Below are 917862 nucleotides of genomic sequence, written 5' to 3'. Positions count from 1 at the left end.
GCCCGCATCTCACGATTATCATGTTTGCACCAGTCACATACCTTCGTCATCCATTTACGTACCGTAATACAGAATTTGGTATATGTGACGCTACCAAAACGACTGCGAGCGCATCATGAGCGTGGCATGTAGTGATGTTGTTACATGACACGCATGTCATGATTTTCATGTAAGAGTCTGCCGCTTGTGTTCGCCATGCAATCATGTCATACATCCCAGTTTTGCAACGTGCCATGGGAACGAAACCACCGCAAGAGCTGCAGTACCATGAAATATAACATTCATGTCATGATTTTCATGTTATGACTAGTCAAATATGTTCTTCATACAGTCATGGTATGTCATACCATGTTTGGTATTGATACCATTATCGAAACGGCCAGGAGAGCGAAAAGTCGTAGGCGGCTAGATAGATAGATAGATAGATAGATAGATAGATAGATAGATAGATAGATAGATAGATAGATAGATAGATAGATAGATACGCTCAAAGGTGCCGAATTTCGCTAAGCTTCGCATTTATTACGAAGTGGGGTAAGTTCCGGTTTCAGTAAACATAGCGTTACAGCCTGAGCCCTGTTCAATTTTGCGTGTGACAGTGGGAATTGTCTACGCCTCAAGGAATAATATTTTGTGATGTCGTTGTATGTGATTAAGTTATCGTAACAGTCCCCGGAATGGTAGTGGGTGTCTGGTCGGGTCTGGCCGGCACGGCAAGCAAGTCCTCATGCGAAGTTATTCGTCACGTCATTGAGGTTGACCTGAGTTTCTTCCACTTATCTCATATGTGCAGGAAACTATCCGATTTCAGTATCGATAGGATTGACTTTGTTCATAAGTTTAACCACAGTCTCAGTGACATAGCCCTTGTCGAAGCTCGTAATTGCTGCTTTGGAGTCGCTATAGATGTATGACCATTTACTGTTCCTTATACCTAAAGCTATCGCGGCTTGTTCCGCCACCATGGAGTCTTTAGTGAATATAGTCAGGGCGTCCCATGCCTGTCCCTGGCTGTCAACCACCACAGGCGTGTAGGCCTCTTGGCCTTTCACCCAGGCTGCGTCCACGACGGCCGCCTGTTGTCCTATCTGTTCAATTTTTTTTAAATAAAGTTTTGCTCTCGCTTTTCGCCTGCTGACATTGTGTTCCTGATGCATGTTTCTCGGCAGAAGAGTGGTTCTGATTACGTCTCTAAGCTCCGCGTTCAGTTCGACCTCGACCTCCTTTGGGTTCGTCGATCTATTGGGATAAACCCGATTGATGTGAGCATCAGCCTACCCGCACGTGTCCTCGTTAGTCTTTCCTGCTGTGCCGTCTGTTGCGCTTCAGCAATTTCTTGCATAGTATTGTGCACGCCTAAGGTCATGAGTTTCTCGTTCGACGCACTGTTGGGTATACCTAGGGCAGCCTTGACTAACTTTCTGATAATAGTGTTGAGCTTTTTCAGCTCAGCTTGCGACAATTGGAGGAGACCTGCCACGTGGGTGAAGTGACAGAGAGTGAAGGCGAGTAGTAGCCTTAGAGCGCTGTCCTGACTACGGCCCCTGTGTCGGTCGGTGATTCTCTTTAGTAGCCCGAGTACTTGGTCAGTTCTTTAGAAATATGCTGAATCTAAGAGAGGTTGCTACGTCTAGCTTCTATGTAGAAGCCCACAACTTTAATTTTTTCGACCTGCTTGATCACGGATCCGTCCTGGCAGCGCAAGATAATCTTGGGTTCCTCACCTGAGACATAGCCCTTGGGTCTTTGACCCCTACCTCGATATTTTATAACCAAAATGACTTTGCCGCCAAACAATTCAACACCATTCCGCCCACAGTGCTTTCCACGATGTCTACATTCTCCTCAAGTCTAGTCTCCGTTTAGCCTATGTTACCATTGGCGCTCCATATGATTATATTGTCGGCATACGTTGCGAAGTGTATACCTTCCATCCGCTACGATTCCTTCGCAACTCTGGTCATTGCTCAATTCTAAAACATGGGGGAGAGCACAGCTCCTTGTGGGGGTGCCTCTGTTGCCCAATGCCCTCACCTTAGATTTTAGTTCTCCTAGAGTGTCGCGCAGGCATATACACATGAGTATTAAGTACAAAAACGAGAACGTTATATGCCGGATTATCTATGTTGAGAGCGTGACCTTTTTTTACGCGATGTGCTTGTTGTGATTGTATTGTCAAAATATAAATTTGAGTTCAGGCTTATCTTACTGACACTAGATCATTTGAGGGCATACGCAGTGAGAAACACAACGGATAGCATGGCACGAAGCTGTGCAAGGGGCGTTCTGCACAAATTATATAATCTGACTGAATGAGCCCAGAGGCTAAGCTGCTAAACGGGTGATTTTATTAGAGGATAGCCATTACTGTTTTTGTATGCCCTTCAGGGGCGTCCTGTGCAAGCAGGCGTTTGGTGTGTAGCGACACCACGGACCCGAGCTAACGGGGGTTTCGACCTCTCCCACGCCTAGCCGTGCGTAGCTGAGCCGTGTCTGGGGAAAATGGGATTCTGGTGGTTGAGCTGACGCTGGGTGATTGGACCTATAATGCCTCCCGGCAGAGGCAACACATCCCTTTGGCCCCGGCTTCACGTAGACGGCACCCCTGGGCTGACTCACCCAGGGGTAATCGGCATTCGCCTCTTCTGTATCCTTCTCTCTCTCCATCTTAGTCTTTTCTACTACTTTTGATCTTTTCTGTCCTCTTCTCACTTCTTTTTACTTCCACAATTCTCGGTGGCAAGGGTGAACCTGGTGTAGATATTGTCACGTTTCTTAAGACAAACTTGGTTTATTGGGTTCGCTGAGTCGACTAGCCAAGCAGCAGCTCAGACAGATCGTCTTTTTCTTCTTCCACTCCCGGATCTCGCTCAAGCATATCAGGTGGCATTAGTCCCCCCTTTGAAAGCATCGACTCGATGCTCGTAACGAAAAAAAAAATGAAGGCATACACACGCAGATACAGAGAACCAAAGGAGGGAGAGTGCCAGTACTCGCAGCGCAAATGAGGAAATTGCGTCAATGCTTGCGCCAAGCGCAAAAACAAAAGGCATAAAAACACAGGAGAACACGAACAGCAGCAGCAGCACAATGTCACGGCTTGTCGCAACACGTGAACCCCAAGGGCTACTGTGTGAGGTACGGGTTCAGCCTAACGACATGCACGGTTTCGGGTCGAAGCTGTCGACGAGAAGACGCTGCGCCGTCCGGAAATACCTCGTAGGTAAGATTGGTGACACGTCTAAGAACCTTGTACGGTCCAAAATAACGGCTTAGGAGTTTTTCGGATAAGCCTGGTCGCCGTACAGGGGTCCATACCCACACTCGGTCCCCAGGGTGGTAGGTGACGTTTCGATGGCGGAGGTTGTAACGTCGTGCGTCTTCATCTTGTTGGCGACTGGTGTTTATGCGAGCTAGCTAACGAGCTTCTTCGGCGTATTGAGTGTATTCCTCAGCGTCTGAAGCGATTTCATTGCTTTGGTCACACGGAAGCATAGCATCGAGCATGGTTCGCACGTTGCGTCCGTAAACGAGTCGGAAAGGCGGAAATCGCGTTGATTCTTGCGTTGCCGTATTGTATGCAAACGTGATGTACGGAAGAATTTCGTCCCAGGTTTTGTGTTGTACGTCAACGTACATTGACAGCATGTCCGCTATGGTGTTGTTAAGCCTCTCTGTCAGTCCATTCGATTGCGGGTGATAAGCCGTCGTTTTTCGATGAGTTGTGCAGCTCAATTTAAAAATGTCCTCCATCATTCGTGCTGTAAATGACGTCCCTCTGTCCGTAATCCCGCATGACGGGGCACCATGCCGTAGGACGATTTGGTGTACGAAGAACTGCGCGACTTCAGAGGATGTGCCACGGGGTAACGCTTTTGTTTCAGCATACCGAATGAGATAATCTGTCGCAACTATAATCCATTTGTTCCCAGAGGACGACAAAGGGAAGGGTCCGAGAAGGTCCATTCCCACGAGGTCAAACGGTGTCTGTGGTGGTGCGATCGGCTGGAGCAGGCCTGCGGGTCTCACAGGCGGAGTCTTGCGACGCTGGCACTCACGGCAGCCTTTCATGTATCGATGTACACTTGTTGATAGTCGCGGCCAGTAATACTGTTGGCGTACTCTGGCGAGAGTTCGCGAATAGCCCAAATGTCCTGACGTGGGCTCGTCGTGGCACGCAAGGAGGATCTCGTCCCGCATTTCGGTAGGAACAACGAGTAGGAAGGCTTTGTCGCTACCACGGGCGTTTTTCTTGTAAAGAATGCCTCTTCTTAGACAAAAAGACGGCAGTTCGCGAGCAATGTGTCGAGGGACCGGAGAGTTCCGGCCTTCCAGGGAATCAATAGCTGGGCGTAATTCGTCGTCTTCCCGCTGTTTTGACATAAATTCGGAATCGCTGACTGCTCCGAGAAAGACATCTTCATCCTCGGAGCCCCTGACAGCGTGCCCCACAGGCGCTCGAGAAAGCGCGTCGGCATCTTCATGTTTGCGCCATGACCTGTACACAATCGTAATATCGAACTCCTGCAAACGCAAACTCCACCGAGCGAGACGGCCGGATGGATCTCTGAGATTTGCCAGCCAGCAGAGCGAGTGGTGGTCAGTCACCACTTTGAAGGGACGACCGTATAGGTAGGGCCTAAACTTGGTCGTCGCCCACACGACTGCGAGGCATTCTTTTTCTGATGTAGAATAGTTGGTCTCGGCTCGAGAAAGAGTACGACTGGCGTAAGCTATTACATGTTCAACGCCACCGTGTCGTTGTACAAGGACAGCGCCAAGTCCGACGTTGCTGGCATCTGTATGAATTTCTGTAGCAGCGTCCTCATCAAAATGGGCAAGAACAGGGGCTGTTTGCATTCTCCGCCGTAGCTCTGTGAACGCTGCATCTTGTTCTGCGCTCCAAGTAAAAGGCACGTCATCCCGAGTGAGTCGCGTAAGAGGTTCAGCTATCTTCGAGAAGTTGGCGATAAATCGGCGATAATACGCGCACAAGCCGAGGAAACGGCGTACTGCTCTTTTATCTGATGGAACAGGGAAGGCGGCGATAGCAGCAGTTTTGTCTGGATCGGGTCGCACTCCATCCGCACTAATGACATGCCCCAGAAATTTCAGCTCTTCGTAACCGAAATGGCATTTTTGGGGTTTCAGTGTGAGTTTGGCTGTGTGAATGGCGTCCAGAACCTTTCTCAGACGCTTCAGATGTTCTTCGAAGCTCTCGGAAAAGATGACCACATCATCGAGGTAGACAAGGCAGCTTTGCCACTTCAAGCCAGCGAGAACTGTGTCTATCATCCTCTGAAAAGTGGCTGGGGCAGAACAGAGGCCGAAGGGAAGAACACGGAATTCGTAAAGTCCGTCTGGAGTCACAAACGCAGTTTTTTCTCGGTCTCGTTCATCCACTTCAATTTGCCAATAGCCACTCTTTAGATCGATGGACGAAAAATACTTCGCGCGTCGTAATCTGTCGAGAGAGTCGTCGACCCATGGAAGCGGGTAAACGTCTTTTTTCGTGACGCTATTAAGCTTCCTGTAGTCAATACAAAATCGCAGCGTTCCGTCTTTTTTCTTCACTAGAACGACTGGCGAGGACCAAGGGCTGCTGGATGGTTAAATATTCCCGTCATCGAGCATATCTTTCACTTGTGTCTGAATAGCCGCACGTTCTTTAGAAGAAACGCAATAAGGCTGCTGCCGGATGGGGCGGACGTCATCGTCGGTAATAATTCGATGCTTGGCGAGGTGTGTTTGCCGGACTTTGGAAGAAGAGGCGAAGCAAGACCAAAACTCCCTTAAAAGGTCATGAAGTGCAGCCTTTCTCTTGTCTGACAGCGTCGAATTAATGTCGATGTGGTCTAGGAATTCTTCATCCTCATGCGTTTCCTCGGACGCGAAGCACTCCGTGACGTCGGCAACAGGGTCTCCATAGGCTACGGTGGTTCTGCGGAAAAGATGCCGGTGCTCGTAGTTGAAGTTCGTAACTAGTATTTGTGACTGTCCGTTACGGACACGCACAACACTTCGGGCAGCACATACACCTTGGAGTAGCAGAAGTGATAGGTCGCTTTCAGCCACCACGTCACCGTCCCGGAGGTCTTCACAAATGACTTCGATGGGAACAGTCGCTCGGGGCGGCAGCGTCACACTGTCATCAGCAACACGCAGCGCAGGTCTACGGCCGTTATCAGTGTCTCGATCTGTTGTGCCTTGAGTCGAGAAGGTCACGATGCGTTCACAGAGGTTTATGATGGCACCGTATTCCCGAAGGAAGTCCATGCCGATAATCAGCTGACGTGAACAGTCGCGCAGAACGAGGCAGCTGAGCACAAACGTTGACGCACGAATTTTAACTCTTGCCGTACAGTGACCCAGTGGTGTTACAACGTGTCCTCCAGCAGTTCGAATTCGCGTTTAATTCCACGGCGTGATCACTTTCCTGAGATCTTTTGCTAGCTTCCCGCTGATAATTGAATAGTCTTCACCAGTGTCTATCAATGCATTGACCTGAAAACCATCAATCAGCACAGGTATGTCAAGTGACACGCGGTCACTGGGTTCAGATGTGGATTTCGGCGTTCCTTCGGTACTGAGATTATTCTCTGGTTGAATGTCTTCCGTGTTGCGTGCAAGCGTCGATGGGAGGTCTTCCGCACTTCGAGTCCCAGCGACCTTGCCCCCGAAGGCCGCTGCCTTCAGTTTTCCCGACGGAGCTTGGAGAGCGTTCCCGTGCCGTCACATCGAAACGTGACCCAGTGGCTACGGGTCTCCTCGGAGATGGTTACCATGATTGACGTCGTATAAAGGGTGCACGCTGTTGCGCGAGATATTCTTCGATGTCCCTCGGCCTTTGACCAATTCGGGGACGAGGTGAATTGACGGAAAATCCACGCAGGCCAAGTTGCCGGTATGGGCATTCGCGGTAAATGTGACCAGCCTCACCGCAATGATAGCAGAGGGGTCGTCTGTCCGGCGTACGCCAGATATCAGACTTGTGCGTCGGTGCACGGTGACCATCGATGTCCAAACCAGCGTGCACCGACTGAATCGCGACTGATGGCATCATTGTCTGGATCGGGACGTATGGAACTGTCTGAAGCGGCACCGTCCTTCAGGCAAGTGTACACGTTCCGGAGCTTCGCGGCATCATCCCAGTAATTTATCGCTGCAACACGTTCGAACTCACTCAGCCTGTCGTCAACATCTTCATGCTGCTCTCCATGAAAAGGGCTAGGCATGAGCGGGTTCTGGACGGTGCAGTAGATCGGCGTGGAAGGTGTCGGAGCTTGCACGGGATCTTGTGTCGAAGTCATAGTCGCTGCGTCAGTGGTTGGTGTCTCAGGTGGTAGGCCTCGTTGGCGGCGGCTTACTCTGTGAACAGGAGTGTCCACGGGTGCAGGGCTTGTGTTCCGGCTGCTGGACGGGGTCTTGGGCATCGGGTGGATCGTGAGACGTTGTACCCAGCAACTCCACCAGTCTTGTCACGTTTCTTAAGACAAACTTGGTTTATTGGGTTCGTTGAGTCGACTAGCCAAGCAGCAGCTCAGACAGATCGTCTTTTTCTTCTTCCACTCCCGGATCTCACCCAAGCATATCAGGTGGCAATATCCAACCTTGGGTAGATATATTAGGTTGTAGCCGCAATACAGGGCTGGCGACTTCAAGTTTACTTACTTGAAGCGCCTTCTTGTTGGACTCGGTGGTGGGTAGCCACCATCACCACCAAATCTCAAATGATTTTTATGGAAAACCCTTTTCCCACACTTCCTGATTGCCGCGTGAAAAGGTGGCGCACCGATGACAGCTTCCTTTCTGCACACCCAAAACAGACCTTCCCCAAGTGCCATGTATTTCACAGCCAAAATGAAAAGAAAACATTTCGGTCTATTTCACCATTCATTGTCTCAAAAACGCTCACAGATGCAATAGGCCTTGGCTATAAAGTAACAAAGATGGGGAAGGCCGATCTCCTTCTAGAAGTTCGCGACTAGACTCAGTACGACAAGCTCTCAGAACTCGGATCATTTGATAGCATCCCAGTATCAGTGGGCCCACGTAGGTCGACGAACACAGTGCGTGGTATCATATCTGATGATGACCTCTTCGAGTAATCTGAAAGTGAATTGCTCGAAGGCTGGCAGGAACAAAATGTAGTGAAAGTACAAAGAATAACAGTCAGGCGAGATAATAAACTAACCCCAACAAAACACATCATAGTTAGCTTCGCTACAAGCAACCTTCCTAAGTCCAATGAAACCGGTTACTGTAAGCTTCGTGTCAGACCTTATATACCGAATCTTCGCCGATGTTTCAAGTTTCAGCGCTTCGGATACGGATCGCAAACGTGCAGAGAGCGCGCTAGGTGCACATCTTGTGAACATGTATCTGAAAAGTGCACTTCAGAAGCCTGTTGCTCTAAATGCGAATGAGATCACGCGGCCTACTCCCTATCATGCCCTGCCTGGAAAAAGGAGAAAAACAAATAGTAGAACTTAAGGTCAAGTTCAACCTGTCATGTCAAGAGGCACGTCAACGGTTTTCTGCACAAAATCATTCTGAACCCTCCTTCGCCGACGTGGCGTGCCAAGGTGCCAGGCCACGTTTTTCTGCTCCCGCGAGATTCACACCAAGTATGACTGCGGTCGCAGCCTGCCTGTACTGCTCCACCTTCTGTTCAAAAGGAAGTCTGCTGGACCCCGGACCACTGCAAGTGCAGTCAGGTCCGAAACTGCCATGAACGTGCCTGCCAAGCAGGCACCACCCGCCACCTCAGAAGAGGTGATGAATACAAGCCATACTTCGCCGGAGCCCCTGCCGCCGCTGGAAAGGCGCAGCTTTTAGGAGCGAAACAACAAAAAAGAAACCCCGCATTACAGGGCTCCCAACAGGCCTTGTAACCTGAGGCAACGTTTTTGTACACACAGCACTTAACTTCATTAAAAATGGAGACACAAATTTTACAGTGGAACGTCAAAGGACTCCTGAGAAACCTCGACGATGTCAAAGAATGTTTACATAAACAGTCACCAAATGGGCTGCGTGTACAGGAAACGCACCTAAAACCCAAGATCACCAATGTTCTACGCCAGTATATTATTTTTCGAAAGGACAGGAATGAAGCCGCGCGTCATCTGCTGGTGTGGCTATTATAGTCAATGAAGGGATTGCATGTACTCACATCTCATGAAGCAGTGGCTGTTTGTGTAGTTCTCCTGAACAAACTCGTCACCATCTGCTCTGTCTGCATACCTCCACGCCACCATCTTGAAAAACGTGAATTCCGGTCCCTAATATATGTGAGCGCGTCAAGCGAATGACTCTTTATTCTCTTTGTAATCATCATCACCTGTACATCTTCTTCATCTAAAAATATCATCACCAGCGTGATTTAGCTCGAGCCTGGCCGAATAAACCGGTTCCTCACAAGTGGTGGACTGTGCTTTTCGTTCCCCCAAGTCCTCTCACCCGTTTGCGCTGGAGCTCCACTCGGGTCGTCGCATACAACCTCCTGCCATGGCGGCCCAAGAAAACCCTGGCCCACCCAACGTCGCCGTCTTACTGCAACCACCGCCACCCGCTCCGCCCAACAACACTCGCCTGCGTGATCCACCTGTGTTTTCCGGTCTCCGAGGCGATGATGTCGAAGACTGGATCAAGAACTACGACCTCGTCAGCGATTTGAACAGGTGGGACAATCCACAGAAGTTGCGCAGCGTCCCATTTTACTTGTCCGATGTTGCGAAAACTTGGTTCTGGAACCACCACCCGGATCTTCCCGACTGGGACACTTCCGAGCAGCAAATTCGTCAGATATTTGGTGCCCCTGCAGTTCGCACTGAGGCAGCAAAGAAGAAACTCGCTCAACGCACGGAGCTGCCGGGTGAATCTTACACCTCATATATTGAGGATGTCCTTGCACTGTGCAAGCGCGTTAGCACCGGCATGTCTCAGAATGACCAAATACGCCACACTATTAAAGGCATTAACACCGTCGCCTTTAACGCCCTCACCACGCAAAATCCTGCCACCACCCAGGACGTGATAACCATCTGTCAGCGACTTCACGAGCTTCAGTCTCATGGCCTTTGCTACGATTCCACCGACGTTCGTTTGCCTGCACCCCTCGACTTGCGTGCGCTTATTCGCGACATCGTTCGTGAAGAGCTGCGCAGGCGCTGCTCTTCCTGTGCTGCGGAAGTTACTTTACCTCCTGAAAAAGATAGCTTGCGAGACCTGACTAAACAAGAGATCGCCTCCGCATCGCGTGCGACGTGTTCCAACAGTCCCTGCGTGCGCCAGACGCGCACGTACGCCGAAGTTGCCGCGCTCTCTGCCGCACCCACCGTTTCTGTGCCTACAACAGCAGACCATACGCCTGTGGCTTCGTTATCACCGCCAGTGCGTGCACCACCTTACTACGCACCTCAGCGCCCACCTCAACCAATCTGTTACTACTGCGACTATCGAGGACATATCGCTTGGTTTTGTCGAAGGCGCCAACAAGACGAGCAACGCGGCTACGCTCCCGAAGAACATGGAACTTAAACTTCCGTCCGACCATGAACTACTTACGGCCACCCTCCCGATCGTCCAATTACTGTTCACCGTCACTTACTTACCATACGGACATGCCTGGGAATTCCCGTACGTCTCGCCGCAGGTCACCTTCGCCAGGTCGCCGTTCAGTGTCGCCTCTACGGCCCGCCTCCCATTCCACGAACGCCCACGCGGAAAATTTCCCAATGCAGTTTTAGGAGGAGAAACTGCATCCCTTGGACAGCTAACAATTCCTCCAGAGCGGCCATCGAATTTGATAGTAGTGTTTGTAGAAGGTGTACAGTTGAGGCTCTTGCAGACACTGGCGCTGCCGTTTCGATTATTCGTGCTGATTTTTGTTCCCGCCTTCGAAAAGTCACTACACCTTATGGCGGCCCACCTCTACGTGCGGTGACCCACGCTCTCATTCGTCCACTTGCACAGTGTACCGTTCGTGTCTGCATAGAAGGCATTCGTCATCACATTGTTTTCGCGGTATTTCGTGAGTGCACCCACGCTCTCATTCTTGGGTGGGATTTCTTGTCTTCTGCGTCCGCTTTCATATCATGTCATCAGCGCCTCCTGCATCTAAATGCCACTGACTCTTCTCCGCTTGAACAAGATGGACGCATCCGCCTTGTCACCAAGTCAGATTATGTACTTCGGCCATACATCGAAGAAATTATAAGTGTTAATTCTACCGACATTGTGGATGGCGACGTACTAATTCTCCCTTACGGTCATACCCTACGTAGAGGCATTGTGATCACACCGGGGCTTATTCGCTTCTTTGATGGGTGTACGTAACTAACCGCCATAAATCAAACACCCTAGTGTGTACTGCTCCCCTGTGGCTCAACAGTATCTTGCGCGGTCGACAGTGAGCCTGTTGCGATTGTCACTCTTCCGAACAACAACCACAACGATGTTCCGAAGTCGCAATCATTGCTATTCAATGCATCTGCCACACCTGTGTCCGCAACAATAAGCAATGACTTAACACCTGGTCAAACTGAAGATTTGCTCACCCTGTTAATTAGACACCGTTCTCTATTTGACGTGAACTCACCCGCCCTCGGCATGACTACCACCGCTACTCACAGCATCCAGACTGACGGCTCTCGTATTGTACATCGGCGTCCATATCGCGTGTCTCAGGCAGAACGCAAGATCATCGAGGAAAACGTCTCAGACATGCTACGACGCAACATCATACGTCCTTCCTCGAGTCCCTGGTCATCCCCAGTTGTTCTCGTTCAAAAGAAAGATGGGACAGTGCCTTTCTGCGTCGATTACCGTGCGCTAAACAAAATAACGCGCAAGGATGTTTATCCCCTCCCTCGGATCGACGATGCACTGGATTCATTACAGGGCGCAGAGTATTTTTCCAGCCTCGACCTTAGGTCAGGCTACTGGCAGATACCAATGTCGGAGTCTGATGAAGAGAAGACCGCCTTTTCAACGCCAGATGGGTTGTACGAGTTCAATGTGATGCCTTTTGGACTCTGTAATGCGCCCGCCACCTTCGAACGCATGATAGACGGCGTATTGCGTGGTTTGAAATGGAAAACATGTCTGTGCTATCTCGATGATATAGTAGTGTTTTCATCCACGTTCTCGCCGCATCTACAACGTCTTGACGAAGTCCTCACTTGCCTTGCAAAAGCCGGTCTACAGCTTAACACAAAGAAATGTATCTTTGCTAGCAAGACAATCAAGGTTCTCGGCCACCTTGTCAGCAAAGAAGGAATTCGGCCCGACCCCGAGAAGCTTGCCGCTGTCCTCGATTTTCCTCGTCCACTACGTCAAAAGGACCTGAGCAGCTTTCTTGGGTTATCTTCTTACTTCCGGCGCTTCATACGTGGTTTCGAGGAACTTGCGTCTCCACTCCATCAACTCCTCGCAAGGAACGTCCCCTTCATTTGGTCCGAAGACTGCAAAAGCGCTTTCACGGCATTGAAGCAAGCCCTCACGTCGGATCCGGTACTGTGCCACTTCGATTCCACCGCACCCACCATCCTTCACACCGACGCAAGTAGTCATGGTCTTGGTGCGGTACTCTTGCAGCGTGACAAAAACTCACGTGAACGCGTCGTTGCTTACGCAGTCGTACTCTTACCGCTCCAGAAAAGAACTACACTATCACCGAGCATGAGTGCCTTGCTGTTGTTTGGGCAGTGCAAAGATCCCGACCACATCTTCACGGCCGTCATTTTACCGTCGTGACCGACCATAACGCCCTATACTGGCTTTCATCGCTGAAAAACTTATCGGGTCGCCTTGGTCGCTGGGAGCTTCGCTTGCAGGAGTATGATTTCGATGTCGCCTACAGACCTGGGAAAAAGCATCAAGAGTCTGATGCTCTATTGCGCTGTCCTTTGCCCAGCGGAAGCAATTCACCATCGATACTCCAAAACGACAGCACCTCTCCAATTGCAGCGCTAAGTTCATCACCTGCCACCCTATCCGTCCTTGTTTCACAACAACGTGTCGACCCATACTGCCGCACCATTGTTGACCACTTGACCGGCTCTACTACTCCTCCAAACGTCAGACTCCGTCGACAACTTAAACAATTTAGGCTTGTCAGTGATGCTTTATGTCGCTACATTTACCACATCGAATGCAACAAGTGGGTACCCGTCATTCCACGTTCTCTGCAACGTGAAGTTCTGGAAGCCTTTCGTGATGATCCAACCACTGCTCATCTAGGCTACCACAAGACTTACGACAAAATACGAAGTCGTTGTTTTTGGCCTGGCCTCTCTTCAGCCGTCGCTAAGTACGTCGCCTCCTGTGTCCATTGCCAACGGCGAAAACGACCGACAACTGCTCCGGCTGGCTTAATGCAACCTCTTCCTTGTCCCGCCTCACCTTTTGAAGTCGTTGGAATCGACTTGTATGGCCCTCCTTCTATATCATCCAATGGGAATCGCTGGATTGTCACGGCAGTCGACCACCTTACCCGGTACGCAGAAACAGCTTCTATATCATTTGGGACTGCCACTGAGATCACCGATTTCTTTCTTCACCACATCTTTTTGCGTCATGGAGCTCCACGCATTTTCCTCAGTGATCGTGGCAAAGTCTTCCTATCTTCTATTGTCGAGCAAGTTTTGCGTGCCTCGAACACTGTTCACAAGACCACTTCTAGCTACCACCCGCAGACCAACGGATTGACTGAACGGTTTCATCGGACCCTATCGGACAAGATCGCCATGTACATTCACCCCAACCACACGAACTGGGATGCAATTCTACCCTTCGTGACATTCGCCTATAATACGGCTGCTCAACGCACTGCCGGCTTTTCTCCATTTTTTCTCGTCCATGGTCGCTCGCCGAGTTTCGCTCTGGATGTCTCTTTCCTTTCGGCCCCTGCACCCTCGACGGCTCCTTTCTCTGAAGAATTCCTATCTCGTCTCGCACACTGCCGTCACCAGGCCCGTGTTAACACCGGCCTTTCTGAAGACACTCGAAAATCTCGCTACGACTCGTCTCGCCGTGTTGTGAGTTTTTCCCCTGGTGACGAAGTTCTTCTATGGACCCCACTACGCGTCCCCGGCCTATGCGACAAATTCATCAGTCGCTTCATTGGGCCATACACGGTGGTCGAACAGACATCTCCTGTCAATTACCGCGTTTCTCCTCTCAGCGCTAGTCCTGATCATCGTTTCCGAGGAACAGAGATAGTCCACGTATCTCGTTTAAAGCCTTATGCGCGACGCATTCCATAATACTGTCAAGCGACCAGGCGGCCGCTTTCACCGCGAAGGGGAATTAGTGTGAGCGCGACAAGCGAATGACTCTTTATTCTCTTTGTAATCATCATCACCTGTACATCTTCTTTATCAAAAAATATCATCATCAGCGTGATTTAGCTCGAGCCTGGCCGAATAAACTGGTTCCTCACAATATAAACTTCCAGAATCTTATATTTTGCTTGAAGATTTTAATGCACATAGCAATCTATGGAGTGACTCTCGCTGTGATGCTCTAGGTCACGGTTCCTTTTTACTTCTGGCACATGCCTTCTAAATCGGAAAAAGCTCACATACTACTGCCTCGCCAACAATACCTACTCGTCAATAGACCTCAGTATTCTCTCTCCATCTCTCCTTTCTTTACTGACATGGAACGCCATCAATAATCCTTACAGAAATGACCACTTTCCTGTAAGTCTAAGCACACTGTTACGCCTGCGAGTCCACACCAAACGTCGATGCCTCTGCAAAACGCAATCTGTGTCAAGGCCAGCAATCGAGCCCGCCTGACGCGATTAACTCAACAACGTCATCAAGTGGCGGCGCCGGTCTGTCACGCAACGCACCGCGAGCTCCCTCAGCCCGCGAGCCCGTAGAAGCTATCGGCGCCTTCCACTCTCTGGCGAGTCTTACGCAATGCGTGGGAACGTCACTCGTCCTTGGCTGCAACCACGCGCACCAATCGGCGCCTTCCAGTCTGGCGAGTTTTACGCAATGCGTGGCAACATCCCGCGTCGTTCGTGCAACCATGTGCAGTGGCGGGCCCCATTGGAGGATTCCAACATCACGGCCAGTGGCTCTTCTGGTTGGACATTTGGTTACTCAAAGGATCCACCCGGTGCCTTAAAAACAGCCCTACGGTGCGTCGCCAGCAGTAGACCTATCTGCCAGAGAAGAGAGCTCGACTCTTCGAGTCTCTAAGCTGTCGGCCCCAGTGCCGAATTTGTAACGCCTCTATTTCTTCGCTGTACATAAACTTTGCCTTAACTCACTGTCGTCTCGTCCACTCGTCTATCAGCTCTGCGCAGAAGCATCCGCAAGCTCAGTAACACACGCTACCAGACGGCTGGTGACCGTGTCGGCGGAGTTCGGAGCAGTGGCGCCTTCGGGACCGTGACAGTGGTGGCAGCGGTAGGATCGGCAGGCGTCAGTAACATCGATGCGGTGAGTGCCTGACGTTTTCCCCTCAGTTCATCAGACTACCTTAGCACAGACTGTAGTAGTTTAGAGAAGGGCTGTGTGAAGCATTAGAGTGAGCTTTGATCGTTTCAAGCCAAGTCGAAGCGCTTTGAAACCAAAGTTAATGCGGGGGTGTAAACACGGCAGTGTAAAATTTGCTTGCGTGTCTTGCTAGTAGATTTATAGTGGGTACGGCAAGTAGATTCTCAACAGGGGCAAACAGCGAGAGGCTAGTGTGAACGATGAAGAACCTTAAAGTGAACGAACTCATCGAAATTTGTGAGGAACTTGGCATTACTTTGGGTGGTGTGAAACGAAAGCAAGCGATCCTTGAGATCATGAAAGATGAAGGAGTGTCGGCTGAGGAAGTCGATGAAGCCTGGTCAGATATCAAAGCACGCCGCGAGTAGGCTGAAAGGCGAGAAGTAGAAGTTCGCGAATGCGAAAAAGCTGAAAGGCGAGAACGTCGCGAGCGTGAAGAAGCCGAGAGACAGGAGCGCCTCTAGCTGAAACGAATAGAATTGGCAATCCTACAGTGTTCGCAGACACCTAGCGTAGCTTCTCCGACAGTTCAGGTCAGCGGTATTAGAATTCGGGATCAACTGCCACCGTTCGTAGTAGGCGAGGACATGGCGAAGTATCTCGTCAAGTTTGAACACGTCTGTGAGCGAAATGCTTTGGAGTGGTCTCTTTGGGCACTGAACCTGTTAGCTCTTCCCGGCGAAGTGTCCTACGTGATAACGTGCTTGTCGAGGGGAACGTTTGAGAGCTACAACGAGGTTTAGCAAGTGCTCTTGAGACGTTATAAGTTGTTACCCGAAGCTTTCAGGCAAAAGTTCCGGTATGCTAAAAAGGGGAATGAGTTACACGTTGACTTCGCGTTTTGTCTTAAAGCCGATTTAATTGAATGGCTCAAGGATGAAGGTGTTTATGACGATCACAATTAAGTGGTAGAATGCATTGCATTGGAGCAAGTCTACCGCTGCATCGAGGAGGATGACAAGCTTTGGCTGCAGGACAAACTTGGTGAAGTACAGCTAGAGCTAAACAAGGCAGCAGAGTTAGCTGAGGAGTATTATACTCGCCGAAAGTTGCATAGCAGGGCAGTGTGTGTTGAAAAAGATGAAAGGAAAGAGGGCTATTGAAAGAAACCTGATGAACGGGAACCCGCTCCGCACCGTAATTTCAAGAAGGACACGTCTCTTACGAAGGACACTGTAGGGGAAGGGCAAACGGAAGCGGACAAATTGAGTGCGGTTCCTAAACAACGCACTGATACCATACGGGCGTTTGAATCATGGAAGCCGCTAATCTGCTACAACTGCAAAAAGGAAGGGCACATCACGATAAACTGTAAGCAAAAGTTTGCTTTTGCAACAATCCGAGAATCGGAAAAGAACATGCGGTTGCCGTATCTGCAAGAAATTAGTGTGAATGGGAAAACGCGTCAAGCACTTCGAAACTCAGCGGCAACCATGAACGCTGTTTATCCTTCGTTGGTGTCTCCGGATGACTTTACAGGAAAATGCGCGTGGATCAGGCAAGTCACCGAGAAGCAGAGTGCTTGCTTACCAATCGCTACGGTTGTCATTGCAGGCCCGTTCGGTAAGCTTCGCCCCGAATCGGCTGTGTCTGCCGTGCTTCCCGATCGTTTTCCTTATCTATTTTCTAATAACTCAGAGCAGCTTCTCAAAGAGCAGGGTAAATCGTTCTTCTCCAACTTAGTGTACATGGCCCTCATGGAATCGCAAGCGCGGAAGCCGCCGCAGGAGCTTGATCTTGTTCAATGTGGTGAAGCCCCAAGTTCAAAAACTGCTGATCTGTGTGACCTTGGCGGTGAGTCGATGGAACCTCAGACAGGAAATTCTCCGTGTGAGTCATTTGAGCAGTCACTCGAGCGGCCCGTCGCCGAAGCGACTGGCGTGGTCTGTGTCAGCGGAGGAGACGACATGGCGCCATTCAGTCAGAGCGAGAGGGGTGCAACGCTCTCGCCTGTAGCGGAAAGTTGGAGTGAGCTGTCGAGGGTTTATCGAAAAACGCTCATTCGATAGCAGCGTGAGGACCTCTCAATTATAGCGCTAATGGAAAGCGTAAACTTGGGAAAAAAGAAAAAGAATGTTTCTTTTTTTGAGAAAGCAGGCCTCCTGTATCAGAGCTACACAAATGCGCAAGGTTGTAAGTATGAGCAGCTCTTGGTGGCACAAAGGTATCGTCGCCAACTATTGGAAGTGGCGCATGAAAACGCGTGGGCAGGACATCTCGGCATAAAAAAGACCAAGGCTAAAGTTTCCTTTGAGTTTTAGTGGCCGAAATGCTGGAAGGATATCGAAGACCTTGTACGCTCATGCGACACTTGTCAGAGAGTGGGGAAATCCATGGACAAGTGGAAGGCACCCATGAAGCTTGTGCCAATTATCACAGAACCTTTTCATCATCATCATAATCATCATCATCATCAGCCTGACTACGTCCGCTGCAGGACAAAGGCCTCTCCCATGTTCCGCCAGTTAACCTGGTCCTGTGTTTGCTGCTGCCAATTTATACCCGCAAACTTCTTAATCTCATCTGCCCACCTAACGTTCTGTCTCCCTCTAACTCACTTGCCTTCTCTGGGAATACAGTTAGTTACCCTTAATGACCAGCGGTTATCCTGTGTACGCGCTACATGCCCAGCCCATGTCTATTTTCTCTTCTTGATTTCAACTATGATATCCTTAACCCCCATTTGTTCCCTAATCCACTCTGCTCTCTTCTTGTCTCTTAAGGTTACACCTACCATTTTTTCCATTGCTCGCTGCGTCGTCCTCAATTTAAGCTCAACCCTCTTTGTAAGTCTCCAGGTTTCTGCTCCATAGCCAAGTACCGGCAAGATACAGCTGTTATATACGTTGCTCTTAAAGGATAGTGGCAGTCTGCCTGTCATAATTTAAGAGTACTTGCCAAATGTGCCATTCTTATTCTTCTAGTTACTTAAATCTCGTGGCTCGGCTCTGCGGTTATTACCTGCCCTAAGTAGACATAGTCTTTTACAACTTGAAGTGCTCTCTTCCGAGGTTGTTGCACATTACTTTCGTTTTCTGCAGATTAATTTTAAGACCCACCTTTCCGCTCTCCTTGTGTAATTCCGTAATCATGAGTTGCAATTCGTCCCCTGAGTTACTCAGCAATGCAATGTCATCGGCGAAGCGCAGGTTACTAAGGTACTCTTCATTACCTCTTATCCCTAACTGTTCCTATTCTAGGCTTCTGAAAAGCTCCTTTAAGCACGCCGTAAATAGCATTGGGGAGATTGTGTCCCCCTGCCTTACGCCCTTCTTGATCGGTATTCTGTTGCTTTCTTTATGAAGCGCTATGGTAGCAGTTGATCCCCTGTAGATTTATTCAAGGATGTTTATATATACTTCATCGACGCCCTGATTCCGCAGTGTCTGCATGACGGCTGATATTTCTACTGAATCAAACGCCTTCTCGTAATATATGAAGACTATGTATAGTGGTTGGTTATATTCTAAGCATTTGTCTATTACCTGAGTGAAAGTATTATTGTGGTCGATTGTAGAGTAGCCTGTTCGAAATCCTGCTTGTTCCTTTGGTTGATTGAATTCTAATGTTTTCTTTACCTTGTTAGCAATTAGCTTTGTAAATAGCTTGTATACTACAAAGAGCAAGCTGATCGGCCTGTAATTTTTCAAGTCCTTGTCACCTCCTTTCTTAGGTATTAAAATGATGTTAGCATTCTTCCAAGACTCTGGTACTCTTCCTGTCAGGAGACACCTCGTAAACAGGGTGGCTAGTTTTTCTAACACAATATGCCCTCCATCTTTCAGCAGCTCTGATGTTACCTGATCTTCACCAGCAGCTTTGCCTCTTTGCATGCTCTTCAAAGCTTTTCTGACTTCTTCTATCGCTACTGGTGGGGTGTCATCTGGGTTACTGCTAGTTCTTATAGTATTAAAGTCGTGGTTGTCCCGGCTACTGTACAGATGTCTGTAAAACTCCTCCGCTATTTTAACTGTCCTATTCATATTGGTAATTATTTTGCCTTCTTTGTCCCTTAGTAAATACAACCGATTTTTGCCAATCCCAAGTTTCCTCTTCACTGCTTTGACGCTTCCTCCGTTTTTCAGAGCGTGTTCAATTCTCTTCATGTTATGCCTTCTCACATCGCGTACCTTCGAAAGCTCTGCAACTTCGAAAGCTCTGCCAGTTCTTTTTTGTCTGTTGTATTTGAGACTTTCGTGATTTGACGCTTCTTAATGAGATTCTTCGTTTCCTGGGAAAGCTTGCCAGTGTCCTGTTTAACTACCCTGCCTCCAACTTCCACTGCACACTCCGTAATGATACTCGTCAGATTATCATTCATTGTATCTACGCTAAGGTTGGTTTCCTCACTAAGGCCCGCGTACCTGTTCTGCAGCGACACTCTGAATTCCTGTACTCTCCCTCTCTGTGCAAGCTCATTGATTGGCTTCTTGCGTATCAGTTTCTGTCATTCCTTCTTCAAGTCTAGGCGAATTCGAGACCGTACCATTCTATGGTCACTGCATCGTACCTTGCCAACCACTTCCACATCCTGCATGATTCCTGGGTGTGCAGTCATTATAAAGTTTATTTCGTTCTTATTTTAGCCATTAAGGCTCCTCTATGTCCACTTGCGGGTTCCTCATTTTCGGTAGAAGGTATTCAAAATCCGTAAATTATTGCGTTCTGCGAATTCTACTTGTAGCTTTCCTCTGGCTTTTCTAGCACCGATGCTATAATCTCCTACTGCCTGGTCTCCAGCCTGCTTCTTCCCTACTTTTGTATTAAAGTCTCACATCAGGATATGTGATTCAATGCGACGCCAGTGATCGCGGCATGGGAGCTATATTGTGCCGGGAAGACAGTGCTGGTAACAAAAAGCAGTTTTGTATTTAAGTCGAAAACTCAGCGGTAAGAAAGAGGCATACAGTACCTCTGAAAAGGAATGCGTTTACCTCGTGTGGGCCATTCAAAAGGTAGCCTGATATGTCACCAGTTCGAGGTTTGGGGTCGAAACGGACCACTGTCCTTTAACTTGGTTAAATAACATATCGCCTAAATGTGCCCGGTCACTGAGGTGGAGCATGATACTCCAACAGCACAACTTCGACGTTCGATAAAAAAAAAGGAAAGCTAAACGCTAATGCAGACGCATCGAGCCGTGCGTTTTAGTTAGCACCTTCTCCAACTTTCGGTTTCTCGCTGACGATTCAGGGCAAAATTTTGTCCTCCTCACGGCTTAAGCTGAGCGTTCTCATCGAGAGTGATCTCAAGGGGCCAACTTTATGTTGTATTCTATTTCGTTACGTTGTTGTACGTGTATAAATTCCAGTTCTCAATTTAAGAGTCTTGTCTCCCACATGTGCCTCTTAATATAGAGGGAACGAAATTCCGATAGACACACGTGTAAATGTTGCACTATATTTTGTCGGGCGTTCTGTCGGAGGACTGAGGGCACTTGCTTTTGTCGTGTGTTGTCTGTTCTCGAACCGTTCTTAACAAGTTGCAGAACCATCGACAAGTGCTGAGACCAAAAATCGTCAGAAGAGACGAACGAAGCTGGCCGGCAAGTTGTGGCGACAAGCCAGTGGAGCTCGGATCCGTCCTCAAGAATGGGATGTGTTCACGGGACGGAGTCTGAAGCCGCATTCTTCCCATGACCCCGGAGGCGAACCTGGAGGGACCTGGCGAACGAGCGCGCCCGACATCCGAGCCACATGGAAGCAGCTCGTCTTTCCGGCGCATTGTCTGGCGGAGGGGGTGCTGTTACGCCTGCGAGTCCACGCTGAACGTCAATGCCTCTGCAAAAGGCAATCTGTGTCAAGGCCAGCAATCGAGCCCGCCTGACGTGATCAACTCAACGACGTCATCAAGCGGCGGCGCCGGTCTGTCACGCAACGCACCACGACCTCCCTCAGCCCGCCCCGCCGTGGTGGTCTAGTGGCTAAGGTACTCGGCTGCTGACCCGCAGGGCGCGGGTTCAAATCCCGGCTGCGGCGGCTGCATTTCCGATGGAGGCGGAAATGTTGTAGGCCCGTGTGCTCAGATTTGGGTGCACGTTAAAGAACCCCAGGTGGTCTAAATTTCCGGAGTCCTCCACTACGGCGTCTCTCATAATCATATAGTGGTTTCGGGACGTTAAACCCCACATATCAATCAATCAATCAATCAATCAATCAATCAATCAATCAATCAATCAATCGACCTCCCTCAGCCCGTGAGCACGTAGAAGCTATCGGCGCCTTCCACTCTGGCGAGTCTTAAGCAATGCATGGGAACGTCACTCGTCCTTGGCTGCAACCACGCGCACCAATCGGCGCCTTCCAGTCTGGCGAGTTTTACGCAATGCGTGGCAACATCCCTCGTCCTTGGTGCAACCACGCGCAGCGGCGGGCCCCATTGGAGGATTCCGACATCACGGCCAGCGGCGCTTCTGGTTGGACATTTGGTTATTGAAAGGATCCACCCGGTGCTTTAAAAACAGCCCTACGGTGTGTCGCCAGCACTAGACCTATGTGTCAGAGAAGAGAGCTCGGCTCTTCTAGTCTCCAAGCTGTCGGCCCCAGTGCCAAAATTTGTAACGCCTCTATTTCTTTGCTGTACATAAACTTTGCCTTACCTCACCATCGTCTCGTCCGCTTGTCTATCAGCTCTGCGCAGAGGCATTCGCAAGCTGAGTAACACACGCTACCAAACGGCTGGTGACCGTGTCGGTGGAGTTTGGAGCAGTGGCACCTTCGGGACCGTGCTGACGTCGCCGCCTTCGTAACAACACCCATATCAAATGAATATCACCCACAGGTCCCCAAATGGATCACCGACAAAGCTGATTGGGAACAGTTTTTGCAGATTACTCACTTAAGTTGGACTGACCTATCTTATATAGATGCAGCTGTATGATACGTTTCAGCTTTTCTGACCGACGCTGTGATGAAATGCATCCAGCAAACTTCTGGACTGCATGGCAAGCGACGTGTCTCATGGTGGAACACTGAATGTCGCCATGCACGCAAACAACAAAACAAAGCGTGGAGGTTGCTACGGGACTCGCCGACAGCAGATAATCTTTAAAGTTTTAAGAAAATCAAGTCCCAAGGCAGGAGAACGTGCCGGCAGGCTAGGAGAGAAAGTTGGCTTAAGTTTTTATCAGGCATCACTTCATATTCACAAGAAACTAAAATCTGGAACATGGTTCGCAAGGTAGCAAGGCAACACGAACCTTCACTACCTCTCGTAGACACACAAGCGGACACCTTGGAAGAGCAGGCGAACTTCCTCGGTGTCCACTTCGAAGAGATGCCCAGCTCGTCGCATTTACTGCAGCTTTTCGAAAAAGAGAAACTAGAGCAAAAATGCTGTAAACATGCGTCGTACAACAAGCCTTTTTGTATGGACGAGTTACAAGCATCGCTATATGTCTGCAATAAATCATCTCCAGGTCCAGACCATATATTATAGGAAATATTGAAACAACTGCCTTCTGAAACGCTAAGAACCCAGCTTTTTCTGTACAGCGCTATCCGGTTTTCCGGTAAAATACTTTTCGCCTAGAAAAAAGCCATTATTATTCCGATTTTAAAGCAAATCAAGTATCCATATTTTGTTAGTAGTTACAGGCCAATTGCACTTACTAGTTGCATGTGTGAACTTTTTGAAAAAAAAAAGATAAATCGCCGACTTGTACATTACCTTGAAACAAACAATATGCTCGAGACATTCCGTTGCGGGTTTCGAGAGGGTAGATTCACCACCGACTACCCGGTACGTATCGAGGCACAGATCCGAGACGCTTTTGTCCAGAAACAATACTTTCTATCTGTGTTCCTCGATATTGAAAAAGCCTACGACACGACATAGGGATTTGGAATTCTAAGATACCCGTCCCATCTTGATGTGTGTGGCAGGATGTTTACTGTAGTCGAAAGCTACTTGTCTAATTGTACATTCCGTGTCAGAGTGGGCAGCGTTCTTTCCCGAACATTCGTCCAAGAAACAGGAGTACCGCAAAATGGTGTACATAGTTGTACTGTTTTTATTGTCAAAATGAAATCTTTGCGTCTTTCCATCCCACAAAATATGTTTTACTGAACATATGTCGATGACGTACAGCTTGGATTTAAGTATTGGAACCTGGCGATTCGTGAGCGGCAGGCTCAGCTTGGCTTGAACAAGGTCTCCAAATAGGCTGAAAAAAAACGGATTCCAAATAAACCCTCAAAAAGCACGTGTGTCTTGTTCTCTAGAAAGAGAAGCACTCACCCTGACCCTCACAATCAATCGCATGGTCAACGCCTGTCAGTTAATGCCGAATACAAATTCTTAGGCCTAATTATGGACACCAAGCTAACCTTCGTACCGCACATTAGGTATCTAAAAAACAAGTGCATCAGAGCCATGAATGTTCTAAAAGTGTTGTCACGCACTATGTTGGGGAGTGACAAGAAGTGTCCCATGAACTTGTACAGGAGCGTCGTACACACTCGCTTGGATTATGGAGCAATAACCAATCAGTCTTCGACACCTACCACCCTAAAGATGATTGACCTTATTCACCACTTAGGCATTCGCCTTTTTACGGGTGTCTTTCGCACCAGCCCCGTTAAAAGCCTGTACGTGGAATCGAACGAATGATCACTCCACCTACAGATATGTTACATGTATTTTCTATAATATCTTCATGTGAAGGCAGACAAGAACCACCCTTCACATCTTACAATTGATGACATGTCCACTACTTCTGTTTAAAAACCGGTCATCTTTGAGACAACCTATTCACTTCGTGTGAGGGGCCTTTCTGAGAAAACCGGTGTATCACTCGAATATTGTTTGATGGCTCCCGCAGCATGTGTGCCACCATGGCGGTGGCAATTGATAGATTGTGATGTGTCTTTTTTTAAAGATTAGAAAGCACGAACTCACTGTACATATCCGCACATATGTCCTAGAACTACAACAAAAGTACTCAGGCCCGAGGTCTTTACAGATGCCTCAAAGTCCAACATTTTTGTTTCGTACGCAGCCATTGGCCCATCCTTCTCAGATACTGGCGTCCTGCATCCTGATGCAAGCATTTTCACAGGAGAAGCCTATGCAATACTTGCAGCTGTTAAACACATTGCAGATATAAAACAAAAAGCGGTAATTTACATGGATTCTCTGAGTGCGGTGAAAGCCTTGAAAACACTTAAAAACGTAAAAACCGAGTTCTTGAGTTCCTTTGTTCACTCTCATGCACAGTCTACTCATCCAAACAGCATGTTGTAGTTTGCTGGGTGCCGGCACCGTGAGACACAGGAAAATGTTTTGGCAGACCAGCTGGCTGCATCCGCCAGCAATGATGCGGCTAATGCACCAATACCAATCCCTGCACTTGACATGAAACCTTTTCTAAAACAATAGCTCGGAGGTTATTGGCGAAAACGTAGGATAGACACACAAGTAATAAACTCCACGTTATTAAGCCACGACTTGGTCATTGGCTGCCACTATCAAAATCACCACACACCCAAGTAACACTTACAAAGCTAAGAACAGGACATAAATACTCTACACATTCATATATTCTGGCTGCCGGTGATACACAATTGTGTGAAAGATGTGGAGAAACGCTTACGGTTCTCCACATCTTTGTCCAGCGTAATGAGTTAGATGCTCTAACAAAAAAAGACTTTTTTACTGCCCCACCGACAGCAGTTCCCGCTACACCCTGGGATGCTTATTGGTAAGAATCTGATTTTTGAAATTCACTCATTGTTTACGTTTTTAAATGATGTACATAGTTTTCACTGCAGACTTTAAGGTGATCCGTAGCAGGACCTCTGTACTGAGGTTACACTTGAGGTAACTACATCTCCGCCATGGTCTTATTATCATGACCTTTCGACGTCTATTCTCACTGCACATAATGCACGCCACTGGCATGATTTTAATACTCATGTTTTTAATGCGTTCGCACGAGGAATTTGAGGCCCCAATACAGCCACGCATCATATCACTGTTCACATCTCTAGTCACTGAAATGGCGCTCTTTGGCCATCAACTGGTCTTTGCGCCATAAAGCACCAGTTGCCAGTTTTTGCCCGTTGAAGAATCTCGGTCCACTGGTGACATAGCGGATAAATGTATAGTAGCATTAGGTTGCCGTATGCGCGAATACAACCCCGAAACAGCAGACAATAAACGCCCACAACCTGCGGGCGTGTATTGCGACCACCCGCATCCGCCAGATAAGCAGCCATATTGTCCCAGCATTATGATGATGATAGTTTATGCAGCGCTCTCTCTAAGTCGGATACTTTATTTTTCGACACCACCACTACCGTTATTTCTGTAGAACCGCCAAAGGCACGTTTTCCCTTCTCTAGATCATAGTGCTGGTGTTCTGTGACCACAATTCGCGGAAGCAGCGTTCATCAAAACGCGAGAGGTGCTTACCTTTAGGGCGCGCCCTACCCGAGCCATTCACGCCACCTCGCTACTCATGACGGAAACGCACTCAAGTTGTGGAGCTCTGAGGATCGCCAACCTGTATATGGATGAATGAAAGAACTTTATTAAATGCGAAGCATTTCTTAGCGAACTTCGGCAACCTTGAGTCTATCTATCTATCTATCTATCTATCTATCTATCTATCTATCTATCTATCTATCTATCTATCTATCTATCTATCTATCTATCTATCTATCTATCTATCTATCTATCTATCTATCTATCTATCTATCTATCTATCTATCTATCTATCTATCTATCTATCTATCTATCTATCTATCTATCTATCTATCTATCTATCTATCTATCTATCTATCTATCTATCTATCTATCTATCTATCTATCTATCTATCTATCTATCTATCTATCTATCTATCTATCTATCTATCTATCTATCTATCTATCTATCTATCTATCTATCTATCTATCTATCTATCTATCTATCTATCTATCTATCTATCTAGCCACCTACGTCTTTTAGCTCTCCTGGCCGTTTAGATGATGGAAATCAATACCAAACTTGGTATGGTATAACGTGACTCTATGATGAAGATATCGGACTAGTCATAACATGAAAATCATGACATGTATCTCATGATTAACTCACAAGAGTGGAAGCTTGGGCTCGCCCCGCCCCGGTGGTCTAGTGGCTAAGGTACTCGGCTGCTGACCCGCAGGTCGCGGGTTCGATTCCCGGCTGCGGCGGCTGCATTTCCGATGGAGGCGGAAATGTTGTAGGCCCGTGTGCTCAACTTTGGGTGCACGTTAAAGAACCCCAGGTGGTCGAAATTTCCGGAGCCCTCCACTACGGCGTCTCTCATAATCATATGGTGGTTTTGGGACGTTAAACCCCACAAATCAATCAATCAAACTTGGGCTAGTTGGTGCGTAGTCATATTTGCTAGATGTTTCAGCGCGCGAACAAAGGAAAAAGAACAGGGTAGACAGAAAGAGTGCTGACTTCCAACTAACTTTATTTCACTGAGTGGCAAGAATATATACTGCTAAAAACGATGATAACAGAGCATGAAGGTAAAATGTAAGCCTAATCTACACATCAGTAACAAAACACGTGTGACGGGTCCTCTATTGCCTCAAAGCCCAGCCAGGTAATCACGTTCAGCCTGTGATAAGGCAATCGATGATGTGCTTACACATTTATCTCCTAGCAAGTGTATTTTTTCGGCTTCGATAATTTCTTGGGTAAGCTGGTCCCTGTGCCTTGCCAATATTGAGCACTGATCAAAGAGGAGGGTGCACCCACAATCTTGGCAATGAATGCCAAGATGCCCTTGTACCACAATGTGCACGTTGTTTCGGTGTTCTCGGAGGCGGTCATTTATGCACCTGCCGGTTTGGCCGACATAGATGCACCCATACGTCAGTGGAATCAAGTATGCGACTCCCACTGCGCATGGGACGTAGCGTCTCCTGTGCGCGACAGAGCACGAGGCAGAATTTGCACGAGGTGCATTGACCCGTTTGCAAAGCCTCTGCAATTTTTCCAGGGCAGAAAAAACCACAAAAACGTTGGCGTCTCAAGCAATCTGTTTTAGCCTGTGTGATACGTCGTGCACGTAAGGCAGTACGACAGGCCGCCTCTTTCTGACACTGTTTCGCTTATCCGGTTTGTCGCCTCCTCGCTTCAAGACAGTGACCAGCTTTTCCGCCACCGAAACGAGAACATGTGCGGGGTAACCAGCTTTGGTAAGCCGCTCTACTTGTAGAGCAAAGCTGTGGTGTACCATGTGGGGGCGGGACTTCTTTAAGGCATTGACAAGGCAGAGGTTTGCGATGCCCCGCTTGACCAATTTAGAGTGAGCTGAGCTCATTGCATTCATTGCTGAGATTCGCATTCATTGCCGAGATTGTGGGTGCACCCCTCTCTTTGATCAGTGCTCAATATTGCCAAGGCACAGGGACCAGCTTACCCGAGAAATTATCGAAGCCGAAAAAATACACTTGCTAGGAGATAAATGTGTAAGCACATCATCGATTGCTTTATCACAGGCTGAACGTGGTTACCTGGCTGGGCTTTGAGGCAATAGAGGACCCGTCACACGTGTTTTGTTACTGATGTGTAGATTAGGCTTGCATTTTACCTTCATGCTCTGTTATCATCCTTTTTAGCAGTATGTATTCTTGCCACACTGTGAAATAAAGTTAGTTGGAAGTCAGCGCTCTTTCTGTCTACCATGTCCTTTTTTCTTTATTCGCGTGCTGAAACATCTTGCAATCATGATTAACATTTCATGGTACTGCAGCTGTTGCGGTGCTTTGGTTCACATGGCATGTTGCAAAACTGGCATGGTATGACATGATTGCATGGCAAGCACAAACGACATACCCTACCGTGAAAGTCATGCGTGTCATGTACCAACATGACTACATGCCACGCTCATGATGCGCTCGCGGCCGTTTCGCCAGCTTCACATATGCCACGTTTGGTAGTACAGTACGCGAATGGATTACAAAAATCTGTGACTGATGCAAACATGATAAACATGAGATGCGTGTCATGTTCCCATGGTATTCCCAATTCTTTTCTCTCACGATACTCTTTATGGACAGCAAAATACCTTACCTTAATTTTTCAGAAATCCTTGGACTCTGGTGTGGTACCACGATCATAGAAATCTGCCAAAGTACTTCCCTTGCATAAATCAGGCGATAAACAACTTCTTTCTAATAACAGACCAATATCTCTTACACCTTATTCTTGCAAGATGTTAGAACACATCATTCACAAACAAATAATCAAATTCCTTGACTCTAATATTATCCTATCATCAGCTCAACATGGTTTCAGTCGCGGATATAGCACTGTAACACAATTAGTCGATTTAATGCATGACGTTGCTTATAACTTAGACCTAGGTAACCAAATAGATGCCATTTTAATTGATTTCTCCAAAGCTTTTGATTCTATCATTCATTCTAAGCTATTGTTAAAACTAAACCTCATTCTCGATAACCCTCGCATTGTTTCTTAGATAGCTAGTTTTCTTCATTCGCGCTCACAATTCTTTTCTTTCAGCTCGACAGATTCGTCTCCCATCGACGTCACATCCGGTGTTTCTCAGGGATCCGTTCTAGGCCCTTTATTATTTTTACTTTTCATTAATGATTTACCTCATAGCATCTCATCTAAAATAAGACTCTACGCGGATGATTGCGTCCTCTATGAAACTATCAACACCATTGACGATCATTACCATCTCGCGCAATCGCTCACGTCTTTTAGCAACTGGTGTGACACGTGGCAAATGAACGTGAACTGCAGTAAAACAGTCGTAATGTCATTTATCAATAGGCGCAACCCCTTATCTTTTGATCATTTTCTAGGTGGCACCCAGCTCAATAGAGTTTCACAGTACAAATATTTAGGAGTAATTCTAACCGAACACCTTTCATGGACTAGCCACATTGATCATGTATGTCGTAAAGCGCTAAAAAAATTAGGTTATCTGCGCCGCACTTTACCTAACGCCCCTCAAGATACTAAACTGCTATTATTTAAATCCCTCATTCGCCCTGTTTTCGAATATGCATCCGCAGTTTGGTTCCCTAACAAACACTGTGAAATAAGCTTGCTAGATAACATTCAGCGAAAATCTATTCATTTCATTTTTCATAACTATAGCCGCAACTTCTCGCCAATCACAGCCCTTCAATCATTAAACATCCCATCACAACTCGCGCGATACTAAAACGAAGCTTTACAATTTTTATACGGAATTATTAACTCCTCCTCCGGCCTTGGTCATGGTAACCTCATCACATTTACTTATGATAGTTGTACCCGCAGTTCCCACGCTTTGAATGTAACACCTTTCTTTGCTCGTACTAATCCCTTTAAGTACAGTTTTTTTCCGCGTGCAATAGAACTGTGGAATTCCCTGCCTGGTAGCATTCGCACCTTGCCACTAACCGACTTCATAGTTGCTGTCGATGAATATCTTACTGACGCGTAAATAACTTCATTTTTACTTTTGCTTTGTTACGAGTGTACTTGCTTCACAATTTGTATTATTTGTTTGTATTTTTTCTCGGTTGCCTAGTATTATATAACGTCCCTTTCCTGCGATAGCCCTGAATAGGGCTGCAGTATGTATAAATAAAAAGGTAAATAAATAAATAAATAAATAAATAAATAAATAAATAAATAAATGTAACAGATAGCATGGCTGCATGCTACGCTCATGATGCGCTCGCGGGCGTTTCGCTAGCTTCACATGCACCAAACTCGGTATTACGTCACGCGAACGCACGACATAGCTAAATGACACATCCAAACATGATAATCACGATATGCGTGTCGTGTAACAGCATGACTACATGTCTCACTCACGATGTGCTCGTGGCCATGTCGCTAGATTCACATATACCAAGTTTGGCATTACTTGACGTCAATAGATGACCAAGGTATGTGACTGGTGCAAACGAGATAATCATGAGATATGTGTCATGTGAGAACATGACTACATGCCACAGTGAAGGCGCCAATACATTTCGACGTGACGCGATGCGCGTGCTCGCCAGCGTTCATTTCGTTGCGTCACGCAGGCGTTGCCACGCCATGCGCCGGTCGTGCCATATACTCGCAGGCGTGCGCCGCGCTGCTTTGGTTGGACGTATGCGCGTTTCAGCGCCTCCAGTGTTTCTCCATCACGAAAAAAGTGAGACGCAGTGTTGTCTGGGTAAAGCATGGGCACGAAATGCAACATGTCGCATTTCGCGCCACTTGCCGTCGGGCTGCACCGACGCACGCTGGTCGCGCCGGTCGCGCCTGGCGTCAGACTATAGAGTTCTCACGTTTTCGTAATGTATAGTGTCGCCGTACGCAGCGTGCGCGCGCGTCAACGTTATGTTGGAGTATATTGGGCCCTTCATGATACACTCGCGGCCATTTTGATAGCTTCACATATAGCAAATTTGGTGTAACGTGACGTCAATGATGACGAAATAGATGACTGGTACAAACATGATAATTCTGCCACGCGTGTCATGTAAGAACATCACAACATACTACACTCAAAGCGTGCTCGTGGGCATTTCGCTGGCTCGCCATATGCTAAATTTGATATAACGTGACGTGAATAGATGACGAAGGTAAATGACACATCCAAAAATGATAATCATGACAGGGAAGTCATGTACGGCATCATTTACCCCCACCTCGTAATGTTGTGCTTCATGTACGGCATCATTTACCTCCACCTCGTAATGTTGTGCTTCATGTACGGCATCATTTACCTCCACCTCGTAATGTTGTGCTGATTTCAAAGTGACAAATGAACCTTTCTCATTCGTGCTTCGCATATCATCGATTCCCTCTGTACGTTGGATCTGCCAATTTTTGGTTCATCGGAACATGCTTTAGCACGTTGCGAGCCGCTCCCACGTCGGAACAGATACACCAAGTCTCTCTGCTGCGTCGCGGGCCCAGTGGACTGCCCATAGCTGTTCGAGTATGGAGCTTGCAATAGCAAGCACCTTCCCACTTGGACGGCGTGGTGACTTCGCCACAGCGTAACCCCTGGCACCGCCAGAGCATATGTTTCAAGGATAGCTATATTGTCGCAGAAGCAACATGTATTAGTTGGCTGTATATTTGGATAAATTTTGTTCAATAGCGCGGAACTAGGGTCGCCCCGACATGAAGAACCCTGAGTGTCAGAGCCTAAGTTCTACTTAGTTTTCTGTGTGGTGGAGGGTATTGTCTCCGCGTCAGGTAAAAATATTTTGTCAGTTAATTGTATCCTGTTACCGTTGATGCCGTTGGAGTGCAAAATTTAATTCACAAGCTTAAGTTATCCTCTTCTTGTGGCGTAGATGAAATCAACTCAAAGTTTCTAAAAAACACTGCATTGTATTCATCAATTTACTTGTCCTTAATCTTTTCGCAATCTATTCAGACCTCCACTTTGCCGCTTGACTGGAAGGTGGGGAAGGTGGTCCCTCTGCACAAATCTGGTAACACACAGTCTCCTCTCAATTACAGACCAATTTCCCTAACCAGTGTTCCTTGTAAAATGTTAGAACATATAATTTACTCCAACCTTGTCTCATTCCTAGAATCAAATTCTTTTTTTACTCCCTACCAGCACGGATTCCGAAAAAGTTACTCATGTGAAACCCAACTTCTTTATTTTACTAATGACATAGGATCGGCTTTAGATCGCGGCTCACTTGTGCATTGCATTTTTCTTGACTTTCAAAAAGCTTTCGATAAAGTACCTCACCAATTACTCCTCCTGAAAATTAGTGCCTTAAACATTGACCCGAACATTCTTAAATGGATTGAATGCTTTCTGACTAATCGCACTCAGTTTGTAACAACTAATGGCTATAACTCACCTCTTTCTAAAGTAACATCCGGCGTACCCCAAGGTTCCGTATTAGGCCCTTTGCTCTTTCTTATATATATTAATGATCTCCCAGACAGCATTAACTCCACTATAAGGTTATTTGCAGATGATTGTGTAATTTACCGCGAAATAAACAATGAATATGATAACCAATTTCTACAGTCAGACCTTGACACTGTCTCAACCTGGTGCAATAAATGGCTTATGACTCTCAACTCTAACAAATCTAAATGCATGTCAATAACCCGGCGATCTATTTCTCCCCCCTGTACCTACAGAATTAACGCCGTTCCCCTCCAGCATGTCTCTTCATATAAGTACCTCGGCGTTTACATTACCAACAATCTATCTTGGCACACGCATGTTACCTACATCTGTAATAACGCTAACCGAACGCTAGGATACTTACGCCGCAACTTTTCTCGCGCTCCGCTGTCCCTCAAAATTCTATTATACCGATCACTAATTCGCCCAAAGCTTGAGTACGCGTCCGCTATATGGGATCCCGTGCAGCAAAATTTAATTAACGCGTTAGAATCTGTTCAGAACCGCTCAGTTCGGTTCATTTGTTCTAATTATTCCCGTACTGCTAGCATATCAGAAATGAAATCTAACCTTGACCTACCCAATTTAACTGTCCGGAGAAAACTGGCGCGACTGCATTTTTTTCATAAGATATTTTTTCACAATCCATCAATGAAGCGAGACCTCATTTCACAACCGTCATACCACTCATCGCGCATTGATCATCAGCATAAGGTTGCCATTCCGTTTTGCCGCACCAAATTCTTTTCAGCAGCCTTCTTACCGAAAACAGCCGCCGATTGGAACCACCTTCCCTCTTCCGTGGTATCAATAACAGACCCTTTGTTATTCAAGACTGCAATTTCTCAGCAATGCTTGTAACTATACGCAGTTTCCACTATCTATCTTTGTCTTGTATGTGCTTGAATTCTTATACATTTTTAGTTGACTTATGTTGCCTTCCTGATTTGCGCATCTGATACTTGTTTCTTTATTTTGTCTTTTTTTCTTGTGTGTTATATATGTTGTACCCACCCCCTCTGTAATGCCCTACGGGCCCTGAGGGTATTCTAATAAATAAATAAATAAATAAATTATACGAGATGAAAGAATCATGGTTCTCCAAGACATGAGCGCCACGCCCCCCAATAGCTACGTGGTTTACTAGTCCTCGCGCAGCTATGTCGGCTGACTCGATGAGATTGGGTGGGGCTTCCTCAACGCGTCCCATATGAGCTGGGAACCAAACGAGTCTGTGTGGCTCGATGTCTTTGTCCCGAAGAATTCGCAAAGCTGCTTCCGATATTGTTCCCTCGACGAATGCTCGGACCGCCGATCTCGAGTCACTGTAAATTGTGGATCTCAGATTATCCAGCAAGGCCAACACGATCGCCACTTGCTCTGCTATTTTAGCCACCATCGTCCGGACTGTTGTTGAGTTGGTGATGCTGCCCTCGTGGTTGCTGCTCACTGCCGCATACGCCTTTCCCTCGGGTTGTCTGGCTGCATCGACGAAGGAGCAGTCCCCGACATTCTTTAGGGGTGAAGCTCCTTAAAGCGGCACCCGTTCGTCCCTCGTAGTAGTAGTAGTTGTAGTGTGTAACCAGCCTTACTTTTTGACCTGCAAGGTGGTGCCGGTAGGAGATTACTCCTGTGCGTTGTTGAACAATAAACAATTCGCAGCGTGCGCGTTAACTAAAAGCCGAATTCTCCTGTCTCTCATTCCCCATTAGCAGCCATGGGCATGTACATTGAGCACTATCTGACAAGAAAGGGTTGCTACGTTATACTCGCTGGGCGTAACCTCCTTGGTTTTAGAAAGGCTTAGCGAGCGTTGAACCGCAGTGCCATGAATACAGTGAACTAGTATATACCATGAACTCGAGGTGGTTAAAGGGGGGAAGTAGACACGAAGCGCAAGCCGTGAGAAAGTGTGCTTGTGCCACCTCTCGTTCAGTTCTTGGAATATCCGCTGGATGGCGGAGCTTCTATATGGGAATATATGATGAAAAGATGCGAGATGGTGGTGAGTGTTGAATAGATGGAAGAACGGACACACAGACAGATGCATGAACAGGCGCACGGATGGCTGCACGGACAGATGGACGCATGAACGGACGTAGGGGCGGATGCATGGACGAACGGAGGGGCGGACGCACAGATGGACGTGCGGACGCACGAACAGACGCACACATGGACGGGCGGATGGACGCATGGATGGACGGAAGCAAGAACGAATGGACAGACGGATGCTTCTCCCCACTCTCCATCATTCACTCCGTGGATAGGCTGCCATTTTTTGAGCCCTTTGTACCCCCGTTATGCTCGAGGTAGAAATTTCGCGGGATGGGGACAGCGGTGATTTGTTCTCGCTGTTGGCCAGGAATGATGCAGAAGTGAGACTTGATCGGTGGAATCTCCAGCTCCAGCAGGATGTTTCTACCGGATCGCGTGGTGGGCAGCCTGGGAATTTGCGCCCTGTCCTGTGTCTCTCAGATTTCTTGAAGCGTGTGGTGCATGCTGAGACGGAACAGTCTAACCGTGCTCGAGTACATGGGAAGCCCGATAGCTCTCTTAATGGCTTTTCTGATTAACGTGTCGAGCTTATCACGCTCCGACCTCTGCCAGTTCTGCATGGCTGTAACGTAAGGGAAATGGCACATCACAAAGGCGTGCACCAACCTGGTGAGGGTATCTTATAGTCCCTGTTGCCTCTTGGCAACTCATCTTATTGGTTTGGTGGCATTGTCAGACTTACTGGCGAGACTCATGACCACCAGGTCATTGGAGCCGTTAAACTGGATTGTCATACTTAGAAACCGAAGGGAGTCCACAATGGGGATCAAACTGTCCTCACCTGTTAGAAGAGTGATGTCAATATCGTCTAATGGCTTCCACCCTCTCAGTTTGGATCCCTGCGCTTGGGCACTTAGGCATGTACAGAAGTAGTTCCAAGTTCTGCGGCAAGCACTGAAAACCAGTCGGTTTTCAGTAGTTTTCCGTGTCCTCAATAGCTTCCTGAAGCACACCCTCTATTCGTCCATTGCTGCTACCGGTACACCAAGTAATGATGTCAGCATAGATGGTATTGTCACGTTTCTCACGACAAACTCAATATAATGGGCTCGTTGAGTCGACTAGCCAAACAGCAGCTTAGATAGTTCGTCTTTGTCCTCTTTCACTCATGTATCTCACCCAAGCAGACCATGTGGCACAAGCCCCCACCCCCAACCTTTGAAAGCATCGACTCGATGCTCGTAAAGAAAGAAAAGAAAGTGAAGGCATACACAAGCAGATCTAGAGAACGAAAAGACGGAGAGTGCCAGTACTCGCAGTGCAAATAAGGAAGTTTCGCCAACACTTGCACCAAGCGCAAAAAGAAAAGGCATAAAAACACAGAAGAGCACAAACAGCAGCAGCGATGCAATGTCACGGCCTGTCGTAACGCGTGAAACCACAAGGGCTACTGTGTGAAGTAGGGCTTCAGCCGAACGACATGCATGGTTTCGGGCCGAAGCTGTCGACGAGAAGACGCTGCGACGTCCGAAATACCTCGCATTTAAGATCTTTGGCCCGTCTAAGAACCTTTTACGGTGCATAATAACGGCTTAGAAGTTTTTCGAATAAGCCTGGTTGCCGGACAGGGATCTACACCCACACTCATTTCCTGGGGTGGTAGGTGACGTTTCGATGGCGGAGGTTGAAACGCCGTGCGTCGGCATCTTGTTGGTGACTGGTGTGAATGCGAGCTAGCTGACAAGCTTCTACAGCGTATTGAGTGTATTGCTCCGCGTCTGGAGCAAGTTCATTGCTTTGGTCGCACGGAAGCATAGCATCGAGCATGGTTCACACGTTGCGTCCGTAAACAAGTCGGAAAGGCGGAAATCACGTTGTTTCTTGCGTTGCCGTATTGTATGCAAACGTGATGTATGGAAGAATCTCATCCCAGGTTTTGCGTTGTACGTCCACGTACATTTACAGCATGCCTGCTATGGTCTTGTTAAGCCTCTCTGTCAGTCCATTCGATTGCGGGTGATAAGCCGTCGTTTTTCGATGACTTGTGCAGCTCGATTTGAAAATATCCTCCATCATTCGTGCTGTAAACGACGTCCCTCTGTCCGTAATCACGCATGACGGGGCAACATGCCATAGGACGATGTGGTTCACGAAGAACTGCGTGACTTCAGAGGCCGTGCCACGGGGTAACGCTTTTGTTTCAGCATAACTAGTAGGGTAATCTGTCGCAACTATAATCCATTTGGTCCCAGAGGATGACAAAGGGAAGGGTCTGAGAAGGTCCCTTCCCACGAGATCAAACGATGTCCGTGGTGGTGTGATCGGCTGGAGCGCGCCCGCGGTTCTCACAGGCGGAGTCTTGCGGTGCTGGCACTCACGGCAGCCTTTCACGTAGCGATGTACACTAGCTGATAGTCGTGGCCAGTAGTACTGTTGGTGTGCTCTGGCGAGAGTTTGCGAATAGCCCAAATGTCGTGACGTGGGCTCGTCGTGGCACGCAAGAAGGATCTCATCATGCATGTCGGTAGGAACAACGAGTAGGAAGGCTTTGTCACTACCACAGGCGTTTTTCTTGTAAAGAATGCCTCTTCTTAGACAGAAAGAGGACAGCTCGCGAGCAATGTGTTGAGGGACCTGAGAGTTCCGGTATTCTAGAGAATCAATAACTGAGCGTATTTCTTCCTCTACCCGCTGTTTCGACCTGAACTCCGAATCGCTAACTGCTCCGAGAAAGCCATCTTCATCCTCGGAGCCCCTGACAGCGTGTCCCACAGGTGCTCGAGAAAGCGCGTTGGCATCTTCGTGTTTGCGCCCTGACCTGTACACAATCGTAATGTCGAACTCGTGCAAACGCAAACTCCACCGAGCAAGACGGCCAGATGGATCTCTGAGATTGGCCAGCCAGCAGAGCGAGTGCTGGTCAGTCACCAGTTTGAAGGGATGACCGTAGAGGTAAGGCCGAAATTGGGTCGTTGCCCACATGACTGCGAGACATTCTTTTTCTGATGTAGAATAGTTGGTCTCGGCTCGAGAAAGAGTACGACTGGCGTAAGCTATTGCAGGCTCAACACCACCGTGTCGTTGTACAAGGACAGCTCCAAGTCCGACGTTGCTGGCATCTGTATGAATTTCCGTAGCAGTGTCCTCATCGAAATGGGCAAGAATAGGGGCTGTTTGCATTCTCTGTCGTAGCTCTGTGAACGCTGTATCTTGTTCTGCGCTCCAAGTAAAGGGCACGTTATCTCGGGTGAGCCGCGTAAGAGGTTCAACTATCTTAGAGAAGTTTGCGATAAATCGGCGATAATACGCGCAGAAGCCGAGGAAACGGCGCACTGCTCTTTTTTCTGATGGAACAGGGAAGGCGGCGACGGCAGCAGTTTTCTCTGGATCAGGTCGCACTCCATCCGCACTAATGACATGTCCCAGAAATTTCACCTTTTCATAGCCGAAATGGGATTTTTGGGGCTTCAGCGTGAGTTCAGCTGTGCGAATAACTTCCAGAACCTTTCTCAGAGGCTTCAGATGTTCTTCGAAGCTCTCGGAAAAGACCACGTCATCGAAGTAGACAAGGCAGGTTTGCCACTTCAAGCAAGCGAGAACAGTGTCCATCATTTTCTGAAAAGCGGCTGGGGCAGAACAGAGGCCGAAGGAAAGAACTCGGAATTCCTAAAGTCCGTCTGGAGTCACAAACGCGGTTTTTTCTCAGTTTCGTTCATCCACCTCGATTTGCCAATAGGCACTCTTGATGGACGAAAAATACTTCGCGCGTAGTAACCTGTCGAGAGAGTAATCGACCCGCGGAAGTGGGTAGACGTCTTTTTTCGTGACGCTATTAAGCTTCCGGTAGTCAATACAGAATCACAGCGTTTCGTCTTTTTCTTCACTAGAACGACTGGTGAGGACCAAGGGCTGCTGGATGGTTGAATAATCCCGTCATCGAGCATCTCTTTTAATTGTGTCTGAATAGCATCACGTTCTTTCGCAGAAACGCGATAAGGCTACTGCCGGATGGGGCGGATGTCATCATCGATAATAATTCGATGCTTCGTGAGGTGTGTTTGGCGGACTTTGGAACTAGAGGCGAAGAAGATTGAAACTCCCTTAAAAGGTCATGAAGTGCAGCCTTTCTCCCGTCTGACAGCGTCGAAATTACTGTCGATGTGGTCTAGAAATTCCTTATCCTCATGAGTTTCCTCTGACGCGAAGCACTCCGTGACGTCGGCAACAGGGTCTCCATAAGCTATGGTGGTTCCACGGAAAAGATGCCGGTGCTCGTAATTGAAGTTTGTAACTAGTATCTGTGAATGTCCGTCACGGTCACGCAGAATGCTTCGGGCGGCGTATACACCTTGGAGCAGCAGAAGTGGTAGGTTGTTTTCAGCCACCACGTCACCGTCTCGGAGGTCTTCACAAGTGACTTCGATGGGAACAGTAGCTCGAGGCGGTAGCGTCACACTGTCGTCAGCAACAGGCAGCGCAGGTCTACGGCAGTTATTAGCGTCTCGATCTGTTGCGCATTGAGTCGAGAAGGTCACAATGCGTTCATGGAGATTTATGATGGCACCGTATTCCAGAAGGAAGTCCATGCCGATAACCAGCTGACATGAATAGTTGTGAAGAACGAGGCAGCAGAGTACAAACGAAGACGCACGAATTTTCACTCTTGCCATACAGCGACCCAGTGGTGTTACAACGTGTCCTCCAGCTGTTAGAATTCACGTTCCAATCCACGGCGTAATCCCTTTCCTGAGATTTTTGCCTAGCCAACCACTGATAATCGAATAGTCTGCACCAGTGTCTACCAAGGCATTGACCTGAGAATCATCGATCAGCAAAGGTATGTCGAGCGACACGCGGTCACTGTGTTCAGATGTGGATGTCGGCGTTTCTTCTGTTCTGCGATCAATCTCTGACGAAATGCCTTCTGCGTTGATGCAAGCGTCGATGGGAGGTTTCCCGCACTTTGAGTACCAGCGACCTTGCCCCCGAAGGCCGCTGCCCTCAGTTTTACTGACGAGGGCTCGGGGATCGTTCCCGTGCCGTCACCTCAAAACGTGGCCCAGTGGCTGCGGGTCTCCTCGGAGATGGTGACCGCGATTTCCGTCGTGTAAAGGATGCACGCTGTTGCGCGAGATACTCTTCGATATCCCTTGGCCTTTCACCAGTTTGGGGACCAGGGGAATTGACGGAAAATCGGCGCCGTCCAAGTTGCCGGTATGGCCATTTGCGGTAAATATGATCAGCCTCACGCAATGATAGCCGAGGGGTCGTCTGTCCGGCGAACGCCAGAGATGAGACTTGCGCGTCGGTGCACGCCGACCATCGATGTCCAAACCAGCGTGTGCTGACTGAATCGCGACTGGCGGCATCATTGTCTGGATCGGGACGTGCGACACTGGCTGGATCGGGACGTGTGGCATTGTCTGGGTCGGGACTCCTTGACCAGAAAGAGGCGTGGCAGATCACAAGGCTTCCGCGTACGTACGACGGCGCCTGTCAGTAGACACAGGAGCCATTTCCGGATCAACCGACATCGGCGGAAAACGATGGGCGTGCAGCACCTGCTGGACCTCGTCACGGATTACACTGGTGATAGAACCGACATACATTTGCCTTGTCCCGTACACCTTTTCTATTTCTTCGCGGACGACAGAGCGGATGACGTCGCGAATCTATTCAGGGCTTTTGCTCCCAGCGGTGGCGAATATTTCGGGATTTCAAGCAGCATTCACTTGACGGTCAAACAGGGCAGACGGTTGGTGCAGTACTTGCTCCATTGTTGCCGCTTCACTAAGGAACTCAGCAACACTCTTGGGGCGACTACGCACCTAATCAGCAAAAAGTTCTTCCTTCACACCACGCATGAGGTGGCGCAACTTTTTTTCTTCTGCCATAGCAAAATCTGCTCGCTTCAAAACTGTGTCATGTCCTCGACGTACATCGAGACGGTCTCGTTTGGCATCTGGACGCGCGATTGTAGTGCACGGTCTGCCCGTTCGTGGTGGTCGGGACTCCTGTAGGTTTCCAGAAGGGGACGCTGGAACTCGTGCCAAGATGTCAGAACATAATTCCTGTTCAAAAACCACGTCTCGGCACCGTCTTTTAGGCAAGTGTACACGTTCTGGAGCTTCGCAGCATCATCCCCGTAATTGATCGCTGCGACACGTTCAAACTCACTCAGCCAGTCGTCAACATCTTCATGCTGCTCTCCGTGAAAGGGGCGAGACATGAGCGGGTTCTGGATGGTGCAGTATATTGGTGTGGAAGGTGTCGGAGCTTGCACGGGATCTTGTGTCGAAGTCATAGTCTCTGCGTCAGTGGTTGGTGTCTCAGGTGGTAGGCCTCGTTGGCGGCGGCTTACTCTGTGAACAGGAGTGTCCACGGGTGCAGGGCTTGTGTTCCGGCTGCTGAAGGGGTCTTGGGCATCGGGTGGATCGTGAGACGCTGCACCCAGCACTTCCACCAGTCTTGTCACGTTTCTCACGACAAGCTTGATATAATGGGCTCGTTGAGTTGACTAGCCAAGCAGCAGCTTAGATAGATCGTCTTTGTCCTTTTTCACTCATGGATCTCACCCAAGCAGATCATGTTGCAGTATGATTAATGCTATCGACTTCGGAGAGTCTTTGAGACACACTGATACTGACGAGGTTAAAGAGTGTCGGGAATAGTACTGAGCTTTTTGACGTCCCTCTGAAGCTAAGCTTCACCGGATCTGATCAAGATCGCCCATCGTGAGTATAGCCTATCTGTCAGTCAGGGATGGCTTTGCGTAGTCGTGGAAGCAAAATCAAGCCGAGGGCTTGAAATCTGACTAAGCACGAAGTGGGCAAGAAGCAGAACGTTGTCGAATGTCTCCGCCAAGTCCAGTCCCAATATGGCTTTTATGTTCCTTGTGTTCGTATTACTAACTTGATATTTGATTAGCTTTATGGCGTATTGCGTCGAGAGGCCCGCCCTGAAGCCTATCATTTTGTGGGGATAAATTTTGCGTTCCTCCAGGTTTGGGTAAACCTGTTCAGGATAGCATGTTTGGCCACGTTACTTACGAATGATGTCAGAAAGATGGGCCGGAGGTTGTCTAGGCTGGGAGGTTTGCCCAGTTTGGGGATGAGTATAGTGGTCGCCGTCTTCCACATTTTTGGGCCACTGTCACTCGTCCACACCTGGTTCACGATATCCGTCAGGTACTCCACCAACCTGTCATCCAAGTTTATCAAAGCCTTGTTGGTGACTTATCAGGACCCGGGGCTGATCTGCCGTTTAAGTCATACAGTGCCTGCCTGATCTCCTCGCTTCTGAATTCCGCGTCGAGTTCTGGGTTAGCACCCGCTCGGTGAATGAGAACCGGCAGTGGCGGGCCGACAGCGATAAGCAGGTACTTCCTAACCAAAGTTCCAAAGTTTTATTTCTATTTTCACCAAAGCAGATACAATGGCGAAAAATGGGGAGACGGCAAAAAATCTGCAGTTATTGCCGCTTGGCTAAGCACCGTCCACCCTACGTCAGCAATGACAGGGTGAAAACGAAATACAATAAAATAAAAAAAATAAAACAAATAATATAGAGCAGGAAACAATTCAAGCAGAAGACAAAGTAAATGACAGGCCAAGGTATACAAACAAAAAGAAATATTTCGTAAACACATGAGCACAGTAATTCGCAAAGTATGGATCATCGCTTTCGTACATAAGAAAGGTACACAATGAGGTTACACAAAAGAAATAATAAGGAAATATATATTTTGTGAGCGCGACAAGCGAATGACTCTTTATTCTCTTTGTAATCATCATCACCTGTACATCTTGTTCATCTAAAAATATCATCACCAGCGTGATTTAGCTCGAGCCTGGCCGAATAAACCGGTTCCTCACAAGTGGTGGAGGTGCTGGGTGCTAACTCCACATATACCAAATGTGGTGTTACGTCACGTCATTGGAAGAAAAAAGCACATGACTGATGCAAACATAATAATGCTGACAAACGTGCCATTGAAGAAACTGACAACATACCACGATTAAAGCATGCTCGCGGCCGTTTTGCTAGCTGTACATATACCAAACTTGGTACAACGTGACGTGAATAGATGACGAAGGTAAAACACATTCAAACATGATAATCATGATACGTAAGTCATGTATGGCATCATTTACCTCCACCTCGTAACTTTGCGATGATTTTAGAGTGACACATCAACCTTCCTCATTCGTGCTTCGCATATCACCGATTCCCACTGAAAGCGGGATGTGCCTATTTTTATCTGCTCTCGTCTACTGTATGTTTTACATCGTCATGTCCTTGATGGAAATACGTCAACGAAGCCGTGCAGGGCCACAGCATATAACACTTCCTTGTTATTGTTGAAAAATTACGCCATCTCCAGACTCCCTCTAAAGGGAGCCATGTGTAGATGCGAAGAAGTGAGTGCTAACGCTTACACTGGCGGCGACGTTAACGCTGGCACTTATCGCCATGTTGCGTAGGAAAGAAACCTGGGGAGGAGCAAGGCACGCGGTGATGGACCGGTGCTTCCTTATGCAACATCGCAATCACTGCTTATGGGCTGTGAGAGAGAGATGGCTCCGATCATGAGCGTAGACAGCCAGAAATTTTTTTTCGAGGGGGGGGGGTCACATTGACACGATGGTGGGGGGGGCACAGGCATCAGCTTTTCTCATTGACGTCACTATCGGCGGTAGTTTAAACAGATAGTGCACATGTATATTAAGTCATGAGATCGCCACTCTCCCCATTTTTATGGTTGTGAAAAGGGTAAGTAAAAGTACTGTAAGAATAATTTATTGATATGTGGGGTTCACCATCCGAAAATCACCATATGATTATGAGAGACGCCGTATTGGAGGGCTTAAAAAATTTAGACCACCTGGGGTTCTTTAACTTTCACCCAAATCTGAAAACACGGTTCTACAGCATTTTCGCCTCCATCAAAAATGCAGCCGCTGCAGCCGGGATTTGATCCCGAGAACTGCGTTAGCAGCCGAGTACCTTAGCTACTAGACCACGGCGGTGGCGCAGTACTTCAAGATGTACTCTAAATACAATAAACGACAGGTACAGTGACCAGTTGAAGCAACGACCTCTCGCAACACTATTTAAATAAATAGTCTTCCAAAAGGCATTATTGGGATTACCCACCTGATCGAAGAAGACATCGTTCATTGTTTATCTTTGTTAAGCGTAGATGGCGTAGTCCTCGCCAGGTCGAAGTGTGTTTTACAGGTCAAGGATGGTTCCGTTTACGACAAGGAATAAGAGCTATAAGCAGCACGGTTTTCAACATCATTATTATATTTTGGTTTTGCCTACTTTACTCAGCGAATTTCTTACGGTCGATGTCCGTGACTTCATGCCCATGGGAATGATTTTTATGTTAATCTCAATATGTCGAGCCGACACACAGTGCGGCCATTCGTGCCGAGACTTCTTCAGTGTCTGAACAGGTGTAGAATGGGACACATGTGCTGTTTGCACGAGTTCTTCTGTGTGCTTCCGATGCTCGGAGTAGCACAACACAAAAGCCTGCCAAGCAGAAAATCGCAAATGCGGCAATTGCCAAAGTCCTCACGATGCGTCTTCAAAGGAGTGCCCAGATGTGAAGGAGGAGATGCCAGTGCTGAGGCAGATGGCCAGAGATGGTTCCACCCACAAGGAGGCTGCTGCTAAATTGCGACGTCGGCATTCGCGCCACAGGAAAACTTCTAGGACACCTTCTGCCAAAGCCATGGATATACCGCTACTCCACATCATGCATTCACCACCACAAGCACCAAGAAGTGCCAACAACAAGCATCCTCAGAAAGACGCAAGAATCATTGACCGTCCCACGTGTTCAGCGCTGCCGTCGATGACACCACCAGTAGAGCCGCAGCATCGCCAGCTGTCACGGGTCCCGTTAATTAGGGAGGCGATCACCGGGCTAATTCCAAGACCGAAGTATCGCCCCCCCCCCCGAACCGCACCACGAAAGCGTGGACAATTTAGAAGTGGTCCTATTTGGCGCGCCAGCGGACGCCGGCTGTGGCCCAAAGAACAAGCCAGAGCCGAGAGTTGATAAACAAAACAAAATTATATTCTCAATTATGGCAGATCAATACGATACACAAATATGCACACTCGACAATAGTTGAAATGATATGTCACCAATCAAACAACGTACTACACAGTAAAATCAGCACACTCGAAACAATGGACACAAACAACAATACGCTCCACAATGCAGTCACATGCATCGAACAACCAAGGCACTTAAAGACTAAAGAGTTCGAAAAGTTATTGAGTCCAAAGTTTTTGGAACAAAAGACTGAATGATACTCTTCCGAGAATCACTCACTCAAAGTCCAGCGCTGTTGTCGTTCCGCTGCCCCCGAAGTTTCTCTTCCAGGAAACCTCGCGTCTTCAATTGGCCGCTCTCCAAGAAACCAACTTCTTCGCCGGTAACACGTCGGCTTCCCCCACGCAGCTGTTGCCACGCGTATTCGCTCGTTGGCGGTAGACACACACTCTTGCCTGTAGCACGAGTCTTGCTTGCTTGCTTGTTCCTTTCTTTTTTTGGCTCTCACCCACTAAGGGGGATTGGCCAAGAAGCCGGTGGTTAATGCAAGTCAATACCTATAGATTTTCTAGATTAGGGGAATATGATTACTGTGTAGCACGAGTCTTCACCCCTCAGGTGGAAATCCTCTTCTTCTTCTCTTTTGTCACGGAAGACAAAAGGCTTCGCCCACAAGGCGGAACACCCTACGCACTCTGGCGCAATATTCCTTCTTCTCCTGCTTTGTCGCTGAGGACAAAACCTTCGCCGACTACCCGGCGGAACACCCTACGCACTCTGGCGCATACTTTCTTCTTCTCCTGCTTTGTCACTAAGGGACAAAACCTTCACCGACAGACGCGGCGGAATAACCCCACGCACACTGGCGCTAACTTCTTCTCCTGATCTCCCATCTCTGCTGCACGGTTAAATACCTTCCACCCGAGATTCCAGAAAATTTTAATCATTTCGTCGGCGTGATGCGCAGTGAAGGTTGGGGGAAAGCGCGACATGGTTCGACGGCTGTCCGCGACCGATAACGCAACCCGGCATCACCACGCCCCTCTCCATCGAGAACTTTCGAGGGCTTGCTCGGCCGCTGATGTGAGGAGATTCTTCGGCGAACCTAAGCTTTCGAGAGGGGAGGGACGGCGCACCCGGGGAGCCTTTGGATGTTTATTTTCTTCTTTATCGTTGACTTCAAGGCGTCTCTCCGGCGCTTCGTCGCGAGAATGCGGCGCGCCCTTCTTTGAGCGCTCGTTTTGTGACACCCGCTGAAAGCTACTTCACAGCGAGTAAGTCGCGACAGCCAAGATAACGCAGCAATAGCCGTGATTAAGACCCTCATGAAGACCTTTCAAGTACTAATAAATAATATTCAGACTCCAGCTGCTCACAGCGCTCTTCAAATATTGCACGCTTTCAATGCGGTGCTATTAAGGCTAGAGAAGCACCCAGGTTATTTCTCTTCAGCCCTTCCGTAAACAAGTGAAACAAGCATCAATTCTTCAATGGATTGCCCGAGGCCTTAAACCCCACATTTTGGATTTTAGACCTTTTGTATTCAAGAATCAGTTTCCAATTATCGTCATTTGTGAACAACGCCTTCACAATGCTACACGACTTTTCAAATACGAGGCTTTCAGATGTGCAAGCTGTAACGAAAACAGTAAGGTCATTATTTACCTCAGGTGCAAACTTACATATATTGAGCATTCAGTAACACAGGATGACAACAACCAATACGTGTGCCTGACAGTTAAGCGTAAAAACGTGAATTTCACCCTAGTGGTAGTATATATTTCTCTTTCAGGTCACTTTGACCCTGCAAGATTAAGTGCCATTATATCAGTGACACCTGGGCCATGCATTATTACTGGTGATTTTAACGCTCATCACCCGCTGTGGCGAAGCCAGAAGGTGGATCTTCGAGAAGATAGGCGTCCTGCTTTGCATCTGACGACCATTTATAATGTTTAAATGATGCAACTCCTGCGTTTTTATGGGGTCTGACATATAGTAGGTGTCTCGACCAAACTTTTGCGTCAAGTAGCCTAAGTACCAAGGTGCTGTGGTTTGCGGACAATGAAAATGATAGATGTGATCACATCCCCACCTATATAAAGATTGTGAGGTCTAGAATTGGTGGGCGAGCGCCACGCCATGCTCTTGGAGTGAACAGACACGGCAGACGCGGTCGGTACAATAGCAAACAACACATACATTTATTTAACTACTTTTGAACGATGATATCATCCGCCGAATTGTTACATCAATCGTTATCAACGACCTAGGACATCCGTACACAATATGACGATACACTCTAAGGCAAGCAAAATAACACGACAAACACAGAATAACATGACAAACACAATAACACGACAAACACAATAACACACTCAAGGCGGCGTCACCAACGCTCGACTTACCATGAGGGTCCCCCCCCCCACCCGACGCGTCCAGCATTGATATTGTGATAGTAAGCAGCGCTTAGTTTCTAAATCATGTCAGTGCGAAGCGACGAACAAAAAGCGCCAAGCATTTCCCCGAGGGTGAACATGGTTAAGTGCGAATGCACGGGGTGATGCTATGAGGGGTATTTATTAATTCGCACTATTATATTTAATAATCACACTATGGTGCCTTTATGGTGTAATGGTTCCTGGGAATCGCAATTTCATCACACGGGGGAGTTCACGTTAACTCGCTGGCGAATGCCAAAGAATTTTAACTTTACTCCCCCTCATAGCATCACCCCGTGCATTCGCACTTAACCATGTTCACCCTCGGGGAAATGCTTGGGAGTTTTATTACTGATGATGATGATTAAAGTGTAATTAATGAATTTAAGTGTTGTTTGTCATGAAGCATTTGTACACAGGTACATTATATGCGAAGTATTATTTATTTACACTTCACGATTTTCGTACGATGCATTAATTGCACACTTCGCGAGCGCGTCACACACACACGCACACACACAAACTACACTACAGATTAGCACCTATTCGTGTTATCGTTGTAGCTCACGGTTAGTACCAGCGCTTTGTGATCCAAGAAATGTACGGTGAGCGGATCCGGCAAGACGGAGCAGACCGTACAGTTTCTATACTGAACGCCAAGTCTATGAAGCCACCGTTGAGCGCAGCGGCGTTAAAGATATAAGGCGCGTTACTGACACCGATATCAGCGTCGCGTCCGTGGCTTATTCGGTAGAGCGTCGCGCTGCGGCCCGCCAAGTATTCTTTCTTTTAAAGATAGAGAGAAGACTGCGGACGCCGCCGACGGCGGTGGATGGTTTGGGGTCGCTTATAAAGTGTATTCACACTTAAAAAAATAAGTTATGTAATAGGGGGGACAAAATTCCGGGAAGGACAAAATTCCGGGAAGTGTTGGACGAAAATTCCAGGAAGGATTTGAACAACCCCCCCCCCCCCCTGGCTACGCCACTGGACCCGATTGGACACAGGTAATCACAGTCCGCTTTTAGTTAACGTCTTTGCTGCGAATTTTTAAGGGCCAAGCTCCTTAAGGCATGGGTCGTGCGTCTCTTGTATGCAGTGTCCATTTCTAGTGTTGGTCCTTGTAATGTCCGCTGGATGGCGTAAAATGTATATGATGAATATATGATGAAAAGATGCAAGATTGCGGTAGTTGCAGTGCTCACTAGATGGTCGGGCGGACAGGTGGGCAGGCGGACAGAGAAATGGGGATGCGGACGAACGGGCCGACAGACATACAGAGAGACGAACGGACATACACACAGACAGACGGACAGATAGAGGGACACACGAATGAACGAACAGACAGACAGACAGAAAGACAGACGAATGTAGCCAGCGGATGACTCACGGTTTGCAGCTCAAACCCTTCGAAGCTTCGCCCCACTCATCATTCACTCTGTGTATATGTTGTGTTTTTAATTGTTCAACAACGCACAGGAGAAAGCTGCCACAGGCACTACTTAGGAGGTCAAGACCCAGTGCACATATATATGTGGTGACCAGAGAATGGTTGGCAGTGCGAGTAGTCGGTTTTTCCAATGAAGAAACTCGCTAGCAGACGCTGCCTTCGTCGGCGTTGCGAGATGAGAGAGAGGAGAAGGGGACGCACATGCGCAATGGTGTTGTAAACAAAGCAGGGAAAATCGCCTAGAGGAGATGGGGGAGGGAGCGCAGGTTAGCAGACGCTCCCTGCATCGGCGTTGCGAAGCGAGACAGGGATGCGTCCCACGGCAACGCCATGAGTTCCACGGCTCAAGGTCCCACACCAACGCTGTCGGACCCAGACCCAATCAAGAGATGCTCCGCATTTAAAAAAAGTGTTCGCGTCGGTTCGCGTCGTCATGAAAACAATAATCTTATTCAGTAAACGTAAGCACGTGAATGACGCAAACTACAGTATTCTCCGCGACTGCGCGGTGGAAAAGTGCCGCAGAGATGAAAACAATAGCTTTTGAGTTTATTTTTGCTTGGTTTTGTTGAAATAACATCGTTTACGGAGACTGTGTTGTCAACGCTAGGCCTCAGTTAGAGTAATACACCTCTTCAAGCACACTTGACCTGCCAACGGTTGGTTAAGCGCTGATGGGAAACGTTGGTACACCGCAGCAGCCCCCGCGGCGAGCGCACGGGCATTACGCTTCAACGCTTCAACTTTCTGTTCGCCCCGGGTCAGCGCTTCTTCTCAGATCAAGTGGATTCGGCAAAGTGTGATATATTACTGCGTGAATCACTCACAAACTTCAGTCAGTGCTTGGGCGCGATGACCTGGCTACGATTTGCACTTGTCCCCTGTTCAACCTGCTGAGAAACTAAGAAGTTAATCATCATTATTATTATTATTATTATTATTATTATTATTATTATTCAGCTTGAGTCCGCTTTCAGCATAAATAAAACAGGGGCAGATCCCACGTATAGTGGGAATCGATGATATGCGAAGCACGAATGAGGAAGGTTGATATGCCACTTTAAAATCACCACAACGTTACCAGCTGAACGTACATTATGCCGTACACGACTTCCGTGTCATGATTATTATGTTTAGATGTGTCGTTTTCCTTCGTCATCTTTCACGTCACGTGACGCCAAAATTAGTATAAGTGGAGCTAGTGAAGCGACCGTGACCACGCTATGAGCGTGGTATGTTGTCATTGTTGTATTCTGGGTTTTCGGTGCGTGCCAAGCTGCGCCGCATTCCTCTTCTTCTCCGCGAGCAAGTCTCTGTGGAACTTTCTCGCCTTCAAGCCAGCGGAATCATCGAACCTGTCTCTGCTTCCGACTGGGTTTCTCCCCTGGTCGTCGTCAAGAAAAAAAAGATGGATCCCTTCGACTATGCGTCGACTTACGAGAACCGAACAAGGCGATCGTCGTAGATGGTTTTCCACTTCCTCACATTGAAGAACTGCTTCATCAGCTCTCCGGAGCGGTATGTTTCTCCAAGCTGGACCTCGCGTCCGCTTGTCACCAAGTTGAACTTTCTGAGTGCAGTAGAGACTTAACTGCGTGCTGCGTCGCTTCATTCCTTCTTCATTCAGCTACGCCGCCTCCGTCGTCTTCTTCAAACAGTGTACTGGCGTCATTTTCTTCTCGTCTGCACCTCTCCATTCTTCTTGCTTGAAATGGCGTCTCCTATTCCACCTCCCCTATTTCTTCATTCGCCCGGAGACCCGCCCCTTCCGTGGGCGGACTGGAAATTGGTGTTTCAGGCCTAGAGAGATGTGGCCGGGAAGACGCCAGCAAGCCCGAGCGTCGCAAGGCCCTGCTGCTCAACGCGTTGGGCCCTGCCGGGTTAAAGCTCTTTTATACTTTGGAAGCCACCAACGCGTCGCCGACGCCAGCGTCGGGCGATGCCTTCAAGAATGCTGTTGCTCTTTTCGATGAGCATTTTAAAGATGTCTCGTGCGATTATATCGCACGCGTAAAATTCCAAGAAAGGCGACAATTGCCTGGCGAGCCAGTCGCCGAGTTCATTACTTCTCTTCGAACGCTCGCAGCGTCGTGCGGCTTCGGCGCGCTCGAGGACAAATCAGCTTTTCACCGGAGTAGCCTCGCAAAACGTCCGCTGCCACATGCTTCAAAAAGGCTCCTCGATTTCATTATTCGAAGCCCTCTCGATATCGCGAGAGGACGAGCTTATTCGCTCACAGTTGGAGCAATTCGCTGCGCATTCAGTGCAGCAGCTTTCTGCTGCGGTGTGCCAAGGCGGCAGCTCTTTGTTTCACGGGACGCGTCAACATGGCGGCCCTTCGTCTTCGTCTCGGCGCGGCGGCCAACATGGACGCCCGCCTGCACAGTCCTTCCGTGGCGGCCAACATGGCGGCCAACATCGTGGCCTCTTTGCGTCGCGGGGGCGAGGAAGCCGGCAATATGGCGACCCCATTTCGCCAAATTCTGGTTTTCAGGAACAGCACCGATCTCCTAACTCGCGTTCGCAATTTTCTTCTCCAAGCGCAACCGCGCATTGCTTTGGTTGCGGATCGGCTCGGCATTTAGCCAATTTTGCGCAGTGTCCCGCGAGAAACCGCACTTGTCTTGCGTGCGGAAAAATCGGACATTTTCAGTCCGTATGCAATTCCCGTCCAGCAAATCTTCCTGAACCAGTTTCTTCGTCCGCTCCTTCGAGCACTGCACAGACCAATACGGTCACTGTTTTAAATGTGGATGGCCTCCAGACTACGTCCGAGCCCAGCATCATAGCTTCAGTGGGCCATGTGCCCTTGTCATTTCTCGTGGACACTTGTGCCTCAGTCTGTTTAATCAGTGCCGCTGACTTTCATAGTTATTTTTCCAACATTCGGCTTTTGCCTTAACACGTCGTTCTACAAACATATTCCAAGGAAACGATTGATACTTTAGGTCAATTTACAGCTCAGGTCTCCTATCGCAGTCGCACTGCTTCCATTACTTTTTATATAACTGCCAATGGCAGCTCGCTTTTGGGACGTGATGCCATCAGGGCTTTGTCCATCAACATCGTCGGTGCGTCTATGACGTGTGCTCAAGTCGACGTCCAAGATGATCTTCCGGCCAACGCGCCTTCTGAATTCCACCACCTGTTCACCCGTGAACTGGGTTGTGGGCGCGGTTTTGTGCATAAAGTGATGCGTCGACCAGGTGTGTGCCCTGTGCGTGCCAAGCTGCGCCGCATTCCTCTTCTTCTCCGTGAGCAAATCTCTGCGGAACTGTCTCGCCTTCAAGCCAGCGGAATCATCGAGCCTGTCTCTGCTTCCGACTGGGTTTCTCCCCTGGTCGTCGTCAAGACAAAAGATGGATCCCTTCGACTATGCGTCGACTTACGAGAACCGAACAAGGCGATCGTCGTAGATGGATTTCCACTTCCTCACATTGAAGAACTGCTTCACCAGCTCTCCGGAGCGGTATGTTTCTCCAAGCTGGACCTCGCGTCCGCTTATCACCAAGTTGAACTTTCTGAGTGCAGTAGAAACTTAACCACATTTGTATCGCACGAAGGCTTGTTTCGGTTTCGCCGCGTGTGTTTCGGGCTTGCATCTGCCCCTGCAGTGTTTCAGAAAATCATGTCAATTATTCTTAAGGGTTGTAATGGCGCCCTTTGTTACTTGGATGACATTTTGATGTGGGGACGTACTCGCGAAGAGCACGATGCTAACTTGCATGCTGTTCTCAACCGCATCAGTGAATGTGGTATGAAACTTAATAACAATCGCATTTTTTCTCTGAATGAGTTACAATTTCTCGGACATAATGTCAGTTCCCGCGGCTTGACACCTGTTGAATCTAAAGTTCAGGCCATTGTCAATGCCCCACGGCCTACTGATGCCAAAACCTTGCAATCTTTTTTGGGTCTTGTTGGTTATTATGCCAAGTTTGTTCCTCGCTATGCTGATGTTGTTGAACCACTGCGTATTCTACTTCGTCAAGCACAGCCTTTTAACTGGTCAGCTGAAGCTGAGCAGAGCTTCATTCGAGTTAAGTCAATGCTGGTTTCAAAGCCAGCTGTTAGTATTTTCGATGAGAAGCTTCGCATCGTTATCACGACGGATGCGTCCGATGTTGGACTGGAAGCAGTGTTTCAACAACTCAGAGGTGATCAGCTGATCACTATCGCTTTTGCATCTCGTACATTGACCCCTGCTGAACGCAGATATTCAGTAGGAGAGCGTGAAGCTCTCGCGTGCCTTTTTGCTTGTGAGAAATGGCATCTTTACTTGTGGGGCCAGCATTTCACATTACGTACAGATTACCAAGCACTAGTTGCTTTTCTTTCTGCAGGATCTGAAGGCCGCCGCCCCATTCGCATTTCCCGTTGGTGTGCCAAACTCATGTATTATAATTTCAGTGTTCAATATTGTTGCGAGCAAAGACAAGACCTGCAGCCAGGAGTTGACCTGAACCAGAGCAACGAAAACGTTCTCTTCTTCTTCGTAGCCCAAAACGGGTATGAGCCACAGCGGCTCGTTCATCAATGGTGGCATTACCTCCTCTCCCAAGAAGCATCGTCTCGATGCTGTACCTGAAGGCAAAAAAAAAAGAAAATGAGATGAAAATTACCATGCAAGCAAAATGAATGGCGTAAGGCGGAATAGCATAGTTGGTTGTGGTGCCAAGAGGTAAATGAGAAATAAGAAAAATAGGAAAGAATGTAAGGGAGAAACGAATAAAGTCAGTCACTCACTGGCGATTCACAGCACGAAAAGTATGGTTTCAGCCGTGAAAGGTGAACGACTTCATTTCGCGGGGTGAAACGGGAACGTCTCGAAGTGCCTTCTGGGAGAACCTCGTATGTGACGTCGCTGAGACGTCGTACGACCTTGTAAGGGCCGAAGTAGCGGCGAAGAAGCTTTTCTGAACGGCCACGTTGTCGGATAGGGGTCCACACCCAGACTTCATCACCGGGCTTGAAAATAACTTCACGGTGACGAAGATTGTAGCGGCGTGCGTATGTGGTTTGGTGATGTTGAATACGGCGACGAGCAATTTGACGGGCCTCTTCTGCACACTGCGCGAATTTGGCGGCATCGGTGCGGTATATTCCTAAGTTGTCGGGCAGGAGCATGGCGTCGAGCATCGTCGTGACCTCGCGACCGTGGACTAAGCGAAAAGGTGTGAAACCGGTACTTTCTTGAACAGCAGTATTATACGCAAAAGTTACGTAGGAAAGTATGACGTCCCAGTTTTTGTGATTGATGTCCACATACATTGACAGCATGTCTGCAATTGTCTTATTGAGTCGTTCAGTCAGCCCGTTTGCTTGCGGGTGGTAAGCCGTTGTTTTACGATATTCTGTGCCACGTAATCGCAAGACTTCCTGCAGCATCTCTGGGGTGAAAGCTGTCCCACGATCAGTTATGACGACAGCTGGAGCACCGTGACGTAAGACGATGCTGTTCACGAAAAATCGGGCATCTGCTGCGGTTGCTTTTGGAAGCGCCTTGGTTTCACAGTAGCGTGTTAAGTAGTCGGTAGCGACCACAATCCACCGGTTTCCAGACGAAGACGTGGGGAATGACCCCAGCAAGTCCATGCCAATCTGATGAAAGGGCGCTTTTGGTGGGCCAATTGGGTGCAGTAGTCCCGCTGGTAATAAAGGTGGAACCTCACGTCGCTGACAGTCGCGACATGTGCGAACGTAATGCTTCACAGTCTTTGCGAGACGTGGCCAGTAGTAGGAGCGTTGAATCCGTTGCAGCGTGCGCGTATAGCCGAGGTGTCCGGACGATGGCTCATCATGACATGCACGTAAAATGTCGCCACGAAGCGTAGTTGGCGCCACAAGCAGATACATAGCTTGTGTAGGATGAAAGTTTTTTGTAAAGCACTCCATCGCGGAAACAAAAGGAGGATAGCGAGCGTGCAAAGCTTCGAGGAGGGTGGGAATTGCGTCCTTCCAGGTAGTTAATAAGCGGAATGAGCTCCGAGTCGTGACTCTGTTGCTCAGCCAAGCGGGTTGCTGATACGGCAGAAAGAAAAGTGTCGTCGTCTTCAAGCTCAGTGTTGGCATTTTCGACCGGTGCACGTGAGAGACAGTCGGCGTCGGTGTGTTTCCGCCCAGATTTGTGGACGATGGTGACATCGAAATCTTGTAGCCGAAGGCTCTATCGTGCTAGACGACCTGAAGGGTCATTGAGATTTGCGAGCCAACAAAGGGAATGGTGGTCGCTAACTACCCTGAATGGGCGGCCATACAAGTATGGGCGGAACTTTGTTATGGCCCAGACAACAGCGAGGCATTCCTTCTCGGTTGCAAAATAGTTTTTCTCCGCTGGGGATAACGTTCTGCTTGTATGAGCGATTACGCGCTCTACGCCATTATGCCACTGAACTAATACCGCTGCTAGTCCAAAGTTGCTGGCGTCAGTGTGTAATTCCGTGTCAGCGCTTTCGTCAAAATGACTCAGTACTGGAGGAGCCTGGAGGAGGTTTCAGAGGGTGTCGAACGCATGACACTGATCAGGACCCCAAACAAACGAGACACCGTCTTTTGTAAGCTTGTTGAGGGAATCAGCAACCTTCGAAAAGTTTTTGACAAACACCTGTGATACGCACAGAGCCACAGAAATCGGCGTAGGTCGCGCTTATTTGTGGGCACGGGAAAGGCGGCAACAGCACGGGTTTTCTCCGGATCTGGGCGGATGCCGGCATGGCTCAAAACGTGACCAAAAAACTTCAGTTCTTCATATCCAAAATGACATTTCTCGGGTTTCAAAGAAAGCCCGGCTGTTCCGATTGCCTGAAGTACTGCATGAAGGCGTTGGACGTGTTGTTCAAACGTGTCTGCAAAGACCACGACGTCATCAAGGTAAACAAGACATGATTGCCATTTGAGCCCTGTGAGAACCGTATCCATCATTCTTTGGAAAGTAGCTGGCGCTGAGCATAGACCAAAAGGCAACACTTTAAACTCGTACAGACCGTCGGGAGTAATAAACGCCGTCTTTTCGCGGTCACGCTCGTCCACTGCGATTTGCCAGTAGCCGCTACGTAAATCCATGGAAAAAAAATATTTAGCGTTGCGTATGCGGTCCAACGAGTCATCTATCCTGGGTAGAGGATAAACGTCCATTTTGGTGACCTCGTTGAGTTTACGGTAATCAACGCAAAAACGCAACATACCGTCCTTCTTCTTTACTAGCACAACTGGCGAAGCCCAGGGACTGGTTGATGGCTGGATGACGTCGTCCTGAAGCATCTGCGGGACTTGGTCACGTATGGCGCCTTGCTCTTTTTGCGACACCCTATAGGCGTGTTGTCGGATGGGTCTCTCGGCGGGTTCCGTGATGATACGGTGCCGAGCCAGTGGTGTCTGTTTAACCTTTGACGTAGTGGCAAAGCAGTCTTGAAATGAGCAGAGTAAACGCAAAAGGCTTCCTCGTTGAGATGAAGGTAGTCTCTCATTTACGTCGAGAGTGCTCGCGAACGCCTCGTCAGGGTGGCCATTCGATGAAAATAAAGCTAACGTGGGCGAACCATCGGCATCGGCAAGTTCTTCACAATATGCGATGGCAGTGTGTCTCGTTAGGTGGCGATATTCGTCGCTGAAGTTCGTGACCAGCAGGTGAACATGCCTATTGCTAGGCTGAATGATTCCTCGGGCAACGCAGATTTGTCGTGAAATAAGGAGAGACAAATTGGCCTCTGCAATTACCGCGTCAGACACGTCTTGTCTCAATTCTACTTCGACAAAGAGGCTGCTTCGAGGTGGGAGAGTCAGAGAATCGTCGGTAACACGAAGTGCTCTTTTCCGGAATTGTGTACTGTCAGTTGCAGCACAAAAAGGATCCTCGAACGACACAAGTAATTCATGGACGTCGATGACGGCGCCGTATTCACGAAGGAAGTCCATTCCTAGAATGACTGGCCGAGAGCACACGCGCAATACGAGGAAAGAGCTTGCAAATGTCGACGTACGTATACGAATGCGTGCCGTGCACATACCGGTAGGCATCACCAGATGGCCCCCTGCCGTGCGCAACTGGGGTCCTTGCCATGGTGTGGTAACCTTCCTCAATTCAGATGCCAGTGCGGCGCTCATTACCGAATAGTCGGCGCCGGTGTCGACGAGGGCGTTGACAGCATGATTGTCGACGAAGACGGCGATTTCGGCAGAAACGATCTTTCTGCTATCAGAGAACACTGCAAAACCGGAATGGTCCTCGTCTGGTCGTTGCGTCGAATGAGGGTCTTTTACAGTTCGCCGGGCCGCGACTTCACCCCCAGAAGTCGCCGTTTCTAGTTTCCCCTGCGGGGACTTGGTGACCGGCTCCTGAAAGGAGCGGAAGACGATGAGGGCAAACTGGGTGACGTAGACCGGCGAGGCGACGGTGATCTCGACTGGTGGTGCTGAACAGTCGAAGGTGTTGGCTGGCCCGTGAGATAGGCTTCGATTTCGCGGGGGCGCTCACCGTAGCACGGGCATCGAGCATCAGGATGAAAGCCGTGGAGACCTAGTTGCCGGTATTGACAGTTCCTGTATACGTGACCCGCTTCGCCGCAGTGATAGCAGAGCGGACGGTTATCCGATGTGCGCCACGTGCTTGCATTGCTACCACTTTGTCTTGAGGTAGACTGCAGATAGGTGGGTGTGCTCGGGAACCTTGAGCCGTGAGGCGGGCTCGAAGCAGTGGTGTGGAATGACTGCATAGCCTGGTACCTGGGCCGCATAGCACGATCTGTAGCCGGTGGCGCAGGGGATCGCAATGCCGCTGCGTATATCAGGACTGGCGCCTCGGGAATCGGTGGTGTGATTGGGGTCAGGGGTGTGACGGCCTGCCGGACTTCTTGTCTGATTACATCCGCGAGGGCAGACACAGGTTGATGGGATCCCACCGCCTGAAGCTCTCGCAGTTCGTCCCGAACAATACTTCGAATGAAGTCTGCGAGGGCCTGTCTCTCGCTGTCAAAGCCGATAGAGCATGCGGTGGCCGGGATCTGGCGTTCGTATTGGAATAACCGCTGCTGCAGCGTACGTTCTATAGTGGTCGCCTCACTGATGAACTGGGTGACTGTCATTGGTGGATTGCGCACGAGCCCAGCGAAAAGCTGTTCTTTTACTCCGCGCATCAAATGTCTCACCTTCTTTTCCTCGGGCATGGCAGGGTCCGCGCGCTTGAAGAGCCGAAGCATGTCCTCGACAAACATGGATACTCGTTCGTTCGGCCGCTGGTTTCTGCAGGATATGGCTTGTTCAGCCCTCTCCTTCCTCTCGGTGTTCAGAAAGGCGTCACGGAGCTGACGGCTAAACTCCTGCCAGGTTGCAAAGGAGCCCTCGTGGTTCTCGTACCACGTCTTCGCAGAATCCTCCAAGTAAAAGTAAACTCGGCGCAGCTTGCGAACATCGTCCCATTCGTTGATACAGGCAACCCGGTCAAAGTGGTCGAGCCAGTCATCAACATCCTCGAAGATATCTCCATGGAATGGCTTTGATGTCTGTGGCGCTTAAAAAACATGGGCGAGAAGAGAACCATGGGCATCGCTGGTTTGGACCGCCTGGCTTGTCATCGGAGTTGCCGTCTTTCTGGGTGTCGATGTCAAGGGACCAAATTCAGGGGGTAACCCACGCAGGCGGCGGCTGCTTCTTGCTCTGGGAGATGTAGCTGTCTCCACGATGGCCGACACAGCCGAAGTACACGTACCCAGCGTCTCCACCAGTAATGTCGCGAGTAAAAACAAGACCTGCAGCCAGGAGTTCACTTGAACCAGAGCAACGAAAACGTTCTCTTCTTCTTCGTAGCCCAAAACGGGTATGAGCCACAGCGGCTCGTTCATCAATGGTGGCAATATTGTGAAGGTTCTAATAACATGGTTGCTGATGCACTATCGCGCCTTCCTCTTCAGATACCGGTTACTGAAGAGCGGGATGAAGAAGCTGTTTCATTAGTTACTTCCTGCATTAATAAAGCTGAGCTTCAGGCAGCTACAGCTGCGGATTCCAGTTTGTGTCAAGTTCTCAAATATTTACGTGAAGGATTGCCTTCCAAATGTGCTCTTGCTTCGGAATTCTTGCCTTACTTCGCAGTCTGACAAAAACTGTCTTGTGTTGAGGACTTGCTTTTCCGCGATGAACGCGTGATTCCCCCTGCTTCTTTCCGTAACAAGCTAATACAGCTTGCCCATGAGGCCCATCCAGGCATTGTCCGCACCAAACAGAATCTCCGAGACAGGTACTGGTGGCCAGCCTTAGACAAGGAGGTCGAGCATGCAGTTTACAACTGCCATATATGTCAGGCAGCTGACAAGTCTTCCAAACCTGCATTTTCTCTGTTGCAGCCAGTCCAGTGGCCTGATCGGCCTTGGCAGAAACTCGGCATGGACTTCATCGGTTCTTTGCATAATGTTCCGCAAAGTGCCCGGTTCATTGTTTCTCTCATCAACTACCATTCCAAATGGCCAGAGCTTTGTTTCACACATACGGTTACTTCTGAGGTCATCATTGAGTTTCTGTCTTCAATCTTCAGCCGGGAAGGTTTTCCGGATGCCATAGGTACGGACAATGGTACACGGTTTCAGTCCCAACATTTCGAGGCTTTTCTTTCACTACGAGAAATTCAGCATTTGAGGTCATCAGTTTTCTATCCCCAATCAAATGGGCAAATCGAGCGCTTTAATCGCGTTCTGAAGGAACATATCCAGATCGCCCAATTAGAGCACCGTCCCCTCAAGCAAGTCTTGACTGAATGTTTAGCTTCGTACAGGTTCACACGACAAGGCACCACTGGAGTGTCGCCTGCTCAACTTCTCCACGGTAGGCAACCGCAATGTTGCTCTCGACATAGTCTCTTTGCCTCGTAACATAGCAGTGTCTTCTCCTGACCAAATCCGCACCAGGGTCTTTTCTCATCAACAAGCAATGAAGAAGTATGTCGACACCCGTCGAGGTGCAAAGCAGTCCAAAGTTCGCACTGGCGATCTAGTCAAGGTTCGTGTGCCAGGCAAGCGTCCCAAGTATCGGGGTCTTTACAAAGTCTTGGGCCAGGTTAGCCCCACTTCGTTTCGCTTAAGTGATGGTAACATCTGGAATGCTTCGCGCCTTGTTCATTTTCATACGGATTCGCCTTCAACACCTAAAAGTCTTCCCCATCATGTTCCGTCCACGCCTTTCAACTATTCATCAGATTATTACATGTGGCCTCCATGTGCAGGCATTTCTTCTTCAAGGGGGGAGGAGTTGCCAGTCGGTGTCGCTGGTTCAAGTACACCAAGTCTTACGGTTCACTTCGAACCTTCAAATACGGCTGAGACCGTTGAACCGGACTCCGGTCCGCAAAATTCTTCCGAAGCTCATGCTGCGAGCTCTGATGAGACCGCGAATTTTAACGCTCGTTCAGAGCCTTCACAATCTTCTTTTGCTCTTGCACCTGATTCTACACCCAAAAGGGCTCGTCCTAAGTGGAAGCGGCAGAAGCCGCGTCGGTTTGCAGACTACGTGACGTAGAACTACAAATCTATATTGTACTGAGTTGTATACAACTTTTTATTGCATTTTCAGTACTTCCAATGTACATATTTTCAGTGCATTGTTAGGACTCGTAGTGTGTGAGTTCGGTGTGCCGAGCTCTGAATTTTCATGTGTTCTAATGTACATACCTTGTAAAATATGTTGGTATCGAGCATGTTTAAATATAAACAGTGTATAGGTGAACTTTTTTCGAGGAGGGGATGGTTGTTGTATTCTGGGTTTTCGGTTTCGGTTTCAAAATGACATGTGAGGATGCCAGGAAGCGCCACTCTGGTATCTAGGATTTCAAGGCAACTGTAAAATAAAATCAGTGTGTGTTGGGTAACCGTGGAGTGCGGTTGTTGTTCTTTTCATCGGCGTTTCGCGCCAACCCGCGTGTTCGGGCTGGTCGGAGTCCCCACCGGCCGCGTACGTCTCCGTCGGCCGTCTTCTTCTTCTGCTTCGTCGGGACCAGCCAGCCCCCAACACAGCAGTCATGTTGTTACATGACATGCGTCTGATGATTATCATGTTTTCACGAGTCATATACCTTCATCATCCGTTGACGTTGCGTTATATACCAAATTAGGTATATGTGGAGCTAGCGAAAAGGCCTCGAGTGCATCATGAAGGGCCCAATATACTTCAACGTAACGTTGACAGTGACGCTACGTTATGAAAACGCGATCACTCTATATTCTGACGCCAAACGCAACTCGCACAACCAGCGTCCGTTGGCGCGGCCTGACGGCAACCGGCGCGAAATGCGACATGCTGCATTTGGCACCAATGCGTTACCATGACAGCACTGCGCCGGCATCTTTTCAAGACGGAGGGATGCCGGACGCTCTGAAACGCGCATGCGCCAAAGCAACGCTGCGGGCGCCTGCGAGTATATGGCAGGACCGGCGCCTGGCGTGGCAACGCCGGCGTGACGCGATGAAATGAACGCCGGCGAGCACGCGCACCGTGTCACGTCGAAATGTATTGGTGCCTTGACTGTGTCATGCAGTCATGTTCTCACAAGATACGCATCTCATGATTAACCTGTTTGCGCGAATGGGTGACCTTCGTCACCCATTCGCGTTCCGTAATACCAAATGTTGTAAAATTGAAGCTAGCGAAACGGCCGCCAGTGCATCATGAGCGTGGCATGTAGTCATGTTGTTACATGACACGCATCTCATGATTATCATGTTTGCACCAGTCAGATACCTTCGTCATCCATTCACGTACCGCGATACCAAATTTGGTTTATGTGACGCTAGCAAAATGGCCGAGAACGCATCATGAGCGTGGCATGTAGTCATGTTGTTACATGACATGCATGTCATGGTTTTCATGCTAGGGTCTGTCGCTTGTGTTTGTCATGCAATCATGTCATACCATACCAGTTTTTCAACATGTCATGTGAACGAAACCACCGCTAGAGCAGCAAGGCCATGCAATGTAAATCATGACATTCATGACATAAATGTCATGATTTTCATGTTATAACTAGTCAAATATGCTCGTCATATAGTCATGTTATGCCATACCAAGTTTGGTATCGATACCATTATCCAAACGGCCAGGAGAACTAAAAGTTGTAGTTGGCTAAATAGATAGATAGGTAGATACGCTCAAAGTCGCCCACGTTCGCTAAGAAATGCTTCGCATTAAAAAAAAATCGCACAATATCCACGGAGTCAAGGATGATGGGTGGGGCGAAGCTACGAAGGGTTTTATCGGCAAACCGTGCATGATTCGCTTGCCGCATTTGTTTTTCTGTCCATAGTCCGTCCGTCCACCCGTCCATCTGTCTGGCTTCCTGTGTCAGTATGTATGTATGTATGTATGTATGTATGTATGTATGTATGTATGTATGTATGTATGTATGTATGTATGTATGTATGTATGTATGTATGTATGTATGTATGTATGTATGTATGTATGTATGTATGTATGTATGTATGTATGTATGTATGTATGTATGTATGTATGTATGTATGTATGTATGTATATGTATGTATGTATGTATGTATGTAGGTATGTATGTATGCATGTATGTATGTATGTATGTATGTATGTATGTATGTATGTATGTATGTATGTATGTATGTATGTATGTATGTATGTATGTATGTATGTATGTATGTATGTATGTATGTATGTATGTATGTATGTATGTATGCATGCATGCATGCATGCATGTATGTATGTATGTATGTATGTATGTATGTATGCATGTATGTATGTATGTATGTATGTATGTATGTATGTCCGCTTGTCCACCTGTCTGTCTGTCTGTCCCTCTGGCGACTATCTGTCCATCTGTCCGTCTATCTAGTGAACACTTCAACTACCGCAATCTCGCATCTTTTCATCATATACAATTATCGTCTTTAAGCGGAAATTTACAGGAATAAAACGAGGGGTGACTACTACATACAGCAGACGCACGACCCACGCTATAGAGACCGCCCCTAAAACAGTACAACTTGGTGGCGGAAAAGTGCAAGCACTGTCCATAAATTGACAGACACATTAAAAATCGGTGTCTTTTGACGGTGTTAGCGACTAAATTTTCGGTTCTGGCATAATTACATTTCTTTTGAAATAAGCGCAACTTCGTAGAATAAAATACACTGACTAGACATTGACTAGACCAATGCGTGCCACTCGCAGCATATGCATCAACCAACTTGGCAATTTATCTGAAGGTTGGAAGAATAAAGTCCACAGGGCGAAAAAAACAGAACTAGGACCCGAAAAGGAACGTGCACACCGGAAACGCTCCTTCACGACAGAAAGGTTATCGCATGTGTTAACAAACATGCATAAAAAATGGGGGTGCATCCTGTGTGTCACAACGAGGTACAAAAAGTACTAACAGCTGAGGCGCGCGTCGGCAGTTGAATAATAGAGACCAGTTTCTTGTGTTGTAGAGATAGCAAAGTTTATAATCGACCGAAACAAAGTGCGGCGTTCTTTACCATATGTCTCCGAGATTTCTCGCGTCTAGTGGTCTAGTTTAGGTGACTGTGCAAAATTAACAGGCTCTCAAATATTCAATTGCATGACTGAAAATGCGAGGTGTGTTGAGATGGCTCCAATCACTGAATTTTAATGCTCTCAGGCACGTGTTGATATATCAGCCAGTCTGATCGACGTATATATGTGAAGTGGAATTCGGTTAGTAACCTTTGCACAACAATTGAATGAATGAATGAACGAACTTCATTTCTAGTCCGGCGATGCCTTTCGGGATAGGCGGGGGCTACCCTCCGTCGATGATGATGGTGGTGCTTCAGGTGATCACTTCACGTCGTTGGAGCCGGGCGGCAACTTACGCTTGCCCGACGGCCGAAATCTGGTCAGACAGCTCGTATCTATTAAGTGCCGTCTCCCAGTGGCAGCGACGCTCACGCAGCCGATCCGCAGCAATGACCGCAGCCACGGGGGTGGCCGGAAAATTGGCATTCCTCTCATAGTACTTTTCTCTGCCCACTGCAGACCTCTGCGACCTTTTGCGCTCTACGGAAGAGATTTTCCTGAGAATATGGTGGGGAAAAGACAACCATCACCTTGTACCGCTTCCCAACTTTCTTTCAGAACGTATATTCCACATAGCTTGTTCGTGGATGAAGGTCGTCCAAATTAATCATTGTTCGCAGCGCGAATGAGCTGTTCACAAACAGATGCAACATGCTATAGGCAGGATACCACGCATTCTTGCGGCTGACAACTATATTTCTCATGTAATGTGCCTAAGTTCTTTTTGTTGTTTTTTTCGCGGAGAGTAAGCATGATATCATTATTTGTCAATTAACAATATTCGAATGCGCCGATGCGAAACTGTATTTAGGTCTCACTCAACGCGCAATATACTGCCAGGAAACATGCTCCGCAGAGGCACTTAAAACTGATAGATGGCTTGTACGGGAAGTCACGGACACAGTTCCTGAAAAGAATTGGTGCTCCACGATGGCTGCTTCGACGACAATCAAGTTGCTTCTAAGTGAAAACGCCCCGCAGGGGCGCCTGCGCAAGTAGGCGTTTGGTGTGTAGCGACACCACGGACTCGAGCTAACGGGGGAGTTTCTACTCCCTCCCACGCCTAGCCGTGCGTGGCTTTGCCGTGTCCGGGGAAAAGGGGATCCTGGGGGTTGAGCCGACGCTGGGTGATTGGACCTTTAAAGGCCCCCCGGCAGAGGCAACACACCTCTTTGGCCCCGGCTTCACGTAGACGGCACCCCTGGGCTGACCCACCCAGGGGAAATCGGCAGTCGCCTTTTCCTGTCTCTCTCTTCCTACATCTTAGTCTTTTCTCGTCTTTAAATCTGTCCTGTCTTCTTCTCTCTTCCATTTGCTTCCGATTTTTCCTGGCGGCAAGGGTTAACCTTGTGTAATTACTCAACCTTGTGTAGTTATATTTGGTTATAGTGGCAATGTACGGCTGGCGTCTGCAGCCTTATGCTATTAAGTGCTTCAGCGTCCCCTGGTTGGACTCCATGGTGGGTGGTCGCCATTGCTGCCGAAAAAAAGTACACTACTATGGGAACACCTGCATTTCCCCGTCTTCTAGATCGTCCTCCGCCTAAGAGGGGACGCACCGATGACATCTCCATTTTCAGCCAACCCAGACAATGCTTTCCCAAATTCCATGTTGTGCACAGCAAAAACCCAACAAAACAAGCCAGAGCCATATCACCATTTCTTGTTGCTAAATCTCTGACCGAGCTCTTTGGCCCAGGATACAAGGTTACAAAGATGGCTAGCGAAGACCTTCTTCTTGAGCTGCCTGAAAAACACCACTATGAAAAACTTGGCAGTCTCGTAGCATTTGGTAATATCCCAGTATCCGTTTCACCTCATAGATCGATGAACACCTCACGCGGAGTTGTTTCAGAAGCAGACCTTCTTGAAATGTCTGAACAGGAACTGCTTGAAGGGTGGAAAGAGCAAAATGTCACGGATGTGAAACGAATCGTCATCAGACGCGACAACAAAGAAATACCTACTAAACATTTAATACTCACTTTTGCATCTAGCACACTGCCTTCATCTATAGACACAGGCTCCATCAAACTCTCTGTCCGTCCCTACATTCCCAATCCAAGACGGTGTTATAAATGTCAACGATTTCGTCATGGCTCGCAGAACTGCCGGGGTCAGGAAACTTGTGCAAGATGTGGTAGCCATGGCCACCCATCTGATAACTGTGTTACTACGCCTCACTGCGTGAATTGTGATGGGGAACACGCTGCGTATTCGCGTTCGTGTCCTAACTGGAAGAAAGAAAAAGAAATAATCACTATTAGAGTCAAAGAAAACATCACATTCAAAGAAGCAAGACGAAGAGTGTCGCCATTTTACGGCCCAACATATGCCGATGCGGCGCGTCAGGGGGCACCGCCGCACCAGCCCTCGCCACCCCTCCGGCCCGCGCATACCGAGCCGGCGGTTGTGGCACCTGCCCCCAAGGCGGCTGTAGCCCAGGCTACACCGCCTACTCCCAAACAGAGACCGGAGGCTCCAGAGTCTTCGGGTCTCAAGGCCTCCCTTCACCAGGCGAGGCCCAAAATCCGAACTAACAGCCCGCACGTGCGGGCATCCAGTGCCTCCGAGGAGGCAATGGATACGTCGGCACCCTTGGTGCCGAAAGAGCGGCGTGGCTCCTTGGAGCGCGCCAAGAAAACAAAAAAAGCAAATAACAGGGCCTGGTGATGGCCCTGTTAAGTGAACTCAAACTCCCGTCTAAACAGCCACTCGCTTTTCGTACACACAGCATTATTTTACATTCACCATGAACACTCAAATTATACAATGGAACGTCAGGGGCCTTCTCAGAAACCTTGACGACATCCAAGAACTCTTACACGAACACTCACCAAAAGTGCTGTGTGTACAAGAAACACACCTTAATTCAAAACACACAAATTTTCTTCGTAAATACGTTATTTTTAGAAAGGACCGTGATGATGCCATGACATCATCCGGAGGTGTTGCCATCATAGTGAATCAAGGAATTGCATGCACACGTGCACTTACAACTCCAAACATCCCTTGAGGCAGTGGCTGTTCGAGCGGTTCTTTTTGATAAACTGATCACGATCTGCACTATTTACATTCCTCCTAGCTATCAGCTGCAAAAACGTGATTTATACTCTTTAATTGATGAACTTCCGGAACCTTATGTTCTCCTTGGAGACTTTAATGCGCATAGCAGGCTATGGGGTGACTCTCGGTATGACGCGCGAGGTCGACTGATCGAACAGTTCCTTCTCTCGTCGAGCGCGTGTCTCCTAAACCGAAAAGAACCAACCTATTATAATATCGCACATAACACCTACTCCTCCATAGACCTAAGCATAGTATCTCCATCTCTTGTGCCTCTACTTCAGTGGAAAGTCGTCAGTAATCTGTACGGAAGCGACCACTTTCCCGTAGTTTTGAGCACAACTACAGCAACTGAGTGTACACCCCGTGTTCCCAAATGGCTCATAAACAGAGCCGACTGGGAACGGTTTCATACCATTGCTCGTATAGATTGGAGTGACATATGTACTTTAAGCATTGATGTTGCTGTCGACTACTTCACTGCTTTTTTGATTGATGCTGCAACAAAATGCATCCCACAAACAAATGGACACCCAGGAAAACGGCGTGTACCATGGTGGAACTCTGAATGCCAAAACGCGCGCAAACAGCAAAACAGAGCTTGGAGGCTGCTTCGGAACTCACCTACAGCCGAAAATCTTGATACCTTCAAGAAAATAAAGTCTCAAGGCAGGAGAACGCGTCGGCAGGCCAGAAGAGAAAGCTGGCAGAAGTTTTTGTCAGGGATCAATTCATACACACAAGAGGCCAAAGTCTGGAACATGGTCGGTAGGATAGCAGGGAAACAAGTACACACACTTCCACTCGTAAACACTCAAGGTGATACCTTGGAAGATCAGGGAAACTTCCTCGGTGCACACTTCGAACAGGTATCCAGCTCGTCCCACTATACTGACACTTTCGAAAAATACAGAACAAGAATAGAAAAGCAGACACTCGAACACAAATCCACTAGATACGAGGCATATAACCAAGCTTTCAGTCTAGCGGAGCTCCAAACATCCCTAAACTCCTGCAGTACTTCTGCCCCAGGCTCTGACCGTGTGGTGTATGAAATGTTAAAAAACCTACCAGCCGAAACACGAAAAACCTTACTTTGTTTATACAATGCTATCTGGTTTTCTGGCACTATCCCTACCTCCTGGAAAGAGGATATTATTATTCCCATTTCGAAAGAGGGCAAGGACCCTTCTTTAGCTTCAAGTTATAGGCCTATTGCACTTACAAGCTGCTTGTGCAAAGTATTCGAAAATTGATAAACTGCCGACTTCTACATATTCTTGAAACAAACAATTTGCTCGACCCATTTCAGTGCGGGTTTCGAGAAAGTAGATCCACCACAGACCACCTCGTTCGTATCGAGGCACAGATAAGAGACGCCTTCGTTCATAAACAATATTTTCTCTCCGTGTTCCTCGATATCGAAAAGGCGTATGATACAACGTGGCGTTTCGGAATTCTAAGAGACCTGTCCCACCTTGGTGTGCGCGGAAGAATGTTTCATATAATCGAAAGTTACCTGTCAAACCGGACATTCCGTGTCCGTCTAGGCAGTGTGCTCTCCCAAACATTTGTCCAGGAAACAGGCGTGCCACAAGGTGGTGTGCTTAGTTGCACACTTTTTATCATCAAAATGAATTCTTTGCACTTGTCCATTGCCCGCATGACGTTCTATTGTACATATGTCGACGACGTTCAGCTTGGCTTCAAGTCATGCAACTTAGCCTTGTGTGAGCGGCAGGTTCAGATGGGTTTAAATAAGGTCTCCAAATGGGCAGACGAAAACGGATTTCGACTTAACCCACAAAAAAGCACGTGTGTCTTGTTCTCTCGAAAGAGGGGCATGCACTCGGAACCTGACATTTGGCTGAACGGGCAACGTCTGTCCGTCAAAGCCGAGCATAAATTCTTAGGCTTAATCTTGGACAAGTTGACCTTCGTACCGCACATCAAGTATTTAAAAACAAAATGTTTAAAAGCCATGAATGTTATAAAAGTGTTGTCACGTACTACGTGGGGTAGTGATAGGCAATGCCTCATGAACCTCTATAGAAGCCTTATTCGTACCCGCTTAGATTATGGGGCCGTTGTCTATCAATCTGCCACTCAAAGTGCCTTGAAGATGCTTGACCCTGTGCACCATTTGGGCATCCGCCTTTCTACGGGTGCTTTTCGCACCAGTCCCGTAGAAAGCCTTTATGTTGAGTCAAATGAGTGGTCGCTTCATCTGCAGAGAACTTACATGTCCTTTGTTTATTTCCTTAAGGTGAAAGCAGACAAGAAGCACCCCTCATACTCTACAATTAATGATTTGTCGAGCTCAACTCTGTTTCAAAACAGGCCTTCGATGAGGCAGCCCTTCTCAATTCGCCTGAAGTGTCTAGCTGAAGAAACTGAAGTGTCACTTGAACACAGTTTAATGGCTCCTGTAGCATACCCGCCACCGTGGCAGTGGCAGAATATAGACTGCGATGTGTCTTTCCTAGAGGTTACAAAACATGCACCTATTGCCCATATCCGAACATACTTTCTGGAACTTCAACACAAATACACATGTCCTGAGTTCTTCACAGATGCCTCCAAGACTAACTCCTCTGTGTCCTACGCTGCTGTCGGCCCATCCTTTTCGGATGCTGGCCCTCTACATCCACGCACAAGTATCTTCACAGCGGAAGCTTACGCGATACTGGTGGCAGCTAAACACATCAAACAATTACAAATACAAAAAGCAGTAATTTATACAGACTCCCTCAGTGTGGTAACGGCTCTGCACAGTCTTAAAAAACAAAAAACCCAGTCCTTGTCTCACTTTACTCCATTTTGTGCACACTTTACACGCACAAACAACATGTTGTAGTGTGCTGGGTGCCAGGGCACCTTGAGATCCAAGGCAACGTGAGGGCGGATCAGCTCGCTGCATCCGTACACAAAAACACTGCCCCTCCAGCCATATCAATCCCGGCCCATGATCTTAAGCCGCCTCTCAAACTAAACCTCAGGGACTACTGGCAGAGCAAGTGGGATACACACATACAAAACAAACTACACGTTATCAAGCCACACCTTGGCCATTGGCCACCAGTATCAAAATCACGTCTAACAGAGGTAACACTAACAAGACTCAGGATAGGGCACACATACACGACACACACACATCTTTTATCCGGTGGTGATCCACCAGTGTGTGATAAATGTGGTGAGGCTTTAACAGTTCTTCACGTTTTAGTCCAATGTAAACAGCTATAGACACTCTAAGAAGACAACACTTCCCATTACCCTACTGACAACATATACCTTTACACCCTGCAATGTTCGTCGGTAGGGAACCGCTTTTTAGTCGCAAATCATTATTAGCGTTTTTAAAGGAAATTCATTATTTTCATATCATATACCCGGGCATACCGTAGCACGACCTCTCTAGAGAGGTTTTTGCTGCGGTGGCTACACAGGAAAGCACTTGCCTCACGGCCCTTGCACGCAAGGATACTAACGTGTGAGGTACTTGTGCTAATGCCATACATGTCCACCATCGTTTTTCATTATCACCAACTTTTGTCACCTATTCACACCATGCACACCTTTCACGGCATAGTCATGATTTTATTACTTGTCTGTTTTTACCCGCTTTACTGCGAGGAATTTTATGGCCCTTATACAGCCGCTAATCACAACCATTGTCCACATTCCTGTCTCATGAACTGGCGCTCTTTGGCCATCAAATGGCCCTTGCGCCAAAAACACCATATATCATCATCTAAGTGAAAACGACGCGGCAGTACATTCTCTGTGCGTGAATGATGAAAAAACCTGCATGTGATGTGATGATATTAATAATGTGACATCGCAAATGTCGCGTCCCCTGATGCTCCAACATCACAGCACGTGAATTCTAGTTCCATCCGTTCTTACACGTTTAGAATGTGTTACTTTTCTTTTAGTGCGGGACTTGTCCATAAAAAAATTACAAAAAAATCTGTAACGCTAATACTTACCCGCAGTCTTGTGTTAACGGCCAATTAAAAAGCTATGGTATTAAAAGCTAAAGTGCTTTATTAGCAGTTCGTCGTTGAATAACTATTAATCAGTGTTAAAGCTCACATTCCTCATGATAGCATGTTTTGACCACATGTATTCGTATACGCAACAAATCGCATGCCGCTCATCTTCTGCGTTCGATGTTAACTCGTCTAGTGATAGCTACACTGACTGCGTTATCCATTTCACGTTTCATGCAATATACATGCGTTTGGACCCTATTCAGGAAGCGGCGGCATGTTCTTTTTGTGTTGTGCTCGCACGGCGGCAATGAGCAGCGGGCGGAGGAAGAGCCGGTTCTCTCAGCGTACGAACTTTTCCCAAAGTGCTCCACTCACCCACGGGGCGGTGTGGGATTGCTTGAAAAACGTCTATTGCCTAAACGTGAAACAAAGTACACGGTCGCAGTAAAGCCTGCAAAAGGTGGGTCTGCTGACCGTCAGTTCATGCTATTTGCAAAAAATTTACACCACGAAAATCTCACGAACGGCTACAGACTTCCTGCTACACAAAGAATAGATGTGTCAGAGATTTCAGCGACGCAAGAATTCGGTGGATAAGCAGCAGTTCGTTCCGGCCGGCGGCGGCCGGAACGAACTGCTCGGTGAACAAACGGCTCGGTGCCGGTGTCTTCATTAGGTCTACCGCTTCGAAACTGCAGTGTATATACGCAAACTTAATACGATAATATCATACGCTAAGATTTACAATTGCTGCTGCAGTTTCACGCTGTGTTCGCGTTAAACTCACATGCTGAAAAGAATAGAGAAATCGCGGCAGTGAAGGGGGCTGCGACACCAGCACGGCTTATTTTTCGCCGTACACTTCATGGCGGCAGTTGCTCGCGGCACGCAGTTACAAGCTTCCCGGGTATCAGAGGTCTCGCACACGTTGGGCGTGTGGCAGTCGTCATCTATTTTGATGTGATGTCGGTTCAGGTATCACTACATATATTGAAGCGATATGTGTCACATCCGCAAAATGAGTCCCGCCCAATCTGTCGAGGCTGTCGGTCATCGCCCCGCCAAGAGATTCGAACACACGTTTCGTGGTTTTGCTGTGACTGATCAGTCTGTTGGTCACGCAGTAGGCTTGTTATGACGCAATAATGCACTGCCAAATACGATGCATTATGCACATGGCATTAAGAATCCCACCGAACAAGATACTGCGCCGTAATTACCACGCTGTCCGATTTCGTTGGTTGTAACACATATTCCTTTCGGTGTTTGACATGCTTTGAGCACGCGTAACAGCCGAGTTCTCTTGCTTCGAGCTGCCGTGAATATTAGGCACGCGAGCCTAATATTCACAATCAATTCAAATATGGCTGCTCAAGCTCGTTAGTGCAGCTCGCTGATACGCTAGTAGGCAGCTGAACGTACCAAGTAGTATATACTGGCAGGCACTGCGGCAGCGTTGGCACAGAAAACTGGTTTGTGAGATCTGTATACAAAGCTTATATTCGCGCGCTAACGCACCTCACATGTGAACTTCCCCTACACACACAAAAATTAAAACAATGCCGTCGCTCCTTTGCTCGTGTTTTTTTTCCTTTTTTTAACCGTGTAGAACAGCAGCAGTTCACTCGTGCTTCATCCAGATGGTGCACTTTCGGACAGGATTCATCGGTGTGCCCGGAGCACACCCAAAGATCTTGCCAAACTTGTTGAAGTTCATCAGCGCCACGTTCACCCTGTGTGCAAAGAAGTGTCGCATAAGGAATATGTCACTCGATTGGCTTGGTGAAGGTATTATTAAAAAAATCCTATGAATGTTTGCTTTACATATTTCCTTAATTGTACTAAGTTCACCCATTGCAACGAAACCATAGACGGGACTGGCATCAACTTGTGCCTCTTTTCAATAACAGACATGCCAACCTATGTTTGTCTCTGAAATCTGGAACCATTTGGCGTAACGTGAGTTTCTAGCTTAGCGATGATTATTTTATGTAGTGTAAACAGTCACGGCATTGTAAGCGGTGTAATAAAAAAATTGGCCCCGTATCTGCATGTAATCTGCAAATGTCGTCGAAAGACAATAGTCTTACTTGTGGTGAGAGTGAACAAAACATTTATTTGATGTTGTGCGCAAGAAAATGTGAATGGTATTCCGGAGACGCTGCGTTAGAGTGCCTCGAGCGGACAGCGCAGGCGAACGAGCGCATCAAGTCTCCTCACACGTGATACATTAGCGCCATCAGGCAGTGTTTTAGAAAACAAGTGCATGGCCCTGAGACGGGCGTTCGCTCCCCTCTCAGAGTTGATAAGGTGTAGAACGCAAGGCGACGGGTAGGGGCCACCACTGTGTCTTCTTAGCAAAGCGTTGGAAACACTCGCCTTTTTGTGCAAGCGTTGCATGGTCAGCACAGCGTGATAAGCGCTACGGTCCTTAGAATGACTTAGGTATGCCTTTTCTAGTAAAAGATGAACATGCAGAATATATACGTGTTGTTATGGTGCCTCAGATATGCGCAATAATTGCTTTTTAATTGACAATCGCACACGTAAGAACGCTGATTCTTGAGCAACATCGGTGGGCGCTGCGGATGGGGTCGGCCGTTCGGGGTATCGGCTTGTGCTATTTAGAGTACCCGGTTCGCGGTAACGGTGGACAAACAAACAAATTTGCAGACAGACAGACCAAAGTTTTCGCGTCGATGGTCCCCAAGAAAGACTATCGTCACAGAACACCTACCAGTTTAGTGAATGGAAACTGTACCTTTGGGCTGGTATATTAAAATAACATGCAAATACGTAGCGGCGGCGTACTGAAATGCAATACCGCGAGGCGATATGGCACTGGTAGTACTATCATCATCAATAAACAGACGCATTTTTTTGCTACAGGTGGGGGGGGGGGGGTTCGCGGCTGGTTCGCGCTGCTCGCTTCCTCTGGTTTTTTTTTCTTTTTCGTTGCTAGATCACGCTTCGCGTCTGTAATTATCGCCAGGTGACCTAGCTGGCCTCGACTGGCAAAAACAACGTCACTCATGTAAGGTTTTCATTGTTTATTGCAAGTGCCCAAGCCAGTACAATCAATGTATACGGTCGGGTCCGAACAAACAAGTCACTCATGCATATCGAAAGCTTTCAACCCATGAGTAGACTCTTGAAAGCTAACAAGCACATGCATATAACTGAACATAGAGATCGCTAAATGAACGTCGCTCTCATTGTGTTGCGGCGTTCGAGTTCAAAAGCATGGCTTCAGGACAAGGGTCCGATTCTGCCATCAGATGCGGCGCTTGCCCAGCAGTGTTGATTTTGAAGTGAAGTGAATGCTTGATGTGGAATCGGGAAGGAAACTTCCACATTGCCGATAGATAGCCCGCGCAGTGAGAGCAATGTAGTTTTGTGAAATTTGTTAAATAAGCAATTGTAGATGCGTGCACTTCTGAATTTTTTTCGCTCTGCAATGCTACATTGAGTACTCCACAATTGCACAATGTCGCGTCGTGTCGATAGCGTAGGCACTGGTTTAGTTCTCAGCCGTGAGCCCATATCAAAGGTAATATGTATTTAGCTGATGGGCCTAAAATATTTCAGGCTTGCTATATTTATTGTTGAAGTTAAGTTGCGCAGTTACCATAGCTAGATTTCTTGTCGCAGGTAATGACCGGTCTGCTGCGTATGCAGCGAACATGCATGCTAAAGGAACAGAGTTAAGAGTTAAGAGGTGTGTGCTTACAGATCGAAAATGCCCAATTATTAAAAACTAAGGTTTAGGCATGCATTGTACATTTTTGTTGTTTGTAGATCTTTGTTGGTGCTCTTACAGTACACTATCTGCTCCGCTCTGAGCACAAACTCTTTTGCAGACAGATCGACAAACTTGAGCACTTTCTTGCAAGCAATCACTCCTAAAATCAAATGGTGGTGCATGATGTGAATCTGTCCGGATACTGGATCAATAAAAATCACATCTATTACACACTTGTTATTGTGTTTGCTTTTTCAGTATACTTGTGCTTGAAAGCTGAAATTGTTTTCGCCCTGCTACTTTTAGAGGTTAGGACTTGAAATACGTACTATCTTGCAGTGTGGCTGTGAATAAGTCAAGATTATTTATGTTTCATGTACCTGTGCGATTTTCTAGATTTTTTTTCATGACCGTAATGCACAGAATTTCATTTCGTAGTGGTATACACTATAGTTATGACAACTTAATTTAAACCAAATCAGATGTGCTCAAGGAAATCTGGGACGTTTTACTGCTATATGGAAAAAAAAACAGTACCACATGCAATGAACACAATCTGGCTCTTAACGACAGCATTCACGTTTTTGAGGAAGCTGTGCTGCAAGTGCTCATCACGTTTATGATTATATTATTCTAGGAGCCCATTGAACATATGCGCAAAGCTAAAGCAATTGGGTGCAGCCTTATGAGTTTTCGCGCATCTTTTTGTAAACTTGTATGAACTAAACACAGTTAATTAAGACAAAACAGTTCTGGGTGTTGTTCGTAAACTGTCACAAGGCACAACTAAAATGTCAGAAAGCCTGTTAATGCCCCTCACTATGGGGTTGTTCATTTTGCAATCAATAATTTCTGAGGATTCACATGCCCACTATAAAGTCATCGTGAGTCGTACAGTAGTGGGCAAATTGAGATCGATTCTGGCTTCCAGGGGTTCAAACAAATGACATTGTAGCCTCACAGGAGACAAGACTACTTGTCGAAACATATGCTCTGACACCTTATGTTAGCAGATTTTTTCATATTTCAAGCTTCCATTTTTTAAGCGTCAGTTTAGTTCACCTGCACCAATCGGAACTGGTTGACAGTTGTGCACGAGAAGTTCAGAACTTATGCAGCACGAGTTTAGCAGTGCGGCATCACAAGTGAATGACAAGGTGGAATCCTTATTTTTGTTCGCTTATTTGAATGAGGTGCAAACATCCTGGCAAACACACCGCATTTGTGAAGGTGGGTACGGTACCTACGTCGAATGCTATGTTGTTTGTTAAGCTGTGCGTGCGGCTGCACCAAACCAGCGCCGTCAGAGCAGAAGGTACAGGAAAATCATGAACTAGTTTCGGTGCTGTACTTCTCCTGTGCTTTTTGAAATGAATGGCACGATTTAGAAGATGCCGTTGTTGCGCCACTGAAACGAATGGTGAGGTGCAGCACTTTGTAAAATGAATCATCTGGTGCAAGCGAATCGAGCAAACCTTTAAGTACACAAGCGTCTTAGCGTTTCACCCCCATCGAAATATGGCCACCGTGGCTGGGATCAAACAGTGTGTTGTTGAGATCCGCAGTGCCACAGAATCTAACTAATAGTGTTACAGTTTCAACATTATTGAAGGGTAGATTCCATGCCACGGTAGACAGCCAATGCTTGTGGCCAATCTATCGCACCCCTCCACGATATGCGCGGTAAAACATTCCCAAATACAGCATTACATGTGTGAGGTTCGAGATGACATGTTGTAGTGGACATTCAGATGTGTCAACGTGCTTGCAGAGTGGACATTCGAGGGTAGTCATCATGTCGTTGCATAGCAGTCTGGAAAAATAAGTAACATCTCCAGATATCAATGCATAAAATCAATGCATAATCAATGCATTAAATTTTTCAAAGTAAACAAATAAACTGAGTTAACTAGTAAACAGCAGTATTTTATACATATATTTCATGGTAGGTACCTCATAACACGTTATCAATCAGGGCTGCTTTTTTACAAGGCATGCCATGTAGCAGGTTCCTTGCCCATTGTACACAGCTGCTTCCATATCATGTGGGCCAGGAGGCTGTGGCATTAAAAGAAGTATTTCTCATTTATGTGGCACTTTTTGGTCACGCTATAGCGAAACCAGACCCATAGTTATGTGATGCTTCTCAAACTAGACTGCAGTAAACTATTAACTAGTAGGTTTTTTGCAATAATATATCGGCTAGCTACGAAGACACATTGAGGCGACAGTGATTTAATTTATTTGCCTTCTTTCGTCGCAACAGCCTGGTTGGTGTTAGCTGGTGATAAAATGAATTTCAGAATTGACTATTGAGTCAGCGACTCGTTCCAACGTGAAGCCACGCCGCAAGTAACGCACGTTTTCAGGTTACAGATTAAAACGGTAACAGTTTTAAAATTTCATATTGCGATGAGCTGCCACCGTGTAACGCCTACGCAGTTATTGGTGAAAAAAACTACATACGTTGAAATGAACCGACTAGCCTTGCAAGCAAACGTTCTTTGAAAAACTGAAGTGGTGTCTACTCACCGGTCCGGGCTTGCAACGGGTGTTCATCCGATGAAAGCTTCAACGGTCGCTTCGTTCCCCGGAAGTCACTTGAATTCCCTTCGTGAAAGCATTTGAACGAGTCAAAATGAACAGAACGAGGAAGAGTGTGTAGGTCGACAGAGGCTCGAAATATTTACAGCGAAGCGAAACAGTCCGAGACATCCGAACGTACCGTGAACCGTTACCTGCCGTTGCAACCGTTGGCCGCAGCAAACTTTGAAATGAGGATAGTGATGTCAATAGGCTGCTGCTGACCTCGAGTCAGCTGGAGCAAAAACAATTACAAAAAATGATGACGCAGCACATGTTTAGAAAAACTACTTGCTAAAATAACGAGCTGTTTTTTATGTGTAGCGGTACGCAAAGATGTAGTACTTGATCATTTTAAAATTACACCCTGGCCCCGACGAGGGCGCCTCTACAAGAAAGCGCAATAGCGCGAGTGCCGAGAGAGGTTAGTAAATCCACTCTGGGTGTTTGAAGCAGAAACGTGCCATGGTTGATTTTTTCGCCCACTACAGGTGAGCACTTGAACTTGAGAGTTTCCGGGGCCTGCTATCGTCTTTAAAAAAAAGGGGGTGGGGCGGGGTGGGAGCACGCAACGACCAGAATGCCGAGAACCCCTTCCTGACGGTGGAAATAAGCCCAAAACTGGCTCCTATCATATCACTTCGATAAAAGCAAAGTGTCCTTAGTTGACACCAGTTCTAACGGCCTACAATTTCTTGCTTACAAATCTGACAAAGCAAATGTGCATTCACGTTCAGACTATAGACGGAGGACACGATGAGACGGCCTGCCCTACATGTCAAACATTGAAACGGAGTTCAAAGCCGAGGCTAGGCAACGAACGCGTCGAGAGAGGTGTGTTGACATGGGCGAGAAGGAGGATTAGCAATTGTTTTTAGTTCGCTGCCGGAATGGGCCATAGCGCGCCCCAGTTACCTCGGCACTAAAGTTACTGTATATACAGAAACACTACTCGACGCTGCTGAAAGCCGTATAAGGACGAAAAAATGTCGTATACACTTGGCGCAAAAGTACAATGAATTTGACTAGCAAACGTGTTGAAGGAAATGATAACATTTTCTGGTATAGACCATTGCTACAGATTCGTGATGCAGGCAGTAAAGTTAAATATAGAAACATGGGTAGAACCTAACGATGTTTTAACAAATAATTGAGGTAATTCATCAAAAACATGGCGTATTGTGAATTCGTTTCTTGAACCCTGTGTGTATGAGGGGATAAACGTTCCAAAACCAACACATGAGTATGAGAGACAACGTAGTGAAGGGCTCCGGAAATTTTGACCACCTGGGGTTGTTTACCGTGCACCCAAATCTGAGCACACGGGCTTACAGCATTTTCGCCTCTATCAAAAATGCAGTCGCCACAGCCGGGATTCAATCCCCCGACCTACGAGTCAGCAGCCCGTAGGTCGCGGGATCGAGCTCCTTAGCCATTAGACACCACGGCGGCGCAGTTCTCTTACCCTTTGCAAGCTTTATGACCATGCCAAACCTTGAGGTTCTCCAAATATCGTTAAATACCCTAGTTTAGACGTTTAATACTTACTTTTTTACATTTAGTTCTCGACTGGCTGCTAAAGCGGTCATCGAAGAATACAATAAATACTCTCCTCGTAACCCTAGTACATTTGTGTTTACGTATATATTGACTAGTGAAGTTGTAGCTGTAGTCAGTGGTGTGCCACTTAAATTCTCAGTCAGCTGCGACAGTCTACCTGCTTTAGCGCTAAAATGACGCAATTGATATTCTTTGTGTTCCTTTAGAAAAAAAGATTTCATTTATCATTTTATACGCCTACGTACCCTTATCTTCTCAAGTTGAAAAAGATTATTCCGATATACTATGCCGGTGGCAAAACCACACCACAAATCTATTTACTGTACCTTTTAGCGCGAAAAAACACGAGAGATGGACAAGCGCCAACACTGAAAAGAGCCCAAAAAACTAGCGATGTACTTCACCAGAGTGACTTTTTGGGTGATTTGGTTCGTTCTTACGGTAGCTTTTAGCACGCTTGTTTGTCTCTCGTGTTTCGTCATCATTATCCTCAGCCCGACTACGTTCACTGCAGCAAAAAGGCCTTTCCCATGTTCCACCAGTCAACTCGGTCCTGTGCATGCTGCTGCCGATTTATACCCGCAAACTTCTTAATCTAATCTGCCCACCTAACCTCCTGTCTTCCCCTAACCCGCTCGCATTTTCTGGGAATCCAGTTAGTTACTCTTAATGACAAGCGGTTATCCTGCCTACGCGCTTCATGCCCGGCCCATGTCCCTTTCCTCTTGTGTTTATTTCGCGCTAAAAGCTACCGTTAGAATAAACCTACTCAACCAACAAGTCACTTCACAGGAAACTACCGTCCCATTTCCAACTTAGATACCATAAATATTGTGTTTGAGCAAGCAATAGTTAAACGAATCATGAATACACTGGCTTACTGAGGCATCTAAGGGTAAATAATTTCACCTAAATCTTCTGAGCATACTTCCAGACAACGCTATAAAGCGAATTGCTGGAATTAACTGACACCAAAACACACGTGACACCTCATATTATAGCATAGCGCTTATTAACTCTGACAGGTCATCTGTTTCAGAGTATGGTTGTCCTAATGTTAGGAATTTCTATTTTCGCTCAGTTTTCCCTAATAAGCACAGTGGCAATATTCCTACGTTGCCATCTCGTTATTTTTTGTTAACTACAGTGAAGTCTGTTATGAGATCAGAAAAAAAGTTCTTTGCTGCAGCGTAGTTATCCGCCGGTGTCCGTAACCAGTATCGCAGGAAATAAGAAAAAAAACTCAGTAAATAAAGAACACCAATGGCACAATGGGATTGGAACTCAGGTCCGCTGTGTGCCAGCCCTGTGCTCAAACACTGAGCACAGCCGACGCTTGGAACTCATTTCTAAACTGGCGTTAGGCAGGCTTGATAGCGGGAAAGGAATCGCGTCAATATGAGTAATAAAGCGTTTTAGAACATGAAAAGAACAACCAGGCGTCACACAATGTGAATTTATTTATTTATTTTTTATTTATTATACCTCAAAAACCCCAGGAAGGGGTGTTACATGAGGGGTGGGCAATACAGGGTTTCTTCCATGTGCGCTTTGAAAAGAATGGGGCTGGAGTGGCGCACGACGTGGGACGGAAGGTCATTCCAATCCTTCGCTGTCTGAACGAAGAATGACCGAAGGTGAGCAGTTGTACGGGCATGCGCAGGGTAAACTGGGTTGTTGTGGTTAGTGCGGGAAGATATGCGATGCGCGGGCATGATAACAGATGCGTCGGACAGTAAGTGGAAAAATTTATGAAAAAGAGCTAATCTAGCGACTTTGCGTCGCAGTTCAAGGCTGGGAAGATGGGCTTTAATCATTAAGTTAGTGACGCTTGTGTGGCGCGAGTAATCGGAATATATAAACCTAGATGCTCTATTTTGGACAGATTCTAATGTTTTGGATAGATTAGGTTGGTGGGGATCCCAGACGGCGCAAGCGTATTCAAGCTTCGGACGGACTAGTGTTTGATATGCTAAAAGTTTAACAGAAGGGGGAGCAAGTCGTAAATTTCTTCTTAGGTAACCAAGGACTTTGTTTGCTTCGTTAGAAATGTTTGTTATGTGGGAGGACCAAGTAAGATCTGGCGTAATGTTTATACCTAAATATTGTAGGAATTCACCAGGGATATTTCGCAACCAGAAAAAAAGTATGAAGTAGCCGGGTGAGATTTCCTGCGATGAAAAGAGATGACGGAGGTTTTCATAATGTTCAAAGTCATGAGCCATTTTTTGCACCAGGTTTCTATAGTTATTAGATCATTTTGAAGGATCTGGGAGTCATTAGGGCAGTTAATAGGACGATAAATCACGCAATCGTCAGCGAATAGACGGATTTGGGACGATATATTGCTAGGTAGGTCGTTAACATAAACTAAAAATAGAAGGGGACCGAGCACCGTACCCTGAGGTACACCTGAAAGGACAGGACGCGTGGTAGATGATGTCCGGTTGGAGTAAACGAACTGTTCCCGGTTTGACAAAAAATTTCGTATCCATTCTAGAACTGCTGGGTCAATGTTTAAGCGGGAAAGTTTTAAAAAAAGACGTTTATGGGGTACTTTATCGAAAGCTTTTTCAAAATCTAGGAAAAGGGCATCTACAGGAACATTCTGATCTATACTTGAGCTGATGTCGTTAATAAAGAGCGCTAGTTGTGTGTCACAGGAGAGGCCTTTCTGAAATCCGTGCTGACTGGGATGGAAAAAGTTTACAGAGATCAGGAATTGGACTGTTTGAGAATAAATTATATGTTCCATTATCTTACAGCACACGCATGTTAGTGATATGGGCCGGTAGTTTGAAGGTGAGGATGACGGACCTTCTTTGGGTATCGGAATGACCTTGCCAACCTTCCAGTCCCGTGGCACCACTCCAGATGACAGTGATTGCTGGAAGATGTGCGACAATATGACAGCACAGAGATGTTTGGTATTTTTTAAAACTTTAGAATTTATACAATCAATACCAGCTGATGACGTCACTTTTAAGGAATCAATGACTTGTATGATGCCATTTGGTTCGAAAATGACACTGGGCATAACAGGGCAATCATGGGACGGCACACATGGAGATACATCGGGAACACATGAAAATGCATCGTCAGGTTCATCAGTAAACACTGAGCAAAACGCGGAGTTTAGTGTTTCGGCGACCTTGAACTCCGGGATGGGAATATTATCTTCATCTAGTAAAGAAATGGGTTTAGCATGGGTTGGGGTGTATAGTGTTCCAGAACTTTTTGGGGTTTGTGCGTAGCATGTCTGGTAGGGTTGACGAGAAGAACGTCCGCTTAGCGTCTGAGATCATGGATGCGTAAAGTTTTTTAGTCTCACGATATTTTTCCCAAGCGTTACTGGATTTTGATTTTTTGGCTGACCGAAATTGTCTTTTCTTTTTGTTGCTAAGTCGTTTCAAAGTATTATTGTACCATGGCGAAGTAGGCCGTTCTGTGATGGTAACTGTGGGAATTTACATGTTTATTAATTGCTGCATTTTGTTTTTGAAGAGCTCCCAGTTGTCGTCAACAGAACGTTTGGAAAAATCCACGAGGAACCAATTGGAAAAGGAAGCTAGTTCATCATTCATTCCTTGATAATCTGCTTTGTTGTATAGGGTTATCGTCTTTTTTACTTTTTTGGATTGGGCAAGTTGCATTGAAAAGTGGCATGAATGACGGCATGATTACTGAAGCTGCTCGGACTAGAAACGGACGAAACTTTATCTGGTTGGGTCGTGAGAAATAAATCCAGTAAGCTTGATGAATTAAAAGTCGTTCGCGTAGGAAAGCTAATCATTTGAGATAAGTTGAAAGCAAGGCAAGTATCTATGAAGTCACTTTCAGTGTTCGTTTTCGACATTGCTAATGCTACATCAGACCAAGTTATTGCCGGGAAGTTAAAATCACCAAGGAGGAGAATAGGGGCGTTATCCGACGCTGACGTTAATAGTTGTAGAGCATTATGAAGCTCACCAACGAAAGAAGGATCGGAATCAGGGGGGCGATAGCAGATGCCAATGACAATGGGTGGAACGGCAGCTTTGCAGTGAATAAAGACTACTTCAAGACTCGAAGGAATGTCGACAGCGCAGCATTGTAAACTGTGGTGAGCGGCGATTAACACTCCACCACCCCGCTTGTTTTTGCGATCGCAACGGAAAATATCGAAGTTGTTGAACAGAGGAAGCAATTCAGAGTCCAAGATAGATGCATTAAGCCACGTTTCGGTTAGGAGAACTAAGTTACAGTCACTTGCTTGAATTAGGCCGTGCAAGGCATCGCGTTTGGGCAGTAGACTCCTAATATTAGTATAGATGAGCGAAATAAGGTTTACATTAGACTCGCTACGGACTTTAGCAGATAGCTACGGGGCACGTGGGACTACCGTTTGCGTAGTCGGATCAAGAATGTAGGTGACCTTATCGATGGCTAATTTTCGGTATGCAAGTTTATAGGGTCGGGACTGGGCTTTGCCAAACGCAATCAGCTGCTTGTGTGTCAAGCGGGTGTTAGGCGAGTAATCTTGCGAAATGCTATACGTGGTATTTTTCAGCTTATTTGCGTTAGAAAGAATACGGTCTTTATCTTTGAAATGCGTGAACTTCACAATGATCGGTCTATTTTTGTTAGAATGGAAAGATCCCAGTCGATGTGCGCGGTCAATATCACGTGGGTTGAGCGTTACTTTGAGCGTATTTTTGCAGAGATTTATGATTAGTTCCTCGGACTGGGCCCAGGTTTCGCGATCCGAATCAGTGTGTCCATAAAATATGAGATTGTTTCGCCGGGCGTGATCGTTTGAATCGTCAAGACTGCAGGTTAGTTGCGATATTTGTTCGGAATTTTCGACAGTAACTGAGCGAATGACCTCAAAGTCTGCCTGAAGTGTGCCTACGGTGGTACATTCTTTTTCTATTTTAGCAAGCCGTTGATTAATATCGTCAAACGTTTTAACATTCTGGGACAGTGTAGTTTGCATGGCTTTCATTTCTTTCATAAGGTTGTCTTGGTTTAATCTAATTTCATCGAGTGCTGCCAAGATATCACCAGCAATTTTGCTGGAAGCGGAACGTGTAGTAGGACCTGGATTTTCTTCTATATCGCCGGAAAGAAGTAGCAAATTTAGAAAACAGTAGCAGTATTGACACAAGGCCGCAATACAATACTGTGGGCTCGGCAACACTATCAATGCATAGTACCGTGTTGGTTTGACGAATATAGAGTGTAGAGAATTGCGTAACGAGTGGGCCGTCCGATGCTCCAACGCATTAGAAAAGTTCATATCATCTTTTAACTGTGGCGCATACCCACTACAGGCATAATTGTCCATCGTCATCAGCCACTGCATGAAAAATTGCGCAAAATTTCTAGCAATTGTGTAGTGAATAGCACGCTTCTCCAAACAATTACGAAGGATAGCATAGTGAATACTGACCTACCACATAAAAATATGATTATATATGGTGTTGTGACAACAAGCAAGTGTGCTTTTAGCAGTTACCCGAAGAGTGTTTAGAAAAGGCTCTGAAAGGCCGCTCCTCCAGTTTTTGCTGTGACTGTGTTGTGCGGTCCGCGCTGGCCTGGCGTTTATGGGAGGTCATTACAACTATTGAAAGAAGCGCGAACTTAATCGACAGCCTCAAAATTTCAAGTTTCCCAGGCCCGGATGGCATAACGGCTAAAGCTTTAAAGAACAGTAAAATCGCAATCTAACGACTTCATGCGCTAGATTTTCCCCAGTCTGTTGCCTCTTCCTCTAATCGAGTGGCTGTAAAATCAACCATGTTGTGCCTACACACAAATCTGGTAGCCGTTCCAATCTGTGTATTCACCACCCAATTTTTCTAACCTGCATACCTTGGAAACTCCTGGAGCATATTGTCCCGTAGTCTTGCGAGTAGCGTATCAAAAACCAGAAGACGTTCTGAAAGGCAGCCACTTCATTTTAATCGCGTAAGTGCCCGAAATCCCCGGTGGTACCGTCAACAAGTGTAACTGTTGGTGAGCGTAAAAGGAATACTGCCGCTTCGTGCAGTGCTCTCCTTTTAAACAAAACATGAACAATGTGACCCTTCATATCAATACGTCACACAAAAAGTGATACAGAGAAACAGGCAGTATCATCATGAAACACAGTGAGGACAGGTCAATGTGTGCAACGAAACAAACAGATGCAACAAATGATAACGTGTCTGCAGTGACCTAGTAGCATTGCGTCTAGTAGTAGACGTCTAGTAGTAGTAATAGACCAAGATGAAACATGATTTTGTGACAAAGTTGTGCTAAATTTAACATGAAGAAAGAAATATACAAGTAGAAGATTAGTGTGTTAGTATCAGCGCTCATAGTAAGGTTTTAAACGGACGACATGGTCCACTTCAGAGTGCAGGCGACGTCGCTGTGATGATTTGAGGTCATCAGGGACAATCTCGTAATTCAAAGGGTCAAGTCGCCGTAAAATCTTGTATGGTTCGATGTAGCGACGCAGCAGTTTTTCACTGAGTCCTCGTTTCCGAATGGAAATCCATACCCAAAAGCGGTCACCAAGTTGATACTGTTGGTTGCTGCGGCGCAGATTATAGCGTCGGGCTTCGACTTTTTGCTGACCTTGAATGCGTAGACAGGCTGATCGCCGAGCCTTTTCTCGCTGCAGGTAGGCAGAAATGTCAAAGTTCTCTTCATCGGTCGTGTTGGGGAGCATGACATCGAGTGTTGTCCCGGGTTATTTTCCATAGAGCAATTTAAAAGGCGTACTTTTGTCGTTTCCTGCAACGCAGTGTTGTATGAAAAAGTCACTTAGGGTAAAACTGCGTCCCAGCACTTATGCTCAATTACTGCAAACATAGACAGTATATCGGCAATGATTTTGTTCAGACGCTCAGTGAGACCGTTCGTTTGAGGGTGGTAAGCCGTTGTCCGGTGGTAGTAGCATGTGGGGCTGTAGGATTTCTTGTGTAAGGTAAGCCGTAAACGCCGTCCTCCTGTCAGTGACAAGCACTTTGGGTGCCCCATGCGAATGTTTTCGACGAAGAACTTAGCGACTTCTGCGGTGGGAAGAGACTTTGTTTTGGCGAAACAAGTGAGATAATCGGTTGCCACGACGATTGATTTGTTGCCATCAGAAGACGTCGGGAATGGTCCGAGAATGTCCATTTCAATCTGCTGAAAGGTTTCGAGGATGGTTTGATGGCCTTGAAATAGCAAGCATGTTTCTAGGAGGAGGAGGGGGGGGGGGTTCTTGCGTCTTTGACAGTCTCGACAAGTTTTTACATAGAGTGCAGTGTCGGCGAAGGCAATGGGCCAGTGACATTTCTTTTTTAATTCTTGCCAGTGTGCGGGTGAATCCGAGTGACCTGACACTGGTTCATCGAGGCAAGCGTGCATAATTTCTGTGCGAAGTTCCGCCGACACGACGAGGAGGAAACTTGCCCTGTTTGGGGAAAAGTTATTTTTCACGATAATATCGTCCTTCAGGCAGAATGAAGATAGACCACGTTTGTAAGCTTGCAGAGCGGATGAGTTCTTGCCTTCCCGGAACTCAATCAACGTGTGCATGTCTGGGTCGCTTCGCTGTTGTTCGGTAAGATTCGTAGCACTAATCGCTCCGAGAAAGAACTCGTCATCTGAATGTTGCGCAGCAGCGTTGATGGGTGCGCGAGAAAGGCAGTCGGCATCCGAGAGTGCTTGCGTCCGGACTTGTAAACGACCTTGACGTCAACCTCTTGAAGTCGCAAGCTACAGCGTGCTTGGCAACCTTGCGGGTCTTTTAGGTTCGCAAGCCAGCAGATTGCGTGGTGGCCAGTTAACAGCTTGAACGGCCGTCCGTATAGGTAAGGGCGGAATTGCGCTGTTGCCTAGATAATGGCGAGACACTCCTTTTAGGTGGTCGAATAATTCGCCTCCGCTTTCGAAAAAGGTCGACTCGCACAGGCGATGACGTTTTCGAGGTAGTTCTTGCTTTGTACCAGCACTGCGCTGAGGCCTCCATCTTCGCATTTTTGTCGAAGTGCGCAGGTGCTGGTGGCTACTGAAGGCGGTGCTGAAGGTCTGCAAATGCATCGGCTTGTGGTGTGTGCCACGCAAGCTCGACGTCTGATTTTGTTTGTCGAGCAACGGCTCAGCAGTTTAGGAGAAATTCGGTACAAAACGCTTATATTAGGCGCATAATCCTATAAACTGGCGGAGAGCTTTCTTATTCTTAGGCCGCGGAAAGCCAGCGATGGCCGAAGTTTTCCGTGGGTCTGGGCTTACTTCATCTTTACTGAAAACATGGCCGAGGAACAGTAGCTCTTTGTAGCCAAACCGGCATTTGTCCAATCTGAGAGTCAACCCGAAAGATTCGATTGCTTCAGGCCAATGATGCCCGTGTCCGTAACCCTCTAGAATGTAACCGGTGCCGTGCAAAGTCCGAATGGTATAACTTTGAACTCATAGAGGCCATCTGGTGGGATGAAAGCAGTCTTTTTCTTGTCCCGTTCGTCAATCTATATCTACCAATAACCACTTTTTAGGCCAATTGAGGAGAAGTACATGGCATTACTTAGCCGGTCCAAGGTGTTGTCAATGCGTGGTAGGTAGTAGACGTCTTTTTTATGACATGGCTCAACCAACAAAATTCGCCCCGCCGTGGTGGTCTGGTGGTTAAGGTACTCGGCTGCTGACCCGCAGAGTGCGGGATCCAATTCCCGCTGCGGCGGCTGCATTTTAGATGGAGGCGAAAATGCTGTAGGCCCATTTTCTCAGACTTGGGTGCACTTTAGAGAACCCCAGGTGGTCGAAATTTCCAAAGTCATCCAGTACGACGTCTCTCATAATCATATAGTGGTTTTGGGACGTTAAACCCCACATATTTATTTATTCAAAATATCTTACAGGCCCACTGAAGGCCATTGAGTAAGGGGGGCATAGGCATACAAACGAAATAACAATAAAGGAGAAAAGCAGACAATAATATATATAAGAGATTGCAAAAATCAAGGTGCAACAGCGTTATACAATATTAGAGTGCAGCGAAATCAGGCTATCACGAAAAGTTTCACGGTTAGGAATGAATACATGATCCGGAAGATTGTTCCAATATGCAACAGCTCTAGATAGTGATGATAAGTTAAATGCCTGCATGTGACCATGAATGCGCGTAAAAGTACGTGCATTGTTAATGTACCAGGAAGTGCGCGCAGGAGAATAAAGTGGCAAAGAGTGAATTTCGTTACTATAAATGTAACTATAAAACAGACGTAAAAGAGCAATGTTGCGGAGTATTTCCAGTGACTAAAATCCAAGGTCTGGTTTTATTAGGGTAATGCATGAATGATAGTCGTAGTTTCCAGAGATAAATCTCGCTGCCCTATACTGGACGGCTTCCAACATACGTACCAGGTAATCTTGATATGGTGACCACGTGGATGATGCATACTCTAGCTGTGGGCGAACATAAGTAATATATGATAATGCGCGTACGTTAGAAGGAGCGTTGCGCAAGTTTCTGCGGAGATATCCGAGAGATTGAGAGGCTTTCTATGAGACAGCTGCTGTATGCGTAGTCCAGGATAGATCCGATGTAAGGTGAACGCCTAAATATTTGTAATATGGTGTAGCTGAAACAACGGCGTTGATAATCTTATAGTCAGATTTGTGTGCACGTTAAAAACCCCAGGTGGTCGAAATTTCCGGAGCCCTCCACTACGGTGTCTCTCATAATCATATGGTGGTTTTTGGGACGTTAAACCCCACATATCAATCAATTATTAATCTTATAGTGAAATTCTGAATTGGTATGCTTTCGGATGAACGAGATTAACTTGCATTTAGAGGCGTTAAGGGACATCTGCCAAGATTCGCACCACCGGAAGGTTAGGTCAAGCTCATTTTGGAGAGCAGAATGATCATTAAAACATTTATTATTTCAGTATATGGCGCAATTGTCAGCGAACAACCTAACTGTAGATGAAATGTTATCGGGAAAATCATTAATGTATATAGAAAAAGTAACGCACCTATTACACTGCCTTGTGGAACACCGGATGTGACGTCGCAAAGGATAGATGAAATGGCGTTGATCCCCGTAAGTTGCTCACGCGAAGAGAGGAAGCTTCGTAGCCAAGACAGGATTAATGTATCAATACGGAGTGCGGCCAATTTAGAGATTAAACGACAATGAGGGACAGTATCGAATGCCTTGACGAAATCAAGGAAGAGGCAATTGGTTTGTTCATTGGCGTTCATATTAAAGTGAAGGTCAGTCTAGAATTCGAATAACTGGGTGTCACATGAGTAGCCTTTTCTAAAGCCACGCTGATTAGAGGAGAAGTTGTTTGATTCAAGGTAATTGTAGGTACGAAAAGCCACGATATGTTCAAGTAGTTTGCAGGATATGCATCTAAGTAAAATGGGTCGATAATTACGAGGCGAGTGTCTGTCACCGGACTTAACTACGGGAAAAAAACTTCTAGGCGCGTAAAACTTCAGACAACTAACATAAGAGACAAGGACGAGCGCAGACTTTCAACTGATTTTATTACTACTACGACACACATATATATATTAGAAAGAAGATAAGCAACACACAAAAAAAAGGCGAAAAGAGAGATTGCAAAAAACATCACACAAAATCAAAAGGCGAAAAGAGAGATTGCAAAAAACATCACGTGCTCACCCTGGGCCCTCACGTGCCGAATTTAAAAACGCCAATTCTTTCCCAGATAATGCTATCGATGGTTTGCTGATACAGCTACCTCGAGCAATTGCTGCAGCTTCAATTACAAGTCTTGTGCCTTCATTAGGGTGGGACGCGAGAACCCTTGTCTGTTCGAACAAAGGCTGGCATCCACATTCGGAACAATGAGCGGCCAAAAAACCGTCCCGTCCTGCATTTCTTACTTTCTGGCAATGTTCTTGAAGTCTTACATTGAGGCACCTGCCCGACTGACCGACGTACTCAAGTCCACAAGACAAAGGTACGCCATAAACAATCCCTGTTGCACACTCAACAAACTTCGCGTGTCAGTGGTTTTTTCCGCACCGAATAAATTGTCAAAATTATCTGTCCAAACAAGCCCCGTAGGAACTACTACGAGTAGCTGCAAAATTAAGCACCGAAAGAAGTTTGTTGAGTGTGCAACAGGGATTGTTTATGGCGTACCTTTGTCTTGTGGACTTGAGTACGTCGGTCAGTCGGGCAGGTGCCTCAATGTAAGACTTCAAGAACATTGCCAGAAAGTAAGAAATGCAGGACGGGACGGTTTTTTTGGCCGCTCATTGTTCCGAATGTGGATGCCAGCCTTTGTTCGAACAGACAAGGGTTCTCGCGTCCCACCCTAATGAAGGCACAAGACTTGTAATTGAAGCTGCAGCAATTGCTCGAGGTAGCTGTATCAGCAAACCATCGATAGCATTATCTGGGAAAGAATTGGCGTTTTTAAATTCGGCACGTGAGGGCCCAGGGTGAGCACGTGATGTTTTTTGCAATCTCTCTTTTCGCCTTTTGATTTTGTGTGATGTTTTTGCAATCTCTCTTTTCGCCTTTTTTGTGTGTTGCTTATCTTCTTTCTAATATATATATGTGTGTCGTAGTAGTAATAAAATCAGTTGAAAGTCTGCGCTCGTCCTTGTCTCTTATGTTAGTTGTCTGAAGTTTTACGCGCCTAGAAGTTTTATATGGATTACCAACTAGCCCAATCCCACACTTTACTTAACTACGGGAATTACCTTACCAATCTTCCAATCCTTGGGCAGCTCACCTGACAATAGCGACTGGTTAAATAGGAGACAAAGGAAGTGGCTGGAAATACCTGTGGTGTTCTTCAGTATTTTAGAGGTAATGTTATCAATGCCTGATGAAGTAGAAACCTTAAAATTCGTGATGAGTTTTGCTATACCTTCGGCAGTGACAACGATTGGGGCCATTAAATCGAAAGGGTGATCTGGAACAAATGGCACATTGGAACAGTCTTCCTGTGTAAAAACAGAGGCGAAGTACTCATTGAAAGCAATAGCGGAAGCTTCATCAGAGAGCGGCGTTAGTTCATTATCGTGTATTGTAATGTGATTAGGAAACTTGTTGTAGGGTGAAATTATTTGCCAGAACTTTTTGGGGTTATTTTTGAGAAGTGACGGCAAGTCCTGCGAATAATATTTCTTCTTAGCTGTGCCTAAGGCTTTGCAATAGTCTTGTAAAGTGACCTTGTATTTATCCCAGTAGGACACAGAACCAATGCGTTTTGTGGTATCATAGAAACGTTTCTTTTTATTTTGTAATGTTCGAAGATGTTTAGTAAACCAAGGGTTAGTTTTATCGTTTGATGCAGAGATCAGCGGCACAAGCTCGTCACCTAACTCTAATATTTTTTCTTTGAAAAGAATCCAGTTTTCGAGCACGGTTCGTGAGGCAAACGACGTCAAAAAAAGTTCCTGATAAAAACCTTCTAGCTCCGTCCTGAATTGATGAAAACTAGCATGGTTATAATCCCGGATTATTTTTGTCACTGAGCCTATAAAAGTTACAGGTAGGTTGATTTGGAAGTTAAGGAGCTTGTGGTCGCTAAAGCCTTCTGTGTAAGAAATCGCTCCAGTGGTTTCTGGTGCATTAGTGAAAACAAGGTCAAGTATGTTAGTACCATGGGTGCATTGGTGAACAACTTGCGATAAGTTGTAGTCGAGGGTTACTTCGAGAAAGTTTGATGAGACGTGACATGTGGTAGTCATGGTAGACCAATCAATGAGCGGGTAGTTGAAATCACCAAAAAGGTATATAATGTCAGCTGAATAGAGTTGCGTAGCTCGTTCTATGTTGTCACGTAGATCTTAGAGGAAAGAGGAATGGGCATCCCGTGGACGATAACATGTTCCTATAAGTATTTTTGCATACGTTGTAACGCATGCAGTTCAAGTTATCTCTGTAGAGGGGTTAGTATCAAGGAAACTGATGTCACTGTCCTTTTTACTGCTAATAAAACGCCTCATCTTTTTCTATTGACACGGTCACGTCGATATATGTTATAATTGTCTTTATCTGGGAACAGTTATTCGTTGGTTACGTCAGGATAGAGGCAAGTCCCCATGAGTATTAATATGTCGGCATCACTATCATCTAAGTAAGAACTCAACTCATACCTCTTGGGAAGTAGGCTTCAAATGTTAGTAAAAGACACAGATAAAGATGGCGACTTAAACTGACTCCGCTTACGCGTGCTCGTGTTAGCCTCTAGCTATCTCGAAGACAAACAACTACGTTGCTAGAGTGATCGAAAACGTAGGTGTTAGTGTCAATGCGAAGTTTATCAACGGATAGCTTAGAGCGTTTGTTTTGAGCCTTTGCGTATTCCAGAAGCTTTCGGCGAGCTTATCTCTTCGCGTATGTGAAAAAAAAAATCTTCGCGTATGTGAAAATCAGTTTCCTTAAGCTTACGCGAATTTTACAAAATTAGCTCCTTGTCCTTGAAAAATGTAAACTTTACAATAATTAGCTTTCGTCTATCTGTGTTAAATCTGCCCAGCCTGTTCACGCGCTATAATTGCGGACCAGTTATGGAAGTGCCTAGGTGGTCTGAACAAAACTTCACTATCTTATCTTCCGAGACTGCCCAGTTCTTAATGGGGTCGTCTTCAATGCCAAATAATAGAAGGTTAGACTGACGTAACCTATTTTCTGCATCGTCGCACCTATTCGTAATTTTCGACAGTTGGTTTGTCACATCGCGTAAAGCGTCAACCGAGCCAGAAGCGGCGGTCACAGACCGAGTAGCGGTGATTTATTCTAGTAAATTCACCTTGGTACTTAAACTTTTTATTTCGCTGTCTGTTACTTTCATTTTGCCCGACATGGCACGAAGGGCGTCAGCATCCGCACCAGCCCCGTCAGCAATACGAACAGCGTTGGCTATTTCAAGCGTTTCTAATTCGCGCTTTAGCTGTTTAATTTTAATCTCGGTGGTAGCATGTTTTGGGAGCAAAGCTTCGTAACGTTCCTTCAGATAGCGTATTTCAGTAAGGGCTAGAGCAAATGCGTCGGCCTCCGTCTTATTCATAGGACCGGGATTTGATTTCACATCACCGGCCAGGGTTAATAAAAGTTCCCGCATGGCACCACATACGTACATGCAAGATAATAATCGCTTCAAAACACTCCTTAGCTCTGGTGGGCATGACACCGCAAGGAATCAACGGTTGCTACTTCTTATGCAAGAAGCATTATTCAAGTAACCAATCTGAAACAGCAAAGGCCGTAAGCATAGCATCCTTCCAGTGGTGTCGAGCTCAAACCAGCAAGTCGCAGACTGACGCTTATATAGAGTACTGCGCAGTCCAGCCATCGTTACGGAAGAGCTATGTTGCCAGTATGTTGCCAGGAGAGAAGGTCGTTTTCATTAATGGTTGGAAAACCGAGCGCGATCGGTCGCCATTCCAGAGGCTGGGAATTGCGTGCCAGCCAAGACGAGCCAGAAACTCGGCTGAGCGCAGCACAGCTGAGGTCGTTCAGTCAAGAGGCGTTTCCCTTTCGCGAGCAGGTGAAATCGTTCACTGCGCGAGAAATGGGCGTCGAACGCGGTGAAGTTGGACTGGAGCAAGGCGCATGAACCGAAGCAGGCCAGGAAGAGCCTAGCAGCCCACAGCATGTTGCCCAAGTAACAGTGACCTGAAACAGCAAAGGCCGTAAGCATGGCATCCTTGCAGTGGTGTCGAGCCCCATCATATCAATCAATCATCGTCAAATCAACTGATGATAATCTACGCATAATTGCAACGTCCCATTTTTCTTCCTGACGAGTACGACAGGCGATGCCCCGGAGCTTTGCGACGGCTGAATAATGTCAGCGCGTAACATATCGTCAACCTACTTCTCGATGGCCGCGCGTTCTTTTATTGCTATTCGATAAGAGCTTTGGTGAAAGGGCTGCGCAGATTCGTCTGTGAGAATGCGGTGCTTGGTGATTGTTGTTTGTTTAATTTTCGACGATGACGAAAGGCAGTTTTTGTGCTGCGCAGCAGGTTAATTACCATTTCTTGTTTATGCGCTGGCAGATCAAGGTTGGTGTTATATGTGGGCCTTGGTTCTGGTGTTTCGGTCACGCGTTCTGATGACGAGTCTGCCATGCTGAGTGCCTTGCTGATTTTGGCAGAATGTCCGATAAAAGCAGCAGTCATGCCTTTGTTGATGTGTCTTGTTCCCGCAGTCAATTTTGTGGATGTACTTGGGTGTGGCCGTTTTTTTAAGCGAGTGATACCTCTTGGGACACAGATGCCATGGTGAAGCATTAACTCAGGGCTTCCTTCAACAATACCATCCATTTCTTCTAACGCTTCATTGCTGACAGTGACGAGGGTGATTGAGTAGGGCGTGAGGCTAACGTGCTCTTCGAGCACGCTTAAGGGTGCGGCACACTCGGCATTGCGGACTCAGCTTACTGATCGGTCTTTTGAAAGCGTAATCGACTTCGACTTCAGATCGATGACGGTGCCGTGGTTGTTGAGAAAATGAATGACCAGTATTACGTCTCGAGAACGCTGCTGAAGTATTATAAACGTAACCAGGTGTGACTGTGACTCGCGTGGTGCACCTTTCGATCGGCGTGATTAGGTGACCACCAGTTGTGCGCATCTGTGCGCCACCCACTCAGTCTTAACTTTTCTTAGCTCGGTGGCTAGGCACTCACTAACGACGGAATAATCAGCACCCGTGTTAACGAGCGCACTAACACTGTGACCATCAATAAGTACGTCAAGGTCTACCGTTCTTCATTTTGCGTTACGATTACGGCGTGCGGTTTGGTCATTGCTGCGTCGTGTTGTCCCGCTCACGTGTCCCACCCCAGCGTATTCACAGAGTCATTCGGGCACAGATTCATTGGAGCAGAGTTTCATTCGGTTGATGGCATAGAATGGGAAAAGTGCCGCTTTATCGCCGAGCGTGTACTTTCAGGCTGGTCGTCCACGATGGAGGTTCTTCGGAACTTTTTGCCACAGCAGCCACAGCTCCAGTGGCTGCGGTGTTCAGTTTCCCAGGCTTGGTGACCAGCCATGTGCAACTGCAAATTGTGACCAACGTTCCTGTGAAGAGTGGCGGGTAGGCGACGGGGAGCGGAGAAATATCGCGGCTTCCATTCAGTAGTGCTTAGGTACTCGGCAATATCCTGTGGCCCTCACCTCATTGCGGGCATGGTGCGGAGGCGGGATACCCGCGTAGACCCATTTGTCTGTATTGACAACGGCGACAGATGTGTCCAGCTTCTCCACACTGGTAACACAGTGGTCGTTGGTCCGGTGCACGCCATACATCTTTCTCGAGACATCCTGGTCGAGGAGGGGTGCATGGCTGGTCATGTGTGGTGGTGGAAGACGGCGTTGCGGCTGAGGGTTGCCCTGGTGTGGCATGAAGGCACGCGCTGAACTGCGAGTGGCGGCCGCATATATCATCAGTTGTGGTTCTCTTATGACTTTGCATTGTTAATTGTAGCCAAGCGCAGGCTGAACTTTTATCGCACTACTGAGAGACGACAGCTAGGGTTGCGAAGTAGGGAACAACATACACAGTTATTCCCGGACGATGGCTCTTATTACGTCTTTAAGGCTATCGTCGTGCGCAATGTTACCCGGGCGCTGCTTTCCATCGAGATCATTGACAGCCGGTCATAGTGCCTTGCACGCTTTTGCAGCGATTTTTCATTGCGGTAAGGTTCCTTTATGAAGTCTTTAACTGTAGAGGGAGTGTTTCGCGAAAGGCCAGCAAAAAGACCCTTTTACGCCTCTCATGAGGAAACGCACCTTTTTTCTTCAGACATCATCGGGCCTGCTCGGTTAAAAAGCTGGTGCATTTCTCCCACATACATAGAACGGATTCACTGGGCTGTTGCGTGCGCGTTTCAAGTAGCAACTCGGCGCGCTCCCTACTGTTCTCCCAGAAGAATGACTTCAGGAGAATTTGTTTGATTAGCTATCAAGACAACGATGCTTCGCGGTTTTCAAACCACATTCTGGCGTAGACTTTCAATGCAAAAAAGACACACACAGCCCTCTTCTCACTTGTTGAGGCTAGCTACCTTTTCGAACTTGCCTAGCCATTCCTGGGCATCTTCCCATGGTGAGCCGTGGAACTTTGGTGGCTTTCTGGCTACAGGAGGACTATCGTTGTCACGACTGGGTTGGTCATGCTAGCTTTTGTCTTCTTCGTTGCCATATAGGCAGTGAAAGGACTGAACTCCGTTTGCGATCGGCGGCTTCCTTGCTTGCTGGCTGGTGGCAACGTTGACTGCAGGTGCACGAGGGGGGCTGGTGCTTCGGCTTCAAAGGTGCGACTTGGGTATGGGACGGCAGCACCTCCACCAAGTGTCACGTAGCCTTGCGACAAGCGTACCAGAAACCAGAAGACGTTGCCCCGCCATGGTGGTCTAGTAACTAAGGTACTCGGCTGCTGACCCACTGGTCACGGGATCAAATCTTGGCTGTGGCGGCTGCATTTTCGATGGAAGCGAAAATGCTGTGGGCCCGTGTGCTCAGATTTGGGTGCACGTTAAAGAACCCCACGTGGTCAAAAATTCCGGAGGCTTACACTACGGTGTCTCTCATAATAATATTGTGGTTTTGGGACGTTAAACCCCACATATCAATCAACCAGAAGACGTTCAGGGAGGCAGTCACTTTATTTTAGCCGGAAAGGGGCCCAAAATTCCCAGTTGTAACGTCGGCAAGTGTTACTGTTGGTGGGCGTATCAGAAATACCGCCGCTTCATGCTGCACCCTCTTCTTAAAAAAACATGAGCGTTGTGACCCTTTTTATTGATACGTCACACAAAAAGTGATATAGAAAAGCAGGCAGTAGCATCATGAAACACAGTGAGCACAGGTCAATGCGTGCAACAAAACGAACAGACGCAACAAATGATAGCGCGTCTGCAGTAGCCAACTGCAGGCGCCGCGTGGCAATATTCTGTATTCCAGCATCGGATATCATCTTGACACTTTTTTTTATTTACCAAGCAGCATGAATTCAGACAGGGCTACTCATGTGAATTGATTCATTTGTGGGTTTTAACGTCCCAAAACGACAATATGTTTATGAGGGACGCCGTAGCGGGGGGCTGCGGAAATTTCGACCACCTGGGGTTCTTTAACGTGCACTCAAATCTGAGCACATGGGCCTACAACATTCCCGCCTTCGTCGGAAATGCAGCCGCCGCAGCCGGGATTCGATCCCATGACCTGCGGGTCAGCAGCCGAGTACCTTAGCCACTAGACCACCACGGCGGGGCCACTTATGTGAAACACAACTCTGAGTTTACCACTGACCTTCATCTTAACCTTGATTCCCGTTTTTAAACCAATGTTATCTATTTTCACTTTTCAAAGGTGTTCGATCGGGTCGCCCAATGTCTTCTGTTTAATTAAAAACCAGTACGTTTTAGTGCTTCACAGTATGACTGGCACACAAGTATCACTTCCATCAAATCTTCCCTCAGCATACCTAGTCTATCTCTTCGCCGTAACAATTCACAACTTACGCTTTTACACAAACTACACTACAAATTTCCTCAGCTCAGAGACACGCTTTCCGCCAAACCGCACTTCACACCGTCTGTTTAATTACGTCAGTGTCCGCGCACATGGTAACAGTACGACATTCAACAAATTGTTCTTACCAACTGCTATTGCGCTACAGAACGCGTTGCCCGAACAATATAGTAAATGAGCAAGCCTCCAATGAATTTCATCACATATTTTTACGTTTTCTCACCCCGCAGTATGACACAATTACAGTGTTATTTCATGTAATATTGTTTTTGTAACGGCATTTGCACCACTTGTTCTGCCTATTGGGAAAACACGTAATCTGTAGTTCTGCAAATAGTTTATTTATCTTTTTTATAGATTGCATAAGAATAAATATGCTGGTATTGATGCTCTTGGCCCCCTTTATAATATAGATAATGCTCTTATTGATGCTTCTGTTCCCCCCACTAATGTAATACCCTGAAAAGAACCTTTAAGGGTAAAATAAATGATGATGATGGCGAAGTCTTTCCTAGAACTTGAAAGTATTCCTATATCTTGCAAAAATATGTTTAGAGATGATAGGTCAACTGACATAACTTTTTTGTCGCTGTCCAAATATGTCAAATGGGACTTCAATAAACGTAGAACAGCCTCAATAACAGTAGAACAGTTTTCAATAACAATAAAAAAGCCTTTGATACTGTCAACTACAACATGCTATTAGGTAAACTAGAATGCTATGGTTTTTGTGGAATGTGCCTGGAGCTCTCTGAATAACCGTAAACAGACTGTACAACTTGCCCATACCGAATTTGAGTTTCTTGAAACAATGATTGGAGTAACCCAAGGTTCAGTTCTTGGACCAACCTTTTTTTTTCACTCTATTTTAACGACCTACCTAAAGTGGTAAAATTTTTTCCACAATTATGTATGCTCATAATACAACTCTCATATGCACTCAATATTTTTTTTGACCATACCGTAGCATGCGTGAACTTGGAGGTTGTTGATATCCACAAGTGGTTCTCATCAAATAGACTAACTATAGACACACAATAAACCATGTACATTGTGTTTACTTCACCGTGTAACGAGTACACTCGATAAAATAACTAGGCGTTAGCCTTATTGAAAGTTTTAACTGGAAACCTCATATTGATGAAGTCTGCAAAAAACTCGGTACAGCCTATTCTCGTCTATACAAATATTGAGACATCTTCGATGTACCGACCTTGCAGAAAATTTACTTTCGCGTATTTGATAGCTTTCCACAAGAAATGAAACAGAACAGAAATTTCTTTCTTGCACTGAAAAAATATTTATTAAGTAACGTACAGACGCTTAATGTTTCAATGATAGAACTAGCCATACACATTTACTAGTCAAGGTATGTTGCATTCTCTTATATTATTTATGTTTACGCTCAACTTCATCTATTGTTTATGCATACATGCATCAATATTTATCTTATGTTCGTCCTTAGATGGTATTTGATACTCTCCAGATACGTATGCCATGATTATATTTTATAGAACCCAAATGGCATCAGTTTTTTTATATGTTGATTAATCAATTTGCAGTTTGCTAAGCTCTTCTCACATGATGTGTGACACATCTCAGTTTTTTCCCTATTTTTGTCTGCGCGTATTTACAATAATTCGCCAACCTCTCTTAACACATAATGTTATAATCAGTTTACCATGTGTTCTAATATTGATAAAATATTTGCGTTTGTACTCTTTTTTTGTGCTCGTAAATGGCATGCCCTTTTTGAAGAAAAATTTTGAATGAATCCGAGCTAGCGGCTAGGGTTAAGATGCATTCTGGACACTCTTGTACTGTGTAAACTATTTTACATCACTAAAATTCAATTCAATAATTTGGCAGAACGGGTAAGCATATTTAGGAATGGGATATCATTGAACACAGGAATGGTATAACGTAGTAGTTCGTACTCATTGTATTGAGATATCTAAAGAGAAAACATGAGCTCGCACGTGGATTTTCGAGACATCGCTGAGGCATACGACAATGTTATTTAGGAAGTCTTCTGACATAGGCTATGGCTGTATACATCTCGTGAGCACATTTACCGAAAGAACAGTCTGCGTAAAATGAAAAGTAATACGCAGCAAGAAAACATTGATATTAGCAAAGATGTGACAAGTTCTTTGTCCCCGCTGTTATTCATGCTGTACATGATGTAGGTAGAAAAAACGCTAGGAGGTTTCAACATTGCTTTTACTCTGTGCCACAAAATAGGTGGCGTGAACTTGCAAGCTGAAGCTTGTCCGTGTTCGTTGTCTGCGCTACCATCCATCATCATGCAACCATACCAACAAGCCCAAATCGCCACCCTCACTGAAGCTTCCAAGTTCATTTTATGCTGATGATATTGTCTTATTTACGAACAGTGGAAATGACATACAGCGGCGTGCGGATATATGCAGATGGGAAGGCGAAGTGTACGCTCGGACTCAGATTTAGTGTAATGAAAGACAAATTGACGGTATTCCATCAGTCCAATAAAAAAGCAGCTTCAATAGAGGACCAATAGGTTAGAATACAACAGAATATAAGTACCTCGGAGTATGAGTAAACGACAGTGATAAGTATCTATGTACATAAAGGTACATACGAAAACTTATGCAGAAAAGCAAAAGATTAGCGCTGCAATAATGAGACGGACTGAAAACGGCGCAAGTTGGTAAAAATTCATAGCTGGTCAAGATAAACAGCACAATAGACGAAGACAGAGTAAAACATAAAACGAGCGCTATTGCTCAACCGAACGTATACATTTATTCACGCATTATCTTCGAAAGCATGAAAACGAAAAAAAAAACAACAAAAACACTTCTGCGTAGACACGAGGCATCTTGTCCAAACAACGTTAGCGGTAGTAATCTAAAAATGATATTTCATTATCATGAAGAGAAATGGAGGGTTCATTGACGCAGTGTTGTTTTGCCTTTTGAATTTTGTGAGCCTCGAATATTTCTTTTGTCAGCTGGTCGCGGCAACCGTAAAGAAACCTTGTTCTCGAAAAATTTGCAGTGCACCCACAGTCCCGGCAACGCATGGCCAAGTGTATCAAGGGCACGATACGCCGGAGAGAATTTCGGTGCTCCCTCAGCCTCGAGTTTACACATAATCCCGTCTGACCAATATACAGGCATCCGTACGGGAAGAATATGCTGTATAAAACTCCAAGGGTACATTGTACAAAGATAATTTTCCGCTTAGTGAGCACACATTCTTAATAAGCATGCATTATTCAACAACAGGCCGTTTTTGGTGTGTTTTCGTACCACCACGCAAACATTGCTGACCCTAGTCTTGGCAGCGAAAACCACTTCAGTACCATGACGCCACCACAGCTTCTTAAGTCTACGTGAGAGTTGGTGAACGTAAGGTAAAACGTCGAATTCCTTTTTTCCTTTTCTTTGGCTGATATATTACTCTGGTGGTTGGTAGGCGATCCGACACAGACAAACTCGACGACAAGAAAACATTTACAGACACATTCACCAGCAACATATACACACACATAGACATGTTACACGCTACTACACACAAATACACTTCCGCTGAGTCTCGGACTTCTTGTAGTGCAGTAAGCAAACGCGAACATTCCCACTCCTTGTCTAGAACAGAGTCTATGGGTCCGTAGACATGACTCACGGTACATTGACCGCGTAGCTGACGCAAGTTTGCAGCAGGGATGACGCGATGAGTCGTTCACGAGGCCCCGAGCAGACCTTGAACTACTCCTTCAGGAAAGTGTGAGAAAGCGACGCAATGGCGTAGATACGAGGCCATACTTCCAGCAGGTGATTGTGCTGGACTATAACATACGTGACACCAAGGTGATGATCTCAGAAAACAGTTGTGCCGAACCCGTACCAACTCAGCACCCTGCCACGGCTTCGGTAGCTGGTTGCGCTCTGAACACCACTTCACTCGCTGGAACCACATAACACTCACTGACCGTAGGGAACCGCCAAGCTGGTCCCGGCTAGTCTGGTAGCATCAGCTTGGTCCGTTTTGTTGCCCTAAGGCCGAACGTCTTGCGCTGCTCGGTTCGCCGGCTACGCTGGCCTTCCTCGTTCGCGTTACGAAGCTCACGCGCTTTATGTTCCATCACTCTCACGCACACTTCATCGTTGATTGATTGATATGTGGGGTTTAACGTCCCAAAACCACTATATTGCCGCATGAATTCGCGTGGTTTTCGTGTGGAAGAGGACGAAGAGGTTGGGTTGGAGCAGTTTTTCTTTTTGTCCTAGCTTGACGAGCAGTTCTGCGGAAGGTTTCCTTGAGTGAGACAAGATTGGTGACAAGATTGGTGGAGGTGCTGGGTACGACAACTGACGACGCACCCCATGCACAAGAGCCCATCCAGGAGCCGGAACACAAGCCCTGTGCCCGTGGACACGCCAGTTCACAGAACAAGCCGCCGCCAACGAGGCCTACCACCAGAGACACCGGCACAGCTTATCCATAGAGCGACTATGACTTCGCCTCAAGGCGTCATGGAAACTCCTACGTCGTCGGCACCAATTTATTGCACTGTCCAGAACCCGCTGATGCCTAGTCCCTTTCACGGAGAGCTGTTTGAGGATGTGGACGACTGGCTGAGCGAGTTCGAACACGTCGCAGCGATCAACTACTGGGACGAAGCCGCCAAACTCCGCAACGTCTACGCGTGTTTGAAAGACGGCGCCCGAACGTGGTTCATGAACAGAAGTGATGTCTTGACATCCTGGCGCGAGTTCCAGCATCGCCTCTTGGAGACCTACCGGAGCCCCGACCGCCGCGATCGTGCTGAACGTGCATTGCATTCACGCATCCAGATGCCTAATGAGACCGTCACCATGTACGTGGAGGACATGACGCAGCTTTTCAGGCGAGCGGATCCGGCAATGCCAGAAGAAAAAAAGCTACGCTATCTGATGCGAGGCGTGAAGGAGCAGCTTTTTGCTGGTCTAGTGCGGAGTCCTCCGAAGAGTGTAGCAGAATTCCTGACCGAAGCCACTACGATGGAGAGGGTACTTCATCAGCGGTCAGCCCTACTCAACCGGCAAGTGAATTCTGCATCACCTACTGAATTTTCCGCCAGCTTCGGGAGCAACAGCATTGAGTGGATTCGCGAAATCGTCCGCTCCGTCGTCCGCGAGGAAATCGCGAAACTACACGGGGCGAGACAGCCGGAGGTAAGCAGCATCACCAATATTATTCGGGACGAGGTACAGCAGGTGCTTCACAGCCGTCGCCCTCAACCAACGGTTACAAATCTAGAACCACCTCCTGCGTCCACTGATGTTGGGAACCGCACATATGCCGAAGCTCTGCGCACTTCCATGCCGGTCTCAAGCCCTGCAGTCCCAATCCAGACGATGCCGCCAGTTTCAATTCAATCTGCGCATGCTGGTTTGGACATCGACGGTCGCCGTGCCCCTCCGCGGAAGTCCGATATTTGGCGTACGTCGGATAGAAGACCCCTCTGCTTCCATTGCGGTGAAGCCGGTCACATCTACCGGGAATGTCCATACCGACAACTTGGACTGCGCGGTTTCTCTATTCATTCGCCCCGTCCCCTAGTTGGTCAGAGGCCAAGAGAAATTGAGGACTACCTCGCGCAGCAACGTCTGCCTTTCCCACGGCGTCAATCGCGGTCTCCATCTCCACGACGACCCGCAGCTATTGGACCACGTCTCAGTACGATGGCACGGGGACGTTCCCCAAGCCCTCGTCGGGAAAACTGAAGGCAGCGACCTTCGGGGGCGAGGTCGCTGGGACTAAAAGTGCGGAAGACCTCCTATCGACGCTTCCACAAAACGCTGCAGACATTGAATTGACGTCTGAGTGCAGTGCGAGAGAAATGCCGGATTGTGCGTCTGAACCCAGTGGCCGAGTCTCACTCGACATTCCCGTGCTGATAGACGGTCTTCAGGTCAGCGCATTGGTGGACACAGGTGCAGATTATTCTATTATGAGCGGAAAATTGGCAACCAGTCTTAAGAAAGTGATGACACCTTGGAATGGGACGCGTATTCGCACTGCTGGAGGCCACGTTATTACTCCATTGGGTCGCTGTACCGCAAGAGTGGAAATACGCGAGTCAACGTTTGTGGTAACCTGCCTCGTACTACGCGACTGTTCTCGTCAGCTCATCCTTGGAATGGACTTCCTTCGAGAGAATGGCGCGATCATAAATCTCCGCGAGCGAATGGTGACTTTCTCGACGCAACTTGCAACCGATCGAGGCGCTGATAGCTGTCGTAGACCTGCGCTGCGTGTTGCCGACGAAAGCGTGACGTTGCCTCCCCGAGCGACTGCTTTCGTAGAAGTCACCTGTGAAGACCTCCAAGACGGTGACGTGGTCGCCGAGAGCAACGTATCCCTTTTACTGCTTCAAGGTGTGTGTGCAGTGCGAAGCATTCTGCGTGTGCGTGACGGACGGTCGCAGATACTCGTCACAAATTTTAACTTCGAGCACCGACATCTTTTCCGCGGCACCACCGTGGCCTTCGGAGACCGTGTAGCGGATGTCACCGAGTGCTTCGCATCCGAGGAAATGGTTGATGGAGATAAGTTTCTGGACCACATCGACGTTAGTTCGAAGCTTTCGGACGAGAAGAAGGCCGCACTGCATACCCTGCTGAAGGAATTTAAATCTTGCTTCGCCTCTTCATCTAGAGTCGGTCAAACACCCCTCATAAAGCACCGAATTATTACCGACGATGATGTTCGCCCAATCCGCCAGCAACCTTACCGTGTTTCGGCTAAAGAACGCGAGACTATACAGACGCAGGTAAAGGAGATGCTTGACGACGGGGTGATACAACCGTCGAGCAGCCCGTGGTCCTCGCCAGTCGTTCTAGTAAAGAAGAAAGACGGAACGCTGCGATTCTGTGTTGACTACAGGAAACTCAATAGCGTCACCAAAAAAGACGTCTACCCGCTTCCACGGGTTGATGATTCTCTCGACAGGCTACGACACGCGAAGTATTTTTCATCGATAGATTTGAAGAGCGGCTATTGGCAGATAGAGGTCGATGAGCGAGACAGAGAGAAGACAGCGTTTGTAACTCCCGATGGGCTTTATGAATTCAGAGTTCTTCCTTTCGGCCTCTGTTCGGCTCCCGCAACATTCCAGCGAATGATGGATACCGTCCTTGCTGGCTTGAAGTGGCAAAGCTGCCTTGTATACCTTGATGATGTGGTCATCTTTGCCGAGAGTTTCGAAGAACATCTGAAGCGTCTAAGAATGGTTCTGGAAGCTATTCGTTCGGCCGAACTCACGCTAAAACCCCAGAAGTGCCATTTCGGCTACGATGAGCTGAAATTTCTGGGACATGTTGTGAGTGCGGATGGAGTGCGGCCTGACCCAGAAAAAACTGCAGCAGTCGCCACCTTTCCTGTGCCGTCAGACAAAAAAGCGGTACGGCGTTTTCTCGGCTTGTGTGCTTATTATCGCCGATTCATTACCAACTTCTCGACGATAGCCGAACCGCTCACGCGACTCACCCGAGATGATGTACCGTTTGCCTGGACTACAGAGCAAGAAGCAGCTTTCACAGAGTTACGGCAGCGAATGCAAGAGGCACCTGTTCTTGCGCATTTTGATGAGGACGCTGATACCGAAGTTCACACGGATGCAAGCAACGTCGGACTTGGCGCTGTCCTTGTACAACGGCACAACGGCGTAGAACATGTCATAGCTTACGCCAGTCGTACTCTCTCTCGAGCCGAGGCCAACTACTCCACTTCAGAGAAGGAATGCCTCGCAGTCGTGTGGGCAACGGCAAAGTTTCGACCTTACCTCTACGGCCGTCCCTTCAAGGTGGTGACCGATCACCATTCGCTGTGTTGGCTGGCCAATCTCCGTGACCCGTCTGGTCGTCTCGCTCGGTGGAGTTTGCGCTTGCAAGAGTTTGACATCATGATTGTGTATAGGTCTGGGCGCAAGCACGAAGATGCCGACGCACTTTCTCGAGCACCCGTGGGACATCCTGATATGGACTCGGAATATGCTGATGGTTTTCTCGGAGCCCTCAGTGATTCTGACTTTATGTCTAGACAGAGAGCCGATCAGGAATTGCGCCCTATTATTGATTCCTTAGAAGGCCGAAATTCTCACACTCCTCGGCGCATCGCTCGCGAATTGTCATCCTTTTGTCTAAGGAGGGGCATTCTTTACAAGAAAAATGCTCGAGGTAGCAACAAAGCCTTCCTCCTCGTTGTACCAGCCGACATGCGGGATGACATCCTCCTCGCGTGCCATGACGAGCCCACGTCGGGACACTTGGGCTACTCGCGGACTCTCGCCAGAGTGCGCCAGCAGTACTATTGGCCACGACTTTCGACCAGTGTACACCGCTACGTGCAAGGCTGCCGCGAGTGCCAGCGTCGCAAGACGCCACCCGTGAAACCTGCGGGCCTTCTCCACCCTATTACACCACCACGGACACCTTTCGACCTCGTGGGAATGGACCTTCTAGGACCCTTCCCTTTATCGGCCACTGGTAACAAATGGATTATAGTGGCAACCGATTACTTGACCCGGTATGCTGAGACAAAGGCATTACCCCGCGGCACGGCGTCTGAAGTGGCGAAGTTCTTCGTGCAGCACATCGTCCTCCGGCACGGCGCGCCGTCATGTGTGATTACGGATAGAGGAACATCATTTACGGCACAAATGCTAGAGGACATTTTCAGACTGAGCTGCACGAGTCACCGAAAAACAACGGCTTACCACCCACAAAGTAATGGACTGACGGAAAGGCTCAACAAGACCATAGCGGACATGCTGTCAATGTACGTGGACGTGCAGCACAAAACCTGGGACGATATCCTCCCATACGTCACGTTCGCATACAATACGGCAATGCAGGAAACAACCCGATTTTCACCTTTCCACCTTGTTTATGGACGCAACGTACAAACGATGCTTGACGCTATGCTGCCGTACGATAATAGCGATGCTCTTTCTCCAGAAGCCGAGCAATACACGCAGTACGCCGAAGAGGCTCGTCAACTGGCTCGCGTGAACATCGGTCACCAACAAGACGCAGATGCACGACGTTACAACCTTCGCCGTCGAAACGTCGCATACCACCCGGGTGAACGAGTGTGGGTGTGGACTCCTGTCCGACGACCAGGCTTGTCTGAAAAGCTTCTGAGCCGTTATTTCGGACCATACAAGGTTATCCGACGTGTGAGTGACCTTACATACGAAGTACTTCCGGACGGCACAGTGTCGTCACGTCGACAACATCGGCCCGAAACTGTGCATGTCGTACGACTCAAGCCGTACTACACACAATAGTCTCTGTGCTTGCGAGTTACTTCGCAAACGTGACAGTGATCTCATGTGGTGTTTTTTTTTTTTTCTTGACTCTTCCACTGGTGCTGTCGTGTTCGCGCATGGTCCAAGTGCTTGTGCGCCCTCTTTGTTTTCCCTGGCACTCACTTTGTCATTCTCTGCGTCAACGCGTGTTCTAATTATGGGTTTTTTTTTTCTTCTTCTCTTTATTTAGAAGCATCGAGTCGATGCTTTTTAAAAGGGGGGACTAATGCCGCATGAATTCGCGTGGTTTTCGTGTGGAAGAGGACGAAGAGGTTGGGTTGGAGCAGTTTTTCTTTTTGTCCTAGCTTGACGAGCAGTTCTGCGGAAGGTTTCCTTGAGTGAGACAAGATTGGTGACAATATGATTATGAGAGACGCCGTAGTGGAGGGCTCCGGAAATTTCGACCACCTGGGGTTCTTTAACGTGCACCCAAATCTGAGCACACGGGCACACTTCATCGTCCTCTTCTGTTCTTATGCTGTGGGTAACACTCTTACCAGTTACCTTTCAGGTCGCATAAGCTTATGACAAGCCAGAAAAACAACACCTCTCGGAGAATTAGCCTCTTTTAGCCTCAGGATTTTGCATTGCATGCTCGCGGGCATCTTATGATCACACGACTTTGTAATTGCAGATTTCAAGGTAGAAAAAGCGATATCATTGTTTATTATTTTCGAATGAGCGGGGCCGTAAGAAAGCAGGGGCTTGGAACTACGAGGTTGGTATTGCCAGAACACTTGCCTATCAAGGAAATTAAAGCTCAGATCTCAGAATTTCGAAGCACCTTGCAACTGCATTTCACATGTAAAGTTTACACCTATAGCATTCTACCTGAAGATCTTCAGACCAAATCAAATCAAATAATTTATTTCAACATGTATGCAATAGTGAGAACCATGCACAAAACGCTAACAAGGCTTGGCGAGGTGGTGTTGGTTGTGGTGAAACTTTATTACCAGAAAAGGGGTCCTGAAAGCCACTCGGCTAGACGCCAGGTATAGAGGGCAACTCCCACGTCGGGACTGAGAGCCCGAAGCTCTGCGCCACCTCGTGGGCCTCCTCGACAGCCCGAAGTTGGTCTGCTATAGTGAAACACTTTTTAGCACTTTGGCCCACTGTTTCTTGTTCTTGGCGTGTCACTCGATGCACAACCACAGAGCATATGGTTCAAATCTACACGTTTACAAAACTGTTCACACACATGTTGTCCGTCATAGTCCAAGTCGATATGCTTCATGCGCCAGGGGCTGGGCTATGATTTAGTATGGGGCAAGCGTGACGCGACCGACTGGCTGCGCGTTAATTTCTTATTCGGGAGGGGGAACTCTCGCCAGCTTAGATAAAAGTGCTTCGTAATTTTGTTGAAAGTAAATAACTGATCCCTGTACTCCATATGCACTGTAGATAGGGAAACCGGAGTGGCGCGGTCGATGATTCCTCATGCCACTTCGGGTGCGGTCACGTTGAGATTCCTCAAGTTGTCCCTTAAGCTGCCCATGTATGCCAGGAACCATACGATGGAGTGCTTGGTGATGTTATGTCCGCCTTATATTCGCAGTGTTGTGTTGTCTATCCCGCCTTTTGCGAAAGCTCGAGTGGCTGCTCTGGAGTCACTGTATGTTGCTGTGAAGCTCGAGTCTGTTAGAGCCAGAGCTATCGCTGCTTGTTTGGCTATATCCGGTCTCTTGGTGTAAAGAGTGAGTGAGTTGCGTGTTCGTCCATGTACGTCAATTACTACGACTGAGTAGGTGTGCTTTCCCGGTATTTCCGTTGCATGCACGCAAGATGTCTGGTCGGGAAATCTTGCGGCGTCTGCCGTGAGGGCTTTGGCGTGGGTGAGTCTTCTTTCATGATTGTGCACCGGGTGTACGTTTCTTGAGAAGGGGAGCCCTGCGATTAATTTTAAAATGGCTTCGGGTAACTTCTGAGCGTTGCCCCTTTCCGCTGCAGTGTGCAAACCGAGCTTGACGAGAATATCTCTGCCCGCTTTGGTGCTGGATAGGCGTGAGATCTCTGCCGTGTTCTGAGCCTCGATTATTTCGACAAGGGGATTATGCACCCCAAGCTGAACGAGGAGTGCAGTGGAGGCATTATACGGGAGCCCCAACACTGTATTAAAGGTGTGCCGTATGTGTACTTCGAGTTTTTGCCATTCTACTTTTTTCCAGTTCAGCTCTGCAGCCACGTAAGTAATGCGACAGAGAACAAAAGCCTGGACCATTCTGCTGGAGTTATCCTCACCCAGTCCTCTGTGCAGATTCATGATGCGCCGAAACATTTGAAGCGCGCTCCCAATCTTGGATTCGATGGTATCCAGCATCACTAAGTTGGAACCATTACTTTGGATGGCAAGTTCAAGGATGCGAATTTCGTCGACTGTAGGTATGCGGTTGCCGTCCGAATCACCAAAATCTATGCTTGGAAGGACGGGTCTGTGTCAGTCTTTTGATCCATTACCCCAATTTTCCAGGCAGAAACAAACAACAAATTAGAACAGCAGTTCAACACTAAAATAGAAGTTATAGGCTGGTGATACAGCTCATAAAATACGTTATACAAACCCATAAATTGTACTCGTCATTGTTACATAATAAGCTTAAAATTAAGCAAACTAAAATTTCATACGACAAACAATACAGAAGTTGACAGAAAGAATACATAGAAAAAGTAGAAACATACTTTTTATACAAAAAGATATACCACATTATGGCCGCTACCCCGTAGGTGTTCGCCGAGACAGAAATATGTTCACTCTTCGACACATTATCATAGAATGTTTTGTTCCTTTTTCGTTTTGAAGTGGTATGGAAGTTTGTGATGTAACATCTGGTCAGTGTAACTTCAGAAGGCTAATTGCGTTGTCCATAAAGTGCTCCTACCTACGAAAAGTTATGGTCGTCTACGTACCTGTAAACCTTTCTCGCAAACCTGTTCAAGTTAGCTTCAATAGCCCTATCAACCTTGACCAAGAAGATATTGCTGAGAACGGAAGCCAGTTTCGACCCGATGCACACACCTGATTTCTGTACATAGACGCCCCTTCCCCCCCTATGAAGCTGCACTTTCGAGTAATTGGTCCTGTGACAGCGAGTAGAGCAAGTCTTTAGCGTCAACACTAAATGCTTTGAAGCTGTCCAGATGATGATCCTCAGGAGTCATTGAAGTTAGTACAAGAAAGGGGTCTTTTATAAAAAGACTCTCAAGCTGTCTTTGCAAGTAACCATACACGGCTTGAAGCCAGGCGCCGCGCTCAGATACTGTTTCTCTGAACGGCATGTCGAACTTATGTGTTTTAGGCTATGTAGAATGTCCATGAGAATACTTTTTGCCTTTTCGACATCGCCAGCAACGGCTTTGAGGTTGAGGTGATTAAGAAGTTCTATGGCTCGTAGCATATCCTTGGCTGCTGACTACTCCTTGACCGGAACGAAATGTTACCTACAGCAAATCCTGCTTTGTCTTTAAATATGAGCTCACGAGAATGAAGAAGCCTTCCTTGTCCGACACCAACCACCGAAGCATCTCAGATGCGAACAACTAAACGATTTGTACGAGACGCCTGTCTTTTTTTTTCATTTATTGCTGCTGTTCCTTGGTAAAACATTAGCACAGACACAAAAACTTGGTCTTTATCCTTCCTTTAGCCTCCGTGACACTTCCCTGCACAAAGCAATCTTTTCAACCACACGAAAATAAGGTTCGACACAAAATTTGGCCCACGACGTTGAACTTCTTCGTACTCTATTATAACCGGTTCATTACATAAATTCCAAAGTTTCCTATGAAATTTAGACTTTGCAGTAAAGAAAAAATAGACGGGCGCCTGGTACTAATCGTCGAGTTTTTGGCATCTAAAAACTATGGTGCCTGGTGTAGTGTAAGGTAGGCTTCTTCGTTCTAGTTCCTGAGCTAACATTCAAGGAAAAAAAGGATCTGCCGTAGAGAAACATTTTGTTCTGGTTTAGGGGAAGCCAGCCAAGAATATGCAGCGAGCCATCGAAATACCTAATCACCTCAACTACAAAGACGTTGCTGGTAATGCCAAAAACCCAAAAGGTCTTTTCATGAACATATTCAACGCAGCCAAAGCTCACAAGTCTGACATGCCGTTCAAAGCGACAGTGTCTTAGCATGGCATTTGGCTTCGAGGCGTATCTGGTTACCTGCAAAGACAGCTAGAGGGACTTAATACAAAAGTATCCGTTTCTCATACCAAATTCAATTACTCTAGCAAACTATTTTGTGGATTATCATCAGGACAGCTACAATGCATTTACTGCTGATGTGAAGTACTTATTATAGTCGCTGCCACAAGACCAGATAGTCGAAAGTGTGAATGAGAGTAAAGAGAATGAAAATGATGAGCAATGATTTAGAGACCAAATCGGGGTTTCTGTGGAAGGTTTTCTTGAGCTTCTGACGTTACAATTGAAGTCCACCTTCATATGGTGGACAAAAAGGATTTATGTACTGAAATCAGGGGTGCGCATTGGGTTGAATGTGGCTCCGTATCTCAGCAATATCTTCTTGGCCAAGGTTCATAGGGCTACTGAAGAAAACTTGAACGGGTTCGCGAGAAAGATTTTCAGGTATGTAGACGACTATAATATTTCGTAGGTAAGAGCCACTTCTTGGACAAGGCGATTATCATTCTTAAATTACACTTACCAGATGTTACGTTTTAAACTTGCATACCACTTAAACACAAAAAACGTAATATACCAATCCATGATATTTTGGCAAAGAGGTAACATACGTCTGTCTCTGCAAACAACTATGTTGTAGTGCTCATGATGCGGTATATCTTTTGTATAAAAAGTCTGTTTCCACTTTTCTTTGTATTCTGTCCAAGTTTTTGTATTGTTACTTGAATGAAATTACGTTTTGCTTGCTTTTGAGCTTTCTAGTATGTATCAATGGCGAGTACAATTTAAGGGTTTGTAAAACGTATTTTATGAATCGTGTTACCAGCCTATATTTCCTGCTTTAATGTTGAACTGCTGTTCTCATATGTTGTTTGTTTCTGCCCGAAAAATTTAGCCATGTACATCATCAAGTGTTGCTGGCTTTTTGTGCGTTGTAGTCAGCATTGTATAAATGTTGAAATAAGTTTGAATTGATTTGATTTGAATATTATCAGGGAGAATTCTCTAGGTTTAGATTTTACATGTGAAACGCTGTCGGAAGTTGCGTTGCAATTCTTAGACCTATGATTATTCTTCCTTTAAAGGAAAGTATGCTGGTAATACCACCCTCGTAGTTCCAAGCCCCTGCTTTTCTACGCCCAGCTCATTCGAATATCATAAAAACGATGTAGCTTTTTGACCTTGAACTCAGCAATAACCAAGTCATGTGATCATAAGATGCCCGCGAGCGTATAATTCTGAATCCGGAAGCAAAAGAAGCCAATTATTCGCAAGGTGCTCTTTTTCTGGCTTGCCATAAGCTTATGCAAAATATGAAGAAGGACCTTAAAGGTAACACAACATCAACCAAAGAAAAGAAAAAGAATAAACTCATCGTTTTATTTTACGTTCACGAACTTTCACACAGGAACTGTCACACAAGCGTCTCGCAGATCCAAGATACAGAATTTTTCTCCGCCTCACAAAATTCGCGAAGATGTCATTAATGACTGCCAAAGGGTATCGCTCCATTTAACACACAGGGTTTAGTGTTATCTTCACAAATGCGCACAGCGCTGTTGCTCTTCTATACCGGTACTATTGGTGTTGCCCATCCTGCGAATGGTACCGGAGATATTATGCCAGATTCTACTAGTCTATCTATCTCAGCAAATATTTTATCTAGCAGCACAAAAGGAACCTTTCTAGCCTTGCAAAACTTTGGGACTGCCATGTGCTTGATGTAAAGTTTAGCTGGTGGGCCCTTGGATAACCCACGACCTTTCGTGAATACGTCTGCATATTCGGCCATTATGGCACCAGTTCCTGCTGTATTCCGTTGGCTTGCCGCGCTGGTTGACGTAGTGACGTGCAGAACCGGTGTTCCTTCTGCTTCAAGCGTCTCTAATAAGTCTCGTTCACACAGGCTGGGACCTTGACAACCTCACACGGTAAGGTTACAGTCGACCTCCGCCGACATATAATTTGACTTCATTGCGAATGTGCCTAACACAGGTAATTTGCCTAAGTAAGAAGAAAGCTTTGAATGGGTATTGTACAGCTAGTGCCAACGGTTGCGATGTGCTTCATACGTTCCTTTAGGAACTATGCAGATAGGAGAACCTGTGTCCACGTCCATCTTTATGGTGACACCATCCCATGTGATAAACTTCCTTGTGCGTGGAACCAGGAGCTCAGTACCAGTGACGGACCAGATTTGCAATGCGCTAGTCACTGTCATCACTTTGGTCAGTATTTCCTGCCGTTAGAGCTAGCGTTTTTCTGGTGCCGCCTGTCCTTGTTCACATGCGAACCAGGTGCCCTTGCCTACCACAACTGTAGCATCGACGGCTCCTATGAAAGATTTTAGCAGCCTTGTGACCATACTTCTCGCAGCATTTGTATTGCCGCGGCGCGTTTCTTCGCTCCTTTGTTTAGGTATCAGATGCGCGCCTTTGACCACCGTTCAAAACCGTAGAAGCATCTGTGTGATTATCTACCTGCTGCGAACCATCTTCTGCGCTTTCCGCAGCAAAAGAAAAGGCTTCTGCCTTTTCAAGAGTCAAGCCACTTTTTGCTAGCAACTGTTTTTGCAAACTTTTCAAGCGAACATCACATACGATTCGGTCTCTCAGCCTTCAGTCTAACATGAACGAAAAATTGCAGTTCTGGGCAATCTTTCTAATTTTGACAATGAACGTTTGCACGGGAACCCTTTCCTCTTGCTTACGGTGAAAAAGCATGAAGCTCTCCGATATCTCAGAAGACGTTGGGGCATAAAAGTCATTCAGAGTTGCTACTACTTCCCCGTAACTGAGAGCGTTTGGCAGACGCGGCTCCACTCTTCCGTAAAGGACTTCTATTGCCTTTGACTCAAATGCAGCGACCAGCAATGCCCTCTTAGCTTCATCGGTAACTTCATTGGCTTCACAATACGCTTCAACTTTTATAAGATAAGCATTCAACTTATCTGTTTTCTGGTCGAACTCCGGGAGCAAATGTGCCATGGTTGTCACTGGGTTCCGCACTGAGTCAGCATCGCAGAGCTCCTGTCGTATAGTCAGCGCTGAAGGGCTAGCGACGCCGGGCTAGCGTCGGCATAAGCGTTTTCGGTGGGTCGCATAAACTCGTCGCCACTGTTACCTTGGCGGCAGAGACGCCGCCGGAGACATACTAGTCGGCGTCACCAGGCAGAAGACCACGTTTAGTGACCACTTGAAACTTATATCATGAAAAAGGGGAAGGGCGCACAGGGAACAAAGAAAGAGAGAAGACGCATGCACGTGATGTTTTGCGTCCACTTCGGCAACCGCTGGCGTTGCAACAAGATGATATACCGATCTTCACAGGAATCAACCCTGCAGGCTATCTCGGCATAGAAATTTTGTGTCAGTACTCCTTTAAGTCAGCACACTCAAAACTTTTTAAACAGGTCGCGGGATCGAATGCCAGCTGTGCCAGCTGCATTTTCGATGGAGGCGGAAATGCTGTAGGCCCGTGAGCTCAGAGTTGGGTGCACGTTAAGGAACTATTGGTGGTCGAAATTTCCAGAGTCTTGGACTACGACGTCTCTCTTAATCACATGATGGTTTTGGGAGGTTAAACCCTACATAATGATCAATCAATCAATCAATCAATCAATCAAAAATTTTAAAGAGAGAGAGGTGCTGTCCCGCGTCATCCTTTCTACCACGTGTGCGTCCTACGTCGATTTTGTTTACATGTGGCACTCAAAATATTTACAATATTTGCTTATGATGTTTTACAAAAAAATTATTTCTTTTTAAAGGGCCTAAGGCATGAGAATATACACTTCGTCAGGCATGCAAACGCACACCAAACGCCTGCGACAAGGTTTGGGTTGCCAAACACAATCTGAATCTGCGTAATAAACAAGACTTCACTGACCGAAACCTGGCTGGACTCGCCCTTCCTTCCAGGACCATGTCACGAAGTGCCATTTTGTCCATGTTCTCGCAGAGGCCCTATTCGACCAAGAGAAGACAAGTAGGGCGGTGACGGTGATAACCACATTCACAGATCACAAGCACGGTAAACATAGTATCGTTAAAAAAATGCTACTCAAGTAATTATGCTTCAACCTTTCTGCATAACGAGTCCAAAATGAGTGTAGTTCAGCACCGAGGGAGACTTTCGTACTCCGGCCCACTGTATGTGAGACCAGGCTTGTCACGTGTCGCAAATTGTAGTGATGTGCATATTAAACCAGGACACATATTGAGAAAAAAGGCTTGCTCATATCATATGGTTAAGTAGCGCACATTTTTACAGGGACAAGAAAGACGTGACACACACGACGCTCTTGTCCATGTTATCTATGTTATCTATGTAAAAAAAACGTGCGCTACTTTACCGTACGATGTAACGGTCAGTCACCTACTAGGTCAGCTCTCAGCTTTACTCATTGATGTCAAGCAATTCGAAGAACGTACCAGTGCGTAGGACAGGAAGAAGACCTGGTTGAAGGCGGTGCCGTCAATATGGTGGATGGTGTGCTCCTTGAGGGAGCTGGCGTGAGCCTCACGGTATGCCTGAATCATAGTTGTACGTATACGCGTGATAAGTAGAAAGGCGAAGTGCGAAAAAGAAAAACCAGAAAAATGTTCCTCAAAAAAAACACTTTTTTTCTGTCTTTTACGGCGCAGATGAAAAATAAGCCAAAATTTTCCTGGAGTAAAACGTACAAAAATAAGCCTTCACTTGAAGGCGAAACCACACACATGATACCAAAACAGCAAACGACGGCTCAACACTCGCCATCGCCATCACGAAAAGTCAGCTCTAGCGTTAGCTTAGCTGGAGTGATAACATAGCTTCGTCGTTCTGGTGGGGTCATGTTGGGGGCGGTTTCTGATGTTTTGCTACCCGTTATTGTTCAGATTTGACTTTCCCAAGCACACTTCAGCGAACTGTGGCAGAAGTCCGATCATGAAGCGGCGTGCAAGCAGATTCTGCAATCATTGGGCCATTAGCCGACGTGTGAATGCACTTTACGGTCGAGGAGACTATTAGTGGGAAATGGGGACTCGCTGTTTGTAAGCACTGCAACAGCAGCTACGATCTTTAGGGGGACAAATTAGTAACATGATAAAAATGCTTCAGATGGAGCTAATGATACTGACTCTGAATAAGAGATTGAGCACAATATTTTTACCATTTTTATCAATGTTCGCCTAGTCGAAACCATTACGAAATACACACTTCGGGGTTATTCATTCTAACTGCCGTGACAATTCTAGAAAGCCGCACTCATTCACAGAGCTAAATGGATTTATGGCGATACTTCTGACCTGCTTCTGATCTGTTAAGTGCCATGTTCACTTGTTGAAAAAGAGAAAGCGTTTCAGTTTTGTTATTTATACAATGAAAGTTATACAATGAATGATACTTGACAATAAACTATTTCTCTCTCGTAAAAAAATTTTTTATATTTTTTTTCAAAGTTTCAGAAAAAACGTGATAAACAGTTTTTCTTATAGATCATATTCCCGGAAATTTCGCATCTGTAGTACCAGTAATGATATGCATTACCTTTTTTTTGTCATTTTATAATGTAATTCATTACTATGCCAGCTCTACCGTTCTGGGTAATAAAGTTACTCTGAAACATGTGATAACCGGTAATCACTTTTTCCGAATATTAAAGTGCAACCAATCTACGGCAGTTGTAACCACGAAACATATGTGACCACTTTATAAAGACCCTCGTCCTGTCATACAATAGGCCTCCATAGAGCCTCTTTTTTAACACAAAGGTTTTTTTTTTTTGATGTAGTTCACCCAGTTTTCGCTGACGCATTCCCGTCACAAATATGAGGTTGTTAACGACAAGCCAACGTGTTAACGGCGTGCCATTTATATAAACCGCGTACTCCTGGTAGTATTCAGAGATCATCAATGTTTGCACGTTCTTGTAAACAGTAGTGAGATGGCACGACGGGCGCTCACTTTAAGGACGTCGTGCCGCGCCACCCTCCATGTCGCTATGGTCACTCATTATCCCTTCGCGCGGTTAAAGTGCGCATAGATGAACCTTATTAGCGTGTTGAATTTGCCTGGTTGGTACATACTGACGAAGGAAGAGGCAACAGCGCTGGTACAGGACACAGACGAGAAGACACAAACACGGCGCTGACTAACAACCAAGTGTTATTGCGTTTACATGTCAATATATAGAGGAAAATACAATCAGTGAAAGTATCAAGGAACAGATATCACTGAAACATGCCGAATGACATGTTTGAGAGATACTTCAATTCATTTTTTTGAAGCAATAGTGAATCCACCCTGACACAACGCTCTCAACTTTTACTGTATGCAAAAAGCCTCTAAAATTTTTCGTTGGCATTGTTCTGCGTAAGTGCCTAGAATCTGGCAATCTTTGAAGATTGGTTCACAATCAAATTTTTTTTGCAATGATCTGCAAGATGGCTGCTCACAAACCCTTTGAGCGAGTAAGCATGTTCCCGTAACCTATAATTTATGCATCTGCTTGTTTCGTCAATGTAACATCTTCCGCAAGGGAGGGGAATAAAATGAACAACGTTCCTCTAGCATTTAACAAAAGGAAGCTTCTACAATGGTTTTCTGCCTGATCATCATTAGTCTTATTGCAGAGACTAGATAGCTTATGACGTGTGCTTATGACGCTTATAGATAGCTTATGACGTGAGTGGGCTCGGCAGCTGTTCTGCGAGAGTGACCACTAATCCTCTGCACTTCACCATGCAGGTTATTCTACATGCCTTCGCTCTGATGCTCTTTCCTGCTCTGCCTGGATCATCAACGTGCGAATCACTGGTGCCCGCGCTCCCGTCTTGTGGACCTGCTCAGATTTCAACATGCGGGACTTGGCTGGACAGTACTCGGGATTCAACGCGGCAAGCCATGCCACTATTTCAGCACTTGGTCCTGGGCACAACTTGGAAGGCCCCATCTTCAACATCAATCGTTCCCCAAGCTATAAAGCCACTTCCCCCGTCGGAATCGCCTTGTGGGCTCGGCAGCTGTTCTACGATAGTGACCACTAATCCTCTGCACTTCACCATGCAGGTTGGTCCTTCATACAGCCTATACGCAAAAAAAATCGAGCAATTACTTCTTACTTCAGCTGCCGAGCCCGCAGCGCCTGTTAGCTACTTGTTGTGAGTGTGGAGCTGTCGTGCGTTCCTTGCTGCTAGTCGCGGGTGATATCGAGTCGAACCCAGGACCCGATAATGCGGCGATTCTCGCCGAGCTGCGTAAGCTAACTGCTGATCAAGCAACTGTCATTACGGAAATTAAAGACATTAAGGCACAACTTGTTACCACGAATAACACTATCGCCGAGCTCGCTGAGCGTCTGGCTTCTGTGGAAGCAAGTTGTGAACACATCGAGCACTTGCGGCAGCAGCTTGGAACCGTACAGGCTGACAACACCGAAACTAAGTATCGTGTTTCTCATTTAGAAAGCCATTTTGATGATGCCGAAAATCGGTCCTGCCGCAACAACCTGATTTTTTATGGTATCCGCGGTTCTTCATCTGAATCTCGTGCACACCTTTAGGAAGCGATCATTCAACTTCGCCCCGAACAACTAAATCTAACAGTCTACAAAAAAAAAAATAAAGAGAGCGCATCGCTCGGGTCACCCTACCTCTGGCCGTAATCGTCCCATCATTGTCAGATCTTGTGCCTTTAAGTCCAAAGAGGCAATCCTTACTAACGCTCGTAAGTTGAAAGGTACCACATACGGCATTGGGGAGGACTTTTCCCAACGGGTACGAAACGCACGTAAACACCTTGTCGCCTTTGCAAAAAAAAAAACAAGTGCGTGCCTTACTCACTTCGATATAAAACGCTACATATCGGCCCACGACGCTTCTTCTTTGATGATGCTTCACAAAGCGTGCAAGAACAACTATAGCTATCTCGTGACGCCCATAAAGTACGCAGCCACCTTACTCGCATACCCCGTGCCACCGTTTCATTCTCAGTTATCTTCACTAACATTCGCAGCTTCCTTCCAAAACGTGAAGTAGTGTCGAATCTGGTGTCATCATTCGATAGTAATGTAATTGTACTAACCGAAATATGGCTTTCCAGTGAAATCGCTGATGCTGAAATTTCGAACAACTTTCCAAACTTTAATATTTTTCGAAAAGACAGGCATGGTGGCAGACGGGGTTGGATAATATTCGCCGTTCATACTGAATTATCTTGTTGCCCTGTCAATATAATAAGTGACCTCGAAATTCTGTGGCTAATCTGCCATACCGAACCTTCATCTATTATTCTTGGCGTGTGCTACAGGCCCCCTACTGATCATTCCGATGTTCCCAGCAAACTTAACAATATTTTGAGTGATTTAGCCAAGTGGCACTCTAATGCATGTGTCTTGCTTTTCGGTGACTTTAATTACCCCAGTATTGATTGGTCTTCTATGCAATTAGATACAGGTAACTCGGAGGCTGCTGAATTTCTGGATTTCTGCCTTAACCATAATCTGACCCAACTGATAAAAGAACGAACTCGTGTCATGGTAGACTTTTCCAACACGCTTGACCTTATTCTGACATCGCATCACAAATTCATGTCATCAATTAGTTACCTTATAGAAATAAGCGACCATAAATGCAATTAATGCCACATTTTCCCTCAAGTCACCTTTTCACCATTCCCCAGCAAAAAAAAAAAATCGCCTCTACAATAGAGTTAACTACTCGGCCATAAACGAGGAACTGCATGAATTCTATCAGTCCTACGAGTCGAAATTTCACCATCACTCTGTGCAACAGAACTGGTCATACTTTCAAGCAAAATGAATGCTTCAGCGGACAAATATTTTCCACCACTATTCATTCTAATCGTCATAGGCCGTGGTATACCAAAACCCTTAAAACACTTGAGAACAAAAAGAAGCGGCTCTTTCGTACCGCGAAGTTTAAACTAAATGTCGACTCGTGGGACAGATACTATCAAGCTGAACCCGCATATCTCGCAGTTGTTCGTATACGTAAACATTCCTTTTTCACTCGGACCTTCCCCAAATGATAACCGATAACCCCCGTAAATTCTGGCAGATCATAAACCCTCAGCCCAACCGCACTATCCATATCCACACGGATCAGGGTGATATTCTTTCAGATTCTGAGTGCGCAAATACATTCAACGCCGCTTTTTCCTCCATTTTCACAGCCGAACCAGACGCCCCCTACCTGAGTGCCCTACTCCTATCATGTCAATAATGCCGGCTATAAATTTCTCGACCAAGGGCGTCGCATCACTGATTGAAAAGCTAAAGGTTTCTTCGTCCGCAGGTGTTGATGACGTCAATTCTAAACTTTTAAAGAACACTAAGCATATTTCTGCCGCAGTCTTAACCTTGTTCTCGCAGTCTCTATCATTAGGCACTCTACCGAACGAATGGAAAGTGGGGAAGGTCGTTCCCGTCTACAAGTCAGGTGACAGAGTTTCACCATTAAACTACCGGCCCATCTCCATAACCAGCATACCATGTAAAATCGTGGAACATATCATCTACACTTACATCATGAACTTCCTCGATTCCAACAGCTTTTTTCCATCATGGTTCTTGCAAGGGTCTGTCCTGTGAGACACAGCTGGCTCTTTTTATTCATAATCTGCATTCCGACATGAACTCTAATATACAGGTAGACGCAATATTCCTTGACTACGCTAAAGCCTTCGACAAGGTACCATATCAACGCTTGCTGTTAAAACTTTCCCACTTAGGTTTGCATCCAGATGTCATAAAATGGGTTAATGAGTTCCTTACTAATCGGTCTCAGTGTGTGCGCATCAATAACATAGCCTATAACCCCGTCCCTGTATCCTCCGACGTCCCCCAGTGTTCCGTGCTGGGTCCCCTATTGTTCCTGATATATATCAATGATCTACAGTTGGAAGTTACTTGCTCTATTCGTATCTTAGCAGATGACTGCGTTCTTTACCAGTCAATAAGAAATAACTCCGACCAGGCTGTGCTGCAGAGCAGTTTATCTAAAATCCTGAATTGGTGCGATCACTGGCTTGTGGTCCTCAATCCCAGTAAATGTAAGTGAATGTCCGTCACGCACTCGCGAAGCCCACTCCTCTATCCGTAAAAAATTGCTAGCACTCCTATTGAATCAGTTAGTACCTTCAAATATCTGGATGTAACTATCTCCAAAGATCTCAATTGGTTTCCGCATGTGTTCAACGTCATCTCATCCAGTAAAAAAACCCTAGGCTTTCTCAGACGTCATTTACGCAGCTCTCCTGCTCACGTTAAACTCATCGCATACAAATCTTTAATTTGACCAAAACTTGAGTACGCGTCCACAATCTGGAATCCTCATCAATCTTATCTCATAGACGCATTAGAAATGGTGCAGAACCACGCCATCAGGTTCATTCACACATCATATTCGTATAACGTTAGTGTATCCTCATTAAAGGCAGCAACTGGCCTGCTCGCCCTTTCTTGTCAACATCGCACTGCCAGCCTATCCCTGTTTCACAAAATGTATTACAGTTCACTCAATCCACCACCCTACATCTCACCGCCTGCTCGCATATCCGTTCGTACAGGTCATTGCTTAAGTGTTGCTCATCCTCAAACCCGTACTCTCACCTTCTCGTCTTCTTTTTTCCCACGCATCATTGTAGAGTGGAACGGCCTTCCCTACGCCATCGTTGCCACCACCAACGCAGATGCTTTCATTGATGCTGTAAAAGTGCACCTCTCATCCTGAATGATCATGTATCATGTATCCTTACTGTAAACCCACCCCTTAAGTAATGCCCCCAATCGGGGCCTTAAAGGAAATAAAGTGAAAGTGCGCTGAAGAGATGACTTTGACACCCAATTTTTGTGAAACTTTCTGTAGACCGCGCGACGGTCTATGAACGTATGGGATGACCACGATGCTTTTCTGAGCGTTTGCTTCTTTTTTGTTTTTTTGGTGATTTTATTTCTGCTTTAATTTGATCAGCTACATCACAAAGTAATGTAAAAAGAAAACCTGCTTTCTGTAGCTTCTGGAGTTGGTTTTCAAGACTTTCATGTATTTTGTGGTGGCGAGATTGTGACAGCACTGCCGACAAACAAGATATTGCGAGGCCTCGTTATACTAACTTGTAATGAGAAGACGTGGAGAAGAGTACAGCTTTCAATGAATGGAGTTCGTACCCCCAGCACACGTGGTCATTGTTAAAGTATATTTGCATGTCCAGAAATTTCAAGGTATTGCTAGTGGGTATTTAAATACTCAAGTTTAGCTCCTCAACTCAGAACGATATGTGTCATAAATGCTCACAACGGAACATTAATCTTTTTCTGTGTATGTTTATACAATACCAAATAGTTGTCCGTGTATCGGAACACCTTAACGGCGCCCTTCGTTTGAATGCTAGCCATGAAGCTTCCGTTGTATCTGGCAAGCAAAAGGTCGCTCAGGATCGGTGCTAGACGTGAGCCCATGCAAACACCTTCACGTTGTATGAAGAATCTGTCGCGATGACAAATGAAAGCGGATTGAAAATGTAATCGTAAAAGTCCTGAAAACTTCACGGCGTGAGTGCCACTTGCGTTTTGAAAGTTGGTGCCCCTGAAACGCTCTATGTACTCGTTGTCTTACTGAAGTACGGTATCGTGCGGTAGCGAGTTATAAAAGTCCTTAACGTCATTTGAAAAGGCGCTTGCTTGCTGTGGATGCTCTTCTTGAAGATGCTTGGAGACTACGTTGAGGCTCCAAATAAGGCACGGACCATCGTTGTTCAGGATTGCGAGAGACTTTTGCAGGAATGTTCCTACTTTTTAATTTATTCATTTGTTTCAATACCATCAGGGCTCGAGGGCATTACAGAGGAGGTGGGTTACATTTTAAACACAGCATAATGAAAAAGCGGAAAATTGGTGGTTACATGGATCAGTGAAAGAAACCAACAAGAAATAGTGCACATTACAAGAACGAAAACAGGTATTAAAGAACTACAAAACTTAACAGTTCTAGTACTAAAAAAACCTAAGACCTAAAACTTATGGCGACAGGTTAGTTATAGCAGCCTGAAACATATAGTTATTAGTAATCTTGACTACAGATCGGGGAAGGTGATTCCAACCTGCTGACGTACGGGGGATGAATGAAGTGTAAAAATGGTTGGTGTGGCATGTGGGAATGCCAGCATTATGACGATTGTCGATGCGAGCGGATACATAAAAAGAAGGGGTAATCAATGCATTCTTAAGGACTGAATTGTCGTAATATATCTTGGGAAACAGGCAAAGGCGAGATATCTCTCTACGTTGTGGGAGCAGAGGTAATGATAAAGTTCTTTTCATGGAAGTGACACTGGAGTCGCGATGGTAATTAGAAAGAATGAAACGAGCAGCCCGAGTCTCGATGGATTCAAGCTGATGAATTCTTGGCTGGGGTCCCACACAGATGCAGCATATTCTATTTAGGAACGGACTAATGATTTATACGGAAGTAATTTTACTGGAAAGGAAGAGAGATGAAAATTACGGCGTATAAAGCCCAGCGTGCGATTAGCATTATTGGTTACATGTGTTACATGCATCTTCCAAGAAAGATCAGAAGTGATGATTACGCCTAGATATTTGTAACATGACACAGGTTCTAGTTAGTATTATTAAGATGATAAGAGGGCAACGTTGTATTGCGACGTGAAACGAGCATGTGCTTGCATTTGTTAGTGTTTAACTCCATGTTCTACGTGTTATTCCCGTCACGAAGACGGTTTATATTTGCTTGAAGAAGATCAACGTCAGGGTCACTGTTAATAACACAGTATATAACACAGTCATCAGCGAACAGGTTTATTGATGAACATAGATTATCAGGTAAGTCGTTTATGTAGATGAAGAAAAGCAAAGGTCCCAGCACAGACCCTTGAGGCACGCCCGATTCAACTGCAGAAGTGATGGATGAGGTGTTATTCACAGAGACAAATTGGGAACGATCAGTGAGAAAAGAGTGAAGCCATCGAAAAACGTTCGGATCAGTGTTAACATTGCCGAGTTTTAAAAGAGGCAGTTGATGAGAAACCTTATCGAACGCTTTTGAGAAGTCTAGGAGTATGCAGTCGACAATAGAACTCCTGTCAAGAATAGAATTTAGGTCAAGTGTGAATGTCAAAAGTTGTGTTTCACATAAAAATGATTTGCGAAATCCATGCTGGTGATCTGTAAAAAATGACTTTGACTGTAGAAAAGAAGCGAGATGAGAGCAAATAACATGTTCCATAACTTTACATGTAATGCATGCGAGTGAAACTGGTGGATAATTATATGGAGAATGCCTATCCCCAGACTTGTGCAAGGAAATCACCTTCCCTACCTTCTAGTCTTCCGGAATGCAACCGGTATGAAGCGATTGCTGATATTATTAGTGAGAATAATGGCACTGTACACTTTAGTACTAATTAAAAACTTTGAATTGATGCCATCTACACCACATGATGATAAAACTTTTAGATTTTTTATGATTTTTACTATACCGGCAGCATCAGAGACAATGGGGTCCATTGTTAGGAAATACAAACTAGCATATGTGGGAGTTACGAAACACACATTTTGTGAAAAAGCAGAAACAAATACAGAGTTTAGAACATTTGCGGATTCATCAAGTTTGATTATGCGATTGTTTACATCTTTAAGGGTGATCGAGGAATTGTCTCTTTTGTTCACTACATTCCAAAATTGCTTAGGGTTGGTAATTAAAAGAGATGGTATTGTAGTATTGAAAAATGAATCCTTGGCATTTTTTAGGGCTTGTTTGTATTCCGTAGCTACGGCCTAACAATAACTCTAACGTTCTTGAGTGCCAGTTACCTTTGCAGAGCTGAAAATGCGTTTTTTTTCTTATTGCGTAGTCGTTTAAGCGACTGACTGAACCATGGTGATTGCAGGTTAAATGTGATGACTATGCGTGGCACCTATTTTTCTACAAGGAATGTTTCTTTGAACAAAGTGCAGTTAGTATTAACGGAGCAATCATAGAAGTTGCGCATGTAATCACTTAAAAAAAGCTGAAAGATCATAATTATAGCATCAAAATCCGCACGCTTATAGTCCTGGATATATTTTTTGTGGTTCCTACTGTGAGGTACTGTGCAGGTGAAAGAAAAATGAAGCAGCAAGTGGTCGCGCAGCCCGTTTAAGTATGATATGGAATGGAAAAGATCAGGCGTAGTGGTGAGCACTAAATCTAAGATGTTAGAGGTGGTAGACGTAATTCTTGTTGCCTGTGTAATTAGCTGGAACAAGTTAAAATCGTTGCACAAATTTAAAAACGTGTCTGCCGCTCCGGAGAAAGGATGACAAGTGACGATTGACCAAACTATATTCGGGAAAGTGAAGTCACCTAGTAAAAAGAGCGGACTATTCGGATACCGCACTGTTAGCACGGAAATGACACCATGAAGCTCATCAACAAAAGTGGATGAACAGGATGGTCGTTGATAACAAGCGCCCAATATCAACTTCTTGGAACACGTTTGTAATTCAACCAAAACAAGCTCCAAAGCACTACTAAAATGAATTGGAAAAGACGAAATCGTGTCTGATTCCGTGATAAGCACACTGCCGCCACACCGAACACCTCTGTCACAACGGTAAATGTTGTAGTGTTTTTTTTGCAATCAAATAATTCACTGTTATCGACCTGCGCAGACAACCAGGTTTCAGTAAGGCAGATTATGTCGGCGTTAGAAGCATCGATAACAGAGCAGAGATCGTCACGTTTTGGAATTGGCGGTCGCATTTTGATAGAGTCGAAATAGCATGGATACTGTGCTATGCCAATATCCGTTAGCGATCGCCAGATGGTCGAAATTTCCGCAATACGGCCACACACATAACGTAGGTCAACCTTACGTCACTCCTTCTCACCCTCACTTCACCTTCCCCCTCGCTATACCGTAATACACATCACATCGATATTCCTTCCTATGTTTTCTTTTATTTTCAGCCCACATTCAATTCTCTTTCCTGCACCCTGTTTGCACTTTAGTATACCTAGCTATGCTTCGCATGTTTTGGCTGCATGACGCCACAAACAGCACGCTTTATTGTACCCTCTCTCTTCCTCTTTTCTCTCACCCACGCTTACATATACCGCCCTTGCTGTGCTTCAATAGAGATCCTTTTGCAGCGCTCTACACCCTCGATCTATCTCTGGCCCTCAACCTCGCTTTCCTTTAACCTCCTTTTCTGTACTACACGACACAGCTCACCTTCGCTCCTCTTTCATGTGCGTATTCATCATCGTCGTCGTCGTCCACCACCACCACCACCACCGTCACCGCCACCGCCGCCGCCACCGCCACCGCTGCCGCCGCCTATTTCCTAGTTTGATTATGCTGATTTCCTAGTTCTGCCAGAATGCACGAGAGACATGATAATCGGAATAGATTTCCTGCTAGATAACGGTGCCATGATAAACCTGCAGAATTCTAGTATTTCTTTTTCGACAAAGCTGGCCATACACGAGGAGACGGGAAGTTCTGCGTTGCGTGTTATCGACGGCGACGTAACCGTGCCACCACGACGCAGCGTCCTGGTTGGCGGAGGGCGCTGCGAGCGCGCAACCGATTAGGACCTGCAGCGTTTCGGCTTCATTGTTTTTCGATCGGAACCCCTGACCACCTCTTCGGACCCTCAAGAAAACCTCTCCACCGTCACCGGAATGTGATCCGGTTCATCTGGGCACCCCATTTCGGCAAGTGGACCCACCTCACAACTTTCACGGGCGACTTACATCTGAACGCCGGAGGCGGCCCCGCTCGGCCTACTGGCTATGGCGCCCCCCCGGAAAAATGGGCGATCGGTCCCACACCACGACCGTCACCGTGGCGGACACCTACACCGGATACGACCCCCACAGCATGATGTGGACTACCATCTCTACCTCGGACAGCAGGCCGGAGCTGCCCCAAACATTTAAGAGCACCGCGCTTGCTGCCGCGGTGGCAAGACGCGAGCGAGCGAGCGACGCGGCAGTGGCGGCGTCCGCCAATGCGGCCTCCCCGACCATGGCTGTCGACGAGGCAGACCGCTCCTCCTCCACACTTCCGTTGCCTGCGCCGCGCTCCGCGGGCCCGCAACAGGGGAGGAGGCGGCCCTCGTGGCAGACTCGGCCTCTGCCGAAGCCGAAGGAAACTGATTTTGTTATTGTTCTGAAAGCACGGACACAACTATCCCTCACCGCTGTTTTCCCCGAGAACGGAGCCGGCAGCGCGCTCATCGCCCACCTCGGAGCGAACGCGAACCGGCTGGTCACAGTCGTGATGGTGCAGGACCAAAACCTTATCCTGGCCTACACCCCACATCCGCTTATTGCGGACAAACTAATTGGTGAACTGACAGTTCCTTCATCCGTCGGACCGGCGCCCCTGTTCGGGTATCTCCGCGCGGACACCCAGGACTCCTGCTACGGAGTGGTGACAGTGCGCAGCTCTGACTCTGAAGCCGAACTTCGCCAACGCTTCTACTGGCCGGAAGGTGAAATACTGCACATCCGGCGTTTGGGCACCTCCAACAAGGTGCGGCTCACTTTTGCAGCAAAGGTGAAGCCCAGGTACGTCACCTATGACGCCCTGCTGATCCCGGTGCCGCCATACAGAAAATCTGTACCAGCCTGCAACCAGTGCGGCTCAGTTGGGCATCGACCCGACGCTTGCCCTGGCCCTAAACCGGACCTCTGTGGTACCTGTGGCAACACAGTGCCACTCATAGATGGTGCTCGCGCACCTCACGAATGCACGCCGAAGTGTGCTCTATGCGCCGGACCCTACGTCACCGGGGACCGGTGCTGTAAGGAACGTTACAGGGCACCACCACCAAAACCATCCACTTTTCTACCGAAGAACCAAACCGGCTCCAAGAAACGCAAACGCCGTCGAACACGGAAGCCAAGCAGGCCGACCACCGGGACTTCACCGCAGGGGGCCCAGCCTCCTGCCACCAAACCTCCTCCTCCACCCCCGCATCCTGGCGCGGGGGCTCCCGGGCCCTCCAAGCGAGGCCCCACCCCGGCCGGACCTCCCGCCGCGAGGTCCACCTCGAGCCAGGGCCCACCTGCCTCCCCTACACCGCACCCGCCGTCACCCGGAATCCAGCCTGCTGCCCAAGGGGATGCCGCATGGGCCGCTCGCGTCCGACAAGGACCCGAGGTGAGCGACTCGAGCGGGGCAGCCTCCCCATCCGGAACCCCCCCTAACCCACCCAAACCTCAAACCTCTTCCGCCCCCACACAGGAACAACTCGAAATTAAACAGCTCCGGGCCCAAGTGGCCTCGTTGACCCGTGCAATGGAGGCACTCGCAAACCGCCCGCCTCCATCTAACTCGACACCTTCCGGGCAGGCGCCGGAAGCGATGGATAGTGCCCCCTCGGAACAAGAGGACACCACGGCACTCCTCGCTCCGATTGAGGCGCGTCTAAATAGCCTGGAGGGCCAGGTGGCCTCCATAGTAACTACTATCGAGGATCGCTTGGCTGCCGCTCTCCAAACCGTATTCGCCAGAATCCCGGGCATGATAGTGGCCCAGCTGCCCTAACTCGCTTCCAGCACCCGTCGTCCCACCCCAAAACTTAAGCGGGTTAATAAACCTCAGACGCCCCGGCCACTTCCCCAAAGGGCTGAGGCTGACAGGCAGCCTACCATTTTGACTGCAACATCAGCAGCAAGCACCGGACTGAGCGGTGGAGCACCTGTGAATCTCTCTGCTCTCCTGAAGGCTACCCAAAATTCTAATACCCGTGATGGCGGGCAACGCCTCTAGATCGCGCCGCGCCCGCGTTAATTCGGACCCTTTCACAATCCTGCAATGGAACTGCCGGGGATTTCGGGCTCACCCTAAGCGGGCTGCTCTCCGGCTCCACTTAGAAACCTATCCCCAATTACCCGCGGTAGTGGCCCTATAGGAACCGGGCGAACACACCGCCCTTACAAACTATACCGCGTATCAAAGGGACGCGCAAACGGCACTTTGCGTGCATCGAGATTACACCGCCAGTTTGGTGGATCTCGAATGTAACCCGGCTTACTCGTATGCTATGGTGACTCTCCTCCCTCTTAGGAAGCAGGACCCATCCATACACATTCTTAACATCTACAGTTCACCCAAACTGCCCAACATAACATACGCCAACATCTTTAGCAAAGCTCACACGGTGGCAGGCAAAGAACCACTAGTCATAGTAGGCGATTTCAATGCCCCCAGCCCTCACTGGAGTTATCGTCGGGAGGAACGACATGGTCGGAAATTGGCGGAACTCATTTCCACCATGGGCCTAACCATCCTTACGGACCCCACACACCGAACCCGCATTGGAAACTCTGTTACCCGAGACAGATGTCCCGATCTCACACTCACCAAAAACATCAAACACGCAGATTGGCTCAATACCGAGGAAACCCTCGGTAGTGACCACTGCATTGTCATTACCACAATCCGGACACACCCCCTTACTCGTCCCCACCAACAAGCGAAACTTCCAGACTGGACCAAATTTCGCTTGGTATACTCCAATCCGACCCCCATAGCTCACCAAGGATACTACACTTGGTCCCAACATCTCGTGAACTCACTCCACAAAATCTAGCAGACGGTTCAACTTTCAGAGGCCACGCCGGCGGTGGACAACCACCTCCTGACTCTCTGGGAGGCTCGGCACAGCCTAGTGCGCCGATGGCGCCGACAGAAACACAACCGACAGCTCAAAATCGCATAGCGGCTCTCACCCTAGAGGCCGACGAGTACGCGGCCCAGCTCGCCGACTCAAACTGGGTAGAGCGCTGCAACACTGCCGCCACACAGATGTCAAGCCGCAACACCTGGCGTCTCTTTAGGGCTCTCATCGACCCTAGCCAAACACGCACAGAAACACAGAAACACCTTCAGCGCGCGCTTCACGCCTATGCGGGTGACGCGGAAAAATTGGCACAGGCTCTCAGAGACAAATATCTCTGTAGCCAACAGGACCCCATCGGACTGGCGTATTCATATGCAGGCACAGAAAACGCCGAGTTGGATCGTTGCTTTCAGCTCCGCCATCTGAACGCGGCCCTGTCCAAAATGAAACGAGGCACAGCGCCAGGTCAGGATCGAGTGACGGTTCGGCTCCTAGCCAACCTCCCTGACTCGGCGTACATTCACCTCCTCGACTACTTCAATCAGATCTGGGAGGGGCGCGAACCCCTACCGCTCGATTGGAAAACGGCCTTAGTAACTTTCATCCCTAAATCAGGCAAATCTGTAAACATCGACAATCTCAGACCAATTTCCCTAACCTCATGCGTAGGGAAACTTATGGAAGCCATGGTCCGGGACAGGCTCTCTGAATACTTAGAGGCCCGACACACTTTTGCAGACACTATGTACGGCTTCCGCCCACATCGCTCTGCTCAGGACATCCTCCTGCAACTCCATCAGGACGTTGTCGAACCGGTCGAACATCCCAGTGACGACAAGGTAGTCCTCGCCTAAGATCTCAAGGGAGCTTTCGATAACGTTACCCATGACATCATCCTTACCAACCTATCACAAACAAACTGTGGGCATAATGCTTTTAGGTACGTCCACCAATTCCTCATAGAACGGCAGACATACCTGCGTATTCAAGACAAGGAGCATGGACCGTACCCCCTCGGTACGCGCGGAACACCACAGGGAGCAGTCCTCTCTCCTCTTCTGTTCAATCTTGCCATGGCTCACCTTCCCTCATTGCTAAACGATGTCCCAGGCGTGAAGCATGCTCTGTACGCCGACGACATCACGCTATGGGCAACTCAGGGTTCCCTTGGTAGCATCGAGACATGCCTGCAACATGCCGCGTCGATAGTTGACAGCTACGCCCGCGGCTGCGGTCTCGAATGCTCACCCACCAAATCGGAATACGTGCATCTTCGCCCCAAACCGAACGACACGACACAAATTGAACTCACCTTGTGTAACAGGGCCATTCCGGAACGCGACGAAATCAGAGTCCTGGGACTCTTCATACACAAACACCGCAAAATTGACACCACTCTGCGCAAACTACGCACTGTGGGGGATCAGGTGGGCCGCATGATCCGCCGGGTTTCGAACAAGCGAGGAGGTCTCAAGAGCCGTGCTGCCCTGCGCCTCGCCAACGCTTTCGTGACCAGCCGGATCCTTTATTCGACACCTTACCTGCGTCTGCGTAAATGCGACGAGAATACACTAGACTGTATACTCCGCAAAATTTACAAACGGGCCCTAGACCTCCCCATCTCAACGTCGAACCAACGTCTCGCAGACCTGGGCATGACAAACACGTACGGGGAACTTAAAGAGGCTCATCTCAATAACCAGTACCTGCGCCTTAGTAGGTCTCAGGATGGGAACAACCTCCTACACCACCTCCACATTTCCAACACCCACAAGGTGGAAGAGCGTACCGCGATCCCCGAGGATTGGCGTGGTGCACTGATCATTCCGCCTCTGCCTCAAAACATGACAAATGGGACTCAAGATGGGCGGCGTACAGCGTGGGCTACAGCCCTACAGCAATGGTATGGCTCACGCCCGGGAGTCTTCTACATGGACGCATCCGGCCCCCACCACGGCGGGTGGTACACGGCCGCTGTGGTTCACTAAAACGTACCTATTCAAAGGCTCACCTTTCGAGCACCGGACATCACACACGCGGAGGAGGTCGCCATAGCCCTCGCCGCAGCGGACCACGCATCTCGGATAATTATTACCGATTCGCGGAGGGCGTGCCAAAATCTCACACGGGGTTGCATCAATGATCGCGCCGCCGAAATCCTTAAGCGATGCTATTATTTAGATCGCCCAAATCCACGCACCGTCATCTGGACTCCTGCTCATACGGGGCTAGTTGGAAACGAGGCTGCAGATGCCTCGGCCCGCGCGCTTAATTACCGGGACCCGCCTCGCCCTCCATCGCCTGATGTTCCAGAACCCAATCCGGCTACCTCTTTCAGAGAAATCACCGCTATGTACAAATCGAACAGGCTCCGCTTCCCACCCCCAGCATCGGGCCTGCCCAAGAAGGACGAGCGCTGGCTCCTCCGTCTCTATACCAATACAGTATTGTGCCCGGCGATACTCAAACATTTCAATCCGGCATTCTCTGGGGAATGCCCGCACTGTTACCATCCGTTCGCGGATACTTTCCATATGGTGTGGGCATGCCCCTCAAATCCGGCGGTCCCGCCACTTCCTTCCCCTTCCCTCCCTACCCGAGAGAGCTGGGAGGCTGCCCTGCTCGGTTGCTCGACCCTAGAGGACCAGCGTGCCCTAGTGGCCCGAGCGCGTGCTGCAGCAGAAGCCACAGGGGTCCCGGACTAGGGACTCCTCCTAGATTTTCTAAGGGGCCGGCCCTTAAAGCCATCCCCAACTCTCTCCTGTCAACTGAGTGAATAAAGTTTACTACCTACCTACCTGGTTGGCGTAAGGAATGACGCATTCGTCGACTCTGAAGAAAATACCGGATGGCAATGTCGAGCTGCTGCTTAAGAAAGGTGTTTGCATAGCTCGAGGCATTATTCGCTTACGTGGTGGGCTTGCCAACTTACTGCTCACTAATTTCGGAAATGAAATTCAGGATGCCGCAAAAGACACTGCCATAGCTTTTCTACACAGCTTTACTGAAGTTACCAACTTATGTGCCATTGCGTCAGAGCCGCCTACTTCGGAAACTACGCATGACCTTGGAACATCAGTTTCAATCAGCCGAAGTCTATCGCCAGCCGAGAGGAAAATCCTGGAAGAACTGATAGATGAATTCGCAGAATGTTTTTTCACCTCATCAAAAGTACGGCGCATGCAGATCGTGAAGCACAGGATGATAACAGAGGAAACAACCAGGCCAATGTATCAACACCCTTACAGAGTTTCGCCGAAAGAACGAGAGGTTATAAAGAGCCAGGTGCAAGAGATGTTGCAGGATGATGTCATTCAGCCATCTAGCAGCCCGTGGACATCGCCGGTATTTCTCGTGAGAAAAAAAGACAACACGTTGAGATTCTGTGTAGACTACCGGAAAATAAACAGCGTAACCAAACGGGATGTATACCCCTTACTGCATATTGATGACACATTGGATCGGCTACGGCACGCCAGATATTTCTCTTCGCTCGACTTAAAAAGCGGATATTGGCAAACCGAAGTGGATGAAAGAGACCGGGAAAAGACCGCTTTCGTAACCCCGGATGGCTTGTACGTGTTTAAAGCACTACCTTTCGGCCTCTCTTGTGCGCCAGCGACATTCCAGCGCATTATAGACAGTGTCCTCACGGGGCTGAAGTGGCAGTCATGCCTAGTCTACTTGGACGATGTTGTGGTATTTTCTGCGACGTTTGACTAACACGTAGAGAGAATGCGGTCAGTGCTTCAGGCTATCCAGTCGGCCGGCTTGACAATCAAACCAGAAAAGTGCCAGTTCGGCTCCGACAAGCTTCGTTTTCTGGGACATGTAATCAGCGTGGAAGGTGTTGGCCCTGACACTGACAAGACTGCGGTGGTCGCAGGATTCCGAAAGCCCAGAGACAAGAAAGAGGTGCGTCGATTTTTGGGCTTATGCGCTTACTACAGAAGATTTGTAAAAAATTTCTCGAAAATCGCCGAACCTCTAAACAAACTCACAAAAGACGAAGAATCATTCGCTTGGGGTGCAGAACAAGAAACAGCTTTTTTTTTATTAAAGCAACGTTTGCAAAGCCCGCCGATCCTTGCCCACTTCGACGAGACCGCTGACACGGAACTCCATACAGACGCAAGCAATATTGGTCTCGGCGCAGTACTCGTACAATGGCAAAATGGAGAAGAAAAAGTGATAGCTTACGCCAGCGGAACCCTCTCAAAAGCCAAAAAAACTATTCCGCGACAGAAAAAGAGTGTTTGGCAGTGATATGGGCTATCAGCAAGTTCAGACCATACCTCTACGGAAGGCCGTTCCGTGCCGTCAGCGACTACCACTCACTTTGCTTGCTGGCGAACTTAAAAGACCCGTCGGGACGTCTTGCCAGATGGAGCCTCCGACTGCAAGAATGCGACATTACTGTTGTATACTGGTCTGGGCGAAAACACAATGATGCCGATTCCTTATCACGCTCGCCACTTGACTCTACTTCTTCAGAAGAAGACGACTCGACACTTTCCTGTGTGATGGAAGCCTCAGATATTGCGGAGCATCAACGAGCCGACGCAGAACTGCTCCCATTGATCGAACACATCGAAGGGCGTTCCGGCCAGGTTCCACGTGTATTTAAGAGAATATTATCTTCATTCTGTCTCCGTGAAAATGTGCTACACAAAAGGAACTTCAGGCATAACAAAGAGAAGTTCTTACTCGTTGTTCCGTTAGCAATGAGACCCGAAATCCCAGAAGCTTGTCATGATGAACCATCGTCTGGTCACTTGGGCGTCAGCCGGACATTTGCCAGAATTCATCAGAAGTGTAGCGAAGTCTCCGAACTCTGAAATGGGTCGAACTCTTGAGTAACTTCTAGTGGGGCTACCCAACAAGGACGCCGCTCGCGCTGAGAGCCCGTGCTTGGCCATGACGGTCGCCATTGTATATTCTCGCTCGTGGCCGGCTAATAAACGCCTTAACAGAAGTATTACTGGCCCAAGCTGCTGGCGTCCGTGCAGCAATATGCGAAGACATGTCGCGAATGTCAAAGGCGCAAAAGACCACCACTGAAGATGGCCGGCCTGCTCCAGCCCATAGAACCGCCTGCTACACCATTTGAACAAGTTGAAATGGATCTTCTTGGACCCTTCCCAATGTCATCATCGGGCAAGAGGTGGATTGTAGTCGCCACCGACTACTTAACATAGTATGCTGAAACCGGCTGCCTTGAGCGAGGAACGGCAGCTGAAGTACCAAGTTTTTCGTGCACAGCATAGTTCTTCAACATGGCGCCCCAAAAGTAGTAATCACCGACCGAGGAGCAGCCTTCACGTCAGAGTTGATGCAATGTTTGATGATAATGACGAACACCAGCCATAGGAAAAGCACTGCGTACCATCCCCAAACGAATGGGTTGACGGAACGCCTAAATCGCACGATCGCTGACATGCTGTCGATGTACGTGGACTTGGAGCATAAAACGTGGGATGAAATCCTGCCTTATGCAACGTTCGCCTATAATACGGCCCTCCAAAAGACCACCCGCGTCACCCCATTTCAGCTTGTCTATGGTCGCATAGTCAATACAACTCTCGACGCCATGCTCCCAGTCGACAATGACCACTACGAGCCATCTGACATTGACGAATTTCTGCAGAAAGCTGAAGGAGCACGCCAGTTGGCAAGGCACCGAATACGTCAACAACAGTTCAAGGATGCAGGCTACTACAACCTGCGCCGCAGAGGAGTCAAGTACCAGCCAGGTGATCAAGTATGAATCTGGACACCAATACGACGCCGCGGCCTGTCAGAAAAGCTCCTTCGACGGTACTTTGGTCCATACAAGGTCCTTCGCCGGCTAAGTGACCTAACTTATGAAGTAATCCATGGCGGACAAGAGCGCTCGAAACGGCAAAACCATGCGGAGGTCGTCCACGTTGTCCGCATTAAGCCATACCACGAAAGAGAATGAAACATCTACCCCCTCGACTATTAACCTTCCGCATTCACGCATCGAGACGATGCGCATTTTGGAGGGGGAGTAATGCCACAGAGATTACTTCTACTAATTATTTTACAAAGAGGACCAACGGGACGCTATGTGAGCGTCTACAGTGCCTCGCAACCAACGAGACGCTGTGTGGGCGTCTGCAGTGCCTGCAACCAACGAGACGCTATGTGGGCGTCTACTGTGCCTCGCGCCTGCTCACGCATCTTGGTCAGAGCAGCGCAAGCCTCTGGTGTACGAGCATGAGCCGAGAAGACTGACGGAGTAATTGTTCAGAAAGGGACACGTAGGCGGAACGCTTTTAGCAGACTCTTCTTTGTGACATAGCTACTTTTCTGGGCACAAGTTGGCCCTCAATAAATCATTCTGTGTGTTCCCCCCTCTTGTACTACGTGACAATATGAATTATTTTTCTATGATGCGTTAAACCTAAGGAAATGTTAGTAAAGAAGTATTTGAGTAGTCAGGTAGCGTATTCGTTATTGAAACACATATCGCAAGTACTTCAAAATTCAGGGGGCGCAATGGGGCGCTGTGGCTGCAAAAGGTAACTTGTAACAGTGGCAAAGATGGTAGGTGCAATGTGTGGTGGTGGTAACAACTTTATTGTAAACTCTGGCAAATTCATGGCCTGGCCTGAGGCCGTCCTCGAGGAGGACCAGAGGCACTGTCTTCTCGCTGCCTCATGGGCTTGATGGATGGCCAAGAGTTGATCCTGGAAGTTGAAGTTGAGCAGCGCGGCCGTTTACTACGCCGCAGCTTCATCTGGGTGTGTGCGCCATATAATTTCTCAGTAAGAAGTGCGGATTAATAACGTGACAGCGTTAAGAAGCTTATTTCACAGAAAATCCAGCGTCAACGTCGGCGTCGTTGGTTGTGAGCGAAAAACTAATCATTTTATGCGTGGTTGAAAAGTCGAGAACGGGGAGGAGGAGGAGAAGAAGGAAAGAACTTAACGTCCGGCGAGTTGCTGGGGTAGTCTCATGACCCCGCCTAGGTTACGGCCAGGAGTCCTTGAATCCGGGTGGTTTCCTCAGCCTGCTGGACAGCCCACATCTGATCCTAGAGGTCGGGGCTGAGCATTGCGGCTTCCAACCGTGCGTGAAGGCTGTTACTTGAGGCCGCATACTCGTCATGGGCAGTGATCCCTCAGCATTCCCATAACTTATGTTCCAAAGTGGCTCTGGAGTCACAGCACTTGCACTTGCCCATTTTGTAGATATCTGGATATATAATGTGCGAGAGCGCAGGATTCAGATACGTCCTAGTTTGTAACTGCCACCATTCGACAGACTGCTTTTTTTGTGAGGCTTGGGTGAGGGGGTGGTGCTTCTTGAGCCCTTAGATGCAGAAGCTCAAGAGAAAGACAAGAAAAACATTTATCGACTTCACACACAAAACAATCACCACACTGTGGCTGTCTGTACAACACGCTGGTTCCATATCTCAGACCTAGAGCCCTTATGTCTACGCACACGCGAGTAACGCATGCGCCCTCACTACTCGGAAGTCTAATTCCGTCGTGTGGCTCTCACGCTCCCGCTGAAGACGATGGCGTCGATGACGCTACCTCGCAACGGGAAGGTTGCGAAGTGCACCGGAGCTCACGAGCAGATGATCAGCTGCTAGTCCTAAGCCAGGCGGCCGCACACTGCGGCCGACACAACACCGAGGTCTCACCTTCAATTGGCGGTTGTGTGGACCGGCTCTGACGTGGCACCATGGCCACGATCTCGGTGACTGGTTGTGCCGGACCCGAGTCTGGACAAGATCAGCCGCTCGTCCTGGCCAGCATGCTCGGCCGCCAAATTAACAGCATGTCAGGCCTGGCCCGGAACCACCAGTCGCCTCAGGAACACGCCACGCTCGTCCCGGCTGGGTTGGTGACACCGGCTCGTCCGTTCAGTTCTCTGAGGCCCAACGCCTAGCGCTTTTGCTAGCGCCGTGTTCTTCCTCTGCCCGTCGCTGTTGCGAAGCTCACGCGCTCACGTGCATCTAACCCCACGCACACCTTCGTCTTCGTCAGTTGTTTTTCGCTCTCGGTTTTACTTCCAGTTTCAATTTTAGTAGTGGGAAACATTCTTATCACACTACCCCCAACTTCCAGTACGTTGTACACACGTAACACACACGTAACACACAGTTTCTGAATACAACAAAGGTTCAACACACTCTAAATGTGTATAGATGTAAAAAGAAGAGTCGCACTATGACGATAAAAAATGTGTAGAATGGTAATAAGTTACTGCTCGGCAAAAGCCGCACGAATTATCTAGCCGGCACCAACGTTGTCCGCACCACGAATGTGTTCTACCTGAAAGTCGTCTTGCATAAGAAGGAGACTCCACCGCAGGGCGCGATGATTAGGTGCTTAGCTGGCTGAACATAATTCCATGGCTGGTGGTCACATTGCAACGTGAATGGCTTGCCATAGAGAAAAATGTGGTATTTGCAAACAGCCCAGACTACAGCAAAGCATTATCTTTCAACTGTGGAGTAGGCTGCTTCACGGGTTAGTAATTTACGGCTCACGTAGGAAACTGGGTGCAGATGGCCTTGGTGTTCCTGGAACAAGATTGCTTCTAAGCTCCACGAAGACACATCCGTGCGCAGAACATATGGCTTATGCAAGTCGGGTGATTTTAGCACGAGCTCCGTGGAAATAAATTCAGCACGTGTCAAGACGCTCTGTCATGTTCTTCACCCTATGTTAACTCAGTGGTGTGGCCTTTCTTTGCAAGTTCCGTGAGCGGAAATGTCAACTCAGCGTAATTGGGCACAAAGCCGCGGTAATAACCTGAGTGGCCGAGCAAGGCTTTCAATTCCATCTTGGTGCTTGGCGGCACAGCTGCTTGGATCTTATCAGTAATGCTCTCACTCGTCTGCAGCCTTACTTGCCCCAACAATGTGGCCCAAAAAAGTAGTAGCCGCACAGCTGACCTCACATTTCGCTGGTTTTATAGTTAGACAAGCCGCTCTTACGCACTCAAACAATCCCTTTAGGGTTAAAAGTGTTCTTCCCAAGTTTCAGTAGCGACGAGCACATCGTCGAAGTAATATAGCACATTAGAAATCCCCTCGGTGACGATTCCTATTAACCGAATAAATACTGCCGGCACAGTCTTGATGCCGAAGGACTTAAAGTTGAAGTGCTACAAGCCAGATTCACATGAGAAGGTAGCGAGCTCTTTCGACTGACTGGCCATAGGTACCTACTAGTATTATTTAGTAAAATAAAAACGCGAGAAGTAGTTGCATCCCGTAAGCTTAGCGAACGTCGCATCTGTGCGAGGGATCGGCTCACAATCCGGAAGTATGACCTTGTTCAGTTGTCGGAAGTCAATACACAAACGCATGATGCCATCTTTCTTCTTGACGACCAGTATGGGCTAGTGGTAGGCTGACATTGACCCTTCAATGACACCTAACTGCATCATATTCTTCACTTCCTCCTCGACGGTATCTTTGACAGCAAAAGGTAGTGGGTAATGTCGCACCTGTATGGGAGCCGCTCAAGTCAGCTTCAACTCACATTGAACAATGTCAGTCTTCCCAGGTACCTCTAATAAAACGTATCTGAATTCTTTAAGAGCCACTGTGGCTTGTCGTGCATCAGCGTTGAGCTCCGATGCTGTGGTAACATTCGTCCAATCTTGTATGTGGTCTGTGTGACATGTGTTGAAGTCGCCAGGGACGAGCGAGAATTCAGGAGGCTGGGTTACGTGAACCTAGGTTTATTCCAAAACCACGTTCTATTCTAGGACCTCCACCACGCGCCACGCGCACCTCGAGCACACGTGGTTTCCAGTTTTAGCTGGCTTGTCCTAAGTTGCAGCATCTACAACATCTGCCAATGCAATCGAGCGATGTTCGCTGCAACAGGAGGCTTCACGTACCTGCCATGTCTGGTATCCTGGCAATGCGAACGAGTGTCTATATTACAATCACTGGTACTGGCACTATCTGCGTTTTTGTGGCTTCGGGAATATGGGACAAGCTCCGTCCGAGTTCTACACACAGCACCAGTGTCAATGTTGGCCCTATAAGATCGAGGCTCATCGGCTGGGGCTTGTACTGTCCCATTGCTCTTGAGGTCTGTCATCCACACGACATCGCCATAAAGAAGTTCCGGCAAGTGGCGGACTCCGGGACGTCTGTCGAAGTCTTTCCATTGACGTTGTCTGTATATTTCCTCAAAATTGCGATGGCTGTTTTGGTCTGGCGATTGGGGTGTCAGCTTGGTGGAACACAGAGGAAGTCTGGATCTCAGCCGACGACCCGTGAGCAGATTGGCAGGACTATATTCATTCTTCAAAGGAGTAGACCTGTAAGCTAGAAGTGTAAGGTAAGGGTCCTTGGTCTTCGTCATGGATGCCTTTGTGATTTTCACTGCAGCCTGTGTAATTCCATTGCTCTGAGGATAGTGACGGCTAGGTGTAATGTGCTTGAAACCATAGCATAGTGTGAAGAGTGAAAACTCAGTCGACTAAATATTCCGGGTCATTGTCGGAAACCAGTTCCTCGGCAATTCCGTGGCGTGCAAAAATTGATTGCAGTGGTTGATTACGGCTGCGGAAGTAAGGTTCTCAAGTCGAACTAGTTCAGGGTATCTAGAATAATAGTCGGTAGCTATCAACCACCACTGGTTCTTGAAGTGAAACAAATCTATCGCAATGCGTTGCCAATGCCTCTCAGAGAATTCGGAGCCTATTAGTGGCATGTTCCTGTTTACTCTTGTTTCGATGCATTGCTGACATCGCTTCACCAGGGACGAGATGTCATATTCTATGGCGGGCCACCAGACACAGTCTCTGGCTCCAGCCAATGTATTTGTTATGCCAAAGAGTCCTTCGCGCAAGAGTCGTAGGATTTCTTTTCGGCCTGAGTCGAGGACGACAACTCACGATGCATAAACGAGTGAACCGCTCTCGACAGTGAGATAGTGTCGGTGGTCATAGAATGGTTTTAGGTCAAGTCCTAAGTCTCTCCTAGAGGGCCACTCTTTCTCGCACAACAGACGAAGTTGTGTGCAAGTAGAGTCTGCTTGTTGGGATGCCTTTAATCATTGTAAACAGTGTTGCTTTATCGAAATAGAGGTTGTGATAGAGCACAGGAAAACTTCAACGCTTTCCTAGAGCTCGCTGTCTCCTGTCTTTTGCAGAGGCACTCTCGAAAGTGCATCTGCAGCTAGAAGTTTCTTGCCGGGCACGTATGCAACCTCATGTAGATATCGCATAGTTTTTATCTTTATCCGCTGTAGTCTAGGCGTCAGTCGTCAAGACTCTTTGAAGTGAAGATTGGAACCAACGGCTTGTGATCCGTCTCTAGCTTGAACAGCTTGCCAACAAGGTAATCGAGGAATTTATCGCAACCCCAGACTAAAGCAAGAGCCTCTTTTTCAATCTGAGCGTAGCGCTTCTCGGTTTCTGCGAGTAACCTCGAGGCGTAAGCGATGACAGAAAACTTACCAATGGTTTGCTTCTGCTCGATTAATGCTCCCAGTTCAAATAATGATGCGGCGGTGGTGACGACTGTTTCTTTTGATGGCTCGTAGACTCCAGGGACAGGACGAGATGAGAGCACCGACTTCCACCTGTTGAATGACTGCGCTTGCGGAGAACCCCAAACAAATTCTTGCTTTTGTGACAACAATCTCTCTAATATTCTGCAGCCACAAACAGAAGTGTTAGTGGCTGCAAAATATTAGAGATATTGGGAACGAACTTCGCGAAGTATGTTGCCAATCCGAGAACCCTCTGCAGCTCAGTCCTGTTTTGGGACACTCCATTTTCATTATAGCTTCAACCTTATTTTCGTCGGGTCTTATTCCTTCTTCACCGAGCCAGTGTCCTAGGAATGTAAGGCGCTGAACATTAAACACGCACTTGCTGTCGTTCAGTGTCATTCCAGCTTTTGCAAGTGCCTGCAGCACGTTTCGGAGTGTCTCATTGTGCTCTTGTCCGTTGGAACCCCAGATGAAGATGTCGTCTATGTGACAGACAACTCGACTGATGCCTTGTAACATGTACGCAATCTGCTTCTGGAAGTGTTCAGGAGCTGACGCAATGGCAATTGGTACTTGATAAGACAGATGCTTGAGCTAGTTGGTGATTGGAAATCAACATATTTGCAAAGCGCAAGGCTACGATAGTTACGACGTAACTACGAAAGAAGAGACGAGTACAGAAACAGCGCTCTTTCTGTCCTTGCCTCTTCTTCTGTAGTTACGTCGTGACTACTCGTAGTTTTGCGTTGTGCGAATGTGTCAAATGGTAGTCGGTTGAAGTAGAAGCCACCAAACGGCAAGATGAACGTGGTGAGTTTCCTTGATTCTTCACAAAGTGGAATTTGCCAAAATCCAGTGTTGGCATCGAGTTTGGAGAACACCTTAGCTCCATGAAGAAGTCCGAGAGTGCGCTCCACGAAAAGAATAAAATGCCATTTCCTGAGAACGTGGCGGTTCAGATCTTTAAAGTCGACGCATATTCTCACGTTTTCGGAGGGCTTTGGAACGACTATAAGTGGTGCAAACCACTCGGTCGGCTCATCAACTGGTGGTATGACACCAAGTTTCTGCATCCTTTGAAGCTCCAACTTGGTCTTCTTGTGCAATAGAATTGGGATGTGGCTCGGGGAGCTGATTGCAAAAGCTTTTGCTCCTGGTTGAAGCTGCAGCCTGTGTTCTTTGAGCAGCTTGCTGAGTCCTTGGAACACTTTTTGCTTACTCTCTTCACAAGCATACGCAGGTGCATTGGACATCAACTAACAGCGTGCTTCTCAAAATGTGTTTCCTAATGTCAATTTAACGAGTAGTGTTCTTTTAGTGCAAAGCATTTTTTATCAAACTTTGTGGACTTTGCACATCTCTATCTATCTAGCTTCCTACGTTTGGGTGCTCTTGTGGTCACCCCCTTAACTCGGGGTGATTCAAAATTAGCATGGGAGGGTAAGGTGGTTTGACGAATCTGACGCGCTTGTTAAGGCATGAATTTTGTCACAATCCTGTTGCTACCTCGTGAAATATTTCCCACCTGACAGGGGCAGATACCCCCGGGAACATATGTGCCGCTGGTATGCGAGTATGTGCCGCAGGTGGTTGGCGCTTAGTATCTACCCAGGAACGACGAGAACACACTTGGGCATTTTTAACGCATGAGCGTTAAGAAATACCCGACATCGGTAACGTCAACCATACGAATGCAAAGAATAAATGTCAGAGTCCCAGCTGGAATCAAACCAGAGCATTAAGTGAGGTAATAAAGAATTTCACCACAGAGCTACACCAGGTCTCGGAGCTACTTTTCCAATACACACTAATTTTCTTGAAACGTCAATAGTGGTTGCAGTGCTGCCTACCCAATTTTATGAACATTTAATTTGTACTCGTTTGATACAGCCGTCACGTCGAATTAACATCAATCATGGTTAGTTGCCATGCGCTGAAGTTGATTTATGTAGCAGTATCCATGGCCACCATCTTCGCGAGCATCAGCGCTTCATATCAGCTTCTGGTGTTGACACATGTTCCAGTTGGCATCGTTGCGCAAGTGCAAACAACTGGTCATGTACACACCTAGGACTCTTCAAGATATGTGTGCATTCAACATTTCTACATATGGTAGCGTCATTCCATAACGTGCTGCTCAATAAAAAACTGCAACACGGTCACCTTCAATTAGCACGCTTCGCATAACGTCGATTCCCAGGTATGTGGGATCTGCCAAAATTTTTTATCATAACTTCCAAGTAATACTAAAGATAAAAAATATGTGAACAGGGGGTGTGTACTTCAGCCGAGGTTATGTGTACTTGTCTTTTTCATGGCTGCAAATGGTTTCAACCTTGAAAAGACAAGTCCGCTTGCGAAAACGTGAACTGACAATTTTTCTTGGCGAGCTTTCACCTTCCTGCGTACCATAGCGAAATGGATGGGAGTATCGAAACTAAATCGCGGTGCGCTAAATGGGCATGCCTTGCGTTTCTTTTTTCTTTTTTTATCTGTTCTGCAATAAACTAAAGAAACTGACATTTGGAAGATAGATGTTTAGGAACTGTGTAAACAGACATTTTGCAAATCAACCTACATTATTTATCAGGATTACTTGCCCAGCACCGTAGCTTCCCTGGCCTCCTGTGGCTAAAAAATGAACTAAGGCCGAGGAGACCTGTGTGCGCATGCTTCAATCGATGTCCTACAGCAGCCCGGTTGTACTGGCCAAAATAGACATAGAACAATGTAGTGCACTGTGTAAATTCTGCAGCAGCCGGGCTGACCTGTTTCACATGGTTTTGGCCTGCCAGTCTAATAGAAGAACCGCGTAAACTACGAAGCCAACGTGAGAGGGTGCTTTGTCAAGCCCAGCTCTCGAGGCCTAGTGGAGAATCGTGGAGGGGGTGCGAATCGCAGCGCATTGCAAAGCGATCTCAGAATAAGGACGCGACTAGTCCACTCTTGAACCACAATTTTGCAGTAAATGTTTCATTCATTCATTCATTCATTTACAAGGAGGTTAATTCGTTATGGCTAATTAAGCAGTTGAGCCGAACACATAGTCTTACTACATGCGATCATCAGCAGCGTGAATTCCGGTCACGTCATCATAGAGCACGTCAGCCAATTTTCAACTCTGGAGAAAGTTATGAAAAGCACCCACATGTATTATATGAACGTTTTTAAGAATATTTGGATCACCCGCTGGTATAGCGCTTCTCATTGGTAAGGAATTAATGCACGCTGTACTATGTTTAGTTCTATAGAAGACGAACCAGCCGTCATACTTAGCTAGGTATAGGCTCACCTCATAGATAGGTGCAACGACCATGTTGTCCAGAATGTTCTCTGGCAGCGTAGACATGCCGTCAATCTGCGTGCAAGTGAATGACCATATGGTATTTATTGAACAAAAGTCATGTAACTCTACAAAAGAGATAGCAAAGGCTACAGGTAATATTATTTAGTTTATATCAGAGTTCAAGCTTTCGAATCCATCTCACTCACTCACTCACTCACTCACTCACTCACACACACACACACACACACACACACATATATATATATATATATATATATATATATATATATATATATATATATATATATATATATATATATATATATATATATATATATATATATATATATATATATATATATATATATATATATATATATAGGCAGGCATGGTGGTTGAGTGGCCGTAGCGTTGCATATAGTCCAGTACATCCTCCGTGAGCGGTCACAACGTGCTTTATTTCAACGTGGTTTATTTCGACGTTTCGGCCTAGAGTCTGGCCTTCATCAGGATTGAAGATACAATTTGTTGGTGCTCAGCTTTATACAATCTCAAATCAGAGGGCAAGGAAAGAGGAAAAAAGACGGAAAGGAAAAAAAGAAAAAAAGAAAAAAAAGAAAAAGAAAAGAAAAGGAAGAAAAAAGAGAAGAAGAGAAAAATAATATACGGTGGACTCCCCTCGGGCGCCCCCCTTCCACTCTTCCCTTCACTTTCCCCCTCCACTCTTCCCTCCACATCCCCCTTCATCTCTCTCCCCTTTCTCCCCTTCACCTTTCTGATGTCAGCGGTCTGTGTATGTTTGCTTTCACTAACGCATTCCTCCCGATCAGACGGCGCCTCCTGGCACTGGCGGTTCGGTGTGGGGCAAAAAGTTTTTTTTTAGGAAGTCCTAAGCCTTTAACTACTCTTTTTTAGGAAGTCCTAAGCCTTTAAGTACTCGGAGTAAACAATTCGTTGTAGAAGGAGGGGTGCCGCGTATTGTGGCAGAGGCTGGTAAGCGGGCACTTTAGGAACTTCTAAGTCTTTAACTACTCGGCGCCCTGTCAACATTTCGTCGTAAAAAGAGGGGTGCCCCGTATTGCGGTAAAGGTTGGCAAGCGGACGCAATGCGAATTCTTTGCCCGCTTCTGGATTACGCGTGTAGTGGGGGCCTCCCGGCTGTGCACAGGGTTGCTGTTGGGCATGTCATGCATGGCACAATTGATTGGGTAGTAAAATAAAACAGAAAACAGACGACAGCTGCACTTAGGAAGAGTAGTTACACTTGGAATTGTTTTGGGTTGTCCAGTGCTCTTCGCAGCTGCAGTGCCGTGAACTCAGTTACTATTTTCATTGTTGCCGTTATTGTTTTCTAATGCTTTAATTGCTGCAAGTGCACCAGGATTCTCATTTATTCCTCTATCGAGGGTGTTAAATCGGTGGATAAGGTATGACTCCCGTTGTTCACGTTCTCGATTTGATTTAAATCCCGTCTCTAAGAGCGTTACTGATAGTTTGTCGAATGCATTGTCGGAAAGATTGAGATGTTTTGATAGAGGTAGACTTGGGGCTGATTTTGCATGGGCTCTGTGATTATTGAAGCGAATCCTAAATGGTGTTCTGTTTGTCCGATGTACTGCATACCACACACGTTGCATTCGAGTAGGTATACCACATTAGAGGAATCGCATGTTAGGTTTCCTCGTATGTTAATCGAAAACTTGGACTGCGTGCTGGTTGCTTTGTCTGTTTCTCGCATCGCCTTACATACAAAACATCGTGGCTTTAAACAAGGGTGGCATGAATTATTGGGGGGTGATGTGTTAATTTGGGAGTGGACAAGGGTGTCTTTGAGGTTACGCGGTCGTCGGTAAACGACGCCTGGAGCGGATGGGAATGCGCGTTTCAGACGTTGACTTTGTTTCAGAATGTTGTAATGTCGTTTAAGTATTTTGTTTACATTGGGAAAGTTTGTTCTGTAAGTCAAGCAGAGGTTTGTTTGTTGTGGGTCTTCTTGTGGTGGTCGCTTCATAAGTAAGTCTTCACGCTTTAGTTTTCTCGCTTTTTGAGCAGCGTCATTATTTACATGGGGGGGGGGGGTATTTTTGTTTCTCGAGCATAAGTTTTAGCCTCAGTGAGCTCGTGTCAAAGTCAGCGTCTTTAGAGCAGATTCGCTTAAACCGGTGAGCCTGGCTGTATGGAATACTGTTTTGCAGTGGTGTGGGTGATCGCTTTGGTAATGGAGGTATTGTTGTCGATCCGTTGGTTTGCGATATAGGGTTGCAGAGAGCTTCTCTTCTTCTATGGTTATGGTAACATCAACAAAATTTACGGTAACTTGTGAGTATGTGTGTGTGAAGTGTATGTTCGGATGTACAGCATTGTACATCGACACTTACAATGCTGTACATCCGAACATACACTTTGTTTCGGCCAGATCGGTAAACGACGTGAATGTCGTACTCTCTTAGCTGAAGCGCCCAACGGGCGATCCGGCTGGTGGGATATTTTAACGAGGAGAGCCAACATAATGCGTGACGATCTGTAACCACGCTGAATGGGCGCCCGTAAATATAGGGTCGAAACTTGCCTATGGCCCATATGATGGCTAGACACTCTTTTTCGGTGACTGAGCAGTTGGCTTCTGCTTTTGTGAGTGCGCGGCTGGCGTAAGAGAAGACGTACTCACCAAATCCAGGTTTACGCTCGGCGAGCACAGCACCGAGGCCAACTCCACTAGCATCCGTGCAGTGGCGTAACTAGGGGGGGCAAGGGGGTACAAGTGCCCCGGGCGCCACTAGGGAGGGGGCGCCAAGCCGAGTCCTCGGGTTGGCGCCCCCTGGAAAGGTTGTCAATGTTTTTTTCCGTAAAACCGCCTGGAAGGGGGGAGGGGCGAGGTTGTAATGTACGACTGGAAGTGGGGATGGTGGTGAAGGAAAGGGTTGCCGCAATGGCTTTTGCATCGGGAAAAGGATCCTCTATTTTCATTTTGCTGCGCTACCTCCGTGCCTTCCCATGACCCTCGGCTAAGCTTTGTTTTGTGCTCCGCAGCACTGGGTTAGATGAGTTTCAGCGAACCCCACCAGCCTCCCAAACCACTTACTGAAAGCTTCCCTGAAACTAACCACGTACGTAAACAAAATAAAATAAAAAAGTTCGAATGCACCTTTTTTGAGTAAGAACAGAAAACTCCAACGAAATAGCCGATCGTCCAACGACTAATCGTCCACGCAGCGGCGGAAGGAAGGGCGAATATAATCCGTGACCTCGGCACCAAAGGCTAAACAAAGGCGTTTATTCGCAGAGTTCTCTGGAGGAAAGACGGAGAAAGCGTGACACGACGGCGACGTTTGTTGATTCCCTGCATCGCGGGCGCCAGCAAAGCAATAGAAGGGCGGGGGTCAACGTTTCCCACATGCCATCCACCGCCATGGGCAGGTTCATCCTTTGGCCCAAAGAACACGCACCTGCGAAAAAAGCGCAGAGCGTAGTGTACCCGACAGCATGTGCCGACTGCCCCGCTTCGTACGTTGGAGAAACCAAGAACTTCCCTGAAAGAATGCGGCCGCACAAGGATGACCTCCATCAATGGAACAGCGAACGGAGCGAAACGGCAGAACACTCCGACCAGTTTAACCCCCATACCAGACCCGAGGGCGCGGTGTCTAGCTGGTTGCTTTGTTTTGTACTCACCCTGCATTCCTTGGGATGCACAAATAGCGCGAAAGCTTAGGTACGAGAAACTTGGGCCTGGGAAGCGCCCGTGCCGTCAAGATTTTTGCAGTGTGGACTGGAAGAGAACAATGACGGGTAAGGGACTTCCGGAAGTTTGAATAAAAAAAGAAAAATACTATACAAAAACGCGGGCGTAGCTCATCGAAATCAGAACTGGTGGCCCTTGGCCTCCGAAATGGCCCGCCGCGCGCCAGTAGGCAATCGCGGAAGCCTACATTAGCGCTTTTAATGGGGGGGGGGGCTGTAGTAATAATTATTATTAATAATAATATTATTATTATTAATAATAATAATATTATTATTAATAGGAGCTGTAGTAATAATTATTATTAATAATATTATTATTATTAATAATAATAATAATAATAATATTATTATTATTATTATTAATAATAATAATAATAATAACAAACATTATCACGGGCATAATGAGGGGCGCGGAAATATATTTGCCCTGGGCGCCGTCCTATCTAGTTACGCCACTGCATCCGTGTGTATTTCCGTCGGGGCAAGAGGATCAAAATGTCGCAGTATAGGAGGTGACGTAAGAAGGTGGCGGAGTGTGGCAAATGCATCATCACAAGCTGACGACCAACTAGAAAGGTCGTTGTTGCCGGCAAGAAGGTCAGTCAAGGGCGATATGATGGAGGCGAAGTTGCGATTAAAACGACGAAAATGTGAACATAAACCGAGGAAGCTGCGAAGTTCTTTTAAGGTCTTCGGCTTAGGAAATTCGGCAACGGCACGGAGTTTCGTCGGATCCGGAAAAACGCCATCTCTAGATACAACATGGCCCAAAATTAGGAGTTTTCGAGCGCCGAAGCAGCACTTCTTCAAGTTGAGCTGTAGACCGGCGGAGGTGAGGCAAGTAAGCACTGTCTTGAGCCGCTGAAGATGCGTTGAAATGTCGCTTGAAAATGTCACGACATCGTCCAAATAACACAGACATGTCTGCCACTTCAGGCCACGGAGGATGTTGTCGATCATGCGATCGAAAGTGGCAGGCGCATTGCAGAGCCCGAATGGCATGACGTTAAATTCGTATAAGCCATCAGGGGTAACAAAAGCCGTCTTGGGGCGATCAGCCTCAGCCATGAAAACCTGCCAATAACCTGAACGCAGATCTAGTGACGAGAAGAACTCCGCGCCTTGTAAGCAGCCAAGGGCATCGTCTATGCGAGGTATTGGGTAAACATCTTTGCGCGTGATCTTATTCAACCGGCGGTAGTCGACGCAGAATCTTATTGAGCCATCCTTTTTCTTGACTAGAACAACTGGGGATGCCCACGGTCTGTTAGAGGACTCAAACACACCTCGCTTCAACATGTCGTCAACTTGTTCCGCGATTATGCGACACTCAGGTGCCGATATCCGATACGGACGCTGACGTAAAGGAGCGTGAAGGCCAGTTTCAATTTCGTGAGATACTGTTGAAGCACGGCCTAAAGTCAGTTGCTGGTGGTCGAAGCTGGTGCGGAAGCACTCGAGGAGGGCGATGATGTCGGAGCGCTGCTGGGCCGTAAGGTTGGTGTCGATGCAGCGTGAAATTGCGTCGGTGAATGATGGGGAAGAGGATGACGCACAGCAATCAACAGCGTCAATAGCTAGCGTAGTCGAGTGGTCAGGAACTACACGTGCACTCGAGGGATCAATGTCATCGCCAAAGCCCAAGCACTCTCCGCACAGTATCTTGGAAGGTGAGGGAAACGGATTTAAAGCATAAATTGCACTTGATGCGTCGTGAACATTCAGAACGGCGAAAGGAATCAGGAAGCACTTGCGGCGAACAGCGGTTTCAGAAGGCGTAAAAAGAACAGTTGAGCCACTAGAGACGTCACAGGAAAGCGGAACTAGGGCGGATGAGAACGGGGGTATCGAAGTGTCGGCGGCAACGAAAACTTTTGGAGGTGAAAGGGACGAGTCGAGTGAAGCAGCGTCGCATAACGGCGCGAACTCCACTTCGGTGCGAGCACAGTCGATGACAGCATGATGAGTGCAGAGGGAGTCCCCGCCCAATATAAATGTCATGGGAACACTGCGGGAGCACTACAAACTCGACGACATAAATATCGTCAGCAATAGCGACACGTGCTGTGCATGCAGCAAAAGGGCGAATTGATTGCTCGCTCGCAGTGCTCAAAACGAAGTCGTGAAGAGGCATTGTTACCTTTTTTAGTCGCCGGCAAAGTTTTTCACTCATTACAGACACTGCGGCGCCAGTATCGATCAATGAAAAAACAGGTATACCTTCAACGGAGACAGCAACGACGTTGGACGGCGAAAAACAACGTATTCTGGTGTTCGAAAGATCCGCAGTTCTTGCCCCCGGAACTGCGGCTCCTAGTTTTTCTCAGGGACAGGGCGAGGTCGACGTAGCATAGGGGAAAGAGAACGGCGTTGAGGTGAAGGCGACCGGTGTCTGTTGAAGTTCCGGCGAAGTGAAAATGTGTCCATGGTCGCAGTCTCGCCACATACAGCAGGCTCTGGTCGTTGCGGAAAATCATAATTGTTGGTCCTGACGTCGTCACGCAAAAAAAAAACGCATGCCGTCGACAAAATCGTGCCACATGACCCGCAATTTCACAGGCGAAGCATATGGGGTGGTTGTCTTGAGTGCGCCAAGGCTTCTGAAAGCGTGGAGGTGGTGGTCGGGAGAAAGGACGGGCAGCTGGTATATAGGCTGAGTCGGCACGACAAAGGGGCGCGTGGACGTAGGCGTTCGCGACAAAGAAATGTGGCCGTTCGCGACAGGCGGACGTCGGTTTCCGTTCAGTGTTTTGGCATAGGTCAATGGAGCAGCCACAGGTGCTGCGTGAGCAGTTGGTAGCACCTCGGACACTTGCTCCTGGACTACTCGCTGTATTGATGGCGCTAAAGTAGATGGGGCACCTTCGGAGGTATAAGGCACGAGGCACAACTGGCGTGCGACCTCCTCTCGTACAAATTGCTTGATCTCGAGAAGCAAAGTGGTGTGGTCTATAGCAGTGCCAGCCGACGTTAAAGCAGAGATTGTTGCACATGGCGCGCTGGCACGACGAGTGGTGTCACGCTGTTTCCAGAGCTCATCATAGCTTTGACAAGTTGGATCACTTCCAATACCGTTTGCGGGCTTTTGGTGACAAGCATCTGAAATGCGTCGTCAGTCACGCCTTTCAAGATGTGTTTGATCTTCTCGGCTTCTGTCATGGCCGAGTTGACACGCCGGCAAAGGTTGACCACATCTTCGATATAACTGGTGTAATTCTCACCATTCTGTTGAGCCCTAGTACGCAAGCGCTGTTCGGCCTGTAGTTTGCGAAGCGCTGGACGGCCAAACAAGTCCGCGAACGCCGTTAGGAAGGCCGACCAGGTGGGGAGGTCTTTCTCGTGATTATGATACCACAGAGTGACGACGTCGGTCAAATAAAATTGGACGACACTAAGCTTGTGCGCATCGTCCCACTTGTGCTTGCTCACCCGGTCGTATTCGTCGAGCCAGTCTTCCACGTCTTTGTCATCAGTTCCACTGAAGGTAGGCGGATCACGTTGCCTGAAAGGAGCCGAGACAGACAGGAGCTGCCGTAGTTGGAGCCGAAGCGACCACCTGCTGATCGTCGTCCGTGGACATTGTAGCAACTGGAGGCAACGTATGGTTTCGCAATTCCAGGATTAGGCGTTACCCAGCACTCTCCATCAATTAAAATGAGGCGTTTTAGAGTGGCATTATTTATAAAACAGGAGAGCGGTCACGACACGTCAAGTGGTAATGGCGGAACCAGTCTGAGTCCCCAGCCAGCCAAACGTCGTCTTCTTTACCGACTGAGTCATACCCCCTGCCTTTCTGAGTAGCACTCATCTTCTTCACTACAATATATATATATATATATATATATATATATATATATATATATATATATATATATATATATATATATATATATAAAAAAGAAGTGTACACCTAAGGGCTCGTTTTTCCATGTTTTGACACAATATTATTGAAATCTAACAGACAATGAAGAAGGAGAGAAAGCAACAAAATGGAGAAGGCAGGGAGGTTAAGAAGAAAAACATCCGGTTGCCTACCCTACACTAGGGGATTAGGGAAGGCGACAAGCAAAATGAGAAAGAGGGAAGACAGGGAAAAAAGAAGAGACAAACAGTAATTTCACTGCAGCGTGTAGAACTCCACCGCATGTTAGAGGCGTTCACACAAGCCTGTCTTTCTCAAGAAACACAGCAGGGCTCTCACTGCCTTGTGGGCTGTCGAGGGATGTGAACGTTGCTGTAATAGCACTTGCACAAAAAGAGGCCGATCATCCAGTCACCGCATTGCGTTGGAAATACTTGTCTGTCTGAGGCAAATCGAAGACAGTGGCACAGCAGGTGTTCGATATTTTCATCGATGCCGCAAACATCGCACGCCACACTGTCAGTGATTCTGATTAACATGGTGTAAGCTTTTGCGAAAGCGTCTCCCAGCAAAAATATATAGAGAAGCGAAGCTTCACGTCGATGTAGGCCGGGTGGAGGCCGGAGTTGTAGTGAAGGGTCAAGCTCGTGCAGTCTTGTACTTCGTATGCTCGGTGTGTTCCACTCACTCAGTGTGAGACTGCGGGCCAGTTGACGAATCTGCCTCGCCGCGTCCGCTCTAAAGTGGAATTGGAACGCTGTTTGCTTCTTCATGTGACGTGCGAGCAGCATGATGTGCAGAATCATTTCCGCTTATACCATAATGCCCAGGTAACCATTGAAAGACGATGTCGTGGCCTTTTTGTAATAAAAGGTGGTGAAGTTTCCCGGTTTGGTAGGTCAACTGGTCGTGGCATCCGCGTCGGAGAACTGACAGCAGGCACTGTAACGTTGGTTCTGAGTCAGAAAACACGGTCGATTTACTTGGTCTTTCTTCAGCATTGATGAGTTCCAGTGCACTGCGCAGAGCCTCGAGCTCTGCCGTTGTGGACGTTGTCACATGTGAAGTCCTAAAACACTGAGTTACCCCTTTTGATGTTATTACCACTGCTCCGCTTGAACTAGATGGCGTAGTCGAGCCATCCGTGTAAATTTGCACGTGGTTACTGTAGTTTTGTTACAGTAGGAATAGACTCAGTTGTTTCAGGGCATGCGTCGGTAAGTCTGATTTTATCCGCATTCCTGGAATCATTAAGTGAACTCGCTACCGGCTCAAGCTTCGAGGGGGAAGTAGTGGCTTTGATGTAGGTGCATACGCCTCAGTAAACGATGAACGATGCTTGCAGACAGTAGCACCGTATGTCGTGCGGGGCGTTTCAGCAGCGAGGCTCGGCAGGTGGTGAGAAGGGGTCCTGGCATAATGCCAGAGGTGCATGCGCATTGTCTCGGTAATAATATGCTTCTTTATCGAGTGATCTTGAGTGATGGCAATGATTTCAGCCGTTGAAGCACTGCGGGGCAATCCAAGGCATATCTTAAATGCTTGGGCTTCAATGCTTTGAATTGCGCGCAGGTTGGTCTTGCTGGTGTTAGATATTGCAGGTAAGCTGTAACGTAAGAATCCAATAAAAAGCACTCTGTACAGTTGTAACATGAATGGTATGGGCATTCCTCATTTCCTTCCTGCAAAGAATTTGAACATGTGACATGTTGCGATCAGCCGCTTCTTCACATAATTCACGTGGGGAGTCCACGGCATGTTTCTGTCTATTATGACTCCCAAGAACTCGTGGCTTCTGCTGAACGATATGTGTCTTCATTAATCGATATGCTATAGGCAGACATTGCTTCTTGCGCGTGAACGCCAGCACTGCACATTTTCGGCAGGACACCTCGAGGCCTTGTTTACGAAGGTAGCATGACGTCAACAGACAATAATGCCAACGAATGTACAGAAAGTTACTATAACCAATGTAATGTAAATAAGAAGAAAAAAAAGTGGGTGAAAAAATAACTTGCTGTGAGCAGGAAGCGAACCTACTGCCAGCAAAGAACGCGTATATATATATATATATATATATATATATATATATATATATATATATATATATATATATATATATATATATATATATATATATATATATATATATATATATATATATATAAGTGGGAGTAATAATTCACTGGGCTAGTTAGTCTTCGTGAAGGTATGGGATATGGGACAACGGGAGCGTTGTCAACAAGGATAAATATATTTATTTCCCAACCGTTTCGGGAGGGGTCCTCCCTTCATCAGGGGATGAGTTATACTGACATGAACTTCCAAACTTCGTTGCTGCCGCGTCCCTCTCGCCTTGAAAGATTTTTGCGAGAGTGAGAGGGAACTAAAAAAAGGAAAAAAAAACTAAAAAGGTGGCGAAAAAGACGAAAAATAAAAAAAGAAAGAAAAGAGAGTAAAAAAGAGGAAGAACCACTGTCAACACTGAGAACGAAACCAACTGTCCGTGTACGTCCACATACGGTTCTTATCACGTGCTGTTCAGTTCTCGACGTGTGTCGGGCCACCCAAGATTGTCGCCGCAGTGCCGGGAGGGTCCGTGACGGCGTGCGTAAAGAAAGGGTTTCCCAGTAATGGGTCAGTCGGCGTGCGGCGTGCGTAAAGGAAGGGTTTCCCGTTAATGGGTCGGTCGGCTCTTTACCTTTAATCTTCGTCCGTTTCTCTTCAATGGTCATCAAGTGGTATGCGAACGTAAACACTTTGTATATGCATGTGGAAAAAAGAAACAAAGGAAGAAAAAAAGAAAAAACAAAAAACAACAAAGGACAGTGTACACGTACGAGTCAGGCAGAAAAAAGCATGGTCTCCAGCTATCAATCTTTGTCACCAATTGCCTCCTGGCTTACTTCACGGAGGCAGTTGAGTTTTCGGGGTCCTCGTTGATGCCGGCTACTAATGTTCGAAGTTTGAAAATAAAATATGCCTCACGCTGTTGGCGCTCACGTCTGTTTGAGAAACCGGACTGCAAAAGAGTTATGCTGATATTTTCAAAACTGTGGCTTGGCAGGTGCAGATGTCTAGATAAAGGTACGGCAGTGAAGTGGCGTGGTAACGGTGATTATTGAACCGCAGCCGAAATGGCGTGTCTGTTTGGCCCATATATTCTTGTCCGCATATGTTGCAATGTAGCTTGTATGTTACGTTACTGGAGTCACAATTAAGGCTTTCAGTGATGCAGAATTTGGAATCCGAGAAGTTCGCTTTGGATTCACGTGTTGTGACCATCTGTGGGCATACCTTGCATCGAGCTTTTCCGCAGGGATGGCACCCTGATTGAAATTTGGGGTTTTTGTTTTTGCTACCGGTACCGAAGAATATGCCTACCGGTACCGAAGGCCTACCGGTACCGAAGAATATGCCTACCGGTACCGAAGAATATGCACCGATATGCGGGAATTTGAGAGGCACGCGGAACACCTAAAGCAATTCTTATTGAAACAAAATTATCCGGAAGACATTATTGACGATGCCATACTTCGTGCTCGCAACGTGAACAGGAATGATATAATTAAGGGACCAAACAGAGTATCTAAAACGACTTCTCAAACGAACCTTGTACTAACTTACTCCTCCTCAGCGCCACGAATCAACAACATACTTTCCCGCCATTTCAACATAATCAGGCAAAACAAACGACTAACTTCTATTTTCGCGAAGCCACCTCACGTGGTGTACCGCCGGGATAAAAATCTGAAGGACAATCTTGTCAGAGCAAAAACAAACACCCCCAAATTTCAATCAGGATGCCATCCCTGCGGAAAAGCTCGATGCAAGGTATGCCCACAGATGGTCACAACCCGTGAATCCAAAGCGAACTTCTCGGATTTCAAATTCTGCATAACTGAAAGCCTTAATTGTGACTCCAGTAACGTAATATACATGCTACATTGCAACATCTGCGGACAAGAATATATCGGCCAAACAGACACGCCATTTCGGCTGCGGTTCAATAATCACCGGTACCACGCCACTTTACTGCCGAAGCTACCTTTATCTAGACATCTGCGCCTGCCAAACCACAGTTTTGAAAATATCAGCGTAACTCTTTTGCAGTCCGGTTTCTCAAACAGACGCGAGCGCGAACAGCGTGAGGCATATTTTATTTTCAAATTTCGAACAGTAGTAGCCGGCATCAACGAGGACCCCGGAAAACTCAACTGCCTCCGAGAAGTAAGCCAGGAGGAAATTGGTGACAAAGGTTGATAGCTGGAGACCATGCTTTTTTCTGACTGACTCCTACGTGTATACTGTGCTTTCTTGTTGTTTGTTTTTCTTTTTTTTCCTTTTTTTCTTCCTTTTTTTCTTTTTTCAACATGCACATACAAAGTGTTTACGTTCGCCTACCACTTGATGACCATTGAAGGGAAACAGACGAAGATTCAAGGTAAAGAGCCGACCGACCCATTAACGGGAAACCCTTCCTTTGCGCACGCCGCACGCGGACCGACCCATTACGGGGAAACCCTTTCTTTACGCACGCTGTCACGGACCCTCCCGGCACCACGGCGACAAGCTTGGGTGGCCCGGCACACGTCGAGAACTAAACAGCACGTGATAAGAACCGTATGTGGACGTACATGGACAGTCGGTTTCGTTCTCTGTTTTGACAGTGGTTCTTCCTCTTTTATACTTTCTTTTCTTTCTTTTTCTTTTTCGTCTTCTTTCTCCCCCCTTTTTTGTTTCTTTCCTTTTCTTAGTTCCCTCTCACTCTCGCAAACATCTTTCAAGGCGAGAGGGACGCGGCAGCAACGAAGTTTGGAAGTTCATGTCAGTATAACTCATCCCCTGATGAAGGGAGGACCCCTCCCGAAACTGTTGGGAAATAAATATATTTATCCTTGTTGACAACGCTCCCGTTGTGCCATATCCCTTACACACACACACACACACACACACACACACACATATATATATATATATATATATATATATATATATATATATATATATATATATATATATATATATATATTATGAGACCACGTCCGGTACGGCAGCAACCAGGTTATCCTTTTTTAATCCAGACGCACGAGCCAGAGAGCCAGCCCGCGTGACATACGATGATGATCACTACAATGGTTTGGTCATACAGATGAAGATGAAGTACATAGTCAGCGCTCACTTTATTTTCCCCCCTTCGCGAAAGAGGGCAGCAAGTTAGAAAGAGTTGGGACGCCGAATATATCGTTTCAGTCGAGAGACGTGGGCGATCTCGGTGTGGCGGCGACGACGATCAGAAGCCGCGTTGACAGGAGCAACGCGATAGTTGACTTCAGATGTTCGTTCCAGGACGGTGTATGGACCGAGATACCGGTGAAGGAATTTTTCGCAGAGCCCAGGTACACGAACAGGTGTCCACAAAAGGACTTCGTCGCCTGGGCGGAACACAACAACTCGACGCTTCGCATCAATGTCGATTTTTCTCTTGTCCTGAATGGCAGCAGTGTTGGCACGGGCGATTTTACGGCAGCGGGCGACGCGAGCGGCGAACTCTTCCGGGAGAGCTGAAGATGGATTGGAGGATGTGGACAAAAAGGTGGTGTCCAGAACAAAAGTCGGTACACGGCCATACACGAGAAAAAAAGGGCTGAAATTCGTTGTACGCTGTATGGCAGTGTTATATGCGAACGTGACAAAAGGAAGTATTGTGTCCCAGTTTTTGTGATCTGGTTGCACGTACATAGAGATCATGTCGGACAAAGTTCGGTGAAAACGCTCAGTCAGACCATTAGTTTCCGGGTGATACGCTGATGTGGTCTTGTGAATAGTGTTAGAGGCCTTTAAGACTTCAGCAAGGACATGTGAAAGAAATGTCTTGCCACGGTCACTAAGGAGCACACGCGGTGCGCCATGTCGTAAAATAATGGCGCGAAGGAAAAAATCGGCTACTTCAGAGGTAGCGCCAGATGAAAGAGCTGCCGTCTCCGCGTAGCGAGTAAGGTGGTCTACGGCAGTAACAATCCAACGGTGACCGGCTGGCGTAAGCGGAAGAGGTCCGTATAAGTCTATGCCCACAAATTCAAAGGGAGTGGACGGGCACGGCAGTGGTTGCAGTGGCCCTGCGGGAAAAGACGTGGTACGTTTTCGGTGCTGGCATGACGCGCAGGAAGCGACGTACTTGGCGACAGAAGTGGAGAGGCCAGGCCAAAAGCAGCGAGTCCTGAGGCGGTCGTAGGTCTTGTGGAACCCTAAGTGGCCAGCTGTCGCATCGTCATGAAACGCTTGTAGAACTTCCAGACGAAGTGAGCGAGGAATGACGGGAACCCATTGGTTACCGAGAGGATGGTAAATTTGCCGACATAATGTTCCCTCTTGAAGCTTGAAACGGGCAAGTTGCCGTCTTAGGCGGCTGTTTGGAGCACGCGATAAGCCAGTCAGCCGATCGATGATTGTGCGGCAGTAGGTATCGGCATGTTGGAGCGAGGCGAGATCTGTGGACGAAAGAAGGTCCGCCGAGGCAATTAACTGTTTCGAAGGAGCAGCCGTCTGTTTGGTCACTTTGGCGGGCGGTGACGAACAGATGGAAGGTGACACTTCGGCGCTCTGCGAGAGCGGGCAACGGGACAAAGCGTCGGCATCTTGGTGTTCTCGGCCCGACCTATATGTGACGCTGTAGTCATACTCTTGCAATCGTAGTACCCAACGGCCAAGGCGTCCCGACAAATTTTTGAGAGACGATAACCAACACAGAGCATGATGGTCAGTCACTATTGTGAAATGCCGGCCGTATAAGTAAGGACGAAACTTTTGTATGGACCACACGATGGCGAGACATTCTTGCTCAGTGATGCTGTAGTTTCGCTCAGCATGTGATAGAGTACGGCTCGCGTAGGCCACGACTTGTTCTTCGGAAGCGTGGTTCCGCTGAAGAAGGACAGCACCGATGCCAAGTCCACTTGCGTCAGTGTGTAGCACAGTAGGTGCTGCAGGGTCGAAATGGCGAAGCACTGGCCGTGATGTGAGGCATCGCTTGAGGGTGTGAAAAGCAGCTTCGCAGTCATCCGACCAGACAAAGGGTGCGCTCGTGGTCAGAAGTTTGTGTAGAGGAGCCGCAATAGTAGCGAAATCACGTACAAAGCGGCGAAAATACGACGCTAAGCCAAGGAAGCTGCGGAGGTCTTTTTGTGTGGTTGGTGTAGGAAAGTGCAGCACCGCGGCAACCTTGTCGGGATTGGGCTCAACGCCATGTTTACTGACGACGTGACCTAATACCTTGATGCTGTGACTGGCAAACCGACACTTCTTAGTGTTGAGCTGGAGACCGGCCTTAGCTAAACACGTGAGGACTTCGTCTAGCCGTTCCAGGTGCTGTGAGAAGCTCGACGAAAAAATGACAATGTCGTCCAGGTAGCAAAGGCAGGTCTTCCATTTTAATCCCCGCAGTACCGTGTCTATCATCCGTTCGAATGTGGCTGGGGCATTGCACAGGCCGAAAGGCATTACATTGAATTCAAAGAGCCCATCTGGGGTAGCAAACGCAGTCTTCTCTTTATCAGACTCGTGCATTGGAATCTGCCAATAACCGGAGCGCAAGTCAAGACTTGAAAAGTACTCGGCACCTTGTAAAGTATCAAGAGCGTCGTCAATGCGAGGCATTGGGTAGACGTCCTTACGAGTGATTTTGTTAAGTGATCTGTAATCAATGCAAAACCGTACCGAGCCATCCTTTTTTTTCACTAGTACGACAGGAGAAGACCATGCGCTTGTCGAAGGCCTGATGACGTTGCGCGCGAGCATGTCGTTGACTTGTTCTTCTATAAGCTTGCGCTCAGAAGCCGACACACGGTAAGGGCGGCGGCGAATCACACGGGATCCGTCGGTGTCGATACGATGGGCGGTCACTGTTGTTTGACCCAGACCTTCGGAACAAACGTCAAAGCAAGTTTTGTGCTTCATTAATAACGCTAGCAAGGCATCCGTTTGCGTTGGGTTGAGATGTTCACACAAAGTGGCCTTGAGAGCAGGAAATGCATCTTCCGCTGGCATACACTTTGAGGATGACGAAGCAGATGAACCAGTGACGACACAAAGCGGTGCTTCTTCGGTAATGCTGGCAACAGTGGTCCCCTCAGGCAAAAGAAGTGGTTCTGGCGTCGTGTTGCAGGCCGTGATGCTTGCATAACCACGGGAGAACCGCACTAAACAAGATGCGATGGTGATCCCTCGAAAAATGCAGCGCTGGCAAGGAGCAACCACAGCGTCACCATCTAGAATGTCACGTGACTTGATCGTAAGGACACGTTCTCGTCCGGGAGGCAGGAGGAAATCCGCCGCTGTCACAAGGTTGGGTGACGAAAGGTCGGCAGCAGAAGAAAGCTCAGTGTCGGTAATACGAATGAGGGGCCGACCACACGAAATTACAGCAGACGCCGCTGACAAGAAGTCCCATCCTAAGATTATCTGATGAGCGCACGAAGACAGCACAGCCAATTGTATGTGATGACGGATTCCATCGATTAGAATACGAGCAGTGCACAACCCGGTCGGGCGAATTGGACTGTCATTAGCACCGCATAACATGGGACCGGCATAAGGAGTTTGCACTTTACGCAGGCGAAAACACAATTCACGATCAATTACCGAAATTGCGGCTCCAGTGTCTATAAGGGCGTCAACAAAAACACCTTCCACAGAAACAGGCAGTAAATTAGCTGGACGAGACGGAGGAGTTGTAGCGTTCCGACGACAAGCAGTTTCCCCTCCAAAAACTGCACATTCTAGTTTTCCGAGTCCCGAGAGATCGGAGCGGGACGCAAGGGTGATGACGTACGCCGAAACGGTGACGGAGAACGGCGGCGAGATGAACGAGACGGATGAGGCCCAGCATGAGACCGTGGAGGGGAGGGCGACTGACGGAAGGTGGATGGATACGGTGCGGGATCGTATTCATCGGGTCGCGGGGAAAAGTCTCTCTCGTAAGCTGAGTAACCGCGTCGTTCATCCTGCTGACGGCGGCGGCAAAAACGGGATATATGACCCCTTATTCCACAGTAGAAGCAGATGGGGCGGGGAGGACGCCATGTAGAATAGTGGCGTGGCCTTGGCGCTTGCGTTGTCATCGCAGCCACATGGTCGCATCCGACGTCCGCAGGCACGGTTGGAACTGGTGCAGGGGCCCGCGATGCAACTTCTGCGTACGAAGGCACTGGGAAGCGTACAGGAGACGGGGCATGTGCAGCGCTTGTCATTGACGCCAGTTCGTCCTTGATTATCTCTCGCAGGTTGGGAGGAGGTGTGTGGACAGACGCAACGGTAGGGTTGCCTGGAATAAGGCCGTGAAGTTCTTCTCTGACAATTGTGCGGATAAGGGCCCGCAATTCATGCTCTTTGGTAAAGCGAGCGTCGCAGGAGGCGTGTGGAAGGCGCATGGAATGAAGCGCGTCCAGGCGTTGGCATATAGTGATGACGTCCCGGACGGTAGTCGGATTCTGAATCACGAGAGCATTGAAGGCCACAGAGTTGATGCCTTTCAGTAGATGTCGGACGCGATCGGTCTCCGTCATGTCATTTTGTGCTCGGCGACAGAGAGCCAGGATATCTTCAATGTAGGACGTATACGATTCGTCGTCCCCTTGAATGCGGGTTGCGAGCTTCTGTTTCGCTACTACAGAACATCCTGCAGACGTGCCAAATACCTGACGGAGATGCCCCGTGAAGGCCGACCAGTCGGAGAAGTCGCTCTCGTGGTTGTAATACCATGTTTTAGCGACGCCATCGAGGTAAAAAGGAACGTAGCGCAGTTTGTGCGCCTCGTCCCAATAATTACAAACGCTGGTTCGATCATAACTGTCGAGCCATTCTTCGACGTCTTCGTTGCGAAGGCCGGAAAATACCGGAGGGTCTCGATGAGAGGTACTCACGGTGTAGTGAAGCCTAGGAGGCTGAGAAGGAGCGGTTGCAGCAGTGGGCGGGTTGGGTTCTGCCATTGCTGTTGCTTGAGGGCACAACCGTCGACCAGACCGGAGCTCCAGGGGTGACGGGTAGAGCAGGACGTGGGAACCAAAGCACGCTCCACCACTTATGAGACCACGTCCGGTACGGCAGCAACCAGGTTATCCTTTTTTAATCCAGACGCACGAGCCAGAGAGCCAGCCCGCGTGACATACGATGATGATCACTACAATGGTTTGGTCATACAGATGAAGATGAAGTACATAGTCAGCGCTCACAATATATATATATATATATATTGACGCAAGGCGAACGCAGTATTCAAACTACGCGCGCTAGTTCGTGCGCCCCCCCCCCCCCCCAAGAGATCAGCGGCTTGATGATCAAACAAGAAAAGGCCGTGACGGCGCGCGCTTCCTCGGCACGGGATTTTGATGAAAAAAAAGTGGACCACCGCTCGAGGGTTTTTTCTTTCTCGGAGATTGATCCCTTTTTGCTGATCGCCTGTTACAGACGCCGCCACTTTTCGGGCACAAGTTCGCCCCAATAAACAGTTATTCGTACACCATTTGGATTGTACGTAACAATTCTGGTGGAGGTGCTGGGTAATGATCCCAAACCCAGTTGGACTTCGAGGAAGCAGCCCGGAACCACGAGCAGTCGAACCAACTGAGCTCACGCCAGTTCATCAGCGCTCCAGCCGTCGTCTACGTGGTGAGCCGCCGGAATTTCCCCTTCCACTAGAGCCCAGAGTGTCTCCAGCTATCTCCGGTGAGAGTACCGAAATGTCGTCCCCAACCGCTGCCGCACACGCCGTTTCGTCTCCAGTCGCTGCCACGCACGTCGTTGTCGATGAGCCACGGACGCCGGACCCTTTTCATGGCGATCCTCTTGAAGACGCCGAGGATTGGCTGGAGGGTTTTGAGCGCGTCGCCAACTGCAACGGATGGCCCGAAGAACGGAAGCTCCGCCGAGTTTATTTCGCATTGCAGGACAGCGCACGAACGTGGTTTGAAAACCATGAAGGTACCATTCGATCGTGGGATGATTTCCGATGAGAGCTACTGGCCACATACCCGAGTACAGACCGCAAGGAAAGAGCTGAAGCTGCCTTGCAGGCAAGAAACCAGCACAACAATGAAAGCATCGCAATGTATGTGGAAGACATGTGCCGGTTATTCCGCCGGTCTGGTCAAAATATGAGCGAGGACAAGACTCTTTGGCACCTGATGCGTGGGGTGAAGCAGGAGATTTTTGCCGGTTTGCTCCGATGTCCCCCGCGGAACGTCGCTGAATTTCGCACCGAGGCGACAGCGGTTGAAAAGACTCTGCAACAGCGAACGAGGCACTACAATCGAGATGTTAACGTCGCATCCGTAGACGCGGTGTCAGCAGTCTTCGGGAATGGCATCAACGTATTACGAGAGCTCATTCGATCGGTGGTTCGAGAAGAGCTCCAGAAGCTAAACGGTAACCCCTCAACGGTCTCGTCTTTAGGGGAAGTTGTTCGGGAGGAGGTGAGACAGGCAGTCCGTGAGCAGCAGCCACAAGCCCAGCCTGTTCAAGCGTCAGTTCCGATGCAGCCCGCAGTCTCGTACGCCGAGGCACTGAGAAACACCCCTGTACCTCCTTTCGCCGCCCCTGGACCTTATTTCGCCGCAGCAAGCACGCATCTGCCGAAACCTCGATTTACGCCGTCCCCAGCCGAGACTAGGATCCGAAAAGCTGATATATGGCGCACTCCTGATCGAATTCCGCTTTGTTATCACTGCGGCGAAGCTGGCCATCTTTACCGGATGTGTGCACATCGCCGAGCTGGACTTCGGGGTTTTCCCGTAAACGCTGCCTGTCCAAGGAATGGGGAGCGACCTTTTGAAATCGAGGAGTACTTGTCAACGCGTCAAGGGGCTCACTCCTCGCAGCAGCATCAGTCTCGGTCGACAGCGCACTGAGGTATCGGTCACCAAGTCCGCGCCCATCTTCAAACTCTCCGAGGCGACTTCCCCACAGCCCGCTTCGAGAAAACTAGAATCGGCGACCTGGGGAGGTAAGGCCGCTGCCGACGCAAGAAAACAACCTCCAGTGCCGATTTAAAAATGTGATGACGGACACGAAACTACGTGCGGAAATGGTAACGTCGCTTCTGATTTGTCGGTAATTATAGACGGCTACGAAACGAATGCTTTAGTAGACACAGGCGCAGACTATTCCGTCATGAGCAGGGGACTTGCCAGAACGCTGAAAAAAGTGCTGACCCCTTGGATAGGACAACAAGTGCGAACCGCCGGGGGACACCTTATCGATCCGGCAGGCATGTGTACCTCTAGAGTTGGGATACGCGGCTTCACCTACGTCGCCAGCTTCATTGTCCTGTCGGAGTGTTCAAGAGATGTAATTATCGGAATGGACTTTTTGCAGGCCAATGGCGCAGTGATAAACTTGCAGGAAACGTGCGTTTCGTTCTCGACGAAACACGCCATCGCGACTTTTGAGAGTGAAAAACGATTCGATGCGCTCCAGATTGCAGGTGATGATATAACAGTACCTGCAAGATCCATCATCGTTGTCACCGTAAAAAGCAATGTGTACAACGACTATGAAGAAATGGCAGAAAGCAATACTGAACTATTACTCGAGAAAGGGATCTGTGCAGCAAGAGGTATTGTACGACTGCGTGATGGGTGTACGAGTGTCTTCCTGACAAATTTCCGAAATGAGGTGCAGCACCTTGCGAAGAGAACTGTGGTTGGTCACTTGCATGATTACGTTCCGATTACGGATTTGAATTCTTCCGAGACTGCACCACTGCACCCTGACGGTATAGATTCCATACTCGCATCTATCCAGATCGAAGCAGCCCTATCACCGAACCAGAAACAAAAAATCGAGAGCCTTATACGGGAGTACGCCTCATGTTTTTCCACGTCATCGAAAGTGCAAAGAACATCTATCATCAAACACCGCATCATAGTCGATCAATCTGTTAGACCTATTTGCCAGCACCCGTACCGAGTGTCACCAAAAGAGAGAGAAGTCATCAGAGGCCAAGTTGAAGAAATGCTCAGGGACGACGTAATTCAACCGTCGGCCAGCCCATGGGCCTCACCTGTAGTACTGGTAAACAAAAAGGACCAGACCTTGCGCTTCTGCGTTGACTACCGAAAATTGAACGTCGTCACAAAGCGGGATGTCTATCCCCTTCCAAGGATCGATGACACCCTTGACAGACTACGAGACGCGAAATTCTTTTCCTCTCTAGACCTCAAGAGCGGATACTGGCAGATAAAGGTGGACGAACGAGATCGCGAGAAAACTGCTTTCGCGACCCCAGATGGGTTATACGAGTTCAAGGTACTCCCATTTGGCCTGTGTTCCGCACCCGCCACATTTCAGCGGATGATGGATACTGTGCTGTCCGGGTTAAAATGGCAGTCCTGCCTTGTTTATCTCGATCACGTCGTGATCTTTTCGGCCACCTTCGATCAGCATGTGGAACGACGTCGTACTGTGCTCGAAGCGATTAGTTCAGCAGGGCTGACGATAAAACCCCAAAAGTGCCATTTTGGTTTTCATGAACTGCTTTTCATCGGTCATGTGGTTAGCTCTGAAGGCATTCGACCTGACCCCGAAAAGACAGCAGCTGTAGAAAAGTTTCCTAGACCAACAGATAAAAGGGCTGTGAGACGATTCTTAAGACTTTGTGCCTATTACAGAAGATTCGTTAAAGATTTTTCGAAGATTGCGAAGCCACTAACCCGACTGACGAAAGAAGACATGCCTTTCACCTGGACAAGCGAGCAAGAAGAGGCGTTCAATGAGCTACGACAGCGGCTCCTACACCACCCTGACCTGGCACATTTCCACGAAGAAGCCGAAACAGAGATTCACACAGACGCAAGCAATTTGGGACTAGGCGCCGTCCTTGTGCAGCTGCAAAACGGAGAGGAAAGAGTGGTCGCATATCCTAGTCGCACTGTTTCGAGAGCTGAAATAAATTATTCGGCGACGGAAAAAGAATGTCTGGCGATAATATGGGCCATACAGAAATTCCGACCGTACTTATATGGTAGACCATTTCGAGCAGTGAGCGACCATCAGTCGTTGTGCTGGCTCGCAGGCCTAAAGGACCCTTCTGGGCGACTTGCTAGATGGAGCCTCAGGTTGCAAGAATACGACATACAGTCGTATACAAGTCGGGTCGCAAGCACAGCGATGCTGATTGCCTGTCACGCGCACCAATGGAATCTGCACCTGGAAAGATGGAGACGACTTTCCGTTTCTTGGGGCCGTGAGCACCGCAGACATGACTGAATATCAGCGATCTGACGCGGAGTTGCTTAAACTGATCAAGCATCTGGAAGGGCAACCCGTGCGTGTTCCTCGAGTTTTCGTCCGGGGATTGTCCTCGTACCTCATGAGAAACAACGTTTTATACAAAAGAAACTTCGAGCACAGCAAGGAGAAATTTCTACTCGTCGTTCCTTCGGCCTTGCGACCCGAAATCCTGGAAGCCTGCCACGATGACCCAGTAGCAGGACACCTCGGAGTGAGTAGAACATTGGCTCGCATCCGCACAAAATACTACTGGCCAAAGTTACTGGATGCTGTACAGCATTATGTAAGGACATGTAGAGATTGCCAGAGACGCAAAACGCCTCCATTGAAACCTGCAGGATTTCTCCAACCAATTGAACCACCTGAGTCTCCGTTCGAACAAGTAGGAATGGATCTACTTGGTCCATTTCCCACGTCATCAATGGGCAACCGATGGATAGTAGTGGCGACAGACTACTTAACCCGGTATGCCGAGACAGCCTCTCTCACTAGGGACACGGCTATAGAAGTAGCTGAATTTTTCGTCACTAACATTGTACTACGGCATGGTGCCCCAAAGGTGGTTATCACGGATCGAGGAACTGCATTCACAGCCAATCTGACGCAGTCCATTATGAAACTTACCCACACAAGTCATAGGAAAACAACGGCTTACCACCCCCAAACTAATGGGCTAACCGAGCGACTCAACAGAACTCTGACCGATATGTTGTCCATTTACGTTGACTTGGAGCACCGTGCGTGGGACAAGATACTGCCGTACGCCACTTTCGCTTACAATACTGCTGTGCAGGAGACTACTAAAGTGACGCCATTCCAGCTTGTCTATGGTCGAGTAGTTACCACACCATTACATGCAATGCTGCCTGTAGGCGACAATACAGAGCACAAGCCTGACATCAGCGAATTCATTCAGCGAGCCGAAGAAGCACGGCAGTTGGCGCGACATCGCATAAAACAACAACAACGCGTGGATGCAAACCGTTACAACCTTCGTCGGAGAGGAGTCGACTACGCACCAGGCGACCTAGTTTGGATTTGGACTCCTGTGCGGACGCCTGGCCTTTCCGAAAAGCTCATGCGCCGCTATTTCAGCCCTTACCGAGTCCTTCGTCGCGTCAGCTCCTTGAACTACGAGGTGTCACCGGAAGGACAAGTGAGCTCATCAAGATGCCGAAGGAGCACAGAAATCGGGCATGTAGTCAGAATGAAGCCATACTATGACAGGCAATGAACATCGAACTATACACACCCGATTATGAGGAATACCTATTTCTCCAATGGAAACCACGCATTCAGACCATCTCAGCAACACTGCTTTTACGCATCGGGACGATGCATTTTCGGAGGAGGGATAATGACGCAAGGCGAACGCAGTATTCAAACTACGCGCGCTAGTTCGTGCGCCACCCCCCCCCCCCCAAGAGATCAGCGGCTTGATGATCAAACAAGAAAAGGCCGTGACGGCGCGCGCTTCCTCAGCACGGGATTTTGATGAAAAAGAAGTGGACCACCCTTCGAGGGTTTTTTCTCTCTCGGAGATTGATCCCTTTTTGCTGATCGCCTGTTACAGACGCCGCCACTTTTCGGGCACAAGTTCGCCCCAATAAACAGTTATTCGTACACCATTTGGATTGTACGTAACAATATATATATATATATATATATATATATATATATATATATATATATATATATATATATTGCGACGTAGTCTTTTACACGCCTTTATTATGCCTGGAAGACGTGGCCAGAACCGTTACCTCTGAGGCACAGAACCGACTCAAGGGTCATCCCCACTAACGATGAATATGAAGAACACTAGGTGATGATGGTTTTGTACAAGTGATGAAGAAGCGTGCTCTAAATGCCCACACTTATTCCCTGCGCATGAGAGCGGCCATCCTGGCCGCAACTTATAGATGCGGAGAACGCCTCTCAAAAGGCTTAATACGCGAGACATGCACTATCTCGGTACCGCGACAGTGCTAATTGATTGATTGATTGATTCATTCATTATATGTGGGGTTTGTTGTCCCAAAACCACCATAAGAATGTGAGTGAGGCCGTAGTGGATGGCTCCGGAAATTTAGACCACCTGGGGTTTTTAACGCGTCCCAAATCTGAGCACCGTGACAGTGCCAGTCACTTGGAGCAATCACAGTTCAACGCGACAATTAACGGGCGAGGTCTACTCTAAAAAGGTGTATGGGCCGAGGAACCGAAACTGAAATATGTACCGTAAACCAGGATTGTGAATGGTGTCCGGAGTAGCACCTCGTCGCCGGGGTGAAAGGTCACAGTGGTTTGGGATGCATCATGCATATTTTTGCGGGCTTTTTGTCTTTCCTCAGTGTTGAGTATGGCGAGCTGGTGACAGTGATGGAGGCGGGACACATATTGTTCACAGGAGGTTGCAGATGTGTAACCGGGGCTGTCAAGAACGAGACGCCCAGAAAGTAGGATGGCGATCAGCCTTAGACAAGGTAGAACGGCGAGTAACCAGTTGTGCGTTGTACGGTGGTATTATGAGCGAATGTTACGAACGGCAAAATCGCATCCCAGTTGGTGTGGTATGGCTCAATGTACATGGCGATCATGTCGGACAGAGTGCGATGAAAGTGCTCAGTGAGCCCGTTGATTTGAGGGTGATAGCTGGAGATTGTCTTGTGGCTGGTGCCGGATACTTTTAGCAATTCCCCCACAATTTGTGAAAGGAAAGCTTTTCCACGGTCACTAAGTATGACACGAGGAGCACCGTGACGCAAGATCAAGGCTTCAATCATAAATGTAGCCACGTCATAAGTGGAGATCGAATTCACGCAAGACGTTTCAGCCTAAAGTGTCAAGTGATCGACAGCTGTCACTTTCCATCGATGGCCATAGGGAGTCGTGGGAAAGGGACCATATAGACCGATGCCAACGACTTCAAACGGTGCTGACGGACATGGAAGTGGTTGCAGCTCTTCGTATTAAGGTGATGTCGGAAGCGACGTACTTTGCTACGCTGGCGGACATCCCTGGCCAGTAAAAGTGACATTTAATGCGATCGTATGTTTTCTGGAAACCAAAGTGACCAGCAGTAAGGTCGTCGTGGTAGGCCTTATGAATATCGGCTCGAAGAAAGCGAGGCAAAAGGGGCACCCAGCGTTGATCATCCGGGTGATAGATGTGATGATAAAAAACGCGGTTATTGAGCTTGAAATGCTTGAGCTGTCACCGGAAGCGGGCATTAGGCGGTCGTGATTTCCTTTGAAGGCGATTTATGATGCGGCTACAGAAAGCGTCAGCGAGTTGATGTGTTGTGATGGAGCCGTGCTCATCAGGAGGGATGTTGTCAATGGCGGCTAAGGACGAAACAGATGGGGAAGGACTATTCAAGCGTTCCTCGCTGAAGTTAGAAGTAGCATTGGACGGCGTGGTAGGGCGCGGGCAGCGAGAAAGCGCATCTGCGTTCTGGTGCTTTTTGCTGCACCTGTAAGTAATAGTAAAGTCGTATTCTTGAAGACGTATAATCCATCGACCAAGGCGTCTGTCCTGACAAATTCTTGAGCGTGGAAAGCCAACATAAGGCATGATGGTCTGTAACTATGGTAAAATGACGGCCATGTAGATAAGGTCAAAATTTCTGCACCGACCACACGACAGCTAAAGACTCCTGTTCAGTAATGGTTCAATTCTTCTCTGTGTTGGTCAGGACGTGGCTTGCAAACGCAACGACCATTTCATGAGATGATTCATCGCGCTGCAGTAGAATACCTCCGATTCCGTGACCGCTAGCGTCAATATGCAGGAGTGTGGGTGCTGTTTTATCGAAATAGCGAAATACTGGTTCAGATGTCAGGGAATTTTATCAGATGGCTAAACGCTGATCCGCAGGCAGGAGACCGCTCAAAGCAAACACCAGAACCGAGTAATTTGCGCAAAGGTGCCGCTATTGAGGCAAAGTCTCGTATGAATTGTCAGAAGTATGAAGCCAGGCCAAGAAAACTGCGTAAGGCTTTGGTCCTTTTAGGACGAGGAAAATGAATGATGGCCGATATTTAATCGGGATCAGAACGTATGTCATCCTTACTCACAATGTGGTTTAAGCCCTTAGTTGTCTTGCTGGCAAAACGGCACTTTTTCGTGTTCAGCTGAAGGTCAGCCGTACCAAGGCACATGAAAACTTAGTCTAAACGGTGTAAGTGTTGAGAGAAGGTTGACGAGAAAAAAATAGCACAAGCAAGTTTCCCACTTCAGGCCGTGCAAAATGATGTGAATCGTGCGTTCGAATGTTGCGGGTGCGTTGCACAGGCCGAAGGGCATTACATTGAACTCGTAAAGTCCGTCTGGTGTCGAAAATGATGTCTTTTCTTTATCGTCGTCATGCACCGGTATCTGCAGTTTACCGAACGTAGGTCGAGATTCGAGAAGTACTCAGCTCCTTGTAGTGAATCCAAGGCGTCATCTATACGTGGCATAGGGTATACATCCTTGCACGTGATCTTGTTTAGCGTCCGGTAATCTAAGGAGAAGCGCACAGAACCATCTTTTTCTTCGAACTAAGATGACAGGTGATGACCAAGGGCTAGCAGAGGGGCGTATTATGTTCCGTCTCAACATGTCGTCGACGTTTTCTTCATTAAGTTTCCGCTCAGCTACTAATACGCGATATGGCCGACGACGTACGATTTAGTTCACGTACCCTCAGTCTGAATGTGATGTGTGGTGACGCATGTCTGTGCCAATATGAGTGAATTGACGTCAAACTGAGCTTCGTGCTTAGTCAGCAAGGCAAACAATTGTTGGGGCTGCGAAGGGGTCAGGTCAGAGCTGATGGTGGTTTTGAGAGTGGAGGTGGATGGGGTACGTGCAACAGGGATATCTTCAGGAAAAGCGTCTTGAAAAGTTACCACAGAGAGAGGCTCCGGTGTAGCAACGCAAGCCAACGTTGAGCCCTTAGGAACCAGAATTTTTTTCAGGCGTCGGGTTTGTTGCGCAAACGAATGCGAAGCCATCGTCAAAACGTATTAGACCTGATGCGAAGGCTATTCCTCTTGTGACACAGCGTACGGAGGGTTGTACGAGCACATGGCCTTAGTCAATGACATCAGACAGAAGTTTAACGATTCACTGACTGTGCGGAGGTAACTCAGTGTCTTCTGCAGCATAATATCAAAGTGGTGCGTCATCTGCATGAAGCGAATAGGCGGTATCGTTCATGTGTACGACGCGTTGCCGGCAGCAGATCGACGCGCACGCCGTTGAAAGAAAGTCCCATCCTAATATTAGCTGTTGAGTACACGAACTAAGCACTGCAAATTCCACATAATGGAGAAGTCCATCAATGTAGAGACGAACAGTGCACATGGCGGAAGGTCGGATGGCGTCCCCTTGAGCAGCGAGCAACGTAGGTGCATCGTAGGGCATAGTAACTTTGCGGAGACGGGCACAAAAATCTCCGTGAATGACCGAGAAACTAGCACCATGTCTCTAATTACTTCCACTTCTATGCCTTCCAGCGAAACAGGTATCATATTATGAGGATGTTCTGGAGAAATTTTTTTTCACTTCGCTGAATGCAGCTTTTCCCCCCAAAGCTGCGTAATTTAGCTTTCCGGGCAACGGTCGGCGAACTGTGAGGGTGGTCGAAGTGGCGCCGTAGAGCGACGTAGAGGGGACGGCGAGCGATGCCTGAGATCACGGTAGTGAGGAGCCATTTACGGAGTTATTGATGGCGAGGAGGAGCAACCGTGAAGCGTAACGTAAGGACGGCGCTGGAAAGTGCTTGCTGTGGCATAGTCATCCCGGTCGTAAGTGTCAAATCCACGACGCTCGTCTCGCTAACGCTTGATACAGACACGTGCGATGTGTCCACGATATCTACAATAGTAGCATGTAGGTCTCGTCGGGCGCCATAATTGATAGTAGGGTTGGTTGTTTGGGCTGGGGACTATGGAATTCAGGTGTGCTGGCACCGGTGGGGCATAGTAAGGCAGGTTTTGCGTGCTGGGCGCCAGGGACGCCAGATCGGCTGGCGTCGTCGTCGGCGGTATCAGTGGAACGAAGGCTGAAGTAACTGCTGTGATTTGCGCGTAAGTCAGTGGGGCTTTAGAGACGTGAAAGTCTTTGTACGCATTATCAGTCATAGCCACCAACTACTCCTTGACGACGTCCCGTAAATTTGTACTAAGAGTTTCAGAAGAAAACTGACGCGTTGAAAACCCGAGTGACTGCAGTTCCTCTCGTATCATGCTGCGGATCACGACTCGTAAAGAGGGGTCGGCAGTAGGGTTGTCAGGGATGGCTGCAAGAGAGTTGTCCAGCTGCAGCCGTGCGGATTAGAGTTCATCAAGGCGCTGGCACATAGCTACAATGTCAGCAACGGTACTTGGGTCCTTTACGACCAAAGCGTTGAAAGCGACAGGCCCTATGCCTTTAAGCAGATGGCGCACTTTGTCTGTCTCGGACATGGTGTTGTTGACGCGTCGACACAGAGAGAGAACATCCTCGATATACGAGGTATAAGATTCGCCTACTTGTTTTCCAGACTGGCTCGAACTGCTGGAGTAGCGAAGACTTGTCGCAGATGTTCTTTGAAAACGTTCCAGTTGGGAAAGTCAATCTGGTGGTTGAAAAACCAAGTCTTCGCCACGCCAGTAAGATAGAAGGAGATGTGGCAGAGTTTGTGCGGATTGTCCCGACGGTTCGCTGCGCTCAGTATGTCATATTGGTGTAGCTAGTCGTCCACGTCCTCGTTTCAGAGTCCAGCAAATAGCGGGGGCTCGCGAGGGGGTCCACTGACGATCCAAGAGTGAGTAGCTGCGGCCGTCGTAGCCGGAGAAATAAAGGGAGAAGTGCCTGAGGGTTCATCCTGCGGCATGCTTGTGGACACGTAGCCCAAACGGCGACCTGAGCGAAGCTTGAGGAGGTAAAGTGGGCGAGTAGGCACGGGGAATCGAGGAGCAACCTCCACCACGTGTGACGTAGTCCTTCACACGCCTTTATTAGGCCTGGAAGACGTGGCAAAAACCGTTACCTCTGAGGCACAGAACCTACTCAAGGGTCATCCCCACTATCAATGAAAATGAAGAACACTAGGTGATGATGGTTTTGTACAGGTGATGAAGAAGCATGCTTTAAATGCCCACAAGATATATATATATATATATATATATATATATATATATATATATATATATATATATATATATATATATATATAATATATATGTGTGTGTGACGTTATGATGACTGGGAGACGTGGTCTGGCTCATAACCCAGTCAGTCTTCGACATCCTCACCGGCATCACCATGGAATGGGTTGGGTGTGCGAGGCGTGTTGATGACACAGGGTACGCTAGCGAGTGGGTAATGCTCGGTTTGGGTTGCGGATGTGGCATACATTGTCCTCACGGAACTTGCCAAGGGGCCGTACTGTGGTGGTAGTCCTTGAAGGCGGTGGCTTCTTCGATAGATATCAGCAGACCCTAGTGCACTGGCGGTGGTTGCTTCTGGTTCAGGACCAGCAGGTATAAGACGTTGCAGTACAGTACCCTGCACGTCCACCAGTCTGTCGCGAGAGGAAACGATAGGCAGGAACTCAAAGTAGAGGACTGTTTACTCAGCCACAGCTGCCATTCACTTCTTCGCTCTCGTATTCTGCCACCAACACAGCGTGGCAATATATATATATATATATATATATATATATATATATATATATATATATATATATATATGTATATATATATATATATATATATATATATATATATATATATATATATATATATATATATATATATACATATATATATATATATATATGTATGTTTGGTTCCCGCTCACGCCAAGTTATCTTTTCACCTACTTTTATTCACTCACATTTACAATACAATTTGGTTTCTTCACTTTCCCTCTAATTTCCTTGGCATTATTGTGTGTTAATATATATATATATATATATATATATATATATATATAATGCTCTGATCCTTCAAAAAAAAAGAAGGTTAAGATGACACAGAGAGCTCAATATTGTGTTTTTTGATGGTGTAAAATATCCGTGACCCCTAGAGTAGTACTGTCGAGCCATTCGCTTCATGCACACTCCCATGCAGTAATGGTGCGAGACGTGGTGGTGTAAAGCTGAAAAAATGTCACGTACAAAGAATTTGTGGACAGGAAAGGGTACAATTGCGGCTACGATTATGTTGCTTTTAGTACTGCTACCTTCGTACAAAGCCAAAATGACACTGCTACCTTCATACAAAGCCAATCGCTGTTGTAATGGATCACTCTGTACTGCAGTGGCTGATGAATATTAGGAATCCTCAAGATCGTCTTTTCAGCTGGTGATTGAAACTATCGATATATCAAGGATTTCATTGTTATGTAGGGTTTAACGTCCCAAAACCACCATATGATTATGAGAGACGCGGTATATAAATGAAACATCAGGCAATAAAAGAGCGTAAGCAATGTCGAAGCAGATGCACTCGCCAGAGCACCAATAGTCAAAATTCTGTTCCACGATGAACTTCAGTGATGCAGCAATGAGCACCGAAAAGGAACGTATTCATTGGAATACAATTTTGTCATTGTCAAAAGAAAAGAACTTGAAGACCTATGGGCTACACTCAACCATTCTTAAGAACGGTCATGAACATTGTGAGCATGTAGGAGTGATGGCGCTCTCCCGGTTGTCGCCGTAATATTGATTGGACATGGTAACCCATGTCGCCACCTACACTCTATATTGCGATACATGCTAGAGATGCAAGACGACGAAAACAAACAAATATGGAACACTTGAACCCCTGCCTTTTGCTGAAAAGTCTTTTGACTCTTTCGTGATGGACAAAATAGGGAAATTTTCTGGCACATCAAAAAGATTTTTCTGCTTCGTTATCGACCATGCTACTCACTTCGTATGGGCGTGCCCCAATGAAATTGAGAACAGCGACGCCTGTATCTGATGCCTAAAAAACCACCTTTGTTACCGGAAAGCCTCGGAAGTTCCTTTCATATCGTAAAACAGAATTTGCTGCAGGAAACCTTAAACAATTTATAAAACATAATCAAATATACCAGCTCTTCACCTCATCGCATCATCCGTATTACAGTGCTATTAACGAGTGGACGAACCAGACCATCGTAACCATATTTAGTTGAAACAATAATGACGAGCGATAAAAATGGTGGACTAACCTGCTTTCAAATCTAACAGACGAATACAGCAGAGCGCTTCCCGACGTTACGGGCTACGCACCGTCCTTCGTGATGTATGCAATCCCATCCAACTGTTCTGAAGCAGCGAAAAAAAAGGTAGAAGAAGCGCGGAAAGCTGCGGTTAATTATATTGTATATCACAAAAAGAACAAAGCAATTTATCACAAGAATTTCTTCCTATTGAGTTTAAGTCAGTGACTTTGGCGTGGTTTGCGCACGGCAGTACTCAAACGAGTGATGGGGCGATGACGAATTTGGGTAGTAGCAATAAGGTGACCATTCAAGTTACGTGGAGCTTAAGACACTGGATGACATCTTTCCATCTGTGATATTTGCGCACAACACAGCGGTACAACAAACGACGTAGATGACACCATTTAGGTTGGTTTACGGACGGAGTGCGGCGTCGATACTCGACACCATGTTACCCAACGGGACAGACTAGAAAAATATTGACGTAATTGTCTCCCTTCAGTTCACCGAGGAAGCCCGACAGTTCACCCGCCTACGCATCAAGAATCAGCAGGCGACTGAGCGTAGCCACTACCACCTTCAACGACGCTTCGTTGAATGCCAGTCCGGCGACCGCATTTGTGTGTGGACTCCGATACGATGACGCAGACTAGGCGAAAAAGTCTTTCGACGATAGTTCATTCCATTCAAGGTGCTGTGACGTTAAGGCACTCTAGACAACGAGGTTATATGGGAGGAAGTAACAGACTCTCAACGGCGGCGTGCGCAGCCTGAAGTCGTGCATGTCGTGTGCCTGAAAAAGGTTTATGCACGTTAGAGAACCTTCGGACTCTAGTTTCTCTTCTATCACTATATTATAGTTATTCATTGCTTTTATTTGCTTCCTATTGTACTTTCATCATGTGCCAATGCCACACTCCTTTCTCAAACTCTGTTATCACCCCATTACACGTGCAAGTGCCACCTATGCGAACCACGCTGATTGATGAAGAACCCTGAAAATATAATCGTAGAAACTTCCGATGCGACGACGCATTCCAAGTAAACATTAGGACTTTTCTAGAGCATACATGGTCGCTAGGGACACACCTCAATATTCTAGGGCGCAGGTATAAGTGCCGACGTGCTTCAACGCTGCATGGTCACACGATAGATGGCCGACGCACCGAGAGCCAATATCAGTGTATAGCGTACACTGCTCGTGGTAACCTTGCTTTCACTTTTGACAAGTTCGGACAAATAAAACATTTGACCTTAAAGAAGCGTACTACTGTGGCCATCCACATCCCAACCACGTAGCAATATGTTGGAGTCATGGAAAGAAATTAGTCTATGTGGGTGCTGAATCTTGTTATCTAGGTTTGCCCCTGTTTTAGGCGCAGTGAATTTATTCTGTAATATCATACAAACCTAAGCTTCCGTTATCCTAAGCTAATTAACTACTTCATTTGCCTAGCCACCAAGAAATTTGAGCGGCAGCTTATGTTCTTTGCCATTACGTTTGTTCGCATACTTTGGGAACAGTAGAAAAACGTAATTCTGTCTAATGCTGCATTTCTAGATAGAACCCATCCTATGCGGTTGTACACTCACCGTGAGATTCAACTCCCTCACGGTGAATTGAGCATACTGCTCGACGAGGCAGCGTATGTCGTCGGCCATGGTACCGTTGCTCCCACCTGGAGGTTCCTGCCACACCGCACGGTTCCGCTCTGGATCGTACATTATGCCTGCGAACCATAGTGTGGCGAAAAATGTGGTGCTCACTCAGACACATTCAACAAATACATTTAGCCCTTGGGACTCACTCCGACTCAGATTTGCCCTAATTTTTCTGAATCGCATTCACCCGGACTGAGACTCGATAAAGTTGTTTTCAGCCGGATTCACTCGAGATCTTACTCAATAAAATATTACATGAATTTACCCAAACTTGGACTCACGGCCTAATCTTAATCTGAGTGATTGGACTCATGAGCCCATTTACGTACATAAGCTTTTTTTTTTACCGTGGTGTCAAGTCTCTTTATTCAGCCTCGGTGCGGTGGTCTAGTGGCTAAGGTACTCGGCTGCTAACCCGCAGGTCGCGGGATCGAATTCTGGCTGTGGCGGCTCCATTGTTGGCTGAAGCAAAAATGCTGTAGGCCCATGTGCTCAGATTTCGGCGCACGTTAAACAACCCCAGGCACTCAAAATCTCCGAAGCCCTCCACTACGGCGTCTCTCATAACCATGTGGTGGTTTTGGGACGTTAAACCCCACATAATAATTAAAGGGACCCTGAAATTGTTTTGACAATTTTTTGCAAACACAGTGGACCGCTAGACCTAGTCCCAAGGGTAATTTGGAGACCGGTTTGAGGTCTTTGCGTAAACTTTGTAATTTATTACAATGCTTTAAAGCTGCAAATCGCTCCAGATCGCTGCCACTCGGCCGAACGCGTTTTCAACCGTCCATACACCAAGCGACACGCTCTGCTCCACTGGCATCATCGTTTCCAGCTGATATGATTGGCTGTGGAACGCGCAGCACAGACTGCCTATCGGATCAGCGGTGGGATTTATGCGTATGTGGTCTCATGCCACATCGTGACGCAGGCGCCTTGAAGGCGGAGCTTAGCCCCGAGTGTTCGAAGGAAGAGTTGAGGGCAGTTAAGGGTGAAAGACGAAGCGGAAGAAAAAGGTACTTTTTTAGTTCTCGTAGCTCCGTTAACATTCGGTGTCTCGCTTGAGCACTGGTGCCCATTATTTGCTCCTGTAGTTGTCTAATCAAAAACGGAATGTGAAAAAACCGTTCCAGGCACCCTTTAAGGCCCTTTAAGGCTTTAAGTAATATATGCAACGACTATACATAGCCTTCAAAAATTACGAGAAGGCGTTTGATTCAGTGGAAATATCAGCAGTCATGCAGACACTGCGGAATCAGGGCGTTAACGAAGCATATATAAACATGCTGGAAGAAATCAACAGGGGATCAACTGCTACCATCATGCTTCATAAAGAAATCAACAGAATACCAATCAAGAAGGGTGTAAAGAAGGAGATGTGATCTCCCCAATGCTATTTACCGCGTGCTAACAGGAGGTTTTCAGAGGCCTAGAATTGGAACACTTAGGGATAAGAGTTAATGGAGAGTACACTAGTAACTTGCACTTCGCCAATGACATTATAATGCTGAGTAACTCATGGGAAGAATTGCAACTCATGATCACGGAGTTAAATAAGAAAAGCAGAAACGTTGGTCTCAAAATGAATCATCAGAAAACGAAAATAATGTAGAACAACCACGAAAGAGAGCAGCGCTTCGAGATAGGTAACAGTGCTATAGAAATCGTGAAAAACTGTCTACTTAGGACTGGTAATAACCGCGGAGTCGAACCACAAGATTAAAGTTACTAGAAGAAGAAGAATGGGGTGGAGCACGTTTGACAAGCACTCTCAAATCATGAAGGGTAGATTGCCACTATCCCTCAAGAGGAATCTAGATAACAGCTGCACCTTGCCGATACCTAACTATGGAGCAGAAACCTGGAGACTTACAAAGAAGTTTCACCTTGAATTAAGGACGGCACAGCGAGCAATGGAAAAGAAAATTGCAGGTGTAACGTTAAGAAACAAGAAGATAATAGAGTGGATTAGGGATCAAACCAGGATTGAGGTTGTCATAATTGGAATCAAGAAGAGGAAATTGACATAGGCCGGGCATGTAGCGCGTAGACAGGATAACCACTGGTCAGTAAGGGTAACTAAGTGGATTCCTATAGAAGGCAAGCAGGTTAGGGGAAGACGGAACGTTAGGTGGGCAGATGAGATTAAGAAGTTTGCGGGTATAAATTGGCAGCAGCAAGCACAGGTCCAAGTTGACTGGCGGAACAAGGGGGAGGCCTTTGTCCTGCAGTGGACGTAGTCAGGCTGGTGATGATGATGATGATGATGATGATGATGATGATTCGAAAGAGCGTGTAGGTCACTTCACTCACAGCTGCGTTTACGAAAGTACCACGCTGTTCACACTCGAAGACCTAAAATTTGTGATAGTTGTTCGCGCTTGTCTCGTGTATAGTTGTGCGTTCGTTTCGTGCGTCTGCTTTTCTGCTTGGACAGCGCGCTTCAAGAGTCGAGCTGGGACAGTTGGTTCACGCATGTCCTTTGTATGCTCATTTCGTGCGTGCTTTGAGCTTAAGGTCCATGCTGGGAGTTTTGAGCTACTTGTCGTTTTTCGCGCGACTTTGAAATCGGTTGTGGTAGCATTTTTTTTTCTCTTGTGGTGAAACAACGCACAAACACTCAAATACCTCTGCAAAGACATGTTTCACTTTCGTGTTATATCAATTCCTAGAATGGAGGCGGAAATGTTGTAGGCCCGTGTGCTCAGATTTGAGCGCACGTTAAAGAACCCCAGGTGGTCGAAATTTCCGGAGCCCTCCACTACGGCATCTCTCATAATTATATGGTGGTTTTGGGACATTAAACCCCACAAATCGATCGATGTATTCCTAGAAAGAGGGATAAACCACGTTTTTTTCTCTTTAGGCAGAACGATTTCCAGGCCTGCCGGTTGAATGACTATGACACACTTAGTAGCTATTTGGTGCAGCGCCAGCTTGTATAGTATTCCCAGAGGAGCACAGCGCTGTTCAACACGATCAGCGCGTAATGTTTGCAATTGCACCAAGGTATATGTAAGCTGGTAGTGTAACTTCCTTAGAATCCCATGAATCCAGTAGTCGGCGGCTCGTTGCTACCGTTGTATATGTGAGGAAAGGACAACTATCAGCAAACATAAAAAAAATTAAATATGGTGTCACAACTGGAAGTGGTAGCGATGTCGCGCATCCGGCCTACATGGCGCGAAATTGAAATTTTTCTTAATTTCTGACGTGGTATGTGCCTTCATTATTACGGCATTTTATTACGCCTTAATTTTGTCTCACTGATTGCATCTGAGAGAAAAGAAACAAAAATATCAAAGATTGAGGAAGCAAAGTTGTTTTATTAGTCAAATGACGTGCTTTAAATATGCCCAGAAAACTTCGCAGAGGCCATTGTGAGAGCACTGTTTGAGATCACAATAGCATAATAGTTAGAAAACTCACATAAACAATTCGTAAAAAAACCGCTTCAGCGATACATCAGCTTTGAAAATATTGTCACTGGCTTGTGACAACGACAAAGGGAGCAGACAGTAGATCGAAGATTAAACTGTTTATTGAGTCGAACTTGTGGCCACAAAAAGGGAAATTGAGATTACAGCAAGACACTGGCACCGATATCGGCTAACTCAGCGTCGGTCGTTGATCAACTGACAAGTGGCGAGACGTGACGCCATTTATGAACTTGACATTGAAAATTCTGGCGTTATCGCTAGCGGTGACGTAGATTCCAGAATAATCTTAAATGCTCACGACGTGGGTGTGATCTCAACAAAATTATTTACGGCAACCCTGAAGCTTCTCGAACACTCTAAGTGCGGTTTGCACTGAGAATCGCGTACAGCGTAACGGGGTGATAAAAAAACTTTACGAAGGAACGTAGCATTGCCCCCCTCTCAAAAAGTCATCGCCCCGATGCTTTTGAGGTGATGCAAAAGGTGAAAGTGCAATAATAATGTAAGAAAGTACAAATATTAAAACACAATACAAAAATGATAACAACCACAAAATACACTCTTTCAGTTCGTTAACGTTCATGAAACGGATTCAGGCGCACGACATAGACGACTTCAGGTCGCGATTGGCGCCGTTGAGAGCTCGTAATGCCATCGGGGACAATCCGGAAGTCGAGTGGGCTGAGACGTCGTACTGCCCTGTATTGCCCGAAGTACCGTCGCAGAAGTTTTCACTGAGTCCACGTCGGCGTATCGGCGTCCATACCCAAGCACGTTAATCGGGCTGGTATTCCACGAAGCGTCACCGAAGATCGTAACGGGCGGAAGTCGGTCGTCTGCTGATTCATGATGCACAGGCGGGCAAGTTGATGACCTTCTTCAGCGTGCTGAAGATAGAGGGTGACGTACAGGTTATCTTCATTAGTGACGTTAGGCAGCATTGCGTCGAGCGTCGTTGCCGGGTTCTTTCCGTAGATCAACGTGTACGGTTGCGTCTGTGTCGTCTCCTGCACGGCCGTGTTTCATGCGAAGGTCTCGTACAGAAAGATGGCGTCCCACGTCTTGTGTTAGACGTCGACGTGCATGGCCAGCATGGCAATTGTCTTGTTTAGCCGCTCGGTGAGACCATTTGTCTGTGGGTGGTAGGCGGTGGTGTGGTGGTGGCTTGTCTGGCTATGTCTCAAGATCGCTTGAGTCAAATCAGCAGTAAAGGCCGTACGTCTATCGGTGAATACAATCTTTGGAACACCATGACGAAGGATGATGTTCTCAATGAAGAACTTAGCTACCTCTTCGGCGCTACAATTGGGTAGGGCCTTTGTTTCGGCGCAGCGGGTTAGGTAGTCAGTAGCTACGACGATCGATTTGTTTCCTGAATTCAACGTCGTAAATGGCCGCAGTAGGTTCATCCCGATTTGTTGGAAGGGTCGCTGAGGTGTTCGATCGCCTGGACCAAGCCTGCTGGCCTTGTCGGCGGGGTCTTTTGTCGCTAACAGTCTCAGCAGTTCCTCACGTAACGAGCGACGTTGGCGGTAAACCGCGACCAGTAGTACCTTTCTTGTGTCCTTCCGAGCGTGCGGGAAACACCAAGGTGTTGTGCCATTTGATTATCCTGCAGCGCCTGGAAGAAATCTGGCCGTAGAGTTAAATGCACCACAAGAATGTACTTAGCTCGAAGCGGAAGTTCTTCTTTTGAAGAATACGGTTTCGCAGTGAAAACGAGGTAAGTTCCTGTTTGAATACCTTCGGAACAACGGAGGTCCTTCCCTCGAGGTAATCGATTAGGCTCCTAACTTCCGGATCAGCCCACTGGCGTTGAGCGAACTCGTCGACAGTTATTGTTTTCACGAAGCAGTCGTCATTCAGGTCTTCAGGCGGTGGTGGGACGATGGGGGCTTACGAAAGGCAGTCGGCGTCGGAGTGTTTTCTGCTGGACTTGTAAATGACGGTAATGTCGTATCCTTGAAGCCTCAGGCTCCATCGGGCAAGGCGACCTGAAGGGTCCTTCAAGTAGCTAGCCAACACAAGGCGTGGTGGTCACTCACAACTTTGATGGGCCTGCCGTAAAGGTAAGGACAAAACTTTGGCGTCGCCCAGATGATGGCAAGGCATGCCTATTCTGTTGTGGAATGATTGCTTTCAGCCTTGGATAGCGGCCGGCTCGCGTAACTAATAACCCATTCCTATCCATCAGGTCTGTGCACAAGGACGGCGCCGAGTACTACGCTGCTCGCCTCAGTGTGCACTTCTGTTTTAGTACTTATGTCGAAATGCACGAGTATCGGAGGCATCTGCAGGCCTTCTTTTATTTCCCCAAATGCTTCCTCCTGCGGGTTTCCCCACTTCAACTCGACGTCAGCCTTAGTCAAGTTAGTGAGTGGCTCGATGATGCGGGCAAAGGTTTTGACAAAGCTCTTGCAATAGGCGCACAAGCCCAGAAATCGACGTACGGCCTTCTTGTCGCTGGGCGGTTTAAATGCAGTCATGGCGGTTGTCTTCTGCAATCATGTCTTACTCCATGTTTGCTTAACACGTGGCACAAGAACAAAGAGTTTCTCGTACGCGAAGCGGTACTTTTCTGGTTTCAGGGTCAGTCTGGAAGTCTTAATGGCTTCAAGTAGAGCTTCAAGGAGCCGAAGATGCTCGTCGAAGCTTGAGGAACGAATAAACGTGACAACTCGGCCACTTCAATCCTGCCAGCATTGTGTCCATAACACGTTAAAAAGTTGCAGGTGTCTAGCAAAGACTGAGAGGCATGGTCTTGAACTTGAAAAGGCCGTCTGGTGTTATAAACGCAGTTTTTCTCGGTTTCCCTTGTCTGCATCAATCTGCCACTAACCTGTCTTAAGGTCCATCAATAAGAAGTATTGGACGCTTAGGAATCTATCAAGGGCGTCGTCTATTCGGGGGAGAGGTATACGTCCTTCTTCGTTATCTTATTAAGTCGGCGATAGCCAATTCAGAAGTGTAGTGTTCCATCCTTTTCCTTCACTAACACCACCGGAGACGCCCATGGACTCTTTAAAGGCAGGATAATGTCGTCACGGTGCATTTCATCAACCCTTTTCTTTATGGGCTCGCGTTCTCGCGTCGAGACTCTGTACGGACTCTGACGGAGTGGCCTGGCATTTTCTTCTATGACGATTCGACGTCTTGCGATAGGGGTCTGTCGAATTCTAGATGACCACGAAAAGCAGTTCTTGTATTTCAGAAGCAGGTTTTTGAGCTGTTCTTGTTTATGCATCGGAAAGCTCGGATTAACGTCGAATGCTGGTTGAAGGGTTTCAGTCGTCGGACTAGAATCGGTGGTATCGGTGAGGGCGAAAGCATTGTTGGCTTCCAGTATCTCTTCAATCTAGGCAACCCTCGTGCCTTTGCTCACGTGCTTGTACTCGGTGCTGAAGTGCGTGAGCATCACTTTTGCGTTTCCTCCTCACAGCTCGGCTATTCCTCTTGCGACGCAAATTTCGCGGTCGATCACGATGTGTTGGTCGCCTTCGACGACGCCTTGTATGTCTGTGGATTCTTGAGTGCCGACGTAAATGCTGACGCTATAGCGATGAGGAATGGTGACTTGATCTTTCAGGATATTCAGGGTGTGCCTTCTTGACGACGTGTGCGGCGGCAGTGCTTTTTCTCGGATAGTGTTATGGACTTTGTTCTCAGGTCAACGAATGCACCATGGAGGCGTGAGATGTCCACACCAAGGATGACATCTCTCGAGAAATGCTGCAGTACGACGAAGCTTACAGGATTAATCTTATTTTGAATGGTGAGTCTGGCTGTGCAGGTTCCTGTCGGCGTAACTAGGAGGCATCCCACTGTACGGATTTCGGGGCCTTTCCAAGTTGTCATAACTTTTTTTAACTTAGCGGCGAATGTCCCACTGAAGAGGGAATAATCGGCTCCGGTGTCGATGAGAGCTGTGGCGTCGAAGCTGTCGATGAGGACTTCGAGGTCGCTAGTTCGTCTCCTCGCGTTGCAGTTGGATCGCGGCGTCGGATCTCGGCTACGACGATTTTTACCGCTGCTTCGACGTTGCGTCGTGAAGTCGTATTCTGGCCTGGAAGCTTTTATTTCTGAGAAACGTTCATGTTGCAGCAGGTTATTGAGGTTTCGTCCGTCGGTGGAGGATTTTCAGCAGTTCGCGCAGAGAAACCGTACCTCCAGCGGTTGCTGCCATTAGTTTCCCAGATAAGGACTAGAAGACCGGCCCCAGGTTCGGCCAGTGTACAGCTGGCGGTGAGGCGACATGTAGCGGCCAGGTGACGGTGAACGAGAAGATCGTCGGTGTGTCCATTGCGCTGCTGCAAGGTAATCGGCGATGTCGCGGGGTCTTACCCCCACTGTGGACGTGACGCATCTACGGCAAAGCCACGTAGTCACATCTGACGGTACTGGCAGCGGTGGTAGGTATGGCCAGCTTCTCAGCAGTTGTAGCAGAGAGATGGCTGGTCGGTGGCACGCCACACGTCGGTTTTCCTCGGAGCATCGTGGTGACCGGCGGATGGGCGGTACGGCGTCGGCGGCGGCGGTGGCTGGCGGCTAGACTGCGATGGTGCAGCCTCTTGACGTGGGCGTGAAGGGTAAGCATAACGTCGGGTTGCAGCAGCGTAGCTCATCGCTTGCGGCTGGTGCTTTGGAGCTTCAGACATTCAAGCAATTGCCGAGCTTTTTCACGCACAATGTCGGCGATCGAAATAACTTGAGTCTATGGCGAAAGTATTAATTTTCGCAGCTCTTCCTGCAAAATCGCTCGGATTGTCACGTGCAAGTCGCCGTTTCTGAAGGCATGAGCCTCGGAGTAGTGTACTGCTGAAGAGCGGCAGTCACAGTGCCTTGTGCGCATTTCCTGTGCCTTTCTCGATTGTGGTAGCCTCGGTGAGGAATTCATCGACCGTCTTCAGTGGGTTGCGCACAAGCCCCGCAAACAACTCTTCTTTAACATCTCGCATAAGGAATCGGACCTTCTTGTTCTCGGTCATGGTGGAGTCAGCGTGGCGGAACAACCGGGTCCTCTCTTCGAGGAAGATTCGAACGTTCTCCTTGGGCAGCACACGCGTCTTCAGGATAGTCGCAGCACGTTCCTTGCGGACGACGCTCGCGAACATGCGGAGGAACGTCGTCCGAAAGACATCTTCGCAGCGTGGACTCCCGGTTCTCGAACCACGTCGTTGCGGTATACGCGGTGTAGTTTTTCTTCGGCGTCCCAGCTGTTTAAAGAGGCCACTTGATCGTATGTCTTAAGCCAGATTTCCAGGTCTTCATTAGGTGCTCCATGGAAGCTCGGTGGCTTCCGGTGGGGGTGCATCACAATAGCCACAGGCAGTGGAGCAGCAGAGGTCATCGTTGCAGCAGTGGTCGTCATGGTGGACGTGCGAGTCTTGTTGGGTAAAGGCCCGTACTTCGGTGGTAGACTTTGTTGCCTACGACTCACTCGCTGGTCGTCAGTGTCTTCTTTACCACGTGGACTTGGTTCACGGCTGGAAGGGGGCGTGCGGTACATGAATCAGGAAGCACCTCCACGAGATGTATAGGGGTCGTGACAACGACAAAAGAAGCAGACAGGTCGAATGTCAAACTGTTTATTCAGCCGAACTTGTGGCCCCGAAAAAGGAAATCGAGATTACAGCAAGACACTGGCATGATATCGGCCAACTGAGCATCTGTCGCCGATCGACAGACAAACGGCGAAGCGTGTCCGAATTTATACAATCGGCATCGAACATTCAGCGTTATCGCTAGCAGCGACCTAGATTCCAGAATAATATGAATTGCTCACGACGTGGGCGTAATCTCAACAAAATGATATACGGCAGCCCTGAAGCTTCTCCACACTACACTGTAGGCGCGGTTGGTTTGCGCCGAGAATCGCGTGCTGCGTAACGGGGTGATAAAAAAATTGGGGAAGATGCGTGGCAATGTAGCTTTGGCAGCGGTGTAGTAGAGCGACTTTTAAAGACGATAGTCTTTCTTGGGGACCTTCAGCGCGAAAATTTTTGTCTGTCTTCTGTACCTTGTCTGTTTGTCCACTCTTAACGGCGCCGGGTATTTGAAAGAGCCGACTCCACCCGCAGCGACCAACAATGTTGCTTAAGGTTAGGCGTTGATACTTGTGCAATTGTCAAATAAAAAGCCACTATTGCGCATGTCCGGGGCACCTTAATAACACGTATATATTTTGCATGTGCGCCTTTTACTGGAAAATGCGAGAGAAGTAACTTTAAGGACTGTAGCGCTTATCGCACTGCGCTTTCCATGCAGCGCTTGCACGAAACGGCAAATGTTTGCAACGATTTCCTTAGGCGAGATGGTGGTGTCACCTACCCGTCGCCTTGCGTTCTACTTCTTATTACCTCAGAGACGGGCGCGCACACCAGTCTCGGAACCACGCGTTTCGTTTTCCAAGAAAACTGCAGATGGCGCTCATGTTTCACGTGTGACGCGACTTGATGCGTTCGTTCGCCTCCGCTGCACGCTCGAGACACTCTAACGCAGCGCCTCCAGAATACTATTCACCGATTTTCTTGACCAGAACATGAAATAAATGTTTTGTTCACTCTCTCCACGCGTAAGACTATCGTCTTTCGACGACATTTGCAGAATACATGCAGATACGGGGCCATTTTTTTTGCTTAGCCTGTCTCATTCACAATCACCAAAGGTGAGCGCACGCTGGCCGTGCACCAGTGAAAGCAGTCGGCAGTCACAGGAGCGGCTATCTACGCATTCTGTGAGGTAGATGAGCTATGAAATGCACATAAAAATAGGTAAACTTCTGAAGGTACGCATGAAACCACCACGGAAAAATGACTGACGGCTCGGTGACTTGGCGCGAAAGAACGCGTCGAACTAAACGCAAGCTCTGATAGCATACTGCATGGATACGCCCCCAAATCTGTTGGCCCATGTTACCAGACTGCCTGCATGTGCCCGCTGTTTCTAAAACTAAAGGAAAAAAATGGGCGCTCAACCACATACCAAAGGTCAAAGGTTTAATAAAGTCATCTATAAATTTTTTTAACAAATAAAATCAAACTACTGAAAATAAACGCTTAAGTATCTTTTTATTTCAATATTTGTGCCCCCTCACCTAGATGCGCTTCAATAGTCACGCGGTTGTTGATATTTATCGCAATAGGTTTGAAACCACTTTTCGTTCCAACTTTCGCGACCTATTTAGATTGACCTTGATTGCAGTTCGCACACAATTACTAGCACGTAGCGCACGCACACCGCACAATACATGCACCACGTAGTACAAGAACAACAGCAAAAGTTTATTGCGCATGTGTATAAACGACACACCTGCTAAACGGATTGGCCACGTGTACGCATGTTTCCCAGCAAATGTCGTCGAAAGACGGTAGTATTCTGTCTGCAGAGAGAAAATAAACAATCCATTTGATCTTCTGCTCGAGAAGCGCACGGCATGGTATTCTGGGAAGCGTTGCGTGAGACATGAGCGCTATCTAGCAGCAATCTTGAAAAACGAAATCATAGCAGGGGCGCGGCATGCGCCCACCACCTCGAAGGCCATTATCTGTGGAACGTAGCACCACGAGTACATGAAAGTGTAGGAAACACCTGCCTTTTCGTGCATAACGTCACATTCTCATTGTACACTATTAAAATCTATTGACTGATATGTGGGGTTTAACGTCCCAAAACCACCATATGATTATGAGAGACGCCGTAGTGGACGGCTCCGGAAATTTCGACCACCTGGGGTTTTTTAACGTGCACCCAAATCTGAGCACACGGGCCTACATTTCCGCCTGCATCGGAAATGCAGCCGCCGAAGCCAGGATTCGAACCCGTGACATGCAGGTCAGCAGCCGAGTACTTTAGCCACAAGACCACCGCGGCGGGGCTTATTAAAATTTATGGTCTCGCGAATTACGCATTTATGCCTCTTCTAGTACAAAGAAGGAAACCATCAAATACTGGCTTGTCGATATTGCTCCTCAGATATGCGTATTATTTGCTATTTGGTCGACAATGTGCTAGATAGCGACTCTAGCACATTGTAGCACCACGAGTACACGAGTACAGATAATGATCTGGCTTCTGCGTATGAACGCAGAAGCCAGATCCATATTGGTGGGCGATGAAAAATTGATTGATTGATTGATGTGTGGGATTTAACGTCCCAAAACCACTATATGATTATGAGAGACACCGTATATAGTGTAGGGCTCCGGAAATTTTGACCACCTGGAGTTCTTTAACGTGCACCCAAATCTTAGCACACTGGCCTACAGCATTTCCGCCTCCATTGAAAATGTAGCCGCTGCCACCGGGATTCAGTGCCGCGACCTGCGGGTCAACAGCCGAGTACCTTAGCCACTAGACCGCCGCGGCGGGGTGGGCGTTGAAGAAGCGGTTGAAGTTTGGCGTAGTATCTCCGGGAAAAAACTTCTCATGACAGTACTCTGGAAGCTACAAAGGCGAAGCGCCTGCGCGTTTTCGCGCAAAGAAATAGTCCCTACTTGGCTTACTGAATCTGAGATTTACTTGAACAGAATAAAAATAAAGGTTCCTTTATCAAAAAAAGAACAAGTGTGGGAAGCTGTTCATGGCAGAAAAGATATTGTGCGCTTTAATTCCTTATGTCTTTGGCCACGCGTGGCGCACGCCCCTGCCTGCTCTCTCAGTAAATAAGACGTCCCTATTGGCGGCTAAACCATGTGCAGCCGCGAGCTCACCGTTTTGCTCTCCGAGGAGGCTCTACTCTAAGCTGGCCCCAGAAACTTGACGCTATTTTTGGTTTCAAGGAACATGCATGCCCGTAGTGGTTGCCGGGCACCCAAGATCTGATTAATTGGAGTGAGGTTGATGCAGACGTTTGCATTTGTTATCTATCACAATTTTTTCAAAATAAAGGAATTTGATACCACTGTAAAAGTATTGTTTTATATTTACACGTCTTTTTTGTTTCTTAGTTTGTGAATTTTAAATCAGGAGAAGCGTGGGAAATAGTTGACACTAGTTTGTAGCACTTGCCTCCGCTTTTTCTCGACACTCACTTGGCGATATTACGAGGTGGATCGCACTTAGCTATCTGGTTTGGTCGGTGTTCCAAGGACGGGGGAGTTAAAAACAGCGACTTGAGCAGGGCAGAGAACAGAAATGGCAGTGAGCTACGCCGAGCAAGTGAACAACGAATTCGAAGAAGATGGCTAAGTTGGGTAAGACTTATTTATCGTGGTTCTGGGGTGTGTTAATCTGTGGACTTCCAGTTCCATGAAGGTTTTTCGGGTTTTCTAGTGGCAAAGGGTGAGCACAAATATTTGAACCAATTATTTAGGCAGGTATTGATGTTGCATGAGTGCAAGCGCAAACCCAGTTCTCTGCAAGCCTGACTGGGCATACAGAAGTGCAGTGTTGCTAGACTTATTGGTCAAGACGGCAGCCAAGCGTCTGTCACAAAAATGTTTATGATGAAAAGCTTGCATTACCGTTGGCTCAGCTACATAGTTGATGCCTTTTCCCTTTACCTTTGGCATGTAGTTCTAAAGATGTCAAGTAACTATAGGCTCCTTCCTGCTCGAGCATTTCATGTAGCCGGGGTTTGAGGTTATATTTTGAATACTGTCACTCAAACACCTGCAATGAACTTAATGCTTATAAAATATTTACAGAGAATCTTAGTCAACGTTTTCACTGTCATTGCAGCCAACTTGTCACTGTAGCCAATTTTTCTTTGTCCAGGTAACGCTGTTCCTCTGACTGAAACAAATAAACTCGTCGAAATACTCTGTCTAGCGACGTTCGCTCTTGAAAAACTTCCGGCCACTTCAAGTCTCTCCGTGCCTCAAACTTCAATCTCGTTTTGGTGCTCCAGTTCTTTAAGGAAACTATGTGCAAAGTTATAACAAATGAGATTGGGTGAAATACGTGTCCTAGTCGTAATTTTTGGTTTTTTTCGCATAGGTTCAGATATTCCAGGTTCAATGTTTGCTCACTGTGTCCTTATGTCACGTGAAAAGTATAGCTGCTTTTATAGATTCACACTCGCACATTACGTGTATGTGTTTTTTAATACATAACATGCAACAAAGTTCTTTTTTCTTCTGTGCCAATTGAGTTTTGTCTTACTCAGATATCAGTCAGCTTAACTTTCACCGCTTCAGAACAGATGAAGAAAACTAGAAAAAAATGCCACCCGTACCTTTTCACGGGGGAACTTGAGTAAATTTGTTGCAGAGTGGTGGGTGTATCGCGTGAATTTTGCATAATTTGATATAGTTTGGGAATGTCAAATCATTATTTCGTCTTTATTGTTGCTATTTATTGAATGAAGGAGAAGCGTTGCTTTCAACAATTGGTCGAACGCTGAAGTGCAATTCAGTGTAGCTCGATCAGTGGGTTTTTACAAGTAGACAATACCTTTGTCGGACTTGCGAGGCGAGAGATCATTTGGGATTGCCTAATTGTTACTTTGTATTTACGATTTTTATTCATTCAATACAAGTAGCGTTACCTTTAACGGCTGGTGGGACACTGGTGTGCGATTCAGTGCCTACATATACGGGGTGGCAAGTGAATGGTTGTGCACCTGGCGAAGTCGGTTTTTACTAGCAGACGCTGCCTGCATTGGCGTTGCGAGAGAGGCGAGAGAGGGGGCGGGGGGAGCAAACAGTCGGTGCGAGATGCAAGCATGCGGGACGATACGCGGGCATGCGGGGGGGGGGGTGTGGACAACGCCGACGCACCAAGCGTAACATTGTGCGGCTAAGAAAGGCTCCGCATATAAAAAAATTGGCACATCCCACGCACAGTGGGAATCGATCACATGCGAAGCACGAATGCGCAAGGCTGATGTCACTTTCAAATCAGCACAACGTTGCGAGGTGGAGGTAAATTAAGTCATACATGACTTGCATGTCATGATGATCATGTTTGGACGTGTCATTTGCTTTCTTTGTCTATTCACGTCACCTGATACCAAGTTTGCTATACGTGAAGCTAGTGAAACGGTGGCGAGCTCATTAGGAAAAGCGCAATATACTCCAACATAACGTTAACGCGCGCTCGTGCGCTGAGCTTAGCGACGCTACTCTAGAAAAGCGCAAGCACTCTATAATGTGACGCCAGGCGCGACCGACACGACCAGCGTCCGTCGGCGCAGCCCGGCGGCAACCAGCGTGAAGTGCGACATGCTAAATTTCGCACCGACGACCACATTACCCACACAGCACTGCATCTGCCTCTTTTTGTGACGGAGGGATGCCGGGCCCGCTCAAATGCGCATGCGTCAAAGCAACGGAGTGCGGCGCGCGCCTGCCAGTATATGGCAAGCAGATCGGCATCTGGCATGGCATCGCCGGCGTGACACAATAAAACGAATGCCGGCGCGCACGCGCGCCGGGTCACGTCGAAGTATATTGGCGCGTTGAGTGCGACATGTAGTCATGTGTCACAAAACGAGCGCTAAAATTCTTGCGTCGCCAAATTCTTGCGATAACGGGCGGGAGAAACGCCGCGAGGTCAAAAGAAAAAAACAGAAAGCAAACGTCCAAGGCTCCCCGGGCGCATGCTCTGCCCGCAGAAGCGTGGCTTCACGACGAACCTCCTCACCCCACAACGGCGGCCGAGCAAGCACTCGATTTTTCCAGAACGAAAGGGGCGTGGTCATACCGAGTTGACTCATCGGCCGGAGAGGGCATTCCAACCGTCTCGCCCTCTTCCCAGCTTTCGCTGCGTATCGCGCCGACGAAAGGACGAGAACCGTCTGGAATGCCGCGCGCAAGGTATTTAACCGAGCAGCCGAGATGAGAGATCAGGAGGAGACGGAAGTTAACGCCAGAGCGCGTAGGGATTCCGCCGTGTAGTCGGCGAAGGTTTTGGTCCGTAGGGACGATGCCGGAGCTGAAGAGGATTTCCACCTGAGGGGTGAAGGCTCGAGCTACAGGCAAGAGCGTGTGTCTACCGCTATCGAGCGAGGACGCGTGGCAAGAGCTGCGTGTGTGAAGCCGACGTGTTCGGGCGAAGAAGTTGGGAGCTTGGAGAGTGGCCAATTGAAGACGCGAGGTTTCCTGGAAGAGAAACTTCGAGGGCGCGGAACGACAACAACGCTGGACTGTGAGTGAGTGATTCTCGGAAAATTATCATTCAGACTTTTGTTCCAAGGAATTTGGACTTAATAGGTTTTATATCTCTTTAGTCTTTAAGTGTCTTGGTTGTTCAATGCATGCGACTGCATTGTAGTGCGTATCGTTGTCTGTGTCCGTTGTTTTGAGTGTGGCTGATTGTACTGTGTAGTACGTTGTTTGATTGGTGACGTATTGTATGTAACTATTGTGGAGTGTGCATTCTTGTGTGTTGTTTTCGATCTGCCATTTTTGAGAATATAATATTTGTTTTGTTTATCAACTCTCGGCTCTGACTTGTTCTTTGGGCCACAGCCGGCGTCTGCTGGCGCGCCAAAAAGAACCACTTCTAAATTGTCCACGCTTTCGTGGTGCGGTTCGGGGGGCCAATACTTCAGCCCTTGGAATTAGCCCGGCGATCCCCTCCCTCATTAACGGGACCGGTGTGGCAATTAATCTGGCGTCTGCGACTCAGGACCTTTTGGTGCACAGTGTGTCCAAAGTAGTGAGAAAGAGCCTCGAGTGTTGATAGTGCTATCGGAACGACTTTGTGTGTTGTTCAGTGTTCTCGTTGACGAGTGCAGTGGAGTGTTCCGATAGACTGAGTGAGGCAGATACTTTTTGCACGCGGCAAGGTTTTATTTGCGAGACACTATGGATCTCGAAAAGTTAGTTGCTCTTGGTGAGAAGATGGGTCTTTCTGGTGCCGAACTACGGAAGTGGGTAAGCCAGAAGGAGAAAGAGGCAGCGGAAAGGGCCAGGGAATAAAAAGCAGCTGAGTTGGAACGAGAGAGGTTGGCGGCTGAGAGGGCCAAGGAAGAAAAAGCAGCTGAGTTGGAGAGAGAGAAGCTGGCAGCCGAAAGGGCGAGAGAAGAAAGAGAAGCGAGGGAGCGACAACTGAAAGAAGAAAGAGAAGCGGAGATGGCTGAAAGGGAACAGCAGCGGCAGCACGAAATTGAACTCGAGCGGCTCCGTTTGCATCAGCGAAGCGAAACTCCCGTCCAAGCTAGAGTCGAAAGCAGCGAACGGGAGGATCATGGCTTCCGCTTGAACCCAAGCAAGTTGCTCGTGGCGTTTGATGAAAGGAAGGACGACCTTGACGCGTACCTTCACCGATTTGAGACGATTGCGAAAAGCCAGAATTGGCCGGAACATCAATGGGCAACTGCTTTGAGTACTTGCTTGAGTGGTGAAGCGCTCAGTGTGTACGGTAGGCTGACGCCGACCGATGCAGCCAACTATGCAAAGGTGAAAGCTGCTTTGCTGAAGCGATTTAGATTTACAGTGGAAGGATTCCGGGACAGATTTAGGACAGGAAAGCCAGCTGATGGGGAGACGGCTACGTAGTATGCCGCCCGACTTTGTCATTATTTCGACAGATGGATTGAACTTTCAGGGACAGCACAGGAGTACGATGAGCTTAGAGAGCTCCTAATTAGAGAACAATTTCTTACTAGTTGCCACCCAAGCCTGTCGCTGTATTTGAAAGAGAGGAAGGCTGAGTCACTTGAAGAAATGCTTGAATTGGCTGATCAATTCTTGGAAGCGCAAGGTGGCACTAATTTGGCCAAAGTCAAGAAGGAGTGTCCCGACGATTCGAAGAAATTGGCTCCCGAAGAAAAGAAGCGTGCACCAGAGAGCATTCCGCGATGTTTTCTGTGCAACCGAGTGGGTCATCGCGCGAAAAACTGTCGAACGATCTTTACGAGCCCTACGGTTGTAAAATGTTTCAAGTGTGGTCAGACTGGGCACAAAGCAGATGCATGTCGGAACGGAGTGAGTCAAACTCACCAGGTATCCTGTGTGCAAGAAGCACCGAAATCTGATAATAATGCCGTCACTGATGGATTCGTAGAGTTGAAGAATGGGGAGAAAATTCCTATTGTGGGGGCTGTAATGTCAAAACAGCCAACCGGTGTTACGAAGGGAATGCAAACGCTTCCTGGAAAGATTCCAGGCAAGAAGATTACGGTCCTAAGAGACACCGGTAGCTCCACGGTTATCGTGAGGAGAAATTTGGTACGGGAAAGAGAGTTGACAGGCAGAACGAAACCGGTTTGACTAATTGACCGTACGGTCCGGATGCTTCCCGAAGCAGAAATTGAGGTTGAAACCCCGTACTTCAGCGGGAAGGTTACTGCGTTATGCATGACGACCCCCCTGTATGACCTTGTCATCGGAAACATCGACGGGGCGCGAGGGCCAAGTGATCCAGAATGTTTGGGAGAAGAGCCGAAGTTAGAGCCCTCGCCAACACAGCGGCCGCGAGATACAGTGGAGGAGCATCCCGTGACGGATCTCACTAGAGCCCGAGGCGAAGCCGCGGCGCAAGAGACAGCGAAGGAGAAGACGATCGTGTCGAATAAGTTCACGGGCCGAGCAACCGGACTTACGTCGGCACGACCTCAACCGACCGACAGTGTAAAGGAGACGGAGTTGGCCAGCCGGGCAAAATGTAGAGGCATGATCAAGCGGGTAAATAAACAGACAGGACCCGTCGAATGTAATGACGCGTTAACGGTGTCGGAAGAGACAACGATGGCTGAGACGACGCCTCAGATATCGTCGTTGGAAAAGGCTCGCCGAAAAGGTACAAGGAAAAACAAGAAGAGATCGAGCGAGCACCGCAAGAAAGGGCGAAAGCGCCGCTCAAAGTACACAGGATAAGTGCTGAGGTCAAAGCAGAATGTGTTTGGCAGTGTTGAGTGCCCTATGTTGTGTTAATGTTGTGGTATCCTGTGTCACAAGTGTCGAAGTGTTGTGCTGGGATGTGATGTATAGTATTGTACCATTGTTGTAGTGAGAGAACTTTGTACATTTGTATATTGGGAATGTGTGGTGGAGTGTTGGACTCATGTGCTTGTGGTTGTGTTTTCACGTGTTGAGTAATTGAATTACGATGTACAATTGTATTAAGTGATCTATTGTGAATGTGACGTGTCATGAGCGACGGACTATGTTACAGTCTGTGAGAGTGTGTGGTGACTGTTCGCGCTCGTTTGTGTGGTTTTGAATATTATGAGATAATATTCTTAAAGTGGGGGGCAGTGTCACAAAACGAGCGCTAAAAACGGGCGCGTCGCCAAATTCTTGCGATAACGGGCGGGAGAAACGCCGCGAGGTCAAAAGAAAAAAAAAAGAAAGCAAACGTCCAAGGCTCCCCGGGCGCGCGCTCTCCCCGCAGAAGCGTGGCTTCACGACGAACCTCCTCACCCCAGAACGGCGGCCGAGCAAGCACTCGATTTTTCCAGAACGAAAGGGGCGTGGTCATACCGAGTTGACTCATCGGCCGGAGAGGGCATTCCAACCGTCTCGCCCTCTTCCCAGCTTTCGCTGCGTATCGCGCCGACGAAAGGACGAGAACCGTCTGGAATGTCTGGAATGCCGCGCGCAAGGTATTTAACCGAGCAGCCGAGATGAGAGATGAGGAGGAGACGGAAGTTAGCGCCAGAGCGCGTAGGGATTCCGCCGTGTAGTCGGCGAAGGTTTTGGTCCGTAGGGACGAAGCCGGAGATGAAGAGGATTTCCACCTGAGGGGTGAAGGCTCGAGCTACAGGCAAGAGCGTGTGTCTACCGCTATCGAGCGAGGATGCGTGGCAAGAGCTGCGTGTGTGAAGCCGACGTGTTCGGGCGAAGAAGTTGGGAGCTTGGAGAGTGGCCAATTGAAGACGCGAGGTTTCCTGGAAGAGAAACTTCGAGGGCGCGGAACGACAACAACGCTGGACTTTGAGTGAGTGATTCTCGGAAGAGTATCATTCAGACTTTTGTTCCAAGGACTTTGGACTGAATAGGTTTTATATCTTTTTAGTCTTTAAGTGTCTTGGTTGTTGAATGCATGCGACTGCATTGTAGTGCGTATCGTTGTCTGTGTCCGTTGTTTTGAGTGTGGCTGATTGTACTGTGTAGTACGTTGTTTGATTGGTGACGTATTGTATGTAACTATTGTGGAGTGTGCATTCTTGTGTGTTGTTTTCGATCTGCTATTTTTGAGAATATAATATTTGTTTTGTTTATCAACTCTCGGCTCTGACTTGTTCTTTGGGCCACAGCCGGCGTCTGCTGGCGCGCCAAAAAGGACCATTTCTAAATTGTCCACGCTTTCGTGGTGCGGTTCGGAGGGCCAATACTTCAGCCCTTGGAATTAGCCCGGCGATCGCCTCCCTCATTAACGGGACCGGTGTGGCATCATGTTCTTACATGACAGCCTCCCACGATGATCATGTTTGCACCAGTTACATACTTTCGTCATCCATTCACTTGACGTAATATTAAATCTGGCATATGTGAAGCTAGTGAAACGGCCGTGAGCGCATCAAGCGTGATGCATGCAGTCGTGTTGTTACATGACACGCATGTCATGATTATCACGTTTGACGTGTCATTTACCTATGTCGTCCGTTCGCGTCACACGTTACCGAATTTGGCACGTGTGAAGCTAGCGAAACGGCCACGAGTGCATCATTAGTGTGGCATGTAGTAATGTTACAGGACACGCATGTCAAAAGTTTTGTGTTAGGGTCAGTCGCTTGCGCTCACCATGCAGTCATGTCTTGTTGTATCAGTTTTGCAACATGTCATGTGAACGAAACCACCGCAAGAGCAGCAAATCCATGAAATGTAAATCGTGAAATTCACGACATGCACGTCATAATTTTCATGTTATGACTAGTCACTTATGCTCGTCATCCAGTCATGTTATGCCATACCAACTTTGGTATCGATACTATTTATCGATACGGCCAGGAAACCTAAAAGTCGTAAGCAGCTAGCTAGCTAGCTACATATATAGATAGGTACACAGATAGATAGATAGATAGGTACACAGATAGATAGATAGATAGATAGATAGATAGATAGATAGGTAGATAGATAGATAGATAGGTACACAGATAGATAGATAGATACATAGATAGATATAGAGAGATAGATATAGATAGATATAGAGATAGATATAGATAGATAGATAGATAGATAGATATAGAGTCGCTGAAGATGCTAAGAAATGCTTTTTATTAACATACGCAATCTCTTTCTGCAATAGCGCTACTGCTGGGCAACTTACACATTTACGTTCAAACTTACTTATGTGATAGGCTTCAATTATCTCACACGTGGCCTGCGAGTGGTGCTTGCCTATTACCTTGTACCGCTAAAAAAGGAACACGCAGCCGCATTCTCGGCAGTATATTCTGAGGTGTCATTGGACCGCATTGTGCATATTATTATTGTGCTCTTGTAAATTGTCGTTCAAGCACCTTCCGGTATGGCCTATGTATATTGTCATGGGGTCGTGACGTGGCCGAAGACAGGATACTTTGTAATGGGATTTGGCTGTTTATTTGGGCGAACCTGTGCCCAGTAAATGGAAAGTCCGATTACAGTAGCAGTCTTGCACGGATAGCAGTGAGCGGAGCGTCGGCCGTCGATCAACTACTCACAAGCGGCGAAGTGCGTCGGCATTCATACTCTGCCATCGAATGTTCTATCGTTATTGCTGGCAGTGGCGTAGGTTTCAGATTAATCTGTACATTTCGCAGAATGGGCATGATCTTTTCGAAATGATTTACTAAAGGCCGGAAGCTTCTCGAAATCTGCAGGCTCGGTTTGCGCTGAAAATCGTGTAGTGCTTTGAGGTGATAAAAAACTTGACAAATGGAATGTGGCATTGCCCCCCTCTGAAAAAGCATCGTCCCGATGCTTTATCTAAAGATGAAAGTACAACAATAATGCAAGGAAGTACAATGAATAAATTACAATACAATAATTAATACAAAAACACTGAGTTTGTTAACGCGCATGAAACGGATTGAGGCGCGTGACATGGATGACTTCAGGTCATGATCGGCGCCGTTGAGAGTTCGTGATGCCATCGGGGACAACCTCGTAATTAAGTGGGCCGAGATGTCGAACCACCCTGTAAGGTCCGAAGCTTTTCACTTAGTCCACGTCGGCGTATCGGCGTCCCGACCCAAACACGTTCACCGGGCTGGTATTCCACGAAGCGTCGTCTAAGATTGTAACGGCGGCTGTCGGTCGTCTGTTGATTCTGGTTACGGAGACGCGCGAGTTGTCGGGCTTCTTCGGCACGTTGAAGGTACTCACTCACATCGAGATTTTCTTCGTCGGTGACGTTGGGTAACATGGCATCGAGTGTCGTTGCCGGGCTCCTTCTGTAGACCAATTTGTATGGAGATGTCTGCGTCGTCTCCTGCACCGCCGTGTAGTATGCGTAGGTCACGTACGGAAGAATGGCGTCCCTCGTCTTGTGTTCGACATCGACGTACATTGCCAGCATGTCGGCGATCGTCTTGTTTAGCCGCACGGAGAGGTCGTTGATCTGTGGATGGTATGCTGTCGTCCAGCAGTGATCTGTCTGGCTGTATGCCAAGATCGCTTGAGTTAGGTCAGCAGCAAATCTCGATCCTCTGTCGGTGATGAGGACCTCCGGGGCGCCGTGACGTAGAACGATATTTTGGACGAAGAACTTAGCTACCTCCGATGCACTGCCTTTTGGCAGGGCTTTTGTCTCGGCGTAGCGGGTGATGTAGTCGGTAGCTACCACGATCCATTTGTTTCCGAAAGCCGACGTCAAAAACGGCCCCAGTAGATCCATACCAATCTGCTGCAACGGTCGGCGAGGTGGTTTATTTGGCTGCAGAAGTCCCGCTGGCCTTGTCGGTGGTACCTTGCGTCGCTGCCAGTCCCGGCATGTCCTTAAATAACGAGTGACGTCGGTGGTAAGACGTGGTCAATAGTACCTTTCTCGTATCCTCGCGAGCGTGCGAGAAACACCGACGTGCCCTGCTGTCGGATCGTCGTGCAGGGTCTGCAGGAGTTCTGGTTGCAAAGCTGAAGGCACCACAAGGAAATACTTGGGTCGAAGCGGTGAAAAGTTTTTCTTTCGGAGAAGTTCGTTTCGCAGGAATAACGACGCAAGTGCGCGCTTGAATACCTTCGGGACTTCGGCGGTCCTGCCTTCGAGGTATTCTATTAGGGCCTTAAGTTCCGGGTCGGCCCGCTGTCGTTCAGCGAAGTCGTCGGTAGTTATCGTTGCCAAGAAGTAGTCGTCATCCGGCTCGTCAGGTGGCGGTTGGTTGACAGGCGCACGAGAGAGACAGTCGGCGTCGGAGTGTTTCTTGCCGGACTTGTAAACAACTGTAATGCTAATTCTTGAAGTCTCAGGCTCTATCGCGCGAGGCGACCTGAAGGGTCCTTCATGGTGGCTAGCCAACACAAGGCGTGGTGGTCGCTCACAACTTTGAAGGGCCTGCCGTAGAGGTAGGGGCGAAATTTCAGCGTAGCCTAGATGATGGCAAGGCACTCCTTTTCTGTTGTGGAATAATTTGCTTCTGCTTTCGATAGCGATCGGCTGGCGTAACTAATAACCCTTTCAAGTTCGTCAGCCCTCTGCACAAGAACGGCGCCAAGACCTACGCTGCTTGCGTCAGTGTGTATTTGTGTCTCGGCGAATTCGTCGAAATGAGCAAGTAACGGAGGCGTCTGGGGGCGATGTTTAAGCTCCTGGGAAACGTGTTCCTGCGGCGTTTCCCACATGAACTCTACATCAGCCTTGGTAAGGTTAGCGAGTGGATCGGCGATGCGGGCGAAGTTTTTCACAAACCGCCTATAATAGGCGCACAGGCCCAGAAATCGGTGCACCACCTTCTTGTCAGTGGGTGGCGGGAAGTCGGCGATGGCGGCTGTTTTCTGTGGATCAGGACGAACTCTAGAATTGGTAATCACGTGCCCCAAGAACAAGAGCTCCTCGTTCGCAAATCTGCACTTTTATGACTTCAGTGTGAATCCGGACGGCTTGATGGCTTGAAGTACAGCTGCAAAGCGCCGAAGATGCTCGTCGAAACTCGAAGAAAACACGACGAGGTCGTCCAAATACACAAGGCAAGTCTGCCACTTCAATCCTGCTAGTACTGTATCCATAACGCGTTGAAATGTTGCAGGCGCTGAGCAAAGACCGAAGGGCATCACCTTTAACTCGAAGAGGCCGTCCGGTGTTATAAACGCCGTCTTCTCTCGGTCTCTTTCGTCGACTTCGATTTGCCAATAGCCAGTCTTGAAGTCCATTGACGAAAAGTACTTGGCGCTATGGAGCCGATCAAGTGCGTCGTCTATTCGTGGGAGAGGATACACGTGCTTTCTTGTGATTTTGTTCAGGCGGCGATAATCGACGCAGTAACGTGGGGTCCCATTCTTTTTCTTCACTAACAACACGGGGGATGCCTATGGACTCTTGAACGGCTGGATAATATCATCCCGCAGCATTTCATCATTGTCGCTTCGTGGCCTCACGTTCTCGCATCTAAACCCTGTACGGACTCTGACGGAGTGGTCTGGCATTTTCTTCGGTTATGATGCGATGTTTCCTGATTGGGGCCTGCCAAATTTTTCATGACGATGAAAAGCAATCTTCGTATTGCAGGAGCAGGGCCTTGAGCTGTTCTTGCTTATGGTTCGGAAGTCCGGGAGTGACGTCGAAAGCCGTGGGAAGGGCTTGGTTCCTCTGAGCAGGTTCTGCAGATTCGGTGAGGGCGAAAGCACTGGTGGCGTTCACAATTTATTTGATGTGTTCGACCGCTGTTCCTTTGTTACCATGTTTGAACTCATTGCTGAAATTCGTGAGCATAACCATTACTTTGCCTCCCCGCAGCTCTGCAGTTCCTCTCGCAATGCAAATATTTCGGGTGACCAACAGATTCTGACAGCCTTCAACGACGCCTTCCAAGTCAGGTGATTTAGGAGCGCCGACTGAAATAATGACGCTGGAGCGAGGCGGAATGGTGACTTGTTCTTCGATCATATTCAAGGCATGGTTTTCTGACGGCGTGCGCGGCGGTAGTGCTTCTTCTGTGGATAACGTTATCGACTTTGTTCTTAGGTTGATGACAGCTCCATGGAGGCATAAGAAGTCCATACCAAGGAAAACATCTCTCGAGCAACGATGTAGGACTACGAAGTCTGTAGGATAAATATGGTCGTTAATGGTGACTCTCGCTGTGTAGATTCCTGCAGGCCTTACGAGATGACTTCCGGCTGTGCGGATTTCAGGGTCTTTCCAGGCTGTCTTAACTTTCTTTAACTTCGCAGCGAATAACCCACTGATGATGGAATAGTCGGCTCCAGTATCGACGAGAGCGGTCACACTGTGGCCGTCGATAGGAACGTCGAGGTCACTAGTTCGCCTTCTCGCGTTAGAGTTAGGGCGTGGCGTCCGGTCACGGCTACGTCGGCTTGTTCCGCTGCTTCTATGTTGCGTCGTCAGGCCACCTTCGGTAAGTGAGCTTTCGTCATCAGGGCTTTGCTTGGTTGGTGTTGTGTTCGGCAAGCTCCGTCGCGGCGTCGTCGTCGTCGGAGGATCTCCGGTAGTTTGTCGCACAGAAACCACACCTCCATCGGTTGCTGCCCTTAGTTTCCCGGATACGGGCTAGGAGACTGGCCCCGCGTTGGGCCAGAGTACTGCCGGGGGTGCGGTGACATGCGGCGGCTGGGCAACGGCGAACGGTAAGGGCTTCGTGGTGTCCACTGAGTTCCTGTCAAGTAGTCGGCGATGTCACGTGGCCCTTCTCCTGGCTGCGGACGCGGTGCATTGATGGCGAAGCCACGCAATCCCATCTGTTTGTACTGGCAACGGCGGTATATGTGCGCGGCCTCTCCTCTGTGGTAGCAGAGCGGGCGGTTGTCAGATGCACGCCAAACGTCCATTTTCCTCGGCGCACTGCGCTGGCCCGCTGGCGAACGGTAGGACGTCGGTGAGGGTGGTGGCGGCGGTGACGGCGGTGGCGTCTGGCGACGGAAGTGCGGCGGGGCGGCGTTTTGGCGTGGACGGGGAGGAGCGATGTGGCGCACTGCAGCTGCGTAGCTCGTAGTTTCTGGCTCGAGCAGTGGTGTTTGGGGAATTCGAAGCGATTGCCGAACTTCTCGCACAATGTCGTCGATCGAATCCACTTGAGGCTGCGCCGACGGCAACAGCTTGCGCAGTGCTTCCCGCACGATCGCTCAGATGGTTTCACGCAGGTCTTCGGAGTCACTGGATTGAGCAGCAGCGCACTCTGGAGTCAGGCTACGATTATACTGTCTGGTGCGCATGTCCAGGGTGTTTTCGATAGTGGTCGCCTCGGATAGAAATTCTTGGACGGTGTTCTGTGGATTCCTCATTAGTCCCGCGAAGAGCTCCTGTTTGACCCCTCGCATGAGGATATGAATTTCTTCTCCTGAGGCATGACTGGGTCAGCGTGACGGAATACGCGGGTCATCTCTTCTGTGAAAATGGCAACCTTTTCATTTGGTAGCTGAACCCGGCTCTCTAGACAAGGAGCGGCCCTCTCTTAGCGAGCGACGCTCGTGAACGTTTGCAGGAATGCGCCGCAGATGACATCCCACGTTCGGAGCGTGGACTCCCGATTCTCGAGCCAGGTCCTTGCGGTGTCTTCCAGGTAGAAGTACACACGACGGAGCTTTTCTTCGTTGTCCCAGTGGTTGAGGGCGGCCACATAGTCGGATGTTTGTAGCCAGGTATCCGGGTCTTCAAACGATGACCAATGGAACGTTGGTGGTTCCCTGGGTTCATGAATGAAGATCGCGGGCTGGGACGCTGCGGTTGTCGCTGCAGTCGAGGTCATGGCCTTGGTCTTTCGTGCCTTGTCTTGTAGAAGCCCGTACTCCGGTGGGAGACCTTGCTGTCGGTGGCTTGTTCGCTGCTTTTGGTTGGCGTCGGTGTCCTCTCCTGCATTTCCGATGGAGGCGAAAATGTTGTAGGCCCGTGTGCTCAGATTTGGGTGCACGTTAAAGAACCCCAGGTGGCCGAAATTTCCGGAGCCCTCCAATACGGCGTCTCTCATAATCATAGCGTGGTTTTGGGACGTTAAACCTCACAAATCAAATTAATCGGTGTCTTCTTTACGACGTGGGCTGTGTTCATGGCTTGACGGGGGCGTCCAGTACATGAACGAAGCAGCACCTTCACCAGATGTCACGGGGTCGTGACGTAGCCGTAGACGGGATACTTTGTGTTGGGATTTAACCGTTTATTCGGGTGAACCTGTGCCCGGTAAACGGAAAGTCTGATTACAGTAGCAGTCTTGCACAGATAGCGTTTAAGAGAATTTTATTTCCGGATATATCTTACACAGCCTATGTGCACACATAAAAATGGACAATGGTGAACAATGCGTATGTACAATGCAAGCTGTTATACACAGCGAAAAGAAGTTATTGCATATGCAGTGACGTACAATGCAAAAATTGTACAACAAAGACAGAAAATTCATGACATCGAGTTGATTAAACTTAAATTAACAGTAAGGCTATATGAACAAACAAGGGGAGGTCATTCACAGTTTAGCGTGATGTATTTACGGGGAAGATTTATTCACCGAGAGCTGGTCTTGCTAACGGCTTAAAGAGCGCACAGTCAAGCAGGCCGACGGGGGAAGCTCGAGAGTTCAACCCACAACAACCACGTTGTCGTCTTCATTTGGGTGCCAGTTCAGCTGTGTCGGGGCGACAGTTTCATACACGTATCATCACCCCGGCCCATAACGCACCGTGTCAGTGCGTGTTAAATGAGCGAGTCGGCGTTGAGGGGAACGTGACAGCCGACCCTGAGGTGATGGCGAGCGGCTAGACCAGTTTCTTTGGGCGACGACGTCAGCGTAGGACGGTTCGGAGCGTGGATATGAACGGCGAGCTGAAGGGTCCTGAATATGGTCATCCGGAAAACCGCGTTGCGAATAGTGTCCACGGTCCTGACGGCGGTCGACATTAGGAAAGCTTGGCCGGAAGTACCACCTGTTGCGGCAATGGCGGGAGATGTGCCCAACTCGAGAGCAAGAAAAGCAGATGGGTCGATCATCGTGCGTGCGCCACTCAGATGGATTTTGGTAGCGTGGTGGAAACCGAGGAGTCGCAGCTGCCGCAGCGACAAGTGGAGCAGAGTGGTGGTCAGCGTTGTGGACAGGAGTGCTCATGGGCTGCGGCATAAGTCTGGCGGGCTGGGGAACCTGCAGGACGCCCAGGTTAGCAAACTCCTGACGTACGACGGCTTGAATAAGCGAGACTGTTGCCCAGTTGTCTTGCGCAGGGTGCTGATAGGAAGCGGGTGCTATGGCGTCCAGCTCCTGGCGAAGACGCAAGTTAACGGGGCGCGATATTGGCAGGAGACGCAAGTTAACGGGGTGCTGCAGAATCCTCGCAAGACGAAGTCGCAGCAGTATTTGGTAGTCTCGTGATGTGGTGGGTTATTCGCCTGCTTTTAGCTTGTTCAAATCGTCGGCATTCAGATATGATGGCGTCGACAGTGGCACAGTTCTTGCACATTAGTATATTGAAAGCATCATCAGCGATGCCTTTCAACACGTTGCTGATCTTGTCCGCCTCGGACATGTTTTTGTCAGTCTTCCGACACAGTGCCAGTACGTCTTGAATGTACGTGACGTACGACTCCGTCGATGATTGAACACGCGACGCGAGTTCCTGCCTGACTGCCATCTGACAAGCAACTGACCAACCGAACAAATCGCGAAGCTTTTGCTTGCATGTGTCCCAGCTGGTTAGTTCTTCTTCATGCGTCTCATACCAGGCGCGTGCCGTACCCCGTAGGTAGAATAGAATATTTGCCAGCATAAGCGTTTCGTCCCACCTGTAGTGCTTGCTGACGCGCTCAAATAATGCGAGCCATTCTTCGACGTCCGTGCTGTCCGTCCCAGAAAACGTGCCAGGGTCGAGAAGATGGGGGGGGGGGATCACAGGTGATGGAGCCGGCGCGGATGGCGTGGCCTGAGTGTCGGTTTCAGGCATCACGGCTGGACAAAGCTGGCGTCCACTGCGGAGTTCCAGAGCCGGGTTGTGTGAAGACCCCGCACCTTCCACCAAAAGATGTTACGGGGAAGATTTATTCACTGAGAGCTGGTCTTGCTAACGGCTTAAAGAGCGCACAGTCAAGCAGGCCAACGGGGGAAGCTCGAGAGTTCAACCCACAACAACCACGTTGTTGTCTTCTTCATTTGGGTACCAATTCAGCTGTGTCGGGGCGACAGTTCCATACATGTATCAATATTTTGCATACACCTGTGAGGACAACTTGCTCTCACGCTCAAGAACAATATTGCACAAAAATACATGTTTTTACAGAAGAAAAGAAAAATACACACTGTAATGTCACAGTGGTACAAGCTCTAGCCCACCTCCTCAATAAGGAAGGAAAGGCATGGACACTCTGTTGTTTTTTACGATAATAAATCGCGTAGACCACCGTAGGAGGAAAGCCTCCTCTCCCAGCATGACTAGTTCTGCGTTAAGATGCATAAGCATTATGTTTCTTAGCCGTTGTAGTAGGGGAAACATGGCTCTCTGGGGGCGTCCTCTCAGGCAGGTCATTCCCCTTCGTTTCCATAAGACGAAGGCTCCGATAGTCATTAAGAGTACGACAAAGTTATCCCTGTGGCTAGACTTCCACTCCATACTTGTTTGGAATATCCTGGTAACCATGCGCGAAAAGGTGCGCGCTACTATACATTCATGAAAGACATGGTTCAGTGTTTCGACGCGACCGCATTGCTGGCATGTGGCGGAGGGCAAGGCGGTTGGCCGTTGGTAAAGCCCCCCATTCCCTGAGCCAGATTGGGTCACGGACCTCGGAGGGGAGAGACGTGTTTGTAAGAGTCCAACGTCTTTTCGCCCGGCATTTCCGGCGTTGCTCTTCAGATAGGCTTTTAAATGCTATTAATTCGCTCATGTCGGTGGGGGACATCTCCATAAGTTCTTGAACAGGAGAATCGCTTCGCCATTGTTGCGAAGATTTTATAACATGTGTGTAATGCGCTGGTGGCTGCTCAGCAGCTGGTACCGTGTCGTTTGCTAAACCAAAAAGTCTTCGAGAGGTTCCTAGCAGATACACTACAAGTTTCCTGCCTCGATACGATGAGTTCTCTAAGAGTGCCCAGGTGTTTTTGAGAGCCAACATGCGGCACATTACATCAAGGTTGGGCACACTGAGCCCTCCCCATTTAACTGGTAGGCGAACCAAGGCTCTGGCAACAGCTTTGGCGTGGACATCCCGCCCCCCCCCCCCAAAAAAAGGAGCCGCACGCAGTAGCCACTCTCAGCAAAACCCGTCGAGGTGGTCGTGCAATTCTTGCTACATAAAGCAGTGGCGCTGTTATGCTGGATTTAATTAGATAAGCTCTTTCAGTAAAAGGTACTTGAAACGTTTTGGCGACTTCAATGCGTCTGTCCACTTTATGTTGGATTTCTTTCCATGTGGTGCGGGCTACCTCACCAGTCGAAAGGAAAGTTACAATTAAGACTTTAACGCCTTGGACGATTTGGACGCCATCAGGGAACTCTTGAATGTGCATCCCAAAGCACAATGCCTTGCTTTTTTCGGAATTAAGACGTGCTCCCGACAGGTAACTATACGTGTGGAATATTCGCACAAAGGCTCTGTAGCTATCTATGTTCCGAATAAACAACGAGATGTCATCGGCGTATGCCGCTACTTTCACTTCGCCCTAGCCTGGAAGAGGTAAACCGCGTATCGGAGTGCATTTCTGGATTTGTTTCAATAATGGATCTATGCATAATACAAAGAGAATTGCGGAGAGGGGACAGCCTTGTCGAATGCCCCTACTTACTGCAATGGGTTCAGATGTATAGCCATTCACTACTAATGACGTTTCTAAGTGTGTGTAGCGTAAACAAAGGGTGTCGGTTAAATGGGCTGGGAAGCCAAAACACTCAAGCACAGCGAAGAGATAGTTCCATTCTACGCGATCAAAAGCTTTTTCCTGGTCCAAGGAAACAAAAACGCTAGATATTTGTGTTCTTGTAGCGTACGTGAATAAATCGCGAGTCAGCGCAAGCGAGGTATAGATTGTACGACCTGGGACACAGCATGTTTGTATGTCGCTCACTATTTCCATTAGAATGATTGTTATGCGGTTTGCAAAAATGGCTGTCAATATCTTATAATCCGAGTTAAGTAGGGAAATGGGAAGCGGGTCGGACAGCTCTCCCTCGCTTTTAAGCAAGAGTATAACTCTGCTCTCACGAAACGTATTCGGCCTGATTCCGTCAGCAAGAAGCCCATTTAGCATTGTCAAAAGGTGGTCTTGTATTGTTTCAAGGAAGGTTTTGTAGAAACTCAAAGGTATCCCGTCAGGGCCGGCGGCGGTGGTTGTGTTCATGCGCTGAAGCACGATGCGTAATTCATCCAGCGTCACTGGGCTGCACAGACCATCGCGAAGCTCCTCAGGTACGCGGGAAATTCCCTCACAAAACTCATTAACTATGGTGGTATAGTTCACGTCGTTTGCGTTCTCCGCCCTGAAAAGATTCGAAAAATGTGTTTCAAAGATCCTCATCATGTCTTCTGCTCGCGTAGACTGTTCGCCGCTCGGCAACTGAACGAAAGGGACATGCATTTGTTCACCGAAGGAGCCGTTGCGAACACTTCGAAGAACAGCTGGATCTGAAACTGGTCGTCCGTTGATAAAATACTGCGCAGCCGCGCGCGAACTAAGCCATAGCAAAAGTTCGTACCGCGCCTTTAACTGATCGAGATAGTCGTGCATTGCGAACGTTAGCGTCTCGCCTCTTCGTACAATGCGCGCTTTTCGTAGCGTGTCGTTTATCTCTGTCATCAGGCGCGCTTTCCTTTCGCGCCCCACTTTGATAAGCTCGGCGCGCCAACTGTGTGTCAATGCGTCCCAGTTACGGGGTTCAGGCGGCCTTTTGCATGCTTGCTCTAGTGCATTTTTCGGGTCGTGCACGAGTGTGGTGTCCATTTTCCAATGGTTTTTAAATGTAGTGGATTGTTCAAAAAAAAGTTTTACAGACACTGGAAAGCGGTCTGTAATTCATGGAACGTCCGGTGGGAAATGTAGGACCTCGCAACTAAGAACATGAGTGGCTAGCACTTCTGGAAAATAGTAGTGGTCTAGCCGGGTCATGTTTCGACCCCTTTGCTAGGTTGCAACGAAGTCATTCCGTGAGTGTCGACCCACGCATCCCTGAGCTTGAAATTGCGGATGATTTGTCGCAATACTAACTCCGCTTTATTGTCTGCTTTGTCTGCGTCCGCGCGCATCTCTGTCGGTGTCCTCAACACAGTTGAAATCTCCAACTAAGAAAGTGGGGTAACTGTCAAACATAAATGAGTCGAGTGAATCGAAAAAGTCGGCCGTGCCCCCACCTTGAGCTGGGGCATATATTACAAGTGCCCTTACTCGTCTGCCGTGAAGGTCAAAGTCTACTGCTAGTGTGCGGCCGTCAAAACCATAAACACAGTGTGCTTTTCGACGTAACGCTGGTGTCAAAAAAACAACTCCGACTCCGCACATCTTTGAATCAGTCAGCGAAAAAAAAGGCCTCGACTCCAAAATGTGAACAAAAAGATTGGACATCAAAAGGGGTTCTGAAATTATATTCCTGTAAGAAAAGGATATGGGCATGACGTGACCTTGCGAAATGCATGACTTCTCTCTACTAATTTCGGCGTCTGAAACCCCTGACGTTTAAGGAGATAAAATTCACCGTAGCCTTTTTGAAAATAGAGGGAAAGCGCGCAAACTTCAGAGAAAACCCCTTGCAGGGGGTGGGCGAGCGCTGAACGAGTGAACAAAACTAGAGAAATGCTCTGACGTCGTCAGAGCTTTAGCGAGTTTTTGGGGCTTACTACTGTCCGTAGAGCCCTCAGAGTCCGTAGTCGGTGGGTGGGCTCGTTTGGTGGCTGAACGGTCTATTTCCATATCGCTGGCACCGACACTCGCACCGGCGGCCGCACCTGTAATCTGGTAAATGGGGTTTTACAGGCTCAGTTTGCGGGTCTGAGCCGCGTACTTGCTGGCGCGGGCGCTCGTCGTTGTCGGTGGCATAATCACTGTTGTGGTCTTGTCTGGGCCGATGATCGGAGCGTCTGCACATCCCGTCATTCGGGTGCCGCGTCCCATCGAAGCTCTCGGCGCCTCGGAGCTACTGGTGGTGCCAACTGTGTCAGAGCTGTAGCTCTCGTGGCCTCTGCTAATTACGGGCACTCGCGCTTCGGCTTTGGATGAGCTGTGTTCTTCATAGGCGTCCGGCGAGAAGTCGCTGGTCTCACACGGTGTGTGAAGGGTTGACGAGGCTTTCTCAGACAGGGAAGGCAGGTCTCCTGCGTCTTGTGGTTCAGCATGAGCGTCAGTGTCGCTCGCAGGCTCGAGCGCTGGATAATCATCTTGCAATGCTGGCGTGAGGTCGGTGCACGCTTGTTATTCGGTTACCGCTGCTGCAGCCGCTGCGAAGGACTTCGGACTGTGGCATGTCCAAACACGTTGCAGCGCGTGCAACGGGGCGTGGCAGAATCTTTGGCGATGTGGCCAGCGTTCCTGCACTTAGAGCACACTTTCTCGATACCGCGGTAGTCACACATGACATTGTAGCCTTGGACTGTCAGAAAGTTCAGTATTTGGCTTCTCATTTCCACTCGCGCCACACGGACACCTGTGCCAACCCCAGGGCGGCCCTTGAGCACTGGTTCGTGAATATGTTGCACGTTGCCGTAGGCGGAGAGAGCAGTCGCTAGGGCTGCATCGCTTACCCACAGCAGTACCCGGAATACTGTGACGTGGACTATTTCAGGACCTACGCTGACTAGTGGAACTGATTCGCCGTTCAAGAGAATGGTGCACCGGCTCTTCAGCTTGGTGGCTGCATGGACGTTTGCGGCTGCGGTGCCGCACTTAGCACCTCCCATGTGCTGGAGGGACTTGATACCGGCTGGGCCGGTTACTGCTTTGAGGGCATCTATGATGTCGTCGACGGTGCTCCCCTCTGGAGCGCTGAAGTTAAAGCAATGAGCTTTCAGCGGTGGCACTGCGAAAGCCATCACACTTTCGTCCTCGCCCTGGCTCCCACGGCTTGCGCTGTGGTGCCCGGGCGTTGGCTCACTATGAAGGCCTGGACAGAGCCGGGGGGGTTGTCCAGTGGTTCGCTTGATGCTCGACAAGATGGGGTCGACTACTGGCAGCGTGCCTGGTCGCGGGAATCTTGCCGCCAGGTAAGCGGCAAACGGAGCGTCGGCAGTCGATCAAGTACTCACAAGCGGCGAAGTGCGTTGGCATTTATAGGCTTGCCATTGAATGTTCTTGCGTTATCGCTGGTGGTGGCGTAGCTTCCAGAATGATCTGTACTGTTCGCAGAGTGAGCGTGATCTTATCCAAATGATCTACTAAAGTCCGGAAGCTTTTCGAGAACTGCAGGTGCGGTTTGCGCTGAGAATTGTGCAGTGTTTTCGGGCGATAACAAAACTTGAGAAACGGAACGTGGCAGTATTCTACCGCAGGATAACTGAATAAAGTTTACGACACTAATAATACAAGGTACGAAGCCCATTCTGAATTTCATAGGGCATCTTATTATATTTTCAGCTGAATGATTCACCAACTTACAAAATTTTGATATGCTTTTACGGGGCGGAAAATACAACAGTGATACCAGATCGTATTTTTTTGCATCCTATGGGAAATGTTGTGCAAACAAGGAACTGCCACACTATTTTAAGGAGCTGACGCCTTTTCAGGCTGAGAGCGCCCTCCTTCATTTTCGATTTGCTTCAAAAGGTTTTCAGCAACAGCATAAATCAGTGCGTTCGAGTAACCTGCGCTCAAGAGGCGCTCGACATCTGCTTTGAAACTGCGTTGCATCGAGTGCGATACATCAAGAAAGTATGGAAAGACACCAAAGTGTTGCATCGGCAGGACGGGTTTTGTCAAGGCCACTCACATGCCTCCTTGCACCGAGTGGTAAAGGAGGACGCCGGACATTCTCAGTAAAGTTTTTACTCACTCACTTTTGCATGGTGGCATTGCGGAAGGTTTTGCCCATGGAACACCCTAGTTTTTCGGGCCACCCCACCACGGTGGCCTAGCGGCTAAGGTACTCGGCTGCAGATCCGCAGGTCACGGGATCGGATCTACACTGCAGTTGCCGCATTTTCGATGCAGGCGAAAATGCTGTAGCACTGTGTGCTCACGTTTCGGTGCATGTCAAGAAACTCAGGTGATCAAAATTTCCAGAGCATTCCACAACGCTGTCTCTTAAAGTCATATGGAGATTTCGGAACGTTAAACATTACATATAAATCAATCAATTAGCTTTTTTTGCCAAGAAGGGAACCCGTGATTACCACACAGAAATGGCTGCTGCCATTTCTGTGTGTGCTGCCATTTCTGTGTGGCTAAAAAATGGTTTGTTGAAGTGTTCTTTTGAACATCAAGCAATGCAGTGAAATTGTGATGGATAATGCGTCTTATCACAGTGCTCAGGTTGAGAGGGTGCGAAGTTCATCATGAGGAAAGCCAAAATTCAGGGATAGCTGCAAACATAACTAATTTCTTTTTCGGATGAACAACTGAAGAGCGAACTGCTGGCGCTGTTTAGGCAAACTAAGCACATGTTTTTGCTGATCACATTGACGCACTTGCCAGCGCTGCCGGTCAAGAGGTTGCACACTCGCCATCTTACTACGGCGAGCTCAATCTGAGAGAGCTAGTGTGGAGCCAAGTCAAAGGCTATGCTGCATCAAAGAACACAAACTTCAAGATCAGTTTTGTCAAGAAGCTGCTTCTGCATAGAAGAATCGAAAGTGTAACTGCGCAGAACATGGTTCCGAGAGAGCACTCACGTGTGATCATAAGTCATGGGAACAGGATGGCTTTGTAGACAGCCAAAAATCAATTCTAATCATTTCTTTGGGCACAGACTCTAGTACTTCCGATAGGTAGAGCAATCAGACATCAACTGCCATGAGCATCTTCATGTGACTTTTTTCAAAGCTTCAACCAAGGATTTAACGTGTACCTTACCATAAACAGTGATTTTATTTTTCAAATGCGTCCGTCATATATATATTTTTAATTTTTATTGCGTATTGACTACATGTTTATTTAATACGAACGGAAGGAACAATACAAGGAAGGAACAAGGAACGTAAGCGAGGAGAAAAGAAGACGGTGTCACTACCTTGAAAACATTTTAATCAAGGGCTCTCACTCTGCATGAGACATGAGCGCCATTCGGCATTGGAACGCACGCATAGAGGCACTAAATGCTGCGTTAAAGCCGCTTGATCCAAGGGGCTTTATGCTAGGTGAGACATGAGTGTCATCTGGCAGGTATCTTGGACAATAAAAAAATGGTCTCTATTATTCGCGGCGAGATCGAGCTATAGGGGGCCACATCGTCCCCGCGAAAGTGTGAGTAGGCAGTTGGCGGCGGAAATACCCACCGCGGCGCTTCGTAGCCAATAGTCGGCAGATAAAATGAGTTGACTACAGTTTGCTAGTAATATCTACGCTCTTCTCTAGTGAATCGGTGCGTGACGCCTATGCAACGTCAACAATACCCGTGAGTAAAGCGCATTCTGTCTTTCATAGGGATGCTCGCCCTCAGTGACTCTCTTCACGCTTTTGCACTATATCACGCTTTTGCTGTGTTGTTTATGCGTAATTAGCTTGCGTTCTGTCTGCTACGCACTGCTGTAAAGTGACTGAACTACTTATTTAGATTTTCGTCATCTGCATAATACATGAAACAGAGAAAGAATGGTAGTAGAAAGCCCGCAAATCTGTGTGATTCATTCAGCACCACCGTTCGCACCTCATACGCATATAAGTTTTTTCTCTGTCCTTGTGTTCACCATTATTTGTGGAACAGTCGATAAGTCAAGTGAGGAAAGATTAGTGGATGACGGCGCTCTGCGCTACATTGCATTTACCACGTGTGCGCACATGTTCTTGCACCAGTAAAATCTGACATAGGAGTTCAGCTGAAAGCTTTCATCGATGAATTACGTGCATGACAGTACTACAACAAAGGCCTGGCTAATGAACAAGCATGTTATTTTTTTCAGACAAAAATGGCCACTGCATTCCGTCAGTCACGAACAATCCACACAAACGCTGAAGACAATGTAAAAATCATGAAATTTTCTGTGAAATCATACACTGCATATAAGGCTTGCCATCTGAATTATTTTCAATGTCTGGGCTCTTTAACGCGTCCCTAATTCTAAGCACACGGTTGCACACGGTAACTCTGTTTTAAGTACAGAGTAAGTACCGAAGTCTCGCAGGTTATGTGATATACTACTGACATAAAAATATGGTAATCTTTCAAGGCAGTGGTACCACGGCCATATAAACACAACTATGGCTCATTGCATGATCAATAAACTACAGAGCCGTAGTTGTACACATACCAACAGCGTGCAAGTGCATGGCCTTCGGCCTTTTTTTTTACAACCGAGAAGCGAGTCGCCATAAAACGCTGCATTTTCACAGTATTTAATAGTCCTCATGTTTGGGAATACGCCATGAGCATTTTGCGATGTGCTTGAAGCAGAATATGGCACCGACTTTGAAGTTATTCTCGTGAATGGAGGGTACGACGACAACAAACAGCACTCTGGAATGTTACACTCGCCGATCTTAAAGAACGTTTAGAGAAGGCTCTCAACGGCCATTGTTCCATCTTTTGTAGTGACTATGCTGCTCGTTGCACGCCGTCGTCGCCGGCTTTTTTTTTTATTTCACTCTGTATTGAAACTGAACTCACGCTGCAAATCAATTTCCCTGATGTATTATTTCCTCCAAAATGCTTTTGATGATAAATACATCCGAAAAAAAGTTAGGAAACCGTTTCAAAACGCTTGTGTTTACTAGTTTCCTGCGTCTTCTATTATCTTAGCGGCATACCTTTAACAACCAGCAGCTAGTAAAGGTTGCAACGATTGCTGCTACTAACCCAGGAAGCTTTTTCAGCCTATTTAACTGAGCAACTATGAAACTACCCTCGTTGCCAGATCCTTCGTAGCTGCCGCAGTATACTTTGGTGTAATCGTGACACTCTTATTCATAATTTAGACAAAATTTAATTTTATTGGCTATCTAGGCATAGAAGTTTTGTGTTACCTGATGGCACACATATAAGCGAATAGAAGGGTACACGATGCTGGGTGGAAGCCCTGCCGTGGCGGTCTAGTGTCTAAGGCACTCGGCTGCTGACCCGCAGGTTGCGGGATCGAATCCCTGCTGCGGCAGCTGGATTACAGATGGAGGCGGAAATGTTTTAGGCCCGTGTGCTCAGATTTGGGTGCACGTTAAAGAACCCCAGGTGGTCAAACTTTCCGCAGCCTTCCACTACGGTGTCTCTCATAATCATATAGTGCTTTCGGGACGTTAAACCCCACATATCAATCAATGACGAGTGGAAAAGCTCACTTGTTTTTCTTAATTTTTATGGCAGCTAACCAGTACATGGTGTGCAAGTCCACAGTGAGGGCGTAAGTAGCCTTCATGCTGTTGCTAGAACCGAAAACGGTAATATCCAGGTCTTAAAATCGTACGTGTGCGTTCGCGTGTATGTTTTCGCTTGTTATTAGTTCATATGAATCGATATGATGATATACTCAGATGTAATAATACTCATAAGCAGTCATACTCATACGTGATTATTATGGCAGGAGTGTTTCTGAATTACGCTTTTGGCTTTATTCTGTTTACACCCAAAAAGAGTGCGAGCGACTTCAAGCGCGAACCACGAGTTACCCCCGTATTGTTGAACGTCCCTTCACTCAACGCTTCACTTGAGAAAGCCGATGGAAGCACCGTCTCTAGGCACGGCAAGTCACTGCATATCAGCGACAACCTGCTGCGATTCTTAAGTGGCGCAACGTCGTTTTTGAGCTCAGCTGTGGCGCAGTGCTCAACTCTGTCGAGTGAAGGGTGAAAGTCGCGTCGGGGAGCGTTTGTGAATACGGGAGTCAGTGTTCTAGAAGCTTGACCGGTGTAGTTGACCGTTTTGTAAATATTACGCGATCAGCGAGAACATTACAGATTTTGCTGGAATTTACGTGGCCACTAGCGGTAACGCTAGAATATTCGACAGCCACACGTATGAAATCCAGTGCGCGTCACTTGCAGTTGATCGACGATTCACCGATAACAGTGCCAGTGTCAATCCCCGTAATCTGAAGTTTGTCCAAATAAACAGTTTAATTTTAGACAAGCCGTCGTTTCCTTCGTCAGCGTCACGACCCGATCACACTATGAGTATCATAAGGAAGATCATATTTGAATATGATGTCATCAACTGAGTATGCAATGACTCACGAGTATGTTGCTGTGATGCGCCCTTACCTCGGTAGTTACATGAAGCAGTTAGCTGCCATTGAATAAAGTACGTGGACAATGTTAGTTAAGTTTTTTATTATTTTGTAAAAGATTCATGGCAAAAGACACGCGCATTTAACAATATAGGCATCAACCTCTATTTGACTAATTGTAGTTTACTACAGTTAATACGGTAACTGTGTTGCTAGTGTGGTTACAAACAAATCAGTGAGAACCAATCGAGTCACCATTATTCATTGAGTAACTGAATAGTTAATTTCGCTAACCTCCATTTTACTGCCTTCACTTACTAAGAGGCTAGTTCTTTCTGCGACAAGTGAGCGGTTAGTATTTAGTCAATGAGTATGCCGATCTGTTTTTAATAGTGTATGGTTGATATTTCGGCTCCCAAAACGGGAGCCTTGCTTACAAGCACACTGAACAAAGCTCTCATTCTGGATCCTGCAACATCAGCATTTTTTTTTTCATTCTGTTGTGGTCGGTGTATTCCTCTTTTTTTGCAACGATTATTCCCGACGAGACGGGTGTTCGTCAAAGCTTTGAATCCTTCGCCAAAGTATTTGCTGAAGAAGCACGGATGGGGCACCACTTGCAAGCAAATATTGCCAAATGGTTTGCTTGGCTGAGATCAAAGAGTGAAAGAGGACAAAGACGATCTCTCTGAGCCGCTGCTTGGCTAGTCGACTCAACGAGCCCACACAAGATCCCGTGCAAGCTCCGACATCTTCCACGCCGATCTACAGCACCATCCAGAACCCGCTCATGCCTAGCCCCTTTCACGGAGAGCAGCATGAAGATGTTGACGACTGGCTGAGTGAGTTCGAACGTGTCGCAGCGATCAATTACTGGGATGATGCCGCGAAGCTCCGGAACGGATACACTTGCCTAAAAGACGGTGCCAAGACGTAGTTTTTGAACAGGGGTGGTGTTATGACATCTTGGCGCGAGTTCCAGCGTCGCCTCCTGGAGACCTACAGGAGTCCCGACAACCGCGAACGGGCGCAGCGTGCACTACAATCACGCATACAGATGCCCAACGAGACCGTCTCGATGTACGTCGAGGACATGACACGGCTTTTCAATCGAGCGGATCCTGCTATGGCAGAAGAAAAAAAAGTTGCGCCACCTCATGCGTGGTGTGAAGGAACAACTTTTTTGCTGGTTTAGTGCGTAGTCCCCCCAAAAGTGTTGCTGAGTTCCTTACTGAAGCGGCAACAATGGAGCGAATACTGCACCAACGGTCTGCTCTGTTTGACCATCAAGTGAATGCTGCCTCAACTCCCGAATTTTTCGCCACTCCTGGGAGCAAGAGCCCCGAATGGATTTGCGAGATCATCCGATCTGTCCTCCAGGAAGAAATTGAAAAGATGTACGGGAGAAGACAAATGTATGTCGGTTCTATCACCAGTGTAATCCGTGACGAGGTCCAGCAGGTGCTGCACGCCCATCGTTTTCCGCCGATGTCGGTTGATCCGGAAACGGCTCCTGTGTCTACTGACAGGCGCCGTCTTACGTACGCGGAAGCCTTGCGATCTGCCACGCTTCTTTCTGGTCAAGGAGTCCCGACCCAGACAATGCCACACGTCCCGATCCAGCCAGTGTCGCACGTCCCGATCCAGACAATGATGCCGCCAGTCGCGATTCTGTCAGCGCACGCTGGTTTGGACATCGATGGTCGGCGTGCACCGACGCGCAAGTCTTATCTCTGGCATTCGCCGGACAGACGACCCCTCGGTTATCATTGCGGTGAGGCTGGTCACATTTACCGCGAATGCCCATACCGGCCACTTGGACTGCGCGGATTTTCCGTCAATTCTCCTCGTCCCCGAATTGGTCAAAGGCCAAGGGATATCGAAGAGTATCTCGCGAAACAGCGTGCACTCTTTACACGACGGCAATCACGGTCACCATCTCCGAGGAGACCCGCAGCCACTGGGCCACGTTTCGGGGTTACGGCACGGTAACGCTTCCGAGCCCTCGTCGGGAAAACTGAAGGCAGCGGCCTTCGGGGGCAAGGTCGCCGGGACTCAAAGTGCGGAAGACCTCCCATTGACGCTTGCACGCAACGCCAAAGGCATTTCGTCAGAGAATCGCAGTACCGAAGAAACGCCGACATCCACATCTGAACCTAGTGACTGCGTGTCACTCGACATACCTGTGCTGATTGACGGTCTTCAGGTCAGTCCATTAGTAGACACTGGTGCAGACTATTCGATCATCAGCGGGAGGCTAGCGAAAGATCTCAAGAAAGTGATCACGCCGTGGAATGGAGCGCAAATCCGAACAGCTGGAGGACACGTTGTAACACCGCTGGGTCGCTGTACCGCAAGAGTGAAAATTCGTGCGTCAACGTTTGTGCTCAGCTGCCTCGTTCTTCGCGACTGTTCGCGTCAGCTGATTATAGGCATGGACTTCCTTCAGGAATACGGTGCCATCATAAATCTCCGTGAGCGCATTGTGACTTTCTCGACTCAAGGCGCAACAGATCGAGACGCTGATAACTGCTGTAGACCTGCGCTGCGTGTTGCTGACGACAAAGTGACGCTGCCGCCTCGAGCAACTGTTCCCATCGAAGGCACTTGTGAAGACATCCAAGACGGTGACGTGGTGGCTGAAAGCAACTTATCACTTCTGCTGCTCCAAGGTGTATGCGCTGCCCGAAGTGTTGTGCGCGTCCGTGACGGACAGTCAACGATACTAGTTACGAACTTCAATTACGAGCACCGGCATCTTTTCCGCGGAACCACCCTAGCTCATGGAGACCCTGCTGCCGACGTCACGGAGTGCTTTGCGTCCGAGGAAACGCATGAGGATGAGGAATGTTTAGACCGCGTCGACATTAATTCGACGCTGTCAGACGAGATGACCTTTTAAGGGAGTTTCGATGTTGCTTCCCCTCTTCTTCTAAAGTCCGTCAAACACACCTCACGAAGCATCGAATTATTACCGACGATGACGTCCGCCCCATCCGGCAGCAGCCTTATCACGTTTATGCCAAAGAACGCGAGGCTAATCAGACACAAGTAAAAGAGATGCTCGATGACGGGATTATTCAACCATCCAGCAGCGCTTGGTCTTCGCCAGTCGTTCTAGTAAAGAAAAAAGACGGAACGCAGCGATTCTGTATTGACTACAGGAAACCTAATAGCGTCACAAAAAAGGACGTCTACCCGCTTCCACGGGTCCACGACTCCCTTGACAGGTTACGACGCACAAAGTATTTTTCGTCCATCGATCTAAAGAGTGGCCATTGGCAAATTGAAGTGGATGAACGAGACCGAGAAAAAACCGCCTTTGTGACTCCAGACCGGACTTTACGAATTCCGAGTTCTTCCCTTCGGCCTCTGTTCTGCACCAGCCACTTTTCAGAGGATGATGGACACAGTTCTTGCTGGCTTGAAGTGGCAAAGCTGCCTTGTCTACCTCGATGATGTGGTCATCTTTTCCGAGAGCTTCGAAGAATATCTGAAGCGTCCGAGAAAGGTTCTGGAAGCCATTCGCACAGCTGAACTCACGCTGAAACCTCAAAGATGCCATTTCGGCTATGAAGAGCTGAAATTTCGTGGACATGTCATTAGTGCGGATGGAGTGCAACCTGATCTAGACAAAACTGCTGCTGTCGCCGCCTTCCCTGTTCCATCAGATGAAAGAGCAGTACGCCGTTTCCTCGGCTTGTGCGCGTATTATCGCCGATTAATCGTCAACTTCTCGAAGATAGCTGAACCTCTTACGCGACTCTCCCGAGATGACGTGCCCTTCACTTGGGACGCAGAACAAGATACAGCGTTCACAGAGTTACGACAGAGAATTCAAACAGCCCCTGTTTTTGCCCATTTTGATGAGGACGCTGCTACAGAAATTCATACAGATGCCAGCAACGTCGGACTTGGCGCTGTCCTTGTACAACGACACGGCAGCGTTGAGCATGTGATAGCTTACGCCAGTCGTACTCTTTCTCGAGCCGAGACCAACTATTCTACGTCAGAAAAAGAATGCCTCGCAGTCGTGTGGGCGACGACCAAATTTTGGCGTTACCTCTACGGTCGTCCCTTCAAAGTGGTGACTGACCACCACTCGCTCTGCTGACTGGCAAATCTCGGAGATCCATCCGGCCGTCTCGCACGGTGGAGTTTGCGTTTGCAGGAGTTCGATATTACGATTGTGTACAGGTCCGGGCGCAAACAGGAAGACGCCGACGCGCTTTCTCGAGCACCTGTGGGGAACGCTGTGAGGGGCTTCGAAGATGAAGATGCTTTTCTCGGAGCAGTTAGCGACTCCCAATTGATGTCAAAGCAGTGGGCAGACGACGAATTACGCCCAGTCCTTGATTCCCTGGAAGGCCGCAACTCTCAGGTCCCTCAACGCATTGCTCGCGAACTGTCCTCTTTTTGTCTAAGAAGAGGCATTCTTTACAAGAAAAACGCCCGTGGTAGCGACAAAGCCTTACTACTCGTTGTTCCTACTGACATGCGTGATGAGATCCTCCTTGCGTGCCACGACGAGTCCACGTCAGAGTCAGGACATTTGGGCTATTCACGAACTCTCGCCAGAGTACGCCAACAGTATTACTGGCCGCGACTATCAACTAGTGTGCATCGATATGTGAAAGGCTGCCGTGAGTGCCAGCACCGCAAAACTCCGCCTGTCAGACCCGCGGGCCCGCTCCAGCCGATCGCACCGCCACGGACACCGTTTGACCTCGTGGGAATGGACCTTCTTGGGCCCTTCCCTTTGTCGTCCTCTGGGAACAAATGAATTATAGTTGCGACGGATTATATTACTCGTTATGCTGAAACAAAAGCTTTACCCCATGGCACGGCCTCTGAAGTTGCGGAGTTCTTCGTGCACCAAATCGTCCAACGGCATGGTGCCCCGTCACGCGTGATTACGGACAGAGGGACGTCGTTTACAGCACGAATGATGGAGGACATTTTTAAACTGAGCTGCACAAGTCATCGAAAAACAACGGCTTATCACCCGCAATCCAATGGACTGACAGAGAGGCTTAGCAAGACCATAGCGACATGCTGTCAATGTACGTGGACGTACAACAGAAAACCTGGGACGAGATTATTCCTTACATCACGTTTTCTTACAATACGGCAACGCAAGAAACAAATCGATTTCCGCTTTTCCGACTTGTTTACGGAAGCAACGTGCGAACCATGCTCGATGCTATGCTTCCGTGTGACCAAAGCAATGAACTTGCTCAAGACGCTGAGCAATACACTCAATACGCCGAAGAAGCTCGTCAGCTAGCTCGCATAAACACCAGTCACCAGCAAGATACAGACGCATGACGTTACAACCTCCGCCATCGAAATGTCACCTACCACCCTGGGGACCAAGTGTGGGTGTGGATTCCTGTACGGCGACCAGGCTTATCTGAAAAACTCCTAAGCCGTTATTTTGCACCGTACAAGGTTCTTAGACGAGTCACAGGTGTTACCTACGAGATATTTCCGGACGGCGCAGCGTCTCCTCGTCGACAGCTTCGGCCCGAAACCATGCATGTCGTTCGGATGAAGCCCTACTTCACACAGTAGCCCTTGTGGTTTCACGTGCTACGACATGCCGTGACTTTGCGTTGCTGCTGCTGTTGTGTTCTCCAGTGTTTTTATGCCTTTTCTTTTTGCGCTTGGCGCAAGCGTTGACGAAACTTCCTCATTTGCACTGCGAGTACTGGCACTCTCTCTCTTTCTTTTGGTTCTCTATATCTGCGTGTGTATACCTTCATTTTTTTATTTACGAGCATCGAGTCGATGCCTTCAATGGGGGAGACGATCTCTCTGAGCCGCTGCTTGGCTAGTCGACTCAATGAGCCCATTATATCAAGTTGTCCTGAATAACGTGACATTATTCATAGTGTCCAGTATATCAGCTCAGCTGTTTACACCATGATCGTGTTTTTACAAGAAATTACTGTATGTTAAAGTATATTAATTAACAAGGCATGTGTCACAGTTACACTTAAAACGCACTGTTGTCGATTCACTGTTCGGCTATGCTAGTTAAAGTAGGAGCGTGGGCCTAAGTCGGGTCCGACGAGTGGTCGGGGCGGGCCGGGTAACCGAATTTTTTCATCGTGTGCGGGCTGGGACCAGGTATCGCTTCGAATAACCACACCGGGCCAACACCACCTAGATTTTTTTTCAAGGCCTCGGCAAGCCTCCATCTCCCCAGCGTGACGTCACTGCTGTGAGATCAGTGAGAAAGCAACGCTCGACTGGCTGAGGTTGGAATGGCTTGCGGCTTCTCTTCGCCAAATAGACAGACAATCTTTTTTGCTTCTAAGCAAGTTTTCAGTAGGCAAACTGTAGGAAATTATTACCTGCTATCTAACAAAAAAAGCTTAGCAATATTTTATCTTTCTAAAGATGTACTTATTTACTTGATTTATTCACGCTTTAAACATTTTTGTGCACAGCCGAGCGAAGTTGGCAGCGCATGACAGTGCGTCTGGCCACATTTATTTTACGTGCTCGCTCACTCTGCTGGCTGTTGTGGTTGTAGGCTAGTTGCATTGTGTTACCGCTCACGCTGTTTTTTTCTTTCTCTTGTGCTTTGTGAGCATGGTTGGGTAAACTACGCAATATGCCTGGATGCTGCTGTGCACCGGGGTGCAACTCTAACTATGGTCATGGACCTAAAGCGCGTGTCTATCGGTTTCCGATGGACGCCGACCAAAGAACCGCATGGACGAGAGCGATCCCTCGCAAGGATTTCGCGCCCACAAAGTACACTGTCGTCAGTGCGTTCTTTCACTTGTCGCAGGTGCCTACGCATGTGTAAACTCACTCAGCTATGCAACTAAAAACCATTCAATTTTCATTATTTGTAAGCTATGCCTTCGGGGCACTTGCAGCATATTTTACGAAGGACGTGAGATACGCAGTATTAGTAATCGTACTGTTTGCCTAATTTTTGTTTTCGCGCGACCAGTCTTGACAAACAGGTACTTTCCTCGCAATCTCACGCCTAGCTGATGGCCTGAGTCACTCTAAACGGACTGCAGTGCCTGATGAAATGCTATGAGAGTTAGATTTACTAAACAGCGCACGCCTGTTGGGCCGCCTAACAAGGCATTGCTACTATGATAATGCCTAATAATACAACCACATTTTCTGATATGTAGTTGACGAATGTCCACTAACTTTTTCTTGCTTGATTTTTGTGCTATAAGCTCTGTTTCATTTTCGTTTTTTTTCGTGTATGTGAGAAGCACTTTTATACAAGTGATTTTGTTACCACGTCGACCTATCAAGATGAGAAAACCGGACGAGTACTAGAAGTTCCTCTCCAGCTGAGACGACTCAAGTCTGGTGCTATCCCGAGCCTATTTCCAAACTACCCTTCGTATCTTTCTCGTCCCACTACTGTTGTCCGGGAAGGCCCTGAAGAGAAGCGGCTTTGTCTAGAGGGAGAATCGCTACAGAAGGCAATAAGGCAGTCCGCTGAACCTCACGAAGAAGAGAAGAAAATGAATAACATCAGTACTTTCGAAGACTTGCTCACCGCTCTGACAAGTTTCTAGACAAACACCTTCTGGACAAAACTTGTTACTCACGACAAAGTCCTCTTCCTAAACTTCGATTCTCAAGAAGCTCCAACTGTGCGTTTTTCTGTGACAGTGTCAGCTGATTTGATTGTGAAAGTGTTCGTTGGTGACGTGCAGCTTAACAAGCTTGGGACCCTCATGCTTCCTGTTAATTTGTTTGATCTGCGCGAAATCGACAAGGTTCTTATTGCTGTGCAAATTTTGGCAGGAAACTTCTCCGACAGCGAAGAACGCTTGCAGGTTGTCATGAAGAAGACAGTGGAAACACTGGATTAACTAGCGTCACAAAGTTTCCCACATGAGTGGCAAGTGGAAGTTGTCAAGTTCGTAAAACAGCAAGTCGGCATTTTACTGAGCAGAACTTCGAGATACCCTGTGGACTTGCTGGTATTTGCTAGCCTTGTGTTCACAATAACTCCACATGCGTACAGATTTATTAGGTCCACATCAAAGTTGAAACTTCCACATCCCGACACAATTAGACGTGTTTGTGGGTCATACCGTGTGAATCCATGTTCTGAGCAACAAGATGCTTTATTTCTGTCGTATGCAAAGAGACTGGCCGTAGGAATGGATGACCACGAAAAAACTGTGACGCTTGTCATGGACGAAATTCATCTGCAGCCCTACATTGACTACAAAGTTGGTGGTCTAGTAGGAATGCCTACAAACAGTCAAAACGCAGCAAAAACTGCATATGTGTTTATGATTCAAAGCCTCCAGTCGTCAAGCAAAGACGTAGTGCACATCCTTCCAGTGGCGAAAATAGATGCAATACAGCTGCATCAATTTCCTCGTGAGCTTAGAATGGTCGGCAGGCAACAGGCTTTCGAGTAATCGCGGTTGTTTCAGACAACTACTCCGTCAATGGGAAGGCAATGTCATTTTTTTCAGAGCCACGGAAGGTTGACACGGTGTACAAGCATTCATCAGACCAATCAAGGCCATTGTTTTTTATTTTAGATTCTGTTCATGTTTTAAAATGCATACAAAACAATTGGCTTAATCAGCATAACAGTGGTAAATGTATGTTTTTTCAAGACATCAATGAACTACCTGACAAGCCGTGCGTGCTAACAGCTTCATTCAACACGCTGCTAGAGCTCCATGAGAGAGAAAGAAATGAGCTTGTACGACTTGCTCCAACATTGTCTTTGAAGGCACTGAAACCTTCGAACTTAGAGCGACAAAACATGAAACTTCTTCTCAATGTGTTCAACAGTGTCACAATCACAGCTCTCAACAGTGCACAAGCAGCAGAACTGCAGCATGCCAAAAGCACGGCTGATTTTATCAGCACTGTCGTAATGTAGTGGCGCATAGTGACTTTTAAGACGCCGGATAAAGGGAGGCAGCTTCGAGATGACTGACAAGAGCACATAAAGGCAGTTTGTTACCCAAGTCGAGTTTTTGAACAAAATAGTCAGTTGGCTCAACTACTGGAAAAGCCTCAAGCATGACACTGGTCATGTCAGTCATGATACGCACAATGCATTGCGTCACACGTCTCTTGCTCTTGTTCAGGTGACAAGCTACTGCCTTGAAAAGCTGGGATTCAGGTACGTCTTACTGGGGAAATTCCAGTCGGACTGCCTTGAAGACCGGTTTGGCAGGTACCGACAGTTAAGTGGCGCACAGTATCATATCTCCATACGGCAGATGTATGAAACGGAGCACAAATTGAGGCTGCAGAAGGTCCTCGAGCTGCAGGAGAGTGACGAAATTCCGCTATGTGCCTCCACTGATGAATTTCGTGATGCTTTAAAGCAATTCCAGATTGTAGTTGGAAAAGAGGACATTGCTGCAAAGCAGCACACACTTCCAGCTACAACTTATGTCTCTGGTTATTGCGCACATGCTGCACTCAAGAAGCTTAAATGTGCATTCTGTAAAGAGAATCTAGTTGTTGAGAGTAGGACTTTTACAATCGAGGCAGACGAGCTCATAGGGAGTATCACAAGAGGTGGACTTAAGTTTCCCCAAGCCATCGTTGGGAACGACGTACTGATGATGAATATTGTTCTCGAGAAACTGACAAGTGAAAAACACGCAGCCAAATTTTATGCCTGTGAAAAGCAGAAAGAACTGCTTTCAATGACAACACTCTTCCTTGAGTGGAATTAAGACTTTGATGTTTGTGACAATGGCCATTCGCCACATGTAGTGATGGGGTACATACTTAGTGCAGCAGCCAACTCTTTCTTAAACAACCTTTGCAAACGAGAAAACAACAAGCTGTCTGAAGCCAAAGCAGCTAAACGGAAACTGAAGACACTCCAGGCGTAATCTCTCGCACATGACTGATGATGTGTCCTTTGTGTTTATAAAGCCAAATAGTTAGAGCTCTCAGTTTCAACACCTTCTACAAGATCATTTTAAAAATGTTAAAAGCTTTAGCTCCACAATTTTTTAAAGTATTGTCACATTTTTTCTTTTGCTGTGAACATTACCTTTCTTTTGGCACTTGAGCTGTTATGTGTAAGAATAATTTGAAGATTTAAATAGATCATATCTAACCCATTTCGTGTGTGTTCAATTACATCTACTGAATATAAGTCAATTAGGTGTCGAAAAGATTTTACAGGTAATGTCATGTTTGCTTTATTTTACTTTTTATGAAAATATCGTATGTGAAAAACTTCGCAAGAATCCTCGTTCAATGACTTTATTTCATTGTTGGTTTGTTTTTAAAAGCATTTTATATATTAAAACATGCAGTCTTGTTTTGACACAAATCTGGTTCATTTACTGAAATGCAAAATAGACCCTCTAATGCCTTCAAAACTTTACATAAACCAACGAGTCCGATAACGCGCCTTACTTCAGTATAATCATAACTCACTGAGGCACACTTTCTCACGTGTGGTATTATAGCCAATAGACTTATTTTCATTTCCCGTTACCACTGCTCTGCTGCTAGGCGTGAACTTCTCCAATGCACGATGAGCTCATCACAAGGTTCTGCTACAATTGTAAATATAAGTGTAAGTATCAAAAACTTTTCGGGGTCTATAACATTTACACCTGTTGCTAACAAAAATTCCTTCTAGGCAAGCCCGTAGCCAAAAAAAAATTTTCGGGTGGTGGGGCACGTGTTGAAGTGCTTGACAAACGCCTATTTTCACTATTTATTCTCAGTAAAACAGCCCCCTCCATCGGGATTTCGGGGAGGGGGGGAGGGGCCCTCCTGATTCTTCCCCCCTGGCCATGGGCCTGCTTCTAGGTGTAAATCTCTCAGAAAAAAAAGCTACGAGTGCAACTGGGCCGCAGAATGACAAAACGCGAACGTGTGCCGATCATTTGAGTGAAGCCAGCCAGGCAGATCTCACACTGACTACGTCACGTAGGCTTGCGGAGGCCTGAAAAAAAAAGTCTAGGTGGTGTTGACCGGGCTCGGACGGGCACGACTAAACAAGTGCCTCCGGGCCCGAGCCGAAAATCTCGGCTCTTCAACAGTGCACAAGTCTCTCTTTAGTCCGGCTTCAATGCGCCGACACGCGCATCATGTTCAATTCTTACTAACCCCGTCTCTACGGACCCAGGCTTCTTCCGCACAGACTACGGAGTTTACTAATTCCCCAGAATTTTTTTGCCCATGTCATTCCGTGGTTGCAGAAGTTTAGTACTTGCTGAAAACTATACACGCAGTGAAAACGTGGCCGCATTGAACTGAAGCACTTACCATTTTGAGGACAGACCTTAGCCAGCTCTCTTCCTATACGATATGTCACCCTGGGATCGTCGAACGGACTGTAAAAAAAGAAAAAAAATATTCGCTGCACATTTACGAAGTGGGTGCTGATGGCAGGGGAAGGACGAAGAAGTGTGCATTAAAATATGAATCCTGGCCTTCCAAGGTATTTCAGTCTGGTTTTAAATGTGGAGCATTTGTTAGTCACACGTTGTCGCGGATCTGGAGTCGGTGGCGCCGTGCGCACCCCCACTGCTCATGCTCGCGTCTCGTGGCATCTGTCGCTCCCCTCCCCACTCTTTCACCTTACAAAGCCGACGCAGGCAGCCTCTGCTGGTCAAAAATTCACACCATCTTCCCAACGAGAACCCTGATAAGATTAGAAGCAGCAACTTTGCGCGTGGGTGTCATCACGAGTTGAACGATGCTAACGCAGGTGCTGTGGTGAGAGCTGGAAGATGAGCTTGAAGTGATGGTTGGCGTAGGTTTTGTCTTTCCATCAGCGTGTACATGGGCGCTGGACTAGAGCTGGCACGCGTTTTGCCTCGACTACCACGGCCTTGTGATTGGTGAAGTGCACGCTGACAGGTTCGTGTAGACATTTGACATCGAAGTCGGCAAATACCACGTTGATGCACGTTCCACCTATCGTATTTATTCTAGAAAGTTAGGTGTCGTCATCATCATCAGCAGCAGCAGCAGCAGCAGCAGCAGCAGCAGCAGCCGCAGCAGCAGCAACCTGACTACGTCCACTGCAGGATAAAGACCTCTCCTATGTTCAGCCAGTCAACTCGGTCCTGTGCTTGCTGCTGCCACTTGGTACCCGCAAACTTCTTATTCTCATCTGCCCACCTAACTTTCTGTCTCCCCCTATACCACTTAGCTTCTCTGAAAATCCAGGCTGTCACCCTTAATGACCAGCGGTTATCCTACCTAGGCACCACATGCCCGGCGCATGTCCATTTCCTCTTCTTGATTTCAACTATGATATCCTCAACCCCGCTTTGTTCTCCGATTCACTACGCTCTCTTCCTCTCTCTTAAGGTTACACCTATCATTTTTCTTTTCATCGCTCGATGCGTCGTCCTCAATTTAAGCTGAACCATTTATAGAAACCTCCAGGTTTGTGCAAGTATCGGCAAGTTGCAGCAGTTACATACGTTCCTCTTGAGGGACAGTGACAATCTACCAGTCATAATATGCAAGTGCTTGGCAAATGTTCTCCACCCCATTCGTATTCTTCTAGTTACTTCCATCTTGGGGTTCGTCTTCATGGTTATTACCTGTCCTCAGTAAACATAGTCTTTTATAACTCTATGTGCACTATTACCTATCTGACAGCAGTGTTTTTTTCCGAGGTTGATGTGCATTACTTTAGTTTTCTGCAGATTATTTTTAGACCTACCTTTCTGCTCTGCTCGTCTAAGTCCATAATTAGGAGTTTCGATTCATCGCCTGAACTCCGCAAGGAAATGTCATTGACGTTTGGCATGCGTCATGTTTATTGTGCGTAAGCCGACAAGCCGGTGATGTAGCGCGTGGAGGTAGCGGCAGGTGTTGCGGGAGAGCGGACGAACGAGGCGGCAGCTGCGGGCACTGCAGCGAGCGCGTGACAGGCGAGGGAGAGAGTGACGTCAGCGCGCATCTGGGGCGCGATCTGCTAGGCACAGCTTCAGCATTTGCGACGAGGCGAGTGCGTCTTGGTGCGTTCGTACACACACACAGAGGGACAGCATTGCACAGCCTTGTCAAAGAGATGCTTTGCATCTAAAAAAACTGTCTGATCGCGCTTTACAACCGTTCATTGGCCACCCCGTCAATGTAGGCAATAGATCAAGCCTTCGGAATCGAGCAAAGGGCGTTTTTACTTGGATTTCGCTTCACTTAACGCTTTGCTTGAATTGAGTAGAACTGCTTGAAGCAACAGTACCTTCAACCAGTAGTGAGGCACGACCCAGCATCAACATCCCACCCCTCGTTGAAAACAACGCTTCTACTTCATTCAATAAATAACAATAAAACCATCTCGCGCTAAACGGAACGATGTGTAGATGCGAGCAGCGGGTGCTAAGAGCTGCTCCACATCTAATTAAGACGAAATAATCATTAAGCATTCGCAAACCGCTGGCAATTAGGCTTCACGCGATACCCATACCACTTCGTGATGCATTTATTCTCTCCATGGGAAGATGTGGGCAGCTTTTTTATGTTGTGGCCTTTTATTTTGTGTGTCTTGATTAAGAGCTCTCGGTAACCTTTGCGTTGTTTACAGATGTTTTGGTTCACGTTAGCGTTGACCGTTTGCCTCATTTACGACGCTGTGGCGTTTCATTTTTTTCTGGCTAAGGGCCTTTTCTATTTTGTGTTTCTCGAATGTCTGTTCTGTCATAAGCTTTCAAATATAGGTGGCTAGATGTTGTTTTTACGGTGTTTTAGCCTTTCATTTTTTTTCAAAACATGCGCATGTTATTTGCACTCTGTAGATGGTATTTTGCACAAATGCTTCGCACAAATGCTTCGCACAAATGCTTCGCACCTGTGCTTCGAATTTGGACCACAGTAAAGCGAGCCTTGACGACAGCAGCCAGGCATTGTGGGACCCTAGAGTGATGGTGATTGTGGTATATATTTAGGGGGGAACCTCCTAAAGCAGTGGGTGTGTTCATGCATGTCTGTGACCGGTACGTCACCACCTAGTTGTATGACTTACTCAGGAAGTGGCGCTAGTGTAAGTGACAGAAACACAGACAGACAAACAGACAGGCAAACAGAGAGACAGACAGACAGACGCACAGATGGACGGGCAGACAGACGCACGGGTGGACGAGCGGACACATGGACGGACACACAGACGCGCGGATGAACAAACGCGGTACAAACGAAAGCAAGAATGAACGGACGAGTGAAAAGATGGACGCAAGTACGGACGCTTCACCCTGCTCATCATCATTCACTTCGTAGATATGCTGCAAATGTTTTGTGTATTTTATTTGCAGAATCAAAGCACTTCCCGTTATACTTTTTTTACTCCATATGAAGCAAGTCTATTCAATTGGCCGATTGAAAGCGTCCCCTGTTTGTTACATAGGCAGATGAAGCAGCTTTGACGCGAGATGCCCTTCACGAAAAAACTTTTCTGCTCCGCGAAAATCAGCCGATGTGACCGGAAGTCCAGCGTGCCCACTCCTGGAAAATGAGAGTTGCACCCATCGAGTTTCATTCTGAACCTGCCATTTGCTCCAGAGGGAGCGTCTGTGTTCGATTGTAGGTTCCTTCTGTGGCCCTCTGCCAGAGTGAAATGATCCAATGCAGAGTTCGTCGGCCTCTCCGAATCTGCCAATTGATGACACGATCTATTTTTTTCCAGAACAACAACAAGAAAACAGGGGGAAGGTGCCGGTGCAGAGAGTGGTTGCTTTAATTCAGAGGAGGTCGGCGGGGATTGCTTAGGATACCGCAGCCACAACCACGCACTGGATGAGTCAGCGTAAGTATTCTGGCTCGGAGGCACGCAAAAGGGACTTTCACGACTGAGGTGTTTGTGTTTTCTGTATTGTAGCGCGTGCACATTCACACCATATGGGTGTGTATCACCAGATATGAGCAGTGTTTGCCCCTTGGCACTATCTGTTCTGGAAAAAATTCCGCTTTTAGGAGGAGGTTTGGGAAGCAGCCGGTCGTTGGTTTGCGCGATTGGACACCCTGTCGTTTTGTTAGATCGTGGTGTGCAGGAGGGCATACGCTTCTTCTGAGCCGGTAGTACTGGGCGTTGTCTGCATACGTGGTGAGTAGTGTGCCGCGTGACATTCCTGCGTCAAAGGAAGCTGCACGGGGAACACTACACAAGGTTCTACACCCTACATATGATTATGAGAGAAGTGCTAGTGCATGGCTCCGGAAATTTCAGCCATCTGCTCTTTCTAACAATCACTGACATTACACAATATACGGGCCTCTACCGATTCTCCTCCATAGAATTAGACTGCCACGGCCAGGATAGAACCCGCGCCTTTCGAGTCAGCAGCCGCACACCTTAGCATATTATCCACTGAAACAGATTGGCGCTGTGAACATGTCTCTGTCATCGTGTCAGCCTTTAAAGAGTGCCCCCCCCCCCGCATTTTGGCCATAAATGGTTCCACTGTGAGCACAGGAGCCGCTGTATTTTCCACAGATGCTGCTCTTGTCTCTCGATTCCGATCATCCGACAGCGCCGAGTAGTGGCTGCATACGGTCGCGCAACTTTGCATCACTCGACTAATGGCTTGAAAACGTCCAGCTCCAAGCTGTCTCCTGCCGCTTTGCCAGCACTGTTCGTATCGTCCCACTGGCTTTGGCAGCGTCAGGGGACCTTAAGGTCACCCCAACCGAGAACTTCGAATGTTCCGGTGCGATCTAATATAGCCCTTGGATCAACCAGGCTGCTTGGCATAGGCACATTGGATATTCGCTTGCCATCATACCACCACCAGCTCCAGTGAAATACTGCAGTCGCAGCTTCCAGGGTGACATTTTTTTGTATACCATCACTAATACTCTCGGCACCTGCCATGCCTGGCTGGACTATTAGAAATGGCCGGTAGCTATCGTCCACCTTCGTGATGTAGCCAAGGCATGGCACAGCTATGAAATCGTCCAACAACAGTCCTGACCTGAATGCGTGCCTCACTTACCACCATTTTTCGACTACATTTATATGCGTGTAGCACTTTTCACAGGAACACACTCTGTACCGCTCATAGAGGCTGTGAAGCTCAGAACCTCGACGTTGCAGCTCAGGCCCTTACTATCCCGCTTTGTTGCCGCTGACCGAAATTACGAGTGCTGCCACGACGGTGCAGCTGCGCCCCGCACCAACGTTCTTACCCGCTGAATTCAAGCTCCTGATTATGCCCTGCCAATGGTATAGCTGCGTCCTCAGCTCCTTCACAGTAAGGTTCGCCGAACGCCCTACTATATACATCATCACGGATACCGACACAATCTAAAAGCCGGGCTTCGCGTTCCAGACCTCAGACTGCTTCTGGACCAACCTCGAGACATTTCTTACTAGAGACAAAGCCCACCTCCAAGTCAGCAAAGTCGATTCCATGGATGCCGCTCATGATCACTTCGACTCGTGGAAAGGCAAGCTGCTTTAATACTTGGCACGCATCCATTCTAGAAGCCGATCGAGTTATTGACCGCAGATGATCAGCTTGCGCTGAGTGGGAGCCAAATGGCTGATACAAGGGAACTGTCTGTATAATATGCAGTGTGTGCTGATAGCGTCAATAATGGCTTTCAACGTCTCCACGCATACGACTCCGCACACGACGGTTACAACATCTCTAAGGCAAGCAGCAGATGATTGGCAGCTTGGCAGAGGAAGTCACGGCGAACACAATACCGTCCACCGCGCTAGTAAAGGCCATTTGCCAGAATTATGTTTGGCACTTTAACCAAGTAACTGCGTGTTGCAAAGTCGGTCACTGCGATGCACCTGGTGTGGCCCTCCAGATCTGCTTCTGGGAAATCATCGAACCAAAGTGCAGCGTGGTCGGGCAGTAGTCGGGTGTCGTTCTTCAAAGACGTCATCGTCAAAGCACCCAGTGTTGTATCGACCGACGACAGTGATACAGTTCATGTCGGTCACCAGAGACATTGCTGGTGCTTCGCTTATCCGCAGTGATGGCCGAGTGTGGTTACAATGAGCAGCAGCGTAGCTTTAACCCTCGTGGTCGACCCACACGCAGAAAAAAATTGACAGAAACGGTAAATTTCTAAGGTGTGTTCGGCGACAGCTTGTTTCATTGAGATGGGGTCGGTCAGAATTATAGTGAGCTAGTCAAAATGGAACACGTGGTTCATCACCAATCTTGCGTTTGTAGCACGCTCGGCACAGCTACATTACGCGAGCACAGCAAGAGCACAGCAAGAGCACAGTTTAGTCCGATCGACGCGAACGGCGTTCGTCGGTTCGCCCCGGCCACCACCTGGCACCATGCCAGGACTTGGCAAGACGGAAAGACTGACTGGCATGAGACAAAAGTTTTCGTCTCAAATATACGAGGTCAAAATAAGAAGATCTAGCCCAGCGCAAAGGTGTTGTGTCTCGTTCCTGTCAAACAACGGCAATCTTATGATGTACCACCTCCTTGTCTCTTCTATCTTCCTCACGCTCAAACCAACCCTGTTGACCTTGACTCCCTTTCCCACCTTCTTTAGTATAATATGCATGACTATGCTTTGATTTACTTTCTCCTATTCCATTTTTGTTATATTTCATTTCATTTCATTTATTTATACTGTTAGCCCAGAAGTGGGCCGTTACAGGGTGGAAGTACAAACAATTATTTGCAAAAAGAAGTACCGTACAGGTCTCGAGATAATTTCTCGGTATTATTGTGACCAGCAACTCGAAGTTATACATAACATACATAAATGGAACACACATGCGATGCAATACATACGCGCAGAACAGCACATGACGCATTTGAGGCGGCACTTTTGCACCGCGCTGAAGATTTGAAAGACAACTACTGCAGAATCATGCAACCAACAAAAAGTACACACACACGCCAAAAAAAAAAAAACATATGTCACTGTTATTCGGAAAATAAACGTTTTAGATTCTGTTCAAATGATGTAAGCAAGGAACAACCAATTATAGACTCTGTCAGCATATTCCAATCTTCAATAGCACGTGGAAAGTAACTGAACTTAAAGCAATCGTTACGTGGGACTAGGGGTGGTATATACATATTATGGCGATGTCTGGAGTGTTCTTGTGTGTTGACCTGGAAGTAATCTGAATAGTTTAGTTTAAAATGATTATGAATTAACTGGAAGAGGAATTTCAGACGCTCAATCCTCGTCCTAAGTTCAGGACTATCCAGTCCAGCTTTTTTACAGAGTTCAGTAGGAGAATGATGTCGGCGATATTTATTAAAAATAAATCTCGCACCAAGTTGCTGTATTTTTGTTATTTTATTGCAGTTTGTCTTTGTGTAAGGGTCCCAGACAATTTTAGAATATTCGATAATAGGTCTGACAAGAGTTTTGTAAGCAAGACACTTTATATCAGATGGGGCGGTATAAAGGTTACGTCTAAGGCTATGCAATGCCTTGGTAGCCCTGGAGCATACATTATCAATATGAGTGTTCCACCGGAGGTCGGGCGTGAACCATAACCCAAGATATTTATAGTTTTGTACACGCTTGAGGAAAGCATTGCCAATCTGGTAGTTGTAATCTAAAGGTGCTTTCTTTCTAGTTATAGTCATAAAGACTGTTTTTTCTGTGTTCAAACTCATTTGCCATTCTTCGCACCAATCCTTTATTCTTTGAAGATTGTTGTTTAGATTAACTTGGTCATGTTCAGTCTCGATTCTGCTATAAACAACACAGTTTGTTTGTAATATTGTAATAAACATTGTAATATTATGCTTCCATTTCGCTTTGTACCTCTGTGCCTTGTTGTGTTGCTGATGGAGACACCAGGCCCAAAGAGCTATAGTTATTTATATTTTCGTTTATTTTGTTTGGGACGTATAGCGTTATTAACCTCTATAATCATGCCGCTGTTCTTGTTTGTTTTTGTTGTTGCAATGTTCATTTGCAACATATTGAAAATTCGGCTTCAGATTCACTGTGTAGTGTACTAGTTTCTCAAAATTCAGTGTTCGTTCAGGTGGGCAAGTGTGTATCGACTCTGGTTTTTTTTAGATTTCAATATACAGTCAGCGCGTTTTAAAGAAGATTAGCTTTGCAGTTTTCGTGATGGGTTTCGCTTCAAGTGTTCGGTCATTATGCGAAATTAGACTTTGTACTCCTATTATACCGATGTGGTGAATATTGCCACGTTCCATTTCTCAAGTTTTGTTATCGTCCCAAAACACTACACAACTCTCAGTGCAAACCACGCCTGCAGGTTTCGAGAAGCTTCAGGACTGTAGGAGATCATTTCGATAAGATCACGCCTACTCTGCGAACTGTACAGATTATTCTGGAACCTACGCCACCGCCAGCGATAACGCTAGAACATTCCACGGCAAGAGTATAAATGCCGACGCGCTTCGCCGCTTGTCAGTAGTTGATCAACGGCCGACGCTCAGTTCGCCGTTATGAGTCCAAGGCTGCTACTGTCATCGGACTTTCCGTTTACCGGGCACAGGTTCGCCCAAATAAACAGTTGAATTCCAACGCAAAGTCTCCAGTCTCCGGCCACGTGACGACCCCGTGACATCTGGTAGAAGTGCTGCTTCTTTGATGTTCCGGGCGCCCCCTTCAAGCCGTGACCCCAGCCCAACCAGCAAAGAAGACACGGACGCTAAACCTGAACAGCAAACAAGCCGCAGGCACAGGGGACTACAACCAGAGTACGGGCCCCTTCCTGAAGCAGCGAGGCAGACCCGGATCCCGATATCAACTACTGCAACCATGACCGCCCCCTTGCAGCCTGCACCACTTCTGCTTCGGCAACCCAAAGAGCCGCGAACTTTCCGCGGTTCGCCACTGGAAGACCCGGAAAGCTGGATCGAAAGGTTCGACCACGTCACCGCCTTCAATGACTGGACAGACGATGACAAGCTCCGGCATGTGTATTTCGCCTGGGAAGATGCTGCTCGGACCAGATTCGAGAATCAAGAGCGAAGCCTTACAACCTGGTACGTCTTTCACGCCAGGTTCCTCACCACTTTCGCAAGTGTGGTTCGCAAGAAGAAGGCCGCAGCTCTCCTCGAAACCCGCATACAGATGCCAAATGAAAACGTGGCGCTGTTCACGGAAGATATGATTAAACTCTTCCACCACGCTGACTCCGACATGTCCAAGGAGAAGAAGGTTCATCTGCTCATGCGAGGAGTAAAGCAGGAACTCTACGTCGGGCTGATCAGAAACCCACCAAAGACGGTCGCCGAATTCATTTCAGAAGCATCTACGATAGAGAATACGTAGGCGCCAGATGCGCACGCGGCAATATAACCGTAGCTTTTCGCGTACAAGCTACGCAGGCATTCAAGCGCTAGGAACCACTGACTTGCGTGAGACAATCCGAGCGATCGTGCAAGAGGAGCTGCAAAAATTACTTCCTTCAGCACAGCCTCACGTGGAATCCATCGCGGACGTCGTGCACCAGGAGATCCAGCAATCGCTGGGCGTTTCTCAGCCTCAAGAGCCTCAGCTGCAAGCCATGGGCTATGCTGCTGCAGCTTGCCGCCACGCCCCTCCTCCATGTGCACGCCAAAACACTGCCCCATCGCACTTCCCTCACCAGACGCCACCGCCGCCAGCACCCCCACCGATGTCCTACCATTCGTCACCGGCCCAGCGCAGTGCGCCGAGGAAGACTGACGTCCGGCGCACACCTTACCACCGCCCGCTCTGCTACCACTGCGGAGAGGCCGGACACACGTACCACCGTTGCCAGTACCGACAGATGGGACTGCGTGGCCTCGCCGTCAATGCACCGCGTCTACAGCCAGGATAACGGCCACGTGACATCGCCGACTACCTGACGGGAACTCAGTGGACCCCACGAAGCCCTTACCGTTCGCCGTCACCCAGCTGCCGCACGTCACTGCACCACCGGCAGTACTCCAGCCCAACGTGGGCCGGTCTCTTAGCCCGTATCCGGGAAACTAAGGGCAGCAACCGATGGAGGTGCGGTTGCTGTGCGACGAACTACCGAAGATCCCCCGACGACGCCGCGACGGAGCTTTCCGAACACAACGCCAACCAGACAAAGCCCTGATGGTGAAACCTGACTTACCGAAGGTAACCTGACGACGCAACATGGAAGCAGCGGAACAAGGCGACGCAGCCTTGACCCGACGCAACACCCTAACTGTAATGCGAGACGGCGAACTAGTTACCTCGACGTTCTTATCGACGGCCACAGTGTGACTGCTCTCGTCGATACTGGAGCTGACTACTCCGTCATCAGTGGGTCGTTCGCCACGAAGTTAAAGAAAGTTAGGACAGCTTGGAAGGCCCTGAAATCCGCACAGCCGGATGTCATCTCGTAACGCCTGCAGGAATATGCACAGCGAGGGTCACCATTAACGGCCGTATTTATCCTACAGACTTCGTAGTCCTACAACGTTGCTTGAGAGATGTCATCCTTGGCACGGAATTCGTATGCTTCCATGGTGCTGTCATCAACCTAAAAACAAAGTCGATAACGTTATCCACAGAAAAAGCACTACCACCGCACACGCCATCGGAAAACCATGCCTTTAATGTGCTGGAAGAACAAGTCACCATTCCGCCTCGCTCAAGCGTCATTATTTCAGTCGGCGCTCCTAAATCACCTGACTTGGAAGGCGTCGTTGAAGGCAGTGAGCATCTGTTGGTCACCCGAAATATTTGCGTTGCAAAAGGAATTGCACAGCTGTGGGGAGGCAAAGCAACGGTTATGCTCACGAATTTCAGCAATGAGTACAAACATGTGAACAAAGGAAAAACGGTCGCATACATCGAAGAAATTGTCGAAGCCACCAGTGCTTTCGCCCTCGCCGATTCTGCGGAACCTGCTCAGAGGAACCAAGCCCCTCCCATAGCTTTCGATGTCAATCCCAGACTTCCAAACCACAAGCAAGAACAGTTCAAGGCCCTGCTCCTGCAGTAAGAAGATTGCTTTTCCTTGTCATCTAAAATTCGGCAGACCCCAATCACGAAACATCGCATCATAACCGAAGAAAATGCCAGACCACTCCGTCAGAGTCCGTAACGGGTTTAGATGCGAGAACGTCAGGCCATGAAGGGACAATTGATGAAATGCTGCGGGATAACATTATTCACCCGTTCAAGAGTCGATGGGCATCCCCCATGGTGTTAGTGAAGAAAAACGATGGGACCCCACGTTTGTGCGTCGATTATCGCCACCTGAACAAAATCACAAGAAAGCACGTGTATCCTCACCCACGAATAGACGACGCACTTGATCGGCTCCATAACGCCAAAATCTTTTCGTCAATGGACCTCAAGACTGGCTATTGGCAAATTGAAGTCGTTGAAAGAGACCGAGAGAAGACGGTGTTTATAACACCGGACGGCCTCCTCGAGTTTAAGGTGATGCCCTTCGGTCTTTGCTCAGCGCCTGCAACTTTTCAACGCGTTATGTATACACTACTGGCAGGATTGAAGTGACAGACCTGCCTTGTGTGCTTGGACGACGTCGTCGTGTTTTCCTCGAGCTTCGACGAGCATCTTTGGCGCCTTAAACCTGTACTTCAAGCCATCAAGACGTCCGGACTCACACTGAAGCCAGAAAAGTGCAGATTTGCGTACGAGGAGGTCTTGTTTATGGGGCACGTTATTCGCACGTCTGGAGTTCGTCCTGACCCACGGAAAACAGCCACCATCGTCGACTTCCCGTCACCCACTGACAAGAAGGCGGCGCGCCAATTTCAGGGCCTGTGGGCCTATTATAAGCGGTTCGTGAAAAACTTCGCCCGCATCGCCAATCCACTCACTAACCTTACCAAGGCCGACGTAGAGTTCAAGTGGGAAACGCTGCAGGAACACGCTTTCCAGGAGCTTAAACATCGCCTCCAGACGCCTCCGTTACTTGCCCATTTCGAAGAATTCGCCAAGACAGAAATACACACCGACGCAAGCAGCGGAGGTCTTGGCGCCGTTCTTGTGCAGAGGGCTGATGGATTAGAAAGGGTTAATAGTTACGCTAGCTAATCGCTATCCAAAGCAGAAGCCAATTATTCCACAACAGAAAAGAAGTGCTTCGCCATCATCTGGGCTACGTCGAAATTTCTCCCCTACCTCTACGTCAGGCCCTTCAAAGTTGTGAGCGACCACAACGCCTTGTGTTGGCTAGCAACCTTGAAGGACCCTTCAGGTCGCCTCGCAGGATGGAGCCTGAGACTTCAAGAATATGACAATACTGTCATTCACAAGTCCGGCAAGAAACACTCCGACGCCGACTGTCTCTCTCGTGCGCCTGTTGGCCAACTACCACCCGATGACCCGGATGACGACTACTTCTTGGGAACGATAACTACCGACGACTTCGCTGAACGACAGTGGACCGACCTGAAACTTAAGGCCCCAATAGAATACCCCGAAGGCAGGACCGCCGAAGTCCCGAAGGTATTTAAGCGCGCACTTGCGTCGTTCTTCCTGCGAAACGGACTTTACAAAAGAAAAACTTTTCACCGCTTCGAGCTAAGTACCTCCTTGTGGGGCCTTCAGCTCTGCGACCAGAACTCCTACAGGCCGTGCACGACGATCCGACGGCAGGGCACCTCGGTGTTTCTCGCACACTCGCGAGGATACAAGAAAGATACTACTGGCCACGTCTTACCACAGACGTCACTTGTTATGTGAGGACATGCCTGGACTGTCAGCGACGCAAGACACCGCCGACAAGGCCAGCGGGACTTCTGCAGCCAATTAAACCACCTTGCCAACATTTTCAGCAGATTGGTATGGACCTACTGGGGCCCTTCCCGACGTCGGCTTTCGGAAACAAGTGGATCATGGTAGCTACCGACTACCTCACCCGCTAAGCCAAGAGAAAAGCCCTTCCCAAAGGCAGTGCATCTGAGGTAGCTAAGTTCTTCGTCGAAAATATCGTCCTACGTCATGGCGCCCCGGAGGTCCTTATCACCGACAGAGGAACGACATTTACGGCCGACTTAACTCAAGCGATCTTGGCATACAGCCAGACAAACCACCAACGGACGACAGCGCACCACCCACAGACCAACGGCCTCACCGAGCGGCTTAACCAGACGATCGCCGACATGCTGGCAATGTACATCGATGTCGAACACAAGCCGTGAGACGCCATTCTTCTGTACGTGACCTTCGCATACAACACGGCAGTGCAGGAGACGACGCAGAAATCTCCATACAAATTGGTCTACGGAAGGAGCCCGGCCACGACGCTCGATGCCATGTTACCCAACGTCACCGACGAAGAAAACCACGATGTGAGTGAGTACCTTCAATGCGCCGAAGAAGCCCGACAACTTGCGCGTCTCCGTATCAAGAATCAACAGACGACCGACAGCCACCGTTACAATCTTCGACGATGCTTCGTGGAATACCAGCCCGGTGAACGTGTTTGGGTGTGGACGCCGATACGCTGATGTGGACTGAGTGGAAAGCTCCTGCGACGGTACTTCGGACCGTACAGGGTGGTTCGACGTCTCGGCCCACTTGATTACGAGGTTGTCCCTGACGGTATCACGAACTTTCAACGATGTCGATCGCGACCTGAAGTCGTCCATGTCGCGCGCCTCAAGCCGTTTCATGCGCGTTGAAGAACTGAAACAGTGTTTTTTGTATTAATACTGTATCGTAATTTATTCATTGTACTTTATTGCATTATTTTTGTATCTTGATTGATTGATATGTAGGGTTTAACGTCCCAAAACCACTATATGATTATGAGAGACGCCGTAGTGGAGGGCTCCAGAAATTTAGACCACCTGGGGTTCTTTAACGTGCACCCAAATCTGAGCACACGGGCCTACAACATTTCCGCCTCCATCGGAAATGCAGCCGCAGCAGCCGGGATTCGAACCCGCGCCCTGCGGGTCAGCAGCCGAGTACCTTAGCCACTAGACCACTGCGGCGGGGCTATTTTTGTACCTTGATCTTTAGTCAAAGCATGGGGACGATGCTTTTTTCAGAGGGGGGCAATGCCACGTACCATTTTTTAAGTTTTGTTATCGTCCCAAAACACTCCACAATTCTCAGCGCAAACCGCGCCTGCTGTTCTCGAGCAGCTTCCGGACTGTAGTAGATCATTTTGATAAGATAACGCCTACTCTGCGAACTGTACAGATTATCCTGGAACCTACGCCACCGCCAGCGATAACGCTAGAACATCCGACGGCAAGAGTATGAATGCCGGCGCGCTTTGCCGCTTGTCAGTAGTTGATCGACGGCCGACGCTCCGTTCGCCGCTATCAGTCCGAGACTGCTATCTGTGCAAGACTGCTGCTGTAATTGGACTTTCCGTTCACCGGGCACAGGTTCGCCAAAATAAACAGTTGAATCCCAACACGAAGTCTCCTGCCTTCAGCCACGTCACGACCCCGTGACAATATAGATGAGTATACTGTGGTTCATATGAATTGAGAAGGAAGGGAAGGTTGTTTATGCTAAAGTTAGTACCAACTATGTTGATGACTGGTCTCGAAGATGCTAAAATATTCAAGTCATGTATTTGAAATCTCAGTTTAAAATCAAAACAACATTACGAGGCGGAGGTATATTATGCCGTACATAACTTTCCTGTCATAATCATTACGTTTGGACGTGTAATTTGCCTTCATCATCTATTCACGCCACCTAATACCAAATTTGTTATATGCTGAGCTAGCAAAATGGCCGCGAGCATGCTATGAGCGTAGCATATGTCGTCTTTTACATGACACGCATATCATGATTATCGTGTTCGGACGTTTTACTTAACTGCACCGTCTATTGACGTCATGCAATACCAATTTGGTATAAGTAAGGCTAGAGAAACGACCGCGAGCGCATCATGAGTGTGACATGTGGTCATGTCGTTACATGACACGCATCTCATAATTATCATGTTTGCACCAGACACATACTTTCTTTATCCATTCACGTCCCGTAATACCAAACTTGGCATATGTGAAGCTATAGCTATAGCAAAACGGCGGGGAGACGATCATGAAGGGCCCAATATATTGTGACGTAACGTTGACAAGCGCACGCTGGGCGCAGCGTTGCTATACGTTAGCAAAACGTGAACACTCTATAGTCTGATGCCAGACGTGACCAGCGTCTGTCAGCACAGCCTGGCGGCAACCAGTGCAAAATGCGACATGCTGCATTTCACACAAACCACGTTACCCAGAATGCATCGCTCTGCCTAGCTTCGTGATGAAAGGACGCCGGGCGTGCTCAAAGGCGCACGCGTCAAAGGAACGCAGTGCGGTGCGTGCTTGCGAGTATATGTCAGGCAGATCAGCGCCTGGCGTGGCACCACTGGCATGACGCGACGAAACGAACGCTGGAGCACACGCGCACTGGGTCACATCTAAGTGTATTGGCTCCTTGAGTGTGGCATGTAGCCATGCTCTCACATGACACGCATCTCATAATTATTATGTTTGCACCAATCACATACCTTCATCATTCATTCGCGTGACGTAATACCAGATTTGGCATATATGAATCTAGCGATACGGCTCCGAGTACATCATGAGTGCGACATGTATTCATGTTGTTACATGACACGAATGTCGTGATTATCATGTTTGGACATGTCATTTACGTATGTCGTCCGTTCACGTCACGTAATACTGATTTTGGTACACGTGAAGCTAGCGAGATGGCCCTGAGCGCATCATGAGCGTAGCATCTAGTCATGTTGTTACATGACACTCATCACATGATTATCATGCTTGCACCAGTGAAATCCCTTTATCGTCCATTCACGTCCCGTAATACCAAATTTGGTTATGTGAGACTAGCGAAACGGCTGCGAGGGCATCATGAGGGTGGCTTGTAGTCATAATGTCACATGACACGCATCTCAGGATTATCATGTTTACACGAGTCACATACCTTCGTCATCCATTTGCATCACGTAACGCCGAATTTGGTATATGTGAAGCTAGCGAGACAGCTGCGAGTGCATCATGAGCGTGGCGTGTAGTCTTGACTCATGACTTACATGACATGCATGTCTTGATTTCCACGTTTGGGTCTGTCGCTTGTGTTCACCATGCAATTATGTCATACCATACCAGTTTTGCAACATATCATGTCAACGAAACCACCGCAAGAGCAGCAAGACCATGAAATTTAAATCATGACATTCATGACATACATATCATAATTTTCATGTTATGACTTGTCAAATATGCTCGACATACAGTCATGTTATGCCATACGACGTTTGCCATCGATACCATTATCCAAACTGTCAGGAGAGCTAAAGTCATAGGCGGCTAGATAGATAGATAGATAGATAGATAGATAGATAGATAGATAGATAGATAGATAGATAGATAGATAGATAGATAGATAGACAGATAGATAGATAGATAGATAGATAGATCGATAGATAGATAGACAGACAGACAGACAGACAGATAGATAGATAGATAGATAGATAGATAGATAGATAGATAAATAGATAGATAGATAGATAGATAAATAGATAGATAGATAGATAGATAGATAGATTAATAGATAGATAGATAAATAGATAGATAGATAGGTAGATAGATAGATAGATAGATAGATAGATAGATAGATAGATAGATAGATAGATAGATAGATAGATAGATAGATAGATAGATAGATAGATAGGAAGATAGATAGATAGATAGGTACGCTCAAAGTCGCCGAAGTTCGCTAAGAAATGCTTCGCATTCAAAAGGAACACTCATTACTGTTTTTAAAGAACCTCTTTCGGGGTGAATTGGTGAGCAAGATCGCTAGAAATGCTGCTCGTGGTGCAAAGCTTGGAACATAAAAACGGTAAACGAAATACACCTTGAGCGCATGTCTCTTTTCCCCTTTGCCTTCTTGATGTTCGAAGCTTCGCACCACAAATACCGTGTTGAGCAATGTCATTACTGTTGTCCACAGATCACCTGATGGCAGCCTGAATAGTTTCTTTTTATCCGCTACTTGGACGAACACGCACAACATTTAAAAAATAAATGCCCCCCCCCCCCCCCTCCTTCAAGGGAATCGTGAGGAAATGCGAACGCATTGTGTACCGTTCATAACGGCGTTTCGCACGTGAGAACCCAGCGTTAGAAAAAGTTTTTTTTTTCTTACACCATGCAGCTAATGGCACCGTTCCCCCACTTCATGTTTTTCTGTTGTGAGGAATGTAGTATGCGTTTCGAGCTTTAGTAGCTAGCGTGTACAGTTAAAAAATACTGTTAAGTAAACAAAACAAACGGCGTTCTCGGCTGGGCGTTGGAGTTTTCGAGCGGTGTCTCATGCGCATATTTCCGGATGTTCTTGAGAGGCGCCCAGCCAGCAAACAGTCGAGAAAAAGGCGCGAGCAGAAAAGAAAGTGGGGCGCAGGGGGGAGAGAGAGCGAACGGTGAAAGAAGCAAGGGTGAAGCACTGCACCTGTCTTTGTACCTGACGGCCATAATGTCAGCGTCTTATAAACACAAACGCTGCCAGCACAAATGCTACATATGCGTTTCAAACGCACTGCATTTAGGCAGTGGCAAGTCACGTACAAGCCAAGAAGGGGGTTGGGGGGGGGGGGGGGGGGCTTCTAGTAGCTAGTAACATGTGCGCCCACAGCTGTTGCTTTTGGAGAGGGTGGTGGATGGATCCCGACAGACGCCTCACATAGCTTGACTAAGAATTGCATTCACACTTAGTATACTCAGTACATTGAAGGGAATCTGAAGATCGTCATTCGCACAGCTTATAAGAAACAAACCGTATTTTCTAACCTGCATTTATCGTATTGTCTCTCAGTTAGTATAGCTATCCCAAATGATGTTACTGCCACTACAGGCATTTCACTATATCTATTTATAACAATCATTGTTGATATTCGATACCATGCGAATACCAGTACGATTAGTGATCATTTGCCAATCTGTCTAACTACTAGCGTAAAATTTAAGCGAAAACATGTAGTGGAAGGAGACATTCACTTTCAAGATTGGAATCCACGATGTTTATCTTGCTTTCGTGAAGAAATAGGATGGTAATCTGGAATGGCATGTTGTTTTGTCCTACACTTGAAACGCCTATGACCACTTTATTGATACCTTGTGCCCAGAAACATCTTTCTTATAACCATACAAAAGGTAAAACAAACTCCTAAACCATGAATTTTCTTTTAGCTAATGAAAATGACAAAGACAGCTGAGTTCTACCATTTATTCGTAACTGCTTTTGCCCTGGGTAGTTATCGATCCTATAGTAACGATTCAGTTCTAACAGTGAAACAGAGGGACAAATTCACATATTAAATATCGATTAGTATTATGACCAGTATTGAGCCAATTCAGAATGGCTGCAAAGCAAGCCAATTTTTAGTGCTACCAGCGATGTTGTGCGGTTACCTCTTGTGTTCTCGCCCCGTCTGACCACGCGGCCACACGCAATGGTGGCCCAAGTTTCAGTTGACATTTTGTCTTCTCGGCGCGCACGAGTATAGGCACGTCTTCACCCCCTCCCCTTCTCAGCAGTAATTCTGAAATTGACAATATACAAAGCAGTGACGAGGCAACTAAAGATGCACACTAGAACCACGCTTGCTGGTAAGACATGAACGATGCTTGCATGTGACTTGTTTGCGATGACCATAGCTTCAAATTATGATATTCGCACTCACGACTCCACAAAAAATATTCAAAGCGACACATCGAGAACGAAGGATTCACACGAACGCGCTAATAACATGAATCAAGTGAACGCACTGCACCAACCAACTGAAGCCGTTGCCAGGAAACTCCGCTAGACGGTACCACAAGTAGGCACTGCGATAACAACATTAAAATAGGACGTCATGACTGTTCGCTCAGCTTGACTCAGTACCTGAGGCGTGCCCTAAGCTGGCAGAACACCTGAAAGTACCATTGATGTCACATGACCGAGAACGCGCCATTGAACCTTTGGGTGGTTCTCGTACTCGAAACAGAGTACACAACGAACGCCATTTATACTTTGCTAAAAAGAACTCAAGCATACCAAGCTTTCGAATGAACCAACGCCATGTTTCGAATTTGACATTTAGTGTCACTGCTCCTTCAAAGAGACAATAAGGACAACTATTAAGTCAACGTTTATGGTTGAAATGGCGGTCCAGAAACCTCGTAGGGTTACTTCTGTCCAAAGGAAGGGCCTATTTTGAAATAAATCACGTTTTAGTGGTCCGCATTTGGTTAGCGCACTTCAAATTGCACACCTCTAAAAGCAGACCGACCAAACCGGTTCACGTCGATGTTGCCGTGCACAGTGTTGCCCGGTTTTGCTGCGCTAGTAGCAGCTGACCGAGAGAAGCGGGAGACACAGCAGCAACAAGGACCATTGATTAATTTCCCGCTATTTGCTTCGAGATTCGAGATGGTTTTGTTTCAACTGCGCCCCGCTATAAAGTACCGCCTGTCCTGTGTAACCGCGCGAAAAATTGAATTTTCGAACCACTCGCGCCATTCCCTATAGTAACGTCCCGGCAGTTCTTTTTTTAATTAATCAAACAGAAACAAACAAGCAGCATTTTACTGCGTCTCTTGATGCACGGAATGTTCTTTATTTAATGCAGCTAGATCGATTATTAGTGATTTATTGTAAGCGGCCCATCTGATGTCATCGGGATCATTTTTAAAATTTCCTACTGCGGCGCTTGTGTTCTAGTGCATTTACCTCAATTTATCGGTAGGTAGCGCACTGTTGTTGATAACATTGTCGTTTTAGATGTTGTCATATAATGCGCTTTCACTGTGACTTAAATTGTTACTCGACATTCATGTCTCTTGACAGTAAAATAGGAGAACTTTAATGACAACGCCCTCGGAAATAAATTCGAATAATACGTTTTACCACTGCCTGAAAGCACTCATGGCCAAGATGCATTGATGTATTTACAAAGCCCTTCACACATTTATTGCATCGGTACGAAACTAACAATAACCAAATTCTAAACTAGTTAAAAAAAGTAGGTCAAACAAAAGTGAAATTGTGAATGGCCTGAAGATAGAATCAATCCCGAATGATATTGACTTTATCACACCTGGCCTCACTCATGTAACAATATGGCATTAATGTCTGGCATTTTTTCCTGGCAGATGAAAGTTGGAAGGGTCACTGCGGGGCGAAAAGATGGTGCTTAGGCTTACGTTTAGTGCCGAAAATACCTGCGGGGCGTATGAGCCACGCACGGAGAAACCTATGTTGCCGTACACATCCGCGCATAGCTCAGTTGTCAAAAGAGGTGTTATGAGTACATGTTGAACTGATGCAGTTTACCGTTCTTGTGTCCATTGAATAGAAGCCAGCTTCCACAATAAGGTCACTAGGCATAAGTCATCTGTATATCTTGAGCCAGTCTTGGCTTCGGTGGCCAAAAATATACGTAGAAAATGGGGGGCTAAATATGGCGAAATAAATTATGCAGCAGGACGAGACAACAGCAACCACGAAATAGAAGAAGAAAAAATAGCTGTTGTCCCTTACATGCATCAGGTTACCCACCGCCTGAAAAAGGTGGGGCGACGCATGGGAGTGTGTGTAGTTTTCTTTGCGCCACGCAAGCTTTCTTAGCTCCCTAGGCAGACATGTGCCACTAGACTAAAAAAACAGCTGTGCAAAACAAAGCACAAAACCTGATTTCTAAATGCATTAGCAACGTTGTTTACAGCAGCGCACTTTCATGTCGTGCCTGTTATATTGGAAAACTTGGAGATGCCTTAACGACAGCTTGCGTGAGCATGCGTGCAACCTTCTCAGTGGTAACGACGGATTTCTGGCCCAACTTCTCACTAGATAAGGGCGGCTACTTGGGCTGGTTAGTATTGCATTTTGGAAATAAATATACATTCTTAGTGCGCAGGTAACGTTTCAGAAGGAAGAAAGAGCAAAGAGATAGGACAGAGCGCACATATTTCTTTCAAAAATTGCCACTAGATGTGGCTGTGAAGTTCAACACAGTAGTAGGTAATCAACATAAAGATGACCGCACAATAATCATAACTGAAGCTGCAAACATAGCACATGAATACTTGACTTGCGTGAGAAAACCATCAATAACTCTGTGCGATAAGGAGCTAGCGTTTTTGGACAGTCGCAGTTGCCATAGTAGTTGAATAGTGGTTGTAAGGCAAAGTGCGCGTTGGTAAGTTGGGGCTGACATACGTAGACCTTTTATCGGTTTTGTTATTTTAGTTTGCGATTTGGTCTTGTCGTATGTGCTTACGAAATGTTTTCTCTGTGAGTATGTACTTCACAGCTTTCCGAATAAACTTTTAGTATGCAGTAAGCGCTTGTCGCTGTCTATCCTGTCCGCGTCTACGTATCGCACTCTTACTTCAAACGATCAGGAATATAGCACATATGCACGTCATCGCAATAAATTTACCTATGTGAACAAAGTAATTATTCTTGTAAACGCTTTGAACTCTTCTGCGGCGGGCATGTTGGACTGCACACAAGCGGATTTGAGTATAGAAGGGGATAGATTCGTCGTTGAGGGCACCCGTACCCTCACAATTCTTACAATTTGCATCTGTGTGTCGCGTGCAAAGACATAGACACACATGAATGAAGGAAAGTCATTGTCTTTCATAAATAATGTAAAATTACAGCTCTTCAAATGATGAACGAACGCATGGAGGAGCCATTCTGATAAGAGTTTCTCGCTACGCCCAGGCTGTCCGCACAGCTGCATGAGCTGCTGTACAGTTTGATCTCTCATGCAATTTTAACACTCAGGCAACGCTAACGTGGTACAAACATTCTACCATTTCTGCGCTCTGTGTCGCTGTGATTTGAGGCGCAAGAAAAATGTTAAAACAGACCAATCACGAAGGTAAATTTACGTTTTCTTTTTTCGCCTTTAAAGCTACTTCAATGGAATAAAACACAGAGCCTCCGAGCAAGCAGTTTACACTCTTTTAATGTAGCAGAATAGAGAAAACACGTTTCTACGGTCAATCATGTAAATAGTCTCCGAGATTTCTCCTTACTTCAATGACAACGTCAACAGACCCTAGCTTGAAAGCAAACGTTAGACTTTAAGAAAAGGACAGTATTGAGCGGGGAGTATAAACTACCCCTATCCTGTTGTGTGCATCTGCTGTGTGGTAGCACTGGTGAACTATATATTCATGGTAATTTTCTGCACAATGCCCTAAGGCCAACGAAATGCGTGAGCAGCAAGAAGCAATCGTTTTCACTTACAGGGTGTCGTCATTGTAGAAGAATGGCTCGTGGAACAGACTCAAGGGTAGCTCTGGAATAAAAAAAAACGTTGGTACAAGGTATATAAAAAACTGTCGAAGTAACAACATCCGGAAGATAACACAAGCAATTAGGAAGCTTAAGTCACCTAGATTTTGCAGCTCAAAACAAAATTATTTCGGCAGTTTGCTGCCAGTTTTATGTCACAGTGACTAGCCCGCTTCATTCACCACATGGACGAATGGCTTCCGTAGCTTTAGGTAGAAAGAACTTGCCTGTAGTAGAGCGATAGCGTGGAATATTTGGCGTTAATTGATTTTAAAAGTAGTGTGAAGAAAATAGAAAAACAATGTCTAACGGACCAAATAAAGGACGCATGGCGTCAAACGGGAACTTTACCCACTGGTTTAATTTATTGTCTGTAAAAAGATGACCCCTAGAAATTAGGTGGGTCAAATAAGCAGGTGTATATGCTCACAAAAAAGAGATTGAAGGTGTCAGGCGTTAATTACGGCACCTAGTGCGAATAGGTGCAACAAAGAAAAAAGAGAAGTAAAAGTGCTTCCCATTTAGAACGAGTCACTATGGTAGAAGCAATATCGGGTGAAACTTAGCGTGTTCTCTTTCAAAAATCAAGCACAAACTCCATTAAAATGATAAAGGTTCTTCGCCTACTGCCACAATGCTAATTGTCTGTAAAGTTTCTCATAGAGTCTTACAGCACAGCTATACTTTAGCGTACTAAGGTTTCGATCCATGGGCAGATTAGAGCAGCGTTGTTCTCAGATGCTCTGTTTCATGGGCGCAGATTCCAAAGCTATACTCGGCGAAAGCTTTTCTTGACATTGGAGCGAAGGCCACGGAGGCGGGGCCTCCGCACATTTGTGTTACTACGCAAGTCATGCGGCAGCTTGCAGCCGATTTCGGTTCCAGTTTCGGTTTTCGCTTGCTCGCTGCGCTAGTGTGTTTAGCAAAATGTATGCATGCGAAATGGGAATGTCGGAGTTAAACTTTGATGAGAGTGCATACATGCAGCTAGTTACTGTGCTGTTTATATACTGGTACATATAAAATTTTCCGTTGTTCAGAACGTTTTCCCAGCATTATTCAGCCTTTATAACAGTGAAGTTTAGGTTCCGTGTTCAGCCCAGTATATACGGGTAGGCGCCACACGTGATCGAATGTTAAAGTTTACGGTATTGAGCCCTGGTACAGGCGAAATGGAAGGCCGGTTGCGGCACGATCCGGCCACCGGCCTGTCTTGTTTCAGTTTTGCTGTATTCGGTTTACGCCCTGAAAGGCTGTCAGCAATGATCGGCGCAGACTGCGCCTCAGTGTTCGAGAATCCTCACAATTGTTGTAGATCGTTGTTAGGATTGCACGCAGGACGCGAACAGTGAACCTTATTTCAGAGCTTGCGCGGCCACCAGTGATAAAGCTGGAAAGTTCGATGCGTGATGTATAAAAGACGGCGTGTCCCAACGATGAGCAGCTTTTCCACGGCCGATGCTGTGCTCGCCGCTGCAAGAGCAAGCAGCAGACGCAGCCGGGGATCGGAAAACGTGGTGCCGTCCAAGAAATAAAAAAGAAAAAAAATCAGGGCGCACGATAAGTTCTTTCCCATGAACAGCGTCCCATACTGATTAATTTGTGGGGTTTAACGTCCCCAAATCACCATTTGATTACGAGAGACGCCGTAGTGGAGGGCTCCGGAAATTTTGACCACCTTTAACGTGCACCCAAATCTGAGTACACTGGCCTACAACATTTCCGCCTCCATGGGAAATGCAGCCACCGCAGCCGGTAATCGAACCCGCGACCTGCGGGTCAGCAGCCGAGTACCTTAGCCACTAGACCACCGCGGCGTTTTCAGCGTCTCATACTTGTTCTATCCTTATAATGAAGAAAGTTTTATTTATTGTGGCCAAGTAGCTATTAGAATTAGAAAATAAATTAGGTACTATTTCTTGGCGCGCGCGCATGCAGGCGGTTTGGCTCTATAGCTTCCACAGTGCTGTCAAGAAAAGCTGTCGCCGAGTATAGTAGATATAGTGCCGATGTGTATGTTCCCCTTGTTGCTGGAACGTTATGGATTTTTTTCTGCATAGAGAAATTGAAGTTTTACTAAACAGTTCAACAACATTCGCTTCACCCCACAGACGTCATCTGGACGAAGGGTAGATTAGCGAAGATGAGATGGACACCGACGATCTGGATGGCTGTGAGCAATGCGTCATAGCTGGAGTCAGATGCGTGGAGTCAGATGGTTGCGGACAGTCAAGCATGCGTGGCCGGTTGGCGTAATCAGACGCACTGGGAAGAGGCCTATCTCACTTTTGCACCATTCTTGTGCGTAATACCAGTGAAGTGACGTCGAAATGTGTCGAAGGCTACACCTTCTAGGTGCCACCTACTGCCTTGCTGTACAACTACTGTTACGGCAGTGATCGGAACCCTTTTTTTCTCAGAGCACACTGGTAAGGCAGTTTGCTTGAAAAATGCTTCACAAGAACATTTATTGTGTTGTGTCGCTAAGTTACTCGCCTCTGCTAGCTGCTGACAGAGGTAGAGATGCTCTTTCAGCCTTAGGTTATATGGCATCATCCCGTCTGTCTGACGTAGGATTTACAACACAAAAGTATATTGTCACGTAGGTCGCGGTGTCAACGAAGACAGTAGCCCGTATGTTCAAATTCAAAGTATTTATTAGGCTGAACTTAAGTGGCAAGTAACGGCAAGTCCGATTAAAGTAATACCGTGTCAATGGCACGGATAGCGGCGAACACGGGGCTGGCCGTCAATCAGCAGACATCCGGTGAAGTGCATCGCCATATACACATGTGCCATTGAATATTCAAGTGTTATCGCTAGCGGCTGCGTAAGTTCCGAAATAATCTGCACTGTTCGCATTGCACGTGTATTTTTAACAAAATGAAAACTGCAGTTCCGAAGCTTCTCGAATACTGCAGGCACGTTTTGCGCTGAGCATTACTTACAGTATAACGGAGCAATAACAAAATTTGAGGAAGGAATGTGACATAGCCATTCGAAAAAGGCATCGTCTTGATGCTTTAACAAACAATAAGTATACAGTATGTAAGAGAATAATCATTAGGTACAAGAAATAAACACAGCAACGACAAGAAAATACACTCCTCAGGTTCGCGCATGAAATGGCTTGAGGCGAATGACATGGACGACTTCAGGCAGTGCACGGTGCAGTTGAGAGTTCGTGATTTCGTGGGCAACAAAACCTCGTAGTCGAGTGGGCCGAGAGGTTGAACTATCAAGTAGTGCCCGAAGAACAGTCACAGAATTCCTATTGCTGTAGTGTTAGAGAGCTCGTTTTGCAGCAATTCTGGCGTTGGTGCTGGCATCGTTGATTGTCAGAGAAAATTATTATCTTACGCGTGACAAAAAAATCTTGAAAGATGCAAATAAATAAATGATAAAAAAACCCTGCATCAAGGTGGCGACCAAACCAGGGTCGTTTGTGTGGAAAGCAGATGTTCTGCCACGCGGACGCGCGTATGCTTGTGATACAGTAAAAATGACTGCAGAGGAATGCAGTGAAAGTTACATTTGTGATTTACAAACCTACGCATCTTGTATACATGCTTGAAAATCCAACATGAGATACTGCAGTCATATAGAGTGGTGCAAGCACCCATTGACTGCGGGCATCAGAACATGTGACTATCTTATTGGCTTCGTGGTTTAAGCTGGTTGCCCACTACAAAAGGCACACACGCCTATTCTCTTAAAGCCACGTAGTGGGTGCATATCAAGTTCGGAAAAGTTTCATGCTCCAAATGTTTAAAGTACGCAGTACTTTAAACATTTGGAGCATGAAACATTTTTAAACAAGATGGGCGGACGAACGGACGGACGGACAGACGGGCGGACAAGCAAACAGACAGACGGACGGACGGACGGACGGATAATTGGAAGGACAGATGTATGAACGCGCGGACCTACGCGTGGGCTGATGAACACACGGATGGACGCATGGATAGATGAATGGATAGACGGACGCGTGGACTGACGCAGGAATGAACAACGAACGAACGAAAAGACGTATGGGAGCATGTAACATAGTTATGGTTGCAATAGGGTTTGTTACTGTATTGCTCGAACTTTAGTATCCTGCATTGTTCTATGCCACCGCATGCTTATGCACTGTGTGAGCAATGTATGGGTGGCAAAGCCCTATTCAGGGAGACAATGTTCATCCTTTTGCATTTCCATCCAAGACTCACTGTGTGTTCGACATAAATAACTTATTATTAGGAACGAACCGATGAACGGAAGCACGGACGATTTGCGCCACTGATCAATATTTATTCCTTGGATAAGCTGTGATTTTTTCCACTTCGTCGAAAGTAGGACGTCCTACGGTAGCAAAGCACCGCATTGTAGTCAAAGGGCACGTTAAACCACTATGTCAATTGTTAAGGCGTTTATTAGCTGGCAACGAGCGAGAATATACAAAGGCGACAGTAATGGCCAAGCATGGGCTCTCAGCGCGAGCGGCGTCCTTGTTGGGTTGCCCCACTAGGAGGTACTCAAGAGTTCGACCAATTTCAGAGTTCGGAGGCTTCGCTACACAACATCAATACCGAGTAGCTCCAAAAGAAAGACAGGCGCTAAAGAGTCAAGTACAGGAGATAACGGCGATGTCATACAGCCATCCAAAAGCCCATGGGTATCACCGGTTGTCCTTGTCAAGAAAAAGGACAACATCATGCGGTTTTGTGTTAACTACAGGAAACTAAACCTCGAAAGGAAGTGAGGCGTTTACCCACTCCCACGAGTCAACAATACTTCAGATGAATTGCGCAATACTCTCTTTTATTCATCGTTGGACTCAAAAAGCACATAATGGCAAATAGGAGTGGACGAACGAGATCGCGAGAAGACGGCATTCATGACACCCGACGGACTCAATGAGTTCAATATACTTCCATTTCCTTTGTGTTCTACTCCCGCTACCTTTCAGAGGATGACGTCTGATACTGTGCTGTCTAGCCTCAAATGGCAGTAATGCCTCGTCAATTTCGATGACGTAGTATTTTTTACACTACATCGAGCAGCACGTAGAGAGACTGAAAACTGTACAGGACGCTACTCGCGCCGCCACACTTACGATAACACCCGCAAAGTGCTACTTTGTATTCCGTGAGCTTTGGTTCCTTGAGCCCATTGATAGTTCTCATGGTGTCCGCTGCGACCCGAAATAGATCACCGTGGAGGAAAATTTTCCAAGGTCAAGAGACAAAGCGCCATGAGATGTTTCCCGTTGAAAACCTCTTCAAGAGTGCATAAAGACTTACACGGCCTATGTACCGTTCACCTGGTAGAAAGAGCAAGAAGATGTCTTCTCTGAGTTACAACAGCGTTTGCAGTCGCCTCCCTTGCTAGATCAATTTGATGAAGATGCCAAAACAGACATTCATATGAACGCCAGCAACGTTGGTCTCGCTGGCATTTTTATTCAGGGGTAAAGTGGAGAAGAAAAAGTTATCACCTATGGAAGCCGCACTCTGTCAAAAGCCGCATATAATTATTCAGCTGCAGAAAAGTAATGTCTCGAAGTTATATGGGCCACAAGTAAGTTCTGGTCATACTTATACGGTCGACCAGTCTGAGCAATCAGTGACTATTATTCATTGTGCCGGCTTGCAAAGCTGAATGATCTTTCTGGAAGAATTTCTAGATATAGCCTGCGTCTACAAGAATATGACATCACTATGGTATACAAGTCCGGCCACAAGAACAATGGCGCAAATTGCTAGTCACGAGCACCAGTCGAGACCTCATCTCCTGAGCATGAACGAGATTCTGCATTTCTTGGAGCTGTCCACGTGTCTGGAATGACTCATGATCAGCGAAAAGACGCAGAAGTAATCCTGCTTATTCAGTACTTAAGTCAAAGCACCGCGAGTTTTTGTTCGTGATATATGTTGATATTGTGACGGGGCGAGGTCTAGACTTATAGGATAACGTCCCCCGAGCATCGGCAGCCGAACAAGATGGCTGAGTTGCCTCTCGCGCAAGCGCCTAACGCACAGGCGTCTTCTTCATCTTCGCAAAGTGCCACGCTTGCTTCTGTCGATGATGCACCGTAACATCACTTCCCTGCGGCGGAAGGGCCGCCACGGCGCTCAGTACTGCGGCGACGAACAAGCAGGGTGATACGGTTTGAGTCTGGAAACGTGTAAAACGTCCGTCCGTCTGGAGTGAGGGGGGTCAAAGAGGCATTGTTTAGGGGTGCGATCTCGTAGCACACGTCACTGAGTTGTCGTAACACTTTGTAGGGGCCATGGTAGTGTGATAGTAGCTTCTCCGATAAGCCGTCTTGGCAGTTTGGTGTCCAGAGAAGTACCAGAGACTCCGGCGAGAAGTGCACGCTTTGATGACGACTGTTATAGCGGTCTTTTTGTGCGCTTGCGACAAGTGCAGCCGATCACGGGCAAGCTGACGGGCTGCATGGGCTCGAAAAACGACATCGCTGGCGTACTCAGTAGACAAGGGGGCAGCCGAAGGAAGGAGCGTGTCAAATGGTAATGCTGGATGTCGGCTAAACAGCAAATAAAACGGCAAATAACTAGCTTTGTCGTGCCGTGAAGAATTGTAGGCGAACGTGACAAAGGGGAGTGCCTTGTCCCAATCACGGGGATTTAACGAAACGTACATAGACAGCATCTGCTACAGCGTTCGGTTCAGACGCTCGGTCAATCCGTTTGTCTGTGCATGATAAGCGGTGGTAAGCTTGTGCTCAGTGGAGCAGGCGCAGAGAATGTCACCCACAACACGTGAAAGGAAGTACCTTCCTCGATCTGTAAGCGGCTGCCGCGGAGCGCCATGATGAAGAATGACTTCATACAAGAGAAAGTCAGCGACGTCAGTGGAACAGCTTGTCGGCAGTGCTTTAGTGATGGCAAAGCGTTTGGCGAAGTCTGTGGCGACTGCAACCCATTTATTTCTGGAGGTGGACGTAGGAAACGGGCCCAACAGGTCAAGGCCAACACGGAAGAATGGTTCCGTCAGTATGTCAATGGGCTGTAGGAGCCCAGACGGTAGCACAGAGAGGCGCTTATGGCGTTGGCAGTGGTCGCAAACACTGACGTAACGAACCACAGAACGATACAGTCCGGGCCAAAAAAAGCGACGTCGCACACGATCGTAGGTACGAGAGACGCCTAGGTGACCGGCTGTAGGTACGTCATGTAGTTGTTCGAGAACGCTGGTACGCGGGTGATGGGGAAGCACGAGTACTAATTCCGGGCCATCAGCGTTGAAGCTGCGATGGTACAGAATGTTGTCGTGCAGTTCGAACAGGCGAACGAAAGAGTCTGTTGGAGCAGAGGTCAGACGCTCGATGATGGTGAGTAACGACGGGTAACGTCATTGTTCGTTGGAGATATCACCCAAAGCGTGGATGGAGAAAACGCAGGGGTCTGAATCAAGGTCTGTCAAGTCGGGCGTTTCCACCGGATAACGTGACAAACAGTCTGCATCTGTGTGCAGGCGTCCCAACTGGTAGTGGACCACGAACGAGTATTCTTGCAGACGGAGTGCCCAGCGACCGAGACGTCCAGATGTGTCTTTTAGCGATGACAGCCAGCAAATAGCATGATGGTTCGTAACAACGGAAAAAGTTCGGCCATACAGGTAAGGCCTGCATTTTGCCACGGCCCACACTAAAGCTGGGCATTCCCGCTCAGTGATGGACAACTTCCGTTCGGCAGGTGAAAGAAGACGACTGGCGTAAGCAATCACGCGGTTCTTCCCGTGCTGTCGCTGGCCAAGGACCGCTCCAATTCCATGACCACTGGCATCGGTCCGAAGCTCTGTAGATGATGCAGGGTCGAAATGAGCCAGTAATGGCGTTGTCAGCAGATCGATAAGAGCCGGAAAGGCGTCCGCTTTCTCTATGCCCCATGCGAAGGGAACGTCTTTCTTTAAGAGATCAGTGAGCGGTCGAGCGAGGTCAGTGAAGTTGTGGACAAATCGACGAAAATAGGAACATAGCCCTACAAAACTTCGGATGTCCTTGGTTGAGCGTGGTTCAGGATTTTCACTGGTATAGCGCACCACGACAAGGACACACACAAAGGAGAGATGCACACACACACAGTGCTAACTTGCAACTAATGTTTTATTTGCGATCACACACGCTGTTTATACAACAGTAGACCGATAAAACCTGGATAATGTCACGTCAAGAATACAGCACAGCCCATGCACGTGTCATCACCGATAGCGACAATCTACACTAGCCCGTCAAAGTGAAGATTCTAGATACTTCTTTTCTTTAGATGATAATGCTATGGAAGCCACACTCACACATTTTTCTTTCATTTTGTCTTTTTCAAAAGCTTCAATAATTTCACGTGTGGTTCTGTCACGGGCCTTAAAGATTGATTGATTGATATGTGGGGTTTAACGTCCCAAAACCACCATATGATTATGAGAGACACCGTAGTGGAGGGCTCCGGAAATTTTGACCACCTGGGGTTCTTTAACGTGCACCCAAAGCTGAGCACACGGGCCTACAACATTTCCGCCTCCATCGGAAATGCAGCCGCCGCAGCCGGGATACGGGCCTTAAAGAGTATACGGGTGTTTTGGAACATAGGGACGCAACCGCACCTCTGACAGTGAAGGGCCAAATGACCACATACAGCTCTTTCTACATTGTACTTGTGTTCCCTTAGTCTTTCATTCACACACCTTTCAGATTGTCCTTGACGAACGTATGAAGCACACTGACGTTATTGCTGTTTTTAGATATGTAGATTACTATCTAGCTGATCGTTGCCAATAATGATCATAACAATTTTGACGCAGTTGTGACTGAAACTCTAACCATGTTCTTGACAGTGTTATCTCCCTTGGTGCTGACCCATGAAGTACGAAATGACCATTTCATAAGATTCCTTGACCTCGAGCTGTATTTTTCGCCAGCAAGAGTATGCTGGAGCTATGAACCGCGAGGAAATAAACCGGTTCTTCCGTTCACGTCCGCTCATTCAAAATTGGTAAAGCGTGCGGTGATAAAATCCTGTTTTCAGAATTCACTGATGAAGTCGTGCCACCACAAGCTTGATGAGACCTAGTGGGCTCAAGCAAAACGTTTATTGAACTCTGGCTACTCCTTGCACTTGTTGACCGCTGTCGCCGACTGTATAAGCAGGAAACGAAGGGCAAACGTCAAAGACCAGGCAACCGCCACTAAGGCAGGCAAGGTTGCTGTAGTGCCTTACATGCATGCCATTTCGCATACCTTGCGAAGGATAGCAAGGAAGGCGGGTGCGGATGTAGTGTTTTCTGCTCCCGAAAAGTTGCAAGGAATGTGCAAAAAGGTCAATGCAGAAAGTAGCGGGAAACAGGATTGTAAGATTAAGCACCGGGAGAAATTTGTGAATTGTTGTTGTAGTGTTGTCTATAGCACTCCTTTGACTTGCGGTTGCGAATACATAGGCCAATCTGGAAGGTGTGTGAATGAAAGACTAAGGGAACACAAGTACAGTGTAGAAAGAGCTGTATATGGTCATTTGGCCCTTCACTGTCAGAGGTGCGGTTGCGTCCCTATGTTTCAAAACACTCGTATACTCTTTAAGGCCCGTGACAGAACCACACGTGAAATTATTGAAGCTTTTGAAATCGACAAAATGAAAGAAGAATGTGTGAGTGTGGCTTTCATAGCATTATCATCTAAAGAAAAGAAGTATCTAGAATCTTCACTTTGAAGGGCTAGTGTAGATTGTCGCTATCGGTGATGACACGGGCATGGGCTGTGCTATATTCTTGACGTGACATTATCCTGGTTTTATCGGTCTACTGTTGCATAAGCAGCGTGAGTGATCGCAAATAAAACATTAGTTGCAAGTTAGCGCTGTGTGTGTGCATCTCTCTTTTGTGTGTGTCCTTGTCGTGGTGCGCTATACCAGTGAAAATGATGAATCTCAACCAACTAGCCCGGCAACGTGCCTTAGTGGTTCAGGAAATCGTTGTACTGCTCGCACCTTGTCGGGATATGGTTGAACACCAGCGGCACTGACAAGGTGGCCGAGTATGGTAATTTGACGACGTCCGAAATAGCATTTTGCAGAATTGAGCTGGAGAGCGTCTCTTCGAAAAATATCCAGAACGGCTGACAGACGTCTTATATGGCTGTCTAAGGTAGGTGAAAACACGATGGCATCGTCCAGGTAACATAAACAGATGGACCACTTATATCCTCGGAGAAGGGAGTCCATCATGCGCTCGAAAGTTGCCAGCGCATTACATAGTCCGAATGGCATGACTTTGAACTGGTAGAGGCCGTCCGGCGTAACGAAAGCGTTTTTTTTCACGATCCATGGGGTCGACGGAAATTTGCCGATAGCCGGACCGAAGGTCGATAGACGAAAAGTATTGGGCACCGTGGAGGCAATCGAGAGCGTCATCAATCGGAGGCAAAGGGTAGACATCTATGTGGGTCACTTTGTTTAAATGGCGATAGTGCACACAAAAGCACCATCTGCCATCCTTCTTCTCAACGATCATGACTGGGGAGGCCCAGGGGCTTGATGATGGTTCTATTACGTCTTTAGTAATCATTTTGTCCACTTCATTCTGAGTTGCTTGGCGTTCCTTGTGAGACACGCAATATGGACGCCACCGTATAAGACTGGCCTCACCAGTGTTGATCCGGTGAGTCAATGCAGTTGTTTGGCTGAGAGGGCGGTGGTCAAAGTCGAAAATGTCTCTATATGATGTTAGCAGTATACGGAGGCTGGCATCGTGCGCTAGAGTGAGGTCAGGAGCAATCATCGTGTTAATGTCATTTGCAGGCAGAATGTAATTGCGGCCAAGTCAGGGGGATGTAGTATCTGTGTCCAAACCAGTAACGTTGCAGCTGTCAAGTGGACATAGGGTGGCCAGAAACATGTCTTGCGGAATAACTTGAGTCAAGAGACTCACGTTGAGTAGTGGTATAACCACTGTATTATTAACGACGGCGACAACAGTGTGAGCAAGGGCGACGTCTCTGGCCATCAGTACGTCGACTATAGGAGTGACGAGGTAGTCACCATCTGGCACATGACGTGAGCACGACAAAGTGACATATGTAGCAGCTTGCGGAGGCAAGCGAACGTGGTGACGAGAGCATAAACGGGGAGAATAGTCAGCTGGAAAATTGGCAAGCTGCGGCAGCTCAAGCTGCAGAGCACCAGTGGCACAATCAATGAGCGCAGAATGACGTGACTGGAAGTCCAAACTAAGTATTAGGTCATGAGGACACATTTTAATGACGGCAAACTGAACTAATGTAGTATGACCGGCAACGGACACACGGGCCATGCACATCCCTTGAACGTCAGGGGTCCTCCCATCAGCGACACGAAGTGTGCGGGAAGCGGCAGGCATGAGCACTTTATGTAGGTGTCAGCGAAGGTTCGCGCTCATTACCAAAATGTGCGCTCCAGTATCTATAAGGGCAGAAATAGCCACACCGTCAACGTCTAACAAACTTTGTCTCGTCGGAAGCGTCACGAGAGGATTTGTGGAGGGAGTCAAAAATGCAGCGTTACCTCCGGGCGCTGCACCGTTTAGTTTTCCGGGTAGGCAGGAGCGGGGTTGAATGGGGACGACGGCCTGCAAGTCTGCGGTGAGCGAGACGACTGGGGACGTCCTGGAGGCGAACGCGACTGACGACCATGCGGTGACGGAGATCGGCTGTTTAACCCTCTGTAGTTGTTTGACGGAGAAGGCTCCGCGGCAGATGCAAAGCAGGTGCTGTCCTGTCGGTAGTGAGGTTCAGATGAAGTCCGAGGTAGCGAGGACCAGCGATAATTTCAGTAACGGACGACATGACCGATACGGTGGCAATGAAAACAAATTGGTCGATTGTCGACGGTTCTCCACGCAGCAGGGTTGTGAGATTGGGCTGTAAACTGCTGCTCGTGATAGGACGAGGGTGGACGCCATGGAGCTCGCTTGGGCTGGGCAATGTGCACACCAAGGGAATACCTATGCTGGCGAGTTCTTGGCAGACGATGGCTTGACCCATGTTAGCAGTGAGTGGGGTCGTGTCACTTGCAGCGGTGTGAGCCGGAGCAGAGGCAATAGCTTCAAGTTTGCGCGTACAATTCGGGTCACTTGATTCGATGAATCGAGAGGTGGCGGCTATTTTCTTGCACTGTCTCGCAAGACGACGTTGCAGCCGTATTCGGAAGGCGGGTAAACACCCTGTTAATCCACCGGCTCTTCGCTTGCTCAAATCGCCGACATTCTTTTATAACGGCGCCCACTGTAGAATAATTTGTTTGCAGATGAGGCGGTTTAATGCGTCATCCGCAATCCCTTTAAGAATATGTCCGACCTTGTCAGCCTCCGGCATCTCGGCATCGGCTTTGCGACACAACGATAACACATCTTCTATATAGGAGACGTAAGACTCGGTCGAGGTCTGCACCCGAGATGCGAGCATTTTGTTCGCGGCCATTTTTCTTCCAATCGGCTTTCCGAACAGGTCCAACATTTTCTCCCTGGACACTGCCCAACCCCCAAGTTCTGTTTCATGGTTCTCATACCACCATTTTGCGGTTCCCCTAAGAAAGAATAACAGTTTCGCCAGCATAAGAGTCGGACCCCATCGGTATCGAGTACTCACACATTTGTACTCTGCCAGCCAATCTTCAACGTCAACTTCATCTGGATCACCGGAAGCGCTAAACGTGCCAGGATCCCGCGGGGGTTCGAGCACGAAGGTTGTGATTGCAGAAGGAGATGTAGTTACCGCATCATCTCCGGCCACAAGAACACGGAGAGCAGGTGCAGACACCGTCCTTTCCGTCATCGTTGTGGAATGGCCCTTCAAACAGCGGCCGCTGCGAAGTTCTGTTGCGAGGCGGTTACCCAGCACGTCCACCAAATGTGACGGGGCGAGGTCTAGGCTTATAGGATAGCGTCCCCCGATAATCGGCAGCCGAACAAGATGGCTGAGTTGCCTCTCGCGCAAGCGCCTAACGCACCGGCGTCTTCTTCATCTTCGCAAAGTGCAACGCTTGCTCCTGTCGATGATGCACCGTTACAATATGTCCTCTGGAACCACGTTCTCTACACGACGGATTTCAAACATACCGGTCAAACGTTTCTGCTTCTGATACCATTGTTACTGCGAGCGGGAATTCTAGAAGCATGTCATGATGACCCATAGGCAGGTCACTTGGGCATCAGTAGGACTTTGGCAAGAATCCTCCACAGATATTACTGGCCAAAACTTATGGATTCTGTACAGCACTACCTCAGATACTGCCGAGACTGGCAAACACGCAAAGTACTGCCCCTGAAGCCGGCAGGTCTTTTGAAACTGATTGAGCCACTGAAAGTCCCATTCCAGTAGGCCAGAATGAATTTGCTCGGACCATTTCCTATGTCATCGTTCGAGATCGTGGGTTGTTGTAGCGACCCACTAGATGACCCGGCATGCCAAGACGTCATCTCTCAGAAAAGAAACGAAAACGCAGTGACTCAGTTTTTCGTGTGTGACCCAGATAATGATGTGACATGGCGCACCCAAAGTCTATATAACTGACAAAGGAACTGCGTTCACTGCCAGGCTGCTACACTCTATCACAAAATCAGCGCACACTAACTACAGAACTACTGCGCACCATTCGCAAACTAACGGTTGAACTCAAAGGTTCAACAGGACGTTTGCTGTCATGATTGAAATGTATTTAGGTGTCGAGCCTCGGACTTTTTGACAGCATATTTTTGTATTCTACATTTCCGTACAATATTGCTGTACGAAAGACAACCCACTTCACACTTTTTCAACTTGTTCATCGTTGGACAGCAACAACCACATTAGACGCGATGTTGCCTGTCAAGCGCGCGAATGTGGAGGACCCTGACGTCAGGTAATATGTGGAAAGTTAAGACGAGGTGCGTCCGCTTGCAAGGCACCGCATCATTCAACATCAAGACGTCTATGCGCATCGTTACAATCTAAGACAAAGGGACATACGGTACTTTCCTGGAGACCAAGTGTGAATCTGGACACGTGTACGTGCATGTGGTATACGAGAAAAGCTTATAGGGAGCTATTTTTGCCCTTACAGGGTTCTTCATCAGCTCGGTTCATCAAACTACAAAGTGATTCCTGTATGCCAAGTGTGCACAAAATGACGCAAGAATCCCCGTAAGTTTTACATGTAATACGTATGAAATCGTGCTACGATAGGAACTCCACAACCGAACTGATTCATGTCCTCAAACACCAAGAAATGTCTAATTTTTTGGAAGCTGTCAGCCGGTTGTGCGCATCGGGACGATGCGTCCTAGGAGGGGTTCTAATGCTTCAGTTCGACATTCGCAGAAGACGTGTGCAACAATTTGCGTTCGTAAAAGCCGCCACACAAGTCGCAAGGAAAGCGCACAATGAAATGTCGTCCTGCACCTTCCACGGTGCTATCCCACAGGACCCGCTCGAGACTCGAGGTGTGAAAAAGAAGAGACCTACGGAGTTCAGAATAGCGAGCAAAATACATTTTTTGACCGTTTAGTATTGAGGTTACGGGTACAGCTTTGCCCCAAATAAGTATTTTATAGCAGCATGCGCCATATTTATTGGTAACAATGTGACTTTTGTTGTGTTCTCAATACACCTATAGTATAATATGTAGTCGGAGCCTCAATTACCACCGTTGTCACCAGAGTTATGACCGCGGGCATAGAGTAGCTGCTTACGGGTCGCTACGTAGGTGATGCGTGGAAGCAAAGAATAGTATCTGTCTCCCAAGTTGCGATATATCTGTTTGTGATTGCAATCATATGAACACTCTCGGCTATTTTTTTTTCGTCGTCGCTGTTGCGATGGCCATCATGTCGGGGCAACGTCTCGTATACGTCCTTATTTATGTACACACAATGTTATATCAGCAGAAAATACGAATGTATCCAACAGATAAAGATGGGTGGGCGTTGAGAAACTGGTTAATCTTTGGCAGAGTGGTGTAATCGTTTCGGTTGACAGACAGTGAGACCAAAATTAGTGCGTTTAAGTATCCAAAAAACCGTCGTCTTTAAATGTATACATTTATTGGTTCAAGTGTGCACTACAGACAGAATATGACTAGCGCGTTGAACCCTGAAAGGCGAAGCTTAAGATCTCTCAACTTCTTTTTAATCCTGGTCTCGGAACTCGAACGATGGCTTTCTTCCATGCGAGGTTCAGACTACACTATGCCATCACAAATCCGGATGCATGAAACTACATGCCACTAGGTGCCTTATTTTTAAAACGTAATTAGCCATTGTTTTGCAACCCATATAACTTAACAAAGAACTGTTACAACATATAAAAAATAGCGATCCTAACTGTTGAATGCTCAGCTCAAAACACACGCTATGATAAGTTTTGAATAATTGAAGCAGAGATCGTTACCGGCAGTGTTAGGAACAAGTTAATTACAGTGTTAAGTGCAAGATCCTTAATCCGAGTAGTGTTAAGATCCTAAAGTACAGATGTGCCCGCCTTACCGAAGACGTTCCTTGAAGGGTCATACAAGCAGGATAGGTCGAAGACGGAGCGTCTCCATCTGTAAGAATAATAAACGTTGAAACTTCTATGCACCTGAAGAGTCTCAATTTTCAAGCTTATTCAAGGATCTTCGCGAACTTCATAAAAAAAACTTCACACTAGCACACAAAGTACATGAATTGAATGGTATTGCCAAAGTGACAAAACTGCCAGGTCATATTGACAGCGTCCCTGGGCAAATGCCAGAACATTTCAGTTGTAGTAAGAGGCACACAAAATAGTTGACAAAGAACGCGCACTTTTTTCTTTCGTAGTGTGCTTAACTACAATAGCGCCCCGCTGCGGTGGTCTAGTGGATAAGGTACTCGGCTGCAGACCCGCAGGTCGCGAGATCAAACCCCGGCTACGGCGGCTGCATTTCCGATGGAGGCGGAAATGTGTTAGGCGCGTGTGCTCAGGTTTGGGTGCTCGTTAAAGAACCCCAAGTGGTCAAAATTTCCGGAGCCCTCCACTACGGCATCTCTCATAATCATATGAGGATTTTGGGACGTTAAACCCCACCTATCAATGAAATCAATCACAATAGCAAAAACAGATTAGCGGCACAGTGCTGCACTCCAGCGGCACAAAAAAGATCTGGAACACCAGCACTGTAATGCAGCTCAATTAGAACAGGAACATATATTTACCAAAAAGCACAATCACGTAAACATGCGATGATGTTTTCATCAGAGAAAAATTAAAAATATTAGAGCTGCACTAATCAGGTGTAATCTGTATCACAGAACAAAACAATTAATAAATACCTGACTGACCGCTGAGCTACAGAAATCGGTGTAGCGCGAAAGCGAGCGAGCGTCTCTTCACAGAAGTAGCACAAATCGAGTAGTGTTATATGATAAGTTGTACAGTTTACATTGGCGTTTCAAAGCTATGGCACTGTTTGACAGGGAAACAGCCATGTGACGCCTAGTTACACGTCTCCATGGTGGCGTCTACCACCCGTGATCATGACTTAACCATTGTGGTAAGTGAAGTTTTTAATATATACCTGAACTCAGCGCATTGTTATTCACGCAAAAGTATCACATCAGAAAGCAAAATCTGAACTGTACTCCCTGATATGCGCGTCTTCAAAAATCATCAGTTACGGAGGGAGACGCAAAGAGGCGCCGAGCAGCTCACTGCAATTTGCACAGGTCTCTATTCCCATGTGATGTTTTCTCCATTTCAGTGTGAGGCACTGTTCAAATATTCCACAATGATATTATCGTTACGGATAAAACAAGCATAGCGACAAAAATTAAACGAATACTTTGAAAGCGTTTTCCAAAAAGATTGTGATTGCGCGCGTTTAGGCCACCTCTATTTATTTCGACAAGCACATCGTGTCCCTGTCAGGCATTGCATCTATGCTTCTAAATTTAAAGCGTAAAGCCTCGCCTAGTCTGTGTAAAATTCACAATGCCAAATTTTACAAATTTTGAAATTCACAATTTTGCGTTGATACGCAGAGATGGTTGCCGAATTCCTTGAGATCATTTTCAGCGCCTTCCTGTCTTCATCCTCTGTCCCGATAGGTTGGAAAACAGTGCGAATTGTGCCAATATTGAAGTCTTCATATAAAATATTGGTTACAAATACCCGCCCCTTATCCATTACTTTTTCTTTTTGCAAGCTTCTAGAGTACATCATAGCTAACTACGTCAATAATTTTCTTAGTGACAACAATATACTAACCCCATTTCAACATGTGTACAGGAAGGGTTTTTCTACTGTGACTCATCAGGTAAAAGCTCTATATACTTTTGCAGGTATTTTTCTCTCAAACTGTACAAAATTGGGACGTGTTACCAGAAAACTAAGTTTCTGTATATAATAAGCATAATTTTGGTCACGATAGTGTTTAAAGTAATGTACAATTGTAATAGTTTTTTTTGGGGGGGGGGGGCTTTCTGTTAGCTTTTAACTCCCTGTGTACTTTTTACTTTGACGATGACCATGCTTCATATCTTTTTCTTGTTTGTCACTGCAAAACTTCTAAAAGGTGATCCTAAACATGCCTCCTTGCGATAGGCATCACAGGTATTATGGTATCATGGTATCATCGAGACATCACAGGTATCATGTAAATGAATAAATATATTCTTAATAAATGCAGCGTATTGATGTTAAATTCTTGTCTTTAGAAGATTTTAATTTAGTTCTCCACAAAAAATTGGTTTTCAAACTAAAGATATTAGCCCTAAATTCAGATTTTATTGTATATTGGGTGTCTGCGTACTTGTCAAATCGAACACAGTTTGTTCGCTAACGGTAAATATTCATCCAAACTTCAGTTTACATCAGGCGTTCCCTGGGGAAGTGCTTTGACATCCAGACTTTTAATTATATAAAAATGACATTTTTAAAGCTGTCCCTTAGAATGTCTAATTAAGGCTATTCGCTTATGATAGTGTTTTGTATAGGAAAACTGTTACGATGAATGATGAACAGCGTTTAAACACCTGCCTTGATAACGTTTTCCAGAGGAGTAAGCAGTGGGTTATGAAACTAAACTCATACAAAATAGTGTATATAAAAAACCATTTTTCTGTTCTATATGCACTACAAATGTCACAGAACGAGCGCTAAACAAGAGCACGCCGCCAATTCCTTGCGACCACGGGCGGCAGAAACGCCGCGAGGTAAAAAGAGAAAAAAAAAAAAGAAAGCAAACATCCAGGGCTCCCGGGCGCGCGCTCTCCCCGCAGAAGCACGGCTTCGCAGACGATCCTCCTCACCCCACATCGGCGGCCCAGCAAGACCGCGATTTTTCGAGAACGAACGGGGCGGGGTCAGACCGAGCTGAGTCATCCGACGCAGAGGGCAGACAAACCGTCTCGCCTCTCCCCAGCCTTCGCTGCGTATCGCGCCGACGAAATGACGAGAAAGATCTGGAAAGTCGCGCGCAAGGTATTTAACCGAGCAGCCGAGACGAGAACAGGAGGTGACGGAAGTTAACGCCAAAGCGCGTAGGGATTCCGCCGTGTAGTCGGCGAAGGTTCTGCCCGTAGTGACAGAACAGGAGGTGACGGAAGTTAACGCCAGAGCGCGTAGGGATTCCGCCGTGTAGTCGGCGAAGGTTCTGCCCGTAGTGACAGAACAGGAGGAGACGGAAGTGAGCGCCAGAGTGCGTAGAGAGTCCGCCGTGTAGTCGGCGAAGTTTTCGGTCCGTAGGGACGGCTCGAGCTACAGGCAAGAGCGTGGGTTTACCGCTATCGAGCGAAGACGCGGGCAACAGCTGCGTGTGTGAAGCCGACGGATTTCCGGCGAAGAAGTTTGAAGCTTGGAGAGTGGCCATTTGAGGACGCGAGGTTTCCTGGAAGAGAAACTTCAAGAACTACGGAACGACAACAACGCTGGACTTTGAGTGAGTGATTCTCGGAAGAGTATCATCTCGACTTTGGTTCCAAGAACTTTGGACTGAATAGGTTTTCTATCTCTTTAGTCTTTAAGTGTCTTGGTTGTTCAATGCATGCGACTGCATTGTAGTTCGTATTGTTGTCTGTGTCCGTTGTTTTGAGTGTGGCTGATTGTATTGTGTAGTACGTTGATTGATTGGTTTGATTGGTGACATATTGTATGCAACTATTGTGGAGTGTGCATTTTTGTGTATTGCTTTCGATCTGCCATTATTGAGAATATAATTTGTTTGTTTATCAATTCTCGGCTCCGACTTGTTCTTTGGGCCACAGCCGGCGTCCGCTGGCGCACCAAAAAGGACCACTTCTAAATTGTCCACGCTTTCGTGGTGCGGTTCGGGGGGCCGATACTTCGACCCTTGGAATTAGCCCGGCGATTGCCTCCCTAATAAACGGGACAGGTGTGACAATTAATCTGGCGTCCGCGAGACAGGACTTTTTGGTGCACAGTGTGTCCAAAGTAGTAGGAAAGAGCCTCGAGTTGTTGATTGTGCTGTCGGAACGATTTTGTGTGTTGTTCAGTGTTCTCGTTAACGAGTGCAGGGGAGTGTTCCGATAGACTGATTTAGGCAGATACTTTTTGCACGCGGCAAGGTTTTATTTGCGAGTTACGAGACACAATGGATCTCGAAAAGTTAGTTGCTCTTGGTGAGAAGATGGGTCTTTCTGGCGCCGAACTACGGAAGTGGGTAAGCCAGAAGGAGAAAGAGGCGGTGGAGAGAGAAAGGCTGGCCGCTGAAAGGGCGAGAGAAGAAAGAGAAGCAAAGGAGCGACAGCTGAAAGAAGAAAGAGAGGCAAAAGAGCGACAGCTGAAGGAAGAAAGAGAGCAGCAATTGAAGTTGGAGCTGGAGAGAGAGAAGTTGGCAGCCGAAAGGGCGAGAGAAGAAAGAGAAGCGAGGGAGCGCCAGCTGAAAGAAGAAAGAGAAGCGGAGATGGCTGAAAGGGAACGGCAGCGGCAGCACGAAATTGAACTCGAGCGGCTCCGTTTGCAACAGCGAAACGAAACTCCCGTCCAAGCTAGAGTTGAAAGCAGCGAACGGGAAGACCATGGCTTCCGCTTGAACCCAAGCAAGCTGCTCGTAGCGTTTGATGAAAGGAAGGACGACCTTGACGCGTACCTTCACCGATTTGAGACGATTGCGAAGAGCCAGAATTGGCCGGAATATCAATGGGCAACTGCTTTGAGTACTTGCTTGAGTGGTGAAGCGCTCAGTGTGTACGGTAGGCTGACGCCGACCGATGCAGCCAACTACGCAAAGGTGAAAGCTGCTTTGTTGAAGCGATTTAGATTTACCGTGGAAGGATTCCGGGACAGATTTCGGACAGGAAAGCCAGCTGATGGTGAGACAGCTACGCAGTATGCTGCCCGACTTTGCCATTATTTCGACAGATGGATTGAACTTTCAGGGACAGCACAGGAGTACGATGAGCTTAGAGAGCTGCTAATTAAAGAACAATTTCTTACTAGTTGCCACCCAAGCCTGTCGCTGTATTTGAAAGAGAGGAAGGCGGAGTCATTTGAAGGAATGCTTGAATTGGCTGATCAATTCTTGGAAGCGCAAGGTGGAACTAATTTGGCCAAGGTCAAGAAGGATTGTCCCGATGATTCGAAGAAATTGGCTCCTGAAGAAAAGAAGCGTGCACCAGAGAGCATGCAGCGATGTTTTCTGTGCAACCGAGTAGGTCATCGCGCGAAAAATTGTCGAACGATCTTTACGAGCCCTACGGCAGTAAAATGTTTTAAGTGTGGTCAGACGGGGCACAAAGCAGACGCTTGTCAGAACGGAGTGAGTCAAACTCACCAGGTATCCTGTGTGCAAGCAGCACCGAAATCTGATAATAATGCCGTCACTGATGGATTCGTAGAGTTGAAGAATGGGGAGAAAATTCCTATTGTGGGGGCTGTAATGTCAAAACAGCCAACCGGTGTTACGAAGGGAATGCCAACGCTTCCTGGAAAGATTGCAGGCAAGAAGATTACGGTTCTAAGAGACACCGGTAGCTCCACGGTTATCGTGAGGAGAAATTTGGTACGGGAAAGAGAGTTGACAGGCAGAACGAAACCGGTCTGCCTAATTGACCGTACGGTCCGGATGCTTCCCGAAGCAGAAATTGAGGTTGAAACCCCGTACTTCAGCGGGAAGGTTACTGCGTTATGCATGACGACCCCCCTGTATGACCTTATCATCGGAAACATCGACGGGGCGCGAGGGCCAAGTGATCCAGAATGTTTGGGAGAAGACCCGAAGATGGAGCCCTCGCCAACACAGCGGCCGCGAGATACAGTGGAGGAGCATCCCGTGACGGGTCTCACTAGAGCCCAAGGTGAAGCTGCGGCGCAAGAGACAGCGAAGGAGAAGACGATCGTGTCGAATAAGTTCACAGGCCGAGCAACTGGACGTACGTCGGCACGACCTCAACTGACTGACAGTGTAAAGGAGACGGAGTTGGCCAGCCGGGCAAAATATAGAGGCATTATCAAGCGGGTAAATAAACAGACAGGACCCGTCGAATGTAATGACGCGTTAACGGTGTCGAGACAACGATGGCTGAGACGACGCCCCAGATATCGTCGTTGGAAAGGGCTCGCCGAAAAAGAACGTGGAAGCACAAGAAGAGATCGAGCGAGCACCGCAAAAAGGGGCGCGAGCGCTGTTCGAAGTATTCAGGATAAGTGCTGAGGTCGAATCAGAATGTGTTGGGCAGTGCTGAGTGCCATATGTTGTGTTATTGTTCTTGTTATCCTGTGTCTCAAGTGTATGTCGAGCGAGTCAGTGTTCTGTGCGATGATGTGATGTATAGTGTTGTATAATTGTTGGATAGACAGAACTTTGTACGTTTGTATTGTTTAGAATGTGTGATGAAGTGTTGTAGGCATGTACCTGTGGTTATATTTCATGTGTTGTGGAATTGAACTACAATGTACGTTTGTATTGAGTGATATATTGTGAATGTGAAGTGTCATGAGCGACGGATTGTGTTACAGTCTGTGAGAATGTGTGGTGACTGTTCGCGCTCGTCTGTGTGGTTTTTGAATATTATGAGATAATATTCTTAAAGTGGGGGGCAGTGTCACAGAACGAGCGCTAAACAAGAGCACGCCGCCAATTCCTTGCGACCACGGGCGGCAGAAACGCCGCGAGGTAAAAAGAGAAAAAAAAAGAAAGCAAACATCCAGGGCTCCCGGGCGCGCGCTCTCCCCGCAGAAGCACGGCTTCGCAGACGATCCTCCTCACCCCACATCGGCGGCCCAGCAAGACCGCGATTTTTCGAGAACGAACGGGGCGGGGTCAGACCGAGCTGAGTCATCCGACGCAGAGGGCAGACAAACCGTCTCGCCTCTCCCCAGCCTTCGCTGCGTATCGCGCCGACGAAATGACGAGAAAGATCTGGAAAGTCGCGCGCAAGGTATTTAACCGAGCAGCCGAGACGAGAACAGGAGGTGACGGAAGTTAACGCCAAAGCGCGTAGGGATTCCGCCGTGTAGTCGGCGAAGGTTCTGCCCGTAGTGACAGAACAGGAGGTGACGGAAGTTAACGCCAGAGCGCGTAGGGATTCCGCCGTGTAGTCGGCGAAGGTTCTGCCCGTAGTGACAGAACAGGAGGAGACGGAAGTGAGCGCCAGAGTGCGTAGAGAGTCCGCCGTGTAGTCGGCGAAGTTTTCGGTCCGTAGGGACGGCTCGAGCTACAGGCAAGAGCGTGGGTTTACCGCTATCGAGCGAAGACGCGGGCAACAGCTGCGTGTGTGAAGCCGACGGATTTCCGGCGAAGAAGTTTGAAGCTTGGAGAGTGGCCATTTGAGGACGCGAGGTTTCCTGGAAGAGAAACTTCAAGAACTACGGAACGACAACAACGCTGGACTTTGAGTGAGTGATTCTCGGAAGAGTATCATCTCGACTTTGGTTCCAAGAACTTTGGACTGAATAGGTTTTCTATCTCTTTAGTCTTTAAGTGTCTTGGTTGTTCAATGCATGCGACTGCATTGTAGTTCGTATTGTTGTCTGTGTCCGTTGTTTTGAGTGTGGCTGATTGTATTGTGTAGTACGTTGATTGATTGGTTTGATTGGTGACATATTGTATGCAACTATTGTGGAGTGTGCATTTTTGTGTATTGCTTTCGATCTGCCATTATTGAGAATATAATTTGTTTGTTTATCAATTCTCGGCTCCGACTTGTTCTTTGGGCCACAGCCGGCGTCCGCTGGCGCACCAAAAAGGACCACTTCTAAATTGTCCACGCTTTCGTGGTGCGGTTCGGGGGGCCGATACTTCGACCCTTGGAATTAGCCCGGCGATTGCCTCCCTAATAAACGGGACAGGTGTGACAATTAATCTGGCGTCCGCGAGACAGGACTTTTTGGTGCACAGTGTGTCCAAAGTAGTAGGAAAGAGCCTCGAGTTGTTGATTGTGCTGTCGGAACGATTTTGTGTGTTGTTCAGTGTTCTCGTTAACGAGTGCAGGGGAGTGTTCCGATAGACTGATTTAGGCAGATACTTTTTGCACGCGGCAAGGTTTTATTTGCGAGTTACGAGACACAATGGATCTCGAAAAGTTAGTTGCTCTTGGTGAGAAGATGGGTCTTTCTGGCGCCGAACTACGGAAGTGGGTAAGCCAGAAGGAGAAAGAGGCGGTGGAGAGAGAAAGGCTGGCCGCTGAAAGGGCGAGAGAAGAAAGAGAAGCAAAGGAGCGACAGCTGAAAGAAGAAAGAGAGGCAAAAGAGCGACAGCTGAAGGAAGAAAGAGAGCAGCAATTGAAGTTGGAGCTGGAGAGAGAGAAGTTGGCAGCCGAAAGGGCGAGAGAAGAAAGAGAAGCGAGGGAGCGCCAGCTGAAAGAAGAAAGAGAAGCGGAGATGGCTGAAAGGGAACGGCAGCGGCAGCACGAAATTGAACTCGAGCGGCTCCGTTTGCAACAGCGAAACGAAACTCCCGTCCAAGCTAGAGTTGAAAGCAGCGAACGGGAAGACCATGGCTTCCGCTTGAACCCAAGCAAGCTGCTCGTAGCGTTTGATGAAAGGAAGGACGACCTTGACGCGTACCTTCACCGATTTGAGACGATTGCGAAGAGCCAGAATTGGCCGGAATATCAATGGGCAACTGCTTTGAGTACTTGCTTGAGTGGTGAAGCGCTCAGTGTGTACGGTAGGCTGACGCCGACCGATGCAGCCAACTACGCAAAGGTGAAAGCTGCTTTGTTGAAGCGATTTCGATTTACCGTGGAAGGATTCCGGGACAGATTTCGGACAGGAAAGCCAGCTGATGGTGAGACAGCTACGCAGTATGCTGCCCGACTTTGCCATTATTTCGACAGATGGATTGAACTTTCAGGGACAGCACAGGAGTACGATGAGCTTAGAGAGCTGCTAATTAAAGAACAATTTCTTACTAGTTGCCACCCAAGCCTGTCGCTGTATTTGAAAGAGAGGAAGGCGGAGTCATTTGAAGGAATGCTTGAATTGGCTGATCAATTCTTGGAAGCGCAAGGTGGAACTAATTTGGCCAAGGTCAAGAAGGATTGTCCCGATGATTCGAAGAAATTGGCTCCTGAAGAAAAGAAGCGTGCACCAGAGAGCATGCAGCGATGTTTTCTGTGCAACCGAGTAGGTCATCGCGCGAAAAATTGTCGAACGATCTTTACGAGCCCTACGGCAGTAAAATGTTTTAAGTGTGGTCAGACGGGGCACAAAGCAGACGCTTGTCAGAACGGAGTGAGTCAAACTCACCAGGTATCCTGTGTGCAAGCAGCACCGAAATCTGATAATAATGCCGTCACTGATGGATTCGTAGAGTTGAAGAATGGGGAGAAAATTCCTATTGTGGGGGCTGTAATGTCAAAACAGCCAACCGGTGTTACGAAGGGAATGCCAACGCTTCCTGGAAAGATTGCAGGCAAGAAGATTACGGTTCTAAGAGACACCGGTAGCTCCACGGTTATCGTGAGGAGAAATTTGGTACGGGAAAGAGAGTTGACAGGCAGAACGAAACCGGTCTGCCTAATTGACCGTACGGTCCGGATGCTTCCCGAAGCAGAAATTGAGGTTGAAACCCCGTACTTCAGCGGGAAGGTTACTGCGTTATGCATGACGACCCCCCTGTATGACCTTATCATCGGAAACATCGACGGGGCGCGAGGGCCAAGTGATCCAGAATGTTTGGGAGAAGACCCGAAGATGGAGCCCTCGCCAACACAGCGGCCGCGAGATACAGTGGAGGAGCATCCCGTGACGGGTCTCACTAGAGCCCAAGGTGAAGCTGCGGCGCAAGAGACAGCGAAGGAGAAGACGATCGTGTCGAATAAGTTCACAGGCCGAGCAACTGGACGTACGTCGGCACGACCTCAACTGACTGACAGTGTAAAGGAGACGGAGTTGGCCAGCCGGGCAAAATATAGAGGCATTATCAAGCGGGTAAATAAACAGACAGGACCCGTCGAATGTAATGACGCGTTAACGGTGTCGGAAGAGACAACGATGGCTGAGACGACGCCCCAGATATCGTCGTTGGAAAGGGCTCGCCGAAAAAGAACGTGGAAGCACAAGAAGAGATCGAGCGAGCACCGCAAAAAGGGGCGCGAGCGCTGTTCGAAGTATTCAGGATAAGTGCTGAGGTCGAATCAGAATGTGTTGGGCAGTGCTGAGTGCCATATGTTGTGTTATTGTTCTTGTTATCCTGTGTCTCAAGTGTATGTCGAGCGAGTCAGTGTTCTGTGCGATGGTGTGATGTATAGTGTTGTATAATTGTTGGATAGACAGAACTTTGTACGTTTGTATTGTTTAGAATGTGTGATGAAGTGTTGTAGGCATGTACCTGTGGTTATATTTCATGTGTTGTGGAATTGAACTACAATGTACGTTTGTATTGAGTGATATATTGTGAATGTGAAGTGTCATGAGCGACGGATTGTGTTACAGTCTGTGAGAATGTGTGGTGACTGTTCGCGCTCGTCTGTGTGGTTTTTGAATATTATGAGATAATATTCTTAAAGTGGGGGGCAGTGTCACAGAACGAGCGCTAAACAAGAGCACGCCGCCAATTCCTTGCGACCACGGGCGGCAGAAACGCCGCGAGGTAAAAAGAGAAAAAAAAAAAGAAAGCAAACATCCAGGGCTCCCGGGCGCGCGCTCTCCCCGCAGAAGCACGGCTTCGCAGACGATCCTCCTCACCCCACATCGGCGGCCCAGCAAGACCGCGATTTTTCGAGAACGAACGGGGCGGGGTCAGACCGAGCTGAGTCATCCGACGCAGAGGGCAGACAAACCGTCTCGCCTCTCCCCAGCCTTCGCTGCGTATCGCGCCGACGAAATGACGAGAAAGATCTGGAAAGTCGCGCGCAAGGTATTTAACCGAGCAGCCGAGACGAGAACAGGAGGTGACGGAAGTTAACGCCAAAGCGCGTAGGGATTCCGCCGTGTAGTCGGCGAAGGTTCTGCCCGTAGTGACAGAACAGGAGGTGACGGAAGTTAACGCCAGAGCGCGTAGGGATTCCGCCGTGTAGTCGGCGAAGGTTCTGCCCGTAGTGACAGAACAGGAGGAGACGGAAGTGAGCGCCAGAGTGCGTAGAGAGTCCGCCGTGTAGTCGGCGAAGTTTTCGGTCCGTAGGGACGGCTCGAGCTACAGGCAAGAGCGTGGGTTTACCGCTATCGAGCGAAGACGCGGGCAACAGCTGCGTGTGTGAAGCCGACGGATTTCCGGCGAAGAAGTTTGAAGCTTGGAGAGTGGCCATTTGAGGACGCGAGGTTTCCTGGAAGAGAAACTTCAAGAACTACGGAACGACAACAACGCTGGACTTTGAGTGAGTGATTCTCGGAAGAGTATCATCTCGACTTTGGTTCCAAGAACTTTGGACTGAATAGGTTTTCTATCTCTTTAGTCTTTAAGTGTCTTGGTTGTTCAATGCATGCGACTGCATTGTAGTTCGTATTGTTGTCTGTGTCCGTTGTTTTGAGTGTGGCTGATTGTATTGTGTAGTACGTTGATTGATTGGTTTGATTGGTGACATATTGTATGCAACTATTGTGGAGTGTGCATTTTTGTGTATTGCTTTCGATCTGCCATTATTGAGAATATAATTTGTTTGTTTATCAATTCTCGGCTCCGACTTGTTCTTTGGGCCACAGCCGGCGTCCGCTGGCGCACCAAAAAGGACCACTTCTAAATTGTCCACGCTTTCGTGGTGCGGTTCGGGGGGCCGATACTTCGACCCTTGGAATTAGCCCGGCGATTGCCTCCCTAATAAACGGGACAGGTGTGACAACAAACAAACATACTCAAACAGATCAGTGAATATAGGTATCTTGGCGTAACGAAAACCAAAACTCTAAGTTGGAATGTGCATGTATCTAACATTTACGCAACCAGCTTCCATAAGCAAAGCTCTTTTAAGCGCAGACTTCATCTTGCCCCGCCATCTGTGAAGCTGCTAGTTTGTAATACTATCATTAGACCTACTCTCGAATATGCATGCACTATTTGAGAACCACGAACTAAAAAACATTCATGGCATAAAAATTATCAAACGCAAACGCATAGGGTTTATGTTTTTTGAGTACCGACCGCATGTATACTCCCCCACAGCTATCATGCACAAAAGTATTATACTAGCACTTTAGCTTCGTCGCAAAATTCTTAATTTAAAGATTCTTTTTCATTTAAAAAATAAATAGGTTGCACTAGATGCCTTCACATTCATTCAAACACTACCGTCACGACTAACTAGAAATGGTCATACTGCATCAATAATACCATTTCCGACATGCACCACGCATTTACGTTCTACCTTCTTCCTCGAACCATTTCCAACTGGAACGGTGTGCCCTTTGAGTCCCTACAATACAATCAGTTCCTCGACTTCATCACATAATAACCTAAAACACTATCGTTTTTCGGTTCGTATATACAAGTACCTACGCGTGCACTCCCAACCGTTTACACAAATGTGTTACCATAATAATCTTTCTATTGCTGTGTCATGAGTTATATTGCGTGTATATATTGTTGTTATTAGTTTCATGTATCTATACTTAATCTGGTCCCAAATTGCTGTTGAATTACGTAGTGAATGCTGTAGATTAAGAATTGTTATGTGTGCGCTTGTATGTATAAAAGTGCGTGTGCATAGACTACTGACTTAGACTTTGAATTCTTTGTACGGTGCTGTTTTAAATCCTTCGATATAGTCTTGCAACATCCTGTAAATGTACTAATAATGATTAAATAAATTCAATCCATCACACCAGGACACTAATTGACTCTCGAAGATGCGGTGAACATGGCGACAATACTTTTGCGGCAGTTCGTGAGTTTCACATGACACGATGACTCTGGAAGCTCGGAACCAGAAGCCAGTGTCGCTGACCCATGCAATGGCCAGCTCGGCGCGGCACCCACTGCACCTAAACGTGGTGACGGGGACGCTATACGCGTTCGAAGCAAGAAAGCCTTCAAGACGCGGTGAGACCGCACCTACCGATTTTACAGAACCAAGATCATCAACGATGAATAGCAAAGTTGACTTGACGCAATAGCCGCCCTAAGTTGACAAGCAAGAAGAAACGCCCGTGGACAAACGACGACTGGCAGACGGTTTTGACGCTAAGGCAAAAGAAGTAGAAACTGCGAGAGAGGATGAAACCCACGGGCTGCACTAGCCCGACAAAACCATATTAACGACAATAACGAGCATGGACACCCAAACTTCTTACACTTGCGAAAGCTAATTCTAAAATAGTCATGCCACCGCGACCCTACCAGAAACTGCCTTTGAAGAAAGACTATCGGCATACCGGTTCGGGCCGAAGCAATCACAGCTTGCAAATACGAAATCAGAGGTGAGTAGCTCCATATAAAGCCAGGTTCTATCATCGCCATACTCTAGACACAAAGCCAGGACGTTGCGCAAAGGGCCCCCAAGTCAGTACCCTCACAATCAATGGACGTGCCAGCGCAGCCAGTATACGCTGCCACCAGAAAGGACGCTATTCCGGGAGTTAAGCAGGAACTTCCACCCCGCACATATCGGATGGTTCTCGGTTCATATGGGTGATTTCTTATTTTGCCCGACCGGCAACTCAAATGAGAGGGGCTCACCAGCTAGAGCGTGTACTATCTACCCACGGTGGTGAGCAGCCCTCTTATATGGGTAGCAAACTGGGTATATGGACTTCAAGGATTCATTGATTACATGTCGCGACATCCCCACAGCTCATAAATTAGGGCGCAGAGATTTCCCGCTTCCGCACCCTAAATTGAATAAAGGACAAGCAGTTACACTTCGCCAATAACAGATGCAAACGTACATCACACCAGCCATAATGCACAGACTCGACCCAAATTTCTCACTCCACTGTCCGCACTGTCACCACGAAGACTGTAATTTTGAACACATGTTCTGGTTGTGCCTTTTTAACTCGCGGTAAGAACTACCACACGGAGTCTTCCGGGAGGCTGCCGCGCACACTATGTAACTCGACAACACACTCTTGGCCGTCCAAGGGTCCGGAACATCGCCGAGAGACTCCATCTCCAAGCACCATCTTGGGTAGATTCACCTGGCTGAGCGCCCCGCCATGGTGGTCTAGTGGTTAAGGTACTCAGCTGCTTACCCGCAGGTCGCGGGATCAAATCTCGGCTGTGGCGGCTGCATTTCCGATGCAGGCGGAAACGTTTTGGGCCCGTGTACTTAGATTTGGGTGCACGGTAAAGAACCCCAGGTGGTCTAAATCTCCGGAGCCCTCCGCTGCGGCATCTCTCATAATCATATGGTGGTTTTGGGACGTTAAACCCCACAAATCAATCATCATCCACCTGGCTGAGCTAGCGAGGCCACCGGTCATGTCCAGCCTCTGCCACATTTGGACCAAAATAAAGTTCTCACTCAGTAGCTTCACCCCAAATGCCAGCCGAAACCACCAAGGTGAATCTGCTTGTACGTGCTCAAGGCGTCGAACTTTATCACGCAAAAATGATCGGTGAGGACGGCCCTTACTTCTAGTGACCCATCGCTGCCGTGACTGGTTTATTAGAACGATGGCGAACTGCTATGCCATCCTTACCGTGCTACCACGCAGATGTGCAAAAATATGCCACGCAAAGAAACATCGGACGGACAAACTTGAAACTCTGCCACACTTGTAAATTTCGTGACCCAGTGGATGGAAATTGACCCAGTGTCTCTTAAGCGTGCTGGCTGCCCCGCTTGGAGCCTTGCCTTATTCTTTCGGGGCTGTGGAACTCTTTCCTGGCAGTGGGTTCTGTCTGGTGTGGTGGAACGTTTGTGTGACCTTGGATGACCATAGTCTGAGGTCAATGAAAGCTACAACCTCGCCTGTGCGTCCTGCGCAGCACTCTTCCGTCTTGGCTTTCCTCGAGACAACACCTCCCTGCTGAACTTGTCACGTTGCTGAGCCCCCATGCTGCTAAGCCAAGCTTGCTATTAGGCCTCGGACAGCCTCTTTCATAGGCTGGTTTTGGTCTTTAGAGAGGGGAATGTTGAAATCAAGTGCGCCCTCCACTTTGGCGCCTCATTCACCAGCCTACACGAGCTCTGACCACGTGCGGCTCGAGCGCCAGGAACATGACCACCGTGGTTTTTCCAGCAGGTCTTGTTGTCTGGTGCGAGTCGTAGGCGCTGCCGCTGGTTGTCAAAGGTCACTTTAGCAATGACAAACATTGCGTCACCTGAACACTGCAATATGACGTATGATCCGGTATACTTGGGCAAACACTTCGTGTATAGACCGTTTTTCTGCACAGGCGTAAAATGCAAAACAAAGCATCCTGAGGCAAATGTCGCAGGCATGCGTAGAGTGTCATAGCAAGTTTTGGCACGGTTTTGTGATAAAATATTCCTGAGGTGAGCCAATCGACGAGCTTCCTTCACGCGGTATAATGTCCGGGCTATGGATAAGTACTGTTTCGTCGTCTTCCAGAGCTTGAGCCAGTAGAAACTCTGACGCACTCGGTGCAACGTTCGAGTAAAGGTAAGGTGACCTCATATGTTGTCATCGTGCATTGTGCGGAGGATCTCGCATCTAAGATTTCGGGGCACGACGAGAAGTGGAGCACCTTCAGCGGTATGGTATTTTTTGTAAAGTAAGCTTGCGGATATGGTGAAACGCGAACTTCGTGGTGCTGACCAAGTGGCATCAAAAAAGCTTTAATAAAAGGGCCTTGCTTCGGTTCGCGATGGAAGGCCACCGCATCGAGAAACTACCCGGTTATCACGAAAATATATTCTTCCAAGTCATCGTCCCCATTTAAAGTGCTCGTTCATGGAAGTCTTGATAAAACGTCAGCGTTGGTGTGACAGCGACCACTCTTGTACGCCACAGAAATTTCGTATTCTTGTAGCCGTATATAATGACTAGCGAGCTAAGCGGCTGGCGGGTTAGCGTTTTCCGGCCACCCGGCAAAGGGAATGGTGGTCAATGACTATCCTGAAGTGACGGCTGTTCAGGTATGGTTGAAACTTCTGAATCACGAGCAATATGGCGGGGCACTTCATTGTGGTACCAGTGTAATTTCGTCATGCTTTTGTGAGTGGGCGGCTTTCATAAGCGATCACTTGTTGGTATTTACTGTATATCTTGTTAGATGTTGACGAAGGAGAAAGCAGGTCGTTGGAAAATGCGAAAAACAGAACATGGTTTAATGACATTATTTACACATATTTACAGAAAGGAAAAGTTAGTGGTTTCACAAGCCACGAGCGTGGTGGTTGAACGTTACATAGTTCAGAGCGACGTCCCGCACTCTGCTGCGTCGTTTTATGCCCTGTCGGGCTCCTCCTCTCCGAGTGGAGCACCAATCACACACACACAGGTGAGGGGGGTGAGCATGCACGGTCCACATGAACACTGCACTGTGGTGGCGCCAGCAGGGCTCTTCCTCGTCGTGTGTGTGCCGTTAGTTGAGAGTTCTTACGATCCAAGCAGCATACTTCAAAGGGTCCGCCGCACAGCTCGCCCAATTAGCGGGGCGATCTGCGGTGGCCATCGCGGTCTCTTTCAGGAAGACGCCGTCCCTGTTGCCCTCTGTAGTCGTGGCGTCGCGGTGACACGACGTCTCCTCCTCCGGCCAGCAGGGACAACGCCTGGCGGGCATAGGCAGTCGGCCGGTCGGCTACTTGACTGAGGATTAAAGAAGCGCCGCTCCGCCGTCAACTCTGTCGCTGGTCACGCCAGCTTTCCATTGCCCGATGAGTCGCCGTGTCCATTAGTCACCGCTTCTGCTTGAAGGGACGATAAAAGGGTCCGCATTTGAAGGACGGGAACTCGCCTTTGCTTGCTGCTTGGTCTGGATAGTTGCTCAAATCTTCGACGGCGTCTGTCAGACTGGGCGCCGAAGGGATTAAGAGCCTCTCCAGTGGATCGGCTTTCACACAAAGGCGTCTGCCCAGACGCATTTCCAGGCCAAACTTAACTATCTGTACTAGGACCGCTCCAATGCTCACACCACTAGCATTGATGTGAAACTCAGTTGGAGCTTCAGGATCGAAATGGCGCAACATTGGAGCAGAGGCAAGCAAAAATTTAGCTCGCTGTACGCAGACTGGCACTCAGCAGTCAATGTGAAAGGTGCGTCTTTGCGAAGCAGTGACGTGAGTGGATGAGCTAAACGTGCCAAGTCTTTGATGAAACGGGGGAAATACGAGCACAACCAAAGGAAGCTCCAGAAGTCTTTCACGGTCTTTTGTTGCTCGAAGTCACGGACAGCAGCAACCTTGCCATGGTCGGGCGGATACCTTCCTTATCAGCAATAAAACTCAGTACAAGCGTTTGATGGTCACCAAAGTAGCTTTTTTGGAGTTAAGGATAAGTCCAACACAGTGGATGCAGCCAAGAACAACTTCAAGCAGTTGGTTGTGCTCGTGAAACGTCTTGGCATAGATTACCACGTCGTCTAGATAGCACGTGCATATTTTTCATTGAATTCTACAAAGGATCATGTCCATGAACCACTCAGAGGTTACCGGATCATTACACAAACCAAAGGGCACCACGTTAAACTCAAAGAGACCATCCGGCGTAATCAAAGCGGTCTTAGCTTTTGCTTGTGGCCTCATAGGTATCTGCCGGTAGCCAGAGCGCAAATAGACGGTGAGAAGTACGACGCGGAGTGCAAGCCGTCTATGTCATCATCTATTCGTGGAAGCGGGTAGACCTCATTTTTAGTTCCTGTGCTCAGACGTATGTAGTCGACGCACAATCGCCATGAACCATCTTTCCTCTTCACCGATATAACTGGAGCAGTCCAAGGACTCCATACTCTTGAATGACACCCTTCTGTACCATTTCTCTTACTTGGTCATTGATGACTTTTCGCTCGGCGGGTGAGACGTGATAAGGGTTTTGTCAAAGGGGGGCTGCTGGAATTTGTATGTGGCGCCAATATGAAGAATAAAAGGGTACTGGTGTCAAGGCTGTAAGAGTGGACTGAGTTAAGTATATTCGAATAAAGAAGAGGTTGGTGGTGGGCTTCGCAGTGAGGACAGCGGGTTGTCCTTTTCTCAACATTTTGGTGCCGTGAATCCCGGGAGAAAGACCTTAAGACGCGAGACAGAGTGGACATTCAGAACAACTCGACTCCATCTGCAGCGTGCAAGACATTTGTTGAAGCCACCGTTGTGTGAAAGTTCATGTGCGATGCCTAATCCTGCCCGTGGCCCAGGCCGTGCAGCGTGACATGTCGACAATTCCCGGAGCTTCATCAAGCGATGCTTTGTGACAGATAGCACAGTAACGCCTAGTTCATCTCATGGCTTTGCCGCCCAGTGATTTTCTACGTTATCCGACACTAGGCCGGATCATCCAGGCCCTAATCGAAAGGCGTAGTAACGTACGAAAGACCGTCATGAAAGTCTTCGCCAGCATACAAGATCTCCTGCATCTGGAATTCCCCTAAGTTAGTTGCGAAAAATTCACCATGTTTCGATAGACCAGTTCGAGCTTCTCAAAGGAATAGATAAAGAGTTAGAAAACACTGACATTAGCCACATAGAATCAGAAATAGAGGAAGCTGACGTTTATGTGCGTAAGATTATGGTAGCAAAAATAATAGTTGAATATAACATTTAAGATGCCCTAAAAGGCTCGGCAGGCTCCGTTGGTGAGTACAAAGCAAAGAATCATAATAAAAGTGCAAGCGAAAGTGCTCAATTCACCTCTGGCTATATTAAATGCGATATTGTCACAGAGAAGGTTAACGGTTCATCCCCACGGCAGATAGAAGAATGTGTTGGATGCAAACTAACGTTCTCAATACAGAGAATACAACACCAAAGACCACCAACGAAGAACAATCGAAACTTCTAGAGACATAGTCGATGCCTTCAGAGCCCTTGTCACATATGAAAACCGTTACGTCAACAAGAGAGTGGCAACTAGGGTGTGTGGGCGAAGAGAGTAGCACAATTGAATGTCGGGTGCCTTAGGAATTTCGGAATACCTTGCAAGAAATATTAAGGATCAATACTCATCAAGGCTGACAATGTCCATTGTCATCGAGGCAATCCTTAATTCCCTGTCTGCAGGCTAGCAGAGGAATTAAATCATAGACACAGCAACAAGCACGAAGAAATAGGAAAAAATGAAAGGCGTGCTATGGCACAGAAGCCTACTGCCTGTAATCCTCATAAATGCAGCTCTTCGAAAAAACTGCAGACACCAAGGAAGAGAAGAGAGCGGATCTTGCGGGCTGCATCACTGCCGATGTTAAATGCCAAGACAGAATCACAGCAGCGAATGATGAAACCAAAGCCGAAGGGGAGCAACAAGGCAGGTCCTCACAAGGTTAATGCAGTCAAGGAGAGAAAGCCAAGGAAATTGTTTCTCAGGAAAGGATGCTTAAGATCCTCTTGTAACAGCCTTCATTCCAAATCGTCATCTCTCTTCAGAGACAGCGCAAACTCAGCAAGGTCAACATGCTCTAAGGCACGAGCCTGGAACAAGCGCCGAAAGCATCGATGGAAAAGAAAGTTGATGGAGATGCCCGGATGAACCCAAAAGCAGTAAATTGGAACTTGAAAAGACATTTGTAATCTCTGTGGTTTAGTGTTTCTCAGCGTCACACGCCACTGTGGGGGCACGGAGGATGTTGTCATATTTGTAGAAAGACGATACAACCTGCTCATAAACTTTAGGGAAAGCTGTGAATTTGTTGGGGCCAAGGATTTTGGTGTGTGGCGGTGACGTAAAGATAGAGAAGGTAGTAGCGTAGAGGCTGGAGGAGTGGACTGCTTGGGTATGTTCGAATAAAAAAAGAGGTGGGTGGAGACGGCGGCTCGTCATGGGGACGGCGGCTCGTCTCTTTTCTTAACAAGGGCCGCAGTTCCGGCATCGATGCAGTGGTGCACTGGGGATTGTGGTGGTGTACGCAGACGCTCAGGTTGGGAGAAGTCGAAGACAGCAGAGTAGTGCACAAGAAGCTCTGGGAAGATGCGTTGGTCGGAGTAGAGCAGTGATTTGCTAATCATGCCCTTGAGCTTTGACGTGTGGTAAAACGTAGACGGAGTCTTCTTTGCCGTGACAGCAGCTACATGAATACGCACAAACGTATGTCCTTCAAAATGTGCTAGCTTAAACCCAGCAGGTAAGCAAACAAACTCGGATGACACTTTCACCGTCTATACGTGAGTAGAGCCACCGATGAGGTTCGTAAGTGAACGAGGCACAATAACCTCTTTTTGAACGTGTTTGAGTAGCCTGGTTCAATCAATCCAAAAGACAGACCTAGAACAGATGTTCCTGTTTCAAGAGGCAAACGCACATCATCCGATGCGGAAAATACCTCAACTCGAGAGAATGGCACATCGTCGAAAGCATGAGGTAGTCTATCAGCTCTAATAGAAATTTCACCAGCTCCACAGTCTCTTGTAGCTTTACAGGGTGGCAAGAAATCGCTACGAAGAATTACGTCATGAGTAGCACTTGCTAGTAGGTAAATTTAGCTCGAAACGACTGTTTACCCACGGTACCCAAAAGCGAACACACTCCGACAGGTCAGAACAGCTCGTCCCTAGCTCTCCGAAACGCAGACTACCTGTTTCAAGCAAACATCACTTTTTTGTCCTATGCGATCTTGAAAGAAAGAAACATCACACACACACACACACACACACACACACACACACACACACACACACACACACACACACACACACACACACACACACACACACACACACACACTTTGTTCTTTGACGTTATGACAGGCGGAGGGATTGGTGAAGATGACCGTCCTGCGACCTCAGCTCGATCTTTCGCACCAGCTAGTTTCCCAGCTGCAGCGGTATAGGCTGACGGCGACGTAACGATGGTGATAGAAGCGTCCGCTAAGGTGGAGGAGTCAGGCTGCGGTCAAGCACCGGAAATTTACTCCTGGGCATGTAATCTCGAGGTGGCATGTGAAAAACGGCAGGTGGAGCAGATGATCGCCAGGCTGCAGCGCCTTGCATGCAAGTCGGATAGGCACAATCTCTTGCATTGTGTTCTGGATGACGCCTTCAGTACCTCGAGATGTGTCCAGGAATCCCGCAGTATAAGCAGACAGGTGAGTTGCGGTAGTTTTGGTTGTGGTAGAATACAAGCCTTCGGGGCATTGCGAAATCAGGAGGCACTCACCGAGGCGGCACGTTCTGGAGACATGTGAAACCTGTCGCTCGAGGCTGTGTCATGGTGCCCTGCGTGATCACGTCATCACCGAGAGAGTGGTCCGTGTATGCAGATCGCAAAAAGGCGAGCGGTACTTCCGAATAGCGCTCATCTAGTGTACAGTGGTGACACTCGCGTTTGGCATCGGCACCACGGATGTTAGCTCGTCCGTCCCTGACAACGCGCTGTACCATTGTGGCAAAGTCTTCAGGGGGAGAGACGTCCACGTTTTTTGTGGTTGTGACGTTGTCTAGTCGGCCGAATTTCGGAAGTATCCGCCGTGTTCTGAGCGCTTCAAAACGCATGACAGTGACGCCTCGAATCCGACGGCTTCTTGATGTCTTTCTCGGAGAAAAGAGTATTATACACATCTTCAGCTAGTCCCTTGAGCAAATGGCTTGACTTATCTTTGTCTGTCATGTTTGGATTCACTATTCCGCAGAGCTTCAGGATCTCTTCTATGTAGGTCGTGCATGTCTCTCAATGTAAGTGCGCTTGCCGAGAGAGTGCCTCTACGTTTTGCTTCTTTTTCTAAAGCGAGTCCAGCGCAGTTCCAGTGAGGTACATAACAACGTGAGTAAGTTGCGCCGACGCATGTCATTCATTGCGACGGCTCAACCTCTGATGGTGTTTCAGCCAGTCATTAACGTCTTCATCCTCTCTTCCTGGGAATGTGTGGGGCTGCTGACAAGGTGTGCAGCCCGCCTGTCTTGGGTGAGCAGTCTCTTGTGCTGCTCCTTCTAGACCGTCATCACGTCCGTACGCGTCGTTTATGGCAATGCCTTCCGCTAGGAGACCGGTCAACCGTTTACCTCGCCGAGGGTCCCGCAGGTCGCGGGTTCAAATCCCGGCTGCGGCGGCTGCATTTCTGATGGAGGCGGAAATGTTGTAGGCCCGTGTACTCAGATTTGGGTGCACGTTAAAGAACCCCAGGTGGTCGAAATTTCCGGAGCCCTCCACTACGGCGTCTCTCATAATCATATGGTGGTTTTGGGACGTTAAACCCCACAAATCTAATCTATCTGCGCCGAGGGTGCGGTAGAGGTCGGTCGTCCAGGGTGACATACCCAGCACGTCCACCGATACTGTAACGATGCAAAGGGTTTATTCACAAGATGAAAGAATTAGAAATACGTTGTCTAGCGCACAGTACAGGGTGGTCAGCAAGACAACTGCTCGCTCTTCACGCCCTCTTCCTCTTCGTCTTCGTGGCTCCATCGGATTCCTGCCACGTGACATTATCTCCACATCCAAGTGAGAGTTCAACGCAGGCCATATGCGTGGCAAGCAGGTGTTTTACAACAAAGCAATGTCGCTATCCTCTACTGTATTGCCTGCTCTTAGACATGTACATCAAGCATATGTAACAAGGACAACCAGCGTCAACCCTACTATACAGTGTAAAAGGTAAAAACTGCTCAAAATTTGTGAGATGAAGCAACGCACATCACGAGCGCTATCAAGTCTCGTTTAAACTCTTGTTGCACTACTTGGTAGTGCTTGTCTTGTGGGTTTCTTTATCGTGTCGCTTGTTGGGTGCTGTTGTTACTTTTTTACAAAGTGTGACTAGCTAGCCCAAAAAAACCACACGACAAGACTCACGCAAGTTTAGCATCCTCTAAGTGCTTCGAAGGGTTCTACCCGTGACAACCACTCAGGTACAAACTGCTGAGCTTCCTGCGAACCATTATTTTCGCCATACACTTTAAAAATATATTCGTGCGTGCCGCATTGGTGGATCGCAATGAAATCCCGCCTTACGAAGCTGTCATAAACCTTGAATGCCCTTCGGCATGATCAAGTCAAAAGGCCAGCCGTCTTCATTATCTACTGACAGAAATATCTCACACCACCTGAATTTAGGCGTAAATCCTTGAGAATCGAAAACATAATAAACGCCAGCAAAAACGGGTGTAAAATAGACGAAACCCCAATGAGCTTGTGATGCCGTCTTTTTGACGTTCGTGTTTCCTGGCGCTGATTATGATTTAGGGTTCCGTTTACCATGAGGCCCTGAAAATGACAATGCTGAAATTCACGTGATGATGTTGTGATGACACAGGCGAAAAAAGGTGGCCTGGTTGAAGGAAGGAAAACGAACCCAATGTCGGTGCCGTTTAGTGCAGCGTCCCACAGTGAGCGGCTGACGTACGAGCGCGTCGCGTAGTAGCCCTCCAGAGCGTTGCCGTCTTCTACAAAGGGAACCTGAATAAAGGGATATCAAAGTCAGAACGGTTCAGAAGCCGTTCTTTGTGCAGTGACATGGTTTCACTTCGCTATACCCGAGAGTTTGCAAATGCACAATTTTATTTGTTCCCGCTTTGACACACTGACTTACTCATGGCCCATCTGAAAGACAACTTATGTGTCAAATCTTTGCTTGATTTTGTCTGTCGCGTGAAACACAGTTCGTGCGAAGGTGGAAGAGAAGACAATAGGTGTGTTCTATTCCTGCTTGATACACGGAACCAGAGCTGCTAAAGTTCAGATGGCACCCATGTGATTCATATGCTAGAAGTGGAGCGCGCATGCGGGAACATCTTCTTGTATTTCTGTGCCTACGTTGAATGTGCTGGTGCAGCATTGTCGTCTGCTGTGCGTCCGCAAGGCAAATAAAACGTGCCGAAGGAGATGCGCACAGTTTGTTGGTACTTGCATGTGATCTTCGGTAGCCACAGAGGCGCTTCTCAGCAATGTTTGGAGCCTATCTACCTAAAAATTGAAGACCTGAAGAGACAGCACGTGAAGCAAGTGCATCTACAGGTTTCTGATATAAGCAACGAAAAGTCGGCTTTCAGCATGCTCTTGACAACCAAACAGGATCCTAAGTGCCACGACGCCCCGCCGTGGTGGTCTAGTGGCTAAGCTACTCGGCAGCTGACCCGCCAGTCGCGGGATGGAACTCCGGCTGCGGCGGCTGCGTTGCCAATGGAGACAGAAATGTTGTAGGCCCGTGTGCTCAGATTTGGGTGCACGTTAAAGAACCCCAGGTGGTCGAAATTTCCGGACCCCTGCCTATTCTTGTCAGTCAAGCAGAATTTAATTTCTTTCGCTTTGATAGAAAAGATCGAAGAAGCGGTGGTGTGTTCATTGCAATATGTAAAATAATGATTGCTCTACCCATTAATATTTATTCATTTCTTGAATGCGTATTTGTTTCTTTTTTCCACCGATTTTTTATTATTATTTAAATTTCTACCAATTTATTATGGGCATTTTTATCGCCCTCTTGACATGAATCCAACGTTCGAAAGTGAATTTATTTCTGTTGTTGTTTAAGTATGCACACGGTTTCCCAATTCGGTTCTTGTAATTTTCGGTGACTTCAGCTATCCTAATATTGAATGGTCACTGCTATCCGTTTCACCCACCGACACCCAGGCACAGGACTAAATTCTTGTCTCGACTTTTTGTTGTGCTAGCTTATCGAAAAACTGACACGTTACTCGACCACATGCGCAAACATTCTTGATTTACCCTCATTCCGATCGTTCACTGATATAGGCCATCTCGATGGTCTTTTTGATCATGAAATAATCACAAGAAACCTAATATGTTCACTCAGTGAAAGGAGAGTTACCAACAAGTGTATATATAAGCTGTTACAAGCGTGCCAAATTTGATGAAATTAGTGCCAAATTTTTCAGTTTTGGTGAAGAGTTTGTAGATACCCATTTGTCACGTTCAATTGAATATAACTGAAACCTTTTAAAAATGCTCTTTCTAACCTAATTGATTAGTATATACCAGTCATTACCATAAAAACAAGCAACGTCGCTCTGAGGTTCAATAATCAACTGCGTCGACTTAATAATAAAAAACAGCGACTGTTTAGGGTAGCAGACAAAAACAGATTATCAGATTCGTGGTGTAGCTTTTAAAACATAAGACAAGTTATACAAATGCCTTTTAAAAACTACTCGTCATCGTTTCTTCAACCATGATTTGTCATCAGTGCTAAAAAATAACCCTAGGCGCTTTTGATGCACGATAAATCCTAGTAACCAACCTGATGTAACTCTCGCTAATACCGATGCAACCCCTGTTCCGGATTTCCAATGTGCTCAGTTAATAAATGATACATTCTTATGTTTTTACTCTTGAGGATACTACTTCATGCCCTAACATAGATGTAGTTGCCGGTATTATTATGCCTGAAATCATAATTGACGAAGCTGGTATGATATCTTTACTCGGAAAGTTGAAAACTTCGTCAGCATCCGATCATAATGGCTTCAATAATAAAGTACTGAAAAACGTTTCCCCAGGTATCTATCGCTTTTTGGCAGCAATCTTTTCTCTCTCGTTATCATCAGGCACCATTCCTCACGACTGGCGAATAGCAAAAGTAGTGCCGCTATTCAAATCTGGTGATGCTCATCTCCGCTTAATTACAGACCCATATCTTTTACTAGTACCATAAGTACACTTTTGTAACACATTGTACACTCATAGGTAATCTCCTATTTAGAGGAACAGAATATCATATTTAAATACCAGCATGGTTTTCGCAAGCGCTGTTCATGCAAAACTCCACTCGCAGGATTAACTCATGACTTGCACTCATCATTGGACGCCGGCATTCAAACTTGCGCCATATTCCTTGATTTTTCAAAAGCATTTGATCATGTCCCTCACCATCGGCTCTTACTAAAACTTAGGCAGCCTAATAATCAACCACTTGATCGCGCCTGGCTGCAAGCCTTCCTTTCCAGTAGAAAACAATTCACGTCTCTCAGTAACTTTAACTCTCCTTTTGTTGAAGTCTCATCAGGAGTTTCCCAAGGAAGTAATTGGTGCCTTGCTTTTCCTTATTCATGTAATGACTTACCCTGTTCAGTCAATTATAAAGTTAGGCTATTCGCTGACGATTGTGTCATTTACCGTGCCATTTCATCTGAAACTGACCGACAATATCTACAGTTTGATAATGTCTCTAACTTCGTGGTGCACAGCGTGGCAAATGACACTGAATCCTTCAAGGACTCAGCTAATGTGTTTTACTAAAAAAAGCGTCCCGTATTCCAACGGCTTACTTGCTAAGTAATACTTCAGTGGAGCTTACGACCCCTTATAAATACTCTTGGGTTAACATTAAGTCTGACCTGTCATGGCATCACCACATTAACGTCACTCTTGCTTCAGCAATTCGCTCACTCGGGTTCCTTAAACGTAGCTTGCAACACACCCCTCGCACTTGCGTAAACTGGCTTACATCACCCTAATCCGTCCTAAAATTGAGTATGCGTTGGCCATTTGGGATCCCGATCAAGACTACATTATTAAAAACATCGAAGCCCTGCAGAACCATGCTGTACGTTTTATTTTTTCTGATTATTCACGTCGCACTAGCGTCACTTCATTGAAACTTCATGCCGAGCTGGAACTCTTATCACGTCGCCGTCAAATTGCTCGCTTATCACTACTTCCTAAGCTCTATCATCACACATAACTTCATGAGAGCTTCTTTAGGCCACCCCCTGCCATCTTTCCGCGCCGCGATCATCCCTTTAAAATCGAACGCTTCTGTTGTCGCACATTTCATTATGCTAGATCCTTCATACCGCCCACAATAACCGAGTGGAATGACTTACCATCTATAATGTAAATGCAAGGTCAAAAACGGTATCAGCGACTGTACAAACGGTGCAACCGTCACTGATATCACTGTATTTCAGAACCTACTAAACATGATTGCAAACGTTTGAACCTTTTGCGGTATTCACCCCCTCTTTCTTCTGTAAACCATGTTTTCTGTATAAACTGCGTATGTTCATGGTTCGTTTTGTTTTTAGCTGTGTTTGCCTAATTCAGTATTTCACACGTGCTATACTAATGTTATCATTTCTTTATGCTTTAATGGTACGTGTGCTTGTAGTAAGCTGGATTGCGTTTTATTGTACTCTTGTGACTCTATTTACTTCCTTGTTGAGATCAATTTTGAAATATTCTTGTAGTTTCATTATTGTTTGACGCGTAATATTTATTCTAATTATTTAGTACTATGAGGTAAGAATATTGACCCTATAATTACTCTAATCTATTTAGCAGCTGTATAGTGTTTAGTTTGCGTGTTTTCTGGCCCTATTAATCATTTTATGTACCTGTATGTGTTGTAGCCCCCCCCTATGTAATACCCTGCTGTGAGAGGGCCCTTAGGGATATTCTGAATAGATAAATAAATAAATAAATAAATAAATAAATAAATAAATGGGACAAGGGTCGCCCTTGCGCTTCAATGCGCGTGCGCCACGTTTACAAGTCTCGTCACCAGTTTGTGCCACGCGGGCCACGGCCACGCGTTCGCATGTTCCCTCTAACAGTGAAGCGTACTGTACATCTCGCTGCAAGTTTTCATCATTACCCCAAGTGTAAAGAAATGCGCGAAACTTGGCTAGTGAAGCCGAAAACGTAAAAATACGCCAACTCTTGCGTTCGCAGCAAGCCCTTCTGTGATGAGGATTTTATATGCTGCTCTGCAGCTAAGATGTCCTGTAAGCGCTTATGTTCGCTCAGGAGCACTCCCGGAAACTTATTGAGGGTGTGCATAGAAAATTTTATTGGTGTGTTCAGTGTTCCTTTTTCGTGGCATGGGCATGGTATGAACAACTGTATTAACGTCTTGAGGACAGGTCTAAGATTGACGCTGGCAGCTTGCTCGTCAGGACAGATAAAGTGATATTGCTTTAGCGCAGCTCAGTATGAGCGTGAATTTGAGTTCAGACCAAAACTAGGTTTCCTTGGTGAGGTGTGCTGCTCCACACTTTTATGGTTTTGTCATGTGTGCGGCATCACGTGGAGTGAGCTATATAATATGTCGTAAGTTCATGGAATAAATAGAAGTTGGAAGTTAGCGATCAGACTCGTCTTTTTTTTTCATTTTCTTGACTGTATAGCATTTTTTTATTCATGATCAAATTAACCTCCGCTAAAGCAATATCATTTTATCATGCACCAACTCGCTCTGTCAGCAGTACTTGTCGGGACATGGAGGTCCAGCCCCTCTGCCGCCATGCACGCGAGCTCTATAGACATCCCTGAGTGTATCCGCTGTGCAGCATTCGCTGCCACAGCTATTCACGATGAGAATCACCACCAGCTAATGCCGAGGAGCGCCAGATGACGTGGTCAAAATCTAGCAAGCTCTCACACCAACTTCAAATTGATCAGAATACCGCATTCAGGGTTAATTTCATTCATGTCAGCCGAATTAGGGTACGTTCGCGTCTGCAGAAGTCTTAATGTAACCACCTGTGGCCTGTTAAGTCTATAATGTAGCGAGGGGAATGCCGTGTGACCTAAGTAATAATGATTGGTTATCTCGTTGTAAGTTAGTAGCTAGTCCTTTGACTCTGGAGCGGCAGAGTCAGCCACCTCAGGGATGGCACGGCACACTAATGGCGAACTCCACTAAGACAACAGGAGTAGAGGGGCAGGCACTGATGAGTGGGAGGCATAGCATTGAGTGCCAGGACACTCGACCTGCCACTGGGATGTGGCATGCTCCCAGAGATCAGGTGAGAGGGTAATGAGTGGGGAGACAATGTGGTCGAAACATACCAAGCCCCAACATATTCTGTGGGGAACCAGTGAAATAGACGTGAAATCGGTCAGCCACTTGTTCTTATAGGATGACTGCCAGTTGGGCATTTTTGTATAATTTCATGATGAAACAAGTGCTAAAAAAGTGGGGGAGCCTTAAGCTTCACCTTTAAGAGTTGAACGCGATAGCAAAATCCGGGCCATAGAGCGCCCTTCAACCCCTAAGTGCATACTTGTTATTATGTTTTGTCACACACACACACACACACACACACACACACACACGCACACGCACACGCACACACACACACACACACACACACACACACACACACACACACACACACACACACACACACACACACACACACACACACTAGATTATACCATAGCGTGCTCGCTAATGGTGCATACAGGTTTTTGATCCAAAGCAAGACTCGCATGGCCTCCAAGACAGACGCCGCGCGCTCGCCATCTCGGACGCCATAAAGATTCTCAGAATGCCTCACAGATAGCGGAACATTATCTAGCGTTTGCTGTTTGCTTGATCAACGCATCCAAAAAGGCGTGATTTACTTTCCGCTAGATGGACATAGTTGTCCATTTTAGAGCTGTTTGAAAGTTCCTGTGTGTTTTTAGTGGCGATGGCTGCTCTATCCCGGCCTTTTCCGACGTAGTTTTAGGCCTCCCAGATGCGCCTACAAATCGCTGAACGGGCTCGTTTTCGTCGTGACACTCGTCGAACAAAATGCGTTAAACTCTGAAGCACTTTTTCAAGTAACCATGGAATGAATTCATCACAAGAGCTCATTGCCTCGTGAATTCTACACCGCAAAAATTTAAGAATCCGTCCAGTGCGAGTGGAGTTACAAAGGTTTGTCGCATACCACAATTGCATTATCTCTTCTTTCGTCCCAACAAAAACGCTGGAAGTTAAACAGGGAGGGGTGGCAAAGGCAAAGAAACTACGTTACCCGCGCCTCGTGACCTTGAGCACTTTTTTTTTTCTTCGTATGCTCGGTTTCTTCAGTGTGATCGCGCGCTCACGCATGGACAAGTAGCGGCCTCGCGTGGCGAGCTCTGTAACTTGCTTTCTCACTCACGGACTATTTTTCGCTCACAACCAACGGAACCGACGCTGACGGCGGGATGTCTGCAACACGAGCTCTCTAACGCTATCGCGTTAATATACAAACACTCAGATAGGACACAGGATGAATGCTTACTAGAAACTAAAAATGTTTATTTCTAAACGAGCACTTATCTATCTATAACACGCATGTAAATCATTTCGAACCACCCCTGCCATCATCAACAACGTGATTTGCCAAAAAACCACTCCAATAATCGATGGTACACAACCGAAAAAAAAAACACACGAGTTAAGCTCCCACAATTGCGCCAATAAAGTGTCTGATCTACTAACAGATGCGGAATTCGCTTTTTTGAACGTAACACAACCCAGTGCATTTTCTTTTTTCATTTTCTTTTCCGAGTTTTTGGGAGTTAACACGTGTTATTTTTCGGTTATCTGCCATCGATTACGGGAGTGGTTTTTTGGTATATCACGTTGTTGATGATGGCAGGGGTGGTTCGCGAGATTACGTACATGCGGTTCTGCATATATAAGTGTTCGTTTCGAAGTAAACATTTTCAGTTGCTAGTAAGCACTCGTCCTGTGTGCTTTCTGAGTGTTTGTATTTTTTAACGCTTGTTTCATCATGAACTTGTTCTTCATTATCTTAATACATAGTATGTCTGTGCAACGACGCATTCGACAGACGGCGACCTGTCCTCGTCGCCACCCGTTTTGAAACTACACATGATTGCTACCATTGCCGCCGCAATCGCTGGCTGAAGAACTTGGAGCCAGTGACGTCCAAAGGCCACGTGACTCATCGTACTGCGCCTACTCCGCTTTTCAGGCGCGCGCACTGCACACTGCTTCTGGCAGCTCTCGGCGCAGCAAAACCACTCTTGCTCGACCAATCAGTGACAGTGCTTATGTTCAACCGCTGAAACACGCCGGTTACGAGGAGAACATTATCAGCGTGTTTTTGACTGCTCTCCCGGTAGAATTCGCCATATTCCTTGTGCCTCCCTGAGCGCACTTCATTGAGGTGACGCGGTATGGCCTCCAGTGACCCCATGTGCACTCAAAATCAAGTAATTGTATGCGGAGAGATGTCTTTACCCCGCAGCAGTCCGTGATCCAGTTCTGTAACAAATCCCCAATAAAGACATTAGTCGCAGAGTGTGAGTCACTAAAGACAAACTCCAACCGAATCAGTGAATGCTAGGGCAATAGACACCTGCTCAGTGACCTTTGGATCTTTGGTATAAACAGAAGCAGCATCAGGGCTGGGCATGCTTTGAAATCGTATCGCGATACAATACAAGATGCTCAGGCAAAAGATATTGGAGATACGGATACAAGATACTGCCGCGACAATTGTGTCTGATGCAAAATTTGTCAACGGTATCTCAAGATACTTCGATACTATCGCAAACTTCTTGTTATAAATGACGGCTTCAAACTTTCTGAAATGGGCACAATTTGATGTAATTTAGTAGTAGTTGGTATCTCAAACTTTTTTCCCAAAGGAATAAGTCCGAAGGACTTATTATCTTTTGATTTAGCTGCTTAACAAGACAGCTCTGCAGACACTTCACTCACCACAGTTCTTGTTCATCATTTCCGTATTAGATGCTCGCAGGGGCTGTCGCGCTTGCCGACCAGCTAGGGGATTGTTATGTAATCACAATGGCTTAAATACGCAGCTTTCGCACGATGCCCCAAATGTCAGAGCACACTTCAAACTTGCTCATAAAAGGCCGTTTTGTAAAACCTAACCACTGATGTACAACAGCAACAACGCCGGTAGTGACATTTTTGTGGAACATCGTGTATATAGGCATGCGTGCATGCATCGCATAAAGCTGATCATATTTTTGTTATTATTGTTATAGCAATTATATGGACAGTCTCGGCTGGTTTTTGCCGTCGCCACAGCCACAATTATCCTATATGTATATGTATGCATAAATTTCATTCATTTTTTATTTTATTGGGGTTGTTATAACTACATTTCAAGAAATGCACAACACTGATTATACCCATATCCATAGGCTAGTAGGGGGTATAACGGGAGAAAGTATACAAGCAGAATAGAATTGTTATATAAAAAAATCAGAACATCAAAAAACAAAGAAAAATACAAGAAGATATTATTTTTCAAAAAAACAAAGAAAAATACAAGAAGATATTATTGGAATTTAAGGTGACGTAACTACTTGAGAAAACGTACAGAAATGTATATAGAACACATATTTGCACTTCGTTCATAAATAATAAAATAATCAAGTACAGACAAAACATCAAACTATGTGTAAGGCTTAGTACGCGGTCATTACTATTGATCTACATGTAGCAATTATTTTTTGATTGCGCTCGAGAAAGCCCTAGAATCTTTAATCTGAAGTGGTATGTTATTCCACACTTTTGCTCCTACGAACTGTAGTAAGCGTTGGCCATACACGTTTTTAAGAGGTGGAAGATTAAAATTCCGCAATGGCATGCATCTAGTGACGCGGGCCGAGAAAAAAAAGGTAGATACATCGAAAGGTACACTGTGTGCAATAACATTATTGATGGTGACTGTGGTTTTATGCTGCCGTAAGTAATCAAAAGGTAGAATATCCAACTTATGAAACAAAGACGTACTGGGTTCATTATATGCCACATAATCTATCATTCTAAGTGCACGCTTTTGTAATATTCGGATTGGATCAAGGTAAGTTTTAAAGAACCATCCCCATGAATCTAAGCAGTATGATAGATGACTATGAACAAACAAAAAATAAAGCACTCTGAGAATATTTCTGCTAAAATAATTTCTAGCAGCCAGTAGCATACTGCAGCCAGATGTTAGCTTAGTACTAAGAGAGTTAATTTGTTTTTTCCAGTGTAATGAGCTGTCGAACACTACACCGAGACATTTAAATTCTTTTACATGGTCAAGTTGGCAGTTGTTCATGTTAAGTCGAAACGACTCACAGTTTACATTTTGGTAACGGGAGTGAAAAATGGCGTATTTGATTTTCTTTGCATTGAGTGTTAATTTGTTCACTGTAAACTACTTAAAAATATTTCCCAGTTCTTCATTAGCTCTATATTTTAGATTGGCTGTGTTACCGGTGGTAACTATTAAAGCTGTGTCATCAGCGTACGTTAGCAACTCGGCCGATTTGAGTATGCATGGCAAATCATTTACGTATAGTGAGAATAACAGTGGCCCCAGGACCGACGCCTGAGGTACCCCTCTCTTTATGTTTAATAATGACGACGTAAGATCTTGCATGTTGACCATTTGATGACGTCCATCAATGTAGTGAGAAAAGATGCTAATAACTTTGCCACAGAATCCATAGCGTTTTAATTTCATAAGCAGAATATTATGGTCGACGGTATCGAATGCCTTTTTTAAATTAATGAAGACAACTGTCACAAGATGGTTGTTGTGCAGTGCTTTGTTAATCTTCTGTGATAACGATAACAAAGCTGTTGATGTGGAATGGTATGATCTAAATCCATGCTGCTCCGGGCAAAAAGCATTATATTTTTCTAAGAATAGGCGCATTCGTTTTTCAAGAATCTTTTCGAATATGGTAATTATAATGCTTAACACAGATATGGGCCGATAGCTTGAAGGATCAGAGCAATCGCCCTCTTTATATACCGGCACAACATTGGCGTTTTTCAAACAAGATGGGTACGTCGACGTACGGAAGCAATGGTTAAATACGTGGCACAAGATGGAGCTCAAAATATCAATGTTATCTTTCACTCAGCGAGCAGTAATAACATCTATTACACTGGCTTTGTTCATGCTCATATTGGCAACAGTGTCACAAATTTCATCCTCACTGATGTGGGGAAGAGCAAACGTATTTTTAAGGAGGTTGAAAAACATTTCATTTCTCTACTAGGGAATTCCGCGGCTAAGGTAGAGCCGATTTCAGTAAAGAATAGATTAAATTTATCAAGTATACGCGCATCGACTACATTAGGTGACACACGCTGTGTTGGTTCTTTACCGACAACTTCTTTTACAATTTGCCATGTTTTCTTTGAATCACCTTGTGCTTGGAAAATGAGTCGAGAATAATAGACCTTTTTTTGTTGCCTCATTAGATTCACGGATTGGTTTCTTACCAGTTTGAATTTACCTAAATAATATTTCATTTCTTTGTGCTGTCTCCACTTGTGGTATCAGAAGTCTTTCTTCTTCAGCAATGCAAGGATCTCTGTTATCATCCAAGGAGTTAGCAGGGTGTTATATGAGCGTGCAAACACGTTTGAACGACTGCATTCAATGGCATGGCGAAGGGCCTTTGTTACGTTCTCTAATTCATTGTTGGCGTCATCGTCATACAATGTTTCAAATTTGATGGAGAGAATGTGATCCCGTAATAAGTTGTCATTTATTTTGCTTGCATTGCTGAAAAATTGTGCATTCTTGTTTGGAGTTGTCCTTATGGAAACAAAGGTAGAAAGTTTATCTGCTATCGGTTCATTATAAACACCAGCATTCACTTTCGATAATACGTTAGTTAAGATGTGATCAGTCGTTGTTGCCGACGTACTGGTCACTCAAGTAGGGGTATGTATAAGATTACGAAAATTGAATGAACTAACCCAATTGTGTGTAATGAGTGTAACTAGTGTTTGCGGTGTCTATGTTCATATCCCCAACGATGACTGCTCGGTTCTGGTACTTAGTTGAAAGACAGAAAAGAATTTTTTCCATCCTATCGAGGAAATGCGCTGCATTGGAAATTGGTGGACGGTAAACCATGTCAATTATGCCAAAACAGTGGAGTCTGATAAAAAGTGCTTCTAGATCGGGAGAGCTGTGGTTCAGCAAGGATATAACTGCATATGCGCAGCCTTTTTTTTACAAAAAGCGCCACTCCACCACCACGTGAACATGAGTCTCGCTGATGTGATATGGTTTCGTATACGCGAATGTTGACATTCTCTCCTTTTTTTAACCATGTTTCTGTAGTTGCTAGCACATCAAAGGGGTTTGTATGTTTAGCTAAGAAAGCAAGAAGCAAATTAGGTTTTTCTTTATACTGTGGATATTGCAGTGGAATATGTTAGTGTATGTCTTATTTAAGAGCTGATCTACTTGAGCTATCGTGAAAGCCATTTATTTGAAAATTCTTGTGGCAGGTGATCAAGAAGAGCAGCTACACTAGTTTCGCGAGATCATCCTCGCATGTAACGTGAACTACTTTCGAGTTCTCAGACTAACTAGCAAGGATTTTTCCTTCGGAAACCCCGACGAATCTCCAGTTCTTATCTTTCTTTCTCTGTAAAGCCTTACCTAATGAAACCTTATTTGCAAGACACAGATGTTCGTTCACGAACACAGGTTGATTTGTACTGAAACCAAGAGTTGACGTGTTAAGCCTGTGCTTTCTTGCTGACTTTACTCTTAGATCACGTTTGAAGCGAGACAAGAACTTCACGGCAATATTTGGAACATTGTTTGCCATACGGGGAAGGATGCGCCAGCCTCTTCTTTCTCGGGAGCGAGCATCGCCTTTCTGGCCGGGGTCGTCTGCGCGCACGCTATTCTCGCGAGCACACCATGCCCGAAAGCGAACGAGGCAGTGAGGAAGCTTATGGTTGCCGCGCTATCGCGGCAACAATAAACGCCCGGCACGTGCCCCCACAGCATGCGGCACCTTCTACGGGATGCGCTCTCAACACGAAAAAACGGTGCCAAAAGTTCACCTGGATCGATCGTGTTCTCTTACACCAGCGTTTTGTAGAGTTACGTTAGATCGTATCTAAGTAAACGAGTTCAATGCCAGCCTCACTTCGTTGATCAACACCGTCACTAGCGCACGAGCCTTGTTTCGGTCATCTACTGGAGCCCCCCCCGGAGGAAACTTTGTTACTTAGCAAGCACATGTTTACAACTATTATTATTGCTCCCGAAATTCTAGCTTTGCTTCGCAAAACATTCCACTATGTTGCTGTAACATTGATTGCTTCACCCTTTTGGCGAAACTGTTACTTTTTTTCAAGGTGCCAGAGCAAACAGTCCGTTATCTATACAGGGTACCCCAGCTAACTCCAGCCAGAGTTTAAAATTATGCCGACAAACGCCATACGATGCGACGAAAGTTATGTTACTGACCGATGCCTGGAGTTGGACTATTTTTCGGGTTCGAAAATATTGTTTATATAGATCTGTTTAAATAACTAACTTTTTTGATTTGGGTGCACGTTAAAGAACCCCAGGTGGTCGAAATTTCCGGAGCCCACCACTAAGGCGTCTCTCATAATTATATGGTGGTGTTGGGACGTTAAACCCCACATATCAATCACTCAATCAATCAAACGCATTTTTCAAGGAACGAAGATGGATAAAAACTTCAATAGGAAAGTTGTAGATTGGTTTGTAAAACGTCCGATTAAAACGTTTTGAACTTTATATCTTTTAAGTATTAGTGTTTTTCTGCTAATTACAAATGCCCATGAAATAAAAAAATACCATGTGGCAAACCCGTTCGTGCGCCAGTGCGCACAATAATTCAAGTGCTCTCTGGCACTGCGCGTACGCACGACCTGATTCTGCTCTCTGATTTACCCGAATGTAGCCCCGCCGCGGTGGTCTAGTGGCTAAGGTACTCGGCTGCTGACCCGCAGGTCGCGGGTTCAATTCCCGGCTGCGGCGGCTGCATTTCCGATGGAGGCGGAAATGTTGTAGGCCCGTGTACTCAGATTTGGGTGCACGTTAAAGAACCCCAGGTGGTCGAAATTTCCGGAGCCCTCCACTACGGCGTCTCTCATAATCAAATGGTGGTTTTGGGACGTTAAACCCCACAAATCAATCAATCGATTTACCCGAATGTGCTGTCTTGACAAAGCCGCAACAATGGTAGTGGCTTTACAATGAATATGTTTTGATATGGACCACAAAAACGATAACTGCTGTGATTTCTTTTCGCTGCCATGAACCGCTGCTAGGGCACCGTGTCGTTCGTATGCGACACCTTAGGGAGCACTAGAATCATCTTGTGCATTGGCGCTATCGTGTTGTCACTTGGTATTTTTTGTATTTCGCGGGCATTTGCTATAGGCAGAAAAACACTAATACTTACCAGATATAGAGTTCACAACTGACTAATGGGACATTCTGATCTGCCACTTTCTCATTGATTTTTTTATTTATCTTCGTTCCTTCAAAAGATAAATAATTAAACAGATATAGTTAAATGAAATTTTACAACGCAACAAATAGTTTAACTAACTCCAGTCATATGTTGGCATGTGTTGGCATATTTTTCAACTCTGGCTAAAGGTATCTGGGCCACCTTGTATATACTCACAAACGTGCAACCAACTTTTGTCGGTGAGAGGAGATGCGCTAGTAGTTCTAGTCAGAGTTCACGTGTTCTGAGAAATTCTTTATGGTGCACTGTGCTCTGAGCAAGACCGGAGTTCATTGTTTCATGAATAGCGAATTGATCACTCGAGGTTTTGTCTAGTACGAGGCTGCTCCTGTTCGCGCCAGCGTAAGTGCTGCAAACACGAATGCACGTGCTAGTTAGAACAGTGTATACATGGCCTATCTATGCTGCACGGTGAAATATTCAGTACAGTTCTGAATCAATTGACGTAAAAGGAAATCACGTCTGCACGCTTGCAAACAACGGAAGACACCTTGTCTTAACGCTGTCGTTTCAGGGAGCAGAGTGACGAAAGCTAAAAAAATAGAACATTACGCTTTTTTCTTCGTATTTAACTTTTCTAGCGCATATACGCAGTGAGCAAGCCACTTCTATATGAGTAGGCATAGTCTGATCCCAGGTGCATTTTTGGATGGAGAACAGAAAAACATTTCTCAACAACGATTATCTTGCCTTCGCAGAATGCACAATAAAACCCCGATTATCCGAGTACTTCATCGGTATCAAAAGTCACAGTGCAAACTGTAAAGTCAACCAAGATTAAGAGAAAGTCTGCCCGAAAAATAACATGTACGAAACCGTGTTACCCACGAGGAGGATAGCTTACAAAAAATTGCTTATTGCGTATCGCAAAACGCTTGGATGCGTGCATTAAAGTAAAAAAAAAAGTTGAGTTAAAGCTATCACTGCCGCAAGGCCTGCTTGACACATAGAAGTTAACAAAAAAATTATTCCCATAGGCACGCAATCACAAACATTGACCGTAAAAAGCTCGCTCAGCATAGTAAGCAGAACCGAAATCTAATTATGAATGTACAAAGCATGCTGCGTGTACCTGTAATTCCACGTTCAATGTGGAGCCGTCCTGACTCGACAAATGCACTCTGACTCGACGAGGACTACGTCATCTGCGCTTAACGGAGATTAACGATTAACGATGTCTTCTCCGTTTGGGCTAGTCATGGCGAAGAGTCATTTTCGAAGGCTAGCCCATTCAATGATGCGACGAGAGACCGTTGCTCCAAACGGCCTGTGTATCTACCGCGTACTGTATTATAGTGCGGTTACTTAACATTTACTTGCGCTCTTCACAAGTGAACGCTTGGGGAGGGGTGCGGATTGTCATGACTTTCATATACATGTACACAATCTGCTCAAACTACTGCCGATAGTCACGTCACTGATAAAAGCTGATTCTTGCACCTCCCCCCCCCCCCCTGAATCGAGTGAACTCCCCCGAAAAACAATTCTGGCTGCGCCCCTGATTTTCACGCTAGGAGGAGGCACGCCTATACTGCTCGCAGCTGTAACTGCGGAAAGATACCAGCTGTTTGCTTCTAATAACTCCGGGTTTTCAGTTGGAAAAATGCGATAAATGAAATCCATCTTGTAGTTTTGTGCGAAAAGAATAACGTGGCCACTGATCTGACCAAGAGCAACATGTTTTTTTTCTATAACATCTTGACGCGTGTTCATATTGACTTACCCCGTCGTAGAAGTCGATGTCCATGTTTAGTGCTTTGGAAGTATTCGGAGCCAAACTTTCAAGCCGTAGTTTTTCCAGCTAAAAAAAGTAACATCACGCAGTCATTCATGGTGAGAAATTGCAATGAGTCTCAGTCAACTTTTACAATGCATTCACTGGGAAGCCGCAAGTAAACACCGCGAATACGAGTGCCGATTTGAACATGTGCCTGAGCAGAATATTTTCAGCCCTAAAAATAGGAGCAGTGGTACCTTGAAAACCGTACATAAAGCACGCTTGAATTTTTCAAGCAGCAATTAGTGCTTGCTCACATGACGTCCAAATGTTCACATTTAGAGTGCGGCGTATTTTAGGAGGCTGCCCAGCGTATCAGATCACTTCTATTTCCATACACTCTAAGGCAAAATTACCCGGATAAGGAGTAACGGAGCCCAATAGGCGTACGCGATGAACGGATAGACCGTTGAGGTGCGACCACAGAGGGAAGTGTGCAGCGCGAAACCACTCTTCACTAGAAATGAACCGCCCGGGCATTGGAGGCAGCGCGAAAAGCGTTGCCAAGGTGACCAGCTCTCCTTTTCCACAAAACACATGTCCTTCTCCTCCTCTGCTGGCTCAGTCTTTCCCCGTATTTTGCCGGCGGCGGTTACGTAGCGTCATGGCGTAGCATCCCGCTTGAAGTTCTCGACCACGGCCGCCCGGATTCGACGATCTAACAATTACGACGTGGTGCTTGTGTGTACGCCTGGGTGACCGTGGGCGGCTGCTTTAATGTTTCGCTGCACCAATGAAGTTTGGAGCAAGCCTCGACCGGTCGCACGCCGCGCTGTAAATCTCTGGCTTCAAGATAGTCACGACCAACACACGACAGCAACAGTTGGGAAGGCCAATATGGCGGCCGAAAAGAACAGGCCTATCGGATATATACTTCAGTCCGACTCAGGCCAGAAAACGGCTACGGATTCTAAGGCAAGTAGGTTATCATTCTTTATTCTACTCTACTTGTAGAGTAGAATAAACTAGCCATCGCGCATGCCGGCAACGGGCTCGGTCATGTTCTATATCGCACGCACGAAATGCATCGTGAAGGTCAGCTTCGGCGTCAGCAGTTCTCCTGTGCTTTGCGACTGCCTGGAAATTGGCCGCCATTGCTGTCGGCCTCCCGTACGCTCGCTCATCGAGTGCTCGCCTGTCTTCGGAGCCGCGATGAGCACCGTGCTGACGATATTGGGCTGAGACCTCGTCGATGTGTTGGGAGTCGTCAAAAACAAGTTGCGGGTTCTCGTAAAGAGCTTAATTGTAGTATGTCGCGCGCTGTAAGTGCACCAGCACGGGCTAGCGGGACTTTCGCTAGCGTCTGAACTCACTGAAAATTGGTCGCCATTACAGTTGGCTTCTCCGTCAGTCGGTCGCAAGCAGCTAAGCTCAGTCCGTTGGCCGCGGCGGCGGACTCGCGTTTGCGCGCTTCACTCGCTCGAGTTTGTGGAAAGGGGCCGCATTGCCGTCGATTTCGTCGGTGCTAGCTCCAAACCAGCTCGGCGCTGTTCGTGGCGGCGGCCCAGCGTACGCTCGCTCTCCTGTTCGAAGTTCGCTGGCGGCAGACACTCCGCGTGCAGTGCCGTGTTTGGTCTCACGTTCGCTTGCTCGAGTTGAACGACGTCGCTCGCTTAGGACTCGCCGACTTGTTAGCGGCATGGTGGTTCGCGGAGTTGTGGCTGCGGCCGCTGCTCCTAAGCTGTTACCCTACGGGGATCGAAATGAGTCTTTGACGATGTGTGACATCATGGTGAAATTTTTAGCATGCCATATCTCACGCATGTTTTCATTTCACCTTGCACGTATTTCTCATATGCATTTGTAATCATCTTCTGTCGTTTGTGTCTCACTATTTTACATACTTTTTGTGCAGCCGTGGGCACACACCATGCTGAAGGCTGTGTGCGCTGGCGTCTGCGATGCCCGTCATCCATCTCTTTCGTCAGAGCAGCTTCAGAAGGACTGTGCGAGATGTGAAAGTAAAGTTATTTGTGCGTCATATTTTAACGCTTGTTTTTATATTAACGTGCACGTACTTGTCGCATGCGTGCAAGCTCATCTTCTGTGACGTGTGCCTAACTATTTTATTATAGTATTGTACGTGAAGCCGTGGGAACACAACAGGCACAAGGCTGCGTGCACTGACGTCTGCAATGCCTGTCATCTACGCTTCCGTCGGAGGAGCTCCCCAAGGAGTGAACAAGATTTGGCAACGAGACTGGACCTGCACACTGCGCCATGAATTCGCTTAAAAGAATGGCGAAACTTCATGTGTAAGTAGAAAAATAAAAGATTTCCACGTCTCACTTTTTTTTTGTTGTTGCCGTGGCTGTGAAAGCAGTTACACATAGGTGGCTAACTACTTTTTCGCGTGTTCTTTTCTGCGGAATTTGTTGCTAACTGTGCAGAAAAGCAGGCGAAAAAAGTATTAGGCCTGGCGGAAAATAAACAAAAAACAACGTTTTAACTGGGGACAAAAATTTGTTTGATTGGAGTATTTGAGTAGATCAACCGTTCGTCCGGCAAGGTGCAAATGTGAGGACTAATGGTTGCCTGGTAAGGTGTAAATGTGGGGATTAACAGTTGCTCTATAAGGTGCAAATGGGAGGACTAAATGTTAGTGCTTTGGGATGAACTGTGGGACTAACGGTTACTCAGCAGGGTGTAAATGTGACGAGTAAATGTTAGTCCCTTGAGGAGACTAACTGTTAGACCCGGTGCCGTTAGTACTTTAAGAGATCAATGGTTGTGGCAGCCCCATTAGCCCCTAAAAGGACGAAGCACACACCCTTTTAACACGTTTTTGCCTTAGAATGTAAGTATCTAATAAATGCATTTGTTGCGATAGCACTTAACGCACTATTTCTATAAAACTTCCACCCGATGCACCGATAAGCCTCGTTGAATATGAAAGCATACAAAAGAAGGCTGTGTCCGCATTCACTGTACCCTATGGGGACCCCCATCTCGTTCTCACGCATTCTGTCAAATTCTGGACAACTCGTGAGCTTTTTCTTGGAACTCACTACGCGAGAACAACTTACTTAAATTCGCTGACTTGATAAAAAGCGGCAGGTGATTTTTTAGCCGTGTAATAAATAGCTGTTTTGGTTTTGAGTGTTCAGCACTTCAAGAGCCTGGCTTGTCCGTGTGGCGCGATCCCGCTCAAAGCAAACCATTCACTACATCACGGCTTGCGGCCCTCAAACACAGGCAAAATGAAATAACGTGAGGTTTATATATTAGTACATTTAACAGAAAGGAATTGCATTAATTTCGTAATAATATTTCGCACACGTACCAATGACTTCAGTGGGGTGCGAGAGAGAGCGCCACAACCTCACCACGTGAGCGAATGCAAATGCATTGTAGCGGTTACCTTATAGTTGCACACGGCGTAATCATCTATCCGTGACTTCGCATAGTCGCTGAAGAAGCTGCTGAAGGCCGACACCACGCCGGTGAACTTGGAGAAGTGCTGCATAAAGAACAGATGAAGTCGTTTAATACTAAAGCGTTTCTGTGGTGTTATGAAAAACTGAAAATCATTTCAATACATTTTCCTCGGGTGACCAGAAAGTGCATTGGGATATCTGCAATGATTGGTTCCTAAGTAGATCCCATTGCTCCGTTCACTACGGTGTTATTAATGGCCAAGTTCCTTACCCAGAGGAAGGAATCATAAGGAGTGGCCATTACGACATATTTTGTGAAGCCAGCAGTACGAAAGAGCAAAAGACTCCTCCTCGCAGGGTTGGTCGCGCTTCGTCGGATCGCGCGTGGGCAAGTGGCGCCGGTGAGAGGGAGGCGAGCCGTGCGAGCAGATGTCGGACGCGCCATGTCCGACGCGCCAAGTGGCACTGCCGCAGCCATCTGATGGACGCGCTGGAAAGGCGAAACTTTTGTGCTAACTAAGAGCAAAAGTGCAGCGATAATCACTTGTATAGTGGCTGTAGGCTATTACCAGCCTCGTTATGTCTGATATTGTGTATCTACAATAAACTTGCAGCTTTGCACTTCGTGTTTATTCTGCTGAATGAAATAAAGTAACGGTGTGAATTTTCCTGATTATTTACAAAGACAGGCTGTTTTCTTCTGATTATGATGATCATGTGTGGTGTTTTATGGCGCAAGGGCCAACTGATGGCCTATAAGTGCCAGGTCATGAGACAAGCGATGCGAACAATGATTATGGTATGTGGCTGTATAAGGGTCTTAAAGTTTCTCGCGCTAACGTGCGTGAAAGCACAATAGCTATAAATTCACCACAGTGGCGTGAATATGTGCAGTGAGAGTGAATTGCACGTCTGTTAAAATACCAGCAATGATTTCTTTGTGAAAAGTGATTAGATACTTATGCACATTGATGGTTCTAATGGAATCAGCTATCGGTAGGGCAATAAATAGTGCTTTTTTTCTTAGAACGTCTAAACCACTGCACGGGACGAGGATGCGGAGAACCTTAAAGGGAGCGACAACTGTTTTATTTTTCGACTCAGTTTTTACTGCGCGACAGAAAGCTTACCCTTCGTGCTGTTCGTAGGTGCAGTAGTTATTCCCAAAAACACGTAGTTGTTTTATAAGCAATATTTTTGGATAGAAAAAATTCTGGACATGGATTTGCCCTTTTATTCAGCAACGTTCAAAATTAAAAGCGATGCCGGTAGCTCTTTTAGTGACTTGCGCATGCTGTCATTGTTCTCTTTTAATGAGAGTTCGTGTAACTATTCATAACCGCAATTATTTTGAGCTTTGCAACTATTTTTGACATCACAAGCTGTTTTCATTCATAAGTAACGGTTTCATAACATTATTTTTGCTTTAACTTTGCCTATCCCATAAACGCTGGAAGCATACCCTAAGCTCCCGTCGTAAGAAAGGTTTCAAGTGCAGGGACAGCATGGATGTATCGGTGGCAGCGTGGTCGTGCATGGATTCAGGTACCTGGCCCGCCACCACGTTTCCAGCGATCTCGCGGGGCCCCGGAACCCAGCCCACAACATGTGCTTTGAGGACGTAAAACATGCATAAAAGGGAGTAAAGCGGCACAAGGACAGATTTTATTGTTTTTGTGAGTTTTGAAAGCTATCGGGGTGCTCAGAGAATTTGTGTATATAACCACGCGTTGTAGTTGTATTTCATTATTATGCTTGACAGCCACTGATATCTCATGAGATACTGTGGAGAAGATGCTTGTTTGGGAGTTCAGAATACCGGAATCCAAAAGGACGGGCCAACAGCCGCATAAGAAACACTAGTGCGTGATTTTGGCGCATGTGTAAAATTTGACAACTCTATTTATGTGGAGGTTCGAGGAAGTGTGTGCGAATGTTAAATTCAGTTAATCTTTTATGATGAGGCCAGAACAAAAAAGTGAAACACCATTCACTTGACGGGAATTCGGGCCGCCTTTACGAGGCAAACAGCAGGATAGTGGTTGTGGTACAAAGAAAAACAAACGATATGCGCATATGTGCTAACAAATGCCGCTTGGTTGTACAGTTTGTGTTTTTCTGTTTTTTAATGAGCATTCTTGGTACGTGAGACAAACCAGATGCTATACTTCAGAAATAAGAGAAGCACAGTGAATATCTTAGCTATGTTTTGCGGAGGGAGGAAAGAGAAAAAAATGGCAGCATATCCACGGAGGGAATGATAAAGAGTGGGGCGAAGCATCCGTCCGTCCATTCGTTCTTGGTTCCGTCCGTCCGTGCGTCCATCTGTGCGTCCGTCCCTGCGTTCTTCCATGCATCCGCCCCTGCATCCGTCCATGCGTCCATCCGTCAGTGCAGTCATCCGTGAGTCCGTCCATGCATCTGTCTGTGTCTCCGTTCGTCCAACTAGTCAACACTCCAAGTACTACCATCTCGCATCTTTTCATCCTATATTCCCCATATAGAAGCACCGCCATCCAATGGCCATTCCATGAACTAAACGAGAGGTGGCACAAGCACACTTTCTCACGGCTTGCGCTTCGTGTCTACTTCCCACCTTTAGCCACTTCGAGTTCATGGTATATACTAGTTTACTGTATTCATGGCACTGCGGCCCAACGCTCGCCAAACCTTTCTAAAATCAAGGAGGTTACGCCCAGCGAGTATAACGTAGCAACCCTTTCTTGTCAGATAGTGCTCAATGTACATGCCAATGGCTGCTAAGGGGAAATGAGAGACAGCAGTATTCAGCTTTTAGTTGACGCGCACACTGCGAATTTTTTATTGTTCAACAACGCACAGAAGAAATCTCCCACCGGCATCACCTTGGAGGTCAAAATGTAAGACTGGTTATACGCTACTACTACGACTACGAGGGATGAACGGGCGCCGCTATAAGGAGCTTCGCCCCTAAAAAGAACATTATGTAAACGATTATAAACTTATAAAAACGTACAATTTGCTTTTGGCATAAAGTATCAAAGAGATCCACAAAATGCCCTAATGTTTTCTTACTATTGATTCCACCACAATGTGATGTTCTGCCAAGTAGTTTAGCAGTTTTGGAAATCGGTAACAGAACATCTGCTAACTCATAACGGGACGTGTATATGTAATGATTCAGTTTTCTGTGTTTCGGTAAAGGTACGAGGGAGTTTTCTTCTTAAGCTGGGCTAATGTACAGATTGTGTGCAGGAGGTGCGTGTTCAGTAACATTTACGATGGATACATCGCAGTCTATAACCTGCCACTGCCACGGCGGCGGATGTGCTGCGGGAGCCATCAGATGGTGTTCCAGAAGTGACCCGCATGTTTCCCCAGCGAAGCTCCTAATACGGTGTGACAACGGCTGTTTCAGCGAAGGACTGTTGTTAAACAAGGGAGAAGCTGAGAAATCATTGACTATGGAGGAGGAGGCCTGATCTTTGTGGGCGTTCAGCTTGAGAGAGTACAGAAAAGACATCCAGCATCTCCGCAACTGGAGCGACCACTCATGCGATTCTACATGGTGGCTTTCTACGGGGTTCCTGCTAAAGCCCTCTCATGCCCAAATGATGCCAGAGTTAATTTATGCCCAAATGATGAACAGACTTGAGTATCTTCAGGCAGCTTGGAGTTGCAGACTAGCAGATTATCGCTGTATAATCTAGGCGTAAGCGTATGAAGCTTTTGTAGAGATTAATGGGGCACTTCTTGTCACTACCCCAAGAAGTGCGTGATAATACTTTTCGGATATTCTTACTTTCTACGCACTTGCTCGTTATAGATTTTAGGTGAGAAATGCGTGTAAGTTTTTAATTGAGAGTGACGCCTATGAATTTGTGCTCGGTTTTCAAAGGCAAACGTTGGACATGTAGGCCAATTATGTGTTAGGGGGTCTGCCATGAGGACCGGAGCCAGCCAGAGTACCGGGGAGAGGAGCTCGAAGCTGCTAACAGTAGCTTTAATTTACATTATTTACAGGTAGCGTGTTGCTACATCATGGGGTTACCATCATGGAAGCCCTCGAGCTTCTGTGAGCTTCTCGACGCTTGTGAAAGCTTGTCGGGCGTGCCTCGGCGCTCGCACTTTATATCCTCGCCTTCCCAGAATTCTCTGCAGAAAAAGCAATAGAGGCCCTGACAGTTAAAAAAATTTTGCCATCTTCCCCTCCACCCCCGAAAGGGGAAGGTGAAAGGCCGCCTTCTTCACAACCCACGAAAGGGGAAAGAGGCATGCTCAGTTCAGCACATGACAAGGGAGAAAACACTGCACACGGCGCTCGACAAAGCACAGCACGAAGACATTGAGTCCCAAGTGGAAATGAACTCTGTATACCATTGTAGTGATGAGTATACAGTGCCAGGCAGGCCACGACTTTTGGAAACAGGTGTATTAGGCACCAAGCAGAACGTGGGAAATGCACTCACGGACGATTCTCAGTTGCTTGGTTTATTGTCCGCGGCACTCCGATGAACAGAAACGTACGGAGAAAACCACCTTTTTTAAGCTGTTTTGACTGTAAACAGCCTTTTATAGGTCGCCAGTCGGTTGGGTAAGTTCAAGGGGTTCTACGAGGAAAGACGACTGCGCCACAAAATTCTAAGTACGGCTTGCGTGTCGTTCAAGTCGCTTGTGTTTCACCTCTGGGAGCTGTGTCCCGCAACTGTCTCACATCCAAGCGGCGCCATGTCAGGGAGGCCAATCACAACAGCCCATACACCGCAACAGGAGGTCTCGAAGGGGTTGCAGCACCAAAGCACCACAGATGCCGTAGATATGCTTTCTTGTAGACGTTGACGCAGGCTTTACCAATCTTTGGGCCTGAGCTATGGCCAGCAAATGCCAGAAACGAGCCACATAAGACCCGAGGCACAACAAACAGAGAGCACTCAACTGACCTCGAGAAATGCCAAGTTACATTTTCCGATAAAGTCTTCCTCAAATTATACAATTGCTGCGCTCGCTCGTGAAAATCATGGATCAGCTAATAAAGGCAAAAAACTCAGACCTAATACGTGCGAAGTAAATCAACAGTTTAACGTTTTGTATCGTTTCCCAGAGAGATTCACAGTGTTTAAGGCGCGCAAGTGCTACGGGCGACACAAAAACGAAAGAAGGTAGTAAATGAATTACATCTCTTACTGCATAAGTAAACCTCAAAATCAAACTCACGCGTATCACACAAAACAAGCATAAAAACAAAAACCTACTCTTCAATAATGCGCACACCAGCAATTATATGTATACTGCAAAACAGGTTTAAACAGAGGCTTTTACCTTCAGCCGACTTCTCTCTTAAAATCAACTTGTTCAAAACCCTCTACTCGGGTTCTAGGTTTTCCTATACGTAAGCAAGCACGCAGTTCGACAAGTATCTCAATGTCAGCAGGTATGATAAGGAAGAAAACAAAAGTTAAAAAATCAAAATATTGCTTGCTCATCTGCAGACGCACAAACAACAAAAGCAAAACTACTCAAAACGGGATACAAAAATTCTTGGCATCCTTACACTGCACAAAACATTATGTGGATGACATAAAATCAACAAAAGCAAAAACCTAGACTAAATTGATTCGCATACTAATACGTGCACTGTAAATTACAGAAGGTTCAAACAAAGGCTACTTTTTCAGCCTAGTTCTCCGCTAAAATAAACTTGTGCATAAAACAAACATACAAGTAAAGCCTACCCTACACTGCGAATAACATAGCGTTTAAACAGAGGCTTTTACCCCCAGCCTACTTTTCTCTTGAAATCAGTGCAAAACACTTTGCTCGGGTGCTAGGTTTCGCTAAATGTAAGCAAAGAAGCAGTTTAGCGAATATCTCAATGTCTGCAGTTATGATTAGGAGGAAAATAAAACTTTCAAAAATCGACATAGTCCTTGCTAATCGGCTGACATGCAAACATTAGACAGCTAAACAAAACAATCATAAATATGAATACCAGACAAATTCATAGCATCCTTCGTTACACGGCCTAACATAATGCGGCACCCTTTCACATGTGCTCTGGGGGGACGCGTATACCACACTTGTCGATGCGCCAGGTCGCGGTGGAGGGACAAAAAACCAACCTGTTCGAAGCACTCAGTGGTGGCGACCTTTCTTCCGCGGCCCCCGAACTCCGTCAAAGAGGCACCCAGACACTATAGATTCGTCATTGTGGGCCTCACAGAACAGCGGTCACCCTCTTGCAAACGTGGGGGAGGACCGTTGTCGTTACAGTCATGTACGCACCACCTCGCTTTGCTCCACCATTTACCCTTCACCAAAGATGATGAAACCAGGCAACCACTACGGCGTCTCAGTTCTTTCGCCTTCATGACGCTCTTAATGCCAAATCTCGATTTCTGCCGGAACCTCAACTTCTGACTTCCAGCGCGCTTTCTTGGTATTTCTGACCTTCGCTCAAGGCAACGTTTACCCTTCGTGTTCCCTCTACGCTTTTGCCGGCCCCTTTTTCTGTCGGAGCGGCACGAAACGCTCACCGACTGGACAATAATACTGGGAAGTGCCCTTCTAAAAATTCCAGGCGGCTCAACTGCTTTATCCTGGTTGTTATTACTAGCGGTCTGCACTTTTGAAAGAAGGCTACAACCGACACTTGCTAAACCAGGCGGCTCACCATCATATGTCTCTCCTTGATGAGAGTCATCACAGCGCGCTAATCTAAGCGCTTCATCACCTCGCGCTATCGTAAGTGCCTCTCCCTCTCATAATAAACTAAGCGCGCCGTCACCTGGACATTTACAGTATACTTTATTTGCGCTTTCTGCTTCCGGCATTTAATGAATAGACTCAGAGGCCATTGGACGCGTCGGAGCTGTTGCCAATTTTTTACCAAAACAAAGGCCTTTCAAAAGCATATCCACGTCATTCTGTGAGGAATAATGCACGCCACAGTTTCCGTGGCAAGCAGTCTGAGCAGTCCCTCTTTCTGAACGTGGGCTAACGGCAAACACACACTTTTATTTTCAACTATTTGCCACGCGCACAAGCGTTCTCCTGTGGTAACCTCATTTTCCCAGGAGTAGGGATCTACACAAACAAACGTTGTGGCGTTGTTCTCAACTGATTCCTAATTGTGGGGTTTAAAATCTTCCAGATTATTGTCGCGGCTGTCTACAAAAAAAAAGAGAACATTCCTAGGCTTGCGGCAGCTGATCACAATGTGGCATGGCCCCTTGCAACAGTGGCTTACGACAGGCTTTCTAGACCCAAAGAACTTTTGCTTCTCTTTATCTTCCGAGCGGCTCGCTGCGATTTTTGTCTTAGCAGCACTATCTTCAATTTTCGTCGTAGGATGGTATCCCGTTAATTCGGTTACTTGAGGCTTGATAAAACCCTAATGCTAAATTCTTTTTCGCAAGTATCCTGCCTGAAAATTGGTGAAGCACGTTGGCATTTATGCATGTGCCGTCAATTACTCCAGGCGTATCACTTTTCGTCGCGCAAGCTCTGGAATAATCTCAAGTGTTCGCGTCTTGCACGCAGTCTTCCCAGAACGACCTACAATATTTGTCGACGCCGCGCTGCAGTGGTCTAGTGGCTAACGTACTTTGCTGCTGACCCGCAGGTCACGGGATCGAATTTCAGCTGCAGCGACTGCATTTTGGATGGAGTCGAAAATGCTGTAGGCTCAAATGCCGTGGCTGAAAATTTCGATGCCCGTTAAGTAGCCTCAGGTGGTCAAAATATCCAGAGCCCTCCGCTAGGGCATCTCTCGTAATCATATTGCGGTTTTGAAGCGTTACACCTCACCTGTTCATCCTGCAATAACCTCAAACTTTCTCGAATAATGAGGCACACTTCGCGCTGAGCATTCTCGACAAGCTTTGTGGCCGAAAACCAAATGAAACAAGAGTAAAAATAAGGAACGCACGTGGCAATGCCCCTTCTGAAAAAGCATGATCCTGATGCTTAAAAGTGCAGAAAAAATGCATCAATGCAAGAGAGTACAATAACAAATAACTACTAACAAAGCAAAATAACAAAAAACAAATAATATGCAACAGTATGCAACAACAAACAATTAAGCCTTAAGGTACGCACGTGGAATGGCGTGAGGCGCACTACATGAATTAAAGTCGCGCACGCCGTCTTTAAGAGTTCAGGATACCGTCGTGGACAACCTCGTAGTTGACTGTACCGAGACGTTGAATTACCCATTGTCGTCCGAAGAAACGTCACCAAAGTTTTTCACTGAGTCCACGTCAGAGTATCGGCGTTAACACCATAAAATGTTCGCCGGGCTCGCATTCCACGAAACTTCGTCGAAAACTGTAACGGCGGCTGTCTGTCGACAGTTGGTTCCTGATGTGGAGGCTGGCGAGCTGTCTAGCTTTTTCGGCGCTGGAGGTAGATAGAGACGCTGACGTTTTCTGCGTCGCTGACGTTCGGGAGCACGGCGTCGAGCCTCGTGGCCAGGCTCCTTTCACACAATGGCTTGTAAGGCGTTATTTGCGTCGTTCCTTGCACGGCAGTGCTGTACGCAAACGTCACGTACGGAAAGAAGCGGCGAAAGCTCGGTCTTCCCAGAGAAAGAGCGAGCCCAACACGATCGCTATGATTATGATTAGAAGTATTTTAATGACTGCCCGAATGCCGTCACGCGCAGGCCCATCAGCGTCTCCTGCCTCTTGCAAGAGTGAGTGTATTTTCGTCTTCTTTCTGCGACGCCGGTGCAGCTGCCACTACAGAGGGCTCCCCCCCCCCAACCCCCCAACCCCATAGAGAGGAGGAAAAGTCCGACGAATGATCGAAACTTCAGGAGCCGTGATATGTTCTGGGTCTAGCATAAGAAGGAGCATTCCGAAATTCAGTAGCGTTGCATCGATGCCATCGCATGATGGTGTGGCCGACGATGGCAACGTTGTTTCGAAGTAGGCAGCCTTGAGATGTTCGAGAGTGAATGTGTCAAACCGGCCGTGGACGATGACGACGAATGCCGACGGACGATGTTCCCGAACTCGATATGGTCCGGAGTAGAGTGGCTGTAAAGGTTTCCGCACAGCAAAGTTGCGCACAAAAACATGTGTAGCTAATGTTAGCTGCGGAGACACATAAGGAGCTCTGGCTTCGTGCATGAGGTGTATAAGGAGTATAAGGAGTATAAGGAGACACATAAGGAGCTGTGACTTCGTAGGCATGAGGCGTATCTGCTGCAAAGTGTTTTGCAGTTGGGAAGCATAGTCTCCGGGTAGTGGCACAGGTGCTTCGGCTGGTGAATGGAGGAAGTCACAAGGCAGCCGTAGCAAACTGCCATAGACCAACTCCGCGCATGAGCAGCCCAGGTCACTTTTGATGGTGGCTCTAATGTAAAGCAAGACTAGTGGTAGTTGCACATCCCAATTTTCTGGTGATTCATGTGCCATCAGGGAGGACTTAAGATGCCTGTGAAAGCGCTCAACCAGCCCACTTATTTTGGGTGGTCAGTGGTCATGCGCAGGCGAGTCGTTCCGAGAAGCTTGAGGAGTTCGTTGAAAATGACCTTTTCGATATAGCCAGTGGCGCCAACTGGAGCCATCATTGCGCGACTTCCAAAACACGTCGCTGCGCGCCGAGCTCGACCGTCACCCCATAGCAAATTTCACCCCCCCCCCCCAGAATATTTGGCCACGAGGCAAGGAGAGTCACTGCACCACAGAAACCTGCTATGGCCACCCCACGAAATCCAGTGCCATCCCCCTCCCCCCAGAAATTTCTGCCGCTCGGCAGGAGAACTCGCTGCGTACCCTAGGTAGACCACCAGGGTACTCTCAGTTTCCGTGGTGGTCTATTGAGACGCCGCGTCCACAGCATAGTGAAAGACCGTGCGACATTTCCGACTACCTAGCAACAGCGCATTGAACGCCCCGGGAATCTTCCCATTCACAATTACCCGGCCGCTACATGGTGCCTCACCACCGGTCGTACACTGTGCCAACACGGGGCGGGTCGGCAACTCTGAAAACTAAGGGCACCAATCGATGGAGGTGCGGCTGCTTAACGACGAACCTCCGAAGATCCTCCGTCACCGATGAAAACGCAGTGAAAAAACATCAAGAACCCGGCGCAACGTCAACGTAGTCGCGACGTCGAAAATTGGCGACCAGAAGACGACTTCATGATGCAACTTCGAAGCAGCGGTAGAAACTATCATTGCCGAGATCCGACGCCACGACACAGCCGCAACGCGAGGTGACCTATTAGAAACCTCAACTTTCGCATCGTTGGCCACTGCGTCACAGCTCTCGTCCACACCGGAGCCAACTATTCCGTCATCAATTGGGTATTTGCCGCGAAGGCGAAGAAAGTTAGAACCGCTTCGGAAGGCCCTGAAATTTGTACAGCCAGAGGTCACCATTGACACCGCAAGGAATCTTCGCAGCAGGAATAACCATTAACATTCGCAATTATCCCACAAGATTCGTCGTACTCGAGAAATGCTCGAGAAATGGCATTGCTCGAGATATGTCACTCTTGGTACGTATTTAATGGGTCTCCATGTTGCGGTCGTTGACCTGAAAACAAAGTCGATAATAATTGCCACAGAAAACGCACTACCGCTGTGCACGTCGTCAGAAAGGCAAGCTCTGACTGTGCTGAAGGAACAAGTCGCTGTTCCTCCTCACTCAAGCGTCACCATTTCCGTCGGCACTCCAAGAGCTGAAGACTACGAAGGTGTTGTTGAAAGCAATGAGCATGCGTTCAACAAGCACGATATTTGCGTCGCAAGATTAATCACCGAACTTCGTGGAGGGAAAGAAACAGTTAAGCCGACCGATTCGAGTAACAAGTACAGACGCGTGCGTGAACAAACGCACGATTGTCGCATACATCGAAGAAATCGTGAAAGCCACTAATGCTATAGCTCGCATCAATTCTTTGGAACCTGCTTCGACGGACAAAGCCACTCCTTCAGATTTTGACGTAAAATTGAGCCCTCCGAAAGATAAGCAAGAACAGCTGAAAACCCTGCTCCTGCAATACAGGGGTTCCTTTTCGTCAGCGTCAAAAATTTGGCAAACCCCAGTCACTAAGCAGCTCATCACATTGGAGGAAAATGCAGACCACTTCGTCAGAGTCCGCACAGGGTGTGAGAACGCCTTCTTTATTTCATTGAGTGCCAGTGGAAACGCGCGCTCTTCAATGGAAGCCGTTGGTCTGCATTAGTTCAGAGAGTGGTCGTGATGTGGTGCCTCAGGAGGGGTAGGGTTGCTTGCATCACACGTCCTTCCGAGCGCTTTTCTACGAAAACGCGATACACGTGTTTCCCTTTCTAATACGTGAAGACATTATAGTAAAGACGGTGGATAAGTGATGAAGCATAGCGATCTGGGCAATAGAAAACTATAGGCACGAATCTTACAGACAACCGAACAACCCTGAGCACTGCCTTAAATTAGACAACGCTACAACAGAGAAATACACGCTCACAATTACCAACCGGCTTCAATCTCTTTCGGCGGACGAACTGATAACTCAATCAAAATTTGAATTCTTCAAACCAAACAGCAAAGCATCTTGGTGGTTCTATCTCCTTCCGGAAATTCACAAAATACCATTCGCAGAATTATACAGTACAAATATTCCAGGGCACCCAATTGTATCAAACAACAACAACACCCCAACCGAAAACCTCTCCATACTTCTAAACCAATTTCTAGGTTTAATTCTAAAGTCATTACTGTCATTTGTTTAAGATACACCCCACTTACTGATAGTATTAGAAGAACTTAATATCACAAGGTGCCAATCTCGTCACACCGTTTTATGTTCATGACACCGCTTTATATATGAACATTCATGTCCCCTAGGGCTGATCTTCAGTAGGGTTAACCTTATCCCCACAGAGCACACAGTATTGTACCGAAGTATGTTTATTAATACTATATTTAGTACTGTCACATAACTACTTTGCATTCGAGGAAAACTACTACCTTCAAATACAGGGAACAAGCATGGGTACCCCATTTGCTCCCACCTACGCAAATATATTCATGGGAATCCTGTGAATTCCTGCCTCAATGTGAAAAGAAACATCACACATACGTTCGGTACATAGATGACATATATATAATATGGGGACATGGCAGCACAATCTAGATAGATTCATCTTATTTCTAATGTCATTTCATACAACAATAAAGCTCACCTCTGATACCTCGGCTCAGCGCATCAACTCTCCAGACACGACCATATATCTTGAAAATGGTGTACCAAAAAGAACTCTGCATAAAAAACTATTTAACAAGAAACAATATATACTCACATTATACAAGCTACCGCCCGAGATCTTGTAAACAGGGCATTTTCATGAGTCAGGCAACAAAGTTACGCCGCATATGCGTAGGCAACGAGGACTACGTAAACAGACTTACCGCCTTAAAAGAAACACTATCAAACAGAGAGCATCCTAACGCATTCTTTGACAAAGCCTATACGGACGCATTGGAACTGGACTGCAATGAAGCACTCAAATCACGCTCCAGAAACACAACAACAGCAACTACATCGCTTCTCACTAAAAAGTTTTCAAATGCATTCCCCGCATAAACAACGTCCTCATAAAATATTGCCCAATTCTAACAACAAACCAGAAACTTGAGAAAATCTTTCCCGAACCGCTTAAAGTCTCATACAAAAGCAACGCTAACTTTAAGAACATGCTTGTTCACGCAAAACTTCAAACAAAGAGTTTGACAACGTCTGGTCCCTGTGGCCGGCCCAGATGCTCCACATGCAAACACCTACATCCGGCTACCAGCGTAAAAAGCACAGCATCTGTTTACATTCACAAGGTGACATCGAGCTTCACCTGCCCTTCAAAGAACCTAATATACTGTCTTGAGTGTGCCACCTGTAGAAAACAGTAAATAGGTGAAACTGATCGATTGATATGTGGGGTTTAACGTTTCGAAACCACTATATGCTTATGAGAGACGCCGTAGTGGAGGGCTCCGGAAGTATTGGCCACCTGGTGTTCTTTAACGTGCACCCGAATCTGAGCACACGGGCCTACAGCATTCCCGCCTCCATCGAAAATCAAGCCACCGTAGCCGGAATTCCATCCCGTGACCTGCGGGTCAGCAGCTGAGTACCCCAGACACTAGACCACCGCGACGGGGCTGTACAGGCGAAACTGGGCAGCCGATTCACGTAAGACAGAAAGGCTATCATGCAGGCACAAAACACAATTTACCCAAAGCAGTGGCCGGTCACTTCAATGAACTGGACCAGAATTTCGACCAAGCGAAGCTTTACGTTCTACAAACTAATTTTCGGTCACCACGAGAGAAAGTACATAAAATCATATTTAATACACAAATTTAGGTCTCTACACCCACCAGGAATCAATGTAGCACGCGGAAATTTGGAATCACTGAAAGCGATACCATAATTGCGGCAATAGTTACAGAGACAAGTTACGTTCAACCTTCAAACAGACAAAACCGGTATTACATTGAATCGCTCCTAGCTCGCAGAACATACTAATAATGTTGACTTTCACTTTTTCAATTTGAATCATAGATATGAATGTGTCTGTATACAACTACGAATTTTTCCTTTATAGAACCGTTAAAGCAGTGCTTTGTTTCCTATTTCGTCGCTTTTAAAAACGACTTCTACTGCGCATCATTAAGGACATTGCCAACCCAAAAATTTCTGTGCGTCTTTCCTCTGTCTGCCCTTTCTTTTTTTTTCCATCTGTTCACCATAACGTCCCACCGTAATGTGTTTACCGTAACGTCCCATATAGAGAACGAGCATGCCATTCGCTTCGACTATACTCGGCGACAATTTTCTCTGGCAGCACAGCCAAGGCCCAAGCATGCCGTTTTTTACTACGCGTCTGCATGTAGTTCATGAACGCTAACTTTTGTACACTGTGTAGGATAATGAAAAATAGAAAAAGAAAATATGTAAAATAATATGTTCAATATTTTTCGCATCATTATTATGAAGCACCACCCGTGTAGGTTTTTCGTTCTTTGCTGTTTCTAGTTTTCTGGTGTTCTGGTGCCATTTCACCGTTTCTCTGTCCCGGTAAACAAACGATGGCGTCGCTCGGTTGCAGCAAGTTCACATCGAAGCTTGTGAGCGAGCATCAGTGCGTATTCGTTAGAAGATCGGTCTCCATCGAGTGGGGAGAAACGAAGACAGCGGTGCGTTTTGAAATATTTTGTTTCCCACACATGCAATAACCTAGAATTTGTGTGCGAATTATATCATCAGCGGAAGTGGGACTTTAATATTTACAGCCACCTGGAAAGTGACACCACTTACCTGCCAGTCTTCAGCTACATTAGCTGTTTGGAATAAAAAGGGTGAATGCAAACTGTACTTAAAACCAATGATGATATTCTTGAATTGCGTTGCACACGTGGTTGGCGTTTCAGCTGTCGAATATTGTTGACTCGATAAGGCTGAAGATTTCGTACCATAACACTGCTCCAGTCGGCGTCTACGGAGGGCGTCGTTCCTTGCTTTCTTGCCTAGGTAACAGAGACGCATATGTATATTACCCTGTTGGCTGTGCAGCGTTCTTGGCTGAGTAAAGATTGCGTTTCACCAACTTGGGTTCACGAACGTCAGACGCCCGCTCATGAGTGATCTGTGTCAATTTTATTGGTTCCAACCGTTGCCTTCGAGTCTCCTAAAAATAACGTGAGCGCCCCCAGAAAGTTCTTGCGTCTCTAAATGAAGGAAAACAGTGATGCCGACCAACTATACACTGAAATTTAGGAAATGATTTGTTGGCTTTTCATTGTTTCGATCGCCAGTACCTGCTCGATCGTACTTTTTTCTGAAATAAATGCGAACGCTTCAAAGCAGCTTTATGTTCTTTGCTATAAAAATGCACATTTATTTGATTTTCTTCAAAATAAATGTAAAATGATTACCCAGTGGTCACACAAAAAAGTACTTGTTGGATGCGCTTGCGAAACCAAAACCGAAATTGCACGAAAACGGACTACTTGGCGTAGTAACACTCATTCAGAAGCTCCACCCACGTAACTTTGGCTGTTGTTCCACAGAAAGTTGTCGCCGAGTATACCTTCAAGAGTACCTTCACGGGAGAACATGCTCAATGTAATTTTCATTACAGCTTCTTGAAGAACCAAGCAAAAATGCATGAGTTAGTATACTGGAGAGCCCTTCCGACTACACAGTGCCACGGCGACGAACACTACTAATTTGAAATGCGTCGATGCGCGTTTTTTTCCAACTTCGCATCAGGACGTGCGTTTCTAGTGGCGTCGCTGTGGCGTCTGTAATTGTATAAAACTTTTCAAATTCGAAGGATTTCTTAGCGAACTTCGGTGACTTTAAGCGCATCTATCTATTTATCTATCTATTTAGCCGCCTACAACTTTTAGGTCTCCTGGCCGTTTCGGTTGTGGTATCGATACCAAACTTGGTATGGCGTACCATGACTGTGTTTAGACTATGGCGTTCCAGACACTGCGATCAGACTCAACTCCGTCTTTAAGTATAAGGCAAAAAATACTTGTTTATTTAACTGCGTTCGGAAGCGCTCTGCTGTCACTTGAGCGTCCCCACGTCCCTCGCTCGCGCTCTTCTTCTTTCTCGTTTCCTTGTCCCAGCCCAGAACGGGAAAAATAATCAACATTCCCGGCCGCGCAAAGTTAAACACATAGTTCAAGTGGGTACAGTCTTTGTATCGGCCTGATCGCAAGGTGACCACTTTGCAACTTGATCTTGCAAGAACGAATGAGACCGTCTGCACTGCGGTACAGCTCCGCCACGGTGGTCTAGTGGTTAAGGTACTCGGCTGCTGACCCGCAGGTCGCGGGATCAAATCCCGGCTGTGGCGGCTGCATTTCCGATGGAGGTGGAAATGTTGTAGGCCCATGTGCTCAGATTTGGGTGCACTTTAAAGAACCCCAGGTGGTCGAAATTTCCGGAGCCCTCCACTACGGCGTCTGTCATAATCATATGGTGGTTTTGGGACGTTAAACCCCACAAATCAATCAATGCACTGCGGTACACTTCCGTGACCCTTGCAAGCTTCCATAGCTGGCGTGGAGTGTTGTCCGCATGCACGAGAACGATGTCCCCTTGCTTCAATGCTGTATTTGATTTCGTGTCGGCAAAGTGTGCAGATCGTAATTGCAACAGGTATTCTTTTTGCTAACGCTTCCAAAAACTTTCAACCAGCAGCTTCCTGTAGTTGTGTCTGCGTAAGGCGTCTGATCGTTTGGAATTACTGTTGACTTCGTCAGCGGTCGCATACGGTATAAAAGTCAGTCTTCGTCCAAAGAAAAGTTCGGCTGGCGTAAAAGTGCATGGTTCTCCTGCATCTGTCTCGATGAATATCAGAGGCCTAGAGTATACGACTGCTTCTACCTCCGCCAGCACTGTCGATATTTCTTCGTAGTTCAGACGAGCTTTGCCGATAATTTTTCGCAGCGGAAGCTTCACTGATCGTACAAGGCGCTCTCACCATCCACCCCACCAAGGAGCATTTGATGCTATAAATTTTCACGAAATGCCGTTGGTGCTGAGGTGCCCAGCGACGTCCTCTTCAGAGAACATTTGGTTTAGCCGCTTTATGTCTGCCGATGTCTTGTGAAATCTTCGTGCGTTGTCAGAATAGATCATCCTAGGTAATCCTCTCCGAGCTGCAAGTCGTCGTAGGCACAGCAGGAAAGCCTCGGATGTCATTTCTGGGACAAGCTCGAGATGCACGGCTCTAGATACGGCGCACGTAAAAAGTGCAACGTAGCACTTCGTGTCCCCTTTCTCTGTGCGTGCATACAGAGGGCCCGCGAAGTCGACTCCTACAACTTAGAACGGCTTCGTTGGTGTCACTCGATGACTTGTTAACGGAGCAGTCTCAACAGTTCCTGGGCCCGCACTGAAACGCTTGCACATATTGCAGCCATGCAGCACTCTTTTTACCAAAGAGCGAGCTCGACAAATCCAGTAGCGTTCCCGAAACTGCGTAAGTGTATCTCTAACTCCTCCGTGTAAGACTTGAAGATGGGCTCTGTTTGCCAAAAGTGTCGAGAAGTGGTGACTTGACGGCATTATGATTGAGTGCTTGACATCTTGTGTGGAACGCATGAGGGATAAGCGGTCTCCAACCCGAAGAATTCCCTCTTTGTCTATGTAAGGGCGTAGTTCAGCGATTCGAGATGTAGACTCGACTGGTTGGCCGTTGATCAAAGTGGTGAGTTCTTCAAGAAAGCCTTGCTCTTGTGTACATCTTATCCAATACTGTTCAGAGTTCAGGATTTCTGTTGCCACGAGATGTCCTGTATGATTACTTCTTTTTCTGCATCGGTCAGTGAATCTGGAAATCCACGCAGTGACTCTGAGTAGCTGTTCAAGCCTGCTGTACCGTTGAATGTCAATTATCGGAACTGAGAAGCGTGTCATTAGTGCGACGTGGACTGTTGTAACTTCACCTTGGGTGGCTTCTGCTATGTCTAGTTCACAGAACTGTAGGGGCCATTCAGACATCGGTTTAGTTAGCCACTCAGGACCATGCCACCATTTTGAGCTGCACAGCAGTCTTTCAAGCGTCGCGCCACGTGTGAGTAAGTCAGCCGGGTTGTCCGTTCCAGGACAGTATCTCCACTTTGATGGATCTGTAGTGCACCTAATTTTATTGACTCTGTTGGCTATGAACTGTTTCCATTTTTTGACGTCACCTTTTATCCATGACAACACAATGGCGGAATCTGTCCACATCGTGTAGTCAACTTGAACATTCCTCAAAGCCCTTTTCACGTGTGCCAACATTCTTGAGCCGATTAAGGCAGCCAGCAGCTCCAATCGCGGCAGCATTGTCTCCTTAATGGGTGCTACACGGGACTTCGCAATCAACAGTATCGGCTCCTCAGGACTTGATACGACGTATATCGCTGTTCCGTATGCCGCTGGACTGGCATCGCAGAAAACATGTACTTAAAGCACATTTGTCTTCCTTGCTCCGCCACACAGATAGCGAGGAACGACGACGTCTTGCAGTTGCGGCAGCTGGATGACCCAATCATTCCATTCTTTTTGCAGGTCATTGGGTAGGACTTCATCCCAGCCAATTCCTCGTATCCACAGTCTCTGAAACAATATTCGTATGGCAATAGTATATGATCCTACGATTCCCAACGGGTCAAATATTCTTGATGCTGGTTGCAAGACAAATCGTTTTGTACCCGTCTGTGCTGTAAAAACCGGAGTAGATTTTCAACCGAAAAGATGAATTCATCCTTTGCAGGATTCCAAACCAAGCCCAGGACCTTGACCGACGTTTCGTGGAGAACGACCATCTCATTACTAGTAGATTCCACTTGATTTTCAAGCGTGCGCATCAAATTTGCTGAATTTGTTGTCCATTTTCGCAATTTCATGCCGGCCGATTTCATTATTGTGCGCGCTTCTCGGCATAGTTTAGCGGCTTCCTCTTCTGTGTCGGCACCAGTGACTAAGTCACCCACGTAAAACGACTCGGCAAGAGTTTGCGCTGTTTGTGCCATGACAACCGGTGCTCTTTTCACGTGGTAGAGAATAGTAGCTGTGAGCAAAAATGGGCTACATGTAGCTCCAAAAGGCACTCGTGTCATCCTCCACTCTTGCAGCTTGCCCTTGAATAAATCTCCTTCTGCAAACCAGAGAAAGCGGAAAGCGTCTCTGTCGTCTTCCCGAATCGCAATTTGAAGGAATACCTTTTCTATGTCCGCGATAACTGCCACCGGGTGCGTTCTGAAGCGTAGCAGAATTTGCACGTGGTCTTGGTATAAGTTGTCACCCATTTGAAGGCCGTCATTAAGGGACTTGCATCCTTTGGCATGTGACGAAGCGTCAAACACCGCTCTCATTTTCGTCGTCAGTGCTTGTTCACCCATGACTTCCTTGTGCGGCATGTAATATAATTTCGTCACCTCTGCAGGTACGTCACTGACTACTTCGGCGTGTCCTGCCCTCAAGTACTCCCGTATGGTACGGTCATACGTTTCGAGCAGTCCTTTTCTGGAGTTGAGACGGTTGACAAGCATGTACAGTCGAGTAACTGCTACTTGCCTGTTGCTTGCAAGCTCGAAATTATCCTTCTAAGGGAGGGTCACTTCATATCTTCCATTTATAAAGCTAATCGTTTGCTCAAAATGCCTCATGGTGTTGCTCATTTCAGGTGGCTTGTTTATCGTGTCCGTAATTCCTATGTTTTCAAGTTCCCAAAAGAAGTGCAAAAAATCTCGTCGAAATCGGTAGCTTGGGTTTTAGCACGCACAGCATCATTTGTGAAGTAGTTGGGCGGAACACTAAGTGCGATGTGCTTCCCTGGAAGGTCCATCCAAGCTTGGAGTTCAGTGCGATTAATGATTCGTTGCCTTCGCACTGTGAAACTTCGCCGGTCAACACTTTCCACATCTGATCGGACCCGATAAGTACGCTGATGCCACTCTTAGTTATGACAGATGGATGTTGGAGCTCATCGGCAACATCGTTTCCCACCTTCTTGAAAGACGCAACGAAGGCTACGTCCATTGCAGTCTCTGCAATGTCTTGGCAGATGCTTGGGATCTCTATTGCAGTTAAGACTATTTCGGCGTCGGAAAACTGGCTTCGCAGTCGTAGTTCTACTATGCGACCCCTATTAACCTCTTGGTTCGATGTATTTGCGAAAGTATTGAAGGCTATTCGAGTTGCTCCCACGCTTTTCAGCTTGAGGTTCTTGGACAGATCTTCAGTTACGAAAGTCCTCTGACTGCCATCATCGAAAACGCCTCGTATGTGCGGCAGGTGTCATCATTCATGGTCCATGCTCTGAAAGTTTGAAGAGAAACGGCAGTGGTAGAGTCTTCCTTGACGGATCTTCTTCCAAGTGATGCACAGACTGTCGTAGTTTTTTCGTAGTTCTTGTTAGCATAGTCTGACTTTCGCGAACACCTATCGGGATCGCACATGCTTGTAGCGTGTCGAGCTTGGCATGTGGAGCAGGAAATCCTCTTTTTGCAGTCCCGTGCCCGATGTCTTTTGGTGGTGCAGCGGAAACACCTTTTGTCGTGGGAAAACTGTTCCTTCTTCTGCGTCAGTGACAAGTCAACTGTGCAGGCTTCCGATCCGTGATGGCTGGACGAGCAGAATACGCAGTTGTCCTTTTTTTCTCGTACCGAGTTGCTGTGAAGCACAGATGACGTCGGTTTCCCACGCCGAAAGTACGTCGACTGACTAGCCACGGGCAATGTTCCATGTTCTCGTCCTTTGGCATCCTTAAAATCACCCTTCTCCAGGCTTTCCAGCTCGATACACAGGAAGTTGAGCACACGGTCCAGTCCCACGGGTGTAGCTTCAGCTCTCGAGTCATATGCCAACTGGACGGCACATGATCGATGATACTGCACGACTATATCCCGTGGAAGAGCACGCAGTAGGATGTCGCAGAGCATTGACAAAAATGACGACTTGTGCACACCCAAAGTCTCTAAGCCTCGGATATTCACAAGAACTTGGTCGTACAAGCTGCGTAGCGCTTTGGTGTCAGTCGATGAACGGACAGGGCTTAACATCCGTAGCTTGGCAAAATATTCTTGCTCCAGGCGCGTCTTGTCCCCAAATCGCTTCTGTAGCATTTTGATGGCGTCGCTGTAGCAACTTTCTGTCGTCGGAAGGCCCGCAATTACTGAAGCAGCGTCTCCTTTAAGATACAGTCGCAGGTAATGAAACTTCTCTGTGGCAGTGATGCGATTATTACTATGAACAATTTGGTAAAATTGCTCCGAAAATTCGGTCCACTTGCATAGGTCTCCAAAAAAGGAGCTATTGTCAGTTTAGGCAATTTAACTCCAGTTCCGTCTGATGGTGCTACGACTGTCTGGGCAACCGTTTCTTGAGTTCCGGTCGATGTCCTTAGCATGCGCTCTTTCTTGCGGAGAATCTCAGCGATAATGCACGTAGCGACGTCCTCGTATTGTAAGACAGCGTTATACTCGACCTCGAACTCCTCGTCAGGTATATGCGGCTCAATCTCGTTGTTCAGGTTTTTAAGCTCTTCGTTATTAGCCTTCAGCCTCTCATATATGGAGTTGAGCTGGTCATAGGAGGCAGAGTCGTTAGCGAGGAGCTCACTTGCCTCGTTTATAATTCTCGTGTTTTGTGCTCGCCGCGACGTCCGCTTCGACTTCAGTCGGTCCATGCCACTGCAGTTGACTGGTAGCCGTCCGTAGAGTCCTTGTTTTCAATCCCGGTTCTTCGGCACCAATGATGAGACGATGGCGTTCCAGACACTGCGATCAGGATCAACTCCGTCTTTTATGTATAAGGCAAAAAACTTGTTTATTTAATTGCGTTCGTAGCACTCTGCTGTCACTTGAGCGTCCCCGCGTCCCTCGCTCGCGCTCTTCTTCTATCTCGTTTCCTTGTCCCAGCCCAGAACGTGAAAAATAATCAACAACTGTATGAAGAACATATTTGTTTGAATATATCATGAAAATTATAATATGTAACTCGTGAATGTCATGATTTACATTTCGTGGTCCCGCAGCTATAGCGGCGGTTTCGTTCACATGGCATGTTGCGAAACTGGTAAGGTATGGCATGGCAAACACAAGCAACAGATCCTAGGATGAAACTCATTGCATGCGTGTCATGTAACAACATGACTACATGCCAAGCTCATAATGCATTCACGGGAGTTTCGCTAGCGTCACATATACCAAATTTGGCATTACGGTATGTCAATAGATGACGAAGGTATGTGACTGGTACAAACAAGATAATCATGAGGTGCGTGTCATGTAACAACATGACTACATACCACGCCCATGAAGCGCTGGCGGCCGTTTCGCTAGCCTCACTTATACCAAATTTGGTATTACGGTTCGTTAATTGATGACAAAGGTATGATACTGGTGCCAACATGATAAACATGAGATGCATGTTATGTAACAACATGACTGCAAGCTACTCTCATGATGCACTCGTGGCCATTTCGCTAACGTCCCATCTACCAATTTGGTATTACGGGACGTGAACGGATGACGACAGTATGATACTGGTGCAAACATGATAAACATGAGATGCGTCATGTAACAACATGCCTGCACGCTAGCTCATGATGCGCTTGCGGCCGTTTCGCTAGCTTCACATGTACCAAACTCGGTTTGTGTGACGCGACCGGATGACATGGGTAAATGTCACATCCAAACATGATAATCACGACATGCGTGCCATGTAACAACATGACTACAAGCCACACTGGTCATGTGCTCGTGGCCGTTTCGCTAGCTTCACATATGCAAAAGTTGATATAACGTGGCGTCAATGAATAACGAAAGTATGTGACTGGTGGAAACATGATAATCATGAGATACATGTCATGTGAGGATATGACTACATGCCACAGTCAAGGCGCCAATACATTTTGACGCGACGTGGTGCGCGTGCTCACCGGCGTTCATTTAGTCGCGTCACGCCGGAGTTGCCACGCCAGGCGCCGGTCTGGGCATATACTCGCAGGCGCACGTCGCGCTGTGTTGCTTTGACGCATGCGCGTTTTAGCGCGTCCAGCGTCTCTCCGTCACGAAAAGAAGGAAACGCAATGTTGTCTGGGTAACGCATCAATGCAAAATGCAGAATTTGGCATTTCGCGCCGGTTGCCACCGGGCCGCGCCGACGAACGCTGGTCGCACCTGGCGTCAGACTATGGAGTGTTCGCCTTTTTCTAACATAGAGTCGCTGTGCCCAGCGTGCGCGCGTGTCAACGCTATACATTGGAGTATATTGGGCCCTTCATGATACGCTCGCAGCTGTTTTACTAGCTCCACATATACCAATATTGGCGTTACATGATGTCAACAGATGACGAAATATATGACTGGTGCAAACATGATAATCCTGACACGCGTGTCACGTATGAATATGACAACAGACCACGCTCATAGCGAGCTCGGGGCCATTTTGCTAGCTCCACACATAATGAATTTGGTATCACGTGACGTTAGTAGATGAAGGTAAACAACACATCCAAACATGATAATCATGACACGAAAGCCATGTACGGTATCATTTGCCTCCACCTCGTACCGTTGTGATGATTTTAAAGTGACACATTAACATTTCTCGTTCGTGCTTAGCATATCAACTATTTCCACTGACATCTGCCAATTTTTAAAATAATGTTTTGTGATCAGTATAACGACGTGTAATGCGGCGCAGCTACCGTATATGAAAACGCAGAAAAGACGCCGACTCACGAGAAAAAACACTGACTTACGTCGTCTCACCACTGCAGCGCTTAACTCCCTCCTTCCTTCTTTTATAAAACAAAAAAAGCAAGAAAAAAGTGGAGCGCTAGCAAAAGTCGCAGCCGCGATCCTTCCGGCGAGGAGACGCATTCTGCCTCAACCGCTGCATTGCAAAGCTCCTCCGTTCGCACCACAAGTATGTTAGTTCGAGCTCACCATAGGTGAAAGCAATGGCGCCACCACCTCACTGCACCTAGAAGTGCCCAGAGTATACTTAGGTACATTCTAGGCGCTATAACCTCGAAGAGCTTAGGGAGCGCCGTCAACGTGATGCGTCCCCAATGGTTTCCGCATAGCGCCATGACCGGCGACATATATTATCTGAAAAGACCATATCACTTACAGAGCCAGCGTAAAAGCCGTTTCATATGACACAAAAAGTAACGTTTTCAGGCTGCGAATTCACTTGCAGCGTAAAAGAGGTCAGTTAGCTCCCACCGCAGCGGTCTGCGGCGATCGCAGTGGTCGCAGTGGCAGCGATTTCTGATCGCAGTGGCAGCGATTTTTGATTGCAACCCGTCAAAATAAGGCCGGGCCTGCCAAGCCATCGAAATTGCGTCGGCGTGTTTCTTTGGTAACGGCCTATGCTATGCATCTTAATATAACTTAGATTGGAAACTGATCTTAAGTGACGAAACATGCGGGCCCTTCGTTACTGTTTTTGGAAACATGGTTATATTGCACAGATCATTACACTAGATTCGAAAAATTCTGCAGTGTCTGCCACAAAGAATGGCAGCAAGAACTTGACACTCCAGTCGCAGACCGAAAATTGTGAATCATTTGATGTCCGTGTGAAACGAAACTACCATTAGCAGTGGTTGCGAACAGAGCGAATTGAGCGAACGGAATAATTTTTGTCGTTGCCAGTGCGGCATGTTAAAAAAATGTTTACCGCCAACAGTGTCATAACAAGCAATGTGAGACAGCGCCCCACTGATATGTACACAAATGAACAAAAACTAATCGATATTGTTCCCGTCGTGAGGCCCTGCACGAAGGGCTCTCTTCCCCATGACCGCAAAGCACTTGCGAAGGCTTGGTGATGGGCGAGTGCAGGAAAGGGCTAGAAGAGAGTGGTGAACAACTGGGTTGGGTGCATCTGTCTGGAATTGATAGAATAGATGAAGCACTGGACGTCATGATGTCAGGCAGTAATGAAACAGGTAGAAGAAGTGCTGCACGTTGACATCAGCTAGCCACTCAATAGCCCGTGGTCTCCTGTGCGGTGTTAGTGAAAAAGAATAGAACCCTACGTTTCTGTGTCAATTATCTCCACCTGAAGAAAATCACAAAACATTCACATCATCTTCCCAAAGGGAACCTTGATGGAATACGAAGCAGTAGTGGTGCGCATGGGTGGCGTCACGGGTTCATGGGCGCTAACGCGGATGCTGCGGTGAGCGCTGAAAGATTCGTTCGATGCGATTGCTGGCGTAGGCCATGTCGTTTCTTCAAAGTGGACGTGGTGCTGGACCGCCACTGGCACGCGTTTTACCTTGACTAACATGGCCTTGTGATCGGTGAACTGCACACTGAGAGGTTGCTGCAGACTTTCGACGTCGCAGTTCGCAAAGATCAGGTTGATGCGTGAACCGACGAGTCCGTGGTGTAGCGAGCGGTGGTTTAGGTAATGCAGGGATTGGCAGTAGCGGCAGGTGCTGTGGGCGAGCTGACGAGGCGGGAGCTGCAGGCGCTGCGGCGATCGCGCACTTTTAGGGGAGCGTGACATTATCGCGCTACTGTGGCGTGACCTACTTGGCACCGCTCCAAAACCTGTGGTGATGGGAGCGAGTTTTGGTGCACTCGTACTGACGCACGGAGGCACAGCGTTACAAATACTAGTAAGCGGCTTCGCGTCTAAAAAGGACGTGTATTCTTTCCCATGCATAGATGATGCACTAGATTGCGCTCCACAACGCGAGGTACTTTTCGTCGATCGATCTCAAGACTGGCTACTGGCAAATTGAAATCGGCGAGAGAGACCGAGCGAAGACTGCGTTTATAACACAAGACGGTCTCTTCGAGTGGAAGGTCATGCCCTTCGGTCTTCGCTCGGCGCCTGCGAGTTTTCAACGTTCTATGAATACAGTACTGGCAGAATTGAAGGTGGCAGACTTGCATTGCATACTTAGACAATGTCGTCGTGTTTTCCTATAATTTCAACGAGCATTTTTGGCGCCTTGAAGCAATAATTTAAGCTATCAAGACCTACTAACTAACCCTGGAGCCAGAAAAGTGCCGATTCACACACGAGGAGCTCTTGTTTCTTGAACACGTGATCAGAAAGTGTGGAGTCCTTCCCGACCCACGAAAACAGCCGCCATCACCGACTTGACGCCACCCGCCGACAAGAAGGCAGTACGCCAATTCGTTTGCCTGTGCGCCTAATAAAGGCGGTTCGTCAAAAACTTCGCTCGCATTTCTTAACCACTCACTAACGTTCCCAGGACTGCCGGAGAGTTTAAAAAGGGAACGCCACAGGAAGAGGCATTTCAAGAACTAAAACGATGCCTAGAGAAGCGTCTGTTACTTGCGCATTTTGACAAATTCGCGGACGCAGAAATACACACTGACGCAAGCACTGTAGTACTCAGCGCCGTTCTTGTGCAGAGGAGTCACTGATTGGAAATGGTTATTAGTTACGCTAGCCGGTGGCTATCCAGTGGAAAGGCCCATGAATCCGCAACAGAAAAGGACTGCCTTACTAGCATCAGGGCTACGTGAATTTTTCGCATCTACCTCTACGACACAGCCCTTTAATGTTGGGTGCGGCCGCCTCACCTTGTGTTAGCTAGCTACCTTGAAGAAAACGTCAGGTCGCCTCGCACAATGAAGCCTTATACTTCAAGATTATGAATTATTGTCGTTTACAAGTGCGGCAAAAAACACTCTGATGCTGAGTGCCTTTCTCGTGGCTCTGTCAACCCACTGCTACCCGATGACCTGGATAATGACTGCTTTTTGGGAACGATCACTGCCGATGGCTTTACTAAACGGAAACGAGCCGACCCGGAACCTAAGGGTCTAATTGAATATCTCGACGGTAGGACCTCCATTGTTTCGAAGGTATTCAAGCAAGCATTTACGTCCTTTTTCTTGTTGAAAGGCCTTCTCCAAAAAAAGAACTTTTCACTACCTTGAGTCAAGTACCTGCTTGCTGCCGTTTCAGCTTTGCGACCAGAACTCCTACTAACCCTGCACGATGATCTGACAGCAGGACACCTTAGTGCTTCCCGCATGCTCGCGAGAATACAAAAAATTGGCCCCGCATCTGCATATTTCTGCAAATGTCGTTGAAAGATGGTAATCTAGCGTGTGGAGAGAGTGAACTAGACATTTATTTGATGTTCTGCGCAAGAAAATCGGTGAGTGATACTCTGGAGGCGCTGCGTTAGAGTGCCTCGAGCGTGCAGCGGAGGTGAACGAGTGCATCAAGTCACGTCACACGTGAGACATGAGCGCCATCTGGTAGTTTTCTTAGAAAACAAAATGCGTGGCTCTTAGGCGGGTGTGCGCGCCCATCTCAGAGGTGATAACGTGTAGAACGCAAGGTGGCGGGTAGGTGCCACCACCATTTCCTCTTAGCAAAGTGTTTAAAACACTCCCCGTTCCGTGCAAGCATTGCATGGTCAGCGCGGCGTGATAAGCGCTACGGTCCTTCAATTACTTATGTATGCTTTTTCTAGTAAGATATGCACATGCGAAATATATGCGTGTTATTATGGTGCCCCAGACATGCACAATAATTGCTTTTTAATTGACAATTGCACAAGCCTGAACGCTCAACCTTGAGCAACATTGGTGTGCACTGCGGATGGGGTCGGCCGTTGCGAGTCCTGATGCTGTTAGGAGTGGACAAACAGACAAATGTACAGACAGGCAGGCAGACCAAAATTTTTGCGTTGAAGGTCCCAAAAAAAGAATTCTTTCAAACGTACTACTGGCGACGCCATACCCTCGATGTCCCTACTTTTGTGTGGACATGCCGAGAGTGTCACACCTCACCAGCAGGTTTCCTCAAGCCAATAGACCTCCCGCCCCTTCGTTGACCATTTCAGCAGATCGGAATAGACCTGCTTAGGCTGTTTCCAACGTCGATTTGCGTAAATGGTGAATTGTCGTTGCTACCCACTTTCTCACCATCCACGCCTAAACAAGGGCCCTGCCCATCGGCAGTGTCGCTGATGCAGAAAAGTTCTAGGTCGACAACATCATCCTTCAAGGTAGTGCCGCAGAGGTTCTCATCCCCTACCTAGGTTTGGTGTTCACTGCTGAGTTGACTCAGACAATCCTGAGGTACAGCCAGAGAAGCCACTGCCATACAACCACGTACTATCCACACAATTATGACCTGACCGACTGCCTAAATGGGACCTTCGCCGACATGCTGACCATGTACGTCAACATCGAACGCAAGACGTGGGACGCCTTCTCTCCGTACGTGACGTTCGCATGCAACGCGGCCGTGCAGAAGACGGTGCAGATGGCACCATACAAGTTGGTCTATGGAAGGACCCGCAACAACACTCGAAGCCATGCTTCCAAACGTCGCTGACGAACAAACTCTCCAGGTCACCACCTACCTTCAGCATGCTGAAAAAGCTCGTTAACTCGCCTGCCTGCGCATGACGTATCAGCAGACGACCTACAGCGGTCGCTACAACCTTTGAAAAATCTTCGTGGCATACCAGCCTTGGAACTGTGTTTGGTTATGAACGCCGATATGTGGACGTGGACTCAGTAAAAAAAAATTGCCATGGTGCTTCAGACCATAAAGAGTAGTTAGACGTCCCAACCCACTGCACTATGAAGTCGTCTCCAATGCCACAACGAACTTTCAACGCTGAGGTGCAACCCCTGAAGTCGTCCATGTCGTGTGCGTCAAGCCGTATCATGCGTGTTAGGAGTGTATCTTATCTTTGTACGTGCTTGCTTGTGCCTCTTGTTTATATCACTTTGACCTTGGGGTAAAGCATCGGGACGATGTCTTTTTCAGAGGGTGGCAACGCCACATTTCTTTTCTAAGTGCTGTTGTCACCCCATTACGCTAAGTAAATTTTAGCACAAACCACGGCTAAAGTGTTCAAGAACCTTCAGGGCTGTAGTAAATTTGTTTGTTAAGATTACGCGCACAACGCCAATATCACAGATTATTCTGGAACCGAAGCGTCTGCCAAGGATTTCGCTGGAGTATTCGACAGCGCATGTATAAATGTCGCGCACTTCAGCTTTTGTCAGTTCATTGACGGCCGACATTCTTCTCGCCGCTATCAGTGGCAGTGCGTTGCCCTAATCTCACTTTCTATTAACGTGGCCACAAGTTCGGCCCAGTAAAAACAATGACGATATGTAGTGTTTAACGCCCCGAAACCACCATATGATTTTGAGAGGCGCCATAGTAGAGGGCTCTGAAAATTTTGACCACCTGGGGTTCTTGATTGATTTGTTGGGTTTAACATCCCAAAACACGCTATGATTCTGAGAGACGCCGTAGTGAAGAGCTCCGGAAATTTTGACCACCTGGGGTTCTTTAACATGCACCCAAATCTGAGCACACGGGCCTACAGCATTTCCGCCTTCATCAGAAACGCAGCTGCCGCAGCCGGGATTCCATCCCGCGACCTGCGGGTCAGTAGCTGAGTACTTTAGCCACTAGACCACCGTGGTGCGGCCGGCCGAATAAACAGTTTAGTCTGAGCATTCGTGCACGTCACGACATCGCGCGAATATTAAATGTCTATTACACATGTGACAAGTACCCGCAATCCAGTGGCGCCTACATGGCCGCGGTTCTGTGCCGCTGTCTGGCGAAAAGTATTTGACGATGTACTCCACGGGATTGCGACAATAGTTTTGTCATCACCTCATAGTCGTAATCATGAAACGATCTCACCTTCACATACAAATATTGCCCGCCGCGGTGATCTAGTGACTAACGTACTCGGATACTGACCCACAGGTCGCGGGAACGAATCCCGGCGGCAGCCGCTGCATGTTCGATGGAGGCAAAAATGTTGTGTCCGTATGCTCACCTTCGGGTGCACGTTAAAACCCCGATTGGTTGAAACTTCTGTAGCCCTCTTCTAGGCGTCTCTAATGATCATATGGTGATTTGGGACGTTAAACCCCACACAGGAATCAATCAATCTCGTACAAGTTTTGGTGTATCCTAAGTTAGGAGTGATCATGAAAGCACCCCCTTAACTCAAGCTATATTGGTATTTAGACAGATACGGAGGGTGCCTGCAAAAGGCAAAGAAATGCTTCACATATAAAAATACGAGTTATCAGTGGCCTAAATTCATGTCAAGTGTATACCGCGAGTCAAACAGGACGCCGTAATGAACACACAGGACCGGCGCTTTTATCTGTGTGTCTTTACTATGTTTGGTTGAGACAATTCCGCTAACGAGGACGAATGCTGCTACCAAACTTCGAGTGGTCACAGTGTCACTTCCTCCAAGAGGTACACAGAAAGTAGACTGGCAACAAATAACACCGCTGCCCGAAACCTAACGTCTTCAGACACTTACTGCCATACACCGAAAGGGCGGCAATCTGCTCTGCCGTTTTTTGACTGAGTGTGGCTTTTTCGAAGTCATTGTCCTTTCGGATCGGAATGACTGACCACTTTTTTTGACAACTGTGGTAGCGAGAAAGCATTAGCGAATCTCCTCGCTACAATACACATCTTCTGTGATTGTCCTCGCTACAATACACAGACAACACCTCTAACAGCCGCTTCAGCTGGCATAGATGGGAGACAAGATGAGGGCAGAAAAAAATATGGAATGTCGACCTGAAAGAACATCGCGGGTGAATGCGGTGCTAAACTTCCTGAAAGAAACATATTTGCACCAGCGATTCTAAACCTCTTGTACTATGGTTACTGTGAAGTGCGACTTTATGTGCGTGCTCTCTTCTAATTCTCTCCTTCGCCATCTTTACAACTCTCCACCCCTTCTTCTAGGTATCATGTCATACCAGTCCTCGTAGTCTGGTTAACATCCCTGTCTCTTCTTTCCTTCCTGTTGCTTCAATACTGCGTCCCGTGTTCGCGCTATAGGCTTCGACATCAATACATACTAACACACTTTGTAATCTACAGTACTTCAGATCGTATTATTCCAACAAGGATACTTTTTTAAAACAAGTGACTCACACTGGTTAAATATTAGTTTGCGGTGAAGGTCACGGCAGCTACGCACCCTTAAGAGAACAAGATAAGCCCTATGCCCGTCATGAATTTATTCGAAGTTTATGTACTCTTCAGGGGTGAGGCTCCTTATGCAGTGGGTAATATCAGTAGTAGTAGTAGTAGTAGTAGTAGTAGTAGTAGTAGTAGTAGTAGTAGTAGTAGTAGTAGTAGTAGTAGTAGTAGCAGTAACAGTACGTAGCCATTTATAGTTTGGGATTTGCTGAATAGATTGTGTTAAGTGTATATGTGTTTGGGAATAATATAAATAGATGGCGTTCGGTGTTTTCGCAGCATATCCGCAGAGTGAACAATTATGAGGGGGACGGATGGATGTACACACGGCCGGATGGACACTTCGTCCCACTCATTATTGTTCACTCCGCGGACGAAGTGTCCGTCCGTCTGTGTGTACATTCATCCGTCCGTGCGTCCGTCTGTGTGTCTGTCCATGCATGCTTCAGTTCATCGGTGCTCTCATCCGTCCACCCGTCCATTCGACAGTCCGTCGGTTCGTCTGTTCGTCCGTCTTTTCCTCCGTCCATGCATCTGCATCCACTCGGACGGATGAACACAGGAACAGACGGACGAACGCGTCGCCCCACTCATAATCATTCACTCCATGGTTATGCAGTAATTTTTTCCTCATAACCATATCAGTTAAAATGATTATTTCACTATCATTGTCATTATACATCATCACTCCTTTTAGGGAATCTGATTGAGCACTGAAAATTGTAACGCTATTTTATGTAAATTTCCACTTCACGTACCTAAATATCACGTGGTAATGTGTATTAAATGTGCTGAAGTGCACTTTTTGACACCACAATAAATCTGCTTCAGCATAAGCCAATTACGTTGTATACATACTGGCCACAATTTATGATTGTAGATACCCTGGTTGCTGCTATAAAAGTAGATAGGTACAAAAACCATGTTCTTAGATAATCACAATTAAGGTGAAATGCGCAATATTTAAAAAGCACAACCAGATACCATCAATATGGAGGTCCCGCTCAATAAGCATCGCCCCGTTACTTATCAGTCATCACCATTATAATTTTTTTTTCTTTTTCCTTTGAAACGTCTCGCCCGGCGAGCTTCCATTGTCGCCCACATCTCTGCCAGCGAAGTATTGTCGACGCAGGTTAAGGGTGCGCAGAGCGTGCACTGTGCAGTGCCCTGGTGAAATTCCAACGGAGTTCAGCAAAATCACACGGGCTCTATTGGCATCATTGAAAGTGAGCCCAACATCAACAGTGCGTATTTTCAAAGTTTGGTGTCCAACGCAGATGTTTTTTGGAGTGTGCTGCCACTTACAATTGAACGACGCGTTAGGGCTTTGCGTTTCCCATAGAGACATTGAGCAAGTATTCCTGGACGAGCAAGTTAGCATAATTTGGGTTAGCAGCCTCAAGGTGTTCGTTATGAAAAATGGTTCACATTAAACTGTACTTTGTTGAGTTTACACAAAATTTTGGCGTCCTTCGGTCAAAGACCATAGGATAGATGAATACCTTTTGATGCCATGTGTAGATGCGTGCCCCACACCGCTTTTTGCATGTCCTCCAACCTGACTATATTTACTTTAAAAGCCAAACAATAATAGTTCAGGTGTTTGACGTCCACGGCCAAATACAAATTTCCCACTAGAAAGCTCGATGACTGCTTTCCTTTGTTTTTGTAAATATGCGTCTAATTTTATTGTGTCTGATTTTCTTCATATGGTTATGATACTTGAAATAAAAGAAATTGCTTACCATGTAAGACAGCGAGCATGACAGGCCGCCGCACATGTTTTGAAATATGCCAATAATACAGAAAAAAATTCACTGAGACAAACAAGTGACGTATCCTGGTTCAGGAAAGGCCCTAAATTTCAAATATTGCAAAAAATTATTTTTGCAGTGTTTTCGCTTACCTTGTCCCCTTAACCCACGCCTCTAACAAGTAAATATTGAGGAGACGCATGAACGTGAGCACGTCAAGATATTGTGACGACGCGGGATCGACGAGCCCACAAAGCGCCTCAAACAAATATGCTTTATCTATCGCAGGAAAAAGACTGCAGCGACTTCTGACACTCGCGCTGCTTCGTTCTCCCCACCACTGACACACACGCGTGGTATTATTCCCCTTTAAGAAAAAAACATCGCCCCGATGTTAAAAGTTCGAGAAGCAAGACGAAACCGAAACTGCACAGTTAGTTACTGAAAAAAGGTTTCATCCGAAGCACGTGGACGATTTCTGATGAATGTCTGCGGCGTTTCAAACACTGCACGTCGTCCGAAACAACCTCGTAGTTGACGTCACTGACGCGTCGCAGAACTTTTTAGGGCCCGAAGTACCTTCGCAACAGCTTTTAAGAGAGCCCACGCTGACGAATAGGTGTCCAGACCCATACTTTGTCGTCCACGTTGTATATGACGGGTCTGTGCCTGAGGTTGTAATGTTTGGCATCGTCATCTTGTTGTTTGGTGATTCGCATTCTGGCAAGTTGTCTGGCTTCTTCTGCTAGCTGGGTGAACTCTTCGGCGTCCGTCTCATTGCCATCATTTTCATGAGGGAGCATTGCGTCTAACGTTGTCATAACCTCGCGTCCGTAAAGGAGACTGAAGGGTGTCTTCCGAGTGGTCTCCTGACGAGCCGTGTTGTACGCGAACGTGACGTAGGGCAAAATTACGTCCCAGTTTTTATGCTCTACATCTACGTACATGCTTATTATGTCAGCCAGGGTCTTGTTGAGGCGTTCGGTGAGACCGTTGGTCTGGGGATGATACGCCGTTGTCGTTCAGTGAGCTGTAACACTTAGTCGGAAAATGGTGTAAAAAAGCTCGGCCATGAACGCAGCACCTCTGTCGGTGATGACTATTTCGGGAGCAACGTGTCTTAGGACGATGGCTTCGATGAAAAATTGCGCCGCTTCAGCTGCGGTTGCCCGTGGCAGAGCGCCTGTCTCAGAGTATCGGGTCAGGTAATCCGAGGCGACGATTATCCACCTGTTTCCAGTGGCAGACTTTGGGAAAGAGTCCAGAAAATTCATGCCGATTTGTGCGAACGGTGTCGCCGGCACTCGGACAGGCTACAGCAGGCCATCTGCTTTGATGGATAATGGCTTGTGACGCTGGCAATCTAGACATGCCTGCGCGTAAGCTTTGACAACTTCGGAAAGTCTTGGCCAGTCATAGTTCTGCCATATCCTCGCCAATGTTCTTGCGTAACCCAAGTAACCAGCGGTAGGTTCGTCGTGGCAGGCTTGCAGTACCTCACGGCGAAGCGAAGAAGGAACTACGAGCAAGTAGCTGCTGCAACGAGCGAAGAATTCCTCTTATAAAGAACGTCATTTCGCAAGCAGTACGACGGTAGCCCTCTCGCAAATAACTTCGGCACGCTATTCGTTCGCCCTTGAAGTAATTTATGAGTGATAGCAGCTCAGCATCGTTGCGTTAATGTTGAGAAAAGGCGGCATTGTCCAGAATTCCCAGAAAGACCGTATCTTCATCGTCGTTGTCTGGGGATGCCGTCCCAAGAGGTGACCGAGAAAGACAGTTTGCATCGGTGTGTCGTTTTCCCGAGTTGTAGGCAACAGTAAAGTCAAATTATTCTAGCTGAAGACTCCATCCTGCAAGACGGCCAGACGGATCTTTCAAGTTGACTAACCAACAGAGAGAGTGGGGATCGCTGATAATGGTGAATGGGTGGCCGTACAAATAAGGACAAAACTTCAGGACTGTCTTTATCATTGCGAGACATTCTTTTTCAGTCGTAGTGTAATTCGTTTCCCCTCAGGATAGCGTCCTGCTGGCGTAGGCATCACGTTTTTGTTGTTGTCCTTCGACTGTACGAGCACTGCTCCAAGACCCACATTACTAGCGGCTGTATGAAGTATTGTTGGCGCGTCTTCATCGAAGTGGGCCAGCACGGGGGTTGTTGGCATGCGCTGACGAAGCTCGTGAAACGCCTGCTGTTGGTCGTCGCCCCATCTGAAGGGGGTATCTTCCCAAGTAAGCCGTGTCAATGGCCTTGCGATGCGCGAAAAATTAGCGATAAACCGCCGGTAATAGGCACAGAGTCCCAAAAAACGTTGCACTGATTTTTTGTCTGATGGCGTCGGGAAGTTCGCCATGGCGGCAATTTTATCCGGGTCGGGTCGAATACCTTGGCTCCTCACGACGTGACCGAGGAATTGAAGTTCGTGGAAGTCGAAGTGACACTTTTCAGGTTTTAGAGTAAGAGTGGCCAAGCGTATTGCTTCGAAAACTGCTTCGAGCCTTCGTAAGTGCTCCTCAAAAGTCGCCAAAACGACAATCACGTCGTCGAGGTACACCAAGCAGGTTTGCCACTTGAGTCCCGACAGAACCGTGTCTATGAGACGCTAAAATGTTGCTGGCGCCGAACACAAACCGAAAGGAAGTACCTGAAATTCATAAAGTCCATCGGGCGTAACAAAGGCGGTCTTCTCACGATCTCTCTCATCCATTTCAATTTGCCAGTAGCCGCTTTTCAGGTCCTTGGACTAAAAGTAGCGTGCGTTTTATAGTGTATCCAATGAATCATCAATACGCGGCAGAGGGTAGACGTCCTTCTTTGTGATCTGATTGAGCTTCCGGTAGTCGACGCAGAAACGCAAGCTGCCGTCCTTCTTTTTAACGAGTACTACAGGCTATGCCCAAGGACTGTTAGATGGCCGAATAATCCCTTCTTCTAGCATCGTTTTCACCTGTTTTTGAATCGCCTCACACTCCTTTGGGGTGACTCGATAAGGATTTTGCCGGATGGGTCTGGCGTCGGAATCCGTGATGATGCGGTGTTTCGTTACTGCTGTTTGATCAATTCTTGATGTGGATTAGAAGCAGCCGTGGAATTTGATCAGCGTAAGAAGGCGATCTCGCTCAATGGGAGATAACGTTGGACCAACGTCGACAGGTGTCCGTGTAGTGATAGTAGTCGCTGCTGCTTCTTCCAATAAATGACAATCTTCTGTTTGAGAGAGTTCGTCGTAATAAGCGATAGCCGTGCCTTTAACTATGCGTCCACGTTCTCTACTGAAATTTGTCAATAAGAGTTCAGCGCATTCGTCAATAACAGTGATGATAGCCCTGGCAACAGAAATGCCGCTAGTTAATGCGAGCTCCTTGATGTGTTCAGCTATGCCAGTACCGTTTCTTAAGATGTCACAGCGCACGGATACGAGGGAACAACTTCGTGGCGGCAGTGTAGCGTCGTCATCGGCAACACGGAAGCGAGGTGGCTGGTGTTCCTCATCTGTAGCAGCCTCCGAGCTTGTAGCGAACGCTACGCTTCTCTCACGGATGTCAATCACAGCCCCGTATTCGCGCAAAAAATCCATGCCAAATATGAGCTGTTTACAGCACTCTTGAAGAATGACGAGAGTGGCGACAAAGGTGGAACCAGCGATAAAGAGTCGGGCCGTGCACTTTCCAACTGGTGTCATCAACTGACCTCCTGCTGTTCTTATATTGGGTCCGTGCCATGGCATCTTCACCTTCTTTAGTCTGTCGGCTAGCTGCAGGCTTATTATCGAAAAGTGCGAGCCGGTGTCCACAAGAGCCGTCACTTGGTGGCTGTCAATGTGAACTACGAGGTCAGCGCTTATAGCGTCGGTTACGCCGGCCGTTGTTCCATTCGTCGGATTAGTCATTGCTGTCGTCGTCTTTGGCATCGGTAGCTTCGAGCTGTCATATGTCTGCAATGGGGGCTGTTCAGAAGTTCGATTATTGGCAACCCCACCCCCCCGAGGTCGCTGCGTCTAGTTTACCCGTCACGGGCTAGGGGACCTGCCCCTGGTGACGTCGGCAAAACTGCGACGATTAGGTGAAGTGCCCCATGCAGGAGATGGAGAACGTGACCCGTGCCTCATTGGATATTTCGGCAGTGTGTTCATAGGAGTGCCGTTGTACTTGCGTCGATCGTTGTAGGTAGGGTAATCATGGTAGTGAGGAAACATCGAGTACTGAGCGTCGCGATAACGGCAAACCTTGTAAACGTGCCCTGCTTCGCCACAATGAAAGCATACCGATCCACGGTCAGCGGTACGCCACGAATCGGTTTTTCGACTCTGGTAGGTAAGCGGGGACCCACTATTGAACCACGTTGTGGGCTTCACAATTTGGCTAAACGGCATTCGTCTTGTCGGCGAGATCGGTGCTGTTGGAAAAGTAGTCGGCGCTGAGAGAGGCTGTGTTTGCAGGGTTGGTAGTGGTCCAGTCATAGGAGTACGCTGCGCTGAAGGCATGACGACGGGGCGTCGGACTGCATCAGCATAAGTCAAATGTCGTCGCACATCACCATAGCCGGGTGAAGAGAGCCTGGCGGACCTCCTCCCGGACAACATCAGCGACAAAAGACAATGCCGGCGTCGGGTCGGTTGCTGGAATTAAACCAAGCTGCCGAAGCTCCTCCCTAAAAACCTACCGGATGACCTCCGCAGAGGCCTGTCGTTGTCGCAGAGGCTCGCCGCAGTCGTAACGGGACTACTCGCTCGAAAGTTGACCAGGTTCTGCTGGCGGTACCGTTGCTGTAGGGCCCGTTCAATAGCTGTGGCTTCTTTCGTGAACTAAGCTACTGTGGTCGGCGGATTTCTCACTAGCCCAGCAAACATTTGCTCCTTCACACCTCGCATTAGATACCGCAGCTTCCTGTCTTCCGGCATCTCGGGATCCGCCCTGCCGAAAAGACGGGTCATGTTCTCGGCGAACACACCAACGCTCTCATTTTGTTTTTGAATTCGAACTTCCAAGAGACGTTGCGCATTCTCTTTACTGTCGAGGCTAGTAAAGGTGTCAATCAGCTGGTTGCGGAAGTCGTACCACGTAGCCATGCTTCTTTCCCTGTTGACGTACCACGTCTGGGCGTTATCTTCAAGGTAGAAGTACACATTCGCGAGCTTGTCTTCCGGGGTGGTCCACTGGTTGTACTTTGCGCAGCGTTCGAACTCGTCCAGCCAGTCTTGTGCGTCTTCATAGGTCTCACCATGAAAGCAGTCAGGAATCATAGGATTCTGAAGTGTCATGTGCGATGGTGCTGCAGTAGCCATGGTGGCTGGAGGAGGCGAGCGATTGCTGGCAGTTTCTGGCAAGGGATTGAGCTCGGGAGCCAAGCCTCGCAGACGGCGACTGAAACGGTGGACTGGTGTGTCGACGGGTAGTAGCGATTCCGGGCTCGAATGTCGGGTCCGTGAAGGGGTGCCGAGCATGAAGACTACCCATCACCCCCACCAGTGTGACGACGCGTCATCGACGAGCACACAAAGCGCCCCAAACAAATATGGTTTATCGATCGCGGGAAAAAAACTGCAACGACTTCTTCGTCTTCTGCACTCAGTCAAAGACACTCGCGCTGCTTTGTTCTCCCCACCACTGGCACATACGCGCGCCAATATGTGTAAATTGATAAGCTGGTATAAGGCTTATAGCGCTGTTAGCAGTAGATATCATTGGTGGAGATGCCGACTTGCTGGACATGACGAATGTGGCACCTATCTTGCTGTTCAGGCTGGTACATTAAATGAAATAGGTAGCGCCAAAACTCTCTCTATAACTTCTCATGTTTATTATTGTGACTTTCTATATGGTCACTATGAAACCAGTGGAATTCCACCTAAAGGTACACTTTTGGCAAACAGTGGATGAGGAGTAGCATTTTGGGCCGCATGATCGACTGCACTCATATCATTGACGGCGAAAAGGTACGTATTCCTCGTGGAAGATCAACGCTTCCAGAAGGCGCTGTTTTGACGATGCTTCCAAATCTCCCTGTGTTCTTCAGCAAAACGACTCTCAAGAGTAGAAGCAAAACAAAGCGACGAATCGATCAAATGACTAGCAGCAACAGAAGTCTAACCACGGAAGCGCCATCCTCCGGATATGACCTGAAAAGCCAGTCGGCGCCAAATGAAGGAGGCATAAATTGCCTGCTAGTGAAGAAGCACAAGGAGTAGCCAGCTCATATGAGGTACAAATTGGTTTGAACTTTTATCGCGATAGAAATTATATGGAGAGTCTCGGCTGGTTTTTGCCGTCGTCCTCATAGTCGCCGCTGCTGCCGGAGCGGCCGTCATTCACGCATATGTATATGTGTGTATGTATGTACTGCGAATGCTTCGCTAGCCTCCTCTTCCTGCGGAGTGAACATCGGCTTTCCAGCCGGAGTCGTCTGCGCGCGCGCATATCTTGTGAGAAAACAAGGAGAGGAGGGGGGGGGCTATAGTTGCCGCGTTATCGCGGCTACGATCAGCGCGCGGCTTGTCCACCCACAGCAGGCAGGAGCTTATACGGGATGAGCTCTCAAAACACACACACACACACACACACACACACACACACACACACACACACACACAAACACCTAGAAAAACGGAGCCAAAAGTGTACCTGGAGCGGCCATGTTCTCTTACGACAGCGTTTTATAGAGGTACTTGAGATCAGATTCAAGTGAGGGAACTGCCAGCCTCACTTCGTGTAACATTGAATTGCTCGCGAACACATTCCTTTCTTCATCTTCTTGGTGATACTGATTTTGTGCACTCATCCCTGCCACAGTCGCCAACTGACTTCAACAACATGCGCACGAGTATGGATATCCCCACCGAGAAATCTTCTTAAAACACAGCTAGGTATCCATCGGCTATGCGCGTTGTGCAGGTTTTGCACCATTTGTCATAAGTTATTGAAGCCTGATACGCCGGGGACTGATTGGAAACGTGGGGTGCCGCATAAAGCCGCATGCGTGCCACATAATTACCTTCACTGGGTTCCCACTGTCTCAAGTATTTACGGACAGAGACCAACCAATAGCGTTATCACCTTTGTGCCCGTGCCTGCATGACTTACCGACCGTGTGCATTTTACTTCGCCTGCATACGTCGGCAAACGCCTTTGCGCGCATTTCGAAATTTCAGGCTACAGCAAACCATGTGCAAATAAGTGGGTATGTATACTCATGCCCACTCATACGTACGAGTGCTTGCAGAGCTGCCCCTGTCGCGTGTCTTCACACATGCACAGATGCTCGTCTACGTTGCTTTGAGTCGAGCCACCACACTGAAAGGACTGTTTTTAACAAACGCAGACCAGGACATCACCATTCAGCATGGTAGAGAAAATCTGGATCGCACATTGTCGCACTAATTTCGACGATTGTAAGCTAATCAACTTGATACTCCGCCATCATCCAGTGCTCCGTTCCGCCATACTCCACTCACCGCACACATAGGCAATTTGCAGCACCAACATACGCTCGTTGCTTGCGAATGCCGTCGCTGTCTCGCACGATAAAGTCGTCCGCGAGGTACGCATACTGTGCTCCAAGGGAACGTGGATTGACACTGCCATCGAACTGCCAAGTTGCAAGTGCATCAGCCTTGCAATACGGCGAAACCACCGAGCAGCTGGAGTCTCCATTCACGAATTCTTCGACGGGATAACACTGTTACCAAGACGCGTTTCAAACCAACTCAACTGCCCCAAGTGCCTTGGAGTGATGCATGTGGCTTCAAAACGCCACACGCACATGGCTTCATCGTCACAGCAGTCTACAGATTGTTGGGGGCCTCGCGGAATTACATTAGGTTCTTACTCTGCAACTTCAGTGCAGTGTGACATGAGGATGTGCCGATGATCGTCACAAGAGACTTCAACATGAATGTAGAAATATCTTGTGAAGTCTCTTCCACGTGAATGTTGAAAGCGAGTTGCTTGTAGCTTTTCTCGGTGCTGCACTTAGAATTCACCTCCTGTCTGACGCCCCACAGACAACTACACCCAACAACGCGTGCTTAGGAATTGTGTTCGGAAAGAGTGTTGCTTTTCGAGTGCACTGCGTGCTGTTTCCAACATACTTCAGTGGCCACAAGGTGGTTGTTGCTGTCATCAAGTGAGCTGTATTACACTTATATTCACTCCTTTAATTCTGTTCGTAATTCGGCTTTACTTCATGCACCTAATTAAATACGTATATTACTTCACCGTGTGGGTGTTGCATTACTATCATTCCGAGTACACCCGAGAAAGGGCCTCACCCCTTATAGATACGATCTAGTATCTACACATAAACTGCCGCCAGCGGCGGCACACGGCGTATAGAGCTTATTACCAGCATGCGCTGCCCACGGGAGGCACTTTTCATCAACGCCGTCACAACGTACGAGCCTTGTTGCGGTCATCTACTGTGGCCGTGCCGCAAGAAACTTGTTCACTTAGCAAGCGCATGTTAACTACATTTATTATTGCTCCTAAAATGGTTCTTTTAAATTGCTTCGTCAAACATTCGAAAATGTTGCTATCGCAATAATTGCCTCATCCTTTTGGTGAAACTGTGACTTTTTAGTCCACTTCAAAACACCTTCCAAGTTCTAGACCAAGCATTGTTTTTCTGAATAGGTACGCGCACCATTGCACTTGGACATTATGCGATGAAGCGACTGTGGTGCCAGAAAAAAATGCCATGTTTTTTGCAACAGGCCTTATGATACGCAAACTTGTTGAACGACATTGTTTGCTTTCATACGTAGCTGAAATCTTCCTCCAATAATCGGACATGCCTATGAACTTGGCAGTAGCCGAGGTGTGTAGGTGTCCTGTTGTTATGTGAATATGTCGAATGAAATGTAACAGTGTGTGCAGCTATGCCATTTTGAACACGTAAATTTGTAATATTTATGGAGTCTAAACAGTCCTTAGAGTAAGTTATTGTGGTTGATGGGTGTCTTTCGTAATATTTTATGCCAATTATAACCGTAATAGGTTGCACAAAGTAAAATTCCAACTTGAAAGTAAAATTACGTTACGTTTATATAAGGCAATGCCTCCGCCCACCGGGAAACTGTGCAATTGCAATTTATTATTTTCGGCTCATCAAATGAATGTTGTGGTTGTATTTTATTATTTTCGTGAAAACATGCAGCTTTACGGCATGTAAATCTTTTTCTTACGCAAAAGTCACAGTGTTCTCCGCAACTTCACTGTTATGTTCGGTCACCGCGAAACCCTGGAAGGTGTTGAGCATGCGTTCTAGGCACATACATTAGTCGAAAATGCCTGATAGTGCTATGAATACACACAAGCAAAAATCGCGCTCCCCGGATTATAACCTTATTACTTCGGCGAAGGGCCGTCACTGAACCGCCACTCTGGGGAAGAGAGTCGACATCTCTCGAACCCTTGCTGCAATCACAGCGGTAACGTGTTTCTATTGTCGCCAACTAGTAATGCGTTAGCACACAATTTCAACTGTATGGATAGTAAGAGCTACTTCAGTATAAGACGAGGCCACTAAAATAACCCAAACATGCACTCAGCGCTGGCGCGAAACGTCTAAAAACCACATTGCCTTTCAAAAAGAAATACTCATTGCGCCATTAGATGCACGCGTCTGAACCCACCACCCTCACTGTAGTGCACTGTAGTACTTACGTTCTTGAAGTTGAGCGAGTTTTTCTTGACATAGTGTTCGAAGTGCAGTGCGTGCATGGTCAAAGACATGACGGCATCGACGGTGCGCAAGCAGACACGCCAGCGTTCTGGTAGTTCACGGTAGCCGAGTTGGCGCTCCCACTGCATCTTGGCAAGTGACTGCGCCCGAGTAGGCAAGAACGCTGCCAAGGCACACATGACTCTGTATCCCAAGTAGTTCAACAGCGTATGTCTGCATATAAGGAATGAAGTACGCATTAGCTGCTTCCCGAATTTACATTCTACGCATAAGCTGGGAAACATTGAAAATTTCTTACAGTTGCTCTTGAAGCAAGCACCGAATTTTGTAAACATTGCACAAGAACATGGATGGGGTGAGTGAGAAGACTGGGCTCGCGCCAAGGAACTCCTGATGCATAATCCCTCACTTGCAGGAACTTTATTCTTAGTCGAATGCGTCTCTATTCCACGTCAATCTTACTCTTTTATACTCAGAAGTTCCTTCAATGGCGTGAAATATCAATGGAGATTACAAACGTCTTAGCTGCAGGAGAGAGGCTATCACAGCCTTTAATGCACAAAATGTCGAGTCCTTTCCTAAAGCATTCAGTTTTATATAAAAAAAGTGCGAGCATGCATTTTCTAAAACGTTTTATGAAGTACTACAAGGTATCAATTTGTGAACATTCAGTGACACGTTGCTTCCTTACTGCGCTCATAAATAGTCATCTGATTTCATAGCACCAGATGCACACAAAGTAGCTGTGTGCTCCACAGACGATCAAATCGGCGCTCTTTTGTGCAGCTACCCGCCACAATGGTCCAGTTACTTACAGGCTTGGCTGCTCACTCACAGGTCACGGGATTTATTCACGGCCGCGGCGGCCGCATTTCCGATGGAAGCCAAAATTCTTAAGGCCGATGCGTTTAGATTAAGGTCACGTTAAAGAATTTAGGTGCAGGTAGTCGAAATTTCTGGAGGCCATCACTATGGCGTCTCTAATATTTACCTCAACAAATATTATTATTTTGCGACGCTAAACAGACAGGCAAGCATGTGGGTGTGCCCTGCTATGCACCTGGAGGTGGTCTCGAGAATCTTCATCAGCTTCTCTAAGAACTTTGGGGATTTCACGATGACCGTTGCATTGCCCGTGACTGCGTCATCATCGTCGAACAGGGCCGAAAGGAACGCTGACCAGCTCCACTGGGACAAAGAAACACCAGCGTTACTCAAGTACGTTAAACTCGGCACGAGCACGCAGAAGCAAAAAAAAAACTAGAAAAAAAACACTAATCTCAACAAAGTTAATTTATGACGAGAGGATGACGCTAAGTCCTAAGGTGCACCTGTCTATGTCGAAATCACCTTTCACCTCGGCGGAATAGGAACTATGGTGCACAGCTGCTGACCTAAAGGTTGCGCGTTCGATCCCAGCCCCGGTGGTTTCGTTTTGGTGGAGGTGAAATGATTAATTGATTTGTGTGGTTTAACAACCCTAAACCACCCGATGATTTTGAGAGACGCAGTAGTGGAGCGCTCCGAAAATTTCGACCACCTGAGTCTCTTTAACGTGCGCCCAAATCTGAGCACACGGGCCTACAGCATTTTCGCCTCCATCGAAAATGCAGCTGCTGCAGCCGGGATTCAATACCGTGACCTGCCGGTCACCAGCCGGGTACATTAGCCACTACACCACCGCGGCGGGGCGCAGGCAAAATGGTAGAGACCCATGTACTGTGGGATGTTAGTGCACGTTAAAGAACGCACCATGGTCAAACTTTCCGGAGCCCTCCACCACGGTGTCTCTCAAATCATATGGTTGTTTCGGGACTTAAAATCGCACATAATATTACTACGTTGAAGACGCCGAGTAGCGTAAAGTGTATGTGCTTGTAGGCGTGTTCCATTTTCTGTCACAAACACGATTGATATTGTGCTATTGTACAACTTTTTTTTTGTGTCCCACATCACTGCTCCATAGAATTCAGATTGAGTGTCAAAGTAACATCAAGGACAAAGCACGCTCCTAAGGTTCATAATGTCTAGGTTGAAGTCGCCGAATAGTATTAGAGGTTTATGCTTGTAGGGGCTTTATATTGTTCCGCCACAATTATGACTTGTCCATTAATTCTAAAGCTTCCGTTTATTCACATACTCACACATTCTCCGACTACAGTTATGGTTTTCTAACCGCAATGGCAGAGGATACTGAGCGTCGACAAGAATAATAGATCTTGTGGATATTTATGTGAATGTTGAAGACGTTCACTGGTGTAACAAATTTGTACTTCTCAATTTTTGTTATAGTTATCGCACAAGCATGCTTGATATTAGTCTAGTGTTAAGTCTTTTTTGTGTCTCACATCGTTACCCCATAGAATGTATATTGAGTGTCAAAATGACATCGAGGACAAAGCTCGCTTCTGAGGCTTATAATGTCTACGTTGAAGTTGCCAAGTAGTGCGAAAGGTTTGTCCTTGTAGAGGCTTTATATTGTCCGGCAACACTTATAACTTTTGTGCGTCAATTGTAAACCTTCTGTTTATTCAAATATTCACACACTCTTCGACTACAGTTACAGTTTTCTAACAGCAATGGTAGAGGACAGTGATCGTCGACGACAACACTAGATCCTATGAATTATTATGTGCATGCTGAAGTCGCTGATTGGTGTATTGGATTTGTACTTCTCAATTTTTAATATAGCTCTCTCACAAGTATCATTGATATTATGATATTGTGTCGCATAAACGAGTTACTTCGTGATAGACATCGAGGACGGACGAGGCCCCGCCCTAAAGTGCTTCGCCCCTACAATATTCCCTCATAACCCACACAGTGTGGGAGTCGATTACATGCGAAACGCTGAGGGAGAAGCTGACTATGTGCCACTTTTAAAGCAAAGCTTTTTACCTAGCTTGTGTAGCACTGCCCCTCTGTACGGATGCTCTGCACGCTTCAGGAGTAGGCGCGATGCCAAATCGGTTAAAGACCTTTAAACTTCGTAAAGTAGCGACGTACGTGGTTATTCACGCGCCTCCTCTCTTTTCTCTTCCTCCAACCTCTCCGAGGCCGGCGCTGCGTCGGTATTGGCCAGATGCTATCGTGTGGAATCGCTCGCAGTGTTCGTTTCTTTACAATCGCTCACGACAGACATCTTTGCTCTGGGGGCACGGACTCCTTTGTGCGCTGCGCATCTGTTTTGACAGATACGAACTTGCCCTGCCGTGCGCACTGTGCTGTGAAATACTTTTCACTTAAGAATTGCGTTGCGGTTCGTTTTTCCGTGAGTGTTTGTTGTGCCTTTCACTACAAATCGCAGTTATTTATGCAAGACGTCGCGATTTATCATTCAGGTTTTAATAACGCTTCTGCGGAGGCTCTTTTTTGTCCGCAATACAAGCTTACGTGTTCGGGGGGGGGGGGGGGGGGGAGTGATTTTAAAGGAAAATAAAAGAAAAGTGAGCCCCGTAACTGTCTCTCATGGGGAGGACACCTCAACAGTAGCTCACGAGGAGTAGTGGTAAAGGAGGGATTGAAAGGATAGGATTAAAAGGTAAAGATGTGGAGGGAGAGAAAGGAGAGAGCGAGGCGCAGGCAAAGTGAACGACGGAAGTGAGGAGAAGATAGGAGAGATGAAGACGGGCGCAAGAGTCCGAGGACGGGGCACCACTGGCGAGAGCTTTTTTAGGCGTCAGGAGATGACATAGGGCGAGCCCAGTCGGCCACAGCTACGCTGTCGTTGGAGATCGGCGTCAGGAGATGGCGTAGGGCCAGCCCAGTCGGCCAGAGCTGCACTTTCATTAGAGATCGCGAGGGCACAATCAGTCGGCATGAAATCCAGCGACCGAATCCTTACGTGTTCTACTTGTCGTTATCAGTCGGCTGGTTTAGGTTCACGATAGTGGTTTTTGCACTTAGAATGTAAGTGAAAAGACGCTCAAAATTGTTAATACGGAGTATCAGAGATTTCGCGTTGCTGTCTTGAATAAACAAAACTGGACTGCAGCAACTCAAATTAACATTGCTACTCTCCATTGGATTTTTTTGCGTGCTCGTATACTTCAGAGCACATTGCTCTCCGTGGCTCTTTTACGTTGACCGATCATCCAGGGGACTCGTGGTGCAAGGAAACGCAGCAGTGCAAGCCTTCAAGTCATTGGGTGCGTGCACCATTTGGGAACCTCGCACATACGTGTCATGTCGTGGGAATGTTTATTTGCTATTTTGTGTGACGGTTTATATTTGTAAATGGAGCTCTTGCGAAGTAATCGCGTATAGTAGCAAGCTAGTTGATTTATACGCTAGCTCATTCTTTTGGCGATATAGTTCGTATGTGAGATACGTCCACAAGACGCACTTCTGAAATGGGATTGGTGCGTCTAAACACTTTGCCAAAGAACCACAGCTGTTGTAATGTATCAACTGAGCGCCTTCTGACACGTTATTAAGGCTTTTGATGCTTTACCAAACACTAAAATCAGCCGTCGGCGACATAGGCATCCCACGTCGACAGCATCAACACGAGTTCTTGCTTTCATTGAATGACAGTCACTGTGAATGCTCTTTGCTCATGGCATGGGCTTCATGCATGGTGAAACTTGCACCACTAATGCGCTGAGTAAGGAAAGACAGTCGCACCATAGAGAAACACACTATATAAAGAGTGGTCACTCGAGTCTCTTCGCGGCCCAGCAAGATAGGCTCTGACCAACCACTAGATGGCGCGCCCATTCTCGCTTCCACTCTTCTGTCTTGGCATATAATAGCCGCCTCAGTTGGTCAATGAAAACACAAAATTGGCTTCAAACTTTTGCAAGGAAGGAACTTTATTGATTTCTGCAATTTTCCACACCCGCTTCACAATGTGTCCCACTGAGCTGTTTAATGCTTTACCACAAAAATCACTAAAGTTTGACAAAAAAGGTTGTTTTCCGGCATTTAGTTTACACAAAGGGTACAAGTTCATGGGGTTTAGATGTGCTGTAGATGTATTTCTTTCGAGCACGGATGGGTGTGTAACCTAGCGATAAAGACAGTCGTTTTCGGTGCATGAGAATATGTGTTCAAATCACGGCATCTAAAAAAGTTTTGTTATTTTATTTATGCAAAAAACATTATCGGGTCTGACGAGCCCCTCGTGGCGCTGAAAGCAGCGCAGTAACTGGGCCACAGGGCCCAACGGGAGTACCCGCTCTTTATGTAAGTATCTTTCTCTATGGTGGCACTGTCCCTACTGGCGCTATCGCGCCAGCTAACAGAAAGGTTAGCCATAGCAGCCACACGCGAACGTTTGAGCTATCTTATTTACAGTGTAAGGCTTATTCGGAGACGCACTAAATCATGGGCCAAAAAAACGGGTGTTTTCACTAACGATTACATTTTAACGTTTAAGAGCATACTAAAGGATGACGCCCACAAAGTTAATATCTGCTCACTGCGACGCCGAGTGCTTCAATCAATGCCTGATCACAGGTACACGTTGCGCGTGGCACTAAACAGAGCTGATATGGGCTAACGCTACACTCGTTAAGATAAATTTAGGATGATTTAGAGGACTGGTGCGAATGATCTCAGCGTGCTGCCTGCCAAGCAAGCGCTCTCTTCGCGAAAGGGCATCTGCTACACAGGAGCAATGCAGGTGGCGCCACGTTCAAAATGCGAGTGAGAACGAGAGTAGACCGAGGAGAAACATGAGCATAAGAGGAGATCGCCGCTATTTTACGAAGTTCTAGGGGCATCAAAGTAGGTCACGCCACTGCTGCGCGTTGACGTCACAATCCCCCCCCCCCCCACCCCGGTCAGTGCGTACTGACGTCATTTTTCCCTCGCCTGCCGGAAGCTCGCCGCAATGGCCGCCGCCTCCGCCTCGTCCAGTCGTCCGCAACCGCCGCTCGCTACACCAGCTACTCGTCGGTTGATGTACAATAAACCGGACGCGCGCCTAGCGTACGCGTTGAAACTTGTCTGTACGTGTCACCAACAAGACCTACGCCAGCCATCGCTTCAAAGAGATCTTCCAGTGCTCACCACAGCAACCGTGTTAGCGCTGTTCAACCCGTGATGCCATTCGTGCGCAGCAGTGTTGCGCAGGGCGCCATTTGGGATGTTGGAGTTAATTTCTACAGCCAAGCCGTACACCTCAACTCGGCAATGGTTCCATCTGCATGGACGCCAGGCACTTATGCCACAAACAGGCCTTCGAACTCGTGTGCTGCTCTGAAGAAGATGCACGCCTTCCTCGCAGCTCAACCTCAGACGCTGAGGGAGCATATCAGGAGAGGTGGACAAACTATACGAATGCTTTCGCTGTAGCACAACTGCAACGGGACACATTTCAACCTTGGTGTCACTTAGGGCCCTTTAAGGAATGAAGGCAAACGACGACTTTTCTTTGCAATTAGGCATACAGTGCAGAGCTCAGTAATTGTTTCAATATTAAAAACCCCAAAACAGGCATTAACCCCTCAAGCTCGAACCACACGCACTAGAAAGCAATTGAAACAGCCTCACGCGTTCCAGGTGAATGCCTTGGCCACAAACAACACGCACACACAGTAAAGAAACACTCAACGACAACCACAAATCGCTTGTGCTTGTCGTTGAGTGTTTCTTCACTTTGTGTGTGTGTTATTTGCGGCTAAAGCATGTCAGTAAGCAATTACCAACTAGGCCAACACTCAGTATTGTTGCAAGTGAATATCAGGCTGCATCTGGTTCGAACTTCACACAAGGTCTTTTAGTAAGGTCACGCAGACTTTTCTTCCTCTCATGTGTTTCCCGCTTTCCCCGCCCACCTTTTCGGGCTAAGACTCTAGAAAATCAGTTCTCAATTTTATTGACGACCTTTTTCGTGTATCGATCATCAGCGGCTTCTCCGAGACTGACGTGCTGGGGCGGGTTCTCCTTGTTGCCCTGCGCGGTGCCACAGAACAATAGCGGAGTCTTCCATTCCCGTCCAGTCCTGGAACTAGTTCGTCGCAGCGTTCAGGGAAGATATCCTGCTTGTCGCCTACGACTATCGCATGCGGCATGAGCTCGATGCCCGTACGCAACATGCAGAGGAGGGTATGCGCGATTATGCTCGTGCCATGCAGGAGTTCTTTTGTCGGGCGTACCCCACTGCTCCTGAGACCCTTGTAAAGTTTCGCACGTTATGTGGTGATGCCACCTCCATTTCCAGCTACACCTAGTTGGCCACTCGTTTCCGTCCCTCGAAAAGCTTGCTCGCTTTGCTGAGTGAATTGCCGAGGCGTCTTCACCGTCCGTATCCATCGTCGCGTAGGGGTGAGGAGAGCTTCACGTTGGGTGCCAAATGTAGAGGTTTGAGGCTGCTCGGCCCAGAACCTCACAGAGAGGATGTGTGGACAGACAAGGAACCTTGTTTATTCCTCTAAGCCTCGGCCGTAAGCGCCCGCTGCCAGCGGCTGCCGCGTGCCTAAAGTGCACCCGCGATCCTCGTCCTCCTCTTCTTCCTCCAATCGGTGTGCTCGTGGTCACCACTCCCATATATTATAAAATAAAGACCCGTCTAGCAGCGAATTCAGTTCACTGTAAGACTTCGGTGAGTAGTGCACAGATAACCAGATAAAACAGTGGGATCGGAGTGCCCAACATAATTACACAGCGTAAGACTACGAGTAGTTACGGCGTAACTACGAAAGAAGAGACAAGGACAGAAAAGGTTTCAGAAAAAGTCAGTGACAGTGCTCAAGCAAAGTAAAGACCAAAGTGACCACAAATAGATGACCCCTAGCATTACTGCCCCACCCCTCTGCCATATGTATGTTTGGTGTTTGTTGGTACAGCTTCGCTGAACAATAGCTTTCGCAAGGCCAGATGGTGCCCGTTTTTAACGCGATAGTGTTAGAGAGCTTGCTTCACAGAAACCCTGGCGTCAGTGTCGTTAGTTTGAAGTGAAAATAATTATCTTGGGGCTACCGAAAAGTTGAGAAATGTGCAAATAATAAAAAACAGCCATATTTGCAAAGTAAATGGTGTTAGATAAACTTGCTCAGAGGTGCATCGGGCGTTTCTTGGCGAGACCATTTTCATGGCTTCTTAACAAGCCGGCGCATGGTTAGTACGTCAAAAGCAGCATTGTTGGGCACGTCGTGGCAGCTGGCACTGCGAATTACCGGCCACGTCGATCGGCAACATAACCACCTGCCCGCTTTATGCCACACTGGCCGCTGCCGTCAGTCACCTGCCTAAAGCTCATACATGGCAGACGGGGACTATTAGGCGTCCTTCTGTGCTGTTGAAACCAGGCTGGTGAGGAAGCTTAGGTGGATATATGTACCCGTGCTAACACACATAGTAAGAATTTGCCACGTGCTGCTGTGCCTAAGAAGCAACGAGAATGAAGTGCACGTAATTGCGCGGACGCGAGCGCGCAGGCCATCGAATACCAACATCTTAATTGGTCGTACGCCATCTAGGGAGCATTATTGGAATCACCACAGAGTCGACTAGAGAAACCGGAGCAACGACCTTGAGCGGCGACCGGAGAAGAGTGCACTGGCAACAAGAGTGCACACTCGCAGCCGCCACCGGACTTAAGCAAACTCGGCCCACTGCCGACCATTGGCGGATGGCTGGAATGCAGTCGGCAGCCGACTTCCCTTGCTCCCAGACATTCGAAAAGGGTCGGCCTGAGGTACATTGCTGGTTACGTCGGCACTTGGTCGGCGGCGTGGTTCGGGCCTACTTCCGCGGCCTTTAGTGAACGTCGATCATGGCAAGCGCTCGTCGGGGTGACCAGCCCGCAACACATTGAGCGGGCTTTGAATCCCGAATGAGCATACTAAAAGAACGTGCAATTAGTTAGGCTGGCTTATATATATATTGTTGAGTGATTTTAACTAACATTCTCAGAGTACTGGGACAGATCTAAAAATGCCTCGAAAAGGGAGTTGAAGTTGACGTTCGGGCGTGTGCCGTACTGTGGTTTATGACTGAATTGGTGTTATTTTTACGTGACAGTATACACACCAGTGTGATTTCTTTAACATTCAAAAGCACTACCTGGGAGATAGTGAGGTATATTGTACCTGTGGTTTTAAACTCGACTACTTTATTTGAGAGAGAGTACTTGTACGACAATCCAATCACAATATACACAAAATAATAGAAATATTAAAAGTTTATTTCGTACCTAGTTTTGCCAGAGGAGCGTATCCACCATCATTTGTCAAGAGGGTAAAGAAATATATTGCCACGTTCCATTTCACAAGTTTTTGTTATCGTTCCGAAACACCACACGATTCTCGGCGCAAACTGCGCCTGCAGGTTTCGAGAAGGTTCCGGACTGTAGTAGATCATTTCGATAAGATCACGCTCACTGTGCGAACAGTACAGATTGTTCTGGAACCTACGCCACCGCCAGCGATAACGCTAGAAGATTCGACGGCAAGGGTATAAATGCCGACGCGCTTCGCCGCTTGTCAGTTGTTGATCGAAGGCCGACGCTGCGTTCGCCGCTATCAGTCCGAGACTGCTATCTGTGCAAGACTGCTGCTGTAATTAGACTTTCCCTTTACCGGGCACAGGTTCGCCCAAATAAACAGTTAAATCCCAACACGAAGTTTTCTGTTTTTGGCCACGTCACGACCCCGTGACATCTGGTGGAGGTGCTGCTTCGTTAATGTACCGGACGCCCCCGTCAAGCCGTGAACCCAGCCCCCTTCGCGGAGAAGACACCGACGCAAACCAAGAGCAGCGAACGAGCCGCCGACAGCAAGGTCTCCCACCGGAGTACAGCCTGCTACAAGACAAGTAGCGGAAGACCAAGACCATGACCTCGACTGCAGCGACAATGACAACCGGAGTGTCCCAGCCCGCGATCGTCATTCATCAACCCAGGGAACCACCAACGTTCCATGGCTCATCGTTTGAAGACCCGGAAACCTGGCTAGAAACATACGACCGTGTGGCCGCCCTCAACCACTGGGACAACGAAGAAAAGCTCCGTCGTGTATACTTCTACCTGGAAGACACCGCATGGACTTGGCTAGAGAATCGGGAGTCCACGCTCCGAACGTGGGATGTCTTCTGCGGCGCATTTCTTCAAACGTTCGCAAGCGTCGCTCGCAAAGAGAGGGCCGCCGCTCTACTCGAGACCCGGGTTCAGCTACCAAATGAAAAGGTTGGAATTTTCACAGAGGAGATGACCCGCCTATTCCGTCACGCTGACCCAGACATGCCTGAGGAAAAGAAAGTTCGTTTCCTCATGCGAGGGGTCAAACAGGAGCTCTTCGCGGGACTGATGAGGAATCCACCAAACACCGTCCAAGAATTTGTATCCGAGGCGACCACCATCGAAAAAACGCTGGACATGCGCACCAGACAGTATAATCGTCGCCTGACTCCAGAATGCGCTGCTGCTCAAGCCAGTGACTCCGACGACCTGCGTGAAACGATCCGAGCGATCGTGCGGGAAGAGCTGCGCAAACTGTTGCCTGCGGCGCAGCCTCAAGTGGATTCGATCGCCGACATTGTGCGAGAAGAAGTCCGGCAATCGCTTCGAATTCCCGAAACACCGCCGCCCGAGCCAGAAACTATGAGCTACGCCGCTGCAGTGCGCCACAACGCTCCTCCCCGTCCACGCCAAAACGCCGCCCCGTCACACTTCCGTCGCCAGACGCCACCGCCGCCACCACCCCAACCGACGTCCTACCGTTCCCCAGCGGGCCAGCGCAGTGCACCGAGGAAAACGGACGTTTGGCGTGCACCTGACAACCGCCCGCTCTGCTACCACTGCGGCGAGGCCGGGCACACATACCGCCGTTGCCAGTACCGACAGATGGGACTGCGTGGCTTCGCCGTCAATGCACCGCGTCCGCAGCCAGGAGATCGGCCACGTGACATCGCCGACTACCTGGCAGGAACTCAATGGACACCACGAAGTCCTTCCCGTTCGCCGTCGCCCAGCCACCGCATGTCACCGCACCCCCGGCAGTACTCTGGCCCAACGCGGGGCCGGTCTCCTAGCCCGTATCCGGGAAACTAAGGGCAGCAACCGATGGAGGTGCGGTTGCTGTGCGACGAACTACCGAAGATCCTCCGACGACGACGCCGACGCGACGGAGTTTTTTGAACACAACCCCAACCAGGCAAAGCCCTGAAGGCAAAAGCTCACTTACTGAAGGTGGCCGGACGACGCAACATGGAAGCAGCAAAACAAGCCGACGCAGCCGTGACCCGACGCCACGCCCTAACTGTAATGCGAAACGGCGAACTAGCGACCTCGACATTCTTATCGACGGCCACAGTGTGACTGCTCTCGTCGATACTGGAGCCGACTATTCTGCCATCAGTGGGTCGTTCCCCGCAAAGTTAAAGAAAGTTAGGACAGCTTGGAAAGGCCCTGAAATCCGCACAGCCGGAGGTCATCTCGTAACGCCTGCAGGAATCTGCACAGCGAGAGTCACCATTAACGGTCGTATTTATCCTACAGACTTCGTAGTCCTACAGCGTTGCTCGAGAGATGCCATCCATGGCATGGACTTCTTATGCCTCCATGGTGCTGTCATCAACCTAAAAACAAGGTCGATAACGTCATCCACAGAAGAAGCACTACCGCCACGCACGCCGTCAGGACACCATGCCTTGAATGTGCTGGAAGAACAAGTCACCATTCCGCCTCGCTCAAGCGTCATTATTTCAGTCGGCGCTCCTAAATCACCTGACTTGGAAGGCGTCGTTGAAGGCAATCAGCATCTCTTGGTCACCCGAAATATTTGCGTCGCAAGAGGAATTGCAGAGCTGCGGGGAGGCAGAACAACGGTTATGCTCACGAATTTCAGCAATGAGTACAAACATGTGAACAAAGGAACAACGGTCGCATACATCGAAGAAATTGTCGAAGACACCAGTGCTTTCGCCCTCGCCGATTCTGCGGAACCCGCTCAGAGGAACCAAGCCCCTCCCATAGCTTTCGACGTCAATCCCAGACTTCCGAACGATAAGCAAGAACAGCTCAAGGCCCTGCTCCTGCAATACGAAGATTGCTTTTCGTCGTCATCGAAAATTCGGCAGACCCCAATCACGAAACATCGAATCATAACCGAAGAAAATGCCAGACCACTCCGTCAGAGTCCGTACAGGGTTTCGACGCGAGAACGTGAGGCAATGAAGAGACAAGTTGATGAAATGCTGCGAGATGACATTATCCAGCCGTCCAAGAGTCCGTGGGCATCCCCCGTGGCGTTAGTGAAGAAAAAGGATGGGACCCTACGTTTCTGCGTCGATTATCGCCGCCTGAACAAAATCACAAGAAAGGACGTGTATCCTCTCCCACGAATAGACGACGCCCTTGATCGGCTCCATAACGCCAAGTACTTCTCGTCAATGGACCTCAAGACTGGCTATTGGCAAATCGAAGTCGACGAAAGAGACCGAGAGAAAACGGCGTTCATAACACCGGACGCCCACTTCAAGTTTAAGGTGATGCCCTTCGGCCTTTGCTCAGCGCCTGCAACTTTTCAACGCGTTATGGATACAGTACTGGCAGGATTGAAGTGGCAGACTTGCCTTGTGTACTTGGACGACGTCGTCGTGTTTTCCTCGAGTTTCGACGAGCATCTTCGGCGCCTTGAAGCTGTACTTCAAGCCATCAAGACGTCCGGACTCACACTGAAGCCAGAAAAGTGCAGATTTGCGTATGAGGAGCTCTTGCTTCTGGGGCACGTTATCAGCAAGTCTGGAGTTCGTCCCGATCCGGAAAACAGCCGCCATTGCCGATTTCCCGCCGCCAACTGACAAGAAGGCCGTGCGCCGATTTCTGGGCCTGTGCGCCTATTATAGGCGGTTCGTGAAAAACTTCGCCCGCATCGCCGATCCTCTCACAAACCTCACCAAGGCCGACTCGGAGTTCAAGTGGGAAACGCCACAGGAACACGCTTTCCAGGAGCTTAAACATCGCCTCCAGACGCCTCCGTTACTTGCCCATTTCGACGAATTTGCCGAGACAGAAATACATACTGACGCAAGCAGCGTAGGTCTTGGCGCCGTTCTTGTGCAGAGGGCTGACGGACTTGAAAGGGTTATTAGTTACGCCAGCCGATCGCTATCCAAAGCAGAAGCAAATTATTCCACAACAGAAAAGGAGTGCCTCGCCATCATCTGGGCTACGTCGAAATTTCGCCCCTACCTCTACGGCAGGCCCTTCAAAGTTGTGAGCGACCACCACGCCTTGTGTTGGCTAGCCACCTTGAAGGACCCTTCTGGCCGCCTCGTACGATGGAGCCTGAGACTTCAGGAATATGACATTACTGTCATTTACAAGTCCGGCAAAAAACACTCCGACGCTGACTGTCTCTCTCGTGCGCCTGTCGACCAACCGCTACCAGACGACTCGGATGACGACTACTTCTTGGGAACGATAACTACCGACGACTTCGCTGAACGACAGCGGGCCGACCCGGAACTTAAAGCCCTAATAGAATACCTCGAAGGCAGGACCGCCGAAGTCCCGAAGGTATTCAAGCGCGCACTTGCGTCGTTCTTTCTACGAAACGGTCTTCTACAAAAGAAAAACTTTTCACCGCTTCGAGCTAAGTACCTCCTTGTGGTGCCTTCAGCTCTGCGACCAGAACTCCTGCAGGCCCTGCACGACGATCCGACGGCAGGGCACCTCGGTGTTTCTCGCACGCTCGCGAGGATACAAGAAAGGTACTACTGGCCACGTCTTACCACCGACGTCACTCGTTATGGGAGGACATGCCGGGACTGTCAGCGACGCAAGACACCGCCGACAAGGCCAGCGGGACTTCTGCAGCCAATTGATCCACCTTGCCGACCTTTCCAGCAGATTGGTATGGACCTACTGGGGCCGTTCCCGACGTCGGCTTTCGGAAACAAGTGGATCGTGGTAGCTACCGAATACCTCACCCACTACGCCGAGACAAAAGCCCTGCCGAAAGGCAGTGCATCCGAGGTAGCTAAGTTTTTCGTCGAAAATATCGTCCTACGTCACGGCGCCCCGGAGGTCCTTATCACCGACAGAGGAACGGCATTCACTGCCGACTTAACTCAAGCGATCTTGGCATACAGCCAAACAAACCACCGCCGGACGACAGCGTACCACCCACAGACCAACGGCCTCACCGAGCGGCTTAACAAGACGATCGCCGACATGCTGTCAATGTACGTCGATGTCGAACACAAGACGTGGGACACCATTCTTCCGTATGTGACCTTCGCATACAACATGGCGGTGCAGGAGACGACGCAGATATCTCCATACAAATTGGTCTAAGGAAGGAGCCCGGCAACGACGCTCGATGCCATGTTACCCAACGTCACCGACGAAGAAAACCTCGATGTGAGCGAGTACCTTCAACGCGCCGAAGAAGCCCGACAACTTGCGCGTCTTCGTATTAAGAATCAACAGACGACCGACAGCCACCGTTACAACCTTCGACGACGCTTCGTGGAATACCAGCCCGGTGAACGTGTTTGGGTGTGGACGCCGATACGCCGACGTGGACTAAGTGAAAAGCTTCTGCGACGGTACTTCGGACCGTACAAGGTGGTTCGACGTCTCGGCCCACTTGATTACGAGGTTGTCTCCGACGGCATCACGAACTCTCAACGACGCCGATCGCGACCTGAAGTCGTCCATGTCGCGCGCCTCAAGCCGTTTCATGCACGTTAACAAACTGAAACAGTGTTTTTTTTATTATTGTTGTATTGTATTTTATTCATTGTACTTTCTTGCATTATTATTGTACCTTCATCTTTAGTTACAGCATCGGGACGATGCCTTTTTTCAGAGGGGGGCAATGCCACGTTCCATTTCACAAGTTTTTGTTATCGTTCCGAAACACCACACGATTCTCGGCGCAAACTGCGCCTGCAGGTTTCGAGAAGGTTCCGGACTGTAGCAGATCATTTCGATAAGATCACGCCCACTGTGCGAACAGTACAGATTGTTCTGGAACCTACGCCACCGCCAGCGATAACGCTAGAACATTCGACGGCAAGGGTATAAATGCCGACGCGCTTCGCCGCTTGTCAGTTGTTGATCGAAGGCCGACGCTGCGTTCGCCGCTATCAGTCCAAGACTGCTATCTGTGCAAGACTGCTGCTGTAATTAGACTTTCCCTTTACCGGGCACAGGTTCGCCCAAATAAACAGTTAAATCCCAACACGAAGTTTTCTGTCTTTGGCCACGTCACGACCATGTCACGTCACGGCCATGTCACGTTTTAATAAAGGTTGACCGGGTTCATTTGTAGGGTGAGGGTGAGATTGGCAAATCAGAAGTAAAACGGAGTACTCAGACTACACGTTGTCTGGTAGCCGGCAGCAGACGCTGCATCCCATAATCCCTCACTCTTTCACTGGTCACCCATTGTATTCTGAAGACCCTGCGTTAGAAAACCTCGATCCGTGCAGTGAAGGTGAACGAGCTCATCGAGAAACGTAGGACACGAGAGCTATTTTGCCGTTATCTAGTTATCTTCGAAAGCGCAGCAAGGTGTGCGCACCTGTCTCGGAGGCGATAACTTGTAGAACGCAAAGCGACGGGCATGTGCCACCACCGTGTCGTCTAAGCAAAGTGTTGGAAACACTTGCCTTTTTGGGCATCGCGCTGCATTTTCAGCGTGGTGTGATAAACGCTATGGTCCTTATATTTACTTGAGTATCCCTTTTCTTATATAAAAACACACATACAAATTATTGATGTTCAGTTATGGTGCCTCAGATATGCGCAATAATTGATTTTTATCGACATTTGCACAAGTATGAACGCTAAAACTTTAGCATTTTTGGTGCGTGCTGCGGATGGGGATGGCTATTTGGGTTACCGGAATGGTTTTAGATATTGTTGGGTTATCGCTCGGAGCCGTTAGGAATATCGTTGTGGTGGACAACAGACAAATGTACAGACAGAAAGACAGACCAACATCTTTGCGTCGAAGTAACCCAAGAAAGGCTATTGCTTTAAAAAAGTGAAGAGTTGGGGTTTTGTGGTTCGGCTTAGGGGAGAGAACGCATACACCACACGTCACGTTTATTTCTGAAGAAGAAGACCTGAAAGGACGAAAGGATTGCAGATGTGCGCCAATGGGGGCGAAGCTTACGTTGGGCCCATGGAAGAAGGCTAATTCCTTCTTCCATGGTTGGGCCTTCCGCTGTTTCCATAATTTTTTTTTCAGGTCGCGGCGTAGGAAGAAGACAACGCTCGCAGCGCGAGTGACTGAAGGCTACCATGCAAAGTCGTAAGACGCACATGCATTGAACAGCATTTCCTTTGCCGTGTTCCTAGAGGGATTTCAGAGGATTTCATGCGTATTCGTAAGTGGCAATGTTTCCTGACACATTGCCAGTTTTGTCTCTTGGAAAAATTCACTTTGATCTGTGGAACTGATGTGTCAATCCGGTGGTCTCTTCTAGCTGATGGATAAGAGTGGTTCAGATAAGAGTGGTTCAGGTGAACGGCTCCTGTATCAGTCGTTGTTCTTCGTTCACGGGTGAATATACGCCTTTCGTGGTTTTGTTTTTTTGTTTGTTCACATTGCAAGAGCATGACAAATATTGTTATTATTTCTTTCTTTAGGGAGCACTGCAACAAGGACTGCAAAAAGTGTGGATAGCGTGTTGCACTGGTGTCGCCATGCTGAAAGGAAGTCTGGTAAGATGCATGCTTGGTTTTTAAAGTCATACGCAATTGTTTTCACGTTGCGCTAGGTCGACATTGAGCTGTAAATTACGACAGAAACATATCTGCGTGGCTTGCCTTGAAGGTAAGATGTGTTGTCCTTAATTTATTTTTGTAATGTTTGTTTTCCAGTGACTTATTACGTGTAAACTGTGTTCTGGAACTTCGAACACGTGTCAGAGTAACAACGCACTGACATAATTATTAGAAGCTCACATTTTTTACTGATTTGGGTATATACCAACAAAAGTGTTTTGCTGAACTGTGTGTATAAAGCTTACAAGTGCCTGCGACTGCGCAACTATCATGCAAATAGTCTGCCTTTCTCTGAGTATCAGTCATTCTGTTTGTTCTGCCCAGCTTTTGCCTGACACAGAACAATACAATCCTCACATCTCGGTGGTGAAACATCGCACACCGAATACGTATCCACGGCCAAGTGCAAAAAAATTGACTGAAATAAAGAACTGATCTAGCAAGAATACCACTCCAGCGACTGTATGGAAGGCCTGTTGCAAATCGTTCCATGCAAACAATATTGCATGAAAATATAGTGCAATTATACAACTGCGGATTAAACGTATAAAGTTAGAAAGCTTACGTTCGTCTTTCTTTTATTGCATGTTACATACATACACGCCAAAAGTTGCACACTCTAGAGGCGTTAAATCTCGTCCTGCGTGTGCACTGAGCCAATATTGTGTGCACGAAATACAAAAAAGGCACAGCAAGGAACGTTGGCAGCTGACCTGCATCTGTCGATAAATCGACGCTTACGTGAGGTCGCGCCATGTTCAACCCACGTGCGGCACGCACTCAGCCTCGTCAGCCAACAAGGTCGGGCTTACGTTGTGTTCCGACGTCAGCCGGCGTGAGGCCAATGTATATCCCCAAGACCATGGTTGCCAAAGTCGGGCCAACCACTTCGAAATCAGTCACAGAACTGTCGCCGACCACTTGTCGACGACAAATTGTTGCTTGGGAAAAAGCTTACCAATAAAGCTTCTAAATATTACCTCATCTACCACTAAAGGGAACCATCAGTAACAAAGAAAGTGGCGCATCGGTCGACTTCTGTTCTTCACGAGCACCTTGCCCGATGTAAACGCTTCCTTGCAAGCGGATCACAGTGGGCACGGCGTAGCGGCCAGAAGGATGCCGCAAACGCAACGCTTTTTTTACCTCTACAAGCCAAGCTGTTCAAGTTCGCCGAACCAATAGAACTACTGGGAATGAAGTTGTGGCGACTAAATTTGTCACTTCCAACCACTCCCCATTGCTCTCATCGACTTTGGACAAGCTGAACAGAGCCCCTTCGGAACTACGCATGCTCGTGATGTCACAGTGGGATAATACTTTTAAATACAGGCTACATTTTTAGACATTCAGTGGGAAACGTTGCGGCCGTAAAGATGCCACTAAAGAAACGCTTCTTTTTGACAATGCAGATTAGTTTCTCCCTTTGAAATCGCAGGACTTTATTCAAAATTTCGCTTATTGTGCCGTGCCCATGAATATATCTTAATGTAGCATATGAGAGGCTATTTTGTGTGTAAGTTATTATTGTGTAGGCATTTGTCGAGCAGAACACTGGACCAGCTGTTGACGAGATATTTCAAGAGCTGTTAAAGGAACAATCTGATCATCCTGCAGGACCTGTAAACTTTAAAGCACGCTTAGTGTCAGCAAACATTAACAGCACGTTTGCTGTGTGTGAGCGTAAATATGAAACAAATACTGAGGGGAAAAGCGCGAAAAACGTTCTGATGAAAGAATGAACACACGGCACAAGCGCTCAAAAAGAACTGTGAGTAAAGTTACTAACCGGGAAAAATACACAGCTGTCAGCTGTCACGGGAAAATACACAGCTGATACAAATCTGTCACGAGTCGAAATGACCCAGTGAACCACTCAAAAACATCTCTTTTTCTAAAAGGCTTAGGGAAGGCTCGCTGTCTCACATGTTTCCTTTCGACTTAATATGGAAAGCCTTGTTAATTTCGCGCTCTCTCTTGTTACGACATCAGAGAGTTATCTTGTAATTGAGAAAGAGCGGGGTGCAGCCGCACAAAGAACAATGGGCTGCCAAGTTGCTGCTTGTTGAAGTCCTGAGATTATTCGCGTGCTCTCTCAGGCAGTCGTTCAAACAGCGACCAATGTCATACACTACAATGCTCCCACACTCAGCGTACTTCCTCCTGCGTTTCTTGACGCACGCATTCTCCTTGGGGTTGTCATCGTTCACTTTCTTGCACAGGCGGAGAGCTTATGGGGCCCGAGCAAACGAGCATGACGCCTTCTTTGCTAACAATTATCTTGGGCACACGTCCGAAAGCGTGTGCGTAAGGGATTACAGAAATTTTCTGCCTTTCCTGTGTTGGGCGTGTCTTGGTTCCACGTTTCGAAAGCTTGCTCAATATATTTGTTGCCAAGGCACAGAGTTCTTCAGTCGAGTAGTAGGCGCATTTCAGTCGCTAAACCTGGGTGCCAAAACTTCTTTGCACTTGACAGCAGGATATATTCAGAGCACTGCTGAAAACACCTATGGAACTCCGCGCTTCACACGTTCTGCGTGCGCCTAATTTAGTGGAAGAAGGCCCTTCTCTGACCTCATCGCATGCTCCTAGCAAGCGTGCAATCCACCAACATACATTACCAGGTCTAAAAACGTTACACAACCGTCACTGGGGAGTTCCTTGGTTTCCGTTTATCCAGAATGAGGGCATATGTATAGACTCTTTGTTTGCCCCCGTTTTGAGCGATTTGCTTCTCGCTCACCTCGACAAGCAGCTGCAGGACCCCCTTTAAGGCCACAGTGTACTAAGTGTTTTCAGATTTGTGAATGATTTCCTGGAGCTCTTCAGGCTTGACAGTTCACTCGATAACTGTCATGTACTGTTCCTCGTCTGATGGCTTAGGAGCAGTACTTGTGCCGCTGGATGGAAACAGACAACAAATACCAGTAGCCTTCCAATCAAGAACTATCAAAAAATACGAAAGAAATTATTCTCAGCATGACAGGGAAGGACTCACAATTGTGTTTGGAGTCACGCATTTTCATCAGTTTATAGCTGGTCTGCATGCATCCATCGTGATTGACCTTAAGCCACTTCTTAGAATTATGTGCCCTCTGAACAGGTTCAGCAAGTTTTATCACCAAAAATGCTTCTTAGGGGTATAATTTTGAGTGTCTATGCGCAAGCGGAATGGGCAAGTGGAATGTATGATGGCAGAAGTGAAAATGGTTCTCAAAATATTGACTGGTGGAAGCCTGTCCTGCCGGCTCTCGAGGTTTCTATTCAAGCAGCACACGACACCACACATCACAACGCAGGTAACGCCTGCAGAGCTAATGTTTGGAAGGCAGCTCCCGTCGGACCTGGATGCGCTACACCCATGAAACCTTAATGAAGAGGGAAAGGTGAATGACATGGCAGAAGGTTTTGCGCGAGACGACCAGGTGTGGGTTAAGAATTCTTTTAACAACCCCGCATGGCTACCTTCGGTAGTTTTCGAGTAATGCGGCAAACGGTCATTTGTAACGGTAAATTAAAATCGCAAGAGTATGGCAAGATGACATATGAAGAGAAGGCACATTGAACAGAAGGCATCATATGAAGAGAAGGCACATTGATATTGAAACCACCGTTCAAGAAACGTCACAGTATTCTAGGCCAGGAAGCGATTCACACGAAGGCACCCGTTTCTCTACAAGACTCAATTCTTGTGTCAAGCATGAGACACAAGATGCGCCAGTAGCGGTTGGTTCAAAGGCTAGTGCGTCCGCGGATCAGGCTTCTGAAGCAGGAACTTAGGAAGAAACATAGCCCACCCAACGCTTGCAAATCGTTCCTGACTGTATGCCACGCAGCCGCTATGGTCGTAAACATGTGAAGATACCGACATAGCATTGGATCACTAGAGGAGGAAGTATTATATATCAGCTTCAAGACAAGCCAGAAAAGAGGACAGGAACGCAGTGGCGCGGCCAAGGACTTTCAGCTTGTGACTAGGCTACTGCATTCAGTGTTTTGGAAATGCAATTATAGGACTTTATGATAGTTTTCTCTTGGCCTTGAGCAAATGATAAGACATCGGATATGGGGTAGTCTGATACTTGATCTATTACTTACCAAACAAACTTTACCAGAGTGACTAGAATAATATCATTTGTTTGGTATAGGTGTGGTAAATGTAAATCAGTGACCCCTGTAGAAAATGTTGTAACAGGCATAAATTGAGTGGATGACGTTTCAGTCATTGAATATTGAGATCTCCCCGCATCTGTTCGCGATAAAAATAACGCCTGGCACTCGCAATGATTAGGTGGTATTGTGGGTTTCGGCACAAAAAATGTTGGGGCGTTTGACCCTTTCGTGCTCGAAATTTGTTTCAATGAACAAGATGAAGAAAATTCTGTTATGCGTAAGGAAATGATAATGTACACGAAAAACGTTGTAAGACAAAATGAATATATATAGTTGAGTAGTAAGTTCTTGCTCCTGCGCAACATTGGGTACCTAAGGTACTACTTCACAGGGGATGCCTTCCGGCAGCAGCGGCCTGGAATAAGGAGTAGATGCATGTTTCATCATCGAAAGCTGGTAATTGAATGTATACATCCTAAAATCTTGGCTTACACCTACACTGGAGGACTGGTCATGAGTCGGGTAGCCTACAAAAACATTTTGAAGCTGGAAAAGAGATCATAGTTTCTAGTTTTGTATAACAAAAACGATCTTTTTAGAAAATTTATTGTGAAAGTAGAAAACGGACCGAACAACGCAGACATTTCTTCTTCAAAAATAAAGTTTCTTCCTTTTCCTATGATGGACAGAACAGCGTGCATTTTCTGGGAGTAACGCAGATGACGAAAGAGGAGATGAAAGGAGCGTGAAGTTTTTCTTGAAGATGCTAGTTTTCTTTCTCTCCTACACTAAAAATAGGAAACATAACAGCTCCGCACACTGTAATTTATCACAATCGCATCTACCCATATCAGCTTGCACTATATATGCCTAATGTTGCTCGTGAGAAACAACCCATTTGATATCAAGCTTTCTCTGATGTAATCTTCGGCCACACTAATCAGCATGCCCTTGAGGTTCTACAACGCCTTTTGTCCGATATTAAGTATAACAGATGTCGCACAGGCTTCCTATTTTGTTGTCCTCAAATAAATTTCCTTCCATGTGCGAAGCTTCTTTTACCATTTGTGAGACACTGCAACAAAACGCTCCAAAAGTGCCATGAATTTTTATTTACCGATTTTTTAAAGCTTTAGACGCTCGGCAGTGTTTGTCTTTTACCACATAGAGCATCAGAAGGGTCGCGCAGTAGGATGTGTTTGCTGAAAAAAAATATTTTGGGGGTTGTTGCCCCAGAGGAACAGCGGGCATCAAAGGGTTCAAAGAATTCGCAAGGGTTCACATAAACCATAAATTAACCACCAGAATAGACAGATCAAGAAGAAAATAAAAGGCTACCAAAAATACACAGACTAGTACGCAGCATTTTTCTCAATTCAAAGAGACATTGTTAGAAAGTGTCAGTTATGCTAGGCATCATTTTTTAATGATACCCTACCTGAGTTAATCAAGCCAGATTCTGATAAATGTTTGTGCTACCTTAAGAACAGTTAAGCAGTTTCTAAGGAAAGTCAGAAGAAATCGACAGAAACTAATAGAATTTGTAAATGATTCCAAAGACGCTGTGCTGAAAAAATTGCTGACTTTTTTTGCTTCCCTTTTCAATGCTTCACTCAATTGTGGTCAGATACCTGCCTATTGGCAATCAGGGCTACTATGCAAGATCACTCGAGCTTGGAAACAACTTACGAGCTCTGGTGGCAGCCGCTTTTGAATGAGCTAACAGTGTGAAAACGTCAATGCGCCCCTTAGCACACTGAGTTTCATTAGTTACGTAAAATTTCGCATCGCGTCAAGTACGGTCCAAAAAGTTGGGTAGCCCTTTCAAATCCAGAGGCATCTTCTTTCATTTGTTTGACCTTCCGCCTTGTACACTCATGTTATAAAAGTGTGAAGCTTTTCCTGATGATGCATTGTTAAAGGCAGGAGCTTTTGAAATTCATTTTGAAGCTTTCAATGCCTACACTATAGGTCTGGTTTAGAATAATAAGCATGTTGACCCCGGAGATTCAATGCGGCTAAGTGCCTCACAACATCGCGACCATAGCTAAGCCTGAGCCAACGTATTTATTTTCATGGTCAGCCTGTAGCTTGTGGTGCGTGCCCTCTTTGTCGTCTTCATAGTCCGCTAGCACCCGAGAACGTGGTACCCGGCTGACTAGTTATTTGGCTGGGCGGTACATATATTTCGCTTCTATGCCAGGGCATGCTATAACAAAGGTAATTGAGCAAAGACCAAGATAAATACGCCACATCCTAATGAGACTATGGTAATCAAGCCATATAAAGCCATGTAAATAGAAAGGCTGTTTATTATAAAAACCGAGATTTTTCTTACGGTAGACTTAGCGCAAATACCGAGACGAAAAAAGGACGAGTTCGGGTATTTCTAAAATAGTGAAAAACGGTGTTGCGAGGACCTGCCCGAAGACTTCACTCAAGAAGTCGTGTGATCATCGCATGGATGAGAGTTTTGCACGACAAGTTGAGAAGGTTCGGTAGTCTTGCTTCTCAAAACGTCATTTAGCCGTCTTAAGCGAAAGGATCGTGCAAAAAAGAAAGTTGCAAACACAGGGTGTGAATCAAGAGAAGCTGAATGAAGCCCACCTTTTCTAAGCATTCCGTACGTTATTTGGGTATCCCATAGGTTGAAGAAAGTAAGTAATAGGTCGGGCTCAGTGCGCTTTATTCTAATGCAAACAAGCTTGGGTATATAAGCATGGGTGTTGTTAAGAAATTATCAGGGCAGAGCAACTTGGATTACAGGTGTGACATCAAGCACCGTGATAAATTTGTCGAGTGTGGCAGAGATGCAGTATATCACATACCGTTATGCTGTGGTAAATACCATGTCGGGGAAGCGGGCTCGCGTTTGAATAACAGACTATTAGACCATAATGCTTTGTTGAGGGGGGCATCTTTTTCTAATATTTCATTACATTGCAGGGAGTGCGGCTGGAAACGCTTACTCTCAGAAGCTAAGATGCTCTCAAGAATAAAATGCAGGGTGTCCCGAGAAATTTAAGAAGCGTTTTTTAATGACAGGTCGGGCGCGACATGCGTAGCGAGGCCCTATATCACGTTATTACTTAAGCGTCGGTCACTAATCGAATTTCACTTGGAGATGTAACGTGTGGCTGGGACTCTGCTCATGCATATGTGTGTGTGTTTTTTGAATAAATAGAGTTGATTGTTTGAGCTTGCTTTCCTCTCGTCTTTGTATTTGTGCTGAGCCTACCGTAAGAACGAACCAACTTGTCCAACAAGTCTCTCTACATAGATTTTGGCTGGTGTCTGTGTATAACTAGCATGCTACACTCTATGGGAATGAGGAAGAAGCCCAAAGATTTCAGAAGATAGAGAGGGAAACAATGATAAAAATATTATGAAGAAGTGTTAAATGTGTATGTGAACCCGATGAAAGGTTTTGAATTTACGGTGACAGGTAAGTTCTTCCCTGAGTTACTCAACATCGCAAATGTTATCAGCAAATTGCAGTTTATTAAAATGGTCTTCATTAACTGTTATCGCATGCTGTTTGCAATCCAAAACTCTGAAAACTTTCTCAAAAAATGCGATGAATAACATTAGAGAGATCGTATATGAATAGCTCCCTGTCTTAATTTATTACTATTTGAATTTTTTCTCATGGAGGATTATAGTGGCTGTGGAGACACTCTAGATATACCAGTGCGATGGTACATGCGCTTTAGAGATCGGCTACTGGTCAGCCAAAAGGCGTGCGTTCGGCATCGGCCGCAGCCATCGCATTTCGATGGAGGCGGAACAGTAGAGGGCCGTGTACAGTGGGATATCGGAGACCGTCAGAGAACCCCAGGTGGTCGAAATTTCCTGAGTTTTTTATAGCGGGCCCTTTATTCACATCTTGGTCATGGCATGTAAAACGCCATACATATAGTAATTCTAGTTCATAAAAAAGTCGTGTGCCAGCTAGCGTTCGAATGACGTTCTTTCCGTAGTGTTTTTTTTTTTTTGTTTCGCTGACTATATTGATGAATTAAGCCAAGTGACTGGCAGATATGTAGCGGTAGAACAAGTGCTATGCCCTGATTTGTGTGTACCATGAACCAACACCTTGTGGAGTGATGACCTTTACTTCAATAACCATAGCACCTTTTGGGGTTTACCTTCCCAAAATATTATTGTAAGAGATGCCGCAGCATAGGTCTGTGCGAATTTCGACCACGTGGGGTTCTTTACGGGCACTTTATTTAGGCAAATGAGCCTCAAGCATTGCCACTTTCAAGAAAAATGTGGCCACAGCGGCCGTAGTTTTTACTTCAAGCCATGTGTTAGGCATCAACGTGTTCGTTCGTGGGACTGAGTTCACAGCCACATTTTGATGGACTCAATCTGCTAGAAGCTCTTACGCTCAGATTTAAGAGCACGTTAACCCCACGCCATCGATCTACCGGGTACTCCACTACAGAATCTCTCATACTCATATCGTGTTTTTAAACGCAAAATCACCATCAAATATTGTGAGAAGCAAAATTGCTTTCTGCGTAGCTAGAAAAAGCTAACTTGCATAAAAAAGTTCCAAAAACACATAGACGAGCAGTTAGCCTACGCTAAATGTCAAGTGACATGAACTAGGCATTGCCAATTTCCACCATTCGACTGTAAGGTAAATAAATGTATGGTAACTCCTAGAAGATTTGCCTTCGGCGGAGTCTTTCGACACGTTAAAATTTTTTTCAGCTTTCCCTGACTGGTGCAAGGCTGGGGAAGAGCAAAGCTAGTCGGCACTGGCTGGTCCAGGCTTGACTAGGCACACGTTCCCTCACACGCTCATGCACGAAATCTTCACGCGGTCACATTGTGATTTACGAGTTTTGGCTAGGCATCGATTGGGTTCCATTGAGAACCGCTTTGCAATCACAGCACCAAGTAATTTATTATTCTAAGTAAGCAATCGGCCAAACATGAGTAATCAAGCCTTGATCTCGATTAGATTGCATCTTATGTTAACCTTAGCTTAATAAGGTAATTAACAAATTGAGCACTATAGTTAGGCTCAGTCTTAACTAGTATTAGACAAAGCTCCACACGTCTCACCTTGGGCGGCTCGACTAGGCGTACAAGAATCTCAGCTTGGCTTAAAAAAGGTTAATTACAGTGTGATTTCATCAGCTTAGTTTTGAGTAACTAATTAGGTTTTACAATGCTTGACATGGCTTTACAAAGCTTGCCTAAGGTTACATTCTTCTAGCTGGGCACAGATGTTTTGTGTTTTGCTTGACGCCGCCGCCACGGCAGAATGACCATGGCTTCTTCTCTACGTCGCGAACCGGACATACGGTGCGCATATCGCGGATGCTGTAAAGAAGAAATTAGAAAGGAATATATTTGGCTGGTTTTCAAAATTTCTGTTACATTCGGGCAGCATTTTTTTTTTTGCTGCTGCGTATAACAATTTGTTACCGCTGAATCGGGTAACGATTAGCCTCGTTAACGCTACAACTCGCCCGTCTGTCTTCGTTCACCACAAAAGGCGGCCAACGAAGTCACGTCTCGAACTTTTTTTCTTTTACAGTTCTTTCTAGCCACGACGCATTTCTTGAGATCACACAAGATTCAAAAAGATGAAAGCCTTGTGGCACGTGGTAGAAGACAGCAAACTAAACGCCAATATCCGCGAAAGCTGGATCTGTGCATCAAAGTTTCGCTGAAGTTTCATGAAATTACTGAAAAACTCTGGTTCAGTCTAGACATAGTCTGGACGCATGGCGTCCGCCGGCATCCTCCTTCTTGTATCCTGTTTCTGCAGCTCGACAACAGGATTCTTGATATCGCGTGACAATGAAAAGCAGTGGCAGTTCCATAAAGGAAAGAAAAAGCAACCCCTTTAATCGAGATGAACCCGCGAGCGTAGAACGCGGCACTATTCTAATTCGGTCGGACTGTGATTTTGTCTTTTCACCAGGGCCTTCCGTACTATACAGACTGCAAACTTCGAAGTACAGTAAGCTTCCAGCCCGTCAGAATCTCTTGCAGAGGCATCCCAATTGTAGGTGCTCCAACATGAGCGGCACCAATGTACAGCAGAAAAAGCTTATTTGAAAATATATGCATCTGAAAATATGACTTTGCATCTCGCACAATTTGGCCTGATATTTCCAAATGAGTGCTCAGTTATGTAAAAGCGCGAAACCATTTATCGTTCTCACCACATGCAAGTTTCGCCAACAGAGCGGCAGCCCCTTCGATCGTATACGCAGCAGCTCTGCAGTGCGGAGAAAAGAGCGGGCCACGCCCACCTCTAGAAACCCACTCTCTCCATGCGATTGGAACTGCCGGAGGAAAACCCGTTGCTCACCCGCCATCTCAGAGGCTATGCACTACGACAGATAACTACTACGATGGACAAGTTTACTTCCTAGAACTAAACTTTACGATTATGACATTAAAATGTCAAAAAAGCTTTAGAGTCCCGTCTTCTGTGCCGCGACAGCATGACCCGCTGATTTCACCGCGAGGCAGCAAGCTGAGTTTTAACCAGCACGAGTCAAGTTGAAGTGCTCGTTCGTTTTTGTTTTTTTAGGCTCTCGTGCCATGTTGGCTCCATCATTCGTGAACGCGGCCCAGTGATCTGTTCCCTGGCATGACTTGCCGGGAACCAATACAACTTTACACTTGGAGAGCGTCCCTTGATGTTGTGTGCTTTGTTGCGGCAGCCCACGACGCAACAATATTTCAGACCTCACCGACGATGAGGTCGCTTCTGCCATCGCGGAAAGGCAACTTCGCACAGCGAGCGTCTCCTTTCAGCACGCAAAGCAGGCGCTGAAGTTCGCCGCGCCGATTGCAGAACGCGTTCTGTACGTGTTGCACGTGCTCCAGCACTCCGACTTGGGTGAGAACACACTCAATCGCCTGTGCCCTCTGCCACGCATATATCCACAGTTCCACCGGAGCTTGCCGCCACAGCCAGGCGCGGCGTTGTCGTCGTTCCGCAAATTTGAGCTTTGGTTGCCTATGTAAGCGACTTTTGAAAAGGGAAAAGGAAGAAATAAACGCAGTTCCGTTACTGCCTCTCTCTCAGTGGAGGGCACCTTCACAGTCCTGTGCAGGCGATGGGGGTAAGGAGGGATCAAAAAGGATAGAGAGGAATGAAAGGCATAGAGATAAAGAGAGGAGCAGGAAGAAATAGAGGTGCACGGACAGCATCATACGGAAGTAAGTAGAAGATATGAAAGATGGGCACAGCCGCAGAAGTCCAGGATTCGCTTGCTGGATTTCGTGCCGACTGGTTGTGCCCTCGCGATCTCCGGCGACAGCGTAGCTCTGGCCAACTGAGCTTGCCCTGCGCCATCTCTTGACGCCGACAAGAGCTCTTGCCAGTAGTGCCCCGTCCTCGGACTCCTGTGACTGTCTCCGTCTTTCCTATCTTCTCCTGAGTTCCGTCGTTCGCTGTCCCTGCACCTCGCTCTCTCCTTCCTCGCTATCTCTTCACCTTTTAATCCTATTCTTTCAATCCCTCCTTCACCCCCCTTCTCGTGAGCTACTGTTGAGGTGTCCTCCCCCTGAGAGACAGTTACGGGGCTCACTTTTCTCTTCTTTTCCTTTAAAATCAACCCCCACCCACAGAAGTCCGAGGACGGGGCACGACTCAGTGAGAGCTCTTGTCGGCGTGAGGAGAAGGCGTATGGCGAGCCAGTCGGCCAGAGCTGCGCTGTCGTCGGAGATCGCGGGGACGCAACCGGTCGGCATGAAATCCAGAGAGCGAGTCCGGGTTGCCTATGAATTGCAAATGCGTGTGGTAAGCTAAACATTCGGTGAACTGGGAGCGCGGACACACACGCAAGATGCAGAAATGAGCTCGTGCTGCGTGGTTTAGTCTCTCGTGTGTGTTCTCGTGCTACAAGTTCGGCGAACGAATATGAACTGCCAACTAGCCTACCTTTCTGCCCTGATACTATGCTAAGCGACCTATAATATTCAACGTACATAAGATATTTCTCAGAATAAATGTTACCATGTTAATACGGTGCACGCAGCATACGTAAGGCATGTCGGTGATTTTGCGCACCCGCTTCTAAGAGAATTTGGCGTTGCTGTTGAAGGATTGACTTCATTTATCGCAAACAAGTTTGTAAAATGGCTTCGCTAACCTTCAAGCAGCTTTGGCGAATGAGCATCACGTATGAGTTTTCTTTAATATTAAAGTAGCTATGTCGAATGACTGTCAAGTATGAGTCGTATGGCTTAAAGGATTTTCCGAGATAACGTCTCATTTTGAACGTTACCGGACCTAACAAAAGAATTGCGATTCTGAAACATATAATCGTTCGCATAAATTTACATAAACGCCACACTTCTTTTGCGCCTTTGCGAATCACGAATTGGCAGCGCGTGACCATTCAAAACTTACGTTATCGGCAGCCTGCACATCGTCAAGCGTGACAACTTCAAACTGGGCCGATTCTGGCAACCAGCCTGACGTGCCGTCCATGCCCTGCAATAAACAGAAAGCGCGTACGTCATCCTTCATCGGAGCTTGTAACGTATTATCTAAAACTGCATGCCCTAAAACCACGATATGATAATGCAAGACACCATACTGGATGGCTCCGGAAATTTAGATCATCTGGTCAACTATGAACTGATACCACACAGTACACTGGCCTCTACTATTTCGCCTCCAAGGATATGTGACCACGGCGGCCAGGATTAAGCTCACCAGCTTCGGGTCAGCAGCGGTGCATCATGTCCACTGTTCCACTGAGGTCGAGTGGTAACGTAAAGCCGTATAGAGTATGCAATGTCAAAGTATAAGCCGGAGGTGCACATCGCAACTATGGTGAAACGTTAACAGTTTTTTTTTATTTGGGCATCCACAACATGGCAGTTGCTGGTGTTTGCTCAGCCAGGTTTCTAGGTTGCCTGAATTATGGTCACAAAAATAAAGCTTTATGGAGTCGTCTTGGTACGTAGCCCCGAGGCGGAAATTCCAGTGCAAATACACTTCGTTGTTTTACTTGCTACCTATTTACGTCACTGTCTCCACGCCTATCTGAATCTGATTTCTTGACTTCCTGTATCTGATGCACCTTTCTTCTTGTTGCGCATCTTGGTTTAGAGCTATTTCTTGTGCATAGGTGATTGCGGCTTACACATTCATTAGCGCGTAAAATAATAAATCAGTTGTTAGCGCTGTCCAACAATTTTTTATAGACGGCAGTTCTTTGGGGAATAGTTGAACGCAAAAAATTTGGTCTATATGTCACACAATATGATCCAGCCCCTAGGCCAACATTCAAATACTTTCTAAATGCCGAGACATCTTAAGTTGGTGGCTGCATTTATAATTGTGAACATAGCCGATCAAAAATCAAATATTAGACATATCTGAGACGCAACATCAGTACGTAATCATTAGGTGGTGTCTTAACAAGTGTTCTTTACGCTGCGCTGGAAGTACAACGCTATGCATGAATGAAAGGCGACAGAAAACTATCGTCTTTTGGGGGACGACATATGCATTGAATCACGCAGATACGCGGTCAATCTTTAAGGGCGAAGCTCCATAAGCCGTGGGTCATGCGTCCAGAATGTGTGTTGTAGAAGTAGTCATAGAAGTAGGTAGCCACCTCTCGTTTAGTCCTTGAAATGTCCCCTAGAAGGTGGTACTTCTATATGATGAGTATAAGATAAAAAGATGCCAGATAGCAGTACCTGGAGTGTTTTATAGATCTACAGATAGACGGACGGACACAAGGACGGACGCACCACGGAGAGACAGACAAGCAGATGCACGGATGGATGGATGGACGGATGAATGGACAGACAGATACACGCACGCACGCACGGACGGACAGACGCACACATGGGCGGCTGGACAGATGGACGCATGGACAGATGGATGCACAGACAGACACACAGACGTACGGACGCATGGAAGAACACATGGATGGACTCATGGACGCATGGATGGTTGTGCGGACAGACGCACGGACGGATGCAAGGATAAACGGGAAAAAGAACGAACGGACGAATGGAAGCGCGGACGGACTGACAGATGCTTCACGCCACTCATGACAATTCACTTCATGGATATGCTGTGATTTTTTCCGCTTCCTTCCTGTCGTAGCCTCCTGTGTAGATGCGGCTGACGTTTCCACCTTTTAGTTTTGTTTTTTTAACTAGCGAAGCTGTTTGGCGAATCTTTCCTTGTCCGGCGAACTAAAAAAGTTGGTCTGGCATGCACCACAAAAATCAGGAAGATCTTTTATCGAGCATACATAGAATAAAATTTCTTTGCGAGGAGAATGAATGAAATAATTTAACCTCTACTTCGAAAAAGGAAACGGCTCTGCGCCTACGTTTGTGAGTGGGAGAAGAAGGGATGCGCAGCGTAAGCATATTAAGATAGCATCAGTTCGTGTTCATTCGTTGCAGTAGAGGGTTCAATTGTACCTATCGCCGGAGTTGGTCGACCTTTACGGGACCACTCGAAAGAGGCCACTAATACTAGCACAGGTCGGTACTGCATTTTGTGCTTTATCATTGCACTGAAGCCCAAAGCCACAGCTTATTGTGGCAAGTATTGCTTGTGTGTTCATCCTCGCGAGAAAGCATAACAAACCCAAACGAGGTAGTTTGAGTCTGCTCCGCCTGATTTTCCACGATGTGAGAATCGAGAAGTGCTTCAATGGTTCGTCTGGCTTCTATCCATTTGTTGAGTACATGTGATGTATAAGTGTATGCTGCATTGGCCATAACTTCGTTCAGAAATATATCTTGCTGGCAAGTAAGTGCGCCTTTTTCGCTTAACAGAGTGCTGGTGTTCCTTGTAATAAATGGTGTTGCATGAATGCTCTGCTAGAAGAGCCTTCGCGCAACATTTTCAGGTGAAGATTGATGAGGTCCGCTGGGCTTGGCGATGAAACAGGGGGGGAAGGGGGGGGGGTCCGTGCCAAATTTTCCCATGAATTCTGCATCCTGCAATCCCCAACTTTTTTCTTGTGTCGTTGGCCACTACCTCTTCAGTTGCTGTTGGAGAAAATCTTTCGATGAACGGATCCATGTGAAACTTTATTTGAAGGCCTGTGGTGCACGAATCAATGCGCAGCGCAGCGGCCCGCTTCCACGTTGGTACAGTCAGGCCGAGCCCGACCACCACATCATGAGCCCTCTGGACACCCCACAGTTGATCCCCGACATGCGGGCTCTTGATAGCGGATAACTACTTTTCTTCGTTGAATTAGTCCGTGCTCCACAATGAGGAGCAACGCCAGAGCATGTGTTCAAGACTAGCGAATTCCTTGCAGCGCCTACAAGAGCTATTAGAATAAAAGTCGCGATCAATTAGAATCTGTCGATCTCATAAAAAAACTACTGTCATGACCAATTTTCTATGGCACTGAACCGAAGTGCTATCTTGGCCTATACTGGCCTATTGACTATGCCCTTTGTCCTATGGCCGATTGAATATGCCCGCACGACTGTAAACTTGCGCAGTAGTTATACAACACATAAAAAAAGATTCTGTTCGGATTTTAGGAGCAAAGCTCCTTAAGCCATTAGTCGTGCGTTCGCGATGCTTGTAGTAGTAGCAATAGCAGTAGTTGCAGTAGTAGTAGTAGTAGTAGTAGTAGTAGTAGTAGTAGTAGTAGTAGTAGTAGTAGTAGTAGTAGTACGTTAGCCATCTCCTAGCTAGTCTTTCGAATGAATATATGATGAAAAGATGCGAGATGGCGGTATTCGGAGTGTTCACTAGCTGGACGGATGGACAGACAGACAAGCAGATAGACGGACAGATGAACGCACGAAAGGGCGGATGGACGGACGCACAGGGGACCACACGGACGAAGGGAAGCGTGGACAGACTGGCCAATGTTTCACCCCACTCATTATCATCCACTCCGTGGATATGGTGTGATTTTTGGGGGGCGAACCTCCAAAGGCCATGGGTCGTGCATCCGCAATGTTTGTAGTAGTAGTAGTAGTAGTAGCAGTAGTAGTAGTAGTAGTAGTAGTAGTAATAGTAGTAGTAGTAGTAGGTAGCCAGCTCCACGGCCGGACTACGAGAGTTGCACGTGCGCACCCTTTTCAATTGAGGAGGAAACCTGCGCGCGTTATTCATACATAAAAAGATAGTCTTTGTTGGGGTAAATAACTTACAGTGACAAGTATTCGTGACTTAATCTCCAGTAAAATTTGCCTTGAATTTGATGCTTACTAACAAAGCTATTATCAGAAGGACGCGCTTAGAGCACTATCTAATCAGAAAGGGTTGCCACGTTAAACTCGCTGGGCCTAACGTCGGTTTTAGCGAGGTTTAGCAAGGGTTTTGCCGCAGTGCCATCAATATAGTGAACTAGTATATAGCCATGAACTAGAGGCGGTGCAAGGTGGGAAGGATACACGAAGCGCAGGCCGTAATTTGCGAAAGTGCCACCTCTAGTTTAGTCCTAGGAATGCCCACTGGATGGCGGTACTTGTATATGCTGAATATCTGATTACAAGAAGCGAGATGGTGGAACTTGGAGTGTTTACTAGATGGATGGATGGACGAACGGACAGGCAGACAGACGAACGGACGGACAGTCAGTCAGTCAGTCAGACAGACAGACAGACAGACAGACAGACAGACAGACAGACAGACAGACAGACAGACAGACAGACAGACAGGTGCACGAACGGACGCATGGATATATTTATGGATAGACGAACGGACGCAGGGATGGACGCATCAATGAACGCAGAGATGAACTCACGGATGAACGCACAGACAGACGCATGCATGGATGGACAGATGGACGCACATATGGACGGATGCGCGCACGGACGAACCGACACATGAACAAACCTACGAATGGACGCACGGATGGTGACACAGATGGTCGTACGTACGACCGGATGAATAGACGCTTCGCCCCACACATCATCATGCACAGCGTGGATATGCTGTGATTTTTTTCTTCGTGGGTCTTTTGTGCGTTCGCGTTGTGCGTTTAGCCTTAGGGTTCTGATCCGTTTAAGAAATAGTATACAGTGACCCTGGTTCAGCAGTCTCTATTCTTCCCCTGGTGGCATAAGCGTAAAATAGCCACAGCGTTCCCAATATCTCATGCCACCACAAGTGAAGGAACGCTCTTTTTTGGCTTTGAAAACTGTCAATGAGTGGCACGGCGCTACAACATCGAGATGCAAAGCTTTCGTAGAGACGCGAGCAGTGCGATGCAAATGCAGTGCGGGCAAGTACGCCACATGACCCGCCTCTCGCATAATTTTGTTACGTTTCGCGTCCCGTGCGTTTCGCCAACGCCGCGTGGGCTTGCTTTCAGCCGTATTTGATGCATATGTGGGTTTTAACGTCCCAAAACCACCATATGATTATGAGAGAGGCCATATCGGAGGGCTTCAGAAATCAGACCACCTGGGCTTTTTTAACGTGCACCCAAATCTGACCACACGGGCCTACAACATTTCCGCCTACATCGGAAATGCAGCCACCTCAGTCGGGATTCGATCCTGTGACCTGCGGGTCAGCAGCCGAGTACCTTAGCCACTAGACCACAGCGGCGGGGCCACTATCAGTGCCACTGTGCATTGCTGTAATGGGACCTTTGATCAGTTTCTGAGCCATAAGTATGCCTGAATAACCAATCTGATCTTCTATCTACAATCTGCTTCATTCGTCGACGTTACGAACACGTGACAATGGGAGCTCGAATGCGTGAGGGCGTGTAAAATAGCCTCAAAATCAATATAACGTGATACGTGATACGCAGATGTGAGATGGAGGTACTTGGACTGTTCATTAGATCAACAGACAGACAGACAGACAGACAGACAGACAGACAGACAGACAGACAGACAGACAGACAGACAGACAGACAGACGCACGGACAGACTGACGCGGCAAGCGGGCGGACAGACAATTCATGATTTTACGATCGAACCCTCCGAGGCTTCGCCTCACTTAGGAAGCCATCATGTCCGCTCGTAGCCTTCATGTGCGCGCGTCTCCATCATTTATTCTGACCATCATTCGCTCTGTAGATTCGCTGTGGTTTCTTCTCTTCGCGTCATCCAACCTTTATATATCCGCTGTCGTCGGCGACCGCCTATAACAAAGCCACCCTAGCGCAACAACATTTCGATGTCTTTTCATCCGGCCCTGCAGCTTGCTGCGGTGACTCGGGCTGCAGATATTTTCATGGCGAGAGGAATGGTCGTGTAGACTAGGCGTACGTCGTACCGCGAGGTGGTCCACAGACCTAAAGGGGTCCAAACGAACTTCCCAATAAAGTTCTTCTTCAATCTGTTTATATATCGATGTCCTCTCGTTGTGTTTCAGGAGTCAGTAATAACTTCACTTTTTATTGACCGCAGTCTTAGCCTTGAGGACTTGTGTGAAGCCGCCGTGGCTAAAGCTGATGTGCGAGGCCTAACCACCGCCGAGACCTGGCAGCGCGACTCCTTTTGCAACTGAGACCACTAGGAGCACCAATGGACTGACGTGAGCACAGGCATCGTCTGGAGGCTCGCGAGACGGGAGCCATCACGTTCACTTCGGCTTCGTCTTGATTAGCCCTTCACAACGACGGCCCGAAAATTGCAAGGCAAGACGGTCTATGGAGGTCGACTACGTACATCTTGAAGGTGCATCAACGTGAGTGCAGAGATCGTCTAGAGGCTCGCGAGACGGGAGCCCTCAAGTCTTCTTCGGCTCAGTCCTAACTCGCGCTTCACGATGACGGCTCGATATTCGCAAGGTCATGAAGAACGAAAGCCCGACAACTTACGGATATTCGTTGTGTGAACCTTCTGCGATGGATGCTTTGTTGACTTCGCCTGGTGATACAGCCGGCCAGTGATATCTCCTGTTTCTTAGACTGGGCCGGATCATGGAGGCCCTCTACGAAAGGCGGAGTCAAACACGTAAGGCCTTCACGCAGGTGATTGCAGATATCCGACAGCTTTGGCATATGAATCACCCATCAATGTGTGAGTTGAAAAAGTTTCACCGAATTTTGACAAAACAGTACGAGCTTTTTAGAGGAATCGATGAGAAGATTGCAAACACAGTTGAAATCATTCATTTGGAAGCGGAAATGGAAGAAGCCGAAGTTTATGAACGCCAGATTATTCTAGCGAGGGTGAGAGCAGAGTATAAAATTGAAGACGCACAAAGCTCGGCAAAGTCACGTGGAAGCGATAAAACAACGAATGAGAGGAGAAGCAGAAAGGGAAATACTCTCTTCATCTCCGTCACCACCATCTAGCCATTACGTGCCGAATAGCAATCTTGTCCCACAGAAGCTAGATGAGTCGGCCTCAGGACAAAAGGGGGAATATAACAGCAGCATACAAACGAGGGTTTCCACAACAGAAAAGGCAAACCAAGAACTCAACACAGAAAAACAACCTCCAAGTCTGAAGACACCTTCCACAACTTTAGAATTCACGCCAACAGACTGTACCCATGAAGGTAAGACAGACTATCTACAATAACTCAGCTGATCATGGTGGATGGGTGGGCTTCACCATGAGCACGGCGGCTCGTCCTTTTCTTAACAATACTCATGGTTATTGAATCAAGGTTTAAATTTATATGTGAGTGGTCATGGTGCCTGCATTTAGATCCTGCATGTAGTATGCTGCATGTAATTTTGGTGAATATGAAACTGCCACATTGTGTTTTAATATGTTAAACTCGCACATCGTGCGAAAGTATTTCCCAGCATTTTTCCACATGTTAAAGAAGCATTTGTTTTTTTTTTTGGCTGTGAGGTTCAATCATCTTACTGTGGTCTTGTTTCATGATACCCAAACCCTCTCCCTCTACATAGTATTTGTTTAAAAGAAGTTATCTGTGTGATAAGCTATTTGTGGTAAAATCCCAATGCTCGTTGTCTCACTGACACTTGCACATATCTTGCAATTACAGTGTGTCTCAAATGTCCACTATTAAGGGCTTATTTACCTGTAAACAAGTAAGAATGATTGCATGTTGTATTTTTGTGTTGTCGATGCACTTAGTTATTGGTCTCTTGTGTCGAGGTAGCATTGAAATGTTGAACTGTAGCGATATCTGAGCTGGAAATTATTCCTAATTGGATCGACAACCGATTTCTATGGTACCTGTTTTCTTTAGCATAATGAGAAGCCTAGCATTCAGAGTGTCTAATTCTCGAATGGTTGCATGAAAAACGCTTTCAGATATCTATGCTCAACATTTGTAACTGTGTCAATTATGGAGTCTTATACATCCACCACATGCAACAAACCTTGAAAGGTGAGCACCAGAGCACTTAATGTTTGTCTATGGTGGTTTGCTGCACATGCATGAATTCCACATGTATGCACCACAGTTCAACTAGTGGTCGTGAAGGCAGCACCGCTTCTAAGCGTTCAACTTTTTTTTCTTAAACAACCAAGAATTGAGCAGAGGTGAGCAGTAGTAAAATATGCAGCGATGGCGTAGTGGTTAGAGCATCCGCCTCGCATGCAAAAGGTCCATGGTTCAAATCCCAGTGCCACGCAGTTCCCAACCGACAAAAAAATCCGCGCGGTGATCGAATTGCATTAAGAGGCCTGGGGTGCGGCCTCACCGGTAACCACCGCCGGGAACGCACTCCCTCACCAGAGAAGGATTGGCCACCCTGGTGCAGCATCTGGCCACTACCTCCCACATGCATACGTCCAGCGCCGTCAACGTCAATCCAAGTGGATAAAAGACGCCCCCCATCTTCGGATTTCTTCAGTGGGCACGTCGGCTGGTCATCTTGTAGCACCATGTTCAAGCCGCTTCTTTTCTACGTGCAGATATTCCTGTGCGGTGCAACAGCAATGGCCAGCGCACATCAAGATGTGACCTACTTTGTCATCGAAGAACGTAATGCTACTTCTGCGCAAGCGTCAGTCATCATTGACGAGAGTTGGGCTACACTGCTTCCAGAGCCATCAACGTGAATTCAAGTGGATAAAAGACGCCCCCCATCCCCGGATTTCTTCAGTAGGCACGTCGGCTGGTCATCTTGTAGCACCATGTTCAAGCCGCTTCTTTTCTACGTGCAGGTTAGTAACGAAGTATCATCTGTTAAAACTAGCAATCGTTATTTCGTCCAGCTGACGTGCCCACATAGCTTGTATACCTTGTATTGTGACATTAAGCAAGTGTTTTTGTCCCTACTGATGCTATGCGGGGACGTTGAATCCAATCCAAGACCCTCCACTGCGGAATTGTCACAGTTGATTGAAGGTCAAAACAACATTCAAAAAAGGCTTGATGATATCGAGCTCAAATTGAAAACTGTGGAAAAAACTTCTGAGATAATTAAAGAATTCAGCGATGAACTTTGCAGCCTGGAAAATACGGTTCAAGACTTGGGACGTAAGCTCGTTGATTTAGAGGACAGAAGCAGGCGTAACAACCTTGTTGTGTTCGGCATACCGGAAAAGAGTGATGACGCCTCTGACGACCTCATCAATAGCGTAGTCTGCAATGTGTTCAGGCATGCTTTAGACGTGAACGTTAACTCAGTCGAGCGAATTCATAGGCAAGGGCGAAGGCAGCATGGAAAAAATCACCCAGTAATCGTGAAGTTTTTCGACCATAGGGAAAAGTTAACGTTCTCAAAAGTTGCTTCAAATTAAAAGGGAAGGGAGTCTCAGTCTCGGAGGATTTCTCTGCAAGCACTCGGCGCGTCAGGAAGTTACTATGGAACAGCACTTCAGATATTACGAAATCTGGCACAGACGTGTTTTGGGGTTTGATTTCGTCACTTGTACGTGACAAAATTAAGATTGACAATCGATGGCTAACATTAGATAAGGTTCAGCGTGGAATGGTCTCTGCGAGCAGACCACTTACCAGAGCAACTCGCAACAAATAAAACGACAAGAACGGGAGACCTTTCCGATGCCTAAATATTAACGCCCGTAGTATTCTAGCAAAAAGCGATGATTTATACAGTGTTGTGTTAACGTATCACCCTCACGTTTTGATAATAACTGAAACCTGGCTTCGCACCGACGTTAGTGACGATGAGATCACGCCCCAGGGTTACCGCATCTATCGCAAATATAGGAGTAGTCGAGGCGGCGGAGTTGAAATCATATTTAAGGAAACCTTACAAGTTGAAAGATTAGCCGATATACCAGATCTTGAATGCGTAATTGGGAAAGTAGACACAGGCGATGTTAAGTTCATAGTTGGCGCTTTTTACCGCCCCTCAGGCGCAGACGAAGCATTCTTTGATAAGTAATATAATAGTTGGCGGTGCTTTCAACGTTCCTTCAGTTATATGGGATACTGATTTTCCTGTACCGTCTTCAAATGCAGCGAAACGTTTAGTCGATATAGTCCTTTTTCATGATTTACCTCAACTAGTTAGGCAACCAACCCGCGTACAGAATGCTACTGCTACAACTCTGGATCTTTTTTTTTCGTTAGCAACAGCATGCTGCGTCATGTGGCAGACACCAATGTGCTTGATGGAATATCTGACCACAAATTGGTTTACATGTGCATTAATCTTAATGACGTTCCAAAAGGCAAGAGGGAAGAACGCGTGGTGTCTGTCTTCTCGCGCGCAAAAGACGTGGAAATACTGGACACATTAGACTTACATTTTTCTCGATTCACTTTACTTTCTGAATGTAGTACTTGTACTGTTAACACCCTTTGGTGTTTCTTCAAAAACCTTGTGATGCAGTGCGTTCATGACTTTGTGCCAGATAAAGTGAAAATAATAAAAAAATGTTAGCCCACGGATTACTATGCCAATTGTTCGTTTGGGGCGAAAGGCACACAGGATAAGAAAACGGCATCGTAAGAACCCCACTCCGTCGACCATGCTTAAACTCAGTGACGTGCGTAAAGAATTAAAAGACAGTATCCAGGAAGCAAAATATCAGTACTATACCGTCAATTTAGAAAACTTCTTGCTGTCATCCCCAGCGAAATTCTGGCAGCATTTCGCCCTAAACAAGAAGCGTTTTCATAATATATGTGTAAATGGGAGTACCGTAACTAATAAAGAAACTATTGCAGAATCATTTAACACGTTTTTTGTTCAGTGTTTACTGATGACGATGGAAGTAAGCCATGTTCAAAAACGCTTCCTGATATCCCACCAATAAGTGACCTTACAATATCTGAGGAAGGAATCTTGTCTCTGCTTCTTAACATAGATCCCAAAAAGACGCCTGGTATTGATAGCATACCTAACGCGTTCCTTATGAGGTATGCTGAATGGTGCTCGAAGTTTTTGTGCATCATTTTTCAGAAGTCACTGTCACATTGCGCGCTTCCAGATGACTGGAAATTCGGAAAAATTATCCCTTTACCTAAATCACCTAACACTTCTCTCGTCTCCACCTATAGACCAATTTCCCTGCTTTGCTCATGTGCGAAGGTATTAGAACATATTATATTCTAGCATCTCTCAGTTTTTCTCGAGGAAAATAATTTAATCAATGACCGACAACACGGCTTTCGAAAAGGATTCTCAACCGTCACACAACTGTTGGAAACCGTTCATGACATTGCAGCTATTCTAGATAGGCAAGGCCAGGTTGACATGATGAAAAGGCATTTGATTGCGTGTCGCATTCAAAACTTCTCGCGAAACCTAAACCTATTATAAAGAACAGTACATTAACTTCATGGATTGAGGCCTACCTTTCTTATCGAAATCAAATAGTTTCTATAGATAACGTCCAGTCTGATTCCCGACCAGAGAAATCGGGAATCCCTCAGACTCTGTGCTTGGGCCACTTCTTTTTTTTAATTTTTATATATACGACATTGCCAATGATATCCCGGTTTCTATTAAGTTATTTGCAGATGATTGCATTCTTTATCAGAAAATACGTAGTGCAGACGACCAGGTTTTTTAAACGCAGCGTTAACAAAAAAATCTTCTTGGTGTGCAGTGCGGCAAATGAAGATTAATGAAAGGAAAACGCTAGCTATGAGCGTTACGCGCAAGCTGCTTCCTTTGAAACACTCATATTCCATCAATGGTCAAAAACTATCGTTCGTTAAAACATAATTAATTGGGGGTTGTATTAAGTGCAGATTTTAGGTGGCATGAGCATGTTGCCTACATTGAAAAGAAAGCTTTACAGAAAATAGCATTTCTAAGACGTTCTTTGCGCAAATCTACCCCAAAGTAAAAAGTAATTGTGGATAAAACTTTTATCCTCCCGATCCTCGAGTATTCATCTGTGGTTTGGGACCCTCATAACCAAGTAAATATTAAAACACTTGAAATGATTCAAAGAAAAGCAATCCGATTTGTATATAATCGCTACAGCGCTCTGACGTCACCCAGTGAACTGTTAAAAAAAGCTGACTTGGATACCTTGCAGGCAAGACCGCCACACGATCGATTGAAGTACATGTTTCTACTTTACCACGACAAGCTGCGCATAGACAAGCACGCGTACATAAAAACGGTTCACCACCGATCAACTCGTTCAGAGCATCTAAAAAAGCTGAAGGAATATTCCTGTCAAACAAAAGCTTTTAAAAACACTTTTTTTCCGCACACTGTCACTAACTGGAATGCTCTTTCTGCCGATCTGGTGAACTGCGAGACCGTTCAGTCGTTCATGGAAAAACTTAAACACCAGCAACCCACTTGACTTTCATCTTTCTTTGCACTTCGCCCTCTATTTTCCACTGGGCACCCTAACCAGGCTTCCATTTATGTTCCACTTTTATCATTTTTTCATATCAATGCGTTGTATTTTTTAAATGTTGCCGATTTTTGAACCATTATATGATATTTGTTTCTTAGTTCTGTAGGAGCAGATGTTTCTCATCATAGTTTTTTCTTGTACGTGTACGCGTAAACTACTACAATTATGTAAGTACAGGCGCTTTACTTTGATGCACTAGTTCTTTATGATGTAGCTCTACGTGACGTGTTTCCTTTCCTGTTGTATCTTCACATTTGTTTCCTTTTTTGTATCACCCACCCCTGCCTAAGGCCTCATGTGTGAGGCTGGCAGCACTTATGAAATAAAATAAATAAATACATAACTAGCTCACGGCCCTCAGTCCCCAGCAGAAAACGGCGGTGGTCAGATCTGCAACGCAGCAGAGGGTGCTAAGAATATCTGGATCCGGACAGGCCACCATTGGAACCTGAACTTGGCAACGTTTAACGCTAGAATCCTCTCTAGTGAGGGAAGTCTAGCTGTACTATTCGAGGAGCTAGAGGGTGTTAAAAGGGATATAATGGGCTTCACTGAGGTTAGGAGGAAAAAATGAGGCCTATAAAGTGCTACAAAATGGGCACGTCCTTTGCTGTAGGGGCTTGGCTTACAGAAGAAAACTGGGAGTGGGGTTCCTAATTCACAGAAACATAGCTGGCAACATAGAGGAATATTATAGCATTAACGAAAGGGTGGTAGCCATCGTAATTAAACTCAATAAAAGATACAAGATGAAGGTGGTACAGACTTACGCACCTACATCTAGCCATGATGACGTTTCAGTTGAAAGCTTCTATGAAGACGTGGAATCGGCAATGAGTAAGGTAAAAACACAGTACACTATACTGATGGGAGACTTTAATGCAAAGGTAAGGAAGAAGCAGGCTGGAGACCAGGCAGTAGGAGATTATGGCATCGGTACTAGAAAAGCCAGAGGAGAGCTACTAGTAGAATTCGCAGAACGCAACAATTTACGGATTTTGAATACCTTCAACCGAAAACGAGGAAACCGCAAGTGGACATGGAGGAGCCCTAGTGGCGAAAATAAGAGCGTAATAGACTTTATAATGAGTACACACCCCGGCATCGTGCAGGATGTGGACGTGGTTGGCGAGGTACGATGCAGTGACCATAAAATGGTACAGTCTCGAATTCGCCTAGACTTGAAGAAAGAACGACAGAAACTGATGCGCAAGAAGCCGATCAATGAGCTAGCACTGAGAGGGAAAGTACAGGAATTCAGAGTCTCGCTTTAGAACAGGTACTCGGCTCTTAGTGAGGAAACAAACTTAAGCGTAGATACAATGAATAATAATCTGACGAGTATCATCACGGAGTGTGCAGTGGAAGTTGGAGGCAGGGTAGTTAGACAGGACACTGGCAAGCTTTCCCAGGAAACGAAGAATTTCATTAAGAAGCGTCAAATCATGAAAGTCTCAAGTACAACAGACAAAATAGAACTGGCAGAGCTTTTAAAGTTGATTAATAGGCGTGAGGTATACGATGTAAGAAGTTATAACATGGAAGGAATTGAAAATGCTCTGAAAAACGCAGGAAGCGTCAAAGCAGTGAAGAGGAAACTTGGGATAGGCAAAAATCGGATTTATGCACTAAGGGACAAAGAATGCAAAATAACGACCAATATGGCTAAGATAGTTGAAATAGCGGAGGAGTTGTACAGAGATCTGTACAGTAGCCGGGACAACCACGACCTTAATACTATAAGAACTAGCAGTAACCATGATGACACCCCACCAGTAATGATAGAAGAAATCAGAAAAGCTTTGGAGAGCATGCAAAGAGGCAAAGCTGCTGGTGAGGATCAGGTAACATCAGATATGCTGAAAGATGGAGGAGAGATTGTGTTAGAAAAACTAGCCACCCTGTTTACGAGGTGTGTCCTGACGGGAAGAGTACCAGAGTCTTGGAAGAACGCTAACATCATCTTATATTATAAGAAAGGAGCTGACAAGAACTTGAAAAACTACAGGCCAATCAGCTTGCTCTCTGTTGTATACAAGCTATTTACAAAGGTAATTGCAAACAGAAAAAAGGAAACATTAGAATTCAATCAACCAAAGGAACAAACAGGATTTCGAACAGGCTACTCAACAATCGACCACATTCATACTATCAATCAGGTAATAGAGAAATGATCAGAATATAACCAACTACTATACATATCCTTCATAGATTACGAGAAAGTGTTTGATTCAGTAGAAATATCAGCCGTCATGCAGACACTGCGGAATCATGGCGTCGATGAAGTATATATAAACATCCTGAAAGAAATCTACAGGGGATCAACTGCTACCATAGTGCTTCATAAAGAAAGCAACAGAATACCAATCAATAAGGATGTAAGACAAGGGGGACACAATCTCCCCAATCCTATTTACCACGTGCTTACAGGAAGTTTTCAGAAGCCTAGAATGGGAACAGTTAGGGATAAGAGTTAATGAAAAGTACCTTAGTAACCAGCGCTTTGCCGATGACATTGCATTGCTGAGTAACTCAGGAAACGAATAACAACTCATGATTATGGAGTTAGAGAAGGACAGCAGAAAGGTGGGTCTTAAAATAATCTGCAGAAAACGAAAGTAGTGTACAACAACCTCGGAAATGAGCAGCGCTTCTAGATAGGTAATAGTGCACTTCAAGTTGTGGAAGACTATGTGTACTTAGGGCAGGTAATAAGCGCGGAGCCGAACCACGAGATTGAAGTAACTAGAAGAATAAGAATGGGGTGGACCACATTTGGCAAGCACTCGCAAATTATGACAGATAGTTTGGCACTACTCCTCAAGAGGAAGGTATATAACAGGTGTATCTTGCCGGTACTTAGCTGCTCAGCAAAAACCTGGAGACTTACAAAGTGAGTACAGCTTAAATTGAGGACGACGCAGCGAGCAATGGAAAGAAAAATGGTAGGTGTAACTTTAAGAGACAAGAAGAGGGCAGAGTGGACTAGGGAACAAACGGGTGTTAAGGATATCATAGCTGAAATCAAGAAGAAGAAATGGACATGGGCCGGGCATGTAGCGCGTAGACAGGATAACCGCTGATCATTAAGGGTAACTAACTGAAATTCCCACAGAAGGCAAGAGGGTTAGAGGGAGACAGAAGGTTAGGTGGGCAGATGAAATTAAGAAGTTTGCGGGTATAAATTGGCAGCAGCAAGCACAGGACCGGGTTAACTAGCGGAATATGGGAGAGGCCCTTGTCCTGCAGTGGACGTAGTCAGGTTGATGATGATGATGATGATGATGATGATGATGATGATGATGATAATGATGATGATGAATTACTTCACACGAAAAAAATCTCGTCGAACTATTAGCTGACATGAGCGACTGATTTGCGGCTACAGCTAGGATTTGATGCGGACAACGTCTGTTTGATAGGCGCTGCATAGGTGGAACCATATTCGAACGAAGAGAGAGTGAACGCCGGAGCAGAAGGAGCAGACAGGGCTGGTGTTCATCATCGTCTTCATTAGCCGAACTACGCCCATTCCAGGACAAAGGCCTCTTCGAGGTTCCGCCAGACAACTCGGTTCTGTGCTTGCTGCTGCCATTTAAACCAACACACTTCCTATTCTCATCTGCTCGACTTACTTTGTCTTCACCTCACCCATTAGCGTTCTCTAGGAATGCGGTTAGTTACCCTTAATGAGAAATGGTTGTCTAGCTTACGTGATACGTGACCGCCCATGTCCATTTCTCGTTCTTGATTTCAACTTTGATATATGTAACCCTGGTTTCTTCCCTGACCCCCTTTGCCCTCCTCTTGTCTCTTCAGGTTACACCTACTATCATATTCGTTTCCATCACTCGCTACGTCGTCGTCTATTTAAGTATGCAGCTGCTATATACGTTCTTCTTGAGGAATAGTGGTCATCTACCAGTAATGATTTGAGAATGCTTGCTGAATGTGTTCAACCTCATTCTTGCTCATTCAGTTACTTCAAACACGTGGTTCGGCTCCGCGGTTACTACCTATCTTAAGTACACGAACTCTTTAGTACTCAAAGTGCACTCGTACCCATCTCGAAGCGCTTTTTTCTTCCCAGGTTGTTGTACATTACTTTTGTTTTCTGCAAACAATTTTAAGACTAACCTTTCTGCTCTCATTTTCTAATTCAGTAATCATCAATTTCAATTCGTTTCACTGAGTTACTCAGCAAGGCGATGTCACCGGCGAAGCGCACGTTACTAAGGTTGTCTCAGTTAACTCGTATATCCCTAAGTATTCCCATTATAAGCATCTGAAAACTTTGTTCAGGTACGCGATAAATAGCACTGAGGAGATAGTATCCTCTTTACTTATGCCTTTCTTCAATAGTGTTCTGTCTCTTTCTTTATGAAGAATTATATGGTGGCAGTTTATCCTCTGTAAAGTTCTTGCAGAATGTTAGTACAGATTACTTCGACGGCCTGATTTCGCAGTGTCTGAATGACTAGGAAAACTTTGCACTGATGAATGGTGGTTGGTACTCTAATTAACTAAATAAGAGATACAAGACTAAGCGCCCATGAGAATGATGGGTAGCGCATGCATGAGCCTGGTCTTCGTGCTTGCGGGCTTTGAACGCACTTGTGGCTTTGCTGATTGCAGTGTTTTCGTTTTGTTCGTAATAAAAGAACAAATCGTTCCGAACATCGTGATTCAATTGGAATTGATGAGCTTTACATGTTAGGGTGAAGTGCAACTGCTGAACATTCGCTGATATTCGTTCCGTGACAAATCGTCTCGGAGCCACGCGATACCAAACGACGCTGAAAGTAGGAAGATTAGGGAAATCCATGTACTATCAGCCTCAAATGAAGCACAAGCAGTGGCAAGCCTTCGCGATAGTATAGTGTACACCGTCCAGTTATTACCTTTGACAGGCCCGCGCATGCTGTTCGCAACTTTGCGCATATACGCGTGCCTGCCCTTGGTGATAAGTGAACCACGTGCTATACCAAAGCGAATAGTTCCTGCTTTTGGGGGTTTCGTACTGTTAGTACTACAAGAGTCTTTAAAAGGGCCCTCGTAGTACCCATCCCACCCATATGCTAGCTAAAGTTTCATGCGTCACGGCTCCCATAAACACTAGCGCCAGAGTTCCGTCTAGTGTATTTATAGAAAACTCTGTGTCTGAAGGTAGCACACAATTTCACCACACGTAGTAATCCTAGGGATTGTTCAGGTGGCGCAGCGGACACATGAAGGCTTCCTAGGTCAAGCTGAAGTCCTTCAGTATAGAGAAAGTAACGACACTCCCCTCTATATCCTCTCCGAAGTTTCCAACGCTTCTCTTCCAAGTGTCCAAACCTTATCTATATCCTCTCCCGAATGGCCCTATAACTCGGCCCATGCCACTTTCCTATCGAGAATGCCGATAACACGCGCGATGTTCGTGGCGGCCCGAGAGGCGAGAGGTAGGGGAGGAGAGTGCGTTGCACCGCGGCTCGGTTAAAAAAATGGTGGTGCATTCCTAAAAATATCCAGGGACTTTAGGTCAAGCTTCAATGAAGCGCCCTCTGTTGAGACAGAGAAGGGACCGACACACGTGTTGCTCTGGATTAACTCTCTTTTTAATTTATTGCGTGCTCACGAGCAACCCCGCAACTTCTTCACGCACCTTGTGCCTATCAAGGCGTCTCCCGCCAAAGTTTTCCCGCGGTAGATTCTACATACTTCGGGGCCCACAGCGTGGTCGCTTGCCTCTATCGATGATTTTCTGCAGCTGATTTGTACGATCCAAACTAGATGGCACGACCGAACCATCAGGGTATCCTAACCACAGCGTCAGCACAAAAGAGTGAAAGCAAGTACGGAACAGAACAAAAAAAAATTGACATAGCGACACCTGTACTTTGAGTTTCCCTCTGCTTCGAACTAATAACGTCGTCGTTCTGCGCTATGCGTCCCGTAAGTTCGCAACAAACTCGTTTATTTGTTTGCTGTTTTAAGCCCTGCAGCTTCGAGAGCAATGTACTCGTCGGTATTTTGCCGTGTTTTTATTATTCATTCTGTAATATTCGCAGATGAAAATTAGCGGGGATGGCTAAATTAAAACTACTAATCTCGGCAATAAAGATGAAGCATACTTGATGTTTTGTCACCAGCGCGAGATGACTCGAAGCGACAGCTGATTGCGCCATTTATAATTGCTGTTAAGACAGTGCGCGAGTAGCCAGCGCGAGTTTGGATTGAAGCGGGTGATCAACTCTTCGTGGGTGCTCCCATACTGGCTTCTAACCTTTGCTACCGGCACTAAACGGCCACGGCGGCTTCACTAGCCCAATTCGTTGGTTGAGACAACTGGCTGAAAGAAGGCCGTTTATTATCACGCGATTAAACATTGTAGCACTCGTGCGCTGCCACGGAATATTGTCTACTCGCAATGCCCACGGCCTATCGGTGGCGCGTCGTGCAATCCAAGATGGCTGCGGAAGGATGATCAACCCGTGAACTCGCATAAGATAGAACGCATGGACGTACTCCCCATGCCGCTTTCAACGATTGAACTCTTGATCGTCAAATGAATGTATATCGAACCAAAGTACTTTCCCAACTAATGGGAGCCGCTGAATGTTCGCTACCCCATTTCTCGTCGCACTACAAAGGGTGGTGGTGTCCACTGATCTATCAAACATCGACAATGCTTAGCGTGATCCTGTGCTTGCTACAAAAAACTGCGCAAACTAGAATTCACGAATGAACGAAAGGGCACTCCAAAACCATTTGTGCCGAGCCTGTCTGGCGGATTTGCCGCAGTAGTAGGTCCCTAGCGAGTAGCGCGCCATCAGGGCTGCGCAGGATTTCAAACATATTACGCCGTCGTTACTTGCACTGTAAGCATCATATTGCTGCTACTTCAACGGAACACAAGCATTTAACTTCCCATTAGGTAGCATTTGTGTCACAGCCATGATCAGACTCTAACAGTGCGCAAATCCCTGCACTTGAATGTTGCAGGTTTCATCATCGTGATCGGAACAAGGTTATCGAAACGAATACTCGAGTACGCTTTCTGCAACGTCAAGACTGTGAAAACTTTTTTGAACAACAACATCTTTCGGATGGCGCCAGTGAAGTGCAGGAGATGATAGCGTGCATTGTAATCGTAATTGCATGTTTCATTGCTCTAACCATTTCGCTTCGCTGGTCGAGCTCGAGCGCGTTAGTGGCATGCAGCGCTTTGTAATATCCACTATAATTGGAATACAGTCAATGCACAAGAAAAATTATGCTTTTATTTTGAACTTGCTGACGGACAATATACAATAAATATAATCAATGTGACTCACGAGCGTGAAACAGCAATAACAAATGACGGGACGTAAAGCGCAACTCTCTGCTCGTGAGCTAGCAGCTGACGGTTCATCGTCACTGTATCTCTCAGTGCGTTGACAACAATCTACGGCCATCGAAAAATCCTCGACGTCAAGACAGTTTCTTTGAACATCACTGGTGAAAGTAATCTGATGAATTTTCTCCGCCAAACGACTTCGATAGCCCCCACAACACGTCATTCACCACTCACAACACCCACACGGCATCACTCACCACATTTATCTATAAGGGTACGTAAATCATTTTGCTGTGACACTCGAAAAAACAATATACCGCTTGCGGTGGGCTGCCATCGATCAACGAACGTAAAAAACGAGCGGCGCAATGTAGGCCTAGGTTCGGTAGCGCAAATCGCGAGCCTGCGCTACTTTCCACGTACAATGAATGTTATGAGATTCATGCACTACAAAAGCACTGATCACTGCAATACGCACGTAAAACAAGGCGAGTATTAACTGAAAACATCAGAAGTTAACAATTACTATCCAAAGTTGCTGCGGAAAATCTCGCGAAGCTGATATGTGTACTCTGCGGGCTATATTCGAAAGCACGAGTTGCCCCGTATTTTCACGAAAACTTCGCGTCTTGCAAGTACGAAGCAAATTTATCGTGTCACGGACGGTCCGGTATATTGACTGATGCACGCAACACACAAAGTGGTTTGTGTTCCTTTCTTGCTAACGCGTTAACACTGCAGCTAGCACCGCCGAACAAGGCGGCATTGGGAGCGTCTGCCTATTGATCATCCTTGAGAGGACGCTCCTGAATTCTGCTAGGTGGCGCGACAGTCTATGAACATTGCGAATAGGTACAGCGTGCGAGTTCAAAAGACTTTTTGATGTCATCCCTGCCTAGAAACGCGTAGAGCACACTACCGAGCTTCGACTGTTGTGCTGGCACATTGTCATTCTTTTTACAATTGTGCAGGTGGGGCGAATACGATGATTACCAGTGGTGAACGGGACTCAACAGAAGCATACTATTCCTTCTTGCTTTTCCACAATTGGCGAAGAATGTCTTTTAAGTATTTCCTAGAATGAAAATATTCTTAGTTGCCGAAAAATTCGCAGTACTCCGGGGATTGAACCCGAGAGAAGCGCTATCTGGGGCGGTTGCTCTACCAATTAAAGGGGCGGTGCCACCAAATTTTAAGGCTAAAACAAGCGCGTTGTGGGTTTCCTCTTGAAGCAAGGACTCTTCACACTAAAGGTCAGACGCAGCAAACGTTCGGAATAATATTCATCTCCAAAGTGTACTTAAAGGCTCGTTATACCAACCAATGCCTATCGCAAGCGCATCGAGAACTGTCGTAGCTCTATGATGGCTTGAATGAGGAGGTGTGAAAAGAGGCCGCTGAAACTGGTCCCCAAAGCACGCCGGTGCTTCTTGGGGTGCTGCACGCACCGGCGCGGTTAGACTTGCCAAGGCAACATATGAGTGAGCGCGTGCTGCTCTCCACAAAAATCGCACCCACTCAATGAGGCGGTCGCCCGTCTTCAGTAAAATCGTTTTGATTGAGTAAGTGTAAAGCGGTAATTGGCACCTATGCCCTTCAAAGTCTCGTCTCTGAAAACCATTCTCGATAAGGCCTACGAGTGGGACTCGACGCCAACTTTCATGGACTTATTGATATTGCGGTTACTCGCGGCAAAGCTGCAGGAGCGCTAAGAGATCAAAATAACTATAAGGCTTCATAATAAGTTGCACATAGTAAATTTATTCAACCACGAGCAGAAACTTCGGTACCACAGCCCCGTTTCACCTGTTCCGTACACATATTCATGTACAAGCCGCAATTGAATATTTCCTTAGCGTTCAATAATTGATCTCCGAATGTAACAGCTTTAGCGGCGTAGTTACTCATTAACTCGTACGAGTCACGCACAAAGAGCACAATAATGAAACACCCAGCAGCAGCCATGGTAAGCGTTTTTGTTTTTACAGAACACTTCATTTTATGCACTCCACGTGCTCGCAACACTCATAGCATTGCTATCCACCCTTTATTTTCATGTCACTTTTGGTTCACACCATTCCAAAAGATTTGAAACCGAGTGAACTAATGAAATTGCATCAAGAGAATTCGGAAGATACAAAACCCCGCTGAGATACCACTGCTGCCTGGGCTGGGAGATTTCTCCGAGCACTGTTCGTAACGCTAGGAAAAAAAAATTGGCGTTGACACCTTACGTTGCCTACACAAAACGTAAAGGGTTACCTTTACATGAATACAAATAACGCATCTTCTTTGATTATACTACAATATCACAAGTTTTATTCCGTGCGCCCTTGCTGCGGAAGCGAGGATGGCGTTTTAATAAAACTGGTATTCATTATTCACATGTTATGAAGAGTTTGTTTTGTTAAGATTGGTACCAGTAACACATTGCTAAGCTAAACAAATTTCCAACTGTTCGTCTCACTAGGCACAATCAAATGTGCATTGCACCTACTTTTGGAACTGTTTATGATGAATAATCATTGTCCGGCAGGACACCTTTCCTATTAAACGTCTTAAACCACAAAGATTACGATCTTTCGTCATTTTGAAATTGTTGCATTAAACGCTTCGCCCAGCTCATTTATTTTCTCTAATAGTACGTCTCCCGAAATTAAGGTCACTCCTCTTATTCATTGTTGCTTTACCTGTTAATGCCGTGTCATGACTATGCATATGTATTCCCTCGCTCAATTTTTGGCGCTCAGTTTCATAGTTTTTGTATTGCTCGATGTTTTGTTATACTTGTAAAATTTATTTGTGTACTATTCGCGTATGAATGTTTGTAATGCTGCTACTTTGCCAACTTGTAAGGGGGTCGGTACTTCGTCAATCTCTCGAGCTTTTAGTTCCATACTCCTCCTATTGGAAGAAAGGAAATGAAGCCTGTGACCAAAACAGCTATTTTAGGTGAATTACTTACGTAGCTAGGAAACTTCACCCAAGATGCCGGACGTATAAAACAGTGACCTAATGTGTGTCATAGAGTTGCATGTGATTATTTTTAACGTCGTGGCACACGTTAAATCCATTTTTCATTGGCACAAAACACCGATGTTTTGTCATCAACTCTCAGTTAAAATAAATAATCACTGATCCCTCAACAAGTTTACAGTAATCCTGGCAGCTTGCAGGTACTAGCGGACAAGATATCACCGCAGCGGATATACGCAACAGCTCTATTCCTTCATAATAATGAGTACGTTGTTTACTAATTATCGGAAAGATTAATGTGCTATACCAGAACCTGCGTTACTTGCAGCGTGTTACCGCCAACACTGGAAACAAGACAGGCGTTCTTGCACTCATCTCGATTATCAGAAAGTAAAAGATTTTTCACAAAATAGCTTGGCATATAATATACAGGCTGACTCAGCAGTGCACGATTCATGAGCGACAGACTCTTCTACGGCATCGGCTGGAGGTCCTTCGTTGTGTTTTTAGTCATATTCTGTGTCATGCAGCGTTTATTCTAGATAGAAGAGCTACATCTGAGCTGAGGCATCAAATTTTGCACCCAGGCACAATGGCCCTACGCATGCTTTATGTCGCATGCTTTATGCCCTACGCTTACTTTATGTCGTTGACATCTTCAGGCATTTCGAAAAACGCAGTGCAAGCACCGACTGACGAATTACTTGTAAAGCAGCGACCGCCCGTGAAGAAAATAACAGAGCACCGCACGAAAAGCATGCGAAGGGCGCCGCTGCCATCAGCGTCCCTAGCGGCACCAGCACACCGAAAGACCCTCTCTGGCATGGCTGCCTGGACCAGGCGTGCGCGGTGGTGTTTCTCCGGCCGTATCATTTGGACGGAGGAGGCGTAATTGTAAAAGAGGGCGTTACCGCTCCGTTTGGTGCATGGCAGCGTGCGCCTACTCCCCTCCCTTCCGTTGCTGTCTACGCGGGATGGTTTGCGCATCTTGAAGATGTCGCTTTCGAAAAACCGCAGACCGCTGGTTAGCTGTGCAAGTTATCTTTCCTCGTCCCCCAATTGCCTCAAATAAAACAAAGAGAAGAATTCATGGTGGGTGGTGCTATATTCTTTCTATTTATTCATGCCCCTGAATTCAGTTATTGAAGCGCCGAAGCACTTAGATGACGTTCACCTGTGTAACATGAGTTCCTGGGCACGAAGGGCTGGAGGGAACGAGGTGGCTCATGCCGCGGCCCGTGATTATGCCTACCGGGCTACGCTTTCACACTTTCTAGACGCCAGGACAGCGCCCGCGGAGGCTGAGTCTGTACCTACGACTTACACAGCAATACTGCAACACCATAGGCTGGCACGCAGAGAGTATCGACCACCACATTTGAAGCTGAACAAAGACGACAGTTAGAAGACTGCAGAGCAACACATACACACATGACATACTAATGCACCGATTGTACCCTACATTACATGAATATGTTTGCCCTGTAGTGAAATATACAGGCTCTAAGAACAACGAAGAAGACGTTTTGTCTTGGCGGAGGCTCGTGCTGCTGCAGCTGCTCCTGAAACCGCTGGTTGCTTTCTCGGTGCTGTTAGGCCCAATAAACGGTTGCTCTACCCCAGCGGGCATCTAGCAGTATTCTTACATTTGGTGCAGAGTGCTGGTTGTCTCAAACTGGAACTCCGTTCCCGGACTCTACCTCAGCTCCTCGCCTCGTCAATGCCTCACAATATGACCCAGCCCTCTGCAGTGATAATCCCATCTGTCACCTGTTCCGAAATGCCTCGACAGCGAGATCAAGTGATTTTCAACGCGACCGACGACCAAGACGCCGAAGACTGGCTGTCGCAATATGAAGCGGTAAGCGTCCACAATAAGTGGGATGACACAGACAAGCTTGCTTACCTCAATTTCTATCTCGCGGGTATGGCGGAACTGTGGTTTAACAACCAGAAAGCGGAAATACCCTCTTGGCCTACTTTCAAGACGCGCTTCGCAGAACTAGTCTTTGGCCGACCCGCTGTTCGTAAGCTCCGCGCCGAACAGCGCTTGCGCTGCCGCGCACAGCGCTCAGGCGAGACCTTTACTTCGTATATTGAGGATGTCTTGAACCACTGCCGTCGTCTCGATTCTGAAATGTCTAACACTGACAAAACACGGCACATCATGAAAGGTATCGAGGACGATGCCTTTCACATGCTCGTTGCGAAAAACCCGCAAACCGTCGCCCAGCTTATTCAGCACTGTCAGAGTTTTGACGAGCTGCGGAGAGAGCGGATTTCTACTCGACGTCTAAACCTCGACATGACCTCTACATCTGGATTATTCATTGGCGCCGTTTCCTCCGAACAAACCACGTTAATGCAGCGAATCCAGCAGTTTGTTCGAGAAGAAGTTTCGCGCCAATTGTCTCTTGTGCCGTACGTCCCGACCAGTGAGCACATGCTGACCCCAACGCTCCGCAAGGTAATCGAAGAGCAAGCTTCTGACACCCTGTCTTCCACATACAATTCTCCGCCTATCTTCGCTCCTCTCACTTACGCTGAGGCCGCCAGACGATCTCCGCCGTCGCTACCAACCGTCACGGATCTTGCTAGACAGCCCCGTCCCCTCTATGCAGCAAGTCCTCCTACCCGTCGCCACCCACCTCCTGTTCGCCACCCCACACCACCATCAACAAACCCTTGGTGCACTCCAGACAATAGGCCAATTTGCTATTTCTGCCAGCTTCCTGGTCATGTAGCACGCTACTGCCGTCGTCAGGACTACAACCCAATGCTGGTGAGGCGACTTATGACTCCTATCGTCCAGAGCCATCACAGCAATCTTCATTCCACCCCACGTCGTATCAGTCACCGCCATGTCGCCGCGGCTTCGACAGGAATCGGTCGACCTCACCACGGCACCGCTCTATTTCTCCGATGCTTCCTCGATCACCACCCGCCCAAACGGAAAACTGACCATCGCAGTTCCCGAGGCAAGAGCTGCGCATATATCGAAACCTTCAAGGCCTCCGTTTTTACCTGCTAATGAAATAACTGTGGATATTGATGTTGTACCTGCGAAAGTGCTCGTTGATACTGGTGCTGCCGTGTCTGTCGTTAAGTGGTGAACTGTGCCGCAAGTTGAAGAAGCTTACGCTGGCGCTTACCGATGTCTCTCTCTGCATGGCCACTGCGCATCACATCCAACTTTCTGCTGCGTGCACAGCTCGACTGGTCATCAAAAATATTTTGTATGTAGTCGAATTCGTTGTGTTTCCGCCATGTTCACACGATATCATCTTAGGCTGGGACTTCCTCTGTGCTCATCATGCCGTCGTTCACTGTGCGCGTGCCGAACTAGAGTTGTCGACGATGTGTGAACTGCCCGTATGTGAAGCGCCGACGTCTGAAGGACCTTCTTTCAAGCCGCTATCTTCCCGAGTCACCGAAGCCGTGGAAACTCACATCCCTCCTCTTTCCTGTGTTCATGTGCCACTCTTCTGCGACGACGCACCCTCTGTCACCGTCCTCTTCATTCTCTCCGACACCTTCGGCTCTCGCAAAAGCTTCCTTCTCCCGTTCGCAGTTGTCACCGTAGAAAACTCACGTGGCTCCATTTATATAACGAACTCGCTTCCTTCCCCGGCCATATTATTCCGTGGCGAACTCCTCGGTCACCTTGAGGAAATCGATTCTGTTTCATCCAGTCACCTACCTGATGACTTGTCATCATCTCCCTTAAACACCATTACCTCTGATACCACCCCCACTTCATCTCTGGAGGTTTTTTTCCCATCCATTGACCCTAAACTTCTCGTTGCTCAGCGCACCCGACTCCTGGCTTTACTCGATCGCTTCAAGATGTCATATGACCATAGCCAGCCTTCTTTGGGTCGCACGTCTGCCATCGTTCACAAAATCGACACCTGTAGCCATGCACCTTTGCGCGAGCGCCCATATCGAGTTTGTCACGCTGAGCGCCGTGCTATTGATAATCAGGTGAACGATATGCTTCGACGTGGTGTGATAAAACCTTCAAACAGCCCTTGGGCCTCTCCGGTTGTACTGGTGAAAAAAAAGGACGGTGGCATCAGATTTTGCGTTGATTACAGGCGTCCTAAGAAGATCACCAGAAAAGATGTTTCTCCGCTGCCCAGAATCGATGACGCCCTCGATTACCTGCAAGGAACAGAGTTCTTTTCTTCTTTAGATCTTCGATCCGGCTACTGGCAGGTCCCTATGAATGAAGCCGACCACTCCAAGACTGCGTTTGTAACGCCTGACGGATTGTACGAGATTAACGTCATGCCATTCGACCTCTGTAATGCACCTGCCACCTTCGAGCGTCTCATTGACAACATCCTTAGAGGCTTTAAATGGAACACATGCCTGTGCTATTTGGATGACGTCGTCGTTTTTTCGAAGGACTTCAACTCCCCCTTCAGCCGTCTAGCAAGCGCCCTGACGTGTCTTTCGAACGCTGGACTGCAGCTGAATTTGAAGAAATGCCACTTCGCTGCCCGCCAGCTAACCATCTTAGAGCATGTTGTTAGCAAGCATGGTGTCCGTCCTGATCAAGCGAAGCTTCGCGCGGTCGCCGACTTTCCCAGGCCGGCTACACTAAAAGAACTCCGCAGCTTCATCGGGCTCTGCTCATATTTTCGCCGTTTTGTGCGCGATTTCGCCACCATAATCGCACCCCTGACGCAGCTACTTGCCGACAACCAAGAGCTCTCGGCGTGGTCCCCAGCATGTGACGAAGCATTCGCGTCTTTACGCCATCTTCTGACATCACCACTTATCGTACGCCACTTTGATCCAGACGCTCCAACCGAAATCCATACGGACGCTAGTGGAGTTGGCCTCGGCGCTCTTCTTTATCAGCGTAAATCTGGCTTCGATGACTGTGTTGTGTCCTACGCTAGTAGCCCCCTCACTAAAGCGGAAAGGAACTATTCAGTCACCGAGAAAGAATGCCTTGTCATTGTTTGGGCAATCACAAAATTCTGACCTTACGTATATGGCTGCGCATTTGACGTCGCGACTGATCACCACGCATTGTGTTGGTTGTCATCATTAAAAGACCAATCTGGTCGCCTAGCTTGCTGGGCACTACGTCTCCAAGATTACGATATTCGTGTAATTAATCGGTCAGGCCGCAAGCATTCGGACGCCGACGCTCTTTCTCGCTCGCCACTTCCCCACGATGATGTTGCAGCGTCTGTTTCCAGCTGCGAATGTTCTTCACTTGAACAGGCAGACATGTCCGCTGAGCAACGCCAGGATCCATGGATAGCATCTCTCTTAAAGTACCTGTCTCAGACGTCTCCACGTACCGACAACCGTTTACTTCGACAAACTGCTCGCCATTTTACCATCCGGGACGGTCTTCTGAACCGGCGGAAATACCTATCTGATGGCCGCAAATGGTTGCTGGTAATACCTCACCACCTACGTTCTGACGTCTGTGCCTCCTTCCCCGCGGATCCGAAATGCGCCCACGCAGGTGTAGTGAAGGCGTATGCTCGCCTACGAATTCGATATTACTGGCACGGAATATACCACTTTTTTAGGCAGTACGTCCGTGCATGTTCCTTGTGCCGAAGCCGGAAGAGCTCCCCTCGCACATCTACAGGGCCACTCCAGTCACTGCCTTGTCCTTCTCGGCCTTTCAGCCGCATCGGAATCGTCTTGTACGGTCCCCTACCATACACACCAAATGGAAACCGCTGGGTCATCGTAGCCGTGGACCACCTTACGCGCTACGCCGAAACTTCAGTGCTTCCCGAGGCCACTGCGCGTGAAGTCGGCCTGTTCATTCTGCACAACCTCGTCCTTCGACATGGTGCACGCGAGCTTCTCAGTGACCGTGGGCGTTCTTTCTTGTCGGAAGCTGTAGAAGCCCTCCTACGCGAATGCAACGTCGTGCACCGAACAACGGCCGAACCACCCCCAAATCAACGGGATGACCGAGCGATTTATTCGCACGCTGGGTGACATGCTCGCCATGTATGTTTCTGATGACCATACGAACTGGGACCGCATACTGCCATTCGTTACTTACGCTTACAATAGCGCAATTCAATCAACAACTGGATTCTCCCCATTCTTCCTTCTTTATGGTCGGGAACCTTCATTGTTTTGGACACTATCCTTCTGTACCGCCTAGACCCTTCAGAATCGACAACTTTGGCCGAAGCCGCCAATAATGCCGAAGAATGTCGGCAACTAGCTCGTTCGCTAACAACGTATGATCAGGCGCGCCAGAAGCACTCGCATGACCGACGCTCATCCCCCTCGTCATATGCGCCTGGGGCAATCGTGTGGCTCCGCGTGCCATCGTTTGTCCCAGGCCTTTGCTCAAAGTTCACACCCAAGTATGACGGTCCGTACCGAATCCTGCGCCAGACTTCACCAGTCAACTACATAGTTGAACCTATTCAGCCACCTTCAGATCAACAGCGCCGCGGGCGCGAGACTGTGCACGTCGAGCGCCTAAAACCTCACTACGACCCACCAGTCCTGTCTGTGCAATAGGTCGCCACGATGGCTCCTTTCGCACCGGGGAGTCAATGTAGTGACAAATACAGGCTCTAAGAACGACGAAGAAGACGTTTTGTCTTGGCGGAGGCTCGTGCTGCTGCAGCTGCTGCTCAAACCGCTGGTTGCTGTCTCAGTGCTGTTAGGCCCAATAAACGGTTGCTCTACCCCGGCGTGCGTCTAGCAGTATTCTTACAGCTCGATTTCCGCCGTAACTGACACGTTGGCCTACCTGATCCTCGAGTGTCCATGCAATACAAATATATATCTATCACCTCCACCAAACACCTGCGACGCTGGTGAAGAAAACGAAAATCTTCTCGAAACGTTGCAGGCCAAGCTCACCTTGGAGGACCTGGACCAACAACGACGTCTTGTCGCCAGGGCCAAAGAGGCAGTGAAAGTCCGAGGGTTTCCGGAATGACGAGACCTCCCACATAAGGTGAACGTGGAACCTACACCGCAACACCGTTTCGAAAATAAACGTTTATTCCTCCTTCATGCCCCAGCGCTTGTCGCGGTGATAGTGACCGATGCGAACACATCAGTTTTTCAGAAAATTTTGGGGCCCTCCTGTGTAGCACATAAGATATATAAAGTTTATAGGAGAGCGAAGTCACCCGATTGATTTATTGAAAGTTTTTTTGGCCACTTCCAGAAGAGGAAAACGATTCGAAGGATAGCTGAGCTGCATCGTGGATGTTGGCGGAAATACCTTGGGGTACTGAGACCTTCAATGCGGAAGCTTACCCGCTTTACTCGCAGACAACTTTTTTGGCAATGAAGAGAAAGCTACGAGAGCAGAGCTGTCTGCAAATGTGCTCCCACGCGAAACAGTCCGGTTTGCCACACGTCTCTTAACTCTGTGGAAAGTGATAGCTGAGCGCAGCCAGGGTTAATTTGCATAGACACAGACGATGCTTGGCGTTTAAGGCACACGCAGAAAGCGGTTTTTTTTTCACGCGTGAAAACACGCAGTGACACAAAAAGACGCATTAAAACATGCGCAAACGAACACACACGCACACAGACAGACGAGCGCGATCACATATACACAGATTCGCACACACTCCCCCACGCATACAGACACACATTCGCACGCACAAAAGAACACACTCGCAAGCGCGTGCACTCGTCCACACACACAAGCGCACGCACACATACACGCACCGAAGAGCACGCACGCACGCACGCGGCGCGTGCGTACTAGACCCCACACAAAAGCGCGTGCACACGCACACCGCGCACACACACATACGCACTCATGCACGGAAGAGCGCACACACAATCGCCTCCTCAATCGCTAGCACGAAGCCCTCCCTTCTCGCCCGAGACGCACATTTTACCGTAAAGAAGGCCGAAGTACAAACACCATCTTCATTGCTTCATCCTCTAATTTTCGCTCACGACCAACGCAGCTTTTCCGCTCACACACAGACGCCGACGACATAATTTCTGCGAAACAAGCTCTTTAACGATGACGTGCTTTAAAACGAAAAGATTCGCCTACGCGAAAAAAAGCACTTTGGTGATAGGGTGACTGATTCCTGGCGCTCTGAAGTTCCCAGGCGACTAACCCATCATTTTCACATTCATATTTACCTACATGCGGCGTGCGCTTAGATAAGAATTTCGCATTCGCAACACTGTCACACCGTGAAAACTTAGAAATTCTAAGTTTCGTGCCCACAACAAAATTTCTCCAATCACTTTGTAGGTGAAAACGACTGTACCGTTATCAGCACTGTGGTTTAGTTTTACAGCAATGTGATCCTGTGACGACAGAGCAAGACTGCGTAATATATCTTTATATGCAGGTTCGACGACGACGAAATGCATTGCTTTTGGGAGAAGGACGCGTAAATTGACGCTCACCGATTCAGGCGGCAGTGAGAGAATCGATCGCTGAAAGAAAGATTGAAAAGCGGGGCTGAATACGTAGTCATTCAGCTCAATACATGTGTGATGAAGGCGAAATTTGCGAACAAGCTGTGACACACGAAGTCGCCTCACGCTGCATGGCTATGTCTCGATCATATCAAGCTACAGAAAACAACGCTCACTGTGTCAAGCCCGATTAAGAACACACATTGGCGCTCCTTTCTTCCAGTCACCACACGAACGACGTCCAATGTGCATTTCTCCAAGCATGCCTACAGTTCGATTGATTGATTTGTGGGGTTGAACGTCCCAAAACCACCATATGATTATGAGAGACGCCGTAGTGGAGGGCTTCGGAAATTTTGACCACCTGGGGTTCTTTAACGTGCACCCAAATCTGAGCACACGGGCCTACAACATTTCCGCCTGCATCGGAAATGCAGCCGCCGCAGCCGGGAATCGAACCCGCGACCTGCGGGTCAGCAGTCGAGTACCTTAGCCACTAGACCACCGCGGCGGGGCTGCGTACAGTTCGGTGCAGTCGGCGTCGTCTGCAGGGGAGTACGAGAAGAGGGCCACGTCGCGGCGCGTGGCGGAATTTCTCCAATTACATTTTTTTTTCAATGAGGAGCGCGCCGAATGAAACAGCCGGAGAAACACCACCGTGCGCGCCCAATCCGGGTGGCCATGCTCTCTGGCATGTCAAAAGCGCCGCACTCGTCACACCTCTCCATTCTAGCCACCCTAGTAGCTCGGTAGGTGGGGGAAACGAAAGTGGCAGTGATGTCACACCAGATCTGTAGTGAGTGTAGGGGGAGCAGGATTCCCCTTCAGAGGGGGCAAAGGTTCGTCGCAGTGCAGCCGCTCCCTATTATGTCAATTTATGGGGCTCACATTGCGCCCCCCCTCCGTCCGTGGGGAGGTGTTTACATCCATCCTTACCACCCTCCCATAGGCACGCTTATTGTGGTAAAATGAGGGATCTCTGGAGACCTCTGCTACGTACGTACTATCCAAGCACCGCGGCTGCTGCACGTTTGTTTTGCAGGTGCTTGTGTGGCACGTCAGTGTGAGAGCAGCCAATAATCGGCATGACGTGCGACACATTCTTGTGTGGTCACGTGACCAAGGCGCCAACACTGCTACGTCCGCGCCCAATTCGGTGCCCAGAAACTGAAACCGAAAATTACCTACCTAAAAAGGCCAAATCAATTTATTTAGCGAGAATAAATTCATGTTGGTGCAGGTATCACACTTCCTATAGCTATAAGAAGCGCTTGAAGCAAAGAACGCGCAAGCCGCCAATATGGTGGCACCACCCCTTTAACAACCTTCGCAATTCAAGCTTGGTGAAAACGAACAGCTTGTGGTAGCGCCATGAAGCGCCTGCTTATTGGGTGTCGCAGTAGTGTTAGGCATTGATTGATTCATATGTGAGGTGTAACGTCCCAAAACCACCATATGGTTATGAGAGACGCCGTAGTGAAGGGCTCCGGAACTTTTTGCAAGCTGGAGTTTTATAACGTGCTCCCAAATCTGAACACAAGGGCCTACACCATTTTCGCCTCCATCGAAAATGCAGCTGCCACAGCCGGGCTTCAATGCAGTGACCTGCGGGTCACCAGCCGAGTACCTTAGCCACTAGACCACCACGACGGGGCTAGTGTTAAGCATCTAATATTCTTCAGTGTCTTCGCAAAGTTGCATTAGATAACGGTCCTACATTGTGCCAATGAACGAAACCATGATAGCAAACGGTAGCAAGCTAATGATGTTTCGATGGCATCATTTTCCACAGTCTTCGAAGTCAGACAGAGAGGGCTCCTCGCAATGAGTTTCCTGCAGCCATAGCCGCTCATGTTTTAGATGTGCAGCAGCTTATGGTAGAGCTCACTTAGGTCTGTGGCGAGCAATACTTTCCCCGAGCACCACACGATATAGACCTCTCCCTGTTTGTAAACAGTGTGACGTCACTGCGGGCATCCCGCCCGCCATAGCTTTTCTTGGAGCAGATGCTGGTGCCTGGGTGGCAAGAAAGTTCCACCAGCGGCAGCTTTATGCATAGCAGAGCTGCGTTTCTACATTCCTTCGACTGAAATTTCCACATTGCTATGTCCTAAACTCACAGCTTTTAAAAGAAGAGGGTCGCGGAAAAGTCACTGCTCATCAAAATTTGCTTGTCGTAGTTTGATGGATGGAGAACCTTTATAGAGAGTGCTGAGAGACGTGACTTGCACACAGCGGGTACACCTATGTAGATGTCAGCCACGAAAAAGTGTGATCTTTTTCGAAAGCAAACGTTTTGAAAGTACACGGTGACTGGCACTTTGAGAAATATTTGCATGGCATGGATGTAAACTTACTCAATTTGCATCGTGGCATGTGTAATACAGTTTTAAATGAGGTACAGCATTGGTGGCAGCACGGTTTTGAGCTGCTGTGCGTGACGTCACGGTAAGATACTCACTCATTGCGCTGAAGTCTGATCGGAGATGATTAAAAAAAAGAAACACTTCTTGCCCTGTGTTGGACTGTGGTTAACATATCCTCGTGAAAATCAAAGTGGAATGTTGCCGCTGCGTTTCTCAATAACACAGAGAAAAAGTAATGTGATAAAAAACCCGTCAACTTAATAGTATACAATTTTATCTGGCACAATTAATTTACTGTATTTGACACTTATAACGTGTTTTCGTACATATTGCCACGGGTATTGTTATGGGGATTACAAATACACTTAAAAGAGAAACGAGTGTATTTGCAATATTTACAGGTAGGTGTGACACCCAAGGGCTGCTAAGATCTAGCACGCCAAATCCGCTTCTTTTTCATCAATTTGTCTACGACGGCGGAGCCATGCCCACTGCCTCGTAACATCACCCCCGGCGGACGAAGCGCCGTCACAGCGCCGCTAAGTCAATCAGGACTAGCAGTGTAGCAGCGTTTTAGTCGCGACACATGAACAACATCAGTAGGTGGTGTGGCAGAAGATGAGTGTGGTTCAACTGGAAGGATGAGGTAGTCAACGTCGGCGACCTTGCGGAGAACTTTGTAGGGCCTGGTGTATCGTGGAAGGAGCTTCTCGCTCAAGCCTTCACGCCAATGCGGCGTCCAAAGTAGGACAAGAGAGTCAGCAGGGTAGTCAACGTCGTGGTGCCAGTCATCGTAGTGGACGTTTTGCGAAGCCTGAGAAGCAGTGAGCCTAGTGTGCGCAATTTGGTGAGCGACGCGGGCTCGAGAAGCAACGTCCTGAGCATACACCGTTGGTTTCGTAGTATCAGAAGGAAGGAGTGTGTCGGATGGCAACGCAGGCTTGCGGCTGTACAGAAGAAAGAACGGAGAATAGCTGGCGGTGTCATGCCTTGATGAATTGTAAGCAAACGTAATGTAGAGGAGCATTGCGTCCCAGTCACGGTGATCAGCAGAGACGTACATGGACGACATGTCTTCAAGAATTCAGTTGAAACGCTCTGTGAGACCGTTGGTCTGGGTGATTAGTAAGGTGATGTTCGGTAGAGCAGCTACGGAGGATTTTGTCGATAACTTTTGCGAGGAAGCAGCGGCCACGATCCGTTAGAAGCTGGCGCGGAGCCCCATGCCGCAGAATGACGTCATTCAGTAGAAAGTGTGCGACGTCTGCAGTGCAGCTGCTTTGCAAGGCACGAGTTACAGCGTATCTGGTCGCATAGTGAGTAGTGACAGCGATCCATTTGTTGCCTGACACGAACGTTGAGAAAGGTCTCAGAAAGACGAGGCCGACGCGGAAGAATGGTTCCGGGGGAACGCCGATAGGTTGGAGCAGGCTAGCCGTACAGAAAGCAGAAAATTTGCGACGCTGGCAACGCTCGCAAGCAGCGACATAGCAGCGCACAAATTTATACAGGCCAGGCAAAAAGAACCATTGCCGCACATTGTGATAGGTGCGTGAAAAACCCAGGTTTTCTGCCGTCGGAGCGTTATGCAGATGTTGAAGAATGGTGGCACGCAGGTGTCGGGGAATAACTAAACAAAATGCCGGGCATCAGGCTTCATGTTGCAGTGGTACAGAATTACGTTGCGAAGGACATTTTGACATTACGTTGCGGAGGACATATTAACGGAGCAAAGTTGTGGAATGTCCTGAAGATACTCAATGACCCTCTTGAGGGTTGCGTGCCAGCGCTTCTCTGTGCCGATGTCGCGCGAATCGGATATGGCGAGCACAAAAGAATCGCTCTCATGGACAGCGAGGCTAGCAGGGTGCACGGGATAACGCGAGACACAATCGGCATCTTGATGTAACCTGCCAGGCTTATAAATTACGTCGAAGTTATACTCCTGGAGACGTAGAACCCAGCGACCTAGGCGACCAGTTAGGTCCTTGAGCGACGAAAACCAACACAGAGCGTGGTGGTCCGTAATAACTGAAAACTCCCGGTCATACAAGTAGGGGTGAAATTTCGCCACAGCCCAGACCAACGCAAAACACTCGCGCTCCGTTATAGAATAGCTTCGCTCAGATGTGGAGAGAAGGTGGCTGCCATACGCAATAACACGCGTTTCTCCCCCCATGGTGTTGAGCGAGGACGGTGCCGATGCCGTGAGCACTGGCGTCTGTGTGAACTTCTGTCGTCGCAGACTGGTCGAATTGAGCCAATACTGGTGGTGAAGTGAGCAGCTAGATCAGCGTGGAAAACGCAGCTGCTTGGTGTTGGTCCCCCGAAAAGGGCGCATTCTTTTTGAGAAGATCAGTGAGTGGCCGTGCAATTGTAGCGAAATTGCGTATAAAAGTTCGGAAGTACGAGCATAACCCACAAAACGATGAACATCTTTCGTAGCAGAAGGCAGAGGAAAGCTCCTGACAGTGCTAATCTTGTCAGGGTCCGGTGGGACGCCAGCAGCACTTACAATGAACAAGGATCGTGATTTCTCGTCGGCCGAAATTGCACTTTTTCGAGTTCAGCTGGAGTCCTGCTCGACGAAAAACGGCTAGAATGGTCGACAAACGAGATAGGTGGCTTTCAAATGTTGGGGGAAAAACAATCACATCGTCGAGGTAGCAAAGGCAGATGGACCATTTATAACCGCGGAGGAGAGAGTCCATCATGCGTTCGATACGTTGCCGGGGCGTTGCACAGCCCAAAAAAGATAACCTTGAACTGATAAACGCCGTCCTGTGTGACAAAGGCAGTTTTTTCGCTGTCTAAGTTGTCCACAGAAATTCGCCAATAGCCCGAACGCAGATCTATAGATGAGAAGTATGGCGCGCCATGAAGGCAGTCAAGGCCGTCGTCGATTCGTGGCAACGTATATACGTCTTTGTGGGTTATCTTGTTCAAGGCTCGGTAGTCAACACAAAATCTGCAACTGCCATCCTTCTTTTTGACTGACGCCCATGGACTTGAAGAGGACTCTGTGACTCCTTTGGAGAGCACCTTCTCGACTTCTTGTTGTATGACCTGGCGTTCGGAATGGGAAACATGATATCATCGCCGTTTAACAGGACTAGCCTCGCTGGTATGTAATTGATGACGCACGACGGATGTTTGACCTTAAGGGTGGTCATCGATGTCGAAAATATCTTGGTAGGTGGTCAGAACTTGGTGGAGCTGCGCAGCCTGACTGTGCAGAAAATCAGGGGCAACCATCACCGTCATTTCATCGGTAGGCGCCTTTGCTCGGCTGGCTGCATTAGGGTATGAGCAGTCTTCAGGCTCTAATGCCACGGTGTTACATGCATCAAGCGGGGAAACATGGCCTAACGAAATGCCTTGCGGGAGAACTTGGGTCGAACTACTGAAGTTGAGAAGCGAAAGCTGCACGTACTTGTCCACGATAGTGACGATGGTAGGCGGCACAGCAACACTTCGCGCCAAGAGCACTTCCACTAATGGAGACACTATGTAGTCACCGCCAGGAAGAGCTGGTGATATCGTTAAGGCCACAAACGTGGTAGCTGGCGGTGACAGCCGAACATAATCAACAGCGCACAAGCGTTGTGACGGTGAGAACGGCACAGCCCCAAGTCAAAGTAGTTCAAGTTGGAGAACGCCGGTTGCACAGTCGATGAGAGCGGCATGAGCGGACAAGAAATTCAATCCAAGAATCAGGTCATTGGGGCATTGCTCAATAACTGCGTAGAGAACAGGTGTGGGGTGATCGGCGATTGAGATGCGTGCTGTGCACATTCCTGTGATGCCAAGACTTCTTCCGTCGCTGACACAAATAATGCCAGAAGCAGCCAGTGTGAGAACTTTCTTCAGGCAGTGACGATGTCGGGCACTCATCACAGAAATATGTGCCCTGGTGTCAATAAGTACCGAAGCAGTCAAGCCGTCAACGTCTACGTCGATCCAATTTCGTCGTGTCGGCAGTACGTGGAGAGGATTTGAGGTCGGTATCGAGGATGCAGCTTCACGTCTATGAGCTGCACCGCTTAGTTTTCCCGATGAGAATTGAGCGGGGAGGTCGGGCGTCGTCGTAGAAGAAAGGGAGACGACGGGCGACGTCCAGGCGGCGAACGAGACTGGTGACGTCAAGGTGACGGTTAGCGGCTGTGCTGCGCATCAGGGGAATCGAAGGTAGAAGGCGGCGGTAGCTGTCGTGGATCGGTGCAGGAGGCTGAAAAAGGCGGTAGCTGTCGGCGCGGCGAGCATTGTTATACTGTATTCGGGACGAAGACCAATGGTTGCGGCAATACCGCGTGACGTGCCCTATGCGGCGGCAGTTAAAGCAGATCGGCCGATCATCCACCGTTCGCCTTTCGGGCGTATTGCGACACCGTGGAAAAGACCGTTCCTGGGGCGGTGACTTGGGGCGAGGCGGCGACCTTGAACGGAAGCCAATTGGTCGAGACTGAGCAATGGCGCAGACATCGAAGCCCAAATTGCTCAGTTCTTCCCGCAATATCAACTGTACCAAGCAAACTTGAGGTACTTGCGAATCGACGTTGCCATTCGTGGGAAGAGAAGGTGTAATTGCTTCGATTTCCCGCCGGACGATTCGCGTCGCGTAGTTTCCGACGCCGGTGAAGACTGCCAATGAGAGGTCAGTCCATCTTGGCAGGAGGACGTCGCAGCGGTGTTCGGAAGTCGAGTGAATGATCTGGAAATACGCCTACTTTCGGCCTGTTAAAAACGCCGGCATTCCTGAATTATTTCCTCGACGGTCGCGCAGTTCCGGGACATTAGCAGGTTAAACGCATCGTCCGCTATCCCCTTGAGGAAGTGGCCAACCTTATCAGACGCTGACATGTCGTTGTCGACTTTACGACATAGAGCCAGCAGGTCCTGTATATACGAGATATACGTCTCAGTAGACGTCTGAGCACGTATAGACGAATTTTTCTTTGCAGCCGCGTTTCGACCGATGGGCTTCCGAAAAAGTCGCGAAGCTTCTCCTTGAATGTGTTCCAACTGGCGATCCTTCTCATGGTTCTCGTACCAGACTTTGGCCACGCCTTTCAGGTAAAACAGCACGTTGGCCAGCATGATAGTCGGGTCATACCGGTTGAGCGAAATGGTACTTTCGTAGTCCGCTATCCAGTCGTCAACATCCACTTAGTCCGTACCGCAGAACCTTCCTGGATGTTTCGGATGCGTCAGCACCCACGTGGGTGGGGGTGGGGCCGGTGGAGGTGTTGCCGTGGATGGTGCAGGCGTCGTCGAGGCCGATGGAGAGGTGGCCGTGGGATCAGTTCCGTGTTCCATCACGGAAACTCCGATTTGACGACCACTGCGGAGCTTCATTGTATGGCGCTTCCTTACCCCACACCTCCACCAATTCGTTACGGGGATTACAAATGCACGAAAAAGAGAAATGAGTGTATTTGTAATATTCACAGGTAGGTGTGACACCCCAGGGCTGCTAAGATCTCGCGCGCCGAATCCGCTTCTTCTTCAACGATGTGTCTACGACAGCAGAGTCATGCCCACTGCCTCGTAACAGTATGGAAAGGTACCTCAGGCACGGGTTCAGAAATGACACAGACGGAATGAAGACAGTGATGTTGTTGTGGGGCTGTGTCTGAACTGCCCTCTTGTCCTGCATCCTTGCATATCTTGTGCAGTGTTAGCCCACCCGGCGTTTACTAATTAGATACTCCCGATTACATATTTTTAGTGGAGGTGCTGGGTAACCATCCAACTCTGGATCTTCGTAGCGGACGTCAGCTTCGTCCAGCCACGAAGCCTGAAGGCAGTGCGCCATCCCTTCAGTCTACGCCTGCTCCATCACCTGTGATCCCTTCTCATCTTCTCGATCCAGGTACATTTTGTGGCATCGACACAACTGACGTTGACGAATGGCTCGCCTTATACGAGCGCGTCAGCAAGCAATACAGGTTGGATGAGACGCTTATGCTAGTCAACATAATCTTTTACCTGTGAGGTACTGCACGCGCCTGGTACGAGACGCACGAGGAATACCTGACGAGTTGGGACGTCTGCAAGCAGAAGCTCCGTGACTTGTTCGGCCGGTCAGTTGCTCGACAAATGGCAGCCAGGCAGGAACTCGTGTCACCAGTTCAACCTTCCACTGAGTCTTACGTCACCTATATCCAAGACGTGCTCGCCTTGTGTAGGAAAGCCGACAAAGACATGAACTAACTAGACAAGGTCAGCAGTGTATTGAAAGGCATAGCCGAAAATGCCTTCAACATTCTGATATGCAAGAACTGTACCACCATTGACTCAATTGTCAGTGAATGTTGGTGGTTCGAACAAGCCAAAAACAGGAGAATCACTTAACGTTTTCCCGACTCCCGAACACTGCTGCGACCTCTTCCTGCGAGGATCCTGTGGCGTCCTGTGGCGCCACGTCCATTCGTGAATCCTCCAAACATCACAAGAATTGTCCGCCAGGAGCTGGAATCCATGGCTCCTTCCGCTTATCAACCCCCTGTGTCTGACAATTCGGCCCCAATATTCCTTATTCAGGCTGTTGTGCGACAAGAGTTTGCCAACATGGGCGTAGCAGTTCCCAAAAACTCCAGCCACACACTGCAGCCCATAAATCTTAACGCTCACTACCACACCGCCCCACTTGTTGCTGCTGCCACGTCGGTCTCGCGGTTCTCATAGCGCTACCGAAATCCATATGAGTGGCGCACACAAGATGATCGACCGATCTGCTTCTCTTGCTTCGCGTTGGCCACATTTCCCGCCACGGCCGAAACAGATGGCCTTTCCGGCGACGTTTTCTAGACGACCACCAACAGGATCGTGGGAAGCATTCGCCACCTTGTTTTGCCGATGAACACCTTCAGGACCTGCCACCTATCCATTCTACGCAATGCTCCAACCCATCCTACGCCGATGTCGTCGCCCATGGAACCTGTTCCAGCCGCTCGCCGTCGCCTCAGGATCGCTAGCCCCACTCCTATCAACGCCGTCGCCCCTCTCACCGGCGTATTCTGGGCAGTTCTCGGGAAACTAACAGATGCACCTTCTGGAGGTGGCACTGCATTGACAACTCCGACCAAAAAACCTCTACCGACCACTGATTTCATACGAAACTTACTTGCTGTTATTATCGATGGCCTGAGCGTTACAGCTGTAATACACACTGGTGCCCAAAAATCCGTTATGAGTTCACGTAATCCCGCCTGAAAAAAGTTCTTACCCCTGCCATGTCTACGACTGTGTGAGTAGCCGACGGCAGCTGAACATCAGTTCTTGGTATGTGCACTGCCCCCGTCACTGTTGCCGGCCGTCACACTTCAGTCCTCTTCACTGTTCTAGACGCTTGCCCACACGACGTGGTTCTCGGCATTGACTTCTGTGCCACGCCTTCAGCCCTCATTGATGGTTCAACAGGCACTTTACAGCTACAGTTGCCTTTGTAGTCTGATGTCCCTCCTGCAGCTCGCACACGGCTATGGTCCATGGAGTGTCTACGATTACCACCTCAGGCTACTGTGCACCTTTCTATGTCGCCGTTCCCACACGTTCCTGATGGCGACTACTTGGCAGCTCCACTCATTGATCTGACCCTTTCCCAGAATATCATACTTGCTCATACGATAGTGAGGATTAGCGATAAAAACACGTTTCTCCCTGTCTTGAACTTCTCCGTGTCAACCCAGGTCATTCCTCAAGGTATTGCTATAGCAGAACTCTCCACTCTGGAGCAATGTACAATTTCATTTCTCGCTCCTGAGAGCAAGACTGTAGACGAACCTGTTGCAGCCACACAGAATAGAGCTTTTCTACACAAAATTATATCAAACGACCTGTCGCCGTCCCAAGTTGAAGTGCTCCGTGCTCTTCTATTTTCTTACCTCGACATTTTTGATATCGACGACCATTCCTTGGGCCGCACGAGCGTCGTAGCCGACTGTTTAGACACTGGCGACGCCAGTCCTCTTCATAAGCGTCCTTGCCGTGTGTCTCAATCAGAGCGCCAACTAATCCAGAAGGAGGTAGAGAAAATGCTCGACGAAGACGTCATAGAGCCTTCAACTAGTCTTTAGGCATCACCTGTTGTGTTTCTTAAAAAGAAAGGCAAGACCTGGTGGTTCGGCGTCGACTATCACGATCTCAATCGAAAAACGAAGAAGGATGTCTATCCTCTACCTCGAATTGATGATGCGCTTGACTGCCTTTATGGTGCCAAGTATTTCTCTTCCCTGGACCTACGATTTGGATATTGGAGAATTTCAGTCGATGAGCGCGACTACGAGAAGACGGCATTCATAACATCTGACGAGCTTTATCAATTTAAAGCCATGCCTTTTAAGTTGTGCAATGAGCCAGGAACTTTTGAACGCATGATGGACTCCCTCCTTCGCGGTTTTTAATGGTCGACGTGCCTCTGCTATCTAGACAATGTCATCGTTTTCTCGCCAACCTTCGAAAGCCATCTTCCACGTCTGTCTGCCATTCTTGACGTTTTTCGCTGTGCTGGCCTCCAGCCTAACGCCTCTAAGGGCATATTTCGGCACCATCAGGTAAATATACTTGGCCACTTTGTTGACGCTGCTGGTGTACAACCCGACCCAGATAAAGTCCACGTGGTGCGCGAGCTTCCGGTCCCACGTTTCACGCAAGACGTCCGCAGCTTTTTGGGACTCTGTTCGTATTTCTGCCGTTCTGTCAGCAACTTCGCGGAAATTGCACGGCCCCTCACGGATCTCCTCAAAAAGAACGTGCTTTTTTCTTGGCGTGAAGACCAAGAACATTCCTTTGCGTCGTTGATTTCTGCGCTCACATTTTCACCTGTGTTGGCTGATTATGACCCAGGCGCTTGAACTGAGCTACGCACCGACGCAAGTGGCCATAGCAAAGGGGCAATACTCGCACAAATGCGGAACGGCACAAACTGTGCCAGAGCGTACGCCAGCCACCTACTTTCTCAGGCGGAAAAGAACAATTCAATTACTGAGCGAGAGTGCCTGGTTCTCATCTGGGCTATCGCAAAATTTCGTCCGTACCTATATGGACGCACGTTCGCAGTCATAACAGACCACCATGCGCTCTGCTGGCTGTTAACCCTTAAGGATCCTACAGGAAGACCAGGGCGATGGGCTTTGCGATTGCAGAAGTACACGTTTTCTGTAGTGCACAAGTCTGGCAAGCTTCACAGCGATTCCGACTGCTCCTCTCGACACCCTGTTAATCCGACTGAATCCTCTGATTTAGAAGCTGATGCCAACATCCTAGCCATAACAGTTTTTTTCGCAAACAACCGATGAACTACGCCGAGATCCATCGCTGCTATTGATGATTGACCGTCTTCAATTCGGCCATAAAGACTCTTCACTGAGCCTATTTTTTCTTCAAGACAACGCTTTGTACCGCCGCAACTTAAAGCCCGATGACGCGGAACTTTTGCTCGTCGTCCCACATCGTCTACGCAAGGACATCTTGCAAAAACTTCACAACGCCCCAACAGCCGGACATTTAGGTGTCTCCAGAACCTATGATCGCGTCCACCGACGGGTATTCTGGAAGGGCCTTTATCGTTTCGTTCACGGCTACGCTGCAGCGTGCGACCTGTGCCAGCGTCGGAAGAAGCCTACGTCTCTCCCTGCCGGTCACCTTCAACCTATTGAAGTCCCAGCCAAGCCATTTCATCGTGTGGGATTGGATTTGTTAGGTCTCTTCCCAACATCGGCAACGGGAAACAAATGGATAGCAGTAGCTACGGCTTACGCCACTGGGTATGCAATTACTCGAGCGCTACGGACCAGCTGCGCAACGGACATCACAGATGTCCTACTCTATGACATCATCCTTTAGCATGGCGCTCCTTCTCACCTACTCACAGACCGTGGCCGCTGCTTCCTGTCTCTTGTGGTTGACGACCCCTTAGATCCTGTGCTACGCGGCACAACTTTACGACTTCTTACCATCCTCAGACCAACGGACTTACTGAGCGCCTCAACCACACACTCATGAACATGCTTGCTATGTTTGTTTCTGACAACCACATTAATTGGGACACTGCCCTTCCGTTCGTAACCTTTGCCTACAACTTGTCTCATCGTGAAACTGCCGGCTACTCATCATTTTATCTTCTCTTTGGTCGTGATCCCTTACTACCTTTCGATACCCTGCCTGCGCATGACCTTCCGTTCACCACTTCGTACGCACAAGATTCCATCTGTCGTGCTCTTATAGCACGTACAGTAGCCCGCAACAGGTTCTCATCGTCCCAGAAAGCACAAACGTCGCTTTGCGACAGCCGACATATGGATGTCGATTTTTCTATGGGCTTTCTCGTGCTACTGCGGCTGCCATCCAGTCATGTGGGCCTGTGCGAGAAACTTTTATTGCAATACGTTGGGCCTTACCGAATTCGGCGCCAAGTCACACCTGTCACCTATGAAATTTCTCCTACTACGAACCCCACTGTTACATCCAGAAGTGACATTGTGCATGCGTCTTGCCTGAAGCCCTATCACAGTGACCCGTCCGTCTAATAACAGCAGGCACCGGGACGGTGCTTTGCCGCCCAGGGTAATGTCACGGGTATTGAAAGGTACCTCAGGCACCGGTGCAGAAATGACGCAGACGGAATGAAGACGACAACGCTGTGGGGCTGTGTCTGAACTGGCCTCTTGTCCTGCATCCTTGCATAATGTGTGCAGTGTTAGCCCACCCGGCGATCAGGCGATCAAAAGTAGATACGAAACAAAAATCTCCGTTGCTTCCATTAACACGTATCACGTATCCGATAATACAAGTTATAGCCATGGTGAAGCTTATATGTTGATTCGGCAACGCTACAACATCCTTATAGCTCATGCGTAATCGTATATATGACCCGTAGATCATTCACTTTTATTTTTCTGCACGCCGCACATACGCTGAGATGCACCCACTCGCAGATAATCGCGTCAAATGAATTTTAACTTGACTAGAATGTAAGATCGCAAAGTTTCATTGACAATCGGTTACTGCAACCGGCCCACAACGAGTACCAGTGTTTTCGCAAACAGTACGTAGCGTGCTTTTCACATTGCACACACCTCGCACAGTATTGTCAGTTTAACTGTGCATAAAGTTGAACCAATATTGTCGATGCCTTTCAACGCACACTACACGCCACACTCGACGATGCACAATTTTGAAGAAGATGCCGTTGTTCTTTGCACAGGCCGCCACGTGTGTTCGCTTCTCCGAGATAAACAGGCAGCCAGCGTGGCGAATATTTCATCACGCACTTTACCTTACAGCTAAATGTGCTCTGATATACCACAGCTTATGTCACCAATGTTAGATGAAGATTAAGCTTTCAAAGGGAAAAGAAAAACTTGCCCCAAACACCGAGCGACTGCACCGCATTCAGTCACCGGTGGGAGTGTTTTGCCAACCACCGCGCTCCAGCGTACCGTGGTAGAGGTCTATTGCCTCACGCGCTAGCGCATTTTGGACCCTGTAATGAGCTGGGTAAAATGCTGTGGCCGCTCCCCCTTGCAATATCTGTACAATAATAGGATGGCTTCGAGGAATGAGATTTTCCAGGCGCGCGGTGAACCGACGTGCTCCATACTAGTCAGGACGCGCTGGCACGTGCCAGAACGTTCAAGCCTGCGTAATTGGCTGTGTTGCGTGGCTATAAATGCGCGTTCTGTGCTCCACCAAGAGTTCAGCAAGAGCTCGGGACGAGTTACCATGACATCAACTACAGTGAATTCATGGTATTCTTTACTTGAAAGGACATGTTAAGATCGAGCAAAGTATTAGTGATTTACGAAGTTCCACGTCAACCCATGCGCTGCTTGGCATACTACTCGTGGTTCCCTTCAGTGGGAAATGGTGTCTTTTTATCTGCTAACAGCTCGGGTAGGAAGCCATGCATCACGTGTCCTGTGATGTTGAAGGAAGGACACACAGCCTCTCCAGCCCTTTAATAGAGACACAGCGATGACAACCGTTCTTTCAGTGCCACAGCGTGCAGCAGATGAGGTGGTGTCGAATTGTCTGTTGCCTTGCGGTTTGCTGACGATCTTCCTTAATCAACTTTCTTGCGTTACAACCGACTCTCCTCCCTACTATGAACTTCATCTCCAGTGAGCTTCAGAATTGACTCCACTTTCTCTTCTCTCAATCACTTTGCTCAACCCAGGACGTCTGTAACTGTACTAATGAAACTATCGTACACGATCACCAGGCCCTCTTATCGATTCAGCGCTACAATTCTCGGTGTGGAAGAACCGCATTTTGTGCACATGTTATGCTAAAGCTGTACAAACCAGCCTCGAACAGGGCATTCTCGTACTCGCCCTGTTGTCTTGATATTTGTAATGATAACTCAACGCTCTCATGGCAAGCAGGCTGTCGATGTGTTCATCGATGATGAGATCATTTCGGCCAAACCTTCTGGTCAGCACCTTGACATCGATGTTATAGTTCAGTTCTGTTAGGCATATTTCTTCAATAGCTCACTTCACAGCACTGCTCAAGTATGTCTTAAGGTACTTGAACGTTTTTAGACCAATGAGTCTGGGTGTGTTTGGATGATAGGCTTGTAGTGCTCCCAGAGCCCCTGCCACTGACAGTTCTCCCTTCTGAACGACAGCATTTGAGCTGGCGAAAGAATTCACAAACCCGTTGCTCGTTGCCTACTGTGGGCGGTGGGGCTTTGGCCGATGATGTCAGAATAGGCAGCTCCCGCGGAGCTGCTAAATTTGTCACTCGTACCTGTATCCCTCGGCTGGTTGACTTCGACGACAGTAGAAACAACTTAATGACGCGCGTTTATCGTAGATAGACTCGAGCCTCGTGATGGCTCTCCCGATGTTCTCGTTGTAATCCAGAGCGCCCACAATTTCTTCGTCAAACTACTCACTGTCAAGGGCATTGGGATTGGAATGTGTGGAGAGAGCTAAGTCCTGGTATAAAAGTCTTTTGATGAGTTTCTGCAAGCCGGCGTAAGACGGTAAAATGTCTTGAAAGAGGAGTCAGGCCATGGCACCACGATGAGCACCTTGATGTCTGCGTAGGTTGTCCATCCTGACAATTTTATTGTTACGGAGGGTGCCAGTGTTCTCCTGGATGTTCGGTGCCATTAATGTTGAGACGGAGAAGAAAACGGCACCCGCGTTTCTCTGGACGAAAACCTTACTACGTTTATTACGTGCTCACGAGCAGTCCCGCCTTGGACTCACTTCTTCACGTGCTTTGTGTGCGTCATGGCGACTTCCAACAACATTCTCCCGCTGTACATTCAGCACCTTTTCCCCTACGAATGGTAGAGTCGGAAAGAAAATGTATTTAGCTAGCGACTGTAGCCATAACTCTGCGATGTACCAGTCAGCTCGTATATGTGGCTCACACTCCTCTCGTGCTCCACTAATGATTGATTGATTTGTGGAGTTTTAACGTCCCAAAACCACCATTTGATTATAAGAGACGCCGTAGTGGAGGGCTTCGGAAATTTTGACCACCTGGGGTTCTTTAACGTGCACCCAAATCTGAGTACACGGGCCTACAACATTTCCGCCTCCATCGGAAATGCAGCCGCCGTAGCCGGGAATCGAACCCATGACCTGCTGGTCAGCAGCCGAGTACCTTAGCCACTAGATTGCCGCGGCGGGGTCTCGTTCTCAACTAAACGAAGCCAACACGTACCTTTGAAGAATAACAGAGGAATGAGGCCAAAGCTGCAGGAGGAGGAAGATTGAGACAGGAAGATACTGCCGCATGAATTCGCGTGGTTTTCGTGTGGAAGAGGACGAAGAAGTTGGGACTGGGCCGCTTTTGGTTTTTCCTAGCTTGACGAGCAGTTCTGCGGAAGGTTTCCTTGAGTAAGACAAGATTGGTGACAAGATTGGTGGAGCTGCTGGGTACGACAACTGACGACGCACCCCATGCACAAGAGCCCGCCCAGGAGCCGGAACACAAGCCCTGTGCCCGTGGACACGCCAGTTCACAGAACAAGCCGCCGCCAACGAGGCCTACCACCAGAGACACCGGCACAGCTTATCCATAGAGCGACTATGACTTCGCCTCAAGGCGTCATGGAAACTCCTACGTCGTCGGCACCAATTTATTGCACTGTCCAGAACCCGCTGATGCCTAGTCCCTTTCACGGAGAGCTGTTTGAGGATGTGGACGACTGGCTGAGCGAGTTCGAACACGTCGCAGCGATCAACTACTGGGACGAAGCCGCCAAACTCCGCAACGTCTACGCGTGTTTGAAAGACGGCGCCCGAACGTGGTTCATGAACAGAAGTGATGTCTTGACATCCTGGCGCGAGTTCCAGCATCGCCTCTTGGAGACCTACCGGAGCCCCGACCGCCGCGATCGTGCTGAACGTGCATTGCATTCACGCATCCAGATGCCTAATGAGACCGTCACCATGTACGTGGAGGACATGACGCAGCTTTTCAGGCGAGCGGATCCGGCAATGCCAGAAGAAAAAAAGCTACGCTATCTGATGCGAGGCGTGAAGGAGCAGCTTTTTGCTGGTCTAGTGCGGAGTCCTCCGAAGAGTGTAGCAGAATTCCTGACCGAAGCCACTACGATGGAGAGGGTACTTCATCAGCGGTCAGCCCTACTCAACCGGCAAGTGAATTCTGCATCACCTACTGAATTTTCCGCCAGCTTCAGGAGCAACAGCATTGAGTGGATTCGCGAAATCGTCCGCTCCGTCGTCCGCGAGGAAATCGCGAAACTACACGGGGCGAGACAGCCGGAGGTAAGCAGCATCACCAATATTATTCGGGACGAGGTCCAGCAGGTGCTTCACAGCCGTCGCCCTCAACCAACGGTTACAAATCTAGAACCACCTCCTGCGTCCACTGATGTTGGGAACCGCACATATGCCGAAGCTCTGCGCACTTCCATGCCGGTCTCAAGCCCTGCAGTCCCAATCCAGACGATGCCGCCAGTTTCAATTCAATCTGCGCATGCTGGTTTGGACATCGACGGTCGCCGTGCCCCTCCGCGGAAGTCCGATATTTGGCGTACGTCGGATAGAAGACCCCTCTGCTTCCATTGCGGTGAAGCCGGTCACATCTACCGGGAATGTCCATACCGACAACTTGGACTGCGCGGTTTCTCTATTCATTCGCCTCGTCCCCTAGTTGGTCAGAGGCCAAGAGAAATTGAGGACTACCTCGCGCAGCAACGCCTGCCTTTCTCACGGCGTCAATCGCGGTCTCCATCTCCACGACGACCCGCAGCTATTGGACCACGTCTCAGTACGATGGCACGGGGACGTTCCCCAAGCCCTCGTCGGGAAAACTGAAGGCAGCGACCTTCGGGGGCGAGGTCGCTGGGACTAAAAGTGCGGAAGACCTCCTATCGACGCTTCCACAAAACGCTGCAGACATTGAATTGACGTCTGAGTGCAGTGCGAGAGAAATGCCGGATTGTGCGTCTGAACCCAGTGGCCGAGTCTCACTCGACATTCCCGTGCTGATAGACGGTCTTCAGGTTAGCGCATTGGTGGACACAGGTGCAGATTATTCTATTATGAGCGGAAAATTGGCAACCAGTCTTAAGAAAGTGATGACACCTTGGAATGGGACGCGTATTCGCACTGCTGGAGGCCACGTTATTACTCCATTGGGTCGCTGTACCGCAAGAGTGGAAATACGCGAGTCAACGTTTGTGGTAACCTGCCTCGTACTACGCGACTGTTCTCGTCAGCTCATCCTTGGAATGGACTTCCTTCGAGAGAATGGCGCGATCATAAATCTCCGCGAGCGAATGGTGACTTTCTCGACGCAACTTGCAACCGATCGAGGCGCTGATAGCTGTCGTAGACCTGCGCTGCGTGTTGCCGACGAAAGCGTGACGTTGCCTCCCCGAGCGACTGCTTTCGTAGAAGTCACCTGTGAAGACCTCCAAGACGGTGACGTGGTCGCCGAGAGCAACGTATCCCTTTTACTGCTTCAAGGTGTGTGTGCAGTGCGAAGCATTCTGCGTGTGCGTGACGGACGGTCGCAGATACTCGTCACAAATTTTAACTTCGAGCACCGACATCTTTTCCGCGGCACCACCGTGGCCTTCGGAGACCGTGTAGCGGATGTCACCGAGTGCTTCGCATCCGAGGAAATGGTTGATGGAGATAAGTTTCTGGACCACATCGACGTCAGTTCGAAGCTTTCGGACGAGAAGAAGGCCGCACTGCATACCCTGCTGAAGGAATTTAAATCTTGCTTCGCCTCTTCATCTAGAGTCGGTCAAACACCCCTCATAAAGCACCGAATTATTACCGACGATGATGTTCGCCCAATCCGCCAGCAACCTTACCGTGTTTCGGCTAAAGAACGCGAGACTATACAGACGCAGGTAAAGGAGATGCTTGACGACGGGGTGATACAACCGTCGAGCAGCCCGTGGTCCTCGCCAGTCGTTCTAGTAAAGAAGAAAGACGGAACGCTGCGATTCTGTGTTGACTACAGGAAACTCAATAGCGTCACAAAAAAAGACGTCTACCCGCTCCCACGGGTTGATGATTCTCTCGACAGGCTACGACACGCGAAGTATTTTTCATCGATAGATTTGAAGAGCGGCTATTGGCAGATAGAGGTCGATGAGCGAGACAGAGAGAAGACAGCGTTTGTAACTCCCGATGGGCTTTATGAATTCAGAGTTCTTCCTTTCGGCCTCTGTTCGGCTCCCGCAACATTCCAGCGAATGATGGATACCGTTCTCGCTGGCTTGAAGTGGCAAAGCTGCCTTGTATACCTTGATGATGTGGTCATCTTTGCCGAGAGTTTCGAAGAACATCTGAAGCGTCTAAGAATGGTTCTGGAAGCTATTCGTTCGGCCGAACTCACGCTAAAACCCCAGAAGTGCCATTTCGGCTACGATGAGCTGAAATTTTTGGGACATGTTGTGAGTGCGGATGAAGTGCGGCCTGACCCAGAAAAAACTGCAGCAGTCGCCACCTTTCCTGTGCCGTCAGACAAAAAAGCGGTGCGGCGTTTTCTCGGCTTGTGTGCTTATTATCGCCGATTCATTACCAACTTCTCGACGATAGCCGAACCGCTCACGCGACTCACCCGAGATGATGTACCGTTTGCCTGGACTACAGAGCAAGAAGCAGCTTTCACAGAGTTACGGCAGCGAATGCAAGAGGCACCTGTTCTTGCGCATTTTGATGAGGACGCTGATACCGAAGTTCACACGGATGCAAGCAACGTCGGACTTGGCGCTGTCCTTGTACAACGGCACAACGGCGTAGAACATGTCATAGCTTACGCCAGTCGTACTCTCTCTCGAGCCGAGGCCAACTACTCCACTTCAGAGAAGGAATGCCTCGCAGTCGTGTGGGCAACGGCAAAGTTTCGACCTTACCTCTACGGCCGTTCCTTCAAGGTGGTGACCGATCACCATTCGCTGTGTTGGCTGGCCAATCTCCGTGATCCGTCTGGTCGTCTCGCTCGGTGGAGTTTACGCTTACAAGAGTTCGACATCATGATTGTGTATAGGTCTGGGCGCAAGCACGAAGATGCCGACGCACTTTCTCGAGCACCCGTGGGACATCCTGATATGGACTCGGAATATGCTGATGGTTTTCTCGGAGCCCTCAGTGATTCTGACTTTATGTCTAGACAGAGAGCCGATCAGGAATTGCGCCCTATTATTGATTCCTTAGAAGGCCGAAATTCTCACACTCCTCGGCGCATCGCTCGCGAATTGTCATCCTTTTGTCTAAGGAGGGGCATTCTTTACAAGAAAAATGCTCGAGGTAGCAACAAAGCCTTCCTCCTCGTTGTACCAGCCGACATGCGGGATGACATTCTACTCGCGTGCCACGACGAGCCCACGTCGGGACACTTGGGCTACTCGCGGACTCTCGCCAGAGTGCGCCAGCAGTACTATTGGCCACGACTTTCGACCAGTGTACACCGCTACGTGCAAGGCTGCCGCGAGTGCCAGCGTCGCAAGACGCCACCCGTGAAACCTGCGGGCCTTCTCCACCCTATTACACCACCACGGACACCTTTCGACCTCGTGGGAATGGACCTTCTAGGACCCTTCCCTTTGTCGGCCACTGGTAACAAATGGATTATAGTGGCAACCGATTACTTGACCCGGTATGCTGAGACAAAGGCATTACCCCGCGGCACGGCGTCTGAAGTGGCGAAGTTCTTCGTGCAGCACATCGTCCTCCGGCACGGCGCGCCGTCATGTGTGATTACGGATAGAGGAACATCATTTACGGCACAAATGCTAGAGGACATTTTCAGACTGAGCTGCACGAGTCACCGAAAAACAACGGCTTACCACCCACAAAGTAATGGACTGACGGAAAGGCTCAACAAGACCATAGCGGACATGCTGTCAATGTACGTGGACGTGCAGCACAAAACCTGGGACGATATCCTCCCATACGTCACGTTCGCATACAATACGGCAATGCAGGAAACAACCCGATTTTCACCTTTCCACCTTGTTTATGGACGCAACGTACAAACGATGCTTGACGCTATGCTGCCGTACGATAATAGCGATGCTCTTTCTCCAGAAGCCGAGCAATACACGCAGTACGCCGAAGAGGCTCGTCAACTGGCTCGCGTGAACATCGGTCACCAACAAGACGCAGATGCACGACGTTACAACCTTCGCCGTCGAAACGTCGCATACCACCCGGGTGAACGAGTGTGGGTGTGGACTCCTGTCCGACGACCAGGCTTGTCTGAAAAGCTTCTGAGCCGTTATTTCGGACCATACAAGGTTATCCGACGTGTGAGTGACCTTACATACGAAGTACTTCCGGACGGCACAGTGTCGTCACGTCGACAACATCGGCCCGAAACTGTGCATGTCGTACGACTCAAGCCGTACTACACACAATAGTCTCTGTGCTTGCGAGTTACTTCGCAAACGTGACAGTGATCTCATGTGGTGTTTTTTTTTCTTCTTGACTCTCCCACTGGTGCTGTTGTGTTCGCGCATGGTCCAAGTGCTTGTGCGCCCTCTTTGTTTTCCCTGGCACTCACTTTGTGATTCTCTGCGTCAACGCGTGTTCTAATTATGGGTTTTTTTTTCTTCTTCTTTTATTTAGAAGCATCGAGTCGATGCTTTTTAAAAGGGGGGACTAATGCCGCATGAATTCGCGTGGTTTTCGTGTGGAAGAGGACGAAGAAGTTGGGACTGGGCCGCTTTTGGTTTTTCCTAGCTTGACGAGCAGTTCTGCGGAAGGTTTCCTTGAGTAAGACAAGATTGGTGACAATACTATCGTGAAAAATACGACATAGAATAAGCGAGTGCGTGGCTAAGAGCCTGCAACCCTGCGTTGGTTGATTCGCAGTGGTTGGTGTCAGAAACAAAGAAAAAAGGGCGGCGCTCTTCTGCTTGCTGTTGAACCTCCCGCTTCAATATCGTTGCTGCGAATCGCTGCTTAAAGCGTGTCAGTGGCCGCTATCGGTGAAATGACCTCACATCAACGCACACAGCTACTACCAACGAGGCTTTGCAGCTACCAAAATATCGGCGGTGGCGTAGCCTGTCGTGATACACAAGCTATATTTTTATTATATCTAGGTGGTGTTCACTGAGCATTTTGATACGCATGTTTCACTTAGTCTTTTTTGGTGCATTTCCTTTTTGTGTTATCTTAATTTGCAAGTCGCCACCGGCATGCGATAAGCTGCCGCTTCACAGCAGGGATCATGTGGGAGTGCCATCAGTCAGTTGAACAGCACCCTCTTTTCACATCCAGTTCAACCGGTTTCAGCAGTGCCACCCACGTGTCACGTTATCTCAATTTTGAGGCTATTTCACACGCCTTCGCGCGTTCCAGCTCACATTGTTACGCGTTCGTGACGTCGATGAATGAAGCAGATTGTAGATAGAACATGAGATTGTTTACTCAGCCATACTTATGGCCCGGAAACAGATCAAAGGTCTGATTAGAGCAGTGCACACTGACACTGATAGCGGCCCCGCCACGGTGGTCTACTGGCTAAGGTACTCGGCTGCTGACCCGCAGGTCGCAGAATTGAATCCCGGCTACGGCAGTTGCATTTCGATGGAGGCAGAAATGCTGTTAGCCCGTGTGGTCAAACTTGGGTGCACGTTGAAAACCTCAGGTGGTCGATATTGCCGGAGCCTTCCACTACGGCGTCTCTCATAATCATATGGTGGTTTTGGGACGTTAAACCCCACATATCAATCAATGGCACTAATAGCGGAGAACAGAGCATCGGCTACCGATCAAATAACAAGTGGTGATGCTTGCCGGTACTTTTACACGGGCTATCAAATATTCTAGCCTTATCGCTAGCGACCACGTAGGTTCCAGAAGAATAATTGATGTTCGCAAAGTGGGCGGAATCTTAACGAAGTGATCTACGAAAGTCCCGAAACTTCCCGAACATGGCAGGCGTGGTTTGCACTGAGAATTACGTACAGTGTGACAAAGTGATAACTAAACTGGAAGAATGAACGTGTGAATACTGCTCATGATGGTACACCAAGCGTGATGGCCTGTGCACCATCTTTCTCTATCCACAGGGGAGTAGCACTGCGCATCCGCAGCTTGTCCGAAGGATACGCCCTAGCTGTTCTTTCTCGGTGGCTACCCTTCTCATAATGCTTCCTCATCCAATCTTCTCTTCTGACCTTCTTTGCTATTGCAATGCATACTCTGGAGTGCTTGGCGTTTCCTCACTTTTATCCTCCCCTGTACAGATCCTTTCTTCGCTCACAACACAACGGACGACGCAAAACCGAGAATGGCGGGTGCGTATTTTGAGCTGGGCTGTAAGTTTAAACAGGCATTTGTCGCAATTTCTCACAGCATTGTTGTTTCTAAAATGATTTTGTTATCCTTCAGATATGTGCGAATGATAGCACACGTCATATCCCGAGCCTACTTAGTGTTACCTCTGAGCAACATGATTTTGATAGTGGCGGCCAATTATCAAGGTGTGGTATAACAACGTGAAGCTTGTTTTGTGTTTGTCCGTCCCCCGTTTCCTGACAGTAATCTCTGAGCTTTCGTTTGAGAGAGGGTTTCAGGTCAAGCGCTGGGGTAGATGTAGGTGTAGTGGCAGTGCTTTTGTGGACTGATGCGGCAAGCTGGTCTGCCTTCACGTTGCCTTAGATCTCGTTTCACCCTGGCACCCGGCTCACTACAACATGTTGTTCCAGTGTGTAGATTCTGCATAATAGTGAGTAAGTGAGACGAAGGTGGAGTTTTTGTTTTTTGAGTTTGCGAAGCTTTTGCCACACTGAGAAAGACCATGTAAGTTGCTGCTTTTTGTAGTTGTAATTGTTTGATAAGTTTAGCAGCCACTAGTATCGCGTAATCATTCACTGTGAAGATGCTTGAATCTAGATGTAGAAGGCCAGGCTTGCCCAACAGTACAGACGCACACATTTTTCTGACGTCGCAACGACTCGGAGAAACGACTCAGTGGTTTCGATGCGTAGCAGCGTTCACAGTCGTAACATGATTCATTTACTCACCTCCGCAAGCTGCTGCTCGAGATCTACGATCTCCGCTGCGAGAGCCGCAGAGTCGTTGCGCTCGTTGAGAAAGTTCAGCCCATCGGTGATGAGCTGTCGGTAACCGGCCAGGTCATACGACACATCGAAGTACCGGTGCCGCGTCAGTGACAATTCCGGCTCATCGATCTACATGGGTTGAAAATATACAAAATAAGATATTGTCAATGGGCAGCAGCGGCAAGTGTGACTGCTATTGAGGGAAGTGGCTGCTGCATTTAGCATCAGTAGTCTGTTACAAGCACTCATCATACGAAATCTAACCCGTACGAAATTCGCGACGTGAAAAGAAACTGGGCAGATTGAACAACGTTCTCAAAAGCCCTTGAGCCTGTTAAGAGATCTTTCACTGAGCCTTTGCGATGAGCAAGAAACGTGAAATCACCCACTTGTTACTCCACTATCTGTGACGCTTCGTGTGGTTTAACTCTTTTTCAAAGCAATATTACTTGTGCTCACGTTGTTGCGAAGACGTTTTGAGCACCAGCAATGCTGTGTGGTGGAATACCTGACTGCGACGCCGAGGTGCTACATTCAATTCCCACTGCAAGCCTGTTACAACATTTCAATGATCTCGCAGTCACCTGCCTTCGAGTGGGCTTGGGCCAAATGCCAGTGCCGCCGTTATTCTGGCCCAAAACAAGATCAGCTGTTTCCTGCGCACCACCTGGGACTAAATTCACTCTTACACAATGCGACCATGAATGTTTTTAAAATTTCTGGAAATAGCGCATTCCATCAAGTGACACAACTACCACTTTTTTATATACATACATACTCTGAACTCCATCATTGAAACGGTAACTATTAACTTTTTGTTCATTATTCTTGTCAATGTCCTTTTGGTTGCCGAAAAGGGTTTCCGCTTCCAGAGAGAATACGTTCACTGCATGTCATGAAACGTTTATGAAAGGTCTGCATTTTCTCAAAAAAGAAACGTCACAACTTTGCTGCAAAGGCGAAGCAATTTACGCGATAGCAACAAATTGGAAGGTCACGCGCAGAATAGCAAGAATCTAAACGTGCCCAGCGTTCTCACTTACAAATGACGCACGAAACCTGCTTACAGGTACAGGTGAACGCGAATAAGTTTTTCAGTCGATACTTCTAAAAAGCGCACCTTTTTCGCAAACGGATACTGTGGGACGATTTCAGTGACTTTTCTGCGCCCGGTAACTACAACAAAATCGTTCCAGCGAAAGCCCAATAATAGCCAAGACGTACGATCCTCCCCGCCGCGAGATAAGGACGCCCGAGAACATTCACTGCCCTTCTCTTCTAGTGCCAAAGTACGCGTGGAAGATGAGAGCACATGCCCCAGCGTCGTCACATAATGGCGACGCGAGCGCATTGCGCCATCTTTCTGATAATGCTAAAACACGATAAATCTCCCCACGGCCTCTGAGATGACAGGCGCGCAGCGTGTTTCTCTCCGGCTGTCCCAATCGCCACACTCCCCAGCGAAACAAACGAGTATCACCTCACGCACCCGGCTACCATGAGAGGGCACATTGAGTGAGAGTTCCGAGTTCAGTTCAGACTGGCACAGTGGATGAACGTGTTTTGCGAGGGCTCCCAATCGACTGCAGAGATAGTGTTTTTGCATGTTTAGAGCTTCGTTTTTTAATATGGCAGCAGTGTAAACCTTTATAGCAGTTGTTACATTGTACCGCTATCGAGGGGTCAGTCACCTTGTATTTATTGTTTGTGTGTGTGTTTTTTTCGTCCTGCAACTCCGTGGTGGGGTGCACGTACACCAAACATGAAAAATTGTGTAGCAGAGCTAAGACTTTTTTGCTTAGGGCACGTTTCGTCGTACGCCGCGTTTTGTAATGATCAAAGTGGACAATTCAGGAGGACAATTAGTGTCAAAAAGTCATGGTTAAGAGGGCTGTAAAATGCTCGGGATGCGGGTTGGGATTGAAAGTGGAGGCTAGTGTGTACGCGAATGTAAATGAGGTTGACGCCAAGTGTAGGCAATGCGAGGTTGAGAAAAAAATTACGAAGGCGTTCATATAGAATAAGTAAACGTTTACTGCGCGTGCTCAGAATGTTCCGTGCGTATGCGGTATATATGAAACAGTACATCTCGCCAAAATAAAACATCTGAGTCGGGCAGTGAGCCTTGCCCAGATCGAACTGCTCATGACAATCACCGAGCTTGAGACTGCGTTGGTTACAGTGCAAGAAAAAAACGAGGGCTATGGGAGTAAGGCTCAGGTAAGCCGAGGATGTACTAGCGAAGGTGAAGACAAAGCAAGAAAAAACGAGAACTATGGGAAAAAAACTCAGGACAGCTGAAGATTCAATAACGAAGGTGAACAAAAGATCGGCCGATGTAGAGAACGGTAGGGCCCCGGCACCCAGAACGGCGCAGAAGAAGGAGAAATCAGGTTCAGAAAAAAATGGGTTCAACCAGTTCAGTGGTCACTAGAACAAGCTTCAGTGAAGTAGTGGTGAAGGTGGGAGAGTATGAAGCAGCTGGCGGTGTAAGCACAAGTAACCTCCAGGTGCGGGAGACCCTAGCAGAAAACTGCGAACACGTAATAGTCGTCGGGGACTCTAATTTAAATTTATGTGCACAAGCAGTCAATTAGAGGGCAGGAGGCAGCAAGGGTCATTCACAGGGCACAAACTGGAAGCAGTCATGAGGCAAGCGAGCGCAAAAAAACACCATAAAATGAAGGTAATGAACGAAACCTTGTGGTGATTGCTGGTGGTCTAAACGATGTCTTGAGTGATGAATCGGCAGGATTAGCGACCATACTGGCCAAAGGAATCGCTGACATGCGCGCCATTTCACCGCAGGTACAGGTAGTGATATGCATGGTACCGGATATCGGTGTTTGACGGCAACCTGCAAAGAGCGGTTGTCGACGCAAACAAAAAATATGGCAGATGAGTCGAGAGATAAGCTTTGAGGTAGATTAAATTAACAGATAGGTACATAGGTGGGCTGGTTTTTCTACGAGGCCGAATTCACTTCGATAGGAGGCTAGGTTATGAGGTGGGTTGGGGATTTGCAGGATGAGCAGCAGCTTTTTTGGGAGGCACATGAGTCGTCCGGGGTCTAGGATAGCTAGTAACGATGGAAGACTAGGGGGACTCGTTGACAGATGGTGTAAACAGATACGATTCCAAAGTGGCACCAATATCTAAGTTTCGTAGAGTCCGGGGCAGAGATCGACGTAGCCACTAGAGCTGAGCAAATTGAGACGTAGGGTATATTACCATGTAGGGTGGCAGGAATAGGATGAAGTGGAGAGAGTTAGAAGAACAGCTAAGAGAGGAGAAGCTGCTGGTATGTGGGCTTGTAGAAACACATCTTAGAACATGGAACAACCACCTAGCAATCCGGACTACGCATGGTAATATTGTAATAAAACAGATAACAGCTGAGAGGCGGTGGTATTGGGGCATTTATTTATAAATGTACAGACTGGCAAAGGGTCAAGCAGTAGTGCAGGGAACATTTATGGCTAAAAATAAAAAGGCACGAGAGACGATGCTCCTAAGTTTAGTATATTTGTGGACAGGAGCGAAAGCCAGAGAGGTAAATCAAGAAATGGTGCATTGCATAGGAAATCACTTGAAGAATTAGGAGAAGACTGTGAGGTATTTATAATAGGGTATATAGATGCACGCAGTGAATATATCTATGAATATACTGACCCAAAGGCCAGAATGTTATTGAATATGTGTAAAAGCATGATTTATTCATTTGAAACAGTACCTAGAAGTGCGAAGGTCAGATAAGATGGGAGGTTGGAAGGCTGCAATCGACAATATATTGTCACGTTTAGTAATGTGTTTATTACGTTGCGGCGTACGGTAGACTTTAAGTGGTCCTGCACCGGAGGCCTATCTCGCTAGCCGAACGTCCTCTTCTCTATACTGCCTGTTCCCCGCTACCCCGTAGCTCATACCTAAATCACATATGCGTAACATTTCCCTCCGCGCGGACGAAGCCCACCGGGTGGGTTAAAGAGTGTCTCTGGGAATATAGTGCTTGAATCGTGCTATATGGACAAGTTCAGTCTTTGGAGATCGTCGACCATTTGAATGAAGACGTGCTACGCAGTAAGTTACATCGCTTTTGTGGTGTAGAACAACATGCGGTCCCGCGTAGTGTGCCAGCAATTTTTCACACAACCCACGTTTCCTATTTGGCGCCCATAGCAACACGTGGTTTCCGCGATTATACGTCACGTGTTGACGTTGACGGTCAAAACGTATCTTCGAGCGATCTTGTGAAGCGAGGGGTTGCAGGTAAGCAAGACGTCTGGCTTCTTCTGCACGGCAGGCGATCTCGGATATACCGGAATCATGGTGGTTCATTAACGGGAAGATGGTATCTAGGGTATGACGAGGTGGCCGAGCATACAGAAGAAAAACGGACTGTAGCTGGTAGTCTCGTGCTGTGCGGTGTTAAATGCGTAAGTGATGAAAGGTAGCACGCCATACCATTTCTTGTGATCTGCTGCAACATACATAGAAAGCATGTTCGTGAGAGTTCTGTTAGCTCGTTTTGTCAGGCCATTTGTTTGGGGATGATATGGCGCAGAGTGCCGAAAGCTTGAAGCACATAGACGAAGCATCTCTTCCACCACGTCTGCAGTGAATTGTCCCCCACGATCACTGATAACAATCTCAGAAGGTCCACGTCGTAAAACCACAAAACGCGGCATGAATAAACACACGTTAGCTGCAGTTGCCGATGGTATTCCAACTTGCTCGAATAGAGTGCTAGGGGGTGGAATAGGATGTAGTCGCCCTGGAGGAGCACTGGTAGGGCGCTTGTGGTGTTGGCACTCGTTGCAACTAGAGACGTAGTGTTCCGTCTACTGGCGCATTTTCGGCCAGTAAAATCTTTCTTGAAGCCGGCAAAGCGTTTTCGCTGTGTCTAGATGGCTGGACGTTGGGTCATCATGCATAGCCTGCAAGAAGGAAACGCGAAGGCTCTTCGGAAGCACGAGAAGATATCGTAAGCCGGTCGTAGCATAGTTCTTTTTGTACACAAGCCCGTCGCGCATGCAGAAGCGAGTCGCCGATGGTCTTGACTCGGTAGGAAGGATCTCCTGTATGGTGTAGTCCCTTTTCAATCTTAAAGGCGTTGGTATCAGGAAATGGCAGGTCCAATGGCGCAAAATAGGTGTCGAAGTTGCCCCCGTTGCAGTCTGTCGATGAAAGCGGTAGTCGCGAAAGACAATCTGCATCAGCGTGATGACGACCGCTTTCATAGGAAACTGTAAAGTCGTATTCCTGCAGACGGAGTGCCCAGCGCGGTAGTCGACCAGATGGGTCACGCAGATTGACCAATTAGCATAGCGAACGATGACCTGTCATGATGGTAAAGGGGCGTCCGTACAGGTAGGACCGGAAGTGCTGCATTACGAAAACTACGGCGAGGCATTCTTGCTCTGTGACGGTATAGTTACGCTCAAACTTGCTTAGCGAGCGACTTGCATACGCAACGACATGTTCTTTGGTATGCAAGCGTTGAACCAACACGGCGCCTACACCGACACCGCTAGCGTCTGTGTGAAGTTCTGTGTGAGCGAGGGGATCGAAGTGTCGAATAATCGAATGGGATGTTAAAAAGAACTTCAACTCAGAAAAAGTGGACGTACATTCCGAAGTCCAGTAAAATGACACGCCTTTCTGAAGCAGGCACGTGACCGGGTGCGCGATGTTGGCAAATCCAGGGATGAATCGACGGAAGTATGAACAGAGGCCCAAAAAGCTGCGTAGTTCTTTCGCTAAGTGAGGTTGCTTGAACACCTCCACTGCAGCCGTTTTTGCGGGATCTGGACGTATTCCTTCTTTGTTTACCAAGTGTCCAAGAACGAGTGTTTGGCGCTCTTCAAAACGACATTTCTTTAAATTGAGCACCAAGCGTGCTTTGCTTAGGCAGTTCAGCACGAGGTCGAGCTGTGTGTTGTTCTCACAGCAAGTGCGCCCAAAAATCACATCGTCCAGATAAAACACTAATACTTCCCACTTCAAACCACGCAGATTGTTGTCCATGAAGCGCTCAAACGTTGCAGGCGCATTGCATAGTCCGAATGGCATCACCTTGAATTAAAAAAGTTTATCTGGTGTAACAACTGCCGTTTTCTCTTTATCTTCTTCGTGCATTGCAATCTGCCAATCATCATCATCATCATCAGCCTGACTACGTCCACTGCAGGACAAAGGCCTCTCCCATGTTCCGCCAGTTAACCCGGTCCTGTGCTTGCTGCTGCCAATTCATACCCGCAAACTTCTTAATCTCATCTGCCCACCTCACCTTCTGTCTCCCCCTAACCCACTTCCCTTCTCTGGGAATCCAGTTAGTTACCCTTAATGACCAGCGGTTATCCTGTCTACGTGCTACATGCCCGGCCCATGTCCATTTCCTCTTCTTTATTTCAACTATGATATCCTTAACCCCCGTTTGTCCCCTAATCCACTCTGCTCTCTTCTTGTCTCTTAACGTTACACCTACCATTTTTCTTTCCACTGCTCGCTGCGTCGTCCTCAATTTAAGCTGAACCCTCTTGGTAAGTCTCCAGGTTTCTGCTCCGTAGCTAAGTACCGGCAAGATACAGCTGTTATATACCTTCCTCTTGAGGGATAGTGGTAATCTACCTGTCATTATTTGAGAGTTCTTGCTGAATGTGCTCCACCCCATTCCTATTCTTCTAGTTACTTCAATCTCGTGGTTAGGCTCAGCGGTTATAACCTGCCCTAAGTAGACATAGCCTTTTACAACTTCAAGTGCACTATTACCTATCTCAAAGCGCTGCTCCTTTCCGAGGTTGTTGTACATTACTTTCGTTTTCTGCAGATTAATTTTAAGACCCACCTTTCTGCTCTCTTTGTCTAACTCCGTAATCATAAGTTGCAATTCGTCCCCTGAGTTACACAGCAATGCAATGTCATTGGCGAAGCGCAGGTTACTAAGGTATTCTCCATTAACTCTTACGCCTAACTGTTCCCATTCTAGGCTTCTGAAAACCTCCTGTAGGCACGCGGTAAATAGCATTGGGGAGATTGTGTCCCCCTGCCTTACACCCTTCTTGATTGGTATTCTGTTGCTTTCTTTATAAAGCACTATGGTAGCAGTTGATCCCCTGTAAATTTCTTCCAGAATGTTTATATATACTTCATCTACGCCCTGGTTCCGCAGTGTCTGCATGACGGCTGATATTTCTACTGAATCAAACGCCTTCTCGTAATCTATGAAGGCTATGTATAGTGGTAGGTTATACTCTGAGCATTTCTCTATTACCTGATTGATAGTATGAAAGTGGTCAATTGTTGAGTAGCCTGTTCGAAATCCTGCTTGTTCCTTTGTTGATTGAATTCTAATGTTTTCTTGACTCTGTTAGCAATTACCTTTGTAAATAGCTTGTATACTACAGAGAGCAAGCTGATCAGCCTGTAATTCTTCAAGTCCTTGGCATCTCCTTTCTTATGTATTAAGATGATGTTAGCGTTCTTCCAAGACTCTGGTACCCTTCCCGTCAGTAGACACCTCGTAAACAGGGTGGCTAGTTTTTCTAACACAATCTGTCCTCCATCTTTCAGCAGATCTGATGTTACCTGATCCTCACCAGCAGCTTTGCCTCTTAGCATGCTCTCGAAAGCTTTTCTGACTTCTTCAATCATTACTGGTGGGGTGTGATCTAGGTAACTGCTAGTTCTTATAGTATTAAGGTCGTGGTTGCCTCGGCTACTGTACAGATCTCTGTAAAACTCCTCCGCAATTTTAACTATCCTATCCATATTGGTAGTTATTTTGCCTTCTTTGTCCCTTAGTGCAGACATCCGACTTTTGCCTATCCCAAGTTTCCTCTTCACTGCTTTGACGCTTCCTCCGTTTTTCAGAGCGTGTTCAATTATCTCCATGTTATACCTTCTTACATCGCATACTTTACGTCTATTAATCAACTTCGAAAGCTCTGCCAGTTCTATTTTGTCTGTTGTACTTGACACTTTCATGATTTGACGCTTCTTAATTAGGTTCTTCGTTTCCCGGGAAAGCGTGCCAGTGTCCTGTCTAACTACCCTGCCTCCAACTTCCACTGCACACTCCGTAATAATACTTGTCAGATTATCATTCATTGTATCTACGCTAAGGTTGGTTTCCTCACTAAAAGCCGAGTACCTGTTCTGCAGCGACACTCTGAATTCCTGTACTTTCCCTCTCAGTGCGAGCTCATTGATTGGCTTCTTGCGTATCAGTTTCTGTCGTTCCTTCTTCAAGTCTAGGCGAATTCGAGACCGTACCATTCTATGGTCACTGCATCGTACCTTGCCAACCACTTCCACATCCTGCACGATTCCTGGGTGTGCAGTGATTATAAAGTCTATTTCGTTCTTATTTTCGCCATTAGGGCTTCTCCATGTTCACTTGCGGTTTTCTCGTTTTCGGTAGAAGGTATTCAAAATTCGCAAACTATTGCGTTCTGCGAATTCTACTAGTAGCTCTCATCTGGCGTTTCTAGTGCCAATGGCATAATCTCCTACTGCCTGGTCTCTAGCCTGCTTCTTCCCTACCTTTGCATAAAAGTCGCCCATCACTATGGTATAGTAATCTGCCAATACCCTGACCTTAAACCAACAGACGAAAAGTAGGAGGCTGATGAAAGACAGTCCACAGCATCATCAATACGTGGTAGTGAGTACACGTCCTTTTTTGTGATGGCGTTGAGACGGCGATAGTCAACGCAAAATCACCATGTTCCATCTTTCTTCTTGGCCAATATTACGGGAGCAGCCCACGGACTGCATGATTCCTGAATCACATTCTTCTTTAGCATCTCGCTAACCTGTTCATTTATTGCTTCGCGTTCCGAAGGCGATACCCGGTATGGCTTTTGTCGGAGAGGTCTATGGTATGCCGTATCTATGCGGTGCTTTATACGAGAATCAGGGAATGACAGTGGAGCCAGTAGCTGCGCGAAATCCACAAGACCACCTTGTTTGCGCAGAATACTCACCAGGTCATTACGCTCGTTGGTGCTAAGAAACTTGTCAATCGTTGCCATTATGGAGGTGTCCCTGGCGCGCAAATGATGGAATCGGGCTTATTCGGAGAATCGCTGCTCTCTGCAAGGATGGCAAGAGAGAACACCTGATGTTGACGGATCTTAGCAAGTTGTAGACCCTCTGGCAGTACCGAAGGTTCATTGGAGCCGTTGATACCCCCCACAAACCAGTATGCCCTTGCACACCCAACAACGTACAATCGGGTATTAGAACATTTTTTATGCAGCTGAGGCGAATGTTCTTTACGGTGGCATCAAATGTCGTCTCTGTTGCAGGGGAACTGACGACAGGAACACACTTGGCAGAAAAGGGTGGTACAGTTGGGTCCATGGACACGCAAAGGGTGCTTTCCATACAGGGCGGGCTTTCTATAAACGCTACTGAAACATTTGAATCTACTGTAATCCCTCCTGTGTGGCAATCGACAGTGGCCCCACAAAGATTCAGGAAATCGAGTCCTAGAATTACGTCATGCGTTGAATGCGTTGAATGAAACAGAACAGTAAAATCAGTGATACAATTCTGGCCACCCAAACTAACAGTCACTGTGCAGACACCAACAGGCTGTAAGACATTTCCGCTCACTTCACGAAATGTATCAGCATGGTCCCAACGGAACATAATCTTTCGTCCAAGAAGGAATTAGAATGCTAGACTCATAACCGATATGGTTTCACCTGTGTCCACGAAGGCCATTGTTGAGACACCGTCGATTAGAACATGAACCTTATTTCGAAACATGCAACTTAAAGGAGGCATTTCTGTGAAAATTGAAGACTGTGCAGCGACCTCACCACCAACGGTCGCGCCGACTAGTTTTCCGGCGGCGGCGAAGGGTAGCGGCGCCTAGGAGAAGCGACCGATTGGAGCGAGGGGCTGGCGGGGGTGTCAGACTGCAGTCAGAGGCCGGAGAACGGTGTCGCAGCGACCTTGGTATCTCGTGGGATGCGCTTCCAGAGAATGTTGGTGCTCGTGCAAAGCCAGACAGGTGGGATCTCGGTGAACGGTCGTACCTTGGCGGCTGCTCGTAGTTGTAGTACCGGGCAATGTGGCCTTCGACGCCACATTTGTAGCAGACGGGTAGGGGTTGTTCGCCGAACCACTGCTGAAAGTGCTCCGCTGTGCAAGCTCACCTACCCGAACGCAGTAGAGCAGCTTGCTGAACGGGAACTGCCCGCCTCTGTGGAGCGGGGCTGGTACGAAGGAGTCGGTCATATTGCTGGTCAGGCGCGAATGAGTCTTGGCGTGGCCAGAAAGTGCCTGCTTCGCTAAAGCCCTTCACACGTACCGATGGTGGCAGAGGAGCGATCGGCGCCTTATGGTAGGATGAACAGGTAGGCGGATGATGGACGGTGTCATCGACCAGTGTAGTGTGTCTTGTCTCTTTAGCTCTTCGCGCATTATTGCTCAGATAGTAGCGGCAAGGTCGGCAGGCAGGCTTACGTCGACGCTGGCGACCGTTGTGACATTTGCCAGCCTACCAAATTTCGGGGCAATACGACGTGTCTTCATCTTCTCGAAAGTACGGCAGTGACGTTGGACGGCGGAGACGGAAGTGAGGTCTTCCCTGCCCATCAAAAGGTTGTAGACGTCCTCTGCTATACCCTTCCGAACGTGTCCGACTATGTCCTCTTCAGACATATACGGGTCTATGATCTTGCACAGCATCAGAACCTCCTCTATGCAGGTGGTACACGTTTCTTCAGGAGTCTGGGCTCTTTAAGCCAACGTGCGCTCCGCGCTTTTCTTTTTCGAATCAGAATCGCCGAAGCGTTTCTTGAGTTCTTCGGCGAAACGATCCCATGTTGTTAAGGAATCTTCATGGTTTTCGTACCCCATCAAAGCGGTTTCCGTGAGAAACAGCACGATATTTCCCAGTTGGTCGGTGGGATCACAGGCGTTGTACCAGCTCACCCTGTTGTGATGTGTCAGCCACACATCCACATCTTCCCCTGCTCTTCCCGCGAACGGGCGGGGTTCCATATAGCGATACCGAGGTGCAGCCGGCACTGACCTTTGCGTGGTTGAGAAGCCGTGACCTTCGCTCTCGGTCATGACAGTTGTCGGTGGCAGACCAGCAAGACGACGGCTCCGGCGAAGTTCAAACAGCTGTGGCCCCGTGGTTCATCGACGTGCTGTACCCAGCACCTCCACCACTCTGTTACGTTTAGTAATGTGTTTATTACGTTGTGGCGTACTGGTAGACTTGAAGGGGTCATGCACCAGAGGCGTATCTCGCTTGCCGAACGTCCTGTTCTCTAATCTGCCTGTTCCCCGCTACCCAGAGGCTCATACCAAAATCACATATGCATAACAATATCATGCAATGTTGTCACATAGGATGAATGATCGGCTAAGGCTGGTGAACATAAATGAATATGAGTCCACACATTTAAGTAGTGATTCCAAACGTATAAAGCTGAGGTGCGGAAAAGAAATGAAAATGGGAAGGAGACATTATGAGCAACCACATGGTAATAAATATTCAGGAAGGCAAAATGAAATAGCATATAAAGAGAGTGAAAAAACTATTATTGAAGATACTAAAACAAAGTGGACGTGCACGAATCTAACTCATTTGTATGAGCTCGAGCTTGCTAAGGTGCGGATCGAATCAACCGGGAAAATGGGACACAAACTCAAGAAGTAGTGGGACGAAAAAAGTATCAGAGCCATGGGAAGATTTTAAGAAGCCTCCAGGAAACACAGGTATGCTAAAAAGAGGGGTGAACCAGAAGAATATGTCAAAAAAAAATAAGATAGCTTTTTGAGTTGTAGAAAGGAAGTGTGCAATCCGATAACCTAAAAGATAGGAAGAAAGGGGGCCAATTGAATTACGGAAGTAAAAAAAAGGATAGAAAGGCAGCTGCAAAGTTTTGGAACCATCTTATTTTTCTGAGAAATACGACAATCATGAAACAGAGGCTTATAACTACAGCTTAAGGAGTTAGGTTAGAAGTGGATGAGGCAATGGAATATATAAAAACAATGCTGACAGAAAAATGTAAACACCAAGAAAGCGCCACATGCACTAAAGTAGATGAGGATGGAACAATTAGCGCAGTACTTTCACTGGGACGAGAGTGAGAAATGGCAGATAAGTTCCTAATAGCACATCACCAGGCCCTCACGGCATCCCAGTTATTGTAACAAAGAAACTTCAACCAAACTCTAAGCAAGCATTAAGAGAGACAGCGAGCAAAGCAATACTGAATGATGATGCCCCTAATGGGTGGAAACTAATCAGGATGATCATGATCTCTAACGAAAAGGGGAAAAAAGCTGATATAATCAACTACCGTTCTATAACAGTGACATCAATTATTTACACGCTGGTGATGGAGATAGTAAAGACTACAGATATAGGTGGAGAGTGACGGGGTGCTTGGATAACTAAAAATTAGGTAAAAAAATAAAAAATAAACAAATGAGGTAGGAGGGCAATCTGTTTTCGTTGATGCAGTGTATTGAAAGAGCGGGAAAAGAACACAGGCATTGCTTGAGGAAGATAATGTAATGAGGAAGATAGCGGTAATGAGGAAGATAGGTTGTTTGAAGTTCAATACGGAAAAACCGGTGATCTTGATTTTAAGGATAACGAAGGCAGTGAGCATAAGATAAAGGAAGTTACGCTGGAAATAGTGGATGAATACAATTATTTAGGCGTGCGGTTAAAAAACGGGGCTGAGTACCTAAAGAAGCACAAAAAATACATAACGACTAAAATAACAGCAATGCAGCTGTAGCAAAAAAATAGGCCACCGTATAATAGGTATGACGTTTTGAGCGGGATTAGGAAAAGTGCCTGGGTCCCATGTTTGACCTTTGGTACTGCGGTCTTGTGCATGAGATCCGAGGTTCATGCAAGATTCGAAATTAAACATCATGGCATAGGTAGACTTGCTTTTGGAGCGTATGAGAACACCCCAAACCAGGCGGTACAAGGTGACACGGTATGGACATCGTTCGAGTGCAGGGAAGCTAGCAGAAAGATAGAATTTGAGAAGTGATTGAGAAAAATGGGAAAGGAGCGTTCGGTTCGGATATTTTCAGCTACTTGCACATAAAAAATTTTAATAGCAAATGAAAGAAGTAAGCTCGAAAATTGTGAAGCAAGTATTTAGTTAACAGCAGAATACCAAGCCTAAAGGAAAGATCAGCTAAAAAGAAAGTGAAGGAAACAAAGGGGGACATATAGAAGATAGAAATACTTACGAAATCCTCCCTGGAGGGCTACCGAACTTTCAAACAGGAAATTGCAAAAGTAAACTGCAAAGTACAATAAATATCGGGCTAGTTCTCCGCTGTTCGAGGCCAGAACGGGAGTATTGCGGACCAAGATGTACCTAGCTAAATACGAAGGCACAGACATGTTATGTAGTGCGTGTGGAGAGGACGAGCAAACAGTTAAACATTTCATAATGTTCTTTAAAGGGCTCCACTTTCCAGTCCAAGATAATGGCGCGGAATGTTTTAAATCATTGGTGTTCAGGGCCAGTGACAGCAAAATAAACTTTAAACGGGTAGAAATAACCAGGAGAAGGCTAACGGATCGGTGACTACAATCAAGGCGCGCGTTAAATTCTATCCTTCAACACATAGTGGCAGTACTTAAATTTATGGCGCGGTGGCGGGAGCTGCCACTCAATCTAAACGGCACAGCCGGATACATCCATCCATCTATCCGGTGGAGGCTGGTACTGTGGCATACAGCAGAGCACACGAGATTCTAGCGTGCGCATAGTTTTTACTTGCCTACGAGAAAAAGTCGCTGCCCGGATCTTCCGGGTGAACTGAAGGCAAGTATTTTTTTTCTGTTGCTGCATGTACTTCGGTCCAATTTGCAAAGAAAACCATGACAACTGCTGCATTTTCCTGATAGGTAATTGTAAGGAGGTATCAATTTCTCTGTGGCAGTGTTACATAATATCCATTGTGGTCCACTTCTTCTCGGTGCTCAATACCACGATGTAAGAAATATAGAGGCAATGTAGTATTCCATCTCTCTTCTGGAAGCATGTATGGGGGAAAACTGGAATATTTGTCATCGTTAAGCGTATGACTCTGCTCTTCCGATTAATAATTTTGCTATTATATTGCATTGGATGATTATGAGGTTGTCAACTTAAAAAAGAGCACATAGTCACTCCTAAGTATAACCGCAGTGTTTCATACGAGGTACATCAAACTCTGTACACGTGTTGCATACTTTCTGAACAATCATAACATTTCGATGTTCCTTCTTACATTGCCCAACGTATACACTGAACACCGCAAATTTCACAGTGTAAATAGGCAGCCACAAGTGACCAAAACGTTCCTGAAACCAGCCCGTAGTTGTCGCTGAGCCTGCAACTCTCAGTCTAGACATAGTCTTAACGAATAGCGACGACCTACACCCTCATCCCTGTATCCTGCTTCTGCAGCTCGACTTGAGGATTCTTCAAGCGATGTTACAATGAAAAGCAGTGCTAGTTTAATAAAAAACAAGCAATCTTTTTACTCGAGTGTAACCCATAAGCGTAGAACGCGGCACTCTTCTAGCCTCGCTTGTTGATCGGGCTGTCAGTTTTTTTTTCAGCAGTGCCATCTATACAATATAGCCTCCAAAGTTTGAAGTAGAGTAAGTTTCTAGCATTTCCGGTTTCTTGCAGACGCATCGCAATTATGAGTATTCTAATATGGGCGGCGCCAATCTACTGCAAAAAACTTTATTTGAGATTATGTACGCCCAAGCATTAACTTTGCTTGTCATACACCTTGTCCTGACATTCCCAAATGAGTGCAAGGCTATATAAAAGCACCAAACCATTTTTTTTCACACCAAATTCAAGCTTCGCCAACAGAGCGGCAGCCTTTTCGACCATATGAAGCAGCGCCGTGGTGCGGAGAAAAGAGTGGGCCACGGCCACCTCTGGAAACACACTTTCTCCGTGCGATTGGGACGGCCGGAGAAAAACCTACCACACGCATGCCATCTTGGACACCATGATTTTCCCCAAGTTTCCCATCAACAGCGGTAAGTCGTTGATATGAATAGAGAACCGCTTGAACGTTGACGGAGGTGCTCCTCATTGGCTCAGTGGCTAACACCTCGTATTCACATTAACGACTCAGAGGTGCACGTTCAATCCCGCACGCGAGAGTCTTTTTCTGATTATTTTTATTTCTTTCGCTTACATAATCATACATATATATATATATATATATATATATAATATATATATAGGTATATGGTTAGTGACGGCGAAGCTCATGTCGACACTAATCCTGGCGGCGAAAGTCATAGGAGAGGGTTCATATACTTGCTAATGCAATAAAAAACAAACTGTACATCGCAACGTAGTCAGATAAGTGAAGCGAGTGAGACGCAGACGCTAAGGGTGAAACGTGTTTGAACGAGCCCATAGAAGCAGCAACGTACGAACTGCAGCTTAAGTGGTCGTTGGTGGCCGCATTAGTTACAGAGTAAATTTTACTCTTTGTGTTCTACGCTCAAGCGCATGAGAACAACCTAAAAAGCTGAAAACGTTGGCTATTATGGCGCGGGGTGCATAAGGCAGTGGATACACGTGTAAGGGTCTGCTATATGAATAGAAGCAAATAGGCGCGCGTGGCAGTATTCACGCATGTCATGAAACAGTGTTTCAAATAAGCGCACCCTCCATGTGGACAGCAGCACGCTGCGGTAACAAAAAAAAACTGCAGATTCCACGTACAGAGGGAATCGACGTTATGCGAAGCACGAATGAGGAAGGTTGATATGTCACTTTAAATCAACTTAACGTCACGAGGCGAGAGTAAATTATGCCGTACATGACTTCCATGTCATTATTTTCGTGTTCAGATACATCATTTACCTTCGTCGCCTATTAACGTCTTGTGATACAAAATTTGGTATACAAAATATCATGATGATGCATGCATGTGTCATTTACCTTCGACGTCTATTAACGTTCATCATCATCACCAGCCTTACTACGTACTTTCATGTTCCGCCAGTCAACTCGCCCCGCCGCGATGGTCTAATGGCTAACGTACTCGGCTGCTGACTGGCGTGTCGGGGGATGGAATCCCAGCTGCGACACCTGTATTTTCGTTGGATGCGGAAATGCTGTAGGCCCGTGTGCTCAGTTTTGCGTGCACGTTAAAGAACCCCAGATGGTCAAAATTTCCGGAGCTCTCCACCACGGCGTCTCTCATAATCATATGGTGGTTTTGGGACATTGAACCCGAAATATTTATCAATCATTCAACCACCAGTCAACTCAGCCCTGTGCTTGCTGCTAATTCACACCCACAAACTTCCTAATCTCATCTGCCCCCCCCCCTTACTTTATATGTCCCCCTAACCCGCTTGCCTTCTCTGGGAATCCAGTTAATTAACCTTATGACTAGTGGTTATCCTGTCTGTGCGCTACATGCCCGGCCCATGTCCATTGCCTCTTCTCAATTTCAACTATGATATTCTTAACCGCGGTTTGTTCCCTAATCTCCTCTGCTCTCCTCTTGTCTCTTGAATTTACACTTACCATTTTTTTTTCTACTACTCACTGTGTCATGCTCAATTTAGGCAGAACCTTCCTTGCGAGGCTTCAAGTTTCTGCTTCATAGCTAAGTACTGACAAGATGCAGCTTTTATGTGCCTTCCTCTTCAAAAATAGTGGCAAAGTACTTGTAATGATATGAGAGTGTTTGCCAAATGTTCCCCCGCTCCATGCTTATTCTTTTAGTTACTTCAATCACGTGGTTCGGCTCCACGGTTATTACATGTTCCAAGTGAACATAGTCTTTTACAACTTCTAGTGCACTATTAACTCGAAGCGCCACTCTCTTCCGAGGTTGTTGTAAATTACTTTCGTTGTCTGCAGGTTATTTTAGGACCTACCTTTCTGCTCTCCTTGTCTAACTCTGTAATCATGAGTTGCAATTCGTCCTCTGAGTTACTCAGCAATGCAATGTCATCGGCGAAGTAAAGATTACTAATGTGCTCTCTATTTACTTTTATTCCTAACTATTCCCATTATAGGCCTCTGAAGACCTCCTGTAAGCACGCGGTATATAGCGTGTGGAAGATTGTATTCCCCTGCCTTCTAACCTGTTTGATTGGTATTATGTTGCTTTTTTTAATAAGCACTATGGTAGCTGTTGAGTCTTGTAGATTTCTTCGAAGATGTTTATAAACTTTTCGTATACGCCCTGATTTTGCAGTGTCTGCATGACTGCTGATATTTCTACTGAATCTAACACCTTCTCGTAATCTATAAAGGCTATGCATAGTTGTTGGCTGTATTGTGAGCATTTTCCTATTACCTGATTGATAGTATGAATATGGTCGATTGTTGAATAGCCTGTTCAAAATCCTGCTTGTTCCTTGAGTGGATTAATTTTTTATTTTGCCTTAATTCTGATTTTGCCTTAATTCTGCCTTTGTAAATAGCTTTTATAAAATGACGAGCAAGCTGATCGGCCTGTAGTTTTTCAAGTCCTCGTCTTCTTTTTTTTTATATATTAAGATGATGTCCGCATTCTTTCAAGATTCTGGTACTCTGCTGGTCAGGAGACACCTCGTAAGCAGGTTGGCTAGTTTTTTAAACACAATCTGTTCTCCATATTTCAGCAGATCTGATGTTACCTAATCCTCACCAGCAGCTTTGCCTCTTTGCATGCTCTTCAAGGCTTTTCTGACTTCTTCTATCATTACTGGTGGGGTGTCATCTGCGTCACTGCTAGTTAGGTTCCCGGCTACTATACAGATCTCTGTAAAACTCCCCCGCTATTTTAACTATCCTATCTATAACGGTAGGTATTTTGCTTTCCTTTTCCCCTAGTGCATTCATCTGGTTTTTGCCTATCCCAAGTTTCCTCTTCACTGCTTTGACGCTTCCTCCGTTCTTCAGAGCATGTTTAATTCTCTTCATGTTATACCTTCCTACATCGAATACCTTATGCTTCTAATCAACTTCGAAGGCTCTGCCAACTCTATTTTGTCAATTGCACTTGAGGCTTCCATGATCTGACGCTTTTTGATGAGGTTTTTCATTTCCTGAAACAGCTTGAAAGTATCCTATCTAACTAACGTACCTCGAGCTTCCACTGCACACTCTGTAATGATACTCGTCAGTCCATCATTCATTGCGTCAACGCTAAGGATAAATTTCTCAATAAGAGCCGAGTACCTGTTCTGAAGCCAGACTCTAAATTGCTGTACTTTTCCTCTTGTAGCGCCCTCGTTCGGGCGGCGCGCAAACCGGAGAGCGCGCGATGGCGACAGAAGAAAATAAAGAAGGCGCTAGGCCATGGCACGTGAAGCCAAGGCTCACGTTCCGGGCTGGCACCGGTTAACGTTCAGGCGTGTCTTTCTTTCGCTCCTGTGGCATAAGCCTACAAGTGGTGACCCGGACGAAGACAATGACTGACTCGAATGCACCCGCAACCGAACAAGCCTCACGTCCGCAGGACGTCTCGGCCGTGCAACTGCGTCTCCCATCTTTCTGGCCACAGGACCCGCAAGTTTGATTTCATCAGGTCGAGGCGCAATTCTCCCTGTACCGCATCGCCTCGGAAACGACACGCTACTACCACGTAGCCTCCGTCCTTCCTCCTGACGTTGCCACCGAGCTCTCCGACGTCCTCTCTAACCCCTCGGACACTACGCCATATCAGCACCTTAAAACCAAGGTGCAGGAACGATTCATGCCTTCGGAACGAGTCCGCCTACAGCAGCTCCTTGCAGAGGGGGACCTTGGCGACAGGTGCCCCTCCCAACTACTGCGCCGAATGCGACAGCTTCTTGGGAAACACGACGTCTCTGGCCACTCAGCGTTGCTTCGCGAGCTCTTCCTCCAACGCCTTTCTCAGCCAATCCGCCTCGTCCTCGCGGCGGCCGGCGACGTCAATCTCGACCACCTGGCGGAGCTCGCCGATCAGGTTCATGAAGCGACCTCCCCATCTGTCAACCCTGTCTTACCACCAGCAGACACAGCGATTTCGCGCCTAGAGGCCCGCATCGACGAACTCGCCGCCTCCATTGCCGCACTCCGGAGCCCCCTGCAGGAGACTCGTTCGCCTCGCTCCGGTCGTCGACCTCTTCCACGCACACGAGATGCTCGGAGTCCCAGCCCTCCACCCCTCTGCTGGTACCACCGGCGTTTCCGACACCGAGCCACGAAGTGTACGAAGTGTTCGTGGCAGGGAAACGCCTGCCGGGATCACTGACGGCGGCGTGTGATCTCCCTTCTCGTCCCAGCCGCCTTTTCATGGTCACGGACCAGCTATCGGGCGCCAGGTTTCTTATAGATACGGGCGCGGAAATTAGCGTTGTGCCCCCGACTAAAGCTGATCGTTCAAAGTCACAGGGGCAAGTGCTTCGTGCTGCCAACGCCTCGTCTATAGCAACGTATGGGCTCCGATCTCTCACCCTCGACTTCAGCCTTCGCTGCATTTTCCGGTGGGTTTTCGTCATCGCAGACGTGGTTCAACCGATCATCGGCTCGGACGTCCTCTCATACTTCGATTTGGACGTCAGCGTACGGCGGCGCCGCCTCATAGATGGTAAGACTCGTCTCTCCATCTCGGGAGTCCTGTCCGACATCGCTCCAATGGCCATCCGCATGCTGATACCTTCCTCACCGTTCGAAAAAATCTTGGCGAGTTTCCCGGAGTTAACTAAACCGTGCAACCTCACTCAGCCGCCTAAACATACGGTGACACACCACATCGTCACCCGGGGTCCACCGGCAGCCGCTCGACCACGCCGCCTGTTCGGAGACCGCCTAGCTATTGCTAAACGGGAGTTTGACCACATGCTGCAGCTTGGCATTATCCGCCCGTCGTCAAGCGCTTGGGCTTCCCCGCTGCATTTGGTGCCAAAGCGTGATCCTGGTGACTGGCGTCCTTGTGGGGACTATCGAGCGTTGAACGCCAAGACTGTCTACGACAGCTATCCTCTACCTCACATCCAGGATTTTACATCGCGCCTCGACGGCTGCACAATTTTCAGCAAAGTGGACCTTGTTAAGGCGTACCACCAGATTCCTGTCGAGCCCGCCGACATACCTAAGACCGCCATCACGACGCCCTTTGGGTTGTTTGAATACCTGCGGATGCCTTTTGGACTCCGCAATTCGGCTCAAACTTTCCAGCGGTTCATTTCTGAGGTCACACGGGGTCTTCCTACTGTGTTTGCGTACCTTGACGATGTCCTCATCGCCAGCCGCACACCTGAAGATCATGAGCACCATCTACGCGCTCTGTTCCAACGTCTTCAGCAATACGGCCTCGTTGTGAGCGCCTCTAAGTGTACTTTCGGTGCATCTGAGCTCGAGTTCTTGGGCCATCACATATCCTCCAAACGAATACGCCCTCTCTGGTCCCACGTTAAAGCAATTCAGGATTACCTTCAGCCTACAACACTGCGCCAATTACGCCAATTCCTGGGGCTTGTGAATTTTTCCAGGCGCTTCATACCACACTGTGCCGAACTGCTACGACCGCTCACCGACCTCTTTCGGTCGACCGCCGGCCCATCCTCCGCCATTCCTTGGTCGTCAGAGGCCCAGGCCGCCTTTGCTGCTGCTAAGCAAGCGGTCGCTAACGCCGTGCTTCTCATTCATCCACGAAGCAACGCCCCTACTCGGTTGATGGTGGACGCATCCAGCGTGGCCGTCGGAGCCGTCTTACAGCAGTGCATTAACTCCGAGTGGAGACCCTTGTCGTTTTACTCTCGGAAGCTACTTCCTGCTGAGACCCACTACAGCGTCTTTGGCCGGGAATTACTAGCCATCTACGCTGCAATACAGCACTTTCGGCATTTCCTGGAAGGATGCTCGTTTTACGTGCTGACTGACCATAAGCCACTGGCGTATGTTTTCCGCACTAACTCATCCAAGTACGTGCCCCGTGAACTCCGCCATCTGGCTTATATATCGGAGTTCACGACTGACATCCGCCACGTGAAAGCAGCTGACAACACCACCGCAGATGCCCTTTCTCGTATAGCCGCGGTTGACTCTCCACCGCCAACCATCGACTGGGCCTCATTCTCCTCGGCACAGCAGGATGATAGAGAGCTTGCCGCTTTTCGGGAGAACCCCCGTTCTCTCCGACTACGCCTGGTGCCTCATCCATTATCATCTGAGCGCTTGTGGTGCGATGTCTCAGCTGACCTTCCCCGCCCTTTCGTTCCCGCTTCATTACAATGCACCGTTTTCCACTCCTTACACGACATCTGTCACCCTGGCATTCGGGCTACTCAACGTCTTCTAATCCAGCGCTATGTCTGGCCCGGAATCAACGGTGATGTGCGCGCTTGGACGCGCATGTGCCTGCCCTGCCCGATTACAAAGGTCTCCCGTCATACTAAGACGCCGCCCCAACCTTTCCTTCCACCCGGCCGTCGTTTCGACCATGTTCATCTAGACATTGTGGGCCCTCTACCAGTGTCTCAGGGGTACCGTTATATATTGACCATGGTCGATCGCGTCACACGCTGGCCAGAGGCTGTTCCAATTCAAGATATCACAGCCGAGACAGTCGCCCGCGTTTTCATTTCTACGTGGGTATCCCGTTTTGGCTGTCCTGGCACCGCGACAACAGACCGTGGACGTCAGTTTAAGTCCTCGCTGTTTACTTGCCTTAATCGCATCCTCGGAGCCTGACATTGCCGTACCACGGCTTATCATCCCTGCGCCTACGGCATGGTGGAACGCCTTCACCGACAACTGAAGAACGCCTTGACTACCCGCCTGAATAGAGCCACCTGGGTTGATGCCTTGCCACTGGTGCTCTTAGGTTTACGAGCTGTCATCCGGGCAGACCTGCAGTGCTCAACAGCAGAGCTGGTGTATGGCACTTCCCTACGGCTTCCGGGAGACTTCTTCACGTCAACGAAGCTACCAGACCAGCCACAGCAATTCCTACAACGCCTCCTCGACTGCGTTCAAGACCTCCGGCCCACTCCACCCAGACCTTCCGAACACAAGACCATATTCGCCCACCCTGATCTGGCCACTGCAACACATGTTTTCGTGCGCCACGACGCGGTCAGACCACCTTTCACACCAGCCTACGACGGACCATTCCGCGTCCTTCACCGACCCCCAAAACTGCCACTCTACTTCAGAACGGCCGTGAAGAGACAGTCAGCTTGGACCGACTCAAGCCGGCGTACTTGGAGACCGCCCTAGAAAGCCTCTCATCTACGACTGATCTTCCGTTGGAATACCACAAACGGCATGTCACATTCCGACTTCCAGTCTACACGGGGGGCCCTGTAGCACCCTCGTTCGGGCGGCGCGCAAACCGGAGAGTGCGCGATGGCGACAGAAGAAAATAAAGAAGGCGCTAGGCTGTGGCACGTGAAGCCACGGCTCACGTTCCGGGCTGGCATCGGTTATCGTTCAGGCGTGTCTCTCTTTCGCTCCTGTGGCATAAGCCTACACTCTCAATGTTAGCTCAATGATTGGCATCTCTTCTACCAGTTTCTGTCATTTCTTCTTCAAGCCTACGTGAATTCGTGACCATATCATTCTATTGACACTGCATCGTACCTTCTCAAGAACTTCCGCTTCCTGCACAATGCCGGGGTGTGCACTCAGTATATAGCCTATTTCGTGCTTACTTTCACCATTAGGGCTCCTCCATGTCATCTTACGGTTTCCTCGATCTCGGTGGAAGGTATTCAAGATCCGTAAACTATTGCATGCTGCAGAGTCTACAAATAACTGTCCTCTGGAATTTCAGTACCAATACCGTAATCTCCTACTGCCCGGTTTCCAGCCTGCTTTTTCCCCTACGTTGGCATTGAGGTCTGCCACTAATATAGTATACTTTGTTCTTACCTTACTCATTGGTAATTCCACGTCTTCATACAAGCTTTCAACTGACACGCCGTCATGGCTGGAAGTAGGCGCGTAAGCCTGTACCACCTTCATATTGAATCTTTTACTGAGGATAATTAGATACCTAGGTAAATGACACGACCGCGTGCGCGCTGTAAGCGCAGCCTGTAGTCATGTTTACATGACACGTGTCATGACTATCACGTTTACACGGCGTCAAATCACGTTATGTGATGTTAAGTTTTATTATGTGGAGCTAGAGAAACTGCCGTGAGCGTTGCAATTAGTTATCTTTTACGTGACACGCATATGTTGACTGGCATGATTGAACATGTCTTTCACCTTCGTTGTCCATTCACGTCACGTAATACCGAGTTTGGAATGTGTAAAGCTAGCGAAACAGATACGAGCGCATCATGAGCGTCTCATGTAGACATGTTCTTGCGCCGCTGCGGTGATCTAATGAAGATACTCGGCTGCTAAGCCGCAAGTCACGAGATCAAATCCCTGCTGTGGTCGCTGCATTTTCGGTGGAGGCGGAAATGCTGTAGGCCCATGTGTTCACATCGGGGTGCACGTCAAAGCGCCCCAGGTGGTCGAAATTTTCGGAACTCTCCACAATGGCGTCTTTCAGAATCATATGAATGTTTGGGACGTCAAAACCGACTTATTATTATATTGCTACGTAGCTGACATATCAAAGGTCAGAAGACGACAACGAGGAAGTAGTCTGTCAGTTGTGCATGCTGTCCTCCATCTTAGCCGACGCCATACGCATCAGTTTGAATATAGATTTTAAATAGACACGTCTCGTAGCATTTTTACATAACATCTTTGTGATGGACGTGCTGGGTACTTCCCCGTTTCATCACGAAGCTCCGCAACGGCCGCATCATCATAGGTCCAACCACGTCACAGGTTGAACAACCATCGTCTTCACCACCTGCCCTTTCCGTGACTTCTACATGCGTGGTTCTACCTCCTGCTCGTGATACCCATGTATTTTTCGGTCAGGATGGCGTTGACGTCGACAAATGGATCAACCGGTATGAACGGGTCAGTGCAAGCTATAGGTGGGACCCGAATCTTATGCTTGCCAATGTGCTTTTTTACCTCGATGGCGCACCGCGAGTGTGGTTCGAGACACACGAAGCGGAGATTACAAACTGGGACTCCTTTAAAGAAAAGATCCGCGACCTTTTTGGCGACACCATTGGGCGGCAGATCGCAACACAGAATCAACTGGCGGCTCAGGCACAAACGTCGACGGAGTCGTACCTCGCGTACATTCACGATGTCATCGCCCTATGCCGCCAGATTGACGAGTACATGAGTGAGTCTGAGAAAGTGGCCCATGTGCTGAAAGGCATAGCAGACGACGCATTTAGTCTTCTAATTACAACAACGTTGCCACCGTCGACGCCATCATTAAAGAGTGCCGGCGGTTCGAAGAAGCCAAGAGCCGCCGTATTACTCAGCGATTCACCCGGCTGCCCAACATGGCCGCAACCTCATCGTGTGAAGCCGCCCACCAGTCCCCCACGTATGACAACGTCACACGCATTGTTCGTCGAGAAATCGAAGCCGCCTGTGCGGCTCCTCTTCAGCCACCCGTTTTCGCAACGCTCGCTTCTGACCAACAGCAGCCGTCAGTGGCATTAATACAAGCTGCGGTGAGGCAGGAGTTTGCGAACCTCGGCCTTTCATAAGCATGTCCCGTGACTCGCCCTGAAGTCCCGTCTTACTCCCAAGGACACGCTCGCCATTCACCTTCAACAATGCCCTTTCGTAACCCTTCGGAATGATGAACACCCGATGACCGGCCTATTTGTTTTTCCTGCCACCAGCCTGGGCATGTTTCTCGCTATTGCCGCCACTGTTGGTCAAACCAAACACGGCAGGCTTTCCCTACCTCGGCGCTCGACGTTCAGTCGAACCCCTCAACGTTCAGTCGCCGCACCCTTCAATTTCTATCCGTCGTCATCTTACGAGCCTTTCACTGACGCCCCTTTGCCCGGTCGCCGCTACCCTGACGCTCCTTCGTCCGGTCTCCGCAGCTCTCGCTCCCCGTCGCCACTACGTCGCCAATCCAGCTCTCCGCCACATCGGCGCTTTTCCTCGCCGAGCTTCTCTGGATGACCGCAGCAGGAAAACTAGATATTGCAGCTTATAGAGGTGAAAATACAATGCCAATGACGGCCGAAAATTCTCTACTGACGCTTCCCACGCACCACAGCCTGTTGAAGTACAAGTCGACCATGTTCCTGTGACTGCCCTCATTGACACAGGTGCGCACCAGTCTATTATGAGCGCTTCTCTACGCTGCCGCTTAAAAAAGATTATGTCGCCATCTACGACAAGGACAATACGTGTTACCGAAGGCGGTACTGCACCAGTAATCAGAATGTGCACTGCTCGTGTCAGCATTGCCTATCGTCACGCCATGGTCCTTTTTGCTGTGCTAGCCTGCTGCCCTCATGACCTCATACTTGGCCTTGATTTCCTTTCGGCACACTCGGCCTTAATTGATTGTTAGTCTGGTACCCTCAGCCTTAATCTTCCAATCTTTGCCGACTACTCTACAAAGCCCACCAGCCGCTTGAGCCCAACCACTTTCGTTCACCTGCCACCTCGAGCCGTCACGTACGTGTCTTTGTCATCGACCCCTCCCGTTTCTGACGGTGATTATATCGTTACGCCAATTACTGACGTTCGGCTGACGAGCAATGTTACTGTGCCCTATACCACCGCGACCTTAGCGGATAACTGTGTATTACTTCCGTTCCTTAACTTTGGTTTCACCCCTCAAGTGTTGCCCTGCCAGATGTCTCTAGCCCAGCTAACTGCCATAACAGAGGACGATGTCAGTGTTGTCGCTGTATCTACTCTTGATCAAAGCGTAGTCTCACGGTCACACAGCTCAGACGATGGTATTTTTCGGAACATGATTGAATCGGAGCTGTCGCCTCACCAGGCCGACGCCCTCTCCCAAGTTTTGGCCTCATACAGTGACGTTTTCGACACCGACGATCGCCCCTTGGCAAGACTACAATTGTCACTCACCGAATCAACACTGGTGACTCTGCACCCACTCACCGTCGTCCGTACCACGTGTCAGCGTCCAAGCGAGAAGTGATTCACAACGAAGTGGCCAAAACGTCTACGAAAAACGTAATCGAACCATCAACGAGCCCTTGGGCATTCCCCGTGGTATTAGTAAAAAAGAAAGACGGCTCATGGCGTTTCTGCGTTGATTATCGCCACCTCAACAAAGTTACCAAAAAAGACGTGTACCCCCTACCACGCATTGACGATGCCCTTGATTGTCTCTATGGCGCCACCTTTTTTTCATCTCTCGACCTACGATCTGGCTACTGGCTAGTTGCTGTAGATCACATGGACCGAGAAAATACCGCCCTCGTTACCTCTGATGGTCTTTACCAATTCAAGCTCATGGCATTCGGTGTCTGCAACGCTCCAGCGACCTTCGAGAGAATGATGGACAAGCTCCTACAAGGATTTAAATGGTCGATATGATTGTGTTACCTGGTCGACGTGATCATTTTCTCACCTACCTTTGCAACCCACCTTAAACGCCTTTCGATCATTCTATCCATATTTCGACGGGCCGGCCTGCAGTTCAATTCCTCCAAGTGCCACTTCGGTCTTCGTCAGATTACTGTATTGGGTCACCTTGTTGACGCTGCCGGTGTACGACTAGACCCGGCGAATATACGCGCTGTAACAAACTTCCCAGTCCCACGCTCTATTCATGATGTCCGCAGTTTTATGGGCCTCTGCTCCAACTTTCGCCGGTTCGTGAAAAACTTTGCGGCAATCGCACGGCCACTCTCCGACCTTCTCAAACAAGACGTCCCATTTTGTTGGGGCACTCTTCAAGCTGACGCCTTCTCTCAGCTAATCACCGCTCGAACGACACCTCCTATTCTTGCACACTTCGTCCCCGATGCTGGAACAGAAGTGCGAACAGACGCGAGTGGTCACGGAATTGGTGCAGTTTTGGCTCAAATTCAGCGGGGCAACGACCGTGTAATCGCGTACGCAAGCCGTCTGCTTTCTAAGCCTGAACGCAATTATTCTATAACAGAACGGGAAAGCCTCGCCCTTGTTTGGGCGGTTTCGCAATTCCGTCCTTACTTGTATGGCCGCCCTTTCAGTGTCATCACAGATCATCACGCGCAGTGTTGCCTTTCTTCTCTGAAGGACCCCACTGGACGACTTGGTCGTTGGGCATTACGCCTACAGAAGTATTCCTACTCAGTTGCTTATAAGTCTGGATGTCTTCATCTGGACGCCGATTGCTTATCCCGCTACCCTGTTGATCAGCCCGACGAACCAGACATCGAGCCTAGCCTCAGCGTCATGTCAATGTGCCAGTTTCTTTACATTAGTAATCAACAACGTCGTGATGCTTCTCTGCGACAACTTATTGACCGTCTGGAATCTGCTCCGAACGACACGTCACTTCGCATGTACGTCTTCCTGAATGGCACGCTGTACCATCGTAGCCTCCAGCCAGATGGCCGTGAGCTCCTTCTTGTCGTGCCGAAAAATTTGCGTTCAACCGTGCTGCGCGAGCTTCACGATGAACCAACTGCTGGTCATCTGGGTGTATCTCGGACGTACGACCATGTGCGTCGCCGCTTCTTTTGGCAAAGTCTCGCCCGATCCGTTCGCTGTTACGTGTCTTCCTGTGATAAATGCCAACGTAGGAAGCGACCTACTGCACCCCGGCTGGACTTCTTCAACCGGTCTCCATTCCAACCAAACCTTTGTTCTGTGTTGGTATAGATCTTCTCGGTCCTTTTGCCGAGTCGAAATCGGGCAACAAGTGAGTCGCCGTTGCTATACACTACGCGAGTAGGTATGCCATCACTCGGGCGCTCCCCACCAGCACCGCTACTGACGTTGCGGGCTTTTTGCTCCACGACGTCGTCCTACATCATGGCGCTCCTCGCCAATTACTCGCGGATCGCGGCCGCGCATTTTTGTCCCGTGTAATCGACGATCTTCTGCACTCTTCCTTGACGCACCACAAGCTGACCACTTCCTACCATCCTCAAACAAATGGCCTTACCGAACGGCTAAATCGGACCCTCACGGACATGCTCGCGATGTATGTGTCCTCCGATCACCATGACTGGGACCTGGCGCTACCTCACGTGACCATCGCGTACAATTCTTCGCACCACGACACCACTGGTTATTCAACCTTTTATTTGCTTTATGACCGTAATCCGACGTTACCACTCGACACCCTACTTCCAACCACTTCAACGCTGTCAATCGAATATGCACGCGACGCTATTGCTCGTGCCGACCACGCACGTCAGATTGCCCGCTCTAGACTTTCGGCTTCGCAAGCCACCCAGAAAGCCATCTATGACAGCCGGCATGCTGACGTTCACTTGTCACCCGGTTCTCTTGTTCTCCTGTGGGGCCCAGTTTGTCGACTTGGCTTATCAGGGAAGTTGTTGTCTCGCTACATGAGTCCTTACCGTGTCTTCCGCCAGGTAACTGACGTCACCTACGAGATCATTCCTGCATCTGTGACCACAAGCCTGCCTGCAACCACACCCAGTGATGTTGTGCATGTCAGCAGCCTTACCACCTGCTACTGAAGACTGTAAGTAATGTGCATCGAGACGGCGCTTTTATCGCCGGGGGGGTGGGGTAATGCTACGTACCTGACATATCAAGGGTCAGAAGACGACAACGAGGAAGTCGTCTGTCGGTTGTGCGTGCTGTCCTCCATCTTAGTCGACGCCATACGTATCTGTTTGAATATAGATTTTAAATAGACACGCCCTGTGTCATTTTACGTAACAGTATCGTCATCTGGTCACGGAGTCGTGACATGGCCGAAGACTGGAGATTTTGCGTTGAAATTTTGTTTATTTGGGCGAACCTGTGCCCGGTAAACAGAAAGTCCACTTACAGTAGCAGGTTTGGACTGATAGCAGTGAACAGAGCGTCGGCCGTCGATCAACTACTGACAAGCGACGAAGCGCGTCGGCATTTATACTCTTGCCGTCGAATGTTCTAGCGTTATCGCTGGCGGTGGCGTAGGTTCCAGAATAATCTGTACAGTTCACAGAGTTTGCGTGATCTTATCGACATGATCTACTACAGTCTGGAAGCTTCTCGAAAACTGCAGGCGTGGTTTGCGCTGAGAATTGTGTAGGGTTTTGGGACGATAACAAAACTTGGGAAATGGAACATGGCGTCGCCCCCCTCTGAAAAAGGCATCATCCCGATGCTTTCACTAAAGATGAAGGTACAAAAATAATGCAAGAAAGTACAATGGATAAATTACGATACAATAATAAACTGTTACGGTTGAAATAAAAAACACTGTTTCACTTAACGCGCATAAAACGGCTTGAGGCGCGCGACATGGACAACTTCAGGTCGCGATCGGCATCGTTGAGAGTTCGTGATGCCGTCGGGGACAACCTCGTAATCAAGTGGGCCGAGACGTCGAACCACCCTGTACGGCCCGAAGTACCGTCGCAGAAGCTTTTCACTTAGTCCACGTCGGCGTATCGGTGTCTACACCCAAACACGTTCACCGGGCTCGTATTCCACGAAACGCCGTCGAAGATTGTAACGGCGGCTATCGGTCGTCTGTTGATTCTTGATGCGGAGACGCGCGAGTTGTCGGGCTTCTTCGGCGCGTTGAAGGTACTCACTCACATCGAGGTTTTCTTCGTCGGTGACGTTGGGTAACATGGAATCGAGTATCATTGCTGGGCTTCTTCCGTAGACCAATTTGTATGAAGATATCTGCGTCGTCTCCTGCACCACCCTGTTGTATGCGAAGGTCACGTACGGAAGAATGATGCCCCACGTCTTGTGTTCAACATAGACGTACATTGCCATCATGTCGGCGATCGTCTTGTTAAGCCGCTCAGTGAGGCCGTTGGTCTGTGGGTGGTACGCTGTCGTTTGGCGGTGGTTTGTCTGGCTGTATGCCAAGATCGCTTGAGTCAAGTCGTAAATGCCGTTCCTCTGTCGGTGATAAGGACCTCCGGGGCGCAACGACGTAGGACGATATTTTCGATGAAGAACTTAGCTACCTCGGATGCACTGCCTTTGGGAAGGGCTTTTGTTTCAGCGTAGCGGATGAGGTAGTCGGTAGCTACCAAGATCCACTTGTTTCTGAAAGCCGACGTCAGAAACGGCCCCAGTAGGTCCATACCAATCTGCTGGAAAGGCCGGCAAGGTGGTTCAATGGGCTGCAGAAGTCCCGCTGGCCTTGTCTGCGGTGCCTTGCGTCGCTGACAGTCCCGGCATGTCCTCACATAACGAGTGACGTCGGTGGTAAGACGTGGCCGGTAGTACCTTTCTTGTATCCTCGTGAGCGTGCGAGAAACACCAAGGTGCCCTGCCATCGGATCGCCGTGCAGGGCCTGCAGAAGTTCTAATCGCAGAGCTGAAGGCACCACAAGGAGGTACTTAGCTCGAAGCGGTGAAAAGTTTTTCTTTTGTAGAAGACCGTTTCGCAGGAAGAATGACACAAGTGCGCGCTTGAATACCTTCGGGACTTCGGCGGTCCTGCCTTCGAGGTATTCTATTAGGGCCTTAAGTTCCGGGTCGGCCCGCTGTCGTTCAGCAAAGTCGTCAGTGGTTCCGCAAGTCAGTGGTTCACGCAAGCCAGTGGTTCCTAGCGCTTGAATGCCTGTGTAGCTTGTAGGCGAGAAGCTACGGTTATATTGCCGCGTGCGCATCTCGAGCGTATTCTCTATCGTAGATGCTTCTGAAATGAATTCAACGGCCGTCTTTGGTGGGTTTCTGATCAGCCCGGCGAAGAGTTCCTGCTTTAGTCCTCGCAAGAGCAGACGAACCTTCTTCTCCTCGGACATGTCGGAGTCAGCGTGGCGGAAGAGTTTAATCATATCTTCCGTGAATAGCGCCACGTTTTCATTTCGCTTCTGCATGCGAGTTTTGAGGAGAACTGCGGCCTTCTCCTTGCACACCACAATTGCGAAAGTGGTGAGGAACCTGGCGCGAAAGACGTCTCAGGTTGTAAGGCTTCGCTCTTTCTTCTCGAATCTGGTCCGAGCAGCATCTTCCAAGGCGAAATACACATGCCGGAGCTTGTCATCGTCTGTCCAGTCATTGAAGGCGGCGACGTGGTTGAACCTTTTGATCCAGCTTTCCGGGTCTTCCAGTTTCGAACCGCGGAAAGCTGGCGGCTCTTTGCCTTGTCGGAGCAGGAGTGGTGCAGGCTGCACGAGGGCGGTCATGGTTGCCGTAATTGATTTCGGGATCCGGGTCTGCCTGGCTGCTTCAGGAAGGGGCCCGTACTCTGGTTGTAGTCCCCCCTGCCTGCGGCTTGTTCACTGTTCAGGTTTAGCGTCCGTGTCTTCATTGCCGCTTGCGCTGGGGTCGCGGCTTGAAGGGGGCGTCCAGAACATCAAAGAAGCAGCACTTCCACCAGAGATCACGGAGTCGTGAGGCGGCCGAAGACTAGAGACTTTGCGTTGGAATTTAACTGTTTATTTGGGCGAACCTGTGCCCGGTAAACGGAAAGTTCGATTACAGTAGCCGTCTTGGACTGATACAAATAGAAGTTTATTCACTTCAAACTCAAAAAAACTCTTTACATCATTTTATACATAGAGTGCTCGTTTAGACACCCCTCTTGTGCACTATGGGGCATACAAACTGCATTATCCATAGAGTAAACTAGCGACACATACACAGATATATATATATATATATATATATATATATATATATATATATATATATACCACAAATATATATTAACAATCATATATATATATATTTACAACAGATCATGAACATGGGTAGGCATATTTACAATACTTCGACTGGCGCTATACATCCACTTGTAACACAATGTTTTGGGGAGAAGGGGTTAGTAGGGGATTATGGGGGTACGGAGTTTCGCACCTCTGACGAAAAAAAAAACTGTGTGCCAGCGGCAAAGAAACTGGTCCTCCCCGCCAGCTTCCAGTTGCTTGGCCAAGTACTGCACTATATCCTGCCTGATCATGCCTAGTGCTGGGTAGGCCGCTCTCACTGGGGTGTTCTTTACTTCAGCAAGGCACCGGCGTTTCCAAATCACAAAGAGTCTGATGGCAATCACCAGCCTTGCGAAGCAGCCCCTATTCCTTTCGAGGACCGGGGGAGGGCAGATGCTGAAGCACCTTGCAACCAGGCGCCATACCGACTTGGCTGCCCCGCATTCTAACAACGCGTGGGAGATCGTTTCCTCAGCGCGGCAATTAGGACACTGGCTATTCGGCGTGATGCCGAAACGGTGCAGGCGATGTCTCGTGGGCAAAACTTGCCACTTGCGCTTCCACTCGAAGTCATGTACTTCGCGCGGTCGGTACTTATTGCTTTTTTTTGTTTGCACAGTCCTAGGCTTTTGATCTGCTCTTTTTCTTCTTTGGACAACTGGTTTTCTGTTATCGCTTCGACGATTCGGGTGGGTTGGTCCTTGTCAATGTCGCAGTTCGGGGCTTCTTTTTCTATGATCTTTGTCGTAGTTGCCGCCATCCTGTAAAAGTGTGAGGGCGCTTCCGCGCGCGGGCCAGTGTGTTTGTGGTTTTCCAGATAGTGCGTGATAGTACTTGTCCAGTAGTTGATTAGATTCTTCCCAACGTAACTCGCTGCGTAATAAAGCATGCGGGTAATCTTGAGGGCCAGTATCTGGCTCGTCATTTGTACGTATGGGAGGCCGAGGCCACCTTTGTCCTTGGGTAGTTGAAGGAGGTGTCGCTTGACTGGTGCCGGTTTCCCTTCCCATAGCAAATCGGTGATCACGGCGTTCAGTTGGCTCGCGGTTTTCCTAGGGATCACCGCTACCCTACTGGCGTAGAACGCAAATGCGCATATGGTGGTCCTTGCTGCCAGCGCTTTTTCACGTAACGTGAGGTTTAGGAGGCGAATGTGGTCGGCTGCCTGCTTTGCCCTCTCGAGGGCTCTCTGTCACGTGGCTGGTGCCACCCCTTCACTGACGAAGTAGATTCGCAGGACTTTAACGATGGACACCACTTCGATGTTTCCTAGGGCTTCTCTGGGGAAAGTTCCAAATAGCATCGCCTTGCTCTTGTACGCATTTATCGCCGCTCCGGATGCCTGCGCGTATCTTGTGAACGTCGCACTGAAGGCTTGGAGGCTGCTTTCATCCCGAACAAACAGGTAAATGTCGTCCGCGTATGCCAGCACTTTCACCTGCTCCTGGCCCGTCAGTGGGAAGCCCCGAATGCCTTCGTGCGGAATAACACTTGTGATCAGCGGCTCGCACGACATGACAAAAAAGGTCGGGCCCAATGGGCATCCTTGCCTTATGCCTCTGCTATACTTAAATGCCGGCGTTATGACTGCGTTTATCACAACGGTGCAGGTTAGGTCCTCGTACAAGGTTTTTGTCAGTTTTATAAAACTTGCCGGTAATCCAAACTCCCGCATCACGTCGAAGAGCATGGTGTCGTACCCTGTCAAAATCTTTAGCTTGGTCTAGGGAAATGAAAACACCATTGGAACCTCTTGTCGTAGCGTATTCGAAAGAGTCACGGATTACTGTGAGGTTCGCAAAAAGCGACCTTCCTGGAATCGCACACGTTTGGTACGGGCTAAGGATGTCCGGTAACAGCAGCTTGAGCCTGTTGTTCAGTATAGTGACTACCAGCTTGTAATCGGTGTTCAAAAGCGTGATTGGACGCCCCGCCGTGGGCTCGTTTGGTTGTGCACCCTCTTTCTGTAGTAGGACAATTTTACCCACTCTGAAGGAGTCGGGTTTCTTAAAGGACCTGAAGATTGCATTCACCATCGCCATCAAGGGTTCTTCGAGAACTTCGAGAAAAGTCACATAGAAGGCTGCAGTCAGACCATCAGCGCCTGGGCAGAATTGGGGGTCAGGCCTCTCATGGCTTCGCGAAGCTCTGCAGGGGAGACTTCAGCGCTAAGGGTTGCTGGCTCCTCCTCCTCCCTAATTCGCTGCAGATGTTTGCAAAGTTCTTTGACATGGTCGGGTACCCGATTGGTGTCTATTGGTTCGGTGTCTTGGAACTGTATGCTGAAGTACTCTCTGAAGATGTTCTCAATTTCTGCTGGGTCGTCGGTTACAGAACCGTCTAAGCGCTTTGCCTCCGTAATTCGCAAACAGCCATTTCCACGTACTTCCCTCACATCAACTCCGGTCGCCGTGCCCAACAGTTCATGCTCACTTCTAGGTCGCCTTATGGTATCTCTGAGGAGTTGGTTGTATTGCTCCTCGAGCGAGGTCAGGTACTCTGTTGTACATGAGGTCAACGTGTCGGATGCCTTGATGATCTGCATCCGGCAAAGAAGTTCTTTCATCTTTTGTCTATGACCTCTTTTTTTGGCTTTGCCTTCTTTTTGTAACAGGGCCTTCCATTCTTCCTTAAGTTTATCCCACAGAGGGGGGGGGGGGGTAATATGTCCGGCATTTTCTACTGATGCGCTTATGGCAGCTTTCAAGTTTTCTACGCAAGTCTCATCTCTCAGCAGCTCAGCGTCTATTCTCCAGCTATTGTTATAAGAGTGCGGGCCGGGGAATCCCTTTACCATCATGACAAGTGGGGCATGTTTCGTCTTCCGTTTCAGGTTGGCCGGGAGCGCGAGTACTTCGCATCCTTCAACCAAAGGGAGGAGGAGGTCCGGAAAGTACATCCGGTCTATTCTACTTCCTGCTGATCTAGAGGTACGGGTTGCTACGAAGCGGTCTTTATAGAGGTGTACCCATATGTCCGAGAGGTTCAGGTGCTGAAGGGTTTTCACCAACTCTTTTGCATTATAGGTTGATCTTCCTTGGATTGGCCCCCTCACGTCCCAGTTAGAATCTACCACGCAATTAAAATTACTGACCAGTACGTGGGAAATAGGCTCTAGGAGGAGTTGGTGCATCTCTTGAAAGAACTTATTCGTATCTTTTCTTGTCACGGGGGCATAGACGTTCAAAATGCGTATCTTTTTGCCTTCGATGAAAATGTCAATCATTATGTACCGACCATTCGCCCCGAAAATACAATGGGATTTTGATCGAAATCTGCCTGATACGAATATTACTCCGACCCCGCATGCTCTCATAGTCGCCAGAGAGAAAACGTTGTTGGTCTGATGATCTCGGCGGAAATTTACCACATCCAGCGGCGTTTGGAAATTGGCCTCTTGAATAAAGAGGAGGTCTATGTTCTGGTTCCTAGCGAAACCTAGGATGGCTGCTTGTTTCGCCCTATCTCTAAACCCTTGGATATTCCACGTAGCCAATTTCAAAAAGGCCATCAAAAACCTTAAAAAGAAGAAAACAAAACACGGGAAGTATCGAGGCTAGCAAGCAGCGTGGCCGTCAACCACCGATTGGCGCGATGTCAAGCGCTGGAGGGTAGAAGGAAAGAAGGGTGAGCGAATGCACCTAGCAAGATAGGCGACAGCTGCGTGCCGACAGAAAGGGGCCAGGAGAGTGCTGCACCAGAAGGTGAAGGGGAGCTAAGTGGGACATAGTGCGGCCAGAGCGAACGACAGGAATGGAAAAGGGCTGTGAAGCCGACAGGGCAGGCGCGCCGCTTCAGTGACGTGCGTTTCGGGGCTTGGGGAGGGGGTGGTTCCCCTTTGCCTACACGGTCTTTCTGGAGCTTCTGAGCCTTCGCGTGTGGTGGAGCGTCGCTATCACTGCTTTGACCTGCTGGCCCGGGTCTACGCTGCCGGGCCTCCTTGCTGGCTGCCCTCTCACCCAGATACCACTTATCGTCATCAGGGTGTCTTCGTGAGCGCGAGCGAGCTCTCTGCTCTAGCCCAGTGGCCATCTGTCCAGTTTTCGCGTCCGATTTCCGGCTTGGGCGTGCCGAATGGGAGGCGGGGGAGGAAGTCGGTGCAGCGTGGTCATATTCGCTGTCGCTGGGTAGAAAGTAATACCCTTTACTTTTTATGGGGGCGTCGTCGCCGGCTGGGTCTTGGGTGCCGGCCTCCAAGGCCAGGCTGGTCACTGGAGCCTGGACGTGGACGGGTGTGTGGGATCAAGCGAGGAGGGCCTCTCCCTGCTCGTTGGACTCGGAGGTCGCTTCAGCCGCGGCCAGCGAATTCCCGCAGTCATCCCGGCTCGCCGAGGGTGGAGGCGGCTTAGGGGGGGGGGGGGGGGGGACAATTGCGCCGAACCCGTCTCGATACCACTTGACTCTGTTTCGGTCGACCTGTTGGTAGTCTCGTCACCCCTCACTGGCGGACGGATCGCCCACGCCACTGCCTGAAGTCAGATCGGAGTCTAGGTCGCGGTCCCCGGAAGGGGATCCCATCTCGGTTGTGCGGGATGCGGACCTGGACGTAAGGACCTGCATACGCGGCGAGTTAGTTGCTCGGGCAGAGGCGGGGCCGCTTGACTGAGAGTGCAACGAAGCGGATTCAGATAGCGAGGGGAAGCCGTGGGTGGCCGAAGCGTATGAGCGCTTACGAAAGCACTCGCGTGTTCCGTGGTGACCCCCGCAACGTTTACAGTCTGCCGAGCAGCCCTCAGTATCGTGGCCGAAGGTGCCGCACCACTTACAGTACGCCGTGGTGTACGCAGTCGCCATATGCCCGACTTCACCCCAACGCGCGCACACCCGGCGCATGACTCTGTATTCGCACATGACTTTGTGCCCCGCAATAGTGATGAAGTTGGGGACTGGGCGGCACATCTCAATTTTAACCACACGTACCCCGTTTAACTTGGTCTGGCGAGTGGCTAGGGTGGCTAACGAAATGCCCTTCACCTTACTAAACTTGACTAAGGCGTTGCTAAGGGCCTCATCAGATAGAGAAGCGGGGTAACGGTAAACGTTCACATATGTAACCGGCGGCCCGACTGCCTCTACTGGCACCCTCCCCCCGTTCACTTCAAATCCTTCCGCCACCATTAGCTTCGTCGCCTGGCCAGCATTGCGGGTGCATACGAGAAATTTTGCACCCCCCCTTTGTTGCAGTACTAATACGCTGTCGTCACCAGCTGTCTCTTCAATTGCGACAGAGATATCGTTCTCGGGCGCGGAAAACATGAAACAATTCTCCCTCACCGGGAGTTCAAATGGCGTGGCCATTCTGGTGGGCAGACCCCACAAGCCACCGGTTGAGCGTGGTTCGTGGGTGACTTGTAACGTGCAGTCGAGCTGCACTCTGGTAGGAAGTGGCTAAGCCGAGGCGGGCGCCGCGCAGGTCTTGGTGGTACCAGGTGGACCGCAGGGGGACTCCGGGACGGTTGGCGTGAACCGGGGACCTTGCACCTCCTCCTGGCATGGGGTAGGTGGGCTCCAGGCAGTAAGGCCCGAGACCCAGGGGCGGCGGTCGCGCGTACAAGACGCCGGTGCCGCGTAGACTTCTTTTGTCGACTTGAACCGCTGGGGTGAACGTCAGCGTGACGTGACCCCGGGTCTCGCGCGTGGACTCGAGAGGAGACAGCTAGATCGGCGAACGGAGCGTCGGCCGTCGATCAACTACTGACAAGCGGCGAAGCGCGTCGGCATTTATACTCTTGCCGTCGAATGTTCTAGCGTTATCGCTGGTGGTGGCGTAGGTTCCAGAATAATCTGTACAGTCCGCAGAGTTGGCGTGATCTTATCGAAATGATTTACTACAGTCCGGAAGCTTCTCGAAAACTGCAGGCGTGGTTTGCGCTGAGAATTGTGTAGTGTTTTGGGACGATAACAAAACTTGGGAAATGGAACGTGGCAATCTAGTCATGTTCTTGCAAGTCACGCTTTTTATGATAATCATGTTTGCACCAGTCATATACCTTTGCCATCTATTTACGTACGGTAATACTAAACTTCGCGTACATGAAGCTAGCGAAACGATCGCGAGCGCGCCATAAGCATGGTGTGTAGTCATGACTTACATGAAATGCATGTCGTCCTTTCCTCGTTAGGGCCTGCCACTTATGTTCCCTAAGAAGTCATGTCATACCAGTTTTGCAATATGTCATGAAAACTAAACCCCCACAAGAGCACCAAGACCATGAAATGTAAACCATGACATTCATGATATACATGTCTTAATTTTCATGTTATGAATAGTCATCTATGTTAGCTATAGAGTCGTGTTATGCCATACCAATTTCGGTATCAATACCATCATCTAAACGGCCAGGAAAGATAAAAGTCGTAGATAGATAGATAGATAGATAGATAGATAGATAGATAGATAGATAGATAGATAGATAGATAGACAGACAGACAGACAGACAGACAGACAGACAGACAGACAGACAGACAGACAGACAGATAGATAGATAGATAGATAGATAGATAGATAGATAGATAGATAGATAGATAGATAGATAGATAGATAGATAGATAGATAGATAGATGGATAGATAGATAGATAGATAGATAGATAGATAGATAGATAGATAGATAGATAGATAGATAGATAGATAGATAGATAGATAGATAGATAGATAGATAGATAGATAGATAGATAGATAGATAGATAGATAGATAGAAAGATAGATAGATAGATAGATAGATAGATAGATAGATAGATAGATAGATAGATAGATAGATAGATAGATAGATAGATAGATAGATAGATAGATAGATAGATAGATAGATAGATAGATAGATAGATAGATAGATAGATAGATAGATAGATAGATAGATAGATAGATAGATAGATAGATAGATAGATAGATAGATAGATAGATGCCCTCAAGGTCACCAAAGTTCGCTAATAAATGCTTCGCATTTAAGAAGAGCCGAAGTGAACCAGCCGGTGACTTCGTTAGCGCACCCCGTCGAACGCGGCATCCGAAGTGTGATTCCCAGCAGGGACCCGAAACAGGATATTGGGTTGCCTAGTCACCGGTGGTTGAAGGCCTCGGTGTGAACAAGGGAGTGAAGTGTGACTGTCTGTAGCTTGCGGTTGTGGTTACAAGCTTGCAGCACGCGGCAGTGATAACGGAGAAGATGTGTGGCAGAAAAAAAAAACGGCGACTATGGTGTGGAAGTAAAAGTGGAGGGTTATGAAGAAGCCGCATGTCCACGGCAGATGCTTTGCCGAAGCAAGTGACAGGCATTCTTGGAACTTTAAACAAACATGTGGTCGCAGTGCATGTGCCCTCTTCAGGTACCTAATCCAGCAACTATGTAGTTTACGAAATTATGCGACGAAAGCATCTTGAACTTCTGCGGACACCAAAGATAGATAAGGTAAGTGCGTGCAAGCTGTATACGTCAAAGCTTTAGCAGAATAAAGACTCATATACTTAGTTTTTAGAGAAACGTTTTTGTTAATATCCATAACGGCAGAAATTGGGGGAGAAGTCTGAATTTGCTAAAATTCCTGAATTCAGGGAGTCGCAGCGGTTATTGGGCGTTTATGCGGTATATGGTGCCAATACATCTATGTGTATACACCTCCCTGTTTCAAAGGTTACAGCAGCTAATCAAAATAATGATCACCTTCCATAGAGCTCTTATTTCAGTCGTGAGAAGGTTTTCGTGTTTGAGTGCCATGAGAACACTTGCGCTTCGGCAAATCATCACACTTTTAATTATTGGCGAAATACGACAAACACAAAAGTGTCCCTAAAGTAGGCAAAACTTGTTCTATCCGGTAGGCATTTAACTTAAGTGCTTAATGTTTCTAACTAATTACAAGATGCTAAATATTTGCAGCTGCCATGCTAGAAAAAACTAGTGAACGTTTGCATCACTTCGCGCACCTGCGGTAAGTTACTAGGAATCTTGCTCTTAAGAGTGCACGAACAACAGTTCCTGAGATGTTAATGACTATCCCGGCTGCGGCGGCTGCATTTAAGATGGAGGCGGAAATGAAGGAGGCCCGTGTGCTCAGATTTGGGTGCACGTTAAAGAACCCCAGGTGGTCTAAATTTCCGGAGCCCTCCACTACGGCGTCTCTCATAATCATTTGGTGGTTTTGGGACGTTAAACTCCACATATCAATCAATCATTATGTTAATGAATCCCGATTCATGTTGACCAGTCTACCGATACGCTGGCGGAAAAAGCCGTGGCGGGCATGCCAGCGCACCTCCATACTCTAAGTGTTTTCATAGATACAAACGCGCACATCTTATATACACTAATGTAAGCAGCGCACTATTGCTCTTGCAGCATTATACCGCCTATCCAACCTTTCCTTATGATATGCAAGAGCGTATTTCACTCGGTATAATGAAAAACCTATATCAAGTGTTTCTTAAAAATACGTGCAGCGTACTGATGAAACAAATGCTACACGTCTGTTGCGTTCTAATTTCAGCACACACTAATGCAATCCAGGTGGTCTTAATTGACTGCAGCCCTCAACTACGGCATCTCACAAAAACTGGGTTGCATCTGGACGTTAAAACCCCAAAATAACACAACCAAACAGCGTACACACGCCATTACGCCGATATGTATGAGACCCAGGCCTATTACGGTCTTGACTCATGCCCAAACCTCACCCGGATCCTAAGCTCACGGGCCCAAGCCCGGCCCGGGCCAGATCCAACAATGCCTTCCAATTCAACGTGCTCTCGTTTTTCCTAAAGTTCAACGACTCATAGAACAAAAAATACAACTATTCCAAGCTAGCATAAGCTGACTGCAACGCTTGGTATCCAAAATTAAGTAAACAAAATGAGAATATTCTGTTACCTACTAATTTTATTTCTGAATAAGAAAGTGTACCTTGTGAAGATCACTGGTTTTTAACGCGTTTATACTAACTAGACTATGAGTGACAGTCGCGAAACGGGTGTCACTGGAGCCGACGTTTCGACAAGCGAACTTGCCTCTTCAAGACTGTGCTCTGCCGTGGTGGTCTAGTGGGTAAAGTACTTGGCTGCTGACCCGCGGGTGGCGGGATCGAATCCCAGCTGCGGCGGCTGCAGTTTCAATGGAGGTGAAAGTGCTATAGGCCCATGTGTTCAGGTTGGGGTGCACGTTAAAAAACAACAAAGGGTCCAAATTTCCGGAGACCTCCTCTGCAGCGTCTCTCATAATCACATGGTGGTTTTGGGACGTTGACCGCCACATATATATCTTCAAGGCTGTAACTTGAAGATTGCAACTTTCAGCCTTCAAGCAGGCAAGACCGCTTGTTGGAATGTCCGCCACAGTGACAACCTATGTGTGAAAATTTCTATTTCTTCACACTTCTATCTTTTCCGAAACTTCGGCCATTTTTTGATGGCCTGGCTAATATTGCCCAAGACGCAGCTAGTGCTAGCTAGGCTAGCGTCCGCTCACTGTTGGCTAGAGTTGACATGTGGTTCTTAACTTTGGGAAGTGGTGACTGATGTTGCCTACCGCATGTATTTTGAAGAACTCTCGTATAATTTTGCCTATTGTTTGATATTTCCGGGTATCACTGGAAAACGCCCAATTTATGCCTGTGTTTTCTAAAATTATCAGCACTAACTTCCAGAACCCTCCACTACGGCATCACTCATAAACACGTCGGGGTTTTGGAACTTAACGCCACGTAATGATAGTAGCAGTATGACTGCCTAATAGTGAACTAACCCTTTCATAGTATATCCGAGTGTTGTAAATGTCCTGCTATATAAACGCTATATACATTTTCAATCTCGTAGAATAACACTTGTTTCAATGCCAAACATATCATAATGGGGGGTTCTTTTGCTTGGCATAATACATTCTTTCCAACACAAAGAGGGTTCTGCCAGAGTTTTGAATCTGCGCCTTTCCCAGTAAGTTTATTCCTCACAGAAGAAGCGGTAGTTTTGATTTTTTCAATTTTTTATGATCAGTAACCCAAACCAGATGTTCTCTAATCAGTAACACAAACGAAATGCGCGACTAGGGTGAATGATGCATCAGTCTTACCTGCACGGTCACGGCTCCTGTGGTATCAGCGTTGACACTAATGTACACGAATGGGTGAATGGACAGATCACGTACAATCATGCCAGTGATCTCCTCAAGGTCAGGTTCTGGTCCTGCTTCCATTAGGCTGCTTGATGCCAATGGCCACCGTTCCAAGTAGAGATGCCGAAACACGTTTCGCAGTGGACCGAAGCCCTTCAGGTCAATGGAGTCTGCGCAGAAATTTCATCATGAAATTCAATTCATTAGGTATCTGTGGTGACGAAGTTTAAAAGCGAAGTCAATGCCCGCCGAGGTGCTGGAAGCCATCGGTGCCTATATTCGCGCAATGGTGTAAGGTTTCTTCAAGAGATGTTGTAATTTCGCGAAGAGAAAAGTATGAATTGTGCTTGTATTTTGGAATGCCTAAATATAACGCTAAACATGAACAACACGCACCTACCGGTCACGCTATTAGCTAGCGAAGCAATGCGTCACTGGTGCTCTACAACCCACCAAGCAGCTCAATACTTCAGCTTGCAAGAATATTGAAGTAGTGCTTTAGTGGCCATACGAGGAGATCACGAAATACATTAATGTCACCACTCATGTCTTAAGTATTGAATAGATAATAAAACTGCTTGCTCATGAGATCATAGTTGGCAATTTCTGACTTCTAATATTTCATAAAACGCATTATACCTTTTTAACGCTACCCGGCTTTGTGAAGTATAGTTTAGGAAAAGTTGACGAGCTTACTTGGAGAGTTAAACTGTAGTGTGCTGCCGCAGCGACATGGTCTCCAGACCACAAAGAATCACCGGCGTGTGATAAATGGCGTGATACACACGGATTGTTGATATTAGCATGTCTGTTGAAATTTAAAACGAAGAAGAAGATGCAGCATGCATGGGTGGCTAAATTCCTCGGAGCACGTTCTGCTTTGTCGGTTTGACCAGCAGGTCAAGAATTAGTTTTTTACTCATTAAAATTATCAATTTTATGCCGAAGGGGTTTCCCTGTTGAAAGTGGTGGCGGAAACCGCCGGAAGCTACCAAATAACAGCATTCACAACAACCGAGGGCCGACAAGCGTCTTGTCACCAACTTGACCTATTAATTATCTAGGCTGCTACGTCTTAACTGACCGTCATTATTTGCACTTTCCAGATCAGCTAATGCCACCACGCGGAATTTTCAGGAAGCCGGAAGACGGTGATAGTAGGTTGGTGTGGACGCGTCGTAGTCATGCTGCGATATGGCAAAAAAGGAAGTACGAGCTAAGATCGAACGCATGTGTAGCGTTCGTATCTCCTAAATCACACCTGTTTCACCACGTTCGGGTCACTCGACTACTTTGAACAATAATTTCGCAGCTACGCCAGCGCGAGGAACCTTACATATCGCCATAAACGCACGCGTGGCGCATTGTTTATACCAGCGCTACCGATGTCGCCCTAAATTCTCGCATATCGTACACAGTTTGCAAAACATGACCAGCGATAAACGCTGCCTCTCCTTCGACAATAAATCTCTGTGTTTAGCGCTTAGAGATACCTGAGGCCCGAAAGCCGCCTCGATCTCGAGACGAGCATGCTTTCGGATAGCGCCCATCACCTCTCGACCCGCCACATCGAAACGCTCTCCGCGCCACCTACAGGGGCTGGAAAGGACGAATAGACCCTCCTGTGATAAGTGACGTGCGTGTGGGTTAAGAGTGCTCGCCAATACAAGATTTGGAAGCAGACAACAACGAAGGTGGCACGAGCGCTGGGTTGGAAACCAAAAAGAAGAAAAAAAAACAGAAGAATCAACCGATAGGAGCAGGCCACGGCAGACACCAGAAAAAGGAGGGTGGAGCGTGGCGGCGAAGGCATGAGAGAAGGAACGAGACGAAACGGGCCTCGCTACTCGGTCGTTCCGTTCCGAACCTGAGCCTGATGATAAATAGCTCAGCCCGGGCTACCTGCAACGTACTACCTGCCACGGCCGAGCGTCGTTGACGTGCTGCGGCTTCAAGGCATCCTGTGCCCGAGGACACGCGGGGCTGTCGAGCTACGGGCACGAGTTTCAGCGGAGGTGTCCGGCTGGGACACGGCTACAGCGACGGTGCCTACCGTTCAAGTGGCTGCCGGGTCTACCGTGCTAACGACGGGATTCAGCTTAAAGCGTAGCAACGGACTTTCATGAGACCAGCTTCGTGTCTTGTGTCCATGCTGAGATGAGCGACAGTTAGGTTAGGACTTCGGTAGTGCAAGGAGACAATGAAAGATTGTTTTCGTTGTCTGTCCATGTTTGTGCGCTCGTTTTTTCGTGTGTGTATAAAGCGTGGTGTACAAACAGCCTGATCTTTTCATGGGTGTCTGGGGCGACGTCTTTGCCACCCATTCACTAAGAACTTGCACGTCGCAATGACAGGAAGTTTTACATCGCGAGTGCCGGTAATCCTACGGCAAAATGGTACAGCAGGTGGTTGTTCCTCGCAAGCTGCGGACCCAAGTACTGCTGCAAGCTCACGGAAATCTGATGGCGGGCCATCAAGCCATCAACAGGACAACTGACTGAGTGCTGGGATCATTCTATTGGCCAGAAGTTCAGGAAGAAGTAAAAAGATATGGGTGGTCCTTTGACGTTTGCCAACGAACATATCCGAAAGGTAGAGTGGGGAAGGGGCCCATGGGCGTAATGCCGTTGATTGACACCCCTTTCCAGCGAGTGGCAATCGATATTATTGGTTCTTTAAAACATGTTTTGAGAAACGGAAACCTGTACGTATTGACCATGGTGGACTTCGCCACGCGTTACCCGACGCGGCGGCCCTGCCAGCAATCGATTCGGCGACGGTAACAGAGGGCTTGGTGGGGATGTTTTCAAGCTTAGGATTGCCACGTAAAATGTATTGTGATCAAGCATCATGTTTTACTTTCGAAGTGATGAAAGAAGTCAACGACTTACTAGCCATTAAGCACCTCAGTTCTACACCTTACCATTCTATGTGTAATGGATCGGTGGATCGATTTAACGGTACGTTAAAATAGATGTTGCGGAAGCTCTGCCAGGAGAAACCAAAATCCTGCGATCGGTTGCTTGCCCCATTCCTTTTCGGCTATCGTGAAGTGCCTCGGACCAGCATGGGATTTTCTCCTTTTGAACTTATTTACGGGCGTTACGTCAGAGGACCACTTAGTTGGGTAAAGGAATTATTAACTGGAAAGCACATCGACAGTGAGGTGAAGACAACTTACGAATATGTATGGGATCTCCGAGATCATCTTGAAAACAGCACTGCAGTCGGCTAATGAAAACTTGACACGAGCAAGAAAATCGCAGGCAAAACTTATCGGACATGCATAGACTTCCGTCACATCAACGAGGTGTTGATATCAGATGCTGAACCCATACCACGGACGGATATGATGTTCGCAGAGGTTGGGACAAAGAGATATTTCTCGAAGTTTTATCTTATCAATGGATACTGGGCAAGTTCTCAGAGAACCGGAGTCGAGATAAATAACCACCTTTGGAACTCAGAGCAGATATTACCACTTTTTAAACATGCCACTTGGAACCAAAACTGCGTCTTCGGCGTTCACGCATTTGATGAGAACCCTTCTCTAAGGCCTCATGAAAATAGCGCATTATATTGACGATGTTCTCGTTTCTACTATGACATTGAGAGAGCATGTAGACACGTTGCAGAAATTTCTGCGCCAAGTGAGAGAACGCGAATTCACTACCAAACCCCAGAAGTGCAAAATCGCTATGGCTCCCGTCGAATTCTTAGGTCATCCTTAAGGAGGCGGGACCATCTGAGCAGCGGAGAGTACTTTGAAGATGATTTCCAACGCACAACGACCTCAGACAAAGAAGTAGCTTTGACCGTTTCTTCAGCTGGCAGGATATTACCGCGATATGATTCCCCGTTATGCGAAGAATGCTCAGCCTCTCACCAAGCTAGCTAGAAGAAAAGGAAGAGTAGTAGGATTTGTTGGAATCCTGAAAGATAGGCGGCACTCTAAACATCAAAGCAAGTCCTGGCTTATAGACCAATCGTAAAGGCTCCTGATCCGGAGCACATGTTTGTACATCGGTCGGACGCTTCTGACACCTGTATCGGTGCGATATTTGTAGGCCCGTGTGCTCAGATTTGGGTGCACGTTAAAAAGCCCCAGGTGCATCCAGCACATAAAAAGGTCGGAGAATATGGGCGTGGACTGGATGAGTAGATTGTGAATCAAGAGGTCGGATTTCAATGCACTGTGATATTTCGTGTTTGATGCTCGAAGTGTGTCAGTGCATTTACAGGTGTTCTTGTGTATTTAGTAACTATTGGACATGGACACTTCAACCATACAGAGGACATGTGCAGTGTAGTGACTTACAGACTGCACACGTGTCAGCAGTTTTGTTTTATAAAAACTCAATGTGCGGGGGGGGGAGGGCTGGGTGACGTGCGTGAAGGTTCAAAGTGTGCCCCATTACAAGAGTTGAAAACAGACAACGACGAAGTTGGCACAAGCGCCGGACTGGAAATGAAAAAGTAGGAAAAACAGAAAAATCAAGCAATAGGAACAGGCCATGGTGGACACTAAACGAATGTACGAGAGAAGAAACGAGAAAAGGGGGGCTGGCTACTCGGTCGTTGCGTTCCGCAGCCGATCCTCGTTACAGCTGAGCCCTGGCTACCTGCCTCGTACTACCTGCCAATGTCCTGCGTCGCTGACGTGTGGCGGCTTCAAAGCATCCTGTGCCCGAGGACGCGCGGAGCTGTTGAGCTACGGGCGCGAGTTCCAGCGGAGGTGTCCGGTATGGTACGCGGCTACGGTTGTGGTAGCTACCCTTCTAGGGGATGCCGGGTCTACTGTGCGAACGGAATGCAGCTCTAAAACGTAGCAACGGACTTTGGTGAGACTAGCCTCGTGTCTTGTGCGCATGCTAAGGTGAGGGACTGTTATATTAGGGCTTCGATAGTGCAAGGAGACAGTGAAGGATTGTTTTCATTGTCTGTCCGGTTTGTGTGCTCGTTTTTGTGTGTATAAAGTGTGGTGTACAAATGGTTTCGTCCTTCGTGGGTGTCTGGGGCGACGTCTCAGACACCCACTCACTAAGAACTTGCACGTTCCAATAACACACACACAACGTAACAACTTCTAAATGCAAGAGAAAGACCCATCACACCTCTATAACGAAGCAGCTAGATAAAAGAATTGAGGCGGCTACTTTAAATGATGGAGCAGGTTGCTATGATCTTTTGGTATACTCTGAGACAGATTTGGAGGTATTACAGGCGAGCTGAATTGTCATTGAGGAGAGAAGGATCCGTACTTAATGGGCCCGAAAAGTGGAGAAAAATTTCTTTGGGCTGCCGACTACATATCATACAAAACTGCTACTAAGCCATACAATCTGAGGTACAGGATTCTGCAGTTGCAGCCATCAACAAAACGTGCGCCGACAAACCTAAACGTTACCTTGACGGACGCCTCTACCTCTAGTTATGCATAAGGCTTGCACGACTGGGGCTACTCAAGTGTAACGAAACGTCTTGCAACTGGAATCCATTTTAGAAGCAGTTTCTCCCACTTTGACGGATGTAGACAAGTTTTCTCCTGTTATTGCTGAGGACCGGCGAGTTTGAGGTGTTATGAAGACGCATGAGCCATCCTCATTGGAAGGTTCGCTAAAGAAGACATCATTGTCAAAGACCACGCCAAGCACCTCATCAACTCCCAACCCATTCGGTCCTTCGCAATTGTACGCTGATTGCGTCTCTAGTATGACAACGTCGAGGCTAATATTCGTCGTCTGTGGGCATTGAAGATAACTACAGAGTTGTTCTCGACCGTTATACAACCGATCATCCCCAAAAGTCTACCATGACAGCTAGTACTCGAGTACTACCGGCGTATCGAGCAAATCAACAACACCCGTCGCCCGGAGAGCATGACGTGTCTTTCGTATCGCAGAGCAGGCTACCGTACCGCAGAGCAGCCTATCTCTGCTTTACTGTATCAGGAGTGAAGTAGTAGCACGAGAAAGCTGCGAGTCCTGGAGTGCTGACGTGGACCAAAACAAGAGGAATGATGCAAGCAGATCATACCACAGGTCAATTAAACCAAGCACGTCAAAACAAGCAGCGCCGACGTCAGAGCACTCCATACAACATGTTTCTTCTGTAGCAGCAATGATCACGTTACCGAACAATGCCAAGCCGCGCTCACAGTCACATACAAGGAGACCAAACTTGAGCAAAATTGGTGTTGCTTATGATGTACAATGTAACCTCATCTTGCGAGGAATTTCCACAAAGATGTCAGCCGCCTAAATTATCATCGATGACACGCGACGACCATGCGCGAGCCAACAATCGTGGGTTCCAGTATTGAGTGTGCGACCGCATCACTTCAGCCACCAGTGGTCACAGACCAGCGGCTTAACCTTCAAATCGCAATTTTAGACGCGTATTCTGGTAGGACAAGTGCCGTCACACGCGCATTTTTTGTTTGACCAGCTGAACTCACAGAACGTTTTTTTTATTGATGTGCAGATGACTGCAGTGTAAAATGACACGGCATCAAAATTTCTGAGTGGAACCCTTCACTGGCCAAAACAAGTGAAGCTGTCGGAGAGTTACCCTACACCTTCTTGACACAAATGAAGAATCAACGTACAGCATAGGTGCACTTCTTATTTATAACATATCTAATCGACCAATTTCAATGCTTCAAGGCAGCGAACTCAAAGAAATGTCAAATGTAAATATTGTGATTACTGGGTTCGACTTGCCAGCCAATCACGTTGACGAGCCATCACTATAGGTGCTAATCAGAGCCGACCACAACTAGGAACTTGCGACATGCCAAACACAGTCCTTAGACCAAGGTCTTACGATGGCAATGTGTGGCATTTCATATTAAAAGGGCCATTTGATTAAAGGTGTAAACAATCGTTATGTTAGGCGGCTGTATATAAGTTTTAAATTCCGCACCCTATAGGTGAGTAAAACATATTGCAAGGCAATGTATAGGTCGTAAAACACTTCTCTTACTCGCTGAAAGTCTGCCTCACAACACAGGTCAGCCTGATAATGAGTATGTTCAAATGAGAATATGACACGTATTAGTGTGACTTATAAAAAGTCAAGGCTCCCTGTTTGTTATTTTCAATTCTAAGACTCAGATTAAGTTCGTCATTGAACAAAGAAAAGCTTCACGACAGTCTTCAGGCATTGCAACAGCCCTCTACAAAAATTGATAACATTACGAGAGCCCAGTGCTTTAAGAGATTGGAAGAACAGGAACTTGGCCCTGATGACCTAACTTTAACTATACATACGGGTGCGAGTCCTGTATGGAAGTCATCGAAGACGCCACAGTGGCCTTTACAATTCATTGCAAATAAGCTGCCACCGAGCGGCCGTTTCAAAACCCTGTTCTTGCTGGCCTCTGGTTCGGGAGAGCGCACCCGCAAATGCAGTTGTTCCTTACAAAATTTGTGAAAGAAGTAAACAGCACTAAAGTGATTGAATGGAAGCACAAAGACAGTCTTTACTTGTCAAAAGCTCATGTGCTGTGCGTGTCGGTTGATGTACCTGCAAGAGCATCAGTCCAAAATATGGTGACTTTCGATGGCTACTTTGGCTGCACGTGGTGTCTTAAGCGAGGAGGGAAGAAGGAATGTGAGAATTATTTTGAAGCTCAGGCTGTTGGAAGAGCAGTAACGCTGTGCCAAACTTAATGTGTAACACTTCTTTGTATATTACAATGTGAGCATGTGCACTATATAAAATGATGAATACGTTTACTGCACTGCTAAATTCATTGTTTTCATCTTTATTAAGGTTTATTGCGCTACACGATGGGATCTGCAGCAGAACAACGGACAACAAACAGGGTCAAGGGGGAGATGAGACTGGCTGCTGCAATCGAGGACACTGTCAATGGATTGAAAGGGCCTACTGCACCGATGAACATGAAAGGTCAATGAAGGGACATTGCATAATTGGAGAACCAGAGAAACCTACCCCACACTATTATGCAACATTTCTTCCTTTTAATTTGTGCATGGTTGTGAGTGCTAGCTGCTAAGACAACGCAGTGTCTACGTAGCAATCAACCCACTGGGATATGTGATGAAAACTTGTGTGCCACGAGTTTGTCAAAGATTTTGTCTGCTTTAAGGTCACGTTGGAGTACTTTTGTTCAAAGGGGCACTGCATTACTTTTGCGACAGCTTTATTTACCACAAGAACGCGTGTAGCAATGATTGCCGAGACAAATGCAACAAGACCGATATAATTGGGTGAAAACGTGAAGTTACGAGTTTTCAAAGTTAAAAACTTGGTTAGATGACGACGGGAAACATTCTCTTTCGCATTTCACTTGCGTGCTGATGTCGAATACCGCTTCCAATCACACCACGCGTCTCCTAAAGACATGCAGGAAATGTCGCCTCACGGTAGCCTTCACACAATACCTCGCTACCAACCTTTTTGATGCCGTCGTTAGCACGGTTACTACTAACAATGTGCGTCGGTTAGCAGATGCTCCCACGGTCACACTGTGTAACATATATACGTACGCTTTGGGCGCAGTCACTTCTCGGCTTGCATTAAAAACGCATTTGACGAAAATGCCGGCGTCCGCAGCATTTCGGATGTTTGGCTCATTGAAAACGCGGCGTTTCCATCTTAAGTTGCTGTCGTACTATAGCCTCGTTCTCAGACTAAGTGTCATGTTCGTTCTGAAAATACATCATTCATAAACATGAATGATTTCTTTGTGAGTAAGTATAAAAAGGGGTTTTGCTGTTTCTCGCATTCACTCGTATGGACTAGCTACCACCATAGCGTGAATACTGCACGCTACTTGTCCCTTCAAGCCAATCCAAAGTGAACAATCTTTGTCATCATGTCACATGACATAACCTCACTTCCCATAACAGAAATAGTTTATGTGTGTCGCCATAGTCTGAAATCAAGGTAGTTTGTCGCATGAAATGAAATCATAACTTCGATTTCAGCTATGCCACTCGCGCAACAATTTCGGTGCATTCCACAGTACCACATAAACCTATGATAACTGCCTGCTGAAATAGTGTAGCAGGGTCCCTTTAATGATACATCACTCACTGAAGATTGCTCATTTTTTAAAGACGATAGTCTTTCTTGACGACCTTCGACACCAAACTTTTTGTCTCTGTCTGTCTGTCTGTCTGTCTGTCTGTCTGTCTGTCTGTCTGTCTGTCTGTCTGTCTGTCTGTCTGTCTGTCTGTCTGTCGGTCTGTCTGTTTTCTTATGGCATCCAAGTGACCAAACCATACCTCAAACGCCCAACCCCATCCGCAGGTCCCACCAATATTGCTCAAGTTGTGGCGTTCATACTTGTGCGATTGTCAATTAAAAAGCAATTATTTGGCATATCTGAGGCACCATAACAACACGTCGATGTTTTTTATGTGTGCGTTTGTACTGCAGAAGGCACACATAAGTAATTCTAAGGACCGTAGCGTTTATCACGCTGTGATCACAGTGCAACGTGATGCTCAAAAAGGCAAGTGTTTCCAACGCTTTGCTAAGACGACACGGTGGTGGCACCTGCCCGTCGCTTTGCGTTCTACTCCTTATCGCCTCCGAAAAAGGCACGCATTTTTCTCACGGGCGCGCATGCTTTCCTTCGTTTTCGAAAATAACTGCCAAATGGCACTCGTGTCTAACGTTCCTAACGTGTCTAACGAGAAAATAACTGAATCTAATACAGCGAGCTGAAAGCGCGAATCAGTGCAATACCATATTCCTGTCAGAGTTTTTCTGTAATAAGGAGGTCCAACTAGAAGAGTTCACGGTCATGGGTTTTATGAGATATTTATAAAAGATGCGGAATGATAGGCTTCCACCATCTTCAGTGTCATTACATCGGCATACTGGCTCGTACACATTCTATAATATCCCTCAAGTCCTTGTATGGGCGCATTCGTAACATGGCTTTTTTATTCCGCGCGCATCGCAAATCCCCGAAAATTTGACGAACTGCAGCATGAACAGCAGCAACAGTGATCTGTATCGTTTTTTAAAGACGATAGGCTTTCTTGGGGATCTTCGGCGCAAAAAATTGGGTCTGTGTGTCTGTCTGTCTGTCTGTCTGTCTGTCTGTCTGTCTGTCTGTCTGTCTGTCTGTCTGTTTTCCACCCTCAACGGCACCCTAAAAAGCACCGGAGTGACCGGCCGATACCCCAAATGGCCGACCCCATCTGGAGCGCCCACCAATATTGCTCAAGGCTCAGCGTTCATACTTGTGCGATGTCCATTAAAAAGCAGTTATCGCGATTATCTGAGGCACCATAGTGTCACGAACGGCCAATTCTGGTGACCCGGCGTCACGGCAATTAACGGGCGCCGTACTTCCCCACTGACCGTGGGAACGGCGGGCGCATGAAAGGAAGCCGAGAAGTGCAGAATGGGGTGCTCTTCTTGGAACGTCGCCACCGGCGATTGATCCTTTTGTAACTGCGGCGGCGTCTGCAAGGTCGTGGAAGGCCACGATGTACCCCGAACAAGGATTAGACTACGGGACGCACCGGCTGAGAGCCAAAAAGTCTGACCGTTTCCCACGGGGAAAAGCGTGGGAATACCTCTGGTGGCCAAGCCGTATGACAACATCCCAACAGGCTGTCACTCTCGCTAATTGAGGGCCCTCTTTTAATTAAAAAGGCGTGGGGTCAATATTTTTTGAGCGGAGTTTCCGTCAATGAAGCGCGCAAGATTGGACCCATGTAGAGGTCTCTTGTCCCCAAGGAAGAGAGCGAAGAGACACGAGGGGGATTTAAGCGCAGGATTTTGCCCTGCTAGGCAGACTAGTCGCTGACCAACATGATGTAGAAACAAATCAACAAGCATCTCTTCTAGAAGTTTTTAGTGTGGCTCTGTATCGGCTGGCCACCTAAACTTAGCCGTTCGTCTAGTTGTGACGCGATATTAACGTCTGCAACGTTGACATCGGGACTTCGCCTCGAGTTAGCCCAACCTGCTCGAAGTCGCCTGCAAGCACTAGCCTCCCGGAGCCACCCGCGTTGCAACACCGCCGACATCGCAGTCGTGCCATAACTCTTTTCGACTTCTCGCATCCGATCGTCGGGGACGCAACGCTGCCGGTCATCACATGTATGCCTTCACCTGCTTATATCTTCGAACTTTCTCCTCCGTAGTTCTATTGTTGTTAGTTTGTGTAGTTTGTAATAGCTCTCTCTCGTAAGCTGATTTATTATTTTGTTTAAATATTTTTAGTTGTATCAAGTGTTGATGTATTTTGCTAGTTGTATTGAAGTGTTGTACTAGATCCCGTGTGCTGCAATATTACTAGAGTAAAGTTTGTTTTGTTTTCTCACGTCTCTGATCTCTTCGCTGTATCTGCTTGCGTACGGAACGAACTAACCTGCTGTCATTCCCGTCGCCGACTTCCGGCTGGCGACGCTAGAGTGGCAGCTTGTAACAAAACTGGCGTCCGCAACAGGGACGTTCCGTACAAGAGTAACACAGTAAGGGGTGAACGAGAACCGTGCAGACAGCGTGGTGACAGAGCCGCACAGTTGAAGCGGTTGCATTCTGCATATGATTGCGCTGTTTCTATAGTGGCATTATAGTGACAGTTTGCAGTATGGAGTGTATGGATTTGGATGAGTGAATCGCGCACGGTAAACAGTTAGGCCTCGAGGGCGCCGAACTGAGACAATGGGTTAAGGAGCAGCAGGAACAGGCGCAGGCATTAGCCAGAGAAGAGCGGGCACTGACCCGGGAGGAAAAGGAAAAAGAAAGGGAGAGAGAACGCGAAGAAAAGGAGAGCGAACGCAAAGAAAGGGAGAGAGAACGCGAAGAAAAGGAGAGAGAACGCGAATAAAGGGAGAGAGCGCGCAAAGAAAAGGAGAGAGAACGCGAAGAAAGGGAGAAAGAACGAGAAGCGGCAAGGGAAGCGGCTAGGAAAGCCGGAGAACGGGAAGTGCAGAGACTGCAATTAAAGATTCACCTCAGTGAGAGTAGCAGGGTGAGCCGATCCAGCAGTGAGCACGGCTATGCCGGGGAGGAGCCGAGTTTGAGAATACACGCAGGTAGACTGCTTGTCACCTTTGACGAAGGAAGGGACGACTTAGATGCATTTATACGCCGGTTTGAGAGCATCGCCAGAGGGCAAAAGTGGCCTGAAAGCCAATGGGCGACGGCGCTTTCGACATGTCTTACAGGAGAGGCGCTAAGTGTTTATGGCAGGCTACCACCTACAGATGCAGCGGACTACACCAAGGTTAAAACCGCCCTTCTGAAGCACTTTCGCTTCACGGCGGATGGGTTCCGAGACAAGTTTAATAAGGAGAGGCCAGTAGGGGGTGAAACAGCAACACAGTACGCGGCTCGCTTAAGACATTACTTCGATAGATGGGTTGAGCTGTCCAAAACTGAGACAGAATTCGAGTCTCTCCGCGCATTGTTGATTAGAGAGAGGTTTTTGCATGGATGTGGTTCAAACCTGGCATTATAAATTTGAAAGAAAGGAGGGCGGAATCCCTGGGAGACATGCTTGAGCTGGCACACCAGTTTTTGGAAGCTCAGGGTGGAGCAAGCCTAGCGAAAACAAAGAAAGATTGTCCCATAACGGACGAGAAGGGGAATACGAAAAAGGAGGCAACAGCCACTCACCACTACCATGGTGCTATAATTGCAATCGTGGGAATCACCCGCCGCACTTGTGTCGCAACAGACCTGCCACTAATGTAGCCATCGTCTGCTTCAAATGTGGGAAAAAAGGACATAGGGCAAACGACTGCCGGTCAGGAGCAAATAACTCAATCCAGGCGTCCTGCCTCTGCACACCAAGGGAAACGCGCAAGGATCCCATATGCGACGGGTATATCGAGCTTAGGAATGGCGAAAAAGTCCCCGTCGTCAACGCCGTAAGGATGACACCACCGAAAAATCTGGCCGAGAACCTACCCGTGGCCACAGGGACCCTCCGAGGCACAGACATATCAGTGTTGCGGGATACGGGGTGCAACGCAATAATCGTGCGGAGGAAGTTGGTGAAGGAAGACGAGCTGACAGGTACAAGCAGACTCGTCTACTTGGTTGATGGAACAGCGAGGATGCTGCCCAAAGCACAGATTGAGGTTGACACCCCCTACTTTACTGGCAATCTGACAGCACTCTGCCTGCAATATCCACTGTATGACCTCAATCTGGGCAATATCGATGGCGTAAGACCTCCTAATGATCCCAGAAAGGAGACTGAAAAACCTTTCTCGACAAAGGAGTTAAGGAAAGAGCCTGTAGCAGCAGTTATCACCCGTTCCCAAGCACATGCACAGCCGGAAAAATTTGCCAAGCTTCGTACACCTGGGACCACGGCGATGTTGCCGGGAGATAACTATGGCTGCGAGCAGAGGGGAGATGCGACACTCAAACAGTGTTTTGAGAAGATCGGCAGGAAGCAAACATGCCGAAATGAGAAGGGAAGCGTCGAGTATAAACAAGAACAGGGACTGCTGTACCGACAGTACACAGAGGCCAACGGACGGCTTGTACGCCAATTAATCGTTCCGCACTGCCACCGAGAAGCTGTGCTTAAAACAGCACACGATGGTATCATGGCAGGACACTTGGGCACGCAGAAAACCAAGGACCGGATCTCGGAGGAGTTCTTTTGGCCAGGCATCACAGCTGACGTAAAAAGGTTCGTCACCTCATGTGACATTTGTCAGCGCACCGTACCAAAGGGCCGTGTACCACATGTTCCACTAGGGAGGCCACCCATAATCGACATCCCATTTAAGCGAGTGGCGATCGATATAGTGGGACCGATTCACCCGCCCTCAAAGCAAGGGAACCGATACATTTTGACTTTAATGGATTATGCCACCTGGTATCCAGACGCAGTGGCGCTCCCGTGTATCGAAACTGAGCGAGTGGCCGGAGCCCTGGTTGAGATGTTCTCCCGATTTGGCGTCCCCCGCGAGGTACTGAGCGACCGTGGCACGAACTTCACATCGGACCTGATGGAGGAAGTAGCGTGGCTCCTTTCCGTGCGCCAGCTCCACACCACCCCATATCACCCCATGGTGAATGGCTTGGTGGAAAAATTCAACGGCACCTTAAAATTAATGTTGAAGCGCATGTGCGCCGAAAAACCGAGAGATTGGGACCGCTACCTGGCACCTCTCCTCTTGGCCTATAGGGAGGTTCCACAGGCCAGTATGGGGTTTTCACCGTTCGAGCTTCTCTACGGCCGCCCTGTGAGGTGACCTTTGGCAATACTGAAGGAGCTGTGGACGAACGCCGACTTGACTGAAGAAGCTAAGACGACGTACCAGCATGTCTCGGACCTTCGGAACCGTTTGAAGGAAACGTGCCACCTGGCACACGAGGAGTTGGAAAAAACCGGAGCACGATACACGAAGCTGTACAATCGAAAGGCGAAGGAGCGGAGTTTCAACCCCGGAGACAAGGTACTGATTTTGCTTTTCACCGACGCGAACAAGCTGCTGCTGCAATGGAAGGGCCCTTTTGAAGTCCGGGAAAAGAAGGTGAAGCTGACTATGTCGTAGACACGGCTGGCGGCAGAAAAATCTTCCACGCCAACTTACTGAAAAGATACGAGGAGAGGGACAGCCCCTCCACCAAGGTGTGCAACGTGACATTTCGTGTTGTGGAATCGAGCGAGGACGAGAATATTCCAACCCCTGACTGGCTGAAAGTAGAAGGGGAAGAAGACGTGAAGCTTTCCGACAAACTGGACGCTCAGCAGATTGGACAGCTGCAAAGAATTGTCAGGAAACACGCTCGTATTTTCTCGGATGTCCCTGGCAAAACTGATTGGGTCCACTGCAACCTCGAACTCACCACAAGTAACCCCGTCCGCGTGAAGCAATACCATCTTCCCTTTGCAACGCGGGAAGGTGTAGAGAAAGAGGTGCGGGAGATGTAGAAGCTCGGCATCATTGAGAAATCAGAGTCACCTTATAATTCGCCAGTCATTTTCGTAAAGAAACCCGACGGTACAAATAGACTGTGTATCGATTTTTGACGCCTGAACAATGTTCTGGTGGCCGACTCGTAACCTATGACAAGAACTGACGCGGTGTTTGCTACAGTGGGAAAGAAGAAGTATTTCTCGAAGCTCGACTTCGTGAAGGGCTATTGGCAGATTCCGCTGACCGAAGAGTCCAAAGCGAAGACGGCCTTCTCGACGACATCGGGACTATATCAGTTCTGCTTCATGCCATTCGGCATCAAGACAGCGCCTGCTGTATTTGCTAAGTTGATGCGGAAGGTTGCAGAAGGTATACCCGGTGTGGACCGCTACTACGATGATGTACTGGTAGCCACCGAGACATGGGAAGAGCACCTGAGGTCTCTGGGACTGCTTTTTGAGCGCATACAGAGGGCCGGGCTTACAGTGCGCCCCAGTAAATGCGAACTTGGTGTGGAAGAAATCGACTTCTTGGGACACCGAGTTGGCAGGGGCAGATTGCAACCACTGGGGAAAACACTCGACAAGATCGAAGCTGCACCACGTCCTTCAACCAAGCGACAAGTGCGCGCATTCCACAGTTTGACCGGGTACTATCGGTAATTTATCCCGAATTACGCAGAAGTCAGCACTCCCCTTACAGATTTAACCCGGAAGGGCGAAGCTAACTCGGTTAAGTGGACAGCAGCCTACGAGGAGGCTTTTCGCAGTCTCAAACAACATGTCTCTATGGAGCCGATACTACGGCTACCAAATTTGCACCAACCATTCGTACTTCGAACGGACGCATCGGACACAAGTCTCGGAGCCATGCTCATGCAGGCCCACGAAGGCAAGCTCCACCCCACGGTTTATGCCAGCCGAAAGCTGCTTCCACGGGAGACTTCCTATAGCACCATCAAACGCGAATGTCTTGCGTTGGTATGGGGAATTCAGAAATTCTCCATGTACTTATATGGAGTACATTTTTGTGTCCAGACAGACCACCAGCCTCTGAGTTATATCCAACAGGCAAAACAGCTGAACGCTCGAGTACTTCGATGGAGTTTACTACTCCAAAAGTACCAGTTCACCATTACGCATATTAACAGTAGCGAAAACGTGGGAGCCGATTACTTGAGCTCGATATAGTTCTTGAGGTCTGGGGAGCATGTTTTTTTTGTTCCTTTCGTCATTTATTTCTGTTTGTATGTGCGTATTTCATTGTATAAGAAGTGTATTTTGAGTTATTTTCTTTTTTCTTGGTGCATTCGTTGTTTTTACATGTTGTAACGCACATTCAAGGATTTAACTACATAGAGGAGCGCACCTGTTTCGTTTTGTTCGTAGTATACCTTCGTGCAGAGTATTCTGTATTGATGGCTGCCGTACACGGCTATTTCTTTTCTTGTTTGCATGGCGCATTGATATTGTTACGTGTAACTGAAGCTGGTACTCTAACAATTGTTTTTTTTTTCTTTTTGTTGTTACTTTGATGCACTCTGCCTATTTATGTTCTGTATGAGAGGGACAGTCCTCATGTCTCCCTTGTTGGTGGTGTTTTGTTCCTTGTGGTCAAAAAATTCGCCTGCGTGGGAACAAATGTTATGAATAACATTCTGAAAGTGGGGGGGGGGGGGGCAATGTCATGGACGGCCTATTTTGGCGACCCGGCGTCACGGCAATTAACGGGCGCCGTACTTCCCCACTGACCATGAGAACGGCGGGCGCATGAAAGGGAGCCGAGAAGTGCAGAATGGGGTGCTCTTCTTGGAACGTCGCCGCCGGTGACTGATCCTTTTGTAACTGCGGCGGCGTTTGCAAGGTCGTGGAAGGCCGCGATGTACCCCGAACAGTCTGACCAAACAGCCAAACAGTCTGACCGTTTTCCACGGGGAAAAGCGTGGGAAAACCTCTGGTGGCCAAGCCGTATGACAACATCCCAACAGGCTGTCACTCTCGCTAGTTGAGGGCCCTCTCCTAAATAAAAAGGGGTGGGGTCAATATTTTTGGAGCGGAGTTTCCGTCAATGAAACGCGCAAGATTAGACCCATGTAGAGGTCTCTTGTTTCCAAGGAAGAGAGTGAAGAGACACGAAAGGAATTTAAGCGCAGGATTTTGCCCTGCTAGGCAGACTAGTCGCTGACCAACATGGTGTAGAAACAGATCAACAAGCATCTCTTCTAGAAGTTTTTAGTGTGGCTCTGTATCGGCTGGCCACCTAAATTTAGCCGTTCGTCTAGTTGTGACGTGATATTCAGGTCTGCAACGTTGACATCGGGACTTCGCCTCGAGTTAGCTCAACCTGCTCGAAGTCGCCTGCAAGCACTAGCCTCCCGGAGCCACCCGCGTTGCAACACCGCCGACATCGCAGTCGTCCCATAACTCTTTTCGACTTCTCGCATCCGATCGTCGGGGACGCAACGCTGCCGGTCATCACATGTATGCCTTCACCTGTTTATATCTTCGAACTTTCTCCTCCGTAGTTCTATTGTTGTTAGTTTGTGTAGTTTTTAATAGTTCTCTCTCGTAAGCTGATTTATTATTTTGTTTATATATTTTAGTTGTATCAAGTGTTGATGTATTTTGTTAGTTGTATCGAAGTGTTGTACTAGATCCCGTGTGCTGCAATATCACTAGAGAAAAGTTTGTTTTGTTTTCTCACGTCTCTGATCTCTTCACTGTCTCTGCTTCCGTACGGAACGAACTAACCTGCTGTCATTCCCGTCGTCGACTTCGCGCTGGCGACGCTAGAGTGGCAGCTTGTAACACATAGCCACACTTCAATAATTTGTATATATATCTCTTACTAGACAAGGCAAACATAAGCAATTGCAACGACCGTAGCGTTACCGCGCTGCGCTCACCATGCAACGCTTGCACGAAAAGCAAGTGTTTCCTACGCTTTCCTAAGACGACAGGGTGGTAGTACCCACCCGTCGCCTTGCGCTCTACACCTTATCACCTCCGAGACGGGCACCCACGCCACGCGCTTCGTTTTCTAAGATAACTGCGAGATGGTATTCATGTCTCACGTGCTACGTGACTTGCTGCGCTCGTTCGCCTCCGCTGCAGGCTCGAGGCACCCTAAACCGTAGCTGTGGCATTGCACGTACGCGTCCGCTTCAGCTACGGGAGGTGTTCGGTTCGATCCCCAGTGCTGGCCAGCCACCCACCGGTAGCTAAACAGGGTACAGGTGGGCTTAGAAGGGCTGTGACGCGTCGCCCCAGTGGGGAAGCTTACTCTGCCTGGATACTCCCAACACGCTGCGTGGGGACCCCGAGGCACCCTAACGCAGCGCCTCCGGAATACCATTCACTGATTTTCTTGCGCAGAACATCAAATAAACGTTTCGTTCACTCTCTGCAGACGCAAGACTATCGTCTTTCGGTGACATTTGCAGTGTAACATGCAGATACAGGACCAATTTTTTTAGGGGCGAAGCTCTTTATAGCGGCACCCGTTCGTTCATCGTAGTCGTAGCAATAGTGTGTAACCAGTCTTACATTTTGACCCCCAAGGTGGTGCTGGTAGGAGATTTTTTCTGTGCGTTGTTGAACAATAAAAAATTTTCAGCGTGCGCCTTAACTAAAAGCCGAATTCTCCTGTCTCTTAGCAGCCATTGGCATGAACATTGAGCCCTATCTGACAATAAATGGTTGCTACGTAATACTCGCTGGGCGTAACCTCCTTGGTTTTAGAAAGGTTTAGTGAGCATTGGGCCGCACTGCCATGAATACTGTTAACTTGTATATACCATGAACTCGAGATAGTTAAAGGTGGGAAGTAGACACAAAGCGCAAGCCGTAATAAAGTGTGCGTGTGCTTCCTCTCATTCAGTCCTTGGAATGTCCGCTGGATGACAATGCTTCTATATGAGGATGATGATGTGTGGCGCTTTGTGGTGCAAGGACCAATTGATGGCCAAAGAGCGCCATTTCGATGAGCAGAGATGCGGACAATGACATGTTGCGTTGCTGTATAGGAGCCTTAAAATTCCTCGCAATAATGCGGGTAAAAACATAAGTATTAAGATCATGACACTGGCGTGATATGCATTGTAAAAAAGGTTGAGAAAGGTTTTGATAATAAAAACATATCAAAATATTTGGCACTAGCACAATGCCTCATCAGCGCCCTTGTGTCCAAGGGCTGCGAGGCAAATGCTTTTAAATGTAGTCACTGCAGCAGCAACATCTCTTAAGAGGTCACGCTACGCATTGCCTGGGTATATGACATGATAAAAGCGAACATCTCTTAAAAAAGCTAGCACTTATTTATGAGTGAACAGTGGTTCTCTACCAACAAACATTGCAGAGTGTAAAGGTATATGTTGTCGGTAGGCTAATGAAAAGTGTTGTTTTCTTAGAGTGTCTAGTTGTTTGCACTGGATCAAAATGTGAATAACTGTTAGTGCTTCACCAGATCTGTCACACAATGGTGGATCGCCACCGGACAAATGATGTGAGTGTGTCGTGTATGTGTGTCCTATCCTGAGCCTCGTTAGTGTTACCTGTGTGTGACGTTATTTTGATACTGGCAGCCAATGGCCAAGGTGTGGCTTAATAACGTGTAGTTTGTTTTGTGTGTGTCTATCCCACTTGCTCTGCCAGTAGTCCCTGAGATTTCGTTTGAGAAACGGCTTAAGATCAAGGGCTGGGATTGATATGGGTGTAGTGGCAGTGCTTTCGTGGACGGATGCAGCAAGCTGATCCACCATCACGTCGCCTTGGATCTCACGGTGCCCTGGCACCCAGCACACTACAACATGTTGTTTGAGTGTGTAGAGTGTGCATAAAGTGGAGTAAAGTGAGACGAGGACAGGGTTTTTTTGTTTTTTAAGATTGTGTAGAGCCGTTACCACACTGAGGGAGTCCGTATAAATTACTGCTTTTTGTATTTGTAGTTGTTTGATGTGTTTAGCAGCCACAAGTACGTAAGCTTCCGCTGTGAAGATACTTGTGCCTGGATGTAGAGTGCCAGCATCCGAAAAGGATGGGCCGACAGCAGCGTAGGACACAGAGGAGTTAAACTTAGAAGCATCTGTTAAGAACTCAGGACGTGTGTGTTTGTGTTGAAGTTCAAGGAAGTATGTTCGGATATGGGCAATAGGCGCATGTTTTGTAACTTCTAGGAAAGACACGTCGCAGTCTATGGTCTGCCACTGCCACGGTGGCGGGTATGCTACTGGAGCCATTAAACTGCGTTCAAGTGACACTTCAGTTCCTTCAGTTAGACCCTTCAAGCGTACTGAGAAGGGCTGCCTCATCGAAGGCCTGTTTTGAAACAGAATGGAGCTCGACAAATCATTATTAGTAGAGTATGAGGGGTGCTTTTTGTCTGCTTTCACCTTAAGAAAATATACAAAGGACATGTAAGTTCTTTGTAGATGAAGCGACGATTCATTCGACTCAACGTAAGGGCTTTCTACAGGGCTGGTGCGAAAAGCACCCGTAGAAAGGCGGATGCTCAAATGGTGCACGGGATCTAGCATCTTCAAAGCACTTTGAGCTGCAGACTGATAAACAACGGCCTCATAATCTAAGCGGGTGCGAATGAGGCTTCTATACATGTTCATGAGACATTGCCCATCACTACCCCACGTAGTACGTGACAACACTTTTATAATATTCAAACCCAGCTGAACCTGCCGCTCACATATTGCCAAGTTGCATGACTTGAGCCAAGCTCAACGTTGTCGACATATATACAATAGAAGATATTGCGGGGCATGGACAGGTGCAAGGAGTTTTCGATAATAAAAAGTGTACAACTAAGTACACCACCTTGCGGTACTCCCGTCTCCTGGACAAATGTTTGGGAGAGAACACTGCCTACACGGACACGGAATGTTCGATTGGACAAGTAACTCTTGATTATGGAAAACATGCTACCGCGCACACCCAGGTTAGACAAGTCTCTTAATATGCCAAAACGCCATGTTGTGTCGTAAACCTTCTCGATATCGAGGAACACAGAGAGGAAGTATTGTTTGTAGGCGAAAGCGTCTCGCATCTGTGTCTCGATACGCACCAGATGGTCGGTGGTGGATCTACCCTCTCGAAATTCACACTGGAATCGGTCGAGCACACTCTGTGTTTCAAGGAGATGTAAAAGTCGGCGGTTTATAATCTTTTCAAAAAGTTTACAAAGGCAGCTTGTAAGAGCAATGGGCCTATGACTGGAAACTGAGGAAGGGTCCTTGCCCCCTTTTAAAATGGGAATAATTATAGCCTCTTTCCAGGAAGCGGGGGTGACGCCAGAAAACCAGATAGCATTGTATAGGGAGAGTAATGTTTTTCGCGTTTCGAGCGGCAGGTTTTTCAACAATTTATACACGACACGATCGTGGCTTGGGGCAGAATTATTGCAGGAGTTTAGTGACGTTTGTAGCTCAGCTAAGCTGAAAGACTGGTTGTATGTCTCGTAGTTTGTACGTTTGTGTTCGAGTTTCTGCTTTTCTATCCTTGATTTATATCTTTCAAAAGCTTGAGTATAGTGTGATGAGCTAGACACCTGCTAGTAGTGGGCACCGACGAAGTTTGCCTGATCTTTCAGGCTGTCACTCTGTGTGTTAACGAGTAGGAGTGTATGTACTTGTCTTCCTGCTACCCTACGAACAATGTTCCAGACTTTAGCCTCTTGTGTATGAATTGATCCCTGATAAGAACTTGTGCCAGCTTTCTTTTCTGGCCTGCCTGCGCGTTCTCCTGCCTTGAGATTTTATTTTCTTAAAACTGGCAAGATTTTCGGCTGTCGGCGAATTCCGAAACAACCTCCGTGCCTTGTTCTGCTCCTTCCGCGCATTACGACACTCGGTGTTCCACAATGGGATGCTTCGCTTGCCAGGCATTCCAGATGTCTGCGGGATGCACTTGGCTGCTGCGTCAATAAGGAAAACTGTGAAGTACTCCACAGCTTCATCTATGCTTAATCCACATATGTCTGTCCAACTTAAAAGAGTAGTGGTATAAAACTGTTCCAAGTCCGCTTTGTACGTCAGCCATTTGGGAGCTTGTGATTGACATTGATATGGTGTTGGTGTACTCAGAATGACAGGAAAATGGTCACTTCTGTAGGAATTATTTAGAATTTTCACTTGGAGTAGGGGTAGAAGTGAAGGAGATGCAATACTGATGTCTATGAAGGAGTAAGTATTGTTTGCAAGGTTATAATATGTTGCCTCTTTCCTATTCAACAGGCAAGCACCTGATGAAAAGAGAAACTGTTCGATGAGACGACCTCGTGCACAACATCGACAGTTACCCCATAAACCGCTGTGCGCATTCAGGTCCCCTAGAACCAGATAAGGTTCTGGTAACTCATCTATTAAAGACTGGAAATCATTTTCATCCTGCATTTCCAGGTCACGCATGACCTGGAATATGCAGGATGGTCACCCTCACAGTTTGCGCAGTGGACTTGTAGCTGCCAGTGATCGTCAGCGGTATGGCTTTGGTGCTGCATTTCGCGCAGGTAAGCTGTCCTTGGCAGCTCTGGGAGCCGTGCCCGAACCTCTGACACTTAAAGCAGCACTGTGGGTTGCGTATGTATGGTCTGACTGGCAGTTTAAGATATCCTGTTGCTATTTCAGAGGGGAGAGTGCTAGATGCAATAGTGAGTATGATGTGTTTCGTTGAGATTTCTTTATTTTCTCCTCTTATTTTGATACGCTGCACCTGAATGACATTTTCTTCTTTCTAGCATGTTAGAAGTTCATCATCAGAGAGGTTCATCAGGTCTCCATCTGATACAACACCTTTCACGGTGTTCATGGTTGGATGCGGTGTGATTGTGATAGGCTGATCCCCAAATGATGTAAGTTTAAGCAGTCTCTGGTACTGTGCATGGTCTTTTATTTAGATAAAAAGGTCACCACTGGCGGTCTTTTTGGCTTTGTGGGCTGCGCCTAGCGTTTCTACAAGGCATCTGGACACAAGGAAAGGTGAAATGCTTCTAGCTTTCTTTTCTGTACTTTCACAGTGAATGATGTGGTATTTTGGGAAGTTATCTTTCTTGTTTGGAAGAAATTCAAAAATTGCATCGGTGCGCCACCTCTTGGAGGAGCGATTGGTTGTGAGAGGGCTAGGAGTTCCCATAAATTTGGTAGTTTATTTGGCGGCCATGCCAGTCACCCACCACCAAGCCAACAAGGGGACGCTGCGAGACGCGAAGGAGATGCAGGCGCCAGCCGTACATGGCCGCTATAACCTAATATATCTACCCAAGGTTGGATATCTACACCTAGTTAACCCTTGCCGCCGAGAATTGTGGAAGTAAAAAGAAGTGAGGAGAGGACAGGAAAGATCAATAGTAGTAGAAAAGACGAAGATGGAGACAGAAAAGAAGACAGGAAGAGGCGACTGCCGATTTCCCCTGGGTGGGTCAGCCCAGGGGTGCCGTCTACGTGAAGCCGGTGCCAAAGGGGTGTGTTGCCTCTGCCGGGGGGCCTTAAAGGTCCAATCACCCAGCGTCAGCTCAACCCCCAGGATTCCCTTTTCCCCGGACATGGCAAAGCCACGCACGTCTAGGCGTGGGAGGGAGTCAAAACTCCCCCGTTAGCTCGAGTCCGTGGTGTCGCTACACACCAAACGCCTACTTGCGCAGGCGCCCCTGCGGGGGCTTCTATATGAGGAATATATGATAAAAAGATGATAGATGGTGTTACTTAGAGTGGTGAATAAGTGAACAAACGGACACACAGACAGATGCATGGACGGACGCACGGATGTCTGCACAGATTGATGGACGCATGGACGGGCGCAGGAGTGGATGCATGGACGACGCAGGGACGGACGCACGGATGGACGTGCGTACGCACCAATAGACGTACGCACGGACGGGCGGATGGACGCACGCGCGGCCACACACACGCACGCATGGATGGACGTAAGCAAGAACGAATGGACGGGCGGATGCTTCGCCCCACTCTCCATCATTCACTCCGTGAATATACTGCCATTTGTATTTCTTTTTTTCAGCTGTGTGACTGCGCTTGTGAAATAAGTAAGAGGCTTTTGAAGGTTGGTTTCTGTATTAGAAGCAACTTTAATGAAAATCTGCACACGGAAGCTATAAAATTTGCATATCTGAATGAAACGTTCCTGAGCATAATGAAAAACCACTACCCAGCATACACTACTTCTGTGCAATTAATTATTCTGCAATGCATTCTGTTCCACAAAACGTGCGATCACCAGGGCGATATGTGCTACAGTCGCGAGTCTGATGCGCCCTTCGTTGTGCGCTAGCATAATATAGGCCTACACGTGGAGTCGTGGCGCAAGTGTAAGTTTAATATGTTGTAATGAGTGTTCGGCATTGTTTGGTGCAATGAGGACGACTTGACGGTTGTGTACGTGTTCCTGTGTCATTTATATGCCGTCACCACAGTAGTTAACTAAAACTTCGAGGAAGGAAGTGCAGCGAAACGTAGTGAGAGTTGGCATTTATATTACGTTGCTACTCACGTCCCTTAAAGTGTGGGAATAAATAGAACTCGCTTACTGAGCATCGCACTTGTCAGCTCACATTGATAGATTACACATTCTGTAGATACTGCATGAACCCGTCGAAAGCATTATTCTGGATATAAAATTTGCACTGTTTCGTGCTTTAAGCTTTTAGAATAACGGTAAACAAATTTTACAGTCCCCATATAAATAGCGCACGCTTCGCATTCTTTCAAACATATTTAATATTTGCAAAAAACGGCGCTCAAGAACTTGAAAAGCTTGCTTTCGCAAGATAAATAATGAAGGTATTTAACTTGCGAGCAACCAAACGTAGTGGCGACCAGTCGAAGTAACAGCCAGAAGGCTGCAATTCGTCTGTTTGCTTGCTTTGCTTTGTTTGGAAGCGCAGTGCACGGCAATAAACATGTTTGCGTGTGTCAAATATGACGACGGCTACCGTGTGGTCTTACCCCAGCGCCTCATTAAGGCTCTCGCACCGAACGACGCTAGAGATTTTTCAAAGAGCAATAAAGTGCAAGCAGATTGTTGTAGTGAAGATGGGGCGACGCAGGGCTTCTACCCGGCAACTGTACATTGTTATGACCGTCATCCGTAGGCGCCATGCTGTCGTTGAGAGACGTAGCCGGGCAGCGCCCCAACGCCCGGAACCCCAGTTTCTCGGATCAATCGGCAGGGAGCGACAAAGGGATAAGAAGATGGTCCGAGAGCCAATGTCCCTACAAGCAATTCCTCCGTGCCAGCTTGATTAGCGAGACGGTGAAGCAGACCGACCGCACAGGTCGTGTCTCCACGATTCAAGTGTCGACTCCTTCGCTGCCCTTCCAAAAAAGACGGAAGAAGCAACCTGACCGCCAAATTGTTCCGGGAGAGAACCCCATTTCCCCTCTTCTCAGAGAATTGAGTTGAGAGAGGCAAAAACTATTCGGCGGACTGTGCGTTACTGACTGATGCCCTGTGCGGGGTGTTTTGTGTGTGTGATTGGTGTTCCACTCAAGAAGGAGGAGCCCGAGAGGGCTTAAAACGACGCCGCAGAATGCTAGATGGCTCTGAACCATGTAACAGTTCAACCACCACGCTCGTGGTTTGTGAACTCCTAACCTCATGCTGTAAATAATTGTATATAGTGCCATAAACCTGTTTGTTTTTGTATCCCCATCTTGTCAGCATTTGTTTCCTCAACCCGAAGCTACACCACGCTACCACAAAAGACCGGACAGACCCCGAGCCACAACAATTGGTGGCAGTGGTGGGATATGACTCAGCACCGAGATCCGCAACAACTGGTGGGCAGCGGTCGGATACGAAGCTGCGAGTGACAACAAAAGTCGGCCCAAGGGAAGCAGCTGTCTCGAGACATGGATCACGTACGGGTGAGTGTTTGGCTTTTCCTTTGAGTGAACCAGGTTCTAAAAGAGGGTTAAAATTTAGAACTGGTAGTTAACTTTGCCAAAAGACTCAGTTTCACCATTTCGGAAAGTTTTTTTTTGGAAGTAGCGAGCACTCAGTACGATCATGGACTTACGGGAGCTGCATAAGCCGGACTTGTAGCTGTTGTGTGAGGAATTGGGGATCGATACAAAGGGGTTGGCACGAAAACCCATAATCATTCAAGTGATTAATGATTTGGGGGCTGATTATCAGGAACTCAGAGAAGCATGGGACCTCATCAGTCAAAGAAAGAGACAGCAGAAAGAAGAGGAGGAGAGGCGTGAGCGCGAAAGAGAGGAGCGTCGCTTAGAATGCGAGCATAAAACAAAAAGACGTCACTTAGAACACGAGCGTGAAATAGAAAGACTGGCACACGAGATTGCGATCCGCAAATGAGAACTCGAGTTGAGGATTAGGTCGGGCAGTAGTCCCTAGCAAGTGGTACCTCATCGCCACTTGAAGGTCCAGTTCTAGATGTCTAGGTACATGCAGCCATATACAGATTCAGGGGATATTGGCTTGTACTTTATGATATTTGAGCGGAAGTGCGAGGAACTATCATTTGAACGAGACACATGGTGTCAAAAGCTACTCACGGTTCTGCCTTGCGAGGCAGATGAAGCTGTTGCGCGACTCAGTGAGCAGGACGCGAACAACTACGAGGTAGTTAAGGCAGAGATGTTCCGGATATTCGGAACTTCTGTCTGGAGAAAAGAAGAGCAGCTCAGACAAGAGTCTGAAAGAAAGCGCGAAGCAGAAAGACAAGAGTCTATAGCGAGGCGCGACGGAAAGCGCTGGACGTTGAAGCGCGTCATGAAACGCCAGAAGCAGAGATCGCGCTAGAAAAGGGCCCGCATATTCTCCAATGCATCAATGCAAATGATGTAGAAAACGAGGCGTTGACCGGTGTCGAGGTAGAGACAGTATCAATTGACGGTCTTTGCGAGGATGAGGGGTGTGCCAGCAGCCCTAGTGGGCTCAGTAAGAAGCTGGAAACCATCCTCATGGCTCGAGAGGACGTCTCGAGATCATAACATGCAGATAGGGTTAGCACAGTGGCTAAACATAGCGAGAACTTGACGCTTCAGGAGTGCACCGATGCCATCAGAGAGGGCCTAGTTAATGGTTTCATCAGCGTTCACAAAGATAATTTGGCCCGACAGTCCGTCGTGACGCAGAATTCGAAAAGCGTTAGCGGGAGAGAAGACCTAGCACCAGCTCCAATGAGCTTCCCAACTTCTGAGGTCACGACGCGACATGATGATGTCATAGAGAGAAAAGAGGCAAGTAAACATCGCCGAAAACGAAAGAAGCGGAAGCATTCAGCACTGCCTAAGCCTAGGGCAGAACCCACTCCGTCTCAAGAAATACGAAAGGCTAGGCCGTTAATCCGTTTCAGGAAAGGTCAATGCTAGCGTTCATGGAGGCACAAGCTGTGAGCCAAGTGTAGAGGGGGAAAACGAGGTGCGCCACTCCAACGAAACGCGCGGTTCATTTCGACGACTTTGGAAAAACGGCCTTGTCCGAAGGGTCAAGGTCCAAAAGGCGCAACGGCTAAGTACTGCGTGGGGGCGACCACAAAGACACTATTACCCAGGCTTCCCCCCTGTTTCTGGCGTCCCTTGCACATTCCTGAGGGGAGCGGGCCGAAATGCAGAATGAGGCGTGACGGCAGGACACAGCCTAGCATTTATGCGTTTTGTAGCCTCTGGTGTGTTTGAAAACTGCCGGGACCGCGACCGCACCGTGTGCGATTCAAGCGAATCTAGTTGAGAAAAGGGGGCGATTAGTTTGAATAATTGTTGCACGTGCGTGCTAAGTATGGTTATTCAGTACAACATTGGAGATTCATGTTTGAGTCGTCTTAATTCTGTGTAGGTTACAAGATTTGATGTTAAGTTTACGGAAAGAAAATTGCCGAACTAAAAGTGTTTTACTCATTCGGGCGAATATGTGCAGAAGGTAAAAACTGAAAAACTTTTATTTTTCTAGTATTTTCAAAGGTTAAGTGTAAATGGCCTTCACTGTCATGTGAATTTGACGTGAATGAGAATTTCAAGTAGCAAGATGTTAGCCTAGACCAAACGATTTTGTAAAATTATTACGCTTGGCGCGACACAGTGGAGTTGTCATTGCGCGCTGTGAGAATTGAGAGCCATTGGTGCACAGTTTTAGTAGAAACCTGTGCATTATTGTGAGGTGCGTTTGATGAGTATAGCACCTAGGATTATTTTTGTGTTGTACACAGTGTTACAACGTAACGTAAGTATGTGAGAAAAACTGTGAGGGATTATGCATTTGGTTAATAGTACCATGTAATTTGCAACGCTGTAAAAATGAGAGTAATTGAAATGCTCAGGAAAGCCCAGTGGTTTTTTTTTTTCTACTCAGAAGCATTCGCATAAGCAGGTAACTTTGACCAAAATAACCTTCTAGAAAAAATATTTGTCTCTTATGTTTTGTAGGCTATACTTTGAAGAGCGCTTGATCAAGTGATCATATGAACGGAACCGTAACCTTTTTCTGATGTTGAGCAAACGAAGAATATTTTGGCCACAGCGTAGGCCAAAGTTTCAGGAAAGCTAGATAGCTTAATGCCACGGTAGTAGACAATTCTTGGCAGCCGTAGAGAAAGACAGACTTTAGGACATATTTATCGCTCGCTGAATCCGAGTTCCGGACGGATGCTTCCAGCGGGACAGAAACGATGAAAGTGGTCAGCGACGAAAAGGAGGCAGACGTTTTATGTCAGGACGACTGCGGCAACAAGCAAAGCTGTGCTTTACTTGATCCGGAAATTGGGCTTTCGCGAGATAACGTACAGTGCTTTGGGAAAGGAGTGCGCTTGCAATGTGTAGGCAATTCATCAGTTGCAGTGTTATCTTGAAAGTGCAGAATTTACAGTAGAGATAGACCATTGTCCCCTCACGTGGCTGCAAACCGTGACATCGAAGAATAGTAGCCTCTTGAGGTAGAGCTTGATTCTTCAAAAATATCATTTTGACATTATGTATAAGGGCAATTTGAATAGAAACGCTGCCGCAGTCAGTCGCTGTTTCTAAACTATCTAGGCGTGCTCTTGATGTATCAAAATTGATATTTTAGTTTTTTTGTGCATCCTATTATGTGAAATGTGTAAGGTAGCACGTCTGGTTTCTCAGCGCAAGTGAGTCCTGATAGTTTTGAGTGTGAGTTTTTGTTAAAGCTAGTGAAGAAAATTGGTATGCCATCCCTCTTTTGGCTTGGTTTGTTCGAAGGGGGCCGAGTGCTTGCTGGTAAATGTGATCAAGTTTCAGAGACGCTGTCAAAGTTTTTGGCAATTACTCAGACAATGCGACAAGCGAAGGCGAGTTGCTGGCATTCAACTACGGACCCTTTCGTTGTCCCTTCGAGCAGCAGCAGTCACTGCTACTCTCCGTGACTCGTCTGGCGAGGGGGAAGCTGTTATGACCGTCGTCCATAGGCGTCATGCTGTCGTTGAGAGACGTAGCCGGGCAGCGCTCCCACGCCCGGAACCCCAGTTTCTCGGATCCAGTGGCAGGGAGCGACAAAGGGATAAGAAGATGGTCCGAGAGCCAATGTCCCTACAAGCCATTCCTCCGTGCCAGCTTGATTAGCGAGACGGTGAAGCAGACCGACCGCACAGGTCGTGTGTCCACGATTCAATCAAGTGTCGACTCCTTCGCTGCCCTTCCAAAAAAGACGGAAGAAGCAACCTGACCGCCAAATTGTTCCGGGAGAGAACCCCATTTCCCCTCTTCTCAGAGAATTGAGTTGAGAGAGGCAATAACTATTCGGCGGACTGTCCGTTACTCACTGATGCTCTGTGGGTGGTGTTTTGTGTGTGTGATTGGTGTTCCACTCAAGGAGCAGGAACCCGAGGGGGCTTAAAACGACGCCGCAGAGTGCTGGATGGCTCTGAACCATGTAACGGTTCAACTACCATGCTCGTGGTTTGTGAACTCCTAACCTCATGCTGTAAATAATTGTAGACAGTACCATAAACCTGTTTGTTTTTCGTATCCCCATTTTGTCAGCGTTCGTTTCCTCAACCCGAAGCTACACCACGCTACCACAAAAGACCGGGCAGACCCCGAGCCACAACAACTGGTGGCAGCGGTGGGATACGACTCGGCACCGGGATCCGCAACAACATGCACTCGCCGGTAAGTGAGCACTTGCTTCACATTTTTACATAATAACATTTCAGGTTTCATACCTTTAAAATTACGACAAGTTTGTGACAATGCGCCGGGTATCAAGTTAGCTGCTCATCTGTCCAACGGCAGTGCACTCCGTTTGGAAAAGATGGTCCAGGCAAGCATCCTTTTGTATGTTTCACACAAATGCGTCAGGCTGCACCCGAGATTACAGTAGATTCCTGACATCATTCAACTTCTCAATCACGGTTGTATTCGCACGCTGTTCAAAGGAACAAATCGCGCTGCAGTATTTATCCGGCCCGAACACCGTCGGAATCGATCGATATTACGTGTGTGAAGGTAGCATTTGTAGGAATGTTGTTTTCACCTTTTCACTTTTTTAACGCTGAACGTCAAGAGCGACGTGTAGGGCTTATCTACTAGAGCCAATTATATAGGAAAGTTTCAACACGAGCTGATTTCGTTGTTTGAAGACATAGAAAACAGGCTGGTCGATAATTTGACTTAATTCAACAACGTTGCTTGTTCGGAGACGTTACGCGACAACAGAACGGCCACAAAGGACGAGAAGGAGTTTCCTTTTGGCCTTTTGTCGTCGTTCTGTTCTTGCGCTCTAACTATCGTCATGTCATACCAACTAGCCAAAACAGCTACGCTTGTTGGGCGACTTAGAACAAGGCAGTCATAATGCTGTTTAGCGCAAAGACTTTACTAGAGAAAAACGAGAGGACGTGGACGCAGCACACCCTTCCAACTAAAAGTTGTTCAATAAAAAGCAAAAAAGGAAAAATAGATAAAACCAAGAATGTACATGGTTGGAAAAGAATAATACATGAGCGTCGTGCTGTGATACTGACTTAATCTCCACGTCGCGCCAAAAAAAATTCTTTGTTTTAAAAGTGCATTCTCTAGATAGGCATCCTATCTTCTGAGCCACTTCTGTTTTTTCACATTTGTAATAATATTTTACGCAAATGATATTCTTGATACTTTCCCTGACATCACTCTCTGTTAGCTCTAATGAATATTGTGTCTACCTAAGGAAAACGGGCCCTAAATTTCTTGCCCTCATTCATTCTCAGGGTCTCGTTCTGACAGACTTTATGCCTTCAGGTCGCATGTGAGAGATTATTGGTCGTGGAACAGCTCGTGATGGCATCGTATGCTACATGACATCAACAGGAAAAAAATCTTCTAGGCTTGCCATCATGGCACTAACTCACACTCAGTAGATTAACTCACACTCCCGGGTTTAAAGGAGTATATACACAATTTTGGGACGCCGTGAAAAAGACGTTCATCATTTCCTTTGTGTGTATTGTTAACATTATCCACATGTCAGAGTCACACAACATTAATAAAATATTTGACTTCATTTTTAAAGTTTTCCTCGCTGGGCATTAGCAAGCCAGCTCCACTGCACAGAATATTATCCTGACAAGTTCTACAGTGTCACTGAGCTTGTGAGCTCGGCATCCTGTGCGCAGCCCAAATTGCAGAAATCACTGTTGGGGTCATGGGAAGACGATTCACATGTCGTTTGCGTGCATCACTATTAAGATGAGGGATCTGCCACTAGTAGTGTGGCAAGTGGCTGTCTCCCTATGACATCACACTGCAAGGACACGTCACTGAGAAGCTATTTCTTTTTTCCAGGTAACGATATTACAAATATATTCGGTGCATTCCCATGCACCACAGTACTCTGTTTAGGGTGATCGACACCAGTATTTTCATTTAGAGTGACAATAAGGAAATATTTTATATTTGTGGCAGCGCTTCTTTAAATGCACATATATTTCCCATAAAGCTGAAGGGGAGGTGTGCACCACTGTAAATCAGTTGCTAGAACATTGACTGCATTATTCGAAGGTTGCAGGTACGATCCCTGCCAGCAGCAGGTCATCTTTACGTCCATTTTTCTCTGTTCACATTTACAATAAATCAATGCTGAATATAATGTTTGTTCACATATTTGCAGCCAAATTGAAAGATTGGGGACTGAAATTGATAAAAACAATCATTTTAGGCAAAAATTAGAAGAAGAAAAGAATTCGATGCTTTCTTTTTCACAAACTGCCGCATCTAACAGCTGTGCCGTAAACTATGGGAGATGATGTTCAGTGAAGTTACAGCACACCACAATGTCATGCCAACAATGCCAGTTGTTGCCGTGTCTCTCAACGTGCTCAGCTGCCACTACAGTTCGCAGAAGCACTGCGAACAGCTCCGGCCACGAGCAAGTGCTCCCTGCTGGTGCAAACCACCGGAGCTTTTGTGGAAGGGGAACAGTGGGATTAAAAGAAAGGTTGAAAAAAGGAAAGGAACAGAAACATATGCTCCCAACCTTCTTCTTGAAGATTGCTGTCACAGATCATGCTCGTGTGTGACCACAACACGCTGGCAGTTCACCGAAAATACAGCCAACTATTCAATAATACGTGGAATAAGTAGTGTTTATCAGAACAGTAGCATCTTGTAAATATAATTTCTATGTTTTTGTGAGTTTATTTTGCACAGCGTCATTTCAAGACTACTTCTAATAATATCCTTATCATTATTATTGTGTCCAACAAAGAAAAAGAAGCCCTAGAAATTTTCTGTTTTCTTCCTGAACACAAAATGTATTATATAAAAGTTATACGAACACACAGAGGTGATAAACTTATGTCTTCTCACTTTGCTTTCCAAGCATTATCAACCTAGTTCACTCTATGCTGAATGTCTATCATCACACCGCATCTTCGCATCTTTTCCCACGAGTGAAGAAACCTTGGTGGCAACACGGAGCGCGCTTTCATTGCATCGGTTACAGGATAGCCGAAGGCGTGTCCGCTTTTGTCCAAGACTGAGACGCTATGATTCTTTCTTTTCGTTTTTCCTTTCTTGCCAGTCTACTTATGTTATGCATGCTCCCAGATTGTGACACTCACATATTAAAAGTAATGACACTACACTGGAACTGACAGTGGAATGGGTAATGTTAAACCTCCATACACAAAATAGCGTGATCGCTTGCGTTTCTTATTTCACATATATGCAACAAAATCGTACTCTTTTCATTTTAGACACCATACAAGAAATGAATGCAAAATTTAAAAAATGCGAGAACTATTTCCAAGGCTCATTGCAGATGGAGTGTAGGAAGAAGCACGCAAGAATAGGGTTGGTATTTTTTTGGAAGAATCAATTTTTATTTTTGTGAGACAGTCGAAAGTGTGCTGGAAGCTTAGCTAGCAAAAAGGTGTGGCATAGGAAACAAGGTATGCCGCGAGCGCGCCATGACGCTGAGCACTTTTGTTTCTTTGAATGCGCAGCTTCCTTTCAGTGTGATTGCGATTGCACACGTAGGTAGTTGTGGCACCAGCAACTATGCAGCGCAGAATCGTCAATTCCGTCTGTGGTCGGGAATTTAGGTATATGATGCGGTTATTTTGCGTATATGCCATCACGTTTAGCAAAAGCAGCGAAAGACCTCTAGCCGATTTCAAAAATTATTGTAAATTCTGGCCAATGTTCTACACTATTGTTTAGCTGCAATATTCTTAGGAGCCCCAACAATCGATCGGCAGCGTTTCCTGACCATGCTGAAAAAGTGTTTCAGGGTCCCCTTAAGTAGGAAAACATCTGCTAAAGGGTAACGTAGACATTTTATACAGGTAGTTTCTGTAGTATAGTAACCTCAACTTTGAAAGATATGGTGCATGAAGTGACATTACATTCCTATTTTAAAAACATTCTGGCTTTCCAGAAAAAAAAACAATCTGGTTTTCTGGAAGGAACTCACACAAAAAATGGATGCAAAGCCGCAGAAAATGGCTGCACAGGAAGCCCTTCACAGAAAAATTTCTCAAGTTCATAAGGTGGGAATGGAAATAAAGGAATTTTAGGAATGAATGTTTACCGCAGGAAGTGCAGCATATTTAGTTACAAATATTTTTTACCATATCATGTTTTAATTTATAGCAAAATGAATCTTTTTTGGATTGTGAGATTGCCATTTGAAAAAAGAAATTCAAGAACTGAGGTCCACTGAACAGCAGAGATACTCCGAAATAAAAAAGCTGAGAAGAGGCCTACGGGCCCCTGAAACTAAAATTATTAGGCTGACAGATGCCTTACTTGACAAAATAGGTATGTACAGGATGCATTTCTCGGTGATACATTACTAACAAGACTATCATTCTAAGATCAATGGAAAATAATAAAGTTGATATTTCCAGCAGAAAAAATTTTATTACGGCCTTTCTTGCATTATATACCCCATCTGATAATGTGCTATCTGTTCCTGGCAAAGCATACAAATTATTTATTGACTTTGGGTTCTGACTATCTCGCACATATTTTGCTCCACTGTTTCGGCATGCCTAGAGTGTGATTTTTCTCTCTCAGTGAAGAAAGCTGCACTACCTTTTCTGACACTAAAAAAAAAACTCCGGCCTGTTGTGCAAAATATTTCGATTGTTGATTTAAATTCTTCAATTGAACTTTGCTTCAAGGAAACAAAAAATTATGTTGCTATATACAAAGAATTTTGTAATGAAAAACAACATCATAAATTATAAAAAGAGCTTATACTATTCTTGAAGAACTATTCGTTGCAGTAAGTGGCTTACTCTCCGTGCAGCTCACAGACATGCAACAATAAGTGCACTAAGTGCCGTTGTGTAAAGACTGAGGAAAAAGTCACCTGTGACTAAGTCGGCATCATCTCGCCACGCGCGCTTCTAAGGTGTCACGCACTCTTCAAACTCTCAATATGATGGACTGACATCCACCATAAAGTTATGATTTGGCAGTCGAGCAGGGATTCACAGGAATCGCCGCTACACCAACTTGCAGCTAAGATACTGGCACACAGTGCCATAATGCAAGTGGCCTGCATGAATGAGAGCATTGAGGAAAAGTGTATGGTTTGTTGTGTGCGCATCCAGAAATTTAAAAAGCAAGTCAGAAAAAATAACAATCCATCTTATCACTAACAAAACTGGGATGGTTTTCGTGAGTCCCCTAACAGGAAACACAGTCAGTGCTGCATGTTTGTCTCAGTCAGCAGCTGCATGGAAACAGGTGTGGCTGTGCCCTAGGAAGCGGTAAATGAGCAAGAAAAAAATGGTCACCCTTTGAGAGGTTGAAAACCAGACAGCCATACGTTTTGAAGGCGCGACAAACAGCATTGACTCAAAGGACGAAACCGAAACTACGTGGTGCGTCACTTGAGTCAAACATAAAGAAGTGTGTTGCTAGAGATGATCTGAAGGTGCTTTGTTCCGCTGTGTTACTAACAAGGTTACCACAACCGGTACTGAAAGGTTTGCGCAATAGACTAATATAAACAAACACATGGTTTGCATATCTACGCACAGAGCACGTGTCATTATCATTTTGGTCGTGGAAGCGCTATGTAGCTATGCTGTTTATTTGCATTTAAAATGCTTGTCTACACTATAATAAAGAAGACTAACAGCCAATAATGTCACAGAACTATAGGGAAAGTTATCAGAAGCAATTTAATGTAAATGTGGAGACAGCAAAGTGCACGAAAAGATAATTTGCCACAGGCAGAGACAAAACCTGCGACCTTCGAATAACATAGATCGTGTCAATCGAAAGTCACGGATTTTGTGCCTGCCAGTGGCAAGTTATCTTTCTTCACGGCATGCAGGGGTGTTGCCAGAACTAATGTGAACATTATGTTGAATCTGAATGCAGAGGTTGCTCGCAGTCAAGTGCCCCCTTCGCCACATCATCTTACGGGCCATGTAGCCAACGCAGAGATGACAGATTTGACCAGCCATTCAGGCATGGTCATAGAGATTGCAAGTGAACATGTTGCGGCAGAATTTCTGCTGGATTCTTTTATGAATGAAGGTATTGTCTTGTGTGCCTGAATGTGAAGCTTGTATTCACATATTTGTTACTTTTTGCAGGAATAGGACTTCCAGAGGAGTTTATTATTTCACCATCACATCAGCATTGTTTCATTTCATATTAAACGTGAAGGGCCTTGCAGGGGAAATGAACGAGGCGCGTAGTTGTAGGCAGCAGACTTATATCTTGATCAGAGACGTGGACAATGGGATGGGGAAGGTGATTATAGTCTTGACTGCTAGACCCGCATGAAACGAAGAAAACTGGCAAATCTGGTAGCAACGCATATAATAGCTCGCTCCAACATCTGTAACTGGTCGCAGTGCAGTTCTTATTGTCTAACTGTTGGGTGCTAGGTTTCTTACCCTTATAGAGTGGTTACAAGAAAAAAAAACATGCCAGTCAAACCAGTAAAGATGTAAGATTTAGTTGAGGAAGAATTTGCGAGACAAGAAACATTAGCAGCACAATGATAGCAGCAAGCTCACAATTAATTGCCACTTGTTGAGAAACAGATCTTTAGTGGAATGTGCTAGCTTGTGTACATGTGTAATCGTACATTCCAAAGATTTCAATGACGCTCACGTATGTTTCACCATGTTCCGAAGTAAATGAATTATGCATGCCACTCGAGTAGAATATTCAGAAACATTCGAAGATGTGCCCCTGAATCCTGAATGTATGGGGAAACCCGCTGCAATGGTATAGTGGCTGAGGCACTCGGCTGCTGACCCGCCGGTCGCGGGATCAAACCCCGGCTGCGGCGGCCGCATTTTCGATGGAGGCGAAAATTCTGTAGGCCCGTGTGCTCAGATTTGTGTGCACGTTAAAAAAACCCAGGTGGCCAAATTTCCCGACCCGTTCACTATGACATCTTCTATATTGCCATGGTGGTTTTGGGGCGTTAAGTATACCTAATAAATATTGATACGTGTATGGAACTGTCACTTCGGCACAGCTGAAATGACACCCGAAAGGAGGAAGACGACAACGTGTTTGTCGTGGGTTGGTCTCTAGCTTCCCCCGTTGGCCTGCATGACTGTGCGCTCTTTAAGCCGTCAGCAAGACCTGCTGTCGGTGAATAATCCTTCCCATAACAATATTATTGAATGTATGACGCATATCTGTGGCACCTGTCAGAGATATAGTTGATAAAGCACAGTGACTACAAAAAGATCAAATAAGTACTGTATTTGCTTGAACCTAGGCAGACTTTGATTCTAAGTCAACCTTCCGAAACTGCGAAGCCTGAAAAATAAAAAAGAACAAACTTATCCGGAAATGTATTGTAGCAAAACAGCCATTTCGGCTAGTTGGTAATGGTTCAATGAAAGAAGTGGGGCGCGGTACGTAACACGGACTGGAGGAGAGAACAACAACGCAAGCGCTCAATTGCAACTCAAAGTTTATTGAAGGTGCACACTGACGAAGCTTACAAAAATTGTCACAGAACCCAAGTTTTTTCACCATAAAAAACGCAAAAACGGAAAATCATCGCCATTTTGCAAAAAAAATCTCCAAATATCATGATGGCGCACGCGCCTAAACAGAGAAGATAAGCAACATTACACATAGGCGAATAAAATAAACAAAAAAGATTAGTTCAGTAATTTTACCAAATATAAGTACTCTTTCTCAGAAATAGCAATTGAGGGGTGGCTAACACATTTCCCCCCCGCATCTCTTAATGTGGAATTATTCGATTATTTCGCAGGTGGTCTTATTACTATGCCTTGATAGAACGGTCACGTCAACAAAAAACAGTTAACAGCCACACATACAGGCCATTGTTTAAATATTCGCTTAAAGGAGCATTACAGAGCGGTGACCTCAAAGGACGAAGGACGCATTATATTATGTGTGGCAGCAGTATTTTTTGTTGACGCGACTGTCCAATCAAGGCGCAGGGATAAGACCACCCGAAAAATAGTCGAATGATTCCACATTGAGAGAAGTGGGGGAAAATGTGTTAGCCACCCCTCAATTGCCATTTCAGAGGAAGAGTACTTATATTCGATAAAATTGCCGTACTAATCTTTATTATTTTATCTACCTATGCATATTTTTGCTTATTCCCTCTGTTCGGGTGCATGCACTTTGATTATACTTGGTGATCTTTTGCGAAATGGTGATGGTTTTTTTTTCGTACTTTAGGCGAGATAACTTGTATTGTGTGAAAATTTTTGTAAGCTATATATGCGTGCACCTTCCATAAACTTTCAGTTGCGAGTGTGCCCTTTTGTCGTTATCTCCTCCAGTCCGTGTTGTGTACCACGCCCCACTTCTTCCGTGATGATTATCCCGAATTTAGGCTGAACAAAACAGGGACGACAGCGTTCACAAAGAGAAAATACTTATTGAACAAGAAGATGAAACAAAGCCGCTGGTTCATGATGAATATAACTCGAGAAACACACAGCCACTGGTGATGGTGTGTGTGTGTGTGTGTGTGTGTGTGTGTGTGTGTGTGTGTGTGTGTGTGTGTGTGTGTGTGTGTGTGTGTGTGTGTGTGTGTGTGTGTGTGTGTGTGTGTGTGTGTGTGTGTGTGTGTGTGTGTGTGTGTGTGTGTGTGTGTGTGTGTGTGTGTGTGTGTGTGTGTGTGTGTGTGTGTGTGTGTGTGTGTGTGTGTGTGTGTGTGTGTGTGTGTGTGTGTGTGTGTGTGTGTGTGTGTGTGTGTGTGTGTGTGTGTGTGTGTGTGTGTGTGTGTGTGTGTGTGTGTGTGTGTGTGTGTGTGTGTTTCACGCTGCTTTTACTTATCTGCATCATTACGGTACCGCGCCCATTCCAAATCGTCACTGCTTCCCTCGTCGCTGACTTCTTTGTCGCTGTTTCCAAACAATCCACGATCCTCGGTGCGATCGAGCGCATTGGATAAGCCGCACTTCCTAAATGAGCGCAGAATCAAAGTTGTTGGTATATCTTCCCACACTGCAGCCCCTCCAATGACGCACATTTCTTTCGTTCACGCTAAGTCCCGCCTGTCTTGAACATTGGACGACAACTCAGTGGCTAGGATAAAAGCTATGTCACACACAGACGACTCGAAACACGACTCGAAATGACAAACGGCTCACCTCAGCATTCACGCCAAACATCGAAATGGGGGCCTTATGTGTGTACCTAAGCCAGTTGTTGGCTCACCTACTAACGGCTACAGTACTGTATGGGTGGCGCTAGTTGTGAACCACCGTTTTCAATGAAACATGAAGTGTTTTCAAAATCCTTGAATCTAAGCTGACCACAGAGTTTGTTACAAAGAAATTAGGAAAAAAAACTATCGGCCTATATTCGAATAAGTATGGTATGTGCGTCAATATGTGGGTGTTTTTTGTTCTAGAGTTGTCATCATTGCAACAAAAAAAAAGAAAGTTGTGCGCGGACGCTTCAGTTATCTTGTTTGTTGTGTACAGCTGCGGCAGCCCCTGTAAAGTGGAAGGACCACAGGTGCAAGAAACTGCCCAAGCATTTGCGCATCTCCAGGTTACTTCCACACACCCCTCGGCGGAGGAGCTCTTCAGTGTTGTTGATGGGCCGACAAGCATATTTTTTTCCATGATCACGCCAAGACCAAACTTTGGCGCCACCTAAACTTTCTTCAGCTGATGAGAAACACCATGAGCGTACGGGATTGCAACCTATAGCTTGCATTTGTCCAGATCTACATTGGCCTCTTTTCCTGTGTAGCTAGCATTCTCAGAGTATTTCAGCTATGAGCATCATGGTTGCCTCAGGGTAGCCTGACTTACATAGAACCTTGTTTACTAGACCTAGCCTGCACGTGTGTGGGCACGGCTTTCACAATTCCACACGTAGGCATGGCTTCTCCATACCCTACAGAACCAATTAAAAATTACGAATCTTTTTAGAACTTGGAACGGGGCTTGTACATCTAGCATATGCGCTCCCCTGTTATACTAAGGAAAAGATTTAAAAGCTGGGTGGTGCCATCCGCAAGCCTTTTATGAGTGAACTAACCCCCCTACCTCGGCACGCATCTTCAAAATATGTAAGATGCTAAAAACGGGGCTCTCACAATGATGCAAGTTGTTGAGAATACTGCTATGTGCCAGTCGCATGGAGATGAAGACGACAAAGAAGATAAGACTGGCACGCATCTTCGCGCCACTGGCACGCAGAAATAATTTATTTATTTATTTATTTATTTATTTATTTATTTATTTATTTATTTATTTATCAAATACTGCGGACACGTAGTTTAAGCAGGGAAGGCAAATAAAATCGTACAACAGTGAACATGACGAAAAGAAAAAGAATAAACGAAACAAGAACACTAATACAGAATTAGATTCAATACGTTTGGCAGAACACTATACAAACAAATTATAATAATCAGCATGCTGGTGTTGATTCGATTACACAATTTCATTCAGTTATTTTACAAAGGAAAAAATTTTACAACGTGATTGTTCTAGCGAAGTAGGATAATAATGCATCTTGTCTACGGTGATGAGCGGTACGGCTTAATAGGGGCGAAAGACATAACAATTAGTCTAGGGGTGAATTGTTCGTGTAAACTAGTTTAAGAAATTCCGGTCTGTGCTTCTGTCTCCTGATATAGAGTAGTTCAACGTGGTTAGCATTCATGAGTTCTGTGGATGAATCCTGTCTGGAGAATTTGTTGAATATTATCTAACTGCCTTTCGCTGAACTCTCTAGAGGTTATTGATAATAGTTTTTGTTTACGGATCCCAAACAATACATGCATATTCTTGTTTGGTTCTCATTAAGGTGTTATAACATACCAGTTTTACGTAGAAAGCTGCTTTTTTTTAAGTTTGTGCCTCAGGAGGCATAATTTTCTGAAGGCTTAGGAGCAAGTTTTACTAATGTGGTCATTCCTTGTTAAAGCGTTGTTAAAGGTGGCTCCTAGATACTTGTATTGCATTATTTCATGCAGGTGTGATGAACCTAATTTATACGTGTGAAGCAAAGGTGATTTCGTACGGGTCATTCACATTAGTACGTTTCTGTCTGCGTTTAGTGTCATTCCCCAGTGCATGCACCATTCAAGAATACTATTTGAACTATTATATGAGCATTGATAGAATGATATATGGTGAATAGAATGATATATGATCATTGATAGAATCAATGACATTAAAAAGCACGCAATCATCAGCAACTAATTGAATCTGGACACCACCTTCAACCATATTAACAATTTCGGCAATGTGTATAATAAACAGAAGAGGGCCGAGGACAATTCCCTGCGGCACGCCTAATGTGACTGGAAGTGAGCCCGATGTTTCACCATTTACTTCCACAAATTGATGCCGGTTTCTTAGATATGCTGCAACCCTAGAAATGAACAATCTTGGAATTCCTGCGATTACAAGCTTCAGAATCAATTTATCGTGAGGGACAGTTTCCAAAGCTCTTCGGAAGTCTAGAGAAATCATACCGATTTGTCCGTTTTTGCCAAGAGTTGACGCAAAGAAATGAGCAACAGTGATCAGCTGTGTGACAGCCGAATGCCCCTTCTAAACCCAAGGTGACACTTAGTTAAAACAGAATGCTTCTTTAAATATGTAGTTATGCTGTTTGTGATTATATGTTCAATAAGTTTGCAGCATGACGAGTTTAAAGAAAGAGGACGGTAATTGTCAACGAGAATACGATCTCTCTTCTTATGAATTGGTGCAATGCGGGCTGTCCTCCAATCACTCGGTAATTTTGACAACCAAGACGTACAAAATATTATAACAAGAAACTTTGATAAAGTTACAGCATATTTACGAAGAAATGGATTAGAAATATTCTCAGGTCCACTAGAACTATTGGGTTTGATGTTTAGCAGCATAGCAATTGCACCCGGCTTCGATATAAAACTTGAGTTAGAAAGTTGCGACACTGTACAGCTGTGTGAAAAATCACCAGAATTTAAAAAAACACCGTGAAAAAACTTATTAAAGTGATTGGCAAGTTGTAGCTGCTCAGTAACGATCTGTTCATTCACTGTCATTTGTGATGATGTTTTTTTTTTCTCTGCGGCAATGTAACTTGAAAACTTACTTGGATTATTTTTTATGAATTGGGCAGGGATGCGGTGAAGTAATAATAGTCCTACGAATTACCCACCGCAAACGCGAGCTCGTTTTGTAATTTTGATATCAAGTCCAGCTGATCATGTGCCTTCATCAATCGCTTAACTTTGCGCTTCATGTGAATAAAGTTACGATTGATCTATGGTGTTCGCTTGTGTAATCGTTTTTTTATTTGGTATTAATTTGTTTAGACAAAAACGACACATATCTTTGAAGCGAGTCCAAAGTATGTCCACATAATTCTCTTCAAAATCGGTGAAGCAGTTTTCTAAGTAATGAATCACACATGCATTATTTGCGCGAGAATAACCTTTAACAGAATGGGCACATTATTTATCGCTTTTACTGCAGGAAGTAAGCAGCAAGAAAATATAGACAAGATAGTGATCTGACAGCCCGGTCTCCACAACCACCGTGAATTTAACAAATTTGCGAGCAAAGAATACCAGGTCTAAAACTTATCATGAAGAACCTTGCACGTGAGCAGGTTCAAGTACAGATGGAGGCGGAAATGTTGTAGGCCCGTGTGCTCAGATTTGGGTGCACGTTAAAGAACCCCAGGTGGTCTAAATTTCCGGAGCCCTCCACTACGGCGTCTCTCATAATCATATAGTGGTTTTGGGACGTTAAACTCCACATATCAATCAAATCAAGGTTCAACTACTAGATCGTAGGTCAACATGATATCAAAAAGTATGTGAACATCCCTGTTGGAAAATCATCAGAAAAAGTTAGCCCGAAAGTTCGTTGCTCGCGTTCTTATTAATGCTCAACAGTGACGAAGCCTGAGAAGCCATAGTGTTCTAAGAAACACTAATTCCAGTTTACAACTTGCACAACAGGAGTTGTGCACTCCATTCTATTTTCCTACGTCAAAGCCTACATAGGTCAGGCCAGAAGATGCATCAATGAATGGCCCAGGCAGCATTGCATGGCTGTCAGATCTCTAGCATTGGAAGGTTTATTGGCGATGCACTACAAAATGTGCAAAGGTTGTATTCCGGCATATGACACTGCTTTTGTAATGCAGATTAGAGAGCAGCAAATATAAAGGGAGTTAGTGGAGGCTCTTGAAATTTACAGTGCGGGAGACGCACGTGTGAGTACTCCATTCATCAGATTGTTTTAAAAAGAGTTACACTCTCGTGCAAGCAAAAACCAAGTGTTTACAGGTGGCAAATACAGGCAACAGTGAAGTTCCTTTTGCATATACTTTGTCTGTGACAAGGCACCTGCCTGTGTGCACACAGTGCAATGCTGTGTGTTGCTTGTTAGGTCGATTGAAAGTATTTTGAAATTTAGCAGTTGTACTGCCTCTTACTCTCGTGTCCTTGTGTGTGTTCGCTATTAATATGAAAGCATTCAATCAATGACAAGTAGACTATTTAGATGCCTTAATGTTTTCATAGCCGATTTTGATTGTTCTGGCTAATATGCTTGAGAAAAAAATTGGAATTTTTTACTGTGACCAGAAAGTGACAAAACAATTTTTTGTGTTGGTAATTATAGTTTATTCATAAGTAACCACAAGAGGAAGTTAACAAATTCAAGAGGAAGTTATATCACACAAATATACGTTGCATTAAACCTCTGTGTAGTTTACAGATGTCCAAAAACAATCGCACGAAGTGGTGTTAAGTGGGATTAGGGAGGCAGTAAGCCCTATTTTTATGCAGTCTGCATTGTCATGTCAGGCACGCTTTTGAGATCTCACTCACACTTCAACATTTTTCTTAACTCGTTAATAAGTCTTTGTGTTATGGGCTCATATTAGCTAAATCAGATTCTGACTCGGTGGTCTACAGAAACCAACCCGCGCTTCCATAGCGCAAGCAAACTGCGCGGGCAAGCACACTGAAGAAAACTAGTTTTGAGCATGTGCTGGTAAACAAAAACAAGTCCGAAACCTATAATAATCATTTGTCTAATTGCCCGTAAGATGGAAGCGACTCTTGTGTGTCCCCTAAAAGGGACCGCAATCAAAGCGGCATGGTTCATCTGCGTGAAATTAGGCACAATTGCGTACCCACACAGCTTGGAGCAATTAATGAGAGTATGAGTCACCTCTGAAACATTCTAAAGCAAAAAGCCATCAGTGTTACAGGTAAGCACAAGTGGGGAATGGCCAAAAGATGAGACTGAAACTAGCCAGTGCATTATACCAGTAAAACATTTGAAGAGAGAGACAGTAGTACAAAAAACATTTTTACGTATTCCTGCAATGCGCCAGCACATGCCAAGCAAGAAAAAGTTGTAGAAAAAGCAGAGTTTTTTAAGCATAGAAGTGATGATGTACATATATATCCTTGACCTCCAGGAGCGCAGTAGCAGATGACATACGTGTACGTTATTATTAATCCTGAAAGGGCTAATTTATGGTGCTGTATGTTGAGAGAAAAAGACATATGCTTTAGAAATTACTTGTGCAGGTGCTGATCGGACGATGGGTGTTGGTGCCCGAAATGAAATGACAATACTTAATTAGGATCACCTCTGATGCGAGGTGCACTTCAGATGTGGCACGGCACCTTTGGACGACATCAGAGGCAGCTGAAAGGAGCCTGACAGGCCAGGCATGCCACACAAAAAGGATTCAAATGTGAAGGTGCCTGCCGCAACTGAAAAAGTGCAAGTTGTTTTGAGTAAGTAACCTTGATTAAAGAAATAATTAAAGCCCTGATTAAGACAAATGTTAAGAAAAAACTTTATAAATGTTGCTGTTAGCTCTGGAGTTTGCATCGTTAGTATAGTACAAGCTTGTCACTTTGATCCTCAAGAATCCAGAGTTTTGTTCGGACCTAGTAAGGATTGAGAATAATCAATGCCATGAAAGTATTGGTAATTATTGGCACACTCGGCTGCAACCATTCATTTGGACAATCGATGAAGAGCAGCAAGTGTGAGTAACGTAAACGTGAGGGCAAACAAAATGAGCACTCTCTTACTGCAACAAAACAGTGCAGTCAGCATCACTGTACTAATCACATTTACGAGCACAAGCAAAAGCACCATGGTCGTGCACCCTCATAGTTTATATTATTCGTCCGTCCGACCACCTTATTAGTGACGTCCATGCATGTAAATGCATGCGAGGCACAATTCCATGTGCCCATCTCATTGATAGCAACTACGATTTTGTCTGCAGCACAAACTGCATTCGTTACTTGTGCGTTCCTATGGTGTTATGTGTCTTTAACAGCTTACAGGGGTGCACCAGCCAAAACCAATTGATTTCACTAAAGCTTTTGATTCTATTGACCTTAGCACGCTACTTCATAAGTTAGAAATCTATGGCGTTTGAGGCACTCCCTGGCTTTATTAAAATTATATTTAGCAGAGCGATCACAATATTTTTGTTTAGGTGACCATCACTCATCTTTATTACCTGTCAGTAGAGGTGTCCCACAAGGAAGTCTATTAGGGTACCGTATTTTCATTGTTTTTATCAATGACATTGTGAATATCAACAAGTCCGTAAAATTTATAATATATGCTGATGATGCCACGGTCTTGTTTTGCCATGCAGATACTGATACGTTGGTAGAAATTTGTAATCGTTTCTTTTGTAATATTACATCATGGTCACTATCAAATAAACTTAAAATTAACCCTAAAAAAGTGAATGTAATAATATTTAGAGCTAGGAATAGGATTCTGGACATTAAACAAGATATAATTTGTGCAGACCAAAAAATGAATATTGTAGAACATAAAAATCTCGGTGTAACATTTTCATCTCATTTAGGTTGGGACTCTCATGTAAGTCATTTATGCAAGAAACTTTCTTTTACAGTGGGAGCTCTGTCACGATGTCATGAAATTCTCTCTCCACAAATAAAAGTCAGCATATATTCAGCACTTTTTCAATCCCACATACATTATTGAAGTCTGGTTTGGCTTACTACAACTCAACGCAACATGAACAGAATATTGCTTTTACAGAAGAAAGCTGTCCGTCACATTGCCAACACTGGTTATTTATCACCGACATCGGCATATTTTCGTAACTACAGTGTAATTAAAATCCAATATATGTACGAGTTCCGCATCCCCCGGTCATTTCACATATGTTCTTCTTCATGTCAATAATTTATTGAGTTCACGGCTGCACTTCAACGTAACAGTCGCGCTATCAATACTCGGAATGTTGGATGCGGGCTTATACCACGCTTCCGCACCGACTATAAACTTCAGTCACCGAAATATAACGTCCCATGTATTCATAACAAGCATAGGCATTTACATAAACCAGCGCTAAAGACATTACGTAAATTAATTTTTTTACTAATGGATTCTTAGATTTCAATTATTTATTCATGCTGTACCACAATTCACTGTATACCTTTATGTATGGTTAGCTACCATGCTTTTTTATATTGTGTGGATATTACTGTTTCTTGTAGCTTACTGCCAAATTTACAAGTGTACCATCGCTGTAGTTTTTTTCTTGTACTTTCAGTATTACGTTTTTTTTTCTGTAAATAAACTTGAGTGTTCTGTTATTGTTTGTTTGTTATTGGAAATTTCATTCAATATAATTCTCGGTTGCATTTGTAAAGGTGTTGATATATGCTTTGTTTTTTAAATATTTTTTCTACCATGTGTGATGATTAATTGTACTTTTTTGGAGCAAAACTTTTCAGGTGTCACTTGTTGCCATGTAACTGGTCTTCTGGGCCTTAGTAAAGCTGTTTCATCACAGCTTTTAGCCCAGGAGACCATCCAGAATGTCATGTTTTTGTTTTATTCTGGAAAATAAAGAGACAGAATTGGGGTTTGAAGGAATTTTCGGAGCAGCAAATTTTTCCTTTTAAAGCATGAAAATTCAAATTTGGAGCAGCTAATGAAAAAAACAAATCTATTTCTTATCACTAAATCTCAAATTTGAAGCAGTATAACAAAGAAAGCTTATTTCTATAGAACAAAAATATGCAAAAATCACTAAAATTTTCAAAATTATGCGTAGTTCTCATGAAAACCACTATTTCAATAAAAGTGAGATATGAAGAAAGATACTACCATGTGTAGCTTCTGACATACATGCACGCCACACGTTTCCAGCGTGACAGTATTGACTAACTGCTATATAAGACGAAGGGCGACTGTGGCTTGTTGTTTGAACGAAGATATCTCGACTTGTATTCCCGCTTTTACAGTACACAAGAGCTTCTTCAGCCAAAATTCTAAGTGGACGCCCTATTGGTCGCGAGATCGAGCAGAGTCGCCGCCTGGCAGCAACTGGCTGAAAGACGAAGTGTGGATTGCTCCGTGCATTGTCGGCTAGTCACGTCGTATTTTAAAGTGTGGTTTGTCCGGTCATGTTCGCGTGAGCTCAACTGTTTCTACGTATGCCTGCAACAACGTACGAAAGCATTTGGTCTAGTTCGACAGCTAATGCATTGTAATAAGATGGGCAAGTGCAACTTTCCAGAGTGCTTTCCAGAGTGCGTCGTACCCTGCATTCACCAGAATGATTTCAGAGTGGGTGCCACTTTCTATTTCAAGGACATCGCAAAATGCTCTTGACATCTTCCCAAACTTGGGGACTATTAAACTGGTGCATGAATGCAACGTTTTATAGCAACTCGGCTGTAAAAAAAGAAAAAAAACACAGGCTCTAGGCCATGCACTTTCGCGTTGTTGGTAGGTGTACAACGACAGCGCTGCAGTTGATGTAACATGCGAGGAGCCTTAGTTGTGTTTATCTGGCCATGGTACCACTACATATAAATATTACAATCACATAAACTGTGACACATCCGTACTTAAATTGCACTTAAAACACAGTTACCGTGCGCAACCTTGTGCTTGGACTTACGAACGCTTTCAAGAGCTCAGGCATTGAAAATAATTCAGATGTCATGCCTTATATAAAACGTCGTATGATTTCACTGAAAGTTTTATCTTTTTTACAATGTTTTCAGTGTTTGTGTGGCATTAATTAGTAAGGCAGTGGTGATTTTTGTCGAAAAAAAAAGATTCTTGTCCCCTTAAACAGAACTTTGTTGTGGAACTCACATGCACGTAATCCATTGATTAAAGCTTTCTGCTGAACTGTTATATAAAATTTTCAAATTTTTACTAGAGCAAGAACATGTGCGAACACGTGGTAAACGCCGTATAGCGCAAATCACCGTCAGCAACTAAGCTTTCCTGGCTAGACTCATCAATTGTCCCACATTTCTTGGTGAACAGAATCAAAGAAAAAAAATCATAATCGTATAAGATGAGAACGGTGGTAATGAACTTGTAAGAATTCATTGGACGTCATCTTTCTCATCTGTCAATAACCATCATCAGTCTTCGGCCCGTTCTTTTTCTTCGTCGGCGCCATCTTGCTGTTGCTTGAATAAAGCGTCAGCTGAACCGTTGTATTTTAAGGGGTGGAAGGTGCTTCCCGATCTCTTCGACCTCTCTCCATCCAAAGCCAGCTCCTACAGCTCTGTTCGGGACGTCGCTTACGCCAGCAGAGCACCATGGTGCAAGAGCAAGCCCAACCGAACCACCCGCCGGCGCAACAACCAGCCGCCAACCCTAGCCCGGTCAACAACCCCCCTCGGGAGCCTCCAATTTTTTCCGGTCCGCCTGGCGAAGATGTCGAAGACTGGCTCGACAACTATGACTGCGTAGGTGTCAGGTGTCTACAACAACTGGAACGAGGCATCGAAATTAGCACGCATTCAGTTTTACGTCTCTCAGGTTGCCAAAACGTGGTTCCTGAATCATGAAAGCGACTTCCGCGATTGGTCTTCCTTCAAAGACCAGTTCCGACGCATTTTCGGCACACCGACCGTCCGTTCAGAAGTTGCTCGCAAGAAACTGGCAGAACACGTTCAACATTGTGGTGAGTCCTTCAGTTCCTATATTGAGGATGCGCTTGCACTTTGCCGCCGTATCGACGACACCATGCCAGAAGGTGATCGTGTCCGGCACTTTCTGAAGGGTATCGGACCTACCGCTTTCAACGCCCTCGTCGCACACAACCCTTCCAGGGCTTCCTACGTCGTCTCTGTATGCCGACGGCTTGATACCTTGCAGTCAATCCGCCTGCGATTCGACTTCTCTGAGAACCCCCTTGCAAACAGTATGGAGCTCCGATCTATCATTCGAGCCATAATTCGTGAGGAATTGCAAGCCTGCAGTTTACCTCCTTCTAACAACGTTCCCGCTCAACCCGCCTCCAGCGATCTGCGTGGCATTATTAGGGAAGAAATGTCAGCGTTTCAAAGAACCCACTGTGCTCCACCATGCCCCCAACCTGCTTCTTATGCAGAGATCGCTTCAATGCAACCATTGCCGTCTGAAGTACCACAACCTGTGCCTGAGCATAAACATCTCGCACCTCTAGTCACCCGTCCACCGAACCCAACCTACCATTCTTCCTGGCGAGCCCCATGGCCTATTTGCTACTACTATGGAATTGGAGGACACATTTCCCGGGTATGTCGACGTCAGCAGCAAGATGAACGTCGTGGTTAAGCCGCTTTTGAACGAGACGACACATGTGCTTGAGGTTACTACCGTTATGCCGACAGTCGTTCCAACCACCGATCACCGTCTCCTGTGCGCATTTTCAACACGACAAACAATACACGTGCATCCCGACCACGCTCTTCTTCGCCACTCCGACGCTCTGTTTCACCACTTCGGCCTGTCTCTCAACTGGCTGCCCAGCGATCGGAAAACTAAACAGTGCAGTTTTTGGAGGGAAAACTGCATCGCGGCGAAATGACCTAAGTCCTCCTGAACGACCCGTCAATCATGTTATTGGTAACTGTGCAAGGCGTGCGGGTGTTGGCTTTGGTGGACACGAGAGCAACTATTTCAGTTATGCGTGCCGACTTGTGTTCTCGATTGCGAAAAGTGAAGACACCCTACCTTGGATAATCTTTGATTGGGGCCAATGGAGCAATATTTACACAATCGGCCCAATGTACAGCGCATGTCTTCGTTGATGGTATTTGTCATCACATCACCTTCGCTGTCTTAGTTTTGATGTGCTCATCAACTAATTTTAGGTTGGGACTTTCTCTGATCAGCATCTGCATTAATTTCTTGCCGTCAACGTGTAGTCGAGATGACCGAGACCGATCACTGTAGCGAACGCGTCGACGAAAAACCGTTGCGTTTCTTCACAGCTTCCGAATCCATACTGCTCCAGGGTCAGGAGCAACTCATCACCATTACTTCTCCGAATATTTCCAATGGTGACGTCCTTATCACCCCTTATAGCAGCTGTCTAGCTCGCGACGTTGTAGTCCCCTCCAGCCTGGTGCGGTTCAAAGACAGTGCTGCGATAATCCTTGGCCTGAACCCTACCCCAGAGCCTGTCCTCCTTTCCCAAGGTTCTGCAGTGTCATGTTATGTGGATACCCAACCGGCATCTTTGGTCTCCCTTGACACCTTCACAGCTCAGCCACAACAGGCCCAGTCTGTTACTTCCTCCTCCTTTGCTCCCGGGATAAATCCTGACCTTTCTGCTTCTCAACGTGAGGCCTTGCTAAATTTGCTAATGAAACACCAGGCCTCCTTCGACGCCTATGCTTCGGCACTAGGACAGACCCAGTTGCGCATCATCGCATTGACACTGAAGGTCAGACTGTTGTTCGCCGTCGTCCCTACCGAGTCTCCTTGGCCGAGCGCAAAATCATCGAGAAGAACGTGACCGATATGCTAAAAAGAAACATCATACGATCCTCTACCAGTTCTTGGTCATCACTCGTTGTGTTGGTAGAAAAGAAGGATGGATTGGTACGATTTTGTGTTGATTACCGTGCGCTCAACAAGATTACCCGAAAGGATGTATATCCGATACCCCGTATAGATGATGCACTTGACTCATTGCAAGGCGCCTAATACTTCTCCACCCTTGACCTTTGGTCCGGGTATTGGCAAATGCCAATGGACGAAGCACACAAAAAAACCGCCCTTTCTACGCCGGACGGTCTTTACGAGTTTAACGTAATGCCATTCGGCCTATCTAGTGCTACCACCACATTTGAAAGGATGATCGACACTGTTCTTCGTGGCCTCAAGTGGGAAACTTGTCAATGCTACCTCGATGATATCGTCGAGTTTTCTTCCACTTTTTCTGATCATCTGCAACGCCTAGATCAAGTGCCCACATGTCTCTCCAATGCTGGACTTCAACTAAACACAAAGAAGTGCCATTTTGGCAACACAGCTATAAAAGTTTTAGGACATCTCGTTAGTAAAGATGGCATCCAGCCCGTTCCGGACAAAATTTCTGCAGTCCTCAACTTTCCGCGACCATTTCGCTCCAAAGCACTACGCAGTTTTCTTGGTCTCGCATCGTACTTTCACCGCTTCATTCGCAACTTTGCCACTATTGCCGCTCCTCTCTACAAGCTCCTTGTTAGTACCGGTTCCTTCGAATGGAATGATCAATGCGAAGCCTCATTTCAAGAACTCAAGCAGGCACTGACGTTCTCACCGGTTCTTTGTTATTACGATGACAGGGCACCTACGATAATACACACGGACGCTAGTGGACAAGGAATTGGCGCCGTACTCCTCCAGCATGACCATGCCTTTCGCGAGAAAGCTGTCGCGTATGCAAGCCGCATTTTGACCTCTGCAGAGAAGAGGTACTCGATAACCGAACAAGAGTGCTTGGCTGTTGTCTGGTCCATCCAAAAATTTCGTTCGTATCTACAAGGTGGACATTTTACTGTTGTGACAGACCACCATGCTCTTTGCTGGATGTCCACAATCAAAAACTTGTCCGGACAACTTGGCCGCTGGATTCTCCGATTACAATCATATGACTTTGACGTCATCTACAAGACGACTGGAAGACAACATCAAGATGCCGACGCTTTGTCACGATGCACTTGCCGCACTTTTCGGCGCACGTCACATCCCCTTGTCAAATTGGCTATACGGAGTACATTTCGTCGATATCAGCCATTTCTTCTTTACAGTCATCCACCCGTCCGTCAGTACTTACTACTCACCAGCGAGCTGATTCTTATTGCACTGACATCATCGGTCGGCTTACCGGCGCTTTATCTTGCCCTAATGCCAGGCTCCGGAAACAACTCCGACTATTCAAGTAGGAGGACGATGTGCTATATCGATACATTTTTTACCCGGAAGGCCACCGATGGGTTCCCGTCGTACCACGCGCACTACGCACTGAAGTTCTGCGCGCTTCCCACGACGACCCGACGTCAGGACACTTAGGTAACTACAAAACATACAAGCGCATCCGCAGTCAATTCTTCTGGCCAGGTCTTTCCACGACAGTAGCTAAATATATTGCCTCGTGCGCACTTTGCCAACACCGCAAGCGGCCCACTACTGCTCCAGTCGGGACCCTACAACCACTTCCTTGTCCATCAGAGCCGTTCTCTGTCGTCGGAATTGACCTCTTCAGGCCCCTCCCAACTACATCAGACGGCAAAAGATGGATCGTCACCACCGTTGATCACTTGACCCGGTACGATGAGACGGCCTCGATCACTTCAGGAACTGCTTTGGAAGTGGCAACTTTCTTCTTGAATGCTATTTACTTACGTCACGGAGCCCCTCGTCTTCTTTTGAGCGACCAGGGCAAGACATTTCTTTCAAGCACGCTCAGTGAAGTTCTTCAAGCATCAAAAACAGTTCATAAAACAACATCTAGCTATCACCCGCAAACCAATGGCTTAACGGAAAGATTTCATTGCACGCTGTGTGACATGCTGTCCATGTATATTCGACCGCACCATCGCAATTGGGATGCCCTACTTCCCTTTGTCACGTTTGCATATAATACGTCAGTTCAACAAACCACAGGCCATTCTCCATTTTTCCTAGTATACGGACGCCAACCGACATCAACACTCGACGTTTCATTTTTTCTGACCCCGTCAACTCTTCACCATTTGTTTGCGACCAGTTTCTGTCCCCTGTTGCTCGATGCCGTTGTCTTGCCCGTGTAAACACCGAAGCTAGCCAAGAAGATCGCAAACATTGTTACAATGCCATTCACCGCGTCGTTCTCTACCGCCCTGGCGACGATGTACTTCTGTGGACTCCTGCGCGAACACCTGGCTTATGCGAGAAGCTTGAGTCACGCTATCTTGGCCCCTACAATGTTGTCGAACAGACCTCACCGGTGAACTACCTTGTCACACCTGTTCATGTCCCCACTGACCAACGCTGCCGCGGAACAGAAATTGTGCACGTTTCGCGTCTCAAGCCCTATCGTATGCGTTCCACAGCGTAATTCGCGGCCAGGCTGGCCACTTCTGTCGACGCGGGTAATTAGTGTAAGAGTTCATTGGACGTCATCTTCCTCATCTGTAAATAACCATCATCAGTCTTCGGCCCGTTCTTCTTCTTCTTCGGCGCCATCTTGCTGTCGCTTGAATAAAGCGTCAGCTGAACTGTTGTATTTCAAACTAATCACACAAATATCCGGGCTTTCTCTTTTTTGTAGTACGCAGATGACAAACATGTAAATAAGTTGTCCACAGCAGTGCGTAGCAGGCAGAAACCAAGCTAACCACGTACAAAGAACACATCAATGGCGTGATTTAGTGCGAAAGTGTGAAGAGTCCGCCAGGGCGAGCATCGCTATGAGAGGCAGCATGCGCTTTACTCGCGGGTATTGTTAACGTTGCATAGGCATCGTGTACCAATCGAGAGCATAGATATTGTTACGATGGGGCGTGTTTATTGAAGAGCGAATGGCGAAGGGTAGCCGCGCCGACACCAAGCTGCTTCCAAACAGACCACTCACTTTGTTCTCCTCTCCCTTTTCACACGTTGCCGCTTTAGCGTAACACCCGCCCTTTCCCAGATGAAGCCCCCTAGGCGAGCGTCAGTCATGAGGATGAAAGCGCTTTAGGCGGGCGACGTGAACAAGCTGCGTCTGCCTAGAACGGTAGCCGTGAGATACGAGACGAGCGATTGAGTTTGTCACTCGCATCACTTAGGCGATCGACGGTGACAAAAGGACCGGTGTAACGAATCAGGAACTTCTGGTACAGACCACGCTTGCAAAATAATATCCATAGCCATACTTATTCTCCTTTTTTTTTTGTACGACACGCTCTTGTGCCACGAATCATAGGCGAACTTGGAGTGGTCCTGGGTTGCCAAAGTAGAGAGCTGAGATAGGCAACGTGCTTCCTCTACACGGCAGAGAGTCTGGACAATATAAGAGTCCTCTTGCGCATGAAAAGGCAGAATGATTTCAAGAAAGTGGCGGGGTGGTCTAACATAAAGAAGATAGAATGAACTGTAGCCAAAGGTTTCATGCTTTGCCATGTTATAAGCGTAGGTGATAAATGGCAAGATTTCATCCCAGTTCTTGTGCCTGGAGTCAACGTACATCAAAAGCGAGTTTTTAACGTTCTGTTGGTGCACTCGACGATACCATTTAACTGCGGGTGATATGGGGTCGAGTGGCGAAACTGGCAAGCACAGAGACGCAAGAGTTTTTCTACAACATCGGCTGCGAATCGTCGACCACGATCACTCAAAGTAATCTGAGGTGGTCCATAGCACAGTATTACCTAAGAGAGGAGGATCCTCGATACGTCTATGACCATGGCTGTTGCTAGCGCTTTGGTTTCCACATAACATGTCATGTGGTCAACGCAGACTATGATCCAACGGTTGTTGTTCAGTGAGGGCAAAAATGGAGCGAGAAGATCCACTCCAACCGTTTGGAAAGGAGACGAGGGTGACATCAAGATGTGGAGGAGACCAACCGGGGTAGTATTTGGTCACTTGAATTGCTGGAATTTATCACAACTGGCCACATACTTTTCTGTATTGCGTCGCGTGGTAGGCCCGTAAAATCGAGCCACCAGGCGCTGGTACGTTTAGGCGAACCCCAGGTACTCCGCTGATGCGTCGCAGTGCACAGCATAGAGTACGTGCGTTCTCAAATTCTTTGGGACCACTAAAAGAAAGCGGGCACCATCAGCCGCGTATTTTTTTTTTGTAGAGTGAGCCATCTCGGGTGATAAAGCCATGGCTACCCATCGGTTGAGCGGCTGAGTCAAACAGATCATCCAAGCTGTGGTAGTTTCGCTGTCCTTCCCGGAAGGTAGCGAGGTCAAGAAAAGCAGTATCGTCGATGGCAGCTAGAAAATAGTCAAAATTGTCGTCGTCACATAGAGTGATTCGTAGGGGACTACTCGAGGGACAGTTGGCGTCTGCATGATGGCGGCCACTCTTGCAGCATATTGTAAAGTTAAATTTCTGAAAACGTAGAGCCCATCGCGCGAGGTGACCAGAAGGGTCATGGAGACCAACCAACCAACATAGTGAATGGTGCTCATTCAAGATCGTGAACTTCCGCCCGCAGAGATATGGGTGGAACTGATGCACAGCGAAAACCACAGCGAGGCACTCTTATTCAATAACGGTGCAATTCTTCTCGGCCTTGCTCAACGAACGACTGGTGTAGGCGATGACATGCTCGGCGTCATCGATACGCTGGATGAGCACGGCACCGAGACAGATGCCACTCGCGTCGGTATGCACTTCTGTCGTGGCAGACGGGTCCAAAATGGTGCAGTATGGATCCAGGCGTGAGAAAGAATTCAAGTTCGCGAAACGAGGTATCACAATCCGCTGTCCGGATGAAATCCTTATCTTTGCAAAGCAGTGAAGTCAATGGGTAGGCAGTATCAGCAAACTTGGGCACAAAGTGGTGGAAGTATGAACAGAGATCCAGAAAATTCCTTAGTTCGCGTAGTGACTGCGGTCGTTTGAAACAGGTAAGTGCACCAACCTTCTCAGGGTCTGGGCGCACACCATGTTTGTCCACAAGATGACCAAGTACAAGTGCTTCTCGCTGACCAAAGTGACATTTCTTGGAGTTAAGGGTAAGGGCAGCGGGTTCAAGGCATAATAGAATAACGTCAAGTCGATGGTTGTGTTCAGCAAAAGTGCGTCGAAAAATGACGATGTCGTTGAGGTAACACAAACAAATGTCCCGTTTGAGACCACGCAGTACCGTGTACATAAACCTTTCAAATGTTGCAGGGCCGTTGCACAAACCAAACGGCATGACATTGTATTCAAACAAGCCATCTGGCGTAACCAAGCGGTTTTCTCTTTGTCGGCGGAATGCATAGGTACCTGCCGATTGCCCAATCGGAGATCCACAGATGAGAAGTAAGATGCCGAATGAATACAGTCGATAACGTCGTCTATGCGGGAAAGCGGATACACATCCTTTTTCGTCCCCGAATTTAGACGCCGGTAGTCGAGGCAAAAGCTCCAAGACCCGTTTTTTTCTTCACGAGGATGAGCGGTGCAGCCGAGGGGCTAGACGAGTCTTAGATGACGCCCTTAGTCAACATGTCTTCTACCTGTTCAGCTCCGATGCAGACACACGGTATGGTTTCTGCCCAAAGGGATGCGCGGACCCCGTGTTAATCCGGTGACGAGCCCACGTATTGGGAACACAAACTTTCGTAGCGTCCTAGGTGAAATCAAACAATGAAGCATGCCTGCTAAGGACGCTGACCAGGGGTTGACGCTTCTAAGAGGGTGGTGTCTTGCTAATCATGTTCAAAAACGGAGAAGAGTCTTCGGGGACACCAGGGCTAGTCTCATGCGCCCGGGATTCATTCGATGCGTGATTGGTTAAGGGCATCAATAGTAAGGCTCGTATACGTTTCAAACGAGGCAAGTCACATATAGCTTGCAAGCACAACAGACTGGTTAGCAAATCTGACACTCACAATGTACTTGTGTCACAGGGCACAGAGACAATAAAGCGAGGCGTGAGCACACCCTTCTTTGCGACAATTGATGGCATCCACTCAACAACAGCGTCGAATACATCGTTGTCGGCATTAGCAACAGTCAGCTGAAGCTGAATAACGAACGGGGCGGTACGACAGAATCTTCACAGACGGCGAGGGTGTGCGAACACGTAGCAGGTCGGTAGGGAACAAAAGGAGAGACAAAAAGCTCGCCGGTACTGCAATCAAGAGTGGCATCGACTTGTTGTAGGAAATCTAGACCGAGAATCACATTATGCGTTGATTTAGTGAGCACTGTGAATTCGGCTTGATAGACGTTATTAGAGAAATAAACGTTCGCGATACACACACCAAGAGCTCGTAGCAATTCTCCACTCACAGCACGAAATGTGCTCGCATTATCCCACTTGTACATCACCTTATGGCCTAATTGGGTTTTGAAATCCATGCTCATAACGGAGACACTCTCCCATGTTCACTAAAGCTGTCGATGTTACATTGTCTACAGAAACACAAATCTTGTTATGACGGATAGTCACTGGTGGAGGCGTAGCGGCGGGTAGCTGAAGATGACTGGCGACCTCACCTCCATCGGTCGCACCGCCAAGTTTCCCAGCGGCGTTGAAGTGGGACGTTGTCGAGGAGATGGGGATCTTCGGTGGCGTGAAGGTGGCGGCATCAAGCTCTGCACAGACGCCCGTGAGTCACTGCGGTGATTTCCCCGCCAAAAGCTGTCAGAGTCTGAGGGCCAGGGTGTCTCGTCAACGTGCTGATTGCTGCGCCCGTAAAACGTGCGTGGTCGCCCATAGGACGGTGCTGCCATGTGACGGCGATCGGGGCAGAATCGGGTGACATGACTGCGAATGCCACAGTGAAAGCATATGGGACGTTCGCGAGGTGCGCTGATGTTAGCAGAAAAATTAATGACCCGGCCGTTCTATGCCTGATAACAGGTAGGTGGTCTGCGCACGTATTCGTCAGCCAATGGGTAGTACGGACGCATAATTTGGCTTGGCCTTCGAGGACGAGGCGTATAGTTGTAGGCATCAAAGGACCCGGCGTTGATAGTCGTAGCGCTTGAGTCGCAGGAAGGAAAGGGCTCTCGGACATTAGGTGCCGGCCGAGAAGCCGCCTCGCATAGGTCGAGCTATTCGCGCACTGCTTGGCGAATCATGGACGCGATATTCGATGGGGTTGGATGCACGTCGACACTGGCGACATTAGTGACGTTGGGCAGGTGGCTGAACTTTAGTGTAATTTACCGCGCTTTCAGCGCTTCAAACCTACGGCAGTGCTTGTTAACGTCACTTACACAATCCAAACTTTCTTTTGCGATGAGAAACTGCTAAACGTCCTCCGCGATCCCTTTCAGAAGATAACCAACCTTGTCCTCTTCTGTCATCCAGGGGTCCAGTGCCCTGCACAACTTGAGCACCTCCTCGGTATACGTCGTGCAGGTTTCCCCGGTGACTTGCGCTAGTAGCATAAGAGTTTGCTCGGCACGCTTCTTCTTTACTGCCGGATCCCCGAAGGACAACTTGATTTTATCGACGAACTTCTGCCACGTCGTCACGCTTTCTTCATGCTTTTCAAACCATACAGATGTGGTTCCTTCGCGAAAACGTCCACATTATTGAGCTAGCGGGTGGCATACCAGCCATTAAACCGACTCACCCGTCGGTAGGAGCGGAGCCACGAGTCGACATCTTCTGCAGCTTGTCCAGCGAAGGATGGAGGCTGGATGTAGGGCTGCCACGGAATGTGAGAAGCAGGTGGCTCGTTGTCATTGTTGTCATGAGACACCATCGCTGGCGGCACAACAGAAAGTCGTCGGCTTCGGTGAAGCTCCCCGTATTGCACCTCAGCTGTCGATGAGTCGCCATTCGACGGGGGCGCCGTTATCGTACCCAGCACCCCTCACTAAAACTGTTACGATGGGGCGTGTTTATTGAAGATCGAATGGCGAAGGGTAGACGCGCTGACACCGGGCTGCTTCCAAACACACCACTTCGTTCTCCTCTTCCTCTCTTTACACGTTGCCACTTCAGCATAACAATAGTAACAGTAAACTGTAGCCAACGCATTTTATCCACCGACAATCGGCTCAGAGCATACTCATCGAAGCGCCGCTGTGTATACTTGTATACACGCCGCCAACTGCCTAGCCCCACTTGCGCGGGGATGGTGCTGCCACCTATAGTCATATCTCGCCGCGAATAGATGCGCTAGCTGGACAACATTTAGGACTTGCTGAAACTTTTGCTGTGGCACGGTTGTTAGGGAGTCTGTAGTTAATTAATACACTAAATGTGTCCCTGCAAATAAATGCAAAACTATTAAACTGATTACGACATGAGCAGCATTTGTTACTGGTGGGCTGACAAATTCCTCCAGGCTAATACTGCATCTTACATTTTAAATAATGACAAATAAATGTTGGATGACGTGTTTTTCATTTACCATATGGCTTTCTTGTGCAGCTGTATTGTGCCGTGATTTATATTTCAATTTGATTTCACAAATTCATTTTGAAGTACACGCCAGCATTTTTTGCATGATTTTGTAGACTGCTTGGCAAAGTATGTGGAGGCCCACCTTCTACCTCCAACAGGAGCTCCTGCCGAGATACGTCTTGCCGCTGGACGCAAGCACCTGCGTTGCTACTTCACAGAAGCAGGCCGCTGCAGCAAGAGGGCAAAGGCAGAAAAGGCAGGCCTGGCAAACAAAGAGCAATTTGCTAATGTGTGTACGCACATGCACAAATACGTGTTTATTTATTTATTCAACGTACGTGTGCAATAAAATCTTTTCACACCTGTTTCACAACCATAATTCTTTTCTCCGCATCCACCATTTCCACCATCCACCATTTCAGCATCCAGAATGCCACCATTCACTGTGCCATCATCCACCGTGCTACCATTCACCATGCTACGATCCGTGCCACCATCCATCGTGCCACCGTGCCAGCACCATAATCCACACCATAATGATGGATAGTGGTTTCACCGTTCTCATGGTGGACATATTTTCAATAGGAACCTTGCGTTCTAAGCTGCTACATGATAAGATCAGTGGCGACTGATAAGGGATCCGCCTCTGTCGATGCGATGAGCGGCCACTGTTGTTTGACCGAGACCATCGGAACAAACGCCGAAGCAACTTCGGTGTTTCATTATTATGGTCAGGGAGATACCAGTCTCGGTGAGCTTCAGATCTGTGCTCACAGTGTCTTTGAAAGCACAAGATGGACCTTCTGTGGGTCATGACCATGGAAACTACAACCTAGTTAGTTTCCCTAAGATCGCGGATGACCGTAACAATTTCATGGGAATGGAAAGAGACATTTATTTATTTTTATTTATAGAAATACCCGCAACGCCACGAGGACAATATTGCGGGCGGGTAACACGATTAATCACGCTAAAGCACATATGTTTACACAAAAGACAAAGATGAAAGAATGAGCTAATAGCAAAGCGGTGTATGCAACAAAGAGGCGACATATGAAAAATTTGTATGTAAAAACAGCTGGAACTGGGAAAGTGTTTTACAATCTGCTATACCTTTAGGAAGTCTGTTCCAAACCGTGGAGGTGTGAGGAAAGAGCGAATAATGAAACACATTTGTGCGGCATCACGTTTCAAGTACCTTATAGTCATGATCACAACGCATAAAAATGAAGTGAGGGAGAAAATGTACAAGTTTTTGTTAATACCTGTGAGATCTGAGTAAATAAAAAAAAGTTCCAATATTGTTGCCAAGTGGCGTTGGGCTAGAGTTTTCCCGCCAAGGTTGTCTTTAATTAATGAGATGATGCTTTTATAGTTGTAATTACCAGAAACAAACTTGGCTGCGCGATTCTGGATACGCTCAAGTTTATTTACAAGACAGATGGTGTCTGGGTCACATTCTGCGCAAGCGTACTCGAGTAATGGACAAACGTTTGTATTATAAATGTATTCTTTAACGCTCCTGGGGGCTTTGTAACGTTGGATGTTTACACAGCACGGATTGCTGCCACAAAAGCGGGATGTTGGCGAGTCATTACAAGTCTGCCGAGGTTAGGAGTCCTGTGTTTCCCGTGGTGTCTTCGCCATTGGATGCACAGCCTGGACCTGGCATAAGTGCGTCACGCACGAGACGAAGTAGTCGGAGACTGTACCGTGTGTTTGGCAACTGACAAAGTGGTGGACTAGTCGGTATAAATGCCGTACATATTGTGCGCAACAGCATGACTTGCGTCACATGCATTACCTTCCCCTCGGAGAATGTTTAAAATAAAGTGGGGCATGAACTTCGAGGGAGGCGCGACAGACGTAGAAATAGAGAAGAGTGGTGTATGTATGTGGATCTGGCCTTGATGAAGCAAACATCATTTAAAGCCACGACCACTAGACCTCATATACATGCATCAAAAAATCAGTGCTAGCGCCAGGATTTACCCACTGTGGCAGGAGCCAGCACTATGGTAAGAGGTCTGCCCCTGCGAGATCTAGCTGAAAGGTTAGCTTAGAGTAACAGTTGCTCTAGTTTAGCTTTCTAGTGCATCCATGGGAGTCTACTAGAAGGAGGTGTAGTAAACAAAGGGTTTATTGACAGAGGAGAACACAGATGGAGAAGCGGTCAGCAAAGTCCCGCTAAGCGCAGCCACCAGTAGTTCATGTGGGTGGCGATGCCCCTGAGGAGCAGAGAAATGCCGCTGAGGCCACTCTTCTTCACTACAGAAATAACGCTCGAGTACTAAAATTTTTCCTATGGGCGTTAGGTGTGATTCCACATAAACATCCCCACACTCTTTTTTCGTTAGGCTGTTACACCACCTACCATTTTATCCATTTGGGTGTAATCTCGCTGTCACACCTCACACTGCTTCGGTATTTGGGTGTACCTTTGTTTATTAGTTATTACACTCAACAAAAATGTTCACAACCTAGGGTGAAAATTCGGAAACACGCTCATTGTATGCACGTAGTTATGCTTGTTGCATCCATTCTGTGGATTGTAGGGGTGTGTGTAATAGACAACATATTACACTCATACGGGTGTAGTCTGATTTACAGTGTGGTTTACTGAATATTTGAACGTTGCGTGTGAGTAGTCACTTTCGCAGCTAAATGTTGCAACTTTGACGTGGCGTAGCACAACCTCCTTTTTGTTTCAGCTAAAAAACACGGATGCAACTGACTCACCAGTATCTTCGCAGGCCTTCAACAAGGCGTATATTTTTGTCGTGGGCAGTGATTTATTCGCCATCAGGTCCTTATATATGCGGGCAAAATCTGCAAGATCCAAGCAGCACACACCGTCAATAAAACGTAGTTTTTCAGAACATGAGCCCCAACACCATATTTTTACAGGAAAATCAATATTGTAGCCAGTCAAAACACAAGATTAGTGTAAGTTGAGCGCACATCAATCACTGTCCTACCCACAAAGCACACGTCCACTCTTTTTATATTTTGTGCGCCGTATTTTCCTACTGTGCTTTTATTTAGAGCCACAGTGAGGTTGCACAAAGGTCTCTTGAATTCGCTCATTCTCATGACGTGAAGCCCTATTTTATTATTTCAAGCAGATAATTGTTACATTGACTTAATGTCAACGAAGATTCCGACATCATAGCTCAGCGAAACAAAATATTTTAGGTACAGAAACGATACAAATTTTCTTCTTACTATGAATAGCAACCAAAAAGTACGTAAGGCAGGAACAAAAACCCCCTAGAATGAACTTCAAAGTTAGGGTGCCATCAAATACACCAAAACACGTACACGAGAAAAGCGTGGTAAATTCGGACAAACGCTGGACCTTCATGCGATCTTAGCATGATTCTCTTGCACAGACGATTGGCAAGTCCACAGCAGTTCGAGGGGCAGAGTTGTACCTTGGGTTGTAAGCGACTATAGCAGCAATATTTCGAGGCGATAAGCTGCCACCGGCGCAATTGTCTACATATATGCCAAAAGCTACTTCCACATGCATACATCAACAGTGTGGAAGCGGCTCGAAAGTATTGAATGCCATATGAGTCTGTGCTGATCGTTAACATAATTAGCTGCAAGGCACTGTTTGAGCTTGTGTTATTATAATAAATTTTTCATACACTACTGCCTAGCGCGTTCCTTGTTTCGTTTTCTGCATTCGGATTTCATCCGCAAAAAAAAAAAAGCTCAGCAACACTCGGCGCAATACTCGTCGCTATGTTTAAAATGCTTCGCACTTATTTGAGCTTCTTTGTTTATGTTATGCGCAGAAGCCCAACATCCAAGGTTATTGCACAGCTTGCAATAACGCTAGAGAGTTCGATGTGTGATGTATAAAAGACAGCACGTCGCAATGAGGACTCGATTTATCAACGACCACCAATCTTTTCGACAACATTACTGTACAGCATGTATTGCTTCCTGTAATTTGACTTTCCATTAGCCGTCCGGAAGCTCAGCCCAATAAAGAGTTTCATTTTGAATAAAACCGGCCGCTGCCATCGTCCACGTCCCAACCACGCGACATCTGGTGAGGGGGCCACGCTTTCATGTTCCGAACGCCCTCTTAGGACGTGATCCTAGTCCAAATCACGAAGAAGCAACTGGTATCATCAAGGAAAATCCAGCTAGTGGCAGACTGCTAGGACTGCCAGCACAATACGAACCGCTGCTAAAAAACTAAGCGCCACCACCAAGAAGAGCACATGCACCCTGACGGCCACTGTGTCACCTAAACTCGTTATCCTTAATCAGCTCAAGTTGCCACCAACCTTCTGTGGATAACAAGGCAATGACCCGAAAAGCTGCTCACAAGAATACGACTACGTTTTCCTATTCTATAAGTGGAACTTTGACGAAAAGATTCTTTACGTATACTTCGTTCGTGAGTATGGCCCCAGGGTCGGGTTTGACAACAGGGAGGCCACCATGACAGCCTGAGATTTATTTCGCACCACATTCCTCGGAATCTTCCCAAAATGCGAAAGGACCACGCAGTTGCTAAAAAGCTACGTACCGTTCCCAAGGGACAGCGTCGAATGTACACATTAGAAATGACTCGCTTCTTCTGTCATGTCGACACCGTCAGGTTTCAGAAGAAGCGCCGGTTCTTAATGCGAGGGCTCGAGCAAGAGCTCTTTGCGAGAGTTGTTAGCAATGTGCCCAAAACCCTCGACGAAGTCCTTACCGAGGCGCGGCAACAGCAAAGATCCTTGCGATATGGGCAAGGCAGTACAGCCATTTCTTTCCGATAGCCGGCTACGCCGACGTTACATCCATTTCTTTCCCATATCCGGCTACGCCTTTGCGCTAAGCACCTGCGCAAAGCGCGAAATTATCACATCGATTATGTGGGAGGAGCTGAGCGATTTGAGCGATTTCGAGAAGCACATGCATCAGGGAAGCTTGAGCCACAAGCCATGACCTATACGCTGCTGCAGCGCTTCTTAACGCAACCTCTCCACGGTCACAGAAAGGCGCCGCGCCGCCGCATTGCTACCACAAGACACACCCACAGCTGCACCAACGCCATCCCGCCCACCTGTCGGCGAGCGCTTCACCACGATGAAGACCGACGTATGGCGCACGCCCGACCACCGCCTACTCCACCGCCATTGGCAAGAAGCTTGTCATGCCTACCACCACAGCCAGTACCGACAAGTGAAGCTACGTGGTTTCCCCATCGACGCCCCGGGTCAACAGCAGGGTGAACGACCACACAAAATCCCCAACAAACACGCGAGATGGAGCGGATGTGTACATCATGAAGGCCACCTTGATGGTCGTCAAAACACAATTGAGGCAGCAGAATGAGCCGATGTAGCCATGCTCCGACATCACGACCCAACCGGAACACAATACAACTAACTATTGATATGAACGTTCTCAGCGACTGTCACAATGTAACCGCCCTTGCCTGCACTGGTGCCGACTATTTCCTCATCAGTGGGCCGATCACCACCAAGCTGAAGAAATACCACTTGTCTCAAATTGATACATCTAGAGGGCACTTTACAAAGCCTATTGTAGTCTGCCCAGTAAAGCCCTAACCACATGTAGGCGAATTTCTAGCGACAGTGACAGGCGGCAACAACGAACTTGCTCCTTCGCGCCGTCACGTCGCGACGGCTGCAACCGCATGTCGGTGACAAAGTGTCATTGTTGCTGGAATAATACTATCGTGTGAATACTCATCAGTAGAAGTAAAAAAATTTGGATCATGGCAACATTCCAACTTTCTTAGTGTTCTGTGTGATATAATGAAGCCACAAAAGCTTTTCGCGACCTTTTTTCGCAATATTTGCTTTAACCACCACAGGGAGTTCAGAAGCGTACGCTACAACGGCTACGACGCACTTCGCACGAAGATTTCGCGTTGTAGCAAGCGACCATATTGTCACAAGCTACAGTCGAGACATCAAAACAAACCTTCAATAACGAGATTTATGACAAAATAAGGGTGCTCTCTCACTCACCGCGTGAAATGGGAATGTACAAAAGGCAGTCAATACCTTGCATTCTTTGAAGTACGCGCAGATAACGAGCATCGAGAGCAAATTGCAACTCAAGCGAGGAGGAGGGGTGTAGCCATGTTGCCGGAAATCACCACGCTAGCTTCGGGGCGACAAGTTATCTTTTCTTATGAAGCGTGGAAGCTTGGGCAAGTTGGTAGGACATAACTGAATGCAGGAACAGCGCAACCTAGAAGTAGTTACTTCGTAACTACGGAAGCGAAAAAAACAAGGACAGAAAAGAGCGCTGTTTTCTGTCCTTGTTTTTTTCGGTTCCGTAGTTACGAAGTAACTACTTCTAGGTTGCGCTGTTCCTGCATTCAGTTATCTTTTCTTGTTTTCCATTAACGAGTGACGTGACAAGCGGCGGTGACGGATGGGCCTCCGCGACGGCAAATCTTGTTGCTCATCGCTGTCGTTTGTCGCACTCGCGAGGAAATCGCGTGCATGCGGTTACGGCTTAAGAGCCATCATTCATTACCGGACATATTGTTATGTGTCGCTGACTTAGAAGACGAAGCAGAAGTGGACGGGTATTCTCCTATTAGCGCCATCTTGGCTGCTCTGGCCTGGATCGCGTGGTATTTTCACGTGGTGTCACATCACGTGGTGTCTTACACCGCGGCCTGCCTTAGACACCTACCTAAACACCACGGCCTGCCTGGTGTTGCGGCCGCATAGACGAGTCAACAATGCACACAGGATACCACATCATTTTGCTGCAGTGCCGTGTCATATAATCGCATAGTTTCTCTTGTTGCGCTTCCCCCTCGCCGTAAAACGAACTAGGAGTGCTTCTTGTTTGGGTTGGGAAGGAGGAGGGGGATACAACTTTATTTGAAAAAAAAATCTAAGTATACGTGGTTGGGCCCCTAGACGTCCGGGAGCCCCCTGGCCGACATCTCTAGGCAGGCCCGATGCACCGGCCACAACTGGTCGTCCGAACCAGTGACCCGAAGAGCGGCCCCCACGAGGAAAGGGAAGGGTTAGGAATAGGGTCTACCGCCCTGGGTTTTGGGCAGTTCCACAAGCAATGGAAAAGATCAGCCCGGGGTGCCCTGCAGGTAGTGCAATGTGGTTGGTGAAGAGTGGGGTAAAATAGGTGTGCCAAATAGGGAGAAATTAATGATTTTGTCTGTAGCTGGCGCCAAACTGAACTCTGATTAGGGGTGAGGGAGAAGTGCGGGGCAGGGAAATCTCGTATGCTGTTCCGGTAATACCTCATAATCTCATGGTAGGTGCGGATTCCCTCTTGTGGTTTTCTCACGGGTTCGAGTCAGCAATCCCCCAGGGTCCGGATGGAAAGACCTCGGACATGCGCATGAACGCGCTCATTCCCGGGGATACACTCATGGCCAGGCACCCACGTGATAGTCACCGGATGGAGAAGTGAAGGAATGTTGCTCAGTATGCGTGAGACTGTCTTTGGTGCTATGCCTTGACGGAAGTATCGATAAGTGCTCTGGGAATCAGTGCGAATTTCTGTAATGGTAGAATCTGCGGCCACATGCACCACTGCTAGGGCTAGTGCAACCCCCTCCGCCACGTCGGGGCGTGCCGTTTTAACGGACGCGGAAATGCTAATGCGCTCGTCTTCTGTCATGGCAGCAGCCATGGCCGTTCCTTCAAGTAGGCCTACCGCAGCGTGGACATAGAGGTCGTCTTCACGATTTTTGTACTTTCGTATGTAATAATCAAGCGTGCCTTGCGTCGGCCTTGATGGCGTTGTGGATTCATGTTGCGCGGCAATGGTTTGAGTTGCATGTGTGCCGCGACCCTTATTGGAATAGGTGACCATGCTGCTTCGTATCGGATCGTGTCACTTGATTCAAGCCCCAGGGTTCGGAGCAGGTTCCGCCCTGTAGGTGTCCGAGAAAGGCGCAGGAGCTGATTGCTTCTCTGTGCTTCTATTATTTCTTGCACTGTATTATGCAGACCTGTCTCTAGGAGAAGAGTAGTTTTGGTGCGCATCGGCAACCTTAGTGCGGTTTTAACCACCCGCCTGATTAGACTGTTAGCCCGTTCCATTTTGTTTTGAGTGAGATGGTGATACGGAAGATGATAAATGAGGCGACTAACCACCATAGCCTCAACAATTTGCATGGTGTCCTTTTCAGATAGACCATGATTGCACGACGCAATCCGGTGGATCAGTGCTGAAATTTGCTTTATCTGCTTATCAAGAATGTTCAAGGCGTAGTTTGCGTCTAAGTTTGATTGTATGTGTAGACCCAATACCCTGATTTTATGTACTCTTGGCACAGGTTGACCATGCACGTGCAGGTCGATGCTTGCGTCGTTCATGCGGGGTTTAATAGTAACTCCGACTTTTCTGGCGAACAGGGGAGGCCCATTCTACTAATATACCACTTGATGACGTTGATGGCAGTCTGTAGAACGTTTTGTTCGTCCCCAATAGAGCCATGGCACACCCACAGAGTCATATCACCGGCGTAAAATGCACGCCATAATTTAGGAATATCAGCAAGCTCTTTGGCCAATGGGGCCAAGGCTACATTGAATAAGAGTGGCGATATAGGACAGCTCCCTGGGGTGTACCCCGGTTTGGGAGAAAAAAAGTGGCGGATGTAAGTGTACCTAACCTAACTTCGGCGGTGCGGTTTTCCAAAAAAGCTTTGACATAATGCCAGGTCCAACGACCACAGCCAATTGTGGCCAATGTCCTGAGAATAGCTTCGTGACCTACATTGTCGAAAGCCTTTTGTATGTCTAATGCGAGAATGGCTCTGGTTTGGGCTGTCTGCCGTTTGGGATGAAATAGAGTTTCTTTAACCTGCAGGAGGACATCCTGCGCCGATAGATTGGGGCGAAAACCAAACTGGGTGTTGGGAAAGTAATTGCTAGCTTCTAAATGTGGCTGTAGTCAACGGAGAACAACATGCTCAAAAAGTTTACCTACACAGCTCGTGAGCGAGATGGGTCGTAAATTTTCGAGAAGTAGTGATTTGCCTGATTTTGGAATCAGATTATTCTGTGCATGTTTCCAAACACAGGGCAGTGTGCCCTTGCTTCAGTGTTCGTTAAAGAGATCCGTGAGCTCCTGTAGAGACACGTCATCTAAGTTTCGGAGGATCTTATATGTTATACGATCCGGCCCTGGTGCAGTGTCCCGGGTAATACAAGCAAGCGCCTGTTTTACCTCGGCAAGCGTGATATCTGCATCCAAGCTTTCGTCCGGATCAGGGGGTGTTAGAGAAGTGCGTTCAGATCCGCCGGTAGGGGCTGAGTAATGTAAAGGTTTTTTATGTGTGTCATAATGCCTGTGCATTTTTGCTCTTCTAGGTAATTGAGCCGTTGGGTAGCGGTGTGAATGTGGTTTTGGTCGACGTGGGATTTAGAAGTACCCTTAGAATGTTCCATGTACGTTTTGTGCCAAGTGTTTCTTTCAGTGTCCCAAAAAAGTTGCCCTATTGGCTTTCGCTAACTGGGTGGCATACTGTGCGGCTTCCTCTGTGACTGCAGCGATACGTAGGCGAAGTTTGCGGTTTAGCCTCTGACGCTTCCATTGTTTACAAAGGCTTCGTCGGGCCTCCCACAGATGGAGGAGGTGGGGGTCAACTTGAGGCGCATTTGGCGTGTTCTTAATTTTTTTAACGGACCTAACAACAGCATCTTGTATCCTTTGAGTCCAGGACTATATAGATTGCGGAGTGGTATCCTCCGCGGCGATATATGTGCGGAGTTTATCCCAGTCAACGAGGGTCTGTATTTTAGGTCGGAAAATTTTAGAATTTTGCGTTTTGACAGTTCGAATCACATGGTGGTCGCTACCTAATGTATCCGGCAGAACCTCATGTGTTTTTACTATTACATGTGCACTAACCATCGTGAGGTCAGGCGTGGTATCCCTGGCGGTGCTAGTGCCTGCTGGCGTTGGCACAGTAATATCAGTAATTAAGGTAAGTACGTGGTGCATCATGGCGCTATGTACGAGGTTACCTTTCGGTGAGTTACTTATGTAACCCCATGCGGTATGGCGTGCATTAAAGTCGCCTACTATAATGCGAAGTGTGGACCGCGTTTGAGCAAGAATTTCGGGTATGCCAGTGCCCTTATCTTTAGGGGTGCTGTATATGTTGATTACCAAGAGTCCTTTACCCGATGTGTGATTCGACGGGATTACCTTAAGGGCACTGTACTCGGTTCCATTCTCTGATGAGCTTCTCGTAGGTATCCGATCTATGAATGGAAGGGTTTTATGAATAAGAATAGCGGTGCGCGATGTTACCGATGCCACCTGATATCCTTGCAGAGAGAAAGGGACAGACCCCGTCTCCTGCAGAGCCACTATATGAGGTGGTTAAGCGGAGTGTTGAATGTAGGCGGCCAATTGCGAGTGTTTTTTTTTTCTGATGCTTCTACAGTTGCACTGCCATATGTGGATATAAGATGAATTTCGATTTCCGGATGGAGAAGGCAAGCCTGCTCTTCCGGTATTTTGTCCATTACTAGAATTCGCCATGTTGAGTCGTTGTGGGAGTGGAAACTCCCGATTGTGGGCTGTTCGCCTGCGCCATGTGCTGAGAGGAAGCGGCGGCAGATTTGCGTTGTTTATGCTTACGGGTTGGTGATGATTGAGCTTCCATATCGCACAGGGGATAATTGCAGCCTCAACTTTTTCCATGCGGTGACTAAACGTAGTCTCCATTCTCTGGAGGGCCTGTTCTTGTTCGTTAATCAGTTGTGTTTTAACAGCCCCGAGGCTATCACTTACGAACTTTAGAACTAGTTGTGTGAGGGCTTGAGTGAATTCTGGGGTATGTAAATACTGGGCACACGTCTGTTGAACGAGGGCTGGTGAATGGGGTGGTGTTGATCGCGAAGGATTTTGAGAGGCCTGCTCAACGGGCGACTTACCAGGGACGGCCAGGGGGTCCTGCCGTCACTGTAGCTGCGACTGTGGGGCTTGATCTAGGCGACCTTCTGCAGCCAAGCCAGATGAACTAGAGGCCGCTGCCGTGGCCTCCAGGCCAGGTGTATGGGTGGGCTCTCGTTACGGGAGTGCTGGCCACGTATTGCAGCTTTTCGCACTGCACTGCGAAGAAGGCGGTGGGTAGTTCCTGGATGAATGCACAGATGCCTGGATAGGTGGAGGTGCTCCAGGTTGAATAGGTTGCGAGGTCTGCTTTCCATGCTTTGGGGTTTTCGAGCGCTTGGATCGAGCACTCCTACCGTGGCCTTCGTTGCTGGCTTGCTGAAGACGGCTGCGAGGTTGGTTGTTTGGTGGCAACTGTTCAGAAAGTTGTTTCAGTGGAGGATCATTACGCTTTTCTAGGAGCTGGCATTCATCTTTAAGAACACGGGGCCCAGATCTCCTTTGTCGGGCTGGGCAACCCAGGTCGATGGTGGGGTGTTCATCGGAGCCACAGGTTAAACACCACGGGACGCAACCATCGTGGTGTTCACTTGGGTTGAGAATGCCACAATTTCCACACCGGCGTTCGTGTGGATGTGGGCAGATGTCGTGTCGGTAGCCAGTTCCGAGGCAGCAGTGGCACACTTGGGTGCCTGGTCGGAAAGGTATGCATCTAAATTCCGCGCCTTGGAAGTAAACGTATCGGGGAACACGCTTTCCCTCGAAAGTGTAGAGGCATGCTTCATTCGTCCCGAATGGTCGCGCTTGGATGATATTGATACTTTGGGGATAAGTGACGGTGTCGTTCATGGGGGCGTTCTCTGGTGGTATAGGTAGGGCTCCTGTGATTACTCCCTTGCCGGAATTATCTGGGGAAGCCACGTAAGCGGAGACTTCATACGATCTGCTGCCGAGCTTGAGCGTCTGTACATGACACAGCTGTACCGCGAGGTCTGGGTCTGAGGTGCTGACTAGGGCGATGTTCTGCTCCTTGCGTACTCGTAACCGCGCACTCATGGGCAAGGGCGCTCGGAGCGCGGTTCGTATAGCAGCGCGCAAGGGTAAAACCGCTTCTTGTTGTAGAGATATGCCTCCTCTTATACGAAATATCACCTTGTGGTCCTCTACGGGAAGGCATGGCAGGCGGGGAAGGCCGGTTTCATGTCGGTGCTCGCGTTGGTAGAATGTGGCTGGTGGCGTCGCGCATGCCTCCTCGGCAACAAACTTCTTTCGGCGAGCGTCGATCACCCGAAACCATGGAGTGTGAGGCACGGATGGCCGCAGGTATGTATTCTTGGACGCTTCGGCAACGCCGCTCGGACCGAGGGTAGAATCGCTGGGCCCGACATTGTCCGTGGGTTCGAAGTCGTCAGCATCCATGCAGTCCAGTTGGTCTGGTGAGTCAGAATTGATCTGGGATGAGTAGGAGGCGGTGTTTGGTCTTCCCATTCTGTGGGCGCAGATGAAGACCCCCTCCTCAATGGAGTGCTCTGGGCTAGATTGTTTTCTCTTGTAGCGGATCTTCGGAAGACGCCGGCTTGGAACGAGAGCGCTGAGACGCTCAGAGGATGCTACTATTATTCATGTAGTATCATGCTACCTTCAGCATGTAAATACTGTAAATAAACATTTCTGACATTCGCTCCGGCTACTCTGCTCATATTATCCCCGAGACTTGTCTGACCACGGTGCAGACACGTCTCCCCAGTCGAAAACGTACCTCAACATGGGTAGAACGTTCGCCCGTATAGACAAATTCGTGTACGCCAGCAATGTTTTTAGAGTCTTCGATGCTACCGAACCTGCTCCAAAGAATGCTGGTTACCAACCAGATAACAAGACGACAGTTTGAGCTTTCCAAATCACAAGCAAGACCAGCGCAGAACCCAGCCGCTCCTGCAAATCAAGGATCGGTTCTCCTCGTCAAGAATCCGACAGACCCCGGTTGCGAAACAATACTTCATAACAGAAGAAAGTGCCCAACTAATTTAGGTGAGCCTGCAATGAGTTTCGACGCGCGAGCGTAAGGCCGTGAAAGTACAAGTGGGTGAAACGCCACGCGACATCATTCATCCGTCCAAGAGCCTGTGGGCGTCTCCTGTTGTGCTAGTGAAAAAAAGAATGGGACAGAACATTTCTGTGTCGACTACCGTTGCCTGAACACTCACGAAGAAAGATGTACTCTCTCAATGGACCGACAATACAACACACCCTTTTCTAAAGATCTTTCGTGCTACAGGTCAGGTTCCCTGTAAGCACGCGCACTTTTTGTGGGGATCGAGCCCCATGAAAGTTGCAAGTGTTTTGCTGTACGCCTTGTAAGTACTTTGTTCACTTGTGTAATGTTTTTTTTCAAGCAAGTGCTTTTGGTTGCGGCGACACCTTTGTCACCCCACCATGACATTTAAAAGGCCATGTATTTTCATTTGGTAACTTACCATATTACACATTCTTCAAGTCCAAAAGCCACTTCACGGTATTTTTTTAGATTAGCAGAATATCCTTAAACTAGCATTTATGTGTCCGACATGTGGCTCTTGATAATGCAACCTACAATACAGCATTGAGTTGATGTATCCAGATAAATATACCACAAAAACTGTTTCAAAATGCCACTGTACTAACCATGCAGTTTTATACAAAGGCACAAGATGTGAGACTAGTGCTACTAACTGTACTTTTCTGTGCACTAACAGCCCTTATTCGTAATATGCGTCACAGAAGTTTTATGAAGTTTCATTATTAATATTATTAATCAATTTTTTTTTAATTTTACAAGGCAATATCAAGTTCCTGAAGTCAGTCACTTCTTGCCTGATTAATAACACTTGTGTCCTTCATTCCTTTTTCAAGCGCATGTTTGTAATGCCCATGAACTATGGACCTTTTTCACAAACAAGCTGCCATTTTCCTGCACCGCAGTGCCGTATAGCATCCGTTATGTTTCGCTCCCATGTCAGTGGGTGGGGATCTGCGACGATGTATGCAGCGTATCCGTTCCGCACACAGAGTGTTGCTGTTCTTCGCGGTGCACGGTGAAAACACGATTGTAAAGGCGCTAAACCTGTATACGAAGCCGATGCACGTAGCTTTGTTACTACGCTTCCGCATGTAGTCCGCGGATGATAATGTTTATATATTTTCTAGCATTAAAGAAAACACAAAATCAAAACATATAGCTTTCTGCTCAAGAGTGTTCGCATTGTTATGAAGAAAGTTTATTCTGTGCTTCATTCTTATTGTTGTTTTTTGTTGTTTTTTGTTTTCTCTGCGTCGTTTCACATTTTTTCTGTCACAGCAATCATTGATGACGTCTCTTAGTTGCAGCAAGTTGACGTCAAACCTTGCGAGCCCGCATGAGCGAATGTCCGTTAGGTGATTTGTGTTCATTGAGCTGATGGAAACGAAGACAGTAGTGCGTCGTCAAATATATTGCTCTCAGCATGGCCACTCGCAGAGAAACGTGTGTGAGTGATACTATCAGTGAATCTGGGTCTCTCAGTGCGGCAGCTCCCATAAAATTGACACCAGCAACCTGCTTATGGTCATCAATTTCAGCAAAATCGTGGTTAGAAATTGTACGTAAAAGCAATACTTTTTTTTCATAAATTTTGTTGCATACTTGGTCGATAGTTCGGTTGTCTATTATTGCAGAAACAGTCACGATAAAGATCGCGTGCTGTAACAGCGTATTCTTCGGCGTCTACGGCGGTTGTGGTTCATGGCACTATTCGATGGCAGTGCTTTTCGCGAATAAAATCGCCAGTGTAGAGCTCCGCCTCGGCAACAAGCGCGTTCGTGTTTATGATGTGGCTGAATGTGCAAAAATTGCCTTCATGTCTGAGTAAGAAGCGCGTTTCATCCGGTTATATTTACGAACGTGAGACGCCTACTCGTGACTGGTCGTGGCCGAGGTATCTGCCACCCGTTGATGCCTTCGCGTCCACAAACAAAATAACGTGAGCGTCTCCAGAAAGTTTTTCGTGTCTAGAAATTAAGTAAAACGAAGATACCTACCTTGTATTCACCAATATTCAGGACATGGTTTCTCGCATTACGTGGCGTTTCTTATCACACCGTTTCCCTAAAATACATCTTCATGCTTCCATAAAGCCGCTTCCTGTGTTCGTTCAAATAAAAATGTCACATTGCTTTTCAAAAATAAATGGAAGCATGAAAGTATTGCGCTAGCAATGCAAGCGAGCGTGAGCCACTGGCAGATCACCGCTAAAATAGGATTAGCAGTAGGAGATGATGATGATGAATCAATATTTATTGGTCATAACATTGTTGGTAGAGCACGCAGGCACAAGACGGGGTGGTTTCCTAGTTGCGGGACCCGTTCGTTTCCAGCTGCTTCTGGCCCCTGTCCGTCCTCTGAAACACAGTGACCGTGCAGCGGTGAAGGTTACGTCTATTGGCAGGCTTATCGTCAGCGCGTCCCTGCGGACAACAGACCCCGCAATTGCCGAAAAAGTGGCCGTGGCTCTCGCACTCGTACAGCCAAGCGTTGACACCGTGGGTACCGACTCAAAGACAGTCTACGGAAGCTTACGCGGGAGGTAATCTCATCCGTGGCACGAGCCATTTGATCAAGTGGAAGCCTCCGGGAAAAGACGTAGAGTGCGTGTGCGTCCCGGCTCACTCGGAAAATCACTTGCCGAATATCATGCCCGAGAAATGCCAATCCAGGCCGAGCATGAGCCGAAAGAGCTACTGCACCTTGTTACCGGCTTTTGAATTTCGAGATATTACCCAGATGTACCGAGGGAAAAGGTGCAGACTACCAGAACTGCACCTCGACCTCACCAGCAAAAACATACGATATTGCGTCGGGTGCAAGTGGCGTCGCTTGCGCATATCGTATTTGAACCACATGTATCCTGCGAAACACGACACGATCTGTCCGTTTTGCAAATAAAAAAAAGTCATCGTGCCGCACATCTTGGTATAATGCAGAGAACTTAAGAACCCTCACCTTCCCTTCCCCCCGACACCCTGAATGCCCAAAACCTTGAGCGATCGGAGACCGTGTTATCGAAAGCCCCGCGCTACCAACTCGGCAGAAGAGCACACAAAAGATTCCAAGTATTTTTCCTTCATTTGTGCATCCGGAAGTACCTCAAGTCATGTCATATGTTTTCGTTCAAGTCTTGTCATATGTTTTCGTTAGAGTTATATATAACCTACATGTTAAAACACTGTTTTGAAGTAACATCCAGTATCTTGGATGTTCATGCAATAACGCAGATGTTGGATGCGCTTGCGAAACAGAAAGCGACACCGTACACAAATGAACTTCTTGGCGTAGGAACACATGCGCAGAACCTCCGACCACGTAGCTTAGGCTGTACAGCCGCAGGAAACTTTCGCGAGATATAGTAATTATTCGCTAAGCTGTCAGCTAGGAAATGGCTGAAACAGAAAGCAGCAGTGACCTACGAGACGTTTCGGCAGCGGGGCCAACGATACACAGAAAGTAAAAAGAATTCCAATGCAATTATTAAGCAGCACATATAAATGGGTAATTTTCAGTATGTTTTGTTATAGCTGGCCTTGTGCGGTTCTGAGAGTAGGCACACGTGTTGAGGTTTTGAACAACTTTCGCAGTAACGGGTGAAACGTAAATGAAGACGAGCGAATACCTACGTGATTGCCCAGCAGCACTTTGAAGGGCCACTCATCATGATTGACAATACTTAGCTGTTAATCGCGATGTGTATATGAGGCATCCACGATCACATCGGCCAAAATTTGCAAGGCTGCGTGCCATATAAATTGGTGAAATTTTAAGATGAACGCTGCTCTCTCTTCCTTTTGCGGGCGCACGCCCAGAGAATGAGGGTATGACGTGCACGTATAAATTGCCCTAAGTGCACGGCAGTGCTGTGATGTCGTTCCTTTACGTAAATAGGTGTGCTCTGACGTTGGCAACAGTGGCACGTGACACGGCGAAAACTATTTAACACGACATGTGTAGTTTATGTAATTCGTCGCCTAAAGTGATTAGTAAAACTTGAAATGAACAATGAGACGCAATAAGGGACTGTATGCGTCTCTTTTCTTTTTCATTTCTTCCCGTGAATGACAACGAGATGGTGGGCTATTGTGCCAGCGTTTCTCATGCAACCATGGCCCCGCGCTCAGTGCATCGAGCAGATGACAGCCGTGGAAGCAAAAGTAACGCTTCTACGTGTTGTCTGAGCCAGCGTTTCCAAACCATCCTGCAGAAACAGGCAGTGGACCACAAAATAACGCTGGTTCACAAAACAACGCCACTCGCATGCTCGGCTGGTTGGGCTTGTTCGAGCACGTCATGGGCATGTGACCCCTTGGTCCGATGCCAGAGAGGGTAGAGAATAGATTTGGCTTGCGAAGGCCACGCGGCGGATCGGCAAGGGTTTCGAGCTCGCCTCCTTTCATCCTTGTTTGGCACCGCTTCAAAAATTTATTATTCTCAGCTCGTAATGAACCGACTGAAAAAAGTTTTTGTGTCATAATGCTCTTCGTCGGACACACAACAACTTCCACTGTCTGACTAAAATTTGTTATGGGGCCTGGTGAGTAGCTCTTTAATTGCCCTCATTAGGGTTTAATAAGACTCGCGAATTTCGCCATGATTCCTTAGGCGTAACATGACTTTATAATTGCTAGCAGACCATCTGGTTGGGCTAATAACGCCGCAATTCACTGTTTATGGAACGAAAGAAGCACAAGCACCTATTTTAATTAGTGAGAAAAAGCTTGTGCCTCATTGTGGCGCATTATAACCAACGAATGTACGCCGAATGAGTTCGAACTTCTACGTAGAAGCAACACAAAAAGAAAACTAAAATAAATGTCTTGCACATCTGGACGTACGGCATGGCGTAAGTTTATTTCGGCGCAAACAGTCACCATTGGCGTTACGTCGAAAGTGCGCCGAATTTAGGTAACATTGTTGTCTTTTTTTTAAGTATCACGACGAGCACACGTGTTCAGGTAATAAGATGGCTTTAAAGATGGTAGGTGGATTATTCGCGACATAAGCTGCAACGAAGAGTGCGGTTACCATAAAACTGCCCTAGTTATGGAAGCATAATTCACAAATCGAGAAACCATGTGCCTTTGAGAAAGCGCAGAAGGCACGTCATTGAGCCAAAAAACACTTAAGGCGTGCAGGTCTTTCAGCCATGCAGTTTAGAAAGTACTTATGTGATAACCTTGAAATTGCACGTGCATAAATTTCGGTAGCCGCTGGCACTGTATACGTCATGTGCGGTTGCATGAAAAGGAGGATGTTCATGTTACAATATAAGAACTCTTGGCGAAACATTTCCGGTATTTACTATCAGCTTTGGCATTGCTTCTCTTTGCTGCAGATGATAAAGTGTACCAGCTACTCATCAGTGAAGGAACGGCCACCAGGACAGACACCGCATATATTAAAATTTGGGTCGAAGAGGAAGGCCTATGACCTAATTAAAGTCGTTTCGGAGGGAGATGCGCCTCACGTGTCTCGTCTGCCAGCCTTTTGTGCTCTGTTGTACGAACATAACACAGCGCCGTGATATTCGATCTACCAGTTCTGGTCTGATATTTCAATTTTCAGTGGAGTAACTGCTTTAGAGCACCAAAGTACAAGGGCACACGTTTACCTTTCACGCGGCACGCATGCAAAACGGGAAATCATCTCCGCCCACCAATGGTCGTAGCCGAACGGATGGTGGAGAGACAGAGAGAGAGAGAGTGACGAAAATTTATTGGTTTGAATCAACGCTCCTCCTCTCCGTGAAAACGGTCTATAGGTGGTGTGCTATGTGATTCAAGATGGCGCCCACAGAATGGCCAACCCGCTTGCTAGGATAGGAACAGATAGGACGTGCGGATGGACGGCTAGTTCCACTTTCACTGATTGAAGTCACGAGCTGCTCTGACATTATTTGAAACCGAAGTACTTTGCGAAACCATGGAAGCTAGCCCCCTAATTATATGTCTCCGTGTATACGGCTCTATTTCAGCTCCATTGCCGAGCTTATCGAAATCCTGTGAAAACTGCAGAAAACTCATAAACTAGAAATCAAATAACATATGTACTGAACGGCACTCCGAGGTAGTACGTACCGAGGCTACCTGATCGATTTGCCGCAGTTGTAGGCCCCCAGTGAGTAGCGTCATCGCCCCTGTCTGGGACCAAATGTTTAACGTGGTGATCGTTTGCAAACACACGCCGTCATCGTCACTTGCGCCGTCATGAACCCGGTGTTTCTTCTTTAAGGGAATAAAATTATTTACTATTACATTCACTAACGCTTGCGTTACAGCCATGCTCGCAGTCTAGCCATGCACATTTTCCTGCATTTGGGTGTTGCCTAATAACAGAGGCGCGTGAATGTATGCCGCACCCAGTTTCTGCACGATTACAGCAACATCGAGGTCTACAGTTCTCACGTTTAGTACGTCTGCTCGATGCGTTCGGCTTCGAGAACAGAACGAGAAGACTGGTTTAAAAACGCTCATCGCATCATTAGACACCTGAGGCATCTGCGAAGTGGTTCCATGACCTTCACACCGCTAGCAATTTGTGCAGCGTTGCACGCGATTTGCACAGCCATGAGGCACAGCCAGCAATGTGAAGAGCGTACGTGTGGGCCTAATTTACAATTTTGCGCATATTTATCTCGCCTATATGCTACCCGGCATTTATTTGCTTACTATAGTATGTTAGCGCTCCCCTACTTTAGCCAAAAAAATAAATTTAAGGGCCACTGAAGCGCGAAGAATTGTTCTTCGCCAAAAGTGTACTTTCTGCTATTGTCTCTTTCGGGGCAATCATCTCGACGACCGTTATGTTGGATGTACAGTCGTGCCATCAATAGGTCGTGAATGTTGCGAATTTCACTTTTACTGCTGTTGAGGCGGTTTTGTGTCCAGGAGTGTTAGTTTTGTTTTCAATTTCGATTTTTTGCCTTTTGTTTTTTGGGTTATAAGGTGTTTCTTGTTTGTGTCATGCCGATCTCCCGACTCTCTCAGTTCCATCAGATGTTAGCGCTTCCAAGATGAGGTCATGGCATGTAATTGATCTTTGCAGGCTCGCCCCTTATACGTCACGAACTTATCTCGGGAACACTTGCATCGGATGTAATTGAGAGAGTCGGGAGACGGGCGTAGGACAAAGAAAACTTTATAATGCAGACGATAAGGGGCAGAAAATCGAAAGCGAAAGCTAAACTAACACTCGTGGACACAAAACCAGCCCAGCAACAGTACAAGCAAAACAGTCTGCAAACCAGTCTAAATCTGTCCTAGCCCAGCAACAGTACAAGCAAAACAGTCTGCAAACCAGTCTAAATCTGTCCTTAGTCCTAACCACTGCTCCTGATCTGAAATGGCATCACCACATTGTACAACCTTATGGTTGAAGTCGGCTTCTCTCCGATGCCGTGTCTAGGTTTGTCACGTAAGTCGTTGAATTTATCCTCAGCTTCTTCACTGCCAACATCGGGTGGTCCCACCAAACGAGTCGCTCGTCGCCGTCGCCAGTATCGCGGACTACGTTGTCTTCTTCGGCCTCGCTAGGCCGAAGAAAAGCCCATGACGAGGCTTAGCCTCGTCATGGACTTTTCTGACAGTAAGTTCGCTCTGCTGACTGATGTGGACAGTCGCCGTCCTGCCATGAAGTGGTTGAGTTTCAAGTCGACTAATAACTGCTGGGTAAAGGTACGGCAAGCCCGGGAAGCCTCACTCGGAACCTCCGAGGTCAACAGCCATTACCCGTGCCTCTAACGCAGGCATCCTCAAAATTGGGTGGTCATGTTGCTCTCGTCGTGGTAGTGACGCTTGTTCCCCACGTCCTTGCTGCTCGGCGTGCCAACATGCAGTGCCAGCTCATCTTCTGGCATTTTTCTTCCTGGTCCGGGTCACGTGCAGATGTCAGCCGATGGCGCCATGCAGGTCGGACGCGTTGCGATAAGCTCCAGTGATTTCTTCGCTTCTTGGTGTTATGTGAGGCCGCTTCACCCGATATTGGGCCACAACTGACTTCTAAAATCACCGGGACGCTGTGGACACAAGAATCACACCGGTGGGTGGACTATTTGCACATTCATAAGTGACTTTCGTGACAACGACGCTGAGTGTTCAGCTACAGACGCCGTCGTTCGGCCCGGCCGCGCCGTTGTTTGCGTGGTGCAAAGGTACCACGTCTCAAACAGAAACGGACTTGTTCTCGCCACATCAAGAGATGGAAAATGAATCATCGAAGACCCCGGGGGACGCTGAAGAGAATAACAAGGATTCCGGGTGAATTACGGTGACTAAAAGACGATCAGAAGTGAGGAAGGCCAGTAGAGCTGCTGGCGCCGGAACGCCGGCATCTAAGACAAGTGCTCAAGAACCTACGCCTGGCCGTCACAGCTTCAGAGATGTCGAGAAAAACCTTATAAGGGGAAGCAAGATGCCACCGCTGCCGTGTGAAGAAACTAAGAACGTCGTGAGGCCGAGAGGCGGTCTGTGTATTAGCAAGTCTGGTGCGTCTGTCGTGGCAGAGGCCATATGGAGTGCGGCGGGGCTCGGTCTGGAAGAGAGAAACACGGACACAATGTGCCCTAATCACCTGCAAAATATTATGGTCGTCCGTACTTCGAGCCAAGAGAATGTTAAGCGCTACGTTAACGTTGAAGCTATTATGGTGGCCGGACAGCGCCACGAAGTCAGTGCATATATATGTTGCTGCTCCGCATGCCACCTGCGAGGGAGTCATCCGTGGGATCTTTCTTAGTGATGATCCAGGAGCCATCGACTGGAAGATTGTCAATGCGAGAAATTCACTGGCCCTCGGAGCAAAAAGAATCAAGAATACTGCCGTAATCATAGTGCTGTTCGACGGATACAAGGTTCCCAATTATGTTTCCTATGGCGGCACCCTCATCAAGTGCACTTTATACGGGAAGCAAGTTGATGTTTGCTATGCCTGCGGCCGACTAGGACACCGCTCTGACGTCTGCCCGACGCCCGACGCTACAGTCTGCAAGGCTTGCAGACAAGCTATCAAGCAAGAAGAGAATCCCGTTTGTGAACCACTATGCAGTTTGTGTGGCGCAAAGCACTTCACCGCATCCGGGGAATGCCAGCACCGATATCGGATACCCTATGTCGGCAGGCGCAGGCGAGGCCTGAGGGCCCGCGGCCTTCGGGAGAGGTTTCCATCCGTCAATGTCGATGGCTTCCTCGAGCTCAAAGACTGTCATCAGCAGGGCCAGCCCGGACCATTGGCTCATGGAGGCCAATTCAAATCACGAGGGAGATCCCGAACCAGAGGCAGCTGCAGGAGTCGTTCCACGTCCAAATTGCTTCTCGGATCCCGTTCGAGACCCAGGGCCCACTTCATGTCTAGGACATGGTCTCAATCAAGGGGTGGCACCAGACCACGTCCCAGCTCCGGTGCCCGTTCTGGATCCGGTCTCGGACCTGGCCAGGAAAAGACTGACGCACCGAGCACCAGACCGGACCCCTCGCCCAGGACAGACTGCGGGCACGCATGGGGACTCCACCTGTCCGGGGCTGTCCACGCCACCGAGGACCAGAGCACAGGCAAGTCAAACCTAACCTGGACCGACAGGGTTCGTAGTAATGACGGCGAGCAACCTATGCAATGCGACCCGTCCCCCGAGCATGCTAGAGACGCGGAGATATTACGATTGAAAAAGGAAAACGCCGAGCATAAGGATACGCTTACTAAAATGGCAATTGAAATGGCGGAGTTTAAAAGAATGCTGAGCACGATGCACAGCAATACTGAAGGCGAAACCACCGATACCGGTTCCGGCTCCTATTGGTGATGGGCCCATGGCAACCAAACGCAGAACGGTAGTAAGCAAGCTTAAGATCACGAAATCTCAAGTCTAGGAAATAAAGAAAACGCTGGTTACAATTACAGAGAGCATTAAAATGGTGGCAGGGAGTGTAGCTAGCCTCACGGAGTGTGTTAGGCAGATGCAGGCTGCACTCAGTTACCCAGTAGAGGGGCTTAGGGCAATGAACGAGCGCATCATTGCGCTAGAAATTAATGGCAGGCTGCCTGAATCTGCGCCACAGGGTGCGTCGCCTGGCAACGTGGAAATGGCCACTTCCATACATGTCGATAGCCGAGGAGTTAATTAGTAAGAGGAACAGATTTTTCGAGCCACACTGACCCCCCAGGATGGTGATCAAAGTAGAATTCATAAAGGATAACGATAAAGACACTGTCTGTATTTGGCAATGCAACTGCAGAGAGTACGCTGGTAAATAGCACCCTTGCAGCAGTACTTTAGAACATTAACGAAGAAACCTCAAATTATAGCACTTTAAGAGACCTCAGCCTCTGCAGCGTCCCTTTCTGGTTACCGGGCAGTCCTTGGCCAGTCAGGAGGACGAGGTGTCTACACACTTGTAAGTAAAAAGCTGACGCACATCGCCCACAACTTGCAGATGGCCAGATGCAATATCGAATATGTAATGGTAGAGATCCTACTTCACACGCCACGGCGCATTCAGTGGAAAAACAGTGTTTTTTGTTTTGAATGTCTACAGCCACCCCAGCCACAGGCGCCAGCAGTTCAAGACGTTGTTCGAGAGGGCAGTTGAATTAGCCGGTCCTCGGCCCCTTGTCATAGTCGGTGACTTCGATGCCCCACATGGCTTATGGGGACACGTGTATGAGACGAGAAATGCTCGCTACCTCCGGCAGGACGCCACCGAACTAGACCTTACCTTAATCACTGATAAGGCTTTTCTTACGCGGATAGGCAACTCTGCGACCAGAGACACAACGCCAGACCTCGCTTTCATCAAGAATGTCGAAGGGACTACATGGGCCAACACCGCCATGGATTTTGGCAGCGACCACTACGTTCTGCAAACTTCTATTATAGTGGACCGTAGCAGAGTCCGAGAGTTCACGGTTGTTGACTGGGATCTTCTTAGCATCAATCGCGGTACAAGGGTCAGTGCTCCTGACAATTTCGAGGAATGGTGCGAGGGCATCCGCAGAGATACCACCGCTGCCACCTAGAAGATAAAGACAGATTTAAATGCGGAGAAGATGAACAGTAGGCTTGCCCTCCTGCTTAAAGCCAAGACAGCTCTATTTTCTCGATGAAAGATACAGAGGCACAACCGTAGGCTGCAGCAAAGAATATCAAAGTTGAACAAAGAAATCGAACAACATTGTGACACACTGTGTAAGCAGCAGCGGGACAAGTTGTGCGAGTTTGTCGACGGTCAAATCAGAAATGGCAAGTCCTGGCACCTTCTGAAGCACCTGCGGGATGAGCACAGCACTAGAGCCAACCAGAGACACACTTTAGCGCGTGCCCGTCACGAAGCCACCAAATAACAGGAAGTTGAACTCTTTACTCGATTAGTTTCCAAGTACCTGCAGGTTGAACGAGAGGACGACAATGGCGTGTTCCCAGAGTATGGCGGCCCTCCTCTACCTGGACTAGACGAAGACTTTTGAGAGGCTGAAATCAGGAGAATGATACAAATGCTCCATCGCAAGTCGGCACCAGGGCCAGACGGGATCACGAACAGAGCCCTCAAAAACTTCGACGACGCATCCATAGAACGTCTAACTGGTTTCATCAATGAAGCATGGAAAACGGGAAGGGTTCCTGAGGAATGGAAGCTAGCTGACACCGTACTGGGGCCGGATTCACAAAACTCACTTATGAAAACATTTTCGCGCAAGAGAAATTTTGTTGCGTAATTCGATTCACGAAACGAAAAATACGTCGTAAGAGGCCGTCGTTGTTACATCGGCCGCTGCAATAAAGCGTGCTGTGACTGCCCGGGAACATGTCAGCGAGGGTGATGCAGTTGCTATATTTGCTTACGTCACCGAAAAGTACTCGTAAGTGGATTCACGAAGCAAAATTGTGCGTAAAAACAGCGTGGCTCATAGAAAATCCTAAGAGTAGTTCAGACCACTCTTAGGGAGAATGTGGCTACTCAGAACCTGCCGCCGCAGTGATATACTTTGGTGCCCTGGCTGGTTTTGAGGTAATTCGCGCCCATGAAGGGCTGCCTGATGACTGCTGGTGCGTTTTTATTTCTTTTGGCGCTTTGATTTTCGTGTGTTGTTTTCCTTGTACGCAGTGGATGGTGTTGACAACCACCATCGTCCAATAAGTTCGAAGTCACAGTAATTGAAGAATTCTATTGGACGTCAATAGCGTAAAATTGTGCATGTAAAGATTTGTGGTTGGATGAAAACCAATGTGATACGTGAATAGTCGGCGCATTCGAACGCGGCATGGCATAGGATCAACCTTATTTGTTATGTTGTGTTGCGCCCCATCTCATCCAATTAAAAGTGCGACTCGAGATCTTCACCTCATTGGTGGAAATTACCACCAAAGAGGTTAATGGGAGCACATTCCTTGCACGCTATTCAAAATGAAAATGAGAGGAACTTTTTAGTTAGTGGTTCGTAAAGCTTGTACTCTGGTGTACTTCCATTGGCTCTACCTATCCAATGGGTGCGATCTTTGAAACACAGCTGTCGATACACTTTGGGACGATCTAGAACGGAGCGTACTATGTAAACCGAAGCGTATTAGGGGTGTGCGTGATTACGCAAGGAACTATAAACAAATCAGGCATTTTCACCTCCACTGTCCAGACACCGATATGGACCGTGATAATATGGCAAGCAGGCGGAATAAAATGACCCTAGTAACATTGTACGACACCGGAAATGTGCAAACCCTGACGATTTTGGAGCAAACCTTGGCTGAATTTATCGCTGCAACAATTACCAGCCATTTAACTTGGCGCACGAACATCATTCAAAGGTACAGCGAGCCACTGACATGTATTTTGTGCAACGCAGCGACCACTTGACCTGAGAATAATAGCGTTGCGAAGGCGAATCCCCTGTCGCATGCTCTGATCGAAGCAGACGACAAATGCGAGCAGACGATGGCTTGGCCGACAGGCACAGCTTGTGATTGGCTGTGAAACAATACCCTCTACATCAGCTCACTCCGTGACGTTGCCAAAACACTTCTTTCATCTGGCACGCCTGTCGTGTTCGTCATATCACCCCCCTCGCACATAAGAGCAAATTTCGTCACGCCGTGAAAATAGCGCAAGTACTTTCTAAGAGCTCTCTTACGTGCTGCGCAGTTGTCAAAAGCAACATGGCGTCGTAAACAGCATATCGGTCGGTGCGACTTTCAGCAAACGCTTCTCGCGTGAGTTACTTCAGCGTTCGACCAGATGCGTTGTGATTACGACAGCTCTTTCGGTGCGTGTAAGCAGTTCGGAATGCTGCGACAGTACAGTGGTGTACGGTGAAGCGCAGCGAAGCCTGCGTGTCGGTGTGGTTATCAAGCGGGGATCGGCGTCGGTGTATCGACAGCAACTAGCACTCGAGAAGCCTGCAATGTGTGTTTGTGTGCCGGTAACAGTTCGTTTGCTTGACTTTCTAGTCTCTCTGTTGGTTGCTGCGCGACATGTCGAGTTGACAGCGTTTTGGCACGTTACTTGAGTGACCCCAAATACGTACGGCAACGTATGAACTACGCGCTGTGTTCGGTTCTTGCTTCGCCACTAGTTAGCCCGTACGCTTCTATTTTCTTGAGAGAAATCTAGTGTTCGCGAGTGAAATGATGTTCGTAGTGAACAGTGGTGCTGTGTTGACATTCCAAGACTTGTGAACAAGCTGTGCTCGTGTGACAGAAAATTGAAAGATAGCGTTGATAACTGTTTTGCCCTGCGAAGTTGCGGTGGTGGAGCTTGGCGCTTTTGCTTGTTAACTCGTCACTTCTTTTTGTGATAACCATAATCTTAGCGCTGTGATGTTATGAACCAAAGCTGCGAGATGCTACATTCTGTTGTAGATCGTGTTCCTTCGGCAGCGCGCCTAGACTGTTCTTCGGTAATACCTTGAGATTTCTATGTGGCAGCGAGAGCCCGGGAACGTCAAGCTTCCCCTCGGCCCCCAGAAAGAGCAAAGATTTCACCGGTGCCTCGCTTTGGATGAAGTTGTAGGCCAATACCGCCTAACAACAAGTTTCCGGGTTCATCTGGCCATCGTTTTGCACGGCACTAGAGCCTTGACAACAGCCTGTCATGGCCAGTTCTTACACTTTATCAATGGACGTGCACACCTGGCCAGCCCTTCATTGCTGTCATCGGCTGCTTCCAGTCTGCAGATGCCCTTTGCCTGTTGACCGTAGAGCACACTTGGTTCCTCATGACACCGACGGCTACTTAATGCTGCCATCGGTGAGTTCACCTTGCAGAACTAAATTTTACCGGTACTATAATTCACGCAGTACTATAACGTGTGCAAGTTTTTAAGCCCATCAAATGTAATGTTTTCCTATGGTAAGTTGAAGAATGAAAAATTTACTACTAATGTTATATGCGTACATATATTATGGAGCAAATACGTCAGAAGTTTTTTGTGATTTGATACAAGTGAGCTCTTTTTTGATTATGAGGTTGGGCCTGTCGATTTAGCACGTTTGATAATTGGAAAGTTAATGTGAATTTATTTTCCAGAAGCCAGGTTGCACTTAAGAAATTTATGTTATTTTGGAAAATAAGTTCTATAGACGATTACAACTGTGGTAGCACTATACTTCACTAGGACATATATATTGCGGTACGTAAATTTTACATGAGGATTCAGTTTATTTCAAAGTGATTATAGCAGATTTTGGTTACTTTGACGAAGTAACAGCTTCATTAAAAAAGTATTAGAAGTGAGTGATTTAATGATTGTTTTCAAATATCTCGTTTTTGGCTCTTCCCAGATCGCAGAGATTTGCTCGTTACGGTCCTAGGATGCATCGGTTGCACACACTGGCACACCAATCTTCATCATGACTTGGAGCACCTGTACAAAAATAGGAGGGACACGTGCTCCCTAACTGTACAAGTCTATGTCACTGCTGGGACTGTTATCATTCAGCGGATGTGGCCTGGAAACATGCATGGCAGCCTCAAATGGAAAGACAGCGATCTGCTTGGGAGCTTCGAGGGCACAAAACTGCCTAACCGCTGGCTGCAAGGTTAGTTTTTCGTTAATACATACGATTAAGTGAATACCACCTACTGTGCACAAATTGAAAACCCAAGCATGGTTGCTTGCCCCGCCGCGGTGGTCTAGTGGCTAAGGTACTCGGCTGCTGACCCGCAGGTCGCGGGATCGAATCCCAGCTGCGGCGGCTGCATTTCCGATGGAGGCGGAAATGTTGTAGGCCCGTGTGCTCAGATTTGGGTGCACGTTAAAGAACCCCAGGTGGTCAAAATTTCCGGAGCCCTCCACTACGGCGTCTCTCATAATCATATGGTGGTTTTGGGACGTTAAACCCCACATATCAATCAAGCATGGTTGCTTCCAGTGAATACGTGTATTATTCTCACACATAATTCTTATTCAACATTTATAGAACAAATAGCAGGATAATTGAGAATGTTGAAAGTTGAAAGCCTGCAGCTTATGAATGAAACTCCAATCATCTGAGACTCAAAAGCTTGTGCTTTTAGAGGAGCACAAATACTTTAATTCCTTATTGAGCTCTCAAGCTTGTGACTCCCTCTGTGAATCAAGCGCTCTGAAAGAAAATAGCAAGGGCGTGAATATCACCTGGCTGTTAACTACTTGCAAGGAGAAATACCTATTGAACAAGGCTCAAACGACATAGGGCCAGTAACTGCATCTTTTACTTCATGTAGCTTTTTGTCTCTCAGTGCTGTGGCTTGTTGTGTTTCAGCCGAACGTGTTCACCACGATCGCATAGTGATATATATTTTTCTACAAATTGTACCTGACCTAAGTATGCATTGTTGATCTCTAAAGGTGATGTTCAGTGTGTTTCAAAGCCATGGCTCCTCATCTCTCTGTCTGTGGCTAGCCTACTTCAGCAGCAGTGCGATGCAGGCAGCACACATGCAAGCCAAGTCATGGTGCACTCCTTTAGTGTTCTGTGCAGGACGCAGCATATCCATACGACAAGATACTGGTATCAACAATAATGGTGAGTTTTGGTGGCACCGGTAGGAGCCCGTTGTGTTTGTTGCGTATGATTATTTCCCCTGATGAAGAGCATTTTTAAAGGTTTTCTTCTTTTAGAATAATAAATGTCAACAACAAGCACACTCATAATCCACAAGTGTTGTGTCTTCTAGACTGCCCATTTGCTCCTATACACGGTATGGTGAGCTGGCTATGTTAGACAGTCTTAAAGTGATGTACATTGGCTGTTGTGTTGTAATGCAGTCTAACTTGTGTTTCTTAGTGAACTTATTTGTGGTCTGTTTCTCGCACCTAGTTTAAAGTCGAAATAGAAGAAACTTTATTGGCTTTTTATGCCTGGAAGAAGTTTATTGCCTTCATCTATAACATTGTTGTTTTGCTCTTGTATCATAATAAAATATATTTTCAGTCTTCACTGTTTGTGTGTGTGTTGAGGCTTGTCATTGGCATCTGAAAATACATCTGTAAATATGAGCACATATTTAACAATTGTGCACTCTTGCATGTAGCGTGGTTGTAACAATGATCTGTATTTTTCCAAGTTCCAGCAGTAACAAGGAATCCGGGGCTCCTCGGTAATACACAGTGTATCAAGAAGAGAGTACAGAAGACCTACAAGTATAAAGGGACTGCCAGTGACTGTTCTCCTGCTCAAAGTTTGCGACAGCAGAAAGAGCACATTGTGATGTCAGGAGCAGTTTGAGCTGTATACGTAGTGACATTCTGCACAGCTGCACCTTAACTTCTTAGCAGCGCATTATTTAGCAGTTCATTTGCTTGCATTCCAAATTATTTAAATTTTGCGTGGAAGATACCAAACTATGACACTAATTTAAAGGCTGCTGTAGTGTTAGTGAGCTGAAGTTTTTAATATGCGTGTTAAGTGCCTGCGTGTCTCTGCATTTCCCTGTCATAAATCACAGCATCCATGGTCGGTAATGGTAACTGTGTTTGCAATCTTTGTAGTACAAGAAGTAAAGCCATGGATGTGGTAATCTTGTACTTAGTCGATGTAATCCTTCAGTGTACACTCATTTGTATAGCACCAATGGAGCCATGAGTGTATAAGCTCTGGGAAGTGAATATATGTGAATTATTTTATTTGGAAGGAAGAGGATCATCACTACTCCTAGTATATCTTAACAGTAGAATTTAGGGCTTGTGTATTGTTATCCCACTGCCTGTCCGTCCTTCAACAGTCTACTTCTCTGTTTCTACCGTGTAGGCTTAACTTTTTTAATGTATACTTTGCTCGGATAGGTTTGTTCACAATGTAATTGTGTACTATGCAAGTGACTTATCATCTATGCAGCTTTACTTACACTATAAATAAAAGTATTTATTTTAATTTATATGTACCTATAGCATGCATTTGCTTATTAGGTGCCTGTACAATTGTTTAGCCCTAAAAATGTTCTGGTATACTCTAATTTTGAAGTTGGCATCTTATAATAGTTTATTAGTGGAAGTAAGAATGTGTTTATAACCATTACACTATTCTCAGATGAGCTGTGAAAACTCTATGGAAATGCATTTTTCGAACTATGTGAAGGTAATTGTTGTTATGTTCTTTCATTGTGGTCTCTGTTTCATGCAAATGACACATAATTACTTTGCAGTGGCACAGTATTAGCTGTGATTTTACACATACGTGCTGAACAACATCGCAGTTGAGGCCAGCAGCAAGACATACATGCACTGCAGTTGAGCATCACCTTGCATAATTAGTGTACACTCTTTGCCCACCAGTGAACTGAATATTTTTCAAGCAGACTAATAGACAGCTGTATGGGAACTGTGTTGATGTGCAAACTTTGAAGTCTTCTTGAGGAGTGTTTTTCATCATTTTAGTCCAAGTGAACTAGCTACCCAAGGCCACAACTGGTGGGATTGTGGTGGTTTCTTCCCTCGAAAACAACTCCTACCAGCTGCCTCAATGTTAGCATGGGGTGAATTCACGAACTGGAAAAATAATTGGTCTTTGTTTTCTTGGCCGAAAAAGTCACTTCCCCCGTTGAACCACCGCGACGCGCCAGAATAGAAACTTTTAGCTAAACAAAGTTGATTCTACTTTTGCGAAGTGTTTTCGGGAAACGAAATGGCGCTTATAACTGTCAATATAAACACTGTTCGCACCAAGCAGCTTAGTAGCTTATAATTGTACTATTGAGGCATTGTCTAGAATTTGTTTGCGCTGTGCCAACTTTTAGCCTAATTGTCATAACATGCTGTGTTAGTGTTTCGTGAATGAGCCAAGCTATCTAAATAGAGTGATATTGTAGACATGTACAAAGTATTGGTGCACAGTCTTTTGCTTTAGCATGACATTGTCAAGTGCTGTATTCTTGTGTTTCTTATAAAAACTGCTTGTCACTGGGCAGCAGCAGAAACTATGCATCAAGCTTTTGCGAGATGGTTGGAGAAACACCGTGTTCAGACATAACAGTGCTGGTGGATTTCTCTCATATGTTAGTTTCTGTATATTCAAAATGAGTGTATAAGAATTGTTGTTTTATATCCATTCATTTTATTATTTACACCTGAATGTATGTATGTATGTATGTACATAAGTATGTGTGTACATATGTATGTGTGCGTGTATGTATGTATGTATGTATGTATCTTTTAAATGAGAATCCGTTTATCATTGGTGAGTAAGTTTGGTAATAATTTGGCTGAATGTGTTTCTAGTTCTTTTTCTTCTGAGCCATTACACATTTCAATTTGTTTTGTAGTTCATGAAAATAAATATAATCTTACACAAAATATGTATGTTCAAAGAGAATGTTTCATTTGTGAACCTACAGTCATGGGCAAGGAATCGGGTAAAATGGAACAAACCTGCGAAGATTAGTTTAGAGCATAGCTACTCTACATGGCATATCTTGTACACATTGCGTTGGTCGAATATGTCGATTTCAGCATATCAATTTTAATCAGAATAAGCAAGTTATCACCCGTGGTTGTATATGTGTGTGATATTTATGCATATTGTAATACCGGTTGTCAATTACAATTAAGGTCACAAACCTAGTCAAGCTGAATTCACAAATTTTGTCCATGCACCAATCATTTGCACTGGAACTGTTGCTAATAAAAAATAAACGTCGGTTTGAAAATTTATGCTAGTAACCAAAGGAGAGCATCTCTCTATGACACAAATCAAATTGTCATTGTTCTGTTTCATTCTGGACAATAGGGGACCCTCTCAGCAGAATTCGATTAACCGCTATAGTTCATTTTAACCATTGACAGCGACATTACACTGAAGCGCGCAGCATGACAGATAGCGGGAGAAAAGACACAAACTAATCACTCTGTTGTGTCTGCTCTAACTGTCCGCGCTCATTGGCCTTGCTGCATGTAATGATGCCCACCAAATTCGCACGAAAACATGTCCCGATAAAGGCAGTCAACTTGGCCGCAAGCAGTTAGCTCGGTGCATGTGTAGATTTTCTTCAAAACACCGTGACGACTGATCGCTGGTCGAATATCCAAACACGTTAAAAGTAATATACCAGGTATGATATTGGTATTTCAGAAGTGGACACTTTTGCGATAAGAGAGGATGGAAAAGAAAATTATGAACCATGAATTATGAAATTTATGAAGGAGCACGGTACAGCGCTTTTGGGTCAAAAGGGGAGTGAAAGAAGCAAGTGCGAAAGCCACCTTCTCAAAAAATTAGTACCCGCCACCACGCATAATGTCAGGCCGGGCAACCTCTTGAAAAAAAAAGTGCTTGGTGACTCTGCGAATCGAACCAAGTACATCCTAGATTGTAGCTGAGCGCTGTAACCACTCGTCCACTGCAGCAGTGCTTGCATTCATCCTATTGCTGATATATCGTCATTCCTTCGAATGACGCCAAATGCAAAAACGTACAGTAAAACTTGTTCAAAAATAGAAAAAACGTTTTCTCAAGGTTACTAGAAGATATGAACCGACACGTGTGACTGTATAACCGTGCGCTTTTTACCTTGTACATTACTGTCATGACGTTGGGATAGCCGGCATTAACGTAGGCTACCTTCTCATAGTTTGCCAAATATAAATAAGAAAATAAAAATATATATCAGCCTTTGACCATGCTAATCAATTTTTATGAATTCACTGTCACTAGTGTCACTTTCACTATATGAATACTCAGTTTGTTTTCATTATCGTTATTCAAGGAAGATTTGGCTCATTAACTCACAACTCTCCTAATTAGCATTGATTTTCACATCTAAAGACAGTCACACTTCATCTCGCTTTCTGTGTGGCCGTCGCTTCCATAAAACACGTACTCCACTTTTTTATGCTCACCAAGCATCCGACGCTTCTTTGCGGGAACATTCTCTGACGTCTGCTGAGCCAGAAAATTGTCTTTATTATCTATTGATTTCAAGCTTTCGCGAAGCCGAAACGAGAGTCTCTCTCTCTCTCTTTTCGTCCTTTTCACACGTGTGATAATGTCTCTCGACTTCAAGACACGTATACACGTCCCTTGCTTTCTTTGCTCACTCAAACAACGCTGAACAAAATATTTGCACGGTGTTTTGTGAAAAACATTAGCACTGAAACACCTCCCAACGAGTCTCCCTTGTTTCACGTAGACAGATACCTAAGCATAAGCGTATGCACGTTCTCGCATTCGGGCTTTATGAAAATGTTTCGGTGCATGGAACCAGCTAAATTTCGCTCACAATTTCATTTGATTACTGCTGTTATCTATTTCTGCACAATTCGTCTGCAGGCACAAAAGTCGCTCTTGTGTCTCGTGATAAGAATATTGTAACAAAGGCTACCTTTTACTATAAGTACAAAACACCCTTACGTTCACCACTATACCATGCTCGATTACACCCGATTAGTCGAGTAGCAGCGCAGCTTCATTAAAATGTAAGGTAACTGGTCGCGTTAAATAGGGGAAGACATTTGAGGCACATTTTCAAACATTACATGCATCGATTTATGCACGGTTTCATTGATGTGGTGCACCTGGAGTGTTGTTTACTTATACTTGGCGAGATAGTGCATGGATTGCTAGATGGCTTAAGGCCATCGAGCGATTTCTTTTTTAGCTACAGTCGTTGATGAAAGGCGAGTGCTTGGCTTTGCACAGCCCACAAAAACGTTTAATACAACGTACACGGCATCCCGTAAGCGCTGTAGCAGACGCTTGCGCTTGCGGAACTGAAACGTAGATGCAGCAAATCATTGGCTATCATCATATACTCTCGACGCTAGACGCTTTGCGTGCTACCTCGATATTATCGGCATACACTTCTTTCTTTCCTTGTCGTTTCATCGGCTATCGTGCGTTCTCCTCGCCCTCCTAAGTGCCGAATAAGTTAAATTCCTACCCGCGCTATAGTAGTCCCTCCAGATAAGAGAATTCTTGCCTAAGAAAATGCGTAGCCGAGAGAAACCTTTGTGAATTCGGCCCCTGATTCCCAAGCCAGGAAAGTCTCCTAGCATTCGGAATCTTCGCCCCATTTCCCTCACGTCGTGCATGGGTAAGGTGGCAGAGCACGCAATTCTCAACAGACTTAACGGCTACCTGGAGGGAAATGAGATTTATACGCACAATATGATTGGGTTTCGCACGGCCTTTCAACGCAGGATGCAATGCTGCTCATTAAGCACCAAGTCCTTGATGAATACTCTAGAAATACAAAAGCTCTTCTTGGCCTAGACCTAGAAAAGGCCTTTGACAACATCAAGCACAAATTTATCTTGGAGACTGTGGCAAAACTCGAGCTTGGGCCCAGGCTGTACAACTACATCAATTCCTTCTTGTCTGGAAGAAAAGTGAGGCTGCGCATTGGGAACTTCTTCTCTGACGACGTACCACTCGGACATCGAGGCACGCTCCAGGGGTCTGTGATTTCTCCGGTGCTGTTCAATCTCTGCATGATCGGACTGTCGAAAAGACTGGTTAGCGTGGATGGCATCAAGCATACTATCTACGCCGACGACATCACAATCTGGTACGTTGGCGGCAGCGAAGGCCGGGTGCAAGATGCCCTTCAAGAAGCAGTCGTCGAGGTGGAATCGTACTTGCGCCAAACGGAACTCAGATGCTTACCCGCCAAGTCGGAGCTCTTGCTCAATATAAAAGAACGAGGTGGCCGACCTAAGGGATAGAAACCCGTCGAAGAAAGCGATATACACATTTACACGAGTGACGGCGAGAAAATCCCGAGGTTAAACACCATTTATTGAAGTGAAGGGCGGCAACGGCACTGCTCTGCAGAAGATTGTCGCCAAGACTGACAACGCTTTTCGACTCTTCTAAAGAGTCTCCGGGAGACATAGAGGCCTTAAGGAAGACAATTTGTTAAGGCTTATCTATGCGTTTGTGCTCTGCCACTTTACCTACATCATTGCCATGCACAACTGGCTTAGGTCGGAGTAGGACAAGCTCGACGTGATTATCAGAAAGATCGTCAAGAAAGCACTGGGGCTTCCCGTACGCACACACACCGAGAACTTGCTCGCGCTCAGAGTGCACAACTCTGCTGCCGAGATAGCGGAAGCACAGCAATGCTCGCAGTTGGCTCGCTTGTCCACTACGATGGCTGGTCGGCGCATACTTGGCGAGCTAGGTTTTAACCCTATGGAGCTGGAAACAAATAACGTGCGTATATCAAAAGATATACAGGAAAATGTCATTGTCGCCCCAATACCCCGTAACACTCACCCTGTACACCATGAGGGACGTCGTCGGGCAAGGGTGACGGCTCTACTCAATCAACTAGGAAAAGGTGGCGTAAATGCAAGTTTCGTTGACGCCGCAGCATATCGAGACGGCAAAAAGTTCGTAGCGGTGGTCGAGGACCAGATGGGCTCGACTGCGAACTGCGCTACGGTACGCACAATGAATCCCCAGGTGGCTGAACAAGTGATCATCGCACTCGCTCTGCTAAATGTACTGTGCGAAGAGGTGTACAGTGACTCCAAATCCGCAGTCAGAGCCTTTCAAAAGGGCCGCATATCAACACAGGCAGCCAGGATCTTGAACAGCTCCACCAGCGATACGATTGTCCCTCACACCATACATTGGTTCCCCGCGCATGTCGGCATAGTAAACGGCGTTGCACTGAACTCGAACGAGTCGGCCCACACAGCAGTGCGCGCACTCACTGACCGCGCTGCTCTCGACCTGGGCGACGGCTCCAGTGCCGACGACGTGGGACATAAAGACACACCTACTACACACAACGAGATTACCAAGTATTAGTACATGGCGAGGCGGGCATTCCCAATGCCACATTCAAAACTCATTAGAGCACAGGCCGTCTCCTTGCGCTCACTTCAAACCCATTCGTACCCGTCGTTAGCATACCTAAATGCAATTTATCCTCACAAATTCGCCGATGCCGCCTGCGCTGCTTGCGGGCAGAACGCTACGTTAGCACACATGCTCTGGGATTGCGGGTCACTTGGACCGACTTATAGCAAACCCGAGTGGGATGCGCTTCTGCACAGCCCAGAACTTCAGGGCAAAATCCTGGCCGTCCAGTGTGCCGGCGACAGGGCCGTCAGGCTAGACCTGCCGGTCCCACGTGGGAGTAGCCGGGTGACGCGTGGCAACCTCAGCGTCTGCACTGGACCCTAATAAAGTTGTTCTCACTCACTCACTCACCCACTTACGTGCCACGAGCCTTCCCTCGACCAACCTCTTGCGTTTACGTGGCTGGTGCGCGAGATCTCGGGTGAATTTTTTTCTACTCGCGCACCATCGCCGCGCTTCCACGTTCGGCACATGCCTCGTGCCTCTCCTTTACTCATGACACACCTGTGCGCAAAGAACATTTGCTTTCGAACCGGTCAACAAGCAAATCACTAGCAGTGGGCTGCCACCTATCAACAAACGTACAAAAACAAGCGGGGCAGCACTGACGAATTTCAGATTCCTTCTCGGGACTTGCCACTTACAATGTTATGGGATTAATACGGTACAGAATGGCACTGGTGACTGTAGAGTTCAGTTAATGTTCGTTGGCACAAGGGTAGAGCGGAGCACAAATTAAACGTTCATGCCGGTTACCCTACTGAGAAGTGAGGGGTTTCTCGTCTATGTTCATACAGCTATATCGATGCAGTGATTATCTTGTAAGAGGCTAAATTTTTTTACCAGTCAAATTATATTCGAACGTAATAAAATGAAGCGGGAACAACCATGGTAGCAACTCGAGGGGTGCTTAGATGTGTTTAATGAACGGGGCCGTACTTGACTGCTAATGTTTGGTCACCAATCCAACCATATCGAATTGCCATTTGAGTTGAACACTCTAGATTCCGGGTTATTGTGGTGCTGGCTGAAATAGTGCTTGTCAAGTAACACAAACAGTGCACCGTCAAGAAACTGCAACCGCTGGGCGTTTGGTTATGCGTGTAGCATACTTATTTTGATCGTAGTTCCTTTCTTTAGTTGTTAGAACAACGAAATAGAACACATTGGTTTACGGTTGACCTTTAGGTTGGTGGCATTCAGATAAGAATGAAAAAAATCCTCAGTTTGACCGAAAACATGCTAAAGTTGTCAGACAACGCAACACATCTAAACACTAGACCGCACACTCCACCCTGTCGGTGCAAGCCAAAAAGCAGGAAAGTGCTGGTTGCCAGTCTCGTCCTTTTCACCAAATGGAACGGTCTATATTCATACGTGACAGCATTGCTGTCTTCTTCACTCGGAAAAGCAGTACACCAAACCTCTTTTGAATAAAAATAAAACACTAAGTTGTGAAGAATATTGTTTCATATAGCCTTTCCAGTGGAAATAGCGCGATTACTCACTAGCACCTGTAATCAAGCTAAGTAATAGTAATTACAGGGCCTTAAAAAATTTCGAGATCAAGCAAGCAGACTCAGAATCTGTGATATAGAAAATCTCCAGATATTGGCATAAATTCCTAGGGTTGGCGTGTCCGCCCTCCGAAATTCTGCTTGGTGGCGTGACAGTCTATGGGCGTTGCAGATATCAACACTGGCACCACTCCCCGATCAACACTATAATAATCATGAGTGACGTTAAAGTGAGATGAGGGGGGGGGGGGGGGGGTTCAAGCTTCATCCGAAAATTTTCAATTTTGCTTGCTTATATGTACACGCAGATATACAAAGTACGCACGCGCATACATGAAGTGTGGTTGCATCGCACCCAAAAACATTCTATCTACGCTCCTGCATGCAGTAAGAAGAAAGTGAAACGGATGAAAAAATCATGTAACTTGCGTTTCTTATTCACGTTTCGTCAAATGCATTGGGGTAAGAAGAACACAGCTGCTCGCAAGCCTTCAATATTTTGATGGTTAACTGAATGCGTTGTAGCGGTAGAAATATGCCTACAATAAATGCTCCCAGTCTTAACGTATTTTAACACAACCAGTAAGTGTAGTCTAAAGTGCGACATTAAAGGCGCAGCCAATTTTTTTTTTTTGGGGGGGGGGGGGGTTAGTACCTTTTTGATTTCGGGGGTGGCACCCACTTGAAATTGTCATTTTTACCTCTCTACGCCATGGCAGAAAATATTTGGGAAGCATGGGCTCAGTGTGCTTCCCCCTGGCCACGCTTATGTCCGACAGAATACCGCCTAGTAAAATAAAGGCCTTGTTTAAAACACAGATCACTGACAGATGTCAAAACAAAAGAACAGTGATGTTTAGGGATCAATATGGATCCCTCGTTCACAGGCCTGTAATTGTAACAGCGGTACTAAATATGGCATCAGTTTGGTCATTTCAAAGCTGTCGTACAAGTGGCCCAAACAGATGAAACGCTGACCTTCGAGAAACCAGTAGACAGCGCCCTCTATCTTTTGCACAAGGAGGTCGTGGACGGACCAGCGGCGGCGGTTGGGCGGCAGCGCGTTCTGCGCCTGCCAGCTGCTGCACACGAACTCGTAGAAATCGCTGCACGGGTCCTTCGCCGAGCTGAACAGGTGCTTCATGTACGACGCTGCGCAGACAGAAACCTCTGTTGCACGAACCTCGTGGTAAAGTTCGTATATTGCTCAACTTAGACGAAAGTTTTTGAAGAATCAGCGCACAAAATCATAAAAACAAACGTTGTACTGTACAGATAATTTATTGTCGGAAGACCTGACCCATAAAGCATACCACGCACACGCGCACTGACAGCAGTGAATACAATGAAGACCACACGAAAACTAACAAAAACACAAATTACAGCACCAACAATTTACAGCACCGACAAATTATAGCGCGTGATTCGGTAAAAGATGTAAAGGTGGACTTGCATATCAAACTATCGGCTAGCTTTCGTAGAGATGGATAAGGAGGGCCTATTGACACATTCATCTTTCGATATCAATTTCCTTTGGTTGAGAGCCACGTGTCGTTTTAGGTGATATTATTGTGTCCTCAGGGCAAATTTTAACAATTTTGCCTTGAATACATATTTCTGAATTTCTTTGATGGTTTTTGGCGTGCTTCACTGTAAACAATGTTGTTCGTGCGCATGCGCGTGTTATCCTATATACGCCAGGTCATCTGACAATATATAATCAGTTGCACTTTATATAGTGCTTCCTCGCATAACTTTTGTGTGCGTTTTTGCATCTTTTTGGGCGCTGCTTCTTAGTAAATTATGGCTTATCAATAATACATCCGTTCATATTAGACACCGCGCATTCAGTTAGCGCGGAAGAGGCTTTGTGACTACACGCGCGCAAATCGCGGCCAAAACGAGAAAATGAAGCTTAACTTAGATACACTCATGCTAGCAGGCAGACGCTACCGATATGATGATTCTGCTGACAAGGTATGCACGATACATTCAGAAAAAAAATCACCCTGTCAACCTGACCGCTCACAAGCAACTCAGGTGCAAAACTTCTCAATATTCTACGCTAATTTCCGCAGTATTGTGCAAAAGCAGAACCAGCTCGACGACGTTACTCACACGTGCTCAGCTGATGTAATTATCGGTACGGAAACGTGGCTAAACCCTGACATCGAAATCAGCGAACTGCATATATCTAACAGGTTTTCCGTGTCGTGCAAAGACATTGTCTGCGAAAAGAGAGGTGGCGTGGTTATCGCTGTAAGAAAACATTTTCGATCATAGCCTATTCTCATTGACAGCCCTCTTGAAACCGCATGGGTCGTGTGGTATTTGAACCATGTAATGCTTGACATAGGTACTTGTTATAGACCCCCCAATTATCACGACAACTTTGTTGCACAACTTACCGATGTTATTTCTTCCATTCAAAGCAAATTTGATGCGCATATTCTAATGGCTGGAGGTTTTAACTACCCCGGTATAAATTGGCTATCTTCACAATCAAGTAACACTGGTAAAACTCGCGAATTCCAAGGTTTCATTGACATGTCATTTTTTCCACTGACAATTGATACATAGCGCCTACACGTGGTGATTTTATTCTTGATTGTTGATTACAACACATGCCGATAAAGTTAGTGCAACCGTCCTAGAACAGACCAGTGACCACAGAGTCATTCACTGTGTGATTAAAACAACACTTAAAGAACAAAACTTCCATACTAAAAAGATTCACGACTTTTCTAAAGTTGACTTGGGTAAGATAAAAAAAAGAAATGAAAAATTCTACGCACAGTTCTTGTTAACATATGCTCATCGATCTGTTCACGAAAACTGCAGGTTGTTTCGGAATCCTGTGAAAAGGCTGCAAGAAATACAAGTTCCAAAAAGGCTTACCATTGAAACTAAATACGAACGATGGTTCACTAGCGTTGTGAAGCGTTCTCTAAATAGAAAAAGCGTTTGTACGCTAAAGCTAATCACACCAAAGGAGACGATGATTGAACTAAATACTTTAACATTGCGAACACCTGCAAGCAGAAGCTCAAGAATGCAAAATATTAGTTTTTCGACACGGACATGCCCAACTTCCTAAGAGACAACCCAAGAAAGTTTTGGAAGGTGATATCTCCTGAGCCTTTGAAAGAACTGCCCTACCAATGTTTACCAGATGGTTCTTCCTTGAGTGCACGTTATTTGTCGCATGCTTTCCACTCCTACTTTTGTAGTGTTTTTGTGAAAGAAAAACCCTTTAACACGGAATGAATGAGCAATAGTGCTGCACCAGATTGTGACACTTCTCCGATGTCTCACATATTTAAAACATCTAACAGAGTTGAAAAATTCATCGATCATTTGCCATTCTACTAAAGTCCTGGTCCTGATGGTATTAGGACAAAATTTCTGAAATTCACTAAGGTTTACTCCGCTCTTACACTTGCACTAATTTTCCACCAATCATTAGAAACTACTCAAATTGCTGATGACTAAAAACTTTCTCATGTAGTGTCAATATTTTAAAAGAATGATAACAATGAATTCGCAATTATCGCCCTATAATATTACCATCCATCACTTACAAATTATTTGGACATATTTTGTTCTCTCAGATAATGAAATACATGGCTGAAAATTACATTGTATTTTCCAGCCAACATGGTTTTCAACGAGGGCGCTCTTGCGAGACACACCTTTTCGAAGTAACAACCGAAATTCATAACAATTTTCATGAACTAACGCAAACTGATGCAGTCTTCATTGGCTTTGAAAAAGCCTTTGACAGGGTAGGTCACATGCGTTTAATACCTAGAATGAAGACTTCTGAAATAGATACAGGTCATTGATTGGGTAAAAGAGTATTTGCGTGATAAGCGTCAAGCGGTCTTGACTGAGAGTGTTGTTTCCGACTTCAGATCTGAAATGTCCGGTGTGTACCCCAGGGTTCAGTTTTGGGACCAACCTTGTTTTTAATTTTCATTAACGATATTCACATCGGTGTAAACTCACTAAGTCGTCTATTTGTTGACGACTGCGTTATTTATCGTGCTGTTTCTGGCCATAATTATTGTAAGAACTAAATAATGACTTGCGAAAATTGGGTGAGTGGTGTCAGGACTGGCAGATAAGTATTAACTATAATAAAACAAAACTCATGCTGTTTACTACTAACAATCAATTATTGTTGCACGTCTACACAATTAATAATGAGGTCATCGATGCAGTTGAGTCATTTAAATACTTAGGTGTTTATTTACCTTCATATGTGACCTGGAACACACATATTGACTGGGTATTGTGTTAATCAATCTGAACTCTTGGTTTCCTTCGACAAACACTCTGCCAAGCTGATAAAGACACAAAACGTCTTGCCTACAACTCATTAGTCCGATCTCAACTTGAGTATTGTTCAATTATTTGGAGCCCTTATAAATTATACCTCATTAAGAGGCTAGAATCATTACAAAACAAACCTGCCAGGTTTATCACCTCCGATTATTCTTCCTATTCAAGTGTATCTAAAATCAAACACAGCCTTGACCTTGCAACACTACAATGCAGACGAAAGGTGTCTCGTTTAGTTTTCTTCCATAAGTTATATCACAACCCTTCCCCTTTTGCTACCTCATTATTAACGGCGCCAAATGCAATATTTCCACGCTTTGATCAATCGTTTAAAGTTCATCAACCATTCGCCCGTATTGATTTACTTCGTTTTTCTTATCTTCATTTGGCTATACAGGAGTAGAATCAACTGCCGAGATGTATTGCTGAAGAAATAAAAGCTGACAAATATTCAGAAATGCTTTACCGGTTATTATTGCCACACACAACTCATTGAGAAAATCAACTACACTCTTACAAACTCTGAGACATCTTAACTTCGTCAAAGGCTATTCCAGTCCATAACAAAAATCATCTAACGTATTAGTACGTGTAGGTCTGAATCACTGTATTGCTTTTTATATATACTTCTACTTTCTGACTGCCTTGTCCACATTTGTATGTAAATTGTGTATGATCTTTGTTCCGCAAGTGCTATTTGTAAACGTTTTTTTTTTTCTTTTATTGATTTTTTTCGCATTTACGGATAAATTGTACGTATGCTGTTTAGCAGTTCATTTTCGTAGTCGCCTCGGAACATCGTAGTCGCCTCGGAACGAAACTTGGCGACGCTGCGTGGCGGGCTTCGATTCAGTCCGGCAAAGAGTTATTGCTTCACGCCTCGCATCAGATGACGCAGCTTCCTGTGTTCGCTCATATTTGGATCCGCTCGGCAGAATAGGCGAGACGTATCTTCCTCCTTTTGGCGACACTTTCATTATTGCGCTGATTTCTTGTCTGGAGCGCAGCTTAAGCTCTCTCTTTGCGGTCTGTGCTCAGAAAAGCAGCGTGCAGCTCTCGTCGGAAGTCCTTTCACGATCGGTAGGCAGCTTCGTGGTTTCCATACAACGCTATCTTCCAACGTGAAACTCCCAAGTTTGCGCTCTTCTCCATATCTGTTAGCCTTTGTGACGCATTCAAAGTGTTCAAGCCAGTCCTCCACATCCTCGTAGCTTTCGCCGTGGAAAGGCTTTGGTAGCATTGGCGGGTTCACTACAATGTTGGCTGAAGTCACCTGAACTGTCATGTCGGTTACGTACCCGTTCACAGTCGTTGAGGTTTTAGGGAAGTCGATAAAGGTGAAAATTCACAACCCTCACTACGTAGGCATCGACTGCAGCACTGATGAACAGGTGTCGGCTCCTTGGGTCCAAATCGCTGTGGTTCTGGACTGTGCTCCGTCACTCGAGAGGCGCTTCGCATCGCACCCAACACCTCCACCAAACTTGCAACGCACAGTTAAATGAGCGCTTTTAATAGACAAACGTAGGCAGTGTGAACTTGTGCCCGAGAATAATAACACAGCTAGAACGGAATCTCCTAGCAGTCCCGAGGATTCACTTCTGCTTCTTTCTCCACGTTCTTCTTCTTTCCCACATGGGTCGCGCGCAGCTGGGCCCCGCAGGCTCGTGCGCCGCAAACCATCCGGAGGGCATAAGTATCGGCTAGCGATCGTAACTTGAAGTCACAATGTGTCAATATGCTCTCGACCAAAAGCTTAATTGGATGATCTGATGTAATATAGCCGTATGCGATGCTTTGTCGGAGGCTTTTCTAAGGTCTAATTCTAAGATAACTCGGGTACATGTTGTTTTGTTGTCTGGAATCTGGAGCATAATTTGCAGTATGGTGTCTTGCTTGGAGAGCCATGTGCGGAACCCCAACATGAAGTCTGGGTACATTTCGTTCTCCTCAAGATAGGTGCTGATTCTGTCTAGAAAATTGTGTTCCATCAGCTTACCAGTACAGGTGGTGAGTGAGCTACAGTGATGACCCCGTCTTCGTAAAGCAAACACTGCGGTGATGGGGGCTGTCACCATACTGTAATGGTAAAAGTGAGGGGGCCCATAGCGTAAATATGGAGTCGTTAGGCCTCCGGCCAGCTGTTCTGGTGGCGCACTGGGTTGACATGCAGTTGGGGATGCGGTCGTGCCGCAGGTCATCAGTTCAAATCTTGCTTTGTTATTGTTTCTTATTTTTTATATTATTCTGTCAATATGGACGTTACTTTTAAAGTCATAATTTAGATTTTTTGGAAAAAAATCACGTCGTTGTTTGTGCCAGTTGTTAGCCCTACCGCGTTGATTTTTTTCGAGGCGTAGTTATTATGTTTTTGTGTAACATATGCAATGCATTGTTGGTGTGCGACTTCAGTTCAAGTCACGCTGAACAACTAAACTTTTCTTTTTATTTTCTGCTTTCAATGTTGTTTCGAGTAATGTTGCCCATTTTCAAGGCAGCATCGTACAGTGGAACAATTGTAGGAGCCGCTGGCCAGCGAGAACTTGTAGAACCAACTCAGTCGAAGATTTCGCTGACGGGCGCGTCTCGCTGAGTGGCAGCTGCCGCAGACCCCTGGTCTGAACATCCCCTACCACGAATTTTACTTCTTTACTGCAAGCTTAGTGAGTTTTTAGCGCCACTAGTAAAAGCGCGTGTACACACAATATCGCATTGAGGCAGTTAATACAGCCGCAATGACGTAATTGTGAATATTGCGTTTTAACAACGCTACTTATGGTGACAGGCCACGACCTAGTGCTGCATTTTGTGTTTCAATTGAAGCGATTAGAAAAGCTTTTACTTTATTTTATTTTTTTATTTACTGCATCAACAGGAGACTTCGTTCCAGCTTCCTTTGGCTACCTTTCTTCAGTCTAGGTTACATTAGCGCTGCTAGATGCACGTTCATTCTTGCGTACTCGTTTCAGCTACTTGGTTAGAGCCTGTGGTTTACCAATGCCCACAGCCGCACCAGCCAGAACTTGCAAATTAAAGCATCCAGATGGCCGGTCCCGCCCAACCCTTCGCCACGCGCGCATTTAATCCTCGAGACTGACATGGAACACGTTTCGCTACCACATGACAAGCATCGTCTCAAGATGGAAAAACAGCAATGGAGAGCACATCAACGTATATCTACCGCACCGTAGATAGCTTGAACGTTCATATTTGCATAGCAATAGCCCACATTCATGGGACAAAAGCAGCGTGCATATCATTTTGTTTGAAGGAGCCGATCCGATCACATGAATATGTGCGATTTCAGGTGAAGAAGGCGTGAAGCCAGAGCTACATGTATTGTAATCATATGTATTATGGTTTTGAAACTCTGAAACAAACTATCCAACTCCACAGCCCTTCGGGTTGGAATACATTCTGTGTTGACCTGCACAACCTTTGGCATCAGCCCATATGTCTTCTCTGCACAGCGACGCGAAAAATACGTGGAACGAATTGAGTTGAGAACATCACATTATGTATAACAAATATATTAGCTGGAGCTACGGTATCAATGCAAAGGAACAGAGAACCCGCCGAGAGTCGTTGCTTAATGCGATAATGAAGTTCATTCGCACGCATACAAAGAAATCTGCCCGCTTAGCGCAGAATCAATCAGAAATCATCGGGAAAGGTGTTCATTCCACGTTTACCGTAAAGGGAAGTTGATAGTTATGCCCCGATGAATAAGCAAGATTATCATTTAAAAACAAGTAACAATACTGAAAAAAATACTGACAGAATAAAAAAGAGCGCGATTGGCACCAAAATGAGACACCAACGATACAGTGCCACGAAATTCACATGGTAGGTCTGTTAAAAAACCACCGCAGACAGCGACTTGATTCTCTTGCAGCGTCACCTTGAAAAAAAAAAGGGGGGGAAAGGAAGTAACTTCGAAAACGGCAGTTCCAACTGACGACCGGCGTCACGAGCAACTGCGAATCAAGCCGGTGGCGTCTAAAATGGCTCCAAAGTCACGAAATACGCCCCCTCATTCTTAGCATTACACTACGGCGACGGGCCCCTTCACCGTAGTCATTGATTTACAATGACGGGGCCATCGCTTTAGCTGCAATAGCTATTATGACGGGCCCCGTCACTGTAGCGATTTCACTACGGTGATGAGCCCCCTCACTTTAACGGTAGTACTGCGCTGATGGGTCCCGTCATTGTAGTAACGATTACACTACGCTGAGGGGCCCTCTCACTCCAATGATAATACTGAGTTGACGGGCCCCTTTAACATACTCTCTGCTTATCAGATCTGCCCTACGCGTTCTGGGTGTTCGGGTTGGGCTAGGGCTACCACACCGTTGCTGGCTCCCATCCTTAGCACATTTTCTGTTTCGAACTTCTGTCCATCTACTGCTTATGTCGTGTTCCCTATGGGGGACACCTTCATTATACTGGGATACGTCCGTATTTATTGATTACGGCCTTCATGGCGCGAACGCTGAGGCCTGGCTATTGAATGGCCACCTTAGTAAACGCGGAGTAACGGTGGTAGATGCTCTTGGTGGGCGCTGGTTTTCGGCCGTAAAATCTCTAAAAAGGATCGCTCACCCACGAATATGGTATTTTCGGACTCTCCGTAACGAGCAGAATTGGTGGTGTATAAATCTGAGCGGTGCCTGGCTGTATTCGCTGTGAAATCATTTAATGAGAACGGAGCGGACGTGAAAAGCGTTCTTTCAGTTCGGCGACCACAGTGTCGCCCCCTTAACGCGAGTAAAACTTTTTTCGGGGCGAAGCTCCTTATAAAGGCACCCGTTCGTCCCTCGTAGCCGTTGTAGTGTGCAACAAGTATAACAATTTGACCTCCAAGTTGGTGCCGAAGAGAGATTTCTTCTGTGCGTTGTTGAACAATAAAAGATAGTGGTCAATGTACATGCCAATGGCTGCTAAGAGGGAATGAGAGACAGGAGCATTCGGCTTTCAGTCAACGCGCACGCTGCGATCCCATTAGCAGCCATAGGCATGTGCATTGTGCACTATCTGACAAGAAAGGGTTGCTACGTTATACTCGCTGGGTGTAACCTCCTTAGTTTTAGAAAGGTTGAGCGAGCGTTGAGCTGCAGTGCCATAAATACAATGAACTAGTATATACCATGAACTCGAGGTGGTTGAAGGTGGTAAGTAGATACGAAGCGCAAGCCGTAAGAAAGTAAAAGCCGAATTCTCCTGTCTCTCATTTCCCATTAGCAGCCATTGGCATGTACATTGAGCACTATCCGACAGGAAAAGGTTGATACGTTATACTCGCTGGGCGTAACCTCCTTGATTGTAGAAAGGTTTAGCAAGCGTTGGGCCGCAGTGCCATGAATACAGTGAACTAGTGTATACCATGAACTCGAGGAGGTTAAAGATGGGATGTAGACCCGAAGCGCAAACCGTAAGAAAGTGTGTTTGTGCCACCTCTCGTTTAGTCCTTGGAATGTCCGCTAGATGGCGGTGCTTCTGTATTGGGAATACAGAAGCACTCCTGAGGCGCCTTCGTCGAGGTCGGACGTGTTTTTGGAGAGCTCCGGAATGACAGCTACAGATAAGTGTTTTTGCATGTTTCCAGCTTGCCTCTGTATGTAGCGTTATGAGAACGTAAGGCGCTAGCGTAAAGCTTGATTAGGTCTAGTACGGTGTAGGTTTTTTTTTTTAGTATTCTGTACTGTGTCTTTTTTTCTCCAGCCACCACGTGGCTGAGGCCTGCGCGTAGACCGACCACGTGCATGCGCAGGTGCTGTGAAGTGTAGCGTATTTATTTATTATTGTGGTTCTTTTTGGCTTAGACCAGTGTATTTTAGTACAGTTTTCTAACACGTGGGCATCGGTAAACTGAGCTAGCCATGGTCAAAAAGACCGTAAAGTGTTCAGAGTGCGGGATAGGGAGGAAGGTGGAAATTAGTGCGGAAGAGAAAGCAGAAGATGACGCCAAGTGTAGACAGTGCGAGTTCGAGGAGAAAATGAAAAATATGATGGCGGTCCAGAGTGGGCTCATGGAGAAAATCGCAGAGCTGGAGAATGCATTGGCGAAGGAGCGAGAGAAAACGTCAGCCATGGAAGAAAGGCTCCGGGCAGCCGAGAAGGGCCTATCGAAGGTCGTGAAAGGGAACGAAGACGCAGGTGATGGCGGAAGCATTATGGCGACGACCCCCCGTGCGGGAGAGATGAGGGAAACAGGCATGACAAAGGCAGATACATTGGCCACAGGGCCCAGCTACCGGGAAGTAGTTTTGAGGGAGGGAGGGAGCAAACCAGCAGCCGTGACTCACGCTAGTCACCTAGTCGGAAGCCAGGTGCAGGTTTCAGAAGGAATGTCTGAACAGGTCATCATCGCCGGTGACTCAAATTTAGTCCGATGCGCAGCGGCAATCAAAGAAAGGGTGAAAGGCGACAAGAGAGTTGCGATAGGGACGTTCCCAGGACAAACGCTGGGGACAGTAATGAGTCAAGCGGGTGAACAACTCGCAGCTAAAGCTAACAATCGTAACCTCGTTGTAATTGCGGGAGGGTTAAATGACGTCCTGAAAAAAGAATCGTCAGGACTAGCGACGACCTTGACGAAAGGGGTGGATGACATGCGCACCGTGTCCCCCCAGGTGCAAATTGTAGTATGCACAGTACCGGAAGTACCAGTACGCAACGTCAACCTGCAAAGAGCGGTAGTCGACGCAAACAAAGAGATATGGCGAATTAGTCGAGAGAAGGGTTTCGAGGTAGTGGATTTAAACAGGGAAGTGCACAGGTGGGGTGGATTCCAAAGAGACAAGATTCATTTCGATAAGAGGCTTGGACACGAGGTGGGCTGGCGACTGGCAGGACGCGCAGTAGCTTTTTTGGGGGGCTCACGGGCCCTTCGGAGTCCGGGGTAGCTCGTAACAGGGAAAACCAGGAGGACGCTTTGACAGGTAGAATTGCGAAAAACCAGAAAAAAGGTAAAAGAAAAAGGAAAAAGGCGCGTGTTGCAATTAGTTACATAAACATGCAGGGTGGCAGAAAGAAGGCAAAATGGTTAGAGATTGAGGAGCAGTTAAACAAAGAACAGATAGGCGTGTATGCGGTTACAGAAACACACCTTAGAGACTTGGAAGAGCCACCACATATTAAAAATTATGTTTGGGAAGGGTGTAACAGGACCATATCGGAAAGGAAAGGTGGGGGTGTAGGAATGCTAATTCACCGCGGAGCCAAATGGGTTAGAGTGAAACAGACGTGTTCAGAGCACCTCTGGGTTCTGGGCACAGTAGGTGGAAAGGAAACGTGGCTAGGGGTAGCCTACTTGTGGACGGGGAATAACTGCAGAGAAAAGAATCAGGAGATAGTGGATTGCATGAGTGCGGATATTAAGGAATTTGGTAATGGGGCCGAAATCATCCTTCTAGGGGACATGAATGCCCACATACATGACCTTGACGGATATTCAGACACCAATGGGAAGTTATTACTAGATCTTTGCGAGCAACATAGTCTGGAGATAGTTAACACGGGGCCTAAATGTGACGGCCAGATCACATGGGAAGTCGGAAACAAGCAATCAAGTATTGATTATTGTCTCATGACTGAAGGAATTTACCACAAACTGACAGAAATGAGGATAGACGAGGAAGGCATTAACAGCTTGGGCAGTGATCATAAACGAATAACATTACAAATGGGATACGAAACTAAAAATATGAGCATGGAATCAAAGTCTGGCAGCTCGTATTTAAATGACAAACAAATAATAAATATAGCCGCAAGAGTCGAGGAAGAAGTAGGCGAAATACCAGGCAAGGACTGGGAGTATAGGGAGCTGTTACATCTAATGACGAAGGAGATAGGGAAAGAGAAGAAAACCGTTTGCTGGAAAGGAAAAAGGAAGCCAAAAAGTTGGTGGAACAAGGAAATCCGGGAGGCGATCGAGAAGCGACGCGAAGCATCACGGGAGCATAGAAAGGCAAAAAAGGAGAAGCGGCCGCAGGACGAAGTAAAAAAAATATGGGAAATATATTTGGAGAAAAAATCCCTTGTACAGAAATTGGTAGAGGCAAAAATTAAAGGTGAAAGTGAACGCTGGATGACAGAGATACACGAAAAAAAGGAGGCCGCGCCTAGGATTTTTTGGAGCCACATAAAGGCGCTAGGTAGGAAGTCTGTCACAACGCAACAACATATTCTAGATGAAGGAGGAAATCAATTGGAAGGGTACGAAGCGCTAGGTTACATCCAAAAGATAACAGCCGATTCGTTTCAAAAGAGCGTCCAGGGGATCTCCCCGGTGAGTAAAAGTGTGGCGGAGAAAGCAACAGAGGAAGAGCTAGTACTAGATAATTTCAACTGGAAAAAGGCCGAAGGAAAAATTCCAAAGCGCACTGCCGCGGGTTTAGATGGGATTCCCGTTAGCCTCATTAACGAACTAGGACATAACACTAAAGAAGCATTGTTAAAAGCAGTAGAAAAAAGCTTAAAGGACGGACAAATACCGGACAGTTGGCGACAAAGTAGAATGAACTTAATCTATAAAGGCAAGGGAGAAAAGGACAAGATTCGCTCGTATAGACCACTAACCATTACATCGGTACTATACAGGTTGGCGATGCAAGCAGTAAAAATGAAAATAGAAACATGGGCCGAACATAACGATATTTTGGGAGAACTTCAGAACGGATTTCGAGTCGACAGGCGGTTAGACGATAACCTGTTTGTTCTCACTCAGTGTATAGAAATATCTAAAATAGAGAATAGGCCCTTGTACGTGGCTTTTCTAGACATCACTGGGGCATACGACAACGTTAATCAGGAAATTTTGTGGGATATATTGAAAGGAATGGGCATGGGCGACGACTGTATACAGCTTTTGAGGGAGATATACCGAGAAAATACAGTTTGCATAGAGTGGGAAGGAATGCGTAGCAAAGAGAACGTTGAGGTTAGCAGGGGTCTGAGACAGGGATGTCCTTTGTCCCCACTGTTATTCATGCTGTACATGGTGAGTATGGAAAAAGCGCTAGAAGGTAGCAACATTGGTTTTAATCTGTCACACAAACAGGGCGGCATGATGATTGAGCAGAAGCTTCCAGGTTTATTTTATGCGGACGATATCGTCTTATTTGCGGACAGTCGAGATGATATACAGCAGCTGGCGAATATATGCGGAAGGGAAGGTGAAGCTCTTGGACTAGGATTCAGTGTAACGAAGTGTGGTTTGATGGTATTCAATGATCCCTGTGATCAGACGGTGTCCATACAAGGCCAAGAAATACCGAGGGTAAGTGAATACAAGTACCTTGGAGTATGGGTAAATGAGAGTGATAGATACATGGAGGTACAAGAAAAAGCCTCGGCAGCAAAAGGAAAGAGGAATGCGGCAATAATGAAGCACAGAGCGTTGTGAGGATACAATAGGTATGAGGTGCTTCGAGGTCTGTGGAAGGGTGTAATGGTTCCAGGGCTTACTTTTGGGAACTCAGTGGTGTGCATGAGGGCAGAGGTGCAATCTGGAATGGATGTAAATCAAAGGACTGTGGGACGCCTCGCGTTGGGTGCTCACGGGAAGACGACAAACGAGGCTGTAAAGGGCGATATGGGGTGGGCAGGTTTTGAGGCGAGGGAAGCGCAGAGCAAAATAAGGTTCGAAGAAAGGCTAAGAAATATGAAGGAGAGTAGATGGGCAGAGAAGGTGTTCCGTTATTTGTATAGGAAGAGCGTGGACACACAGTGGAGAAAAAGAACTAGAAGACTCACTAGTAAATATACGGCTGGTATTGTGAGCCATACGTCAACAAAGAGCGTTAAGGGAAAAGTCAGGGAGGCGGAGAGGATTTACTGGATGGCAGCTATGGAGAAAAAACCGGCTTTGAGTAACTACCGAAAGGGCAAAAATGAAATAAGGAGGGAGGCATTTTACGATAATTCAAGGGGAAGCGCTTTACTGTTTGAAGCGAGATCGGGTTGCCTTAGAACGCGTAGTTATAAAGCAAGATTCAGTAAAGAAGAAGAACAATGCACATGCTGCGGGAAAGATAAGGAAACGGCGGAGCATGTTCTGATTGAATGTGGAGATATCCACCCGGGTGTACGTTTGGGCACGAGCCTACAGGAAGCCTTGGGTTTTAGGGACAACAATGGAAAGCTGAACACACCCGCGATTGAAATAAGTAAGAGACGGTTAGAGTATCGGTGGCAGAAAATTAGAGAGAAAGGACAAAAATAAATATTGGAAAAATAAAATATGGACAGTGTGCCGTAAATGGCAGAGAACTTAAGCTGAAAATTTACCTTTTTTCCATTAAGATAGAATTTATCGAAGTAGAGGCATTAGGCCAACATAAAAAAAAGGAAAAAAGGTTTTTTTTTTTTTTTGTCGAGCCTGGTGGCATACTTGTCACCACCCCGTTATAAAGGGGACGCTCATAGCATCCATCCATCCATCCAATATACGAAAAGAAATACGAAGGGGTAGACACGGTATGCAGTGCGTGTGGAGAGGAAGAAGAAACTGCAGAACACTTGATAATGTTCTGTAAAGGGCTTCACCCTATAGTTCAGGATGATGGCGCAGAGTTTTTCAAAGCACTGGGGTTTAGAGACAGGGAGGGCAAAGTAGACTTTAAGCGGGTAGAATTAACTAGAAAGAGGTTATCTGATTGGTGGCTAAAGTCAAGGCACGAGTGAAAACTAAATCCTTCACTGCAAAGTACGAATCCTCAACCTCACTATTTGAAGGAAAAAAAATAAATCTAGTTTTTGGTTCATTAAGTATTACGGCTTGGTGGCGCTAGCCACCGCCCGATCTAAATGGTATAGCCATATCCATGCATTCATCCATCCATCGAATATATGATGAAAAGAGGCGAGATGGTGGTACTTGTAGTGTTGAATAGATGGACGAACGGACACACAGACAGATGCATGGATGGACGCATGAACGGACGCAGGGGCGGATGCATTGGGGGTTGCAGTGGTGGTTGCGGATGAGAACACTCGTATAATTGCTGTTCCTGCCTTCTACAGGTGTTCGTCCCAGACAGGCCGGGGTCCCGATAGTGACTGCTGCAGCACCTGTCATTTCATCATCCACGTGTCAACGTTGAACGTTGTATTCTGGTTAATCTGGCCGCATCATATCTACCGTTCCCAGCATTCCTGTCGTCGTCCTGCGCCTGCGTGGATCTTCAGTCTAGGCATCAAAATCACTGACAGGAGGCCCGCCCGCGTCAAAGTAGTGGTGGTTGCGGATGAGAACACTCGTCTAATTGCTGTTCCTGCCTTCTACAGGTCAGTTGGTTTTACGCAACCCTTAGTATTTAGCTCTGTCTTATACCGCAACCACTGCTGCTGCTGCTCTTTGTATTATTCGCTCGCTCGTGTGTTCTCTTGTATTCTTCAATAAGTTTCCTGCTTGTGGTATCACAATGCCTATGAATGCCGAATTAGCTAAGAGAATCGAGGACCTTGAGGCAAATTTTGACAGCCGATTGGCAAAGCTCGTGGACAGAATTGTGGGTGACGTTACGACGAAGCTTCGAGAGACGGGATTTGATTTCGGTGCTCTAAATTCAGAGGTTAAAAGTATGGATGCTGGCTTGAAAATGCTTAACGACATTGTAGAGACTGTCCGTACTCAACAACAAGAGCTTTGTTCTACTAACAAAGCTTTAAAAAATGAGAACGAGACTTTAAAGAAGAAAGTGGCGGACCTGGAGCAGTACACTCGGATGAACAACGTCGAGATCAAGGGCGTTTCCTTCTTCCCAAGGGGAGGACTGTGTTGCCATAGTGCAGTCGATTGGTAACAAAATCAACTGTCCTGTATCGGGCACTGATCTTGACGTTGTTCACAGAGTGCCAGCTAAGTCTGGCCAACAGAATATTGTGGCCCGTTTCTGTTCACGTGAGCAAAAGAATCGGTTTGTTAGGAAGGCACGTAAGGCTCGCCTGAATACACGTGCTCTTGGTTTTTCTGGAGAGAGCACTCATGCTTTCTTTGTTAATGATCACCTCTCGCCGGATAACAAGAAGCTTTTTGCTAAAGCACTTATTCTCAAAAAAGAGAAACAGTGGGCGTTTCTTTGGACTGATAACTGTCAGATAAAAGCAAGGAAATCTACTGACACCAGGGTATTTCGCATAAAATCAGAGATCGACCTGTCTAATATCTCCTAGTTATATCATACATTAGCAATTGTAGCGTCTATCCAATTGCAGGATGGCGTATATTTCACCGTCTGAACTCTCATCACGGATGTCTCAACCATGTAGGGCGTTAATTCACTTTAACGCTCGAAGTATAAGAAAAAATTATGATAATATTACCTCATTGCTGTCGGCCATTGGTCACGAGTTCTCTATCATCTGCATCAGTGAAACGTGGCTATGTGAATATGACAGGGACCTGTTTAAGTTTCCTTCCTATTCTTCTGAATACTGTCACCGAATCGACTATGCACATGGTAGAGCAGCTATTTTTATATCTTCATGCCTTCACTATCATAGGCGACTGGACTTGGCACTAAGTATTCCTGGTTGCGAATCCGTGTGGATCGAACTTCATGAACCACATTTTTCGCAAGATAGTAAGGATTTAGTTGTTGCCTGCATATATCGCTCTCCGTCGTCTTCTGTCGTGGAGTTCTGCCTAGCTTTAGGAGAGGCGTTGAAAACTCTGTCATTAGAAGGGAAACGGGTGATTATTTTAGGAGATATGAATATCAATCTTCTTGATGACACCAACGCAAATGTTTCTCAATACATTTCCTGCTTCAGTGGGTATGGCTACGAGTGCCTCATAACTGCACCTACTCGTGTTCCACTTCATGGCAATGGCACTATAATAGATCACATTTTGTCTAACCTCATTAGTCCTCCTGAAGCAGCTGTCATCGAGGTGCCTGTCACAGATCATTATCCTATTTATGCAAGCATAGACATCTCAAATAATAATAAAAAATAAGTCGATGCTTCAAGAATATTTTAAATACTGCATCATTCATTAACATCGTCGAGCAGTGTGATTGGTCGGCAGTTGAGAAATGCAATAATGCTGAAATAGCCTACCAACAATTTTCCTCTATCATTTCAAATGCAGTCACGGCCGCTTCAACATTAGTAGTAAGCAGAAAAAAGTACCTTGTCCCATTTAATCCGTGGTTGACACCTAACCTGTTAAAATGTCTGCGGAAAAAGGATAACTTATACAAAAAGACGAAAAAGTGCCCTTTCAATGTTCACCTTCAAAAGCACTATAAAGAATATTCAAATACATTAGGAAAGTTACTTAAAGCCGCTAAATTAATGTATTTCGAAGATAAAATAAAGCGAGCCGGAAATAACGTTAAGGAGCAGTGGAAAACTGTAAACAATTTTCTTGGCAGGACTACGGCACATTCAGATATAACCTTGATTCACTCAGAAAAACGTGTGATCGATAACCCATATGATATCGCGAACTCTTTTAATGACTCATTCGGCATTGATATTCCTCAGTCGACAGTATCCCTCGAACACACTTGTTCACGATTACCACATTCATTCTTCCTTTATCCGACATCACCCGAGGAAGTGTTCACCGTTATCAATACTATTAGGAATACAAGCGCTGGTCTCGATAAGTTCTTTGCTGCCGACATGAAACTGATAGGTCATTTAATCTGTGATGCATTATGTCATATTATAAATCTTGTATTTGGAACTGGGTTCTTCCCTACATCTCTGAAAAAAGCAAAAATTATTCCCGTTTTTAAAAAAGGCGACAAGCGTTTAATCTCCAATTACCGGCCTATAGCAATTATTTCATTCTTCAGTAAGGTCATAGAAAAGCTTTTTTCGGGACGTTTACGGTGTTATCTAGACAAGTTTCGCATTCTTTCTAACAAGCAGTTCGGTTTCAGGCCCGGTTACTCAACTGAACTCGCCATGATATCGCTAACAGAGGAAATTAAATATGCTATTGACTGCGGTAGTGTTGTTGGAGGCGTTTTTCTTGACCTTTCAAAAGCATTTGATTCTATTTCGCACGACATTTTATTTCAGAAACTACAATCAATTGGTGTATCTGGCGTTCCACTAGAACTAATTCGTAACTATTTGCGTGATCGAGAACAGGTGGTATATGTGTCCGGTACCTTTTCCAACCCTAAAACCATAAACAGCGGTGTTCCACAGGGTTCAATTTTGGGCCCGCTTTTATTTTTAATTTATATAAACGAACTTCCTCAATGTCTAGCACATTCGTCCTGTATACTTTATGCGGATGATACCACTATATTAACTACGGATAAAGACGTTGACTCGATCTTGTTTAAACTAAATACCGACCTGATAAATATCGTTAAATGGTTCAATAAGAATAAATTAGACATAAATGCTAAAAAGTCAAACTTCGTTGTATTTTCGTCAACTAATCGAATTATACCTAGGAACCTCTCTGTCTTCGTAAGCGATACTCAAATTCATTCTACCTCTAGTACAATGTTTCTCGGGGTCAAATTAGATGCACACTTAAAGTTTAATTCACATGTTTTAGAGCTCACGCGGAAAGCCGCATATGCTATTCGAATATTTCTAAAAGTTCGCCCGTTCTTTCGTTTTGAAGTATTGTTGTCACTTTACTATGCTTTCTTTCACAGCAACATAATCTATTGCATTTCATCATGGGGAAATACGTATGCCACTCATTTATCAGCCATCCAACATCTTTAAAACCAAGCATTGAGAATAATAACGTTCAGTGGCTTCATGTCCAATGCATCATCCTTACTCTGTTCGCATGGAATTTTATCAGTTCAGAAGCTGACTAAATATTTTCTCGGCATTCTTATTTACAAATACGTGAATGGAAAACTTCCGATTCCTTTACTACACTCAAGTCAGTTTCCTCAGTCGTCATCGACTCGTTTTGCAAAGGCTAATAACTTCCTTTTACCCAAACCTAGGACTAATAATTGGCAAGTTTACCAAAAAATTTTCTTCTATTTCCCTGTGGAATTCTTTACCTTTAGAGATCAAAAATAGATCCCTTGAAATGTTTAAAAAAGGCTTGCGTTTGCACCTATTAAATTCTTAATGCATGATATTATATGAACTGAATGTTATCGCATTTTTCTGTTAGTTTTTTGTGCTCATCGGTACACCTTGTATAACTTAGTTCGCTATTTCGTGTTTATCTGTACAATTTGTATATCTTAATTTTTCTATCCATACCGTAATAATGCTTGATATTATACAGAGTGAATGTTATTGCATTTTCGTGTTAGTTTTGCATGCTTAGCTGTACATTTTTTATAACTTACGTTCGCTATTTTGTGCTTATCTGTACATTTTGTATACCTTCAGTTTTCTTTCATTACCACTCTTTACTATTACGTTGTATATTCATGTATGATTTTATAGGAGGTCTCACTCACAGCCTCACGACTTTGAGACCTCCTTCTGCATTTGTACATAACACATGCACTTGTATCACTTGTATTTCAATTCTGAATAAATAAATAAATGAATTGACGAACTCAGGGACAGACGCACGAACAGACGCACGCGCGGACGGGCGGATGGACGCATGGACGGTCCCACAGACAGGCGCATGAACGTACGGAAGCAAGAACGAATGGACAGGCAAATCCTTCGCTCCGCTCTCCATGATTCACTCCGTGGATATGCTGCCATTTCTTTTTGTATTCTTGGTTGGAATTGCGCACAATGTTTACAAAAAAAAAACGCGACAAACAAGCGCTTAATTTTTGACACGTGTAATACTGCTGCAGTTATATCACAAACAATGAAAAGCGTGAAGAACTGTCTGCATATGACAATGCTTACCACATCAATAACAGGGCTTTAGGGCGAAGGAGCTCTGTCTCCACAGAAGGCTTGATCCAAAAAATGCGCTCAGGTCCATTACCCTGAGAACCGCTTATGGAGATAATCATTTTTTTCCGAGGTCATTCCAAAACATAACCGATAAAACGGCGTCAAAGACAATTCCTCTATCATGTTTTACAAATGCGGCAAATTTCTGGCGACGGTCTTCATAAACAAGAAACTGGAAACACAAAACTGATTCTATCTTTCTTGTGCACTCCCAAGCACATAAGCGGGGCAGCTCTTCGGCAGTACACCGTTTTTATTCTCTGCGCAATGACAACCAGTGCGCGCACAAGTGAAAACTCAGTAGCCACTGGGGTAGGCACAGCAGCTTTCACCTACCACACGAAACTAAACGCCCGACGACAATACCAGCGCATTTTCGTGATGGTTGTGGCCCCGCGACGGCCAGACCCACGAACAGACAAGGATGAATAAACGGGTAAAGAGGGAATAGAGGCGGCAAGCACGGACATTTGTTCAAATAGTGCAGTTCCATGAGGTGCTTCATGAAGAAAAAACACCAGGCCTGCGCGGAAGGCACAGCACAGGCACAGCGAAAGCTAGAAGGGCGGCCTTTTTGAGCCTTATCAAACACTCATTGGGTAACTACTGCAACCACACTTGCTTGATACCTACAAAGGAAATAATAAATTTGGGTAGTGGGCCAGCATTCGCTATGCCAGTTTTCGTCATTCTTCTGGGAAGCGTGGTACTCGCTAAACACTTGCAAGGAGTTTTGCGCCAATAGTTGATGCAGTGGCTGACGACGATAAAGAATTAAGCCGTGAGTGGGTATGTGCCACAGTTAAAGACTGAACAAGAACAATCTTTTATAATTGGTCGGAGCATTTCTCTCCATGACTGAGTTCAGGCGCCATTCACAATTTCAAGCGCGTTACATCCTGCCGTCAGGATCTTAGAATTCAAGATTGTGTTGTTTTTTTTACAGTAATTAATAAGAGTTTGATTGATAACCTAATTGACGAGAGATCGATAGCCTTTTCATTGAATAGTGTTCGCATGCGGGGTTTAAGGTCCCAAAGCCACCATATGATTATGAGCGACGCCGTAGTGAAGGGCTTCGGAAATTTGATCACCTGGGGTTCTTTAACGTGCACCCAAATCTGAGCACACAGGCCTACAGCGTTTTCGACTCAATCGAAAATGCAGCTGCCGCCACCGGAATTTGGTCCCACGACCTGCGGGCATTGAAAAATGTTAGCTGGTGATTTTTATGGAAGGAAAGCAAGTCTCTGCAGGAACAGACCACAGTCAGCGTTTCGACTGTCACTCGTAAAATAAAGGGCAATTGCAGTCTTCGATACGATGCCAATATTATAAGTAGCTCCCAAACAATGCAAAAATAATAATCAGAAAATAATAATATTAAGAAGAAGAAGAAGTACGGTCTAGTGGCTAAGGTACTCGGCTGCTGACCCGCAGGTCACGGGTTTAAATCCCGGATGCGGTGGCTGCATTTTCGATAAAGTCTAAAGGGCTGTGGGCCTGTGTGCTCAGATTTGGGTGCACGTTAAAGAACCCCATGTGGTCGAAATTTCCGGAGGCCTCCACTGCGGCATCTCTCATAACCACATAGTAGTTTTCGGACGTTGAACCTCACATATCAATCAATCAAGTTGATTATGAGTTCATTAAATGTTATCACTCAGAAACCTTTCTTAGGTATCAACAAATCTTTACGTAAGATCAGCAAGGATTTGAGACAGATTTCAACCGTCAGCCGGGGGACCAAATATGCTTACTCTCGCTTTCGCATGACTCGTCTGAACACTGCATGGCGTGGAGTCCCGCGGGGGGGTGTCCCTGCACACCGAATGAAGGCGCAGTGGGCGTCAGTTGCTGTCGTAACCGCTGCGACTGCCGTTGGTGCCTGCCAACGTCTGCCGTGGTGACGACGCCCGGTAACGTTGGACGGCCAGCGGCTGAACCATCGGATAATCGAGACACCCGCCCTGAAACGTAAGTCAGAGGTGCTCAGGACACGCTTGTAGGCGCTAAGATGTCGCAAAAGAGGTCTTAAAAGATAAATCCGATATAAAGTCGTACACGACAAGTAAGTGACTTTGTGAAAAAGTGACTGTTGAAGCTATAGACATGGCCATCATTAAAATTGACGAAAAAGATAGCGTATCATAATGACGTAGAGCGGTGACGAAGTAAGGTGGCAATAAGCCTAAATGTGTTGCAGTAGGCACTACGTACATGATGACGTCTTATATTTTTTTAGGTACGCATGAGATCAATACACACTTACAACAATAGAGTGAAACACTACGGCTCAGATACGAATTACAATGCTTGAATGGTATGTCCTAGACATAAAATTATCACACTATACGGAGGAAGGCGTACCTGGAAGACGTAGAGCTGTGACATAGTAAGGCGGTGGTAAGCCTTCATTCTGTCACATTAGGCCCTGTGTACAGCATGGCGTCTTATTGGGGATCAATACGCCACTGGAGTGAAACCTTGGGGCTCACATACAAATTGCAATACTTTAATGGGAAATATCCTACACTGTTAGTCAGGTACCCGATAACGAATGGCACATAGGCGGCGTGCTCCTGCGTATCGACTAAATTCCTGTCTATAGAGAGCCCAGCAATAAAAATACCCGTGACATCCACACGGCGCGGAAGTCACGAATTCAGCCGGTAAAAGCAAGCGCAAGAAGGAAAAAAAGAAAAAAAGGGAGAGCCTCCCTCTCCGTTGCACCAGCCTGGCGCCAGGAGCCGGCATCAACTTACGCAGAACCGTTCAGCCACAAGCGCGAGCGCGGAAAAAAAAAGAAAAAGAAACGCCCCCCCCCCCTTCCCCTGCCATCGTCACGCCAGCTGGGTGCCCGGCGCTGGCGTCGCGTTCACCGTCGCATGCATGCCGCGGCATTTGTGCGTCTTCGTTTCGTCCCACTGTCTTGTGACGGTCGTTTTTCTACAAGATGGTCTGAGACGGAAACATTCTCTAGTGCTATGTGGCACGCTATATTCAAAATATCATACATCTCTCTGCTTTTGGGAGTACACTGGGTTGTGCAGTCTCATTGTTAAAGTTTTGACTTCAATAAAAGAGTGCAAACAACTTTCCGTTCATCAGATGTCGAGGTATGACACTGTATCATGCACTAAATAAAAGAGTACTAGTGCACGCGGGACAGCTTACTGAAACACTGGCCTATGTATGTTGATGGTTATGTTCTGCGAACAAGTTGAACTGATGATTTTAGGAAAGCATGGCAAAAAAGAAACGAACCGAAGGCCGTGAGACAGAAAAAAAAATCAAAGTTGAAAATCGTTTGGTCGATGTTTGATTAGTGGTTGCGTAACTTGATAATGAACATCGAGTACAGAAGTTAGAAGTCAGGTGCAGAAGTCAGCAGGATAGCCCCGCCGCGGTGGTCTAGTGGCTACTCGGCTGCTCTCCCGCAGGTCGCGGGTTTGAATCCAGGCTGCAACGGCTGCATTTCCGATGGAGGCGGAAATGTTGTAAGACTGTGTGCTCAGGTAGGGTGCACGTTAAAGAGCCCCAGGTGGTCGGAATTTTCGGAGTCCTCCACTACAGCGTCTCTAGTAATCATATGGTGGTTTTCGGACGTTCAACCTCACATATGAATCAATCAATAGAAGTCAGCACTAGAGCATATGTCACCGACATTTGCTCACACTTTTGGATATTAGGTACAGTTCTCATATTCCAGCATGGATTTGTAACAGTGAACCGCAACCAAGACAACCAGTGTACTGCTGTGAAGATAATTTACCAGCTATAAAAATCGCCATTTTCTAAAGAGCAACTGCTAGCAGTAAAAATAAATATTTTGAGGTTTGTTCTGCACCATTTCTTAACCCCAGTTGCACGCCAAAGTTCGCGAAAGAGATGTGCACAGGCATTATTTATTTTGAGGAAGACCAACCTGTCTGTCGCTAATTTGTGTACGTCATACTGGACCTTGGCACGCGTTTCGGCATTCACTTGAAGAGCAGTGTGATGCTGAATAAAGGTAAGAGTCGCCACTCCCCATAAATAGCATCAGTTATAAAGACTTAAAATGAGTAAAAGCCACTATATAACGAAATAATGCGCATAAATTCTAATTGCAGAGATAAGTAATCGTTAAACTGCTAAAAAGGTGCTGCTGCCCCAACGTGCAGCTCGCGGCAGTTCGCGCGCACGAAATGCAAATGTTAGAGCAAGCGCGCTAAAATACCTATGCAACGTTTATGTGCGAAAGCGCATTGTTTTCAAACAGCTGAGAATAGGCTGCTGTCACTGACGTGCGTGTACCTCCCGACACAAATCAGCGAAATTTCTCACAGCACACGCACGTGCGAGAAACATACGCAGGTTTCGACAGCCTGAAACAGCCTCGTCCGCGAATTTCGGTGAGCGTAACACCCGCAGTTCACGGAGAAGCACTAAACGACGCACAAACACACGTTATTTGTTCTTGCGGAACAGCGCACTATGAACCGAAGTCGGACCCGAAAGCGCTCTCCGTGGTTGGCTCGACTTCATGAAGCCCTACAAACTATTTGCTGATGAAATGCATGCACATGGCACAAAAACAGTTAACGGTTCCGAAGACGGTTTGCAAAAATCCACAAGGTAGATATATACCCCGCAAGAAGACCCGCCTTCACGCGGTGGCGCTATGGTGCAATAGGTATACAAGACATCTGCTTCATGAGCATGCGGTCCCGAGTTCAACTCCAGGGCTGTGCTTTGCATGTTAATCTTGCAAGTGCGGTACTAATGGTTTTGTAATTACCTGTAGTCGTTTCGTCTGCCGCATTCTCGGCGAGAAACCGCTCTCAAAAGAGTAAAATAATTTTTTTCCACCACCGCATCAGGGCCCGGCCGCCTACGGAATGTCACGCCTAACTGCAGGCCGCATCTTGCGAGGAAAATTTTGACCTGAAATCCCAGCTGATCTTTGTCCCAGCTATTTCGAAGGCCACTTCATATCGGGCCGGTTTCTGTGGGACACGGCTGCAGAGCTGCGTAGAAGCGGCGATAATTTGACTTGATTTACCGCCTGCGGGCGTCTAGTCTAGCCAGGATTTGACTTCGATTGTAGACACAAGATATTCATACTATAAATCTGGTCCCACTTGTTACTGCAAACTTTCTCCTTTTAAGAGTAAATCGACAAAACCTGGGAAGAGTAGTAGTGCAATTTATGGGGAATGTGTTTAGAACTTACCAAAGCATTTCTTCTTGAATCATAAAGATTAAAACAGGGTGACTAAAACGCCAGCCTGCATGGTTGCCATTCGTGGCTACATTGCGCCATGTTTCGACCCGTTGGGCAACAAAAATTTTCTTTTGGCTCCATGACTATTTTCTGGCTAGACTTGAAGTTTTACTTCTTCAAAGTGCTTTTATTTATTCATCAAGGGTAAAGACTGCTATTTAATACCGCTTCTGTTTTATATGGCTACAATTTTCGCCATAACAAGAAATAACATGGCTAATTTGCCTACTTGAGTTTTGGTGCTGTGTCAAATAAAAACGCCAGGTGACGCCAGCTGCATAGCACTACGCTAAATCGGCCTCACAAAACTGAGGTCGAAACAAAAGGGAACTTCTCTTTCATAAGGTCGTTTTCTTATTGGTCAGCCGGTTTGGCGAATTACGTGACCCGCCCGGTGCTTCGGTGAAATATAGGCACATATATGTGAATGTTGACGAGAGGCTCAGTGGATTTATGGCTCACGGTTATCCCGTCTGCGACCATTTCCACTCTTTGGCGATCAGTCGCCGATAGGGGTCCGCGGCCGACCATCTCCAATTCATCAACTATTCTTTCTCAGTGTCTTTACTTCTCCCTCAAGTCTCGTTATCCCCATCCTTGAGAGTTACTGCGGAGGCGTCACTGTTTGCTGCAGACAGACAATTGTAGGGTTCTCTTTTATTTTTAATTTTCCCTTTTAAACATTACTTGCCGCCCCCCATCTTTGATCAAACCTGCGTACGCTGGTGATTTGCATAAAAACACCTTCACTTCTGTTCCTTGGAGCTGTTTATAAGTAGTACCTAGCATGACATGGTCTCCACACGACGCGCTGCCTTCGATCTAACAACCGGTTTGGGTGATTCGTTTTTCCACCAGATATGATAAGCCCATGCATAGCTACTTCATACAATCTTGTTTTAATCAACTACGCGCAAGTGTTTTTTATTTGTGTAAATAAAAACATTAAACTGAAGGAACATCGTTGGATTAATCTAACTCTTTACTATTGCGGGTAAGTGCCTCTGCGGCATCGGAATCTTAAGGTAGCCATGCTTCATCAGGCTATGCATAGCTCTTGTCGTGCTAAAGCAAATAAAATTCCCGTTTTTTTTTTCTCTTCACGCGTTAGAACTATGTTATATTTTTTGTCATGTGTGTTTTAGTTGTTTATGTTTTCTCTTCTTTTTACGTCCCGAAAAGTCTGCTGGTGGCCCATCATTGTATTGTTGCTATTGCATAAGCAAATGTAAGGCAACGTGGCGTTACGTGCATTAGCATAATTTTTATTTCTTCATGCACTGCTGTACACGCACGTTCGTATTTTGTATACATGTGCTGGAAATTGGCTTCATCTGTGGGCTTTTAGTTAAATCAATTCTTATTGTCTGCAGTCTGTAGGACCCGCCTTTCAAGCCCAATAAGGTTTTGCTGGGCCAATTTCTATCAGATTGATGCTCTTTCAAAATGTCAATAGAATTATTCTTTGGGAAGTGGTGGCCGCTTACTCAAGTAGAACTTTGGTTTCAGTGAGTTGGTTCATTGCCATACTTGGGTGCAGCACTATGAAACACGCGGAGAGAACGCCGTATACAGCAGACGCGACAGGCGCTGACTCGCAACAGATTTTTATTGCATTCGCCAATGCATAGAGTGAGTCACAGAGATTGCGCCATAATGACCCGAAAACCAACTTGATAATCTCGTTTCCCCATGATTCACAAGCAGCGATAAAAAGAATCTTGGCAGTCTGTTTTCCTTTCAAATAAATTCATATGAAGCATGTGTGTCGGAATGAAGGAGCACTATAAGCTACAAATAAAACGTGAAAAGAGATGGGTGCTTCAAAAAAAGGGCATAAACAGGACAAGAACCTTCAGAGACATAAACAACCGAGATGTGCCAGTAAAGCCAACGAATAAATAACAAAATTTGTATAATCACTATCAGCGTGCAACATTATAATGGAAGGCAAGCTGACGCAATTAGCCCCTCCTTCATGGAAGATAAAAAGTTTCCCAATGTCGCGCTCAGTTTTATCTTCCCCTTTCTTAAGAAAATGCGTGCATTGAAAATGAGTACAGCCCCAGCACTTGCCAAGCTCACCCGAAAATTGTCCTGTTTGGTTGCGCACGTTCAAATTATGCTCTTCAGCTCTCTCGTTATAACATCTGCTGCTCTTACCAATTTACTGTCAACCAGAACTCAGGATAAGGCTGTAAGCAGCGTTAAAAACGCACACTGCAGACTTCCTTCAGTGTATTTAGCTTAAAAGCAGAATGCTTTTAGAGTAAAATATTTGGGCTGCATATATGCACTTTAATTAACTGTTGTCTAATAAATATCCTGAGATAAACCTACAGACCACAATAAATTGTTTTTATACCAATATAGAACCTTTACATACTTATGTCCTTGAACTTATTGTAGATTGTGGTCTGCAGGTCACCTACAGTTTTTTAGGCTAGCCTATACCTCTGGCTCTGTGTGTTTGGTGTTTAAATTTTTTTGAAAATCGGCGGGTGTTCATTGAATTCATATTACTAGCGAAAATTGTGTGTTTATTAAAGTTTATTTCCCAGAAATTCTCACTTCTCCGAAATTCAAAGTTTGCAATATTCTTGAAAGCAGACAATCATGCATCAATTCATGCCTAAACAATTAATATCAAAACACCCTAAGCACATTTCATTTTTCCTACGACGTTTGAATGAGCAAAAAAGAAGTAAGCTCAAGCGAGATACCCTAACTCAAACCAACTTTACATATAATCTTACAAGGAAACGTATATTTGCAGATATTTACGACGCTGATTTGTGGAGTTTAACATCCCAAAACCACCATATGATTATGAGAGACGCCAAATATTTACGACGTTTACAAGCGACGACAATGCCTGGTACACTGGCGGGCTGAGACCAGTCTCTATCCACCTCGTAGTCTTTTCTTCCAGGCAGAGACACTCTACCGCTTTGTGCTCAAATCCCATTACTGCCTTTTGGCACTACCCCGCGGCGTTAAAAAGCGCCGACCCGGTGCTTGTCACGAAAGGGGATTGTTGGGTGACACATAAGGCTTCAGTTTTACGACGTACACAACAGTAGCTGGTGGTGGCATTGAGTGCGCTTCATCGACGACTCGCTGTATCTCGTAGGTGAGGTTGGTGATCTTGCGTAGGGCTTTGTATGGTCCGTCATAGCGAAATAAAAGCTTTTCAGAGAGGCCGATGTGACGACATGGGGTCCACAAGAGTACTAGAGAACCTGGTGCATACGAAACTTCACGGTGGTGACAATCGTATCGATCTTTCTGAGAGGCTTGAGAAAGTATGAGTCGTTCTCGGGCAATCTGTCGAGCTGCATCGGCTCGCTCTATGGCATCGCGGACGTATGTGACAGGGTAGCTTGAACCAGCGGGAAGGAGTGTATCAAGAGGCAGAGAGGGTTCACGTCCATAAAGAAGGTAGAACAGGGAATAAGCCTGCGGTGTCATGTCTGGAGGAGTTGTAAGCGAAGGTGACGTAGGGTAACGTTGCGTCCCAGTCACGGTGGTCTGGAGAAAGATACCATGACAACATGTCGGTGATAGTGTGATTGAGGCGCTCTGTAAGTCCATTAGTTTGCGGGTGGTATGCCGTTGTGAACTTGTGGCTCGTGGAACAGGAACGTACAATATCCTGGACGACGCGAGATAAAAAGTATCGGCCTTGGTCAGTAACGAGCTGTCGAGGAGCACCATGATGCAAAATGATGGCATGCAGTAGAAAGTCGGCGACATCGGTAGCGCAGCCAGTTGGAAGAGCGTGTGTGATCACGTAATCCGTCGCCATGGCAACCCATTTGTTCCGGGATGCCGAAGTGGGAAACAGCCCGGGAAGGTCGAGCCCTACGCGGTATAATGGTTCAGCAGGGATCTCAATAGGGTGAAGAAGGCGAGCTGGAGGCGATGTTGGACGTTTTCGACGTTGACAAAGGTCACAGCTGGCGACATACCTTTGCACAGAGCGATATAGGCGTGGCCAGAAAAAATGGCGCCGGACGCGATCATAGGTGCGGGTGAATCCCAGGTGACCAGCGGCAGGTTTATCGTGAACCTGTCGGAGAACACCTACACGCAGATGGGAAGGCACGACGAGAAGGTGGTCAGGACCATTAGGGCGCATGTTGTGGCGGTAGAGAACACCTTCATGAAAAAAATACAAGTTCAGAGAAGTGGGTGAAGTAGCGGAACTCAGGCTTTCTATGATGGAAAGTAAATCCGGGTCGTTGCGTTGCTCAGAAGCGATATCAAGGAAGTCTGTTATTGATAAGACGCAAGCCTCAGTAGCTCTCTCTGTGGCGTCTGGCGGATCCACTGGATACCGTGACAGGCAGTCGGCGTCTTGATGGAGGTGACCAGATTTACACACGACCGAGAAGGTGTATTTTTGGGGGTGTAGAGACCAACGACCGAGACGTTCCATGGGATCCTTGAGCGAGGACAGCCAGCAGAGTGCATGATGGTCAGTTACAACAGTAAAACTGCGGCCGAACAGGTACGGGCGAAATTTAGCGACAGCCCAAACAAGAGCAAGACACTCTCTTTCGGTGGTGGAATAGTTCTTCTCGGCAGGGGATAAAAGGTGGCTGGCGTAGGCGATGACGCAGTCACGTTCATGTTGACGCTGAGCTAAAAGAACACCGATTCCGTGGCCACTCGCGTCGGTACAAACTTCTGTTGGGGCAGTCTGATTGAAGTGGGCTAATAATGGCGTAGTCGTAAGGGCTGCAATGAGCGCCGAAAATGCAGCACTTTGATGCGAGTTCCAAGTAAATGGGACGTCCTTTTTAAGAAGCTCGGTGAGAGGCCGTGCAATATCGGCGAAATTCTGGCTGACTCGGTGGAAATATGAGCACAAACCAAGGAAGCTCCGGACATCATTAGCAGAAGAGGGTACGGGAAATTGAGTCACTGCGCGAATTTTGTCCGGGTCGTGCTGTACCCCAGATGCGTTAACGAGGTGACCAAGTACAGTTATTTTGCGACGGCCGAAACGGCATTTGGGGGAGTTCAGCTAGAGACCAGCGTGTCGGAATACTTGGAGAATACTGGACAGTCACTCAAGATAGCTCGCGAACGTTGGTGAAAAAAAAATTATATCATCTAAATAGCATAAGCAAGTGGACCATTTGAAGCCGCGCAGAAGAGAATCCATCATGCGCTCAAAGGTGGCCGGTGCATCACAAAGCCCAGACGGCATTACTTTAAATTGGTATAACCCATCGGGAGTTACAAATGCTGTTTTTTCTCGGTCCTGTGGGTCAACAGCGATCTGCCAGTAACCAGATCGAAGGTCAATGGACGAGAAAAACTTTGCGCCTTGAAGGTAGTCAAGGGCGTCATCTATTTTTGGTAAGGGTAAACGCTCTTCTTAGTGACCTTGTTGAGATGTCTATAGTCGACGCAAAACCGCCACGTGTTGTCCTTCTTCTTGAAAAGCATGACTGGCGATGCCCACGGACTAGATGAGTGTTCAACGATGCCTTCGGCAAGCATTTTCTCGACCTCTTTTTGGATGACAGAGCGTTCCACAGTGGAGACACGGTAAGGGCGGCGATGTATTGGATTGGCATCACCGGTGTTGATGTGATGGGTCACAACTGATGTCTGGCCTAAAGGGCGGTTGTCAAGATTGAATATGTCCGCATAGGATGTCAACAGACGGTGGAGGTCTTGTGCTTCGGAGGGCGAAAGATCTGGCGCTATCATTTCAATAATGTCAATGCTTGACAGGTTGGGCACAGTGAGCAAGTTGACGTGCGGAGTAGGTTGCTCAGCTGACAGTTCAGAAATATCACACTCTTGCAACGACGACATGACGCCTAGTTTAATAACAGCAGGCAGCACGTGCGCGGAGAAACCAAAGTTCAAAAGAGACAGATGGGTCTGGTTGTGACGTACTCTCACCACGGTGTGCGGGACAGCAATGGAATGCTTTAGCACAACGTCGATAATAGGTGAAGCGACATATTCACCATCGCGTACAGGCAAATCACACACGAGCTTCACGTAAGTCACAGCTTGCGGCGGACGATGCGGAAACTCGGTTGCACAAAGGCGACTTTGAGCATCACAGGCAACAGCAGCGTCAAAAGGCAGCTCCAACTGAAGAAGACCCGTCGAGTAGTCGATAAGGGCGGTGTGCGCAGAAAGAAAATCTAGACCAAGAATCACGTCATGTGGACACTGCTCAAGCACGGTGAACAATACGACAGTCTGGCGGCCAGCAATACACACGCGAGAGGTGCACATGCCGAGAATGGTAGATGTGCTCCCATCGGCAAGCATTACTGCACACTTGATAGGGGGCGTGGTCACTTTTCGCAGTTTAATACATAGAGCAGCGCTCATGACTGAACTTTGCGCACCAGTGTCTATGAGGGCTGTAACGGTTACGTCATCCACCAAAAGGTCCAAAATATTGCGGCGTGTAGGAATCGTCAACAGAGGATTTTCAGAACGGGTTATTAATGCCGCGTCACCTCCGGGAGCTGCATGGTCTAGTTTCCCGAGGTTGAGGGCCCAGGTCATGCAGAGGACCTGGATCGAGAAATCTTCGGCGACATAGATCGGCGGCCTTGGGGTGATGGTGACCGGCTGAACCTTCGGCCCTGAACGTTAGTAGGAGCAGGCTGTGGATCGTACGGAGTACAAAACCGGCGACAGTTGCCTTCAAATCGACGCCATGCCCCAGTGTTCCAACATGATTTGGATGTCCAACGATTGCGACAGTAGCGCGCAATGTAGCCGGCGCGAGAGCAGTGAAAGCAGATCGGTCAATCATCCGACGTTCTCCATTCAGCAAGATTCCGGTAGCGGGAAGGGTAGCGTGAAGGGTACACCAGGATCTGGTTAACAGAAGCCGAGCTCTCGGTAGTGCGAACAGCGCAAACAGGTGCGATGCCGGGATTTGCTATTTATTGGCGAACGACGGCTTGGATGAGGGAGACGGTAGGTGCGTTGTCTTGAGGACCGTCGGAATCGATGGCTGCAGGAGCCATTGCTTCTAGTTCGCGGCGAATGACTCGGGTAATATTTTCGGACGATGTGGCTTGCGTGAACTTGGGGCTGTCTTCGCAGGTCGAAGTGGCTGCAGTATTAGGCAGACGCGCAAACTGGCGGGTTATGCGACGGTTATTGGCGTGCTCGAAGCGCTGACATTCCTTCACAACCACATCAACGGTGGCGCAATCTTTGTCGCCGCCGCCGTGTCGTGGGATGCCAGCATAACAGAGTGCACGGAAAACTGACGCCCGATGTCATATGCATCTTCTATCTTTCAGCGGGTTCGAGTGATGCATTCTTCCAGTGGAATAACAAGACGATGTGAAGAAAACGGACTCTAGCCATGCAAGCCCTGTAAGATCATGGCATAGAAGTAAGCATGCACAACTTCACCTCATCAAACTGCACCAAACATGCTGCATTCACTCTCACGCAGCAGTTAACTTATAGCAAGATCCCCAGCAAGATCTAACTTGTGTTCGCATGGCGCTTCTTCATATGCATGTGGCGCTGTCATCGCAAATGATCCGTAGCGCTCACGGCGCCCTTGCCAATTGGCAATGATAACTCTCAAACGGCAAAGCTTGCAAACAATGAATTTTTCAGAGGAGGTCGACTCTTCGAAATCACTATACTCTTTTACGTTGTCACCGAAAACCTTTCGTTATCTTTACACTTTTCTCGAGTGAATTCTTTTCTCGATGCGCCAAAGAAACGTGTCTTGTAACTATGTAAAGGTATCCCTGAACAGTCTTTCCATTCTTCACCCTCACTGTCGTGTCTATCTGAATTTGCTCTCTCGCGCTTGCTTGCGAGAAAGACAAAACCAATCATGCACACCCAATACTCCGTGTGGTCCCAGTCCTCTACATTGATTTCTCTTGAGGGGGGCAATGGCGGTAGCGGGCAACAAAGCCGAGGGCCCGTATAATCGATGTTCTCTAGGCTCCCACAGCTGTCACCTGGCGCGCCTAAGTATTGCCAGGAGTTACTCTCAAGATGCTGCCACGCATCTCTGGTGCGCCTACGTTTATTTAACTGTTGTGCGGCTTCGTAAACCTTTCGAGTGTGCAGATTCACAAACCATGAAAAGAGTCATTGTGAAGCGGTGTCTACTACGACGCCAGGCAAGACTACGCCCTAATGAGCTTCGCGCATAAAAGGCCTGGCGGCGAAGCCACGGCATCTATGTTCCCGACGCTTAAGCCGCACAGGGCAAGTACTCCTGCAAGATGGGAAGCGAGGCACTAAAGGTAAGGGCTCCATTCCCACAAGGTTCACCCAAATGATAAGTGTCGTCTCAAAAAACCACCAACTGCAACCTTCTTCAACATGACGACGATGGGACAATATCAGCAAGTTTTACTGCTTTAGCGCACCATGTCTCTTCTTGACGAAGAACCAAGCTCACTAAGCCTTATAAAAACCGGCATATATATTTTCACCAATGTTATTTCGCGTTCGTTAGCCTCTTTTGTTGCGCAGACTTCCATTACACGAATCGTTTTCACCCACATACAGCACAGTTGAAGTGCAGTCATCGTTTGTACCACTATCTCCTGGATGTTTGGTCTTTTCGCTGCTTCAAATATTGAAAAATGTGTTGCCATAAAACAGCATTCATTCTATTTGTTACTGTGCATCCATCTAGTGGAAACCAATGTTTGACAAATGGACGTTTCCCAAACCTTTCGTTGGCTCCCCGGTGACATCGTCTTTTCTTCTACTGCTGCTCCCCGAGTTCTGCTTCTGTAGGCTCAGGTAGTGAACGCGAGCGTCTGAAAAAAACACCATAGAGCGTTACAGTCCACGTAAACAAGGGAGTTCAGCTAAACTATTCAGGGAATGCGCGTTCCGGGTCTTGCAAAATATCTGCACGTTCGCAGGTAAATATTTTCAATCATCCAGCTACAATTTTATTTTAAAAAATAATGAGTAGCAACGGGCAGCTGTTACAGTGTCTAAATAACTCTGACGTAGTGCACGTCATCACCAAATATTTCATTACTCAAGCTAAATGACCAACGTCATCACATAACTAACGCATTTCTGTTATGCATTCACTGTAAATGTTTAATAGTGAATTTTGGGGGAAATGTAGCAATTATAATAATAACAGCTACCCCCTTAAGCAAGGCAGGCCTGTAGCTGAGCTTTCCAGCGCAAGCGAAGAATGCAAGGAACTCAATTTTGGTGGTTGATAAATAAATGACTTCCCAAACTTTCTAATGAGTACTGGTGAAGTTTTCCGAGAATTACAAAGATTATGCCATACGAAACTCAAGTATTTAACAAAGCTGTTCTTCGTGGCAATAATAAAAAAAATTCCACTCTTCTTCACATGGAGGTGTTACTCACAGGTGCACTCATGTCGTGCAGGTAAGGCTAGGTCATTTCCACTAGGAATGTGCGATGCGGTTTTTGTCTCCCCATAACATACGTTTGTATCTAATTACAACTACGATACATAATCAATGGCCACACCAGAAGCATTAAGAAGGACGCATTACTGCAGAATTCCTGTATTTCAAGATAACCCATTACTAGAGGGAGTTACTAGAGAAACCAAGCACAGTTGTAGAATAGTATTGAAAACTGGGCAAGTTGGTAACAATTCATTATTCTTATTTATTTATTTATTTATTTATTTATTTATATTGTGACCTTTCTTCAAGATTTTGGCAGCGTGGTACATAACTGGCGAACAGAAAATAAAAATAGAAAACAAACATATGTACATTTTTATACTCTCGCTTTCGAGAAAGAAGAAGGAAAACGGCGTTATTCTAAAAAATTCCAAATCCAGCAGAGAATTCATTTATCACAAGTAAAAAAAGAAAAAAAGCACATGAAATATCTCAGCTAGACAAGGAAACTGATTACTATTGAAGGTGCTACCTAAATTGTTATAGTGAGTCTTGTGTAACAGTTATACCAGGTAGTTTGTTTCAATCGACTATCGCTCTTGGAAAGAAAGAGTACTTGTAACAGATGGCACGTGTAGTGAATGGACCAACAGCTCATGAATGTGGTGCCTGGTAGCGTAGCCTTTCCTATTTGAAATATGTGACGTGTCTATTTTGTACTGACCTAATGTCAAATAGAAAAAGAATTAGAGACAACATAGACAATTTTGCGATTACTTACAACTTGTTGCCACTTTGAGATAAGAGGTTAGTGACTGAAGTGCGGCCATACGTATTGTAAATGAATCTAACAGCTTTTTTGTAAGCTTTCTAATTTCGCTTTGTCGGTTTTAGTGAACGGGTCCCATATAATGATGGCGTATTCTAAAACAGGACGAACGAGTGTTTTATATGCCAACAAACGCACTGCTGGTGTGAACACTTTTAGTACACGCCTCAAAAAGAACAACTTGCGCCGGCAATTTCCTAGCACTTTGTCAAGGTGTTTTGACCACAAGAGATCACTTGCTATGTGGAGGCCTGAGTATTTTTATCGAGTAACTTCTGATAAAAGAAGGTCCTTTGTGCCATAGCAATCTATTAGTGGCTTCTTTTTTGATGTCATCCGCATGTACAGAGTTTTTCAAAGTTGATGCACATTTGCCATTTCTTACCCACATGAACAACCTTATTAAACTCCCTGTTTAAGCTAACCTAGTCTTTTTGAGTTATTTCTTTATGTAGCACACAGTCGCTTGCATAAAGCTTGACTTTGACGGATAGGTTATGAACTATATCGTTTATATATAACAAAAAGAAAAGTGGTCCAAGAACAGATTCCTGTGGGACGCCTGACTTGGCGGAAACTATATCTGGCACGATTCCATCTGCATCAACGAACTAACGGTGACCACTTAGGTAGGCTGTAATCCCTCTTATTATTTTGTCATTGTTTAACACAGCGCGCAGCTTATGAAGAAGATTAACATGAGAGACCTTATCGGATGCTTTGTTAAAATCCGTAATTATGGCATCTGTTTGTTGTCTCTTGTTCAAAGTGCTAGCGAATTCATGTACAATCTTAACGAGCTGCGTGATTGTCGAACGGCCATTTCTAAAACTATCCTCCATATCTGTTAACACTTTGTGTTCATCGAGAAAATCAATAGGTTTGTAAATTATCTGCTCCAAGACCTTACAGGTAGTCGAAGTTAATAAAATTGGCCATTATTTTTTATGCTACCTTTGTCCCCTGATTTTTCCAAAGGCTTCACCCAAGCAACCTTCCAGTCTTCAGGTAATGTTCCTTCGCTAACAGATCTTGTAAACAGAACGTGCAAGTTCTGAACCCTTCTGCGTAACAATTTACAAAACAGTTCGGGATACCATCATGTCCTGGGGATTTCTTTATTACAATCTCTAACAGTAAAATTAGAATGCCATGTTCCGAAATAGCAAGGTCAAAGAGGGAAGGCAGTTTTGTAGAGAAGCATGGTAGACAACCACCATCACTTGTAAATACACTTTTGAAATGGTCATTAAATTCAGCCCACACTATTTTCTTATCCCACACACTTTTATCACTTACAAAAAAGGAGTCAGAAGGTGAAGAAGCCGGCATCGAAATCCTCCAGAACCTGTCAGGAGATGATCTAATAAAGTCTGGCAACAATGTGTTGTGGTAGTAGTGTTTATTATTGAAACTTTTTTTCCTTAAATGTTGAAGACAGGTTATCCATTGCTTCTCACAACTGTTAATCATGAGTCTTTTACACTCGTTTTTCTTTCAACAGCTGAAGCTTCCCGTTTCATTCGTAATGTCTCCTACGTAATCCAGGGATTGCGGCGCTCAGACTCCTTCACAATTCTAGAAACTAAACGCTCAACACAGTCAAGAACAAAACCCTTGAAAGAATGCCAGAGGTTATCCACACAACTAAGGCTCACAAAGTGATCGTAATTGAAAGGCAGCGTATCAATTGTGCATTTATCCTGTGCACGTGAGAAATTAGGAAACGACTGAGCCTTATTACCTAGTTTCGTGAAGACATTGTTAAGTGTCAGAACAACCGCCTTATTGTCTGAAATACCTGCCGTTACAGAACATGACATAATTTCTTTTATGCTACTACTAACAAGGAATAGATCAAGAATGGTTCTTGAATGATTTTGAATTTTTGTTAATTTCTTAACATCTTGTAGCAGGTTAAAGTCATAAGCCATATCAGCCATGACGTTTTCAGCTCTTTGAGCTGAACATGAGGAAAACTTTCCCCAGTTCATATTTGGCAGGTTGAAATCACCAGCTCGAATCAGTTTGTCATCGTGCTTTATGTATGAATTTACATATGTTGACAAGCGATCAAAGTAATTGGCAGTAGAATTCAGAGACGGTTCCAGGAACGTATTTGTTGTTATTCACGTATAGTTTACAAAAGACGCTTTCTACATCTAGAACATCAGGCATTAAATGTAGTATTATTGACGGCTTATACAGTACTGCAATGCCCCCCGCCCCACTTCTTTCGTGATCCTTACGCAGTACCTTATAATTCCTTGGTACAAATTCACTGTCAAATATATGATCGCTCAACCAAGTTTCAGTTAGCACTGCCATGTCGGGCTCAAGTAAAAAAAGCATGCTCTTTAGTAGTGCAGTTGTATTGACAACACTGTGGCAATTCATGTTAAGTATGGTGAGGGGCCTGCTTCTGATATTAACAAGTCATTTCCGTTTAATAATTCTGAAGCGTTTATCTTTGGTTTCTTCCCAACAAAACATTACACCATCTATACTCAGCTTGTCAAAAACTAACTTGACATTAGCATTGTTTTCTTTCAGCTGTTTCGCACTTTGCCGTAATTTATTCCTAATTTGGTGTACTTTGAACGAGAAGTCTTCCATCATAGAAAACTTCGTCCTTTTCAGCTTTGAGCAAGGCTTAAAAACGGCAACTTTTTTTCTATATTCTACAAATTTTATTATCACTGGGTGGCTCCTACCAGTCTTTTTTCCTAGTCTGTGGCGCCTTTTGATGCCACTAACATCGAGCCCTAGCTTGTCCTCGAATAAGTTCTTTTGCAGTAATTCTGTTGGGCTTTCCGATGTTTTAGTGTCATCCTCTTGTTTTTCATAAATAATCAAATTATTCTGACGACCTCTGTTTTCAACGTCGTCTAACTTATTCTGCAAAAATGACACTTGCGTTTTCAAGGCTTCCTCTCGAGCAATTTTATCAAAAGTTTGAGGTAAACAGCGCGAAAAACAAAGACAAAATCATAGGAAGATGCAAGATGAGCGCTGTATTGTTCACAGAACTGGTCTTGTGTCTTCCTATTTCTATGTCTTTGTTTTGTTTCGTTTTTTTGCGCTGTTTACCTCGAACAGTTGTAGACATATCGACTAGAGCATTGCACGTGTGCCCAGGCCAGTACGAAAGCTCTGGCTCGGTGGGGTAAAGCATTGTTGTATCAGGTCCGGGCCGGGCTTAGGCCCATGAGCTTCGAGGTCAGGTCGTTCCCGGGGCTGAGTCAGGCCCGTATTAGGCCCGGGTCTCATATACAGGGTTTTTGAAAAAATGGGCTCAATAATATTTAAAAGTTTCAGAAATTAGGCATTGCGCACTCATTGCGGCATTCTCTTTACTTTGACAGAGGACATCTTCAGATGTCTACAAACATTTATTATGACAGTAAGTGAAAAAATTAAGACAATTACCTTTTTATTGAGGCATTGTCGAAGTGAATGGTAGACGCTGTTTGGTGCGTGGGTTTTGGTCTTGCCAGGTAAATTAACCAAATTTTATTGCTTCGCGGTGAGAAAGAGTGGCCGCCTTTTTAAAACTCCGAAGGGGCTACACTCTATTGGTAGGAAGAGCATTATTCGCCCATTTGACTCAACCGGATGTTTCCACTGCTTATAAGGTTAATTGTTCAATTTCTATTACTACAGCCGTAGTTAATGTTTATACGCATATGATATGCCTTCTGCCAAATTAAATTGAACGCCTCAAGTAGGACCAAGATGCCACCTTTCTTTATTTTTTAACTATAATAAACACAGATATTTAAACACCCTCCATATCGATATAATGGCGTGTCTACGCAGTTTGGTTTTATTGATTTGTGGGGTTTAAAATGGCGAAGCGACCCAGGTTGCGTAAGATGCCGTAGCTGAGGGATTCAGCTAATGTAGACCCTCTGAAAATGGAAAGTACAAGACGTCTAGCATTTTGCTCCATCGGTATGCTATACGTCATTTAAGAAAACTCGTACTATTAGTTCCCACTATTAAATTGAGTGAAAGACGCTCTTGCATACCGTATAACACACTTTTGCTAGCTAGTGCTGCTGAAACAGCAAAGGTACACTGCTTAACTTATACATTGTATATAGGATGTGCACGCTTGTATGTAGAAAAAACTTCGAGCATGCAGATACGCTCACATGCCCGCCACGCCTTTTCCCGCCTGGGTGCTTCGTACGCTCGTGAACGCGACTCGAGAGTCATATATTCGGAGCTGTTGTTAGTGCACTTTAAGTGCGAGATGTGGTGTGAGTTTTATCACAGGTGCGTGAATCAAATGCAAATGTTGCTGATTTTTTTCTGCGAGCAAGGCAGTTGCAAATATTTAGCACCTGGCGATTCACCGAAAATGTTTCGCATTTAATTAAATTTTTCATAGTATAGAACAAATGCTAGACTCTTTTTACAGCCACCTTCGTGCTTTTCGTATTTCTGCAGTACTTCATAAGCGTACTCATTTGTCCAAGCGCATGTGTTCTCAAGGCACTCAAAACGGTGAAAGCACTCCAGCGGACGAACATATAAAAGGTCATAATTATGATGTTAATTCACAGTTGTACCCTATGAAAAGGGGTGGGGGGGGGGGAACGGGGGTGTACAGACATTGGGCGTATTGACACCTTTTACCGCATAAATATTCGACGGCTCCTGCGGCACCTAGATTTCAGGAGTTCTTCATCCCTTCAGACTTCGTCCCCCAATTTCTGCTGTTTTTGCATATTCACGGATAAGCAACGCACACGTGTCAAAACTGGAGACATGAGCCACTACTATAGCAATAGTAACAATTTAACGCTTACAGATTACGCGTGCTTAGCTGTATCTTTTTTTGGTGTCTGCACAGTACCAACCCGCTTGCGTCGCATATTCTCAGAACTGCATAGTTGCTTCAATATGACCATCATGGTTTTTGAAAATACCAAGAATGCCTGCCGCTTGACTCGTCGAAATATCTCTGGCAGACATACGGCTTCTTGTTTACCCTCTACCTTCTCTTTTCCACCATAGTCGCCGCTTTTTCTTTTCTGCCATACATCTCCTACCCCTACATTGCTGCTGCCATGAGACTGAAACCACAGCCGCACTTCACTGCACTGTTCACAATGAGGACTTCGGGCATCAGCGATTAGCCAACGCACGCTACTGCTTCCGGTCCCTGCGGGGGATTTCTTTCCCGACACCCGATACGCCGTGTTTGACGGGCCGCGCTAAAGAAGCCGCAAGCTGGTTCACTTCGGCGCTTCAACTGACACTTGTATTGGAAATCCTGAGTATGATCTTGCTTTAATACTCAAGAAAACTGCACGTCATGACCCGAATTCAAGAGACGAAGGGAATTGGGACCGAGGCTCATTAAATGCGAAGCATTTCTTAGCGAACTTCGGCGACATGGCGACATTGAGCGTATCTATCTATCTATCTATCTATCTATCTATCTATCTATCTATCTATCTATCTATCTATCTATATATCTATCCATCTATCTATCTATCTATCTATCTATCTATCTGTCTATCTATCTATCTATCTATCTGTCTATCTATCTATCTATCTATTTATCTATCTATCTATCTATCCAGCCGCGTACGACTTTTAGCTCTCTGGCCGTTTCGATAATGGTATCGATAGCAAACTTGGTATGGCTTAAAATACCCGTATTAGGAACATATATGACTAGTCACGACGTGAAAATCGTGACACTTATCTCATGAATGTCATGATTTACATGTCATGGTCCTGCAGCTTTTTCGGTGGTTTCGTTCATATGGCATGTTGCAAAACTGGTATGGTATAACATGATTGCATGGCAAACACAAGCGACCGACCCTAACATGAAAATTATGACGCTTTCATGTAACAACATGACTACATGCCACGTTCATGATGCGCTGGCGGCCGTTTCGCCAGTGTCACACATACCAAATTTGATTACCGGTACGTATACATGCCACGCTCATGATGCACCGGGGGTCGTTTCGCTAGTTTCACTTATACCAAATTTGCTATTTAAGACGTGAATGGATGACGAAAGTATGGTACTGGTGCAAAGATGATAAACATGAGATTCGTGTCATGTACCAACATGACTACATGCTACGCTCATGATGCGCTCGTGGCCGTTTCGCTAGCTTCATATGTACCAAACTCGCTATTACGCGACGCGAACATGACATAGGCAAATGACACATCCAAACATGATAATCACGACAACGTGTCATGTAACAACATGACTACATGTCACACAGATGATGCGCTCACAGCCGTTTCGCTAGCTTCGCATATGACAAATTTGGTACTACGTGACGCCTACTCATGACGAAGGTATTTGACTGGTGCAAACATGATAATCATGAGATGCGTGTCATGTGAGAACATGACTACATGCCACAGTGAAAGCACCAATACGTTTCAACGTGACGTGATTCGCGTACATGCCGGCGTTCATTTCGTCGCGGCACACCAGCGTTGCCATGCCAGGTGCCGGTCCTGCCATCTACTCGCAGGCACGCGCCGAGCTGCGTTGCTTTGACGCATGAGCATTTCAGTGCGTCCGGCGTCCCTCCTTCGAAAATACAAAAACGCAGTGTTGTCTGGGTAACGCACCTGCGCGAAATTCAGCATGACGCGTTTCGTGCCGGTTGCCATCGGGCCGCGCCGACGAATGCTGGTCGCGTATTGCTAAGGTAGTGTCACTGCGCCCAGCGTGCGCGAGCGTCAACGCTACATTGGAGTATATTGGGCCCTTCATCATGCGCTCGCGGCCGTTTTGGTAGCTCCGAATGTGCCAAATTTGGTGTTACGTGACGTCAATGGATCACGAAATATATGACTGGTGCAAAACATGATGATACTGACAAGCGTGTAATGTAAGAACATAACATTAAACCACGTTCATAGTGGCTCACAGCCGTTTCGCTAGCTAAATTTGATATCACTAAATTTGATATCACGTGACGTGAATAGATGACGAAGGTACACGACAACTCCAAGCATGATAATCATAACATGGAGGTCATGGATGGCATAATTTATCTTCACCTTGTAACGTTGTGCTGATTTTAAAGGGACATATCAACATTTCCCACTCGTGCTTCGCATATCATCGATTCCCACTGTACGTGGGATCTGCCAATTTTTTTTTTGTTTTTAGACTGTTCGATTACGCCATGTCGTTTACATCACTGCGCTTAGTGTCAATTAAGGCTCCAGGAGACATTCCCACAACGACATAATCTCAAAGATCGAAGGCCGTCATATGAAGACGGCGACATATTCAGGGGACAACGAGGACGGTGGTACACTTGGCAATGGCTGTGGCTCGCTTTGACAGGTCTAAAGAACTGTGGTGGCAGCGCCAAGAGGAAGAAAAGTGTGGAAAATAACCTTCTTGGTTTGAACTTGAAGACAGTGTACGTTGAAAGCAGCCATGAACTCGACAGGACAGTTTTAAATTATGTAGCGCTGTGCCGCCTGGTGTGCTCCTCTCAGAAGAAGCTAGAGCGTTTCTTTATTATTAATAAGGCATGGTGTAATAAGTGACGTTTACAGAAGACGTGCAACTTTTACTCAGAAGCCCAGCTCAAATGCAATTTATGTAGACTCAAACTATAAAATTTTTCAGTTTTTTCTACTTCATGATGGCAGTATATTTTGCAGTCGTTCGAAATGCGAAAATGAGGCTGTATGGTAGCACTGGGTACGTCAGACAGCCAACGATGGCTACAATTATTTTTGATTTACACAAATTTTATTTCTGGAAAGATACTGGAAAACGAAGCAAAGGTAAAAGCCACTCGGCCTCACGTGGCTTCGCTACGCGAAATTATATTATCCTAAAATGATTTCGCAAAAGCGTTACGGAAGTTCCGAAACACTCCCTAGATCAGATCTTATGAGGGGCAGGTATGTTAAATATACCGAAAATTGGACAGTTCCTCATTTATGTTCAAGGCAAGACTATAGCTGAAACAGGCCGGGCCTAAACGTTATGGGCCCGGGCCGGGTGCAGGCTGTATTCAAGAACACCGCACCAGGCTCGGGTGCGCCGGAGCGTGAAGTTTTTTCGGGCCTGGCTGGGCTCGGGCCGGATAAACCGGTCCATGTAGGGCTCTAGTATCGACACCCTAACGCTGGCGAGCGCTTTGCCGTACATATAGCTTTCTCAAGGCAAAATATAGGGTGCTCAACTACGTACGCCACGGACATTTTCAATGAAAACTTGAGTTACACACCCGTTCCTTCCGTTCTGTTATCTGGTAGTAGCAAAAATTAGACTTTATCAATTGCATATAGGCAAGTAATCGTAAGGACCTTTGTAGTGATGCAGTTCAGCGCAGGCTGCTCACGCGTGCTCACGGCTGGTTGCTGGTCACGGCTGGTTATTTTTTCATCCACTTTTCTTTCTTCTTATTTGCATTCTATTGGTTCTAATAACTTCCCCTGTACAATCCTTGGCATTACTGTCTGTTAGATCTCATTAATATTGTGTTAAAACACGGAAAAACGAGCCCTTAGGTATAAACTTCTTTCCCTTATTTCATTAAACGAGGGTCTCGTACTGGCAGACTTGGTGTCATCACGTTGTATACGAGGGACTATTAATCAGCTGCCCACTCATAATAAGTTCACGTGCTACGTGACACCAAACATGCGCATAAAAGAGTGTTTTCACACTCGTCGCATGGCTTATAGCTGGCGCTGACTGTCACTCCTACTTCTAAATTCACATATAAACCCAAAAAAGTGGATGGAGGGAAGGCCGCTGTGGTAGCTCAGTGGTCAGAGCATCGAAAGTGTTATTCGAAGGTCGGAGGTTCGATTCCTGCTCACGGCTGGTTATTTTTTCATCCACTTTTCTTTCTTGTTATTTACATTCTTTTGATTCTAATAACTTCCCCTGTACATTCCTTAGCATTACTGTCTGTTAGATCTCAATCGTATATATATATCTATCTATCTATCTATATATATATATATATATATATATATATATATATATATATATACTGTAAGAATACATTGGACGTCATCTTCCTCATCTGTCAATAACCATCATCAGTCTTCGCCCCGTTCCTCTTCATCTTCGGCACCGTCTTGCTGTTGCTTGAATAAAGCGTCAGCTGAACCGTTGTATTTCAAGTGGTGGAAGGTGCTTCCAGATATCTTCGACCGCTCTCCATCCAAAGCCAGCTCCTGGAGCTCCGTTCGGCACGTCGCTTATGCCAGCAGAGCACCATGGCACAAGAGCAAGCCCAACCGAACCACCCGCCGGCGCAACCACCAGCCGCCAATCCTAGCCTAGTCAACAATACCTTCCTCGGGAGCCTCCAATCTTCTCCGGTCTGCCTGGCGAAGATTTCGAAGACTGGCTCGACAACTATGACCGTGTAGGTGTCTACAACAACTGGAACGAGGCATCGAAATTAGAACGCGTCCAGTTTTACGCCTCTCAGGTTGCCAAGACGTGGTTCCTGAATCATTAGAGTGACTTCCGCGATTGGTCTTCCTTCAAAGACCAGCTCCGACGCATTTTCGGCACACCGACTGTCCGTTCTGAAGTTGCTCGCAAGAAGCTGGCAGAACGCTTTCAACATTGCGGTGAGTCCTACACTTCCTATATTAAGGATGTGCTTGCACTTTGCCGCCGTATCGACGACACCATGCCAGCAGGTGATCGCGTCCGTCACCTTCTGAAGGGTATCGGACCTACCGATTTCAACGCCCTCGTCGCGCACAACCCTTCGACGGTTTCCGACGTCGTCTCTGTATGCCAGCGTCTTCATACCTTGCAGTCAATCCGCCTGCGACCCGACTTCTCTGAGAACCCCCTGGCAAACAGTAAGGTACTCCGATCTATCATTCGTGCCATAATTCGTGAGGAATTGCAAGCCTACAGTTTACCTCCTTCTAACAACGTTCCCGCTCAACCCGCCTCTAGCGATCTGTGTGACATTATTAGGGAAGAAATGTCAGCGTTTCAAAGCACCCACCGTGCTTCACTATGTCCCCAACCCGCTTCGTATGCACACATCGCTTCAATGCAACCCTCTCCGTCTCAAGTACCACCCCCTGTGCCTGATCATGAACATCTCGCACGTCTAGTCGTCCGTCCACCGAACCCAACCTACCATTCTTCCTGGCGGGCCCCACGGCCTATTTGCTACTACTGTGGAATTCGAGGACACATTTCCTGGGTCTGTCGACGTCAGCAGCAAGATGAACGTCGTGGTTAAGCCGCTTTTGAACGAGACGACACATGTGCTTGAGGTTACTACCGTTATGCCGACAGTCGTTCCAATCACCGATCACCGTCTCCTGTGCGCATTTTCAACACGACAAACAATACACGTGCATCCCGACCACGCTCCCCTTCGCCACTCCGACGCTCTGTTTCACCACTTCGGTCTGTCTCTCAACTGGCTGCCCAGCGATCGGAAAACTAAACAGTGCAGTTTTTGGAGCGAAAACTGCATCGCGGCGAAATGACCCAAGTCCTCCTAAACGACCGTCAAACATGTTATTGGTAACTGTGCGAGGTGTGCGGGTGTTGGCTTTGGTGGACACGGGAGCAACTATTTCAGTTATGCGTGCCGACTTGTGTTCTAGATTGCGGAAAGTGAAGACACCCTACCTTGGATCAGCTATGATTGGGGCCAATAGAGCAATAATTAGACCATTGGTCCAATTGTTCAGCGCGTGTCTTCATTGATTGTATTCGTAATCACATCACCTTCGCTGTCTTAATTTAATGTGCTCATGAACTAATTTTAGGCTGAGACTTTCTCTCATCAGCATCTGCATTAATTTCTTGCCGTCAACGTGTAGTCGAAATGACCGAGACCGATCACTGAAGCGAACGCGTCGACGAAAAACTATTGTGTTTCTTCACAGCTTCCGAATCCTTACTGCTCCCAGGTCAGAAGCAACTCATCACCATCACTTTTCCGAATATTCCCAATGGTGACGTCTTTATCACCCCTTCCAGCAGCTGTCTAGCTCGCGGCGTTGTAGTCCCCTCCAGCCTGGTGCGGTTCAAAGACAGTGCTGCGATAATCCTTGGCCTGAACTCTACACCAGAGCCTGTCCTCCTACCCCAAGGTTCTGCAGTGTCATGTTATGTGGATACCCAGCCGGTATCTTAGGTCTGTCCTAATGCCTTGACAGCTCAGCCACAACAGGCCCAGTCTGTTACTTCCTCCTCCTTTTCTCCCGGGGTAAATCCTGACCTTTCTGCTTCTCAACGTGAGGCGTTGCTAAATTTGCTAACACCAGGCCTCCTTCGACGCCAATGCTTCGGCACTAGGTCAGACCACAGTTGCGCATCATCGCATCGACACTGACGGTCAGACTGTTGTACGCCGTCGTCCCTACCGAGTCTCCTAGGCCAAGCGCAAAATCATCGAGGAGAACGTGACCGATATGCTAACAAGAAACATCATACGACCCTCTACCAGTTCTTGGTCATCACCCGTTGTGTTGGTACAAAAGAAGGATGGATCGGTACGATTTTGTGTTGATTACCGCGCGCTCAACAAGATTACCCGAAAGGATGTATATCCGATGCGCTGTATAGATGATGCACTTGACTCATTGCAAGGCGCCCAATACTTCTCCACCCTTGAGCTTCGGTCCGGGTATTGGCAAATACCAACGGACGAAGCAGACAAAGAAAAGACCGCCTTTCTACACTGGACGGTCTTTACAAGTTTAACGTAATGCCATTCAGCTTATGTAATGCTCCCGCCATATTTTATAATAATAATACTTTATTCTTGCATGTGTACACAACAGTTACATGCCACCGAGATGAGGCAAAAGGGAACAGACGAAACTGTTTCCTGACTAGGACTAGGCCTACATCCCGGCTCGTAAACAAAAAAAAGGAGTGAGACATATACTCGTGTAAACAGTTTCGTGGACAAAAAACAAAAAAACAAAAACAAGGACAGTGGTGAGGAAAGCTAAAAACATTCAGTACAGCACAATTCATCAGCATCACTGTAGAGAAGTCATGGAATTGCAAGCAATTTCGCTATAAAAGTACAAAAACCTAAAAACACCATTTCATGTTGATATGTCCATCAGAATAAAGTTGTGAATAGATTTAATGAATGGAAAGGTGCAATAGTATCCATCATAATTCAGAATTCAAGTGGCGCTAACAATGTGCGTAGCTTAACAATTGAAATGCAGTGAAGTACAACCTGGTGAACAAAAGTATGCATCGCAAGTGGCAAAACATATTGCATCAAGCACTTCATCCTGGATCGAAGAGTAATCTTACTTTCTTTTTAAAATGATATACAGATCTGCTTATCTGTGATAATTCTACTACAGAAGGAAAACTGTTACATATATCTACTATTTGATGGTCAAGTGTTTGGGTACCATAATTTGTTCTAGATCGGGCTGAAACAAGTGACGTCCTTCGTAACTTATATTTATTGTAAAGAGTGAGGTACATATTGCTGAATGAAGCAAAATCTTGTTTTATACGATTATAAATAAGAATCATCACCTTAAATTTGTAGCATTCAGTGAAACACAATACACGAAAAACAGAAAATAAATTGCTATGTCTATGTCTATCTGGCCTTTTAGTTATTAGCTGCAATGGTTTTTGTTGCATGGTAATTATTTTTGTGCACTGGTCCTATTACATGTGCCCCAAACTAAGTTGCAGTATGTGAGGTGCGAATGAACGAGAGAAAAGTATAGCTGCTTTGGCAGCGAATGTGGAAGAAGATGGTTAATACGGCTTGTAACACCAATGGATCGAGTCATTCTCAGTTTTACATGACTCACGTGATCAGACCAGCTCAAGTCATTGCGGAAGTGTACGCCCAGAAACTTGCAGCTACTGGTACATGTTATTTCTGAATTACCAAAATAGAGTTTTGGGTTGTGGTGTATTGCTTTGTTTTTAGCACGGAATAAAATGAAATTAGTTTTTTTCACGTTTAACCTCAGCTGATTTACCCTCAGTCATCCCTCTAATTCTTTAAGCCAACTATTTGCTCTCTGCTCAAGTTCTTTTAGGTTGGGACCAGAAAAGAAGATGTTAGTGTCATCGGCATATAGAATAATGTTCGAAGATGAAGAAATGTTTACAATATCATTTATGTACAAAGTAAATAGAAGGGGTCCTAATATTGACCCATGAGGTACTCCAAATTTTATTGTTCCGTTGTTAAAGCGAGTGTCGTTATGTAGCTTTGTGTATTGTTGACGTGCAGTCGGGTAGCTTTTCATAAGGCTTCTTGCAATGCCACGAATTCCATAAATTTCTAGTTTTGCTAAGAGAATGTCATGTTGAACCGAATCAAACACTTTACTGAAGTCGAGAAATAGTCCGATAGTAAAGTGTTTCATTTCAATGTTTCGAATTAAGACATTCTTTATATAAAGCAATGCGGTTTCAGTCGATTTCCTAGGTTGAAAACCGTATTGATGATCACTTATCACATTATTTGCGGAAAGGAAGCCAAAGAAACGTGTATAAATTATTTTTTCAGCAACCTTAGAAAAAATTGGCAGAACTGAAATTGGCCGGTAATTACCGAATTCTGTTTTATTCCCACCTTTAAAGACAACAGTAACACGTGCTATCTTTAATCTATCTGGGAACACGCCAGTAGCTAACATCTGATTGAATATATAGGTCAGTGGTTCTATAAGGCAACTAATGGAATCTTAATTGGCAATGATGAGATGTCATCATCACCAGGAGCACAAGTATTTTTTTAGAGAATTATTAATGGTTGTGATTTCTGCTTCTGTTGTTGGCGTCAGAAATATCGAGTCATAGTTAGGAATCTGAATGCATGACGTAAAAGAGGTATCATTAGGCAAGGGAATTGAGCCGGCATATTTACCAGCTTCCAGGAAGTGTTCATTGAATTTTTCGGCTAATGCAACACCGTCATAGATAATACCCTTAACCAGCATTTCGACAGGTGTTGTGCTAGCTTTGCTGCCGATGAGAGTTTTAATTCCTTCCCAGATCTGCTTAGGATTGTTACCTATGTTTGAAAACTTTTTTCTGTAAAATGACGACTTTGCTTTTTTTTTAGATCAGCATTTAGCACATTACGAAACTTTTTGTATTCACCTAATATCTCAGAACTTCTCGTTTTAAGGAATTTAGCGAACATCAAGTTTTTTTCTTTTATTCTCATAAAAATAGCCTTGTTTATCCAATCTTTACGGGCCTTTCTGTATTTTCTAATTGCCATAACAGGAAAAGCGACATAGTAATGGTCAATAACCTTTATAATAAAATTTTCGTACGCTTCATTTGGATCGGTTTCATTGTAGACGTCTGTCCAATCGGTTGTTTTCAGCAACTCACAGAAAACAGCGATATTATTGAAATCATTCGTTCTACGTGAATGAATAGGGATTGTTCGTTTATTACTTAAACGGACAAACACAAAGAACGGCAAGTGGTCACTCAGACCAGACGAAAACACTCCGGAAAAAACCACGTCTCGAGAAAAGTTCATGTAGCAAAGATCTATTATTGTTGCTGTTGATTTGTTTACCCGTGTTGGGGACTCAGTCATATTTGTACAGCCATACAGTAGCATTATTTCTGTTGAGGCCGCTTGAATCGGAGATCTACTCATAACATCAATATTAAAATCACCAAGTACAATAACACGCCATTTATGTGAATTAGCATTATCTAAACATGTCTCAATAAACTGAAGAAAGGCTTCTGTGTTGCCTTGAGGTGGGCGGTACAGCGCAATGATAAAAATGTTCCGGTGTAACAGGCTAACACATTCGAAATCTTCGAAAACGCCCGTATAATCAGTCAGGATGTCAAAAGATAAGTTTTGACGCGTGTATATAGTCACACCCCCACCTCGTTTTTCTTTCCTGAATTGAGTTACATGTTTGTAGCCAGTAAATTAAATGACGTCTTCCTCTGAGCGGAACCACGTCTCGGTAAAAGCAAAAAAAATCAAAAGTGTAGTTGATCTGCTTCATTTCAGCTTCGACTTCCTCTCCCTTGTTTCTTAAACTTTGCGCATTTAAGTGATAAAAGGACAGGCTATTGTTTGTGCTGTATCCAGAAGTTTTTAACACTTTTAGGAATGAATCAGTAGAAAAATGGGCCATTTTTCACTAACTTCTTTTCTGGCGAAACGCACAGTCTGTTCTAGATAATTTTGTCTAAGTCGCTTTCATTGTTGATGTTGATGGCGCGAGTACTTGGTTCCTTTCGGGCAAATATCTTTCCTTCCTTCGTCCAGACAAAACGGTAGTGTGCTTCCGCAGCTTTTGTCTTTGCGAGCCACAATAACCTCTTGTTTTGCGCTGTTAAGTTGTCGAAAAACTTAACATCCTTTATGCATTGCTTCGAGTGCCACGCTTGGCAATCCACATCGCTTTTGTGGACTGTTTGCCAAATTTGATGAGCACGACCGGGGTTCCGTCTGACCTTAAGGGAATGCGATGCAGCCCATCAACATCATTCTTTGTAAGCACCGGAAAATTGTTGGCTTGCTGAAAATTGTTGGAAATTTGTTGGCTTGCCACGTTGAAAGACCCTTCTGGCCGCCTAGCTCGGTAGGCACTGCAAATCCAGGAGTACGACATTCACGTCATCTATCGCAGCGGACGCAAGCATTCTGACGCCGACGCCCTGTCCCGTTCACCTTTACCTCCCGACTCGGCCTGCGGAACCACTGGTACCAATTCCATCGCATCTCTCTACCTCGACTTCTTTGCCAGTGAACAACACAAGGACCCGTGGATCGCTTCCCTTTTTTACTGTCTCTGAATCGTCAACCACTGAGGTATCGCAATCTCCTCGACGTCAAGCTGCTCATTTCGCCATTTGTGATCGGCTGCTACACCGACACAACTACGCCTCTGAAGGTCGTAAGTGGCTCTTGGCTGTCCCCCGCAGCTTGCGATCCCAAATATGCGCCTCCTTCCACGACGATCCCCAATGTGGCCATGCTGGAATTTTCAAAACTTACGAGCGCATTCGCCATCGCTTCTATTGGCGCGAAATGCATAATTTTGTTCGAAAATTTGTTATGGGCTGCTCTGACTGTCAACGCCGCAAATCACCGCCTTTCCACTCGTCCGGTGCGCTTCAACCGCTTCCGTGCTCTTCAAAACCTTTCGATCGGATCGGAATTGATCTCTATGGCCCTCTACCAACAACATCAGATGAAAGTCGGTGGTACATAGCCACTGCGGACCATTTAACACGCTACGCTGAGACCGCCCTTCCAAGTGCCCCTGCACGGGACGTCGCGTCCTTCATCCTCTATCGCTTCATACTACGACATGGTGCGCCTCGAGAACGACTAATTGACCGAGGTCGAGCATTCCTATCAGAAACCATCATGGCTCTCTTTCTGAATGCCATGTTGTTCATCGCGAGACCACGGTATACCACTCGCAGACTAACGGGCTCACGGAGAGATTTAACCGCACCCTCGGTGATATGCTAGCGATGTATGTGACATCTGATTATACTAACTGGGATCGCATTCTTCCCTTCTTCACGTTCGCATAGAACACCGCGGCCAAGTCTACCACTGGATTTTCACCTTTCTTTCTTCTTCACGGACGCGAACCATGTCACACCATTGACACTTTTCTTTCATACCGTCCTGACGCATCCGAATGCCCATCTGTGTTCGAAGCTGCCCGGAAAGCGGAAGAGTGCCGTGAACTCGCACGCACCTTTACGTCACAAGAACAGCAGCGCCAAAAAGAGAACGACATCGACTCTTCAGGAAACCACAGCTATTTCCCGGGATCACTTGTTTGGCTGGCTGTTCCTTACGAACCCCCGGCCTCTCCTGAAAACTCATCCAGAAGTACGAGGGCCCTTACCACGTTTTGGAGCGAACCTCGCCGGTGAATTTTCTCATTGAGCAACTTTCCCCATCTGACGACATGCGCCGGTGTGGGCGTGACATCATCCACATCCCCCGCCTTAAGCCGTATCATAGCCCTCTGCGTCCAGACACTTAGGTCGCCAAGATGGCTCTTTTTCGGCGGAGGAAAGTTGTGAAGAACAAAACGCGTCGTTGGCAAGCAACATTGCCACCACTTGGGTACTGGGTTCTGGGCTTCTCCCGCTCGCCTCGTGCTGATCATCGCCGGCATCTGCTTGACTGTTGCTCTGTCCCGATCGTGTTTTCATCGTAGGGCCACCGTCGCCGCACACGCCAATAAACCACCCACTTTTCAATATATATATATATATATATATATATATATATATATATATATATATATATATATATATGGTCCAGTAGATTTTCCGTGAGCGGTCACAACGTGGTTTATTTTGACGTTCCGGCCTAGAGTCTGGCCTTCTATCAGGACTGTATATATATATATATATATATATATATATATATATATATATATATATATATATATATATATATATATATATATATATATATATATATATATATATATACCAGATTCTTTGAACGTCATTCACGCTGGACCCGACGTATTGTAGGCAAGAAAGAGACGACGAAACTTTCGTGGAAGCGTCTTTACTAAACGTTTTCAGCTGGTGGACCAGCCTTCGTCAGAGTAATGTGACGACAGTTCATACATGGCTTTAAAAGCTCCTTTCAATAACAGATCAGCGCCATCTGCTCTGGTTAGCATTACAATGTGCATCATAAAATGTCATGTGCTTCAGAAAAAAAGAAAAAAATACAAAAAATACGAAAACCAGAAGGGTACATACATACTAAAGACATAGTTAAAGATTCCCTTACATGTACTGTGACGTGATACCATGCTTATACGAAGTTAAGAGATGTAGATGTGCAATGACATTGCTTGGCAGCATAAGAACAATCTTAGTGATATGTGAACGTATAATGGAAGCAACAGTGAAATGATTGAAGATAAATAAAAAATAAAAATAAAAATGGCAGACATAGAAGGCGTGATTTAGGTGGTACAATTTGAAACCAGTGCATCATCAATCTTAATCTAGTGAAAGACAGGTCAGTTTTCCTTTGTTTTCGTTGATTCCAGCTGAAACAGTGTTAAATTTATGAATGAGATATGATTCGCGCAGTTCACGATCATGGCTGGTGCGGAATCCTGATTCTAGTATCGTGACTTTGAGGTTACTAAATGAGTGGCCGGGCATGTTCACATGCTTTGATAAAGGAAGGTTTGGTTGAGTTTTAGCATGCGATCTGTGATTGTTGAAACGTATTCTGAATGGGGTTTCAGTGTGGCCTATGTATTGCATATGGCAGGTGCCACACTCATGTAAATACACTACATTAGATGAATCACAATTAAAGCTTCCCCTAATTGTGAAAATGAATTGGTTAGACGTGCTGGTGGCTGTTAATGACGGTTCTATATGAGGAAAAACTTTGCAACGGGGTTTGTTGCAGCGGCTACAACCAGTACGGTTAGTAGTAGCAATTTTAGATGACGTCAGGATGTCACCTATGTTTTTTGAGCGCCTATACACTACTCGAGGGGGCTCAGGAAAGACCGCTTTTAGTCTGTCGCTTTGGGTGAGGATGTTGTAATGGTTACGCAGTATACCTTGAACTTTGGGGATGGACGCTGAGTGTGTTAGTACTAAATTGGCTGACTGAAGCCCGTTGCTTTTTATGCTACCTTTTAAACAGTCCATTCAATCACGTCCTCTGGCTCGGTGTATCGCGTCGTCAATAATTTTTTCTGGATATTTTCGCTTAAGAAGCTTCTTTTTCAGATTTTGGCAGCAAGAATTGAAATCTTGATCTTCAGAGCATATGCGCCTAAAGCGCTGTTCCTGGCTATATGGAATTCCAGTCTTCCAATGGCGCACGTGGCTACTTTCAAAATGAAGAAGCTGGTGATTATCGGTTGGCTTTTTAAAAAGCTTCGTAATTAGGCGTCCATGGGAAATGGTAATCCTGACGTCGAGAAAGGCTACAGAAGAGGGCGAGTAAGTATGGGAGAACGTTATAGCGGGATGTACCTGGTTGAATTTCGCTATAAAGTTTAGAAGTTCTGTTTCACCATGTGTCCAAATAAAAAATATGTCATCGATGTAGCGTTTGAAATGCTCAGGCTTTAGTGGCACACTCTTAAGAAACGATTCTTCGAGCACTCCCATGAAGATGTTTGCGTATGTAGGGCCTATCTTTGTACCCATCGATGTTCCACTAATCTGTACGTAATGAGAGCCATTGAATTCGAAGTTATTCAACTCGAGAATGAGCTTCAGCAGTGTTTCGAGAGTTGACGTGTCAATTACCTTGTCAGATTTGGAGTGGTCATATGAATGTAAAACAGCCTGTATACCGTCCTTGTGGGGTATGTTAGTGTAGAGGGAGGTGACGTCCATCGTCACCAGAAGCGAACCATCAGGCACTGTTAGGTGTGATATTCCATTGAGAAAATCGTTTGTATCCTTAACAAAGGAAGCGAATGTGGGCGGAAGAAATTTTATCAAACTCTCAGTGTAACGGGATATGTTTTCTGTTACTGTTCGAATGCCCGAAACAATGGGACGGCCTGGATTTCCTGACTTGTGTATCTTTGGGAGCAGGTAAAATCTTCCGGCAACAGGGCTAAGCGGAATGAGGCTGCGTGCTGTCTTATCGTCAACCCTTTTCTTTTTTACTAATGCCTGAATGGTGTCTTTTATGATGACAAGAAAGTCAGTGGTAGGATCAGCGGGAATTTGTTTGTAAAAAGCAGTGTCAGATAACTGTCGTACGGCTTCTTTTATGTAACTTTCTTTGCCCATTATCACAATCGAGCCACCCTTGTCTGCTGGTTTTATGATAATATCATCACGTGCATTTAAACTTTTAAGAGCGTCAAATTCACTGGCAGAAAGGTTTTTTCGGAACGGGCTACGCGTTTTGTAAGCGTTGAGCACGTCAATTGCCAATTGCTTTAATCAGAACACCTGAAACATTGCCGGAGATAAGCCAACAGGACGCCAATATAGTCAACCTTTCTGACATTACAATCCTCCCTGCAGAGGAAAGAGTTCTTTCAAAAGGCCTCAATTTCTGTCCAACTTCTGGCGGGTTTGATGAATTTCAGTTGATGAAGGATATAGATAATTTCGCTCGTAATCTCAGGCTAAAAGAGTATTTTCACGACCATGCTAGCAACAAGGGAGCTCGCCCGGCTGTACCGTCCACGACACAATGGACGCCAGCCTCGCAAAGGGATAAATGCCTAGACCTTTACATCAAAGCTGTCTCGCGTGACGTGCTCAACGCTTACAAAACGCGTAGCCCGTTCCGAAAAAACCTTTCTGCCAGTGAATTTGACGCTCTTAAAAGTTTAAATGCACGTGATGATATTATCATAAAACCAGCAGACAAGGGTGGCTCGATTGTGATAATGGGCAAAGAAAGTTACACAAAAGAAGCCGTACGACAGTTATCTGACACTGCTTTTTACAAACAACTTCCCGCTGATCCTACCACTGACTTTCTTGTCATCATAAAAGACACCATTCAGGCACTAGTAAAAAAGAAAAGGGTTGACGATAAGACAGCACGCAGCCTCATTCCGCTTAGCCCTGTTGCCGGAAGATTTTACCTGCTCCCAAAGATACACAAGTCAGGAAATCCAGGCCGTCCCATTGTTTTGGGCATTCGAACAGTAACAGAAAACATATCCCGTTACACTGAGAGTTTGATAAAATTTCTTCCGCCCACATTCGCTTCCTTTGTTAAGGATACAAACAATTTTCTCAATGGAATATCACACCTAACAGTGCCTGATGGTTCGCTTCTGGTGACGATGGACGTCACCTCCCTCTACTCTAACATACCCCACAAGGACGGTATACAGGCTGTTTTACATTCATATGACCACTCCAAATCTGACAAGGTAATTGACACGTCAACTCTCGAAACACTGCTGAAGCTCATTCTCGAGTTGAATAACTTCGAATTCAATGGCTCTCATTACGTACAGATTAGTGGAACATCGATGGGTACAAAGATAGGCCCTACATACGCAAACATCTTCATGGGAGTGCTCGAAGAATCGTTTCTTAAGTGTGTGCCACTAAAGCCTGAGCATTTCAAACGCTACATCGATGACATATTTTTTTATTTGGACACATGGTGAAACAGAACTTCTAAACTTTATAGCGAAATTCAACCAGGTACATCCCGCTATAACGTTCTCCCATACTTACTCGCCCTTGTCTGTAGCCTTTCTCGACGTCAGGATTACCATTTCCAATGGACGCCTAATTACGAAGCTTTTTAAAAAGCCAATCGATAATCACCAGTTTCTTTATTTTGAAAGTAGCCACGTGCGCCATTGGAAGACTGGAATTCCATATAGCCAGGCACAGCGCTTTAGGCGCATATGCTCTGAAGATCAAGATTTCAATTCTTGCTGCCAAGATCTGAAAAAGAAGCTTCTTAAGCGAAAATATCCAGAAAAAATTATTGACGACGCGATAGACCGAGCCAGAGGACGTGATCGAATGGACTGTTTAAAAGGTAGCATAAAAAGCAACGGGCTTCAGTCAGCCAATTTAGTACTAACACACTCAGCGTCCATCCCCAAAGTTCAAGGTATACTGCGTAACCATTACAACATCCTCACCCAAAGCGACAGACTAAAAGCAGTCTTTCCTGAGCCCCCTCGAGTAGTGTATAGGCGCTCAAAAAACATAGGTGACATCCTGACGTCATCTAAAATTGCTACTACTAACCGTACTGGTTGTAGCCGCTGCAACAAACCCCGTTGCAAAGTTTGTCCTCATATAGAACCGTCATTAACAGCCACCAGCACATCTAACCAATTCATTTTCACAATTAGGGGAAGCTTTAATTGTGATACATCTAATGTAGTGCACTTACTTGAGTGTGGCACCTGCCATATGCAATACATAGGCCACACTGAAACCCCATTCAGAATACGTTTCAACAATCACAGATCGCATGCTAAAACTCAACCAAACCTTCCTTTATCAAAGCATGTGAACATGCCCGGCCACTCATTTAGTAACCTCAAAGTCACGATACTAGAATCGGGATTCCGCACCAGCCATGATCGTGAACTGCGCGAATCATATCTCATTCATAAATTTAACACTGTTTCAGCTGGAATCAACGAAAACAAAGGAAAACTGACCTGTCTTTCACTAGATTAAGAGCGATGATGCGCTGGTTTCAAATTGTACCACCTAAATCACGCCTTCTATGTCTGCCATTTTATTTTTATTTTTTATTTATCTTCAATCATTTCACTGTTGCTTCCATTATACGTTCACATATCACTAAGATTGTTCTTATGCTGCCAAGCAATGTCATTGCACATCTACATCTCTTAACTTCGTATAAGCATGGTATCACGTCACAGTACATGTAAGGGAATCTTTAACTATGTCTTTAGTATGTATGTACCCTTCTGGTTTTCGTATTTTTTGTATTTTTTTTTCTTTTTTTCTGAAGCACTTGACATTTTATGATGCGCATTGTAATGCTAACCAGAGCAGATGGCGCTGATCTGTTATTGAAAGGAGCTTTTAAAGCCATGTATGAACTGTTGTCACATTACTCTGACGAAGGCTGGTCCACCAGCTGAAAACGTTTAGTAAAGACGCTTCCACGAAAGTTTCGTCGTCTCTTTCTTGCCTATATATATATATATATATATATATATATATATATATATATATATATATTCGCAGACGTGCGAGCTGCCAGGCTTCCTCTCTGCGTTGAGGAAATGTGTAAGCACTCTTTTCGTTGTCATCGCATTCGTGTGGTGGCATCGCATCCAACGTCGTCCTTGCTTCTCGTCCATGAACAGCTGAATGGGGTCATCCGTGTGGTTAATTGTTCACCAGTATTGTATGCAAACGTTATGTAAGGTAGTATCTCGTCCCAGGTTTTGTGTTCGATGTCCACATACATTGAAAGCATGTCTTCCAGAGTTTTGTTGAGCCTCTCGGTCAACCCGTTGGTTTGGGAATGGTAAGCTGTCGACTTGCGATGAATAGTACCGCTGAGCACCAACACGTGATCTAAAAGTGCGGCCGTGAATGCGGTTGTGGGTTCTGTTATGGCGATAGACGGCGCACCGTGTCTCAGAACAATGTTCTCTATGAAGAATCTCGCCACCTCCTCAGATGTGCCTCTCTGGATGGCTTTTGTCTCGGCGTAGCGAGTAAAGTAGTCGGTCGCCACAATAACCCAGTGGTTACCAGCAATATAGGTGGGAGGTGGGCCCAAAAGGTCCATTCCGATCTGGTCCAATGGCGTTGTCAGGATCTGTACAGGGTGTAGCAAACTGGCTGGTTATGTGTGAGGTAACTTGCACCGCTAACAATCGAGGCAGGTCCGAACATGATGCTTCATGACAGCGGTGAGTCTAGGCCAGTAATACCTCCTTCGAACTTTGCCCAATGTGCGCGTGTAGCCTAAATGTCCAGATGTGACCTCGTTGTGGCACGCTTGTAATACCTCAGAACAAAGAGTGGTAAGGACGACAAGTAGGTGAGTGGACCCATCTGAGGAGAAATTCATTTTGTAGAGGACATTGTTTCGCAGACATAACGACGATAGTCCTCTTGCAAAGAGTGTGGGTGCGTTCTGACCTCGTCCTTCTAAATAATTAATCAAGCGAAGTAGCTCAGAATCGTCATGCTGGTGATCTGCGATGGTTGACGTGTCGAGGATTTCGAGGAACGCTGTCTCTTTATCAAAAAAAAGAGCCGACTCTATTTGTGATCGAGACAGGCAGTCGGCGTCCTTCAGTCGTTTTCCCGACTTATACACCATCGCTACATCAAATTCCTGTAGTCTAAGGCTCCAGCGTGCCGATCGCCCAGAAGGATCTTTCAGACTTGTTGACCAACACAACTAATGGTGGTCACTGATAACTTTGAATAGGCGGCTGCACGAGTATGGGCGAAATTTTATAACTGCCCACGCCACGGCGAGGCATTCCTTTTCAGTGGTCGAGTAATTTGCTTCTTTGCTTGACAGAGTTCTGCTTGCGCAAGCGATCACTCTTTCCTCGTCGTTCTGGCGCTGCACAAGCACAGCTCCGAGGTCAGCATTGCTGGCGTCAGTAAAGAGCACTGTGGGGGCTGTCTCATCAAAATGGGCAAGCACGAAGGTCGTGTGCAGACGTTGCCGCAAGTCATTGAAAGCACCATCCTGGTCGTCGCCCCAAACAAGTGCAATGTCATCCCTCGTGAGACGAGTTAAAGGCGACGCCATGCGCGCAAAATCTGGAATAAACCACCGATAAGATGTAGAGAGACCCAGAAACACCTGACTGCATTTTTATCTGATGGTGCTGAAAACTGTTTGACGGCGGCCACTTTCTGTGGATGTGGACGAACTTCTGCGTAACTGACGACATGGCCAAGAAACTGTAGTTCATCTAAGCAGAAGTGACACGTCTCCGGCTTGAGCGTCAGACTTCCGGCAAGTATGGCCTGCAAGAACACCTGCAATCATTCAAGGTGTTTGTCAAACGTTGTAGAAAACAAAATGACGTCGTCCAGGTACATTATGCAGACTCTTCATTTAGGCCCAGAGCGCACGGTATTCATGAGACGCTGGAAAGTAGCAGGCGCGGAGCACAAGCCGAACGGTAAGACCTTAAATTTGTACAGCCTGTCTGGCGTCATGAAAGCAGTTTTTCGTGCTCCCTGGGGTGGAATTTGATTTGCCAATATCCCCTCTTTAAGTCCATGGAAGAGGAGTAACGTGCGTTTCGAAGCCTGTCGATTGAATTATCTATGCGGGGAAGCGGGTACACGTTTTTTTTTTGTAACCTGATTTAGCTTTCGATAGTCCACACAGAAACGCAGGCTGCCGTCTTTCTTCTTGACTAGAACAAGGGACGCCCAAGGGCTTTTCGACTGTTGAGTCACGTCGTCTTCAAGCATTTTTGTTACCTGCTGTTCTATCACTGCTCGTTCTTTTAAATCCACATGGTACGGATTTTATAGGATTGGTCTAGCCGTGTCCTTTGTGATGATTCGGTGCTTGGTCAAGGACATCCGGCTAACTTTTGAGGTCGACGCAAAACAGTCGTGGAACTCGGCTAGCAGCCCAAGCAGGCGTTCCCACTGTTGCTGAGTTAAAGTAGGGCTGACGTCCAAGTTAGATGCTAGGTCATCTGGGTCTTGTGTAGGTGTTGCTTCGAGTGCTCAAAAGCAGTCATAAACATCTGCTATCTCGTGAAAATATGCCAAAGTCGTGCCTTTTGGAAGGTGCCGTCGCTCGGAGGTAAAATTTGCCAACAGCAAGTTCGTGCGGCCCGTGAGTGAAAACCAGCGAGGCTAGTTAGTCGGCGACTCCTTCACCATCGAATGGTATGTCGCATGCTACTGAAACGAGGATACATGATCGAGGTGGCACGGCTATATTGTGGTCTTTGAGACGAAAGGATTTGTGCTCCAGTGATGAAGGATCAGACGAGCACTCTCGGAAAACGAAGCCACGCGGTACGGGATGTTGATTATTGCGTCATGCTCCCTGAAATAGTCCATTCCTATATTTAAATCTTTACATCACTCTGAAGAACGGTGAAAGTCGTTGTAACAAAATAACCGGTCCGCAGACGTTAGACGGAGACGACCCGTTCATACCACATGGAGCCCAAGCTGTCCCTTCTAGCGCGTGCCTGTCCCCACTTCGTCCTGTTCAATAGTCTGGCCCTCTCCAAGAAAATATTCTGCAACATTCTCCCAGGGGGGCCAAGATGACTCGCACGCTTCTGTAAAGTCTGGACCATTCTAGGTTTCTCCAATCCGGATTGCTATTCAACATCATCCCAGGGGGGCCAAGGAGAATCGTAATTACCGAGAACGCAGTTTGTGTTGAAATGCACTTGCTTTGCTAGCGGGAGTGCCTGTGCGCTAGGGCCTTTGATTTGTGGCCGTCGCACCCCTTGCTGTCTCCGGAACCGATGTCGATGAGACGGAGGGTGTTTTTGACGTGCGTTAGGCTGATGTGCTTGGCATGCAGAATTACGAATACGCAATGTCTGTCATGGTGGTCGCCCAAAAGGTGGCTGGTCTGAGACGAGTTGTTCAAGTACGGCGTCTCCATGAACGCGCTGGCACTGACGACGTCGACGCACACGGCAGTGACGAGCATCGACGTGCTAGTTTCGCGGCTCCGCGTCTTCCAGGTTCCTGCCGCCATCAACGGCGTAGTCAGGCTGATGGCACTTATTTCCTGAGCAGGTATCTTGCTCCCATACAGATAGATCGTGGTGCTTGTTTGAGGTTCGTGAAGACACTTTATCGCTTCTGATGACTCCAAAAAGCCAGATCGAAGATATGTCTGTGTGCGTTGCAGAATGATTACGGCTCAAGACGAGCAGCGTGTTAAACGGGCGCTGGATGCTGTCTGACGAAAAGGGTCCCTGTACCATCCAGCCAAACATTGTCTCTATTGCTGTTAGTGTTTCAGTTACGTGGTCGATTTTGCCAGTCGTGATCTTCCAATAGGCATCGGATTCTATGATGAGCGTGATCTCGTCGGGTTGCCACGTACTCGGTTGAAAGTGGTCAGCTACGTTGTACTCCTGTTCGAGAAATAGGTGTGAAATGTTAGAGTCGAGTTGTGGGCTTGTGACAGAGAAAATCCCAGGAATCGTTAATGCTTCTAAGGTAATCGCTGAGTCGTTGAATTGGCTTCGAAGCCGCACGTCGACACGCTCGGTGCAGAGTCGCCTTCGTGACTTGGATTCGCCAAAAGTGACAATGTAGAGCTCTTCTTTTCCCACGACAGAGCACTGAAGCATCTTTTCGAGGTCCGCACGAATGTAGGTGCGCTGACTGCCACTGTCCAGCAGTACCCTCTCGAGGAGTCGGTATTCTCGAGACTCTGCCCAAATTGGACTTGTCTGTAGCAATACGTGAGCGGACTCAACGTGACCCTGGGTGGTAGTGACCATTGGCATGGTTAATGGGGTGGTTCAGAAAATGCTTGGGAGCCTGCGTAGGGGTGCCGATCTTCGGCTCGGCGTGATAACTCGCACAGGATGGTCAGGTGGCGTCACTGGCAGGTACCATACCTAAGATTCATGGTCTGCCTGCACATTCTAGCGATGTGGTTTCATGTTCCACAGCGGAAACAAGAATTGGCTTACTGTAGCCTGTCCTGCTTCTCTTCAGCCAATAGGTTGGCATTGCAAGCAGCGATCATGTGATCCTTGCTGTCGCAGAGTGGGCATGCCAGTCTAGCAGGCAAGGTAGACCCCGTTAGGGCGGACGCTGACGGTATCATTTCTGTGCCGTACGTTTCTTCAGATATGAGGTTCTCGCTTCGTTTTGCGACACACGACGAGACAGTGACCAGCCCTCCTCCCGGATTTCCATTTGAATGCGGAGAAGCGTTAGTAAATCTGGCTAGCTGCGTTCTGTCTTCAGGCATTTTGACGATGCTGGAGGCACTGCTCGATTCTTTGGATTTCTTTCTATACATAATGTTTTTCGACTGGGTGAATGCCGATGACGTGAGCCTTCTTGACTATCTAGATGAATCATATTTCACCTTTAGCTCGTTCTCGCAGGATGATACAGTTTCAGTAGATGAATTATCGACAACCTTTGAAAGAATCGTTCAGCACTGCTTGTCAAAATATGTTCCCACAAAGATCAAACCAGTCCGCAAGACAAACCCTTGGATAACAAGAAAAAATATACAACTGAAACAAAAGCTTGCCAGATTAAGGAAAATGAGAAATAATCTATTGATACTAGGCTGCACGGCTAAAATGAGTGAGCATTCTCGTGCACTGAAATCTGCTGTAAAAATGGCAAAAGATGAGTATATGAATGTAACTGTAAGTAAATTTACCAAAGAATCCCCTTCTAAGTTTTGGCGATACCTTAATTTGAAGCCACATCAAATCATTAGCCCATCCCCGGCTGAAGCTACTGAAAAGGCTACACAGTTTATTCATTACTTTGTTTCAGTGTATACACGTGACAATGGTAAGAACCCCGACCTCAGTTATCTTCCATGTAGCACTACCAAACTAGAAGACTTTATCCTGACTGAATCGGGCATTTTTTGCCTATTACTCGAAATAGAGCCTAAAAATCTTGTGGCACCGACAACATACCAAATGCATTTCTGAAACGCTACGCAGTATGGGTGTCAAAGTTCTTACTGATCATATATAACAAACCATTAAAAACTTGTGTTCTCCTGGAGAAATGGAAAATAGCCAAGGTTATTCCTATCCACAAATCCGGTGACCTTACGAACACATCAAACTACCAACCAAGCTCGCTTACTTGTACGACAGGAAAAATTCTTGAACATCTAATTCTGAAACACACTGTATCATTTGTAAAAAAACAACTTAATTGTCACGAATCAGCATGGCTTTCAGAAAGGACTGTTCACAACTACTCAACTCGTTGAAACAATCCACGACCTAGCACTTACAATGGACAGATGTGGCCAAACGGATATATTTTTTTTAGATCTATCCAAAGCATTTGACCGCGTTTCCCATCCTAAGTGGCTTCAGAAACTTACGCATTACCTAGGAGATCACAACATCACTAAGTGGATAAAAAAAATTGCCCGCAGCTTCCCTCGGGGGAACACTGAGGAGGATGCGGAGCATATAATTGGTTAACGGAGTGTTAAAGTGCGACTTACTTGGGTCGATGGCTAAATTGGTTAACGTGGTTGTGAAATGGGGTGTTAAAGTGCGACTTACTTGGGTCGATGGCTAAATTGGTTAACGTGGTTGTAAAATGGGGTGTTAAATTGCGACTTACTTGGGTCGATGGCTAAATTGGTTAACGTGGTTGTAGGAGGGGGTGTTAAATGAGTGAACACGTACACACGTATGCGAAAGGGCGGCGCTGGTCGAAGGGACGTCGGTCATTGTGTTTGTGGATTCGTTGGAATTCATTTCACCGCGACCTCGGACGTCGACGCACCGTACAAACCAACCAACCAGCGGCAACTGAGCGAGCGAGCGCTGACCTTGAGTATATATACAGCGCGACGGCGCATGCCCTGTCAGCTGTCGAATGTTCGAGAAGGGGGAGAAGCGCAACGGCGCATGCGCGCGCGTCAGCTGCCGATGTTCTCGAAGCGCGACGGCGCATGCGCGCGCGTCAGCTGCCGATGTTCTCGAAGCGTGACGGCGCATGCGCGCTACAGTATACAGCTAGCGAATGTTCGTGAAGAGGAGAAGCGCACGCGGTGTGTAGAGGAGGCAGGGTGCAGAGATGGTGGAGGAGTGAAGCGCGCGCGGTGTGTAGAGGAGGAAGCGATGCACAGATGGTGGAAGAAGGAGGAGGAAGCTTGCGGACGGCGCCGCACTACAAGCCTCGAGTATTAGATGCTCCGCATCTAAAAGTTATTTTACAGGACGACACCAGTATGTTCACTACAAACACCACTCTTCGGATTACGGCTATGTGCTGTCTGGTGTTCCACAAGGTGCCGTTCTAGCTCCTATGCTTTTTCTTCTTATTATTGATTTGCACATCAATTGTAACGCAACAGTGAGAATGTTTGCAGACGACTGCATAATCTATAAGCAAATCACTTGCGACGAAGATCACCATCATCATCATCATCGTCATCATCATCATCAGCCTGACTACGTCCACTTCAGGACAAAAGCCTCTCCCATGTTCCGCCAGCTAACCCGGTCCTGTGCTTGCAGCTGCTAACTTATACCAGCAAACTCCTTAATCTCATCTGCCCACCTAACCTTCTGCCTCCCCCTAACCCGCTTGCCTTCTCTGGAAATCCAGTTAGTTACCCTTAACGACCAGCGGTTATCCTGTCTACACGCTACATGCCCGGCCCATGTCCATTTCTTCTTCATGATTTCAGCTATGATATCCTTAACCCCCGTTTGTTCCCTAATCCACTCTGCTCTCTTCTTGTCTCCTAAAGTTACACCTACCATTTTTCTTTCCATTGCTCGCTGCGTCGTCCTCAATTTATGCTGAACCCTTTTTGTAAGTCTCCAGGTTTCTGCTCCGTAGCTAAGTACCGGCAAGATACAGCTGTTATATACCTTCCTTTTGAGGGATAGTGGCAATCTACCTGTCATAATTTGAGAGTGCTTGCCAAATGTGCTCCACCTCATTCTTATTCGTCTAGTTACTTCAATCTCGTGGTTCGTCTCCGCGGTTATTACCTGCCCTAAGTAGGCATAGTCTTTTACAACTTCCAGTGCACTATTACCTATCTCCAAGCGCTGCTTTTTTCCGAGGTTGTCGTACATTACTTTCGTTTTCTGCAGTATCATTTTAAGACCCACCTTTCTGCTCTCCTTGTCTAACTGCGTAATCATGAGTTGCAATTCGTCCCTTGAGGTACTCAGCAATGCAATGTCATCGGCGAAGCGCAGGTTACTAAGGTACTCTTCATTAACTCTTATTCCTAACTGTTCCTATTTTAGGCTTCTGAAAACCTCCTGTAAGCACGCGGTAAATAGCATTAAGGAGACTGTGTCCCCTTGCCTTACACCCTTCTTGATTGGTATTCTGTTGCTTTCTTTATGAAACACTATGGTAGCAGTTGATCCCCTGTAGATTTCTTCCACAATGTTTATATATACTTCATATACGCCCTGATTCCGCAGTGTCTGCATGACGGCTGATATTTCTACTCAATCAAACGCCTTCTTGTAATCTATGAAGGCAATGTATAGTGCTTAGTTATACTCTGAGCATTTCTCTATTACCCGATTGATAGTATGAATGTGGTCAATTGTTGAGTAGCCTCTTCGAAATCCTGCTTGTTCCTTTGGTTGAATGAATTCTAATGTTTTCTTTACTCTGTTAGCAATTACCTTTGTAAATAGCTTGTGTTCTACAGAGAGCAAGCTAATCGGCCTGTAATTCTTCAAGTTCTTGTCATCTCCTTTCTTATGTATTAAGATTATGTTAGCGTTCTTCCAAGACTCTGGTACTCTTCTCGTCAGAAGACACCTCGTAAACAGGGTGGCTAGTTTTTCTAACACAATCTGTCCTCCATCTTTCAGCAGATCTGATGTTACCTGATCTTCACCAGCAGTTTTATCTCTTTTCATGCTCTTCAAACCTTTTCTGACTTCTTCTATCATTACTGGTGGGGTGTCATCTGGGTTACTGCTAGTTTTTTATAGTATTAAAGTCGTGGTTGTCCCAGCTACTGTACAGATGTCTGTAAAACTCCTCCGCGATTTTAACTGTCCTATTCATATTGGTAGTTATTTTGCCTTCTTTGTCCCTTAGTGCATACATCTGAGTTTTGCCCATCCCAAGTTTCCTTTTCACTGCTTTGACGCTTCCTCCGTTTTTCAGAGCGTGTTCAATTTTCTCCATGTTATACCTTCTTACATCGAATACCTTACGTCTAGTAATCAACTTCAAAAGCTCTGCCAGTTCTCTTTTGTCTGTTGTACTTGAGACTTTTATGATTTGACGCTTCTGAATAACATTCTTTGTTTCCTGGGAAAGCTTGCCCGTGTCCTGTCTAACTACCCTGCCTCCAACTTCCACTGCACACTCCGCAATGATACTCATCAGATTATCATTCATTGCATCTACGCTAAGGTTGGTTTCTTCACGAAGACCAGAGTACCTGTTCTGAAGTGAGACTCTGAATTCCTGTACTTTCCCTCTAAGCGCTAGCTCATTGATTGGCTTCTTGCGTATCAGTTTCTGTCGTTCCTTTCTCAAGTCTAGGTGAATTCGAGACCGTACCATTCTATGGTCACTGCATCGTACCTTGCCAACCACTTCCACGTCCTGCACGATTCCTGGGTGTGCACTTATTATAAAGTCTATTTCGTTCTTATCTTCGCCATTAGGGCTTCTCCATGTCTACTTGCCGTTTCCTCATTTTCGGTAGAAGGTATTCGAAATCTGTAAATTATTGGGTTCTGCGGATTCTACTAGTAGCTCTCCTCCGGCGTTTTAGTGCAGATGCCATAATCTCCTACTGCCTGGTCTCCAGCCTGCTTCTTCCCTACCTCTTCATTAAAGTCTCCACTCAGTATTGTATACTGTGTTTTTACCTTACTCATTGCCGATTCCTCGTCTTCATAGAAGCTTTCAACTGAAGCGTCATCATGGCTGGATGTAGGCGCGTAAGCCTGTACCACCTTCATCTTGTATCTCTTATTCAGTTTAATTACAATACCTACCACCCTTTCATTATTGCTATAGTATTCCTCTACGTTGCCAGCTATGTTTCTATAAATTAGGAACCCCACTCCCAGTTCTCTTTTGTCAGCCAAGCCCCGATAGCAAAGGACGTGCCCATTCTGTAGCACCGTATAGGCCTCATCTGTCCTCCTAGCCTCATTGAGCCCTATTATATCCCATTTAACACCCTCTAGCTCCTCGGATAGTACAGCTCGACTTCCCTCACTAGATAAGGTTCTAACGTTAGGCATCTAGCGTGTCTGCCACGTTAGGCATCGTCTGTCTAACGTGGCAGACGATGCCTATAACAGTTTGTATGACAGTGACAAATAAAAAACGCCCATGAACTTCCACTCTTATTTAGAAGGACAGATGTTAAGGAAAGTAGAAGAATATAAATATTTGGGCGTCATAACTTCGTCAGATCTCAAATGTGACAAGCAAGTAACATACGTTGTTAACAAAGCACTGACAGTTTTGTACTCATTGAAACGTTCGCTTAGATGCGCATCCGTAGATACTAAATGACATGCATACTTGTCACTCGTTCGATCAACACTGGAATATGAGATAATATGTTGGTTTCCCTTCCGTGAACATTACATAGCAAAGTTGGAGGGCATACAAAGAAAGGCACTAAGGTTTATCTTTAATAAGTATCGCGGTCACAACTCTCTGACTGAACTACTAAAGCAAGCCGCATTGCCCACTATACAAATCGAGCCAGACTGCTTGGCCTTAAGTTTCTTTTCCTTCTTCTTAATGGCAGCATGAAGATCAATGCGAACAACTATTTACTACACTGGGATACAACTAGTTCCCGAACCAAACATACCAAGCCCTTAGCTGGATACAGGTTTCACGACGACATTTTCAGGTATTCTTTTTTTCCCGCATGCAGTTTGATATTGGAATAGCCTAACAAACGATGCTATCAAGTGTACATCACTCGAAGCTTTTATCTCCAAGATATCAGGTGATGCTTAAGAGTTATTATCTCCAAGCAAGATTTCTGCATTTCGCAATAATAATATGTTTCACTTCGCAGTATCTTTTTTACTGCCGGGAAATCACGCTACTCATGAATTATGCAGTACTTGTCGTGCCTTAAGCTGAGTGTGTTGGATGTCATATTTTCTCCCGTTTATCGTTTGTAATTTTCGTAGCGATTGTATAATTTGTTGCCTAGTTCGTATGTACTGTCTAGTCGAACCTAAGTTATGTTATCGTCTACTTAAGCTGTGTTCTTTTGAATATGTGTCTCCATTCTAATATTCTGTTTATTACTGCTATCATGTAGCAGCCCTTGTATAGTTAATGTAGAGAACATATGCATTGTCGCATTCAACCTTACTTAGGCACACGCCTACTTGAAGATACCTCCTTTCCTGCAACAGCCTCTGATGTGAGGCTAGCAGTATCTGCAAATAAATGAATAAATAAATAAATAATGGCGAGATCCTCCGGCTGACATTGCACTAAGACACCGTTTAAGAACATAGTGTACTGGACGGTCGCCACTCTTAGGCCTTCCAAGGCACTAACGTGGAACTGTACACTATCGTGCAGCAGACAAAGCCTTCGAACGTCTGACGAGCTTTTCTTAGGGCTTAGCGCAGGCAGATTATGAACACGCTCGTTCACAAGGAGATCCTGGCGTTCAAAGCGATATGTGAGGGTCTTGATTGTAAGGTCGTAATTTTGCTCCGCTAGACGAATGCCTTCGACAGCTCGCTTCACACTCCCAGTCAAGTAGGTGAGGAGGTACTTGAATTTTTCGATGCATGGCAGCTCGGTATTTTTTGGATGGTAGCGTCAAAACGGTTCCAAAATACTGCCAACCACGGAGACTACCGTTGAAAGTCGGTATCTGTAGCTTCGGTAGTTGAACTGAACGCTAACGGTGTTCTTTCATCCAGCCTTCTCCGTCAGCGGAGTTCGGAGATGCGATTAATTAGGCCCGGATCAGTTTCTTCAGCCAGCGTTCTGGCGTCATCTCACGTTCATGAAGCCAGAACTTGGCGCGTGGCACCACGTAGGGAATTTTCTCGTTGCATTCTTGTGCCATTCCTACTTCGTGGTCGAGTATTTCTTCATCAGTGGTCACAAGAATGATGTCATCGAGCTTCCACAGTGCTGCTTTGTTATCCTTCAGAAAATTCATGTGGTCGGTAATCTGAGAGGTATCAGGATCTGGTTGCTGCAGCAGGTACGATAACTGTGCCGGGGCTCGGGTGACAGCAGCTCTGATCGAGCCGCGCTTCTTCCAAAAATGGTCAGTGGTCGCCAAGGTCGTGACGTTCAGGGAAGTCTCCGAAGGGGTGGATCCCGGGTTTCGGCACCAAATGCAATGAAATAACCGGTCCGCAGACGTTAGACGGAGACGACCCATTTAATTTGCATTGAGCCCAAGCTGTCCCCTCTAGCACGTGCCTGTCCTCACTTCGTCCTCTTCGATAGTCTGGCCCGCTCCAAGAGAATATTCTGCACCAGTCGTGACGAAAGAGGAATCTCCTATGCTGATTCTTGCAGTGAATCTTTCAGTAGGGAGCAGCAATTGAGCACCCGCTGTTCTTGTATGTGGTCCTGTCCATGGCTTTTTTTACTTTTCTAAGATGATCGACCAGCTTAACACTTATTAAGGAAAAATCATCACCTTTATCGACTAAGGCTGTCACTTGCCCTTCATCACTATTTACGTTGAAGTCAGCGCACACCTTTCCGTCATTGTTAATATTCATCGTCATCGAGTCGTTCAGTAGCGGCAGTACTGAGGACTTTTTGTCATCTTGTCGTCGGGCTGCGACCTTGCTTCGAGAGGTCGCCGCCTTTATTTTCCCCGGTAAGGGCTGGGCGACCTTGTTCCCCAAAGGTCAGCAAAAGTACATCGATTCGGGGACGATGTCTGAGCAGGGGATGGAGGGCGTGGCCTGTGGGCGGAGTTGGGCTAGCGACTCGTGATAGGGAGACCATGTTGTTGGAGGTCCTCGAAAACCAGGGTCGTCATGGCGAACAATGTAGTCGGCGTCGGCACGGCGACCATCGTATCCCGGCCTAGACCGGCGCAGTGATGTGTCGTGGTACCAACAATGGCGAGCTATATGGCCGGCATCACCACAGTTTAAGCAGAGAGGGCGCCGATCGACAGTGCTCCAAGCATCCGTTCTGCGGAATTGTGGGCGTTCCATGTCCTCTTGTGGCGGTGAGTAAGGCACGGCAAGTGGTGGCTGGTAGCATGAAGACATCGGAGACATGGGCCGATGTCTGAAAGCCTCCTGCAAAGGGCGACAAAGGTGCGGCTGTAGGTTGCTGGTAACATGATGTAATAGGCAGGAAGGGTGGTGGACGGTGGACAGCGTCGGTGTAACTCATTTTACGCTGCTTGCGAGCGAGATCAGCTGCTGAAAAAGCGTGGGCAAGTTCGTCACGAGTGACTGCGGCAACGGCGGTCACTGGTGCATCCACTGGAGGACTGCAAAGCTTCTGAATTTCTTTTCGGACAACATCTCTGATCAGGTCACGTAAGGAGCCGTGATAGTCCAGAATCACTGAAGCGGCGTTGATTGAGGTGGTAGTGGACGAGCGATCATACTGCCTCGATCTTAGGTGCAGAACACGCTCAATGGACATGGCTTCTCTTATAAAATTGACCACGGTAGTTGAGGTATTGCGCACACGTCCGGCGAACAGTTGTTCCTTCAGGCCACGCATAAGGTAGCGCAACTTCTCTTCCTCGGACATATTGGGATCAGCCCGACGACATAGGCTCGTCACGTCTTCAGCAAACATTGCCAAGTTTCGTAATGTTTCTGAAGCTGAGCCCGCTCTCGACGGTCGAAGCTAGCAAAGGTGTCGATCAGCTGCTGACGTAACACATCCTATGTCGATATACGGCCTTCTCGATTCTCAAGCCACGTGTGAGCGCTGACATCGAGAGCGAAGTACGTGCGGGCGAGATTCCGTTGAGCATACCACTGGTTGATGTCGGCAACACGTTCGTAATGCTCAAGCCAATCTTCAACATTCTCATGCGGGGCACCACTGAAGCGATCAGGTACCAGTGGCTGAAGAAGTGTTACCTGGGATGGATTGGAAACGGGGCTGCCTTGTATTCCTTAGATTCCTTAGACTAAGGGTGGCTGGCTGGTGGAGGCCATTGGCAGAGGTGCGAAATGTCTGGTAGAATGCTCGTCCAAGGAGGCCAGCTCAGGAGAGCTGACCTCCTTCAATTTTTCAGGAAAGAGGCCTAGCAACCACCGACTGAAGCGGTGCACTGGTGTCGTAACAGGTGGCTGCGTGTCGGGACTTGATGAATGGCTCCCAGGTAGGGTGTAGAGCATCGGCAGGCTTTCAGTCCAGCACCTCCGCCAGTGTCGCGGTTCAACGTAAGCAGATCACAGAGATGTTCAATCCGAGAACCGACGGCGTGCGTTTTTGTGCAGAGCCAAAAGCAAAAGACGTAAACAAAAGCACGTTCTCTTCTTCAGCGTCCCTTTTCTCGAGACTGTTGGCGCACACATCGTCTTCGTTCGCTGTCTATTTCGAGCGCGGCAATATGTATATATTGTAGTAACGAAAGCCGACACAGGGACGCAGGTGCGCGAGGAGCAAGTTTATTACGAGAAAGGTGAAGTCGGGCAATTGAACAGCCGGCCCGAGGCAAGGGTGGTGCTGTATTTCTCCTTCTTTCACAACATGTATATACATAGACGATGCGCTGCATCGTCTTCCTCAATACATATTGTGAGGAAGACGATGAGCCTACAGCGAGTTGCGTCGCTGACGCCCAGCTCGCTTGACTCGTGCTCTTCGGTTTGCTGCTGTGCCGGTCTCTTGATGGTTCTCCACGCTGCCTCGCCACTGTCTTTAACGACTAATAAACCTCTTCACATTTGATGCAGGGTGCCGTTTATGCCCGTCGCTACACTTTGGAGCTGCGAAACCGCACGCATCTGCCCACCATGACTGACAGCGCCAACCCATCAGCGCCTTCGCCCCAGTTTGTCAACTGCCCTGGCTATCTTATGCTAAGGGACTCGAAGATCTTCAGCAGTGCGAATGGGACCAACGTGGAAGACTGGCTTGAGCACTACGAACTAGTGAGCGCTAATAATAAGTGAGATGAAGCTGAGAAGCTGGGCCACGTCATATTTTATCTTACTGGCGTCACCGAATCGGGGTATAATAACCACAAACACCACATCTCCACGTGGAGCGTCTTCAAGACGTCTTGTTCTCAAGTGTTCGGTCAGCCGGCTGTCCGCAAGCAGCGCGCAGCACAGCGCTGGCGCGTCCGCTCTCAGCAGACTAGCGAAAACTTCACCAGCTTTATTGAGGACGTTGTTGGCCTTTGTTGACGTGCGAATGGCCCCATGCCTGACGCTGACAAAATCGAACACATCCTCAAGGGCATTCAAGACGGCGCATTCCAAATGCTCTTGAATAGGAATCCGAGCACAGTTTTTCAAAGTCGTCAGCTTGTGTCAAAGCTGCGACAAGTTGAAAAAACAACGCACTCTGACTCGGCAGCCTCAGGGTAGTGGCAAATTGCTATCCAGTTTCGACCCCATGCCTGATCCTTTACCGTTGCTTCATCAAGTCCGAGCCTTCGTCCGTGAGGAAGTCGCCCACCAACTTTCCCTCGTGCCCTTTACTCATGAGACCACCACCCGTCTTTCTGACCCGCTTCGAACTGCTATTGCGGAAGAGGTTGCCCAAGTTGTCCCCCTTGCGCACCACGAGCCGCCTCCACCCAGCCGTGTTCACTTCCCGCGTGCCGCGCAGCCAGTCGGCGTTCCTGTCGCCTATCCATCAGCCTTACAGCCTGTGGCCGCGCCCTTAACGTATGCAGTGAAGCCTGTGGCTCCTACTGTCACCTGCAGCCGCGCCGCTCACAAATGCAGACACTGTGTGTAGGCTTACACAACCACCTTGGGCAGCAGCACCTTGGGTGGCACCACCAGTGGTTAATCCTTGGAGGACGCCAGATAACCAACCCATTTGCTACGCCTGCTTCTCTACCGAACACGCTGCCCACTACTGCCGCCATCGACCACAGACGTTTGGCGACGATGCCCGATCGTCGCAACTCAGGATCCAACCCTTGTTCGCCGATTATGAACCGGTCTCGTCAGCTCGCTATGCCCCTACTCACCACCCTGACTTCCAGCCACAGCACGCACCCTCTCCTCATCGGCGATCGCCCTCCCCCATGCGTCACCAGCCCGGACAAAATTCTTGCTTTGTGGCCTGGACCCTCCAACCAGAAAAACAAACCACCACAGTTCAAGAGGCAAGAACTGCACCATTCCCGAACTGTCAGAGCCCTCGCTCCTCCCCTGCTAACGTCGTCACAGTAACTACTGAAGGTCATTGTACTTTTGCACTTGTGGACACCAGCACCACTGTTTGTTTATAGCCGCTAATTTCTGCCGCCTAATATGCAAAATCACGACACCACTTTCGCGACTGTCACTCCACACCGCAAGCGCACACCAAGTGACGCCTCTTGCAGCCTGCACGGCAAGAGTGTCCATCAAAGGCATTCTCTACATCGTGGAGTTTACTGTCCTTCCTGTCTGTTCGCATGACGCCATCCTCGGGTGGGACTTCCTATCCCGTCATAATTCCGTCATCAACTACGTAGGTGCTGAAGTTGGCTTTTCATCCTTGTGGGACGTTTCATCACTCGACGCTCTTCATCAGCCACCGAAGTTGCTCGTTTGTGAGGATACCGACACTCCACATGGAAAATTCGCACTTGTTCCCGTTTCATGGAACGCCTACACTGACGCTACAGTCCTTTTATGTCTTCCGATGTCTTCACGAGTCGTCGAGCTCTGCCGCTACCTTTCGCAACGATTGACATTGCCATCGGGAGCAGCAATACGTTCGTCCACAATCCATTTTCCGCACATGTCACTTTGCTTGCGGGGAATGTCTCGGCCGCGTGCAGGATCTCGACCTTTCGTCTTTGGTTGATGTCTCGGATGACTACTGCAATAACCCAAAAGCATTGTCAGCACTCGGGGAGTCGTCCAAGGATACGTTTTTCAGCACCATCACCTACATCCTTACTTCCACCGAACATGCCAACCTACTTGATCTTCTGCCTGAGTTCAGGAATTCTTTCGACGTGTCGCAACCTCAACTAGGCCGTACGTCACAATTCAAACATCATGTTGACACCGGCCTACAACAGCCACTGCGTCAAAGATCATAACGTGTCTCCGCTAAAAAACGCCCCGTCACTAACGATCAAGTCGAAGATATGCTTCGTCGAGACGTTGTTCGACTATCTCACAGTCCCTGGGCATATCCTGTAGTCCTGGTGCGTAGGAAAAGCGGATCTATTTGGTTTTGCGCGGAATGTCGTCGTTTAAATAAGATAACCCGCAAAGACATTTATCCTCTTTTGCCGTGCATTGATAACGCCTTTGGCACCCTTCAGGGAGCGCAATTCTCGTCGCTAGATTTGCGATTTGGCTACTGGCAACTCCTAATGGCTGAAACCGATCGCCAAAAAACTGCATTTATTACACCTGACGAACTATACGAGATTACCTTCATGCCCTTTCGACTTCGTAACGCGCCTACCACGTTTTAATGACTTGTGAATGGTACACTACGTGGCCTTGAGTGGAATATGTGCCTCTGCTACCTCGACGATGTCGTGGTTTTCTCACATGACTTTCCTACGCACCTCCTTCGCCTCAGTCACGTTTTGACTTGTCTGATCAACGCTTGAACTTGGCAACGTTTAACGCTAGAACCTTATCTAGTGAGGGAAGCCTAGCTGTGCTATTCGAGGAGCTAGAGGGTGTTAAATGGGATATAATAGGGCTCAGTGAGGTTAGGAGGACAGATGAGACCTATACGGTGGTACAGAATGGGCACGTCCTTTGCTATCGGGGCTTGGCAGACAGACTAGAACTGGGAGTTAGGTTCCTGATTCACAAAACCATAGCTGGCAACATAGAGGAATACTTTAGCAATAATGAGAGGGTGGTAGGTATCGCAATAAAGCTGAATAAAATATACAAGATGAAGGTAGTACAGGCTTACGCGCCTGCATCCAGCCATGATGACGCTTCAGTTGAAAGCTTCTATGAAGACGTGGAATCGGCAATGAGTAAGGTAAAAACACAGTAAACTATAGTGATGGGCGACTTTATTGCAAAGGTAGGGAAGAAGCAGGCTGGAGACCAGGCAGTAGGAGATTATGGCATCGGTACTAGAAACGCCAGAGGAGAGCTACTAGTAGAATTCGCAGAACGCAATAATTTGCGGATTTCGAATACCTTCTACCAAAAACGAGAAAACCGCAAGTGGACATTGAGGAGCCCTAATGGCGAAAATAAGAACGAAATAGACTTTATAATAAGTGCACACCCAGGAATCGTGCAGGACGTGGAAGTAGTCGGCAAGGTACGATGCAGTGACCATAAAATGGTACGGTATCGAATTCGCCTAGACTTGAAGAAGGAACGACAGAAACTGATACGCAAGAAGCCAATCAATGAGCTAGCACAGAGAGGGAAAGTACAGGAATTCAGGGACTCGCTTCAGAACAGGTACTCGGTTCTTAGTGAGGAAACCAACCTTAGCGTAGATACAATGAATGATAATCCGACGAGTATCATTATGGAGTGTGCAGTGAAAGTGAGGCAGTGTAGTTAGACAGGAAACTGGCAAGCGTTCCCAGGAAACGAAGAACCTAATTAAGAAGCGTCCAATCATGAAAGTGCCAAGTACAACAGACAATATAGAACTGGCAGAGCTTTCGAAGTTGATTACTAGACGTAAGGTATGCGATGTAAGAAGGTATAGCATGGAGAGAATTGAACACACTCTGAAAAACGGAGGAAGCGTCAAAGCAGTGAAGAGGAAACTTGGGATAGGCAAAAGTCGGATGTACGCACTAAGGGACAAAGAAGGCAAAATAACTACCAATATGGATAGGATAGTTAAAATAGCAGAGGAGTTTTACAGAGATCTATACAGTAGCCGAGACAACCACGACCTTAATACTATAAGAACTAGCAGTAACCCAGATGACACCCCACCAGTAATGATAGAAGAAGTCAGAAAAGCTTTGAAGAGCATGCAAAGAGGCAAAGCTGCTGCTGAGGATCAGGTAACATCAGATCTGCTGAAAGATGGAGGACAGATTGTGTTAGAAAAACTAGCCACTCTGTTTACGCGGTGTCTCCTGACGGGAAGAGTACCAGAGTCTTGGAAGAACACTAACATCATCTTAATACATAAAAAAGGAGATGACAAGGACTTGAAGAATTCCAGGCCGATCAGCATGCTCTCTGTAGTATACAAGCTATTTACAAAGGTAATTGCTAACAGAGTAAAGAAAACATTAGAATTCATTCAACCAAAGGAACAAGCAGGATTTCGAAGAGGCTACTCAACAATTGACCACATTCATACTATCAATCGGGTAATAGAGAAATGCTCAGAGTATAACTAAGCACTATACATTGCCTTCATAGATTACAAGAAGGCGTTTGATTGAGTAGAAATATCAGCCGTCATGCAGACACTGCGGAATCAGGGCGTATATGAAGTATATATAAACATTCTGGAAGAAATCTACAGGGGATCAACTGCTACCATAGTGCTTCATAAAGAAAGCAACAGAATACCAATCAAGAAGGGTGTAAGGCAGGGGGACACAGTCTCCTTAATGCTATTTACCGCGTGCTTACAGGAGGTTTTCAGAAGCTTAAAATAGGAACAGTTAGGAATAAGAGTTAATGAAGAGTACCTTAGTAACCTGCGCTTCGCCGATGACATTGCATTGCTGAGTACCTCAAGGGACGAATTGCAACTCATGATTACGGAGTAGAACAGGGAGAGCAGAAAGGTGGGTCTTAAAATTAATCTGCAGAAAACGAAAGTAATGTACAACAACCTCGGAAAGGAGCAGCCCTTCGAGATAGGTAATAGTGCACTTGAAGTTGTAAAAGACTATGTCTACTTAGGGCAGGTAATAACCGCAGAGCCGAACCACGAGATCGAAGTAACTAGAAGAATAAGAATGGGGTGGAGCCCATTCGGCAAGCACTCTCAAATTATGACAGGTAGATTGCCACTATCCCTCAAGAGGAAGGTATATAACAGCTGTATCTTGCCAGTACTTAGCTACGGAGCAGAAACTTGGAGACTTACAAAGAGGGTTCGGCTTAAATTGAGGACGACGCAGCGAGCAATGGAAAGAAAAATGGTAGGTGTAACCTTAAGAGACAAGAAGAGAGCGGAGTGGATTAGGGGACAAACGGGGGTTAAGGATATCATAGTTGAAATAAAGAAGAGGAAATTGACATGGGCCGGGCATGTAGCGCGTATACAGGATAATCGCTGGTCATTAAGGGTAACTAACTGGATTCCCAGAGAAGGAAAGTGGGTATGGGGGAGACAGAAGGTTAGGTGGGCAGATGAGATTAAAAATTTTGCGGGTATAAATTGGCAGCAGCAAGCACAAGACCGGGTTAACTGGCGGAACATGGGAGAGGCCTTTGTTCTGCAGTGGACGTAGTCACGCTGATGATGATGATTATGATGAGAATGATGATGATTATAATGATGATGATGATGATGATGGTGATTATGATGATGATGATGATGATGATGATGATGATGATGATGATGATGATGATGATGATGATGATGATGATGATGATGATGATGATGATGATGATGATCAACGCTGGCCTCCAGCTTAACCTGAAAAAAATCCGCTTCGCTACACGGGAGCTCGTCATCCTTGGCCACATCGTGTCTAAGTCCGGCGTATTACCTGGCCCAGCAAAACCTCGAGCACTCGCGGAATTTCCCAAGCGGATGACCATGAAGAAACTTCGCAGTTTTATAGGCCTATGCTCCTATTTCCAGCGCTTTGTTCGCAATTTCGCATTCATCATGCCACCATTAACCCAACTCCGTCGCGGTGATGTGAAACTATCCTCCTAGTCCCTGCATGTGATGTTGCCTTCACTATTCTGCGCCATCTGCTCCACTCCCCACCTATTCTTCGCCAATTCAACCTGACGACTCCTACCGAAGTGCACACCGACACCAGCGGCGTTGGACTTGGCATTGTCCTCGCTCAACGAAAATCCGGCTATTCAGAATACGTCGTACCCTACGCTAGTTGCACTCTGACGGAAGCCGAAGCTAATTACAGCGTCACAGAAAAAGAGTGTTTGGCTGTGGTGTGGGCGCTTGGAAAGTTCCAGCCGTACTTATACGACCACCCGTTCGATCTAATAACCAATCACCACGCGCTTTGCTGGCTCTCAGGGTTTAAAGACCCTTCTGGCCACCTTGCGCAATTGGCACTCCGCATCCAGGAGTGGGACATTCGCGTCGTATACCAAAGCGGACGCAAGCACTCTGACGCTGACGACCTGTCCCGCTCACCTTTACCACCAAATTCAACAAGCACTAACACTTGCGTGCAGATATTGTCATCGCTAAATCTCAACTCGATTGACGTCGAACAACTCATGACCCATGGATCGCATCTCTTCTGGAATATCTATCCGGCACGCCCAACCTTCCGGTATCTCGATCCTTCCGACTTCAAGCTTTCCATTTCGCCCTCCACGATCAACTTCATCGCCGCAACTACGCTCAAGATGGCCACCGGTGGCTACTGGTCACTCGACGCACTTTACGATTGCAAGTATTGGCCTCTTTTCACGACGATTCACAATGTGGCCATACCAGGATGTTCAAAACGTATGAACGTCTTCGCCATCGCTATTACTGCCACGGCATGTACAATTTCTTGCGCGAATTTATGCAGTTTTGTCGTGACCGCCAGCGACGCAAATCAACACTTCTACATGCCACTGACGCATCGCAGCTATTTCTATGCCCTGCCAAGCCGTTTGATCACATCGGCGTTGACCTCTACGGACCCCTTCTATTGACACCAGATGGAAATCAGTGGATTATAGTTGCGGTCGAGCACCTGACACGCTACGCTGAAGCAGCCGCTTTGCCGAGCGCTACCACTCGGGATTTCGCCTCTTTCATTTTACGTCACTTTATCCTTCTACATGGCGCACCTCAAGAGTTCCTTAGTGACAGAGGCCGCGCTATCCTCTCCGAGGTCGTCAAAGCTCTGCTTTCAAAATGATACGTCATTCATCGGAGAACGCCAGCATACCGCCCGCATACTAACGGGCTAACAGAACCGCAGACTGGACGATCTGACCTCAACATACGTGGCATCTGATCATAGCAGCTGGGACCGTGTTAACACTGCAATGCAAACAATCATGGGGTTTTCCCCTTTCTTTCTCCTTTACGAACGCGAGCCTTCCCATACAATCAATACTCTACTTCTATCTCCGAGGCTGCTCGACAAGCCGATGAGTGCCACCAGCTCACCCGTACGTTAAACTCGGAAGTGCAGTAACGCCAGAAAGAAAACCGTAGCACCGTCCTTCCAGATCCCAGCTATGCCCCAGGATCTCTTGTGTGGCTCGCCATCCCATACCAACCTCCGTGACTCTCTTCGAAGCTTGCCCCACGGTACGAGGGTCCTTACAACATTTTGCTGAAAACCTCTCCGGTTAATTTCTTTACGGTGCCAGTTTCACAATCGGACGACATGCACCGGCTTCTAAACGTCTCGATTTATTTGGTGGAGGAGCTGAGTAATTCCATAATTTTGGAACTTTGCAACCGCACGTTGCCCCCCGTTACTATGATGTCCACAGACGAAGACCAGCAGGCTGCCGCCTCGTCTCCGACTACTCCGGCTCCTGTTTGTCCCGGCCCCATGAAGCTACGTGATCCGCCTATATTCAGTGTGAGTGAAGACAAAAACGTAGAAAACTGACTTGACGAATACGACCGGGTGAGCAAGCACAACAAATGGGATGATACGCACAAGCTCATTATTGTCCAGTTTTAGTTAGCTGACGTCGCCAGTCTGTGGTATTGCAACCAAGAGAGAAACCTTCTCACCTGGTAAGCTTTCAGAATGACGTTTGCAGGTTTGTTCAGCCGCCCAGCGCTTCGGAAGCTACGTTCTGAACAACGCTTGCGGGTTCGAGCCCAGCAAAGTGGTGAAAACTAGACTAGCTACATCGAAGATGTGATCGACCTTTGCCGGTGTGTCAACCCGGCTATGACGGAAGCCGAGAAGATCAAGCACATATTGAAAGGTGTGACTGAAGACGCCTTTCAGATGTTCGTCACCAAGAACCCCCCAACGGTAGCGGACGTAATTCAACTTTGTCAAAGCTACGACGAGCTCTGGAAACAGCATGAGTGTGTCGTCGCGCCAGTGTGTCACTGCTACGTTTTCCGCTTTAACGGTGGCTGGCACTTCGAATGACCAGACTTCTTTGCTCCTTGAGATCAAGCAGTTCGTACAGGAAGACGTCGCGCGCCATTTGTCTCTTGTGCCTATACACTTGCAAGTGCACCATCTTGTTTGCCGACACCGATACAGCGAGTCGTTCGGGAGCAAGTATCAGAGGTTTTACCCGCAGCCAATGTACCAGCTGTGACTTCTCCGCTGGCGTATGCCGAAGCACTGACCGCACCACGACATTTGCCTGCCGCGAACAACTACAACACCACACGCCCCAACGCCACACCAGCTGAGCCTATGCACCCGGCTGCTCGTCCATTCTCCCGACTGACACCACAATTTCAGACCCATGGCGCCCTCCGGACAACTGCCCCATTGCTTGTGGTTTTCCTGGTCACGTAGCACGGTTTTGCGGACGGCGTAGGTTTCTCATTAGTGACCACGTGCGATCTAACACTTATGACTCTCCATCGAGACCTCAGGCTACCTCTGGCTTGACTGTCACCACAGATAATTTTCCAGCTCACCACAACTACAACAGACGCCAGCCACCTTCCCCTCAGTGCCATTCTCCTTTCACAATGAGGCGATGCTCTCCCCCAACCCTGAAAGAAACTAGATACATCAGTTCTGGAGGCAAGAACTGCGCAGCTTTTGAACTCTACAAGACCTCGTTTTTCGCCGTCTAATATCGTCGCTGTCTCTGTCGAAGGTATACCTGTTTTAGGCCTGGTCAACACTGGCGCCGCAAAGTCTGTTATCAATGAGCAACTTTGCCGTAGACTGAGAAAAGTAGCGACGCATCTTCCGGACATTGTTTTGAGCACTGCGAGACGCCAACGACTTCGCACTTTCGCTGCATGCTTGGCACGCGTTGATATTACTGATGTAATTTATGCCATAGAGTTTGTGGTGCTGCCGAAGTGTTCCCATGACATAATACTCAGCTGGGACTTCCTCTCCGCTCATCACACTGTCGTTGATTGTGCCCATGCCGAAGTCTAGTTCTCGCCATTATGTGATTCTGCTGCCGTCGACTCGCCACGTTCACCTGCAAATGTTTTTGTTGCCGCCGACACATCCATACATTCTTTCTCGTCTGGACTAATACTACTTTTCATTTACGTTTCCTGTGACTCGACTGTTCCTTTTACGCCGTCTGAAAACGCTGTCTACCGCAAGTGCTTCCTGATTTCTTCTGCCAATCTTACCATTCAGGAAGGATCAAGTGCCATTTATGTTTCTAATTCATTTCGATCGCCTTTCGTTTTATTGCGCGGAGAGTGCCTAGGCCTTGCCGATGGCGTTGATCTCTTGTGTTTACATGTTGTTTCTGATAACTCGACTTGTATTCACATCAACGCCGTTGATTTCTTTGCATTACAGTCTGAGCCATCATTCAGCGATGCTCTTTCTCGCTGCGTTGACCACACCCTTACGGCCCAGCAGCGCGAGGAAATCATTGCCCTCCTCGAGCGCTACCACACAAGCTTCGACCATCAGCAACCAACATTCGGTCGTGCCTCATCTGTATCTCACCGAATCGACACAGGTATTCACGCACCATTACGTCAGTGTCCTTATCGCGTGTCGCCGCCTGAGCGTCGTATCATCGCCGAACAAGTTGACGGCATGATCAAACGCGGCGTCATTGAGCCCTCTAATAGCCCGTAGGCCTCTCCAATTGTTCCTGTAAAGAATAAAAATGGCACAATAAGATTTTGCGTTGGCTACAGCCAGTTGAACAAGATCACCTGCTAAGGCGTTTACCCGTTGCCTCGCATAGACGACGCCCTCTACTGCCTAGAAAGAGCCCAGTTCTTCTCATCGCTACACCTTCGCTCTGGTTATTGGCAGGTGCCAATGGCTGAGGCTGACCACCCAAAAACAGCTTTCGTTGCCCCTGATGGCTTATATCAATTTAACGTGATGCTGTTTGGGCTATGCAATGCACCTGCAACTTTCGAGCGCATGATCGACAACATCCCCTGTCGCCTCAAATGGCAGGCATGCATGTGCTGCTTAGATGACATCGTAGTATTTTCATGCAACTTTTCAACACATCTCCAGCCCCGCCGTGGTGGTCTAGTGGCCAAGGCATTAGGCTGATGACCCGCAGGTTGCGGGTTCCAATTCCGGCTGTGGCGGCTGCATTCCCGTTGGAGGCGGAAATGTTGTTGGCCCGTGTGCTCAGATTTGGGTGCACATTAAAGAACCCCAGGTGGTGGAAGCTTCCGGAGCCCTCCACTACGGCGTCTCTCATAATCATAATGGTGGCTTTGGGACGTTAAACCCCACATATCAATCAATCATTTACTTCCCACCTTTAACAACCTCAAGTTTATGGTATATACTAGTTCACTGTATTCATGGCACTGCGGTCCAACGCTCGCTTAACCTTTCTAAAACCAAGGAGGTTACGCCCAGTGAGTATAACGTAGCGACCCTTCCTTGTCAGATAGTGCTCAATGTACATGCCAATGGCTGCTAATGGGGAATGAGAGACAGGAGAATTCGGCTTTTAGTTAACGCGCACTGCGAATTTTTTATTGTTCAATAACGCACAGGAGAAATCTCCCACCGGCACCACCTCGCAGGTCAAAGCGTAAGACATGCTACGCACAACTAGGAGGGGTGAATGGTTGCCGCTTTAAGGAGCTTCGCTCTAAAACAGTTCAAGGTTCCACCGACGGCTTGCAAAAAGCCACTTGGTAGATATATACCCCGCAAGAAGACACGCCTCCTTGCGGTGGCGCTGTGGTGAAATGGGTAAGACATGGTTCACATGGATGCGGTCCCGAGTTCGATTCCAGGGCTGTGTGTGCTTTGCATGTTGATCCCGCAGATGTAGTTGATTGTGATACAAAGGGTTTTCTAATTACCTGTTTTCCTATTATCCGCCGCGTTATCGGCGAGAAACCACTCTCAAAAGCGTAATATAATGCTTTTTTTTCGCAACCACATCAGCGCCAGGCCACCTACGCAAATGTCACGCCTAAACGCAGGCCATATTTTGCGAGGAAAAATTTGACCGAAACTCCTGGCTAATCTTTGACCCGGCTATTCTGAAGGGCCACTTTAAATCGGGCTGGTTTCTCTGGGACACGGCTACAGAGCCGCGTAGAAGCGGTGATAATTTGTCTTGATGTCCTGCCTACGGGCGTGTAGTCTAGCCAGGATTTGACTAAGAGTGTACTTGCGAATTCTGTGCAACGATGTAGCGTGCCCCTGACCGTGAAGTTAGTTACCAGAGTTTAGTGGTGTGGGCTTGATAGTTGCTGTCACGTGTCGTGTTACAGTACGCATTGCGTTATAGTTGATGCAAATTCCTCTACGTCCCTGTTCAGTGACCGACAAAACTGCGCATCCCATCCTTTTCGTGCAGTTCCGTTATCAGGCGACACGACCGAAAGTCAGTTGGCGTGTTCCGTGTAGATAAACAAGCCACTTCGATTAGCAGGGGTGTGAAAGCTGGGTAGTATGTGATTGCAATAATGCACTTATGGATATTCTGCCGGCAGCATTTATTTTCCCGTTTGCGGATCTTGTGCGGGCAGTAGTAGCTTAAGTTACGTCCAGCTTGTTGTCCTTTTGGCTCTCGCTATTTTCGCAGTGTCCGCTAGTGATTTTCTCGTCTCCGTTGGGCGCCAGTGACCTATGCTGTGGTGCATCGCAGCTCTAGCTATTTGACTATCAGGAAAATAAATTTATTAAAAAAGAACAAAACGGAAACACCATATGGAAGAGATCGCCTGATGGGAGCAACCCCGAGGGATGCACAGTGCGTTAGCATGGGCGCTTCTCAAGCTCATAGGGCGACAAGGGACGAAGAAGCTGCCTTCGCTGTAACAGTTTGGAAACAGTGCCGGCACATCAACTCCGAGTGGTATAGTCCCCGTTGCCGGGGCTACGTCTACTCCCGTCAATGTCTGCCCCTGGGGCCCGCAAGTTTTTTGAACAAAAGCAGCTCACTCGCTTCCTGAAAGAAGGGGTTCAAAGTTCATTTGGCGGCTGCCGCCTTTAACTGCAGCTCAATGAAAGACTGTAGAGGTCTCTGAGATATGCCGTTGTCATTGCTCTGAATGTTTGCAGTGATATTGTTAGCACCTCTTGGTATATTGTAGTACGACTGTTGCTGGTAAACATATTCTAATACTATATTTTAAAAATATTTTGCCTTTATCTCGATACCCTGCATTAGAAAAAAGGTGACACGCGGAAGAATTAAGAATATAAATCGAACATGAAACTGAAATATACTTGCATTTTTTTTATTCAAGCGCTTAGGTACTTAGCCTTAGTTGCATGCCACTATTAAATGACCTCATTTGGTGCTGTCACTTGGAGTTGAAGCCAGCGGTGCTTGTTGGAATGGGTATACTTAAATTTGGCCAGACCACTTTGCTGTCTGTGTGGCCAGACCACTTTGCTGTCTGTGCGACTTCATGAAATTTCGGAAGCACCAGCTGGACAGCAAAGCGAGTGCAATACGTTGTCATTTCACACTAGCTTGATAGTGCACAAGTGTAAGTAAAATTCAGCACTTTGCATACTTTTTCTAGATGGCACAGAATATATACTGTAAAATCCCAAGTGAGTGTTTCTGCCTTCTTTGGGGGATTTCAAATATGCGGCCGCTTGTCTCCTTTAGCCATTTTCACTCTTTTATGCTGTTTATAAGCCAAACTTAAACAGTAAATGCGTGTGTGTAGCTTAGGAAGAACAATGCTGCACTACCCCCCCCCCCCCCTCTCTATCTCCAAAGGACGAAATGCTGCTGCCATAGTTGCTTTGTTTTTGTTGGAATGCCTAAGTTTTCTGCTGCGTACTGCAGGTAGCAAACACAAGTGGCCTGCCGTGTGCTGTCCACACGGTGAGCCAAGCATCCCATAAGAGGTGCTTATTCAGCATCTGTAGCTAACTCAAAGGTAATGTACAAAGTTCGATTTAATGAAGAAGAGTGTTGTTTTAAGCTAGTCATGTCGAAGTGAAGATATTGCAAAATAAGTGAGGGTATACAGAATAACATCAGGATGTATGCTACCTGCCAACTTAACATTGTTCATGCCAAAGTGTTAATTATGTGCAACATTTATTTGGGGGAGAAGTGCAATGGTTTCCATAAATGAGCATGGTTGGTGATTGCTGCACAACCAGTCGCTGTGTTTTTGCGCTCATTAATATGTGATCTCCCACCGAGATGAAATTGCTTCACATTAACAACAGTAGAAAGGCTATTGCTAGCTATAAGAAGAAATTATTGCTATCATAGTTTTTAGTTCCAATAAATCATGCTGTAGAAGATATTCCACCTATTTTTCACGATGGCGAGTGCATTTCGTCTGGAAAGGTGACTTGGTTTCGCAAAGTGTTGCCTTTCTGTAGAATGGGGTACTGGCAAGTGGAATTTCGCAAAAACTGTGAATCTTTACTGTTTCTTGCAGCAAGAATTGATAGCTTTCTTGTAAATACGTGCATAGTGTGAAGAATAGTGAGCCACTTTAAAATTTACAACATTATCATTGCAGTGTCTTGCACTGTCTTTACTGTATGCGAGTTGTTTCTGCCAAACATAAACGTAGTTTTTTACCATTGTTCGTGGTCAATTATTAATTTTTCTGTGTACGTTCGCAAGCACACTTTCACCTGTGATGCTAAATAACAGGCTAGAGTGATGTGCCTGACTCTTGTCTATGAATTTTATAAAATACCTAAAATAGACTCTTCTACTTGGCGCAATTATTGGCTACTGTGTGCACGTTCTATGCATATAGATATAAAATAGAGAATGCAGCTGGTAGCATTAAATACTGTGTTCAGACACTTGTATACACTGCGAAACCTTGCTGGTGCCCAATTTTGTTGTGAGTGTACGGTTGAAGCGACTGGTAGCTAGCAATACTGCATTGTTACAGCTAATTGCACAATGGAGCATTTTTCAACTGCTCACGTAGTTCGAGCAGATGTCGATCACGTTCACTGTGGTACGACATAGCCACAAAGTTCATGCATCTGCATCCTGCATACGAGGAACCCTTATGCGAAGCAACATGATGCTGTGATGTGGGCAGCTAAGTGAGAACTAGGTTTTCTCTGTCTGTCAGTATCATTACAGCTTTGCTAAATGCACTCGAGTAGATTCAGCAGGCACTTGCAGCTACAGAGTCAGTAATAACAGCACATTTCAATAGCAGAATTACCTAGCTGCATATTGCATTTTCTAGAAACTCTATTATTTTGAGACACCTTAACGTCACAGCTAGCTAACAATTTTCTTGGTTGTGGGACATTACAAGAATTATAATTTCATATATCATGCAAAGTTATTCTCTGATTTTTTTATATTGTATACTACATTTATGCTTTTCAACTGTTTCCTCCCCAACTAAAGCTTAACTTCTGCTGGATTGTCTCATGGGTGAAAACAAGAAACCAGGCCAGGGAAATCAATAAGGTGCTCCATTATAACAGAAGAGAGTATTTCTGTGGATCAGTCTGTAGCTGAAAAAGTTTTTAAGGCACCAATGTGTTTACAGGGTATAACTGTGTTGTGCTACTTTTGTTATCACAGGAAGCACCTCCGAAAAGCAGTGCTACAAGAATGTGAGCCACAAGTTCTTTTCAACAAATGGATCAGATGCCTGGGAGCCACGGGACGGATGCTTCTAGCCTACACAGACAGTGCCGCCACCACAGTAAAGTTCTTGCAAAGGTGCGAGACATTCCTATGTTGCATAGAATGAGCGTGTTAATTGTCAGTTTTATAGCTTATAGGGATATGTTTGCAAAAGCAATTCCCTGCGCAGTGTGTTTTACATTCTCTCAAAGTGCCATTAGGTAGCTTTGGCTCTGTCTTTCTTTTTTATCACCTTACAGACCATCTTGCTAATTCATACAGAGCGCTGCAGCAATCGCATTGTCTGAGTATCCCAGAAACTTCTTTTCAAAAAACAATTATGGTGACACCTTCATGCTTGACCAGTGTATACTCTTCGCTAGCGAAGTGATGTGATTTTGCACTGACTGTCGGTTGGTTCTCCCTGCAATATGAAATAGTGTTTTGGCCTTAAAACTACGCCGTATAGATTGTGTCATTGTGAGGCGTGCTGCATATTTGTTTATCTCACCTAATCTTTGCACAGTACTTCCTCGCCATGCCGATGTAGCACAGCGGCAGATCAACAAGGCCTTGCTTGTTGATGGCTGCATGTTGATTGTATAATCACTGATGTCATGCTTTGTTGCCATGTGACTTTAGTCATGATGGTAACGTATGCGTACGCCTCTTCACGATGAGAACGAAGGAGAAGCGGAGTGAGAAACTGAAAACAGCTAAAGTGTGTGGTTTATTGGCTGTGACTTCATCATTTCATCATGTGAACACAATATTTGTGGCAACGTGCTCACAATTTACAATTTTGCAGTTATTGGAAATTTCAGGCGGTGGGGTTGTTTAGTAGCTTTTTACATTTCAATTATGGTCAATTTATGTACTGCATGGCTTTGTTGATTTATATTTTGCAATGCTCATCTGAGAAATAGTCTGCAGCTTCTGTCAATATTTGTGTTCATTCTACGAAGCATTCTGCATGTTCAATATGCACCATCAACAGCAAAGGTTTGCAAGGCAGAAATGTTCGATCAAGCTAAATTCTCACTTCGTCTAAAATTGTAATTTTGGAAGAAATATTTCATACTGCACTTCGCATTCCAACCTATGCAGTCACCAGTCTAATTACAAGCGTTAAGTACTGACGTAGCGGAAATTCGCATTTTTGGTGGATTAAACATCTACCAAGCTTTTTCTGTTGATAGTACTTTCATAGATTTTTCATGGCACTAGAGCCACCTGCTTTCTTCGCTTTTGCAGCTATATAGCTGGAAGTTCATTGCTTTGCTACTTTGTCTACCTAATACCTATTCAACCAGCGCATCTAAAACGGTGTTTTGGGTATACTTGCATCATTACGGGTTTAATATATCATTATTCGTGAAGCTTTTTTCGGTGTTTTGGATTTTACTTTTTGGCAACTTAACTGCTGTTTTTGGTGCAATCTGTAGATATCAAAATTGACTCTACTAAGCTTTGGTTCAGAAAAAAAAGCTGAACAGTTGCCAAGGTGCATGGCCTGCGCCACAGCATTCTAGATTACAAGAAACGGATTCTAGGCCGGATAATATGTGGCACTTTGCTGGTTGCGTGTCTTGCTTTTACTTAGAGCTCTATTTATAGTCCTAAAATTATCTTACGTTGCTTACAGCTATGCTACCATGTGAACAACCCCCGCACTGAGTTGATTTAATCTTCAGGGTAGCAGTTGCACTTTTGGAGGCAAAAATGCTAGAGGCCGTAGTGCTTTTGAATTGACATTCACATTTAGAAGGCCATTATTATTGTTACATCAAGTGAACAAAGTGGTAATTCTATATTGTATACATATTTCAAATAGGAGAGGTGAGCTGCTTAGTAGGTTGGTATTCATGTTGAATGGTAGGGCATGCAAACATGGACTCTAGAGAGTTGTCAAGACACCGCAGATACCAACTATAAAAGTTGACATTATGCTTGAAACAAAACAAGGCAAGTGTAGATATCGATCAAGACGTCATGCCTGTAGGTCTATGTGACAGATAACTGCTCAGCATTTGATTTTTTTGTTGAGTTATTCGATGGTTGGCTCACTCACGCACTACCACATGTCGCTATGCCAAGCCTCAACTATTAGATACATTTCTTCATTTCTATGCATGTACGAAGCTGCATGATTTAAATTTTGGCATGCATTTACGCCATGATATAAAGATAGGTTTAACTATGAGCCTCTGGTTAACTGTCTTGTATGTTCCGTTAGTCTGCCTTCTCATTGTTAGTTGGCATTTGAAGCACCCTTACTGACCTGCGGCCATGCTTGCATGCTCAGTCTTTTCAACATGTATGCATATCATGCGTAAGGAAAAAGGTTATTGAGTGAGTATTAAGAAGTTGAATTTATGTCTAGTGTAAAATGTTGTTTCTGTTGAAACCTGCTAATGTGGTACGAGATATACATACATAAGCAGCATGCTTTCGAGACTGCTACCTCATGAGGCCGAGAAAGTCAAGTTGTGTTACATGGGGCATGCTAAAGAAAGTGAATTATTTCTTATGTTTTTTTTCTCGGCAGACATTCTACAAACACTGGCCAAAAGGCGGACAGAAGGCAGTACAGATGGACATAAATAAGCCATCGGGCTGCCTCAGAAACAGTGACTGAGCATTAACCTGTAAGTATCTGCGAGTTCATGGTCTTGTCATGTTAGTCTGTGAAGTGGTTTCTTGACTATTTGCAATATTTTCCAAAACTGGTGCTTTGATGCCTCAATGTGGGAAGACGTTTTTCCAGCACTATTTTGGGAGAAAAACTTCCTCATACAGCAGAGGCCTTTGAAACCATGTGCTCAGAAATTGAGTTATGGGAGAAAAATAACTGACACATGATTGTCGCCCCATGCTTTTACCACAGTCTTTGCTTCTTTGTCAGCGAAATTTCATGTCTATGGTAGAGAAATAATTTTTGTTTCAATTTATGCTAATGTTGGTCGTGAGAAAACATGGCAAAATGGTACTCGTCCATGACCCGCAAATCGCGGGATTAAGTCCCGGCTGCAGCGGCTGCATTTCCGATGGAAGTGTAAATGTTGTAGGTGTAAATTTTCGGGGCCGTCCACTACGGCGCCTCTCATAATCATATAGTGGATTTGGGACGTTAAACACCACATATCAACCAAATCAAACATGGCGAAATGCAGCGTTTCTTGTATATTTTTTACAAGAGTGATTCTTTCTTGTAGAATAAAATTGCATTGTGTGTTTTGAGGAGTTAAAAATACTTCTGACCTTAAAAATTGAAGACGCCTTCACACACTTTTACCCTGGGTTCTTTGGCTGATAAGACAGTGATTAAAGCATAAACGTAAAGGGTGAGCACTACACTGAGAAGAAAGGCTTACAGTCCATATCTTAAAATTCTATCAAACACTACATGACAAATGTCTTATTATGGCAGAAGTTAAGATGATGATAGGGGGGGGGGGCTTTAATGAGGGTCAAATCATTAAAGAAAGTTTGTTTTTCGAGCCAATCAAGATTTTTCAAGATTAGGTTGTCTTGAATGTTTGAACGAAAATTGTGTGTCTAAGTCGTAGCAGTAACCTCGATACGGTTTGCTGCTCTGTTAAATGGATATCCTCTTGTCCAATCGCTCATTTTTAGCATCATGGACATAGTGTTATAAAACTGATGAGCATCCAGACCCCTGCCAAATGCCTTGTCTTCTGCAGCTTAAGTTTCGCACCAAGTATCATTACAATAGAAGCACTTGTTAAAGTTGAGGATTTGTAATGAATGTGCTGAGACGTATACCTGATGAAAAAATCATTGAACGAATGTTAGAGCTTGTTATCCAACAACAGAACTTTTTTTTACCGAGGCAGCAAACTCCATCAAGGTTGCTGCCACAATTTAGACAAATTGTATTATTCAAACATAGGCTCGAACAACACACTTAATTTAGCAATATGACACTCATTCAAGCCTCCATCTTCATGTTATCTCCTGCCGTAATGAGATGTACAACTGTCGTGTAGCGTTCATTGGATTTTTAAAAAACTATATATGCAAGCCTTGCTTCTTAATTTAATACTCACTATTTGTGTTAATGCATTATTCATTGTCTTCGTCAGACCATTACCTCCACCGTGATGCTATAAACAAGGCGACGTGTACCCATCCAGCACTCTGTCACGCGCAGTCACAGAGGGCTGGATGGGTTGAGGCTACGGAAACGACAACGAAGCCCTGATCCCCTTATCTCACAGCTCCTGTTTCTCGCTCTAAAGGTGTCATTACAATATGTTCCCTGCTACACGTAGGACTTTGCAGTGGTATACAATATGCTTTGTCTTGTGTAAGATTTCATAATATAATGTTAAATTTTTGTTCACTCCACATAATCCTCCATGGTGTTAGTAGTTACAGAAACTGTAACTGCCACACCAAGGCGCTAGTTAAACGAAATTTGTTATGCAAGTCTATGAATCCTTTGCAGTTAGAATATAGCGTGTTTAACATTGAGTTCCTCTCTACTATAGCACTAGGTCTTCATAGCATCCTTCTAATTGTTGTTCATGTGATCAGTTTTTGTCCAGAAATACCGTCTGCTTTTGTGATTCATGAAATAGTGGTGTGAACAGATGTGATGTACGTAGTAGACACCATAGTGGTTTAAACTCTGAACATTGCTGCTGCTGCAATAGTTCTTTTTTTATATACTTCCTTTTCAGACATACAGAAAGGAGCCAAGTGAAGCTGTTCATGGGCCATGCACACAGTTTCACATGCGGGCTTTTAGCACTTTTGACATTTATGTTTCTGAATACATCTGCCAAAGTTATGTTCAAAGAAGCATGTAGTAGTGCATTTCATTGTTCATTCGGCAGGCTCAGCAGGTATGACTCACACATCTGCAAGATAACGAAGCACGGTGCATACACACAAACTGCCCCCTATACACTCTGTATTTGTGGCTTAACTGTAAATTGGTTACTCAGACCTTGCACAACAATTAATGCCAAAAAGATGTGAAAGCTTTGCCATCTATGCGGGTAGCGTTCTCGGTATTTGCTGGCAATAAGTGTGCAAAGTTCAACCAGTCCACTTGTCACGTATTTTTTTTGTAAACATTTATAGATAGAAGGCTGGGGTTGTTGGAAGCTGATGCATGGCAACGAATATACCGCGACTCCAGAAGTTTTCTGTTTTCTCACCTTTGTACACGAGGTGGCATAGACAAATTGTTCAGGCTGCAGCTATGTCTTGCCACTCAGCAGCGTTCAACAAGCTCTGTGTCAGAACACGTTGCATGGAAAACTTAAGCAACATCTTTTTTTACGTTCTTTATGCTTCGGTGACTATTTTTCATTTGTTTTGCCCATGGAAGTTGCGTCGCAATTTTCGCTTTATACTTTACCGATGACCTTCCTCAAATCTTCAGTGCTTTTCGATATACCACGAGATATACGTTGACGGACCGCACACCTGCCCATGATCAGAGGAATTTCTTCTACAAAATACACAGGAGTATTGCAACGCCACTCCTATTGGCAAAATGGGCAGAAAGAGTTCAGATGTTCAAAGACTGCAATAGTGGGATGCTGCTATTGTCACCAGTGCAGCTTGTTCCAAGACTGAGTTGAACTGCTGGACAACAAGGCATAGCTTCTATATAAACAGTGCTTGAAAGTGGCTTGGAGACAGATCGGGGGGGCGGGGGTCAACTTGGAACATTGGTTTATTTGTTGTCAATCCTTAACTTCCAAGAACAACATGTTCACGAGGATGTATATAGCTAAAGAACTGGCCAACCTTTACCGACTTGATGCCGACATATGCTGCAACTGTCATCTGCTTAGGTGGCAACACTTCTTTGCAACTTTATTAATTGCAAGTTCAAGTAAACTTTTTACACTCATTATTTCACACGTAGTTTGGAACATCTTTGCATGTACAGATTGGCTCAACAAAAAAATCTGCGAAATGGGGAAAGGGAGAATGTAATGTGAACTTAGCACGGGTAAATTTTTGGCCTTGTTGGTGTAACATTTGCATAAAGTTCAGCGTAGCACTTCAAATCACAAGGATGTGACAGGCTTGTGTATGTTCGGCCTGTCACATCTTCGTCATTTCAGTGCCGTGATTAGCTCTATACACCTCGTCATGTGCTCTTTGTGCCGCTGTTCGCTGCACACTGTATTCTTGTGTTCTTTGTGTAGAGTTCAGTCCAAATAGACTCCTGTTCAATTTGGTGTTGTGTACATAACAAACAGGTACTTTAGGGAGCTAGCCATGAATGACTGCATTCATTCCACAAAATCATGCTACCTGCGCAAAACATATAATACGTTGTAATCAGTCTATGAACCCTGTGTTCACTTGCAGATGAAGGTGTGCCCAGAAACTAAATTAACCGCGTGTCCAGCCAACAAAACTATCCATCAAACAACACATATAACTCACATTCACAGGCACGCACAACACAAATGAAATCCTCCATTGCTATATTTTGCAAGCAGGCTGCATGGCACAGTTGTGGTGCGACATACTGTTGTGCGGAACAATACAGCAGACTGTTGTTCAGAATAATACAGCAGACTTGTGTTAAAACATACAAGCACTTTTTGTATTAGTTGCAATAACGTACAGAATACGTAAGAACGCTTAGTTCGAAGGAAATTGTCTTATTTTGGTCACGGAATAATATCTGTCCCCTTAACAGAGTGACGGGTTCTGTGATAAGTGTGTTGAAGCATGACTTCCGTGAGGAGGCTACGTCTTAAGTAGATAGTCTTAAGTAGACGGAGTGTAAGAAGACGGAGTGTAAGTTATGGTGCCAATGATGAGAAGATGTGTACAAAATGTCGATAAAATACCAAAGAACATTTCAGGATATCTTTAACCTGCTCAGTGACAGCGCAATTAAATCGCTGTCATTGCCCTGAATACCACCAACGTAGCACAAACACCGGAAGTATTGCTCGAAGATCAGGTTCAGGAGGAGACCTGCATAACACCATCAGAACTGACATGTACCTCAAGCAAACATTGCCTACTGAGGACCCAAACTTGTGTTTAGTTTTCGTCGTCGTCATGCGGCGCTGTGTGATCATGCACTGTGTAGAAACTGTGCAGAAAACGAGGAGGAGCGTCATCATCATCATCGGGAGATCAGTGTGTTGAAATGAAGAGGAATTCAACGGGGTCTTCGCCATGGAGACATGCGCTCGTCCTTGTCTCAATAAAGGACACGCCTCACCGTACTGCACCAGATCCGGGCAGACCCTGTGCCCTCCACCACCGTCGTTCGCACGAGAAAAAGTGGCGGCAAACCACCAACTTTAAGCTTGTGCTTTCCCCAAACTCATCTTCATGCATGAATTCTGTCCTGACCACTACGCGAATTTTTGTGCGGCTTTTGACAGCTTCCCAACGTCTTTTATAGTCAGGAAAAAGTGCGTAACAAAACAATTCTTTCCACTTCCAGCGCTCCTTTCCCACTAGTGTTGTGGGGCGATGGCCTTTGCCTTAGGGGATGATTCTTTTGGCGTCGTAGTCAGCGGCGGAGAATGTTACGTATTTCATCGTGCAGCAACCTTTATCGGCTGTTGCCTTAAGATTTGCTGATACGGGTCCTTAGACAGCCGCCAGGAGGACCGGTAAACAGGTGGCATTACGTTAACACGGATCGGCCTGGCGATGATGATCGGCATGGTCCTTGGAGTGTTCACCGAATGCACTCCTGCGAAGCCGTCGCCGACGTCGTGCGGGCGTTCACCCCACTCTCGGCACTGGCAGTGGTGGTAAGTGTGGCCGACCTCCCTACAGTGGTAGCAGAGAAGGCGCTTTTCAGGAGCGCGTCAAATGTCAGTTTTCTTTGGTGCGTATATAGCACTGGCCGACAGGAACATGGTATGGCGTAGGTGATGGTGGCGGCGGTGGGGGTGTCTGGCGACGTAACTGCGATGATGTGGTGTCTGGACCTTGTCGCGGAGAAGAAACTGAACAGTGGACTGCAGCAGCATAGCTCATGGCTTTCGGCTGTGGCTACGATAGTTCGGAAATTATGAGCGATCGCTGAACTTCCCCGCGGATAATGTCGGCGATCGAATATACTTGAGACTGCGGCAAACGTTGCAACTTGCGCAGCACTTCCCGCGCAATTGCTCGGATGGTGTCAGTCTTGCTTTGGCCGCAAGTAACACACACACAAAGTAAAGAAACAGACAAGCACAAGTGGCACTTCCAACTAAAGCAGACCGGGCGCAAATCCAGACTTAAGTAACAACATACAGACATGCGCAGTCTTCACACAGTCTTACGCTATCCAGCTATCAAACAATCTCTTCTCCGATAAGTACAACGTCACCGATGGTTAGCTGATACAACTTTCACTTTTCTTTTTAATGTAATAGGCTTCCATCAACACACGCGCAGTTTTATGCCTACTTCTACCTAGAATCTTAAACTCGTTGATTGATTGATTGATTGATTGATTGATTGATTGATTGATTGATTGATTGATATGTGGGGTTTAACGTCCCAAAACCACTATATGATTATGAGAGACGCCGTAGTGGAGGGCTCCGGAAATTTAGACCACCTGGGGTTCTTTAACGTGCACCCAAATCTGAGCACACGGGCCTACAACATCTCCGCCTCCATCGGAAATGCAGCCGCTGCAGCCGGGATTCGAACCCGCGCCCTGCGGGTCAGCAGCCGAGTACCTTAGCCACTAGACCACCGTGGCGGGGTAATCTTAAACTCGTTAAAACGTGGTACACACCCGCAGGCTTTACAATGCATAGGCAAATGCGCCAAGCCATCTTTCATTAAGTTTAATTCATGCTCCCTAACCCGTTCATTATTACAGCACCCGGTAGTTACGATTTACGAGTTGCTACAAGAAAAGATAATGTCATAAACAACACCTTTGGGACATTTCCGTACATCGTGCCATGTTTCTTGCAGCATCCCTGTTGGCTCGCCTCCACCCCCCCCCCCCCGAGCAGTTCTCGAGTACAGCTGAGCCAGTTTTACAGGCACCAACAAGGCCAACAATCAGTATTGTTACAGTATTGGTTTCAGTCAAGTCGTCGGTGGCCAGTAAGTCCTTTTCGCAATAGGCTGCGGAGAGCGGAAAGTGGTTGTACTGTTTCGTTCGTATATCAGCTGTCTTTTTAATACTTGTATCCTCGGCGAGAAATCCGACGACCAGCCTGATGAGTGGCTTGCGGAGAAGTCCTGGAAACAGTTTATCTTTAGCACGCTGCCTGAGCAGATTTACATTTAGGGGCGAAGTTCCTCTTAGTCTAATCTTGTCATGCGTCACGCGTAACCAAGAAAAGCAGTGACGAAGAAGAAAACAAGGCAGTATCTCCCGAACAGTATAACAGACTCATAGTCTCTAGAAGTACGTACACACTGCAGTTGAGTGAGAATATTTTAGATGGCGCTGTACCGCTGCTCTCAGATTGACTGCTGCGTAATCTGTGCCTTGGTACGTGGAGAACGAGCACCTCTTTCAGTCTCCGGGATAGTCGCCGTACTTGGAGGATCATTGCTGGGGCGTGGACGAAGCAGAGCGGCGGGCGCGCTGAAGACGCTTGCCCTCGGCTTTCTTGGCTAGCGTCTCGTTGGTGGTACCCGCACGCCGTCTGCATTCTCGAACGCTATCGAACGCATGGGTGCATGCACGGACAGATGGATGGATGGATGGATGCTTCGCCCACCTCATCATGATTCACTCCGTGGATATGCTGTGATTTTTTTTGTTTTCAGACGACGCAGCGTTGACCTGGAGCAAAAGTCGAGTCATCTCTTTTGTGAAGATAGTGACGTTCTCTTTTGGTAGCTGCCCTAGGGTCTCCAGCAAAGAACCGGCCCTGTCCCTGCGGGCGGCGCTTGTAAACGTATGCAGAAATGCGCTGCGAAAGTGATATCAGGTTTCAAGTGAGGACTGCCGGTTCTCAAACCAGATCTTCCTGCGTCTGCCAGGTAGAAGTAGACGTGGCACAGAGTGTCTTCGATGCTCCAGTTATTAATGGCTTGTGACCCGCTCATATGTTTCAAGCCAAGTTTCCGGGCCTTGAGTGATATGCACGGAAAGTTGGCAGCTCCTTGCGTTTCCGGAAGAAATTCGGTGCTGGTGGCACAAGGGCTGTCATTGTCAACGTGGTCGAAGTCAAGGTCTTGGTTTGACGGGTATTTTCAGGCAGAAATTCCTGCTCTGGCCGTATACCTTGTTGCCGATGGCTTGTTTGCTGCTGGGGGTTGGCGTCGCGATGTCTTTTTTCTGACTTGGGCTGGAAGGGGTCATCCAGAGCATGAGTTCAGCTTATGTCATGGAGGTCTTGACGTTGACAAAGGTAGTAGTCAGAGCGTGCGAGATAAAACACTTTATTTGGCTGGACTTCGGGCCAGGAACGGAAACTGTACGACGATAATAGGAAACAGAGCGTCAGCCGTCGCTATTCTAGTCGGCGGTAAGGTGCGTCAACATTTGTAGACGCAGCTTCCAAGTGTATAGCGTTATTACTGGTGCTTGCCTAATATTTGGAATAAACTTGATATTTTGCGCAGTGCATGTAATCGTAACAAAATAATCACAGACAACCATGAAGCTTCCTCGAAATTGCAACGCGGTCTGCATCGTGTTGCTAGCAGCTTTCGTGGGCATAACTCGAATACGTAAACAAAAAACAATCAACACACATGGCAATCAATACCTGTGCAGTATGTAAAGTTTACGGAAAATATAATTTAACCCACTACCCCTTTCCTTGGTTGCCAGCGGTCGTCTTGTTTTCCTTCGTCTTTTTACTTTCGCTCTCGCGCGTGCCAACATCTTCTTCAGAAGACAAAATCAGCCATTGTACGCGTGCTTTTACCAACAACTCATTGTTGGTCTGTGTTCGAAAGTTAGCACTTTCAACAAATTTTAGTGCTACGTAACACAAAAAAAAACAGTACGCCTCTGTCGAGCCCACTCTACCTTCATGAAAAAGCACTTTCCTACCCAAAATATTCTGACATACGGCATTTTTACACACAAAACCCTGGCCCCTCATTCTATTTATACAACGAATAAAAGCTCTATTTTCTGAGGAAATTCGCACAGCATGCACATATCAGTAACCATAGGTACCTTCCGAAAGGGCGATCATGACCGCCGGGAAAGCCATGATGACCAGGACAAAGGCGACGCCGCCTGCCAGGGCTACCCAACGCATTGCACTGTTGCGGCTTCGATTGCTGGAGAACAAACAGAAGTGGTCAGCAGGATAAGGCCTTGCCGACAGTGGGCACGCTTACCTTGAAGGTAGAGCAATCTGCATGTTTCCATAACCTGGCAGAGAAGCGTCACTGGGCCCCGCCACTTCCTGTGCTGCCATCACCTGCGTGCCGTTTTCGCCGTTATATAGGAAGCCAAAGCAACGCACAGTGGCGCTGCGACTCTAGACAGGCAGCGCCATCTTTGGTAGAAAAGTAGAAATTTTAGATGTATATCGCGCGTTTTCTCTTCCCGCCAATGCGCTGCCGCTCGCTCACATGCTCGTGCAGAGAGCGCGTACTGCATTTCAGTCACCTCACAATGTACCACCTGCAGTGCGGCTTCATAAAGATCTCTGAGTTGGACAAGCACTTCCGAAAAGCGAATCTAACAAAAGGAGTGAACTTCGTTAGTCACGTTTATGGTGTGGAACAGAAGACGGAAGACAAGGACGCTTTAGTCACAGTGAAATGCATTTCTCAGGTCTTCCGTGATAATACCGGGTACGACGTATGCCTTGAGGTAAGTCTCATTCTGCCAACATGAAGCCGCGTACTCTATCGGTGTGTTGTGTTGACGTTTATGGAAACCATATAATTGTTGTTTTGATGTGGTATCTAGCAGTAGCAGCCATGTACTGCCATGTGCAAACGTTTGCGGCGTGCTAAAGAATTAATAAAAACTAAGGTTATGCGGTCGTGGCACTGAAATGTCCGAGAAGTTTTCGAATCACGTTCTCCGTGCCAAGGCAGCATGACCCGCTGACCTCGCCGCGAAGCAGCAAGCTAGAGTTTCACCACATCGGGTCGAGTTGAAGTGCTTGCCCCGGTTTTTTTTTCCGGCTCTCGTGTACTGCTTGCTCCATCTCTCGCGAACACGGCTCTGTTCGCCTGCTGTGACTTGCTGGGAAACTGACACAGCTTTACACGTGAAGGCATCCCTCGGTGTTGTCCGCATTGTTGTGGCAGCCCACAACCCAACAATACTTACGACCTCGTAGACGCTTCTGTGCAGCCGCTTCTTCTATCGCGGAAAAGCAACTTCGTACAGCGAGCATCTCAGTTCCCGCACAGACTGCAGAACGTATTGCGCGTGTTTCGCACGCAATACCTCGCCCGTGCCTCTCCTCAAGTTTTCCGGAGCTTGCCGCTAGGGCCAGGCGCAACGTTGTCGTCGCTCCACAAACTTGAGCTTTGGCTACCTATAGGGTCTCATTTTTTTTTTATCACATCGACTTACCCAGGCAGCAACCGCAGCTATGGAAACGCTAGACCTTTTTTTTTTCTTGCAGACCTCAGTCATGATAAAAAGACCTCGATTGCAAATGATTCTTGAGCCCCACATTGTGACGTCTTTTTTAGCCTGGGTGCTCGTGATATAATGCAGCTACAGCAAGGAATAATACATTAGCATAACGCAAAAGCAAACCAGCTTAACAACTAATAGTTCTATTAAATCACAGAATAATTCATACCATGGTACCATGTTTGTCATGTGCATCGAATACTATATGAGCATTTAAAAAAAAAGACGATAACCAAATTCTGAAGGTATACATCTGCGAAATGGTTTACTGAACACTTTGTGACTGGCGATATAATAGGAACACGAAAAAAAGGGGGGGGGGGAGAAAGGGACAGACGGGCGCCAAACTACCAATTGTTTATTGCCAGTGCAGTCTAAAAAAGAGGTAAGATATACCACCCATGCGCAGTAGAGGGCAAGATTTACCACACACATATGTCGTCACATGAGGAGTTGAATAAAGAAGGACCCCTCCGATTGAAAGAGTACAATAGACGTGTCATTGACACAAGCTGACCAATTACTTTTTATACAATACGCCTCTAGCAGTTCTGCTGTTTGGTTTCTGCTTTATTCGATAAACCTAGCTTGCTCAAAACGTTGCACACACGAGAGAGACCTGACGTGCGCAGGAAGACACGCACCATCATTCTTACCACTACTATTCGCATGCTCCCTGAGGCGGTCTTCAATACACTGTCCGGTTTGTCCGATGTCATTCAATGATTTATATCTGGCGTTTACCGTCCTACTACCACCACATGAATATGACAGACGCCGTAGTGAAGGACTCCGGAAATTTCGACCTCTTGGTGTTCTTACACGTGCACTCAAACCTGAGCACACGGGCCTACGAAAAATTTGTGGCCACAGGGGTGCCAGTTTATTCAGAGTGGAAAACGCAACATGAATCGCCGACATAGTGACCGCCTTCTTGAGGTTATATAGTTAAGCTTGTGCAATTAACGCTAGACCTGTGGTTTAGCACGCTCCCTTTCTTTCGAGTGATCTTCCTGAGTGCTGATATTTAGCTTCCGTAACTCAGGTTATGCAATGGTATGCAGCAATACCTGAGAAAAGCCAGGCTTATCGAGTCTGCCAATTTTAAACCATAGGCTGACCTGCATGATGGGCGGGCACAACCTGCGCTACGCGGTTTGAAAGCAATGCAGGGCAATACTACGTTTTACAGTCTTGAAACGAGCGGGATCATATGGCAAAAGCTCTTTTTACTGTGAGGCGTGTACGCGCAACAAAAAAAAAACGCGATCACTTTTCGCAGTGTGCCTCGCAGTAAAAACCCTGGAAAGGCAAGAACAGCTCCAGGGAAGGCAAGAACAGACATGGGTAATTCTAACGCGTGAGTGTTAAGAAAAGGCTGACATCGGCCACCTGTACCAGACCTATGCAGAGAATAAATACGCAGGTCCTAACAGGAATCGAACCCCTGAATTGTGCTTGGCATAGAAGTATTCTACCAAAAAGCCACGCCAGGTCTCGGAACTAGTTTTCAAATGCACCCTCATTTTCTTGAAATGTCGATTGTGGTTGCAATGCTAGCTATCCAATTTTAGAAGCGTTACAAATTGTCGTTGCTTGGTCGACAACGCTCTCGTTTATGAAGTACAGGTATTTCTGACTGAAACTCGTCAGTGGAGCCTTAGCGGGCTCTTTCAGTTTCATGAGGCCGCGGGTGACGCATACTTTACGATACAGTAGGAGGATACATCGCCTTCGACAATTACGAGGGCCATTCAGTGGCTGTCGCTCACCACAGTAACTAGCACACTGAAAAGGGGTGGCACCGTGAAGGAATTGTCGGATACACGCAGCATGACACTCCAGGTTTTGTTTTCGGGCGAGTTCATGTCACATGAAAATGTCACCAGCAGTTCTCTAACGCTCCTGGCCAACACCGACTAAATTCCAAGGCCGAAAGGCTGCCGCAGTGACGTCAGAGGGTGGAGGCCCAGTTACGCCGCGAACGCTGCGGAAAGCCGGTGTTTCGTTCGCGTTTTAGGAGAACAAACGCTCCCGCTCTCGCAGCTGCTGCGGCTTGATTGGGCCGAATAAAAGATGTGGAAAAAAAGTCTTACTGAGCATGCTCAGTTGGGTAACTGGGCCTCCACCCTCTGACGTCACTGCGGCAGCCTTCCGGCCTTGTAATTTAGTCGGTGTTGTCCTGGCAGCCCCCTATTCTCTCAGAAAGTTCGTTCAGATATGACCTGCCTCGAGCATTCTTGTAGCATGACAAAAGTTAGAGTCACCAATATGCACTTTGGCAGCGCATCTGCCAACTGGTGTCATCAGCTGACCATCCGTCGTACGCAGCTGGAGACCATTCTTTGGGGTCGTCACCTTTCGAAGAGCAGCCACGTCTTCCCCACTCATAACTGAGTGTCGGCGCCGGTATCCAGGAGAGCGGTTACTTGGTGATTGCAGACAATTACAGCAATATCAGCGGAAAGTCTTCCGTCATTATCGAAAAATGGTGCAGTGGATAAATAGTCGTCGTCGTTACCGGGTCGCGTCGGATAATGTCTGTCAGGTCGGTGAACCGCGGCCCTACCCCCTGAGGGCGCTGTCCACAGTTTTCCTGGTCTCTTTGTTCGTACTGGCATGGCAGATGGACGTGTTTTTCGAGGGCTCCAAATATACTGTGCAGATAAATGTTTTTGCATGTTTCTGGCTTGCTTTCTGATAATTAATAGGTAGCAGTGTAAATCTTTAGAGTACTTACTACATTGTAAGGCTTTTGGGGAAAGGGGGGTCAGTCACCTAGTTTTTTCTTCTTTGTGTGGTTTTTTCTTCTGCTGCCACCCCGTGGCGGGGGTGCCCGCACACTGACCACGTATATTTGTAGTAGAGCTTAGACTTTTTTACTTAGGGCAAGGTTAGTCGTACATCGCGTTTTGTAATTATGAAGAGGGAAAATTCAGCAGGGCAATGTGGTGTCAAAAAGACGTGATTAAAAAGACTGTAAAATGTTCAGGATGCGGGGTCGGTCAGAAAATGGAGGCTCGTGCGGACGTCCGGGTAGAGCATACTGACGCCTGGTGTAGGCGATGTGAGGTCCAGGGGAAAAGTGGGGAAAGTTATGGTTGCGCAGAGTTAACTGCTGATGAGAATCGCCGAGCTAGAAACCGCGTTGGCGACAGAGCGAGAAAAAAGGAAGGCGATAGGGGAAAAGCTTAGGTCAGCCGAGGAGGCTCTAGCAAAGGTGAACAAAGGAGCAGCCGATGGCGAGAACGGTAGGGCACCAGCACCCAGAACGGAGGAAAAGAAAGAGAAAATAGGCTCGTAAAAATTGGCAGATCCCACGTACAGTGGGAATCAATGATATGCCAAACACGAATGAGGACGGTTGATATGTCACTTTTAAAGTCCGCACAACGTCACGATGCGGAGGTAAATTATTGCGTATATGACTTCCATGTCATGATTATTATGTTTGTACCTTTCAATTACTTACATCCTCTATTCACGTCACCTGATACCAAATTTCGTATATGTGAAATGGCCGCGAGCATGCTATGAGTGTAGCATGTAGTCATGTTTTATATGACACATATATATATGATTACCATATTTGGACGTGTCATTTACCTTCGTCGTCTATTCATGTCACGTTATACCAAATTTGCTATATATCGAGCGAGCGAAACGGCCGTGAGCGCATCATGAGCGTAGTATGTTTTCATGTTCATACCTTACACGCAGGTCATGATTATCATGTTTGCACCAGTCATATATACCTTCGTCATTCATTTACGTCACGTAACAACAAAAGTCGCATATGTGAAGCTAGCGAAATGCCGGTGAGCGACTTATGAAGGGTCCAATATACGGCAACGTAACGTTGTCGCGCGCGCACGCTAGGCGCAGCGACGCCACGCTAGCAAAACGCGAGCACTCTATAGTCTGACGCCAGGCGCGACCGGCGCTACCAGCGCCTCTCGGCGCGGCCAAGCGGTAACCAGCACGAAATGCGACATGCTGCATTTTGCGCCGACGACGTTACCCAGACAGCACCACGTCTACCTCTCTTCGTGACGGAGGGATGCAGGACTCGCTCGAACGCCCATGCGTCATAGCAACCCAGCACAGCGCGCGCCTCCAGGTAGATCGGCGCCTGGCGTGGCATCGCCGGCGTGACACAACGATAAAAATGCAAACTTGTTCAGAGCACCTCTGGGTTTCGGGCACAGTAGGGGTAAAGAAAGCGTGGCTAGGTGTCGCTTACTTGTAGACGGGGAATAACCGCAAGGAAAAGAATTAGTGAATTGAATACGCACCGACATCAAAGAATTTGGTCATGGGGCCGAAATAATCCTTCTAGGGGACATGAAGGCTCACATACAAGACCTCGATCGGATATTCACACACATATGACAGGTTATTGCTTGATTTCTGCGAGCAACATTGTCTTGAGATAGTTAACGCGGGGCCTAAGTGTGACGGGCAGATCACATGGGAAGTCGGACACATACAGTCGAGTACTGATTGCTGTCTTATCACGGAGGCAATCTATGGCAAACATAGAGAGAATAGAATAAACGAGGAAGGATTTAGTGATCCCAATGCATAACATTCACTAAAAATAGGATATAAAACTAATATTAGGAACATTAAGTTATAGTTTGGAAACTGTTATACAAATGACACACAAATAACAAATATAGCCACAAGAGTGGAGGACGAAGTAGGAAAACTACAGGGCAAACATCGTACGCATAGTGAGCTGTGTTGAATGTAATGACGAGAGTGGTGAAATGAGATAATAAAACGATTTGCTGAAAAAACAGGAAAAGCCGTAAAATTGGTGGAACACAGAAATCCGGGAAGCGACCGAGAAGCGACGTAAGGCATCACGGGAGCACAGAAAGGCAAAAGGGAGAAGTGGTCACAGAATGAAGTCAACCAAATATGGAGAATATACTTAGAGAATAAAGAGAATAAAACCACTGTGCAGACATTGGTCAAGGCAAAAGTGAAAGTGAACGCTGATTGACAGAGACTAGCAAAAAGAAGGCCACGCCTAGAATATTTTGGAGCCACCTAAAAGCGCTAGGTAGGAAGTCTGTCACAATGCAACAACATATGGTAGATAAAAGGGGAAATAAATTAGAATGAAATGAAACACTGGGTTATATTCAAAAGGTACACTCTAAGGCAAAGTTACCCGAAAAAGGAGTAACGGAGCCCAATAGGCGCGCGCGATGAACGGATAGACCGCTGAGGAGCAAACAAAGAGGGAAATGTGCTGCGCGCAAACCACTTAGTCTCCAAACACGCTCCAAACGAATGAACCACCCGGGGATGGCAGGCAGTGCGAAAAGCGTTGCCAAGGTGACTAGCCGTCCTTCTCCTCCTCTGCTGGCTCAGTCTTTCCCTGTGTTTTGCTGGCGACGGTTCGCGTTGCGTCACGCTCGGAGTGCTCGACCACGGCCGCGTGGATTCGACGATCTAGGTATTACGACGTGGTACTTGTGCGTACGCTTGGATGAGCGTGGGCTGCTGCTTTTACGTTTCGCTGCACTCATGAAGTCTGGAACAAGTCTCGACACGTCACCACGCTGCGCTGTGAATCTTTCGGAAGCAGCGCAAAGAAGCGACAAAAGGACTAAAAATTTCACTGCAATCTTGCAGAAAAGTACCATGCCTGGGGCTGACCCAAACGGAAGGCGCCGTGCGCATCCTCCCGAACTGGTTGCAATATCAACTGTGTAAAAGGATTACCACTAGTCATCGACACGTGCCTGAGGACGCTCCGAGAGGTGGCGCGGCTGCTCACATCGTCGGTTACAATTACCGCATCATCGGCGGCCTCGCATCAGTTCGGCAGCAACGCAAAGAAGCGACAAAAGGGCTAAAAATTTCACTGCAGTCTTGCACGTAAGAACTTTTGAAAGTTTTACATGTAATAGTTTAGATCTAGAATTGCGCTGCTGCCGAGCCTTCTGCGTTGTGTTTATACGTGCTACTTTTGAACCTGAGTGACTTGCACGTGAACTGATTTCAATTTTGAATCTGTAGAAATGAGTAAGGATTGGAGGGACAGGGATAAATAAAGTGAGTTTGCTGCCACTTAGGATGTTTTCAAACGAAAGCTGCGTATCAAATTGAGAGGGAACAATAAATTCACTACTGCAGTGACACCTGCGATGAAGGGAAAGAACTCACTAAGGAAATAAAGGAACTTCGCACTGAGATGAAGGACATTACTGCCACGAATAAAAAACTAGAAGCAGAAAATAAGCAATTAAAACTTCAGATTCAGGAAATGAAGCAATATCAAAGGGGCAGCAGCCTCGAGATAAAGGGTGTGTCGCACTAGCCGGACCCGTTGACTGCCGTACATAAGATATGCCAATTTTTTAGTGTGGAAATTCCTGAAGACGACATTGATGTATGTCATCACGTGCCTACTAAGGACCCAGAAAAAAAAACATCGTTGTACGCTTTGTAAGACGCTCTATGAAGGACAAAGTACATATGAAAGCTAAAGAAGGGAGAATTTCCGGAAAGGATATTGGCCAAAGAGACACAAAAATACCAATATATGTCAATGAACATTTATCTCGACAGAACAAGCAGTTGCATGCCGCTACACTCACTAAAAAGCGTGAACTCGGTTGGAAATTCGTATGGACAGCCGTAAGAAACATACTTGCCCGGAAAGATGAGCACAGTAAGGTCATGCGAATTGTGAGTCAAGGTGAGATCGCAAAGATGGTTTAAGAATTATAAGATCACCAAAAAAATGGCCATGGATGGTTGCGTGGTACAATCACCGCAAACATATAAGGCAACTCACCAGGCACAGCAATCGGGCTTCTTATTCTTTCATTTGAACACAAGAAGCGTTAGAAACAAACGTGATAGCTGCAGACATACTTGGAACCACTATGAACTCAGTTCAACGCTGTTGTGTTTTCTGAAACCTGGCTCACGAAAAACGAAATTTCTCCCTTTCTTGGTGCTTACACGTGCGAACGACTCGACAGATTAGAAGAAAGGGGTGGTGGTTTGGCAATATACCTCAAAGAAGGTTACAGCTGTGACGTCATAGATGATTACACTGTTTCAAATCCAAACACAGAATGCCTTACGCTTTGCACAACACAATTTCAGCTGGCTGCTACTTATAGGCGACCAACTGGCTTAAACCGTTATTTTTTCAACTACATAAAAAATCTCCTGAACTTTTTTGCATCTCAAAGCAATTCTTTCTTTATCGTAGGCAATAGAAACATTCACACAACGAGTAATGAAACATATGCTGCTGATTTCAAGAATTTAATTGATGCTTATGACTCGCAAAACGTCATTGACGTGCCAACGCGCATAGGGGTAAACAACACAAGCTGCATAAACGTCTGCGTTACCAATGTAAAAAGAGAGCAACTCAGCTCAGGCGTGATTACCTGTGACATGAGTGATCACCTACCGCAGTATTGCATCATGACTAAAACTTTCTCGAAGAAAACTAAAATCGCTAAGTTGTTCAGGCCAATAAACAGTAGATCTATCGATACTTTCCATGAAATGATTCAGTCTACTCAGTGGTCCAGTGTATAATTACAGAGCGATCCAAACACAGCATACGACATGTTTTCGTTTGAATTCAAACGCTGCTATGAAAATTGATTCCCTCTAAAGCTTTGCAAGACACCAAAAGAAGTGATAAGAAAACCTTGGGTTACTCATGCTCTACACCACAGAATAAAATAAAAAACAAAAAGTATCATGCTTTTGTGGTTTGAAGAATCCCTGAACTTTTTTCAGAGTACAAGAAGGTGCGAAACAAGCTTAACTCAGACCTTAAAAAGGCAAAGGATCACTACTATCAAAATCTATTCGCGCATTGCCAAAGAAATACGAAGAAAGTGTGGCGATCAGTCAATGAAATCGCCGGGAGGATTACAACACCAATGGTTCTTCAAGAACTACTGATTAATGATCTCTTCGTAACAGGTGAAGCTTTGGTTGACACAGTAAATGAATATTTCGTGAATGCGGGGAAACATGTTAATGCAAATGTAGATAGTGAGTTGTCATTGCAGGCTATTAATTCTTTATCAAACGCTATATTTTTTAGGCAATTACTACGCTAGAGGTGGAACTACTGCTCTGCACACTGTCAAATGACGTCTCAGCGAGATACGATGAAATAAAAGCGGAACCAGTCAAGCATGTCGCTAGTACCATAGCACCGATTCTGGCTTACATAATGAACTTGATGTTTGAAAAAGGCATATTCCCAGATTCCGTAAAGATTGCAAGGGTGACTCTGATCTACAAAGGAGGCAATAAAAATCAGGTCGCCAATTATAGACCTATTATGTCTCACCACTATTTTCAAAAATATTTGAATGGGCCACAAATGAGAGACTGACAAAGTTTCTACACAAACACAACATCATATCTAGCTCCCAGTATGGGTTTTTAAAAGAAAAATCCACAGAGCAGGCACTGCTTCATGTAAAAGAAAAAATTATTGAAGCAATCGAGCCAAAGTAATTCACCCAAGGATTATTTTTAGACTTACGAAATGCCTTCGATTCTGTCCACCACGAAGTGCTGTTGTTGAAGCTTCAACACTACGGGATAAGCGGCATTCCACTAGAACTCATGACAGATTATTTACGTCATCGGTGCCAATTTACAGCAATAAATAACTTTTCATCCAGTCGATTAAATGTCACAACAGGAGTACTACAATGCTCGATACTCGAGCCAACTTTATTCCTGCTGTATATCAATGACATAGCGGCTATGGGTATTAAGCAAGACATCGTAATGTATGCAGATGACACCATCGTATTCTTTACCGCAAAAGAAATGAACCTGTTAGAAACCATGACAAACTCCAATCTTGAAGAATTAACCATATGGCTTCATCCTAATAAGTTACAGTTAAATGCGAATAAGACTCGGTACATATTATTTGCACCACCAAATATGCGGAATGTAGGTGACATAGTAAATAAATATGGATCCACATAAATTACACGAACAAAGGAACAGAAATTTTTAGGAGTCTAGTTCCACAAAAACATGACGTGGAATACACACATTTCACACTTGACAGCAGACATAGCCAAAACCATTGGTTGCATTCGGAGAATTGGTTCTTTTTTACCACTGTGGTTAAAAAGACAACTTTACTATTCATTAGTGTATTCAAAACTGACATACTGCACTATAGTTGGGGGAACAACTACGGACACCAATTACAAAAGGTTGTTAGTTTTACAAAAAAGAGTGCTGCGTATATTTGAAAATGATATGGGAGACATACGCGACTTACGCACACGAGAAATGTTCATAAAGCACAGCATATTAAAGCCCAACCAGATATACTTGCTTAAATTAATGAAGTATATACACAGTAATAATGTCTTTAAAGAAAACAGTTACACTGAAACAGACAGATATAAGTTCAGGAATATTCAGCGTTGATTGCCTAAAGTGAGGACGAATTACGGAAAGCAAACATTACATTACCAAATTGCACGTTTCCTGAACAAATATAAAGGCATTGTCTGCTGGACTAATTCCGCAAGAAATGAAACATAAATTCAAGACACACCTCATTACCACTGAAGTCGGTGATTAAGTGCTTGTATACTATTTTTAGTTGCTCTCTATCTGCTTCCAGTAAATTCATATGTGTTCTACGTTTCTGTAATTTTTTCTGTAAACATTATGGCTTTGTAGCTTAGTATTTATGTAACACTGTACAATCACTACTGACCTAGCGTTTCATTCCCGCTCCTTTTTGTACATAAATTATTTTTGTATATGTGTGATTTTTGGCGTTACTGTTTGCTTTGTGTATTGTGTAACTGCTCCGAACTCCGGGGGGCAGAGGCCACCGTCAGGCGATCGAAGCCTTTAGCCTCGGTCTCCTCAGGGTATACCTGAAATAAAGCTGAATTGAATTGAATCTCTGGCTTCAACATAGTCACGACCAACACACGACAGCAAGAGTTGGGAAGGTCAACATGGCGGCCGAGAAGGGTAGGCCTATCGAATATATATTTCAGTCCGACTTAGGACAGAAATCAGCGCTGGATTCTTTCGCAAGTAGGTTATCATTCCTTATTCTACTCTACTTGTCGCGTGTGTGATACGGATCGCGCTTTCCTGCAACGGGCTCGGTCGTGTTGTATATCACACCCACGAAATGCACCACGAAAGTAAGCTTGGGCGTCTGGAGTTTGCCTGTGCCTTGATTTATTTATATGTGGGGTTTAACGTCCCAAAATCACCATATGATTATGAGAGATACCGTAGTAGAGGGCTCCGGAAATTTCGACCACCTGGGGTTCCTTAACGTGCACCCAAATCTGGGCACATGGGCCTACAACATTGATGCCTCCATGGGAAATGCAGCCGCCGCAGCCGGTATCCGAACGTGTGACCTGCGGGTCAGCAGCCGAGTACCTTAGCCAGTAGACCACCGTGGCGGGGCCCTGTGCTTTGCGACTGCCTGGGAGTTAGCCGCCATTGCCGTCGGCCTCCCGTACGCTCGCTCATCGAGTACTCGCCTCTCTTCGCCGCCGCGATGAGCTCCGGGTTGAGGTTATTGGGCTGAGACCTCGTCACTGTGTTGGGAGTCGTCGAAAACACGTTGCGGGTTATCGTAACGAGCTTGGTTGTATATGTCGAGCACTGTAAGTGCACTAGCACGGGCTGGCGGGGCTTTCGCTAGCGTCGGAACTCACTGTAAATTGGTCGCTATTACAGTTGGCTTTCCGGTCAGTCGGTCACAAGCAGCTCGGCGCCATCCGTTGGCCGCGGCAGCGCACTCGCGTTTGCGCGCTGCACTCACTCGAGTTTGTGGGAAAGGGCCGCATTACCGTCGACTTCTTCGGCGCTAGCTCCGAACCAGCTCGGCGCTGTTCGTGGCGGTGGCCAAGCGTACGCTCTATCTCACTCCTGTTCAAAGTTCGCTGGCGGCAGACACTCCGCGTTCAATGCCGTGTTTGGTCTCGCGTTCGCTTGCTCGAGCTGAACGACGTGACTCACTTCGGACTCGCCGACTTGTCAGCGGCACGGTAGTTCGCGGAGTTGTGACTGCGGCCGCCGCTCCTAAGCTGTTGCGCTACGGGGATGGAAATAAGTCTTTGACGATGCGAGACATCACGGTGAAGTTATTAGCATGTCACATCTCGCGAATATTTTTACTTCACCTTGCGCGTATTTCTCATATGCATTCGTATTCATCCTCTGTCACGTGTGACTCACTATTTTACATAGTTATTGTGCAGCCATGGGCACACACCATGCAGAAGGCTGTGTGCGCTGGCGTCTGCGACGCCTGTCGTCCATCTCTTTCGTCAGAGCAGCTTCACAAGGACTGTGCGAGATGTGAAGGTAAAGTTATTTGTGTGTCAAATTTTACACGCATATTTTTATATTAACTTGCACGTACTTGTCGTATGCGTGCATCGTCATCTTCTGTCACGTGTGTCTAACTATTTTACTATCTTATTGTACGTATAGCCATGGGAACACAATAGGCAGAAGACTGCGTGCGCTGGCGCCTGCAATGCTTGTCATCTATTGCTTCCGTCGGAGGAGCTCCACAAGAAGTGAACAAGATGTGACAACGAGACTGGACTTGTACACTTCACCATGAATTCACTGGAAATAATGGAGAAACTTCATGTTTATATAAAAAATAAATGATTTCGATGTCTCACTTATGTCTTTCATTGTTGCCATGACTGCGAAAGCTTTTACACATAGGTGGCTAACTCCTTTCTCGCGTGTTCTTTTCTGCGCTATTTGTTGCTCACTGCACAGAAAAACAGGCGAAAAAAAGTATTAGGCCTGGCGAAAAACAACCAAAAAAACAATGTTTGAACTCGGGATAAAAAGTTCATCCGATTGGAGTACTTGAGTGGATCATCCGTTCGTCCGGCGAGGTGCAACTGTGAGAACTAACAGTTGCCCGGTAAGGTGTAATTGTGGGGATTAACAGTTGCCCTATTAGGTGCAAATATGAGGACTAAATGTTAGTTCTTTGAGGTGAATTGTGGGACTAACGGTTACTCACTAAGGTTTGAATGTGGGGACTAAATGTTAGTCTCTTGAGCTCGTCTCTGTGGACTAACTGTTAGACTCGGTGCCATTAGTCCTTAAAAGGAATAATGGTTGTGGCATCCCCATTAGTCCCCAAAAGGACAAACGACACACCCTTTTAACACCTTTTTGCCTTAGAGTGTAACAGCAGATTCGTTTAAAAAGTTCCCCGGTAAGTAGAAGTATAAAAAAGTGCAACTGAGCAAGAAGCAGTACTTGAGAATTTCAATTGGAAGAAGGTCAAAGTAAAAAGTGCTTAGCGCACTACTCCGGGCTTAGAGGGGGTTCCCTACCACCTTATTAACGAACTAGGAAACAGCACTAAAGAATCACTGCTGAAATTTGTGTAAAAGTACATATATGAGAAGAAAATACCACACGCTTGGCAGAAAAGTAGAATTAACTTAATCTATAAAGACATGGGAGAAAAGGCTAACAATCGCTCGTTTCGACCGCTAACCATTACATTTGTGCCATACAGGTTTGGGATGCAGGCAGTAAAATTAAAAATGGAAACATGGGCAGGGCAACCTAATATTTTGGGAGAACTTCAGAATGGATTCCGAAGCGACAGGTGGTTAGACAACATCATGTTTTTCCTTACTCAGTGCGTAGAGATATCTAAAATAGAAAACAGGCCCATATACGTATTTTATCTGGACAGCACTGGGCCATATACAAAGTTAATCAGGAAATTTTGTGGAAAATATTGAAAAAAGTGGGCATTTGTGACGACTGTATACGAATGCAGGAACAGCGCAACCTAGAAGCAGTTACTTCGTAACTACGGAAGCGAAAAAACAAGTACAGAAAAAAGCGCTGTTTCAGCGCTTTCAGGACTTTATACGCAGAAATTTAGGCAAGCTTCACAGACCGTGAAAGAAACCCTTTATCTCATGTATGTAAGACCTATTTTAGAGTATGCTTGCGTAATCTGGGATCCCCGTCAGCAATACTTGATTGACGCATTCGAAAAAGTTCAAAACCGAGCAGCCAGATTTGTTAGCAACAACTATAATTCCTTTGCAAGCATCACAGAAATGAAACGAGCATTAAAATGGGAGACACTGATGGTAAGGAGGCAGAAACTCAGGCTTAAATTTCTTCATTATAAATATTATAATGGAAATACCATTAACCCTCTTGATTATCTGTTCACACCAACGTACGTCTCTAATCGTCAAGACCATTAACGAAAAATATTAGAATATCCTTACAAAACCCACTCTTTCGGCAGTTCTTTTTTCGTAAAAACAATACAGGAATGGAACCGTCTACCGGATGATCTCGTCATTGAAACTGATAATGAATCCTTTTTTTTCTTCATTGTAACAACTCCTACAATATCACTGCCACTAAGAATGGTTTGCTGTCTCGAAGCGTGTGCGTGTTTTCAAATGCATGAGTGTGAAGTTGTTTTCACTCACCAATATTCGAGTGTTTTTTCCTCTTAAATAATTTTGAGTGCTGTTTTATTTGTTGAATCTATTGTTTCGATTGAAAACTATGTAGTCAAATTATTATGTGTATCTTCCCTACGTAATGCCTCACGGCGATGTAGGTGAAATGTAGATAAAAAAACACACAACTTGTGTTGTCTTGTGTTGTGTGTTTTTGTAAAAGTGACTGCGCTTCCTAGAAAGATGGATCTTTACGAACTGGCCCGATACAATTGTTTATTGAGCCATAGCAAAACGTCAGGAAGCCTCTAGGGAACACAGAAATGCTAAGCAGCGAGGTGAACCGACAGATGAGGTTTAAAGAAAATGGGAAATTTTTCTAAGCTGTAGAAGGAATGCATCCCTTCTGATACATGAAAAGATTAGAAGAAAGAGAGCTCAGTGGCTGGCAGAAGTACATAAAGAAGATAGAAAGACAGCTGCGAAATTTTGGAACCATCTAAACTCCTGAAGAAATGAGACGAGCCTAGAGCAGAGGTTTATAACTACAGCTCAAGGTGCTAAGCTAGAAGGGGACGAACCTATTGAATATATAAGAGCAAGGTTGACAGAAAAAATTCAACAAAGAAGAGCTTTATGCACCACAATAGACAAGGATGGGTCAAGTGGCGCAATGACTCCATTTTCACAAGAGTGGGAAAGGGCTGAGAAAAGCGTTCCTAGTAGTACATCACCAGGCCCAAATGGCATTCCAATTATGCTGATAAAGACATTAGGTCCGAAGTCTGAGCAGGCTTTGAGAGTGGCAGTGAGCGAAACAATAATCGATGGTGAGGTCCCCGATGGATGCAAACTTAGCAAGATGAGCATGTTTTATAAAGGAAAGGGGGACAAAGCTGACATAAACAACTACCTTCCTATAACAGTGATATCTCGTGCTCTAGAGGCTGGCGACGCAGATGATAAAGGAAAGACGTCAAGCATGAATAAAGGATGAAGGGGTGCTGGGGGAACTGAAGAATGGGTTTCGGAAACACAGGAGGTTGGAAGACAATCTGTTCTCACTGACGCAGTGCATCGAAATAGCAGAAAAAGAACACACGCCCCTGTGGCTAGCATATTTGCATATCAAGAGAGCGTACGATAGCGTGGTTCAAGAGGACTTGTGGGGAATACTGGACACACTAGGTGTGGAAGATGCAGTCACTAATATTTTAAAGGATATCTATAAAGGTAACAAGGCAGTAATAAAGTGGGAAAAACAGGTATCCACGCCCGCAGAGGTAAAACAGGGGCTTAGGCAGGTGTGTCCTCTGACACCCTTGTTATTCATGATGTACCTACAAGGAATAGAGGCCAAATTAGAGGGAAGTGGACTGGGCTTCAACCTCTGTTTCGCTAAACAAGGAAAACTCATTGAACAGACACTACCAGCATTGGTGTACGCAGGTGATATAGTGCTAATGGCCGACAACAAGGAAGATTTGCAGAGGCTGATGGACATCTGCGGTAATGAGGGAGATAGGTTAGATTGCAGATTCAGTAAGGAAAAATCAGCAGTCATGATTTTTATTGATACTGAAGGTAGTGAGCTTAGAATACAGGAGGTCACGCTAGAGATAACAGATAAATGTAAATATCTGGGCGTATGGATAAGCAAAATGGGACCGAGTACCTAAGGGAACACGAAATATACGGGTCGACTAAAGGTAACATGAATGCTGCGGTCATGAAAAACAGGGCACTGTGGAATTACAATAGGTATGATGTTGTGAGAGGAACATGGAAAGGGGTCATGCTTCCTGGTCTGACGTTCGGCAATGCGGTCTTCTGCATGAGATCAGAAGTTCCAGCAATATTAGAAATTAAGCAACGTGGAATACGTAGCTCACGGGAATACACCAAATCAGGGAGTACAAGGTGATATGGGATGAACATCATTTGAGGGCAGGGAAGCTAGCAGCAAGATAAAATTTGAGAAGCGATTGAGCGAAATAGGGGAGGAGCGTTGGGCTAGGAAGGTATTTAGTTACTTGTACATGAAGAATGTCGATACAAAATGGAGGAAGCGAACCAGAAAATTGACTGGTAAATACTTGGAAAACAGAAGGGGGCCAAATCAAAAAGAATTATCGGTTAAGAAGAAGGTGAAGGAAGCTGAGACCGATATGTGGAGAATTGGCATGATTAAGAAGTCCGCACTAGAGATCTATCGAACTTTTAAGCAGGAAATTGCCAAGCAAAGGATATATTATAATGCTCGGCGTAGTTATCTACTGTGTGAGGCCGGGACAGGAGTATTGCGAACCAAGATATATCGGGCCAAATATGAAGGGTTAGACACGGTATGCAATGCGTGTGGAGAGGAAGAGGAAACTGCCGAACCCTTAATAATGTTCTGTAAAGGGCTTCACCCTATAGTTCAGGATGATGGCGCAGAGTTTTTAAAAGCACTGGGGTTTAGAGGCAGGGAAGGCAAAATAGACTTCAAGCGGGTAGAATTAACTAGAAGAAGGTTGTCTGATTGGTGGCTAAAGTCAAGGCAAAAGTGAAAATTGAACCCGTCGCTGCAAAGCACCAGTCCTCAACTTTACTATTTAAAGGGAAAAAAAGATAAATCTAGTGGTTAGTTCACTGAATATTATGGCTAGGTTGCGTTAGCCGCCGCCGGATATCTATGGTACAGCCACATCCATCCATCCATCCATCCATCCGTGCACCAACGCGCGAAATTCGTCTCGTTCTGGCGCTGCTGGAGCCTCGCCCCGTTTAAAATCAGTGTGTGACAGCTGCCATCTGATTTACTGTGAAGATAAAAGGCGCCATATGTACACTGCAACACTCTGGGATGTAAAAGCTAAGCGGCAATGCAAATAAAGGACGTGTATTTTGCCGCTGTGTCAAAGATTTTATCGTTCGAACAAAGAAAATGAACCAGCATGGTTTCCTGAATGAAAAAGTAGGATCAAGAGGGCAGACAGAAAGCTGAATGTGAAGGCTGTCGTGTGAGAAAAGCATTCTGAGACTGACTCCATCGAACTATCTTTTCGGATTAGGGTGAACGGCATCGGGAACGAAATCACCGTTTAGGCATAATTTCAAATCTCAATATTTATCTGAAAAATTGAAAATACCCTATCGACTTTCATTCACACAGTTTTTCTTCCATTTCAACGTCGGACTTCCTTTCCAACAACGTTTCGAGTATCATATGCGACGAGTGTCAGATTGTTCATTGGCATGTTATCATCCTTTGTTTTCACTTGAATCCTAATGGAATGCAGGCTAAGAGGTAAAGGTTTTTGGGTCTTCTGTGATAATTCTCGCTCCCAAGAACAAAGCACATTTTAAATAATAACTCTGGTGGTTATACTGGCAATGGTTTTTTAAATAATTTCTTTGCGTACTGCAACCACTTTGAGCACTTATTTATCTATCTATCAATCTATCTATCAATCTATCTATTTATCCATCTATCTATCTGTCTATCTGTCTGCCCATCTGTCTGTCAGTCCATCCATCTGTCTGTCCGTCCGTCTATCTGTCCATTCGTCTGTCTGTCCATCTGTCCGTCTGTCAGTCCGTCTGTCAGTCCGTCCGTCTGTCTGTTCGTCCGTCCGTCTGTTCGTCCATCCGTCTGTTCATTCGTCCATCTTTCCGTCCGTCGGTCTGTCTGTCCGTTCGTCTGTCTCTCGGTCCATCTGACCGTCTGTTCGGCCATCTGTCTATCCGTCCGTCCGTCCGTCCGTTTGGCCATCTGTGTGGGCACGGCGGCAGCGTGGCTGCAACGATGTTCAACCGGAACATTTTTTTCTTGGCGCAGATCTTCAGCATCGCAATCACCGGGCACGCTCCCCCATGGAGCCACGTGGACCACCCCGATAACCCGTACCCGACTTTGCTTCAAGAAGAAAGCGAGCACTTGTCACACTTCTGCCACATCACGGATCCACCCGAGGGGACGCTCGCCGTCTTTTCCGAGTACAGTGCCAGGGGCCGAGTGACGTCATCACAACAGCAGCTCATAAATGCACCACCGCATCCCGGACTCTTCAGTGGGCACGGCGGCAGCGTGGCTGCAACGATGTTCAACCGGAACATTTTTTTCTTGGCGCAGGTTATTCGCATGCCTGAAGCCAAACCTTTTCGAAGTAACGATGTTTGTCTTTTGCTGCTGCCTTGCCCCATTGGTGTGAAACGAGCGTTGTCTTCTTTCAGTTTCCGCGCATTTGTTAATCTTCTTTTGAGATGCGGCGACATCGAGCAGAACCCAGGGCCGGTCTCGGGGAGCTCGGATAATGAAGAGCAGTTTCATTCTAATCTCACTGACCGTGAACTGATTCTACACGTACTTAATAGCCAAAAAGAAATATTGAAACAGATGAACAGTTTTGGTGATGCGCAGAAAGCCTTAACCAACTCTTTCGCGCAGTTCAACGTTAGGCTCGATTCATTAGAAGCTTCAGTTGCTTGTCTTTCTGGTTTCGGTGAAAAAATTCAGTCCCTCAAATCAACTATCACGAAGGTTCAAGACGACGTTACCTTCGTCTTAGATAAAAGTGACGATCTCGTAAACCGCAGCCGGCGAAATAACATCATCATTCACGGCTTAAAAGAACAACAGAACGAAACCCTGGAATCCTTGCACGAGAGCGTGATTAACACATTCTTTAAGGAAACCTTCAAAATTAGTGTTTCAGGAGTAGAAAGGTGCCACCGGTTAGGAGCTAAAAAACAGAACAAAATTCGCCCCGTAATTTTGAAGCTTGTCGATTTTCGCGAAAAGCTCTTAATATTTAAGAACTGCCCTAAACTAAAAAAACACAGAAATGTATATTACAGAAGACTTCTCCCAGAACGTTCGTGAAGTCAGAAAGAAACTTTGGGACAGCACAAGTGAAAACCGTAAGCGGAAAGAGGACGTAAAGCTGGTTTTTGATAAGGTGTCCGTGAATGGGACTATGTATGTGTGCGACAAAGAAAAAAATGATAAGGTGCCTCTTCGAAAACAATCAGCCATATGTCAACCTTCCGTATTCCCTTCTATTAAGCTACTAAATGTTAACTGCCGTAGTATTGTAAACAAGTCACTTGAACTAGAACATCTGATATCGATACATGATCCGGACATTGTTGCATTGACAGAGACCCGGCTTCACCGTGGAATCCACGATTGCGAATTTGTTCCCCAGATTATCGTGTTTATCGGAAAGATCGTGATTCCAGGGGAGGCGGTGTGGCGTTGCTCTTTAAAAATAACATAAAAATTGCTAGAATGGCCGACCCCATTGGCGTTGAGGCCTTATTTTGTAAGATTTGTCGCGACAAACAGTGCATGGTCATTGGTGTTGTTTACAGACCCCCTGGTACCAGAATTGATGCTTTGCAGAATTTAAAAGAATACATTGGTCTCCAGATAACGAAAGACACGAAACTTGTACTCTGTGGTGACTTCAACCTACCTGGTATTGAATGGCCCACCTTCTCTTCTGGTACTAATGATACTTTCAACAACGAGGAGTTGATTGATAATGCATTTCGATTTGATTTGGTTCAACTAGTTCATGAGTATACACGTATTTACGGAGAGAGCAAATCAATACTGGACCTTGTTTTTGTTCGGTCTAATATTGACGGTCGCTATGAGTGTGAGGTACTGGATGGTCTCTCAGATCATAAGTGTGTCTTAACTCAATTTCGTTTCTCTCTTCCAAAGACAAGGTTGAAAATGACTCGTGTTCCAATTTTCTCTGCTGCTAACGATGTTTGTATACTAGACAGATTGGAGTCTGTGTATGATCACTGTTTGAGTACTTCTATGGACACTATGTGCGACGCTAACTCTCTCTGGGTGAAATTTAAGAACACAGTACACGCATGCATTGACCTCTATGTTCCCTTCCGCTATCGACCAGCAAATCCCTCGAATCCATGGATCACCCGTGACATCATTCATTTAAAAAGGAAAATTAATCGCTTGAACAGACGGTTCAAAAGAAATCGTAATACAAAGCTAAAGGAAGAAATTTCCCAACTCTCTCGTGAACTAAAAGACCTACTGCAAACAGAGCGGCGTACATTCTACACTGTGCGCTTGAGCAGCATGATTAAAGAATCGCCCTCCAAATTTTGGCGAAGTATTACCCCTAAGCACTCGGAAACTAGCACTTTCGTAATAGATAGCATCTGTACCTCAGATTCTACAGAAATCTCGAATTCATTTAACGAAAACTTCAAGTCCGTATTTACAGTTGACGACGGAACTATCCCGCCTTTCGATAAATATAGAATGCTGCCATCTGTTGAGGATGGTATAATTACCGAACCCGGTGTACTTAATCTGCTCCTCAACTTAGATGAAAAAAAATCTCCAGGACCTGATGATATACCCAATGCATTTCTGAAAAGATACGCGGAGTGGTGCGCCAAATTCCTTGTTATTATTTTTACTTTGTCTCTATCAACTGGCGTCCTGCCGGAAGATTGGAAAGTGTCCAAAATTAAACCCCTATTTAAACAAGGGGATAAACAGTCAGTTACGAATTTAGGCCCGTGTGCTCAGATTTGGGTGCACGTTAAAGAACCCCAGGTGGTCTAAATTTCCGGAGCCCTCCACTACGGCGTCTCTCATAATCATAGAGTGGTTTTGGGACGTTAAACCCCACATATCAATCAATCAATCAGTTACGAATTACCGTCCTATAGCTTTAACCAGCACTTGTTGTAAATTATTAGAGCATATCATTCATAAGCACATATCTACTTTTTTAACAACGCATTCGATTCTCTCTTCAGCGCAACATGGTTTTAGGCGCGGCTTTTCCACTGAGACCCAACTTGTCGAAACCGTACATGACTTCGCCGTGACTATCAATGACCGTAAGCAAACAGATATGATATTTATAGATTTCGCGAAAGCGTTCGACAAGATATCTCATGTAAAACTAATGATCAAACTACGTGCCATTCTTAAAGATGATAAACTTTGCAGTTGGATTAAATCATACCTTACTTCTCGTTACCGATATGTCATCTTCAGCGACACTCCTTCTAAAACAGTAACTGTCACTTCGGGTGTACGCCAGGGTTCGGTTCCGGGTTCGTTGTTATTTCTTTTTTATGTTAACGACATTGTTGGCGAGCATGACATGAAAATTAGGTTGTACGCTGATGATTGTCTGATTTATTCTGCTGTAGACTCTTTGGATGACCAGATTAACCTTAATTTGAAGCTGAACGATGTTATTCAGAGGTGCAACACATGACAGATGTCTGTTAATTATAAAAAAGTGCTGTTATGTCAATCACAAACAAGAAGCAACCCCTTATTTTCAATTACACAGTTGAGAATAACGTTCTAACGCGAGTAACTGAGTATAAATACCTTGGTTTACATATATGTAACAACTTGCATTGGGATAAACACATTACAAACGTTGAAATTCAATCAATGTATAAACTTCACTACTTGAAAATGTCTCTCAGAAATGCTCCAACAAGCGTAAAATTACTAGCCTATAAAAGCATCGGGTTACCAATTCTCAATTAGGGAAATGTAATTTGGGATCCTTTCACGGCGGCTAACTAATCTAAATTAAATCGTGTACAAAATAAAGCAGTCCGTTTTATCTTTAATTGCTATGGCCGCGCATCAGTTTCGGAACTGACAGTCAAGGCTGGTTTATTGAACATTGCAGACAGAAATAAATTATGCCGCTTACGCTTTCTTTTTAAAATTGTGAAGAACCTTCTCAAAAGCGATACTCATCAATACTTAACGTATTTTTCTTCAGGTCATTCATCCCGCCACCGTCACTCGCTGAACTTAACCCCCTTCCAGCCGAGAATCAATGTCTTTAAGTATTCTTTTTTTTTCAAGAACAGTGAATGAATGGAATAGCCTTGAAAGTCATGTTGTCGAGCAAACTGATATTAACAAATTTGAAAGCCTACTTGACTTTTAATCTTTTCTGTCTTGTTGATCACTTGATACGTGTTCTGGTTCTCGGTGTATATTGCACCCGCCGGGCAATAATGTGTACTCTTCTTTTTGCAGTGTGTGTTGTTGCAATGCGTGTATCAGTTTCTTCTTTTCTTTTTTGTGCCCTTCGCAAGATCTTATTCACGCGCCACTGTGAATTGGCAATCAGTTATGCGTTCGTTTTGTCTGTTTTATTGTGAAATGTAGCACACGTTTCTTTCCACCCTGCTACGACCCCTTAACTGGGGTCAGCAGTATTGTAAATAAAATAAATAAAATAAATCTGTCTATCCGTCCGTCCGTCCGTCCGTCCGTCTGTCTGTCTGTCTGTCTGTCTATCTATCTATGTATTTATCTATCAAATCACCTACGTCTGGGTGCCCTCACGATCACCCCCTTAACTCAGGGTAAACCAAAATTAGTGTGGGCGGGTAAGATGGTTTGATGAGTGTGACTCGCTGGTTCTGACATAAATAATTTCACAATCCCGTCCCGTACGCCATCAAACCCTTCTCGCAACATATTTTTTTTTAACCCGTGAGCGTTAAGCTGGCATTGGCAACGTTGACCCTACGAAAGTAGATAATAAACGTTTGTGTATTAGCAGAGAAATCGAAGCCAAGGAATCTGCGTGGAAACCAAGTATTGCACTACGGAGCCACGCCAGGTCTTCGAAATACTTTGCAAGAAGAGCCAAATGTTCGTGAAACGACAATGCTGGTTCCAGTGTTGACTATCCAAATTCTCGCATATATTTAGCGCCACTTCATAATGCTTCACTTAATAAAAAATTACAACAGTCACCTTGCATAGCATTGATTCCCAAGTTACGTGGGATCTGTTTTTCTTTTTTTTTTGCGGGCAGTAGCGGATGGCGAAATGTATGCCACATAATGATCTTCATTTGGTATGGCAAAGCGCATCGAGTAGTTCTTATACAATAAAGCATGATTTAAAAAACACTCCAAAGATGCAGTAAAAGTAATAGTTCGCCTCGCGCGGCTCGTCCTCCTGAAAGCTTCGCAGCGCTTGCGGAGCGCAAGGATTGAATGCAAATGCACCCACTCGCACAGCAGCGCACAATGCGGGCGCCACCGGCAGTCATCAGCTGCGGGGCCATCTCCTAGCCCGCGCTCAGCACACTAGGCAGTATATTTCTAGACACTGTAGCGATAGCATACGTCAGCTGTGCTTAGACACTTTTGGATGTAACTTTTGGAAGGAACAAGAAATAACAGCGCTGGGTATTATCAGACAAAAAATGGCGGGAATTTACATGTGCCTGAATCAGAATTTAAAACGCCATTAAAGACAAGATGACACATGTAAACACTAAATTCAAATAAAGTCCTTCGAGGTTTCGCTCATCTTGACAAAGGTGGCCACTTTAGTGGCAGGTTTCTTTTTTTTTTTCTGGAAGGAGGCCGTGCTCAGGGGGAAATTCTAGTGGTCGTCGGCTCTCTCTCTGGTCGTCTTTTTTTATTTGGGCAGAACTGATGTCACGACTGCCCGAGGGTGTACTCGACATATCCAGCACCTTCAGCAGATGCCACGAGGCGTGTTCGTCGCCAGAATCCACGGAAGACGAGGATGCGAAAGACCAAGCTTTATTATTGAGGCTAACTTGTGCTTCGTACAAAAGAACAAGCCGAACCAGACCGGCGGCTGCACGTAAGGTTGCTGCCCAGCGAAAAGCACAACCTGCAGCTTATGTGCTGCCAGTAGTTAAGCACTGAGTAGCTACCCAACACATACGCACACGTGTTATCAGATATTACTCTGCCTGGTACGATGGGCCTATTGCAAGTGTAAAGCTTATCTAATACCCCTGTCACACGGCCACCAGCAAACTCCGTTAAACTCAGTCAATCTAAATCTCCCCCAGGGAGTTCAATGGAGATTGAGTTCTGAGAGTGTCACACGGCAATGACAAAGTTATAATAGTTGCCGCGAGAGGGCTCAGCCGACGCTATTTAATTTTCGGAGAAGCATCATCATTTCGTCTCTAGTTGCTATTTTTGTGAATTTTTGTTATGTCGTTTTTACAAAGCCACAATATTTAGTAGATCTGAAGCGAACAAAACATTAAAATTATTTCAAGTGAAAATGTATTCGCTAAATGTAACGATGTTCGTAGCGATGCTGGCCACCTTGTGCCCAACGCTATGTTTGTTTACAATTGCGCCACGCACTGCTCGACGACTACAGCTGTTATTAGAGAGTTTTAGCAGGGCGGGTTTACGAGCGAGCGGTCGAGTGAAGAGGGCAGCGGAGCGCGACCCCATAAGACACGGGCTACAATGTGTACGAAAGGTCTTGTGTTTTCTTTCATCGGGAGCGCACTCTAAGTTTCCCTTGAATTAGGTCTGGTCCCATAACCATTCCGGCAGCCGTCTAAGCAGTTGACTATGACGCAGCGCTGCCTGTCATTGCTATCACGGGCAAACTCAAACACGGCGACGACAACAACCGCACGCACGGGCGAAATATTTTTTTTTAATAGCGGCGCCCGGCACGACTCGCGAGCCACGGTCTGGAGAGCACTGGTGTGGAGAGTAGCTGCACTCCGGCGAGTGTGTATGTACGTAAACAAAGACGTTATGAATGAGTAATGCAACAGTATAACGTTTAATACTGCCAAAACGTATTATTTTACTCAGTGTGGCAATTTGCGCATGGTACTCGAAATTTTTTCTTACCTGCAGATACTGGGAACGAGAGTACCTTGTTCCACTGCAAAGGGAGATCGTCGAACGCCCTTTGCGAAATGCTCCATTTACCTTCGTTTGCGTAAGCGTGGCCGTGTGACACGGACTCCACCTTCCTTGTCGTAAGGACGAGGGAGTTCAACGGTGTTCGCGTGTGCCCGTGTGACAGGAGTGGTATAAGCCGACCATAACTTACGTAAATTACGCAACTGCTGTCATTTGACGATTCCAGCTGTGAAGCCCGGCACAGCGCATGGAAATATACACGTCCTGAAGCTTCGACGGTGACACATTTGTTAGTATTTTGCAGTGTTTTTAGGATTCGTTTTCAAATTTATGGAGACTAGGTTTAGCAAGCATGACTTATTGAGCTCAGCTAATTTCCTTATTAAAGACACAACATCGCTGTAGCTTTGTCCCAAGCGTAAAATGTCATGAAGCAGTAGCGGACTGCAGTTTGTTTCATGGCGACAGTGGGTGAATAGCAAGCTTGAGTTAGGATCGAAGCGGGCGGTCGCGTCTGCGCGGGTACTGTAATGTTGGCTTCTAAACACAACTACGGCCCCGGCCACTTCACTGGCTCAATGTGTTAGTGGGGGCATTTGACTGGGAGAAGGCCAGTTACGATCACGTAACGAAACATAGCTGCCCCCGTGCGCAGCTGCGAAAAATCGTCCCCAACCTAAAGAAGCGGCTGCAAGAGCACAAAAGCAGTGGCGTGTAAATCGTGCGGTTCATCATATGCATGTTAAAATTTTGATGTAATGACCAGCCATTTATATTTGTCATAGCCATGTATTGGAATACCCACTAGATGCGAAGCAGCTTATGGTCGAGCAAATCCGCTGTGTGTTACCCCGCTTAGGGCGCGTTAACACTGAGAATTCCGGCTGCCAAAAGTGCGCCCAATCCGATTCAGCGGCGGCGAGATCCGCCGAAAGAGCCCTCTCCACACCGATTGCTCTCGGACCGATTTTTGCGGCGTCTGTGGCCGAATCGGTCACCGTTGACCAAGAGGAGAGCTAGTCAAGGAATACAGAATAATGGCGGCCAAGCCCTCCTCACTTGTCATGTCGCAGTGAACTAAACTGGATGTTGTAACTAAAGGGCGTTTAAACCATTCTGTGCCTACTTGACGTGCCTATTTCGTGGAAGCTGGTCATTGGCGTCACTGAGCTTGTGGAGGTCTTGCGGAGCCAGACGAACCTACCAACGCCCCTGGCGTCAGCAGTTTATTCTGCTCTTCATGCATTACAAGACAGCGACTTGCCATCAAAGTAAGCAGTACTGCTTCTTCGTTCTTCCTGTGTACGAAAATCGTCGAGGTGTAGACCATTGTATAGCGTAGTGTCATTTGCGAGCCACAACAACAATCGGGTGACAGCGCATTCACCCCGCGTTCGTCCCGTGGTGATTGGTATATTAGACAAATTTAGTTACACGTCCGCAGCAGCCGTACGGACGCAGCCTGCCAGCCATTTCCAGCGGGAGGCTGTGTCCGTACGGCGGCTGCGGATGCGCAACTAAATCTATCTATCAAGCGACGCGGGGCGCGTCCAGTGCGAACGACCCTGCGTTTCGGTGGCAGGAGAATTTCGCTTGTTGTAGAAAGCGGACGCTTCAGTGTGAATCAGGGGTTACTGCGAATGTACAACACATGGTTCAAGCACTACCAAAACGCGCTCACGCGCTAGCTCTTTCACGGCTGTGGAAGGGGCTGGGTAAGGTTCTGCGGCCTGTCATTTTATAATTTCTCAGCAATCATGTCTTGGCTTCGGAAAACGAGATTCTGTAGACACGCGATGAACCAACGCATTGTATCCTGGCGAGAACGCGCTGGCACGCGCTATCACGCTGAAGCCTGTGTAAGAGGTTGTGGCCTTTCCCCCTTAAGCTGTTCCAGCAATCAGGTGATGGCGTCGAAGAACGAGGTTCTGCAGATGCGCGATGAACGCACGTGTTGCCGATTGGCGTGGCGATGTACCCGTGTGGCATGCTCCAACAAGAATTCGGGACAAGTATCAGCAACAGAAACTACACTGGTTTCATGGTGTGTTCCCCTTGCAAGGACACGTTCACGTCGGACAGGGTGCCCGCAATAAACGGAACTTTGAGTCGATACGTGTGCTGCTTCGCATTTTTCTCAACAGTGCTGCGGAATGGGCACCTTTATTCCGTTCAAATTCCATTCCGGGGAATCGTAACTTGCCGAAACTTCATTCCTTTCAATTTCTTGGAATGAAAAAAAAATTTGACCCATTCCCACTCCGGGAATGACGGGGCACTTAAATTGGAGTTCGGCAATTCCTCAACGAGGGAAAGAGATCTTGATAGTTTTATTGATTTGAGGATGAACGTCCAAAAAACGTATGCCATCGGATGCACAAAAACTGCAAAATGACTATTTCGTCGTTCTTGTTCTTTTCGAGCAGTTGTTCTAAATATGAACCGACTAGCCCTCGTCAAGTTGTTATTAATAAAAGAGGACGCATAACATGTTACAAAGCTCAATAAGTGGTAAGTAGATTGATGACCTACTTTGTGAAGTACAACGACCTCCCTAATACGCCTAGGAACAGTTCTCCCGCTACCTATATCGTATGCACCATTATGTTGGAGAGAATGGGGATGTTTTAATGTTTGAGCCTAAATGTGCTAACGCTAGAATGAAAACAGAGCACGTTTCTATTAAAAAGTGTTGTGGCTCGGGTGAGTTCGTTATCCATGAACTTAGCTTGTGTTAGCGCGGCACATATGGAAATGAATAGGGAAAGATGACAGAGACACCTAGAAACGTAGGCACCTACCTTTTTAGACGTATATACACCTGTCGTTTTTTCCCTTTTCATTTCCATATGTGCCGCGCTAGCACAAGCTAAGCGCATTTTAAATGCGAAGCATTTCTTAGCGAACTTCGACGACATTGAGCGTATCTATCTATCTATCTATCTATCTATCTATCCATCTATCTATCTATGTATCTATCTATCTATCTATCTAGCCGCCTACGACTTTGGCTCTCCTGGCCGTTTTGATAAATATCGATACCAAACAAAATATGGCATAACATGACTGTATGAAGAACATATTTAGCTAGTCCAACCATGATAATCATGACATGTATGTCATGAATGTCATGATTTACATTTTATGTTCCTGCACCTCTTGTGGTGGTTTCGTTCGCATGGCACGTTACAAAACTAGTATGGTATGACATGATTGCATGGTGAACACGAGCGACAGACCCTAACATGAAAATCATGACATGCGTGTCATGTAACAACATGACTACGTTCCACGCTCATGATGCGTTCGCGGCCGTTTCGCAAGCGTCACTTATACGAAATTGGGTATTACATTACCTGAATGGATGACGAAATTATGTGACTAGTGCAAACATAATAATCATGAGGTGCGTGTCATTTAACAACATGACTACATGCCACGCTCATGATGCGCCGGCGGCCGTTTAGCTAGCTTCACTTACACCAAATTTGGTATTATGGGACGTGTATTGTTGACGAAGGTGTGATCTTGGTGCAAACAAGATAAACATGACATACGTGTCATGTGGCAACATGACTACATGCTATGCTCATGATGCGCTCACGGCCGTTTCACTAGCTTCACATGTACCAAACTCGTTATTACGCTACACCAATTAATGACGAAAGTATGTGACTGGTGTCAACACGATAATCACGAGATGCGTGTCATGTGAGAACATGACTACATGCCCTACTCAAGACGTCATTACATTTCGACGGGACGCGGTGTGCGTGCTCGCCGGCGTTCATTTCGTCGCCGGCATTGCCACGCCAGGCACCGGTTCTGCCATATACTCGCAGGCACACGCCGCGCTGCGTTGCTTTGACGCATGCGCGCTTCAGAACGTCCGGCATCCCTCCGTCACGAGAAGAGGGAGACGCGGTGTCTGGGTAATGCATTGGCGCGAAATGCAGCATGCCACATTTCACACCAGTTGCCGTCAGACCGCGCCGACGGAAGCCGATCGCGCCTGGCGTCAGACAATAAAGGCTCGCGTTTTGCTAACGTAGCGTCGCTGTGCCCAGAGTGCGCACACGTCAACGCTACATTGAAGTACATTGGGTCCTTCAAGATGCACTCGCGGACGTTTCGCTAGCTTGATATATACCAAATTTAGTATTACGTGACGTCAATGGAAGACGAAATAGATGACTTGTGCAAGCGTGATAATCCTCACACGCATGTCATGTAACAACATGACCACAAACCACTCTCATAGCATGCTAGCGGCCGTTTTGCTAGCTCCACATATACTAAATTCGGTATCACGTGACTTCAATTGATGACGAAGATAAACGACACATCCAAACATGATGATCATGACGCGGAAATTATGTACGGCATCATTTGTCCCTATCTGGTAACGTTGTGCTGATTTTAAAGTGACATATCAATATTTCTCATTCGTGCTTCGCATATCATCGATTCCCACTGTACGTGGGATCTGCCAATTTTTTATGTTGTAAAAGTTGTGTTCCAGAAGATTTAGCAGTTTTGCCACGTGCCTGCAGCGGTCGTGAATATTAAAAAAAAACAAGATTTCTTGAATAGGGAACAAGAGGTTCTAGATCAGCTGGTATTAGTTGGAATGGTGTACTTTTTGCGCACCTTTTGCCTTTGTACCGAATAGGGAACACTGAAATGCACTGCTTGTCAGCACTCACGCTTGTCAAACGCGTCTCGCAAGCATGCTTGGGGGAGGAGGGGGAGGAAACTTTTCTGTGTTGACCTGCAAGAATATCTTCTTTGTCGCAAACGTGTTTTTTTTTTTTACGCGTGTCAGGTACTGAACTGCTCTTCATATAAAGATAAGGCTGCGCATAAACAGCTTGCCACTTATGTGTGGGAGTATCCATGTGAACCAACGAATGGGGATAATTTTTTTAGGGGCGAAGCTCCTTATAGCGGCACCCGTTCGTCCCTCGTAGTCTGTAACAAGTATAACATTTTGACCTCCAAGGTGGAGTCAGTGAGAGACTTCTTCTGTGCGTTGTTGAACAATAAAAACTAAAGCTCAATGTACATTTCAATGGCTGCTAATGGGGAATGAGAGACAGGAGCATTCGGCTTTTAGTTAACGCGCAGGCTGCGATCACCATTAGCAGCCATTGGCATGTACATTGAGCACTATCTGACAAGAAAGGGTTGCTACGTTATACTCGCTGGGTGTAACCTCCTTAGCTTTAAAAAGGTTTAGCGAGCGTTGAGCCGCAGTGCCATGAATACAATGAACTTGTATATACCATGAATGAACTCGAGGTGGTTAAATATGGGAACTAGATACGAAGCGCAAGCCGTAAGAAAGTAAAAGCCGAATTCTCCGCCTCTCATTCTCCATTAGTAGGTATTGGCATGTACATTGAGCACTATCTGACTGAAAAAGTTTGCTACGTCATACTCGCTGGGTGCAACCTCCTTGGTTTTCGAAAGGTTTAGCGAGCGTTCGGCCACAGTGCCATGAATACAGTGAACTAGTATATACCATGAACTCGAGGTGGTTAAAGGTGGGAAGTGGACCCGAAGCGCAAGCCGTAAGAAAGTGTGCGTGTGCCACCTCTCGTTTAGTCCTTGGAATGTCCGCTGGATGGCGGTGCTTCTATATGGGGAATATATGATGAAAAGATGCGAGATGGTGGTACTTGAAGTGTTGAATAGATGGACGAACGGACACGTAGACAGATCAGATTATATGGACTCCGAGCCACATGGGACTGGAGGGGAATCAGGCAGCGGATAGGGTAGCTCGAGGGTATGCGAGCCGAGCACCTTCCAACTCCGCCCCTGAGGAACTCGTTCCGGTCCCTTGCGACTATTCGGCCATCCTAAACCATTACAGAGGACTTAGGAAAGCTTATTCGCTACCACACCGAACACTAAATAAAGAGGAATCGGTCAGCTGGAGGCAAATTCCAACCGGCACGTTTCCAAATTTGCACATCCTGAGTAAAATGCACCCCTCGGCATACTCTCCTCTCTGCCCATGGTGTTCAGCTAAAGCCACTCTGTACCACGTCACGTGGGAGTGTCAGGCCATTACAGCCTTAGAACCAGTACAAAATCCAACAGCGGAGCGATGGGAGGAGCTGCTGGCCCGCGAGAACCTGGAAGATCAGTTGAGTCTGATCAACCGGGCCCGCAGAGCGGCTGCTGCAAGCGGAGCCCTGGACTAAGGCCCCCCCCACCGCAAGCCAAGCATCTCCGACTACTCGGAGCTTCTCCGCAGAAAATTTCATGAAAATAAATAAATAAATACGTTTTCACCACCACCACCACGTAGACAGATGCATGGATGGACGCATGAACGGACGCAGGGGCGGCTGCATGGACGAACGCAGGGACGGACGCACGAACAGACGCACGCACGGACGGGCTGATGGACGCTTGGACGGTCACACTGACGGACGCATGGACGGACGGAAGCAAGAACGAATGGACGGACGAATTCTTCGCCCCACTCTCCATCATTCACTTCGTGGATATGCTGCCATTTTATATTTCTCCTTTAAGTACATTACCGTATAATGCATTTGTTTGTATACACACATTTATACATCGGTTTCTCTTTTATAACTTAGCTGATTGTGCGCACTTTTACACCACGCGAACCCTTGGCTCTTGCAAACAAAGGTGGCTCAATGAAATTAGATGAAGCTTCGACATGACCATGTTTTATTTCGGAGCAAAACTTCGAGCGGCCAGCTTGTTTGTTTTCTTCGCGGGTAATTTCAAAAAATTGCTTCTGATTAGCCTTGTTGGCGGACTTGCGTGAGCCGCTGGCAATAGGAGCAGGGTGGTAGTGCATTATGGTAGTGCGAATAGTGCTTCTGTACCTGCAACAAGTGGTGGTGCGGCGGCGCTGCCACTTGAGCCTCCCGCCTACCCCTAGAACAGAGCAAACACGGGTTCTCTTAGGCACGAATTGTCGCGTCGGGACTCGGGGAGGCGCCGTCGTGACCGTGGTTACGCAGGCTCTCCCGCTTTGTCTGGCTTCCCGCAATTATGCTTCGAAAAGATTACGCTCTCTCTGTACGAAGCGAGAGGGCACACAGATCATCGTGTACGATTGTGTGCTGCGGTATCCTACAGGGATTTTCGCCTCTTGCTCGGCACTTCAGCCAGCAAGATGGGTCACCGACCCGCGAGATGTTACCGCTTCGCCGTCAAAGTTTCGGGTGAAGGCGCCCATGTGTCTTAACAGGGGGGACAGTATTGAATAATCACAGCATATCCACGAAGTGAATAATGACGAGTGGGGCGAAGGATCCGTTTATGTGTCCATTCATCCAGGCGTCCGGATGGACGAACGGCCGGTCAGAGGCACGAGTGGACAGACGGACGTCCATCCGCCCATACTTCCGCCTGTGCTTCTATACTTTCATCCCGGCGTCCGTCCTTATGTCCGTCTGTGCGTGCGTGCGTCCACCCGTCTGTTCTTCCGTCCGTGCGTCCATTCGTGTTTCCGTCTCTGTATTCGTGCGTCCATCCATGCATCCATGTCCCTGTCCGGTCGTCCATTTATCCGGACACACGAATGGATGAACGCGTGGACGAACGAACGGACGCTTCGTCTCACTCATTATCATTCACTCCGTGGATACGCTGTGAAAACCACCAGCGCCATCTTGTTTGAATTGTCACAAGGACATATACACACGGCGCCATAAATATAGAAAGTCATAATCTCTACGCAGCCCCACATTTAAGTGCCCTAAAATTAGCAGGGTGGGCTAGACGTTTCTTTGATGTGTTTTACGCTACATCGATACATGACACGTCTATTCCTCTTCTCATGTATTTCTTGTGCATTTAATTATTTCTGTCAGCTACCAGATATAACTGTGTTGACAAATCAACATAGCAGCACCTATTCAGAACTGTCTGCCCGCTTCGATCCGGAATTGTTCTTGCTGCACACGTCCACTGCGCTCATAAGCGTAAAAAAATTGTGAAATCAGCCACAAATTTCTTTCATCTCACTCTGGGACTACAGCATCTGGTACGTTTTGTCAATATTAGCGAGATATGCTGCTTGCTTAGTCGCACCTGCTAAGCCTCACGCGCCGAGGCAGTCTTTGGACTGCGTCGTCAGACCAAGAACGCTGCGTCTCCGAATATCGGACATGAAACCTTGCGCAGCATTCCGTGCGCGTCCGATCCACCTTTGATGGAAACAAAAAAGGTAGAAGAGAAGCGTTGCAGCGGGAGACACGAAAAAACGCGTCGACGGAGAAACAGACATACAAAAGCCACGAACAGCGTCGGCGAGAAACAGTCACAAAGTGAAGTTATCTGCCGGCATGAGATTCTACCGATCCTCAGCAGTGCAACAAATTCACGCTTCTTCAAGTTGCCGGTGTAGTTGCTTGTTTAATAGCTTTACTGCATTTTCAAGTTAAGAAATTAGCCATAGTAACTACGATTCTTTGAGAAGACGCCTTGAATACGGTGAGCAGGCGACACGGTGCGAATGAATATATGTGGAAGAGCTAAGCGTCCTTCCTATTGGCTGAGAGGCATGTAGCCTCCACAGTGCTGAAGGGAACTTCTGAAACAAGGTATGGAAGGTGGCTACATGCTATACTCGGGGACAGGTTTCTGTGGCAATGAAGGGAAGGGCGGAGCTACTGCACATGTACACCTCCAAGAAGTAGTCCGGCTGGACTTGATTTTCGAATGACGGTCGTGCTCGAATAATACCACGCCATACAACTTGCTACGTCTGCTTATGCAGCCATCTGTCATTGAAATTCGACACAAGCTCCTTCAGCGAGTCGTCCGAATAGCTGGAAGGCAACGTAGGCTGACCTTTACGCGAAGACGCCTGTTTAACTATGAAGTGCACCTAAAACATGCAACGTTTTCATACGTGCGAAACGCACAATTACACTTCATAAAGCAAAACTAATGTTCATATTTCTTTGGTTTCTTGAGCATCTCTTTATAAATATCACCCTGTATAATTTTTTATAATTTTTGTGCGGAAAGCATAGACGCATTTATGAGACTATATTCTTCAACGGTGGTACACGCCCACTTTGTTTGTGTAGCGTTCCCTTTTTTGCCACACGCAGTTGTCCTTGAGTATACATACGTAGGAGCGAACGACCCACGGCCACGGAGCGAGAATTCTTTCTCCGTGCCCACGGCCTAAGAAGCTTCGCCTCTAAAAGGGTGAAAGATAGGGAGAGGGGGAACATAACGTGAGACGGCGCGCAAGCCAGCTGCGATGCGAAAGCTTTTAGTGAACACAAGCATCGCGCCATATCCAAAAAGCCTTAAAGCTTAGAAAATCACTCTTTCGAATAGGCATATGACTCACCGACGGCGACAGAAGGAGAAAAAAAATGGCGGATTCCACGTACAGCGGGAATCGTTGATATGCGAAGCACGAATAAGAAAGGTTGATATTTCACTTTAAAATCAGCAAAACGTTACGAGATGGAGGTAAATGAGGCCATACATGACCTCCGTGTCATGATTATCATGTTTGGATGTGTCGTTTACCTTCGTCATCTATTAACGTCACGTGATACCAAATTTAGTATATGTGGAGCTAGCGAAACGGCCGCGAGCACGCTATGAGCGTGGTATGTTGTCATGTTCTCACATTACACGCGTGTCAGGATTATCATGTTTGCACCAGTCATATATTTCGTCATCCATTGACGTCATGGAACACCACATTTGGTATACATGTGGAGCTAGCAAAACGGCCGCGAGCGCATCTTGGAGGGCCCAATATACTCCAAGGTAGCGTTGACGCGCGTGTACGCTGGGCACAGCGACGCTATTTTAGCAAAACGACAGCACTCTATTGTCTCACGCCAGGCGCAACCAGCGTCCGTCAGCGAGGCCCGATGGCAACCGACGCGAAATGCGATATGCTGAATTTCGAGCCGATGCGCTACCCAGCGAACATTGGGTCTCCTTCTCTTCATGACGGAGAGACCCCTCACGCGCGCTAAAACGTACATGCGTCAAAGCAACGCAGCGCGGTGCGCGCCTGCCAATATATGGCAGGACCGGCGCCTGGCGTGGCAATACTGGCGTGACGCGACAAAATGAACGCCGGTGAGCACGCGCACCGTGTCACGGCGAAATGTATTGGCGCCTTGACTGTGGTATGAATTCATGTTCTCACAACAGACGGATCTCATGATTATCATGTTTCCACCAGTCACATACTTTCGTCATTCATTAGTGTCACGTAAATACCATATTTGGCATATGTGAAGCTAGCGAAACGGCCGCGAGCGCATCATGAGTGTTGCATGTAATCAAGTTGTTACATGGCACGCATGTCATGATTATTATGTTTAGATGTGTCATTTACGTATGTCGTCCGTTCGCGTAATACCGAGTTTGGTACATGTGAAGCTAGCGAAACCGCCGCGAGCGCATCATGAGCGTAACATGTAGTCATGTTGTTACATGATACGCATCTCATGTTTATCATGTTTGCACCAGTATCATACCTTTTTCATTCATTCACGTCCCGTAATACTAAGTTCGGTATAAGTAAAGCTAGCGGAACAGTCACCAGGGCATCATGAGCGTGGCATGTAGTCATGTTGTTACATGACACGCATATCCCGATTATCATGTTTGCACCATTCACATACCTTCGTCATCCATTCACGTACTGTAATACCGAATTATGTATAAATGGCGCTAGCGAAATGGTCGTGAGCGCATCATGAGCGTGGCATGTAGTCATTTTGTTGAATGACACACATATTATTATTTTCATGCTAGGATCTGTCACTTGTGTTCGCCATGCAATCATGACGTACCATACCAGTTTTGGAACATGCCATGTGAACGACCCCACCGCAAGAACTATAGGACCATTAAATGTATATCATGATATTCATGCCATACATGCCATGATTTTCATGTTATGACTAGTCAAATATGTTCTTCATACAGTCATGTTAGGCCATACCAAGTTTGGTATCGATGCCATCATCGAAACAGCCAGGAGAGAGAAAGGTCGAAGGCGGCTAGATAGATAGATAGATAGATAGATAGATAGATAGATAGATAGATAGATAGATAGATAGATAGATAGATAGATAGATAGATAGATAGATAGATAGATAGATAGATAGATAGATAGATAGATAGATAGATAGATAGATAGATAGATAGATAGATAGACAGACAGACAGACAGACAGACAGATAGACAGATAGATAGATAGATAGATAGATAGATAGATAGATAGATAGATAGATAGATAGATAGATAGATAGATAGATAGATAGATAGATAGATAGATAGATAGATAGATAGATAGATAGATAGATAGATAGATAGATAGATAGATAGATAGATAGATAGATAGATAGATAGATAGATAGATAGATAGATAGATAGATAGATAGATAGATAGATAGATAGATAGATAGATAGATAGATAGATAGATAGATAGATAGATAGATAGATAGATAGATAGATAGATAGATAGATAGATAGATAGATAGATAGATAGATAGATAGATAGATAGATAGATAGATAGATAGATAGATAGATAGATAGATAGATAGATAGATAGATAGATAGATAGATAGATAGATAGATAGATAGATAGATAGATAGATAGATAGATAGATAGATAGATAGATAGATAGATAGATAGATAGATAGATAGATAGATAGATAGATAGATAGATAGATAGATAGATAGATAGATAGATAGATAGATAGATAGATAGATAGATAGATAGATAGATAGATAGATAGATAGATAGATCCGGCTGTGCCCTTTGGATCAGGCGGTTGGTCACACCACCTAGCCATAAAGTTAAGTACTATCACTACATGTTGAGGATTGAATTCCACTCGCATCTTAATTGTAGCCACCAATCAGTTATCCTCCTTTTGGTTATTCGGTGCCATTATCCTGAACTGTAGGGTTGAGCCCTCTACAGAACATTATCAAATGTTCAGCCGTTTTCTATTCCTCTTCACACGCACTGCATAACGTGTCTGTGCCTTCGTATTTTGCTAGGTACGTCTTGCTCCGCAATACTCCCGTTCTGGCCTCGAAGAGCAGAGAACTACTCCGAGAATTATCGTAGATCTTTCTCCTTCCAATTTCCTGCTTGTTAGTTCGTTAGGTCTTCAGTGACAATTCCTTAAGCAATCCCATCTTCCACATGTCCCTCTCTGTTCCCTTCACTTTCTTTTTAACCGACGTTTCCTCTTGGCTTGGTATTCTGCTATTGTCTGTATACTTGTTTGGCAATTTTCGAGTTCGCTTCCTCTATTTAGTATCAACATTCTTCATGTAGAGTAGCTGAAAACTTTCCTAGCCCAAAGGTCCTTTCCCATTTTTCTCAATCACACCTCAAATGCTATCTTGCGGCTAGCTTACCTGCACTCAAACGATGTCCATCCCGTGTCACCCTATACCCCCTGATTTGGGGTATTCTCATTTGCTCCCAAAACAGGTCTACCTATGCCACGTTGTTTAATTTCCAATCTTCTTTGAACTTCTTATTTCATGCACAAAACCGCATTGCCAAACGTCCAACCCAGAACCATGACACCTTTCAAGATCCCCCTCACAACGTCATACCTATTGTAGTTCCACAGTGTCCTATTTTTCAATACAGCTGCATTCCTGGTGCCCTTATTCTTTACGTATCTTTCGCACTCGCTTAGATACTCAGCTCCGTTATTTATCTATACGGCCCAGTATTTGTATTTATCCACTATTTCTAGCGTGACTGCCTGTAACTTATGCTCACTGCCTTTGTTATCATTAAAAATTATGATTACCAATTTTTTCCTGCTGAACTTCAAGTTTAACCTATAACTCTAATTATTGCAGATGTCTATCAATCTCTGCATATCTTCCTTGTTGTCGCCTATTAATACTATATTATCTGCATACATCAATGCTGGTAATAACTGTTCGATGTGTTTTCCCTGCTTGGCAAAAGAGAGGCTGAAGCCGCGTCGACTCCCCTCTAATTTGGCTTCTAGTCCCTGGAGATACAGCATAAATAACAAAGGTGACAAAAGATATCCGTGTCGAAGCCCGCGTTCTATTTCTATAAGTTCACATACCTGTTTTTTTCCATTTTATAACTACTTTGTTGCTTTTATAGATATCCTATAGAAAATTAGTTATTCCATCTTCCACATTTAGTGTGTCCAGCATTCCGCACATGTTTTCTTCATTCACACTATCGTAAGATCCCTTGATATCTAGAAATGCCAGCCACAGGGGCCCGTGTTCTTTTTCCGCTATTACAATACATTGCATCAATGCAAACAGATTGTCCTCCAACCTCCTTCGTTTACGGAACACAATTTGTAGTTCTCCCAGCACACCCTCATTCTCCACCCTCGTCTGCAGTCTTTCCTTTACTATCTGCATCACCAGCCTGTAAACTACTGATGTCACTGTTATAGGACGGTAGTCGTTTATATCGGCTTTGTCCACGTTTCCTTCATAGTTCATGCTCATCCTGCTTAGTTTCCACCCATTGGGACCTTCACCCTCAACTATTGCTTTGCTGGCTGCCTGTCTTAATGCTTGCTTACAGTTTGGTTCAATTTCTTCATTACCACCATTGGGATGCCGTCAGGGCCTGTTTATGTGCTTTAAGGAACCCTTTTCTCGGCCCTTTCCCACTCTCGTTGTCTCAGTGGATCCACTGCGATAATTGGTCCATTCTCATCTGGTACGATGCATGCAGCGCTTTCTTAGTGTTTAAATTTTTCGGTCATCATTGTTTTATATATTATTTTGCCTCATCCCCTACTAGTCTGACCCCGTTCCATGGTTCCAAAACTTTGCAGCTACCTTTCTATCCCTTTTTGTTTACTTCCGTCATCCATTGGGCCCCCTTTCTTGTAATGTTTTCACTGATCGGATCCGAAGCTTCCCTTCTGCAGCTCATAAAGTTATCCCTTTTCTTTTGACATCCTCTTCCGTTTCAACCCTCTGTTTAGCATACCTGTGTTCCCTGGAGGGTTCCTGACGTCTTACTATGGTTCTCTTAACTTCCTCATCCCACCAGTTCTTTGATCTGTGTCTGCTTTTTCCGGTTGATATAACTGGTACCTTAGCAAGCTTTAACTCACACAATCGAGTTAGATTTGCGTGCGTCCACTCTGTTTTAGTATCTTCGGTTATTATTCTCCTAATCTCTTTAGTTGCTATTCCTATTTGCCTTTTTGAATAAATATTAGCGTTTGGTTACTCAAAATTTAATGCCTCTTTTCACACTTCATTTCTCTTTCAAAACTCACTTTTATACTTTTGTGGTCACTACCTAAGCTTCCGTACCCATATTTATCTATGTGCATCACCCTTAGCTGATCATATATCCTATATGACATTATTGCGTAATCTATCGTCGACTGCAGCCTTCCCACCTCCACGAGAAAGAGGCCACGAGAAAAGACGATGCCAACTGAAGGACCCTCTGAAGCGGCTCACCCTGCTGAGCGATGGGAAGCCGTCCTGCCCAGCGGGGACCTCGAAGACTAGGAGTGGGCCGTTCAGCGGGCCAGGCCCATCGCCGAGGACCTTGAAAGATGTTTCTTGAACGGTGTATCTCTGGCGGCCTAGCCCCGGGCAAAGCCGTTGGGCCAATAATTTTTTTTTCAGCTCAAACACTCTGCGTATTGTGTCAGTGACTTTTGCAGCCCCCCAAGCAACACCAACTACCACCCATCGCACACTCATCCACGGGGAACAGATAATCGCACGCCAAACCAGCGATATGCCGGCCAAACGCCACGGTGGAAGGATGAACATCACTGAACATCGCCGCCATCACCTTGTGGCCAGCACAATAAACGTTGCAGCGGCGAAAGTTAGCGATGCCACAGGCTGCGTCACTTCCGTTGACATTCCAAACGTGACGACACACACCCAGGGTCGCCAATATTCCGGCAAGCCAAGTGAGCCGTTTCGGAGCAATTTTTAACGTTCATTTTCAAACAATCGAAGCATCTCTCAAGCCTGTAATTTGGAATAAGTGACAGTAATGTGCAAAAAAAAGTCCCCAGTGATATTCACTGAGATCGATTGACCTCGAAAAATCACCGTAGTCGGCCTTCAACTCAACTGTAGTTACAAGGAAAAAAAACTCTCAAGTTCAACATCATAAATAAGCGATTGTGTCTTATTGCTAAATACTCTCAGTGTGATGCTTATCTGCCCGATGTATTCGGTTAGGTGAACAGAAACAGCTTACCAGTTTTTGGAAGCTATCCACACGCTCAGTCCTACCCTGTTCACTGGCTTTCTTCTTCTGTGTCGTCTTCAGGTTGTTGCGGTATCGTGGCTAGAAACAGTAACACCGACTCATGTTCTACGACACCATTCTTGTTTTGGCTGCGCCCGCCAAAAACGGATGATGTACGCTTTCAAAAAAAAAGGGGGGGGGGGGAGTAAAAAAGTACGACAGCTTCAATCTGGTTGTGCCAAAATGGGAGGAAAAGCGGGAGCTTCACAACGCACCTGCCAAGCGTTGCTTAGAGTAATAGCGTTTTCTTTTTATGTAGATACACTAAAGGCCCAGAAGGCATCACATACATGGGGGGAGCGGGGCGTAACATTGATTGTGGAAATAATATACAAAACACTAAATAATATAGTACAAGTACCTGAACAATAGTAAGTGAAAACAAGAACATACCACAGTCCAAATGATAGAAAGTTACCAGTCATCGAGAAAACAATATAAATCTATAAACAGTATATAAACTCACAAGTCGAACATATTAATGTCCCTCAGGGATCCATCCTTTTTCTGCTGTTCAATAAAGGTATTTTATATAATAAAGGTTATAAAAACAATTTTGTATTCCGACGATACCAACGTATTCTTTGCAGGATCAGACGTATGTGAATTATATAAAAAAGCCAACATATGGATGAAGAAGAAAGTGTTTGGTTAAATGTAAACAAAGTTCAACTGAACATATTCAAAGCAAAATATATGTTCTTCAAACCGAAAGGAGTAACTTCCCTTCTATGCGCACCAATTTACTTCCAGGGCGATGAGATTCAGCGAACAACAACAATAAAATTCCAAGGAAATGTTTTTCACGAACAACTTTGTTGGACCCCTTACATAAACACGATAAAAAACATCTTTGCAGAAGAATCGGCATTTTAATTAGACTAAGGTACTACGACCCAACAAATAACAAGCGAGAAATTTACTAAGCTCTAGTACACTAACAACTAACACACTGCTACTTAGTGTGGCAAACAACGACTGTCACAAGCCTTAGTTCTCTTTGAGTGCTAGAAAAACGTGCAATACGTGCAATATCTAACACTCCACTCCACGAAAGTTCTCGACCACAATTCAAAAGCTACAGAATATTGTCCATTAATTAATTATACAGACACAAGCTATGCTTAGAGATACAACGCCAGTATAAAGTAAATACATCTCGATTCTTGAATGCATATTACGTCAAATACAATATGAATTGCGTAAGAGCTTAATATGCAAACCTTGATCACGCACAAACTACGTTTACCAACGATTAAGCTCACCTACACCAAACATCCTAACTCAATACCTAACCATACTTCATCTATAGCAGGATGGAACATCAGTTAGTTTATTCAAATAAATAATGAAAGAACTAACAGGCCAAAATGATGATACCGTTGGTCCTTACAATTTTGTGACTTTGTATGTCTTGTATTAGTGTACACTTTGTTTTAATTATTTGTGCTTCTTTATTGAATTTTGTAATGATATGTTTGAGTTATAGATAACCACGTTCTTTTAAAAATTTCTGATCGGTACGCTCGTAAGTTTCTCTTTCTGTACATAAGCATGCCCGGTCATATCTGTTTTTTAATGTTGATTATAGTTTGTGCATTTCTATCACAATAGTGGCGAGAACCTATTTTTGTTTTCTTCTTTTTGTTTGTGGCTCAATATGAGCACACGTTCGTTGTGTCGATATCACTTTAAGACAGCTGTGTTTATATCTTTGTTCACTTACAATTTTCTTTACTCCTGTAATCGTTCTAGGTGACGACAAATACTTGTTGGTGTGTCTATGTTTTTGCTGCCAGGGTGGCACGACCTAGTCAGGCGTTTATTTAGCTTTTATTCGTGTCCCCAAAGGCAAAGTGTAACAATTTCACCTTGAATAAATGAAATAAAAGTTTGAAGGAAAAACAATAGCTAAAGAAAAGCAATTATAACACGAAAAGCAACCACAATTGAAACACTTATTAATTAACACTTAACTTCATTAGAGGGTGTTCATAAAGAGTTGTAGAAATAACATTACGTAACAATTTAAATGATCGATAATCTATAAATTGTGCGATAACATTCGGCAGAACGTTCCATGCACGAATAGCGATGACAAGTGACGAGGGATAGAACTGATTAGTGCGACTGAAAATGGGTTCAAATTTATGCATGTGATCTAGTCTTGAAGATATATGACGAGCTCACCTGATATTAAAAGTATCGTGGGATTACTGACTGCAGTGTAGTTTATGAAAGAAGGACAACAGTGTAAGAATTCTGCGCTTTTATAACGAAGCTAAGTTGCGTGAAGATTTGACATCAAGTATTGTATCGGGGTCTTGACATCGACGAAGGGGAGCAGACAATACGTTGAAGAATAATCTATTTTTTTGGCTGAACCTGTGGTCACGGAAATAGAAAGTAAGATTACAACGAGACACTGGCACTGATAGCGGCAAACAGAACGTCGGCCGTCGATCAACTGACAAGCGGTGAAGCGTGTCGGCATTTATACCCTTGCCATCGAATATTCTAGCGTTATCGCTAGCGGCGACGTTGCTTCCAGAAAAATCTGTAATGTTAACAAAGTAAGCGTAATCCTAACAAAACGATCTACTGCAGCCTTGAAGCGTCTCAAACATCGTAGGCCCGGTTTGCGCTGAACGTAGGGTAACAGGGCGATATCAAAGCTTGAGAAACGAACGTGGCATTGCCCCACTCTGAAAAAGGCAACGTCCCGACGCTTTAACAAAAGACGAAGATACAGTAGTAAATACAATAAACAAGAAGTAAAAGCGATGAAGCACAGCAAAAAAAAATAGTCCTCAGGTTCGCGCATGAAATGGTTTGAGGCACACGACATGGACGACTTCTGGTTGAGCCCGGCGACGTTGACAGTTCATGATGCCGTTGGGAACAACCTCGTAGAGGAGTGGGCCGAGACGTCTAACTACTCCGTATGGTCCCAAATAGCGTCGCAGAAGTTTTTCACTGAGCTCACGACGGCGTATCGGCATCCATACCCAGGCATGGTCCCCGGTCTGGTACTCAACTAAGCTTAAGATTGTAACGGCGGCTGTCGGTCACCGGCTGATTCTTCACGCGCAGGCGGGCGAATAGACGAGCTTCTTGCGCCCGCTGATGGTACAGGCGGTGACGTTGAGGTTCTCTTCATCAGCGACGTTTGGAAGCATATAGCGTCGAGCGTCGTTGCCGGGCTCCTTCCATAGACCAACTTGTATGGCATCATCTCCGTCGTGACTTTGACGGTCGTTTTGTACGCGAAGGTCACGTACGGAAGGATTTGATCACGCGTCTTGTGCTCGACAACGACGTACATAGCCAGCATATCGACGATTGTCTTATTAAGACGCTCAGTGAAGTCATTGGTCTGTGGCACAGTTGTCTCGCGGTGACTTGTCCGGCTGTACCTCAGGATGGCCTGAGTTTGGTCCGCCGTAAAGGCCGTACCTATGTCAGTAATGAGGACCTGTGGAACTCCGTGCCACAAGACTATGTTCCCTATGAAGAACTTTGCTGCCTTGGCGGCACTGTGTTTGGGCAGCGTCCTTGTCTCGGCGTAGCACGTGAGGTAGTCGGTGGCTACAACGATCCATATGTTCCCAGAAATCAACCTTGGGAACGGCCCCTGTAAGTCCATGCCGATTTGCTGGAACGGCCGGTGAGGTGGCTAGATGGGCTGGAGAATTCTAGCTGACCTGGTCAGCGATGTCGTTTGTCGTTGGCAGTCCCGGCATGTCTTCACATAACGAGTGACGTCGGCGGAAAGAAGTGGCCACTAGTACTTCTGTATTTTTGCGAGGGTACGGAAAACACCGAGGTGTCCAGCCGTCTAGTCATCGCGTAGAGCATCAAAAACGTCTGGGTGTAACGCTGAAGGAACTACAATGAGGTAGTTGGCCCGAAGTGGCGAGACAGCTTTCTTCAGGAGAACACCGTCCGCAAGAAAAACGACTCAAATCCTCGTTTGAATACATTTAAGACAACAGCGGCATTGCCCTCGATGTATTCTACAAGGCTCCTGAGTTCCGGGTCAGCTCTCTGTCGCTCGGCGAAGTCGTTGGCACTCATGGTTCCTAAGAAACAGTCATTGTGCGGGTCGTCCTTCGGCGGTGGTTCGACGGGGGCACGAGACAGGCAGTCAGCGTCAGTGTTTTCTGCCAGACTTGTAAGCGATGATAACGTCAAATTGCTGAACTCTCAGGCTCCACCATGCGAGGCGGCCTGAAGGGTCTTTCAAGTTAGCTAGCCAACGCAAAGCGTGGTGGTCGCTCACAACTTTGGAAGGCCTCCCATAAAGGTAGAAGCAGAACTTCAATGTAGCCTAGATGGTTGCAAAGCATTCCTTTTCTGTTGTAGAATTGTTTGTTTCTGCCTTTGATAGCGACTGGCTAGCATATGTGATGACCCCTTCCAGTTCGTTAGTCCCCTGCAGAAGAATGGCGCCAAGTCCTACACTGCTTGCGTCGGTGTTTATTTCTCTCTCGGTGAATTCGCCGAAATGCGCGAGTAGCGGAAGCATCGACAGGCATCGTTTCAGTTTCTGAAATGCTTCCTTCTGCGGCGTTTACCACTTAAACTCAACGTAGGTCCTGGTAATTAAGGTTAGTGAGTGACTCTGCAAGCGGGCAAAATTCTTGACGAACCGCCTGTATTAGGCGCATAGGCCAAAGAATCGGCGCACGGTGTTTTTGTCGGTAGGCGGTGGGAAGGTGGCGATGGAAGCCGTTTTCTGCGTGTCGGGACGAACGCCGGACTTGCTGGTGACATGGTCCAGGAACTAGAGCTCCTCGTATGCAAAGCGGCACTTTTCGGCCTTGAAGGTGAGTCCGGAGTTCTTGATCACTTGCAGTACAGTTTCAAGGCACCGGAGGTGTTCGTCGAAGTTTGAAGAAAACACCACGACGTTGTCCTGGTACACAAAGTAAGTTTTCCACTTCAAGCCAGCCAGTACTGAATCCAACACACGTCGGAAAGTCGCGGGTGCTGAGCAAAGACTAAACGACATGACTTTAAACTCGAACAGGTCGTTCGGTGTAATAAAGGCAGTTCTTTCTCGGTCCCTCTTGTCGACCTCAATCTGCCTTGAGATTTATCGAACAAAAGTACCTCGCATTGTGACGACGATCGAGTGCGTCGTCTATTCGGGGAAGAGGATACACGTCCTTCGTGATCTTGTTCAGGTGGCGATAGACAACGCAGAAGCCTACGGTTCTGTCCTTGTTGACTAGCACAACGGGTGACACCCAACAACTGTTTGAAGGCTGGATAATGTCGTCACGTAGCATTTCGTCGACTTGCTTCTTTATAACATCGCGTTCTCGTGTCCACACTCTGTACGGGCTCTGACGAAGCGGCCTGACACTCTCTTCTGTTAGGATGCGATGTTTTGTGACCGGGATCTGTCGAATTTTCGACGAAGATGAAAAACACTCCGTATATTGTCGAAACAGATTTTTGAGCTGTTCTTTCTTATGCGTCGGAAAGCTTGCGCTAACGTTGAAAGCTAGTTTACAAGCTTGGTTCGTCGTAGCAGCTTCCGCAATGGCGAAAGCGTTGCTGGCTTCCACTATGTCTTCGATGTAGGCAACCGTTGTACCTTTGCTCACGTGCTTGTATTGGTTGCTGAAGTTCGAAATGATCACTATAGCTTTTCCTCCTCGCGGCTCAGCTTTGCTCTGGCGACACAAATCTCGCAGTTGATCAGCAGGTACTGGTCGCCTTCGACGACGCCTTGCATATTTGTTGATATCCCTGTGCCGACAGAAATGCTGACGCTAGAACTAGGGGGAATGGTGACTTGTCCTACCAGCACATTTAAGGCGCACTTTCCTGGTGGCGTGTGTGATAGCAGTGTTTTTTTTCTGTCAATAAGGTTATCGACTTTGATATGAGGTTGATGACTGCCCTGTGAAGGGCTAAGAAGTCCAAACCAAGAATGATGTCTCTGGAGCAACGTTGTATGACTACAAAGCTTGGCGGGTAAATCCGGTTGTTAATGAATACTCTCGCTGTGCAGATTTCTGCCGGCGTTACCAAGTGACCTTCAGCTGTCCGGATCTCAGGGTGTCTCCACGCGGTTTTTACTTCGTTCAACTTCGTGCCGAACGCCCCGCTGATGACGGAATAGTCGGCTCCGGTGTCGACGAGAGCTGTCACGCTGTGACCGTCGATAAGAACGTCCAGGTCACTAGTTCGTCGTCTTGCGTTGCAGTTGGGCCATGCCGTCAGTTCACAACTGCATCGGCTTCTTCCGATGCTTCCGTGCTGCCTCATCGGGTCGTCTTCGGTACGTGAGGTTTCGATGTCAGGGCTCACTCGGGATACCGTCGTCTTTTTAAGGTTTCTTTATGGTGTTGTTGTCAGCGGCGGAGGATTTTCGGTAGTTCTTCGTACAGCAGTCGCCCCTCCTTCGGTTGCTGCCCTCAGTTTTCCGAAAGATGCCGGCTAGGCGACCAGCCACGGATTGAGCTAGAGTACGGCCTGCCGCGCGGTGAGTTGTAGCTGCCAGGCGGGGAACGGTATGGTCGTCATTCTTGCCACTATGTTCCGGTGATGTAATCGCATGACGTCGCGGGGCCTTTCACTCAGCTTCGGACGCGTCGCCGAACGGCAAATCCCCGGAGCCCCATCTGTCGGTAGTGGCAGTGGCAGCAGGTGTGGCCGGCCGCCCCGCAGTGGTAGCATAGCGGGTGGTTGTCAGAGATGGTGGTTATAAAAGGGAAAAAAGGAGAAAAGTGAGTCCTGTAACTGTCTGCATCTGGTGCGACACCTCAACCGTAGCTCACAAGGAATGGGGTAAGGAGGGATTAAAGGATAGGATTAAAGGTATTGAAAAAAGGTTTATTGGCGACTGTTGCGACGGTGGTCCTACGGTGAAACACGATCGGGAAAGAGCAACGGTCAAGCAGATGCCGGCGATGATCAGCACGAGCCGAGCGAGCCAAGCCCAGGACCCAGTACCCAAGCGGAGGCGATGTTGCTTGCCACCGATGCGTTTTCTTCACAATTTTCCCCCGCCGAAAAAGAGCCATCCTGGCGACCTAAAAGTCTGGAGGCAGAGGGCTATAATATGGCTTAAGGCGGGCGACGTGGACGATGTCACGTCCACGCCGGCGCATGTCGTCAGATGGGGAAAGTGGCTCAATGAGAAAAGTCACCGGTGAGGTTCGCTCCAAAACGCGGTAAGGGCCCTCGTACTTCGGGACTAGTTTTGAGGAAAGGCCGGGGGTTTGGTAAGGAACAGCCAGCCATACAAATGATCCCGGGGAATAGCTGTGGCTTCGTGAAGAGCCGGCGTTGTTTTCTTTCTGGCGCTGCTGTTCTTGTGACAAAAGGTGCGTGTGAGTTCACGGCACTGTTCCGCTTGTCGGGCAGCTTCGGACACAGATGGGCATTCGGATGCGTCAGGACGGTATGGAAGTAGAGTGTCGATGGTGTGGGATGGTTCGCGTCCATAAAGGAGAAAGAAAGGTGAAAATCCAGTGGTGGACTGTGCCGCGGTATTTTATGCGAACGTGATGAATGGAAGAATGCGATCCCAGTTAGTATGATCAGATGTCACATACATAGCGAGCACATCGCCGAGTGTACGGTTAAATCTCTCCGTGAGCCCATTAGTCTACGGATGGTATGCCGTGGTCTTGCGATGAACAACATGGCATTCAGAAAGCAGAGCCGCGACGACTTCTGATAGGAAAGCTCGTCCTCGGTCACTTAGTAGTTCTCGAGGAGCACATGTCGTAGTATGAATCGATGGAGGACGAAGGACGCTACGTCTCGCGCAGTGGCACTTGGAAGGGCGGCGGTCTCAGCGTAGCGTGTTAAATAATCCACAGCGACTATTATCCACCGATTTTCATCTGATGTTGTCGGTAAAGGGCCATAGAGATCAATTCCGATTCGATCGAAAGGTTTGGCAGGGCACGGAAGCGGTTGAAGTGCACCGAACGAGTGAAAAGGCGGTGATTTGCGGCGTTGACAGTCACGGCAGCCCATAACGAATTTTCGAACATATTATACATTCCGCGCCAGTAGAAGCAATGGCGAATGCGTTCGTAAGTTTTGAAAACTCCAGCATGGCCACATTGGGGATCGTCGTGAAAGGTGGTGCATATTTGTGATCGCAAGCTGCGGGGGACAACCAAGAGCCACTTACGACCTTCAGGGGCGTAGTTGCGTCGGTGTATCAGGCGATCAAGAATGGCGAAATGAGCAGCTTGACGTCGGAGATATCGTGATACCGCAGTGGTTGACGATCCAGAAAGACAGTCAAAAAGGGAAGCGATCCATGGGTCCTTGTGTTGTTCACTGCCAAACGAGTCGAGGTCGAGAGATGCGATGGAGTTGGTACCAGTGGTTCCGCAGGCCGAGTCGGGAGGTAAAGGCGAACGGGACAGGGCGTCGGCGTCAGAATGCTTGCGTCCGCTGCGATAGATCACGCGAACGTCGTACTCCTGGATTTGCAGTGCCCACCGAGCTAGGCGGCCAGAAGGATCTTTCAATGTGGCGAGCCAACAAAGTGCATGGGGGTCCGTTACCAGGTCGAATGGGCGACCATACAAATAAGGGCGGAACTTGCGAAGCACCCACACTAGCGCTAAGCACTCTTTTTCAGTGACGCTGTAATTGGCCTCAGCTTCAGTGAGCGTGCGACTCGCATAAGCGACGACGTATTCGGAGTAGCCCGGCTTGCGCTGGGCGAGGACAGCGCCAAGACCAACCCCGCTAGCGTCTGTGTGAACTTCCGTTGCAGCTGTTGGGTCGAAATGCCGTAGAATGGGAGGAGATGTTAGCAGACTACGGAGCGTGGCTAACGTGACGTCGCAATCAGGAGACCAGGATGAAAGGTCTGCGTCACCGCGTAGGAGGTCGGTCAGTGGTGACATGATCGACGCGAAATTTCGAACGAAGTGCCGGAAGTACAAGCTTAGTCCGATGAAACTGTGTAATTATTTCAGTGTAGTAGGTTTCGGGAACTCGGCAACTGCTCGCCGTTTTGCAGGGTCGGGTAGAACACCATGCTTGGACACGATGTGCCCTAAGATGTACAGCTCTCGCGCAGCGAAGCGGCGCTTTTTGAGGTTCAGTTGGAGCACAGCGTTGGTTAAACACGTCAGAACCAGTTGGAGCCGAAGCAGATGTGTAGGAAAATCGGGAGAGAAAACGACAATGTCGTCGAGGTAGCATAGACACACAGACCACTTCAGTCCACGCAGTGTGTTGTCCATGAGTCGTTCAAACGTGGCAGGGGCATTACAAAGCCCAAATGGCATTACGTTAAATTCATACAGGCCATCTGGTGTAATGAACGAAGTTTTCTGGCGATCAGCTTCTGCCATATGAACCTGCCAGTATCCAGATCGTGAGGCTAAGGAGGAAAATAATTCGGCTCCTTGGAGGCTGTCAAGGGCGTCGTCAATGCGCGGTAATGGATAGACGTCTTTCCGCGTCACCTTGTTTAATCGCCGGTAGTCGACGCAAAATCGAATTGATCCATCCTTCTTTCGAACTAGAACTACAGGAGATGCCCAAGGACTGTGCGATGGTTGAATAACGCGACTACGTAGCATCTCTTCAACCTGGTCGTTGATGACGTGACGTTCTGCAGCAAAGAAACGGTACGGTCTTTGACGCAATGGCTGGTGCTAACCGGTGTCAATGTAGTGGTGCACTGCCGAAGTACGACCCAATTGCGGCTGAGAAACGTCGAATGAATTCGCGAAGTGCTGGAGGAGATTAAGGAGCTCGGCGCGTTCTTGAGCAGTTAAGGTGTCGGCGATGGAACTCGAGGTGTCAGTCAACGAGCATTCCAGTGGGGAAAGGGCATGAAGTTCGGTAGAAGCGCTACTGCACGATTCGTCTGGCATGTTAAGGAATAAAGAAGAATCAAGGTAATTCACTCGACCGAGACATTCGCCGGCAAGTAGCGTAAGCGGTGCAGAAAGGGGGTTGTGGACGAAAATATTGCTTCGGCCAGCAGTGACGTCAAGTGTAGCGAAAGGCAAGGAAACGGCTCTGCGGCTCATGAAAATGTCGGAAGGTGTAAACATTACCGTAGCATCGTTATAGTCATCGCAGCAAACCGGGAAAACGGCAAAAGAGGCTGGCGGAATTTCAGTGTCCTCACGCACGACAAGTTTTGGCGACCGCTCAAGGGTTTCGTGCAAAGGTTCGTCACACAGGTGCGAAAATTGAACTTCAGCACATGCGCAGTCGATGATGGCATGATGATTTGACAGAAGTCCTACCCGAGTATAACGTCATGCGAGCACACCGAAAGGACGATGAACTCGACAACGTACATAGAGCCTTGGATGAATATGCGGGCCGTACAGGTGCCGAGAGGTCGAACTGGTTGTACGCTAGCTGTACGAAGCGATAGTCCAGAAAGCGGCGTGGTCACTTTGCGTAGGGAGCGGCAGAGCTGGGCGGCGATAACAGAAACGGCAGCACCTGTGTCGACGAGGGCAAAGGTAGAAACACCGTCGACAGATATAGCGACGACGTTAGCTGGTGAAGTGCGAGGACTTGAGCGTTTCGACGACGGCGCAGTTCTTGCCTCTGGAACTGCGGCGTTCAGTTTTTCCGGTTGGAGGAAGCGAGTCTAGGACGCATTGGGACAGTGATCGCCTGCGAGGAGATGAGGAGCGAGGAGAGTGAGTCTGAGGTGAGGGCTGGGGTGACCGAGACTCAGGAAGGTTAGTGTTTCCATACTGCGGTGAGGGATAGGGAGCAGGTATGTGCATGGGCTGTGGGTGGCCGAGTAGCGTCGTGGAGTGGTTGGAGGTGACGGCGACAATATCGTGCCACGTGTCCTGGAGTACCGCAGGCGTAGCAGATCGGTTGATTGTCAGGAGTGCGACAGGAATCGCTGACTCGTGGTGCGGCCCAAGGTGTCGAAAAAGGGGCGGACTGGGGAGCAACTGAAGACATGGGTGGCAAATGCTGCTGGCGGGGTCTGCTGCGTACCACCTGGGCATACGTAAGAGGCGCGGCCACGGGCTGCATAGCCGGCGCATGGGCAACAGGCATGGCCACAGGCTGCTCGTGGACAGCGAAGAGAACAGCCCGAGCTACCTCTTCGGCAATAACGTCGCGGAGTGGTGAGGGCAGACGAGAAGACGGTGGCTGCTGCGTGAAGGGAATCAATGACAGTTGCCGAGCTACTTCTTCACGCACGAAGTATTTAATCTCTTGCAGGGTTGGTGAGTGGTCGGGAACGGAAGTGAGACTGGAGAGCAAGTCGGCGTGTTAGGAAAATGGCCGAGTCAGGGCGCGCTGCTTGCTCAACTCGTCGAAACTTTGACACAAAGTGACAAGTTCCGCAGCGGTGGCAGGATTACGGGCCAGGAGCAGCTGATATGCACCGTCATTTATCCCTTTGAGGATGTGTTGAATTTTCTCCGACTCGGGCATGGTGGTGTTCACACGGTTGCAAAAACCAATAATGTTTTCGATGTAGCTGGTGAAAGATTCCGTTGGCTTTTGTGCGCGAATCCGCAAGCGTTGTTCGGCTCTGGACTTGCGTACAGCGGGTCAGCCAAAAACGTCAGCAAACAACGTTTTAAAGATGAACTACGTCGTAATGTCGTTTTTGTGGTTGTTATACCACATTTCGGCCACGTCAGTGAGGTAAAAGATGACGTTAGTCAATTTGTCCGCGTCATACCACTTGTTGTTTGCGCTCACCAGTTCGTAGTTAGCGAACCAGTCTTCCACGTCGGTCTCGTCAGCTCCGCTAAAGACCTTGGGCTCTCGCAAACGAAGAACGCCGGAGTTGCTGGGGGATAGAGTGGAAGAGCCAGGTTGCGCGTTGTTGGTAGCCATGATGGGAGGTAGCGTTCGATTGCGTAGCTCCAGGTTTAGGCGACGGCGAATGGCAGCACCCAGGTTCAGGCGACGGGGAATGTCAGCACCCTCCACCAATTGAAAAAGTGTTTATTGGCGACTGTTGCGACGGTGGTCCTACGGTGAAACACGATCGGGAAAGAGCAACGGTCAAGCAGATGCCGGCGATGATCAGCACGAGCCGAGCGAGCCAAGCCCAGGACCCAGTACCCAAGTGGAGGCGATGTTGCTTGCCACCGATGCGTTTTCTTCTTCACAGTATGTATATATAGAGAGAGATGCGCAGGGACAGCGAACGACGACGGAAGTAAAGAGAAGATAGGAAAGATGAAACATGGTCACAGGAGTCTGAGGACGGGGCACCACTGGCGAGAGCTCTTGTCGGCAACAGGAGATGGCGTAGGGCTAATTCATTCAGCAAGAGCTACGCTGTCGTCGTCGTAGGGGACCGACGGCAGGAGGTGGCGTAAGACCAACTTAGTCGGCCAGAGCTGCGCTGTCGTCGGAGATCACGAGGGCACAACTGGTCGGCACGGAATCCAGTGAGCGAGGGGCACGCCTAGCGTCCGTTTTCCGTGGCGTTTAGCGCTGGCCAAGAGGAGAACGGTAGGGCGTCGGTGGTGGTGGCGGCGGCAGCGTCTGGCGACGGAAATTCGGCGGTACGGCGTCTAGGTGTGGGCGCGAAGGCGGGACGTAGCGGCGGGCTACAGCGGTGTAGTTCATCGCGTGCGGCTGAGGCTGCAGTGCTTCGGAAACTCAAGCGATTGCCGAACTTCTTCGCGAACAATGTCGGCAATCAAGCCCGCTTGGGGTTGCGATGAACCCAGTAGTTTCCGTAGCTCCTTCCGCACGATCTGCCGAATCGTTTCACGTATGTCGTCGGAGCCGAGGGCGTGAACAGTTGCACTGTCTTGAGTCAGTCGGCGATCACACTGGCGGGTACGCATTTCATGCGTTTTCTCTGTTGTCGTTGTCGCCGACACAAACTCTTGAACTGTTTTGAGTGGGTTCCGCACCAGCCCGGCGAAGAGGGCTTGCTTTACTCCTCACATGATCTAACGGACCTTCTTCTCCTAGGTCATGACGGAGTCGGTGAGCCGAAACAGACGAATCATCTCTTCTGCGAAAATTGTGACACTTTCGTTCGGAAGCTGCGCCCGTTTTTTCAACAAACAAGTGGTCCTCTCTTTTCACGCCACGCTCGTGAACGTTTCCAGAGATGCGCCGCCGAATAGGTCCTAGGTTTGAAGTGACGACTCATGGTTCTCGAGCCAGGTCCGCGCCACGTTTTTTAGGTAAAAATAGACGCGACGTAGGGGAGACCGCCAGGTGGCGCCGAGGAGTGCACATGCGTTCACATCGGCTCCGTCAGTCATCGTACCTAGCAGTGGTTAAAATCGTGTGACTACCAGTGAAACTACGGGAATAGTGCAGGAAGACGTCAGGTACACGCTGACACCACCTTTTTGGACAAGCGATCCCGGTTTCCTCTGAGAAATGAAGATCTTCGGCAGAGCATGCCAACCCACCACGCTAAGCCTCGCGGCGAAGCGGAACGTGGAGTCCTGGCAGCCAGCTCACGGCCCACGCGTCGCGCTGCACCTGCCCGAACCCCAACGGACAACGACCCGGAACTAGCCCAGGCACTTATGGACATGGATGACCAAGACATCTAAACCCAAGTGAGCTTTGCGGTGGACGCCAACGAAGATTTCCTTTCACCTGACGAGGTGCTACAAGGGAAATCTACTAGCGACGCCGAGAACAAGGAAAAAGACTCTGCGGAGGAACGCGACAACGAAGCCAAGAATGGTCAGTGGCAGGTAGCAATGTCACTGCGACAGCGAAAACGCATCAGGAAACAAGAACGCGTAGCGAGTGATGACAGCGTTGCTCGAGGCGTAACAGAGAGCAACAGCTCCGGCGCTAGAACGCTTGCAGAAGAGCGACGCGGAAGAGCATCTGAAAGGGGCCGACGACGAACGCGCGCGGCGCCGCTGCCCAAAAACGATATGAAGATTATCATGCGGCCAAGACCAGAGTTAGTTGTGAAAGAACTGAAAGCATACCAGGTTGCGCGAGTGATGGAACATGCGAGCGGTGACACGGAGGCCAGTAACAGCCACAAATTTCTGCTTCGCCTTCGCAACGGATCAAACATAATTATTGCAAGCACTCCGTACGAAGATGTAGCAGAAAAGATCTTGAAGATAAAGACACTGGAGCTCAATGGCACCAACTATCACGTAAACACCTACATATCCACTCCCGCTGGATACTTGAAAGGAGTGGTACACAGATTAGAACGCGAAACGCCAGAAGCTGAACTCCTGAGCCATCTCCGAGTGCGCGCTCAAGGAGTGACAATTGTTCAAGCCCGCATGCTGGGACAGTCACAAACTGCCGTGATCACGTTCGATGGACCAATACTGCCGCGCTTCGTGTATTATTACGGTCGCGAAATGCCGTGCGTGCCTTATCAACCCACACGGCAGTACTGTAAACTCTGCAAGAGCCAGGGACATAGGACGGATGTTTGTCCCACACCAATGACAAAGGCGTGCAGCAACTGTCGCCTAAGAGACCCAGCTGAGGACCACACTTGCGATCCGGAATGTGCCCTGTGCGGCGGACGCCATCCCACGGCGGCATCGGAGTGCACCAAAAACTCAAACGCGACCCTCAAAAGGGTCGGTCGCTGCTGTCGCACCAACACAGCACACCACAAACCGCTGGCATACTCAAGAGACGCTGGTTCAGCACGGACCGCGAGGACTCTGCCCCGCCCGGCGGAACCCGTTCCAGTTCTCAATCCAGGTCTCGATCTACATCCCGATCCAAGTCCGGCTCTCGAGACTGCTCCAACTCCAGGAATGGTGGCCACAAGCCGGCCCAAGCAAAGCAACAACACCAGGGCAAGAAGGCGCAAAAAAAGGAAGCAAAGGACCAGGTGAGCTGGGCAGCAAAATCCTCCCTACACTCACACCAAACACAACAACTCACGCGCTTAGAACGTGAGTTAGAGATAATGCGGGTGAGAATAGGTGACCTAGAACGCGAAAATAGGTAACTAAAAAAGCAGCAAACGCAGCACCCGCAACAAAACTCTATACCCGTCCAGAGTGGCCAGAAATTGCAGACGCATACGAATGCAGGAGGTGACTCAATGATTACGTCGTCGATGCTGAAAGAAACATTAAAGGAAGTTATACCGACAGTTATAGAGCAAGTAATAATAAATGTTCGAGATTCTGGACAAGAAAATCCAGGCACAACACGTCGAATTCAAGAAAGCCTTGCGAAAGCATGCCACAGGCATCAGCATCAGGGAAAAAAGCTGAGAAAATTTACATCAGGCCCGGATTGTCGGTCATGAACCAGGTATAATGGCTAATCATCAAACGCAGCAGTCAGAAAAGTGCGAAATATGGCAGTGGAACTGCCATGGTTTCCGGCGGAAAAGAGGGCAACTGTTGCAGCTGGAGGCGTCACAACAAAAACCACCCGCTGTCATAGCAGTCCAGGAAGCCGGAACACAACCGAAATTAAGGGGATACGAAACTTATAGTACCGGGGACGCAGAATGGAAAGTTGCTACATTAGTCGATCACTCAATTACGGCAATATGTCATCAGCCCATTGAAGATGCGGATATCCCGCATATCATAACAGAAATAACCTACAAAGGAAGCCATAGAAAGAGCGCCTTCATACTTAATATCTATAGTCTCCCAAGACAAAACAGAGCAACGTTCTGCAAGCTCTTTCAAGAGACGGCAAAACTGGCGAAAGGAAATCCATTATTCATAGTTGGAGACTTTAATGCCACGCATGCAAGCTGGGAATATAAGATGCAAGACGCCAAAGGCAAGAATATCGCAAGACAAATAGAGAAACTGGAAATGACTCTGTTAACTGACCCTGCAATACCAACGAGGATAGGCAACAGCGTATCCATGGACACAAGTCCGGACTTGACGATAGTACAAAACTGCCACAGCGTTGACTGGTACAACACCCTTGAAAACCTGGGCAGTGATCATTACATACTAAGCACCACAACCCGCACCGGCCGAATCGACAAACACATCGGCACAGCCAAAATTACAGACTGGCATGCATATAGAAAAGTGCTAAACGCGCACATGACCGCCACAGACGACTTGGACGAGTGGTGCAAAGTAATTCGAAATGAAAAGCTGAAGTAGACGCTCACCTTCTCCACCTGTGGGAACCAAGAAGAAACCTTACTAAAAGATGGAAAAGGGAAAAGCGAAATAAAAAACTCATAGCGAAAATTGAAGAAATAACGCAGCAAGCCGGACAGTACGCTAATCAACTTGCGACAGCCAACTGGGAACAATTTTGCGATTCACTAAATGGAACCCTAGGAACAGCAAAGACATAGAATATCCTAAGAGCCATTATTGACGCTCTGAAAACTAAACGCGAAGGACAAAAATCTCTAGAAAGATTATTGCACACATATCCAGGCACACGAGATGACCTCCTTCAAGACATCTATATTAAGTGTTTCGGCGCTCGAGCCATCACAGCCCCTTACCAGGCTAAATACACTGGGCTCCCAAACTCAGAACTGGATGCACCTTTCACGCATGCCGAGGTCAGAGTGGCAATCGTCAGCATGAAACGCAACACAGCGCCTGGGGCGGATCAAATCACCAATGCTATGATTCGCAACATGAATGACGAAGCCATAACAGCGCTTCTAAACTTCATTAACAAACACTTTGTGAATGGCACTATACCTCAGCAATGGAAGCATGCTGCAATAATTATGATACCCAAACCAGGACAGAAATTGGCAATAAAAAACCTCAGGCCAATCTCTCTTACCTCGTGCTTAGGCAAAGTGTTTGAGAGATTAATAAATACCAGACTTCAACGGCACCTTGAACAAAATAACTTGTTGCCAAACGCCATGTTTGGTTTCCGCTCGAACCTTTTGACACAAGACATCCTTCTGCTTTTAAAGGAGAAAGTACTAACAAATGTTCCAAAAGCAGGAGAAAACATTGTCATGGCCATCGACATAAAAGGCGCTTTCGACAACGTAAGCCATAAGGCCATATTAGATGGGCTAGCAGCGACAAACTGCGGTCAAAGGACGTACAAATATGTACAGAACTTCCTTACTAAAAGAACCGCTGTTATCAGATTAGGAGAAGACAAATCCAATGTCTTCTACCCACCGCGCAAAGGCACACCACAAGGCGCTGTGATCTCGCCTACGCTTTTCATCATAGCCATGATTGGTCTAGCCAAAAAACTGGAAGGTATTCCCGAAATCCGACACTCCTTCTGCGCGGATGACATCACTATATGGACAACCAAGGGTAGCTTGGCAGAAAAAAAAAAGAGAGGCTTCAACTGGCAGCTAAAACCATCGAAGATTACACTAAAGAAAGGGGACTTCAGTGCTCAGCAGACAAATCGGAACTCATTCGGTTCTTCAAGAGTAAGAAACAAAGATCAGACCCGAGCCTCCGCCTTGAGGTCAAGCTAGACGGCAATATTATTTCATAGAAAACAACCGTTCGAATCTTAGAGATGTGGTTACAGTCCAATCAGCGATGTCTCCACACACTGAATATGCTTAAACGAACAGCTCAACAAATTGTTCGTATGATAGTTCGAATAACAAACAATCGTGCTGGACTGAAAGAACAAGACGTGCTTCGTTTGGTAAAGAGCTTAGTCATCAGCAGACTAACATACTCGCTACCCTACCACAACATGAATAGAGAAGAGAAAGAAAAAGCAGACAAAATAATAAGGATGGCGTGTAAAGAGGCTCTGCGACTACCATAAAGCACTTCAACTGCGAAGCTATTAGCGCTCGGACTTCACAATACATTTGATGAGTTGGCTGAGGCACAAGTAACCACCCAGATTAACCGCCTGCTACAGACGCCAACCGGCAGAAAACTTCTTCAGAGGATCGGCCTCGGTGAACAAGTACAGGCACATGGAAGAGCTAAGGAATTGTCGTGCTCAGTCAGAGCCTGGTACAAAATATGCCCCCTACTGAAGAACATGGACCCAGTTTTACATGCTGGAAGACGTAAAGCAAGAGCCGCTTACATAGATAAAAAAGGCAAAATATTTGAATACGGCGAGATTTACTGACGCTGCACCATATCAGGCAAATGCAAAGAACATGGTGGCCGTGGTCACAGACCGAAAAGGAAACGTCACAAGTTGTGCCTCCATAGCCCCAGCCTCTATCACAGAAACGGAGGAGATAGCGATCGCGCTGGCAATCAAGGAGGGCATGGAGCGAAAATCCCCAATGACAATAATCACAGATTCGAAGGCTGCATGTAGAAATTACGAAAAAGGTAGAATATGTATAAAGGCCTTCCAAATTCTAACCAAAGCTCATAAGGACTTCCTAATTGAATACACCCAAACCATTATCTGGGCGCCAGGGCACGAGGGCGTCACCGGGAACCAGTTTGCGGATGAGGCGGCTCGAGGCTTCACAAATTACCAAGCTTCCTTGCACACTGCAATAGAGGATCCAACGCCCCTAGACCCTAACTTTGGTACAATTCTTCAGTATTACAGGGACAATAGAAAAGTGAAAGTGTATCCAGCACCGCATAAGAAACTCAGAGCAATGGAATCGGTGGCATTACGCAGAATCCAAACAAACACATACACGAACATACACAGGCTGCATGCATTCTACCCCACAGCATACAAAGATATATGTCGGTGGTGTGGGGCCACACCAACCCTGTTTCACATCACGTGTGAGTGTACGTATCACAATGAAGAACACCACAACATGAACAACACAGAGGAACAGTGGGAGGCGCTGCTGTCCTGCTCGGCCATTGTTGATCAGCGCCGGCTGGTCCAACGGGTAGAGAAGATGGCTAGGGCCAGCAGAGCCATTGAATAGGGGCCCGACCATTTGGAATGCTCCGTGTTATGCGCAAATAAAGTTTCTCTCTCTCTATCTCTCTAGACGCGACGTAGCTTTTCTTCTGAGTCCCAATGGTTCAAGGCGGCTACTCGGTCGTATGTATACGTCTCCAGCCAGGTCTACGCTTCTTCACATGATGACCCATGAAAGTTCGGTGGCTCTCTCAGCTGGTGCATTACCACCGTGGCAGGCGTTGGCACAGGGGCGGTCATGGGGCTCGCTGTAAAGGTGGCGGCCTTGGGCTTGCGAATGTTATATGGTAGTGCCCCGTACTCAAGATGTAGTCTTCGCTGCCTGCGGCTAGCTCGCTCATTGGGGTCGGGTTCAACGTATCTTCACGATGTGGGCTTGGCTCACGGCTGGAGGGGGGCATTCGGTACATGGTCCGGTAAGCACCTCCGCCAGAAGTCACAGGGTCGTGACATCGACAAAGGGGAGCAGATAGTACATTAAAGAATAATCTTTTTATTCCGCCGAACCTGAGGTCACGTAAAAGGAAAGTAAGATTACAGCGAGACACTGGCACCGATAGCGGAAACAGAGCGTCGGCCGTCGATCAACTAGCAAGTGGTGAAGCGTGTCGGCATTTATGCCCTTTCCATCAAATATTCTGGCGTTATCGCTAGCGGCGACGTAGGTTTCATAAAAATCTGTAGTGTTCACGAAGTGGGCGTAATCTTAACAAAACGATCTACTACAGCCTCGAAGCTTCTCAAACATCGTAGGCGTGGTTTGCGCTGAACGTAGTGTAACGGGGCGATAACAAAGCTTGAGAAACGATTGTGGCATTAGGCTTGATGTGCGCAAGTAGTTTTTCGAGATTTAACTAGCAGCCTTATTTTGGGCACACTCCAGCTTTTGTATGAGGTAGGCCTGATGCGGATTCTAGATCAACGAGGTGTATTCAATTGGTGAGCGTACTAGGGTCTTACAAGCAACATGTATATTCTCGGAGTTCAATATATGCTAATTTCGCCAAATGAGGTCAGGAGATATGGATACTTCATTAGCGATTGCGTCTGTATGAGCGTTCCCTGACAGCTTTCCTGATAAATGAATACCAACGTACTATATTATGGATATAGGCTCTATGGGTATGTCGTTCAACGTGTAGTCGTATAACACCGGGTTGGTCATTGTTCCAAACCTGATAGTATTTGTTTTATTTTCGTTAATTTTCATTTACCAGTCATTTTACCATTTACAGAGATTTGCTAAGTCAGACTGCGTGTATCAGGTATCCTGTGGGTTAGTAATTTGTCTGTAAATCACGCAGTCATCTGCAAATAATCTTTGTAATGCATACCATTGCTGATATCGCTATTATAAACTAAAAACAAGATAGGCCCGAGCATGGAACCCTGCATGTGGTACGCCGGATATGACGTACATTAACGGAAATGAATTATTGATTCTTATGTGGGATATAACGTCCCAAAACCACCATATGCTTATGAGAGACGCCGTAGTGGAGGGCTCCGGAAATTTTGACGACCTCGGATTCTTTAACGTGTGTCCAAATCTGAGCACACGGGCCTACACCGTAGACCAATGGTTATTAACAACTACGTATTGGAGCCGGTTAGCTTAGAAGTTGTTAATGCACATAAGAATTTTTGTATTTATGTTGAGACCAGCAAGTTTATGAACAAGCCGCAAGTGAAGGACCTTGTCAAAAGCCTTCATGAAATATACAACTATAGCATCAGTTTGATGCAAGCAGCGAGCAGAGTGATGCAAACCATTACTTATTCGAACAGCAGCGTTTCGCAAAAACGACTATGGAGAAAAGCATGTCGATTGATAAAGAAGAAATATATTCTGTAAGAAACTTTACGTTGAAATTATATGTTCTAGGAGTTTGTAACGCGTGCTAGTTAGAGGGCCACTCACCAGGTTTGACAATTTTGAGCTGACAAGCGCAGTGCGTAGATGGGGTGTTCGCAATCACGTCTGTCAAACTTTGCAACGCTACACACCGCGTGGGTGGTGGTGGTGGTGAAAACATTTAATAACCATTAAATGGTTACAGAGAGGGGATTGGGTTGGGGCCTTATTGGCCTCCTACCCTCACAGCACTAGGTGGAACCCCTATTCCGGGGCTCCAATGGCAAGCAACGCCGCCCGCGCCCGTTGAACCAGAGCCTCTTGGGCATTCAGGTCTTGACAGCCGAGCAGGGCCGCCTCCCAGTCCTCTCTCGTGGGATTGGGGTTGGGGGGGATAGATGGATTAGACTGGCACGCCCAGACGATGTGAAAGGTGTCAGCCACCTCACCACAGATCTGGCACGTGCCATCAAAGGATGAATTGAAATGTTTTAGCACCGCCGGGCACAGTACAGTATTGGTAAACAGTTTTAAAAGGAGGCACTCGTCAGCGCGATGCAGTCCCTTACAAGGGTCTGGATAGCTCCGGTGCTCCTCCTTGTAGTAAATGGTAATATCTTTGAACGAAAGGGCCGAATTGTCTGATTGCGAGTAGGCTTCCAAAGACAGGGAGATAGCCCGGGAAGAGAGTGTGCGGGCGGCCTGATCGGCCTGTTCGTTACCCCTGAGTCCTTGGTGACCAGGTGCCCAAACCAGATTTCGCGGAGTTAGATTAACGTATCGGCAGCTAGGTTTCAGTATGCGCTGAGCAAGCGGTGAAGCCCACCCTAGCTGATAGTTCCGACAGGCCCCTCGTGAGTTGGTGATGATATATTTAGAAGAGGGATAGGTGAGAGCCAGAGCGATGGCAATCTCCTCCGTGTGTGTTGCGCTGTAGGCTTTGAAAGTGAGCCCGTTTACGGTGTTTGCGTTGTGTATGACTGCGGCCGTATACCACCCCCCATGGTGCGGGCCAGCAACGTCCACGTTGCACACGTGTTCCTCTGGACCTAAGTGTCGCTGCAACGCTTCCGCGCGCGCCAGGCGGCGACCACTGTGGTTTTCTTTGGACATGTTGCGGGGAAGGGGTCGGACTCGGAGGGCGCGTCTCCAAGGTTCTGGAACTCTCACCCTTTCCTCAATATAGTAATCGTGTTTCATGTGTATTCGGTCCAAGAGGCGGCAACCGGAATGGGTCTGTGCAAGGCGTGTGTATTGGTTAACGAGGTGGGCTTCTCGAAGTTCCCGGAAGGTATTCACCACGCCTAGGGCCAGAAGTCTCTGGTTGGACGTGGTGATAGGGAGATCAAGAGCCCGCTTGATAACTTTACGGTGGATGACCTCGAGTTGATCATCCTCGTGTTTGCGTAGGTGCAAGTAGGGAGTCGAGTAGAGTATTCTACTCGTTACGAAAGCATGGGCAAGCCGCATTGCATCCCTGCTTCGTAATCCGCCCCGCTTTTTGGAGACCCGGCAGACCATACGGCCCACCTGGTCTCCGTTGGTGGTGTATGAAGAGGCCAAGGACGCGGATCTCCTTGGCCTCACGGATCGGTCCCGAGGGAAGACTGATATGAAGCTGAGTTGTGTCCTGAGGGGAGGGACGTAAATGCACAAATTCTGACTTAGCCGGGGCACACTGGAGTCCGCAGTAGGTTGCGTAGTCGTCGACTACAGTCGCTGCTGCTTGCAGGCATGACTCCATGTGACCCAGGTTACCTTGCGTGGCCCAGATCGTGATATCATCCGCGTAAAGAGCGTGATGTATCCCTGGTAGAAAGCCAATTTGGGGGGAAGATGAAGCATGGCTATATTAAATAGGAGGGGAGAGAGGACCGCGCCTTGCGGAGTTCCCCTCGAGCCGATGACGTAAGGCCCGTGTTCCTCATCTTGTATGCGTATGTAGGCTTGACGGTTTGTAAGAAACTGTCTAACATAATTGAATGTTTTATAACCACAGTTGGTCTGACTAAGATGGTCAAGGATTACCTCATGCTTCACGTTGTCGAATGCCCCTTTAAGATTGAAGGCCAGGGCTACCTTGTCATTGTGGGGGCATTCAACAGGATCTAATATGTCATGGTGGAGCTGCAGAAGTATATCCTGGGCTGACTTCTGAGGGCGGAATCCAAACATGGTGTCCGCAAAAGTGTGCTGTGTTTCTAGAAACTCGGAGAGTCTGTCGCGCACCATCGTTTCCATCAGCTTGCCGACACAAGACGTGAGGGAGATGGGGCGAAGGTTCTCCACGTCAATAGGTTTACCTGCCTTCGGGATGAAGGTCACGAGAGCTGATTTCCATTCAAGAGGGAGACGAGTTTCTCCGTCCCAAATGCTGTTGATGTATTTGAGGAGCGTGGCGTAGGCTGCGTCGGGAAGATTGGCCAACAGTTTGACCGTAACCTGGTCACGCCCTGGTGCAGTGCCACGCTTCATCTTGCGTAAGGCCGCCTGGAGGTCGTGGAGCTGGAACGGGGTGTCCAACTGCGTGTTCTTTTTGCCTGCGTAAGAGTATGCGGCCGTCCGGGGGTCCTTGGTGGTGCACAGGTATCGGTCCCTGAGCGTGTTTGCCAGCTGTGTTGTCGTTTCTGTAAAGTTGTGCATGACCTTATGTAAGTCACGTTGAGTTTCCGTGCGTGTTTGTGTTGGATCGATGAGAGCGCGAAACAGGCGCCACGTGTTGCGACCAGACATCTGGCGTGCAGCCGTGTTGCACCTGTCCACCCAGTTAGTGTCGGTTAGCTGAGCAGCATATTCCGCAGCTTGCTCCGTGAGTTCTAGGATGCGTTTCTTGAGGCGTCTGTTATGTTTCTGTTTTTTCCATCGTTTGGTGAGGCTGCGGCGGGCCTGCCAAAGATGGAGGAGGTGGTTGTCCACGTCCGTTTGAGTTTCCGTGAGCTGTATCAGCCGTTCGTGTTGTTTCAGTGTAGACGTCAGTGGTTTAGACCAGGTGTCGTATCCCGACTGAAGAGGGTCTACAATAGGTAGAGTGGTGCGGAAAGTTGTCCAGTCTAGAATACGAGCTTGCGTAAGTGGGCGTTTTAAGGCACGCATGTACACGGTTGTGTTCAATACACAATGATCACTACCGAGAGTGTCCTGTGTGTTCAGCCAGTTGGCATGGCGTATGTTGCGTGTAATTGTGAGGTCCGGGCAAGTATCTCGTTGAACAGAGTTGCCTACACGTGTTGGACTGGCGGGATCAGTGTGGAGGGTGAGTCCAAGTGTAGACAGTGCTTGTCTCGTCCCTTTCTTGTCTTTTGTGCATTTTTCGCGCTGCTAAAACCCAAGTATGCCATACCAACTAGCCCAGTCAACCGCTCTATTATGTAGAAAGAAGTTCCGCAAGCTTCCTTCCACGCGTGTCCTCTCGTGGGTAACCCCATAACCTGCTTGGGGCATTGAAGTCGCCGACGATCAGGAGGGGGTCCCTTCCTGCCACCTGCATAGCTTGTGTGAAAGTTGCGCTGAACGTGACGTTCTTAAGCTTTGGGGGACAGTAAATGTTTAAAATATGAACAGGTGGGTCAGATCGCCTTATAGGCAGCACCGACACCATCGTGTATGGGAAAGGCGGTGTTGTGGGGAGTGTGACTTCCTGGGCGGTATATTGCTTGTGAACAAGTATACATGTCTCCGGGTTGTGTTGAAATGTAGTGTAATTTGTGAGTTTGACGTCCGTGCCGGGTTCCTGAAGGGCAACCACGGCAACGAGGAACTCAAAGGTCTCAAGATAGAGGCAGAAATGAGCCCGCTTCTTGTGGTTCTTGAGACCTCTGCAGTTCCACTGTGTTAGTAACAACGGCTGAGTTGCTCTGGCTCGCGACCTAGGGTTGGAGGCCATGTTCGGAGATGGAGGGTGGGGTTGTGTTGTTAAGATTACTCAGTTCACTAGCACCCTGTGCGGACGTGATGGAGTCTTCAGAAAAGTCAGACTCATCTGGAGTCACTCTGTTAAATTTTGAGGGGCGATTAACGTCCCTAATGGACCCTACGCGCTTAAGGACGCGTGGATTGTCTTGTATCCCCTTTTGGATAATTTGAGTTACTGTTTGTGTCACCTGTGTGATGACAGTCTCCATATGACGCGCGATGGTGTCGTGGATAATTTTGGGGAGGTCGGCCAATTGTGTTTCTATTGCATTCACCTGGGTCTCCAGGGCCGCGACGCGACTCTCTACAGTAGTAGGAATCTCCCTGTCTGTTATATTTTCCTCTTGGTCGCTCAACGAGGGCTGAGTAGTGAGATTGGTTCTGAGCGAGTCAAGTTCGCTGGCTAGTTTTTCATTCTGAGATCGCAAGAGGGCGAGCTCATGCCTGAGTTTTTGTGTTTCGGTAGTGCTTGTGGCAGAAGAAGGTGGAGAGGAGAGAGAGGAGGGAGAGGAGGCGACCTCCACCCAACTGCCTACCTTGGGTTGGTTGCGTGCAGCGTTGCCAGATGGAGCGCCGAAAGCTGGAGATTCCGCCGCGCCAGGTGGTAGCGTTGCCGTTGCTGCTTTGCCAGGAATTGGCGCTTTGCCAGTTGACCGGCGCTTTGGTTTTGTTGGGGTCCCCGATGTCCTGGACCCTGGTTGCTGAAGCCTGATGAATTTTTCAGTGCATTCGCAGGAGCTGGTGAGGTGCGGACCCCCGCAAACTATGCACGTTGGGTTGCATTCGTGGGGGGCCATCCCCTCAGGACCAGCGCCCACGTTTTGGCCACAAAGGCTGCATCTTTCGGTGACCGGGTTGGGACAGATATCCGCCCGGTGCCCCAGTGCACCACAGCGGTAGCACGCTGGCACTGTCTTCTTGTACTCCCTGACGGGAGTCAGTTCTGCGTTATACTGGACGAAACGCGGAACGTTCCTTCCCGCGAAAGTCAACACAGCTACGTTGGAGTTATCAGCTTGCGCGCATAGACTAGTTCACCGCCACGCCACTGCACACTATGTTTCAGGGACGCACTGGTTTCGAGGTTGTGCACAGAAATCACGCCGCGACACACATCACCCGTGAGCTTGAGGTGACCGCGAAGCGGCAGCGGTTGAAAATCCGACAGCAGTTTCTGAACCACCTCGTTATTCTGCGTGCCACAGATGATGATGTTTTGCTCCCTATTGGGAGAAATGGTGATGTCATTCATGTGCTGCCTTCCGATGAGTTGGGAAACGGCAGCGCCGAGCTCACCTTGTTGAAACGCTGCCTTGAGGGCTACTGTGATCCGTGGCTTGAGCACGATCACGTAGTCGCCAGGATTCATCCTGACCGTTGGTTTCGGCGTCCACTTGGAGACTGGTGAAGTCTTTTGTGGAGCTTTAGGAGATGGAGCGCGAGCGTCTCCAGTGGTTGGATTGTTCACAGGAGTTTTCAGTGCAGACGCTTCTTCCGCGTTTCTTCGGCGGCGACGCCAACCCTCGACGAGTTGAAAAATGTCAGCTTGCTCCGCCGAAATGGTGGATGGGCCGTCGTCTGATGGATTTGTCGGGATATATGACCACGACAGAGTCGTAGGGTCGTAGCCACGTTGTTCAGGCAGCGCCATGTTGGGGAGTTGACCGAGCGGCGTCTCCGGATTCAGCAGCGGCGGAGCCGCAGCCGTGAGGCTTAGCTCGCTCGCTACGTTGTGATGCAAAGTTGCTCAAAGTGGCCGAAAATTGGGCGTACCTGGGTAAAATCGGTGTCTCCAGAATCTTGCTGACTTTTCAGATGCAGTCGCACAAGTTTTAGAGCAGCCACATTGAAAAGAGCACAGTTCCAGCCGAAAATCGACGGAGCCGATGAGCGTCGCGTCCGATCACTTCGCGAAGCGCCCGCGTCTCTCCACACCGCGTAAATGGGTCGAATTTCAAGATGAACGCTGCTCCTCCTACCTTTTGCGGGCGCGCGCCCAGAGAATGAGGGCATGACGCGCACGCACGAACGCCCTACGTACCCGACATTGCAGAGACGCTAGTCCTATGCGTAAACGACTGTACTCTGACGTTGCCAGCAATGGCACGTGACATGGCGAAAACTATTTACCGCGACATGCGTAGTCGATGGAATTTGCAGGTTGAAGATATAATAAAACTCTCTATGAATAGTGAGACGCAACAAAGAAATGTGCGCACATTTCTTTTTCCTTTTTTCTCCGTGAATCTCTACGACATGCAACGGCTAATGTGCCGGCGTTTATCATGCGTTCGTGTTCCCGCAGTCAGTGCATCGAGCTGACGACAGCCGTGGAAGCAAAAGTAACGCTCTTACGCGTTCGCGCCCTCATTGTGCTCATCTATTACACCACGTCTAAGCCAGCGTTTCCAAACCATCCTGCAAGAACAGGCAGTAATCCACAATATAACGCTGGTTAAAAAAAACACCGCTCGCATGCTTGGGTGTTGGGCTTGTTCAGGCAGATCATGTGCACGTGACGTCTTGTTCAGATGCCGGAGATGGTAGGGGAGAGATTTGGCTTGCGAGGGCTACGCGGAAGAGCGGCAAGGGTTTCGAGCTCGCCTCCTGTCATCCTTGTTTCGCGCCGCTTCAAAAACAGTTTTCTCAGCTTGTAGTGAACCGACTGAGAAAAAAATTGTGGCGAAATGCCTCTTACTGGGCCCACAACAACTTCTACGGTTTAACTAAAATTTGTTATGGGGTCTGGTGAGTGGCCCTTTAAGCAAATTAATCTGTCATTTTATGGTTTAGACGCGGCACAAATTTAAATTTGGGAATTACGCAAGCTTCCTTCCCATCATCTGGGACGCATCTTATGTCAATATACGGCTGAAAAATTGTGGCTGAAATGTTACATATTGCAGGTTCTCACATTTTGAGAAGCTTAAAGCAAATGTCATCAATACCAGGAGCCGAGTGAGTTGGCTGACGATGAATGCAAGACTGTATTCCTCCCGGGGGGTTATTAATGTCGCGCATGCTTCAATGCAGAAGAAGGCCCTCAATGTTACTTGGAACAGGGGTCTCATCCAGGAACACAAATGATAAAGACTTAATGAATTCTACGGCGACACGTGCCGGAGAAATCACGCTGTCATCCTTGGATGATGACATCGTCGATTTTGATGCTTAATTAGGACTAAGAACTTTCTCAACCTTTTTCGTGTCACTGCGAAGCATGTTTGTAATATTGTAGTTAAAAAGTTTATCTTTGAGTGTTGTTATCTCGGTCCTGCATAAGTGCGCGTGCTCATGATGATGTCTCCAATCTTCCTCAGATGCCGATATTCGGATGTAAACGTTTCTTTTTGTTTATAGCGCGTTTCACATGCTTCGTTAACCAAGCGCTTTGCGTACTGGTCGTGAACTTGACTCTAGGAATGTGCTTTCCTTTAAGTGCGGTCGTTTCGTCACAAAGGTGTGTCAAGTTTGTATTGAGGTCGCGTTGGTGAACTTATTGTAAAAAGTCGATAAAAAGCACAGAAAAGTCATTGATAATCCCGTCTACAATCGCTCGGGGATAATCAAATATTTCTTTCTTTCTATGTCCACGCTTTTGCACAGCCGAGGAACAGCAATTTGGGCTAGTTGCTGAAATTCCATTGTGTTGATGGTTGCAGCGCAATCAACGCATATGACTTCACAATGCAAGATATGGTCCCTGACACCATCCAGAACATTTACCGAAACATTATTTGGTTCCGTAGTTTACATAAGGTCTGAAATTGAATCGCCCCGAATGGGAACAGAAACTACTTGGCGCAAATCAAACGACGCGAGCACGTCAAGAAAATGTTGACACTGACGTTTTTCTGTTATTCAGAGGTCTGCATGATTGCCACTAAATGTTAGGATAATTAAAATCACCCGAAAGACATGTCGGCAACGTTGGGTATTTATTTTGAACAAAACCTAAAGACTCAATTAGGTAATCGGAAAATTCGTGAAAAGAATTAGGGGGGAGATACCATACCTCAACGACATGGGTATTTCGAGTGATTGATATGTGGGGTTTAACGTCCCAAAACCACCATATGATTATGAGAGACGCCATAGTGGAGGGCTCCGGAAATTTCGACCACATGGGGTTCTTTAACGTGCACCAAATCTGAGCACACGGGCCTACAACATTTCCGCCTCCATCGGAAATGCAGTCGCCGCCGCCGGGATTTGAACCCGCGACCTGCGGGTCAGTAGCCGAGTTTCTTAGCCACTAGACCACCGCGGCGGGGCCAGTATTTCGAGTGGGCAGATGGAGTGCAATCCATGAGACTTCGAGGCAAGAATGAATCTCAATAACTCGAGCTTCCTAAATAGCTGTTATAGTGACCAACACATCCCTCCCACTCGATTAAACCGGATACCTTTTCTGAGCAATGAAAATTCATGAGACAAAGACAATACATGATCAGAAACTTCATGTGCACCACCACGTGTCAGTGCCCAGAACTATGTTTGCCAAAGATGATTCGACATACGAACACTCGTGATCTTGCTTTCGAAAGATACTGCGGAAGTCTGACAAACGAATGGACAGATGCGTATCACCGCGCTCATGAATCCGTCACTGGGTTTTCGCGGGGACTTGACACTTCGGCAGTACAGTTACTTCGTTAGAAATATGGTCCAAGACATAAATCTTGCTGTCTACAAGAAGCTTGTGATACAGAAGTTCGAATTTCTCACCGGGTTTTCGTTTGGATTCAGCGAAATCGATGGCGATTGATTGATATGTAGGATTTAACGTCCTAAAACCACCACATGACAATGAGAGACGCTGTAGTGGGGGGCTCCAAAGATTTCGACCACCTGGGGGTCTTTAACGTGCACCCAATCTGAGCACACGGGCCTACGGCGTTTTCGCGCTCCATCGAAAATGCAGTCGCCGCAGCAGGGATTCAATCCCGCGACCTGTGGGTCATCAGCCGGGTACCTTAGCTACTAGTCTACCGTGGAGGGGCAGATTTAGCGAAATTACGGAGCTTCTTTCTAATGATCAGCAATCTAGGTAAAAAATATTCAATCCACGCAGGAGATGAATGTAACTTTTTGAGTTAAAATGCATTTTCTAGTGCGTTAGTTGTTTTTTTTTTTTTGAAGTGGACGAGCTTTATTATCATTGGCCGAGTATGGCCCGGTTTTTTTCTGTCCGATTCAATCAGCAAGTTCATTTCACCAGCAGCGATTCCTAAGTTATTGTAGAAACGAACTCAGTTACAAGTCCTCCTGTTTTCTGCCAGGTCTCCAACTCTTTCTCAATGATTCATTTATATAAGATTATTTCGGGTGCATTCTATGTTGAGGTCGTCTACCACCAAGGTGGAGTGTTATAGCTATAAAGTTCGCACTTGCGCGCTGTTGGTAGGTGCAAAACTATGTCACTGTAGTTAGATTATGCGAGTAGCCTTAGTTGTGTTTATCTGGGTTGTTTTTGTTTACAGCAGAGTCACTAAAACGCTGAATTCACAGAGTATTTATGTTTGGGAGGATGCCAAGAGCATTTCACGATGTGCTTTGTGGAGATCTGAGGCGCGCCTCCAACCATTTCGCGGGAATTCCGCCACACGGGCACACCCTTTTGGTTTCCTGCTCTGTTAACACCACGTGGCGATAGATAGCGCCACGTGCGGGCACGGCACGTGGTACGCGCGCGCCGAGGGAGCGCCCTCTTTTCTCCGTCGTTGGCGCCGGGTAAGCACGTGTTTTCCTTCGTCCGCGTCCCCTTTGGGAATCGCGGACTGTAGCCTGCCCGGGGTGGCCTTGGGCACCCCGGCAGGCGTGTTTACTTGACTACTGGCTTCGGTAGTGTACGCTAAGCCCAGAGCGGTGCCTAGTGCTTGAAGAGGTCGTACCACAACGAGCCGCACTTGCGTTAGGCCTACGCGTACGAAGTTTGCCCTAACACTCGCAACCAGGCCCATTGGCCATCGTGAGAGTGCGCAGCATAGCTGCGAGGGACCTTTTCCCGACCGGCGTGTCAAAGCTCGCCATTGCCAGCTGCGACGTGCTCGCGGTTTTCCCCTTATTGTAAACGTCCGCGTGCGGTGCCTTTGCTACCCGCGTCCCGGGAGCGGACGTTGTACTGTTGTTCGGGGTGCCGCCAGAGGCAATAAAGTGTTGTGTACTTTTGCATTAGAACACTGTCTATTTGCCGCGCCGCGCTAAACGCCTTATTAGTTGAGCGCGCGCGGAGCGGTGCGCTACACGCGAGTAAACGGAGTAGCGGCCCTGTGGCTCGCTAAGCGTGAACCCGCGGTGATCGTCCGCTGCAGTTAGTAGCGGGGGTCACCACACTGGCGCCCAACGTGGTATCAAAGACTCACTAAGCCTTTGATTAGTCTTAGCCGAGTCAGCCCGCCTTTGCGAATCAGACTCGCCGCGTTTACCCGCCTTATGTCTGCTCCGCATGAGTTCTGTCCGCTGACGCTTTTAGCAGATACCGCATTGCTCGAGAACAGGGCCAGTGCCCCCCTTGAGCATCACAATCGCGCACCCTCACTTGTCACAAGCCCCAGTCGGGATGGCACGAGGCGCTACGTATCAGCTCTCACTGGAGAGGTAGCGTGTTTTGGGTCCGGGGACATAGCCCAACCCAACAGTGCACGAGGGCAAATTGGACTACTACTGCTCCCTTTGGAATGCATGGCAGTTCCATGTCACAGCGCTCCGAAACGGCTCTCAGTGGAGCTTCCGGAGCGCAAATCGGCACCGCGGCCTCAGCCGTTGCCGAATTTCGCCCGCTGGCTGCTACGCAACCTGGCAGCCAAGTTAGTAGCGGCGCCACCACACTGGCGCCCAACGCGGTATCAAAGGCTCATTAAGCCTTTGGTTAGTCTTAGCGAGCCAGTTCGCCTGCGCGATTCGGGCTCGTCGGAACATGTCTGCTCCGTGGCATGCCGCGTTGCACAAAGAGGCCACCGCCTCTATCGACGGGCGCCCTTCGGCGCTCGCCTGTGTCGTCACCCCTTTTTGTGGTGAATACACTCCTACGTGGTAGCTGACGCGCTATCCGTGCCCCCTGTTGTCTGCCGAGAACCTGGATTCCGGTGCGACGGCCACTCGCGGTGCCTTAGCACTGGCAAGCGTCGGGGGCGAAAAGGGGGAGTCCCCATGAGGACGACCTTGGCTGCTATCCAGGTAAGCGGCGCACTGCGTAGCGGCCGAGCGGGGCGAACTTTCGAAGGCCAGCGTGCCGAGAGCGAACCCGTGACGCCGTGCACGCGGCGGTTGCTGCGGTCCTGAGTGGGCGCGATACCAGGCTCCCCCGTTTGGGAGAATGGGAGTTGCTTTCGGCAGCGAAGAGCTACTGAAGGCTCAGCAGAGTGATTCCATTTCGAGTCTCGGAGGGACGGTGCGCCGTATACGCTGCTTGCTTTGCGGCGGGCGCCGTTAAACCGTCTTGAGAGGCGCGCCGTTACGCTGCTTGTTCTGCAGCGTGCGCGATAAGGGGACTGAAACAGCGTGTGTCGCTGAGTCCCCGGCGGATTCACTTTGCTGGACCATGACGGGCTCCTGCTGAAGTATATAGCCACTGACGACGAGTCCATAGACCCGTTTAAAGTGGTTATGCCCAAAAGTCTCAGAGCCGCACTGTTGCGAGCCTCTCATGACGAGCCCATTGCCGGTCACCTGAGTGGCTCTAAAGTTTTTGCGAAACTGAGCAAGGTTGTGACTTGGCTTGGCATGAAGCGTGACATTTTTTGGTATTGCCGTTCCTGCCACGTCTGTCAAACGGTGAAATCAAGGGGTGGCAAGCCGCCCGGCTTGATGAAACCGATTGTCAGTGAGCGTCCGTGGCAAGTAGCCACCTGCGATCTAATGGGGCCATTCCCCAGGAGTAAGCAGGGGTTCATACATCTTATGGTAGTTGTTGATCATTTTTCCAAATGGGTGGAGCTGTTTCCGCTGCGGAAAGTGACAGCGCGAGCGGTGCTAGAGAGGCTACAGGAAGTGTTTTGTCGGTTCGGCTTTCCGAAAAGATTGATAACGGACAATGCGTCGTATTTCACCGCTCGGGTGTTTGGTTATACGTGCCGTTCCCTAGGAATAGATCACTGCACCACTTCGCCCTACCATCCTCAGTCCAATTTGACGGAGCGAACCAACCGTACGCTCAAACCGATGTTGGCGGCCTTTGCCGAAAGTCAAAGGGACTGGGCAGACCATTTGAGTTAACTCGCGCTTGCAATCCGAACCTCCGAGAGTCGCTCTACTGGTTCCTCTCCCGCCTTCCTTAATTTCGGAAGGGAGTTGGCAAATCCGGTGACCAGTGTCATGCAATGCCAGCTTGGAGACGAGGAAGAACTGGCAGACAGTTGTGCTTAACCTTCCACACTTCGGGACAGGCTTTGTCGAGCTCTCAGTAGAGCGAGGCAGAGTTTGGCATCGGCCAGGGCCGAGCAAAAGGCCCAGTATGACCGAAAACGTCGCCACCTTTCATTTAAGGTAGGTGACCTCGTCCTGAAGCGCAACCACGCTCTTAGCGACGCGAGCAAGGGTTTCTCAACTTCGCTCGCTCCAAAGTGGCCTGGTCCGTACCGAATGGAGAAAGCTTGGACTCCACTCGCGTACTTGCTGAAAGACCCGCTTTCGGGAAAACTCAGCCGTGCCCACATCGCAGACCTGAAAGCCTTTGCGTCGAGGTCTGACGAGCCTGCGCCAGCGCCCAGTGGCTCTTCGCGCAAGCAACGGCGCACACCCGGCGCGGCGGACCGCATTCGGACCACGCACCGGTATAATCTGAGGAAGCGGTCATCTGAGTGATTTCGCGCCGGACGGCGGACTTATTTCCGCAACCGAAGGCCCTCATTTATACTGTTCAGTCTCAGTTAGCTAACTTCTTTACAGCCAGTGCGTGCAAAAAAGTCGGTTCCGCTCAGTTACTGCTGCTGATTGTCATTTGAGTGTTGTTGTTTACTTGATGTTTTTTTTCATGTTTTCTTTTTTTCTCGCTGGGGGAGGGGATTGTGAATTGGTGCTTTAGCGTGGGGAGAGGAACAAAGGACACTCTGCGCTTCCTTTGCGGTGCGCGTCTGGAGAGACCTGACCATCGGAGGTGTGTGTGCGTGCGTGTGGCAACAACTTAAGCAGTCACCGACCCCTACACCACCTTGCACTCTGGAGGTGTTCGGAGACCTGCAGTCGTTAGGCAGCCCGGTTGCGCCCTGCTTCCGACCGTCGCTGATAAGCTCTGCTGGCCTTTCTATCACGGCTCCTGCACGAGGCCAGCTGTCGCAGGACGCCTCGCAGCCAGTAAATTTGGCGACCATTATTCCAGCAGAAGGGCCGGCTGTCGCAGCGAGGTCCATCCGAACCTCCACCGAGGCGGCGTTCGTCGGACTCACAGGGCTGTCGTCAACATCGACGAGACGAAGGTGAGCCCGTTCCTTGTATGAGGGCCTCAACCAGAACCCTCCCCTTGCACTCTCGCAACCACGCAGTCACCCAAGTCAAACATTACGTGACGCTGCCCCTCCGAGCGATGGACGCGCTCTTGCATGAGCATCATGAACTTCGGTTAGCCCTCTTCCGCGGAGTCATTGTATCTCTCAAGTGTATTCTTGTGCTGTTTTTATTTTTTTTCTTCAGCAGCAGTTGCAGAGCGAGGCTGAGGGTAGCTGTTGCCCATTGCATGACACCTTTGCATGCATGGGCGACGACCGGCTGCCTTTGCAGACCGGTATATAGGGTGAATTAAGGAGAGGAGGACGTGGGGATTTGAGGCGCGCCTGCGACCATTTCGCGGGCATTCCGCCACACGGCCACACCCTTTTGCTTTCCTGCTCTGTTAACCCCACGTGGCGATAGATGGCGCCACGTGCAGGCACGGCACGCGGTACGCGCGCGCCGAGGGAGCGCCCTCTTTCTCCGTGGACGGCGCCGAGTAAGCACGTGTTTTCCTTCGTCCGCGTCCCCTTTGGGAATCGCGGACTGTAGCCTGCCCGGGGCGGCCGTGGGCACCCTGGCAGGCGTGTTTACTCGAGTGCTGGCTTCGGTAGCGTACGCTAAGTTCAGAGCGGTGCCTAGTGCTTGAAGTGGTCGTACCACAACGAGCCGCACTTGCGTTAGGCCTACGCGTGCGAGGTTTGCCCTAACACTCGCGACTGCAGGCCCATTGGCCATCGTGAGAGTGCGCAGCATAGCCGCGAGGGACCTTTTTCCGACCGGCGTGTCAAAGCTCACCATTGCCAGCTGCGACGTGCTCGCGGTTTTCCCCTTATTGTGAACGTCCGCGTGCGGGTGCCTTTGCTACCCGTGTCCCGGGAGCGGACGTTGTACTGTTGTTCGGGGTGCCGCCAGAGGCAATAAAGTGTTGTGTACTTTTGCATTAGAACACTGTCTATTTGCCGCGCCGCGCTATACACATTATTAGTTGAGCGCGCGCGGAGCGGTGCGCTACACGCGAGTAAACGGAGTAGCGGCCCTGTGGCTCGCTAAGCGTGAACCCGCGGTGATCGTCCGCTGCAGTTAGTAGCGGGGGTCACCACAGCTTGAAGCGGAAAGCGGCACTCACTCTTAAATAATTCTGGTGAATGGACCGTAAGACGACAATAAATTGCGCTCTAGAAAGTTGCATTCGCCGATCTTATTAGAATGCTTTAGCAGCCGAGCAAGACAAATTCTTTCGTGCAGTTACACTCGCGCTGACATCACCAGACAAATGACCCTTTGCTAACGCGCATGACGTACGCTCACATAGAAACACGATAAGGCTTACAGACGACGCGTGGAGTAATCCACACTACGGCCGCGCTAGACTGCACCTGTGCGGGAAGGGAGTGCGCAGATGCAGTCTAGCCCGGCCGTGTACACACTAGCGCACTTCAGCCAGTTGCCGCCAGGTGGCGACTCCGCTCGATCTCGCACACTGATCGCCAGGCATTCGCCAATACCTGGCGACAGCTTTCTGTGGTAGCAAAGCCAAGTCTACGAAGCCAAAGCACGCACTTTTTACTAGGCGCCTTCATGTACTTCACAAACGCCAGCTTTTATATGCTACGCAGCATAAAAGAAAACATTAAAGAGAAGCTACAGGCAAGAGAGTTTATCCTTCAAAGGATTTAAGTTTTTCTATGTTTCTAGTTTTCTGAAGTCAATTTCACGTTCTCCTTCTGCGCTAAACAACGATGGCGCCACTCCGTTTCAGCAAGTTCTTGGCCTATTCGCAATGCCCCTGGTCTATGGGTGGCGCGCCGTGCAACTCAAGATGGCTGCGGAAGGATGATCAAACCGTAAACTCGCATAAGGAAAAACAGGACGCACGGGCGTACTTTCCGTGCCGCTTTCACCGGATGAACTCTTGATCGTCAAATGAATGTATATCAGAAGAAAGTACTTTACCAACCTATAGGAACAGCTGAATGTTCGCTACCTCATTTCTTGCCGCAGTGCAAAAGGTGGTAGTGTCAGTTGATCGATCATGTATCATCAATGCTTTGAGTAATCCTGTGCGTGGTACAGAACACTGCATGAACTAAAATTCACGTATGAACTGAACGATACTCCGAGATCATTAGCGCCGAGCCTGTCTAGCGGATTTGCCGCAGTAGTAGGCCACTTGCCAGTAGCGCGCCGTCGCGGCTGCACAGGACCGAATGTTTAACGCAGCGATGGTTCGCAAACATGTTACGCCGTCGTCATTACTAGCGCTGTAAGCACCATGCAGCTGCTTCTTCAACGAAACACAAGCAATTAACTTCCCATTAAGTAGCGTTTTTGTCCCATAACCAGACTAGCTGTGCGTGATTCCCTGCACTCCAATGTTGCAGGATCCATCAGCGCGATCGAAACAAGAATATTGACACGCGTACGCTTTTTGCAACGTCAAAACTGCGAAAATTTGTCAGACAACAACGTCTTTCGGAAGGCATTGGTGAAGTGCAGAAGAACTTAGTGTGGACTACATGTAGTCGTAACTGCATATTTCACAACTATTTTGCTTCGCTGGTCAAGCTCGAGCGTGCTGGCGGCATGCGGCGCTTTGTAATATCCACTGTAATTGGGAGACATTGAATGCACAAGAAAAGGTGTGTTTTTATTTTGAGCTCACTGAAGGGTATTATACAATAAGTACAATCAAAGTGACTGAGGAGCGTGAAAAAACATGAACGCACGACGGGACGTGAAGTGCAACTCGCTACTTGTGAGCTAGTGGCTCATCGTTCATCGCCGCTGTCACTCTCAGAGCGTTGACAACCATCGACGTCAAGTGAAAGATACTCGACGTCAACACGGTTTGTTTGAACATCACTGCTGAAAGCAATCTGACGAATTCTCTCCGCCGCACGACTTCAACAGCGCAAACAACGTGTCGATCACTACGCACAACACCCACACGGCGTCACTCATCACGCTTATCTGGGGGTGCAGAGATCATTTCGCTCCGATACCCGGCAAGGAGGAGGAATAAACTTTATTATTCATAAAGGGAATGGTAAATAGGGGAAGCCAAGTTTGATGGGGGCTAGGTTGGGGCCCAAGGGGCCACAACACTAGCAGACCAGTCCGCCAGCTTGGCCTGTATATGCAAATTCGGGCTCCTTAAGGACCTCTCCCAGGCTTCCGGTGAGGGAGATGGCTGCAGGAGCTCCTCGGGTGGAGGGTTGTTGGGGCAACCCATAATACGTGGTCTTGTCCTGCCTGTGCTAGGCCACAGTTATTACACTTGTGTAGCTTTTCATCTTTCACTATTGCGGCCAGCCTCCTCGGGCTGAGTGTACAATGAGTCTGAGCTCTCCGATACACGGCAAGAAAGGAATCACTTGCAGCGTGCTGCCATCTATCAACGAACGTAAAAAACAAGCGGCGCAGCGTAGGCCAGGGTTTAGAAACGCAAATCGCGAGCCTGCGCTACTCTCTGCTTACAATGAATGTTATGGGATTCGCGCACTATAAATAGCACTGACAAATGCTATACACGCGTAAAACAAGGCGAGTTTTAACTGTAATGGTCACACGATAACATTTAACTATCCAAAGCGGCTGCAGAAAATCTCGGGAAGCTGATATGTGTACTCTGCTGGCTATATTCGAAAGCGTGAGTTGCCACGTATATTCACGAAAACTTCGCGTCTCGCAAAAACTAATCACATATATCGTGTCACGGGCGGTCAGATATATTAACTGATTCACGAAACATACAAAGTGATTTGTGTTCGTATTTTGCTAATGCGTAAACACTGCGGCAAGCACCGCCGAACAAGGGATCATTGGGAGCATATGTCTATTGATCATCCTTGAGAGTACGCTCCTGAATTTCGCTAGGTGGCGCGACAGTCTATGAACAGGGCGAATTTCCTGATGCGCCAAGATTCTGGCGAACAAGTTAACTAGCACTCAAGCTTGCGAATGGGGGAGGGGGGTCAAATTACGAACATCGAAAATAAATGGGATCCCCGCCACTGTCTGCCACAAAGTTCGAGACCTCAGCAGAAGTTCACAAAAGAAGGGATAAGGAGGGAATAAAAAAAAGGATAGAAAAAACCAAAACGCCAGGCCTGCGCGGAAGGTGCAGCACAGTCACAGCAAAAGCTAGAAGAGCGGCCTTACAGAGCGTTTTCTAAACACTCATTGGCTACCTCCTGCAAGCACACTTACTGAATGCCCACTACGGCCTTAATAATAAAAATTTTAGGGTAGTAGGCCAGCATTAACTATGTTATTTTCGTCATTCTTCTGAGATTGATTGTTATGGGGGGTTTAGGTCCCAAAACCATCATATGATTTTCAGATACGCCGTAGTGAAGGGCTCCGGAAATATGGACCGCCTGTGGTTCTTTATCGTACACCCAAAACTGAGCACACGGGCCTACAGCATTTTCGCCTCCATCAAAAATTCAGCCGCCGCAGCAGGGATTCGATCCCGTGAACTGCGGGTCAGTGGCCGAGTACCTTAGCCACTAGACCACCGTGGCGGGGCGTCATTCTTCTGAGAATCGTGGTATCTGCTTAACTATTGCGAAGAGTTTTCAGCCAATTGTTCATGCAGTGACTAACCACGATGAGAAAATATGCCTGAAGTGGGTATGCGCCACAGTTAATAACTGAACAAAACCAAGCATTTTTTTAATGGGTTGGAATATTGGACGACCCACTCGTTACGCTATCCGCATTGTGCGACAACTGCTTGTTCTTCGCCGTTTTAAAACGCTTTATAAGTCGTATTAACGCGATTGCTTTCTCAACATCAAGCTATGTGGAACGGCTGTGTCAAAAATGCTCCCTGCTGGGAACAGCGTAATTTTACACAACATATGAAGATATTCTCATTCCTTTTTTCAAGGCACTTTGTAAAGAAGCCTATGAACTTGGGGAACTTTCTCTTTCCTTTTTTTCAGAACCACACTACTTTGATCACGAAAAGTACCGACAATGAAGTTTTAAAAAGAGTAACTGGGCGTAGGCCTATTTCTTTACGTAACGTTGTTTATAAGTTTACTGGCATGATTTGGCCGCAAATAATACACACAGATATTTGCGAAAATCCTCACGAACAGGTTGCAAACGGTGATTAATAAATGTGTAGGCACCTGACAAACAAGTGGAATAAGAGGCCGCTCTACACAAATAAATATCCATGTCGCGCGATCAGTCCTTGAATGCATTGACGATAGCATGAATCAGGTAGCTCTTCTTCAGATTGAACTTGCTAAGGCATTTGATAAGGCGCGACATGGCTTTTTGTATGGACTTGACATACATCTCCAGTTGGAAGCTGTACTATACAATGGCATATCACTTTCTTATAAAAAGTGCACAACAAGATTAACTGTGAATCGCGCGCTTTCTGGTATAATAGAGGTAAGTTCATCAGTGCGTCAGGAGTGTGCGCTTTCGCCTTTACTTTTTGCAGTATACTTGGAACCCCTTTGTTTAGGTGTACTGCTTAATTCAGGTATTAGAGGATATTATAGATATCGAGTCGAGAAAATTAAAGTTCTATCCTACGCAGATGACATTGCCTTCGTCTGCGTGGATAAGCAGAGTGTTCAGGAAGCAGGAAACACTACTATGAGTTTTTGTGAAATTGTCGGAGCTAATATGAATTTTGACCAAACCAAAAGACTTTCGCTGGGCACTTGAGCACTAAATACCCCGGTGTTTGCAAATATTCGTTGTAATGGATCTCCAGTTCGTTATCTTGGTGTGCTTATTGATTACCACCGTAATAGTGGTCCTCATTGCACGTCGGCCATAACCAAAGAAATCTACAGGTGATCAACTGCTACCATAGCGCCTCATAAAGAAAGCAACAAAATACCAATCAAGAAGGGTGTAAGGCAGGGGGATACAATCTCCCCAATGCTATTTACCGCGTGCTTACAGGAGGTTTTCAGAAGCCTAGAATGGGAAGAGTTAGAGATAAGAGTCAATGGAGAGTACCTTAGTAACCTGCGCTTCGCCGATGACATTGCATTGCTGAGTAACTCAGGGGACGAATTGCAACTCATGATTACGGAGTTAGAAAAGGAGAGCAGAAAGGCGGGTCTTAAAATTAATCTGCAGAAAACTACGGAGCCGAACCACGAGATTGAAGTAACTAGAATAGGAATGGGGTGGAGCACATTTGGCAAGCACTCTCAAATTATGAAAGGTAGATAGCCACTATCCCTCAAGAGGAAGGTACATAACAGCTGTATCTTGCCGGTACTTAGATACGTAGCAGAAACCTGGAGACTTACTAAGAGGGTTCATCTTAAATTTAGCGCGACGCAGCGAGCAATGGAAAGAAAAATGGTAGCTGTAACCTTAAGAGACAAGAGAGCAGAGTGGATTAGGGAGCCAACGGAGGTTAAAGATATCATAGTTGAAATCACGAAGAGGAAAATGGACATGGACTAAGCATGTAGCGCGTAGACAGGATAACCGCTGGTCATTAAGGGTAACTAACTGGATTTCCAGAGAAGGCAAGCGGGTTAGGGGGAGACAGAAGGTTAGGTGGGCAGATGAGATGAAGAAGTTTGCGCTTATAAATTGGCCACCATACGTCGAGAGGTGCTAACTTGGCAAGGGCGGGATCTTTCCTTTTTTCGAGAGCTAAAGCATGCAACATCTTTCTTGCATCAACGCTTGTCTACATTCTACAAGTTTTGCCTTGCTCTCGCGTACATATCCAGGCGTTTCACCGGATATTTGTCTTCTTCATTTGGAATTCTTCATGGGAAGCCATGCGAAGAGACAACCTTTTTTTTCTTCTGCTTGAGAAGGGGGCTTAGTCTTGTGCATTTGTTTGTACGACATCTGATCTGGTGATGCGACTTATTTTTGTTTTACCTCAAGGATTTGTCACCCCTTTCTTTTGGCTGTCATCCGATATTTTCGCAGTACAAATCCAAAACAAGCATGTTCACGTATTATAAATAAACCAAAGTTGTACTAAAATTATATCAACTACTGTTGGGAAAGACACAATCGCCAATTATCAAATTTACTGAGCGCGAAGAAAAGCGTTTGCAGGTTTCTTCAGTAGATGGCGCCAACATTCGTGTAACGTTGAGAGCGTGGCGATGCGGCGTTTGGCCGATTGCGCCGACCTGCTTAAGCGCCGGATGAGTCACATCGCAGTGTTACATCGCAGTTTCTTACTGCGATGTAACACAAATTCACGAAAGAGAACAATGCCGGGTGTAATTGCAGCATGCAGCGGCTACTGCGAGTGAACGTCAACCGAAAGCGCAGTATCGTTCCATCATTGCGGCACCCACGTGGTTATGGGTTTTAATGCATGGGCCCTATGAGGAGCTTTTCCTTTAGAGTCTGTATATTAACTCTATGCCGGCCGTGATCGGCTATGTCGAGGAAGATTCCGGTACTGGTTACGTGACGTATGTGCAATAAACTTAAAGCACGACCTCAGACGGGGCATTAACGTGTTCCGCTCATAGATCTGGCTTGGCGCAATTCGAGTCGCTCCAGGATTTCAGCGGCCGCTCTTGATCTTCAAGTGGAATTCGCCATTAGCCTGTACACGGGGCTATGCAACGCCAGCGACTAAAGGTCGGATCGCATGTCGCGTTTTTATCGTGCCAAAAATGTGACAGGTGGTGGGCGCCGGCGTTGCCGTAGAACGCATCTTGCAAGCAAGCCTAGAAGTGACCCCGCCCAAAGCATGTTACGGAGTTGGGCCACGGGCGCATCTGCTACCCTACGCACGTGGTTCGTAGTAACTATGCTAAAAACGCCGTCCGAAGGAAGTGCTGTAGGAAGGTCACCTTGAGGTAAGATTTCCAGTATGTGTTTATGAGACGCCCGCTGTTATTGGAAGCAGTTTTTTCCGTCAGCAGGCGAGTGAAATGCGAAAGAGAACGTTTCTCATCACCGTCTGCTCGAGTGTTGAACTTAAGAGGACTCAACTTAATTTTCCGGGTACCGATTTCCATAACTATTCGTCTCAGTAACCAACGCTACACCCGTTCCGGTGCAAAATAAGGCTGTTCCAAAAGTGTCGCAGGGCCCCTTTAACCTCCGCTATCACGTTAACAGTAAATTATAACTGTCTATTGTCTCAGCTGCTGACCCGCAGGTCGCGGGATCGAATCCCAGTTTCGGCGGCTACATTTTCAATGGAGGCGAAAATTCTGTATGCCCGTGTGCTCAGATTTGGGTGCACGTTAAAGAACCCCAGGTGGTCGAAATTTCCGGAGTCCTCCACTACCGCGTCTCTCATAATCATTTGGGACGTTGAACCCAATATACCAATCACATCAACTGTCTAATATCGGCGCCACGCGCACTCGCCGGCTCGCCGACAGATGGAGAGAGCTGGTGCGGGTGAGATTATGCCCACGTGAGGAGTGGGCTCGAGCGTTGCGAGTGGTGGAAAGGGTGAAGTGAGTGAGAGCTGACACGCGGCAGGCGAGGCAGAGAGACGTCACCGTGCACTTCTAGGAAGACGTGAGCTACTTGGCACCCCTCCAACACCTGCGGCGAGGCGAGCAGTGCGGACGGAGGGACAGCGTTACACAGGCTAGTCAAAGAGCTGCTTCGCATCTAAAAAATCAGAGCATATCCATGGAGTGAATGCTGATGAGTGGGGTGAAGCATCCGTCTCTCCGTCCATCAAACTGCGTGCGTCCGTCCGTAAAGCTCCATGACTACGTCATGTATGTCACGACCAATATGACATGCATGACAAGATTTTCGCATGATGATCAGCTATTTGTGCTATTCATAATCTCTTATTATGCCATGTAGATGTCGGTACTTCACAAGTTAATAAAACCACCGGTAGAGCTCCATGACTGGGTCATATATGTCATTCCATCACGAGTTCCATGACATTTTTTCGTGTTATGGCCAGTCAGTTTTATTTCATCTTGCTCTGTTATCATGCACTGTCAATTTTTGCATACATAAAGTTAATAAAGCGGCCATTTGAACAATAAGACTGTGTTATGTGTCATGGCGCGCATGAAATGCATAACATCATTTCCGTGTTATTACCAGTCATTCATGTTCGCCATACGTTCCTATTGTGCCGTGTTAGTTTTGGTACACATCAAGTTAATAAAGTGGCCGTAAGAGTTTCAGGACTGGGTCATGTACGTAATAATCAATCAATCAATCAGTTTTGTCTCTCTTCACGACAGAAACAGAGGCGACAGGACTAAAAGCTACTGCAGCTTGACAAAAGTCCTGCCCCTTTTACGAATGACAGCAGCACATTGCAGAGAAAGAATAAGCGCAACACACTAAAACAAAGCAATACGCGATACAAAATACAGTTTCAATAAAAACACAAAGTTTGTATGCATCAGTACATATTTATAAATGCACCCACAAAAATATGTTATGCCTATGAATAGAAATGCGGATTTCCCAGATTTACATTTGCATACCCGATACACAAGTATTATTAACAGGTCTATTACGCACGTCTATACGCTCTTGAAATTGCATGTTCTACGCAATTTCAACATGAGGGTAAGAGAGAAAAGAAAAAATAAATATATCATGCAAAACGTTAGTGTTCTCCGTGGCACTGACAAAATAGTCTTATTTCTTGATTAGAGTTGCACAGAGGATCAAAATAGGCCTTTGTAAGTTTATTAAGCACGATTGGCACAGTGTGTTTTAATGGTTGGTCGTCATAATGTTTTCGAAGTGTAGGGACATGTAATTTTTCCTTATGCCTAGTAAGACCAATACTGCGGTTTACATTCAAATCAGCCAGCGAAAATGGTATAGAATTATTGAACTTTATGTATTACTTGTAGGTTAAAATTAAGCGATAATCGTATTAAAAACAGGTGGAATATCAAGCTTTTTGAACAGATAATTCGTATGAAATGAGCGTGGAACATTGGCAATGAAGCACACGGCTCTTTTTTGGAGCAAGTGCAGTTTTTTTTAGCTATTTCTTTACAGTCGTGCCCCAAACAAGGTTGCAGTATTGTAGAATCGAAAACACTAGAGCATTGTAAAGAAAATTTTTAATGTTAACAGGATGAAAACATTTTTAAGCGAGCTATCGTTTCTACATCAGAAGAAAGCTTCTTACTAACGTGTTTGGCGTCATTGTTCCAAGTAAGGTCTTTGAAAAACGTTACACCTAATGTGGAGACTGTGTTATTTTTAAATAATCCACACCTCTTCATTTCTATTGAACTTTTCCATGGCTTGCCTTTTTGCATATAAACCATAACTTTGGTCTTGCTGGCGTTTATTAGCAAACAGTTCGCTTCAGCCCAGTTTTTCAATTCTCTGAACGTTATGTTCCCTTCACGCTCAAGTTCAGTGTCAGATGTAGCGCTAACAAATATTGTTGCCTCATCCACATAGGAAATAAACTTTGCCTGTTTGGAACTGTTTGATATGTCATTTACATAAATTACAAACAGGAGTGGCCCAAGGATACTCCCCTGCAGAACTCCAACTCCTACAGCCCGAAAACTGGATTTTCTTTCCTTAGTTCTGCATATTGCTAAGTAGCGGATATATCAGCGGTCAGAAGACGACAACGAGGAAGTGGTCTGTCGGTTGTGCGTGCTGTCCTCCGTGTTTGTAAAACCATAAGCCTTTTACTTAAAGATCCTGCCGCCCGGTTCTTAGCCGATCGCCCTTTATGGGTGTGCGCCAGAGTAACAAGGATCATCATCATCATCATCGTTGTCGTCATTATCATCATCAATCATCATCATCATCATCTTAGTCGATGCTATACTCATCAGTGTCAATATAAATTCTGAATATAGACACGCCTCATGTCATTTTTACGTAACATTTTTGTGGCGGAAGTGCTGGGTACTTCCCTGTCTTCACCACGAAGCTCCGCAATGGCCGTATCATCATAGGTCCAACCAAGTCACAGGTTGAACAACCATCGTCTTCACCACCTGCCCCTTCCGGGACTTCTACGTACGTCGTTCTACCTCCTGCTCGTGATCCCGGTGTATTTTTTGGTCAGGATGGCGTTGACGTCGGCAAATGGATCAACCGGTACGAACGGGTCAGCGCAAGCTATAGGTGGGACCCGACTCTTATGCTTGCCAATGAGCTTTTTTACCTCGATGGCCCACCGCGGGTGTGGTTCGAGACGCACAAAGCGGAGATTGCAAGCTGGGACTCCTTTAAGAGAAGATCCGCGACCTTTTTGGCGACACCGTTGGACGGCAGATCGCAGCGCCGAATCAACTGGCGGCTCGTGCACAGACGTCGGCAGAGTCATGCGTCGCGTATATTCACGACGTCATCGCCTTATGCCGCCAGATTGACGAGCACATGAGTGAGTTTGAGAAAGTGGCCCATGTGCTGAAAGGCATAGAAGACGACTCCTTTAATCTTCTAGTATACAACAAAGTTGGCACAATCGACGCCATCATTAATGAGTGCCGGCGGCTTGACGAAGCCAAGAGCCGCCGCATTACTCAGCGATTCACACGGCTGCTCAACACGGTCGCAACATCATCGTGTGAAGCCGCCCGCCAGTCCCCCACGTATGACAACGTAACGCGCATTGTTCGTCGGGAAATCGAAGCCACCTGTCTGGCTCCTCTTCAGCCATTTGTTTTTGCAACACTCGCCTCTAACCTACAACAGCCATCAGTGCCGTTCATACAAGCTGTGGTAGGGCAGGAGTTTGCGAACCTCAGCCTTCCATCAGCATGCTCTTGACTCGCACTGAAGTCCCGTCTTACTCCCCAGGACACGCTCGCCATTTACCTCCAACAATGCCCTTCCGCAACCCTTCGGAATGGCGAACACCCGACGACCAGCCTATTTGCTTTTCCTGCCACCAGCCTGGGCACGTTTCTCGCTATTGCCGCCGCCGTTGGTCAAACCAACCGCGTCAGACCTTCTCTACCTCTGCGCACATGCACCCGACGACCCCTCGGCGTTCGGCCGCCGCACCCTTCAATTTCTATTCGTCATCATCTTACGAGCCTTCCACTGACGCCCCTTTGCCCGGTCATCGCTACACTGACGCCCCTTCGTCCGGTCACCGCAACTTTCGCTCCCCGCCGCCGCTACGTCACCAATCCCCCTCTCCGCCACATCGGCGCTTTTCCTCGCCGAGCTTCTCTGGACGATCGCAGCAGGAAAACTAAATAAATATTCCAGCTTATAGAGGTGAAGCTGCAATACCAATGACGGCCGAAAATCCTCTACTGACGCTTAGCACGCACCACAGCCTGCTTGAAGTACAAGTCGACCATGTTCCTGTGACCGCCCACATTCACACAGGTGCGCACCTGTCTATTATGAGCGTCTTCTGTACGCCGCCACTTGCAAAAGATTATGACGCCGTCTACGAATCGGAATGCGCACTTCTTGTGTCAGCATTGCCGGTCGTCACGCTGTGGTCTTTTTAAATGCGAAACATTTTTTAGCGAACTCCGGCGACCTTGAGCGTATCTATCTATCTATCTATCTATCTATCTATCTATCTATCTATCCATCTATCTATCTAGCTATCCACCTATCTATCTATCTATCTGTCTATCTATCCATCTATCCATCTATCTATCTAGCTATCCACCTATCTATCTAGCCGCCTACGACTTCTAGCTCTCCTGGCCGTTTCGATACTGATATCGATACCAAACTTCGTATGTCATAACATGACTGTATGAAGAATATATTTGACTAGTCATAACATGAAAATCATGCCATGTATGTCATGACTGTCAGGATTTACATTTCATAGTCCTGCAGCTCTTGCAGTGGTTTTGTACACATGGCATGTTGCAAAACTGGTATGGTATGACATGATTGCATGGCGAACACAAGCGACAGACCCTAACATCAAAATCATGACGTGCGTGTAATGTAACATGACTACATGCCAAGCTCATAATGCGCTCGCGGCCGTTTCGCTAGCGTCACACCTACCGAATTTGGTATTACGGTACGTGAATAGATGATTAAGGTATGTGACTGATGCAAACATGATAATCATGAGATGCGTGTCATGTAACATGACTTCATGCCACGCTCATGACGCGTTGGTGGCCATTTCGCTATCGTAACTTATACCAAATTCGTAATTACGGGACTAGAATGAATGACGAAGGTATGATACTGGTGCAAACATGATAAACATGAGATGCGTATTATGTAACAACATGACTACATGCTACGCTCATAATGCACTCGCGGCCGTTTCGCTAGCTTCACATGTACCAAACTCGGTATTACGCGAACGGACGACATACGTAAATGTCACATCCAAACTTGATAATCATGACATGCGTGTCATGTAACAACGTGACTACATGCCACACTGATGATGCGCTCGCGACCATTTCGCTAGCTTCACATATGCCAAATTAGGTATTACGAGACGCCAATAGATAACAAACGTATGTTACTGGTGAGAACACGACTACATGCAACAGTCAAGGCGCCAATACATTTCGACGTGTCGCGGTGCGCGTGTTCGCCGGCGTTCGTTTAGTCGCGTCACCGTTGGCACGCCAGGCGCCGGTCCTGCCCTATACTCGCAGGCGCACACCGCGCTGCGTTGCTTTGACACATGCGCGTTTCAGCGCGTCTGGCGTCCCTCCATCATGAAAAGAGGGAGACGCAGTGTTGCATAGATAACACATCGGCGCGAAATGCAGCATGCCGCATTTCGCACCGGTTGCCTACGGGCCGCGCCGACAGACGCCATGGTCGCGCCTGGCGTCATACTAAAGAGATTTCGCGTTTTGCTAACGTAGCGTCGCTGTGCCCAGCGTACACGCGCGTCAACGCTACCTTGGAGTATATTGGGCCCTCCAAGATGCGCTCGCGGCCGTTTTGCTAGCTCCACATGTATACCAAATGTGGTGTTCCATGACGTCAATGGATGACGAAATATATGACTGGTGCAAACATGATAATCCTGACACGCGTGTAATGTGAGAACATGACAACATACCACGCTCATAGCGTGCTCGCGGCCGTTTCGCTAGCTCCACATATACTAAATTTGGTATCACGTGACGTTAATAGATGACGAAGGTAAACGACACATCCAAACATGATAATCATGACACGGAGGTCATGTATGGCCTCATTTACCTCCATCTCGTAACGTTTTGCTGATTTTAAAGTGAAATATCAACCTTTCTTATTCGTGCTTCGCATATCAACGATTCCCGCTGTACATGGAATCCGCCATTTTTTTTCTCCTTCTGTCGCCGTCGGTGAGTCATATGCCTATTCGAAAGAGTGATTTTCTAAGCTTTAAGGCTTTTTGGATATGGCGCGATGCTTGTGTTCACTAAAAGCTTTCGCATCGCAGCTGGCTTGCGCGCCGTCTCACGTTATGTTCCCCCTCTCCCTATCTTTCACCCTTTTAGAGGCGAAGCTTCTTAGGCCGTGGGCACGGAGAAAGAATTCTCGCTCCGTGGCCGTGGGTCGTTCGCTCCTACGTATGTATACTCAAGGACAACTGCGTGTAGCAAAAAAGGGAACGCTACACAAACAAAGTGGGCGTGTACCACCGTTGAAGAATATAGTCTCATAAATGCGTCTATGCTTTCCGCACAAAAATTATAAAAATTTATAAAAATTATAAAAATTTCTAAGTGACAAATCAACATTTCTTATTCGTGCTTTGCATATCATCGATTCCCACAGTACGTGGGATCTGCCAATTTTTTGCCGTGCTAGCCTGTTGCCCTCATGACCTCATACTTGGCCTTGATTTCATTTCGGCACACTCAGCCTTTATTGTCTGTTCGTCTGGTACCCTCCGCCTCGATCTTCCAATCATTGCCGACTACTCTGCAAAGCCCACCAGCCGCTTGAGCTCAACTATGTATACTTTCGTCCGCCTGCCACCTCGAGTCATCACGTACGTCTCTTTGTCATCGGCCCCTCCCATTCCTGACGATGATTATATCGTTACGCCAATTACTGACGTTCGGCTGACGCGCAGTGTTACTGTGCCCCATACCATCGCGACCATAGCGGATAACTGAGTGTTCCTTCCACTTCTTACCTTTGGTTTCACCCCTAAAGTGTTGCCCTGCCAGATGTCTCTAGCCCAGCTAACTGCCATAACAGATGACGATGTCAGTGTTGCCGCTATAGCTGCTCCTGATGGAAGCGGAGTCTAACGGTCACCCAGCTCAGGCGATGCTATTTTTCGAAACATGATTGGATCGGAACTTTCGCCTCACCAAGCCGACGCACTCTCCCAGGTTTTGACCTCAGTGACATTTTCGACACCCACGATCGTCCCTTGGGCCAGACTAAACCTGTCACTCACCGAATCAACACTGGTAACTCTGCACCCATTCACTGTCGGCCGTATCGCGTGTCAGCGTCCGAGCGAGAAGTGATTCACAAATAAGTGGCCAAAATTCTTACGAAAAACGTAATCGAACCACCATCGAGCCCTTGGGCATGGCATCTTCCGTGGTATCAGTAAAGAAGAAAGACGGCTCATAGCGTTTCTGCGTTAATTATCGCCACCTCAACAAATTTAGTAAAACATACGCGTACCTTCTACCACGCATTGACGATGCCCTCGATTGCCTTCATGCCGCCACATTCTTTTCATCTTTCGACCTCCGATCTGGCTACTGGCAAATTGCTGTAGATGACATGGACCGAAAAAAGACCACCTTCAATACCCCTGACGAAGTTTACCAATTCAAGGTCATGCCGTTCAGTCTCTGCAACACTCCAGCGACCTTCCGGAGAATGATGGGCACGCTACTACAAGAATTTAAATGGTCGACATGTTTGTGTTACCTGGACGACGTGATCATTTTCTCACCTACCTTCGCAACCCACCTTCAACGCCTTTCGACCATTTTATCCATATTTCGACGGGCAGGCCTGCAGCTCAACTCCTCTAAGTCCTTCGGTCTTCGTCAGATTACCGTGTTGAGTCACCTTGTTGACGCTGCCGGTGTACGACCAGACCCGGCGAAAGCACGCGCTGTAACAAACTTCCCAGTCCCACGCTCTATACATGATGTACACAGTTTCGTGGGCATCTGCTCCTACTTTCGCCGGTTCGTGAAAAACTGCGGCAGTCGCACGGCCACTCACCGACCTTCTCAAACAAGACGTCCCATTTTGTTGGGGCACTCTTCAAGCTGACGCCTTCTCTCAGCTAATCACCGCTCTAACGACACCTCCTATTTTTGCACATTTCGACCCCGATGCTCCTACAGAAGTGCGAACAGACGCGAGTGGTCACGGAATTGCTGCACTTTTGGCGCAAATTCAGCGGCGCAACGACCGTGTAATCGCGTATGCAAGCCGTTTGCTTTCAAAGTATGAATGCTATTACTCTATAACGAAACTGGAATGTCTCGCCCTTGTCTGGGCCTTACTTATATGGCCGCCTTTTCCGTGTCATAACAGATCATCACGCGCTGTATTGGCTTCCTTCTCTGAAGGACCCCACTGGACGACTTGGCCATTGGGCATTACGCCTACAGGAGTATTCCTACTCGGTTGCTTACAAGTCTGGATGTCTCCATCTGGACGACGATTGCTTATCCCGCTACCCTGTTGATCAGCCGGACGAATCAGACATCGAACCTAGCCTCAGCCTCATGTCAATGTCCCAGTATCTCCAGATTGGTGATGAAAAAAGTCGTAATGCTTCCCTGCGACAACTCATTGACCATCTAGAATCTGCTCCGAACGACGCGTCGCTTCGCATATACGTCCTCCTGAATGGCACACTGTACCGTCGTAGCCTCCAGCCAGATGTCCCTGAGCTCCTTGTCGTGCCGAAACAATTGCGTTCAACCGTGCTGCACGAGCTTCACAACGAACCAACTGCTGGTCATCTGGACGTATCTTGGACGTACGACCGTGTGCATCGCCGCTTCTTTTGGCGCAGTCTCGCCAGGTCCATTCGCCGTTACCTGTCCTCCTGCTATAAATGCCAACGCAGCAAGCGACCTACTGTGCCCCGGCTGGACTTCTTCAACTGATCTTCATCCCATCCGAACCTTTCTTCTGTGTTGATATAGATCTTCTCGGTCTTTTTCCCGAGTCGAAATTGGGCAACAAGTGTGTCACCGTTGCTATAGACTACGTGACTAGGTATGCCATCACTCAAGCGTTCCCCACCAGCACCACTACTGACGTTGTGTACTTTTTGCTTCACGATGCCGTCCTACACCATGGCGCTCCTCGTCAATTACTCCCGGATCGTGGCCACCCATTTTTGTCCCGAGTAATTGACGATCTTCTGCGCTTTTCCTCGACGCAGCAAAGTTGACCACTTCCTACAATCCCCAAACAAATGGCTTTACTGAACTACCCCCCGGCACTTTTACCGCCGGGGGGTAATGCTACGTAGCTGAGATATCAGCGGTCAAAAGACGAAAACGAGGAAGAGGTCTGTCGGTTTTGCATGCTGTCCTCCATCTTAGTCGATGCTATACGAATCGACTGAGATGGATCATATACACTCATTCGCAAGCATGATGCTGCACAATCATCCAGTGTGGTACTTTGCTTAAGAAGCATTTGCTATAATTCTTTCTTTTTTCCTTTACACCTTTTCACTCTCAATTGCTGTAACTATTGTATAATGCTTGTGACTATTGCTTGTATGCCCTGTTGTTTCTAATCTTATATGCACGTTGTTCTTTGTCCTATCATCCCTCTTAGGCTATGAAATACAATCTTGTAACGCGTCCGGTTTGTTTTGCTGTCTGCCAGGCTCTGCCACTCAATCCACCAATTGGCTTTGGCAGGCCTAGTCACATGTACTGTTTTATTTGAAGACATAAAATGTATTATTATTATTATTTTTATTATTATTATTATTATTATTATTATTATTATTATTGTCAACATAGATTCTAAATATACACGCCTCATGTCATTTTTACGTAACAATATTGTGCTCGATGCAATAAGTATGTCATGGACTACATGACAAACATGACAAGGTTTTCGTGCTATGAACAGTCATGTATAGTTTCCCCATTTTGTTATCATACCACGTCAATTTTGATATACACAAAGTTCACCAAATGTCACGTATGTCATGGCATACATTGAAAGCATGTCATGATTTTATTGTAATGAGCAATTATTTATGTTTTTCACATGCTCTTGTTATGCCCAGTCAATTGTGGTATTCCTCTACTGAGTCAATCTGCCGCGAGAGCGCGAGGACTTATGCAAACAGTCAGAGAGACAGACCGATAGATACACTCTAACTGCTTTCATTGCGCCATCAAATGATTCGTGCGTAATAATTAGCGCCTAATCTATCTGTTACCAACAGCATCTTGCAAGCTTTACCTCTAAAATCAATTAACTGAGCCAAACTATCGCACATTTTGTTGAAAGCGATTTTTCTCTGCAAAAACAGGCAATGCCAGCGAACGGGAACGTTTGAACCAATAAGCGTCCCCAAAAGCAGTGTAGTCACCCTGTTTCGATGGAGCACATCGAGGCACAATAGTTTCCAATGCCACGCGTGTTCTTGTAGCCATTTGTATCAACGCTGCTACCACGCTCTCCGCACGGTCTTCATGCCATGGCCGCCGCACATTGAGCTGGGAGCGAACTCGTCTGCCTGAGAAGCTCGGGTCATCCTGCATAGCACCCTTGAACACGTATGTGTCCTTTTGTCCAGCAACGCTGAGAATTGATAGCGATTCCGGTACCCCTTCTATGGAATTGTGCACGCTGTCGTTGTCCTGCTTTCGTAGGAGTTCCCATAACTATGCTTAACCACGTTTATTCTGAGCTTCACAACTATTTTTGAAATTATATCAAGCCATTACAATGAGACGATGTGGCTTAATACAGCTTCTATGTATTTGTACCACGTTGCGTGCGCCTTCGCCTAGGCTTGTTGCGCCTGTGTTGTGGGTGGCTTGTCCCGTCGTCGTTACTCTCTCGACACACGAGCCAAGCCAAGTCACCAAAAACCCCACTGTGCATCTTGTGCTGCACGTATGCGTGGCCGTGCCGACTAGCAATACACGACATTTCTTGGACAAATTATAAGTAGAAAAACCACATCGCTCCAAAATCCCGGCGACCTGGAAACTGTGTACGGTTTCAAGAGCACGCGGAAAAGTTGCTCAAGACGCGCTGGCAAGCGTGAGATGATTACGTCACGCGAAGGTTGCGCCGCTTTAATGCGTACTACTAACACCGGCCTATATGAACATTTTTATAGAACATCTTTTACTATAAAGAAGCAAACAATATTTCGATATTAACAGGTAAATTGTTTATCACGTACGCAAGTTTACGGTCACATGAGGGGGCACATCGCATAATTTACGTTTCTGTCACAAGGTGGCGCCACAGGCTATTTTCGTGATTAATATGACTCCAAATTTCGCGAGAAAAACGGTGTTCGTTTAGTTTACTCTGGGGAACAATCTTTCCGTCGGAGCAGTAATCTCATTTCACGTTCAGGTCAGCTGTCGGTCCCTTTAACAGCGACACCTGTTTGGCTAAGAGCAACAAAAAAAAAACATTTGGCATCGGTGTCACGACCGGTCTCTATTGGCGGTGCTACGTCGTTCTCAGCGTCGCACCCAAGCACGCGCGTATTGGCTGCCTTGTGAGTTACGTCCACTATCCCGTCGCAGCCACGGTACCGAGCACGTGCGCGTAAGTTTCTGCGGATGGCTTCCATATGGATAAGCCACGGACAACAACAGAAGAGCGCTGGCGGTGGAAACGTAAGAGAGCTCGCATTCACAGGGCCGATGGTGCAGTCCAGGTACAAAAACAGGCCCGGGAGGCTGAGTGCCGGCAAAAACCGCGTAGTGATGACCTGGCCGCCTTCTAAACGACCCTAAATCACGAAAGGGAATGCGAGCGCCGGTGGCGGGCTGATCCTGCAAGCCACGCCACTTAGTTAACTCACAATGACAACGCCGCTCCGAACAAGTGTACTAGTAACAGTGGTTCTTGAAAAGGGGGAAAAAAAGCACTTAATTTCTGTCTGCCTAATTGTTGACACGGCGGTGACTTGTAGTACGGAATGGAAGAAGTGGATAAAAAGAATAGCAAAAAAATAAAGAGAGAGCACTCGCCGCACATGAACAACAAGAAAGAAGAGATAGGAAAGATGGGGGGACACTGTCGATGGGGTCCTAGGACGGGACACCACTCGGCAAGAGCCACACGACGTCAGGAGATCGCGGACGGCGGGTCGATCAGCGAGAGCTATTCGCAATGTCCACGGCCTATAGGTGGCGCGCCGTGCAATACAATATGGCTGCAGAGGGATGATCAACCCGTGAACTCGATAGGAAAAAATAGGACGCACGAACGTACTCTCCGTGCCGCTTTCACTAGATGAACTCTTGATCGTCGATTGAATGTATATCGGACCAAAGTACTTTCCCAAACTATAAGAACTTCTGAATGTTCGCTACCCCCTTTCTTGCCGCAATGCGAAGGGTGGTGATTGATTGATTGATATGTGGGGTTTAACGTCCCAAAACCACTATATGATTATGAGAGACGCCGTAGTGGAGGGCTCCGGAAATTTATACCACCTGGGGTTCTTTAACGTGCACCCAAACCTGAGCACACGGGCCTACAACACTTCCGCCTCCATCGGAAATGCAGCCGCCGCAGCCGGGATTCGAACCCGCGCCCTGCGGGTCAGCAGCCGAGTACCTTAGCCACTAGACCACCGCGGCGGGGCAGCGAAGGGTGGTGGTGCCAGCTGATCGTCCGTGTATCAACGATGCTTTGCGTAATCGTGTGCGTGCTACAGAAAATTGCGCGAACTAGAAATAACGCATGAACTGAACGGTACTCCAAAATAATTCGTGCCGAGCCTGTCTGGCAAATTTGCTGCAGCAGTAGGCCCCTAGCGAGTAGCGCGCCGTAGCGGCTGCACAGGAACGAATGTTTACCGTAGCTGTGGTTTGCAAACATATTACACCGTCGTTACTTGCGCTGTCAGCATCATGTAGCTGCTTCTTCAATGGAACACAAGCATTTACCTTCCCATTAGGTAGCGTGAACTTGTGTCACAGCCATGATCAGACTCCAACAGTGCGCAATTCGCTGCACTCGAATGTTGCAGATTTCATCAGCCCGATCGAAACAAGGATATCGAAACGAATACACGCGTACACTTTTTGCAGCGTCAAAATTGTGAAAATTTGTCGAACAACAACGTCGTTCGGACGGCACCGATGAAGTGCAGAAGTTAGCGTGGACTGTAGTCGTAACTGCACATTTCATTGCTCTAACCATTTCGCTTCGCTGGTCGAGCGTATTGGCAGCATGCGGCGTTTTGTAATATTCACTGTAATTGGGCTACATGCAATGCACAAGAAAATGTTCTTTTTATTTTGAGCTCGCTGAAGGATATTGTACAATGAATACAATCAAAGTGACTTAGAGCGTGGAAAAAAAACACACACACACGACGGGATGGGAAGTGCAACTCACTGCTCGTGAGTTAGCAGCTTATCCTTCATCGTCACTCTCACTCTCAGCGCGTTGACAACATTCTACATCCAGCGAAAAATCCTCGACGTCAGGGCGGTTTCTTTGAACATCATTGCTGAAAGTAATTTGAGGAATTATCTCCGCCGAACGACTTCGATAGCACCAACAACGCGTCATTGCAAAGCCCTGACACAACGTCACTCACCACGTTTATCTGCGGGTACGGGGAACATTTCACTCAGATACCGAATCAGATTTATCGTGTCACGGACGGTCCGGTGCATTCACTGATGCACGCAACACACAAAGTTGTTTGTGTTCGTTTCTTGCTAACGCGTTAACACCGGCGAACAAGGGAACGTTGGAAGCGTCGGCCTACTGATCATCCTAGAGAGGATGCTCCAGAATTCCGCTAAGCAGCACGACATTCTATGAACATTGCGAATATACGATGGCGTTGGAGATGGCGGACGACACAACTGTTCAGCATGGAATCCACCAAGAGAGTCCGCGCCCAACAAGCGGCGTTGCGGACCCAACAGCGTCAACGTGATGGTTGCGGGAACGCGTTCGACGGGGCGAACACTCGCTTTCGGCGGACAAACAAATAACTTCTTTGTGGTACTGAGGATTAATTGCGTTGTGACGCCCCTTTTGAGGGTGCGTCACAGTCGCAGGCAGCTCCCACGTAGGGACACGAAGACCATGGCCCTCCACCCTCTCGCAGGCCCTCTGGACAGTCCGAAGTTGAACCGAGAGGACACCACTGTTACTCGGCGTGACGTTACGCAGGACGTTGCCAGAGCATATCGATTAATGAGCAATGCGCCTCTCCGAAGATCAAACAATGCGATTCACAGGTTGGCTCCGAAACTTTATTGTGATCCTGCAAGGCGCGCGTCAGCGCGCAGTGGGCGACTCCCACGTCGGGACCGTTAGGCCAAGCCTATCGGCCGCTCCGCGGGCCTGCTGGACGGCCCAAAGTTGGTCGGCCAGGAGGGAGCTGCGTAGGGCCGCCTCCCACCTGACCGATGTACTGTTGGGGTTAGTGTACATTGCCTTGCACTCCCAGATGGCATGTTCGCCAGCGTGCACACATCCCCACATGCGGGGCAAGCGTCATTGGGGAACACGTCAGGATAAATAGCGTGAAGGGATCTCAAGTTAGGGTACGTGTCGGTCTGCAGTAGTCTGGGCGTAAGGGCCTGTGGCCTACTAAGTTTTGGATGAGGGAGTGCATATAGTCTTCGCGCGAGGTAAAAATTCTTTGTTATTTCGTTTTACGTGGCAGGCACGTCCCTGTTTTCCGCAACCCCGTTGGCCCCGAATCTTTGCCAGGAAGCGGCGCGGTCGGCGGCCTCGTGGGCAGACTCGTTGGGGTTGGGTGGGGAGCGCCTTGGACCTGTCCAACATCTGCAGGAAACCAGATCAGTACGTGGTGCTTGATACCATCGCGGCCACCACTCTGGAGCACGCGCAGGGTTTTCTTGGAGATTACACCGTGCTCGAAGGCGCGAATAGCTGACCTGGAGTCACTATAGATTACCTCCCTTTCACCTTCCAGGATGGCAAGGGCGATGGCCACTTGCTCGGCAATCGTCGGATCGTCAGTGTGAACCGATGCGCAGTTGGTGATTTGCTGTTTGGAGTCGACTACAACTGCGGAAAGGCACGGCTCCCGTGGTCCGCTGCCGCGTCGACAAAGCTGACGCCGTGCTCCTCACTGTGAATCCGCTTGAGAAGAGTGGCAGCTCTAGCCCGTCACCTACCACGATTGTGCTCGAGATGGACATTCCTCGGTATGGGTGCCACGGTGATGAGGTCGCGAATCTCACGGGGCCCTGTCTCATCTTCTCGTCCACTTCAGCCGGAGAGTGACCGATCTCTCGGAGTATATGTCTGATGCGATTCACTGGTGGGTGAGAAATTACTGAACCTGCCCCTTGTAGGGAAATACTCCGTTTTGGAGCAATCCTGAAATCCGCTTATAGCGGTCTTGTAAGTTGAGGATGAGGAAGTGGAAGAGCCCTTCTCCGAGAGATGATAATGGTCATCACCTCAATGCCGAGTTTCCCCCCTCCTGAATTTTTATCTACACAGGTCAAGTCATCACGCTGTCCAAAAAGGAGGGTGCTATTGCAAGCTCCGGACTTGAACAACAGCTATGGGCAGTCCATCGGGCCTGCGACGCAGAAGAGAGACTTGGTCTTTCTGTTCCGACGCAGGACTGGCCCGCAACGTGCGAAAGCACGTTCCGAAGGACCAAATAAAGTTCATCCACCTATCCAGGTCTGGTCTGGCACAGTCTCCCCTATGTCTCCATTGCAACGAGAGTGAATCCCTGCATCATTTCCTCTTAACGTGCAGGTTATTTTCAAATCAAAGGAAGCGACTCTTGTCTCTAAATTTATCCCTTCCAGTGATCCTTTTCTTTAGAGCAACTGAAAAGGGATTAAGCAACAGGAACGTTTCCAGGCCTTATGTGATTTTCTAAAGGCAACAAAAAGAATGGAACGTTAAAGGAGCCCTGAAACACTTTTTCAAGTAACCATGGAATTTATTCACTGGAAGAGCTTATTGCCTCACGAATACAACGCAGCAAAAAATTTAAGAATCCGTCCAGTGCGAGTGGAGTTACAAATGTTTGTCGCATGCTGCAATTGAATTCTATTTTCTCTCGTCCCGACGAAAGCGCTGGAAGCTAAGGAGGGAGGGATGGCAGGGCCGCAGAAAAACGCCACGCACGCCTCGCGATCTTGGGCACTGTTTTCTTTCTTCGAATGCGCGGCTTTGTTGGTGTGAACGCGCGCGCACTAGTGGACAAGTAGCGGCCTCCCACGGCGATCTCTGTAATGAGCGAGCGCGCCATGTTCAAATCTGCCGATCGCTGATAGATGGGTCGTTGACGTGTGTTTTTTGGGGCATATAACGTGATTTGTCGAAAGAGGACAAATCAATTTTTAGCTGATTTTGATAATTTATTGTGAATTCCAGGCCACGTACTGTGCTATGAAGTTTGGTTCGGGTGTTGTCAGAAGCCTCTACTACCAATCGGCAGCGTTTTTAGACTGCACTGAAAAAGTGTTGCAGGGCCCCTCAAGCTTAGACATAAATTTATTTTATTTCAAACCATATTAGCTTGATAACTTTTTCATTCTTTCTACTTTCTTTCTAATCCATCGTTTACCAATCTGTTCTTTGTTTAAACATCCCTATTTAAATATCCCAGCTGGTAAAACAATTAGATATAAAAATAAGGTACCATCCACCTGATGGCCGATCCCCCATGGTGTGTCGCGCCAGGACTCTGAGGAAGAACCAACCAAAGAACCAGCCAACTAACCAACCTCGTAGAAAGCAAGTAGCGAGTCTCTGTGCCTTCCGGCGTCCCCGCCTTTTTATTGATGTTAGACAGACGTTTGGCTAAGGTTCACCCGTGTTCATCTCACAGGCCTCACATTAGGCCTCACATGATGATGGTCATGGAGGGGTGTAAAATGCGTTTATGTGGAAATGAGCGGATAAATGCGTTTCTGCAGCAGCACTTGATTTCTGCTGCGACGTCTATGACCACCCGTGGTTCGAGAACCAGTGTGATTAACACATCGCAAAACGCAATTAATTATCTGCTTATTACACTCCTCCATTACCGTCATCATGTGGGCAAGATGTGCGGCTTGCGGAATAAATATTGTGGTAAACCTTAGCCAAACATGCGTCTAACCTCATTAAGAAGTACGAACGTATGTAACCAATAAAATAAACGTTTTGGTAAACCTTCGTGAAACATGTGTCGATCTATCCTCATTACGAAGCACGAGCATGTAACCAATAAACATGAAAGGCTTCAGTGCCAAGTCGAATCGAACCCACTAGTAAACACCGGGGCCGCACGTTTCAGCGTTCGCTGCTTAACCGTTTGCACGGAGTGCTCAATTGGGTGATCCCCCTCCCACCCCCCCCTTTTTTTTTTGCGGTTGCGGCTTCACGCGAACCAATCTCTCTGCCAGAACTTGTTATTTTCGTATTTGATGTGACGTTATCTCGACGCCCGCGGACGCCCGTTCTAACGGAATCGAGTTTCACCTCCTAAACGTTTCTTCCTCCGTGGTGCCGGTGCATGATGAGGCGAGGTGTTGCGGGGCGTGCTCACGTTCACGTCCGCGTCCAAGTCGCTGATGCCATCGTTTTCTGGTGGGGCACGCGAGCTGGCGTTGCTGGTGACGACAGGAGGGTCAGAGCTCGATGACCTGCGTGTCGCAAATACTTGAGCTGGCCCAGGAACAGAAACCATGGCTCGGTCGAGGCCTAAGCAGAGCCGCCGTATATAGATCGGTGCGCTTGGGACAAAATCTGGAGACGCTCCCTGGCCGCTGCAGATTACAGGGACTGCCGTTCAGTTCCGTGGACTCGTCCTCGAAAAGCCGGAGCCTACGGTGTTAAGCGTAGAACAAGAGCCGGAGCACCTGGACAAGTCGCGGCAATCGACGCTTGTGCCCAGTCCTTGTGCTCAAGATCGAACACCCAAGGCCCCTTTTCTTGTCTTGTCTCCTAGGAGATCTTGGCTCATACCCACATGGGGGATTGGCCACACTGTACCTCTTAATAGATCATTTTTTACAACGCTTGCTAAAAAAATAAAGAGAAATTAGATAGAAACAATAATAATGTTCCTTTGAAAAAACGTGAAAAAATTGCAGAAGAATGCGATAAACCAGAATATATAAAACAAATTAACAAGAATGAGGAAGGGGGAGAAATATTTGGATATATCTGGCAGTGCCACTAGCAGCGTATCCTTCCGGTTGCCTGAATGAATTTATGTAGCGCTGACAGAATAGCACTGCGGCCCACACCCAACTGACTGGCTCCAAACGATAATAGGGTGGATGTATTGACTGGCGATCCGAGCATACCAATCGGTCTTTCAAGAATTATTCGGCGCAGTGAGACGAAGCGGCGGCATGTGAGAAGAAAGTGATCTATTGTTTCCGGTTCATTGCAAACTACACATAGATTAGTTAATGAAAATCCTGATTTGTTGAGATAAAAATTTAACAGAGGAACTCCACAGCGAAAGCTTGTGAGGGTCTTCCACATTGACGGGAAAGGCATTTTGCGGTGTTCCATGTGAATTGCAAGTGCCGAAATTCTTCAGATTGTAGAAGCGACGTTTCGTTGATTTTTAAGATTAACAGGCGTTTGAATCGTTTGGCAGTAATAAAAGGAAACTGTGGAGCTACTAGCACCACCGGGAAATTTAAAGATGCCGAAGCGAGCGAATCAGCAATTTCATTTAGTTCAATTCCAGCATGCCCGGGGACCCAAATAAACCGAACTTCTGATAGGCTATGCGGTACGAGAGACCAAAATATCCTGAGAAGAGGAGACTTCTTTGCGGACGTTAGATGTGTACATACAGACAAAGCATCCGAAATAATAATAGCTTTTGATTGCTGATAATTTAGTTTTCGAAGAGCCAATGTAATAGCCAGGAATTCTGCGAGATAAATCGGTGTGAAGTCAGGCAATCGGAGCGCAAAAGACCAATTAAGCTGATGAAAAAAAATACCTACTCCAGCCTTCTGAAGATTTTGCGTTGCGTCCGTCGAAATTACTACGTATTTAGGAAAATGACTGAGATGGTCTTGAAGGAGGCCCTCCAGAACATGCTTTGGAAGTAACTTGGCATTTTTCGGAAAATTATCATCAAACATTAAGTCAACTGGCACCGAGCATTGGGTTCGGGGAGTTAAATGCCGGAGGGAAACGTGAAGATTTGATAACAGAGGCTCGACGAAACTGACTTGGGGTCTTTGATAACGAGACCACGGGCGCTGAAAGAAAGAAACTGGATGTTTGATGAAAACTGTCTGAGAACAGAAGAGGGGCGCATCGTAAAGTTTTAAAAATGTTTGCACAGTAAGTTGTCGAAATCTAGCATCAAGTGGAATGATTCTAGCTTCCAAATAAAGCACGCTATTCGCGACACACCTGTGTAGCCCGAGACACAGCCGCAGAGCTTGCCTTTCTAGCAATATAAGAGGTCTTAATTTGTACTCAGCACTTCCAGAAAACAGAACGCAGCCAAACTCCAGAATTGGGCGTACGTATAGTTTGTATATCATAAGTAACGTATCCCGGCGCATCCCTGAATTCTTATTGCAAAACCGGCGGAGCAATCCTACGGCGCTTTCTGCTTTACGGGTGTTTGATTCTATTTGTTGCTGCCAATTTACATTGTCCACGTAAACAATACCAAGATATTTTAGCGCTGTTACTTGTGGAATCGGATCATTTCGACAATGCAGTGAAAGAAATACGGGAACGGATAGAGGGAATACAAGCAGAGCATATTTGCTAACATTAAGTGAAAAAGACAGCCCGCCAAACCATACCTCAAGCTCACTCAAATATGACTGTAAGATTTGATATAAACTATTGATATCTCGGGATGACGAGAAAAAAGCAATATCATCGGCGTAGACGTATAGAGGAACATTTTTTATGAACGGGAATAGATGATAATAATATATTAAATAAAAGAGGTGACAGGGCTGATCCTTGCGGAACACCTCTTGTTTGCTTATATGAGGCAGAAGTAATTCCCTCGTGGCAACAAAAGAATTGTCTCTCAAAGAGAAATTCCTGAACCCAAGATATAATGTACTTGGGAACCTTACAGTCCACTAATCTTGAAATTAATGTACTGTATTCCACACTATCGTAGGCTTTTGCGATATCTAACGTGACTAACGCAGAAAGCTCACCAGATACTTTTGCAAGGCGAATTCGGCTTTCCAAATCAACATGAGCCGACCATATAGAGCACCCCTGTCTAAATCCTACTTGCCTTGGTGAAAGGATGTCCTGACGAGCGATGAATTCACTGAGCCTTCTATGAAGAATTCTTTCAATGATTTTAACTAGGTTTGAAGTAAGCGAAATTGGCCGAATGTTATCCAGGACATATCCGAGGCTTGAATTTTTTCGCAGCAACACAACTTTAGCAAGTTTCCATGCACTTGGAATCCATGTGTGCTGTAACGAGCAGTTAACAATATTCAAAAGCTCATCGGGATGGGAATTAAATATCAATTTAATCATCGAGTTTGTAATCTGATCTGGACCGGGAGCCGCTTGCTTTACAGTTAGTATGACACCTGCCAGTTCAGCCATAGTGACTTCCCGAAAGTCCGAGGTTGCGCTTTTTAATGTCCCAGGTCTCAAGCATGACGAAGCGAAACGCGCTTGAAGTCCTTTCGCGATGCCCTCTAACAAATCTGTTGTCTCTTTAGGAGACAGCACTACTGAATGCGAACGTGCTGGTACCTACGTCGATTTTTTGTTCCGTAGAAACCTGTACAGTGCAGATCTTTTGTCAGGTTTTGATAAACGCGAATGTAAGTCAGAATTGTGTTTATCTTTAGCTATTGCAACTGTACGTTTAAACAGCGCTGCGTGGAATTTATAGTCAACCCAATTTTTCGGAGTATGGTTGTGGCGTAAACGTTTCCAAGCAGCCTTACGCCGCCTATACGCAAGCGTGGAATCTTCATTCCACCAAGCTGAATTTGACGGTGTGCTGCCGTACTTAACAGAAAACTCTGCCGGCTGGATAGAGTCACTTAGACACGCTACGACTGAAGCAGCTCGTTGCTGTCCGGCGCGTCCTCTCAATGACGAGAGCGCGGAGCTTAAAACAGTTTTATAAATTTTATAGTTGGTGAACCGTTGTTGCCGGATAGCAGAGGTAAGTTGTGGTAACATTATTTCATAGGTAATTGGTCCATGATCACTACTCGTCCAATTATCAAACGTTTCCCACGATGAAATCATAAACTGGCCACACGAAAATGTTAGGTCTAATGTTGATGAGCTTATCCCGCGTAGAAAGGTAACTTGTCCAGAGTTATGACAGCGAAAATTATCCTGCAACCAATTCCACAATCTTTTGCCACAGCCATCTGTTTTAAGCCCCCTAGAAGTGTGATGCGAGTTAAAATCCCCAGCCAATAAAATTGAATTTGACGAAGAATTCTTGATAACACAATCTAGGTGATCTGTGCGTCTTACTCCATTCGGAAAGTACGCATTAATCACTGTAATCCTGTTGGAGTCAGGTAACAATCTATTCCTAACAATTCACAACCCAGACAAATATGTTCAAAAGTTACAGTAACATGATGACACATTTTTGAAGATATTAGAACCAATAATCCACCTCCTCTACCTGGCCGATCCAGTCTAAGGGCCAAACCTCATAAGCGCGAAAATGCACGCGACAGCGACGAGCGACGCTATGAGCGACGAAACAGGGCGTTCGCGCGACGTGTCGCGTGCTCGTTTTCGCGCAATCGCTCGGTTCTCCAGATTTGGAAACCGTCGCTCATCGCCCGGAAGTGCTGGGCTCAAGCAGCCAATAGCGAAAAACCGGAAAAGACGAAGACTACATACGTGCACGTGACCCTGCCCGAGTCACGTAGACGCAACAAGAAATAACGCAATGTTTATTACGCATGTGCATATAAAAAGTGCTGCAAGGCAATAATAAACACTTTCCGTTTCATTACACAACAATATATCTTATTTTTAAATTGTATACCGCTCGCTACGCGGTTTTCTTGGTGCGAGTAGACGGCCTCATGCCAGCAACAGTGGAATTCGCTCGCCGAAGCCGTCGCGTGAATGAGGTTTGCCTGCGGTAGCGACTAATCGCGCGAAGCCGATCTACGTCGCTCGTCGCTTGTCGCGTGCATTTTCGCGCTTATGAGGTTTGGCCTTAAATGTTCAAAAAATATTTCAGAGTAAATGTTTGGTTTCAGCCCAAACCACATAAGCGCGAAAATGCACGCGACAGCGACGAGCGACGCGACGTAGATCGGCTTCGCGCGATTAGTCGCTACCGCAGGCAAACCTCATTCACGCGACGGCTTCGGCGAGCGAATTCCACTGTTGCTGGCATGAGGCCGTCTACTCGCACCAAGAAAACCGCGTAGCGAGCGGTATACAATTTAAAAATAAGATATATTGTTGTGTAATGAAACGGAAAGTGTTTATTATTGCCTTGCAGCACTTTTTATATGCACATGCGTAATAAACATTGCGTTATTTCTTGTTGCGTCTACGTGACTCGGGCAGGGTCACGTGCACCTACGTAGTCTTTGTCTTTTCCAGTATTTCGCTATTGGCTGCTTGAGCCCAGCACTTCCGGGCGATGAGCGACGGTTTCCAAATTTATTTATTTATACATACTGCAGCCCCTATTAGGGTTATTGCAGGAGTGGACATACAAATGATCAGGTGATAACAAGCAGAAACAAAAACATAAGCATATGGCACAATTTTGTGGTTCATAGTACTACACAAGATACAGAATGAACAGAGCAGGAGCACAGAAAGCAAAAGAACATAGAAATATCTACTTAACACGCATGTGATATTGCACTCAGAAACTGCTCCAAAGGGAGCCCGCGGGTATCGCCGGGTAGCAAGTTGCAGAGCTCAATAGTGAAGGGAAAAAAACTATACTTAAACAAATCAGTTTTGGGGTGAAGTGGCGTAATAATTAGCGCATGTTGACTCCTGGTGTGAACAGAGGGTGGTGTGGCAAACTGCAGATACCTGTGGAGCGAGGGCAAGCGCGGCGAATTAATCAAGGTGTACAGGAGCTTTAAGCATTCTGAATGGCGCCTGGCAGATAAAGGAGTTAAACCCAAAGGTGCTAAGTTGGACGTAGGCGAGAAATCCCGGTCATATCTTCGGCAGATAAAACGGACGGCTTTTTTTTTTTGTATGTATTCTAGTTTTGCAATGTCGGACGCTTTGTGTGGATTCCACACGACACAACCGTATTCGAGTAATGGCCGTAATGTCCGGCCATTCGAGTAATGGCCGAGTAAATGCTAAGAGCTTGGTTTCTTTTGGTGCTACACGGAGAACGCGCTGTAAGTAACCTAATCTCTTCAGGGCTTTATTATACTGGAGAACCGTGCGATCGCGCGAAAACTACCCCGCGACACGTCGCGCGAACGCCATGTTTCGTCGCTCATAGCGTCGCTCGTCGCTGTCGCGTGCATTTTCGCGCTTACACGTGGTTTGGGCTTTACTGAAAGCCAAGACTCATGAAGTAAAATTATATTAGGATTTGTTTGCTGTATGAGATAAATAAGATCTATGTAAGCGGAAGATACGGAGCGACAATTCCACTGAAGAACTTTTACAGGCGCTATGAAAAAAAAAAAAAGAGCGACGGTTTCCAAATCTGGAGAACCGAGCGATCGCGCGAAAACGAGCACGCGACACGTCGCGCGAACGCCCTGTTTCGTCGCTCGTCGCTGTCGCGTGCATTTTCGCGCTTATGAGGTTTGGCCCTTTTCCCCGCTATCTTGCTTTTCATATTCCTCTTCACCTTCTTCTGTGGCTTACACCCAGTGTCGTGAATTGGCTAAAAATTGAGTGGTCTCGTAAAATCTTATGGAATGTTATAGGCATGAAAGCTATCGAATAAAAACATTACAGATTTCATGTCAAACTGGGTGCCCACACTACTGTAGAAAAATAATGTTTTTTATTAGTTATACATAATAAGCCATAAACGCCTCATTGTCTAAACTTATGCATGTGCATCAAAATAATAATGTCACGTGATCGTGACGTCGACGAAGGCATCAGTCGACGTGTCTAAGGTGAAAATTTTATTTGGCCGTACCTGTGGCCGGGAAACGGGAAATTAGACGACAGCAAAACAAGCTGTACAATGACAGCGGCGAAGACGGCATCGGCCGTCGAAAAACTGACCCACGGTAAGACATGTCGGCGTCTATACATGCTGCATCGTATACTAGAGCATTATTTACCATCTCTTTTATGTCGTCGCTCGCTCGCTGTCCTTGTGCATCTTTCTCTCTATATATCTATACCTTTAATCCTATTCTTTTAATCCCTTCTTACCCCCATCCCCTGTGAACTACTATTGAGGTGTCGCACGCTGATGCAGACAGTTACGGAGCCCACTTTTCTCTTTCCCCGATTATAACGACAATCTTACCACTCTGCGTTAGTTCTAAAATTACTCGGCTGTCCGGGTTTGCGCGTTTAAGCCTAAGAAATGATCTCAAGATAATCTGGAATATTCCCAGACCTTCTCATGTTAGTCGTCGGGATGGAGATGTACCAAGCGTCGACGAGGATACATCCACGTTGGGCAGGGCTATAGCTGCTAAAAACCGAAACATACATTCGGCAAACCCTTCTTTATCAATGTACAGTAAACATTTATTTACCCCTGTAAAGACGCCTTTAACTTTCGTGCTATATGGCGATTCCTCGGACGGAGGCATCAACCATGTTTTTTCAAGGAATGATTGCTGTTATACTTTTCCATAAGTATTACACTTTCTTGCATATTCAGGCATGCATATATTATAATTTGCCTTATTTGCTAATAGTCTGGATACTGTATGTGAAGCGCCCAAGTAATAATATTATTGCATTTGTTATTTTTCTGTTATTAACTTATTGTCAACTTCTCAACCCTTCTCTTTAAAAATGTATAATTTGTGGTGTTAGGGATGTAGTACATTGTTTACTTTCATTGTATTTGTATTAAAAATTCTTAACGGGCCCCTAGACGTCTGCATAAATACACTAATACAATCTGTGTAAACAAAATTTTTCTTTGAAAGAACAAAATTTGGATGATTATAACATTAAATTATCTCTCGAAATGGTCGTAAGCTGTATATTAAAGAAAATTGAGTTTATTGCACAACAAGGTTGCGAGAAGACCAGGCAAAAAAGCTGCACTGAGCAGCTTGAGGGGAACGTTGAGAGAATAATTGGTGTAAGAATATTGAATATGTTGAGAGCATATTGTCATGCCCACAGCACCAGCTTGTTACGAGAGGCAACAAATGATGCGAAAATGACTCATCGCGTAATGACCACTTATGCACGACTACGTAAACTATAAGGAAATTCAACTATTTTTGATTCGACATATTGTTTACCATTGGTTCTACGGCATTTAAAATATTCTGCGTGCCACAAAAATGCCTGCTTGTTATATAACGTCACAAAGCCAGGGACCATCTCCATCTAAACGTAATTCAAGTAGGCTAGCTGCCAATCACATAAGCAGCGGCTACATATAGCAGCTGGCGAGATGGATTATGAATTTAATAAAATATTTCCATATGCAGCATAACGGTGTTTAGTATTTTGTGCGTGTGTATATCTCTGTGAGCTCATATTTATGTAAGCAGCGCTGCACGTGTGTGCTTCTTTGCTGCCCGAAATGTATTTTGAGCAGCAAAAGACAATTCAAGCTGAGTGAAAACCACCTAGCCCGATTCCTAGCTAAGCCTCCATAGTGATAAAAACCACGGGATTTAACCTTCTTCCTGGTCCGGTGGGTCAAGTTGTGGGGCAAGCTTGAAAGCTGAGCTTCCGACTGAGCTAGAGTCCACCACTTTATTCGTGGCCACTTTACAAGCTGCCGCTATGGCTCCAAGTTACCATAAGCAAAGCTGATCGGGTTTGTCATAGACTAAAGCGGAAAGAATTTTCGACCTTTCAGTACGTAAAAACTTGAACGTCAAAAACGATTCATCACACTCATCGGCTCGCTACTTCGACAGAGCAGCGGTGATGGTATATCCTTTTCGAAGAAAATTATTTTCTGGAAATTGCAAATGCTTTGGCCAGTCCATAAACAGTTTGCTCGTTCCCATCGGTAACTGCATCAACAAGCCATTGCAGAATAAAAGCATGAACAAGTGATGTAATTTTATAGTGTCCCTGTTCAAAGCTTGCCTGCTGTGCAATACTACAAGACAAGACACGAAAGAGTCCCGTTACTTGTTAGTTTTAACAGCCTGCAGCCAAGAGTGACCATGGTGCACTCGGGAAAATGGAGGGGCTCAGCCTCCCATTTCTTAGTGGGAGGGCTAGCGCGCTCCTTGCCCCCCCCCCCCCCCCCCGGCTGATACAGATTGGTGATAAAGATTAGTTAGTTAATCGTTTAATTTTCCTGGCATAATTTCGCACAGCCACGCAAAATTTCTCACTGAAAAAATTGGCAGATCCCACGTCCTATGGGAATCGATAATATGCAAAGCACAAATGAGGAAGGTTGATATGTCTCTTCAAAATCAGCACGTTACAAGGCGGACCTAAATTATGCCGTAAATGACTTCCACGCCATGATTATCAAATTCGGATGTGTCACCTTCATCGTCCTTCACGTCAAGTGATACCAAATTTAGTACCGCGTGACGTGATATGTGGAGCTAGCGAAACGGCCGCGAGCACGCTGAGCATAGCATGTAGTCATGTTTTACATGACATGCATGTCATAATTATCATGTTAAGACGTGTCATTTACTTTCGTCAGCTATTTCCGTCATGCTATATCAAATTTGGTATATGTGGAGCTAGCGAAATGGACGCGAGTGTGCTATGAGCATAACAAGTAGTCATTTTGTACATGACACGGATATCAAGAAAATCTTTGGAAGTGTCATTCACTTCGTCGTACATTCACATCATGTAATAACAAATTTCGTATATGTGAAGCTAGCTAAACGGCCGCGAGCACGCTATGAGCGTAGCAGGTAGTCATGTTTTACATAACACGCATACCATGATTATCATGTTTGGACGTGTCATTTACCTTTGTCGTCTATTCATGTCACCAGATACTAAATTTGGTATATGCGGAGCTAGCGACATGACCGCCTGCACACTATGAGTGTAGCATGTAATCATGTTTCACATGACATGCATATCATGACTATCATGTTTAAATGTCATTTACTTTGTCGTCTTTTCATGTCACGTGATACCAAATTTGGTAATGTGGAGCTAGCAAAACGGCTTCGAGCGCGCTATGAGCGTGGCAAGTAGTCATGTTCTTATATGACACGTATCTCATGATTATCATGTCTGCACTAGTCATCTACCTTCATCATTCATTCACGTCTCATAATACCAAATTTGATAATGTGAAGCTAGCAAAACGAACGCGAGCGCACCATGAGCGTGGCGCATAGTCATGACTAGTTATAACATCAAAATCACTAAATGCATGTCATGATTTTCACGTTAGGGTCTGTCATTCATGTTCACCATGCAGTTATGTCATACCATATCAGTTTTGCAAAATGTCATGTGAACTAAACCACCGCAAGAGCATCAAGAAATGCAAATCATGACATTGATGACACATGTCATAATTTCATGTTATGACTAGTCAGTTATGTTCCTCATACAGTCATGTTATTCCATACCAATTTTGGTAACGATACCATTATCGAAACTGTCAGGAGAACTAAAAAAATTCGTAGGCGGCTAGATAGATAGAAATAGATAGATATATAGATACACTCAAAGTCACCAAAGTTTGCTAAGAAATGCTTCGCAATTAAAAACCACAAATACAGGCCCCAAAACACAAAATTCATAGTGAGGCTCACGTTCCGGCAGGCTTGATGCCTTCAGGTACTCTGCAAGTGATTATTGATGTCACGAATAACACGCTGCTGCTGTGGTTGATGGACCGAGACATGACTCCATTAATAACAAAACCCACACACACGGCACGCCCTCTAAATACAAATATACAAAAACCAATATTATACCTTCAGATTTGAACTCAGACCTACTAAGCTTACACTCCAACGGTGCTACACCCTAAACTGTCGTAGTCAACGTTAGGTATCTCTAGCCTCAGAGTTCCACTCAAGATTTGGGACGATCTTACATGTCACCACTGATTATCTTGACGCCAATGTCCTGATTGGTCATACTCGGTATCAGTTGGGGATTTCGATGCTCCTGCCGCTGCCGACGTGATCACCAGTCGTCGTCATCGCCTGATGTCGGTGACGTGGCGATGTCTCGGTGGTTGGACCAAGTGGCCACAGGTGATACTTGGTGCTGCATGCTGACATGGCCATCTTCATCGGCTTGCTTAGAAGAGGGTTTGTGCCAGGAACGTCGGCGCCTGCTGTGCACGGCTGCTGCATCCCTCGCAGCCTCCCTCACAGCTGGTCGAGGTCTCTGTCTACTTCTCAAGACGCCCACCTCCCAGATTGCCGAGTCGCTGGCGATGCGCCCTTCTTCTGCCAAGCGCACGTCGACAATGCCAGCTCGTCGCTGCTCGCGCGCCGATCGCCGCTGGGGTCACGCGCCTTGGGCCTCGCCGTACAATGCGCCTGCTCGCACCTTTTCCAATCTTCTCCGAACTTCCTCGTCGTCTTTGTCTCCGAAGGGCTCCTACTCATGACAGTCGGTCAACTGCCAGCTCGTATTTTGTTAAATTTTAAAGATGAGGTTGACCCACTTCCTGAATGAAAAGCAGGCCCTTGTCGACTATCCGTATGGTTTTCGAAAGAATAAGTCGACCTAAGAGGCACTGCTGACTTTTAAAGAAGAAATATCAGCTAATTTCGAAAATACCGGGTACCGGGTACGACTATACACTGTAGGTGTTTTACTTGATTTCAAAAAAGCTTTTGATTCAATAAAGCATCAGATTTTATTTCAAAAACTACTTTCATATGGAATAAGTGGCATTGCCTTAAATCTTATTAATAGTAATTTTCAATCAGAATGCAATTTGTAAGCCATAACAGCGTATGCTCAGAGTTGGAGGAAATAAAGTGTAGCATACCCCAGCGGTCTATTTTGGGTCCCCTATTTTTTATCATTTATATTAACGATATTCTGAACATAGTGCATGCACCTAAAATTGTTATCTACACTGACATTACTAGTTTATTTTTTTCTGGTGAAAATTTAGCTCACTTGATATGTTATCTTTCAACCAACTTCACCTAAATGGGCCTAAAACTAAATACATTGTTTCCAAACCTAGGAACAAACCTGATGATGCGGACATTTCTCTATCTTTTGATGCTTGTGTTATTGACCGGGTATCAGTATTTAAATTTCTGGGAGTATTATTCAAGCAATATTTCAACTAGGCTCGCCATGTAAACAAATTACATACTAGAATTTTTAGATCTAATGAAATGTTTTCTAAAATCCGGCATCTGGTTCCGACTTGGCTATGACGTCAGCTGTATTACTCGATGCATTCTCAGCTACATTACAGCTTACTGATCTGGGGTACTACAAGCAAAAACAACTTAAATAGGCTGACAGTATATCGAAAGCAAGCTGTCCGACGCATAGAAAACCTTAAGTGGTCTGATCACACAGCACCATTCTTCTCAAAAAATGAGTTCTGAAAAATTGATCAGCTATATAACATAAGATTTGCTACATACATACCCAGAGAAATACGAAAACATAAACCAACATTTTCACAAATGTATTTAACCACACATGAGCAGTATAGTTTAAGATATGGCCACTTCGAACTTCCGCTTTGTAGAAATAAATAAAGAACTAATCAACACAAATACCTGATATCTTTTTTTCTAAATCAACATTCCCAAGTTCTAAATTATCTGGATGAAGCCATGTCAAAATCTGAGTTTAATCTTGTCGTTAAATCTTATTTCTTGTCCTATGTGCCCTCATAGTATGAGCAGGGCCTCAAGCTGTATGTGGCATACGACATGTGTATTAAAAATAGTACATTTGTTTAAATTACTTTATGTATGTATTATGAACAGTTTCTGTAGCAGTGTGTCATGTTTTTCTTTTATCTTAGTGCTTCCATTTTCTGTTCAATTGTATAATTTATGTATGTTTGAAATCCTGTTGAACAGTGCTTGGGCGGTAGGGCCATTGTCAGGCAGTTAATCTGCCTTTGGCTGTGTCATCCCTTGTCATGTAACATATTGAGATGTAACATGTTAAGAATAAACAATATTATCATTAATATAAAATAACATTCTAAGTGACACCGACAAATAAAAAGGGTGTTCTACACTTGCCACAATGGCAACAGACGGCGCTGACTAACGCTCCACCGTTTAAATTCACATATATACCCTTTAAAGTGGACGAAGGGATGGGAGCATCATACGCGTTATTTGAAGGTCACATGTTAGGATCCTACAGGTGGCAAGTGATGTTTTTGTCTCCTTTTGTTTTTTCACATTTACATTGAAATTACTTCTATTAATATTCCCTATACTTCTCTTGGCATTGTTGTCAGTTCTCATAATGTCTAACAAAGAAAGCGAGCACTTAAAATTTACTACTTCTTTCGTTGGTGCGGTGTGTTTTTCGAGCGGAAGCATGCGTGAATGTGTGGGTGTTTCAAATCGCTTCGCATGTTTTCCAGTGATATGAATATTTTTCATCAATCCACGAGGTTCGTATCACCCATGTTTCACGGTACATTCGTTGTTAGATAGACAAAAGCCTGCGGCTATGCTTTCATAGAAATAGTTGAAGCAACAAGCAAATTACCACCACTTCACAGCATGTCTCCAAATGTCTGCTTCAATGCATTTGCAACAGGCGTATGTGTTAAGTATGTAAGTGAATGCACATAGAACACAAGTGTTCATTTCCCAACAGCAGGTTTATAAAAAGCACTGGCTATATTTCTGCCCGAAAAGCCTTTAGAAGCTCTTAAGTGTTTTGTAATATCATAACTCAAATGAACAGTTAACAATTTAGCAGTCTGCAAATGCACTTTATGAAAGCATGAATTTCCGGCACCTTTTACATTCTCTCCTAAACCTAGACCGCCAATCGGGATAGATGCCAAATGCCTCTAGTCCCATTTCAGCTATTGAATCTTGTCTAACAAGAAGTGGCTGCATAATTCGCCCTCACTGGCATAGCGCTGCGAAATTTCCACATAGCTGCATGAAGCAGGTACGGCCTTTTTGACCCTGGCTATCACGTCAACAGACATGTGACGACTTGTCACAGCCAGCCACATCAGGTCAGGAACCATTTGAAGTAGTCTACACAAGTGTTCCTCCTTGACAAGCGTCCTCCTGAGGCATACGTGGGACAGCCTAAGCTTGCGACACCCTGAAACAGACACAAACGCTTCACCAGTACACGAAGTGTGGCCAAGAAATAGAAGCTTGAGGTTCAGCCCGTGAAGCAGGATGATTTGCACCCCTCGATCACCGATGTCCGTCCCTTCTATGTCCAGAGCGACCAGATTGCTTAGAAGAGGCAAAATGTTGCTCAGGCCCCCGTCATTAACTCGGTGGCAACCTTCCAGGCTCAGCGCACGAAGTGAAGGCCATTGTTCAAGTCGGCCCAGTTCCACACTTGACACAAGATTACATTCGGCAAGGTCCAGCAACTGTAGAAACTTCAAGCTGGGCTGGCCAAGCTGAGCACGAAGGAACTCTGCCGGATGAAAGAAGCAACCCCGCAATGACAGATATGTGAGGGACTGTGGGAAATCCGAGATTGACATCTTGGTCGTTACCATGTTGCGTGCAAGGAAGGCACCAGTAAAATGTAGCACCTGCCAAAAAAAAGAAGAAAGCCACAGCTACATCAGAGATGGCAATGCAAGACAAGCGAGCAAACAATGACACAATCTTCATTCATACTCAGGGTAGATGTACTGCATGTTAAATTTAAGTACTGAATACTTGTGAATCTCTCACATACTATAGGCATTTCGTAATACTGCCATTTTATTTTTCCTCACTCGGTAACTAGCAATGTACTTATGCACTATTGAAACAAAACTTAAAGTAAAATACTAATAATTAAGAAAGAAAATGAACACCGCTTTAGTTTCTTTACAATACATTGTCCATCTAAATTACATGGGTATATTTTTCAGTTCATTTTACTTATTTACAGGATTTCAGCAAACTTAAGACCCCAGAATACAATACACAAGAGGCCAAACACGCCGCTTCGTCAATGCTCCGTGCACATGACGAAATTGCTACAGTTGCTGCAACTTTTCCGCGAGGGGGCAGACATGCGTAGTGCAGGCCGATTTCTCTGCTTCGGTGCTCTTGAAAGTACGCAGCGGGCATGTGTAGCGAGCATTTAAAGAGACCCTGGAACGGTCTTTTGAAGTTTTGTCAGCATTTAGACAAGAGAATTATCAAATCATTCGCACCACAAATTTAGCAACACGCCGCGTATCAAAACCGCTACGGACAATTATATTCTCACCTCTGCTTTGCCTCCTGAACTCATGAGAAATGCTGGCGATTGCAGAGCTCTCATGAGCGCACTTTCAGATTTAGGTTTGCCCAGTGTAGACCTCAGAGATGGCACGCGGACAGGTTGTGTGCAATCTCTGAGGCTGTCCCGCACGCAGAGATAAAAGCAACATTTCGATTTTCGGAAAAGATTCCAGAGCAGAAAAAAACGGTGCTTTAGAGCAGTCATAAGTGTTTACGGAGCAGATGGCAAAATATTCTAAACGACTCCTGGTATTTAAAGTGTTATTTAGGCATCTAATAAATATGAATACTTATCAAACACGTTGCTCATAAAACAATCGCTTAAAATAGCATGATGCAAACAAGCAGATAGATGATCACTGAACACTGAGAAAGATAAGCTGACTATATTTAAAATGCCAATACTTGTGGCAAAAATCGCATAGAAGGGATAAAGTAGAGCACCAAATTACAAACAGCCACTACCACATTTAAATACTGCTGAAGCGGCAGTTTATAATCTGTACGAGTATTGTACGCTATTTTTGCCAGCCTTGAACATTTCAAAAGTAAAATAAGCTAAATGAGCTATACACCTGAAATTCTAGTTAATGTCGCATAAATGAGTTCGAAGTTGATGAAGCGTCAAATTCAATCAGTCCCACAGCAATGTCGCCACAGCAGCAGTTAGTAATCATTATGATGCTGAACTATTCTCACTCACTTCAAAAAGGTAGTCTGCTTGCCTGAATGACATATATATCCAAATTATTACAACATGTATAATTGTCAACATGCTAGTATACAGCTACTGTTTTTTTTTTTTTAGCTCCATTTTGAAGAAGGTTCAGCGCGGTTACTAACAAATACTATACTTTGGAGCAGCATCGAGCGGCATTTCTTTTTTAGAGCAGTTTGGAGCAATCGGAGCAGCATTTCCATTACGGCACACTATGCCAGACAGCACGCACATCATCTGGCAACAGTTATGAAGATTGCGGAGTGATTGATATTTGCTCCAACAAGTACCGTCACTCTACCATCTGATCCTAGGCCAGAAGTCTGGTTGATGTCACACAGACTTCATACTCGTTCACATGACAAAAAATCAGGGGTCTTCAGGGACTTTCGAAGCTATGTGCACAAATTTACAAGGGCCACACTGTCTGTTGGAAACCAAATTTACAGATCTTCAGGAAAGGATTTAAACCTAAAATAACTATAATTCAATGAAAAAGGTTAACATAAAAAATGGCTCCTAAGACATTTTCTTCCTAGACAACTTTCAATCATAGTTTCTTGAAGTTGCATAGGTAATCATTTACGGTATGACACAAGTTGAAAACCTTCATTTAGATAAGAAAAACTAATAAACAGTTATTATGCAATGCCTTGTTGCTTTTTCTGAATCTTCATAACTGCTGTAAATGTAGAAAGTGACGTATGTAATGTGCCCATCACAAAAAAATTGAGAACATCAGTAGCTTCTGCACGGAACCAACACCATGAATTTTTGGATACTAAGAAAAGGCTTCTCAGAAAAGGGTTTGTAAGGACTTTCAAAGCTATATGTCCACTATCTCCTGCTGCTTGGTCTTGGAAGTCTTCCTAAGGCTGTTTGACTTAGTGATGCACGTCATATCGCTGACTGTCTCCGCCTTTTCTGCACATGAGTCTGCTGTAACTGTTAATTCCTTAACAGCTGCTTCTAGTTGTTTTTCCTTCTCTAAAAGAATTTCAACCTCCTCAATGCAACATTTCATTTTCTGCTTCTGATCCTCCTGCTCCAGCCTTTTCCGAGTTTTCAAAAATGCATGGTGTAGCTTTCGTGCAGACGTTACTGATGTTATCAATTCTTTTCTAATGATCATGTTACATATGCCATCTGCTACATTTACGGCATCACAGATAATACACTGCGATATTCGCGACAATTTTAAAAAATGCAAATTCAAGGATTTACGAAATTTCCAGCACTTTCAAGGCTTTGGAAATAAACTTCTCAAATTCAAGGGTTTTCAGGGAAATGAAGCACCTGCGTGTACCCAAGTCGCGTTACCAGAGCATGTCGTTCTGTGAATGGGCGGTTGAAAACGCGTCTGGCTGTGTTGCAGCAATCTGCAGCGATTCGAAAATTGAAAGCGTAATAAATTACACAGTTCACGCAGAGAGCTCAAATCGGTCTGAAAATGACCCACGGACTCGGTCTACCAGCCCAACGTGTTTGTACAAAATCATCAAAACCATTTCGAGTCCCTTGAAATTTAAGCTGCATTTTTACGTCTGTGTATTCTGAGGAAGAACTTGCGGTACAGTGAGAGGTCTCGAACAACAACGGAGAGGTCTTGAATGGAGTACGGTTCGCAAAAACTGTGCTTCATTACACTGAAGGTCGATGGGCTTTGGGGGGAACTGAAAAAAATTCATATCACCCCAAATTTTGCACAAGACACGATCGTATCTCCAAGGTCCTACTGTATGAGGTTTCCTGTTTTCCGGAATAAACATTGTTGCAAGTTAGCGCCTCTGTGCGTCTTGTCTTTCTCTGCTCGCGTTTTTTCACACTGTAAAGACTCCTGCTGTTTGCTTTCCCGTGTGTTCTGGAAGCTGGATTGTGGGAGTATGGCCCTATGCACTCGAAAGAGTGTCATATTACTACAATCCGGCTTCCACAACCAACGGGAGCGCTAACAGCGGGAGTCATACTTCATGAATAGATTCAAATCACTCTGCCCGAAATAAACAAGAGCTCCAGGCAACTGACGTGCCTTTGCGACCCTTAGAATACAGAAAGTAAATTAATTTATTCATACAAACATGAATTTGGACACACAAGACCATAAATTTTGCATGGTTAGTAAGACTTGTATTATCTTTCTATTTTTCTTTTTTATCCTTTCTTGGTGCTTCTGTTTGCTTATCTCCTTAAGATTCTGTATTTGTTTATTTCAAGTATTACTGGTTATACATTTTTCTCCGAAAAAGAAAAGAAGGAGAGGGGGGCATATATAGCTTTGTACTGTGGCTACTGTTTTCCTAAGGCTGGAGCAGGTCATATGCATGCATCGCCTTGTGTGTGAACGGCCCGACGCAGCAGGCCAATCTTCGAACTACCTGAACTTTACCTCAATTTATGTGTGGGATGCGAGAAAGTGGCAACGCTTCACTTTTCCCTTTTTCTTTGGTCACTTCCTCTGGCAGCCTTGCTATGTGCCCATTGTGACGATACGCGAATAAAGCACAAGATGTGCGATTTTTCGTGCGGTGCGGCAGCCAGAGTGGTGACGTTTAATAATGTATCATTGCATCGCACAGCCGCGTCGCCTGTCCGGCGTGGATCAAACTGGCAAGATATTTTCGTCTCGTCGCTACATCGGACCTCCGCTTGGCCGAAGTCAATCAAAGCGTGAGCAGACAAATGGCATCATGCTGTTGGTGGCACCATCTACCTGCTGCCGCTCCCATCAGCTGTGGTCCAGGCGAGTCAATGGAGTGGAGCGAGCCTGGATTTGCTGACAAACACCGAGTACATTTCCCGTCTGACATAACTGCTACATACACCTGTTTGGTTCATTTATTAGAAGCACACTGCTGATACATGAAGGCAGTGGTTCTGTTTTTCGGGGGAGGGAAGCGTGCCCTTGGCGCATGCGCTGCTGCTCGGTGCTCTGGCGGTGAAATCTCATGTGACCTAAACCTAAACTCGAGCACAACACTGAACCCGAAACTCACGAACACGACACATCCCTCCCTACTCTGTTTGAGTCACTACTGATCTTCATAACGGTCGGGTGGACGGCGACGTCTCGGAGGCCGCTGTGGTGGTCCTTGCAGAGCATCATCGGATGGGAGCGGCGCTGGCGTGGCACAGCCCTCTGGAGCACCCGCAGTCGTCGCGTCTTGCTGATTATCAGCCTTGCTGTCTGGGAGGAAAAACGAAAGCAGTGAAGACCGGCAGGGACTTCCCAGTGACTCTGTTGCAGATGCATTGCCATCGGTAGCTTCTTGGCTTGTAGTTTTAATATGGTTTTTGTGTAGTTGCACGACCCCTCTGTCCGTGCTGACCAACCAAAACCGACGACCTACTTGTTTGATGATGGTTCCTTTCATCTATGCCGCGTCGCCTACGAAGTTCTTCACATAGACGATTTGCTTTTTGCAAATACGTCACTCCTACTTTCTTTTTTCTTCTGTGATCTGTGAGTCTGAGGGCTTCAGGTATGTCAATGCGGTCGGAAATTCACGACCAAACATCATCATGGCGGGTGTTTTCTTTGTGCCCACATGCGTTGTCGTGTGCTGTTTTAGAAGAAAAACACGAAAGTCGGTGGGCGATAGGGACATCCTTCTCTTTCACAAGCGCTTCCTCAAGTTCGAAGACCATGCGTTCAACTTCACCATTCGTGGCAGGATGGTACGTAGCGCTCGTGACATGTTTCACTCCGTTTTGTTAGAAAAATTCTTCAGTTCCGACCGAGACGAAAGACGGCTCGTTGTAAGTGACTATTTTTCGTGGTACACCGAAGGTCACAAAAAGGTTTCTGCATTCCTTGATTAGGTGTTTTGACTGAATGCTCGTCATTTGTCGTACTTCAAGCCATTTGCTGAATGAGTCAATGGCAAGCAAGAACATACTACCCTAAATGGGTCCTGCAAAATCCATGTGAATTGTCTCCCGTGGTTGTGCTGCTCTTGGTCATTCTGGAAAGGGTGCCTTCGCAGGTGCCCTTTGGTTTTCCTGGCATGGTCCGTACTCTTGGGCAGTCTTTTTTGTGTCTTTTCTGAGGCTGGGCCATCAAAGGTACCTTCTAGCGTAGGCCTTCATAGCAACGATGCCCCTGTGCCCTGAGTGAATAATTTTTAAAGTTGCGGTGTGAGCCGCGATCAGAATCACCCCTCGAGAGCTTCTGAGCAAGCATCCTTGGAGCGTCGACAGCTCGGGTGCTCGTTTGACATAAGGTCGAAAGTCATCGCTTTTCATTGCACGTAGCTTTGTTTGCTGGGCTGCCCGAATAACTGCTGCAAGAGTTTTGTCTTCACGCGATATCTCTGCAATGCACTTTGTGCTTAGGCAAAAGTTTGGGGTCAATCACCCATTATAGCATCAGAACATCGCCGAGCGGGGATGGCTCATCGTCATCTCTTTGCAGTGGCAGCCTGTTCAATGCATCTGCGTTGTGGTTTCGTCTTTCTTTTCTGTAAAAAAGGTCGTAGTCGTAAGCAGACAGCTTCAGACACCATCTGGTCATACGTGGTGACAAGACCTGCGGGAGCGGCCTTTTCGGCCCGAGGATGCTGAGTATAGCGGCTGATGATCAGTTGTGATAGTCACATGTCTTCCAATTATATACTTCTGATAGTGATCAACACCGAATCCCACAGCAAGCCCCTCCCGATCTAGTTGTGCATAATTTCGTTCCGCCTTCCCGAGCGTTCGGGACGCAAAAGCAATAGGTGCTTCTGCTCCACTTTCATCCACTGCGATAAAACAGCGCCGACACCATATGGTGACGGGGTGCATGATAGGAGAAGGGGTTTGTGCTCGTCATAGTGAGCAAGCACTGTGCTGTCGCGAATGAGTTTTTTCAACTCTTCGAATGCTTTTTGGTGCTCTTTCTCCCATATCCACTGGGTTTCTTCATGTAAAAGCGTGTAAATGATGAGGCTACTGTTGCTTTGTCCTTGAGGAAGTAGCCGTAGAAAGCAAGCAAGCCTAAAAATGCTTAGAGCTCAACTCGAGTTTTTGGTGCTGCTGCATCCATGATGGCTTCAAGGAAAGATGCTACTCGAAAAAGGTTTTCTTTTATTTCTTAACCCAGCTTCTTGAAATTTTAGGTGTTAGTAAAGCTTGCAGGGCAGACTTCTTAACTGTAATTATTTTCTGATAGCTATAGTAGTTCAAGAATTATTATAACCTTGATATCAAAATATAGGGTTTTTTATGCACACAGTACAGCTTAATTTTTACACAGAATCTCAGAATGGCTCAATCTGCTGCACTTGAGCAGTAGAACGCAGAAAAGTAGCTAAAGTAAGGACTTAAGTTGCTACACTTAAAAAAAATTCAAGGGTACTAAATGTACATTTTACATCTCTCTATCATCATATCAACTTGTGTAACAAAAAATCTCGAATGTATATTGCAACCTGAAGTAGATACTTGTATTCTAGAGTGGCTGATTAAGGGGAGATGTGGGTCGAAAGAGGTGAGTTTTCTTCAAAATTACCGACTTTTTTATTTTTGCCTGTTTTGATAAGATTAGTACTTCTACTGTTCTGAAAAAAAATGCATGTCGAGACTTGACTGGAAATCCTTTAAAATTGCGTCCAAAGAGCACAAGGTGTCTGTTAAAAGACTGAAAGTGTGCAGTCTTTGAGCACCTTGCCGCCAACAATGCACCGCCGCTCGTCATTGTCGATCGAATGAGGTGAAGAGTCGAACCTCACTCTTCAAATATAGACAGTTTCCCTCGCTGATGTGGCGCAAGAAATAATAAAAAGAAGCATGCTTTTACGCGTTTTTCGAGTGCCCCGACTGGCTTATCACGTGGTATGGATTAGGGACCACCATTAGTCGCTGCGTGCCTGTATGTGCTGTGAAGCCTACTTGTGGGGTCCATGTCTTGACGAGCAACGCAGCTGAACAATGCTTTTCTCGTGTATTTATCTTCGTTGTGAATGAAAAAAGCCATATCTTGCGCATGAAAGCCGTTGTTGTGGCGCGCTCTGTAGGAGTAGGCTCTGAGCAGCTGGTCTGATTTGGGGGAGTTGTTGGCTTGCAAAAGCCGATGCATCAAAAATCGTTCACAGCCATCAGCCAGAAAGTTCGTGATGCGACAATGGATGACAAAAGCGCCAATCTTGTGAGGTCGAAGAAACTTAGAAGGGATGACATTGCCATTACGTACGACGGTATGTGGGACAAATGTGGCTGCGAAATGGCATTGGCACAATTGTGTCCCTTGACACTGGACTTGGTTTAGATTTTGCAGTCCTGTCGAATTTCTTCTTAGCTTGCAGTCGACACAAGGCTCTGCCAGATGGAGCAGAAGAAGTTTGGCAAATGTTTCATGGCCCTGTCTGTGAGCGAAATGTTTGTGAAGAGTAAGCTTGAAAAAGCCAAAAGGGACAAACTCATGGTGCTGGTGTATTATAGTGGCAGTGACTACTACAAGAAGAATTTTTCTTTTTGGTGTGCAAATTTCATTGCATTTCATGACGTCTTTCATAAATAAAAACTTTAATTTAACTTTAAAACTCGTTCTTCTCAAAACACACATTTTGCCATTTTTTTCAATGTGTCCCTCCTTTTTCGGGCGCTTCTAGTGCTCGGATCTGAATGAAATTTGGCCAAAACTTTTGCAAAGTATAACAAATAGAATTATCTAGTTTATATTTCAGTATTTTATTACATAATGAAAAATTTTATGTAAACCTTTACTAGGTAAGGTGAAATATGGACTTTTTTACGTCTGTTATTTTTCCTGCCTATTACATATTTTGTATGTGCTTCCTAATTAGTTATTTGCATTCCACACTTTATTGGAAATGTTATGAATTATGAATGATAAAAAACTACGGAAGTTTAAGGGTGAAAAGATAGGGGGGGCAAAAGGGTTAAGGTTTTCGCTTTGTCATGCTTCAGAGCTGAAAGCTATACAACTTTCAGGAAAACTAATTATATATATAAAATCAGCATACTAAGTTTCATAAACAGCTCAAGTTTCATTGCTCTAGAATGAATATTAAAAAAGAAGTGTCTTCGAGTAGAATCTCCCCTTAAGCTCTGTGCAAAACTTCATCAAGATAGGACCATTTTATGTGCAAAACAGTTAGTACACAAGATGAAAAAATTACCTCAAAATGAAGATTGAGAAAAATGCATTTGAAAGTTATAAATATGTTTATTCATGATTACACAGTGCGATTTGCCCAAAAAATTGTGAGAGCATAGAAGGGACACAGCTAGAGCCCTCAAAATTGTCTTGCTCCATATGTACCACCTTCTCGCCGCTTGAGAAGGGAGTCATCGAGGCACGCTTTCTTCGCCACGTTGTGACGATGAGCCCTTGCCTCGGCTGTTTCACATGCAGACATTCTTTTGATTCTCCTCTGGTCGCTGGATTGACCCAGGGTGATCAGTTGATCTGGTGGCACTACACCAAGCTCTTGTAGCACATGTTCAAAGCTTGAATGTCCTTTATTAAATCACAGCATGGCCATAGCAGCTGCAGTGTACACTATTGTACGAGAGGCAATCTTCGTCTTCGGACACAACAACCAGATATTGCTGTTTAAAGATTCTGCAGCGTTTTGGGTCTTTCCTTGAATACAGCATACCAGCAACTTTTCATCTAAGAGGCGCTTGTAAATGGGAAGCACAGCCAATCCTTGAGCCTTAATCAAGATTGGTGTGTGGTCGGGTGGGGTCTCCACAAGGGCTTCGGCTCACCTATGCTTGCACCAGGAAGTCACCCCTTCTGGACAGTATCGGTGTCGGTGGCTGCCTGCAGTGTTGCTCAATGATGGGTGGAAATACGAGGCCCAGATGGCACGATGCATTTTCAGAATATCACCTCTGTTGTTCGTGATTGCAATACAGTAATAGTTCTGCAGCTTCTGAATTGTTCCATCTGTCAGCACTTCTCCTCGTGGAAGTCATGTTGGCAGTTTCCAAAGAGCAGTACCAAGATGCCTGGCCACATGGTTTGCGCACTCCTCCTTGTCCACGACAACTTCACCATATACCTTGGCCTCAGCGACAGCAGTGTCAGCTTTGCTGGCCCCATCACTGAGGAACTTGGTGAAGGGAAATGGTGTTGTGTATGAGGGTGTCCTGCCCCATATGCGCAAAGCTGCCTCAGTCTCCATGGCATGAAAGGAGTACTCAGTATTTTTTTTGCAGACAGGAATGTGGAATGCTTGCCATATTTCTTCCTCAGCACCAAAGTCCTGGTGCCAGCTACAGGCGAGGCAGTAATTTGACAGGACCTCAAAATCTAGGCACAAATTGTTGTCCACAGACACAGCAGTACAGACACAGCAGTGCCTATGCCATTGTGGCTCTTAGGCCCTCCCTTCTGCCATGTGCCATCATACATGACAGCAACATCAGCCTCATCCACTTTCTCTTTAGTTATCATCCTCGCCTTCGCCAGGTTTTCTTGCACAGCTTTGGTAGCTACAGCATGAACTTTTTGCCGATTGCAATAAAAGTATTGTGACGCATAGATACTGGCAGTCCAAGAATAGCGCAAAAACGCGACAGCTGTTCATGCCCGATGCCTATTGCATGCTCGGCCACAACTACCTTCACATAGACGGCGAAGCTGTCGCGCGAGCTGTCGCTTCGGTAGCTCCAATCATCACCGGCATCCGTGGGTTGTCCTTCCGACACAACAAGCCGCGAACTATGTGTGGCGAAAACCACCGACTTGGGACACTCACTGTTATCGTAGTACAGCTCAAGGAACAAAGAGAGGCCCTTATGTTTACTTGCGGTGTCACGGAAGATGATTCCAGCAGTGTGGCATGTTGGACAAACAGCACAGCTTCAGGAGATCATCAGAGAGGTTCAGGAGATTATCCGAGACGACACCACAAACAGTGTTAATGGACCTATGTGGGGTGACTGTGACAGGGATGTTCCCGAATTATGTCAAGTTGGAGAGCTTTTCATACTGTATCCAGTCTTTATGCTCAAGGAGTAGATCACCACTAGCCATCTTAATTGCCTTGTAACCTGGTCCTAGTTTTTCAGTGAGGCTTTCTGCCACCAGAGTTGGTGAAATGGTTCTGACTTTTTCATTTGATTGCTCGCTGTGCACAACGTGGTATTTTGGGAAACGTTCGGGCATTTAGGAAAAAAATTGCAGCCGTGCTTTGGTGCGTACCCTTTGCAGGGTACGGTCAAGTTGGGGAAAGAATGTACTTACCATAGTAAGTGTTTCTGTTTTGGCGGTGGTGCCAACAGCCCACCACCGAGCCCAACAAGGGGACACGACAGGAAATGTGCGATGACAAGACTGCCAACATCTGCCGTACACCACCGCTATAACCAAATATGGTGAGCCACACAGAAATTGGTCAGCCACACAGAGTTAACCCTAGCCGCCAGGAAGTTTTGAAGTAAACGGAAGAGAGTAGAAAACAGGACAGATAGGAAGTGAGAGATACAAAAGAAGATGTAGAGAGAGTGGGAGATAGGAAAAGGCGACTGCCGATTTCCCCTGGGTTGGTCAGTCCAGGGGTGCTGTCTACGTGAAGCTGGGGCTAAAGTGGTGTGTTGCCTCTGCTGGGAGGCCTTAAAGTTCCTATCACCCAGCGTCGGTGTAACCTCCTGGATCCCCTTTTCCCCGGACACGGCTCAGCCACGCACGGCTAGGCGTGGGAGAAGGTCGAAGCCCCCCGTTAGCTCAGGTCCGTGGTGTCGCTACGCACCAAACGCCTACATGCACAGACACCCCTGCGGGGAACTGAACAAATTTTGTCTGAAGGACCATTAACGTCAGATATAGCTGCCCGGTGACGGATGAACAATAGCGCAAGATTTGCTGAGAAGCACTGCACTCAAATGAGTGTGACGTTTGCACGTCCCCTCTCATGTATTTATCTGACTTTCAGCAAGAACATGGCTCATGTCCAAGCACATCCAATTGCTTTATGCCACAGTAACCCCAAAGCAATGGCTACCGTGGTGACAAAGCAAATAAAAGACTGTATGAAGGACAAAATTATTAGAAAGTCTTTATGCGTTCAATATAATATGTATATATATATTATATATATATATATATCTTACCAGGTATAATGCACAATCTGCATACACTGCTCAATTGACTTAGGAAGGCATCAGTTTTTTTGGGGGGGAGGGCGCGGCGGGGACAGAGAGCTGCATCGCAGCATTTATATGACGATTACGTTTGCTCAAAGAATAAAACACAATGACACTTGATTCGTTTTCTTTAGTTATTCACTTATTTATGATTGCATGACTACCGTATTTACTCGATTCTACCGCGCCCTCGATTGTAACGCGCACCCATTTTTCTCGCTGACCCGCACGATCACACCACTCGAAAAAACAACTCTTTTCCGGAGTGTCTTCCATTTAAATATGAGGTACGGGGGAAGCTTGTGCCCATCTGACGTGTAACAGAGCATTGCCGTCACTGTAGTTTTACCATGAACCGATGTCAGCACGCGAACTTTCTTTGCCCCCTTCTTCTCGACGGCTGTGGTGCCAGGCATGTCGAAGTAAAGAGGCGTCTAATCGGCATTTCCGATTTGCCCAAGCAGGTAGCCGTTGTTGTGCCGCAAGTTTAGGACGAACTTCTGAAAACTGTGAAGCTTTTCATCGTACTCCTTTGCAAAACATTTTGCATATGCCCGTTTACCGAGGGAAAAGCCTTTCCTCTTCATAAAGTTAGTTAGCCAGCACCTGTTCGCTTTCAACTGGCTCCGCGTTAGACCTTTTTCTAAGGCTAATTGCATAGCCCACACTTGGAGCGGTTCTGTCGTCACGGGCCGCTGTGCCGCTCGCTGCTCAAGCACATACTCGCCGAGCAGTTCTTCAATTTGCGGAAACCGACCGTGCTGTGGTCCACTGAAGCCTTTGCGTGAAGCTTTGCTGTCGACAATCTTCTGCTTTTGTTTCCGCCAGTCCCGCACGCACGTTTCTCGAACTCCGAGCAACCGCGATGCGGCCCGATTTTCGTCCGTTTCGGCACACGCGATGACTTTTCTTTTAAAAGCGGCATCGTGGTGCACCCGAGTTTTCGGAGTCGGCCCTTCCATGCCGTCGATGCTAATGCACTACAAGATGACGAACTCCTCAGCACACGTACGAAGTGCCGCAGATAGGAAACACATAGGCCGAAATGGCCGACGCGCCATGCCGACGCGCGTAGGGGACGGCCATTTTGGAAATGCCGATGGCAATAGAACGACCGTATTCATTTTTTTCGTACTCGATTCTAACGCGCATGCGATTTATGAACTCGCTTAACCGGAAAAAAGTAATTAGGACAATTAGGGTAAATGCCAAGGAAATAAAGCGTACAAACCAGCAGATATATTTATCTGCCTAAGCAAGTGGTGAAAGACTGATATAGAAGCAGTAGAGAAAACAATGTCGTTTAAAGAATACCACGATATGCTAAGGATAGCTAATACTATGATAAATATAAAGCTCTCCACACCTCCACACCACCTGTGGCTTCAGAACAAGCAATGCGAATACCACAATTAGAAAGCACTTAACCATGACCGTGATCATGGGAGGCACAATGTGAAGCATACGAAATAGAAAGTGTAGTATACTAAGCGAAACGTGTGTCTAACCTCATTAGGAAGCACGAACATGTAACCAGTAATTGCGAAAGGCTTCAGTGCAGATTCAGATTCAACCCACTGCTTAACACCGGGACCACACGTTTCAGCTTTCGCTGGTTAACCATTTGTACGGTTAACCATTTAGCCGATGGTTTTTTTTCGCTCCTGCATGTCGCTTGCTGAAGCTCATACAGATTTGTACTACAATCTTGAGAAAAATCAGGTGGTGCGGTAGTTTATTTATTTTATTATTTAAAAATACTGCCAATCCCTTGTCGGGATTTTCGCAGAAAGGACATCGGGAAAACACACAATAAAAGCACACAATAAAAACATCCGTAAGTTATACATCGTTTAGGATACGCGTTACATTGATGCTACCAAGTTCTCACAATTTCTAACAATCAAATTCAAACAAATTCTAACCAAATTCTAACAACAAAGTTCTAACAGTAATTGTACTATATCCAAATGATTACAGTGTGGAAGAGTCAAAATAACACAGTCTAAAACAATGGATTTTGCAAAGATGACCACAATAGCGCAATATTAGGGTTCCAAGCGCAAATGTTCTTCAACAAGACGTGAAAAAATATTTAAAGAATTGCTGCTAGTAATCATAGCTGCTAAGCTGTTCCATTCCCTTATTGATGCTGGGAAGAATGAGTGTTTGAAACATTCCGTACGGAATGCGTATTCTTGTAGCAGTTCGGGGTGCTTCTTACGGGTGGGTCGTGATTTTTGAAGTGTAATGTACCTGGAGGCATCGATGTTGGTTTGCTTATGGCGTAGCTGGTACATGAATCGTAGGCGTGCTAGTCTTGCTCATTTTTGCAGCGTTAGCATGCCCGCTTCTTCGAGCATTTCAGTTGGTGAGTCTGTTTGCCTAAACTTGTTAAAGATAAATCGAACTGAACAGCTAGTTCAACTATTGTGGAAATAATGGGAAGTTCACAGTTAGGATTGCATTAGTTAGCGAACTGCCTACGGTTGTTCTCAGTTTAAATTCGGTTCTGCGCACAGCAGCTTCACGCGGCCTACAGTGTTCACAGACGGGCGTATATGTGTGTGTTGGGGAGCGGCACAAGAGACGGTGTTTTCTTGAAAGTGGCGGTAGCATGCTAGCTTTTTTAGTTTAGGCAACGCTGCATATTTACGGTTAGTATTTGATAGTTTTGGCAAAGTGTCATTCACATACCGATCGCCATTATTACATAATCCGAAGTTTACCAAGAGAACTGCATAGGTTTCAATTTATCTTCTGTATAATTACCTCTTCCCTAGGCGCACTCAACGTGGCTGCAAAACGACGACGAAGCTACGTGAACGCCCCTCAATGATCCACTGAACCTCCCAGCGTCAAAAAGATCTCCTCTGCTCTGCACTGAATAGTCTTTACAGCGGAGTGAGAGATACGTTGTATACGAACCACTGTTTTTGCGATTTTTCTGTGCATGAGCACAAGTGTCTGCCATTGGTATAAAGAGATGTATTTATTATTTACTGTTCTATATAGTATTATAATTTCCATAAATTATTTATGCTTATTCTAAGTTCCGAGCGCATGTTTATTTTCACCATTCCAAAAAAAGTTTTTATTATTGACTAGCGCGAAATCTCGAGAAGAATTCCTACCATTGTATAATACCCCAGTTAGGTTGAACTTGTCCCGATTTTGGGTCAATATCGAGGTCACGCAGAGCTCCTACAATCAGCTTTATATTTGGAAGAATGAAGCAAGTCTTTATTGAGAATAAGTTCATGTCACTTTGTTTTGTTCCTGGTGAACAAGCGCCGTAAATGCCAAGAATGAAATCCACCCGAAGCAGATACAAAGCTTCTACTTTCCATTAATCCCATTGTGGTTGGAGAGCCTGGTGTCTAGCCTGTTGGTATATCGCTTGGAATTTAGGAACCCAGCGTTCATAAAACACATACACAAGAAGACAAATAAGACAAGCACACACGATGGGGCTTGTGGTCGTCATGTGTTTTTCGGAGGCTGGGTTTCTAGACTCCAAGCCATGGTGGCTGAAACAGCGCTCAAACAGCTTCCTGTGCCCCGTGTAGACATTTCAAAAAATGAATTTGAGCGTAAACACATGACATATTCACATACACACACACCCAGGCATCAAATACGCACAGCACTCTGTGTGTGCTTGCACTCAAATTAATTTTTTGCAATTATCTATCAACTAGCCCAACAACAAGTTCTTCTACTCGCGTAAACACTCGCTCCAGATTCCAGTCTAGGTTTTGTGTTATGACATTTTACCCTGAAACTGTGGCCTTCTCTATCGGCATCAGCAGTGCACTTGCCGATCACCGAGGACACTGTGATGTGAAAACACTCGCTGACTTTTGTCGTTTTGGTAAAAACGGGGACAACGACGGTTGTGGTCAGAGCCCTTAGAGTTGTACTACGCTGTGCAACTTTACCGCGTAGGGTCAGCGCATTCGCCGCAGCGTCGTGATATATATAAAAAAAAAGACAAATTGTGGCACGCCGGCGCCGCGCTGCCTTTATGGCGCGGCAGCAGCGGCCGCGTGCCCGCACTGAAAATTTCAGCGGCCGCGCCAAGCGGCGCGAGGAAACCAGGCGGTAGTGACGGCGCGGCGGCGCACAGCTCTACTCACGTCACTACAGATCTGATGTGACGTCAAGACAACTGCCGTTACTTCTATTCTGTTGCTGCGCAAGCGATGGGCTTAGATCGTGAGAATGAGCATCCAGCTACACTTTTATAAGGGAATTAAAAGGTATTCTACACGTTTGTTGTGTCCGACTTTTCGTGTCGAGAATCCTTACATACAGAGGAAATCCACAGCAGGCTTGGAATAGCCTCGAAACTTGGTGGCATCTTTTAAAGGCCCTTGTTCGGGTATTATATAAGGGAGGGGGGATAACATAGAAAGTTAGACATGTAATTTATGAAGTCACAATGAAACACACTTTTCAAAGAAATGGAATGCCTGTTTAGATGCATAAAGGAGAACAGTAAAAAATCACAAAGAATATTACATCGTGAGGCAATCAGTGAGCAACTGCTTAAACACAATGGGGTCACGCTCAGTGACAACACTATCTCCCAATGTACCCCACTCTGCAACGGCAATCAGCAAAGAAGATTGATTGAAGGAAGACGTTGAGCCATGCAATGGCTGGATACTGTAAGGGTTAAAAAAGCAGTGAAATGTACGGTGTGAGGGATTGAGGAGTTTACCATGAAGTTGTGGGAAGTTGTCATCATCATCATCATCATCATCAGCCTGACTACGTCCACTGCAGGACAAAGGCCTCTCCCATGTTCCGCCAGTTAACCCGGTCCTGTGCTTGCTGCTGCCAATTTATACCTGCAAACTTCTTAATCTCATCTGCCCACCTAACCTTCTGTCTCCCCCTAACCCGCTTCCCTTCTCTGGGAATCCAGTCAGTTACCCTTAATGACCAGCGGTTATCCTGTCTACGCGCTACATGCCCTGCCCATGTCCATTTCTTCATCTTGATTTCAGCTATGATATCCTTAACCCCCGTTTGTTCCCTAATCCACTCTGCTCTCTTCTTGTCTCTTAAGGTTACACCTACCATTTTTCTTTCCATTGCTCGCTGCGTCGTCCTCAATTTAAGCTGAACCCTCTTTGTAAGTCTCCAGGTTTCTGCTCCGTAGCTAAGTACCGGCAAGATACAGCTGTTATATACCTTCCTCTTGAGGGATAGTGGCAATCTACCTGTCATAATTTGAGAGTGCTTGCCGAATGTGCTCCACCCCATTCTTATTCTTCTAGTTACTTCAATCTCGTGGTTCGGCTCTGCGGTTATTACCTGCCCTAAGTAGACATAGTCTTTTACAACTTCAAGTGCACTATTACCTATCTCGAAGCGCAGCTCCTTGCCGAGGTTGTTGTACATTACTTTCGTTTTCTGCAGATTAATTTTAAGACCCACCTTTCTGCTCTCCTTGTCTAACTCCGTAATCATTAGTTGCAATTCGTCCCCCGAGTTACTCAGCAATGCAATGTCATCGGCGAAGCGCAGGTTACTAAGGTATTCTCCATTGACTCTTATGCCTAACTGCTCCCATTCTAGGCTTCTGAAAACCTCGTGTAAGCACGCGGTAAATAGCATTGGGGAAATTGTGTCCCCCTGCCTTACACCCTTCTTGATTGGTATTCTGTTGCTTTCTTTATGAAGCACTATGGTAGCAGTTGATCCCCTGTAGATTTCTTCCAGAATGTTTATATATACTTCATCTACGCCCTGATTCCGCAGTGTTTGCATGACGGCTGATATTTCTACTGAATCAAACGCCTTCTCGTAATCTATGAAGGCTATGTATAGTGGTTGGTTATACTCTGAGCATTTCTCTATTACCTGATTGATAGTATGAATGTGGTCAATTGTTGAGTAGCCTGTTCGAAATCCTGCTTGTTCCTTTGGTTGATTGAATTCTAATGTTTTCTTTACTCTGTTAGCAATTACCTTTGTAAATAGCTTGTATACTACAGAGAGCAAGCTGATCGGCCTGTAATTCTTCAAGTCCTTGTCATCTCCTTTCTTATGTATTAAGATGATGTTAGCGTTCTTCCAAGACTCTGGTACTCTTCCCGTCAGGAGACACCTCGTAAACAGGGTGGCTAGTTTTCTAACACAATCTGTCCTCCATCTTTCAGCAAATCTGATGTTACCTGATCCTCACCAGCAGCTTTGCCCCTTTGCATGCTCTCCAAAGCTTTTCTGACTTCTTCTATCATTACTGGTGGGGTGTCATCTGGGTTACTGCTAGTTCTTATAGTATTAAGGTCGTGGTTGTCTCGACTACTGTACAGATCTCTGTAAAACTCCTCCGCTATTTTAACTATCCTATCCATATTGGTAGTTATTTTGCCTTCTTTGTCCCTTAGTGCATACATCCGACTTTTGCCTATCCCAAGTTTCCTCTTCAATGCTTTGACACTTCCTCCGTTTTTCAGAGCGTGTTCGATTCTCTCCATGTTATACCTTCTGACATCGCATACCTTACGTCTATTAATCAACTTCGAAAGCTCTGCCAGTTCTATTTTGTCTGTTGTACTTGACACTTTCATGATTTGACGCTTCTTAATTAGGTTCTTCGTTTCTTGGGAAAGCTTGCCAGTGTCCTGTCTAACTACCCGGCCTCCAACTTCCACTGCACACTCCGTAATGATACTCGTCAGATTATCATTCATTGTATCTACGCTAAGGTTGGTTTCCTCACTAAGAGCCGAATACCTGTTCTGCAGCGACACTCTGAATTCCTGTATTTTCCCTCTCAGTGCTAGCTGATTGATTGGCTTCTTGCGTATCAGTTTCTGTCGTTCCTTCTTCAAGTCTAGGCGAATTCGAGACCGTACCATTCTATGGTCACTGCATCGTACCTTGCCAATCACTTCCACATCCTTAACGATTCCAGGGTGTGCACTCATTATAAAGTCTATTTCGTTCTTATTTTCGCCATTAGGGCTCCTCCATGTCCACTTGCGGTTTTCTCGTTTTCGGTAGAAGGTATTCAAAATCCGTAAATTATTGCGTTCTGCGAATTCTACTAGTAGCTCTCCTCTGGCGTTTCTCGTACCGATGCCATAATCTCCTACTGCCTGGTCTCCAGCCTGCTTCTTCCCTACCTTTGCATTAAAGTCGCCCACCACCATAGTATACTGTGTTTTTACCTTACTCATTGCCGATTCCACGTCTTCATAGAAGCTTTCAACTGAAGCGTCATCATGGCTGGATGTAGGCGCGTAAGCCTGTACTACCTTCATTTTGTATCTTTTATTCAGTTTAATTACGATACCTGCCACCCTTTCATTAATGCTATAGTATTCCTCTATGTTGCCAGCTATGTTTCTGTGAATTAGGAACCCCACTCCCAGTTCTCTTCTGTCTGCCAAGCCCCTGTAGCAAAGGACGTGCCCATTCCGTAGCACCGTATAGGCCTCATCTGTCCTCCTAACCTCACTGAGCCCTATTATATCCCATTTAACACCCTCTAGCTCCTCGAATAGTACAGCTAGACTTCCCTCACTAGATAAGGTTCTAGCGTTAAACGTTGCCAAGTTCAGGTTCCAATGGCGGCCTGTCCGGATCCAGAGATTCTTAGCACCCTCTGCTGCGTTGCAGATCTGACCGCCGCCGTGGTCAGTTGCTTCGCAGCTGCTGGGGACTGAGGGCCGTGAGTTATTTGACTTAAGCATATGGGAGGTAGTGGCCAGATACTGCACCAGGGTGGCCAATCCTTCTCTGGTGAGGGAGTGCGTTCTTGGCGGTGTTTGCCGGTGAGGCCGCACCCCAGGCCTCCTAATGCAGTTCCATCAACACGCGGATTTTTTTTTTTAATCCGGTTGGGAACTGCGCGGTACCGGGATTTGAACCACGGACCTCTTGCATGCGAGGCGGATGCTCTAACCACTACGCCATCGCTGCTCTTGGGAAGTTGTAATAAAGCCTATTACTCAAGTCCCAGGGATGAGATCATGGCACTGACGCTTTCGTCACGGCTTTACCTGGAAGAAATGAATCTAGCCACATGCTTCTGTACTGATTCTAAAACGTTAATGAGGTATGCTTGGTGAGTGCTCCAAATAGCTGAGGCATAATCAAGCTTACTCCGTATAAATGTTTCATGGGCCATTTTTCACGTTGCTGAGGGATACAAGAAAAGGGAACGTCTAATGTAACCAGGTGATTTAGTAGTACAGGCAGCTAATTTTGTCCAACTTTTTATTTATTGCGAGACCAAAATAATGATAAGATTTGACGAAGCACAAAGCCATTGAGTTTAGGGAGTATGTGTACTTGTTGTTTGAGCCCTTACGAAATATCTGCATCACTTTGCATATCGAGATGTTCAGTTTCGTAAATGAATTAGAACACCAGGTTTCAATTAGATGCAAATCGTTTTGGAGCATATCACGGTCACTATGGTGTGCGATGCGACGATAAAGAATGCAGTCATCTGCAAAACGTCAAATAGAAGATGAAATGCCATTTGAAAGGCGTTTATGGCGATGACAAAGAGCAGAGGACCAAGCTCGGATCCCTACAGTACTTCAGAAATCACGTCAGTACTGGTTGAACAACGATTTCCGACAACGGTGTATTGGAAGCAACTTGTCTGGAAGCAGCGAACCCATAATAATGTGAGGGGGTCTAGTTTTAGGCATGAAAGCTTTGCCAAAAGTCGCTGGTGGGGAACACAATCAAAAGGTTTGGCAAAATCATAACAGATGACATCAGTTTGGAAAGATGAATCTTGGTTAAGTGAAGTTCAATAACAAATTCCAAGAGCTGAGTATCGCACCATAAGACAGGCCGAAAACAATGTTGATAGTGAAAAAAGAAGACATGATTACCTAGATGACATGCTGAGTATATTATATTTTGTAAGAGTTTGCAAGCAATGCTTGTAAGTGAAAGGAGTCTATAGTTGGAAAGATCTGAGTGGCTGCCCGACTTGTATATTGGTACTACCTTATTGACATTCCATTCGGAAGCAAACTGTCTGTGATAGAATGCGTGAAAATTATTTGTAATATAGAACTAGAGAATACTTTTGTACTTTTTAGAATTTTGACTGCATAACATCACATCCGGAGGCAACAGAGATCTTAATTTTTTCAATGAGCTTCAAGACTTCTTCAAAAGTGATGGTTATTGGAGCCAAAAGAGTGGTGGGGTGGATCACAGCCATTCAGCATAGGTTCATTTGTGAAAAAAGGTGAAAAATACAAGTTTATTACATTTGATTGCTCATCATTTGGCACATTCAAACCATCAGGGTAACTAAAATAAATGTTGTTGGAACCTTTACCATGCTGTGAGTATGAGCAGGTCTGGCGAAGTAATATGTTTCTGAGTTTGAGTCCGAGTGTGGAGAAAATGTATTAGTGAGCCTGAATTGGGATGAGCCTGCCTGAGGAAAATTTTAGAGTCAAAGTCCAGGTGACTCTTCAGAGCAAAACATATTTTTTCGTGAGTCTGAGTCAGATCCAATTTCTTCGCGACCTGTGCCCTTATCACAGTGCAAGTTGACCACTTTCTACAATCCCCAAACAAATGGCATCACCTAGCGCCTAAACTGCACTCTCACAGATTAAGTCAGCGCAACTGACAAAAAAGGATACAATTCACATAGAAGGGTGAGCTAAAAATGTTAGCTCTTAATCACTATTAATCATGCTGTACCAATACACCTAATTCTACAATCTTCAAAATATCAGACATGCTCTCACTGTATGCTTCATCTGACCACTGTTACTAGGACCAGACACTACGTCACATTACTTCACCTAAAATTCATTTCATCATGTCACCACCAGTTGTTCACTATTTTAAATTGTGGGAATCGAGAGCACCCTCCTACCTGGCGCCTCGTTCCCCAGCTGCCCCACGCGTGCCGACAGGGTAGCCCGGGCGCGTATAATCACCGGCATTCGCCAAGATGGCTGTCAGGGCGCCTCTCGGTCTGGGCGAGTCAAGCCTCGGCTCCGTCCCGCGCTGGCATGTCCGGGCCCGCTACGCTGCGCGGGCTTACGTCACAACGCAGCGCCATTTCCCTTTGGGCGCGCGTGACATCCTCCTCTCCTACGAGCTATGTTGCGCCCGACGATTCGCTTGTCGCGGCAGATGCTCTCAGGCCTTCACGAGGGATTGACGCGCTGCTAAGCAGGCGGCTTCTCGTTCGTGCGTTCGACTTCGACCCTTGTGCGGGAATCGTCGCGCCCTAGGCAAGCGTACTTGCTCAGTCTTGCGGAGTTCCCTATACGGCCTGCAAGCCCATGAGTGTCGCACTGTGCTGCATCTTGGGTTAATAAACCCGTAGTTGTTGTTATTCTGCCTCGTGCGTGGTTTCTGTGCCGTGCCAGAGAAAACGACGAACCCGGCCGCAGCGTCTCCGCACGCAGCGGCAGTGGAGGACGCCGCATCCCTACACGGTTGCGCTTAGTAGGTAAGCCTAGTGTAAACCTATCTTCACAAAATTAACCTGCCCATTGGTCACGACCACTGGACGTCCCACTTCAGAACCGCCTTGCAAGCACAATACGATGCCATTGCTCATGCCAACCATGAGCATGAGATTGCCCACTTTAGGCTGTTAGCTTTGTAAACAAACCAAAAGAGCCTTTATGACAGCCAGCACCACAATGTTTCCCTTTAACTTGGTTCCTTAGTTCCCATGGTGTCCAGTCTGTCATGTTGGCTAGTCAAAGATGTTATCTCGGTTTCGGGGTCCTCACCGTGTCATCCCCCACATAACGAACATCACTTGCGAGAATGCTACCTTTGTATTGGGCTATCGCAACAGTAATCGTAACCCGTCACGTAGTTTGACCAGTTTGAAGGGAACTTCTACTGCCGAGGTAAGGCTGCAAAGCTAGCACAATCTGAGAGGGAAATTCTACCGAAAAAAAGACGACACAACAAATAGGCCCATTCAGAGTGCAGGTTGTCCATCATCTTGGTCAATACTGTGTATCTCAAAGCAGAAAATGGGAAGCTCGAGCCAGTTGGTTGAGATTTATGTTTGAAAAAAAGAAAACACAAGACAAGCACTCGCCTTGAGCAATCTTACTTTTAACTTACGTTCTGCACTGTCTAAACAAGGCACCTCACAGTGAGTACGCTTGTAGGTAGTCATAATTTTTGTCTTTTTAAGTAACAATATCAAAGCACAGAACACTCGCAATGATTCACAAGACATTTTAATCAACCATACGATTACCTGCTGAGGAATGTAAGCAATTTTAAAACCACTTACCTTCAGTGATGGGCAACATTGTGCCAAATACTTGAAAAACTTTGGTGTGTATACATGCTGCGCCCTCCTGCCAGAGAAGAACTTCTGAGCACTGCCTGACATACGTAGCTCCACGAGGTTAGCATCAGCATGAGCTCGGATCAGATGCCATGCACGCAGTGACGATAGAGGTTTCCCTGACACATCAATCCTTCTTCGAAGCACTTTGTCATGTGCAATCCGTCGCCACTGTCGGCAAACACTGCAAAGATAGCGGAAAGAACAGAAGGCTCACAGATTCACAATTTACAAGTACAGCAGTACAACACAGCTTTTCAATAATAAAGTTTGCTGTAGTCATCAGGTCAAATAATAAGAGGTTTTCTATGTTTTGCTGTAAACAAGTTTACAAAGCAGTGAAAAATGAAGCCACAGAAGGAATATAGTAAGCTCATTGTTATGCTAAATTTGAGTGCAGGGTAAATATGGTAAAAAATATAAAAGTAGACTAAGTAACTTTTGTAGTGTTTTTAACCCTCTTGATCTGTCTTTTATGAATGCAACTCTACCACTACAAATGCTGAACGCTAGAACAATATACCTCATACAACCCTGAATAAAAGCACAGGTTTCTGATTTGCCTGATGCATAACAGAGCAAGGCCAGCTGAGCATTGAGAGGGAAGTTCACAAAGCCAATATGTCATTCTAAAATTGGGAGTCTGTTCACACAAGGTTTATTACACCATTATACTGCAAATCTTGAACAAAATGAAGTTGCTTATAAGGTCTTTTAGTGTATCTGCACAAGGCTGGATGAGAAACTCCCCTGCATCTGGTAACTGACACCGCTTCCCCAGCAGGAACTCTTTAAAAGGCTGCTCAACTGCACAACGGTGTTACTATAATTATATGTAACCTGCATCCAGGATCCTATTCCAGTCTCATAATTGGGGCCCTCGTCTATATATTTTATGCTCTGTAATTAGTATGTTATACAATAATGAACATTTATTGATTTAATATGCTTCTCTTAAACCACTCTCAGTACGCATCTCCTACAACACTGTTTCATATTGACTTATGTACCTTGTATTTTTGTGTATGCATGCACCTCTTGAAACTTGAAAAGACAGTATGAAGACAGGACGAACGAAGGTGGCACGAGGATGGGCGCTGACTGCCAATTAAAATTTTTATAGACAAAACCAAGAATGCATAAATATACAAAAGAATTATTACAAAACAATTTTTAGTCATGTTCAAGACATCAAATAGCTGATTTCTTTTTCAAACAGATAAAGCAATAGACAACCTAAACATCGATCGCCTCTTTGGTGGATGGCAAAGGCCTCGTACATCTCCCGAGCGCACCTTTGACCTTATCAGTTTAAGACCATGACATCACACAGACTGGGAGTGGATCCATGCCTGGCACAAGGTGTAGCTAGATTCCTATGAACACCAGTAATTAACAAATTGGCATGTTCATGAAGCCTATCATTGATGCGCTGCCCAAACTGTCCCATGTACTCATGGCTACGCGAACCTGCAATTTTATACTGTATGTCGCACACTCAATAATAATAATTATTTGGGTTTGACGTCCCAAAACCACCACATCATTATGAGAGACACTGTAGTGGAAGGCTCTGCAAATTTCGACCTCCTGGGTTTCTTTAACGTGCACCTAAATCTAAGCACACGGGCGTCAAGCATTTTTGCCTCTATCGAAAATGTGGCCGCCATGGCTGAAATTCGATCCTGCGACCTGCGGGTGAACAGCCGAGTGCCCTAGCCACTAGACCACCACGGCGGGCTCGCGCACCCAATGAATGACTTGATGTGTTTCTTCGAACAGGTTGCTTTGTTTCCTTCTCTTTAGTTCACACACCAGCATATGCCGCATAGCTTGAAGAGGGCTAAAAACATCACACGGACACAAGCACGTCCGGCCACCTTCCTGACCCTCTGTGAAACCCCAGGGCTAAACCGCAAGGTAGCAATAATCCACAATGTCCAGGGGATTCCACACAGGGTAAAGAAGGTGGCCGGACGTGCTGATGTCCATGTGGCCTTTTCAAATATTTCAAGCTGGGCGGCAAGTGAATGAAAAGGATGGAAACAGAGCAAGCTGTTCGAAAAAACATGCTAAGTCATTTATTGAGTGCACGACATGTGTCATATATGCGATTCCTTGTCTGTGAAGCAGTGTGTATGTGGAGTGAATTGGGCGGTGCACCACCGATGGGCTTCACGAACATGCCAATCCATTAATGACAAGTGTTGGTATCTATCCACATATTGTGCCAGGAATCAATGACATCACTGTGCTAAAACCAAGTGCGCCAGTATGTCTGACATCACTGTCCTAAAATGCTATTGTCAAAGGCGTGTGCGGGAGTTATACAAGGCTTTTGCCAACGACCAAACAAGCAAAAGAAGTGTAAGCACTTCATCACTTGATCTCTTTAAATAAAAAATCGGCTACATGACATCATGCATTTAACCAAAAACTATAATCTAATCGGTTTTCATCCTTTCGTGTTTCAACATACTCTCGCTTTCGTCAATAAATGTTTCATTTGGCAGTGATCGCCCGTCCTCGTGCCACCTTCGTTCATCTCGTCTCTGCGCTGTTTTTTCAAGTTTCAAATTATGTACCAACTAGCCTATCTTTCGCGGCTTCTTCAGTTTGCACTTCTGGCTTTCCACTCCTTTGATAGCCCCATTAAGGGTCGGAATACCTGAAATTAATAGTATTTGCGAAGGGCAGCCAGAAATGCATCGTCCATATCCTGACATAGCATCTAGTGTACTGCAAGGCACTCTCTCGTGTGCTCACTGTTATTCATTTAAATTAATGGCACTGGCAATTTATTAACCTTGCTTTTTGCCAATATGCCTTTCTGTTTACTGGGTTGTTAAAATGGTGATTACCACTTCACTCTTCAAGCAATCTTAGAGCTATTAACCTGGGCAATGAATGGCTAATGACCCAACTTCTCTTGTTCTATAAAGAATACACATTTGCCTCATGCTTCTTCATACATATATTTAGGTTTCAGTCTAACTTCAACAATCTCCTGGAAGGAGCACTTACTACAGTTTATGCTAAGGCATCCAAAACATTAAGGTATATTAGTGCCATAACTTGCACTATTACATCTGTGTACACATAAATTAGCCTGAAATACCACAGCTATTATTCAACGGCAATCCAGTCTGTTCATGAGAATTATCTTGTTAGCATGATAGAATTGATCCAAACAAGGGCCACTTGATATATATGAACTATGAAAGGCTACTCCAGTGTAACTGACCTTAATCAAGCACTCAGTTTATACTCATTATACATGTGTAATTTCACTTCACTTTTATATCTAATGCACAAACATATTTATACACTACGATTCAGTTGCATACGAAATCATGATTGATTGATTGATTGATTGATTGATTGATTGATTGATTGATTGATTGATTGATATGTGGGGTTGAACGTCCCAAAACCACCATATGATTATGAGAGACGCCGTAGTGGAGGGCTCCGGAAATTTAGACCACCTGGGGTTCTTTAACGTGCACCCAAATACAAAATCATGCTCCGCGCCCAAACCCCAACATCTATATAACCACATAAGCAATACATATACCTTTAAAAGGGCTCTAGCTTTAAATTAGCCCCGCCGCGGTGGTCTAGTGACTAAGGTACTCGGCTGCTGACCTGCAGGTTGCGGGATCGAATCCCAGCTGCGGCGGCTGCATTTCCGATGGAGGCGGAAATGTTGTAGGCCCGTGTGCTCAGATTTGGGCGCACATTAAAGAACCCCACGTGGTCGAAATTTCCGGAGCCCTCCACTACGGTGTCTCTCATAATCATATGGTGGTTTTGGGACGTTAAACCCCACATATCTATCTATCTATCAGTTTTAAATTAATTTGCAATTCAGTAAAACCTCATTACATTAAAGAATACTGAAATGGAAAAAAAGCCCGATTTAACTGACGGTCAAATTATTGAAAGTATACAGAAAAGAATAAGAAAATGCCCGTTATACATTATAAACTTACACTTTCTTGATAAATACATAGGTGCTGTAGTTATTTTGAATAAAAGAGGTGTAGAAGCCACAACACAAGACTCCCCAGACTAATTAGCTTGAAATATGCCCGCACACCCCTTCCTTATTACATACCCCCCACCCCCACCATCAAGCAAACAAGACAAATAAAATAGCTAGCAACTGATCGTTAGTCCACTGCAATGTAGCAGGTGTGTTTTATGCAAGCACGCAGAGCACAGCTGAAAGCTCTTTATCTTCAACAGCTTATGCCATGTTTGAGCTTCTGACTTGTTGCAGGATCTGCATTTAAGTGTATGTGAAACCGTGGTCACCAACTGATCAAAACAGCTATGCGGACTGTGCCACCTCGTTTCGGTTGTCCGTAAATGCAGTTTTAGCCCTTTCCTGTCGCACAATTGCGGCACTTCATGCTCCGCACACTCTGTGGATCATCTGAATTAACCGAGCTCAGCCATATATGAAGGAGAGTGTGATGCCATTAAACAATGCACATGCTGGCCAGGACGAGAGAACACATCCAAACAATTAGATTTCTTCATTACTGAACGTCATATGAAGGAGCTTCTACTGTATCACATGTACGTCATTGCACTTTGGAATAATCTTCTCAAAGCCATAACTGTTTTCCTGAATACGTCAACACACTCTTAAACATTGCATAAGGATTTCACTTCTCTTGCCATATTCACCGATTTGCCCACACATAATACTGTTTATTCACTTTCCTAAGCTTTGTTAATTGCTGTTTATTCATTGCTCAGCACCACCCTCACTCAATGCTTGTTTGGGAACTCTATGATGTGGTGCAAATAAAATAAAGTGCATTCAATGCTAAGTGTGTTGCCGCATCAGCATTCATTTGGATTTAACTTACAATCTACATAGGTTGTTTTCACGGCCCTGCTCGTCAATCGGCTTTCTATCAGACTTGTCAATACGTCGCTCCCATACATGGATTGCTGGATGGACTGTTTGGTTATGTGGCTAGCTTTGTTCGCAAAAAAGCAACTTTGGTTCAACTTTTCTTAGTAACCTCAGAATCTGAACTTGCAACAGGTGCTGCAAAAATGCCTTCAAATAAGTACCAATTATGTGCTCAAGCAAATGAGCTTCGTAGCTCTGATAATTGAATCTTAGCGACTTATTGTAACAGAGAAAAATAAAGTACAATGTTTTCTTATCGGTACTCTTTTAAAAGAGCTTAGCATCACTTCTTTTGAAGATGGCCAGAAAGTGTTGCCATTCGGTAGTGAACGCTTGTGTGAACATTTCAACTAACCATTCTTGCCACGAATGCGGCAGGGAATGCTCACTTTTGTCTCGTGAGTTATGACACCCAAAAATCGCTCACTCTCTCCAGAAAACACATACAACAGCAACTACAAAGCAGTAGGTAGGACTGGTATCATCATTATCATCATCAGCCTGACTACGTCCACTGCAGGACAAAGGCCTCTCCCATTTTCCGCCAGTCAACTCGGTCCTCTGCTTGCTGCTGTTAATTTATAACCGCAAACTTCTTAATCGCATCTTGTTGCGAACTGAACTCTCCTACTTCTACGTCCCCCCCTTTCCCCCCTTCGTGTTTCTGTCGATGGCTGAAGCGATAGCCATTCCCGCCCCCCTTTTCCCCCTCTCCCTGCTTCGTAGATGAAGCTACAAAAGAAGCTTGCGCGAAACAATAAACGTTCACTCGTTGCCCTAGTCTGCGGTTGTCTGCGTATGCTTGCCGTGGCTGCCCGGCTAGCTATGTAACAGTGGCGACGAAGTCGGTTTTCGCTACCCACGGTACCTGACGGACTACGAGTCCTGGCGTCAGACGAACGAGGACCGACCACGATGGCCTCCCTGCAGTTGCCGGATTACGACGAAACGAAAGATAAGTGGAAGCCTTACCTCGTCAGAGCAGAAGCGTATTTCGAGGCGAACAGTGTAACGGACCCGGCTAAGAAGCGAGCACTACTAGTTTCGGCGTTGTCTAGTAAGACGGTCGAGGTGCTAGCCGGCAGAGTAGCCCCGCGTGCACCAAATGAACTGACATACAAGGAAGTCGTTCAGAGCTTGAATGAGTATTATGACCCTAAGAAGCACGAGATAACGGAAAGCTACAAGTTCTTCAATCGCTCACAACTTCCAGGCGAAAGCGTTAGCGCATTTCTCGTTGCTATTCGCCGAATAGCAGACAACTGCAATTTCGGCACGTCTCTTGACCGCATGCTTCGGGATCGCATTGTCTGCGGCGTACGCTCCGTGGCACTGAGGAAACAGATGTTGGCAAAAAAGGATTTAACGCTAGAAGAAGCCGAAGCATTGGCACTGTCTGTCGAAGCAGCTGAAAATGGTGCCGAAAGCATGACCTCAGAAGCTACGCCCTTGCTTAAGCTACGCGCGTCCGAGGCCAACACTGTTAAAACATCTCCGACTCGGCACGCGGCACAGCATTGTGATAGATGCGGAAGCAGCAGACACGACGGCAACAGCTGTCGTTGGATTAGAGCAAGGTGTTATCGCTGCGGACGTCATGGGCATCTCGCAAAGATGTGCCGCACAACCGCCAGTAAGAGCCGCGTCGCAACGCATGCAGTGGAGGGAAGAGCTTTGACTCTCGAAGAAGCCGTAACTGAAGACGACGATAAGGACGAGACACATATATGGACCTTACTTTCTGCACGAAAAAAGCCGCCTCGAGCCGCCGATAAGGCGCAGTTTTTCATGGAATGGCGTACAACTTACAATGGAAGTAGATACTGGCTCGCCTGTCTGCGTAATTTCCAAAAACGTGTTTGACAAGCATCGCGAACAGTGGCCAGCGCTTAAACCTTCTCAGGTGAAGTTGTCATGCTACGTTGGACCACTCCCAGTGATGGGGGAATTGCAACTTTGTGTGCAATACAGGGCCGTCTCAGTTTACTGCCGTCTTATTGTACTGAACTGCTCGGGACCTAACCTGTGTGGCCGGGATCTGATTTCCTTGCTCCACAGAGCGGGGGTTCCAGTTTTGCAGCCGTCGGCACAAGACTTGCTACACTCAACGCCAGAACCCGCTGGGGCAGTTCACAACATTGTCGACGACTACCACGACGTCTTCTCCAAGGATCTTGGCCTGATCAAGGGGCCTCCAGCCACATTGCAGCTGAAAGAGGGAGCGGTGCCGAAATTCTGTAAGGCAAGATCCATACCTTACGCTCTAAGGGACAGGGTGACGCAAGAACTGGACAGGCTGGTAGCCATCGGTGTACTTTCACCAGTCCAACATTCCGATTGGGCCACTCCCATCGTGCCGGTACTTAAGAAAGACGGAACTGTTAGAATTTGTGGTGACTTCAAAGCCACCCTAAATCCAGCCTGTACAGTTGAGCAGTACCCTCTCCCAGTGATTGAAGACATGTTTGCATCTCTAAACGGCGGGGAGTATTTTAGCATTCTTGATTTGCGAGATGCCTATAATCAAGTTCCTTTGGATGAAGCCGCAAGGAAGCTCTGCGTCATTAACACGCACAGAGGCTTGTTTTCGTATAATAGGCTTCCCTTCGGAATATCCTCTGCTCCGGCTATTTTTCAAAGAAAAATGGATGCAATACTGTCAGGTTTGCCAGGGGTTCAGGCTTACCTTGATGATGTACTGGTTTCGGAGGCTCGTGGCGATGGGAGTGAACGCCTGAAGAGTGTGTTGCAACGGTTCCGTGAACACGGAGTTAAGCTAAGGTCTGATAAGTGCAGCTTTAGACAGCCTTCTGTCACATATCTCGGCCATCGGATAGACAGAGAGGGTCTTCATCCCACAGAGAAAAATTTGGAAGCGATCGCTCAGGCACCTCGCCCACAGAACGTGGCGGAGCTGCGTTCCTTTTTAGGAATGCTGACGTTTTATGCCAAATTTCTTCCAAATATGTCCACTCTACTTTCTCCGCTCAACAAACTTTTGGAGAAGGGCACAGTATGGCAGTGGGGGCGGCAACAAGAAGCTGCCTTTGAGAAAGCAAAAGACAGCCTAATGCAAGCTCAGGTTCTTGTTCAATTTGACCCGTTGAAAGAGTTGAAGCTCGAATGTGATGCTTCCCCTTACGGTGTGGGCGCGGCGCTTTTTCACACGAGTAACGGCATGCCAAAACCCATTGGGTTCCGGTCCCGTACACTGACGGCCGCCGAGAAAAATTACTCTCAGCTGGAAAGAGAGGCCCTGGCTTTAGTGTTTGGCGTCACTAAGTTTCGTGATTACCTTTTAGGTCGCCAATTCACTCTCGTGACGGACCACCAGCCCCTCTTGAGCTTGTTGCAATCCGACCGCCCGACGCCACCCCTGGCTGCAGCACGTATCCAGCGCTGGGCACTGTACTTGGGTGGCTACCGCTACAAGCTGCAATACACGCCGGGAAAACAGTTGCTCAACGCGGACGCGCTGAGCAGGCTGCCACTGCGGTCTACGGAGGCTGATGACGTGGGTGAGCCACCGGAATATGTCCTCGCTCTGGATAATTTTGACGATGGCGTTATCACAACACGGGAGCTACAGCAGCTATCGGCCACAGACCCCGCAGTAACGGCGGTAAAGAATTGTATATTACATGGCTGGCCCAAAAGTGCAAAACAGCTGGAGGAAACGATGCGGCCGTTTTTCGACCGCAAACTAGAACTGTCCGTAGCCCATGGTCTAGTGTATTGGGGGCATCGCGTAGTGATACCGGAAAAAGCGCGGGACCGTCTTTTGAAACTGTTGCACGAGACCCACCAAGGCTCGTCAGGAATGAAAGCAGTGGCAAGGTCAAAATTTTGGTGGCCCCGACTAGACCGCGATATTGAAGCGCTTTCAGCCGGCTGCACGAACTGTGCCCAAAACATGCCAATGCCGGCAGCGGCACCACCAGTAAACTGGCCGAAAACCAATGAAAAATGGTCGCGGCTACATGTCGATTTTGCCGGACCCATAGCAGGCAAGATGATTCTAGTTGCAGTAGATGCCCATACCAAGTGGATAGAAGCCGTGCCAGTAAAGCATGCCACCACAACAAGCACAATCACCTGTCTGCGCGCCATGTTCAGTCGATTCGGCGTCCCGCGAACCATTGTTTCGGATAATGGGACACAGTTTTCTAGCCAGGATTTTGCTACGTTCGTGGCAAAGAACAACATAATGCATCTGAAAACGGCGCCCTTTCATCCACAGTCTAATGGAGCGGCAGAACGAGCAGTGCGTACAATAAAGGATGGACTTCGGAAGATGAGGGAGGGTAATTTGGAGGACAACCTTGTGCGGCTCCTGTTCAACTACAGGAGAACACCACAGAAGACGGGAAAATCTCCGTCAGAATTGCTGCTAGGGTTCCAGTTACGTTCACGATTGGATGCGTGTTTTCCCTCAACTGTTGCAGACTCGCCGCCGGCATCAGATGACTGGGTGGTCCCCATAGAAAGCAACGTGTACGTGCGGAACTACGGTGTCGGAGAAAAGTGGACACCAGGGCGTGTGCAGTCCACTGCAGGATCCCGAATGGTGACCGTCCAAACTCCTCATTCTGTAGTCAGACGCCACGTTGACCAAGTGCGCCCTCGACAAGCATCGCAGTCCCCATCGCCGGGCTCTGCATCCTTATCAGAGTCTAATATGTCCATGCTGCCGAAACGATCGCCGGGGCCCTCAACTACAAGCTCCACCGTGCTGCCTCCAGAAGCGCTCACTACCGCAAGCCCCCACGACCATCCAGTGCCAACCATGCCACAGGCCGGTCCTACACAAGCGGCGACCCCAAGCGCGGAACCAGTGCTTCGGCGTTCTACCAGACAACGCAAGCCAGTACAACGGTTCCATTTTTAAGAAGAGAGAAGTGTTGCGAACTGAACTCTCCTACTTCTACGTCCCCCCCTTTCCCCCCTTCGTGTTTCTGTCGATGGCTGAAGCGATAGCCATTCCCGCCCCCCTTTTCCCCCTCTCCCTGCTTCGTAGATGAAGCTACAAAAGAAGCTTGCGCGAAACAATAAACGTTCACTCGTTGCCCTAGTCTGCGGTTGTCTGCGTATGCTTGCCGTGGCTGCCCGGCTAGCTATGTAACACATCTGCCCACCTAACCTTCTGCCCACTTAACCTTCTGTCTCCCCTAACCTGCTTGCCTTCTCTAGGAATCCAGTTAGTTACCCTTAATGACCAGCGGTTATCCTGTCTACTCGCTACAAGCCCGGCCCAAGTCAATTTCCTTTTCTTGATTTCAACAATGATATCTTTAACACCGGTTTGTTCCCTAATCTACTCTGCTCTCTTCTAGTCTCTTAAAGTTACACCTACCATTTTCCTTTCCATTGCTCGCTGCATCATCCTCAATTTAAGTTGAACCCGCTTTGTAAGTCTCCGGGTTTCTGCTCCATAGCTAAGTACCGGCAAGATGCAGCTGTTGTATACCTTCCTCTTGAGGGATAGTGGCAATCTACTTGTCATGATTTGAGAGTGCTTGCCAAATGTGCTCCACCCCATTCTTATTCTTCTAGTTACTTCAGTCGCGTGGTTTGGCTGTCCAGTTATTACCTGTCCTAAAAGATATAGTCTTTTACAACTTCAAGTGCACTATTATCTATCTCGAAGCGCTATTCTTTTCCAAGGTTGTTGTAAATTACTTTCGTTTTCCACATATTAATTTTAAGACCTACTTTTCTGCTCTCCTTGCCTAACTCCGTAATCATGAGTTGCAATTCATCCCCAGAATTACTCAGCAATGCAATGTCATCCGCGAAGCGCAGGTTACTAAGGCACTCTCCCTTAACTCTTATCCTTAACTGTTTCCATTCTACGCATCTGAAAATCTCCTGTAAACACACTGTAAATAGCATTGAGGGATTGTATCCCTTTGCCTTACACCCTTCTTGATTGGTATTTTGTTGCTTTCTTTATGAAGCACTATGATAGCAGTTGATCCCTCATCGATTTCTTCCAGGATGTTTATATATGCTTCGTCAACGCCCTGGTTTCCCAGTGTGCATGACTGCTGATATTTCTACTGAATCAAACGCTTTCTCATAATCTATGAAGGCTATGTATAGTGATTGTCTATATTCTGAGCATTTCTCTATTACCTGATTGATAGTATGAATGCGGTCGATTGTTGAGTAGCTTGTTCGAAATCCTGCTAATCCTTTGGTTGATTGAATTCTAATGTCTTAATTCTGTTAGCAATTACCTTTGTAAATAGCTTGTATACTATGGAGAACAAGCTGATCCGCCAGTAATTCTTCAAGTCCTTGTCATCTGCTTTTTTATGTATTAGGATGATGTTAGCATTCTTCCAAGATTCTGGTACTCTTCCCTTCAGGAGACTCCTTGTAAACAGGGTCGCTAGTTTTTCTAACACAATCTGTCCTCCATCTTTCAGCAGATCTGATGTTACCTGATCCTCACCAGCAGCTCTGCCTCTTTGCATGCTCTCCAAGGCTTTTCTGACTTCTTCTATCATTACTGGTGGGGTGTCGCCTGGGTTACTGTTAGTTCTTATATTAAGGTTGTGGTTGTGCTGGCTACTATACAAATCTCGGTAAAACTCCTCTGCTATTTTAACTATACTATTCATATTGGTAGTTACTTTGGCTTCCTTGTCCCTTAGTGCATACACCTCGTTTTTGCCCATCCCAAGTTTTCTCTTCACCGCTTTGACACTTCCTCCATTTTTCAGAGTGTGTTCAATTCTCTCCATGTTATACCTTCTTACATCAGATACCTTACGCTTATTGATCAACTTCGAAAGCTCTACCAACTCTAATTTGTCAGTTGTACTTGAGACTTTCATGCTTTCACGCTTTTTAATGAGATTCTTCATTTCCTGGGACAGCTTGCCAGTGTCTTGTCTAACTACCCTACCTCTAACTTCCACTGCATCTCCGTAATGATACTCGTCAGATTATCATTCATTGCATCAACGCTAAGGCTGTTTACCTCGATTGCAGAGTACCTGTTCTGAAGCGAGACTCTGAATTCCTGTACTTTCCCTCTCAGAGCTAGCTCATTGATTGGCTTCTTGCGTATCAGTTTCTGTCATTCCTCCTTCAAGTCTAGGCGAATTCTGGACCGTATCATTCTATGGTCACTGCATCGTACCTTGCGAAGCACTTCCACATCCTGCAGGTGCCTGAGTGTGCACTCAGTATAAAGTCTATTTCTTTCTTATTTTCGCCATTGGGGCTCCTTCGTGTCCACTTACGGTTCCCTTGCTTTTGGTAAAAGGTATTCAAAATCCGTAAATTATTGCGCTCTGCAAATTCTACTAGTAGCTCCCCTCTGTAATTTCTAGTACCGAAGCCATAATCTCCTACTGCCTAGTCTCCAGCCTGCTTCTTCCCTACCTTTGCATTAAAAACTTCCATCAGTATAGTATACTGTGTTTTTACCTTACTCATTGCTTTTGTGAAGACGATTCCACATCTTCACAGAAGCTTTCAACTGACGTGTCATCATGGCTGGACGTAGGCACATAAGCCTGTACCACCTTCATCTTGTATCTCTTATTAAGTTTAATTGCGATGCCTACCACCTTTTCATTAATGCTAAATTATTCCTCTATGTTGCCAGCTATGTTTCTCTAGATTAGGAGCCTCCCTCCCAGTTCTCTTCTGTCAGCCAAGCCCCGATAGCAAAGGATGTGCTTGTTCTGTAACACTGTACAGGCCTCATCTGTCCGCCTAACCTCACTGAACCCTATTACATACCATTTATTGCCCTCTAGCTCCTCGATTAGTACTACTAGACTTGCTTCACTACATAAGGTTCTAGCGTTAAACATTGCCAAGTTCAGGTTCCAATGGCAGTCTGTCCGGATCCAGAGATTCTTAGCACCGTCTGCTGCGTTGCAGATTTGACCGCCGCCATGGCCAGTTGTTTCGCAGCCGGTGAGGACTGAGAGCCATGATTTAATTGACGTATGCATGTGGGAGGTAGTGGCCAGATACTGCACCAGGGTGGCCTTTCTTCTCTGGTGAGGGAGTGCGTTACCGGCGGTGGTCACCGGTGAGGCCGCACCCCAGTCCTCTTATTGCACTTCCATCTCCACGTGGGCTTTTTTTTAATCTGGTTGTGAGCTGTGCGGCACTGGGATACGAGCCACGGACCTCTTGCACGCGAGGCTAATGTTCTAACCACTACGCCATCGCTTTCTGAGGACTGGTGTAGGCACTGGTTAATCTCATAACCAAAGAAACATTTGCCACACCACTTCTGTCAGGTCTATTCAATTCAACCAAGTTCTCCCGCACTTTTTGCGCCTAGGCCCCCTATCCCCAAAGGAGTGAACCATATATACTAAGCCCTTACACACCTGTCCGGGATAGGACAGGGTGCAAGTAAAGTGTCATCATGATACTGTGTATCCTTCTATCTTCCACCATGTTCTACTTTCCACCAGGTTCACTAGCCTCCCAGACACATGCAGACAGTGGCAGCAGCAGTCTGACAGAGGCGCTTGTAGATATCAATGAAGGGTTAGATCTCTAAAAAGAGGTGAGATGCTTGCTTTCCCACATACTTTATTGGTGCTAACTCTGAGATGAACCACCACAGATGCTGTCATTCTCGTTAGTGTCGTCCTCTCTCCCGCTCTGCTCGCACGTGCGGAGCAGCTGAAGCACAACTTCTTCGTCTTTTCCGAGATGCCGCTGGCTCGTCATACCCCCACCCGCTAGTTTTGCTGCTGCGAAGCGCATTTGACTGGCATTGGCGGACGGCTTGTCATCTGCAAGAACAGCGTAGATGTCAAGAAAGGCTGGCTTTATGCTGTCAAAAGAAACATTGTCTTTGCGTCCATTAGGCAGTAGGACAAAATGCTTCGCGCAACGCTTGACAACTTTAAAAAGTCCATTCTAAGGCAGTTGCAGTGATAGTCTGATTGCATCGTGCTATACGAAGACATGGGTGCAATCGCGGAGAGCACTGCCGACAAAACATGGGCGTGAGTGTTGACGAGGTTGAATAGGAGGCACGTCTCTCATGGCATTCCTGGGATCATTGGCATAACCAGCAATGTCCAATGATGGTAGCGTTGACACCTCAAGAAACTGCCCAGAAAGCCTTAGGGTTGTGCAAAAAAAACAAGTTAACCTGGAGAACAGGACACGAACTTACACATCATGCTGCAAATAGTGAAGAGCGCGAATGATAGTTGCTCCGTCCAGGGTATAGTGAGGCTATGACCGAGGCTTTGAGTTGGCTATGAAAGCACTCAACCATGCTGTTCAACATCGGGTGGTAGGCCATTGTCTTCATATGATTGATACCGAGCATTTGGGACAGAGAGCAGAAGAGCGCGGAGCCAAATTGATGACCTCGTTTCGTTGTGATAGTCTTGGGAACTCTGTAGCAGCATATCCACACGGTGATGAGTCCACGGGCCAGTGACTCTGCCGTGATGTTGGTAAGCGGTAGTGCCTCAGGCCATTGCGTGAACCAGTCTACACACATTAACATATACCGGCAGTTGCCCGATGGAGGCAAAGGGCCTGCGATGTTGAGGTTCACATGACTGAATCACAAGTTTGGAGGACTGAAAGTACCCAGTGGGCTCACTGTGTTGTGCTGGACTTTGGCTTGCTAGGACTTGAGACAAGCACATGTCTAGTGGCAGATATCGACGTTCACACATAGCCATAGATATCGTACTGTGATGAGATGTTGAGTCGCATGTATGCCGGGGTGCGACAAGGCATGCAGGGTGTTTTAAGACGCTGCGGTGAAACGGCTCTAGAACATACAAACAAGGGCAACTGGTAGAACTGTCGCAAATGAGAGGAATGGCAGAGCCTCGAAGTTGGACATTTTTGAACTTAAGAGAGTTCTCTTGACGTGGTAGAACCTGAAGTTTGCTGTCTTCCCATTGTGCAGTAGCCATGGCTGCAAAGTTGACTGACAGACGCTCATCCATCGTTGTGTTTAATTGTATTCAGAATAAAGGGTCAGCAATAGAGTTGATTTTGCCTCTTATGTGCCGAATATCGCTCGTGAACTCCGATATGTAAGCAAGTCGGCTGATCTCACGTGAACTGTAAGCAGAGTTGGTAGCGGTCGAGGGACACGTGAGCAGCTTGTGGTTGATGAGAATACGAAATTGCCGACCTTTGAAGAAGTGGTAAAAACGCTTGAGAGCCAAATAGGCCCCGAGCAGTTCGCAACTCAATATGCTGTAATGGCACTTGGTCCGTGACAGCTTCCATGAAAGAATGCAACAGGCTGCCCAACTTCGTCAACTATCTGCTACAGGACTGCTACGATGATGACGTCCAAGATCTTCACGGCAAGTGATATGATGGCGTCGCTCTGCAGATGTGTGAAGAGCGTTGTATTGGCCAGAGCTTCCTTGATGAAATTGAAAGCTGCCTCAACGTTGCCTGTCCAGGAGATGCAAGCGTTCTGCTTTGTTTGAGCAGACAAAAGTGCATGAAGCGGTTGCGAGATGACAGTGCAGTGTAAAATAAACCACCAGTAATAGTTGACAAGCCAAAGAAATTCACGCAGCTTATTCAAGTTTCTTGATCCAGAAAACTGTATCATGCTTCCTTGTACATGGCCGGTAGAGAGATTCCCCAGCAATCCACACGATGGCCAAAGAGTCCAGTGAGGAAACACCGCACTCGCTCTACAGTCCATTGATGACTATTATGTTTGCAGAGTTGCATGAAAACCTAATGCAGGTGAAGTTTCTGATCTTCTGATGAGGTGCTGAAGATGAGAAAGTTGTCTATGTACACGAAGCAGCAGGTCAAATCACGAGGACTCTAGTCCACGAATCGTTGAAGGGTATGTGCAACGTTTTGTAAACCGAAGGGCATGTGTATGTATTCAAAGATGCCAAAAGATGTTATTACGGCAGTTTTTGATATGTTGAAAGGCTCAACAGGTATTTATTTGATGGTATGCTTTCACTACGTCAATTTTGCTGAATAGAGTAAAACCGTGCAGCAATACCGTGATGTCCTGGATGTGCGGTATTGCATAGCTGTCCGGTACAGTCACTTTGTTAAGGGCACGGTAGTTAAGGCATGGTCTCCCGTCACTTGAGGGCTTGGGGACCATGTGTGGTGGTGATGACGAAGCACCAGGAGAGAGGCAGATGTACCTGCGCTCAAGCATGTGCTCGAATTTTCGCAGTGCAACCTTTTAACTGTCAAAAGCGAGATGACGAGCACTTGCAAACACCAGTGCTTTTACTCTCACAATGTGATGAGTGACATTGCGACGTATTAGGTCATTAAAAAATTAAGCATGGAAGAGTTGGGAAAATGGCTCCAGAAGCGTAGCGCGTTCCGGCCTGCGTAAGTGGCGGGGTAAGAGGCTGTGGCCTCTCCCCCTAAAGCTCTCTCAGCAATGCCGTGATGGCGTTGGGAAACAAGAATCTGCAGAAGTGCGATGAGGCCACAGTGAATTAATTCATGATGTGTTTTACTTCTAAGGACGCATTAACATTGGGCAAGATGCCCGTGATGAACAGAACATTAGGTCAACCCATGCACTGCCTCCCATGCTACTTGTGGTTCCCTTTAGTGAGAGACGGTGTATTTCTGCGATGGACCTCCACAGACACGGTCGTTCTAGTCGGCATCTTCTTTTCTCGCTCTTTGCTCGATTGTATGGAGCAGCTGCGACGCAACTTCTTCGTCTTCTCCGAGACGCTCCCGGCTCATTACAGATACCTCTGTAGATGGCCACAGACACAGAAGCCAAACTCTACACAACAATAGGCAATTTCGCAAATGTGAGCATATGCTGGACTGCCTGTGTACATAGACTGATGGCTCGCACATCAAAGGTGTAGTCAACTCAAAAGGCACTGTTTTGCATACGCAAATGACTCAAGCCCATTAGGCAAGTTTTCGCTATGGCTATTTGAGCATGTCTTCCATGTGGCCGCAGGGGAAAAAAAAAATAACTTTAAGCATTGCACAAGTGTGTAATGTATGGTCTGAAGATAGATTAATGATCGTTATACTTGGCCAGAACTTCATAATATCTTGTGATGTAATGTTAAGAATGCATGAATATATGAAATTTCAAATATTTTTCCAACAGTGTTTGCGATTAGATTCGATTCACATCAAAATCATTACTTTTTGACTTTACTCTTTACTCTTTGCCTGAAATACAGACGTCAAATTGAAAGTGGCCCCTTCTGATTTTTCAAATGTTTCACCTCATTGCGCTCTCTTTTTTTTTTTTTTTTATTGATATGATATATAAGGAGATGTTGGCGCACCATTATGGCGCCGGCTACTCCTTAGCCGTTAATTGAAACTTGAACACGTATCTTGAAGCAAAAACATACAAAGCAGTGCATGGAAAATAGAAAACTCAGGCACAGATATGTAAAGACACACTTATACGTACATATCACAATGGTAAGTAAATGTTTGAAAGTCATTGTAAGAAGTCTCTGGAAACAACAAAACACAAACAACAAACACAAAACACAACAACAAAACAACAAAGCACACGTCTGGTCCTTATAAAGATGCATTCGCTCGTATGTACATAATAGTCGACACGTCATTCATTTCACAACACACACGTGATGGGTGTCACATGATACTGTATATAATAATGTTACGGGAAAGATTTATTCACCGAGAGCTGGTCTTGCTAACGGCTTAGAGAGCGCACAGTCAAGCAGGCCAACGGGAGCAACTTCAGAGTCCAACCCACTACCACCTCCTTGTCGTCTCCTTCATTTGGGTGCCAATTCAGCAGTGTCGGTGCGACAGTTCCATACACGTATCAATAAGTACATGTGTTACAAATGAAAGCTTGTTCTTTGTTAATACTTGTCAGCAATCCCGCTGTCTTGTAAAAAACGTGTTAATGCTCTTAAAGCGTGGGACTGTAAAACTCCAGTTGGCCACGGGCCCAGAAGTTTTTTCATGCTAAATGGTCTGTGGTCCAATGCGAACAGTTCGCTTTTAAGACGGCGTCTTAGCGTGTCATGATGTGGACAGTCTATGAGAAGGTGACATACGTCTTCATCTATAAATCCACAATCGCATTCGGGAGTTTCAGCTCTGCTGATTCTGTGCAAAAAATGTTTTGTGTATGCGGTGCCTAGCCTCAATCGGTGAATTAGAGTTTCCATCCTTCTATCTAATGCCAGCGTAATTTTGAATTCAATAAATGGATCGATGTGATATAAATCGCAGCTCTTTGTACTTTGGTCAAACCAAGCAGTTTTGCTCATTCTGAAAGTTGTATTCTTTATAATACTACGCAATTCATTTTTCGAAATCGGTAAAGAAACAGTAACGTCTTTACGATGTGCTTGTCGTGCTGCTTCATCGGCAGCTGTGTTTCCAGGAATGTTGCAGTGGCCAGGTATCCACTGGAATTCGATCTCATGTTGCGCCTTCTTTGCTTTAATGAGCTTCTTCAGCGTTTCGTATGTCATACTATCACTTATTACTGTCCTGTTTGTACTGGGGAGTGATCATAATGCGGCCTGTGAGTCACTGAAAAGTACCCATTTTTCAGCGTCTGCTACCGAGTTTATAAACTTTAGAGCATACAGAATAGCGAAGAGCTCAGATGTTGTAGATGACGTCGTGCGGCATAATTTAAACGATTCCTGAATATTGAGCTGTGGTATGATAAATGCCGATGTTGAAGACGTTGTAGTACTTGAGCCATCTGTGTAAATATGTATGTACCCTGGATACCGCATGTGTATCTGATAAAGCGCTAGTTGTTGAGCAGCTCGGATGAACATGTCTCTCTTTCTAATAATGCCATCCACTGAGAATTCAATGCTTGGTATAACAAGCACCCATGGAGGATAGTCCATTTCAGAGTTCCAAAATTCATGGCTGGGTAATATATGTACATTACTCTGGACTTCGCTATGAGCATTGCTTTTATCTCTTAGTAAAATCTCCAGCGCCAATGGGTGGTCCCTGTGTTGCGTCTGTAAGCGAAAAAAATGGCGGCATGTTTCAATTGTTCTCATGACTGGAAAGGGTGGTTGTCGAGTCTCTGCTATGACAAGGCTGCTGGAAGTCGCTCGTGGAACACCTATGCAGAAGCGCAGTGCCCTAGCTAATAGTCTTTGAAGTCGCTCCTCTGAAGTGCGGGAAAGGCCGTGTAACACTGCTGCAGAATATGCAACTTTTTGTCGTATTAAAGCATTGTGAACAGCGAGCATGGATGATACAGATCCGCCCCATGATGTGCCAGCAATTCTGCGGAGTATATTCACTAGTGTATTCACCTCGTTTTCGAGTTTCTTTATGTGAGGTGCCCATGATAGCTGCCTATCAAGTATTACTCCGAGAAATCGATGCTGTGTCACAATCATTAGTGGTTCTTCTTCTAAATTGAGATTGAAGTTCTTTAACTTCTTACGGGTGAAGGGCAATACAGCTGTCTTTGCGTGCGATAGAATCATTCTTTTTCTTCATTCTCTTTCTTTTAAAAAGTTGTTGACAATATTTATTCCGTCTTGCAATGCAATCTGAATTAACCGAATGTCCGTGCCAGATGCCCAAATGCACACATCATCTGCATATAAGGAGTATTTCAACCTGGAAGGCAGTCTTTTAGCTAAATCAGCCATAACACAGTTGAAAAGAAAAGGGCTGAGTACGCTTCCTTGTGGCACTCCCTGTCTGACGTCGTGTTCTGCACTTTTTCCTTCGCTTGTCTGAATGAATATTTTACGACCTGATAAAAATTTGGATACCCACCGCAAAGACCTGCCGGACAGTCCGTGTTCCAACATACTCAGCAGAACATGAGTGTGACTGACTGTGTCAAATGCCCTTTTGATGTCCAAGAACACTGCGACCGTCAAACTACCACAGGCGCGTTCATGCTCCACATACGTTACTAGGTCCAGTATTGCATCCATTGTGCATCTCTGTTTCCTAAATCCTGTCAAGTAGTTGGAGAATACACCAGTTCTGTTGCACCACCATTGAAGTCGCGCATCAATCATTTTTTCCATTACCTTACATAAACAGCTTGTCAGACTGATTAGACGGAAGGATTCAATGTTCAAGAGTGTCTTAGCCGGTTTTAAGATCGGAATGATGCGAGCAGACTTCCAAGACTCGGGTACAATTTCTTGCGTCCATAGATTATTGTAAATATCTAAGAGAATAGTTGTGCCTGTGGGCCCAAGGTTCTTTAGCATATTGTACGTAATGCCGTCCGGTCCAGAGGCCGATTTTTGATGACATGATGCTATAGCACAATGCAGCTCCCTTAACGTAAATACAGGGTCTAGCTGAGGATGCTGGGCCCAAAAGCAAGCATTAATTTTCTGGCTGGCTAATGCAATAGAATTATCAAATAAGGCACATTGTGATGCGGCGGGCCTACTGATAAGTTGACAAAATTCATCTGCTACCACAGCTTCCTGTTTGTCCAAAGCTACAGCAAGAGCACGAAATGGGAAGCTCTGTGATACAGGGCCACTAAGTGCTCGAATTACAAGCCAAATTCTTGGAACAGGCGTGTGGGGAGAGAGCGTGCCACAGAAATCACGCCAGCGTCGTTTACCTAAATTTTCTAGCCGTCTGCGCATTACACTGTGGATTTTCTGTGCATTTTTGTATGCTTCTAAACTTCCGCTGCATCGATATGCCCTTTCTGAACGTCGTCTGATGGCTCTTAGATGTTCATACTCTCCATCGACTGCAGCATAGTCTTTTGGAATCCGGACTTTCTTTGTACATTTATTCGCATTATCTTGCAGAAATTCAGTAAACCTTTCAACTGTCGTGAGTTCACTATTTTGGTTTGTTATGTGGTGCCGAAAAGCTTTCCAGTTCGTCAATTTGCTGTAGCGTCTGGTGTCGTCTTTTCGCAAGTAGGGGTGACTTATTAGAATGGGAAAATGGTCACTTCCACGTGTTTCTACATCCGTCGTCCATACCACACCATTCACTAGATCTTGGGAACACAAGGTTACATCGATGCAACTAGAGTAATTATGCCCTCGGAGAAAAGTTGGGGAGCCGTCATTTAAAATTGTCAAATTGCATTTGTCTGCGGCACACTCAACAATGTTCCCACGTGCATCACATCGATCACTACCCCAGATTATGTTGTGTGCATTAAAGTCTCCGCATATAAACGTATATGAATTAGAAATGTTGAAGATATTTGTTAGCTCTTCCACCGAAATGCGGCTTGAAGGTTGTAGGTAAAAATTGATCACTGTAAAGCACTGCTCACCAAAGGATACTTTGCAAGCGACGAATTCCGGGAAGTCCGAATCACTTGAGTTAACTTGATGAGAAGGTAGGTCCTTTCTGACGCACAAATGTACTCTGCTAGGACCACTTCGACGAGATGACTTATATATCACGTAGTTGGAGAGGCGGAAATCATCATTCATTCCTGCCTCTTGGATGCAAAGTATTGGAAAGTTATACTGCAGGAGGAGTTTACGGAAGTCAGCACACTTCCTTCGAAGACCATTGGCATTCCACTGGTATATGGAGACATCTTTGTAGCGCTTATTCATATGCTACTTGTCGCAGGTTTGACCCGGACTGTTGACACAGTAGTGCTTCCAGAGGCAGCAGGGCTTTTACTTCTGGCAGGTTGTTCGCTTCCGGTAAAGCAGACAGGATTGCCTTAAGTGCTGCGAAAAGCATTGGCAGAATCAATTGCATGACTGATGCAGAGGCACGGTCTCCATTGAATGGTTGATTTTCTGAGGCCTGTTGAGAATGACGTGGCGTTTTGGGGCGAACACTGGCACTGTCGGTTTTGCTACTTTCCGGCAGAGGTCCCGTGGGCGTTCGTAGCTTTGACGCGTAGGTTGGGTTACTTGAAGGTACTTCTCGTGAGTGGTCTCTCGAGTGTGCTCTTGGCGTCTCTCTTGGCGGTTCTCTTGGCGTGCTTGTCGGCTGTTGTTGCGGTGGCCGCTGAGGTGGATCACGTACAGGATGAACAATCTCAAGGTTTGGAGATGGTTCATTGGGGCGCGGTTTTCTTCCATGGATGAGCTCATGCTGACGCATTTTTGCAGCAGCTTTACTTTGCGGGCAGCCTGAATATGAGGCAGCGTGATTACCTGCACAGTTTGCACACTTAGGCTGAAGAACAGACTTGCACTCCTTATGATGGTGTTCTTGTGAGCAGATCTTACACCGGCGTGTGTTACGGCAACTTTTCGCCATGTGTCCGAATCGCTGGCAGTTATAGCACCGAAGTGCTGGACCAAGATATTCTTCCACTGGGTGACTGGTGAATCCTAAGTAGATTCTTCCTGGAATCGGGCGGTCATCTCGAAAAGTCAGGATCACTGAGTGAAGTGGACGCGTCGTTACTCCTCCATCTTCCTGGCGGTAGTATTTTATTTGCCGTCGCGCTAATATAACCCCTGCATCTCTCAAGTACTCTAGGAGTTGTTCGTCTGAATACTGCAGAGGAACATGTTTTACTTTCCCAACGTTCCGAGTGTATGACTCTGGGATGAAAGGCCACCTACATTTGAAAGCATCAGAAGTCGCTTAGCTGAACTTAAGGAAGCAACGCTGACACTAAAGCTTCCATCTCTGGTCGTTCTGAATGACTGCACTTTTTCTTTAGCAGCGGAAACTACTTCAGCTGACACTCGATTGGGGTTCACTTTCCAGAAGCTAGCACCTTCAGCTGTTGGACGAAAGACAACTGGGATACCCTCTGCTCGTTTCTTTTTATAAGTAACCAACGTAAATGGTTCATCTTCATCTTCGCCCATGTCTTCTTCATCACTTAGGTGATAAGTTGACGTTTTATCGTCGAGAGGATTCTCTTCTAAGCGAGGCTTCTTGCTCTCAGCTTCATCGTCTTCCAATGCTGCTGTGCTCGCTTGAGCCATTTCGCGGTTGTGAATTTGCAAGCGTGCCGGCTTTATGATGCTTGGACGCACCTGTAAGCCCCCAGGCTTTTCATTGTGTCCTGCAGTATCACTCATGTGGTTTAACGCACTTGGACGAGCATAAGGCTCGTGGCAATGGCTACCAACCACCATAGTGGTCGCGTACTAGCCAAATCTTTGATAACGGAACCTCGTACCTGTAGGGCGCCGAGCCCTCGAAGTCTTCACCCGGCGTCTTGTCGGCACACCGCGAAGAAAAAACGGTGCCACGTTCTTCGTGGTTCCTCGCGACGCTAGCTGCGTCGCAGCGGTGACGGCGGTGTCTACGGCGAACGCTATGCAGGTGGCTCTTCTTCCGGCGCAGCGAACACAAAAACGGACATAAAATGGTCAAATGCAAGTCCTCCCACCTGATTTTTCGTCAGGATGGTCGCGATCATTGCGCTCTCTTATTGCCACAAAGCATCTTTCATGCTCCGCTATGGTTGCAAATCTACTGACTCAAGGAAGCACTGGTTGCAACATGGAGATGATAACTGTGGCAGAGGTGGGGCTTGATCAAGCTGTTTTAGACTGGAAATTTAGCCAGGAAGTCTGAAAAATCAAATTACAAAGGTTTTGAGCAACCAAAATTCGAGATGTTCCTATATATTGACCTCTATGGGGCAGAGTTCGAATTCCGGGCTCGAAGAGAGCACACTCTCTTGTCTGCTACATCGATTGGCCTGTCATAACATTCTTGTAATCTACGTGTAAAGTGTTGTTGGCAACTCTATGATTGCACCAAATCACATACATAAATACAATTTGGCCTTTATGTTGCCTCATTCTTGATAACACAAGTATGAAGTACCACCTTGCCAGTGTTTCATCAACCTAGCCAAAAGAAACACTTTCATGCTGTATTAATATTATGCTTAGAAATCTTCTACAGCTTCACTTCAATGTATTTGAAAAAATATTTAGAAACCATTTGACAAGTATTCGACTTAAACTCCAATATAATATCGAAATCTCTTCGCACACAAAATTTTACTATTTGCACAGATTTAGATGTAATTGCTGTGGACCAGGCAACACTGATTCAGCACAACACTGTTATTAGTCATTGAGATTTCGCAAGTTCCCTAGCAAATCGCAGCTTCTCTATGACATCATTCACGTCAGCAAGTCTATCGATTCACAATATAATCAAAACGTATGATATGGCATGCCTGCAACGTGTGTATGATTGATATAAAATGTTGCGCCTCGGCAACTACTGCTTGTCCATGTACCGCTTTCATTGTAGTTAGCTCTATAGCAGACAACAAGTTAGTGGCACAGCTGATGCATTGCATGTGCCAAAAAGAGGTGCCGACACCTGCTGCACCAGAAATCAGCACTGTGAGTAAAATCAAATGAAAAATTGTTTCCCACAAAATATATATACCTTTCTTCAAGAACATCAAAAACGGACCTCAAGTTTCTACTCGTGGTCATAATCCATTAATGCCTGATTAACTTGTTCCTTCCCCTGTGATTTGGCGGCACCTGGCCTACTCAAGGTGGCTACCAATTTGATTTTCTCAAATTTCCTGACTTTTCCAGGTTTCATATGATGATGTAAAAAATGAACTAAATGTCTGTACACTCTTAAGAAAGTCAGCAAAAAGCTTGTAACCACGAGCAAATGATAAACGCAGCTTACTCACTTTCTTAGATTACTGACTTCTAGCCACTTTCTTGCTACCTACGTTAGTAAGCAATTAAAGATTGCAAAGGTTACTATCTCTTGCATACTGTTACTAACATTTTGGCATGCCCCTATTAGCTCTTTCGTTACCATGCCAATTAAAATCTATCACCAGTGATCAACACTTTCAGATCATCGATTTTGGCATGTTCAATTTGCTTCTAGTGCACCCAGCACTTTCTAATAGTTAATCCAGCCACTCAACTTTCAGAATCAATTTGAATTCGCCTGTTTTGGCGACACAGTGATTTTGGGCAGACCTTAGCGCAAACCAATGTGCGTGTATTGTTGGAGGACACTCAGGGCCACATAGACAGCTGTACATGGAAGCGGTACATGGAACCTAGAAGTGACTCAGGGCCACATAGACAGCATCATGAAATTGGTACAACAGCAAGCCACTGTAATTAAGGATTAAACTCATAGAGCAAGTATGCTGCAAAAGAAAACAATGATCTTGATAACATAGCCTACAGAATAAATCTTGTATTTTATGGCATAGAGGATAATGAATAACATGAAACTTGGTAACAGTCTGAAGCCCTCGTTAAAGGCATCTGTACTGCTCAATTGGGATATGATCTGACGACAGTATAAAAGGCACATCGTGTAAGCCATTTTATTAAACGCAGAAAACGACCAATTATTGTGAACTTCTCATCCAAAAAAGAAAAAGAGGCCATTCTGAAAAACCTAGAAACTTCAAAGGTACATCGTACAAAGTTGAGCAGGATTCTTCTTTTGAAATGCATAGGTTGCAAAAGAAACTTTGGGAATATGATAAAGTGAAAAAGGCTGATAAAAAGAGCCAGGTTAAGCTAAAAGCCAATAAACTGGTTATAATAAATAAATAAATAAATAAATAAATAAATAAAATGACAAAGTATTTACATGGAACGATGAAAAGGATGAAGTCGTTGCCTTGTCTGAACGATGACAAGAAAATTGTGTAAGCTATGCTTATCATGGTCTAATTATCGTAGTAGTGAATTGCTTAAGCGCAATAAACAAAATATATGAGCTCACTGGCTTGATTGAGTCTCTAAACGCAGATATCCTGTTCAGTACAGAATTTTGGCTCAACAGAACTATCACTGATGGCAAGTTGATGCCGCAAAACTGTAGTGCCTGTCGCAAAGATAGGCCGAGTCTTGGCCGCGGTGTTTTCTTGTTAGTTCATTTGTCATTTCATTCCTCTATGCTTGACATCGGTAATGGCGCAATCTAGTCGGTTTGGTGTACTGTTATACTACGTAACTGGTTTTCTCTCCTGGCTGGGACATTTTATCGGTTGCCCACCACAAATTTCAGTGTATTGGAAACATTGGGTGACATCGTTTCTGAGGTATGTGACCACACCATATTATTAGCGTGTGATTTTAATTTACCCGATTTAAACTGGAAAGACGCTTAATGCAAGGTATCGCATGCCAGCCATAGTAATCTTGAAATTGAAAGCATTATTGATACATTTGGGTCAATACAGAACGTTTTGGAACCCACAAGACTTATTACCCTCGATCTTATCTTTTCTAACTCGCCTGACCATAGTAAGTTGTGTTGATATCATTCCAGGTATTAGTGGCCATCAGGTTGTTGTAGCAGAAATTAAAACAAGAACTCAGCGAGTAAGAAAGTGTATAAAAGTGTTCTATTTTGATAGAGACGATCATATGTCAATTTCCGCACGACTTCTCGATTATTTACCAGCATTTGAATGCTACGCGGAAGAGCACAACGTAGAATACTTGCGGAACACATTTAAAAATAAGCTACTTGAATTTTCAGTGCAGTTTACACAAAGTATTCACTCGGCAAGACTTAAGAAGCTAAAAAAACCATGGGTGACTTGCAGTATTCTGAAAATAATTAAGAAACGAAGACGAGCGTTTTAAAAATACAAGAAATCAAAACGAATTTGACTCCAAAAAACTACAGGAATTGACACACGAGCACAAAGAGGTGTCAGAAGATGCAAAGAAGCAATTCTTCAAAGGACTAAATTAAATTAAGACAGCCAATCCTAAACCTCTTTCGCAATATTTAAAGGGATGTAGGTCTGATCCTGTTGGAATAAATTAGCTTACCTTCAATAGACACACTATTTCTGAGGATGTATAAAAAGCCATGTGCTTAGGTAATTACTTCCAATCAGTCTTTCTTCGCATTGGGCTCGCTTTTGCCAAGTAGTAGTGTTCCTCTTATGCACCCCTCGAAATTAGTGGCATTGAGGACTTGCTCGAGAACCTCGACAAAAGCAAAGCTACCGGTCCTGATGGCGTTTCTCCAAGAGTTCTAAAACAGTGTGCTCACCCGATTTCACGTAACTTAATCTTTGAAAAGTCAATATGTACTTATCGGTTGCCATAAGATTGGAAAGTAGCAAATGTAGTCCCAATTCACAAAGCAGCTTCCAAGAAATACATCACGAATTATAGACCTATTTCGCTTACATCAATATTATATAAAATTATTGAGAATCTAATATACAAGGCCATAATAAAGCATGTATTAGATCACAATTCGTTAACAAAGAAACAACACTTTTCGTAAAGGTTTTTCATGTATGACCCAGCTTCTTGATTTTTTAACAACCTAGCATCAGCAACAGGCTTAGGTGAGCAAACAGACTACATCTTTCTCGATTACAGCAAGGCCTGCAACACCGTTTCCCATCCTCTGCTTTTTGGAAAATTACCAGTGCTAAATATAAATGAAGAAATTCTTAATTGCATTGAAAATTACCTGTTTCAATGTCACCAATGTGTTGTTTCGATTGGCATTAAAATTAATTTTCTTGAGGTCACATCAGGTGTCCTCCAGAAGTCTGTGCTGGGGTGTCTGTTATTTATTATTTTTAATAATGACATTAATGTAGGCATTGGCTCCAATATAGGGCTCTTTGCAGATGACTGTGTTATTTACAAAAAAATTCAAAATAAACATGATGTGACTGAATTACAAGCTGATTTTGAACATATCCATCAATGGTGTCTCAAGTGGCAAATGAATTTAAACACTAACAAGTGTTTCCATGAGTGTTTTTCAAAGAAGAAAATAATGCAAACTATTATTTAGACGGAAACATTTTAGACAAAAATGTGGGTACAAATATTCGCGTGTATTATTGTCGCACGATAGTTCCTGGAATGTGCATGTGGATTACGTGGTTACTAAAGCTGTAGTGGCATTGTATTACATTTAAAGGAATTTGAGATGTGCAGATTTTCAGCTTAGAAGCTTGGTTTACCTCACTTGTATTCAATCAATTTTAGAATATGCTTGCACTCTTTGGAACCCGTCACAAATAGGCCTAATTAAAAATTGAAAGAAAAATTCAAAACTGAGCACCCAGGTTTGTCTTGAGTCGGTATAGAAGAAATCACAGTTTTACAGAAATGAAAAAAAAAAAATTGAAGTGAGAGTCACTTTCATCATGACATAAAAAAGTTATGTTTGAAAATGCTATATCTGATATTTCATAATAAAGCAGGAATTGAGAGAAATGTTTACTTAAAACAGCCAGATTACATATCTGAACATGTAGATCACATACACAAAATAAGGCCATACCAGGCCACGACGAAACTGTATGTGAGTATTTTTTTTTTTGTGAAAACTATCATATCAGTAGAACAGCCTGCTGTCTGAGCATGTGTGCAGTGACAATGAAGACGTATTTGCTTCATGTTTGCTACCCCCCTGCTGTAATGCCTCCGGGCAAAGCTGGGTTATGTATGAATAAAGAAATAAAGGAAAAGCGCACTAAACTGGTGAACTTGACAGAAGTGCGTGCCCCACGTGATTATGCTACAGCAACATCGTTCTGTAATGAAAAGAACCTTTGCAAGCCAAATTTTCAAATTAAACTGTGAGATTTGCAATTCGACAATGCTGAGCAGTAATACTTGCCACGAATTTATGCCAGCTATTCAATAGAGAACTGTTGCTGAGAGTTAGGGAAAATTTGCTCTACAAAAGATATTTACGAAAGTCCGCCACATGTTTGAAGTGTCGTGGTGGCCTTCTGTGACAGTTTCCAGCAGCTTTGGTTTTGCTTGTATTGTTACATCAGACACAGAGTCGCATCTAGTGTCACTAGTCGCTCCCATGATGTCGTCACGCATGCATGGGTGCGCACCAGTGCTGCAAAACACATGAGCTGCTCGAAGCTGTCTTGAGTTTGTTTTGTTTACATCCTCAAGTAGTCTCCTTCGCCGCAAGTGCGTATAGCTTCTGACCTTTATGCACAATCTTATAGCTATTCTGGTAACGCGAGAGGTCCATACTTCGCTGGGATCCAGTGTGCTGGCCCTGACTGCAGAGCTCCTCCTAACGAGGAGAATGACCCCAAAGCAAATCTTGGTCCTGGCTACGGAGCAGTGTGAAACATTTTATAACAGCGCGTGATATTGTCCTTTTTCAATAGGATATGCGCAACAATGCAAGAAAATATGCTTGTATGCATATTGACGCGCGTATGTGCCAGTGGTGAGGACAACGAAGGAGCGCGAGTGTCTTTGGCCGAGGGTAAAAGACGAAGAAGTCGTTGCAGTCTGTTTCCTGCGATCGATAAATCGTATTTGTTTGAGGCGCTTTGTGTGCTCGTCAATCTCGCGTCGTCACACTGGTGGAGGTGCTGGGTACGTCTTCATGCTTGGCACCCCTTCGCGGACCCGACATTCAAGCCCGGAATCACTACCACCCGTCGACACACCAGTCCACCGTTCCAGCCGCCGTCTGCGAGGCCTAGCTCCCGAGCTCAATCCCTTTCCAGAAACTGCCAGCAATCGCTTGCCTCCTTCAACCACCATGGCCACTGCAGCTACATCGCACATGACACTTCAGAATCCCATGATTCCTGACTGCTTTCATGGTGAGACCTATGAAGATGCACAAGACTGGCTGGACCAGTTCGAACGCTGCGCGAAGTACAACCAGTGGGCCACCCCAGAAGACAAGCTCGCGAATGTGTACTTCTACCTGAAAGACAACGCCCAGACGTGGTACATTAACAGGGAAAGAAGCATGGCTACGTGGGATGACTTCCGCAACCAGCTGATTGACACCAACCAGCTGATTGACGAAGTTGTTCTCTCGTATCCGTGCACTGTGACAAATTACGAAATGGTACTGGCGTCGCTGAACACATCAAGGAGCTCGCATTCACTAGCGGCATTTCTGTTGCCAGGGCTGTCATCACTGTTATTGACGGATGCGCTGAACTGCTATTGACAAATTTCAGCAGAGAACGCCGACACATAGTTAAAGGCACGGCTATTGCCTATTTTGACGAACTCTCGCAAACAGAAGATTGTCATTTAGTCGAGGAAGCAGCAGCGTCTACTATCACTACACCACCTGTAGACGTTGGTCCAATGTTATCTCCCATTGAGCGAGACCGCCTTCTCACGCTGATCAACAAGTTCCACGGCTGCTTCTCATCCACATCAAGAGTTGGTCAAACGGCACTGACGAAACACCGCATCATCACGGATTCTGATGCCAGACCCATCCGGCAAAATCCTTATCGAGTCGCCCCAAAGAAGCGTGAGGTCATTCAAAAACAGGTGAAAACGATGCTAGAAGATGGTGTTATTCGGCCGTCTAACAGTCCTTGGGCATCACCTGTAGTACTCGTCAAAAAGAAGGATGGTAGCTTGCGTTTCTGCGTCAACTACCGTAAGCTTAATCAGATCACAAAGAAGGACGTCTACCCTCTGCCGCGTATTGATGATTCATTGGATAGACTACGAAACGCACGCTACTTTTCGTCTATGGACTTAAAAAGCGGCTACTGGCAAATTGAAGTGGATGAGAGAGATCGTGAGAAGACCGCCTTTGTTACGCCCGACGGACTTTATGAATTTCAGGTTCTTCCCTTCGGTTTGTGTTCGGCGCCAGCCACATTCCAGCGTCTCATGGACACGGTTCTGTCGGGACTTAAGTGGCAAACCTGCTTGGTGTACCTCGATGACGTGATTGTCTTTTCGGCGACTTTCGAGGAACACTTACGAAGGCTCGAAGCAGTTTTTGAAGCAATACGCTTGGCCAGTCTTACTCTAAAACCAGAAAAGTGCCACTTCGGCTTCCACGAACTTCGATTCCTCGGTCACGTCGTGAGCAGCCAAGGGATCCGACCCGACCCGGATAAAATTGCCGCCGTGGCAAACTTCCCGACACCATCAGACAAAAGATCGGTGCGACGTTTTTTAGGTCTGTGTGCCTACTACCGGCGGTTTATTGCTAATTTTTCGCGCATCGCATGGCCATTGACACAGCTTACTCGGGAAGATACCCCCTTCAGATGGGGCGAAGACCAACAGCAGGCATTTCACGAGCTTCGTCAGCGAATGCAAACACCCCCCCCCCCCCCCCCCCCCCGTACTGGCCCACTTCGATGAAGACGCACCGACAATACTTCATACAGACGCTAGTAATGTGGGTCTTGGAGCAGTGCTCGTACAGTCGAAGGACAACAATGAAAACGTGATCGCCTATGCCAGCAGGACGCTGTCCCGAGCTGAAGCTAATTACACTACGACGGAAAAAGAATGTCTTGCAATGGTATGGGCAGTCCTGAAGTTTCGTCCTTATTTGTACGGCCGCCCATTCACAATTATCAGCGATCACCACTCTCTCTGTTGGTTAGTCAACTTGAAAGATCCGTCTGGCCGCCTTGCACGATGGAGTCTTCGGCTCCAAGAATTTGACTTCACTGTTGCCTACAAGTCGGGAAAACGACACACCGATGCCGACTGTCTTTCTCGGTCTCCTGTTGAGACGGCATCCCCGGACAACGACGATGACGACACGGCCTTTCTCGGAATTGTGGACACTGCCACCTTTTCTCAACAGCAGCGTGGCAATGTTGAGCTGCTACCACTTATAGATTACCTAAAAGGGCGAGCGAATAGCGTTCCGAAGTTATTTGCGAGAGGGCTGCCGTCGTATTGCTTGCGAAATGACGTTCTTTATAAGAGGAACTTTTCACCCACCGGCAGCAGCTACTTGCTCGTCGTTCCTTCGTCGCTTCGCCGTGAGGTACTGCAAGCCTGTCACGACGAACCTACCGCTGGTCACTTGGGTTACGCAAGAACGTTGGCGAGGATAAGGCAGAACTATTACTGGCCAAGACTTGCCGAAGTTGTCAAAACTTACGTGCAGGCATGTCTAGATTGCCAGCACCGCAAGCCACCATCCATCAAACCAGCTGGCCTGCTGCAGCCTGTTCGAGTGCCGGCGACACCGTTTGCACAAATTGGCATGGATTTTCTGGGCCCCTTCCCAAAGTCTGCCACTGGAAACAGGTGGATAATCGTCGCCACGGATTACCTGACCCGATACGCGGAGACAGGCGCTCTGCCACGGGCAACGGCAGCTGAAGCGGCGCAATTTTTCATCGAAGCCATCGTCTTAAGACACGGTGCCCCCGCAATAATAATCACCGACAGAGGTACTGCGTTCATGGCCGAGCTTTTGAACACCATTTTCCGACTAAGTGGTACAGCTCACAGGAAGACAACGGCGTATCATCCCCAGACCAACGGGCTCACCGAACGCCTCAACAAGACCCTGGCTGACATGATAAGCATGTACGTAGATGTAGAGCACAAGAACTGGGACATCATTTTGCCCTACGTCACGTTCGCCTACAACACAGCTTGTCAATAGACCACTCGGAAGACACTCTTTAATCTCCTCTACGGACGCGAGGTTACAACAACGTTAGACGCAATGCTCCCTCATGAAAATGATGGCAATGAGACAGACGCCCAAGAGTTTACCCAGCTAGCAGAAGAAGCCAGACAACTTGCCAGGTTGCGAATCACCAAACAGCAAGACGACGATGCCAAGTATTACATCCTCCGGCACAGACCCGTCATATACAACGTGGACGACAAAGTATGGGTCTGGACACCTGTTCGTCAGCGTGGGCTTTCCGAAAAGCTGTTGCGAAGATACTTCGGACCCTACAAGGTTCTGCGACGCATTAGTGATGTCAACTACGAGGTTGTTCCGGACGGCGTGCAGTGTTCAAAGCGGCGCAGACATTCACCAGAAATTGTCCACGTGCTTCGGATGAAGCCTTACTTTCAGTGACTAACTGTGCAGTTTTGGTTTCGCCTTGCTTCTCAAACGTTTAACATTGGGACGATGTTTTTTTTTAAAGAGGGAATAATGACGCGCGTATGTGCCAGTAGTGAGGACAACGAAGGAGCGCGAGTGTCTTTGGCCGAGGGTAAAAGACGAAGAAATCGTTGCAGTCTGTTTCCTGCGATCGATAAATCGTATTTGTTTGAGGCGCTTTGTGTGCTCGTCAATCTCGCGTCGTCACAATATATTAGAACGCCAACCTATGCAGAGCGAGGTGGCTCATGAAAATAGGTGACGCTAGATGAAATAGAAGTTCATTCGACATCTCATTTATAGAGGGATTATTGACATCACTGGTATCCATCTATATTGGAACACTTGGAGACTCTTATCACAATTAAACAAAAATTTACTAAGAAAAGTGTACAAGTTCACTTATGTCTGATGGAAAACCACACAATGCTTCACCGCATGCCACGAGCAATGAAGCAGCACCTCGGTACTGATTTTCTTTGTCTATGTGAATAAGAAAATTTTGTACAACAATCATTATTTTTGATGCTCTTGCTGGGTCACTTATCTATAAAATGTATATCCAGAATTTTTTTGTTTAGAATATCTTTGCATACATAGTGTTGTTCATTGCACTGCTTACCAGCTGGCAACCAAGAATTACAAACTTTTCACATTTTTATTCGTTCTAAAATATTTTTGTTGCTCTACAACATAAGAGCATTTCATTGTGCAAAGTCTGGTATGCTGCAATGCTCGCTGAAGTATTTTTCAAACTAGTATAAAAATTATCTTCCCAAGACATATGAAAAATGACCATTTTTGTGCGGTACCGGAAGAGTGAAGCGAACTTATTATGGAACCTTAGAAGTTATTATTACAAGCTTTTTTTCACCTCATTTGCTAGAGCTGGTTCATTAAAGTGATATTAGTTAGCTTAGTACTTTGTCTTGGGTGTTGTATGTTAGGCCATGTTGAGTTGGTACTATGCAAAACCAACATGACATATTGTTTGTCTTCCTTGATTAGAAGCCCTATGCTACATTACCTCGTGCTTCGTTACTTCGTGTCGATGAATTCACCCTCGCACTGCAAATTGCTAGCTCCCTGGTTAGCTCCATTGGTAGAGCAACTGCCCCAGAAAAGTCTTGGTCCCGGGTTTGAACCCTAGACAAGGACGAATTTTTTGTCAACTAAGAAGCCTTTCTTTCTGAGAAATTCAACAGATTTTTCGGTGGCTTCGTGCCACAAATGAATGATAGCCTATTTTCCCTTTCTTCACCCTTCTGCCACCTTGCGGATCTCCAGAGAACTAATCAGCATCACTTGTGCCCATGTGCTTTAAGTTGTTGATGAATTTGCCCTCGCGCTGCCAATTGCTAACTTGCTGGTTAGCTCAATTGGTAGAGCAACCGCCCCGTAAAAGCGTTGGTGCCAGGTTCGATCCCCAGACCAGGACGACTTTTTCGGCAACTAAAAAGCTTTTTTTGCTGAGAAATCTGTACGGTTTCACTAGTGGCTTCATGCCACAAATGGGTGGTTATCTATTATGTTTACATTTTATTTGTCTGGGCTTTCACACCTGTAATGAAAGCAGGGGTTGTGCTTAAAGCACTGACGAACATGCAATAGCGCGGAAAAATCTGTCAGGCCGCAATATTCAGCAGGGCAGCACCGTGGCTGTACGAGGAGGCAACAAGTTCATTGATTTTGTACAGATAACACGATTGCGCAAATGAATCACTAATGCCGACGCCTGTCCTTTGATGTACTTTTCTATGGATGCGATGCTAAACAGTAAACACAGAATCAATAACTCAATCTCAAGAAACTGAAGTGAGACTTTTTGTTGAATAGTTACCCTGTGCTACCCTTAAAATGCGGGCCACCAGGCCACTTTTTCAAGGGTAGTAGCTGAGGACGTTTTCCATTGCATTGCCCATGAATAAGCTTGACAAGGCCGGGGGCAAGCTTCTGCTGATGGAACTTCTAGCCTAACCAGTTTGTCCTCAAGTCATCAGAGATTGTGGCCAAGACAAAAACACACAAACTTATCAGCGTGAGTAATATTGTACTTGCAAAGTGTGATATGCTATGTGATCAACAGAAGCGACAGTTAAGAACTGCCTGTTTTTTTTTTATCATTATTCTTCATAGCTAGCTGTTTACTGTTGTTGCAGCCAAAGGAGCAACTTATTGAGTTTTAATCAATAGTAACCATCATTTTCATGACAGTCGCACAAACTGCCATCAGTTTCCATGACTTTGCCAGGCTTTTTCAAAAAATCTATAGCTATTCCCCGACTCTTCCAGGTTTTCCAGGTTAGCAGACACCCTGACACATTGCCTGCACTATTTTATACTCTACAGCAGTATTGATGCTGTTGGAGCCAATCTAGCGAGCAGTGTAAACTTGTTTGGAGGACAAGTGGCACTTGTGACCATTCCCCGCCATTTTGTTATATCACCTCACTGCCACAAAAGAGAGAGAGAGAGACAGACAGATGGCAAGAGGGATGTAGACCTGATGCAAGATTGCTGCAATCTATCAGAGGTTTGATGAAGCTGCTCATTCAACACCATGTTATAAGGTTGTGTCGTAATTACATTTATAGAGTGTACTAAAAAAAGTATAGCTGATGCTGTCACAGCCTTTTGCTCATATCTGCTTTGATAGTGGGCAATCAGCGCACAAAAAGAGCTTGTACATGTTGCCAGCATTTCTTAGTGATTACGTTGACAACTATTGCATGCAAAGAAGTGCCTCAGAATGAGACAAAAGCACAAGTTTGCCAACTAATCACATGTAGCTCTGCCATCGTTGACAATGAAGCTTTGTCCTAGGTTATAAATTTTTGCATGTTTTCAGTGTTAGCTGCCTGAACATTGTGCATATAGTGTAGGATGGCTGGGAGAGTGCTTTAGCACACAACAATTAAAACATTGTCCCTTGTTTCCTGTTTTTTTTTTTCTAACAAAATTATTTTGGTAGAACTTCCTTTTGGTAGAACATGTTTGAAATGTAAAAACGTTCCCCTTCTCACGCACATGAAAAGGGAACATTAAAAGTGTCAGTTGCTCCAAGAAATATGTACTGATTAGCTGTTGTTTTACTAAATATTCTTTCGACATGTGCTCGTAAACATGATGCAGCAAAATTATTTGCATTCACAAATGCTACCTTGTTAAAATCCACAAACAGACAACAAACAAGGCGCTTTATTGCAGTCAGTCTGTTCGCTGAGAATAGATGACACATATGAGCTACCTGTCTAACATTGTCATAGGAATGTTATAAACATACTAATGGTGTCAACAGCAGCACAGGCATGTGCGAGTAGCTGCAATTAGACTTTGAAACTTGTACGTGAACCTGGATTGTTTAGGTAGCTGTTTTGGAAAGGAAACATTGCGGCGCGCAAATCTTCTCTTATGAGTGCCATCGCTGTCACCTCCTGCGTTTCTAACAAAGGGCGAACGTAAACACTGTTATAGTCATAAGCAGTAGACGGAGCAACCGAGTGATCTGCCACTTCTCGTGTTGGCCGCGAGGAAATCTAGCAACATGGAGGCCAGTTTCCTGCAAACTTTCGTTTCCCCCACCCCATCCCAGTTTCTTCAATCTCAGCGACACGATACACATGGCACACAAAATTATACTGGCATTGCCGTTCCTATAAGCTGCCACACGTCAATAAGAACAGTTTGTACGTGCAGATGCGCAGCACACATAGTCTTCAACATGAAAGAAGTGCACATGGCAGCTGCTCTATGAATACAAATTTTTCATAAGGACTATAAGAAATGAAAACAAAACAACTGATTTACAATGGCATCAAGCAAAGGGGGAAATCTGCATGGCAACATAATGGGTGGTGCTTAGCTATATCAAGCCCAGGATGGCTACCTGAGCACGTAAACACTGTAAGGCAAACATTCACAACAAGCAAAAACGTGAGTATTTTGTAAGAAAAGTCAGTAGACAGAACATATTGTGATAGAATGTTAGGATCAAACAAGACTCATGGGTGGTGCGTCTTTCAGTGGATCTACAGTTTGGAGTGAAGAACTTGTTCATGGTTAGTAAAAGCAATGAACACTTCCATTATTTGCACAAACAAAACAATCCGGCAGCTACCACGTACTATGGGAATAAATGTAATGTGAAGCAGTGAGCGAGTTGCCGCTGAGAACGCACTGTTTGGCATTAAGCCAAATCAAGAAATTCGCTTAATGGCATATTGTTCACTAAGGCATGTCTGCCGTGCATTCATTCATGTACATTCTGGTATATACCAAGCTAACCCAATGATTATTCTGGTATATAGCACCCTGCCATTGAAACCTGTAGTCGTGACAAGCCAATTTTGGCACATAAGAAGTTTTCCAATGTTGTTGAGCTGAGCAAAATACATAAGGAATCATAAAAAAAGGGGACAGAACAAGTGGTCCACAAACTTCCAACATTATGAGAATACCGTACCAATCAGACTAAGTTGAAGCTTTGCTGAGTATACTAAGTTGATGAAATGGCCAGAAGAAACCTAAGACTTTGTTTTGTAGACCATGATATAAATGACGTGACTTTCATGCTATGACTAGTCATTTTTTGCTGTGAAGCACTCGTGTTATGCCATAGCCATTTCTGCATACATTAGGCATGCCAAATCATTACAAAAGCACCAAATTCATGTCTTGCAAACAACGACGTACATGTTTTATATGCCATTAGCATCATGTAATGAACTGTCATTCATCTTTATCCTATGCTCATCTAATGCGATATCAATTTGATATGCATCAAGTTTATGACACAGCTGCGAGAAGACCTTAGGTCTTCTCACAGCTCTTAGGTCTTTTAGGTCACAGTCTCTCATTTAGGTCTCTTAGGTCTCTTAGGTCACAGTCTCTCATTTATTTCCATCATACACTCACTGTCATGTCCAACCAATTTTAGTTATATGTAACTGAGACTGGTGTGAGAGGGCCATGTCATGCAAATCATAATGCACTGTTGCACTGATCATGAGCTACACTATGGGACTGCGGGGCCAAGTGCAATGCACAGTTGTACAGTGGCGCTGATCAGGAAATGTGTTAGAGTTACCGGTTTAGCTGTTTCTGAAAGTGTGCATTGTCTTTACTTGCTTTCATGCTTGCATTAGTTTTGCCCTGTCGTGATATCAGATCAAAAAGCGATAACTGCTACCATTACTTAATGCACAAGCATGGAACTTTTCATCAATAAAGCAAACAAAACTGCAAAAGGCTCATTCAAGTGAGGGAGGGTAAGGGTGAAAGCAAACAAGTGGTTTCAATGTGCACTTACAGTAATGAACGCTCTCCCGACTACTCAAGTGTATTCCATAGTTGGCACCACTGTACAACCTGACAGTGCACTCGGCCACACACTTGAATTCTGTCGCTCATACTGAGCACAGCAGTACATGACACTGTCATCATAGGTGTCAAATACGTGAGGGCGGCGGCGAACATGTGCCCACCAAACTTTGCCAGAGGTGGTTTCTAAGAATGAGACTTATTTCATTTCCATGCTAATGATACTAGCAATCTCCCATCCGGAAGCGATGAACTCCACCCCACAGAAAAGATATTTAATGCTTGACGAAGTGATGAGGAAAATGAAGTTGCTAGACAGAGCATCCATCAACTAGTATGGGTCTTTCCTCAAGTGCACAAGGTGGTACATAATCTCATAAAAGTGGTCAGCAGGGCCCACACTAGGTTTCCAGCTAGAAATAAGCTAGGTAGCCTGAGTGAGCAAGTAAATCAAGAGATCCAAGACAAAAATTTAGCAAGAAGCATTGCCAAAAGTATGTCGACTGTCATAATAGTGATAAGATTCCTCTTCTTTGAGGGCGTTATGTTGGTTAGACAGGGCGGTGCACTAATGAACGCGTGCACGAGCATGCGAACATCCGAAAACAAGCTAGAGATATTCAACTGTCTTTTCGCTGCAACAAAAGCGGTGGCCAGTTACCTTTTAATAACTTGATTTTCCTGTAAAAACAGCAAGATGAAAGCAGGTGTCTTATTTCTGAAGCACACTACAGCTATAAAGGCGGCAAGGCAGGTGTCGGCCTGCCCTCCATTTCGCTCCTTTTAAAGGATTTAGGTTTTCCATCCCATTAAAGGAACACTAAAGGCAACTATTAGGTCGACGATTGTTAAAATAGCAGTCCATAAACCTCGTAATGATACTTTTGTGTCACAAAATGGTTTATTTTGAAATAAAATCGTATTTTAGGTGTTCGCATCGGGCTAGCACACTTCAAGTTATTCGCGTCAACGAAACGTGTGATGTCCCTGTTGCATGCACAACGTTGCCCGACTTTAATGTGCAGCCAACGACGCCATAGTTGCAGCAGAGGAAAAGTAGTGGGAGCCACAGCACCAACAAGGGTCATTGAACAATTTTCTGCCATGGCCTTCAAAATTGCAAGCCTACTCGGTTCAACTAGGCGCTACTGGATGGCACGCCCTGTCCAGTTTAACCAGGTGAAAACTGCATTTTTGAGCCACTTGCACCATTCCCCATCGTAACAGCCAGTGGTTCTTTTTTCCTTCAATCAAATGAAAACAAGCAGCACTTCATTGCGTCTCTTTATGCATGGAAGGTTCCTTATTTAGTGCAGTTAGATCAATTACTTGTGATTGATTGTGGGAGGCTTGTCCGATGTCATCAGGATCATTCTGAGAATGCCCTACTGCGGCGCATGTATTCTTGTCATTTTAGGAGTTTTCATATATTGAGCTTTAACTCTGACGTAAATTGTCATTTTACTTTAGTGTCCCTTTAGGCAATTACTTGCCTCTGCACGAGGAAATCATAATTGTTATATTATTTGTTTGCTTTTTTTTTCTTTTCTGTTTCCTTGAGATCGTGGTGCAGTATATATTTAAAGACTGGAAGAACAAAACACATATGGCTGTTAGCACCGTGGTTTGTGTCCTTTATTCATCCCATCTTTCAGCGCTGTTTTCTACTCGAGATCGTGAACCAACCAGTTCAAATGCATACTCTACTGCAGTTCATTGTCTTAGCACTAGTCTTTCAGCAAGTAGCTTTTTCATTTCTTGTGCTTTAGCCCCTCCTAGTTCCAGCGAGAGGGTGTCCACTGAACCACAGAACCCTTGTTAGGAATGCATCAGTTGAGAGGCAACAATGAGACGTGATAACTATACAGGACCACAAAGCAATATGTTGGGCAAGTTGATTTCTGGTTTCCATATTTACAGCACAAGAGACTCTACAGAAAGGAAAGCACACAAGACACAGGGAGTGCTGACTGAAAACTGATCTTTTATTGGAAACCAGCGAGATATTTCATACCACTGGAAGAAACGTACAAGAAACATGTGTGGACGCAACATAAACTGTACATACTCATTTTTTCAGAAGAAGTTTCCGAATATGGTAATCCTCATTTTTTTTTGGGGTTTTTCACCAGGAAAGAGTGCGACTTTCTCAAACAATGATAACTTGCATGGATAATATTGGCACAGTGATCTAGTATGGTGCTATTGCGCATGCTCTGTACGGACTTAGGAGGAAGTGTTTTTCAAAATAAACGTCAGTTGTTAGTAGCTGCCTCTGTGTTCACTGTCTCAGCTTCTGCCTCTCAGTTTGTTTCTTTTCTCCGAGCTTAAGTATGTTCCAACTTGCCCAACGAGCAATGCACTTGACTACAAGTATCTACACCCGCGCGACATCGTCATGATGCTTTTACTGAACTTAGTGAACCTACAATACCATTCGATTGTTAGACATTTGAGTTCACTTCAAGCCCTTTTATGTGTGCTGGTCATACAAGCCCAGAGCTCAAAAATTCCTCTTTTTTTGTGCTACAGCCTATTTAAAACTTGTTAAAAGAGCACACCACAGAAATAAAAAGACCGACAACTGGGCCTACCGTGTGATAAGGTCTTGATATGCAGGGTTTAACGTCCCAAAACCACCATATGATTATGAGAACCGCCGCAGTGGAGGACTCTGGAAATTTCAAACACCTGGGGTTCCTTAACCTACACCCAAATCTGAGCACACGGGCCTACAGCATTTCACCTCCATCGAAAGTGCAGCCGCCGCAGTCGGAATTTAATCCCGCGACCTGCGGGTGAGCAGCCAAGTACCTTAGTGTGATAAGACCTTAGTAGATATGAAAAGACCATTAAATATGATGACAGATTCCAGCTTTCTTTTCGCATTGTGACTAGGATTTGTATTTTTAAAGCACACTTATAAGTAACAAAAATGGTTATGTTGAGCAGCCTAGTAGAGGAGCCGTCAAGCTGGACATGGAATTGATCCCTTTCCTGTACGTAGCTTCATAGTTTGATGCTGCTATGCACGACAGTCCTCAAAATCAGAGTATGCATTTTATTATCCAGCCCCACCCTATGCTGTGCTGCTTATGACGTAAAAAGAGTTGCAGAGTGAGAATCAAGCGGCACCGCCGTCGTGACCACTAGTGGCTCAAGCCGAGCTGCAGTGCATTCACACCTATCGGGCGCACGCGCAGTGCACCACCATGCTCAAACACGAACCACTCCTGAAGCTCACTATTTGCAGCATGCGAGACTTCATAGTCGCTGCAGGTAGAAAAATTTTGACAACAAATCTTTCGTAGCATTTTTCCATTCTGTGATTAGACTTGGTGACCGGTGAGCTTTCTGTTATTCTCCATAAATATTCGTCCCTTTAAGGCACAATGCTCACGAAAGCTGGCTACCCTTCTGAGCCTGTTGCACAAAAACTAAGGTGTAGCCTTATAATATGAGAAGCCAGCGAGTCAGACCCACAAAGTGAAAGAATAAAAAACATTATTGACATGCATCACCTTTTCACACGACCTTAAAAGAATCAGAAAACGTGCAGGTGTGGAAACAGCCTTTTCAGCATCCACCAAATTGGCTGGCATGTGCAAAAAAGCTAACCATGGGAAAGGTAAATCACGTGGATGTTCAGTCAGGCATGTCAAGCTGTTCGAAGAGAGTAAAAAAGGTGTAATCTATTCCCCGCAGTAGTCGTGTGAAAAACCGAAGACTAAAAGGGAACACCATAACAATGTCGCGCGCGTAGCCACTAGTGGTCATGCGGGCAAACACTTGTCGATTTGACGAGAATGACCTTGTGAACCAACGTACAAAGATTGCAGTGTGATAGGCAAACAATTGTGATGGTATAACCAGAGTGATGCAGAAGTCACATGTGATATCAAAGTTGCCCTGCCCCATGAAGAAATCAAACACCTGGACTGTGATACACGACGCTTTCTGCCGGCACTAATGTTCCATCTGCGCACGTTTCCTGTACATCATCCGGCCACCTTTGTTTCAATAAAGTATCAGTGGTCAGACAGCGCTATGTGTACAGCGGAGGCAATGGCGTGTGTCTTGTATTCCTTCTATACAACTGATATCTGTGGTGTCGTCTCGCGCTGCTGATACGGAAACTGTGGCAATCTTTAATAACTATCAGTTAAAGCGCACGAAAAACAGACAGTCTCGCCAATCTTTAATAAGCATTTGTGGTCTTAGTATACCTTCACTGGAAGCATAGAGTTAATATAAAGACTCAGTATATCAACTCTGTGACTGGAAGTGGCTAAGGCACAAAAATCAAGGAAGGTGGAGCGGTACGGTGATATCACACCGTATTTCCGTACCGTTTTTCCGTAACCGGCTAAAAGACTATTTTGACGCAGTTTTATTAGGCGAGCACGTCACGCCAGTACACGGGAGTCAACGTCTAATTCAAGCCCAATGTTCATGAAAAACCCTGTGCATGTCCCACGCATAAATAGTGAAAGAAAGGCATGCGACGTAAGCACTAACTTTTCGATGTTCTAGCTTGCTCAAACTAACACAGGTGTACGTAAACGTGAAAAACATAGAGGTGATGGTAGTTACCCTGCGCATGAACAAAGTTCCTTGAACTTCAGGTGAATAAATATCTCAAGCAGGAGGGTTTCCGGCAGCTGTTGAATGTCCATTGTCAGCCGAGAAATATCCGTTCGAATCAATCAAAATTTAAGCGGTTCTGATGCATATACATAGTCCGCTTAAGCAGCCTAATCACACGAGTAATGCAAGTTTTGCTTCAGCTAAACCGCTCAAAACACCCATTTTAACACGGAGAAAGAAAAGGTGCATTTTAATGTGGCGCCCAATGTTGCTAATGAAGTATTCGTTTTCGCTAGTTCAATTCAGCTACCCTTAAAGTTAACATTTTAACTTGCCTATGCAGACAAAATACTTGAAATGTACAAAAATGAGGTCTAAATATTACCAGCGTTGATATATATTTTTTATAAGTTCCGGCATAATGTTGCCTGTATTGTGTCACGGCCGGTCCAAAGCCTGCTTAAAAAGTACCGCATTCTTTTGACCGCCGCGCCGCGCATACTTCTCTTCCGCCTCTCGGGCCGCGACGAGCATCGCGCGTGTTATCAGCGTGACATGGCATTCTTGATAAAAAAAATGGCACAAACCGGGTCCCGCACGGTGGCCTGTTCTGTGCGGTGGCTGTTCGGGAGAGGATATGGATGAGGTTTGGACACTTGGGGGAGGAGGGTTGGACACTTTGGAAAGCATATGGAGGAGAGTGTCGCTATATATATTATAAGTGGTTATATCAGAAGAACAGAAAAGAAAGGAGCCGACCCGTAACTGTCTCTCCTTACGAGGACACCTCAACAGGTCAGCAGAGGAATGGGATATGGGGAATAAAAGATATAGGGAGAAGGAAGGAGGGATAAAAAAGTTGCCCGCAGCTTCCCTCGGGGGAACACTGAGGAGGATGCGGACCATATAATTGGTTAACGGGGTGTTAAAGTGCGACTTACTTGGGTCGATGGCTAAATTGGTTAACGTGGTTGTGAAATGGGGCGTTAAATTGCGACTTACTTTGGTCGATGGCTAAATTGGTTAACGTGGTTGTAGGAGGGGGTGTTAAATGAGTGAACACGTACACACGTATGCGAAAGGGCGGCGCTGGTCGAAGGGACGTCGATCATTGTGTTTGTGGATTCGTTGGAATTCATTTCACCGCGACCTTGGACGTCGACGCGCCGTACAAACCAACCGACGAGCGGCAACTGAGCGAGCGAGCGCCGACCTTGAGTATATATACAGCACGACGGCGCATGCACTGTCAGCTGTTGAATGTTCTCGAAGCGCGACGCCACATGCGCGTCCACTGGAGAATCAGGAGAATTGTAGATGTCGAACGCGGTGTGTAGAGGAGGAAGGGTGCACAGATGGTGGAGGAGTGAAGCGCGCGCGGTGTGTAGAGGAGGAAGGGATGCACAGATGGTGGAAGAGTGGGCGACGGCGCGACGGCGCATGCGCGCGCGTCAGCTGTCGAATGTTCGAGAAGCGGTGCGGACGGCGCGGATGGCGCGGACGGCGCACTACAAGGCGCGAGTATAAGATGCTCCGCATCTAAAAGAATAGAAGGAAAATAGACGGAGAAGAAGCCGCCAGCCAACGAGAGGAAAAAAGAAGGAGATAGGAAAGTGGGGATCCGGTCGAAGCAGTCCAAGGGCGGGGTGCCACAATGCGAGAGCTGCACGGCATCAGGAGACCGCGGAGGGCGAACCAGTCGGCGGGAGCTACGCTGAAGTCGGAGATCGCGAGGGCACAACCGTCCAGCTTGAAATCCTCCGAGCGAATCGAGAGTGTCGCTACTTTCTCTGTATTGAGGGGTTTTACTGGCTCTCATCCTCCTTTTACCGTTTACGGCCTGAGCAGCCACTGCGAGCATATAGTCTGTATTATTGTGAACTAGGATATATTCTAGTACATTATAGCCTGTATAATAACTCTATGGCTCTCTACCATGGCTGCGAGTAGGGATCCTGCCGTTGAGGTTTTCGATTAGGCTTCTTAACATAGGATTACCAACCAGGGGGGCAAGGGGGGCGCGAGCTCCCCTACTGTGAAAAGTTGGAGGGCTGAGTCCCCCCACCACCACCCCCGCCTTTTGACCGTGGTCCCTTTTGCTCTTGGCTGCAGGCTGGGGAACCAACAAGTAAGGCGAAGTTTTCTGTCACAACAGTAATAACTCAATTATGTTCTAACGTGAAAAGGAAAATGTTATGAGGCAATGTTATAACAAGGTGAAGTTTTGCCAACTATGATGATTTTTCTTGTAGGCTCTTTGCGGTGCGGGTCGCCTACGCGACGTTTCCGCGTCTTGCGCTGTAGTATTGCAGAAGAGGCAAGCGCTGCACAGGGGCCCTATAATATTACATCACAGTGTTCATGCTGAAATTCTGCTGTGTCTTGTTAATGTAGTTACGAATTAAAACAAGCAAACTTTTTATGGACTGGAAAATAATTTTCTTTGAAAAGGATATATCATCACTGCTGCTCTGTCAAAGCTGTTGCGAGCAGATCAGTGTGATGAATCGTTTTTCATGTTTAAGTTCTTCCACTCTGAAATGCCAAAAATTGTTTCCGCTTTAGTCTCTGATAAAACTGATCAGCCTTGCTTATAGTAACTTGGAAGTTGGAGTTATAGAGGCAGTAAAATGCGAAAGTAAAACGCACCTTCACAAAGGCAATCGAATATTTACTGTACATTGATAAATGAGGGTTTGCCGAATGTATGTTTTGGGGTTTGGCAGCTATAGCCCCGTTTAACGTTCATATACGTGTCCTTATTGACTCTTGGTACATCTCCACCCCGACGACTAACATCCATGATAAATTTATTAAACAAACTATTGTGGTATCTGTAGATGTTATCGCCAAAACATAATCAGAGAAAGAGAGAGAGGCGTGATAGCAAGATGAGCGTCGCATATTGGATGCGGTAATTGGGCTAAGGCGCCATTCCTCGGCCCCAGCATTTTATGAGCGAGTCGTGTCACCTCTGTGTATGCGAATTCATATCAAAGTGCTAGCGTGTCAATAAAGTTCTCTCTCTCTCTCTCTCTCTCTATATATATATATATATATATATATATATATATATATATATATATATATATATATATATTTATATTTATATATATATATATATAGAGAGAGAGAGAGTGGGAGTAATAATTCAATGGGCCAGTTAAGTGCCAACCACTGGCACGCGTATGCACGCGCCTACGCGTCAAAAGCGTCTAGTCGCGCCTGTGGAGGAAAAGGGCGCGCAACCACTGGCACGCGTCGACCGCGTTAAAGTGAGCTAGAATAGGGTAGTGGGCTCACTCGCCGGCCGGCGCCATGCATTGCGGTGACGCCGCCAATGTCACACAAACGTGCTTCGGCGCACCTCCACGGCGTAGCGCCACCGCCGCATTAAATGTAGCAAGCGTTGGCGCTGGGGCAGTTGCTGCCTGTTTGGAGTGGCGGTCGGTGTGTGCGAGTTTTGTTACTTTGAGAACTCGTCGCGCTTTGCATCCTCAATCCCCTAGGTTCTTCGGCGAACAGTGATATGGCCTGACAAGCAGTGACCCTCAAACGAGGTTAAAATGCTTCCGTGATGCAAAACCATTGTTTTACGCCAGGCTGTTGCACAGGTTACGTCCACGTGAAGGGCAGCAAGAAGCCGTCGTTGTTCGGCGTTCCGAAGGATGCAGCCCCGAAGAAGCAATAGGAAAAAAATTTGCATCGAGCGGACAAAGCCCTGGTCGACACAGCTGCCGTGTGTGACCTTCATTTTCAGCCGAAGTACGTGCTACGGGACTACGTGCATGTAATCTACGCGACTGGACTGCATGTGACTATAACCAGTGTGCTAGAAATGCTTTCTTATTTGACAGGAAAAGTAGCATTTAAATACATAATGACATCAAAGACTAGCCAAGACCCATTAGAAAATTTATTTGGTATTATACGTCAGTCATCCGGCAGCAACGACCACCCCACGCCAACTCAGTTTTTGCTAACCATTACTTGTGGGTCATTCTATTTTCTCGTGAAAACAGTTAGCCAGGGGAATTGTGACCAAGGCGAGCTAGCTTCATTGCTGGAGATCAATGCTGCTACTGACACACTGCCACAAGACAATTCAGTTGGCAGTGCAAGCACTGTGAATGAGCCTGGTTTTGTGCCAGCACCTATTAACCACAACCAGCGTTTTGCTAGAAGTGATTCCAGGCTGATCTTTTATGTTGCTGGCTGTATTGCGCGAAAGTTTGTCATTAAAACAAACTGCGAAGTTTGCATAACACTACTCACGATGCCAGCTCAAGGAGAAGATTTTCAGCTCACTCGTCTAACCACTTTTCGTGACAAAGGTGGACTGTTGTATCCATCTAACCACCAGTACAGCTTTGTGAGCAAGCTAGAAAACATGTTTACAGAGTGATTTTCCAGCTACAAGTTGCATTCTGACAGCATTTTGGATGTATTGACAATCGTGAAAGAAAAGTTTTCCCAAGAAGTTGGGTGCGCACAACATGCCCCTGGCCTCTCAAAAGACGTAATCAGCTTTTATATTGTTAGGCGATTTTGTGAAAAGCATTAATTCTGATAAAACCGAGAAGCGAGAAAAAGCAAAGCATCTAAAGTTGAGCCACTGCTCCTGAAGAAGAAATATCAAGTAAGCAACTGTGCCCAATATATATCTGATGAATAAATTTTCATTTACTTGTGCCCAGTACTAGGGGAGAGTGGCTTTCTGTTTTTCTTATCTGTGGATTTTAGTCTTTGCATAGGAATATTCAGTGCAGAAATAGCCAAATTACAGAGCCAATATAATGGAGATCGGCAGAAAGAATGAGCAGCTGAAAATTTTTAAATGCTGTGAAATGTATAACATTAAGAGCTCGTGGGTGTGTGCTCACTCGCGAGTGTGTGCCAAGGTCAGGCATCGCTAATAATTTCACACGCTCGTAAAAGGCGTGCGTGACGAAAGTAGGGCCCGAGAAATGCAAAGAATCCAGTTTACAATTGATAGCCGCGCAACGTAAGCTTTGAAAAGTTCGCCATCGCTGCTTATCACTTGTAAGATAATTTAAATGCATCTCATGTTTGCACAGCATCCCTTGCTTGCATCGTGTTCTGCATGCAGTTTAATCGCGCGAGTTATGCCAACAGAGTTTATGAAAAGAATGTTTTCTACAGCTTTATTCGCACGAGTACTGACGGTAGTCGGTGTGTTTCATATAACATCAAATAACGAGCTAACAGTTTAGCTGCATACACCATGCTGCAGTGTTCTAGATGGTTACCTACGCACACATGTAGGCCAACGGCCTACGCACCTAGCGTCACGCTAGTTTTCTTTCTTTATTTTTATTGTCTTAGCAAGATCAGCATCATTGTTTACACTGCCGAAATTCGCGCGCATTTCCGTCCAGTGCATGGGATAACAGCGCACAAAAAGCATGATCTCAGTTGCACACCAACGCCTCCGTTAAGCAGTGCCCTACACTGAAGTCGCTGGTTGCGCCACCACACGTGTGACATACCCGGCGTCAAGCAGGGGACCCCAGCAAGCCCACTACCCTATTCTAGCTCACTTTAACCGCGTTGACGCCCACGCTACCAACGTTTCTAGACTAGGTTCAGTTGCCGAACTCTCCGCCGACACCGTGCTTCGCCGGTGTCTCCACTTTCAGTTTGTCCGACAGATGGCGGGAGCGTTCCATCGAGATCCAGCTTTCTCAGCTGCTGCGCCTGCTAGGCGCTATACGGGCGCCGAATTAGCGCGTTTCTTCACGCGTAACCAGATGGAAAACTACAAAAACATCACTGCAACACATCCTAGCCACTGAAGCTCCTTTTATACTTGTATCAAAGCATGCAGCGCGACATGCTTTCGAGTAACGAGTTCGAAGCTGCCGAAAACCATCTGTCGTTTCGCTGCTTTTGCGCATGCCCTGCTTTTTTTACTATCCGAAAATGCGCCGTTGAGAGAGAACGCACATGCTGCATTAGTATTGCGTCCGATTCATGCGGAAATAAGAGGTGGCATCCCTGCCCGTAATCATGACGCGGGGGGGGGGGGGGGGGGGACCGTTTTATCTACCGGCGATGGTAGGATTCGTTTAGTTCCCAGCGGCGTCTTCGGCCATCGGGGCTAGTGACACAAGGCCTGCGTAAGCGGGTCTGTGCTGAGCAGCGCGGCCTCCCACTGCTTCTCATTCGTGATTTGGAATAAAATGGCTAATAGTCTATAGGGGTTTTTCTTCGCACGGCCAAATCACATGCAAAGTAAACGCTTATTCATGCATCTTGGCAGGCACAGAATGACCACTGCAACTAGCAATTTAGCACGAATTAAAAGTTAACAAGGTAAACAGCTTTCGTTCAGTGGTTTATTCATAAATGCACTGGTCTTCCATTTCAGACCACACTGATCAACAGTACTGTACAAGATGTTTTAGCAAACCGGTCCACAACACTGAATAACAAACTGGTCCAGGAAAGCAACATCCCAGCAATTGTTTGCATTGCTGCAGTCCAGAGAAAACACATTTTTTCAAACAGGTATTCACAAAAGCTTAGCACGCTTCCTGGCAACTTTAACTTGCACACTTGTGTCTTTGTGTTGCCGTAGGAACCTTGCATAAAAATCCATGCGGGTGACCAGGTAAAACTTCATGATGCTTCAGAATGAACACCACATCCGACTTGTGCAAGGCTGTGTCCTTGTGTCAAATCTTTGACAATGCACCAAAACAGGTCTCCAAACACTACGTTGTCCCTTGTTCTTTCCGTTATGGCGCTCTCAACATCGGTAAGAAGTGACGTCAAATCTTTTGATGGCAGCTGGAGGGCACCCGGAACAAAAGACCGCATCTCTGTCAGAATGGCTGCAGATGGTACGTCATTAGTAGCAAGAAGAGTAGCCTTACAGTCCCCGCAGCTTGAAAACTTTTCTGCTTTCTTCACTACGTATCCTGCCAAGTAGTACAGAGCAGCATCGTGTGGAGTTGGTCGACCATAGTCGTGCTGGTTCGCATCCTCTTCTGGCAGCTTCTCCAACACAATGCTGTGCATGAGCTGTCCGAGCTTGTCTTCTCGCTCCTTCTTCTGATGAAGGACTTCCAGCCTCTTTGAGCTCAGGCTCTCCTTCATGGTGACGAGAACAGGATCCGCATCGCCAGTGCAATTTCCTTTTGTCGCCATCTTTAAAGGAGTGTACAGGCTCAAAAGCCTGAATATTTGGCCGAAATGTACTATCGTAGGGTGATCTTCGTCACCACCAAACGACCTCACGACTCCAAAAAAGCGCTGGGGAGAAAAAAAAACTGTCAGTGTGAAGAGCAAAACAAGGAATGCAAAATTACATCAAAATGAATCCTAAAAATACCTACTTCCAATGGATTCTGGTTCAATTTTGCAGTCAGCACATATCTCACATCCTTGTCAAGAAGCAGGGTGATTATGTCCAGAACTGACATCAACGTGACTCGCAGAGATTCCGTCGTCAACTGAGATGCAAACAGCTTTGTGTTTTTTTCAATGCTGTTCCTTTCGGTCTCATTCAGCATGACCAGGAAGTCTTCTATCACCTGTAGCATGGCAGACAAATGCCCCCTTTAATATATTCGACTCATAGTATAATACAATAAGCATAAGGAAGCCCATTACCTTGATCTTGGGCGAGTTCTTACGGATGCCGGTAGCAGGGTGCTTGGCGTTAAGGACATCAAATAGGTCGTTAACTTGCATCGTGAACATTTCAGTTCCCTCACTGTCCTTTAAGCCTGGCTCACGCTGCTCTCTGTAAAACTTCATCCCAATGGCGCCGCTCCTGCTGAATAACTGAAACAAAGGTTTAAAAAATCAAGTATTTGCATTTAGAAAACTTGAATAAAAACTAAATGTACGACACCGGTTAGGTACCTGTGTCGCAAGTCTGACATTCATCTTTTCCAGCTTGCTTGGCTTGACGTGCGAAGATGTGAACTTTGGAACAATCTTGAGGTGGCTGTCCTTTTCAGCTTCGTACAGGTGCACGTAGTGTTGAAAGTTTATGCAGTTGGTACCAGCCTGGTAAAAAACAGCAAGAAAGGCATAAGTAAATTTCATGTAGGTTATTTGAGCAGTCCCGTTTGAATTACCTTTGCATATGTGTGTGTCAGGAGATGGTTTCTCACACACTTTATGATGTGGGGTACATCACATAGGAAATGAAGAAACCGTCCGTCTTCAAGCGTCGGGTGAGGAATCTTGTTGACAGGGTGGTGCAACTTTCCAGATATGCCAAGATGTGTCCACATTGATCGGTTGTTGCCTGCACCATCACTAACAACACCCAGAACTGTTGCACCATGGCGCTCAAGTTGCAGCACCGACTCCACAACAATCTTGGCCAACACAGCCCCAGGAGCTGCCCCTCTAGTGGCGAAACTGGCAATAGGCTGAACCCAATTGTGAAACAAAGGGATGAACATCAGTACAAGGGCATGGTCAGCCAAGGTGGCCTTGCTTTTCTCTCCGGTGTTTTCAAACTCCACAAAGCCATCAAACTTGTACGTGGATTTGTTGAAGTCCACTCCCTCTCTCAGCTTGATTTCATCCAGCACGAGCGTACCACACTTCTCAACATCACGCTTGCTTGAAAAGAATGCCTCGAGCGCTTTCAGGACCACTTGATTGTAACCATACTCACAGGGTACACCTGAAAGCACCTGGTTAAGTCAACTTGTAGTTGGTAAGGGAAGCAAATTCATCTTGCGTATCAAATTGTAGGCTTTGGGGCTTGAAATGTGGAGAAGAAGGCAGTTCAGCACCCAACTTCTGGTGTATCGCACACCCTGTGGTCCCTTTGCTTCCATTTGTTTCAGAGACATCTTGAATGCTAGTTGTTGAAGAGGCGGAAGTGACATTAGATGCTCATTGATTGATGAGGATCTTTCGCTTGTCAATTTCTCTTTTAGTTCTGCCATATTCTTCATGAAAGACACTCTTGCAGCAGCTGCCCTGATGGCTTTCTTTTGAAGGTTTTTCACCTTTTTCTGTTTGCACACCTGCCTTTTTTGCTTCTGAGAATTCTTTTTCAAAAGCCTGTTTTTTTTTCATTGCGGCAGAATGAACACGTTGACTGCTTAGCTAGTGCCTGGCATCTGAGTGAAAAACCAGTGCTGCTTTGCACGTCGTATCCGGAGCATGCATGAAGGCTGTGCACTTTGTTTATCAGGTCACTAAGATCTAGCATGGCCTTAATGCTGACGCTCAGAAAAGCCTTCGCCTCGCGGCCTCTCGCACTTGCAGTTGCCACTCCGTCACTGCTTACAACGACGCACTTTTCGATTTGCGGCGCCTTATTTGCGGAGGTCAGTGTGAAAAATGCCGCAAACTTACCGCTGCCGTTTTCCTCAGTGATTCTTTGCCACGATGGTGGTAGCTCAACGCATTCCATTTCAGCAAACGACGGCGCGGATGGCTCGGGCATATCGTCTACCACGACATCGGCAGGAATTGTGCTGCAAGAAGCTTGTGACTGCGGTGATACTGTTCCTTGGTCAGCGTTTCCATTGCTTTCTCGCTGCCGTTTCCGCCTCTTCTCCGCTGGCTTTGACAAGTACGAGGGCAAGTTCGGGAAGACTTTAGGAAGGGCACCCTCGACGAGACTCCACTTACCCCTCGGGATTTCAACAGTTTCTCCGTTGATCACGTGCACGTACGTTTTGCGAATGTCCTGATCGTGAAAGTGGATGGAGCATACCCTAGACTTCGTTGTGAGGTCTTTGTCTGCGCGGGGTATCGCCCTGTTCCAAGCTGCGCGAAGTCGCTCGTCGCTGGGAGCGGAGAAGAAATGCCGGACCGACGGGCTAGTGTCGTTCCGGTACCCGCTTGTACAGCCAGGTACGCAACACGTCGGCATGATTTGGTCGGCTTAGGGGCACCCACAGTCACCCACAGCACTGCATCGAACAAGGCAATCGATACGTTCAGGCAAACACATCGGTCTGAAAACGCGCACCACATAAAATCACCCGGCGACTGTCCGGCGACTGCCCAAACTGGCTGCGCAGCGCGGCTGGCGAGGCGAAATCCGTGGAGCCGGTTGCGACTGCAGCGCCAGTAGAAGCAGTATCGGTGGCCGTTCCGCGCAACGCAACGAAGTTTGTAAACTGAACCTATTCTAGTAACGTTGCACGCTACAGCGAACTAGAAGGTTTTGTAGTGGCAAAAGCGAAGCGGGCGTCTATAGGAGGCGCTGTGACGAAAAAAGCTGTCCGCCGCGCGTAGCGCTGCAGTCAGATTCGCTAGGCCAGCCAGGCAGGCTCGACCGGCGATTTGACTGCTGTCAGGGCGCTTTGCTGCTGTGGCTTTCGATTCTTCTTGTATCTTTTTTCTGGGCTGGAAGAAAACGTTCTCGGTACCACCATGAACAAGAAAAAGAAGACGGATACGCACTGTTTCGCCCCGGGTTGTCGGTCAGGCTACCCCGGCCATCGCGTTGAAAACGGGCGGAAGATTTCGCTCTTTTCGACACCAAAGGACGAAGACCGACGAAAGGTTTGGGAGCGGAACCTCAAGAGGAAAGACAAACCTCTAACGGACACATCCGCGGTTTGTGAAAAACACTTTGCAGACCATTTTGTCGTTCGTGATTATGTCCACATCATCGGCGGCAAGGAAGTACGAATCGCTCGAGGAAAGCCTGGTCTTACTGCAAATGGAGTGCCAACGTTTTTACCTGACCTGCCCGCATACCTTTCCACATCTGTGAAAAAACCAAGGCCCGAGCGAAAGCGCTGCTTAGTTTCTACGTCTGGATCGACGAAGAAAGTTCGTCTCTCTCGTCGCGATGAGCACGAAGCGAGCTTGCTCGGCGAAGAGAATTCCGACCCGAACACGAGTCCTGCCGAAAACATGCAAGCGAACCCGCTCAAATCAGGTGACTTAAGGGACCTTGCCACCTGCTTAAGTGTTCCAAGGCTGTGGACTAAACTGACCACTCCAGACCTTGATCTCCTTGTGCATGCCACTACACGCACAACAAAACAGCCTTTCAGTGTTTCCCACGAGAAAGTGATCTGTTTCAGCTTAGATAGCAACAGTGATGTTGTGACAAGCTGTTATCTCGGTGCAAGAGAAAAGAAGTACGGCAAAATCACCTCCCTTCTTGAAGCAACGAACATATTTCAAGAAGTTGACACTGCATTGCTTTGTTCAAGCGCTATGAGCAAAGACGCTTATGACGGCCTTGCTCAGAACCTGACCGAGAAGATGAAGCGCACCCTCACCCCCGCGAGTGACGGCGTGTTCAGCAAGAACTGTCTTGGAATGGTGACAGTCAAAGGTGTGTGTTAATATTTTTAATAAGAAACAATGTACTTTCTGTTCTAGCTAACATAGCCTGCTACTTTTTTTTCATAACCTAAGCATATCCTTTGTATCTAAAGCAACCTGCATTAAAGGGAAACAACACTAGTCAGGACCTGTTAGCTATTACCCACTTTGTAATAGCTCTGGAGTTTATTTTTCCTCCAAATATCTGTTAGCCCTTGTTTCCATGTCTTGCAAATAGTTCGAAGTAAGGAAGTGGCTTATTTTATGCTTTACGTTTTTCAGGAACCATCTGTGTTCATTGTCGCTATTTGCGAAAGTCGCTGCTGGCACGGAAGTCCAAGTTGAAGAAAAAACGTGTCACGCATAACTTGTCTCACAAGCTGCGAATGGTCAATCAGAAGACAAAGCGAATTGCTTCACGCTTGTGTACCCAGGCAGGCCAAGTACGAGCCATGAAAGAAGAAAACTCCAGGCTAAGTGATGAGACTTTCCTTGGCCGAATTAAAGAAGAACTCCCCCCAAAGCAGCAAAAGGCAGCTCTACACATGTTCAAGGCTGCGAAGAGGAAGAGTGTTAGAGGGATGAGGTACTCGAAGGAGTGGATTTTGGAATGCCTCATCATGCGCATGAAAGGGCCAAAGCTTTACGAGGATATGCGGAGGCAGAAAGTTCTTGTTTTGCCGAGCAAGGTTACTCTTCAGAAGTATCTCAGGTCGTACAGGACAGGATTCGGCTTTAATGCCAAAGTGATGAGCATGCTCAAGCAGAAAGCGTCTTCCATGGATGCCTTCAAAAGGCACGGAGGGCTCATCGTTGACGAAATGAAACTGTCCGAGAATCTGTCAGTCTCATCGTCAGGGCACATACAAGGCTTCGTGGACATGGGCCAGTTCACCCCCAGCAGTGACAAGCATAAAGTGGCTGACCATGGGATGGTCATAATGTTTGTGCCGTTCACTGGCGAGTGGACCGAAATACTTGCTTCTTTTGCCACGCAGGGCAACATGAAAGGAAATTTGCTCTCGAAAGTGATGCTGGAGGCAGTGATTCTAGCGGAAAAGGCTGGGCTATTTGTTGATTTCATAACATCCGACGGTGCGACCTGGAATCGAAACATGTGGTCCACGATGGGCATTTACGCGACTGCATCTGGCACAAAATGCAAAGTGCAACATCCAGTGGACAACAAGCGGTCACTTCATTTCATTTCTGACTTCCCACATCTTGTCAAATGCATCAGGAATGGGCTACTCCAAGCAGACTTCACCACTCCAACAGGACCAGTAAGTACAAAAATTTATGCCTTTATCAATATGAGAATGTTTTTATCCCCAGGAAACATAAAAACACATCACTGCAGTGTCTTATGAAGCATTTTGTTTTTCCATGCAGGTATCGCTTCGTCTTGTAAAAGAGGCTTTGACACTTGATAGCTCGAACGTGACTCTTCAAGCCATGCCCGGTATCACAACCCGCCACACTCAGCCCAACAACTTTGAGAAAATGAGGGTTACCTACGCCTTCCAACTCTTCAGTGACACGGTTATAATTTCTAAATGGCCTTCGTCTCTACAAAAATGATGTTGAGGCCAAATGCGGGAGCATCCAGCCTGTCTTGACCTTTTTCGGGTAAGTTTATTGCCTCAAGTACTGCTCCACATGTATACAAGCTGTTAGGAGCATACTTATATTTCACTTTTTTGTTTTTAATTACCTTTCGCTGCGAATGAACCTTCCAACCCCTTGGCTAACTGTTTTAAAATCTTATTGCTCTATGCATTTCAGCATGATGAGAGACCTTATCGAGATAATGTCATCTCGATTCCCCGCCAAGGCTCTTCGTCCGGACTCAGCTGCCGTGGATAAGCTGCTGTCATTTCTAGCCTACCTTGTTAAATGGGAGGTTTATGTAGCAGAAAACTTGCGTCAAGCGAAAAACGAAGGCCGAGCCGAAAAGCGGGGCCGCTTTTTGTCCGAGTCTACCGCAGTTGGATTGAGGGTCACCATTGCAGGTGTCCTGTCGCTGCTGGACTACATGAGCCAACAACTCGCGTACGAGTTCATCATGACATCAAGGCTGAGCCAGGACCCAGCTGAGAACTTTTTTGGCATTGCACGGCAGTCGTCAGGCTGTAATACTCACCCCACACCTCAGCAGTTTTTGATTACAGTTTCTTGCTTGAGTTTTTACAGCCTTGCCAAATCTGTGTCACACGGGAATGCAGTGCCAGGCATTTTGACTGCACTGCTTGGGGCTGATGCTGCCGGTGGGGATGACCGTACCAAACAGTTTCTGCAGGACCAGCTGATTGCTGATGGGGATTTTTGCAGTGCTGAACTGGCATTGAACAGCATTGAGAAAGCTGCACCAGATCATGTTGCTTGTGTGTCCGCCAAAAGTGATGAGCGGCTAATTTTTTACGTTGCTGGATATGTAGCACGGAAGTTCTTGGCCAAAACCAGCTGTGATGCTTGTAAAAACGTTCTGCTTGCAGACAAAAACGACATCAAAAACCTTCAAGCTGCTCAGCTAACACAGCTATAGAATAATGGCGGCCTGCTGTACCCGTCGGGTTTCCTATTTAGGTTCCTAAAAAACCTGGAGAACCTTTTCACGGGTTGCTTCAGTGCACAAGGGCTTCATCACGAAAGCATCATGGATGTAATTTGGCTAATCAAATCCCGACCACAGTACCGTGTTGGATGTACTGACCACGCTGAAATGCTTACTGCTAAGATGGTGGCATTTTTCATTACCACTCGGCTGCACTTTTTCGTAAAATCACTCAACCGAGCCAGGATGCAGAAGCGGGAAACGGCAAAATACCTGAAACTTAGCCGCTGTACATAGACTGCTCTTGCCCCCATTTCAGCATTCACATGTCTGCAGGGGAGCCGTGTTTGTTTATCCATTTTCTCTGTGCCATTCTTGTATTTTTATGCGTACTGTTGCCATGACTTACTGTGCAATAATTCTGTGCTTTTGCAGAATTCATTTGGAGTCTGTCTGTTACAAACGCCTAGTTCTTTGCAATTTAACAGTTTTATTTGTCATCAAGACCCTCTTAATGTATTTCTGGTATTTTTACTTCACTACGTGTAAGGTAGAGTGCTTGTTTGATGTATTGAACTTCTGACAATTGTTTTTTTTGTTATCTAGTGAGCTATTTCTGTTCGACATTTTATTTTTTCATAGTCACATCGTTGTTTGTATAAATTTTTAATGTATAGCTTTATGTTAAAATGTTTTTAATGTGAAAGCCTTAGATCTCTGTTTCATGGAATACATAAGGTACTCAACATCATTGTAAGGTCCACAAAATTGTACAGAACACTGGAGTGCTAGCCGGGAAGGGAGCACTGCAGCAGAAGGGTTGGAGGAGGGCTAAAAAGTTAAATAGCAGTGCAAGAGGGGAGGTCGCTGCCATGTGCAATATGAGCTGCCTTTAGAGCTGAAGGTTTTGACGGGTGTGAACAGGAGGCTTCTGGTGTTGGTGAGCCAGGATAACAAGCTTTGAAGGATGCTGTCTATTGTGCTATTCAAGTGGTGATGGGAACTTTCGCAAAGTTCAACAGAAAGTTCAAGAACACATTAACAGAACTTTCAACTAAACTTTCACCGTCACATTTTTGGAAAGTTCTATATGCACCCCCGTAATTGTTAAAACGTTCCTAGTATGTTTACTGTACTGTGATAAGTGAAAAGTAGACTGCCCGTTTCATTTATTGCAGTCGTAATGGCAATTCGTGCAACCTGGCAAGCCGTTTTAATTTTGCACCTGATTTGTTCATAGCCGCACCATTGTCTTTGAGATTTCCTTTGAAATATTTTAAGTATATGTGTATATTCCTGTCTTTTTTTTATTGTGTGAAAGGTAGACTGCCTGTGTCTTGCATTGTACTGTGCTTGTGATCAGTTTTTGCTTTCTAGCTGGTTATTTTTGTTTGACATCTCACTTGATTAGTTCATTTGGCATGTAGTTACAACCTAAATCAATGTTGTATCAAGTGTTGCCGAAATATTTCTTTCATTTGCCATTTTGTCACACAGCCTCTTCTTTATAATAACTATTCTCCTGGCTAAAATACAGTGGGACTCCAAGTGCTGAAAGCGGTGCTGACAGGGCTACCTGTTTGGTCTACAAACTAGTGTAGTCGTGCAAAAGTTGTCCGCATGTGAACCAACAGCAAGAAGTCCTGCTCTACTGAAAAACGAGTACCGCTTACGGCACACATTTGAAATGGAATGCAGTCCATAATACACCAGAAGGCCGATAATCGAGACAAACATTGCGGTTCAAGCCGCTAAATTGCTACTCTGGTCAAGGGCGTCACCAGTCGTGGCTCGTGGCACGTTAATGACAAAGAATTCATATCAGATATCCGTGATTTGAAGCTGAGGTGCTCTGAAAAAACACGAGGCTTATTACAAAAAAAAAAAAGCCCGTCTGACGCTACGCTGCGAAGTCGACGGGAGCTGCACATGATGCTGCTCTTCACAGTGAAGCACAGGCTCGCAAAGCGTTCAGTACATAATCTCAGCACGCAAAACCGTTCGCCAGGTTAGTCTATTGTAGCTGCCCATTTTTTAAAAGTGCGATGCAACGGAGAAAGAAAGGGAAGAAGCTTGCGCAGCTGTTCAAAAGATGCCCAAATCCCCGCAGCAGCACCTCGCGATTACTACGCCAGCGCCGCCCGCGGCCGGCAGCTTCCTGAGACTCACGAGCAGGGGGGCGCTTTTGCCACTACAAAGTATTCTAGTTCACTGTACCCCACGCGTCCAAGGCCGATGCCCAATGTTGCGTGATCTTTTGACTTAGAACTGTCCAAGTTCAGCACAGAACGGCACGTTCTCAACTGGAACGGGAATGTATGTTTTAGAGGATATGAGAAGACGTTAACAAGTTGATAGTGCTTCAACCACCACAGTTTAGACTATTTTAGAAGTAATTGACATTTCAGTGCCCAAAGTAACTACAGCGGTATGCACCAGAAATCAACATAGGTGCGTGCGCCACTCCCGCGAATGAACATTCGCGTCTAGCATACTGTACGTCTATCATAGGCGTGTGCAGGGTTCTCCTTAAGGACGGGGGGGGGGGGCAAAAGTTTGTCCCAGTGCCCCTCCCCAGGGCTGACTTAGCACCCCCTCCCTATTATGTTAATGTATGGAGTTGACATTGAGCTCTCCCCCCCCCCCCCTCCTCTCTGCCGTGAATGCCTTCCTGATCAGGTCTGCAAACCACCGGGTTTCTATACCTGCACTACCAAAGTTACTAACAATATCTTGCATATGCTGGTACCTTCAGTATATTTACACAACATATTTTATATCAGTCAACTTTGTAATCACGCCTGCAACTTCATGATCTGACAGATTTAAGTCAGTCATAAGACTACAATTGAGGCCAGAGTAGCAGGCTTTCGGCTGATGTGTGTGTTCGAAATATCCTCTAATGCAACAAAGCACATCTGGTTCTTATTGATACAACTGATATTGGCCATAAGATAGGAACCAAATACTGCATAGAATGCCTTCGGGCATTTTCCATAGCCGAAATGTGCTCTAATGCAACTAAGTGTGCCTGAGACTTCATGATGTGACAGATATCGGTCGTAATATTGCAACCTACCCCTGTATGGAAAACTTCTGGGCGTTGTCTTTAGTCAAAGTATTCTCTAAAACGACACCCAACTGTTCATGAAGTCACATATATCGGTCATAATATTAGAACTGAAACCTTAATGCAAGCCTTCTGGACGTTGTCTTTAGTCAAAGTATTCTCTAAAACGAGACGACACCCAACTGTTCATGAAGTCACAGATATCAGTCATAATATTAGAACTGAAACCTTAATGCAAGAATTCTGGATATTATATTTAGTCAAACTATTCTCTAAAATGACAAACGACACCCAACTGTACATGAAGTCACAGATAGCGGTCATAAATACTGGAACTGAACCCTGTATGGAAGACTTCTGGACGTTGTCTTTAGTCAAAGTATTCTCTAAAACGACAAGCGACACCCAACTGTTTATGAAGTCGCAGATATCGGCCATAATATTAGTACTGAAACCTTAATGCAAGATTTCTGGACGTTGTCTTCAGTCAAAGTATTCTCTAAAATGACAAGCGACAACCAACTGTTTATGAAGTCACAGGTATCAGTCATAATATTAGAACTGAACCCTGTATGGAAGACTTCTGGACGTTGTCTTTAGTCAAAGTATTCTCTAAAACGACAAGCGACACCCAACTGTTTATGAAGTCACAGATATCGTCCATAGTATTAGTACTGAAACCTTAATTCAAGATTTCTGGTCGTTGTCTTCAGTCAAAGTAGTCTCTAAAACGACAAGCGACAACCAACTGTTTATGAAGTCACAGATAGCGGTCATAAATATTGGAACTGAACCCTGTATGAAAGACTTCTGGACGTTGTCTTTAGTCAAAGTATTCTCTAAAACGACAAATGACGCCCAACTCTTCATGAAGTCACAGATATCGGTCATAATACTGGAACTGAACCCTTCATGGAAGGCAGCCAAAATGTTCTCCAATGCAATAAAACACATCGGACACATCATGATGCAACAAATATTAGTGACCAGATTGGAACCGAGCACAGCGTGGAACACTTTCGGATGGTATATTTACTTATTTTCAAATACGGCTGCTCACTGTGAGGCTACTGCAAAAGTGGCGTACATATATACAAAATGAAAGGATTTAAATAGTAACATCACATTAAGTGTGCCAAGGTAAACAAATACCACTACCCTTGAGTGCACCCCTATAATAAATGAGAGAAATAGGATGTTATTATAATACAAGTGCCTCCAGAAAGTCAGACACACTGGTATTAGGAATCAAACCAAGTAGATCAATCCAGTGTTTGATAACTTTATTTGAACGTGTTAGAGAGCTCTACAGATGACTTCTAAGCTGGGTGGTGATTGCGGATCAGTGCTGTGTTAAGGACTTCAGCACTTTGCTGGTAGTTTAAATATCCTTTAACATCTACAAAATGCATCTGACACTTCTTGATGAGACAGACATATGTTTTGAGATTACAGCCAAGCACTGTGGCTTTCACATGTCATCAATTGTCAAAATACCCTATAATGCAATAAAGCATGCCAAAAATTTTTGATGTGACAGATACCGATCAAACAATTGCACCAGAGCAACATACAGAAGTTTTGGCAAGTTTTCCAACATAACTAAACTGAATATGCTTAAGTGCATGCGTATATATAATCCAAGTTAATGCATATACTAAAAAACTGAACAGAAATGAAGGACTCCTTGGAAACACATACAAATATTCAATGTTCGGAACCATCGAATATCTTCAGCTCATTACAGTCTGGAGGAACAGATAAATACATGCACAGCTCTGAAAGGTCTCATAAGTCACATGAGGTACTTTTTGCATTTCTCCTATACAAAGTGCAGTACCATACTAGTGCACCTTCATTCATTCTGTGCATACATGTGGTGATCTTCTCTTCCAACAATCGTGTCATCGTGCAGCTGATTTCAAATCAGGTGCTTCTCACAAGGTTTTCAGTTATCTGTCCAGCTGTAAACAGAACGCGCGTTATGATATAGTAAACTGTAAAACGACGGAGAAGCGCCATTGTATACCTATAGCTATGAGTATCAGAATGAACTATAAATTAAGAATGTGTGTGTTAGAATGCCTCCAAACAACGTATGTGCTACTGAGCGTGGCAGAGAAGCAGAGGAAGCGAGAAGTGAAATAGCAGGCAATACCAGCAGCACTTAATCATGCAACTTTCTTTTTTGATCACCACAGCAACGCACGCTCGAGTTTCTGTCTTGTACGTGAATGAAAATGAGACCGCTGACAGCTCAATGTGTCAGCGTCGCTGGTACCCGACACGAAGTCACATCTTACTGCTACCAACCAGCGCACGCTTGTTATTAGCTTGGCAACACACGAAAACGATTAGAACCGAAGCCAACGAATGTTTCCGCGTCATACAATTCGCGAGTACACTTATATAAGTACGTACGTTTTCACATCACGGAAATGTGTTGGCTAGTGCGAGGTTCGCTTTCAGCAATGATGAATACCGATGTTGAAAACAAACACAGTGCAGGTAAAAACTCCTCCGTATGAACTACGCGATATTTCGGGCGTCGTATATGGCGTCTATGTTGCGACGGAAACTACCGTAGAGTTTTTTCAGCCGATGTGCCTCGCATGTGCTGGTTCATACGAACTAGATGGTAGAGGTCTGCGCTGGATGCAGATGACACCGATCTGAATTGCCTCCGCGGTAGGCGAGGGCTCACGCTCAAACCTTCGAACCTCCGAAGTCTGTTTACACTCGTTTTTAGCACAGAAAGTCACAGATCAAAGCACCAGAACACCGACATGCTCCTTTCGCTCGGCCGACGATCGCACACGGGACCGGCGCTAGCATAGCCAGCCGGCATTGGCTGGATTTGTCGGTGTCGCTCGAACTCGGCACGAAACCACGTCACGCTGGTAGCACTCGCAGTCGTTCGTCGTTTCGTTGTCGTTCTAGATTACGAAGCGGTCATTCAGGAACGTTTGGAGTAGTTTTCATGCTTGCTTTCAGCACTCGGCGGTGCCTTCGAAGCGGCGGCCATTAGGCACAGCATTCGGAGTCATCGCGGCCTCTGGTTGGTTGGTGCCGCTGTACGCGTGGTGACGTAGCGTACGCGAGGCGAAATATCAAGCCCGGCTTGATCCCTCGCGCCTGCTCGTCTATGGCCCTCCGAAGCCGACGCCGAGAGGCGCATTTGACGCTTTTGACGCGTAGACGCGAGCATACGCGTGCCAGTGGTTGGCACTTTCGTGAAGGTATGAGATATGGCACAACGGGAGCGTTGTCAACAAGGATAAATATATTTCAGTATAACTCATCCCCTGATGAAGGGAGGACCCCTTCCGAAACTGTTGGGAAATAAATATATTTATCCTTCTTGACAACGCTCCCGTTGTGCCATATCTCATATATATATATATATATATATATATATATATATATATATATATATATATATATATATATATATATATTGTAAGATGGCGTCGAGTACACTCAAGACTCTCCTTTATTGACCCGAGTATGAGCCCCACAACCTAAACTTGACTGGTGATGATGAGTATGTACAGATGAAAAGATGGGACGCATAAATAATGCTCAAACTTATTTTCCCCGCGCACTTGAGTGGCCGGCCCGGCCGAGACTTAGGCGGGAAAGGTACGGCGCACAAAGGGTTTAAGACGTGAAACGTGGACTATCTCGGAGGCACGGTAACGACGGTCCGAGGAACCCTCGACGGGAGTGACAAGGTAATTGACAGGAGATGTTCGTTCACAAACAACGTAAGGTCCTAGAAAGCGAGACTGAAACTTTTCACACAATCCGGGTGTGCGAACAGGCGTCCAAAGTAGTACTTCATCTCCAGGACGGAAGGTGACGTCTCGACGAAATCTGTCATAGCGTTGCTTGCGGTCTTGTTGACTGGCCTCCGTGTTGAGTTGAGCACGTTGCCGGGCCTCAGCAAGCCTGGAGACGAAATGTTCTGGCGTAGTCGTCGACGTTTTTGTCATTGCATTGAAGAAAGAGGCGTCAATGGTGAATGTCGGCGCACGACCATAGACGAGGAAGAAAGGTGAATACCCGGTGGTTCGTTGAACAGCGGTGTTGTGTGCAAATGTTACGAACGGCAAGATATTGTCCCAATTATTGTGGTTCGGTCCGATGTACATGGATATCATGTCGATTAGAGTCCGGTGGAATTGCTCTGTCAGCCCATTTGTCTGCGGGTGGTAAGCGGATGTGGTCTTATGAACTGTGCCACAAGTTTTTAGAATTTCGTCCAGAATTGTCGACATGAAGGCCTTTCCTCGGTCACTCAACAACGTGCGAGGTGCACCATGACGCAACACAATGGCTTCTAAAAAGAAGGCGGCAACGTCTGAGGCGGAGCTAGTGCGTAGAGGAGCGGTCTCCGCGTATCGTGTGAGGTGGTCGACGGCTGTGACGATCCAGCGGTGGCCCGCTGGCGTTACGGGAAGTGGCCCGACGAGGTCTATTCCGACAACGGCAAAAGGTGTGTCGGGACATGGAATGGGTTGTAATAAGCCAGCAGGAGCTGAAGTTGGTCGTTTCCGGCGTTGACAAAGTGCGCAAGAAGCGATATAATTAGCCACAAAGGTAGAAAGACCAGGCCAGAAGAAACGGCTCCTAACGCGGTTGTAGGTCTTTTGAAATCCCAAGTGTCCAGCTGATGGTTCGTCGTGCAATGCTTCGAGAACTTGTTTTCGCAGCGAACGGGGAAGTACTGGCACCCACCGATGCCCATCCGCATTGTAAGTATAGTGCTGCAGGACATTGTTCTCTAGCTTGAACAGCCGTAGCTGACGACGTAGTCTGGCATTAGGTGGAGAAGGCGAGCCATTCAAGTATCCGATGATGCGGTTACAGTAGGGGTCGTCACGTTGGTACGCGGCAAACTGGGCGGTGTTGTTTAAAGGTAGCGACCCAGCAACTGCCAGGGGTGATAACGTGAGTGAAGAGGAAGCCGCTTGATCACCTGAGGGGCATTCAGGATGCGTGGTTGGAGGTGAAAGTGGCAGAGGGCAGCGAGAGAGAGCGTCAGCATCCTGATGCTGTTTGCCGGATCTGTACACAACGTCAAAAGTGTACTCTTGCAAACGCAGTATCCAGCGACCGAGGCGCCCAGACAAATTCTTCAGCGAGGACAACCAGCATAGGGCGTGGTGGTCGGTAACCACAGTGAAGTGGCGTCCATACAGATAAGGTCGAAATTTTTGGATGGCCCAAACGACAGCGAGACATTCCTGCTCTGTTATCGAGTAGTTCTGCTCTGCAGGTGTTAGTGCGCGGCTGGCATACCAACTACTCTCTCACGTGAAGTGTCGTCGCGCTGGAGGAGGACAGCACCGATTCCGTGGCCGCTGGCATCTGTGTGCAGGAAAGTGGGTGCACTCTCATCGAAGTGACGGAGGACGGGGTCTGACGTCAAAGCACGCTTAAGGGCTTGGAAAGCACACTCGCACTCGTCAGTACACGTGAAATCCGTCCCTGACGTCAGAAGCTTGTGTAACGGCCCCGCAATGGCAGCAAAGTGACGGATGAAGCGGCGGAAGTAAGACGCCAGGCCCATGAAACTTCGCATTTGTTTTTGATTGCGCGGACATGGAAAACTAATTACGGCAGCAACCTTGTCGGGGTCGGGTCGAACGCCGTCTTTGCTCACAAGGTGGCCCAATACTTTTATGCTTGTGCTGGCGAAGTGGCACTTTTTTGTATTGAGCTGTAAGCCAGCGTTCGAAATGCACGTTAGAACTTCGTCCAATTGCTTAAGGTGCTGAGAAAAAGTAGATGAATAAATGACGATGTCGTCTAAATAACATAAACAGGTTTTCCATTTGAAACCACGTAAGACGGTATCTATCATGCGCTCGAATGTTGCTGGAGCGTTGCATAGGCCAAAGGGCATGACGTTAAATTCGTAAAGCCCGTCAGGTGTCGCAAACGCTGTTTTCTCCTTGTCTGCTTCGCGCATAGGTATTTGCCAATATCCGCATCGGAGGTCGAGGCTGGAGAAATATTCTGCGCCTTGTAGGGAGTCCAGGGCATCATCTATGCGTGGCACCGGATATACGTCTTTTTTCGTGATCTTATTGAGCGCTCTGTAATAAACACAAAAGCAGACAGAGCCATCCTTTTTCCGGACCAACACCACAGGAGACGACCAGGAGCTGGATGAAGGTCGAATAATATCCCATTTGAGCATGTCGGCGACGTTCTCCTCAATGATTTGCCGTTCTGCCGAAGAGAGACGGTATGGGCGGCGGCGTACAATGGAGCTGCCTTCGGTTTCGATGCTGTGCTCTGCAACGGAGGTGCGGCCCAGAACTTTGCAATGTACATCAAACGAAAGGCTGTGGTTTTGGAGAAGGTCTAAGAGGTCTCTCTTTTGCTCGGCAGTGAGGTGAGGACTTATGGTGTCATTTAAGGTAACAGTGGTAGCCTTGATATCAGTAGTAGCAGACAAAGGCGGTGATTCTGCGTGAAGGGGAACCAGCAAAAAGGGCTCACTGTCAGCGAAGCAGCTCACAGCAGTGCCCTGGGGCAGCATCACTGGCGAAGAAGTTGGATTCAAGGCGGTGACCAATGCTTTACCGTCGTTAAACCGCACAAGGCCGGGTGCTATGGTAAGCCCTGCAGGTTTGGAGCGAACTGATGGAGCTATGAACACGTCTCCATTAACTATAGTATCCGAAGCGATCGTTAGAATTTGTTCATCTCCTGGCGAAATGAAACAATCAGTGGCAGCAACGAAACGGAAGCTGTATGGATCGACATCCGATGAACTCTCAGTAGCTGACATTTGAATGACTCGCTGACGACACGATATGAAAGCTGATGCCGAAGAAAGGAAGTCCCATCCTAAAATTACTGTGTGAGTGCACAAAGGAAGTACAAGAAACTGAATGTGGTGAAGGATGCCATCTATGAAAACGCGGACTGTGCAAACACTTGAAGGCTGAATAGGGACTCCATCTGCGCAACGAAGGGGGGGACCATCGTAGGGCGTCCTAACTTTCTTCAAGCGGGTACAAAAGTCTGCACGAATTACGGAAAGTGATGCGCCTGTGTCCACCAGTGCCTCTGTCTGTATACCTTCAACATACACCAATAAAACATTCGATGGGCGGTCCGGAGGAGTTTGACGCAGTTCGAAAGATGCAGCTTTCCCTCCCGAAGCTGCACTGTTCAGTTTTCCAGTTGGCGGTCGGGAATTGAAGTAGAAGGTCGGAGAGGAGAAGAGGAACGCCGCATCGGTGAAGGTGAGCGACGACGTGAGAACCGGGAACTGCCAACTGGGTCAAAGTTCTGCGGAGACGGTGACCGACGTGTGCTGTCCGGATACAGCCGACGATAGGGTGGGCCAGTCGCGTAGAAGTCGTCCCGTTCAAGGTTATCGTAGCTTCGTCGTTCGTCTTGCTGACGGCGTCAGCAAAACCTTGAAATATGACCACGGATGCCGCAATAGAAGCAAGTCGGTCGCGAACTGCGCCAGGCGTTGTAAGGCTGGGAAGATGGTCGCGGTGCGAGTGAGTTGAGCGAACCATGCACTTCGGGCGCTGGTAGCTGCATTGGGCTTTGCTGGGGTGCAGGTGTCCTAGCAGCAACCTGAGCATACGTTGGCATGGCCACAGGATATGAGCTCGGGACAGGTGTGACAATCATCGAGGCCAGGCTCTGGTGGGGCGCAGGCGTCGTTGCAGCAACGTGAGCATAACTGGGCATGGGATGTGAACTCGGAGCTGGTGTACTAATCATCAAGGCCAGTTCCTCCCTCACGACGTCCCGTAAACTAGTAGCAGGTGGCGTCGTTCGAATGTCAAGGTGGCGAGGTGAAGCCTGTGCATAAAGTTCCTCGCGGATGATACAGCGGATCAGTGCACGCAGCTCTGTTGTATCATGACTTGAGCTCAGATCAGACATATCAGGTTGTACCCGAGTGGTCTGAAGCTCCTCAAGGCGCTGACAGGTAGCGACAACATCGGCTACGGTTTGGGGATTTTGCACCACAAGCGCGTTAAAAGCGACAGTCGCAATTCCTTTCAGCAGGTGGCACACACGGTCGTTTTCCGCCATATCGTTGTCGATGCGGCGGCAAAGGGCGAGAACATCTTCGATGTAAGAAGTGTAAGACTCGCCAGGGCGTTGAACACGTGCACCAAGCCTCTTTTTGGCGATATCCGAGCGCACTGACGGGTTGGCAAAAATTTGGCGGAGCTGACGTGTAAAGGTGGGCCATGTCGGAAAATCTGTGGCGTGGTTGAAAAACCACGTTTTTGCGACGCCGCTCAAGTAGAATGCCACGTGGGTGAGTTTTGCAGGCTCATCCCAGTTGTTGATAACACTCACGCGGTCATACTCCTCGAGCCAGTCTTCAACGTCTTCACCCGGAAGTCCTGCGAACAGCGGAGGATCCTTTTGAGGGCTGGTGACAAGGTGAGAAGGGTTTCTTGGCGGTGGGAGCGGTGGCGAAGCTGGCACGCTGGACTGGGCGGCTTGCGACGTTACCGGACCCAGGTCGTTTAAGCGGCGGCCTGAACGGAGCTCCAGGGATGTATTCTAGAAGACGCTGGGGTGTCCGAGAACGCGAGAGGACGCAGGAACCGGGCAGCACTCTCCACCACTTGTAAGATGGCGTCGAGTACACTCAAGACTCTCCTTTATTGACCCGAGTATGAGCCCCACAACCTAAACTTGACTGGTGATGATGAGTATGTACATATGAAAAAATGGGACGCATAAATAATGCTCACACCTATATATATATATATATATATATATATATATATATATATATATATATATATATATAAGGGAAACAAGTGTATACTTAAGGGCTCGTTTTTCGTGTTTTACACAATATTAATGAGATCTAACAGACAATAATGCCAAGGAACGTATATGAGAAGTTATTAGGCCAATTGTATTGTAAATGAGAAGAAAGAAAAGTGGGTGAAAAGATAACTTGCCGTGGGCAGGATCCGAACCTGCGACCTTCGAATAACGCGTTCGATGCTCTACCACTGAGCTACCACGACAGCCATCCCCCCAGCCACATTATTGGGTATCTATGTCAATTTAAACGTGGGAGTGTCAGTCAGCGCCACTAGTAGCCATGGCGGCGAGTGTGGTACACTCTTTATGAGCCTGCTTGGCGTCACGTAGCACGTGAACTTATTACTACTTGGCAGCTGACCAATAGTCTACCGTATACAACGTAGAGGCACCAAGTCGGCCAGTACGAGACCCTCGTTAATAAATAAGGGAAACAAGTGTATACTTAAGGGCTCGTTTTTCGTGTTTTACACAATATTAATGAGATCTAACAGATAATAATGCCAAGGAAGGTATAGGGGAAGTTATTAGGCCAATTGTATTGTAAATGAGCGTTATTCGAAGGTCGCAGGTTCGGATCCTGCCCACGGCAAGTTATCTTTTCACCCACTTTTCTTTCTTCTCATTTACAATACAATTGGCCTAATAACTTCCCCTATACCTTCCTTGGCATTAATGTCTGTTAGATCTCATATATATATATATATATATATATATATATATATATATATATATATATATATATATATATTGTGGGCATCTAGTATACGCATCCTCATCGTTGTCGCGTAGCATCATCATCTTGGCTCATTCATCGTAGCTGTCGGCTGCCGGTTCCTCGGGCCAAATAAAAGGTAATCCAAACCAAGACTTCATACGTGGTGGAGCGTGCTGTTAGATCCCCCGCCATCCTCTCGACCACTCAACCCCCTGGAGCTACGTTCAGGTCGCTGCTTGGGCCAGGTGTCCGGAAATATGTCGCACCAAGATGAGGCCGGTGCTGCAGCCGTTCTTACTCCACCATCGCGTGCCGCGCCTTCTCACGTCATCAACAGCCTCCAGCGTGAGCACCATCCCTTCGCTGGTATGCAGGGGGAAGATGTGGAGGAATGGCTGGACGATTTCGAACGTGTCGGCGCTGCTAACCGGTGGGATAACACCTACAAACTCGCTCACGTATCATTCTACCTGATGGGTGTCGCGAAGACGTGGTTCCTCGACCACTTCATCGACATCTCCGACTGGTCAGCCTTCAAAGATCAGCTTCGCCATGTCTTTGGCACACCGGCTGTTCGTTCGGCTCTCGCAAAGAAAGCTCTCGCGACTCGGAAACAGCACATCGGGGAGTTGTATACATCCTACATCGAGGATGTTCTTTCGCTTTGCCGCCGGGTTGACACACTAATGACAGAATCGGACAAGGTGCGCCAGCTTCTTAAGGGAATTGCACCCGTCGCATTCAATGCCCTTGCAATCCAGAATCCGGCTACCGTTGCTGACGTTGCGACAACCTGTCAGCGCCTCGAAGAACTTGAGTCTATGCGCCTACAACCAGACAATGACGCGGCCCGTATTACGACTGATCCAAACCTGCGAGACACGATAAGGGCGATTATACGCGAAAAATTAGAATCAATGGGATTCACACTACCTTCACTGTGTCCCATCCAGTCTTCTTCAACGTCATTGCGGGATGTCATCAGGGAAGAGCTCACGTCAATGACCCACATGGCCAACCTGCAGCCCATTGTCTCTCGTACTCTACCATCGTTTCCGCACACCGCCGCCGCACCACCAGGCACCGTCAGCTCGACGTCCCGCCATGAACGTACGCGTCGGTTGCTGCCGCACCTCCCACAAGCTTTCCCACAAGCTTTTCATCACCACCGCCTGAGCCGTCATCTGTCCCTCTGACTGCTCTCTCCCCCGGTGCAGTTAGCGTGAGCTACTACCCTCCTCATCGATCGACTCGGCCTACGTGCTATTATTGCGGCTATCGTGGTCACATTGCACGCTTTTGCCGCAAGCGTCAGCAAGACGAGCGCCGAGGGTATGATATACGCGAACGGGACTATATCGCAGGAGCCTTGTAGCAGGACCGCCGTTATATGTCACCGCCGCGTCGGTCTCCATCTCCGCCAGCATCGGGTGAACTGTGCAGTAGTCACCGATCAACCCGACGCCGTTCACCGTCGCCTTACCGTCACTCTTCTTCTCCTCTTCAGCCTGCTTCCCTTACTTCTGATCGGCGTCTGGAAAACTAAGCGATGCAGTTTTTGGAGGACAAACTGCATTCCAACACAGGACTCCAATTCCTCCAGCGCGCCCCTACAATATGATTGCGGTCACAGTTGAGGGAGTGGACGTTGATGCTTTGGTGGACCCTGGGGCTGCGTTTTCTGTGATTCGTGCTGATTTGTGTGCCCGTCTTCGAAAAGTCACGACGCCTTATGAAGGACCGACACTGGTCACAGCCCAGGGAACAATTATTCGCTCTTCCGCTCTCTGTACTGCCCGTGTACTAATCGACGAAATTCTTCATCGTACAGAATTTGCTGTGCTATCCCCCTGCTCCCATGAACTCATTTTAGGCTGGGACTTTCTTTCCTCTGCTTCTGCGGCTGTTTGCTGTGCACAACGTGTCGTCCATCTTACTGACACGGACCACTTGCTCAACGACGAAACCTACAGGCCACTTCGACTCATCGCTGCAGTAGACATCGAGTTACCATCACACGAACATCAATTAGTCCCAGTTTTGTCCAACGACGTCGACTCTGGTGACATTTTGGTCACTCCGTCACCGCGTTGCCTTAATAAAGGCATAGCTCTCGCATCAGGTGTGGCTCGCTTCAACAATGGATCAACTGTCCTCGCTGCTACCAACACTACACAAGATAAAATTTTACTGCCGCGGGGCACTACTGTCGCCTGCGTTGCCGATCTGCAGCCTGTGTGCGTTGTGCCTCTTGCCCCTGTCTCCTCTAAAGGCCACCCTGCAGATCATGTTGCTTCCTCGGCCTTTACAGCAGCCATCAACAAAGACTTGACAGATTCACAGAAGCAGCAGCTGCTTTATTTGTTGAAAAAGCATGCAAACTCCTTTGACGATCATTCATCCACCCTGAGCCAGACAACCGCTACAGCACATCGTATTCAGACCGACGGAACATCCATTGTGCACCGCCGTCCGTACCACGTCTCTCTAGCCGAACGAAAAATCATTGAAGAAAACGTAGACGATATGCTCAAACGGGAGATAATCCGACCCTCAACCAGTCCTTGGTCGTCGCCCATCGTTCTGGTGCGTAAAAAAGACGGTTCCGTACGATTTTGTGTCGATTACCGAGCACTGAATAAGATCACTAGGAAGGACGTATACCCCATGCCACGCGTCGACGACGCCCTAGATTCCTTACAGGGTGCTGAATACTTTTCAAGCCTCGACTTGCGTTCCGGCTATTGGCAAATCCCCATGCACGAAGATGATAAAGAAAAAACTGCGTTTGCAACCCCGGACGGCCGATACGAATTCAATGTTATGCCGTTCGGTTTATGCAATGCGCCCGCAACTTTTGAGCGCATGATTGACACCGTGCTGCGTGGCCTGAAATGGAAGATTTACCTATGTTACCTCGATGACATTGTTGTCTTTTCATCGACGTTTCCTCAACATCTGCAACGCTTGGACGAGGCCCTGACTTGTCTTGCGGGCGCTGGTCTTCAAATTAACACCAAAAAGTGCCATTTCGCCAGCTGATCTATCAAGGTACTCGGTCATGTTGTGAGCAAGGACAGAATTCATTCAGACCCTGATAAAACTGCTGCAGTGCTTCGCTTCCCTCACCCTGACAAACCGAAAGATTTGCGAAGTTTCCTTGGTCTCGCCTCTTACTTTCGGCGATTCATACAAAACTTTGCCTCCATAGCCGCACCACTTCATAAGCTACTTGCTTCCAGTATGCCCTTTCAGTGGTCTCAGGAATGTGAATCGGCTTTTGACAGGTTGAAGAGTGCCCTCACGACCGACCCTGTACTTTCTCATTTTCACGATGATGCACCGACCTTCCTGCCCACAGACGCTAGCGGCCGCGGTTTAGGAGCCGTGCTCCTGCAACGCGACAACTCTTAGCGAGAGCGAGTCGTTGCACACGCCAGCCGCGTCCTCTCCGCAGCCGAGAGGAACTACATGATCACCGAGCAGGAGTGTCTCGCCATCGTTTGGTCAGTACAGAAATTTCGTACATATCTGCATGGCCGCCATTTCACCTTTGTGACCGACCACCACGCTTTATGTTGGCTTTCGACACTCAAGAACTTATCGGGATGCCTCGGACGCTGGATACTACGCCTCCAAGAATATGATTTTGAGATCGTATACAAGTGTGGCAGGAAGCATAGTGACGCCGACGCGCTTTCTCGCTGCCCACTACCAGCGACTGCACTCGAGGTTTTCGCAATCAATTTGCAGAACACGCCCTCGGAGTCCACGTCTACGGCGGTTTCCTCTCTCGCCTCTATGGACGAGCTGCCTTCGGACGACCCCCACGATTTTTCTTCTCGATATGGCTGACCCATACTGTCGACGTAATATAGGCTGCCTCACTGGCAGTTCCCGTCCACCTAATGCAAGGCTTCGTCGCCAACTCTTGCAATTTAAGCTGGACAGCTCGGTGCTGTACCGCAAAATTTACCATCCTGACGGTCAGCGCTGGGTTCCCGTTCTACCCCGATCGCTTCGGTCCTAAGTCCTCAGAGCGCTTCATGACCATCCGACTGCTGGTCACCTTGGTTACCATAAAACGTACGATCGCCTTCGAAGTCGGTTTTATTGGCCAGGCATTACCACTAGTGTAGCTCGGTACGTCGGCTCCTGCAATACCTGCCAATGTAGAAAACTACCAACATCTGCTCCCGCCGGTACACTACAGCCTCTTCCATGCCCAGCCACACCATTCGAAGTTGTAGGCGTCGATCTTTATGACCCCCTCCCAGTCAGTGCTGCAGGAAACCGGTGGATAGTAACAGCCGTTGACCATTTGACGCGCTACGCCGAGACGGCATCCGTTACTACTGGTTCAGCTTCTGAGATTGCCGATTTCATCCTCCGAGCGATTATACTGCGTCATGGTGCTCCACGTGTGTTGCTCAGTAACCGTGGAAGGGCCTTCCTTTCACAACTAGTGAACGAACTTCTTCACGCCTCCGGCACAACTCACAAGACTGCCTCTTGTTATCATCCCCAGACTAACGGCCTCACTGAGCGATTCCACCGCACTCTTGCTGACATGATCGCCGCCTATATTCAACCAGACCACAAAAACTGGGACGTTGTTCTACCTGTAGTGAATAAGAAAGACGTTGATACCATCAGGTCAGCTATCATCAGCACAAGAAAAAGGCACGAGATCGGCGATCAAGCACCGTCATCTGGGTTCGCCTGCCTTCCTTTAGAGCTACCACACGCTTGCTGAGTCCTTCAATAAACCCCCTTTACATTTGGTGGATCGTGCTGGGTAACTGCATCACCTACACCCTGGAACTCCGATCCCGCACCCTGCCGTCGACCATGCAAGTTGACGCTGCCCAACAGACAGCACCTCTCGCGGCTCCTACTTGCCCCGGCCCGGTTCACCAGCGAGACCCCCCGATCTTTTCGGGTGCCGAAGACCAGTGGCGCAATTATGTAAAAATTCCAAATCCGGACGGAGGCGGTCTGTCGGTGACGTCAAAAAATGGGCGGTCCGCAGCGGTCGCGAGGATGAAGGGAAGTGAACAGCCAATGAGCGAAATGAAGCCTCGCGTCATCAATTTGACGTGGACTTGGGGACCGTATAGCAAAGTGAAAAGTGTTTTTAACGTGTTGAAAAATGTTTAACTACTATTGATCATCATCAAATTGTGTTGGCACAAGTTTTCAAACGTTTATTAAGGAATACGGCACAATATAAACGTATTTTTCTTGTTATTGTTTTGAAATAAAGCTAAATTTAGCGGGACGGTACGTGGTGGCGCTAAATACAACCCCGTTTCAAGCAGTTACTGTTTTCATATCTCCTCCACTATACAAACCTAAACAGCGCAACTTTCGAAGTTGTTGGCTCAGTCGAGCGCAATCGTGGCGGAGGTCAACTGTACCAGTAGTCAACAGCAGCAGCGGCTCATCGGCGTTATCCGAGGCTCAGCGCGCGCTGGTGCTCGCCTTTATGGACGAACATCCCCAGCTCGTGGCGAATGCCATCGAGCTGCGGCACGGCGTCACCATCACCGACCGGTGGCGGCTGTGGCAAGAGCTCAGCGACGCGCTGAACCATGAAGTGCCTGCGCAGGAATGACAGGCTTGGTGGCGCAGGCCGGTGCGCGAGGCCCGCCGTGACACCGCCGCCATCAGAGACGCACAAACGTAAGTGACCGTCGAATGGCACGGGCAATATGTTCTGTGACATTAGTGTACATTTTCAGGGGCACTGTATGGGGTTGGCTGCCTGGCTTCCCCGGCCAGGTTTTACAGTTGACTGGGATGGCACGCTTCAGTGGCGTTTTTGGTCTCACCTATCAACAGGTAAGCACTCTGCCGCCGCAGTATCACGGGTTCCTGAGCGGTACCATGACAGAGTTTGATATCTGAAGGGGTGCCTTTAGAGGAACCTTGTTAAACGGGAATAAAGCGCACGAGAAAGTAATCAAAAGTGGGTAGGTTTAACTAAAATCTCAGTTTGCAGCCCTTGCAGTACAAGGGGTATTAATTTATCATAAAACACGCAATGACTGCGGGCAAGTGCATGCACTAAAATGGTAATACATGACATCAATGACCACTGAATAGCTGCAGAACATTTCCGCAGATGTTTAGTACTTAAGGTTGCAAAATAGCTAGAGTAACGAATACCCACTTTCTAAAAAATCATGCTTACTACACTTTCCAGCAGGCGAATGTTCCCACTGCTGCAGTGGAAATGGATGTGGAGGCCACTGAAGCGGCTGTAGATGGCAGTGACACAGTAACACGCAAGCATCTGAGAACTTAGTGCTTTATTGAGTGCAGGACTGGAACCTTGAGCAGGGCGACAAGGTGCTCAAGGTGAGTAGACCCTTTGTTTACATTTTACATAAGGGGCATAAGCATTCTCCATGTTCTATTATGATGACTGAAACCAACTTGGGCTGTAAACAAGAACCATGCATTGTATTGAGGGCATGGTATCGGGTATCTGCAATGATAAACTGCCGGGCAAAAGGTTAGTTAGCCCTGGGGCTCTTTCATGGTGAGAGATGCATTTGAGGACATTAATAAAGAGCAGTTTCAACAAATGTTTGTAGGTCCACACGAGGAGGGCATAGCTTGTACACAAAGCTTCCCACTTTCAAAGGATGCCATCAGGCCAGTTGATCTTCAACTGAGGGGAAGTTGTTGTGCCCGTTGCAATTCTTGGCAGCAGCAGCAGCTTCCAGCCACGAGATGGTTAAGGGTTTACCGGCAGCTCACTTAAACATTTACACCATGATGATTCATCGCAGGTGCTGCGGGAGATGAAAAAATGAACCACCCGCATCGCTCCTGCAGAACGGCGTGTGGCAGCGGCACAGGAGAAAGCGGCAGCGGTGCAGGAGGGCACTGGCCATGGCTGAGGGCTTTCTGCGAGAAAGGGATACGTAGTTTAGTTTAATATTTCGTCATGTGTTCAATGTTTTTTCTTGTCATCATTCATTATAGATTTGTCGGTTTCAATGTGTTTAGGTGCTGCTGTTCATGTTCAATTTTATACGGTTCTGGAGACATATACATAGTTTAGTTTGTTTTTGGCCATGTTTTCAACTTTTTATCATTCATAATTGGTTTAGTGTTTTTGATATGTTTACGTGTTGCTGTTCATGTTCTATTTTATTCATTTTTTGTTTGCATTTAGTACATAATACTAGATTTAGGTTAGCATATACTTTGTATAAGGAGTGCAGCATTTTTTATGTTCGATATATGCATTTCTCAATGTATGTTCGAGCTGTTCTAGTGGCAGTGTTTTTTACCCACATTTCAAAGGTGTCCAGTCATTCACACGGAGACCACGAGTGTATAGTTGACATTTTCTGGTAATGTTTCTTTGATATTTGTATTGTCCCACTGTGTTTTCTAGCTCACTGTGATTTTTATTCAGCATTACCACATAGTGTAGTAATGTGATATCTTTTTGCATCACACTGTTATATTTTCATTTCAGCACAATGAGGCTAAGATGCAACAACTACATTCCGAATCTTGTTTGGGAGCGCTAAGCTAGTAAGTGGTCATCTCGCATCTTGTTTGGGAGCGCTAAGCTAGTAAGTGGTCATCTCGCACAGTTTTACAGAGGAAAATGGTCATCACAGCAACATGCCAGCGATTGATTTCATCTAGTTTTCGTTGTAAACGACTCTTTGCGGGAATAAATTTCGAACGTGGTATGGCTTGGGAGCCGCGAGATGGCTGAGGGAATTATTCATGCTGTATGTTATCAAAACAACTCGCCTGTTGTTTGCCGTCTTGATTTGCATATTTTTTAGCATTGCAGCATGACTGCAGTCATGAATTCAAATAAATGTTATTTTAACATTCACACAATGTTTAGGACAATGAGCAAAAAAAAAAACAGCACAACTTGAAAAGCACAATTGCTCGTCAAGCCTGGCGTGCACAATTGAATGCTTGTAGTCAGTCACTATGACAAGATATGGACTTATGTATCATGTGTTCATACAACATGTTTTTAATGAAATCTCGATTTTTATGCGTTCTGGTGAAAAGAATTTTGAGACGTTGCTGCATTGTTCGCACAATTTTGTGATAGCAACATTCAGCACAGAGTGCCGCTCATATATGCTTGCTCCAATCTAGTCTGTTGTGACTGTGATCGCTATTATGGTAAAGGGTGTTTCTGTTGCATATTTCATGTGCCACTTAAAGAAAATGCAGCATTTTGACATTGCCACCTTGCTTCATATTGAAGCACAAGTAAGTACTCTGTGTATTCAAATGTGGCAAACACCGCCCTTTCATGTCTAGATGCACTAGAATCAGTGTAAATAAATTATGTGTGGGATATGAAAACATGAAAACTCACCGTTCCTGTGTACTTCAAAAAAGGTCCAAGACAGCGCTGCTGCCATCTCTGAGCAGCACGTTGCGTGGTGTGAGCATATGGCTCCCCCTTGGCTCTCCATCGTCATCCTCAGCTGGTGGCATGTCCACAACATACTCGTCCAAGGTCCAGTCGCCTGCATGCAACGCAATGTTGTGGAGAGCAAAGCAAGCATAGATGATTTGCGCTGCCCGATCGGGGTTGTAGAGCATCGTTCGAAAGTGCTGCAAGCAGCGGAACTTGCTTTTCAACACGGCGATACACCTTTACACAACATTGTGCATAAATGCGTGCTCCTTGTTGTATCGGCCTTCGGAAGTGTTGCACGGTTGACTGCCAAGGACTGGAATTAGGAGCCATGGCTTGAGGGGATAGCCTGCGTCTCCTGCAATGTAAGCATAAAAGCTGAGTGCTCTGCCCAGATAGTACACATTAATACTTACCAAGCAGATATTCGCCAGGCTGCAGATGTGCAGCTAGGCGTGCACGCAGTGGGTTGTGTTCCCACTGCGTGCACTGGGAATCTGGGAATCATGGGTCTATGACAATTATGCGCAGCCATGCTTTGCACATCTGCGATGAGGAGCGATATAAAATAGTACTGCATTTATACTCAGAATAAATCCCTTTTTTCTACGCATATGCAGGAAACAATGCGTACTAGTACAGTCATTGTTACAAGGAGCTTCACTTAGAGGGAAACACAGGGTGTAGCACACTGAGGAGGGGGGAGTGTGGGGGCAACGACCCCACCACTGCAGTACACATAACTACGACTTCCACTGAATGATCGATAAGTGAAAAGCTACGCGTTGCTCTTGGGAAAAAACACTCGTAAATACCAAAGCCAGCTCGTCCAATTGTGATTGTAAGCACTTTCGTGTTGGAAATACCTCCCTGTCGTGTATATACTTCTGCTACGTCTGCTGCCCATATTACCGATTACCTCTAAAATGCTCAATTCAATTGCGTATGCATGCCAGTGCAAAAACGGCAACTGGCTCACGCACAAAACACTTGCCACTTATTATTACCGAGGCCTTGCGAGCCACCATCTAGCTCGCACCCAATTCCCTGCAGGTTCTTTTTCATTCGTTGCATTATTACTTTTTCCAGCTTTGGCGTCACAACTGAACAATTGCTCCGAAGGGCGAGTAATAAACGATCCTAACAGTACTTACGATCATGACGTTAGGACATAATAGCCCCTTCTGGACATGAAGCTCGCCGTGTCGGCCAGTCTGAATCCCTCTGGCTTGCGAATGGTGACCAACGTGCCATCGGCACACGCCAGCACCCCTGGGATGCAACCGCGTAGCACAAACTCCACCTTTGCCTCATCCTTAGCAGCTGTTGTCAGTAGGAAGTCCGCCACCCTTTTTCTAGCAGCCACGGTAATGATCGCCTCCGTCACCTCGTGGATGGTGTTGCTCACCGCCGACTGAGACATACCGATGTGTTCCTCGCGACCAATGCTCTTCTGGAAGCTACCGGTGGCGAAAAATCGCAGCGCGCACAACACCTTTCTCTCTGTGGAAAGGCCACTGGCTCGCTGGCATCCGATGATAGGATCAAGTTCGTGGCACAAGCTACGCACTGTTCGTTTGGACAGACGAAAACATTGCCGGAACTCTTCTTCGCTGAACTCTTCAAATGCATCTTTTACCTCGCGTCGTCACCTCTGCTCGGTTAAAGCTACCGCACAGGCAAGGCGAAGTACCGTGTCAGTGGGAAACGCCGTGTTGTTTAAGTGCCCCGGTGCCGAAAAGTCGCGCATTTTTTCCATTTCAATCCAATCCAGGCCACTTTGCAGCCATTTCAATCCATCCGGTTGCTTTCGGACAGTCTCTCCGACCGTTCCGTCGCCTTTCTCCGAAAACCGAAAAAAAAGAGTCACGTGACACTCCAGTCCACGTCACTCATAACGTCACAGCATTCGTCACAGCTTGTATGGGCCAATCGCGTGCGACTCAATGGAAGAGACCACCTTTGTCCGGATTTGGAACTTTTACATAATTGCGCCACAGGACGTCGAGGACTGGCTGTCGTCCGACGAAAAAGTCAGTGGACCAAACACCTGGGATGACGCTGCTAAGTTGAGCACCGTCAACTTTTACTTGGCTAATGTGGCGAAACTGTGGTACACAAACCACGAATCCGAGTTTGAGAACTGGGCCACTTTCAAGCAGGCAATATCCTCGGTTTTCGGTCGCCCTGCCGTGCGGAAGTTGCGCGCCGAACAACGCCTGCGCTCACGGGCACAAGAACCTGGCGAAACGTTTACCGCCTACATCGAAGATATACTCGATCTCTGCAAGCGCGTCAATGCCGCAATGAGCGAAAGTGCCAAGATCCAGCACATTATGAAAGGTGTTGATGACGACGTCTTTCAAATGCTCCTGGCGAAGTCTCCTGGCACGGTGTCTGAAGTGGTAACTCTGTGCCAGAACTACGAGGAATTGCGACGGCAACGAGCTCTCACCCGTCGTCCATTTCAGCCTAACCAACCACTCGCTGCACTGGACGTCGTACCTGACCACTCCCGCCTTCTAGCACAAATGAAAGACTTTGTGCGTGAGTAGGTCGCACGTCAGCTTTCCCTTCTGCCGTTTTGTCAGCGCCAAGAGCTCCCGCAGCAGCAACAAGAGCAACCACCGACACCGTTAGCTCCCATGCTCCGACATGCACTTCAGGACCAGATTGCCGAGGCTATGCCAGTGCCCTTTCAGCAGCAAGTTGTCGCCGCGTCTCTTACTTATTCTGACGCAGTAAAGAGGCAGCAGCCACACCAGCCCTCGCCGTTCAATGGACGGCCGCATGTCACCGCTCCTACTCAGTCTTCCGTCGCATGGGCTCCTCCCCTCGCTACCACAGCCTCGACTCAGCCGTATGCCGCATGGGCGGCGCCCCTTACTGCAAATGCCTGGCGAACGCGCGATAACCGGCCGATCTGTTTTGCGTGCGGCGGACCTGGCCATATCTCCCGATACTGCCGTCGTCGCGTGCCCGCCTACACAGACGTCCGACCACGAAGCAACTACATGGACCGACCACCTTTTGGTTATGAAAGTTCGGATCGTCAGTCAAACACGTCTTCCCGTGACTATCCAGCAACTTCGTCTCGTCGCTCACCTTCACCAAATCGACGCTCCTTGTCACCCATGCGTCCACGACCAGCCCCTCAAAATGAGGGAAACTAGCCGTCGCAGTTCAAGGGGCAAGAACTGCGCTATCGAAATCTTCAAGACCTCGCACCTTGCCGTCAAATATCGTCGAAGTTTGTGTAGACGGCGCCCATGCATACGCTCTTGTGGATACCGGTGCCGCTGTGTCTGTTATAGACGCCAAACTTTGCCGTAAGCTCCGAAAGGTGACCACGCCGCTTGATATGTTTTTATGTGCAGCAAATGGAGAACCTGTTCGACCTATAGCCGCCTGCACTGCCCGACTCAAAATTGCGGAGGACCACTACATTGTTGAGTTTATTGTCCTTTCCTCGTGCTCTCATGACATCATACTTGGCTGGGATTTCCTATCCCGTAATCGTGCCGTTATAGATTGTGCCCGTTCCGAACTTGAACTGCTTCCGTTCTTCGACCAGCCCTACGACCACACTAATCAAGCCGCGCACAAGCTAGTTGTCAAAGAAGACACTGACATTCCACCGACAACAGCTGTTTTGCTCCCTGTGGTCTCCGATGGCATGCGTTATGAAGTAGTATTTTTCGAGCCATCAAGCCTCTTTCTAAGTCGGAAACCACTTCTGCTCCCTTATTCAGCCCTCTCAATTTCTAATGGAGCCAGTGCTCTCTGCCTTACCAATCCCTTTCCGCATACCATCAAACTGTTTAAAGGCGAGTCTCTTGGATGCGTACAGCCCATTGATAACGGACAAATTTTTACCGTGCCGCAAGAATCATCCCAAAGTGACCTCGCCGCCGTCAGTGCTCTTAACCACTCTCATCTACAGGCTTCAAAAGTGTTTGATTCGGCGATCGCAGACGGACTGTCACCATCTGAACGATCTGAACTCCTCCAACTGCTGTACCAGTACCGCGAATCTTTCGATGTTGTTCAACCTTCACTTGGCTGCACTTCTACCACTCTACATTACATCGATACCGGCTCCCATGCGCCACTACGACAGCGACCATATCGTGTTTCTGCTGCAGAACGCCAAGTTATTACCGAACAGGTGAACGATATGCTGCAACGTGGCGTCATTCAACCTTCACAAAATCCATGGGCCTCACCTGTAGTGCTCGTTAAAAAAAAAGGATGGTTCCGTTCGCTTCTGCGTGGATTACCGGCGCCTAAATAAGATCACTCGAAGAGACGTGTATCCTTTACCCAGGATTGACGATGCCCTTGATACTTTACAAGGTGCCGAGTTTTTTCATCATTAGATTTGCGCTCAGGGTACTGGCAGGTCCCCCTTGCAGATTCCGATCGACCAAAAACAGCCTTCGTGACACCGGATGGTCTGTATGAGCTTAATGTCATGCCCTTCGGCCTCTGCAATGCGCCTGCCACCTTCGAGCGCATGATGGACTCGGTTCTTCGGGGTTTGAAATGGCAAATCTGTCTCTGCTATCTCGACGATATAGTCGTCTTTGCACCAGACTTCGGAACACATCTCGAGCGCTTCAAACACGTCCTCACGTGCCTGAAGAATGCTCAGCTCCAACTCAACTTCAAGAAGTGTCACTTCGCTGCTCGGCAACTTACGATTCTCGGGCACGTCGTATCAAAGGACGGTATACTTCCAGACCCGGCTAAGTTACGTGCTGTCGCCGACTTCCCCAAACCAACGACTATGAAGCAGTTACGGAGCTTCGTGGGGTTATGCTCCTACTTTCGCCGGTTCGTGCGCAACTTCGCCTCTATCATTGCGCCTTTGACCAAACTTATAGGCAGCACCACTGATATTTCGTCATGGTCTTCTGAGTGTGACCAAGCCTTCTGTACCCTTCGTCGTCTCCTCACTTCGCCACCAATACTGCGTCACTTCGATCCTACGGCAGCAACTGAGGTCCACACCGACGCCAGTGGTGTCGGCCTCGGTGCGGTTCTCGCGCAACGCAAGCCTGGATTCGCTGAGTATGTCGTCGCCTACGCCAGCAGAACTCTTACCAAGGCTGAATCAAACTACAGCGTCACCGAGAAGGAATGCTTGGCGATCGTTTGGGCGCTTGTCAAGTTCCGCCCATACCTTTATGGCCATGCGTTTGATGTAGTAACGGACCACCACGCATTATGCTGGTTATCTTCGCTTAAGGACCCATCGGGTCGTCTTGCCCGTTGGGCTCTTCGGCTTCAAGAATATGACATTCGCGTGGTATATCTTTCCGGCCACAAGCATGCCGATGCTGATGCACTGTCACGATCTCCCCTATCCCCGGACATCGCATCTGTTTCCTCGGACAACACGTTGTCAGCGCTTGACACGGACACCATCTCTTCTGCACAACGCAATGACCCATGGATCGCTTCGCTTCTTGACGCGTTATCCGAGGCACCGACACTTCCGACCACTCGAACCCTGCGCCGCCAGGCTCCGCACTTCAGTATTCGGGATGGCCTTTTGTACCGGCACAACTATTCAGCAGATGGTAGGAAATGGCTACTAGTCATTCCCCGAACGCTGCGCTCTACCATCTGCGCGTCGTTTCATTCCGACCCGCAATGTGCTCACACCGGTGTTTTCAAGACCTACGAGCGCCTACGAAAAAGGTATTACTGGCGCGGAATGTTTACCTTCGTCCGCCAGTTCATTCGCGGCTGCCACGAATGTCAGCGGCGGAAGAGCCCGCCACATCCTGCAACAGGTTCATTGCAGCCACTTCCATGCCCAGACCGCCCATTCGACCGAGTAGGAATCGACCTCTACGGACCACTACCATTAACGACGGCAGGCAACCGATGGGCTATCGTGGCAGTGGATCATCTAACACGGTACGCTGAAACTGCTGCTCTCCCCACAGCTGCAGCACAAGACGTCGCAACTTTCATACTCAATCGTTTTGTGCTTCGTCATGGTCCTCCTCGAGAACTCCTCAGTGACCGAGGGCGTGTCTTCCTCTCCGATGTAATACAAGCACTTCTTCAACAGTGCCATGTGGTTCACCGGAAGAATACAGCCTACCACCCACAGACGAACGGCTTGACTGAGCGGTTTAATCGTACTCTGGGGGACATGCTCGGCACGCATGTCGCTTCTGATTAAACAAACTGGGACCTCGTTCTCCCATTTGTTACATACGCGTATAACACCGCTACGCAAGCCACTACCGGGTTTTCCCCATTTTTTTCTCCTGTACAGTCGCGAACCATCACACACCATCGACACTTTACTGCCATACTCGCCAGATCCCTCCGAATACAAGCCTGTCTCGGAAGCCGCTCGTTATGCAGAAGAGTGCCGCAAGCTAGCCAAGCGGCTTACTACATCCGACCAACAGCGCCAGAAGGAGATCCGTGACGACGACCATCGTTCTGCACCAACGTTCGTTCCTGGAGCACTTGTATGGCTTCATGTACCGCCCTGCGCCCCTGGTGTATCACCCAAACTACTCTCCAATTATCATGGTCCCTACCGCGTGGTCGAGCGTACTTCACCCGTGAACTACGCCATTGAACCCCTCACGCCACCGAGTGACCGTCGTCGGCGTGGACGTGATATCGTTCACGTAAACCATCTGAAGCCGTACTTTGACCCGCTTGTTTCCACGTGTTAGATCGCCAGGATGGCTTCAACTTTTTCGCCGGGGGTAATTGTAGTGAATAAGAAAGACGTTGATACCACCAGGTCAGCTATCATCAGCACAAGAAAAAGGCACGAGATCGGCGATCAAGCACCGTCATCTGGGTTCGCCTGCCTTCCTTTAGAGCTACCACCCGCTTGCTGAGTCCTTCAATAAACCTCCTTTACATACCATTCGTCACTTTCGCCTACAATACGGCCATTCAGCGGACAACTGGCTACTCTCCATTTTACCTAGTTTATGGACGCTCCCCTACTTCTTTCCTCGACGTCTCTTTCTTTACCTGCCAAGCAAATTCATCTCCATCCTCTTCAAAGGAATACGTTTCACGACTCGCACAGTGCCACCAACGTGCTCGTATAAACACTGAAGCCCGCCAGCAAGACAAAAAGCTAGTTTATGATGAATCGCATCGTGCTGTATTCTTCCAACCTGGAGACGAAGTGCTCCTTTTGACGCCTGTTGCACACCTGGTTTGTGTGACAAATTTCAGCCTAGGTTTATCGGGCCGTACACAGTTCTTGAAGAGACTTCACCAGTGAATTATCGCGTGACGCCACTCGTAGCCCCAGCAGATCGCCGTTATCGAACTACAGAGGTCGTCCATGTCTCCCGTATGAAGCCCTTCATGCGACGTTCTTTGTCCCCTTGACTGGCCGCGGCCAGGCTGGCCGCTTTCACGTGGGGGGAATCGGTGTGGGCATTTAGTATACGCATCCTCTTCACCGGTACATTATCATCATTATCATGTGTGGCTCATGCATCCTCATCGTTGTCGCGTAGCATCATCATCTTGGCTCATTCATCGTAGCTGTCAGCTGCCGGTTCCTCGGGCCTAATAAAAGGTAATCCAAACCAAGACTTCAGAATATATATATATATATATATATATATATATATATATATATATATATATATATATATATATCCCGGCTGATTGGGTGAGGTAGGTCTGCCCCCCACCCGCGAGAGAGTTGGTACGCCACTGGGCTCCTAAGTTCTGAGTCAGCCTGCTGGCGTTCAGCGAAGTCGTCGGCAGTATGATCGTTCCCAAGAAGCAGTCGTCATTCAGGTCTTCAGGTGGGGGTGGGTCGACGGGGGCTCGCGACAGGCAGTCGGCGTCAGAGTGTTTTCTGCCGGACTTGTACATGACAGTAATGTCTTCTTGAAGTCTCGGGCTCCATCGGACAAGGTGACCTGAAGGGTCCTTCAAGTTAGCTAGCGTGGTGGTCGCTGACAACTATGAAGGGCCTATCGTAGAGGTAAGGATGAAACTTTGACGTCGCCCTGATGATGGCAAGGCACTACTTTTCTCTTGTGGAATAGTTGCTTTCTGCCTCGGATAGCGACCGGCTAGGGTAACTAGTAAACCTTTCCAGTTCATCAGTTATCTGGACAAGGACGGCGCCGAGTCATACGCTGCTTGCATCAGTGTGCACTTCTGTTTCGGCATTTTCGTCGAAACGCGCGAGTATTGAAGGCGTCTGCAGACGTCGTTTTAGTTCCTCAAATGCTTTCTTCTGTGGGGTTTCCCGCTTGAACTCGACGTCAGTTCTCGCAAGTTTAGTGAGTGGCTCGACGATGCGGCAAAGTTTTTGACGAAGAGTCTCTGATAGGCGCACAGGTCGAGAAATCGACGCACGGCCTTCTAGTTGGCGGGCGGCGGAAACGCAGCGATGTTGGCTGTCTTCTGCCGATCAGGTCTTACTCTGCACTTGCTTATCACGTGGTCCAAGAACAAAAGTACCTAATACACGAAGCGGCACGTTTCTGGCTTCAGGGTGAGTCCGAAAGTCTTAATGGCTTGAAGTACAGGTTCAAGGCGCCGAAGGTGCTCGTCGAAGTTTGAGGAAAACACGACGACGTCGTCCAAGTTAACGAGACAAGTATGCAGCTTCAATCTTGCCAGCATTGTGCCCATAACGCGTTGAGAAGTCGCAGGTGCCGAGCAAAGACTGAATGACATGACCTTGAACTCGAAAAGGCCGTCTGGTGTTATATACGCAGTCTTTTCTCGGTCTCTCTCGCCTACATCAATCTGCCAATAGCCTGCCTTGAGGTCCATCGATGAAAAGTATTTGGCGCTGCGGAGACGATTAGGGGCATCGTCTATTCGGGGGAGAGAGTAAACGTCCTTCTTCGTTATCTTGTTGAGTCAGCGATAGTCAACGCAGAAGCGTAGTGTTTCATCCTTTTAGGGGCGAAGCTCCTTATGGCGTGGCTTGTGCGTCCCTCGTTGTAGTGCGTAACCACCGGTGGCACATACTCGAAAAAGCGGTCTTTAAGAATGTCCGCTGGATGACGGCGCTTGTACATGATGAATACACGTTGAAAAGAAGTGAGATGGCTGTACTTATGGCGAATGCCATTGAGAGAGCAGGAGCACTCAAAAGCACGCTGAAAGTGCTATCTTCAGAACAGGCGTGTTTCAGGGGTCGAACAGGGGCAGGAGCACTTTCATCCATTGGTAGAGCGAGAGCGCTTTTGCTGTGCTGAGTGCAGCCAGGAGCAGTTTGTAGTGCTCTCGCCTGAAAAGCGGAGTACCACGAGTCACGTGGCCCTTGAACGTCACAGTTTCCGAATTTTTCTTCAGCCGGTCAGCACGGCGGCAATGGTAGTAACCATGTGTAGTTTGATACCGCTGTTTTGTACGGATGGCTACGATGACAGCTGGACGTCTGCCGAATGAGTCATTGCACAAGCGTACGAGGTATTAGGATACTGAAGAACACGTGGCTGAACGATTTCGTGTGTATTTTTCTGCTGCCCCACAGAGAATATGCCGGGGCTTGGAATGTTCCAGTGACATGGTCTCCCTACTCGTCACCTTCTCACCTGCTCTCCGGGAGCGTGGCAGGTTGAGTGGCCCTACTCTCAGTGCTCCGCCCCCCCCACTCGATCCTAACTGCCCTGCCCCTCTACTCCGGTTCTCTCAATAGAATTCGCCATTAGAGTGTTCACTAGACATGTGGACGGCCGCACGAACAGACGTACAGACACGCAGACAGACAAACGAACGTACAAATGGAAGAACCACGGCCACTGGATGAAAGAGCGCACGTGCGCTTTTTTATCCAGCGGCCGTGGAAGAACGGACGCACTGACGGACGCGCGGACGGACGGACGCACCGATCGTCACACGGATGGACGGACACACGTACGGACGCATGGATGGATGGAAGCAAGAACGAATGGATGGACGGAAGCAGTGAAAGACTGACAAACGCTTCGCCCCACCAATGATCATTCACTTCATGCTGCGATTTTTTTCTTCACTAACACTCCCGGTGACGCCCATGGACTCTTTGAAGGCTGGATAATGCCGTCGTGGAGCATTTCGACGACTTGTTTCTTTATGGCCTCGTGTTCTCGCGTCTAAACTCTGTACGCACACTGATGGCATGGTATTTTCTTTTATTACGATTCGATGTTTCGCGACAGGGGTCTGTCGAATTCTCGATGACTACGAAAAGCAGTTCTTGTATGTCAGGAGCACGTTTTCGAGCTGCTCTTGTTTATGCGTCGAAAGGCTCGAATTAACGTCGAATGTTGGTTGAAGGGTTTCATTTGTAGGAGTAGATTAGGCAGTATCGGTGAGGGTGAAAGCGTTGTTGACTTTCATTATCTCTTCGATGTAGGCAACCGTCGTGCCTTTGCTCACGTGCTCGTACTCGTTGCTGAAGTTCATGAGCATCACTCTTGCATTTCCTCCTCGCAGCTTGGCTATTTCTCTGGCGACGCAAACTTCGCGGTTGATCAAGAGGTGCTGGTTGCCTTCAACGACGCCTTGCATTTCTGTCGATTCTTGAGTGCCGACGGAAATACTGACGCTGGAGCTTGGAGGAATGGTGAGTTGCTCTTCCAGCACATTCCGGGTGTGCCTTCGTGATGACGTGTGCGGTGGCAGGGCTTTTTCTGTGGATAGTGTTATGGACTTTTTCTCAGGTCAATGACGGCAGCCATGGAGGCTTAAGAAGTCCATACCAAGGATGACATCTCTCGAGCAACGCTGCAGTACGACGAAGCTTGCAGGATAAATCTTACGGGTAATGGTGACTCTGGCTGTGCAAGTTCCTGCCGGCGTAACTAGGTGGCCTCCAGCCGTACGGATTTCGGGGCCTTCCCAAGCTGTCCTAACTTTCTTTAACTTCGCGGCAAATGTCCCACTGATGACGGCATAGTCGGCTCCGGTATCGACGAGAGCTGTGCCGCTGTGACCGTCGATGAGGACGTCGAGGTCGCTAGTTCATCTGCCACAGTTGCAGTTAGACAGCGGCGTCGAATCATGGCTACGACGGTTTGTACCGCTGCTTCGACGATGCGCCATGAAGTCGTCTTCTGGCCCGGAAGTTTTGATGTCAGGCACCCAGGGCAACGGTCATGTTGCGGCGGGTTCTTGAGGTTTCGTCATGGAATCGTCGGTGGAGGATCTTCGGCAGTTCATCGTAGAGCAACTGCACTTCCAGCGGTTGTTGCCCTTCGTTTCCCGTATAAGGGCTAGGAGACCAGCCCCAGGTTGGGCCAGTGTACAGCCGGCGGTGAGGCGACATGTAGCGGCCAGATGACGCTGAATGAGATGATCCTCGGGGTGTCCACTGCGCTGCTGCAAAGTAGTCGGCAAAGTCGCGGGGTCTTTCTTCCCGCTGTGGACGTGGCGCATCTACGGCAAAATCACGCAGTCCTATCTGACGACACTGGCAGTGGCGGTAGGTATGGCCAGCTTCTCCGCAGTGGTAGCGGAGAGGTCGGTGGCACGCCACACGTCGGTTTTCCTCGGAGCGTTGCGCTGACCAGCGAATGGACGGTATGGCGTTGGCGGTAGCTAGCGAAATAACTGCGATGGTGTGACCTCTTGACGTGGGCGTGAAGGGGGAGCGTAGCGTCGGGTCGCAGCAGCGTAGCTGATCGCTTGCGGCTGAGGCTGCGGAGCTTCGGACATTCCAAGCGATTGCCAAACTTCTTCGCAGGTGGTGTCCGCAATCGAATCCACTTGGCACTGCGACGAAGACCACAGTTTCCGTCACTCCTCCCGCACGATCTCTCGGATAGTCTCACGCAGGTCGTCCGTGCTGAGGGCATGGGCTTCGGCGTAGTTGGCGGTTGAAGAGCGACGGTCATACTGCCTAGTGCGCATCTCAAGTGTCTTCTCGATTGTAGAGGCCTCAGTGAGGAATTGAACCGTCCTTAGTGGATTGCGAACAAGTCCCGTAAACAACGCTTGCTTCACGCCCCACTGTGATGTAGTAGCTTAAAAATGCGAGCATAGCAGACGACAGCGCCACATCAGCTAGAAGATGATAAGAATGAAGGGGCATTGCAGCGCGCCCACTGAAAAAAGAAGAAGAAATTGAACGTGCACGAGCAGCACGCGCCCTCATTGTCCAGAACGTCGAGCGGCAGGATCCTTTCAGCTAAGATTTGGTTTGCTTTTCATTCCTCGTATTTCTTGTTAGTTTCTCTCAACTGAAACGTTGTTGCAGCCCTTTGGGGATCAGGCGAGTCAGAATATTCTTATGTCTTTTTCATCACCTGGCCAAGGGCACTCCCCTTAGCTGGCCTCACTACCGGTCAAGGATTGGCCACTCGATACCTTGCTACGCAGAGGAGATAGCTACGTACCTGTGGCTCTGGTTTCTACAAATGGGGGTTCCATTCCAATGAATAATCTGAAGGTGATACAAGTGGAGCTTCAGAAAGCCTCGTGGCTTTTCCAGAAGATTCCTGAGGTCCGCCAGTTCGGCCGAGGGGGTATCCTGTGCTGCTCTGATTATCAGGATTGCTTGCGAGAGCTTCTGAATTGCTCTGATTTTGCTGCACAGCCGGTGAGCCCGTTTATTCCAGCTCATCTTGCATATACGAAGGGCATAGTCCTTGGGGTGGATACGAGTCTGGCACCTCAAGAAATTCTAGACTTATTTGCTGTAGCTGGGGCAGTTTCAGTCTATCGATGCACCCGAACGACTGATAAAACAAAATCGCCTACTGAATCAGTTATAGTAACTTTTGCAGGAAGAGTCAGACCAACAGAAATTAAGGCATGGTCACTAATCTACAAAGTAGAACCACTTTACCGAAACCTTTGCAGTGCTCCAAATGTTGGCGATTTGGCCACAGCGTGAAAGGATGCAGATCACAGGCTAGATGCCGTCTGTGCGGAGAGAGTCATGACAGCTGCGATTGCAAATCTGATGACCAGAAGTGCTGCTTGTGTAATAGAGCGCACCCTGCAGACTCGGCTGAATGTGGCGCAAAAGAAAGAGAAATGGTTGTTCTAGAAATCATAGAACGCAGGCGTTGCTCTAGGAGGGAGGTGGTAGCAGAAATGCATGAGAGATAGAAAGGTTACGCAGGCATAACATCCCGGCACACAGCGTCAATGGATGCATCACTCGATAACTGAGGCTATTGAAAAGTCTACTGAAAAGGCAAGGCAGCGTCTGGCAGCTACTCTTTTGAAGCCTTGGCTGATATGTTAACACAGCTGACACAAATCATTGGTACAAATTGTGTGCAAAATCGGGATTCGCACGCTCTGTTGATTTTAAGGGGTACAAAGGAAGAAAATCAGACAGTTGATCACAGATCTATCTCTCCGAAAGCAGGACCTTCAAAAAATACAGTTCAGGCTGAGTCAGAACCTGTGACAGATGATTCAGGAGACTTTACAGATATGGACACAGAATCTCTAAGAACTTCGAAACGTAACATGTTTCCCCCTTTTAAAAATTCTTCTCGGAACCCAAAATCCAAGAAATTCTTGTAAAAAAAAAGACTTCTTTGAGAACCTTTCAAAAACGATTTTTTGAAAAAATATATTCTGGATCAGGCAGTTTCTTCTGCCGGTATAGCATCAAAATAGGTTCCCTAAAAATTCTGCAGTGGAACTGCCGATCTATTTGGTCGGCAACTACAGATTTACAATGTATTTCTTCGCAAATTTCTCCCGACATAATTGCCATTCAGGAGACCTGGCTTGCTAACGGTAAAAAAAGTTTACATGAAAAATTATCGATTAATCCGGCTGGATCGGCCGAATAGAGGTGGCGGTCTGGCTTTCTTAATATCATATAAATTTAGTCACAGAGCCAAGATATCGTATCAGTGTATGGATACGAATTACGAAATACTGGTGTTAGACATAACACTACCAGACTGCTCGCCTTTCTCTTTTGCAATTGTATACTTTCCTGCAGGAGTTCAAGACACGAGACGCCTCGATATTATGGTAGCTTCATGCAGAAAAGAAATAGTACTCTGTGGTGATTTCAATTCCCACCATGTGTCTTGGGGCTTCAAATCTGATGTATGCGGAAGACGTTTGTGGGAATGGACGCTTGATAATAACTTTTCCTGCTTGAACTCACACGTTGCTACAGTTGTAAGAGGTAACTCTAAATCTACTATTGATTTAACATTTTCCAGCTCTTTTTTAAGCATATCTTCGTGGAATATATTAGATTTGGCTACAAACAGCGCCCACCTTCTCATTACTTTTAAAATTAAGTTCCCGAGGTTTAGTTTGGCAGGGAAGTTGGCTCATTCGTAAATTATGCTAAATTACAAAAAAAATTAAAATCTACGTTAACTTTTCGCGAGGAAATGCAGGAAGACCTTAGGGCTATGAGTCTATGTGCGGTGTTGAAACGATCATTAAAATATTCAACGTTTACTGTAAACACGAACACAGCGGGATCTTTTAGCCCGTGGTGGAATCTAGAATGTGTCAGAGGGTATAGAAAGCGAAAAGCGGCTTGGAAAAAGCTGTAATTAACCAATGCCCCAAAAATTGGAGTGATTATAAATTCATGGCCACTGATTTTAAGTGTCTGTGCACAAAGCAAAAGAAGACTATTATATGAATAAATTTAATTATTCGTCTAAGTCTAAAAATAAGAAGATGCCTTTCAGGTTTTTACGTGCGAGAAAAATGATTCCACAGGCAGAAAGCAGTCATTCCACCATTATGTCTCCTCGCGAACTCTCTGAGTTCTTGGAAAATATTGCTAAAGGCTTGCAAACCAGGTTTACGACAATTATGCCGAAGTCCATGGTGAAATTAAGGGTGGATTGTGATTTCCAGGAGGTACCTTTAGCTGAACTGGCGGATGTGATGAAGAGCTTACCGCCCGCTGCTCCTGGACCTGATGGGGTGACCTCTACCATGCATAAAGTGCTATACGAAATATCCCCACACAAAATCCGTAACATAGTTAATTATTCACTGAAAAATTCTTGGATTCCGGCAGATTGGAAGCTTTCCAAAATGATTCCGATACTTAAGAAACAGGGAACGGAGTTTACTCTGGATAACATAAGGCCTATTTCATTGACATCTAACTTGGTCAAGCTTGTAGAGAGAGTCTTAAATTTCCGTATATAATAAACTACGTCAATGAACATACAATACTAAACCCCAGACAAATTGGCTTTAGATCGGGATACTCCATTTGGTGTGCACATGTGGATTTGGAAAGTCGCATACAGCTGGTTCGGCATCGCCGCGAATACTGTGCACTATAGTCACTCTAGACTTAGCTAAAGCGTACGACAAAGTGGAGTATCCTATCCTAATCCAGCAGATGCAAGACTATAGCTTTCCAAAATATATAACAGCATGGATTACAGAGTTTGTGAAAGACAGAGAATTTTCTTGCTTCTTGGATGGATGCTCTTATAAAAGATATAAGCAAACACGAGGTGTACCTCAGGGCTCAGTATTATCTCCGGTGTTATTCAACATATTACTAAGTTCCATTCCAACTCATCAGGATATCCAAATTTACATATATGCAGGTGATATTGCTTTCTTCGCAACAAACAGTGATCTGCACTCATTGTATCAGGCATTACGGAATTACATGAACATGCTAGGAGGATGGCTTGACAATATTCACATGTCATTGAACGTCAAAAAAAGTGCGCTTCTGCCATTTTCGTTTAAGGATCATGTCAAAATTTCTTTGATGTATCGTACCGAGCTCATTCCCCATGTCGATTTCCTGAAATACCTAGGCATCGTATATAATAGGACGCTAAATTGGAAAAGCCATATAGACGAGGTTGGCTGTAAAGTGTCACGTCCCTTGGGGTGGTTACGCAAATTGGGAAACAGAAAAATAGGATTGCGTGGGAGTTCATTGATAATGATTTACAAGATGTATGTGCCGCCTATTATGGAATTCGGGTGCGTATTATTTTCAGGCAGCGCGGCTTACAAGATGAGACAAAAAATATTATTAGAAAGAGAAGCTTTGCGCTTGTGTCTTGGACTCCCCAAATTTGTGGCAAAAAATGTTTTGTATGTGGAAGCGCGCCTTCCACCTTTGTTAACTTGGTTTAGAATACTTACAGTTCAAACTTTCTTAAAAATATACAATTCGCCTCTGCGACAAGCTTCTTACGTTTTTATTCAAGAACCAATCGCATTCTTTGGAACACAATGGTCTAGACTACACTCCCCTCAGATTAGGTTCGTCCAAGCGCTGCTAGAGCCTCTCAATGTAAATATTTATCAGATTGGCATAACGAAGACGCCTAATTCAAAACTTGAAATTAAATTTGATGATAATTTTCTCTCTAATGCGAAATAACTGCCCCTTCATTATTTAAATATTTGGTTAAAAGATTACTTGACTCATCTGTCCATAAACAACATTATTGCCACGGTTGCATCCGTATTGAACGAAAAGGCTGGAGTAGGCATCTTCTGTACTTCTCTCGACTGGTCTTATTCAGTTCGATTACCAGATTACACGCATATATTCATCGCTGAATTATTTGCTATAATTCTAGCGCTTCGTAAACGTCCTGCAAGCGAAGCAGAAGCGGTCATACTTACCGATTCTCTCTTAGTTTGCACTGCACTATCTACAGCAAAAAATTTGACATTATTGAGTATGATTAGCAGTTTATTACCAGCAAACTAGAAAAAATTTCACTTGCTATGGATACTTGGCCACTGCGGAATTTATCCAAATGAGATGGCAGACTCGTTAGCCAAAGCATCTTTAAGCGGATCACTCTTACCTATTTTACCTGATTTCGCCTATGTAACAGCACTCAGATATAGAAATGCTTGTTTGCACAAAGAAATAGAAAAATTATCATTGGACAAAGTCAGAGACTTCGTACATCTAAGATTTTGCTGGAACAAACAGTGGTGTGTATCTCGGCAGTTGGAATTTACAATCACCAGATTACGATGCAGAATTCCGCACCTGAATTACTACCTGCATAAAGCTAGACTAACAGTATCTCCGTTATGTCTCTTTTGCAAGGAATCAGAATCAATAGATCATTTCTTTTTATCCTGTGAACGATATGCTTATCAAAGGAAAAGATACCTGTTCGAACCAATTGAGAAGCTAGGTTTAAAAATAAACGTGGAACTATTTTTATCCTTCGGAGGGATTACATTAGGTTATAGCCACAGGGAGGTTTTCTCTGCTGTGTGCGAGTACATAATGGCAACAAAAAGGTTACCTTGTTAGTCTATTGTTATTATTTACGGCTACGAGACTACCTGAATGCCTGACTTAGCACACTTGATGATCCTGCCGCCCGGTTCTTGGCCGATCCCCCTTTTTGGGCGAGTGCCAGCAAAGCTGAAGGTTCATCGTCATCATCATCATTATCATCATCATCAATTCAACTGCTGCTTCACTCGAGAAGCGAGCACTGAGCCTCATCGGAGATCGGCTCAACGCCGAGCGGCAGGATCCTTTTAGCTAAGATTTGGTTTGCTTTTGATTCCTCGTATTCCTTGTTAGTTTCTCTCAACTGAAACGTTGTTGCAGCCCTTTGGAGTTAAGGCAAGTCAGAATATTCTGATGTCTTTATCATCACCTGGTCAAGGGCACTCCCCTTGATACCGTGCTACGCAGTGGAGATAACTACGTCCCTGTGGCTCTGGTGATTCGTGATCCTCCGAATGAGGCCGAGAGCACTTTCTGTCTTGGTAGCGATTTGTCTGAGTGCAGCTCCGCAAGCACCGTTAGACTCGATATACATGCCCAATATTCGGAGCGAATGCCCCACCGCGATGGTCTAGTGGTAAATGTGTGATCACACTCGGCGAATAATGGTAAATGTGTGATCACACTCGGAAGACCAGGCGTCTTTGGCGCTGCTTAAAATTTGGGTTAAAGGGGCAATTATTGAGGCAAAGGAGGTTTATTGGGCGAGCCTAACGGATAAGCGGAAGATTGAAGCAAGCAAGCAAGCAAAGCAAAGCGTCCCCGGTGGTCTAGTGGCTAAAGTACTCGGCTGCTGACCCGCAGGTCGCGGGATCAAATCCCGGCTGCGGCGGCTGCATTTCCGATGGAGGCGGAAATGTAGGCCCATGTGCTCAGATTTGAGTGCACGTTAAAGAACCCCAGGTGGTCAAAATTTCCGGAGCCCTCCACTACGGCGTCTCTCATAATCTTATGGTGGTTTTAGGTCGTTAAACCCCTCAAATCGATCAATTATTCTGGGCGAATACACTCTGGGCACTGCGGACCCACCACCAGTGAAAAACTGTATCTCACTTTGAGACGCACGTTTCCAGTCATGGTGGCCGCCGCCTCGGGGTCTTTTCTTGCAGAGCAGAAGTTCAGATTTCGATGGGGAGCACCTGAGACCATTGGGACGGAGGAAACGTTCGGTCACATCGATTGCGCTGCATGGCTTCCTCAACTTGAGCGTCACTCCCGCCGGTGCACCAGATGGTTATATCATCTGTGTAGATGGTATGATTGATTCTTTGAACCTTCGTGAGTTCCTTGGAGAGCCCGATCATCACGATGTTAAATAATGTTTGTGAAATAACTCAGCCTTGAGCAGTGCCGCGTGAATCGAGGTTAATCTTTCGCGAGAAGTACTGTTCGATCTTGAGCTTGGTAGTTTTATGGCTAAGAAAGGATCTCACGAAGTTGTAGACCCTCTTTTCTAGACCTAGGCTGGCAATAGACGGGAGAATGAATTCGTGAGAAATGTCGAAAGCTTTCTCCAGGTCTATTCTAAGGATGGCTCTAGTATCTCCCGTGCTCCGGTCGATGATCTGATGCTTTATCAGCTTCATGGCGTTCTGTGTCGAGAGGCCGGCTCTGAAACCAATAATAGTGTGGGTGTACATGTGTCACAGGTCCCGTTAATTAGGGAGGCGATTGCCGGGCTAATTCCAAGAACCGAAATATCGGCCCCATGAACTGCACCACGAAAGCGTGGACAATTTAGAAGTGGTCCTATTTGACGCGCCAGCGGACGCCGGCTGTGGCCCAAAGAACAAGTCAGAGCCGAAAGTTGATAAAAAACTAAACAAAATTATATTTTCAATTAGGGCAGATCCAATCGATACAAAAATATGCACACTCGACAATAGTTGAATACGATATGTCACCAATCAAACAACGTACTACACAGTACAATCAGCCACACTCGAAACAACGGACACAAAATACAATACGCACTACAATGCAGTCGCATGCATAGAACAACCAAGACACTTAAAGACTAAAGAGTTCGAAAACTTATTAAGTCAAAAGTCCTTGGAACAAAAGTCTGAATGATACTCTTCCGAGAATCACTCACTCAAAGTCCAGCGCTGTTGTCGTTCCGCTGCCCCCGAAGTTTCTCTTCCAGGAAACCTCGCGTCTTCAATTGGCCACTCTCCAAGCACCAAACTTCTTCGCCGGTAACACGTCGGCTTCCCACGCGCAGCTGTTGCCACGCGTCTTCGCTCGCTGGCGGTAAGCACACACTTCTGCCTGTAGCACGAGTCTTCACCCCTCAGGTGGAAATTCTGTTTTTCTCCTCCTTTGTCACTGAGGACAAAAGGCTTCGCCCACACGGCGGAAGGACCCTACGCACACTTGCGCAAAACTTTCATCTTCTGTTTACGCACACGGGTGCGAACTTTCTTCTTCTCCTGATCTCCCATCTCGGCTGCTCGGTTAAATATGCTTCGTGCTAGATTCCAGGAAATTCTCATCGTTTCTGTCAGCGCGATGCACAGCTAGCACAGCCAAGGCTGGGGAAAGCGTGAGACGTTTCGAGGGCCGTCCACGACATATGACGCAACTCTGCATCACCACGCCCCTTCCCTCGAGAACCTTCCAGGGAACGCTCGGCCGCCGATGTGAGGAGGATGGTCGGCGAGAGTACGCTTCCGAGAGGGGAGAGCGGCGCCCCCCCGGGGGAGCCTTTGGATGTTTGTTTTCTTCTTTATCGTTGTCCTTGAGGCGTCTCTCTAGCGCTTGGTATCGTTACTGTCGCTAAAATTCGGCGGCGCGCGCTTTTTCGGAGCTCTCGTTTGTGACAACATGTCATTGGTCTCGAGATGCACCTTGAGTCGGTTCAGCAGGGCGTGCTCTGCGATATTACCGACACATATTAGGAAAATTGGTCTTAGATCATCTATTCCTGGTGCTTTACTGGGTTTCGGGATTTGTGCCGTGTAGGCCGTCTTGCAGTGTGCGGGGACCTACCCATGGCACCACACCTCATTAATCTTTTCCGTGAGGAATTCGATATGCAGTCATCATCGAGGTTCTTGAGCATCTTATTAGTTATGTCATCAGGGCCAGGGGCAGATTTGCCATTTAGGGTAAAGAGAGACTCGGCCACAGTGAAGTCCTGGTCCAACTTCGGCACGTCACGCCCCGCGTAGTTCGGGAGCTGTGTGGGGGCAGAGCTATCCGCGACTAGCAGATACTTGTCTATAAGCTTGTTGACAACCAAATCAACCGGAGCTGGGTCGGTAGCAAGATGGATGGCTCGCGCGAGGGATCTCCTCTGGCTGGACCTGGTCGAGAAGGTGTTTAAGAATACCCCAGCTTTTACCCCAGCTTTCGATGCTCTCGCAGAGCTCATGCTATTTTCGTTTACACAGGGCTTTGCAGTGCTCCTCGGTCGCCCTGTTAACTTCGGAAACCTTATTGTGGAGCTTCCTGTTATGCTTCTGCTCCTCGAACCTCGTGAGTAGAGCTTGCTTGGCTTCTAGTAGGGGGGCCATCCTGCTATCAAGGTTTTCAACGTTGAGGTCAGTGATGACCTCCTTGGTCGCTACCGTGGCATCATCTCTGATTCCTTTGCACCATCCTTCAAAACTGTCCCAGCTGTCGGCGCTCGCTCAGCTCTGACTTTGTGGAAAACGTCCCAGTCAACCACCTTAATTTTTCATCCTAAAGCGGGCAATCGCGAAGGCTACCTCGATACTGCAGTGGTCACTTTTGAGGTCTAGAGCCATGTTGACCCACTTGACCCCATCTATATTCTTAACAAAAGTGAGGTCCGGTGTGGTATCCCGGCATGTGGGGTTACCTCTAGTGCGGAAATCCTTGTCAGTGATAAGCGCCAGGTCGGCGTCTGTCGCAGTCTGACAAAGCTCGCGTCGCTTGGGTGTATCATACACGTATCCCCCCCGATGTGTCGGGCATTGAAATCCCCATCGATGACAAGGGGGTTACCCCTGGCCATGCTCACAGCCCCTTTGAGGAGAAAGTCTGCTCTGCTATATACGTTGAGAATAAAAAGGTTGTTTCTTCAGAGACCCTTTTTGGGTGAGTTCATTATAATTTCAGTCATTACATACTCGATGCTATCGGCGACTGCACCGAGGTCACGCGATAGGTTGTTGTACCTTTTGCTGATAAGTGTGGCAACTCACCTACCTCCTGAATGTGATGACGCCACTAAGTAACCCTGGAGTTTGAAGGGGGTGCTAGACGCCAATTCCTGAACAGCGATGATTTGGGGCTCAACATCGAGATTTCTTGAATGATGCTATAGAAGAGGCTTTTTGTGAGTAAACCCGTCACAGTTCCATTACCAGATTTTGATGTTTTCGTCCACACTATCCATGTTTAGGTAGAGACGAGGGTTGAGCACCTATAGCGACCCGGAGGATCGCGCCTTCAGTCGGTGGTGCTAGTACGTTGCGTAGTGCTGGGACCTGTAAAGGAGTTGGAATGAGGTCTCTCCAGGCATTGACATCTTCTAATTTGCCTATGCCTTCACTTAGTGCTCCTAATCCCATCTTAATTGGGGTGCTCCACGGCTTTTTGAATTTTAGCTAAGGTAGCCTGCATGTTGACGAAGAAACCCTTGAGTTCCGACAGTATATGCCTATCGCCTCTTCTTGTGTGTTCTCAACTGCTCGGCGCTTGGTTCCTTTAGATCTGCGAGGTGCCTCAGACGTAACCATGGCGACCGGGGCTGAGGCGGGCTGTGCTGAAGGGGGCGAGGACGCGAGCCTTCTAATCTCTGCCATCTCCGCAGCTAGCCTCCTCATTTCTTGCTTGAGCTGCGCGTTTTTTTTCCTCCGCTGCTTGTTAGCTCGTCGCATCTCGTCGAGCTCACTCGCGTGGGGAGAACCGCGACTCGCTTCGTCGCCTCTATGAGACTCACGTCCTCCTCGGGTCTTGTCGGCCCAGGAGAGCGTCGGCTTCTTTCTGTTAGAGGAGGTGGGCGAGTGGGAGGGAGACCTAGTCGGCCCCAATTAAACGTGCCACGGCCTTGAAGTAGAGCGAGACTGAGAAGTGGAGCTTTTCTGGCATGCTCACTACGACGATGCACAATGTACGAGATCCTGAACATTTGAGCACAGTCTTTGCTAGCGGTGAGATGCTGGCCACTACAGAGTTTGCACTTGGGAGTACACACGTGCTGCTTATCGGGACTTGCGGCACCACAGCATCAGAAAATCGTGTCACCGGGAGTGGGGCACACGTCAGCGTGACGGCCGAGACGGCCGCACGCATAACACATGTCGATTTGCTTGCGGTAGAGTGTGCACTGCATCAGCACCGGTCCATACCTGAAAAAGTTCGGTACACGATACCCGTCGAAAGTGACGATGACCGTGCCGGTTTGAGCTATTCTCTTGGCTGCTAAGGCGAGTGGGTTATTGGTGTTGACAATCTTGGCATCGATCACCCCAGGGCCGTCTTGAAGGGGGACGTTGCGAATATCCCATTTGCACGTGGAGTGTGGAGCAGTCTCATTGGCACTTATCTCGTGGACCTTGCTCGAAATGAGTATTTGCTTCATCCGAACGTATCGGCCTGCAATTTCGCGCTTGGGAGTACTGGCAACCATAACATTTTGCAGTAGATTCGGGCATAGAGTATCCTGGCACAAATTTTCCTGGCTTATGCCAGCGGCAACGAGTATTGCGTCTGCCACCGTAGCTGCACCCATTTTCGAGATAGAGAGTCCATCTCTCGGCCGGATCACAATCTTGATGTCATCTGGAGGAAGTGAGGGCACATTTCCCTCCCATAGCACTTTGTCCTTCAGCGCAGCACCACCCGATTTACCGCGGCGGGCGCCCAACTGCGACGATGGCGCGTTAGAGTCATCAGTGCATGTTTTGGCGCCAGCTCTTCGGGCCCCAGCGGACTGCCGACCTGTATCTTGAGTAAACTCTTCCTCTGAAATATCATCTCCATGCCCTTTATACTCCATCGTGCGCGTTCGATTCAGCGCACCGGGCCTCGAAAGGGCCGGCCACCGGCGAGAATAAGCCAAGTGAACACGCGGTCTACTGAGCCACTCGTTAGGGTTAAAGAGGGCACCACTCCGCAGAAAAAGAAAGTGTTAATTCCTAACTTGACAAAAAATCCCTCTCTGTGGTCATATATGATATCGGTAGGATCCTGATGACTTCTTGGAACCGATGCGAGCAACAGTTCTTGAAAATTCGACGAAAAAACTCTAGAAACACAGATTTAGCAGCCGTATACGAACGCAGTCTCCCAACAAACCGTATTCCCCACCAGGGTATCGTGTGGATGTTGCGTAATTGGGTATGGTTGGGGCAACGGTTGGAAAATACTTAATTGTTATTTCGTCTTTCTTATTCTTGTTTATTGAATCAAGAAGTAGCGTTTTCCTTCAACTTCAAGCGAAAGCCAAGTAAACACTGCGGAGATGGGTTTGCACTAGGCTTACCTACTAAGCGCAACCATGCAGGGATGCGACGTCCTCCACTGCCGCTGCTTGCGAAGACGCTGCGGCCGGGTTCGTTGTTTTCTCCGGTACGGCGCAGAAACCACGCACGAGGCAGGATAACAACAACAACGGGTTTATTAACCCAAGATGCAGCGCAGTGCGAGACTCGCGGGCTTGCAGGCCGTATAGGGAACTCCACAAGACCGAGCAAGTACGCTTGCCTAGGGCGCGACGACTCCCGCACAAGGGCCGAAGTCGAACGCACGAACGAGAAGCCGCCTGCTTAGCAGCGCGTGAACCCCTCGTGAAGGCCTGAGAGCATCTGCTGCGACAACCGAATCGTCGGGCGCAACATAGCTCGTGGGAGAGGAGATATCACGCGCGGCCCAAAGGGAAATGGCGATGCGTTGTGACGTGGGCCCGCGCAGCGCGCCAGCGTAGCGTGCCCGGACATGCCAGCCCGGGAAAGAGCCAACGGGTGACTGGCCCAGACCAAGAGGCACCCTGGCAGCCATCTTGGCGGGAGCCGGTGGTTATGTGCGCCCGGGCTACGCTGTCGACGCGCGCGCGGTAGCTGGGGAATGAGGTGCCAGGTAGGAGGGTGCTCTCGATTTCCACATCCCCCCCTCCTAAGACCGAGGCCATCCTAAGGACGCCGTAATAACAGCATCCACCGACACCGAAAAAAACTGATGTCCAGCTCTGTGCCGTCCACGAGATCGACGGTGGTCCCGGTGTCTTCGTTCGGCGGCATCTCAACAGGAACCCGGGGGCGCGGGAGGGTGGCAGACACCGCAGCAGCGATGACCGACTTGAATGAAGAGTCTGTGACGAGCGCTGCCACGACCGCCTGAATGGAGTTGGTCGACAGGGCAGGTTGAAGGCCAGGGCCAGGCGGCACCGCCGGAGTGCACAGGACCGCAGGGGCACCGCCGGACTTCGTTTGGTGAACGTGCGAACGGAGGTGGGTAGCCTCGTGCACCAGCAGGACACCACAAGCGTCGCAGTAGGTGGCCTCAGGAACAGCCGGCATCGAGGCACCTCCGGAAGCATCGAGCAGGTCCGAAAGGGAGCATCCGCAGAAAGCACGTGGGGCGCACTCGGCGTCTACTCCCAACCAGACTTTGCGTTGCTTGGAACAGCGACGAGTCGACACGAAGGCGACTGGGGCCTCAGTGCATTGTTGGAACGTCCACGTAGTGACTTCACGATGAGGCGGTGTTTTGTTGGCCGGGGCCGGGGGAGCATTCGACGGAGGGGGCACGGAAGCGGCCGGTGCCTGCGGAACGACCGAGCACGCGGTTGGTCTCCCGGGTTTTTTTCTTGGAGGAACGGGCCATCGAGGAGGACATCACGAATGCTGGGGTGTCGGTGAAAAGCAGAAACGCATCTGAAGGTGGTGGTGGTAGTAGTTCGAAGATGAGAAAAGGCACCTAATTTCTGCAACCCGGCCGGGAGCACGGCGCAGTGCCTGCGGGGAAGGGAGAAGGGAGAAAAGTGGAAAGAAGAGGAAAGATTAATTGAGCAGTGGAACGGTTGTCATCAACAGAAGCAGCAGTCCAGAAGCAAGGGTAGGGGTGGCAAGGGGCCCCTCCTCAGCGGTAGGCCACGATTCCCGTCTCGTCCAGGAACTCCACCAGGCTCCAGAGCGCTGGTAGATGGGGACGAGATGGGAACAGTAGGTGCTCTAGGGGGCTGGCAGGAAGGCCATGTCTCCAGTAGGCTACGGTGACCCTCGAGCGTTCCTGGGCCAAGGCAGGGCCGGCACAGAGGAGGTGCTCGAGGGTCTCGGGGTCGCCGCAGCGGCTGCAGGCTGGGGAGGCGCAGCATCCCTTGAGGTAGCGGCGGGCCGCGGTCCACACGCATCCGGTCCGCAGCTGCAGCAGGTTGGCTCGTTCTCTCCTGGTGAGGCCTGCCTCAGGAAGACTCCTGGGTCCCCGCCCATTGGCCACCCTCTGGTCCGGGTGGACTGAGGCGAGGAGCTTCTTGATACGGGCCTGCGAGTAATCTCTCACCGCCACGGCTTGGGTGATGGGGGTTCCCAGCTGATGGCCAGCGTGTCCGCGTCCTCGTTGCCAGCTATGCCCACGTAAGAGGGCAGCCAGTGAAAGGAGACGGACGTCTCGGCTGCTGCTAGGGCCCGGTACTTGGTTGCCAGGAGACTCCCCGTGAGCCCGGCACGGCGATGGTTGGCCAGTGTTTGCAGGGCTGCCTTGCTGTCACACAGGACTGCGACCAGTTGAGCCAGAGCGTCCTCGGCCAGCAGGTCCGCCACCAGGTGTAGCCCTGCCAGCTCCGCAGCCGTCGAGCTCGCCGGGAAGGGTAGTCGGCATTGCCTGCTGATGGCCCGGGATGGGATGACGCAGGCGGCCGCCGCTGAACCGTCTGGCATGACGGATCCGTCAGTGAAGACCTGGAGCCGCCCTGCCAGTTGCTGCTGGAGCTTCGAGACGGCGGCCTGTTGCAGTGCTGCAGCAGGTGTTCGGCGCTTGGTTACCCCGTCCAAGTACAGGTGGACCTCAGGCGGCTGGTGGTGGGGTGGTGGAGGGGCCACCGGGACTGGCGGGTCCGGGACCATCTGGTGGTAGAGGGCACAGAGACCACCCGTCCGTGACCTCGGCTGGCTTCGAAGTCGCCCCAGGAGGGTTCTGCTGTCGGCAGCACGGTGTAGGCGGTCTACGTGCCCCAGAGCACGCTGGCACGCTGGAGCATGTGCAGGGACAGGGGCCACTCTCCAGCCTCAGCCAGGGTCGTTGCCACGGGGGAGTACCTGGGGAGCCCCAGGATGGCCCTCACTGCTCTCCTGTGATGTCCCTCCAGGTCCAGTCTCCTGGCAGGCGTCAGGGCCACCAGTGGAAAGGCGTAGAGCAGGACTGAGGACGCTGAAGCCTGGTTGAGTCGAAGCGCCATCTTGGTTGAGCAGCCGTATCCACGCTGCTGCAGCTTGCTGATGGCTCCCTGGACTCGCTGCACCTGTGTGCAGGCGACCTTGGCAGCTGGGACCCAGGTGAGATGGTGGTCGATGGTGAGCCCCAGGTACTTTACTGTCAGCTTCCAAGGCAGGTTGCGGTTGCCGACCTTCAGCTTTCACGTAGCGTCGTGCTGCGGCCAGCGGGTGGATCAGCAGGGCCTCGGTCTTGGTTGTGGAGACCTTGACTCCGATGCCACTCAGGTAGGCGGACACCGCACCCAGGGCCACCTGCAGTGACGTCCTGATGTCTGGAATGGACCGCCTCGGTCCCCAGGCCCAGAGTGCCACGTCGTCGGCGTAGACAGAGCAGCGGGCCGCGAACCTGGTGTCTGTCGGAAGAGAAGCGGGGAGTCCTGCCATCGCCAGGTTGAACAGGAAGGGGCTCAGCAAGGAGCCCTGTGGTACACCTGCGGGGATGTCTCTGGGTTTGCTGGTCTTCTTTCCAACTCGAACCCGGAAGGTCCTGCCGGTCAGGAAGGCAGTCATGAAGCTGCGGAAGCACCGGTGAACGTCAAGTCGGTCCAGAGACGTCTCGATGACCTCGTGTGGGAGACTGTCAAAGGCACTATACACGTCCAGCAGGAGCAGCATGGCCACGTCACCACAGCTCTCGGCATCCTCAAGGGTGGCGACGACGTCGGAAATGGAGTCGGCTGTGCACCGGTGGCGCCTGAAGCCAGTCAGTTGTTCCGGGAAGAACTTGAGTTGGCCAGCAATCCACTCGAGTTGCTCCAAGGCCACCTTCTCCAGCACCTTGCAGGGTGCCGAGGTGAGAGAGACTGGCCTGAAGGTGCGGCCCCGGAGGCGCGACAGGCTGGCCCAATAGAGAGAGCCTACTCCATCGGATTGAAGTTTGCGTGAGCCAATAGGGCGCACGCTTCCCTTCTCCCACCGACTACGCGGAAGATACCCAGTGAGAGAGTGAGCCACCGGGGAAAGGGCTTTTCTTTCTCGAGCAGCCGGGAGCACTGGTGACTGGGTGGATATTCCGCGCACAGCGCGTGTAATGGTGTTACCAGGGAGAAAGCTCTCCAGGTAGCCGTTACTGTTGCTGCTGGATGGGCAATCGCATAGCAGCTTTAATCTCCGCTCCCTTACATGGAGGGTATAACGTCCGGCTACATGCCGGGGTCGAAAATGAGCCTAGGTGCGTTTTCGCAGGTTGTAGCGGTGGCGTGGTTTGGAACCAGCCTTATCCCGGTTTCCCTGCGGTTCGGTGACCGCCTACCCCTCCCCGAAGTCGTTGCTGCGGGCAACGAAAGGTTTGAGGTCGGAGACGTTAACTGGACCACCGACTGGTCTCCCTTGGGAGTCAGCCAGCTTGTACACCAGGTGCGACACTTTGGTGTGCACTCGGTATGGGCCCAACCACTTATCCGAAAGGGAGGCCGAGATGCCATTGGCGGCGTCACTCAAGACGTGATTGCGCCTGAGGACGAGATCGCCGACATCTTAACGGACATCCCGATGCGACCGGTCGTATTGAGCCTTCTGACCAGCTCGCGCTTTTTCCAGGTTTGAACGCACCAGGTCGAGGGCCGCGTCCATCCGTGAGCGCAGTTCCGCCGCGTAGCCAGACGGGCTGACCTTCACGGCGCTTGCCCCGCCGCCGCACCGTAGGACGCGTTCCATGGGGTTAGGCAGCTCTCTCCCAAAGTTGAAGAAGGCGGGCGTGTACCCTGTCGAGCGATTGACCGTAGACCGCAAGGAGAAGCCGATCTCGTTAAGACAGGCATCCCAATCCCAGTGTTGCTTCGCAAAGGCTGTCAGCAAGGGCTTGAGGTTCCGGTTGATCCGCTCGGTCGGGTTGGCCTGTGGGTGATACGCGGTTGTTTTATGGTGCTTAATGCCAAAGGCAGCACATGCATCCACAAACACCTTGGCCGTGAAATAGGACGCATTGTCCGTGATCAACTCCGCCGGAAAGCCAAAGCGGGTAAAGACCTTGGTCAACTTGTCCCAGATTACGCGTGCCGTTAACTTCCGAAGCGGAAACAGTTTGACACACTTCGTGAAGTGATCTGTGACAGTCAGGAGGAAAACATGGCCTCTTCAGGTTCTTGGGAAAGGTCCCATAATGTCACAGGCCGCGACCTGCCAAGGTTGTTGGCTGTCGATCGGCTGCATGAGCCCGGGAGGCTTGCCCCCGCGAGGCTTCACGCATTGGCACACGCGGCATGAGCGGGCGTAGTGAAGGGCATCGCGCTTCATGCCAGGCCAGGTAGCGGAGCGGCACAACTTTTGAAAAGTCTTAAGGCCACTCGCATGTCCGGCCAACCACGAGTCGTGGAAATAACCTAGGGTGGCTTTCCTTAGACTGCGGGGTATCACCACCTTGAAAGACTTCTGGGGAGCTTCTTCAGATCGGACGTAGCGCAGGAGAACGCAGTCGGCATCAAGCAGGTACGAGTCCAACGTGCCCGCATCAATACCAGCCTGCGTACGGCACTCGACGCCGACAGCAATACCAGCTGTCTGTTCGCGCCTGGCTGCTTGACCACCCCGCTCCACTTGGGAGCTGAGCTCTTTGAGCTTGTCAACGATGTGTTGACAAAACGGATCATCCTGCTGTGCCTTGAGTAGCTCCTCTCTGCTAAAGACGATACCGGTGGACGTGACAGGGTCTACCAGGTATGCGTCCTCACCCGAGGCTGTCGACTCGAAAGTCACTTCGCCATCGGGGTTCACGCCTTTCGACCCTTTGGAACCAGAGAGCCCGGGGTCTACTTGATGCAATTGCTCTTGGGGGTGGCGGACACAAGTGTCGGACGCCGAAACGGGGGCACGCGACAAAGCGTCAGCCACGACGTTCGAACTCCCTTTCCGGTAGTGCACAACAAAGTTGTACCGCTGCAAGGTCAACGCCCAGCGCGCGAGGCGGCCCGAGAGCTCGCTCAAGCGCTTAAGCCAGGTGAGTGCCATGTGGTCCGTTTCCACCACGAATGACACGCCGTCGACATAGCAGTCGAACTTCCGGAGAGCAAAAACTTTAGCGAGACATTCCCTTTCTGTGACGCTATAGTTACGCTCGGCAGCGTTAAGTGACCGGCTCGCAAAGGCGACTGGCCGGAGGACGCCGTCGTGCTCCTGAAGCAGTACCGCGCCGAGACCCCGGTCGCTCGCGTCCGCTTGGACAACGAACTCCCTGTTCAGGTCGGGCAGCTTTAACTCGGCTGTGGCCACTAGAGCTTCGGAAAGCGCCTTGAAGGCTCGCTCTTGTTCTGGCCCCCAGCTCCATCGTGCCGACTTTTTCAAGAGTGCTGTCAAGGGCGCTTGGAGGGCCGCACAGTTTGGGATGAACTGTCAATAGTAGTTCACCATGCCCAAAAAGCGCCTCAGGTCCTGAATGTTTGCCGGCGTCGGGTACTCCGCAATGGTTCGTACCTTCTCCTAGCACGGCAGAACACGACCGCTCTGAATGGTAAAGCCTAATAGTGAGATGCGAGTCTCAGCTATTTGAGCTTTCTTCGGGTTCAAAGTCAACCCGGCGGCACGCAACCTCCCGAGAACATCCTCCAAGTGGTGAAGGTGTTCCTCGAACGTGCGAGAGAAGATGATGATGTCGTCGAGGTACGCCATGGCGGGTTGCCATTTAGCGTCCCCTAGAACGCGGTCTATCAATCTCTAGAACGTAGCTGCAGCTCCAGAACAGCCAAACGGCATGCGGGTAAGCTCGTACAAACCTTTGTGAGAGGTGAACGCAGTTTTCTCCGCGTTAGCCTGCTCCATCCGAACCTGTAGGTAACCGCGGCTAGCATCCAAGGTGCTGAAGTAGCAAGCACCGCCTAGAGCAGCCACGATCGAGTCGACGTTTGGCACAGGATAAGCATCCTTCCTCGTGACCTCGTTCAGCCGGCGGTAGTCCACACAGAGCCGGTGAGAGCCGTCTCTTTTGAGAACCATTACCACCGGTGAACCCCAAGGACTGTTTCGGCGTTGGACAACTCCGGTCTTAATCAACTCATCCAGTGCTTGGTCAATTGCTTTCCTCTTTGCCGCACTAACGGGGCGAGTATTGCATTTCCACGGTTGTGCGTCGCCTGTGTCAATCCGGTGCCTCACCAGAGAGGTGCAACCCGGGCGTTCTGTGAACGTGTCACTGAAACGTGTCAACAGCGACGACAGGCGTGCTTTCTCGCGTTTCGACAAGCTGTCCGGCAAAGGCGGCAGTGAGCCATTCGAGTTACTGCTTTGCGGGGGGGGGGGGGGTCAACGGCATAGCCGAGGCCTCGTTCACCGCGGCAACATTATGCTCGATGGAAAGCTGTACGCACGGACCGTTTTCCGCCGCGCCGGCCAAAGGAGCAGTCTTGGTGTCGGATGGGGAGACGCGGGCCGTGGGGGCAACGCTTGGTCTCCTTTCCTCCTTCTTCCACGTGGCGTCCGGCGACTTACTGGCAGTCGAGACCACGGGAGGTGCAGCGAAAGGCCGTAGGGTGCCGGAAGGCCCCCTGTAGCCTCCCCTTGCGACGTCAATCACGATACCCGTGCGCGCGAGATAGTCGCGACCGAGAATCACAGGCACGGAAAGACTAAAGAAATGCACAAAGCGCTGTCGGCGTGCGCGATTCTCCCAACGCACAACCAACCGCGCAGCGCCGCACGAGGTGGCGGTACCTCTGGCGAGGTGGAAGGCAGTGTCGCAAGCTCGAATGCGGACAGAGCGGTCGCGCAAATGAGCCCTAACCTCTTCGGCGAACAGCGAGATAGAAGCCCCGCTATCCAGCAACGCCGCAAACTCTCGACCATCGATCGTATTATGAACGGCGCCGGCGTGGCTGGAATGTCATGTCCAGCGCGACACGCCATGAGTGCCAGAGGTTGTGTTACACTCCCATGCTCTCCTACTGCTGCAGCCGGCGGCAAGGGGGAGCTCACCGACGGCTCACCCCGTTTCCCGACGGGCGAGCAGGCCCTTGTGTCGGTTGGGGCGCGTTGCACTCTCGCGCGGTGTGACCACGCTCACGGCAACGAAAGCAGACCACACCTTTTCCTCCAAAAGGGGGGATTTGGGCGATCCTTTAGAGCTACGAGGTGTCGTTCGCCAGCCGCAGTGGGGGCTCCGCGATCGGATATCCCCTCGTGCACTGGAGCACGGGGTTTCCGTTCTTGTTCACGCTGCCTAGGCAACGGTGGCCGCCCGGGCGTACAAGCACGGGTCCAGAGAGCGCGGTCCGACACATAGAGCGCGTCTCGGTCTCTAGTGGTAGAGGCCGCCTCATGGTTCGGGGAACACCAGTGTGACGAGTCACGACCAGCCCACACGCAACGAGGCTCGAGAGACGGGGACGGCGGTGGCGGCGGGCGACAGGCTCGCGCCGCCAAAATGTCGCCCTGAATACGCTTCGCATCGGATGCCAGCTCGTTTAGGTCACGATAACGGGCGCCCCAAAGGTAAGCGGCGAAGGTTGGATGAGCCTGGCGTATGGCTCGCTCCACTTTCTCGGTGTCTGATGCCGTAGGATTGGCAAGGAGGTAGAACTCCTTCAAAGCCCGAACGTACTCGAGAACAGATTCGTCGGGATGCTGTGTGCGAAGCTCTAACTCGCGACGCATGCGGCGCTCCTATTCAGGAGGAAGGAATTCGCTACAAACAGCGCCCTAAACTCCTCCATCGAGCGAGCTTGGTGGCCGACGAGCCGGTACCACCTCGCCGCTTCGGTTGTCAGCGACACGGGCAAAACAGAGCCTAGCGTAACGCTGTCGCTCAGCCGCGTAGCCTGCTGATAGCGGTGCAGCGCCTCGAGGTACTCTGTGGTACTGATGCGGTCCGAATAACCGCTGTACTTAGGCAGAGGTACCCTTAAGCTACTCGGAACGCTTGGCTGAGGGGACTCGGGGTCTCCCTTTAAAGCACAAAGCTGCGAGCGCACCGCTTCCAACAGAACGTTTAGGAGCTGCGCTGCAGTTGCGTGCAGCGGTGACTGCTCCGACGCGGGCGCGGCCCTAACAGGTGCGCGTGCCTGTTCCCCAACATGCGCGTCCGACCGTAAAGGTCCAGTACACGACATGGAGGAGGGTAGGGTTTGCGCTCCAACTGGTGCTTGAGGCCTCACGCGACTGGCAAACGGGTCGACAGCGGAGCACGGTGGCCCACGTCCGTCGAAAGCGTCGCCCACGCGAGTCTCAGGCCAGCGAGCGTCGGTGAACGCGGCGACGTTGTCGGTTAAGCGAGGAGGCTCGCAAACGACATCGTCAACCTTTTGCGCTCGCGACCACGGCGGGTCAGTAAGCGCCTTCCCGCCAACACCTGAGTGCCCCCGGTAGGAAGGAATGGGTGCGGCGACTTGAGCTGTCAACCGTGCTGTTGACGGGGAAAGGCCAGCGAGCGGAGACTGCGCCGGGGACGGGCCCGTAAGCGCGTGAGTCTCGAACAGCTCGTTACTGGCTTGGCTAGGACTGTGGTCCTCGTTTAAGTGACTCGCATCACCGTTGGGGGCCCCGAAAAGGGATCTCTCCCGATGAACGAAAGCAGAGGGTCACCGAGTGGGCCGTACCCCGTGCTGTTGCAGCCGTCCGCCGCGAGCGAGATCAAGTCCGTCGCCACAGGATCAAACAGGAACGAGCGCCTCGAAGGGGTCTGCTCTGAAGCCATGCCGAAACCAAGTGGGCGCCAGTTATGTGGAGATAGGTTTGCACTAGGCTTACCTACTAAGCGCAACCGTGTAGGGATGTGACGTCCTCCCCTGCCGCTGCGTGCGAAGACGCTGTGGCCGGGTTCGTCGTTTTCTCCGACAAGGCGCAGAAACCACGCACGAGGCAGGATAACAAGAACAACGGGTTTATTAACCCAAGATGCAGCACAGTGCGACACTCAAGGCCTTGCAGGCCGTATATTGAACTCCGCAAGACCGAGCAAGTACGCTTGCCTAGGGCGCGACGACTCCCGCACAAGGGCCGAAGCCGAACGCACGAACGAGAAGCCGCCTGCTAAGCAGCGCGTCAACCCCTCGTGAAGGCCTGAGAGCATCTGCTGCGACGAGCGAATCGTCGGGCGCAACATAGCTCGTAGGAGAGGAGGATGTCGCGCGCGCCCAAAGGGAAATGGCGCTGCGTTGGG

The 917862-nt window shown here is 47.1% G+C and overlaps 2 protein-coding genes, 2 long non-coding RNA genes and 1 pseudogene across 5 annotated transcripts; 2 read left to right on the top strand and 3 right to left on the bottom strand.

Moving 5' to 3' along the window:
* Window positions 1-71538: 71538 nt before the first annotated feature.
* On the bottom strand, window positions 71539-710008 carry LOC119168610 (neprilysin-1). Its single transcript, XM_037420008.2, has 23 exons — window positions 709931-710008; window positions 669211-669293; window positions 669044-669150; window positions 604284-604373; window positions 592064-592273; window positions 571056-571229; window positions 535085-535174; window positions 473186-473397; window positions 431422-431589; window positions 376570-376653; window positions 348432-348559; window positions 347353-347584; window positions 305425-305523; window positions 302010-302087; window positions 286593-286696; window positions 263383-263441; window positions 247846-247897; window positions 225961-226028; window positions 175934-176070; window positions 143269-143334; window positions 114263-114361; window positions 113718-113794; window positions 71539-71697 (listed from the first exon to the last, which is right to left on the bottom strand). The coding sequence occupies exons 2-23, from the start codon at window positions 669288-669290 to the stop codon at window positions 71586-71588; spliced, it is 2526 nt and encodes an 841-aa protein (XP_037275905.2). The 5' UTR covers window positions 669291-669293; window positions 709931-710008; the 3' UTR covers window positions 71539-71585.
* On the top strand, window positions 221315-224600 carry LOC142803545 (uncharacterized; annotated as a pseudogene).
* A 71735-nt stretch (window positions 710009-781743) lies between the features above and the next one.
* LOC119168619 (F-box/LRR-repeat protein 12) lies at window positions 781744-849510 on the bottom strand. Of its 2 annotated transcripts, XM_075890913.1 has the most exons (4): window positions 849275-849501; window positions 829695-829849; window positions 806620-806860; window positions 781744-783843 (listed from the first exon to the last, which is right to left on the bottom strand). In XM_075890913.1, the coding sequence occupies exons 1-4, from the start codon at window positions 849281-849283 to the stop codon at window positions 783142-783144; spliced, it is 1107 nt and encodes a 368-aa protein (XP_075747028.1). In that variant the 5' UTR covers window positions 849284-849501; the 3' UTR covers window positions 781744-783141. The 2 variants fall into 2 exon arrangements, with proteins under 2 accessions (XP_075747028.1, XP_037275913.2); XM_037420016.2 differs by lacking the exon at window positions 829695-829849 and having other exon boundaries at window positions 849275-849510.
* Window positions 849511-881546: 32036 nt separating this feature from the next.
* LOC142804218 (uncharacterized) lies at window positions 881547-884445 on the top strand. The gene is made up of 2 exons (XR_012894523.1): window positions 881547-881584; window positions 881949-884445. It is a non-coding gene; the product is annotated as an uncharacterized LOC142804218 (long non-coding RNA).
* Window positions 882038-885868, bottom strand: LOC142804217 (uncharacterized). Its single transcript, XR_012894522.1, has 2 exons — window positions 884118-885868; window positions 882038-882658 (listed from the first exon to the last, which is right to left on the bottom strand). It is a non-coding gene; the product is annotated as an uncharacterized LOC142804217 (long non-coding RNA).
* Between the last annotated feature and the right edge of the window lie 31994 nt (window positions 885869-917862).

This window comes from Rhipicephalus microplus, chromosome 3 (assembly GCF_043290135.1).
Source record: "Rhipicephalus microplus isolate Deutch F79 chromosome 3, USDA_Rmic, whole genome shotgun sequence".
Classification (NCBI taxonomy): Eukaryota; Metazoa; Arthropoda; class Arachnida; order Ixodida; family Ixodidae; genus Rhipicephalus; species Rhipicephalus microplus.
The sequence above is the reverse complement of the archived record's forward strand: the minus strand, read 5'-3'. Positions and strand labels throughout refer to the sequence as shown.

Bases quoted from the DNA above. Each gene is read 5' to 3' on its own strand.
- LOC119168610 (XM_037420008.2), bottom strand. From the start codon at position 669,290: ATGGCAGCACAGGAAGTGGCGGGGCCCAGTGACGCTTCTCTGCCAGGT. The intron at 305,524-347,352 runs GTAAGTACTACA...TTCTTTATGCAG, and splicing joins ACTCGCTCAACTTCAAGAAC to CACTTCTCCAAGTTCACCGG. The intron at 113,795-114,262 runs GTACGTTCTTCG...TTGGTCGAATAG, and splicing joins TCTTCCTGTCCTACGCACTG to GGCCTCTGCGAGAACATGGA.
- LOC119168619 (XM_075890913.1), bottom strand. The intron at 806,861-829,694 runs GTACGAGGTTCC...CTATCTTTGCAG, and splicing joins GAGGGCTCGGCGCCCTACAG to TGTTTGCCGACAGTGGCGAC. The intron at 783,844-806,619 runs GTAAGTGGTTTT...TTTTTTTGGCAG, and splicing joins AATGTTGCCCATCACTGAAG to GTGCTACATTTTACTGGTGC.